A 978368-nucleotide genomic window follows, 5' to 3' on the forward strand; every position below is an offset into this window, starting at 1 on the left:
TCCCATAATATTTAATAATGCAAAATGGCCTTTATTAAAGTACTTCACAATAACACTGATACTTCACAACCAATAGCTTGCTTAAATGAAACTGATCGCCGTGCCTCTACTGTTGCTGCTTTTATACTCTGTGATTTCTCGTTCGCATCTTCTTGGCGCTTCCATTTCCAGAATCTACTAGTTGGCCATCAGGTATAAAATTACTACGTTTATAGCTTCTCATATTCGCGTGTATCTGTGAACACAATTATAATTGCATACTTTTGGGAGCATCTCAGATAAGATATCTGCATGTGTTTGTATGTGTGAGCGACACTTGCACAACCATTGCATACTTTCGGGAGTATCTCTGATTTATACATGTGGTTGTGCGTTGCTTCTCCGCTGCGTGTATGTACATATGTGTAGGCATAATGATTGAATTATTGAGGTGCATACACGCCACTGCTTAGCGTCGGCTTAGAGATGATAGTTTCCCTTAGTGTTGCTAATATTCGTCGCAATATAATCGCCTATCAAGTACTGATGGGATTTAAAAGAGTTCCTCGTAAAATACATAAAATTGCACTTCGGTAAGTTTAGTGACATGACGTTCACTTCACACCACTCAACTAGGTCATTCAGATCCCATTGAAGAAGTGCCCTATCTTCAGGTGAGCGAATGGGCATAACCAGTTTGACATCATCAGCGGCATCCAGGGTTCAAAACATTTGGGAGGTCATTAATGAAGAGCAGGAACAATACTGGACTAAGGCGACTGCTCTGGGGAACTCCAGAAGATACATTGATGAATTCAGACAAGCAATTGTTAAACACAACGGTTTGCTTTCTTCCTTCCAAGTACGAAGAAACCCAATAGAGAAGCAGTGATAGAAAATCCAATCTATCGAATTTTAGCTGGAGTAAGGAATGGGAAACATTTCAAACGCCTAACTGAAATCAGTGTAAATGACATCAACTTCGCAGTTCGTCCTAAAGTTGTGAAATCCAGCAAGTTAGACACAGTGGCCCTCACTAGAGTAGGCACTTTGTCGTTTGTGTGAGGGCTTAGCCGAACTCCATAGCGCCCGACTATGAGGCGGACCTGTTTAGGATTGACATCTACGCCGTCTCGCTTCATAGGAGGGTGGCGGGATGTCGGTGACCAAGAAATGCCAGCCCCCTAATCCAGTGTGTTACGCGGACCGTGCATATTGGACGATTTGCAGCCAGGGGATAAATTCGGCTGTATTCGAACAGAGCCTTCCCGATACCGGGCCACCTCGGGAAGTATTTATGGCCTAACCACAGTAAGGGGCGCTGCTGTGGCGTACGGTTCTTTCCCCGTATATAATACTGGACCGCTGAGCCCGCCTTGTCGAGCAGGTGGTCGTACGACCAAGATGAACGACTCATTACTTGATTGTAATAAGGACGATGTAAAGAGGAGGACTCAGTCGCAATCCAAGGACGACAAATACGAATTAAGCGAGGCGTCGGACTCGGGGAGCGAGAGTAGTACTGATTCAATGAACTCCGCGTTGGAGAAGCACACAAATGAATACGGAGTAGAAGAGTGGAGAAGGGTGCGGAGCAGAGGAAGTAAAAGAGCTCTCTGGCAATACCGTGCAGCACTAAGAATTGTACACCGCTTGGGAGCAGTGGTCGACCCAACAGAAGTGGAGATCGAGCGCTTGGAATGGGCCCAGCAGGCGGTAGAAGTAGGTCGAAGGCAGTTCAAAAGGTTTGCTGCGAGAAACCGGCGGTTCTGCAACCGGTACGAGGAGGAAGAAGCGTCGAACGGCAGAATGAAGAGGCAACGTTCCGCGGAACGCGACAAGCCTGCTTTCAAGATGCAGAAATGACCCAGTCCTAGAGCCGCGAGACAGAGTAGTCGCACAGACAACACAAGTAAGCCGAAAGCTGTAAGACAGTTGGGCCCCAATAGCGAGGTAGCAACTACCTCGAAAGCTGCGAGTCAGAGGGAAGTTCCAACTACGGAAGTAGGAGATAAGCCAAAGGGAGAAAACGACAAGATTCCGGCTTTATCGGAGGTGCTAAAGCAGTGGCGGATCGTGAGTTTGGCTGTGGGGTGGATATGGTATCAAAAAGTTTCATAAATTTTGTTTTATTTTTACAAAAGCGGGGTGGAGCCGTGTGTAGAAGTCCACGAAAGTGGGGAAAGCTTCTGACCGCCATTCACCTGGGAATGGCCAGAACGATTATTTTGCATGTGGATCAAGCAGCTCACTACTTCCGGTCGCTTTGCGGCCAATTATCTTCTGGATAGCCGCTAAACTAATGCGAGAAGGCGACAACCTGGCTAGGCCACTCTGACATAATCGGATTAAAGGCTAGCCGGGGAGATCTCATCGGCAGCGTCTGTACACCTCTAGGTGCGGCTGCAAGCGGGCGCCTGTCTGGGAGCAAGCGGCTCGCTATATAAACGTGCAAGTAATATTTTCACCCCCGCTGAGCGGGTTGTGCGCTGGGCTTGGGGCCCGCCACGTAAAACCATACTCCAATGAAATATACCAACAATCCTCGGATAAATACACTCTCTATTAGTGACGACCATGGCAAACGTTTGAAGGACAATGAATTTAGGGCATGCACCTGGAACGTCCACTCCCTGAATGGGATTGGTGCAGATGCCCGGCTGGTTGATGTCCTCGTCAAAGCAAAATCTGACATCACCGCCATCCAAGAAATGCGTTGGACGAAGCAAGGAAGAAAGGAGATCAAAAATTGTGACATCTATTGAAGTGGCCATACGAATAAGCGCAGTTTCGGCGTCGGATTCGTGGTGGGAGAGAGACTTTGTCGCCAAGTTCTGGCGTCCACGCCTGTGTACGAGCGCCTCGCCGCTATCCGAATAAAAGCAAAATTTTTAATATGTCATTCATCTGCGCCCATGCGCCGACAGAGGAGAAAGACGATGAGGTGGAGGACACGTTTTATGAAAAATTAGAATGCACATACGAGCGCTGCCCCCATCGTAATATAAAAGTTGTCCTTGGCGACTTTAACGCCAGGGTGGACAAAGAAGGTGTTTTTGGCCCTACAGTCGGAATGTTCAGCCTACACAATGAAACTTCTCCTAACGGACTGAGGCTGATTGACTTTGCCGGTGCTCGAAACATGGTCATATCCAGTGTAGAGAAAGTCAAAATCTCCTAATCTACAAATCCATTTCCTTCAATGCAATCTATATGTTATTTAATTGAAATCATTTTTCCTCAGTAAATTTGGTTGCTTTTGCAAAGCAAGTCGTGCACTTAAAAATGTTATATGTATGTCTGAACATAATGAAATATGTACATATATGCAATCATTCAATTAGATATTTGAAGTTTAAGTTTTGGTAGATATTTCTTGTCTTCTATTTTGGACACAAAATTTCACTTAATTAGATTGTAATTCTAATCAAATTTTAAAATAGGATGAATTTGTAAATTTATGATATATTTTCTATCAAAACTTCTATGTATTATCATTAAATATGTGTCAATGATTTTATAGTTGCCGCTGATATTTTTTGTTGTTGTTCGACTATTTGTCGTCTAGCTGCTAATTCAGTTTATTTCTTTGTTGTTCACTTTATTTCGCAGATATTTCACATTTCGCCACAGTTATTAAGTTAAGTAGATGTTTTGTTTTCAAAGTTTAATTATGTATTTTATTTTCAAGTTCACACTTAAATGGTGTATATCTTTAGTGAGTTTGAATAACAAATAGATAAAGTTCTTTTGTGTTCAATTTATGGTAATACTGTTTTCACACAGAAACTTAATGATCTCATTTCACCTGCTAATGAAATCGTAAATTTTTTGCTTTCACACAGAAGTAACTGCTCGATTAGTATGAAGGATGAGACAGACAATCATGGCGGAACGATACAAGGTGGGAGCATGGTGACATACCTACAAACAAAAAAAATTCCATGTACTTGTAAATTCGATGGACAAATGTCAAAATCGTACTGCGCCGGTAGTTGATGTATCAAATCAAATAAAAAAGGTTATATATAATCAGCTATTCGATGCGGCCACCTTGTATCGTTCCGCCATGCAGACAATGACATTTGCTTTGAAAACTAAGAAACGGAAACGGAAGCGGAACGCTGCCAACAGAGTTGCATTGTGCTTTTCACTTCATTAGGCATTCGATTAGCTACTAATGAAATAATAATAGACTCAAATTTTGTAGGGAAGATTGAGCTCAATAAGCGTCTTAATGTAGAAAACTGCCTTTATTATTCAATAAGCCGTCTGTGTGAAAACAGTATAAAATTCTTAACAATTAATTGACTGATTCAAGTTATTGTTGTTCGTTGGCGCTGTCAATTTTTACAATACTATAAAAGATTCGCGCAAGATCGCCAATATAATTGGGTGTTAACCAAATATTTAAATATTTATTTTTAGAAATATTTTTTTTTTACGTTTGAGTTTAAATATTTTCAAACTAATTAGAATTTTCTTTTTTTGAAGTTATTCAAAAATTATAAGTTAACATGAAAACTCAATTAAAAATTATTTTAAAAATTAAAGTAAAGAATACAAAGTAGTTAACACTATATCCAGCACCAGGTTCATGCATTAAAAGATACATCAAGCTACATGGCTGTCTCCTGATCGAAATACTCGCAATCAGATCAATTACGTTGTAGATAGACTCGGACCATTATCTCGTTGCAGCCAAAATACGCACCCGCCTCAGCGCGGCTAAAACCAAGGAACAAAAAACACAAGGAAAGCTAGACGTCGAAAAGCTTCAATTACAACATACTGCCAATGATTTCGCAACTCGACTCTCACACCTGCTCTCTGAGAGCATAACTCAGCCTGAATGAATACAGGAGCAGTGGGAGCATATCTCCAAAGCACTTCGTACTGCCGCCGAGGAAAATTTGGTTACCGGCCGCCACGAAAAAACAACTCGTACGATGTCGAATGCCGCATTGCAATCGAAAGAAAGGCGCTGCCTACAGGGCTACGTTAAAAGCGAGCTCGACAAGAGGAGTATGTGAGCGCTATCGTGAGTTGAAAAGGGAAGCGATACGCCTTTTCAGGAAGAAAAAAGCAGGAGCAGAAAGAGCAGAGCTTCCCAAGGCAGTCGGTTCTATGTACCGGAGTGACTCGGGATTTTTCCCGACCAAGGACTGTCATTTAAGTGTGACCCCATCTAATTTGTTTCGTCCCTACCACAAGTTGTCATCCTCCCAGCAGCTCCTTGCAGCAGGACTGCTCCATATTCGCTTACTCCGGGAAGGCATCGAATCCAATCCGGGTCCGTCTCCTGACCCCGGTGCTTAGAAATGGTTTTGCTGCATCTGCCGGAAAAGAAAATTTTTAGGACGGTCATACTCTGTTCAGTGTGTCTCGTGCAAGGGATGGTTGCATCGGACAGGTTGTTCTGGGCTTGATCCCAAAACCCGACGTCCACGTAACTTTTATAAATCTTTTGTGGCTCCTTGCTGTTCACGCCCAAGGGCGTCCCGTAGTCTACGTCGTAAACTGCGTCAACTGGCAGCCGATGGTAACATTGGCATCCGACCACCTGCCCATACTTATTTCGCTTGAGCGTAACGCCGACTTCATCGTCACTGAAAAACGCACTTTCATAAACTTCAAAAAAGGAAAGTGGGAAGAATATAAATCCTTTACAGACAGCCGCCTAGCTGCCCTCCCTATCCCGACTGATGCCCGCCAAGGGGAGCGTGCCTTCCGTAAGGTCATTAAATCCGCCTCGGCACATTTCATTCCCGCCGGGAGAATTCCCGAAATCCGGCCCCACTTCCCGGCGGAGGCCGCAAACTTAGCGAGAGAACGTGACCTTTTAAGACAGCTTGATCCATGCGACCCCCAAATAAGGGATATAAACCAACGCATCAGATTGCTTGTAGATGAACACAAGCGGGCGAAATGGGAGGAGCACCTAAGAGGTTGTAACCTCTCTACCGGTGTGGGTAAACTTTGGTCCACCGTAAAGTCCCTATCGAATCCGACTAAGCACAAAGACAAAGTTTCCATCGCCTTTGGCGACAAAGTGCTGTCGGACGCGAAAAATGCGCGAGCGCTTTCTGCCGACAATATATAATGCATCCTACGGTCGACAAAGATAGACGGAGAGTCAATAGACGCGCACATAAACACAAATTCAGCGCGTCACCAATCACCATCACCGCTAAAGAGGTTGAGGACGCCATTGGTCGTGCTAAACCATTCAAAGCAGTGGGCCCAGACGGCATAGCCATGCCGATGCTTAAAAACCTAGGGAAAGAGGGGTTCAAATATTTAGCGCATGTCTTCAATCTGTCTCTTTCCACCTTTGTCATACCTGAGAAATGGAAAATGGCCTAGGTGGTCCCGCTACTAAAGCCTGGGAAACCAGCTAACATAGGTGAGTCGTATCATCCGATATCTCTCCTATCGCCAGTGGCAAATACGCTTGAAGCCATTTTGCTCCCTTATTTCCAAGCAGATTTGCAGCTAGCCCCTCATCAGCATGGCTTCAGAAAACTCCATAGCACTACCACCGCGCTAAATGCCATTAGCACCCAGATAAATTGCGTTTTAAATCAATACCCCCACCATAGAACAGTACTCGTAGCGCTAGACCTATCAAAACTTTTGATACGGTCACCATGGCTCGTTACTGCAGGACCTTGAAGGGTCTACCCTTCCCCCATGTCTTAAAAGGTGGACCGCAAATTATCTGGGTGGTCGGCAGGCATCGGTGCAATTTAGAAACGAAACATCAAAACCAAGGAGAATTAAACAGGGGGTGCCACAGGGTGGTGTCCTATCCCCACTTTTGTTTAATTTCTACGTATCTAAGCTACCTTCACCACCGGAAGGAGTCACAATCGTTTCCTACGCCGATGACTGCACAATAATGGCCACAGGCCCAGGCCCAAAGATCGATGCGCTATGCAATAAAATAAACGGCTACCTCCCTGATCTCTCCAGTTTTTTCGCCTCGCGAAACCTGGCATTATCACCGACTAAATCTTCCGCGACCTTATTTACAACATGGACGCCCCAAATGTCGACCATTTTGAACATCCACGTCGATGGCACTACACTACCGACTGTCCTACACCCCAAAATCTTGGGTGTGACGTTTGATCAGGATCTACATTTTGGTGAGCACGCAGCCGCAATTGTTCCGAGAATTCAGAGCCGTAACAAAATCCTCAAATCCCTCGCTGGCAGTACTTGGGGAAAAGATAAAGAAACGCTCACGACTACATACAAAGCAATTAGCCAGCCGATTACGTGCTACGCGTCACCCATATGGTCGCCAAGCCTAAAAATCACCCACTGGAAGAAACTACAGGCCTGCCAAAATACTGCTCTCAGAATCGCCACGGGCTGTCTTCTTATGTCCCCAGAACACCACCTGCATAATGAGGCGAGAATACTCCCCATCAGGGAGAGAAATGAGATGCTGACCAAACAGTTCCTGTTGAATACCCAGAAACCTGGGCATCCCAACAGACATCTGATTGATGAACCAGCACCGCCTAGAGGCTTAAGGAGTCATCTCCGTAAGCATTTTGAGGAAATACGGCAGCTGAGAACCCAGCCGTATGAAGTGAAAAAACACAAGCAGGTCCTTGGTGAACTCCATAAACAGGCGTCGGACCTTTATGCCGGGAATTGCCCGGTGAATCCAGTACTTAACGAAAATTATCCAAAACTTGCGGAAGAGGAACGCATACTCCCCAGGGAAACGCGTGTCACTCTTGCTCAACTTCGTTCTGGATACTGTAACAGGTTAAACTCTTACCTATCCAGAATCAACCCCGACATACAAAATGTATGCCCTGCTTGCAATGTGTCCCTACATGACACCAACCATCTCTTCAATTGTAATGTGGAACCAACGCCTCTAACACCCCTTTCCTTATGGTCCACCCCTGTTGATACGGCAAGTTTCCTTGAACTCCCGTTAGAGGATATTGATGACAATTTGTGATCGGTCGCGGCTATTAGGTGGGGCGAGCATTTCTACAACAACAACAACAACAGGAATAACGCCCGAAAATTTTACCAAAAAATGCGGAGACATACGGAAGGTTTTAAGACCGGGGCAAGCTCCTGTAGGAACGACAACGGCGACCTTGTAACTGATGTCCAGAGAGTGCTTAAATTATGGAGGGAACACTTCTCTGCTCTTCTAAGTGGAGGCAGCGATTCACCGCGCAGAGATGACGAACCCGATCCCGCAATCGATGATGATGGAATATATGCCCCCCCCCCCCCCCCCGATTATGACGAAGTTAGAATAGCAATTACCTGATTGAAAAACAACAAGGCCGTGGGCGCTGATGGATTGCCTGCGGAGCTTTTCAAGTACGGCGGCAAGGAGTTGGTAAGGCGCATGCAGCAGCTTCTTAGCAAAATATGGGCGGACGAGTGCATGACCGACGATTGGAATCTAAGTGCTCTTTGCCCAGTCCACAAGAAGGGGAATACTGCAAAATGCACCAACTATCGTGGAGTCAGCCTTCTTAATATCGCATATAAGGTTCTTTCAAGTGTATTATGCGAAAGATTGAAGCCCACCGTGAACCGGCTGATTGGACCTTATCAGTGCGGCTTCAGACCTGGTAAATCTACCATCGACCAGATTTTCACAATGCGCCAAATCTTGGAAAAATCCCGCGAAAGTAGAATCGACATACATCACCTCTTCGTCGACTTTAAAGCCGCCTGTGGCAGCACGAAAAGGACCTGCATATATGCCGCTATGTCTGAATTTGGTTTCCCCGCAAAACTTATACGGCTGTGCAATATGACGTTGAGCAACACCATCAGCTCAGTCAGAATTGGGAAGGACCTCTCCGAGCCGTTCGAAACTAAACGAGGTTTCAGACAAGTGACCCCATATCGTGCTATTTCTTTAATTTGATGCTGGAGAAAATTATACTAGCTGCAGAACTTAACCGCACTGGAACAATATTCTATAAAAGCATGCAATTACTGGCATATGTTGATGACATTGATATCATCGGCCTAAACACCCACAAAAGAACCAGCATCAACACTAGCAACAACATCAGCACTGAAATCCAGCGAAGAATAAATCTTGCCAATAAATGCTACTTTGGACTAGGTAGGCTATTGAAAAGAAAAGTCGGCGAACGAAAATCATACTCTACAAGTCACTTATCATACCCGTCCTGCTATATGGGGCAGACGCATGACAACATCAGATGAAGCGGCTTTGGGAGTGTTCGAGAGAAAAGTTCTTCGAAAGATTTAAAGACCTCTACGCGTTGGCGATGGCGAGTACCGAAGCAGATTTAATGATGAGCTGTACGAGCTATACCAGACATCAACATAGTCCAGCGATTTAAAACGCAGCGGCTGCACTGGCTAGGCCATGTTATGCGAATGAAAGATGATGCTCCGGCCAAGAAAGTGTTTCTATCGGAACCCGCCTATGGAAGCAGAGGTAGAGGGCGGCCCCCACTCCCTTGGAAGGACCAGGTGGAAAACGATTTAAACTCCCTTGGTGTGACCAATTAGTGCAGGTTGGCGACTGGCGCGCTTGTTGGACGGCCATAACCGTTTAGACGGTTAAGCGCCAATTAAGTAAGTAAGTAAGACATTAATGTATAAATTTTCATGCATCGTGAAATGCCTAAATTTTGTGCCTACTGCTATTTTCATGCTCAAGAAAAATGCAAAATTTTTCTTGAATGTTTGCTTTTGATTTGCGTACAGCAGCTTCTTAGCAAAATATGGGAAGCTTAATAATACCAAAATGTAAGCTTCCGATTACAAAGTATTTTCGAAAGTATGTATGTATTCTGTTTTTAAATACTTTTTGAATTTTTTATTTGGTACTTTTATCAACACTGGGTGTGTACATTTCATAGTTATATAATTTTAATAAAACAATGTAATAATAACTATGTAAATAAATGATATGTTCAAAGACACAGAGTGAAAATTTCTGAAAGTGATCACCGAAAAACGTCATAATTTATTTTTGAGCAACAAAGGTATTATTCGATAGCTATCGATAATACAAACAAATGCTCGTCTTCGATTTTTCCAAAAAAAACTGTATTCTTAATTATCGCCATTTGAATCTTCTTTGTCCTTTTTCTTTTAAAGTTGAATAGCAGCCGATAGGCTCCACCGATTTTGACAATTCAAACACCAATTTGCTTGTAATTAAAAACTCTTTAAGAACACATTTTTTATTTCTGTGAAATAAATTTCTATTTGTAAAATTGTTGCAACAAGTCCCCTATCCCCCCCACCCCCGTAGATCCGCGCCTGTGCTACGGGGAGATAACGCTAAAACTTCGGCTTTCTCGGAGGTGCCAAAGGGAGATAACACTAAGACTCCGGCTTTTCCCGAGAAGATGAGTGATGTGGCAAAGCAGTCACTGACTGTGGCGCTGGTAGATCGTAGCAGTCCTTTCGGACAAATGACTACTGAAAGGTGGAGATCTGTGGAAAGGGAGCTTATTAGCTTAATGCTTAAGATGATGCGGGAGCAACCAAGTAAGCCCCTTCCAACCTTTCATTCGGGGGATGGTATAATGGTGTGAAGATGATAGCGTGCAGCGAGCTTGCGGTGGCTGGGGGAAGTGGTTCCAAACCTCCAAAGGCAAGGCACGAACGCGCGGTTTGAGATGGTGGATAAAGCGCAAATCCCCACGGTACCAAAAGTTAAGGTATGGATACGATGCGTGATGAAGTCGGAGGATACACTGCGATTTCTGCAGAATCAGAATCCGAACATACCTACACAGGATTTGAAGGTACTTACTGTATCTCGGCCAACCGAGTTTTGGTCAGTTCTACATCTTCCAAATAAACAAGCAGGCGGAGGATATTTTGTACACGCAGCTTGGCAAAATGTCCTTTGGCACTGGCAAAATTTACATGCGACTCAGGAAAAGAAGTCCCGGGGATAAAAACTCTATCACGCTAGAGGCGGGCGAAGTCGAAAAGGACCTCAAAAGCCTTAGGGAAAAACACAGGTGGAGGTCCCCAAATCCACCACGAAGGTGTTAGAGGAGGTCCAACCGCCAAATGGTGCTGTGACTCGCACAGAGGAACACCCGGCACAACAGTTACGAGAGGCTGAAGAGGTCTCGAATACTCTAAACCAAGAGGAGAAGGGGAGGACAACGACGTCACGACGAAGGTGCTGGAGGGGGACAAACAGGTCCAACCGCCAAATGGTGCTGTGACTCGCACAGAGGAACACCCGGCACAACAGTTACGAGAGGCTGAAGGGGGCCTCGAATACTCTAAACCAAAAGGAGAAGGGGAGGACAACGACGTCACAACGAAGGTGCTGGAGGGGGACAAACAGCCCAATGGTGCTGCGAGTCTTACCGATAAACCTCCAACACAGTAAAGTGGCGTCGAGCGAACTACTCCTAACCCTTGAGGAGGGTTCGTTTGGCGTGGCGCTGATCCAGGAGCCGTGCCTCTCATCGTGAGGAAAGGTTTCTAGACATAGCGCGCGCGGGCTTGGCGTTTACTACGCGCAAACGGAAGGACGGGTGCGAGCTGTAGTAATGGTAAGGAAACAGCTGCATTCATATATGCTGCCTAATTACACCACTGAGGACCTCGTATCGGTGGCCGTTGAGCAAAAGTATAAGCAAAAGAATGGCGTCCTGCTACCTGGCCCATGCTGCGTAGGTTCCACCGATGGAGTGCAAAAGGCTAGTACAGGAGGAAGGGCGCAAAGGGCGGTTTGTCATAGGCGCAGATGCAAATGCGCACCACAATGCGTAGGGAGGAGCAGATACGAATGAGAGAGACGAATCTCTATTTGTTACATCCTGCAAACCAATTTGCAGATAGCCAACAGGGGAAATGTCGCTACATACATTGATCCAACATCCAGCAATTTTCTGGATATTGCACTGAGCTCCGCACGTGATATATCAAGGTATGATTGGATGGTTCTTTATAGACCATCCTTCTACGACCATGCGTATATCAGCTTCAGCATCCCACTAAAGAGGGTAGAGAGAAGGGAGGAACCTTTAGAAACCCTAGGTCAACGAATTGGACTAAATTCCAGAAACATTTAGAGACAAAACTGGGACAACCCAAAGAGGTTGCCAATCTGGAGGCACTGGAGGAGTCGAATGAATTCCTAACAAGGACGCTTATGACTGCGTATAACAAAGCTTGTTCTCTAAGAAGATTCAGAGGAAAAGGAAAGCCGCCATATTCGAGCAATGAGCTGAGTCTTCTAAGAAGATTAGGTTAGGTTAGTTGGTATCTGCCCTGATAAGGATATCTCACTTGGACAACACGAAGGTCCGTTGTGATACCACATACACCAAAAATAACGGTCACTTAGATCTAGCTACTTAGAGAAACATTGGGTAGCAACGATAAAGCTCCGAATGATACCGATCTCAACTTAGGATGAATCCTCTGGAGATCCAAGTGAGTCGCGACCGACGTACTTTCGCCTAGTTCTGGCAAAAGCTGGGCAATCAAGCATAAAGTGATTTGGTGATTCCACCTCATCATCCTCCATACAGCTGCAGCAGGATGGAGTTTCCAGTATATTGAGACGTACCGCATATATACCCATTGGACAGTGCCCTGTCAAAACCCCAATGACCATTGATAGGTGAGCCTTAGTGAACCCAGTTATTTCAGCAGACATCCTGCCATCCACTTTCGGCCAGAAAGATCTTGCTACCCTGCAAGACGTGGTGTCCGCCCAACGTTTGCTGAGCTGACTCGAGGCCCAGCTATAGAGGAGCAATCCACAGGTGGCCAGCGGGATCCCGAAATCCCAACAGTCATCTTCATCCGGTCCCATGCCCCAGATAATTCCTCTTTCCCACTCCTCTCTCGGTGGAATGACTGGGGTGAAGGTTGTATAGGGAGCAGTTGTCAGCATACAATAGTCCGTTCTGTCCGGGATAAAGTCCAAACTGGTAAGAAGTCTAGAGTGTCCGCGATCAGAAAGTCCATCTCCCATATCACGAAGCCTGACCGCGTCCGCCTTTCCCGCAACATCTACTGGGTATATGTTCAGAATGACGTTCAGTGCCAAGGTAGGTGTTGTTCTAAGAGCGCCACTGATACCGATCAGCGCCGTCCGTTGCACTGACACTAACATTTTGGAGGTGCTCGCCGTGTCCAGTGCTTTCCACCAGACTAGCACCGCATAGAGCAGAATCGGTTTGACCACCATCTCATAAAGCCAGTGTACTACTCCTGGCGGGAGTCCCCATCTCTTTGCGATAGCCCCTCTGCAGCATTACAAGGCAATGGCGGCCTTACTGGCCCGATCTTCCACATTGGGTCTGCAGGACAGTTTCTTATCCAAAACAATCCCCAAATATTTAACCCTATCAGAAAATACCAACGGTACCCCTCCAATCGAGGGATTTCTGATATCGGGCATCTTATATCTCCTTGTAAAAAGAACCAATTCCGTTTTTCCGTCCGGGTTGACCGCCAATCCACATGATTCAGCCCACCTAGCCACAGTATCCAGGTAGCCCTGCAGAACATCGCGCAGGGTGCCCAGAAATTTTCCTCTGACTAGGATAGCGAGGTCATCTGCATAGGCAACCACGCGACAACCATTGGCTTCCAGCTCCACAAGCTCGTTGACTAACACAACCCAGAGGAGAGGAGATAGGACACCCCCTGTGGCATGCCTCTGCACACCTTCCTCTTAATTATGGCCCCTCCCCACTCCGCTGCGACAATTCTGCCGCATAGAAGTTTGCTAATAAATTCAACCAGAGCCGCCTCGACTCTTAAACCCACCAGGGCTCTTTCGATTTTTAAAAGCCCCTCGATGTCTAGAAAGGCACCCAGAGCATACTCTTTGTGTTTTAGGGACCACTCTATTTGCTTTACAATCGAATGGATAGCCGTTTCCATCGATGTGCCCTTGCAGTACGCATGCTGTGAAGCCGACAGCAACGCCCGAGGTATCCAAACGTCTTAAGAAGAAACGACGAGAGACTGATTGGCCTGATATCCTTAGGTGATACATGAGAGCTTCTGCCGGCCTTCGGAATGAAAATAACCCTAACCGTGTGCCAATATTTCGGGATGTAATTAAGCTTGAGGCAGTTAGTATAGATGATGGCCAACCAGCGGCAGGAAATTCCCAAAGGCTTGAACGACCCTATAGCCCAGGTTATTTGACTTTCCCAAATTGGAATGGCAGGCACTTCTGCATGGCCAACGACCGCCGATCATGCAGGCGAAGATCCCTGCGCAACTGGGACATCGGGAAAATGATTGTCCATTAAAAGCTTTAGGGACTCCTCGCTACTCATCGAATAGTCCCCACCATCATCTCTCAGATACCCCAGAGGAGCGGGATTCCTAGAGAGTATTTTTCTAAGCCTCGCGGATTCATTGCAGCCTTCTACATTTTCGTAGAAGCTTCGCCATGCATTTCGCTTGGCTCTTCTTATTTCATATTTATAAATCCCCAGACTCACCTTATTGAGCTCCCAGTCCGACGGTAGTTTACTCCTCCTGGCTCTGTTGAACAGCCGCCGACTGGACACTCTTAGGTCGTCAAGAGAATCCGACCACCAGGGCGGCTTGCCCTTTCCCATGTAAGTTTTCAACGGGCAGGACAGCTGAAAGGCGCTATTGCTTTCCGAGGTGAAGTTTTCCACCAGAACGTCTATCTCAGATTCGGACAGGTCCGAACTAACGGTAGGCGCCGCAGGCAATAGATCTCCCAGCTTCCTACAATACAAGTCCCAGTTAGTAATTTTAGGGTTCCCAAAAGATATTTTACCGGGACGTTCTTCGTTGACCGAGAACTGAATATATTGGTGATCAGAGGAGTGCTCGTTGAGAAGCTTCCAGCCAGATATCCAACCTTCCAGTTCTCTACTAACCAAGGTGAGATCCAGGACCTCCTCCCTTACCGCAGTAATAAAAGTCAGGCAATTCCCCCTATTACATATACAAAGTCCCTCATCTACAATAAAAGTAAATAAAGACTCACCTCGAGTGTTGGTGTCCGAGCTTTCCCAGATGCTATGATGGGCATTAGCATCGGCACCGATGATCACGCCAACACCTCTCCGCCTTGCTTCAGCATGTACGCTGAGACCACCCACATTTCATTACTTCCTCGCTCGAGGCAGACCGTGGTTACTTCTGCATTGCTGAAATTAGAGAGAATAAAAGCTTTAATCTCTTTTTTAACAAGCACACAGGATCTGGGCCTACTTGCCTCCCCATGCACCAAGGTGTTCAATTTTCCAGTCCTTAATCCAGAAATCTTACTGCCGTTACTACTCAGCCACGGCTCCTGGACAAGGACTATATCCACTCCGCCTTTTTCAAGGCAGAGCACCAAATTTGCGGAAGCCGCCTTAGAGTGCTGAAGATTAATTTGACGGATTTCTATCAAAACCGCTCTTCTTCCGCACCCCATCCTTGGCGGATTCGTGCTAGTCGTGTCCATTTTAAAAAGTCCCCCTCAAAGCCGCTATCCGGAGCCAATTGTGTAGTCGCGCTTCAACGGTCTCGTAGTTATCTATGCTACGCAGGGAGGCCACGCGAGGGTTGACGCCATACCTTATGAGTAATGCGTTCAGAGCCAGACCGGACGCAAAGCGGGAAAATTTTCAACAGCACCCTCACCACCAACTTAATGGCGACGGAGCCGGAACGTACCTTGAGGCCCGCCACGGTTTTAACGGGACGTGTGCAGGTGCATCATTAGCCTAGCAGCCATTTTGGTAGGGTTTCACCCCGACCTACCAAGGTGGCAGAATACCGCACCTACCAGCCCAGAGTCATCAAGTCAAAATAACTCATGGAAAAGCTTCTGTACGGACATAGAGTGCTCCAGCGAAACAGCACGGTTGAAAAAAGTCCAGGCAAGGGGAAACATAGTCCAGGGACAAAGAGAACAGGGAAGGGCCACGTAATAGTGAGGGATCCATTGAGGTGCTTCTCGACAAACATTTACCATCGAGAGACGGTTTAGAAGAGCCATCACTCACACTTCGATCACGGAGCTAGTAGTGCCGTGCTTGTTGACCGATACCAAGATAGAATGGGCAGCGAAAACGTTTTCTAAGTTTAAATCGCCGGGCCCAGACGGCATATTCCCGGCCATGCTACAAGTTTCAAGTATGGCGGTCGTGGAATGGCTTAAAATAATATTCGATGGGTGCATAAGGCTGAATCATGTACCGCACTCTTGGAGAACTGCTCGTGTAGATTTCCTACCAAAGGCGGGGAAGATCGGTCACGTGTATCCCAAAGACTATAGACCTATTAGCTTAACATCATTTCTGCTCACAACCTTTGAGAGGCTGATATATGTGTACATAAAGTCCAACGTGGATGAAAAGCTGCTCTCCACAACATAGCATGCGTACACCAAAGGCAAGTCGGTAGACATCGCATTGCATAGGGTGGTAATAAGCATAGAGAAATCCCTGGAATGTAAGTGGTATGCTCTAGGAGTCTTCTTAGACATTGCCGGGGCTTTCAATAATGTCTCTAAATGGGCTATTATGGATGGTCTTAATTACATTAAAGTACATCCAGTCTAACCAGATGGATCGGCTGCATGTTAAATTGCAGAAAGATTACATCACAATGGGGATTGTACGAGGCCAAGAAATCAGTGGACAGGGGCACGCCGCAGGGAGGGGTGCTATCACCTCTGCTGTGGACGCTGGTCATCAACAAACTGCTCAGGCGATTCGATGAGGGACCCGTAAAACTTATGGCTTTCGCAGATGACGTTGCAATTGTCATAAGTGGAAAGTGTCTTCCAACGATTAGTTCTTTGATGGATCGGGCGCTTCGGGATATTCATACCTGCGTATCTAATGTCGGGTTGAAAGTCAATGCGGGGAAGACGGATATGGTCTTGTTTACAAAGAGGTACAAGGTCCCAAATTGGACCAGGCCTAAGTTAGGAGGGGTGACCTTACAGGAGAAACCTTGCACAAAATATCTAGGAATCATCCTAGACAGTAAGCTGTCATGGAAGCTCAACGTCGAGGAGAGGGTGATGAAGGCCTCAACGGCACTCTATGCATGTAAAAGAATGCTGGGGTGTACGTGGGACTTATCGACCTCTCTTTCTCATTGGGTTTTTACAGCGATTGTAAGCCCTATTCTATACTATGGAGTTCTTGTTTGGTAGAAATCCACACAAAAAACAACATATCTCAAAAAATTAGAGGGGGTATGCAGACTATCAATGCTTTGCATAACGGGAGCCCTGAAAACAACCCCGACGGCTGCACTGTATGCCATTCTGCACATTCCACCTGTAGACCTGGTAGAAAAGAACATAGCATTAACAACTGCATCCAGGCTCGGTGCCTCGGGGCAGCTTGAGCGCCGACAATGTGGCCATAGTAGTATAGCGTCATCAATCACAAGACGAACAGACTACCTGATTCCCTATCTGCGCTTCGAGGGAGATATTAAGGCCACAATAGAGATGGACGGCTGGTGCAAGGGTGCGCAAATAGCGGACGAGGCGATACATGTGTACACAGATGGTTCCAAAGTAGTGGAAGGAGTAGGGTGGATGGTCTTAATTACATTAAAGTACATCCAGCCTTAACCAGATGGATCGGCTGCATGTTAAATTGCAGGAAGATTGCATCACAATGGGGATTGTACGAGGTCACGAAATCAGAACTAATCGTTGGAAGACACTTTCCACTTATGAAAATTGCAGCGTCATCTGCGTAAGCCGTATGTTTTGCGGGTTCCTCATCGAATCGCCTGAGCAGCTGGATGATGACCAGCGTCCACAGGAGATCTTTAGGCTACAATAGAGGTGGACGGTTGGCGCAAGGGTGCGCACATGGCGGACGAGGCGATACATGTGTACACAGATGGTTCCAAAGTAGTGGAAGGAGTAGGGTCTGCGGTATACTGTGCTGATCCAAAAATAAGCAGATCGTACAGGTTGCCGGATTACTGTAGCGTTTTCCAAGCAGAAATATTAGCCGTAACCCTAGCAATAGAAACCCTGGAAGAGAATAGCTTAAGCTGCAACCGTGTTAACTTTTATATTGACAGTCAAGCAGCAATTAAGGCAATAATTTCGCATAGCACTGCATCTAAATGCGTGTTAGAGTGTAAGCAGTCTCTAGAGAGAATCGGGACAGGGAGAAGACTACATCTATATTGGGTCCCAGGGCATATGGGAATAGATGGCAATGAAAAAGCGGATGAACTAGCTAAAAAGGGCGCATCCCTTGCAGCTTGTACCATAGACGTCCCACTTAGACTGGGCGATATTAAGCGAAGGCGAGAGGTGGACATGATCGACCAAGCGGGAAAGGCGTGGGTTCAAGCGCGGGGCTGTAAAGTGTCAAAGATTATGTGTAGGTCTTACAACCTTAGACTAATAAAGTTGCTTCTATCATTAAAAAGAGGGGACTGTAGACTCATGACGGGTATTCTGCCTGGACACTGCCTTCTCGTCACATGCTTTTAAGTTAGGCTTGGTCAGTGATAGCAGATGTAGGAAGTGCGTGTTGGAGGAGGAAACGATCGAGCACGTTCTGTACTCGTGCCCTTCACTTGCCAGGCTAAGACTCCAGCTATTAGGAGTGATACAGCTGTCAGATCTAGAAGCAGCAAGTGGCTTAAGTCCTAGGAAGCTTTTAGTATTTGCCAATAGGACGGAGTTATTTTATAACATAGGTCCTGGTTTTTGATAGGGTTTTTTCAGTTTGGTCGTTAAAACAAACTTCTGATAACACTACGGACTCAATCAGTCTATGTGAGGTCCTCATGGACCGGCCAGTTCAACCTAACCTTGTTGGAACGAATACAATCGGAAGGTACGTTCCGCAGCGCATTCAAATTACTTTCATTTTCATATCATAACGTTCACTCAGTAATGTTTCGATTTTATATTCATTCTTTTGCTATGTACTACTGCTATTGTAATTCCTTTTATTCAGTTGTTTTTTCTCTCCTCTTTTTGTATAAAGCTACAATCTACAACACATAAATTTTTTCTGCTCAATATAAAGTATAATTTATCTAATTAAATCGTGTTTAATTCTGAATTATTGTTGCCGATTCCACTCAAGGCAACAAACCTAATCTAGATACAGTGGACTTACCCTTGCATAAGCCATGTTGTGATAGGTCTACTGCTGAAGATACTGTAAAAGCGAGTTGCTTTGTGACAATTGAGAGTTCAAAGTAGGATTGGCTATAGTGATTCTTCGCTGGATTTCAAAGCTGACGTTGTTGTTTGTTTGAATGCCGCTTCCCGAATAAACCAAGTCGAAAATACGCTGACTATTTGCTTGATGAGAGCAGGTAATTCGTTTTGTTTTCAGTCACAATCAGTCCCATCTTTTCCCTTTCTTTTTTCAGTTTGGAGTAAGAGAACTTAAGCCGCTAATGTTCAGGCCAATAAAAGCAATGTCGTTAGCATACACCAGTAAATGCACGATTTTATGTAATATTGTTATTGCAGCGTGTATTATTTTGCCAGGCGTCAAATTGCACGATAGGGGGTCATTTTGTGTGAAACCTCGTTTAGTTTCGAACGGATCGGAGAAGTCCTTTCCAATTCTGAGTAAACTGATGGTGTTGCCAAACGTCACTTTGCACAGCCGTTTAAGTTTTGCGTGGAAAGAAGTTTTATTGTCGGTAGCGGATTTATAATGGAGGAAGAGGTGATGTACTTGAATTCTTTTTTTTCGCGGTCCTTTTTCCAAGATGTGGCGCAGAGTGAAAACCTAGTTGATGGTAGATTTATCAGGTCTGAAGCGGGACTGATAAGGTCCACTAAACTGATTCACGGTGGGCTTCAATATTACGCACAATAAGCTTGGCAGAACCTTATATGTATGCGATATTAAGAAGGCTGATTCCGTGATAGTTTAGTTTGCTCCTGAGATTAAAGCATTTCTTCATTACCTATAAAAAAAGTAGTCAACCCTCGTAAAACACGGGGCATTCAACTAATGTCAAGTATAGTGCAAGCGCTGGTTAATGAAAACTGAATAATAAAATATTTTCATTGAAAGAGAATTACTTACTTAGTTATTTGGCACTTAACCGGAAGCCATCCTACAAGTCACTGCAGTCGCTTCTTTGTTAGGCGAACTGCCCCCAATTGGTTACAGCAAGGGCTATAAAATCGTTTTCAGCATGGTCCTTCTCATTCGCATAGCATAACATGTGCTATCCAGCGTAGTCTATTAGTTTCAAAACTAAAAAAATGTATATGTAGCCCCTCACTATATCAGATAGAGAATAGGCTTACATTTTTTATTCCCGTAAGTAATATTTTTGAGGATTTTAATAAAGAGGTGGAATAATATAAATAATCATGATATTCATAATTTAACTAATTTAAAACTTTTAAATAAAAAATACTTAACTTTTAAGCCCACTATCAGAACGGCAAGTTATATTTTTTACCTCAGAGTTAGTTAAAAAAAATTTAGCATAAATGTATGAGCTTAACCCCTAATGTAAGGTTAACTCTGAGCTAAAACGTTAACTTGCCGTTCTGAAAGTGGGCCTTGTTAATCTATTGTTAATACTTTTTCATGAAATGCATCAATATGCAACAATAAATATAAAACAGTCTTGGTAGGATGTGTGGACATGAAAGTCCTCTTTTTTATGTATTATATGAGTTTATATACAAATTTACATCCTTATTCATAGAAGCAGTGGAGAGCAATCTTGAAATCGCAATATTCAGCTGATCACAACTTTTTCGCGAATGTGCATGTAAATTTTTGACTTAAAAATGTTGATAACTTGAATCGAAGAATATTTCTTTCAATATTTACATGTGGGAGATAGCTGAATGGTTAAGCACTCCAACTAGAAACGGCATTGGGTTGCAAAATTTAATATTTTTAATAAAATTGTTTCCATATTAAAAAAATTATTTCTATAAAAATGGAAGCAAATATTTTAAAGAAAAGTATGTTGCTTGTCTAGATTGAGGGAAGCAATTCAATGGCGAAAAAACTTACAATAGGTATTTTCCTTGTTCTTGCAATCTTCTTTTTTTATTTTAATTTAATTTTAATATATTTAATAATTTGTACAAGTAAGACTATTGTCACTTAAAGTACATCAACATTTGGAAATAAAAATAGTAAATATATATACATATTAGACTGGGTCGATTTATTAACCGATATTGTAAATTTATTGTAAATTTTTCTCGTAAAGTTACTAAGATACGATGTTCGGCATTTGATATACTGCAAAATCATAGCTGATATTTTTTAAAAAATGTTCATGCTCTCTTGTAGAAATTAAAATTTTCAATTGTTTCAACGTCAAGGGCTGAGTTATACCGCCAATTTGAACAATTCGAAGAAAGCAATGAAGGGAAGATCTAGATTTAAACCTGAAAATTTTTAAATTTATCAATTATATAGATTAGACGGTAATACCATAAAGGAATCGTACTATAAAGCGTATAGCGATGAAATGAAATGAACAAGTTATAAATATAAATAGTTTCAGTGTTTTAAAAGTAAGTAATTATTTGGCAAAGCAACATAAAAATTAGAAACAAGTCTTTTAAATTAGAACAAAGTTTTTCTAAGCGGGTTCGCCCCTCTGAAGTGATTTGGCAAACACTTCAAGTGTATTCTGCCATGAAAAGCTTTTTAGTGAAAACTCATCTACCTTGCATAAAACATATAGATCCCGTCCCGGAAATTTGTAGAAAAAATTAAAAGGAGCACGGCGCAAATTGGAAGAGAAGGTCTACCTAAATTGTCTTCGGAGGTATGTATATCGCGCCTTGCTTTTATTTATCCATTTATTTTTAAATATTCGATCCAGGGTAGCGTATTTTCAACTGTATTTTAGTGATACACTCTAATGTACATAAATACGTACATGAATGAGTTAAATATTTTTATTGTTTATATGTAACCATTAAAATGTGCGTTTGCAAGCAAAAATAATTAGTGAAAAGATGGTTCAGATAACAAAGCATGTATGCGTTGCTTTATTGTTTTTTCCTAATTATCTACCTAGCAGTCCACCACGGTTTAATATATATATATATATATATACCCGAAAACAATTTATAAATATGTATATTTGTATTTCTATACACTTCATTGCGTACAGCTATGTATAAATTATGTTGGTTTCAATACAGTTACATACCTACTTGAACCTGAAATATCCGAGCATAATATTAATTTGTCTATCTTAGATTTTGTGTATAAGTTGTTTTGTCAAATCGGGTTTTGCTATACTCTCTTTATTGTCATTTGTCTACACAATAGGTGTGGTATATAAGGAAACTAGAAGATTTCTTAAAGCATTATAAAAGTAACTTTTCGACTAACAACTTAACTCTGTGAAATCATGAAACTTGTAAGTTTGCTTTTTAAATATGCAAATTACGTATAAGGCGTTTCGGTAATATTCAGAATGCACATATTGCACCGAAAACCAGAAAGAGTCACCACTTAAATTAGACAAGCAGTAAGATATCTTGGCTTTTACAAAATAACATTGAAGACCTTTCTTTATTTTAATATAATATAATTATTATCATTGGAAAAAAATCTATTGGTTATGTTTTCATGAATCCATTTATGTTAAAAACTTGAAGTACAATTTTTTTGAGCTGTGACTTTTTTTCGGATGAGGTATTCATACATAATAGCCAAACACGTCAGTGCGATGCGTAGTTTTTATGAAATAAGAGCAGTACGGTTAGTTTTTGAAAATGTAAAATTTCACGTAACTTTTTATATTTACAGGTGATTTTGTTTTCCTTTTTTGTGCATATTGTTGCGGGTGGAAAGCAGGCAGTGGATCGTAACATAGATTTATTTAAATACGATCCTAAAGATCTTTTTACATTGCCTCAAGATGTTGATGATGAAAAACCAGCTGTAATTTTCGATGGAAACGTTATGAAAGCTAAGGTTGAGAAGCTTCAAAGCTTCAATGGAAACAAAAAATTTAAGCTTGAGTGAGTATGACTCCCATATTAAGTTAAAGTTTTTATAAAAATGAAAGGAAATTTTCTTAAAAGATTTTTATTACAATGAAGTTCCATCACTTGCTCCCTTTGCTGTTCTAAAACTCGTAGGCATTGAGTTTACAAATTGGTGCATTTCTATGTAGCACTTGGAAAACAGATAAAAAGGCTAGATAAAAAAGCCGATTATGCTAAAGTGTCATCATCATCAATAATTGGCGCTGAATAGCCTGAACAATTTGGGCCAAAATATTTAATCAGAAAGAGAGTTCTTACCGGGGGTATATCCTAGGGCCCGCAGTGGCCAAAATGAAGAAAATATTTATTCTTATTTAACTAAAAAAACTGTTTGTTTCGATTGCAAAAGTACATCCCAGGAATGGAACGGAAAAGAAAAACAGCAAAATAAGTATTTTAACGGAATTAATTTTATGCACCAAGATTTTAAACATATACACTCATTAAACTTTATATTTGTTGTTTCAATTTGCACAAGCACAACCCACCAATGAAAATAAGAACAGTGCCCCGTGAACGGATTAGAAAAAAGGCAAACACATTTAACCTAGCTTATTTGTGGAGGTCCACACTAAAACGCAACACTTACATATTTTGAAAAAATTTACTTTTTAACGCAGATCCCTTCCACTTGCAGATTTCTATCAGAAATATCGAAAGGCAAATTTAAAAAATGCAACGCAGTCTTCATTGCGTTAACTTGAAACTATCACGAAGGACTAATTCTCACTAGTTTCCAATTAAAGCATAGATTTGAACTTACTTACTTAATTGCCGCTTAACCGTCTAAACGGTTATGGCCGTCCAACAAGGCGCGCCAGTCGCTCCTTCGCTCCGCCAACCGGCGCCAATTGGTCACACCAACGGAGTTTAAATCGTTTTCCACCTGGTCCTTCCAACGGAGTGGGGGCCGCCCTCTACCTCTGCTTCCATAGGCGGGTTCCGATAGAAACACTTTCTTGGCCGGAGCATCATCTTTCATTCGCATAACATGGCCTAGCCAGCGCAGCCGCTGCGTTTTAATTCGCTGGACTATGTTTATGTCTGCGTACAGCTCGTACAGCTCATCATTAAATCTTCTTCGGTACTCGCTCGGCGAGTAGATTTGAACTATTTTTTACTAATCAATCACCAAATTACCAAAGTCACTAATCTGGAGCTCATAAAATTCTTGCAGCAATTTTATTTTTTCCTATTTGTATGGAGATACATATCAAATCGACATACTAAAAATAACCTCCGAAAAGATTTTAGGCTTCTCTTCCAATTTGCGTCGTGCTCCTTTTAATTTTACCTGCATCTGCAAGGCAGATTCGGTTTTATTACTGCGAAGCTTTTCATGTCAGAAATACATTCGGAGTGTCATGGCAGAAATACATTCGGAGTACTGCCGTGTGGCGACCCCACGTAGAAAAACTTTCTTCTAATTGAAAAAACTTCTTTCTAAAACTTTGATGTTGCTTTGTCCGGGGCGTGAAACAGTATCTTTCGGTGTGGTAGGCGGAGCATGCTACCAACACACCACTGCGGTCACCTATGCATACTGCTCGCAGCAATACTTAACATTTAAATTTTTTAAATAGCGAATTAGGTTAAGGGGACATATTACTTAAAAAGACAAGGCACCCCATCGTTTTATGCTTCTTAACGCCCATTTCCTCGAAATTACTTATGACGTAATTTTGCGGTCAATCTAAACATTCGGTGGTGGACAAAATTACAACAAACTGTTGAAATAAAACTATTAATAAAAATTTAGAAAATCCTCACCATTCCAATGTGTGGAAAAAAATTTTATTCAACGTAAAAGGTCACAAAAAATTGTTTCGCGGTTTTCAGAGAAATGGTATGTTTCATCACAAAAATGATAGATGATTTGTTCATCTACAAAAAACGTCTTTATGATTTTTTCGTAAGAGGCACCATTTATAAGACCTTACCATCCAAATATTTGAACCACGTTAAAAAAAGAGCTATGTACATTAGGTGGCGTGTGCAGACGACCTTCTAGAACTTAAAAAAAACGCACTAAGTACAGAATCTCATAGGTGGCTTGGAATCGTGTTATGACGATCCGAATTTATACACCTTATTAATATATCTAAGAAATGGCTGCTCGTACGAAAAAAATCAGAGGCGTTTTTTTAGATAAATTTATGATCTACAATTTTTGTACATATATTTTCATAATAATATATACTGTTTTGCTGAAAATGGCGAAAAACTCATTTTTGTAACCTTACCTTGTTACCTTGAATAAATCTTTTTGCACACACTGGGATGGTGAGGAATTTCTAAACTTTATTTATAACTATATTTAGATCAATTTTACTGATTTTCAGCTCCTTGTAACTTTTGGCATCTCTTCTCTTATTTATTGGTTTAATTCAGTGGCCACCAAAATTGAAACTGTGGCTGTGTTAGTAAGACTAAAATCATCGAAGTGGTAGTGGTTTGGTTGATAAAAAAGCAATGAGATCGGACATATGAACGCATGTTTGTTAACACACAAAAAAAAAATTAGTAAATATGCCATACAATTAAGCAGGGGGTTAGGGGGTTAGAATATACCCGTGGTAGGTATGCCTGTCGTAAGAGGCGACTAAACTACCAAATAGATTCAAGGGGTTGTGTAGCGCAACCCTTTCAGGTTGCCAGCGCAATATATAGCTTCTCCAAACCCAATTGTCAACCTCACCTATCCGTGGCGAATACTGTTTCATTAACAGCCGAGGTTCTGACGACCCCGAGCTCCACATGGATATAGCGGGTGGGAGGGCGGTTTGGCCTAGAAGGTCGAATGTGGTCATAACAAATCGTTCCCGAGATAGTCGGCCTTGGTTTCGGAACGTACCGGATCTGCATCCGGCAGAGGACCATCAACATCGATAACACTCCCCAAGGTCTTCGGGGAGTTGTGATCGCCACAACAACAGCAACAACAACAATTTTATTGTTTGTATGTATTGAACTTGATGAAATTTTTGAGAGCTTTCATAACTCTTCTAGAAAAGTTGGGGTATATGAGTTTTATTTTAGTCTGGCATATGGATGGATTAAGTAAATCTCAAATTTGACTTAGCTTGGTTTACTTAGGAAAATAAAGCAGTGCGCTTTAGATTATTTCAAATTCATAAGCTAAAAACACAATTTTGTTAAGGATCATTATATTTTACTGGCCACCATCCTACATTGTTTTTCGCAAAAACATGGAAATGTTTTGTTGTTTCATATTTGAATATAGTTTCATAACTTAACAGTGAAGTAGGCAGCCCAATTTAAGGTTTTACTTATTGAATGGTTTTCCATATACAATTGTTCCGATTTGGGTTTCGCTTCTTGTTTTAATATATCTGCCGGCGTGGTATATCGTATTTGTCACCAACGAAGGTCCCTGATTCAAGTCCGGGGAAAACATCATCAAAATACTTTAGAAAAAGGTTTTCATAGCGGAGTTGTGGTTAAAGAAAAATAACAGTCGTGCTTCTCACGTTTTCACCACATTTAAACGGCTTAGTACCTGGGCGACCGAGCTTTGCTCGGCAATTTTCGAGTATGCCGCATAACATACTTTGTTCTACATGTCACCATTAATCAAACTCTACTTTTTTATATGTACATATATTATATATTTTCACTTACCAATGTTTGATTTCCTTAAAAGTAGATTTCAAAAACATATCAAACACTAACCGCAAAATGAAGTGGAATGAAAAATTTGAAATGGGTTATTCCAGCCTATAGTATAAGGGATTGTTATGACAAGTAGTGAAATCGAGAACTAAGTTATTTAGGTTGAGTATCTTCATGCGCCGAATTATTAATTTCAAATGAAAGTCTCACAATTTTATTACATTCCAAAAACTTGTAAATTTCACGAATGACAACTATCAGTTATGACAACTATCAATTAGTTTAATTAAATGTCAACTTTGTGGCAGCTCTGCCAGCCACCTATCGACGACTAGCACGGGGTAGTAAACGAACAACCACAACAATACATTTTTGACATTTCATTGTATCTTGCTATGTTATTATTCTTCTTTACTTTCTTAGCGACCAGACGTGTCGAGTAACTTAAAATTGAATTAAATTAATCTTTGTAATTATTAATAGGTGTTATTGAATAAATTGAATGAAACACCAAAGTGGTGACCCGACGTGATATTCAACAAGAAGATTTTTCAGTTTTCGACACGTTTGCAAAGTTTTTTTACCAGCGATAGTGCAAAATCACGGAAAATTCCCAACACGAAATTCAACGAATTTGCGAAGAAGCGTATACACATTCAACGTAGGAAGAACATTTTGAACATTCTAGAATATTTTTTTTTTTTGATGTTGCGGTTGAATGAGTTTTTTTTCAATCGGTAATTTTTAACTCAAGCGAAATTAGGGTTATGCATGCCGGCCGATACGATTTGCGTAGTGCTACAAATAAAGATTCGAGTGAAGAAGATTTATTTCACGACAGTGTGATGGCGGAATTGAGCGACGAAGTATAGCAGCAATTGCAGCAAGTTCAAACAAGCATTGAATCACTGCAAAACAATTAAATGCCTTTGTCAACAGGAGTAAACTGGCAACGTATGCACGTACCAAATTTCAATAAACAGAATCCGCAGTTAAGGTTCGCACAACTAGAGCGATCATTTCACTTGAGCGACATTACATCGGACGCCGATAAGTTTGACTGGGTAACTATACATCTTGATCAAGACATTTTGCTAGCAGTAGAAGATCTCGTAACTCAGCCCCCAAACGAAAATAAATACACTACTCTAAACGGTGGGTTACTAGCGAAATTTTCTGAACCTTCAGAGAGTAAACTACGGCGAGTGTTGCAAGGCGGTGACATTGCGGGTATGAAGCCGTCTGAGATTTTATCGTACATGAAGCGCCTCGCACCGGACCCAGGCAGTGCAGCCGTTATTAGAACATTGATTTTAGGACAAATGCCCAATTCTATACGCCCACTTTTAACAGTATGGAAAGAAGACGATTGGGAAAATTAGCGCTTATTGCTGACAAGATGTTAGAAGCAGTCGTCTCTAACTCTCTTAATATGATAGCGGTACAGGGAAACGTATCAAGTGCTGCTACATCTTCAGTTAACGCGTTGTCGAGCGACGGCAAGTCCTTGGGGGAAATTGTCAATACACTTAAGTCATTATCTGAGTCGGTCAAGAAAATGCAGATCGACATCAACAAAATTAAGAATAATCCGACAAAACGTTCAACCTCCCGGGCTCGTTTCTGCAGTAGGGACAAAACAACTTATATGTTAGGGAAACATCTATGTTATTGTTTGGCAATAAAGCACGCAACTTTCGTCCAAATTGCACGTACACTAATTCGTCAAACTAGAACCGCTGCTGCCAGTCACGCTGGTAGGTAGCAGCGATACAGAACCAAACCGATTGATGATTCACTTCATGACACACGACTATATGTATACGATCGTCACAATTGCTTCCAGTTCCTCGTAGACTCGGGTTCGATTATTTCCGTCATACCACGTAAATTCACTAATTTAAAAGTAAAACCAAATGAGCTTCAGCTGTATGCTGCTAACCAAACAGTCATAGAGACATACGGAAACCATATCCTCAAATTATAATTAGGGTTAAGACGAGCGTTCAACTGGACGTTTACCATTGCCGATACTCATATAGCGATTATTGGGGCAGATTTTCTGACTCACTATAATTTATTAATTGACTTAAATCAACAACGTCTAGTTGACAAGACCACTGGTGTTACCGCAAGCGGAAAATTAGTCGACACTGCCGAGTTTGATATTTCTACAGTTAATAGGGCTAACGACTTTGCCGGACTTTTAACACGTTTTGTAGAGATTACAAAACCCTCACGTAAATTCAACAATAATAGTAGCAGTAACAACGTAAGACACCATATAAAAACAAAGGGAAATCCAATTGCCTATCGCCCGCGACGTTTAGCTGAGGATAAGCTTTCTAGTGCAAAGAATGAAATTAATTTTCTTCTCGAACAGGGTATTTGCCGGCCATCAAAAAGTCCATGGGCAAGTCCACTCCACATGGTCGAAAAAAAGTCGGGAGGTTGGCGAGCTTGTGGGGTCTATCGTAAATTAAATGCGATCACCATTCCAGATCGATACCCAATTTCCCATATCCATGATCTATCAGAGAAATTATACGGAAAACAAATTTTTTCTACAATTGACTTGGTGCGCGCATATTATCAAATCCACATGTGCGAAACGGATATGGAAAAAACTACAGTATGCACTCCCTTCGGGCTTTATGAATTTCTCTACATGCCGTTTGGGCTTAAGAACGCTACTCAAACCTTTCAAAGGTTTATGGATGGTATTTTTAAAGACAACGATTTCGTGTACGTATATATAGATGATATTCTGGGAATGTCCACGTCAGTTCGCGTGAAGATCACCTTCACACAGTTTGTTCCATATTACAGCGGCATGGTTTGACAATTAATGTGAATAAGTGTCAACTTGGAAAACCTGAAGTAATTTTTCTGGGGTATGTCATCAACGGGATGGCGTACGTCAACCCGCCGAGCGAGAAGAAGTCATAAGGAATTACAAACCACCTGACACAGTTTGCGAACTTAGCCGATTTCTCGGTATCATCAACTACTATCGGCGGTGTATTCCAAAGGCATCACAACTACAGTCGCAACTGAGCGAGTTCACACGCAACATGCGAAAGAACGACAAACGTAAAATCAACTGGACTAGCGAAACTCTAAAGCTTTTGATGATTGCAAGCGTAGTTTAGCAGAAGCTACGATCTTGGCACACCCAGCTCCAGATGTAAAGCTTGCAGTGGTAAGTGATGCTTCAGACATAGCGATCGGTGCGGCGTTAGAACAACTTTGCGATGACATTTGGCAGCCTATAGGGTTTTTTCAAGAAAACTTACTAGTACTGAATGGAATTACAGTACTTACGATCGAGAGCTTCTGGCCGTCTATGAAGCCATACGGTATTTTAAACATATGTTGGAAGCACGCGTTTTCGTCATAAAGACAGATCATAAGCCAACTTATTCACGTCTTTAAACAGAAGCCCGAGAAAGCGTCGCCGCGACAGTTAAGACAGTTGGACTACATTTCACAAATCTCTACGATGATTATTTATTTATTTATTTATTTATTAATTAATTAATTTATTTATTATTTAAAGTCGACGACAAACTATGGTCGACTGCATAATATAAAAGATATATAAATATACAACTCAAAAGATAAAATTTAAGATATATCGAGATTTCAACAATGTTGTATTACAAACAAAGATATATTAATGAACATTACACTTTAATTTCAGAATATAATAATTATAAGAAATATGAGCAGAAATAAGATCTTATACCGAAATCTTATACTGGCGGAATGCATCAGATTCCGCTCAGCATGATATCGGAATTCAGTGGATTCCAATCTTCCTGTTGGAATGCAACAAGATTCCATTCAGCATGTCATAGGAATCCGGCAGTGCTAAGAGTAGTGTAATGAGGATACGCCATCACAAGGCATAAAAAAGTTACATGACCTGTGTTGTTGGAAATCACCGGATTCCAATCAGTTCGATGCCTGACCCATAAGATTATACTGCCGGAATGCATACGATTCCGGTCAGTGACTCATGATAAAGCATGTTTTTTACGTTGTTGGAATGCACCAGATTCCAATCAACACAGTACTGTCTTGTTCCTTCTTAATGATACATGTTGATAAATATTCCTCCATCCTTAAACGAGATAGTTCCTGTTTTTTATGGAAGAAATAAAATGCCGGCAAATTAAATTATATTAGCTTGTAACTCTTAAATTAGATAGGCAAGTATTGCATTACGTATAGTGGCAAAAGTACATTCAAGACTGATACAGCTATACAAGTCATTGTAGTGCGCGCACCAGATAAGAAGAGGATTATTTTTAGCAAAGTTTCGTCGACAAAAGGGTAAATAGAAAGGAACGTAGTGCCTGGATACTCTAGGGGGAACCGCAAAAAACAAGCGGCTGAGAAGGCCCGCAGAATCAATTTATCCAATAATGAGCTTAAGGATGAACAATACCCCCAGTAAAATTCTCCGATTTTCCAGAGTGGGTAAGTTAATAAGAAGAAGTCTACTTCTGTATGGAGGAAGGTGGAGACTTGAGTCCCAATTAAGGCCGCGCAATGCAAATATCAAAAATTGCTTTTGAACTGACTCAAGACGCTTTATATGCTTTTGAGAAACAGGGGACCAAACGCATGAGCAATACTCGAGTATTGGACGAACCAGCGATGTGTAAAGAACCTTAGTGAGGTACGGATCATCGAACTCTTTAGCCCATCTTTTAACAAATCCAAGTAAACCCAACGCTTTGTTGGAAATAGATGAAATATGCTGGTGAAAATTCAATTTCGGATCAAAAAGGACACCTAGATCATTTGCAAAAGATATACGCTCCAAAGGCGTACCATCTATTACATACGGTTTCAATGCTGGCTTCACTCGGTGAAATGTCAAATGCTTACATTTAGAGCAATTTAAAGCTAGTAAATTTGTTGTGCACCAACATTGGAACGAGTCCAAGTCGGCCTGAAGAAGATCCAAGGAACTCAAATTGGTAGGACAGTAAGTGTAGCAAAGTTTTACATCATCCGCATACATTATAGTATGGGAATATAATATTGTCCGTGGCAAGTCATTAATGACCTAGATGACTTCCCTGGGGTACGCCGGAGGAAACGTTGAACGATTCCGATAGATTGCACTTGAACAGGACTTTTTGGGTCCGGTTAGAAAGATTGCTTTTCAGTCACATTAATAGGTGAAACGGAAAGCCCAGTAAATCAAGCTTATGAATAAGTAACTCATGGTTGACGGTATCAAATGCTTTGCTGAAGTCCGTGTAGATGACATCCGTTTGCTTGTTAGCTAAAAATCCTTCCATAACTATAGAGGTGAAATCAAGCAAATTTGTAGTGGTTGGCCTTTGACGAATGAAACCGTGTTGGCATGGAGATAAAAGACTAGAACACTGATATTGGAGTTGACTGGTAACAATATGTTCAAATACTTTAGGAATGACTGAAAGTTTAGCAATACCCCTGTAGTTTTCAACTTTTGACCTACTACCTTTTTTATGCAGGGGTATAATAAAAGACTGTTTCCAAAGTGCCGGGAATGACGCAGACCCCAGAGGTAGCTCAAATAATTTTAAAATAGGCTCATACATGTTTTCGGCGCAGTACCTAAGCACGCAACTAGGAACACCGTCTGGTCCCGGAGAAAAGGTGGGCTTCAAAGATTAAGACTCTGAAGAACAATATTACCATCAACCATCAACTTCAAACAATTTACGAAACTGTAAAACTTTTTTGGATTTTTAAAAAAATTGGCTTTACAACAACTCAAGTAATTTTTATAACAAACCTGATTAAGACGGCGAAATTTAGAACGTGCTATTAGATATTTAGAGAGGTCTGCAGATGCTCCAGATTTCTTGAATCTCTTATAAAGCCTAGATTTAATGTTATTAAGTCTGATAAGTTGCCTTGAAAACCAAGGGGGCTTATTCGAATATAGGGTATAGCGAGTAGGAATGCAGGTATCAAAGAAGCCATCAAGCGTACTGTAAAATGTAGAGATTGCCGAATCGATATCAGTGCAAGCATAGAGATCTGACCAATCATGGGAAGCCAACAGATAATTGAGCATAATGAAATTCGCTTTGTAGAAGCATCTAGATCGGGGACGAGACTTTACTTGAATCCTACGGGGTAGGCTGATATCAAGTGATATCTCTAGCGTAGGGTGAAGAGGGTCTTCTGGAAGGGATAAAGGTGGGATTTGCGCCCACCCACCGAACCATCCACAAATACTAAATCCAGCATTTTATTTCCACTATTTGGAACATTGTTAATCTGTAAAAGAGATGAGTCTAACAAGCAATTGAGAAACTCATGTTGAGCAGTGGGAGTTAAAAAGTTTGAATCACTTATATTAACCCAACTAACTGTTGGCAAGTTAAAGTCACCAACAACAACAAATCGATCCTTATCTCCCAACTGCGAATGCAAATCGCAGATGGCCGGGCTATGACTAGCATAAACATCCATATCCGAAAGAGGTCGTATATACGAACAACAAACAATTACGCTATAGCTACCGAATGAAAGCCTAACTGCTATGAATTCGATATGAGAGATATTGTCTAGCGAAATCAACTCAGATGATTGGTTAGATTCAACAGCAATAAGGACACCTTCCGCTCTAGAGATGCGATCACGCCGATAAACAGCATATTTATTTAAAAAAACCTCAGAATTGTAATTATCAAGCTTTAGCCAGGTCTCCGTAAAAGCTACAACTTGTGCAGAAAAGTTGAAAGAATTAAGGAAGAATGGAACAAGTTTTGATCGTAAACCACGAACATTTTGGTAATTAATGAGAAGACAGGACAGATCAGCAATTACCTTTGTGTTATTATTATGCACATATCCGGTGACTCTAACGTAGTAGCTGACACCCTGTCACGTCTGAATGCTATTTCAATACCAACCAGCGTAAAATATTCGGAGCTTGCGGAGGCACAGGCCACCTCTACTTCTACAGGAAGCACTTCGCTAAAGTTACAAAACATGCATCTCGTAGGCAACAGCGTTTACTTCGACATTTCTACCGGAAATATAAGGTTATACGTACCTAAAGAGTTGCGTCACAAAGTATTTGCATCGGTACATGGACTTCCACATCCGGGTGGTAAGGCAACCCTAAACCAACTACGAAAAAAGTATGTTTGGCCTTTGATGTGCAAAGACGTGACGCTTTGGGCAAAGGCTTGTTTACCTTGTCAACGAGCAAAGATTCATAGACACAACTCTATTTTACCGGATAAAATCGACATGCCGGACAACAGGTTTGATCATGTGCACATTGACATCGTTGTAATGCCCCAGGTAAGCGATTATCGTTACTGTTTGACTATGATCGATCGATTTGCACGGTGGCCTGAAGCCGTTCCCCTGCAAGACATATCTGCGATGACTATAGTAAAAGTTTTTTGGACTCATTGGATCGCTAGGTTTGCTGTCCAAAGACCATCACGACTGACCAGTGCACACAATTTGAGTCAGCACTTTTTAGAGCTCTCACGAACATGATCGGATGTCAACGCATCCACACCACAGCCTATCATACCTAACCTAATGGGATGATAGAGCGATGGCATCGATCTTTCAAAACAGCGCTCATGTGTGACCCAGCAACTCCATGGCCAGATCTACTACCGACCGTGTTACTCGGATTACGAACATGCTATAAGGAGGATCTTCGGGCTTCCACTGCAGAAATGTTGTATGACGGTCCAATCAGATTACCCAATGAGTTTTTGAAGACCTAGACAAAACTATCGCTCCACAAAATTTTCTGGAAAAGCACCGCGAATATATGCGCAATACTCGGCCTATTCCAGCGGCTCATCATAACTCGAAGAAACGTTTATTTTTGCTCAAAAACTTATATGACTGTTCGCACGTACTGGTGAGAACAGATGCAGTTCGAGAGCCCTTAGAAGCTCCTTACACAGGCCCCTACGAGGTTATAGATCGTCCCACAGATAGAGTTTTAACGTGAAGATGAACAACAAGAAAGTTGCAGTATCGGTTGACATGAATTGAGGACTTGATGCAGTTCTTCATAGGGCGTAATAATATACACGCGGAAATCAAGCGCTTGGCCTCCGCAATAAAAGTGCTGTACATCGAGTCGGCCCTAGAGGTAAAGAATTTAGAACATAAATTGCGTGCAAGCGAATGTGCCAAGGATAGAAGTCCATCACCCCGAGGAAAGCGACCGAGGAATAATTCGTACTCGACCAAGGAGAAAGACGTCTTGCCAGGGCACGTGGGTGGTCACAAACGACGGCAATAAACGCAAGAGAAGACGGAGCGGAAAGAGGAAACTGCAGCCCAAAAGACGGGAGAGTGGCAGTTAGCTAAAAAGAAGAGCAAGGCGGGGGATGCGACATACGCCGACATATTGCGTAAAGTGAGAAGATGCGACGAATTAAAATCCCTGGGTGATGACGTCAAAACCATTAGAAGAACGGCGAAAGGAGAGCTTTTACTAGAGCTGAAAAAATCGCAAGATGGGAAAACAAGCGCGTACCAAGCAGAAATTGAAGCGGTACTAAAGGACTCGGCTAAAGTTATAACAAAGTCCCAAATGGTCACACTACAGTGCAGAGATCTCGATGAGATTACTACACCCGAGGAGATTTGCAACGCCCTCCACCAGCAATCCAACATCAAACTTCCAGATGTGGCTGCCATAAAAATCATATGCACAGGGTACAGTTGCACGAAGTCGGCACTTATAAGCCTTACAGCGGATGATGCCAAGGCGGTTATTAATACGCAAAGAATCCGGGTAGGATGGGTTTCCTGCCGAATTAGAGAGCTCAAGCAAGAGAAACGCTGTTATAGGTGCTGGGGCTACGGCCATATAGCTCAGAAATGTAAGGAGACTGTAGATAGGTCTAGCCTATGCAGGAAATGCGGCCAGGAAGGCCATAAGGCTGCAAGTTGCGAAAACGCACCGAAATGCGCGCTATGTGGGGGACAACATTCAGCAGGCAGTTTTAAATGCCCACAACGAGAGGGCAGCAAAATGACTGTCTCATGAAGGTATTGCAGCTCAATTTAAACCATTGCGAGGCAGCCCAAGAGCTATTATCCCAAACAGTCTATGAAAGAGGATATGACATAGTGGTACTCTCTGAACAATACAAAAATCGCCAGGAGCAGGGTTGGCTCTCAGAAAAAGCCTCAATTTGGGCACCAGGGAAATTTCTCCCACAGGAAATTATGACGCCAACGGTAGCAGGATTCACGTGGGCAAAAATCAACGGTATATACGTCTTCAGTTGCTATGCCCCTCCGAGCAGATAAGATATACGGGATCACCATTGAAGCACGAGGTAAACACCCGCTTTAAGTATGTGGAGACTTCAATGCATGGCCATCTGTGTGGGGAAGTAGACGAACCAACGAAAGAGGGAGAGTTCTTCTCGAAAGCCTTACTTCTTTGAGGCTAGAACTCCTAAATGAACCAGGGATATATACCTTCGATACAGGTACCAGACGATCCATTATAGATCTCACCTTCGCTAGCAGCGAAATAGCAAGACGAGCAAAATTGTCCATAAGCAACGTCTACACACACAGCGACCATGAAGCTATTAGCGTAGAGCTGCTCGAAACTCCGCGAACGACCCACCAATATTCGACATTATCTGGAAGGACGCCATAGTACGAGAATCGCATGCGGAAGACCAGTCGGTTCAAATCACTAAGTTGCTATGTATGGCATGTGATGCTGCCATGCCCAGAAGTCGCGGAAAAGCACAGCGCACTCCGGTATATTGGTGGAATGACGAAATTGCGGAAGAGCGTAGAAAATGTCACAAAGCACGAAGAATAGCGCAGCACGCTCATCACCACGATATGCGGAGCTACACAGCACCTATGTCGCACGAAGAAAGGCACTTAAAAATGCCATTATTACAGAGCAAGAGGTGCTGGACGCTGCAAAAAGAGTTGCTGATAACAAATCCCCAGGACCCGACGAAGTACTAAACATAGCCCTTAAAGCCGCGATCACAACTAGGGCTATTTTATTTACTGATCTTTTTAAGGCGTGTTCCCTCGCCCGTGGAAACGACAAAGACTTGCCCTATTGCTGAAACGTGGTAAACAGCCGGACCAACCATCCTCATATAGGCCACTTTGTATGCTGGATTCCCTAGGGAAGATTTTCGACCGTATAATTAGTGAGTGCCTACAGCTGACTCTAGAAAGACCAGGTGGCTTATCGAATGGTCAATATGGATTTCGCAAATCAAGGTCCATCGTAGAGGCAATACAAACAGTCGTCAATATAGCTCTCTGGAGGCCAAAATAAAAGGAAGCTCTGTGCACTGATTATGTTGGACATCAGGAATGCTTTTAACACTGCGAACTGGATGCAGATAATGGAAGCGCTGCAAAGCTTCGGCACTTCATCTTACTTACGCAGAATTATAGGTAGCTATCTTAAAGACAGAGTACTTCTTTTTGACACGGATCAAGGAGCAAAAGAGTTCAAAATCACAGGAGGCGTCCCACAGGGATCTGTTCTCGGTCCAACGCTTTGGAATTTAATGTATGACGGGGTGCTAAAGATTGATCTACCAGAAAACACACAAATTGTGGGATATGCTGATGATATTGCAGTGGTAGTAGTGGCCAAGAAACTGGACCTGCTTCAAGTATTATGTAATGACACCGTAGCAAGAATAAAGGAATGGCTGACCAACACGGAACTGGAGTTGGCTAGCCAAAAGACGGAAGTGGTATTAGTAAGCTCCAAACGGTCGGCGAACGAGTTAGTCTTAACTGTCAGGGATCATCAAATCACCTCAAAGGATTCCTTAAAATACTTAGGAGTGCACATTGACTCTAAGTTAACTTTCAAAGAGCACTTCAGAGCGGTGGGGGAGAAAATTACCAAAGTTAATGGATCACTTATGCGAATAATGCCTAACATTGGTGGCCCGAGCTAAGCTACACGTCAGCTATTGTCCACAGTAACCAGCTCAATAATACTATACGCAGCACCAGTGTGGTATGGATCTAAACAGACCCATCAAAAATATATATTAGCAGTGTACCGACTTGCTTCTTTAAGAATAGCGAGTGCATATCGGTCGGTGTCCGACGACGCGATCCTGGTTCTAACCCGGAAAATCCCAGTGGACTTACTGGCAAGCGAAATGGCCGATCTGTATAACACTAATATCGAGCGACCATCTGAAGAAGACAAGAAAAGAGCAAGGACACAAACAATAGCTAAGTGGCAAGAACGGTGGGAGGCCTCGAGTAAAGGGCGTTGGACTTTCACACTAGTCTGGAACGTAGCCCGATGGAAGGAGCGGAAGCACGGCGAACTGAACTACCATCTCACGCAGATAATGAGTGGACATGGCGGTTTCAAAGAGTATTTATGGAAGCGTAGGATAGAGGAAGATCGTCACTGCCCAATGTGTACCACGGAGTTAGAAAACGCAGAACACGTCATGTCCCACTGCCCCAGTTTCCACGAAGAAAGACTCACCTTGCATGGAGTCGTTGGGGAGGAACCTACCACGAGAAATTTAGTATCACATATGTGCAACAGGAAAGAGTGCTGGACTGCAGTGAGCAAAATGGAATTTATAGTAATGACACGCCTGATGGATGCTGAGAGGGAGCGCAGAGAAATGCGCATGCGGTGCCGGGGTGGGCGACGGTTCCAGAACGGGGCTGTTTTTTAGTCTACGGACACACGGTTGCTGCGACGGCAGCAATTATGGTGCATTAGGCATTTTTCAGCCTCCCCGCAAAAAAAAAAACAAAAACGTCTAGACTTTAGTAGAAATATGCGAATGAATCAACGGAGAGGATAAAAGCAGCGCGAGCTGAGTAGTCAGTAATCAGTTTGATTTAAACACGCTATCACTTGCGAAGTGAAGTCTAATTGTGAAATATAATAGTAGTCTAATTAAGACCATTTTGCAATACAGAATATTGGAGTGATTTATTCAACAGTTTAGCGATTCAACGTTAGCAATTGGTATCAGAAGAGAAATTGTTGAATAAATTCCAGAGGACAACAAGGATATGGGCAAGTTAAGTGATTTGAAGATCCAGCAGCTCAAAAAGGAGTTGGAGAACCGTGAGTTGAATACAACCGGCAATAAATCCGAACTACAAACACGACTACGATAGGCAATGGAATCAGAAGGAATTAACGTAGAAGAGTATGTCTTTCATCTTGATGGCGATGAGACAACAAAATTGGCGGAGAAAAATGAAACACAGCAGACAATGGCGAACACAGACTTGAACATGATATTGGCTACAATATCGGCACAAATGTCCGAAATGTCATCACAAATATCCACCAACAGGTCATCGCAACAGGAGACACGTATAACATCCGAGATGGAATCACAACTAGAATCGCACAACCAAGATGGAAGCAAAACTGGAAGAACAGAAAACATACGTGACGTCACAAATTCCAGAACAATTAAAAGAACAAGAGGCACGCATAACATTACAGTTCGAAGCACAAGAAGAGCGTATTTCAACAACGCTGGATGCTTTTAGCAATAATTTATTTTAAGTTAAATAGAAATTAAGACACACAGTAACTAGGTTTACCATGTGTGTATTTCTTTATAAATAAGCAATACTTACCATCATATACATGTATACATGCATATACTTATGCAAAATCGTTTACTTCAAGGGAAATACTTTCTTTATTTCAATTAAATTGAAAAGCTCTATTTAAAACTTTAATTCTGTTTGTTATAAAACGAAATTTAGTCTTCGCTCCTTAACACTCAATCTCTCAATAATTTCTTCCGGTGTTATTGGTACATCGCGATGAAACGCCATTGTCAAACCATTCAGCCGCTCCTTACATGAAAATGAAAACAAGCTAAGATATTAATCTATATAAAGCAATTTAGTGATTATTTCAAATATCTGTCCCGTAGAATTGCGAAGATTAGTCTTTAATCTTTTAAGGGTTGAAAATGTACGCTCTGAAGTGGAAACGGGTAGTGTTGCAAAAATTTTAAGCAATTGAAATAAGCTATTACTTGACGTTTTGTCACAGCTTTGAAGTGCGTCGAGCGCAGTTTGTGGTGAAAGATTTTGTCGCTTTAAAAACGCCCTCCATACATTGGTTTCCGCTATTTTCACTTTCAATGTACGGCTCATAAAACTGACCGCGTCATTAACATCAGTACGGTTAGCCGAAAAAATTGATGCAAATCTTTTGAAGATTGTTTTATGTTCATTGAATCGAGTATTAATTTCCATTATTATATGGTCTATAAATGGGTAAAAGACCGACACTATGAAATAATCAGCTAGATCTTGCGGAACTTGGTTAGATTTCAATCGTTTCTTTTTGATTTCTATACCTATGTCATTTGCACACTTTTCACTTTATAATATCCATTATCAACTATTTTTCTCACTTTCGCACGTTTTGATTATTTTAATGAGCAGCTCTATTAATATGCGATAACCGAAAACATCACATTTGAATTTTTCAAAATTTGACAGCAGCTACAGGGTTGTATTTCAAAATATGAGGATGCCAGATGTACTTGGTAACTTTTGAAAAGTGAGGTATCATTATGTATCAAAAATCAGGAATCTTAATTCATTACCAGTACTTACATACAATCATCTTTTTTTATAAGCTTTTATTTAGTTTCACTTTTGTTGTCTGTAATGGAATCTTGCAAGTTAAATTTGATACACTTCCCGGTGTCCGATTGAGCTGAAATTTTGCACACATGTATAACTCCGATGACAATGCAATATTACTTTGTTAGAATTCGATAAATTAATGGATAACACAGTTATCGGTAAAGATTTGTATTTACTTTGGCATAACAGCCTAAGTCCCATACAAACTCGCCGGTATCTATCCGTTGATTGTGATATTTGGACGTGATGAATCACGCGTGTCACGCGTGGTGAATCTCAACGCTTGCGAAAAGCGGAGACACAACCCTCTGTTGTATTTCTGTGTATAACCAACATAGCTAAATTTTTAAGGCTGTTTAACTCTGTAATCTTTTCTGTAATTTATTTTGCTTTTGGAAAAATTACCTATTTGAAAAAAACTGGCTGAAAAATATTGGCAAAACAGCTTAAGTTAAATCAAGAATGGAAAATCTTGGAAAATTTGAGCAGATGTGGCAATTTCACGAGTCCGTTGAACGAAATATTGACAATCTGCTGATCATAGCTAGGAAATTAGCGACATTCCATCAACTAAGCAGGACTTTAGCAATACTACTGATATTATTTGGCCGCTTAAACACACACATATTAATTGTGCATTAAATATAAAATATACAAATACAACATAATAATTTACACGGCCAAAGCCATAATAATTTACACGGGTCATCAATTCTTTCCCTGATTCAAAATCTGAACTACCAGCGCTACCGTCAACAGCTCAGTGTCATCATTGCCAGTAGCGCCAATAACACCAAACTCGTGCCTGACACACAAAAGTCGTTTCACTCAATAGCGCAAGTAAAATGTACTACGCACTCACTACTAAGTAGCGTCAAAAATTCGCTTGGAGACATTTCGTCAATGAGCTACCATTGACCTGGCACCGCATTGGCGCTGGCGCCATGCAATTTACATCACTAAAATTGCGCGAATGCCCAGGCTCATGACTTTGTTAATCCAGATGGTGAAAACGAACACTCAAAGGAATGCAACCTTGCAAACAACAGCCGTCATTTTCAAAGTGTAAAAATTTTGTGATACAACGAACGCTAACGCGGTTAGGCTCTTATCGGTAAGTGTTGCATACTTTTCTGCGCACTTGATTTTGTTTTACAGATTTTTGGCGATGGAATTTTAGCTAAGCGAAAGTTGGAATATTAGCCGTGTTTTTTTATACACGCGTATAGGTTTACGTTTGCGCGTGAAAAAAGCGCCTATCCTCGCTTACATAATGCTTAGGAGACCCATCTAGCGGCAGTGGTTGCACAACTAGCTACAGCTACAGCGTGTACCGAAAAGCGGAGACACGACCCTCTGTTGTATGCCTGTGTATAACATATAGCTAAATCAGTTGCGATGAATTGTGGACACACATAGAATACATAGAATTAGTGTAGGGGGTGAAACAAAAACACATATTTCAGTTACATCTGCGTATAACGCGTATTGGAATTTATTAGTACACATTTTATGCGCAGCAACTTCAGAGGTGTATTTAAAGTTTGGCGCTTAGCAGTCCATATAAATTATAAGCGTATAGACGTTTACGTGTAAAAAAAAAAAAAATACGGCTATTATTTTAAAACAGATTTAACACACAGAGCAGAGATCTGCAATGAGTAGTTGTAAACTGAACATCACATAGGCCAAGTCACAATAAAATATGATTTTAAGTTAGTTAACACTGTTTGACACAATTTTATATGTGCTCTCTGTCAAAAGCCAAGTTAGGTCTTTAGCAGGTATTCGAATCGAAGAACTTGACTGTTCAAAGTTGACTTCGAATAAACCCTGTAATGTTGATGCATTAAAAGAAATGGATAGAATGAGAAACGTTACAAATAACTAAGTAAATTTTACGTAACTAATTTAAACAATATTTTACCCTACTAAAAATTAAAAAAAAAATTCATATTTAAATTAAATTTAAGAAAAAGGCTTTTCTAAGAACAAGCTTCTATTACTTGTTAATAAAACGAACTAAAAAGTAAAAAATAAAATTAAAGAAAAAAAACTTTTTTAAAAATAAGCTTTTATTATTTTGGTTAATAAAATTAACTAAAAAGTAAACAATAAACTGACTCTAAAGAAATATAACACTTCATAAGTTCATTGTAAGCTTAAACGATAATTAGGCTTTTTCGTCTGCGACAAAAAAATTCTATATCGTACATAATTATATATTTTCAACTTTAAACCTTTACACCTAAATTATTAAAGCTTACAGTTTATATCACAGTCCTAATTGTTCTAATAAAAGCGTGTTACATTGCGACAGCAAGAAAATGAGATCCTAAATGTTCTTAATTATACCATCAAAATTTAACACGTTTTTTATTAGAACAATTTCGACTGTGATATAAACTGTAAGATTTAATAATTTAGGTGTAAAGTTTTAATGTTAAAAATATATAATTATGTACGATATAGAATTTTTTAGTCGCAGACGAAAAAGCTTAATTATCGTTTAAGCTTACAATGAACTTATGAAGTGTTATATTTCTTTAGAGTCAATTTATTGTTTACTTTTTAGTTAATTTTATTAACCAAAATAATAAAAGCTTATTTTTAAAAAAGTTTTTTTTTCTTTAATTTTATTAATATTTGATTTTACATTTTGAAACATTACATAATCTTTTTTTGCTAAAATCACGAGCACTTTCGATTTAAAATATTTGAAAATTGTTGAAGTGATTATGTCGTTGGTCCCATGGAAGACTATCTCAGTCGTTTTGATTTATGAAAAACTGACACCTTTCGCTTGTTTGCTAATTTTGTATTATTTAGTTTAATTTTATTTATTTTTGTATTATTTTATTTTGTTTATTTTTGTGTTAATTACTTAGGTTTTTATTTATTTATTTTTTTTAATTTAATTTTATAAATAAAAAATAAATAAAATAAGATAAACTAAACAAAAATAAAACAAAGTAAAATAATACAAAAATAATTAAAATTAAACAAAAAATAAAAAATTTCCAAACAAGCGAAAGGTGTCAGTTTTTCATAAATGAAAACGAACTGAGATAGTCTTCGTTGGGACCGACGATATGCAATTTCATGAGAACTGTATACTCCATGACAAAATGAAACATTAATATTACCTTCCCACGTACGTACTTATATAGAGATTTTGATTTTCCCTTTTATTTTTTGCTAAATCAGAGGGAAATTTGGTAATTTTAATATAAAATTCGAAGTAAAATAAGAAGTTGGGTGACGAAGGGGGGATCTATCACCCAATCCCCACTAAACTACAGCTTGGAGAAAGGGTTCAGCAGTAAGCGAGTGATGGTCGAGTAAATTCGACAAAGACCACAAAAGAGAGAAAGAAACTAGATCGGACAAAGGTTGATGGAACAGATGGGCCAAATAAATCAAAATCAAAGGACCTGCGAGAAAAACACTGGCACTGACAAACCCTAATGGACGCACTAAAACGAACGAAAGAATTTCCCAGAAAGAATGCAACGGTGGTTTCAAGCCACGGCGCACTACTGTAGTGAAACGTCAAAACGATACTGATTATGCAAAGCCAATCCGTCAAGCGCAAGCTCTACGAAGTAGTTCATTGGCCAAACAACAGTGCGTGAGGGAACGAACCAGGAAAACGAGTAGTAAGACGAAACACAGGTACAACGAGAACAACAATTCGTAAGGTTTCTTGGAGGGAGATTTGGTACTGTTATACAACCCTCACCGGCAGAAAGTTGTTCCATCCAAATTTCGGTGCAGTTGGGAAGGCCCATACCAAGTTGTGAAGCGAATCAATGATGTCATCTACGGCATACATACAATTGGGAAAACACGAAATAGAAGGGTGGTTCATTTGGGAGGCTAGCACAGGTTAGATCGAGATATTTGTCTGATCGGGACGATCAGACTTAGGTAGAGGGCAGTGTGGCGAATGTTGACATCACTAGGCTGTTATTAAATAATCACGCAACAACATCATACCTCACACACACAGATGTAGTCATCAGCCGAAGTTGTTACTCACACATACACACGCATATATGTAGCTCAATTACCAAGCAGGAGATAGAGTAGTTCTAGAAGGCGAAACGTCTAGACTTTAGTAGAAATATGCGAATGAAGCAACGGATGGTATAAAAGCAGCGCAAGCTAAGTAATCAGTAATCAGTTTGATTTAAACACGCTATCAGTTGCGAAGTTAAGTTTAATTGTGAATTATAATTGTACTACTCCCAAAGAAGTCTAATAAAGACAATTTTGCAATACAGAATATTGGAGTGATTTATTCAACAGTTTAGCGATTCGAACGTTATCAGAAGGTTGCAAATAAGCGGAATTTCCTAAAATTCGTTACAATATTATAATTACTAAGGCCTACGACAGGCATGCCCCGGTGTAAGAACAGTTTATTTCAGTAAATAAGTACGCTAAAATACAACCCTGGAGGTTTACACCAAACTTAAAAAGTGACAGTTTAACAGTTAAGGAAAAAAGGAAAATGACCTAGATAGACAACTGATTAATGAGAAGTGTTCTTTTTGGTTGCAGATCTTCAAGGGAGAAGTTTGTAAGACGGAGCTGCTGGTAAGCTTTAATGTACACGGCTTTTAAACACATGCGCCAAAGAAAAATTACGCGAGTGTACCAAATAAATTAAATTTAAAAATCATTAAAAGTTAAACGTTGTCTAAGTTTTATAAACTTTTAAAATCGTTCGTATAATTAACAAATACTAAAAGTTATAAAAGTACCGTGGGGGAATCTAAAAAGATTCCCCAAAAATCGAACACGTGTTTACGCGTTACCTCGTGGAAATCCATCTTCCGTCTTATCCATCATCAAAAACAGCCTAACAAAGAAGCAGCCATCATATCCAGAACCAGAAACAAACCTCTCCGGAAATTACCAGCTCGCAATCAGCAGTTCAGCGTTTTTGTCGGAGATATGTATAAAATGAAGTACAATTGTAAAGTTATAGGTTACCAAAATTGTGTAATGCTTTTGTCCCGTTTCGCATTTAAAGCTGAATTCGGTGATTTTCATTTGTGAAAAAAAAAACATTCATGCATAGTAGTCATTTTCTTGGGGTATTCAGCTTAATCTTGCTTTTAAATTTGACAATTTTCAATTCTATCTCAGATCTAAGTTGGGCTTGTGATATATTACATAAACCCCTTTCCTACAAGCAGCTACATGTTAAATATACATAACTTTATCGTTCTATAATCATTTAATATTAGTCTAACCAACTTATGCTTTTTGTATGAAATCGGTAAACTAAAATTCGGAATACATAGCTCTAGTGTGTAAAATAGGTAAAAGGTAGTTACTCTCCGGAATTACGTGGAACTATCTGCGTATATTTAACCTTTCAATAGCATTTAACTAATTTAATTACATTATATATATATATATATATATATATATATAAAAGGATTTGTAAAGTCAATTTAAGCTATTCTTTTTGAAAACACACCAAAAGAGGTCAATGAAACTCGTATTTCAACACATTTTCCTTCACACCTTTTAGTACTCCAAATTATACGGTGCCCCTGGCGTGCGTAAAATAGTAGCGGTTATATTAGTAGAAAATAGTAAATTCGCGTGCGTAAAATAGTATCGGTTTCATTAGTAAAAAAAAAATAGTAAATTTAACCTTCACATTGAAATTTGTACATATATATAAATATGTGTTTATGCATAATCCGGCACACATATTACATACCTATTAATACAGAATTCTCAGCTAAACCCAACTCTTCGACGCAGCTCATCAGACGTCTGCTGAACAGCTCGGAGAGCGTGAGAACATGTATGTACATCTCCTAGCAAATCTCTTTATTTTTTTCTTGATACTGCCGCCGCTCGGCAAGGGAGCAACTTGATCGAAGAGTTCGGTGCCCCCCATAAATTCAGAAAGCAAGCATTGAGAAACACATTTTTTCAGAAAACATTAGTCAGAACTCTTTATTCAGAAAGACAAAATTCAGAAGCAAAACTCAGAAGTCAAATCTCAGAAGTCTAATTTCAGAAGTCAAATTTCAGAAGTCGAATTTCAGAAGTCAAATTGCAGAAGTGAAATTTCAGAAGTGAAAATTCAGAGGACAAATTTCAGAAGGCAAAATTCAGAAAGTAATCAGGCGAATGAAAAAACATTAAATTTTTCTCAAAATTCAAAAACATTTATTTATTTGGAAGCATTTATATATTAAGGAAAAGTAGGACAATCTAAACTTTTGAATTTTGTGTAAAGCAAGCATGTAATTTTTGTCGTTATATCGGCCTACTGATTTGTAAAATCGCAGGTTCGAATCGAGCTCAAGGCCTAACTATAATTATTTTATCATTATTATTGTTATGATACATTTTTTCTTAATTGAAAAAATTTTAACTTAGAATAGAAGAAAGAAAAAAATTTAGACAACTGCCAAAGCTCGTTGTATAGATCCATTTCGGAAACTGCTAAATTCCTTCATCGGCAACGTTTAGGCGCCGCACATAGGTATATTTTAGGCATTTAGGCGGCCATAATTGAATTTCTGAAAGTTGCCATAATTACAAAAAAAAGCACTCACACAGCTTAAGAATAGACAGGGGAACAATAATTCTACCCCTTCCCATCCATCGCATACCTGGCGTTAGATGTCAAGTAATCAGAATTTAGCTATTTCTGAAACACGTGTTATGGTTTTTTTTAACCTATATGAAATGGCATGTTTTAACGTGAATATTTTAAGTTTTAAGACAATTGAATTGAGTAATTGTGATGGATTCTGATATTTCAGATAAATACTAAGATTATTAATGGTGTTTGTGAGTTTTAAAAGTTATAAATTGATAAAAAAAAACCTATTTTATTTAGGATGTTAAAAAAGGTATTTTTTAGTGTTATACAGTGTAATATCTATTCTAATATAACCGATTAGTTACACAAATTATTATAATTTTTCATAAAACCAATTAAAAATTTACCCTAGATAAAGACAGAACTAAGTTATTACACTTCTTGCTGTACAACAAGAAATATAGCCTCACTGCGCAAGTATTTTATAGTGTTACACAGTGTAATATCTATTTTTTTTAATATAACCGATTAATTACACAAATTATTATAATTTTTCATTTATTAAACAGTTTTAAGAAGATATAGGCAATAAAATATTTTTGGACGCCTAAAACTTGAAAATCTACCTATGTGCGCCGCTGCGATAACCATTCAGCTATCACAGCGGTTGTTAGTTTGTCTTCATTATTTCTACTTCTACCCTGTTTCTTGCCAATTGATATTCACAGCACTGCGACATCTGTTGCAGAATGGATGTGAAAATTGGACTTGTTTCATAGCAATGATGCCATGGTGTCATATTTATTGACACTTTTTACCCGTGCTCTAGAATGTATTAACAATTTTTGTTGTTTCAATTAAGAAAAAATGTATCATAACAATAATAATGATAAAATAATTATTGTTAGGCCTTGAGCTCAATTCGAGCCTGCGATCTTTTGAATTGACAGTATTAAAAAAACGGTACGACACCTCTGTTCAGGATTTGGATTGGTTCGACATTTGTGATAATTCACGCAGGAATTTCAAAGACTTCCGTTCGGACTTTGAAATCAAGGAAGATATGCGGAGTATCAAACAAAAACCTGGGGAGTCGTTCGAAAAATATTTGGATTACGTTCTGACCACTGCAGACAGTTTCAAACATCCCTTATCGGAGCGAGAATTAGTAGAAATCGTGGTAAGAAACTTGGAACCGGAGATACGCTTAGAGATTTTGCATGTAAATCTGAATACTATTTCAGATCCACGTAAGGCTTGTCGAAGAAGGGAAAATATTTTTTCGGAGATGACTAGTAGCAAAACTAAATTTAGTATGGTAGGGGGTAGAAATGTAGCAGAACTAGGCGAAAATTCAAAATTAGGTGACAAGTTAGGACAGGTTAAGGAAACAAAATGCTGGAATTGTGATGAGTTAGGGCATAGTTATAAAAACTGCGTTAAACCCAGAAGAGTATTTTGTTATGGGTACGGTCCCATTGCTTTTTTCTTACCGAATTGCCCAAGGTGTAAAGGTTCGGAAAACGGGCGACGGGATGTCAGCAACAAACTCCGATATCCCCACCCCACGAAACCGGATACCACAAATTAGAAAAACCCGTAACGATTTTGACAAATAAGTCCCCAGTTCCAGAACGAATACCGAAACTTTCTTCGATGGTACCGTTTCATGAACGATTAGCTTCGTACCAAGCATGCAAGGAAAAAATTTATAAAAAATCTCGTTCAGCTGAACGAGCCAAAAGGTACTGGGCTGGTATTAAAGACAAAAAACTTAGGTTATCATCTATTTCTTCTATCTGCCATAAACATAATGATATCCGACCATACGCCTCTATTAAAATTTTGGGTAAGACTGAGTTAGGACTTCTTGATTCAGGAGCATCCGTTAGCTGCATAGGCGGCCAATTAGCAAAAGAAATATTGGACCGTAACTTGCCTATTAAGAGACTCGAATCAAATGTACGAGCTGCGGATGGGTCCCTTCAGGAAATAGCTGGAGTCGTGGTAATAGAAGTTACTTAGGTGAAAAGAAGTTTAGCGAATCTTACATTATTCCCACATTAGTGCCTGTTTTCCCAAATTTTGAAAGAAAGGGCTGGGGAAAACAACTTTGGTGGAGCATTAATCGATGTTTGCGGAGCAAAACCCATAAAACAACGACTCTTTCATGTATCCCCAGCAGTAGAAAAGCTTATGTGCAAGGAAATAGACAGAATGCTAGCATTAGGGGTCATCGAAGAGTCTACGAGTCCATGGTCATCCCCGGTAGTGCTGGTTCGTAACCCAGGCAAAGTGTGGTTATGCTTGGATAGTCGTAAGGTGAATGCAGTAACCGTCAAAGACGCATATCCTCTGCCACATATTGAAGGAATACTGGCAAGATTACCACGGGCGGAATTCATTTCCAGTTTGGCCTTAAAGGATGCCTTTTGGCAAATTCCTCTGGAATTGAGTTCACGCGAAAAACCCGCATTTACCGTGCCTAACAGACCCCTTTACCAGCACAAAGTAATGCCATTTGGGCTATGTAATGCTCCCCAAACTATGTGCAGGTTAATTGACCGTGTGATACCCTACAACCTCAAAGAAAAGGTACTTGTTATGTTGACGATCTACTGTTAGTATCAAAAAGTTTTGAATCTCATCTAGAACTGTTGAAAGAGGTAGCAAGTTGTATTCGTAATGCAGGGCTAACATTGAATATCGCCAAAAGTTTTGTTTGACAGAGGTTAGATATATTGGATATGTAGTGGGGTTGGGAACTCTAAAAACGGACCCAGATAAAATTTCTGCAATTACTAACTACCCAACTCCGAACTGTAAAACAGCTGCGCAGGTATCTCGGCATGGTAGGGTGGTACCGCTGTGTTGTTTCCAACTTCGCTGATATAACGCACCCTCTAACGGAGCTTTTGACGAAATCTAAACCTTTTAAATGGACTGACGAGGCTCAGCAATCCTTCAATTCCTTAAAATCCCGACTGACATCGGCCCCTGTTTTAGCGGACCTGGATTTTAACAAACCGTTTATAATACAGTTTGACGCAAGTTTGCATGAAGTCGGTGCTGTTCTAGCGTAAAAGAATAGCGAAGGTGAAGAAATTCCAATAGCATATATGTCCCAAAAATGAAATAAAGCCCAGCAGAACTACTTTGTCACCGAGCGCGAATGTTTGGCAGCTGTTTTAGCAATAAAGAAGTTTAGAGCTTATGTGGAAGGGCAATCATTCACAGTCATAACAGGCCATGCTAGTTTGCGTTGGTTGATGAATCAAACTGACTTTAGCGGGCGTCTAGCACGATGGGCTCTAAAATTCCAAGCGTTCGATTTCCGTATATAACATTGGAAGGGCAGCGCAAATAGGGTACCTGATTCACTTTCGCGCGTTTACTCCGATGATAACGAGATTTCTTCGGTTACGGTAGGTTACTCTCCTCGTGTGGATATCTCTGCAGAAGCAAGCTGATAAGTTCCCGGACTTCAACATATGTCACAAATATATTTACCACCGAACTGAGTTTTACAACGGCGATCCTGAAAAGGAAAACGCTGCATGGAAGCTTTATGTCCCCACCAACTTACGGAAAGATATCATGAGAAATGCGCATGATGTCCCAACAAGCGCACACGGTGGCATAGCGAAAACTGTTGAGAGAATACGGCTGCACTTATATTGGCCTGGCTTGCATAAAGACGTAAGTGAATATGTATCAAACTGCGAGGTGTGTAAACCGACTAAGCATCCGACTAAAGTTTTGCGCCCATCCATGGGGAAGTATACGTCAGCAGAAAGGATTTTTCAAAAATTATATGTTGCCATAATTGGCCCATTCCCAAGGTCGAAAAACGGTCACATTGGAGTGCTTATACTGCTTGATCATCTGTCCAAATTTACTTGTTTATGTCCGCTTAAGAAATTTCAGACTACGCCTATCGTGAACTTCCTCAAAACTCAAGTTTTGATGTATTTGGGGTTCCTGAATTTGTCGCAAGCGGAAGCCAATTTAAAGGAAAAGAGTTTACAGCCTTCTTAACACAGTGTGGTATTAAACATATATTTACAGCCATTTATTCGCCTCAAAGCAATTCATATGAAAGGGTAAACTGTTCCATCAACGCAGCCTTGAGGTCGTATATAACGAAAAATTAACGAGAATGGGACTGCCATATCAGCAGCATTAATTCAGCGTTAAGCAATTCGATTCATCAATCAACAGGATATAGTCCATATTTTGTTGTTTCCGGGAAACATATGACGCATAGTGACAACTATGAGCTTTTAAGAAATATTGGAATGGCATCCGAAGGCATTACTGATCGGGTCCGATAACATTCTATCAATGAGAGATAAGGTAAGAGCAAATATACATAAAGCGTTTGAACAAAACGAGCGTCGATACAATTTGAGAGCGCGGAACATTACTTCCAACGTCGGACAAGAAGTGCTGAGAAGAAATTTCGCACAAAGCGACTTGGCCAAGTCTTTTAATGCAAAACTTGCTAAAACCTTTCTCAGGGCAAGAGTTAGAGAGAGATTGGAATCATGTTACTACGTACTCGAAGACTTGGGTGGCAAATTTAAAGGCACATTTCACGCCAAAGACATGCAGCTAATTTGATCGTATCGCCTTACTTTTCTTTTTCAGATGCTTTCGTCATGGAATAATCATATGTTATTTTTATGACTAAACCATCTGCTTTAGGAGAACAGTTAATTTCAGTAAATAAGTACGCTAAAATTCAACCCTGGAGATTTACACCAAACTTAAAAGTGACAGTATAACAGTTGAGGAAAAAAGGCAAATGACCAAGATGGACAACTGATTAATAGAAGCGTTTTTTTTGTTTGCGGATCTTCAAGGGAGAAGTTGGTAAGACGGAGCTGGGTAAGCTTTAATATGTACGCGAGTGTACCAACTAAATTAAATTTAAAAATCATTAAAAGTTAAACGTTGTCTAAGTTTTATAAACTTTTAAAATCGTTCGTATAATTAACAAATACTAAAAGTTATAAAAGTGCGGTGGGCAGGGCCGTAGAGAGAAAATCCGGGCCCGGGACTAAACAATTTACGGGCCCCCTATAAAAAAACCACTTATACATTTGATTAATTTGAATTACTGACGTTTCATTCAGGAATCATTATTGATGGATTACAACAAAAAAAATTTTTGTCACATTAACTAAATGATTTTTGGAAAGTTTTTGATTCTTGCAAGGACGCTGAAAGAACTTTCTGCACTAGCTACAGTGACAGGTATAGTGCAAAAGATACGTAAAGCAACACAAATGTTGGGGAAAATTGTATACAGATTTTGAACATAGATGGTATTTAGCAATTCCAATGGTGACAAACCTTTATCAAAATTTGCTTCGTAATTGTGTTTCAAGTGAATTCTTTCGCATTCTAAGCTTTGAGAAGCGTCCGACTGGTATTTTTCGACAAATTTTGCTGACCTCACCCGAACCGTAGCTTCATCCATGTCTTCAAATTGCCACAAAAATGAAAACGTCTCGCTCAAATTTCTCATAGCTGCAAATCGTTCAGTAATGCCAGTGATTACCGAATCAACGATCACCAGGAATGAATCATCCGTAATCAACTCTTTTAAATTATCTTCAGAACGTCTTTTGGCGTTTCTCTTTCGAATGTCCGGAAATTTTGGCGAGATTTTCAAGTGAATAGCACTTGTTTTGCATTCGTTTAAAACTGTGTCCCATTGGTTCCTGATCAACTTCAAATCAGTTAATAAGGCATCTAGATGTCGGACCTCAACATTTATGGTGGCGTCTCTAGCTTGGGAGACCACGTTTCTTTCATTAATGGTAGTCAGTATTTTGAACCAAATTGAGGACAGCAAGACATATTCGACCTTGTTGATGTACTTGAGAATGCCGGTAACATCGCCGTATGCTTGCGCAGTCAAATTTGGCTTTTGGCTGAAAGACTATGAAGAGAGCTCGGTACATTTTTTTGAGGATGTCCCATCGTTGTGGAGTGCTGCTGAAAATAGTAAAACATTTTTGTACAACTCCGAAGAAAGTAATTGCAGCCGCACAACATTCTGCAGCATCAACAACACATAAATTGAGACTGTGGGTTGCACAAGGCGAGTAATCAGCATTCGAATTTATGTCGAGAATGTGACGTAGTGCTCCGTTGTAAGCTCCTTTCATATTGGCGCCGTTATCGTACCCTTGTGCACGACAGTCTTCAATAAAGTATGGCAAATTACATCAGCGATTTTCTGACCAGTTATTTGGTTACAATTCACGAAAGCCAAAACCCGTACTTGAATTGTAAAATTTGTTGCTTTCGAATTGAAATGGAGTTAATGCAAAATGAACGTAGTCAACGTGACTCAGGCATTGCATCAACGATAATAGCAAAATACTTGGCTTTCTTACCTTGATCTAATATAGTTTCCCTCACGTGCTTTGCACAAATTTCTATAAACTCGTTCTGAATGTCTGGGGAAAGATAGTGAACTTGTAAACGTTTGGGCTCCTGTTGTGAAATCCTAACTTTCTCCAAATGATCTCTATCATATTGGCTTATGAAATCTTAGATGCCCAAAAAATGTCCATCATTTCGTTCACCAAGATATATACTTTCGCCTTTGAAAGCTAGGCCTCTTTCACCCAAAAATAAAATAGTGTCCAAAATTCTATATACAATTTCTTTCCACTTTTGAGTTTCGCTGATTAGCTGTTCAATGATAAGTGCATCAATTGTAGCCTCTTTGAATTAGATTTTGTAAAGAACGCCATTGAATATAACATTTAATGTGATCTTGAGTATTTTCGTGTGATGGCAGTTTATCGTATAGCTTCTTCTAAAAAAAAAAAAAAAAACAAAAAAAAAAAAAAAAAAGTTTTTTCTATACCTGGAATTTCGAATACCCGTCAGGACAACACATTTTAGGTCGGTTTAAAATATTGGTGCTTAACAGACGGCATGGTAGGCATAAAAAAGCATTGCTACTGGCACTCCACACTAACCAATCAGCTCCACTTTCTGTCCATTTGGCAAGATTCTGTTTAACAACAAGGTAGGAAATGGCTCGTCATGACAATCACGTGGAAAAATAACAGGATACTTTTGATGACGTCGACGAATTATTTCGATGACTTCTTCAGATCGCAAAAACTCATTATTCACTGTACCGATATCGAAGTCGTTTAAATAATCTGGATTTTGATATAAAGTTGCTGGTATTGTTGGAAGACTTATTGAAAATGAACCTTCATCAGTGTCATCACGAAAACTTTACGATTTTGAATTCATGTAAACATACATTTTTGTTTGATGTTTTTATTGTCTCCTCAGGCCCAGGCAAAAAATCATTATCAATATTCGTTGCGTTTGAAATTCGGCTTAATATGAGCACATGGAACAACCAAAGGCTCTCCTGAATTAAAAAAATATATCTTAGTACCTCTAAATCGCCGGCCCCCTGAGAACCACATTTTTGTTTGGTATTTTTATTGTCTCCTCAGGTCCAGGCAAAAAATCATTATCAATATTCGTTGCGTTCGAAATTCGGCTTAAAATGTGCACATGGAACAACTAAAACTCTCCTGAATAAAAAAAATGTCTTAGTACCTCTAAATCGCGGGCCCCCTGGGAAACCCCGGGCCCGGGGAATCCCCCCCCCCCCCCTCACCCTCTCGTAGGGCCTGGCGGTGGGGGAATCTAGAAAGATTCCCGAAAAATCGAACACGTGTTTACGCGTTACCTCGTGGAAATCCATCCTCCGTCTTACCCATCATCAAAAACATCCAGCACCAGAAACAAACCTCCCCGGAAATTACCAGTTCACAATCAGCAATACAGCGTTTTTGTCGGAGATATGTATAAAATGTAGTACAATTGTAAAGTTATAAGTTACCAAAATTGTGTAATGATTTTGTCCCGTTTCGCATTTAAAGCTGAATTCGGTGATTTTCATTTGTGAAAAAAAAACATTCATGCCTAGTAGTCCTTTTCTTTCAGCTTAATCTTGCTTTTAAATTTGACAATTTTCAATTCTATCCCAAATATAAGTTGGTCTTGTGATATATTACATATATGTTAAATATACATTAACTAGCAGACGTTGGTTTGCCCTAAATTTGGTCTATCTACATATATTTTAATAAGCTTTTTCCGTCTAACTCTGCCCTCGCCCCTCTACACTTCCTTTCCTAATCATTGTATACACTCCTCCCTCCGTATTTTTCCCTTCATATATCTCCATCTTCGTCTCATTCTATCTCTTTCTCAGTCTCCTCTCAATTTTTTCTCATTCTTCATCATATCTTATTCCCAGAGGGTGGTATGTATTTTGTTCCAGTCCCATTTAGAGTCTCAGTCCCAGTCCCACTCCGAGTGTCAGTCTCAGTCTCAGTCCTAGTCCTAATCCCAGTCCCAGTCCGTCTCTGGTGTACTTCCCGGAAAAAATCATCGTAAATACTAATATAAGCAAATTTATATACCAAATTCCAGGCAAATCAAATAGGACGTATGTAAATAGGTATGTGGGTATTATCAATTCATGTCTTTATTTCGGCTTCGCATGCATATTTATCAGTTTTGCCAGGTTGATGCGACTAAATCGAATATCGCAATGAACTTTAGAGCTCTCAGCAACAGCTTTCATTTGATATCCATAACAAACACACACATTCTAGGGGTATCCGGGTCCATGTTTTGGCCTATATCTCGAGACCCTAGTCGCTCAGCGATGTAAAACTTACTCTGTATTATAGCACACATTGACAGCTTCAATTTGATACCCATAACATAAAAACACATTCTAGGTGTATCCGGGTCCATGTTTTGGCCTATATCTCGAGACCGTAGTCACCCAGCGGTGTAAAACTTACTCTGTACTAAAGCATACATCAGCAGCTTCAATTTGATACCCATAATGTAAAAACACATTCTAGGTGTATCCGGGTCTACGTTTTGGCCTACATCTCGAGACCCTAGTCACCCAGCGGCATAAAACTTACTCTGTACTAAAGCACACACCAACAGCTTCAATTTGATACCCATAATGTAATAACACATCCTAGTGTCACCCTGATCGACGTTTTGGCCTATATATCGGGACCCTAGTCACCAATAGGTATGAAAACTACCCTGTACTAAAGCACTCATCAACAGCTTCAATTTGATACCCACAATGTAAAATATTGTCTAGGCGTTCACGGGCCCACGTTTGGCCTATATGTGCAGACCCTAGTCACCCAGGGGTATGAAAATTATCCTCTGCTAAATCACTCATCAACAGCTTTCATTTGTTATCCATATTGTATAAACACTTTCTAGGGGGGTGCACCTCATAATCCCGACTTTCAAAATCCCGACAACTCATAATCCTGAAAATTTTCAGAAATCCCGACAGGACACAATCCAGACATAACAAAATCCCGACATAACGAAATCCCGACAACACAATATCCCGACAACTCAAAATCCCGACAGCACATAATCCAGACAAATTTACTAAAATTTCGTTATTAAACAAATTTTAGTTAAAATTGTTAGAAGAATAATAGATAATTAAGAGAAAACTTAATAATGCAAATACATGTATGTAGTAAATAATATAAGAAATACGACTTTATTAAAGACGCAAATGTATTGCTAAATTTTTTAAAAAATCTTCTTTAGAATAATTATCTTTTTCAAAAAGTAATGTTTTTAAACAGTTTTCTTTTTTTTCATTAGATCGTCTTTTTTGTTGTTTTTCACCCCCGTTTACATTTTCAATTTTTGTTTCAACTGTTATTTGTTCTTTAATTAAGTTCTCAATTAAATTATAAATATTGTAACGAATTTTTATTTGCAAATCCTCTTATTTGCAATCCTCTGCTAAGTTCGAATCACTAAACTGTTGAATAAATAACTCCAATATTGAATGATGGAAAAATGGCCTTTATTAAGTACTTCACAATAACACTCAAACTGTGCAACGAATAGCTTAATAACCAAACTGATATCTTAAAGGAAACTGACTTTCAAAATAATAGTGCTATTGCTCGCTAGATATCGTCTTACTCGTAACTGCTTGACAATTCAAATCAAACTGAATTACTTCTTACTCGCTGGCGCCGCTTTTATAGTTTACGCTGCATACTTCTAGGCTCTTCGATTTCCAGAAGTTACTAGTTGTTTCGGCTACAAAATCGCCAGCCACAACTACGTGCACAAATTATTGCTCTCTCTTGTGACAACTCAGATAAGGTATATGCATGGGTTTGTAATTTACAGTCTCCCGCACACACATAAGCGTATAAGTAAATTCATCGGTGTGTGACATCTCATCTCTTGCTGCCTTGTATGTAAATGTTGCTCGTCGGAATGTGTACATATGTGTAGACGCAATTATTTATTCGTTTATGTAGATACATAATGATTGAATTATTGATGTGCATTCACGTCACTGCTTAGATCGGCTTAGAGCTGGCAGCACTCCTTAGTTTTGCTAATATTCGTAACACTGCCCTCCACCTAAGTCTGATCGTCCCGATCAGACAAATCTCTTGATCTAAACGCTGCTAGCATCGCCAAATGTACCACTCTTCTACTTCGTGGTTTCTCAATGCTTTGTATGCGGTAGATGGTATCACTGAGCTTCTTCACAATCTTGTACGGGCCTTCCCAACTGCACCGAAATTTGGATGGAACAACTTTCCGCCGGTGAGGGTTGTATAACAGTACCAAATCTCCCGCCAAGAAACTTTTCGAATTATTGTTCTCATGGTACCTGTGTTTCATCGTACCACTCAATACCCTGGTTCGTTCCTTTACACTCTGTTGTTTGGCCGATGAACTACTTCGTAGAGCTTGCGCTGGACGGATTTGCTTTGCATAATCAGTATCGTTCCCACGTTTCCCCACAGTAGTGCGCTCTGGATTGAAACTACCCTCGCATTCCTTCTCGAAAATTCGTTGCTTCATTTTCCTGCGTCTTTTAGGTTTTGTCAATGCCAGTGTTTCTCTCGCAGGTACTTTTGATTTTGATTTATTTGGCCCATTCGATCTATCAACCTTTGCCTTCGACTTTCGTGGTCTTTGTCGAGTCTTTTCCACCAGTACCCGATTACTGCTGAACCCTTTTTCCAAACTAAAGTTAAGTGGCACATCTTGGTTCTCATAACGCATCACCCTTCTCTGCATATCGATCTTGATGTCATGGTCAACCAAGAAATCTACTCCCAATATAACTTCATCAACGATCTCCGCCACAACAAATTTGTGTAGGACCATGACCTTCCCAATCAATACTTCACATATCACTTTTCCCTGAACTTGGTTATACTCGCCAGTGACCGTACGCAACTTTGCTCCAGGTAACGGTTTTACTCTCCTGTTGACCAAGTCAGATCGGATCAAGGAATGAGATGCGCCCGTATCTACAGTCAGTATTCGTTCTTTGCCATCCACATTCCCTCTGACGGTAAGACCGCTTGATTTCCTTCCAATTTGCGACACAGATATCACAGGGCATTCAATAGCTGGATCTAGCTCTCTACCTCTTACTCGCTCTTGCTCATCTCCTCCAGCTTTGCGTTTACGGCCACCCACATTGTTGGAACTATTAGGACCAAGATCGCAATGACGTGCAATGTGACCTGGGTTGCCGCACTTGAGACATTTAATAACTCCGGCATTCTTCTGTTGAGATCCCTTCAGTGCTTCCAAAATTGTTTCTACCCACTCTGGCCTTTCTACTTCCACACGGCGTGCTTTGAAAACTGGCTTACACAGAAGCGACGCTGTTTCCTGAATCAGAGCATGCGACACCGTTTCAGCAAATGTCAGTTTTGGGTTCGCGTATGTAGCTCGCTTCGTTTCCACGTCTCGTATGCCATTTATAAAACTCTGGATTTTTACCCTCTCGGTGTATTCCACGGGTGCGTCCGCATTTGCGAGATGAGCCAATCTTTCAATATCTGAAGCAAACTCCTGCAATGTTTCATTTGCTTTTTGGTAGCGGTTTTGCAACTCAATTTGGAATATCTGTTTCCTATGCTCGCTTCCATAACGTCGTTCTACAGCAGCCATCAATGCTTCATAATTGTTCCGCTCTCCTTCGGGAATCGTCTGTAGAATTTCCGCTGCTGGCCCCTTCAATGCCACGAATAGTGCAGCAACTTTATCTTCCGCATTCCAGTTGTTCACTGCTGCGGTCTTCTCAAACTGTAGCTTGAAGACCTGGAAAGGATGAGAACCGTCAAAAGATGGAGTTTTTACCTTCGTATTGCTCGCTGAAGCAGTCGGCCGATTAAGTTGCAATTCCTGTATACGACCTCTCAATGCATCCACCTCTGCCTCGAATTTTTCTTCAAACTGCGTTATTTTCTCGTCCATACGCGCTTCGAGTTTTGATGATATACGCGCCTCTTGCTCTTTCAGTTGTGTTTCCATCATTGATGTAATCTGTGTCGACATTTCTGAAATACGTGTCTCATGTGTTTCCAGCTGGGATGCCATATATGCCTTTTGCTCTTCCAATTGTGATGTTATACGGGTTTCCTGCGATTCCAGTTGGGATGACATGTTGGTGGATATTTGTGATGACATTTCTGTTATACGTGCCTCTTGCGCTTCCATCTTAGATGTTACTGTCGATGTTTGAGCAGTTATTGCAGCCAATATCATGTTCAAGTCTGTGCTGGTAATTGTCTGTGATGATTCGTTTTTCTCTTCAATTTTTGTTGTCTCCTCGCCATCAAGATGAAAGACATACTCTTCCACATCAATTCCTTCTGCTTCCATTGCCTCTCGTAGCCGTGCCTGAAGTTCGAGTTTAACGCCGCTTGTATTCAAACCACGGCTCTCCAACTCCTTCTTTAGTTGTTGGATTTTCAATTCACTGAACTTTGCCAAATCCTTGTTGTCCTCTGGAATTTATTCAACAATTCCTCTTCTGACACCAATTGTAACGAATTTTTATTTGCAAATCCTCTTATTTGCAATCCTCTGCTAAGTTCGAATCACTAAACTGTTGAATAAATAACTCCAATATTGAATGATGGAAAAATGGCCTTTATTAAGTACTTCACAATAACACTCAAACTGTGCAACGAATAGCTTAATAACCAAACTGATATCTTAAAGGAAACTGACTTTCAAAATAATAGTGCTATTGCTCGCTAGATATCGTCTTACTCGTAACTGCTTGACAATTCAAATCAAACTGAATTACTTCTTACTCGCTGGCGCCGCTTTTATAGTTTACGCTGCATACTTCTAGGCTCTTCGATTTCCAGAAGTTACTAGTTGTTTCGGCTACAAAATCGCCAGCCACAACTACGTGCACAAATTATTGCTCTCTCTTGTGACAACTCAGATAAGGTATATGCATGTGTTTGTAATTTACAGTCTCCCGCACACACATAAGCGTATAAGTAAATTCATCGGTGTGTGACATCTCATCTCTTGCTGCCTTGTATGTAAATGTTGCTCGTCGGAATGTGTACATATGTGTAGACGCAATTATTTATTCGTTTATGTAGATACATAATGATTGAATTATTGATGTGCATTCACGTCACTGCTTAGATCGGCTTAGAGCTGGCAGCACTCCTTAGTTTTGCTAATATTCGTAACAATATTTTTTTTTGCATGACCAATTAAAGCAAAAAGTCTTCTATGGCAGGCTTCGAGTTTGTTTTGAGTTCTATGGAGATTAAATAATACGTTATCATATACTGACCAAAATTATGGCAAATAAATTGGTGCAAGAGTTTTATTTCCTCGTTTTGATACTTTTCCATATATATATTTGTCTTCTAAAAATTTTGCTAATTTCAAATAATCTTTGCTCACATTGTTAATAGCTTCAAAATTTCTGGAATCTCATAATTAAGAGTTCATTTACGTACTCAAAATAGCACTGATCGGTCTTCTCCGACATTAAACAATAAACTAATGGAACTATTTAATTGCAGCTATCGGAACCAATAAGCCCTTGAATGGTAAAAACTTGCCTTAGTAATGATGGCACAACTTTAAAAGTCCCATCCATGGATTTCGACAGCAAACTTATGTTGTCGAAAGTAGCCATTAAAATGATGCACTGGCCATAAAATTTTTTCACTGAAAAAATTTATAATTCTTCGTTAACATATTTTAAATGGTGCGGTATTTCTACCTCTTCAATGCATTGTGGGTTCCTTAATTGCAATTTTTGTCGCGATCTATATATTTTTTGTTGTTATGCACGTGCTTAAGGCAAATATTTTCTGCTATGTTGTTTGCACTCGGCGGTTATGGTGGAAATTATCTGACATGGTTTTGCTATCGAATCTGACGACTTTCTCTTAAGAGAACTGGCAGCCTTACCAACATCAAGATCAGCAGCAGAGGGATCATGGCTGTGTTCCAAACTAGAATTAATTAAAGTGTGCTCTCCATTCTCATCAACTAAGGTAGTTGCTCTTCCCATGCAGAAATTAGTCTTGAGTTTGTCAACACCAATGCACTCTGCCATCTCGTTGTTTGTCTACATGGTACATAAACCATTAAGTCCTTTATTCCTCCTTTGTTGGATTTTATAATAGTAACTTCGTCCATTATTGCTCTGTAAAAGTATTTATCCTGAATAAGTTATGAGTATGGGTTTTAGTTTGCAGGTCGTGCCATATATATTTACCTCAATTACAGCAATTACCAAAATAGCAGCTCAGATTTTATATATTATTTCTTTTTTTAGCGAATATCAAACTAAATTTATTTCGAGAACTTTTGAAGTAATGGCATTTTTCTGATAAGTATTTATGTTAAAACCATATTTAAAATTATAAAGTTATATACAGTGATTTAGGGTAAAGTGTAACACTAGTAACAATTTATGCGACGTGCAATAACGCCAGTGGAATAAAAGAGGGCCGCCTACGCAGAAATACTGTGGATCGCGTAGCCGGTGTTGGATCGACTAAGGGTTATTTTTATGAAGCGCGGCCGAAGGCCGCCTACGCAGAAGGACATCACCGTGGCGGTAGCTACGGTTATACCACACACCCGGACTTGGCATGGCGTAGCCCAGGGTTATTTTTTTATAAGCGCGGCCGAAGCCCGCCTATGCAGAAAGGTGTTCTACGCAGAATTACTGTACATGGCGCAGCAGGGGTTGGATCGGCGAAGGGTTATTTTTATGAAGCGCGGCCGAAGGCCGCCTACGCAGTAATGTGTTCTGCGCAGATATACTGTGGATCGCGTAGCCGGATTGGATCGGCTAAGGATTATTTTTATGTGTCGCGGCGGAAGGTAGCCTACGCAAAAGGGGTGCCTAAAATAATAGAATAATACCGAAGATGTATATTTTTTATAGCATCGTTTTATCACTAAGTGAAAACTGAATCCAGCTTATTCAAAAATACTGACAAAATGTATAAAAAATGTTAAAGTCCCCAATTTACATGTTGTTGGGATTTTTGTCGGAATTTGGTCGTGTCGGGATTATGAGATGTCGGGATTATGAGATGTCGGGATTTGGTCGTGTCGGGATTATGTGTTTCGGGAATTAGTGTTTCGGGATTTTGTAAGTCGGGATTAAGTTATACACCCATTCTAGGGGTACCCGGGTCCACGTTTTGGCCTATATCTCGAGACCCTAGTCACCCAGGGGTATGAAAATTATTCTGTACTATAGCACTCATCAACGAGCTTTCATTTGATATCCATATTGTATAAACACATTCTAGGAGTACCTGGGTCCACGTTTTGATCTCAAGACCCTAGGCACGTAGCGAAAAAAAGGTAGACGTTGGCCGATTCTCAGACCTACCCAATATGCTCACAAAATTTCATGAGAATCGGTTCAGCCGTTTCGGAGGAGTTAAGCCTCTACAGCCGTGACAGAAGAATTTTATATATTAGATTTATCGTTTTGTAATTATTTAATATTAGTTTAACCAACTTGTGCTTTTTGTATGAAATCGGTAAACCAAAGTTCGGAATACATAGCTCTAGTGTATCAAATAGGTAAAAGGTAGTTACTACCCAGAATTACGTGAAACTATCTGCATATATTTAACCTTTCAATAGCATTTAACTAATTTAATTACATATATATAAAAAAAAGGATTTGTAAAGTCAATTTAACCCGCTCGACAAGGGAGCAACTTGATCGAAGAGTTCACCTTCAAGCACGGTGCTCCGTAACTATACTCTTTTTCTTTTGCATGTTAATATGGTTGTATGTAATTGAATTATACACAAGTATATGCATAAATATTCTTTTGTTTTTGGAAATAATACGCGAGCACAAATATATATAATAAAAAGAAAAATGTATTAGGAGGGGGCGCGAAAAAGTATCGAAATTCGCGAAAAAGTTTTGAATAATTTAGAAATAAACGATAAAAATAATATAAAATCTACCTTAAAATCTAAGTTTCGATACAAAAATTTATAGGTTAATAACAATGATTAATAAATGAATTTGTTTTAGATTTAAAAGTTGAAATAATGCTTTGTTAGTTTATTTTCGAGTTGTGGGATGATTGAGTCCTAGATCTGTAAGTATTGGTTGGGTGGGGTAATACAAAGGTGTCTCTCTATGGTTGGGACGGCGGAGAGCAGGGAAGCGGGTGTATTGCTTCCCAGTGTTTTTTTTTCTCAATTGCAGTCTCGCAATTATCACCTCCTTTTACAGCTCGTTTTCAATTCTCACTAGGGGGGGGGGGGGGTCGACTCTGTTTTAATTGATGTGCATGAATTTCGTTTTTTTGGTAATGTTAAGGATTTAGTTTTTATTGGAGGGGAAGGAACCATCCCAATCCGACAAGCCAATGCCCAGGCTAGAGCAAGCAGGCACAAAATATCCGCTATAATCCGGGAAACACTTCATTACAATAAAAAATGCCGCCCAAAGTGGGGCTCGGAAAAGTTTACATTCGGGATTACCCTTTTTAATATGAGCTTCGGTGATATGATTATAGAAACGGAATAATTACAAATAGGGCATTATGATACTTCGTGTTACCGATCTATTCTCAATTTCATAATTTTATTATTGACTTCTAGGATTGGAATTGTATCAGGAACTGACATTCTTATAACCAATCCTGACTTCAATGATTAGCGGCAATTACTGTCTATTTGATTGTTTTCTTTTCTAATATTGGAATTATTTGCATGGATATCAACCGTACTTATAACCGATTAGAGGAAAATTTATGATTTCTAGACTTAGTCCAACAAACAGGAAAATCTATTTCTCGCCTCGAGGTTTTGAATTGGATTCCGATGATTCAGATTTAACGTCAATCAAAGTTAGACTTAGCTTCGCGTGTTTTTTTGGGACTGAGGATTAAACCCGTTTGAAACTCCTTTACAGATCTACGGCAATACATCAATATCCCACAACGCAAAAGTTTTCTTAAACTAAATATAAAAATTTTTTTTAGATTTTTTTTGTATTTTAAGCAGACAGCTTGTTCAAAATATAGTAGAAAATGACAAACATACATATGTAGACATCTGTTTCGCCTACAAGCAAAGGAAAGGTGAGAAATATAAAATTTTAATTCAGTTCCGAATAATTTGCAAAAACAATGACAATTTCATTTACTTGTGTGCAGGCTTATGTGACACAAGCATAAAGATTTCTTTCACAGTATCTGCAAGTCGTATATAGGGCTATAGGCTGGTTTCCACCAAATAACTTTACCTATTATTAAACACAATACCTTTTCAGTAAAAATTCTCTGGTTCAATGCATAGTATGTAGTGGCACGAGAACTTACCGTAATTATATATTAGTGAGCTTGAATTTTCCACATATGCTTCGACTATAAAGATGTTGATTTTTACAGTATATTGAAGCAATACTACATGTAATTTTATGAGATTTTATTTATACAAATTTTGCAATTTTTTTCAGTTTGAAGACCCAAAACGGTATTGAGGTTACAAGCGTTGGAAAATTAAGAGATGACAAAACGTTTGTTGTAAGCGGCTCGTATTCATTCACAGGAGTAGATGGTAAGCGTTACAAAACTCGCTACACCGCTGACGAATTTGGATACCATCCTATTACGGAATTGGATTTGGATATTCCAGAGTAAGCTTTTTGTAATTCTTTTATATGCAAATTTCGTCAATCGCAGTTTCGATTTATGCATTTGTAAAATTTTGGCATCGGCAGGTTAAAAAATTAGCACTCTCAAGAGGTCTGGAGCAGAGTGAAATTTTTTTTAGAAGGATTTTTTCTTGGCAGACGTCTATTCGCGTATTATGACGGAGCCGGCAAAGCATTTGGGCCTTTATGCTTTGCTTTATAATCATATTGAATTGGTTAAACTGCACTAAATTATGTAAACACTTTATAAAGTAAACTGTTTACTTCCTAAAATAAATGGTTTATATTTAACTTTTTATATTTGATTTTTTCTTTGTTTTATGAATGATTTCTGTCTTGAATTAGAACCATTTTCTTTTTGACAACTTACAAAATTTTCTTTGCTCTAACAAAAGTGTTGCGGAAATTCTAGTTTGCTCCACTTTAATTTTTAGTAGACTCATTAAACAAAAAGTAGAGCCAGTCAGAGCAAGAAAGTTTGTCATTAAACACACTCACACAGATGTGGTGCTGGCGAAGCAGAAAAGCTATCAAAATTGGGTTTATTATTGCTGGATTTTGCAGGTTGTGTTTCTTAAATTTTTCAGCGCACCGTAGTTGGATTTATGAAATTTAAAATAAGCGAAATACAAGTCATAATTATTGAAAAACAATTATTAATTACTGCTCACAAATTCAAAGATAAGCAATTCATAATTCATTAAATCATTAGTTTAGTGTAATCAAAAGGTTTAACTTTACATCAGGGATCGACTGCTAAACGTTCAAAACTATTGGGCGAAGTAACTAAAGATTCGCAATGGCCTCGGTATTAATAACATCTAGTTTTTGGATTTCTTTTATTCTGTTGTACAGACACATACACCTAAGCAGAAATAAACGTGAAAAGAGGTTCTCAGACAGTGTAGAATGTAGAGTTTATATCCTTCGTGGGTCTTTTAAAATGACAAAAATTAGATTTCCTTGTTGAAAATAGTTGTATCGCTTGTTGCTTTTTGGGCCATATGAAATGTGCAACCAACGGCGTCGGCTGCAATTCCTTAATATCGCGTACGAAGTCTCCTCCCGACAAATAATTCAGCTGGTGATTCCCCTTGTTGTGTTTTACGATTCGGAGTGACTCGAAAAGTTTTCAAAAAAAGTTTAAAATTTGTGGTGGCGCTTCCACACCCCCAATTCCTTTAGACCACATTTTAGAGTATCTAAAACATCGTCACATCTTGTAAAACAAATCTACGGCATCCAATGCAATTGGTTAATACAGCACTCAAGTTGACAACTTGCGATGATGGTGCCCTGATTGGGTTTTAATGTGTTTCTTATAAGAGATTTATTTCTGTTTCTTATATTAGATTTCCTTGTTGAAAATAGTTGTATCGCTTGTTGCTTTTTGGGCCATATGAAATGTGCAACCAACGGCGTCGGCTGCAATTCCTTAATATCGCGTACGAAGTCTCCTCCCGACAAATAATTCAGCTGGTGATTCCCCTTGTTGTGTTTTACGATTCGGAGTGACTCGAAAAGTTTTCAAAAAAAGTTTAAAATTTGTGGTGGCGCTTCCACACCCCCAATTCCTTTAGACCACATTTTAGAGTATCTAAAACATCGTCACATCTTGTAAAACAAATCTACGGCATCCAATGCAATTGGTTAATACAGCACTCAAGTTGACAACTTGCGATGATGGTGCCCTGATTGGGTTTTAATGTGTTTCTTATAAGACGTGGAAGTTCATCAGAGCTGTACCGAACTCCTTCGTTGGTATGCAGATATTATTAAATACAATCGTGAGAAATCACTGAAGGCGGTTTGCAGAGTGTGCAGGAGTCCCATTCTTATTACCCTATATGGAAACAGATGGCTTATGATTTGTTAGTAGACAGAAATTTCTGCCATACATATATATGCCGAACTTTACAACTGTTAATATCAAAGCCAACCCTTATTTTTCAATTTAAAAATCGTTCCATTCTGCAGTTATGAGACTTAAACATAACCGATACACAATTTAAACCGCCAAATCTTCAATGGGAAAAATTTTAGTTCATATAAAAAAGGTGAAAGGGGACCTTTATCTTAAAGTGCGCAAACTTATAGTTTAAAAGCTTTAGTTGCAAACTTGGCAAATTTCTAAGCAAATTTCACTTAAATTTGCACACCTTCTCTTTAATTTTTACACAAATACATACATCTAAGCTATTTGCCAATGGAGCACTGTTGCATATTTCAAAATTGTTTTTACTTGAAATGAGTATTTTAATAAAATGAGTCGCGCACATACATACATATATTTTCATGCACATTTATATTTTTGACAAAACAAACCTTAGCTGCTACGTCTAAATAAACGCTTAAAATGCAACCTTAAATCGTGCATTTTTTATTCTACATTTTAAGTTTTTATATGAGATTAACACAAGTAGTCGAAATTTGGGGTAAAGAATTTCGTAGTTTTTATTCCAAATTTTGTACTCTTTTGCGTAACTGGTGTTCGCACTACAACAACTTTTATAACTGCATCAGCTTTGAATGTTCATTTTCCGCGTTGCATAATTCAATACTCTAACGTCTGGCCTGATATTTTGTACTTTCTTTCATATGTATGGTCAAATTTAATATATACATTTGTATTTAATTATTTTTACTTGTAACATTAATTTTATGTTAATATATATCTTAGTAGTCGCCCGCATTGTGTTTGTGTCGACTTGAATTCAAATAAATACATAAATAAATAAAACAAGGCAGGGTTCGGCTGCGGCCTTCATTTCAAAAAACAAAAAATTAAGCTTGGAATGAACAATACACGCAATTTTAGTAATAAAGGTCCGTTTTCCCTTATTTTCATTCATTAGGACAATTTCAAAAATCTGGAAGCAGTCATTTGAATTAGATAAAATGGCTGCAGGCCGGTGTTCGCGGAAAGCAAACAAATAAATTGATAAATTATACAGTAATACGTTAATTAAAAATGTGAAAATTGTTGCTTGTGGTTTAATTGTAAAAGAGAAGTATATATTTAAGAAAAGGCCTAACTAGGTGCAGCTTGCCAAATAAGCAAACTTAAACAACAAATAACTATTAAACTATTATTTTGTGCTCCTTAAAATTTATATTTTTGTGATCAGGAGAACTGCCTTTCTCATTTTATATCATGATTGAACCCATTCTCCGGGTTCTCAAACTAAATCACAGCCCTCTTAATCGGGTAATGAATTGTAAAGTGGTAGGGAGGGGAACTTTTTGGTATTATTTTTCTTTTTTGCTACTCTATTAATGCAATGTGCAGGAAAAAAGCCAAGCTCGATATTTTCCCACATTTCCACATTGGGAAGGGATGTCAAAAGAAAATAAAGATAAATGCGAAGGGAAAATAGAGAAAGTTGGAAGGAAGTCGGAAAAGTAAGGGAGTTAAGAGGAAGAGTGAGGGGAAAAGAAGGAATAATGGAAATGGTTTCAGAAAAAGGAGGAACAAGAAGTTAACAGGAAGCGTGAGAGTAGGACTCAGATAAGATCTAGAACAAAAAAGATAAAGGGAAAGGGGGGAAGACTTACAATAAAATGAAATAACGTCTTTCCTTGTTGCTTTTTAGACCATATGAAATGAGCAACCTACGTCATCCACTACAATTCCTTAATATCGCGTACGTGGTATCCTTCCGACAAATAATTCAGCTGATGATTTCCCTTGTGGTGAATAACGATTCGGAGTGACTCAAAAAGTTTTATAAAAAAATTTAATTTTTGAGGTGGCTTTCCCACACCCTCAAATTTCTTTGTAAAACGAATCTTCGGCTTCCCCTCCAATTGCTTAACATAGTATTAAAGTTCAAAGCTTGCGATGATGGTGTCATTATAAGGTTTTAATGTGTTTCTTATAAGACGTGAAAGTACATTAGAGCTGCACCGGATTCCTTCAAGGTGTCTATGTATTCTTAGATGCAAACGTAAGACATCACTGAAGGCGGTTTAAAGAATGTGCAGGACTTCTCCGGGACTACTACCATATAAATTATGACACTAGCCCGTTCCGTTGAATGACAAAACTGAACTTAACATTTTTTATTTGGCAATTTCTTTCTTATACTAAATTTCTTATGCTGAATTACTTAACTAAGTCGCTTACTTATTACAATACTTATAAATTTACTTATGTCGTACAGGTGAATTCGCTTACAGCGCAATAATTTTATTAACATGTTGTTGTTGTTCCTCTTTACAAAAATTGCTGGTAATCAAATGAATTTTAAGTCGAATTGTTCTATTTCTTTTTTTTTGTATGCTTATAATTTTGCGTATGCAAGTAAAATTTCCTTAGTTGTGCAACCAACGGGTTCATATTACGTCTGCAAGACTTCCGCTTAAATTTAGTGCAACGAAATGTGAAGCAGTTGTTGTTGTTGTCTTATTAAAATATTGTTGAATTTGGGTTGCAGTAACTGCTGTGTAAGCAATATGTGACGACTGTTATTAACTGTGCTAACTTATATGGCAGGCAAAGGCGTATGATCTGTTTTTAGGAAAAAATTCCTGTCACACAAATATTTGCGGAGCTTGACGACTGTTAATACCAAAACCAAGCCTTGTTTTTCAATTTAGGAATAGTTATTTTCTGCAGCTATAACACTTAAACACTAGCGATCCACAAATTAAGAAGTCAAACTTTCAATGGGGAAAATTTTAGTTAAGCACACCCTTCATATAAAAAAAGGAGTGAAAGAGGGGCTCTGTCTTAAAGTGCGTAAATTTGTAGTTTAAAAGTTATTTGTTGTTAAAGTTTACAACAAATTTCTAAGGAAATTTCACTTTAATTTGCACACTTCCTTTTAAATTTTTACACAAATACGTGTATCTCATTTGCCAACGAAACACTTTAACTACATTTTTGTATATTTCAATGTTGTTTTAACATAAAATTAGTATGTTAATACAATTAATTATGCATATACTTATATTTACATGCGCATATATTTTTTACAATACAAACTTTTGCTGCCCCATCCAACAAAAACTATATTAATTAAGTATAACCATAAATCGTGCAATTTTCTATTCTAAATTTAAAATTTGTATTTGAAACTAGCTTACACCCGTGGGTTTTACCCCACGTTTCTGCAAGCTACGCGTAACTGGCCATGGGTAAAACATGAGTTGGTAAGATTGACTTCTGCTACAGCTAATGACTGTTCTTGTATGATATAATCACATTTGTAACAGGATTCCCCTTGCGTAGGTGAGGTTGACAACTGATAGGAAATGTGAGGCATTTAAAATTGAAAAGACAAATCTATCGGTATCAATGGAGTCCTTGGTTTTACACTTTATTGTTTTCGAAATTTTCCGATAAAATGAATTGCTTCAATGACATCCGTAAAAGTTTTGTGATGAAAAGCTTCGTCCCACTCACTACATGAGCGTGGATAATCGAAATAACGAAGCATAAATATTATGATATTATGGGCCCTTTTTTAATGAGGAAAAATTTCTGATGGCTCAAAAGAGCTAATAAACTCAATCGGATATGCACAGCTTGAGACTCTTCCGCGACTGTGTCAATAATATCACATTATGTGTCTTGGTTCTAGTGATATAAACACCCTCATTTTAAGGTGCCTAAAATACCTTTTCTCAAAGCAATTTATAGTTTGTAAAGATAGATTCAATATTTGGAAGAAACATTAGATATTAAAGCTTCAGGTGATGTCATAATTTCTTAAAAACTTGCCGGAAAAGAAATCAAATCTGTTGGTAAAGAAATAGGAATTTTGCCATAATTAATTTCAAGAAGTTGTTTAGCAAAAGCTGCTGCTGAAGTGTTTCCGCCAAAATGTCCCCTCATATTTCTAAAGAGAGTAAATTTTTGTACGTAAAGCCGTCTATAGACGAAAAAGCACGCATTTACTTCAATTGCGGCTGTTCCAGCAAGTAACAGGAAAGCACCATCATTGGATGATCATTACACATTAAAATTGCATCAATTAATATCAAATTAAACAGAAATGTTTTTTCCGGTTCCTCCATGCGTATCCAAAAATACCAACCCTAAAGATAACATAAAATAATACTAAAGGAATAACAGCCAAACCCAACTCTGCAATCAAACTTTACGTGTTGAAATAACCTAAGTTTTTAAGGCATCCATAGTTCTGAAAGTCCCATTTCTCTGGTTTTTTTTTCAATTCTATAATTTACTGGTGCTGTTAGGACTTAGCGTCATATAGCTCCATACCAATTTTCATTATTCCATTTGTATGGGAGGTGCTACGCCCCTTCTTACTCACCCCTTATTTTCTTAATGGTGTTAGGGATTGATCCAATTTAAATCTTTACTGGATTTCAATGTTCTTGCATGAATACTTCCAGAGTTATACTGTATCAAATATTCCGTTTGTATGGTAGGTGCCACGCCCCTTTTATATATCGATAGTATTTTTAGCATATGACCATCCTTGGAAGGTTTCTAGTGGGTTGTGCAAATTTGGTTGTGATCGGTCTATCCGTTTAGGACTCAACTCGATCTATACCTACATACATACATACATAATTTGAATTTTATATATATATATAGATAGAAGATGCGGATAGACTGAAATGAACAACAAATTTTAACGCTGGAAGATTACTAAACATCCAAAAGAAATACCAGCCAAACAACTCTGTAGTCAAACTTTAGCTGTTATAATAACCTAAGTTTTACGGCAGCCATAGTTCTGAAAAATCCCATTTGTAGGGAAGGTGCCACGTCCCCTTTTCCCCAATTCCACATTTTACTGGAGGTGTTAGGACTTAACGTCATATAGCTCCTTACCAATTTTCATTATCCTACCATTACTACATCCAGAGATATGCAGAATGAAAAATTCCATTTATCTTGGAGGTGCCACGCCCCTTCTCCCCACCCCACATTTTCTTGGGGGTGTTAGGGATTGACCTCATATAACTCCCTGCTGAATTTCAATGTTCTAGTATGAATACCTTCAGAGTTATATATCGACATTATTTTTAGTCTATGACCATCCTTGGAAGGTTTCTAGTGGGTTGTGCAAATTTGGTTGTGATCGGTCGATCCGTTTAGAACGCAGCTCGATCTATACCTACATACATACATACATAATTTGAATTTTATATATATTGATAGATAGATAGATAGAAGATGCGGATATACTGAAATGAACAACAAATTTTAACGGCGGAAGATTACTAAACATCCAAAAGGAATAACAGCCAAACAACTCTGTAGTCAAACTTCATCTGTTATAATAACCTAAGTTTTAGGGCAGCCATAGTTCTGAAAAATACCATTTGTCGGGAAGGTGCCACGTCCCCTTTTCCTAATTCCACATTTTACGGGAGGTTTTAGGACTTAACCTCATATAGCTCCTTACCAATTTTCATTATCCTACCATTACTACATCCAGAGATATGCAGAATGAAAAATTTCATTTATATGGGAGGTTCCACGCCCCGTTCTCGCCCACCCCACATTTTCTTGGGGGTGTAAGGGATTGACCTCATATAACTCCTTAGTGAATTTCAATGTTCTAACATGAGTGCCTTCAGAGTTATGTAAAACCAAATATTCATTTTACATGGGAGGTGCCACGCCCCTTTTATATATCGATATTATTTTTAGCCTATGACCATCCTTGGAAGGTTTCTAGTGGGTTGTGCTAATTTGGTTGTGATCGGTCGATCCGTTTAGGACACAACTCGATCTATACCTACATACATACATACATAATTTGAATTTTATATATATAGATCTGATTAATATAATTAGCATATTATCTACCGGTTCTTGGATCTATAATTGGTATATTAATGTGATAACCATCATCACCTTTCCAATGTAGAATTGGATATTGTAATGCGTCGTAACTGCGATGAAGCTCCGAAACACACTGTAATTGTTCATTTCTACGATGAAGTACAATATCGCGGGATTGAAATTGATCGCCAACAACTACAATTGCCACTTCATCAATCGTCGGTACATTAAATCTTCTGGCATGCTCACCAAAAAGCGTTTTATCCGCTCTGATTATGATTTTGTGATTATCCGATGGCATACGATCGAGAGCGGTTTTGAACAATTTCACCAATTCATTGTTCTGATCAAAAAATCTTTGGAGATCGCAAATAATCTCGTTTTGTATGTGAGCCAATTGTGCAACGTTCATCCAACTCACGATTTTCATCACCGATAAAATAAATTTGCAAAAATTGATGGTTAGCGTCAGGAAATGGTAACAATGCACCCGATCGATGATAAATCTGACCTTGAATCTGTAATATGTATGCAATGTAATTTGATGTTGGATCAGAATCCTTAAAAACATTGTAGAAACTGTTACTTAGATCTACAGAACAATTGATATTCCACATGAAGTAATCACCTTAAATGTCGGCATAAAATTATCTCTTATAATTTGCTTCGACATTGGTGATCCTCCAAAAATCAATGAGTGCAATGGATCAGGTGGAGTTTCAAATGCCGGCAATTTCACTTTGCCGTTAGCACAACACATGCCAGCCGTTTCATCCAGAAACTTAGCTGCTTCACAATGTCGACATATCGCACTCATTAATCCAATATATATATGCATACTGTAATCAATTTGTGGATCGTAATTAAAAGCAGCACGATACATATTTTCAAGAACACGACGTCGTATTTGTCTTGGTCGTGCTTGATTTCTTTGCCGCTGTGGTTCTGCAGATCTATTTCGTGCATATAGTTCACGTCGTATTTCATTTTGTTGTGACAGGTCATCAATACTTTGCGTCCTTCTTTGAAGTAGCATTCTGTTAGCACTACGCGTACGTCGACCGATATTTTGACGCCTGGCTCGAGGCACTTTCTTCAAGAGAAAGGAAAAAAAATCATTAAAACCCCATGTTCCACGCAAGAAATTTAATTTAAGAAAAGCACATGTGCAAACAAAAAATGCGCGGTTGAAATACACCCACAGGTATACATATGTCCAAAAGACAAAACGAAAATACAAACCGTGCAAAAAATTTGATGAAAAACACAATAAAACTTGTGCGCATGATTAGATACAGTTGAAATCACTAAATGTATTCTGTAAAATGAACGAAGAGAGAACATTTGAAAAAATTAATTTGAAGAGAAAAACATGACACATCATTGCCACAATTTTCTACTACGTTTTTGTTCAACGATACAACGATACGGAATTCCCAATGTATTATAAATATTGATATGAATTCAATTTAAAATGAAGAAATATACAATTATGAATCGAAAACTACATAAATATTGAACACACGTGTTGATTCTCCACAGTTCATAACAAAAAGACCTAATGTCAATATACACCGAAGGTACGATGTGACAGATATGTTGTGTTGTGGTGTATCTCTTTCCATTCTATCTGAAAAATCCCTATTGCCAAAATGGCAGCCATGTTCATTGTTCATACTCTTGTCTAAGAAAACTCGATCAGATGCAGATGAATCAGTACAACACATCATAAATACATTTCTTCATTACTTTTTTTTTAATTTTTTTATTCTTAAGGCATCAGAGTAAAAAAGTTAGTAAGTGTGTAGGGACAACAATTTTCGGGACGCTGGGCGAATGTTTCTAATGTTGACTTGATCCTTATTTCGAAGAAACATTGTATATGTAAATCTTATGGCTATCAGATTTGGTAGTCGTGAATTTGCTAGTTGAATGGCAACAGTCAACGATTCTGTATATTCGTTTTTCCAATAAGTGATTTCTCGTCATGAAAGAAGATTGAATACGTTGCGTTGTGTAATGAAGAGATATTGTAAATTTTCAGTAAGGAAGCGACCATTTGAAAAGAACCAGTTGAGATTTGCGGAATGTCGGGTTTTGATTTCGAGAAATCTAAAATATTGACCGAAATAATGCATCCGCGCTTCGTCGTAAAAAATACGAAGAACTCGATACTCTTGAATTCTTGTTGCCAAAATCCTAGCCAAAAATGATTTTGCCGATGCGAAATGTATGACATCTTCATCAGAATGCAGTCGGCCAGCAATTTCTAGAAACGTCACCTATTCCATTTCATGAAATAATGCAAATATGCAAATAAGCACCATCTATTGGTATGAAACGTAGCCGTAGCTTGGTGTGACATATCTCATGAACTGCTCGACCAAATTCAATCACACTTTACAGAAACCATCTACATGATAGCCCAAATGCACCTTAGAAATTTGGTTGAATTTGGTGGAGCCGGTCTCAAGTTATAAGGTAACACCAAAAATGTGCACTTATTTTTATATATATAGAAAGAATAAGTACAACTCGAGAAGTATTGATGGCCTTACCACAGTAAGGGGTGCTTCTGTGGCGGACGGTTCTTTCCCCGTATATAATACTAGACCGCTGAGCCCGCCGCCGACCAAGATGAACGACTCATTACCTAATTGTAATAAGGACGATAATAAGAGGAGCACTCAGTCGCAAGCCAAGGACGACAAATACGTATTAAGCGATGCGTCGGACTCGAGAGAGAGAGTAGTGCTGATTCAATGAACTCCGTGTTGGAAAATCATACAAAACGGAGTGGTAGAGTGGAGAAGGGTACGGAGCAGAGGAAATAAGAGAGCTGTCTCGCAGTACCGTGAAGCACTAAGAATTGTCAAACGCCTGAGAGCAGTGATCGACCCAACAGAAGTGGAGATATAGCGCTTTGAATGAGCTCATGAGGCGGTAGAAGTAGGTCGAAGGCAGTTCAAAATGTTTGCTGCTTGAATAGGCATGGTTGTATGTTAGGTATGGATACCATGCTTGATGAAGTCAGAGGAAACACTGCGACTTCTACAGAATCCGAATCCGAACATACCGACACAGGATTGGAAGGTACTTACTGTATCTCGGCCTACGGAGGAAGTTCAGTTCTACTTCTTCCAAATAAACAAGCAGGCGGAGGATATATTGTACACGCAGCTTGGCAAAATGTCCCTTGGTACAGGCGTTTGTGTTTGGTAGCGTTTTTGGTTCGTAACTGGTCCAGTATATTGTCTATCTCTGTAAGTTCATTTTCTAGTTGTGGAAATCAAATATAATTTGGTTTTTAAATACATTTAATGATGCCTCGCAATGAGAATAAGTGTGAGTTATCCTCTGCTGCACTATGTTGGGAGAGCGCATTTGCGACAACAGTGGTCTTCCCTGGTTTCTAGAATGGTTTATAATTATACTCTTCTATGCGTGCCTTCCACCGTTTAAGCTTAGCATTATTATTGATGTTACTTAATCCGAATGTTAATGGTTGGTTCTTAGTTTGCCAAGAGACCATACTATAACTAGCATTTCTTTCGCAATAGTCGAGTAATTTTCCTCGGTTTTATTAAATGATCTAGATATGTAAGTTATGGGCTTATGTTTACGGATTTCTCCTTGAGAAAGGACTGCCCCAAACGCGGTATTAGAATCGTCTGTTGTTAGGATAAAGGGGTTTATTGAAAACTGGAAATGCCAAAATCTCAGAAGACATAAGTAATGTTTTCAGGTCATTAAATGATTTCAGTCCTTCGTCAGTTAGAGAGACTTTTATTTTTTTGGATTGGCTCGCCTTTATTTGCGTATTTTCATCCCTAGTCAGATTCGTTAGTGGTTTGGTCATTTTTTCGAAGGTTTTCGTCTATAGTATGACACTAAACCTAGAAAACTTTTCAGTAAGATTTATTTTTTAAAATACCATTTTGCGTGACAATATGCCCTAGAAATTCCACTCGGGTTCTGAAAAACTTAGATTTTTCCAGATTTACTCTTAAATTTGCTTTATATAGAAGAGCGAATACATCTTCAATATTTTTAAGATGTTCTTCTTTTGTTCTTCCTATTATTATAATATCGTCGATATAGACGTAGCAGGATATACCTATGAGGGGTTTAAGGACGTCATTTATCATCCTTTGAAATACAGAAGGCCCATACTTAAGCCTAAATGGCAACCTAGTAGATTCGTATTTACCATTTGCGGTTGGAAACGCTGTTTTTTCTATATCCCTCTCCTTCATCCTGATTTGGTGAAAACCGGATGTAAGGTCAAGTGTAGTGAAATACTTATACTCCCCTAAGCTGGCTGAAGATTTTTCTAAATATTTAGTTGCCCGTTCCAATTTCCAACGCCTGAATCAAAACTGCTACAAGTCGTATTTAACAAGATGCAAAATTGAGTTTTTTAAAAATCCTAAAAAATTTTACGGGTTTGTTAATTCAAAGCGCAGATCTTCGGGATTTCCATCATCTTTGTCTTTGGGTGGCGAGAATGCTAGCCTTGACCATGATATTGCCGACTTATTCGCAGACTTTTTCAAATCGACCTATTCTTCAACCTGCACCCAAACCGGTAGTTATCCGTTCGAGATAGTTAGTTCTAACTGTATTCTCAATCCAGTCATTGATAGTGCCACTGTACTTCAGAGTTTTTTAGCTCTGAAACCGATTTTTTCTCCAGGGACCGATGGTATTCCTGGCTGTATGCTTAAGTTCTGTGCTGTGAACTTAACAGAACCGATCGTAAAATTGTTCAATTTATCTTTGCAATCAGCGTCATTTCCATCAATTTGGAAACAGTCGTTTATCATACCTCTGCACAAGAAGGGTAGTAGATCTAATATTGAGAATTATAGGGGAATTGCTAAGCTTTCAGCTATTCCTAAAACCTTTGAACAAATAATTACCTGTCAGCTTCAACATTCGTGTATTTCCATATTATCACACTTTCAGCATGGGTTTGTGAGATGTTGGTCAACCACCACAAACCTACTTGAGTTTACCTCTTTAGTTCGGGATGGTTTTTTGGCTTGCAAGCAAACTGATGTGATTTATACGGATTTTAGTAAAGCTTTTGATTCAGTGAATCACGAACTTCTGATTCTGAAGCTTGATTTACTGGGCTTTCCGAAGAGTCTGACTTCATGGCTCTCAAGCTATCTTTCTAATAGAACCCAAAAGGTGCTTTATAAAAATATTATTTCAAAATCAATTCGTGTTACCTCTGGTGTACCTCAGGGCAGTCATTTAGGCCCATTGCTTTTTACTCTTTTTATAAATGATCTGCCACAGATTTTGAATCATTCACGAGCTCTAATGTATGCCGATGATGTAAAAATTTGCTATACATGCTTGCCTTCGGAGTTAACTCGCTCAAATCTACTTCATGTTGATTTGGACTCATTTCAACGCTGGTGTACAATTAATGCATTAGTTCTAAACTGTTCCAAATGTAAGTTCATGACATTTCATCGCGTGAAGCCTGTCCTGTCGTCTTATGCACTTTATGGCACTCTTATGGAGCGTATATCTTCGATTAACGATTTAGGGGTTCTGTTTGACTCGAAACTGAGCTTCAACTCACATATTTCTGCTATTACTAATAAAGCAATGGGTACCCTTGGTTTTGTGAAACGCTGGGCTAAGGAGTTCAAGGATCCGTATCTGACCAAAGTCCTCTACACTTCGCTGGTCCGCCCAATACTTGAGTATTGCTCGTGTGTTTGGTGTCCATTATATACTACTCATATAAAGCGTATTGAGTCTGTGCAGAAACAATTTTTAATTTTTGCTCTACGGGCCTTTAACTGGGACTCAAATCTTCATCTTCCGTCTTATAGAAGTAGACTTCTTCTCATTAATTTGCCAACTCTGGAAAATCGTAGAATATTACTCGGGGTAATGTTCCTGCATAAGCTAATTCTAGGTGAGGTTGACTCCTCTGAGCTGCTAAGTCGATTGAGCTTTGCAGTTCCTGCTAGGACGTCCAGACACTACGTGCCCTTCCATTTACCCCTGTGTCGTAGAAATTTTGACAAAAATGATCCTATACGTGTTTGGTGCTCGTACTATAACGACTTGTATAATTGCATTAGTATCGAATGTTCGTTTGTTGCCTTACGCAATGGTATACTTTTCAGTCTCAACTGATATCTTAAAGTTTATTTGTTTAATTTGTAATGATAGTTTAATTTAAATTCTTGTTCAATGTTAAAATAAATTGTAAATTTTTAATTTATTCCATTTTTAATTCTATACTTGTATATATTTTTACGCTATCTTTTTTTTTTATGTTACTTTCCTTTGTATTTTGTTAGTCGACCACTCTTGTTAGTTGACTTTAAATAATTAAATAAATAAAAAAATAAATAAATATCGGGTATTGGGTAAGCGTCAGGTATCGTTACTGAATTTAGTCTTAAAATCAACGACAACCCTGTATTTCTTTTCCCCTGAAGGACCTGGCTTTTTTGGGACTATCCACAAAGGAGAGTTATATAGGCTTTTTGACGGCCTCATTATACCGTTATTTATTAGTTTCGTTATCTATTTTCCCACCTCGCCACGAAGGTTGGTTGGTATAAATTGTTTCCTCTGTCGTTGTCCTTATTTCTGCTAACACGGTTGTGTCTATTGTTCCACTGTCGATTACTGGTCCGAAAATGTCCGCGTATTCATTAATAATTTCTTCAACTTCAGGTTTATACAGTGTTTCTTCAAGATTATTAACTTGTTTTGAAATTGTATGTTCTAATGGCAATACGACATCTCCTATGGTTAGTGTATCCTCCTTTCTATTACAATCGCTCCTAGTTCCTTGAGAGTATCATCGCCTATGATACCATAAAAGGATTTTAAATTTCGCAGAATAAAAAAATCAAAATTATTTTTTATGCCTATGCTTTTGAAAAATGGTCCCCAAAGTTTATGGGTTACTTATACATGGCTGGCAGCGGATTGAACCTTGAAAGGGTTCTTTAGTTTCAATGAATTTTTGGCAATTTTTCACAACCGAAGTTTTTATTGGCCCCTGTATCTATAAGAAATTTCAGGATATGGTAGGCTAAATAGGCGTCTGTCATAAAATTTACCTCTTCGTCTCCTTTGAATGTTTCGAGTTCCTGATCTTCTGTTTGAACATTAACAATTTTTGGCTTTTTCTAGGAATATTTGATGAATTTTTTGACTGCCTTACCACTGGCGTGCTTTCTATTCGGTTCATATAATTTACTCTCTTCGAATGAATCGAAGGATCTACCTCCATTGGAGCCGGAGGATTAGGTTGTGTTGGCCTTTGTGGGGGTTGAGTGTGAGTCTCTAAATTTCTATTGTAAATCTGATTTTTTTCTGCAGGACCTAATTCTCTCGGTGCAAATGGTTGCTTCTGCGTAATTTGGTTTTTAGGCGCTTGAATAAGCATGGTTGTATTCTTAGGATAAATCGAATAGTTTCTTAAGCTAAGGTTTTGTATATCGAGGCAAAATTTGTAAGCCTCTGGTAGGCTCTTGGGTCGTTGGATGACTGGCCTCCTGGACAGTTCGCCGCGTTGCTTGTTTCCCTAGAGTAGTCTTGCCCTTTTTTTATTTTATTTACTATTAGTTAGTATTAAATAATAATAATATAAATATAAATAAAAAATGACCCTAGCTCATGTTCAAGGGTCCTTAAATCACGCTTGTCTGCGTAGTGCAGTGACAAACAGCTTTTGATTTTTCACCAATCGTTATCGAAATTATTATAAGAAATAAGAGCTGTATCTGGCAGGCCCTTTATTTTTTGTCTAATTTGTCGGAGGATGGCCCGATATATCGGTTTTGTCTTGAATACAACGTAGTCCCTTAATGTCGAATCGACATTATGAACCCATGAAATAAACTGGACAGGGTTGCCATCGAAAGTTGGTAGGGTTTTTTACACTATCAGGCAACCTGTTTATTTCTTTTAGGTCTTTTACAATTTCATTAGGAGGACTAACCCCAGCTTCTATTTGGTTTATCCTAGCGCTCATGGTTCTCATTTGTTCTATTTGCGCGTTTACCGCACCCGTTAACCGCGTTATCGCTTCTTCAGTTTGCTCCATTCTGAAGTTACTTTTACTTTGTGTAAAGAGTTTCACTAATTAAAAAATATTTCCACTGTTTATGAGATAAACTAGCTTGTGCTTTATAGTAAATTTTCCTCAAATAAAAATCGGTTTGTAACCTTTTTCAAGCAATTTTAAAGGTAAATTTATAAAAGTGAATAATTTAAATAATGGTGTGATGATAGCGTACGACAACATCGCGAGCTTGCGGTGGCTGGAGGAAGTATTTCCAAACCTGCAAAGGCAAGGCACGAACGCGCGATTTGAAGTGGTGGATAAAGGGCAAATCCCCACGGTAACAAAATTTAAGGTATGGATACCATGCGTGATGAAGTCGGAGGATACACTGCGCCTTTTGCAGAATCAGAATCCGAAGATACCGACACAAGATTGGAAGGTACTTACTGTATCTCGGCCTACGGAGGAAGATCAGTTCTGCATTTTCCAAATAAACAAGCAGGCGGAGGATATATTGTACATGCAGCTTGGCAAAATGTCCTTTGGTACAGGCAAAATTTACATGCGACTCAGGAAAAGAAGTCCCAATAAAAACCCTAACACGCTAGAAGTGTGCGAAGTGGAAAAGGGCCTCAAAATCTTAAGAGAAAAAGGACAGGTGGAGATAGCCGACGCCAACACGAAGGTGTTAGAAGAAGACCAACAGCGAATACTCTAAACCAAAAGGGTAAAGGGAGGAGGACGACGTCACGACGAAGGTGCTGGAGGGGGACAAACAGCCCAATGGTGCTGCGAGTCCTGCCGATAAATCTCCAATACAGTAAAGCAGTGTCGATCGAACTCCTCCTAACCCTTGAGGAGGGTTCGTTTGACGTGGCGCTGATCCAGGAGACGTGGACCTCATCAGGAGGAAATGTTTCTGGACTAAGCGCGGGCGGATTTGGCGTTTACTAGGCGCAAAGGGAAGGACGGATGCGAGCTATAGTAATGGTAAGGAAACAGCTGCATTAATATATGCTGCCTAATTACATTACTGAGGTCTTCGTAGTGGTGGCCGTTGAACAAAAGAATAGGTAGGCATCCTGCTACATGGCCCATGTTGCGGAGGCTCCACCGATGGAGTGAAAGAGGCTAGTACAGGACGAAGGGCGCAAAGGGCGGTTGGTCATAGGCGCGGATGCAAATGTGCACCACCAAATGCGCAGATACGAACGAGAGAGGCGAATCTCTACTTTGTTACGTCCTGCAAACCAATTTGCAGAAAACTAACAGGGGAAATGTCCCTACATACATTGATCCAACATCCAGCAATGTTCTGGATATTACATTGAGCTCCGAGCGTGATATATCAAGGTATTATTGGATGGTTCTTGATAGACTATCGTTTTCCGACTATGCGTATATCAGCTTCAGCATCCCCCTAAAAAGGTAGTGAAGGGAAGAACCTTTAGAAACCCTAGGCCAACGAACTGGACTAATCCACAAACAGGTAGAAACAAAACTGGGAAAACCCAAAGACGTTGCCAATGTGAAGGAATTGGAAGAGTCTAATGAATTCCTAACAAGAACGCTTATGACTTCGTAAAACAAGGCACGACAACGAATGTCTCAAGACCATTTTAACCCTTTTAAGCAACAGTCATGCAGGTTTGCAGCTTTGCCACATAAATGCACGTAGCCTTAATTTACAGAAACTTGATTACATGAACCAAATTTTGCAAAATACAAAAATTGACATACTTTGTGTGACTGAGACTTGGTTTAGAGAGGATATTGAGGATGAATTTTATAAACTACACTCTTACACATTGGCACGGAATGATAGGAAAACCGGGGCAAGAGGTGGAGGTGTTGCCATATATTGTAAAACATCGCTGAGACATCAGGTTATCTTCAAATCCAACGAAAATGATCCTGTTGAGTACTTGATTATAGAAGTTAGTGATGCATTAAAGAAGTGTTTAGTTGTGTGTGTGTACAACCCCAGTAAATTCCATAAGCTAGACAATTTTTTCCTAAAATTGTCTGAATTTATATGCAAATATGAACATATTTTGGTCTGTGGTGACTTTAACACAGACCTATTAAACAATGACTTGAGGTCAATGACATTAATGGATAATTTGTATTCCGTTGGCTTAGACGTTGTCAATAAATCTCCTACTAGATTTTCACCAAATTGCAAATTTAGCTTGCTAGACCTGATATGTACCTCGGACCGTTCCAGTGTACTTTATTTTAACCAGTTCTCAGTTGCGGGAATATCGGATCATGACATGTTGTTTATATCGTATGATATAGATTTTAATTGCAATACCGAAACACAATTTTATTATAGGGATTTTAAGTCAGTTAATATCTCTGAACTAATGTGCGAAGCTGATTCTTTACATTGGAACCGCGTATGGATGTTTTCAGATATTAACCAAAAACTCAGTTATTTCATGTTTCTTTTAAATTACCTATTTACTAAATATGTACCTCTAAAGGCGGTAAAGTCCCAAATAAATAAACAGCCGTGGTTCACAAAAGAGGTTCTGCTGGCTATCAAAGGTCGTAGTAAGTCTTACAAAATTTGGAAGCAACATCCCACAAATGAAAACTGGCAATATTATCGTCTAGCCAGAAATCATGCTACACTCACAGTAAGAAATTCTAAAAGACTTTTTTCAAACAAAGCTTGACACTAATTTACCAACCAAGAACTTGTGGAAAAATCTCAAATCAATAGGGATTGCATGTAAAAATGATTCAAAATGCGATTTGGACCCTGACTCCATCAATGACTTCTTTTTACAGTCGAGTAGTTATATAAATAATCAAAATTTCAAACTTAATGAAAACGTGATGTACACACCAGATAATAACAAATTTCAATTTTTCGGAGTTACAGAGGATGATGTCATAAGAAGTATATTCTCAATAAAGTCCAATGCCGTTGGTGACGACGGTATAAGCCTTAGGTTTGTAAAACTTATTGCAATCAACATTGTTTCAACGTTAACACATATTATTAACTTTTCGATAACGACTTCAACTTTTCCCGATGCTTGGAAGATAGCAAAAGTTATTCCTATTGCTAAAAAGCCATCGGCTGTTTTGCCAATGGATTTTCGGCCGATAAGCATATTACCCACTCTTTCTAAAATCTGGGAAAAGTTAGTGGTGGCCCAAATCACCGAATACCTCAATAAGAACAACCTTCTCTCAGAATGCCAGTCTGGTTATAGAGCGAGCCATAGTTGTGCGACGGCTTTACTCAAGGTAACTGAAGACATCCGCCCTGCCTACGATAGGGGTGATTTGACTGTGATGTCACTTTTAGATTTTTCGAAAGCCTTTGACACAGTAGATCATTCCATTCTCTTAATGAAATTACGACACTACTTTGGATTCTCTTCTAGCGCTTCAAGATTGCTCGAAAACTATCTTACAAATCGTTGGCAGAAGGTAGTAATTAAAAGTGGTTGCTCTGAGACGAAGTGCCTGTGCTCGGGGGTGCCTCAGGGATCTATACTTGGACCAGTTTTGTTCAGTATGTTCATTAACGATATTAATCATTGCTGTAAAAGTGTTTCAATACATCTATATGCTGATGATGCACAAATATATCTATCTCGCCCTATTGGCTTATCTGAAGATATGGTTTGTAGGATGAACGAGGATCTCGGAAACATCTCTTCGTGGTCGAGTGATAATAATTTAAATCTAAATGCGTCTAAAGTCTAAAGCAAAAGCTATTTGCATTTCGCACTCTCCGCAACTAGTAGAGAATTTGCCATCGGTTATACTACAGGATATTACCATTAAGTATGAGTCGGTCGTTAATAGTTTAGGGTTCAAACTAAATTCCAATTTTAACTGTGTTGATCATATTAACTACGTTTTATCAAAAATTTATTTTGTGTTAAGGAAATTGTGGTACACAGCTGCTTTCATTCCTCCAAATGTCAAATTAATGTTAGTCAGATCACTAATAGTTCCTTTAATTTCGTTGGGAGGGTTAGTGTTTGGTGATATAGACTGCAGGTCTAGAAATAAGCTACAACTGGAATTGAACAATTGTGCAAGATATATCTACTTGAAGCATAAATTTGACCACATATCAGAGTTTTCGTTTAAAATACTTGATTGCAGTATTACTACCTTCCTAAACTATCGCAATCTAATTTTCCTGAATAAATTAATTTATAAAAAACATCCAGAATACCTATTCCGAAATTTATGTTTTGCTAGATCTGACAGAACCTGTAACCTCATCGTTCCACGCCATAAATATCTCTCATCATCAAGGACGTTCTTTGTCAGTACTATCAAAGTATGGAACTCATTACCTAATTTTATTAAAAATGAGCCCAATGCATCGCGCTTTAAATTGGCTTTGTCTGAATTTTTTGATATACGAAAAACACTATTCTAGCTATTTTCTCGAATCTACATTGTCTATTTCTGTTATTTCTTTTATATTAATATAAATATTGTTATACTCACATTATTATATTGTACACATATCCAAATATCGATGTACTCTAAGAGACAATAGTCTCACTTGTACAAATGTGTTAAATAAATTGAATTGAATTGAATTGAATTGAATTACTGTATGCTATTTTGCACATTCCACCTGTAGACCTGGTAGCAAAGAACATAGCGTTAAAAACTGTAACCAGGCTCGGCGCTTCGGGGCAGTCATAGTAGTATAGCGTCATCAACCACAAGACGAACAGTTTACCTAATTCCCTATCTGAGCCTCTAGGGAGATCTTAAAGCCACAATAGAGGTGGACGGATGGCGCAAGTTACTCAAATGATGGACGAGGCGATACATGTGTACACAGATGGTTCCAAAGTAGTGGAAGGAGTAGGGTCTGAAAATAAACAGATCCTACAGGCTGCTGGATTACTGTATCGTTTTCGAAGCGGAAATATTAGCCGTAACCAAAGCAGTAGAAACACTGGAAGAGAATAGCTTAAGCGGCAATCGTGTTAACTTCTATATTGACAGTCAAGCAGCAATTAAGGCAATAATCCCGCATAGCACAGCATCTAAATGAGTGTTAGAGTGTAAGCAGTATCTGGGCAGAATCGGGACAGCGCGAAGCAAACATCTATATTGGGTCCCAGGGCATATGGGAATAGATGGGAATGAAAAATCAAATGAAAGAGCTAAAAAGGGCGCATGCCTTGAAGCTTGCTCCGTAGATGTCGCAATTAGACTGGGCGAAATTAAGCGAAATCGAGAGGTAAACATGATCGTCCAAGCGGAAAAGGCGTGGGTTCAAGCGCGGGGCTGCAAATTGTCGAAGATTGTGTGTAGGTCTTACAACCTTAGACTAACAAAGTTGGTTCTATCGTTAAAAAGAGAGGACTGTAAACTCATGACGGGTATTCTGACTGGACACTGCCTTCTGTCGTCACATGCCTTTAAATTAGACTTGGTCAGTGATAGCAGATGTAGGGAGCGCGGGTTGGAGGAGAAAACGATCGAGCACGTTCTGTGCTCGTGACCTGCGCTTACCACGCTAAGACTCCAGCTATTAGGAGTGATACAACTGTCAGATCTAGAAGCAGCAAGTGGCTTAAGTCCTAGGAAGCTTCTAGTATTTTCCAAGAGGATGGAGTTATTTTATAACATAGGTCCTGGTTTTTGATAGGGTTTTTCAGTTTGGTCTTTAAAATAACTACGGACTCATTCAGTCTATGGGAGGCCCTCATGGACCGACCAGTTCAACCTAACGTAAGCACAAGGAATGCCGTAGCCAAAATTTTGGAATAAAAATAGCACAATTTTTTTATCCCAATTTTTTTTTTGGTGAAATAAAGGCAATTTTCCCTTGTGGCGCTTCTTTCAATACATATCCCTTATTTTACAAAAAAAGTAAAATTTGGAATAAAAGAAATGTGTAATTTATTGAAAGGTACCGTATTTTATATTATTTTCATTTGTTACGACAGTTTACAACATCTGGTAGCAGTCATTAAATTAGATAAAATAGCTGCAGGCCTGTGTTCGCAGAAAAGAAACAAATAAATTAACAAATTATATAGTAATACGTGAATGAAACAAATGAAAATAGCTGCTTGTGGCTTAATTCAAAAATATGTGTATATATTTAAGAAAAGGCCTAATTAAGTGAAATTTGCTATAGAATTTTACCAAATAAGCAAACTTAAACAACAAATAACTATTGAACTATTAATTTGCGCATCATCGAATTTATATATATGTGATCAGGAGAAGCGCCTTTCTAATTTATGTCATGATCGATCTCGTAATCGGGGGTGCCTAACTAAATCGGAGCCCATTTAATCCGGTCATGAATTTTAAAGTATTAGGGAAGGGAAATTTTTGGTATTATTTTTCTCTTTTACTACGCTATTAATGCAGTGTACAGGAAAAAAGCAAAGCTTGATATATCCACATTGGAAAAGGAAGTCTAATGAAAACCAAGAGGAAATGGAGAAAGGGAAGAAGAAACTAGAGTTGAAAGGAAGTGGGAGAAGTAAAGGGAACAAGAGGAGGAGTGAGGGAAAAATAGGAATATCGGGAGTAGTTTGAGAGATTACCACGAAGCGTGAGAATTAGATAACATAAAGGGAAAAAAAGTTAAGGTGAAATGGGGGAATATTTATGCAAGAATGAAAGGGATAGGGAAATTTAGTGGGCCGTTTAACCTTAACTGGAGAAGAAAAAGAGGGTAAGACATAGGAGAGACTGCTGGATATTTAGATAAAAACAGAACTACGTCTATCGCGTTTGATCACAAGGCTGTGCGTGTTTATCGTTATTAAATATCGCCAGTCATCTTTTTGACGTCAGCGGCTTCCTTCCATATACCTTAATTAACCCACTAGCACCCAATGTTCCCATTTGGGAACTTACACAAATCATTAAATATTATTTAATGAGAACTACTGATCATAAAATCGAAAACGAATTACACATTCTCACATATCTATGCATATAATCAGCTGTTCTTGATGCTTTCTAACGATCACGTGGTCAGTAGCAAGCAAATATTCTCGGAATTGGCACAATTTTCTCATCTCGCAAATTGTTATTGATTTAACCAAAAAATTTAAGTGGTATTTTCTTAAAGTGCTAGATTGTGCCGTGGGTAAATAAAATAACTAGTTTTTTGCCCAAGAAATTGCTTACATTTCACAATTCCAACGTTTTTCCAATGTTCCCAATTGGGAGCATTGGTCACTATGTACACATATTTATTTATTTATTTTTATTTTTTTATTTATTAATTAATTAATTTATTTATTAGTTGAACAAAGTGGTTGCGACATTAAGACGGAGTCTTCTATAGCACATCATCCGTTTTATAAATACTATATAATTACCATAAAATTAAATTCGAGTTTAAAATTAAAAATAAAACGATTTTCTTATAATTCAGATTAATGTTAAAACTAAATTTAATGTTAAACCTTAAATACACACTTAAGACTAAAGAGTAGAGATATTTAAATATGGTAGGAAAGAAAAAATAGAGGGAGGAAGTGACAGAGATATAGTCATGCAGTTATGTTGAAATCACAATATTCACACTGAACTGAAGTAATCATGGATCACCTTTTTGTAATTGCTCCTACTCAAAGCACCCTTAAGAAAATCAGGTATAGAGTTTCAAAGCCTTACAGCATTTACAAAAAATAGCCTCGATGAGGCCAGATTGTCAGATTGCGGTGCCTACAAGACAAGACTAATTTAAGCTTTTCATAAAGATATTGAGGGGTTTTGAACTCGATGAGCTTGAATATATAAATACAGTTTAGCGCCTCAATGTACTCAAAAATACTGCATCCTAGAATTTCGTGCTTAAATAGAGAGATGTGATCATATTTTCTTAGGCCGTAGACATAACGCGTGATATTGTTGAAAGCAACATCAATTTTGTGGTACGAAGCAGAATCAAACTGACTATAAACTAGCTCTGAGTCGTTATGTGTGGGACTATAAGCTGAACAGCTAGCTTTTTTCTTGTCTCTAAGGGAGTAAACGAGGCAGACATTCTCAATCTACGTAAAACCGAATAAACATTACTCACGACTTTATTAACGTGGTTAACACAGTTAAACTTAGAATAAAATTCCTAATTTTGTCAGTAAACGAAATGACACTATTGCCAACTAACAATTTGGGAATATCTTCAACGTGCACAACATTGTTACTAATGGGCAACACATAGGACTTTTGAGCATTTAGACAGAGACAGTTCTCAAACGCCTATTTCGAAATTGCAGACAAGTCACTGTTAATTTTAAAACACAATTGCTCGACGAGACCAACACGCCTAGACAAATATAATTGAATGTCATCGGCATAAGCATGGACATTTACATACTGGCAAACAGAGAACACATCATTGACAAAAAGACTAAACAGGAGAGGGCCTAGTACAGAGCCTTGTGGTATACCCGAGGAAACAGAGCCTTTGCATAACACTTTCTGGGTCCTTCTCGCCAAATAACTGGCCATAAGCTTTACAGAACTGTCAGATAATCCAAAATAGGACTTTTTGCATAGAAGACTATGGCTGACTGAGTCAAATGCCTTAGAGAAACCAAGGAGACACAGGAGAGTAAGGTCACTATTATCAAAATATATTCTTATATCGTCAAATATTTTTAGTTTTGCAGTAGAGCAACTATGCTTGGATCTAAACCCTGATTGGACTGGGATTAAAAGATGGTGATCTAGGACGTATTTTGGCACACACTTTTGCACTTTTCCATATTTTGTAAATATTTTTCGCTATCGGGCTGAAATTTTTATATCTGAAGCATGTTAAGCCAAAGAGCTCTAAAACTTCATGAAACTGAAGGAAGGAAGGAACTCCACGAGGCTGCAGAGCTGGATGAAGAAAGTGCTATTGATATAGTGCAACTGCCTCCAGATGCTGATACCCTGACTGACTGTGAAGATATTGATGAAGACAATCTTGAGGAAGTTACAGAACTGAAGGATGTTCCTGGCGAAGTAGAAATTCATTTTACTGAAAATGAAAAAGATATGGACTTTACGCCAAGTACAACTTCGAAAAGACAAAAGCTTGTTACGTAACTGCTTGTGTTGGGAGAGGAGGAGTGGCGGCTCGGCATGGTTGTAGCCCGGCTGAGGCTCGTCGGCTTAGGAGCGCGGTTCTTGCCACGTCTCTTTCCCACAGTTACATAGCAAAAAGGGTTCATGCCTAGATGTGCGTGTTTGTGCAAAAGAAAGGAAGAGAGATAGGAAGGCAAAAGCGGGAGAAATGCCCAGTCCTTGTCAGGTGTGGAGCCTTCCCACCCCTTCTGTTCACAAAAGGGTGAACAGCCTTGGACTCCACTATGGCTCCGTCATCCGAGTGGAGTCCCCTATTTCCTGACATCGTCCGTCACTAAGTCTTCAGTCCCTGTCCATCACTCCTACAACTATTTCAACTCACCTGCAGCACTTGCCACAAGGGCAACACCTGCACCAACAAGGAAAGAAACTTTAGCCTGACATATCTGTGGTCCTTGCTCTATAGACTCAACCCATATAAATAAATATTCTAAGGATTTCTCTAAAAATTTACAATAATTTCTTTATTCACAATTTTATTGTCTTAAATTACCAAAGAAAATCAAACATGTAACTATTAATAGGTACTACTATTAAAACTTAAAATTTAATATTTTTAAACTTTAAAGTGATTTTAATCAATTACCCAGTTTCAAATATCTTCAAAATTTTATACAAAAAGTATTCAGGCTACACTAATACTAAATTTATTTTCTTTTCATTATTATTATTAATCTATTGATATATATTTTTCTTCGATAAAAAGTTTATTAAATTCGTTAATAAATTTCATAATAATGTAATTTATTTTATTTCAAAATCTCTATATGCCTTATTCTTCCAACAAAAGAAAAACCTCTAAAATTGGTACGCCCTAACGCCTATTCAGATATTTTCCTTGCACTTGCTCTAAGACAAGCTTTCGCAAAAACCCTAATAACTTCTTAAAATATGTACATACGTGTGTACACGCATATCTATTGAAAACAAGAAAAATGTGTTTATAAGTATGTTAATTGTTGTTCAAACTCACCTCCCATTGTCAACCGGGTTTGGTACCAAATGCGGCGTATAGCTGAAAGTGGAGGACAAAAAAAAAACATACAAAGCTACAAAGCAAAATTAGTATACTTATTTGATCAGTTAGTAGGGTTTTGGCCGTGTGACCGCGATCAAGGACAATATTTGCCTTGATTTCGAAATTAACCGCGTGGCGTGAACAAACAAATTAAAAAGTAAAAAAAAACGCGTATTCGATTACGTGAACTTTGGTTTGTCCCTTGGCCTAAAAGCGCAAAAAAGAAAAATTGAACAAAATGGTAAGTTTGTTACTACTGTCGGGCAGTAGTTACGGAACTTAAAAAAAATGTAGTTAATAAGAAAATTTTAAAGAACGAAATCAAAGTTGATTTTATCGAAGTTATGTGTTTTTACACATAACCCCAAGCATGTGTCAACTATAAAACAAAATGAAAAAGTTTAAGAAAATTCAAAGGTGCAAAATATTACGAGTTTCTCCTTTCCCATGAGTTGAGGAGAATTATTAAAAGTTATAAGTTCAAAAAAAAAAATTTTCAAAAAAATCAAATTCAGTAAAAAAAAAACCAAAAATCGAAAATATGTATATGATATGTTTGCCTTCTAATAAGATTAGAAGGATTATTTCAAATTGAAATTCGAAAAAAAAAATTTATAATGCCTAAAAACATTCATTAATTCAAAAAAAAAATTCTCAATTTGTATTGGATTCAAAAAAATGTGTGTATAAAAATAAGGTAAAAAAAATGTTTAAGTCTAAAAATTAAAAAAAAAATTTTTTGTTTCTTTTTTTTTTTCGAGGAAATATTATTATGAAAATTGTGGTGCTCCCTAATGGTGTGATTCGTTTTGGTTATTTTTAAGTGTTGTGAGAGCCGCTGATTGATTTTGGATGTGAAGATTACTGAGAGCCGCTGTGGTGGGTTCTACGTGATGTGCTCTGTCTGTCTCCTTTTGGATGCTGATGGAAGGTTGCCGGCAAAAATGTGTGGTGTGTATTCTGATGTTTCGTGTAACTAGCTATGTGTTACCAAATGCTGCTGGCGCTAGGTTGCTTTCGCCTTGTAAACTATGTCAAATGCGAATGTTAGGTGTTGCGTGTTCGTGGAAAGTTGAGTTAATGTTGACGTGTTTAGTCAACAATGTTGCCTCACTTGTGTTGTGGAAATGGGTACGTGTGCGTGTATTGGTGTAATTTTGTCTTACCAAATTTGTGTTTGTGCATGCGAATGATGAATTCCGTTTGTGTAGGTGTGATTCTGTGTTGGCGCAATCTGTTGGAAAAGATCGTTGTGTTGTGTTGCGTGTACCTCTGTGAATTTGCCGCTTTATTGCTACTCCCTTAAACACGTTTTATGGGCTTTTCTTCGGTCTGGTGGATGACGTCCTCTACCCACTATCTTCTCCTTCTGCTTTAAACCTCCTGGGCAGTTTTAATCTTTCTTAAAATTCGTCCAAGTCGCGGCCTACGACTGCTTCTCGTTCCTGGAAAAAATGGAAGAACACACACAACGTTAACACTAAAAATCATAAGCACACAAACACATAGTCGGTTCATAACTGCAAGAATATGCAAATAAGACAATGCAACACAATAAAAAAACAAAACATACGATTTCACATACATTTTTTTTTTTATAAAAAGTTTTGATATTAATTCACTTTTTATTCAAAAGTAACCACGCACTAGAAATTTTATTTTTTTGTAATTCTTGCATTTATTTCACTGCGTTAAAATTATGAAGCCTGCACAACATTATAAAAAAAAAATTTACAAAAAAAGGAATCAAAAAGGAATTTTTATTTCAACTAAATCGAAGGAATTTTGGTTTTCCTTAAATTTCCGAAGTTGAAGACTTTAATAAAAAAAATTTTTATTCACAAACAAAAAAAAAAAATTCTATCATAAAAACTAAAAATTACAACTATTAAAATTAATGCAAAACAAATAGGAATGAAAATTGATAACCTATTAAAATTGTTGTGCAGCCTTACAATTCACATTTCACAAGAAAGAATTTCTCACTTCACAGAAAAAAAATCACTAAAAAATTGCATTTTACTTACCGAAAAAAATCAGCAATATGAGGGCAAAAGGAAACTGATCTCCAACCGGGATGTGTTTCTTCCTGGTTCCAGCATTTTGATGGTCCTGGGGAAAATTCCCAGGGACTTGAGCGTTCACTCGCACTTCACTTAACGCGCGACACTTTTCGTGGAACCCGCACTTGCTAAAATAAAACTTTATATTTCAAACTTTATTTTTCAGCACTGTACACTTTTAAAATAACTTAAATTTGTTTTACTGCCTTTGACAAAGCAAACGCTAAGACCGCGACTTGCGATTTTTGTGAAACCGAATACTAAGCGGACCCCCTTATATACCAAAATGTATCTTGCGGCACTTATCTTTGTCACCGTACAGCAAAGCCTTTCTGCCCCTGTTTAGCTGAATGTCATAGCGGGCGTGTATGCACGTATACGCATCCCTCTAGTTATCTAACTACAACATGCATGCATTTACTTTAGTGTGTGAAGTGCTGAAAGGGGAAAGATCGTTACTGCCGTTGTATAGCTATCTGTGCATATACCCGCTTGCACGTGATTGGAAATTATTTTAGGGAAATCAAAAGGGCTGCCGTTACAGGCTCGGATCCGCCGATCGTGCCTGCACTATGGAGCGCGTGCGTAAAAGAATTCATAACGAAGCCTTGGGATAGCTTTCTGTATCAAGGGCTCACGTGTGGCATCGACCCACTTCCTAAGCCGGGCTTCTTCACATTCAGCCTGCTAAGACTTACGCTTCACAATGCTATCTAACACATTTAACGTATATGGTACAAATTTTAACATTAATCTACATAATCTCGAATGCACTGTCACCGAGTCAAAATCTATCACTGGGTTAAACACTACTATACTAGTATCACAGGCTTTAATACTAAATCTATATCACAGGGTTTTCTCTTAAATCTATATCACAGGTAATAAACAAAAGGGTAATCGTAGTCAATAAAGGTTTTTATAAAAAAAAAATAAGGAACATAAATAAGTAACCAAATAAATAAATTAATAAATAAATAAATAAAGAAAATAAACAAAAAAGTAAATAAATAAAAGGAATAAATAAATAAAAAAATAATAATTAAATAAAAAAAAAAATGTAAATAATTAAAATAAAGGTAGTCAGGTATCTATGTTAATTCGTCATTAGGAATCACTATATCGCAGATCGTCTAACAGAGTACCTACAACAACCATAATGACAAGATCACAACATTTAACACCTAGAACAAAGGCTACACTTAACATGGAACTATGATGCGAATAAGTCCTTGGCGTGGTATATTCCAATCTTCTTTCCACTGCCATCACCGAGTTCATACATAGAATTCCCTACTGCTCTCAGCACAATGCACTTAACCTGCTTGGGTGCTAGCTTGGCGTTAAAATTTTCAATTTTAGAGCTTTGCTTAAAGTTACGTAGGTCTTTCTGCTTTTTCATGCGCTAGTTTTAATTCAACCATTATCTTAATTCTGAGCATCTGGAGCTTATCTGCTTTCGACACTACTTCGAAATCTGCATCTTTCAGTGCACTTAACTTCCGACATAGTTCGTATGATGCTCCGTGTTGCATCATTGGTACACCAAATACTGCTGTATAGGGAGACGTATCAATAGCGGTATGTACGACGCTGCGAAACGCGAAAGCGGCATCGCTCACATACTTATCCCAATGCTTTTGATTGTCCTTGATGTAAGATCGTACTATTTGCAACACTGATCGGTTCACTCTTTCAGCCGCGTTTGCTTGTGGTGAGTAGAAAGCTGTTCGGATGTGAACTGTTCCATATTTTTCGAGGAATGTTGTAAACAGTTCCGACGTAAATTGTTAACCGTTATCTGAATGTACGTATTCAGGAACTCCAAAAACACGAAATATATATTTTTCTAAATACTTAATAACTTCTGCCGAAGTGGCTTTTCGCATCGGTTTGAGGAAGACAAACTTAGAGAAATGATCTACACACACAAACACATAAACATTACCATCACGAGTACGTGGGTAAGGACCCATAAAATCGACGAACAAACGTTGAAAAGGGCGTTCAGTGATACGTTGGTTTCCCATTTTGGGCTTGTTGAAGGCATTTTGCGTCTTGTTGCCTTTACATATTTCGCATGATTTGAGATATGTCTGAACATCTGTCACTATACCTGGCCAATAATACTTATCTCGGATACGCGATAGAGTCTTATGAATACCTCCGTGACCAGCAGAAGGTGATGCATGGGATGCTTCGATCAGACCCCTGCGCAGCTCGGTTGGGACCCAGAATTTCCAGGCATGGTCTTCCTGTAACTCGTCTCCTCTGTTGAACTGTGAGCGTTTGTATACGTATCCGTCCGATTCGCAAAGTTCTGGCAGTCGGTCTTTATTTTCAGTCACTGTTTTCCGTAGTTCTATGTATTCGTCCGACTGAAAGTATGGTGAGTTGAGGTCAATGTCTAGTACCCTGTCGCCAGTCGTGATTTCGTCCATATTCATTCGCGATAAAGCATCAGGCACTATGTTTTGGGTACCTTTACGGTGTTCTATATTGAAATTATACCCTTGCAGTTTCAAACTCCATCTTGCAAGTCGACCCGTCAGATCCTTCTGGTTCATAAGCCACTTCAGGCTTGCATGATCCGTTATCACCGTAAAAGGTAAACCCTCCACATAGGGCCTGAACCTCTTTATACTAATTACAGCCGCGTAACACTCTAACTCTGTAATACTATAATTTCGTTGTGACTTATTGAGTTTTGCGGATACATAAGCAATTGGTCTTTCGTTACCTTCGTCGTCTAGTTGGAAGAGAACTCCGCCAACTCCGTCAGTTGATGCGTCACATTGTATGTAGAAGTGTCTGTTGAAGTCAGGATGTATTAGTACTGGTGCTGATATCAGTTTCTGTTTCAATGTTTCGAAGGCCATCCTGGCGTCTTCTGTCATCGTGAATTTCTTTATGTTTTCTTTTGTTAGTCGGTCATGTAGAGGTGCTGCAATAGTAGCATAGTCTTGTATAAAACGTCTATACCATCCTGTCATTCCAAGGAACCTTCTAAGCTGTTTTGGGGTTCGTGGTTCGGGGAAGTCGCGCATGGCGGCTATTTTGCTATCATCCGTGCGTATGCATCCATCCCCGACCACGTACCCGAGATAACGTACCTCTTTAAAGCAGAATTTGCTCTTTTCAACGTTGATCGTCAATTTTGCATCCCTAAGACATTTGGCAACTACAGACAACAAATATAAGTGGGACGAAAAATCATCGGAACAAACAAGTAAATCGTCTAGGTAAACAAATACAGATTCTCTAAGGGAAGCGGGTATGACTTTATCCATCAGTCGGCACATTCGTTGTGCCGCATTGCACAGACCGAATGACATGACTGTAAAATGATATAATGGTCTACCAGGTACAGTGAAAGCAGTTTTCTCCCTGGACTTTCGCTCTCAAGGTATCTGCCAAAACGCATCTTTCGAATCAATGGCCGATATATACGTGGTATTTTGCAGGCGGCTGAGGATTCCATCTATGTTTGGGAGGGGGTAGGCATCCTTAATGGTGCGCTCATTTACCTTGCGTACGTCAAGACATAGACGATTCTTCGTACCCTTAACGACAAGTGAGACTGGAGAATTCCAGCAACTATTGCTTTCTTCAATAACCCCCATCGCTAACATCTTATCTAACTCGCTATAAACTAATTTTTGTATCGCCGGAGAAATCGGATAATGTCGCTGTTTTACGGGAAGATTTTCATCCGTCACTTCAATAATATGCTCCTCTACATCAGTTTTCCCTAATCCAAGTACTGCGAATGAAGGAAATTGTGCTTTCACGCATTCCAAAGCTACTGTTTCCTCATCACTCAAAACATGCTGCACTGCATCGAATGTCAGGTAACCTTCAGCGGGTGCGATCTCTGAAACAACAGAACCTTTTGACTTTACTATGGGGCCCCTGCTAACGACACTCAGCTGAAAGGCTTGCCAAAAATCGATCCCTAGATAGACCTCCTGCTGTAAACCAGGCACTATAAGGAACTCTAGCTCTCTAGTGGCATTGTCCCATAATACTGGAAGAGTCACTATTCCTACTACCTCAGTTTCACCACCATTGGCTGTCTTGACGTTCTGTCCTTGGATCGGCACAATCAGACTTTCCTTTCCTTCAAGTAACTTATTGGCATTTTCCCTAAGCAACTAGCCCCGGCCCCGGAATCCAAGAGCGCGAGCACCTCGCGTCCTCCGATCTCAGTTTTCGCGAAGAACCTATTGTCACCTTTAACTGACACAATCGTTGAAATTATTTTCTGTCTAATCCGCCTAAACTTCTTCTGTCTTTCCCGCATTTTCATAATTTTCTTGAAATTTTTCTCTTTCTTTTTAACATTCAGCTCTTCACAAAATATTCGCCTACGCGCCTCTTCATATCTTAATTTTCTCTCATGTAAACTTATACCACCTGACCCACGTTTCTTTTCAAACACATTTTTCTTTTCTGTATCCCAATTTCCCTTCAGTATGCTAACTAATCCGCCGGGCGATCTCGAGTCTGGACAGAGTGCCCGGACATCTCTGCCAGCGCCCTGTTTCCCGCTTCGGGCTTAAACACACAAAACGAGGAATCTCCTCCACACGCAAAACTTTCATCAAATGGAAGGAGAACTTACACTTTGTGTCTTTCGCTGCTTCTGCCGGATTCTTTATGTAAAAATCCACCGGCATTCCACAGGAAAAACACAACATTAAATGGAATGGGGAACGACAAATCATTTGGCTTTGGACTGGACTAACACCTTTACTGTGGACATTGGAGGACGAACTTACAATAGGATGAGGGGAATGTGTTGGAATGGTGGGCTTAGGCGGTTCTCGGGGGACAGAGGCAACTGTCAGATTCATATTGATGGGCCTCTCTGCTTGACTCTTATTGCCCTTGCTGAACGCTTCCACGGCCAACTCCTCTTCCTGACTCTCTGACCACAAACTCCTGTTAGTACCTAACTCGCTTACTGGTTTTACTCTAGACCTATTCTCCTTCATTAGCTTCTCTGCCCGTTTGCATTCTAACTTTAACTCCGCTAATGTGTCTGTTTTCGTCGAAAAAGTTAAGTTTGCCAAATATGTCTTAAGATTTCCCTTTATTATTTTAACTAACTCATTTTCTGGGATTCTCTGTCTAAGGCGGAACGTGAGATCGTGGACGTCGGCGTAGTACTCGTCGAAACTCTCCTGGGGTTGCTGCTTTCTTTCCATAATCTCACGTATTACCTCGTAGTCTGATTCTGCCCACTTAAACTGAGCCAATATGTCCCCCTTTAACCCGAAATAATCAAACGACTCGTCATCAGCGTGGTCTTCCAGTACTTGCCAATACCACTTGAGAGGAGGCCCTGTCACTAAGCAATGAAAATCCGAAAAAAGTTGTTCAAAGGACAGCTGATACTGGACTCGCATCCTTTCCAGTCGGAAGACAAAACTCTCTACCGTCATACCCTTAGCGGAACCATCAAATTTCAGGTGCCATTTATCCAAATCTACCTTTTTCCTACTCGTGTAACTATAGGAAGATCCTGGCTGCTGCTGACTGTTGGTTGTACTTTGATGATTTTCTGTCGTTCCCCTAGTATGACCTGGTGTCGACGTCGTGGCTTGAGGGCGTGCTACCGTTGGGTTATGCATAGATGTTTCCATGCCAGCAACGCGATCGCTTAGCTTGGAAACATCCGATCGTACCTTTCGCACCTCCTCCATATGCTGTGCCATCTCCGCGTTTTGTTGCATCATCAATCCCAATTGTTCAATCCTATCCTCGAGTGGTGCCGCCCTGTCCCTATTTCCCGCCACATTAGTAACAGGCGATGTCGATCCCCCCGGTGGCGCACCTCCAACTGCCCCCTCTTCTTGATCGGCCATTTCTAATATCCTCTCAAGCCTACGCGAAAAATTCAAAGAACTGTCAGACGTGTCTACAGCGATCCTCTCGGTCACCGTAACCTTCTGCCTTTGGTTTCCCCCCGGATCACGCTGCCCAAAAACACTAGTTGCGCACTGGTTCAGGAGATCTATCGGAAGGAAATCGACTGGGTGCTCAATACCTGTATCTATTTGGGTGAACAAAGATCCTGCCACTTGATTTTGTAGTTGCCTAGAGTAATCCCGCGTTACCGGTCTTTCACGAGTAAAAAGACCCAGACCTCGTTTCGGTATTGCTCCCTTTTTCTTGGAATTCTCCATAGACCAATAAGGGATTGGTTTGTAAGGGGACCCGCTTTACTAAGACCCGCGAAATAAAAATCAATTTAAGAAAAAAACTCAGCTTAATGACTTCTATACAAATGTATGTATGTATAGAAAAATGAACAAAAAAAAAATATAATATATCAAATATAAAGATTCACTAACTTAATAATCTAACTTTTAATAAATAATTAAATATTCAGAAAGAGAAAAAAAAAGAGAAAAATCCTAAAAATTTACGAGCGTATATGTAAATGTATCAGGGATATCCAAAAATAAACTTAAAATTCCTTAGGTGTAAACTCAAAAAGAAAGTTCAGAGAAATAAATTTTAAGGGTGAAAAGTGTGCATTAATTCAAAGAAAAAAAACTTCAGCTTCAAGGCGTGCATTCAATGTATCTGTGTATTAAAATTTTAAACAAAAGTAATAATAAGATAATTAATGAAAATTCACAAATTTTACGTGGGTACAACTATGCACCAAAAAATGTCAAAATCCTCTGAATATAAACAAGGGAATAAGCAAAAGAAACTTGAAGAAAAAAGAAAAATAATAATAATAATGGGACTAAACGTGTCTATGTAAAAATGCGAGTAAAGAAACTCTTACAAAAATTCAAATAAAGTCTCCAAACAAAATTTTTATAGGTAAGAAAAAAAATTCAGTAAAAAAAACAATAAAAGAAAAAAAAGTGTAAATCAAATTTTTATAAGTATGTTAAAAATAAAAAAAATAAAAAAAGAGGGTGTATTCATAAAATAAAACCAAAAGTATAAAATTTCAACAATAAAATTGTGTGAATTCAATATGTGAGTGTATGTGTGTTAAAAATTCAAACTAAAATAATGTTTTGATAAAAAAGATTAAAAGTAATACAAATAAATGAATTCAAATTTTGGTGTGTATATTAAGTTTGCATATATATATATATATATAATTTTCAGATATATAAAAAATGTATACCTTTTTTATTTCAAGAAAATAAAAAGTGGCAAAATTAAATAAGTGCAAACTGTACAGCCTAAGCTAACCAAAAAAAAAAATGTTGATAAAAAACGATGTTTATAAGGAAATTTCTGTAAAAAAAAAAAAACTTTAATACTTTGAAACGAAATTGTAAACGAACGAAAATGTAATTTTTTTTTCTAATTAAATATGTTCAACTGTTGGTGCATGTTGGTGGTGTCCTCGCCTTAATGGCTCTGCTGGTGAGTAGAGTGCCGTAAGAATGTCTACTGTTCAAAGTCAATGTCAAATAATCCCCTCGTCTGGCTATGGAAGTGTGACACTACGCGTTTTAAGTACTGGCTCAAAACGTGGTTGCCACTATTCCCCCCTTACCCTATCAAATTATTTACCCCCGGACAAGCATCCAAAAGCCTCACAGGTATATCGTGCTGGACCGCATACCTGGCAGTTTGTGTTTGCTTGCAACAAACAAATTTTGCATTAAATATTATCTTCCAAGCACTAGCAAAGATTACGGATACCACTTTTACAAACGTTGAAGTTCATAAAAGGAACCCCGAAATCTTGCCAGCGCTCCCCCCTAAATTTTGTCAATCATGCACTAATCGCTCAGTGTTAAAAATAAGTGATGTTGCATTCATGACCCTAACTCTGTCCGAAAAGATGGAAATGAAAGATAAAAGGAAGAAATATCATAGTAAAAAATTACGCAAACAACTAGGATAAAGATAAGTTAATACAAAGAAATTTAATTTAAAAAAAATGCGAAAAATGAAATATATTTAGTGGGCTATGCGTTGGGCGCCATTGTTACGTAACTGCTTGTGTTGGGAGAGGAGGAGTGGCGGCTCGGCATGGTTGTAGCCCGGCTGAGGCTCGTCGGCTTAGGGGCGCGGTTCTTGCCACGTCTCTTTCCCACAGTTACATAGCAAAAAGGGTTCATGCCTAGATGTGCGTGTTTGTGCAAAAGAAAGGAAAAGAGATAGGAAGGCAAAAGCGGGAGAAATGCCCAGTCCTTGTCAGGTGTGGAGCCTTCCCACCCCTTCTGTTCACAAAAGGGTGAACAGCCTTGGACTCCACTATGGCTCCGTCATCCGAGTGGAGTCCCCTATTTCCTGACATCGTCCGTCACTAAGTCTTCAGTCCCTGTCCATCACTCCTACAACTATCTCAACTCACCTGCAGCACTTGCCATAAGGGCAACACCTGCACCAACAAGGAAAGAAACTTTAGCCTGACATACCTGTGGTCATTGCTCTATAGACTCAACCCATATAAATAAATATTCTAAGGATTTCTCTAAAAATTTACAATAATTTCTTTATTCACAATTTTATTGTCTTAAATTACCAAAGAAAATCAAACATGTAACTATTAATAGGTACTACTATTAAAACTTAAAATTTAATAAACTTAAACTTTAAAGTGATTTTAATCAATTACCCAGTTTCAATTATCTTCAAAATTTTATACAAAAAGTATTCAGGCTACACTAATACTAAATTTATTTTCTTTTCATTATTATTATTAATCTATTGATATATATTTTTCTTCGATAAAAAGTTTATTAAATTCGTTAATAAATTTCATAATAATGTAATTTATTTTATTTCAAAATCTCTATATGCCTTATTCTTCCAACAAAAGAAAAACCTCTAAAATTGGTACGCCCTAACGCCTATTCAGATATTTTCCTTGCACCTGCTCTAAGACAAGCTTTCGCAAAAACCCTAATAACTTCTTAAAATATGTACATACGTGTGTACACGCATATCTATTGAAAACAAGAAAAATGTGTTTATAAGTATGTTAATTGTTGTTCAAACTCACCTCCCATTGTCAACCGGGTTTGGTACCAAATGCGGCGTATAGCTGAAAGTGGAGGACAAAAAAAAAACATACAAAGCTACAAAGCAAAATTAGTATACTTATTTGATCAGTTAGTAGGGCTTTGGCCGTGTGGCCGCGATCAAGGACAATATTTGCCTTGATTTCGAAATTAACCGCGTGGCGTGAACAAACAAATTAAAAAGTAAAAAAAAAAAACGCGTATTCGATTACGTGAACTTTGGTTTGGCCCTTGGCCTAAAAGCGCAAAAAAGAAAAATTGAACAAAATGGTAAGTTTGTTACTACTGTCGGGCAGTAGTTACGCAACTTAAAAAAAATGTAGGTATTAAGAAAATTTTAAAGAACGAAATCAAAGTTGATTTTATCGTAGTTATGTGTTTTTACACATAACCCCAAGCATGTGTCAACTATAAAACAAAATGAAAAAGTATAAGAAAATTCAAAGGTGCAAAATATTACGAGTTTCTCCTTTCCCACGAGTTGAAGAGAATTATTAAAAGTTATAAGTTCAAAAAAAAAAAAATTTCAAAAAAATCAAATTCAGTAAAAAAAAAACCAAAAATCGAAAATATGTATATGATGTGTTTGCCTTCTAATAAGATTAGAAGGATTATTTGAAATTGAAATACAAAAAAAAAAATTGTAATGCCTAAAAAAATTCATTAATTCAAAAAAAAATTCTCAATTTGTATTGGATTCAAAAAAATGTGTGTATAAAAATAAGGTAAAAAAAAATGTTTAAGTCTAAAAATTAAAAAAAAAAAAATTTTGTTTCTTTTTTTTTTTCGAGGAAATAATGTTATGAAAATTGTGGTGCTCGCTAATGGTGTGATTGGTTTTGGTTATTTTTAAGTGTTGTGAGAGCCGCTGATTGATTTTGGATGTGAAGATTACTGAGAGCCGCTGTGGTGGGTTCTACGTGATGTGCTCTGTCTGTCTCCTTTTGGATGCTGATGGAAGGTTGCCGGCAAAAATGTGTGGTGTGTATTCTGATGTTTCGTGTAACTAGCTATGTGTTACCAAATGCTGCTGGCGCTAGGTTGCTTTCGCCTTGTAAACTATGTCAAATGCGAATGTTAGGTGTTGCGTGTTCGTGGAAAGTTGAGTTAATGTTGACGTGTTTAGTCAACAATGTTGCCTCACTTGTGTTGTGGAAATGGGTACGTGTGCGTGTATTGGTGTAATTTTGTCTTACCAAATTTGTGTTTGTGCATGCGAATGATGAATTCCGTTTGTGTAGGTGTGATTCTGTGTTGGCGCAATCTGTTGGAAAAGATCGTTGTGTTATGTTGCGTGTACCTCTGTGAATTTGCCGCTTTATTGCTACTCCCTTAAACACGTTTTATGGGCTTTTCTTCGGTCTGGTGGATGACGTCCTCTACCCACTATCTTCTCCTTCTGCTTTAAACCTCCTGGGCAGTTTTAATCTTTCTTAAAATTCGTCCAAGTCGCGGCCTACGACTGCTTCTCGTTCCTGGAAAAAATGGAAGAACACACACAACGTTGACACTAAAAATCATAAGCACACAAACACATAGTCGGTTCATAACTGCAAGAATATGCAAATAAGACAATGCAACACAATAAAGAAAAAAATCATACGATTTCACATACATTTTTTTTTATAAAAAGTTTTGATTTTTAATTCACTTTTTATTCAAAAGTAACCACGCACTAGAAATTTTTTTTTTTTAGTAATTCTTGCATTTATTTCACTGCGTTAAAGTTATCAAGCCTGCACAACATTATAAAAAAATATTTACAAAAAAAGGAATCAAAAAGGAATTTTTATTTCAACTAAATCGAAGGAATTTTGGTTTTCCTTAAATTTCCGAAGTTGAAGACTTTAATAAAAAAAATTTTATTCACAAACAAAAAAAAAAAATTCTATCATAAAAACTAAAAATTACAACTATTAAAATTAATGCAAAACAAATAGGAATGAAAATTGATAACCTATTAAAATTGTTTTGCAGCCTTACAATTCAAATTTCACAAGAAAGAATTTCTCACTTCACAGAAAAAAAAAATCACTAAAAAATTGCATTTTACTTACCGAAAAAAAATCAGCAATATGAGGGCAAAAGGAAACTGATCTCCAACCGGGATGTGTTTCTTCCTGGTTCCAGGATTTTGATGGTCCTGGGGGAAATTCCCAGGGACTTGAGCGTTCACTCGCACTTCACTTAACGCGCGACACTTTTCGTGGAACCCGCACTTGCTAAAATAAAACTTAATATTTCAAACTTTATTTTTCAGCACTGTACACTTTTAAAATAACTTAAATTTGTTTTACTGCCTTTGACAAAGCAAACGCTAAGACCGCGACTTGCGATTTTTGTGAAACCGAATACTAAGCGGACCCCCTTATATACCAAAATGTATCTTGCGGCACTTATCTTTGTCACCGTACAGCAAAGCCTTTCTGCCCCTGTTTAGCTGAATGTCATAGCGGGCGTGTATGCACGTATACGCATCCCTCTAGTTATCTAACTACAACATGCATGCATTTACTTTAGTGTGTGAAGTGCTGAAAGGGGAAAGATCGTTATGCCGTTGTATAGCTATCTGTGCATATACCCGCTTGCACGTGATTGGAAATTATTTTAGGGAAATCACAAGGGCTGCCGTTACAAGCTGGAAGAAGAAAATCCAGCCTGCACATCGCGATGGCTTCATACTGATGAAAGTTATAGTAACAATTTTCCATCGTCTGAATTCCGCCAGGATAATAAAGCTAGAGTTCAAGAGAATTTTCAGCAAAGAGGTGCATTTGAAATTTTTGAATTCTTTATTGACAATTCAATAGTTCAACACATAGTTGAAGAAAGTGTGCGCTATGCTCACCAATGTAATTTCCATAACTTCTGCCTTTCTTCAGAATGTTTTCGTTAGTTTCTTGGCATATTGATTTTTACATCAAAGAATGTATGGGTGCACAGAGGACGACTTTGACATTCAAATTGTAAGAAACTGCATGCCAAGGAACAGATACCCTGAAATTAAACGATTTTTTCACTTCAATAACAACGAAAACATTCGAAATGGTATTCCTGAAAAGGACTCCAAAATAAAGCCACGGATTGAAAAGCTGACCAAAAATTTTTTAAAACTTAATGTTTTTTTAAAACAATTGTCTATAGATGAGCAGATGGTAAGATATTACGGAGGTCACTTCCTAAAGCAATTTATCAGAGGAAAGCCAATACAGTTTGGCTTAAAGCAGTGAATCAAATATGCGTGCTACTGGTACAGCCAGATTCAAACGTCTAAATAAGTGTCCGATAAAAACAGATGAAGCCATGAAAAAAGAGCCCCGCGGCGCTACTGATTATAGATTTGATAAAAATAACGAAGTATTAGTTGTTTCGTGGATAACAGCTGTGTAAAAGGTATTACCAACCATCAAAGTGTAAAGGATAAAAAATATATTCAAGTTCTTCAGCCTCATGTAATATCACTATATAACAAATACATGGGAGGTGTGGATAAGTTAGAGTGGCATATCAACAAGTATCCTGTAAAAAGTAAACGAAAAAAATGGTACTTTAAGCTTTTCACAAACAATCTGAATATTTGTATGTATAATGCATTCGTTATATATAATTTAAGTCATGAGCAAATTTCATATCTTAACTTCATTCGAATGGTAGCTATTTGCACATAAATTCTTGCCTCTCAGATCCGAAAACGCTTGGTAGCCCAGTTCGTACACTCAACCGAGCCATAACAAAACATGTTTAGCCGCTATTCCAAAACGATGCGTGCTGTGTAAAAAAATTAAGTAAAATGAATACTGAATGCGACCGAGGTATATATTTTTATTGTTTTGTAGACTATCACAACATGATTTAAGTCTTAAATCTTTCAGATGCAATAAAATATATATATGAAATATTAAACAGATTATTTGTACATTAGTATCTATATTTTGGAACATACCAACAGAAAAAGGTGATAAAAGAGCGAAACAAAAGTTGGGCGTTAATGGGTTAAGGACGATGTGATACTCAGTGTTGCCAGAACTTTTTCAGAAAAAAGGACAGATGGATAAAAAATAAAAATGCTAAATAAATAAAATTTGTAAGGCTAAGAAAAAAACCTAAAAGCTTAAGGCAACTTTTTAAGCGTTTCATTCATTTTTCTTATAATAAACATATCAGGATAAACATTTCATACATCTAGCAAAATGTTTAATGTAATATTACTTCAATTTGATAAAAAGGAAATAAAATAACAACGAACCCGCGATCTTGTAAATAAAATAATTTACAGATGCAATTTGTGTTTTATAAGAGTTGCTTAAAGTCAGGAATTTTACCACTCTTGTACTACTACTACAACAACTATTTCAGTGCGTGCAACAGTATATCTACATCAGCGGTCCTCATTTAGTTGAATAATTATTGGCGCCACTTCACACGTATTATTATTCTCTTTCGTCTTTAGTTGTCGCTGAACAAGCAGAGTAGCACCATCGGGTGAGACTATTGTCTATTTTCATGGTTTAATGTTAGCAATTTATTCTGTTTACATATTTCCTTAAGACTCAAGCCATAAAGTAGTATTTATATGGCATATTTAAGAAGTACTTTTTGTGTGTTAACAAAAATGCGTGCATACATCCAACCACATTGATTTTTCATCAACAACTACCAATAAGATGGTTTTAGTTTTACTCACACAGGCACAGTTTTAATTTTGGGGACTCCTGATCTACATACATAAATTTGTTTCTTCTAATGCATCAAGCGAACAAAGGTGTTTGCCTCAATCAGCTCTGGGCACATTGGTCAATTAGTGCGACTTCAACTATATGCCACTCAGTATTATATGCTATTCTCGTAGATTACTTCAGCCAACTTCCTACACTCGTAACAACTTTTCATAATAAATGGATTTCTGTAGTAACTGGCAAGAAATATATGATGCGTGTTCTTTTACTTTACCATTCCTTTATCTCGTCCTAGCTACAGGTACCGGCGAAGGCAAGGAGGATGCCGTCGCGCCATCCGGCGCGCATTGTTTAATTTTAGAATCTAGTTTTAAGACAAATCGTGGTCGGGAACGCTCGGGCGGAATCTGGGCTGTTGCGTACCGCAAGGGGGCCGGCATGTTTAGGCCCGAAGCCTTAAATCTTCTTAACTTGCGCCACCCTAATAGCACCACTTTATCGACCCCTAGTTCGCCCACCTGCATGTATATGTGTACATAGGTAGGGTTATGTTGTCCGTACACATATACATGCATGCCGGTACAACTATGTGGGGAAGCTTCCCCTTAAAGCCGGAGACTTTTTCCGCGGTTCAACGGTTGTCCTCGACAAGGCAACCGTCTACTTTTCCAGCGGTCGTTGTGCGAACCAGAGCTAACACCGTCCGAGGAGCCCCGCCACATTTTATTACAAAAGGTAATTTATTGTTCCAATCTAACTTTCAATTCAAATAAATAAGTATTATAACGATAAATCTCTCGCCTCTTTTTCTTTTCTTTTTAAATTTAACCCAAACGCAATTGTGGTGCCTCCACTCCGTTGCCGAGTTTGCGACACACCACAATTGTTCATGGGTGCGTCTGAAACCGGCAGTGGGTAGGCGCACACGGGTCGATCTCGGAAGGGATGGTTCACTCAAAATAGACAGAGAAGAAAAAGAGAACGCTAAGAGGATTTCCTCGTTATAATAGAGTATTTAATTAAATTGAAAGGAAATATACAATGCAAAGGTGACCAGTGATATTTTACCTGTATAACAAAGTACGGCGTTGATCCTTGGACGATGCGTATCGTTAGGCGGTTGTACACTGAAAGAAATGGTGCTAGTAAAATCAATAAATCTCTTCTGTTGTTCTTGACTTAACGGAGGTTCGGTGAAATTGATCGAATTATGGTTAATTCGACCGAGTTCTTTGTCAAGCGAACAAATTAGTTTAGTCATTTCAACAGAAGAGAAATTGTCGCTCTTAAGTTAACAAAATTCTGTAAAATTGACAGATTCCTAATCAATCTAACTGATTTTTCTGTTAACACAACTGATCTTACAGGTCATTTCAACAGCGAACACCAGTCAATGCATGAGCAAATTTCAAAGGAGAATTTTACGCTCACTGCGGTCTCTACTTCATACTTATGACGATGGTACCACTTGTTTAAAAAAAAAACACCAAAATAAGAAAACCATCAAATCGAAAAAACACACAAATTGAGAAAGCAACAAAAAACTTGTTTTTCAGTTATCAATACAAAACAAAAAACCCCTTTTTTGAATTTAATGTGCATAACACTGCAAAAAATTATTTATAGGGTACAATTTTGCAACTTCCCCTCCAAACGAAATGCAAAATTACACCCTCTTGTTGCAAAAGTTTTGTTTGAACGAACAGGATTTTTCAAAAATTAGTAACATTTTGTTCAAGTTTTTACGAATTTTCACTCACGCGAACGAATCTACATAATAAGATAATAAAAAACATAATTTTTTAATGTTGATTTTTCCGACAGCATAAAAGTTTGAGTTGTTTTGGAATCATTTCAAAATAAAATGTTATCGAATTACATGATTAGTTACTCCAATGGTGAATTACCTTCCAGCGATTTCATTCTTTACTTTTCTGTAGCTTACAACTTCTCTATTTAAAATGTTATTTCAAACATTTATACTACAAGTTTTGTTCGAAAAAGTTTTGTTCGTGTGGCAACTCTAATTGCCAGAGAAGAAATTGATAATAAGCAGTAAAGTGACGCGCGGCGAATTTCAAAACTATAAATTAAATAAATTATAAAAGATAAAATTTGGTGAAAGTGCGTTTAATAAAACAAAGTAATAAAGTGTATAATGTTTAATGTATGTGTATAATGTTTAATTGTAAAGTTGAAATAAAGTTCTTGAAACCGACGCCAATGTGGTTTAACAAAGGGTACATTCTCTTATTTTCGCTAGAGCATGTACTAACGCGTGTGTGAATATGTGTGTAGCATATATACATATATATATGTAGCAAGCATGCGTATTTATGTATTCACATATTTACGTATATATATGGCAACATTCTTTCGCCCAAAGCTTTCGGTGGTGATTCTGAGCAAGTTTTGTTTATTTGAATTCAGATTTAAGTTATTATTATTTTAATTAATACTACTAAATATAGCAATAAAATCATTAGAAATTAAATGTACTTATGTGTAATTTATACAAACAAAAGAAACTACGTAAGTTTAAAAATATATTTATCCGGCTTTTATTATTCCACAGGTATTAATGTCGTAGGTATGAACAGAAAACTCTGTTTACGCTATTAATGTAGAAAAAAAACAAAGATATCTGTCATTTCAATAGATTTCACTGTCAGTGTCATTTCGATAGTAAACACTGTTAATTTAACGGTTTACGCTGGTTACTTCGAATGAACAGGAATCCCTTTCATATTAACAGTTTTGATTGGTATTCTTAGAGCGACAGTAATAATTGTTAATTTAACAAAACTATGGGTAAGGTATAATGAAACAACTTTTTTTATTTATTTGACTACTAAAACGGTCAATTACGAATCAACGATTTGTGCGCAGTTGATTCAACATCCTGTTGCGATGGATAAAAATCGACAGAAATTTCGCTTGAATTTACCCGTATTTCGGTTGATTTTACCAGTCTTTTTCTTTCAGTGTATACAATTTTATAGACCTTGGGGTTAATATGGATAGCAAGCTTCACTTCAAACTTCTTATTACTGCAACTGTCAATATGGCCACAGGTTTTCTGGCGTCTGTTAAGCGATGTTCTAAAGAATTAAGCGACCCGTGCGTTACTAAAGCTCTTCTTACAACATTAGTCAGACAGATATTAGTACCCATACGTTACTAAAGCTCTTTTTACAACATTAGTCAGGCAGATATTAGAATATGGTGCAATAATTTGGAACCCGATCGGCTAGAATCGGTCCAAAAACAACTCTTACTTTTCTCCTCAAGGGATTCTACGTATAATCTGCCAACTTACACTAATCGCCTGAAACTTATGAATCCTCCCACATTTGCTAGGTGGAGGGAAATGCTTGGTATTGTATTAATGATTAAATTATTAAATGGTTCGGTCCCCAGCTCATTCCTACTGAGCAAAGTAAATTTTAGTGGCCCTTCCCGGCCTTCAAGACATTTAAACTTCTTTACCTAAAACATTGTAGAACAAATTTTAAATTAAATAAGCTCTTCCGCTGTTTATGTGAAAACTACAACTACCGCTTTATCACAATTGACCCTTCGGACTCACTTTTTAGCATTAAAAAATCTGTTCTCTTAATAGGAACTGATTTTATTCGTTAACATATTCAATGCAATTTTGTCAAAGACAGTCAGTTGCGTATTAGCACTCGAAGAGTTCAGATGTGCAAGCGTGCATAAGCATACGACAGTCGGCATATTCATTTCTATTCAATTCTTTCTTTAAACATAAATGTAAACTTCAATTATTTTTTTTAAATTACTTAAGCAGAACTCGCTTCGTTGTATTTATTGATCGGTTATTAATAGATCAGAAGTAGGATTCGCGCGGGCCTACAAAATATCTTACACATACATGTATGTCTACATATCGAATGTACACTTATTTACAAACGAAATTTTCTATGGACCAAAATAGAGCAACGTTCCCCGCTCAAATAGTACTAGCAACGGCTCGTCATTCGCAGCAAACAGCAACATTACTGTTGTAGCGAAAGGCATTAGAAAGTGCATAGTTCAACGAATTAAGTCTGGCAAAAGTCTAAGCAAAGGCAGCAACCGGTCATACGTATGTAACCGTGTACAAGACGGCAATCACCGTTACTAGTGCAAAGGAAGCAGTAAAGCGAACATACACATAAACATTACTCAACGTATTAAACAGGGCAAATCAACGATAACGCAGAGACGGCACAGCGATCTAGCTTAACAGGAATTGTTACAACGACAGCACACGCTACGCAGAATTTTTCTGCCTAACTGTAACAAACGAAAGTTGTTGTTGGCATGCTTGCTTGGGTTTAAGTGGAACAATACTGGAGTGACAAGCGACAAGAACGGTCAGTTTGTGGCAAGCAACGGCAACGAAATTAAGAAAAAGTTACTTGATTAAGCAACGGCTTGTAAAATAAAAAACATAAAAACTGAAACAAAAGTCACCATGCAAATAAAAATTAATCTACCGTGGCACAAATAAATAAATTATTCCGAAACGCAAATATTTCAGGAACCGGCAATAAAACCCACAAAGTTGCGGCATTAATAGACCATTTTGGTTATGACGAAATTATGCCAATGAGACCGATTAGGAAGAGACGTGGGAAAAACCAATGAGCAAGTTGTGGAAATTGATCAGGGAATTAACAAGATCATTGCAGACGCAAGTTGCATCACGAGCATCTGCTGAACCTGTTACATCCAAAGCTATTGACACGCTACGGGAATTAAATTTACTGTCGACCAAACAGCAGGTATCCACGTACAAAATAAAAGACATCGGTGGAATCTTGCCAGAGTATTACCTATTGAAAAAATTGATCAATGCACAACAATTTGTAACGAAGGCTGTGCGGCTGCAACGAACATACTCATGGAGTGACAATTTACTACACTTTGCGGCACAACAAAACCGTAGCAAAAAGGTGTCTGGATGCTCAACCGGAGTTCTAGTCTTGCACTGATTTGGTGAGTATGCCATTGAAAGATTTTCCATGTGTAGTGAGTTCTGCGGAATTCACAGGGAACTTGGCCGGCGCAAACCGAAATCCGTCGAGACGTTGAGTGAATATTATTACGAGATGTTAACGCTTGGACGACGGGGTAGTTCATATCAATAAACTCTTATACGGTCAATGTTATAAACGATCAACAAACAACACGTATGGTACTGGTAATGAATCTAAACACCAGCAACGAGCTGCTACAGTCACTAGAAAATCTACAATCGGCGAATCCCATACAGCCAAACAAACCGCCAATCTCTACCACTAACATGCGTACTGAACGCTCTGGACAATCACCACGATCAGTGAAATGGTTCAACTGCAAAGAATATGGACATGTCGCTGTTAAATGTCCGCAACCACAAACGAAACAACGCTGTTCTAAGTTCTCTAAAGTGGGCCATGACTGCACGGATTGTCAAGTAAACACCAAGCCAAACGTAACAGAGATAGTGGGGTCAAAAGCATCTTCACAAGTGCCACCTATAATTTAACACATCACAATTGATGGTAAATCTTACGACGCCTTGATCGATACAGCGGCCACTCACTAATAAGTGAACAAGTAATATTAACTATTCAATGTGTCCCTGCATATAAGCGCTTTAAGTCGAGTCTACGCGACAGGCCGTGGTGAAGTTAATGATCAATAACGAAAATGGTCGAGATATTTTGTGACGAGCAAACAAACGGCTGATCATTGACAATGGGTCTTTACAGTTACAAGTCAAATCGAACATGTTTAAAATCAACTATCAGCTGAACGATACGCATCGTAACGATATTAAAGCCATGTTACACGAGTATGAAAATTGCTTTGCGGAAGATGTGTCAGCGTTAGGAAGATGTAATGCTACCACTTTGGGAATTAAAGTGACACAGTCGGGAGCAACAGTTGGAAAACGATATCAAGTTCCACTTTCGCTGCAACAAGAACTAACGACAATTTTAAACAACTATTAGCGGAGAGCCGAATATTCATCGATTACAGGGAAATTTAACGCGGTCACTGAACGTAAGAACTTCCGTCGGGCGTTTGACCATCTAATGTAAGAAATTACGTCTAAGCCAGTAATAGTCCTGTACGATCCAAATAAAGTGCATGATGTGCATGCGGACGCCAGCCACCTTGGTTTGCCGGGTACATTGCTGCCATAGCGGAAACACTAGTAAGAGTCCGAATGTATCTGTTAGGCATGAAGATCCCCGTAGTTACGGGCTAAAATTAGATCGTAACGACGAAGGCATTGTCAAAATTACTACCGCGTATAGCCAGATGGCGGCTATGTTTACAAGAGTATGAATTTGAATGTAGGCATCGTCAAGGCTCGAAAATGCAGCACGTCCACTGTTTGGGTGTAACCGTGTGTAGAATTCCACGAAAGTGGAGACAGCTTCTGAGCGCCATTCACCTGGGAATGCCCAGAGCGATTCTTTTGCATGCGATTCAAGCAGCTGACTACATCCGGTCGCTCTCGTTTAAGTATCCTCTGGGTACCGACTGAACATCCGCTTAGTGGTGAGCTAATGTGAGAAGGCGTCAAGCTGGCTAGGCCACTCTGACACACTCGGTTTTAGGGTTAGATGGAAAACCTGTCCTCGGCAGCGTCTGTCCACGACGGGGTGCGGCTACAAGCGGTCGTGTGCTCGTTACATAAACGTGCAAGTAATGTTTCCATTCGAACCACACTAGAATGAAAAACAACAACAAACCTCGGATAAGAAATCAACCCCTTACTTAAGCACCTGAAACGCCCGTTTCCTTAATGGCATTGGTGCAGATGCCCGGCTCGTTGATGTCTTCGTGAAAGCAAAACTGACATCACCGCCATCCAAGAAATGCGTAGGATGAAGCAAGGAAGGAAGAAGATTAAAAATTGTGACATATATTGAAGTGGTCATACGATTGAGTGCAGTTTCGGCGTCGGATTCGTCGTGGGAGGGAGACTATGTCGCCAAATACTGGCGTTCACGCCCGTGGACGAACGTCTCGCCGCTATCCGAATAAAAGCAAATTTTTTTAATATATCATTCATCTGCGCCAATGCACCGACATAAAATAAAGACGATGATGTGAAAGATGCTTTTTATGAACGTGTAGAACGCACATACGAGCGCTGCCTCCGCCATGATATAAAAGTCGTGCTCGGCAACTTTAACGCCAGGGTGGGCAAAGAAGTTGTTTTTGGCCCCACAGTCGGAAAGTTCAGCCTACACAATGAAACTTCTCCTAATGGACTGACCTGATTGACTTTGCGGGTCATATCCAGCACGAGGTTCATGCATAAAAATATGCATCATACATATGTCCTCCGATTGAAATACACGCAATCAGATCGACCACATTGTGAAAGCCTCCAGTGTTTTAGATGTGCGCACGATCCGAGGACCTAACATCGACTCGGACCATTATCTCGTCGTAGCCCAATACGCGCCCGCTTCTGCGCGGCTAAAATTAAGGAACAAAAAACACAAGGAAATCTAAGCATTGAAAGCCTGCAATCGCAACAGACTGCCAATGATTTCGCAAATCCATACAACGGATTGCAGAAGCAGTGGGAGCATATCTCCAAAGTTCTTCGTTCTGCTGCCGAGGAAAAATCTGGTTACAGCCAAACGGAAAAACAGCTGGTACGATGAAGAATGCCGCGCTGCAACCGAAGGAAAAGGCGCTGCCTACTAGACACGGTATCGCGAGTTGAAAAAAGAAGCGAAGCGCCTTTTCACGAAGACAAAATCAGAGGCAGAAAGGCGTAAGTGCGAGAAGTTTGAGCTGCTAGCCACCAGGCATAGCGCCTGAAAATTTTACCAAAAAGTTCGGCGACAACAGAATTGGGAAGGACCTATCCGAGCCTCCGAGTTATTCCTCAGGCAACGTGTGTAAAATTATTTTTGTTTAAGGCAAATGCGGCGATACGTCAAGTCTTGAATCTCAGATTCTCCCGGGTACTGTTTAAATAAGATTAAAGGCGGAAAGTCAAATGCATCTCACCGAAGTTCTACCAATTCCATTTCGAGCAATCTATATGGGTCACCTCGAACCATTCACCGAAAACAAGCGAGGCAACCAATACATCGTCGTTTTAGTTTGTGGCTTCACCAAATACACGATATTAAAAGCATTACATAACATAAATACGACACCAGTTCTATCAATACTGCAAGAATTTATGGAAATTTTTGGGCAGCCTTTACGAAACACCACTGGCCGAGGATCGAAGGAATTCGAATTCTTTATGACACGCTTTGGAATTCGGCACGTCGAAACAGCTGTACGAGCGCCTCGAGCAAACGGGCAGGCAGAGCGCATCAACTGCACATTATTTTCAGCGATTACATGCTCAACAAAGATCACCAAGAATGGGAAAACCTTGTCCAATATCCAGTAATGCATTAACTCGCATAACAAATTTTGTGTTCAATTTTGATTTACGATACAAGCACTAAGCGATGAAATATCCATGCCAGATGACGACGAGAAACAGGAGAAGCTACAGAATGCCATACAGAATATCATCAACGTGAGGCAAAATATGGAAGCTAAGATACGACCATAAGCATGAGAGTCCACCAGTATACAACGAATGACAATTGGTCGTTATTGATCATGTCCCAATCGCAATCGGTGATACACATAAACTCGATCCGAAATTCAAGGGACCTTATATTGTTACAAAATAGCTAGTCCATGACCGATACATCGTGTAAGATCTACCCAACGCACCTCGTTCACAACGACTATACTGTAATGTAGTATTCAGCGACCATATGAAACCATGGTGCCGTTTAAGTCCAGATCTCGAAGGCAACCAAAAATTCAGAGGAGACGTCCTAGGATGATTAGTGTCAGGAGAGGCCGAGCTGTCAAAGACAGTCAGTTGCAGTGGCGTAACTATACCATAAGGGGCCGTGGCATATTCTTTTGATGGGAACCTATCAATAAAAATAGCCACGTTATACTCAATTTAAATTTAATAAACTTCGAGATTTTCAGCGTAGTCAATTACACGTTGTATATGTCCCACTAATGGCCATAGGCCTCCTCTCTTAGGCAAAAAGGAATGGACTGTATACTATGCTAGCCCAATGCGGAGTCCTGGATGCATTTACTTACTTAATTGGCGCTTAACCGTTTAAACGGTCATGGCCGTCCAACAAGGCGCGCCGGTCGCTCCTTCTCTCTGCCAACCGGCGCCAATTGGTCATACCAAGGGAGTTTAAATCGTTTTCCACCTGGTATTTCCAGCGGAGTGGGGGCCGCCCTCTACCTATGCTTCCATAAGCGGGTTCCGATAGAAACACTTTCTTGGTCGGAGCGTCATCTTTCATTCGCAGCCGCTGTGTTTTAAGTCGCTGGACTATGTTAATGTCTGCGTATAGCTCGTACAGTTCATCGTTAAATCTTCTTCGGTACTCGCCATCGCCAACGCGTAGAGGTCCATAAATCTTTCGAAGAAATTTTCTCTCGACCACTCGCAGAGCCGTTTCATCTGATGTTGTCATGGTCCATGCTTTTTTTGGTGATCATTGTCATTTAAAATTTTTAAAGTGGAACGCTGCAAAACACTGTAATTTGAAACAATTTCATTCATTGGAATGAAACGGGATTTCAGTTGGTTTTTAACGATGTCCAATACACGACAAAATATGTTCACTTTGAACAAACTTTCCGGATCTTGGAGACGCTCATCTTCACAAAGCTCATCAAAATGGCATTTTTCCATACTCTGGCGGTAATGGACCATTTTTTTGCTACACTACTCGCTTCCATTTTTATGTTTTCAAATTCATGTCGATACCTTTCCAATTCTTCCAAAATAAATTTTGAATATCGGTGGGTTTGATTGAAGTGCTTTAGAGGCTGCATCGAAAGTAAGTAGAATCTTACAATGGAAAACCAATAACCTAACAAAATTGTAGTTTTCGATCTTCTTTTTGAGTGAAAGAGCTTAATTTCTTTCATCTGATTTGCAATTTAACAGAATGTTTTCGTAAGCGCATTTTGGACTTCAACAAACCGAACTTTTAAAGCAATAACGACATCATAACGTCCTTCCCATCTAGTAGAGTTAATGAATTTGAAGACTCACTTTCTTTATTAGATATAAAACTTGATAAAATAGTCCATCTTTTGGTACTATGCCCAAAAAAATTATACATTTGTTGAATTGTTTCAAAAAAATGTTGCATATCAATAACCTCTCTCACGTGTAACGTGTACATTTCTGAAAATGAATCAACATCTTTTTGTTCAGTTTAGTTGAAATGCTCAACGGTTAACTTGAAATTGTATTATGGTCTTTAGTTCTCTCACTTGGGATTTTAAGCAAAACTTATAAAAAAATACTTTTCAAATAAAATAGAAAATTCAGGTTCAATGTAAACAAATATTTTTGAGCTCGCGGTCTCTTGGCACGGGGTATTTTGCCAGCCCTGTCAAACTATTGTTACGCCACTGGTCAGTTGCGTGTTAGCATTGGAAAGGGCCCATTACTGATACTTAGCATAGACTTGACTTGAGAACTGTCACTTACAGTTACTTTACATGTTACTGATTACTCAAAACTTAGCAACACTTAAGTTGACTTAGAAGTCTGTTGAATTTTGATTTTCTATGTAAGTTCTAAGTGACGTTTACATTTTGAGATGCCATTTGTTTGTTTCCGTTTCATTTTGACATACCTTTGATTATGATGCCAGATTGTATGCGCTAAGTGGAGTATAATCGTGGCTAAGTTGCCAAGTTTACGCCAAGTCAAGTCAAGTCTACGCTAAATATCAATAATGGGCCCTGAAGTCTTCAGAAGTGCAAGCGTGCCTAAATATAAGGCAGTCGGCAGGTTAGGTTAGGTTGAACTGGTCGGTCCATAAGGACCGCAGATATACTGAATGAGTCCGTAGTGTTACCAGAAGTCGGCTATTAATAATAAATTTCTATTCTTTCTTTAAACAAAAATGTAAACTTCAACTATTTTTTATTAAATAACATAAACATAACTCGCTCCGTTTTATTTATTGATTTTATAATTTCTACAGATTCTATCCATCTTTATCGTATTACTATTACAGCATTACATTACTATTACTGATGAGGTTTCCTCTGCTCGGCGGTTATCAAACCACTGCCTTACAATGACTCTGTTTGAACAGGATTATCCTGGATTCATTGAACTCTTGAGAGGAGTGCGCTGTCACAACGTCCATAAAAAAAAGAAGTTCATATAACTTGATATTTAGCAGATAACAACTAAAAATATAACGGTGGTGTGTTTTGTACTTTTTTTCCACCAAACTTTGAAAAGGGCGGCGAAAGAGTGTTTTTCGGCAATGATATGCAACCGATGCACATTTTCTAGATGATCTATATATGTATATGTTGGCAACCCATTAATAAGTGTCAAAAATGCATTGAATATGCAACCCTGAATTTATATGACAAGAGAGAAATGACTTGCAATCATGGATTCGGAGGAACATCAGCATTATACTTTTGTCTGCTTCTTTACGCGTGTAAATTTGTAATTAATTTTCTTTATTGTATTTGATTTCTTGAAAATACTTGATATATGATTGTATCGCAATCATAATAGTGGCGACGAGGATTTAGAACCTGTGAAAAATTTCCACAATGAATGCAGACGATGTTCGCAGTTTATTCACGCAAATGCAAGAACAGCATGAACGTGATAACCAAGCTATGCAGAACCTGGTAAAGACACTTCTTTCCAGCCAACTTCAGCATAACGCATCGTCAACAAAGGATGATAAGGGTGCAGAGTTCATAATTGAAGCACTTGCGTCTAGCATCAGTGAGTTCTGCCACGAGCCAGAAAATAACCTCACTTTCGACATGTGGTTCGCGCGTTATGAGGATCTTTTCGAGGTCGATGCTGCCAAACTAGACGACTCAGCCAAAGGCAGGCTTTTGTTGCGTAAACTAAATACAATTGTCCACAGCAAATACATAAATTATATTTTGCCAAAGCACCCGCGAGATTTTACTTTCGCCGAGACAGTAGAGAAGCTCAAACAACTGTTCGGGCTCCAAACATCACAGGTATTGCGAAAGTTTCAAGCTAAATAACTTGAAGCTTGACCAATTCAAGTGTTTAATTTTTATAATGGGGCTTAAGTCGCAATCAGATTTCGACATCAGAACAAAACTGTTGAGTAAATTAGACACCTCAGCCGAAACACTCGCACTCGATGCGCTGTCAAAAGAATGCCAACGTCTCGTAAATCTAAAAGCTGATACAAAACTTGTTGAAAATCAGAAGAGCGAAGTGCAGGTAAAGCGTTTACAAACCAGTAATGCAAAGCAAAAATCAGTGCCTAAGACTCCGTGTTGGTTTTGCGGCGCCATGCACTACTCTCGCGAATGCTCATACTCAAAGCACAGATGTGAACAATGCAATACAGTTGGCCACAAAGAAGGCTATTGCACCTCAACGAAAAAGGTGAAACACTCTAAACAAAAGCAAACACAACAGAAAAACAAAGTAAAAGGGTCTCAAGTGCAGTCGAAAAGTATTTTCGTCGCTAACAAGATCGAATCAGCTCAACGCATATTTGTTAATGTTATAATAAATGGTACAAAAATTAATTTACAGTTCGACACAGCATCGGACATTACAATTATATCGGAAAACAACTTCCGCAAACTAAACATTTCAAATAGGTCAGCAGTCGAACAATCAGCTCGTAGCGCCACAGGCACAGCATTACCTCTTTCATTTAAGTTTGAGTGCGAAGTCGAACTCAAACAACAAAAAGCAACACTCACATGCTTCGTGACACCAATCAAAAATTTAAACGTAATGGGTCTAGACTGGATAACATCTCTCAAACTTGACAGCATGTCCATCAACGCCGTTTGCAACCAGTTGGCAATGGAAAACCGGGGAAGTATTACTCCAAATATACACAACTTTTCAAATATCAAACAATATTTTCCAGATGTGTTCGATGAAAAACTAGGTTTGTGCACTAAAACTAAGGCACACTTCGTGGTAAAACGGGACCAAAAACCAGTTTTCCGACCAAAGCGACCAGTAGCTTACGCCATACAGCACCTTGTTGAGGAAGAACTGCAAAGGCTCATAAACATAAATGTTATATCACCAGTCAACCACTCAGAGTGGGCCGCGCCAATAGTAGTCACAAAAAAGGCTAATGGAAACATACGCATTTGCGCCGATTTCTCGACAGGGTTAAACGCCGCTCTCGAATCGTACCAGTACCCACTTCCTTTACCCGAAGACATTTTCGCAAAGCTAGCAAACGCACAATATTTTAGCCACATAGACCTTTCTAATGCTTTTCTGCAAATTGAAGTTGACGACGACTCAAAAGAGTTACTTACTATCAACACGCAGGACTGTTTCGCTATAACCGCATGGTATTTGGCGTGAAGACTTTTCCTTCCATATTTTAGCAAATCATGGATAAAATGCTCGTTGGTATGGATTACGCCACAGCGTATATCGATGATATCTTTGTATCCGGAAGGGATCAAAGGGAGCATGACAGGAATTTGCTTGAAGTTTTCCGACGAATTCGAGAGTATGGTTTTAAACTTAAATTGTCCAAATGCAGGTTTTCAGTGACCGAAGTTAGGTATATGGGCTACATAATAAATCAAAATGGCCTTCAACCAGACCCAGAGCGGATCGCAGCAATCAAGGGCATGCCAGAGCCAACAAACATCGCCGAACTAGTTCGTTTCTGGGCGCAATAAACTTCTATGGAAAGTTCATACATAGAATGCGCGCGTTAAGAGGCCCACTTGATGAACTCCTGAAAGCAAACGCGAAATGGATTTGGAGTCAAACTCATCAGAAATGCTTCAACAGCCTAAAAGAGGTACTATCTTCAAAGCTACTTCTAACGCATTATGATCCGCAGAAAAAAAATTATTGTTGCAGCGGATGCGTCAAACTATGGGCTAGGTGCGTGCATTTTGCATGAGCTCCCTGATGGCACAGTTAAAGCAGTTAGCCACGCATCGAGATCGCTTACTCCTTCTGAAAAGGCGTATAGCCAAATAGAAAAGGAAGGTCTCGCACTAGTGTTTGCGGTAAGTAAATTTCATAAAATAATTTTCGGTAGATCATTCAAACTTCATACCGACCACAAGCCCTTGTTTGCAATTTTCGGCAAGAAAACCGGCATCTCAGCACATCAAGCAAACCGTCTACAAAGATGGGCTGTGCAATTGTTGGCATACGACTTTGAACTCAGTTTCATTTCTACAAATAGCTTCGGCTATGCCGACGTGCTATCGCGACTTATCAACAAGAACATCAAAACAGCCGAAGACTATGTCATTGCGTCAGTGCAGTTTGAAAGTGAAATCAAACAAATCCTGTCAGAAGCAATAGAGAAGCTGCCGGTCACGCACAACATGGTGAAGTATGAATCAGGAAAAGATCATACCCTAAAACATATATTTCATTACGTAAAGCTAATTGGCCATTAACTACCAGGAACGCGGAATTAAAAGCATTCCAAAATCGTAAAAATGAAATAAGTGTAATCGATGGCTGCATTATGTTGGGTCACCGCGTAGTGATACCATAAGTGCTGCGAAATCGAGTTCTAAAACAGCTACATCGTGGTCATCCCGGAATTGAACGCACTAAAGCAATAGCTAGAAACTTTGTATACTGGCCAAACATCGATTCCGATATCAAAACATTAGTACAAAATTGTAATAATTGTGCCTCGACAGCCAAACTGCCTACAAAAACCACACTGCAGCCATGGCCAAAGCCCACAGCTCCGTGGCAACGTTTGCATATTGATTATGCAGGGCCAATCAACGGCGAATATTTCTTGGTAATTATTGATGCGCACTCAAAGTGGCCGGAAATAGTTCCGACCAAGTCAATATCCACGCAACGAACAGTTGACATTCTCAACGAAATTTTCTCACGTTTTGGTATTCCGTCCACCATAGTTTCCGATAATGGAACACAATTTACGAGCGCACCTTTTCAACAACTTCTACTAGAAAACGACATCAAACATATTCGTTCTAGTCCTTATTATCCGATGTCTAACGGACAGGCAGAAAGATTTGTTGACACATTTAAGCGCGCTCTCAAAAAGATGGAGGGTGAGAACACATCGAATAACAATTTACAAGTCTTTTTGCAATATTATCGCGCCTCGCCAAACAAAAACAACATTAACAACAAATCACCAGCTGAAGTTTTGCTAGGCAGAAATATTCGCACCAGCTGGGATCTGCTAAAGCCGAAACCTGTTTGTGATACTCAGTCCGAGTTATCACAACAACAAAACCGTATGAAACAGCAGTTCGACAGAAAGCATGGGACTAAACAAAAGTCATTCTGTAATAATGACATCGTCTATGCATGCGTTCACAAAAACAACAGTTTCCAATGGATGCCTGGAAAGGTAATCGAACGTGTTGGCAGGGGGATGTATAACGTATTACTCGACAATCGGAAGCTCATAAGGTCGCATGCTAATCAATTGCGTAAACGATTTTGTGACAATGAGCAATCCACGAGCACGAAAGTTAACTCGTCAAACACGCTCATCGACACATTCGGGTTGTACGAAGATGAAAACAATTGTGAAAGCGAATCTCCTAACAAAACATTCAACCAAATGACACTTCTTCTGCAAATCTCGAGCATGACACCGTAGAGCCAATTGATAATCAGTCAGCACAAAATGAAGACAACACCATCGTACCAAGTCGCCCTCAGCGCGTTCGCCGTCCAGTGGATAGATTTATTCCTGGCTAAGCAACATCTAACTCAAAGAGGGGAGGTGTTGGCAACCCATTAATAAGTGTCAAAAATGCATTGAATATGCAACCCTGATAAAACGGATAAATGTGCATGCGAAGCCGAAATAAAGGCATGAAAGGATAATACCTACGTACATACGTCCGGAAATGATATGTCCGAGTTCAAACGCCTAAACTTTGTGTTGCTGTAGTTGGTCATTCTCTTTTGGTTTCGCCTAGATATGTAAACATTTTTTGCCTAGATAAGTATTTACGATGCTTATCTCCGGGAAGTGAACTGAACAAATCCTATTCATGATTCAATTTGCCTGAAATTCGGTATATAGGTAGCCATTTGCCTAGATTAGTATTAACGACCCTTTTCTCCGGGAAGTGGACCAGGGACCGACTGGGACTGGAACAAAATAAATACCACCCTCTGCGACTGGATATAAGGGATAGAGAAGAACGAGGAGGACTACAGTGTAGAGAAATGGGGCAAGGAGAAAGAGACTGAGAAAGAGATACAGTGAGACGAAGATAGAGAGGTAGGGATAGATGAAGCGGAAAAGAAGTGACGAAAAGACGGAGAGTGCAAAAACAGTCGCGGAGGAGAATTGCAGGGGAACGAGTGAATAAAAGGACTAAGAAAAAGTTGGAGAGGGGGGCGAGGGCAGAGTAAGACGGAAAAAATTTTCTTAAATTGTATGCAGATATACCACATTTAGAGCAGAACAACGTCTGCTAGTTGAATATATTGCTTAATATCTTCATCTTACTTCGGCCAATAGACATAACTTTACGCTAGTACCATTGTGCGTTCAATTCCTTGATGACTTTTACGTAAATTTTATATTTATTTTAAAATTTGGTTGTTATGGCTGTCACCTATCTTAACATCCTTTTTTCGCATTCTCCTAGATTTGCGGTCATAGGTTTATCTCAGGATATGATCACATATCATATCAATCATTCAAAAGTGATCAATATAATAAGTTATTCAACACGTCCACTCTTAAATTGAGCATGCCTTCTCTGTTGTTACTCAACACTGTCACTGCATGCCAGAACAGCTGAGAAAGAGAGAAAAAAGAGGGTGACGCAAAAAAAATTAGGTGCCCTCGGCCATTTTGGGCAGCGCTTTGGATCGAGACACATCAGCAGGAACAAATAAGTTCTTTTAACACAAACGTTTAATATTTTACATTGGTTTTTTTTTTTTATGTAATAAGTGGAAAATTCGAGTAAAGTTTAACGTGATTATATGAAGCAAAATCCAAGGAGCCTGTGAACACACATATCTTTGTGAATTACATGGAAAACGGTGGTCAAACACACTTAATTGGGCATCTGCATTTGGCACACGTGAGATATTAAAATATTTGTGTGGTATAGGTGCTGATGTTAATAAAGGTGATCGTAGCTCATCATTGTATTGCGTTGCGTTCTTCGGACTTCCCAGTATAGCTAAAGTGTTACACAAGTATGGCGCTTATCCAGATTTGCGCGAGGAAAATGGGAAAACACCTTTAGATAAGGAATGCGAACTTGCTGATGATGGTCATCGCGAAGTTGCAGCTATTCTACAATCACCTGGCGAAAGTGATTTTTATTGGCAGTCAAATAGAGATGCAAATAGCACCGGATTTTTCCAGTCAAAATTGTGCACGACTATAAGTAAAAGGCAATAGTATATTTCAAAAGACACTGCATACCAATGTATATTAACGGAAATTGTGCTGAACGGCGTGCACTTGGCAAAATAATTTGTGCGGAACGCGAACAACTGGTGGCTTTTCATAATAGTAAAAAACTTTCAGGGCATTTGGGCGAAGAGGGTTTTACAACTTGTCATGTACTTTAAATAACAAAAACACCAGTTCAGTGGACAACACAACAACAATCAATATACGAAAAATAAACAATTAAGAGTAAAGGGCTAAACCTCAACGACCATATAGTGTAATTTATAATTTAGAAATTAGGATTTTGCCCAGATTGAGCCACCTATACATCAGTGTATGGCCAATATTTAATAATATTCACAAAAATGTAAATCTTGCAATTCCTAAAATTTTAGCAACTCTTGAAGATAACTGTGGAATTACTTTCAATTTAAGATTACTTAGGCCTACTTGCTCAACGGTGTGTTGGGTGTTTTTTTATACTCAGTTGAGCAGAGCTCACAGAGTATATTAAGTTTGATTGGATAACGGTTGGTTGTACATATATAAAGGAATCGAGATAGATATAGACTTCCATATATCAAAATAATCAGGATCGAAAAAAAATTTGATTGAGCCATGTCCGTCCGTCCGTCCGTCCGTTAACACGATAACTTGAGTAAATTTTGAGGTATCTTGATGAAATTTGGTATGTAGATTCCTGAGCACTCATCTCAGATCGCTATTTAAAATGAACGATATCGGACTATAACCACGCCCACTTTTTCAATATCGAAAATTTCGAAAAACCGAAAAAGTGCGATAATTCATTACAAAAGACAGATAAAGCGACGAAACTTGGTAGATGAGTTGAACTTATGACGCAGAATAGAAAATTAGTAAAATTTTGGACAATGGGCGTGGCACCGCCCACTTTTAAAAGAAGGTAATTTAGAAGTTTTGCAAGCTGTAATTTGGCAGTCGTTGAAGATATCATGATGAACTTTGGCAGGAACGTTACTGCTATTACTGTATGTGCGTTCAATAAAAATTAGCAAAATCGGAGAAGGACCACGCCTACTTTAAAAAAAAATTTTTTTTTAAAGTAATATTTTAACAAAAAATTTAATATCTTTACAGTATATAAGTAAATTATGTCAACATTCAACTCCGGTAATGATATGGTGCAACAAAATACAAAAATAAAAGAAAATTTCAAAATGGGCGTTGCTCCGCCCTTTTTCATTTAATTTGTCTAGGATACTTTTAACGCCATAATTCGAACAAAAACTAACCAATCCTTTTGAAATTTGGTATGGGCATAGATTTTATAAGGTTAACTGTTTTCTGTGAAAATGGGCGAAATCGGTTGATGCCACTCCCAGTTTTTATACACAGTCGTCCGTCTGTCCTTCCGCATGGCCGTTAACACGATAACTTGAGCAAAAATCGGCATATCTTTAATGAACTTAGTTCACGTGCTTACTTGAACTCACTTTATCTTGGTATGAAAAATGAACGAAATCCGACTATGACCACGCCCACTTTATCGATATCGAAAATTACGAAAAATGAAAAAAATGCCATAATTTTATACCAAATACGAAAAAAGGGATGAAACATGGTAAGGAAATTGGATTGTTTTATTGACGCGAAATATAACTTTAGAAAAAACTTTATAAAATGGTTGTGACACCTACCATATTAAGTAGAAGAAAATTAAAAAAGTTCTGCAGGGCGAAATAAAAAACCCTTAAAATCTTGGCAGGTACTACATATATAAATAAATTAGCGGTATCCAACAGATGATGTTCTGGGTCACCCTGGTCCACATTTTGGTCGATATCTGGAAAATGCCTTCACATATACAACTACCACCACTCACTTTTAAAACTCTCAATAATACCTTTAATTTGATACCCATATCGTACAAACTTATTCTAGAGTCACCCCTGGTTCACCTTTATGGCGATATCTCGAAAAGGCGTCCACCTATAGAACTAAGTCCCACGCCCTTTTAAAATACTCATTAAAACCTTTCATTTGATACCCATATCGTACAAACATATTCTAAAGTCACCCCTGGTCCACCTTTATGGCGATATCTCGAAAAGGCGAACACCTATAGAACGAAGGCCACTCCCTTTTAAAAATACTCATTAACACCTTTCATTTGATACCCATATCGTACAAACAAAGTCTAGAGTCACCCCTGGTCCACCTTTATTGCGATACCTCGAAAAGGCGTACACCTATAGAACTAAGGCCCACTCCCTTTTAAAATACTCATTAACACCTTTCTTTTGATACCCATATTGTACAAACAAAAACTAGGGTCACCCCTGGTCCACCTTTATGGCGATATCTCGAAACGGCGTCCACCTATGGAACTAAGGATTACTCCCTTTTAAAATACTCATAAACACCTTTCATTTGATACCCATATCGTACAAACGCATTCTAGAGTCACCCCTGGTCCACCTTTATGGCGATATCTCGAAAAGGCGACCACCTATACAACAACCACCACTCCCTTTTAAAACCCTCATTAATACCTTTAATTTGATACCCATATCGTACAAACACATTCTAGAGTCACCCCTGGTCCACCTTTTTGGCGATATTTCGAAACGGCATCCACCTATAGAACTAAGGCCCACTCCCTTTTAAAATACTCATTAACACCATTCGTTTGATGCCCATATTGAACAAACAAATTCTAGGGTCACCCCTGGTCCACCTTTATAGCGATATCTCGAAACGGCGTCCACCTATGGAACTAAGGATTACTCCCTTTTAAAATACTCATTAACACCTTTCATTTGATACCCATATCGTACAAACGCATTCTAGAGTCACCCCTGGTCCACCTTTATGGCGATATCTCGAAAAGGCGACCACCTATACAACAACCACCACTCCCTTTTAAACCCCTCATTAATACCTATAATTTGATACCCATATCGTACAAACACATTCTAGAGTCACCCCTGGTCCACCTTTGTGGCGATATCTCGAAACGGCGTCCACCTATGGAACTAAGGATTACTCCCTTTTAAAATACTCATTAACACCTTTCATTTGATACCCATATCGTACAAACGCATTCTAGAGTCAACCCTGATCCACCTTTATGGCTATATCCCTAAATGGCGTCCACCTATAGAACTATGGCCCACTCCCTCATAAAATACTCTTTAATGCCTTTCATTTGATACACATGTCATACAAACATATTCCAGGTTTTCCCTCGGTTCATTTTCCTACATGGTTATTTTCCCTTATGTTGTCACCATAGCTCTCAACTGAGTATGTAATGTTCGGTTACACCCGAACTTAACCTTCCTTACTTGTTTTTTTTATTATTCGAGTGGATTTATAAACGATTCGTATCCGATTTTGTACAGTTCGCAGAGAAGTGTACGTTTATACATATATACCTATTTAATCAGTCAAGCAACGCAACAACATTACTACAGTGGAGCCCTGCAGCTGTTTGCCCAAACAACGTTGGAGCAACCACCATAATATAAGTCACAACCTAATGTATATTTACACATATATATATATATATATATGTATTTACTTTGCATATTTTTCTTTCCGTAAACAAAATATTAGTGTACGCTAACTACCGTACTTTCTTTCTTTAATAGCGTTTTCTTTTCTGAAATAAATTGTTGCTTAAGTAAATGGTAAAGCCTTAATAGGGTTACTCCTGCCAGAAAACTTTCAACATTTATAGTGCATGCAAAAAACATAAATGGCTACCCCGTATATTACCTGATTTTCGCAAACGCGCTCTCAATGATAACAAATATTCAATAGAAATTATTTCCTTCATTTCAATTTTCCTCGCTAAAAATATGTAAAGTTACGAAAATAAATTGTCACGATCAGCTGGTTTAGCAGAGTTGCCCTGCCACACCGCCATTTTATGCAGGGTAAAAGTGTAACGCTTTTGCGTTGCGAGCAGGCAACAATTTTTAAAAAAGGACGAAATATCCCGTGACTTGCTTCTTAGAATAGAACAAAATATATTTACAACCCTTGCCCGGCGTACAAAATCGTAACACTTTTGCCAGAAAAGAAAACGCTATAAATCATTCAAAGTTGAACGAACATTATTCAAAGTTTGAATGTGCATCATTCGTGTTTTCATAACTTACATTTCCACCCTTCGCTTTGGTGTCATGTACGTTAGTTGTTCTTTTCTTACTTGTAAACAAACGTACATATGTATATAAATACATATATGGGTGAACTAGTATGAAGGCATTCCCGATAAAGAGGTCGTTCGTATTTATTTAACTAAATAATGAGATAATAATTATGTACTAATATCGTAATTAATGGAGTATAGACTTTCGGGCATATAACCCAACGAACAAAGTAGACGTGTTATAAATTCGGTTGAAAAGTTTCCCAGATAAACCCTAAGCTTAACAAAACGTTGAATTTTTTTTGAATAAGCGTGAAGTAACCGAAATGGCTCGTTGCTAAAACGATTTTAATGTAATCTTGTTGTTTAATTAACACGCTTTTATTAGCTTGGCCAGTATGTAACGGAATCTTTGAGCTTAAATTTCACCGGTTTCTAGAAGTCTGCTGCTCAATTTGAAACTTTGCATACGTATCAAGGACCGATGAAAATGCATTAATGTGGTGGTGTGGTGACATAAGGTCAACGGCCATAATGTCAATTGGCTTTATTACCACTTTGAATGGCCATAAGTTTGATTGAAACTTTGCTCACGTATCAAGGCTCGATGACAATGCATTAGTGTGATGGTGTGGTGACATAAGGTCAACGGCCGTAAGGTCAATTTGCCTTTTTACCACTTTGAATGGCCATAAGTTTGATTGAAACTTTGCACACGTATCAAGGCTCGATGGCAATGCATGAGTGTGATGGTGTGATGACATAAGGCCAAAGGCCATAAGGTCAATTGGCCTTATTACCACTTCGAAAGGCCATAAGTTTGATTGAAACTTTGCACACGTATCAAGGCTCGATGGCAATGCATGAGTGTGATGGTTTGGCGACATAAGGTCAACGGCCATAAGGTCAATTGGCCTTATTACCACTTCGAATGGCTATAAGTTTGATTGAAACTTTGCACACGTATCAAGGCTCAATGGCAATGCATGAGTGTGATGGTATGGTGACATAAGGTCAAAGGCCATAAGGTCAATTGGCGTTATTACCACTTTGAATGGCCATAAGTTTGATCGAAATTTTGCACACGTATCAAGGCTCGATGACAATACATTAGTGTGATGTTGTGGTGACATAAGGTCAACGGCGTAAGGTCAATTGGCCTTATTACCACTTTGAATGGCCATAAGTTTGATTGAAACTTTGCACACGTATCAGGGCTCGATGACAATGCAATACTGTGATGGTGGGGTGACATAAGGTTAACGGACATAAGGTCAATTGAACTTATGACCACCCCAAATGACCATAGATTTGAAACCTTGCACATAATGGGAAAAACGAATTCCTTCATTAATGATAGAAGTGGATGCATGGCACATCTACGAAAGAGCATACTGGAGCCCATTTTAACACGCTTTGTTTAGCTTGGCCTGTATGTAACGGAATCTTGGAGCTTAATTTTCACCGGTTTCTAGAAGCCTGATTAATTTTAAACTTTGCATACGTATCAAGGACCGATGACAATGCATTAATGTGGTGGTGTGGTGACATAAGGTCAATTGGCCTTATTACCACTCCCCTTTGAATGGCCATAAGTTTGATTGAAACTTTGCACACGTATCAAGGCTCGATGATAATGCATGAGTGTGATGGTGTGGTGACATAAGGTCAACGGCCATAAGGTCAGTTGGCCTTATTACTACTTTGAATGGCCATAAGTTTGATTGAAGCTTTGCACACGTATCAAGGCTCGATGACAATGCATTAATGTGATGGTGCGGTGACATAAGGTCAACGGCCATAAGGTCAATTGGCCTTATTACCACTTTGAATTGCCATAAGTTTGATTGAAACTTTGCACACGTATCAAGGCTCGATGACAATGCATTAGTGTGATGGTGTGGTGACATAAGGTCAACGGCAGTAAGGTCAATTTGCCTTATTACTACTTTGAATGGCCATAAGTTTGATTGAAACTTTGCACACGTATCAAGGCTCGATGACAATGCAATAGTGTGATGGTGGGGTGATATAAGGTTAACGGGCATAAGGTCAATTGAATTTATTACCACCCCAAATGACCATAGATTTGAAACCTTGCACATAATGCGAAAAACGAATTCCTTTATTAATGATAGAAGTGGATGCATGGCACATCTACGAAAGAGCATACTGGAGGCCTGTTTAACACGCTTTTATTAGCTTGGCCTGTATCTATCTATGTATCCATGTATGTATGTAACGGAATCTGTAGTGGAGCCGAGAGCCCCGATAATGCAGAGCTCCGAACTCCGTTGCACCTTTTGAAGCATTTTAAGATAGGTACATTTAGCTAGTGCAGGCCACCAGACCAAGGCACCATAAAGAATAATCGGGCGCACAATAGCTGTATAAATCCAGTAGGTCACCTTAGGGGAGAATCCCCAGGAGGTGCCAATTGCCCTCTTGCAGGTGAACAGCCCTGCTGCTGCCTTCTTGGATCGTTCCACTATATGGTCACTCCATAATAGCTTCCTATCCAGAATGACTACCAAATACTTGACTTGATCGCTATATGCTAAGAACGTACCCCCAATTCTTGGCGGTGTAAGATTTGGTACTTTGTACATCCTCGTGAAGAGGACAAGCTCGGTTTTATCCGGGTTGACTTCCAAACCTGTGGCGGGTTGTACTCCAGGATGTCAGCTGGGTCCGTTGGCGTCACTGGAACCCAGGCTCTGGCCCTTGGTCGTGAGGGGATATCACGCGCCGCCACTACATTGAGGCGCGCGCCCGGATATACCACCCCTATCAGCGTAACGGCGGCCCTATAGAGGTTTACCGACCTGGCGTCGTCACAGGCAATTAGCTCGACATTACCCTGGAATCTCCCTGCATCGGTGTAAGATGGCGGTGGACCAGGGTTGTCTTTCTTAACCTTAACGGCCACCGTGGCGAGCGCGGCCTCGATCCACTTCCACTGTTGTTTCGAGATCCTGCCATCTTCGCTGCTCTCGTCTATAATGCCAATGATCTGCCGACCCTTGGCAATTTCGGTGAAAGACCGCGTCCAGCCTCCCTGCGTCCTGGCCCTTTTCGGTGCCGTGGGGTTTGATTCATCCATGGACCGCTGGCGTTTCGAGGTTTCATCACTCTCGACTAAAACTTTTAAAATTAGTTGAACTAAAAAATTAAAAATAAATAATAGTTTAAAAAAACTAAAAAACATGCTTTTATAGCTAAGCGAACTAAAAAATAGAAAATAATTTTCAATTAAAAAGAGTTTATATAACAGTAGTAGAAGGTCAAACAATCGTTTATAGTTAATCACCTCAAAATAAAATTATAATAAAATTTAAGTTATTAACAGAATAATTTAATTCACAGTAAAAAGCGTGGGGTGCTTGATATTGAATGTTACAATCATTCTATTGGCAACTATCTGAGAGGAAAGATATGAAATGTAGTCAAATGCACCCCACGATTTTTAATCCGAATTAAATTATTCTGTTAATAACTTAAATTTTATTATAATTTCATTTTGAGGTGATTAACTATAAACGATTGTTTGACCTTCTACTACTGTTATATAAACTCTTTTTAATTGAAAATTATTTTCTATTTTTTAGTTCGGTTAGCTATAAAATCGTGTTTTTTAGTTTTTTTAAACTATTATTTATTACATACTATACTACTCTAATTATATTATCTACTCCTAATTGTACTATATAGTACTAGCACTGCTTGCACTTGCTTAATTCCAAACACTTGCACGCACAAGAATTCCGCTATACTTAAAGGGTTATTATATGCTTTAAATACATACATCCATAAATGCATTTTTTAATATTTTGTTGCTTCTCCCACTTCTAAGTTGGGAGGGACTGCTTTGACAAATTGTAATTGCAAAGCAAAATTATATTAAAAAATATTAAATCTTGTTTTTTTTTCATTTGGACGCAATTTGCATAAGCTGCACCCCTAACTATTTAGCTTTAACTATTTTGGGTTTTACAGCGGAGAATTTACAGTGGATTTATCCGAGTTTGGTTTTTATTTGGAAGCGATTTGTATCAGGTACAGCGCTTAGATTTGGCTATATTTTTATCAACAATTGCCAGATTATACTATCCACTTGGTTTGATTGGGCCTGTGGCTGCGAAGGCCAAAATATTTCTACAACAACTTTGGAGGGAAAATTTGCATTGGGATGAACGCCCACCTCAATCCATTCAGACAGCGTGGCTAGACATCTGTAACCAATATGAACTCGTTCCTCGTTTCGCATTGATATACAAATCCATGGATTTTGCGATGCAAGCTTGGCAGCATATGATGCTTGCGTATATATTCGGGCAGAGAAAGAGGAAATCGTTTGCGCAAATCTACTTTGCTCTAAATCGCGCGTAGCTCCACTTAAAACACTCACCGTGACAAAGCTTGAGTTATCGGCCGCCTCGCTATTAGCAAAATTACTAAACAGATGGTCAGACTCGACTATTGTATTATCATGGCTGCGTAACGAGCTATCTACTTTCAACATATTTGTTGCCAACCGCATTAATAGCATACAAACAATGGCGCAGAACACGACATGGCTGTATGTTCCATCTGAAATGAATCCAGCTGACATATTATTTAAGGGAGCCAGCCCAAAGGAATTATTAAGTAAGCCAATGTGGAAGCACGGACCATCATTTTTCAGAAAATGGCCTTCGAGAAAGAAATGGGAAGAAGAAACGCACATAAATGAATTACCATCCTGGGACTCAATGGCTAGATTTTTGGAAAAATGCTGCCAGCGCTTGGAAAATGTGGAAAACGCAGAAATTGCACTAAGGCCCGACAGCCAAGTAGGAAAACGATCAAATTTAAATAGTGATCGTAAGGTATCGCTTGCTTCGGCGTCAAGCGAATACAAATCATGCAACTCTAACCAGCATACCATCGTACAGTGTGAAAACTTTCTTCGACTTTCACCCTCCTTGCGGTATAAGGAGGTGAAAAAATTGCAACTTTGCATAAATTGCCTTCGAGCTGGACATTCGGTCAAGAGCTGTAGATCAGGTAACTGCAAACATTGCTCATCGATAGAGATGGGAAATGGGTAAATACCCAAATATTTACCCAAAAGAAGGGTAAAAATAATCTTTTGGAAAATATGGGAAACAAACACACAAATTCAATCCAAAATGTACCCAATTTGTCCTATATTGGTGGGTAGTTAGCCATTACGCTATCGGTTGAATTAGTTTTAATCTGTAATGCAGCGTTTTTCAAAAATATTTAGCCAATAATACATCCGCTGCAAAACTTTAAGTTTACCTAGTAAACATTTTAAGTCAAACAAGAGTCGGAAAAATATCTAAATTGTTTACAGTCGGTATGTGCTCATTTGGGCTGCCGTAACCATTGTATTTCCTATAAGTCATAAGCAAGTCTTAAAAGGCGTTTAAACAGCTCATATTATATTCTACTGGAACTCTCCGACGTCATTTTTAACTCTAATAAACTCTAATTATCTTAGACATATATGGCCTATTTATTAGGAATCGTCAGCGGTTATTGGGGTCATATATAGTTCGACACACCTGAACAGAGCGTGGAAGTTTTCCGGTCACATTAAAGATGTCGGGAAGCGTCCATGAGCGGAAAAACGTCGATGCTTATAAAAGAAAAGAATAGCAAGGGTAACTATAATGTACAAATGTAATTCATTTTGTATTAAAATGAAAAATTGTCGTAACAAAGTTTCAAAATGTGTCCCAAACTCGCTGTGACGAACATAAATAGTTGATAAATGATAACTTTGCATTCTAGGCTAAGAGCTTTTAGGCCGTTAAATAAAAGGCAAAAATAAAATTTTCTTTTACCCTCCTACGCGTTTCAACGCTTTTCTGATTCCAACATTGCCCACTTATTTTGGATTCGTTTCGGATTCTTAAATTATGAGCGCCGTGAGCATGCTTGAGGGGTAGCTTTGTTTGCGTAAATATGTGTACCCTATAAACATTATCTTATAGTTCTGGAGTGCAATATGGGTCTTCAAAAATGCTATCACCTTAGAGCCTTTTATGACTCCAATTTGATGAAATTATAAACAAACGAAAAATATTAAAATCAGTAAACTAGGCAGCTCCGGGATAAAAACTCAGAAATTTTTCTTCGACAATTTATTCTAAATAAATAATTAATTCAACTAATCATATTTCATTTCTATATTATCCTCATGGGAGTTTTATCACAACAATTTTCTCCCATGTTTTCTGCTTCGGATATATGTCGAAAATTCTTCCTAAACGCCCTGAAGTAGTGCCATTAAAAGACTCAAAATTAGCAGTACCGGAAGGAGACCTGTATAAGACTGTTTGCTGGGTTGTTTTTTAAAATCAAAACGAAATTTTTTTAATTTAAAATGACGTATAAATTTAATTGCTGAATTGTAATTCCAAACAGCTTCGATTCAAATGATTTTTAAATACCCAAAAAAAAGATGCAAAAAATGAATATTCCGAGTATTTTTCTGGTATTTACCCATAAAAATGGTAAATACCCGGTAGAATCCCAACTCTACTCATCGAAACATCACACGTTGCTTCATCTAGGTAATGCTCCATCCAACAAGGCACGAGTTTACGATTCGCCGTCAACATCAAACTATGGACTCTCTTCGGGTAATATGAACAATTCTAGTTTGCCATCAACACAACACTTAGGTTCCACATTGGGGAGTTCTGAGTTTAAATCTAGTAACACTAATATGCAATTTGTAATATTAGCAACAGCAGTAATTTACGTAAAAAATCGTTCTGGTTCGCTGGTTCCTTGCAGAGCGTTGCTTGACTCTGCATCCCAGCTCAACTTCGTCACAAATCGCTTAGCTAATCAGCTTCAGTTAAGAAAATTGAAATCATCATTGCCCGTTTCTGGGATAGGCCAAAATGAATTTGTTGCAGATCATATCTTTGATCTTGAACTACACTCACGTATCACTAATTACTCTACCAAATTATCAGCAGTCGCCGCACCTACCATCCCCGATGGGGAACCAAGCCGTTCTTTGAAATCCGTTGACTGGAAGATTCCAACTAACATTAATGTAGCAGGTCCACTATTTTTTGAACTGCAGCGGATAGATATGCGTATTGGAGCCAGTTTATTCATTTGGAACTGGTAAAGGACTTATCAACTCCTTCGTTTTTAGCCGCACTAAAACGTTTCGTATGTACGCGTGGAAAGCTCCAAACAATATGGTCTGATAATGCAACGAATTTTGTTGGAGCAAAACGTGAACTGAGCGAGCTAAATGAAGTTTTTTTTTAGATCAACACCATATAAGGTCAATAAAGGAGCAATGTTTTAACGACGGCATTGAATGGAAATTAATACCTCCACGCTCTCCCCATTTTGGTGGCCTTTGGGAGGCCTCTGTCAAGCTAATCAAATATCATTTTTATCGTGTTGCAAGTCTCTCAGCTCTGAGCTTTGAAGAGCTTCGTACATTGGTTTGCCAAATTGCTGCGATTGTGAACTCAAGACCACTTTGCCCTATCTCAAAAAATATCGATGCATTAGATGTGCTTACTCCTGCACATTTTCTAATAGGCGCACCTTTTACATCTATCATGGAACCAAATCTAACACAAATTGATATAAGCCGACTCAACAAATGGCAGCGTATGTGCTGCATGCAACAGCAATTTTGGAGGAAATGGCAGTTCGAATATTTAACTCTCTTGCAACAGCGACAAAAATGGAGTTCGTCCGATATTGACCTAAAGGTTGGTGACATGGTTTTGGTGAAGGATGAACATTATCCTCATCTAAAGTGGCCTCTCGCTAGAGTCATGGAAACGATTCAAGGAAGTGACGGTGTAGTTCGTGTTGCCGTGCTCAAAACCACAAATGGTGTATACAAGCGACCCGTGGCGAAGCTATACCTTTTACCCATCGACGACAACATTTTGAAAGCCTAAGCCTTTCAACGGGCGCAGGATGTTTAATTACATACTATACTACTCTAATTATATTATCTACTCCTAATTGTATTATATAGTACTAGCACTGGCTGCACTTGCTTAAGTCCGAACACTTGCACGCACAAGAATTCCGCTATACTTAAAGGGTTATTATATGCATTAAATACATACATCCATAAATGCATTTTTTAATATTTTGTTGTTTCTCCCACTTCTAAGATGGGAGAAACTGCTTTGACAAATTGTAATTGCAAAGCAAAGTAGGTCACCGACTGCTACAGCAACTGATGGTACAGCTAATAAGCAATCTACGGTATTGTGCAGCGAAGAATCGGCGACCGCTAAATCAAGTGATTTGCACAATTAATTGGTTTGTACATATGTACGTATGTACAATGAAATGCATGTATACATATCGAATATTGTAATTAGGGCGACGTTTTAAATAGCCATGTCTGCTGATTTTTCTTTCTTCTTTTCTGCCTGGACTGCGACATTGGCACGTCGACTGCGGTAAAATAAATTATATTAAAAAATATTAAATCTTAGTTTTTTTTTCATTTGGACGCAATTGGCATAAGCTGCACCCCTAACTATTTGGCTTCACCGTTTTGGGTTTTACAGCGGAGAATTTACAGTGGATTTATCCGGGTTTTGTCTTTATTTGGAAGCGATTGGTATCAGTTACAGCGTTTAAATTTGGCTATATTTATTATAGTGGCTTTTCACCTCGATTTGACTCTGTGTTGTTTAATTTGCTTTAGAGGTTTGGCGAACTGCGTCTCATTTATATCATTTTATTTAGCAATTGGCTGCTAAAAAGGCTTAAGACAAGGTTTTTTTTGAAACTTCTTCTTTATTAAATGATAATTCTCAGTTAGAGTCATTAATTATAATACTATATAGATACATAAAACAATATATGTATATTGTGACTCAGGAAGGATTGTTTCTTTTTCTAAATTGTTTATTTAAGTGTTTTTGTGAACGATAACTTTCATTCAGATTAATAATTTCAATATTATACTCATACATAAGATATTATATGTACATACACACATAAGTTTTCTTAAGTCTTACGTTCATTATAAGGAATATAGCTGCAATGCTAATGAGTTTCTAAACCATGCAAGGAGGTGTTCAAAGCAGCTATCCTCTTACATGTACAAACGTTTTTTTTTTTTTTTGTGAAAACAACTGAAGAAATATTCAAGTTAAAATACATTGACGAAATATTTTCTTGAGTTTTGTAAACATTTACCAATGGATTCAGAATCCAATTATTGAGAGTATTTCGCCTCCAGGGCTTATAAACGTTTCTGGAATAAGTTAAAAGGAAGCGCTTTATGTCGTTGCGCAAAGCAAGTCTATACTAAGCTACTTGTAACAAGTAAGGAAGGCTAAGTTCGGGTGTAACCGAACATTACATACTCAGTTGAGAGCTATGGAGACAAAATAAGGGAAAATCACCATGTAGGAAAATGAACCTAGGGTAACCCTGGAATGTGGTTGTATGACATGTGTATCAAATGGAAGGTATTAAAGAATATTTTAAGAGAGAGTAGGCCATAGTTCTATGGATGAACGCCATTTAGGGATATCGCCATAAAGGTGGACCAGGGCTGACTCTAGAATTTGTTTGTACCATATGGGTATCAAATGAAAGGTGTTACTGAGTATTTTAAAAGGGAGTGTGCCTTAGTTGTATATGTGAAGGCGTTTTCGAGATATCGCCATAAAGGTGGACCAGGGGTGACTCTAGAATGTGTTTGTACGATATGGGTATCAAATGAAAGGTGTTACTGAGCATTTTAAGAGGGATTGGGCCTTAAGTCTATAGGTGGACGCCTTTTCGAGATATCGCCATTAAGGTGGGCCAGGGGTGAATCTAGAATGTGTTTGTACGATATGGGTATCAAAGAAAGGTGGTAATGAGTATTTTAAAAGGGAATGGGCCTTAGTTGCTTGTACGATATCGGTATCAAATGAAAGGTGTTAATGAGTATTTTAAAAGGGAATGGGTCTTAGTTCTATAGGTGATGCCTTTTCGAGATATCGCCATAAAGGTGGAACAGGGGTGACTCTAGAATTTGTTTGTACGATATGGGCATCAAATGAAAGGTGTTGATGAGTGTTTTAAAAGGGCATGGGCTTTAGTTCTATAGGTGAACGCCTTTTCGAGATATCGCCATAAAGGTTGACCAAGGGTGACTCTAGAATATTTGTACGATAAGGGTATCAAACGAAAGGTGTTACTGAGCATTTTAAGAGGGAGTGGGCCTTAGGTCTATAGGTGGGCGCCTTTTCGAAATCTTTTTTGCGATTGTCAAACGAAACGACCTGGACATTATTCTGAGCACGCTAAATAAGTACCATAATAAGCTGCAATTAACCATGGAAAAAGAGGAAAATTCAGTTATACCCTTTTTGGATGTTCTTATCCACAGGAAAAATGACAAACTTATACTTGGCTGGTATTCCAAACCCATCGCCTCCGGACGCGTTATAAATTTCATATCATCACAACCCAAAAAATATAAAATAAACACAGCGAAAAATTTAATACACAAAATATTCACAAAAAGCCACCAACAGTTCTGGGGGAAAAAATCTAAACATACTCATCAATAACAATTACCCAAGACACCTCAGAGATCGCAACGGAGACAAAGCAGTGTCACATACATACCCAAGTTTATTGAAAGCTGCAACCAGAACATGGAGAAACAAAAACGAAATTTATCCCTTGCTTACAAATTCAACAGCACACTTTCAACTATCCTTACACGAATAAAAGGCCCCATGGAACCCCTACAACAAAACAGCGTAGTATATGAGATTCAATGCACGGGGAAGGACAATGAGAACTGCGACAAAATCTACGTTTGAACCACAAAAAGAGCATTAGGAACCCGATTGGCAGAGCACGATGCTGACATTAAGAAGAATAAGACCAGCACAGCTCTTGCTAAACACGTATTATCACATGGACACACAGCTGATCTAAAGAACGCGAAAATAATAGACATAGAAAATAGTGAAAGGACGAGATTCGCGTTGGAAAGTCTACACATATTACAAAAAGGGGAGAGGACAATGAATAAAAACGAGGACACAAAATTTATTGCTGCTAGCTATTTGGCATGCTTATGACACTCAGTATGACAAGTGTGCCTAAATATGATAGTACCGATTAATCTTTTTTAGTTTATATACACTTTGTTTTGTGATATTATATGTGTTGAATTATTTCTTTCTATGTAAGTTTTTGTCAAAAATTTTTGTTTTAGTCATAAAATATGACTATTAAAATTAATTTTTTTCTATCATTTTTCGAGGCAAATTAAAGATTTAACCCCTGATGATGCCAAGGAGTTTGGCGAAACGATGGGTAAAAATGGAGGAAAACTAAAGTTTTTAAATTTTTTCATTTCAAATTGAAAAGAAAGGCTATACAAAAAACATTCACATAATTAAAAAACTGGTAAGAAAATTAAAAGAAGCAAATTTACTTCGGAAGGCCTGACGATATACAACCGTATTTATCTTTATTTTATTGCACCAACATACATACAAACACAACCATGAAGAATTTTTATGCACATATGAAGCACAGGTACGGAGAAGATATTTGCATAACGCTGAAAGATCACAGCAAACAAAAACAAAAACTAAGTCAACAGACATCGCAACTAAATTTCTTATTGCAATGCAGAAGATACGACTTAAAACCCGACTACTTGACAAACTCAACAAAGCACATAGCTATAAAAACAACAACGAAAAATATACAAAATCAACTAGAAAAGGAGAAACGTTTATTTCTTAAGAAAATACTTAATATAGAGATCACACAAACAAGCATCAGCATAAAATCTACAAGAGACCATATTCTGTATACAGAACGACAACTGAAGCGGAATCTGAGTGATTTTGATTTCAAATCCGTCGTTACAACCAAGCACTAATAAACCAAAGAATTGCTAACGAACGAGAAGTAACAAAAATATCAAAGTATGTTAACAAAACGAAAATACAATTTCCCGAGGAAGTAAAATGGTTACTCTCTCTCGGTAGAAAATTCACACTACCTACAACAAACACTAGCTTCAAACCTTTTAAGATTATTGCTGAAATGGAGCAGATCATACAGCAAATAGAAGATGAGAGAGAGAAAGAAATCGAAAGAACCAAGCTCAGTAACAGAATAATGCAATACAAACGACACACTAAGCATAGCCCAACGGACAAATTCATCCTAGAAGCGTACAGAAAAACTACAGAATTTTTAAAGAAACACAAAGATAGCATCATTATTACAGACTCGGACAAAGGAAATAAGAAAGTGGCAGTGCACAAAATTGACTACAAACAAAAAATGGAAATGTTACTTGAAGACAAAAACACGCATAAAACATCGAGAAATGACCCAACACACACAATACAAAAAAAGAATAACCAAATAGTCGACGATCTTTACAAAAACAAAATAATAAGTTTCAAAGAGAAAAGGCAACTACCACGCACCGCAGCCACGGCGCATAGACCCTACGATCTGCCAAAAACCCATAAACCAAACCTTCCTTTACGCCCAATAGCATCATCTGTCGGCGTCCCATATTACGGATTATCAAAATACATTGGTCAAATATTAAATAATGTAACTTCGGACGAATGCAACATTAAAAACTCCTACATACTAAAAGAAAAATAATACTACTAGTCTAGTTTCATTCGATGTGGTATCGCTATTTACTAACATATCGACACACTTAGCCATAAAAATCATCAAAAAACAAGTTCTTTAAACTTTTGAATTTCTGTCTGAACGACAACAATTACTTCATCTAGGATGACAAAATTTTTACACAAAGCTGTGGAATGCCAATGGGAAACCACTCTCCAACCATAGCAGATATAATAATGGACGATTTACTAGAAAATACCATCTCCGAACTAAAACAACTTCACAATATAGAGATGACATTCATAGTAAAGTACGTGGACGACTTTTTTGCGATTGTCAAACGAAACGACCTGGACATTATTCTGAGCACGCTAAATAAGTACCATAATAAGCTGCAATTAACCATGGAAAAAGAGGAAAATTCAGTTATACCCTTTTTGGATGTTCTTATCCACAGGAAAAATGACAAACTTATACTTGGCTGGTATTCCAAACCCATCGCCTCCGGACGCGTTATAAATTTCATATCATCACAACGCAAAAAATATAAAATAAACACAGCGAAAAATTTAATACACAAAATATTCACAAAAAGCCACCAACAGTTCTGGGGAAAAAAATCTAAACATACTCATCAATAACAATTACCCAAGACACCTCAGAGATCGCAACGGAGACAAAGCAGTGTCACATACATACCCAAGTTTATTGAAAGCTGCAACCAGAACATGGAGAAACAAAAACGAAATTTATCCCTCGCTTACAAATTCAACAGCACACTTTCAACTATCCTTACACGAATAAAAGGCCCCATGGAACCCCTACAACAAAACAACGTAGTATATGAGATTCAATGCACGGGGAAGGACAATGAGAACTGCGACAAAATCTACGTTTGAACCACAAAAAGAGCATTAGGAACCCGATTGGCAGAGCACGATGCTGACATTAAGAAGAATAAGACCAGCACAGCTCTTGCTAAACACGTATTATCACATGGACACACAGCTGATCTAAAGAACGCGAAAATAATAGACATAGAAAATAGTGAAAGGACGAGATTCACGTTGGAAAGTCTACACATATTACAAAAAGGGGAGAGGACAATGAATAAAAACGAGGACACAAAATTTATTGCTGCTAGCTATTTGGCATGCTTATGACACTCAGTATGACAAGTGTGCCTAAATATGATAGTACCGATTAATCTTTTTTAGTTTATATTCACTTTGTTTTGTGATATTATATGTGTTGAATTATTTCTTTCTATGTAAGTTTTTGTCAAAAATTTTTGCTTTAGTCATGAAATATGACTATTAAAATTAATTTTTTTCTATCATTTTTCGAGGCAAATTAAAGATTTAACCCCTGATGATGCCAAGGAGTTTGGCGAAACGATGGGTAAAAATGGAGGAAAACTAAAGTTTTTAAATTTTTTCATTTCAAATTGAAAAGAAAGGCTATACAAAAAACATTCACATAATTGAAAAACTGGTAAGAAAATTAAAAGAAGCAAATTTACTTCGGAAGGCCTGACGATATACAACCGTATTTATCTTTATTTTATTGCACCAACATACATACAAACACAACCATGAAGAATTTTTATGCACATATGAAGCACAGGTACGGAGAAGATATTTGCATAACGCTGAAAGATCACAGCAAACAAAAACAAAAACTAAGTCAACAGACATCGCAACTAAATTTCTTATTGGAATGCAGAAGATACGACTTAAAACCCGACTACTTGACAAACTCAACAAAGCACATAGCTATAAAAACAACAACGAAAAATATACAAACTCAACTAGAAAAGGAGAAACGTTTATTTCTTAAGAAAATACTTAATATAGAGATCACACAAACAAGCATCAGCATAAAATCTACAAGAGACCATATTCTGTATACAGAACGACAACTGAAGCGGAATCTGAGTGATTTTGATTTCAAATCCGTCGTTACAACCAAGCACTAATAAACCAAAGAATTGCTAACGAACGAGAAGTAACAAAAATATCAAAGTATGTTAACAAAACGAAAATACAATTTCCCGAGGAAGTAAAATGGTTACCCTCTCTCGGTAGAAAATTCACACTACCTACAACAAACACTAGCTTCAAACCTTTTAAGATTATTGCTGAAATGGAGCAGATCATACAGCAAATAGAAGATGAGAGAGAGAAAGAAATCGAAAGAACCAAGCTCAGTAACAGAATAATGCAATACAAACGACACACTAAGCATAGCCCAACGGACAAATTCATCCTAGAAGCGTACAGAAAAACTACAGAATTTTTAAAGAAACACAAAGATAGCATCATTATTACAGACTCGGACAAAGGAAATAAGAAAGTGGCAGTGCACAAAATTGACTACAAACAAAAAATGGAAATGTTACTTGAAGACAAAAACACGCATAAAACATCGAGAAATGACCCAACACACACAATACAAAAAAAGAATAACCAAATAGTCGACGATCTTTACAAAAACAAAATAATAAGTTTCAAAGAGAAAAGGCAACTACCACGCACCGCAGCCACGGCGCCTAGACCCTACGGTCTGCCAAAAACCCATAAACCAAACCTTCCTTTACGCCCAATAGCATCATCTGTCGGCGTCCCATATTACGGATTATCAAAATACATTGGTCAAATATTAAATAATGTAACTTCGGACGAATGCAACATTAAAAACTCCTACATACTAAAAGAAAAATAAAAAAAATAAATAAATATTAGGTAATACTAGTTTCATTCGATGTGGTATCGCTATTTACTAACATATCGACACACTTAGCCATAAAAATCATAAAAAAACAAGTTCTTTAAACTTTTGAATTTCTGTCTGAACGACAACAATTACTTCATCTACGATGACAAAATTTTTACACAAAGCTATGGAATGCCAATGGGAAACCACTCTCAAACCATAGCAGATATAATAATGGACGATTTACTAGAAAATACCATCTCCGAACTAAAACAACTTCACAATATAGAGATGAAATTCATAGTAAAGTACGTGGACGACTTTTTTGCGATTGTCAAACGAAACGACCTGGACATTATTTTGAGCACGCTAAATACCATAATAAGCTGCAATTTATCATGGAAAAAGAGGAAAATTCGGTTATACCCTTTTGGATGTTCTTATCCAAAAATGACAAACTCATACTTGCTTGGTATTCCAAACCCATCGCCTCCGGATGCATTATAAATTTCATATCATCACAACCCAAAAAATATAAAATAAACACAGCGAAAAATTTAATACACAAAATATTCACGATAAGCCACCAAAAGTTCTGGGAAAAAACAAAATCAAAATACACAACATACTCATCAATAACAATTACCCAAGTAACCTAATCGGCGGCCACCGTGGTGTGATGGTAGCGTGCTCCGCCTACCACACCGTATGCCCTGGGTTCACACCCCGGTCAAAGCAACATCAAAAATTTTAGAAATAAGATTTTTCAATTAGAAGAAAATTTTTCTAAGCGGGGTCGCCCCTTGGCAGTGTTTGGCAAGCGCTCCGGGTGTATTTCTGCCATGAAAAGCTCTCAGTGAAAACTCATCTGCCTTACAGATGCCGTTCGGAGTCGGCATAAAACATGTAGGTTCGGTCCGGCCAATTTGTAGGGAAAATCAAGAGGAGCAAGACGCAAATTGGAAGAAAAGCTCGGCCTTAGATCTCTTCGGAGGTTATCGCGCCTTACATTTATTTTTTTCATGTATAAGTAACCTAATTACATCACTAAAAAAACAAGAATTATCAGATGGAAAAAGAAAAAGAAATAAAACTTTAACAGAGATCGCAACGGCAACAAAGCAATACCACAGTGTCACATACATACCCAAGTTTACTTAAAACTGCAACCAAAACATAAAGAGACAAAAGCCAAATATATCCCTCGCTTACAAATCCAACAGCACACTTTCAACTTTCTTTACACGAACAAAAAGCCCCATAAAACACCTACAACAAAACAACGTAGTATATGAGATCCAATGCACGGGGAGAGACAATGAGAACTGCGGCAAAATCTACGTTGGAACAACAAAAAGAACACTAGGAACCCGATTGGCAGAGCACGACGCTGACATTAAGAAGAACAAGACCAGCACAGCTCAACACGTATTATCACATGGACATACAGCTGATTTAAAGAACGCGAAACTAATAGACATAGAACAGAGGGAAGGAACGAGATTCACGTTGGCAAATCTACACATATTACAAAAAGGGAGAGGACAATGAATAAAAAGAGGACACAAAATTTATTGCTGCTAGCTATTTGGCATGTTTATGACACTCAGTACGACAAGTGTACCTAAAGATGATGGTACCGATAAATCTTTTTTAGTTTATAATCACCTTGTTTTTGTGATACTAAAAAAAAAAATAACCTCCGAAGAGATCTAAGGCCGAACTTCTCTTCCAATTTGCGTCATGCTCCACTTGATTTTCCCTACAAATTGGCCGGACGGGACCTACATGTTTTATGCCGACTCCGAACGGCATCTGCAAGGCAGATAAGTTTTCACTGAGAGCTTTTCATGGCAGAAATACAACCGGAGCGCTTGCCAAATACTGCCGAGGGGCGACCCCGCTTTTGTGATATTATATGTGTTAAATTATTTCTTTATATGTAAGTTTTTGTCACAAGTTTTTGTTATAGTGATAAAATATGTTAAAATTAATTTTGTTCTATTATTTTTCGGCGCAAATTAAAGATTTAACCCTTGATGATGCCAAGGAGTTTGGCGAAACGTTGGGCAAAAATGTAGAAAACTAAAGTTTTTTAAATTGTCTCTTTTCAAATTGAAAAGACCAGCAAAGCCTATACAAAAAACATTCATAGATCTTTTTTTTTTTTTTTGTTCTGTGATACGATCTTCACCTCTAGATTTTTCATTTCACTGCTGTAAGAAGTCCGCCCATTTCTACTATGCCAGTTAATAGAGTAAATAACGAATACAGGCTGTGTGCTTTTTGCTTTTATTTTGAAAAGAACCCTGACCTCCCGAGTAACTAAGCCCGGTTAACGCAAGCTCCCTAGTTCAGTTGCAGTAGAAAACTGATTTGGCGTTTGGTAATATATAACAAAATGGCGCCCTACGTGGGGCCCTCGATTTAGTGGGTACCCGAATAATAACTTTTTCTGTTTATCAGTTCATGTTTTGGAGAGCGTTGGAATTAAGTATAATGCGATTGTTGTTTACCTAACCGTAATCTCTAAAACTTAGATGAAAAACTTCTTATTGGGATTTTGGATTCCAACTGCTTTCCATTTGGAATAGAGTTGAAGTAATATATGTTTATTACACTCTACCAGTGTATTGGCTTCGGATTCAAAATCTCTTAACCTGTTATACCTTGTAAACATATGGTCGGCTTTAGATTCCAATTGCTTTTCATTTGGAAATAGAGTTGAAGCAATATATGTTTATTACACTCTACCAGTGATTTGGCTTGGATAAGTTGAGTGTGTGCAAAGAATATCAGTTTGCAAAAATCCCAAACGGGATATTTAGAATATTACTTTTGGAGCTTCCAATTTTTTTTTCTCAATGCTAGTTTTGACGAGTGACGGAATTTAGTTTGGATGCTATTGGTCGTCCATCTAGCCAACTCAGAACTCAATTGCTTTTCATTTGGAAATAGAGGTGAAGCAATATATGTTTATTATACTCTACCAGTGATTTCGCTTGGATAAGTTGAGTGTGTGCAAAGAATATCAGTTAGCAAAAATCCCAAACGGGATATTTAGAATATTACTTTTGGAGCTTCCAATTTTTTTTCTCAATGCTAGTTTTGACGAGTGACGGAATTTAGTTTGGATGCGATTGGTCGTCCATCTAGCCAACTCAGAAAAGTTAGTGAATTCTTTCCTAATGTAATTTCTGGTATGGGCAATAATGGAACAAGATAACTTTATTTTAGATAGTATACCAGGTAGACTATACATTAAGGGGGCGACTCCCCCTTTCTAAAAACATAACCCCCACCCACAGAAGGATTATAGTTTGATCACAATTCAATATTGAAGTTACCAAAAAAAATGCAAGAAAACGCAGTGAATTGAGCAAATATGGTGCTACCAGACTTCAAAATATGTATAAATAAAAAACGACTCCAGATTTTCTATTTTTTGTTATCAAGTAAACGTAATTTATTTAAAAAAATTGCGATTTTTTTATTCCAAATTTTCTATTTGTTTCGTAAAATAAATAAACGGAGTTAAATGAAAAAAGTCCATTTTGCTCTTTGGTACTATTTAAAATATTTTTCATTTGTTGGTACAATTTAAAGCATCTGGTAGCACTAACCAAGCAGGGAATTAGATAAAATGGCTGTATGCTTGTGTTCGCGGAAATTAAACAAATAAAGTATTAAATTTTACAATAATACGTAAATTTAAACAAAAGAAAATAGTTGTTTGTGGTTTTATAAACATTATAGAGTGTACTTATGTATAAAATTCTTGTGAAAGTGCTCTTATGTAGATAAAAGGTGATAGTTATACCATGGTAAATTTAACAGCTAATTACTAGTAAATTGTTAATAACAATTAAAAATTACTCACTGATTCTTGTTGGAGAACTCCCTGAGAACCTATGTGCAACATTTTAAAGGTCAACCCCTTTTGGTTGACGAATAAAACCAATTGGTCCTTTAATGTATAGCCGACCCAGTATCCTTGCCAGTTGCTATCCCCGAAATATATTTAGGAGTTCTCCCTTTCCCTTTTCGCATCATTAAAAGCGTGTAGGTATTCATGCTTGAATGTGAAATAGTAAGAGAGATAAGACAAAATTTTGCACCAGCTACTTTTTATACCTTTCATGAAAATGAAATGGTATATTAATTTTGGCACGAATCTCAAAATTGTAAGTCCTTAAAGGAAAATAGATAGACCCAACATTAAGTATAACGAAATAATCAGGATGAAGAGCTGAGTTGATTTAGCCATGTCCGTCTGTCTGTTTTTATGCAAAATAGTCCCTCAATTTTTGAGATATTTGCGTATTTAGGTGTCTGATTAGACATTTGTCGGAACCGGCCGGATCGGACCGCTATAGCATATATCCTCCATACAACCGATTTTTCAGAAAAACAGGATTTTTGTCTCGTCCTTACTTGTTTTTTCTTTAAGTGTGCATTACAAGAATTTGCATACCAGTTCATTCAACTCACGACTTTCATTGACTTACAAGACCTATTTTTTTTTTTTTTTTTTTTTTTTTTGTGATGATAGAGCTTATAGATAGAAACTTACATACTTTTTTTCTTTTTTGTTTTTTTTAACTGCGTAGTTGGGTTTTTGAATCCCAATAAATTTAAAATGTCTGTAGGCCACAGTAATGAAAATTTAGGGAACCACCAAGTAATACCTGTGCGATTTGTAATGAGGATACTACAAATTTTAATTTTGTCTGCACGCCTCGTTTGCACGGGTTTTTTCCGATCGTGTCTAACGATCTGGCTAACAGATAACGACTCATGTCCATTATGTCGAAGATTAATTGATACCCAATAGTTAAGAAGTTTTAATGAACAAGATTTAGCTTTCGGTACTGAGAATGCAGTAGTTCGAGGTTCTGAAAGTGCAGTTCCGAGGAATTCCAATTCCAGTACTGGCACTGCAACGCGTTCAAGAACTGCTAACACTAATTTACTGAATGTATCCAATCACGGGGGAAATCAATCCCATGGAAATGTACGTCGAGGTCGTGGCCACAGGCAAAATGGAGGGGGAACACCGCGAAAAAAATTTTGATTTACTAGGAATACAACAAAATAGTTGAAGATACAACGCAGCAACAGCGAGTAAATATGTTGCGTGAAATTACAGACATAGTAAGCCAAATTGTATCCCAATCACTTGAGTCACATTTCCAAAACTAGCTAACTAAACTAGCTAGTCAAGAGAACGAACGCAGTAGTAAAGCAAATACAAATTTGCAACCGAATATACCAGATTATCAAATCCAACTGATTTAACGTGCGAGCGACCAGCAAGCATCCAATTTGGACGATATCAGGAGCCCCAATTTCCCAACCATTAACAATACAGAGAGGGACAAATACTATCACCAGAGGCCATTTCTAAAGTAATCATTACTGGAAATTAACATTTGATGGGTCAATAGAAAAGCTTTCGGTGGACGAATTTATATATAGAGTTAACGCATTGACGATGACGTCCAAGCCAAAAACTGGTACTGGAGATATCACCATTCTTTACATGCCATTGATTGGTTCGACTTGTGTGACGAATTAAAAAGTAATTTTAAGGATGTTCGCTCTGACTATGATATTAAAGAAAGAATCAGAAACAGAAAACAAAAACAGGGAGAGACGTTCGAGCAATTCCTAGAATCTATTTAATAATTTGGGAAAAATTTAAGCAACGTGACATCAGGACGGACAAGGCGACAGCTGTTTCGATTATACCTTGTAAATCTCTTCAAAGCCTTTTCTCCCGGGAGTTGGATTTGAAACCGCACTCCTACGATGGCTGAAGTGTTACAAACGCATTCAGCCACGTCATGCCTTAGTTGTTGTAAACCATATCCCAATTGCCTTCTTTGCATACTTTTCTTTATGCACTGGACATACTTCGTATGCCATCATGTGGTAAAGTTATGCGTTGGTAAGGCGGTTTCAAAGAAACTTGGTGTTGTTGCTTTTGTTATATTTATAGAACTACAACGAATTAACCAATGTATAATATAATATATATATGTATGTGTTTAAGCGGGATTACCCTTATTGCGTTAAATGTATGAAAAGATGTGAAGACCAAATATAAGCCCCTAATTTGACCCACACAAAAACATCGCCCACAACACAGGATCAGTAACATAGACAACGCAACACAAATAAAACTCTACATAACAACACGATCAGCAACATAGCCAACACAACACGAAACACAAACAAGTCTCTGAAACATCACTAGCGCAACAAATAGCCGCAACACCGCATAGCAACACCGCAACCATGGCAACGCAACGAACTAAGCTAGCAACATCAAAAGCATTGGCTGTGAAAAAGGTAACACAAGAAGACAGCAGGCAGTCAGCACGCGGTTGTGATTGCGACCGGAGCTACTATTGGAGCGCTCTGGAAGGCATATCGGTTTTGACCATTGCAAGCCAGTGCGGTTCATAGGAGAAAGGCGTGGACTAAGAATTGTGGGTAAGCAGGTTTTGACCGCTCTACAACGCTCGCTCTCTCGTAAGCAAACGTCCCCCACAGCATCGTGATCTCGCCTTCAACCAAATGTCAACCGTGGCAGAAGTACGTCGGCATCCGCAGTAGCAGTGAATTGAAGTGAAACGCCACAACGTGACTGTACCGAGGCTAACGGAATTCACCTAACGGGACGCGAAGTTGTGATTGTTACCCGAGCAGCAATTGAAGGGCATCTGCAAGGCGTATCGGTTTTGACCATCGCAAGACAGTTCCTCTCTACAACGCCTTAGACCACGCTCGCTCGCTGCAAAGCGAAGGCCCACAGCGTCACGAGCCCGCGCACCACCGCCGTAAGCCTTGGCAGAAACAGCAGCGCTACTCAAACATACGACGTTGGCCACAGCAGAGCTAAGCCAACATACGACATTGGCCACAGCAGAGTCACGCAAACATACGGCGCTGGCCGCAGCAGCGCTACGCAAACATACGACGTTGGCCACAGCAAAGTCACGCTAACATACGACATTAACCGCAGCAGAGCTACGAATACATACGCCGCTGGCCGCAGCAGCGCTACGCAAACGTACGACGTTGGCCGCAACAGAGATACGCAAGCATACGACGCTGGCGGCAGCAGCGCTACGCAAACATACGACGTTGACCACAGCAGAGTCACGCTAACATACGACGTTGCCGCAGCAGAATTACACGAGCATACGACGTTGGCCACAGCAGAGTCACGCAAACATACGACGTTGGCCACAGCAAAGTCACGCTAACATACGAAGTTGGCAGCAGCAGAGAAACGCTAATATACGACGCCAACCATACCAGAGTTACACTCACGCAAGCGCACTGACATAAGGCGCGGCAGAGACAGCGCAGTCGCTAACCGTAAGAGAAACACGCCGACGCAGGGCGTCACAGAGATACATTTACACACACCCAGGGAACGACCAGCAAGGCGTCCTAACGGAGCGCTCCCAACGGGACACGAGGACCGTTAGCCCACCACTAATCACAGGGCAAGCATCAAAGGAAATGAAAAATACATACACATCTTTCTTTTATTATATTTTATATTATAGTTATCGTATATATTTATTGTAAGCGAACCTTGGACACGCCGAGTATACCCCAGCACTCATTGAAGAAGCACCGGGGCAAGGAAAATCTTCATTACAATTGGCGCCCGAGCAGGGACCACGCAAATCGTACAACGTCAGAAGGAACATTCCTGACTAGAAACTTAACCGTAGAATGGCCGACCAGATTGATACCACGTGGTTAGACAACATTTCAAAGGAGCAGCTGATATCCATCACACTGGAATTGGGTATTGAGCAGACAGGCACCACCCGAGAAATCCGAAAGCGCATAGCAGGAGTGGCTTCGAAAGCAAATGTGGACTCGGAAATACACGCAAAATTGTTATCCCTAGAAGCCGCTTATAAGGAAACTACAGACAGGAGTGAGTTAAATGAGGCTAAGGCACCGATTCCGTCTAACGGAGGCGGCACCATGAACATCGCCGATAGACAAACAGAGCAACCCCAGTTCGCGTTCCCTCTCAAGAGTACAACACCCCCACAACAGTACTTATCGTCAGGAATAGCTGTACCACCCAACGGTACATCTCAAGCACCGACCGTTATATTCGCACCCATCATCGACCAGGTAAGAAAGTGGTCAGTGAAATATGAAGGTGGACGGGACCCGCTTGCTTTCGTCGAACGACTGGAAGAACTAGCCGAAGTTTACACGCTGAACGTAGACCTGCTCCCAAAAACGATGCCCGAATTGCTAGGTGGCACTGCCCTTCAATGGTATCGCAATAACAACGTGCACTGGAGCGACTGGACGACCTTCAAGCGCGACTTTTTAAACTTCTTTCTACCAGCTAGGTACTTCGAGCCTCTCGACGACGAAATACGGCAACGAAGGCAGCACGCCCGCGTAAAATATAAAGACTATGTACTAGCGATACAGAGCTTGATGAGACATGCCGGGTACAGCAACGAGCAGCGCCTGGAAAGAATTTTCCGCAATAGCCACCCGATTATCTACTCTACATTCGCAGAAAGGATATCAACACCCTAGGAGAACTCATCTCTCTCGCTGAGGAATACGACGGTATCCACGAAGGTCACCGACGGACATCAGACGGATCACGTCGCTAAATAGCGAGGCACGTCGTTGGTGACAAAACTACAGGTTCATCACCGCAGTCGGAATGATCATCCCACCAGCACCCACCGAGCGCACAGCGCCACTCACCACCAGAAACTCGGGTTTTAGAATGTAGAAGGTGTGGCCAAGAAGGACACTATGCGAGGAGACGTCGTAACCCACGGAAAATTTTTTGTTGGGAGTGCGGTCGGAACGATATACGCAAAATTGAATGCTTCCGTCGACGTGAGGAAACGACGGAGGACGTCACCAAGGACAAGGCGCGGTGAGCTCACTGAACGCAGCGCCGAATCAGCAGTAGTTATGTACCAGGAACACGGTCACTTTACGCCCCAGCTCAGATTGGGACAGTATCATCGGAGGCAGTTATCGACACAGGGGCCTCAAGGAGTCTCGTTTCAGCCAGCCTCGCGAATCACGAGGTGAGTTCTGGAAGCGGAGAGAAGGTAAGAGTGGCCATCGAAATAACAATGGCCAATGGAGTTAGCACTACGATCTTCGACGCCGTAAGGACAGAGGTACGCCTCGGACACTCGTCACTTCACATAGTCCTGCATGTAATTCCTGGGCAATTGACGACATTATACTTGGCCTGGACACGCTAGGGAGCATAGGAGCAGCCATTTCATGTGGAGGAGGCCACCTCGTGTTAACCAGACCCCTTGCTCAGCACAAGCCGCCGGGAGCCACGTCAGAGACCATTCAGAATGTAACACCACCGAGTACGAGTGATGACAAGTACGACACCATTAATCGAATTAACGACGACGCAATAAAAACAATGGCATAGAAGGCGAGGCGGATCGATTACAACTTACAATGACGACGGAACGACAACGCAAGTGGTGACACAGGCGTGTCGGCGAAGTACGAACCAACCTGGAGAAATACGCCGACTATACGATACAAGATGGACAGTTATACCGCCATATTCCCTGCCGATCACACGGCGAAGAGGCGGTACCATGGAAATTGTGTGAGCCCACACCACTCAGACCGCGAGTAACACAGGAAAATCATGACATACCAAGCGCGGGACACATGGGTACTCGCCGGACAGTAACACGAATCGCCAACCGATATTATTGGCCCGGCATGTTCCGTGACATCAGCGTATGTACGTAAATGCGAATCCTGCCAGAAATACAAGGAAACACAACAAAAGCCAGCCGGAAAGATGCTCTCACAGGTAGCCCAGGAACCATTTGCCACGGTATGCGTCGACTTCGTTGGACCTCTACCGCGGTCTTCACACGGAAACACGATGTTACTGGTATTTTTCGACCGATTCAGCAAGTGGGTGGAGTTGATCCCCATGAGGCGTGTTACCGCAGACGGCCTTCGCCGGGCTTTCAGGGAGCGCATCCTCGCAAAGTTTGGCGTCCCCAAAGTACTAATATCCGACAACGGCGCACAGTTTTGTAGTACGCTCTGGCAGCGCTACCTCAAGGAAGTCGGAGTACGACAACAATACACCGCACCCTATACCCCCCAAGAAAACCCAAACGAACGAGCAAACAGAACAATTAAGCGGATCATAGCGCAGCCCAACAACTCAAAACACAAGCGATAGGACGACCGCCTTCCAGAAGTCAACGTTGGGACAGGTGCAACTCACACCACGGCTGACGAAAAGTCCAACAGAATGCAGGAAGCCTTTAGAATAGTGAGGCAGAATATGGAGCAGGCTGCAGTAGATCAAGCACGTCATTATAACCTACGGCGGAGAACACCCGTAGTTGGCGAATTAGTCCTGGCCAAGGAGCACCACTTTTCCAAGGCATCGGAAGGATTTGCAGCGAAATTGGCCCCCAAAAATGATGGCCCTTACCAAATCCTGGGGTACGTTTCCCCAGTAGCTGTTAAATTAAGGAAAATCGATAGCGGAAAGAAGACGGCAAGCATCGCAGAGCTGAAGGCATACCACTCATTTGAAGGCGAAACCACGAAATCACGAAATAATAAAAATATTCAACAATTAAATAAACAAAAAAAAAAAACACACACAGGCAGGGAGCATTGTGTGAGGACCAAATATAAGCCCTTAATTTAACCCACACAAAACCATCGCCCCACAACAAAGGATCAGTAACATAGACAACGCAACACATATAAAACTCTACATAACAACACGATCAGCAACATTGCCAACACAACACGAAACACAAACAAGTCAACATCACTAGCGCAACAAGTAGCCGCAACACCCCACAGCAACACCGTAACCATGGCAACGCAACGAACTAAGCTGGCAACATCAAGAGCATTGGCTATGAAAAAGGTAACACAAGAAGACAGCAGGCAGTCAGCACGCGGTTTTGGTTGCGACCGGAGCTACTATTGGAGCGCTCTGAAAGGCAAATCGGTTTTGACCATTGCAAGCTAGTGCGGTTCATAGGAGAAAGGCGTGGACTAAGAATTGTGGGTAAACTGGGTTTGACCGCTCTACAACGCTTTAGCCAACGCTCGATCTCTCGTAAACAAACGTCTCCCACAGCATCGTGATCTCGCCTTCAACCAAACGTTAACCGTGGCAGAAGTACGTCGGCATCCGCAGTAGCAGTGAATTGAAGTGAAACGCCACAACGTGACTGTACCGAAGCTAACGGAATTCACCTAAAGGGACGCGAAGTTGTGATTGTTACCCGAGCAGCAATTGAAGGGCATCTGAAAGGCGTATTGGTTTTGACCATCGCAAGACAGTTCCCTTCATAGAAGAAAGCCGTGGGCTGAGGATTGTGGGTTAGCTGGTTTTGACCGCTCTACAACGCCTTAGACCACGCTCGCTCCCTGCAAAGCGAAGGCCCACAGCGTCACGAGCCCGCGCACCACCGCCGTAAGCCTCGGCAGAAACAGCAGCGCTACGCAAACATACGACGTTGGCCACAGCAGAGCTACGCTAACATACGACGTTGGCCACAGCAGAGTCACGCAAACATACGACGCTGGCGGCAGCAGCGCTACGCAAACATACGACGTTGGCCACAGCAGAGTCACGCTAACATACGATGTTGGCCGCAGCAGAGCTACGCAAACATACGACGTTGGCCACAGCAGTCACGCTAACATACGACGCCGGCCGCAGCAGCGCTACGCAAACATACGAAGTTGGCCGCAGCAGAGATACGCAAGCATACGACGCTGGCCGCAGCAGCGCTACGCAAACATACGACGTTGGCCGCAGCAGAATTACACGAGCATACGAAGTTGGCCACAGCAGAGTCACGCAAGCATACGACGTAGGACGCAGCAGAATTATACGAGCATACGACGTTGACCACAGCAGACAGCTAACATACGAAGTTGGCCGCAGCAGAGAAACGCAAATATACGACGCCAACCATACCAGAGCTACACTCACGCAGGCGCACTGACATAAGCCGCGGCAGAGACAGCGCAGTCGCTAACCGTAAGAGAAACACGCCGATGCAGAGCATCACAGAGATACATTTACACACACCCAGGCAACGACCAGCAAGGCGTCCTAACGGAACGCTCCCAACAGGACACGAGGACCGTTAGCCCACCACTAATCACAAGGCAAGCATGCGCGCATGTAGGCGACGTGAAAACTTTTTTAAAACTGCAAAAACCAGCGTTCACCGACCGCAGTTGACGGAAAAGCGGAAGTTGGCCGACTTAGCGCAAAGTGAGCTGATTACGAACTCTGAGGCTCCTCAAGAAGTGGAAACTTCATTCATAGATGCGTTAGAAAAAAATTGTTGGAACTCTGATGTACCCGGTTATAGTTGTAAGTTGTGCGTTAAACCACGTCGAGTCTTCTGCTACGGTTGTGGGCTACTGGCATACTTTTCACCAAATTGTTCCAATTACAATAGTCAGGAAAACAAGCAGACGGGTGCCTACAACACCACCAGCAGACACCCCAAACCAACTTCCAACTAAAACAACGACCAAACATATTGCCAAATTCTAATACGCAAAATGCATCTAGCTTTCCAGTTCACCCTATCCGCCCCCACATGTACGTTTGCAACAGTATATTGCCAAGCGTGAGAAAATTTTTGGGAAATCCCGATCAAGTAGGTATTGGAGCAATTAATTTTTGGAAAAATGTAAAATCAAGGCTCGAACATTTAGTTGCACAGTGTTATGTAAGCCAGGTGACATACGACCATATGCTGCCGTAGAGATATTAGGAAAGAAAGTGTTAGGATTATTAGACTCAGGGGCTCCTCCACATGAAATGGATGCTCCTATGCTCCCTAGCGTGTCCAGGCCAAGTATAATGTCGTCATATGCCCCGGGAATTACATGCAGGACTATGTGAAGTGACGAGTGTCCGAGGCGTACCTCTGCCCTTACGGCGTCGAAGATCGTAGTGCTAACTCCATTGGCCATTGTTATTTCGATGGCCACTCTTACCTTCTCTCCGCTTCCAGAACTCACCTCGTGATTCGCGAGGCTGGCTGAAACGAAACTCCTTGAGGCCCCTGTGTCAATGGGCGAGAGATATCCTTGGACACACTTTAAAGATTAAAAAACTTAATACCAATTTATGTACAGCAGACGGGTCAAAACAGTCGGTTCTCCGTACTATAACATTGGAGGTGTCTTATCAAAATAAAACATCTCCAATCGATTTTTTTTATTGTTCCAACGCTAAGCCAAGATATATACCTATTTGGGGATACATTTTTGGAAGGTCTTTGAAATTGCACCAAATATAGTGAGCGAGATAAATATGTCAGAAGCGAATGAAAATGTTCATATGTTATCCGCAATTCAAAAAGAAAAGCTTGCCGCTGCGGCCCGTTGTTTCCCGTCATTTGAGGAAAAGGGACTTGGCAGAACAACTCTTGTTGAACACTCCATTGAAGTTGCTGATGCGAAACCCGTTAAACAACGACATTATCCAGTATAACCCGCAATTGAACAGCTAATGGAACAAGAGATCTACAGAATAATTGGTTTAGGCGTAATTGAAGAATCAAACAGTCCTTGGTCTTCACCAGTCGTTTTGGTACGGAAAGCAAGGAAAGTACGCCTTTACAAAATACCAAATAGACTACTTTATCAATTCAAAGTTATGCCCTTCGGCTTATGCAATGCGCCTCAGATATGTGTAGGTTAATGAATTTTTGTATACCTCGGCGACCTACTCTTAGTATCTGAAAACTTCGATTGGCACATTCAGTTACTTCAAGAAGTGGCTCTACATATTTAAAAGGCTGGTCTTACCATTTACATTTCAAAAAGTAAATTTTGTCTAAAACAAGTACGTTACCTGGGGTACGTCGTAGGATACGGTAACCTAAAAACGGACCCTAACAAAGTTTCCGCAATCAACGACAACTTAGAAGTTTCTTGGGGATGGCCGGATGGTATATCCGTTTCATTGCGAACTTTGCCAGCGTTACCCATCCATTAATGGAATTACTAAAGAAAACTCGAAAATTTGTTTGGAATAAAGAGGCCCAAGAATCTTTCGATTTGCTAAGGCATCGCCTAACATCAGCACCATTATTGGCAAATCTCGATTTCAATAGACCCTTTGTGATACAATGCGACGCAAGTCTAAGCGGAGTAGGGGCAGTTCTCGCTCAAACAAATGACAGTGGCGAAGAAATCCCTGTGCCTTACATGAGTCAAAAGCTCAAAAAAGCCCAAAGGAACTACTCCGTAACTGAATAAGAGAGTCTTGCAGCTGTTTTTGCGGTGAAGAAATACAGGCCATAAATCGAAGGGCAAACGTTAAAAATTGTTACAGACCATGCGAGCCTTGGGTGGTTGATGAAACAGAAAGATCTTAGTGGTCGATTGGCTCGATGGGCACTCAAATTACAGGCATTCGTGTTTACAATAGAACATCGAAAGGGATCTGCCAATATAGTACCTTCTTGTGTTGAAGCAATGATGAAATAATCTTGCCCTGTGAAAATGTACCAGACATTGGCCTACAATCAGCAGAATTTAATAGTGCTGAGTATAGTGAGCTACTTTAGAAAGAGTCAGAAGATATCTGTATTGGCCAGGTCTCTACCGAGACGTGGGAGATTGTGTATCTAGGTGTGAAACGTGCAAAACAACTAAACACCCAACTAAGGTACTAAGACCTGAAATGGGTACGTTTACACCAACAGAAAGGATTCTTCAAAGACTTTATGTAGACCTTATAGGACCATTCCCACGATGATAAGCAGGCAATATCGGAATATTAATTGTACTGGACAACATGCCGAAGTTCACTTTCCTGTGGCCTCTGAAAAAGTTTAACACCCCTCCGATTGTTAATTTTCTAAAGCAGCAGGTTTTTGGCATATTCGGCGTTCCCGAATTTATTGTCAGTGACAATGGCAGTCAATTTAAGTCGCGCCATTTCGAAAGGTTCCTGGAAAAAATTGGGGTTAAACACATTTCCTCAGCCGTATATTCTCCTCAGAGTAACAGCTCAGAGCGAGTAAACCGATCTATCAATGCGGCCCTACGCGCCTACCGATCAGAGGGATTGGGCCTTACATTTAAGTAGTATAAACTGTGCTTTGGGAAATTCAATACATCAGACCATCACCATCAATCACATTATTTTGTATTATTCGCTCAACATATGATTATCCATGGTAACGACTACGAACTGCTAAGAAATGTAAACATGATGAGCGAAGGGAAAGTTGAAACACAAGAAAATAGACATGACGGGTTGGGTCTTGTGAGGAACTTGGTACGTAAAAATATAATCAAAGCTTACGAAACTAGTTCAAAACGATACAACTTGCATTCTAGACCCGTTAGTTTTAATATTGGTCAGGAGGTACTGCGTCGAAACTTCACCTTGAGTAACGCTTCCGAGAAGTATAACAGCAAATTAGCTAAAACATTCTTAAAAGCTAGAGTTCGAAGTAAGGTGGGGAAATCATGCTATGTTCTAGAGGACACGTCAGGCAAATTATTAGGTACGTTCCACGCGGAAGATATCCAATCTCTCAGCTAGGATCTAACAATTCGCCATTTTTAAATCTTTAAAGATGTTTTATTACTTCAGCATCTTTGAAACCTGTTTTCTTATGGCTTTCAGCTATCTTAACTTCCTTTTTTTCGCATTATCTTAGATTTGTGGTCATAGGTTTGTCTCAGGATATGATCACATATCATATCAATCATTCAGAAGTGATCAATATAATAAGTTATTCAACACGTCAACTCTTAAACTGAACATGCCTTCTCTGTTGTTACTCAAGACTCTCACTGTATGTTAGAACAGCTGAGAAAGAGAGAAAAAAGAGGGTGACGCAAAAAAAAGTTAGGTGGGCTCGGCCATTTTGGGCAGCGCTTTGGATCGAGACATATCAGCAGGAACAAATAAGTTATTTTAACACAAAGGTTTAATATTTTACATCGGTTTTTTTTTGTATGTAATCAGTGGAAAATTCGAGTAAAGTTTAACGTGATTATATGAAGCAAAATCCCAGGAACCTGCGAACACATATATCTTTGTGAATTGCATGGAAGATGTTGGTCAAACACACTTAATTGGGCATCTGCATTGGGACACGTGAGATATTAGAATATTTGTGTGGAATAGGTGGTGATGTTAATAAAGGTCAGCGTAGCTCATCATTGCATTGCGAGCAAAATGGGGAAACACCTTTAGATAAGGCCTGCTGATGATGATCGTAGCGAAGTTGCAGCTATTCTACAATAACCTGGTGAAAGTGATTTTTATTGGCAGTCAAATAGAGATGCAAATAGCACCGGACTTTTTCAGTCAAAATTGTGCACGACCATCAATACCGCCACCATAGATTCTCTTGGGGTATAAACAATCAACGGCGAGGTAAAATCTTATAGGGCAGACAAGTTTCCAAGATAAATGTGTGACGCAGTCGCGTGACTATAGTAAAAGGCAACAGTATATTTGAAAAGTCACTGCATACCAATGTATATTAACGGAAATTGGGCTGAACGGCGAGCTCATGGCAAAATAATTTGTGTGGAGCGTGAACAATAGGTGGCTATTCATAATAGTGAAAAACTTGTAGAGCATTTGGGCGAAAAGGGTTTTAAAACTTGTCATGTAGGTACTTTAAATATCAAAAACACCAGTTCAGTGGATAACACAATAACAATCAATATACGAAAAAAAGACAATTAAGAATAAACGGCTACACCTCAACGACCATATAGTGTAATTTATAATTTAGAAATTAGGATTTTGCCCAAATTGAGCCACCTATACATCAGTGTATGGCCAATATTTAATAATATTTACAAAAATGTAAGTTTTGCAATTCCTAAAATTTTAGCAACTCTTGAAGATAACTGTGGAATTACTTTCAATTTAAGATTACTTAGGCCTAATTGCTCAACGGCGTGTTGGGGGTTTCTTCTTTTGATTCGAGTTGATTTTTAAACTATTCATGGCCGATTTTGTACAGTTCGCAGAGAAGTGTACGTTTATACATATATACCTATTTAATCAGTCAAGCAACGCAACAACATTACTAGAGTGGAGCCCTGCAGCTGTTTGCGCTAACAACGTTGGAGCACCCACTATAATGTAAGTCACAACCTAATGTATATTTATTTACCCATGTATGTATACATATGTATTTACTTGCATATTTTTCTTTTCGTAAACAAAATATTAGTGCATGCTAACTACCGTACTTTCTTTCTTTAAATCATTAAAAGTTGAACGGACATTATTCAAATTTTGAATGAGCATCATCCGTGTTTTCATAACTTACATTTCCACCCTTCGCTTTGGTATCATGCACGTTGGTTGCTCTTTTCTTACTTGTAAACAAACATACATCTATATCTATACTAATTATATAAAAATGCTTATATGGGCAAAGTTTGTAACGGCTAATCTCAAGAAGCACCAAACTGATTTTTATGATTTTTTTAAAGGAAGTATTGACGCAAATAAACACCATGCGCTTTTTATTTTTTTTTATTTTCACAAACTGGCCCTTTATTTTTAGGATAAAGTTGATGAAAACCCCCAAATAATGCAAGCATAAGACTTTTCGATGGCCAAACCCAAGCTACAGCGGGCCAACAAAAACATCTTTGGGTTTGTGAAGAGATACATATACTCACAGCCAAAGAGAGTGCGTAATTTCGCTCTTGGCAAATGCACGAGTTATCTGCTTTGTAATTTTTTTGCGACAACCACTGAAAATCAAAACAGTTAATTCCGTACAAAGCAACATATATTATATTATGTACTTATGTATGTAGTAAAGGTGATTAAAGAAAAAATGGCAACGTAGAAAACGTGAACAGAATGTTGCTAATCAGCCTGGAATTAAGCGAGAAACCGCATTGGGTAGGGTATATACCATACATCCTAATTACTCAGAATGCTTTTATCTTAGACTACTACTACTACATCATGTTCGAGGACCGACATCTTTCACTGATTTACGTCGAGTAGATGGTCAACTATATCTAACATATCGAGCAGCTTCACGGGCACGACATCTAGTGCAGGATGATAGTCATTGGAAGAATATCTTGTTTGATGTCACCGTCTCTGAAAGCGCGCACAAAACGAGGGAGCTCTTTTCTATCATGATTTTTTATTGCGAAATTTCTCATCCAGCAGATTTATGGAATTTGTTCTGCAAAAATTTATGTGAAGATGTTTTGCATAATGTACGCCAGAGTAGTAATGATCCTGAAATGGACATTACTGAAGACATTTTTAATACCGGCCTTATTCTTCTTGATAATTTGTTTTTTTCGTATGCAGAAACGTATAAAGGATTTCGATTTAGGTATGCCTGAACCCAACCGCACTAGACCCCGTTTCTACAATGTGGGAAATAAGGCACAATACCCATGAGTTGCACCAATTTTTATTAGAAAATGAGCCAAAGCTAACTAATGAAAAACGAGTAATATACGGTAAGGTCTGCTCCAGTGTGGAAGACAATGCGGGAAATATCTTTTTATAGATGCGCCTGGGGGAACAGGTAAAACCTTTGTGACTTCACTTATTTTAGCTAAAGTTCGTGTTGAAGGTAAACTTGCTGTTGCAGTTGCTTCTTCGGGCATTGCTGCTACTCTTCTGTGTGGGGGAAGAACTGCTCATACCATCTTTAAGCTGCTACTTAATCTTTCACCACAACAATGGTGTACATGCTCTAATAAAACTTTTTGGTGAAACTAAAGCTAAAATATTTTTTGTTTATTTAAAATCTACACGTAATTATATTATTTTGCAAGCGTTCAAGAGTTTTTTTATTTTTTAGGAAATTATGAGTTTTTTAATGTGTATTATTTTTGTGCTGAAAATATATAAAACCGTGAAAAGAAAAGCCTGCCAAAAGTTTGAACCACACTTTACCACAATAATTTTTGAATTTCTACAATAATTGAGTTATATGCCTCAAATGATTCTTCATCCCCGTAGGTCCCCCTCAAAGAGGTGTGGGTTGCAGACAGAGGCGGTGTAAGGCGTGGGCGGTGTGGGCCACCGCCCACGGCCTCGCGGTGATAAGGGCCTCGCGGCCCACAACGAACATATAATTGAAAAAGTATGAAAAATACCTAAGAACACGGCACAAAGCTGTTCTTATAATAAGCTAGCTGACCCCTCAGGCGTTTTTCTGCGTAATTGTACCTTTAAAACTTTTAACTAAAAAAAGGTCCTCTGGTAATTTTTTAAAGAGACCGATCTTAATTTTGCTTAGTCCGAAGATGATTTTATGGCAATTATCGAAAAGAAACTTGAGATGTGTGGACTTTTTCTGCTTTTCACTTTATAGAATGTCAAATCTCCCACCATCTTTGTATAAAACTTTAGAATTTAAATTGATGTCATTAGTTGAGAATTGTTAATATTGTGTCCGTTGTTGCACTGAACGCCTCACTTAAAATAAATTTTTAACTTAAAGATATTCCAATCTTCGGCGCCACAAATTTATGTTTATGTAATAATCAATATTTCTGTTAAAATCAATTATTTCGAAATCTCATCTCTTCCGTTTCTGACAATTTGTTTATATTTAGTCTTGCAACATTAGTTGGCGTTAAGCTGCTGTAGCGGGGAGTCCCCTTTAAGAGAAAGAGCATGGCTCGGGACTTTCCCTTATTAAAAAGCATTGTGTATCAAAACAAATGCATATGATATGTTACCTGTCAAATTTGACGCATAGCCATTTCCAATGAAAGTACAAATCGCGTTCAGACGGAGTCTTGTTCGTTCCTTTAAATAAATAATAGCGTCACATATTTTTAAAACTATAACAAGTGTTTAAAAAGTTGAGATAGGTAAGAAACCGTTATGTGATTGAAAATTGAGGTTATTATTTGTTTTATATCTTTTATTTGTTGCGCTAGAGTCCGCCTAATTTTACGGGTACAATATTGGCACTTTCTTCATAATTTATCAATCATGTCACTCTTAAGTACTAAGAGAGATAGAGATAAAGGGAGAAAATGGGAATCTGGTTCAGCAAAAAGAAAAAAATCTGAAAGAGCTGTATCAAACCATGTTTTAAGTTCAGGTATGATGAAGTTTCTCAGTCGAGCTGAATCTAGTAGTACTGAATCAATTGAATCGCTTGCTTCCACTTCTCAACAACATGTGTCTGTATCCGACAATTCGGAAATTACTCCAGATGCACCAAATATTGATACCGAACGACGAGATTCGGAAAAAGAAATCAAGAGAGCATGATTGAAATAAGTTCGCCATCTGCTAGTAGAGCCAGTGATGTAGTGGAGCAAACATTTGCCAGTTTTGACGTGGGATTGTGGACGTTTCCCAAGGCGGCTGCTAAGCGTCATGAAGTTAAGTCATCTTGATGAACATTATCCTCAAGATGATGATCATAGACACTTTTCCAATTTTCATTTCTCAAGAAATTAAGATTAATTGATATCATAAACTTCTTAGCCTCTCATAATTTGCATTTAGAGGTCATATAGAATCTCTCAAAACTGACGAAAACACTAAGAATTCTGGTAACTTTGTAGACTTATTTAAATTGATAGCTATTTATGATCCTACGTTACAAGAACACTTAAACCGCATTAATAATAAACAACTTACACACCACTATCTAAGCCATGATACTCAAAATGAATTGATTACATTAATGTCAAATACACCTGTACACCAGTAATACCTGTGAAGTGATTGGTAGGATAAAAGAGACAAAATATTATTCTATTTTACTCGACTGCACTAGAGACTCTAGTAGAGTTGAACAAATGCCGGTTATTTTAAGATATTGTAATACATTAACTGGAACCATAGAAGAAAACTTTATCGGATTTCTTGCTGTCACCGAAACGACTGGAGAATATTTGGCTAATGAATACTGAAAAAAATGGCTTAGATATTCAAAACTGTCATGGCCAAGGATACGACAATGCTGCTAATATGGTAGGCATATATAATGGAGTTAAAACTCGAATTCTAAATATAAATCCCAGGGCACTTTTCCTTGAGGTTGTCATAGCTGGAATCTCTTGTTGTTAGACACAGCCAATTCTTCGGTGGCAGCAAAAACATTTTTTGGTTTTCTTCAGAAGATTCCTTTGCTTTTTTCAAGTTCCAGCAAACGCTGGAAAATAATCAAAGATAAATTAAAGCTTACGATGAAGCCTTTATCAGACACAAGGTGGGAAAGCAGAATCCAGGTGGTGAAGGCTGTATTATTGCAATTTGATGATGTTGTTGAATGTATAGAATACTTAAAATGCCAAAAGGAAAAATCGGACACACTCACTGATTGCGATTCCATTTTGAACGAAATGTTCAGTTTGGAATTTATCGTATCATTACATATCTGGTATGAGCTATTAACTCGTGTCAATACCATTAGCAAATTATGGCAATCTGTACAAGTCCATTTAAGCGTTACTCTTGAACATTTGCGTACATTTTGTGAATGGATAAAAGAATATCGACAAATTGGATTCGAAAAATGCTTGTCTGACGCTCGTCAGTTTATTGAGAAAAGCAGTTACGATTTGCCCAAAGATTTTAAAAATAAAAGAGTAGCCAAAAAGAAAAGGATGTTTGATTATGAAGGCAGCGATCAACCTATAAAGTCTGCAGAAAGCCGGTATGAAATCAATTTTTTTAATACCATGATTGATTCTGTGATCAGTAGCATGGAATCGAGATTTATGTCTTTAAGACAACATTTTGAAGATTTTGGTTTTATATATGACTTAAACCAGTTAAAACGAATTCCAAAGGAGCAACTACTGAAAAACTGTCAGTATTTACACAGTGTTCTGCAAGTAGGTGAGAGCAGTGACTTCCAGCCTTATGAGTTGTATGAGGAGTTACTAAATATGATTCCAAATTTACCCAACTCTATTAAAGACGTGAAACATTTGCTACAATATATTATAGAGAACAATTTACCCAAATGTTTACATTGTCATTAGGATATTGTTAACAATACCTGTAAGTACTGCTTCCGCTGAAAGGAGCTTTCCAAAATTGAAACTAAATAAAATTATTTAAGAAATACTATGGATCAAGAAAGACTCTCGGCTTTGGCAGTTTTATCTATTGAAGTAGATATAGCATCTAAGTTACAAACCAATCATTGAGGAGTTCAGTAAGACCAAAAGTAGAAAATGTTTGTTTCTTTAATTTTTTCACCATACTAATTTAAAAAAAAAATTTTTTTAATTTTTTTTATTGTTTCAAAAAGTTATATGTATGTAAAAATGTATGTTTGTTTCTGAACGAATAAAAACCGTCTCATTTCAAGTGATTTTTTATTTTGAATTCCCTTTTTGTTGCACCATGATAGGGCCTCGCAAAATGTACCTCGCCCACATAAATTTTTTGTCTTGCGCCGCCACTGGTTGCAGAAAGTGGCCAAAAGCAAAAGGATAAAGCCGTTTTAGACCACGTGTGTTGTAGAAAGGTCCCTAACGCAATTAAAACAAAGAAGACTTCACTGCTTGAATTATGAATGTCGAATGGTCTTTATTCAAATAATTAAGTTTATTTATATTAGATTATTCTAAACATATTCTTACATATCTATTTACATTTAAGCTTACATACTTACATACATAACTACCTTAAACATACATACATACTACTCGGCACAAAATATGTACCTACATATATGAGCTGCAAATTTATGGGAAATGCTAACCTTGCAAGTTGCAGGAATGCAAATTGCTGGGATTCAAATTCGTTTGGTTGTGTGTTGTACACGTCTGTTTATTAATGGCTGTGTCAGCATTAATTCTCAAATGCATTTTTATGTGTTGATGAACATTTAGACTATTTTTGTAGCAGGTTAGAATATTAGACTGATTTAAATATTCAAGGTTCGAAGCGAGCTCAAGGCCAGAACAATAATTTTTTTCTAATGATAATTATTGTTAATTTTTAATTTTTCTAAATTTGAAAAATTGTATTTTGTTTTTGGAATAGTAAGTAGAAAATTTTTCAGACAACCTGCCATAGCTGCGCAGATAGATCCATTTCGAAGGGTGCTAAGCCTTCATCATCAGTACGCTTTAGGCATGCTGCGCTAACCATTTAGCTATGAATAAATATAGTTGGTAAAAAGGAATAGAAGTAGCAAATTTGCCAGTCAAACAAACCACCGCTGTATAGCTAAATGGTTATCGCAGCATGCCTAAAGCGTACTGATGATGAAGGCTTAGCACCCTTCGAAATGGATCTATCTGCGCAGCTATGGCAGGTTGTCTGAAAAATTTTCTACTTACTATTCCAAAAACAAAATACAATTTTTCAAATTTAGAAAAATTAAAAAATAACAATAATTATCATTAGAAAAAAATTATTGTTCTGGCCTTGAGCTCGATTCGAACCTTGAATGAGTTATCAATAGGCCGATAAAAACAAAAACAACTGATTTAAATATTTTGGATTAAATTGAATTGTTGACTGCTTACACTACATCTCCCTTTTTTTTAGAATGCTTATGCATTTGGGGAATGCATGAGTATTCTATTTTTGTAAATTAATTCTACTTTTGTATTTTAATGTTTGTAGGTTGAACATCTTCTTATTCTACTAATTTAAGTCTATTTTTGTGTATTTTTATTTGCCTATTCTCTATGTTACTACTAAATTTTTGCTTATCCTCATTTCCTATTCTAGATGGGATTAAGGTGACATTAGTGTTTTTTTCTTCATCGATTTCTTCTACCTTATAGGGGATTAATGTAAAATTATTGTTTTCATCGATGTTTACTACTCTAAAGAGTATTACTAAAATAATTTTTCCTATTGATATCTTTTTTTTTTTCTTTTTTTTTTTTTTTTTTTGAATTATTAATAAAATTATTTTCCTATCGGTATTTTATATTCTGCAGGGTTATAGAATTATTTTTCTTTTCTACTATAGCCTAACTAGGTATAAAGGATCCTATTATCTAAAATTATGGCCTTTCTAAAAGGCGAGGTTCGTCTAGGATGAAACAGGTCTAACTTATATCATTTACTAATGCTTACTTAGGCTATTTTGACCATTAGCGTTTGGTGCAAATAAAAAACAAACTTATTTCACCATTCCAACCCGACGTTTCGCTAGTCTCTCTAGCTTTTTCAAGGGCGATCTGTGTATTTTAATAACAAAAAGCAATACATTAATATAAAAACAGAAAAGGCATAAGTGAGTAACATTTCAATATTAGTAATCACAGTAGTACATACATTTTATTTGCACCAAACGCTAATGGTCAAAAGAGTCTAACTTATATTTATATTTTTTTAAAAAAATAATGAAGATAAATGATTTAGTATATCCTATCGACTAAATATAGGAGATTTAGTTTTCCTTACCTTGATTATTTCTATTAAACAAAGCTTTTGCATTGTTATTAAAATTGAAACGTATAGAATAAGATGATGGTTACAGTCATCATTGGGTGAAAATTGACATTGTTTTAAAAAACGGGATCTTTGAGCGCATGATATACAGTAGATTGGGTAAATTCAGTTGCTGCTAGAGCAAGAAGTAGTTATATAGCGATAAGTGGTTGAACCAATGGGTACAGTGGATGCAAACATTTTTCATATCTTTTCTTATACCATTTTTCATATTTTCCAGCAATATTTTTATTAGATCTTATGTATCATTCGATTTTCTGGGTGGCCTTTCCAGATGGAATCGTCATGATATTTATGAAGAATTCCTATAATTTTTGTCGACATTTGTCACATGCATAACTTCTGGGGTTAATGCAAATATTAGATCTTCGAGAACTTGGGTACCTATTTTATTTTTAAATATGCTTACTCGAGTATTCATTATTCTTGACCAATTTGTCTCCTAAGGGACAACTGTCTTTTTCTCTTACAAGTCCTAGATTTCCGGCATTTTTAAGCCTGGTTGAATATTGTCCTAAGTCAATAACTTCCTCAACAATCTGGTTGCTTGTATTACGCTACAATTTTTCTATCCTTTTGGATGAAAATGAGCGTGACATGTCTAATTGCAAATTTATTTATTAAGCGCTTTATTTATAATAAGGTTCTCTTTGTGACTTTTTATTTTCTTCATTCTGGCTGGTTTTTAAGTTTCCGATCTTGTGGTAACTTTAGGTATTTTGCACATGTCCACTTACGTAAGGTTTTTGTCAAGCATTATGTTGCGAAAAGTTTGTGGTATAAATCTTCTACCTTGACATCCTTCATAGATGTTATTTTGATTAACTTCTATGGAAGCTACTACTGAGAATTAGCAAATTCTTGAACTTAGACAGTGCTAATGAAGCTGTCTTAATAAATTCTTCTATTAAGTGAGGCATTTTGCAGTGATTCATTTGTAATATTTACTGTTCTTATCGAAATTGTGTTGAATTAGGGGATTTAGGGTGCTAAATTTCAATATTATATCAATAGCACGATTCCGCAGGTTGAAACTGCTAGCCAAACATCTGAAATGTTTGGGTTAATTTTTGGCTCTGGTTCAGCTGGTGGTTTATATTTTAATATTCTATTCTCTGATGTTTGAGTTTCTTTTTCCTACCTCGTAACCAGCTATGGGGTTAATTTTTGTCTACGAAGACATTTTAAAGAGATGATATGATTGAAAGAGAAAATTAAAGAGAAATTAGAAATGTATTCCTGTTTTTTGGGGGTGGTGGAAAAATGCTAATTTATGCTTATTTCTTTATTTTTTATGTTTATTATATTAAGCATTCCTTTTTACTTTTTTTTTTTTCTTATTTAGTTAGCATTATAAAAGTTATTATTTAAAAGGTTTATTTCTAGAAATGTTTGTTCTTAAAGAAAAATTTGTTTAATTTAACATTTTTGTTATTTCTAATTTTTCTTACAAAATCTTTTAGAAAAAACATTTTTTTTTTTCAAATGATGAATATTTAAATACAATTTATTTTTTCTTGTTTTATTATTAAACATTAATTCCAATGCTATTTTCTTCTTTTTTTTTCATTTTGGATTTAAAAAAAATTTTCAATTTTGGTAATATATTTTCACATTTAAGGAGTTTTATGAAAACGACCTAAACATTTGATTTTGATTTTGTATGTCCTCTTCTGGGAACATATCTCAAAATTAGTAAAAAAGTTTTTACAGCAGAAATTTAAATTTTTGCTTGTCAATAGGCAGCCGTTAGGTTGCCCGAATATTTTCCTGCCTAACAATAATTTTTAAATTGTTAAAGCTATTTTAAAATTAAGCTGATTGTACTTATTATGCATACTTATACTTATTATTATCATGCTCCTCTTGTTTATCACCATTGAAAATGTGGTACGCTTCACGAGATCAGTGTCATTCTGGGGCTATGCTAATATCGTTCCAATTTTAATGTATTTTCCATTGAAGTAATTGCCACAAAATGATAATCTTCGTGTATTTTCCGTTGAAGTAATTGCCCTAATATGCTAATCTTCGTGTATTTTCCGTTGAAGTAATTGCCACAATATGGTGAAACTATGGCTAATTTGTTTGAATCATGATGATATAGAAGTTCTGTTGCGGCCTGTTACGTAAAGTATTTCCCTTTAAAAATTTTAAAATTTAACAAATTTTATAATTAATTAATATAATATAATATAATTACTAGTATTTTCATTATATTTTTTGTCTTTCACTACCTCTGTATAATTCTTTTGTAGTAAGCACACTTGTAAATTGGAATTTGTTTAATTCTTCAACTTCTGTAAATATTTCTTCTTCATTACATAGATTTTGTATTGTACCCCACAATGTACAACATAGATTTATAGTTATTTAAGGAAATGGTGTTATCTCTGTCCTGTTATTTGGACACTAAACACCATTAACTGTTATCTTTTGCTAATTTTATATATATAAGTATACTTCTGTTTTATGAATTGTATAAATTTAAGATTGCACAGGATAATAATGAATAAAATGAATGAATGAATGAATGAATATGCTAATCTTCGTGTATTTTCAGTGTACTGTTTTAGGGAGGGAGTAAATAGAGACGAAGGATTGTATGATGAATGCTGCAGTAAAGTTCGATTTTTTTATCAAACTTTGTATGAGATGTATTCAAGTGAAGTACACCAAAGTTGATTTTCTTGGAAAGTTTGCTTCATGGTTTGAAGAAGATAAGAAATTTAAATATAGGTATGTTCAATTGTGAAGCGGAGTCAAACCCCCAAACACTTAGAACGTATATTTTCCTTATGCGACTTGTTAATTGCCATCATCCGGTTGCAAAATCCTGAGCCAGATAAATAATTTTGCATGTAAATGCAACAACAACGATTTGAGCCAGATAAATCCAGAGAGAAGTCTGGTTTAATTTGTGAGCCAGATAATTTGTTAATTACTTCTTTTTAGTTTGGCGACGCTGCCTTTAAAAAACCTACTTTTTCAAAAATAGATGTCGCTGCTTAGCCTTTCGCCGTATAAGTTAAATGACAAACAGCGGCGGCATCTGCCTATCACATTTCACGTGTGCGAAAATTTAACGACATCTGCTTCTCAAGGTTCTCAATGATCCAGAGCATTCCCGTGAGAATTGAGCGTTAGCCGGAGCTGTAAAACTCACTGGAAGACGGCAACTGTGTTGATTTTCTACTTCCATGGATGATTGGAGTGCTAATTGATAATTCTACCTGATGCCACCGTCTTTGCATACCAGTTCAACGTTAAGTTTTGGTTTTTTCGGTACATTTCTACGTCTAGGAAGGCAATTTTGTTGCTCTGTTCAAATTCTTTAGTAAATTGTATCTTGGTATGCTGTGCGTTAAATATTGTTAGTATTGTATTGTCTTAAGCTTTTACAATTACAAATATTTCATGTAAATATTTGGTTATGTATTTGACATATATGTCTTTGGTTTTTAATTCAGCGAGGCTGTCGTCCAATATTTTGTCCAGAACGATATCTGCAATGGTTGGAGATAGCGGGTTGCCCATTGGCATTCCGAAGATTTGTTCATATATGGTGTTGTTATATGAAAAGTAATTGTTGTCACGTAAGCAGAAATCGAGTATCGTCTGGAACTGTTTTTTGTCTATTTGTGTGTGTCTCCAATTTCTCCCATTTTTGCATAATAGTGCGTGTTGCCAAATGTATGGGTATATTCGTAAAAAGAGAAACGACGTCGAATGAGATGAGAATTTCATCGTCTTGAATTGTGAGTTAATTGATTTTTTCTTTTAGTTGAAGTGAACTTTTTATATTGAGATCTTCGGATATAATATTTTTAAACGGTTTTATTTAGGTTGACTTGACAGGCTGGTTGGACAGGCAGCACTTTTTTGTAATTGAAATTTAAGTAACTTCCCGATAAGCTACAAGCTTGAAACTTGGAACATAGTTCAGAACCTGATGACAATGCAATAATAAGAAAAAATCTCCGCTAGGTGGCGCAAGGATCGAGATATTCACAAAAATCTTATTTGTAGTCCGATTTGGCTCATATTTGGAACACATAATAGATACAAGAATAGAAACCGACCCATGAAAAAATCGCCGCTATATGGCGCAAGGATCGAGATATTCACAAAAATCTTATTTGTGGTCCGATAAGGCTCATATTTGGAACGCATAATACATACAAGAATTGAAAGCGACCTATGAAAAAATCGCTGCTAGGTGGCGCCAGGATCGAGATATTCACAAAAATTTTATTTGTGGTCCGATTTGGCTAATATTTGGAACACAATAAAAATCATTCAATCAAGTTCAAAAAACTCGTATTTGTGGTCCGATTTTGTCCATATTTCGAACACATAATACAATCCTGAATAGAAAGCGACCTATGATGTCCGATTTTGCTCATATTTGGAACAAATATTACATTCAGTCCGGTAGAAGTGCCATCAAAATATTTTGGAGTTGGCGGAGGGACAAGCATACGTGACGCAGAGTCGAGTAAAGGCTTTGGAAGGATTATGTATTGAGGACTTAGATTGTAACAAATTGTCAGAAAAGACTCCTTGTAATAATGAGTCACTAAATGAACTAAATAGAATGAGAAATAATAGCCAATTAAATAAAGACTAAAAAGTTGAAAATAAAATAATAAAAAAAAAAAATTTAGTTAAACGGTTTTATTGAAAACAATACTTACATGAAGTAAAAACAATACTTGCATGAATAATACTAAAAGCTAGAAAATAATTAGAGAGGACCTAGGTACTTGTCATCACACTCCTTATCAATCTAGAGCGTTTATCAGACAATTAAATAAAAGCGTTGGATGTGTAAAATTTCTGTTGATAGTCATAAGACCAACTGAACCTTAATCAGATTATGATACGCGTCACATTTTTAGAAATTTCACGCGCCAAACGCTTTTATTTAATTGTCTGATCAACGGCCTAGATTGATGAAGAGTGTGAAGACTAGTACCTAGGACCTACCTAATTATTTTCTAGCTTTTCGTATTATATTACTTAATGTAAGTTTTTTTTTTTTTTAATAAAACCATTTAACTTAATACTTTTTTTTAAATTATTTTATTTAAAATTCTTCTAACAAATTTTGGTAATTTGTAACATGGTACATTAGAAGATGGTGCGTGTGGTTTGTGAATTTTCGGAAGCCCGTAAAGTCTTAAAGCAATTAGCAGCCGAGGATGTCAGCTGAAATTTTTGTTTTGAGTCGAGTCTCCTTTGTTTGTAAAGATTATTTATAATTGTGTCGTTCTTCCTAATCAGTTTTTGTATAGGATCATTCCTAATTGTTTTGTATGTGTTTTTGTCGTTTAGCAACTCTCTCATTTTTAGTTCATATTCGTCCTTTTACATCATAACTGTCTTAGCATAGCAAGATACAATTTACTAAAGAATTAGAACAGAACAACAAAATTGCCTTCCTAGACGTAGAAATACACCGAAAAAACCAAAACTTAACGTTGAACTGGAATGCAAAGACGGTGGTAGAATTATCAATTATCACTCCAATCATCAAGAGAAGCAGAAAATCAACACAGTAACAAGTCTCATAAGGAAAATACACCTTCTAAGTGACACCGATTTCATAGAAGAAAACAAGAAGAAAATAAAACATATTCTTTTCAAAAATAGCTACCCGATATCACTAATAGAAAAGCTTATAATTAATACCACACAAAAAAAAATGGACCACCCTAATTCATCAAATGGACAAACAGAACCAAACACTAACAAAACATATATTGAAGTTACATATGTACCCGGACTAACAAGTAATCAATCGCTTAGGAAAATTATGAAAAAAGACAACATAACATTTGCTCACAAGCCACACAATACTATATAATAGATAAGGAAGAACAATGCAATATAGTGTATAAAATTCAATGCCACGGTAACAACAACAATGCCTGCAATAAATGTTACATAGGCACAATGAAAAGAGCATTGAGAACGAGAATACACGAACATGAAATGGACGCAAAAAACAAATACCGCGCTATCTCAACATCTGACTGACAACGATCATACATGCAAGAATTTTAGATGGCAATGCAAGAATTTTAGATGTTGAGAGAAGATGCAAAAGGATGATGACACTGGAGAGTCTCCGCATCCAACAACATATGACGAACGTCATGAATTTTGAAGAAGATTTTGGCAATACAAATAGCGCTTATACAACAGTAATAAAAAATGATGAAAACAAAAATAGAAAATAAACAAAATGAATGTTTCAATTGTCCTGAACCTGTCTGTGATGTTATTGTGTTTGTATAACTAATTAAATTATTGTGAGTTATGGTTTTAATGTGGAATTTTTAATGCTTATTGAAGAAAATAATGATTCGTTTTGTATTTTCATGTTGTTTGTTTGAAAATAAAATAGACTTCCTGATAACGCGGATGGGTTGAAATGCACAGAAGAGAAAAGTATCTCTTGGTTTTTTCTTTATACATATCGACCAAAACAGCTCCAACCCAGCAAACAATTTCATAAAGAATTTGGTCCAATCAGCATATTGGGACGAATATTACCATCACTAAGCGATACTAATATCACTAAGCCGATACTAAGCAGCCACTCGTATGTACGTAAACAAATCAATCATTATGTACACACATTTATATACAAGGCAGCAGAGAGAGATACTCACAAACGCATGTCATCATCAGGCGAAGTAGTATTCCCATATACACACGCATATGGATACAAACAACAAATATACAATAAATTCCGAAGATTTCGAATACAACTTGGACATGGCAAAGTTAAGTGAACTAAGGATCCAGCAATTGAAGAAGGAGTTGGAGAACCGTGGATTGAATACAATCGGCAATAAGTTCGAACTTCAAGCACGGCTACGAGAGGTAATTGAGTCGGAAGGAATTAATGTGGACGATGATGTCTTTCATCCTGATGGGGACGAGACAACAACAAACATTGAAGAGAAAAACGAAACATCGCAGACAGTTACGAGCACAGACTTGAACATGATTTTGGCTGCAATATCGGCACAAATGTCCGAAATGTCATCACAAATATCCACCAACATGTCGTCGCAAATGTCATCCCAACTGGAAGCACAAGAGGCACGTTTAACATCCAATATGACATACCAATTGGATGAACAAAAAACGCACATGGCGTCACAAATTGCAGAACAATTAAAAGAACAAGAGGCATGCATAATACTACAACTCGAAGCACAAGAAGAGCGTATCTCAACAAATCTGGAGGCACAGAAAACAAAATTATCATCGCAGCTGGAGGTTTTTAGTGAACGACAAGATAAAATTGAGGCCGAGATGGACGCTTTGAAAGATCTGATTCAGGAGTTACAATTGAACCGTTCAGTCACTTCAACGTCTACTCTGAAGGTAAAATCCCCAACGTTTGATGCTTCTGTTCCTTGCCAGGTATTTAATCTCCAACTTGAGAAGACGTCAGCAGAGAACAACTGGAATGCCGAAGATAAAGTTTCTGCATTGTTCGTGGCTTTAAAGGGATCAGCTGCTGAGATCTTACAGACCATCCCAGAGTACGAACGTAACAGTTATGAAGTATTGATGGCTGCTGTAGAACAACGGTACGGAAGTGAACACAGGAAACAGATCTACCAAATATAAGTGCAAAACCGCTACCAAAAAGCTAACGATATTTTGCAGGAGTTTGCCTTGGATGTTGAAAGATAGGCTCATCTCGCAAATGCAGACGCACCCGTGGAATACATCGAGAGGGTAAAAATCTAGAGCTGTATTAATGGAATACGGGACGTTGAAACGAAGCGAGCGACATACGCAAATCCAAAGACAACATTTACTGAAACAGTATCCCATGCGCTGACTCAGGAAATAGCATCGCATCTGTGTAAGCCACGCCGTGTGGAAGTAGAAGGTGCAGACTGGGTGAACGCAATATTGGAGGCGCTGGAAGGATTGCAAAAGAGGAGTGATAGAGTAATCATTTGCTTCAAATTCGGGGAGCCAGGTCACATTGCACGTCGTTGCGGTCTTGACCCTAGTGATTCCAACAGCGTGGGTGGTCTTAAGTGCAAAGCTATAGGAGATGAGAAAGATCGAGTCAGATGTAAAGATCGAGAACTTGCCCCAACTATTGAATGGCCTATGATATCTACAGTAGAGGAAACGCGGATGGCAAAGAGCATATACTGACTGTAGATACGGGAGCATCTCATTCATTAATCCGATCTGATTTGGTCAACAGGAAAGTAAGGCCATTACCTGGAGCAAGGTTGCGTACGGTCACTGGCGAGTATAACCAAGTCCAGGGAGAAGTGATATGTGAAGTCTTAATTGGAAAGGTCACCGTTCTACACAAATTCGTTGTGGCGGAGATCGTTGATGAAGTCATATTGGGAGTGGACTTCTTAGTTGAACATGATATCAGGATCGACATGCAAAGAAGAAATATGCGCTATAAGAACCAGGATGTACCACTCAACTTCAGTTTGGAGAAAGGGCTCAGCAGTAAGTGAGTGTTGGTGGAGAAGATTTGACAGACCCCAAAAAAGTCAAAGAAAGTAGATCGGGCAAAGGTTGATGGAACGAATGGGCCAAACAAATCAAAAGCGAAGGTGCCTGCGAGAAAAACACTGGCATTGGCAAACCCTAATGAACGTACTAAAACGAACGAAAGAATGCAAGGGTTGTTTGAAGCCTGGGCGCACTACTGTTCAAATCCGTCCAGCGCAAGCTCTACGAAGTAGTTCATTGGCAAACAACAGAGTGTGAGGGAACGTACCAGGATAGTGAGTAGTAAGATGAAACACAGGTTTGACAAGAACAACAATTCGGAAGGTTTCTTGGATGGAGATTTGGTACTGTTATACAACCCTCACCGGCGGAAAGGTGTTCCATCCAAAGTTGTGAAGAGGATCATTGATACCATCTACCGCATACAAACCATTGGAAAAACACGAAATAGAAGGGTGGTTCATTTGGAGAGGCTAGCAGCGGTTAGATCGAGAGATTTGTCTGATCGGGACGATCGGACTTAGGTGGAGAGCAGTGTGACGAATATTATCATCACTAAGCGATACAGTATCACTAAGCTGATACTAAGCAGCCACTCGTATGTACGTAAACAAATCAATCATTATGTACACATATATATATACAAGGCAGCAGAGAGATACTCACAAACGCATGACATCATCAGCCGAAGTAGTACTCACATATCCACACGCATATGGATACAAACTACAAATATACGTGTATATGCTGCTGGTAACCAAGCATGAAGTTCACGAAATTACTAGAACTTAGGAGAAATGGTTAAACGAAGAAACCGAGAATATAAAAGCAGAGTGGTCTAATATAGACCATTTTGCATTATTGAATATTGGAGTTATTTATTTTACAGTTTAGCGATTCGAACGTTAGCAGAAGGGTTGGAATAAGCGCAATTTCCCTAAATTCGTTACAATATCATATACACTTGTTTTGAATGAAATATATTAATTTTTCAGTGAGTTATTAACTTTTCGCGGCTAAATCATGCAAAAATGCCACGGTGCGACTGAGAGTGGGATTGGGACTAGAACTAGAACTGTAACTGGGATTGTGACTGGGACAGGGATTGGACTAGGACTAGAACTGGGTGGGGGTGAGATAAGAGCTAAAAACTTCTTAAGAGATATGCAGATCGACTAAGGTTAGGGAAGAACAACGTCTGCAGGGTCTGCTAGTAATCAATATAAACAGATTTAAGCTAAGAAAATATTTAGAGAACTATGTATATACTTACTAAAACTAATATTTTCATTCTAGCCCACAATCTGCAGATGTACCTGCCGAAAGGTTGAACGCAATCGATACGAGTAAAGGTTTATTACGAAGTTTTAAAAACAGATTTCAGTTTCTAAATCAGAATTTCGATTTGGACATAAATATAAGGGGAAATGCGGAAAGTGGCGAAGATAATAAATATTTTTCAGCACCGATTGAAGGTTATAGGTACGATGCTCCATCGTAAGTCGATTTCTTATTAAGTGCTAACACATATGTTTCATTAAAATTTTTATTTTTAGACAGCATCTACCTATTTTGCCGGCCGAACCATTTCGTAAATACTTGCCAACAAAGGAATGACTTTTTACACTTTATTCTTAGTAACAATTCAATTCAAGACAATTTTTCAATTTTACGGTTTGAAATTACGTAAAAATAAAAACAGAAATATTAGCGTAAAAAATGAGCACGGTTGCCACACCATGTTTTCGTTTGAAACCAAAATTCATTGTAAAAAGGACCAAATCTCCAAAGAAAGGCGCACTTTTTTTTCATTGTTGATATACAAACAATGCATACAGGAGACAAACGACTAACTTAAAATCAATAAGAATAAGAACATTTCGAATAACGGAAAAAATTCGATGACTCTTTGCCAAAGAAAAGGTAACAAAACTTGATTCGTGAAGTGACTTTATGACGAGAAACAGAAATTTGGAAACATTTAACTTGGAGGTTGTCCTTGTCAAACATACAATTTATGAAAATCAAGAAAATCGCATAGGGACTACTCTCACTTAAAAAATCGGATTCGCAATTCCGAACAATTAAAAAAAAATGCGATGACGTATTACCAAAGACCGATAAACAAAGCGATTTTGGATTTGTGGGTTGACTTTGCTGCGAAATATATAAATTTTACAAAATGGGCGCGGAACTGTCTACATATGGAAGAAGAAATTTTTAAGCCGAAAATCAAAAGACGTTGAACATACCATGTCTAAATTTGGCATGTAAGTTGTCCTCGTATATATAATAACCGTGTATGGAAACAAATAGAATCGGCTTTCCACCAAGCCCACTTTAATAAAAATTTGTATCGAAATTTCAACAAAAGGGAAAAAACGCGACAATTCATCACTTTGCCAGTAGCCTCTTACGTAATTAATAGTTTTTGTCCTTCTATCAGTAAACTATTGTGTGGACTTGGGAGTCACGATAGAGTCAACCTTCATATTAATGGTACTGGCTAGGTCGTATTAAGGTGGCAGACACACTATAGCAAACAACAATATTATATATTAAATAATTTATACCTCATTTATTGGCAATTTATTACCGCATAAACAATGTATAGCTGCGTCCGGTTCCGGAAAAAGTGAGTATCTGCTAGCTTAAGACTGAAGCCAGCAGACACTTCGTGAAAACACGACGTACAGCTTCCGAACGACTTGAATAGTTTATGTTACGTTCATTGGCTACTTATTACCACAACAAAAGACTTATAGCTGCGTCCGGTTCCGAGAAAAGTGAGTGTCTGCTAGCTTAAGACTCAAGCCAGCAGACACTTGGTGAAAACACGACGTACAGCCTCCGAACGACTTGAATGGTTTATGTTACATTTATTGGCAAAATATTACCACAAAAAAAATTTATAGCTGCGTCCGATTCCGGGAAAAGTGAGTGTCTGCTAGCTTAAGACTCAAGCCAGCAGACACATCGTGAAAACACGACGTACAGCTTCCGAACGACTTGAATAGTTTATGTTACGTTCATTGGCAACTTATTACCACAAAAAAAATTTATAGCTGCGTCCGGTTCCGAAAAAAGTGAGTGTCTGCTAGCTTAAGACTCAAGCGAGCAGACACTTCGTGAAAACACGACGTACAGCTACCGTACGACTTGAATAGATTATGTTACATTTATTGGAAATTTATTACCACAAAAAAAATTTATAGCTGCGTCCGGTTCCGAGAAAAGTGAGTGTCTGCCAGCTTAAGACTCAAGCAAGCAGACACTTCGTGAAAACACGACGTACAGCTTCCGAACGACTTGAATAGTTTATATTACATTTATTGGCAATTTACTAACACAAAAAAAGATTTATAGCTGCGTCCGGTTCCGAGAAAAGTGAGTGTCTGCTAGCTTAGGACCCAAGCCAGCAGACACATCGTGAAAACACGACGTACAGCTTCCGACCGACTTGAATAGTTTATGTTACGTTTATTGGCAGATTATTACCACAAAAAAATGTATAGCTGCGTCCGGTTCCGAGAAAAGTGAGTGTCTGCTAGCTTAAGATTAAAGCCAGCAGATACTTCGAGAAAACACGACGTATAGCTACCGTACGACTTGAATAGTTTATGTTACATTTATTGGCAATTTATTACCACAAAAAAAAATTTATAGCTGCGTCCGGTTCCGAGAAAAGTGAGTGTATGCTAGCTTAAGACTCAAGCCAGCAGACACTTCGTGAAAACACGACCTACAGCTTCCGAACGACTTGAATAATTGATATTAAATTTATTGGCAATTTATTACCGCAAAAAAAACTTATAGCTGCGTCCGGTTCCGAGACTCAAGCGAGCAGACACTTCGTGAAAACGCGAAGTACAGCTTCCAAACGACTTGAATAGTTTATGTTACATTTATCGGCAATTTATTACCACAAAAAAAAATGTATAGCTGCGTTCGGTTCCGACAAATTTGAGTGTCTGCTAGCTTAAGACTCAAGCCAGCAGACACTTCGTGAAAACGCGAAGTATAGCTTCCGAACGACTTGAGTAGTTTATGTTACCATTATTGGCAATTTATTACCACAAAAAAAATTATAGCTGCGTTCTGTTCCGAGAAAAGTGAGTGTCTGCTAGCTTAAGACTCAAGCCAGCAGACACTTCGTGAAAACCCGACGTACAGCTTCCGAACGACTTGAGTAGTTTATGTTACATTTATTGGCAATTTATTACCAAAAAAAAAAAATGTATAGCTGCGCCCGGTTCCGAGAAAAGTGAGTGTCTGCTAGCTTAAGACTCAAGCGAGCAGACACTACGTGAAAACACGACATACAGCTTCTGAACGACTTGAATAGTTTATGTTACATTTATCGGCAATTTATTACCACAAAAAAAATTTATGGCTGCGTCCGGTTCCAAGAAAAGTGAGTGTCTGCTAGCTTAAGACTCAAGCGAGCAGACACTTCTTGAAAACACGACGTACAGCTTCCGAACGACTTGAGTAGTTTATGTTACATTTATTGGCAATTTATTACCACAAAAAAAATTTATAGTTGCGTCCGGTTCCGAGAAAAGTGAGTGTCTGCTAGCTTAAGACTCAAGCGAGCAGACACTTCGTGAAAACACGACGTACAGCCTCTGAACGACTTGAATAGTTTATGTTACATTTATCGGCAATTTATTACCACAAAAAAAATTTATGGCTGCGTCCGGTTCCAAGAAAAGTGAGTGTCTGCTAGCTTAAGACTCAAGCGAGCAGACACTTCGTGAAAACACGACGTACAGCCTCTGAACGACTTGAATAGTTTATGTTACATTTATCGGCAATTTATTACCACAAAAAAAATTTATGGCTGCGTCCGGTTCCAAGAAAAGTGAGTGTCTGCTAGCTTAAGACTCAAGCGAGCAGACACTTCGTGAAAACACGACGTACAGCTTCCGAACGACTTGAATAGTTTATATTATATTTATTGGCAATTTATTACCACAAAAAAAATTATAGCTGCGTTCTGTTCCGAGAAAAGTGAGTGTCTGCTAGCTTAAGACTCAAGCCAGCAGACACTTCCTGAAAACACGACGTACAGCTTCCCAACGACTTCAATAGTTTATGTTACATTTATTGGCAATTTATTAACACAAAAAAAATTTATAGTTGCGTCCGGTTCCGAGAAAAGTGAGTGTCTGCTAGCTTAAGACTCAAGCCAGCATACACTTCGTGAAAACACGACGTACAGCTTCCGAACAACTTGAATATTTTATATTACATTTATTATCAATTTATTACCACAAAAAAAATGTATAGCTGCGTCCGGTTCCGAGAAAAGTGAGTGTCTGCTAGCTTAAGACTCAAGCCAGCGGACACTTCGTAAAAACACGACGTACAGCTTCCGTACGACTTGAATAGTTTATATTATATTTATTGGCAATTTATTACCACAAAAAAAAACTATAGCTGCGTCAGGTTCCGAGAAAAGTGAGTGTCTGCTAGCTTAAGACTCAAGCCAGCGGACACTGAAATCACGACGTACAACTTCCGAACGTCTTGAATAGTTTATGTTAGATTTATTACCACAAAAAAATTTATAGCTGCGTCCTGCGTACTGTTTTCACACAGGCGGCTCATTGAATAATAAAGGCAGTTTTCTACATTAAGACGCTTATTGAGCTCAATCTTCCCTACAAAATTCGAATCTATTATTATTTCATTAGTAGCTAATCGAATGCCTAATGAAGTCAAAAGCACAATGCAACTCTGTTGGCAGCGTTCCGCTTCCGTTTCCGCTTCTTAGTTTTTGGTGTGTTCAGTGCTTAAAAATGTCATTTGTCAAAGCAAATGTCATTGTCTGCATGGCGGAACGATACAAGGTGGCCGCATCGAACAGCTGATTATAACCTTTTTTATTTGATTTTATTGCAGGCGGGTTTGATGGGGCTCTATCCCTCCTGTGGCCTCCGCTAGGCTGCGTTGGACTTTTCGCGGAACACGGGTATGCTTGCCTTTCAGCACGAACTAGCTCGTCGGATATGGGTGGGTTTCATTTTCCACAGTCCACGCAGCAGCCGCAAAAGAGAAAAATATTCATACCCTTAAGTGACACCGGAGTAATCACTCCACCCTCGTAGCATCTGCCCAGCCACGGCCAATAGAATCATCAAACCCCCCGTTCTAACTCCCAATACCCCTAACTGTCCCTGTCCGTCCCTTCGTACCCCCCTTGTCCAAGTCTCGGTTCGCCTCCTTTGCATGAGGCCGGCCAATCCGCCCCTCCTCAACCTTTGCCAACCCAGGCCCTTGTGGCTGGCCCCTAAAATTCCACACTCATGCCACCTTACCACTTCCCCATGTCATCCCGTCCTCGTCCGTCATGACCCCGTCAAGGAAATCATTCACCACACCTTCACTTTGACTTTAACAATTCATTATAACTTTATTTCAATTATCACTTAATTTATTTTATCTTCATTCAAAGAAATATGATAACCTAAATTAAGGATGCATGACGGTGCAACCCTCGTGTGTGGACCCAGTTGAGCCGAGTTCTAAAACCCTTTTTCCAAAAACCAAAATCGAAAAAAAACCAGAAGCCTGCCCCAGGACGTCCCAGTTTGCAACCCTGGCCTTCAGACTAATGCATTTGTTTACAGTTAATTTCGAACCTTTGTGCGGCCCCCTATGGATAGCAGCACTTGCCTGCACCGATTTGCATCTCCTATTGGACGATCACGTCCCACTTATGTGTAGGTATAAACTAAATTGCTTTAAATTGGTATTTCTAAAAGTATAATATTCCTACAGGGAATTCATTTCCCGTTTGTATGTATGTATGTAAATGTGGATTAGATTATATATCTAAATATATGCAGGCTCCTACTGAGCATTCATGCCCCACTTGCCCATGCACATAAAGAAACTCCTACCATGGATACATCCTTGAATGTGGGAGAGGGCTGACGAAAACAACCTGAAGTGGCTCAAGCCTGTGACCCTTGATGGAAGGTCACCTTGTCGCGGCCCGATCAGAGTGTATACGTGCTTGTTGACTTGAGTTGACTCACCTCAGATTGCTGTGAACGACCCTACCTCACCTTGTTAACTCAAACTCAAATCACCCTAATGTACACTTGTCTATGTCTCTTGTGTCAGGAATAACCATAGGGGTAAAAGATCTGACTCTCCTCGAGGTTTATACATATCTTGGAGGTCCAGTTACGTCAATTCGGAGCAACGCATAGTCCACCATAACAACTATCCTCACTATCACAAATTCACTTGTAGGCCAGGTGTTTTTGCCACCCCTAATTATACGTATGGGGTTATCAGGCTGCACCGAATTCACACAACTGACCTCACATGTAACATATATATAATTATTATAATAACTCGCGGCCGGGATTATTGCTCCGTTTGTAATCGGACCCTCCTGGGCCTTGACCTTTGTGGTATGGGTTAGTACGGCTGGGCGAGCAGCTATCACTGTAGGCCTCCCTCGCGGATGGGTTGAATCCGTTTTCCGGAAGATTGACCCAAAAAAAAAGTTTGTGGAAGTCCGCAGCCAACAGTCACTAATTGTTTACGTTAGTTGGGTGTCTATGAAGGACCACCGCCTCATATTCCTTTATTTCCCACAACAACAGCTACAGAACAAGAGGGTGTTACCTTACGTTCGCCTTCAAGTTCGTTTTATGGCATTCCTCTATTTCCGGCTGCCCTGTCACCGAATTACTCCGGCTCACCACTCTTACGTTCCGGGCTCGATTTTTATGCGATATTTTGTGGAACTGGGCCTACCCCAGCACACCTGTCAGGGATCAACCACAATTAAAGTCCACCATAATAAGGTATTTTAATTGTCATTCTTACCTTTTTGACGTGGTCCTCCGCTGCCGTCAATTCCCAGACTCCACAATGTTTTCCGACACCAATTTGTGTTCTTCCAGGCGCCGGGTTGTATTGGCCTCAGTTTTTGAGCTCCCACCTTCAGAGTGCAAATAAGATGCCTCTAAATTTGTCGGCTTGAATTTTCGCCTGGTGTGGTCGCCGTTCTTTCCAAAAAAGGTTTTCCGGCTGTTAGTTAACTTGGCTGCGGCTTAACTCGTAGCTTCTTAATGGCAAATTTTACCTTTTGTTCGCTAGCGCCTTGGTGTGTTCGATTACCCGTTTAGATTCAACTACTGTTTGCGACGCACCGTAGTCGGACACAACTTTTTTATCACGTGACGGGTCGATCGCAACGAGGCGGTCGTAACAGGGCGAGTCGGCCGATGCAACATATTGCATGGCAGGCTCGAAACACGACTACTGGCCATACGATACTACACCCGCATATCCTTGGCATGAAAAATGCCTTTGGACCTGCCGCTCATATCCCCCAGCTCATACAAGCAATTTCCCACTGGTCTCAGAACCACCGCCTTCACATATTTATTCGCAAGCTTCACATTGAAATTGCGCGTCGCGTCACTCTGCCTAAAGCTGCGCCTATAGACTACCTGCCCGGGTCTGTATGTGATGGGCCTAGCCCGGGTGTTGTACACTCTTTTGCCTTTCTCGTATGCGAGCTTCAGACTATTTCTAATTTTATCCCTCAGAAGCTTCAGGCGTATGTCCCGCGGTACGACCTCTACTTCGGAATCGTTAGCACACTCCAGTCTGCGTAGTATCTCGTACGTGTCCCCGTGCTGCACCATGGATTGACCAAAGACTGCCTTGTAGGGCTCCGTCCGGATCGCCTCGTGAACCGCGCTCCGAAGAGCAAAAGCTGCCTTTGAGAGATGAGTGTCCCAAGACTTTTGATCGGTTTCATCAATGTAGTACCTAATGATGGCTAGTAAGGATCGGTTTATTCTTTCGGACGCGTTAGGCTGGGGTGAATAGGCGGCCGTACGGACATGTTTGACCCCATAACCCTTAAGGAAATCACTGAACGCCTTCGAGACGAACTGCCGGCCGTTATCCGAATGGATTGTCTCCGGCACACCGAAGATGTGAAAGATGTCGTTTTCTAAGTACCGGATTACCTCCCTCGAAGTCGCACTCCTCATAGGCTTGACGAATACGAATTTTGAATAGTGGTCGAGGACAACGAAGATATACGAATTGCCGTCGCGAGACCTCGGATATGGACCGCAGAAGTCTATGTATAGCCGCTGGAGGACTCTTTCCGTCTCGACACGATCCCCCATTAACGGTCTCTGTATCGCGTTCGTTGCTTTGCAGCATTTGCACACGTAACATTTGCGAACAAATTCCTTAACAGCAGAGACCATTCCGGGCCAGAAATACCGAGCACGAAGCCGGTTGACTATCTTCGCTACGCCGCCATGTCCTACCGCTGCGCCGCAATGCATCATCTTCAGCAGCTCCCCTCCCAGTCCCTCGGGCACCCAAACTTTCCACATGGAATCCTCGATTTCATCGTCTCGTTGGAAACGTACACGCTTGTAGATCACGCCGTCCTGTACCCTTACATCGGGCAACTGGTCGGAAGTATCCTCCACCGCACGCTTTAGCTGGTTGTAACTCTCAGACTGGAATTCTGGACTACTTAGTGATAAATCGGCACGGAAAGTGTCATCACTCAATTCGTCCATGTGCACTCGGCTCAACGCGTCTGGGACTACATTCTCTGCGCCCTTTCGATGTACAATTTCGAAGTCGAATCCTTGGAGCTTGATGCTCCAGTGCGCCAAACGTCCCGAGAGATCGCGTTGATTCATGAGCCACTTGAGACTCTTGTGATCCGTAATAATGGTGAACCGAACTTCGTCTATATACGGCCGAAACTTCTGCACACTTACCACCGCTGCTAAGCATTCCAGCTCCGTGATCGTATAGTTTCGTTGAGCGAAATTCAGTTTCTGCGAAATGTATGAGATGGGTCTCTCATTGCCCTCGCCGTCCAGCTGGAAGAGCACCCCTCCGATTCCCGTAGTGGACGCGTCACACTGGACATAGAAAGGCTTTGCGAAGTCCGGATTGACCAACACTCTTGGCGATACCAGCACGTTCTTCAATTCTTGGAAAGCAGTAAAAGCCTCATCCGTCATACAAAACTCCTTCTTCTTCCTCAGACAATCCGTCAACGGTGACGTGATGGTAGCAAAGTTCGGCACAAATCTCCTGTACCACCCTGTAAGTCCCAAGAATCTCCGAAGTTGTTTGATAGTTTTCGGTACGGGAAACTGCACCATCGCTTCGAGCTTCGCCGGATCCGTCCGCAGTTCTCCCTGACCTATAATAAACCCTAGGTATGGGATCTCTTTCTGGCAGAACTTTGATTTCTGCACATTGATTGTCAGTCCGGCCTTCGCGAGGCACTCTGCTATCTCAGACAAGTGTTGAAGATGAGTTTGGAAGTCCGGTGAGCAAACTAAAAGGTCATCTATATAGATGAAAACATTGTCCCGGAGTCTGGACGGAACAACACGGTCCATCAGGCGACACAACCTTTGGCTGGCATTACATAGGCCGAACGGCATGACCTTGAAGTGGTAAAGCGGGCGGCCCGGAACCGTAAAGGCGTTTTTCTCCCGCGATCTCTTTTCCAGCGGGATTTGCCAGAAGGCGTCCTTGAAGTCCAGTCCCGTTATGAAGAATGTGTCCTTGAGTCTGCTGAGTATTCCCTCCACATGCTGAGTGGGATACGCATCCTTCTTCGTCCGCTCGTTCAGCTTCCTCATGTCGACGCACAGTCGATTCTTATCCGGCTTTTGGACCAGCACTATCGGTGAGCTCCATGCGCTGTCACTCTCTTCGATGACGCCAAGCTTCAACATCCGGTCTATCTCCTCATACGCACATTTCTGCTTCACTGGCGACAAGGGATAATAGCGTTGTTTTACGGGCACCGTCTCATCATAAACATCGATGACGTGCTCCATCAAGTGCGTTTTCCCTAGCCCCAATTTAGCAGAAGATGGGAATAGACTTTTAACGTGTTCCAGCTTAACCTTCTGTTCCTGTGATAGCTCAATCACATTGCTGTCCTCACCAGTTATTTCCGAAATTGCCGGCGGCATCAGACCAAACTTATCCCAGAAATCTATACCTAGGTAGAGTCTCTGCTTCAAACTCGGAACTATGTACAAGGTCAAGCCCACTGTCGTCTGTCTCCACTGAACCTTTGCCTTTAGCTTGCCGATGATTGCCTGCACCTTTCCATCCGCTGTTCTTAGTTCCTCGTCCATGGATTGAACGTCGTCCGTACACAGCATTTTAACCGCGTCTCCACCTACGCAACTAACCGACGCTCCGCTGTCCAACAGACCCTTGATCTTGACTCCATTTACGATGACTTCAGTATATGGCCGCTTATCCAATTCGCTTCGGATAATGGTCGCTTCTAGGGCTCGTCTAACATGTTTCCTCTCTTTGATTTTATCTCGCACCTTCTCAATCTTTTTCTTATTCCTTTCTCTATGCTTCCCTTTTTCCCTTTCCTCAACCTTATCCCCGAATATTCTCCTCCTAACTTCAGGTAGTGCTGTCTTCTTTCATTCCAGGTTCTATATAACGATGTTCTCTTTGGCTTCGGTTGCACTGTGTTCTTAAGTATTGTCACTGTTCTTGTTTCGGTCCGGGTGTGGCTGGTTCTGACGGTTCTTCCCAGAGTTGCCGCCAGCCATGTGGTTTTCCTGTTTGCATTTGTCGCACAGCACAAATCTCGTTCGCATCTCGTTGCATTTGAAGCAAACCAGGTCATGGAATTTGGAACTGCACGCCACATCTTCTGTCGTATCCACCTTTTTGACCGTTTGGCAGATCCTCGCCTCTGCGGGTCCTCTATTCGATTCGGTTCGGTGAAACGCCTTGCGATCTCGACCGTCCAGCGCCTCCAATGATACCTCCTCCGCGGCGTCGCATGCGTCCTTGTGAGGCTCTGCCTCTACCTCGTCGACCAGCTTCCTCCTCGGAAACTTTTGCTCTTGTTCCTTGAGGTGCTTCGCGGCCCGCCTGCACTCCTCCTTCAGCTGCTGCAGCGTTTCTATGTGACATCCAAAAATCAAGTTCTTAATTTTGTATTTCAAATTTCGTCTCATCAGGTTAACTAAACTAAGCTCGGGCATCCGATCCTTCATCGTAAATGCCCTACCCTTGATGCTTGCGTAAAATTCGTCAAATGTTTCAGAAAATTCCTGTTTCCTTTCGTTCATTGCCTGTCTAATCTCTTCGTCGCAATCGGCTTTCCTGAACTGGTTCAGCAACGCGCTACGGAGTTCGGCAAACCCTACATTTTTCCCTTCCGAATGTTCCTCCATAAACAGCCAAAACCAATCCTGTGCCGATCCCTCCAAAAGCAAATGAAAGTTGGCATATAAATCCTCCGAAGAAATGTTGTGACGTTTTTGTAACGTTTCCACCCGAAACAAAAACCTTTCAACGGGTATTGACTTCGAGTTTCCCGCATATCTCAAGCCCCAATCTTTAATTATTTTAAACTTCAACTTATCGGTCCGTGCGACCCCGGTATTACCATCTGGTGAATCGGTGAACAGCCGCCGGCAGGCCTGCGATCGCTGATCTCCTGACGGACCATTTGACTCGCACTCTTCGCACGAACGGTCTACCAACGCCTGTTCCCCAGACCCCGATTTCTCGTCTAATTTATCATTACTGTGGTGTCTCTCCACGGCTGAGACCCTATCCCCCAAGCTACGCACGTCCTTCCGAAGTTTCAACATCGCTTCATTGATAGCATCCGCCGTGGTTTTATTTACGTCCATCTGGTATTGGAAGAACATCGACTCGAACTTCTGCAACAGCTCGCCGCTGACTTTGTCCAACAGCGACACCTCTGGCGAAGGAATGTCACCCACGGGTATGATCCGCTGGCCTCCACGCGATGTCTCGACCACTTGATTTCTGTCATCGCCTATGGCGCCTTCTTCCCTGCCGGTATCCTCTTGCTCGACTATGGCACTTTCGTCCTCGTCGGCGATTGTTTTCGAAGTCCTATCTTTATCCCCCACTTGCTTCTTATTACTGCCATGCAGCCCTGCTTTCCGCGAATCCCTTCTCGTCATGATACAACCGAGCTATTATCTCCTCACAAAAAAATTTTGTTCGCGAAGCCCAAGCCGTGCGTTTACAAAATGTTAAAGTTTATATACGTCTGTCGATATGTAAGTTTCAAGTTTCAAATAAAGAGTAAACTTAGATTCAATACAGTAAATATTTACATGTATACTCAGTTATTTCTTCTGAAAGTTAAATTCTGTGCGTAAAGCAGCGTATCAACCCTGATTCAGCGCAATGTCAGTTCTAGCAATTACCGTGTGATATAGTATTTCTTTACTATTCCGTGTGAATTTAAAATAACGAATGAATTGTTTCAAAAGTGTGTGATGAATTTCTTCCCAATCGGAAGCCTCCGTCAAACTACCCCAACCCATCAAAAGTCGTCCTAACCAACACCCCTGGGTGAACACTCCACAGCCATATGGACTTGAACCTCATCCATATGGGATGGCCACGAACACCCACTCAGCCCAGACCGAATTCAGGACTACCTCAAGCGTCACGCACATGCGTCGAAGCACGACACTGTAGCCGCCCCGGCCCGATCCAAACCCAACTTCAGTAAAACGTGTATAGGCTACCTCAATTGATGCGCCCCAAAATCTGACGCAACCACTGTAGCCGCCCACCAGTTGAACTGAACTGATACTTCTAGTCGCATGTGGAACTACCTCAAGTGCGGCGTCCTGATCCACCATCTGCAATGTAGCTGCTCCACCTCGACCTGAACAGACCCCCCGATATTCCTTCAATTGTACTTATATCCCTTCGCACAATCATCCGGACATACTTCCCCAAAATGAGCTGCGTCAGGATCCCGCCCTTCCTAATGATGATTCTATTATGCCTCAAAATTTTTAGCCAGATGCAAAAGTATTAAATTTGAAAAAAAGGTCATGAAGTACCCACTTTCGTGGGCCCCACATTTGGGCACCAATTTCTTATTGCAAGCGGGTTTGATGGGGCTCTATCCCTCCTCTGGCCTCCGCTAGGCTGCGTTGGACTTTTCGCGGAACACGGGTATGCTTGCCTTTCAGCACGAACTAGCTCGTCGGATATGGGTGGGTTTCATTTTCCACAGTCCACGCAGCAGCCGCAAAAGAGAAAAATATTCATACCCTTAAGTGACACCGGAGTAGTCACTCCACCCTCGTAGCATCTGCCCAGCCACGGCCAATAGAATCATCAAACCCCCCGTTCTAACTCCCAATACCCCTAACTGTCCCGGTCCGTCCCTTCGTACCCCCCTTGTCCAAGTCTCGGTTCGCCTCCTTTGCATGAGGCCGGCCAATCCGCCCCTCCCCAACCTTTGCCAACCCAGGCCCTTGTGGCTGGCCCCTAAAATTCCATCTACCCCACATTCATGAGTCACTCCCCACACTCATGCCCCCTTACCACTTCCCCATGTCATCCCGTCCTCGTCCGTCATGACCCCGTCAAGGAAATCATTCACCACACCTTCACTTTGACTTTAACAATTCATCATAACTTTATTTCAATTATCACTTAATTTATTTTATCTTCATTCAAAGAAATATGATAACCTAATTTAAGGATGCACGTCGGTGCAACCCTCGTGTGTGGACCCAGTTGAGCCGAGTTCTAAAACCCTTTTTCCAAAAACCAAAATCGAAAAAAAAACCAGAAGCCTGCCCCAGGACGTCCCAGTTTGCAACCCTGGCCTTCAGACTAATGCATTTGTTTACAGTTAATTTCGAACCTTTGTGCGGCCCCCTATGGATAGCAGCACTTGCCTGCACCGATTTGCATCTCCTATTGGACGATCACGTCCCACTTATGTGTAGGTATAAACTAAATTGCTTTAAATTGGTATTTCTAAAAGTATAAATATTCCTACAGGGTATTCATTCCCCGTTTGTATGTATGTATGTAAATGTGGATTAGATTATATATCTAAATATATGCAGGCTCCTACTGAGCATTCATGCCCCACTTGCCCATGCACATAAAGAAATTCCTACCATGGATACATCCTTGAATGTGGGAGAGGGCTGACCAAAACAACCTGAAGTAGCTCAAGCCTGTGACCCTTGATGGAAGGGCACCTTGTCGCGGCCCGATCAGAGTGTATGCGTGCTTGTTGACTTGAGTTGACTCACCTCAGATTGCTGTGGACGACCCTACCTCACCTTGTTAACTCAAACTTCACCTTAATGTACACTTGTCTATGTCTCTTGTGTCAGGAATAACCATACGGGTAAAAGATCTGACTCTCCTCGAGGTTTATACATAGCTTGGAGGTCCAGTTACGTCAATTCGGAGCAACGCATAGTCCACCATAACAACTATCCTCACTATCACAAATTCACTTGTAGGCCAGGTGTTTTTGCCACCCCCTAATGATACGTATGGGGTTATCAGGCTGCACCGAATTCACACAACTGACCTCACATGTAACATATATATAATTATTATAATAACTCGCGGCCGGGATTATTGCTCCGTTTGTAATCGGACCCTCCTGGGGCTTGACCTTTGTGGTATGGGTTAGTACGCCTGGGCGAGCAGCTATCACTGTAGGCCTCCCTCGCGGATGGGTTGAATCGTGAGTTTTTCCGGAAGATTGACCCAAAAAAAATGTTTGTGGAAGTCCGCAGCCAACAGTCACTAATTGTTTACGTTAGTTGGGTGTCTATGAAGGACCACCGCCTCATATCCCTTTATTTCCCACAACAACAACTACAGAACAAGAGGGTGTTACCTTACGTTCGCCTTCAAGTTCATTTTATGGCATTCCTCTATTTCCGGCTGCCCTGTCACCGAATTACTCCGGCTCACCACTCTTACGTTCCGGGTTCGATTTTTATGCGATATTTTGTGGAACTGGGACCACCCCAGCACACCTGTCAGGGATCAACCACCATTAAAGTCCACCATAATAAGGTATTTTAATTGTCATTCTTACCTTTTTGACGTGGTCCTCCGCTGCCGTCAATTCCCAGACTCCACAGTGTTTTCCGACACCAATTTGTGTTCTTCCAGGCGCCGGGTTGTATTGGCCTCAGTTTTTGAGCTCCCACCTTCAGAGTGCAAATAAGATGCCTCTAAATTTGTCGGCTTGAATTTTCGCCTGGTGTGGTCGCCGTTCTTTCCAAAAAAGGTTTTCCGGCTGTTAGTTAACTTGGCTGCGGCTTAACTCGTAGCTTAATGGCAAATTTTACCTTTTGTTCGCTAGCGCCTTGGTGTGTTCGATTACCCGTTTAGATTCAACTACTGTTTGCGACGCACCGTAGTCGGACACAACTTTTTTATCACATGACGGGTCGATCGCAACGAGTCGGTCGTAACAATTTGATACATCAACTACCGGCGCAGTACGATTTTGACATTTGTCCATCGAATTTACAAGTACATGGAATTTTGTTTGTTTGTAGGTATGTCACCATGCTCCCACCTTGTATCGTTCCGCCATGATTATCTGTCTCGTCCTTCACACTAATCGAGCAGTTACTTCTGTGTGAAAGCAAAAATTTACGATTTCATTAGCAGGTGAAATGAGATCATTAAGTTTCTGTGTGAAAACAGTATACGACTCAAGCCAGCAGACACTTCGTGAATACATGACGTACAGCTTCCGAACGACTTCAATAGTTTATATTACATTTATAGGCAATTTATTACCACAACAAAAATTATAGCTGCGTCCAATTCCGAGAGAAGTGAGTGTTTGCTAGCTTAAGACCCAAGCCAGCAGACACTTCGTGAAAACACGACGTACAGCTTCCGAACGACTTGAATAGTTTATAGTACATTTATTTACATTTTATTACCAAAAAAAATTATAGCTGAGTTCGGTTCCGAGAAAAGTGAGTGTCTGCTAGCTTAAGACTCAAACCAGCAGACACTTCGTGAAAACACGACGTACAGCTTCTGAACGACTTGAATAGTTTAAAAAAAAAATAAATGTAAGGCGCGATAACCTCCGAAGAGATCTAAGGCCGAGCTTCTCTTCAAATTTGCGTCGTGCTCCTCTTGATTTTCCCTAAAAATTGGCCGGATGGGACCTACATGATTTTATGCCGACTCCGAACGGCATCTGCAAGGCAGATGAGTTTTCACTGAGAGCTTTTCATGGCAGAAATACACCCGGAGCGCTTGCCAAACACTGCCGAGGGGCGACCCCGCTTAGAAAAATTTTCTTCTAATTGAAAAACCTTATTTCTAAAAATTTTGATTGTGCTTTGCCCGGGGTTTGAACCCAGGGCATCCGGTGTGGTAGGTGAGCACGCTACCATCACACCACGGTGGCCGCCAACTTGAATAGTTTATGCTACATTTATTGGCAATTTATTACTACAAAAAAAAAATTTATAGCTGCGTCCGGTTCCGAGAAATGTGAGTGTCTGCTAGCTTAAGACTCAAGCCAGCTGACACTTCGTGAATACACGATGAACAGTTTCCGAACGACTTGAATAGTTTATATTACATTTATTGGTAATTTATTAACACAAAAAAATTATAGCTGCGTCCGATTCCGAGAGAAGTGAGTGTCTGCTAGCTTAAGACCCAAGCCAGCACACACTTCGTGAAAACACGACGCACAGCTTCCGAATGACTTGAATAGTTTATAGTACATTTATTGGCAATTTATTACCACAACAAAATTTGTAGCTGCGTCCGGTTCCGAGAAATGTGAGTGTCTGCTAGCTTAAGACCCATGCCAGCAGACACTGCGTGAAAAGACGACGTACAGCTTCAGAACGACTTGAATAGTTTATATTACATTTATTGGCAATTTATTACCACAAAACAATTTATAGCTGCGTCCGGTTCCGAGAAAAGTGAGTGTCTGCTAGCTTAAGACCCATGCCAGCAGACACTTCATGAAAACGCGACGAACAGCTTCTGAACGACTTGAATAGTTTATGCTACATTTATTGGCAACTTATTACCACAAAAAGAATTTATAGCTGCGTACGGTTCCGAGAAATGTGAGTGTCTGCTTGTTTAAGACTCAAGCCAGCAGACATTTCGTGAATACACGACGTACTGCTTCCGAACGACTTGAATAGTTTATATTTGGCAATTTATTACCACAAAAAAACAAATTTATAGCTGCGTCCGGTTCCGGAAAAAGTGAGTGTCTGCTAGCTGAAGACTCAAGCTCAGACACTTCGTGAAAACACGAAAATTTAAATCTGCGTCCGGTTCCGAGAAATGTGAGTGTCTGCAAGCTTAAGACTCAACCCAGCAGACATTTCTTGACAACACGACTACAGCTCCCTAACGACTACAATAATTTATACCTTATTTATTGCCTAAATGTTTCGTTGTCCTGAAAAATATTTTCACTATACCAAAAGGAAAAATTTAACTTTTTGCGTAAAATTCAAATTAGGACAAAAAATAATTTCTCCCATGTTAACGAACTGCGACTTCTGCTGAACCAGAATCCGAACATACCGACACAGGATTGGAAGGTACTTACTGTATCTCGGCCTACCGAGGATGGTCAGTTCTACATCTTCCAAATAAACAAGCAGGCGGAGGATATTTTGTACACGCAGCTTGGCAAAATGTCCTTTGGCACTGGCAAAATTTACATGCGACTCAGGAAAAGAAGTCCCGAGGATAAAAATCCTAACACGCTGGAAGTGGGCGAAGCCGAAAAGGACCTCAGAAGCCTAAGGGAAAAAAGACAGGTGGAGGTCCCCGACGTCACCACGAACGTGCTAGAAGAGGACCAACCGCTAAATGGTGCTGTGACTCGCACAGAGGAACACACGGCACAACATTCACGAGGGGCTGAAGGGGGCCTCGAATACTCTAAACCAAAAGGGCAAGAGGAGGACGACGACGTCAAGACGAAGGTGCTGGAGGGGGACAAACAGCCCAATGGTGCTGCGAGTCCTACAGATAAACCTCCAACACAGTAAAGTGGCGTCGAGCGAACTCCTCCTAACCCTTGAGGGGGCTTCGTTTGACGTGGCGCTGATCCAGGAGCCGTGGCTCTCATCGGGAGGAAAGGTTTCTGGACTTAGCGCGCGCGGGTTTGGCGTTTACTACGCACAAACGGAAGGACGGGTGCGAGCTGTAGTAATGGTAAGGAAACAGCTGCATTCATATATGCTGCCTAATTACACCACCGAGGATCTCGTAGCGGTGGCCGTTGAGCAAAAGAATAAGCAGGCATTTATCCTGGCGTCCTGCTACATGGCCCATGCTGCGGAGGTTCCACCGATGGAGTGCAAAAGGCTAGTACAGGAGGAAGGGCGCAAAGGGCGGTTGGTCATAGGCGCAGATGCAAATGCGCACCACAATGCGTGGGGAGGAGCAGATACGAACGAGAGAGGCGAATCTCTATTTTGTTACATCCTGCAAACCAATTTGCAGATAGCCAACAGGGGAAATGTTCCTACATACATTGGTCCAACATCCAGCAATGTTCTGGATATTACATTGAGCTCCGAGCGTGATATATCAAGGTATGATTGGATGGTTCTCGATAGACCATCCTTCTCCGACCATGCGTATATAAGCTTCAGCATCCCACTAAAGAGGGTAGAGAAGGGAGGAACCTTTAGAAACCCTAGGGCAACGAATTTGACTAAATTCCAGAAACATGTAGAAACGAAACTGGGACAACCCAAAGAGGTTGCTAATGTAGAGGAACTGGAGGAGTCGAATAAATTCCTAACAAGGACGCTTATGACTGCGTATAACAAAGCTTGCCCTCTAAGAAGATTCAGAGAAAAAGCAAAGCCGCCATGGTGGAGCAATGAGCTGAGTCTTCTAAGAAGACAGGTAAAAGAAATGTTTAAACTCGCAAAGACCGCGGAAAGCGAAGCGTGTCGGGACGAGTACAGGGATCTACTGAGGATCTACAAGCGTGAAATTACCAGGGCGAAGAGAAACTCATGGAAAAGTTTCTGTACGGACATAGAGTGCTTCAGTGAAACAGCACGGTTGAAAAAAGTCCTAGCAAAGGGAAACATAGTCCAGGGACTAATAAAGAAAGAGAACGGGGAATGGTCACGTGATAGTGAGGAATCCCTTGAGGTGCTTCTCGATACACATTTCCCATCGGGAGACGGTTTAAAAGAACCAGCAGACATCACTCACACTTCGATCACGGAGCTAGTGGTGCCGGGCTTGGTGACCGATACCAAGATCGAGTGGGCAGTGAAGACGTTTTCTAAGTTTAAATCGCCGGGCCCAGATGGTATATTCCCGGCCATGCTACAAGTCTCAAGTAGGGCGGTCGTGGAATGGCTTAAAATAATATTCGATGGGTGCATAAGACTGAATCATGTACCGCACTCTTGGAGAACTGCTCGTGTAGCTTTTCTACCAAAGGCAGGGAAGATCGGTCACGTGTATCCCAAAGACTATAGACCCATTAGCTTAACATCATTTCTGCTCAAAACCTTTGAGAGGCTGATAGATGTGTACATAAAGTCCAACGTGGATGAAAAGCTGCTCTCCACAACACAGCATGCGTACACCAAAGGCAAGTCGGTAGACACCGCATTGCATAGGGTGGTAATAAGCATAGAGAAATCCCTGGAATATAAGGAGTATGCTCTAGGAGTCTTCTTGGACATTGCCGGGGCTTTCAATAATGTCAGATGGATCGGCTGCATGTTAAATTGCAGAAAGATTACATCACAATGGGGATTGTACGAGGCCACGAAATCAGTGGACAGGGGCACGCCGCAGGGAGGGGTGCTATCACCTCTGCTGTGGACACTGGTCATCAACCAACTGCTCAGGCAATTCGATGAGGGACCCGTAAAACTTACGGCTTACGCAGATGACGTTGCAATTGTCATAAGTGGAAAATGCCTTCCAAAGATTAGTTCTTTGATGGATCGGGCGCTTCGGGATATTCATACCTGGGCATCTAATGTCGGGCTGAAAGTCAATGCGGAGAAGACGGATATGGTCTTGTTTACAAAGAGGTACAAGGTCCCAAATTGGACCAGGCCTAAGTTAGGAGCGGTGACCTTACAGGAGAAACCTTGCACAAAATATCTAGGAATCATCCTAGACAATAAGCTGTCATGGAAGCTCAACTTGGAGGAGAGGGTCAAGAAGGCCTCAACGGCACTCTATGCATGTAAAAGAATGCTGGGGTGTACGTGGGGCCTATCGCCCTCTCTTTCTCATTGGGTTTTTACAGCGATTGTAAGCCCTATTCTATACTATGGAGTTCTTGTTTGGTGGAAAGCCACACAAAAAACAACATACCTCAAAAAATTAGAGGGGGTATGCAGACTATCGATGCTTTGCATTACGGGAGCCCTGAAAACAACCCCGACGGCTGCACTGTATGCCATTCTGCACATTCCACCTGTAGACCTGGTAGCAAAGAACAAAGCGTTAACGACCGCAACCAGGCTCGATGCTTCGGGGCAACTTGAGCGCCGACCATATGGCCATAGTAATATAGCGTCCTCAGTCACAAGACGAACAGACTACATGATTCCCTACCTGCACTTTGAGGGAGATCTTAAGGCCACAATAGAGGTGGACGGTTGGCGCAAGGGTGCGCAAATGGCGGACGAGGCGATACATGTGTACACCGATGGTTCCAAAATAGTGGAAGGAGTAGGGTCTGCGGTATACTGCGCTGATCCGGAATTAAGCAGATCCTACAGGCTGCCGGATTACTGTAGCGTTTTCCAAGCGGAAATATTAGCCGTAACCAAAGCAGTAGAAACCCTGGAAGAGAATAGCTTAAGCTGCAACCGTGTTAACTTTTATATTGACAGTCAAGCAGCAATTAAGGCAATAATCTCGCATAGCACAGCATCTAAATGCGTGTTAGAGTGTAAGCAGTCTCTGGAGAGAATCGGGACAGGGAGAAGCATACATCTATATTGGGTCCCAGGGCATATGGGAATAGATGGGAATGAAAAAGCGGACGAATTAGCTAAAAAGGGCGCATCCCTTGAAGCTTGCTCCGTAGACGTCCCAATTAGATTGGGCGAGATTAAGCGAATGCGAGAGGTGCACATGATCGACCAAGCAGAAAAGGCGTGGGTTCAAGCGCGGGGCTGTAAAGTGTCGAAGATTATGTGTAGGTCTTACAACCTTAGACTAACACAGTTGCTTCTATCATTAAAAAGAGAGGACTGTAGACTCATGACGGGTATTCTGACTGGACACTGCCTTCTGGCGTCACATGCCTTTAAATTAGGCTTGGTCAGTGATAGCAGGTGTAGGAAGTGCGGGTTGGAGGAGGAAACGATCGAGCACGTTCTGTGCTCGTGCCCTGCACTTGCCAGGCTAAGACTCCAGCTATTAGGAGTGATACAGCTGTCAGATCTAGAAGCAGCAAGTGGCTTAAGTCCTAGGAAGCTTCTAGTATTTGCCAAGAGGACGGAGTTATTTTATAACATAGGTCCTGGTTTTTGATAGGGTTTTTCAGTTTGGTCGTTAAAACAAACTTCTGGTAACACTACGGACTCAATCAGTCTATGTGAGGTCCTCATGGACCGGCCAGTTCAACCTACCTACCTAACGAAATTGGAAAATAGTTGCGTCCGCGGCACAATGAAATTTTTCATATAGACGTGTTTTACACAAGCTTATGCATTCCACCAGCTTCGCGACAATCAAGCAAGATGTTGCGTTTATTAATATGAAGGAAGGACTTGGAAGTTGAAGTTTATTTCGCCTTGCCCATTCACATTCAAAATTTGGCGAATCATTGTTATAACCATTCTCACTATACAAAAAATTTACTTTCTAACATATTTTGTACGCATAATGCATAGGATTGAGTTAAACGCACCTATATGAAAAACTGCTTATGTGACGGGGCTTTAAGTCACAAGCCAGCAGACGCTTCGCGAAAAAAACGTATGAACATACGTACATATGTACACATGTACGATGTACACGTTAGCGCGCATACAATGATTTAAGTAATTCGTAAATTTAGTTGCATCAATATGTTGATTGTTTTTGTGTTTACACAAATAGATATTTGCTACTAAAACGGTTTATAAAATACATGTCGGTCTTCTTTCTTTTGAAAATCGGAGAAAAGTTTGTATTTCTATTTTCCTGCTTGCGCGCAGGATTTCTGATAACGGGCACACATGTGCTTTAGGGTGCGCAGAGAAAAACCAGATTTCAAATTCTATCCTCTCAAATGTTTTTATTTTATTAAAAAAAAAAAACTTCACCAAAGATGGGTCCTATAACTCCACTCTACGGGGTACGATATTTTTATTTTAGTTTCCCATTTCGTTAACATGGGACAAATGGAACAAGTGCAGTATACGGACAATGCTAATATAAAAAAACGAAAAATTGAGATCGATAGGTATTAGTAAAAGAAACATAACGATATATTTCTTTTGTAGGGCAAACAACAACAGCAAAAGTTATTAAAGGTCAAAGTTCATAATAAGCTTTTTTCAAATCTAAATTACTTCTAAAGTATTGAACCGATAATACAGTCGTTGGATAGGTATTTCCAATACCTTTCATTTGATGTATATCTTAAGTATATAACTGCAAAGAATTTCCTGAAATAATATAATTTTTTAAAAAACATATCAAAATTTTTAAAAACTTAATTTTTTTTAAATTTAATTGCTGTATTAAATATATGAAAATATAGTTTTGTAGATGGGAAATAATTTAAGCTTTCATTTAAAATTATATACTATAATATCCTTATTACCATCAATGCAATACCAACTGTCCTGTTCCTCCTGGTATACCAAAACTTAATTTTGGGCAAATTAACAGTAATTCTGCGCAGAACACCTGGTATTTGTTTCCTTTATGTGCAGAACACCTTTCCGAGTTGGCGGCCTTCGGCCGCCCTTATTTAAATAACCCTGGGCTACGCCATGCCAAGTCCGGGTGGTTGCCTGAACTGTGGCAACATGTCACGGTACGCACTTTTTGCGCGTTTTTAGGTACAGCCTAATAAAATTACCACAACCATGTTTTGAAAATGGCAATAAGGCCATACTGGCTTTATTTCCATTAGCAATTGGAAATAAGGCCATATGGCTTTATTTCTCAAACTGATGGAAATAAAGCCATATGGCGTTATTGCGTATGGCTTTATTGTACCCCACCGTCATCTACAGTATTTCTGTGCAGAATACTTTCAAACATACATAGCCCCTTAAAAAATAAGTATTTATTTTGTAACTTACGTTTAACTCACGCCGACATATCGACCTCATAATCATCTTCATCTTCCTCCTCTACAAGTCGTGGGTTGCATGGGTTGTAAAGGTTCCCAGCCATTTTAAAAAATGTTGTTAAAGGGTCAATATTAGTAGCCTTGCACTGCCGCAAAAAAATAAATTTAGCCAAATAGCCGCAAAAGAATTGCTTTTTGCGGTGGAATTGGGGCATAAAGACCTTGGCATGCCTCCATAACCTTTCGATCGTATTTGTATGCTGGCCAGTTTCGGGGTCTTTAAAGTTGAGCGAGTGGTTCACTTTAAAATGTACATAACCCTCATCCTGTAAGCAATCATATGCCTATAAACGATATACAAAAATGTATATTTATAAATGAATGAAATATATAATTATCAAATCAACGAACCTTCCAGAAATCGGACACAACTATGCTACCGGGTAAAATTCATTCTTTTATGATTTGCAGCAAAGTATCTTTGTCCCTTTTCTTCACAGGTACCATAAAACATCGGTTAGTTCCCCTCTCCACCCCACCGAACACCCGTTGCCCTTCTACACGATGACCACGGTGGTACTTCCGACGACCAAACTTACTTTCGTCGATTTCAACAATCACCCCGTCCCCGCCAATCTTAGTCTTATTTATGATCATACCATCAAACACCACCTCGCGACAAAAGCTGCTCCAATCGACCGCCGTATGTTTTGCTATCGTGAGCTCATCCATAATGAAATCGAGGGTAGTGTTTTTAATCCATAAATACGCGAAAGCTACCATTTTGAAAATGGGAAGCTTTGATTTATGGAAAAATGTATTCTTTCTTAACGAGACTTTAACGTTACATCTACGTACGCCCTTGCCCTTCTTGAGAGCACAACACCTAAATAATTTTAAAAATTAACTTGTTACATACACATAATCACATGCTAGCATATATAAGCTAACCTCCAAGAGTAACCGTCACCGCTATCAGCATTTTTAATTAACTTGAGAACATGGCCTGCACTACACAAATACTCGCCCTCGCTGGGAATCAATCCCCACTCTTGCAGTGTATGCAGGGCTGACTCACTTATGGGACCACTTTCACATCACTCAAATATTTGATAAATTTACAACAACTTTATATTTGCCATAATAATTTGCACTTGTACTTAACAGTTTAAATTAACACTTTTCAATAAATTGAAATAACGGTTATTTTTCAAACATCTGTTAAGGTCCAGCTAATCTTCTAACCAACCTTATAGAAATCAATAAAATCGATTAATGGCGCCTTACCATAACGCCATATCGAATACATTTATCTCAATAAAATTGTTGGTTAACGCTATAGAAAATTAATTTAAGCTTTAAATACTAACGTATTAACGAAATATACATACACATACATACATATGTACAAATAAATATGCGTAATTTACTTAGTAAATATAGCACTTTTAAACATCGAATTTTTTAAGTATTTTACGGGATAGGAATACAAACAGCATATCAAATGAAAGGTAATTTTACACCTATACAATGAAAAAATTTGAAAATCGGTTCGATACTTAAAGAGAAATTTAGATTTAAAAAAATGCTTCATATGAACTTTGACCCTTAATAACTCCTGTTATTGTCATTTGCCCACAAAAAAAAATTTGTAGTTATACTCACCTTGACCATGTCATCAATCCTCATACTTTTTTTTTGATTTTGGAATTGTCCGTATACTGCACTTAAGCCGGAAAAATTATTTTTTGTCCTAACGTGAATTTACTCAACTTTTTACGAAAATCTATTATGTGGTGTTTTGCTTAGTTTTGAAGTCTTGTACAGGCTACAAAAAGGTTTTATGACTTTTTTTCTAATCATATCATTTGAAAACACTCTCAAGATATTGAGAACTTAATTACGAATTTATGTTATTATTATATTATGTATTTTAGTTACGGCTAATTGAATTTATACTTCATCATTTCAAAATCGTAAGATAAGATCTCATTATATTTAAGAGTGTTTATAAATGATATGATTAGAGAAAAAATAATAAAAATTGTTTTGTAGCCTGTACAGGACCTTAACACTAGGGGGAAATCCGTTTTTAGGGTACCCCTTAATAATAGGACCAAACATTTTTTACGAAGCACCCTAATATGCACTTTTTCATATGTACCCGCTAGCGCAGAAATCCTGCACGCATGCCATTTTAAGCATATCGAAATACAAATTTTTCTGATTTTCGAAAAATAGGAGAGCGAGATGTATTTTGGAAACCCTTATAGTAGCAACACATACACAATCAAAACATTCATGTAACTAAATATACTCATTACTCAAATCATTTTTAGAAAGTATACTCGCTAGCATGAATGTATGTTCCAGCGTTGCCACTTGCGCAATTTTTTTTCCAAAAGTGTATCATTCCTGAAAAAATGTGTCAATTCGTTTCAATAGATTGATACTTGGTTTTTGAGTCATTTCGTCTGAATTTTATATAATGTCTGAAACAAAATTCTGAAATTAATAATATTTAGAACAAAACATCACCGCACTATTTTGGCTAAACGGGTCGCACAACTCAATTTTATAAAATTTTACCAACGCTCAGTTTTAAATAAATGTCGCTGTTATAAAGGTTTTTCTATTTAACATATCGAAACGGGTTTATTTAAACGTTTTTATTATTTATACGTTTTTTAAAAAAACACTACTTATTTTAAACAAAACTAATATCAACAAAATAATTATGTAGAAGAAATACGGTTTAAATATATATATAATATAGATATAAAGGAAAAATAAATATCATTCTAAAATTTGATTTACTATAAAACTGCATATTCAAACATTTTTTAAAAATTTTACTGAAAATTTGTAGTTTCCATGACAGAGACAGAGCTTAAAGCATGAGACAACGGGCCAAACTCCCGCAAAGGTAATTTTTGGCAATGACCTTCGACTGCCAGCTGATTTGAAGTATGGGATAGATGCCGATGCGGAGGGAAGTGTCAAGAAGTCCACTGGTGTCTTGGAAGAAGAGCTGAGAGAGATACACGATCTGCTAAGGCAACGAGCAAAGATTATGAGTGACAAGATGAAAGCCAGATACAATGAAGCAATTAATTCGGATGGGTTTCAGGAAGGAGATTTGGTGCTGTTATACAACCCACAACGAGAAAAATGTTTGTCCCCGAAATTGCAGTGTAATTAGGAAAGCCCGTACAAAGTTGTAAATCGGATCAACGATGTAGTGTACCTCATAAAAACAATTGGCAAACCACGAACCAAAATGAAAGTGGTTCATTTGGAAAGGCTGGCAGCGCTTATATCGAGAGATTTGTCTGATCGGGACGATCAGCCTTAGGTGGAGGACAGTGTGACGAACATTAGCAACACTTAGGGATACTATCATCTCTAAGCCGATGCTAAGCAGTGACTTGAATGCACATCATTAAATCAATCATTATGTCTACCCATATGTCCATACGAGTAGCGGAGAAGAGACGCACAAACACATGCAGATATCTTATCTGAGATGCTCCCAAAAGTATGCAATTATAATTGTACTCACAGATACACGCGCATATGAGAAGCTATAAACGCAGTAATTTTATAGCTGATGACCAACTAGTAAATTCTAGAAATGGAAGCGCCTAGATGTATGCGAACGAGGCATCACAGAGTACAAAAGGCAGCAACAGTAGAGGCACGACAATCAGTTTGGTTCAAGACGCTATCTGGCGAGCAATAGTAGTGTTATTCTGAAATACCTCAATAAAGGCCATTTTGCATTGTTGAATAGTGGAGTTATTTATTCAACAGTTTAGTGATTCGAACGTTAGCAGAAGGTTGCAAATAAGGGGAATTGCAGTAAAAACGTTACAATATGTTGATTGTTTTTGTGTTTACACAAGAGGATATGTTTGCTACTATAACGGTTTATAAAATACATGTCGGTCTTCTTTCTTTCGAAAATCGGAGAAAAGTTTGTATTTCGTATTTCTATTTTCCTGCTAGCGCGCAGGATTTCTGATAAAGGGTACATATGTATGGACATATGTGCTTTGGGTACGCCGAGAAAGACAAGTTTTCAATTTCTATTCTCTCAAATGTTTCTATTTTATTAAAAAAAAAAACCTCACCAAAGATGGGTCCATAACTCCACTCTACGGGGTGCGATATTTTTATTTTATTTTCCCATTTCGTTAACATGGGAAAAATTATTTTTTGTCCTAACTTGAATTTACTCAACTTTTTACGAAAATATTTTATGTGGCGCTTTGCTTAGTTTTGAGGTCTTGTACAGGTTACAAAAAGGTTTTATGATTTTTTTTTCTAATCATATCATTTGAAAACACTCTTAAGATATTGAGAACGTAATTACGAATTTATGTTATTATTATATTATGGATTTTAGTTATGGCTATTTGAATTTATGCTATATCATTTCAATACACTTTTTAAGTGTCAAATAACTGTTTACACAATTTTGTCAAAGAACGTAACTTCAAACAGCCATGACTTTTGGAAAAATATCGTATGATAAGATCTCAATAAAAAATAATAAAAATTTTTTGTGGCCTGTACAAGACCTTAAAACTAGGGGGGAAATCGGTTTTTCGGGTACCCCTTAGGGTGGAGTAAGAGGACCAAACTTTGGTGAGGGTATTATTTTTACATCAAATAGAAACATTTGAGAGGATAGAAGTTGGACACAATTTTTTTCGAAGCACCCTAATGTGCACTTTTTCATATGTACCTCCTAGCACAGAAATCCTGCACGAATGCCATTTTAAGCATATCGAAACACAAACTTTTCTCAGATTTTCGAAAAATAGGAGAGCGAGATGTATTTTAGAAACCGTTATGCAGAAGAAACACGGTTTAAATATATATATAATATACATATAAAGGTAAAAATAAATATCATTCTAAAATTTGATTTACTATAAAACTGCATATTCAAACATTTTTTAAAAATCTTACTGAAAATTTGTAGCTTCCATGACAAGGGCAGAGCTAAAATCTTCCAAAGTAAAAATGTATACATTTTAGATTTGTTGTGTCTTTGTATTCACTCATTAAAAATGTATCCAAATGTATACAATTGTATCCAAACAAGTCCACTTTTAAGAGAAGGTAATTTAAAAGTTTTGCAAGCTGTAATTTGGCAGTCGTTGAAGATATCATGATGAAATTTGGCAGGAACGTTGCTACTATGACTATATGTATATGTGCTAAATAAAACTTAGCAAAATCGGACGAAGAACAAGCTCACTTAAAAAAAAAATTTGTTTAGGTCAAATTTTAACAAAAAATTGAATATCTTTACAGTATATAAGTAAATTATGTCAACATTCCAGTTGTTTATGCCACGGCCTAAAACATAAATATTTGCGGCAGCCCTAGGAACATAAATGTTTTCGGCAGCCTTGGTATGCATTCTGTTAATCTTATGTTAACAGCAACTGTTTGACTACTTTTGTCAAACAGTTAACTACAATAATCGTTCGATCTTACCGTTTCGCGAGTTAGAGGATTTATGCAAATAAGGCTCTTTCACTTCTTTTGCGATCACAGAAAGGATAAGCAGTAAACTCCAGCCACCACGATTCACGTAAGTAACAATAAAATTATATACTTATTAATATACACATATGCATATACATATGCACGCAAACACATTACAATATCATATTGTAATTAATTAAACAATTTTGCATATTTAATTAATTAAATAATTAATATTATAACGTGAAAGCTAATACCACATTTTTTTGATTTTTTTATTGATCTCGTCGGACGAGCCCAAGGTCTCCTGCTCCCTCAAACACCAGTAATGATATGGTGCAACAAAATAAAAAAAAAAGAAAATTTCAAAATGGACGTGGCTCCGCCCTTTTTCATTTAATTTGTCTAGGGGCATAGATTCTATGACGATAATTATTTTCTGCGAAAATGGCCGGAATCGGTTGAATCCACGCCCAGTTTTTATACACAGTCCACCGTCTCTGCTTCCGATCGGCGGTAACACGATAGCTTGAGCAAAAATCGATATATATTTACTAAACTTAGTTCACGTATTAGTTCTTTGATGGATCGAACCCTTGGGATATTCCAGGCGATCCGTTTAGCGAAAATAGTGCGGTGATGTTTTGTTCTAAATGTTATTAATTTCAGAATTTTGTTTCACACATTATATAAAATTCAGACGAAAATACTCAAAAACGTATTGAAACGAATTCATAATTTTTTTCAGGAATGATACACTTTTGGAAAACAAAAAAATTAAGTGGCAACGCTGGAACATACATTCATGCTAGCGAGTATACTTACTACAAATGATTTGAGCAATGAGTAAATTTAGTTGCATGATTGCAGAGTCCGAGTGCTAGAGTCCGACCGAACGCAGGTTTTTGAGCCGAAGCCGAACCGAACATTCGGCTTTGATTTACTAATCGGCCGATTACCGAAGCCGAAGCCGAATAACTCCACATTTTTTAAATAAAAAATACTTTTCATAACTTCTTATTAATTTTAATTTTTTTTTTTTTTAAGGAAACAAAAAACATCAAAAACCATTCACATTTTCTAAAAATAATTGTTGTAAAACTGATCATAAATTCGTTTTTGCATACTTATATAGATGTATGTTTTATAAAAAGAAAATAGCTTCTACGCACAGCTGTACACTTAAAATCTTTATGATCGCGGGTTCGAATCGAGCTCAAGGCCTAACAATAATTTTTTTATCATTATTATTGTTATGATAAATTTTTTCTTAATTGAAAAAATTTTTAAATTAGAATAGAAGAAAGAAAAAATTTAGACAACAATTGTTAAAATCTTTATGCTATATAACTTACATATATATATGTATGTATCAAAAATTTGTGATATAAATTGTGCAACTAATAATCAAAATTAAACAACTGGATATTGTGATTTAAAAATAACAATTTGTCTGCGTTTTCGCCAAGTAAGTTTGTTCTGCGATCACTGTACAGTTTGCCGGCGGCACTAAACAATTGCTCACTTGCTACGCTGGTAGGGGGAGCAGAATGATATTTTGCAGCAAGCGTTTTAAGTAATTTATGGGAACTAATATTCCAGTATTAAAAAATATCTGCATTTCTAAGAAGCAAAATCTCGTTAAGATATTCTTTAATTTCCATTTCGTAACCCGATGATTGTGGTGTATTTGATTTTTGTAAAGAAACAGAGTTATCATGGAGCCCCCAAAGGTTACTTACATTTCCTGATGAATTTTGATTTGGTACAATATTTGAAATATTCTCTACACTTGTACAAAATTCACCAGTCAATTTCTTCAAATATTCTTTGCAATCGTCTGTTTGTTTTGGAGTAAAATACTTCACTTTAAACCGTGAATCTAAAAATTTAGCGAACATAAGATCTTCACGCATAGTATTTGCAAATCGCTTTTGCAATGATTGCAGCAAATGTGATTTTAATAAGTTTGTTGCTTCATTTTCACTGGGAATTTCCAACAAGCTCCGTAAATTATCTACAAGAGGGATTGCCATGGAAGCACATGCGGAGTCATTACAAATATCCAAAGTGCATTGATAAAATGGAAACAAAACGGGAGTCAATCGATCTATAGTTTCCCTTTCGTTTGCAGAAGGTAGATCTATTCCCTTTTTATTAACGGCGTAAAGTGCTAATGCTGATTTTTGTTCCGAAATTCTTTCAAGCATAAGATATGTGCTATTCCATCTTGTAGCTATATCTTGTCTTAGCATATGGTTAGGAGCCCGAACCATTTCTTGGATTTCTTTAAAATATCTACTTGCTTGCTCACTTTTTTTGAAATGAGCTACTACTTTCCGACATTTTTTTACAATGCTTTCAATTCCTACATTTTGCAAAACAGATTCATTTAATAAAAGTTGAAGAGTATGTGCAACGCAGCCAAATGATTTAAAGTTTCCAATACGCATAGCACAGATCATATTAGCTGCGTTGTCCAAAATTGGCAGATGTACTTTATTAAGAATATTGAATTCTTCTGCAACCTCTCTTAACGTTTGTGCAATGACAGATGCTGTGTGGTTTTGAGAAAGCACTTTGGCACCAACTACTACCTTCATACGCTTAGGACCTTCTATAAAATGGGCCGTGAGAGAGCAACTTTTAATATCTGTAGTAAAACTAATCCATTCCGAATTCTGTAAAATGTTGTAAACTTTTTGGTGAACTTTTTCAAATGTTACTGGCATTAGTGTGGTTCGGAAATATTTCTCACTTTTAACTTTGTAACGGGAGGGTGTAATTGGATTTCCAAAATGTATTCTCTTGAAAGCCGCTCCTTCTACTAGATTGTATGGAAGCATGTCAACAATAATTAAATCCATAATCATCTTATCAATTTTGCGTGCACACGTGTGTTCATCTGGCCAGTATTAAATTTCATTACACATTATCGGCAGCGTCAACTGTTTTACACCTTTTTCCGGGCTGCTAGTATCGTATTTTGCTATCGAGTTTTCCTTCTTCCTTTCAACACATTCCTGGAACTCTTTCCATTTATCCCGGTGAATTTTCTCTATGGATGGTGAAGCCGTGTGTAGAAGTCCACGAAAGTGGGAAAGCTTCTGACCGCCATTCACCTGGGAATGGCCAGAGCGATTCTTTTGCATGCGGTTCAAGCAGCTCACTACTGCCGGTCGCTTGCGGCCAAGTATCCTCTGGGTAGCCGCTAAACATCCGTTTAGCTGTGAGCTAATGTGAGAAGGCGACAACCTGGCTAGGCCACTCTGACATAATCGGTTTAAGGGCTAGCCGGGGGAGATCTCATTGGCAGCCTCTGTACACCTCTAGGTGCGGCTGCAAGCGGGCGTCTGTCTTGGAGCAAGCGGCTCGCTATATAAACGTGCAAGTAATATTTTCACCCCCGCTGAGCGGGTTGTACGCTGGGCGCAATGAAATAAAACAACAATCCTCGGATAAATACATTCTCTATTGATGACGACCATGGCAAACGTTTGAAGGACAATGAATTGAGGGCATGCACCTGGAACGTCCGCTCCCTGAATGGGATTGGTGTAGATGCCCGGCTGGTTGATGTCCTCGCCAAAGCAAAATCTGACATCACCGCCATCCAAGAAGTGCGTTGGACGAAGCAAGGAAGAAAGATCAAAAATTGTGACATCTATTGGAGTGGCCATACGAATAAGCGCAGTTTCGGCGTCGGCTTCGTGGTGGGAGAGAGAATTTGTCGCCAAGTGCTGGCGTTCACGCCTGTGGACGAGCGTCTCGCCGCTATCCGAATAAAAGCAAAATTTTTTAATATATCATTCATCTGCGCCCATGCGCCGACAGAGGAGAAAGACGATGAGATGAAAGACACTTTTTATGAACAATTAGTACGCACATACGAGCGCTGCCCCCGTCATGATATAAAAGTCGTGCTTGGCGACTTTAACGCCAGGGTGGGTATAGAAGGTGTTTTTGGCCCTACAGTCGGAAAGTTCAGCCTACACAATGAAACTTCTCCTAACGGACTGAGGCTGATTGACCTTGCCGGTGCTCGAAACATGGTCATATCCAGCACGAGGTTCATGCATAAAAAGATACATCAAGCTACATGGCTGTCTGCTGATCGAAATACTCGCAATCAGATCGATCACGTTGTGATAGACTCGGACCATTATCTCGTTGCAGCCAAAATACGCACCCGCCTCAACGCGGCTAAAATCAAGGAACAAAAAACACAAGGAAAGCTAGACATTGAAAAGCTTCAATCACAACAGACTGCCAATGATTTCGCAACTCGACTCTCACACCTGCTCTCTGAGAGCACAACTCATCCTGAAGGAATACAGGAGCAGTTGGAGCATATCTCCAAAGCACTTCGTACTGCCGCCGAGGAAAAAATTGGTTACCGGCGGCCACGAAAAAACAACTAGTACGATGAAGAATGCCGCGTTGCAACCGGAAGAAAAGACGCTGCCTACAGGGCCACGTTAAAAGCGAGCGCGACAAGAGGAGTGTGTGAACGCTATCGTGAGTTGAAAAGGGAAGCGAGACGCCTTTTCAGGAAGAAAAAAAGCAGAAGCAGAAAGGCGTGAGTGCGAGGAGCCTGAGCTGCTAGCCACCAGGAATAACGCCCGAAAATTCTACCAAAAAATACGGCGACAGACGGAAGGTTTTAAGACCGGGTCAAACTCCTGTAGGAATGAAAACGGCGACCTTGTAACTGATGTCCAGAGAGTGCTTAGATTATGGAGGGAATACTTCTCTGCTCTCCTAAATGGAGGCAGCAATTCACCGCGCAGAGATGAAGAACCCGATCCCGCAATCGATGATGATGGAATATATGTCCCCCGCCCGATTATGACGAAGTTAGAATAGCAATAACCAGATTGAAAAACAGCAAGGCCGTGGGCGCTGATGGGTTGCCTGCGGAGCTATTCAAGTACGGCGGCGAGGAGTTGGTAAGGCGCATGCAGCAGCTTTTTAGCAAAATATGGGCGGACGAGTGCATGCCCGACGGTTGGAATCAAAGTGTTCTTTGCCCAGTCCACAAGAAGGGGGATACTGCAAAATGCACCAACTCTCGTGGAATCAGCCATCTTAATGTCGCAATAAGGTCCTTTCAAGTGTATTGTGCGAAAGATTGAAGCCCACAGTGAACCGGCTGATTGGACCTTATCAGTGCGGCTTCAGACCTGGTAAATCTACCATCGACCAGATTTTCACAATGCGCCAAATCTTGGAAAAAACCCGTGAAAAGAGAATCGACACACATCACCTCTTCGTCAACTTTAAAGCCGCCTTCGACAGCACGAAAAGGAGCTGCCTATATGCCGCTATGTCTGAATTTGGTTTCCCCGCAAAACTTATACAGCTGTGCAAAATGACGTTGAGCAACACCATCAGCTCAGTCAGAATTGGGAAGGACCTCTCCGATCCGTTCGAAACTAAACGAGGTTTCAGACAGGGTGACCCCCTATCGTGCGATTTCTTTAATTTGATGCTGGAGAAAATTATACTAGCTGCAGAACTTAACCGCACTGGAACAATATACTATAAAAGCGTGCAATTACTGGCATATGATGATGACATTGATATCATCGGCCTAAACACCCGCGCTGTTAGTTCTGCTTACTCCAAACTGGAAAAAGAAGCGGTAAAGATGGGTTTGATGGTAAATGAGGACAAAACGAAGTACCTGCTGTCATCCAGCAAAGAGTCAGCGCATACGCGCCTTGGCAACCACGCTTCTGTTGGCAGCCATAATTTCGAAATAGTAAAAGACTTCGTTTATTTGGGAACCAGCATCAACACTAGCAACAGCACTGAAATACAGCGAAGAATCAATCTTGCCAATAAATGCTACTTTGGACTAGGTAGGCAATTGAAAAGTAAAGTCCCCTCTCGGCGAACGAAAATCATACTCTACAAGTCACTTATCGTACCCGTCCTGCTATATGGGGCAGAAGCATGGACCATGACAACAGCAGATGAAGCGGCTTTGGGAGTGTTCGAGAGAAAGTTCTTCGAAAGATTTATGGACCTCTACGCGTTGGCGATGGCGAGCACCGAAGAAGATTTAATGAAGAGCTGTACGAGCTATACGCAGACATCAACATAATCCAGCGAATTAAAACGCAGCGGCTGCGATGGCTAGGCCATGTTATGCGAATGAATGATGATGCTCCGGCCAAGAAAGTGTTTCTATCGGAACCCGCCTCTGGAAGCAGAGGTAGAGGGCGGCCTCCATTCCGTTGGAAGGACCAGGTGAAAAACGATTTAAACTCCCTTGGTGTGACCAATTGGCGCCGGTTGGCGGAGCGACTGGCGCGCCTTGTTGGACGGCCATAACCGTTTAGACGGTTAAGCGCCAATTAAGTAAGTAAGATTTTTTATATTTTTCGTCGTTTGCTTTTTTTGTCGGAGCTCCCTAACGATAATTTCTTACCGCATTCATTGCATAATGCACTTTCTTCCTGTTAATTAACTGCATGAAAATTGAAAATATAAATGTACTTAAATAAACACATTGTAAAAAATGTGCTTTGGCACTGACAGTCAGCTGATCTCACGAAAATGTTGTCAACGGTGTGTTCTTTTGCTATCCTCAAATTAATTTGCGGTAGCCCAAAATGGTGTTTATTTTTATGTTTCGATTGCTTTGCATTTTCAAAATAAAATCTGGCAGTAATGTTCGGCTTCGGCCAAAACTTAGGCCGTTTTTTTGGCCAAGCGGATTAGTTAGCCGAACATGAAAATACAGCCGATTAATCGGCAAACCGAAGCCGAAGCCGAACATTCGGTCGGACTCTAGTTAGCAAACAATTATATATATCATCTATATAAGTTTACGCGACAAACTTTAAATACACCTCTGAAATTTCTACGTATAAAATTAGCACTACTAAATTTCAATACGCATTACACTCAGATGTAACTAAAATTGTCTATGTTTCACCCTCTGCACTAATTCTCTGTATTCTATGCGCGTCAACTATTTATATAAACAGAAATACAACAGAGGGTTGTGTCTCCGTTTTTGGCAGGGTGTAGCTGCTGTAGCTAGTTCTTTAACCACAGCCGCTAGATGGGTCTCCTCAGCATTATCTAAGTGAGGATAGGCGTTATTTTTCATGGGCAAACGAAACGTATACGCGTGTAAAAAAAAAAAAACTACGGGTATTGAGAAAACGCAAATCGATAATGGGAAATCCAATTTTATAATGAGAAAATAAAATATGATAATGAGAAGCGTATCTTCTTATTGAGAAAATATAAATTGATAGTGAAAAATGTTACTTCATATTGAGAATACATAAATTGATAATGAGGGGACGGCTGCGCCAGGAATACACCATACGTTTTGCCCCTGCTTCGTTTTCACCATCTGGATTAAAAATGTCATGAGCCTGGGCATTCGCGAAATTTTAGTGATGTAAATTGCATGGCGTCAATGCGTTTTTTGACGCTACTTAGTAGTGAGTGCGTAGTATATTTCACTTGCGCTATTGAGTGAAACGAATTTTGTGTGTCAGGCACGAGTTTGGTGTTATTGGCGCTACTGGCAATGATGACACTGAGCTGATGACAGTAGCGCTGGTAGTTCAGCTTTTGAACCAGAGAAAGAATTGAAGACCCGTGTAAATTATTATGGCTTTGGCTATTATTGGTTGTGTATTTGAACCAGATAAATGCTGCGGACATAACAACCGGAGCTATTTTTGAGTTGTATATTTTAGATTTAATGCACAATTAATATGGGTGTGTTTGAGCAGCTAAATAATAACAGTAGTATTGCTAAAGTGCTGCTTAGTTGATGGAACGTCGCTAATTTCCTAGCGATGATCAATAGATTTTCAATATTTCGTTCAACGAATGCGCATAATTGCCACATTTGCTCAAATTTTCCAAGATTTTCCATTCTTGATTTAACTTAAGCTGTTATGCCAATATTTTTCAGCCAGCTTTTTTAAAATAGGTAATTTTTCCAAAAGCAAAATAAATTACAGAAAAGATTACAGAGTTAAAAAGCCTTAAAAAATCAGCTATGTTGGTTATACACAGAAATACAACAGAGGGTTGTGTCTCCGCTTTTCGCAGTTTGTTAATATGCAATATAAATATCTATGGTTACAAGTAATAATCGCCTAAGTCTCAGAATCCACGGTTAGGTACCGGCGGGTTTGTATGGGACTTAGGCTGTTATGCCAAAGTAAACACAAATCTTTACCGATAACTGTGTTATCGATTAATTTATCGAATTCTCGCAAAGTAATATTGCATTGTCATCGGAGTTATACATGTGTGCAAAATTTCAGCTCAATCGGACACCGGGAAGTGTATCAAATTTAACTTGCAAGATTTCACTACATACAACAGCCAAGTGAAGGTAAATAAAAGCTTATAAAATCAAAACCTTCCCATGTAATTTTGTATGGAGATACTAAAATCCCAATGAGGCACTTCTTAACATAAAAATTATAAGCTGGAATTTTTAAGGACCATCTTTTTCGTTGTTCTGAACAATATTCTTACTATACCAAAAGAAAAAAAATTAACTTTTTATATCTAGCCCATCCTAAATAACATAAATTATGAAATACATCTTGCTGTTTTATACTCTTCATATACATCTACATTTGTGGTTAAAAAAACGCTTAGATAATGTTTAGGAGACCCATCTAGCGGCAATTATTGAAGACTCGCGGCAAGTGTAAATAACTTGTTACAAAACGGGTTGTTCTGAATAGCGGAGAAACGCACGCTGAATCGGTTGCGAGTAATAGTGGACGCACACCCTTTTTCGGTCATAGAAGTGGAGAATGAAGCAGAGATAAAATGGAGAGACGCATTTCAGTTGCAACTGAGTATAATGCATACTGCAATTTAGCAGTATTAATTTTAGGCGCAGCAATTTCATAATAGATAAAATTACACCTTTAGCAGTCCATATAATGTTTGAGTGAATATGTATATACTTGTACAAAAACACAGCTATAGTGTGAAAACCATACTATTTAGGATTTCACTATTTTCGTGTTCACAACTGTACATACATACATGTTAGCGCGCATACTTGCTACTACTGTTGCCAATTTGGTCCCTTCCAACCCCATTTGGTCCGTTGGTCCCTTTTTTAAATTTTGGTCCTTTTTAGGAAGTGGCCACGATTTTGGTACTTTTCTTTCCTTTTCACTGAGCGAAAAATTCAAAATACTGCTCACAAAATTTGCCACGCACTCGTTATCCCACATATAATTTTCAAGTTACTTCAATGGAATTCTTACCACAAAAATTGCTCAGTCAACAAAATGTACCAGAACAATGACATTTTACCTACTGGATAATTTAGGCGAGGCATTAAAAAGAGAAATGTTGGATCTTTGTTCAATCACATTGCCATTAATTTTTGATGAAACAACGGACTTATCAGAAAAAAACTCTTGTTTTAATGACTACATATTTCGATCGGTTATCAAACACTTTTCGTGATAGATTTTTGTCACTAGTCGAACGAAAATTACATGGGAAGGTTTTGATTTTTTATTTGAAGTGTATCTGCGCTTCAACGACTGGATCTTAAATGATGAGCAATACCCATTCGTATAAAAAATTGGACGATCTACAAAAAAGGTCTAAAGAGATTTTTCACCAAGACGAATCGTTTGAAAGATATTCTGGATTGAATGTCAACCCCAAATGCAAATATTTGCATATCTTACCTAAAATATTGAACCATTGACTTAGGCTCTTAAGAAGAATTCTGGTTATGTAGTGTTGTAGCCAATTAAATTTGAGTAAGACATAATGTGAGTTTCAAGTACCTGAGAAGCCGTGTTGATTTTTAAACATTTTTTTAAGACTAACTTACGCATTTTTGCCATATATTCCAGGCGAAAAAGTTTTTTTGGTGGAACTTTTCCGGACTATTTAAATAAAAGTCAGGTACAGTTCGAATAAAAATTCCCCATGTAATTTGTAAGAGAAAACTAGATTCACATTATCCACCTCTTAACATTAAAAGCTGCAATTTTTACAGGCTACATTTTTGTTGTCCTCAACAATATTTTCTAATAGCATGCGCGTAGGAGATCTGCCCTAGTGCGTACATATTAAAATATATATGTATGTACAATGTTCGTTGGTTAAGCATGCCTGGAATATCCCGAGCCACGTCCATTTTGAAATTTTCTTTTTTTTTTATTTTGTTGCACCATATCATTACTGGTGTTCGAGGGAGCAGGAGACCTTGGGCTCGTCCGACGAGATCAATAAAAAAATCAAAAAAATGTGGTATTAGCTTTCACGTTATAATATTAATTATTTAATTAATTAAATATGCAAAATTGTTTAATTAATTACAATATGATATTGTAATGTGTTTGCGTGTATATGTATATGCATATGTGTATATTAATAAGTATATAATTTTATTGTTACTTACGTGAATCGTGGTGGCTGGAGTTTACTGCTTATCCTTTCTGTGATCGCAAAAGAAGTGAAAGAGCCTTATTTGCATAAATCCTCTAACTCGCAAAACGGTAAGATCGAACGATTATTGTAGTTAACTGTTTGACAAAAGTAGTCAAACAGTTGCTGTTAACATAAGATTAACAGAATGCATACCAAGGCTGCCGAAAACATTTATGTTCCTAGGGCTGCCGCAAATATTTATGTTTTAGGCCGTGGCATAAACAACTGGAGTGGAATGTTGACATAATTTACTTATATACTGTAAAGATATTCAATTTTTTGTTAAAATTTGACTTAAACAAATTTTTTTTTTAAGTGAGCGTGTTCTTCGTCCGATTTTGCTAATTTTTATTTAGCACATATACATATAGTCATAGTAGCAACGTTCCTGCCAAATTTCATCATGATATCTTCAACGACTGCCAAATTACAGCTTGCAAAACTTTTAAATTACCTTCTCTTAAAAGTGGGCCGTTTGGATACAATTGTATACATTTGGATACATTTTTAATGAGTGGATACAAAGACACAACAAATCTAAAATGTATACATTTTTACTTTGGAAGATTTTAGCTCTGCCCTTGTCATGGAAGCTACAAATTTTCAGTAAGATTTTTAAAAAATGTTTGAATATGCAGTTTTATAGTAAATCAAATTTTATAATGATATTTATTTTTACCTTTTATATGTATATTATATATATATTTAAACAGTATTTCTTCTGCATAACGGTTTCTAAAATACATCTCGCTCTCCTATTTTCGAAAATCTGAGAAAAGTTTGTATTTCGATATGCTTAAAATGGCATTCGTGCAGGATTTCTGTGCTAGGAGGTACATATGAAAAAGTGCACATTAGGGTGCTTCGAAAAAAATTGTGTCCAACTTCTATCCTCTCAAATGTTTCTATTTGATGTAAAAATAAAACCCTCACCAAAGTTTGGTCCTATTATTCCACCCTAAGGGGTACCCGAAAAACCGATTTCCCCCTAGTTTTAAGGTCTTGTACAGGCCACAAACAATTTTTATTATTTTTTATTGAGATCTTACCTTACGATTTTTTTCCAAAAGTCATGGCTGTTTGAAGTTACGTTCTTTGACGAAATTGTGTAAACAGTTATTTGACACTTAAAAAGTGTATTGAAATGATATAGCATAAATTCAAATAGCCATAACTAAAATACATAATATAATAATAACATAAATTCGTAATTAAGTTCTCAATATCTTAAGAGTGTTTTCAAATGATATAATTAGAAAAAAAATCATAAAACTTTTTTTGTAGCCTGTACAAGACCTCAAAACTAAGCAAAGCGCCACATAAAAGATTTTCGTAATAAGTTGAGTAAATTCAAGTTAGGACAAAAAATAATTTTTCCCATGTTAACGAAATGGGAAAATAAAATAAAAATATCGTACCCCGTAGTGGAGTTATGGACCCATCTTTGGTGAGGTTTTTTTTTAATAAAATAGAAACATTTGAGAGAATAGAAATTGAAAACTTGTCTTTCTCCAAAGCACATATGTCCATACATATGTACCCGTTATCAGAAATCCTGCGCGCAAGCAGGAAAGTAGAAATACGAAATACAAACTTTTCTCCGATTTTCGAAAGAAAGAAGACCGACATGTATTTTATAAACCGTTATAGTAGCAAACATATCCTCTTGTGTAAACACTAAAATCAACATATTGTAATGTTTTTACTGCAATTCCCCTTATTTGCAACCTTCTGCTAACGTTCGAATCACTAAACTGTTGAATAAATAACTCCACTATTCAACAATGCAAAATGGCCTTTATTAAGGTATTTCAGAATAACACTACTATTGCTCGCCAGATAGCGTCTTAAATCAAACTGATTGTCATGCCTCTACTGTTGCTGCTTTTTGTACTCTGTGATTTCTCGTTCGCATACATCTAGGTGCTTCCATTTCTAGAATTTACTAGTTGGTTATCAGCTATAAAATTACTGCGTTTATAGCTTCTCATATGCACGTGTATCTGTGAGTACAATTATAATTGCATACTTTTGGGAGCACCTCAGATAAGATACCTGCATGTGCTTGTGTATCTCTTCTCCGCTGTTCGTATGGACATATGGGTAGACATAATGATTGATTTAATGATGTGCATTCAAGTCACTGCTTAGCATCGGCTTAGAGATGATAGTATCGCTTAGTGTTGCTAATGTTAGTCATACTGTCCTCCACCTAAGGCTGATCGTCCCGATCAGACAAATCTCTCGATACACGCTGCCAACCTTTCCAAATGAACCACTTTCATTTTGGTTCGTGGTTTGCCAATGGTTTGTATGCGGTACACTACATCGCTGATCCGTTTTACAACTTTGTGTGGGCTTTCCCAATTACACTGCAATTTCGGGGACAACCCTTTTTTTCGTTGTGGGTTGTATAACAGCGCCAAATCTCCTTCCTGAAACCCATCCGAATTAATTGCTTCATTGTATCTCGCTTTCATCTTGTCACTCATAATCTTTGTTCGTTGCCTTACCAGATCGTGTATCTCTCTCAGCTCTTCTTCCAAGACACCACTGGACTTCTTGTTACTTCCCTCCGCATCGGCATCTATCCCATACTTCAAATCAGCTGGCAGTCGAAGGTCATTGCCAAAAATTACCTTTGCGGGAGTTTGGCCCGTTGTCTCATGCACCGCCGATTGGTAAGCCATCAAGAACAATGATATGTGTGTATCCCACTCCTTATGGTACTTGTCTATTGCTTTCCTTAAATGCTCCTCCAATGTTCTATTGAAACGTTCCACCATACCATAGGACTGAGGATGCAATGCGGTTGTCCGTGTTTTTCGAATGCCCAACTTCTTACACATTTCTTGGAACACAGCCGATTCAAAATTCCTGCCATGGTCAGAATGTTACTCCATTGGTACACCATACCTTGCAACCCAATCGTTTGTAACCACTTCTGCTACTGTTTCGGCTTCTTGGTTTGGGATTGGGTATACCTCTGGCCATTTACTGAAATAATCCATAACCACCAGTACGTATTTGTTTCCGCGGTTGCTAGTAGGAAATGGACCTGCGACATCCATGGCGATCCTTTCCAATGATGCACCTGAAATATACTACTTCATCTGCCATGACTTCGTGTTTTGGGCCCCTTCGGTCTGTTGCAAACCTCGCAGTTGGCAACCCACTCGGTGACCGGCTGACGGCAACCAACCCAATAGAATTTCTGCTTAATTTTCTCGAGCGTCTTTGTGATTCCAAGATGACCTCCACTTGGACCACTATGCAGCTCGCTGAGCACGTCAGGAATCCTCTTTCTAGGAACAACTATCAGTTTCTTCTTGCATTGACCATCCTTACTATCCCATACTCGATGCAAGCGACCGGATATCAATTCTAAACTGTTCCACTGTGCCCAATATGACTTCGCAATGGATCTCTCTGCTGACATCTCCTCTCTGCTTGGTCTTTCGCTTCGTTCGAGCCCTTGCATAACATGTGACAGATCTGTATCTTCTAGCTGACACTTTCTTAGCTGTTCCTTGTCCCATTCATCCGTACACGTTATAGTCTTTAGCCGGACATCTATAATGTCTTCTTAAGCCTCGGCCTTTGAACAGTGCTTGCATTCCAAACTACATGGTCTTCGTGACATTGCATCAGCATTTCCATGGGTACAACCTTTTCGATGCTCAATGGAAAAGTCATAGCTTTGCAGTCGCTCGATCCACCGTGCCAATTGTCCTTCCGGTTTTCGGAACTGCAGAAGCCATTTCAACGCTGCGTGATATGTCCTGACGCGGAATCGCTGGCCGTAGAGGTTTTTGTGAAAATGTTTAATGCACTCTACCAATGCCAACAGCTCTCTCCGTGTAACGCAATAGTTCCTCTCCGGTTTTCCAATCGAACGGCTGTAATATGCAACTACCTTCTCCTGTCCGCTTCTGTATCTAGAATAAATGTTGCTCCTGGAATCGGATATGCTAACATTGGGGCAGTGCACAAACGCTCCTTCAATGTTTGGAAAACCACTTCTTGCTCCTTCTTCCATTCAAAAGCTTTATTTTTTCTTGTAAGCTCATGGAGGCTGTGGGCTACGCTGGAAAAATGTTGTACAATTCGGCGGTCTCAATTCACGTAGGTTCTGTGGCCTTGTCCCATCCTTTACAGCCTCTATCTTTTCATTCGCTGTGCAGATGCCCTCTGCCGTTACCTTGTGACCCAAATAATTTACTTCTTTTTTAAACAGCGCACCCTCTTTGGGACTTAACTTCAGACCAGCGCCAGCTATTCTCTGGAAAACTTTCTCCAAGTTCTTAAGATGTTCATCAAAATTCTTGCCCACTACGACGATGTCGTCCAGGTACACCAAGCATGTTTTCCAATGTAGTCCTTTCAGTACATGGTCCATGAGTCTCTCAAAAGTAGTTGGTGCATTGCAAAGTCCAAAAGGCATCACTGTAAATTGCCAAAGACCATCACCGACACTGAAGGCTGTTTTCTCTTTATCTTCCTCCTTCACATCAACTTGCCAGTAGCCGCTTTTTAAGTCCAGTGTGGAAAACCACTTCGTACCAGGTAGCGAGTCCAGAGTATCGTCAATTCTTGGCAATGGGTAGCTATCCTTTTTCGTGACGTCGTTCAACTTGCGGTAGTCCAAGCAAAACCTCATTTTCCCATCCTTTTTCTTCACAAGTTCCACCGGTGAGCTTCATGGACTAGCTGATGGTTCGATGACACCGCTGTCGCTCATTTCTTGTACGATTTGACTCAGTACTCAGTACCAGTGGAACGCTACGAGGAGCTTGACGTATCGGCCTCGCGTCTCCAGTGTCAGTTTGATGTTTCACAACATTGGTGCGGCCTGATTTGGAACCATCCTGGTCAAATATGTTTGCGTACTTTAGGAGCAGTTGCTTTGCCTTGCTCTGATGATCTTGATCTAGCCCCTCCGTCCATGCCGTGATATCATTTGAAAGATCAGTCTTGCTAGTTCAAACGTGTTCCTGGAGCTGTTCACAGTTAATAACTACTTCAGCCTCTTGGCATCTTCCCAAAATAGCTCCTTTGGTTGTTGTTGTAGCAATGTTTCGCCCCACCTAATAGCCGCGACCGATCACAAATTGTCATCAATATCCTCTAACGGAAGTCCAAGGAAACTTGCTGTTTCGACAGGGGTGGACCATAATGAAAGGGGTGTTAGAGGCGTTGGTTGCACATTACAATTAAAGAGATGGTTGGTGTCATGTGGGGACACATTGCAAGCGGGGCATATTTTGTATGTCGGGGTTGATTCTGGATATGTAAGAGCTTAACCTGTTACAGTATCCAGAACGAAGTTGAGTCAGAGTGACTCGCGTTTCCCTGGGGAGTATGCGTTCCTCTTCCGCAAGCTTTGGGTACTGTTCCCCGAGTACTGGATTCACCGGGCAATTCCCGGCATAAAGGTCCGACGCCTGTTTGTGGAGTTCACCAAGGACCTGCTTGTGTTTTTTTGCTTCATACGGCTGAGTTCTCAGGTGCCGTATTTCCTCAAAATGCTTACGGAGATGACTCCTTATGTCCCTAGGCGGTGCTGGCTTATCAATCAGATGTCTTTTGGGATGCCCAGGTTTCTGGGTATTCAACAGGAACCGTTTGGTTAGCATCTCATTTCTCTCCCTGATGGGGAGTATTCTCGCCTCATTATGTAGATGGTGTTCTGAGGACATAAGAAGACAGCCCGTGGCTGTTCTGAGCGCAGTATTTTGGTAGGCCTGTACCTTCTTCCAGTGGGTCGTTTTTAGGCTTGGCGGCCATATAGGGGATGCGTAGCACGCAAACGGCTGGCCAATAGCTTTGTATGTGGTAATGAGCGTTTCTTTGTCTTTTCCCCAAGTACTGCCAGCAAGGGATACGATAGTAACTCCTTCTGGTGGCGAAGGTAGTTTTGATATGTAAAAATTAAACAAAAGTGGGGATAGGACACCACCCTGAGGCACCCCTTGTTTAATTCGGTCGCGTTCTCTCGCGTTCTCGCCTCGTTATGTAGATGGTGTTCTGGGGACATAAGAAGACAGCCCGTGGCGGTTCTGAGAGCAGTATTTTGGCAGGCCTGTAGGTTCTTCCAGTGGGTAATTTTTTAGTCTTGGCGACCATATAGGGGACGCTAAGCATGCAATCGCTGGCCAATTGCTTTGTATGTGGTAATGAGCGTTTCTTTGTCTTTTCCCCAAATACTGTTGCAAAGCTCATCGATCTATGGCCATTATTGTGCAGTCATCGGCGTAGGAAACGATAGTAACTCCTTCTGGTGGCGAAGGTAGGTTAGATATGTAGAAATTAAACAAAAGTTGTTTAATTCTTTTAAGACATGGGGGAAGGGTAGACCCTTCCATGTCTTGCAGTAATGTGCCATGGTTGACCGTATCAAAAGCTTTTGATAGGTCTAGCGTAACGAGTACTGTTCTATGGTGGGGGTTTTGATTTAAACCGCAATTTATCTGGGTGCTAATGTCATTTAGCGCGGTGGTGGTACTATGGAGTTTTCTGAAGCCATGCTGATGACAGGCTAGCTGCAAATTTGCTTTGAAGTAGGGGAGCAAAATGGCTTCAAGCGTCTTGGCTACTGGCGATAGGAGAGATATCGGGCGATATGACTCTCCTATGTTAGCTGGTTTCCCTTAAACCTGCGACCTCCGCTGGGAAGTGGGGACGAATTTCGGGAATTCTACCGGCGGTAATGAAACGAGCCGAGGCGGATTCAATGACCTTGCGGAAAGCACGCTCCCCTTGGCGGGAAACAGTCGGGATAGGGAGGGCAGCAAAGCGGTTGTCTGTAAAGGATTTGTATTCGTGCCACTTTCCTTTTTTAAAGTTAATGAAAGTGCGTTTTTCTGTGACGATGAAGTCGGTGGTACGCTCGAGCGAAATAAGTATAGGCAGGTGGTCGGATGCCAATGTTACCATCGGCTGCCAGTTGACGCAGTTTACGAGTTCTGCGCTCTCGATTGAAATATCCGGCGAACTGTGACAGCTTCCTACAATACGTGTGGGGGCGTCTCCGTTTATAGTGCAGAACGTCGTTTCTTCTATTTGATCCGCTAACATCTCACCCCTATTGTCCACCCGCAAGTTTGAATGCCATAGATCGTGATGGGCATTGAAATCGCCTAAAATAATGCGATTCTTTCCAGTGAGTACGCCGCTGATATCAGGGCGGTTTCCACTGGGGCAGCAGGTGACAGGAGGGATGTAGATGTTGATGATTTCTAGATTTGCATCGCCCGACCGGACAGATAATCCTTGACGTTCTAAGACACTGTCCCTGCGGTCGAATCGGGATCAAATATATGATATTGCACAGTGTGGTGTATGATAAGTCGACTATCTCCGTGATCTTCCCAATTAACCCATTACAGTTTAACTGCAGAATTCAGAAGTGCATAGGGGGAGACGTCGTCACTCTGGGAGTAAGTGACGGGTTACTACGCCTGGGTTGTGGAAGGCCAGAACGCGATTGCTGTGGAGGCCCTGGGACAAGACGTCCTTGGGTAGGCATTGGGGTACCCGGTGTATTTGGGTATGCGGCCTGGCAACATGGCGCAATGAAACCCGTCGGGGGGTTGCCGTCGCGGAGACCAGAACATCTAGGAAAGTGGCGCCGTCCATGGCAGGAGCTACATTGGGCTGATGTCGCAAACGTATATATTCTGTGCTGGCAAACGGTGCAAAGGGAGGTAGGGACTAAGAGTCTGTTTCCCTGGCCTACACAATTGCTGCCGGAAAAGAGGGGGGAAGAAGATGGGAGCAGGGGTTGGTGCTCGGCATTTCTCCCGACTATACTACTGAGATTGTAGGTATGAGTGGGAGCAGCCATGTGAGTTGGTGGCGCCGTGGGCCGCGAGCAACAGCGGGTACTTGCTGTGGCTTGCTGAGCAGCGGGGCTGCTGGAAAGTAGCGGGGTAGGGGGCGCTAAGGCGCAGACTACGGGACGTCCTAGGACGTGAACAGCAAGCAGCTACAAAAGATTTATAGAAGTTACGTGGACGTCTGGTTTTGGGGTCTAGCCCAGAGAAACCTGTCCGATGCAACCAACCCTTACACGAGATACACTGACAAGAGTATGACCGTCCTAAAAAGATTCTTTTCCGGCAGATGCAGCAAAACCATTTCTTAGGACCGGGGTCAGGAGACGGACCCGGATTGGGTTCGATACCTTCCCGGAGCAAGAGAATATGGAGCAGTCCCGCTGCAAGGAGCTGCTGTGAGGATGATAATTTGTGAGAGGGACGCAACAAATTAAATGGGGTTACACTGAAATGACAGTCCTTGGTCGGGAAAAATCCCGAGTCGCTCCGTTACATAGAACCAACGGCCTTGGGAAGCTCCTTTGGTCAGTTTGAGTGGTGTCTTGAACTCATTGAGTACTCTTACCGTAATACGTCCATCTTTTTTTGTCATAGCCAGGGTTTTTCCTACAAGTATGTTCGGTGTTGATTTTTTTGCTGCCTCGACAACCCACAATTTGTTTGTCCCACAATCTCCATCAACCTTTGCCCAGATGACTGCTTCGGATTTTGGTGGTATTTGCTGACTCTCTGCCACCAGCACTCGTTTACTGCTGTAGCCTCTCTCGTAGCCGAAATTAAGGGGCACATCCATGTTCTTAAATCGCATCGCCTTGCTTTGCATATCGATCTTGATGACTTGGTCGATTAAGAAGTCAACTCCAATTATGATTTCATCAACAATCTCTGCCACTATAAAATTGTGTACTACCGTGATGTTCCCAATTGCGACTTCACATGATCTCTGCCTCTTGCCGATGCCGAAAGATAATGAAGTTGTAAACGTGTATGCTGCTGTTATGAAATCCTAACTTTCTCCAAAAGATCTCTAAGTATCGGATCATAATGGCTTATGAGATCTTAGATGCCCAAAAAATGTCCATTGTTTCGTTCACCAAGATATATACTTGCGCCTTTGAAAGCTAGGCCTCTTTCACCCAAAAATAAAATAGTCCAAAATCTATATATATAAAAAGTGTACATTTTGATTGTCACTCCATAACTCGAGAACGGCTCGACAGATTGCCATGAAATTTTTAGGAAAGATACAGGAAGGAGATTTAGTGGTGGTTAGTTGATTTTGAAATCCCAAATCGGTTTAGCCATATATATATAAAAATCAAATTATGTGTGTGTGTGTGTTGGCTATGGGAACGTATTTCCCACACATCAATCATCACCAAATTTTGGTTATGGGTTCCTTCGATCAACGGGAAGGTTTTAGGCTAAAAATAATTTCGATATATACAAATGTAATCTTTAGTAATGCATAACTTTGAAGGTATACATGCCAGATCATTGAAATTCAGTTAGGAGTTATATGAGGTCAATCCCTAACACCACCAAGAAAAGGCGGAATTGGGAAAAAGGGGGCGTGGAACCTCCCATTCAAATAGAATCTTCGGTACTGCATAACTTTGAAGGTATACATGCCAGAACATTGAAATTCAGTAAGGAGTTATATGAGGTCAATCCTGTTATGGTCCACTTGGGAGAGTCACCCTTGGAACGCACCAATTGACTAGTGATAGGAAAAAGGTAGGATTCACCTTCACTCATGTCCGCCTGGGGTGGTTAAAACAAAATTTTGTTAGTTTCGTGCGGGTGGCATCGCCAAAAAATCCTATGACATTGCCGAACTTTCAATAATACCTGGCTCAATGGTGTAGGTGGCTCATCTCATCAGCTGATTTGATTCGTTTCATTGTACTGACCTAGAGATTGTCAAAAGGAGATGGCGAACGTAAAATGCATCAGATGCATAGGCAATTATGCACTGCCGTGGTGGTAAAGTTTTACCTAATTTAGCGCACAACATTCCCACAGAACACAAAAGTCGAAAAGTTTTACGCTTTCTCTACGTTCCATTCACCTAACCTCAACACAAAGGGTTGACAGCCGGAACGCGACACGCATAATGCTGTAGATATGAGTCAACCATAACAACGAACGAATTATCGAATCACCGCCACAGTTAGATAACTGCGTTTTTCCATCCCTGAATGGAAGGAAAATTTTCTACAATATCATGGCGTGTGCAGCCATTTTGGATAGAAGCAAAAAAAGTTAACAAATTGCTAGCGTGGTGGTCGGACAGACCTACGACTGTGCCGGGAGTCGAGAAAAATTGGCTGAAAAAAACCAGCGTGTGCTGCGAGTTGTGCTTGGATTTTCCCAATACTGCAAAGAAGAAAAAAAAAATTGGTGAAAAAAGGAAAACGTGGAGCCTGTGTGCTGGTGGAAAAAGAAAAAGGCGAAAGGGTTTTTACGATATTATCTACGTTAACAATTAGAAACAAATAATTCATCATAAATTTTAAAGAAAGATTTAATCACTCCAATGAAATATTGCCTTCGGTATTGAACTAAATGCAGTGAATACGAACAGTGTGAAACCTTAAAGATGTGCTGCGGCCCAAATCAGTGATGCTTAAATAGTGAAAGATACTATATTTTAAAGCAAACAAAATCTGGTATAGTCGAAATTACACGTAAATTGAGATCGTTGTTGTAATTTGCAGAATTGATTCTATCTCAAAGACATGTGTGATCGACGTGCATGGTTTGGAGTGAATTTACCAACATAAGTTAGAAACCAAAGAACGAGTAGATGCAAAACTTCTTATATATATTAAGGTTCACATAAAATTTGTCAGTACACTCATCATAAATGAATTTACACAACATGATTATACAGGAGCCTGCCCGGTGACCAATGGCATTTAGAACGATACCCTATCCTGCGCTTAGAGGATTACGTCCAAAAGGTCATACTCGTCAGAATCGTATGTAGGGCAAAGCTGCAGTAGACAAATTGTAGACCTGTGTTCTGCTTAGAATCGAATTCGTGAATATTTACCTCAACATCAAATATATTTACTGCAGAAATATTTTGCAGTTCAGCAGCAAATAAACTTTTCATTGACTTCAGTTACAAAGCCGTCCCGTTAACAGACACTCGTACATTGAGTAAATATACCCACCTCCATATATATAGAGTTGCAGCTGTAAAAGCCGGGCTCCCCGTGAGATCTGCAAAATTTGCTTGTTTGAACGTCAAGGTTTTCGTAATTGTGATGCGCGCTTCAGTTAGTATCAGAGCGCACATCCAACAGCATCATCAAAAAACGCAACGTCATATCGAGCACGACGGAAATTGAAAAAAAAAAAACGAATCTTTAAGCTACAAATACTGCTGCACCCACCACCCCCGAGCGCAACCACCGCCAACCGCACGAACAACCGCGCGTTAACCTCACCCATTGCGTGCAACACCGCGCGCAACCCCTAGCTATAGCGCCAACGAAACACGCGCTGCCACCAACATTGCGTGCAACACCGCGCGCAACCCCCAGCGATAGCGCTAGCCACCCAACGCGCTACCACCAGCTATAGCGCCAACGAAACACGTGCTGCCATCACCATTGCGTGCAACGCCGCGCGCAACCGCCATCGATAGCGCCAACCAAGCGCGCAACAACCACCGGACGTAACACCACCACCAGCTTTAATAACAACAACCAGCAGGGCCGCCTCGTATAGGCCTGCTGTAACATCAACTTTATAACAACACCAGCAGGGCCGACAAGCATAGGCCTGCTGCAACAGTACCGATAACGACAACTTACTAGCAACGACAACAAACACCAAATTTAGGAACAACCGGGTGAGTCCGATCCCACTCAACACGAATATACACACATTTTATTTAATGTTATGACAACTTAGAATTAGGGGAAAAGAGAGATATACTCCTGTTAACTTGATGAGTTAGGAATCAATGTAATACACTCATATATATATCTGCACACAAAATAACAATATTTGGTGAACCAAGGATAGGACAACCCAAAATATGAGAGGAAATTAAATATAAAAAAAAGATTACACATTGAAATTTAATGAGAATAAATTATGTACATGGTAGCGAAAGGAATATTTGATTAGAAGTGTAATTGTAGTGTAGCACATCACAAGCGCATACATACATACATAACGTATTAGCTTATTTGCATATATGATGTAGCCTATATATATATGTACATAAATAAAATTTTTTTTCTTGAGAGACACTACAAAAAAAGGGTAAATAGTATAAGTACATAGTAATGCACGCGCTACGCCTATGAGATCGTTGGGTTTTTTTGGAAACCCACGTTTTCTATTTCATCCTTAAAATATCTAGTATGTCTGTAACAACCTTACGGAATATTTATTAATTAGGCGTGACAGATACATACCTACGCACATGAATGCAAACTGTTGAATTTGGTTATATATTAAGCTTTATCTTCCTTTTTTTCTCATCCGGAATTTTTTTATAGGGGACTTAAATCTACGCATACATTTATTTCTCACCCTATGATATACCCAAACCCATTTACGTAAATACATTACTATACAACATAAATTAACCTGACTGCAATAACATGGTTACGAATAAAGACGTTACAAAATAAAACAAAATTAAATCAAGATAAAATCAAGTAAAACCAAGATAAAACGAAAGATAATAAGTGAAGAGATAACTAAAAGTAATATATAAAACATTATTAACCACATAACCACTAATGAGATAGAAGGCCACTCATAAAAACCATAATACTTACTAATTTTAAAATAAACTGCAGTTAATGTTACGGTTATCAATAAAAAAAAAATAAGATTTCAATATTTTTCCGCTTTTCAATAAGTTTAACGTGTTCCTTGCTCCTTTTTGGTCAAAAGATAACGATTTTGTTTGAACCCCTTTGCGAAATACATAGGCAAAACCAAAATAACCTATAAATAAGTTTAGTCTTAAATCGTGTAAGATTAAGTAAAAAGATCATTTTGCTTTGGAAACACGCAACAACTTTCGGTTTTGGATAAGCTAGATTATAATGAACTTGCTAATGCTATTTAATAATTAATAATGAGTTGTGAATAAATTTGTATTCTAAAATGGGAATGCTGGCGGTTTTTCTGATTTAGAAGGCACTAGGTAAAGCAGGTAAGGGGCCACCGAAAATTTAGGTGCGGCGGTGGCCATGGTTTTCAGGGTGGGACAAGCACCGGGCGTCGCAACAACACCCGCGGCGCCCCCTAAATATATTCGGCCCTTTCCTTTCATTTCTATTTTCAGCGATTTTTTTGTATTTTAATTTTTAACAGTTAGTAACCGGTCATTTCCGGTTCGGTTAGTTTCGTCTTTTTTTTTGGCGCTAGATTTTTTGAGATCGCGGGTTCGAATCGAGCTCAAGGCCTAACAATAATTTTTTATCATTATTATTGTTATGATAAATTTTTTCTTAATTGAAAAAATTTTTAAATTAGAATAGAACAAAGAAAAAATTGGCACGAACCAGAATAGAAGTAGGATTAATGAAGACAAACAAAAAACCGCTGTGATGGCTGAATGGTTATAGCAGCGGCGCCTAAACGTTGCCGATGAAGGAATTTAGCAGTTCCCGAAATGTATCTATACAACGAGCTTTGGCAGTTGTCTAAATTTTTTCTTTGTTCTATTCTAATTTAAAATTTTTTTCAATTAAGAAAAAATTTATCATAACAATAATAATGATAAAAAATTATTGTTAGGCCTTGAGCTCGATTCGAACCCGCGATCTTAAAATCAGTAGGCCGATATAACAACAAAAATTGTTAATACATCCCAGAGCACGGGGAAAAAGTGTCAATAAAATATGACACTATGGCAGCATTGCCAACAAACAAAGTCCAATTTTCACAGCCATTCTGCAACAGATGTCGCAGTGTTGTGAATATCAATTGGCACGAACCAGAATAGAAGTAGGATTAATGAAGACAAACAAAAAACCGCTGTGATGGCTGAATGGTTATAGCAGCGGCGCCTAAACGTTGCCGATGAAGGAATTTAGCAGTTCCCGAAATGGATCTATACAACGAGCTTTGGCAGTTGTCTAAATTTTTTCTTTGTTCTATTCTAATTTAAAAATTTTTTCAATTAAGAAAAAATTTATCATAACAATAATAATGATAAAAAATTATTGTTAGGCCTTGAGCTCGATTCGAACCCGCGATCTTAAAATCAATAGGCCGATATAACAACAAAAATTGTTAATACATCCCAGAGCACGGGGAAAAAGTGTCAATAAAATATGACACTATGGCAGCATTGCCAACAAAAAAACAAAGTCCAATTTTCACAGCCATTCTGCAACATATGTCGCAGTGTTGTGAATATCAATTGGCACGAACCAGAATAGAAGTAGGATTAATGAAGACAAACAAAAAACCGCTGTGATGGCTGAATGGTTATAGCAGCGGCGCCTAAACGTTGCCGATGAAGGAATTTAGCAGTTCCCGAAATGGATCTATACAACGAGCTTTGGCAGTTGTCTAAATTTTTTCTTTGTTCTATTCTAATTTAAAAATTTTTTCAATTAAGAAAAAATTTATCATAACAATAATAATGATAAAAAATTATTGTTAGGCCTTGAGCTCGATTCGAACCCGCGATCTTAAAATCAGTAGGCCGATATAACAACAAAAATTGTTAATACATGCCAGAGCACGGGGAAAAAGTGTCAATAAAATATGACACTATGGCAGCATTGCCAACAAACAAAGTCCAATTTTCACAGCCATTCTGCAACAGATGTCGCAGTGTTGTGAATATCAATTGGCACGAAGCAGAATAGAAGTAGGATTAATGAAGACAAACAAAAAACCGCTGTGATGGCTGAATGGTTATAGCAGCGGCGCCTAAACGTTGCCGATGAAGGAATTTAGCAGTTCCCGAAATGGATCTATACAACGAGCTTTGGCAGTTGTCTAAATTTTTTCTTTGTTCTATTCTAATTTAAAAATTTTTTCAATTAAGAAAAAATTTATCATAACAATAATAATGATAAAAAATTATTGTTAGGCCTTGAGCTCGATTCGAACCCGCGATCTTAAAATCAGTAGGCCGATATAACAACAAAAATTGTTAATACATCCCAGAGCACGGGGAAAAAGTGTCAATAAAATATGACACTATGGCAGCATTGCCAACAAACAAAGTCCAATTTTCACAGCCATTCTGCAACAGATGTCGCAGTGTTGTGAATATCAATTGGCACGAACCAGAATAGAAGTAGGATTAATGAAGACAAACAAAAAACCGCTGTGATGGCTGAATGGTTATAGCAGCGGCGCCTAAACGTTGCCGATGAAGGAATTTAGCAGTTCCCGAAATGGATCTATACAACGAGCTTTGGCAGTTGTCTAAATTTTTTCTTTGTTCTATTCTAATTAAAAAATTTTTTCAATTAAAAAAAAATTTATCATAACAATAATAATGATAAAAAATTATTGTTAGGCCTTGAGCTCGATTCGAAGCCGCGATCTTAAAATCAGTAGGCCGATATAACAACAAAAATTGTTAATACATCCCAGAGCACGGGGAAAAAGTGTCAATAAAATATGACACTATGGCAGCATTGCCAACAAACAAAGTCCAATTTTCACAGCCATTCTGCAACAGATGTCGCAGTGTTGTGAATATCAATTGGCACGAACCAGAATAGAAGTAGGATTAATGAAGACAAACAAAAAACCGCTGTGATGGCTGAATGGTTATAGCAGCGGCGCCTAAACGTTGCCGATGAAGGAATTTAGCAGTTCCCGAAATGGATCTATACAACGAGCTTTGGCAGTTGTCTAAATTTTTTCTTTTTTTTTTTCTTTGTTCTATTCTAATTTAAAAATTTTTTCAATTAAGAAAAAATTTATCATAACAATAATAATGATAAAAAAAAATTATTGTTAGGCCTTGAGCTCGATTCGAACCCGCGATCTTAAAATCAGTAGGCCGGTATAACAACAAAAATTGTTAGATTTTTTGAATTTTAAATTTTTAATGGTTAACGATCTGTCCGTGGCATCCGGTTCGACCGGATGTCGTTTTAATTTGAATTTCAAGCGTTTTGAATGCGTTCTGCGCTTTTTGACGGTTTTTTAAAAGGCATGATAGGAACTTTTTCCTGTTATGGCGCAGGACAGCAAGGTTGACAAGAACCAAACCCAGCCGACATGACTAGACACGGTGCAACCCCAGATCATGCCGACTGCCTTCCTTGCTGCTCCCATAGTAGATGCGTTAGCCATAACAATCCCTAACACCACCAAGAAAATGCGGAATTGGGAAAAAGGGGGCGTGGAACCTCCCATTCAAATGGAATCTTTGGTACTGCATAACTTTGAAGGTATACATGCCAGAACATTGAAATTCAGTAAGGAGTTATTTGAGGTCAATCCTTAACACCACCAAGAAAATATGGAATTGGGAAAAAGGGGGCGTGGCACCTCCCATACAAATGGAATATATTATAATGCATATATCTGGATGTCGTAATGGTAGGATAATTAAAATTGGTAAGGAGCTATGTGACGTTAAGTCCTAAAACCTCTAGTAAAATGTGAAATGGGAAAAAACTATGGCTGCCGTACAAACTTAAGTTATTTTAACACCTAAAGTTTGACTGCATTGTTGAGTTTAGCTGTTATGCCTTTTGGACGTAATCTGCCGCTGTTAAAAAAATTGTTTAGCTTCAGTCTATCTACATCTTCTATAAAAATCAAATTCTGTGTGTGTGTTCCCTATGAAAACGTGTTTGCTATACTTCGATCATCACCAAATTTTGGCTCGAGGTTCCTTCGATCAAGACGAAAGTTTTTCATATTTCAGATTTAAGAATTTTAAATTTAAATGTTTTTTCTTTTTTTGGCTATGCGAAAGAACTATATTAGCTCCCAAAAATGATCATGTTAACAAAATCAATGATCGCTTTCAAAATCAATTTCCTGGTGAAGTGACGAAATATAAATCGATCGACACAGTTACAGATGAAGATAAAATTGTGAATTATCCAAATAAATTCCTATGCTCCTTAGAACCAAAAGGAATCCATGCGCATATATCAACTTTGAAAATTGGCTCACCAGTCATGCTTCTTCGGAATGTAATCAAAGCAACAATCATCAGCGGTAAAAGCAATACAAGAATATAAAATAAGATACAATAAGATACAAGAATAAAATGTTTGAACAGAAAATTTCACCAAATATGCGTACAAAATTCAATTCAATTTACAGAACAATAAATTAAATTATCAACAAACAAAACAGAAAAAATAACGCAACATCCATTCGATCTCGGGCGTTACAACGTGCGCCTGGTAAAGCTAGTTCTATATAAAATTTCTTTCAACTTTTGCGTTTCAGTGATTAGCTGTTCATTGATAAGTGTATCAATTATAGCCTCCTTTTGAATTAGGTTTTGTAAAGAACGCCATTGAATATAACATTTAATGTGATCTTGAATATTTCCGTGTGCTGGAAGTTTATCGTATAGCTTCTTCCATATTAGCAATTTCGAATATCCGCCAGGACAACACATTTTAGGTCGATTTAAAATATTGGTGCTTAACAGACGACATGGTAGGCAATAAAAAGCATTGCTACTGGCACTCCACACTAACCAGTCACCTCCACTTTCTCTTCATTTGGCAAGATTCTACTTAACAACGAGGTAGGAAATGCCTCGTCATGACAATCACGAGGAAAAATGACAGGAGACTTTTGATGACCTCGACGAACTATTTCGTTGACTTCTTCAGATCGCAAAAACTCATTATTCGCGCTACCGATATCGAAGTCGTTTAAATAATCTGGACTTTGATACAGAGTTGGTGGTATTGTTGGAAGACTTTTTGAAGATGAACCTTCATCAGTGTGCACAAAAACTTTACGATTTCGGATTCATGTAAACATAAATTTTTGTTTGATGGTTTTATTGTCTCCTCACTGTTCGAAGTCCCCCTCTCGATAGGCCTGCCACTAGCCATCTCTGTAATTGACATGTGGAACCCACGCCTCTAACACCCCTCTCACTCTGGTCCACGCAAGTTGAAATTGCAAGTTTCTTGGACTCTCGTTAGAGGATATTGATGACAATTTGTGATCGGTCGCGCCTATTGGATGTGGCGAAGCACTGCTACAACAATAGCAAGGCTATTAGCTGAGAGCTTGCTCCTACACTGATCTTGCTCCTACACTGACTTTTACCTCGGTTTCTCATAAAAAAAAGTCAAACAGAGTACCCGATCCTTAAACCCTATACCCACTCGGAGAGCTATTGCATAGCTGACCTAATGTTCCTTAACTCAGTGCCAAATAAGCTAGACAATTGTCTAAGTGAAGAAGTTTGTGGCTGGGATGACAAATATTAATGAGGCCAGCTTCTTTGCATAGATGGTGCACTATAAGGGAGCCAACGGAGGCGTGATGCGATTGATTCATTACATAAAATGGCGCCCAATGTGTGGGGCCAGAGAAGGTTAAGAGTTCATCAAATTTTTTTTAGTTTATTCAAATTTTGATCACTTAAAAGCTTTTGCCTTGGATTGTCATTATCTGGATTACTTCGGATATGAACCGGTGAACTTAATAAGATTTTTTTTTTTATTTTAGTATGTTTTGCAGCTCATTAAATTTTTTTTGATTGCTTTAACGCAGTTTGACCTATTTTTTTTTTTGTTTTCCTAAAGATATTGCCTTGGATTTTCATTATCTGGATGATTTCGGATATGAACCGGTGAACTTTATATCAGCGTAAGTTTTTGCATGCTTTCCTCGGCGAAATAGATGACTTTGGCTAATGTCGAAGTCATACCGATCAAAGCTTAGATAAAACCTTATATTTGTTTCCGTAAATTTATATCGGACATCGTGTGAGATTTTTTCTACTGGGTTATCTTGGTAGATTACTCACGAATTGTACCGCTAGATAAATTTTTTTTTGGATTAAGTGGCTAGAGATTGCTTTAGTTGATGACTAGACTCTCGTCACTTTCCGCAGCCATTAAATAATTAAGTTTTTGCACTGTCATTTCGTTGCAAGGTTGGGTTCAACCGGTAGTACATACATATATGTACGGAAGCCCATGTAAGACCCCAATGCCACAAATATGTCATCACGATAATATTTTTTTTTTGCAAAAAGAAAAGAAAAATACCTAGTATATAAAGAGATAAAGTCAAAATAAGTAAACGTGTAATAAAATTAACATACGTAAACCTAAAACGATCAACACTAAACAGATAACTCTACGTTCGCAAAAATAAAATACGGTGTGCATATCGACTATTTTGCACAACGCAAAAAAATAAGTACATCGACACGCTTTCAAGCAAGGTGATAAACGGCTTGTTTTCTTTTTGGAAATATCATTTTTATAACAGAAATTTGTAGTGCACGGATTTATCTAGAAAACCAAATAACTACAAATACGAATAACTAAAAACATATATAAATATTAACACCAACCAATACAAATATCAAACATTTTTTTTCATAATGGCGGTGAGACATAGCAATGAGGAATTGAATTTGGCTAACACAGCCGAAGAAATGATCTGCACCATTTGTAGCGAAGGTGTGACGCAGGATCGTGTTGAGACTCCTTGTAAGCACATATTTCACCGATCATGTTTAGGTAGGTGGATAGATACGAATTCCTCATGTCCTTCGTGCAGGGAACCAGTCACTACGTCCGATCTACAAAGCCCTAATGGCGCAGCGGGGGTGACAGCCTCACCAGCAACTACTTCATTCCGAGCCAGAGGAGGAGCTATATCCCGAAATAGAGTAGCGACTCGATCAATAACGCAGGCACTTCGAACCACTGGCACTGATTTTAATCGACCGAACGCATATCGATCACCTAGACACGACCACAGATTGACTGCTACTGCTCCAATGTCAAGCAGTAATGTAGATTATTCTAGAGTTTGAAACATGATTCAGGAATCTTTGACTGACTTTCGCAAGCAAATATCCGCCCAGATCGGTAGTGATTTGAGCACCCTCTTGGGACAATTAAATGTAGGAGATAATCGCTATCGCCAATCCACTCAAGAAACCCCAAGGCGGCCACAGGAAATGCCACATAATCAGGAGGAGGAGCCCAGCCGACCGTACCGTGATAGTGAACCTCTGCCTCTGAGGAGCAATTTTCAGGCTAACAAGATCTCAAACATGATTTCCAATTGGCGAATACGTTTCACTGGTAAGCCAAATGATATGTCGGTGGAGGATTTTATATATCGAGTTAATGCGTTAACACGTCAATCTTTGAACGGAGATTTTAATGTATTGTGTCGATATGTCCACATGCTTTTTGCAGATAATGCGGAAACTTGGTTTTGGAGGCATCACCGGGAAACCGATCGACTAAATTGGGAGGAGATTTGTGAAGGATTAAAACAAAAATATAAGGACCAGTTGAGCGACTACGACCGAAAAGAAAATATACGTAGACGCAAACAGAGATCCGGCGAACCATTTGACCAATTTTTAGACGAGTTGCTAACCATGAATGATAGGCTTCGAACTCCCATGACAGACCGGGAGCTTATAGAAACAATGATTAGGAATTTAAAACCCGACCTTAGATACGAGCTTTTACATTTGGACATAACCGACTATCGATGAGCACTTCATGGCTAATTTCAGTAATAGCGCCCCGATCCGAAACTTCCCCGCTAGAAGAAACATATCTGAAATTGTTGAGGAAATTCAGGAGCGCGTTGATCCGCATACAACCAACTCATCGGAGGTTGCCGAAATATCAGTGGAAAATTTGAAGTGTTGGAATTGCGAAGTGTTAGGCCATATGTATCAAGATTGCACCAACCCAGTGCGAAGAATATTTTGTTATGGATGTGGGAAACCAGACACGTACAAACCTACATGCCCAAAATGTAATCGGGGTGCGGAAAACGCGATTCAGGATGTCCGCAGAAGGGGATATCCGAACCACCAGCCTCGGATGTAAATAACAGCAAAAGCCTTGTCAACTCCAATGACATGATTCCCAAGCCATCTTGACAGCTAAAATTAACCCCTATAAGACCTGGCTGAGCGACTGCCGCAGTCGTCCGCAGTCAACCATATTGTTTCTTTCAAACAAAATGAATTTAAATGAATTTATCATGAATTTTAATTGAATTATTGAATTTATATGTACCTTTTATTTGTAAGCTACATACATGTAAAAATGTATACTGGAATTATTTATACATTGAATATGTATAGCCATCATAATCCTTAATAGTCATCACTTTTACTCATCAGTTGAGGTAAGTTTTAGACCAATTTGTATTTCGCCCCTCTGGCAACCCCAACTGATGAGTTGACAGTGACATGTACGTATGTACATATATATATATTTGTTTTGACATTTCTTTTTACATTTTTTTATTATACTTTCGAAATATTTTATCCATCTCGGTGTGACACCAAAGTGAATTGTATATTGTAAAACCCCCTCTTTAAAATTAAAAGAAATAGCTTCTTTAAAGTTAAACACCTAGTCTCCTTTTTAAATTTACAAAGTGCTTTTTGTTTGAGAAATATTCTCCACATTTAGTGTGCTGCAAGTACCATACAATTTAGGAACGCACTCTGCCACCGCCGATTCGCAGAAACCGCTGCAGAGAAAGGATACCACCACCATAATCATCACCACCACATCATCGCCATCACCGCAGCAGCCGTTGCCATCAGCTACATCCCACAAGAAGAAAAGGTAAATTTTATACTACCACCCCCTTAAACAGTGGTCCTTCGTCGCCATTAAGCAGCCAACGACCAAAAGTGCTCCTATACACAGCACATAGGCCTTGCCAAAAAACCGAGAGTATTAAATCAATCTTAATACCCACTTCCCAGTGCGGCAAAGAATATAAACAAAGAGAATTAAGGCAAATTTCATTTTCGAGGATTATTATTTCCCGCCAATAATCCTCATTTCCCGCCAAATTTTCTCAAGTTCCCACCAAACTTGCACATACCATTTTTTATATATATATATATATATATATATATATATATATATACATATAGCAATAACCCCATATTGCAAAACTCAGTACGGTGCAAAGCAAAATAAGAAAAACTCTGCAGTTAGCTACAGTGGGCACACTTGCTAAAAGAACCCCTTATATTTTAATGCGACAAATCTCTTAATAATTTAAAATTTCCTCTTTTTAAATTAAAATATCTCTTGTCGTTAATTAAATATATTGCACAACCTCTGCTAACTTCTGATTTTTCCCAAATTTAAATTAATATAAAACGCAAAAAACATTTGTAAATCTCCATACTTGCGTATACATACATACGGATAAACAAAAGAAAGAAAGCGACATAAGCGGTGAAACAAAATCTCGTACAGTGGTACAAGAGTGGTTCAGTGCGTACACTAGCGTTTAAAAAAAATATATCTCTCTTGTGTAAAGCTAAAAAATTTTCCCGAGTAATTTAGTATTTCACTCTGTATCCCCATTTATACAGTCCACAAAAATATCGATAGTGAAAATCTTAAAAAATAATTACTCATATTTACATATATATATATTTTTCCCACGTATATTTAATTCTCCCCCATATATACGCATTAAATACAGTGCAAACGCAGCACAGTGGTCAAATTTGCTCAGTCTCACCCTCAAATAAATTTAACTTAAAAACTTTTTTTTTGTTTTGAAAAGTATTCTCTCTTGCTATTTAACGTGAATATTTAAACGTAACTCCCTCACATAGTTAAAAGCAAATACTCTCTCTTCAAAAAAAAAAAAAGTTTTCTCTCTGAAGTTAAATTTTTTGTTAATTCTCAACTCTAAGCGTCATAAAACAAATCTCAAAATGAGTGACGATGAAACCAAAAAAGGTGACTCCAAAACTCAAGGAGTTAAAAAATTTAAAATCTCGTCTGCCCCCAAAAAATGTACATCCGAAACGGACAATTTTTTGGAATATTGTGCTCGGTTTAGGTCGACGTCGCTCCAAGACAACACTGAGTCCTCACTCAAAATAAAAAACTCAAGCATAGAAAAATTTTGGAATAGAGTCCAAACCGTCTTCGATAAAATTGTCGAAACCCCAGATGAGGACCTGCCCGAAGATTTTCCAATATCTGCTAATAGCAAATACAGGTCATGTCTCATAGCATACGAAGACACAAAAGCCCAGATCGAAGACCAGCTTCAGTTGCTTAAACAAGCAAATGCCCCCGCTCCCCCTACAGTCACACCAGGACCATCCGATAACTCCGGTATTTCGCTAAAAATTCCTCCCTGCGATACCGAAATATTTTACGGTGGTTATGAAAAATGGCCCTCATTTCGTGACATGTTCACAGCCGTTTATATTAACCATCCCAAACTCACCCAAGCGCAAAAATTGTATCACCTCAGATACAAAACCCAAGGAAAGGCAGCTCAAATAGTCAATCAATTCCCCTTGACTGACGACAACTTTGCGTTAGCGTGGGAAGCCCTAAAGGCCCGATACGAGAACAGACGAGTTCTCGTAGATAATCAAATACGGGCCCTAATGAACTTAAAAACGATCACCACGGACAACAGTGAGGATATACAAAAGTTGCAATCCTCAGTAAATAATTGTCTTCAGATTCTCGCCACGCAACAGGTGTCCACAGATAACTGGGACCCCATACTTATTTATCTCGTGACCTCTAAACTCCCTGAAAATACAGTCACGTTATGGGAGCAGTCTCTGACTTCAAGAAGAGAACTTCCTAACTGGCCCCAAATGGACCAGATCCTCACAACTCGATATGAAGTCGTAGAGCGAGTCGATCAATGGCGACCAAATAAATTTAAAGCCACCCCACAAGCTAGGCCATCATTTAAACCCCAGCAGTCGCATCCCTTTCAAAATAGATCGACCTCCCACACACAGTCTCATATGACAGAGCAGCGAACAATGTACAAGTGCGCTATGTGTAAAACCTCATCTCACCCCCTTATAAGTTGCTTCAAATTTAAGAAGCTGTCGACCTCTGATCGCAGAAGGTTTGTGAGAGAAAACAATATGTGTTTCAATTGCCTCTCTCAGTCACACATATTGAAAGACTGTTCCAGTACTCAAACTTGCAATCAATGTCAAGATCGGCACAACTCAGTTCTTCACGAAGACACATCTCAAGTGCCGAAAAGACAACCCTCACGATTGCAAAGGACAGCCTCACAAGCCACGACCACGAATTGCACAGTCTCACCCGGCAATACTCCCGATCAAGCCAATGCTCTGGATGAAAGCCCTTCATGCTCGCAGAAAAGCCAAGTGCAATCGTTTTATTCCGAAAACGATTGTGAAATAATTTTACCCACGGCTATCGTTCCCGTAGAGCATAAAGGAGAAATCTTTAAACTACGAGCTCTTGTGGATCAGGGATCTGAACGAACCTTTATCTCTACCAGAGCCCAAGATAGACTCAAACTCCCATTCAAACCCTCTAGATTTGAAATATCAGGGATGGGCGGCAAGGTAGTTCAGACCTCAAACAAATTGTGCTCTCTGACTTTGTTATCCCCCGATTTCAAAACCAGAATAAGTGCAGAGGCAATAGTATTACCCCGGCTAACTAAAATGCTCCCCTCGCTTAAGCTCACTAGCGAGCTTCAAGCAAAATGGGCACACCTCACCCTCGCAGACTCGAACTGTCACTCCCCCTCGCAAATAGATCTCGTCCTAGGCAGTGATGTAATACCGCAAATCATCCAAAATGGCGTTGAGAAACTTTCCCCCCATCTTCTAGCGCAGAAAACCATTTTTGGATGGATTTTGAGCGGTAGAGCCCCTGTGATGGTAAACGCTTTCTGCAGGCAAGTGTCAGAAGTGTCGAACGAAGATCTTAACTCTCTATTGCGAAAATTCTGGGAATTGGAGGAAGTTCCCACCAAACCCCAAATAATCCCAGAAGACGAGTTTTGCGAGAATTTCTATGCAGCCACAACCTCACGTGATGATAACGGTCGTTATATCGTAAGGCTGCCGTTTAAACCCAGCTTCCCAGAGTCAATCTCATTATCCCACTCTCGGTCTTCAGCTCTAAGCCAGTTTCTTGGAATGGAGAGAAGTCTGCAGAAGAAAGGGGACTTAAAGACTCAACATGATAGTGTTCTAGAAGAATACCTCACCCTCGATCATATGGAGGAAACCGGCTCCTATGAAAAATTTGACGGCGGAAAATGCCTCTCATTTTATCTTCCTCATCACGCAGTTGTCAAACCCGAGAAAAAGACATCAAAGGTGCGGGTCGTGTTTAACGCCTCAAAGAAGTCGGCATCTGGACATGCGCTCAACGACGTTCTGTATACCGGCCCTACTCTCCAGCCCGATCTGATGCTTCTGATTCTCAAGTGGTGTACCTACCAATTTGTTTTTAACGGAGACGTAGAAAAAATGTATCGTCAAATCATAATGCACGAAGACGACAGAGACTATCAGAGGATCGTCTTTCGCTCATCTCCGAGCGACCCCATAAAAGACTATCGTCTGAAAACAGTCACATTTGGTGTGAACTGTGCCCCCTACCTCGCCATACGTACTCTTCACCAACTGGCCAAAGATGTAGAGGAAACTTTTCCCAAAGCCGTCCCTGTTTTGACGAAAGAAACATATGTAGATGACATTCTCTCTGGCAGCCATGAAATTCTCTCTGCTGAAACATCTCTCTCCCAAGTCATCCAAGTGTTAGCGTCAGCAGGATTTCCATTACGGAAAATAACGGCCAATCACCCCAGTATAATAAAAAACATCAAAGAAGAGGACTTGCTAGATACCAATCTTTTGGAATTCGAGAAAGCAAGCAACACCAAAACTCTCGGCATACAGTGGAACGCTCTGACCGACACGTTTTCGTATACAGTGGACTCAATACCCCTCTCGTCCGCTAGTACGAAACGACAAATTCTCTCCTCGGTCGCAAAACTTTTTGACCCCGCAGGGTGGCTTACGCCGATTATGATTCAGGCCAAGATTTTACTCCAAGAGCTATGGATAGACGGAACTGGCTGGGACGAACCAGTGAAGCCCCTCCGCTTCATTAAATGGACGCAGTTCGCAAAAAATTTACCCAACATCTCAGATATAAAGATAACTCGATGGGTTGCCTACATCCCGAACCAGCAGGTTGAACTGCATGGTTTCTGCGATGCGTCAGAAAAGGCATATTGCGCCACTATATATTTGCGAACAACCCACGGTGCCACCACGTCGTCCCACATTCTGGTCGCTAAAGGCAAGGTTGCCCCTCTTCGCACTACCAGTCTTCCAAGACTAGAACTATGTGCAGTTCTACTCCTTGCCCGACTAATCGCCGTCGTACAATCCCATCTCGAGCTCTCTCTTAAAAATCTTTACATGTGGTCTGACTCGGAAATTGTGTTAGCATGGCTCGAAAAGCCTCCCCACGCTTGGAAAACTTTCGTATCCAATCGAACAGCTGAAATTATGGATCTCGTCGGAAGCGCCTCCTGGAAGCATGTAGGCAGTCGCGACAATCCAGCAGACATGGGCACTAGAGGATGCAAACCCATGGACTTGGCAAATTCTTCGTAGTGGTGGAATGGCCCTGCGTGGCTGACCCAGCCCTCCGAAGCTTGGCCAAACCCATCTACCCGCAGCATCAACCCGCCTGAAATGCGCCGAGTCGAAGCACTATACTCAGCTGAAGATGACCCCGATGTATTGGATCGATTTTCCTCATTTCCTCGCGCCCTCAGGGTCATGGCATATGCCTTCAGGTTCATTAATAATCTCAAGGACCGAATTTAAGGCATTAAACCCGCTTACACTCCCTCTCTGTCTCATGAAGATCTCCGCAAAACGAAAAATAAACTTGTGACGTTAACGCAACCCCGATATTTTCCTCGCGAAAGAGCATGCTTGGAAAATGCAAAGAAGCTCTTTACTAACCCTCAACCCATACCTCGATGAAAACGGGCTCCTCAGGGTTCATGGTAGACTAGTTCATTCGACGTTGACTTACAATGAAAAACACCCCATTATTATATCGGAGAAATCTAGATTCGCTGTCCTCTATATACAGTACCTCCACGAACTTCTCCTCCACGCCGAAATACGTCTAATGCAGCAATGCCTCAGGCAGGATCTCAATATTCCACGCCTAAAACCCCTCATAAAGAGATGCATCCATCAGTGCAAAACTTGTACCCTCCACAAGCAGCAAATGCGATCGCAAATCATAGCGGCTTTGCCCCCGGAACGATGCACATATGCTCCGCCTTTCACCACTACCGGTGTCAACTTTGCGGGGCCTTTTCAAATAAAAGCCTCCTTGCTAAGGTCTCACACCTTACTGAAAGGCTACGTGGCCGTTTTTGTCTGTTTTGTGACAAAAGCTGTCCACCTTGAGCTGTGCTCGGACCTAACAACAAATGCCTTTCTCGCAGCATTCGCTCGCTTCGTCGGACGTCGTGGATATCCTGCCACAATGATGAGTGACAACGGCAAGACGTTTATTGGAGCTAAAAAAGCGACAGAAAAGGAGTTCGTTGACTTCATGAAAACTGCCTCTCAAGAAGTAATCGCAAAATACTCTCCCCAGGGCATTAATTGGAAATTCATTCCGCCCGGAGCTCCCCACATGGGCGGCTTGTGGGAGTCTGCAGTGAAGAGTTTCAAACTGCACTTCAAGCGGACTGCAGGAGCCCACAAGTTCACATTTGAAGAATTTACCACCCTCTTGGTAAGAATTGAAGCCGTATTAAACTCTCGTCCTATCTCACCTTTATCCCAAGATCCCACAGAGTTTACCGCGCTGACCCCCGGCCACTTTCTCCGAGGTAGTCCCCTCCTCGCTATCCCTGAAGTGGATCACGCGGATTTATCTCTTATAAACCGATGGGACAGGGTAAGAAGCTTACATCATGAATTCAGCAAAAGGTGGAAGGAAGACTACCTAAAGGATCTCCAGAAAAGGCAGAAGTGGAAAAATCCACAACCCGAACCCAAGGTCGGTGAGTGTGTCTGCATTCACGACGACTCACTTCCCCCGACTGAATGGCGCCTTGGACGTATTGAAAAAATACATCCAGGTCCTGACGGCCATATACGTGTTGTTGACGTTCGTACTCAAACCGGCACCCTCACACGACCACTTGTCAAGCTCTGTTTCCTCCCTCAGATTGAAAGCCCACCCTCTCGGGCAAACCCGGAGAATTCGTAGCTACTCTCAAACCACCTCTGACCACTCTTACCACATCACCGTCACTAATATGTCGTATTTTGCAACATAATGCCAGCTGAAATCCCCTGTATCAGTATTTCTCTCCACTAAAATACTTTTTCAACTGTAATTACAGATCGCTATGGATCGTGCAAATCAGTCGTCGTCACGAAGACCAGTGCGGTCGGAGATCGTTGCTCCCAACCGCGCCAATAAATCACGCAGCTCGACACTAATAACGGATTACCGACGGTGCCGCATATGCACCCGTCAGCACGCTCTTCGGAACTGCGTCATATTCAAAAAAATGAAACCACCCCAGAGATGGATGCCTGCACGAGCCCATAAGTTTTGCCTGAATTGCTTGGCATTATCTCACATCACCAGCGAGTGCAGCTCGTACGACAGATGCCGGATCTGTGGAGCGCGACATCACTCCATAATCCATCGGCGGGACGCTACCCCAAGCGCCCAGCGCGCCATTCAGGCACCCCGGCCTGGCAGATCCGCCGTACCGGCACCCCCTGCCGCCACCGGGCAACCCCGTTCTCACCCGGGAAACAGCATTCCCTCAGCAGCACCCAGCATCGCACGACGCACCATTCGATGCACCGCACAACGGCTGCAGACCGCCAACGCTAGAGGAAAAGTGTCCCAAATCCTCGTGCGAGATGCATTGCGGACCCTTAAGGAGCTACAGGAGGCTCTAGCCGCTGAACGCGCCTAGGGTGGGGACGATGGCTGAGCGACTGCCGCAGTCGTCCGCAGTCAACCATATTGTTTCTTTCAAACAAAATGAATTTAAATGAATTTATCATGAATTTTAATTGAATTATTGAATTTATATGTACCTTTTATTTGTAAGCTTCATACATGTAAAAATGTATACTAGAATTATTTAAACATTGAATATGTATAGCCATCATGATCCTTAATAGTCATCACTTATACTCATCAGTTGAGGTAAGTTTTAGACCAATTTGTATTTCGCCCCTCTGGCAACCCCAACTGATGAGTGGACAGTGACATGTACGTATGTACATATATATATATTTGTTTTGACATTTCTTTTTACATTTTTTTATTATACTTTCGAAATATTTTATCCATCTCGGTGTGACACCAAAGTGAATTGTATATTGTAAAACCCCCTTTAAAATTAAAAGAAAAAGCTTCTGTAAAGTTAAACACCTAGTCTCCTTTTTAAATTTACAAGGTGCTTTTTGTTTGAGAAATATTCTCCACATTTAGTGTGCTGCAAGTACCATACAATTTAGGAACGCACTCTGCCACCGCCGATTCGCAGAAACTGCTGCAGAGAAAGGATACCACCCCCATAATCATCACCACCACATCATCGCCATCACCGCAGCAGCCGTTTTATAATTTTATACTACCACCCCCTTAAACAAGACCTTTTCATGTCCGGTTAGCCGAGTACAACCAGCGTCGCGCTGAAATTTTCTCAGCGCCACCAAAAATTGTTTCGCGTTCGGCACGACGAATGAAGAATTTCTGGGCTAAAAAGAAGCGTTTACGAAAATTTACCATCTCAGCCATTGTTTACAAAATCTCGGATATTAGGCCTTATATACGAATGAACATTAAAGGTGAAAATGTGTTAGCATTATTAGATAGCGGTGCGAATAAAAGCGTGATTGGTGGTCAGTTGGCCAAAACCATTTTAGAGCAGAATTCTACTTCCCCAGCCTTTAGTGGCTATGTGAAAACAGCTGATGGCCAGCGACAACAAATAAATGGTATAATAACTGTAGCCGTTAACTATAATGGTCAAATTAAGCACATAGAATTTTTGATAATCCCATCAATACCTGAATCAGCCATTTGCGGTATGGATTTTTGGAATGAGTTCGATATAAAAGTAAAGATTGATACCCAAGGCGGTCACATAAATACATTAGAAACTAATTCCGAGGGAGTGGCGTCTCTGAATACCCAGCAACAAAGGCAACTAGATATTATAATAGAATCATTTCCCAACTTCGAGAGAGAGGGACTGGGACTAACCAAGTTAGTGGAGCATGTCATACATACAGGAGATGCAAAACCCATAAAGCAGAGATTTTATCCGGTATCTCCAGTCGAAGAGGAAATGCTATGCCAGGAAATAGATAGAATGTTGGAACTAGGAGTGATAGAAGAAGCTCCAAGTTCGGCGTGGTCTTCACCAGGAGTGTTAATTGTCAAACCTGGAAAGGTTCGGTTCTGCTTAGATTCGCAAATTAAACGAGGTAACGTTAAAGGATGCATATCCCATTCCCATTATTGAGGGATTGCTAAGTAGGCTTCCTCCCGTGCATTATATTTCCAAGATCGACTTGAAAGATGCCTTCTGGCAAATTGGTCTTGAAAAGCAATCACGGGAAAAGACTGCCTTTACCGTTCCTAACAGGCCGCTGTACCAATTCAAAAGGATGCCTTTTGGATTGTGCAACGCGCCACAAACTATGTGTAGACTTATGGATAAAGTGATACCATATAACTTGAAAAATCACGTTTTCGTATATTTGGATGATTTATTAGTAGTGTCGTCTTCATTTAATGAACATTTGGTCCACTTGTCCGAAGTCTCCGCATTATTGCGAAAGGCTGGCTTGACTATTAATATTCGAAAGAGTAAATTTTGTCTAAGCCAAGTCAACTATTTAGGTTTTGTAGTGGGGAACGGATCTCTCCAGGTAGACAAAGAAAAGATTTCTGCAATTCAGAACTACCCTATTCCGAAGACTGTACGTCAACTTCGGAGATTCCTTGGCATGACCGGATGGTATAGAAGATTTATTGATGATTATGCTTCGACGACTTTTCATTTAACCGAGTTGCTCTCCAAGAAAAAACAGTTTGTATGGAATTCAGAGGCCCAGCAAGCTTTCGAGGACCTCAAAGAAAAATTAACTTCAGCACCCATATTAATACACCCCAACTATAACAAACCTTTTATTTTACAATGTGATGCTATTCAAGTAGGAGTAGGAGCATGTTTGATGCAGGAAGATGAGAACGGTCAAGAACGAGCTATAGCATACATGTCCCAGAAGCTGAACAAAGCGCAGCGGAATTATTCAGTGACAGAGCTTGAGTGTCTAGCCGTTGTTCTTGCAATAAAAAAGTTTAGAATGTATATTGAAGGGATGGAGTTCAAGATTGTGACCGATCATGCTAGTTTGCGTTGGCTCATGCAACAAAAGGATCTGAGCGGGAGACTAGCGAGGTGGGCCATAAAACTGCAAGGCTTCAACTTTTCAATTGAGCACAAAAAAGGAAGTGAGAACGTAATCGCGGATGCCCTGTCTCGAATGTACGAGGACGTGCCAGAATCCGAAATTAATGTAATAGAACTTCCAGTCTTACCGGAAATTGATTTAGGCTCCGATGCCTTTAACTCGCCTGAATATGAGGAATTAAAACTTCGGTTTCAGTCCTCAAATTTGCCGGACTTCCAAGTCATTGACGGGTACATTTATTATCGTACCGAATTCGCAACTGGGAACAGCGATACTGATGACAATGCGTGGAAATTATATGTGCCTACAGAATTACGTCACAATTTGATTTCTGCTGCCCACGAGCAACCATTAGCAGCGCATGGCGGGATAGCAAAAACGGTAGAACGTATTAGACTTTGGTTCTATTGGCCCGGCATGGTCATGCAGATACGCGAATATGTACTGAACTGCGAGAGCTGTCAAACGTCGAAAACACCATCAAAACCACTACGACCACCAATGGGACAGCAAATCGTTTCGGATAGGCCTTTTCAAATTTTATATACGGACTTGATAGGACCATTTCCGCGTTCCAAAAAGGGTAACATTGGCTTGCTAATTGTACTGGATCATCTCACGAAGTTCGTATTTTTGAAGCCAGTAAAGAAGTTTACATCGAATTTAATAATAGAATATTTGAAAGAGAATATTTTTGATTGCTTTGGTATTCCCGAAAGTGTCGTAACCGACAATGGTAGCCAGTATAAAAGCAAAGAGTTTGAGCATTTTTTGCAAAAATATGGTGTCTCCCACATCACAACAGCTGTTTATTCCCCTCAGTCTAATGCCTCTGAGCGAGTTAACAGATCCATCATCGAAGCCCTAAGAAGCTACATACGAAAAGATCAGCGAGATTGGGATGCATTTACCAGCAGCATTAATTGTGCGCTCCGATACAGCTTGCACCAATCGTTAGGTTATACGCCGTATTTCGCAGTGTTTGGACAGCACATGATTAGACACGCCGCTGATTATAAGCTTCTGCGGAATCTGAATCTACTTAGCGACAATACGGTAAAACTGGAGCGTAGCGAAAATTTTCAGCTAATACGGGAAGTAATAAAGAAAAATCTGGAGAAAGCTCATCTCTGAAACGCCAACTCGTATAATCTACGCAGTCGGATTAGAAGTTTTCAAGTGGGTCAAATAGTAACGCATCGAAACTTTACACAGAGCAATCTAGCCAAAAACTTTAATGCTAAGCTAGCACCTACTGGAGTAAAAGCGAGGGTCAAAGCCGTGAAGGGAAACTGCTATTACCTTTTGGAAGACCTAGATGGCAAAGTCGTAGGAACATATCATGCAAAAGATTTGTGGTAAATTAGTCACAGTTATGATATCATTTTTTTTACTCTCCCTGGTATGGTAATTTTATACTCCAAGATTATGATTTTTGTGCCTTCAGACCGTTTCCTCTCTCTGGATCCATATCAGCAGGAGCAAACGATCTGTGTTGTGAGGTTCGACGGATATCCGCCACACATAAACCTTCTATTTCCGGTAGCCATAGGAAATGCTTCTCGTATATTAGTAAGAGGTATAGCACACCTGTATGATGTTAACAGGGCAAGCCCAAATAGATGGTTTAACAGCATATGAGCAGTTTCGAAGTTCAAGTTAATGTTACATTAATGAGTTCAAACATAAGTTCTAATAACAGAAGTGGGAATAGATGGTAACAGGTATCGTAACAGCAGGGCTTACACTGTGGGAGTATTGTAGAAAAATGTTGCAGAAATTGTGTGAGAGATTGCTTATTAAAAAAGAAAAAAAAGAATATCCGCGGGAAGTATGGGAGAAAAATATAAATTCTATAGGTTTGAAGAGACTGAAAATACAAAAACTACACAAAGGAAAATAGTTCGAAAACAGCCGATTAACGGGGAAAAATAGCTCGTAAACATTTTTTTTAATAGAAAATAGTTCGCAAAAAATTTTTTTTGGAGAGCAAGTGGCTTAATTGCGGCGATTACCGAGCTTGGAAACGGATAGCAAAAAGTTGGACAAGTCAGTTACTGAAGGAGTTTAAAGACGTTCGGTTGTCCGGGAAAAAAATGTAATATAATAAAATCAAGGGATACGTTGAAATCCCTTCTGTGCAAAACTAATAAAACAAATTTTTAAAGTTAATAAAAATTAAGATTTGACAGTGAACGTTGAAAAACAAAAAATTGTTTTATGTAAAAATTTTTCAAAAGTGAAGAAAGAAACTAAAATTTTATGAATTCGTGAACAACTGTATAAAAGAAAAAAAAGAAAAAAAAACTTTTTTTGGGGAAAAAAAATTAAAATTATTTTTACTGATCAAACAAAAGTTTATCCCGGCCGTGCACCGCATCAAACTAAGAAAAATTTTATTTTTAAAGTAAAAGTGAAACTTTGAAAACTGACGAAAACGATATTTTTGTATAAAATATAACAAAAAAAAGGGAAAGGTTTATGTATAAAAGTGAACCGAAAAAAAAAGAAAAAAAAATATATTTGAGAAAAGTTAATCAGTGAATAACAAAAAAAAAAAAGAGAAAAAAAAATAAATAAATTTAATGAGTAGGAAGCTTGAATATTCCAGTACCTTACTAAGAACAAAACCAAAAATATTAAAAGATTAAGTTTCGAAAGGAACAACTAAAGTGAAGCGAAAAGTTATCCAAAAACAAAACAAAAAAAAAAATAATAATAAAAATTAGATAAAAAAAAAACCTAAGGAAATTTTGTTATGTGGAGTTTGACTGTGTACAAAAAAAGTCAAAGTCAAGAAGAAATGAAAAATCTTAAATTTCGGAAAACGTCCACACGGAAACAAAGAATCGAAAAGTTATAAAAAGGCAGATTTGAAGTTCGGACACAGAAGAAAATAAGGACGAAAAATATTGAAAAATCGAAAAAAGGGAATTTTTTTTTGAACTGAAAAAGCAAAAACAAAAAAAAAAAATTTAAAATAAAAAAAACTAAATTGAAAGAAAAAAAGAAAACTTTATAAGAAGATGGAAAAAAAAATATTTTTGAACTTTGAAAAATCGAAGGAAAAAATAACACGGAACATAAAAGAACAAACATTTTTAGTAAACTAGAAACTTACCGAAGTTTTGAGTAGCACAAGAAACAATTTACCTATCTAGAAATAATTTGCGTACTTACTATAAAAATAATCAGATAAAGAAGGCATTTTTTTCAAGGAAATGAGGCATAATTACACGTCGTAGTCCCTAACGTCGGCAGGAGTTTCCAGGATCAGGAGGCATAGCGGCTAATTATTTTTTTTATGTAGTTTGTAGGATTTGCTAATCAAAAAAAAAAAAAAGAAAAGTACAATATATTTAGGCTCTCTAACATATACAAAAAAATAATAATAAATATTCTATTGTGAAAAGATGAATGTGGGCGAGCGAGCGAGTCCAAAAGCCCAAGAAAGTATACCACAAATGGGCATGTTAGGAAAAAGGTGCTAATAAAAAGTGATTGTGTTTTCTTCTTAATGATATTGTAGCCACAAACGTCAACACTCCATCAACTGGCCAGCGGAAGGAGGATGAATCGGTAAGTGCCTCATCTTTTGACACATGTACATATAACAGACCTGTTAATTATTGATTAACCAAAAAAAAAAAAGTTATTATTAATTCCTTTGTTTGAATTGGATCATTCATTAATTGAAAAAGAGCGATGAAATTAGCTAATCGAATTAGCTGGTTTCTTTGTTAAATCGTTATAATATTATTTGATTTTTAAATTTTTCTTTTGTGTGCGATGAATGTTGGACTCATAGTTTTCTTTTCATTAAAATGGTCACCTTAATGAAAGGAAAAAAAATAAGTTATCTTCGTAAAAATTAACCGGTCTGTATATCTATATTCTTTCACACAATTCATGTTTTTATTTGCACCACTTGAAGGGTTAACATCGTCACAAAATTCCAAAAGAAATTTGACGATAAAAACAGTACAAAAAAAAATGTATTAATAACAAGACTTCATTTTTGGAACTTTAACAAATTTTGCAGTAGGTTTTGAATTTCTTTTGTTTATTTCTTTTGTGCTGCTCTGTTAATTGGGCCATGTAACATCGTTTAATCAGATTATGTTGCAAGAAGGCTATGTTACAGCGTTCACATAATTTCGATTTTCTGCTAAATATTATTTTTTTGCTTTCCTTCTCTTAATTGAAAGAGGATTTCATTTGCATAAATATGTTTTCTAACTTCCCATACTCAGCTGCTCATTAATTACAATTTTCTTTCGTTGTTGGTTCTCCATGTACCAACTCAATTAATTCTAAGTGTTGTGAGCAAATGAGAGCGAAACATCAAGAGTTAACATACTGCGTATTAAGTGCAAGCGGTACTTCTCGCTCACTCGCAAACTGTGAGCGATGTATAAATATGTTTGAAACTATGTTACAAATGTAAGTACAGAGATCTCAGGTTATATGTATTATTTTGAGTGCGAGAAAAATAGTATTGAGAAATAACATTGTTTTTTTTTGAATTAGTAGTAGAGTAATAAGAGAATTTATACACTGAACGACTTTTGTTTAAATTGTATGTAGTGAGGAAATCTCAAATTAACATGTTTGACTAGGGATAAGAGATGAGAATAATTTTGGAGAATGTAAAGAAATCATAGAAACCAGAGAAATGTTTTCTTCTGCTCAAGAGAATAAATTTATATATATGATTTTGTAAATTTGTGAACTTATTTTTTTGTGGAATTGAGAGACTTCGAAATAAAAATTCAATATAGAGAACTCGATTTCGATCAACCTGTTGAAATGTAAGCTAACATAAATGATGTAAGGAACAGTTTAGGTAGGTTAACATATATGTACATATATACATATAGCACAAAGTAATAAATGCGAAAATAAAAATACAAGTCTAGCGTAGTAGTAGATATAGAAACAACGAAATGTATGATTGAAGAAACTTTGATTAAAATTTAAGGATTTGTAAAAGGAGAAAAATGAAGGTTTAACTTTTATTGGATATTTGTGGTAGAGGCAATGGTGAGTATGTGTGGGCTAAAAGAACTTTTACCATTCTTTTAGCAGGTTGGGTGGGTGAAGGCGGGAGGGCAACGACAGCTTAGCCTTCCACCTCTGCCGGAAGAACCCCAAACGATGCAACGCGTGGCAGGTAGTTGTGTGTATTAGTTAACGCTTTACTTATTCATTTCCGTAGTAAATTTGATACGTTCTTTTGGATATTGTTTTATTTGGATGAGCCTAACCCTTCGACGGCCTCAAAATGTAACTTTTTTTAGTAAATCTCTGTTAAATTTTTTTTTATGAGAAGCCGAGGTAAAAGTCAGTGTAGGAGCAAGATCCCCCCATCTACGCCGTAGACTAGCCGGCTGTAGCAAACAGAGTACCCGCTCCTTAAACCCTATACCCACTCGGAGAGCTATTGCATAGCAGACCTGATGTTCTTTAATTCAGTGCCTAGTAAGCTAGACAATTGTCTAAGTGAAGAAGTTTGTGGCTGGGATGACAAACATTAATGAGGCCAGCTTCTTTGCATAGATGGTGCACTATAAGGGAGCCAACGGAGGCATGATGCGACTGGCTCATTACAATGCCCAGAAGTCGCACCAAAGTAAATCGGTCTCCTGTATACTGGTGAAGCCGCGAAGCAGCGGAGAAGCGTAGAAAATGCCACAAAGTACTGCGAAGGGCATAAAGGGCTCGCTCATCAACACGATATGATGATGAGCTACACTGTACCTACAAATCACAAAGAACAGCGCTAAAAATGTTATAAAAAAGGGCAAGAGAGCATGCTTCAAGGAACTCATAGATAGTGCAGATCTTGGTCCTTAGGGATTGGCTTACAGAGCGGCTTAAATGACAGGACAGAAATCAGAGCAGTCTACATGACCAATACTAATGAAAAGAATCGTCGATACTCTCTTTCGACACAATAACAGAGCAGGGGTTACTGGATGCAATCTGTAGAGTTGTATATAATAAGACCCCGGTACCGGATGGAGTACCAAATACACCCGTTTGGCAGATTTTGAGGTATGGTTCCTGCGATTCTGACTAGTTCGCATCCTGGTTCTGTGCCTGGGGCATTTGCCTTCTCTATTCTGCCTCTTAAAAGCAATCTTGTCAGTCTCAGTCGTTCTCTGCCTCTTGCCGATTGGCTTCTTCATCTTTGATGCGGTTCTTTGTTACCGATATCCCGCCGCCATCCTATGAAGCGAAACGCCGAGGATGCAGACCATAAACCGCTCAGTCCGATATTCGGGCGCTATGAAGTTCGGCTAAGCCCACACCCCAAAGACAAGTTGCCTGCTATAGAGGGTTTGAAATGTGCTATAAATGTTAAAATGTTACTCCTTTTTCTCAAATGTATATTAAAATTCAAAATGTTGCTACTTTGTTGAAATATGTAAAAATGTCAAAATTTTACTCATTTTTTCAAATTTATAAAAAAATTCTAAATTTTACTACTTTTTTTAAATTTGTAATGTGTTCAAATTTTATAACTTTTGAAATATCTAATATTAAAATCTTACTCCTTTTTTTAAATTTATAATAAAAATTAAAATTTTGCTACTTTTTTGAAATTTGTAATAAATATTAAATTGTTTACTTTTCTTAAATTTATAATAGAAACAAAATTCTCACACTTTCTTAACTTTTACAATAAATATAGAGAATCGCTAATCTTAATATTTCTTTTTTGCATTATTTTACTACTTTTTGAAATTTGTAATACATGTCAAAAATTTACTACATTTTTCAAATTTGTTGACAATTTCATAATCTTACTTCTTTTTTGAAATGTGTAATAAATGTTAAATTTCACAACTTTTTCGAAATTTCTAATGTTAAAATCTTACTACTTTTTCAAATTTATAATAAAACTTAAAATTATGCTACTTTTCTGAAATTTGTAATATATTTTATTTTTTTTATTTATTATAAAATTAAAAATTTCACTACTTTCTTAACTTCTTCTTTCTTCTTAACTCTAAATATAGAGAATGACTAATCTTAATATTTCTTTTTTGCATTCGTCTGCTTTTTTCCACTCTCTCTCACCTAACCCTTATATCCTCTGTTCTTTTTTCACCCAGCCCATGACCTTACTAACTCCGCTGTCGGCAACTTATGTTTGGTATCCATCTTTTGATCAAAATTTTTGATGCTATCAAATACTGCAAATTTATTGCTTTAACATACAATTAAAAGAATAACAATTTTTTATTTGAATGTTATGAGTGAATGCATGTTCCACTATTTATATTTATATTTAAGATTTCATTAGTAGAAATACTAATAGGAGATATATATATTCTCATCAGGCTCTTCATAGCCTTCCAATGGAATCCTTGCTCGAATCAAATAATTGTGTGAAACCAAACAGGCGTTGATTATAAATCCTGTTTCTTCGGGACTGTAAAAAAGGTTATTTCCTTCGACAAACCTGGATTTTGTTTCACCAATGCACCTTTCAATTAGTAATCTAGTCGACTTATGCGACACATTGAAACTCTCTTCGTGGTCAGTAGATGCAGCACTAATAGGTGTCATAAGCCAGGGCTGTTCGATAATAATAATAAGGATACGCTTTACCATTAAACTATATATATATATATATATTGTAACGAATTTACTGAAATTCCGATTATTTCAAATCTTCTACTAACGTTCGAATCACTAAACTGTTATAATGCAAAATGGCCTTTATTAAAGTACTTCACAATAACTTCGCAGCTGATAGCTTGCTTAAATCGAACTAATTTTCGTGCCTTAACTATTGCTGCTTTTTATACTGTTTGGTTTCCTCGTTGACATATTTCTAGGCGCTTCTATTTCTAGAATTTACTAGTTAGTTATCAGCTATAAAATTACTACGTTTATAGCTTCTCATATGCGCGTGTATATGTGAGTGATACTTGCACAATTATAGCTTCTCATATGCGCGTGTATACGTGAGTGATACTTGCACAAATGATTGCACACTTTCGGGAGTATCTCAGATATATGCATGTGGTTGTGCGTTGCTCTCCGCTGCTTGTATGGACATATGTGTAGACATAATGATTAATTTGGCTATGTGCATACAAGTCACTGCTCAGTATCGGCTTAGAGACGATAGTACCCCTTAGTGTTGCTAGTATGTGTCACACTGCCCTCCACGTAAGTCTGATCGTCCCAATCGGGCAAATTACCTGATCTAAACGCCGCTAGCATTTCCAAATGTACCACTCTTCCATTTCGTGGTTTCCCAATGGTTTGTATGTGGTAGATGGTATCACTGATCTTCTTCACAACTTTGTACGGGCCTTCCCAACTGCACCGAAATTTGGATGGAATACCTTTCCGTCGGTGAGGGTTGTATAACAGTACCAAATCTCCCTCCAAGAAACCGTCCGAATTATTGTTCTTGTCGTACCTGTATTTCATCTTACTACTCATTACCCTGGGCCGTTCCCTCACACTCTGTTCTTTGGCCAATGAAGAACTACTTCGCAGAGCTTGATCTTGACGGATTGACTTTGCATCATCAGTATCGTCTTGACTTTTCCCAACAGTAGTGCGCGCTGGCTTGAAACCACCCTTGCATTCTTTCTGGAAAATTCTTTCAGTCGTTTTAGTGCGTCCATTAGAGTTTGTCAATGCCAGTGTTTTTCTCGCAGGTACCTTCGATTTTGATTTGTTTGGCCCATTCGTTCCATCAACCCTTGCCCGATCTGCTGCCTTTGACTTTTGTGGTTTTTGTCGAATCTCTTTCACCAGTACTCGATTACTGCTGAACCGTTTTTCCAAACTGAAGTTAAGTGGCACATAATCCTTCTCCGCATATCGATCCTGATGTCATGGTCAACTAAGAAGTCCACTCCCAATATGACTTCATCAACAATCTCCGCCACAATGAATTTGTGTAGAACCATGACCTTCCCAGTTAAGACTTCACATATCACTTCTCCCTGGACTTGGTTATACTCGCCTGTGACCGTACGCAACCTTGCTCCAGGTAACGGTTTTACTCTCCTGTTGAACAAGTCAAATCGGATTAAGGAATGAGATGCGCCCGTATCTACAGTCAGTACACGCTCCTTTCCATCCACATTTCCTTTGAAGGTAAGACTGCTCGAGTTTCTTCCAATTTGCGAGATAGATATTACAGGACATTCCATAGCTGGGGCAAGTTTCGTTCTTTACATCTGACTCGCTCTTGCTTATCTCCTCCAGCTTTACGTTTACGACCAGCCAAGTTGGAACTACCAGGACCAAAATCGCAATGACGTGCAATGTGACCGGGCTTCCCGCATTTGATAACTCTTTCACTTCGCTTTTGCGATCGTTTCAGCGCCTCCAATATTGCGTCTACCCACTCTGGCCTTTGTACTTCCATACGGCGTGCTTTGATAACTGGCTTACACAGAAGCGAAGCTGTTTCCTGAGTCAATTCATGGGATACCGTTTCTGCGAATGTGGGTTTTGGGTTTGCATATGTCGCTGCCGTATGCCATTTATAAAACTCTGGATTTTTACCCTCTCAGTGTACTCCACGGGTGCGTCCGCATTTGCCAAATGAGCCAACCTTTCAACATCCGAAGCAAACTCTTGCAAAGTCTCGTTAGCTTTTTGGTAACGGTTTTGCAATTCTATTTGATATATCTGTTTCCTATGTTCGCTTCCGTACCGTCTTTCTGCAGCAGTCATCAATGCGTCATAACTGTTCCGTTCGTACTCTGGAATAGTCTGTAAGATTTCGGCAACTGGTCCTTTCAATACTACGAAGAGTGCAGCAACTTTATCTTCAGCATTCCAGTTGTTCACTGTTGCGGTCTTCTCAAATTGTAGCTTAAAAACCTGGAAAGGAACAGAACCGTCAAAGGATGGTGTTTTTACCTTTGGATTACGCGTTGAAACTGTTGGGCGATTTAATTGCAACTGCTCGATACGTTCTCTCAAAGCATCCACCTCGGCCTCGATTTTTTCCTCAAACTGTAAGATTTTTATATTTTGCGCCTCCAACTTCGAGAAATACGTCCTTCTTGCTCTTCCAGCTGAGCAGAGATCTGCGATGATATCTGTGCTGAAATTTTGCGCCGACATTTCGGATATTCGTGCGTCTTGTGCTTCAATTTTAGATGTTATTTCTGACGACATCTCTGAGATACGTGTCCCCTGTGATTCCAGTTGGGATGCCATATATGTCTTCTGCTCTTCCAGTTGGGATGCCATATATGTCTTCTGCTCTTCCAGTTGTGATGACATATTTGTGGATATTTGTGAGACATTTCTGTTATGCGTGCTTCCAACTTGGATGTTATACGTGTTTCCTGTGATTCCATCTTGGATGTTATACGGTTCTCCTGCTATTCTGGTTGGGATGCTACTGTCGATGTTTGTGCAGATATTGCAGCTAATATCATGTTCAAGTCTGTGCTGGTAACTGTCTGCGATGTTTCGTTTTTCTCTTCAATTTTTCTTGTTGATTGTTCCACATCAGGATAAAAGACATAGTCGTCAACATTAATTCCTTCCAACTCCACTACCTTTCGTAGCCGTGCTTGAAGTTCGACCTTATTGCCCGTTGTATTCAATCCACGGCTCTCCAACTCCTTCTTCAGTTGCTGGATCCTCAATTCACTCAACGTTGCCATGTCCAAGTTGTATTCGCAATCTTCGAAATTTATTCAACAATTCCTCTACTGACACCAATTGTAACGAATTTACTGAAATTCCGCTTATTTCAAATCTTCTACTAACGTTCGAATCACTAAACTGTTGAATAAATAACTCCACTATTCAATAATGCAAAATGGCCTTTATTAAAGTACTTCACAATAACACTTATACTTCGCAACTGGTAGCTTGCTTAAATCAAACTGATTGTCGTGGTTCAACTGTTGCTGCTTTTTATACTGTTTGGTTTCCTCATTGACATATTTCTAGGCGCTTCTATTTCTAGAATTTACTAGTTAGTTATCAGCTGCGTTTATAGCTTCTCATATGCGCGTGTATATGTGAGTGATACTTGCACAAATGATTGCATACTTTCGGGGGTATCTCAGATATATGCATGTGGTTGTGCGTTGCTCTCCGCTGCTTGTATGGACATGTGTAGACATAATGATTAATTTGGTTATGTGCATACAAGTCACTGTTCAGTATCGGCTTAGAGATAATAGTACCCCTTAGTGTTGCTAGTATTCGCCACAATATATTGTACCTGAAATGGATAGCCACTATCGCCGAGAAAGCAAAAGTCTCGTTTCTCTGCATTAAAAAAGTTCTTCTAGAGTTCTGCAAACTCGAGAAAATCGCCATACATATGAATCGGGGGCAGTGCCACCGCACTTTGCATTGGCGGCTAGAACTAGGTAGTCTGCATTACATATAATCTTTTTATAGATATTTGGTATTTTTATTTAATTTCATTCTATATATTTTGATTTTTATTTGATTTTAATTGAAATAGAACACATTTTTCACAACACGAACGAGAATCGCAATTGAAAACTTAAATGAAAATTTTGTATCACTTCCCTATTTCATAAAACGCGAATCCACCCCTAATCTGCAAAGCAGATCTCGCTGAGAACTTGATCTCTTGGATCACAGCTATGCGGATGTTGTGCCGCTTCATAAAATCGACTAACTCCGTGATCTTCCCAGCTAACCCATTGCAGTTTAACTGCAGTATTCATAAGTGCAGCAGGGAAGACGTCGTCACTCTGGGGGTAAGAGAATGCGCCTGGGTTGTAGACTGCTAGGTCCCAAGTACTGTTGGTGTTGTTTAGTGTGCGGCCTGGCATCTAGGAAAATGGCACCTTCCAAGCCAGGAACTTCATTGGGCAGCTGTCGCAAGCATAAATATTCTGTACTGCCAAACGGTGCACATGGTGATTGGGACTAAGAGTCTGTTTCCCTGACCTACTCGTTTACTAGTGCCGGAAAGAGGAAGAGAAGACAGGGACAGGAGCTGGCGCTCATTATTGATACTTACCATGCTACGGAGATTGTAGTTGTGGGTTCGAGCGGCCGTGTGACCTGGAGACGTCGTAGGGCGCCAGCACCAAGGTGCTGCAAAAGATCTATAAAAGTGAGTCGGCGGATTTTTGCATCTAGCCCAGAACACACTGGACGGTGCGATGCAACCATGCTTTGCACGTGATACACTCATATGAGTGTAACCATCCGTAGAATATTCGTTCCCGGTACACACAGCAAAACCATCTCTCTGGACCAGGGTTAGGCATTCCCGGATCAAGAGATTATCAAGCAGCCCGGCTGCAACGATCTGGTCCGAGGATGACAATTTTGGGAGGCACGCAACAAATTAAATTGAGTTAGACTGAAATGACAGCCCTTGGTCGGGAAAATCCCGAGTCGCTCCGGTACATAGAACCGGCTGCCCAGGAATGCGATAAAATAGACTTTGTCAGTGATAGTAGATGTAGGAGTGTAACAAGTAATGGTTGAGCACGTTCCGTGTTCACTCCCTGCATTCGCGAGGTCAAGGCTCCGCCCACTAACGGCGGCAGAGTTGTCACATCTCGGGGAGAAATTAAGGTCCTAGAAAACGTCTAGTATTTGCATTTGCCAGGAAGAAGGAGATGCGGGTTTGGGGGCAGAGAATATACCTGCGGCATTCTTGTGTAAGAGGCGACTAAAATACCAAATTGATTCGACGGGTTGTGTAGCGCAACCCTATCAAGGAGTTGCCAGAGCAACTTGGAGCTTCCCCAACCCAATTGTCAACGTCACATAGTCGCGGCTCTGGCGACCTCAATTTCCTCATGGATTAAGGGGGTGGGAAGTCAGGATGGCCTAGAAAGTTTCATGTGGTCATACTAAGTCGTTCCCGAGATGGTCGAACTAGTACCTTAATGGTGCTTGTGCCCGGAACGTACCGGATCTGCATTTAGCTAAGGACCAAATATAGATAACACTCCCCAAAACCTTCGGGAAGTGTCCTTATCTCTACAATAACAACAACAAAGCAGAAACAAATTCTGTGGACTATGGACATATTCAGTTCTTATTGACCCGCCAGTTGAACCCATATACGGGGGTCAAAGGAAACAGAGGTGCTCATAAGAAAGTTGGTGTTGGTTGTTCCACATTGCAATTGAACAGCTGGTTGGTGTCATGTGGGGACACACCGCATGCAGGATATATATTACGTATGTCGGGGTTGATTTTGAACAAGTAAGCGTTTAACCTGTTACAGTATCCAAAACAAAGTGGGCTGGGTGACTTGTGTATACCTTGGTAGTATGCTTTCTTCTTCTACAAGGGTAAGATAGTGTATATTGATAAGGGGGTTCGCCGAGCGCGTCCAAGCAAAGGAGTTTATCGATTATGTGTGGATTTTGCCTAGGGCCTCCTTATGATTGTCTAACAAAAATCTGTGTAGGCAAGTACCGGACATCATCATAGTGCTTATAGATATGTTAACTTAACCCTCTTGGAGGCTAAATCAAGCAGTTATTTTCGAAAGTTGTAATTAGGAGGGTACTACATTCTTCTCATCAAGGAAATTGGCCCGAATTGTCAACTGCTTGTCCAACAAACGTGTTGGTTCCTTAGAAAAAATACAATTTCTATTTCGGATTTTAGTTGTTGTAGCAGTACTGTTGTTGTTGGATTTTTAGTTTTTCACATTTGTCAATTTTGGAGCTTTCACGTGTCATCAAACTTTCGGCCAAACAACGAAATTTATCTTATTTTGGGGTAGGTACCTCTATAATGAAGGAACCAAAGTTGGTTTATTCTTTTGTTATACAAATCTATTAATACTACATTAGTTATCTAGAAATCAATTTTTCGCTAAATATGTATATGCCAAACCATTCCGTATAATCGAATTAGTGCAGTAACAGCGTACTTAGTTTTGCTCCTGTCTATCCTGTAATATTTCTCTGCATTTCTGTAAAAATACTGGTGTTTTCTTGGCGATTTTACTCTCAATAATAGTTTCATCGGTAACATCTAGATCATTAAAAGGTAAATTTCGTTTACCCCTACTGATAACATTATTTAAATCTTCGAGATTCTGGAAGAAAAGTGAGAATAATCAAAACAAAAAATGTGTATAAGTTAGAATGTACCATACCTTCCCAGGACTTTTTGAAAATTCATACGTCAGAACTGGAGAATGGGAATGCTCCGATTTGTCCATTCTCGATACAACTATAAGGTTACTAGATAACTTTCTTGGATATGTCTGTTTCTCTGTAGGATGTGGCGACAAGGGTACTTCCTGTTGCTGCAAATTAAAATTTATTAAGTTAAGAACGTTTTAATTCTAAAAGAAACATACCGATGTCTTTTTCCCACTAAAATTTAAAGCATATGGAGTCAGTTTCTTAACATAAATGTTATTATAAAAATATATTATATCACGATATTGTGGTGGCGCTCCATCTGAAAAAAATACAGGAATGAATAATAAGAAGTGTTACGTATTAATATCAGAAGCATATTTGTTTTCTTCCCTACTAGACAGTTACAATTTATATGCAAGTCATATAGTATTATCAGTGTGCCAACGATATTTGTATTTTTTGTATTTTATTTCAAAATTTGTTTCTAGCACAACAATTAGACAAATTATTTAACAGTGCTAGTCATGAATAGCATGAGCTACGTATATAAATTTAACATTAATAATAATATAGTTTTAAAATTATTATTGGCCTTTAATCTTAAATTTATTAAACTATTTTATGAGCTCGAGGTTTCTTTATTTCCTAGTATTCCAGTGGAATTGGCCTTGGAGATAATTTCCTCTAAGTGGAGTGATATAAACGAGCACACACGTATACCAAAGGAACTATTTATAGCAATTGTCAAGTTTTGCATTAAAGAGAACCGATACTGCATATACAATGATAAAATATATGAGCAGCGTTCAGGGATGCCCATAGGATCGCCAGCATCACCTGTCGTAGCGGATATAGTAATAGAGGAACTTTTATCCAAATTCGTAATGGAATCCACCGACAAACCCCGCTTACTAACTAAGTACGTGGATGACTTGTTTGCGGTTGTTAAAACAGAGGATGTGGAAAATATACTTAAGAATCTTAATAGCTACAACAATAGAATTAGAGAAGGATGGACGAATACCATTCTTGGATACCATTGTTATAAGGAAAAATAACAAGCTGCTTATTGACTGGTATAAAAAGCCGACCGCATCAGCGAGACTCTTCTACTTTAACTCAAAACACGAAAATAGAACTATTATAAATACGGGAGCAACTTCATAAGAGTTCTCTCAATAAGTGACAAGATTTTTCACAAGAAGAATATCGACATTGGCAAAGAAGCTCTGAAAAATAATGAATTCCCCATAAATTTATCAAACAATTTCGTCAGAAATTCCGTGATCAGGTTGAACAATGATACAACTAGACAAACTTCGGAGGATAAAATATATAAACCAGTAGTTCATGTCCCGGGCGTAACGAATCGAATAAAATACTCAGATATTTACAATCGGGAAAAATACCAGATAGCATCGACATATAATAACACTCTTAGACAGGTCTACAGCAGTACAAAAGATAAAATACCAAAGCATGAGAAATCCGACGTCGTAGAATTCCATTTAATGGTGACGGGTCCCAAGTATATGTGGGGACAACAAAATTAAAACTCAAGACAAGGATTTCCGCTCACAGATCTAATAGTAAGTTAAGAAACAATTATTCGGAAAATAAGGCGGCCTTGCCAGCACATTGTAAACATACGGGGCATTATCCAGACTTCGATAATGCAGCTATTTTACATGAGGAGAGAAATTATAATAAATGATTTACTTTGGAAATGCTTCATATAGAGAACACCCCTAATAGTACTATGATGAATTTTAAAGCGGACAGTGACCACTGTGCACATGTGTATCGGGACTTAGTTTTAAGGCAACAACATTGCACGGTAGAAAGATTTCTCAAACAGCAATAAGAAAATGAGATGATGTATGAATATATATATGCTTGTACATACATATGTCGTACTTTTAGCCACTCCATGTACTTTTGTTTTTGGAAAAATTTTGTTTACATTTACGGTGCTTTAAAATATTGTTTATATTTTTGTATGAATGATTATTTGTCTCCAACATCCTTCCTTTTCGCACAAATGGTTGTCTGTATAACATACTCAATTGTGTAAGTGGTATTTGTTCTATGCTGGGTTTTTTGAAAATATTATAATTATTGTTTTTGTTTCACAGTCCTGATAATGACTTCAGACTGAAGTCGAAATATCGAATACAAAATAAAAATACAAATATAAACTGTATTGTACTGTGTTTTTATTTGGATAAGGCCTCGAGCTCATAAAATAGTTTAATAAAATTAATAATAATAAATTAAATTAATAGTGTACTAAAGTTTTTCCCAGTAACTTTTTTAAGGCCGAAATGACAAATCCGGCTAGGTGTCTTAGAAGTGAGTCTTATAGGGTAAACCCCTGAACGCGTTTAGTAAATTGAATATAATCCATTCCAGGCGTGTGAATAGCAGAACATGGTCTAAACTGATGTAAATAATGAAGGCCAATTTTTGCTTTATCTGGTACTTCGTTAAGGCATAGGGCATAGGTGAAAGTTGTGCTTCCTCCATTGTGTTCCTTTTAAGCTTGGCGACCATATCGGAGACGCGTTGCACACAAGCGGAAGGCCAAAGGCTTTATAAGTAGCTATGAGCATTTCTTTGCGCCAAGTGCTGCCAAACAGAGACTTGAAAACGACTCTGACCTTAAGAGGCAGTTGCGGCTGCATGCACGCCGAACCCTGATCAGTAACGAACGTCGCAGCCAGTATTTTTGGGTGCGTAATATTATCGACTTGCATGTCCAATATTGCCGCATCCACGTCGTTAATAATACCCCTGTAAATGTTAGGTTGCGTACTTCTTCGTTGTTCTAGTCTGGTGGAGAGCACTAGACACTCCTTCCTGGTCAATAGGTTGGAAAATATAGAAGAATTGGCGTAAGTTGGAATAAACAGGGCTTTCGTAAAACATCTGCACTGGCGGAATGAGAGCCCTGTTGAATTTGTCTCTCAATGAAATCAATGGAGACTGGGGATTGTCCACGTGGTTTCTGCCTCTGAGCTGGTGAGCTTGGTGTCAGCTTTGCAAACGATGAGCTCACATCACCTCTTGCCATGTGTCGAGGTCTTTCTGGCCTGATAGATGACTTCAAGCGCTCGGCGATGCTATTAGGATTTACAAAACCTCATCTGTTCATGACTATTGCTTCCTTAACAGCAGACTGTCCCATAAGAGCCCAAACCCCTGAGTTAGCTGTATGGAAGAAAACGAGTCACTTTATGCTCAGATGTGCAGCCTGTGCAAGGATTAGGCGTATGTTTCTACGTCGGAGATATTCGTCTCTCTAAAGGAAATTTCTAAGAACGATGAGTGCTTTATTCTAGCTTTATCGTTGAAAGCGAAGATGACCTTACTTGTTAGATAATGATGTACTAGCCTATCCCCAATCTTTGTTTTAAGATAAAATAATTTTAAAAAAATGTTAAGTTAAACGGTTTTATTGAAAAGAATACTACTTAAGTAATAATAATACTAAAAGCTAGAAAATAATTAGGTAGGTCCTATGTACTAGTCATCACACTCCTCATCAATCTAGAGCGTTGATCAGACAGATAAATAAAAGCGTGGGTCGCGTCAAATTTCTCTTGATAGTTAACCGGTCATATCTTTAAAATGATATTTTCATATATTTCACCAAAAATACGATGTTTTCAAATATATCGATCCATGCGCTACATAGGGGAGTTTTTTATTCTTTTTATTGCATTTTCATCGGGTTCTGAACTAAATTCCAAGTTTAAATTTTTTTAATGTATATAGTGATAACGTAAAATAGTAGACCAAACAAGAAAAATTAAAAATTAGTAAAAATCCGTTTTGTGATAAGAAACTACTATGTATATTAGTATTATATATTTCATTACAGTCAATATTTACTCTGTACATGATGCAATTGTTGAAAAAAATAAAATCATAAAACAAGACGATTTCCCCCAGTTCCTCCCCCCTGGAACCGCGCATGCTATTAGGTACATACTAATTCTATATGTTTTTAATCCTAATTGTGTGGAATACTTATAAGCGCGTATCATCTTTCTTTGCCCTGACTTGAAATCACCCATGCATTCCTTTTGGGAAGGATGCGTCCATTTGGGTTTGTCAATACCAATGTTTTTCCCGCAGGTACATTCGGTTTTGATTTGTTTCATACTACTGAAAATTAATTCTTTCCGACTGCACACCTCGAAGTCGTGCTTGAAGTTCGGATATATTTCCAGTTGCATTCAATCCACGGTTCTCCAACTCCTTCAGTTGCTGGATCTTCAATTCCTTCGACCATATCCTTGTTGTCCTCTGCAACTCTGGAATTTATTCAACAATTCCTTTTCAGAAACCAAGTAAAAGGAGTTCTAACGATTGTCGATTATACTGCATCTTCTGTTATAGTTCAAATCGGTGAACTGTAGAATAAATATCTCAAATACTCAGTATAATCTTTATTTACAATAGGATAGTAGTACTTCCCAATTTAATTACTCGCGCTCTTCACTCATAGCGTGTTAAAATCAATATGATTCCTATTTCGCAGCTTTCACTGCTTTAATACTCTAAGTTATCCAGTTCTCCTATTTCTCCTAGGGTCTAGACTTATCGCGATCAGCCGTCTCGAGTGGTTGCTTATTTAGCTATATACAGTGGCTCGCAAAAGTATTTTGCATTCCAAGCTCATTATAAAACCCTTTGATTAATGTTATATTTTTTTATTTATTCAGAAAAAAATGGCAGGAGTATAAAAGCTTATGCTTAAAACTAATGACATAAGTTATTAAAATTTCTATTTTGCGTAAACCAAACAAAACTTTAAAAAAAATGACATTAGTCTTTTCACCAATATTTGTAAAAAAATCTAAGTAAATCCTCTTTAATGGTAACTATCATTTTTGGAAACAGCTTCGAACCGATTGGAATAGATTCCACCAGCTTTCCAAAAATTCTGTCGGAGTTTTTTCCCACTCTTCGAGCAAAAGAGCTTTAAGGTAATTTTTCGACAAAATTTTATGTTTGCCCAATTGATCTTCCAGATAGGACCAAAGATTTTCTAAAGTATCCACATCTTAACATCATTGGCTATGTGCTTGGGGTCGTTGCCTAGTTGAAATAGAAATTGTTTATTTGACATACAAATTTGCACGGCTTTGGAGTGTAAATTTTCTATTAAGATGCCGCCCATGAAACCTAGTTTCCCATCTCATCCAAATATGTTATATTTGCTCTCATCCCTAAAAACTGCTGTTATCCAGAAGTCGAAACCCTTGGTTTTGTACTTGTTAGCGAAAAATAGGCGTAATTATTTACCAACTTTTAAAACTAATGGCTTTTTGCGTGCTATTTGTCCTTGAATATCATTACTTCTATGCACTCTTCGAGTTGTTTTGTCCGATTCTTTTGTTTGCAGTGTAGTTTGAATTTCGCGTTGATTTTCGTAACCGATGTATAAGGATTTTCACGGCTTTCTTTAAAATTTGACTTTCTTCTCTCGCCGTCAACGATTTTGGTCTACCGCTCCTTGTCATATTTTGTAAATTACCGCGCTATTTACACCATTCTATTACGTCTTCAATCATTTGGCGAGACCGACTAAATATTTCGCTGATATACTTAACAGTTTTGCCTTCATTATGCAGATATAACCACTTGTTTCATTAACTCCTACAACCGCAGTAACTGACAATTTGGTGGTTCCTGCGGGTCCAAGTGGTGCGGATGCCAGCAACGAAACGTCAGTGACTGGTTCGAATAACAACGCTAGGTCAACCAACGCGATAACTGTCCCTTACCCTACAGCATCATCTTCTGGTGTGCTACCTGCTGCTACTTTGCAGGTGACTGCTGTGCCACCTATGGCCATATTTGTGTCACGGCTACGTGCTTCTATTCCTGAACATGACGTTACTAATTATCAATATATATAAATTTTACTTTTAGTATAGTTTGAAATATCTGTTTCAGATGCATTCTTCGACAAGGTGCTTGAAGCACTTTTTTGGCCTGAACGTACGGTAGTACATTTATTTACCAGAAAGTCCTGCTTTATTGGTTAATCCAAAAAACGTAATGATGAACACAGAAATAACAACACAACGGTAATGATTGATTCGTTCCATCTCATCATTAATTACTTAAATATTCGTGGCCTACGATCAAAACTTGTCCCTTTTCCTTTAATAGCTTCACTTTTCCACAAGTAGTCGCCTCTACGGATTAATTGCAATTCTGAGGTATTCTCAAATAAATATGTTGTTTATTAGGGCGGGAGCTGATTTCGTTGAACGATGTCTAATTCATAGCAGTTAGACTTTCGTTTGGTGTCTTTCGCGTAACTGTATGCTGTTCTTATATATCATCTCGCTGGGATATGCGTGTGTATACTAGTCATAGCATGGCCATTCGCGACTTACATTTGGAGTTAAAAAATGTGGCATCGGCCAAGGTATTGGCAGTTTCAACAGGGGCGGACCATAAGGAGATTGATGTTAGAGGCGTAGGTTCCACATTATAATTGAAAAGATGGTTTGTGTCATGTGGACATACATTACGTATGTCGGGGTGATTCTGTAACCTGTTACAGTATCTAGAACGAAGTTGGGACATTGTGACTTGCGCCACCCTTGGTAGTGTACTTTCTTCTATTGGAAGAGTAGGGTATTGTATATTCATTACAGGGTGGAGCGGGAGCGCCCTGACTGTATTGGCAGGGGCCGGATCTCGTCATATTGCTTATGGTGATGTTGCTTATGATGATTGTTACCTCTTTGGCGTCACTATGTAGGTGGTGTTCGGGGGTCATAAGTATAGGGTGCATTATTATGCATCTACTTTCAATTTATATACTTTCAATTTATAAAATTATTTTAGCATGACAATTTTTATACTCAACGTGCTTTGCACACAGAGTATATTAAATTTGTTTGGATAACGGTTGGTTGTACGGGTATAAAGGAATCGAGACAGATATAGACTTCCATATATCACAATCATTAGTATCGAAAAAAAATTAGATTGAGCTATGTCCGTCCGTCTGTCCGTTAACACGATAACTGAGTAAATTTTGAGGTATCTTGATGAAATTTGGTATGTAGGTTCCTGGGCACTCATCTCAGATTGCTATTTAAAATGAACGACATCGGACTATAGCCACGCCCACTTTTTCGATATCGAAAATTTCGGAAAACCGAAAAAATGCGATTATTCCTTACCAAAGACGGATAAAGCGATGAAACTTGGTAGGTGGGTTGACCTTATGACGCAGAATAGAAAATTAGTAAAATTTTGGACTACGGGTGTGGCACCGCCCACTTTTAAGAGAAGGTAATTTAAAAGTTTTGCAAGCTGTAATTTGGCAGTCGTTGAAGATATCATGATGAAATTTGGCAGGAACGTTGCTACTATGACTATATATGTGCTAAATAAAAATTAGCAAAATCGGACGAAGAACACGCTCACTTAAAAAAAAATTTTTTTTAAGTCAAATTTTAACAAAAAATTGAATATCTTTACAGTATATAAGTAAATTATGTCAACATTCCACTCCAGTAATGATATGGTGCAACAAAATAAAAAAAAAGAAAATTTCAAAATGGACGTGGCTCCGCCCTTTTTCGTCCAGTTTTTATACACAGTACACCGGAAGGAGTTCCGCTCGGCGGTTAACACGATAGCTTGAGCTAAAACGATATATATTTACTAAACTTAGTTCACGTATTAGTTCTTTGATGGATCGGACCCTTCGGGATATTCCAGGCATGCTTAACCAACGAACCGATATCATTTCGTTACGATAATTAACGTTAATAAACGAAACAAAATCATTTCGTTTCGTTTATTAACGTTAAGAACGTCAAATTAACGAAATGATTCATATCAAACCGAAATCAAATCGTTTATGTTGATTATTAATTTCAAACTATGCTGGCATTGCTATATTATCCATTTTAATGGCGGAGTCATTAAAGGTGAAGGCATTAGCCAAGCTGATTGCAACTTTTCTCATGAATTTTGACAGTACGAACATTTCGCAGAGTATTTTTGACATTACCACCAACGAATTACACAAACAAATTTCATGGAGTGTGTGTGTGTATGTCCGCTCACTGTTACCGACTTACGGCTTCACCATGGCTATATCATTGCCAGCACATTTCAAACATAAAGTATCACGTTTTTGTTAACGTTTTTAACGTTAACGAAAGCTTTTCGTTTCGGTTAAAAACGAGATACAATTTATCCTGATAATTTCTTTATCGATAATATTTCGAAGTGTTTCAACGGAAACGGTGGACGTTTTTTGATAAACGATTAGCTTAACGTTAAAGTGCATTCCTGGGATATTCATACCTGGGCATCTAATGTCGGGTTGTAAGTCAATGCGGAGAAGACGGATAGCGTTTTGTTTACAAAGAGACACAAGGTCCCAAATTGGACCAGGCCTAAGTTAGGAGGTGTGACCTTACAGGAGAAACCTTGCACAAAATATCTAGGAATCGTCCTAGACAGTAAACTGTCATGGAAGCTCAACGTGGAGGAGAGGGTCATCAAGGCCTCAACTGCACTATATGCATGTAAAAGAATGCTGGGGTGTACGTGGGGCTTATCCCCTCTCTTTCTCATTGGGTTTTTACAGCGATTGTAAGCCCTATTATATACTATGGAGTTCTTGTTTGGTGCAAAGCCACACAAAAAAAAAAAAAACATACCTCAAAAAATTATAAGGGGTATTCAGACTATCGATGCTTAGCATTACGCGAGCCCTGAAAACAACCCCGACGGCTGCACTGTATGCACATTCCACCTGTAGACCTGGTAGCAAAGAACATAGCATTAACAACTGCAACCAGGCTCGGTGCCTCGGGGCAGCTTGAGCGCCGACCATATGGCCATAGTAGTATAGCGTCATCATTCACAAGACGAACAGACTACCTGATTCCCTATATGCGCTTCGAAGGAGATCTTAAGACCACAATAGAGGTGGATGTGTGCATAGATGGTTCCAAAGTAGTGGAAGGAATAGGGTGTGCGGTATACTGTGCTGATCCGGAAATAAGCAGATCCTACAGACTGCCGGATTACTGTAGCGTTTTCCAAGAGGAAATATTAGCCATAACCAAAGCAATAGGAACCCTGGAAGAGAATAGCTTAAGCTGCAACCGTGTTAACTTTTATATTAACAGTCAAGCAGCAATTAAGGCAATAATCTCGCATAGCACAGCATCTAAATGCGTGTTAGAGTGTAAGCAGTCCCTGGAGAGAATCGGGACAGGGAGAAGCATACATCTATATTGGGTCCCTGGGCATATGGGAATAGATGGGAATGAAAAAGCGGACGAACTAGCTAAAAGGGGCACATCCCTTGAAGCTTGCTCCGTAGACGTCCCAATTATACTGGGCGAGATTAAGCGAAGGGGAGAGGTGCACATGATCGACCAAGCGGGAAAGGCGTGGGTTCAAGCGCGGGGCTGTAAAGTGTCGAAGATTATGTGTAGGTCTTACAACCTTAGACTAACAAAGTTGCTTCTATCATTAAAAAGAGAAGACTGTAGACTCATGACGGGTATTCTGACTGGACACTGCCTTCTGGCGTCACATGCCTTTAAATTAGGCTTGGTCAGTGATAGCAGATGTAGGAAGTGCGGGTTGGAGGAGGAAACGATCGAGCACGTTTTGTGCTCGTGCCCTGCACTTGCAAGGCTAAGACTTCAGCTATTAGGAGTGATACAGCTGTCAGATCTAGAAGCAGCAAGTGGTTTAAGTCCTAGGAGGCTTCCAGTATTTGCCAAGAGGACGGAGTTATTTTATAACATAGGTCCTGGTTTTTAAGTTTGGTCGTTAAAACAAACTTCTGGTACCACTACGGACTCAATCAGTCTATGTGAGGTCCTCATGGACCGGCCAGTTCAACCCAACCTAGTTCACGTACTTATCTGAACTTACTTTATCTTGGTATAAAAAATGGCCGAAAACCGACTATGACCACGCCCAGTTTTTCGATACCGAAAATTACGAAAAATAAAAAATGCCATAATTCTATACCAAATATAAGAAAAGGGATGTAAAGGGATTGGTTTATTGACGCAGGTAAAAAATATTTTTAAGCTGGCAAAAGTTGCGGAAAGCGAGGAGTGCTGGGACGAATACAAAGATCTGTTGAGGATCTATAAACGTGAAATCAACAGGTCAAAGCGGGTTTCATAGAAGAATTTTTGTGCCGACATAGAATGCTGCAGCGAAACCGCGAGACTGCGAAAAGTTCTATCTAAAGGATATGCGGTCCAGGGACTGATAAAAAAGGACGACGGGGAATGCTCACACAGTAGTGAAGAGTCACTCGAGGCGCTACTTAACACACATTTCCCATAAGGAGACGATGCGGAAGAGATATGTACCCACGGCTACAGTTCTAATACGGAGAGAGAGGTACCAGGATTGGTGATAAAGACCAAAATTGAATGGGCAATAAAAAAGTTTCCTATGTTCAAATCGCCTGGCCCAAATGAGATATTCCCTGCTATGCTGCAGATGGCCGGTGGAGCGATTATAGAATGGTTAAAAATAATATTTGAGGGTTGCATAAAACTGAACCACGTCCAACAATCTTGCAGAACGGCTCGATTAGTCCTCATACCGAAAGCGGGAAAAGCCAGTAATCTGCACCCGATAGACTACAGGCCTATTAGTTTGACATCTTTTATACTCGAAACCCTAGAGAGATTAATAGATGTGTATGGGGTATTCCATCCCATTTCGACCAATTTTGAACCCGACCCCTTTAGAATTGGCTGAAAGTTTTTCTTCTTTTTCTAGCTTACGAAAGACGTTTTTCAGAAGTTTTTCAAATTTTTTCATCCAACTCAAAAAAAGTTATGAATTTTTAAAAAAACCATCGTTTTTGTTTTCCAAATGCTATAACTTTTTGTTTTTTTTTTGTAATTTTTCAGTTTTTCGAGATTTTTCGAATTTCGCCTTTTTTTTTTTCTCATAAAAAACTTCAATCAATTCTGCAATCATCCCCACTAATCCCGGAGTGGGCCGAGAATTTTTTTTTTTTATTTAATTGAAAAAAAAACTTTAAAATTTTTTTTGTATTTTTTCCGAAAAGTACATTTAAAAAAAAAATGATCCCAAACGGTAAATTTTTGAAAAAGTTATAGCATTTTGAAAAAACACTGTTTTCCAACTCAAAATAAATTTTAAAAATATTTTGAAAAAAACGGTGTTTTTTTGAAAATGCTATAACTTTTTCAAAAATTGACCGTTTGGGATCATTTTTTTTTTTTTAATATGTTTTTAAATGTACTTTTCGGAAAAAATACAAACAAAATTTTTAAAGTTTTTTTTTCAATTAATTAATTAATTGATTGAAGTTTTTTATGAGAAAAAAAAGGGCGAAATTTTTTTGAATTTTTTCCGAAAAGTACATTTAAAAACAAATTTTGTAAAAAAAAAAACAAAACAAAAATTTAGAAATGTCAAAAATGTTAAATTTTTCTTTAAGAAATATACCTCTTAAATAATACCTTTTATAATGCTAACTAAGAAAAAAAAAAATAATAAAAGTAAAATGGAATAAAACATAAACATAAAAAACAAAGAAATAAGCACAAATTAGCATTTTTCCCACCCCCAAAGAAACAGGAATAAATTTTTATTTTCTCTATCAATCATTCATCTCTTTAAAATGTCTTCGTGGACAAAAATTAACCCCATAGCTGGTTACGAGTTAGGAAAAAGAAACTCTGAAACATCAGAGAAAAGAATATTAAAATATGAACCACCAGCTGAACCAGAGCCAAAAATTAACCCAAACATTTCAGATGTTTGGCTAGCAGTTTTAACCTGCGTAATCGTGCTATTGATATAATATTCCAATTTAGCAACCTAAACCATCTAAACTCAACCCAATTTCGATAAGAACAACAATTACAAATGAATCACTGCAAAATGCCTCACTCAATAGAAGAATTCATTAAGACAGCTTCATTAGCACCCACTAAGTTCAAGAATTTGCTAATTCACAGTAGTAGCGGTCAAGGTAGAAGATTTATACCACAAACCTTATAAAATAATAACTTTTCGCAACATAATGCTTGACTAAAAACAATACGTAAGTGGAATTATGCAAAATACCTAAAGTTACCACAAGATTGGAAACTCAAAAACCAGCCAGAATGAAGAAAATAAAAAGTCACAAAGAGAACCTTATTATAAATAAAGCGCTTAATAAATAAATTTGCAATTAGACATGTCACGCTCGTTTTCATCCAAAAGGATGGAAAAATTGTAGCGTAATACAAGCAACCAGATTTTTGAAGCAGGACTTAGGACAATATTTAACCAGGCTTAAAAATGCCGGCAATCTAGGACTTGTAAGAGAAAAAGACAGTTGTCCCTTAGGAGACAAATTGGTCAAGAATAATGAATACTCGAGTAAGCATATTTAAAAATATAAAATAGGTACCTAAGTTCTCAAAGATCTAATATTTGCATTATCCCCAGAAGTTATGCATGTGACAAATGTCGACAGAAATTAAAGAAGTTCTTCATAAATATCATGACGATTACATCTGGGGAGGTCACCCAGAAAATCGAATGATAAATAAGATCTAATAAAAATATTGCTGGAAAATATGAAACATTTTTGCATCCACTGTACCCATTGGTTTAAACACTTATCACTATATGTATAACTACTTCTTGCTCAAGCAGCAACTGAATCTACCTAATCTACTGTTTATCATACGCCCAAAGATCCCGCTTTTAGATCAATGTCAATTTTCAACCAATGATGACTGTAACCATTACCTTATTCTATACGTTTCAATTTCATCTAGGAAAACCTCACCTTTTAGAGAGGTCATAAATTTAGATAATAGGATTTTTGGATCTAGATAAATAGATAGTAAGATATATAGGGCCCTGTAGAATAGGAAAAGTAATTTTATTAATGGCCTGCGGAATAGAAAATATCAATAAGAAAAATAATTTTATTAATGACCTGCGGAATAGAAGTTATCAAAAGGAAAAATAATTCTATTAATAACCCTGTAGAATAGAAAATATAATTTTATTAATAACCTGTAGAAAAAAAAATGTCAATAGGAAAAATTATTTTAGTAATGCGCTATAAGGTAAAAAAAAAATCGATGAAAATAATAATTTTACTCTAATACCCTATAAAGTAGAAAATATTGATAATAAAAATAATGACACTTTAATCCCATCTAGAATAGGAAATGAAGATAAGCAAAAATTTCCCAGTAACATAGAGAATATCAATATCATAAAGAATAAGAAAATAATAATACACAAAAATAGACCTTAATTAATAGAATAAGTAAATTTTCAACCTACGAACATAAAATACACAACATAGAATTAATTTATACTTAATTAAATAAAAATAGAATGACCATGCATTCTCCAAATGCATAAGCATTCTGAAAAAAAGGGAGATGTAGTGTAAACAGCCAACAATTTCAATTCCAAATATTTAAATCAGTTAATATGCTACCCTGTAACAAAAATAGTCTAAATGTTCATCAACACATAAAAAGGCATCTGATAATTATTGCTGAGATAACCATTCACACGATTTAATACAGGTGTGTGTACAACACACAACCAAACAAATTTGCATTCCAGCAAATTTGCAAACGTTGCATTTCCCACAGAAGTCACAGCTCAACACAGATGTGTAGGTACATATTTTGTATCAAGTTGTATGTAGGTATGTAAGTACGTATGCTTAAGGTAAATATGTGTGTAAGTATGTATGCTTAAAGTAAATATGTATGTAAGAATATGTTTAGAATAATTTAGTATAAATAAGCTGACAATATATGAATAAAGAGAATTCGCTCATTGATGTTAAAACTGACAAAACCCATTACCTTGCGTTTAATCTTTTATATGGCGGACCTGCCATCATAACGTCTTTTTAATCTTTTATAACACCCAAGGCAAGTCAGTCGATACTGCATTGCATAGGGTGGTTATGAATATAGAGCAGGGCTTGGAACACCAGGAATATGCTAGGTGTTTTCTGGACATTGCTGGAGCTTTCGACAATATCTCGAAAAGAGCAAACATGGACAGTCTCAATTCGATTGAAGTTCATGCAGCTTTAGCAAATTGGATCGGCTCCATGCTAAGCTGCAAAATGATCACATCGCAATGGGGTCTGTGCGAAGCAACGAAATCTGTAAACAGGGGAACGCCACAGGGTGGGATTTTATCACCAATGCTGTGGACGCTGGTTATAAACCAATTGCTTAGGCTCGGCGGAGGACCAGTCAAACTTATGGTATATGCAGATTAAGTTTCTGTCATCATAAGCGGCATATGCCTAACAACACTCAGCTCTCTGATGCATCAGGCACTTCGGGATGTACATGCCTGGGCATCTGGAGTCGGGTTAACCGCCAATGCGGAAAAAACCGGAAAAATCTAGTATTATTTACTAGGAAGTATAAGGTCCCTAATTGGACTACGCCCAAGCTCGGAGGGGTAAGCCTGCAAGAAAAATATAGCACCAAGTATCTAGGAGTTATACTAGATAATAAGTTGTCGTGGAAACTCCATGTGGGAGAGAGAGCGAAGAAAGCCTCCGCGGCACTCATGCACATGGGGCCTATCACCCAAACTCTCTCATTGGGTATTTACGCCAATTGTCAAACCCATACTGTATTATGGGGTTCTTACAAAAAGTACGTACGTACAAAAAGTACGTATACCAAAAAGCTTGAGACGGTATGCAGAGTATCAATGATTAGCATAACGGGAGCCTTAAAAACCACCCCGACAGCAGCATTGCATGCCATTCTACACATCCCATCTGCAGACCTAACGGCCAAAAACATCGCGTTAGCAACGGCAAGAAGGCTTAAGGCCTCGGTGCAGCTTTCTTAAGAAAATGAGAATATAGCCAAAGCTCTGATCCAAAAAACTTTCTTTAAAATCTACCTTCAGCATATATTGCCAGAAGGTTAGAGGTTTAAACTCTAAGTTAACCGATTTGTATTTAAAATATTTTCACTGTAATTACAATATTAATGCTTTTACTGAAACTTGGTAGAAATCACATGTTTTTAATTCCGAAATTTTTTGCAACGAGTATCAATTCTTCAATACCATCCGAGGGGGTTAATTTACCAGATGATGATGACATCGAATTTCAATGCGTCCGAATTTTTGATTTTTCGAAAGTCAGTTTAAAAAAATTAAATGTAGAACTTTCTAAAATAACTTGGCCTCAACATAATTTGGACGTGGATCAGAATGTTTTTTATTTTAATATTATCACTTATACCTTATTTGAAAAGTATTTCCCAAACAGTTTTTTCTATTTGCCTTAAGGAATTTTCAATCGGACTCTCCATTTAATGTTCTACCTTACACTAATCGATTAAGGCTTATCACTCTTCCAACTCTTGCCAGTCGAAGGGAAATGCTTGGCGCAATATTTATGAAAAATCTGTTGAATGGATCGATTTCAAGACCATTTCTCCTCAACGAAGTGAAATTTTGTGTTCAAATTTCGAATTTAACGAACCTTTATGGTCTCTGTGCCAAGATTATAACTCTCACTCAAACACACTCGATAGGTCGGACTCCCTTTTGCTATGAAAAAGATTGTTCTTATCTCTCTTAATAGTTAATTGTTGTTTCTATTCTATTAATTTTTAAGTTAATACTGTTGGCTTGAGGTCAGGTTTTCAAACTCCGCGTAACACAGGGAGGACGTGAAATAAAATGTATGCAGTTTTGTAGGATCAATGTTTATGTTTGTATGTTTGCTTGATTTGTAATTTGTTATACTCAGCTGAGCAGAGCTCACATAGAACATTAATTTTGTTCGCATAGCGGTACCCCGTAACGGCATACACTAATCGAGATAGATATAGATTTCTATATATCAAAATGATCTGGGCGAAAAAAGAAATTCATTTAGCCATGTCCGTCCGTCCGTCCGTCCGCAAACACGACAACTAGAATAAATTTTGAGGTACCTTAATGAAATTTGGTATGTAAGTTCCTGGGCACTCATCTCAGTTCGCTATTGAAGATGAACGAAAACGGACTATAACCACGCCCACTTTTTCGATATCGAAAATTTCGAAAAACTGAAAAAGTGCGATAATTTATTACCAAAAATGGATAAAGCGATGAAACTTGATAGGTGGGTTGACCTTATGACGCAGATTAGAAAATTAGTAAACTTTTGGACAACGAGCGTGGCACCGTTGAAGATATCATGATGAAATTTGGCAGCAACGTTACTTTTATTACTGTATGTGTGCTAAATAAAAATTAACAAAATCGGATGACGAACACGCCCACTTAAAAAAAAAAATTTAAAAGTCAAATTTTAACAAAAAATTGAATATCTTTACAGTATATAAGTAAATTCACCCCTATTCTGCATTTCGATTACGTTCTCGTTCTACGCTCCGCTTTAATCGAAGTTGGGTATTCTGCATTACGACGGAATCGTAACGAGCCTCTTCTCTCAAATGATTTTTCGAAATCAGCTGTTTGTACGGAATGTCTGAACATTGGAACAAAATAAATTAAAGAAAATTTGTAAAAACACTGAAAAACGTTTATATTTTATTATCCACGCCATTTTGTACAAAAAAAAGCAATAGAATATATTGCCGCAGTGTTATATTTTTTGGAGTGAAGTGCTTTAATAATTGTATGTGTGTTTTTGTCGTTCTTTTGGCCAATTCCCTGCCGTACCCACCATGTCTTGTTAAAACGGATTCCTGCACGAATATAGTTGACATTTTCTGAATTTTATGGATGCTAATTTCATTGTACTGGCCTAAAATACTTTATGAAGATTTATTTATTCTTTCCGCAAGGATTGTTAACGTTTTCGCTTCACCTTCCTCTATTCCGGCAGCTTGCTTTGGCATATAACTGGACCCAACGAACAGACACAAATTACAGCTGTCTATTATACTGGAATCAATAGCCGCGGCATTATTTGTGGAGTTGGAAAGCAACGCATACGAAAATGGCCAGGCGAGAATGGAAAGGAAAGATACGAGATTTGTGTAATCCATTTGAGATGAGTGACGAATTGTAATAAATTGAACTTAAAAGTGGTAAAGTTTAATGACTTATTTTCTTATTTAGGTTCAAAGAAAACGTTCGACTTAATAAGGATGCTTTCAAGTATGTGTTAGATACTTTTGCGGGGCAAATACGTCGAAGGATTTCGACATCAACATGTTGTTTTTGACCTGGAAACATATAAAAAACAGTCATCATCAAGCCTTTTACGTTTCTTAGCAAGTTTTACTTACATTTTTGTTAAAATTCTGTTATAAATTAATAAAAAAATAAAAAGAAAATATTTTTCCGCCAACTTAGAAAAACGGAACTACGATCGAAATGCAGATTATATCAACATTCAAGCCAAGTAATGATATGGTGCAACAAAATATAAAAATAAAAGAAAATTTCAAAATAGGCGTGGCTCCGCCCTTTTTCATTGAATTTGTCTAGAATACTTTCAATGCCATAAGTCGAACAAAAATTGGCCAATCATTTTGAAATTTGGAAAGGCCATAACTTCTATGACGATAACTGTTTTCTTGTGAAAATGGGCGAAATCGGTTGAAGCCACGCCCAGTTTTTATAGACAGTCTACCGTCTGTCGTTCCGCTCGGCCGTTAACACGATAAATTCAGCAAAAATCGATATATCTTTACTACTTAGTTCACGTACTTATCTGAACTCACTTTATCTTGGTATTAAAAATGGGCGAAATGCAACTATGACCACGCTCACATTTTCGATAATTTCGAAGAAAATGAAAAAGTTCTGCAGTGCGAAATCAAAAGCCCTTGGAATCATGGCAGGAATACTGTTCGTGGTATTACATATATAAATAAATTAGCGGTATCCAACAGATGATGTTCTGGGTCACCCTGGTCCACATTTTGGTCGATATCTCGAAAACGCCTTCACATATACAACTAAGGGCCACTTTCATTTAAAACCCTCATTAATACCTTTAATTTGATACCCATATCGTCCAAACACATTATAGAGTTACCCCTGGTCCACCTTTATGGCGATATCGCGAAAAGGCGTCCACCTATAGAACTAAGGCCCACTCCCTTTTAAAATACTCATTACCACCTTTCATTTGATACCCATTCGTACAAACACATTCTAGAGTGGTCCACCTTTATGGCGATATCTCGAAAAGGCTTCCACCTATAGAACTAAGGCCCACTTCCTTTTAAAATACTCTGTAATACCTTTCATTTGATACCCGTCATACAAACAGATTCCAGGGTTACCCTGGGTTCATTTTCATACATGGTGATTTTCCCTTATTTGGCAAAGGATGAAGGAAAATCGTTCCAAAAAACGTCACCCTTGGTATACAATTTGGTCGATATTTCCCAAACCTATGTGATATGGAATTAAAAACCACTTATAAGCCATCTACGAAACTCTACGACACCAACGCAGTTAAGCTCTCAGCTGAGTATGTAATGTTCGGTTACACCCGAACTTAGCCTTCCTTACTTGTTTTTTTTTATGTTTGTTATTAGTTTCAACCCTGAAGATGGTTACCTTAGAGTAACCGAAATATATTGGTATCGGAAAAAAACATCTTTTTCGTTTTATTGTGAAGATTTAAAGGTCGCCAAAAATCTCAAATAAATTCTATTAATTTATTTTTACACTCAGCTGATAATATTTCTTCTCTAGCAGAACAGTTTTAGATCTCCACGCTTGACAAACCACTGCCCATCAATGACTAAGCATAAAAAAAATGAAAATAGGACAGCACTCTGTGGCATCCCCTGTTTAATTTTCCTAGGCTTTGGGATTTCGTCCCTAAAATGAACCGAAGATTGCCGACCATTCAGATAGTTTACGGTCCAACTTTTTCGACAAGGGGGAAGGTGTGAGCCTTCTATGTCTTCGAGAAGCGTGCCGTGTAGCTGTGTCGAAAGATTTTTACAGGTCAAGTGCCACGACCACTGGAATGGGGGAATTCCCCCGGGCCCGGTGTTTCTCAGGGGCCCGTGATTTAGAAGTACTAAGCCATTTTTTTTTTATTCAGGAGAATTTTAGTTGTTCCATGTGCAAATTTTAAGCCGAATTTCAAACGCAATGAATATTGATAATGATTTTTTGCCTGGGCCTGAGGAGACAATAAAAACACCAAACAAAAATGTGGTTCTCAGGGGGCCCGCGATTTAGAGGTATTAAGATATTTTTTTTTAATTCAGGAGGGTTTTTGGTTGTTCCATCTGCAAATTTTAAGCCGAATTTCAAACGCAACGAATATTGATAATGATTTTTTGCCTGGGCCTGAGGAGACAATAAAAACATCAAACAAAAATGAATGTTTACATGAATTCAAAATCGTAAAGATTTCGTGGTGACACTGATGAAGGTTCATCTACAAAAAGTCTTCCAACAATACCACCAACTCTATATCAAAGTCCAGATTATTTAAACGACTTCGATATCGATACCGTGAATAATGAGTTTTTGCGATCTGAAGAAGTCTGCGAAATAATTCGTCGAGGTCATCAAAAGTGTCCTGTTATTTTTCCACGTGATTGTCATAACGAGCCATTTCCTACCTCGTTGTTAAACAGAATCTTGCCAAATGGAGAGAGAGTGGAGCGTGACTGGTTAGTGTGGAGTGCCAGTAGCAAAGCTTTTTATTGCCTACCATGTCGTCTATTAAGCACCAATATTTTAAATCGACCTAAAATTTGTTGTCCTGGCGGATATTCGAAATTCCTGGTATAGAAGAAGATATACGATAAACTGCCATCACACGAAAATACTCAAGATCACATTAAATGTTATATTCAATGGCGTTTTTTACAAAATCTAATTCAAAGAGGCTACAATTGATACATTATCATTGAACAGCTAATCAGCGAAACTCAAAAGTGGAAAGAAATTGTATATAAAATGTTGGACACTATTTTATTTTTGGGTGAAAGAGGCCTAGCTTTCAAAGGCGAAAGTATATATCTTGGTGAACGAAATGATGGAAATTTTTTTGGCATCTAAGATCTCATAAACCAATATGATCCGATACTTAGAGATCATTTGGAGAAAGTTAGGATTTCACAACATGAGCACAAGCGTTTACAAGTTCACTATCTTTCCCCAGACATTCAGAACGAGTTTACAGAAATTTGTGCAAAGCACGTGAGGGAAACTATATTAGATCAAGGCAAGGAAGCCAAGTATTTTGCTATTATCGTTGGTGCAATGCCTGATGGTAGTCATATTGACTACGTTCATTTTGCGCTAACTCCATTTCAATTCGAAAGCAACAAATTTTGCAATTCAAGAACGGTTTTTGGCTTTCGTGAATTGTAACCAAATAACTGGTCAGAAAATCGCTGATGTAATTTGCCATACTTGATTGAAGATTGTCGTGCACAGGGGTACGGTAACGGCGCCAATATGAAAGGAGCTCACAACGGAGCACTACGTCACATTCTCGACAAAAACTCGAATGCTGATTAGTCGCCTTGTGCAACCCACATTCTTAATTTATGTGGTGTTGATGCTGCAGAATGTTGTGCGGCTGCAATTACTTTCTTCGGAGTTGTACAAAAATGTTTTACTATTTTCAGCAGCACTCCACAACGATGGGACATCCTCAAAAAAAATGTATCGAGCTCTCTTCATAGTCTTTCAGCCAAAAGCCAAATTTGCCTGCGCAAGCATACGGCGATGTTACCGGAATTCTCAAGTACATCAACAAGATCGAATATATCTTGCTGTCCTTAATTTGGTTCAAAATACTGACTACCATTAATGAAATAAACGTGGTCCTCCAAGCTAGAGACGCCACCATAAATGTTGAGGTCCGACATCTAGATGCCTTATTAACTGATTTGAAGTTGATCAGGAACCAATGGGAAACAGTTTTAAACGAATTCACTTGAAAATCTCGCCAAAATTTCCGGACATTCGAAAGAGAAACGCCAAAAGACGTTCTGAATATAATTTAAATGAGATGATTACGGATGATTCAGAGTCTGATTTTAAAAACAATACATTCCTGGTGATCGTTGATTCGGTAATCACTGGCATTACTGAACGATTTGCAGCTATGAGAAATTTGAGCGAGACGTTTTCATTTTTGTGGCAATTTGAAGACATGGATGAAACGACGGTTCGGGCGAGCTCAGCAAAATTTGTCGAAAAATACCAGTCGGACGTTTCTCAAAGCTTAGAATGCGAAAGAATTCACTTGAAACACAATTACGAAGCAAATTTTGATAAAGGTCTGTCACCATTGGAATTGCTAAATACCATCTATATTCAAAATCTGTATACAATTTTCCCCAACATTTGTGTTGCTTTACGTATCTTTTGCACTATACCTGTCACTGTAGCTAGTGCAAAATATTCTTTCAGCGTCCTTGCAAGAATCAAAAACTTTCGTAGATCTTTTTGATCTAAAAAGCCAGTTTTAGGACTTACCACGCTTTGTGTTGAATCCGTTTTGACAAGACAGTTAAATTTCGAAATTATTATATAAAAATTTGCAGCGAGAAAAGCAAGAAAAGCCACTCTTTGATATCCGAACCTTCTACATATATTGAATAATTAAAATTTATAATCATCATTATATTTATCAGAAATGTTCTAAAATGTTACCAAATACATAACTAGAAAAGATTATTTGAAACAATATGTGGCGGTTAAAAGAGAATTTTATTTCTACGTTACAATAAAACAGTATAAATAGTAAATATTCTGTGTTAATTTTATTTTCAGCTCTTAGTCCAAAAATCATTTAGTTGATGTGGCAAAAATTTTGTTTGTTGTAATCCATCAATAATGATTCATGAATGTGACGTCAGTAATTCAAATTAATCAAATGTATAAGTGGTTTTTTTAAAGGGGCCCGTAAATTGTTTAGTCCCAGACCCGGATTTTCTCTCTACGGCCCTGGGTTGGAGTTCTTTAGATGCTCCTCCAATTTGACACGTTTGTGTTCATTTACCAGCCGCATAATATCCAAGTTGAGACTCTTAATATTGAGGTCTCTAGGGTCGAGTTGTCTCGCCAGGTCACGTTCTCTTGCTAAGTTTACAGCTTCAGCCGGGAAATGTGGTATGATTTCAGGTATTCTTCCGGCCGGAATCAAGCGTGCAGAAGCTGAAGCGATGACCTTGCGGAAAGCACGCTCGCCTTGCCGGACATCAGTCGGAATGGTGAGCGCAGCAAAAGAGTGATTTAAAATCAATAAAAGCCCGTTTTTCAAAGGTGAGTTTGGGCAGGTGGTCAGATCCTAACGTAAGCATCGGCTGGAATTCGACGCAGTTTAGCATTATGCATTACCCCTTTTTATGCCAATGCATTTCAGCCAATGCATTTCACCAAAACCAAGTCTTGTTAAAACGGATTCCTGCACGAATATAGTTGACATTTTCTGAATTTTATGGATGCTAATTTCATTGTACTGGCCTAAAATACTTTATAAAGATTTATTTATTCTTTCCGCAAGGATTGTTAACGTTTTCGCTTCACCTTCCTCTATTCCGGCAGCTTGCTTTGGCATATAACTGGACCCAACGAACAGACACAAATTACAGCTGTCTATTATACTGGAATCAATAGCCGCGGCATTATTTGTGGAGTTGGAAAGCAACGCATACAAAAATGGCCAGGCGAGAATGGAAAGGCAAGATACGAGATTTGTGTAATCCATTTGAGATGAGTGACGAATTGTAATAAATTGAACTTAAAAGTGGTAAAGTTAAATGACTTATTTTCTTATTTAGGTTCAAAGAAAACGTTCGACTTAATAAGGATGCTTTCAAGTATGTGTTAGATACTTTTGCGGGGCAAATACGTCGAAGGATTTCGACATCAACATGTTGTTTTTGACCTGGAAACATATAAAAAACAGTCATCATGAAGCCTTTTACGTTTCTTAGCAAGTTTTACTTACATTTTTGTTAAAATTCTGTTATAAATTAATAAAAAAATAAAAAGAAAATATTTTTCCGCCAACTTAGAAAAACGGAACTACGATCGAAATGCAGATTATATCAACATTCAAGCCAAGTAATGATATGGTGCAACAAAATATAAAAATAAAAGAAAATTTCAAAATAGGCGTGGCTCCGCCCTTTTTCATTGAATTTGTCTAGAATACTTTCAATGCCATAAGTCGAACAAAAATTGGCCAATCATTTTGAAATTTGGAAAGGCCATAACTTCTATGACGATAACTGTTTTCTGTGAAAATGGGCGAAATCGGTTGAAGCCACGCCCAGTTTTTATAGACAGTCTACCGTCTGTCGTTCCGCTCGGCCGTTAACACGATAAATTCAGCAAAAATCGATATATCTTTACTACTTAGTTCACGTACTTATCTGAACTCACTTTATTTTGGTATTAAAAATGGGCGAAATGCAACTATGACCACGCTCACATTTTCGATAATTTCGAAGAAAATGAAAAAGTTCTGCAGTGCGAAATCAAAAGCCCTTGGAATCATGGCAGGAATACTGTTCGTGGTATTACATATATAAATAAATTAGCGGTATCCAACAGATGATGTTCTGGGTCACCCTGGTCCACATTTTGGTCGATATCTCGAAAACGCCTTCACATATACAACTAAGGGCCACTTTCATTTAAAACCCTCATTAATACCTTTAATTTGATACCCATATCGTCCAAACACATTATAGAGTTACCCCTGGTCCACCTTTATGGCGATATCGCGAAAAGGCGTCCACCTATAGAACTAAGGCCCACTCCCTTTTAAAATACTCATTACCACCTTTCATTTGATACCCATTCGTACAAACACATTCTAGAGTGGTCCACCTTTATGGCGATATCTCGAAAAGGCTTCCACCTATAGAACTAAGGCCCACTTCCTTTTAAAATACTCTGTAATACCTTTCATTTGATACCCGTCATACAAACAGATTCCAGGGTTACCCTGGGTTCATTTTCATACATGGTGATTTTCCCTTATTTGGCAAAGGATGAAGGAAAATCGTTCCAAAAAACGTCACCCTTGGTATACAATTTGGTCGATATTTCCCAAACCTATGTGATATGGAATTAAAAACCACTTATAAGCCATCTACGAAACTCTACGACACCAACGCAGTTAAGCTCTCAGCTGAGTATGTAATGTTCGGTTACACCCGAACTTAGCCTTCCTTACTTATTTTTTTTTTATGTTTGTTATTAGTTTCAACCCTGAAGATGGTTACCTTAGAGTAACCGAAATATATTGGTATCGGAAAAAAACATCTTTTTCGTTTTATTGTGAAGATTTAAAGGTCGCCAAAAATCTCAAATAAATTCTATTAATTTATTTTTACACTCAGCTGATAATATTTCTTCTCTAGCAGAACAGTTTTAGATCTCGACGCTTGACAAACCACTGCCCATCAATGACTAAGCATAAAAAAAATGAAAATAGGACAGCACTCTGTGGCATCCCCTGTTTAATTTTCCTAGGCTTTGGGATTTCGTCCCTAAAATGAACCGAAGATTGCCGACCATTCAGATAGTTTACGGTCCAACTTTTTCGACAAGGGGGAAGGTGTGAGCCTTCTATGTCTTCGAGAAGCGTGCCGTGTAGCTGTGTCGAAAGATTTTTACAGGTCAAGTGCCACGACCACTGGAATGGGGGAATTCCCCCGGGCCCGGTGTTTCTCAGGGGCCCGCGATTTAGAAGTACTAAGCCATTTTTTTTTATTCAGGAGAATTTTAGTTGTTCCATGTGCAAATTTTAAGCCGAATTTCAAACGCAATGAATATTGATAGATTTTTTGCCTGGGCCTGAGGAGACAATAAAAACACCAAACAAAAATGTGGTTCTCAGGGGGCCCGCGATTTAGAGGTATTAAGATATTTTTTTTTTAATTCAGGAGGGTTGTTGGTTGTTCCATCTGCAAATTTTAAGCCGAATTTCAAACGCAACGAATATTGATAATGATTTTTTGCCTGGGCCTGAGGAGACAATAAACACATCAAACAAAAATGAATGTTTACATGAATTCAAAATCGTAAAGATTTCGTGGTGACACTGATGAAGGTTCATCTACAAAAAGTCTTCCAACAATACCACCAACTCTATATCAAAGTCCAGATTATTTAAACGAATTCGATATCGATACCGTGAATAATGAGTTTTTGCGATCTGAAGAAGTCAGCGAAATAATTCGTCGAGGTCATCAAAAGTGTCCTGTTATTTTTCCACGTGATTGTCATAACGAGCCATTTCCTACCTCGTTGTTAAACAGAATCTTGCCAAATGGAGAGAGAGTGGAGCGTGACTGGTTAGTGTGGAGTGCCAGTAGCAAAGCTTTTTATTGCCTACCATGTCGTCTATTAAGCACCAATATTTTAAATCGACCTAAAATTTGTTGTCCTGGCGGATATTCGAAATTCCTGGTATAGAAGAAGATATACGATAAACTGCCATCACACGAAAATACTCAAGATCACATTAAATGTTATATTCAATGGCGTTTTTTACAAAATCTAATTCAAAGAGGCTACAATTGATACATTATCATTGAACAGCTAATCAGCGAAACTCAAAAGTGGAAAGAAATTGTATATAAAATGTTGGACACTATTTTATTTTTGGGTGAAAGAGGCCTAGCTTTCAAAGGCGAAAGTATATATCTTGGTGAACGAAATGATGGACATTTTTTTGGCATCTAAGATCTCATAAACCAATATGATCCGATACTTAGAGATCATTTGGAGAAAGTTAGGATTTCACAACAGGAGCACAAGCGTTTACAAGTTCACTATCTTTCCCCAGACATTCAGAACGAGTTTACAGAAATTTGTGCAAAGCACGTGAGGGAAACTATATTAGATCAAGGCAAGGAAGCGAAGTATTTTGCTATTATCGTTGGTGCAATGCCTGATGGTAGTCATATTGACTACGTTCATTTTGCGCTAACTCCATTTCAATTCGAAAGCAACAAATTTTGCAATTCAAGAACGGTTTTTGGCTTTCGTGAATTGTAACCAAATAACTGGTCAGAAAATCGCTGATGTAATTTGCCATACTTGATTGAAGATTGTCGTGCACAAGGGTACGGTAACGGCGCCAATATGAAAGGAGCTTACAACGGAGCACTACGTCACATTCTCGACAAAAACTCGAATGCTGATTAGTCGCCTTGTGCAACCCACATTTTTAATTTATGTGGTGTTGATGCTGCAGAATGTTGTGCGGCTGCAATTACTTTCTTCGGAGTTGTACAAAAATGTTTTACTATTTTCAGCAGCACTCCACAACGATGGGACATCCTCAAAAAAAATGTATCGAGCTCTCTTCATAGTCTTTCAGCCAAAAGCCAAATTTGCCTGCGCAAGCATACGGCGATGTTACCGGAATTCTCAAGTACATCAACAAGATCGAATATATCTTGCTGTCCTTAATTTGGTTCAAAATACTGACTACCATTAATGAAATAAACGTGGTCCTCCAAGCTAGAGACGCCACCATAAATGTTGAGGTCCGACATCTAGATGCCTTATTAACTGATTTGAAGTTGATCAGGAACCAATGGGAAACAGTTTTAAACGAATTCACTTGAAAATCTCGCCAAAATTTCCGGACATTCGAAAGAGAAACGCCAAAAGACGTTCTGAATATAATTTAAATGAGATGATTACGGATGATTCAGAGTCTGATTTTAAAAACAATACATTCCTGGTGATCGTTGATTCGGTAATCACTGGCATTACTGAACGATTTGCAGCTATGAGAAATTTGAGCGAGACGTTTTCATTTTTGTGGCAATTTGAAGACATGGATGAAACGACGGTTCGGGCGAGCTCAGCAAAATTTGTCGAAAAATACCAGTCGGACGTTTCTCAAAGCTTAGAATGCGAAAGAATTCACTTGAAACACAATTACGAAGCAAATTTTGATAAAGGTCTGTCACCATTGGAATTGCTAAATACCATCTATGTTCAAAATCTGTATACAATTTTCCCCAACATTTGTGTTGCTTTACGTATCTTTTGCACTATACCTGTCACTGTAGCTAGTGCAAAATATTCTTTCAGCGTCCTTGCAAGAATCAAAAACTTTCGTATATCTTTTTGATCTAAAAAGCCAGTTTTAGGACTTACCACGCTTTGTGTTGAATCCGTTTTGACAAGACAGTTAAATTTCGAAATTATTATATAAAAATTTGCAGCGAGAAAAGCAAGAAAAGCCACTCTTTGATATCCGAACCTTCTACATATATTGAATAATTAAAATTTATAATCATCATTATATTTATCAGAAATGTTCTAAAATGTTACCAAATACATAACTAGAAAAGATTATTTGAAACAATATGTGGCGGTTAAAAGAGAATTTTATTTCTACGTTACAATAAAACAGTATAAATAGTAAATATTCTGTGTTAATTTTATTTTCAGCTCTTAGTCCAAAAATCATTTAGTTGATGTGGCAAAAATTTTGTTTGTTGTAATCCATCAATAATGATTCATGAATGTGACGTCAGTAATTCAAATTAATCAAATGTATAAGTGGTTTTTTTAAAGGGGCCCGTAAATTGTTTAGTCCCAGGCCCGGATTTTCTCTCTACGGCCCTGGGTTGGAGTTCTTTAGATGCTCCTCCAATTTGACACGTTTGTGTTCATTTACCAGCCGCATAATATCCAAGTTGAGACTCTTAATATTGAGGTCTCTAGGGTCGAGTTGTCTCGCCAGGTCACGTTCTCTTGCTAAGTTTACAGCTTCAGCCGGGAAATGTGGTATGATTTCAGGTATTCTTCCGGCCGGAATCAAGCGTGCAGAAGCTGAAGCGATGACCTTGCGGAAAGCACGCTCGCCTTGCCGGACATCAGTCGGAATGGTGAGCGCAGCAAAAGAGTGATTTAAAATCAATAAAAGCCCGTTTTTCAAAGGTGAGTTTGGGCAGGTGGTCAGATCCTAACGTAAGCATCGGCTGGAATTCGACGCAGTTTAGCATTATGCATTACCCCTTTTTATGCCAATGCATTTCACCAAAACCAAGTCTTGTTAAAACGGATTCCTGCACGAATATAGTTGACATTTTCTGAATTTTATGGATGCTAATTTCATTGTACTGGCCTAAAATACTTTATGAAGATTTATTTATTCTTTCCGCAAGGATTGTTAACGTTTTCGCTTCACCTTCCTCTATTCCGGCAGCTTGCTTTGGCATATAACTGGACCCAACGAACAGACACAAATTACAGCTGTCTATTATACTGGAATCAATAGCCGCGGCATTATTTGTGGAGTTGGAAAGCAACGCATACGAAAATGGCCAGGCGAGAATGGAAAGGCAAGATACGAGATTTGTGTAATCCATTTGAGATGAGTGACGAATTGTAATAAATTGAACTTAAAAGTGGTAAAGTTTAATTACTTATTTTCTTATTTAGGTTCAAAGAAAACGTTCGACTTAATAAGGATGCTTTCAAGTATGTGTTAGATACTTTTGCGGGGCAAATACGTCGAAGGATTTCGACATCAACATGTTGTTTTTGACCTGGAAACATATAAAAAACAGTCATCATCAAGCCTTTTACGTTTCTTAGCAAGTTTTACTTACATTTTTGTTAAAATTCTGTTATAAATTAATAAAAAAATAAAAAGAAAATATTTTTCCGCCAACTTAGAAAAACGGAACTACGATCGAAATGCAGGTTATATCAACATTCAAGCCAAGTAATGATATGGTGCAACAAAATATAAAAATAAAAAAAATTTTCAAAATAGGCGTGGCTCCGCCCTTTTTCATTGAATTTGTCTAGAATACTTTCAATGCCATAAGTCGAACAAAAATTGGCCAATCATTTTGAAATTTGGAAAGGCCATAACTTCTATGACGATAACTGTTTTCTGTGAAAATGGGCGAAATCGGTTGAAGCCACGCCCAGTTTTTATAGACAGTCTACCGTCTGTCGTTCCGCTCGGCCGTTAACACGATAAATTCAGCAAAAATCGATATATCTTTACTACTTAGTTCACGTACTTATCTGAACTCACTTTATCTTGGTATTAAAAATGGGCGAAATGCAACTATGACCACGCTCACATTTTCGATAATTTCGAAGAAAATGAAAAAGTTCTGCAGTGCGAAATCAAAAGCCCTTGGAATCATGGCAGGAATACTGTTCGTGGTATTACATATATAAATAAATTAGCGGTATCCAACAGATGATGTTCTGGGTCACCCTGGTCCACATTTTGGTCGATATCTCGAAAACGCCTTCACATATACAACTAAGGGCCACTTTCATTTAAAACCCTCATTAATACCTTTAATTTGATACCCATATCGCCCAAACACATTATAGAGTTCCCCTGGTCCACCTTTATGGCGATATCGCGAAAAGGCGTCCACCTATAGAACTAAGGCCCACTCCCTTTTAAAATACTCATTACCACCTTTCATTTGATACCCATTCGTACAAACACATTCTAGAGTGGTCCACCTTTATGGCGATATCTCGAAAAGGCTTCCACCTATAGAACTAAGGCCCACTTCCTTTTAAAATACTCTGTAATACCTTTCATTTGATACCCGTCATACAAACAGATTCCAGGGTTACCCTGGGTTCATTTTCATACATGGTGATTTTCCCTTATTTGGCAAAGGATGAAGGAAAATCGTTCCAAAAAACGTCACCCTTGGTATACAATTTGGTCGATATTTCCCAAACCTATGTGATATGGAATTAAAAACCACTTATAAGCCATCTACGAAACTCTACGACACCAACGCAGTTAAGCTCTCAGCTGAGTATGTAATGTTCGGTTACACCCGAACTTAGCCTTCCTTACTTGTTTTTTTTTTTATGTTTGTTATTAGTTCCAACCCTGAAGATGGTTACCTTAGAGTAACCGAAATATATTGGTATCGGAAAAAACATCTTTTTCGTTTTATTGTGAAGATTTAAAGGTCGCCAAAAATCTCAAATAAATTCTATTAATTTATTTTTACACTCAGCTGATAATATTTCTTCTCTAGCAGAACAGTTTTAGATCTCGACGCTTGACAAACCACTGCCCATCAATGACTAAGCATAAAAAAAATGAAAATAGGACAGCACTCTGTGGCATCCCCTGTTTAATTTTCCTAGGCTTTGGGATTTCGTCCCTAAAATGAACCGAAGATTGCCGACCATTCCGATAGTTTACGGTCCAACTTTTTCGACAAGGGGGAAGGTGTGAGGCTTCTATGTCTTCGAGAAGCGTGCCGTGTAGCTGTGTCGAAAGATTTTTACAGGTCAAGTGCCACGACCACTGGAATGGGGGAATTCCCCCGGGCCCGGTGTTTCTCAGGGGCCCGCGATTTAGAAGTACTAAGCCATTTTTTTTTATTCAGGAGAATTTTAGTTGTTCCATGTGCAAATTTTAAGCCGAATTTCAAACGCAATGAATATTGATAATGATTTTTTGCCTGGTCCTGAGGAGACAATAAAAACACCAAACAAAAATGTGGTTCTCGGGGGGCCCGCGATTTAGAGGTATTAAGATATTTTTTTTTTAATTCAGGAGGGTTTTTGGTTGTTCCATGTGCAAATTTTAAGCCGAATTTCAAACGCAACGAATATTGATAATGATTTTTTGCCTGGGCCTGAGGAGACAATAAAAACATCAAACAAAAATGAATGGTTACATGAATTCAAAATCGTAAAGATTTCGTGGTGACACTGATGAAGGTTCATCTACAAAAAGTCTTCCAACAATACCACCAACTCTATATCAAAGTCCAGATTATTTAAACGACTTCGATATCGGTACCGTGAATAATGAGTTTTTGCGATCTGAAGAAGTCAGCGAAATAATTCGTCGAGGTCATCAAAAGTGTCCTGTTATTTTTCCACGTGATTGTCATAACGAGCCATTTCCTACCTCGTTGTTAAACAGAATCTTGCCAAAGGGAGAGAGAGTGGAGCGTGACTGGTTAGTGTGGAGTGCCAGTAGCAAAGCTTTTTATTGCCTACCATGTCGTCTATTAAGCACCAATATTTTAAATCGACCTAAAATTTGTTGTCCTGGCGGATATTCGAAATTCCTGGTATAGAAGAAGATATACGATAAACTGCCATCACACGAAAATACTCAAGATCACATTAAATGTTATATTCAATGGCGTTTTTTACAAAATCTAATTCAAAGAGGCTACAATTGATACATTATCATTGAACAGCTAATCAGCGAAACTCAAAAGTGGAAAGAAATTGTATATAAAATGTTGGACACTATTTTATTTTTGGGTGAAAGAGGCCTAGCTTTCAAAGGCGAAAGTATATATCTTGGTGAACGAAATGATGGACATTTTTTTGGCATCTAAGATCTCATAAACCAATATGATCCGATACTTAGAGATCATTTGGAGAAAGTTAGGATTTCACAACAGGAGCACAAGCGTTTACAAGTTCACTATCTTTCCCCAGACATTCAGAACGAGTTTACAGAAATTTGTGCAAAGCACGTGAGGGAAACTATATTAGATCAAGGCAAGGAAGCCAAGGGTTTTGCTATTATCGTTGATGCAATGCCTGATGGTAGTCATATTGACTACGTTCATTTTGCGCTAACTCCATTTCAATTCGAAAGCAACAAATTTTGCAATTCAAGAACGGTTTTTGGCTTTCGTGAATTGTAACCAAATAACTGGTCAGAAAATCGCTGATGTAATTTGCCATACTTGATTGAAGATTGTCGTGCACAAGGGTACGGTAACGGCGCCAATATGAAAGGAGCTTACAACGGAGCACTACGTCACATTCTCGACAAAAACTCGAATGCTGATTAGTCGCCTTGTGCAACCCACATTCTTAATTTATGTGGTGTTGATGCTGCAGAATGTTGTGCGGCTGCAATTACTTTCTTCGGAGTTGTACAAAAATATTTTACTATTTTCAGCAGCACTCCACAACGATGGGACATCCTCAAAAAAAATGTATCGAGCTCTCTTCATAGTCTTTCAGCCAAAAGCCAAATTTGCCTGCGCAAGCATACGGCGATGTTACCGGAATTCTCAAGTACATCAACAAGATCGAATATATCTTGCTGTCCTTAATTTGGTTCAAAATATTGACTACGACTACCATTAATGAAATAAACGTGGTCCTCCAAGCTAGAGACGCCACCATAAATGTTGAGGTCCGACATCGAATTCACTTGAAAATCTCGCCAAAATTTCCGGACATTCGAAAGAGAAACGCCAAAAGACGTTCTGAATATAATTTAAATGAGATGATTACGGATGATTCAGAGTCTGATTTTAAAAACAATACATTCCTGGTGATCGTTGATTCGGTAATCACTGGCATTACTGAACGATTTGCAGCTATGAGAAATTTGAGCGAGACGTTTTCATTTTTGTGGCAATTTGAAGACATGGATGAAACGACGGTTCGGGCGAGCTCAGCAAAATTTGTCGAAAAATACCAGTCGGACGTTTCTCAAAGCTTAGAATGCGAAAGAATTCACTTGAAACACAATTACGAAGCAAATTTTGATAAAGGTCTGTCACCATTGGAATTGCTAAATACCATCTATGTTCAAAATCTGTATACAATTTTCCCCAACATTTGTGTTGATTTACGTATCTTTTGCACTATACCTGTCACTGTAGCTAGTGCAAAATATTCTTTCAGCGTCCTTGCAAGAATCAAAAACTTTCGTAGATCTTTTTGATCTAAAAAGCCAGTTTTAGGACTTACCACGCTTTGTGTTGAATCCGATTTGACAAGACAGTTAAATTTCGAAATTATTATATAAAAATTTGCAGCGAGAAAAGCAAGAAAAGCCACTCTTTGATATCCGAACCTTCTACATATATTGAATAATTAAAATTTATAATCATCATTATATTTATCAGAAATGTTCTAAAATGTTACCAAATACATAACTAGAAAAGATTATTTGAAACAATATGTGGCGGTTAAAAGAGAATTTTATTTCTACGTTACAATAAAACAGTATAAATAGTAAATATTCTGTGTTAATTTTATTTTCAGCTCTTAGTCCAAAAATCATTTAGTTGATGTGGCAAAAATTTTGTTTGTTGTAATCCATCAATAATGATTCATGAATGTGACGTCAGTAATTCAAATTAATCAAATGTATAAGTGGTTTTTTTAAAGGGGCCCGTAAATTGTTTAGTCCCAGGCCCGGATTTTCTCTCTACGGCCCTGGGTTGGAGTTCTTTAGATGCTCCTCCAATTTGACACGTTTGTGTTCATTTACCAGCCGCATAATATCCAAGTTGAGACTCTTAATATTGAGGTCTCTAGGGTCGAGTTGTCTCGCCAGATCACGTTCTCTTGCTAAGTTTACAGCTTCAGCCGGGAAATGTGGTATGATTTCAGGTATTCTTCCGGCCGGAATCAAGCGTGCAGAAGCTGAAGCGATGACCTTGCGGAAAGCACGCTCGCCTTGCCGGACATCAGTCGGAATGGTGAGCGCAGCAAAAGAGTGATTTAAAATCAATAAAAGCCCGTTTTTCAAAGGTGAGTTTGGGCAGGTGGTCAGATCCTAACGTAAGCATCGGCTGGAATTCGACGCAGTTTAGCATTATGCATTACCCCTTTTTATGCCAATGCATTTCAGCCAATGCATTTCACCAAAACCAAGTCTTGTTAAAACGGATTCCTGCACGAATATAGTTGACATTTTCTGAATTTTATGGATGCTAATTTCATTGTACTGGCCTAAAATACTTTATGAAGATTTATTTATTCTTTCCGCAAGGATTGTTAACGTTTTCGCTTCACCTTCCTCTATTCCGGCAGCTTGCTTTGGCATATAACTGGACCCAACGAACAGACACAAATTACAGCTGTCTATTATACTGGAATCAATAGCCGCGGCATTATTTGTGGAGTTGGAAAGCAACGCATACGGAAATGGCCAGGCGAGAATGGAAAGGCAAGATACGAGATTTGTGTAATCCATTTGAGATGAGTGACGAATTGTAATAAATTGAACTTAAAAGTGGTAAAGTTTAATGACTTATTTTCTTATTTAGGTTCAAAGAAAACGTTCGACTTAATAAGGATGCTTTCAAGTATGTGTTAGAAACTTTTGCGGGGCAAATACGTGGAAGGATTTCGACATCAACATGTTGTTTTTGACCTGGAAACATATAAAAAACAGTCGTCATCAAGCCTTTTACGTTTCTTAGCAAGTTTTACTTACATTTTTGTTAAAATTCTGTTATAAATTAATAAAAAAATAAAAAGAAAATATTTTTCCGCCAACTTAGAAAAACGGAACTACGATCGAAATGCAGATTATATCAACATTCAAGCCAAGTAATGATATGGTGCAACAAAATATAAAAATAAAAGAAAATTTCAAAATAGGCGTGGCTCCGCCCTTTTTCATTGAATTTGTCTAGAATACTTTCAATGCCATAAGTCGAACAAAAATTGGCCAATCATTTTGAAATTTGGAAAGGCCATAACTTCTATGACGATAACTGTTTTCTGTGAAAATGGGCGAAATCGGTTGAAGCCACGCCCAGTTTTTATAGACAGTCTACCGTCTGTCGTTCCGCTCGGCCGTTAACACGATAACTTCAGCAAAAATCGATATATCTTTACTACTTAGTTCACGTACTTATCTGAACTCACTTTATCTTGGTATTAAAAATGGGCGAAATCCAACTATGACCACGCTCACATTTTCGATAATTTCGAAGAAAATGAAAAAGTTCTGCAGTGCGAAATCAAAAGCCCTTGGAATCATGGCAGGAATACTGTTCGTGGTATTACATATATAAATAAATTAGCGGTATCCAACAGATGATGTTCTGGGTCACCCTGGTCCACATTTTGGTCGATATCTCGAAAACGCCTTCACATATACAACTAAGGGCCACTTTCATTTAAAACCCTCATTAATACCTTTAATTTGATACCCATATCGTCCAAACACATTATAGAGTTACCCCTGGTTCACCTTTATGGCGATATCGCGAAAAGGCGTCCACCTATAGAACTAAGGCCCACTCCCTTTTAAAATACTCATTACCACCTTTCATTTGATACCCATTCGTACAAACACATTCTAGAGTGGTCCACCTTTATGGCGATATCTCGAAAAGGCTTCCACCTATAGAACTAAGGCCCACTTCCTTTTAAAATACTCTGTAATACCTTTCATTTGATACCCGTCATACAAACAGATTCCAGGGTTACCCTGGGTTCATTTTCATACATGGTGATTTTCCCTTATTTGGCAAAGGATGAAGGAAAATCGTTCCAAAAAACGTCACCCTTGGTATACAATTTGGTCGATATTTCCCAAACCTATGTGATATGGAATTAAAAACCACTTATAAGCCATCTACGAAACTCTACGACACCAACGCAGTTAAGCTCTCAGCTGAGTATGTAATGTTCGGTTACACCCGAACTTAGCCTTATTTACTTGTTTTTTTTTTTATGTTTGTTATTAGTTTCAACCCTGAAGACGGTTACCTTAGAGTAACCGAAATATATTGGTATCGGAAAAAAACATCTTTTTCGTTTTATTGTGAAGATTTAAAGGCCGCCAAAAATCTCAAATAAATTCTATTAATTTATTTTTACACTCAGCTGATTATATTTCTTCTCTAGCAGAACAGTTTTAGATCTCGACGCTTGACAAACCACTGCCCATCAATGACTAAGCATAAAAAAATGAAAATAGGACAGCACTCTGTGGCATCCCCTGTTTAATTTTCCTAGGCTTTGGGATTTCGTCCCTAAAATGAACCGAAGATTGCCGACCATTCAGATAGTTTACGGTCCAACTTTTTCGACAAGGGGGAAGGTGTGAGCCTTCTATGTCTTCGAGAAGCGTGCCGTGTAGCTGTGTCGAAAGATTTTTACAGGTCAAGTGCCACGACCACTGGAATGGGGGAATTCACCCGGGCCCGGTGTTTCTCAGGGGCCCGCGATTTAGAAGTACTAAGCCATTTTTTTTTATTCAGGAGAATTTTAGTTGTTCCATGTGCAAATTTTAAGCCGAATTTCAAACGCAATGAATATTGATAATGATTTTTTGCCTGGGCCTGAGGAGACAATAAAAACACCAAACAAAAATGTGGTTCTCAGGGGGCCCGCGATTTAGAGGTATTAAGATATTTTTTTTTAATTCAGGAGGGTTTTTGGTTGTTCCATGTGCAAATTTTAAGCCGAATTTCAAACGCAACGAATATTGATAATGATTTTTTGCCTGGGCCTGAGGAGACAATAAAAACATCAAACAAAAATGAATGGTTACATGAATTCAAAATCGTAAAGATTTCGTGGTGACACTGATGAAGGTTCATCTACAAAAAGTCTTCCAACAATACCACCAACTCTATATCAAAGTCCAGATTATTTAAACGACTTCGATATCGGTACCGTGAATAATGAGTTTTTGCGATCTGAAGAAGTCAGCGAAATAATTCGTCGAGGTCATCAAAAGTGTCCTGTTATTTTTCCACGTGATTGTCATAACGAGCCATTTCCTACCTCGTTGTTAAACAGAATCTTGCCAAAGGGAGAGAGAGTGGAGCGTGACTGGTTAGTGTGGAGTGCCAGTAGCAAAGCTTTTTATTGCCTACCATGTCGTCTATTAAGCACCAATATTTTAAATCGACCTAAAATTTGTTGTCCTGGCGGATATTCGAAATTCCTGGTATAGAAGAAGATATACGATAAACTGCCATCACACGAAAATACTCAAGATCACATTAAATGTTATATTCAATGGCGTTTTTTACAAAATCTAATTCAAAGAGGCTACAATTGATACATTATCATTGAACAGCTAATCAGCGAAACTCAAAAGTGGAAAGAAATTGTATATAAAATGTTGGACACTATTTTATTTTTGGGTGAAAGAGGCCTAGCTTTCAAAGGCGAAAGTATATATCTTGGTGAACGAAATGATGGACATTTTTTTGGCATCTAAGATCTCATAAACCAATATGATCCGATACTTAGAGATCATTTGGAGAAAGTTAGGATTTCACAACAGGAGCACAAGCGTTTACAAGTTCACTATCTTTCCCCAGACATTCAGAACGAGTTTACAGAAATTTGTGCAAAGCACGTGAGGGAAACTATATTAGATCAAGGCAAGGAAGCCAAGGGTTTTGCTATTATCGTTGATGCAATGCCTGATGGTAGTCATATTGACTACGTTCATTTTGCGCTAACTCCATTTCAATTCGAAAGCAACAAATTTTGCAATTCAAGAACGGTTTTTGGCTTTCGTGAATTGTAACCAAATAACTGGTCAGAAAATCGCTGATGTAATTTGCCATACTTGATTGAAGATTGTCGTGCACAAGGGTACGGTAACGGCGCCAATATGAAAGGAGCTTACAACGGAGCACTACGTCACATTCTCGACAAAAACTCGAATGCTGATTAGTCGCCTTGTGCAACCCACATTCTTAATTTATGTGGTGTTGATGCTGCAGAATGTTGTGCGGCTGCAATTACTTTCTTCGGAGTTGTACAAAAATATTTTACTATTTTCAGCAGCACTCCACAACGATGGGACATCCTCAAAAAAAATGTATCGAGCTCTCTTCATAGTCTTTCAGCCAAAAGCCAAATTTGCCTGCGCAAGCATACGGCGATGTTACCGGAATTCTCAAGTACATCAACAAGATCGAATATATCTTGCTGTCCTTAATTTGGTTCAAAATACTGACTACGACTACCATTAATGAAATAAACGTGGTCCTCCAAGCTAGAGACGCCACCATAAATGTTGAGGTCCGACATCGAATTCACTTGAAAATCTCGCCAAAATTTCCGGACATTCTAAAGAGAAACGCCAAAAGACGTTCTGAATATAATTTAAATGAGATGATTACGGATGATTCAGAGTCTGATTTTAAAAACAATACATTCCTGGTGATCGTTGATTCGGTAATCACTGGCATTACTGAACGATTTGCAGCTATGAGAAATTTGAGCGAGACGTTTTCATTTTTGTGGCAATTTGAAGCCATGGATGAAACGACGGTTCGGGCGAGCTCAGCAAAATTTGTCGAAAAATACCAGTCGGACGTTTCTCAAAGCTTAGAATGCGAAAGAATTCACTTGAAACACAATTACGAAGCAAATTTTGATAAAGGTCTGTCACCATTGGAATTGCTAAATACCATCTATGTTCAAAATCTGTATACAATTTTCCCCAACATTTGTGTTGATTTACGTATCTTTTGCACTATACCTGTCACTGTAGCTAGTGCAAAATATTCTTTCAGCGTCCTTGCAAGAATCAAAAACTTTCGTAGATCTTTTTGATCTAAAAAGCCAGTTTTAGGACTTACCACGCTTTGTGTTGAATCCGATTTGACAAGACAGTTAAATTTCGAAATTATTATATAAAAATTTGCAGCGAGAAAAGCAAGAAAAGCCACTCTTTGATATCCGAACCTTCTACATATATTGAATAATTAAAATTTATAATCATCATTATATTTATCAGAAATGTTCTAAAATATTACCAAATACATAACTAGAAAAGATTATTTGAAACAATATGTGGCGGTTAAAAGAGAATTTTATTTCTACGTTACAATAAAACAGTATAAATAGTAAATATTCTGTGTTAATTTTATTTTCAGCTCTTAGTCCAAAAATCATTTAGTTGATGTGGCAAAAATTTTGTTTGTTGTAATCCATCAATAATGATTCATGAATGTGACGTCAGTAATTCAAATTAATCAAATGTATAAGTGGTTTTTTTAAAGGGGCCCGTAAATTGTTTAGTCCCAGGCCCGGATTTTCTCTCTACGGCCCTGGGTTGGAGTTCTTTAGATGCTCCTCCAATTTGACACGTTTGTGTTCATTTACCAGCCGCATAATATCCAAGTTGAGACTCTTAATATTGAGGTCTCTAGGGTCGAGTTGTCTCGCCAGATCACGTTCTCTTGCTAAGTTTACAGCTTCAGCCGGGAAATGTGGTATGATTTCAGGTATTCTTCCGGCCGGAATCAAGCGTGCAGAAGCTGAAGCGATGACCTTGCGGAAAGCACGCTCGCCTTGCCGGACATCAGTCGGAATGGTGAGCGCAGCAAAAGAGTGATTTAAAATCAATAAAAGCCCGTTTTTCAAAGGTGAGTTTGGGCAGGTGGTCAGATCCTAACGTAAGCATCGGCTGGAATTCGACGCAGTTTAGCATTATGCATTACCCCTTTTTATGCCAATGCATTTCAGCCAATGCATTTCACCAAAACCAAGTCTTGTTAAAACGGATTCCTGCACGAATATAGTTGACATTTTCTCAATTTTATGGATGCTAATTTCATTGTACTGGCCTAAAATACTTTATGAAGATTTATTTATTCTTTCCGCAAGGATTGTTAACGTTTTCGCTTCACCTTCCTCTATTCCGGCAGCTTGCTTTGGCATATAACTGGACCCAACGAACAGACACAAATTACAGCTGTCTATTATACTGGAATCAATAGCCGCGGCATTATTTGTGGAGTTGGAAAGCAACGCATACGGAAATGGCCAGGCGAGAATGGAAAGGCAAGATACGAGATTTGTGTAATCCATTTGAGATGAGTGACGAATTGTAATAAATTGAACTTAAAAGTGGTAAAGTTTAATGACTTATTTTCTTATTTAGGTTCAAAGAAAACGTTCGACTTAATAAGGATGCTTTCAAGTATGTGTTAGAAACTTTTGCGGGGCAAATACGTCGAAGGATTTCGACATCAACATGTTGTTTTTGACCTGGAAACATATAAAAAACAGTCATCATCAAGCCTTTTACGTTTCTTAGCAAGTTTTACTTACATTTTTGTTAAAATTCTGTTATAAATTAATAAAAAAATAAAAAGAAAATATTTTTCCGCCAACTTAGAAAAACGGAACTACGATCGAAATGCAGATTATATCAACATTCAAGCCAAGTAATGATATGGTGCAACAAAATATAAAAATAAAAGAAAATTTCAAAATAGGCGTGGCTCCGCCCTTTTTCATTGAATTTGTCTAGAATACTTTCAATGCCATAAGTCGAACAAAAATTGGCCAATCATTTTGAAATTTGGAAAGGCCATAACTTCTATGACGATAACTGTTTTCTGTGAAAATGGGCGAAATCGGTTGAAGCCACGCCCAGTTTTTATAGACAGTCTACCGTCTGTCGTTCCGCTCGGCCGTTAACACGATAACTTCAGCAAAAATCGATATATCTTTACTACTTAGTTCACGTACTTATCTGAACTCACTTTATCTTGGTATTAAAAATGGGCGAAATCCAACTATGACCACGCTCACATTTTCGATAATTTCGAAGAAAATGAAAAAGTTCTGCAGTGCGAAATCAAAAGCCCTTGGAATCATGGCAGGAATACTGTTCGTGGTATTACATATATAAATAAATTAGCGGTATCCAACAGATGATGTTCTGGGTCACCCTGGTCCACATTTTGGTCGATATCTCGAAAACGCCTTCACATATACAACTAAGGGCCACTTTCATTTAAAACCCTCATTAATACCTTTAATTTGATACCCATATCGTCCAAACACATTATAGAGTTACCCCTGGTCCACCTTTATGGCGATATCGCGAAAAGGCGTCCACCTATAGAACTAAGGCCCACTCCCTTTTAAAATACTCATTACCACCTTTCATTTGATACCCATTCGTACAAACACATTCTAGAGTGGTCCACCTTTATGGCGATATCTCGAAAAGGCTTCCACCTATAGAACTAAGGCCCACTTCCTTTTAAAATACTCTGTAATACCTTTCATTTGATACCCGTCATACAAACAGATTCCAGGGTTACCCTGGGTTCATTTTCATACATGGTGATTTTCCCTTATTTGGCAAAGGATGAAGGAAAATCGTTCCAAAAAACGTCACCCTTGGTATACAATTTGGTCGATATTTCCCAAACCTATGTGATATGGAATTAAAAACCACTTATAAGCCATCTACGAAACTCTACGACACCAACGCAGTTAAGCTCTCAGCTGAGTATGTAATGTTCGGTTACACCCGAACTTAGCCTTATTTACTTGTTTTTTTTTTTATGTTTGTTATTAGTTTCAACCCTGAAGACGGTTACCTTAGAGTAACCGAAATATATTGGTATCGGAAAAAAACATCTTTTTCGTTTTATTGTGAAGATTTAAAGGCCGCCAAAAATCTCAAATAAATTCTATTAATTTATTTTTACACTCAGCTGATTATATTTCTTCTCTAGCAGAACAGTTTTAGATCTCGACGCTTGACAAACCACTGCCCATCAATGACTAAGCATAAAAAAAATGAAAATAGGACAGCACTCTGTGGCATCCCCTGTTTAATTTTCCTAGGCTTTGGGATTTCGTCCCTAAAATGAACCGAAGATTGCCGACCATTCAGATAGTTTACGGTCCAACTTTTTCGACAAGGGGGAAGGTGTGAGCCTTCTATGTCTTCGAGAAGCGTGCCGTGTAGCTGTGTCGAAAGATTTTTACAGGTCAAGTGCCACGACCACTGGAATGGGGGAATTCCCCCGGGCCCGGTGTTTCTCAGGGGCCCGCGATTTAGAAGTACTAAGCCATTTTTTTTTATTCAGGAGAATTTTAGTTGTTCCATGTGCAAATTTTAAGCCGAATTTCAAACGCAATGAATATTGATAATGATTTTTTGCCTGGGCCTGAGGAGACAATAAAAACACCAAACAAAAATGTGGTTCTCAGGGGGCCCGCGATTTAGAGGTATTAAGATATTTTTTTTTAATTCAGGAGGGTTTTTGGTTGTTCCATGTGCAAATTTTAAGCCGAATTTCAAACGCAACGAATATTGATAATGATTTTTTGCCTGGGCCTGAGGAGACAATAAAAACATCAAACAAAAATGAATGGTTACATGAATTCAAAATCGTAAAGATTTCGTGGTGACACTGATGAAGGTTCATCTACAAAAAGTCTTCCAACAATACCACCAACTCTATATCATAGTCCAGATTATTTAAACGACTTCGATATCGGTACCGTGAATAATGAGTTTTTGCGATCTGAAGAAGTCAGCGAAATAATTCGTCGAGGTCATCAAAAGTGTCCTGTTATTTTTCCACGTGATTGTCATAACGAGCCATTTCCTACCTCGTTGTTAAACAGAATCTTGCCAAAGGGAGAGAGAGTGGAGCGTGACTGGTTAGTGTGGAGTGCCAGTAGCAAAGCTTTTTATTGCCTACCATGTCGTCTATTAAGCACCAATATTTTAAATCGACCTAAAATTTGTTGTCCTGGCGGATATTCGAAATTCCTGGTATAGAAGAAGATATACGATAAACTGCCATCACACGAAAATACTCAAGATCACATTAAATGTTATATTCAATGGCGTTTTTTACAAAATCTAATTCAAAGAGGCTACAATTGATACATTATCATTGAACAGCTAATCAGCGAAACTCAAAAGTGGAAAGAAATTGTATATAAAATGTTGGACACTATTTTATTTTTGGGTGAAAGAGGCCTAGCTTTCAAAGGCGAAAGTATATATCTTGGTGAACGAAATGATGGACATTTTTTTGGCATCTAAGATCTCATAAACCAATATGATCCGATACTTAGAGATCATTTGGAGAAAGTTAGGATTTCACAACAGGAGCACAAGCGTTTACAAGTTCACTATCTTTCCCCAGACATTCAGAACGAGTTTACAGAAATTTGTGCAAAGCACGTGAGGGAAACTATATTAGATCAAGGCAAGGAAGCCAAGGGTTTTGCTATTATCGTTGATGCAATGCCTGATGGTAGTCATATTGACTACGTTCATTTTGCGCTAACTCCATTTCAATTCGAAAGCAACAAATTTTGCAATTCAAGAACGGTTTTTGGCTTTCGTGAATTGTAACCAAATAACTGGTCAGAAAATCGCTGATGTAATTTGCCATACTTGATTGAAGATTGTCGTGCACAAGGGTACGGTAACGGCGCCAATATGAAAGGAGCTTACAACGGAGCACTACGTCACATTCTCGACAAAAACTCGAATGCTGATTAGTCGCCTTGTGCAACCCACATTCTTAATTTATGTGGTGTTGATGCTGCAGAATGTTGTGCGGCTGCAATTACTTTCTTCGGAGTTGTACAAAAATATTTTACTATTTTCAGCAGCACTCCACAACGATGGGACATCCTCAAAAAAAAAGTATCGAGCTCTCTTCATAGTCTTTCAGCCAAAAGCCAAATTTGCCTGCGCAAGCATACGGCGATGTTACCGGAATTCTCAAGTACATCAACAAGATCGAATATATCTTGCTGTCCTTAATTTGGTTCAAAATACTGACTACGACTACCATTAATGAAATAAACGTGGTCCTCCAAGCTAGAGACGCCACCATAAATGTTGAGGTCCGACATCGAATTCACTTGAAAATCTCGCCAAAATTTCCGGACATTCGAAAGAGAAACGCCAAAAGACGTTCTGAATATAATTTAAATGAGATGATTACGGATGATTCAGAGTCTGATTTTAAAAACAATACATTCCTGGTGATCGTTGATTCGGTAATCACTGGCATTACTGAACGATTTGCAGCTATGAGAAATTTGAGCGAGACGTTTTCATTTTTGTGGCAATTTGAAGACATGGATGAAACGACGGTTCGGGCGAGCTCAGCAAAATTTGTCGAAAAATACCAGTCGGACGTTTCTCAAAGCTTAGAATGCGAAAGAATTCACTTGAAACACAATTACGAAGCAAATTTTGATAAAGGTCTGTCACCATTGGAATTGCTAAATACCATCTATGTTCAAAATCTGTATACAATTTTCCCCAACATTTGTGTTGATTTACGTATCTTTTGCACTATACCTGTCACTGTAGCTAGTGCAAAATATTCTTTCAGCGTCCTTGCAAGAATCAAAAACTTTCGTAGATCTTTTTGATCTAAAAAGCCAGTTTTAGGACTTACCACGCTTTGTGTTGAATCCGATTTGACAAGACAGTTAAATTTCGAAATTATTATATAAAAATTTGCAGCGAGAAAAGCAAGAAAAGCCACTCTTTGATATCCGAACCTTCTACATATATTGAATAATTAAAATTTATAATCATCATTATATTTATCAGAAATGTTCTAAAATGTTACCAAATACATAACTAGAAAAGATTATTTGAAACAATATGTGGCGGTTAAAAGAGAATTTTATTTCTACGTTACAATAAAACAGTATAAATAGTAAATATTCTGTGTTAATTTTATTTTCAGCTCTTAGTCCAAAAATCATTTAGTTGATGTGGCAAAAATTTTGTTTGTTGTAATCCATCAATAATGATTCATGAATGTGACGTCAGTAATTCAAATTAATCAAATGTATAAGTGGTTTTTTTAAAGGGGCCCGTAAATTGTTTAGTCCCAGGCCCGGATTTTCTCTCTACGGCCCTGGGTTGGAGTTCTTTAGATGCTCCTCCAATTTGACACGTTTGTGTTCATTTACCAGCCGCATAATATCCAAGTTGAGACTCTTAATATTGAGGTCTCTAGGGTCGAGTTGTCTCGCCAGATCACGTTCTCTTGCTAAGTTTACAGCTTCAGCCGGGAAATGTGGTATGATTTCAGGTATTCTTCCGGCCGGAATCAAGCGTGCAGAAGCTGAAGCGATGACCTTGCGGAAAGCACGCTCGCCTTGCCGGACATCAGTCGGAATGGTGAGCGCAGCAAAAGAGTGATTTAAAATCAATAAAAGCCCGTTTTTCAAAGGTGAGTTTGGGCAGGTGGTCAGATCCTAACGTAAGCATCGGCTGGAATTCGACGCAGTTTAGCATTATGCATTACCCCTTTTTATGCCAATGCATTTCAGCCAATGCATTTCACCAAAACCAAGTCTTGTTAAAACGGATTCCTGCACGAATGTAGTTGACATTTTCTGAATTTTATGGATGCTAATTTCATTGTACTGGCCTAAAATACTTTATGAAGATTTATTTATTCTTTCCGCAAGGATTGTTAACGTTTTCGCTTCACCTTCCTCTATTCCGGCAGCTTGCTTTGGCATATAACTGGACCCAACGAACAGACACAAATTACAGCTGTCTATTATACTGGAATCAATAGCCGCGGCATTATTTGTGGAGTTGGAAAGCAACGCATACGGAAATGGCCAGGCGAGAATGGAAAGGCAAGATACGAGATTTGTGTAATCCATTTGAGATGAGTGACGAATTGTAATAAATTGAACTTAAAAGTGGTAAAGTTTAATGACTTATTTTCTTATTTAGGTTCAAAGAAAACGTTCGACTTAATAAGGATGCTTTCAAGTATGTGTTAGAAACTTTTGCGGGGCAAATACGTCGAAGGATTTCGACATCAACATGTTGTTTTTGACCTGGAAACATATAAAAAAACAGTCATCATCAAGCATTTTACGTTTCTTAGCAAGTTTTACTTACATTTTTGTTAAAATTCTGTTATAAATTAATAAAAAAATAAAAAGAAAATATTTTTCCGCCAACTTAGAAAAACGGAACTACGATCGAAATGCAGATTATATCAACATTCAAGCCAAGTAATGATATGGTGCAACAAAATATAAAAATAAAAGAAAATTTCAAAATAGGCGTGGCTCCGCCCTTTTTCATTGAATTTGTCTAGAATACTTTCAATGCCATAAGTCGAACAAAAATTGGCCAATCATTTTGAAATTTGGAAAGGCCATAACTTCTATGACGATAACTGTTTTCTGTGAAAATGGGCGAAATCGGTTGAAGCCACGCCCAGTTTTTATAGACAGTCTACCGTCTGTCGTTCCGCTCGGCCGTTAACACGATAACTTCAGCAAAAATCGATATATCTTTACTACTTAGTTCACGTACTTATCTGAACTCACTTTATCTTGGTATTAAAAATGGGCGAAATCCAACTATGACCACGCTCACATTTTCGATAATTTCGAAGAAAATGAAAAAGTTCTGCAGTGCGAAATCAAAAGCCCTTGGAATCATGGCAGGAATACTGTTCGTGGTATTACATATATAAATAAATTAGCGGTATCCAACAGATGATGTTCTGGGTCACCCTGGTCCACATTTTGGTCGATATCTCGAAAACGCCTTCACATATACAACTAAGGGCCACTTTCATTTAAAACCCTCATTAATACCTTTAATTTGATACCCATATCGTCCAAACACATTATAGAGTTACCCCTGGTCCACCTTTATGGCGATATCGCGAAAAGGCGTCCACCTATAGAACTAAGGCCCACTCCCTTTTAAAATACTCATTACCACCTTTCATTTGATACCCATTCGTACAAACACATTCTAGAGTGGTCCACCTTTATGGCGATATCTCGAAAAGGCTGCCACCTATAGAACTAAGGCCCACTTCCTTTTAAAATACTCTGTAATACCTTTCATTTGATACCCGTCATACAAACAGATTCCAGGGTTACCCTGGGTTCATTTTCATACATGGTGATTTTCCCTTATTTGGCAAAGGATGAAGGAAAATCGTTCCAAAAAACGTCACCCTTGGTATACAATTTGGTCGATATTTCCCAAACCTATGTGATATGGAATTAAAAACCACTTATAAGCCATCTACGAAACTCTACGACACCAACGCAGTTAAGCTCTCAGCTGAGTATGTAATGTTCGGTTACACCCGAACTTAGCCTTATTTACTTGTTTTTTTTTTTATGTTTGTTATTAGTTTCAACCCTGAAGACGGTTACCTTAGAGTAACCGAAATATATTGGTATCGGAAAAAACATCTTTTTCGTTTTATTGTGAAGATTTAAAGGCCGCCAAAAATCTCAAATAAATTCTATTAATTTATTTTTACACTCAGCTGATTATATTTCTTCTCTAGCAGAACAGTTTTAGATCTCGACGCTTGACAAACCACTGCCCATCAATGACTAAGCATAAAAAAAATGAAAATAGGACAGCACTCTGTGGCATCCCCTGTTTAATTTTCCTAGGCTTTGGGATTTCGTCCCTAAAATGAACCGAAGATTGCCGACCATTCAGATAGTTTACGGTCCAACTTTTTCGACAAGGGGGAAGGTGTGAGCCTTCTATGTCTTCGAGAAGCGTGCCGTGTAGCTGTGTCGAAAGATTTTTACAGGTCAAGTGCCACGACCACTGGAATGGGGGAATTCCCCCGGGCCCGGTGTTTCTCAGGGGCCCGCGATTTAGAAGTACTAAGCCATTTTTTTTTATTCAGGAGAATTTTAGTTGTTCCATGTGCAAATTTTAAGCCGAATTTCAAACGCAATGAATATTGATAATGATTTTTTGCCTGGGCCTGAGGAGACAATAAAAACACCAAACAAAAATGTGGTTCTCAGGGGGCCCGCGATTTAGAGGTATTAAGATATTTTTTTTTAATTCAGGAGGGTTTTTGGTTGTTCCATGTGCAAATTTTAAGCCGAATTTCAAACGCAACGAATATTGATAATGATTTTTTGCCTGGGCCTGAGGAGACAATAAAAACATCAAACAAAAATGAATGTTTACATGAATTCAAAATCGTAAAGATTTCGTGGTGACACTGATGAAGGTTCATCTACAAAAAGTCTTCCAACAATACCACCAACTCTATATCAAAGTCCAGATTATTTAAACGACTTCGATATCGGTACCGTGAATAATGAGTTTTTGCGATCTGAAGAAGTCAGCGAAATAATTCGTCGAGGTCATCAAAAGTGTCCTGTTATTTTTCCACGTGATTGTCATAACGAGCCATTTCCTACCTCGTTGTTAAACAGAATCTTGCCAAAGGGAGAGAGAGTGGAGCGTGACTGGTTAGTGTGGAGTGCCAGTAGCAAAGCTTTTTATTGCCTACCATGTCGTCTATTAAGCACCAATATTTTAAATCGACCTAAAATTTGTTGTCCTGGCGGATATTCGAAATTCCTGGTATAGAAGAAGATATACGATAAACTGCCATCACACGAAAATACTCAAGATCACATTAAATGTTATATTCAATGGCGTTTTTTACAAAATCTAATTCAAAGAGGCTACAATTGATACATTATCATTGAACAGCTAATCAGCGAAACTCAAAAGTGGAAAGAAATTGTATATAAAATGTTGGACACTATTTTATTTTTGGGTGAAAGAGGCCTAGCTTTCAAAGGCGAAAGTATATATCTTGGTGAACGAAATGATGGACATTTTTTTGGCATCTAAGATCTCATAAACCAATATGATCCGATACTTAGAGATCATTTGGAGAAAGTTAGGATTTCACAACAGGAGCACAAGCGTTTACAAGTTCACTATCTTTCCCCAGACATTCAGAACGAGTTTACAGAAATTTGTGCAAAGCACGTGAGGGAAACTATATTAGATCAAGGCAAGGAAGCCAAGGGTTTTGCTATTATCGTTGATGCAATGCCTGATGGTAGTCATATTGACTACGTTCATTTTGCGCTAACTCCATTTCAATTCGAAAGCAACAAATTTTGCAATTCAAGAACGGTTTTTGGCTTTCGTGAATTGTAACCAAATAACTGGTCAGAAAATCGCTGATGTAATTTGCCATACTTGATTGAAGATTGTCGTGCACAAGGGTACGGTAACGGCGCCAATAACGGAGCACTACGTCACATTCTCGACAAAAACTCGAATGCTGATTAGTCGCCTTGTGCAACCCACATTCTTAATTTATGTGGTGTTGATGCTGCAGAATGTTGTGCGGCTGCAATTACTTTCTTCGGAGTTGTACAAAAATATTTAACTATTTTCAGCAGCACTCCACAACGATGGGACATCCTCAAAAAAAATATATCGAGCTCTCTTCATAGTCTTTCAGCCAAAAGCCAAATTTGCCTGCGCAAGCATACGGCGATGTTACCGGAATTCTCAAGTACATCAACAAGATCGAATATATCTTGCTGTCCTTAATTTGGTTCAAAATATTGACTACCATTAATGAAATAAACGTGGTCCTCCAAGCTAGAGACGCCACCATAAATGTTGAGGTCCGACATCGAATTCACTTGAAAATCTCGCCAAAATTTCCGGACATTCGAAAGAGAAACGCCAAAAGACGTTCTGAATATAATTTAAATGAGATGATTACGGATGATTCAGAGTCTGATTTTAAAAACAATACATTCCTGGTGATCGTTGATTCGGTAATCACTGGCATTACTGAACGATTTGCAGCTATGAGAAATTTGAGCGAGACGTTTTCATTTTTGTGGCAATTTGAAGACATGGATGAAACGACGGTTCGGGCGAGCTCAGCAAAATTTGTCGAAAAATACCAGTCGGACGTTTCTCAAAGCTTAGAATGCGAAAGAATTCACTTGAAACACAATTACGAAGCAAATTTTGATAAAGGTCTGTCACCATTGGAATTGCTAAATACCATCTATGTTCAAAATCTGTATACAATTTTCCCCAACATTTGTGTTGCTTTACGTATCTTTTGCACTATACCTGTCACTGTAGCTAGTGCAAAATATTCTTTCAACGTCCTTGCAAGAATCAAAAACTTTCGTAGATCTTTTTGATCTAAAAAGCCAGTTTTAGGACTTACCACGCTTTGTGTTGAATCCGATTTGACAAGACAGTTAAATTTCGAAATTATTATATAAAAATTTGCAGCGAGAAAAGCAAGAAAAGCCACTCTTTGATATCCGAACCTTCTACATATATTGAATAATTAAAATTTATAATCATCATTATATTTATCAGAAATGTTCTAAAATGTTACCAAATACATAACTAGAAAAGATTATTTGAAACAATATGTGGCGGTTAAAAGAGAATTTTATTTCTACGTTACAATAAAACAGTATAAATAGTAAATATTCTGTGTTAATTTTATTTTCAGCTCTTAGTCCAAAAATCATTTAGTTGATGTGGCAAAAATTTTGTTTGTTGTAATCCATCAATAATGATTCATGAATGTGACGTCAGTAATTCAAATTAATCAAATGTATAAGTGGTTTTTTTAAAGGGGCCCGTAAATTGTTTAGTCCCAGGCCCGGATTTTCTCTCTACGGCCCTGGGTTGGAGTTCTTTAGATGCTCCTCCAATTTGACACGTTTGTGTTCATTTACCAGTCGCATAATATCCAAGTTGAGACTCTTAATATTGAGGTCTCTAGGGTCGAGTTGTCTCGCCAGGTCACGTTCTCTTGCTAAGTTTACAGCTTCAGCCGGGAAATGTGGTATGATTTCAGGTATTCTTCCGGCCGTAATCAAGCGTGCAGAAGCTGAAGCGATGACCTTGCGGAAAGCACGCTCGCCTTGCCGGACATCAGTCGGAATGGTGAGCGCAGCAAAAGAGTGATTTAAAATCAATAAAAGCCCGTTTTTCAAAGGTGAGTTTGGGCAGGTGGTCAGATCCTAACGTAAGCATCGGCTGGAATTCGACGCAGTTTAGCATTATGCATTACCCCTTTTTATGCCAATGCATTTCAGCATGTGCATCATGACCTATGCGAGTGCATTCTTATGCATATTTAAATGCCGACCACACACAGTCATATTGCACTCATATTACAATGTTGACCCACATAAATTATGTTCACCCCAACACAGCCGGAGTTCAACGTCATATGAATGCCGACAACAACAAGCATATCCATTTGCATTTGTTTGTAAACCCTTGCTCAATGAGTCACACTGACAAGCACACGTGCCGGTCAGAATGCCCGATCGACAGTAGCTGTTTGTCAATGTGACGTCATAAGAAATATTTGCTGACTTGGCACATATGAAATAGAATGTAGTATTTTTAGTATGTGAGTATGTATATAATATTTGTAATAGTATTGTAAGACCGTTTACTATAAAAGAGAAAATATTTCAGTAATAAAGGCAATCATATTCTGACGCTCAACCTTAGCGTTTAATTTCAATTCATATGGTAATAGTTCATGGCGATCCTGCCAGTACAGATCAAAATTGGCACAACTGCTAAAAAAGATCTGACTGCCCAGAGAGCCTGACCATTGTTTTTTTTTTTTTTAAGTTTAAAACCGGATAAAGGATAAAGGACAACACAAACAGAGATTGGAATTTTAACAAGGCACCACTTGCCTTTTCATTCGGATTTTTTCACCAGAGGACCAATTAATAAAAAGACCAGTATTATGCATACAACGGAAAGGATTTGGTAATAGTTCATGGCAAAAACAAAACACTAAATATTGGCATTGATGACCAGCGAGCATAAAAAGAAGTGACATACAATTTGGCATTGAAACCTGGACATGATTGCACTGAAATTTGGACATGATGGCACTGAAATTTGAATATGATTGGCCGTTACGGACGCTAAACCATTAGCAAAAACAAGAGTTTTTCCTTAGGAATTTTTTTTTTAAATAGGACTAAATTAAATGAAAAATTTTATATAAAAAAATATATTTCTAAAATTTAAAGAAATTTTTTTTAGCTTGAAAAAAAGTAAATGGGTTCAGTTATTTCTTTGCTATGAAAGAAATAAAAACAGAAGAAGAATTCCACAGAGTTTTCAAAAAGTGTGAAGACACTATCAGAGAATTTATAAAAATCTCTGAGGAAACCCTTAAAAATCGTAACACTATTAAACAAGGTCCGACGCCAATTACTATAGAAGAATATTGGCGACGGAACCAGTCTAGTAAAAAGGAAGAAATATTAAAAATACCTACCCCAATTATCCCGAAAAAGGAAACGGGGAGGTAAACAATTCAAAAGAAAAAAAGAAATAGGTGAAACCTTTAAGCTATAAATTGATTTCTAACACTACAGATAGGCTAAAATTAAAAGAAAAAATTAGAAACTTAAGAAATAAAAAATAAATAAAGAAAATTCTCATTACAAATGAAAAAAAATAATTGTCAGTAAATTGGAATGCTCAGGTCGTCCTTATAAAAACCCTTTAAAGTTGGAATTTTTTTAGTCACTGATGTTCCCTCAAGATAGAAATGAACAAATGGGAACAAGTTTATCTGAGGGAAAAATTAAAGCAGAAAAAGCATACAAATACACAAATAAAAATACTACCATAACACCAGAAACAATAGTAAAACATTTGAACACAATAGTAGATGCTCTAAATAACATAGGAAAGTTAATTAATACGGGAAATAATATACTCAGCAAAGAGCACCAAACAGAAGCTTACCAATTATTTTCCTACGTACGAGATAAATCAGTATCTTCTTTAGCCAGGTACAACGTAGAAATAAACATACCAACTATAGTAGAGGAAAAAATTGATATTGATTTTAAATCATTTCTGACAGAACTCAACCTGAACCGCACTCCAACACCATCGTGGAGTCAGACTTCATCGGTGGAAGAAAATAAAGCACTAAATCTCCCAGTTGTTAATATCACAATGGCACAAACCGTAGTGGAATTCATAAAAACTGCTTCATCAGTGCTACCAGAATTTGATGGTCCTGAAAACTTGCATAGTTTCCTAGATGCTCTTGAAATCCTCGACCAAATCAAGGATAGTCACGAAGCCTTAGCAATAACCATGATAAAGACAAAGCTAAAAGCATAGAAAGGAATTTCATAAGTAACGAAAATACAATTACACAAATAAAACAAAAACTAAGAACTGCAATAAAGGGAGAATCAGTAGAAATTTTAACAGCTAAACTCCTCAACATCCAACAACGCAGCAAAACTGCAAAACAGTATACTGCAGAAATAGAGAAAATTACTAGATTATTAGAAGGAGCTTATATCTCGGACGGACTTAATCCAGACTTAGCAAGGGGATATTCGACACAAGCAGCAGTAAAGTCTATGTGTAAAAACTGCTCGAATGATAAAGTAAAAATGATATTCAAGCAGGAACGTTCACGACATTGAACGATGTAATTTACAAATAGCTGTACAGTAATTAAAGGCAGCTCAAATACTATTTTAAACATTCGTCAACAAAATCAATACCGGGGTAATTTCCGTGGAGGTTACCAATGTAACAACTAGCGAGGTTACCGAAGTAGGAGATTTAGACCCCAGCCAAGATACAACAACAACTTTAGATTAAATAACAATAATAATAATTCCCAAGGAAGATCGCAAAATAAAAATAATAATAGACCCTACAATCAGACACGCAACCAGACACGTAATGTGCGCAGTTGCAACCAGCAGGAAAACCAGGAAACTCCACTTCAAAATCAGTAGATAGAAAAATATGTGTAAAAAATCGACACTTAAATAGTTATATATCTACAAAAACATCATTAAATAACTAAATTCCAAATTTCTTAGTAGAAAAGAATCAAATAGTTAATCATGCAAAAATAAATACAGAATAAATAACAGACTTAAAGGGCATTGGTCATGGTATAACCAGTACATTAGGCACAGTTAAAGCTGATTTAAAAGGTGATGACCTTCTGATTTACCATAAATTTCACGTCGTAGAAGATGACTTTCCAATACCAAACAATCACAATGTATCTAACAAATTACCTGTCTGCTAACACAATTACGATCTCTGCTAGATCTGAAGTCATTCGACAAGTTACAGTAAATACCGATAATAAAAGCATCTTCATACCCCACCAACAATTATCTGAAGGCATTTTCATAGCAAACACAATTACAGATAAAGATCAAACTTTCGTTAGAATTATCAATACCACACATAAAAACACAAACATTCAAAATTACAAAATAAAAACCGAAAATTTAGATGATTACACATTAATTGAAACAGCCACACACAATAAAAATAGCAACATTACAGAAAAATTAAAAGGATTAACCAAAAATTTTCCAAAATTTGTGAATTCTCAGTTAACAACATTATGTACAGAATTTATAGACATATTTGCATTAGAAACAGAACCGATTACATCTAAAAAATTTTATAAACAAAAATTTCGTATGAAGGATGATACCCCAGTTTATATAAAAAATTATAGATTGCCTCAATTACAGAAAGGGGAGATAAGCAAACAAGTAAATAAATTAATTGAAGACGACATAATAGAACCCTCAATATCAGAATACAATAGTCCAATACTACTAGTACCTAAAAAATCACTTCCAGGGAATACAGAAAAAAGCTGGAGATTAGTAGTTGACTACAGAGAAGTAAATAAAAAGTTAGCAGCAGATAAATTTCCACTTCCAAGAATTGATGACATTTTAGACCAACTTGGAAGAGCGAAATATTTTTCATGTTTAGACCTCATGTCAGGTTTCCACCAGATAGAATTAGACCCAAACTCTAGGATATAACTTCATTCACAGCTGAAGACGGCACATACAGATTCAAAAGGCTACCGTGTGGATTAAAAGTAGCACCTAATTCATTCCAACAAATGATGACCCTAGCGTTCGCAGGCCTCAAACCTTCCCCAGCATTTCTCTACATCGATGATTTGGTTGTAATAGTTTGTACTGAAAAACATATGTTAAAAATTCTAAGAGACGTGTTCTCCACCTGTAGGAAATACAACCTAAAATTACATCCAGATAAATGCCTATTTTTCAGCCAGGAAGTAACTTATTTAGGCCATAAATACACAAGCAAAGGAATATTACCAGACCCAAGCAAATTTGAAACAGTTCAAAACTACCCAACACCAAAAACAGCAGATGAAGTTAAAAGATTCGTAGCGTTCTGCAATTATTACAGAAGATTTGTACCAAACTTCGCAGAATACTCAAGAAAATTAACTAGGCTTTGCAAAGAGAATGTTTCCTTCGATTGGACAGAAGAATGTCAAAAAGCTTTTGCCTACTTAATGGAAGCATTGATTAGTCCAAAACTTTTGCAATACCCAGACTTCAATAAAGAATTCTGCATAACAACAGACGCTAGCGGGTATGCTTGTTGTGCAGTCCTTAACAAAGAACATGATGGCAAACAGTTACAAATTGCTTACGCATCGCGATCTTTCACAAAAGGTGAAATCAACAAAGCCACAATAGAGAAAGAATTAGTAGCAATCCATTGGTCCATAACCTGCTTCAGAACATATGTCTAAGACAGAAAATTCCTAATTAAAATCGACCATCGCCCTCTAACATACCTTTTTTCGATGAGGAGCCCTTCATCTAAGTTAACACGAGTAAGACTCGATTCAGAGGAATATGATTTTGAAGTGGAGTACATTACAGGAAAAGAAAACCACGTCGCGGACGCATTGTCTCGCATTAACATAACAAATTTAAAAGAAATGTCAGTGGAAGCATGCAAAATAATGAAAGCCACAACTAAATCAGCAGCTATAAATATTAAAAATAATGTTAAAATTGAAGAAAGTCACACAGAGAACCCCAAAATATATGAAACGCCAAATAAATTTGAATTAAAAAGACATGTCAGGCTCGTTTTCGATCGCCCGAAATTATATTTCAAAAAGGGAAAGAAAATTTGTAGCACTATAAATACAAGCAACCTAATTGTTGATGATTAAATTGACTTAGGACAATTCTTTATCAGGCTCGAAAAGAAGCCGCCAATTTAGGACTCGAAAAAGTACAGTTGTCCTTAGGGGACAAATTGTTTAAATATAATTATACTCGAGTAGGCAAATTTATAGAAGTAGGTACCAAGGTTCTCAAAAAGTTAACAATAGCACTAACCCCAGAGGTTATATGTGTGACAAATCCCAGGAGAATTAAAGAAATTTTGCACAAATATCATGACGATCCTATTAGATGGTTCTCCAGTTTTAGAATGATTTGCACAAGATCCACGCCGTTTGGCACTTGTATAATTCAAATTGGATGGAATTACGCAACGTGACCCCCACAGACGTAGAGCTTAGTGCTCAACCTACTTCCCGACGGAATACTTGACGGTGGTACCGGGGGTATATGGTACTCAGACAGTAGGAGGTTTAGTGCGGTTAAAGTCCCACACTGACTTTGAGGCTTTCGATGCTTCCTCCTCGTAAACAAAAAAAACACACACACATTAAATTCATTGTTCCAAAATCAAATCCTGGCTACGCCCTTGCATACAACTACTTATTGATAAAAAATTAAGCGCCATATTTATATAAATTAGACTGGGTCGATTTATTAACCTATATCGCGCCATCGATTTTTCGATAGGATTTGGGCTCAGGGAAAAAGTTCCACTACGCATACCCAAAAAAATAATCGTCAAGCCTTCGAAATTTCATTTTTTTGACTTTTTTTCGACTTTGATTTTTAAGGTTTTTTCATGACCTACTAAAAAATTTTCATTTAATTGTAAAAATTTCAATATCAATCAAAAATATTTTTTTTTCGAAAAAACTGTTATCGCCAACGTTTTTAGCGGACATTTTTGGGTCGGAGAGGGTATACATATGCAATTTTTTTAGTAGGCCATGTAAAAAACCTTAAAATGCAAAGTCGAAAAAAGTAAAAAAAAATGAAATTTCGCAGTCTCAAAAATTATTGTTTTGGGTATGCGTAGTGGAACTTTTTTCCTGAGCCCAAATCCTATCGAAAAATCGATGGCGCTATATCGGTTAACTTTCGTCCATACAAATCGACCCACCCTAATATAGATATATACGAATGAGCACCTCTCATTGATAAAGATCAACAGACATAATTATATACATACTAGCAAGTACCCGGCTTAAAGCGGAGTCATTGGTGCCGTTTGTCGTATCGCTGTAGTCGTATCCCTAACGTAACCATATACTATACATTGTTATCGATTAATGGTGCCTAAAAATCGTGAAAACTTCATAAAAATGAAGAAAACGCAAAATATTACAAACATATTCCACAAAAAATAAGTCTCCTAGTCATAACGTATCCAAAACAATGAATAAAATGTACAAAAAGTTATTAAATTCACCAACTCAAATATTTTTAGGTTATGGATATGGCGAAAAACCAAAAACCAATTGGTTGGCTACGATACGGTTATGACCTTAGCGTGACGATATGGCACCAATAATCGATTACATTGATTCCCATAAGGTTGGTCGAATCAGCTGTTATAAGGTTACCGATAACGCACCAATGTCTGCAGCTTTAAGGGCGAATTAATGGTGACTTATAACCATAAAGCCATAACCAGATAAAACAGCTGATCGAACTTACCTTATGGAAATCAATGTAATCGATTAATGGTGCCATACCATAACGCTAACGCCATAGCCAATCAATTGGTTTTTGGTTTCTCGCCATATCCATAACCTAAAAATATTTGAGTTGGTGAATTTAATAACTTTTTGTAGATTTTCTTTATTTGTTTGAATACGTTATGACTAAGAGACTTATTTTTTGTGGAGTATGTCTGTAATTTTTTGCGTTTTCTTAATTTTTATGAATTTTTCACGATTTTTAGGTTAAGGCACCATTAATCGATCAAATTGAGATGGTAATGGATATGGGTATGGTTACGACTATGGCGTTAGGGTTAAGGAAGTTTAATTTGGCTTTTACTTCGTTAACCCGCAAAAAGTAAATCTATTGGCCCGTAATCATAGTCGCTGACTAAAATACTGTTTACTTAAAATCTTGCTAAATGCGATTTAAAAGTCTGATCTTTCATAGTCATATTAAACACAGTTTTCAGCTAAAATAAGCATGAACAGGGTAACCGCATGAAAAACAGGCATTGATTGGCGCTATGAAGATATTTTTTAGAAGTTTTAAAAGTTCACCCTGTTCTTTACAACCGTGGTTACGTATAAAAAATGTTAATTTGTTACTTGACAAGAACTCTTACAATACCACAAAAATTGTCAAAGGAATACCTGAAGACGCGTTTTTATGCCAGAAATCATAGTCCGGTGGCGGATAATTGTCATTCAATTCTATTTAAAAGTTATTAGCAAACGTTTTGTAAAAATTCGCTGTTTTCTATCTCTGTTCTCTATCTTGTCTATTTAAAATTGGGAGCGCACTCTGTTAATTGAACATGAACATACTTATTTAAAGAAAATTTACATAATTTCGTTCTTAAAAAACTACATAAATCTCGCAACATAAAGGAAAATGTAGTTAAAGCGGATTGGGGCTCCTTAAAGCACAGGAAGTGACAAGGCGACTCACTCATACAATCGTATTCATGTTGAATAGTTTTTCCTAATGCATTATGTCACAGAAGTGATATCCGCAAAATGAGGATGAAGGCACAAAATTCGTTTTCAATTCAATTTGTACGCTGTTTAAAAATTCACGTACTTGTACATGCCGCACGTTGAAATTATGGTTGCTACAATGAACTTAATAATCAGTTACCGATTACAAAAATATAAAATTGAATATTTGTTGCTCAAAAGAACAGAATTTTTATAAAATTTTACGTTGCTGTTGCGTTGTATACTAGAAAGTCGTAAAGAAAAGTTGTTTGCATTAAGACAGTTGTGACGGCCAAAATGATGCAAACCTTAAATGTTAGTTAGCCCTAACCCTTAAAGCCGTTTAACTTAATACACCCGAAACCGAATAGGGATATGGCTAACCTCGATGTTTTATAAGTATGCAGGACGTTCAATGATAATCAAGTTAAATCAAATTTAGGGTTGTCTTCGCAAAATTAGCATAAATAAAGTTAGTTTAGTATAGTTTTCCATGGGTAGAAGTTACCTAGAATGTTGAGCCATTGTACATGGACCTGCAATGTGTAAGTCCCTTTTACACTAGAAAATCATTGAACTCCAGTCGGTCATGACATATACTAAGAGGGTGAAAAAGGATGGAAGTAGTACAACAGCGCCCGTACCAAGCAGGTCTTAAAATGTTTTGTTAGTTCTTGTAGTATTCCGTGTTTTATTTCACGATTTCTTTTAAGAGGAATTGGCAAATGTAAAGGGTATAGTGGGGGTAATGTAATTCAATCATCAGAAGTCGGAAATAAGAAATTGTTCTTTTATTAGTAGATATCCACAAAAAACTGAAAAATTACCCTCAAACGGCTGCGAAACTGGTGAAAATTGTATCCGCGCAAAACGCATTTTTAGTTAATTCTTTTCTGTATACAACATTATCACCAAAATTACACCTACCACATGAAAGACTTAAACTTTGTTTTTTTGCAAAAATCTCTTGACAGAGTAAAAGTGTTACTTTGCCGCCTTCGGATTTTTGCTTCCGAAATTAATACGCGTCATCTGCCACCTCTCCCGAAATTTTTGGACATATATTAAAAATCGACGCCTGTGGTAAATAATTCCTTCCATTGAATACTTATTTCTATATTTAATGCCAAAATCAATATAGGATGCTACTTTTTCCTCAAAAGATACTAAAATATCAAAACTCACAAATAGCTATGAATGCGGAATAATCTTAATTAAAGATTTCGCATATGTGGAGCCAAGTAACCATCGCACATTCTAAAATTGTGTAATTTTCGTCACAAATATAATAATACGCATTCTAGCGATAATAAATTAGTTCCTGATGTATATTTGCTTATCGGGGAAGCCTTTTTTCACTTCCATTTAAGTTCATGGCGTTTAAATAGCAAATTTTTAATTTCTCGCAACATTTGACAGCAGACCGCCAACTTAAAATCTATTTTAAAAAATTAAAATCGCGCTCATGTCATTTTAAATCTAAAATACTTTTTTAGAGATAAAATAGTGTTTAAGTGGATTATAACAGACTTGAAATGAAACTTAATTTAGAACCATGTTTAAATCAAAAAAACTCTACTTTATTTCGACTATGACTACGGGCCATTGAGTTTTTGCTATTTGGGTATAGTTTAAAAGAATAGATACACATACATATGTCATGTATTTTTTCTGCTACGAAGGTAATAGGGTAATACCCTCTGTTGGTTGAAATGCAAACACTTTTAAATTCGTTAGCCTTATAACCGATTTATTAATGAACAACTTTGAAAGAAAACAAAACGCAAAATGATACCAATTCAAATAACATTAGGTACTTAAGTAAATCGACTGCTGAATCTAATATCAATTTCAAAACGCTTTTCCAAAACGGCCCACCTCAAAACTCTTTTTAAAAACAACCTACATCAGAATTTTTTTTTCGAAAACGCCATATCTCAGAATTTGATTGAAGAACGCCCCATCTCAGAATTTATCTCAGCTCAAAATGTATTGAATTTATACCGAGAAGAAAAAAATTTTGAAATAGGGCGTTCTTCAATCAAATTTTGCGGTAGGGTCGAGTCAAATTCTCAGGTAGCACGTTTTTAAAAAGAATTTGGAATAGGGTGCTATTCCACTCAGCAGTCGAAATTGGATGTAGAACGTAAAATATAACATTCTTTGTTTTATTATCATTTAAAGGAATGAGAAAACTTTGGTTCTGTGGGGAATCATTTCTTGAAATAGCGACATACAGTTGACCGTGAGAAAACACTTCGCTACGAAGGTCTACGCCAACATAACTAAATGTTTGTCCTTGCGACCTATTAATTGTAATTGTGTTAGTCCAAGTGTAATAGGCGGGTATTTCGGAGTAACGCAAAGTCTTTGCAAAATCGTCAACTGAACAAAGGGAAAAAAATGCTGTCAAAGTGGTTTGTAGTGGTTCCTGCAGCACCATAAACCATTTGCCCATTTTCTAAGTGAACAGATAGATGTACAACCGTTGGGAATCGCTCATGAATCGAAAATCCCCGTAGTCTCGAAATACCCTGTGATGTGCTTAAATATCTGCCATTCAAAAAATTTTGCACTTCGTCCTTATTATCTTGAACGAAAAATGTCGCATGTCCTTGGTTGACATACATATTTACAAATACATATATTTTATTGCTTGCACTGAATAACAGTACTCTACATTAATGTGAGCGGAGAAACATCTGGAAAGAACGGGGCAATATGGACCGATCCATCGGCTGTTGACGTTGTGCCATTAGAAAGTACATGGGTATAGCCACCGTCCGCTGAAGACCTTTGTCTATATTTTGGATATCCATCTTCCCCGGTCTGCGTATGCTGTTGGAGCTCGCGATTTTTGAGCATCGTTCATTCAACATGTAGGGCGATGATAATGTCATGGCGCTCACTTGGTCGTTTATTAGGAACCAATTCGTTTTTTATTTCAATCCACTCTGGATTGCATGTGAATGTTATAAATAAGTCAGGCCTTCCATAATGACGGACATACAAGAGGGCGTCTTGTGTACGTTCATGCAAATATCGAGGCGATCCAGTAAATGAAGACGGCAACATTACTAACTGACCAATATTTCCAGGATTGCAATCCTCGTTAACAGCATTCCTTAGATGTATATAATTATCTGCACGCAACGTCTTTTGGTGTGCTCTTATAAAATTCAACATTTTTGTCATCAGTTTAGCAGCCATGTCCACATAGTATCGGTTAAAGAGATATCCATATATATGAAGCGCATTAAAGCTATTTTCTCTAATCATAATTTTATATGCATAAATTTGCATACATGAAACTGTTTTTTGTGGGTTAGGTGCCCCACTGCTTGGAGAAGTTTGCTATATGTTTATGCTGTAACAGTTCTCACCATTTAAAAATATGATAGGGTATTGCAAGGGGTCATATGAAGGATGAATTTCTGACACACGATGCGGAGTGTTATCGTGTTATCGACCAGCATTTTCGTCAACTATCAATACAGCGACCTCGACTGTAGTCGGGGCATTATATCGACGACGGTGTTCATTAACAGGGCGTTTGTCGGCATGGATTACAACCCCATAGTTATTCGGCGGCCACCGTGGTGTGATGGTAGCGTGCTCCGCCTACCACACCGAATGCCCTGGGTTCACACCACGGGCAAAGCAACATCAAAATTTTAGAAATAAGGTTTTTCAATTAGAAGAAAATTTTTCTAAGCGGGGTCGCCCCTCGGCAGTGTTTGGCAAGCACTCCGAGTGTATTTCTGCCATGAAAAGCTCTCAGTGAAAACTCATCTGCCTTGCAGATGCCGTTCGGAGTCGGCATAAAACAAGTAGGTCCCGTCCCGCCAATTTGTAAGAAAAATTAAAAAAAAGGAGTACGACGCAAATTGGAAGAGAAGCTCGGCCTAAAATCTCTTCGGAGGTTATCCCGCTTTACATTTATTTTTTTTTTTTAGTTATTCGAATTAGATAGCATACGCTTCATAGAAGTCATAAAACTTCGAACATACACATTATTTCCAAGCAGAATTTCTTGAATTAATTTCAAACTATCTCTTTAAAGAGGTGGTGCAGCATTTTGGCGCAACTAAAGCTGCACGTCTTGAGAAGAAAAATATATTTGTAAAAATGTTGGAACTATGTTGGGCGGTGATGATAAACTTCCAATAATATGGTACACTTGTCCATGTATTTTGAAAGTTGGCATGAAATTAACTTCTTTAATTTCATTACCGCCAAACGAAGTCATAGGGAAACAACCATTGTATTTTCTTATACATATTTTATTTAAAATGACTGAACGATGTATGCTCTCCTGTAAGCAGCGTTTTGATTGCTGGCGGAGGCTCACCGATATCACTTAATTTGACATGACTCTTACTACAGCACATACCTAGTGTTTCATTTGGCCACTTCCTAGCCTTACAAAAAACGCAAATTTCACTTATGCGGCCAATTAAAAGTGGAGAATTTTCCATATAATTCAGATGTGGTCTGTAGTTAAATGCTGACTTCAGACCAATCGCCCTTTGCCTGTTGTTCAATGCTCGCAACCTTTCACTTTAACTCTTCCCTTTGTTCCAAAAAGCATCATACTTCGCTAATAAATATCAGTATTGAAAATAAGGTAAAGGGAGGAAAAGACAGAAAGAGCGCGTTTATTATTTTCTTAAGCTAGGTTCGGAATTGACTGTTTTGATTTTCAGTGGTTGTCGCAAAACAATAACAAAGCAAAAAACTCGAGCATTTGCCAAGAGCGAAATGACGCACTCTCTTTGGTTGTGAGTATATTTATCTCTTTAGTGCAAATACAAATGCTCTACGTTCACTTCACAAACATAAATATTTTTTTGTCTCGCTATAGCTTGACCATCTGTTTCTACTGTTTTGCTTGCGATATTTGGGGGTTTTCATCAACTTTATCTTAAAAATAAAGGGCTTTAGTTTGTGAAAATGTGGGCATGCAATGATGCTGTCAGGGTAGTTATTAAGGCTAATCATTGATACTCTGCATACCCTCTCAAGTTTTTGTGTGTGACTGCACCAAAATAGAACCCCACAGTGAAATATGGGTGCAACCTAGCATCCTTTTGCATGCATAAAATGCCACGAAGGTTTTCTTCGTTCTCTCTTCCACATGGAGTTTCCATGATAACATACTGTCTAATAAAATCCTAGATACTTTGTGCTATATTTTTCTTGTAGGGTCACTCCTCCAAGCTTAGGCTTAGTCCAATTAGGGATCTTATACTTCCTAGTAAATAATACTAGATTTTTCCGATTTTTTCCGCATTGGCGGTTAACCCGACTCCAGATGCCCAGGCATGTATATCCCGAAATGCCTGATCCATTAGAAAGCTGATTGTTATTAGGCATCCGTCACTTATGATGACTGAAAAGTCATCTGCATATGCCGTAAGTTTGACTGGTTCTCCTTCGAACCAACTAAGCAATTACTTGTAACCAGCGCCCATAGTATTGGTGATAAAACCCCACCCTTCGGCACATTACTCAACGCAAATTTTCATAGCTCGAAAACGAGTTTCTTATTACCCGGTTTATCCAAAATTTTTCAAAACAAAGCAAATAAGAGTTCGATAGTTGACTTAGATACACTCCGGTGGAAGCCTCTTCTACATTGGGACAAACAGGCTAACAGAAACTTGATTTCCGTTGGGCTTTTTTAAAAGCGTCAGCTATTACTAGGAAGAGATTGCTGACTTGCTTTGCTGGGAACGGAAAAAGTCGTTTCTACCAGCATTGTAGACTAAAAACTTTGAGTCAACGAAATAAATAATATATACTCAACTAAATTAAAATCTATTCAACTTTCAACTTTTACTGCCAACTTCCAACTATTATTGATCATAATAATTATAAGCAACGTAAAAAATGATTGTTGACAAGTCCTTGATGTAGAAAAAATAAAAACTAAACGTTGACAAATAAAGCTGTGCGACACCAAAAAATGCCTGGGAAGACCTTTAAACTCTAAGAATGACTGCATACAAGATTTTCCCCGGTCACCCTAAACATCGTGAGTTATGTAAACTCCGCAAAATAGGAAAAATGCGACAAATTCATTACCAAAGGGCAATAAAGCGAAATCTATTTGTGATGAAAAATAGAAATTTAGTCAAATCTTGGAAAATTACCGTCTCATCGTCCACATTAACAAAATTAACTTTGAATATTTTGCAAGCCATTGAAGATGTCATTGAAATTTGGCATGCTGCCTATTATATATAGACTTAATCAAATTATTTATTTTCTAAATGTTTGATGAGTTTGACGCCACACTGTTTAGGTTAGGTTGAATTGGCCGATCCATGAGGACCTCACATAGACTAATTGAGTCCGTAGTGTTACCAGAAGTTTGTTTTAACGACCAAACTGAAAAACCCTATCAAAAACCGGGACCTTTGTTATAAAAAAACTCCGTCCTCTTGGCAAATACTAGAAGCTTCCTAGGACTTAAGCCACTTGCTGATTCTAGATCTGACAGCTGTATCACTCCTAATAGCTGGAGTCTTAGCCTGGCAAGTGCAGGGCACGAGCGCAGAACGTGCTCGATCGTTTCCTCCTCCAACCCGCACTTCTTACATCTGATATCACTGACCAAGCTTAATTTAAAGGCATGTGACACAAGAAGGTCCAGTCCAGTCCAGTCAGAATACCCGTCATGAGTTTACAGTCCTCTCTTTTTAACGATAGAACCAACTTTGTTAGTCTAAGGTTGTAAGACCTACACATAATCTTCGACACTTTACAGCCCCGCGCTTGAACCCACGCTTTTCCCGCTTGGTCGATAATGTGCACCTCTCGCCTTCGCTTAATCTCGCCCAATCTAATTGGGACGTCTACGGAACAAGCTTCAAGGGATGCGCCCTTTTTAGCTAATTCGTCCGCGTTTTCATTCCCATCTATTCCCATATGCCCTGGGACCCAATATAGATGTATGCTTCTCCCTGTCCAGATTCTCTCCAGAGACTGCTTACACTCTAACACGCATTTAGATGCTGTGCTATGCGAGATTATTGCCTTAATTGCTGATTGACTGTCAATATAAAAGTTAACACGGTTGCAGCTTAAGCTATTCTCTTCCAATGTTTCTACTACTTTGGTTACGGCTAATATTTCCGCTTGGAAAACGCTACAGTAATCCGGCAGCCTGTAGGATCTGCTTATTTCCGGATCAGCGCAGTATACCGCAGACCCTACTCCTTCCACTACTTTGGAACCATCGGTGTACACATGTATCGCCCCGTCCGCCATTTGCGCACCCTTGCGCAAACCGTCCACCCCTATTGTGGCCTTAAGATCTCCCTCGAAGCGCAGATAGGGAATCAGGTAGTCTTTTCGTCTTGTGATTGATGACGCTATACTACTATGGCCATATGGTCGGCGCTCAAGCTGTCCCGAAGCACCGAGCCTGGTTGCAGTTGTTAATGCTATGTTCTTTGCTACCAGGTCTACAGGTGGAATGTGCAGAATGGCATACAGTGCAGCCGTCGGGGTTGTTTTCAGGGCTCCCGTAATGCTAAGCATCGACAGTCTGCATACCCCCTCTAATTTTTTGAGGTATGTTGTTTTTGGTGTGGCTTTCCACCAAACAAGAACTCCATAGTATATAATAGGGCTTACAATCGCTGTAAAAACCCAATGAGAAAGAGAGGGCGATAGGCCCCACGTACACCCCAGCATTCTTTTACATGCATAGAGTGCCGTTAAGGCCTTCTTGAGCCTCTCCTCCACGTCGAGCTTCCATGACAGCTTACTGTTTAGGATGATTCCTAGATATTTTGTGCAAGGTTTCTCCTGTAAGGTCACCCCTCCTAACTTAGGCCTGGTCCAATTTTGGACCTTGTACCTCTTTGTAAACAAGACCATATCCGTCTTCTTCGCATTGACTTTCAACCCGACATTAGATACCCAGGTACGAATATCCCCAAGCGCTCGATCCATCAAAGAACTAATCGTTGGAAGGCACTTTCCACTTATGACAATTGCAACGTCATCTGCGTAAGCCGTAAGTTTTACTGGTCCCTCATCGAATTGATGAGCAGTTGGTTGATGACCAGCGTCCACAGCAGAGGTTATAGCACCCCTCCCTGCGGCGTGCCCCTGTCCACTGATTTCGTGGCCTCGTACAATCCCCATTGTGATGTAATCTTTCTGCAATTTAGCATGCAGCCGATTCATTTGATTAAGGCAGGATGTACTTTAATGTAATTAAGACCATCCATAATCGCCCATGTTGCAACATTATTGAAAGCCCCGGCAATGTCCAAGAAGATTCTTAGAGGATACAGTTGTTGTTGTAGCAATGCTTCGCCCCACCTAACAGCCGCGACCGATTACAAATTGTCATCCATATCCTCTAACGGGAGTCCAAGGAAACTTGCTGTTTCAACAGGGGTGGACCATAAGGAAAGGGGTGTTAGAGGCGTTGGTTCCGACGCCTGTTTATGGAGTTCACCAAGGACCTGCTTAGAAAGAACGAAAAAGAAATAAAGCATCTTCTACAAGCGGTGGAAACAGATTTCAGTGAAAGAATTAGAGCTATGCAAAAAGCGCAAGAATCGTGTGAAAAAAGTGTAAAAGAGGTTAATAAAATACGGGAAATGGCAGAAGGATTTAAGCGAAGCAGTGAACAGGTATGTGTCGAATTAAAAACTAACAAAGATGACAATAAGAAAATGATTGAAGCAATAAGCAGCGAAAACAAATAAATGTGCAATGAACTGAAGCAGAATGTCAATAATGTTGAAGCAAAAATATCATATGCGAATATATCAAAAAGTAGTAAACAAAAAAAGAAGCGTTGCCAGAGATAAAAAAAATCATCCACTAATAGTGAAACCGAGCAAAAAACAAGATGCGGAAAGGACAAAAAATTACCTTAATTCAAAAGTAGACCCTAAAGAGCTGCAAATAACGAACATAGTAACTAGGCAAAGCGGGGTAGTGATAGTTGAAAGTAAAAATGATCAAGAACGAGATAAAATTAAAAATGCCATCGAGACTAATCTTGGAAATACCTATGAGGTCAAGATCCCTAAGAAAGTTGTATCGGGTGTAAATTTTAAATATGATAGTGAAGAACTGGCGCAAAGAATTAAACGACAAAATGCGTGTCTTCTGAAACGGACATTAAAATTATAAAACAGTATGAAAAGAAAAAGGGCTCAAATGTGTATTACAACGCAGTACTGGAAGTGGACGTAGAAGCTTCCACGAATATACTAGCTGGAGAAAGGATAAATGTAGGCTGGGAACGGTGCAGAGTGTATGATGCAGTCCAAGTACTTTGTTGTTTTAAATGCAAAGGCTTTTATCATAAGGCCAGTGACTGTAAAGAAAGAGAAGTGTGCACAAAATGTCTGGGTGAACACAAACATACGCAATGCGATAAGGAACCAGTCGCGAAATGTATCAACTGTATGAGGGCAAATAAGGAACTGAATCTTGGGCTTGATGATAACCATGATACTATGGATAGAGCATATCCTGTATATCAGCAAAAATTATCCGCAAGGAAAAAAAAGATTGTTTATTAGCAACCAAAGCATAAAAAGTACAAAAATCGAAGTAGTGGGGTGCATAGCTTAGAATGTATATATCTCAATATTTGTAGTATAACAGCAAACAAAAGTGAACTGGAGAGGCTTGTCGAAATAAGAAAACCAAACATTGTACTATGCGCAGAAACATGCACAACTGATCTTATAATGGATACCGAATTAAATATTCCGACATACAAATGTATTCGTTGCGATTCCCATAGTAGACATACGGGTGGTGTTTTGATGTATTTTCATGAAAATTTAGAGTTTAGTATAGTCTGCAATATAGCCATTAACATGAATATATGGTGCATTATTATAAAAATCAAAAAATGTGCGTTAAAATGGCAAATTGGTGTACTTTATCACTCACCGAGTAGCAGTGACGCCGACTTTATTACGTTTTTAGATGATATCCTGACTGAAAACCTCAAGGAATCAGACAATAATATCATAATTGGAGATTTTAACATCAATATTAATGTATCGTCAACATACTCGAAACACCTATTAAGTTTATTCGCACAAAGGGCAATGATTCAAATAATTAATTTCAATACGAGAACAACAGAGAACTCGTCTACCAAAATTAACTTGCTCTTTAGTAATAATGATCAAGTTAGGTCGGAAAATATAGTTGAATATAGAATTTCGGATCATGAAACAATTAATTTCAAAGTGCCAACAACAAAGTTAAATAAGCTAAGAACAGCTCTCCATAAAAGAAAACTTGAGCAATATAATATTGCCACAGAAACAGGATACTGGGATGAATACAATGTATTAAAGAAAATATACAAAAGTACTATTATGTATAAGAAGAAGATGTATATGGAAGGCAGAGTTCAAAACAATAACGGAAACATGAAGCGGATGTAGAAGTGTCTGAAAGACCTCACAGATCTTTCGCTTCATACGGCTGGGTTCTCAGGTGCCGTATATCCTCAAAATGCTTACGGAGATGACTCCTTAAGCCACTGGGCGGTGTTGGCTCATCAATCAGATGTCTGTTGGGATGCCCAGGTTTCTGGGTATTCAACAGGAACTGTTTGGTCAACATCTCATTTCTCTCCCTCATGGGGAGTATTCTCGCCTCATTATGCAGGTGGTGTTCTGGGGACATAAGAAGACAGCCCGTGGCAATTATGAGAGCAGTATTTTGGCAGGCCTGTAGCTTCTTCCAGTAGGTAATTTTTAGGCTTGGTGACCATATGGGTGACGCGTAGCACGTAATCGGCTGGCTAATTGCTTTGTATGTAGTCATGAGCGTTTCTTTATCTTTTCCCCAGGTACTGCCAGCGAGGGATTTGAGGATTTTGTTACGGCTCTGAATTCTCGCAACAATTGCGGCTGCGTGCTCACCAACATGTAGATCCTGATCAAACGTCACCCCAAGATTTTGGGGTGTAGGACAGTCGGTAGCGTAGTGCCATCGACGTGGGTGCTCAAAATGGTCGACATTTGGGACGTCCATGTTGTAAACAAGGTCGCGGAAGACTAATTCGGTGATAATTCCAGGTTTCGCGAGGCGAAAAAACTGGAGAGGATACTCCTTATATTCCATGGATTTCTCTATGCTTATTACCACCCTATGCAATGCGGTGTCTACCGACTTGCCTTTGGTGTACGCATGCTGTGTTGTGGAGAGCAGCTTTTCACCCACGTTGGACTTTATGTACACATCTATCAGCCTCTCAAAGGTTTTGAGCAGAAATGATGTTAAGCTAATGGATCTATAGTCTTTGGGATACACGTGACCGATCTTCCCCGCCTTTGGTAGAAAAGCTACACGAGCAGTTCTCCAAGAGTGTGGTACATGATTCAGTCTGATGTACCCATCGAATATTATTTTAAGCCATTCCACGACCGCCCTACTTGAGACTTGTAGCATGGCCGGGAATATACCATCTGGGCCCGGCGATTCAAACTTAGAAAACGTCTTCACTGCCCACTCGATCTTGGTATCGGTCACCAAGCCCGGCACTACTAGCTCCGTAATCGAAATGTGAGTGATGTCTGCTGGCTCTTCTAAACCGTCTCCCGATAGGAAATGTGTATCGAGAAGCACCTCAAGGGATTCCTCACTATTACGAGACCATTCCCCGTTCTCTTTCTTTATTAGTCCCTGGACTATGTTTCCCTTTGCTAGGACTCTTTTCAATAGTGCTGTTTCGCTGGAGCACTCTATGTCCGTACAGAAACTTTTCCATGAGTTTCTCTTCGCCCTGGTAATTTCACGCTTGAAATCACACTGTTTAAATATGTATAATCTGGAAAACATAGCCAAAATACAAAAACCAAATATGTTTAAATTTATTTTAAAATGTATAAGCAGAATAATGCTTGCTGGATGAGCAGAAGTATGAGCAATTCATGAGCACTCAGGTGGAAAACGTTTAATCTATGCTCTGTATACACTTTTCTGCATTTTACTAATTAATTTGAGAATTCTTTTTATCGACATGTAAGAATTGAAATAGATAATGTCAGCGCAAAGAATTTTATCAAACGCCCAAGGCATGTCTTAATTGGGTGTGAAGTCCTGCCGTCACCGACACTCCATTTAACAACTCAGCTTACGAACATGTAAGAGTTGAGAGTAGATAATGTCAGCGCAAAGTATTTTATCAAGTGGAGGCCGCAAATTTACCGAAAAAACGTGACCTTATGAAGGGATATAAGCCAACGCATCAGACAGCTTATGGACAAACACAAGCGGTTGAAATGGGAGGAGCACATAAAGAATTGTTACCACTTTGCTGATGTAGGTAGGCTACGTTTTACCGTAAAGTCCCTATCGAACCCGACTAAGCACAACGAAAAAATATACTTAAATCGCCTTTGAGGATAAAGTGCTATCGGATACGAAAAAATGCGCGAGCGCTTTCTGCCGACAATACGTAATGCATTCTACGGTTGACAAAGCCAGATGGTGGGCCAACAGACACGCGAACAAGCATAAACACAGCGCGTGTTCTATTACCATCACAGCCAAAGAAGAAGGTTGAAGATAATATCGTTCATGCTTAACCTTCTAAAGCAGACAGAGAGGGATTTAAATATATAGCGCAAGTCATCAACCTGTCCTTTCCCACTTCACCCACCACAGAATAGTACTCTTAGCGTTAGACGTATGAAAAGCTTTTGATACAGTCAATCACGACACGTTACTACAGGATTTGGAACCCCACCTTCTTCCAAATCTCAAAAGGTGCACCCTAAGCTATCTGCCTGGTCGACAAGCATAGGTGCAATTCAGGAATGTAACATCTAAACCTAAAAGAATTGTACAGGGGGTACCACAGGGTGGTGTCCTATCCACGCTTTTGTTTGACTTATACATATCGAAGCTCCCTTCACCACCAGAAGGAGTAACCAGTGTGTCCTACACCGATGCTGCACGATAATGGCTACAGGTCAATGACTTGCACCCAAAATACTGGGTGTGACACTCCATCAGGATCTACATTTTGGGGATCATGCAACCGCAATTGTATCTTAAATACAGAGCCCTAGTAAAGTCCTCAAATCTCTTGATGGCAGCACTTAGGGTAAAGACAAAAAGACGCTCATTACCACTTACAAACATTTGGCTGGTCGCTTGCATGCTACGCGTTACCGATGTTGTTGTAGCAGTGCTTCGCTCCACCTAATAGTTGCGACCGATCACAAATTGTCATCAGTATCCTCTAACGGGAGTCCAAGGAAACTTGCTGTTTCAACAGGGGTGGACCATAATGAAAGGGGTGTTAGAGGCGCTGGTTCCACATTACAATTAAAGAGATGGTTGGTGTCATGTGGGGACACATTGCAAGCGGGGCATACATTTCGTATGTCGGGGTTGATTCTGGATAGGTAAGAGTTTAACCTTCTACAGTATCCAGAACGAAGTTGAGCTAGAGTGACTCGCGTTTCCCTGGGGAGTATGCGTTCCTCTTCCGCAAGTTTGGGTACTGTTCTTTGAGTACTGGATTCACCCGGCAATTTCTGGCATAAAGGTCCGACGCCTGTTTGTGGAGTTCACCAAGGACCTGCTTGTGTTTTTTTGCTTCATACGGCTGAGTTCTCAGGTGCCGTATTTCTTCAAAATACTTAAGGAGATGACTCATTAAATCCCTAGGCGGTGTTGGCTCATCAATCAGATGGCTGTTGGGATGCCCAGGTTTCTGGGTCTTCAACAGGAACTGTTTGGCTAGCATCTCATTGTTCTCTCTGATGGCAAGTTTTCTCGCCTCGTTGTGTAGATGGTGTTCTGGGGACATAAGAAGACAGCCCGTGGCGGTTCTGAGAGCAGTATTTTGGCAGGCCTGTAGCTTCTTCCAGTGGGTAATTTTTAGGCTTGGCGACCATACAGGGGACGCGTAGCATGCAATCGCCTGGCCAATTGCTTTGTATGTGGTAATGAGCGTTTCTTTGTCTTTTCCCCAAGTTCTGCCAGCAAGGGATTTGAGGATTTTATTACGGCTCTGGATTTTCGGTACAATTGCGGCTGCATGCTCACCAAAATGTAGATCCTGATCAAACGTCACACCCAAGATTTTGGGTTGTAGGACAGTCGGTAGCGTAGTGCCGTAAATAAGGTCGCGGAGGATTTAGTCGGTGATAATGCCAGGTTTCGCGAGGCGAAAAAACTGGAGAGTTCAGGGAGGTAGCCGTTTATTCTGTTCAAAGCTCATCGATCTGTGGGCCTGGGCCTGTGGCCATTATTGTGCACTCATCGGCGTAGGAAACGATAGTAACTCCTTCTGGTGGCGAAGGTAGGTTAGATATGTAGAAATTAAACAAAAGTGGGGATAGGACACCACCCTGTGGCACCCCTTGTTTAATTATTTTAAGACATGGGGGAAGGGTAGACCCTTCCAGGTCTTGCAGTAACGTCCCATGGTTGACCGTATCAAAAGCTTTTGATAGGTCTAGCGTAACGAGTACTGTTCTATGGTGGTGGTTTTGATTTAAACCGCAATTTATCTGGGTGCTAATGGCATTTAGTGCGGTGGTGGTGCTATGGAGTTTTCTGAAGCCATGCTGATGACAGGCTAGCTGCAAATTTGTTTTGAAGTAGGGGAGCAAAATGGCTTCAAGCGTCATGGCTACTGGCGATAGGAGAGATATCGGGCGATATGACTCTCCTATGTTAGCTGGTTTCCCCTAAACTTGCGGCCTCCGCCGGGAAGTGGGGCTGAATTTCGGGAATTCTACCGGCGGTAATGAAACGAGCCGAGGCGGATTCAATGACCTTGCGGAAAGCACGCTCCCCTTGGCGGGCATCAGTCGGGATAGGGAGGGCAGCAAAGCGGTTGTCTGTAAAGGATTTGTATTCGTCCCAATTTCCTTTTTTAAAGTTAATGAAAGTGTGTTTTTCTGTGACGATGAAGTCGGCGGTACGCTCGAGCGAAATAAGTATAGGCAGGTGGTCGGATGCCAATGTTACCATCTGCTGCCAGTTGACGCAGTTTACGAGTTCTGCGCTCACGATTGAAATATCCGGCGAACTGTGACAGCTTCCTACCATACGTGTGGGGGCGTCTCCGTTTATTGTGCAGAACATCGTTTCTTCTATTTGATCCGCCAACATCTCACCCCTATTATCCGCCCGCAAGTTTGAATGCCATAGATCGTGATGGGCATTGAAATCACCTAAGATAATGCGATTGTTGCCAGTGAGTAAGGCGCTGATATTAGGGCGGTGTCCACTGGGGCAACAGGTGGCAGGAGTGATGTAGATGTTGATGATTTCTAGGTTTGCATCGCCTGAACGGACAGATAAGCCTTGACGTTCTAAGACACTGTCCCTGCGATCGATTTCGGGATCAAATATATGATATTGAACAGAGTGGTGTATGATAAACGCGAGGCCGCCTCCATTTCCGCTCTCGCGATCTTTTCTGTGGACATTATACCCAGAACAGGTCTGCAGTGCAGATCTTGCTGTGAGTTTAGTCTCTTGAATCGCAGCAATGCGGATGTTGTGGCGCTTCATGAAATCGACTATCTCCGTGATCTTCCCAGTTAATCAATTACAGTTTAACTGCACAATTCTGAATTGCACCGGGAGAGACGTCGTCACTCTGGGAGTCAGTGATGAGTGACTACGCCTGGGTTGTGGAAGGCTAGGACGCGACTGCTGTTGTGGCCCTGGGACTGGGCGTCCTTGGGTAAGCATTAGGGTACCCGGTGTATTTGGGTATGCGGCCTGGCAACATGGCGCAATGAAGTCCGTCGGGGGGTTGCCGTCGCGGAGACCAGAACATCTAGGAAAGTGGCACCGTCCATGGCAGGAGCTGCATTGGGCGGATGTCGCAAACATATATATTCTGTGCTGGCAAACGGTGCAAAGGGAGGTAGGGACTAAGAGTCTGTTCCCTGACCTACACAATTGCTGCCGGAAAAAAGGGAAGAGGGGGGGGGGGGTGCCCCAGCGGGTTAGGGGATCAGAATATACCCGCGGTAGGTATGCCTGTCGTAAGCTCCTCATGGAACTTGGGGGTGGGGAGGGAGGGAATGGCCTGAAGGTTTAAGGCAGACACACGTCTCTCTAGCTCAACTTCGATCTGGATACTACAAAAGGTTAATCTTAGCTATCCAACATACATAATGTATGTCCTGCTTGTAATGTGTCCCCACATGACACCAACCCTCTCTTTAAATGCAATGTGGTACCAACGCCTCTAACACCTCTCTCACTCTGTTTCACCCTTGTTGAAACTACATTTTTCCTTGGACTCCCTTTAGAGGATACTGTTGTTATTGTAGCAGTGCTTCGCCCCATCCAATACGTGCGGCCGATCACAAATTGTCATCAATATCCTCTAACGGGAGTGCAAGGAAACTTGCTGTTTCAAAAGGGGTGGACCGTAAGGAGAGGGGTGTTAGAGGCGTGTTAGAGGCGTTGGTTCCACATTACAATCAAAAAGATGGTGGGTGTTATGTGGGGACACAGTGCAAGCAGGGCATACATTTTGTATGTCGTGTTGATTCTGGATAGGTAAGAGTTTAACCTGTTACAGTATCCAGATCGAAGTTGAGCTAGAGTGATTCGCGTTTCCCTGGGGAGTGTGCGTTCCTCTTCCGCAAGTTTTGGGTATTGTTCTTTGAGTACTGGATTCACCGGATGCTGATGACAATTTGTGAGTGGTCGGACCTATTGGATGGGGCGAGGCACTGCCAAAACAACAACAGAATTCTTCTATTTTTCTTTATCGTCTTAAAAAATTTATTCACATTTATAAAATAAAAGGTATTCATGAAAATAATTCATTTTCGAATGGATTTCCTGGACATGACTAATTGGTGAGCAATGTCCCAACTTGAAATCAAGTTGATGGCTTCGAGCTGTGCCATATGAAACCATGTCTGCTGATGTTATGGATGATATTGTAATTGTATATTTTTATTGTATCTCCAAAAATACAGGTTTGTTAATGCAGCATTAGGGTAAGCTTACCAGCCACCGATTTTGATCGCCCGATGCCGGTCGTAATCGTCCGATAAAAATAAACACATGTATTTAGATGAGCATGTGTGCATTTCAACCGGTTACCGAATTGTTGTCGGCCATTGTAGTTTTTCACTGCCGATAAATTCGCGCGTGTTCAGTTTTTTCGTCCGATAAATTGCGTGCATTTACTGTAAAAAATTTATTATTTGTGCGATAGAGTGAAAAATAAAAAAAGCACACAATAAGCACATAAAAGCATAAACGCCAGCGTATTTCTGCAAAAAAGTAAAAAGTAAAAAAAAAAGCTGCCGTCCGATAATCGGTTGCCTTTTTAAGACCATCCCGGCCGATTTCATCAGCTGATTACAATTTTTCGGTTTATCCGTGGCTGTGTCAGCGTACCCTTAGTGTATTTGTACATATAAATCATGCAATGCAAGTAATTTTGTATGTTTCGGTATTAATACTGGCGTATGCAGAAATGAACATTTAATTATACTGGCATGAATACACAGTTATAATTCATGTCTGATATAATGATGTTGCATCAATACATTTCCAACTGGGATATTTAAAAAAACTTCAATATCGTACTTTATATTAAACATATACCTATTTAGGGTTTATGTAATTACAAACTTCATGGGTAATTTTTCGTACCACAAGTGTAAAAATGTTGCACCACTTGAATCAAACCTGTTCGCCGTGTTAGGGATGCCCAGGAACCGGTTAATGAATTGAAGCAAGTTTTGGCCAAGTGGTTCAACCACAGAAGGCCTAGATTTTTGATTCGGTTTGCAGCCCTAGTTATTATATAAAGCAACTATAATAAAAAAGATATTTGCACTTACTTTCCTCAGCAGGTTCAATCAAAACTTCTCTGTAAGTGCTGCTTTGAGCTTGAGGTTGTTTTCTATAAAACTTCATTATATCCATAAAAGTCTTGAATTTTATTTCTTGTACCTACAAAAAATTCAAGTAAAGAATTAGTCATAACAATGCTTTTTTAACAAACCCTTATGTATAAATATATTCCACACATGAGCATTTGATCAAGATGTCGATCCTGCATCAACTCTGTCCTATGCGTTATTGAATATTCAAATAGAGTCCATAACTTGTTCAAGTGTAGTTCTTCTGTCAATTTTAGTTCACGACAAAGCTCCTTTAGTCTTATCCAAGCAAGTTTGTAAAACTGAAATTTCTCCGGAGTCATAAATATTGAAAAAACACCCTTTAACACTTACCTTCCTACAAAATATAGTTAGGGAGGCGGCTCTTTTGTTCCCATCCAGTGAATTTTTGATTATCGGAATAGCGTCATTTTTCTGATGACTCCCTAAAATGTATACATTATTACCTTATGATATATATCGTTATAGAAACTAAACCTTTAGCGCTGTTGAAGAGATCTCGTCGTATAGACTCGCCGATAATAGTGGGACTAAAGGTTTCATATGCTGAACAATTTGGAGATTGCACTGTTAAAAGAAATATTTTAAGTGTTTATTAATTTGCATGACACAGGAAATATAAACATTTTTTTCTCTGTTTATAAGCTGTTTGCAGCATATGTAGTATTGTTTTTGCATATACTTCCATTTGGCTTCCGACGAAACACTAGCTGTATTTCGTTGCTAACTATTACAATTAAAACACTAGCTAGCTTACCGAACTGCATGGAAAGCAACAATAAAAAGAAGTAAGGACGGCACTGTCTTCGGCTGTGCCGAAGACTTCATACCTTTCATGTATGGGGCTGAACAATAATCTTATCCCGTTCGTAATCTCCAAATAATCGGATGTATAAGATAAGAAATATATAGTGAACAGATGTACATACCTAAACGATTTTTAAGACAAATATAAAATAAAAAATGGCAAAAAACGCCCTTATCTGAACGATCGGTTGTATGTGATATTTATTATATATAGCTCCGATCGAAATGATTTTTACAGAAAATCTTCTATGATATATTAGAATATATATCACCAAGTTTCACGTTTTTATATTGGAAACTAAGGGAGAAATGGCCAAAAATCTTTCTATATGAACGACCGGTTGTATGGGATAGATATTATATATAGCTCCGATCGAAATGATTTTTTCATGAAATCTTCTATGATATATTAGAATAAATATCACCAAGTTTAACGTTTTTATATTGGAAATTAAGGGAGAAATTGCCAAAAATCTTTCTATGTGAACGATCGGTTGCCTGGGATATATACTATATATAGCTCCGATCAAAGTGATTTCTTCTATGATATATTAAAATATATATCACCAAGTTTCACGTTTATACTTTCTAAATTAAGGGAGGAATGGTCAAAAATCTTTCTATCTGAACGATCGGTTGTATGGGATATAACTATATATAGCTCCGATCAAACTGATTTGTTCAGGATATCTTCTATGATATATTAGAATATATATCGCCGAGTTTCACGTTTATATTTTCTAAATTGCGGCAGGAATGACCAAAATCGTCTTATCTGAACGATCGGTTGTATGGGAGATATATGTTATAGTGGTCCGATCCTACCGGATCCGACAAATGTCTAATATAATACAAGAATACATCCTTGTGTTAAATTTCATTGAGATATCTCAAAATTTGAGGGACTAGTTTGCGTTCAAACAGACAGACGGACGGACAGACGGACATGGCTATATCAACTCAGTTCGTCACCCTGATCAATTCGGTATATTTAATGGTGAGTCTATCTTCTATATTTCTCAACGTTACAAACATCGGACCAAAGTTAATATACGATTTCATGTTCATGAAAAGTATAATTAATCGAGTTGAATTGGCTAAGCGGTTTACCGCTTAGGTAATTGTCGACCTAATTGATAGTGTTGCATATTCAAAAATAGGGTACTATTGTGAACGAGCGAATGAAATGAACATACGAATGTGCAGATAAACAAAATAACAGCGTGGCGGCAGGGTGACATACATACCAACAAACACATGCATTTCATGTATTTTGTTTTTGTAATTCTCTGGTTGAGTGTCAAAAACATACTGTGCTAGAAGTAGAAATGTCATAGCAGCTAAAAAAAGTAACAATTAGCTGATAAACTTTCACCATCTGTATGGTTTGCCATAATGAAACTGTTTAGCTAGTTGAAGCGTTTTTTTTTTTTCAAGCTCGCTTGCAAAAAAAAAACAACTACTATAGATTTATTCGATAATTGATAACACCGGCATCCAAAAAGGAAAGGGGAACTATATAGTTTGCCGGGTGGAACATAATAAATATTGGTTTAAAAATGAGCAATGCAAATTTTCACTCGAATTAGATAACTCCCATTTCAAAAATTTTAAAACCATATTCATTCAGGGTGCAACAGTTTATATTAATTATTTGACAAATGTTAATTTGTTAATAATTTATTACGTCAAAAAACCCTCAGAATTAGATTATTAAGTTAAAAATCAGTAAAATTATATTGGGTCTGATTTTTCTCCAAATTATCGTACGCTAATATAACATCACGGGGGGAAAGGCGATTTAGTCGCAAGTACTTCGCATGCGCATTTCTCTGCGCTCCCTTTCAACATGCATCAATTGCGTCATAACTATAAAGGCAATCTTGCTCGTAGCAGTCCAACAATATATTTGTCTGCACATTCGGGGAACTAAAGTCCTAATGGAAGGCTCCTCTCCAAAAACTCTGTGTACAGGAGAGTCTTTAGCAGCGAAAACGAGGGCAGTGAAACATTAGGTGTTCTGCGCTTTCCAATTCGGAGGGGCAGTGTGGACAGAAAGGATCCTCCTCTATCCCACGCTTATGTTGATATTCCTTGAAGCCGCCGTGTCCGCCCAATATCTGCGAGAGGTGGTATCTTAGATCGCCGTGTTTTCGCTCGAACCATTCCGCTATATTCCGAACTAGCATGAAGGTCCAGTGCCCTTCAATTCTTCCCACCGTTCTTGCCTCCCAACTATTTTTCGTGACCTTGCGCTTTTCTTGGAATCTTCAGATGATCGGCTGATTCCAATGCCATACAGCTCGGCCATTTCAGCTGAGAGTAGATCTACTGGGATTTTTCTGGATAAAACATGGATCGCGTCGTCGGACACCGTACGATAAACACATGGTATTCGTATAGCTGTAAATCGGTAATCTGCTAGTATATCTTTTTGGTGGACCATTTATATCCGTGCCATACTGGTACTGCATATAATATTATCGAGCTCGTTACGTTGGATATTTGCTGACGTGTAGCTTCACCGCTTCTGTCTTATTGCTAGCCATCTCCAGCCCCATGTTCATCAGTCATTCCCCTATTCTTCCCACGGCGTCATTACATAATGCTTGGAGCAGATCATGTTTCTGACCACAGCTTATATCATCTGCATAGCCGAAAATTTCCGTGCCGCCGGGAAGGTGGATTTGTAGCACACCGTCATACATCGCATTCCTTAGCGTTGGACCTAGAATATAACCTGAGGAACACCGCCCGTGATGTTGTGCTTTCATGGTCCGTATCAAAAAGGAGTACTATGTCGCTTAATTAGCGTGTTCTGAGCAGGTAATATCCAAAGTTATCAGTGCACAGAGCTTCCTTTTACTTTGCCCTCTGGTTAAGGCTCCGAGGGCTATATTGACAGCTGTTTGAATTACATCTATCGTGGATCTCGATTTTCGATATCAAAAGTGACTATTTGAAAAGACACCTGGGCTTTCCAGAGTCTACTGCAGACGCTTACTGATAATATGTTCGAGAATCTTTTCTATTGAATCCAATCTAAAAAGTGGCCTGTATGAAGATGGCTACAGGTACGCTTACACAGCCACCGATTTTGATATCCCGATAATATCGGTTTAAGGGTGATATTTCATTGGCAGCGTCTGTCCACCACGAGGTGCGGCTGCAAGCGGGTGTGTGTCTTGGATCAAGCGGCTCGCATAAAAGCAAACCTCTTTTTAATATATCATTCATCTGCGCCCATGCAGCGACAAAGGATGATGATGCGCGGCTAAAACCAAGGAACAAAGAACACAAGGAAAGCTAGCCGTCGAAAGGCTGCAATCGCAACAGACTGCCATTTTTTCGCAACTCGACTCTCACACCTGCTCTCTGAGAGCACAACTCAACCCGACGGAATGCAGGAGCAGTGGGAGCATGTCTACAAAGCACTTCGTACTGCCGCCGAGGAAAAAACTGGTTACCGGCGATCACGGAAAAACAACTGGTACGATGAAGAATGCCGCATTGCAACCGAAAGAAAAGACGGTGTCTACAGGGCTACGTTAAAAGCGAGCGCAACAAGAGGAGTGTGTGAACGCTACCGCGAGTTAAAAAGGGAAGCGAGACGCCTTTTCAGGAAGAAAAAAGCAGAGACAGAGGAGCGTGAGTGCGAGGAGCTTGAGCTGCTAGCCACCAGGAATAACGCCCGAAAATTTTACCAAAAAATTCAGCGACATACGGAAGGTTTTAAGACCGGGGCAAATTCCTGTAAGAACGCACACGGCGCCCTTATAAATGATGACTAGAGAGTACTTAGATTACGTAGGGAACGCCTCTCTGCTCTCCTAAATGGAGACAACGATTTACAGCACAGAGATGACGAACCCGATCCCGCAATCGATGATGATGGAATAAATGTCCCACCACCTGATTATGACGAAGTCAGAATAGCAATAACCATATTGAAAAACAACAAGGCAGCGGGCCCTGATGAATTGCCTGCGGAGCTATTCAAATACGGCGGCAAGGAGTTGGTAAGGCGCATGCTTCAGCTTCATAGCAAAATATGGGCGGACGAGTGCATGCCCGACGATTGGAATCTAAGTTTTCTTTGCCCAGTCCACAAGAAGGGGGATACTGCAAACTGCACCAACTATCGCGGAATCAGCCTTCTTAATATCGCATATAAGGTGCTGTCAAATGTATTGTGCGAAAGATTGAAGCCCCCCGTGAATCAACTGATTGGACCGGCTTCAGATCTGGTAAATCTACCATCGACCAGATTTTCACGATGCGCCAAATCTTGAAAGAAACCCGCGAAAAACGAATCGACACACATAACCTCTTCGTCGATTTTAAAGCCGCCTTCGACAGCACAAAAAGGAGCTGCCTATAGCAGCTATGTCTGAATTCGGTCTCCCCGCAAAACTTATACGGCTGTGCAAAATGACGTGAGCAACACCATCAGCTCAGTCAGAATTCGTGCGATTTCTTTAATTTGATGCTGTAGAAAATTATACTAGCTGCAGAACTTAACCGCTCTGGAATAATATTCTATAAAAGCGTGCAATTACTGGCGTATGCTGATGGCATTGATATCATCGGCCTAAACAGCCGCGCCGTTAGTTCTGCTTACTCCAAAGATGGGTTTGGTGGTGAATGAGGACAAAACGAAGTACCTGCTGTCATCGAGCAAAGAGTCAGCACATATGCGCCTTGGTAACCACGCTACTGTTGGCAGCCATAATTTCGAAATAGTAAAAGGCTTCGTTTATTTGGGAACCAGCATCAATACTAGCAACAACATCAGCTCTGAAATACAGCGAAGAATCATCAAGAATTGCCAATAAATGCTACTTTGGACTAGGTAGGCAATTGAAAAGTAAAGTCATATCTCGACAAACGAAAATCATACTCTACAAGTCACTTATCGTACCCGTCCTGTTATATGGGGCAGGAGCATGGACCATGACAACAGCAGATAAAGCGGCTCTGGGAGTGTACGGGATAAAAGTTCTTCGAAAGATTTATGGACCTCTACGCGTTGGCGATGGCGAGTACCGAAGAAGATTTAACGATGAGCTGTACGCGCTATACGCAGACATCAACATAGTCCAGCAAATTAAAACGCAGCTGCTGCGCTGGCTAGGCCATGTAATGCGAATTAAAGATGACGCTCCGGCAAGAAAGTGATTCTATCGGAACCCGCCTATGGAAGCAGAGGAAGAGGGCGGCCTCCACTCCGCTGGAAGGACCAGGTGGAAAACGATTTAAATTCCTTTGGTGTGACTAATTGGCACCGATTGGCAGAGAGAAGAAGCGACTGACGCGCCCTGTTGGACGGTCATAACCGTTTAAACGGTTAAGCGCCAATTAAGTAAGTAATAAAGAGTTTGTGGTCAGAAGTGGCAGCAGAGCTGGGTGTAGATCCTGATGAAGCAAAGAAAAAATGGGGCGATTTGAAGGACCAAGTTAGAAAAGAATTTTGCAAGGTCAAACAATCAGGAAGATCACGTGACGGTGCAGACACAATTTTTATTCCGAAGTGGATATATTATTGTTCTCTATTTTTTCTTTCTAACCAAATTGCTCCAAAGAAGTGTCAGAGCAATTTGCCTGCAGTTGCCAACTACACATATTCTTATGAAGTGAGAATAAATTGATACCAGATTAAAATATTTTATATTCTATGCATATATCTAAATTTTTAGGAAATGATACATACATTCCGGAGTTGCCATTAGAGTCACAGCCGCTGCAAACGCCACAAGTAACACCTGATGCACAGTCCACGTATCAAAGCCCCCAACCAACACCTGTTTCCCAATACCTACCGCCAATTCGTTTCAAAGAAAACAAGAAATGACATAACTAGATCAATATCTGGACATCGAAACAATTGAAGCTATTCGAGTCTAGATCTGAGGATGCAAGTCATAGCGACCCTGAAAAAAAATTTTTGGTGAGCTTGATTCCATACATGAAGGCGGTGCGCGGTGGCAGAAAAATTTTAGTACAACAAAAGTTATTGCAAGTCTTTCTAGACGAACAGCAAGTAGCACCTATTCATCCACGAAGATTACAGGTGCCTGAATATTGGGATTCTCGGGTGTCAGTGTAGAGTTTTGTGGTAGAATGTTAATGCATTTTATCATAAATTTAGCAAAATGACGTTGAGCAACACCATAAACTCAGTCAGACTTGGGAAGGACTTCTCCGAGCCGTTCGAAACTAAACGAGGTTTCAGACGGCGTGACCCCCTATCATGCGATTTCTTTAATTTGATGCTGGAAAAAGTTATACTACCTGCAAAAGTTAACCGTTCTAGAACAATATTCTATACAAGCGTGCAATTAGTGGTATATGCTGATGACATTGATATCAACGGCCTAAACACACGCGCAGTCAGTTCTACTTACTCCAAATTGCAAAAAGAAGCCGTAAAGATGGGTTTGATGGTGAATGAGGACAAAACGAAGTACCTGCTGTCATCGAGCAAAGAGTCCGCGCATATGCGCCTTGGCAACCTCGCTGTTGGCAGCCATAATTTCGAAATAGTAAAAGACTTCGTTTATTTGGGAACCCTGTAGCATGATACGCCAATGCATTTTTACTGACTCAAATAACCACTTGAGTTCATTCGCGTTGACCAAACCATTCAATATGTATGAATCATACATTGAGTTCATTTGCATTGACCCAATCATTCAATATTATACCGATAAACCAACTTATGCATGAATCACATTAACGGTATGTGGGTCACTACACATTATGCTGACTAACCATTATTTATTATGAAACTATGTACATTGTAGTATGTAAGCATTTATGTAATTATGTATGTATAGGTTAAGAAATTGTGTATAAAAGAAAAAATTTCTTTAATAAAGAATCAATCATCAATGAGCAATCAAACAATCATCAATTATCATTTATCGACTGATGAATTAAGTCACAATTCGTTTTCATTTAACGTTTAATATTACATGGCGATCTTGCTAGGAGGTCAAGAATTAGCAAAACTGCTGAAGATCTAGATGGTTAGAGATCCTGCCAGTTCGCGTTGTTTAATAAACCATTAACTTCGCTCAAGGAAGACTCGGTTAAAATTTAAATCCTGACAAAAAGAGGATCAAATATTTCCTTGAACAACGGGTTAAACTATTTTGAATCCATCGAAGATGATTAAACATAGCGATATGAACAACTTACATTCAGTAATACTTGGAGAATTGGCCATTGGTCTCAAGGAACAATAACAACCATTAAATGACTGGCACACAAAGAAGCAAAATATTGACACGGTAACTAGCAGCAAAGGAAGCAGAATATTACCTGAAAAGAAGATTTCCATTGACGACATGACCGCATAACAGGGTGGAATATTACATGAAAAGAAGATATTGATTGGCAACATTCTGACAGGCAGTAAGACGGCGTAAATTTTTAAGTACCATAATTAATTTAAGTTCTAAAATCAATTGAGCGGCCTTATGGACGCTAAACCATGAGCAAAAACTTGGTTTTTGCTTAGGAAATGTTTTTATCAGCATTTTTAGAATAAATTCTGTCACAATAGGACTAGCTCAATAGAAATGTCATGAAAAAAAAATAAGTAGAAAGAAAATTAAAACTTCTTATTTGAAAAAAAAATTTTTAATATTGTAGTTGAAAAAAAAAAATTTTTTTAAACGCTATCATTGAAAATGACAGAAATTAATTTTTAATATTTTGTAAATCAAAAAAAAAAATTTACATTAAAATGCCAAAAAACTTAAATTAAACAAATTTTTCCAACAAAATTTTTCTTAAACTTTTATGTCTACTAAATAAAAATGAAGTTTAGTTCATTTCTCACAAAAGCAGAAAAATAATTATAGGAAAATTTCAACATGGCTTGGTGGACAAAAATATCCCAAGGCATTATGATAGCCATAGCTGGCTACGAGGTAGGAAAAGGAAACTCTGAAACATCAGAGGAGAAGAGGATAGCAAAATACGAACCACCAGCAGAGGTAGAAACAAAAATCACCCCAAAAATTCCATATGTTTGGCTAGGCGCAATGATTTGCGTAGTCGGCTATTGATCATTGCATGGCCACAATACTAAGAAAATATATGAAAATCAAATATATGCAATTGAAAAACGTGCAACAGCGCGTTTAAAATTTTTTTCTCTCCTTCTCAAACATCTAAATTCCTTTTACCCAAACTGCGGAAGAGCAATAGACAATTAAAAATAGATCTTCACATAATAAACTCCAAAATTTTGCAATCAACAGTAAAGGCAGACTCATTAATTAAAATTTGCATAATTTCTTTGAATGCTCCTGACAAAGATGGTCATGAAGCAATAGGAAATTCTAGGACAGTGGAAATAAGCAAAACCTAACAAAAAAAATAATAATAATACCAAAATTTTACAACCAGCAAAACAAAAGAATGAAGATAAAGTCACAAAGAGAACAAATAAAAATATATGTGAAGCGCTATATAAATTTGCAGCAATAAGACATGTCGCGCTCCTAAAATGGTAGCGTAAGAAATACAAGCAACCTGATTGTAGATGATAAAATTGACTTAGGACAATTACTTATCAGGCTGTACACATATTGTACAAATGCCGCCAATACAGAACTTGATATTAAAAAGGAAAACACAGTTGTCCTGAGGGACAAATTGGTGAAAAATAATTGAATATTTACTCGAGTAGGCAAATTTAAAATAATAATTGATAGTTCCCTAAGATCAAATAAATGCATTAACCAAAGAGGTTGTGCATGTGACAAATCCCGGAATAAAAATAATTCATAAAAGTCATGACGATTCTGTCTTGGTGGCCGCCGCAGAAATCGCATGACAAATAAGATCAAAGAAATTGCTGGAATGTATAAAAATATCGAAAACATAAAAAGAACACTTAAAGATATGAAAAATTTTTGCATCCACTGTACCTTACTTTTACCCTCCTACCAATACATAGCTACCCCGCTCTTCCGTCAGCAACCCCTCATTTGTATATGTAATTAGTTACAGATTTAACTAAATAATATGAAAAAAAATCAAGTGAAAATTTTCTTTTTGCTTAATAGGAATAATATGTGGAATCAGTTTAAGAAAATAAAATAAATACAAACATTTATTGGCCCGGGTTCACCCAGGAAAACCTCGCTTATTAAAGAGGTCATAATTTTATATAATAGGAAAAAATTTTTTTTTAACCCCCGGTGGAATAGAAAATATTAGTAGGAAAATATTTTTACTCTAACCCTCGGCAGAATAGGAGACTTAACTAAAACAGGAAATAATAGTCCATAAGAATATGCTTAAACACATTTAAGATATCTCTTGATAACTCAAAGGAATAATCTAAAAATAAACATTCCAATTTACTCAGTATCTAAGTAATTGAAAACAAATTTTTTTTTCTCAGCTTCATATTTGTATATAAATATTAGAAAATAATTTCTAGAAGACAAGCGGATTTTAAGTGGGTGCACACATTTAAAATCCGACTGTGTAATAAGTCAAAGAAGTAAAAAACATTATTCATATTCAGCACTTTTAAAAACACACAAAAAAAAAAACTAAAAAAAAAAATTGTTGAGTACAAATAATAGCGAAAAACAAAAAAAGGGAGAATCAGCATAATGTGTATAGCATCAAGTTACCACTATGACATAAATTACAATTGAAAAAAAAAAACAGAATGTGAAATTTGGTAACACCAAGCAAGTTGACTGAATCATTAAAAGTAAAATGAAATAGCATGGCACACTTCTGCGACAATAGGATGACCGTATGTAGTTAAGGGCTCAAATTATATACATACGTTCCTCACTTAAAACATATAAAAAGTGGGCACATGAGCAAAAAAAAAAAAAAAATACAACAACATGTTAGATTGAAAAATGTCAGCAAAAAATCACACATGTTAAGCAAATGCAAACAGATATAAGACTAGGTAAACAAACTATTCAATCGCAATAAAATTACAATAGAAAAAAAGGGAAATACAATTTTATAAACTCAAACAAAGAGTCTTACACAATTGTCCACACAATTATATAAGCCTCTTTTTCTAAGGCGGATGGTGTAGCATGATACAGTATGCCTTGTACGCCAATGCCTTTTTACTGACTCAAATAACCACTTGAGTTCATTCGCATTGACCATACCATTCAATATGTATGAATCATACATTGAGTTCATTTGCATTGACCAAATCATTCAATATACCGATAAACCAACTTATGCATGAATCACATTAACGGTATGTAGGTCACTACACATTATGCTGACTAACCATTATTTATTATGAAACTATGTACATTGTAGTATGTAAGCATTAATGTAATTATGTATGTATAGGTTAAGAAATTGTGTATAAAAGAAAGAATTTCTTTAATAAAGAATCAATGATCAATTATCATTTATCGACTGATGAATTAAGTCACAATTCGTTTTCATTTAACGTTTAATATTACAACCCGGGTCAACACTAACAATAACATCAGCTTTGAAATCCAGCGAAGAATCACTCTTGCCAATAAATGCTACTTTGGGCTAGAAAGGCAATCGAAAAGTAAAGTCCTCTCTCGGCATACGAAAATCATACTCTACTAGTCACTTATCGTACCCGTCCCGCTATATGGTGCAGAAGCATGGACCATGACAACATCAGATGAAGCGGCTGGCTCTGGGAGTGTTCGAGAGAAAGGTTCTTTCAAAGACTTATGGACCTCTACGCGTTGGCGAAGGCGAGTACCGAAGAAGATTCTGTCAAATCAACCAAATTTTTGTTACTTCAATGGAATTTACTGTTACAACAACTGCACTGAACTGTTGAATGAACAGTAGTAAAACTGTTAATACTTAATTGACAAAATTCAGTCAAGTTGACAAAGTTTTGGTTGATCCAACAAGACTTCTGTCATTTTAAATTATTGCATTATTCAATTTTCAAACAAAATTGTGAGCCATAAAACACACACAGAAGATTGCGCATTCACTAGTTCAAAATTGCTTCGTTCTGCGCATAAATGTCACACTTGACTGCTTGAGCGAATCAAAGAAAGAGAGAAAAAAACATGAGCTAAAGGAAAATTACGTAAAAATTGCCCATAAAAAACAGCTGATCTTTTGTTTACATGCGCAATACACAATCTTGTTTGTGTGATTTGTGAGTCGCCATGATCACAATTTTACGCTAAACTTCGGGGAATACCCGATATAATAAATATCCTGATTCACTATTGAAAGCATTGCCCAAACACACTTGCTTCCAAAGGTCATAAATAAATTATTGAAGCTTTCTTACAACGTGTAAGCCACAATAGCCACTGATTTTATTAATGCTAAAACAATAGTTACATCGTTCCAGGTTGCTATTGAAAATAGCTTTTTCGAAGCTGTAAAGTCTTTGGTGCAATTTATAGCACCAAGAATAAAGAATGTAAAAAAACATTTGCAGTTGAAGTTGGCGATTTTCATGTGTTGTAATCTTGGGGTAGCCACACAAAAAAATTGTGAACATAAGTGTTTTGCGCGGATATAGTTTTGGTCTCCAAACCGGTGTTGGACCCACCCAGGGCAATTTTTTATAAGCGCGGCCTAAGGCCGCCAATGCACAAAGGTTTTCTGCGCAAAAACACTATGAGTTCCACCCGGTTTCAGAGGGACCCGCGGGTCATTTTTCGGTTTTTCGGTAATATCTTTTGAACGAGTTAAAGTTTTTATTTTCCGTCTTCGGATTATTAATACTGATGTCAAGACGCATCGTTTGACACTTCTCTCGATATTTTTGGGCGCATATTAGCAGGCCACCCCACAACTAGACTATTACCGAAATTAATAGAAGAGCTGGGTAATTCTATACGACAGCATGACACTGCTAATACGAGTCCAGAAATATCGAGAGATGTCAAAAGACGCGTATTGACCTCGACAGCAATAATCCGAAGGTGGAAAAGAAAAATTTTTATCTCTGTCTGGAGATATTTGCAGTTTTCATGTGTTGTAATGTTTGAGTACCCACAAAAAAAAAAAAAAAATTGTGAACATAAGTGTTTTTCGCGGATATAGTTTTGGTCTCCAAACCGGTGTTGGACCCACCCAGGGTAATATTTTACAAGCGCGGCCGAAGACCGCCAACGCAGAAAGGTGTTCTGCGCAAAAATACTATGGATACCACACCCGGTTTCGAAGGTATCGCGGGTCTTTTTCGGTTTTTCGTTAATATATTTTGAACGAGTTAAAGAAAAGGTGTTCCGGTCAGGAAAACTATGCATCCGACCCCCGGTTTCGGATGGACCTTGGGTCATTTTTTCGTTTTTTGCGGATATCTCGAGAAGTATCACAGATATCAGATTTACGCCCTCGGATTCGAAATCCTGGGGCCAAAACGCTTCTCTGGATACCACGTTTGAATTTCTAGCTATATTTTTAGCGCTCGGCCGCGATCCTAGAACATTACCGCGATTACTATACGCATCCGAGCACGAAAATAGTAGTAAACATTCAAATATCGCATGCATATTTTTAAACACTTCCCGAATTTTTGTATTTTTTCGCAAACGTTTTTGAAAATGGTTTGCGTAGTTTTACTTACACATTTCATGGAAGTAGAAAATAACTGATGAAATTTGTTAGAAAAAATTTACTGCTATTTTCGTCTTCGCAGCTGTAAGAGTGAAAATTATAATTTTAAAAACTTAAAATTTTTCAGAAATGGCAAAACCCGAAAATCTCTTAAATCTCGTGAAGGTGTGGGGGCTGGAAAACCCCTTTTCTAAACTACAAGGTAAGTTACTTTATAATAATTTTTTTAATGTTTTAATTGCATATAAATGTACCTACTATAACACAGAAGCCGGCATTGACTGGGAAGAAATTGGGCTTTTGACCGAATGTGATCTGGACAAAATTTTCCCTAATATCAAGGATGTGAGCCTAAAGGCTAGGTTTCGATTCGAATTGCGGCTACTGGAAAACGTGAGTTTTTATGAATTTCATATCAGACCCTATAAAAAAAGGCAGATTTTGAACCCGAACACCTCAGATTTTGATGAAATTTAATTTAAAAATTTGTCAGTGATAAAAAATGTTTACAGTGTATGTTTTGGAAAGCCGTTGGGAATACCTTTCCAATGGTACCAAGATCTTTTAAATCTGTTGAGCCATTCCGTAGCTGTCACAGCTCAAAAGTACCTATCACCACCATTTAAAAAAAATTCAATTTCTAAAACTAAGATTGTGTTTGTATAGGTAAAATGTACCTGTATGCAAAAATTCATCAAAATCTGAGGGGGTCGGGTTCAATGTATATCGGCTTTGATATAAAATTCATCTTTTATTAAATGTATTGTAAATACATAACTTTTCAGAATTCGCTGGGTTGTAAGTTGGAGTCTCCAATTCTTCGAAATTGCGGTCTTAATTCACAGGTATTATTTTCAGTGTCTGTATGTATACCTGTAATCACAAAAAAAGCAGTCAAAATTATTGAAAAAAAATCTAAAAATCAATGTTGACTTTTACAAACTTCAAACTTTATTTTTGTTTCATTAAAATTGATCCAACTACAAAACTGCTTGCCCAAAAATGTTCTGAATATTCCTAGTACAAATTTTTGAACTTTTATGAATATTGTCAAAAACGTCTAAAATTTCTTACTTTTTTCAACCACGTTTTAAAAATTAGTTCGTTCAGTTTTCGGTATACAATTTATTCAATTGATAACCGAAAACATGTTTAAAAAGTTGTGACTGCTATTTTTGTGAACAGGCCGTTCCTTATGTACACTTGGATGTGATGCATTTTGGTCAAAAAACTGCTACGGTGCATTATATTCCGCCCGGCAAAGTAAACCTTTTTTAATGGACGGCTTTATTTATTTATTCATTTATAAGGATTTCAGAGCTATTTTGATAAAAACACCTGCTGTTCAAGACGCTTTGGAATACTATGACAACAACAAAACACAGGCCCGACGAGGGGGGGGGGGGGGGGGGGGGGGGGCTGAGGGGGGGCTGAGGGGGTCATTTAGCACGGGCCCGGGCTTTGGAGGGCATCTCAAAATGCTATCCAAGCTTTTTGCCTACAGAAATAAACATACCACACCTTTAATCACCTTTCGTAGATAGCAGACATTTTAAGTTTCAACAAATTTTATAAGTTGAGGCAGTTAAGCCTTTTGCAAATTATAGCCAAGGTTTGAAACAGGCACTAAACGAGTTAGTTCGGCTAAATTTGACAGCGGAAACATATGGTGATGTTAATGGCGTTCTTCAATACATCAGCAAGTTTGGATGTATTTTGTTTTCCTCCATTTGGCTCAAAATTTTAACAGTTATTAATGAAAGAAACATTATTCTGCAAGCCAGGGATACTACCATCGATATCGAAGTTATAAACTTAGCAACTTTGATCTCTGATTTAAATCTGATCAGAAATCAATGGGAAAACATTTTATGAGAATACAAAACAGTCGTCACTGGATTGGGAATCTAACCAAAGTTTCCTTACGTTCGAAAAAGGAATCGCAAAAGACATTTTTATGAATGTGAAGAGGAAGAGACGATCAACGACCATCACAAGGCTGATTTCGAAAACAATACCTTTTTAGTGATAGTTGGTTCGGTTATTGCAGGTATTACCGAACGATTTGCTGTTATGAAAAATTTGAAGAACACCTTTTCTTTTTTTGTGGCTATTTGGATACATGGATGGGGTTTCAAAACGAGAAAATGCCGTTCAATTTGTCAGCAAATACAATTCAGACGTTTCCGAGAGTTTAGGAGATGAAATGATCCACCACATTTACTCAGCAAATTTTAACGAAAATCTGTTACCATTTGAATTGTTGAATGTTATCTGTGCTATAAATCCAGCTACAATTTTTCCTAACATGTGTGTTGCTCTACGTATTTTTTGCACCATACCTGTAGCTACTGTAACAGTAACTGCTGAACGTTCCTTCAGTGTTCTTGCAAGGATAAAGAACTTCCGTCGATCTTGTTCAACTCAAGAACGCTTTACAGGACTTGGCATGCTCTGTATAGAAGCACCAACAGCGATACAGTTGGATTTTGACACTATCATGGATAATTTCCGAGCTGTAAAGGCAGGAAAGCCCACTTGTGTTAATTAAACTCTTTTAATATACCAAATTACTACCAAAAAATGTTTGTATTGCAATTTAAAGAAATTTACTTCATACAATTAATGAAATATTTAAATAAAACTCTATAAGTAATAAACTGTATTTATTATACTCAGCTGAGCAGAGCTCACAGAGTATATTAACTTTGTTCGCATAACGGAAATCCGTAACGGCATAAACTAATCGAGATAGATATATACTTCTATATATCAAAATGATCTGGGTGAAAAAAGAAATTCATTTAGCCATGTCCGTACGTCTGTAAACACGATAACTTGAGTAAATTTTGAGGTATCTCGATGAAATTTGGTAGGTAGGTTCCTGGGCGCTCGTCTCAGATCGCTGTTCAAAATGAACGAAATCGGACTACAATCACGCCCACTTTTTCGATATCGAAAATTTCGAAAAACCGAAAAAGTGCGATAATTCATTACCAAAGACGGACAAAGCGATGAAACTTGGTAGGTGCGTTGACCTTATGACGTAAAATAGAAAATTAGAAAAATTTTGGACAATGGGCGTGGCACCGCTCACTTTTAAAAGAAGGTAATTTAAAAGTTTTGCAAGCTGTAATTTGGCAGCCGTTGAAGATATCATGATGAAATTTGGTAGGGACGTTACTCCTATTACTATATGTTTGCTAAATAAAAATTAGCGAAATCGGATGACGAACACGCCCACTTTTAAAAAAAAAAATTTTTAAAGACAAATTTTAACAAAAAATTTAATATCTTTACAGTATAAAAATAAATTATGTCAACATTCGACTCCAGTAATGATATGGTGCAACAAAATACAAAGAGAAAAGAAAATTTCAAAATGGCCGTAACTCCCCCTTTTTCATTTAATTCGTCTAGAATACTTTTAATGCCATAAGTCGAACAAAAATTTACCAATCCTTGTAAAATTTGGTAGGGACATAGATTCTATGACTATAACTGTTTTCTGTGAAAATGGGCGAAATCGGTTGAAGCCACGCCCAGTTTGTATACACAGTCGACCGTCTGTCCTTCCGCTCGGCCTTTAACACGATAACTTGCGCAAAAAAGGATATATCTTAACTAAACTTAGTTCACGTACTTATCTGAAATCACTTTATCTTGGTATAAAATATGGCAGAAATCCGACTATGACCACGCCCACTTTTTCGATATCGAAAATTACGAAAAATGAAAAAAATGCCATAATTCTGTACCAAATATGAAAAAAGAGATGAAACATGGTAATTGAATTGGTTTTTTGACGCAAAATATAACTTTAGAAAAAACTTTGTAAATGGGTGTGACACCTACCATATTAAGTAGAAGAAAACGAAAAAGTTCTGCAGGGCGAAATCAAAATCCCTTGGAATCTTGGCAGGAATACTGTTCGTGGTATGACATATATAAATAAATTAGCGGTACCCGGCAGAAGATGTTCTGGGTCACCCTGGTCCACATTTTGGTCGATATTTCGAAAACGCCTTCACATACACAACTTAGGGCTACTCCCTTATAAAACCTTCATTAATACTTTTAATTTGATACCTGTTACGGATAGAAATAAAAACACTCTGATCTAGTGTACTGCTCAAAAGACAATGATTTTATTAAGACGAAAATAGCGGATAACTGTCCCTGCAATGGACATATTTATGTATTCAAGTTAGAATGGCATGAGTTTATGCAGTCATATACTTAACTGCACTATTATAAAAACAAAAATAGGTATGCCATGTACGTAAATATAAACGTATGCTTGTATATTAGTACATATGTATGATTAGCCGGTGAGCGCCACTCAATAACAAAAATATAATGGATGATGGTTATTTAGGTAAACACATAATGAGTGAGCTCTATGAATTTAGGGTGTATCCACACTGTGCATATCCTGAACATCCTGCCCGGTCGAGTTCTTGGACTCGAAATCCTCGCTATCAAGTAATCTGCACAGTTTTTGTACTGCACGGGTGATGGGACCGTTCATAGTCTGTAGGGTAACATTGCGCACTAGACCATCGCTGCCCGGGTGAATGGTGGTTATGCGCCCTAATCGCCAATGCGTGGGAGGCAAGTTCTCATGCCTAACGAGAACGATATCTCCTACCTTCACGTCTCTTGATGGTTTCTGCCATTTATTGCGGGTTTGCAGGGTTGCCAAATACTCCCCACTCCAACGTTCCCAAAATCTTTGATGCAGTTGTCGGACCAAAAGCCACTGCTTTATGCGGTTAAGCGGGATTGAGCTGACCGTTGCTTCAGGAACCGCTACTAGTGGCTCACCAATCAGAAAGTCGCCGGGGGTCAACGCTAACTTGTCGGTTGGGTCATCGTACAGAGGTGTAATTGGGCGTGAATTTAAGCAGGCCTCAATGCGTGCTGCTAGTGTCTGAATCTGACTATACCATAGTGGCTGGGCCCCAACCAGACGCACCAAATGATATTTGGCAGATTTTGCCGCAGCCTCCCACAGGCCACCCTGGTGCGGGGCGCTAGGGGCGATGAAGTGCCAGCATGTTCCAATATTTGCCAAAGATTGCTGAGATCACCGAATTTTAGATCGCTTTCGACGACTTGACCCCAGGTATCAGCACCGATCAGAAGGTCGACGTTACTGGGTATTCCAAAACGAGCATCAGCCAGTTCCAGGTTACAGAGATGTGGCCACTGCGTCATGTCAATAGGCACTGATGGGATAGCCGTAGTGATTGACTGTATGACAAGTGCGACGATCTGAATCTCGAAACTGGAATGCACTGACTTCAAGGTAAGTGACACACTGCCACGCGTACGAGTAAGAGAGTGAGCACCAATTCCCTGGACGGGAACGTCTAATTTGCTTCTGCGAAGAGATAAAGAATTAGCTAATTTATTGGTTATAAAACTGACCTGTGACCCCGGATCACAAAGAACTCGGGCTAATTGTTTATTTGTTGGGTCACCATATGCATAAACGCAGGCAGTGGCTAACAGAACGGTAGGGCTAGCATTGGCAAAGTGGGTGACCGCAGACGATGCTAGTCAAAGATTCGGGGGTTTGGTACCTAGATGTAGCTTCCAGTTGAGGAAGTGGGGCCGTCACTGTTGGTGTAGACGAAGCTGCGCTGTTAGTTGATAGCGCTTCATGACATAGCAGTGTATTGTGTTTGTAGCCACAGTGACGACAGTTACCCGCAGGACATTGTTTCACCGCATGGCCAGGCTTCAAACAGTTGAAGCAAAGTCGGGCAGATCTCAACGCTTCGGTTCGTTCTGCTCGGTTCATCGCAAGGAATCGTGGACACTTTGTTATACGATGCAATCCCTGACATGATGCGCACTTGGTATCTCCTGACGTCGCGACGTTAGCTTTGACAGCACGTTGACCACTACTTCGTTTTGGGTTACGAGGCACTGCTTCTGCCCCGTTGGTCCATGGAACTAGTGCCGTACTGAGACTGTGAGCACGCTGGCTCAAGAAAGCAAGTAGCTCATCTAACTTAGGAATTTCAGTGGGTGAGCAGTCCATGTTCCACTCACGCTGGGTGATCGTTGGTAGTTTCGAAACTATTATCGGTACAACCACTGCATCCCATTGGGAAACTGGCAGTCCCATTACACGTAGAGCTCGAAGTGACTCGTGTACCGAATCGACAATTGGTAATAATGCCTTTGAGGCATCCTCCACTGCAGGCTTGATGTTAAGAAGTCGTGACACATGTGTCTGGGCTAGCAATTTTTTATTATCAAACCGCTCGATGAGCGCTTTCCACAACTCTGCATATCCCCCCGAGTATACGCTTCCAACGAGGGGTACTGCACTTGCACTCACTGCCTGTCGTAGCTTGCCTAGTTTGTAGGCTTCTGGATACTCCGTATTGTGCACAAGTACCTCAAAGGCGTCCTTGAACGCCAACCAATTTTGAAAGGTTCCGTCGAAAGTAGGTACGGCCAGTCGCTCCAACTTAACTTCACCTTCCCGGGTCCACTTCGGTGCTGATATGGCATGCGATTTGATGCTCATAAGTGCCCGGTTCAGCATAGTGCAGGTGGTGTTGAATGTGGTTTCAACCTCTTCCCATAACTCATCATGTGCCTGTAGCTCGTCGTTTTCAGCCGCACTCACCAACTGGTCATGGTTTGCCGTAAATCGATCAAAATGTGTTGAAAGCGATCTTAGCTCTTGCTCCAGTTGGAATTCGTCATGCGAACCCGGCTGAAATGTGCTTACTCGATCATGAATCCGCTTAATAGCATTAATTGCCGACGTGCGCAATCTTAATTCCGCCATTGCCAAACTAAAATTAAATTAAGTCCTCACAGGAGGCACCAAAATGTTACGGATAGAAATAAAAGCACTCTGATCTAGTGTACTGCTCAAAAGACAATGATTTTATTAAGACGAAAATAGCGGATAACTGTCCCTGCAATGGACATATTTATGTATTCAAGTTAGAATGGCATGAGTTTATGCAGTCATATACTTAACTGCACTATTATAAAAACAAAAATAGGTATGCCATGTACGTAAATATAAACGTATGCTTGTATATTAGTACATATGTATGATTAGCCGGTGAGCGCCACTCAATAACAAAAATATAATGGATGATGGTTATTTAGGTAAACACATAATGAGTGAGCTCTATGAATTTAGGGTGTATCCACACTGTGCATATCCTGAACAATACCCATATCGTACAAACACATTCTAGAGTCACCCCTGGTCCACCCTTATTGCGATATCTCGAAAAGGCGTCCACCTATAGAACTAATGCCCACTACGTTTTAAATAATCATTAACACCTTTCATTTGATACACATGTCATACAAACACATTCCAGGGTTACCCTAGGTTCATTTTGCTAAATGGTGATTTTCCCTTATTTTGTCTCCAAAGCTCTCAGCTGAGTATGTAATGTTCGGTTACACCCGAACTTAGCTTTCCTTGATTGTTTTTTCATAAGTTTTCACACCTCTATTCACGAATTTTAAAAAATGTAATATTTTTCGCAACCAATATAATAATTTATTTTCTACAAAAATGAAGAATATGTATATTTCTATGTAAACATATTTACTCATATGTTGATCTGTATGAATGCGTAGATAAATTAAAGTTCGTAACTATATATTCATTGAATATAATATATACATATGCATGTATACGCTTAAATATACATGTACATATATACAAATGCATATAAATATGTAAAAGATGGTAATTTTGATTTTGAGAATTTGTTCATTTTAGTATGGGGCCCGTATTTTTTTTTTGCCCCCGGGCCCGGATTTTCTCTCGGCGGCCCTGATAAAACACAAACGTCAAAACATCAACAAGACGTTGTGAATTGTGCAGAAGCTATTGATCAAAGATATGGAGGCTTTGGCAGATTGTATTTGCTCACAATTTCGAGGAGAAAATGTGGTGAGTTCACAAAATCTAAAGCTGGATATATGTAGGTTCGATTTCATTCGAACTTCGACTTCGCCAGTTTTCAATTATTTCTGTAATATTTTTTATTCAATGTTTAATAGGCTACATATTTTTGTCGTCGTGGTAAAAAACTCTCGGGAAAGCTTTACGACCGCTATTTCAATGCCCGTAAAAAGCGTAGACTATCACTAACAAGTTCATCTAGCACCATAACGGGCACAGAGTCGTTTTACGAAGACAGTGAAAGCTCCTCCGATGAAGTGGATGACGTTTTAGAAATATTTAAAGCTTAGCTAAAATATAACGACTCGCCACTAGAGGAAGTTCAGGAAAAGTGGAGACGATCCTTCACGGCAAGAAGAAAGTCCATAATAAATTTAGATATTGTGGACGTAGTTTCCGAGTGGCCGCTATTAAAATGCCACCCTAGGACCGATTCTGGTAAAGATTTTGAATAACACATTATGATTGTTATGGTAATATATCGTCGCCCGCTAGCCAGAAGCATGAATACACAACTTTTCCGAGTTTGTGTTAGAAGCCTCTTTGGATTACCCTTTAGATTATCTAGGTTCTACTTAAATCTAGAGCTTCCTACGTACATGGAAACCCCAATAATTTGCAATGTCATTTTCACGAATGTGTAATTCAATCACACAAAGTTGAGCCAGAAAAATGAATGTGGCACATTGTATGACACATTCGTTGATATGGCTAAACAATTTTTAGAATTTTTGAAAAAAATAAGAACAGCACATATTCGTATGTTCGATCGTTCGGGTATACGTGCCTGATATTCTTCAAAAAAAATTATACGATGAAGAATTTTTAACAGCTTAATATCCTAAAAAAATAGTTGTTTAATTGAAGGCAAACCGGTTTATTCCAAACCGTTGCCTCTTTCCGAATCAAAACTAAAATACTTGGAAAAATTGTGTAAAAAACTGGTTATACCAAAATAATATCATTCTTTTTATAAAAATCTTGAGGGCAATGCTTTTCCGAACCCGACATTTCAGAAGATTCTGATTCTAACGAGAATAAGAAATAGTTCTTATTTGCAATAATATCTTAAATAAAAACACATTAGTGTATATGAAATTGAATTGAATGTGTAACTTTTTTCATTTACATACATACTTTCGATAAGTCAAAGCCGCGGATGTTTTCCCAAGTACTGTGATGCTCGAATCTGAAGCCGCCGACGGAATTGGCCGAGCAGGTCTTGGCTTTGCCCTAACGTTATTTAAAAATTAGTCTGTAGTGATTTTTTTACGTCTGTTGAGGTTAAGGTCATACCATGACCAGTTGGGCCAAATCGTATAGCTTATTCGGATTCAGCGCATAAAAATGCATAGAAAGCATGAGCAGATTAACCTGATCCGACTACTTTTAATTTTTTTGTATAGATGTGTTAACAAAAAATATATCAGCCTTTTAAATTTTTGTTGTGCCAGAAAAATGAATATGCTAAATCTCGGAGAATAGTAGGGATGCGAGCAAAACAATTATCTCAGTTAAAAGAGCATAGTGTGAGTATAATATATAAGTACATTTTTACACTAGAAACTAATTCTTCTAATTTTGAGAGAGCAATAAACGTTGAAACTTGATTTCCCAACATTTTCATTTTGGCACATTCATGCTTCTGGCAAGCGGGCGACGATATGTTTAATTGAATTTTATTTTAAGATTGAATCCGATTTCAACATGATTTTTAAATATACAGAGGTTTCATTTTTTGCAATGTGGGAGAAAGTCTTACCACACGTCCCCAAAATATTTAGTGACGAGATAAAGGACAAAGCATCCAGGGAACTATGTTCCAAGCTAGACTACAAAGCAATAGACGACAGTGAGTATATTTTTTTGAAAGTGGTTCTAGAAAAAAAAAACACTAATAATTTTTTTTGCTTGTATCTAGATTCAAGGAACTGCATTATACACTCTTACTTAATGCAGTTATCACTCCTACAGCGAAATATAAAAGTAATGGAAAGCTGAAGAAAGTCACCATAAGTGAAGCTATGGACTGTTTTGTTTTACGCATTTCGTCAACGTCAACTTTAGAGGAAGAAGTTTTGAATATGAGGCAACGTTTTGAACGCCAAAACGGTACATTGCAGGCAATAATAAATGTAGTTGGTGAAAATCCAATTGAACTTACAGAGTTTTTTGTATACTGTGACGGGCTAAAGTTTAAGTTCTCATCCTTCGTTAAGTGCTTAGATATGTGCTTAAAAATTTTTCACGTTATATTGCAAAGGCGTTTGGAACTTCATAGACATTTTTTTTATAAGATTAAAACTCCATACTATGAAAACTCACCAAAAGTATCAGGTCTAGTTTCGCACTTAAACACTCTATTAGCCGATAATTAATTGTTTTACTAAAAACGTTTGTATGTTTCGTGTGCAGTAAAAAGTTTGAAAGTGTTAAGGAAATCTTGAAATACTTTAAAGACTTTCATAAATTAAAAAACTATGGAGTTTTAAATGTTGTCAAAGGAATTGTTTTCAGCATTTCTCCAGCAAATACTAGTTTGCAAAACACTTAAATTTACATGATGAGGAGAACGATAACTTGAACTTTTCCAATGAGCCGAAAAATTACAATAAAACTGCCTTAGCATCGCTGCCAAATGCTTCCGAATCTGTAAATGACAATCTAAGCAATGTAAACTTTAACTTTTCGGATGAAATTCATAAATCTGCTTTAAGCTTAAAATGTGAGTTGTATGCAAAAGATAATTTCTCGCGTAATTTAAGTTAAGATATTGCATAAGAAAAATGTTTGAAGTTGGCACACTTCTCACGGATACAATAGAAAACATAGAGGTTTTAGAGAAAAGTAAAAATTATTCAAGCTTTGTTAACGGTTCCTTAAATAAAGAAAAAAAAGCTGTAATAGGTATTAACAAAATAGTAATACCATACTTTTTATACGCAGATGGCTTTGAAATAAAAAATCCACTAGGAAGTCGTAATTCTAAAGATTCCATATGCGGAATATATTTACATTTTCCTACAATTCCTGATCATTTAACTGCAAATCTTAACTTTATATTTGTAGCAAGTCTTTTCAAACTACATTGATCAAAGCTTACGGAAGTAATAAAACGTTGTATGCACTCAAAGAAGAATTAAGGCACTTAGAAGAAGAATGAATCAAAATTAATAGCAGAGGAAGTACTTATCATGTTTATTTCATTTTAGGTTTAATATTAGGAGATAACTTAGGTCTTAAAACGATTCTCGGATTTTCTAAATCTTTCAGTTCCAACAAATATTGCCGTTTATGTAGCAGAAAAAAAGAAGATATGCAGAAACATGCAAAAGAATAGCCATCATTTTTGAGAAATGAAGATAGTTATAAAACTGACTTAGAAATTAATAATTCAAAGGAAACCGGCATTTCTGAAAACTCAATATTTAATGAGATCAAAACTTTTCATGTAACTTCTAATTAGCAAAAGCATTTTATATTTTGTAGAGAATAAATACTTTAGATTTTTTAAATATGCGAATAAGTTGGAAGTTAAAATTTCGTGCCCGTTGACTTTGATTAATCTGAAAAACGGATGTATTAGAATGACAGCATCGGAGGCAAAAACATTTTTACATATTTTCCCTTTAATGATTGGCGATAAAGTTCGCCGAAATGACAAAGTATGGAAACTACTAACCCTTCTTATAAGATAACAGATTTGTGCCTTCTTTCTTCTTTGAGTGATGAAAATTTAGAAACTTTACAGCAAACCATATTCAAACATAACAAACATTATATCAAATGTTTTGGAAAATTAAAACCATAGCATCATTTTATGGTGCATTATGCAAGTATTGTTAAAATGGCAGGGCCATCAAAAAAAAAATGTGGTGTATGCGATATGAAGCAAAGCATAAATCACTAAAAAAGTATATGAGTAATATTACTTCAAGACGTACTGGCGCATACTCACTCGCTAAAAAAGTTTCTTTTCAATTTTCTAATTTTATATTTAAGTGTAGCATTCCGATTGAATTTAAATATAATGTATCTATAAGTTATGAAGAAATTTCAAAACGTGTACAAATTTTCATAAAACTGCATTTTGATGTCAAAGCCCTTTAATTTTCAAAAGAAATTGTACACAAAGCAACTTCATATAAAAGTAATTTCTATCTGTGCTTGTTTTTCAATGATAAGTTGTATGTAAAAAAGTATATATTATTTCATCGGAAATAGAAGTTCACAGTTTTGATGAACACTATAAAGCTTTCCTTTCCAGAAAAAATACTAAAGTACTTGCTGTAAATAAAATTGAAAATTTTATTAGTTTTCCTCTTAACATTCATACAATGTGTAATGGTTCATCTTATAAACGACTGAAACCATTATAAATTTTATAACTAGAATAAAATAAAACAAAGTTATAGTAAATTGAAATATAAAATAAAATAACAAAGGTATATAAAATAAAATATGATAAAATAAAACAAACCGAAATACAATAGAATAAATTACAATAACATAAATAAAAGAAAATAAAATAAATAATGTAATAAATAAAATTATAACATAAAATAAAATAAATAATATAAAAACAAAATAATTAAACAAAACAAAGAGCAATACAATACTTGTACTTTATAATAAAATAAAACAAGATAAAATACAGTTAAATCAAATTAAAAACATAATATAAAACAAAATGAAATGAATAAAATAAAATACAATTAAAACAACACAAAAAAAGAAATAAAATGCAACAAAATAAATAACAATAAAATAAATTAAATTAAGATAAGATAAGATAAAATAAGCATTAAAATAATCAATAAAATGAAAAAATAAAACAAAATAAACTGAAATAAAACAAAATAAATTAGAAAAAAGTAAATAACAGAAAATAAAATAAAAAACATAGTAAATAAAATTATAGCATAAAGCAAAATAAAACAAAACGAAATACAATACTTGTACTTTTTAACAATATAAAATAAAATACAATAAAATAATTAAAAATATAATAAACTAAAGTAAAATAAGATCAGACAAAATAAAATAAATAATAGATTTTTAAATAAAATAATAAAAAATAAATAAAAAACAGTAAGTTAAAACATAATGAAATAATATAAAATTAGATGAAAAAAAATAAAATTAATTAAAGTAAAATGAAAATAAAATATAATACAACAAAATAAAATAAAATACAATAAAACAAAATTCCTATTTTTTCCCATAGCGTCATTGCTCATTTGGGCATTATTTCACGACTAATTATATTAATTCAATTAGCGTAAATCGTGCAGGCGTACAAGGTGCATTTCATTTCATTTATATATTTAACAAATTTGTACAACTAAGAACTTAAATTCTTTTATATGTACATCAACTGACATTAAAAACTTATGTTAATACATTTTATGTAAATGGGAAGTTCACAATATAAAATTTAAAGAAAATTAAAATTTACGTACTGACATAAAAGTATGCGTGTTATATATGCATTTACTTTAATTAATCTTATAACTACTACAAATTAATCAAGACACATGAATAGCGGAGGTACAGAAAACAATGAAAGGAGAAACAAGGAAATTAGATGACATAAAGATTATTTTAGAAAGAGTATTTTAGTCAAAATATAGAAGAAATATCAACAATAGCGAAGTATATCAGTATAATGCTTTTGAATTTGCTATTATTCAGCCCTACTTTAATTGATTCGGGAATTGAGTTCCAAAGTCTAACACCGCTAATAAAAAACAATCTGCTGGACGTTAAGTATTTAAACATTTGAACCACCAATCTAAGGTTTCTTTGAGACCTGGTAAAATGCAGTTTGTCATAAAGATACTTGGGGACCTTACATTCTAATAGTTTAAACATGAACATGCAGTGTCTGGCAGCCAAGTAATTAAGGATGTTGCATTCCAGAATTTTATCCCTCCAGGGTGATATGTGATCGCAACATTATTGAAGGTTACATTGATCTTGTTGGCGGACTCCGAGTCAAGTTTAGTATATACAAGTTCAAAGTATGTGAAGTGGGGTACAATTAGCTGCATTGCAAGCTTGCGACGAGTTTCCTGTGGTGTGAATGGTGCCGATATGCGTAAGGCCCTCAGGATTACATAAACATTGCGGACTACTTTATTAACATGATCGAAAGATGTTAATTTGTTATTTAATACAAAGCCTAAATTTTTAACTTTGTCAGTGGTACTAACGGCATGCGAGCCTATCTTTAAAGATGGAATACTTTCAGGGTCAATTTCATTTTTGGATATAGGCATAACGTACGATTTTGCAGCGTTAATACATAAGGCGTTGTTTTTAGCCCAACAGAAGGAAGCAGACAGATCAAAGTTTACTTTGAAGCACAAGTCTTCAACGAGGTCAACACGATTAGAAAGGTACAACTGAATATCATCAGCATATGCGTGGACGTTAACATACTTACACACGGATCCCTGAGAAACACCTGCTTTAATGGATTTGAATTCTGACGAAGCTTTCTCTCCTCTGACCTTTTGTTCCCTAACTTGGAGATAACTAGCCATGACTTTAATGGAACTATCAGAAAAGGAAAAGAAGTGACGAAGTTTCCAGCACAATAGCTCGTGGTTGACCAAATCGAATGCCTTAGAGAAATCCAACATGCAAAGAATGGTTAGATCGCCATTATCAAATGGCCCTCTGATGTCATCCATGATTTTTAACCAGGCATGCTTAACCAACGAACCGATATCATTTCGTTACGATAATTAACGTTAATTAACAAAACAAAGTCAGTTTCTGCCATATGAAAACGAAATCAAATCGTTTATGTTGATTATTAATTTCAAACTATGCTGGCAAAGCTGATTGATGGCGGAGTCATCAAAGGTAAAAGCATTAGCCAAGCTGATTGCAACTTTTCTCATGAATTTTGATAGTACGAACATTTCTCAGAGTATTTTTGACATTACCACCAACGAATTACACAAAAAACAAATTACATGGAGTGTATGTATGAGTGTGTGTATGTCCGTTCGCTGTTACCACCTTACGGCTTCACCATGGCTATAGAATTGCCAGCACAATTCAAACATAACGTATCACGTTTTTAACGTTAACGAAAGCTTTTCGTTTCGGTTTAAAACGAGATACAATTTTTCTTGATAATTTCTTTATCGATAATAAGTTGTTTTCTCTAACAAAATTAGATATTTGTTCAGCCATTAAAGATTCCCACACTTTTGAGTACGGTGGTACGATACTAATCGGCCTGAAGTCCGAAGGATCCGCAGCAAGCGGTTTCTTAGGGACAGGCACAACTCTTGCTTTCTTCCAAGCAGAAGGAAAACAACCACTTGTAAAACAATGTTATAATGTGGATCAGATGATTTACAATAAAAGGAAGAACAATTTTTACGAATTTTAACGAAACCCTCTCATTACCCACGACACACGATTTTATAGACAAAGTACACTTTATTACGTCACACTCACTAACACACTTAAACTCAAACGTGTTAATAAAAGTATTGACTAGTTCAGGCATCTTCTCAGGAGAGACAGAGCTGGAGTTGTTGCTGAAACCGATGAAAAAATTATTTAGTATGTCAGGGTCAATACTGCATTCCACCTTATTTCTCCCATGGACCTTAGGGTTTTAAGGTTACGGCATAGCGCTTTTGATGGCAGAGAAGGATCCTATTTGCTATGAAAGAAATTCTTTTTGGCCTGCCTAATTACGGCAGTCGCTTCGTTGCGAGCAACTTTGTACAAAGCCCATGAAGCATCATTTCGGGACCTTCTCCATTTGGCGTGCAGCTTAGTGCGCTTTTTTATTGCACAAATAACTCTTCTACTAAACCAAGGACACGATTTATTCAAAACATGGACAGTACGTGTAGGGACGTGACGATCAAATATGACATTTATGTTTTGGTTAAGATGTTCAAGTTTCTTATCTACCGTATCTAGATATCAGCAATCCTTTCAAGGAATACAAGAACAATCACTGAGCCACACTTTGGTATCCACAGAACGGAAATCACGATACACATAAAAATATGGCTCAGGACGATTAAACCCAACGTTAACAGTACTAAAAATTAGGTCATGGTCTGATAGAAAACAAAATTGGTCGAATTTAAGAATATATGTCAAGTCAGATATCATAAAATAGTGTAATAAGCTGGGATTGGTGTTGTTGGCATACTTCGCAGGCATTGTGTCATTTACTATGACTAAACCAGCTGTTGAAACATGATCACACAGTTTTTTACTATGCGAGTCATTTACAAGTAAATTAACATTGAAATCGCCACTAATGACGTAACATTCATAATCAATTAGATACACGGACAGCGCAGTAAAAAAACAATCTAACGTGCAACATATAGGCGAGTTATAAACACAAGAAACTAAAGCTTTTTTTACACCATCAGATACCTCAGAAATGATAAACTCAACATATGAGTCGACAGACATACTAAGAGGCTTAATGCTAAGATTTTTCTTGCAATAGATCGCCACACCACCCCTTTCTTACATTTCCTGTCATTCCGGACGACGTTATAGCTACTAATACAGGAATGCAGATCAGAGGTATTTTCACTAAACCATGTTTCGCTTACACAAATAACATCAACCAACGATTCCTCAAAAATGTACATAACATAATCCATTTTATCAGAGCTTAAGCTGCGTGCATTAAAATGAACCATGTTAAGACCAACAGATTGTTTACACAAAATATTCAACAACAGCTTATGATTACCATTAGCGCCGGTAGTTGAGTTAACAGTTATCTTAATATATAAAAAACACGTGTCACAAAATTGAGGCCCATGCAATACTGAGGGGCCCGCGATTTAGAGGTACTATGACATTTTTTTTTAATACAGGAGAGTCTTTAGTTGTTCCATGTGCAATTTTTAAGCCGAATTTCAAAAGCAACGAAAATCTGCATTTCGTTTTAATATTATAGTGAAGTGTGAAAAATAAAAATCTATATATATAAAAAGAAAGGCTAAAATGTGTGTTAGTTGGTCGCCGGGTTTTGAAAAGATGCGTCGGTCGATTTTGTTCAAACTTTCCCACAAGTTGCGTAAACCTCACGCGGTGGTTACTACAGGTACAGGGTCTCGAGATATAGGCCAAAACGTGGGCTAGTGAATGCCTAGACAGTGTTTATACAATATGCATATCAAATGAAAGCTGATGATGAGTGCTTTGGTACAGAGTAATATATTATCCAGAGACGGACTGGGACTGGGATTAGGACTGGGACTGAGACTCGGAGTGGGATTGGGACTGAGACTCGGAGTGGGACTGCGACTGGAACTGGAATAAAATACATACCACCCTCTGGGACAGGCAATAAGGGAGACAAAGATGGAGATAGATGAAGCGAAAAAGACGGAGGGAGGAGTGAATAAAAGGAATAGGAAAAAGTGAAGAGGGGGGAGGGCAGAGTCAGACGGAAAAAGCTTATTAAAATGTATGCAGATAGGCCAAATTTAGGGCGGGACAACGTCTGCCGGGTCTTCTAGTGTTAAATAAAATATTGTGGGCTGACATAGAGACATCATTGCATTACTACGAAATACATATCTTTGACAAAGACTTATATACGACTAAAACAATTGTAACTTTTTTAATATGTACAATAGTATTCCCTAACATTATTTAAAAATTGCAATAAATATTTGTATTTTACTATTAAAGACTTTATATAAATAAAATAAAACTCAAAACAGTATTTAACTGCGTTTTGTTCATTCAACGGGTATTATGGTAGATTAGAAATTGCATTAAAACCGATATCTTCACCGGGTCCAAAATCACGAGCTCTTAGTTCACAAACTTGATCTTCTGGGCTCTCCAGCGCCTTTACTAAGTTGGATTTCAAGTTATCTTGCAAATAGGACTCAGCGAGTTTTCTTCAACAACAATCTTTCAAAGTCGTTTGATGTAACTTCTGGCGTGCCCCAGGGTAGCCATTTGGGTCCATTACTTTTTACCCTGTTCATTAACGGCTTACCAAAGGTTATCTTACATTATAGAGTTTTTATGTACGCATGTTCTGTTTTAATCAGCTTCAGGCCGATCTAGACTCATTTCAAAGCTGGTGTACTGCAAATTTACTTTTTTTGAATTGCTCTAAATGTAAGCAAATAACTTATCACCGTGTGAAGCCGGTCTGACATCTTATATATTTAACGGCAACTTTTTGGAGCGGATATCTGTTGTAACTGATCTAGGTGTTATTTTTGATTCGAAATTAAGTTTTACCATACATATTTCAACCACTATAAACAAAGCAACTGGTGTATTAGGTTTTATCAAACGTTGGGCTAAAGAGTTTGATGACCCTTATTTCACAAAGATCCTTTATACCTCGCTGGCACGTCCTATTCTCGAGTACTGTTCATGTGTTTGGTCTCCAATCTATCAAATCCATATAGATCGGATTGAGTAGTTCCAGACACATTTTTTAATTTTTGCATTACGAGGTCTCAACTGGGAATCAAGTACTCATCTTGCACCATACAGGAATAGGCTCCTTCTAATTAATTTGCCATCTCTAGAGAATCGTAGAGTATCACTCGGCGTTATGTTCATTCACAAGCTCATCATTTGCGTGATTGACTCCCCTGACCTAATCAGTCAACTAAATTTTGCTGTTCCTGCTAGGGCCTCCAGACATTTTGTGCCTTTTCATTTACCTCTATGCCGGCAAAATTTTGGTAGAAATAGTCCCCTGCGTGATTGGTGCTTGCGTTACAATGATTTATATAAATGCATTGGCTTTGAATGTTCGTTTGCCGCTTTACATACTGCTATAATATATAATAATATTAGCCTGATATTTTAATTTTATTTTTTCTTATACAATGTGATGTCAAATTTTTATAACATACTAATTTTCTATGTACCTCTTTTAAACTTTTTAATTTTAAGGATGACTCTGTATTTACATATATATTTATCTATTACAATAGTTAGTCGACCGCTTTGTGTTTGCGTCGACTTTAAATAAATAAAATAAAATAAAAGATATGGCTGTTATTTTAACAGTATTCATTGTTGTTTTAAAACTAACAGCATATCTGTTATTTCAACAACATTCACAGGTGTTTTACAGCTAACAGACTATCTGTTATTTCAACAGTGAAAAATTTTATTTTCAAGTCGACAAGAATCTCTTTTAATTTAACACAAATACTGTTGTTTTTAGGACAACAGAAATTATTACTGTTGTTCAAGCTGTCAATTTCAAAATTACGAAAATATGTTGATTTAACAAGGTCACTGTTAATATGAAAACAAAAGATGTTTCGTTGTTTTAACTGCCAAATACTGTTTATTTAGGTTTAACATTTTTGATGTTGCTGAATTAACAGCTTCGATTGACAGTAATTGATGGTTGATTCTACCCATATTTTGGTTGATTTTCCCAGCTTTTTTCTCTGTGTAGTCCAGCGAATTAAAACGCAGCGGCTGCGCTGGCTAGGCCGTGTTATGCGAATGAAAGATGACGCTCCGGCCAAGAAAGTGTTTCTATCGGAATCCGCCTATTGAAGCAGTGGAATAGGGCGGCCTCCACTCCACTGGAAGGACCAGATGGAAAACGGTTTAAACGCCCTTGGTGTGACCAACTGGCACCGGTTGGCAGAGAGAAGAAGCGACTGACGCACCTTGTTGGACCGCCATAACCGTTTAAACGGTTAAGCGACAATTAAGTAAGTAAGTAATAAGAGTTTATGGTCAGAAGTGGCAGCAGAGCTGGGTGTAGATCCTGAAGAGAAAAGAAAAAATGTGGCGATTTGAAGGACCAATTTAGAAAAGAGTTCTACAAGACCAAACAATCAGGAAGATCACGTGATGGTGCCGTCGCAATTTCTATTCCGAAGTGGATATGTTATTGTTCTCTACTTTTTCTTGCTAACCAAATTGCTCCAAAGAAGTGTTAGGCAATTTGCCTGCAGTTGCCAACTACACATATTCTTATGAAGTAAGAATAAATTGATACCAGATAAATATGTACAACTGAGCCCAAGTTTACAAAGCTTCTCATTCGCAAGGAAGAAGAACTTTACAAAAACAAATCTACATGGCACACAAATTAATATAGCGAGAAAATGTCTCAATTGTGTTGTTAGTGTAGAAATGAGAAAAACTGAATTAAGCATGAAAACAAATACCAGCAGGATGGCCTAGTGGTTAAAGGCTACTGCAGTTTCACCATGTGATTCACGGTTCGAATCCCGGTGAAACCTTTGATAACATTACAAAATTGCCTGATGATGATTACGTTGCCGGTTTTCGAAATGGGTCCATCGCAATATGCCAGTAAATGTTTCTTTCTTTTCAGTTTCTCTTAGAAAAACATTATAATTGAAATTCAATTATTATAAGCCGGTGTTAAGCTCATGAATTCTTAAATATAACCAGATAAAAATAATTTATATTCCTTGCATATATCTAAACTTTTAGGAAATGATACATACATTCCGGAGTTGTCATTGGAGTCACAGCCGCTACAAACGCCACAAGGAACACCTGATGCACAGTCCACGTATCAAAGCCCCCAAACCAACACCTGTTTCCCAATACTACCAATTCGTTTCAAAGGAAAAAAGAAATGACATAGGCCAATATCTGGACATCGAAAAAAAATTGAAGCTGTTCGAGTGTAGATATGAGGATGCAAGTCATAGTGAGCTTGATTCCATACCTGAAGGCGGTGCGCGGTGGCAGAAAAATTTTAGTACAACAAAAGTTATTGCAAGTCTTTCTAGAGGAAGAGCAAGTAGTACCTATTCATCCACGAAGATTAGAAGTGCCTGAATATTTGGATTCTCGCGTACCAGTGTATTCGTCAGACGACGGTTCACGTGAACAACATTTATACGTTATGAGCAATCAACTATTTTAAAAGGTGGATCAACCACCACCTAGCCCCAATAACATACTGTTTGGTGGATTTGATAGTTATGTCGGGCATATAGTATTATAAGTCAAAGCCCTGTAAAAAACTTGTATTGCATTTTTGGTTGAAAATCATCCTCGTACTTAAAGGCAGTCGTGCATATTTTAAACAAATAAACTGCTTAAGGAATTTAACTAGTTGCGATCGACCGGTGGTGCGATATAAAAGTTGTATGCGACTCAGTTGCATCGGAAACAGTAGTTGGATCTACCAAGGCGCTAGCGAACAGAAGGTAAAATTTGCCATTAAGCTACAGCGTTAAGCCGCAGCCAAGTTAACTAGCCGCCGGAAAACCTTCTTTTTGGGAAGAACGGCGACCACACCAGTCAGAAATTTAAGCCGACAAATTTAGCGGCATCTTATTTGCACTCAAAAGGTGGGATCGCAAGAACTGAGGTAGACACAACCCGGCGCCTGAAAAAATAAAGATTAATATCGGAAAATATTGGGAATTGACGGCAACGGAGACCGCGTCAAAAGGTAAGAATGATAGTTAATATTCCTTATTATGGTGGAGTTTAATGGTGGTTGATCCTCAATAGGTGTGCTGGGGGCCCAGTTCCACAAAATACCGCCCAGAATGTAAGAGTGGTGAGCCGGAGGAGTTCGGTGAACAAGCAGCCGGAGATAGAGTTGAATGCCATAAAACGAGTTTGCAAGGCGAACGTTAAGGTAACACGCTCTTGTTTCTGTAGTTGTAGTTGGGGGAAATAAAAGGGATATAAGGCGGTGGTCCTCCATAGACACCTGAATGACGTAAATAAAGAGTGACTGGTGGCTTCGAACTTCCACATAACTTTTGAATTAATTTTCCGGAAAAGCTCACGCTTAAGTCCATCCGCAAAGGAGGCCTACAAGGATAGCTGCACGCCCTACCTTGCTAACCAATGCAATATAGGTCAAGCCCCAAAAGGGTCAACTTACAAACGAAGGAATAATCCCGGCCGCGAATTATTACATTAATTATGTGTATATTACTTATGAGTTCGCTGTGTGAATTCGGTGTAGCCTAACAACCCCATAAGTATCATTAAGGGGTGTCAAAAACACCTAGCCTAAAAGTGAATTTGTGCTAGTGAAGATAGTTGTTATGGTGGACTATGCCTTGCTCCGAATTGACACAACTAGACCTCCAGGCTACGTATAAACCTCTGGGAGAGTCAGATCTTTCATCTGTATAGTTATTTTGACATAAGAAACATAAACACGTATATTTTGGTAATTCGAATTTGAGTTAACAAGGTGAGGTAGAATCGTCTACAGCAATCTGTGGTGAATCAACTCAAGTCAACAAACGCGCGTCTACACTCTAATTGAGTCGCGGCAGTGTGACCTCTCGTCGAGAGTCATAATCTTGAGTCACATCAGGTTGTTTTGGTCAGACCTCTCCCACCTTCATGGATGTATCCAAGTTAAGAGTTTTGTGCAAATGGGGCATGAACGCCCAGTAGGAGCCTGCATACATTTAGATTGTATGTATGAATATAATTTGCATAGATATACATATATATACACGGGAAATGAATTCCCTGTAGGAATCTTTATACTTTTAGAAATACCAATTTAAACCAGTTTAGTTTATTCCTACGAATAAATGGGGCATGGATGCACAATAGGAGATGCAAATCGGTTCAGGCAGGTGCTACTATCCATAGGGGGCCTCACAAAGGTTCGAAATTAAATGTAAACAAATGCATTAGTCTGAAAGCCAGGGTGTTAAACTGGGACGTACTGGGGTAGGCTTCTGGGTTTTATTTTGTTTTTTTTGGATTTTGGTTTTGGAAAGGCGATTTTAGAACTCGGCTCAACTGTGTCCACGCACGAGGGTTGCACCGATTTACATTGTTAATTTAAGTTATCATGTTTCATTGAATGTTTGAAATAAAGTCTATGATGAATTATTGAAATTAAAGTGAAGGCGTGGTGAACAATTTCCTTGACGTGGTCATGACGAACGCGGACGGGATGCATGGGGAACTGGTAAAGGGCATGAGTGTGGGGAGTGACTCATGAATACGGGGTGTAGGGAATTTTAGGGGCCAGCCACAAGGGCCTAGGTTGGCAAAGGTTGAGAAGGGGCAGATTGGCCGGCCTCATGGAAAGGAGGCGAACCCAGACTTGGACAATGAGGGTACGAAGGGGACGGACAAGGGCAGTTAGGGGTATTGAGAATTAGAAGGGGTGATGATTCTAATTGGCCGTGGCTGGCCAGATGCTACGAGGGTGGGGTGATTACTCTGGTGTCACTTAAGCGTATGCTTTTTTTTCCTATTGCGGCTGCTGCGTGGACTGTGGAAAACGAAACCCATCCATATCCGACGAGTTAGTTCGTGCTGAAAGCAAGCATACCCGAATTCCGCGATAAGTCCAACGCAGCCTAGCGGAGGCTAGAGTAGGTTTCGAGCTCCATCAAACCCGCATGCAATAATTGGTTCACTGATTTCCCAAAATAAAATGACACATGAAGATTTGTTACAATAATAAAAACAAATTGTGTATAACACAATGCCGATTTACGAATCCCGAAGTGGAATGGAAAAAAATATGTAAAGTTGCACTCTCTATGGTCCAATCCTGTCGACTGCCATTAGATATTTCCTCCGTAGAGTCCAATATATCGAGACCGAGATACCTACGCCTCGTTTTCGCAAGCTGTCCAGTATGCATAAAGTGACTGGATGATTCCACCTCGTTGTCCTCCATACAGCAAACACAACTGGGGCTGTCCACAATGTTGAGACGCACAGCGTGGCTTCCCATCGGATAGTGCCCTGTTGACACACAATTACCATGGAAAGATTAATTTTAGTAATGCGTAATAGCTCTGACGAGCGCTTGGAGTCAACAACTGGCCAGAAGAGCCGTTAAGATACTAGCCCGACAATCGCGGTAAAGATTTGATATGACCACATAGAACCTTGTACATTATCTCACCCTGCATTCGTCTCTGCAACTGTAGGAAATTGTATATTGCATATAATGTGCATCAATATTAATGGAAATTCATTCGCTTCTATACATTTAGCATTCCCGTTTCGTTATGCAAATGATGATCAGGCGTCTTTTGGAGATATCCCGTGGAAGTGTCCTAACAGGCCTGTAGCCTTCTCCAGTGGGCGTCATTTAGGTCTGGGTGCGCGTAGCACTGGCTGGCCAATTTTATCTATCAACACCTGTATTTGAAAGCAGAGGAAGCGGGAAATCTCCACTGAGTTAAGAGGGGCAAGTGGAGGAAGACGGCCAAAATTGGCTAGGCGGTTAAGCGCCAATTAAAGATGATGATGAGGTAGCAAATTGTACGTCTATTGTGCGCTCATTCTTTTCACATTACCTGATTCAAGTTAGGCACTCTCAGAAAATACAGGGAAGATGAAGTGTATTTGCCTGTTCTCCAGCTTCAGCGAGTCAGCGATGTTTTGTCTGAATTTCACTAACTATATAGATTCTCTCATTTCAGATGTATCTCTGAGCACCGACTGAAAAATCCTTGGTGAAGAACTCTCTAAATAATTAATCGAGCACACACTTTTTGAACAGAATGCTATTTATTTAGTAGTTAAAAATATATTGTAATATAACAATAATATTCGAGATTTGACGTTTCTAAGGTTTTGTGAAATTATATGAAAAAATCTTCAAAATTTAAGTAATATTCTTGTTTTTTTATTCACCCGGGCAAATAATAAGCTCGCGCAACGAATGAAAGAAGTTTTGTTGTGTATGCTCCTAACGTTGTGTTTCAACTTCCGCACAGAAAAAGTCTTTAATAAATTGTTCACGTATAGTACAAGCTTTGTGGGTGCTTCTATTTGTATGACGTGAGTATCTAACATCTCGAATCCCTGATGAAGCATGCCCTGCAAAAATCGCGAGTAATCCATGCATGCATGTATGGAGTACTCGCTATGGACCAAGCGAGTGCTCCAAAATTAACCGCATCATACAAAAAATATGGTCCAATTAACATTCCGATGTCCTAGGACTGGACCAGCTCCACATTACATCAGAGTAATCCATGGAGTACCCACAGTCCACTAAACATCGTGTAGTGATTACAATCGTTAAAAACGAGCAACGATCGGCTTACAATATGTTCGTGTAGAAACATGAGTTGGTCCATTGCTGCATTACAGTGGAGTATAATGGTAAGTACTCCAGTGGACTACATGATCCAACGATTTTTGCAGGGAATATGTTCGTGTAGAAACATGAGTTGGTCCATTGCAGCATTACAGTGGAGTATAATGGTAATTACTCCAGTGGACCACATGATCCAACGATTTTTGCAGGGTGTGAGCTTCGTTCGTGAAATTGTCTTTCTACAGGGCATCCCTCTAAATCAACAATTATATTTTGTAGTAAAAAAGTACATTTAACAATATGTTCAGCATTTTCTGGAGTGGTGTCAATTGCTTTTGTTAGTATTCTCCATTTTTGTGCGATAGACCCGAAAACACATTCCACCACTACTCTGCTATAAGATAATCATTGATTAAATATACATAGTTTCCTGTATTACAATATTTGATCGTGAATAAGGACGCATTATGTTTTTTTTAGAGGATATGCCTTATCAGCTACAAGCACTAGAGGTAGGGCTATGTCAGTATTAGGTAGGCTTTCAATTCGTTAGACTCAAAGAAATTGTTCTCTATCAGCCCAATTCTAAATATTCCCTCGGAATTTTGTTCTCGCAGATTTCTTTTATTCCCGCGGAAAAATCCCTCCATTTCTTTTCTCCTAGGGAGAACAATAATTGGGGAATAGGAATTTCGAATTTTCGAAGTCAGCTGATTTGCCAATTGAAATTTTGTTGCGCATTTCTATTTCTATTTAACAAATTGAAAAATTTAGTTATTATTGCGAATTTGTTTTAAATTGAGAAATACAAACAAAAACAAAGCGCACAGTATTGCATTTCGTATGGTATTAATTAAAATGTGTAACGAATTGGTGCCATAGCAACACCAACAGAGGGGCATAAGAAGAAGACTACGGGATAACACAAATCCACTGGAGTTGCCTGCTTCCATTCAGAAAAACAATATTCTGGCGGCCAAAGCGAGTTGAATTCCTCTCTCATATACATATGCCAACTCGATTAAAGCCTTCTCAAAAAATACTCGCGCAATTTATTGATGACTGCATCAAATTTGCTAATCTATACTAATTATATAAAATCTATACTAGCTATATAAAAATGCTTATATGAGAAATATTTGAAACGGCTAATCTCAAGAAGTACCAAACCGATTTTTATGATTTTTTTAAGGAAGTATTAGCGCAAATAAGCACCCTGCGCTTTTTATTTTTTCCATTTTCACAAACTAAAGCCCTTTATTTTTAGGATAAAGTTGATGATAACCCCCAAATATCGCAAGCAAAACAGTTTTCGATAGCCAAAGTCAAGCTATAGCGAGACAAAAAAATCTTTGTGTTTGTGAAGTGAACGTGGACAATTTGTATTTGCACTAAAGAGATACATCTAATCACAGCCAAAGAGAGGCGTCACTTCGCTCTTGGCAAATGCGCGAGTTTTTTGCTTTAATATTTTTTTGCAACAAACACTGGAAATCAAAACAGTCAATAAACACGCTCTTTCTGTCTCTTCCTCCCTTTGCCATATTTTCAATTCTGATATTTATTAGCGAAGTAAGATGCTTTTTGCAAAAAGGGGTGAGTTGACCAGGTACATTTGCACAAGCTGCGTACGTTTTTGTTACACAACGAGCTGATGTACATATGTGCATACAAAAATCAAAGAACGTAGGTATGTATATCTTTTTCAAAGTTCATTGTATTTATGATTGTATGCTGCAAAACATTGCCTAGAAGTTACTGAATATTGTTCTTAAATTAAATTAAAAGGTAAAATTTTAAATTAAATAGTTAATTATAAGATTATCATTTTGTAAAATAATCCTTTAGACGTGCCAAAAGCAAAATCTCAGCTAAAAATACCCTCTGTAAATAGGCGGAAAATTAGGTTCCGCAGAAATGAAACGGCCGATGAGCGTGTAAGGCGTGTTGAAAATGAAAGGTTGCGAGCATTGAACAACAGGCTAGGGGCGACTGGTCTGAAGTCAGCATTTAACTACAGACCACATCTGAATTATATGGAAAATTCTCTAATTTTCATTTGTCGCATGAGTGAAATTTGCGTTTTTTGCATATATGTAATACTCCTATATTGCTAATAGAAAATGCTCGCAATGTGATTTGAATTCGAAATCAAAACAAGACAAAAACAAAAACGTTTAAACAGCAAAATATCTGCACTCTGATGTTTGGGAATGTACTTAGCTTTTTGTAGCAATATAGGAGTATTACATATATGGTTTTTTGTAAGGCTAGGAAGTGGCCAAACACCAGGTATGTATAGTAAGGGTCATGTCAAATTAATAGCATTTTCTTTTCTTAAATAAATTGTTGCCTAAGTAAATGGTAAAGCCTTAATAGTGTTACTCCTACCCCAGAAATTTGTCAACATTTATAGTGCATACAAAGAACATTTCATCTCATCATATTCACTCATATCACAAATCACACAGGAAGATTGCGCATTGCGCATGTAAACATTTGATCATCTCTTTTTTATGGGCAATTCTTACGTCATCTTCCTTTAGCTCTTGTTTTATTCTCTCTCTCTTTTTCCTTCATTCGCTCAAACAGTCAACTGTGACGTAGCTGCGAAGAACGAAGCAATTTTGAACTCGTGAATGCGCAATCTGGTAGGTAATCTGCACTCATATTAACAGAGTATATGCGGAACTCAAGAGCGAATTGAGAGTTTCACAGAGTTGCACTGCCACACCGCCATATTATACAGGGTAAAAGTGTAACGCTTTTGCGTTGCGAGCAGGAAACAATTTTCACAAAAGAACGAAATACCCCGTAAAGGCGTTGCCTGTTTTTTAGAATAGAACAACAACCCTTCCGCGGCGTACAAAAAGCCTAACACTATAGCCAGAAAAGAAAACGCTATACGTGATTTCGGTGAGCCTCCGCCAGCATTTAAAGCGCTGCTTTATTTGCAGAGAAGGTAATTTCATGCCAACTTTCAAAATACATGGACAAGTGCACCATCTTATTGGGAGTTTATTACCACCGCCGAACACGGTTCCAAACTTTTTACAAATATATTTTTCTTCCCAAGAGGAGCAGCTTTTGTTGCGCCAAAATGCTGCACTAACTCTTTAAAGAGATATTTTGAAATTAATTCAAGAAATTCTGCTTGAAAATAATGTGTATATTCGAAGTTTCATGACTTCTATAGAGCATATGCCATCTAATTCGAATAACTATAGGATTGTAATCCATGTCGACAAACGCCCTATAAACGCCCCGCGATATTGTCCTACAGTCCCGCGATAACACTCTCCATCGTGTGTCAGAAATTCATCGTTTATATGACCCTTACAATACCCTATCATATTTTTAAATGGTGAGGACGGTTACAGCATAAACATATCCCAAACTTCTCCAAGCAGTGGGGCACCTAACCCACAAAAAACAGTTTCATGTATGCAATTTTATGCATATAAAATAATGATTAAAGAAAATAGCTTTAATGTGCTTCATAGTTATGGATATCTCTTTAACCAATACTGTGTGGATATGGCTGATAAAATGACGACCGCAGCGGCAATTCCAAATAAAGACGAAGATCCGATGTTATATGATATAATATACAAAAAATATGATCCTCGGCCCACGTGGGGTGGATAATTTATCATCGCCCTGTATGTTGAATGGACGATGCTCAAAACGATACCCACGCGAGTTCCTACAGCATACGCAGACCGGGGAAGATGGATATGCAAAATATAGACGAAGGTCCCCAGCGGACGGTGGCTATACCCATGTACTTTCTAATGGGTACAACGTCGACAACCGATGGATCGTTCCATATTGCCCCGTTCTTTACATATGTTTCTCCGCTCACATAAATGTAGAGTACGATGCAAGCAATAAAATATACTTGTAAGTATGCGAACAATGGTAGCGATGCAGCGACATTTCCCGTTCAAGATAATAAGGACGAAGTGCAAAATTTGATTGAAGAACGCCCTATTTCAAAATTTATTTCATCTCGGTATAAATGCAATACATTTTGAGCTGAGATAAATTCTGAGATGGGTCTTTTGGAAAAAAATTCGGATGTAGGGTCTTTTTGAAAAGGGTTTTGAGGTGGGGCGTTTTTTGAAAAGCGTTTTGAAATAGAGTGATATTAGACTCAGCAGTCGATTTAATTAAGTACCTAATATTATGTTTATTTATTTATTTATTTATTTAAAGTCGACAACAAACGTAAAACGGACGACTAAACGATATAAATGATATGTATATATGTATATACAACTCAAAAATTATACTTTAAATACATCGAAATTTCAACAATTTTATATTAGAAACATAGAAATATATTATTTAACATTACAATTTAATTTCACAATATAATAATAAGAAATAATTTAAGAATTTATACCTATATATAAGAATTTATATAAGTGTGCCAAGTGGGGGCCATCGTGAAAAGCTCAGAAGGGAGCTTACGCGATGTGCTCATAAAAGAGCTCGGTGCCCATAAGGGTGCTAACACGACGTGCTCATAAAGGAGTCGGATTCCCAGCAGGAGGAACACGCGAACTGCATGCAACGAAGTTAATAGTTAATTGTTTATTTATTTCGTTTAAAATATCAGACCAAACACAAGAGTATGGCAGTATGTAAAGAAGCTAATACAGTTGTACAGGTCGTTATATCGTGAGCACCAAACCCACATATGATTATTTAGTTATTTATTTATTTAAAGTCGACAACAAACGTAAAATGATCGACTACATGAATAGAATTGACATACATATTTATGTATACATTTCAAAAGCTCTCAGGTTAGATAGGCGAGTATTGCATTACGTAAAGTGACAAAAGTACATTCAAGACTAATACAGCTTTACAAGTTATTGTAGTGCGAGCACCAGATAAGCAGAGGATTATTTCTAGCAAAGTTTCGACGACAAAGGGGTAAATGAAAAGGTAAATAGTTTCTGGGTACTCTAGGAGGGACAGCAAAATTCAAACGGTTTAGAAGGTCTGCGTAGTCGATTTCTCGAATAATGAAAATACCCCAAGTAATATTCTGTGATTTTCTAGAGTGGGTAAGTTAATAAAAAAAAGCCTACTTCTTTGTGGTGGTAGGTGAAGATTTGAGTCCCAATTAAGACCACGTAATGCAAATATCAGAAATTGCTTTCGTAAATATTCAATACGCTTTATAGGATATTGAGAGACAAGACACCAAACGCATGACTCAAGTATTGGACGGACCAGCGATGTGTAGATAGTCTTAGTGAGGTACGGGTCATCAAACTCTTTAGCCCACCTTTTAATAAATCGAAGTACACCCAACGCCTTGTTGGCAATAGATGAAATATGCCTGTTAAAACTCAGTTTCGGATCAAAAAGGACACCTAAATCATTTGCAATAGATATACGCTCCAAAGGGCTGCCATCTAGTGTATAAGGATTCAAAACTGGGTTCACACGGTGAAAGGTCATATGCTTACATTTAATAAATAAAAAAATGTAAGGCGCGATAACCTCCGAAGAGATCTAAGGCCGAGCTTCTCTTCCAATTTACGTCGTGCTCCTCTTGATTTTCCCTACAAATTGGCCGGACGGGATTTACATGTTTTATGCCGACTCCGAACGGTATCTACAAGGCAGATGAGTTTTCACTGAGAGCTTTTCATGACAGAAATACACTCGGAGCGCTTGCCAAACACTGCCGAGGGGCGACCCCGCTTAGAAAAATTTTCTTCTAATAGAAAAACCTTATTTCTAAAATGTTGATGTTGCTTTGCCCGGGGTGTGAACCCAGGGCATACGGTGTGGTAGGCGGAGCACGCTACCATCACACCACGGTGGCCGCCAACATTTACTTACATTTAGAGCAATTTAAAACTAGTAAACTTGTTGAGCACCAACATTGGAACGAGTCTAAATCGGCGTGAAGAAGGTTTAAGGAACCCGTATCGGCAGGACAATAAGTGTAGCAAAGTTGTACATCATCCGCATACATTATAGTATGGGAATGCAATATAATCTGTGGTAAGTCGTTTATAAACAGCGTAAAGAGCAAAGGGCAAAGGTGACTTCCTTGAGGTACACCGGGGGAAACTCCGAACGATTCGGAAATATTACATTTGAACAGGACTTTTTGGGACCTGTTACAAAGATAGTTATCACCCAGATTAAAAGGCGAAACAGAAAGCCCAATAAATATATCTTATGAATTAGTAGCTCATGGTTGACGGTGTCGAATGCTTCACTGAAATCAGTATAGATGACGTCAGTTTGCTTGTTACCTAAAAATCCTCCCGTAACTATAGACGTAAATACGAGCAAGTTGGTAGTGGTTGACCTTTGACGTATCGTTAGCTTAATGTGAAAATGTGCTAAGTCACTTTTTTGGAAAATTGTATTTTAATGCAGTTTTAAAACTGAATTCAAAATACACCGATCACAAAAAAAAATATTGAAATTTTTCATTTTTACGTGCTGTGGGCAATGATGTGTAAATGTGCTAAGTCGTCAGCTGTTAAAAAAAAAATGTGCAAAGTCAACCTGTCAATAATATCAATCTGAATTACTAGTTATTTCTTTGTGCGCGCATTTTATTTATTTAATTCATTCAGTCTAAAAGTACATGCTTTGTTGTTTTTGTTGTATGAACGATAAAGACACTCCCCGAAGGCTTTGGGGAGTGTTACCGATGTTGATGGCCCTTTGCCGGATATAGATCCGGTACGTTCCGGTAACAAAGCACTATGTTAGGTGAGTTGACAATTGGGTTGGAGAAGCTATATATTGTGCTGGAAACCCCTTGAGAGGGTTGCGAACACAACCCCTTGAAATTGGATTTACCCAACTGAGACATGCCTTTGGTGTATGATAAATGCTTTGCGCTGACTATAATCTACTTCAATTCTTACATGTCGATAACTACATGCTTTCTTACAGACTAGTTAAAAATAGAAAACATTTCAAGATTAAACTTATATAAGCTGTTATTAAAGTTAGTAACACTACTGAATTGATTTGCTAGATGTATAGTCCTAGTTATAGGTTCATTCATGGCATAATTCGTTTTATGAGTTATTTCGATAAATAATCTACTACGCCGAAGATCACACAGTGGAAAATATGGAATGAACAAAGTAAATAAATCAGAGCAATTCGTGCTAAAGTTTATCACATTATAGGCAAGCATGAGTGAGATAAAAGTCTTCTGTCATGCAAAGCCTGACTATGATGGGAGGCCGTCTGGCCAGTGAAGCATACGTAAAGCAATTTTGTAAAATTTTTTAGAACTTTCTCAATTTTATAGGAGTTAGATTCATAGAAAGGATTCCATATTATTGAGCAATATTCAACACCACTTCTGACCAAGTATATATAAAGTGCCTTCAACGTCATAGGGTCCTTAAAGTCACTGGTGTTACGTCTACTGAACCCAACAATTGCAAAAAATTTTGAAACAACGAAATCAATGTGACTAGAAAAAGAGGGTTTGGAGTCAAAAATTACACCCAAGTTTTTACTCTCTTGACAACAATTAAGAGATTTAGCATTTAGTTTGTAGATAAAGTATGTGGCAGTTGTCTTTATGGAATATGACACAACACAGCATCTGTTTGAATTTAAAAATAAATTATTGTCTGCGCACCATCCGGCAAAAGAGTTCAGATCAGAACCGTTAGAAATAAAATAAATAAATAAATGTAAGGCGCGATAACCTCCGAAGAGATTTTAGGCCGAGCTTCTCTTCCAATTTACGTCGTGCTCCTTTTATTTAATTTTTCCTACAAATTGGCAGTACGGGACCTACTTGTTTTATGCCGGCTCCGAACGGCATATGCGAGGCAGATGAGTTTTCACTGAGAGCTTTTCATGGCAGAAATACACTCGGAGTGCTTGCCAAACACTGCCGAGGGGCGACCCCGCTTAGAAAAATTTTCTTCTAATTGAAAAACCTGATTTCTAAAATTTTGATGTTCCTTTGCCCGGGGTGTGAACCCAGGGCATTCGGTGTGGTAGGCGGAGCACGCTACCATCACACCACGGTGGCCGCCAATAGTTTGACAAATAAATAGTATTTTTTGTGAAATATATAGTTTTAATGTTATATTTCAATCATTAAAGGGGAGGAGTGATGGGAAAACATATTGAGTAAAAAGTGCTAGGTTAGGTTAGGTTACAAGGGCTGAGCTGAACACTATGGTAACAAGCTCACTACTTAGGCCACCAATGGGCCCATTGTAATACCCTGTACGGTCTCAAAAAAGGACCCCTACCCTGCCTAGAGCGGGTCAAACCACCTCGTGGAAATTATAAATTTTGCCAGAGCCTTTACTTCATAGCAAGAGACCTCAGCGAGGTCAAGTAGAAAAGGTTTACCGAGGATAGCCATCCTACGCCTACTAAGCGTTGGACAGTGACAGAGAAGGTGCTGGACGCTCTCTTCCTCTTCTGTACATCTGCAGCTGCGACAATAGTCGAAGGTCGCTACCCCCATTCTAGCACCGTGCTGGCCTATTAAGCAATGCCCGGTTAGAACCCTTATCAGGGACGATAGAGCTGATTTGTTTAGAGTCAGAAGCGCTTCTGTGCACCCCTTGTCATATGAGGGCCAGGTTTGCCTGGATGTCTCACACGAAGATATGGCTGACCATAGTCCATTTGCGATTCTTAAAGTGCTTGTGCTCACACGAAGCCTGAAAGTGGCCATGGGTATGCCTACCGAATCATTTCCCGGAAGGATATGGTCGGTGGTGCCTCTTCTGGCCAGCTCGTCTGCTCTGCAATTGCCTCCAATATTCCTGTGCCCAGGTACCCATATAAGGCTGATACTGAAGTGCTGAACCATCTCGTTAAGAGATCTGCGGCATTCAGTGACCGACTTTGCGTTGTCGACGAATGAGTCCAGGGCCTTTAATGCGGCCTGGATGCCAGAGATTATAAAAACCCGTTTACCATCCTTAGGCATAGACCCGAGATGGTTCACAGCCCTGTGTATTGCCAGCATTTCCGCTTGGTAAATAAAAGTAAAAAAAGTGCTAAGTCAAGAGAAAAAATTTGTTTTGAGTGAGGAAATTGTGCTAAGTCATAAAATAGCTGCTGGGTTAGCATACATGATTTTTATTTATCTTTTTCAAATATTCTACACTCAGAAGTATTGCAACTAAGGTATCCCCATTCACAGTTTTGAAAAAAAGGTTATTACAAAAATTATTCAGTTTTTTTCGTCTCCTGTAAAATTCGTAAAAAGTGACTTAGCACATTTTCACATTAAGCTAACGGTATGAAACCGTGTTGGCATGGAGATAAAAGGGAACTGCACTGATATTAAAGTCTACTGGTAACAATATGTTCAAAAACTTTAGGAATATCTGAAAGTTTAGCAATGCCCCTGTAGTTCTCGACGTTCGGCCCACTACCTTTTTTATGCAAGGGTATAATAAAAGACTGTTTCCAAAGTGTCGGGAATGACGCAGATCCCAGAGATAATTCAAATAATTTTATAGTAGGCTCATATATATTTGAAGCGCAGTACTTAAGCACGAACACCATCTGGCCCTCCCGGTGAAAACGTGGGTTTAAAAGATTGAAGACTCTGAAAAACAATATTGCTTTCAACAGCAGCATTCAGAATTGAATTCCAGCTGTATAAGCGATACGGGTAATGACCGGAATGAAAACTGCTGGAGGAGTACGTTGACTTAAAGAATTCTGAAAATAGTTCTGCAATGTCGACATCAGTGCTAGCTTTTTTATGTCCAAAAATAAATGAGATAGGATACCTAGAAGTTTTCCGTTTGGAATTTACAAAACCGTGAGACTTTTTTGGATTTTTAAAAAATTGAGCTTTAAAACAACTTAAGTATTCTTTATAACGAAGCTGATTAAGACGGTGAAAATTAGAACAAGCTACTAGATATTTTGAAAAGTCTACAGATGCTCCAGATTTCTTGAATCTTTTATAAAGCCTTGATTTAATATTATTAAGTCTAAGAAGTTGCCTTGAAAACCAAGGCGGTGAGTAATGGCTTTGTATTCTCTGCATTTACTTTTTTCATATTCACGCTATCAATCTGTCTCTATTCTCAAATCGCCTCTTAATCTCTTTTATTTGCGTTTTTTTCTATCTCCTTATGCTTTCGTTTGCTTGAGTTTCATAAGGTATGTAAGCTTGTTCGCTGTCAAAGCGCAGTGTCTATGTTGTTCTGAGCTGCAACAGCTGTATGCGTTCTAAGGGCTATGACAGCACATACAATATGATACGTTTACTAAGCAAGCAAAGGAACGGCTCACCTTAATGCACAAAGCCTATCACCTAAAATAGACGAGTTTCGGCATATTTCTGAGTCATCTGAGTCATCAGAAATATATGTTGTGTGCGTTTCCGAGACTTGGTTCTCTCAGTGGCACAGTGATGCAGTGTTCTGCGTTGATGGGTATAAACTTTTTCGTGCAGATAGAATCGGACATGGTGGTGGGGTTGCTGTATTTGTTAAACATGGATTATGTTGTAAAACTGTTTGTACATCTGAATCCTTTTCTTCTATAGAGTACATTTTTGTTGAAATAAATTCCCATCATGACAAAATACTCAGAGGTTGTGTGTACAGGCCAAACAAATACGTTGCTTTTGATAACTTTTTAGAAGATATTCACGACTGTACCTTAAATAATAATAATATTGTAGTTGTTGGAGATTTCAATAGTGACCTGCTTCGTGAAAACAAATTTTCTTTAGCTATGCAAACCCTTGCACTTTTCCCAGTAAATACCATAACGCCAACACATTTCACTCAAACTAGCAGTACTCTTTTAAATATATTTTTTGTTAATGAATTATCGAATATTCAACTCTACGACCAGCTTTCAATGCCAAACTTCTCCAATCATGACCTAATTTTTATATCATTTGACTTCGACCGCACGTGTGAAGCAGTTGCCTATTCATACCCGGATGTCGTGCATATTAATCATGTGCAACTCGAAGAAGCTGTTGATAGTATTCCTTGGGAAACTGTTTATATCTTAAATACTACCGACGAGCAGATCCGTTTTCTTCAAAATAATATCGCTTCACTTTTTGACCAACCTGTGCCTATTGTAGTAAAACACTCAAAAAATCGTAAGCGGCCTTGGTTCAAAAACTACATAAAGAGGTTTATCCAAAAGCGCAACATAGCTTATCGGAAATGGAAACGATTTAAATGTACTGTAACATACAATGTTTTCAAGGGTCGCAAAAAAGAAGGTACCAAGGCTATAAAGCTGCAAAAGTACAGCAATAGGGTAGAAGAAGACTTGGAAACACATTCGGGATATTGGCATCGGTAGCAAATGTAGCGATATCTTTGAAAATGTAGATGTAAATAAATTAAATGAGCAATTTGTTCAATCATCTAGCTGTGACAGTAACTTATGCCATGAAAGGTATGACGATTATTTGTGTGGTGCGATACCCGAATTCTCTTTTTCGAACGTTGATGACTGTGCAGTCGTTGAGTCTGTCCTTGGTGTAAAGTCCAATGCTATTCGTCTAGACGGAATTCATTCAAAATTTTTTAATGTCCACTCCCTAAAATTTTACCGTTTGTTACCTATGTTTTTAATACTATATTGACCACGTCCATTTTCCCTGATTGTTGGAAAGTTGCGAAGATCATTCCGAAGAAGAAAACCAACGGAAAGTACAGACCCATCGCTATATTGCCATTCCTGTCCAACGTCCTTGAACGTATAATGCATAACCAGATAAATTCATTTCTGACCCGCATCTCACTTTTAAATCGTAACCAGTCTGGCTTTACAAGCGGTAGAGGCTGTACCACTGCTTTAATTAAAGTCTCTGATGACATCAGGCTAAGCATTAACAACAACCTTGTTACTTTTCTAACGCTCCTGGACCACTCCAAAGCATTCGACACTGTAAACCACAATCTTCTTACTCTAAAGTTAAAAAACTTGTTAAATTTTTCACCTCCTACTTTACATTTAATAAACTCCTACCTCAGTGAGCGATCGCAAGCTGTGTGAAATGGGAGCTACATATCAAATTATCTACCGATTTCCAAGGGTGTTCCTGAAGGCTCGATTCTTGGTCCATTATTGTTTCTGTTGTATGTTAATGACCTTCAACGTGTGTTGAGGTACTGTGATATTCATGTTTATGCAGACGATGTGCAATTAAATGTCAGTTGTCCTCTTTTATCTGTTAATAGTTGTATTAGTTATCTTAACATTAACTTAGAACATGTAAACAAGTGGGCAAGTGATAATGGCCTACTTTTAAACCCAAATAAATCACAGTGCATAGTAATCTATAAGAAAATCATATCGCTTGATAGTTTCAATTAAATAACTCAGTCGTAGGATATGTAAACACCGCAAAAAATCTTGGAATGATTTTTAATAGGAATTTGACATGGAATAACCATATTTATAGGGCAATAGGCAATGCATTCCTCGCTCACTTTGGACTACCCAACACTTTACCCCAGTGAAAATTCGACTGCTGTTAGCTAAAACATATCTGGGTCCCACCTTATTGTATGGATGTGAACTTTATGCCAATTGCGATAGCTTGTATCGTAGTAAACTAAATGTCCTCTGTATATTCTCGCACGGTGCGTGGTAGCACGGAGAATATATATATATGGAAAAAGAAATAAAAGGCAAATGGTTGTATTAGTATAATGACAATAACTGATTTATTGAATGTTAATTTGGTACAATATTTTACCTTTGATGTTTGATGTGGCGTGGCAGCAGCAGCAACTTTCTTCCTCCGTGGTTGAAATGGAACAGAAAACAAGAAAATGATCTCCGTTGTGTCAGACCGGAGATCGTGCGGGGGTTTTCCAAGGGATATTTGTTATCCGATGGAAAACTCAGTCACCCGTGTTATGCTGCTTATATGCGTGAGTGACTATAGGGTATATGCATGTGTGTTAGCAATACATGACAGTGTATTTATGTAAATACATATGTGCAACTAAATGAATTATGCATTGGGGTGGCCGTGTAAAATAGATATAAATATTTAGGTTCTGACCTAACATGCCGGCCCCTTGCGTTAAGGAACATCTGTTGGAGGAATTCCATGCTTCAGCTGTCACGCACAGTAGTACTTAAAAACTAGATTTAATTTTTTGTTTATTTTGAATAAATATGTGTTGGCTGATCGCGCCCGTACTTCATCGATAATAGAGGCCGCTGTAGGAAGAAAAGAAGCAACATATTAAAGCTGGAAACAAGAACGGGTTACAATTCAACGCACTTTATTAGAATAAACCGCGTTTGGATTTCGTGTTCTTCGTAGTCTGAACGAAGAGGGCATGTCTCCGTTCCAGATTTCGACTAATGTAAGATTATTTTCCATCTGGACAAAGAGGCCAAGTCTCCGTTCCAAATTTTAACTTTATGAGATTTAAGGTTATATCCAGACGGAAAGAACGGGTCTCCGTGCCAGATTGGATTTATTTTGTTATTTTTGGTTTTAATTTTGATAAAATGTTTTATTTTAAAATGAATATTGGTTCGGTGGCGAACGCTTTAATAATTTTGAGTTATTTCGTAAAGTTATATTGACCCTCTAGCATGCCTTTATGTGGCTGGCAACTCCACTTTCTGTGCTAAGGCCGAAAACTTGTAATTTGGACTACGACCGAAAAATTTGTATTTCGAATTGGTCGAAAGTTTGTAGCTTTATTTTTATTTTGTGACTACTTTTGTCACAAGATTCCTGCCACCCAAGAAAGGTTTCACATTTCAGGCTAGTTTTTGTAGTATTCTACAAAAACTCTTGTTCCGGCTCGAAGGACCAATATACATTCTCGTACGGTGCGTGTTAGCACGGAGAATATATATATATATATATGGAAAAAGAAATAAAAGGCAAATGGTTGTATTAGTATAATGACAATAATTGATTTGTTGAATGTTAATTTGGTACAATATTTTACCTTTGATGTTTGATGTGGCGTGACAGCAGCAGCGACTTTCTTCCTCCGTGGTTGAAATTGAACAGAAAACAAGAAAATGATCTCCGTTGTATCGGACCGGAGATTGTGCGGGGTTTTCCAAGGGATATTTGTTATCCGATGGAAAACTCAGTTACCCGTGTTACGCTGCTTATATGTGTGAGTGACTATATGAGGGTGTATGCATGCGTGTTAGCAATACATGACAGTGTATTTATGTAAATACATATGTGCAACTAAATGAATTATGCATTGGGGTGGCCGTGTAAAATAGATATAAATATTTAGGTTCTGACCTAAACATCCTCTATAATAATATAGCCAGATATCTGTATAGTGTTGGTCGTTACGAGCACATCTTCATTTTCGCCAAGCGGATTTTTTCTATTAAATTCGATAACCTGTTACAATTAAAGTACCTAACACTGCTTCATAAGATCATCGCATCTCGAGAACCTGAATATCTCATGGACCGCCTTAAATTTAACAGATCACCTCGATCGTTCAACTTAACTACTATGAAGTACAACTGCCTAGTTACTGAACGTCAATTTTTTGTCTACGCTGTTCGCCTTTGGAACGCTCTGCCCCAAAAACTTACCGCCATACAAAATGCGCTGCGCTTCAAGAATGAGCTTATAAACTACTTTCGTCAATAACAAGTAAATAAGGCTAAGTTCGGCTGTAACCGAACATTACATACTCAGCTGAGAGCTTTGGAGACAAAATAAGGGAAAATCACCATTTAGCAAAATGAACCTATGGTAACCCTGGAATGTGTTTTGTATGACATGTGTATCAAATTAAAGGTGTTAATGATTATTTAAAACGTAGTGGGCCTTAGTTCTATAGGTGGACGCCTTTTCGAGATATCGCAATAAGGGTGAACCAGGTGTGACTCTAGAATGTGTTTTTACGATATGGGTATCAAATTAAAAGTATTAAGTAATTAGGGTTTTAAAAGGGAGTAGCCCTAAGTTGTATATGTGAAGGCGTTTTCGAGATATCGACCAAAATGTGGACCAGGGTGACATAGAACATCTTCTGTCGGGTACCGCTAATTTATTTATATATGTCATACCACGAACAGTATTCCTGCCAAGATTCCAAGGGCTTTTGATTTCGCCGTGCAGAACTTTTTCATTTTCTTCTACTTAATATGGTAGGTGTCACACCCATTTTACAAAGTTTTTCTAAAGTTATATTTTGCGTCAATAAACCAATCCAATTACCATGTTTCATCTCTTTTTTCATATTTGGTACAGAATTATGGCATTTTTTTCATTTTTCGTAATTTTCGATATCGGAAAAGTGGTCGTGGTCATAGTCGGATTTCGGCCATATTTTATACCAAGATAAAGACTTCAGATAAGTCCGTGAACTAAGTTTAGTTAAGATATATCGTTTTTGCGCAAGTTATCGCGTTAACGGCCGAACGGAAGGACAGTCGGTCGACTGTGTATGGCTTCAACCGATTTCGCCCATTTTCACAGAAAACAGTTATCGTCATAGAATATATGTCCCTACCAAATTTCACAAGGATTGGTAAATTTTTGTTCGACTTATGGCATTAAAAGTATTCTAGACGAATTAAATGAAAAAGGGCGGAGTTACGCCCATTTTGAAATTTTCTTTTATCTTTGTATTTTGTTGCACCATATCATAACTGGAGTCGAATGTTGACATAATTTACTTTTATACTGTAAAGATATTAAATTTTTTGTTACAATTTGACTTTAAAAACATTTTTTTTTTAAAGTGGGCTTGTTCGTCATCCGATTTCGCTAATTTTTCTTTAGCACACATATAGTAATAGGAGTAACGTGCCTACCAAATTTCATCATGATATCTTCAGCGACTGCCAAATTACAGCTTGCAAAACTTTTAAATTACCTTCTTTTAAAAGTGGGCGGTGCCACGCCCATTGTCCAAAATTTTTCTAATTTTCTATTTTGCGTCATAAGGTCAACGCACCTACCAAGTTTCATCGCTTTATCCGTCTTTGGTAATGAATTATCGCACTTTTTCGGTTTTTCGAAATTTTCGATATCGTGGTTGTAGTCCGATTTCGGTCATTTTAAATAGCGATCTGAGATGAGCGCCCAGGAACCTACATGCTAAATTTCATCAAGATACCTCAAAATTTACTCAAGTTATCGTGTTTACAGACGGACGGACAGACGGACGGACGGACATGGCTAAATGAAATTCTTTTTTCACCCATATCATTTTGATATATAGAAGTCTATATCTATTTCGATTAGTTTATGCCGTTACGGATTACCGTTATGCGAACAAAGTTAATATACTCTGTGAGCTCTGCTCAGCTGAGTATAAAAAGGCAATGTGCACTTTCTCTTACATTCTTCTTCTTTGCATTTTATTACATCCTCAGACTTGTTATTCTCTGTTAAACAAATCTGTTAAGCATATTCACTTGTCAAGTTTATTTTTTAATGTTATTTTTTAAGTTAATTGTAAGCTCAAACATAGCCGGCTGGAAGAGGACTGGGATGCCTACAGATGTAGCTTTAACAAATACAAAAGGCTGCATCAGGAAGGCAAAAAGGATATCATGGTAAGAATACTGTGAGAACTTGGTGACGACAAATGAGGCATCAAGACTTCGCAAAATACTATCAGGATCTAGTTCAGCCCCTAGTAGCCTTGATGGATACACACTTTCCGGGATGCACGGATACGATAGGCAAGACGATGCCAGAAAACCCCGCATACCCTCCGAAAACCGACGTCACGGACATAAGGTCAACTATAAAATATCATGGGCTATAAAATCATTCGAACCCTACAAATCGGCGGGAAAGGATGGTGTGATATGGGTATGTTACAAACCGCTTTCGACGAACTGATACCACATCTACACGGCATCTTCTCAAGATGCCTACAAGATGGTTATGTACCCGAAGCCTGGAGAAATGTACCGGTTTTCATTCCCAAAGCAGGAAAACTTAACCACTCGGAAGCCAAGGACTATAGACCAATAAGCCTCTCCTCCTTTAACCTTAAAACACTGGAGAGACTTATCGATCTACATATTAAAATCAATGCCAATCTCTTGCAGATAGATGCAGCTCAGCATGCATACCAAAATGGCAAATCAGTTGAAAGCGCCCTTCATGAGACAGTCAGTGCGATCGAGAACTCACTAAGCTGCAAGGAATACACGTTGGCAGCTTTCCTCGACATTGAGGGTGCCATCTGCAAGGCTCGATTCTATGCTTAGGAGTAGAGTTGCCAACGCGACTTTAGGGACTTGTTCTATTGGCAAAATGACCACCAGAGGCAACCCCCAAGGCGAGGTGCTATCGCTTCTTCGCTGGATACTTGTGGTCAACGAAGTTCTTGAAATCTGTAGGAGAAAAGGAAGAAAGGTAGTTGCATACGCCGATGACTTAGTGATTCTGACCACAGGTAAATTCTTGTAAACTATCAGCGAACTCATGGAATCGGTACTTTGCGACATTTCGCGATGGGCAGGGCAAAATGGGCTGGAGGTAAACCCAACAAAAACCGAACTTGTCCTGTTCACGACAAAGACAAAGATACCCTCCTTTAACTTACCGAGGCTAAACGGCACAACTTTAGACTTCTCTTCTGAAGCGAAATATCTTGGAATTATACTCGATTCCAAATTAAGCTGGAGAAGGAACGTTGAGATGATATCTAAGAAAGCTTTAGCAGCACACTACGCCTGCAAAAGGGCTTTTGGGCGGAACTGGGAACTGGCACCATATGTCATTCATGGCATGTACAGTACAGGCATTCGACCGATACTAACATATGGAGCTCTGGTCTGATGGAAGGCGCTAGACAAAAAGAGTAATCCACAGAGGATCGGGAAGGTACAAAGGCTGGCATGCCTTATAATACATCCTTATACGATATCGTGCCTGTTTTTTATGGAAGAAATAATGCCGTCATATTAAACAATAAATTAACTTGTATCTCTTAGGTTAGATAGGCGAGTATTGCATTACGTATAGTGGCAAAAGTACATTCAAGACTGATACAGCTATACAAGTTATTGTAGTGCGAGCACCAGATAAGCAGAGGATTATTTTTAGCAAAGTTTCGACGACAAAGGCGTAAATAAGAAGAAACGTAGTGTCTCGAAATCCTAGGAGGAACTCAGGGTTCAGGAGGTCAGCAGAATCAATTTCCCCAATAATGAGCTTATGGATGAACAATACCCCCAGTACTATTCGCAGGTTTTCCAGATTGGGTAAGCTAATAAGAAGAAGTCTACTTCTATATGGAGGAAGGTGGAGACTTGAGTCTCAATTAAGGCCACGAAATGCGTCTGTGTCTGCCGAAAAAAAAAAAATAGAAATACTTAAAATGGTCACACTTTTGTCTGATGTCCCGTGTAAAGCGTAGTTTCACCAAAGAATATTTTCTGGGCTAACTCATTATACTAGTAATATATATATATGTATTTTTAGTATTTCTTATGCTTTTTTCTAATTCAGTTGAACTGTTGTAAATGAACGAATTTGCATGCTTTAGGGTGGTTATAACCCAGCATTCGTTCATTTACCGCAGTGCAACATGTTCCTGGAAAATTTAAAAAGTAAATAATTAATATTTTTGTTAAGTTAGGATTTATTTTAAATGTGGAAAATTTATTGCGAAGTTTAGAATCAGTTTTAAGTGAGCGGTTGTATTAAAAAAAATGTAGTAATAATACTTTTAAAGATATGTAAATATATAAACCTAAACGCAAGTAATAGATATACATAATTTTAATTTTGTTTTATAATTTTTTTTCTTCATAGCATAATTACAATCCACTTATTTATTTAATCTTTACTATTCTATTTTTGTGAACAATCTTATTGGCTTTAGTAATTTCATCATAAATTGTAACATTAGGGCCATCTGTTTCCTTTATTATGTATGGGACTTGATATATATTTTCATGTTTATCTTTCGGTTCTTTTTCTACTAAAACTTTATCATTTATATTAATTTCTAAGGTCTAGCTGTTTTATCATGCAATTATTTATTTCTAATTTTATGTTTATTAATTAAATTATAGCCATTTTATGAGATTTTTGCATTCTAAATTTTAATTCTTTTACGTAATTTTCTACATTATATATCGGATCAATTTGTTCTCTTTGGAATTCATATGGCAAAGTAGATTTTCTGCCAAATATTAGTTCAAAAGGATAAAATTTATTGTCAAAAACCGAGCCAGTTGTAGTATTGTGTAAAAACGCGAAGTGTTTTAAATATGTATCCCAATCTGAATACGTTTCATTTAGATAAGCACGTAAGTATTCGTTAAAGACTCTTTGATGTTGTTGTTGTTGTTGTTGTAGCAATGCTCGCCCCACCTAATAGCCGCGACCGATCACAAATTGTAATCAATATCCTCTAACGGGAGTCCAAGGAAACTTGCCGTTTCAACAGGGGTGGACCATAAGGAAAGAGGTGTTAGAGGCGTTGGTTCCACATTACAATTAAAGAGATGGTTGGTGTCATGTGGGGACACATTGCAATCAGGGCATACATTTTGCATGTCGGGGTTGATTCTGGATAGGTAAGAGTTTAACCTGTTACAGTATCCAGAACGAAGTTGAGCAAGAGTGACACGCGTTTCCCTGGGGAGTATGCGTTCCTCTTCTGCGAGTTCTGGATATTTTTCTTCAAGTACTGGATTCACCGGGCAATTCCCGACATAAAGGTCCGACGCCTGTCTATGGAGTTCACCAAGGACCTGCTTGTGTTTTTCCGCTTCATACGGCTGGGTTCTCAGGTGCCGTATTTCCTCAAAATGCTTACGGAGGTGACTCCTTAGGCCCCTAGGCGGTGCTGGTTCGTCAATCAGATGTCTGTTGGGATGCCCAGGTTTCTAGGTATTCAACAGAAACTGTTTGGTCAGCATCTCATTTCTCTCCCTGATGGGGAGTATTCTCGCCTCATTATGCAGATGGTGTTCTGGGGACATAAGAAGACAGCCCGTGGCGGTTCTGAGAGCAGTATTTTGGCAGGCCTGTAGTTTCTTCCAGTGGGTGGTTTTTAGGCTTGGCGACCATATGGGTGACGCGTAGCACGTAATCGGCTGGCTAATTGCTTTGTATGTGGTCAAGAGCGTTTCTTTATCTTTTCCCCAGGTACTGCCAGCAAGGGATTTGAGGATTTTATTACGGCTCTGAATTCTTGGAACAATTGCGGTTGCGTGCGCACCAAAATGTAGATCCTGATCAAACGTCACACCCAAGATTTTGGGATGTCGGACAGTCGGTAGCGTAGTGCCATAGACGTGGATGTTCAATATGGTCGACATTTGGGGCGTCCATGTTGTAAATAAGGTCGCGGAAGATTTAGTCGGTGACAATGCCAGGTTTCGCGAGGCGAAAAAACTGGAGAGATCAGGGAGATAGCCGTTTATTTTATTGCATAGATCATCGATCTTTGGGCCTGGGCCTGTGGCCATTATTGTGCAGTCATCGGCGTAGGAAACGATTGTGACTCCTTCCGGTGGTGAAGGTAGCTTAGATATGTAGAAATTAAACAAAAGCGGGGATAGGACACCACCCTGTGGCACCCCTTGTTTAATTCTCCTTTGTTTTGATGTTTCGTTTCTGAATTGCACCGATGCCTGCCGACCACCCAGATAATTTGCGGTCCACCTTTTAAGACATGGGGGAAGGGTAGACCCTTCCAGGTCTTGCAGTAACGAGCCATGGTTGACCGTATCAAAAGCTTTTGATAGGTCTAACGCTACGAGTACTGTTCTATGGTGGGGATATTGATTCAAACCGCAATTTATCTGGGTGCTAATGACATTTAGCGCGGAGGTAGTGCTATGGAGTTTTCTGAAGCCATGCTGATGAGGGGCTAGCTGCAAATGTGCTTGGAAATAAGGGAGCAAAATGGCTTCAAGCGTCTTTGCCACTGGCGATAGGAGAGATATCGGACGATATGACTCACACGTAGGTGCTGGTTTCCCAGGCTTTAGTAGCGGGACCACCTTGGCCATTTTCCATTTCTCGGGTATTGCAAAGGTGGAAAGAGACAGGTTGAAGACATGCGCTAAATATTTGAAACCCTCTTTCCCTAGGTTTTTAAGCATCGGCATGGCTATGCCGTCTGGGCCCACTGCTTTGGATGGTTTAGCGCGACCAATGGCGTCCTCAACCTCTCTAGCGGTGATGGTAATTGGTGACGCGCTGAGTTTGTGTTTATGTGCGTGTCTATTGGCTCTCCGTCTATCTTTGTCGACCGTAGGATGCATTATATATTGTCGGCAGAAAGCGCTCGCGCATTTTTTCGCATCCGACAGCACCTTATCGCCAAAGGCGATAGAAACTTTGCCTTTGTGCTTAGTCGGATTCGATAGGGACTTTACGGTGGACCAAAGTTTACCTACACCGGTAGAGAGGTTACAACCTCTTAGGTGCTCTTCCCATTTCGCCCGCTTGTGTTCGTCCACAAGCAATCTGATGCGTTGGTTTATATCCCTTATTTGGGGGTCGCCTGGATCAAGCTGTCTTATAAGGTCGCGTTCCCTCGCTAAGCTCGCGGCCTCCGCCGGGAAGTGGGGCCGGATTTCGGGAATTCTCCCGGCGGGAATGAAATGTGCCGAGGCGGATTCAATGACCTTACGGAAGGCACGCTCCCCTTGGCGGGCATCAGTCGGGATAGGGAGGGCAGCAAAGCTGCTGTCTGTTGCAGATTTATATTCTTCCCACTTTCCTTTTTTGAAGTTTATGAAAGTGCGTTTTTCGGTGACGATGAAGTCGGCGGTACGCTCGAACGAAATAAGTATGGGCAGGTGATCGGATGCCAATGTTACCATCGGCTGCCAGTTGACGCAGTTTACGAGTTCTGCGCTCACGATTGAGATATCTGGCGAGCTATGACAGCTTCCTACCATACGTGTGGGGGCGTCTCCGTTTATTGTGCAGAACGTCGTTTCGTCTATTTGATCCGCCAACATCTCACCCCTACTGTCCGCCCGCAAGTTTGAATGCCATAGGTCGTGATGGGCATTGAAATCGCCTAAGATAATGCGATTGTTGCCAGTGAGTAAGGCCTCGATATTAGGGCGGTATCCACTGGGGCAACAGGTGACAGGAGGGATGTAGATGTTGATGATTTCTAGATTTGCATCGCCTGACCGGACAGATAGGCCTTGACGTTCTAAGACATTGTCACTGCGGTCGATGCCAGGATCAAATATATGATATTGCACAGAGTGGTGTATAATAAACGCGAGGCCGTCTCCATTTCCGCTCTCGCGGTCTTTCCTGTGGACATTATAACCAGAGCAGGTCTGCAATGCAGATCTTGCTGTGAGTTTAGTCTCTTGAATCGCAGCAATGCGGATGTTGTGCCGCTTCATGAAATCGACTATCTCCGTAATCTTCCCAGTTAGTCCATTACAGTTGAACTGCAGAATTCTGAAGTGCATGAGGGGTGACACCGCCACTCTAGGGGTAAGTGAGGGGTGACTACGCCTAGGTTGTGGAAGGCCAGGACGCAATTGCTGTTGTGGCCTTGGGACTGGGCGCCCTTGGGCAAGCATTGGGGTACCCGGATGATTTGGGTTTGCGACCTGGCAACATGGCGCGATGAAACCCGTCGAGGGGTTGCCGTCGCGGAGACCAGAACATCTAGGAAAGTGGCACCACCCAAGGCAGGAGCTGCATTGAGCGGATGTCGCAAACCTATATATTCTGTGCTGGCAGACGGTGCAAACGGAGGCAGGGACTAAGAGTCTGTTTCCCTGACCTGCACGATTGCTGCCAGAAAAGAGGGGGGGGGGGGGGGGGGGGGGGGGGAAGAAGACGGGGGCAGGGGCTGATGCTCAGCATTGCTACCAGCTCTACTACGAAGGTAGTAGTTATGGTATCAGCTGTTTGAGTTGTTGGCGCCGTGGGGCGCGAGCAGCAGCGGGCACTTGTTGTGGCTGCTGGGAGGATGACAATTTGTGGGAGGGACGAAACAAATTAAATGGGGTCACACTGAAATGGCAGTCCTTGGTCGGGAAAAATCCCGAGTCGCTCCGGTACATAGAACCGACTGCCTTGGGAAGCGAAGACTCTTTGATATTTTTTTTTTTTTTTTGATATTTTTCAACAGTACCAACAGTTTCATGGTGGCAAGCTGTTGAGAAATCATGATTACTTAATATTTAAAAGTTTTTTCAGTTCAGAGAATAATTCATTTTTGTACTCGGTGCCTAAATCAGATCTAATTGCTTTCATGGTTCCATAAGTTAATATGAAACTTTCAAAAATAGCACATGCAGTTGTTTTTGCCGATTTGTCTGGTACGGCTATCGTCACCAAATATTTTCATAAATCTCAAATCATAGTAACAGCGAACTTGTTACCATATTTGGATTCTGGAAGTGGGCCTACTACTATGTTAAATGGTTTACAGGGTGTTGGAGTCAGAACAAGATTTTCCTTTGTTTTTGGCTTAACTTTATTTAAAAGGCATTTACTGCACTTTTTTACAAATTTCGCTATATCACGCGTCATGTTTTTCCAGTAATATTTTGTTCTTAATTTTGCATATAGTAGCGTCTTTATTATGTAATTCCGTTTGTTTAGTCTGTGATCGTGTTTTAACTGCTAAGACATGTGTTGAATTTTCTTCCTTTATGCATTTGATTTGTCCGAAATCATTACCTTTAATATACTCGACCTCGAAGTCAAATTCTTCAAGGTCAAGTCTCATTCTAGTGAGTTTGGAAGATGGGGTTTTCATGGCAAAAAGGTAAGTAAGTGGTTTATGGTCACTTTGATCCGAAATTTCGTACCATAAATATAGGGTCTGAAAAAGTTGATTTCCCAGTGTATAGCCGCTAGTTCTTGTTCCCTTGTCGATTTATTACTTTCGCCCTTCGTAAACGCTCGTGATGCATAAGCAACTGGTAGTTGTATACCATTGTATTCTTGACTCAATATGGCACCACACGCTTCTTTGCTGGCGTCAGTAGTGATGCAAAATAATTTTTTAAACTCTGGGTACTGGAGCAAGGGCGGTTTTAGGAGTGAGCTTTTTAGATATTGGAATGCTTCGTCACACTCCTTGGTCCATATGAAAACAGAATTTTTCCTTGTTAGTTTTGAGAGGTGCGTTGAATAGCGAGCAAAGTTTTTAATGAAGCGTCTATAATAATTACAAAAGGCCACGAACCGTCTTGTCTCATCGGCATTTTTCGGCGTTGGGTAGTTTTTTATTGCCTCATATTTTGTTTCATCAAGCAATATAGCGTTTGCTGTGCATTTGTGCCCCAGGTAAGTTACTTCATGGCTAAAAAATGTACACTTATCTTGGTGCAGCTGCAGATTATATTTTCTGCAAATGTCAAAAACCTCTTTTAAGTTATTAAGCATATGTTTCTCTGAACAACCGATGACAACTAAGTCGTCCATGTACAAAGAAACTTGAGAAGGAGAGAGTCCTGAAAAAGCCAATGACATCATACGCTGAAATGAATTTGGAGCTACTTTCGGGCCAAAGGGCAACCTTTTCAACCTGAACGAGCCCTGGCTTCTTGGGAACGACGTAATATCTCTCGAATCCTTTTCCAACTCGATCTGATGAAATCCGGACATGAGATCTAGGCATGAGAAATATCTCGCTCGTCCCAGTTGGTCTAAGATATCGCCGATCCGAGGCAGTGGGTATTTGTCAGCTACTAATTTTTTATTTATTTATTTGCCTATAGTCAATGACAAATCTCCATCGTTTTTCGGAGGAGTTTGGTAGAGATTTTTTTGGGTACGAGTAAAGCCGGACTATTGTACTCTGACACAGATGGCTCAACGATATCATCCTTAATTAATTTGTCTACTTGCTTAATTACTTCCTCTTTCTGTGAATGTGGTATCCTATAATTTTTTATCTAGACTGGCTTTGTATCTTTTAATTTCAGTTTCTGTTTATAAAAATTGTTTGAAGTTATTTTATCCGAGTCCAAAGCAAATATGTCTATATATTCCTGGCATAGGTTGCTTAGTTTATCTTTAACAAATTCGTATTTATGAGCCTTACAAATGCTTTTTTGGTTGATATTATGGTATTTGCAATGAAAATGCCTTTTTGAATTTCTTGATTTGGTATGACTAAGTTAACTTCCTTCGCGTTTATTTGTATTTCTCTAACGACTTCTGATCTTGCTGGCAAGGAAAATATGTAATTGGGAGTACTGTATGTCATATTAACAAACAATTTTCTGGAATTAATTGGCTGTATTATTAGCCAGTTTGTTTTACCAGTATAATCTAGTACGCAGTTATACTTTCTCATAAAATGTAATCCCAGTATTCCGTTGTAGGGTACCGGAAAACTATGATCTACTACTTGGAAGTTATGATTGAGCCAATAATTTCCTATAATGAGGTTACCGTTGTGAAGTTCCATATGGAACTTCTCCAGAAAAATCGTTCTGCGCGTACACTCGCACAAACGCCTCCCAACTTTCCTTCTTTGGTTGAAATTAGTACTCTTAGTTTAGTTTTGTGTTTGTTCAAAATACACGATTTATTTAAATAATTTCTTTCTTTCTAAATCTGTATATATATAGTTTCTCTCGATTAAACAGTTTAGTTTTCACTACTTAGTACATGTGTGTGACTTTTAGTTTTACTTATTAAAACTTAATTACTTTTTTAACGTATATATATTGTCTTTTATATCACGTCACTTCACTTCAAGTAGTTTAATTTATTTTTGCCTTTTTAATAATATTTCTTTTCCGCTCTCCAATGCGTGTCGCCAAATCGTCCAAAAATTTCCATAATGGCCGCCTTTTCTTTTTTTTGAGCCGACCTCCCCGTTTGCAACTTGTTTCAACACCTGTTGTCCATTCACAATAGACAACAGGGTTGCAACAAGTGGGAAACAGGGTGAGATCATAAGGCTGCTGTTACACCATCCCCCTTTTCGAAAAAAAAAGTTTGAAGTCGACAAGTTGATCAGGTTTGTCGGCTTCAACCTTTTTTGGGTGGTTTTTACATTCATCCCGATTGGGAAAAAATTAGGAACATGTTGAACTTTTGCGGCAGATATACCTAGGCTAACTTGGCTAGTTTAACTAATTACATTTATTTATATTTTAAGCCTACATATTTACATATATGAATATTAATAGCTTATATATACCTTTTTGTTTGTTTTCTTTGTACTTCAAAATTTCATTTATATCGGTTTTGTATGGTAATTTATACATACATTTTCTATTTGTTTATTTTACTTACGTTACGTGTTGTTTTCATCGTTTGACATATTTTTATTTAAATTTGCTTTTACTTAAATTAAGTATGGTTTTAAAGTATGATAAATTTTGGTTTAAATTTGCTTTATTAGCGTAATGAAATAGTAAAAAATTTTTTTTTTACTATCTCGAAATGAAATTGGGTACATTCGGTGGTATTTATCTAGGTACTCCTCTTATGCGGTTTTTATGTACCGTTTTGTATTTTTTGTTTTCATTATCCAGAATGGTTACATTTACACCGTCTATATTTGTTACTAGGTATGGACCCTGATATATGTTTTTATGTTTTTCCCGTGGTTGTTTTTGAACTAAAACCATATCGTTTATGTTTACTACTATTGGTCGTGCGTTTTTGTCACATGCATCTTTATTTCTTACTTTGTGTTTTTCTACTAACTCTTTAGCCAAGGCGTGGCATTTTTGCATTCGGTACTTTACTTCTTTTGAATAATTTTCGATATTATAAATTGGTTCAATTCTTTCGTTCTTCAGTTCAGATGGCACAATGGCCTTTTTACCAAAAATTAGTTCAAAAGGGGTAAGTTTATTATCGAATACCGTATTTGGCGTTGTGTTATGCCAAAACGTAAAATATCTCAAATATGTATCCCAATCATCAAAGGAATCATCAAGTACGCACGTAGGTACTCGTTTAAAACTCTATTGTTTCTTTCGACAGTTCCTACGGTTTCATGATGATATGGTGTAGAAAAGCTGTGATGAATATTTAATAAACCGGTTAAATTTGCAAAAATTTCATTTTTGAATTCTGTGCCTAAATCCGATTTAATGGATTTCATAGCCCCGTATATTAAAATAAAGCCTTCGAATAGTGCTGACGCGATGGTTTTTGCATTTTTATCAGGTATTGATATTGTAACTAAGTATTTTGTCAGACCGCGGATTATGGTAAGCGCGAACTTATTACCATATCTCGATTCTGGCAATGGGCCTATGGTATCAATTACGACAATGTCAAAAGGTTTATTAGGAGTAGGAGTTAGAACGAGTTCTTCTTTATTTCCTATTATATATAGACATTTTTATTTATAAGAAGACATTTTTCGCATTTCGTAACATAACTAGCTATGTCTTTTGTCATGTTTTTCCAGTAAAATTTGTTTCGTAATTTGGCGTATAATTTTTTCGTTCCACAGTGACCTCCAGTGATGGGATCATTGTGATAAATTGCTAATAATTTTGATTTTTGTTCCTGATCAGTGATTGTTTCAATTGGATCCATTAAAATAATTTTTAAAAGTTGTATAAGCTTATTTCCTCTTTCTTTAAAATTTGTAATTGTAATGTATTTGAAAATTGAATCGTGTTTTGGACATTCTATTTCCTTAATATTAAGTTTTCCGGCTTCTTTTTCTAGCCTCGAAAGTAAAGTATCGAAGTTCTTTATTTCGTTAGAAAATTCAAAATCAAGTAAAATTGTTCTTTTATGCTTTATATGCGCGCATATTCTTAAAAATTGTTTATTGTTTTTATCACGAAATATTTCTGATCTAATACGAGGAATTTTTTTTGAAAAGTTATGAGCGAATTTATCATACACGTGTAATGTTTGTATGTTTTCACATAAGTCTATATTTCCGGTAGAACTACATTTATCCTTTTTCTTACTCATAGCCCTAGTCTGAACTGCAAATATATTTTTGGTTGATTCTTTTATTTCGCCAATGGTTATACGAGAAAGTGCATCAGCTCCTACATTTGATTTTCCCTTTATGTACTCTATTGTGAAATTGTATTCTGCCAACTCAAGTCTAATTCTAGAAAGTTTTGAAGATGGGTGTTTCATAGTGATCTGATTTTACAATAAAGTGATTTCCATAAACGTAGGGTCTGAATTGTTTAATGGCAAAATAAATGGCTAATAGTTCTAACTCAATGATGGCTTTCTTTTGTTCTGCCTCATTAAAAGATTTTGACGCATAACATATGGGTAAATCGCTTCCTTGATGTTCTTGGCTGAGTATTGCTCCACATCCCGTCTTAGAAGCGTCTACTGTAATGGTAAACTGTTTGGAAAAATATGTATTGTAATATCGTTGGTGACATTAGGGATGCTTTTAGTACATCAAAGGCTTTATCGCATGCTGCGTCCCAGTTAAATTCTACTCTTTTTCTATTCAGAGGGGCTGCCAGAGATGCAAAGTTTGGAATAAAGCGTCTGTAGTAGTTGGCAAAAGCTACAAACCTTCTTACAGCGTCCTTGTCTGAGTATAGTTACGAATTGCGTCTATTTTAGATTCGTCTGGTGACAGACCTTCAGCTGAGCATTTGTGTCCTAGGAATGTTACTTCTGGTCTTAGAAAATTACATCTATTTGGATTTAGTTTAAGGTTGAATGATCTACAAGTATTGAATACTTTAGACAAATTTTTAATGTGATGAGATTCGCTACAGCCGATGACTATAATGTCATCTACATAAAGAAAAGCTACATTAGGTGGTATTCCTGAAAATGCGATGGTCATCATCCTAGAAAACGAATTTGGTGCAATGTTCAAACCAAATGGCAACACCTTCCATCGATACGCTCCGCGATCAGTAGAAAATGAGGTTATATCGCGTGAACCTACGTGTAATGGTATTTGGTGAAATCCAGAAAAAAGGGCTAAAGTTGAGAAAAATTTGGCTCTGCCAAGATTGTCTAAAATATCATCGATTCGTGCTAATGGAAATTTGTCTGCTATTAGCTTCTTGTTAACTGGCGAAAAATTTGGCTCTGCCAAGATTGTCTAAAATATCATCGATTCGTGCTAATGGAAATTTGTCTGCTATTAGCTTCTTGTTAATGCGCGAAAGTCAACACACATTCGGTATGCTTTTTTGCCATTTATTTTCTTTTTAGGAACTAAGATAAGAGGACTGTTGTAGTTAGAATAGCTTTCTTCTATTAAATCATTTTCTAATAATTTTGTAACTTGTCTGTTAATTTCTTCCCGCTGCGAATAGGGTAGACGATAATTCTTTATATACACTGGTTCGTTGTCAGTTAGCCGCAACTTCTGCTCATAAAAATTATTCAACGTCATCTTATCGTTGTCATGCGCGAATATGTCAGCATATTGTATGCATAGATCTAAAAGTTCAGATGGTGCATCTTTTGGAATTTGATCTTTTAAGATCGAAGTTATTTCTTTAATTCGCTTCTCATCTGTCTTAGTTTTGTCGATTACATAGACGTGATAATTAGATAAGTTTTCCGATTTAATAGAATTTTTGTGTACGAATTGTACCTCACTTGTGGTATTGATTAATTTTTTTGATTGGGTTATTGGAATTTGTAATACATCTTGCGGTAAATACGCCTTTTTGTATTTCTTGAGATTCAACGAAAAGTGGAGTTGTTGAGTGACCCAAGTCGAAAATTCGAAAAACTTCGCATCTTGGTGGTATAAGACGCATATCTCTTTCTGTTCCGTGTAGGATTGGCCTAATGACTTTTCTTTATTTGCCCAGAATGAGATGCTACTATTTGAATAATTTATTACACATTTGTTATGATGAAGAAAGTATACCATCTGATGGGATATTGAAGTCATCGTTTACCACTTGTAAGCTATGTTCGACTAGATTATTAGAAAAATTTAGGTCTATGTTTATTTTACAGAATTTGATGTAACGCCTGTGATATTAACTATATCGTCAGAATTAATTGGAATTTGCTTTTTTAAGCTTGAAATTTTAATCAGAGAAATATCAGCTTGTGTATCTAGTAAAAATGTACATAATTTGTTAGATCCGGTTATATAAATTTCGGTAAAATCTGAGTAATTTAGGTTTAGACAAAAAATATTTTTAATATTTATTCGTTTATCTCCTCGTCCCTCAGTGTTCGCTGCTGAGGGGCGTCCAAGTTTAAAGAGCGAACGTTTGCATTATTTCGCGTATTTGAACTTCCGGCGTTAGTATTGGTTCTGTTTTCTAGCCTATTTTGACTGTTGCTAGTGTTACGCGAGTTACTATTGTTTCGATTGTCGTTGTTTTGCCTATAGTTGTTGTTTTGCCTATTTTGATTGTTATTATTGTATCTACCGTTATTATTGTTGATGTACCTATTGAAATTATTATTGTTATTGAACCTGTTGAAATTACTATTGTTGTTGTATCTATTATTGTTGTTGTAGTAGTTATTGCCTCTATTGTTATTGCGAAAGTTGGTTTGATTGTTAAACCTTGATCGAAAAGCTAATACCTGTCTTTCCGTAGCCTGATTGTTTCGTTCGACTATCATTTTTGCTACGACGTCTTTTGCGTCACTAAAAGAGGTTGATGCGAGAATTGATTTGACTAAGTCTGAGCGCGTATTTAGCCTACAAACATTTACTGACTGTTCGACTGCCATCTCGCGCGCTTTGGCTTTTGATATGCCCTCGATAATTAGAGACCTCTCTAAAGCATCAGATAATTCTTCTACTCGTTTAGCAAACTCGGTTAAATTATTGTTCGTAATTCGATGTTAAGAAATTTTAATGAAAAAGGAGGTTGAGATGATTTGATAATCTAAATCGAATTGTGAAAAAGTTGCAAGTTTGAGGTATGAATATGAACGAATTTGAAGGAAAGAGAAATTTGGAATGGTTTTAGAATTTTAAAGTGTTTGAGTTGTGAATAAGAACAAATTTGAATGGAAGAGAGATTTCAAATGGTTTTGTAACCTAAATTGTATTAACCTAAATTGAATTGTTGCTGCAGATTTGAGACATGAATGTGAACAAATTTGAATTGAAAGGGAATATGAAATGGTTTTATCACCTAAGTTGAATTAATAAAAGTGGCAAGTTTGTGTTATGAATGTCAATTTTAATTGAAAAGAAATTTAAAATGATTTTATAATCTAATCTGAAACCGCTTTACTTGAATTTTGTATTGAATGTTGAAGTAAAATTAATGAATTGAATAAATTTGTTATTTATTTGAAGTTGGAGTCACTTGAAAGACAGCTGGGTTGTATTCCCTGTGAACAATGAATTAAATTGTGGCTTAGAAAAAAAAAATTTTGTTTATACCGGGTGTGCTACCATATACGGTATACAAGAGAGAATCCTGATATATTTTTCCAATTTTCCAAGACAATATTAATTTTAGACGTGATATGTTTGTTGCAATTTAGTATTTATTACAATATTGTTTAACGTGACGGCCGCACCGTTGCACCAAAAAGTATTAAATTTTACGTGACGGCCGCACCGCTACACAGCAAAATGTGGAGTATATAATTGTAAAAATTTATTAAATTTTCATCATTATTTTACGTGTCGGCCGCACCGTTTCACCAAAATGTTTTGTTTGTTGTTTTTTTTGTTTGTTAATTTTTTTGTATTGTGAGTTAATAAAGTTTTCGATGTATTGAATTTTTAAGGTTTGTTAAGGTATTTCAAAGTATTGGATATATTCAAAATTACTTAAATCTTCACACAATGTACTATGTATATGCATATGTCTTTCCTTTTTTCTTAAATGCCTCGCTCTTAGCCGCAATTTACGTAATATATGCATATACATACTCACTCTATAAAAATTTATTGAATATATTTCGTTTTTTCGATTTGTATCAAAAAAATTTTTTGAATATAGTAGATCATTTAAAGTGATGCAAAAAAAATTCAAAATGTATGTGTATCAATTTTGTTTCGATCTAAGTCTATTACACTACTTTAATCAACTAATAAATTTGCGAATATCCAATTCGCTTCCATTTTGAACAATGTTAAAAGTATGTATTTGCCAGAATGTTGGTAATTACATTGGTTGAAAACAAATTTGCAAGTTATACATGTACAAGTTTGGTTTAGACTGATTATATTTCAAGCTATGCACCTTATTGTTGCAAATCTAAATTGCTTTACTTATGAAAATTTAAAGTTATTTTGTATGAAAATATTATAAAAATTGGCTAAGTTGAAGAAACAATCGATATTGCGATTAAGTTTTAAGAATTTTTCCGAAAAATATAGATTTGAGGTTGATCGAATTTGAAAGAAATTTTAAGTATTTTTGCGAAAAATATTGATTTGAGATTGATCGAATTTAAAGGAATTTTAAAAATTATATCGAAAAATATTTATAAGAAAAATTATGTATGCATATTTCAAAAGCAACTACATATTACAACTCATACATACATACATACAGACTGGAAGCTACGCCTCACCATACGCTGTTACCGCTGCTGCTGTTCTGCTGCTGCTGTTCTGCTGCTGCCGTCATCACTTCGCTGCTGCTAATTTTCTCCGTTTGATGTGCCGCTACTTATGGTGGCTCCGTTTGTTTCGGGTGGCGTACCTTATCCCGTTACGTCGTTGTACAGCTTCTTTTTAATTTGTATGCTGAAGTTTTTGTTGTGTTGAGAAAATTTTTTTGTAGATTTTTATGTTTTATATTTTTGTAGGTTTTTGTATTTTGTATTTTTTTTTGTGAAGATTTTTGTATTTTATATTTTTTTGTAGATTTTTGCATTTTATGTTTTATATATTTTCCATTTAGGCCCGTTTAACGGTTTTCACCAATTGTGTTGCCTTATGAAGTTGGCCTCGTGCTCCATCCTACATTTAATTTGGCAAGCTGCCCCACGGTCGCCATGTGAAGTTCCATATGGAACTTTTCCAGAAAAATCGTTCTGCGCGTACACTCGCACAAACGCCTCCCAACTTTCCTTCTTTGGTTGAAATTAGTACTCTTAGTTTAGTTTTATGTTTGTTCAAAATACACGATTTATTTAAATAATTTCTTTCTTTCTAAATCTGTATATGTATAGTTTCTCTTGATTAAACAGTTTAGTTTTCACTACTTAGTACATGTGTGTGACTTTTAGTTTTGCTTATTAAAACTTAATTACTTTTTAAACGTATATATATTGTCTTTTATATCGTCACTTCACTTCAAGTAGTTTAATTTATTTTTGCCTTTTTAATAATAGTTCTTTTCCGCTCTCCAATGCGTGTCGCCAAATCGTCCGAAAATTTCCATAATGGCCGCCTTTTCTTTTTTTTAAGCCGACCTCCCCGTTCCCAACTTGTTTCAACACCTGTTGTCCATTCACAATAGACAACAGGGTTGCACCAAGTGGGAAACAGGGTGAGATCATAAGGCTGCTGTTACACCGTTAACGCTACCTTTGGATATTATTGTACCTTCACCTACACCTTTGATGGATGTGGTTAGGTTGGTGTTAATTTCAGCATTTTCCATTATTACGTCATCCTTAATTATAGAGATGTCCGCTCCTGTGTCTATTAAAAAGGTTTGCTTATTTATTGTAAATGAGGTCGAGAAACAAGCGAAGCTGCTCATATTTAATGACAAATAAAAAATTTCATATCCCACTATATTTGAGTGTGATCCCCCTGCGTAGCAGGCAGGGCGCGTCTGAGTTTCCCGATTCTTGTGTTGTAACTCGTACTTGTCCGCGTTGGCTGGTTATGTTTCGGTAGTCATTATTGTTATAACTACGGTTGCGATGGTTGTTATTGTAACTGACCCTACCTCCATTATAACTGCAACCAAGGTTATTGTTATGATTATAACGGCCGCGGCCACGTCCACGATTGTAACCTTGGGGAGAACTATAATTATTGTGATAAAACATGATGTTATGGGGGGAGTCGGTGCTTGTACTGATAAATTTCGCGATAACATCGTTTCGGTTAGCGAACTGGCCACTTTCCATAATTTATTTTATTTTATCGTAATTGGAATTTTTAGATAGAGCTTTTACTGTTACTTGGGTAGCGTACTTTTGGGCCAGTTCACCTTTTAGACCCTCAGAAATATAGGCTCCCTCAAGCTTAGTACACAGTGTATTTATCTCGTCAGCGAATTGGTTCGCCGTTTTACTACCTTGTTTTATGTTCAATCAATTCAGTCGACTCACCTTTCACTGCATATTTCAGTTTATCAATAATTTTAGCTAGTGTATCGTTGGTTATTAATTTCCGTGCTCCGCCAGCCAATTTAGTCTTGACTAGTTGCACAGCCACTGCTTCGTGGTCACCTTTGAAAGTATCCACGAAATTTATGGCATCGATAAATATGTTCAAACTTTCTGGTTTTCCATCGAATTCGGGCAGAATCTTTGCTCCTAAACTTAAAACTGTGGTATAATGGCTACTGTCGATTTTGTTCTTCCTTCGATAGTTTTCCGTTTCTTTCTTTTCTAATTCACCCTCGTCTGCCTCACTTACATCTGTGATTGCTGTCAACTTCACAGCGTAATGTAAGTGGAATTTTAATATTTATTTTATGCCGTTGGAAGGCTTTTAGTAATTGGTCCCTTAGTTTTAGGAATATCTGGTCTGCTGATTCTCTGTGTTGGGAGGTGTACCTATCGTAATGCCTGTGTAGTATGGCTCTAACCCTGTTAAATTTCTCTATTAAAATTTTTGTATGCTTTTCTATAGTTTCCCTTTAATAGCCCTTTTTTGTGTCATACATTTGTATGACTGTCTAAACTCTTGGCTTAGAGGTTCAATTTCCTTTGAAATCTCTTCCCATTGCATACTAACTATTGCATGTAACTTTTTATTTTACTATTATTGCTACATTGCAATGGAATTACTATTTTAATTATATATTACCTACTTAAACAGCTCTCCAGGTTACCGGATTTGTTGTTGATGATTTGTTGTTGCTGTTCCACATTTGGTGTTGCCAGAAAAAGTTTGAATTGGGGCCATTAATTTAAGCAGCTCTCAAGGTTGTCGGATTTGTAGTTGATGATTTATTTTTATTGTTCCATATTTGGTGTTGCCAGATAAAGTTTGGACCACATTTTGTTTGTATCAATTTGCCTGAACTCTAAGTGCACTTTTATTTTATGTTCTGTGTTATTAGTTTTGTAATTATATTTGTTGTGGCCCGTTCCGAATTTCCCGTTTTATTTTATTCACATAATATTTAGTTAATATGTACACCATGGTTAATAGGGCCATTATTAATAAAAGCTCAGTGGCGCTGACTGGCCCTATGTTATAGTTCGTTTTATCTTGTTTTGCGTGTAAATCGTCGTTGTATTTTACGATATTTTTTTTCTCAACGTTACTTTCTGTATTGGTGTCGCTTCCTATTTCGTAGCCGGTTATGGCTATCATAATAGTTGTAAGAACTGGTTTCCACCAAGTCATTTTTAAACTTTTTTCGCACTGTATTTACCTTTTTGTATATATAAAAGTTTTTTTTTCACTACATTTGGCAACACGACGGAAATTTCAGGACATTGTCTGTAGATCCTGCATGTGAGTGATTAACATCGTTCGCCGTTTAATAAAGTCACAATGTTCGGAGTTTAATAATGTCACATGTGACAGTCGCGTTGGCTTGTAACAAATAAAAAAACTGACTTCATTTAATATTTTCTTCTATTTATAACTTAAAGCTACAAGGTATGTAATTTTTATGACTAAGTAAATGATTGGTGTGAATGGACAAGGGTAATCTGAGTTCGCATATGCTGACCGTTAAGTAGGTCAGTAGGTATCCAATATCGAAATACCGAAAGTGTATTGCACTGCAAATGAGTTGAGCAATCTGAGGTGGATGACTGAGACGATATTGTTATATTGTAAAAATGTAATTGCGCTGATTACCGTTGTCCATTACAATACAATTTATAAAATGTAGGCCAAAATTTGCAAACGCTTTTACTTTACCACTTTGAATCTCCTTAGAAAAGACAAAGCCTCACCTGGAAAATATATGTATTTATGTGCCTCCGTATTCACATTTGTAACAGGAACCGTAACGTGTAGGTGATATTTAAACTTGGTTGATAAGCTATAATCAATGTAATTCACTCCAAGGGACTAGTTGGGGATATGGCCACCAACTTTAAGAAATGTCAAACCACGAGACTTGAATTTGGAATGATGAAGTGTGAAAATCAACATTTCAGAATTTATTTTATAGTTTCTCAAATAAACAACAGAGGTTTAAATATAAGACGAAGTGATTTTTCAAACCCTTCTCATACGTACATATATCTTCAACTTAAGTATGAGATAAGAATCATAAACTTAAGTATGAGATGAGAATCATTTCAAGGGAGTATTTAAACCTACAAAAGAACTTTGCATCACCGATTTCGCTTTTCTTTGGCAATCGGGGTATATCATTTTTGAAAAAATTTCCCCCTTTTTTAGATAACTTGCATTTTTAATACGTTGAGGTCCAGTTGAAAACATGTTCGCCATGGGTCATTTGGTGAGCATTTTATTATTTTAGTGAGAATTTATCGCCTCGGCGGCGCACTATGGAAAATCGTAGAACAACTGCTGATTAAAAATGGGTTTTTTCAGTGTCGCTACTGGCATGCTTTTTTTATTTTAATCAATAGTTTAAGGACCAAAGCAGACTATAATATCAAAAAATTAAACATATTATATGAAATTATTTTTTTACAACATCACAAACTTTATAGTTTTTACGTCCATGTTAAGGCCGTTCCCTTCATCACTTTCAAATTGATTTTAATGTTATACGTTACAAGAAAAGGTATGATGTATTATTGTATACTCCTGGAAACCTCGTTATTGAAGAATATGAAACAAATAATATGTTTTTAATATTATGTTAATGTTTACCTTAAAATGATTGCAAAATAAAATATGGTGAAAAAAAAATTTAAGTTCATCGAGACTTTTGACAGTTGCTCACGTTTACCCACGCTTTACATTTTATGTTGATTTGTAGCCTCGCTATCTATAAACATAATCTAATAAAAAAAAAGCTGCGGAAATTTGCGATTTTCGCAGTAACTAGTAAAAATGTGATAAAAGTCAGTAGCAAAAACCGCTCGCTATCTATTGGGGTTTTAAATGTTTACATCAATAGTTTGTGGTAAGTTTTATAGTTTTTCATAGATATTGGGACGTTTGTCTTTTTTGCACTCATGTTGCGTGTGAAAATATTAATAAACAAGTTGTACACCAGAGAACAGCGCTGAATGATTATTCTTTCTTCTCAATAAAAATCCCAGTTTCCTCGAGTGACCGTGAAGGTTGAATACAGTTTTGAAAAATAAAAATAAAGTAAAGCATTATCTTTTCAAACATCATAACAAGAACACCAAATGCAGTTTTGCCTAAATTTTTGGTTTTCAGTGGGCGGAAATATATTATTACTATGTAATATTCCTATTTTTTATCAATAAAAATTCCAGTTCTCCCGTGTGACAATGAGCGTTGAATCCTATTTTAAACAATAAAAACGTAAAGCATTAAGTGCAGTTTTACATAATATATCTACAATTCGAAACTTTATGGGCGGATAATACATTAAACTAGGAATTTTTAATTTTTTATATTTTATTAGGTAGACTGAATGAGTGCGAAGCATGTGCATGGGGACATTTGGTTTCTCCCTACTTGCGCAAGGAACTTAGGCATATGTTTAGGAGTACTTATGAATGTAGACCAAATTTATATACATATTATTTTACATAAACATATGAAATACCTGATTTTTATCCCAAATGCATATTTATATACAAGTAGAACTTGTATTAATCCCCCATGTACATAAAAGGAGAACTTAAATTGAGCCCCCACGTACAGTGGAAGTTAGGCGCGAAGCTTAGAATTTACAAATGTACAAGGCGCGAGCTAAGAATTTGCAAATGTACAAACACAAGAGAAAGCACAATAGGCATACCTAGTTAATCTAATGTAAGCATACAGGCGTGTGTACATATGTATGTTAAGTGAAGTTATTTGATAAGATGTTAAATAGATATATTTTTAGTGTTTAAGCATTGTTATTGTAATATCGCCGTTTGCCTGCGCGCAAATTAGTATAAAAGATCGAAAAATCCCTAAGTAAATTGAGTAGTTAGATAGCACTAGCTAGGTATAGTAGTTGGCTGGTTAAACTGGTCAGCGAATAATACACATGGGGGCTTTCACCTCACGAGTACTTAGTCAGTATATTTGTTGGGCGGTTCTCACCCCCGTCAACCGGAAGGATTAGTGGGTGGATTTCACCTCCGCTGCCCTTTACTAAGCCAGGCTTAGAAATAAGAGAAAATAATAATTTGGAAAAATATAAATACATACATACCGTTTTATACATAATTGCAGGGTTTCTTTTTACTAGGTACCTAACTCCATTCTAGGGAACCCTGGACGGGCCGGGTTCTACCCTGGCATAAGGAAAGGTCCGTCACAAATGGCGCCCTAGCAGGGACTCTAATCAGAGTAATCTAAACCGAGAGAATCTCCAGCACAAGAACCACACAGAGGATTTCGAGTTTCAAAATCTCCAGAGGAAAAGGCACAGAGAGAAAGCAAAATAACCAGCAGGCATGGTGAAGGTAACTTGGGTGTATTACCTCAATCGTGAGGAACTTCTCAAATACGCATCCGAGTTTGGGCTGGAAGGCAGCGGAACGGTGGAAGAAGTACGCAAGCGCCTAGCAGGCTTCATCCAGACGAAGGGACCGGTACAAGATTCCAGGAACGATTCACAGAATTAGCCCTACAGCACGCCCGACCAGTAATCACGGTTAGTCCACCAACTCCGACAGAAAACACCGAGCAAACATCGCCATGCGGCAGCGCACAGGAAAACGTCAACGAAACACCCAGGCACGAAGAGGGGTCACAAACACCGCCATACACCATGTACCAACCAACGTCATATGCTAATATTATGGATCGCGTACGGAAATGGGGCTTGCGATATGACGGAGGTAAGGACCCGCTGAGGTTTATTGAACGGGTCGAGGAGCACAACCAGCAGCACAACCTCGTACGCAGTAAATCCACTTAGGCAGACCCAGGGGCGAATCCTAGCTGCAGTAGCGCTAGGTGGAGAAAAGGTAGTAGCATCGATTGACACTGGAGCTATAAGGAGTTTTGTGAGCCAAACAATGGCGGCGAAGCTAAACGGGCACAGTTTGGAAGACGTAGACACACGGGTGGTTATGGGCGATGGCAGAGCAAAGAGGATAGTGGAAGCAGTAGCTACAGAGGTGAAATTGAGTAACCAAGTGCATCGGAGTCAATTGCTGGTGTTACCAGGATTGGTAGACAGTGTCGTGATCGGTACCGACTACCTGGCAAAGGCTAACCTGGAGCTAAAATGTGGTAAGCAAGCATTGAAACTACAAGCAGACGACCAGCAGCGGGAAATAGTAACATGTACAACGATGATAGGAAGCACACATCGAGATGTCGAGGAGAATGTGAGGCAGGAATCAAGCACCCTAGTGGCGGAAAGTACGGGGGCAGCGGTGAGTAAATGTTTAAAACGTGAATTGCAGATGTTTGAAGAGATGTCGGGAGTATCTAACGTTGCCGAGCACAAGATTGTGATGCGAAATGACCGCCCGATCAAACAGAGATATTTCCAGAAAAACCCAAGCATGCAAGAAATTATAAACAAAGATATCGACGAGCTCATCGAGAATGGTCGTATTGAACCATCGCACAGCCCACATAGTGCCCCTATAGTATTGACAAAGAAGAAAAATGGTAAGTGGAGACTCTGCGTTGACTACCGGCAGCTCAACGCTCGCTCAGTGCCGGAAGCCTACCCATTGCCACGCGTACAGCATATCCTGGACAGACTAAGAAATGCGCACTTTACTAGCAACTCGGACCTAAGAATGGTTATTGGCAAATCCCCATGGAGGAGAATAGTAAGAAGTACACCGAATTTACAGTGCCTGGGCGCGGGTTATACCAGTGGAAAGTAATGCCCTTTGGTCTACATTCTGCCCCGCCCACCTTTCAGAGAGCACTCGATCGTGTCATTGGCGTTCGCTTACCTGGACCATATTATCATTACTAGTACTACATTGGAAGAGAATGTAGTTTTCGAGCGGCTGAGATGAGCAAACCTTAAGATCAATCCGGAGAAGTGCGAGTTCTTTAAGAGAAGTCTGAAGTATTTAGGCCCTGTGGTAAGCGAAGAGGGGATCCACACAGATCCGGACAAAGTTGCGGCCATAAAAGAACTTACACCACCGCGCAATATACGAGAGTTACGACGCTTCCCGGGAGTAGTTTCATGGTGCCGAAGGTTTGTTCCCGATTTTTCGCGAGCCTCGCACCCACTGACGGCGATGTTAAAGAAGGGCTGCAGATGGAAGTGGTCCAATGAGCAACAGTTAGCATTCGAAGGTTTGAAGAGCGCGCTTATATAAGCGCCGGTATTAGCTTGTCCTGATTTTACAAAACGATTTAGATTACAGACAGACGCTAGTGATTTTGGTCTCGGTGCAGTCCTCACACAGGGATTAGACGACGAGGAGCGGGTAATATCGTAAGCAAGCCGACGGCTGAATAAGGCCGAAACAAACTACTCGTCCACGGAGAAGGAATGCCTAGCAATAGTTTGGGCGATCAGAAAGATGAGACCATACCTGGAAGGATACAATTTTACGGTGATCACAGACCATCTGGCGATGAAATGGTTGAACGCAATCGGGAGTCCATCGGGGCGAATTGCTAGGTGGGCGCTCGAATATAACAATATTCATTCGATGTACAATACAGGAAGGGAAAATTGAACGTTGTAGCAGTTGCGCACCATGACTATAGAACAAGACGATATTTACTGTAAATGGCTCACGGCAAAGATGAACGAAGTGACGAAAACCCCAGAGAAGTTTCCGGAATACGTGATCGAAGCAGGAAGACTGTATAGATAAATCAAGCAGACGGCGAAGATGCAGTTCCTTCGAAGTTATGTGTACCGTCATCGCAGCGGCGGAGAGTACTCCTCGAAATTCATGACACTCCAAGTGCAGGGCATATGGGTATATGGAAATCGATAGCGCGTGCAATGACTCGTTACTACTGGCCCGGTATGTTTAGAGACGTGAGGAAGTATGTGCAGCAGTGTCACGAGTGCCAGGTGTACAAACCCAGCCAACAACGAGCTGCAGGTAAGATGCTCACACAAATATCTGAAGAACCTTTTGCGACAGTTTGCGCGGACTTTGTGGAACCGCTTCCGCACTCAAAAAACGGAAACACAATAGTGTTAGTTCAAAATGGGTTGAAGTCATAACGATACGGAGGGCAACAACTGATAATCTAATTCGAGGACTGAGAGAACATGTTTTGGTTAGATTTGGTGCACCAAAAGTTTTGATCACAGATAATGGAGCACAATTTGTAAGTAGAAACTTTAAGACGTTTTTGCAGGAGGTCGGCGTAAAACACCAACTAACAGCACCATACACACCGCAAGAGAACCCTACGGAGAGAGCTAATCGGTATATCAAGAGGATGATAGCACAGTTCTCGAGTAAGGAGCAGCGCAATTGGGGTGAGTTGCTGCCAGAAATAATACTAGCACTAAACACAAGTGTATTCGAGTCAACAGGCTACAGTCCAGCATACTTGGTACAAGGACGGGGACCGAGAATACCGAAAGCCCTATACGATGAGCACACTTTCGGTACAGGCCAAGAAGGAATGATTCTGAGTCGAGTCATCGAACCCATCGAGAGAAACACCAAGTACGTCAACAGCACAGTTTGTAACCCAGGTCCCGAGTATGCAACAGGCAGGTCGTACCGCTGGAAATATATGAGGTTCACTGTCACTAGCTAACTAAGCAGCAAACAGTCCAGAGATCGAACATACACCAGAGAATAGAGAAATGGTCGCCAGAAACCAGAACGGAGTGAGGTTAGCAGTAGGACACGGCCACCCGTCAACTATGGAAAACGAGATGCGGAGGGCAATGGAATGCGCCAATAACATGGCCAGCCAACATAATTATGATTATTTCGTAACGTCTCAGTTCAGACCAAGAACGCAGTACCCTACAATGGAAGACGGTCATACGACGGGCGAGGCAATATCGTCCCAGTCGCATAGATTCGCCATCCAACAGGTGAATACAAATCTTACGAAATGACGGAAGAACCATACCACGACAGGTGAGGGGAGAGTGGGATGACCCCAAATCCACAGGCTTTAGAGTCCACCACTAGAACTCACTAGTTTTATACCACACAATATTTCACATAAACTGAGTTACATACATCATATAATATTTCGCATACATTGATTTACATTTAGATATATCGTACCATATCCACTGCCTACCATACGGCCATATACTAATATATATTTTTTTTCGCAAGCAAATATTTTTCCCATGTCATATAAATTTTTCGGTAGATACGAAAACATACGACTGTGCAACCCCATGCAATGCAAGCCTCTGCTAGCGTCACTGACCGTCTAACAAAAACATTTACAACTAACCAACACAGCAAAGGAGGAATAGTGAAGAATGCAAAAACTAACAAAAACACTCGCAACAAGTGGAACTTTCCTGCAAGGCACTACCAACAATTCAAAAATATGTTTGTTATGTTGAAGCATTGGTAAGGGCGCCGACACCTATCTCGATTTCGTCGGAGAGCGAGGCCAGCAACGAAGAGGCCCCACGAAGACAAGGGGAGCTCTCCATACGCCAGAAGGACACGGCAGAGCCCGGCCGAGGGTTCATCGATTATAATCGGCGCACAAATTTGAGGGTGTGAGATTACTATGGCGACCTTACTGGGGAAGAGACGGCCCAACTATCGGCAAAGCTACAGATTTGCGACGCTGCCGAAGAAGACTGCGCCCCTGTCGACCGAAGTAATGCGCTAAGTCTCACAGCAAGCCAAGCGACGACGTGGCGTTGGTAGAATCGGCCAGCGGTAACAACATCGGAGAAGTCAGCAACTCACAAGACCTGGTCGGCGAGATCGAACGATGGCTCCAGGAATCCACAATACCCGACGCGTGGGAGAATAACTCGCTATTTGATCCTCTCCCAGAAGCTCTCGTCAGAGAAATTCAGGCACACCTTCAGCAGATGCAGCAGAAGAGAGGGGAGCGAACGTTCCGGCGCGACATCGACGGCAACAGCTACAGAGTGCGGATCACGAGAACCAGTCTCGTAAGGATAGGCCTGATTCTAGCAGGTGAGGGGAGGGTGTGAGGACCCCAAATCCGAAGGCTTTGAAGTTCCCCACAACATTATAAACAGTTATCTTGAATTAAAAATTAAAATGTAAATACTTTGTACATAAAATGAAATTATTGAATTATTTACCTATGTACACATAATTTCACATATACATATTTATATATTTTTGTAAATTATTAAAATGCCAAATTTATATACATATTATTTTACATAAACATATAAAATACCTGATTTTTATGGCAAATGCATATTTATATACAAGTAGAACTTGAATTAATCCCCCATGTACATACAATTAGAACTTAAATTGAACCCCCACGTACAGTGGAGGTTAGGCGCGAAGCTTAGAATTTACAAATGTACAAACACAAGAGAAAGCACAATAGTCACACCTAGTTAATCTTATGTAAGCATACAGGCGTGTGTACATATGTATGTTAAGTGAAGTTATTTGAAGATTAAGACAAAAGGAACCTGTATCATAATAGAGATGTTAAAAATATATAATTTTAGTCGTTAAGCATTGTTATTGTAATATCGCCGTTTGCCTGCGCGCAAATTAGTATAAAAGGGCGACAAATCCTTAAGTAAATTGAGAAGTTAGATCGCACTAGCTAGGTATAGTAGTTGGCTGGTTAAACTGGCCAGCGAATAGAACACCTGGGGGCTTTCACCTCACGAGTACTTAGTCAATATATTTGTTGGGCGGTTCTCACCCCCATCAACTGTAAGGATTAGTGGGTGGTTTTCACCTCCGCTGCCATTTAATAAGCCAGGCTTAGAAATAAAAGAAAATAATAATTTGGAAAAAATAAATACATACATTTTATACATAATTACAAGGTTTCTTTTTACTAGGTACCTAACTCTATTCTAGGGAACCATGGACGGACCGAGTTCTACTCCGGCATAAGGAAAAGTCCGTCACAGAATTTCCAAAATACCCTTTGTATTAACGCACTACCCTCATATTTCATCTTTATATATAAAAATCACGTGTCACATTGTTTGTCCGCGATGGACTCCTAAACTACTCAACCGATTTGAATTTGTTTTGCAACCCGTGTGTAGTTTGATCTAATTTGAAATATAGGATAGGTTATATCTCGGTTTATAATCGCAATACTATTTTATTACAAATATTTTTATATGTTTATACGTAATAATAAAATGTTACGTATACGCACCGGCACTCATATTTTCAGGTGGTGCGGATATACTTCCGTGTAATTGGTTGGTGTTTCATTTAACAACGTGCTTATCAATAAAAAATATTATAGCGAATGATATCAAGTATAACACATCACCAGGCCCTGCGAAAGGGGGGGGGGGGCGAATGGGGGGGATTACCCCCGGACCATGGGTTTCTGAGGGGGCCCGCGATTTAGAAGTACTAAGACATTTTTTTTAATTCAAGAGAGTCTTTAGTTGTTCCATGTGCAATTCTTAACCCGAATTTCATAAGCAACGAATATCTGCATTTCGTTTTAATATTATACTGAAGTGTGAAAAATAAAAATCTATATATGTATATAAAAGGAAAGACTAAAATGTCTGTTAGTTGGTCGCCGGCGTTTGAAGAGATGCGTCGGTTGATTTTGTTCAAACGAGGACCTGGGTACCCCTAGAATGTGTTTATATAATATGGATATCAAATGAAAGCTGTTGATGAGTGCTTTAGTACAGAGTAATATATTATACCACTTGGTGACTAGTGTCTCAAGATATAGGCCAAAACGTGGACCCGGATACCTCTAGAATGTGTGGGTAATATGGATATGAAATGCAAGCTGTTGCTGAGAGCTCTAAATAAATTTTCATTGTGATATTCGATTTAGTCGCATCAACCTGGCAAAACTGATAGATATACTTGCGAAGCCGAATTAGAGACATGAATTAATAATACCACATACCTATTTACATACGTCCTATTCGATTTGCCTGAAATTTGGAATATAAATTTGCCTATATTAGTATTTACGATCATTTTTTCCAGGAAGTATACCAGAGACGGACTGGGACTGGGATTAGGATTAGGCCTGAGACTCGGAGTGGGACTGGGACTGGGACTGCGACTGGAACAAAATACATACCACCCTCTGGGACAGGCAATAAGGGATGAAGAAGAATGAGAATAACGTGAGAGAAGAGAAAAGAGACGAGGAGACTGAGAAAGAAATAGAATGAGACGAATATGGAGATAGATGAAGCGAAAAAGACGGAGGGAGGAGTGAATAAAAGGATCAGGAAAAAGTGAAGAGCGGTGGGGGGAGGGCAGAGTTAGACGGGAAAAGCTTATTAAAATGTATGCAGATAGGCCAAATTTAGGACAGAACAACGTCTGCCGGGTCTGCTAGTATTAGTATATAAACAGAACAAAATATTGGTGAATTAACAGAAGTGTAATTGTTACGAATACAAATAACTACGTGTTTTGTTGTACCTTCAATACGTGTTTTAAGCGTGAAATAATCAGCCCAAGTCTGAATTTCGACGGGAATTTTTTCGATTTGGCAATTTTGGTATTCTGTGTTCCAATCTCTTTCGATCCAACTTCGAATCGTTCGATTTTGTGTATTCTGCATTTCGATCGTAGTTCCGTTTTTCTAAGTTGCAAATTAGTGGCGGAAAAATATTTTCCTTTTATTTTTTTATTAATTTCTAACAGAATTTTAACAAAAATGTAAGTAAAACTTGTTAAGAAACGTAGAAGGCTTGATGATGGTTGTTTTTATATGTTTCCAGGTCAAAAACAACATGTCGATGTCGAAGTCCTTGGACGTATTTGCCCCGCAAAAGTATCTAACACATACTTTAAAGCATCCTTATTAAGTCGAAAGTTTTTTTTGAACCTAATAAGAAAATAAGTCATTAAACGTTACCACTTTTAAGTTCAATTTCTTACAATTCGTCACTCATCTCAAATGGATTACACAAATCTCGCAATATTTGCTTTTCCATTCTCTCCTGGCCATTTTCGTATGCGTTGCTTTCCAACTCCACAAATAATGCCGCGGCTATTGATTCCATTATAATAGACAGCTATAATTTTATAATTTGTGTCTGTTCGTTGGGTCCAGTTATATGCCAAAGCAAGCTGGCGGAGTAGGGAAGGTGAAGCGAAAACGTAAACAATCCTTGCGGAATTAATAAATAAATCTTTATAAAGTATTTTAGGCCAGTGCAATGAAATTAGCATCCATAAAATTCAGAAAATGTCAACTATATTCGTGCAGGAATCCGTTTTAACAAAACTTGGTGGCGACGCACAGTGTTTCGTGTAGAACAAGCTAGCTGGACAAAATTATTTTATGAGATTTTCCGTTTCATATGCCGTCATTTATTACAACTACGTCATTTTTTTCAGCCATATGTTCTTGTTTTTTTTTTTCCCAAAATTGTGAATAAGTGACATAGATCCAAAAAAATTTAAAGGACTTAAGAATATTACTTTATTGTACTTAAATTGAATGGACTACAAATCTCAATACTATAAAAAATTCTAAAAATTCCGAAAAAAAATTAAAATTTTTTATGAAAATTCGTCGAATTTTTCAAACATTTTTTAAATATAATTTATTTTTTGTTATAGATCGTGACAAATTTTCTTATGTGAAATTAGTTAAAATAAATTTGCGAAAGCGAAAATTGTAAGAATTGTCCAAAAAGGGGTGTCTACTTATTTATGTGAGTGACTGTACATATGTACATACATATTTTGTATTTATTTGAGTATTTATCCTGGCACTACAATTTTTACAAAATTATTTTATAGTACCAGTGAGGAATGTAAAAGTGAATTACAATAATAATAATAACAATGTAAATAATTAAATTAATTATGTTAAAATTACTTATTACAAAAACTTTAAAGTAAAGTATCATACAAAGTAGAAAAGACAACAGATTTAAATTAAATAAAACCTGATCCAACAAAAAGTTGTAGGGTAGGCTATCTTTTATAATTATGTTATTATTCGGTATCATCACTTTCATTCGATGAGTCACTTGTGGAATAGTCATGAGCATCAGCAACACTGCTGTGAAAGCTTGAAACAACTGGGGTATTTATTGACTCCTCAACATTATCGTGGGACAGTAAATTTAAGACTTCTGAAGTCAGACTTTTACATTTTTTCTTAGGTATCTCCCTAAAACTGTTAACTAAAGGATCCGATGTTATAAGCAACATTTTCATAAAATCTCTATTCGTAGCTTCACGCGACTGCTTTTGTGTGTTAACATCCCTGAATCGTCTCAAATCTTTGTTACGGGCTTCCTGTGCTTCCTCAGAAAGTTGACCAATAGGTAAAATTGCTGATTTTATAATATCAGTACTATGCACTAAGATTTTATGTAACAGGCATATTAAACCATGGATAGAGATCTATGATTAGTTTTTTAGTCTCGACCGAACATTTTTCAAATCTTTGGATATTTATATTGTACCCAGATGCTAATGCGCGAAGGAGTGTCGAATCTTTTGATGAGCGTTACATCCAATCCCGTAATCTCAGCACTACGAGCAGTGTTGCCGTCATTGGTATTGCCGAAACCTGGTTTTGGTTTATCTACTATCAATCCAAGTACACTTTTAAATTTATTCTGGATTTCGTTGGAACGTAGCTTTACACTTTCTTTATCTGCCTCATTCCTAAGCTGCCATTTTTTTACTTCGAGGCGATAACTTATGTGAAGCAAGCATTCAAAACATCTTATCCATGAATGGAGAGTAGACAAACCAAAACCAAGATTATCTCGGTTAGGCGTAAAGTCCCGTAACTCATTATTCATATCTTTTGGAGTGGCACCACAAATATAACACTTTTGTGCGGAAGAAGTTTCAGTCAAAGCATTGCAAACTTTTCCGTCAATCATTGTTAGAAGCATATTGTGATTTACGGAAACTTCGTATTCTTCGAGCATGTACTTTGTTGGCAACAACGCATTTATCTCCTCTAAAACTTTGTTCGTTTCAAAACAATAAAATCGTTTGTTTCTTTGGAAAAAATAAATTTAATTGGACGACAATACATGGTAGAAGAAGGTCGAGGATTCTGCCAAAAAATGTTACCTTTTTCATCCTGTAATTGAAGAGGAACGAAAGAAAATATAAACAAAAACTCATCAGTGTTAGAGCTGCATGTAAACTTTTGCTTATATGTGCTATGGCCAGAGCTTCCATCGCAACCCCACCTGCTGATTAAAGTATACGTCAAGTTTGTAGGTAACAAACTACCAAAAACTTCTTGATTTGCTAAAACTAAACGCTCAACAGTTTTATCTAATACGGACTGGACTTTAATTTCCCCACGTGTTTCACCCACATCAATCTCATTTGGGTAGCATTCTGCTTTAGCTTTTCTTAGACTATAAAATGATGGATAAACCTTATGGCCTGCCTTGATGCTCCACTTCCGAGTCGTTTTGTACCCATGAGTCGTCGACTTGCTATCTACGTAGTATGCTAAAGCTTCTACATTGCTCAAGCATCTTGCATCTGGTTCACATGCCATCTTTTTGCCGGATATTTGAGTGGTTTCCTGTGGTTTTTTTATAATGTTAGCAACATTTCTGTTGCCGGACATACGCGTTGATACTTCTGCCGCATAAAGTAACTCACCAGGACTTCTAGATTGCAAGAGGTCAGCAACTCGACGCCGTTTGGTTTTTTCACTGCAGCTAACAAAGTCCTTCTTTCGTCTTCCGGGGCCGGGGTTACCTGAAGAAGTGGTTAGTTGTTCTGATGGCAACTTTGAATCCACCGTTATTTTAAATGTGAAATCTGGACCCAAAAGCCACTCCGAGTTTTTATTCAAAAATCGCTCCTTATGTCTTCCAGAAGTGTTCCACTTTTGATCCAGCTTCGACGAATATGCCGGTATTTGTAAGCTTAAACTTTTTATCAAATACTCGGCTGCTTCGCTTAAATCGTACTTAAGTACAACAAAACTCAATAATTCTTTATATCTAGTTTCCTTCGAATATTGAACCCAAATGTCAAAAAACTCCGATCTTGGTACGGTTATAACTAAACTGCTTTGTGTTGTTGATTTTCCGACAGGGTGAATAGTTGATGATTGTTGTGCTGCCATCTTATGTGTCGTTGATCGTTCTGATTTGTGATCAGTTGTGCAGTATTTATATTACATTCAGGTTATTGGCGTAGATGCTACCAAATGGGGCTGTTTTGTGTAGCGTTCCTGTGTGGTTTTACCTGCATTAGGATTGCTTTGTATGTACCTGTTTTTATGCCTTGGTGACTGCTGCGGTAGGTTGTGGCAGGTTGAAGTCAGTGATCTTCGCCTTTTTGCTTTTGGTGTGCTCTTGTTGACCATGCGCGTTTTTTTTTGTGTGTTTTATGGCTACGTGTTTGTTCCCTGTACCTGGGAATTGGTTTTGCTGTTTGTAGATCAGCTTTAAAGGTTCAAATATCTCGTCGGAGCTGGTACGTACATACATCCTATTTTATATGTAGAGATAACTAAATCTACAAAAAAAAAAATTAAAAATAGATGTGCAAAGAATGGTTTTTTCTTTCGACTATTAGAGAATACTTGCGACTATAACATATGTAAAATTTAGCCCGGATGTCCGCGGATGTATGTAACTTTTTTGTCCCTAAAATTAAAAATATAGAGAAAAAATACCTTTTCTTCTTAAAAACGAAATGTTAAATATATTGAAAATACTCTAATTGCGAAAGACTTACTATTAAAAAATTTTACTTACCTTCGAGCTTAGAATCCATCAAAAAAATTATATAAAAGTGTTCACTTAAAAGAAATATGAAGCTTAATATTCAACAAGAATTTTGCAAATTAATCAATGCATTTTACGGTCACTCCTGCCTTCTTACTTCAATTAATCAATATATATGAGCAAAAAATATCAAAAAAAAAAGCAAAAATACCGTTATTTTGTTTGTTTTCTTTCATTTCTCATTACACTTTTCTAGGAATAAGAACTTTGTTCTTGTCCAGCTAGCTTGTTTTACACGAAACACTGTGCTACGGCAGGGAATTGGCCAAAAGAACGATAAAAACACACTTACAATTATGAAAGCACTTCACTCAAAAAAATATAACACTGCGGCAATATATTAATAAAATAAATAAATTTAAGGCGCGATAACCTCCGAAGAGATCTAAGGCCGAGCTTCTCTTCCAATTTGCGTCGTGCTCCTCTTGATTTTCCCTACAAATTGGCCGGACGGGACCTACATGTTTTATGCCGACTCCGAACGACATCTGCAAGGCAGATGAGTTTTCACTGGGAGCTTTTCATGGCAGAAATACACCCGGAGCGCGTGCCAAACACTGCCGAGGGGCGACCCCGCTTAGAAAAATTTTCTTCTAATTGAAAAATCTTATTTCTAAAATTTTGATGTTGCTTTGCCCGGGGTTTGAACCCAGGGCATACGGTGTGGTAGGCGGAGCACGCTACCATCACACCACGGTGGTCGCGGCAATATATTATATTGCGTTTTTTTTTTGTACAAAACGACGTGGATAATAAAATATAAACGTTTTTCAGTGTTTTTTTACAAATTTTCTTTAATTTATTTTGTTCCAATGTTCACATATTCCGTACAAACAGATGATTTTGAAAACTCATTTGCTCTTCCTCTTCTCGTTACGATTCCGTCGTAATGCAGAATACCCAACTTCGATTAAAGCGGAGCGTAGAACGGGAACGTAATCGAAATGTAGAATAGTGGTGAATACTTTCTTATATCGAAGGAGGAAAATCATTGGAGGCATTATCAGCAGGTTTAAAAGAAAATTATCATGTATCTGAAGACAACTTATGTTTCATCCTCAGTGATTTTCAAAGACATATTATTCCTACTTTTAATAAACGATGGACAGAAGCTTTACGGAAAAAGGATACATATTTAATGAAAAACAGTAATTGGTTATAATCAGAATATTCAGTAGCTTTACCGAACTCTGAAGACGTTACAACCGACTCCACACCATCTACTTCTCTACTTCTTCTGCAAAACGTCGGAGAGCGTGCGTAGCTTATCCAGATTTGTCAGAAACCAGTAAAAGAAGAAAAATACAATGCTACTTAATGAATATGGATTTGAACACATCTAAAATACATATCTTCAAGGGTTACTTTCGATAGGAGAAGGAACAGAAGCTAAAGTTGTGGAAACATTAAGGTTTGCTGACAGTGAAAATAAAACCTGATTCTCGAGTCTCATAGAAGACGCAAGGCAGACAAAAATGTTAACGGATGCAGAAGCATTGAACGTATTTATTGACTTGGATTTAACGAAAGCACATTATTTGTTCTTGAGAAATTTAACGAACGAACGAAAATGTTTTGTGTTTTCACCATATTATCAAGTGCAAGAAGTTAAAACTACTTGCTATCTACCATCTTCAGCTATAGAAATTACAGACACAAGTGCAAAAATAGTACGCCTTCAGAATTTATTAGATCACACTTATTTACTTACTTACTTAATTGGCGCTTAACCTTTTAAACGGTTATGGCCGTCCAACAAGGCGGGCCAGTCGCTCCTTCTCTCTGCCAAGCGGAGCCAATTGGTCACACAAAGGGAGTTTAAATCGTTTTCCACCTGGTGCTTCAAACGGAGTGAAAGCCGCCCTCTACCTCTGCTTCCATAGGCGGGTTCTGATAGAAACACTTTCTTGGCCGGAACGTCATCTTTAATTCGCAAACCATGGCCTAGCCAGCGCAGCCGCTGCGTTTTAATTCGCTGGACTATGTTGATGTCTGCGTATAGCTCGTACAGCTCATCGCTAAATCTTCTTCGGAACTCGCCATCGCCAAGGCGTAGAGGTCCATAAATCTTTCGAAGAACTTTTCTCTCGAACACTCCCAGAGCCGCTTCATCTGCTGTTGTCATGGTGTATGCTTTTGCACCATATAGCAGGACAGGTACGATAAGTGACTTGTAGAGTATGGTTTTCGTTTCCCGAGAGAGGACTTTACTTTTCAATTGCCTACCTAGTCCAAAGTAGCATTTATTGTCAAGAGTGATTCTTCGCTGGATTTGAGAGCTATGTTGTTGCTAGTGTTGTTGCTGCTTCCCAAATAAACGAAGTCTTTTACTATTTCGAAATTATGGCTGCCAACAGTAGCGTTGTTGCCAAGGCGCATATGCGCTGACTCTTTGCTCGATGACAGCAGTTACTTCGTTGTGTCCTCATTCACCATCAAACCCATCTTTACGGCTTCTTTTTCCAGTTTGGAGTAAGCAGAACTAAACTCATGGGTGTTTAGGCCTATGATATCAATGTCGTCAGCATACGCCAGTAATTGCTCGCTTTTATAGAATATTATTTCAGAGCGGTTAAGTTCTGCACCTAGTATAATTTCTCCAGCATCAAATTAAAGAAATCGCACGATAGGGGGTCACCCTGTCGGAAACCTCGTTTAGTTTCGAACGGCTCGGAGAGGTCCTTTCCAATTCTGACTGAGCTGATGGTGTTACTCAACGTCATTTTGTACAGCCGTATAAGTTTTGCGGGGAAACCAAATTCAGACATTGCGGCACATATGCACCTCCTTTTCGTGCTGTCGAAGGCGGATTGAAAATCGACGAAGAGGTGATGTGTGTCGTTTCTTTTTTCGCGGGTTTTTTCCAAGATTTGGCGCATTGTGAAAATATGGTCGATGGCAGATTTACCAGGTCTGAAGCCGCACTGATAAGGTCCAATCAGTTGATTCACGGTGAGCTTCAATCTTTCGCACAATACACTTGACAGGACCTTATATGCGATATTAAGAAGGCTGATTCCGCGATAGTTGGTTCAGTTTGCAGTATCCCCCTTCTTGTGGACTGGGCAAAGAACACTTAGATTCCAATCGTCTGGCGGGCACTCGTCCGCCCATATTTTGCGAAGAAGCTGATGCATTGGCCTTACATACTCCTCGCCACCGTATTTGAATAGCTCCACATGCAATCCATCAGCGCCCGCTGCCTTGTTGTTTTTCAATCTGGTTATTGCTATTCTGACTTCGTCATAATCAGGTGGGGGAAATTTATTCCATCATCATCGATTGCGGGATCGGGTTCCTCATCTCTGTGCGGTAAATCGTTGTCTCCATTTAGAAGAGCAGAGAAGTGTTCCCTCCATAATCTAAGTACTCTCTGGACATCAGCTACAAGGTCGCCGTATTCGTTCTTACAGGAGTTTGCCCCAGTCTTAAAACCTTCCGTCTGTCGCCGAATTTTTTGGTCGTTATTCCTGGGGGCTAGCAGCTCAAGCTCCTCGCACTCATGCCTTTCTGCCTCTGTTTTTTTCTTCCTGAGAAGGCGTCTCGCTTCCCTTTTTAAATCGCGGCAGCATCTTTTCTTTCGGTTGCAACGCGGCATTCTTCATCGTACCAGTTGTTTTACCGTGGCCGCCGTTAACTAGTTTTTTCCTCGGCGGCAGTAGGAAGTGCATTGGAGATATGCTCCCACTGCTCCTGTATTCCTTCAGGCTGAGTTGTGCTCTCAGAGAGCAGGTGTGAGAGCCGAGTTGCGAAATCATTGGCAGCCTGTTGCGATTGCAGCCTTTCGACGTCTAGCTTTCCTTGTGTTTCTTGTTCTCCGATTTTAGCCGCGCTGAGGCGGGTGCGTATTTTGGCTGCGACGAGATAATGGTCCAGGTCGATGTTAGGCCCTTGGATCGTGCGCACATCTAAAACTCTAGAGGCATGCCGACCGTCTATCAAAACGTGATCGATCTGATTGTGAGTATTTCGATCAGGGGAAAGCCATGTAGCTTGATGTATCTTTTTATGCGTGAACCTCGTGCTGGATATGAACATGTTTCAAGCACCGGCAAAGTCAATCAGCCTCAGTCCATTAGGAGAAGTTTCATTGTGTAGGCTGAACTTTCCGACTGTAGGGCCAAAAACACTTTCTTTGCCCACTCTGGCGTTAAAGTCGCCACGCACGACTTTTATATCATAGCGGGGCAGCGCTCGTATGTGCCTTCTAATTTTTCACAAAAAGCGTCTTTCACCTCATCGTCTTTCTCCTCTGTCGGCGCACGTGTATGATATATTAAAAAAATGTTGCTTTTATTCGGATAGCGGCGAGACGATCGTCCACAGGCGTGAACGCCAATACTTGGCGACAAAGTCTCTCTCCCCCCACGAATCCGACGCCGAAACTGCGCTTATTTGTATGGCCACTCCAATAGATGTCACAATTTTTAATCTTCTTTCTTCCTTCCTTGATCCAACGCATTTCTTGGATGGCGATGATCTCAGATTTTGCTTTGACGAGGACATCAACCAGCCGGGCATCTGCACCAATCCCATTCAGGGAGCGGACGTTCCAGGTGCATGCCCTCAATGCATTGTCCTTCAAACGTTTGCCATGGTCGTCATCAATAGGCAGTGTTCTTTTTATCCGAGGCTTGTTGTTGCTTTTCATTGGAGTATGGTTTGACGTGGAGGGTCCCAAGCCCAGCGCACAACCCGCTTAGCGGGGGTGAAAATATTACTTGCACGTTTATATAGCGAGCCGCTTGCTCCAAGACAGACGCCCGTTTGCAGCCGCACCTCGTGGTGAACAGACGGTGCCGATGGGAGATCCCCCGACTAGTCCTTAAACCGGTTATGTTAGAGTGGCCTAGCCAGGTTGTCGCCTTTTCACATTAGCTCCCAGAAGATACTTGGCCGCAAGCGACCGGAAGTAATTAGCTGCTTGAACGCATGCAAAAGAATCGCTCTGGCCATTCCCAGGAGATCACACTGCAGCTAGAATATTGATAATAGATTCAGTGTATAGGAATGGATTGAATAACTTACTTCTATACAGTAAATGGGGCTGTGATGGCCAGTACAAACAAAAACTGCCAGAAGAGTCTGAACTAATTTCTGATGCAAACTTATTTCTCACTTCCCAGCAGAATTTATTCATGCGCTTCTCTAAACTTCATTTTTGATGCGCTACCTTTTCACTTCCAAAAACGCTGAAAGATAGGCATTTAGCAAAGTGCTCCGTATTCGCTACCTAACATGCAGAAAATCAGCAAGCGCTAATTTGCTTATATGTTTCTGCCATTTTGTTTTATTTTCATTTCGAGTTCAGCAGTCGAAGATTGAGTTTTTTGCACGTGCGTGTTTGTCGCGATTTCATTTATTAATAAAAATAGATAAATAAATCTAAGTATTGTAATAAAATATGTGCGGTGCTTATGAAAATATAAACTAAATTGGAAATTTGGCAAAAACTTAAAAATCAGATTGGTATATATAAAAATATAGAAGTGGGAGCTTTCCAGAATAATACAAACTCTTGCTGGCTTGATTTTCATCATATTTTTAACTTTTTGGAGGTGAGTAGAGTGAATTTCAGTTGAATCCGTTTTGCTATAGATCCAATTTGCATTTTAATTCTTGTATTGAATATTCATTTTGCAGAGCACACCTTGCATCAAAAACATTGCGTCGTAGTTTGGCCTTTTCTAGGTGAGCAAAGTGCATTCTATAAGTGCCGCATGGAATAAATCTCATTGCACCACGTATAATGAAATTTTCATTTTGCAGAGAACTAGTTGTATCAGACAGGTAAAATGAGTTATGCGTTTTTGGGCTATAGCAAAAGGCATTTCAAGCGACTTGTAGCTAAAGAATTGAATAGTATCAGAACCGTAGATGAGGAAGCCTCAAAAGATTCAACAAATAGCCCTGAATTATGCACAGATAAAGAAAATTCCGATGCCAGTGAAATTATTGTTACGGAAAATGCAGAATTTGAGATGCTTGTTATGGAACCGCCATTCAATATTGTCACGGGATTTAAGGAATGGATGGTGAACCATAAAATAAGACGAGTCGCTGCAGAAGATATGCTTCATTTGTTAAACGAATCTGGTCTTAATGTCCCTAATTCAACAAGTGGTCTTTTTGTAAAACAATCTATTCAGACGCGTGTAGTAAAACCTGGGGAATATTTTCATTATGGGATAGAGGAGGGCATTAAAAAATGTTTGCAGTTGAAAGTCCCTCTAGATCAAAACAGTTTAGAGTTGGACATTGGTATCGATGGTCTTCCCCTATATAAAAGTTCCTCAAGTTCATTATGGCCAATTCTTGGATCAGTAGCAAACCATACCAATATGTCTCCATTTCTAATTGGATGCTACATGGGGCAAAAAAAACCCGAAGATATTAACGATTTCCTATTTGACTTTGTGCAGAAGTTTTTGATTTTAAAGGAAAGAGGTATTGAGCTGGGATCTTCTACAGTTTTTATTAGACTACGAGCAATTATATGCGATGCTCCCGCTCGTGCTTTCGTTAGCGGAACTGTAGGTCATACTTCTGCCACTGGATGCTCCAAGTGCACACAACAGGCTATGCAAAAAAGTGAATGTTCTAATTGTTCTGGGAAAAAAAAGAAACGCTTGACATATAGCGTAACAGTTGGGCCCTTGAGAACCGACGATGACTTCAAGACGAGAAAGGACAAAAAATTCCATCTAAAAATGTTTATAAACAATGAACATATTCTAGAAAAGTTAAATGTTAACATGATAAGTCAGTTCCCTTTAGACGTAATGCATCAAATTGACCTGGGAGTTGTTAAAAAAATGCTGCTTTTAATAAATTTTAAAATTGAATACTTCTTTTCGTAGAATTTCACAACGAGGAGCAAACTAAGTTCATGAATGATCAAAGAACAGATATAGCAGACATTAAAACCATTTTGTCTCAGCAGCTTGAACTTCTAAAGGAACTAAAAACAGAGATATTAGCAATCAAACAAAATATGGCAAGCGAAGATGTGGTTATCGAAAAATTGATGAAGAGAGTCTTACCAAACACATCAAATTTAACAATTCTTCCGTTCAAAACGATTGAAGAGATTAAGTCTGCAGACACAATTTTATCACAGTACTCTCGAGATGAATTGGTATTACACAACGTTAACCTCTTCATATCACAACTTTTAGCTAAATAGGTATTTAATATGATTTCAGGTCGCATACGTACGCACTACTGTGGGAGTTACTCCAATAAGAAAAATTGTTCCCTTCTTATTTGCTGAATCTACTCTGCCTTTTATTAATTGGGATGGTCGTCACCAAAAATTTCCAATCAAATCGCTAAAGTTTTTCAATGAGATTGTTTTTCGTAAGCATAAATTTCCACAAATATGTATTTAACGTTAAAACTCTACTTCCATTTAACAGGTGCAGTTCATGGTCCCGATATGGATTTTTCTAAATTTGACAGTGAAATGCGAAAGGGGGTCCGATCCGCGAAAAACAAAATGTATAAAAGCAAATCCAACCAGTAATATTTTCTTTTGTAATACATACATGTGTAAACTAAACTAAAACTAGAAGTATTTATTTGGCATCTGAAAGTCAACTTAATTCATATTTATTCCATTTTTAAGTTAAAAATAAATGTACATTAACATAAAGTAATTTAATAAATTCCAGTGTACTTATGTAAAATGAAAAGACAAAACGGACAATTTGAAGCATAAACTTAATTATTTATATGTATTTATTTTCACCATTTCCTATACTTATAAATCTCAATAATCTATTTTTTTTATTGATTAAACAAAAGACAGCCGTAAATTCTTCGCTAACCGTAAGAAATTAAAGGTTTATGTACTAAAAATGAATTTAAATATACACTAAACTTATGTTCATTTAAACAATTCATATCCTTGTTCTTATTCAACTTCGTATCGTAAATAGAAAAGCAGTTTGAAGAAGTGAGTGCAGTTCGCAAGAAAACACTCAAGAAATTCTAGGTCAAAAATAAAAAAAGTTCCTTGAGCGCTTTCCTGTGAATTCTATTTAGCCCAATACGGGGACCCCAATACGCATCTGCCTCTCATTATTATATGCCAAAAAAGATGCGCCTCTAGGCCGCAGTACTAGTTGCGTAGTCGGTGCGCATCACTCCTGCATTTTTGGTTGATTATTTAGGGCGCATCCTTCACGCGACTCGCGAAGCGTTCTACCTGCGCAACATTCATAAGAAAGTGATGCGCCGATATCCAATGACATGCCAATGTTAAAAGATGCGTAATGAGTTACATACACGATGCGCTTCATTGCATCTACGAAGGGCTGCTAAAGCGCTTCCGATGCGCTATTCCGCCTATAGGGTTCTTCGGTACCTATTAAGTTAATTAACGAGCTAGCAGGTGATGTTGTTTGGCGAAATCCGGTACCTTCATCTGTCCGTTTTTGTCAGCCTATATTAATAGAATTTAGCAAAGGAACTCCCGAGAAAACTAAAGCTGTTGTGGATGAAATAAAAGGTCTAATAATTTCTTTGGGGCCATCAATAATTAACAAAGAAGGTAAGGGAGTACAAGTGAAGCACGATCTCTTTCTTACAATGATAGATGGCAAAGTAGCTCCACATGTACAATATGTGGAACTACTCCACGACAAATGAACGATTTGACTAAAGAGACTACTAGGCCTGAAAATGAAGATTCTTATCAATACGGATTGTCTACTTTGCACGCCATTCGCGGATTCGTTGTATGGAAATGATTTTACATATTTCCTATAATCTGTCTTTCCAAACATGGTAAGCCACAAGCGAAGAAAAGAAACGACTAAAGCAAGAGAAGAAAAGCCTGGTACAAAGGCGTTTCCGTGAAGTTCTAGGATTGATCATCGACAAACCAAGACAAGTAAGTGGTAATACTAATGACGGCAATACTGCCAGAAGATTTTTTCACAATGCAAGCTGCTATGCTGAAATTACAGGAGTGGATATAAATTTGATTAAACGACTTTACATAATTCTGCATGCTTTTTCATCGGGTGTAATGATAAATGCTGAAAAATTTGGCAGTTATGCCATGGAGATTGCAACGATCTATGTGAACAATTATGAATGGTACTACATGCCATCCTCAGTTCACAAAATTTTGAGTCATGGGGAAAGTATCATAAAGCCTTTTACAGTACTTCCTATTGCTCAACTTTCGGAAGATGCACAAGAATCCCGTAATAAGGATTATAAAAAATTTCGTCTACATCATGCTAGAAAATGCTCAAGATCAGCTACAAACGAGGAAGTATTTCATACTCTTCTTTATACTTCAGATACTTGCATAACCAGCCTTAGAAAACTGTATACCAAAAACGTGAAGGAACTTGATGAAGACACCTCAGATCATTTGAAAGTGAGCGAATTACTTTTAGATCCCGAAGCCATCAAGTATAAATAACATAATAAACATATATGTACTAATAATAATAGTAAACATTACAATTAATTAATTAATCTCTGTTCAATTTCAATCACCATTTTTTATGTTTTTATTATTTAAATTGATTTGTATTTTGTGGTACTATTTGATATTTGATTCTTGTAGGCATTAAAATAATAGTATTCATTGTTAAAAAATTATTGGATATTTTTATAATTTTGAATTTCTTTTATTTTTTAAGGCATGATTTTGAATCAAATCATAATAAATTACATTCCATTAAGCCATATACACATTGTATATTTGTGCAAAATTTTATAACATACTATTCAAAAATAAAAAAGTTATTGATCAGGAACAAGCCTTTATTTTCCATAGTGCGGCGTGTGAAAAACGATGAAAATCGGCTGCTGTGTTTATCTCTAACCCTTACAACATAATCCGTAAAATTTTACGCAGTTAAGGCCGATCGAGATACTTTGCGGCAATTTTACAAGAAATGTGTATGGAAATGAATTTAAGCAAAAAAAAATTATCTCTTAATGTTAGAAATGAAATGGTAACTATCGAATATCGAAACAATTAGAACTAAAGAAGCAATGCGTAACGCTCGACAAAATTTAGGAAAACTGATCGCTTTGGGCCCAAAATTTTTTTTGTAAAAAAGCCACGAAATCAAGTTTTTTGAATAACGAATGTATTTTCTGTCACTGTTTCAAGAACTTCGAATATCATTCCGCACACGTTATCTGAAGTGGCTGGGTAGTCGCGATCTTTAGTTAATTTGGCATAACAACATTTTTCAGATTGGAAAAAAATTCTGTTGACATTTGCGAACTTGTGATAAAATATCATAAGAAAGGAAAAACATTGCACCAAATTGGGGATATTAATATTATGGAAGTCAAAACATAAATACATAAACCCTGAAAAACACGATTGACAAAGAAACAAGTAAGGTAATTTAGAAAATAGTTCCAAATTAGGCAGACCACATGCAGGGTTGAGTCATTTTGAAATAAAACAAATCAAAATAAAAAATTATTCATCATTTTTAATTTTCTGAGTGATAAATAACAAGTTATTTTTTATTCAAGCATTTTGAATAATTACTAACACTTTATCCTTATTCAAAATAATCTGAGCGATGATAACCGGTCATTCTTTGTTTTTGTTTTTTTTTGTAAATTTTGAGTAAAGGGTTAAGTTATTATTCTTATTTAAAAAATATGGAATAACAATACAATTTAAATTTGTATTCAGTTAAAAAATAAACCCTGAAAATATACTTATATTCTTAGGGTTGGTTAGGTTGGGTTGAACTGGCCGGTCCATGAGGACTTCACATAGACTTAATGAGTCCGTAGTGTTACCTGAAGTTTGTTTTAACGACCAAACTGAAAATCAAAGTCAGGACTTATGTTATAAAGTAACTCCGTCCTCTTGGCAAATACTAGACGCGTCCTAGGACTTAAGCCACTTGGTGCTTCTAGATCTGACAGTTGTATCACTCCTAAAATCTGGAGACTTAGCCTGGCAAGCGCAGGGCACGAGTACAAAACGTGCTCGATCGTATCTTCCTCCAGCCCGCACTTCCTACATCTGCTATCACTGACCAAGCCTAATTTAAAGGCATGTGACGCCAGAAGGCAGTGTCCAGTCAGAACACCCGTCATGAGTCTAAAGTCCTCTCTTTTTAATGATAGAAGCAACTTTGTTAGTCGAAGGTTGTAAGACCTACACATAATCTTCGACACTTTACAGCCCCGCGCTTGAACCCACGGCTTTCCCGCTTGGTTGATCATGTGCACCTCTCGCTTTCGCCTAATCTCGCCCAGTCTAATTGGGATGTCTACGGAGCAAGCTTCAAGGGATGTCCCTTTTTATGCCCCTTCATCCGCTTTTTCATTCCCATATATTCCCATATGCCCTGGGACCCAATATACATGTATGCTTCTCCCTATCCCGATTTTCTCCAGGGAATGCTTACACTCTAACACGCATTTAGATGCTGTGCTATGCGAGATTATTGCCTTAATTGCTGCTTGACTGTCAACATAAAAGTTAACACGGTTGCAGCTTAAGCTATTCTTTTCCAGGGTTTCTACTGCTTTGGCTACGGCTGCTATTCCTGCTTGGAAAACGCTACAGTAATCCGGAAGCCTGTAGGATCTGTTTATTTCCGTCCACCTCTATTGTGGCCTTAAGATCGCCCTCGAAGCACAGATAGGGAATCAGGTAGTCTGTTCGCCTTGTGATTGATGACGCTATACTATTATGGCCGCATGGTCGGCGTTCAAGCTGCCCGGAGGCACCGAGCCTGGTTGCAGTTGTTAACGCTATGTTCTTTGCTACCAGGTCTACAGGTGGAATGTGCAGAATGGCATACAGTGCAGCCGATAATGAGATGATTTCGCGAGGTTTTTGGGGGTCACTCGGGGGTAATTTCTGGGACACGCTTTGGGTCATTTCGGGGACTCCCATGGGGTCCTCCCAGGGCTTCCAGGAATCCTCCGGGGGTCATTTCGGGATGGTTTTTGATACTACCTCCGGGTCCTCCCGTGGTCTGTTTGGATGTAATTTCGAAGACTTTTAGGCGTCATTTCGCATTGATTTTGGGGATTCCCTCGTGCTCCTCTCGGGATCATTTTGGGTTGTTTTTGGGGTCTCCCTCGAGGTCATTTGGGGGTCAATCCGGGATGGTTTTGGGGACTTCTTCGTGGTAATTTTTTGTGGTTATTTCGGTATGGTTTTGGGGGTCGCTCCTGGATGTTTTTGGGCACTCTCTCGGGGTCATTTCGGGATGGTTTTGGGGACTCCCTCCGGGTCATATGGGGGCATTTCGGGATGAGTTTGGGCCTCCTCGACACTCTCTTGGACACTCTCGGTATACTCCCGGGGACATTTGGGGGTAATTTGGAATTGATTTGGAGCTATATGGGGTTCCGTCCGCCGAAGTATCCGAGGGCTAATTTTTTATGTTTTTTTGCAATAACTTCCATTTAGGTTTGAGTATTGTAACGATCTTCTGGGCACGACTTCTTTTTGCTACAAAAAAAGGCTCCCACCGAAAATACGCGTAATCGGTTGGTAACCACGCCTACTTTTTGTCTCAAATATTTCCTATAATAATAAGTTTTTGATATTTCTGTACCTGCTGAAGTTTTTGTCTTCAAATTTGGCACTTTGGTTGTCTATACAGAGGTTCCTCAATCTAAACCAAAATTTTTACAAGTGGGCGTGGCATTTCCGGTTCATTGCACGATCCATTCATCAGATATCGGTAGCGATATCTTCAGAACGGTTGAAAACTTACAATGATAAAATTCGGAATACGTCTTGCAAAGAAAACATGATCTGGAAAAAATTGTGTTCGGGCAATGACTACGCCCACTTTCTACATAATAACATAGGAATACGGGTTGCGGACACTTATAACGTGATATCTCTGCACTTTATAAAGCTAAAACGCTAAAATTTTAGGAAAGCAATCCTGTTATGAGTTCATATGTCCATTCACAAATTTTTAAAAGGGACTTGTCAACACCTGCTTAGGCGACTCCAACTTACCGAAGAGTTAACATTATATATTTACTTATAACTTGATTTTAAGACCATCCCGAAATGACCCCCGAGTGCCCGAGGGACTCCACAAAACCATCCAGAAATTAACCGCAAATTACCCCGAGGCAGTCCCAAAAAACATACCGTAACGACCCCCCATTGACCCGGGGTGGACCCTGAGGTAGTCCTCAAAACCAACGGGAATTACCCCCAAAATAACCCCGAGTGCTCAAAATAATTGCTGAACGCTCCCAAAATGAACACGGGAGGTCCCCGAGGGAGTCCCCAAAACCATCCCGGAATTACCTTCAAATGACCCCGAGGGAGTCCCCAAACCCATCCCGGAATGACCCCGAGGGAATACCCAAAATCATGTCGAAATGACCCCTAAAATACCTCCAAAATTCCTCGGGAGGACCCCGAGGGAGTCTCAAAAACCATCCCGAAATGACCCCTAAAAGACCCCGGGAGGACCCCGATGGAGTCCTCAAAACCATCCCGCAATGACCCCCAAATTACCTCGAGGTAAACCCCAAAACAATGTCGAAATAACTCCTAAAAGACCTCCAAAAGACCCCGGGAGGACCCCGAGGGAGTCTCAAAAATCATCCCGAAATTACTCCCGGAGGATCCCGGGAACCCCTGGAATGACCCCTAATAGGCCCGGGACGACCACGAAGGAGTCTCAAAGACCATCCCGAAATGACTCCAAAAGAACCCAGGAGGATCCCTGGAGCCCCTGGAATGACCCCCAAAAAGACCCCGGGGGAGTCTCCGAAATGACCAAAAAATTTACCACAGGGTGTCCCAGAAATTACCCCCAAGTGACCCCAAAAAACCCCACGAATACACCCCAAAATCATTTCAATATTATCCTAAGAAGCGTCATAACTACACGCGAACTGGTTACGCATATGGGTATATTTTTTTATTTTTAATAACTGAATAAACTAAAATAAATACTTATAAATAATAATTGAAATTATATTGTTATTCCAGATTTTTTAAATAATGAACAATAACTTAACCCTTTATTCAAAACTTACATCAATCAGAATATTTTGAATAATGATAAAATGTTACTGATTATTCAAGATATGCTTGAATAAAAAATACCTTGTTATTCATCACCCAAGTTTTATTGAATAATGAATAAAAATTTATTTACTATCGTTATTAAAAATTGTTGATAACGCCCATCCCTGCCACACCGATTAAGTGGTGCTAAAATATGGTCAGTTGTGCGAAATGTTGTGGAGAATCCTTCGGAAAGTGCTGTTATATTGTCGAAAAATATTTCAGAAATATCAGGTGACGGCAAGTGCCAGACCAAGCGTCGGGAAATATGTATATGCAAACGTCTACATGGACAAGTTACACTGAAAAAACTTCTTATATCCAGAACCCAACCAAATAAAATGACTAAACTTTGCTAAACCAAATAGTATGAAGGCATCTTCTTTTGGAATGTACTTTTATTTATTTAATTAGAGTCGACACAAACCGCGTAGAGATATCCGCCGCCGATAGGCGAAAATATCGGCGCGGCGACGGCGTTCGGCGCGTTACTATGTTTTCTACTCGTTTAAGACTGTCTAGGCCAGTGCACGGACTTTAATTAGGTAGATCTTTACCAACTTTTTAGCCCATTTTCATTTTCTACAACTTCTACCAACATTTCAATATACATATTCGCATTGAAACCAAATACTGCGATCATTAGGTATATAATAATTTTGCCATTGCTATTTCAAACGAAGATTACATTTATTACGGTTTTTATTTTGAAAAGTTTGTGTACGAATTCAAATAAGAAATAAATTTGTTTATGAAATAAATGTGGTAAATGAGCACGCAAATATTTCTCTGCGCTATTTTCATCAGTTTTTTGTGAATAATTTTAAACGAAAATAAAAAAAGGTTTAAGGAAATACCAAAGTCGATTATTTTGTGGCAGTATTCTTGATGCATTGGAAAATGTTGTTGTAATTACACGTTTCGGTAAATTTTCGTCAGTATTTCAAGCTCGAAATACAGCAAGCAAGTATCATATAGGCATAACCTATATATACAACTTTACATGCACTTTTTTGTTTTGTTTACATGTTTTTTTAAAAGTGTTATTTCCGTGACATATGCTTTATTTGTTTTACAATAAAATATGAACTATTTTGTACAAACATAAACTCTAGCAATTTTTTTTCTGGAAAAAATTTACCAACTTCTACCACTATTTTAATTTTTCGTCTACCAACATTCTCTTTTTAAAAGTCCGTGCACTGGTCTAGGCCATTTATTGTTCATGTCGAAAATTGGTCCGATATGGTCCAAAGGGATATCAACGATGCACATCACTGCCAGTTATAAGAATCCAATTGCGAAATTTAACTCTTTCCACTCATTCAAAAGTTCAAAAAATTAGTAAAGAACAATGAGTTCAAATAAAATGACCCAAGTCGAACATGTTTTCAAATTGTCGTCAATAACTTGCCCGAAAAAGGTGCCGATTTTCTTAAAAATTCTATACCACGATTGGATGAAAAAATAAGCGAAATCAAGGATGTAAAATCTTTTAGTTGGTTCCAGGGGTTTAAATACTCCTTTGAAATGATTCTCAGCTCATATTTAAGTTGATGATATATGCACATATTAGAAGGGATTGAAAAATCACTTTGCACATATACATATTAACCAGGTGAGGCTTTGTCTTTCGCAAGAACACTCAAATTGGTAAGCAAAAACTTTCCCGAGACAGTCGAACAAATGACCGGGTGTTCTACCACCCTAACATAGTGGACAGTCGAACTAGGCTGAAAACTGAAGCTACGCGATTGTTTACAATGAATTCTTGAATTCTTGTAAAATCGGTCGACTTTCAGTCTTAAATATCGTTTTGATTTAACAAATTTTGGTCCACATTTAAAACAAATTTATCCAGGGTTTTTGTAAAATTTATTATGTAGGATTATACTATTTTCACCTATAAGTTACGCAATAATATCCACTTGGACTGCTTATGATTTCGAGGACGGCATCCTTGGCCGAATAGTTACTCCCTAATGTTTTAAGGTGTTTCTCTGGTAGTGCTTGGCAGCATAAATAAATAAATGTAAGGCGCGATAACCTACGAAGAGATTTTAGGCCAATTTGCGTCGTGCTCCTTTTAATTTGTCTTACAAGTTGTTTTATGCCGACTCCGAACGGCATCTGATTTGCCCAGCTCGTTAACCCACGAGCTTCGGTGTGGTAGGAGGAGCACGCTACCATCACACCACCTCGGCAGCATAGCGGTACAAAAAAATCAGTTAGAAAGTCTGCGGTGTTACACCTACTAGGAAAGTGACGCCGTCGAAGAAATGAGTTCGAAGTCGCAGTATTATAACTTCTGTGCTGGCATGTGGTTTACGGGCCAGGAGCCGTGGTAGTGACTGGTGGTAGACAGGATTACTACTGTACGCTTATCGGGAATTATAGCTCTTAAAACAGCGGAAAAAACGAGAGGCGTAGTTTGCCGCGATCAACAATAGGCCAGCGTTGGTGTTAATCGTTAAGCTGTGCCACGAGAGCCATGAGCATAAAAATGTCATTAATAGCAACCGTAAGTCGCCTTTATGCATGACCAGCAAGGGGCCACAAATAATTTAAAGAAATCGTGGGCTCACGCCCCGGGCAAAGACACATCAAAATTTTAGAAACAAGATTTTTCAATTAGAAGAAAACTTTTCTAAGCGGGGTCGCCCCTCGGCAGTGTTTGGCAAGCTCTCCGAGTGTATTTCTGCCATGAAAAGCTCTCAGTGAAAACTCATCTGCCCTGCAGATGCCGTTCGGAGTCGGCATTAAAACAAGTAGGTCCCGTCCCACCAATTTGTAGGAAAAATTAAAAGGAGCACGACGCAAATTGGAAGAGAAGTTTGGTCTTAAATCTCTTCGGAGGTTATCGCGCCTTTCATTTATTTTTTTTTAAAGTCGCCTTTGTGCGTGACCAGCAAGGGGCCACAAATAATTTAAAGAAATCATGTCTACATCGTGTATTATGAGTTAGACCAGAACATCTCCTTCGGAGAAACTACGATTTGTACGAGACATACAGACAAAAGTGTGATAATTTTAAGAACTTAATTTTTTTTCGGCCTACGCAGTAGTACCAGTCCCTTAGACCAGGGTTAGGTTCGAAGCCTCTCTGGAGTAAGTGAATGCAACAAAGTCCCTCCGCAAGGAGCTGAATGATCCACGAGACTTTGAGGCAAACCCCCCGACCTTTCCGAAATGGCCAAAACGTTGATTTCTTTAAATACATGCAAACAAAACCTTTCCTAAATATTATTTTTTAAATAGAAAAATCAAGCCTTTTAAAGTAAGAACACCCCGCCGCAACCGATATAGTTATCGGCGCAAACATCAAAACCGCGGCGACTGGAAAAGTATAAAATTTGTACAAAAAGTGTTATAACTTATAAATTATAAGATGAACATTAAATGGAAGTTAACCTAGGCATTTAACAATTCAAAATGATTCACAGAGAATATCAAATTATAAAATATCAGGCCAAATTAGAGGCTATTTAACGTAGGAAGCGAACTTTCGATACTTATCTATATCTATACCAATATATGTTTTGAAAGCCGTTTTTTTCTGGACCGCAAAGATCGAGAACGGCTGAACTGGCCGAAAATTTTGAGCATAGATTTGGTGGTGGCTCGACATGGTTATAGGCTAAAAAAACTGCAAAGATTTAGAAACGTTTTTGAGATATCGATGTGGTCATGCGATATGGGCATCAAACGATAGGTATCTACGAGGGTTTTAATGTACAGTTGATTTCATTTCAATATCCAACTTACTTTGCGAGATATCGATCAAAATGTGCACCAGGTTAACTCTATAATGTGTTCATACGATATGGGTATCGAACGATAGGCATTGACGAGGATATTAATGCAAGGTAGTTTTAATTTTGTTACCTTAGTTGGTTTGGGAGATATCGAAAATGTGGACCAGGGTAACCTCAGAAGGTTTATGTTATATTATGGGTATCAAAGAAAAGGTATTGACGGCTACATCTACACAAAACCGGTTTTATTTGAATATTTCTTATTTTTGGGGATATTAATCCAAATATGAGGGTGAAGGTGAGGGTGAGGGTGGAGTAGAATGAGAATGGGAGTTAGGGGAAGAGGAATCAAAAGCGCAGGGAAAGAGTGATAAGTCGCCCACTGAATTTATTTACCTGCGGTGGGGATTGCAAATTTTTTTGGGTGTCTAATCGTTATGCCATTGACTATGTCACTTTATCAGATGTTATTTAAAAAATATGAATTTATGCCCCTATTACCGTTTACAACTGAACTCTGTGGAGGACCCCGAGGGAGTCTCAAAAACCATCCCGAAATGACCCCTAAAAGACCCCGGGAGGACCCCGATGGAGTCCTCAAAACCATCCCGGAATGACCCCCAAATTACCTCGAGGTAAACCCCAAAACCATGTCGAAATAACTCCTAAAAGACCTCCAAAAGACCCCGGGAGGACCCCGAGGGAGTCTCAAAAATCATCCCGAAATTACTCCCGGAGGATCCCGGGAACCCCTGGAATGACCCCTAATAGGCCCGGGACGACCACGAAGGAGTCTCAAAGACCATCCCGAAATGACTCCAAAAGAACCCAGGAGGATCCCTAGAGCCCCTGGAATGACCCCCAAAAAGACCCCGGGGGAGTCTCCGAAATGACCAAAAAATTTACCACAGGGTGTCCCAGAAATTACCCCCAAGTGACCCCAAAAAACCCCACGAATACACCCCAAAATCATTTCAATATTATCCTAAGAAGCGTCATAACTACACGCGAACTGGTTACGCATATGGGTATATTTTTTTATTTTTAATAACTGAATAAACTAAAATAAATACTTATAAATAATAATTGAAATTATATTGTTATTCCAGATTTTTTAAATAATGAACAATAACTTAACCCTTTATTCAAAACTTACATCAATCAGAATATTTTGAATAATGATAAAATGTTACTGATTATTCAAGATATGCTTGAATAAAAAATACCTTGTTATTCATCACCCAAGTTTTATTGAATAATGAATAAAAATTTATTTACTATCGTTATTTAAAATTGTTGATAACGCCCATCCCTGCCACACCGATTAAGTGGTGCTAAAATATGGTCAGTTGTGCGAAATGTTGTGGAGAATCCTTCGGAAAGTGCTGTTATATTGTCGAAAAATATTTCAGAAATATCAGGTGACGGCAAGTGCCAGACCAAGCGTCGGGAAATATGTATATGCAAACGTCTACATGGACAAGTTACACTGAAAAAACTTCTTATATCCAGAACCCAACCAAATAAAATGACTAAACTTTGCTAAACCAAATAGTATGAAGGCATCTTCTTTTGGAATGTACTTTTATTTATTTATTTAGAGTCGACACAAACCGCGTAGAGATATCCGCCGCCGATAGGCGAAAATATCGGCGCGGCGACGGCGTTCGGCGCGTTACTATGTTTTCTACTCGTTTAAGACTGTCTAGGCCAGTGCACGGACTTTAACTTAATGTAGATCTCTACCAACTTTTTAGCCCATTTTCACTTTCTACAACTTCTACCAACATTTCAATATACATATTCGCATTGAAACCAAATACTGCGATCATTAGGTATATAATAATTTTGCCATTGCTATTTCAAACGAAGATTACATTTATTACGGTTTTTATTTTGAAAAGTTTGTGTACGAATTCAAATAAGAAATAAATTTGTTTATGAAATAAATGTGGTAAATGAGCACGCAAATATTTCTCTGCGCTATTTTCATCAGTTTTTTGTGAATAATTTTAAACGAAAATAAAAAAAGGTTTAAGGAAATACCAAAGTCGATTATTTTGTGGCAGTATTCTTGATGCATTGGAAAATGTTGTTGTAATTACACGTTTCGGTAAATTTTCGTCAGTATTTCAAGCTCGAAATACAGCAAGCAAGTATCATATAGGCATAACCTATGTATATACAACTTTACATGCACTTTTTTGTTTTGTTTACATGTTTTTTTAAAAGTGTTATTTCCGTGACATGTGCTTTATTTGTTTTACAATAAAATATGAACTATTTTGTACAAACATAAACTCTAGCAATTTTTTTTCTGGAAAAAATTTACCAACTTCTACCACTATTTTAATTTTTCGTCTACCAACATTCTCTTTTTAAAAGTCCGTGTACTGGTCTAGGCCATTTATTGTTCATGTCGAAAATTGGTCCGATATGGTCCAAAGGGATATCAACGATGCACATCACTGCCAGTTATAAGAATCCAATTGCGAAATTTAACTCTTTCCACTCATTCAAAAGTTCAAAAAATTCGTAAAGAACAATGAGTTCAAATAAAATGACCCAAGTCGAACATGTTTTCAAATTGTCGTCAATAACTTGCCCGAAAAAGGTGCCGATTTTCTTAAAAATTCTATACCACGATTGGATGAAAAAATAAGCGAAATCAAGGATGTAAAATCTTTTAGTTGGTTCCAGGGGTTTAAATACTCCTTTGAAATGATTCTCAGCTCATATTTAAGTTGATGATATATGCACATATGAGAAGGGATTGAAAAATCACTTTGCACATATACATATTAACCAGGTGAGGCTTTGTCTTTCGCAAGAACACTCAAATTGGTAAGCAAAAACTTTCCCGAGACAGTCGAACAAATGACCGGGTGTTCTACCACCCTAACATAGTGGACAGTCGAACTAGGCTGAAAACTGAAGCTACGCGATTGTTTACAATGAATTCTTGAATTCTTGTAAAATCGGTCGACTTTCATTCTTAAATATCGTTTTGATTTAACAAATTTTGGTCCATATTTAAAACAAATTTATCCAGGGTTTTTGTAAAATTTATTATGTAGGATTATACTATTTTCACCTATAAGTTACGCAATAATATCCACTTGGACTGCTTATGATTTCGAGGACGGCATCCTTGGCCGAATAGTTACTCCCTAATGTTTTAAGGTGTTTCTCTGGTAGTGCTTGGCAGCATAAATAAATAAATGTAAGGCGCGATAACCTACGAACAGATTTTAGGCCAATTTGCGTCGTGCTCCTTTTAATTTGTCTTACAAATTGTTTTATGCCGACTCCGAACGGCATCTGATTTGCCCAGCTCGTGAACCCACGAGCTTCGGTGTGGTAGGAGGAGCACGCTACCATCACACCACCTCGGCAGCATAGCGGTACAAAAAAATCAGTTAGAAAGTCTGCGGTGTTACACCTACTAGGAAAGTGACGTCGTCGAAGAAATGAGTTCGAAGTCGCAGTATTATAACTTCTGTGCTGGCATGTGGTTTGCGGGCCAGGAGCCGTGGTAGTGACTGGTGGTAGACAGGATTACTACTGTACGCTCATCGGGAATTATAGCTCTTAAAACAGCGGAAAAAACGAGAGGCGTAGTTTGCCGCGATCAACAATAGGCCAGCGTTGGTGTTAATCGTTAAGCTGTGCCACGAGAGCCATGAGCATTAAAATGTCATTAATAGCAACCGTAAGTCGCCTTTGTGCATGACCAGCAAGGGGCCACCAATAATTTAAAGAAATCGTGGGCTCACGCCCCGGGCAAAGACACATCAAAATTTTAGAAACAAGATTTTTCAATTAGAAGAAAACTTTTCTAAGCGGGGTCGCCCCTCGGCAGTGTTTGACAAGCTCTCCGAGTGTATTTCTGCCATGAAAAGCTCTCAGTGAAAACTCATCTGCCCTGCAGATGCCGTTCGGAGTCGGCATTAAAACAAGTAGGTCCCGTCCCACCAATTTGTAGGAAAAATTAAAAGGAGCACGACGCAAATTGGAAGAGAAGTTTGGTCTTAAATCTCTTCGGAGGTTATCGCGCCTTTCATTTATTTTTTTTAAAGTCGCCTTTGTGCGTGGCCAGCAAGGGGCCACAAATAATTTAAAGAAATCATGTCTACATCGTGTATTATGAGTTAGACCAGAACATCTCCTTCGGAGAAACTACGCTTTGTACGAGACATACAGACAAAAGTGTGATAATTTTAAGAACTTAATTTTTTTTCGGCCTACGCAGTAGTACCAGTCCCTTAGACCAGGGTTAGGTTCGAAGCCTCTCTGGAGTAAGTGAATGCAACACAGTCCCTCCGCAAGGAGCTGAATGATCCGCGAGACTTTGAGGCAAACCCCCCTACCTTTCCGAAATGGCCAAAACGTTGATTTCTTTAAATACATGCAAACAAAACCTTTCCTAAATATTATTTTTTAAATAGAAAAATCAAGCTTTTTAAAGTAAGAACACCCCGCCGCAACCGATATAGTTATCGGCGCAAACATCTAAAACCGCGGCGACTGGAAAAGTATAAAATTTGTACAAAAAGTGTTATAACTTATAAATTATAAGATGAACATTAAATGGAAGTTAACCTAGGCATTTAACAATTCAAAATGATTCACAGAGAATATCAAATTATAAAATATCAGGTCAAATTAGAGGCTATTTAACGTAGGAAGCGAACTTTCGATACTTATCTATATCTATACCAATATATGTTTTGAAAGCCGTTTTTTTTCTGGACCGCAAAGATCGAGAACGGCTGAACTGGCCGAAAATTTTGAGCATAGATTTGGTGGTGGCTCGACATGGTTATAGGCTAAAAAAACTGCAAAGATTTAGAAACGTTTTGAGATATCGATGTGGTCATGCGATATGGGCATCAAACGATAGGTATCTACGAGGGTTTTAATGTACAGTTGAATTCATTTCAATATCCAACTTACTTTGCGAGATATCGATCAAAATGTGCACCAGGATAACTCTATAATGTGTTCATACGATATGGGTATCGAACGATAGGCATTGACGAGGATATTAATGCAAGGTAGTTTTAATTTTGTTACCTTAGTTGGTTTGGGAGATATCGAAAATGTGGACCAGGGTAACCTCAGAAGGTTTATGTTATATTATGGGTATCGAAGAAAAGGTATTGACGGCTACATCTACACAAAACCGGTTTTATTTGAATATTTCTTATTTTTGGGGATATTAATCCAAATATGAGGGTGAAGGTGAGGGTGAGGGTGGAGTAGAATGAGAATGGGAGTTAGGGGAAGAGGAATCAAAAGCGTAGGGAAAGAATGATAAGTCGCCCACTGAATTTATTTACCTGCGGTGGGGATTGCAAATTTTTTTGGGTGTCTAATCGTTATGCCATTGACTATAATGTCACTTTATCAGATGTTATTTAAAAAATATGAATTTATGCCCCTATTACCGTTTACAACTGAACTCTGTTTCAGTTGAAATTTTGGAATTTGATATTACAGATTACAACTCAACCTGTCAAAAAAAAAAATGTCGGTTGAAGTTGTCTAGTCTTACAACTTTTTGTGGCATTGCCGTTTACAACTTTGTGTTGGTGTAGTTGTCAAAGACATCAATATCTGAAAAGTGATTACTAGCAGTTGTCTCATACAGTTTTGCAGTTGTTTGGAAAAAAGGCAACGTTTTACAATATGGTTCACCACCTAATTTTTAACAACAATTTTCAAAATTGGTATCAAAAGACCTTTCGACCTCCGTTTTTAGAATCCGAAAGCAAAAATTAAAAATTTAGTTTCTGTCATATCAAATTTTCATGTGGTTGTTGTATTTTGCCAGATTTTTTGTACACACGAATGCAGAAAGGTGTTGGGCCCACCAAGGGCTATTTTTACAAATCGGGGCCGAAAGCCCCCAACGCAAAAAACTGTGGATCGGGCCTCATATTTCGGACCCTCTCGGGGCCATTTTATGGGTGTTTGTAAATATATTTCGATAGAAATAAAATTCTTAATTTCCGCTTTCGGATTCTTAAAACGGATGTCGAAACGTGTCTTTTGATACCACCTATGATACTTCTTGAAAAAAATTAAATGAGGCACCTTCTTGTAACACATTGTCGGAAAAAATTTAAAAAAAATGGAAAGCGAGTAATTAAACCTTTTTTAAATTAATTTAAACAAATTTTATAATCAGCAATTGTGTACACATTAATAGAAAAAACAAGTTTTCAACCAAGGATCACATTGAACAACTTGTTGACCTTCTGGAGCGACATTCCGAAGTTGAACGGGGCAGGGCGCAGTTCGGATGCAAAATAGGTGAAATTATGTGAACGTGAGTCCCATCGATACTACCCTGGGAATCCGGGTTTTAATCCACTTCGCACAAATGTGCTCCTCAATATTTAAAACCTCTTTATTAACTGTAGATGTTGTCCAGTCCAACACTAAAATCATTTCCACTGCATTTTTGATAGCTTCCGTCAGTAAGGAGTGTAGTTTTAAAATTGGGGTACAGCCGTCCCTCGAGCAATATTCTGCCTTAACCGAAAATAACTTACAAATCTCCGAAATAACTTCATTAGAAGTTCATCATTTGTCACTTAAACGTTTTCTTACTTGGTGCTTGGTAGTTCCAAGAGATTGGAGTGATCATGCGAATTTTTTCCGTTTTCGCGACATGTCAATTTTGTCACCAAATTTTCGTCGTTATAAAATAAATTTAATATTATTTATTTGATATCCATTTTGCTATTAATAAAAAAACACTTTTACAAATGCTTGAATTTCCGCCACAAATTGATGATCGGCTGTTCATTTATCTGTCCAAATCATCACTTTTTTAGGTTGACAACATCAATTCAACTTCAACTGAAATAAGTTGTAATTCGTAATACCAAACAGGAGTTGAGTTGTCTTAAAGTTGCGTTGTTTTAATTACAACTAAGTAGAGTTGTAAACCGTAATAGGGGCATTAGTTTTAGACAATTCGTTACAATTTTCAGTTTGTTTGAAAGTTAATATTTGCGTATAAGTATTTTTTTACTTTTGTGAAAGTTTATGTAGCGAATGTGTGTGCATTGAAAAATAACTTAAAATTAGTGAAAGTTAGTTTTTACGAATTGAAAAATGCCGAAAATGCGAACGAGACTATCCCGAAAACACCGCACAATACGCTAACGGCTGCTTCATATCGTGTAGAAGAACGGGTGCGGGCTTATTTGTTTTACAATAGATGTGCGTTTGATTACCATGCAAATATAGATTATCCTAATTCAAAAGACCTTCAAATAGGAAGAATGAATGTAGTTTGTGTACATTGCCGTGCGAAAAAATGGAGTAACTAGGCGCCAGGTCTTTGTTGTGCGGGAGATAGTTATTATTTCTAATCTTCAGGAGCCACCGGATCCGCTAAAGTCCCTAATTCTTGGTCAAAGCATTTTCTAAATAATGCAAGAAAGTGCAATAGCTTATTTCAAATGACGTCTTTTGGTACACATGAGATAAGAGAAGGCAATTTCATGCCGACATACCAAATTCAAGGGCAGGTATACCACCTCATTGGATCATTATTGCCACAACCGGATGTACTTGCTAAATACTTACAAATTTATTTTATTTCTGAAGCTGACCAAACATCTATTCGTTAAAACATGAATCCTTCGTTAAATATGGAAGTTATTGAAATGCTTCAAAATTTATTGCACATGTACTCGTATTATTCAATAATTTCAAGCTTTAAGTGGAATATTGAACGCATGTCCACGCCCGAGTCTGCGAAATATTTTCGGTTAGTTATACACGCGGACAAATTACCGGCTAATGATCACAGAGGACGATATAATGCACCTTTAGTAAATGAAGTAGCCGTCCTTTTGATAGACGAACACAAGGGGCCTAGAGATATTGTATTGCACTGTCGCACAGGGCAACTCCAACGATCCTCTTCAATATCCGACCATGTTTGTAAGAGGAGAAGACGGATACTGTTTGAACATGCCAAAGTGTGATCAAACAAAATATATATCTTGCATGCAATGCTATGCTCACCGGTTCATGATCAGAGATAGCTGTTTAAATCACCTTCATTATTTTAAAAATTTATTGAATCAATACTCCGTGGACATGATGGCAAAGATGATTTCCGAAAGATTGAATTTCATACGCAGAAATCAGCAAAAACTACATGCTGAAGAATATATACACTTACGTGATGCTGTAAATGAAGATTCTAATATTAATGTCAGCGCGTTATATGCACGAAAAACACAAGACGCGATGACATACATATGTACGTCATTATGGACGCCCTGATTTATTTATAACATTCACATGTAATCCTGAATGGCCAGAAATAACTCAAGAGCTTTTTGATTCACAAAAGTCATATGATCGACATGATATTGTAGCTAGAGTTTTTCATTTAAAAATGAGAAAGCTAATGTTTATTTTAACCAAAAAATGCATATTTGGAGAAGTTAGGTGCCACATGATCTCAGTAGAATGGCAAAAACGTGGGTTACCGCATTGTCATATATTGCTTTGGCTGCAGACGAAAATTCAACTGCGCGAAATAGATAGCATTATTTGTGCTGAAATACCCAGCCAACGCGATGACCCACTCCTGAACGAAATTGTGTGCAAAAATATGATACATGGACCACGTGGACAACACATAATATATTTTCCCCATGCATGGCAGATGGTAAGTGTGTAAAGAGATTTCCCCGCAGTTATAGGGCCGAGGCGCAGTCCGGCGAAGATGGCTACCCAACATACCGTAGACGGTGTCCTGAAAACGAAAGTAATACTGCCGACCCTTCATGTACGTGTAATTATGACCAGAATAGACAATAGATGGGTTGTTCCTTATTGCCCTGTACTCCTGCGATGTTTTTCGGCACATATTAACGTTGAATACTGTCATTCCGTTAAAGCTATTAAATACATTTGCAAATATGTGACCCGGCCTATGAAAAGGAGGCTTATGAGTCAAAAAAAAAAGAAAACTACTAAGAAACTGAAGAAATGCATTGTTTATTTTTAATAGCTGCTTCTCGCAATTTCTTTTTTGAGTCATAAGCCACCTTTTCATATGCCGGGTCACATATGTTAATAAGGGCACAGATCAAGCTACATTTCCTTTTCAAAATACTTCGGATGAGATTCAAAAATATCTCAACGGTCGGTATATAAGAACTTCAGAGTCTTTCTGGCGTTTTTTTGATTTTCGCATCCATGAGCGATATCCAACTGTTGTACATTTAGCAGTGCATTTGGAAAATAGGCAGCGAGTGTACTTCTCGGAAAATAATGTACACCGAATTCTGGAAAACCTTCGTAAAACTACGTTGATGGCATTTTTTGAACTATGCGCTACCGATTCTTTTGCGAAAACACTTCTCTATCATGTAGTGCCGTCTTATTATACGTGCAGCAATAATAAATTTTCCAGAAGGAAGCGCGGAATATCTACTGAAGGTAACCCAGGGATTAAAAAGGGTACGGCGCTTGGTAGAGTTTACAATGTATGTACACCCCAATCAAACTGAATGTTTTTATATACGTTTATTGCTTCACAATATTCGAGATCCTACCTCTTTTGAAAGCTTGAGGACTGCGAATGGTGTAATTTTCTCAACTTTTCAAGCCGCTTGCAGAGAACTACAACTTTTGGAAAAATGCCATAGCTGAGGCAGCTCTTTTACATTCGCCGCCAAGGCTAAGAGAGTTATTTTCCATTTTAATAGTTTTCTGTCAGCCGTCAAATGCTGAGTTATTATGGAACACGCCAAAGGATTACTCCTGTGAAGACTTCCTTTTCAATGAACGCAGAAGGCGTAACGATCCCGATCTACAAATTTCTGAAGATTTAATAAATCAAGGTTTGAAAAAAATTTACGACTATTATGATAATGATTGAATAAGTAGTTAACATTTCTTTAAGGGTGTGATTGACACCGAGGACAAAGTAATAGGCCTTTGCAAAAAGATTTATCCAGTTTTGGGTTGCCTTGCCCAAATCCTGATATTCAATGCCCGGAATGCTCTTTTGAGACAATCCTGAGGCGCGCATGTGACATAAGTTATTTAAATTACTACCTTCAAGCTAATATATCAAAAGTGGTTTCGGATCAGCAGCTGACATATGATATAGTCGTTGACAGCATTGAAAAAAAAGAGGTCAAGCATTTTTTTAGATGTTCCTGGTGGTTGTGGTAAAACCTTTTTACTTAATCTTCTTCTCGCATATGGCAGATCTAAAGGTCACGTGGCGCTGGCTGTAGCATCATCGGGAATTGCAGCGACTCTTTTATCTGGTGGTCGAACAGCGCACTCCACTTTTAAATTACCCCTAAACGTGTCCCTCCAAGAAGAAAAGGTAATAGGCCTTTGCGAAAAGATTTATCCAGTTTTGGGTTGCCTTGCCCAAATCCTGATATTCAATGACCGGAATGCTCTTTTGAGACAATCCTGAGGCGCCCATGTGACATAAGTTATTTAAATTACTACCTTCAAGCTAATATATCAAAAGTGGTTTCGGATCAGCAGCTGACATATGATATAGTCGTTGACAGCATTGAAAAAAAAAGAGGTCAAGCATTTTTTTAGATGTTCCTGGTGGTTGTGGTAAAACCTTTTTACTTAATCTTCTTCTCGCATATGGCAGATCTAGAGATGGTAAAATTTTCACTGAGAACGAGTACTTTATAGCAGAATCAAAGCTTGGGAATGTGAGCGAATTAATATCAGAAGTTTACCCAAATATTGAAGAGCTATCCAGCAAGCCATATACTTGGCTATGCGAACGGGCTATCATTTCACCAAGGAATAAGACTGGAGACGAAATAAATAACACAATTCTAGATATAGTTCCTGGCGAAGTTAAAGAGTATACATATATCAAATGACACTTTTCTTAATAATTAAGATGCCGTGGACTATCCAATTGAATTTTTAAATTCGCTTGATCCCTCTGGCATACCGCCCCATAATTTTGAAGTTAAACAAGTAAAGTTGTCTAAGTTCGGGTGTAACCGAACATTATATACTCATCGTGAACTTTAATTGTACATTTCAGATAAAATACTTTTCTACATAACACGTGGAACCGCTCGTTTAAAAAAAAATGTCTCCCCATTTCCTCTTACAATAAAACTTGATAAGTGAAATATCATTGATTCAAAACTATTTTTTGCTAAGTTATAGCTTATTATTCTAGTCTACTACCCTTTTAAACTTATTTTATATCTAAGTTGCCGTGGTCTTTAACCAATCCCGTCCATTTTTTACTAGAAATATTTTCTGCTATAAGGAAAATATGTGTACACAATTTCATTACGATATGTTAATTTTTCTTCGAGTTATGGCTTCCGAAAAATAAAAAATTGCTTGATCATAAAAGGGGCGGCGCCACACCCATTTTCAAAAATTTTAGCGTTTTCCAATTTAATGTTATAATTCAATTTAGAAAGTAAAATTCTATTTATACAAAGCTCTTTTTCGCTGAGATAAAGCTTATTATTTTCGTCCACAACCCTTTTAAAAATATTTTTTATAAAAGTGGGCGTGGCATATAACCGATTTATTTAATTTTTCTTCAAATCATTCCTTATAGTACAGGCAACCTCTATACCGAATTTTGCTACGATAGGTTTAACGGTTTTCGATTTATGATTAATAACATTTGTAAAATTTATTTTATCACAAGTGGGCGGAGCCACGCTCACTTTAAAAATGTTTTTCAAATTTTTTTCAAGAGTCTCAATATCAGTTCACACGTCAAATTTCAACATTCTAGGTGTATTATTTACTAAATAATCAGGTTTTTTGTGTTTTCCAAAATGTGATATATATAAAACGTGGCGTGGTTATCATCCGATTTCGCTCATTTTCAGTACCAATCTATTCTAGGTCCAGATAAGCTCGTGCACCAAATTTGGTGAAGATATCTCAATATTTACCGAAGTTATCGTGTTAACGGACAGACGGACGGACATGGCTAAATCAAATTTTTTTTCGATACTGATGATTTTGATATATGGTAGTCTATATCTATCTCGATTCCTTTATACCTGTACAACCAACCGTTATCCAATCAAAGTTAATATACTCTGTGTGCAAAGTACGCTGAGTAAAAAAACGATATCTATATATTAATACGCTAACAAAATTTCCATACAATCAATTTACAGGCTATTTCGCATAGTTAGATTACGAAAAATCATATAAAAGTTATATGAATCGATTCGTATGGATCAGCCGCAGTGCATAGGCATATTTTTGTTAACAAATATTACTCTATTTGTTTATAATTAATAGAAACAGTTTTTTGTAAATTCGAAAATCTGTGCAAATATCGAAATTGCCATCTGTAGGACCCTTTATGTTCACAAATCCCCCTGAATTCAAAATTCCAAAAATTGCATTGTCGCTTTGCTCAAATGTTTCATCTACATACTATGTACATATTCGTACGCGGCAAACGGTGAGAGAACTACTGCCTTACTCATTTTCAGATCAAATAAAATATTGTTTCCCATTGTTGCCACTTACCTATATTGATTGGTATGTACCAAAATCCTGAAAAAAGTGTTGTAAAATAATTGTTAGCACAAAAAAAAACTTTAAAGAGAAGTAATAACATAACCGCCCTATTTTTTTGGACAAATTTTACTTACACGTAAATGCATAGGTCTTTATTTAACAGATTCTTTGTTTTTTATTTTAGTTGCTTTCAAAAAAACATGAAATCACAAATGATGAGTCAACTTTTGTTCAAACACACTAAACTTATTTATTTATAACAATTAGTTGCAAATTTGACCCAAAATGTTTTTTGCATTTCCAGATTGTATGCTCATTTTAGACATAGCACGTCTTATACTGAACAAAAAATAAATAAATTTGCTACAAAGATATTACATTGAAATTTGTATATTGTCTTTTATGCTAATTTATTTTGATATTTCTTATTTTATTTTATTATATTATCTTTTATTTCAACTTAGTTTATTATTATTTAAATGCAACTTGATTGAATCGGAAAATTTTACGTTGTATATTAAACGAAAAAAAAACGACCCAAAAACGTTTTCGATTTTAGGTCGAAATATTGCATAGGCCGTATATTACTCTGCTATATTTATTATTAGGTTAACTTTGTTCGATTATAATATGCCCATTACATTGATTCGAAAATGTAAAATTTTTGGCTGAAATACTTCACAAAAGTTGAAACTGTACAAATTGCCCCACTTTATAAATTTTTAATACGAAAAAAAAAAAACGTGGAATTCGTGGAATTAAAACTATAGTGGAGACAGTGCCGGTTTAAATAGGAGATTTATTTAATCTTTTCAGTTAAAGCTCTAGGTGGAGATGTGCTATTGACCTAAAAATTCCGCGTTCTTTTATGACCCCTAAAAGTATCAAATATTGTATGAAATCTTAAAGGGTGGCAACACGTATGTTGGGTTTTTACTTATTTAAAAGTACTCAACTATATCGTTACTGAGTTTTAAATGATAAAGAGAAAGTTACACTCAAATTATGAAATAAATGACTAAATTATGGCCTTCGTCATCCGCTGCCTCACTTCGAAAAAGTTCGTGCCAGGAGAAGGAGTAAAAAGTAAGTGAACTTTTGCAAATTTTTAAATGAAATGTAAAATTTTTATATTTTCCGGATAAGCAAAAAAACGCACATTACACACATACATTATTCTATATTATTTATATTATCATCAACATCAGGTAAGCTTACATTTTATCCCACCCGTTCAAGCAACTTACATTGGAAACCACCCCAACTCCCACTCCTACTACCACTCCTACTCCCACTCCTATCATCACTCCATACTCCTATTCCCACAACCACCCTACCCCCACTACCACTCCTTTTAGCACTCCTACTCCTACTCCCACCCCTCCCACTCCGACTCCTATTCCCATTTCCTCTCCCACTCCTACTCCAAATCTTCCCACCCCTACTCCAGCTACTTCTAATCCTCCAACACCTCCTACTCCTATTCCCATTCCCACTCCCACACCTACTTCTACTCCTAATCCTACTTCCACTCTTACCCCAACTCCTATTCACATGATACTCCTACTCCCACTCTCAACCCCATCCTTTTGCCCCTACCAACCCCCACTCCACTCCTGCCCACACGACCCCTAATCCTACTCCCACTCCCACTCTGTGACGAGATTCAAAACTTTTTGAACGGACGTTACGTTGGTTCGACTGAAGCGGCTTGGCGAATTTTCCAATTCCCTATGCGCTGTCAGTCCCATTCAGTAACGCGACTTGACGTTCACTTACCGCAAAGACAAAACGTTGTGTTTACTAATGGTCAGGCACAACGAGCTATTCAGAATTTGAGAAAAACCAGGTTGTTGGTATTTTTTCATTTGAATATTGAAGATCCTTCGGCAAATTCATATAAATATATAGAAATTCCATTGCATTATACTTGGGAAGATAAAACCAAGAAATGGAAAAAAACGGCGAGGCGGTGATAAAACTATCGCTCGCATGTATGTAGTGTCGCCGAAGGATATTGAACTCTTCCATTTACGTTTGCTCCCTTTACATGTAACGTTTATGGACGTTCGAACATATAATGGGATTATATATAATACATTTGTGGAAGCGTGTCGTGCTAGGGGAATCGCCTCAAATGCTAACGAATGGCGCGAGTGCTTAGAAGAAGCGCGACAATTTCATTCTCCTAAACAAATGCGTCACTTATTTGCTGTGATATGTGCGCTAAATGTTCCAGAAAATGCTTTGGCGCTGTGGAATGAGTTTAAAAATTCACTTTCTGAAGATTTCCTGAGAGAAAGCGATGAAACATTTTCATTTAATCGTGCACTATTAGAAATCGAAGATGTGCTACTTAGTCATAACGTGACATGTCACAGACTTTGATTACCAGTTCCCACAGCAAATCCTGCTGTAACAAGTACAGATGTTCCTCAACCTGAAAATGAGCTAATTTTATTTGAAGACTATTACTCACGAGCAAATAACGATCAACGTACAATAATACACCGCGTTATCCAGGAAATACAGTTTCATGATACTGGTTCTAAAGTGTTCTGCGTTACTGCTCATGCAGGTTGCGGTAAAACTTTTATGCAAACTACTTTAATTCACAGGTTGAATTCACTTAATCTTCAGTGCATTGCGAGCCGAGCTAGCAATTAAGAAGAATCTATTTTGCCGATGATCGACTTATGAATGAACACCACCCCAAGAAGTATTCTACGGCTTTCTAGAGTAGGCATATTGATGAGAAGAAGCCTACTTCTGTAAGGTGGAAGATGGATGCTAGAATCCCAATTAAGACCGCGAAGTGCAAATATTAAAAATTGTTTCTGCACAGACTCAATCCGCGTTACACGATTTTTGTGTCCAGGACACCAGAGACACGAGCAATATTCAAGTACTGGGCGGACCAGGGAAGCGTATAGGATCTTCGTGAGATAAGGATCGTTAAACTCTTTGGCCCAACGTTTAACAAAGCCAATTATATCCGTGGCTTTATTTACAATGATCAGCAATAAATCCAAATCAACTTGACGCAGGTTCCGACTAAACAAGTCCGAGGGCAAGTATTTATGTCAAAGTTTTACATCATCCGCATGCACAACAGCCCGGGAATGTTTAAGTATTCAAGTGGTAGGTCGTAGGGTAAAAATCAATGGGCCCAGATGGCTACCCTGAGGCACGCCAGAGGTTACATTAATTATCTTAGATGCAATACTTTTATACAAAACGTTTCGAGTCCTGTTTGTAAGGTAGCTTGCAACCCATTATAATAATTGCTTTGGAAAACCTACTGAGTGAAGCTGTGAATCAGTAGCTTATGGTTGACTGAGTCGAAAGCTTTATTTGTAGTTTTCAATATTAGACCTACTACCTTTTTTATGCAGGGGAATAATACATGACTGTTTGCAAATTGAAGGAAATATTGCAGAATTCATAGATAATTGAAATAATTTCAAAATCGGTTCCGATAAACTCACAGCGCAGTGCTTGACTACCCGGGTAGATCTCTGGCCCCGGAGAATACGTTGGTTTCACTGCTGAAAGACTTTGAAATACTGTGTTGTAGACAATCACAGGATTCACAATACATCTTGAACTATGTATGCAATACGGATAATGACATGAATTGATACTATTAGACGAATAGGTTGACCTAAAGAATTCAGCGAATAGTTCCACAGCATCATAATCAGAGCTGGAAGATCTACCACCGTAAGAAATCCCGAGGTTTTTCTTTTGGAGTTAACAAATTCATAAAATTGTTTGGAATTACGGAAAAAGTTAAATTTACAACGAGTTAAGTAGCACTTATAGCTTTGTTGATTTTGGGAGTGAAAGTTTGAACTAGCAACTATATACATATTTTGAATAATCTTCAGATGCCACAGATCTCTTAAAACGCTTCTAAAGTCTATATTTAATGTTTTTCAGTCTGACAAGATTCCCTGTGAATCAAGGTGGCTTATTATTTTCAACGTTAGCATAGTGAACAGGAACACAGTATGTAAAGAAGCTGTTGAGCGATCTGTAGAACATAGACGTTGCAGACTCGATATCATTGCGCATAAAACTCAGACCAGTCATGGGAAACAATGAATTCATTTATATATTTCTTTATTTATTTATTTATTTAAGTCTAAAGTCTACATTTAATGTTTTTCAGTCTGACAAGATTCCCTGTGAATCAAGGTGGCTTATTATTTTCAACGTTAGCATAGTGAACAGGAACACAGTATGTAAAGAAGCTGTTGAGCGATCTGTAGAACATAGACGTTGCAGACTCGATATCATTGCGCATACAACTCAGACCAGTCATGGGAAACAATGAATTCATTTATATATTTATTTATTTATTTAAGTCTACAGTACCAAATACCTTACAGAATAGAACAATATATTTAGATAAATCCCAAACAGAGAAGTAAATATTATATAGAATAATACAAAACACAAGTTTTTTACTAACAAATTGCATTAAGTGTTTTTACAAAGTGTGATTTTGAGGAAGCAAAGTCAACATGGTTTGTGATTGAAAATAAAGCATTCATTTCACGCAATGCCTGAGCAATAGGCGCCATACTCGCATATTTTGTTTTAAAATTTTCTAAATAAAAGGGGAACATTGTACGCAGATTTCTTCGCGGAACATTAAAACTAATACGCTCAAGTAAAACTGGACAATCAATTACGCCATTAATAACGTTAAACGCGAACCCAAGTGAAAGAACTTTCCGTCGCTTATCCAAAGAATCCAAATTTATTAGTATACGTCGAACATCATACGAGGGAGCTGGATCTTCAAACCGAAGGGAACGTAATGCGTGTTTCAGAAAAACTTTTTGCACACGCTCGATCCTATTGATCGAAAACTGATCATATGGTCGCCAAATAAAGACTGCATACTCCAAGTGTGACCGGACAAGCGACGAAAAGAGTTGTTTATGGGTGTAAGGGTCGGCAAATTCAGACGAGTTGCGACGAATGAAACCCAAAAGAGAATATGATTTTGAAATTATACCATTTAAATGACTGTTGAAATTAAACTTTACATCAAACACAACTCCTAAATCCTTAAATTCTGTAACGGATTGTAGTACACCAGTACCAATAGCATACGATGTACTCAGATTGTACTGACGCTTGGAAAAAGATAAATGGAAACATTTTTTAATATTTAAAGAGAGGCGCGATTTCACACACCATCTATAAAGATTGTCGAGATCCTTCTGTAGGTTCATCGCGTCAACTAAGTTTCTAACATTACAAAAAATTTTTAAATCGTCTGCATAAAGCAAAAACTCTGCATGTAAGAAACAATCACTTATGTCGTTAATAAATAGTATAAATAGGAGTGGTCCTAAAATACTACCTTGGGGGACCCCCGAAGAGGCAACAAATTGGTTAGAAGATACACCATCAATCGTAACTACGCAGCATCTATTCATTAAATATGAATTGATCCACAATAAGAAAGATGAGTGAAATCCTATGCAGGCCAATTTACTAAGTAAAATTTTGTGCGAGACTTTACTGAAAGCCTTAGAAAAATTTGTATAAATACAGTCAACTTGGAGTCCAGAAGAAAATGAAGAAGTGCAGAATTCAGTGAACACAGCTAAATTAGAAACTGTTGACCGACCTGACACAAACCCATGTTGATTTGGGTTTATCAAAGTCTTAACAGCAAAATAGATTTTTTCTTTGACTATGTATTCAAAAAGTTTTGAGATACATGAGAGCTTCGCTATCGGCCTATAGTTGCGAACATCACTTTTACTTCCATTTTTGAAAAACGGCGTTATGGTAGTCAGTTTCCAATCATTTAGGAATGTACCTGCGGATAGGGCTTTATTAAAAATGATGACGAGTGGACTAACTAATGCTGAACAACTTTTAAATAAAATAGCTGAGAAACCATCGACATCTGTCTTAGAAGAAGGCTTAAGGTATGCTAAACCATCAATAACATCCTTTGAAGAGATCTCCAAGTTCCCAAAATTCAAGAATGACGGGATATCAGCAGAAAAATCAGGGGGCACCCCGTCATCAGTCACATAGTTTGACTTAAAAAAGTCTGCAAATAGGTTTCAACTGGGGTACTAGCATAACTGTTATCATATACAACCGATGCAGGTATACTTGAGCAAGCTTTCTTCGATTTAACAAAATTCCAAAACATTTTTGGATTAGTTTTAATGTTACGCTCAGTGTCATTAATATACCTTTTATAAAGCTTTTTATCTAAAGAATTAAATTTTTTTTGAAAATGCTGATATTTTACAAAATATGCGCAGTTATGAGATATTTTATACTTTTTAAGATACTTATTTTTAAGATTTTTCAAGCTTTTTAAACGCAAATTGTACCAAGAAGATTTATAAACAGCCCTCTTTTTTAAAGGAATATTATTTAGACAAAAGTCATTCATAATTACTTTAAACTTAGAGAAGCAACTTTGAATATCTAGATCCGAAAGTAACTCAGCCCAATTGAATTCACTGAGAGAGTTATTCAAACTCGGATATTCACAAGATGCAAACTTAAACGCAACCGAATCAGTATGGTTTAAGGGTAGAAACTCATAGAAAGTTAGCTTAATATCTAATGGAGCATGATGAACACCTTCATCGGATATTGGAGAAATGCATTTTGATAAAGAGTAATTTATGTTATCAGTAATAAATATGAGATCTAAAAATCGATTAAGTTGATTGAAGATGCTATTAATTTGCTTAAGATTTATACTTAGAAAGCTATCAACCACATAAGATTAATTTAGAGTAACAATATTATTAGCTGTAAGACCTGAATTAGCAGAATGACTGCTCCAATTAATATTACTTAAGTTAAAATCACCTAAGACACATAAGTGATTATCTCGCAAATGGTCTACAGCCAGAGAAATAACATTATCCACATGAGCCTTATAAAAAGTCGTATCACTGTTTGGCGGGATATATGAAGCAATGACATACAAACAGCCAAACGTCTTAGAACCTCTGATACAAACACAAAGTTGGTCCAGCAACGAGTCATCATTACTAAGCGTGTAGAAAAGGCACGAAACTTTCTTCTGACAGCAATAAGAACGCCACCTCCTCTCATACAGCCAGTTTTGACAGCATCACGATTTAGCAAAGTGAAATTGGTCTTGTTTATGTTTATTCAGTCTATGATTTACATCTTACAGACTAGATATAGAAATTATAAAAAAAAAAATAAAAAATTATAATATGCATTAAAAATAGCTAAAGAAAGTATATGCATAATAATAGAAAAAGTTAAACTATATATCTAAATGTAAATGTAAAAGTATTTGGGACTTGAAAACATCCCTCGACTGAGAGAAATCAATATTTAGCCATCTCGAAAGCTTATTGAATTCTGTTAGAGAGCGAAGAATAGGATCGAAAAGGACATAGTTCATTCTGAAAGAGGTCAAATAAAAAGGAAGGGAAAAACGAAGGAATCTACTGGGCATATTGAACGTGATTTTGCCGAGCAGACCAGGGCAATTTACCGAACCTGCCACGAGATCAAACACGAACATAAGCCCGTGCAGGGTTCTTCTAGAGTGCAGGGGTTGTAGGTTAATCAACGTACACTGAGACACATAAGAAGGCAGCGGATTCTCGAAATAAAGAGATCCAAGCCCGAACCGAACAAATTTTAGGACCACTCCTATTTATACTATTTATTAACGACATAAGTGATTGTTTCTTACATGCAGAGTTTTTGCTTTATGCAGACGATTTAAAAATTTTTTGTAATGTTAGAAACTTAGTTCACGCGATGAACCTACAGAAGGATCTCGACAATCTTTATAGATGGTGTGTGAAATCGCGCCTCTCTTTAAATATTAAAAAAATGTTTATATTTATCTTTTTCCAAGCGTCAGTACAATCTGAGTACATCGTATGCTATTGGTACTGGTGTACTACAATCCGTTACAGAATTTAAGGATTTAGGAGTTGTGTTTGATGCAAAGTTTAACTTCAACAGTCATTTAAATGGTATAATTTCAAAATCATATTCTCTTTTGGGTTTCATTCGTCGCAACTCGTCTGAATTTGCCGACCCTTACACCCATAAACAACTCTTTTCGTCGCTTGTCCGGTCACACTTGGAGTATGCAGTCTTTATTTGGCGACCATATGATCAGTTTTTGATCAATAGGATCGAGCGTGTGCAAAAAGTTTTTCTGAAACACGCATTACGTTCCCTTCGGCTTGAAAATCCAGCTCCCTCGTATGATGCTCGACGTATGCTAATAAATTTGGATTCTTTGGAAAAGCGACGGAAAGTTCTTTCACTTGGGTTCGTGTTTAACGTTATTAATGGTGTAATTGATTGTCCAGTTTTACTTGAGCGTATTAGTTTTAATGTTCCGCGAAGAAATCTGCGTGCAATGTTCCCCTTTTATTCAGAAAATTTTAAAACAAACTATGCGAGTATGGCGCTTATTGCTCGGGCATTGCGTGAAATGAATGCTTTATTTTCAATCACAAACCATGTTGACTTTGCTTCCTCAAAATCACACTTTGTAAAAACCCTTAATGCAATTTGTTAGTAAAAAACTTACATTTTGTATTATTTTATATAATATTTACTTCTCTGTTTGGGATTTATCTAAATATATTGTTCTAGTCTGTAAGGTATTTGGTACTGTAGACTTAAATAAATAAATAAATTAATTAATTAATTTCCTTTGAACCCTTTCAATTCTAGCCGCATGACAGCTATAAATAGGGTTCCAATTAATAGAAGCATACTCGAGAGTTGAGCGAACCAAGGAAATATATAAAGTCTTCCTGGTATAGGGATCCTTAAAGTTCTTTGCATAACGACGCAGGAAAGCAAGGTTTCCAGGTCACGCTGCAAAAGGAATACATCTGAAGGACTATCAATCCTACGAAAGATCTTCAGGTCATCAGCATAAAGTAGAAAATTGGAAAACTGAAAGCAAGCACCAATGTCATTGATAAAGAGAACGAACAAGAGCGGCTCCAGGATACTACCCTGAGGAACCCCAGAAGTTGCCACAAAAGTATGCGACTTACAATTCTCAATATCAACACAAAGGGATCTATTTGACAGATAAGACTTCAGCCAACTCAAGAATGCCGAGTGGAAACCATTGAACTCCAATTTCTTCAGTAGAAGCTGATGAGACACCTTGTCAAATACCTTGGAAAAGTCTGTGTATATGGTATCCACCTGCGAACCGACTTTAAAGGCTGATATGCTAAAGTCCGAAAAAGATGCCAAATTAGTGACTGTAGAGCGACCAGAAACAAAACCCATGTTGGCGCGTATCTATAATGCTCTTAACTACAAAGAAAAGTTTGTCCTTAATAATTATTTCGAAAAGCTTAGAGCAAACTGAAAGCTTAGCAATGGGTCTGTAATTAGAGACATCATTCTTATTTCTAGACTTAAAGATCGGCGTGATTGACGCGGACTTCCACCTGTCAATAAATAAGCCAGAAGATAGAGAAAAATTAAATATGTAGCAAAGAGGAATGCATAAAGATGAGCTACAATGCTTCAGAACAAATGCACAAAGTCCATTAGGATCACATTTTAGCGAAGGTTGAAAATGCACATAGCTTTACTGACATCCTGCACAGATAATGACAGTGAACCGAAATATATGCGTTCAAATAAGTATGAGCTAGAGTGGAGGGTATCCTGAATAGTAACTTCATCTTCGAAATTAGATTTGAAAAATTCTTCAAAAAATTCAACAGTGTCATTTAGTGACTGTGAGCAATTGTCATTGTGCTTCATGCAAATAGGAATATTGGAAGAACCACGCTTGGACCGAATAAAATTCCAAAATGCTTTTGGATTTTCTTTCAACTCCGATTCTACCTTACTCATATACCGATTATATAAAAAGTTATCAAGAACATTGAACTCCTTCACACTGATTAAATACTGGTCTCTAAGAACAGAATTCGAAGAATCAGCCTTGTACAATTTTTCATGTTTATTACGCTTGTTTTTCAACTTTTTGAGAGTAATATTGTACCAGGGTAATTGATGTATTTTGGGGACTCGCCGAGGCACCTTATCAAAAAAAACCTTAGCCAACGTCCCCAAGAAAATCTTGAAACAGACCCTAACATCATTAGACTGCAAAATAGATATCACAAAAAGTATTATTTAGTTCACTAATGTCAGTTGACCGAAAATTAAAAGAATGGTTATTTAAATCCGAAGAGATCGGGATGGAATCAATATTAATAAGGGTAATGACGAGCGGAACATGATGCGTATCAGGTTCCCACAACGGAAAAATGCTTTCAGAGAGGCTAAAAATCGAATTCTCATCAACAAAAAGAAGATCTAAAAGCTTAGCAAGTGCATTAAATACATTATTAATTGGAATGAGATTACAACTTAAGAGGCTATCTATAAAATTTATATAAAGAGTACGCGTAACATTAGCCGGAAATATAATACCATTATTTTGGCGATCTAACCAAGTAAAATCGGGTAAGTTAAAATCCCTGAGAATACAAAAATGAGCATCAAAGTTAGTTTCGCAAATATTAACAATGTTTTCAATGTTAGAGTTATATAAGCTTTCCGCACTATTTGGTGGAATATAAGATACACAAATGAATGTAGATCCAGCGGAACCAATTATGCGAACACAATGTAAAAGTTGATAAGCCGAGTAGCGTAGTTTTCTTTTTATTATCTCCTTTCCAGTGCCCAGTGTTTCCGAAAGGTATGAAAAAGACAAGGATCAAAAAACTCTTCGTCGAAAAAGTCACTATTCAACCAGGTTTCAACGAGGGCGAATACATCATAGTCCAAACGGGACGTTACTAACAGAATTTCTTTGGATTTTGTGCGCATACCACCCATATTTTGGAAGTAGAATTTGAGGGAAGTATCATCCACATTAACAGGATTATTAAGATAATTATTAGGATGAGATCCAATTGCACTACATGTCGCTGAATTTACCTTGGAAGAAACGAAATGGCCGAACAATAATATCAGCCGGCCACACATTTGGATTCAAAATTTTGTCATAGAAGGCCGTAGTAACTCCAAGTTTGAAGTTCACGCTCTCTAAACTATCCAGAGGAACACCACTTTTTATTAATTTACGGCAGGATAAATGGCTCTGGTCAACACGGACATACTTCGAAACATAATCAATGACGTTCACTTCAGAGACAGTTGGTTTCAATGAGGAAACATGCAGCCATTTCTTCTTAACAACTTCGAGCTCAGCATTTTCATTACGGCCATAAACGCCCCTAATGCCCTTTAACTCATTGCCATTATTGACCCGCACAGTGTTATTTTGATTTTAGGGAACAGGCATGCTTAACCAATGAACCGATATCATTTCGTTACGATAATTTGACGTTCTTAACGTTAATAAACGAAACGAAATTACTTTGTTTCCTTTATTAACGTTGATTATCGTAACGAAACGATATCGGTTCGTTGGTTAAGCATGCCTGGTAGGGAATAGAAGTAAGACGCGCAGAGGTAACAGCAGCAACACGAATAGTAGCAGTATTACTATCAGATGGGGTGGCCATGCGACTAGCATAAGTTATGTTGTTAGACGGCGCGACTGCGGGCATAGAGGAAACAGCAGGTAGAGAGATAGTCGCGGTAACACTGTCAACTACAGCAGAGTTAGCTATGCTATAGTGGGGACCCAATTAAATAAATGATGAGCAACAACAATACTAAAATAAAAAACCAAGCACAGGAGAATGAAATGGCGTTCAATCCATTCGTAGGAAGGAAGCTAGCTCGCTCTCCAGAAGGGCGCGGCCCATCGGCTGGGGGCCTTAACAATTCGTCGCGAGTGGTAACGAAACCCAAAGGAGCGGAGGCCGAAAGCAAGCAAGGAGCGTTGTCGCCGGGTGCTACACCGAAGCTTTGCAAAAAGAACTCCGACAGCAAGGCTCAAACGGGCACACCATTATTAAGTGAGCTAATTAAGCAGGCGTCAGCTGCGTTAAATCAGCAAAACCCCCCTGGAGAAAAAAAGATGACCAAGCTAGGCAAGGCGATTGAGGACTTGATGCAGTTCTTCATAGGGCGTAATAATATACCCGCGGAAATCAAGCGCTTGGCCTCCGTAATAAAAGTGCTGTACATCGAGTCGGCCCTAGAGGTAAAGAATTTATAACATAAATTGCGTGCAAGCGAATGTGCCAAGGATAGAAGTCCATCACCCCCAGGAAAGCGACCGAGGAAAAATTCGTACTCGACCAAGGAGAACAACGTGATAAAACCCACTACTACACTAAAAGACGTCTTGCCAGGGCACGTGGGTGGTCACAAACGACGGCAAGAAACGCAAGAGAAGACGGAGCGGAAAGAGGAAACTGCAGCGCAAAAGACGGGAGAGTGGCAGTTAGCTAAAAAGAAGAGCAAGAAAAAAGCACTTAGGGCTAGGCCGGATGCAATCATCATTTCCAAGGCGGGGGATGCGACGTACGCCGACATATTGCGTAAAGTGAGAAGATGCGACGAATTAAAATCCCTGGGTGATGACGTCAAAACTATTAGAAGAACGGCGAAAGGAGAGCTGTTACTAGAGCTGAAAAAACCGCAAGATGGGAAAACAAGCGCGTATCAAGCAGAAATTGAAGCGGTACTAAAGGACTCGGCTAAAGTTAAAACAAAGTCCCAAATGGTCACACTACAGTGCAGAGATCTCGATGAGATTACTACGCCCGAGGAGATTTGCAACGCCCTCCACCAGCAATGCAACATCAAACTTCCAGATGTGGCTGCCATAAAAAGCATACGCACAGGGTACAGTGGCACGAAGTCGGCACTTATAAGCCTTACAGCGGATGATGCCAAGGCGGTTCTTAATACGCAAAAAATCCGGGTACGATGGGTTTCCTGCCGAATTAGAGAGCTCAAGCAAGAGAAACGCTGTTATAGGTGCTGGGGCTACGGGCATATAGCTCAGAAATGTAAGGAGATTGTAGATAGGCCTAGCCTATGCAGGAAATGCGGCCAGGAAGGTCATAAGGCTGCAAGTTGCGAAAACGCACCAAATGCGCGCTATGGGGGGACAACATTCAGCAGGCAGTTTTAAATGCCCACAACGAGAGGGCAGCAAAATGACTGTCTCATGAGGGTATTGCAGCTCAATTTAAACCATTGCGAGGCAGCCCAAGAGCTATTATCCAAAACAGTCTATGAAGGAGGATATGACATAGTGGTACTCTCTGAACAATACAAAAATCGCCAGGAGCAGGGTTGGCTCCCAGATTCAGCAGGGAAAGCCTCAATCCTACGTGCCCGATACTGATGAATATTATTGTTGAAACACTTTTCCCGGCGCAAGATCGCTGGACTTATCCAAGCGAGGATCTAGAAAGTACGGAAATTCCGCAAATTACAGAGCAAGAGGTGCTGGGTGCTGCAAAAAGAGTTGCTGATAACAAATCCCCAGGACCCGACGAAGTCCCAAACATAGCCCTTAAAGCCGCGATCACAACTAGGGCTACATTATTTACTGATCTTTTTAATGCCTGTATGCAAGAAGGCGTGTTCCCTCGCCCGTGGAAACGACAAAGACTTGTCCTATTGCTGAAACGTGGTAAACAGCTGGACCAACCATCCTCATATAGGCCACTTTGTATGCTGGATTCCCTAGGGAAGATTTTCGAGCGTATAATTAGTGAGCGCCTACAGCTGACTCTAGAAAGACCAGGTGGCTTATCGAATAGTCAATATGGAGCAAGAATAAAGGAATGGCTGACCAATACGGGACTGGAGTTGGCTAGCCAAAAGACGGAAGTGGTATTAGTAAGCTCCAAACGGTCGGCGAACGAGTTAGTCTTAACTGTCGGGGATCATCAAATCACCTCAAAGGATTCCTTAAAATACTTAGGAGTGCACATTGACTCTAAGTTAACTTTCAAAGAGCACTTCAGAGTGGTGGGGGAGAAAATTACCAAAGTTAATGGATCACTTATGCGAATAATGCCTAACATTGGAGGTCCGAGCGAAGCTACACGTCAGCTATTGTTCACAGTAACCAGCTCAATAATACCATACGCAGCACCAGTGTGGTATGGATCTAAACAGACCCATCAAAAATATATATTAGCAGCGTACCGAATTGCTTCTTTAAGAATAGCAAGTGCTTATCGGACGGTGTCCGACGACGCGATCTTGGTTCTAACCCGGAAAATCCCAGTGGACTTACTGGCAAGCGAAATGGCCGATCTGTATAACACTAATATCGAGCGACCATCTGAAGAAGACAAGAAAAGAGTAAGGACACAAACAATAGCTAAGTGGCAAGAACGGTGGGAGGCCTCGAGTAAAGGGCGTTGGACTTTCACACTAGTTTGGAACGTAGCTCAATGTAATGAGCTGAAGCACGGCGAACTGAACTACCATCTCACGCAGATAATGAGTGGACATGGCGGTTTCAAAGAGTATTTATGGAAGCGTAGGATAGAGGAAGATCCTCATTGCCCAATGTGTACCACGGAGTTAGAAAACGCAGAACACGTCATGTTCCACTGCCCCCGTTTCCACGAAGAAAGATTCACCTTGCATGGAGTCTTTGGGGAGGAACCTACCACGAGAAATTTAGTACCACATATGTGCAACAGGAAAGAGTGCTGGACTGCAGTGAGCAAAATGGCATTTATAGTAATGACACGCCTGATGGATGCTGAGAGGGAGCGCAGAGAAATGCGCATGCGAAGCAGTGGCGCTTAAATGGACACTCAGAGCAAATAGCGGGAACCTGGACGCAGGGACAACAGTAGGCTCTTAAAAAATGAGAAATATGGAACGCCACCCTGAAGTAATGCGAAAGTGGTGCCGGGGTGGGCGACGGTTCCAGAACGGGGCTGTTTTTTAGTCTACGGACACACGGTTGCTGCGACGGCAGCAATTATGGTGCATTAGGCATTTTTCAGCCTCCCCGCAAAAAACAAAAAAAAAAAAAGCTATGCTATAGATTGGAGGCATTAATACTGTCAACAGTGCCAACAACACTCTTTGCGACCGACACTATATCAGCTGGCACTTTGTATCGTATTGGCATACGAGTTAATAGGACCATGAGAATATTCCTTTAATAATAGGAAAATTTATAAGTCTAGCAATAATGCGCTTGCCAGCAAGAATAATGTAAATTGAGATGACTAGAGTTAGTTCTGAGATAGACAGTGAAGTGTATAGAGGTGAGATTAATAGAGTTGGGTTTTCTATAAATCTATTTTCCCAACTTTAGAAAAAACTCTTTTATTTAACCAGAAGTGAAAGATACATACAGTTAAACACGTAAGTTAAAATACATTTTGGTCCATGTAGAGCCGGATAGACCGGTGAAAGTGGATATTGTTGAGTGAATGTGAAATGTGAAAGAATATCTAGAAATGTATGTACATATATACATACGTATATGTGATAGAAGCCGCCTGGTGGTAGCTTCGGGAAGGTGAGACTGTAGGTATGTAAGAGGATGTATGCGCATGCATACATACATGTTTAGAAGTTTGACGGAAATTACTCGTCTTATGTACCACTACATTTACACGGTTACCAAATTGAGAATGTGTTAGTAAACACGAACGCGTAGCGAGCAAGAAAGCAAAATCAATTATTTATTTAGTTTGATTTCAATGCATGAACGGTGAACACGTGTCACACGCACTCCTTGGTACTCTTTTTTAAGCGCGCGCGCGACACTCCCTCACTGTACGACCATCGAAATCAAACTAAAAGAGCTGTCGTTGATTTTGACGAAGTAGCCATTGTGCTCTCGCTTATCGTATACATATATGGTCGCTTAGCAGGTGCTAAGCTCACGCCCACCCCGGATTATGACGTTTGAAAAGAGCTATGGAATTAGGAGAAAGGGATGTCATTTGCACAGGTCCGTAGTGATAGAGCGCGTACTAACAGTGTTGCATATAGATGCGTTTGTTTTGCGGATGCATGTACGCAAGGGTGCGACAGAGCGCTTAGCGCAACATTTTGAATGAGATAGAGCCCTTGCGCATATTGAGTGAAAGGAACGTAAGCTGTTTGAGTGCGAGATGCCTAGTATTGTTCGGTTTGGCGAGGTGGTTGAAAAAACCGAACTTCACTTCGTTATAATCGTGAAAGTATTGGGATGTGTTTTACCAGTGATTTTCTGATAAATTTTATCTAAATATTTTATAACAGATTTTGCTTCGAAGTTTTGATAATTGTAAGTATAAAATATATGGAAAAAGTTAGTTACAGTTCGCCATGTGTGAAAGTAAATGAAATATGTGAAAGTTCTTTGTTCTGTTGTGATAGTGTGACGGTTGGAGAGAAGCAACTCGTTGGCTTTTTTGTGACTTGAATTATGTCAGAATGTAAAACGAAATTTACACACTGTAAAAGAATTTATGCTGTTGCGATAGATATGGTAGATTTCAGAAAGAAATTAACATTGCGATAGATTTTGATGTTTTATTATATGATTAGCTGCTGTTAGAAGCAACAATTTAAGAAATTTTGTGGAAGAGGTGAAAGAGCTAAAATAGTGTGTGTGAATATAAGTGTTACCGAATAGTGAGCATCATACAGCAGAGTGAAAGGAATTCTCCGAATTCTACTGATGGTATTCGCTGAGCGATATTATCGATATGCAATTCGATAACATGCATGTTGTGAGAGGCGATAGTGCGATAGATCGAATTATCTGAATAGAAATTCGATACCGTTTAAGAGCTTGCAAGCGAGAGATTGTGTGATTGGTGATTGTGTGAAAGATTATTGATAACATAATTAAAAGCAAATTATGTTTTTATTTATAATAGTACCTACACAACAGAACAAAGAATATATGGTGAATGGCTTCACTTCAAACGATGCAAATAGATTTACGATTTGTTTCGTTTTTGTTTTTTTTTTTTTCTTTTTGCGATAGATTTTAAAAATGGCTGATTTAAACAAGCATACAGCATCTTTGCATGTTATCAAGCGTGTGGGAGAGTTTGCGGAAGGGCCGTCCTTTGACAATGCCGAAATCGAGATGGTAAGGGCATGGCTGGAAAGATTGGAAGAGCAATGGGTGTGCTTCAATGAGATTCATGGTGACATAGTAGGAAGCATTGAAGCGAATGCATTAGAGGAGATAGAGCGCGGTATGCAGTTAGCTGAAGAGGTATACTTTGAGACCAGAAGGCAATAAAGCGAAAGATAGAGGAGCTTATCCCTCCTGAGAAAGTTTCTGTGCTGGGTTCGGTTGAGCAGCATCCGATAAATTTTCAGGTAAATGTGCCATATCACCAGCACGACCTGGGGTGAATTTGATGGCAACATTTTAAAATGGCAAGGGTTTAGCGATTGATTTATGGCAAATTTCCACAACAATAGTCAGATTTCCCCAGCATATAAATTTACCTATTTGAAAAATCGATGACGGGATGGGCTGCCAAAACTTTGGGCGAATGGCAATTAACAGACGGCAATTATCAAGAGGCGTGGGATAGATTGAATCAACTTTACAATCGCAAGTCCTTGATTTGCCGGGAGCACCTTAGACAGTTTAGTCGCCTGCCAATGCTGCAAGGCAATCCCAGCACTGATGAGTTGCAGCGAATGTCAAACGTCACGCTTGAGACATTACGCCAGCTACGCGCCCAAGGTTTGCCCGTTGTGTACTGCGACATGTTTATTGTCCACATGCTCCATGAACGGTTGGATGCCGAGACAGGGAAGCAGTGGGAGAGAAAAAGTGAGACGCCAACCACGCAAGAGATGCTAGAGTTTTTGGATCGCCAGGCAGCAGCCTCTGGCACTTCCCTTGCCTTAGAGATAGGTCAGGGCAGATCGTCAGGAAATTCACGAAATAGAGTGACCAAGGTTACATCATCAAGTGATAGCGATCGGAATCCCACAAAAAAATTTCCATGTCAAGCATGCGGTAGTGATAGACATCAGTTGTTTGAGTGCTCTGAGTATAACCTCTTGAAACTGCGTGCCAGAAAGGAGCTCGTGAAGCGACGCAATCTATGCGAGAATTGCCTGAAGAAAGGCCATAAAGTCAATCGATGCTATAAAGGTGGATGTATGCGTTGCCCTGGAAAGCCGTTCCATGACAGCTCGTTGTGCCCAGCAGGTGAGACAGCAAAGCCGGTCTTCTCCATATCCGAGCAAAAGGAGAAGAAAAAGAATGACGCTAAGGGAAAGAATAAGAAAAACCGCGGTGATAGCCAAGAGAAGGAGAGAGAAGAGGATGGGACAGTTCCGCCTGACTCGCGCCGAAGCGAAAGAGGGTGATAGAGTCTGAAGACAAGAGAAAGAAGTTAGATTTAATCGAAAGGATAACGTCATTGGAATTAAAAAAATAATTATTAGATAATAAGATCAAGGCGTTATCCACAGAAGGGAAAGACCTGAATGAAAGTGAAGAGAACAATTTAAATTCCGAAGAAGGTTTTAGTATGGCTCTTCTATCCACAGCGAAAGTAAGGGTCGATGTGAAAGAGGTGAAGTATGGTCCGTTTCGGGCGCTTCTAGATACAGGGGCCCAGCCCAATCTTCTTCAGTATGATATGGTTCGGTTGTGCCAACTACAGGTTGTATCGACTTCGGTTTGAATCTGAATATAGTTTCGAAGATGACTTCTGGGTTTTGCCGAGAGACAGTAACTGGCAGATGAAGCTGCCACGGGATGGGTCAAATCTTCTACCAAAGGAGAACCCTACAAATATTCCTTTTGCAGACCCTGAATATTAGATGAATAGTTCTGTGAGCATGTTGCTAAGTGTAAAGTTTTTTGCAAAGGTTATAGTGAGAGTAGTGAAAAGGGACATTGATTCAACGATTCTAATGGAAACAACAGTGTTGGGCATTGTGGTATTCGGGCCCCATTCCCAAAGATATAGTGAGGAGACAGGTGCAGTGATAGGAGTGATAGAGTGTCAGGGTTGTGAGGAATTAAATCAGCTTGTCAAAAGATTTTGGAAGCTGGATGAGATAGGAAGCTGTCATAAGCGAACAGAAGAAGAAGCAGTGGAACAAATTTTTTTGAAAACCCATGAGAGAGATTTGGAAGGCCGATTTGTGGTCACTATTCCAATTAAAGAAAAGGAATTGGGCAGTTCCCGGGAGATTGCCCTGCGCCGATTTATGTACTTAGAGAGAAAGTGAATTGAGGAATAAATGCATTGAGTTTATGAGAGAGTACAAAAGCCTCGGGCACATGCGAAAGGTTACAGAGGCAGCTAAGCCAGGTGAGATGGTATATTATATACCTCACCATTGCGTAACGAAGAAATTCAGGGATGTTTTTGACGCAAGCTATAAAACTGAGAGAGGGATATAACTAAATGATATTCAGATGCTAGGTGAAAGGTTACAGAGAGACTTATCAGAGATAGTAATGTGGTTTAGGAGAAACAAGATAGCCATTAGTGCTGACATCAAGATGATGTTCAGGCAAGTGAAACTGGCAAAAAGGCAATGGAATTTACAAAGAATATTTTGGCGAGAAAGCCCAAGGGAAAGTTTAGAGGAATACTGGCTAACAGTTGTCACATATGGCATGACTTCGTCGGCACATAATGCAGTGAGGTCAGTACTCCAGTGTGCAAGAGAGGCCCAAGTTACTTTCTCCATGGCAGCAATAGTGATAGAAAATGGCCTTTATATGGACGATCTTGTGACAGGGGAGGAAAATGGGTTAGCGGCTGTCAAATTAGCGAAAGAAATTGACGTCCTCCTAAAAGGTGGCGGGTTTGAGCTGTGAAAGTGGAAATCGAATTCCATGGAGGTGAAGGAGGCCATGAGCTCCGACTCCGATGACTCAATGATGGTGATGGAAAGTGATAAGACCTCAGTCCTCGGGCTTAAATGGTCAGTAGAGAAAGATACATTTTCATTTGTGGTAAAGACACCTGAGATAGATGATAAAGTTACTAAGAGAGTGATATTGAGTCGGGTGGCTCAATTATACGATCCGAATGGATACATCTCTCCCGTGACTATTTCGGGAAAGATAATTATACAAAACCTTTGGAGGCTAAGTTTAGGTTGGGATGAGAAGTTCCCTGATGACCTGAAGCCAAATTCAGAAAATATTGGCAACAAACAGTTCTGTTGGAAGAATTTCAGATTGACAGGTGGCTAGGCACAGCCAGAGAAAGTAAAATAGAAGTTCACGCATTTTCCTATGCATCTTCGACGGCGTATGGTGCTGTAATCTATGTACGGTCAGAAAGTCCAGAGGCAAAGATAAGCAGTAAACTCGTGGTTTCAAAAACACGGGTTGCGGCGTTGAGAACGTTTACCATTCCGAGGTTAGAATTAACAGCAGCAGAGTTATTAGGTAGACTCTGGACTGAGGTGTGAGATTCAATGGAATGGAATGCTGTTAAGTATACTCTGTGAACTGATTCATTGGTAACATTGCACTGGATCCGAAAGCTTCCATGTGATCTAAAGCTATTCGTAGGTAATAGGGTTGTATCCGTACAAATCAACACTAACGTCAATTGTTGGAAGTATGTAAATACCACAGATAACCCAGCAGACTTATTGAGTCGTGGGTTAAAGCCGATCGAGCTGGTGGGTAATAGTCTGTGGCTGCATGGCCCCAGATGGTTGGGCTTACCGGTTGAACAATGGCCAATACGGGAAATGGAGAACGATGTGCCAAAAGAAATATAAGTAGAAATGAAGGTGCATACAGTGATGGCTTTCAAGCCATGGCTTTAAATTTTTGACAATAGGTCAGGGAAAGATATTCCACTACTCACATATGTGAGTAAATTTGAGAAAGCAAACAATATTTTCAATTATGTGATAAGATTTGTGAGGAAAGTGAAAGATAGGGCAAGAGTGAGACGATCAAAGAGGAGAAAGATAGATTCATATACGCCTATGGCTGAAGAAAAGGTTTCGGCTTCTATGGAAAAGATTATGCTGCATTACAGAAAGAGAAAGATTTGCCTGGCTAATACGGGTTGGTGGTCGATGCAGCGGAGATAGAATATGAGATGAGGCATCCTGCAATGGTTCTAGGCTAGCGTGGCTCATAATGGACTACGCACACAGGAAGACAAGGCATGGGGCTGCACAAGTAATGATGCAGTATATTAGGCAGAGATATTGGATTCCCAAGTTACGAAGCGAGATAAGAAACTGCCTACACAACTGTGTAGTATGCGTTACGTATAATCATCGATATGAGCAACAACTCATGGCTGATTTACCTGGCGATAGAGTCCAAGTAGGCAAACCTTTTCTACACATAGGTGTAGATTATGCTGGTCCATTTGAGATAAGAGTGATAGATAGAGAGGGCATGATTGAGAGAAGGAAGCTTTGGGTTGCAATTTTTGTCTGCCTTAAGACGAGAGCAGTCCTCATAGATGCTGTCAGTGGACTAACATCCCTGGCTTTCTTAGCCTGCTATGACCGTTTTGTTAGCAGGAGAGATAGATGTGAAAGAATGTAAAGCGACAACGGAACAACGTTCGTTGGGGCTGCAAGGGAGTTCAGAAAGGCGATAGAGTCATGGCGAACGAAGGAAGTGTTCGGCCATTCGAATACGAGAGGTACTGAATGGCGTTTCATGGTCCCTGCAGCACCTCATCAAGGAAGCATCCATGAAGCTGCAGTAAAGTCCATGAAACATCATCTAGTTAGGGTGATAGGTATGAAGTTGATGGTACATGAACAGTTCATCACACTGTTAGCATAGATAGAGGTCATTCTGAATTCTCGCCGACTCCATCCGCTCAGTGATGATCCAACCGATATGCAAGCATTGACCCCAGGACATTTCCTGGTAGGAGACCCAATTATTCTGCCTCCCCCTTACGCGATAGAGCAACAGCCCAGCGCGTCTGGTGTTAGTTTGTGGAGAGATAGAAAGAAAATGTTGGATCACTTCTGGAAGAGATGGAGTGAGGAGTATTTGGTGACACTTCAAGAGAGAAAGAAATGGAGAAGAAAGATAGAGCCGGTCAAGGTTGGGCAGGTGGTACTACTAAAAAGCGAGAACTTCCCACCAGCACAGTGAGCGATAACCAGAGTGATAGAAGTTATTAAAAGTAGAGATAGACGCATCAGGTCAGTGGTCGTAAAGACAGCAACCGGGCAATTCACAAGGCCCGTGCAGAAGATCTGCATCCTACCAGTCGCTGTGACATCCGAAGAAAGAAGTCAGAGCTGCACCGAAAGAAGGCGAGAGGATTGAGAAGAGGAGGCATAGAGAATACGATTAAAGGAAAACATCCTGTTTTCGTCGGCACTGTATCGTATTGGCGTACGAGTTAATAGGACCATAAGAATATTCCTTCAATTATAAGAAAATTTATAAGTCTGGCAATACTGCGCTTGCCAGCAAGAATAATGTAAATTGAGATGACTAGAGTTAGTTCTATGATAGACAGTGAAGTGTATAGAGGTGAGAATAATAAAGAGTTGGGTTTTTTATAAATCTATTTTCCCAACTTTAGAAAAACTTTTATTTAACCAGAAGTGAAAGATAAATACAGTAAAACACGTAAGTTAAAATACACACTTAAATAAACTCATTATTGCTCAATTCGACAATTGGAGCACCATTATCACGGATCAAGCTAATATTCTGCTTGCCGGCATCGACTGCCTTGACAGAATTATCTTTGCTCTATCTTTACTCGCATTTTCGTTTTTGTTATTGATTTTGTTTTTGTTTCTGTTTTTGCTCGCACTATGACGTAGATCATTGAGCTCTGATGAGAACGAGGCAAGCGCACCAGCATCCCCTTCATCGTATAGCTTACATAAATTAGTAAGCTCAGAGCGCACAAGTTCCATTTCACCTAATAACCGGTTTTATCTGCTTGTAGAGAGTGTATGCACGCAACTGCACCGGCCTGCTCTGCTCGCAGACTTTCCAGTTCGGTAAGAATAGTCGATAACACTTGATGTAGCTCATTATCATTTGCACAATTTATTTGGGGATCATGCTGTAGTTGTTGTTGTTGTTCTACGGCGAGAGCATTACGAGGAGATAGACAAACATCACGATGAGCAGCCGCACACTCTCCACAAATATAAATTTCATCAGAGAATTTGAAATAATCCAAATCAGCAGCCAAAGTGCCAACAACACATTGCAAGTCATAAACTTTTTTGCACTTCTCACACAGCACACTGCTTTGAGTGTGTTCAACTTTATTTCCACAAACGCAAGGCATAATTGGGAGTAAATTTAAAATTAAAATTAGACAAATGGAACTATGTATGTAACAACGTTGAAAAAATAACAAGAGAGGCTGACTCAAGCACAAATCGTTTATTAATAATTTGATTGTTTAAATTTCTGAATTGTTTATAATTTCATGCATTTTTGTTACACAAAATTGATTCGATTGATTGATTGATTCAAATTTAAATTTGCAATTAGTAATTAACAATACACAATTAAACAGATAGAGCAAACGAGAATCAAAGGCACAGACCTCGAGTAAAAACACGTACGTACACGGCAAATACTATGACTACCACTGTAAGCATCTTGACCGAAGACGAGTTTTAGCAGGCATCTTAGGCGGAACAATGTCACATGCTATCTGATGTGTGGGATGATGAGGATGCTCAGGAAGGGATATTGGGGAAACCCGACTTAAGGTAATACCCTTAGGTTCGCCAACCAGAACTAAATCCAACAACTTGTTGTTACAGCTTACCACATTATTTATCTGTAGGAGCAGTGAATGAACGAAATCATTATGAACGGTGGGAGTCCAGAATGACGACTCGCTAGAACTAATTAATTTTATTATGGGTAAATTAAAGTCACCAAGAACAACAAGCCGATCATTATCACGCATCTAGGAATGCAAGCTCTGAATGGCTAAACTATGGCTGTTATAAACATGCATATCCAACCGAGGCGGTATATAACAGCAACAAATAAATAATAAAATAATTTAAAAAAATTTTAAGTTAAACGGTTTTATTGAAAACTATACTTATATGAAGTAATAATAATACTAAAAGCTAGAAAATAATTAGGTAGGTCCTAGGTATTAGTCATCACACTCCTCATCAATCTAGGGCGTTGATCAAACAATTAAATAAAAGTGTTGGGCGCGTGAAATTTCTAAAAATGAGAGGCGTATCATAACCTTGTTAAGGCTCAGTTGGTCTTACTTATGACTATCAATAGAAATTTTACGCATCCAACGCTTTTATTTAATTGTCTGATGAACGCCCTGGATTGATGAGGAGTGGGATGACTAGTCCCTAGGGCCTACCTAATTATTTTCTAGCTTTTAGTATTATTATTACTTCATGTAAGTATTGTTTTCATACCGGCCACTGTGGTGTGATGGTAGCGTGCTCCGCCTACCACACCGTATGCCCTGGGTTCACACCCCGGGCAAAGCAACATCAAAATTTTAGAAATAAGGTTTTTCAATTAGAAGAAAATTTTTCTAAGCGGGGTCGCCCCTCGGCAGTGTTTGGCAAGCGCTCCGGGTGTATTTCTGCCATGAAAAGCTTTCAGTGAAAACTCATCTGCCTTGCATATGCCGTTCGGAGTCGGCATAAATAATGTACGTCCCGTCCGGCCGATTTGTAGGGAAAATCAAGAGGAGCACGACGCAAATTGGAAGAGAAGCTCGGCCTTAGATCTCTTCGGAGGTTGTCGCGCCTTACATTTATTTTTATTTATTTTTAAGTATTGTTTTCAATAAAACCGTTTACCTTAACCATTTTTTTAAATTATTTTATTTTCAAATTTTTAGTCTTTATTTAGTTCATTTAGTGACTCATTATTACAAGGACTCTTTCCTGACAATTTGTTACAATCTAAGTCCTCAATACATAATCCTTCCAAAGACTTTACTCGACTCTGCGCCACGTATGCTTGTCCCTCCTCCAACTCCAAAATATTTTGATATAACTTCTACCGGACTGTATGTAATATTTGTTCCAAATATGAGTCAAATCGGACATCATAGGTCGCTTTCTATTCATGTATGTATTATGTGTTCCAAATATGGACCAAATCGGACCACAAATACGATTTTTGTGAATATCTCGATAATTGCGCCACCTAGCGGCGATTTTTTCGTATGTCGCTTTCTATTCTTGTATGTATTATGTTTTTCAAATATGAGCCAAGTCGGACCACAAATACGATTTTTGTGAATATCTCGATCCTTGCGCCACCTAGCGGCGATTTTTTTCATAGGTCGCTTTCTATTCTTGTATGTATTATGTGTTCCAAATATGAGCCAAATCGGACCACAAATACGATTTTTGTGAATATCTCGACCCTTACGCCACCTAGCGGCGATTTTTTTCTTATTATTGCATTCTGAACTATATTCCAAGTTTCAAGCTTGTAGCTTATCGGGAAGTAACTTAAATTTTAATTACAGAATTCGTTCACAACGGCCGGCCGTGCAGCCTGTCAAGTCAACCTAAATAAAACCGTTTAAAAAGAGGCTACGCAGTGAAAGATTCACGGCTACAAATTCAATTTCGGACGAGTTGCCGCACCACAACAACTCCGATGATATACTCGATTCCACGGCAATAAGTACACCACCTGCTCTGGAAGTACGATCACACCGATAAACAACATATTTATTGCAGAAAAGCTCACAATTAAAATTATCAGGTTTTAACCAGGTTTCTGTAAATGGTATCACTTGAGCTGTAAAAGCAAAACTATTAAGAACAAGTAAGGAAGTCTAAGTTCGGGTGAAACCGAACATTACATACCCAGCTGTACATTTGAAATGCTGTGGTTGTTTGTTTTGTGTGCGTAATATTGTTGCAAGACTGCGCAAAAACACATATACTTATGGTTTTATTCTGAACTAATTAACACGCTTTTATTAGCTTGGCCTGTATGTAACGGAATCTTTGAGCTTAATTTTCACCGGTTTCTAGAAGTCTGATTAATTTGAAACTTTGCATACGTATAAAGGGCCGATGACAATGCATTAATGTGATGGTGTCGTGACATAAGGTCAACGGCCATAAGGTCAATTGGCCTTATTACCACTTTGAATGGCCATAAGTTTGATTGAAACTTTGCACACGTATCGAGGATCGATGACAATGCATTAATATGATGGTGTGGTGACATAAGGTCAACGGCCATAAGGTCAATTGGCCTTATTACCACTTTGAATGGCCTTAAGTTTGATTGAAACTTTGCACACGTATCAAGGCTCGATGACAATGCATTAACATGATGGTGTGGTGACATAAGGTCAACGGCCATAAGGTCAATTGGCGTTATTACCACTTTGAATGGCCATAAGTTTGATTGAAACATTGCACACGTATCAAGGCTCGATGACAATGCATTAATGTGATGGTGTGGTGACATAAGGTCATGAATAGCCATAAGTTTGATTGAAACATTGCACACGTATCAAGGCTCGATGACAATGCAGGAATGTGATGGTGGGGTGACATAAGGTCTATTGAACTTATGACCACCCCAAATGGCCATAGATTTGAAACCTTGCACATAATGCGAAAAACGCATTCCTCTATTAATGATAGAAGTGGATGCATGGCACATCTACGAAAGAGCATACTGGAGCCCTTTTTAACACGGTTTTATTAGCTTGGCCTGTATCTATCTATGTATCCATGTATGTATGTAACGGAATCTGGAGTGGAGCCGAGAGCCCCGGTAATGCAGAGGTCCGAACTCCGTTGCACCTTTTGAAGCATTTTAAGATACGTACTTTTAGCTAGTGTAGGCCACCAGACCAAGGCATCATAAAGAAGAATCGGGCGCACACTGGCTGTATAAATCCAGTAGGTCACCTTAGGGGAGAATCCCCAGGAGGTGCCAATTGCCCTCTTGCAGGTAAACAGCTCTGCTGCTGCCTTCTTGGATCGCTCCACTATATGGTCACTCCATAATAGCTTCCTATCCAGAATGACTCCCAAATACTTGACTTGATCGTGTAACGTAGCTTTACAATAACGTAACCCCCTGTATTTCCTTATTCACTTAAACCTGAACCTCTCTGTACTTATTTTTCTATAGCATAGCCAACAACCACTTGTACTTATTCTTTTATAGTATAGTCAACAACCACTGATAGCAAACCAATGAAAATCACAATAATGGTGTGTTGACTTCTCAACCAGTTTGCGGCACCACCCATATAAACATCGAATTTGCATTTTTGCAATTCAGTCCTCGCGGGTGAGCCAGCGGGAGTGGATGTCTTTTTAAAGACATACTTTTACCTCCTGCTAGCTGGCTGAGTGGAAGGGGCGCCGTCATGGCACGGGTCACCGTTCACTTAGGTAAGGACGACGGGGAGGATGCCTTGTGCTACTTTGCCCCCCGCGCCATCCTAGGTGTTGAGTGGCCCGACGCCTTCACGGCCATTTAACCCCTTCCCCTCAGTTCTAGCTTACGCTGGCTGAGTGGAAGGGGCGCTTTCATGGCGCGGATCACCCTTCACTTGGGTAAGGACGACGGGGAGGATGCCTTGTGCTACTTTGCCCCCCGCGCCCTCCTAGGCGTTGTGCGGCCCGATGCCTTAATGACCATACAACCCCTCCCCCTCAGTCCTAGCTTCGGCTGGCTGAGTGGCAGGGGCGCCGTCATGGCGCGGGTCACCCTTCACTTAGGTAAGGACGACGGGGAGGATGCCTTGTGTTACTTTGCCCCACGCGCCCTCCTAGGCGTTGAGAAGCCCGACGCCTTCATGACCATTCCACCTCTTCCCCTCATCACTGGTCTCGGCCGTGAGCCGATGCCTGCGCCCAGGGGCTACCGCTGTGCCGTTAAGGTGCACTTCCCCTCCGCCCACGGGTCGACCCACGGTGTATCGGCTGGTACAACCGCGCCCCCCTACGCACCTTCTACTAGTGTGCAAGTAGGGAGGCGGGGGTGTCCAGCGGTGAAACCAGCACTAACGAGTCCTCGCAGTCTCTTTCCCAGGTGACAGACCCCGCGGACTATCGATCCGGCCGAAGACTACCGATCAATCCGATACCGTCAACCGACCCCGCCCGGAACGAGCCGCCGCTGTCCAGGCAAACACCATCGCTAGCCTACTTCCCCTCTCACCACAGCCCTGGTACGCGCTCCATAGCCCACCGCCGCTGCCGTCGCATCGTTGCCCCTCTGGTGCCGCCGCTGCTTCCATTACGCGGGTGCTACGCCGACCGTTGGCCGTCCGCCATACTACAGACGCGCCCATCCCGCCTTGCTGGTGCCGCCGCTGCCACACCAACCACTGGCCGTTCGCCGTCCTATCGCCATTCAGCCGCCGCTGCTAAGACGACCGTTGGCCGTTCGCCGTCCTACCGCCGTTAAGCTGCTGCATCCGTCACACCGCTGCTACGACGACCGTTGGCCGTCTGCCATCCTACCGCCGTTAAGCCGCTGCCTCTATCCCGCCGCTGCTTCCGTACCGCCGTACCAGTCCGTCCGTTACCCGACCGTTCAACCGGCCTACCGAACCTCATCTACTCCAACGACAGTTAGCCGACGCTCCGCCCCTCGTCATCTTGCGACGGAAATCTGATGCACGCCTAATATCTCCAGCCGTGTGTGCGTGTGTTCGTAACACATAAATATCGTGTATTTATTCAGTAGTGGTTTGTGGGACCTTTACTCGACTCTGGATTGACCGAGCGTTACCCCAGCCTTAGTCAAAACCTCCCTCATAATCGCCAAACGCTAAGAACGTACCCCCAATTCTTGGCGGTGTAAGATTTGGTACTTTGTACCTCCTCGTGAAGAGGACAAACTCGGTTTTATCCGGGTTGACTTCCAAACCTCTGGCGGGTTGTACTCCTGGAGCAGCTCCAGGATGTCAGCTGGATCCGTTGGCGTCACTGGAACCCAGGCTCTAGCCCTTGATCGTGAGGGGATATCACGCGCATCTACTACCTTGAGGCGCGCGCCCGGTTATACCACCCCTATCAGCGTGACGGCGGCCCTATAGAGGTTTACCGACCTGGCGTCGTCACAGCCAATTAGCTTGGCATTGCCCTGGAACTACCCTGCATCGGTGTAAGATGGCGGTGGACCAGGGTTGTCTTTCTTAACCTTAACGGCCACCGTAGCGAGCGCGGCCTCGATCCACTTCCACTGTTGTTTGATCTGCCGACCCTTGGCAATTTCGGCAAAAGACCGCGTCCAGTCTCCCTGCGTCGTGGCCCTTTTCGGTGCCGTGGGGTTCGATTCATCCATGGACCGCTGGCGTTTCGAGGTTTCATCACTCTTGACAAAAACTTTTAAAATTACTTGAACTAAAAAATTTAAAATAAATAATAGCTAAAAAAAACTAAAAACACACGCTTTTATAGCTAACCGAACTAACAAGTAGAAAATAATTTTCAATTAAAAAGAGTTTATATAACAGTAGTAGAAGGTCAAACAATCATTTATAGTTAATCACCTCAAAATAAAATTATAATAAAATTTAAGTTATTAACGAATAATTTAATTCACAGTAAAAAGCGTGGGGTGCTTGATATTGAATGTTACAATCATTCTATTGGCAACTATCTGAGAGGAAAGATATGAAATGTCAAATGCACCCCACGCTTTTTAATCTAAATTAAATTATTCTGTTAATAACTTAAATTTTATTATAATTTTATTTTGAGGTGATTAACTATAAATGATTGTTTGACCTTCTACTACTGTTATATAAACTCTTTTTAATTGAAAATTGTTTTCTACTTTTTAGTTCGGTTAGCTATAAAAGCGTATTTTTTTAGTTTTTTTAAACTATTATTTATTTTACTTCGAGTTATGGCTCGCAATTGCTTAGTCATAAAAGGGGCGGTGCCCCCATTTTTTAAATTTGAAGTTTTTCCTATTTATTGTTTTAAATCCACTTGGGAAATGAAATGCCATTGATATAAAGCTTTTTTTTTTTGCAAAGATATAGCTTATTGTATTCGTCCACGACCCTTTTAAAAAGCTTTTATATAAAAGTGGGCGTGGTCCTTAACCGATTCCGTTAATTTTTCTTCAAAGCATTCTCTATATTAAAGGCGACCTCTCTGCCGAATTTCGTTACGATAGGTTTAACGATTTTTGATTTATGATTAATAATATTTGTAAAATTGATTTTATCACAAGTGGGCGTTGCTACGCCCATTTTAAAAAATGTTTTCAAATTTTTATCAAGAGTCTCAATATCAGTACACACGTCCAATTTCAAAATTCTAGGTGTATTATTTACTAAATAAAAAGGAGGCGTGGTTATCATTCGATTTCGCTCATTTTCAATACCAATATATTCTGGGTCCAGATAAGCGTGTGCACCAAATTTGGTGAAGATATCTCAATATTTACTGAAGTTATCGTGTTAACGGACGGACGGACGGACGAACATGGCTTAATCAAATTTTTTTCCATACTGATGATTTTGATATATGGAAGTCTATATCTATCTCGATTCCTTTATACCTGTACAACCAACCGTCATCAAATCAAAGTTATAATACCCTGTGTACAAGTACAGCTGGGTATAAAAACAGTACTTAATTTCGAGCGTAAGCCGCGAACGTTTTGATAATTTATAGTTAAGCTGAGCGAGTCTATATTCACGTTTGGGGCACCGTTAAGGTATTGGCAATTAAGTTTTTTGACCTTTTGGTGTACAAATGTACAATAGAATGCTGTGGCCAAAAATATTGAGCCAATATTGTATCGACAAAAGCATCAGGAACCGATATTTTAAAAAAGGATATATCTCTCTCGGATTTAAAATTAAATTTAAAAACATCAGTATGAACACATGTCGTAAGATTAATAGCGTTTTCTTTACTGGCAAATGTGTTAAGCTTTCTGTACGACGCGCAAGGGTTGTAAATATATTTTGTTCTATTCTAAAAAACAGGTAACGCCTTTCCGCGGTATTTCGTTCTTTTGTGAAAATTGTTGCCTGCTCGCAACGCAAAAGCGTTACACTTTTACCCTGCATAAAATGGTGGTGTGGCAGTACAACTCTGCTAAACTAGCTGATCGTGACAATTTATTTTCGTAACTTCACAAATTTTTAGCGAAGAAAATTGAAATGAAGGAAATAATTGGTAATGAATTCTTATTATCATTGACAGCGCGTTTGTAAAAATCAGCTAATACACGGGGTAGCCATTTATGTTTTTTGCATGCACTAAAAATGTTGGACATTTTCTGGGGTAGGAGTAAATCTATTAAGGCTTTACCATTTACTTAGGCAACAATTTATTTCAGAAAAGAAAACGCTATAAGTTTAGAAAAAACCTAAATTTTTGACATCATTTTCCGTCAGCAAAGCGTGCAGCCTTGAGACAAAAATTGATCTACGAGACGGCACGGCAGTCACAGTCCTAAGGGGCACCAGGGCTCGCTTCACGAATGTCAGACCCAGTTTGTGAACACGATGTAGGTATAGTTAAAGCGGGTGCGGCGGAACTAGCAGCAGGGTGGGTGTTAGGCTTCTTATTAGGCTTTTTACCAGTCATTAGCATTAAAGTTAACAGCAATATTATTAACAGTCGAATCATTAGCAGTATCAGCAGCATTAGCAGTATCGGTAGGATTTGCATTAGCTAAGGTAGATTTATTAACAGTAGTAGCAATGTAGGCGTTGGCCGTTCCCAAGGCAGTCGGTTATATGTACAGGAGCGACTCGCGCTTTTTCCCGATCAAGAACTGTCATTTCAGTGTAACCCCATTTAATTTGTTGTGTCCCTCCCACAAATTGTCATATTCCCAGCAGCTCCTCGCAGCGGGACTGCGCCATATTCTCCTGCTCCGGGAAGGTATCGAACCCAATCCGGGTCCGTCTCCTGACCCCCGTAGTCTGCGCCTTAGCGCCCCCCCTACTTTCCAGCAACTCTGCTGCTAAGCAAGCCACAGCTCATACGGCCGCTCCCACTCATAACTACAATCTCCGAAGTAGAGTGGGTAGCAATGCCGAGCATCAGCCTCCGCCCCGTCTCCCCCCCCCCCCCCCTACTTTCTTTTCCGTCAGCAATCGTGTCGGTCAGGGAAACAGACTCTTAGTTCCTACCACCTTTTGCACCGTTTGCCAGCACAGAATATATATGTTTACGACATCTCCCCAATGCAGCTCCTGCCTTGGGCGGCGCCACTTTCCTAGACGCTCTGGTCTCCGCGACGGAATCCCCCGACGGGCTTCATTGCACCGTGTTGCCAGGCCGCAAACCCAAATACACCGGGTACCCCAATGCTTACACAGGGACTTCCAGTCCCAGGGCCACAACAGCAATTTCGTCCTAGCTTTTCACAACCCAGGCGTAGTCACCCGTCACTTACTCCAACAGTGACGACGTCTCCCCCGCTGCACTTCAGAATTCTGCAGATAAACTGTAATGGATTAACTGGCAAGATCACGGAGATAGTCGATTTCATGAAGCGGCATAACATCCGCATTGCTGCGATTCAAGAGACTAAACTCACAGCAAGATCTGCTCTGCAGACCTGTTCTGGGTGTAATGTCCCCAGAAAAGATCGCGAGAGCGGAAATGGAGGCGGTCTCGCATTTATCATACACCACGCAGTGCAATATCATATATTTTATCCCGACATCGACCGAAGGGACAATGTCCTAGAACGTCACGGCTTATCTGTCCGGTCAGGCTATGTAAACCTAGAAATCATCAACATTTACATCCCTCCTGCCACCTGCTGCCCCAGTGGATACCGCGCTAATATCAGCGCCTTATTCACTGGCGATAATCGCATTATCTTAAGGGCCAATTAAACTTCCTTTACCCTAACGCCATAGTCATAACCGTATTTTTAAACGATTTTATTTAGGTTGACTAGACAGGCTGGTTGGGCAGCACTTTTTTTTGTAATTTATATAGATAACTTCCAGATAAGCTACAAGCTTGAAACTTGGAATATAGTTCAGAACCCGTAGACAATGCAATAATAAGAAAAAATCGCCGCTAGGTGGGGCAAGGATCGAGATAACTATTCACAAAAATTGTACTTGTGGTCCAATTTGGCTCATATTTGGAACACATAATACATACAAGAATAGAAATCGACCTATAAAAAAAAATCGCCTCTAGGTGGCGCAAAGATTGAGTTATTCACAAAAATCGTATTTGTGGTCCGATTTGGCTCATATTTGGAACACATAATACATACAAGAATAAAAAGCGACCTATGAAAAAAATACCGCTAGGTGGTGCAAGGATCGAGATGTTCAAAAAAATCGTATTTGTGGTCCGATTTGGCTCATATTTGGAACACATATTACATACAAGAATAAAAAGCGACCTATGAAAAAAAATTACCGCTAGGTGGCGCAAGGATCGAGTTATTCACAAAAATCGTATTTGTGGTTCGATTTGGCTCATATTTGGAACACATAATACATACAAGAATAGAAAGCGGCCTATGAAAAAAAACACCGCTAGGTGGCGCAAGGATCGAGATATTCACAAAAATCGTATTTGTGGTCCGCTTTGGCTCATATTTGGAAGACATAATACATACAAGGGTAGAAAGCGACCTATAACAAAAATCGCCGCTAGGTGGCGGAAGGATCGAGATATTCACAAAAATCGTATTTGTGGTCCGATTCGGCTCATATTTGGAACACATAATACATACAAGAATAGAAAGCAACCTATGACAAAAATCGCCGCTAGATGGCGCAAAGATCGAGGTATTCAAAAAAAAATTATTTGTGGTCCGATCTGGTCATTATTTGGAACACATAAGACATACATGAATAGAAAGAAATAGATTTGGGTTATATTTGGAACAAATATTACATACAGTCCGGTAGAAATGACAGCAAAATATTTTGGAGTTGGAGGAGGAACAAGCATACCTGGCGCAGAGTCGAGTAAAGTCTTTAGAAGGATTATGTATTGAGGACTTAGATTGTAACAAATTGTCAGGAAAGGGTCCTTGTAATAATGAGTCACTAAATGAACTAAATAGAATGAGAAATAATAGGCAATTAAATAAAGGTTAAAAACTTGAAAAAATAACTTGAAGAAATAATTAAAAAACAATTTTAAGGTAAACGGTTTTATTGAAATCAATACTCACATGAAGTAATAATAATACTAAAAGCTAGAAAATAATTAGGTAGGTCCTAGGTACTAGTCATCATAATCCTCATCAATCTAGGTCGTTGATCAGACAATTAAATAAAAGCAAGGTCATTGAATACGCCTCGGCACGCTTTATTCCCGCCGGAATAATTCGCGAAATTCAGCCCTATTTTCCGGCGGAGACCGCAAATTTAGCGAGAGAGCGTGACCTTATAAGACAGCTCGATCCCGGCGACCACCAAATAAGGGATATAAAAAACGCATCAGATTGCTTGTGGATGAACACAAACGGGCGAAATGGGAGGAGCATCTAAGTCGTTGTAACATCTCTGCCGGTGTGGGTAAGCTTTGGTCCACCGTAAAGTCCCTGTCGAATCCGTCCAAGCACAATGACAAAATTTCCACCGCCTTTGGCGATAAAGTGCTAACGGATGCGAAAAAATGCGCGAGCGCTTTTTTCCGACAATATATAATGCATTCTACGGTTGACAAAGTTAGACGGAGGGCTAACAGACACGCACATAAACATAAATGCAGCGCGTCCCCAATTACCATCACCGCCAAATAGGTAGAGGATGCCATCGGTCAATCTAAAACATCTAAAGCAGGGGCCAGACAGCGTAGTCATGCCGATGCTTAAAAGCCTAGGAAAAGAGGGTTTTAAATATTTAGCACATGTATGTTTTTGTTTACATTTTTGTTCGGCTTTGTTAAGTGATTGTGCAAAAGTTGAGTTTGAGTTGCGAAAAATAAAAATGTGTGAAATACGGCAAACATTGTTCGCATATGGCTTTAAGAAACAAAAAAATTGAGAATTTTAGTGTTGAAACTGTAACTATAGAAGAACAATCAAGTTGTAGTAATTCAATTGTGGTATATGAAACTAAAACAGAAGTTCCTATACAAAGTTTTAATAAGTGGGATGTTTGTAGTACAGATATTGGTGCCTTTTTGGGAACGCACGTTGAAGACGATAAGAAGTTCCAACTTTTAACAAATCCTGGGACTCCAGATGAATCCTTCAATTTTGTTAGAGATAGCAAAAGAAATCTTAAGTTTCAACTTCATTGGTTGAAAAGGTGCGAATGAACGTTAGGGTGTCTGTTATTCGTCAAGTTGATTTTATTTTGTACTTTTGTACAGAACCTGAAAAAATAGATTAGCTTGTAATAACGGGCATCCTAATGACAATCAAATTAGTCATTATTTAAAAATGAATCTTATCACACAGGTATGAATGGCTTGTGTACACCCAAGCTAAAGGACAAGGGGCTCTTTGCAAATATTGCGCACTTTTTTCTTACGAGAGCGCGGGCAAAGGTGCACACCAAAAATTGCGATCGCTTGTATGTGAACCGTTTACTAAATGGAAGAAAGCAATTAAAGCTTCTGAGAAGCATTCAAAATGCCAATACCATTTGACTAGTGTCATCTTTGCAGATAATTTTATGAAAACGGTGAAAATGTCTATTTCTGATATTAAAAAGCAGTTGGATTCAACGCCATTTTGATGTTTGCTCTAAAAATGCAACGTATATAAGTCCAAATATACAAAATGAGCTAATCGAAACTTGCGGCGAAATCATTCAGAGAAATATTATGGAAAGGGTAAACAGCGCAAGGTGCTTTTCAATATTGGTGGACGAAACATCAGATATTTCGCAAACTGAGCAAATGTCAATAAGTGTGCGTTATGTCGACAGCGACCAAGAGTTCTTTTTTGTTCGTGAAGATTTTTTGAAATTTGTTCCATTAAAATGTACAACATGAAGTCACATTGCAGAAATGATTCTCGAAACTTTGCATGATTTAGGATTAGAAATAAGTTCAATAATTGGCCAAGGATATGATGGTGCCGCTGCAATGAAAGGTAGTTTTAATGGCGTTCAAGCAATAATTCGGCAGAAGTAACATGCAGCTTTATATATCGACTGTTGTTCCCATTTGTTTAACTTAGCACCTTTGCATACGTGCGAAGTCTCCCATATTCGTCACTGCGTGGGAGGTCTTAAGGGGAGTTTTTCAAAAAATCGCCTAAAAGAACTCAGTACTGACAAAAAAAATTGACTGGTGCAAAATCAAGAAAATTGGTTTCAATGTGCGCCACTCGTTGGGTTGAAAACCACGATGGATTACTTCGTTTCAAAGAGATGTATATGCCAATCATTGCAGTTCTTGAAGAACTGTTGAACGAAGCTGACATTGAAGCATCATCAAGGGCGAATGGTTTTCTAAAATCTGTGATATGTTGTGACTTTGTGATAAGTCTCTTTATGGCGTCTACAATATTCGAAATCACGTTGCGCTTATGTAAAACTTTACAGTCACCTAGTTTAGACTTGGCAAGTGCCATTGAGCACATCGAACTAGTTTCACAAGTTTTAAAAGATTTTCGCGCAAATATCGACGATGAATTCTCGACGATTTTCGAATCCGCTAAAGGGCTTTTAGAATCTGTCAATGGAGAAGTTTCTTTCACTAAAAAGAACGAAGTAAATAATACATTTAGAGATCCAAAACTTATTATAAATTCGCTATAGTACTGCCTTTTCTTGACGATATTTCAATGCAAAAAGAAGATAGATTTGTTCAGCATAAAATAACCATATCAAAATTGGTACGTTTTCTTCCCTATATATGTGTAAAATGCGATGTGTCTTTTACCGCCTCTGACGCTCGTGAGTTAAGTATTTACAAAAACATTGATGCGGCAGCTCTTGTTGTAGAATTTACTCTATGGAAAAATAAATGGAGTCAATTGGAACCTGAATTTCGCCCAAAAACTGCACTCGAAGCTTTAAGTTCGTGCCAAAGTCAGCTTTTTTCAAACATTTATAGTATACTAAAAATTTATATTTTCGACCTCAAACGTCTTAAAACTTTTTTGAGGAACTCGATGGGCCAAGAAAGACGGAATGGACTAGCCCTCATGACTGTTCACCGAAGAATTGAACTGGACAATGAAGACATAATAAATGATTTTGCAGCTAAAAAGTCAAGACGTCTTAATTTCATTTTGGAATAAATTTATATAAATTTGTAATATGTATCGGGAGCTGGTAAGAGTTGAGCAATAAACGTATCAAAATCTACAAGTTCAAAACAATTACAAAATATTTTTCTTACTCAAGTTCCTTTGCCGTCTGCAAAAAGCAAGTTTATGCATTACTACTTTTGTTTTTGTTATTTAAGTAAAATGTTATACTTCAATAATTTATTTTCTTTTAATAAAACACGTTTTAATAAATTTAAAAATTAAAAGAAATTCAAATAACCCAAGCGCAAAGCGCACAAAAGCTCTCTGAACAGACTCCAACCTCTTGACATAAACAGCATGAAAAGGTATCCACACAAATACCGCATACTCCAACCTCGATCTCACTAAGGATGTGTACAATAGTTTGAGAGTAAAAGGATCTGAAAATGATGAGAAGCTACGGCGGATAAAAGCCAACATCACGTACGCTTTAGAAACTATATAGCTTTTATGTAAGTGGTAAAAGTCAGCTTGGTATCAAAATACAAACCCAAATCTTTAACTTCAATTGACTTTTTTAATTGAACGTCTGAGATACTATACTGTAACGAATTTAGTGCAATTCCACTTATTTGCAACCTTCTACTAACGTTCGAATCACTAAACTGTTGAATAAATAACTCCACTATTCAATAATGCAAAATGGCCTTTATTAAAGTACCTCACAATTAACACTTATACTTCGCAATTGATAGCTTGCTTAAATCAGACTGATTGTCGTGCCTCAACTGTTGCCGCCTTTTAAACTGTTTGGTTTCCTCGTTGACATATTTCTAAGCGCTTCTTTTTCTAGAATTTACTAGTTAGTTATCAGATATAAAATTACCAACTATAACTACGTTTATAGCTTCTCATATGCGCGTGTATAAGTGAGTGATACCTGCACAATTATAGCTTCTCATATGCGCATGTATATGTGGGTGATACAAAAAATCACACATAATGTTGGGGATAGTAAGGCAATGTGGAAGCATTTGAAGAAAAGCATATGTATGTCCAAAGAAAATAATGGAATCAACAAAATATTGATAAACGACCAACTATATACGCAGGAGAATAAAATAGCCCAGTCCCTCAATAACTATTTCATTGACAGCATAGTCGAAATCAGCTCGAATATTCCAGTTAATAACAATAACGTAGCATTTTCGGCTGTTGAAAGTAGCACTCTTACTTTCAAATAAAATAGGAGGGAAAAAACTTATAACTGAAGGAGTCATAAGGGACTCTATAACATACACGGTATACTTTTATACTCAAATTTTAAATGGAAGTCTAGACAAAGGGGTAGTTCCTAACCTATGGAAAACTTCAATTGTGGTACCAATAGAGAAAGTTAAGAATACTATAAGAGCTGATGAGATAAGACCTATTAACACGTCAGCGTGTGAGGAAAAGATACTGGAAACTGTAGTTAAAAACCAGCTAGTGAAGTACCTAGATGATAATAAAGTTATTATACCGCAGCAATCAGGCTTTCGGAAAAAGCATTCTTGTGAAAGTGCCTTGAACCTTGTTTTAGCTAACTGGAAAGAAGATCTGAGCAGAAATAAACATATAATAGCTGCATTCCTAGACTTAAAACGTGCTTTTGAGACTATTGATCAAAATTTATTGCTAAAAAAACTTTATAGCATAGGTGTTACTGAAACGGAGCTAAAATGTTTCCAAGACTTTATCATGAAGAGAAGTCAAAGAACTGTAATTGGATCATCCCTGTCTGTAAAAAGAGAGGTGCCTGTTGGACTTCCGCAAGGGTCTGTCCTGGCACCTATATTGTTTAATATCTATATTAATGATATAACCAATTCTCTAAAGAACTGTGATATTAAACTTTTTGCTGACGATACATTGTTGATGCTTAGTGGAGATAATATCACTGAAATATATATAAAATTACAAGAAGACTTAAATAGAGTATATGATTGGTTATGCTCGAATAGATTGAAACTCAATATAAGCAAAACAAAATTTATGGTTATTTCAAGAAGGAATTTTCAAAACAATGAGTTACCACTCCTAAATATAAACAACGAAGCTATTGACAAAGTCAGTACTATCAAGTACTTAGGAATCAAAATCGATGATAAACTCAACTTTATTGAGCACATCGATTACACGGTTGGGAAAATAGCCAAAAGATATATTTCATGCAAAGAACCTGCAGGTACTTCAGTAGACGGTACAAGGTAATGCTTTACAGATCGATAATCGAATATCACTTCATATATTGTCCAACATTATTCTTCATTATGAGAGAAAACCAAATTTACAAATTACAAAAGCAACAAAACCGAGCTATGCGATTTATTCTTAGGAAACGCTATGACACACCTATCAGAGATATGCTCGCCACTCTAAATTGGCAAACATTAAACAGGTACTGTTTTATCATACGATGAATTTTATTAGAAACATAATAGAAGGCAACTTGCCTGAATATTTGAAAAGTAACATAAAATATGTAAGAAATGTTCATTCCATAAATACAAGAAGAAGAAATGATTTTACTCTACCTGCTTATAGAACAGAAGCAGACAAATGTAATTTGTACTATAAAAGATTAAAATTCTACAATGAATTACCAAATGAAGTTAAATCTAGTAACATAAGGGAATTTAAACACAAATTGTACAATTACTGTAGAACACTTCCATTCTAATGCAAGATGGGCAAACTTTCGAATCATCAATAGCAGTGCATACATCCCGATTACTCTACGCTGGCACTAGGAAGCTTTCCCACGTATGAAAAAGTAGCCGAAGTTCATACTGTAACGCATCACTCATCCTAGTAAGTGCATCGCCATTCAGATGTTGCCTTCGCACTTTAAATACGTTAACAGCGTCAGATACAACTGGCAAAATCCTTGCATTGGTGTCATTCGTTTGCTACCCATCTCTCACTCCATTTGTGCAGTAAATAGATGCAGATAAATTAATTTAATTAGATTATATATTAATTACTATATATAGGTATAAGCTAGGCTTAGTATAAGCTGTAAGAAATAAATAAATTAAATTAAATATAAATGATTGCATACTTTTGGGAGTATCTCAAATATATGCATGTGTTTGTGCGTTTTCTCACCGCTGCTTGTATGGACATATGGGTAGACATAATGATACATTTGTTGATGTGTATACAAGTCACTGCTTAGTATCGGCTTAGAGATGACAGTTCCCCTTAGTGTTGCTGATATTCGTCACACTGCCCTCCACCTAAGTCTGGTCGTCCCGATCAGACAAATTTCCTGATCTAAACGCCGCTAGCATCTCCAAATGTACCACTATTCTATTTCGTGGCTTTCCAATGGTTCGTATGCGGTAGTTGGTATCACTGATCTTCTTCACATATTTTTACGGGCCTTCCCAACTGTACCGAAGTTTGGATGGAACACCTTTCCGCCGGTAAGGGTTTATAACAGTACCAAATCTCCCTCCCAGAAACCTTCCGAGTTATTGTTCTCATCGTACCTGCGTTTCATCTTACTACTCATTATCCTGGATCGTTTCCTCGCACTCTGTTGTTTGGCCAATGAACTACTTTGTAAAGCTTGCTCTTGACGGATTGGCTTCACATAATTAGTATCGTTCCGACGTTTTCCAACAGTAGTGCGCCCTGACTTGAAAGCACACTTGCATTCTTTCTGGGAAATTCTTTCGATCGTTTTAGCGCGTACATTAGAGTTTTTCAATGCCAGTGTTTGCCTCGCAGGTACCTTCGGTTTTGACTTTTTTGGCCCATTCGTTCCATCAACCTTTGCCCGATCTACTTTCCTTGACTTTTGTGGTCTCTGTCGAATCTCCTCCACGAGCACTTGCTTACTGCTGAACCCCTTCTGCAAACTGAAGTTAAGTGGCACATCCTTGTTTTTATAGCGCATAATCTTTCTCTGCATATCGATCTTGATATCATGGTCAACTAAGAAGTCCACTCCCAAAATGACTTCATCAACAATCTCCGCTACAACGAATTTGTGTGGAACCATGACCTTCCCAATTAAGACTTCACAGATCACTTCTCCCCGGACTTGGTTATACTCGCCAATGACCGTACGCAACCTTGCTCCAGGTAATGGCTTTACTCTCCGGTTGCCAAATCGGATCGAATCAAGGAATGAGATGCGCCCGTATCTACAGTCAGTACATGTTCTTTGCCATCGACATTCCCTCTGACGGCAAGACTGCTTGATTTCCTTCATATTTGCGACACAGATATCACAGGACATTCAATAGCTGGGGCAAGTTCTCGATCTTTACATCTGACTCGCTCTTGCTTATCTCCTCCAGCTTTGCGTTTACGGCCACCCAAGTTAGAACTACCAGGACCGGTGCTGCAATGACGAGCAATGTGACCTGGGTTACCGCCCTTGAAACATTTGATTGCACCATTATTCTTCTGTTGCGTCCTTTTAAATCTTCTACAATTGCGTCTACCCACTCTAGCCTTTCTACTTCCACACGGCGTGCTTTGAAAATTGGCTTACACAGAAGCTACTCTGTTTCCTGAATCAGAGCTTGTGAAACCGTTTCTGCGGATGTTGGCTTTGGGTTTGCGTATGTAGCTCGCTTTGTTTCGACGACCCGCATGCCATTTATAAAGCTCTGAATCTTTACCCTTTCAGTGTATTCCACGGGTGCGTCCGCATTCGCTAAATGTGCCAGCCTTTCAACATCCGACGAAAACTGTTGCAATGTTTCACCAGGCCTCTGGAAGCGGTTCAGTAACTCCATTTGGTATATCTGGCTCCTATGCTCAGTTCCGTATCGTCTCTATAGAGCGCCCATCAATGCTTCATAACAGTTCCGTTCGCCCTCTAGAATGGTTTGTAAAATCTCAGCTGCAGGCCCTTTCAGTGCCATGAACAGTGCAGCAACTTAACCCTCAGCATTCCAGTTGTTCACTCAAATTGAAGCTTAAACACCTGGAAAGGAACAGAACCGTCAAAGCATGGTGTTTTTACCTTTGGATTACTCGCTGACACTGCTGGGCGATTTAGTTGCAACTCCTGTATACGATCTTTCAAAGCATCCATCTCGGCCTCCATTTTATCTTGTCGTTCACTAAAAACCTCCAGCTGCGATGATACTTTTGTTTCCTGTGCCTCTAACTTCATTGCGATACGCTCTTCCTGTGCTTCGAGTTGTAATGTTATGCGTGCCTCTTGCTCTTTTAATTGTTCTGCAATTTGTGACGCCCTGTATTTTTTCTGTTCATCCAATTGTGATTCAATCTTCGATGTGATGCGTGTCTCCTGCGATTTCAGTTGGGATGTTATACGTGTCTTCTGTTCTGCCAGTTGAGATGACATTTGTGACGAAATTTCTGAAATGCGTGCCTCCTGTATTTCCAATTGTGATGCCATATATGTTATCTGCGATTCCAGTTGAGATGACATTTCGGTTGATATTTGTGACGACATTTGCTTCAACACTGCTAGTATCGCGTTAGTGTCAACCTGCCAATGCATTCGGAGTCTCTATCTTCTTTTCCATTTTAGTCGCTGGCTCTTCTACATCAGGATAAAAGACATACTCGTCCACATCAATTCCTTGCGACTCCATTGCATCTCGTAGCCGTGCTTGAAGTTCGATCTTATTGCCGTTTATATTCAATCCACGGTTCTCCAACTCCTTTTGCAGTTGCTGGATCTTGAATTCACTCAACTTTGCCATATCCAAATTGTAATCAAAATCTTTTGGAATTTATTCAACAATTCTTCTTCTGACACCAATTGTAACGAATTTAGTGCAATTCCGCTTATTTGCAACCTTCTACTAACGTTCGAATCACTAAACTGTTGAATAAATAACTCCACTATTCAATAATGCAAAATGGCCTTTATTAAAGTACTTTACAATTAACACTTATACTTCGCAAATGATAGCTTGCTTTTGGGAGTATCTCAGATATATACATGTGTTTGTGCGTTTTCTCTCCGCTGCTTGTATGGACATATGGGTAGACATAATGATTCATTTGTTGATGTGCATACAAGTCACTGCTTAGTATCAGTTCCCCTTAAATAAATAAAAATAAATGTAAGGCGCGATAACCTCCGAAGAGATCTAAAGCCGAGCTTCTCTTCCAATTTGCGTCGTGCTCCTCTTGATTTTGTCTACAAATTGGCCGGAGGGGACCTACATGTTTTATGCCGACTCCGAACGGCATCTGCAAGGCAGATGAGTTTTCACTGAGAGCTTTTCATGGCAGAAATACACCCGGAGCGCTTGCCAAACACTGCCGAGGGGCGACCCCGCTTAGAAACATTTTCTTCTAATTGAAAAACCTTATTTCTAAAATTTTGATGTTGCTTTGCCCGGGAGTTGAACCCAGGGCATACGGTGTGATAGGCGGAGCACGCTACCATCACACCACGGTGGCCGCCTTCCCCTTAGTGTTGCTAATATTCGTCACAATACGATGTAGGAACTAAACCAAAACCTTTATCATAAGTGGTAAAATGACACTTACCAATATTTAAGAATAGAAGTTTACGGACACACCAATGGTATAAGTTTCTAAGCTCATTTTGAATCTTCGAGGCACTTGATTTCATGATAAACTTTTGAATCATCAGCATAAAGAAGAAACTTACACCTTGAAAAGCAAGATGATATATCGTTAATAAATATCACAAACAGTAGCAGACCCAAAACGCTGCCCTGGGGGACACCGGAAGTTGGGGCGAATGGAAAAGATGACACAATATCTAGACGAACGACACAACTTCTGTTCTCTAAGTAAGAAGAGATCCACTTCAGAAACTCAGAGCGAAAGCCCAAGCATTCAAGTTTTGCCTGTAGTATTCGATGCGATACCCTATCGAAAGCCTTAGAAAAATCAGTATAGACCGCATCGATTTGGTAGCCCTTTTAAAGGAATCCAAACAGTCTTCCGTAAAAACAGACAGATTAGTTATGGTAGATCTACCCGCAACGAACCCGTGCTGCTGTGGACATAGTAGATGTTTCACGGAGAAGTAAATTTTATTCTTAACTATGCACTCAAATAGCTTTGACACAGTGGTAAGTTTGGATATCGGCCTATAATTTTCGATATCATTTTTGTTACCATCTTTAAGGATAGGCATAATAAAAGTCAATTTCCATGCACCAATAAAAACTCCGGCAGATAGTGACATATTAAATATGTGCCTTAAAAGAACAATCAAAGATGAACAACTTTTCAACAGGACAGCTGAGAGGCCATCTGCGTCAGTTGTGGTTGATATCTTTAGCTGTTCAATACCATTAGCTATGTCCAAGTCAGTGAAGCATAGCTTCCCGAAATTGATGGAAGTATCTACAATTGGCAGATATTCAGACGAAACCCCCGTTTCTATTATCCGTAACGAAATTCGAGGAAAACAATTCAGCGAATAAGTCAGCCGCTTCCGAAACTGAGTTGGCCGAAACACCTCTAAGGTGGACCGATGTCGGTATATCCGAACAATTCTTTTTCGACTTAATGTGGCTCCAAAAAAATTTGGGGTTACATTTAATACTGTTTTCAACATTATGAATGTACCGCCGATACAAAAATCTATTGAGCTTATTAAATTCAGCTCTGTAAAATATTGTCACGGATATTAGCATCACTAAGCTATACCATCAATCACAATATGTAGCACTGGCGAACATTGGCATTGGTAGAGCGTTTATGCTTTTTATAGAACTTATTCTTTAAATTCCTTAACCGTTTGAGTTCTATGGAGAACCACGGACGTTTATTTTTTGTTGCTCTACGAGTTGGGATGTTATTCACACAGATGTCATAAACTGTTGACTTAAAAATATCATAACAGCCAATTACATCTGCATTTCCAAAAAGATGGTCCCAGTTCAAATCAAACAAAATGTTTAACTCATCAAAATTACATCGCGTGTAATTAAAGGTAGCTCTAGTATCACAAGTTGGTAGTTCGAAAAATTGATAGAACCCAAGATCCAGCATCAAAGGTCTATGATGTTGATGTGGAGGCGAGATGTAAGTAGCTGCTATCGAGAGCTTATGGTTAACATTGTAGCTTACAAATATCAGACCTTAGACCCTGTCTAGTAAGTTTAGAAAGCTATTAATTTGTACTTGTTCGATACATTGAAAATTATCAAAAAGGCATGACTCAGAGACAGTAGTAACATTCGATGGAGTTAGAACGGCATTACCACCCAAAGAACTCCATGAAATATTACCCATATTAAAATCCCCACGATAAAAAGTTAATTGTCCCCAATTATATCATGCACAGCCAATATATTATCCACATGAGCCTTATATAGGACATCAGAACTACCCGGCGGAATATAAGACACACAAATGTACAGGAACCCACAAGCGCCCTGCAATTTAATGCATAGTTGATCCAGGAAAGAGTCAGTATTATGTAAATGACACAATGAAGCTCGAAGGTGTTTGCGTGCAGCAATGAGTACACCACCACCTCTACTAAGACCAGTTTTTGCATAGTCTCTATCCTTGCGAAATACATCAAAAAGGGCCGGTTTGAAAAACTCTGCATCAAAAAAATTCTCATTTAGCCAAGTTTCAGTAAGAACGAAACAATCATAGTCTAGCTCTGAGGACGGGGTGTGGACAGACTCACTTTTGGTTCTGATACCGGAAGTATTTTGATAGTAAATTCAAATTTGACTACCACCAGTATCGTAGGAGTTATTTATTTTTTTGGCTGAGACTGAACCAAAAGGACGAACAGCAACGTTTGATGGTCACATGTTAGAGGGCAACAGCTTGTTAAAATATATTTGAGGAACACCATGCTTAAAATTGACTAATTCAAAATTGTTAGGATCATTACCTTTTCTAATTAAATTAGAGCATAAAATCGAATTACTATCTATGTATACATGTTTATCAATATAAGCGATTATATCATCAGACGTAACATTAGGCAGCAACGATGATAGGTATTTTGATAGTAAATACAAATTTTACTACCACCAGTAGCGTAGGAGCTATTTATTTTTTGGGCTGAGACTGAAACCAAAAGGACGAACAGCAACGTTTGATGGCCACATGTTAGAGGGCAACAGCTTGTTAAAATATATTTGAGGAACACCATGTTTAAAATTTACGAATTCAATATTGTTAGGATCATTACCTTTTCTAATTAAATTAGAGCATAAAATCGAATTACTATATATATCTACATGTTTATCAATATAAGCGATTATATCACCAGACGTAAGATTAGGCAGGAACGATGATAGGTGCAGCCATTTGCGACGAATCTTTACGCCAAGCTAGGTATCATTGTTGGAGCCAATTATGCGACGCCTGTGTTGGGCATTATTTTTGGCACGTTTCTTCACAACGGTAGACCACTGTGCATCATCAGCTGATGATTTTTCAGGAGCTGAACTAATACTTGCCAAACCAGTTTCGTCAACAGGCGCAGTTAATAAATCAGTAGAAATTGAATTAGAAGTAGGGTTAACGGCCGCATGCATAATAGCTTTTGCATTAGTCGCGACAGTAGTAAAAGCTTCATTTAAAACAGAACCAGTCAAATCAGTAATAGTAGCAGGCGCAGCAGAAACAGCAACAGCATCAGCAACGTCGTTAGAATTATCGGCTGAATCAGTCAAACCAGTATTATCAGCCAGCGCTTTAGTAAGAGCGACATCGCCAACAAAAACATTAGTACCAAAAGCAGTAGAAGTTACAGTGTGAGCAGCAACAACAGCACCATTATAATGCACAGGTGGAGCAGGAGAAGGCTTTTGCAATTTGGTCGAGTGCGCAACAACACTATCACCCGCCTTTCCTTTTGTGTATGAACGTAGGACCCGAATTTTCGTATTCGAATCGCCACCTGGCGTAGGTGAAATAGACCCAATCTCAATAAAAACACCTTTGATTTTGTCCAATTCCGAGATCGCGTTTATAAGTTTATCTTTTAAGCCGCAGAGGGCCAAACAGTTGGCGCAAGACGACATAACAATTAAAAAGCAAAATTAGCACGGAGCTTATAATAAACACAACCGCACTGGTCGCCAAGCCTAAAGACTACTCACTGGAAGAAACTACAGGCCTGCCAAAATACTGCCCTCAGAACCGCCACGGGTTGTCTTCTTATGTCCCCAGAACACCATCTACATGATGAGGCGAGAATACTCCCCATCAGGGAGAGAAATGAAATGCTAACCAAACAGTTCCTGTTGAATACCTCGAAACGTGGGCATCCCAACAGACATCTGATTGATGAGCCAACACCGCCCGGGGGCTTAAGGAGTCATCTCCGTAAGCATTACGAGGAAATGCGACACCTGAGAACACTGCCATATGAAGCCAAAAACATAAGCAGATCCCCAGTGAACTTCACAAACAGGCGTCGGATCTTTATGACAGGAATTGCCCGGTGAATCCTGTACTCAAAGAACAATACCCTAAACTTGCAGAAGAGGAACGAACACTCCCTAGGGAAACCCGAGTTATTCTAGCTCACCTTCGATCTGGATACTGTAACAGGTTAAACTCTTGCCTATCCAGAATCAACCCCGACATACAAAATGTATGCCCGCTTGCAATGTGTCCCCACATGACACGAACCATCTCTTCAATTGTAATGCGGAAGCAACGCCTCTACCACCCCTCTCATTATGGTGCACCCCTGTTGAAACAGCAAGTTTCCTTGGACAATTTGTGATCGGTCACGCCTATTGGATGGGGCGAGGCACTGCTGCAACAACAACAACATGGCCCACTGTTATTTACAGCTGTATTAGCACTTGCAGGTGATCGGTCGGAAAAATGGCATTGCATACACTGTTTAACGGGGAGAACAAGAGACGGCGACAACGACACAAAATGTTGTGTAAGCCAAAAATTTTGAATATAAAGATATTGCATGCGCGAACTTCGGTGGAAAGCAGCGGAGCGTAACAAAATTCTAGTAGGTCACTTTCACCACACCAAAAACTTTAACACAATTTTTAACATAATTTAAGCACAGAAATACACTGATTGGAGTTTTGGTGAGTAAAAGTTAAAATTCTGAACACATTAGCTGAATAAAAAGTGTACAAATAATTATTAAATGACAAATACAGACAGTGGTAGTGTTACAAATTCTGCTGTGGTAAGTGGTGAATGTGACCTACTAGAATTTTGTAAAGCTTGCCTCACACAATTTTTCGTCTATGCAATGTCTCTATATTATATCGTTTCTGTGTAAGCGTAATATCACTGCGCAACGTCCTCGCAGCATTGAGAGCTGACAACACTTGATGTTTTGTTGATACCATCTGCCGTCACGTGCACACATCTTCGTTGTTTTTGTTAGAATTGGCTTTTGATTTAGCATGAGTGTTAATATCCTTTTTTATTTCTGCAATTTGTTCAATCAATCGCTTAAATTTTACATCAATTTCGAGCAAGGCAGATTCTAGGCCAACTTTTTGTGAAGCCAAGACGGTATCATATGACTTACAAAGCATGTCATACGAATTTAAACATTCAGTGCACATGTAAATAAGATGCCGGCTCTTAATTAGCAATTCTACATCGTATGCGGAAATGTTGCCTTCACAGCAGGTACGATGGAAGAATTTTTCACAAACACCACCGCACGGCACAATTAGAGTCTCACTTCGGCCAAAACTCTTATCACACTTAGCACAGAAACTATACATTACACCAATATCGGCAGAAAAAACAGAAAAACAGATAATATAAAATAAAATTTGCAGAGCGATAACAAACACGTCTGTACGGCACGACTGCTATTATTATCTTTTTGGAATGTAAATTGGCTTACTTATCTAATTGGCGCTTAACCGTTTAAACGTAAATTGGCGACGAAAGCAAATTTCAGGTGCCAGGGAAGAAAGCAACATTAATATTGTGGCGAATGTTACCACTTTCGATGCGTGCCTGTGCTGCTAGTAAATGTTACGTAGCTGATTTTTGGGGTAAGGCGAAGGTGGCGTGTGGCATGGTTGCTGGCCCCTGCTAGCTCGTCGAATGGGGTGGGCTTTTGCTCACCAGCCTTGACAACAACTACGACAACAAAATTATGAGTCATGCCTGATAAGATTTATTAAGGAGAGACAAGTCCAAGAGGTAGAAGCAGAGGAAGAAGCAGAAGAAGAAGCGTTAAAGAAAGGAAGCCCGTCCAAAGTCAGGGGGAGTCTACCCACCCTCTTCAGCGTATTGTACGCGAAGCCATGGGCGCTGTGCTGACTCCTCTTGTTTTACAGCGTCCCCAAAACCTGACCCAAGTCCGTCCGTCTGAAGGTCCCTCAAGTCATGTCGACAATTGCCAGGTCGTCACCCCTGCGTCCCTTCCATTCCCCAGGTGCAACACCCTCACCAAAGGCCTACGACAACTTAGCCTTCCATCTTTTCAAACGCAAAACTTTTCAGGCACGGAATTTCATCTTTCTTATATGTACAATTTTTATTTATTTATTCCAATTATTGGTATTATCGCTACCATATTTTCACAAAAATTCAACTGTGATTCTAATCTAACATATAAATAATTCAATTCCAAATTTGATTCTAACCTAGCTTTTAATTCAATTTTCTTAAACTTAACCGTACAACTAACTATTTCCTATCTTTTATTAAATTCAATTTCTTAAACAAAAAAAAATAAAAAAAAGGTAAATCAAACGCAAAAAAACTTACAGGCAAAAAAAGAAAAAGCTGAACACCCTAATATGTGCGATCCTTTTTCCTTCCTTGTTTCCCCCTTTTTTTTCTAGACTCTTACCCAAGATACGTCTTTTTAAGATAAATCGCCCACCTTCATATGTATCTTGTCGGACAAATAAGAATTCATTTGAAATTCTTCACACCTCTAATCCCTGACCTAGGTTCGTATGTTCTTAATGTGTATATATGTAAATGCCAATGTGCATAGGTACATAAAAAAATGGAACATACAATATCACTCACCTGATCACTTCAGCGTTGTTGGTACCAGCAAGCCGCAGAGAATCTGTGGAGAACCAAAAAAATTCGTACACATACCTACATACTTTGCCCAAGCAGGGTTCAGTGGGATTCAGAGTTGAATGCCGGTCTCATTCACTCGTGATAGCGGGCGACGAGTGAATCATCCACGGCCATTAGCAATAAATATGAAAGAAAACCAAAATAGCAAAAATAAAAAGAAAAGCGGGAAACTATTTCTAAATTATTTTAGTATTTTTTTCTTTGTTTGGACGCTGCCGTTAGTAAGCCGCGAATTTGTTATCTTTTATATTGATCAAAGAAAAAAAAAACGCGAAGGAAAAGTGACGAAAAAAAGAAGGAAAATTTGGAAACCAAAATGAGTGCACGTCGGCGACCATGTGCTAAACCAAAAACGTAAGCGAGCAAAGAAGTCGTAAATAAAATTAAGTAGGTTATCGACCACAAAAAAAAATAAAATTTTTAGTGCGGAAATTTGAAACTCAAAACTCAAAAAATGTGTACAAATAATAATAAAAAAAGGAAAGGAAGAAAACAGTTTGATTTAGTGGCTCCGGTGGCGGTTGGCGTTGGCCCGCCGCTGAATAGCTGGTTGCGCTGCCAGCGATACGTCGCTGCGCTGCCGGTGGTGTTGGCATCGGCGTTAGCAGCGTTTGGTGAGTGTGACGTTGCTGTCGTCGCCGCTCCTATTGCTCTGCCTCTTTTGCCACTGACGCTGTCGTTGGCGCTAATAGCGAGTGTTGGCGTTGTCTCCGTGCTCTGGAGTGGTGACCCAATCCCTGTATATATCTCTCTCCCTATCTGGGTATGTGTGGAACAGAGCTCCCCCGTTGCTATGTATTGGCGGTCGTTGCACCTTGAGCTATTTCCCAAATCCCAGTTGTATACTGGTATGTATAGCCAAACTTGCGGTTTTTAAGGTTTAGGCCTTTATCTGCGTCCTGCCACTAATTATCTGTAAAGATATACAAAGGAAAAGATACACTTGGTAAATTTTGGGGAATATTCATGTATCTGGTGTTCAAAATTGTGTACACACATATATGCTGGTATGCTTTCTTGGCCACGATTATTACCATTCTTCTGTTGGGTGTACATACATTGGCCTATGGATTTGCACACCAGCATGTAAGTATGTATATATATATCTACATCTGCAATTTATTTTATCGAATTTTTCCTCTAGTTTAACTTGATTTGGATTTTATTGACTTTATTTTTTCTGTACTTTTTATTTAGCTTAATTTTCATTTAACTTAATTTTTGTTTAATTTGCCTTTCGACCACTTTTACATTTATGCTATTTAATTTTATCTTAGTTTTTTTTCTCATTTTTATTTAATTTTATCTGCATTTTACTAGGGGTTTATTTTATTTTCTTTAATTTAATCTGGTTTTCATTTCATTTGGCTTCTATTTAATTTGGTTTTGCTTTAATTTAATTTTTATTCAACCTAGTTTTTGTTTTATTTACTTTAATTTTAATTTAATCCACTTTTTATTTAATTTAATTTTTATTTGTCCAAATTTTATCTAGTTTAAGTTTTATTTAATTTAATTTAATTTTCATTTATCTTAGTTTTTGGTTTTATTTAATTTAATTTAATCTTCATCTAAGTTAAGTTTTTATTCATTTTAATTTTTATTCGCTTGAAGTTTTAAATAAATTTTATGGGCTTCACCTTTTTTTCACTAATTCCACTTCATCACACGTATATATATGTATATGCACTTACCTGTAGCAGGACTTACAGCGGCTTCCTTCCAGTTGTCTGGGCTTTTCGATATATAAGCTGCCCACAACAGTTAAACAAACTTTTATTAAATTTTTTTCATTTGCTTCAAAAATAGCGCGCACTTTTTTAATTTAAATTTGGGCGAGACTTGGGTTCACGACCGCACACTTCAACTACTATTTCTGCTGTGAATTTTGGATGCTAGTTATATAATGATCGAACCCTGAGTTCGTATCCAAACGGTATTTCCCTACAACTGTCTTACGAATTTACACGCACACAGATGCATCTGGCCTCGTTTGCGTCCACACACACAGTCACACCGTGAGTACATGTAGATATCCTTTCACCAATGCTGCGCAACACGAGCGCATACCTGGTTGCGATACATTTTCAAAAAAAAAAGGCTGTTGCCGGCGTACTTGCAGCATAAAGCCTGGCGTAACAGGCTCGCACCCGTCTATAGTGCCTGCACCATGGAACGTGTGCGTAGAAGAAATTCATACGCCGCCTTTGGCGTATTCTTTGCCCTTTTTGCCCAATGTGTGGCCTCGACCCACGACTCCATGCCGGGCTAATGATCTAGGTCAGGTTAAGTAACGCCTGGTTAAGGGATTTGTGTAACTCTGCCTCCTACGTACGCATTCGTCTACGGACTATATCACAGTGTCTACTTCTACTTTCAAATCCTTCTATTTCATTAAATATCTAAACCCTGTGATAGGTAAAAAAAATTTAACAATGTATAAAAAGAATGAAAACTATCACAGCAAAATAAGGTATAAATAAGGAAATAAATTAGTAAAATAAACAAATAATTACATACACAAGTATATGGGATTGTCAAGTGATTATATTCCTGGTCAAGTGGGTGTATACGTATTGAGATTCACTGGGTATTAAACTGTAGAAATAGGTCAATATGTGCATAAATAAATAATTAAATAGGTAAATTAAACATATAAAAAAATATAACTAACTAAATAAATGAATAAGTACATAAATAAATTCACTAACACTTAAAAAAATTAGTCAGAGTTTGTTACAAACACTAGGTATACATGCCACATTTAACACAGAACAGATATTTTATTTCGCAAAAATGTCCTTAGCGTGGTATACCCCGATCCTTTTTCCCTTTGAATCCCCAAGTTCGTACATGGCGTTCCCAATCGCTTTCAAGACTATACATTTGACTTGTTTGGGGGCCAACTTGGCATTGTAATTTTCAATCTGCGAACTCTGTTTAAAGTTTCGGCGGTATACCACTTGCCCGATTTGAAACCTTACATCTCTACTCCTACCTATTATTATACCTTCTACTGCGCTCGTGGGCTAACTTCAGCTCCTTTTTAATCTTATATCTAAGCAATTGTAACCTGTCACTGCTTGCCTCCACTTTGCCATCCTTCAGTGAGCCCAACTTCCGGCATAGCTCGTATGATGCTGCATGCAGTATCATAGGCATACCGAAAGTTGCCTGATATGGTGACATGTTGATTGCGGAGTGGACCCCGCTTCGAAGAGCGAACGCCGCGTCGTTAATATACCGATCCCAATTCTTTTGATTCTCATGAATAAAAGACACTCGGTTTACTCTCTCTGCGGCGTTGCCTTGCGGGGAATAGAAAGCTGTTTTGATATGGGTGGTACCACACTTTTCTAAGAACGTGTTGAAAGTTCCTGAAATGAATTGCCTTCCATTGTCCGAGTGGATGTATTCGGGTACCCCGAATATATGGAAGAGTTCCCGTTCAAGGAACTTTACTACCTCGGCTGATGTCGCTTTGCGCATAGGCTTCAAGAACACCAATTTCGTAAAGTGATCTAAACATACAAACACATACACATTACCATCACACGTACGAGGATAAGGACCCATAAAATCTACAAACAGACGCTGAAAAGTTCGTTCGGTTATATGCTGTTTGCCCATGAGGGGTCTGTGAAAAACATGTTGTGTCTTGTTGGCCGAACATACTTCACATTCTTTTATAAAAGCACAAACTTCTGACACCATTCCTGGCCAATAATATTTTTCGCGCAACCGAGACAAGGTCTTATGGACACCGCCGTGACCTGCTGATGGAGAGCTGTGAACAGATTGAACAAGTCCCGGTCGTAGTCCCGACGGAACCCAAAGCTTCCAGGCATGGTCCGCTTGAAGTACATCCCCCCGGTCCGTTTACGTCCGTTTGTATACGTATCCGTCAGACACGCATACGTCAGGTAATTTTTCTTTATTATCTATCACTGTTTTTACTAATTCTCTGTATTCTTCAGATTTGAAATATGGCGATTCTAAACCAGGCATGCTTAACCAACGAACCGATATCATTTCGTTACGATAGTTAACGTTAATAAACGAAACAAAGTCATTTCGTTTCGTTTATTAACGTTAAGAACGTCAAATTAACGAAATGATTTCGTTTCGTTTTCTGCCATATCAAAACGAAATCAAATCGTTTATGTTGATTATTAATTTCAAACTATGCTGGCAAAGCTGAATTTTGACAGTACGAACATTTCTCAGAGTATTTTTGACATTACCACCAACGAATTACACAAACAAATTACATAGTGTTTGTGTGTGTATGTGCGCTCGTTGTTACCACCTTACGGCTTCACCATGGCTATAGCATTGCCAGCACAATTCAAACATAAAGTATCACGTTTTTGTTAACGTTTTTAACCCTAACGAGATACAATTTATCTTGATAATTTCTTTATCGATAATATTTCGATGTGTTTCAACGGAAACGGTGGACATTTTTTGATAAACGATTAGCTTAACGTTAAGGTGCATCCCTGTTCTAAACATACATCAACCATTCTCTCACTTGGTATCAACTCTTCCATATCCATCCTGGATAAGGTATCAGGTACAACGTTTTGTGACCCTTTCCTGTGTTCGATATTAAAATCGAAGCTTTGTAGTTTGAGGCTCCATCTCGCGAGTCGTCCAGAAAGGTCCTTTTGATTAATGAGCCACTTCAGGCTCGCGTGGTCCGTTATAATGGTGAAGGGCAAACCCTCCACATAAGGTCGAAATCTTTTAACGCTTAGGACTGCCGCGTACCATTCCAGCTCTGTAATGCTATAATTTTTCTGGGCTTTATTGAGTTTTGCTGACATGTATGCTATCGGTCGTTCATTACTGTCCTCGTCTAGTTGGAAAAGCACCCCGCCCACTCCGTCTGTTGATGCGTCACATTGAATGTAAAAGTGTTTGTTAAAGTCCGGGTGTATCAGTACGGGTGCCGATATCAAGCTTTGCTTAAGTTGGTCGAATGACCTTTTGGCATCGTCAGTCATCGAAAATTTCTTTATCTTTTCCTTAGTAAGACAGTCGTGCAGCGGGGCTGCAATAGTCGCGCAATCTTGTATGAAACGTCGGTACCAGCCTGACATGCCTAAGAACCGCCGCAACTGTTTAGGGGTTTTAGGCTCAGGGAAGTCCCTCACTGCCGCTACCTTGTTCGCATCTGTTCGGATACAGCCGTCTCCCACAACATACCCGAGATATCGGACCTCTTTGTAGCAAAATTTACTTTTTTCAACATTTATCGTCAAGTTTGCTTCGCGTAGACTCCGAGCGACCTTTTCTAACAAACATATATGGGACGAAAAATCTTCAGAACATACTAGCAAATCATCAAGGTACACAAACACACATTCACGTAACGAAGCGGGTATAACCTTGTCCATTAACCTACACATTCTCTGTGCCGCGTTGCATAGTCCAAAGGGCATAACTGTAAATTGATACAGGGGTTTTCCTGGCACAGTGAACGCTGTCTTCTCCCTAGACTTCTTTTCTAACGGAATCTGCCAGAAGGCATCCTTCAAGTCTATGGCTGATATATAGTGTGTGTTTTGCAGCCGGCTAAGTATTCCGTCAATATGAGGGAGTGGGTAGGCGTCTTTGACAGTTCTCTCGTTTACCTTACGCGCGTCAAGGCAAAGTCGGTTTTTCGGGCTTTTGACTACCAGTGATACTGGTGAATTCCAACTACTGTTGGATTCCTCTATCACACCCATACTCAACATACTATCTAGCTCAGCATATATGAGTTTTTGTATGGCGGGTGAAATAGGGTAGTGTCGCTGTTTAACAGGGAGATTCTCATCGCTCACTTCTATAATATGTTCTTCTAACCCTGTTCTGCCTAATCCCAAGACAGCGAACGACGGAAACTGCGCTTTTACTTGCTCTAATGCCACGGTCTGATCGGGGGTCAACATATGTTGTACTGCGTCGAATGACAGATCACGCTCTGCGGGTACGAGCTCTGCTACGGTCGTGTGGGAGGAACGTGTCATGGGACCTCTGCTCACTACGTTCAAGTTGACACCTTCCAGAAATCTATCCCGAGGTACACCTCCTGCTGCAACCCTGGCACTATTAAAAATTCTAGATCCCTACACATGTCATCCCATTCCACTGGTAATGTTATCACGCCTGTTACTGCCATTTCCCCTCCGTTTGCCGTTCTTATACACTGCTTTTCTATGGGGAGAATCCTTTCTTCCTGCCCTTTCAGGAAATTTTCGCTATTCCTCCCCAGGCAACTTGCTCCTGCGCCTGAGTCCAACAACGCCAAAGCCTCCTTACCTCCTATCCTAGCCTGTGCGAAAAACCTATTATCACCCTTTAAAGTGACTATGGTTGATACAATTTTGTTGTGTATTCTTTTATAGGTTTTTCTCCTTTCCCTCATCTTTTCAATTTTTCTAAAATTCCTGCTTCTTCTCCTTTCTGATATTGCCTCGCAAAATATTCTCCTCCTGGCTTCTTCATATTCTAATTTTCTCATATGCAAGCTCTTTAATTCTCGTTTCTTTCTTAAATCTAAATTAATTTTAGATACATCACTATTGTTTTCCCTCTTCAAGATCCTTATGCACCGTTGCCCGGGCGATCCTTCCCCTGGCTGAGTCCCCCGGTCATCTCTGCCAGATTCCCGTTTCCCTTGGGAGGCTTGAAAACGCAGAAGGAACTATCCCCGCCACACGAAAAACAAACCATGTTGTGGAAACTCGATTTGCATTTTGTTTCCTTATTGGCTTCAGCCGGGTTTTTAATGAAATAATCGACCGGCATCCCACACGAGAAGCACAACATCAAGTGAAAGGGGGAGGGACAGAAAGAATTGATGGTGGGTTTTGGGTTGTTTGCAGACGTGGGGACAGGTACCCCACGCGGTGCTACATTCTGTGCCCTGTTGTCAGGCATCTGACCACCGTTCAACTTACTCTTAAAAGGATTCCCCATCGCTTCTAGTGGCTTGGCGTTACCCCCATCCTCCGCGAGCGAATGGTCAGGGTAAGCCAGCTCACTTATCCCCCCTTTGGACCTACTCCGGTTTTCCTTAATTACTTTCTCTGCCCGCCGACATTCTGTCTTTAGCTCGGCTAGTGTGTCCATTTTCGACGAGAAAGTCAGATCTGCCAAGTATGGTTTCAGGTTACCCTTTATGATCCCTACTAATTCTTTCTCGGGTATTCTTTGTCGAAGCCTAAACGTTAAATTATACACTTCCCCATAGAAATCATCAAATCCCTCCGTCGCCAACTGTTTACGTTCCATTATTTGGCGAATCACCTCATAATCGGACTCTGCGGTCTTGAAGTAGGCTAGCAGTTCCGTCTTCAACTCCGGATATCCGAAGTTGGAGTCTTCGGCATGGTCCTCCAGCACCTGCCAGTACCACTTCAAAGCGGCACCAGCCACGAGGCAATGAAAATCCGTAAACAGTTGGTGATGGGAGATCTGATGCTGTACCCTCATCTTCTCGATCCGGAACAAAAAACTTTCTACAGATATTCCCTTATCTGTACCGTCGAATTTGATATGCCACTTTTCGAGGTACATCTTCTTCCAACGTGGTGGCTCTTGAGTGGCCTTACCTCTTCCATCTGTAGGTAGTTCCTCGCCATTGGCACCGATCTTTGTTCCGGCTCCGCTAACTTGACCCCTGTAATTCGGCGTGGATGCCTGTGCGGAGCGATGATCCAGGGGCTGGGCGCGGGATGTTTCAACCTCCGTTAATCGACCACCCAGGCTGTCCACTGTCGTCTTCATTTTATTAAACTCAGTTGTAAACAGGGCCATCATATCGTTTTGCTGAGCTACCATTGCCATTAGGCGGCTCAGCGGTTCAACATTCGCATCAGTGATGGTTATTCCACTTCCGGCAGGTCTTACCGCCTCGGTTGTCGCGGCAGTTGATCTCGGCCCCGCTGCAGGATCACCGCCCCCACAAGCACCATCCTCATTGTTTTCTGACATGTCCGATATTGCGTCGATTTTATGGTCAAAACTCAAACTGGCTTCGGACTGGTTTACCACAACCTGAGTTCTGAAGGACACACTAGCGTCGCACGCAGTTCCCTCCCCTAATGAACTGAAAATGCGGGCAGCACAGCGATTGAAGTAGTCCGTAGGGACGAAGTCCACCCGGTGCTCAATACCCGTGTCAATCTGGTTGAATAGTGAGCCAACCACCTCATTTTCAAGTGCCCGCGCAAGGCCGCGAGTAAGTATCCTATCTCTGGTAAACAAACCCAGACCACCAGCCACTCTTTCTTCCCTATCGTCTTCCTCCGACACGTACCCAGGCTCCTACGACCCAGTCACACCTCTCACTCACACGAAGGCAGATTCAAAGTCGGAACGAACTCAGGTGCTTAGACCGTCAGGAATCCACAACCAAAATTGCGTTCCAAGACGATTTAAAAAAATTAAATATAATAAAAAAATTACAAATAAATGAACAAAGTTTCACGTACTTAAGCCTGAATTCAAATTTCAAAAACTTCCGAAAAATAATTGCAAGATTATAATTAAAAAAAACGGTTATATAAACAAAAAATTTCACTAACTCTAATTTCAAAGTACCTTTCAGTCAAAAAAAATCCAAAAAAGTTATGTTGAATCGAATGATGCAAACCAGTATTGATATTACCGATTTGCAAAACTGAATTTGATTCAATTTACCAACGCAAAATTTGGATAGATGAAAAAAAAAAATTAAAAATAATAAAATAATGAAAAGGAGCACTTCAATAACGTTTTTTTTGTTTTTTTTTTTTTGTTTTTAGAAGATGGCTAAAAGAAAAGGAAAGAAATACCAAAACTAGAAAATCATGAAATTAGGTTCAACTTCCGATTTCGAAGGGAAGGATGAACAACGATATCAAAAAAAAAAAAATTAAAGTTACGGGGCTTAAACCTAAACTCAAAACTCGAGTAAACAACTTTTCAACCGTTTATATCGAATAAAAAAAGTGATAATAAAACAATAAAAAAAATAATAAAAATGAAATTCGCCAAATCCAATTTCAATCCAAGTTTCCACAATAGGATTTACGAAATTTACCTCTATTTCAATTTTCCAAGTAAAAATAACGATCGAAATTCTTCAATATTCAAATTAACTTAATTACTCGTATTGAATATTGAGGAAAAATTCCACTAAATTAACTTTTAATTCAGTTTAAAAACAAACAATAAAAATTTAAATTTAATGAAAGGTCGCTCCAAAAAAAAATTATGATTTAATGATAATGAGAAAAAAAAAACAATAATTAATTATATTTGTTTTAATTCAAATATGATCAAGACCGAGACAAATTCTCCCGTTTAACCCAACCGAAAATATGCAGAGATTTAGTTATATATGTATATTTTTGTGTATAAGTATATATATTTAATATAAGAGCATGAATATATGGATATTGTCACGGATATTAGCATCACTAAGCTATACCATCACTAAGGCCATGCTAAGCATTATTTACGTCAATAATCAAATCATGTATACACATATATAAGGCAGCCGAGAGATGTCACACACAGATGCATTTACGCCTATGTGTGCGCGAGAGACTGTAAACTACAAACATTCACATCAATAATTCAATCATTATGTATCTACATAAACGAATCAATCATTATGTCTACACATTTGTAGGTACACGCAGCTGAGAAGCAAGGCACAACCATATGCAGACATCTTATTTGAGATGCTCCTAAATGTAGGCAATTATAATTGTGGAAGTGTCGCTCACACATACAAGCATGGGGTATGAGAGAAGCTATAAAATCGTGCAATTGTAGTTACAGCTGAGAAGTTTAAGAGATACTGGAATGGAAGCGTCTAGAAGAGACGAATGAGGAAACCAAAGAGTATAAAAGGCGACAGATGTAGAGGCGCTGTAATTCAGTTTGAGTTGAGCTATCAATCAGTTTGATTAAGCACGCGATCTGGCGGCCAATAGTAGAGTTTCATTTGAGTTATCAATCAGTTTGGTTATTAAGCCAGCGAGTAGCAAAGCATAAGTGTTATTGTGAAGTACTTTAATAAAGGCCATTTTTCCATTGTTCAATATTGGAGTTATTTATTCAACAGTTTAGTGATTCGAACTTAGCGGAGGATTGCAAATAAGAGGATTTGCAGCAAATTCGTTACAATTGGCGTCAGAAGAGGAATTGCTGAATAAATTCCGAAGATTGAGAATACAACTTGGACATGGCAAAGTTGAGTGAATTGAGGATCCAGCAACTGAAAAAGGAGTTGGAGAGCCGTGGATTGAATACAACCGGCAATAAGATCGAACTTCAAGCACGGCTACGAGAGGTAATGGAGTCGCAAGGGATTGATGTGGACGAGTATGTCTTTAATACTGATGGGGACGAGACAACAACAAAAATTGAAGAGAAAAACGAAACATCGCAGACAGTTACGAGCACAGACTTGAACATGATTTTGGCTGCCATATCTGCACAAACATCGACAGTAACATCAATGTCGTCGCAAATATCATCTCAACTGGAAGAACAGAAGACACATATTTCAGAAATGTCGTCAGAAATAACATCGAAGATTGAAGCACAAGAAACGCGTATGTCAGAAATGTCGACACAGATAACATCCAAGATGGAAACACAGCTCGAAGAACAGAAGACATATATGGCATCCCAACTGGAATCGCAGGAGACACGCATAACATCAAAGATGGAAGAACAAGAGGAGCGCTTATCATTGCAGGTGGCACAAATGTCTTCACAGTTAGAAGCACAGGAAGCAAGGGTAACATCAAAGCTGGAAGCGCAGGATGCAAAAATCGCTCAATTTCAGGCAGAAGTCGATGATTTGAAGGGTCGTATGGAGCAGTTGCAACTAAATCGCCCAGCAGTTTCAACTAGTAATCCAAAGGTAAAAACACCATCCTTTGACGGTTCTGTTCCTTTCCAGGTCTTTAAGCTACAGTTTGAGAAGACCGCAGCAGTGAACCAATAGAATGCTGAAGATAAAGTTGCAGCTCTGTTCGTGGCACTGAAAGGGCCTGCCGCGGAAATCTTACAGACCATCCCAGAGTACGAGCGGAACCACTACGAAACATTGATGCGCGCTTTAGAGAGACGTTACGGAAGCGAGCATAGGAAACAGATATTCCAAATTGAGTTGCAAAACCGCTACCAAAAAGCAAATGAGACATTGCAGGAGTTTGCTTCAGATATTGAAAGATTGGCTCATCTTGCAAATGCGGACGCACCCGTGGAATACACTGAAAGGGTAAAAATCCAGAGCTTCATAAATGGCATACGAGATGTGGAAACGAAGCGGGCTACATATGCGAATCCAAAACTAACGTTTGCTGAAACGGTATCGCATGCTCTGATTCAGGAAACAGCGTCGCTTCTGTGTAAGCCAGTTTTCAAAGCACGCCGTGTGGAATTAGAAAGGCCAGAGTGGGTAGACACAATTTTGGAAGCACTGAAGGGATCTCAACAGAAGAATGACGGAGTTATTAAATGTTTCAAGTGCGGCAACCCAGGCCACATTGCACGTCATTGCTATCTTCGTCCTAATAGTTCCAACAATGTGGGTGGCCGTAAACGCAAAGCTGGCGGAAATGAGCAAGAGCGTGTCGGATGTAAAGAACGAAAACTTGCCCCGGCTATTGAATGTCCTGTGATATCTGTGTCGCAGATTGGAAGGAAATCAAGCAGTCTTACCATCAGAGGGAATGTGGATGGTAAAGAGCTTGTACTGACTGTAGATACGGGGGCATCTCATTCCTTGATCCGATCTGATTTGGTCTACAGGAGAGTAAAGTCATTACCTGGAGCAAGGTTGCGTACGGTCACAGGCGAGTATAATCAAGTCCAAGGCGAAGTGGTATGTGAGGTATTAATTGGAAAAGTCATGGTTCTTCACAAATTCGTTATGGCGGAGATCGTTGATGAAGTCATATTGGGAGTGGACTTCTTGGTTGACCATGACGTCAGGATCGATGTGCGGAGAAAAATTATGCTCTATAAGAACCAGGACATACCACTTAACTTTAGTTTGGAAAAAGGGTTCAGCAGTAATCGGGTACTGGTGGAAAAGACTCTACAAAGACCACGAAAGTCAAAGGCAAAGGTTGATAGATCGAATGGGCCAAATAAATCAAAATCAAAAGTACCTGCGAGAGAAACACTGGCATTGATAAAACCTAAAAGACGCAGGAAAACGAAGCAACGAATTTCCGAGAAAGAATGCGAGGGTAGTTTCAAGCCGGAGCTTATGTTTTGCTGTTGTGAAATGTGGGAACGATACCGATTATGCAAAGCAAATCCGTCCAGCGCAAGCTCTACGAAGTGGTTCATTGACCAAACAACAGAGTGTGAAGGAACGGCCCAGGGTAATGAGTAGTAAGATGAAACACTGGCATGACAAGAACTTTAATTCGGAAGGTTTCTTGGCAGACGATTTGGTACTGTTAAACAACCCTCACCGGCGGAAAGGTGTTCCAGCCAAATTTCGGTGCAGTTGGGAAGGCCCGTACAAAGTTGTGAAGAAGATCAGTGATACCATCTACCGCATACAAACCACTGGGAAACCACGGATTAGAAGAGTGGTACATTTGGAGATGCTAGCGGCAGTTAGATCGGGAGATTTGTCTGATCGGGACGATCAGACTTAGGTGGAGGGCAGTGTCACGGATATTAGCATCACTAAGCTATACCATCACTAAGGCCATGCTAAGCATTATTTACGTCAATAATCAAATCATGTATACACATATATAAGGCAGCCGAGAGATGTCACACACAGATGCATTTACGCCTATGTGTGCGCGAGAGACTGTAAACTACAAACATTCACATCAATAATTCAATCATTATGTATCTACATAAAGGAATCAATCATTATGTCTACACATATGTAGGTACACGCAGCTGAGAAGCAAGGCACAACCATATGCAGACATCTTATTTGAGATGCTCCTAAATGTAGGCAATTATAATTGTGGAAGTGTCGCTCACACATACAAGCATGGGGCATGAGAGAAGCTATAAAATCATGCAATTGTAGTTACAGCTGAGAAGTTTGAGAGATACTGGACTAGTAGATTCTGGAAGCGTCTAGAAGAGGCGAATGAGGAAGCCAAAGAGTATAAAAGGCGACAGATGTAGAGGCGCTGTAATTCAGTTTGAGTTGAGCTATCAATCAGTTTGATTAAGCACGCGATCTGGCGGACAATAGTAGATTTTCATTTGAGTTATCAATCAGTTTGCTTATTAAGCCAGCGAGTAGCAAAGCATAAGTGTTATTGTGAAGTACTTTAATAAAGGCCATTTTTCCATTGTTCAATATTGGAGTTATTTATTCAACAGTTTAGAGATTCGAACTTAGCGGAGGATTGCAAATAAGAGGATTTGCAGCAAATTCGTTACAATATGTAGATACAATAAATAGTGGTTTCAAATCTGCTAAATTTATGAAGATAAAAAAAAAACCTAAACCTCAGTAAAATATTCTTTCCTCCAACTAACAAAATTATTACTTTATATACGTGTGTATATTGGTTTGCTTTGGTGTATATAGGGTGTTGTACCTGTAGAGGTCATTGTAGGGGTTTTCAGTCCGCGCGTCCTCTGTCCGACGTTGTGTCATCTAGCTAATTCCCTGATTTATTAATTTTAAAGTGTACATTTCAGGATTCAGTATCCGATACCGAGACCTGGATGTACCACCTTAATCCCCACCCTTTGAACAATTGCCCCCGTGCAAACGCGTGTTGCAAGCCTCACACACGGCTGTTGCTGGAACAACCATGTGGTAGCTTCAGCATCCGTATTCGCTAATCAGAAAAAAAAACAAAGTTTGTACTGAGTAGTATTCGAATTTATCATTGTACCCCTACCACCCCTAAGTGCCACTTATGCAAACTTTGAAGACTGCACAAGGAACCCTAAAGGTGCAGGGATACGACCCCCTCAATTTATCATGGTAGCGCATATCACTCGCGACTGGTCGCCCGCGATGTTGCAACCATGAAACCTACTTACCCTAACCTGTCCGACTAGTAGTAATAGATAAGATGAAGTAGTGAATCAAGAGGACTGAAAAGACATAGGTAGAAGTAGAGGTAAATGAGAAAAAAAAACTATTCGGGCTATTCCGTTGGGCGCCATTGTTACGTAGTTGATTTTTGGAGTAAGGCGAAGGTGGCGTGTGGCATGGTTGCTGGCCCCTGCTAGCTCGTCGAATGGGGTGGGCTTTTGCTCACCAGCCTTACCAACAACTACGACAACAAAATTATGGGTCATGCCTGATAAGATTTATTAAGGAGAGACAAGTCCAAGAGGTAGAAGCAGAGGAAGAAGCAGAAGAAGAAGCGTTAAAGAAAGGAAGCCCGTCCAAAGTCAGGGGGAGTCTACCCACCCTCTTCAGCGTATTGTACGCGAAGCCATGGGCGCTGTGCTGACTCCTCTTGTTTTACAGCGTCCCCAAAACCTGACCCAAGTCCGTCCGTCTGAAGGTCCCTCAAGTCCTGTCGACAATTGCCAGGTCGTCACCCCTGCGTCCCTTCCATTCCCCAGGTGCAACACCCTCACCAAAGGCCTACGACAACTTAGCCTTCCATCTTTTCAAACGCAAAACTTTTCAGGCACGGAATTTCATCTTTCTTATATGTACAATTTATATTTATTTATTCCAATTATTGGTATTATCGCTACCATATTTTCACAAAAATTCAACTGTGATTCTAATCTAACATATAAATAATTCAATTCCAAATTTGATTCTAACCTAGCTTTTAATTCAATTTTCTTAAACTTAACCGTACAACTAACTATTTCCTATCTTTTATTAAATTCAATTTCTTAAACAAAAAAAAATAAAAAAAAGGTAATTCAAACGCAAAAAAACTTACAGGCAAAAAAAGAAAAAGCTGAACACCCTAATATGTGCGATCCTTTTTCCTTCCTTGTTTCCCCCTTTTTTTTCTAGACTCTTACCCAAGATACGTCTTTTTAAGATAAATCGCCCACCTTCATATGTATCTTGTCGGACAAATAAGAATTCATTTGAAATTCTTCACACCTCTAATCCCTGAACTAGGTTCGTATGTTCTTAATGTGTATATATGTAAATGCCAATGTGCATAGGTACATAAAAAAATGGAACATACAATATCACCCACCTGATCACTTCAGCGTTGTTGGTACCAGCAAGCCGCAGAGAATCTGTGGAGAACCAAAAAAATTCGTACACATGCCTACATACTTTGCCCAAGCAGGGTTCAGTGGGATTCAGAGTTGAATGCCGGTCTCATTCACTCGTGATAGCGGGCAACGAGTGAATCATCCACGGCCATTAGCAATAAATATGAAAGAAAACCAAAATAGCAAAAATAAAAAGAAAAGCGGGAAACTATTTCTAAATTATTTTAGTATTTTTTTCTTTGCTTGGACGCTGCCGTTAGTAAGCCGCGAATTTGTTATCTTTTATATTGATCAAAGAAAAAAAAAACGCGAAGGAAAAGTGACGAAAAAAAGAAGGAAAATTTGGAAACCAAAATGAGTGCACGTCGGCGACCATGTGCTAAACCAAAAACGTAAGCGAGCAAAGAAGTCGTAAATAAAATTAAGTAGGTTATCGACCAAAAAAAAAATAAAATTTTTAGTGCGGAAATTTGAAACTCAAAACTAAAAAAATGTGTACAAATAATAATAAAAAAAGGAAAGGAAGAAAACAGAGTTTGATTTAGTGGCTCCGGTGGCGGTTGGCGTTGGCCCGCCGCTGAATAGCTGGTTGCGCTGCCAGCGATACGTCGCTGCGCTGCCGGTGGTGTTGGCGTCGGCGTTAGCAGCGTTTGGTGAGTGTGACGTTGCTGTCGTCGCCGCTCCTATTGCTCTGCCTCTTTTGCCACTGACGCTGTCGTTGGCGCTAATAGCGAGTGTTGGCGTTGTCTCCGTGCTCTGGAGTGGTGACCCAATCCCTGTATATATCTCTCTCCCTCTCTGGGTATGTGTGGAACAGAACTCCCCCGTTGCTATGTATTGGCGGTCGTTGCACCTTGAGCTATTTCCTAAATCCCAGTTGTATACTGGTATGTATAGCCAAACTTGAGGTTTTTAAAGTTTAGGCCTTTATCTGCGTCCTGCCACTAATTATCTGTAAAGATATACAAAGGAAAAGATACACTTGGTAAATTTTGGGGAATATTCATGTATCTGGTGTTCAAAATTATGTACACACATATATGCTGGTATGCTTTCTTGGCCACGATTATTACCATTCTTCTGTTGGGTGTACATACATTGGCCTTTGGATTTGCACACCAGCATGTAAGTATGTATATATATATATCTACATCTGCAATTTATTTTATCGAATTTTTCCTCTAGTTTAACTTGATTTGGATTTTATTGACTTTGTTTTTTCTGTACTTTTTATTTAGCTTAATTTTCATTTAACTTAATTTTTATTTAATTTGCCTTTCGACCACTTTTACATTTATGCTATTTAATTTTATTTTAGTTTTTTTTCTCATTTTTATTTAATTTTATCTGCATTTTACTAGGCGTTTATTTTATTTTCTTTAATTTAATATGGTTTTCAATTCATTTGGCTTCTATTTAATTTGGTCTTGCTTTAATTTAATTTTTATTCAACCTAGTTTTTGTTTTATTTACTTTAATTTTAATTTAATTTTAATTTAATCCACTTTTTATTTAATTTAATTTAATTTTCATTTATCTTAGTTTTTGGTTTTATTTAATTTAATTTAATCTTCATCTAAGTTAAGTTTTTATTCATTTTAATTTTTATTCGCTTGAAGTTTTGAATAAATTTTATGGGCTTCACCTTTTTTTCACTAATTCCACTTCATCACAAATATATATATGTATATGCACTTACCTGTAGCAGGACTTACAGCGGCTTCCTTCCAGTTGTCTGGGCTTTTCGATATATAAGCTGCCCACAACAGTTAAACAAGCTTTTATTAAATTTTTTTCATTTGCTTCAAAAATAGCGCGCACTTTTTTAATTTAAATTTGGGCGGGACTTGGGTTCACGACCGTACACTTCAGCTACTATTTCTGCTGTGAATTTTGGATGCTAGTTATATAATGATCGAACCCTGATTTCGTATCCAAACGGCATTTCCCTACAACTGTCTTACGAATTTACACGCACACAGATGCATCTGGCCTCGTTTGCGTCCACTCAACCTCTCTGGCGGTGATGGTAATTGGTGACGTGCTGAATTTATGTTTATGTGCGTGTCTATTGGCCCTCCGTCTATCTTTGTCGACCGTAGAATGCATTACATATTGACGGCAGAAAGTGTAAGGTAAGGGCATAATGTCATAATGTGTTGAGCCATGCAACATTTTGAGAAAAAATATCGGTTGTGATTTATTTGATATACAATCACAATTTCCGAAATATTCAATATAAATATATATGTTCTTTCTAAAATACTACAAAAATTTAAAAAAAATATTGAATGTAGGTGGCATCTCGACAACGAGTTTGAGATGTACTTACTATTTGAAAACTTGTATAATTTTTCTATTGGATTGTATCAAACGTGAACACCTGGTAAGTCAATTGGCATTTAGCCCTAATGACAAAAATTTCCAAAAAGCGTATAACGTATTTTTGCAACAAAACCAAAAGAAGTGCTGTGCTCAAATAATTCCCTAAACACGAGGTTTTAACGCGGTACGCATCTCAAGGCATCTAGCCTATAGGATGGTCAATTCCAGCGAAAATTCTTCACATCCATACAAAACTGTTTGAACACAACAACAATCGAAAAAAAAAATACAAAAATTTATAAAATGTTAATCTAATAAAAAAAATACCAAAAGCAGACAGAGATTGATTCAAGGAGTGAATCATATATGTGGAGCCAATATTTAACAAAAGCACACAAAAGTTGCTTTCCTCTATCGGGCTACACTTTGGGCGCCATTTTATCTGTTATGATCTTCATTGACTGAGTGTGCGATAGGCACATTTACGGAGAAAAGAGCAGCAGTGCTTGTGGCAAGGTGCGATGACCACGGCGTGTGCACTGGCATTTAGGCCCGGAGCTTCAGCTTCGTGTATTCTTATACATGGTCATCAAACAGCACTGCTCTCCCCAGTCAATGGTCAAACAGGATTATTTATTTTGCACACTGGGGATATTCAACCAAAAAGAAAATATACAACAAAAAAAAAAAACAACAACAAACGCACTTGCATGCCACACTTCATTGATATGACACGCCGACACACCTATATGACTGGTAGCCCATTGTTGCAACGTTTGGTGGCTGCCTCTGTACCCGCCCTACCATTGGCCTCATGGATGTTATTGAGTCCCCGTTATATTACCACTACCTTCCCATGTCACAAACCAAAGTAAAACAAAATTATTTACCCATTATTAGTTATTATTCACAAATTCAATGCATTATACAAGTTTGTTTAGTTTTAGCCTAGCTGACCTGAACTTAACTCACAAAATCGATTTTGATTTTAAACAAGAGAAAGTCATGTGAAAGAAAATATAAAAAAAAAATAACATGGTAGAACAATAATCATTCCTACGTGTACACTGAATAGTATCTTGCCACTAAAAATTTATATACATATGTATGTAAAAAGTATGCGCACATATCATTACGAATATGCAAAAAAATAATTTTTTTAAACAAAAAACTATATGTTCGAAGAAAAAGAAACTTCACTTGATATATTAATATCTATTTATGTACAAATGTACATATGTACATATGTATGTACAGGTATTTGAGTGAATGTATATATGTATATATAATTAAAAATATAATATTAACAAATTAGCAAATTTACATAGGTATATGGGGCATTAGGTAATCACAAATAAATTCTTCTTTATATATATACTAGCAGACCCGTCAGACGTCGTTCTGCCTTAAATTTGGTCTATCTGCATACATTTTAATAAGCTTTTTCTCTCTAACTCTGCCTTCCCCTCTTCACTTCTTCCTAATCATTTTATTTACTCCTCCCTCCGTCTTTTTCGCTTCATCTATCTCTATTTTCGTCTCACTATATCTCTTTCTCAGTCTCCTTGTCCTTCCCTCTTGTCTCTTCTCTCAAGCTTTTCCCATTCTTCTTCATCCCTTATTGTCAGTCCCAGAGGATGGTATGTATTTTGTTCCAGTCCCATTCCGAGTTCCAGTCCCACTCCGAGTCTCAGTCCCAATTCTAGTCCTAATCTCATTCCCAGCCGGTCTCTGGTCTACTTCCCCGAAAAAAGGATCGTAAATACTAATATAGGCAAATTTATATACCAAATTTCAGGCAAATAGAATAGGACACATGCACATTATGCAAAAATATGCTGGCAAATAAATTTTCGGAAAAATGGGTTTGCTTTCGTGTAGAAAGAATCTGCGGAAGAAACCGATACCGCTCTATTAGAAATTTTACTTTTACTTTTAACACCACACTATTTAATATTCAACAAGGGGTGAAAAGGGTTTAATTCTTTAAAGAAAAAGCATAAACACTTACCATAGACATGTATGTTTTTCTGCTCAAGGTGGCTTTGATATGCTGACGACAGGAACGTTATAAAATTAAAAATTTGTATTAAGTCGTACGGGATTGCCGAATTAATCGATTCACTCGAACACAAAAACGTCAGGTTTTATATTAAATAAAACTTAGTGGATATTTATGTATATCTCAGAACTTCCCTTTTATTAAATATTTAGACTTTTAAAGTCTATTATTAAATTCACTCCGATTTACTAAATAACTTTTACCACGACCACGATGTTGATTCTATTAGATATCCACAGGAAAAGAACGATGGTTGCTTCAGGAAGTTATATTAGACCCTCGATTTTCCCATATGTGTCGATAAAAAAAAAAAAACTCAGTTCAAAAACATATGTTTTTTTGACATTAACAGAGGTAGAATATTGAAGTTGGAACAGTGGTGGCCAAGCAAAAAAAAGGGAAACACTATCAATAAAAACAAAAAGCAGCTATAAATTAAAGTGAAAAAAAGAATTTAATTATATTTGCGGCTTAGTAATACGGTACAACGTTGAAGGCACTTTATATCTGCTTGATCAGAAGTCGCCTTGAATATTGTTCAATAATATGGAATCCTTTCTATGAATCTAACTCCTATAAAATTGAGAGAGTTCAAAAAATTTTTACGAAAATTGCTTTACGGATGCTTCACTGGCCAGATGGCCTCCCATTATATTATTTTTTATTATTAATAAACTTGAGCATAAATTACTCCGATTTATCTAATTTTTTCATTCCATATATTCCACTGCGTGATTTTCGGCATAACAGATTATTTATCGAAATATCTCATAAAACGAATTATGCTATGAATGAACCTATAACTAGGACTACTCGTATACATCTAGCAAACCGATTCAGTAGTGTTCTTAATTTTAATAACAGCTTAAATAATTGTTTTCTATTTTTAACTAGTCTGTAAGAAAGCATGTACTTATAGACTGAATGAATTAAATGAATTAAAAAAAATAACAACTCAAATATTCAGTATAGCTAAATGTTCCTTGTTTACAACTCTACTGTAGTTGTAGTACTTCACAAATTAATTACTCGCGTGCTTCACTTAAAGCGTGTTGAAATCAAACTGATTGATTTCCTCATTCCTCAGCTTGCGCTGCTTTTATACTCTCTGTTGCCTCGTTCGCATTTCTCTCCGATGGTCTTGACTTTAACGAACAACCCTCACGAACAGCTCCTTATTTATTTCTTTATGTATCTGGTATTCACTTTTGTCTTTTAATTATATGCGCGTGTAAGTTAACACCTGCAGCCCAAGGCCAGCCGCTAAACTAGCGCATAAACAAAGTCAGCAAATTTGTCTCCTAGAGCTGGCGATCATAACAATAAATTCACTAGCGGCTAGACAGCATTAGCTAATTACTGAGAATATGCAATGCCACACCAACATGCAGCTGCAGGGTGGTTTCGTATTAATGTTCAGCAAGCATAACAACTTCCTCCAATCGTGGGAGTGAATTCATGCAGATATCGTATTTCGAACATCTTCAAATTCCATAACATCATCACAAGCCAGTCACAGCGCCGCGGTCCTGGAACTCTTCCCAGCGGCGCTACCAACAGTAACTGCGAAGGTGGCGGCTGTAAGTTAGGATTGAAAATCGAGTAGTTTGTAAGTTTAGTTTAGATTTGAAAGCAAGCGCTTACGGGTAATAAAATTTATTTTCAAACTTTAACCTAGAGTTCATTAATTTATACATATTTGCCGACGCTTTGTCTGGCACTTGCCGTCAACTGATATTTCTGAAATATTTTTCGACAATATTACAGCACTTTCCGAAGGATTCTCTCCACAACATTTCGCACAACTGACCATATTTTAGCACCACTTAATCGGTGTGGCAGGGATGGGCGTTATCAACAATTTTGAATAACGATTGTAGAAAAAATAAAAAATAAATTTTTATTCATTATTCAAGAAAACTTGAGTGATGAATGACAAGGTATTTTTTATTCAAGCATTTCTCGAATAATGAATAACATTTTATCGTTATTCAAAATATTATGATTGTAAGGTTTGAGTAAAGGGTTAAGTTATTATTCATTATTTAAAAAATCTGGAATAACAATAAAATTTCAATTTTTATTCACTTATTAAAAATAAAAAAATATACCCATATGCGTAACCAGTTCGCGTGTAGTAATGAAGCTTCTTAGGATAATATTAAGATGATTTTGGGGTGTATTCGTGGGGTTTTTTGGGGGTCACTTGGGGCTAATTTCTGGGACACCCTGTGGTAATTTTTTTGGTAATTTCGTGGACTCCCTCGGGGTCCTCCCGGAGTCTATTGTGGGTCATTTCGGGATGGTTTTTGAGTCTCCCTCGGGGTCCTGCCGGGGCCTTTTAGGGGTCTTTCCATGGGCTTCCCGGGATCCCCCGGGGGTCATTTCAGGATGGTTTTTGAGACTCCCTCGGGGTCCTCCGGGGTCATTTCGGGATGGTTTTGGGGCTCCCTCGGGCTCATTTGCGGGTAATTTCGGGACGGTTTTGGGAACTGCCTCGGGGTAATTTCTCGAGGTCCTCCCACCTCCATACGGGCTCCTGGTTGTGCAGAGATCTCCGATGATACCTCTGCTGAAATTTGTGCCGACATTTGGGATATTCTACGTGCCTCCTGTGCTTCAAACCTCGTTGCTATTTGTGACGACGTTTCGGATATACGTGCCTCCTGTGCTTCAATCCTGGATGCTATTTGCGACGCCGTTTCTGAAAAAGGTACTTCTTGTCATGGCTCCTGTCATTCCATCTTGGATGTTTAACGTGTATCTTGCGATCCCAGTTGAGATGCTATACGTGTCTCTTGTACTTCGAGCTATGTTGACATATCGGTTGATATGTGTGAAGACAGTTGTTTCAGCACTGCTAGTATCGCGTTAGTGTCTACACTGGGCAATGTATTCGGAGTTTCTATCTTTCCTCTATTTTAGTCGCTGACTCTTTCACGTCAGGATGAAAAGTGTGTTCATCAACTTCGATTCCTTCCAATTCCACAGCTTCCCTTAGCTGTGATTTTAGCTCGAATTTATTGCCAGTAGTATTCAATCCATGGGCTTCCAGCACCGTTTTTAGTTGCTGAATCTTCAATTCACTCAACTGGGCCATGGTCTTGTTGTCCTCTGGAATTTGTTCAACAATTCGTGTTCTGACACCAATTGTTACGAATTTTGGGAAATTCCTGATAATTATACACCTTCTGCTAATGTTCGAATCGCTGAACTGTGGAATAAATAACTCAAATATTCAGTATAGCCAAATGTTCTTCATTTACAAGACTACTGTAGTTGCAGTACTTCACAAATCAATTACCCGCGTGCTTCACCTAAGGCGTTTTGAAGTCAAACTGATTGATTATTCCTCAGCTTGCGCTGCTTTTACACTCTCTGTTGCCTCGTTCGCACATCTCTCCGATGGTCTAGACTTTTCACGAACAACCTTCTCGAACTGCTGCTTATTTATTTCTTTATGTATCTGGTATTCACTTTTGTCTTAGTTATATGCGTGTGTATGTGTGAAAAAAGTTCTTCGAAAGATTTATGGACCTCTACGCGTTGGCGATGGCGAGTACCGAAGAAGATTTAATGATGAGCTGTACGAGCTATACGCAGACATCAACATAGTCCAGCGAATTAAAACGCAGCGGCTGCGCTGGCTAGGCCATGTTATGCGAATGAAAGATGATGCTCCGGCCAAGAAGGTGTTTCTATCGGAACCCGCCTATGGAAGCAGAGGTAGAGGGCGGCCCCCACTCCGTTGGAAGGACCAGGTGGAAAACGATTTAAACTCCCTTGGTGTGACCAATTGGCGCCGATTGGCGGAGAGAAGGAGCGACTGGCGCGCCTTGTTGGACGGCCATAACCGTTTAGACGGTTAAGCGCCAATTAAGTAAGTAAGTAAGTGTGTATGTGTGAGTAATTACTTCTGCTCTTAGGTGACTACATGTGTGTATGTGAAATAACTTCTTCGCTCTTAACTTCGCTGTTTGCATGTATGCGTGGCTGCTTGCTTTAATGTTTACATGGCCATATGTGTGGTTGCTAACTTTTCTGTTGTTGTGCATTTATTTATGTTACGCCAGCCTTTATGCTGCAAGTACGCCGGCAACAGCCTTTTTTTTTTTGAAAATGTATCGCAACCGGGTATGCGCTCGTGTTTCGCAGCATTGGTGAAAGGGTATCTACATGTACTCACGGTGTGACTGTGTGTGTGGACGCAAACGAGGCCAGATGCATCTGTGTGCGTGTAAATTCGTAAGACAGTTGTAGGGAAATGCCGTTTGGATACGAAATCAGGGTTCGATCATTATATAACTTAACCGTCTAAACGGTTATGGCCGTCCAACAAGGCGCGCCAGTCGCTCCTTCTCTCCGCCAATCGGCGCCAATTGGTCACACCAAGGGAGTTTAAATCGTTTTCCACCTGGTCCTTCCAACGGAGTGGGGGCCGCCCTCTACCTCTGCTTCCATAGGCGGGTTCCGATAGAAACACCTTCTTGGCCGGAGCATCATCTTTCATTCGCATAACATGGCCTAGCCAGCGCAGCCGCTGCGTTTTAATTCGCTGGACTATGTTGATGTCTGCGTATAGCTCGTACAGCTCATCATTAAATCTTCTTCGGTACTCGCCATCGCCAACGCGTAGAGGTCCATAAATCTTTCGAAGAACTTTTTTCACACATACACACGCATATAACTAAGACAAAAGTGAATACCAGATACATAAAGAAATAAATAAGCAGCAGTTCGAGAAGGTTGTTCGTGAAAAGTCTAGACCATCGGAGAGATGTGCGAACGAGGCAACAGAGAGTGTAAAAGCAGCGCAAGCTGAGGAATAATCAATCAGTTTGACTTCAAAACGCCTTAGGTGAAGCACGCGGGTAATTGATTTGTGAAGTACTGCAACTACAGTAGTCTTGTAAATGAAGAACATTTGGCTATACTGAATATTTGAGTTATTTATTCCACAGTTCAGCGATTCGAACATTAGCAGAAGGTGTATAATTATCAGGAATTTCCCAAAATTCGTAACAATTGGTGTCAGAACACGAATTGTTGAACAAATTCCAGAGGACAACAAGACCATGGCCCAGTTGAGTGAATTGAAGATTCAGCAACTAAAAACGGTGCTGGAAGCCCATGGATTGAATACTACTGGCAATAAATTCGAGCTAAAATCACAGCTAAGGGAAGCTGTGGAATTGGAAGGAATCGAAGTTGATGAACACACTTTTCATCCTGACGTGAAAGAGTCAGCGACTAAAATAGAGGAAAGATAGAAACTCCGAATACATTGCCCAGTGTAGACACTAACGCGATACTAGCAGTGCTGAAACAACTGTCTTCACACATATCAACCGATATGTCAACATAGCTCGAAGTACAAGAGACACGTATAGCATCTCAACTGGGATCGCAAGATACACGTTAAACATCCAAGATGGAATGACAGGAGCCATGACAAGAAGTACCTTTTTCAGAAACGGCGTCGCAAATAGCATCCAGGATTGAAGCACAGGAGGCACGTATATCCGAAACGTCGTCACAAATAGCAACGAGGTTTGAAGCACAGGAGGCACGTAGAATATCCCAAATGTCGGCACAAATTTCAGCAGAGGTATCATCGGAGATCTCTGCACAACCAGGAGCCCGTATGGAGGTGGGAGGACCTCGAGAAATTACCCCGAGGCAGTTCCCAAAACCGTCCCGAAATTACCCGCAAATGAGCCCGAGGGAGCCCCAAAACCATCCCGAAATGACCCCGGAGGACCCCGAGGGAGTCTCAAAAACCATCCTGAAATGACCCCCGGGGGATCCCGGGAAGCCCATGGAAAGACCCCTAAAAGGCCCCGGCAGGACCCCGAGGGAGACTCAAAAACCATCCCGAAATGACCCACAATAGACTCCGGGAGGACCCCGAGGGAGTCCACGAAATTACCAAAAAAATTACCACAGGGTGTCCCAGAAATTAGCCCCAAGTGACCCCCAAAAAACCCCACGAATACACCCCAAAATCATCTTAATATTATCCTAAGAAGCTTCATTACTACACGCGAACTGGTTACGCATATGGGTATATTTTTTTATTTTTAATAAGTGAATAAAAATTGAAATTTTATTGTTATTCCAGATTTTTTAAATAATGAATAATAACTTAACCCTTTACTCAAACCTTACAATCATAATATTTTGAATAACGATAAAATGTTATTCATTATTCGAGAAATGCTTGAATAAAAAATACCTTGTCATTCATCACTCAAGTTTTCTTGAATAATGAATAAAAATTTATTTTTTATTTTTTCTACAATCGTTATTCAAAATTGTTGATAACGCCCATCCCTGCCACACCGATTAAGTGGTGCTAAAATATGGTCAGTTGTGCGAAATGTTGTGGAGAGAATCCTTCGGAAAGTGCTGTAATATTGTCGAAAAATATTTCAGAAATATCAGTTGACGGCAAGTGCCAGACAAAGCGTCGGCAAATATGTATAAATTAATGAACTCTAGGTTAAAGTTTGAAAATAAATTTTATTACCCGTAAGCGCTTGCTTTCAAATCTAAACTAAACTTACAAACTACTCGATTTTCAATCCTAACTTACAGCCGCCACCTTCGCAGTTACTGTTGGTAGCGCCGCTGGGAAGAGTTCCAGGACCGCGGCGCTGTGACTGGCTTGTGATGATGTTATGGAATTTGAAGATGTTCGAAATACGATATCTGCATGAATTCACTCCCACGATTGGAGGAAGTTGTTATGCTTGCTGAACATTAATACGAAACCACCCTGCAGCTGCATGTTGGTGTGGCATTGCATATTCTCAGTAATTAGCTAATGCTGTCTAGCCGCTAGTGAATTTATTGTTATGATCGCCAGCTCTAGGAGACAAATTTGCTGACTTTGTTTATGCGCTAGTTTAGCGGCTGGCCTTGGGCTGCAGGTGTTAACTTACACGCGCATATAATTAAAAGACAAAAGTGAATACCAGATACATAAAGAAATAAATAAGGAGCTGTTCGTGAGGGTTGTTCGTTAAAGTCAAGACCATCGGAGAGAAATGCGAACGAGGCAACAGAGAGTATAAAAGCAGCGCAAGCTGAGGAATGAGGAAATCAATCAGTTTGATTTCAACACGCTTTAAGTGAAGCACGCGAGTAATTAATTTGTGAAGTACTACAACTACAGTAGAGTTGTAAACAAGGAACATTTAGCTATACTGAATATTTGAGTTGTTATTTTTTTTAATTCATTTAATTCATTCAGTCTATAAGTACATGCTTTCTTACAGACTAGTTAAAAATAGAAAACAATTATTTAAGCTGTTATTAAAATTAAGAACACTACTGAATCGATTTGCTAGATGTATACGAGTAGTCCTAGTTATAGGTTCATTCATAGCATAATTCGTTTTATGAGATATTTCGATAAATAATCTGTTATGCCGAAAATCACGCAGTGGAATATATGGAATGAAAAAATTAGATAAATCGGAGTAATTTATGCTCAAGTTTATTAATAATAAAAAATAATATAATGGGAGGCCATCTGGCCAGTGAAGCATCCGTAAAGCAATTTTCGTAAAAATTTTTTGAACTCTCTCAATTTTATAGGAGTTAGATTCATAGAAAGGATTCCATATTATTGAACAATATTCAAGGCGACTTCTGATCAAGCAGATATAAAGTGCCTTCAACGTTGTACCGTATTACTAAGCCGCAAATATAATTAAATTCTTTTTTTCACTTTAATTTATAGCTGCTTTTTGTTTTTATTGATAGTGTTTCCCTTTTTTTTTGCTTGGCCACCACTGTTCCAACTTCAATATTCTACCTCTGTTAATGTCAAAAAAACATATGTTTTTGAACTGAGTTTTTTTTTTTTTATCGACACATATGGGAAAATCGAGGGTCTAATATAACTTCCTGAAGCAACCATCGTTCTTTTCCTGTGGATATCTAATAGAATCAACATCGTGGTCGTGGTAAAAGTTATTTAGTAAATCGGAGTGAATTTAATAATAGACTTTAAAAGTCTAAATATTTAATAAAAGGGAAGTTCTGAGATATACATAAATATCCACTAAGTTTTATTTAATATAAAACCTGACGTTTTTGTGTTCGAGTGAATCGATTAATTCGGCAATCCCGTACGACTTAATACAAATTTTTAATTTTATAACGTTCCTGTCGTCAGCATATCAAAGCCACCTTGAGCAGAAAAACATACATGTCTATGGTAAGTGTTTATGCTTTTTCTTTAAAGAATTAAACCCTTTTCACCCCTTGTTGAATATTAAATAGTGTGGTGTTAAAAGTAAAAGTAAAATTTCTAATAGAGCGGTATCGGTTTCTTCCGCAGATTCTTTCTACACGAAAGCAAACCCATTTTTCCGAAAATTTATTTGCCAGCATATTTTTGCATAATGTGCATGTGTCCTATTCTATTTGCCTGAAATTTGGTATATAAATTTGCCTATATTAGTATTTACGATCCTTTTTTCGGGGAAGTAGACCAGAGACCGGCTGGGAATGAGATTAGGACTAGAATTGGGACTGAGACTCGGAGTGGGACTGGAACTCGGAATGGGACTGGAACAAAATACATACCATCCTCTGGGACTGACAATAAGGGATGAAGAAGAATGGGAAAAGCTTGAGAGAAGAGACAAGAGGGAAGGACAAGGAGACTGAGAAAGAGATATAGTGAGACGAAAATAGAGATAGATGAAGCGAAAAAGACGGAGGGAGGAGTAAATAAAATGATTAGGAAGAAGTGAAGAGGGGAAGGCAGAGTTAGAGAGAAAAAGCTTATTAAAATGTATGCAGATAGACCAAATTTAAGGCAGAACGACGTCTGACGGGTCTGCTAGTATATATATAAAGAAGAATTTATTTGTGATTACCTAATGCCCCATATACCTATGTAAATTTGCTAATTTGTTAATATTATATTTTTAATTATATATACATATATACATTCACTCAAATACCTGTACATACATATGTACATATGTACATTTGTACATAAATAGATATTAATATATCAAGTGAAGTTTCTTTTTCTTCGAACATATAGTTTTTTGTTTAAAAAAATTATTTTTTTGCATATTCGTAATGATATGTGCGCATACTTTTTACATACATATGTATATAAATTTTTAGTGGCAAGATACTATTCAGTGTACACGTAGGAATGATTATTGTTCTACCATGTTATTTTTTTTTTATATTTTCTTTCACATGACTTTCTCTTGTTTAAAATCAAAATCGATTTTGTGAGTTAAGTTCAGGTCAGCTAGGCTAAAACTAAACAAACTTGTATAATGCATTGAATTTGTGAATAATAACTAATAATGGGTAAATAATTTTGTTTTACTTTGGTTTGTGACATGGGAAGGTAGTGGTAATATAACGGGGACTCAATAACATCCATGAGGCCAATGGTAGGGCGGGTACAGAGGCAGCCACCAAACGTTGCAACAATGGGCTACCAGTCATATAGGTGTGTCGGCGTGTCATATCAATGAAGTGTGGCATGCAAGTGCGTTTGTTGTTGTTTTTTTTTTTGTTGTATATTTTCTTTTTGGTTGAATATCCCCAGTGTGCAAAATAAATAATCCTGTTTGACCATTGACTGGGGAGAGCAGTGCTGTTTGATGACCATGTATAAGAATACACGAAGCTGAAGCTCCGGGCCTAAATGCCAGTGCACACGCCGTGGTCATCGCACCTTGCCACAAGCACTGCTGCTCTTTTCTCCGTAAATGTGCCTATCGCACACTCAGTCAATGAAGATCATAACAGATAAAATGGCGCCCAAAGTGTAGCCCGATAGAGGAAAGCAACTTTTGTGTGCTTTTGTTAAATATTGGCTCCACATATATGATTCACTCCTTGAATCAATCTCTGTCTGCTTTTGGTATTTTTTTTATTAGATTAACATTTTATAAATTTTTGTATTTTTTTTTTCGATTGTTGTTGTGTTCAAACAGTTTTGTATGGATGTGAAGAATTTTCGCTGGAATTGACCATCCTATAGGCTAGATGCCTTGAGATGCGTACCGCGTTAAAACCTCGTGTTTAGGGAATTATTTGAGCACAGCACTTCTTTTGGTTTTGTTGCAAAAATACGTTATACGCTTTTTGGAAATTTTTGTCATTAGGGCTAAATGCCAATTGACTTACCAGGTGTTCACGTTTGATACAATCCAATAGAAAAATTATACAAGTTTTCAAATAGTAAGTACATCTCAAACTCGTTGTCGAGATGCCACCTACATTCAATATTTTTTTTAAATTTTTGTAGTATTTTAGAAAGAACATATATATTTATATTGAATATTTCGGAAATTGTGATTGTATATCAAATAAATCACAACCGATATTTTTTCTCAAAATGTTGCATGGCTCAACACATTATGACATTATGCCCTTACCTTACACTTTCTGCCGTCAATATGTAATGCATTCTACGGTCGACAAAGATAGACGGAGGGCCAATAGACACGCACATAAACATAAATTCAGCACGTCACCAATTACCATCACCGCCAGAGAGGTTGAAGATGCCATTGGTCACGCTAAACCATCCAAAGCAGTGGGCCCAGACGACATAGCCATGCCGATGCTTAAAGGCCTAGGAAAAGAGGGTTTCAAATACTTAGCACATATCTTCAACCTGTCTCTTTCCACCTTTGTCATACCCGAAAAATGGAAAATGACCAAGGTGGTCCCGCTACTAAAGCATGGGAAACCAGCTAACATAGGAGAGTCGTATCGTCCGATATCTCTCCTATCGCCAGTAGCAAAGACGCTTGAAGCCATTTTGCTCCCCTACTTCCAAGCAAATTTGCAGCTAGCCTCTCATCAGCATGGCTTCAGAAAACTCCATAGCACCACCACCGCGCTAAATGCCATCAGCACCCAGATAAATTGCGTTTTAAATCAAAACCCCCACCATAGAACAGTACTCGTAGCGCTAGACCTATCAAAAGCTTTTGATACGGTCAACCCTTCCACCATGTCTTAAAAGGTGGACCGCAAACTATCTGGGTGGTCGGCAGGCATCGGTGCAATTTGGAAACGAAACATCAAAACCAAGAAGAATTAAACAAGGGGTGCCACAGGGTGGTGTCCTATCCCCACTTTTGTTTAATTTCTACATATCTAAGCTACCTTCACCACCAGAAGGAGTCACTATCGTTTCATACGCCGATGACTGCACAATAATGGCCACAGGCCCAGGCCCACAGATCGATGCAACAGAATAAACAGTTACCTCCCTGATCTCTCCAGTTTTTTCGCCTCGCGAAACCTGGCATTATCACCGACTAAATCTTCCGCGACCTTATTTACAACATGGACGCCCCAAATGTCGACCATTTTGAACATCCACGTCGATGGCACTACGCTACCGACTGTCCTACACCCCAAAATCTTGGGTGTAACGTTTGATCAGGATCTACATTTTGGTGAGCACGCAGCCGCAATTGTTCCGAAAATCCAGAGCCGTAATAAAATCCTCAAATCCCTTGCTGGCAGTACCTGGGGAGAAGATAAAGAAACGCTCATTACTACATACAAAGCAATTGGCCAGCCGTTTACGTGCTACGCGTCACCCATATGGTCGCCAAGCCTAAAAACTACCCACTGGAAGAAGCTACAGGCCCGCCAAAATACTGCTCTCAGAATCGCCACGGGCTGCCTTCTTATGTGGCGAGAATACTCCCCATCAGGGAGAGAAATGAGATGCTAACCAAACAGTTCCTGTTTAATACTCAGAAACCTGGGCATCCAAACAGACATCTGATTGATAAGTCAACACCGCCTAGGGGCTTAAGGAGTCATCTCCGTAAGCATTTTGAGGAAATACGGCACCTGAAAACCCAGCCGTATGAAGCAAAAAAACACAAGCAGGTCCTTGGTGAACTCCACAAACAGGCGTCGGACCTTTATGTCAGGAATTGCCCGGTGAATCCAGTACTCAAAGAAAAGTACCCAAAACTTGTGGAAGAGGAACGCATACTCCCCAGGGAAACGCGTGTCACTCTTGCTCAACTTCGTTCTGGATACTGTAACAGGTTAAACTCTTACCTATCCAGAATCAACCCCGACATACAAAATGTATGTCCCGCTTGTAATGTGTCCCCACATGACACCAACCATCTCTTTAATTGTAATGTGGAACCAACGCCTCTAACACCCCTTTCATTATGGTCCACCCCTGTTGAAACAGCAAGTTTCCTTGGACTCCCGTTAGAGGATGTTGATGACAATTTGTGATCGGTCGCGGCTGTTAGGTGGGGCGAAGCACTGCTACAACAACAGCAGGACACCCAGCTAATGGGAGAAGTAGCATGTGAAGTCGCAATTGGGAACGTCACGGTACTACACAATTTTATAATGGCAGAGACTGTTGATGAAATGATAATTGGAGTAGACTGCTTAATCGACCAAGACATCAAGTTCGACATGCACAGCAAGACGATGCGATATAAGGACATCGATGTGCCACTTAATTTCGGCTACGAGAAAGGTTACAGCAATAAACGAGTGTTGGTGGAGAAGAATCAGCAAATATCACCAAAATCGGAGGCAGTCATCTGGGCAAAGGTTGGTGGATATTGTGGGACAAACAAATTGTGGGTTGACGAGGCAGCAAACAAATCAACATCGAATCTACTTGTAGGAAAACCCCTGGCTATGACAAAACAAGATGGACGTATTGCGGTAAGAGCACTCAATGAGTTCAAGTCACCACTCAAACTGACCAAAGGAACTATATTGGGAAGATACCAAGACGCTGAAGTAGTAACAAATTGTGAACAGCTCCAGGAAAATGTTTCAACTACCAAGATTGATCTTTCAAATGACATCACAGCATGAACGGAGAGGCTAGAGAAGACTATCAGAGTAAGGCAAAACAACTGCTCCTAAAGTACGCAAACATATTTGACCAGGATGGTTCCAAACCAAGCACCAACTTTGTGAAACATCAAATTGGCACTGGAGATGCGAGGCCGATCCGTCAAGCTCCTCGTAGTTTTCCACTGGCCAAGCAGGAAGTTGGGAGTTAAATCATACAAGAAATGGGCGACAGCGGCGTTATCAGCTTGTCCATGGAGCTCACGGGTGGTACTTGTGAAGAAGGATGGAAAAATTAGGTTATGCGTGGACTACCGCAATTTGAACGTCACGAAAAAGGATAGCTACCCATTGCCCAGAATATACGACACTCTGAACTCGTTATCTGGTACGAAATGGTTTTCCACACTGGACTTGAAAAGTGGCTACTGGCAAGTGGAGGAGAAGGAGGAAGGCAAGGAGAAAACAGCCTTCAGTGTCGGTGATGGTCTTTGGCAGTTTACAGTAATGCCCGTTGGACTATGTAATGCACCAGCTACTTTTGAAATACTTATTGACCAGGAAATGAAAGAACTACATTGGAAAACGTGCTTGGTGTACTTAGACGACATCATCGTATTGGGAAAGAACTTTGAACAACATCTTAAGAACTTGGAGGAAGTTTCCCAAAGAATATATGGTTCTGGTCTGAAACTAAGTCCCAAACAGCAACGAAGGATGGCATCTGCACTGCGAACGAAAAGATAGAAGCTGTAAAGGATTGGCCAAGACCACAGAACCTGCATGAACTAAGAAGTTTCCATGGGATCTGCACATATTACAGTAGATTTGTACCAAACTTTGCGTAGCCCATAGCCCATAGCCATATTTGGAATACGAATAAAGACATGTCTGGCTAATGACAATAATGGCAGCAGAGATTCCTATTGCTAAGTCATATTGGGTACAGTGGAACAGTTTAGAATTGATATCCGGTTGCTTGCATCGAATATGGGAGAGGGAGGAGACCTCCATATTAGGAGTCTCAACTTGAATATTATGCGGCTGGTAAATGAACACAAACATACCAAATGGGAGGAGCATATAAAGAACTGCAACCTCTCTGCGGGTGTTGGTAAATTCTGGTCAACCGTAAAATCCCTGTCCAATCAAACTAAACACAACGATAAAGTATCCATAGCCTTCGGCCACAAAACTTTATCTTAACTTTATTTGCCGACAATTTATAATACAATCTTCTGTGGACAAAGCCAGACGTCGTGCACCCCACAGGGTTTGAAGCAGCCATTCGCAAGGCCTAGCCCTCCAAATCAATAGGCCCAGACGGAATAGCCATGCCAATGCTAAAACACCTTGGCGCTGAGGGAATGAACTACCTTACGCACGTTTCCAACCCGTTTCTGAAGTCCTTTGTCATTCCTGAACAATGGAAAATGGCACGGATAATTTCACTACTAAAGCAGTTTACCAGCTAACGAAGACGAGTCATATCGGCCGATATCACTCCTTTTCCCCCAGCGGGTTAGGGGGTCAGAATATACCCGCGGTAGGTATTCCTGTCGTAAGAGGCGACTAAAATACCAGATTCAAGGGGCTGTCTGGCGCAACCCCTCCAGGTTGCCAGCGCAATATATAGCTTCTCCAAACCCAATTGTCAACCTCATCTATCCGCGGCGAATCCTCTTTCACTAACATACGAGGCTCTGGCGACCCCAATCTCCTCATGGAACATGGGGTGGGGAGGGAGGGATGGCCTGAAGGTTTAATGTGGACATATAAATCGTTCCCGAGATGGTCGGGCTAGCACCTTAATGGTGCTGTGTTACCGGATCGTACCAGATCTGTATCCGGCAAAGGACCATCACATCGATAACACTCCCCAAAGCCTTCGGGGAGAAACCTTATCGCTACAACAACAACAACATATCACTCCTTTCGCCAGTAGCTAAGACATTTGAAACCGTTTGGCTTCCTCATTTCACGGCAAATCTTCGCCTAGCCACGCACCAACATGGCTTCCGCAAAATGCACAGCAGCACCACCGCGCTAAATGCCATAAATACCTAGATTAATTTTGGACGGTGCTCGTGGCACTTGACCTGTCAAAAGCTTTTGACACAGTCAACCAAGGCACGATAGTCCAAGACATAGAAGACTCACAGCTTCCCCCTTTGTAAAAATATGGACCGCAAATTATCTGAATGGTTGGCAAGCGTCGGTTCAATTTAGGAACGAAATCTGAAAACCTAGGAAAATTAAACAGGGGTACCAAAGGGCGATGTCCTATCCCCGCTTCTGTTTAATTTCTACATATCTCAACTCCCTCTCCTACTAAACTCCCTGGGCGTCATAACGGCCCAAGTGGAGGTCATCTTGGAATCACGTAGACGCTCGAGAAAATTAAGCAGAGATTCTATTGGGTTGGTTGCCGTCAGTCGGTCACTTAGTGGATAGCCGAGGTTTGCAGCAGAGCAAAGGGACCCAAAACCCGAAGTCATGTCCAGATGAAGCAATATAACATATGTAAGTGCACCATTGGAGATGATCGACATGGATGTAGCAGGTCCATTTCCTACTAGCAACCGCGGAAACAAATACATACTGGTGGTTATGGATTATTTCAGAAAATGACCTGAGGTATACCCAATCCCAAATAAGGAGCGGAAACAGTAGCAGAAGTGTTTACAAACAATTGCGTTGCAAGGTATGGTGTACCAATGGAGTTACATTCTGACCACGGCAGGAATTTTGAATCAGCTGTGTTCCAAGAAATGTGTAAGACATCGGTATTCTACAAACCCGGACAACTGCATTGCATCTTCAGTCCGATGGTATGGTGGAACAGTGGATTGGTTGGTTGGAGTGGCGAGTCCCATTTGACTCCAATTAGCGCTCACGCGCCGTTTTGATACCACAAACTCGTGAGTTAACCAATGAAAGGGTGTTGTAAGAATACTAATAAACATTTTCAAGCGCCTCAGGGAAACCCGTCCCCCCTACATCCATCCTGTGGAGTTTAGAAATTTGAGAAGCTCTCCCGGCCTAACATCCTTGAGTTCTGAGAGGCTTTCGAAAAAGAGCTTTCCAGGAAACTTTATTCTGCTTCGACAGTGTGCTGGGCATTGGCACAGCAGATGTTCAACCGTTTCCTCCGCCTCCAGACGCTTGCAGCTGCGACAGGAGGTATTGTGTTCCAGTCCCATCCGTACCATATGTACCCCAATTGTCCAATGCCCCGTGAGCACCGCAACTACTCTGAATATATCCCTTCTGTTCATCTTATGGACAGCTATAGATCGGTTTTCGTTATATAATGGCCAATGCTTTTGGAAACTCTACAGGTCCCCAACCGATTCCACCCATGTTGGGCTCACTCAACCCTTGATAAGTCCCAGGGGTGCAAGGACCTCCTTCGCTCCTGAGACATCAAGAGCGGCTCCACGCCGTGCCAGCTCATCCGCCATCTCGTTACCCTTGTTTCTATGCCCCGGCACCCATATCAGGGTAACGATCTGCCGGCTCGCCAGAATCATGGCGCTCTCCCTGCACTGCCCAACCAGGTTTGATGAGATGTAAAATCTCTGAGTGATAAGAATTGTGTAGTTTGTGTCGAAGACTGTCCGTGGACATACATATGTAGTCCGTTTTTGACAAGATGCGGGAGTCGTTAATATTGAGCAGGATACGGCCGTGCCCACATGTACGCTCCCTCCAAATGCCCAACTCCGAAGCCTTAGGGCCCGTTGAGATGCCGTTTCCTTGATAAAGAGATCTACCGGTGGAACATTGCATATCACGTTTAAAGCTTCCGAGGGGCACGACCTAATTGCCCCGTGAGAGCTCCGCAGGCAGATCGTTGGAATGGAACAGTGGATTGATTACTTAACGAAAGAAATGGACAAGTTCCATAGAGAGTGGAATACACACATATTCATATTCTTGATGGCTTACCAATCGGCAGTGCATGAGACAACGTGCTAAACTCTCGCAAAGGTAATTTTTACAATAAGTGCCAATGCGGAAAGAAATGCCAATGCGGAAAGAAATGCAAATAAATCCAAGAAATGCAATTGGGGTCTTGGAGAAAGAAAGTAATAGTAATAAAGTAAATACCCATATTGTAAGAAAAGGATTATGTGCGACAAGATGGAAGCCAGATATGATAAAGCAATGAACTTATTTTGTTTTGTTGATTTTCCGACAGGGTGGATAAACGATTTTCCGTCATCCTTTGTCAAATTTGGTTTCGAGGCAAACCGGTTTCGGCGTTGTGCCATCATCAGTGGCGATTTTGGTTCTGATCTGTTGTTCTCGTTTGTCTTGTATTTATAGTTCGTAGGTACATGAGCAGGCAAATTGATGCTTGTGTATATTTACGTATATGTACTGTGTGTCTACAAACAGAAAACATTCGACGGTAGAATAATAAACGAACAGATAAACACAATTTCTGACAACATATTTGAAACTTTACAACTTGTTAACAAGAAACAAAGAAATCACACAGGTACAACAGACAAAAACACAATAACAACTAAACACAAATCAATAAATGCACCAAAACAACAAACACACAAAGAAGCTCAAACGACTAGAATTATCGACTTCTACCTGCCTCAGCCAGCCACACAAAACGATCAGTAAAAACCACCTTCGGTTCTGAATGAACGTACAGTACATATACATAAACATACACAAGCACAACAACAGATTAGAACGAAAATCGACACTGATGATGGCACAACGCTAAAATCGGTTTGTCACGAAACCAAATTTGACAAGGGATGACGGAAAATCGTTCCAATATACATCAATTCGGAAGGTTTTCTGGAAGGAGGTTTGGTGCTGTTACACAAGCCACAACGAAAGAAAGGTTTGTCCCCGAAATTTCAGTGTAATTGGGAGGGCCCATACAAAGTTGCAAAATGTAAATTAATTTGTGAAGTACTGCTACTACAATAGAGTTGTAAATAAAGAACTATACTGAATATTTGAGGAAATTATTCGACAGTTCAGCGATTCGAAGGTTAGCGGAAGGTGCATAATTACCAGGAATTTCCCAAAATTCATTACAACACGGAGCGGAAAGATGATAGTAAGCGGGTGTTTGGGGTGTCCAAACCCACGGGATGTGGGTATCGAATTTTTAGAAATTACTGATTGCTTTGCATCTTCTGCTATCGTTCGAATCTCTAAACGCGCGCCATAAGTTGAATCGCTTTTAATACATCCCGTGAATGTAAATATTGTAATACACACTTTGGAGCACCACTACGGCGCCCAGAGTTGCTCGTTCGTAGCCAGATTGCAAAGGAACGTGCATACCCTACCATCAGTAGCGTAAAGATATCGGCCATTCTAAATTTCAGCACAATGGTTGCAAATTTGATAGCTTTCCTTGAAAGTGCCAGCGTCGCCCCTCATTTGAACAATCCAAATTTATTGGATGAGTTGCTGAGCAAACTAACGTTTAGCAAAAGAGCAGAGTGGACCCACCACATATTAACTCTGCAGCAACCTTACCCATCTGTAAGAGATTTCACTATTTGGCTTTAAACAGGTGCGTTCTATGTGTCAATGACCACTGCTGTTATGCCCGTGAAAAAATCTTCTGCAAATGAACAGTCCTTTACCAAAAATAAACTGCAAACAAGGCCAGTAATTTCTAAAAACAAAAATGAAAAAAGTGATCAATGTGCGAAGAAAACCACCATTTCTTTAAATGTGAAAAGTTTAAATACGCCGAGTATTCGTATCGATGGAATTTTGTGAAAAAGAAAAAGAATTAGTGCTTATCTTGTTTGCAACAAGGCCATAGTTTGTATAGCTGCATAAAACGACGACAATGTGGAGTGCAATCCTGTGGTAGATTCCACAATCGATTGTTTTACAAAGAAATTCTAATAATAATACAGACACAAATAATAAATGCCAAGAAGATAGCAAGCCAGTGAATTTCAAACTTCGCTGCATTCATTTCATAAATCAGCTGACACAAAAGAAACACTGCTGAAATATTTGCCTGTTTAATTGAAAGGGCCAAAAGGCGGAATCACTGTAATTGCATTGTGTTATAAAGTTCTGCAGTCGTCCGAGGTGCACCAGTGCAAAAGGGTGCTAGGGAGTGCCGCTGAAGATGCAACGCGTCCGAAGAAGTTTGACTCAAACTGTAAATGGATTAATGATCCTCAATTTTTAAAGTAAGACGAAGATCGTTGACCTGCTGTTCCAAAAGACATTTCTGAGCAAGGTATCGATACCGAGCTGCGTTCTAAAACACTGTATACAGTACAGACATGCGATAATGTCGTGCCATTTGCTAAATATACCAACTTGTACAAATTTCTCCGAATAATGATGTGGGTGCGATTAGCAATATGGAAATGTCGTTCGCTGGAAAACAATAAAGATTTGGTTACATAAAACATTATCGGCGACACAAAACCATAAAAGCAAACAGAGACTTTTATCTACTGCCTAGTTCAAAATACTGAGATTACGGACGAAATGCAAATGTTGTCCAGTGGTTCGCCAGTAAGTAAAGGCAGTTCGATTTACAAATTATGTCCGACATTGGATGAAGTTGGGGTTCTGCCATATACATATGTAATACTCCTATATTGCTAATAGAAAATGCTCGCAATGAGTTTTGAATCCGAAATCAAAACATGACAGCCTACACAATTTTTGTGATTGTAGCAGCATAAGTGTAACAAAAAAATTAAAATTTAGGTACATTCGATTATTGAACACAAAAACAAAACCATTCGAACAGCAACATATCGGCACCCTGTTGTTTGTAAGTGTACCTAGCCTGACGTAGCAATATAGGAGTTTTACATATATAGGTTGTGCGTTTGGGTGGCCAAATCGATTACGCCGGGTGCGCATCCGCATCAACTAAGCGACCAGTGATACTGTCTAAAGGTCATCCGCTGTCTCTCTTGGTAGGCAAACATTACCATGAAATGTTTCATCACTATAATTTCGAGTCTATGGTTGTCGCTATACGATACAAGTATTGCATTCCAAGCGTTCGCCGTCTGTTAAGATCAATTAAAGTAAGTTGTCAACTATGAAAAAATGTGGCAGCCACTCCACAAACACCATTGATGGGTCAACTCCCTAAGGACAGGTTTACCCCGTTTGTAAGACCATTTTCTTTCACAGGCGTCGACTACTTCGGCCCAGTTGTGGTATCTATTGGACGGCGTCATGGAAACCGATGGGTGGCCATCTTTACTTGTCTTACGATTAGACCTATTCACCTGGAGCTAGCGAAAGACCTATCTACCGATGCAACCGTTATAGTATGTCGCAAATTTATTAATCGTATGAGAAGCGATCGAGGCACAAATTTTGTAGGTACTAGCAAATAAACGTAGGTAGAGGTTGAAAAGGGCATTTCTAGTGAATGCTGCCACAGAGGCATCGATTGGTTGTTCAACTCCAACACCGGCAAATCCGCCAGCTGGTGGTGTTTAAGAGGGTGCTGCAGTTAACTTTAAAGGAAAGAGCTTCGCAACTGGAGACTTCACATAGCCTCCTTATAGAAGCGGAGAATCTTGTGAATTCTCGTCCGTTAACACATGTTCCGCTTGAGCACATCGACGATGAATCGCTTAACACAAAACACTTTCTGTTGGGGCCTCCCAACTTCGTCCAAGCAGCTGAGGTACCAGAAGAAGAACGTTCTGGAAGAGATGGGTTCTCGAGTATCTTCCTACTTTAACCGGACGCGTAAAATGGTTGAAGCAAGTAAAGCCGATATGTGTTGGCGACGTGGTGATTGTATGCGATGACAACGAAAGCCGTTAGCAGTGGAAAAAGGCACCGTTTTGGAAGCAAAAGCGGCAGCCGATGGTCAAGTCAGGACAGTCTTGGTGAAAACTGATGCGGGAAATTTACGAAGGCCGGCATCAAAGATTGCCGTACTGGATGTAAACGGTGATTCTGCCGGCAGTGAATCGAATCACGGAGAGGAGGATGTTACAAATAGAAATTAACACCAAATAGTTATGCACCGAATACTTTAAACCTTTTTGTTATATTCCTTAAAATATGTACTATATAAGCAACTCTGTAAAATTGGGAGCCATTTGGTTTGTGCGCTTCCGGTTCTTTCTTTTTGAAAGAAACATGTGAAAAGCACGCACAAGTAAGTTTTGAATTAATTCCATATAACAAATTTCTTGTAATTAATGAATTCTTTTCCATCAGATATAAAAACTTAACAAAATAGTATTGTTTCATGCATTTTATTTCGAACCTCTGCTGTATACAACACTTTCCTTCGTTTTCGTGCGTACATTTGGGTTTGACATTGACAGGTACATTCGGTTTCGTTCCACCAATCTTTGCCCGGTCTAACACCTTCGACTTTTGTGGTCTTTGTCGAATCTCCTCCACCAGCACTCGTTTACTGCGGAATCCCTTCTCAAAACTGAAGTGGCACATCCTTGTTCTTATAGCGCATAATCCTTCTTTGCATGTCGATGTTTATGCCATGGTCAATTAAGAAGTCCACTCCCAATATGACTTCATCAACAATCTTTGCCACAACGAATTTGTGTAGAACCGATACCTTCCCAATTACGACTTCACAGGTCACTTCTCCCTATACTTGGTTGTACTCGCCAGTGACCGTACGCAATCTTGCTCCATGTAATGGCTTTATTCTCCTACTGATAAAATCGGATTATGGGATCAGATGCGCCCGTATCTACAGCCAGTAAGCGTTCATTGCCCCCACATATCCTCCTGCGGTAAGACTGCTCGACATTCTTCCGATTTGCGATACAGATATAACGGGACATTCAACAGCTGGACAAAGCTTTCACTCCTTGCATCTGGCTCGCTCTAGCTCATCTCCTTCCAGTTTGTGTTTGAGACCACCTATGCTGTTGGAACCACTAGGGTCAAGACCGCAATGACGTGCAATGTGACCTGGCTTCCCGCATTTGATTATTCTGTCACTCAATATTTGCGATCCTTTTACTGCTTCCAATATTGTGTTCACCCAATCTGGCCTTTCTCCACACGGCGCACTTTGAATGCTGACTTACACAAAAGCAAGGCTGTCACGCTCTCGCTGTTTTCCACGGGATCGTCCACATTTTCCAGATGGGCCAGCCTTTCGACATCCGACTCAAACTCCTGCACAGTCTCATTAGCTTTTTGGTAGCGGTTTTGCAACTCAATTTGGTATATCTGTTTCCTATGCTCGCTTCCGTAACGTCTCTCGAGAGCGACCATCAATGCTTTATAATTGTTTCGTCCTCCCTCTAGAACGGTCTGTAAGATTTCAGCTGCAGGTCCTTTCAATGCGATTAACAGTGCAGCAACTTTATCTTCAGTATTCCAGTTGTTAACTGCTGACGTCTTCTCGAAATGAAGCTTAAATACCTGGAAAGGAACAGAGCCGTCAAAAGATGGAGTTTTTACCTTCGGATTGATCGCTTGAAAAGCTGGGCGATTTGGTTGTAACTGCTCCACACGACTTTTTAAATCATCGACTTCTGCCTGAAATTGAGCAATTTTAGCATGCTGCGCTTCCAATTTCGATGATACTCTTCCTGCGCTGCGCATATGCTTCCTATTTGGAGGCCATATATGTCCCCTGTTCTTCTAGTTGTAAGGACACGTAAGTCTTCTGCGATTCCAGTTGAGAAGCACGATGTTTGTGTAGTTATTGCAGCCAGAATCATATTCAAATCTGTGTTGGTCCCTGTCTGCGGTTTTTCGTTGTTCTCTTCCATTGTTATCGTTATCAGGATGAAAAAACATACTCTTCAACATTGATTTCTCCCGAATCCATAACTTCTCGTAGCCGTGCTTGAAGTTTGGCCTTATTTCTCGTTGTATTAAATCCACATCCAAGGTTCTCCAATTCCTATTTTAGTTCAATTCACTTAACTTAGCCATGTCCTTATTGTCCTCCGCTACCCTGGAATTTATTCAACATTTATTATTTTGCACCTTCTCCTATCATTCGAATCTGTGAACTGTCGAATAAATAACTCAAATATTCAGTATTGCAAAACGTTCTTTATTTAGACTACTTTGGGGTAGAGCTTCGGAATATTTGCGTACTTCACATTTCTCCTAAGGTCTAAATTTTTCGCTAACAACTGCTCACTTATTTCTCCTTTATGTATCTGATATTCGCGTTTGCCCTCTAGTTACATATATGCGTGTGTATATGTGAGTAAAAACCTCTGCTCTTAGCAGCTGTCTACATGCGCTGTGTACATGTATGTGAAATATTCTCTCTGCATTTGTTAGTAACAGCACAGTAGTGTTCCGAAACAGTACGAACACATCTTCATTTGGAATGTAATTTTAGCAATGCAAAATGGCAACGGAATCAAATTTGAGGAAATTTGAGAAATATGGAGAACAATAAATAGGGCTTTTGTCGAAACGCAATGTTATTTCTAGAGTAAAACATGGATGGTTACATGATAGTAAGTGGGTGTTTGGGTGACGTTGGCTATTTGGTTTTCCTAGAGATTTCCACGAATAAGTTAGACTATCTAAACACTTTAAATGATAGTTTCAGTTTCAGTGCCGAAAAATTGAGTTTGGGTCAACCATGGGTGTTTCAGCAGAACTGTGATCATAAACACACTGTGAAAATTGTCAAAGTACGGTTGCTCCATCTCTCACAAAGAAGTTATATCACCCTACGCAGTCAACCTAGACAGGGAAATCCGAAAAAGGACTATTAATAGTAAGATTTGCTCAAAGACGCTACTTCGGTGTAAATGCATAAAATTGTACTGTATGTGACAGCAATGCTTGTTAGTTCCATGCCACGTAATTAAAAATCTGTAATAAAAGTGCTGGAAATTGACAACCTGTTATTTTCGTACAACTTCTGACACCATAAATATAAAGTATTTCTAATATTTCGTCCATATCTTTTTTTGGTGTAAGAGTATTGTTTTTGTTTTTTCATTGGATTAGAAAGAATTACATATCATTACGAAAAAAATATAAAATGTTCCATTAGGGGTAATATTGTTATTTTTCACGTGTGTAGCTTCATAAAGTTAAAAAACTGAGGAAACTTATGTCAGAAAAATTCGTATTGAACATGATTCAACCACAAGAGGTTTGCTCGGCTGACAAATTTTTTGACAGTTGCAGCCGTCTTGCTCCCAAATCGAATTGACATCCGTTAACTGTGTTGTTCTTTGCGATTTTTTCGAAAAATATAAGTAGTAGAAATAGGAAGCAATCAGTTTACAAATACCCGATAAGCACTGAACTATATAATTCCTTAGAACAATTTTTTTGAATTTTATGATGAATTTATTAGCTACGCCATGATCTATTAGTGTGGGTAATTTTATGAAAAGTACGGACACCAAGTTATCGTGCTCTTTCGTGAACCTATGAACAAACCTAAACCAATTTAAAATTCCTTAGAACAATTTTTTAATTTTATGATGAATTTATTAGTTACGCCATGATCTATTAGTGTGGGTAATTTTATGAAAAGTACGGACACCAAGTTATCGTGCACTTTCGTGAACCTATGAACAAACCTAAACCAATTTAAAATTCATCGTTCAACGTCAAAAACTTGACTAGTAAATCGATTAATGTAAAAATGGCATTAGTAAATAATGGAGATGCCATAACGAAATTTACTCATTCAGCATGTTAACTTATTCATTCCGTATAACATTCTTCTCTATTTAAAATTTTTTGGAAGCTTTTTATATTTGGAATATTATATATTCAGCCCTATTCTGCATTTCGACTTGGATTGAAATTTTTTCGATTTGTCAATTTTGGTATTCTGTGTTCCAATCTCTTTTGATCCAACTTCGAATCGTTCGATTTTGTTTAGTCTGCATTCCAATCGTAGTTCCGTTTTTCTAAGCTGCAAATTTGTTGACAGAAAAATATTTTATTTTTATTTTTTTATTAATTTGTTAAGAAACGTAAAAGGCTTGGTGATGATTGTTTTTTATATGTTGTCAGGTCAAAAACAACATGCCGATATCGAAGTCCTTGGACGTATTTGCCCCGCAAAAGTATCTAACACATACTTGAAAGTATCCTTATTAAGTCGAAAGTTTTTTTTTTAACCTAAATAAGAAAATAAGTCATTAAACTTTACCACTTTTAAGTTCAATTTCTTACAATTCGTCACTCATTGATTACACAAATCTCGCAATATTTGCCTTTCCATTCTCTCCTGGCCATTTTCGTATGCGTTGCTTTCCAACTCCACAAATAATGCCGCGGCTATTGATTCCAGTATAATAGACAGCTATAATTTGTGTCTGTTCGTTGGGTCCAGTTATATGCCAAAGCAAGCTGCCGGAGTAGAGGAAGGTGAAGCGAAAACGTAAACAATCCTTGCGGAAAGAATAAATAAATCTTCATAAAGTATTTTAGGCCATTACAATGAAATTAGCATCCATAAAATTCAGAAAATGTCAACTATATTCGTGCAGGAATCCGTTTTAACAAAACTTGGTGGCCACGGCAGGGAATTGGCCAAAAGAACGACAAAAACACACATACAATTATGAAAGCACCTCACTCAAAAAAATATACCACTACGGCATATATATTCTATTGTTTTTTTTTTTTTTGTACAAAATGGCGTGGATAATAAAATAAAAACGTTTTCAGTGTTTTTTACAAATTTTCTTTAATTTGTTTTGTTCCAATTTTCACACATTCCGTACAAACAGCTGATTTCGAAAAAGCATTTGCTCTTCCTCTTCTCGTTACGATTCCGTCGCAATGCAGAATAACCAACTTCGATTAAAGCGGAGCGTAGAACGGGAACGTAATCGAAATGCAGAATAGGGGTGATTATACTTATTTGGATCTCGTACGTGGTATCAAACGAACGTGGTATCAAATGAACGTCTTCTGAATATTCTAAATTAACTGCTGAGTAGAGTATCACCCCATGTCGGCTGCCAGTTCGAAATCGTCATATCTCAAAATATATTTAAAAAATTTCGCATTTTAGCATTTGTCATAAAAACGCCCTATTATCAGAATAAGGTTGAAGAACGCCGTATCTCAGAATGCTTTGCATTAGCTCCTCTTATGTCAAAATGCATTGAGATAGGGAGTTTTTGAAACAAATTTATAGATATTGTATTTTTGAATAAAATTCTAACGTACGGCATTCTTCAAACAAATTCTGAAAGAATTACCAAACCAATATCATGAAATATTTAGTAGGAAATGAATTATTCCTCCCAAAACCTGTTGGCATTTACAAATTTATTATAGAAAAAAGAGAATCATGATTGTACATCACAACATGAATTATTTCGTGTCGTCATCGCATTTTTGAGGATGTTTTTCACCCGCCATTGCTTTTATTTGTAGAATTAGTACTTACTTTGAGGCAGATTCCGTTTCTCTAGGTTATCAACGTCTACATCAGACCAAGTTGGTAATCCATAAGTTTTAATAATATCCCACAGCGGTGATTGTCTATTCCAAGCGAGAGATTCCAAGCAAGACTCTTCAATACAATTCAAATGTTTAATTAACTGTCGCGAAAGAACACCGCCATGGCTTCTTACAACTATTTCGATTATCTTATGAAAGTGAAAAGGAGTTAGACGGAAGCATTCCAGTACCCAAGGAAATTTCATTTGAGATTGATATGCGCTTAGGACAATTTCCACACAACAAGCAATAAGAGTCATTAGAAATGGCTCCGTTACCATTAATATTTTCAGATCTATGTTCGGCTTTGTCCTAGTTTCCACACGTAGAATTTTATCAAGTAGATAGAAAAATAGCGATTTGGCCATCTGAAAGCGACTGGCTGTCTCGGAGTTACTTATAGCAGCTGTAAAATATACTTGCATTTGGGCCAGCTTTTCGTAAATCATTTTCAATGGCTCCACTCCAGCTTTTCTGCACAAATTCGAAAAAAAAAATGTAATATGTTAGTTTTGGCCAACTTTTATCTACAGATATTCGATTTTATGTGTGCTGGTTCGAGGTCAATAAAGTTGTTAATAAAAACACCATATTTTATTTTTATTCCGATATATGTATTTCGGTTACGAGTCGGTTAACCGTCTTCAAGGCACTATACAAAACAATGAAACCAAACTTCATGCATTTAAATAAACAATTAACCTTTGTAAACATACATACATTTGAGTCGAACGTCCGTTCGCCTTGACGTGGAGCACAGTTGCCACATCATGATTTCATCGAAAATAGAACGAATCTCAAGAAAAAGGACCAAATTTTGTTCAGTTCACAGGAGTGACGTATTCGTTGTAAAATATAAAATTTTAGGATGGTGGACTAAAGTGTACTTCGATTTTCACATTTCTAGGATGAGTTTATGTCTTTCACAAACCAAACGTTTTGGATCTAGTATTGCTGACAAAGCTCTTAGTTTCAGCACTATGTTGTTGATTGCAATTAAATAAAATGTAGAGCGCAGCGCGCAGAGCTGACGGACACTCTTGTCTATTTGTCACATTGACCGACAAATACATTATACATACATAAATATGTACTCATGTGTCTAAATAGGTCATTATAATATGCTGACTCCGCTTACAGGAAATGTTTACATTTTAGTTTGTAAGTATTAGTGTAAATAGGTATATGTAGTATAAGAATATTTTGTAAAAAAGGGAAAGTAATTTGCAAATAAAGTCACTCATGATCCAACCATCATACGTCAATCTGTTCTTTATCTACATGGCGATCCGGCCAGGAGTCGAACCTGGAATCTTCTGACAATAACGGAGACACCTCCGAAGGCTTTTGATATTGTACAAATCGATACAGAGGACCATTCCGAAATCGACAAATGCAAACGAATATGCAGTTACCATTATATGCGATCTAACCATATACTTAGCACCAATCCCAGTTCCAAGCAAACATGCAATAACAGCCGCTAAAGCTGTATTCGAGCATTTCATTCTGATTTATGGTTGGATGAAAAAAAATCATAACAGATATGGGAACAGAATACAAAAATAGTTAATTTAAAGAACTGCGCAAACTGCTAAAAATTGAGCATAAAACCTCAACACCGTACCATCATCAATCTTTGGATACTGTTGAGCGCAGTCACAGAACATTTAATGAATATGTACATTCTTACATATCCAGTGACAAAGATGATTGAGATGAATATCTCAGGTATTATTCGTACTGTTACAATACAACACCGTCGACCTTACATGGTTATTGTCCTTTTGAGCTTATAATCGCGAAAAACCCCCCGACTTACGAATTCCTAGAAGATAACACAATAAGCGCAGTAAATAACCACGAGGCTTATGATAAAGAAATCAAGTATAGACTACAGATAGCGCAGCAACGAGATGGGAAATTAGTATAAGAGACTAAAGAAAAACAAAAGGCAAATTATGATAGAAGTTGCTACAGTAAGGAAATAAATATAGGTGAACTAGTATCAGTTAAAGACGACACAAGTCAAAATTTAGATAATACATATAAAGGGCCCTATAGAGTAAAAAATATTGATAAAAATAACAATTTTACATTAATACCACATAGAATAGGAAACAGCGATAAAACAAGTAGAGATAAGGAAATAATAATTCATAAAAATAGGCTTAAACCAATATAAAATCTCTAGTAATAACCAAGATAATTAAAAAAAAAAAATCTAATTATAAGCATTCCACCTTACTCATAATTCTCATAAAGTACTTTCAACTCAATGCACACAAACAAAAATAATAAGAAACAAATGACAACTTAATATGTACACATGTAGAGAATGAAAGAAACAAAGTCAGCATAATATGTTCAAATGTTAAGAATAAAAAAAAAATGTCAGCACAATATGTACACATGTAAAACAAAAGATACAAATGTAAATCAAAATAAATAAACACACAAATTCATTACTTTTGGCATCTACAATTATGTCGTAAATTACGGCCATACAATGATTGAATGTGAAAGGCAATTGAAATTTTGTAAACCCAAGCAAATTTTAAATGGGCCATAAAACGCAAAACGATACAAGACGGCACACTTAAAATTTAATTACCTCACTTGAATGGCCATGCATAATTGGCGCCAAATTATGTATGACCATTCTTCAAAGGCGGGTGGTGTAACATGCCTTAGAATTCACTTTCACTGCATTCAGTTGTCCATTACATATTTACATATGAAGACCACACATGTAGCAAAATATTAATCAAAGAGCATAAATCAACAAGAGACATCACTTAACATGTTTGCTTCGAACCCAAACTACTGACATTTCTTTTTAAGGCTGTTCGCAAAAACACGGCGAAAACCACGGTTGCCAGTTCGGACTCTGTTTGATGCGCTGGTATCTTTTTGTCAAATTTGGTGCTTTTTAAGCAAGTAGCCACGATTTTGATATTTTTGTCTTTTTCACTACTGCCCAGATTCAAAAATCGTTCAATCATTTAATTGTAGCAGAACAAAGGCAATTCCGGCACATAAAGGAGTAATGTCGGATTTTCCAAAAAACAAATTTTGTATATATGTAACTGATGAAACAACGGACTTATCAGCACGAGAGGTCTATTTTTGGTGGTTAGATGTTTCGATCGATTAACAAACAAATTTTGTTATAGATTTTAGGAACTAATAGAGCCTAATAAAAGTGATACAACACTGAATTAAAAATTTATTTCAAAATCACGTTTGCCTCTTGGTAATTTTATAAAGCTTGTCATTGATGGACCCAATAAGATGACCAGCGAAAAAATTTATTTTACATTTAGTGCATTCAGGCGAATCGACTTGAACTAGGTAATCTGTCAGTCTGCAATATGGCTCAGTTTGTACCCCTTTTCTTATTGTGTACGAAACATTGCCCTGATTTTGTTATGCCACTCATTAATTCTCATACATCAGATGATGAATAGCACTGTGATATTGAAATATTTTGAGACGTATTTATGTATATGGGCAAGTCTGGGTTCCTGACGCGACATTTTCGTGTATTTTATGAGAATTTTCGCGAAGCTTTGGCGAAATTTTACATTTCTTAGACGAGAGGCTGATGCTCGTAGATTAACAAACGCGACAATGATAACTCAATTAACAAGACTATATGACATTGAAAATATATTATTTTCAAGATATACCTCAAGTTTTAGGTCAAGTCTAGTATACAAAATTTGCATACTTGGATCATATACGCCCTCAAAATCCGGAGTGGGGATCCAAAAAGCGCTTTTAATAAGCGGAGACATCTACTGTCATATCAATTTCCAGCTGTTTATTATTCCATGTATTTTTACGTCATCGAAATTAATATATTTTTGTGCTGGCAACGATGCACAAATGTAGGTTTAATTGACAGAAATATAGGAGAAACAGTATAAAATAAACCCAAAATTTGAATTTTTGCATTTTGAGTAACCGTTTCCTTTACCATTTTGCTTGTCACTAATCGACAAATATTTTCACTGCATTCAGACATAGTTAAAATAGCATTTTAATTTTATTTACATTTTTGCAATGGTGGAATGGCGTAAAACTAAGTAAAAACGGTTTTTAAATTTCTAAAAATATACAGAATGAGATAACTCAGGGGTAAAGTTCTAATCCTCTTCGCTCCACATAAAGACAAGATTGTAGTTTAGTCGTATGTCTGGTGGTATATTTAATAGTGATCGGCAAACATTTAAATGTAAGTGTATTAATGAAAGCGAGAGCATGAGCATTAGAACACCCACAGAATGTATGGGATTTGCAAAAGTATCAAATTATTTCCTCGCCACGCATTTTCTGAAAGAATAGGGATAAAAAATAAGATCTGTAAAAAATCTGGCCATCTGTAGTGAAAAAAATTCCATGGAAATTTTACCTAAAGGCTACAAATGCACTAAAAACTTGTATATGTCTTTTTTGGCTAATATCTCGTAAACCAGTAATTTTAGGATAACTAATGACATAAGGACTTTTATTTATATTGGAGCATTTTAATTTTATTTACATTTTTGCAATGGTGGGATGGCGTAAAACTAAGTAAAAACGGGTTTTAAATTTCTAAAATATACAGAATGAGATAATTCAGGGGTAAAGTTCTAATCCTCTTCGCTCCACATAAAAGACAAGATCTGTAGTGAAAATATTCCATGCCCTTTTGACCTAAAGGCTAAAAATGCACTAAAAATTGTACATATATATCTCAAGTATTTTATGGAGAAATAATAACATAAAGACTTTTGTTTAGAATGGTATCAGGAGTAAATTGCCCATATAAATTTTTTACCAGCGAGTGTCCTTTTAAGGACTTTTCATAAGCCAAAGATTTTTTTACGAATTCTTAAAAAATAATGTATTAAATAAGCTATTTTTGCCAGTAAACCGGTACTAAATTCTCACAAAGGGCTTGGAAATATATTTATAATAAACGTGCATTGTAATTGTGAGCTCTAGGCCAAGAAATTTAGAATAAAAATAATTCTGATTAGGCAGGACAATTTGTAAGTCTTTGAAACTAAGTAAATATAAGAAAATAAATAAAACAATTGTTCTACATAGCAAAGAAAAATAAATGCTTGAATGCAGATGCGCTTCCCAGCATAGGAGAGGTGTTGAGTGTAATTTGTTATTTAATGCAAAACAAAAGAAAAAGTGCAAAATACAGTGCTTTATTTTTGGTAGAAAGACTAATTAATTTATACGAAAAATTTGAAATTCCAGTGAAAGGACGTGTCGGAATTGAAAGAATTATCATACGAAATTATAACAGCTATAAGAAAATAAAAAAAATTGAAGTTTAGTGACTACAAAAAAGTTTAACAACTCGTTGGAAGAACTGTTCGATATTTCGCATCATTTTGTCATCACAAGGTAATTCAAAAGTTCTGGGAATACCAAAAATTAATAGGCAGACCGGTGCTGTTGAAGGTGATGCTGTACATACCGCAATGGTTGATTGGGGCGTACAAAACCATGTAGGGGCTATGTACTTTGACACCACTGCAAGCAACACTAGCACTTCCATTGGAGCCTGTGCTACGATTGAGCAAGAGGTTGGAAAGCACCTTTTGCAGTTCGCATGCAGACACCATATATCTGAATTGCTGGTTGGAGCCGCATTCAAAATATCAGTAGAGAAAACCACAACAGGACCTAAAACCTTATTGTTTGAAAACTTTCGAAAAGCGTGGCCAACAATAAGACAGGCGGATTATGAGTACGGTGTAGAAGACGCAGATGTAGCTGAATTTTTTACCGATGATAAAAGATCCGAGTTGATAGCTTTTATTATCGACCAAATCAAAAATAAAGTACACAGCACTAGACATGACCACATAGAGATGCTGAAACTATGTTCGCTACTTATTGTACAGTAAATACAAGGCTACAAAATTTCCAGACCCGGCGCACTCAGTCACGTTAGATGGATGGAAAAAATTCTACACTGCCTCAAAATTTTTCTGTTTAGGAAATAATTTGCAATTTCTTGTAAGTAAAACAGACTTAGGTATTTAACGAGCATTAAATAAAACATGTTTAATTCCATATTTCAGCTAAAGTTTTAAGCAACATACGGAGATTCAACAAATTTGTGGTACGTGTATATATGAAATATTGTTTTTTGTCCCAATTAGCACCAAAAGCACCAGCCGATGATTTGAGATTGTTTAAAGATTTAGAAGAGTTTAAACGTATTGATGCGGATATAGCGGAATCAGTTCAGAGTAAATTGCGTGGGCATTTGTGGTACTTAAATGAGTCCAATATTGTATTCGCTTTTTTTAATGACGAGGTTAGTTTTGACATGAAAAGAAAAATGCTGTCAAATTTAAAAAGAAACGGCCATCCTGATAATCCAGAAATAATCGATCTACCTGTAGATGCACTCAATATTTCAGAACTATGCGATTTCGTTACGAGCCAAACATATTTCTTTTTTGATAGTTTACTCGACAAAAGCGTGACTAATATCAATACGGATTACTTAAGAACAGATCCAAGCACTTGACATGAAAATGAAAACTACATATTAGCAAAAACTTTAGTATCAAAATTATTAGTAGTAAATGATATAACAGAACGTGGTATAGCATTAATAACCCGTTTTGATACAGCTCTAACTCATCAGGAAGAACAAAAGCAATTTATATTGCATGCAGTGGAGCAACATTACAAAAACTTGCCGTCACGAAACACATCAAAGAAAAAATTTATAGATTATTTAAACAAAAACTGTACAAAAGAAAATGTTTAATATTGTTTTATAGACTTCAAAACGTTTCATATTATTATATAATTTGATTCTTTACTTAATATTTACCATTTTATTTAGTTGTATTTTTGCGATCAGTTCGATTATGTACTTGTATTTTTTGAGTAGGCTAGTCTGATCTAATATTTCCTGGTACAAATAAAGATTTATTTTACCTTTCTCCCGACGTTTCGCTGAATATTTCAGCCTCTTCAGGGGCTACACTATTTTTATTTTCAAATAAATAAAGAAATAAAATGTCACAACACATAACAGTTAACATGAAAACATTAAATTACACTTACAACGATATAGGACAATATGAACATATTTATATTTATTTATTTATTTACCAACGTAGTACAGAGTAAGACCAGATATAGTCTTTTAGAAGTACTTCAACTAGGTTATTAAACATAAAACAGTGTAAATATGTATATTCTAAGTTAAATCTAAATAACAAATTTAGAATACATCTAACCTTAACGAAAGAAAAGATAGTCAAGATCAAAGTGGGAAAAGGGGAAAGAAAAGAGAAGCAGGTATCTTAAACACCCTTACAATGTTTTTGCATTGTTTTCATACAGCTTTGAAGTACTTGAGTATTACATCCTTGTAGTTGAATCTATTTAGTCCAGCCCTCACATTATCTGGGATTGAATTCCATAATTTAACCGCGCTAATGAAAAATAGTCTAGATGAAGTTAAGTAATTGTACGATGGTACGACCAGACTCTGATGTCTCAGTGATCTCACTGGTCTCAACCTTTCGAATAAGTAATTTGGTGTCTTCCACAATAATAATTTGTATATAAAGATACAATTCCTGTCGGCTAGATAATTTTCAAGGCTGCACCTAAGAATTTCGTTCGCCAGGCAGATATGTGATCATATCTACCAATCCCGTAAACGTATCTCGTAGCATTGTTAAACGCTACAGCAACTTTGTTGTATGACACTGAGTCCATCTTACCATATACTGTATCGGCGTACGTTATAAGTGGCATAATTAACTGCAGCACAAGTTTTCGCCTGGTTTCAACGGGTGTGAATGGGGCCGAGACTCTTAACTTCCGTAATATGGCATAAATATTGGTAACTACCCTGTTGACATGGTCACTACAAGTAAGTTTACAGTTCACAATAAAACCTAGACTTTTTACTCTGTCAACAAATTTAAGTGGACTAGTTCCAATATACAACGCAGGAAGGTCAATATTATATACAACACTATGACATATAGGCAAGACATAAGACTTGGATGCATTCAAACACAACGAATTTTCACTAGCCCAAAGAGAGATTGCAGACAGATCATTATAAATTTTGAAACAAAAATCTTCAACAAGACCGATACGACTTGACAAATGTAACTGCATATCATCGGCATATGCATGAATATTGACATACTGGCACACATCAAAAATATCATTCACAAATAGACTAAACAGAAGTTGACCAAGGACCGACCCTTGCGGTACGCCATACACAGGTTTAGACTGCGACAAAGAATTTCCTGATTTAACTTTCTGCGTTCTATCCTTAAGATAACTGGCAATAAGCTTGACTGAGCTATCCTCAAATCCGAAGTAATACTTCAGCTTCGTACATAGCAGCTCATGATTCACAGAATCAAATGCTTTCGAGAAATCTAAGAAGTGTTAGGTCGCCAGTATCAAAACTAGTTCTTATATCATCCAATACTTTAACCATTGCTGTAGAGCAGCTGTGCTTTGGTCTGAAGCCAGATTGCAACGGACTGAGTAATTTATTTTGCTGGATAAAGTAAGAAATTTGTGCTGCCATTAAATTTTCACATACCTTCGAAAGTGTAGGCAGTATGCTGATAGGCCTATAATCACCTGCACACGTAGCATTAGTTTTTTTTGCAATAGGAAGAATAATTGCTTTCTTCCACATCGTGGGAAAACATGAAGAGGTGAAGCAGAAATTTATGTGAGTAAGCGGACCTAGTATAAACTCCATTACGATCTTAATAAATCTTAGAGAGATTCCTTCCTCCCCCAAAGCATTCGATTTTATACTTAATAAAGCCTTCAAAACATCAACCTCGCCAATTGTATCAAATTGAAATTTGTTATCAGGGCCGACATAGGAGGAGTAATCTTTTAGCAGGGCTGGAGCATTGACGTCATTGTTAGTGCTAACAAAAAAGTCATTTAGTTCATCCACATCTATTTCACACTTAGTAGGATCCTTACCATGTATTTTAAACCTTTTTAAGTTTCTCCACAACTCCTTGGATGGAAGTGAGGGATCTAGCTTTGATTTACTGTACCTACACTTTGCCTGCCTGATAATAGCTGTTGTTTCATTTCGCACTTCTTTGTATCGACACCAGGAAATATGTGTCCTATTTTTACGCCACTTACCATAATATTTTTGACGTTTCTTAATAGCCGATCGAACTCTCGAATTGTACCAGGGACACGAACTGTTAATAACACTTGCACAACGAATAGGCACATGCACATTAAACAATCTGGTCGAGTTATTATTAAGAAAATCTAACTTGGTATCAACCGTGTCAAGAAACCAACAGTATATCGGAGTACAACGCATTAACATTAACGATTTAAAATCACGATACACAAACGTACAATCTAAATCAGAACGGTTCATTTCAACATCTATAGTACAGAAAATCAAATCATGGTCAGAAACAAAGCATATTTGCTCAAATTTTAGGACGTGCCAGGGATCACAAGTTACAAAATAATCAAGAAGACTGGGTACAGAATTATTATCAAATCTCGTCGGGTTAGCACTATCCACAACACATAGACCTGCTGTTGCAAGCTGGTCAAGTAGTTTACTACTGTAGGAATCATTAACAAGTAGGTTCACATTAAAATCACCACAAACCAAAATACGTTCATAATCAATTACAAATTCGGACAAATCAACAAAAAATGATTCTAATGAAAAAGTTTTTTTGGGGTTGTAAAGATATATTACCACAATTTTATTTGCTCCATCTGACAGTTCAGTGAAAATATATTCAGCATCACAGGAATTAGAAATTTTTAGTAGTCTAGATTTGAGTGTTTTTTTACAGTACACTGGAACTCCCCCTCCTTTTTTGTACCTACGATCATTCCGAAATAGATTGTACCCATTAATCGAAAAGTTGAGATCAGGAATCTCACTGCAGAACCATGTTTCAGAGACACAAATCACATCCACCGCAGAATCCTCAAAAACATACCTAACAAAATCGAGTTTGTCATGGCTAAGGCTACGAGCATTAAAATGTACTGCATTGAAGCCATGAGTTTGCTTACAAAAAATATCAATCAAAATTCTTTCATTTTCATTAGCGCCAGGGCGAGATCTATGGAATGACCCCATACACATAAAGCTGAACCAAAACAGAACGAACCAAAGGCAGGCAAGCAACACGCATGTGTGTACAAGAGACCAAGGCAAAAACAATGGAGGAATGACAAAATAAAGAAAGACAGACAATTAAACACATGACTGAAAAATAGAGAAAAAAACGGTAGTGACAACAATTAAACATATGATAGGATGAGAGCGTAGGAGGACAGTAGATTGTTTGAAAAAGAAGATTAGAGAAAAAATAAAGAGAATATATAATATTAGATACACTTAACATTAATCATACATAATCAGGTGTCTGCAGCAACAACACGCTAAATACTACATATAAAGGTAAAAAATCGGTACCACCCTGCGTGGTAGTCTTGTCATTACTAATTTATTTAATCAGGCATAGCATATATGCAGCGGCGATATTGTCGCTGTCCTCCTTTCTGTTCATCCTCTTTTGTCTGTTGTTTAAAATGTGTAAGCATTCAAGTGTGTATCTCACCATCTCCCTTTTTTCCTTATCAATAATTTTAGTGTTCGTGAAATCTGCTGTATGGCCACAGTTGAGTATGTGCTGTGAGAGTGCCGTGCTGTGTTTTTGTTTTTTAATATCAGTTGCGTGTTCGGCAATGCAAACACCTAGCGCCCGCTTTGTCGTCCCATTATATGTTTTATCACGTGCTCTCGGTAGTCAACTACTAACTTACCAAGAGTTTTATACACTATTGACGGAAGTAGAATCATGTGTCAACTCTCGACCGCTATATTGGCATTCTGCTAATGCTGATGATTTGGAAATTCTCACGCCTGGACATTTTTTGATTGGCGAACCAATTAAAGCGCTGCCTGAACCTGATACTGAAAGTTTCTCAGGGATGTTACATCGGCGGTAGCAAGCTATCAGCGCAATGCGACAACATTTTTGGTCACGATGGCGAAACGAATACCTCCTTAACTTGCAGCGATGAGTTAGATGGTTTTCCATCTTCAAATCTAAAGGAAGATGACGTGGTTGTTATACATGATCTAGGGCTTGTGCTGATCTGAATACGTTTTTTAACTCCTCAGGTGCTGACTACACTTTTCCTTACGCTGCCTTAATTAACAATTTAAGAGCTTATATTTCTTTGGATTAAGTTAATGAAAAAAATTGCATAATATATGTAGTCTGTAAGAATATATAAATTCAAAGACTCAACATAAATAAAATTAAATAAAAATACCCCACCCACTAAATGGCGACTTGGGCGAGTAATTCAGTGTCACCCGGGCGCAGATGGTTCAGTACGCGTAGTCAGACTGAAGACAGCAGACGGTGAATTGGTGCGGCCCGCAGCAAAGCTGACGCTTTCGCCAACGAGAAATGATGTATAATTTGTAATTATTCTAAACTTCTGACATGTAATTTGTTGATATTTGAATTTAATTTTGAACTTGTAATGGTCGTTCAAGGCGGCCAGTATGTTCGCGCCTATATGGCATCTCACTTATATTTTGTAATTCCAACGAATGATGGAATGAAGTAAAAGAAGAAAATGAAATGTCACTTCATTATAAACATCCGCATACATATATTCTTGTATAACCGCTTAAGAACTAATTTACATTAAATTAAATCTCGTTCAATCCGCTGATTAATTAGTCGCTTTTTTACAACCCGCTTTAAGTTGCGTACATTGCATCCATAGTAAACTCTCGTTATTTCGCTTTTTCATCTTGCGGGCAGCCATTATTTGTAAAATAACGTCTTAAACTATTTTCTACATTTTGTCCCTTTCAAGGACCCATGAATGATGTAAACTCTACATTCCACAGTCTGAGAACCTTTTTTAAAACTTTTGGTATGTGTTTTACACCGACTCCAAACGATATCTGGCAGATGAATTTTTGGAGGGAATATTTTCACAACACCTTCTGGGCTGGCCGAACCACTGCCGATGAGTAACCCCCTGTTAAATAAGGTTTTGAAATAGGTTATTGCGAATATGAATAAAGAAGTTCGAAGTCAGATGGTGCTTTATTATAAGTCCAAGCAATTTTATAATCATAAAATAGTTTGATGCAATCGCAAGCGAGGTCATGCACTTCCAGACCACCCTCGATCAAACTATAGTTGAACTCGAGACCTTTATTCCAGCCGGTAGAATACCTGAAATCTTACCGCATTTCCCGGCTGAAGCCCCAAACCCTAGAGACCCCCATATTAGGAGTGTCAACTCGGATATTATGCGGCTGGTAAATGAACACAAACGTACCAAATGGGAGGAGCATCTAAGGAACTGCAACCTCTCTGCGGGTGTTGGTAAATTGTGGTCAACCGTCAAATCCTTGTCTAATCCAACTAAACACAACGATAAAGTATCTGTAGACTTCCGCGACAAAACTTTATGTGATTCGAAGGAATGCGCGAGCGCCTTTTGTCAACAATTTATAATGCATTCTTCTGTAGATAATGCCAGACGTCGTGCAAACAGACGAGCTCATAAACACAAACACGACGTGCTACCGGTCGACCGTTTTCGTTTTGTGTCGACTTTAAATAAACAAATAAATACCCATTATCATCACCCACACAAAGGTTGAAGAAGTCATACACAAGGCCAAGCCCACCAAGTCAATAGGCCCAGACGAAATAGCCATGCCAATGCTGAAACACCTTGGCGCTCAGTGAATAAACTACCTGGCGCACGTTTTTAACCTGTCGCTGAAATCCTTTGTCATACCTAAACAATGGAAAATGGCAAGGATAATTCCATTACTAAAGACTGGCAAACCAGCTATAGCGAAAGCGAGTCATATCGACCGATATCAGTCCTTTCGTCAGTAGCGAAGACATAGGAAACCGTTTTGCTCCCTCATTTCACGGAAAATCTTCGCCTAGCCACGCACCAACATGGCTTCCGCAAAATGCACAGCACCACCACCGCGCTCAATGCCATAAATACCCAGATTAATTACGGACTCAATCTGGAAAAACCCCATCTCAAGACGGTCCTCGTGGCAGTTGACCTGTCAAAAGCTTTTGACACATACAACAGTGTTGTCAGAACTTTTTCAGAAAAGAATAGGACAAAAAAAGCTAAAAAGATTTTTAAGCTAAAAATTTAAAGCAACTTTTCAAGCATTTTATTAATTTTTTCATAAAAATGTTAGCATTTTAAACGTTTTATATATCTATTAAAAAGTTTTAATTAATTTTTACTCCAAATATAATTTATAGATGCAATCTGTGTTTTATACAAATTTTTTAAAGTCAATCATATGACCACTCGTACTACAACTATTTCACTGCTTGCAGTATATACATTAAGCTGAGTTGATTTGTATGGACGAAAGTTAACGCCGACTCAAAATTGTCCGCTAAAAACTTTGGCGATACAGGTAAAAAAAAAAAAAAACAAAATATTTTTTGGGTTTTGAAGAGTGTTTTTAAGGGTTTCTTCAGAAACGTGCAAAAGTGTTGCCGATGAAAACGAATTTGTCTCATAGTTCCTATCTCACTTAAAATTATGCGATAAAAACGTCGGCATTAACAGTTTAAAAAAAAAATTTTTTTTTTGGTTTTTGGGACTTGTTTTGTTCGAAATCGATTTTTTTTCATATTCAAGGCTCCAAATCATTTTTTTATGTATATAGGGTATTCCATCCCATTTCGTCCAATTTTAAACCCGACCCCTTTAGAATTGGCTGAAAGTTTTTCTTCTTTTTCTAGCTTACGAAAGACGTTTTTCAGAAGTTTTTCAAATTTTTTCATCCAACTCAAAAAAAGTTATGAATTTTTAAAAAAACACCGTTTTTGTTTTCAAAATGCTATAACTTTTTCAATTAAATAAAACAAAAAATCTCGGCCCACTCCGGGATTAGTGGGGATGATTGCAGAATTGATTGAAGTTTTTTATGAGACAAAAAGGGCGAAATTCGAAAAATCTCGAAAAACTGAAAAATTACAAAAAAAAAACTTTAAAATTTTTTTTGAATTTTTTCCGAAAATTACATTTAAAAACAAATTTTTTAAACAAAAAAAAGATACCAAACGGTCAATTTTTGAAAAAGTTATAGCATTTTGAAAACAAAAACGGTGTTTTTTTAAAAATTCATAACTTTTTTTGAGTTGAATGAAAAAATTTGAAAAACGTCTTTCGAAAGCTAGAAAAAGAAGAAAAACTTTCAGCCAATTCTAAAGGGGACGGGTTCAAAATTGGTCGAAATGGGATGGAATACCCCATATGTTTCCGTTAGACCCACCAATAAGTATACTAAAATGATCAGGGGACGAGCTGAGTTGATTTAGCCATGTCCGCTGTCCGTCCGTCCGTCCGTCTGTCCGTTTGTTTGAACGCAAACTAGTCCCTCAATTTTTGAGATGTGTTGATGAAATTTGGTAAGCAGGCATATTTTGATGGGGTATTTGACATTTGTCGGAATCGACCGCATCGGACCGCTATAGCATATACCTCCAATACAGCCGATTGTTCAATAAGAGGGTTTTCGCCATTTCTGCCTCATTTTAGCAGCTAACAACATCAAATTTTACTACAAGCTTACGTATTGGGCATAGCTGGTTGTCTGAAAAAATCGTCAAGATCGGACATATTTATAATATATATCCCATACAACCGACTGTTCAGGTAAGAGGATTTTCATCATTTTTGTCGAAATCGATTTTTAGTCCGATTCAGACGATTTTTTCAGACAACCATCTATGCCCAATACGTAAGCTTGTGGTAAAATTTGATGTTGCTAGCTGTTAAAATGAGGCAGAAATGGCGAAAACCCTCTTATTGAACAATCGGTTGTATGGGAGGTATATGCTATAGTGGTCCGATCCGGTCGATTCCGACAAACGTCAAATCCCCCATCAAAATATGCCTGCTTACCAAATTTCATCAAGATATCTCAAAAATTGAGGGACTAGTTTGCGTTCAAACAAACGGACAGACGGACGGACAGACGGACATGGCTAAATCTACTCAGCCGTCCCCTGATCATTTTGGTATACTTATTGGTGGGTCTAACGAATTTACTGCAAATCCTCTAATTTGCAACCTTCTGCTAAGTTCGAAACACTAAACTGTTGAATAAATAACTCCAATATTGAATAATGGAAAGATGGCCTTTGTTAAAGTACTTCACAATAACACTTATAGCTTGCTTAATTAAACCAAACTGCTTGATAGCTTAAATGAAACTGATCTCTCGCCTCCACTGTTGTCGCCCTTTTATACTGTCCGACCTCCTCGTTGCATATTTCTAGGCTTTTCCAATTCCAGAACTTACTAGTTAGTTATAAATTTCTCAGCTACAACTACCAGATGTATAATTTTTATAGCTTTTCTCATACCCCATGCGCTTGTATGTATGAGCGACACTTCCACAATCACAATTGCATAACTTTAGGAGCATCTCAGATAAGATATCTACATGTGTTTGTGCATCTCTTCTCCGCTGCGTGTACGTACATACATAGGTGTAGACAAAATGATTAAATTATTGATGTGCATTCACGTCACTGCTTGGCATCGGCATAGAGATGGCAGTACCCCTTAGTGTTGCTAACATTCGTAACACTGCCCTCCACCTAAGTCTGATCGTCCCGATCAAACAAATCTCTCGATCTAAACGCTGCTAGCATCTCCAAATGAACCACCCTTCTACTTCGTGGTTTCCCAATTGATTGTATGCGGTAGATGGTGTCACTGATCTTCTTCACAACTTTGTACGGGCCTTCCCAACTGCACCGAAATTTGGATGGAACACCTTTCCGCCGGTGAGGGTTGTATAACAGTACCAAATCTTCCGCCAAGAAACCTTTCGAATTATTGTTCTCATCGTACCTCTGTTTCATCGTACTACTCAATACCCTGGTACGTTCCTTCACACTCTGTTGTTTTGCCAATGAACTACGTCGTAGAGCTTGCGCTGGACGGATTTGCTTTGCATAATCAGTATCGTTCCGACGCTTCACAACAGTAGTGTGCCCCATTCGTTCCATCAACCTTTGTCCGATCTGCTGCCTTTGACTTTTGCGGTTTTTTTCGGATCTCTTTCACCAGCACTCGATTACTGCTAAACCCTTCTTCCAAACTGAAGTTAAGTGGCACATCCTGGTTCTCATAGCGCATAATCTTTCTTGGCATATCGATCCTGATGTCATGGTCAACTAAGAAGTCCACTCCCAATATGACTTATCAACGATCTCCGCCAAAACGAATTTGTGTAGAACCATGACCTTCCCAATTAGGACTTCACATATCACTTCTCCCTGGACTTGGCTATACTCGCTGACCGTACGCAAACTGGCTCCAGGTAACGGTTTTACTCTCCTGTTGACTAAATCAGATCGAATCAAGGAATGAGATGCGCCCGTATCTACAGTCAGTACACGCTCCTTGCCATCCACATTCCCTCTGACGGTAAGACTGCTTGATTTTCTTCCAATTTGCGACACAGATATCACAGGAAATTCAACAGCTGGAGCTAGCTCTCGATTTTTACATCTGGCACGTTCTTGCTCATCTCCTCCAGCTTTGCGTTTACGGCCACCCAAGTTGGAACTACCAGGACCAAGATCGCAATGACGTGCAATGTGACCGGGCTTCCCACATTTGAAGCATTTGATAACTCTGTAACGTAGCAAAATGCTACGTCACAATAACCTACTCACAGCCCTAACATTAAATATATACATACCCTAACACTAAATATATACATACCCTACGTTCGCCTTGCACAGCGAACAACCATCCGCACATAATATGCCATTTAAATATACATACCCTACGATCGCCTTGCACAGCGAACAACCACCCGCACATAGTATGCCAAGTACCAACAGTGAACAACCAAACATACTCAGCACGCGTGGTACTGACTATCTGGCGTGCATTTTTCATTCGCTATCATAACGAGGAGTTATTGATGAGCTGAATTCTTAACCATTTTATTCGCTACTAAGTATGAAATGGCAAACGCCATAACTCACTGCATACTTCACCTAGGTAAGTAAGGCTGAGGCCAACTTACAATGGTAGGTATCAAAGGGGTCCCAAGGTGAACGGGGAAGACTCTCAGCGAACCCATCGGGCTCATGGATCTCCCCGCCCCACCTATGGGAAACCAACCTTTGAACAACGTCCCACGGGGTAGGAGGGGATACGCTCCCCTTCTACCTTGAAGGACGGATGGGTACGGGTAGTTCCCCCAAAGCGCGTCCAGGACCAGTCCTGGGCTCCACTTGAGGGACATGCCAGGCCCAATACATATCAATACGGGTGGCATTTGTCGCGGACAGTTCACCCAGGGTTGCCGAGGATCATCTCAATCCCCCGCTCCCTGGGTGAAGTGCCGAGCCATATGCAACGGTGGACCTTACTGCACCACTCATGGTTGCTAGGACTCTTGTCCGAGGCTCTCTGAGAGTAGTACTGGGTCTACCCAGCAACAAATGGGGATGGCATGAGGCGCGGACAGTTCACTGAGGGTGACCGAGGAGCATCTCCCTCCCCCGCCTCCTGATTGGGGTGCCGAGCCGAATGCAACGGTGGACTTCACTACACCGCTCATGGTCGCTAGGACTCTTGTCCGAGCCTCCCTGAGAGGAGTATTGAATCTACCTAGCACCCATGTATACATATACATCTATACGTTGGGTATTACTAATAGATATACTTCACCTAGGTCAAACTGCGCCTTTCCTGCCCACCGCCGCCAATCGTTAGCCATAGGAGTACCACCGCAACCCGCTTGAAACAATCCGTAAGCTTTCTCTGGGGGTAAGATACTTGAGGATTATCACCACCGGTCCCTGAGAACCGCGACCAGTATTGTCAACTTTCCGCCGCTCCTGCGCTATCATCCGTGGCATCTCCCTCTCTCTCTGGGATCATAGACTGCCGGCATCGAAAGGCAAAAACCGCATCGTGTGTGTGCGCGTGTTCGGAACAAAACAACAACTAATTGTGTTATTAATTGGTAGAGGTTAGTGGGACCTTCGCCTGACCCTGGAGCGGCTGAGCTTACCTCAGCCTTCGACAAAACCCACCTCACAACTCTTTCACTCCGCTTTTGCGATCCTTTCAGCGCCTCCAATATTGCGTCTACCCACTCTGGCGTGCTTTGAAAACTGGCTTACACAGAAGCGACACTGTTTCTTGAATCAGAGCATGTGATACCGTTTCTGCGAATGTTAGTTCTGGATTCGCATATGTAGCCCGCTTCGTTCACACATCTCGTATGCTATTTATGAAACTCTGGATTTTTACCCTTTCAGTTTATTGCACGGGTGCGTCCGTATTTGCAAGATGAGCAATCTTTCAATATCTGAAGCAAACTCCTGCAATGTCTCATTTGCTTTTTGGTAGCGGTTTTGCAACTCAATTTGGAATATCTGTTTCCTGTGTTCGCTTCCGTATCGCCGTTCTACAGCAGCCATCAATGCGTCATAACTGTTCCGTTCGTACTCTGGAATAGTCTGTAAGATTTCGGCAGCTGGTCCTTTCAATGCTACGAAGATTGCAGCAACTTTATCTTCCGCATTCCAGTTGTTCACTGCCGCGGTCTTCTCAATCTGTAGCTTAAAGACCTGGAGGGGAACAGAACCGTCAAAGGATGGTGTTTTTACCTTTGGATTACTCGTTGAAACTGCTGGGCGATTTATTTGCAACTGCTCGATACGTCCTCTCAAAGCATCCACCTCGGCCTCGATTTTTTCTTCAAACTGTAAAATATTTGTATCTTGCGCCTCCAACTTTGAGGAAATACGTCCTTCTTGCTCTTCCAGTTGAGCAGAGATCTGCGATGATATCTGTGCTGAAATTTGTGCCGAAATTTCGGATATACGCGTTTCTTGTGCTTCGATCTTCGATTTTATTTCAGATGACATTTCTGCAATACGTGTCTCCTGTGATTCCATCTTGGATACCATATATATCTTCTGTGATTCCAGTTGAGATGACATGTTGGTGTTTGTGGTCAGACAGAGCAGACGTGTAAATAAATGCAATTTACGCCCTGAAGACGGTTACCGGAAGAGGTGCCGAAATATATTGGTAGTAAAACTTAAGCATATTGTGTTTTACTCAATTTGACCTGAAGCCAGTGAAACGCGTATTATATGAATAAAAGGCAACACATAGTTGATATAAAAGTATTTACTTCATTTAATGTAAAAAGTTAATTAGTATTAGGAAAGTAAATGTTGGTTGAATTTAATATGACGGAATGGTAAAGTGATGTGTCTTCGTTTGTCCCGAGCGCGCAACTAACTCTAACTATGCCAATTGCTCATCAGAGTTCGGAGTTTGTTTTTGAGGTTGCCATACCGTAACAACTCGGCCTATCCTGCATCTCTGATCGCCCTCAATCAGATGTCGTCATCGCCCATATTACTCGGACTATCGTCGTCGTCGTCAGGAAGCGTATAATTAAATAACTTTAACTTGTCGGATGAAAATACAGTAGAGTAATGCTTCTGAGTACGTCGTGAACCAGGAAGGTCTTCGATAACGTAGCGATCGTTGCCAAGACTTTTAGCAACGACAAAGGGTCCCTTAAATCTGGGCTCTAACTTTCGTGGTTCGCCAGTACTACTGACCTCGCTTTCGGCTAGTATAATGTCACCTTCTTTATAAATCCTCGGTTTAGTATGTTTGTGGTCGAATCGTTGTTTTGCTTTTTCTCGTTGCGTGGTGATTTTTTCGGCCGCAACCTTGCGTATAGATTCGATATCTGTGGTGTGTGATCCTTCGTCGGACTGTAATGTGAGGATGGCTTTGTTACGTAGCGTATCACGCGGTTGATAATTAAACAATAATTCATGAGGCGTTCTACCCGTGGTTTCGTTAGTCATCGTGTTGAGAGACCACTGCAAAGAGAATAAATTTACGTCCCATCGTTTATCGTTGGTTGTTGATGTTCGTAGCATGGATATTAAGGTTCGGTTCACGCGTTCGGCATGTCCATTAGCCCTCGGGGTACGGACAGCGTTAAGTATATGCGTGATATCATTGTCGACACAAAATTTTTTGAATACGTTAGAAGTAAAAGCCGTGCCTCTGTCTGTGATCATTCTACCTGGCGTTCCAAAGTAGCTAAATACGTCGTTAATTACATCGATGACATGCTTCGTTGCGGTGCTTTTGACAGCACGAATAATCGTGAACTTAGTAAACGCGTCAACGATGACTATGATGTGTTCGTTCCGTAGACTGCTTCGTGGAAACGGAGCTAAATGGTCCAGGTGCATCGTTTTGAATGCTATCGGGTCAACATCGGAATAATGATACTCCCCCTCTCTTTTGCCACTAGGTTTTTTATTATATGCGCAGTCCACACAGGAGCTGATATAAGATTTTGTAAAATTTCTCATGCATATGGTTCCCCATAGTTCGTTTTATTCTGTCGATCGTTTTGTCAACACCCAGATGGTCTGCCTTATCGTGAGATTCGAACAGTATTTTGTAGCGTACAGATTTTGGAACAACCTATAGCGACCTATCTTTGTCTAATCGATAAAGTATCCCCTTATCAAGGTGGTAACCATCCATTTTAGTAACGTTTCGCTTATTCATCTCGTCTACAATTGCTTTTATCTTGCTATCTTGTAGTTGCAAACTGAATAACCAATCACAATTTTCGACGTTAATTTTGGTAATTCGTAGTGATGCTGGTTCCACTTCGTGTGGAGGCTCAGCAGGAGACCTACTCAGTGCATCAACGTGGTTCATGAGTTTTCCCGCCCTATGTTCGACTACGATTTGTAGTCCTGCATGCGGAGCCACCACCTAGCGATGCATGGAATTAATTCTCGTTTGGTCATTACCGTTCGAATAGCGCTACAATCGGTTACAACCTTTATCGATTTACCCTGGATGTAATACCTCATCCTCTCCAACGACTCAACGACAGCCAGGCATTCTAATTCATAGCTGTGATAACGTCGTTCAGCATCTGTTGTAGATCGACTGTAATAGATTACGGGTTTCCAATCTCTCCCCTCACGTTGGAGCAATACGCCAGCTAGTCCAACAGAACTGGCGTCGGTATGAAGTTCATGGTCGGCTTCTAAACGATATGCAGCTATAACACGCTGAGAAGTTAATGCTAGTTTCAACTTATCAAATGCTTCGTTTTGTTCCTCCCCCCAAATAAACGGTTGATTTTTGCGCAATAGTAATAGTAAACCTAATGCACAAAACATTTTATACCGTTTGGCGTCGTGCAACGTTTCTTCGATATTCGGCATTGGAAAAACTTCTTTCTTTGTATATTGGTTCACTTTTCGAAAGTCGATGCATAATCTATCTTGACCATTTTTCTTTTTAACGAGCGTAATTGGGCTTGCGTATTCCGATTCCGATTTTTGCACGATATCATTCTCAATTAATTCGCGAATCATTTTTGCTACGGCTACGACGGCACGTTTTGGTTCCGATACGCGATACGGTTGTTGCGTTATAGGTTCGTTTGTAGTTAATGCGATTTTCATCTCGATTGCGTTAGTGTTACCGATTTCACCCAAGCCCGATATTCATTTATCAATGCCACAATTTTGTTCTGTGTTTCTGCATCACTTATACCGAAAACGATGTCGGTGTTACTGATTGGACGTTTTCCAATTTCTTTGTAAACTACACTTTTATTTTTATTTTCGTTAGTAGCTACAAACTTGGCCACTCCACTATCGACAGTAAAGTTTAAATCATGAAATACGTTTTGCCCGATTAACAAGTCATGAGTTAACATATCGTCATCGACGATATACGCTTGTGTCTTTCTAGATACGTCATCTATTTGGATGTCAATTTCTGATTTTTCGTTCGCGAATCGTTCACCTCCACAAATACCACTTATTTTCAAAATACACGGTTCTCGTTTTATGGGCAAAGCAGCAGCAGCTGTTTTTCGTATTAGTGTGCAATGACTAACCGTATCCACAAATGCAATATATTCGCGCTCATTTATACGCACAATTTTTTCAAAAACTTTTTCGAATGCGTTACATATAGCTTGTCTGACTTGCCTTGCTTTACCACAATTTTGCGGTTCACCTTTGGGATGAACTTTGTTGCAATCCGTACAACGTGGGCGACGAGGTGGTTTCGGCCATTAAGACGATATATGCCTTACTTCACCACAGTTGTAGCACTTAATTCCATTTTGCTTATCGGTCACAGACGTAATTTTAGACGTATTGTCGATTTAAGTTTTATTAACAAATTGTTCGCGTGTATTAACCGGATTATTTTGAAAAAAGTCATTTATACGTTCACGAAGGTCTTTAATGGACTGAAACTTCATAGCTGCAATGGCACATTGTAACTCGCGGTGTCGGAGACCTTTGCGTATATATTTTATTATCGCTTGTTCGGTTAAATTAAAACGTCAGCCTAGAGAACATACACGGAAACAATAGTCAATAACATTTTCATTGCTTTTCCGCGACGCAGTGGACATTTGATGGTGTACTTCAGCTTCATTTAGACTTAAACCGAATTCGTTAACCAGATCGTGCGAAAAGTCTTCCCACTTTGCATAAACTACTATGGAGCCATCAAGCCACAATTTTGCAGCACCCTTCATTTTACTAAATACGGCTAGCATAAGCCCTTTTTCGTCCCACCGATAGGCGTTTACTGCTGCATTAACACGTGCGACAAAATGTTCAGCCGTTATAGACTGCATGTCCGTAGGATTAAACTCAGGTATGGACTCGGCAATTTCTTTCACGGAATATAAGTTACGCGCCGCACACACAACAGCCCTTTGATTTGCTTCAACAATCGCTGAACTTTGCTGTACATTACCCGGGGTTTGCTGTAAATTACCCGTGCCGCTTGCACCGATCCCACCGACTGCACCGACCGCAGCAGTTAGTGATTCGATAATTTTGCGCATTTCATCCAATTGGTTTTGCATATTCGCGTCTTGCACGTCTTCCGAACCCGTTGCTTCGATATATGATTGTACTAATTCAGCTTTTGTTCCTACCGTTGACAAATTCTTCACCCGCAAAATTTCTTTTATTGCTTCGAGGCACAAGTCATTTATTTTAACCATTTTGTTTACGTTTTGTATTTTTGTTATGATAATGTATTCACTCGTTAATTCGTTTGACGTTTAATAAATTGCTTTATTCGTTGAGCTCTTTTGACATTTGCGTTTACTCGTTAAGCTTTCTTGACGTTTGCGTTCATTCGTTTTATCCAAAGCTCATCACTTGATTCGTTTTCAAATTTTCGGTTATCCGCGTTTTATCCGTATATATATATATATATATATATGTACATATGTATCAGCACAATCGTAATTACGCCGAAATTGTTTGCTTGCTACAAATTTACACGAGCATGCTTTACCATGCACATTTGAACAAGAGCAACTGCCTTTTCAAGTGATTTACTTATACATATGTATCGCGCATATACATTCGTCTTTACATATATTATACATATATTACTTCTTTTTACCGGACCGAACATAAATAATTGCACGTTGCATTTACCGAGACAGCGATTTTTGTCAACGTTTTATACCGACACTCACCAACACTTCAACCCGCACGTATTGTCACATATAATGCTTTATGTTGTGAATTCAGCCCGCTTCTGACTTGAAACGCGTATTATATGAATAAAAGGCAACACATAGTTGATATAAAAGTATTTAATTCATTTAATGTAAAAAGTTAATTAGTATTAGGAAAGTAAATGTTGGTTGAATTTAATATGACGGAATGGAATTTGGAATTGAATTTCCTGTGATATCTGTGTCGCAAATTGGAAGGAAATCAAGCAGTCTTACCGTCAGAGGGAATGTGAATGGCAAGGAGCGTGTACTGACTGTAGATACGGGCGCATCTCATTCCTTGATTCGATCTGATTTAGTCAACAGGAGAGTAAAACCGTTACCTGGAGCAAGGTTGCGTACGGTCACAGGCGAGTATAACCAAGTCCAGGGAGAAGTGATATGTGAAGTCCTAATTGGGAAGGTCATGGTTCTACACAAATTCGTTTTGGCGGAGATCGTTGATGAAGTCATATTGGGAGTGGACTTCTTAGTTGACCATGACATCAGGATCGATATGCCAAGAAAGATTATGCGCTATGAGAACCAGGACGTGCCACTTAACTTCAGTTTGGAAGAAGGGTTCAGCAGTAATCGAGTGCTGGTGAAAGAGATCCGACAAAAACCGCAAAAGTCAAAGGCAGCAGATCGAGCAAGGGTTGATGGAACGAATGGGCCACACAAATCAAAACCGAAGGTACCTGTGAGAGAAACACTGGCATTGAAAAGCCTTAATTAACGGACGTACTAAAACGAAGGAAATAATTTCGCAGAAAGAATGCAATGGTGGTTTCAAGCCAGGGCACACTACTGTTGTGAAGCGTCGTAACGATACTGATTATGCAAAGCAAATCCGTCCAGCGCAAGCTCTACGAAGTAGTTCATTGGCCATACAACAGTGTGAAGGAACGTACCAGGGTATTGAGTAGTACGATGAAACAGAGGTACGATGAGAACAATAATTCGAAAGGTTTCTTGGCGGAAGATTTGGTACTGTTATACAACCCTCACCGGCGGAAAGGTGTTCCATCCAAATTTCGGTGCAGTTGGGAAGGCCCGTACAAAGTTGTGAAGAAGATCAGTGACACCATCTACCGCATACAAACAATTGGGAAACCACGAAGTAGAAGGGTGGTTCATTTGAAGATGCTAGCAGCGTTTAGGTCGAGAGATTTGTCTGATCGAGACGATCAGACTTAGGTGCAGGGCAGTGCTACGAATGTTAGCAACACTAAGGGGTACTGCCATCTCTATGCCGATGGCAAGCAGTGACGTGAATGCATATCAATAATTTAATCATTTTGTCTACACCTATCTACGTACACGCAGCGGAGAAGAGATGCACAAACACATGCAGATATCTTATCTGAGATCCTGCTAAAGTTATGCAATTGTGACTGTGGAAGTGTCGCTCATACATACAAGCGCATGGGGTATGAGAGAAGCTATAAAAATTATACATCTGATAGTTGTAGCTGAGAAATTTATAACTAGTAAGTTCCGGAATTAGAAAAGCCTAGAAATATGCAACGAGGAGGTCGGACAGTATAAAAGGGCGACAACAATGGAGGCGAGAGATCTGTTTCATTTAAGCAATCAAGCAGTTTGGTTTAATTAAGCAAGCTATAAGTGTTATTGTGAAGTACTTTAATAAAGGCCATTTTTCCATTATTCAATATTGGAGTTATTTATTCAACAGCTTAGTGTTTCGAACTTAGCAGAAGGTTGCAAATAAGAGGATTTGCAGTAAATTCGTTACAATAGTATGAAGTAAGTAAATAGGTACTATCAGTGTATATGTTGAGATCCACTATCGTGGACCCCCATTTTCATTTCGTGGACCCCCAATTTTTTTTCGCTGACGTAGACCCCTTGCAGGTTGTCATAGACCCCTAGGGGTCGATATAGACCACTTTGGGAATCACTGCTTTAAAAGATATAAATTTTGTCTCTATTGAAAAGGCACTGAGTGCTGTCAAACCACTTATTTTCGATAGATATTCAAATGATGAAATAAATAACATTGAAATGCAGTGGAAAAATTTTCATCTACATGAATGGTACAACGTAGGTTGGGCAGAGGTTCGAGAGTATAAAAACGCTCTTAGGGAAAATCCCTTTGCCAGTCTTTCCACTTTTGTTTTCGATTTTTTGGTTTTGTCACTCAGTAATGCAGAAGTTGAGCGAATTTTAAGCACCATGAACAATGTTAAAGCGAAACAGCGTAACAGGTTACATTTAAAAATGTTAAATTCAATTTTATATGTAAGGTGCGGACTAAGGAAAGGAAATAAGTGCTGCCATGATTTTATTATAGCAAACGATCTGATTGAACTAATGAACAAATCAAATATTTATTACAATTCATCAGATGATGATATAGAAATATTTTAAGACTTTACGTATATTTTTATCTCGTACATACTACCTTTTATATGGATATCCTGTTGCAAGCAGTGAAATTGTTGTAGGAGTGGTCAAATGACTGACTTAACATTTTTTTATAAAACACAGATTACATCTGTAAATTATTTAATTTATTTGTTATGAAATCGGAGTACAAATTAATTTTAATTTTTTGCTAGATAGTATATGAAATGTGTATACGGTAACACACACTAGCTTTTATATGTATATTAAGCTGGGTCGATTTATCAACCTATATCGCGCCATCGATTTTTTGATAGGTTTTGGGCTCAGGAAAAAAGTTCCACTAAGAACACCCAAAAAAATAATTTTCGAGTCTGCAAAATTTTAGTTTTTTGACTTTTTTTCTTTGATTTTTAAGGTTTTTTTCATGACCTACTTAAAAAATTTTCATTTGATTTTAAAATTTTCATGTATACCCTCAAAATTGTCCGCTAAAAAATTTGGCGATAACAGTTTTTGGAAAAAAAAAATATTTTTTGGGTTTTGAGGAATGTTTTGGTGAAAAAATTTATTTTTTCGCAATTTTTTTTAAGGGTTTCTTCAGAAACGTGCAAAAGTGTTGCCGATGAAAACGAATTTGTCTCATAGTTCCTATCCCACTTAAAATTATGCGATGAAAACGTTAACAGTTTTTAAAAAAAATTTTTTTTTTGGTTTTTGGGACTTGTTTTGGCCGAAATCGGTTATTTTCATTTTCAAGGCTCCAAATCATTTTTTATGTATATGTTTCCGTTAGACCCACCAATAAGTATACCAAAATGATCAGGGGACGGCTGAGTAGATTTAGCCATGTCCGTCTGTCCGTCCGTCCGTCCGTCTGTCCGTTTGTTTGAACGCAAACTAGTCCCTCAATTTTTGAGATATCTTGATGAAATTTGGTAAGCAGGCATATTTTGATGGGGGATTTGATTCGACCGGGTCGGACCACTATAGCATATACCTCCCATACAACCGATTGTTCAATAAGAGGGTTTTCGCCATTTCTGCCTCATTTTAACAGCTACCAACATCAAATTTTACCACAAGCTTACGTATTGGGCATAGATGGTTGTCTGAAAAAATCGTCTAAATCGGACTAAAAATCGAATGATGAAAATCCTCTTACCTGAACAGTTGGTTGTATGGGATATATATTATAAATATGTCCGATCTTGACGATTTTTTCAGACAACCATCTATGCCAAATACGCAAGCTTGTAGTAAAATTTGATGTTGCTAGCTGTTAAAAAGAGGCAGAAATGGGGCAGAAATGGCGAAAACCCTCTTATTGAACAATCGATTGTATTGGAGGTATATGCTATAGCGGTCCGATGCGGTCGATTCCGACAAATGTCAAATTCCCATCGAAATATGCCTGCTTACCAAATTTCATCAAGATATCTCAAAAATTGAGGGACTAGTTTGCGTCAGGGATGCACCTTAACGTTAAGCTAATCGTTTATCAAAAAATTTCCACCGTTTCCGTTGAAACACTTCGAAATATTATCGATAAAGAAATTATCAGATAAATTGTATCTCGTTTTTAACCGAAACGAAAAGCTTTCGTTAACGTTAAAAACGTTAACAAAAACGTGATACTTTATGCTTGAATTGTGCTGGCAATGCTATAGCCATGGTGAAGCCGTAAGGTGGCAACAACGAGCGCACATACACACACAAACTCTATGTAATTTGTTTGTGTAATTCGTTGGTGGTAATGTCAAAAATACTCTGAGAAATGTTTGTACTGTCAAAATTCATGAGAAAAGTTGCAATCAGCTTGGCTAATGCTTTCACCTTTAATGACTCCGCCATCAATCAGCTTTGCCAGCATAGTTTGAAATTAATAATCAACATAAACGATTTGATTTCGTTTTGATATGGCAGAAAACGAAACGAAATCATTTCGTTAATTTGACGATCTTATCGTTAATAAACGAAACGAAATGACTTCGTTTCGTTTATTAACGTTGATTATCGTAACGAAATGATATCGTTTCGTTGGTTAAGCATGCCTGGTTTGCGTTCAAACAAACGGACAGACGGACATGGCTAAATCAACTCAGCTCGTCCCCTGATCATTTTGGTATACTTATTGGTGGGCCTAACGGAAACATATGGGGTATTCCATCCCATTTCGACCAATTTTGAACCCGACCCCTTTAGAATTTGCTGAAAGTTTTTCTTCTTTTCCTAGGTTACGAAAGACGTTTTTCAGAAGTTTTTCAAATTTTTTCATCCAACTCAAAAAAAGTTATGAATTTTTAAAAAAAACACCGTTTTTGTTTTCAAAATGCTATAACTTTTTCAAAAATTTACCGTTTGGGATCTTTTTTTGTTTAAAAAATTTGTTTCTAAATGTACTTTTCGGCAAAAATTCAAAAAAATGTTTAAAGTTTTTTTTGTAATCTTTCAGTTTTTCGAGATTTTTCGAATTTCGCCCTTTTTTTCTCATAAAAAACTGCAATCAATTCTGCAATCATCCCCACTAATCCCGGAGTGGGCCGAGATTTTTTTTTTTTGTTTTATTTAATTGAAAAAGTTATAGCATTTTGAAAACAAAAACGGTTTTTTTTTTAATTCATAACTTTTTTTGAGTTGCATGAAAAAATGTTAAAAACTTCTGAAAAACGTCTTTCGTAAGCTAGAAAAAGAAGAAAAACTTTCAGCCAATTCTAAAGGGGTCGGGTTCAAAATTGGTCGAAATGGGATGGAATACCCCATATACATAAAAAATGATTTGGAGCCTTGAATATGAAAAAAATCGATTTCGACCAAAACAAGTTTTTTTTAAAACTGTTAATGCCAACGTTTTATCGCATAATTTCAAGTGAGATAGGAACTATGAGACAAATTCGTTTTCATCGGCAACACTTTTGCACGTTTCTGAAGAAACCCTTAAAAACACTCCTCAAAACCCAAAAAATATTTTTTTTTTAAACTGTTATCGCCAAAGTTTTTAGCGGACAATTTGGATTCGGACAGAGTATGCTTGAAAATTTTAAAATCAAATGAAAGTTTTTTAAGTAGGTCATGAAAAAAACCTTAAAAATCAGGCTCGAAAATTATTTTTTTGGGTATGCTTAGTGGAACTTCTTTTCCTGAGCCCAAAACCTATCGAAAAATCGATGGCGCGATATGGGTTAACTTTCGTCCATACAAATCAACCCAGCTTAATGTATATACTGCAAGCAGTGAAATAGTTGTAGTAGTAGTAGACGAGTGGTCACATGATTGACTTTAAAAAATTTGTATAAAACACAGATTGCATCTATAAATTATATTTGTAGTAAAAATTAATTAAAATTTTTTAATAGATATATAAAATGTTTAAAATGCAAAAATTTTTATGAAAAAATTAATAAAATGCTTGAAAAGTTGCCTTAAATTTTTAGCTTAAAAATTTGTTTAGCTTTTTTTTTTTGTCCTATTCTTTTCTGAAAAAGTTCTGACAACACTGTTGTATGTGTCAAAAGCTTTTGACAGGTCAACTGCCACGAGGACCGTCTTGAGATGGGGTTTTTCCAGATTGAGTCCGTAATTAATCTGGGTATTTATGGCATTGAGCGCGGTGGTGGTGCTGTGCATTTTGCGGAAGCCATGTTGGTGCGTGGCTAGGCGAAGATTTTCCGTGAAATGAGGGAGCAAAACGGTTTCCTATGTCTTCGCTACTGACGAAAGGACTGATATCGGTCGATATGACTCGCTTTCGCTATAGCTGGTTTGCCAGTCTTTAGTAATGGAATTATCCTTGCCATTTTCCATTGTTTAGGTATGACAAAGGATTTCAGCGACAGGTTAAAAACGTGCGCCAGGTAGTTTATTCACTGAGCGCCAAGGTGTTTCAGCATTGGCATGGCTATTTCGTCTGGGCCTATTGACTTGGTGGGCTTGGCCTTGTGTATGGCTTCTTCAACCTTTGTGTGGGTGATGATAATGGGTATTTATTTGTTTATTTAAAGTCGACACAAAACGAAAACGGTCGACGGGTAGCACGTCGTGTTTGTGTTTATGAGCTCGTCTGTTTGCACGACGTCTGGCATTATCTACAGAAGAATGCATTATAAATTGTTGACAAAAGGCGCTCGCGCATTTCCTCGAGTCACATAAAGTTTTGTCGCGGAAGTCTACAGATACTTTATCGTTGTGTTTAGTTGGATTAGACAAGGATTTGACGGTTGACCACAATTTACCAACACCCGCAGAGAGGTTCTAGTTCCTTAGATGCTCCTCCCATTTGGTACGTTTGTGTTCATTTACCAGCCGCATAATATTCGAGTTGACACTCCTAATATGAGGGTCTCTAGGGTTTGGGGCTTCAGCCGGGAAATGCGGTAAGATTTCAGGTATTCTACCGCCTGGAATAAAGGTCTCGAGTTCAACTATAGTTTGATCGAGGGTGGTCTGGAAGTGCATGACCTCGCTTGCGATTGCATCAAACTATTTTATGATTATAAAATTGCTTGGACTTATAATAAAGCACCATCTGACTTCGAACTTCTTTATTCATATTCGCAATAACCTATTTCAAAACCTTATTTAGCAGGGGGTTACTCATCGGCAGTGGTTCGGCCAGCCCAGAAGGTGTTGTGAAAATATTCCCTCCAAAAATGCATCTGCCAGATATCGTTTGGAGTCGGTGTAAAACACATACCAAAAGCTTAAAAAAAAGGTTCTCAGACAGTGTAGAATGTAGAGTTTACATCATTCGTGGGTCATTTAAAAGGACAAAATGTAGAAAATAGTTTTATCGACGTTATTTTACAAATAATGGCTGCGCACAAGATGAAAAAGCGAAATAACGAGAGTTTACTATGGATGCAATGTACGCAACTTAAATCGGGTTGTAAAAAAGCGACTAATTAATCAGCGGATTGAAAGCGATTTAATTTAATGTAAGTTAGTTCTTAAGCGGTTATACAAGAATATATGTATGCGGATGTTTATAATGAACTGACATTTCGTTTTCTTCTTTTACTTCATTCCATCATTCGTTGGAATTACAAAATATAAGTGAGATGCCATATAGGCGCGAACATAATGGCCGCCTTGAACGACCATTACAAGTTCAAAATTAAATTCAAATATCAACAAATTACATGTCAGAAGTTTAGAATAAATTCAAATTATACATCATTTCTAGTTGGCGAAAGCGTCAGCTTTGCTGCGGGCCGCACCAATTCACCGTCTGCTATCTTCAGTCTGACTACGCGTACTGAACCATCTGCGCCCGGGTTACACTGAATCACTCGCGCAAGTCGCCATTTAGTGGGTGGGGTATTTTTATTTAATTTTATTTAAGTTAAGTCTTTGAATTTATAGATTCTTACAGACTACATATATTATGCAAATTTTTTCATTAACTTAATCCAAAGAAATATAAGCTCTTAAATTTTTAATTAAGGCAGCGTAAGGAAAAATGTAGTCAGCACCTGAGGAGTTAAAAAACGTATTCAGATCAGCACAAGCCCTAGATCATGTATAACAACCACGTCATCTTCCTTTAGATTTGAAGATGGAAAACCATTTAACTCATCGCTGCAAGTTAAGGAGGTATTCGTTTCGCCATCGAGACCAAAAATGTTGTCGCATTGCGCTGATAGCTTGCTACCGCCGATGTAACATCCCTGAGAAACTTTCAGTGTCAGGTTCAGGCAGCGCTTTAATTGGTTCGCCAATCAAAAAATGTCCAGGCTTGAGAATTTCCAAATCATCAGCATTAGCAGAATGCCAATATAGCGGTCGAGAGTTGACACATGATTCCACTTCCGTCAATAGTGTATAAAACTCTTGGTAAGTTAGAAGTTGACTACCGAGAGCACGTTTTATATGGTATTTCACTCTCTTCACCCCTACTTCCCAGTAACCACCCATGTGTAGTACGCTTGGCGAATTAAAATGCCATGTTACTTGCATGTTTGCAAAATATGATTTAAATCTTAAATCACTTATACAGCGTTGGTAAGCGGCGTATAACTCCCTTTCGGCACCAACGAAATTAGTGCCGTTGTCCGAATATACGTGCTGACAATAACCTCTTCTATTTACAAATCTTGAAAAAGCAGCAATAAGTGTAGAGGAAGAGAGATCACCAACAAGCTCAATATGCATCGCGCCAGTACTCATACAAATGAAACTGCAGATGTAAGCCTTCCATGATTTAGCACCTCTGCTTGAGTGAACTTTATAAATATGGTCCCGCAAAGTCGACGGCACTGTGCAGGAAAGATCGAAAACTAGTTAAGACGGCTGCTTGGCAGATCCGACATTGTTTGGCCAAGATGTTGTCGATTTATACGTTTGCACTTGACACATCTATGGTAGATTGAACGAACTAGATTGCGAGAACCCAAAACCCAGAAGCGACGTTGTAGAACTGTTTTCATGATTTGCGGGCCTGCGTGGTGTACTGTGGTGAATATCAAATATGATGCGTTTCGCTAATGACGATTTCTTGGGTAGTATCATTGGGTGTTTGATGTCGGCAGCGAAGCATCGGAAGCATGTTTTATTCGGCCGCCAACACGAAGAATTCCGTCAGCATCCAAAAACGGTTGAAGACGAAGTAAACTACTTCTCAACGCAATTTGTTTGTTTGACCTGCAAGAAACAATTTCTTTTGGGAAAGCGTTAGTTTGGATATACTTTACCGATGTTTATTCAGCGTGATGAATTTCGTTACTAGTAACAGCGCCACTAATTCGCTGGCTGCTAATGCAAGTTTTTGACGAAACGGAGAGCGTATGACGTAACTCGTTTGAGTTTGATGAACGAGTTATATCTGGACAGCAGTTCCCACTCGTCTGCGGTTTGGGTGAGATGTGATGTAGACTTAATTGAACGCAATTCAGAACTAACAACTTTGTTCTGTTGGATCAGTTGTTCCGAATCTTCTACTGCTTGATGCCGCCACTGATCCTTCTTTTCAACCAACCAACTCGGTCCTTGCCACCATAGATAATGTGCAAGTAGATTCGATGGAGTCATACCTCTAGAGGCGCAATCAGCTGTATTGTGTTCTGAGCGGACGTGTCTCCAGCACTTAGGGGCTAGAACATCTTGCACGGCAACCACGCGATTCTCAACAAAGACTGACCATCGACTTGGATGACTCTTCACCCATGCTTGCGTTATAGTAGAGTCGGTCCACGCATATAACTTAGTCATATTGCAACCGAAACTTAACTTTTCAAAGGTGCTACCTTAGCGCGAGCGGCAACTAAAACGATCTTAAATTTCCCATCAGGTAATTGCGTACGGCAGTAGAGTGCAGCGGCGTAGGCACGTTGTGATGCATCAGTAAAAACGTGATATTCAGCATGATCGACGATGTGACTTGTACAGATCCAACGATTTAGCTTAAGAGTCGTAAGTTTAGGAAGCTGCTGACGGTGCACGAGCCACTCTTTAGCAACATCGTTAGGCACAGGTTCATCCCAATCAACATCAGATCGCCAGATACGTTGAAGACAAATTTTAGAAAGAATGATGCAAGGTGCGATTAATCCGAGCGGGTCGAAGATCTTACTTGAGTCTGACAGAAACATTCTTTTCGTAAGAACTGCAGGCAGTGGTGTCAGATTCACTGCAGTCGATAAGCAATCCTCACTCGTGTTCCAAATGGTTCCTAAGGTTCGTACTTCATCGCTGTCAGCCAACAGGTGTGTGATTTGCTTCGATGCATGCGGTATTTTCTCCCTGAGCGCATAACAGTTCGTAGCCCATTCGTAGCCAGCGCTCGACAGAACCATGGTTACATCATTTTGTAGCTTGATGAGCTGGTCTATAGCATATGCCCCTGTTAGAAGGTCATCCATGTAAAAGTCGCGTATAATAACAGCAGCTTGTGAGCTTCACCGGCATATAAAGCGGTTTGGTGTAAAGATCATACGGCTAAGTGTGAAGCCGCTGCGACCCCGTAGGTTACGCGGAGCATGCGATAGTCTCGAATGTGTTCCGTTGACGCATCACGCCAGACGATGCGTTGATAGTCGGTATCTTCTTCAGCGACGCGCACCTGCCGATAAATTTCCTCGACGTCAGCCACCATGGCGTATCGATGGGTGCGGAAACGTAACATTACAGAGAACAGGTCCTCTTGAAGTTGCGGAGCTACCATAAGCGCATCATTGAGGGAGAATCCTCATGATGTTGAGCGCGTTGTACACAGCACTAATTTAGTCGTAGAGCTGGTGTCTTTAACTACGGCGTGATGAGGCATATAATAACTTGTATGCGGTTGAGTGTCGCCTACAAGTTCCATGTGGCTCATGTTTAAAAGTTCACGCATAAATTCGATGTACTGACAACGTAGCTCATCATCAACAGCAAAACGTTTTTCCATTCGTAGTAGACTTCTGATAGCTATGTTTATAGACCCGCCTAGAGTCACGGATTCCTTCAATGGGAGACGTACAATGTAACGCCCGTCGTCGGCGCGGCGGCAATACTCGCGGAAGTGCTTTTCGCAAGCCTCTTCTTCAGCAGTTAGGTATCGCTTTGGTGGAAGCTCCTCCAGCTTCCAAAATTTACTCACCATTCTGATAAGCTGCAGATCACAGTGAAGAGATACAACTCCTACACTTGAACTTGATAAACGCATGGCCTTTCCGAAAAGTACCCAACCAAAAAGGTGTTTTGTACCATGGCACAGTGTTTCGTGTAGAACAAGCTAGCTGGACAAAATTATTTTATGAGATTTTCCGTTTCATATGCAGTCATTTATTACAGCTACGTCATTTTTTTCAGCCATATGTTCTTTTTTTTATTTTTTTCCAAAATTTTACTTCATATGCATACATTTGCTTATTTCATATACAGTAACTCATGTGAATAAGTCACATAGATCCAAAAAAATTTAAAGGACTTAAGAATATTACTTTATTGTACTTAAATTGAATGGACTACAAATCTCAATACACTTAAAAATTTTAAAAATTCCGAAAAAAAATTTTTATGAAAATTCGTCGAATTTTTCAAAAAATTTTTAAATATAATTTAGTTTTTGTTATAGATCGTGACAAATTTTCTTATGGGAAATTATGTATAATAAATTTGCGAAAGCGAAAATTGTAAGAATTGGACAAAAAGGAGTGTCTACTTATTTATGTGAGTGACTGTACATATGTACATACATATTTTGTATTTATTTGAGTATTTATCCTGGCACTACAATTTTTACAAAGTTATTTTATAGTACCAGTCAGGAATGTAAAAGTGAATTACAATAATAATAATAACAATGTAAATAATTAAATTAATTATGTGAAAATTACTTATTACAAAAACTTAAAAGTAAAGTATCAAATAAAATAAAACTGATCCAACAAAAAGTTATAGGGTAGGTTATCTTTTATAATTATGTTATTATTCGCTATCATCACTTTCATTCGATGAGTCACTTGTGGAATAGTCATGAGCATCAACAACACTACTGTGAAAGCTTGAAATAACTGGGGTATTTATTGACTCCTCAACATTATCGGGGGACAGTAAATTTAAGACTTCTGAAGTCAGACTTTTAAATTTTTTCTTAGGTATCTCCCTAAAACTGTTAACAAAATGATCCGATGTTATAAGCAACATATTCATAAGATCTCTATTTGTGGCTTCACGCGACTGCTTTTGTGTGTTATCATCCCTGAATCGTCTCATCTTTGTTACGGGCTTCCTGTGCTTCCTCAGAAAATTGAACAATAGGTAAAATTGCTGATTTTATAATATCAGTACTATGCACTAAGATTTTATGAACTGTAACAGGCATATTAAACCATGGATAGAGATCTATGTATAGTGTTTTAGTCTCGACCGCAAATTTTCTTTGGATATTTATATTGTACCCAGATGCTAATGCGCGAAGGAGAGTGTCGAATCTTTTAATGAGCGTTACATCCAATCCCGTAATCTCAGCACTAGCCTCAGAATTTTCGAAAAACCTACGAGCAGTGTTGCCGTCATTGGTATTACCGAAACCTGGTTTTGGTTTATCTACTATTAATCCAAGTACACTTTTAAATTTATTCTGGATTTCGTTGGAACGTAGCTTTACACTCTCTTTATCTGCCTCATTCCTAAGCTGCCATTTTTTTTACTTCGAGGCGATAACTTATGTAAAGCAAGCATTCAAAACATCTTATCCATGCATGGAGAGTAGACAAACCAAAATCAAGATTATCTCGGTTAGGCGTAAAGTCCCGTAACTCATTATTCATATCTTTTGGAGTGGCACCGCAAACATAACACTTTTGTGCGGAAGAAGTTTCAGTCAAAGCATTGCAAACTTTGTTAGAAGCATATTGTGATTTACGGAAACTTCGTATTCTTCGAGCATGTACTTTGTTGGCAACAACGCATTTATATCCTCTAAAACTTTGTTCGCTTCAAAAACAATAAAATCTTTTGTTTCTTTAGAAAAAATAAATTTAATTGGACGACAATACATGGTAGAAGAAGGTCGAGGATTCTGCCAAACAATGTTACCTTTTTCATCCTGTAATTGAAGAGGATTGAAAGAAAATATAAACAAAAACTCATCAGTGTCAGAACTGCATGTAAACTTTTGCTTATATGTGCTATGGCCAGAGCTTCCATCGCAACCCCACTTGCTGATTAAAGTATACGTCAAGTTTGTAGGTAATAAACTAAGAAAAGCTTCTTGATTTGCTAAAACTAAACGCTCAACAATTTATACGGACTGGACTTTAATTTCTGCCTTAGCTTTTCTTAGACTATAAAATGATGGATAAACCTTATGGCCTGCCTTGATGCTCCACTTCCGAGTCGCTTTGTACCCATGAGTCGTCGACTTGCTATCTACGTAGTATGCTAAAGCTTCTACATTGCTCAAGCATCTTGCGTCTGGCTCACATGTCATCTTTTTCCGGATATTTGAGTGGTTTTCTGTGATTTTGTTAGCAAGTGATTAATGTTAGCAACATTTCTGTTGCCGGACATACGCGTTGATACTTCTGCCGCATAAAGTAACTCACCAGGACTTCTAGATTGCAAGAGGTCATCCACTCGACGCCGTTTGGTTTTTTCACTGCAGCTAACAAATCCTTATTTCGTCTTCCGGGGCGAACCACCTGAAGAAGTGGTTGGTTGGCCTGATGGCAGCTTTGAATCCACCGTTATTGTAAATGTGAAGTCTGGACCCGAAAGCCACTACGAGTTTTTATTCAAAAATCGCTCCTTATGTCTTTCAGGAGTGTTCTACTTTTTATCCAGCTTCGACGAATATGCCGATATTTGTATGCTTAAACTTTTTAGCTGCTTCGCTTAAATCGTACTTAAGTAAAACAAAACTCAATAATTCTTTATATCTGGTTTCCTTCGAATGTTGAACCCAAATGTCAAAAAACTCCGTTCTTGGTACGGTTATAACTAAACTGCTTTGTGTTGTTGACTTTCCGACAGGGTGAATAGTTGATATTGTTGTGCTGCATCTTAAGTGTCGTTGATCGTTCTGATTTGTTATCAGTTGTGTACCGTTGTGGGTTGTTTTGTGTAGCGTTCCTGTGTGGTTATACCTGCATTAGGATTGCTCTGTATGTACCTGTTTTTATGCCTTGGTGACTGGTGCGGTAGGTAGTGGCAGGTTGAAGTCATTGATCTTCGCCTTTTTGCTTTTGGTGTCCTCTTGTTGACCTTGCGCGTTTTTTTTTTTTGTGTGTTTTATGGCTACGTGTTTGTTCCCTGTACCTGGGAATTGGTTTTGCCGTTTGTAGATCAGCTTTAAAGGTTCAAATATCTCGTCGGAGCTGGTACGTACATACATCCTATTTTATATATAGAGATAACTAAATCTACAAAAAAAAAAAATTAAAAATAGATTTGCAAAGAATTCGCAATGGTTTTTTCTGTCGACTATTAGAAAATACTTGCGACTAAAACATATGTAAAATTTAGCCCGGATGTCCGCGGATGTGTTGTCCCTAAAGTTAAAAATATAGAGAAAAAATACCTTTTCTTCTTAATAACGGAATGTTAAATATATTGAAAATACTCTAATTGCGAAAGAATTACTATTAAAAAATTTTACCTACCTTCGAGCTTAGAATCCATCAAAAAAATTATATAAAAGTGTTCACTTAAAATAAATATGAAGCTTAATATTCAACAAGAATTTTGCAAATTAATCAATGCATTTTACGGCCACTCCTGCCTTCTTACTTCAATTACACAATATATATGAGAAAAAATATCAAAAACAAGTAAGGAAGGTTAAGTTCGGGTGTAACCGAACATTACATACTCAGTTGAGAGCTATGGTGACAACATAAGGGAAAATAACCATGTAGGAAAATGAACCGACGGAAACCGTGGAATGTGTTTGTATAACATGTGTATCAAATGAAAGACATTAAAGAGTATTTGATGAGGGAGTGGGCCATAGTTCTATAGGTGGACGCCATTTAGGGATATCGCCATAAAGGTGGATCAGGGTTGACTCTAGAATTTGTTTGTACAATATGGGTATCAAACGAATGGTGTTAATGAGTATTTTAAAAGGGAGTGGGCCTTAGTTCTATAGGTGGACGCCGTTTCGAAATATCGCCATAAAGGTGGACCAGGGGTGACTCTAGAATGTGTTTGTACGATATGGGTATCAAATTAAAGGTATTAATGAGGGTTTTAAAAGGGAGTGGTGGTTGTTGTATAGGTGGTCGCCTTTTCGATATATCGCCATAAAGGTGGACCAGGGGTGACCATAGAATTTGTTTGTACAATATGGGTATCAAAAGAAAGGTGTTAATGAGTATTTTAAAAGGGAGTAATCCTTAGTTCCATAGGTGGACGCCGTTTCGAGATATCGCCATAAAGGTGGACCAGGGGTGACCCTAGAATTTGTTTGTACAATATGGGTATCAAAAGAAAGGTGTTAATGAGTATTTAAAAAGGGAGTAATCCTTAGTTCCATAGGTGGACGCCGTTTCGAGATATCGCCATAAAGGTGGACCAGGGGTGACCCTAGAATTTGTTTGTACAATATGGGCATCAAACGAAAGGTGTTAATGAGTATTTTAAAAGGGAGTGGGCCTTAGTTCTATAGGTGGACGCCGTTTCGAAATATCGCCATAAAGGTGGACCAGGGGTGACTCTAGAATGTGTTTGTACGATATGGGTATCAAATTAAAGGTATTAATGAGGGTTTTAAAAGGGAGTGGTGGTTGTTGTATAGGTGGTCGCCTTTTCGAGATATCGCAATAAAGGTGGACCAGGGGTGACCCTAGAATTTGTTTGTACAATATGGGTATCAAAAGAAAGGTGTTAATGAGTATTTTAAAAGGGAGTAACCCTTAGTTCCATAGGTGGACGCCGTTTCGAGATATCGCCATAAAGGTGGACCAGGGGTGACCCTAGAATTTGTTTGTACAATATGGGTATCAAAAGAAAGGTGTTAATGAGTATTTTAAAAGAAAGTAATCCTTAGTTCCATAGGTGGACGCCGTTTCGAGATATCGCCATAAAGGTGGACCAGGGGTGACCTTAGAATTTGTTTGTACAATATGGGTATCAAAAGAAAGGTGTTAATGAGTATTTTAAAAGGGAGTAATCCTTAGTTCCATAGGTGGACGCCGTTTCGAGATATCGCCATAAAGGTGGACCAGGGGTGACCCTAGAATTTGTTTGTGCAATATGGGTATCAAAAGAAAGGTGTTAATGAGTATTTTAAAAGGGAGTAATCCTTAGTTCCATAGGTGGACGCCGTTTCGAGATATCGCCATAAAGGTGGACCAGGGGTGACCCTAGAATTTGTTTGTACAATATGGGCATCAAACGAAAGGTGTTAATGAGTATTTTAAAAGGGAGTGGGCCTTAGTTCTATAGGTGGACGCCGTTTCGAAATATCGCCATAAAGGTGGACCAGGGGTGACTCTAGAATGTGTTTGTATGATATGGGTATCAAATTAAAGGTATTAATTAGGGTTTGAAAAGGGAGTGGTGGTTGTTGTATAGGTGGTCGCATTTTCGAGATATCGCCATAAAGGTGGACCAGGGGTGACCCTAGAATTTGTTTGTACAATATGGGTACCAAAAGAAAGGTGTTAATGAGTATTTTAAAAGGGAGTAATCCTTAGTTCCATAGGTGGACGCCGTTTCGAGATACCGCCATAAAGGTGGACCAGGGGTGACTCTAGAATTCGTTTGTGCAATATGGGTATCAAACGAAAGGTGTTAATGAGTATTTTAAAAGGGAGGGGGCCTTAGTTCTATAGGTGTTCGCCTTTTCGAGATATCGCCATAAAGGTGGACCAGGGGTGACTCTAGACTTTTTTTGTACGATATGGGTATCAAATGGCGATAGGACTCAAGCAGTATGTATAGATGGTGAAAAGTCTGACTTCCTTCATGTCTTAAGAGGCGTCCCTCAAGGCTCTATCCTGGGTCCTCTGTTATTTGTTCTGTACATCAATGACTTACCCGATGTCCTTAAGTATTGTAATGTTCATATCTACGCTGATGATGTGCAGTTATTTACGTGTTGTCCTCGTGATCAAACTAGCTTGTGCATAAGTAACTTAAACCACGATTTGAATCAAATATTTTCATGGGCTGCTATGAATGGCTTATGTATAAACCCGAATAAGTCAAAATGTATTGTTATGCATAGAAGGTCTTTTCCCACTAATGATTTAGAGAATGTAGTGTTCGACAATTCCGTTATAGAATACGTAGATACGGCGAAAAACTTAGGTGTAATTTTTAACAAAACATTGACATGGAAAGACCATATTTTTAGAACGGTTGGGAAAGTGTATGGAATGCTTCGTACACTATGGTTAACACAGTATTTCACGCCTTTGCACATACGACTACTTCTGGCTAAAGCGTACTTAATACCTACGCTACTCCATGGTTGTGTGATTTACTCAAACTGTGACTATCTGTGCAAGAACAAACTAAATGTTGTTTACAACAACATTGCTAGATATGTTTATGGGTTGAAAAGGTTTGACCACGTATCTCAACATGCTGAAAGGTTGCTAAACATTTCTTTCGAAAATCTTTTAAAAGTCAAAACACTGTCCTTCCTCCATAAATTGATACACACGAAGGAACCTGACTATCTATATCGTAAGCTTATTTTTCTGCAATCATCAAGATCGGTGCTTCTTCTTAAGCACATCAGATACCGATCGCTAACCTCTGAGCGCCAATTCTTTGTTACTGCAATACGTCTTTGGAACTCGCTACCTACTAGTCTTCGACTCTTAAGTAATGCTCTGCACTTCAGAAAAGAGCTAACATCATTTTTTAACGACTCTTAAACTGGATCTCAAATTGTTGTTGTTAAAATGTTCATTTCTAAGTCCTTTTCCTTTCTCTGTGTCTTCTTTCTTTGTTTGTTAAATACTATTCAATCTATAACCAGCCAAAGGTTATCATCACTACTGCTGTCTTTTAATATTTATTAACTACTTTTCTTTAGTTTTAAGATTTACATTTACATACATAAATATTTCACTATTGTCCGCTATATTTAATTTAATTTGATTAATCTAATTTATTATTATAAATGTTCAATTTTTATAGCTCATGCTATTCATGACTAGCACTGTTAAATAATTTGTCAAAATTGTTGTGCTAGGAACAAATTTTCAAATAAATACATACATACATACATACAAGGTGTTAATGAGTATTTTTAAAAGGGAATGGGCCTTCGTTCTATAGGTGGACGCCGTTTCGAAATATCGCCATTAAGGTGGACCAGGGGTGACTCTAGAATGTGTTTGTACGATATGGGTATCAAATTAAAGGTATTAATGAGGGTTTTAAAAGGGAGTGGTGGTTGTTGTATAGGTGGTCGCCTTTTCGAGATATCGCCATAAAGGTGGACCAGGGGTGACTCTAGACTTTGTTTGTACGATATGGGTATCAAATGAAAGGTGTTAATGAGTATTTTTAAAAGGGAGTGGGCCTTCGTTCTATAGGTGTTCGCTTTTTCGAGATATCGCCATAAAGGTGGACCAGGGGTGACTCTAGAATGTGTTTGTACGATATGGGTATCAAATTAAAGGTATTAATGAGAGTTTTAAAAGGGAGTGGTGGTAGTTGTATATGTGAAGGCGTTTTCCAGATATCGACCAAAAATGTGGACCAGGGTGACCCAGAATATCATCTGTTGGATACCGCTAATTTATTTATATATGTAATACCTGTCACGATTTTAAGGGTTTTTGATTTCGCCCTGCAGAACTTTTTCACTTTCTTCTACTTAATATGGTAGGTGTCACAACCATTTTATAAAGTTTTTTCTAAAGTTATATTTCGCGTCAATAAACCAATCCAATTACCTCACCATGTTTCATCCCTTTTTTCGTATTTGGTATAGAATTATGGCATTTTTTTATTTTTTCGTAATTTTCGATATCGAAAAAGTGGGCGTGGTCATTGTCGGATTTCGTTCATTTTTCATACCAAGATAAAGTGAGTGCAAGTAAGTACGTGAACTAAGTTCATTAAAGATATGTCGATTTTTGCTCAAGTTATCATGTTAACGGAAGGACAGACGAACGACTGTGTATAAAAACTGGGCGTGGCATCAACCGATTTCGCCCGTTTTCACAGAAAACAGTTAACATCATAAAATCTATGCCCCTACCAAATTTCAAAAGGATTGGTTAATTTTTGTTCGACTTATGGCGTTAAAAGTATCCTAGACAAATTAAATGAAAAAGGGCGGAGCCACACCCATTTTGAAATTTTCTTTTATTTTTGTATTTTGTTGCACCATATCATTACTGGAGTTGAATGTTGACATAATTTACTTATATACTGTGAAGATATTAAATTTTTTGTTAAAATTTTACTTAAAAAAAATTTTTTTTTTTAAAGTGGGCGTGGTCCTTCTCCGATTTTGCTAATTTTTATTAGGCGTACATATAGTAATAGGAGTAACGTCGCTGCCAAATTTCATCATGATATCTTCAACGACTGACAAATTACAGCTTGCAAAACTTCTAAATTACCTTCTTTTAAAGTGGGCGGTGCCACGCCCATTGTCCAAAATTTTACTAGTTTTCTATTCTGCGTCATAAATTCAACTCATCTACCAAGTTTCGTCGCTTTATCTGTCTTTGGTAATGAATTATCGCACTTTTTCGGTTTTTCGAAATTTTCTATATCGAAAAAGTGGGCGTGGTTATAGTCCGATATCGTTCATTTTAAATAGCGATCTGAGATGAGTGCTCAGGAACCTACATACCAAATTTCATCAAGATACCTCAAAATTTACTCAAGTTATCGTGTTAACGGACGGACGGACATGGCTCAATCAAATTTTTTTTCGATCCTGATTATTTTGATATATGGAAGTCTATATCTATCTCGATTCCTTTATATATGTACAACCAACCGTTATCCAATCAAACTTAATATACTCTGTGAGCTCTGCTCAACTGAGTATAAAAAGCAAAAATCCCGTTATTTTGTTTGTTTTCTTTCATTTCTCATTACACTTTTCTTGGAATAAGAACTTTGTTTTTGTCCAGCTAGCTTGTTCTACGCGAAACACTGTGCATGGGTGTATCAGGTGGTCCCTTGCAGAGACCGCTTAGTAAAAATTGATCCATCTAGTCCATTCCTATTAAGACGTCAATAGGACCAGGTTTGGCGAAATGCTGATCAGCAAGAGTTAGATTTCGTAAATGAGGCCAAGATGATACCTGTACAAAAATTCTAGGAAGATCGTTTGTAATCCTCGATAAAATTAGGGAGTTGATTGTGAAATTTTGATCAAGAGATCGAGGAGCGAGCGATAGAGCGGTCTCACCCTTAATTCTACCTGCATCTGATGAACCAATCCCTGTGAAACTGAAGATTTCCTCGACAGACGAAGGCGTTGTATGCAGGCTTCAGCCACAAAAGACGCATGTGAGCCATTGTCAAACAACACTCGTGCAGGTTGCCACCGACCTGCGTAATCTTTCAGATATACTTCTGCGGTTGCCAACAAAATAGCCTTATAAGATTCAGCGACATGAGATGCTACGGAACCTGAATGCGGTGTATCGGAATTAGTAGCAACAATGGGTGATGTAGTAATGTTATCCATCGTGGAAGACATAGTAGCTTTCAGCGCAGAAGGATTGCCTTGCTGCTTTACGAAAGGAGAAGCGTTTGCATTCAGCTCGCCACTACTGTTGTCTTCTTCGCGGCAGCCGTGCAATAGTGTATGATGTCGAAGTTTGCAAATGTTAACAAGCGTTATTGTTTTTGACTGATACAAACCTTGTACCAGCGTTTAATTTGCGAAATGTTGGGCAAGTGTAAATTTTGTGTTTGCCGTTGCAATGATGATGCATCAGCTGAGCTGGATGACGATGAATGTTGCTCACCAATAGCATGGAGCACATTTGTTGTAGCCTTTGCCGTAGATCCTGCGATGATGTTGACGATATACCACTCGTTGCTATCATTTCCAACGATTCGGCACGTGTTTCCAAAAATTCGACTAAATCTTCGAAGGTGGGTAAAACGTCACCTACCAACGACAATTCCCATTGTTTTCTAGGTTCGTAAGCTAACTTCGATACGGTACTGTGGACGAGCCAATCGTCCCAAAACTCGGTAGGGCGATTTAACGCATTTAACGAGCCGACGTCTTTACCAGTACCTCGTGTTGCCTTCTCAATTGCAAAAGTAGCTTTGAAATGACTATCAACCATGACGCGCATATAATGCGAAGTGAGTAGATCCCATGCGGCATCGTAGTTGCTATCACAAATTTGTAAACTACTTACAAGTTGAAGTGCCTCACCTTGTAGGCAATTACGTAAATAATGTAATTTTTGACTGGCGGACAAACTAGATTTTTTATGTACGAGCGACTGAAACGCGTCGTACAAAGCTAACCAATTTGTAGGATCACCACTAAAAGTCGGCAACTGCAGCTTAGGTAGCTGAACTGGTGAAGACGTAAAACTTGTTGGTGTACATAGACGTGGTGGCTCAGGAGTGCCGATGAGTAGTTTAAAATATGTTTTCGCTACAACGTACCACTCTTCTGCCTGTGCGCACGACTGCTCTTCAATAGCTATATTTTCTTCACCGCACGATAATTCTACTTCTTCTTGAGCTTTATTGAATCGAAGCCACTGCTCCACAAGAAGCTGGAGATATGTTTCTATTGCTTCTTTATCTACTACCACCGCATCATTTTTGCTAGTTGCAACGTATCGTTTAATTGCATTTAATGCAGAATCTCTTACCTTTAACTTAGACATGGTAGTTGCTGCGGGGTATAACCAATTGTAATCGAATGGGGGTTATGGTTCACACGTGTGATTGAAGTTTTTATATGCGCTTAAAAATCACAACTTATGCAAATGCGAACGATTTAATGTATAAAAACCATTTTTAATATAGGTTTGCAATGCTTTAAAACTAGCAATAAGTCTTTAAATGTATATATGGACTGTATTTTGCACTATATTAACAAGCGTGATCCGGCGCGACGAAGGACCAAATGGTTGCGCAAAAAACGAAAAAGCGAAATAGCGGGAGTTTACTTTGGACCGCAACTTATATCGGGTTGTAAAAAAGCGAGTAATTAATCAGCGGACTGAACAAGATTTAATTTAATGTAAATTAGTTCTTAAGCGGTTGTACAAGAATATACATATGTATGCGGATGTTTACAATGAACTGAAATTTCATGTTCTTCTTTTACTTTATTCCATCATTCGTTGGAATTACAAAATATAATTGAGTTGCCATATAGGCGCGATTAAATAAAAAACCATTTACCTCGAACATATTACGAAAACTTATAGACTATAGTGGAGGGTTATTTATCATGTTTCCCTTTTAAATTAAAACACAGATAGCATATGCTATTTCTTTATTTTTTATGAAATTGGAGTAAAAATTAATTAAAATGTTTGTTCTGTTAGGCCTTTTATGAAAAAATTAATGAACGGCATAGAAAGTTATGACTGAAAATGTTATATTGGCCGAATCGATATTTGCAAAATTCTATTTCATGCAGAAATTACCGCTTACAACGTTTTTCGCGATAGCCTTTCACTTGGTTGGTTTCTTAAAAAAGATACACTGTTTCGAATTGGATAGTAAATTACCAAAGTTTGTAATTTTTGGTTGCTTTCCCTGCTTCGTAACAATTGAAGTAAATATCAACCGGACCCGGTAAGAGAACTTGCGGGGCTGAGTAATATGGCTTAGTATCTATGGCTGTGATTATTTAAATACAGAACTTGATGTTTATATTTCAATGTTATATAAAGTATGTTCTGACATTAACTCTATATAGCTAAAGGTCGGCGCATGAGAATTAAGTTTAATGGCCACATGACAACCGACATTTTGTGACTTGAAACCAAACTTATTAAACGTGTAAACTTTTATTTTTTTTTTTTTTTAATACAAATAAAATTTCAGTGTAGGTACATACAATTTTGTACATGTATCGTGCTTCGCACTTCAATATAAAAATTTTGAGCAGCTTTGCTAATATTAATCGCTTTCCATTGTTTTTATACTTTCTATTTTTTAAAAGATTTCAAATGATGTTATTAATTAGTGGTTCTCGATATTTCGATAAATTTTACACTAATATTTGTGAATTTCTTTGCATTTTCCTTATATATAATTTGCGCAAAATGTAATGTTTTTTGCTTTCTGATGACGTTCTGAATTTTAACTTCTGAAATTTTACTTCTGAATTTTTTTTCAGCCTGGAACACAGCAACGTCGAAAGAAGGCATTATATTCAATCGAATTATGGAATATGTATAATAACCTGGGTCGATTTGTATGGACGAAAGTTAACCTATATCGCGCCATCGATTTTTCGATAGGATTTGGGCTCAGGAAAAAAAGTTCCACTAGGCATACCCAAAAAAATAATTTTTGAGCCTGCAAAAAAAAATCGATTTTTCGACCAAAATTCTTCTAAATCTCCATAAAAGAATTTTTTTTTCAAAAAACTGCATTTGCCAATTGACACGAAAAAAATACATAAAAAATGATTTGGAGCCTTGAAAATGAAAAAATTGCAAAAATCGTTGAAATTTTGCAGGCTCAAAAATTATTTTTTTGGGTGCGTAGTGGAACTTTTTTTCCTGAGCCCAAATCCTATCGAAAAATCGATGGCGCGATATAGGTTAATAAATCGACCCAGTCTAACGTAAAATATCACCAAATTGGGTGAAGTCCGTACAAATAATTCCATCGAAAGGTGGCACAACGTCATTCGAAGTGCGTTTGGGACACACTCTAACATATTTAATTGCATAAATAAAATAAAAAACTCACAGGCAATAATAGAAACAAAACTGCAGCAATTTTTAGGTGGAGGCGAACCATATCGGAAACGCAAGAAAAAATATAAAGACTTCGTCTTTTAATACTGTAAATTCAAAAGATCGCGGGTAGGAATCGAGATCAAGGCCTAACAATAATTATTTTATCATTATTATTGTTATGATACATTTTTTCTTAATTGAAACAACAAAAATTGTTAATACATCCCAGAGCCCGGGGAAAAAGTGTCAATAAATATGACACTATGGCATCATTGTCATGAAACAAGTCCAATTTTCACATCCATTCTGCAACAGATGTCGCAGTGCAGTGAATATCAAATGGCAAGAACCAGAATAGAAGTAGAAATAATGAAGACAAACAAACAACCCCTGTGATAACTGAATGGTTATAGCAGCTGCGCCTAAACGTTGCCGATGAAGGAATTTAGCAGCTCCCGAAATGGATCTATACAACGAGCTTTGGCAGTTATGTAAATTTTTTTCTTTCTTCCATTCTAATTTAAAATTTTTTCAATTAAGAAAAATGTTATCATAACAATAATAATGAGCTCAATTCGAACTCGCGATCTTACAAATCAGTAGGCAGATATAACAACAAAAATTGTAAATTCATTTGAAAAAGATAAACTCGAGAATAATTAATTAATTACATGCTTGCTATTGCACCCAATTCAAAATTTTAGATTGTACTACTTTTTCTTTATACATAATTCCTTCCAAATATGTAAATTAACGTTTTTGAATTTTGAGAAAAATTTAATGTTTTTTCTGTCGTCTTATTACTTTCTGAATTTTAACTTATGAAATTAGACTTCTAAGATTTGACCTCTGAATTTTGTCTTTCTGAAAAAAGGGTTCTGACTAATGTTTTCTGAAACAATGTGTTTCTGAATTTTTTCTTTCTAAATTTTGGGGGGGGGGGGGGGGGGGAGGGGGGGCACCATCACCAAACTCGTTTTGGAAGCGGCAACACTGCTCTCATATTAATAAAAATAAAAGTTGTGTAAAACAATGCGATTTACCTGTAAATCTTATATAAATAAAAAGTTATTTAATTTGGGGGAAGTATACCTTATAAAATCAGATGGTCCAGAAATGTCCGCAATATCCTTTAGTTTTTTAACATTACTAGTTGCACTTGTTACTGGCTCCGTATAGCCTTCTCTGCTTGGTAAACTATGCATACGAGTATATGGTGTCTGTGGAGTTGAAAGCTTTGATCCCAAAAATTAACAAATTGATCAAAAAACATCTGGAGATATTTCGCATACAATTTAATTACTTACGGAATGGGTTTCTTCACCCATATCTACGAAATAAGTGCATTTAAAGTATTAAGAAGTCAAAAAATCTTATCCTCAATTGTTTACCTGAGGTGCTAAGTCTGCGATAGTTTGGATTATTTAACAGGATCCTTTCATCAAATTCGCCAACACTGAGTATATACTGTTCGTAAGCACTATTTAAGGATTTCACATTACGTTCGAAATTGACGTTGGAAATTATGCCTAAAAACGTCTCTTCATTTCCATGTATGGTCTATAAATATAAAAGTAAATTATTGAAAAGCATTACAACTTTAAGTTTAGAAAATTTTTTTATATTTTTCTAAACGAAATGTATTAATTTGTCTAGCAGAAAACGGATATGAAAATTTAACATTTTATTTCGTCTTATGGGAATACCTTCTTAAGCCCAACACACTACACCGGTATGGTCCACATACAAAAAAAAGGTGTCAAAGTGCGCCCCTAAAGTTGAAGCTAATTATTATTACTAGCATTACTAAATTTGGTCTATCTGCATACATTTTAAGAAGCTTTTTCCGTCTAACTCTGCCCTTATCCCCCCCCCCCCCCCCTTGCAATTTTTCTTAATCCTTTTATTCACTCCTCTCTACGTCTTCTTCGCTTCATCTATCTCTATCTTCGTCCCACTCTATCTCTTTCTCAGTCTCATTATTCTTCCCTCTTTTCTCTTCTCGCAAGTTCTTCTCATTCTTCTTCATCTCTTATTGCCAGTCCCAGAGGGTGGTATGTATTTTACTCCAGTCCCATTCCGAGTCTCAGTCCCAGTCCTAGTCCTAATCCCAGTCCCAGTCCGTCTCTGGTCTACTTCCCGGAAAAAAGGATCGCAAATACTAGTATAGGCAAATTTATATACCAAATTTCAGGCAAATCTAATAGGACGTATGTAAATATGTAGGTATGAGGGTATTTTTAATTCATGTCCGGGTCCACGTTTTGGCCTATATCTCGAGACCCTAGTCAGCCAGCGGTATAAATACTCTGTACTAAAGCACATATCAGCTTCAATTTGATACCCATAATGTAAAAACACATCCTAGTGTTACCATGATCCACGTTTTGCCCTATATTTCGAGACCCTAGTCACCAATAGGTAAGAAAACTACCCTGTACTAAAGCACTCATCAACAGCTTTCATTTGTTATCCATATTGTATACACATTCTAGGGGTACCCGGGTCCACGTTTTGGCGTATATCTCGAGAGCCTAGTCACTAATAGGTATGAAAACTACCCTGTACTAAAGCACTCATCAACAGCTTTCATTTGATATCCATATCCACACTGCGCATACAGCTGCACAGCAACAACAACAAACACATACAATAAAAGAAGTAGAAAGGGTAAGTCAAGTGACATTGGATTGACACACGATACGGCACAATTAGCGCAGAACTGCATTGGACACCTCCGCAAACCGAGTGTTGGAGCCGCAAAATCCATAAAATAGAGTTATATTGGATTAACCTCCATTACTGCTCTGTTACTGAGCTACCGACGGTGCTCCTCTGTGTTTGTTTATCCTTTTTGCCTTCCTTCCTGTGCCAATTGTTCTTGCACTTGATTTATTGCACATCATTGTACATATATGCAAACAGCACCTGCATGGATGTGTTGTAACAGCTGACAATTGACAGTCAAATTGGAGTGGAACATAAAGAGAAATGAAATTAAGATTTTCGCGGATAAAATAATTTGAAAATGTTCTGCAATCAATGCGCGTTGTCAGATACCAATACGAAGTTTGTAGAAATTAAACATCTCATAAATAAGTGCGAAGAAACCAAACTGAAGGATACTGATGTTAAGCAGATTGTTGAGCAGCTGATTAATAATAAATGCACTCAAATAAGAACTAGTATTGTTTCAGATTTTAACTCATTTCTGGAACATAACATTGAAGTAAAAATTAATGCTATGAAAAATTAAATTATTAGTGAGATATCTACGGGGCTACAAAAATGTGGCGAAATAATTAGGAAAATGCGCCCAGAGACTAGTGATTGTAAAGAAAGTAGTCCAATGAATTATGCAAAAGCTCTTAAGGGAAATGAAGGCAAAATTGTTATAAAACCTTCAAATAAAAACAGAAAGGCTAAAGAAACGAAGTAAGCGTTAAAAAAGGTGATTGAACCCACAGCCGGTCTAGTTAAAAATGTGAAAGAAATTAATAATTATTTCAATTATTTCAATCCTCGTCTATGTCACAAAAAATATATTTCTATACAAGAAAGTCAGAAGATGTTGAAACTATGATAGATCTGCTGTTTACAAACAGTAACAATATTACATGTAAAAAAATGGATATGCATAAAATATCGGATCACGAAACTATATCTTTTACAATAAACCTTGAAAAATCTTTAAGAATGCGCTTAAAAAAGTCGATTGTGTCTTGGGAAAATTATTTAAGTGAAAATCTAGTTTACCTTTTAAGTACCTATAACTACTCTGAATTCTCACAGTTAGATATAAAGTTAATAATAAAGTCACATTTTTAACAGCTAAATTGACAAATACTATGCATACCCTCACTTATCCTAAAGAAATAAGTGATAAATTAATGAACAAATGGTACGATAGTGAGTTAGCTAATCTAAACAGGCAAAAATACAATATATATAAATCTGCAATAGAAACGGGAGATTGGCAAAACTACCAAGTTATTAACCATCAATATAAACGTTTAGTGAGAGTCAAAAAGGTAAAAAACATGAAGCGCAAAATCACCGCTAATATGAGAGATAGTAAAGCAATATGGAACCATCTCAAAAACTTTATAAGTATGTCGAAGACTAAAAATACCATAAATAAAATCCCAATTGATGACACAATTTACACAGCTGAACGTGAAATTGCTCAATCGTTAAACAATTATTTTATAGACAGCCTCACAGAAATCAATTCAAAAATAGAAGTTGTTGATAGGGAGTTTCCCACAGGCCAAATAATTACAAACAGTTTTAAGTTTGTTGAAATAGATACGGATGAAATAATAAGAATTGGCAAAAGTCTTAAATATAAGATAGGCGGAAATAATCCTCTAGCGGAAGGAGTCATAAAAGATGCGATAATATATTGTGGGTTTTTTTTACATGTAAATAATCAACGAGAGTTTGAAAAATGGGGTGTTTCCAGACTTATGGAAAACTTCTACAGTTGTGCCAATAGAAAAAGTGGCGAATACAATTAGAGCCGAAGAGATGAGGCCCATAAACACATTACCGAATGATGAAAAAATTATCGAACGAGTGGTAAAAAGGCAATTAGTGCAATATCTAGAATCGATTCAATTAATAAATCCCCCAACAATCTGACTTTAGGAGAAAGCACTCTTGCGAAAAAGCTCTAGATCTATTCATTGCCCGTTGGAAAGAAGAGCTGCTATTTTCTTGGATCGCAAACGAGCGTTTGAGACAATAGATCAAAACTTGCTTCTAAAAAAGCTATTTAATATAGGTGTAAGTGGTACTGAACTGAAATGGTTCGAAAGTTTCACAAAGAGTCGTAAACAAAGAAATGTAGTTGGTTCGTCAGTATCTGAAGATAAGAACATTACGATTGGACTGCCACAAGGACCAGTATTAGCGCCTATATTATTTAATATATACATATGATATTTCAAATTGTATAAAGTATTGTGATATCAATCTTTTCGCGGATGATACATTAATAATGACAAGCGGTGGAAATATGAGCGAGAAGGCTGCAAAGCTACAATATGATTTGGATGAAATATATAAGTGGCTGTGTTTGAACAAACTTAAACTTAATATAAGCAAAACAAAATTGAGTATCAAGTATTAAATATCTGGGTATTAAAATCAATGAAAAGTTAAGTTTTAATGATCATGTCGATTACGGTGCAGTGAAATAACTCCCAAATGCAACAACTCCCAACAAAAAAATGAAATAACTCCCAAATATTTTCCATACAAATTGGGACTTATTTCATCATGAAATAGCTCCCAATTCATTGGGACTTATTTCATAATTTTTGCTGGTTTTTATTTCATAATGAAATAACTCCCAAATGAAAAAATCCCCAATAAAATTTCTTTGGGAGTTATTTCATAATTTTTTGAGATTGGGAGTTATTTCATTTTTATTGGGACTTACTTCATTGTTTGTAATTCAGGCATTGTTATTAACAATTTACTAGTAATTAGTAGTTAAAGTTACCATGGTATAACTATCACTTTTTATCTACATACGAACACTTTCACAAGAATTTCATACATAAGTACCCTTTATAATGTTTATAAAACCACAATCAACTATTTTCATTTGTTTAAATTTTCGTATTATTGTAAAATTTAATGATTTATTTCTTTACATTCCGCGAACACAAGCATACAGCCATTTTATCTAATTCACTCCTTGCTTGGTGGTACCAGATGCTTTAACTTGTTTCAACGAATGAAAAAGTTTTAAATAGTACCAACGAGGAAAATGGACATTTTCATTCAACTCTATTTATTTATTTTACAAAAAAATAGAAAATTTGGAATAAAAAATTGCGCGATGAACAGTAATTCTGCGTAGAACACCTTTCTGCATAAGCGGCCTTCGGCCGCGCTTATAAAAAATAACCCTGAGCTTATAAAAAATAACCCTACGTGGCGGTAGCCACGGTTATACCACACACCCGGACTTGGCATGGCGTAGCCCAGGGTTATTTTTTATAAGCGCGGCCGAAGGCCGCCTATGCCGAAAGGTGTTCTACGCAGACTTATTCCTTTTATTTTTTACTTTTAATAGATTATGTTAATTTCATAAAAAAATGCGATTTTTTAAAATAAATTACGTTTACTTTAACGACACTATTCAAGTTTTCTTGTAATTGTAACTTTTACATAGGTACATAATAGTTTGCTGTATTTTTCAAATCTCATTGTAACTGATTATATAGTATAAAGATACCATTTCAAATTTTGATTTGGGATTTATTTCATTTTTTTGGGACTTATTTCATTTGGGAGTTATTTCATTTTTTTTTTGGACTTCTGGTTTCATTATGAAATAACTGGCAAATATTGGGAGTTATTTCATTTCCTTCTTTGGGAGTTATTTCATTTATTAAAGTTGGGAGTTATTTCATTTTTATTGGGACTTATTTCATTGGGAGTTATTTCATGGGAGTTATTTCATTTGGGAGTTATTTCACTGCACCGTCGATTACACCAACAGCAAAATTGCAACAAAGGTATATTGATGCTGGAAGTCACGAAATGGCCCCGACGGGATCCAGAAATGCTCCCGGAAGGGGGTCCCAAAATCATCCCGAAATAGAGGGATCCCCCAATGAACGCGAAAAATTCCCGAAATTACCCTGACGGACCCCGGACGGATCACGAAAATCATCCAGAAATGATGCGGGAAGAGTCAGAAATTGATCCCGGACGGATCGCGAAACCCGTCCAGAAATGATGCGGGAAGGGTCCCCAATTGATCGCGAAATAGTCCCGAAATGGTCCCGGAATAGTCCCGAAAATGTCCCAAAATAAACCCGACGGATCATTCCCTGACGGGATCCTGGACGGATACCGAAAACCATCCAGAAATGATACCGGTAGGTACCCCAAATGATCCCGAAATAACCCTGACGGGATCCCATACGGATCCCGAAAACCATCCAGAAATGATGCCGAAAGGGTCCTCAAATGATCCCGTATTAGTCGAGAAAAAGTCCCGAAACGACCCCGACGGGTCATTCCCTGACGAGATCCAGGACGGATACCGAAAACCATCCAGAAATGATGCCGGTAGGGACCCAAAATTACACCGAGAAAGTCCCGTAATGATCCCGAAAATCAAGAATTTATCTCTCAAAGTATTGTATTGTAAAATCTTTATTTTCTCGTAAGTATTTACAATTTCTAGAGAATTACAATCTATATATATAAAACAAAGTAGTGTTAGTTACACTACGCATACTCAAGAACGGATGAACCGATTTGGCTGAAAATTGGTGGAGAGGTAGCTTAGAACCAGGGAACGGACATAGGATACTTTTTATCCCGTTCTGGCTAGGGCCTTGAGATCAAAACGTGGACCTGGGTAATCCTGGGATGTGTTTGTACAATATGGGTATCAAATGGAAGCTGTTTATGAGTATTGTGATACTGGCTATTTTTCGTACCCCTGGGTGACTAGGGTTTCGAGATATAGGCCAAAACGTGGACCCGGGCACCCCTAGAATGTGTTTATACAATATGGAAATGAAATGAAAGCTGTTGATTGTGCTTTAGTACAGGGTAGTTTTCATACCTATTGGTGACTAGGGTCTCGAGATATAGGTCAAAACGTGGACCCGGGCACCCTAGAATGTGTTTATACAATATGGATATCAAACGAAAGCTGTTGATGAGTGCTTTAGTACAGGGTAGTTTTCATACTTATTGGTGACTAGGGTTTCGAGATATAGGCCAAAACGTGGACCCAGGTTTGGTGGTTAACCAAATATTTAAATATATATTTTTTAAAAATATTATGTTATTTATTTGAAGTAAAAAATTTATTTTTGTTAATTTTTGAGTTTAGATATTTTCCAACTAATTAGAATTTTCTTTTTTTGAAGTTATTCAAAATTTTAAGTTAACACGAAAACTCAATTAAAATTATTTTAAAAATTAAAGTAAAGAGTACAAAGTAGTTAACACTATATTTACTCCCCCTCCAAGAAAATTTGAAACAAACAAATTATTAATTAATATTAAATGTAACCTTTTTTTGTTTTTTGTTGTTTAATGTGTTTGTATTTAAATTATTGTTAATAAGTATGTTTGCTGGTTTAAGTAAATCAATTGTAATATTTTTAATAGTATTATTGTATTGAATTGTAAATGTTTTATGTTTCTTAGATATAACTTTAAAAGGTCCTTCATAAGGTGATTCTAAATTAGATTTACGAAGAACTTTAACAAAAACATACTCACAATTTTCTAATTGTTTAGGAACGAAAACATTTTCTTTGCTATGATGAAAAACTTTAGAACGAACAAGTGAAAAATATTCTCTTATTTTATGAAGAGCGTCATTAGAAAAATCATGTTCTTTATTACTATTTGAAATAATTAATTCACCAGGTATTCTAAGTGTTTGGCCATAAACAAGTTCAGCAGATGAACATTTTAAATCTTCTTTAATAGAAGTTCGTAAACCAAGTAGAATGAATGGTAAAATGTCAGACCAATGAACCGAGTCGTTTGATGCTATAATTGCTGCTTTTAAAGTTCGATGAAATCTCTCTATCATGCCATTTGCTTGGGGATGGTAAGGAGATGTATGAATTTTATGAGAACCTAAAAGTTTAGTTAATTCTGTAAAAAATTTTGAGGTGAATTGTGAACCTTGATCTACTGTAATATTTAATGGTATACCAAATCGTGGTATATAATTTTGAATAAAAGTTTTTACTATAGTATTTGTTGAAATATCTTTAAGCGGATAAGCTTCAGGCCAACGTGAAAATCTGTCAATAATTGTTAAAATATAACAATTTCCATTTGAAACTGGAAGAGGTCCAACAATATCCATATGAATATGTTCAAAACGGCCTGATGGTATTTGAATTTTTTGGATAGGAGATTTAGTATGTCTTGAAATTTTGGATTTTTGACAATTGATGCAAGATAAAGTCCAATCGTTAATCTCTTTGCGCATGTTAGGCCAATAATATTTATTTTGAATTAATTTTCTAGTTGTTCTTATACTTGGATGAGATAATGAGTGAATTTTGTCAAATATAATTCTTCTCATAGAATGTGGAACATAAGGTCGAAAAGGTTGTAGAGAAACATCACACCATATGTTTAAATTAATAATTGGAATATGAATTTCTTTTAAATTATTTTTAGAATTTGGATCAGAAATGGTTTTTTGTAAAAATGTATCAGTTTGCTGTTCTTTATATAAAGTTTCTAAATTTATATCTTGAGTTGAAATTGCATTTATTTCTGGAATACGGGAAAGTGTGTCGGCAACTATGTTGTCTTTTCCACGTATATATTGAATATCATTTGTAAATTGAGCAATATATTCAAGATGACGTAGTTGACGAGGAGATCTATCTACTTTAGAATTTAGAACATGAATTAAAGGTTTATGATCAGTATAAATTGTAAAAGTTCTACTTTCAAGAAAATGTTTAAAATGTTTAATTGAATTATAAATTGCCAAAAGTTCACGATCAAATGTTGAATATTTAGTTTCTGTTGTAGTTAGTTTTCTTGAAAAATAAGCTAAGGGTTCTAGTATATTATTGCTAGTTTGTTGAAGAACTGCTCCAATAGCAACATTTGATGCATCTACTGCTAATGATAAAGTACCATTTTTGTCGAAATGTGTAAGTAAAGTATTTTTAGCAAAAAGTTTTTTTAACATTTTCGAAAGCTGTTGTGGTTTCATTTGTCCAATTTAATTGTTTGAGTTTGTTTTTAATTGCATGTGTTAACATTTCATGCAGAGGACTAAGTTCTGTTGCTAACATTTTAATATATCTGTGATAGTAATTTATCATACCTAAAAATTTTTGTAATTTATTTATAGAAATTGGTTTTTCAAAATTTGTTATGATTTCAATTCTATCTAAAGATGGTTTAATACCTTCGCCTGAAATTTCGTAACTTAAAAAATTTAATTTATTTACACCGAGAGTACATTTTGAAGGTTTGATATTTAAATTATATTCTTCAAGTCTTTTGAAAACTGATTTTAAATGATTTATATGTTGATCTTCATTATCACTGGCAATAAGAATGTCACCAATGTATGTAAATACAAAATCGAAATCAGAAAATACTTCATTAATAAAGCGTTGGAAAGTTTGAGCACTGTTTCGTAAACCGAAAGGCATTCTTACGAATTCAAACATTCCAAAAGGGGTAGTTATTGCAGTTTTATGAATGTCTTCTTCTGCCATTGGAATTTGGTGGTAAGCACGCACAAGATCAATTTTGGAAAAAAATTGTTTGTTTTTTAAATCAATTGTTAAATCGTGAATATGTGGTAAAGGATACCGATCTGGTGTAGTAATAAAATTAAGTCTTCGATAGTCTCCGCAAGGTCTCCAATCATTTGGTTCTTTTTTAGGAACGAGATGAAGTGGAGATGCAATAGGAGAATTTGAGGGTCTGCATATACCAGTTTTAACTAAAAATTCAAATTCAGTTTTAGCAATTTTAAGTTTGATTGGATCAAGACGTCTGGGTTTCGAAAATGGTAAAATACCTTTTGTTTCTATCCTGTGAACCGTATGGTGTTTAACTTTTTTAGTATAATCTGGTTCACAGGTAATAGATGCAAATTCATAAAGTAATTTTGAAAACTTATTTTCGACAATAGGAATTTTGAGTGAGAAAATATCAGAAAATCCAGAAGATCCAGCAACTTTAATTTTTGTAGTAAAATCCATTATTTCTTTATTTTTAATATTGACAATAATTCCGAATTTTTCTAAAAAGTTTGCTCCTAAAATTGGTGTATCAATGTTCGCAATAATGAATGGAAATTCAAAATCTCTTCTTAAACCTAAATCAATTTTAAGTAGTTTTGTACCGAAAGTTTCAATTGAAGAACCGTTTGCTGCGGTCAAAGTAAGATCCGAATTTCTTTTATAAATTTTAAATTTAGAAAAAGGAATAACTGATACAACTGTGCCGGTATCGATAAGAAAATTAAGTTTATTGAATTTATCAAATATGAATAGGCGACGAGTAGGTTTAATAATAGTTCCATTATCCGTCACCGTCATAATGGATCGTTTCAGTTTAAATTTTGTTCGGAATTTGAATTGTGATTTTGATTAAAATTGCATGGGGGTATACATTTAAGAGCGTTATTCTTAAATTTTTTGTGATACCAACAAATATTTGTTTGTGAAGTAAAATTACGATTGTTTGAAAAATTTCTTGATTTTGAAAAATTTCGAGATTTAAATCTATTTCTATCTTTAGATCTTGAACGGATTTGTAATTGATTAATATCATTAGAAATTTTATTTAAATTTTGAAAAATAGCCGTGGTTAATTCAGTTAAATTTTTAACGCATTGTTCTAAAATATTATTATTTATACTTGAGACTACAGGAGATTTGGAAGAATGACGTTTGTTGATTAAATCAAAAAGTTTGTCAGCTAAAATAATTACTTCATCTTTATTTTGATTGTTACTAGAAGTTAAATGGATTTGTATTTCTTGTGGCAATTTACGAATCCATAATTTGAAAAGTAATTCTTGACTTACAATGGAGTCAGTACCTATAAGTGATTTCATAAATCTGAATAATTCAGATGGTGAACGATCACCAAGTTCAGTTTTTGAAAATAATTGTTCTAATCGTTTTTCTTCGCTAAGAGAAAATCTTTCACATATAATTTTTTTGATTGTATCATATTTATTAAAAAGAGGAGGAGGGTTAATAACATCTAAAATTTTAGATATAGTATCTCGTTGAAGAGTAATTAGAACATTTTGAAATTTTAAATTGTCATCATTGATATTGTTAATTTCAAATTGTCCTTCAACAAGCAAAAACCAGGCATCAGGACAATCTTGCCAAAATTGTGGTAATTTAATAGATTTAGTAGAAGGAAAATTTGTAAAGTTATCTTGTGTTGAAGTATTTTGTGTTGTTTTAGAGATGTTGTTTTGTGTTGTATTAATGTTAGAATTTTGAGTTGTATTGTGAGTCATGATGTTATTTGTATGGTTGATATTTTGATTTTCTGAATTTGTAAAATTACGGGTTCGTATTGGTGAACGTAGAACCATATGAAAAAAAAAAAAATAAAATAAAATGAAAAATTTGAAAATTAGGAAATATTTAAGATTTTTTTTGGAAAGGGAGTTAACAATTTAAATAAAATATTTAATTTTATATAAAAAATAAGTAAATTTAAATAATTGTTAAAATATAAAAATAATCTTAAAATAAATTTGAAAGTTAAAAGGTTTAAAATTTTAATTTAAATTATAATTGAAAAATTTTAAATTTAATATTAGAATAAAAATTGTACTTACATAAAATTAAATTTAATAAAAAAAATATTAAAATTAATAAGTAGTTGATTGATGATTGGCAATGGCATTTACGTTATTCGAGAAATTTTGATTGTTGATAAATATTTTCGTTTTGATTGTAGTTGGAAGTCTGGCCAGTCTGGTGACTAGAAGGTCTATTGAGTTATGTATATCGATTTCTCTGATGAGCAAATAGCTTTCATACATGTAGAATGCACAAATTGTAAAAAATTTCATTACTTTAACATTTTTTTGCTTTCGCAAATCGCAAATCAGTTCGTGCACTTAAAAATGTTGTATGTACATAAATAACTGGTTGTTTGGTTACAAAGCAATTTTGTGTATTGCATAAAATGTTCTAGTTTACGAGTTACACTGGATTGTTTTCATGTTTCTTCATATATTTTTAAGTTGCGTTAAACAATTCATGATAACTTGAACCACACGTGTCTTTTATATTTTAAGTTTTGTATTTAATATTGGCAAGATGACGGTTGAAGGCGGTTGAAACTTCGCATGAGCTTCTGTTGGTAGCTACTTTCAGCTAGATGAGAAAAATTGGTTGCGCGGAAGTACTACACCACTTTTGTCAAACGAAAATTATATCGTTCTTGAACTTATTGGGGTTTAATTGATTCGATTGCAGGATCGTTGGTAAGATCGCCAATATATTTGGTGGTTAACCAAATATTTAAATATATATTTTTTAAAAATATTATGTTATTTATTTGAAGTATAAAAATTTATTTTTGTTAATTTTTGAGTTTAGATATTTTCCAACTAATTAGAATTTTCTTTTTTTGAAGTTATTCAAAATTTTAAGTTAACACGAAAACTCAATTAAAATTATTTTAAAAATTAAAGTAAAGTGTACAAAGTAGTTAACACTATACCAGGTACCCCTAGAATGTGTTTATACAATATGGATATCAAATGAAAGCTGTTGATGAGTGCTTTAGTACAGGGTAGTTTTCATACCTATTGGTGACTAGGGTCTCCAGATATAGGTCAAAACGTGGACCCGGGCACCCCTAGAATGTGTTTATACAATATGGATATCAAATGAAAGCTGTTGATGAGTGCTTTAGTACACGGTAGTTTTCATACCTATTGGTGACTAGGGTCTCGAGATATAGGCCAAAACGTGGACCCGGGCACCACAAGAATGTGTTTATAGAATATGGATAACAAATGAAAGCTGTTGATGAGTGCTTTAGTAGAGGGTGATTTTCATACCCCTGGGTGACTAGGGTCTCGAGATATAGGCCAAAACGTGGACCCGGGTACCCCTAGAATGTGTTTATGTATAACAAATGAAAGCTGTTGATGAGTACTTTAGTAGAGGGTAATTTTCATACCCCTGGGTGACTAGGGTCTCGAAATATTGGCCAAAACGTGGGCCCGTGAACGCCTAGAATATGTTTACAGAATATGGATAACAAACGAAAGCTGTGGATGAGTGCTTTAGTAGAGGGTAATTTTCATACCCCTGGGCGACTAGGGTCTCGAGATATAGGCCAAAACGTGGGCCCGTGAACGCCTAGAATATGTTTATAGAATATGGATAACAAACGAAAGCTGTTGATGAGTGCTTTAGTAGAGGGTAATTTTCATACCCCTGCGCGACTAGGGTCTCGAGATATAGGCCAAAACGTGGGCCCGTGAACGCCTAGAATATGTTTATAGAATATGGATAACAAACGAAAGCTGTTGATGAGTGCTTTAGTAGAGGGTAATTTTCATACCCCTGCGCGACTAGGGTCTCGAGATATAGGCCAAAACGTGGGCCCGTGAACGCCTAGAATATGTTTATAGAATATGGATATCAAACGAAAGCTGTTGATGAGTGGTTTAGTAGAGGGTAATTTTCATACCCCTCCTAGAATGTGTGTGTATTATGGATATCAAATGAAAGCTGTTGCTGAGAGCTTTAATGTAATTTTCATTGTGATATTCGATTTCAACCTGGCAAAACTGATATATATGCATGCGGAGCCGAAATAAAGACATGAATTAATAATACCCACATACCTATTTACATACGTCCTATTCGATTTGCCTGAAATTTGGTATATAAATATGCCTATATTAGTATTTACGATGCTTTTTTCGGGAAGCAGACCAGAGACGGACTAAGACTGGGATTAGGGCTAGGACTGGGGCTGAGACTGAGACTCGGAGTGGGACTGGGACTGAGACTCGGAATGCGACTGGAACAAAATACATACCACCCTCTGGGACTGGCAATAAGATATGAAAAAGAATGAGAAAAACTTGAAAGAAGAGAAAAGAGAGGAGGAGACTGAGAAAGAGATAGAATGAGACGAAGATGGAGATAGATGAAGCGAAAAATACGGAGGGAGGAGTGAATACAAAGATTAGGAAAGAGTGTAGAGGGGCGAGGGCAGAGTTAGACGGAAAAAACTTATTAAAATGTATGCAGATAGAACAAATTTAGGGAAGAACAACGTCTGCCGGGTCTGCTAGTATCAAATAAAAATACAAATAAGAAAATAGATAATGATCTTAGATGCTCATTCAAAGAGCAGAAAAAATGCCATTTCATTAGTTTAGTATTATAAATGCTTGTGGGCGCATAATAATAACAAACTATAATTGCTTACAATTGAAAAGATATAAATATGTAAGATAACATAAGCCGTCTTCTTTTATTTAATTATCACTTGTTACACATTTCACAGAACTTAAGAACTATGCAAAATGTCACACCTTAAGTACTTTTTTGCGTACCAACTCTTCAGGTGGCTCGTGCTCTTGTTAAGCATTGTTGTTGTGCTAATCGGCAGTTTTGGTTAAGTACTTTTTGATCGACCAATTTTTCAGGTGCACTCGTGACTTAGTTGTTGTTGTTTTGCTTGCTATGAAGAGTTCGTATGCAAAGCTTGTACGTACATACGTGCGTGTATTATATGTGCATATGTAAGCACTAAATTAAGAATTACCAAGTAACGTAAATATGTAGGTACATAGATTATATGTGGGTGTACAAATTAATGGCATATTAAGGTATCATAACTCCTCCCCGTTTTAAATTCGGGACGTCCTCGGACCGGTAGCTTTCTTATAACTAAAAATTTAATTTTGCCTTCACTGACATTTTACACATAGTTGTTTCAGTTATGCAAACCAATATATGTATGTAAATAAATGGTTTATTGATAGATATATACTAAGGTTTTGCATTACAGATTTAATGATTATTATTTGGAAAATGTTTTAGTTAGATAATTATTTAAACGAAATTTCATCGTAACAAAATCATTCAAAGATAGTTTATTCGTAGATAAATTATTCTTCAGTAAACATTTGATGGATAATTTATTTCCGAATGATTTGGTTTGATTGAGGTTCGCATATATAAAAAAAATTATTTTGTATGTTGGTTATCTATTGAAGCAATGAAAACAAGTGTTTCTTATTAATGTGTTTATTACATATTTAACTATCAATTAATCAAAGTTTATTGAAGTAAGCGAAATGATCGGCATAATAATTTATTTTTATAACCGCAATGCAAATGAATTTTATCCAACACTGTATAGATCCTTAAATTTTCGAATAAATTTCCATTTTTCGTGTTTCTTGTTTGATACAGGTTTTAGTAATTAAGTTATTTAATTTTTATTACATACATAAAACAGTTTAAATGCTGCTCAAATTAAGATATACAATATAGTATTTTTTTATTACAATGAAATATGCTTTGAAATAATCTGGACTTTATCGAATATTGTCTTTGTGTACCTTTTTACCGTTAATCTTTTTCTACGGTATTTTCTTCATAAATTTTGCTCAGTTTATTGCCTAAGCGCTTGTTTCGTTGAAATGGTCTTTTAACAAATTTGTTACTATGTTTGAATGAAACGATTTCTCGTTATCGCATACTACAACAGTGGTTCTTTTGAACTTATTTAATGCTATTAGCAATGCATTTTTAACATCTATCGTTGATCGGGATAGAATGGGAATTACTACAGGGAACTTAGAAAATTTGTCGATGCAAGTGAAAAAATGATACTTGTCTACGGAGAATATGTCTACATGTAAAATTTGGCCAGGATAATCTGGAATAGGAGTTTTCCCAACCTCGGGTTTCGCAGGGTGCCTATTATACTTATTTTCCATACAAATTCTACAGTTTTTACCGATTGTTGCTAATATTTTCTTCATATCTGGGAAGAAGTATTCCGAGATGAGTTCTTTATAACATTCTTGAACTGAACGGTGAGCTCTGCTGTGTTCTGCAGTAGCCGCTTCGATTTGATCCTCTCTTCTGATAAGGTCTATGACCAATTTTTGCGTGTGTACGAATTTAACACCAGGAAAATTTGACAAAAGCAAGGACTGAACTCTGGCCTTCGTTTCGAGATCACAACAAATTCCGTTTACAACATTTGGGTTTATTTTTTTCGCGAAGTGTTTGCAATAAGAACTCTGCGTCGTTAAAATGTATAGTGTGTCTCATTTGTTTTTGGAATAAAAGTTTTGTCGATTTTCTGTTGAAATCTGAAGTCACAAGAACGAGCTGAGCTCTGAACTGATTAACTGGATTTTTTATAGTTTTTATGACATCAGAAAGAGAAATTTCGCTGTGCGCGGTTTCCGTTAATTCGTCGAGGTTGTGGATATACTGCCGAGAAAGCGCATCGGCTACTTTGTTCTCTTTGCCTGGCTTGTAAAAATATTTTGGGGCGAAAGAATTGATAAATGCTGACCACCGTTTTATTTTCGAGTTGGGATTTTTTTCAGAAATTGCAAATGTGAGCGGTTGGTGGTCCGTATATATGTGTATATTTTTCTTACCGTAAAGGTAATGTCTAAGTTTTTGAAATGCCCAGACAATGGCAAGAAGCTCGCGCTCATTTGTGGCGTAATTTTCTTCACTTTTGGACAACGTCCGGGAAATCATGGTAATGGGTTTGCCATTCTGTGAAAGCACGGCACCAAGTGCGACTGACGAAGCATCGGTCGTTATTTCGAATGGTTTTGTATAGTCCGGATGTTGAAGAAGAACATCTTCTGAGGCTAATATATGTTTTAGTTTGTTAAATGCTGTTATTGCATCCACGTCGAGTGATATATTAATTTTCTTTGAATATTTTGTTAGGGGCTTGGAAATGTCGGCAAAGTCCCTAATGAACCGCCTATAATAGCTAGCGAGTCCTAGAAATGAACGCATTGATCTTAAAGATTTCGGTTCTTGATAGTTTAAAATAGCTTCTACTTTGCTAGGCGAGGTGCGAATCCTTTTCTCTGAAACGGTAAATCCTAGAAATTCTACTTCTTTTTGGAAGAACTTGGATTTTTCCAAAGATACTCGCATTCCTGCGTCTGCTATCTTTTTTAATATTGAATCAACATGCTCGAGATGAGAATGTACGTCTGGTGAAAAAATGATAATATCATCGACGTACACATGACAAATCTTCCCGTAAAATGTCGTCGATTGCTCTTTGAAAAATGCTCGGAGCATTTTTTAGCCCAAAAGGTAGCCGACAAAATTCGTATTTGCCGTTATTTATGCTGAAAGCCGTTTTGCACCTATCTTTTTCAAGTAAACGTATTTGGTGAAACCCTGATTTGAGATCCAAAGTGGTAAATATCGTTGATTTTCCTAAATTGGATAGGATCACCGAAGTGTCTGGAATAGGGTATTTGTCGGAAACTGTGAACTCGTTTAATTTCCGGAAGTCGATGACCATCCTAAGTTTTTGATTCCCTTCTTCGTCTAAACCCCTCTTCGATTCGACATGCACTGGTGAGTTATATGGCGAATATGACTTTCTGATTATTCCGTCCTTAAGCAATGATTATATCTCTTTATTTATAAAAGTTGCAGCAGATATAGGGTATGGATAGCTTCGTGAGTAAACTGGTCTCTCGTTTATGGTATCTAAGGTTGCTATTACCCTCGTATTATAGGGAAGTTCCCTGTCTGGATCGACGAATGCGGTAGAGTTACTGTTTATGAGTGATTTTATATTGCAGGACGAGAAGTTAGTACTTACTTCGCTCATATTTATTTGTTGACATTGGAAATGGTTAAGTTTTTCTTTCCCACCTTTATGGAAAATGAATCCAACCTTTGTATCTATTTTGGCTTCAATATCTTTTAACAGATCATACCCGATGATTCCGTCAAAGCTTTCTAACTGTGGCAAAATATAAAATGTTGCGGGTTTTCCTAAAACGTAAATTTTGCATTTTTCTGATATATTGGTTATTCCATTGATAGATTTTACTTGAAAAGGAGCTTTTAACTGAACTATTCCCTCTAAAAAGTTATGCTTTTTTACAAAGTATTTTGATGTACCCGTATCTAGAAGAATATTAAGCGTTTTTCCATTCGGAGATCTGCGGGTGATATATGGTAAATTAGAACTGCTTAAGAAATTTATTTGGTCTAATAACTGGCTGTCGGTTTCCAAATCCTCTGCTTCTGAATACAAAGACTCGTTTTCTAGCACGTTTATGCGCTGAATTTTTTTAAAAGGAGATTGAGTTGAAGTTTTATCGAGTGGCCTTTTGGAAAAGTTGTTTTGTTGGTGTAGTTGAGAGAATTTATTATTTGGTGGGTAATTTAGCTGCTGATAATTAGCTTGATTATTTCGCTGGAAACCTACTTGCTGAGACTATTCCTTCTTAAGCAAGAACTTCCGGGATCTACATCCATTGGTACGGTATTTTGAGTAGGATAAATTTGAGATAGCTGAACAGGATGTAAGGTCACATTATTAAATCGTGGTAATAACGTAGTAGGTCGTTGGATTTGTGGCAGTCTAGCTGCTGCATACGTCTGTGCGATTTCGTATCTCTGCCGGTTATGCTGCAGTTCCTCTGCTACAGCGAGTGCAGTAGGAAGATCAGGAAGATTGCCTGAGAAAAGCGTATCGCAAAGTGGTCGTCTTAAACCAGAAATAAAAACTCTAAGAGCTTTTTCTCTAGCTCTTTCATTAAATGCGTTAGAAAGTTGTTCGTTGCTACTATATGTCATGATGTTCTTGTTTATGATTAATTGTTTGTCTACAGTGTCGTAGTACTCATGGATAGACAACCGTCCCTGTCGCAAAGTGTTGAGTTGATTCTCTAATATATGTAGAGGACGCTTATCTGCGTATAATTGGTCTAATCTCGAAATTATAGCTTTAAAGTTAAGTGGTGTGTTGAAAGCGCTCAGGTTTTCATTAGCAACGGATGATATTTTATTACGTAATATTCCCATTGCAATATAATAGGCTTCTGAGCCTTCGTTATAAAAGCTAATTGCAAATCTGGCCGCTTCCCTCCATGCCGGATATTCCGTCGTAACACCTTTAAATTCGGGTAAGGACTTGATTAGACTTAGGTCTGAATGCGTATTTTGGATTCCTGGAACTATTGTCACTGGGGTATAACTTTCCGTTTTTTGTGGTACAATATTTTGAATAGCTTGCGTTAGCTCTAAAATTTTCTGTTCGCGGCCGCTCTGAACAGTCTCTACTGCGGCTTCTACTAAGCTGAGAACTGTATTTCTGTCCACCATTTTGGTGCTTTATGCTTCGATAAATAACTCTTATACACTAGATTCCCTACTACTATTAAGTACGATATAGTCTTATTATACACTTACAGGTTTTTATGCTTTTAAAAAAAATGTTGAATCCGTTGTTGATGTCGATGATGTGTTTATTCCGCAAACATATGGCTGCGTCTCTAATGAATTGAAGTGTCTGCTAATGTGTAACGGTAGTTTTTAGGTGCTGTACCTTTACAGTATGTATCGCTTGTTGTTTTTTGTTGCAGTTGTTTTGTATATTTTTTCGAAGTAATTTGTTTGCAAAGTTTTCAGGCAGCTGATTTGATTTCGGCACAATAGTAAAACATTAGTATCGTAAATTAATTTTGAAGCATTTTAATCTTCGGCTTTAGTATGTAACTATTTCGTTTTACTTGTTTTTTCCGATTTGTTTGTTAGTTCGCTTTTAGGTTTTTTTTCTTTACACTCGGTATGAAAGTAAACTCCATTCAATATAAAGTTGTATGTTTCGAAGTATTTTCACATTAAAAATGTTTTATGCATTAATTAGCATATGACTTATTTCTCAAAAAATGTTTCTTCACAAGAAGTTTGTCTTCGCACGTGCAAAATTATCTTTGCACACAACACAACGAAATCTTTACGTTTATAGTTATTTTTATAGACTTAGTAAACGATAACTTTGATGGTTTTGTCAAATTGTCTTAGGTTTGAAATTACACAAATTTTCTTTGCATAAGCTTTCTAAAAAAATTATTCACATTTGTGTTTGTAAAGTACGTTTAATGGTTTTGAAGCATTTTTTATCTTCTCACTCACATAAAATTTGCGTATTTATATTCGAAAATATTCACATTTAATTTCGTAGAGTTCGCTACTCTTTTTATTCAAAAATGTTCACATTTATTTTCATAAAGTTGATTTAATCCTTTTGAAGCATTATTTTTCTTCAAAACAGCATAATTTTACAGCGTTAATTGTTCCAATGCTTTTATTAAATCTTCCCACTTGCAAAGTATTAATACAATTTTTTAATATTTTTGTATTTTTGTTTAAGGTCTTTGGTTTAACCATAGGAATGTTCGCATAAAAATAAACTTATTTGCACTTATACTTTGGCGTCTTTGTTCGGCCAATTATTTTGTATAGTTCGAGTATAGAGTTTCCACGTAATTTTACATGTGTTTTTTATCATAACTGTATGCATTTAATTGTTGTTGGGCGCCAGATAACATAAGCCGTCTTGTTTTATTTAATTATCACTTGTTACACATTTCACAGAACTTAAGAACTATGCAAAATGTCACACCTTAAGTACTTTTTTGCGTACCAACTCTTCAGGTGGCTCGTGCTCTTGTTAAGCATTGTTGTTGTGCTAATCGGCAGTTTTGGTTAAGTACTTTTTGATCGACCAATTTTTCAGGTGCACTCGTGACTTAGTTGTTGTTGTTTTGCTTGCTATGAAGAGTTCGTATGCAAAGCTTGTACGTACATACGTGCGTGTATTATATGTGCATATGTAAGCACTAAATTAAGAATTACCAAGTAACGTAAATATGTAGGTACATAGATTATATGTGGGTGTACAAATTCATGGCATATTAAGGTATCATAACTTGTATAAGGAAAAAGTATAACTATTATATGCAAGTATATTAAAACAAAAAATTCAAAATTAGAGATGTCAAGGTTATTTCATCAAATGGAAAAAAAAAGAAAAAAACCCCGATGCTAATGGACACAGGTACTTATATTATAGGTATCAAAAGAATTTCAATGCCCTCATGATTGAAACCAAGTAGCCACTGCTTCACTTCCCTCAGAAATGCTGGTAGCCTTCTAATGAGTCGTATTTCAGCAGGTAGTTTGTTATATATATTACGTGATACGATGGTGTAGAAGTTACGAAGAAGTGTGGTGCGAAAGCTAGGAACTATGCAAATGATCCCGAAAATACCACGAGGGGATGCCGGACTGATCCCGAAACCCATCCAGAAATGATGCCGGAAGGGTCCCCAAGTGATCGCGAAATAGTCCCGAAATGACCCCGGAATAGTCCCGAAATTGTCGCAAAATAACCCCGACGGGATCCCGAAAACTATACAGAAATTATCCCGGAAGGGTCCCAAAATAGTCCCGAAATGACCCCGGCGGGATCCCGAAAACCATTCATAAATGATCCCGGAAGGCTCTCGATATGACCCTAACGAGATTACAATTAAGCTGAGGCTAATTATAAAACCATGTTAATAAGGCAGCAGGCGCGTTGGAGCGAATGAAGAGTTACAAAGAAACATACAGGTAAAGCTAATAAAAGCGTGCTAATAAAAACAATTGAAGTAGGACGGATGGCGGCAGGCGAAGGAGAGTACCACCGATCGTGTTTCCAAAATTGGTTAGAACTCGATCTGTATGTGCCAGATAGCAAAAACTATTGATTTAGGAGAAAATGTATATTGAGTTATAACAATTTATAGTTTTTACACCAGACGAGGAGAGAAGGGGGGGGGGGGGGGGCAGAGAGGGGGACGGAAGGTGTCACTGCTCCCTTTGTAAGCCCTCGATTTATTTGACCCATTGAGTCTGTAATATTGTTGAAGGCCAGTATACGTAAAGTTATAATGTGTATAAATTATTAAAAAGCAATTGTTCGAAGGGGTCGTGGGACCCTCACCCCTCTTTCCCTTTTCGAAAAAAAATTTCGCTAGTAGACTATTGTCTGTGTGCCAAATTTCATCGAAATCCGTGTAGCCGTTCTGGCGTGATTCAGTCGCAAAGACCAAAAAATATAATAATTAAATTTGAACCGACGCTATCGCGGACGGATCCGGAAAACCATCCATAAATGCTCCGGAAGGGTCTCCAAAAGTTCCGGAATAGTCCCAACAAAACCCGAAATGACAACGACACGATTCTAGATTTGTCCAGAGAAACACAGAGAAATGATCCCTGAAGGGTACCAAAATGATTCCGAAATAGCTCCGAAAAAGTTCCGAAATGACCCCGACGGGCTCCCGGATGGATCTCAAAAACCATCCAGTAAGGGTTCCTAAATTATCCCGACATAGTCCAGAAAAAGTGCTGAAACGATCCCGAGGGGATCCACGACGTATCGCGAAAACCATACAGAAATGATTCCGGAAGGGTCCCAAAATGACCCCGATGGGATCCTGCACGGATCCAGAAATGATCCCGGAAGGGTCGAAGGGCGAAAAAGTAAAAAAAAAAATATCTAAATGACTCCTACGGCATCCCGGATGGATCCAGAAATTACCTCGGAAGGGTCCCCAAATGATCCCGAAATGACCCTGATGGATCCGGCAAACCATCAAGAATTGTTGATGAAAGGGTCCCTAAATGATCCCGAAATAATACAGAAAAAGTCATGAAATGACCCCGAAAGGGACCCCAAATGATCCCGAAAAAGTCCCGAAATTACCCTGATGGGTTCCCCTACAGATCCCGAAATCCATGCAGAAGGGATGCCGGAAGAGTTCCGAAATGATCCCGTATTAGCCTCGAAAAAGTCCCGAAATTACCCCGACGGGATCCCGAACGGATACCGAAAACCATCTAGAAATGATGCCGGAAGGTACCCCAAATGATCCCGAAATAGTCCCGAAATGACCACGGCGGGATCACGGACGGATTTCGAAAACTGTTCAGAAATGATGCCGGAAATGTCCTCAAATGATCCCCTAATAGTCCCGAAATGACCCCGAAAACCATGCAGACATGATGCCGAAATAGTCCCGAAATGACCCTTACAGATCCCGAAATCCATCCAGGAATGATCTTGGAAGGGTTCCAAAACGACCCTGAAAGTCTCGGAAAAGTCCAGAAAATACCCTGACGGGATCCCGGACGAATCCTGAAAACCATCCTTAAATGATCCCGAAAAATTCCCGAAATGACCCTGCCGGGATCCCGAAAACCATCCAGAGATGATGCCTCTATCATATGGAATCCCATCTACAGCACATACTCGGCTAGAATTGAAAGGGTTCAACGTAAATTCATTCGATCTGCCCTCCTACCCCTTCATTTTGCTAATCCCCCACCACCTTATATAAACAGGTGCATGCTTATAAATGTTATGCCACTGCATGTCAGACGTTCAGTACAACATTTAATGTTTATTTACGATATTATCTCTGGTACTATTGATTGCTCAGCTCTGTTGGGGCAGTTAAATTTTCTTGTTCCTAGTAGATCTGTACGCTCTCATAATATATTCTACGGTGGAGTTCTGAGAACCAATTACCTTAGCTTTGCCCCTCTCATAAGAACTTAATAAAATTTCTAGAAGGCTAAATCTTGACTTTGCAATGCCCAGGCCTTTGTTTAAGTTACGGATTGAGTCCTACTATCGAGAAAATTTATCACATCCTTGAATTAATTTTAGTTATTTAATTTAATTTAATTTAATTTAATTTATTTGGATTAAAGTCGACACAGACACAATGCGGTCGACTACTAAGATATATAAAACATAAAATTAATGTTATAATTAAAAATATTTAAATTCAACCATACATAGGAAAGAAAGTACAAAATATCAGGCCAGACGTGACAGTATTAAATTATGCAACTCGGAAAACGAACATTCAAAACTGATGCAGTTATACAAGTTGTTGTAGTGCGAACACCAACTTCGCAGTGGATTATTTTTGGCAAAATTTTTCCGGCAAAGTGGTAAATAAAAAGGCACAAAGTGCCTGGACGTTCTACCAGGAACAGCAAAATTTAGTCGACCAACAAGATCAGATGAGTCGATCTCGCCCATAATGAGCTTGTGAATGAACATTACCCCGAGTAAAGTTCTTCGATTTTCTAAAGTTGGCAGATTTATAAGGAGAAGCCTATTTCTATATGGTGGCAAATGCACACTAGAATCCCAGTTAAGACCACGTAGTGCAAATATAATGAATTGCTTCCGTACTGACTCAATACGCTTTATAAAGTTTTGATACCCTGGGCACCAGACACACGAACAATACTCTAAGATTGGTCGTACCAACGATGTGTAGAGGGTCTTAGTCAGATACGGATCATTAAACTCCTTAGCCCATCGCTTCACAAAACCGAGTATACCCGTTGCTTTGCTTACCATTGATGAGATATGCGTATTAAAAGTCAGTTTAGGATCAAAAAGAACGCCTAGATCACTTACGACAGATATACGCTCCAAAGGCGTGCTGTTTAACGTATACGATGTCAAACTTGGCTTCACTCGGTGAAATGTCATTAGTTTACACTTCGAGCAATTCAAAACTAGTAAATTTGCAGTACACCAACATTGAAATGAGTCCAAGTCTGCCTGAAGAAACTCCACACGGGAAGACTCCGAAGGCAAGTATGAGTAACAAAGTTTAACATCATCTGCATACATAAGAGTTCGGGAATGTATGAGAGTTTGTGGTAAGTCATTTATAAACAAGGTAAAAAGTAACGGACCCAAATGACTACCCTGAGGCACACCAGACGTTACATCAAACAACCTAGAAAAGCTGTTTTTAAACAAAACTTGTTGAGTCCGATTCGCGAGATAGCTTTCGAGCCATGCAAGCAAATGCTTTGGAAATCCAAGTAAATCAAGTTTGTAAACTAAAAGCTCATGATTGACAGAGTCAAACGCTTTACTGAAGTCGGTATAGATCACATCCGTTTGCCTATTGTTTAAAAATCCATCCATTACAAAAGAAGTAAACTCTAGCAAGTTGGTAGTAGTTGATCTACGCGGCACAAACCCATGCTGGCAGGGCGATAATATGGAGCTACACATGTGTTGAAGTTGACATGTAATTATTCGCTCAAATGTTTTGGGAATAGCTGAAAGCTTAGCTATACCTCTATAGTTCTCGATACTAGACCTACTACCTTTTTTGTGTAAAGGTATAATAAATGATTTCTTCCAAATCAATGGAAAAGTGGCAGATTCCACAGATAATTGGAATAATTTATGTATCGGCTCAGATAAGTTAACTGCACAGTATTTGAGTACACAACTAGGAACACCATCTGGACCCGGAGAAAAAATCGGTTTCAAACCGAGAAGGCTCTGAAGAACAGTATTCTTATCAATTACTGGATTAGGAATGCAATTAAAACTTTCCAAGTTGTAGGAGTGTTGACCGGGTTGAAAACGTTTTGATGAGTAGGTCGACCTGAAGAATTCTGCAAATAATTCCGCAATATCATTATCAGAACTAGCATTCTTGCAACCAAAAGAAAAAGTAGCTGGAAAACCAGATGTTTTCCTCTTGGAATTAACAAAACTGTAAAATCTTTTCGGATTGTTGAAAAATTGAAATTTACAACTGCTTAAGTACAATTTATAACATTGTTGGTTTAGACAATGAAAGTTGCAACGAGCAACCGAATATTTAGAAAAATCGGCAGACGATCCTGATCTCTTGAAACGTTTATAAAGCCTAGATTTAACATTATTGAGTCTAATAAGTTGTCTTGTGAACCAAGGTGGTTTACTTGTTCCAGCACTAACACATCGAAGGGGGACACAGCTTTCAAAGAAGCCATCAAGAATACCGTAAAATAATGAAGTCGCTGAATTGACGTCCTTACTCGAATAAAGATCTGACCAGTCATGAGTAGCAATCAATTCGTTGAGTTTTATGAAGTCCGCCTTATAAAAACATCTTGAGCGGGATCGAGATTTTAATTTTGTAAAGCAAAGCTCCATAGGAGGCTGAATAATATCAATTTATATTTCAAGCGTAGGATGTAAGGGATCTTCTGGAAAAGATAAAGGAGAAATACGATTGAGAGCAATACCCACTGATTCATCCACAAATACCAGGTCAAGAATCTTGTTTTTACAATTTAAAACATTGTTGATCTGTACGAGAGATGTATCTAAAATATTCTTAACGAAATCATGCTGACAGGTGGGAGTCAAAGTGTTTGAGTCGCTCAGGCTAATCCAATTTACCGAGGGTAAGTTGAAATCACCAAGAACGACTAAGCGATCTTTGTCTCGCAACTGAGAGTACAAGTTTCGAATAGCTAAATTATGGCAATTGTAAACATACATATCCGAACGGGGCGGAATGTATGAGCAACAAATATATAAGTTAAAACATCGCATTGAAATCTTTACTGCTATAAACTCAATATCAAATGCGTTGTCCGACAACAGCAACTCGGATGAAAGACTTGAGTCCACAGCAATAAGAACACCGCCTGCTCTAGATATACGATCACGCCGGTAAACGACGTAGTTACTTGAAAAAAGCACAGCGTTAAAATTGTCAGGTTTTAACCAGGTCTCGGTGAAAGCAACAACCTGCGCTGTAAAAGCGAAACTGTTAAGAAAAAAGGTATTTAATTTAGATCGTAAACCACGAACATTTTGGTAATGAACGACTATAGAGAGTGAGTCGGTGACTACTTTTTTGCTGTACCCGCGGTGAAGGTAATAGAGTTTTTTGGCACTATATTGGTATTTCTCTTGTACAAATGCACCACAGAATGCTCCGGCCAAAAAGAACTGTCAAGAATACTATCAACATAAAGGTGTGGCACAGTTATTTTAAAAGATGAAATTTCCCTTTCATATTTAAAGTTAAATTTGAAAACTTCAACACTAGAATTATTAATATTAAGTTTAGAGCATATATAATTTGAAATATCATCGACAGTCAATGAAGCATGCAACCGAGAAACAAAAATTGCTCTGCGAGGCGGAACGGCAGTCACCTCCCTAGGACCAACAGGTTGCACCACGGAAACTGTCGAAGCAGAAATAGATGTTGATGTGGATGCAGAAGTTGACGTAGATGCAGGTGATGAGCCCACTGTCGAAGCAGAAATTGATGTTGAAGTTGATGTAGATGCAGAAGTTGATGTAGATGCAGCTGACGAACCCACTGTGTTCGACTTCTTACGACGTTTGCTAACACCTGTACGTTTGCCTTTATTACCCTCATCAACATACTGTGACTCAACAGCATGCTTTGTGTTATTGGTTTTTAATGTAGTATTGTTTGCGGTTTTGTTGTTATTATTATTTTTAACTAAAGAAGAAGCATAGGTACTAGCTTTAGCGCGACCAATGCTGTTGACCACCGCTTTAGATACAGGAGCAGAATTTATCTCATTAATATTTAATGATGTTCTATGTATGTTAGAATGTGTTGATGTAGCGCCATGAAGATGAGTGTCAGACAAAGAGCGAAAACGAAAGCTGTTCAAAGGCAATGGCTGTTTAACATGAAACTTCGCAAAATCTTCTCTCAAGACTTTCACATCATTTGCGACAGCAGTGTTGTTGTCATAAAGGTATTTAAAATCAGAGCGAATCTCTGCTTGCCAATCGCTAATTTGAGCACGCAAACGATGGCCATCGTCGAGTGATAACTTCAGTGCGGTTATGAGCTCTGCATTCTTAGCTTTAAGCAGGTTAATTTCACTCACTAAAGATACTAGTGTTTGTTCAATATTAACATTATTAGCAACACTTCGCTCATTATCATTGTTTACAGCATCGACAATTGAGTCATTGCACAGCGCAGACAAATCAATTACTGTATTTTCAGTTGTATTTATTGTTGATGTAGCACTGACAGTGGGAGGTGGCGAGCGAATAGAGCGACGTCGTTCACATGCACAAACCTTGCAATAGAAAGCACTATTGGTTTCACTCAAATATTCGAGATCAGTAGGCAAAACACCGGTACAATGCAAATGAAAAAGTTCACTGCACTTAGCGCATTGAATTTTAGGTTGACCGCGATCGACCCTATTTCCACAAATACACGGCATTTTGTATTAGGTATTGAACTAAAGCAAAAACAATCAAAAATGATTTAGAATTTACAAAAACACAAGCGAGTGCTTAGAAACACGTCCGAACAGCGCGAAGGTTCGTTAAGTAGTTTTAGTTTTAAGTTAATTTTCAAACTTGTCTAGTCGGTAAGGTTTCTGCCATTGACTCAATAAATATGAATATGAAATGATCCCGAAATAGTCCCGAAATGACCCCGGCGGGATCCCGAAAACTGTCCAGAAATGATGCCGGAAATGTCCCCAAATGATCCCCTAATAGTCCCGAAATGACCCCGACGGGATCCCGGACGGATCCCGAAAACCATCCAGAAATGATGCCGAAAGGGTCCAAATGATCTCGTATTAGTGGAGGAAAAGTCCCGAAATAACCATGACTGGATCCCGGAGAATGATTCCTAGAAATGATGCCGGAAGGTACCCCAAATGATTTCGAAAAAGTCCTGATATGACCCCGACGGGATCCCGGACGAATCCCGAAAACCATCTAGAAATGATGTCGGAAAGGTTCTCAAATAATCACCTAATAGTCCCGAAATGACCCTTACGGATCCCGAAAACCATGCCGAAAGGGTTGTCAAATGATCCCGTATTAGTCGAGAAAAAGTCCCGAAATGACCCCCACGGGATCCCGAAAACCATCCAGAAATGATGCCGGAAAATACCCCAAATAATCCCGAAAGAGTCCAGGAAAAGTCTCGAAATGACCCCGACGGGATCCCTTACGGATCCCCAAAACCATCCAGAAATGATGGCGGAAGGGACCCCATATGATCCCGAAATTACCCCGACGGGATCCCGAAAACTATCCAGAAATGATGCCGGAAAGGTATTCAAATGATCCCATAATAAACCCGAAATGACCCTGAAGGGATCCCCGACGGATCCCGGAAACTATCCAGAAATAATGCCGGAAAGGTTCCCAAATGATCCCCAAATAGTCCCGAAATTACCCTGACGGGATCCCGAAAACCATCCAGAAATGATGGCGGAAGGGACCCCAAATGATCCCGAGAAAGTCCCGAAATGACCCCGAACGGATACCGAAAACCATCCAGAAATGATGCCAGAAAGGTCCTCAAATGATCACCTAATAGTCCCGAAATGACCCTGACGGGATCCCGGACGGACCCCGAAAACCATCCAGAAATGATGCCGCTAGGGTTGTCAAATGATCCCGTATTAGTAGAGAAAAAAGTTCCGAAATGACCCCGACGGGATCCCCAAAACCATCTAGAAATGATTCCGGAAGGTACCCCAAATGATCCCGAAACAGTCCCGAAATGACCCCGAAAACCATCTAGAAATGATGCCCAAAGGGTCCCCAAATGATCCCGTATTAGTCGAGAAAAAGTCCCGAAATGACCCCAACGGGATCCCGAAAACCTTCAAGAAATGATCCCGAAATGGCTCCGAAGGGATCCCGGAAACCATCAAGAATTTATCTCTCAAATGATCCCGAAAATACCCCGACGGGATCCCGAAAACCATCCAGAAATGATCCCGGAAGGGTTTCGATATGACCCTAACGGGATAACAAATAAGGTGAAGCTAATTATAAAACCATGTTAATAAGGCAGCAGGCGGATTTCGTCGTAGTTGCGGCAAGCGGATTTTTTAAAAAATGCCAAAGGCAACGGCTTAAATAAAATAACAACCGAGAACTAGACTTTAACTCGAGAGACTTCAAACCAAACTGAATTCTTTTCTTTATTCAAATTAAAAGAAAGCGTAAATGTATAATGGTGGAAATGCTTACTACTAATTAACCTGAATTGTTTATTTAAAACAATGGTGAAAATGCTTACTACTAATTAACCGGAATTGTTTACTTAAGTTTTGCAATGACTATAATTTTTAATTGGGCCGGAAGTTACTTTTATTTATTTTGTTATGCTTAATATGAATTTGTCGATATCTTCTTTTTTTGAGCATGTTTGATTAATTAACAAATTTTGTGCATTTTTTACAAGAATTGTATCTAAATCTATTTCTATTATTTCTAGCTCTTTATTTTTAGAGAATTGACAGTTTGAGGTTAATGTACAATGTGAGCTTGTTTCCATTTTTTTCAATTGTTTATTTTCTTCAAATTTAAAAATTTGATTATCGTATTTAAAAATTTTTTTCAATTTCACTATCTATTTCGTTATAATCTTTGTTAGGTATTGGTATGAGATATCTAATTTTAACATTTACAAAAGTAATGGGAATTTTTATACTAAGAACTAAATATGTGTTATTGAAATATGCTGTCCCGGATTGTAAATATTTTAATTTATTGTAATCAATATCATATCTAACTATTTCATCGCTTGTTAATATGCTGGGATGCATAATATTACATTTGGATGCTACTACGCTATCTAGTATTTGTTCGATTCTAGCCTTTAACAATTGTATCTTTGTTAATTGTTCTAAATATAAACTTCGCTCATATTCCTCATCCATAATTTCTTGTATGGTATTAAATTCTTTTTCTAATATTATCCTGTCGCTATTAATAACATTATCTAACTTTTCTAATGCTATTTCGAAATAATTATTTACTTCTACCTGTTTATTGATTTTTTCTCTTGTCTGCAAGAGATGGTTTGTTATGTCCTGTCTATCTTCATCATCCATGGTGCCGAATATCCATTTCGATAGGCTACCAACGCCATTAACTAGTCCCCGTTTGTGTCTCATGACCTTTGGTCGTAGTGTTAATAGTTTATATCTCGTATCTATTATTTCTAAATGAAGTAATTCCTTGTATTTTGCTTTCATTGTCCGTTATTTTGTCTAAAATGTCCTCTATTTTGCTAATGTTAATCATCTGAAGAATTATTTCTGTGTCCTTAACTATTTCTTGGTCTCTCATTTGTATATCTGTGAATCCTGTTTCGTCCCTTATTTGTGTTGCGGTAATTTGTCCGTTAATTTGGCATGCCCATTGTATTATCAATAACAGTATCATCATTATCTGAAAATTTAAGCGGTCTTTTAATATTGCATGGGTGTATGCCTTCTAGGTTCTTCTTTCTATATTTTGGCTGCTCCTTATGCCTCACTGCCTTGTAATTCTTTATAAATCCTTCTTTCCTGTTTTCGGTATTAACCTCCCTTTTTTTATTTAGTTTTTCTATAACTCTTTTTATTTTGCTCCATATTTTCTTTAATTTTTATTTTACTAACTTTTCCACTTTGTACATCTATGGACGTACTTTTAATAGTAGAGTGATACCTATTATTGCAACTTCTAACAGCTCTTTGCATTATTTGTTTGATTGGCACATTATATAACTCTAAAAATTTCCGCGATAGAGTTATGCGATCTTTCTATATCTGCATTACCTGTATGACTGTTTGGTTTGGTTAGATGAATTTGGACTCCTTCTTGGTCTAAAAATTCTTTAAGATGTGTTGTCCTGAATTCATTATCCGCAATTATTTTGTTTGGTTTTCCTATTTTCGAAAAATGGTTTTCTAATTGGTCAATTATCGATATGTGGTTTCTGTCATTCAGGGAATAAGCTGCCCCTAATTTAGAGAACTTGTCTATTACCGATAAAAAATTAAACCTTTTCATAACGTATGTATCTATGTGTATTATTTCATTTATGTCCGATGGTATCTCGGTGTAATGAAATTGGTTTTTAATAGGACACCGTTCATATTTTATTCCTTTACATATATCGCATTGATTGATTACCATTTGCACTAATTCCATTAGCTTTGGGTAATAGATTTTAATTCTTATTTTATTGTATGTTTCCCCTATGCCCGAATGCATGCTTTCCCTTACATGGTAAAGAGAAATTTGTTTTATTGCCTCGACTTCGGTTTCAATGTCTTGTGCCCTTATTGTACATTTTGTAAATTTTAACTGCCTATTATTAGAAAACAATTCTCTCAATTTTTGTTGAACTATGTTATAATTTGAGTCTGATAGCTCTGAGTATATACCTACATTACCTTTTGTAATGTATTTCCGAAATATTTCGCCCATTACATCAAAATCACTTTCTGCTATGAAAATTATTGTTTTCCCATGCAAAAATTTTGCTTCTTCAACTTTATTGTTAGTCAAAATTATTTGCATTTTATACTTATTTACAATTTCTTCCTTAATAAAGAAATGGTCCTGCAAATTTTCTTCTGCTGAGTGCATTGTTGCTAACGTTTCATTATCTTCTATGTTATTTGCTTCATATTGGCTTGACTGTAAATCAAAATCCAATCCACTACTTTCGTTAACATCTTTATCTACTTTTTCCTCTTTCGCATCATCTGCACTATTTTCCAATTTACTCAGAAAATCTGCTACCTGGTTTTCCATTCCTTTCAAATATTCTATATTGAAATCATATTCTCCTAGTTTGAGAAGCCATCTCTGATGTTTAGGTGACATGTCCTTACCTTTGTATTTGGTGTGAAGGAATTTAATTGGTTGGTGATCTGTAAAAATTTTAAACTTTTTTCCGTAGAGATAAGGTCTCAAATAGTTTACGCTCCAGAGAATAGCTAAGAATTCTTTATCTGTAGCAGAATAATTTTTCTCATGGTTATTCAGTATTCTAGATATGAAGCACACAGGGTGTCCTTCTTGTGATAGGACAGCACCAATTGCATAATTCGATGCGTCAGTTGTTAGTGTGAATGGCTTGTCAAAATTAGGATACCTTAAAACTGGATGCGTACTTATTAATGTTTTTAATTTTTCAAATGCTTCTATGTAGGTTGGATCCTTTAAGTTAATTTTAACATTCTTTTTTAAATATTTTGTTATAAGCTGAGCTATCTTCGCGTAGTCCCTTATGAAGTTGCGGTAATAACCTGTAATGCCTAAAAAACTTTTTATTTGTTTTTCTGTTCTGGGCAATTTTAATGATTCTATCACTTTAATTTTATCGGGATTTGGTTTTAATCCTTCCTCTGTTAAGATATGACCCAGGAACTCTGTCTCCTTCTTCATAAAGTTACATTTATCGATTTGGATCTTTAAATCTGCTTTTTCTAACACTTTGAATATTTCTATTATTGTTTTTACATGCTCTTGAAGGGATGTACTAAATATTAAAATATCGTCAAGATACACTGCACATGTTTTATTAATAAAGTCCCGTAATGTTTCGTTCATTAACCGTTGAAATGTAGCCGGTGCATTTTTTAGTCCGAATGGCATTCTTATAAATTCGTATAAGCCATGAGGTGTGGCGAATGCCGTCTTTTCCCTATCCTGTTCTCTAATTAGAATTTGGTGATACCCTTTGGCTAGATCAAGTGTTGTAAAGTATTGAGCTTTTCCTAGCTTATCCAAAATAGAGTCTATGTTTGTTATGGGGTATTTATCGTCTATTGTCACCTCATTCAATTTTCTGTAGTCTATAACTATCCTGTATTTTCTTTCTCCAGAATTATCCTTTTTTTTGGGTACAACAATTAATGGGCTAGAATATCGTGAGCTACTTTTTCTTATAATTCCTTGTTCTTCCATTTCTTTTATTTGTTTCCTCACCTCTGCCTCATGTTGTGGGGATATCGATATAATTTGCTGTTAATCTGTCCGTCTGTCGTCGTCCTAATTTCATATACAACCTTCGTCGTGCTTGTTAGTTGGTCACCTTCTTTAAAAAATAAGTTTTTAAACCTTTTTATTATTTTTTCAACCTCCTCTCTTTCTTCCTTGTTTAAGTGGTCAAATCTTACTCCAGTCAAACTTGTTTGCTTCTAACGTATGAATTTCAAGATTTTTATACGGGTTACTTTCAAAATAAGTGGTTTTTTCATTAAGTGTTATACATCCATCCACTAAATTGATTGTTGTGTTCAAAAACAATTGAGTAGATCGATGCCTATTATAAAATTATATTTTCTGCCTTTTAATGGAGTTACTTTCCACTTAACTCTTGCATAATTCGGAAGATTAAATTCCGTTGGGGCTTCCGTCAATACTTCATATTTAATTATATCATTTTTAGTTATTGTACTAAATGCGATTGGATTCTTCAGCAAAATTTTTTTGAAATCGTTTATATCACTATCGATTAAACTTATACTTGCTCCAGTATCAATCAGAGCAAAATATTTCTTGTTCCGCAATGTAATCCTTATGGTGGGAAGACAGTCCGCGCTGGTCCCTCGAAAAAATTTTGCTCTTCTTCATCTGGATTTTCATTAAATTGGGTCCTATAATATTCACAATTATTTAATTCTTCTCTTCTTTCTTCTTGGTTTGCCCGAATTTTTTCTAAATTGTCAACCTCCATCGGTTCCGCTCGGTCTTGCCTAGGTTGATTACCGCGATTTTGACCGGAATTTGGCCTAGGGTTTCCTACCTTTGGGTACCTCTGAAGTTGATCTGAACTACTTCTGTAGTTATTATTTTGGTAATAATTTTGAGGACTCTGCCTCCTTTGTAATGACACATTTTCCCTATTTTGGTATGACCCTTGCTGATTTTGTCTTACTTGTGCTGAGTTTCCTTGATTATTTCTAAAATTACCAGAGCTTCTCTCGCCTTGGCCTATGTTTTTATTTGGAACTAGTGGCGTTTGGTTATAGTTTTTCTTCGGCCACTCTCTATACCTTTCTTCCCTTCTATATATTTTTCTATATTCGGGTCGGATACACGTATCCTCGAATCTTCTTTGATTCATTATGGATATAATTTGGCCTAATTCCCTACATTCATATATTTTGTCTAGCAACGTGCCCTGTGTCATCTCCTTGGTGGTGTTTACTAGGACACTATCTATGTTAGTGAGATCTATTACCTGTCCTCCCCTATAGTATACTATAAGCTCATCGGCTTTATACTTAATATTTTTAATTTCAACAGCCAGTTCACTTACCGAGTTCACCTTAAGGGCTGTAATCCGTTTATATATCTCGTGAGGCTCCGTGTCGGGCTTGAATCTCATCTTTAACACTTCTTTTATCAGTTGCCAGTCGTCTGGGCGAGGGATGTTTATTACTACGTTTTTCGCTTCGCCCTGTATGGTCCGGTAGAAGATCATCCTCGTCGCCTCCTTCTTCTCGTTTTCGTTGACAGCAGGTATTCTGTGCTCGAGAAGAAAGAGTTTACCGATACATCGCCTCGCCCGGTGAAAATTGGTATCTGGGCGATGTTCTTCGACACCCGGTCCGTCCTCGTATGGTCCGCTTTGTGTTGCAGCTTCAGGTATGCTGCCCTCAGCGCCTCCAACTGTTGTTCCCGTCTGGCCAGTTCCTCGAACAGATCTACTAGTGCCATTTGAGCCTGATTTTCCGTCATATTCCTTCGTTCGTCGTGTTCTCTTTGTCTTCCTGAAACCAATTTGTTGCCGCTTTGCTGCTGATTTGTGGGTGGTGGCTATATGTATTATATGCACACTGCGCTACCACTTTTTGTTTTATATTTTGTTACTATTTAGCTGTGGGTGGTGGCTATATTTAATTATATGCACACTACACTACCACTTTTTTAGTTGTGTTCTTTTGTGGGTGGTCACTATACGACTGTATGTCACTGCACTGCCACTTTTTAGTTGTGTTCTTTTGTGGGTGGTCACTATACGACTGTATGTCACTACACTGCCACTTTTTTTTTGTGTTCTTTTGTGGGTGGCAATATACTACTGTATGTAACTGCACTGCCACTTTTTAATTGTGTTCTTTTGTGGGTGGTCACTATACTACTGTATGTAACTGCCACTTTTTAGTTGTTCATATCACGATCCTTTTATATATATATAAAGGATTGCCGACTGCGCCAATTTCGTCGTAGTTGCGGCAAGCGGATTTTTTAAAAAATGCCAAAGGCAACGGCTTAAATAAAATAACAACCGAGAACTAGACTTTAACTCGAGAGACTTCAAACCAAACTGAATTCTTTTCTTTATTCAAATTAAAAGAAAGCGTAAATGTACAATGGTGAAAATGTTTACTACTAATTAACCGGAATTGTTTACTTAAGTTTTGCAATGACTATAATTTTGAATTGGGCCGGAAGTTACTTTTATTTATTTTGTTATGCTTAATATGAATTTGTCGATATCGTCTTGTGCTGAGTCTGCACTTACATAAGTTGACGATTTATTGGTAATTGGGGGGTTATTGGCATTATACATAACTGGCCCGTTGGGGCGAATGAAGAGATACATAGAAACATACAAGTAAAGCTAATAAAAACAATTGAAGGAGGGCGGCCCACTGATCGTTTTTTCCAAAATTGTTTAGATATCGATTCTTATGTGCCAGATACCAAAAACTATTGATTTTGGAGACAATTTATATTGAGTTATAACAATTTATAGATTATACACCAGAGGCGGAGAGAAGCGGGGAGGGGGCGGAGGGTGTCGTTGCTCACTTTGTAAGCACTCGACTTATTTGACCCATTGAGTCTGTAATATTGGTGAAGGCCAGTATAAGTCAAGGTATAATGTGTGAAAGTTATTAAAATGTAATTGTTCGAAGGGGTCGTGGGACCCCCACTCCCCCCTTTCCATGTTTAAAAAAAAATTCGCTAGTAGACTATTGTCTGTGTCCCAAATTTCATCAAAATCCGTGTAGCCGTTCTGGCGTGATTCAGTCACAAAAACGAAAAAATACTGCAGTCTAGGGCAATATCCATGGGGGTTGATACTTTCGTCCACTTGCATCAATTTGCATCATCTGCTCGGGAGTCAGTGTAGTGAGCCATGTTGTTGTTGTGATAACAGTGCGTCGATCCATTCAATGGGCGCGACCACTCACAAATTGTATTCAAAGTCCTCGTATTTTCAGCAGTATTTGAACGGCATCTTCCCGATACCGGCCGCTTCGGAAAGTAAACACGGCCTTACCACAGCAAGGGGCGCGGTTGTGGCGGACGGTTTTTATCCCATTTTGTAACATTTGACCGCTGCGCACGCCTTTTCGGGCAGGTGGCCGTGCGAGGGGAGGCCACGATATTTATGATAGAGGCGAGTTCCTTTTCTGTTATATACTACAGAGTAGCCTACTGAGACTGAGGAAAATCCTATCCAAGGGAGATGCGGTCCATGGACTGATGAAAAGGACGACGGGGAATGGTCACATAATAGTGAAAAGTCCCTTGAGGGACTACTTAGTACACACTTCCCACCATGAGATGATGCAGAAGAGTTATGGAAACACGTTTACAATCCTAATACGGAGCGAGAGTTACCAAGATTGGTGATAAATACCAAAACTGAATGGGCAATAAACACGTTTGCCAAGTTCAAATCGCCGGGTCCAGATGGGATATCCCTGGTATGCTCCAGATAGCCGGTGGAACGATTATAGAATGGCTAAGAATAATCTTTGAGGGTTGTATAAACTGAACAACGTTCCGCAATCTTGGAGAACGGCTCGAGTAGTCTTCACACCGAAAGCGGGAACAGCCAGTCTTCTGCACCCGAAAGACTACAGCCCTATTTGTTTGACATATTTTCTGCTCAAAACCCTAGAGAGATTTATTAATGTGTATCTAAAATCAAATATGAGCGAGGAATTATTCTCTTCAGCATAACATGCTTACATCAAAATATACCACTCACGAAATACAAGCGATGCTGAATTTATAAACCATACTAGCCTTTACCCGCGGCCCCGTCCGCAAGGAGAAAATAAAATATATGGGCTATTCACGTTAGCCTCGTTATCAAGTTATCTGTTTAAAAATTATGTTTGTCTAATGTATTTTATTTTTGTAATAGGTTAAAAAGCACTAAATGAGCTAATAACGTGAAAGGCACGCTTACGTTAATAGTAGAATACAGTTTTTTCGAATTAAAAAAATACATTTTATTTTTATTATATTCGTATTATCGGCCTTTAAATAGTACTTTGTTGCAGAATATTCGAGCTCGAGGCCAAATACATATATATGTTATTAAAACACGATTGCTTTATCAATATATATCATGATTTTATTGGTGTCGATATTTCGAGTTCATTCTTAACTCATTATCAAGACTGTAACTAAACATAAAAACATCAAAAAATTAAAATCATAAAAAACATATAATAATGCATAAGCACGTACCTTCACTCTTCAGCAGTGTCACTGATCGACTGGTTTAACAATATTAAAATACAGAAGAATAGGTAGTTAAAATAGATAGAAATATGTAAACAAATAAAAAACAGTAATTTTACACAAAAATAATACACTAACAATTATACATTGAATATCAATAGTGAGCGACGCTCAGCTCATTGTAAGCAGATTTACTTTTAACTTCAATTCGTTTGATTTTCCCAGTTTTAATAGTTTTTTATCTGAAATAGACTGGGAAGTGGTACTTGAAGGACTGGATACTTCTAATAGTTTCCTAACTTTCAAATCTATTCTATTAAATCACTGCCTGCATAAAATTCCTATGAGAAGAATGAGGCCTTACAAACTTCCGTGGTATACGAAAGAGTTGAAAAAATTGAGGAATCTCAGAAATAAATATATGCGTAAGTTTAAACATACGAAGAACCATTTGTTCTTCAATAAATATAAGCAATACTTGAAGAAATTTAATAATTTGGATAAGCTTCTGTACACCAACTATATTCATACAATCGAGTCTAATATTAAATTGAATCCGAAAACATTTTGGAGCTATATCAAGTCCAAAAAAGGTTGCTCCAGTATACCGTCTGGAGTGTTCCTTGATGGCCACTCAGCGCGAACACCGGGTGATACAGCCAACTTATTTGCAGAGTTTTTTAAATCAAATTTTTCTGCCGACGATAGTTATCAATCGTTTGATGCCTCCTCGAATCTTGACACTGCTCTAAACTTTGGTGCCCTCTGTCTCTCTTCTGATGATATTAGTAATGCTATTCTCAAACTTAAATCTTCATCTCAAACAGACGTTGATGGGTTCTCTTCAGTCCTGTTAAAAAACTGCCAGACTCTAGTTCTTCCTTTAAGAATAATCTTTAATAAATCTCTATCGTCCGGTACGTTCACTGACGAGTGGAAGCTCACCTCCATTACCCCCGTCTTTAAAAGTGGTAACAAAAATGATGTGCGTAATTACAGACCTATTTCAAAGCTTTCTACCATTTCCAAAATTTTCGAGCATGCTGTTAATGCCAAGTTGAGTTTTGCGGTTAAGTTTTTAATATCTCCCTTCCAGCATGGTTTTGTCGCTGGTAGATCAACACTTTCAAATCTTGCTGTTTTTAGTGAATATTGTGTTGAATCTTTTTCTGCAGGTCATCAGGTTGATTGCATTTATACGGACTTTTCAAAAGCTTTTGACAAAATCCATCATAGTGTTTTAATTAAAAAATTAGGTTGCCTGGGTTTCCACTCTTCGTTTCTTTTATGGATAAAGTCTTATTTAAGTAACAGACAGTGTGTTGTTTCCATTGATGGACAATCGTCTAGTCCGTTTGTAGCCACTTCTGGGGTTACCCAAGTAAGTAGTTGTTTTTCATTCGCGAAGTGTTTGCTATACGCCGATGACTTAAAGCTATTTTCTGCCATTAAGACGCCAGATGATGCCTTAATGTTGCAGAATGATATTAATAAATTGCACCAATGGTGCCTGAACTCCGGTATCTCTTTGAATCCGTCCAAATTCTTTCAAATGACCTACTCGAAGTCAATTAATCTTCTAACTACAACGGTGGCGGCCACCGTGGTGTGATGGTAGCGTGCTCCGCCTATCACACCGTATGCCCTGGGTTCAACTCCCGGGCAAAGCAACATCAAAATTTTAGAAATAAGATTTTTCAATTAGAAGAAAATTTTTCTAAGCGGGGTCGCCCCTCGGCAGTGTCTGGCAAGCGCTCCGATTGTATTTCTGCCATGAAAAGCTCTCAGTGAAAACTCATCTGCCTAGCAGATGCCGTTCGGAGTCGGCATAAAACATGTAGGTCCCGTCCGGCCAATTTGTAGGGAAGAATCAAGAGTAGCACGACGCAAATTGGAAGAGAAGCTCGGCCTTAGATCTCTTCGGAGGTTATCGCGCCTTACATTTATTTTTTTATTTAATTGTGAGCTTCAATGTGTTAATGAGATTAAGGACCTTGGTGTTGTCTTTGACAATAATTTTTCTTTTAGTAAGCACATAAATTTCATAACCTCTAAATCATATTCTATGCTTGGCTTTGTGAGGCGCAATGCTACCAAATTTGCTGATCCCTACACGTTTAAGCTACTTTACACGTCTTTTGTTAGATCTAATCTGGAATATGGCGTATTTATTTGGAGACCAAGTAGTCAAACTGCTATTACCAGAATTGAAAGAATACAAAAAATTTTTCTCAAATATGCCCTTCGTCCATTAAACTTCTCTGATCCTATACCCGCCTACTCTGCGCGACTTATGCTTTTAAGCCTTAAGTCTTTAGATAATCGCAGATCAATACTCTGCTTGTCATTTACGTATGATATTATTAATGGGTCCGTTGAATGTCCATATTTATTGGATAGGATTCGATTTAATATTCCTCGGAGGTGTCTTCGCAGTTTTTATACATTTTATTGTGACAATTTTAAAACCCACTATTCCAGTAATGCTCCAATTGCTCGTGCTCTCCGTGAGTTTAACTCTATCAGTACTGTTGTAAATCTAGACTTTTCTGCTCCAAAAGCGAAACTGCTAAATATGTTAAAATCTGCTTTCTAAGTACTATGTATTATTTTTCAAATAACTATCTCTTAACTTTAGTTTGTATCATAGTCTGTAAGGATTTAAGTCCATTGACTAAGTGAAATAAAGAAATATATGTAACATAATGAGAATGGCACATAATGGGGGATACACATGTGCAAATTTGTTTGCCAAACGTGTTTATGTTACAGAAAACTGTTTTCAAACTATTGTGTATATGGTAAAATCTAACTTAACAAGGGAGCAGATACACTTACTTGTAAGAATGTGCTGACACCACACTTCAACAAACACCAGCGAAGCCAACGCAGGTAATTGATCCGATATCATATTACGTAAGCAGACTAAATGCAATTCATGGGAACTGCATCGTAAGCGATATGATATGCAAACAATGCAAGTCGTGTGATTTGCCACGCAAGCGATAAAATATTATTTTGGCCAATCGTGGGAAGTGCAGTGTCAGCAAATAAGAAATCAATGTAGAAGCTTAGTTAGCTTTTAGTTTAGAATAAAAGTCAGTCTGTTTTGAATCATCAAGGAGAATAAATGGTAAATATTCTTAAGAGGAAAATAAACTATTTTTTATTTGGATCTTTGCAGTTTGTAATGGGGCCGCAAGGCGGCCCCAACTTTAATTTTTTGGAGCCCTAGTCATTGGGCTCCTTAACTTCTATTTAATTTAAAATATTTTTAAAACCTAACGAATCTATCTTAAGGTCTAAATTTATTATTATTTATTAAATGTCTATACGCGGAAGCACATTTTTCGGTATCCGATTTGAAATTCATGCGATGTTCTCTCCTTAAATTAATTATATGTAGTATCTCTAATATATATATTTTGTTATAATGCCTCTCTCTTGTTGTAGTATTGCTACATTATCCAAATCTGGTGCATGTCCGGTTTCGCTGCAATGTTGAGTTAAAGCGGTCTTATTTTCGCTAGTGTTGTCCCGGTTTTTATACCTTTCATGAACATGAAATGGTATATTAACTTTGGTCCGATGTTTGTAACGTTGAGAAATACAGAAGATATACTCACCATTAAGTATACCGAATTGATCAGGGCGACGAACTGGGTTGATATAGCCATGTCCGTCTATCTGTCCGTCCGTCCGTCTGTCTGTTTGAACGCAAACTAGTCCCTCAAATTTTGATATATCCCAATGAAATTTGGCACAAGGATGTATTTTTGTATTATATTATATTTATTATCCGGTAGGATCCGACCACTATAACATATATCTCCCATACAACCGATCGTTCAGATAAGACGATTTTGGTCATTCCTGCCGCAATTTAGAAAGTATAAACGTGAAAATCGGTGATATGTATTTTAATATATCATAGAAGATTTTCTGAAAAAATTACTTTGATCGGAGCTATATATAGTATATATCCCATACAACCGATCGTTCAGATAGAAAGATTTTTGGCAATTTCTCCCTTAATTTCCAAATATAAAAACGTTAAATTTGGTGATATTTATACTATGATATATTAGTTTCTCTCCCTTAATTTAGAAAGTATACACGTGCAACTCGGTGATATATATTTTAATATATCATAGAAGATTTCATGAAAAAAGCATTTCGATCGGAGCTATATATAATATATATGCCATACAACCGATCGTTCAGATAGAAAAATTTTGGCCATTTCTCCCTTAGTTTCCAATATAAACCCGTGAAACTTGGTGATATATATTCTGATATATTATAGAAGATTTCCTGTAAAATTCATTTCGATCGGAGCTATATATAATATATATCTGATACAACCGATCGTTCAGATAAGGGGGTTTTTTGCCATTTTTTATTTTATATTTATCTTAAAAATCGTTTAGGTATGTAGATCTGTTCACTATATATTTCTTATCTTATACATCCGATTATTTGGAGATTACGAACGGGATAAGATTATTGTTCAGCCCCATTCATGAAAGGTATGAAGTGTTCGGCACAGCCGAAGACAGTTCCGTCCTTACTTGTTGACATTCGATTTATGCGCGCAAATCCTCGTCTTTAATCTAGATTTTGTAGTACCCACATATACTTTATTGCATACGTGGGACCCGTCACCGCTGCATGGAATCCTGTATACCACATCAGATTTCTTGAATTTTTCTATCTTGCTTTTTGTATTGCTAAAGATTTGTTGGACCGCATTATTATAAGTAAACGCTATTTGCAATTTCTCATTATTAAACATTTTGGAATGTTTTATTCTGTTTGACAGCCCCGGAACAAATGTCGATGTTTTATAAAGTTTACTATTAGCGTGGTCAATGGTTTTATTGTTGTTAATTGTTGTATAGTAATCGCGTATATAGCCTTTTATTAAATATGTGGGGAAGCCGTTGTCCTTAAGTATTTCTTCAATAGTTTCAATATTTTTCGAGTGATACATTGTGTCACTAATTGACAGAAACCTCTTTACGAAGTTTTTTGCTGTGTTGATGATAATTGATCTGTCGGGTTTGGAATGAAAATTAATCAATCGGCCTAATGTCGTAAGCTTTCTATACCAATCGAAGACTAATTGGTTGTACTTTCTTACCACTAAAGTATCCAAAAATGGTAATGACCATAGGTTCACATGCTTTTACGAGAACTTTTGAGTTGGGCGCCAATTTCGATATATGAAACATTATTCTTGTATCAGCCTCTTCGTGCTGGCATTCTAAATTTCCCTGCACTTTCTTAACAACATAGTTGTCTGAAACGGAAAACGAAAAACACTGCTCCTCAATTGTTATTAAAACTTTCTTATCTTGTAGGACAACCACCATTTCGTCATTCTCCCAATGAGTTGCTAAGAACCTCACCAAGCACTCTTTAAAACGAAAATTTGTCAAGCTACCTACAAAGTCATTTGGACGTGGTTGAAGCGGACCACGCATAGTGAATGGAACGTCAAATTCTTTACGCCTCTATCTTTGAAGATTCTTGATAGATGGATGAAAGTATCAATCGAAGACTAGATTAATTTCTGTTGACGAAGTGCTACATACTCTTTGTAAGATGGATTCGGCCAACTTTCCACATGTTTGTGGGAGTGAGGCTCCAAGATGATATAAAAAAGAGAAAACGTCGATTATATCCACATTAACAGAAGGGGGACACGCTGGGTTGACGCGAGATGTCAAACGTTTTGCCAACGCTGATTTTTGGTATGATTCATTTGTCCCGAATACTGAAATAATGCTGGAGGTACTGGAGTTAGTGGAAAAGTGAGGCAAAATTCAATATCTACTTTTTTTCGGCAGCTATACCCGAAAGTCTTCCAAAAATATCTCTTTCCATCTTAAGCAAAGCCGTTTTGCTTCCATCTTTACTGCAATTTTTTTTTTTGCACACTGAGAGGAAAAATTGAAAACTATATTCCGCTTAATTGGTTTTTCAAAACTACCAGGTACCGCAGAAACATTTTGCATAAAAGTTACCTTCTGTTCTTTCCCCAGTGAGACGACGTTTAGAAGGAAGTCTGCAACTTCAGACGAAGCTGCTCTACCAGTGGATATATTGAAGAGAACTTTTCACAACCGAAATTATGCTTTCCAGATTATTTCGGTCTTTTTCGATTCGACTTTTTTGCAGTGCATATGAGGTATCATCACTGTTTGTAAATCCGGCCTGTTGGAATACGTGAGGTAATACTTTAGTTCGCATACTGTGACTGAGAACCCATCGTTGCCTGGCTGAAAGTGTATATGCGAGCAGAGTAGACGTGTATAATTTCGCTGACAACAAATCGCAGTTTTTTGCTATAAATAGTGATCGAAATTTGCTAAGTGTGTGCATCAATACAACTTTAATATTATCCGCGACTTCTGAAGCAATTTAATATTGAGTGCATTTGCCGGTTTTCCTTAAAGTTGAAAAATAAATCTAAAAACTTTAAAACTGTATTTTCTTTTACGACTCCTTTCTTATACATACATATCTGTTCATACGCAAAATGTCAACCGATAGCACGAATGTAATAACAAGACGTGTAAAGCAACAACAGCTGTTGCAAAAGCCAAATTATAATGTTTCGCCAAACACAAACCCAGCTAATCGAATTGCAGAGCGAAGGGTGCAAGGGGAAACTGGTGTATCTGAACAGCTTCTTGACTTGTGGGAGGAGAAATTAAAAAAACACGAAGAAAATATAATAAAACAACTCAACGAGTCTATGAAGAATTTAGGGGAGAGAGTGATGCAGAAAATAAGCGAGATTGCTGGTGAGTTAGCCAATACTAAAGAAAGAATAGCAAGAATTGAAGATAGGGTGACAGGTGTAGAATATATCTACACAGAATTGGAATTATTAAAACGCAACGCGAATGACATGCGCAGTGAGATTGAAAAATACGAAGAAAGTGCGGTTTCAACTGATGTTGTTATTGTGGGAATACCCCCCGCCAGGGACGAAAAAATCAGTGAAATATTTGCAAAGGTGTGTCGTGCTATAAATACTGAAACTCCCGGCAATCGCCAACTTTTTCGTATGCGCACAAAGAATAACACAACAACAGCCAACGACCTAATTCTGCTCCCATCTTAGTAAAACTAAATACGGCGCTCCACCGAACTAAGCTGGTTAAAGCTATCGCTGCTTTCTGCGGATCAAAAAAGAGATCTCTAATACTCTCAGATATTGACGAAGTTGGCTACGGCAAAATATATGTGCATGAAAGTTTAACATTGAGAAACAGAAGAACAATGACCTACGCTGCACTGCTAAAACGGCAAGGTTTGATAACATCTCCTTTTAGCGTAAGAGGAATGGTATACGTGAGAGTGCAACGAAGCAAGGATCCGATACTGGCGAACAGCAAAAATGATGTCGATACATTTGTCAGCGAAGCAAAGAAGGCAAAAGAAACGCGGCAAAATCTATAGAGAGCGCAATGTTCTTACAAATTTACAACTTGATTTATATATTTCTACTTTTTACTTTTACTTTATTTTTCTCTTATTCGCTGCCGCACATGTATGTATGTATGTATAAACATGTATGACTTTTTCCAACCCATTTTATTTGTTGTTGGTTTTAATAATCTTAATATTGAAAGCCAATTACACTATGCTACTTGCGTTTATAATTATGGTTAGCTCTAATGTGTGTTTGAGCACTGACAGCGGATGTTTGAATTTTCTTCTTAATACTGTAAGCAACAGACATCCAGGTCTTCAGTTCTGTCACATCAATGCCCGTAGTTTTAACGTTCCAAAAGTTGATTATATGAACTTCATCTTGGGCAACTCAAAAATAGATATCATATGCGTGACAGAGACCTGGTTGAAAGAAGATGCTGGAGATAATTTGTATGAATTGCATGGTTACAAGTTGATTAGGAATGACAGGAAAACTGGTGCCAGAGGTGGGGGTGTTGCCATATATTGCAAAAAGAAAATTCCCCAAAAAATAATTTTTAAATCAAGTTTGAATGATTCAGTGAAGTACATTATTATGGAAGTTGGTAGTAGCTATAATAAATGTTTAATTATATGCGCGTACAACCCTAGCAAATTATTTGAGATGGATGATTTGTTCTCGCAACTGGCCCAACTTTCATGTGAATGAAATTGAACCTAAAGCCCCGTTAGATTTACTTACTTTTGTAATCTTGTAAAGGAGATGTTTTTCCAAACTTTCGAGTGGCACTTCAAATACTCTTGACTATCTCAGTATCAATTGCTAGCTGCGAACGTTCATTCAGCCAGTTAAAACTGATTTTGACATATTTACGATCAAAGACGGGGCAAAGTCGCCTAAGTGACCTAACATTATTAAGTGTGGAAAAAAAAAATTGAAATGGTAAATTTTGATGATATCATTGATATATTTAAATTTGCACATAGATATTAGTTTTACTTTTTGCTTTTTATTTTATTTTATTTTTTTATTTTTTTTTTATTTATTATAATCATATTATTATTAACGTGCGAAACTATAGACCTATATCCCAGCTATCCACGATTTTGAAACTTTTCGAACATGCGCTCAATGCAAAGTTGAGCTTTGCTGTTAAGTCTCTAATTTCATCGCTGATAGGCCAACAGTTTCTAATCTAGCTGTATTTAGTGAATACTGCATTGACTCCTTTTCAGCTGGTTCCCAGGTGGATTGCATTTACACAGAATTTTCAAAAGCTTTCGATAGAGTGCCTCATAGTGTTTTAGTTAAAAATTGCGCTATATCGGCTTTTATTTTACATTTCTGCTTTGGATAAGTTCCTGCTTATGCAACAGGCATTGTTTTGTTACTATTGACGGCGCATCCTCCAGTCCCTTCAAAGCTAGATCTGGTGTTCCCCAGTGAAGTATTTTAGGTCCTCTACTATTCATTTTATTTATTAATAATATTCAAGGTTCGAATCGAGCTCAAGGCCAGAACAATAAATTCAAATTTAGAAAAATTAAAGAATAACAATAATTATCATTAGAAAAAAATTATTGTTCTGGCCTTGAGCTCGATTCGAACCTTGAATGATTTATCAATAGGCCGATAAAAACAAAAACAATTGTTATTAATAATATTGTTAGTTGTTTTTCATTTGCTAAGTGTTTACAGTATGCTGATGATTTTAAGTTATTTTCAATAATTAGGGCACCAGAGGATGCCGTGAAGTTACAAAACGATATCAATAAGCTACGTGTATGGTGCGAAAAATCTCATCTCTCTTTCAACACGTCTAAACGTTTTCAAATGCCTTTTCTAAGTCCGTTAACATTTTGAATACAAAATATAGTATATCTAATTGTGATCTTCAATCCGTTAGTGAGATTAAGGGCGCAAGAAAACCTCACTACGCCACTGTATTGATAGCAGGGTGCACAGGGCGTGTTCTGGCAAAGGCGGTTACCAATTCTATCCAGATTTTTCCTGGGCCTCCTTACGCTTTTCTGGATCGAACGGCTGTGTTGGGGGTATTCGGATATCATCATAGTGCTTATGCAGATGTTCGCTTAACCCTCTTGGAGGACAGACTAGATCAAGCAGTTGTTTGCTAGGGAGCTCTTTGCCTCACTATGTAGATGATGTCCAGAGGTCATAAGAAAACATCCTGTCCAACATTCTGATTGCACTTTGACAGGCATGCAGCCTTTTCCAGTATGTTTTTTTAAGGCCAGACGAGGCGTGAAGCGTAGCACATGAGCGGCTGGCCAGTTGCTTTGTAGGTGGTTAGCAACGTTTCTTTATCCTTTCCCTAAGTGCTGCCGGCAAGCGACTTGAGGATTTTGTTGCGTCTTTTCACTTTAGATACAACATCCATGCATGCGTCTTGAAAAAGAGAAAGTATTATCGAACGTTACCTTTGGGTGTCTGACAGTCGGCAGTGGGACATCAATGACGTGAACGTCCAATATTTGCGACATCTGTTCCTTCCACGTCGTAAACAGAGTGGCCGTGGATTTTGTCGGTGATAATGCCAGGTTGCGCGAAGTGAAGAAACTAGAAAGGCTGGGGAGATTGCTGTTTATTTTAGAAACTAATTCAACAATTGAAGGGCCAGGTCTCGTTGCGACAATCGTGTAGTCGTCGGGATAGGAAATAATTGTAACTCCTTCTGGTTAGGAAGGGAGTTTTGATATGTAGAAATTAAATAGAAGCGGGGACAGTACACCACCCGAAGTTACACTCTGTTTAATTCTCCTTAATTTTGAGGTGACGTTCCCAAATTGAACCGACGATTGCCGACTATTCAGATAATTTGCAAATCCATCTTTTTAGGGGAAGGGTTGAGCCTTCTGTGTTGGAGTAGCGTACCGTACTTGACTGTGTGAAAAGCTTTTGACCAATCGAGTGCCACGAGCACCGTCCTGTGATGGGGTTTTTCCTGATTTAGTCCGTATTTATGTGAATATTTAAGGTGTTTAGCGCGGTGGTGGTGCTATGTATTTTGCGGAAGTCCTGTTGATGGGTGGCTAGGTGAAGATTCGCTGTGAAATGAGGGAGCAGGACGGTTCCCAGTGCCTTCTATACCAGTGAAAGCAGTAACTTGTTGTGCAGCCTTTCCAGATAGCTTTTTTGAAATTAATAAAAGTCCGCTTATCCGAGGTGATCAAATTAGCAGGTTGTTGCTGTAGCAGGGCTTCGCCCCATAAGCGCGACCGATCACAAATTGTCATTATCCTCTGACAGGATTCCAAGGAAACTTGCAGTTTCAGTAGGGGTGGGCTATAGTGAGATGGGTGTTAGAGGTGTTGATTCCACATTGTAATTGAAGAGATGGTTGGTATCATGTGGAAAAGAAGGGTGGAACGGGGGTAAAAATTAGTGTTCGACATTGCTTCTTCCATGCTAGGTAAGTTTTAGTGAAGGGTTGAAGCGGCCGCGTTATCTGAACGCGCTGTTTGGCGCGAGCAACAGCGGGTAGTTGATGTGTTGATGTGTAGTTGTAAACTGAACGCGACATAAGCCGTGTTTTTTTTACATGCGTATACGATTTGTTTGAGGGTGAAAAAAAAACGACTATCCTCGCTTAGATAATGCTTAGGAGACCCATCTAGCGGCAGTGGTTAAACAACTAGCTACAGCTACAGGGTGTACCGAAAAGCGGAGATACAACCCTCTGTTGTATTTCTGTATATAACATATAGCCAGAGACAATATTAACATAGAGACATTGCAGGGACGAAAAATAGTGTGAAGCAAGCTTCACAAAATTCTAGTAGGTCACATTCACCACTTACCACAGCAGAATTTGTTAAACTACCACTGTCTGTATTTATTATTTAACAATTATTTGTACACTTTTTATTCAGCTAATGTGTTCACAATTGATATTTTTACACTCCAAAACTACAATCGGTGTATTTTGTGTGCTTAAATTATGTTAAAAATCGTGTTAAAATTTGTGGTGTGGTGGAAGTGACCTACTAGAATTTTGTGAAGCTCCGCTGCTTTCTACTGAAGTTCGCGCATGCAACATCTTTATCTTCAAAAATTTTTTGATATAGCTGAATCAGTTGGGATAGATAGTGGACGCGCATAGAATACATGGAATAAGTGCAGAGGGTGAAACATGGACACATATTTCAGTTACATCTGAGTATAATGCGTATTGAAATTTAGTAGTACTAATTTTATGCGTAGCAATTTCAGAGGTGTATTTAAAGTTTGTCGCTTAGCAGTCCATATAAAGTTTAAGCGTAAACGTATATAGACGTGAAAAAAAACACAGCTATAGGCAAAGTCACATTAAAATATGATTTTAAGTTAGTTAACACTCGAATAGAAGAACTTGACTGTTCAAAGTTGACTTCGAAGAAACCTTGTAATTTTGCTGCATTAAAAAAAATGGACAGGATGAGAAACGTTACAAATAACTAAGTAAAGATTACATAACTAATTTAAGCAATATTTTACCCTACTAAAAATTAAAAAAAAATCATATTTAAATTAAATTTAAGACTGTGATATAAACTGTAAGATTTAATAATTTAGGTGTAAAGTTTTAATGTTAAAAATATATAATTATGTACAATATAGAATTTTTTTGTCGCAGACGAAAAAGCCTAATTATCGTTAAAGGCTACAATGAACTTATAAATTGTTATATTTCTTTACAGTCAATTTATTTTTTACTTTTTAGTTAATTTTATTAACCAATAATAAATGCTTGTGATTGTTGCCAGCACAAATTTCAGATAAATCCCTCGTGAGAGCGAAAAAAATGAGAGCGTAAACAAATTGTTACGTGGCTGACTGTTTGGGTGGTGAGGAGCGGCGGCAAGCAGGTATGCTTGCGGGCCCAGGCTAGCTCGTCGTCTTGGGCGGGGTATTGCACCACCGACCTCACCCGCAGCCACATGAACAAAAAGAGGGTTAATACCTGCATGTGAATAGAAAGGAGAGAAAAAGCTGAAAAAGATAGAAATAAACGTGAGGGGCAGAGTTAAGAGGGGAAAAAGATGGAGGCCTGTCCTGTCAGGTGGAGTCTACCCTCCCTCTGCAGTGCAACTTGCACTGCACCGTGGGCACTGTGCTGACTCCTGTTTACCTTACAGTGCCCCCAACCCTGACACTAGTCTGTCCGTCTGTCAATTGGTCATTTTTCTCTACCACTCACCTTCACCTTACCTTGCCACGCACAAGCGCAGCACCAACACCAAAATTCGACTTAGCCCTGCATTATTAAAAATATTAAAATTTCATCCAAACATAATTCTTAGGATTTATTTACAAAATTTTTGGTTTCCAAATTACTAACTAATACCCTACTACCAGTTCAATAATTTCAACAAAACTTTAAAATCAAAATTTACTACAAAATAATTTTCCAAGGGTTTCAAAAGTTTACTCAAAGTAACAATAGAAAAATTGCTCAAACTTAACGCTAAATTTTATTACTGGTGAACATAAAAAATTCATAAGAGTGCAAGAACCAGTAGATACCTTCCAAATTCAATTCCATAAAAAAAAAAATACCTACGACTAATAGACCAAGTGTCTGGCCTCAAACAAAAAAAATTTACTTTTAGGGCCACCCTAATGCGATATTATTAATAGGAGCTACAGGAGGATGGGGCCGTGTGTAGAAGTCCACGAAAGTGGGGAAAGCTTCTGACCGCCATTCACCTGGGAATGGCCAGAGCGATTCTTTTGCATGCGGTTCAAGCAGCTCACTACTGCCGGTCGCTTGCGGCCAAGTATCCTCTGGGTAGCCGCTAAACACCCGTTTAGCGGTGAGCTAATGTGAGAAGGCGACAACCTGGCTAGGCCACTCTCACATAATCGGTTTAAGGGCTAGCCGGGGGAGATTTCATCGGCAGCGTCTGTACACCTCTAGGTGCGGCTGCAAGCGGGCGTCTGTCTTGGAGCAAGCGGCTCGCTATATAAACGTGCCAAGTAATATTTTCACCCCCGCTGAGCGGGTTGTGCGCTGGGCTTGGGACCCGCCACGTAAAACCATTCTCCAATGAAATATAACAAGCCTCGGATAAATACACTCTCTATTGATGACGACCATGGCAAACGTTTGAAGGACAATGAATTGAGGGCATGCACCTGGAACGTCCGCTCCCTGAATGGGATTGGTGCAGATGCCCGGCTGGTTGATGTCCTCGTCAAAGCAAAATCTGACATCACCGCCATCCAAGAAATGCGTTGGACGAAGCAAGGAAGAAAGAAAATCAAAAATTGTGACATATATTGGAGTGGCCATGCGAATAAGCGCAGTTTCGGCGTCGGATTCGTGGTGGGAGAGAGACTCTGTCGCCAAGTGCTGGCGTTCACGCCTGTGGACGAGCGTCTCGCCGCTATTCGAATAAAAGCAAAATTTTTTAATATATCATTCATCTGCGCCCATGCGCCGACAGAGGAGAAAGACGATGAGGTGAAAGACACTTTTTATGAACAATTAGAACGCACATACGAGCGCTGCCCCCGTCATGATATAAAAGTCGTGCTTGGCGACTTTAACGCCAGGGTGGGCAAAGAAGGTGTTTTTGGCCCTACAGTCGGAAAGTTCAGCCTACACAATGAAACTTCTCCTAACGGACTGAGGCTGATTGACATTGCCGGTGCTCGAAACATGGGCATATCAAGCACGAGGTTCATGCATAAAAAGATACATCAAGCTACATGGCTGTCTCCTGATCGAAATACTCGCAATCAGATCGATCACGTTGTGATAGACGGACGGCATGCCTCCAGTGTTTTAGATGTGCGAACGATCCGAGGACCTAACATCGATTCGGACCATTATCTCGTTGCAGCCAAAATACGCACCCGCCTCAACGCGGCTAAAAACAAGGAACAAAAAACACAAGGAAAGCTAGACGTCGAAAAGCTTCAATCACAACAGACTGCCAATGATTTCGCAACTCGACTCTCACACCTGCTTTCTGAGGGCACAACTCATCCTGAAGGAATACAGGAGCAGTGGGAGCATATCTCCAAAGCACTTCATACTGCCGCCGAGGAAAAAATTGGTTACCGGCGGCCACGAAAAAACAACTGGTATGATGAAGAATGCCGCGTTGCAACCGAAAGAAAAGACGCTGCCTACAAGGCTACGTTAAAAGCGAGCGCGAAAAGGAGTGTGTGAACGCTATCGTGAGTTGAAAAGGGAAGCGAGACGCCTTTTCAGGAAGAAAAAAGCAGAAGCAGAAAGGCGTGAGTGCGAGGAGCTTGAGCTGCTAGCCACCAGGAATAACGCCCGAAAATTCTACCAAAAAATACGGCGACAGACGGAAGGTTTTAAGACCGGGGCAAACTCCTGTAGGAATGAAAACGGCGACCTTGTAACTGATGTCCAGAGAGTGCTTAGATTATGGAGGGAACACTTCTCTGCTCTCCTAAATGGAGGCAGCAATTCACCGCGCAGAGATGAAGAACCCGATCCCACAATCGATGATGATGGAATATATGTCCCCCCGCCCGATTATGACGAAGTTAGAATAGCAATAACCAGATTGAAAAACAACAAGGCCGTGGGCGCTGATGGATTGCCTGCGGAGCTATTCAAGTTCGGCGGCGAGGAGTTGGTAAGGCGCATGCAGCAGCTTCTTAGCAAAATATGGGCGGACGAAAGCATGCCCGACGGTTGGAATCTAAGTGTTCTTTGCCCAGTCCACAAGAAGGGGAATACTGCAAAATGCACCAACTATCGTGGAATCAGCCTTCTTAATATCGCATATAAGGTCCTTTCAAGTGTATTGTGCGAAAGATTGAAGCCCACCGTGAACCGGCTGATTGGACCTTATCAGTGCGGCTTCAGACCTGGTAAATCTACCATCGACCAGATTTTCACAATGCGCCAAATCTTGGAAAAAACCCGTGAAAAGAGAATCGACACACATCACCTCTTCGTCGACTTTAAAGCCGCCTTCGACAGCACGAAAAGGAGCTGCCTATATGCCGCTATGTCTGAATTTGGTTTCCCCGCAAAACTTATACGGCTGTGCAAAATGACGTTGAGCAACACCATCAGCTCAGTCAGAATTGGGAAGGACCTCTCCGAGCCGTTCGAAACTAAACGAGGTTTCAGACAGGGTGACCCCCTATCGTGCGATTTCTTTAATTTGATGCTGGAGAAAATTATACTAGCTGCAGAACTTAACAGCACTGGAACAATATACTATAAAAGCGTGCAATTACTGGCATATGCTGATGACATTGATATCATCGGCCTAAACACCCGCGCTGTTAGTTCTGCTTACTCCAAGCTGGAAAAAGAAGCGGTAAAGATGGGTTTGATGGTGAATGAGGACAAAACGAAGTACCTGCTGTCATCGAGCAAAGAGTCAGCGCATATGCGCCTTGGCAACCACGCTACTGTTGGCAGCCATAATTTCGAAATAGTAAAAGACTTCGTTTATTTGGGAACCAGCATCAACATTAGCAACAACATCAGCACTGAAATCCAGCGAAGAATCAATCTTGCCAATAAATGCTACTTTGGACTAGGTAGGCAATTGAAAAGTAAAGTCCTCTCTCGGCGAACGAAAATCATACTCTACAAGTCACTTATCGTACCCGTCCTGCTATATGGGGCAGAAGCATGGACCATGACAACAGCAGATGAAGCGGCTTTGGGAGTGTTCGAGAGAAAAGTTCTTCGAAAGATTTATGGACCTCTACGCGTTGGCGATGGCGAGTACCGAAGAAGATTTAACGATGAGCTGTACGAGCTATACGCAGACATCAACATAGTCCAGCGAATTAAAACGCAGCGGCTGCGCTGGCTAGGCCATGTTATGCGAATGAAAGATGATGCTCCGGCCAAGAAAGTGTTTCTATCGGAACCCGCCTATGGAAGCAGAGGTAGAGGGCGGCCCCCACTCCGTTGGAAGGACCAGGTGGAAAACGATTTAAACTCCCTTGGTGTGACCAATTGGCGCCGGTTGGCGGAGCGAAGGAGCGACTGGCGCGCCTTGGTGGACGGCCATAACCGTTTAGACGGTTAAGCGCCAATTAAGTAAGTAAGTAAGTAATTCTAAATTCTATAGATACAAATTCAAATAAAATAAAATAAGAGGGTGAATAAAAAAATTCAAGTACCCTAATCCCTGACCTACCGCAACCGCTCAAATAAACATAAGATCAATTATGTACACAGCAAAAGTAGGTCATCAAGGAAAAGAATTCATGTGTATATGCAAACAAATGGTATGTATGTAAGTACGTTTGTGACGTTTTCCATGCATGCACATATGTTCGTTGCACTCTGTTTTTATTTTCTGCTTTGCTAATTCCTGTTCTATTTTTGCAAGAGCAGGAATCTGTGCTAACACATGTACATACAACTAAACAGGCGTATTCTGATAAATTTTTTATATTTCACTCAAAACACTCACCAAGTTACTCTCCTTATCCAACGGCGCCGCTGCAGTTGAGTAGCTGAAACAAAAAAAACTCAAACATATATACGTACATACGACCACGCCCAACCACTGATCAAGATCGATCGCATACGGTCTTGGATGTGAGCGTATTAATAGTGATAAAGTTATAGCCGTGCTGACAATATAAAAAAAACGTGAGTGAAAGGAAAGAAAAATTCGAAAAAAACAAAAAAATTATAAAAAAAAAAAAAAATTCAACAATGTTTCAGGTGTTTAAAAGCAAGCTCCTGAGGCTAAATGTGCGGAAGTCAGGGGTAAGTTTGTCGGAAGCGTTCCGGCAAAGAAGTATATATGTGCGATCTGGGCAAACCAAATTAGTAAAATAAGTAAGTTCAAAATTGCATAATTTCGACTTAGTCCAAAAAAAAAAACATGTGCGGACGTGGAACTGTGGGCAGAGCGCACCGATAAAGATCGGCGTACTCAGAACATAGTAATTAACCAAAAAAAGGAGTGTAAAGAATCAAAAAAAATAAATGAGTCTAAATAAATGTCCGAAGAAAAGGAAAACTGTGAGTGAAAAATTACTCAACAAAAATTTAAAAAGTGAAGTTAAATTACTTAACGAAAACTTTACTTCGAAAAATTTTCAAATTAGAAACTAACAAAAGTAAAGCTCGAAGCCTTTCGCTTTCTTCACACCTTTTTTTTTTTGCACCAAAATCTATATCCCAAAAGGAACATACATATGGATTGAAATATACATATGTAAAAAGGTATGCGTTAAATACAAACGTGTTACTTGTTACAAGGACAGAAAAGATATTTTGAAGTTAAATGTTGGTGATTATTTCTGCTGCTGCCGTGGTGTTGTGTTTTGTTGTGAAATGGTGTTGTTGTTGGCCTCTGGAGGCTGACCGAGCTGATGCAAATTTATTATGTTGAGCAGGGATGAAGATGGAGTTGTTGTGGTTGTAGTTGTTGTGGTGATATATCGCCGATACCGCTTTTATGCTTCTTTATATGTTAGCTTCTTATCCGTGTGATGCTGATAAAAATTACTTTGTTGGGCTGGTTGGTGGATGGAGATAGTGTTGTTATAGTTGTTGTTGTGGTGGCAATGTATTGCCGGTATCAAAATATGTGGTTGTTGTTGGTGTTGCGTCGCCGATGCCAAAATAAAAGAATGATGTGTGGTGGCTGGTGCAAATTGATATCGATGTTGACGATTTTTATTGTGTTTTTGAAGAATTTGTACGAAGTATTTGTTGTTGTTGTTGGTGCGCGCATGCAACGAATTAAATAGAACGTAGTGTTTGTGGATGCGTGGCAATTGTTTTTGGCCGGAATGTCACCAGTGTGATGTTGTTGTTGTTGGCGTTGCGTCGCCAATGTAATGGGGGTGATATAGTTGGCGTTGAGCGGTATGTCGCCAATGTGATGTAGTTGTTGTTGGGCGTTACGCCGCCAATATGAAAAAAATGCTGTTGTGGTTTTTGCGGCCGTATATCGCCAATATAGAAAATAAATACCGGTTGTGGTTGGTGTTGCGCCGCCAATATAACAAAAGTGTATACAGGTGGTGGTTGGTGTTGAACGAATGGAAAATGAAAAGAATATATGTGGTTGTTGTGTGTGTTTGCGCCGTCTAGGTGACCAAAAGGGTGGTGTTGTTGTAGTTGTTGTTGTGGTGACAATATATTACCGATACCAAAATATGTGGCCGCAGGTGGGGGTTGTTACTGCCAGTAGAAAAGGTGACGTACTTGTTCTTGGCGTTGCGCCGCTGATGACCAAATAAGGAAATAACGATTCGTCTGATGAAAGCAACTTGTGTGCCGTTGAAAAGAAAAGTGTGTTGTGTTGTTGTGGATGCTGTGTGCCGTCGGAACGCTGTGCCCAGTGGCTCCTTGCGCTGTCGAGGTTGCCTGGAATACCAATGGTGGCAATTAGTTAAAAGTACACATTTAGATCAAAACGCTTAGGGAATATGCACATGGGGCTTTTGTGTGTGCATGGCTGTAGATGCATATACATGCATCTGCGTATATATGCATCTGCATTAATGCAGTTTTTATCTGGCTTGCATGAGCAATTCGCTAGATGGGAGCAAATTGACTGTATGCACGCCAAGTAGCAGATGCCTTTGACTTACCTCGATCCTTGGTTTTCCGGGCAGGTTTTCTGGTCCTCGTCTGGCACTTGTCAGGGTACGCGCGTTAACTTGCGGTGCGCACAACAAAAAAAACCAACGCAAATACCTTTTTTTTTATTTAAATCCGCGCACTTTACTTGCACTTTGGCACTTCTTTTTTTTTCGGTTTAAGTCGCGCACTTTACTTGCACTTTGGCACTTTTTTTTCCGGTTTAAGTCGCGCACTTTACTTGCACTTTGGCACTTTCACTAGGCACAGATAGAATAAAACTTTATCCGTTGGCTAACATTGTGCCCTTTTATAGCTACCGCCGTGGCAGGGAACGTTACTCAGAAACGGAAAATTCCTACCTATACATGCCCAACTTTCTTCTCGGCTTTCCCGTATTTTTCATCCATACGTATATTTTACTCATACATTCACACGCTTACCGCTCAACCAAAACGAACACCTACACAGATACATTTGGTTCGTGCCTTGACCACTCACACTGATGCATTCACACGTTCATAGCCTTGTACCAATACACATCAACATACATCATACAGAACAAAACAAACACATAGGTGCATGGCATTCATCAATGTTGCTAAGTTGTTAGCAGTATGGTGACATCTTATTTGTTATAACAGCATGATGCCAAGCGCAACATATTATTTCCACTGCAACATTGTGTTCACAATCGGTACAATGTTGTCAATGTTAATGTTAATATGATGTTAATGGCAACATTGGGGCTAGGGCACGGACCTGGACACAAAACATATAGACGCATATACACTCTGCCACTCAGTTAGGCCAGTATGGAGGCTGTCGTTACAGGCTCGCAGCCGCCGATGGTGCCTGCACTATGGAGCGTGGCAAGGTAAGGTGAAGGTGAGTGGTAGAGAAAAATGACCAATTGACAGACGGACAGACTAGTGTCAGGGTTGGGGGCACTGTAAGGTAAAAAGGAGTCAGCACAGTGCCCACGGTGCAGTGCAAGTTGCACTGCAGAGGGGGGGTAGACTCCACCTGACAGGACAGGCTTCCATCTTTTTCCCCTCTTAACTCTGCCCCTCACGTTTATTTCTATCTTTTTCAGCTTTTTCTCTCCTTTCTATACACATGCAGGTATGAACCTCTTTTTGTTCATGTGGCTGCGGGTGAGGTCGGTGGTGCAATACCCCGCCCAAGACGACGAGCTAGCCTGGGCCCGCAAGCATACCTGTTTGCCGCCGCTCCTCACCTCCCAAACAGTCAGCCACGTAACAATGACACCCAAACAGTCAGCCACGTAACAATGGCACCCAAACAGTCAGCCACGTAACAATGGCGCCCAACGTTTCGTATCATGTCATCTTTGCATATGTAACAAACAACTTTTTTTGTACCTGCCTTTGGACTTCCGCTCATTTCCATGGAAGAATAAGCACAAAGTGCTTGTATTTGAGAATGATCACGTTTTTGTTGAGACACATTTTGTATGAACAGATATACACGCAACACTATCCACAAAATTTAAAAGCAAATATATATGCGCGAAAAAAAACACTGCATATAAATACTAAGCCTAATTCATTTGAACTACCTTATTGATCATTTGAATTTACCTTATTGAATTCTCAATGGTTTAAGCAATTCTATCAAGCCGAGTTTACTATACATACATACATATGTGACACACCATGGCAGCCGCTACAGCACTGAAAATGCGTTCGTGGGAAGCGCCGTAGTGTGATGGTAGCGTGCTCCGCCTACCACACCGAAGATCCTGGGTTCCCGCCCGGGCAAATTAAAAAATTAAAACAAGTGTTTTTCAATTAGAAGACATTTTTTTAAGATCTAATGTTTTTCTGCATTTAAAAGCTTCTCAGTGAAGTCACCTGCCTTGCCGATGCCGTTCGATTTTCCGTCATCCCTTGTCAAATTTGGTTTCGACGTTTGCCGTCAGTAGTGTCGATTTTCGTTCTGAGCTGTTGTGTTCGTTTGTCTTGTATTTATGGTTCGCAGGTATACCAGCAGGAGTTGCTAAATGGATTTGGTTTGTGTATGTGCGAGGGTGATTTTTACTGATCGATTCGTGTGGCTGATTGAAGCACGTAGAAGTCCGAAATTTTAGTCGTTTGACCTTCTTTGTGGGCTTGTTGTTTTGGTGTGTTGATTGTTTTGTGTTTATTTGTTGTTGTGTATTTGTCTGTTGTACCTGTGTGATTACTTTGTTTCTTGTAAACAAGTTTTAAGGGCTCGAATATTGTGTCAGAAATTGTGTTTATCTGTTCGTTTATTATTCTACCATCGAATGTTTTCTGTTTGTAGATTTCCATGTTTTCGAGTACGTTCAGACGTCGGCCTTTTGCTGTTTTATCGATGTTGGCTGGGGAACATTCATTTTCGACCATGTGATTAGCGAAGTTGGACTCGAGGTATGTTATTTGGACTCTGTGTTTTTTTGTTGTAATCCCTAATGTGTTCTCTGAACCTCATTAATTTTTGCCGTCCTGTTTGCCCTGTGTAACTGTGTTGGCATCCGCAGGTAAGTAGATCCTCTGAGTTAGTGTTAATTCTTAGTTTTCGACCTAGATTGTTCGATGTTTTGAACGATGTGTTAATGTAGTGTTTTTTTAAAGTTGGCCAATTTCCAGATGTTATTATTTTCCTTTTCATTACTTCTTTTTAGTTCTCCATGCGTCCTTCTGAGCTTATCTATTAGTGATTTTTTATATCCGTGCAATGTTATATATTACTTCAAGCTCTCTCTTATATGCTTCTTGTGTCAGAGGTGTTCTTTCAAGTCTATGTACCAAATGTCTTAATGCAGCATTTTGTTTTGTTGGGGGTTATTTGAGTTATTATGTATTATTGTGTCGGTGGCCGTTGGCTTTCTATATATTTCGTACTTAAATGTTTTGGCAACTTTATCTATATTTATAGGGAGGCCTAGATAGTTAATTCCTCTGTCTTTTTCGGTTTCCATTGTGAACTTTATGTTCCCGTGCTGCTTGTTGAAGTACTCCAGTAATAACTCTTCGTTATTAGTAGTTAAAACGCATATTATGTCATCCACGTAGCCTATTTTGGGCTTCAGTTCCCGGTGGAACTTTTCTTCCAGATTTCGCTCGAGCGAAAGGAGTATGGGAAGGTGATCGGATGCCAATGTTACCATCGACTGCCAGTTGACGCAGTTAACGAGTCATGCCAGTGAGTAGTGCGCTGGTGTCAGGGCAGTATCCACTGAGACAGGAGTGATGTAAGGGGAGGGAATGGAGGGAGGTGTCGTTGCTGATACCAGAAAATTTGGGAAAGTGGCAGCGTCCAAGGCAGGAACTGCATTGGACCGGTGACGCATGCACTGAGTCTGTTTTCCTTACCTACTTGTGTGCTAATGCTGGAAAAAGGGGAGAAAACGGGACAGAGGCTGATGCTCGGCATTGCTAACTATTCTTCTACGGATATTGTAGTTATGGGTAGTAGCGGCCGTGTGAGCTGGTGGCGCCGCGGGGTGCTAGCTAAGGCGCAGACTACGCCCTGGGACGCCCTTGGGCGTGGTCAGCAAGGTGCCAAAAAGGATTTGTAAAAAAAAATTACGACGTATGTTGGAATCTAGCCCACAACACTCCGTGCTATATAACCATCCTTTACGCGTTGCACACTGGCAAGAGTGTGATCGTGGTAAAAAGATTCGTTTCCGGCACCCGCAGCAAAGCCATTTCTCTTGAACGGGATCAGGTATTGGTCACGGATTGGGTTCGATACCTTACAGGATCTGGAGAATATGGCGTGGTCCCGCTGCTGGTAGGATCACAATTTTTCGGAGGAAAGCAGGCTCATCCTTAGCTCCGTGTAGCTAACCTGCGTGCCAAATTTGAATATATCTCAATTAGGTATTAGAATACCGAAAAATGTACTTTTTGAAATTTCTGTGATTTTTTGAAGCTGAAAGCCAAATAATTATTATATTGGTGGCTCCTAAGGTCTAATTACTAGGGTTTATTTTTAACAAAAATCTACAAGTGGAATTATTTTTGAAATTGAACTTATTACGTTTCATTCTGAAGTTATCAGTTTAAGCAGGCTCTGAAAAATCTAAACGTAACTTGCCTTAAGGGTTTTTTGATCATATAGCTAATCAGTGATCACTCAAATCAATAACAGTTAAAATCTATGTGTGATAGGAATTTGAAAATGGTGCTGTTTTTAAAAAATTTTAAATATGTGTCACTTAACCTGCTTAAAATGAATTTAAACAAGGTTATCCACATGTCAGTTGAAATAGCATGAAATATTTCTAAAATGGTGGGTTAACTACTTTTCCAATAGGAATATTTTCAACTCTCCAACTTGCCAAGTTGATTTTCATCCACTTTATGGTAACGTTTAGCACCCATATTTTAACGGGGTGCCTGCACTATTTAATTAATTTGAAGTCAGACCACCTCAGATTTTTTTCGCATTCCTGTTTCGTGAGGTCAAATAAGCATTACGAAAATTCCCCGAGCGCTTTTTGAGAAAACTGCATTTTGGTGCATCATCATGTAACATCAATTGCATTGTGTGACAGTGAAAGTATACTCTTACCGATTATGTCCCGCAATTTGTAGATCTACTCGTGCATTAGTCCGCACGTACTTAGAATTCCAATATACCCTCAAACTCTGGAGTTAGGGACCAAAAACCACCTTTCCATAGGTTGATTCATATATTGGCTTATAACGAAGAGAAATACAAAATTTAATTTTCGTTTGTTACAGATAGAGCTGTGAACTGCATCCGGATTTTTCAACTATCCGGATAAACTCGATATTCAATAAACGGATAGCTAAGCAAAAAATTCGGATATCCGGATTCATAAATAGAAGGTCCGGATATCCGCTATTCGGATATCCGGATACGTAAACGGGAAATCCGGATATCCGTATGTCCGGATGTTGGAATATAAAAGTTGAATATCTGCATATCAGAATTGAACGAAGAAAAAATTATTCATAAAATTAGTTTGTAGATTATTAAATTAACGTCAAAAAGTAAAAAGCTACAATTTTACAAACATCAATTTTTTTTCTTAATGTTAAATAAACATATGTACATATATTGTACATCAATTTGTTGCTTTCACTGGATATCCAAAAATACGGTTATTAACCAGATCTTCATAAATCCGGATAGTTTCACAAACGAATATTAACCGGATATCCATGCCGTCCGGATTTTATCCGTATCAACGGATATCCGGATATTCGAATATGCGGATAGTCCCAGCCTTAGTTACAGAACCATTATTTTTTGCTTAGAAGTGGAATATCTCAGCCGAATTTCAATGTTTGACCACTTTTAGGCGAAAAATATTGGTTATGCAACGAACGATTTCAGAGGCTGATCAAATTTAAAAGAAAAGCAAGATACAATTTATTCTGCTTTTTTGTGTCTTCATAACTATGAAACTTAGAATACAATTATAAAACCTTATTTAATCTGTGAAGTTCGTATCTTTTTGGAAGTGGAAATGACTGTGCATTCTTCAATATATTTTGCAAGGTTTTTCTGACATTTCTACATATACATAAATTTACAAATTATACATTGCTGGAAGCGCAAAAATGTCCTTTTTTATAATGACAACAGAAATAAAGTTATAAGCCAATATATAAATCAACCTATGAAAAGGTGAGGGAGGAGGCGAGCACGATACCATAATTGCCGTTGAGGGAAAACCGGTTCCAGGTCCGACTATGACGAGAATGGCTAAAAAATAACAAGGTGCCGGGTGACGACGCACCTTCCGCCGAGCTGTTCAACCACGTAGTTGTAAAATATGGTCGGATGACAGCATAGCTCCAGATTGGAATTTGAGTGTGCTCTGCCCTGCTTCACGCCTGTAAACTCTGCTATCGACCAGATCATCACAATAAGCCAGAACCTCAGGGAGAATCACGATAAAATAATCGAACAGAATTGTTTAGGCGGTATTTTATTCTGATGACCGGTTGATTAGAGATATACAATTTTAGCACAACATAGAAAATAAATATGAGGTCAAAAATTACTACCTACTTTTGCAATACCGTGAACAGCAATTGTTTTATAAGTATGTTCGGAAACTAGATGAAATACTTTCGATCACATTTTCGGCCCCAAATATTAAGTAAGGAAATACAAAATTTATAATTCCAATTTCGTTTTATAAGAAAAAGGTGTAAAATACAAGGTAAATTAGAACTATCAATATCGGGATGATAGTGTAATGAGGGTTTACAAATATGAATCAGTAAAAAATGGTTTACACCTAAGGCTACTTTTGCGATATCTCGCCACGCCGATTTCATATATTTTTTATATTCAATATTTAATATTTCATTAACTCACTGACTTCTCGGATTTATAATATAAGTAGGAATAAGATATATTTGAACTAAATATATATATGTACCTTAGTTTGGAAAAACTTTTTAAATATAGCTTTACAATGTTGACCCTTCATGTCTCGTGCATCACTAGGCAAAGCCCCGGTTAGAGCACATAAATCTCCGATGACAGAATGGTTTTGTATTTGCTGGCAATCAAAGCCTTTTGAACCCCAATTTTCAGGAATGCCTCCAAATCCAGGATTAACCAAGTCCAATCGATTCTCCGAGAGCACATTTATGTATATTAGATCGATGCAACAAAGCAATAAATGGAAAGAAGTCACAATATCCATATTATAACTAGGCTCTTCATTTTTAGCACATAAATAAAGGCACCAACATAAGTCGTACAGTTTGCTTACAGAGCAACGAGCAACAGATCTGCAGAAAATAAAGAAATAAAAATTTTAATAAGCATGAAAGAGTATGTACATATGTGGGCCGTTTATTTTGAAAGTGGCATAAGTCATTTCATGTCGTTTAATTTCAGTGGTAAGTTGTTTGTAACTCTCCTCGCTGTTGCGTTATAAAATGATGGAGGCAAGTTACATACTGGTTCGGATGTAGCTCGTCGGATAGGGATCGAATCTGTGTCACATCACTTGGATTAAAATCGTTAATAACAAAAATATACGTGCTTTTAGTAGGCATTCTCTAATGTATGAAATTGGATACTATGAATATCATACTGTAACAAATTTCAGCGAAATTCCTCATATTTGCAACCTCCTGCTAACGTTCGTATCGCTAAACTGTTGAATAAAATAACTCCATATTCAATAATGCAAAATGGTCTTTATTAGACTACTTTAAAAATACTTCACAATAACACTTATACTTCGCAACCAATAGCGTGCTTAAATCAAACTGATTGCTCATGCCGCAGCTGGTGCTGCTTTTATACTCTTCGGTTTCCTCATTGGCATATTTCTAGGCGTTTCTCCTTCTAGAATTTACTACTTCTTTACCACCTATAAACTACAGATGCATGTTTATAGCTTCTCGCATAGCAATATGCGCGATAATTGCATACTTTTGTGAGTATCTCAGATATATAGATATGTATGTGTGAGAACTACTTTGCTGATGATGGCATACTTTGTGAGTATCTCTCCGCTGCTGTATGTGCATATGTGTAGACATAATTATTGATTTGTTTATGTAGATACAAGTGACTGTTTAGTATCGGCTTATATATGATAGTATGCCTTAGTGTTGCTAATATTCGTCACACTGCCCTCCACAAATTTCCGAATCTTTTTTTTTTATTTAAACGCCGCACAGTATAACTTTTTTCACTTTTAGGATGACAAAAGTCCAAAAAACAATGTTCTCCAATCTCAAAAATGTTTTGGCATGCATGATTAATAACCAACTTTTAAGAAAATGTATACGCAGAAAAGTAAAAAACCCACGATCACCGTGATAAGCATTATGAAACTTGGATAATTGAAACAAGTGTAAAAATCATTTCACAGTCCGAGATATAGGCCAAAACGTGGACCCGGGCACCCCTAGAATGTGTTTATACAATATCGATATCAAGAGAAAGCTGTTGATGGGTGCTTTAGTACAGGATAGTTTTCATACCTATTGGTGACTAGGGTCTCGAGATATAGGCCAAAACATGGACCCGGATACCCCTAGAATGTGTGTGTTTTTAATATCAAACGAAAGCTGTTGCTGAGAGCTTTTAAGTAATTTTCATTGTGATATTCGATTTAGTCGCATCAACCTGGCAAAACTGATAAATATGCATGCGAAGCCGAAATGAAGATATGAATTAATAATACCCACATACATACTACTCGGAATGGGACTGGAACAAAATACATACCACCTTCTGGGACTGGCAATAAGATATGTAGAATAATGGGAAAAAATTGAGAAAAGAGAGAAGGAGAAAGAGACTGAGAAAGAGATAGAATGAGACGAAGATGGAGATAGATGAAGCGAAAAATATGGAGGGAGGAGTGAATACAAAGATTAGGAAAGAGTGTAGAGGGACGAGGGCAGAGTTAGACAGAAAAAGGTTATTAAAATGTATGCAGATATACCAAATTTAGGGCAGAACAACGTCTGCCGGGTCTGCTAGTATCTAATAAATTTATATGCTCACTTTGCATATTTTTTTCAAAAAATTAATAATTAACAATGAATTCAAATAAAATGACCCAAGGCGAACATGTTTAAAAATTGTCCTCAAGTTGCTAAAAAAAAGCAAATTAACCAAAAAAGGTGCCGATTTAAAAAAAAATAGATTGCGATTGGCTGAAAGAATAAGCGAAATCAGTGACGCAAAATCCTTTAGTAGGTTCTAGGGGCATACACACTCCTTTGAAATGATTCTTACCTCATACTTAAGTTCAGGATATATGTACGTATGAAAAATCACTTGGGCTTACATTCAAACATCTGTTGTCTATTTGCGAAACTATACAATAGCGTCTGAAATGTTAATTTTGATTTTCACACTTAATCCTTCAACACCCAAGTCTCCCGGTTTGAGATTTCCTAAAGTTGGCGGCCCTATTCAAAACTATTCCCTTGGAGTGAATCACATTGATTATAGCCTATCAACCAAGTTTAAATATCACCTACTCGTACCTTTTACAAATGTGAATACTTAGGCACATATATTTACCAGGTGAGGCTTTATCCTTCGCAAGAACACTCAAAGTGGTGAAGGAAAAGCTTTCCCAAGACAGTCGAAGTAAGGACCGTGTGTTCTACTACCCTAACGTAGTGGACAGTCGAACTAGTCTGAAAAATGAAGCTACGCGGTCATCCATAATGAGCTCTTATATCATAAGGCCGAAAAACAGAAGTTAACATCTTCCAACTTAAAATCGGTCGACTTTCATTCTAAAATATCGTTTTGATTTAACGAAGACTATTAAAATCAATGCTGTGAACATAAACGTCTGCAAACCTTGGTCTACATTTTAAAAATTTTATCCAGGATCCTTGTAAAATTTTAATTATGTAGATGCGCCGAAGATTATACGATTTTCACCCATTACGCAATGACATCTTATGCTTATGATTTCGAGGGCGGCATCTTTGGCTGAATAGTCACTCCCTAGCGTTTCAAGGCGTTTCTCTGGTGTAGCTAGGCAGGATAGCGCGACAAAAGCATCCGTTGGAAATTCCTTGGACCTACACCTAGAGCTTCTAGGAAAGTGACGTCAACGAAGGTATGAGTTCGAAGTCGTAGTCCTATAGCTTCTGTGCTGGTATATGGTGTGAGGGTCAGGAGACGTGGTAGAGACTGGTGGTCGGTATTGCTACTGTTCGCACATCGGGAATAGCTCTTAAAAACAGCCGAAACAACTGGAGGCGCCCTGTACCACGAGAGTCATGAGTATTAAAAGAACATTAATAGCAACCGTAAGTCGCATTTGTGCGTGGCCGCCAAGGAGCCACAAATGATTTAAAGGAATTGTGTTCGCGACGATTATTAGGACAAAAGTGTGACTATTTTATGTATCTCTATTTCTTTTCAGCAGCCGCAGCAGTACCAATTCCAAAGACCGGGGTTAGGTTCAAAGCCTCTCTGGAGCAAGCGAACGAGGAACAATCCCTCAGCAAGGAGCTACTCCTGAAAATTTTTAACAGTCTGCGAGATCTTGAGGCAAAAACCGCGGATCTTTCCGAAATGGCCAACACGTTGATTTCCTTAAATACATACAAACAAAACCTTTGCTAAATATTTTTTTAAATAGAAAAATCAAGCCACCGCCGCTGCCGTCACATCGTCGCCCCTCTGGTGCCGCCGCTGCCTCCATCCCGCGGGTGCTACGCCGACCGTTGGCCGTCCGCCATACTACCGCCTTGCCCATCCCGCCTTGCTGGTGCCGCCGCTGCCACACCAACCACTGGCCGTTCGCCGTCCAATCGCCATTCAGCCGCCGCTGCTACAACGACCGTTGGCCGTTCGCCATCCTACCGCCGTTAAGCCGCTGCATCCGTAACGCCGCTGCTACGACGACCGTTGGCCGTTTGCCATCCTACCGCTGTTAAGCCGCTGCATCCGTCACGCCGCTGCTACGACGACCGTTGGCCGTCTGCCATCATACCGCCGTTAAGCCGCTGCATCCGTCCCGCCGCTGCTACGACGACCGTTGGTCGTTCGCCGTCCTACCGCCGTTAAGCTGATGCATCCGTCACACCGCTGCTACACCAGCCACTGGTCGCTTGCCACCCTACCGCCGTTAAGCCGCTGCTTCCGTACCGCCGTGCCAGTCCGTCCGTTACCCGATCGTTCAACGGCCCTACCGAACCTCCTCTACTCCAACGACCGTTAGCCGCTGCTCCCCCCCCCCCCCCCCCCTCGCCATCTTGCGACGGAAAGCTCCCGCCCGACTAATATCTCCAGCCGTGTGTGCGTGTGTTCGTAACACATAAATATCGTGTATTTATTCAGTAGGGGTTTGTGGGACCTTTACTCGACTCTGGATTGACTGAGCGTTACCCCAACCTTAGACAAAACCCACCTCATAAACTACTTCTTGCTCTAGCAGCAACTGAATCTACCCAATCTACTGTATATCATACGCTCAAAGATCCCGCTTTTAGATCAGTGTCAATTTTCAGCCAATAATGACTGTAACCATTACCTTGTTCTATTCGTTTCAATTTTAATTTGAAATGGAGTACCAATACAAAAACTTTGTTTAACCGTTTTCATCTAGGAAAAGCTCGCCTTTTAGAGAGGTTATAATTTTAGATAATAGGATTTTTGCATCTAGATAAATAGATAGTAGATATATAGGGCCCTGTAGAAAAAAATTTTTTTCAAAAGGAAAAATAATTTTATTAATAACCTGTAGAATAAGAAAAATAATTCTATTATGACCTGTATAATAGGAAAAATAATTCTATTATGACCTGTAGAATAGGAAAAGTAATTTTATTAATGACCTGCGGAATAGAAATTATCAATAGGAAAAACCTATTAATAACCCTGTAGAATATAAAATATCACTAGGAAAAATAATTTTATTATGACCTGTAGAATAGGAAATATAATTTTATTAATAACCTGTAGAATAACAAAAAAAAAAACAAAAAAAAGAATATCGATAAAAATAATAAGTTTACTCGAATACCCTATAAGGTAGAAAATATCGATAAAAATAATAATTTTACTCTAATCTATATATATAAAAAGAAGTGTACATTTTGATTGTCACTCCATAACAGATAGAAAGATTGCCATGCAATTTTTAGGGAAGATACAGGAAGGAGAGATGATGGTTAGTTGATTTTGAAATCCCAAATCGGTTTAGCCGTATGTATATAAAAATGAATGTTTGTATGTATGTCTTCGATGAACTCAAAAACTACTAGACCGATTGTTATGGAAATTGGTATATATATGTATTTTTCCACGGGAAAGGTTTGTATAATGAGTACTTTGATACCGGGTGACTAGGGTCTCGCGATATAGGCCAAAACATGGACCTGGGTAGCTCCAGGAAGTGTTTGTACAATATGGGTATCAAATGGAAGCTGTTTATGAGTACTTTGACACTGGGTATTTTTCGTACCCCTGGGTGAGTAGGGTCTCGAGATATAGGACAAAACGTGGACCCGGGCACCCCTAGAATGTGTTTATACAATATGGCTATCAAATGAAAGCTGTTAATGAGTGCTTTAGTACAGGGTAGTTTTCATACCTATTGGTGACTAGGCTCTCGATATATAGGCCAAAACGTGGACCCGGGTACCCCTAGAATGTGTTTATACAATATCGATATCAAATGAAAGCTGTTAATGAGTGGTTTACTACAGGGTAGTTTTCATACCCATTGGTGACTAGGGTCTCGAGATATAGGCCAAAACGTGAACCCGGGCACCCCTAGAATGTGTCTATACAATATGGATATCAAATGAAAGCTGTTGATGAGTGCTTTAATACAGGGTAGCTTTCATACCTATTGGTGACTAGGGTCTCGGGATAGAGGCCAAAACGTGGATCAGGGTAACACTAGGATGCGTTTTTACATTATGGGTATCAAATTGAAGCTGTTGATGTGTGCTTTACTACAGATAATTTTTTTTATACCGCTGGGTGTCTTGGATCTCGAGATATAGGCCAAAACATGGATCCGGATACCCCGAGACAATGTTTATACAATATGTAAATCAAATGAAAGCTGTTGATGAGTGCTTTAGTACAGAGTAGTTTTCGTACCTATTGGTGACTAGGGTCCCGAGATATAGGCCAAAACGTGGACCCGGGCACCCCTAGAATGTGTTTATACAATATCGATATCAAGAGAAAGCTGTTGATGGGTGCTTTAGTACAGGATAGTTTTCATACCTATTGGTGACTAGGGTCTCGAGATATAGGCCAAAACATGGACCCGGATACCCCTAGAATGTGTGTGTTTTTAATATCAAACGAAAGCTGTTGCTGAGAGCTTTTAAGTAATTTTCATTGTGATATTCGATTTAGTCGCATCAACCTGGCAAAACTGATAAATATGCATGCGAAGCCGAAATGAAGATATGAATTAATAATACCCACATACATACTACTCGGAATGGGACTGGAACAAAATACATACCACCTTCTGGGACTGGCAATAAGATATGTAGAATAATGGGAAAAAATTGAGAAAAGAGAGAAGGAGAAGGAGACTGAGAAAGAGATAGAATGAGACGAAGATGGAGATAGATGAAGCGAAAAATATGGAGGGAGGAGTGAATACAAAGATTAGGAAAGAGTGTAGAGGGACGAGGGCAGAGTTAGACAGAAAAAGGTTATTAAAATGTATGCAGATATACCAAATTTAGGGCAGAACAACGTCTGCCGGGTCTGCTAGTATCTAATAAATTTATATGCTCACTTTGCATATTTTTTTCAAAAAATTAATAATTAACAATGAATTCAAATAAAATGACCCAAGGCGAACATGTTTTCAAATTGTCCTCAAGTTGCTAAAAAAAAGCAAATTAACCAAAAAAGGTGCCGATTTAAAAAAAAATAGATTGCGATTGGCTGAAAGAATAAGCGAAATCAGTGACGCAAAATCCTTTAGTAGGTTCTAGGGGCATACACACTCCTTTGAAATGATTCTTACCTTATACTTAAGTTCAGGATATATGTACGTATGAAAAATCACTTGGGCTTACATTCAAACATCTGTTGTCTATTTGCGAAACTATACAATAGCGTCTGAAATGTTAATTTTGATTTTCACACTTAATCCTTCAACACCCAAGTCTCCCGGTTTGAGATTTCCTAAAGTTGGCGGCCCTATCCAAAACTATTCCCTTGGAGTGAATCACATTGATTATAGCCTATCAACCAAGTTTAAATATCACCTACTCGTACCTTTTACAAATGTGAATACTTAGGCACATATATTTACCAGGTGAGGCTTTATCCTTCGCAAGAACACTCAAAGTGGTGAAGGAAAAGCTTTCCCAAGACAGTCGAACTAAGGACCGTGTGTTCTACTACCCTAACGTAGTGGACAGTCGAACTAGTCTGAAAAATGAAGCTACGCGGTCATCCATAATGAGCTCTTATATCATAAGGCCGAAAAACAGAAGTTAACATCTTCCAACTTAAAATCGGTCGACTTTCATTCTAAAATATCGTTTTGATTTAACGAAGACTATTAAAATCAATGCTGTGAACATAAACGTCTGCAAACCTTGGTCTACATTTTAAAAATTTTATCCAGGATCCTTGTAAAATTTTAATTATGTAGATGCGCCGAAGATTATACGATTTTCACCCATTACGCAATGACATCTTATGCTTATGATTTCGAGGGCGGCATCTTTGGCTGAATAGTCACTCCCTAGCGTTTCAAGGTGTTTCTCTGGTGTAGCTAGGCAGGATAGCGCGACAAAAGCATCCGTTGGAAAGTCCTTGGACCTACACCTAGAGCTTCTAGGAAAGTGACGTCAACGAAGGTATGAGTTCGAAGTCGTAGTCCTATAGCTTCTGTGCTGGTATATGGTGTGAGGGTCAGGAGACGTGGTAGAGACTGGTGGTCGGTATTGCTACTGTTCGCACATCGGGAATAGCTCTTAAAAACAGCCGAAACAACTGGAGGCGCCCTGTACCACGAGAGTCATGAGTATTAAAAGAACATTAATAGCAACCGTAAGTCGCATTTGTGCGTGGCCGCCAAGGAGCCACAAATGATTTAAAGGAATTGTGTTCGCGACGATTATTAGTACAAAAGTGTGACTATTTTATGTATCTCTATTTCTTTTCAGCAGCCGCAGCAGTACCAATTCCAAAGACCGGGGTTAGGTTCAAAGCCTCTCTGGAGCAAGCGAACGAGGAACAATCCCTCAGCAAGGAGCTACTCCTGAAAATTTTTAACAGTTTGCGAGATCTTGAGGCAAAAACCCCGGATCTTTCCGAAATGGCCAACACGTTGATTTCCTTAAATACATACAAACAAAACCTTTGCTAAATATTTTTTTAAATAGAAAAATCAAGCCACCGCCGCTGCCGTCGCATCGTCGCCCCTCTGGTGCCGCCGCTGCCTCCATCCCGCGGGTGCTACGCCGACCGTTGGCCGTCCGCCATACTACCGCCTTGCCCATCCCGCCTTGCTGGTGCCGCCGCTGCCACGCCAACCACTGGCCGTTCGCCGTCCAATCGCCATTCAGCCGCCGCTGCTACAACGACCGTTGGCCGTTCGCCATCCTACCGCCGTTAAGCCGCTGCATCCGTAACGCCGCTGCTACGACGACCGTTGGCCGTTTGCCATCCTACCGCTGTTAAGCCGCTGCATCCGTCACGCCGCTGCTACGACGACCGTTGGCCGTCTGCCATCATACCGCCGTTAAGCCGCTGCATCCGTCCCGCCGCTGCTACGGCGACCGTTGGTCGTTCGCCGTCCTACCGCCGTTAAGCTGATGCATCCGTCACAACGCTGCTACACCAGCCACTGGTCGCTTGCCACCCTACCGCCGTTAAGCCGCTGCTTCCGTACCGCCGTGCCAGTCCGTCCGTTACCCGATCGTTCAACGGCCCTACCGAACCTCCTCTACTCCAACGACCGTTAGCCGCTGCTCCCCCCCCCCCCCCCCCCCCCCCCCCCCCTCGCCATCTTGCGACGGAAAGCTCCCGCCCGACTAATATCTCCAGCCGTGTGTGCGTGTGTTCGTAACACATAAATATCGTGTATTTATTCAGTAGGGGTTTGTGGGACCTTTACTCGACTCTGGATTGACTGAGCGTTACCCCAACCTTAGACAAAACCCACCTCATAAACTACTTCTTGCTCTAGCAGCAACTGAATCTACCCAATCTACTGTATATCATACGCTCAAAGATCCCGCTTTTAGATCAGTGTCAATTTTCAGCCAATAATGACTGTAACCATTACCTTGTTCTATTCGTTTCAATTTTAATTTGAAATGGAGTACCAATACAAACACTTTGTTTAACCGTTTTCATCTAGGAAAAGCTCGCCTTTTAGAGAGCTTATAATTTTAGATAATAGGATTTTTGCATCTAGATAAATAGATAGTAGATATATAGGGCCCTGTAGAAAAAAAAATTTTTTCAAAAGGAAAAATAATTTTATTAATAACCTGTAGAATAAGAAAAATAATTCTATTATGACCTGTATAATAGGAAAAATAATTCTATTATGACCTGTAGAATAGGAAAAGTAATTTTATTAATGACCTGCGGAATAGAAATTATCAATAGGAAAAACCTATTAATAACCCTGTAGAATATAAAATATCACTAGGAAAAATAATTTTATTATGACCTGTAGAATAGGAAATATAATTTTATTAATAACCTGTAGAATAACAAAAAAAAAAAACAAAAAAAAGAATATCGATAAAAATAATAAGTTTACTCGAATACCCTATAAGGTAGAAAATATCGATAAAAATAATAATTTTACTCTAATCTATATATATAAAAAGAAGTGTACATTTTGATTGTCACTCCATAACAGATAGAAAGATTGCCATGCAATTTTTAGGGAAGATACAGGAAGGAGAGATGATGGTTAGTTGATTTTGAAATCCCAAATCGGTTTAGCCGTATGTATATAAAAATGAATGTTTGTATGTATGTCTTCGATGAACTCAAAAACTACTAGACCGATTGTTATGGAAATTGGTATATATATGTATTTTTCCACGGGAAAGGTTTGTATAATGAGTACTTTGATACCGGGTGACTAGGGTCTCGCGATATAGGCCAAAACATGGACCTGGGTAGCTCCAGGAAGTGTTTGTACAATATGGGTATCAAATGGAAGCTGTTTATGAGTACTTTGACACTGGGTATTTTTCGTACCCCTGGGTGAGTAGGGTCTCGAGATATAGGACAAAACGTGGACCCGGGCACCCCTAGAATGTGTTTATACAATATGGATATCAAATGAAAGCTGTTAATGAGTGCTTTAGTACAGGGTAGTTTTCATACCTATTGGTGACTAGGCTCTCGATATATAGGCCAAAACGTGGACCCGGGTACCCCTAGAATGTGTTTATACAATATGGATATCAAATGAAAGCTGTTAATGAGTGGTTTACTACAGGGTAGTTTTCATACCCATTGGTGACTAGGGTCTCGAGATATAGGCCAAAACGTGGATCAGGGTAACACTAGGATGCGTTTTTACATTATGGGTATCAAATTGAAGCTGTTGATGTGTGCTTTACTACAGATAATTTTTTTTATACCGCTGGGTGTCTTGGATCTCGAGATATAGGCCAAAACATGAACCCGGATACCCCGAGACAATGTTTATACAATATGTAAATCAAATGAAAGCTGTTGATGAGTGCTTTAGTACAGAGTAGTTTTCATACCTATTGGTGACTAGGGTCCCGAGATATAGGCCAAAACGTGGACCCGGGCACCCCTAGAATGTGTTTATACAATATCGATATCAAGAGAAAGCTGTTGATGGGTGCTTTAGTACAGGATAGTTTTCATACCTATTGGTGACTAGAGTCTCGAGATATAGGCCAAAACATGGACCCGGATACCCCTAGAATGTGTGTGTTTTTAATATCAAACGAAAGCTGTTGCTGAGAGCTTTTAAGTAATTTTCATTGTGATATTCGATTTAGTCGCATCAACCTGGCAAAACTGATAAATATGCATGCGAAGCCGAAATGAAGATATGAATTAATAATACCCACATACATACTACTCGGAATGGGACTGGAACAAAATACATACCACCTTCTGGGACTGGCAATAAGATATGTAGAATAATGGGAAAAAATTGAGAAAAGAGAGAAGGAGACTGAGAAAGAGATAGAATGAGACGAAGATGGAGATAGATGAAGCGAAAAATATGGAGGGAGGAGTGAATACAAAGATTAGGAAAGAGTGTAGAGGGACGAGGGCAGAGTTAGACAGAAAAAGGTTATTAAAATGTATGCAGATATACCAAATTTAGGGCAGAACAACGTCTGCCGGGTCTGCTAGTATCTAATAAATTTATATGCTCACTTTGCATATTTTTTTCAAAAAATTAATAATTAACAATGAATTCAAATAAAATGACCCAAGGCGAACATGTTTTCAAATTGTCCTCAAGTTGCTAAAAAAAAAGCAAATTAACCAAAAAAGGTGCCGATTTAAAAAAAAATAGATTGCGATTGGCTGAAAGAATAAGCGAAATCAGTGACGCAAAATCCTTTAGTAGGTTCTAGGGGCATACACACTCCTTTGAAATGATTCTTACCTCATACTTAAGTTCAGGATATATGTACGTATGAAAAATCACTTGGGCTTACATTCAAACATCTGTTGTCTATTTGCGAAACTATACAATAGCGTCTGAAATGTTAATTTTGATTTTCACACTTAATCCTTCAACACCCAAGTCTCCCGGTTTGAGATTTCCTAAAGTTGGCGGCCCTATCCAAAACTATTCCCTTGGAGTGAATCACATTGATTATAGCCTATCAACCAAGTTTAAATATCACCTACTCGTACCTTTTACAAATGTGAATACTTAGGCACATATATTTACCAGGTGAGGCTTTGTCCTTCGCAAGAACACTCAAAGTGGTGAAGGAAAAGCTTTCCCAAGACAGTCGAACTAAGGACCGTGTGTTCTACTACCCTAACGTAGTGGACAGCCGAACTAGTCTGAAAAATGAAGCTACGCGGTCATCCATAATGAGCTCTTATATCATAAGGCCGAAAAACAGAAGTTAACATCTTCCAACTTAAAATCGGTCGACTTTCATTCTAAAATATCGTTTTGATTTAACGAAGACTATTAAAATAAATGCTGTGAACATAAACGTCTGCAAACCTTGGTCTACATTTTAAAAATTTTATCTAGGATCCTTGTAAAATTTTAATTATGTAGATGCGCCGAAGATTATACGATTTTCACCCATTACGCAATGACATCTTATGCTTATGATTTCGAGGGCGGCATCTTTGGCTGAATAGTCACTCCCTAGCGTTTCAAGGTGTTTCTCTGGTGTAGCTAGGCAGCATAGCGCGACAAAAGCATCCGTTGGAAAGTCCTTGGACCTACACCTAGAGCTTCTAGGAAAGTGACGTCAACGAAGGTATGAGTTCGAAGTCGTAGTCCTATAGCTTCTGTGCTGGTATATGGTGTGAGGGTCAGGAGACGTGGTAGAGACTGGTGGTCGGTATTGCTACTGTTCGCACATCGGGAATAGCTCTTAAAAACAGCCGAAACAACTGGAGGCGCCCTGTACCACGAGAGTCATGAGTATTAAAAGAACATTAATAGCAACCGTAAGTCGCATTTGTGCGTGGCCGCCAAGGAGCCACAAATGATTTAAAGGAATTGTGTTCGCGACGATTATTAGGACAAAAGTGTGACTATTTTATGTATCTCTATTTCTTTTCAGCAGCCGCAGCAGTACCAATTCCAAAGACCGGGGTTAGGTTCAAAGCCTCTCTGGAGCAAGCGAACGAGGAACAATCCCTCAGCAAGGAGCTACTCCTGAAAATTTTTAACAGTCTGCGAGATCTTGAGGCAAAAACCCCGGATCTTTCCGAAATGGCCAACACGTTGATTTCCTTAAACACATACAAACAAAACCTTTGCTAAATATTTTTTTAAATAGAAAAATCAAGCTTTTTAAACTAAGAACACCGGCCTAGGCCGGCGCGCCGCCTTTTTTGTGTTGATGAAAATTTAGACTCTTTTTGTTACAGGGTAGCATATTAACTGATTTAAATATTTGGCATTGAAATTGTTGGCTGTTTACACTACATCTCCCTTTTCTTTCAGAATGCTTATGCATTTGGAGAATGCATAAGCATTCTATTTTTATTTAGTTAAGTATGAATTAATTCTATATTTTGTATTTTATGTTTGTAGGTTGAAAATTTACTTATTCTATTAAGTCTATTTTTTTGTATTAGTATTTTCTTATTATTTATGATATTGCTATTTTCTATGTTACTGGGAAATTTTTGCTTATCCTCATTTCCTATTCTAGATGGGATTAAAGTGTCATTAATTTTATTATCGATATTTTCTACTTTATAGGGTACTAGAGACCCAGCAGACGTTGTTCTGCCCTAAATTTGGTATATCTGCATACATTTTAATATGCTTTTTCCGTCTAACTCTGCCCTCTACACTCTTTCCTAATATTTGTATTCACTCCTCCCTCCGTATTTTTCGCTTCATCTATCTCCATATTCGTCTCATTCTATCTCAGTCTCCTTCTTTCTTTTCTCTTTTCTCAATTTTTTCCCATTATTCTACATATCTTATTGCCAGTCCCAGAAGGTGGTATGTATTTTGTTCCAGTCCCATTCCGAGTTTCAGTCCCAGTCCCACTCCGAGTCTCAGTCTCAGTGCCAGTCCTAATCCCAGTCCCAGTCCGTCTCTGGTCTACTTCCCGGAAAAAAGCATCGTAAATACTAATATAGGCAAAGTTATATACCAAATTTCAGGCAAAACGAATAGGACGTATTTAAATAGGTATGTGGGTATTATTAATTCATATCTTCATTTCGGCTTCGCATGCATATTTATCAGTTTTGCCAGGTTGATGCGACTAAATCGAATATCACAATGAAAATTACTTAAAAGCTCTCAGCAATAGCTTTCATTTGATATCAAAAATACACACACATTCTAGGGGTATCCGGATCCATGTTTTGGCCTATATCTCGAGACCCTAGTCACCAATAGGTATGAAAACTACCCTGTACTAAAGCACTCATCAACAGCTTTCATTTGATATCCATATTGTATAAACACATTCTAGGGGTGCCCGGGTCCAATTTTTGGCCTATATCTCGAGACCCTAGTCACCAATAGGTATGAAAACTACCCTGTACTAAAGCACTCATCAACAGCTTTCATTTGATATCCATATTGTATAAACACATTCTAGGGGTGCCCGGGTCCACGTTTTGTCCTAAACCTCGAGACCCTACTCACCCAGGGGTATGAAAACTACCCTGTTCTAAAGCACAATCAACAGCTTTCATTTCATATCCATATTGTATAAACACATTCTAGGGGTGCCCGGGTACACGTTTTGGCCTATATCTCGAGACCCTAGTCACCAATGGGTATGAAAACTACCCTGTAGTAAAGCACTCATTAACAGCTTTCATTTGATATCCATATTGTATAAACACATTCTAGGGGTACCCGGGTCCACGTTTTGTCCTATATCTCGAGACCCTACTCACCCAGGGGTATGAAAACTACCCTGTAGTAAAGCACTTATTAACAGCTTTTTTTTGATATCCATATTGTATAAACACATTCTAGGGGTGCCCGGGTCCACATTTTGTCCTATATCTCGAGACCCTACTCACCCAGGGGCGCGAAAAATACCCAGTGTCAAAGTACTCATAAACAGCTTCCATTTGATACCCATATTGTACAAACACTTCCTGGAGTTACCCGGGTCCATGTTTTGGCCTATATCTCGAGACCCTAGTCACCCGGTATCAAAGTACTCATTATACAAACCTTTCCCGTGGAAAAATACATATATATACCAATTTTCATAACAATCGGTCCAGTAGTTTTTTAGTTCATCGATGACATACATACAAACATTCATTTTTATATACATATGGCTAAACCGATTTGGGAGTTCAAAATCAACTAACCATCATCTCTCCTTCCTGTATCTTTCCTAAAAATTGCATGGAAATCTTTCTATCCGTTCTCGAGTTATGGAGTGACAATCAAAATGTACACTTCTTTTTATATATATAGAAGAAGATATAACTTTTCTATTAGTTTTTTGTTTTAATAACTTGGTTAATTGGATGTTGCAAAGTCCGTGTTAAGCTGACATCGAAAGCGCCTGTTTTTTTTTAAATAACTTTTGAACAGTTAGAAAGAGTTATATTTCGCAATTAGTTTCTTATAACTGGCAGTGATGCGCATCTGTGGACACCACTTTCGACTATATCCGACCAATTTTCGACATGAACAATAAATGGCCTAAACAGTCTTAAACGAGTAGAAAATATAGTAACGCGCCGGACGCCGCTGCCGCCGCCGCCGCGCCGATATTTTTGACATTTGGCGGCGGCGTGCGAAAAACGACCCTAATCGGCGGCGGCGGCGGCGGCGTATATCTCTAGTATGTAAGTATGTATGCTTAAGGTAAATATGTATGTATGTATGCTTAAAGTAAATATGTATGTAAGAATATGTTTAGAATAATTTAGTATAAATAAGCTGATAATAATGGAATAAAGAAGCATTCGCTCATTGATGTTGAAACCTCTCAAAACCGATTATTTCATTTTTAATCTTTTATAACATTTATTTAAAAATAAATTTCAAAGCTGATTATGATGCCAAATTGTATGCGCTAAGTGGAGTATAATCGTGGCTAAGTTGCCAAGTTTACGCCAAATCAAGTCAAGTCTATGCTAAGTATCAGTAATGGGCCCTTTACCCTCTCGGTGTACTCCACGTATGCGTCCGCATTTCCGAGATGAGCCAATCTTTCAACATCCGACGCAAACTCCTGCAAAGTCTCATTCGCTCGCTACCACGTCTCCCGACAGCGGCCATCAATGCTTCATAACTGTTCCGTTCGTACTCTGGAATCGTCTGTAAGATTTCCGCTGCATGCCCTTTCAATGCCACGAACAGAGCTGCAATTTTATCTTCAGCATTCCAGTTGTTCACTGCTGCGGTCTCCTCAAACTGTAGCTTAAAGACCTGAAAAGGAACAGAACCGTCAAATGATGGTGTCTTTACCTTTGGATTACTAGCTGAAACTGCTGGGCGATTTATATGCAACTCCTGTATACGACCGCTCAAAGCTTCTATCTCGGCATCCATTTTGTCCTCGAGCTGTACAATTTTTGTATTCTGTGCTTCTAACTGCGAAGACACCCTTATCTCCTGCGCCTCCAGCTGCGAGGATATGCGAGCCTATTGTGCTTTCAACTGTTCTGTCAACTGAGATGTCATATATGTCTTATGTTCTTCCAGTTGAGTCTCCATCTTGGATGTTATTTGTGACGACATTTCTGAAATGCGTGCCTGCTGTATTTCCAATTGTGATCTTGTGTCTTCTGTTCTGCCAGTTGAGATGGCACTGTCGATGTTTGAGCAGATATTGCAGCCAAAATCGTGTTCAAGTCTGTGCTCGTAACTGTCTGCGATATTTCGTTTTTCTCTTCAATTTTTGTTGTTGTCTCTTCCCCATCAGGATGAAAGACATCATCGTCCACATTAATTCCTTCCGACAACATAGGGTCTCGTAGCCGTGCTTGAAGTTCGATCTTATTGCCGGTTGTATTCAATCCACGGTTCTCCACCTCCTTTTTCACTTGCTGGATCCTCAATTCACTTAACTTTGGCATGTCCAATTTGTATTCGCAATGCGGAATTTATTCAACAATTCCTCTTCTTACACCAATTGTAACGAATTTCAGGGAAATTCCTCTTATTTGCAACCTCCTGCTAACGTTCGTATCGCTAAACTGTTGAATAAAATAACTCCAATATTCAATAATGCAAAATGGATTTTATTAGACTACTTTGAAATTACTTCACAATAACACTTATACTTCGCAACCAATAGTGTACTTAAATCAAACTGATTGCTCATGCCGCAGCTGGAGCTGCTTTTATACTCTTCGGTTTCCTCACTGGCATATTTCTAGGTGTTTCTCCTTCTAGAATTTACTTACCAGCTATAAACTCACCGGCTATAAACTACAGATGCACGTTTATAGCTTCTCGCATAGCAGTATGCGCGATGATTGTATACTTTTGTGAGTATCTCAGATATATGCATGTGTATGTGTGATAACTACTTTGCTGATGATTGCATGCTTTTGTGAGTATCTCTCCGCTGCTGTAAGTGCATATGTGTAGACATAATGATTGATTTGTTTATGTAGATACAAGTGACTGCTTAGTATCGGCTTAGAGATGATAGTATGCCTTAGTGTTGCTAATATTCGTCACAATACGAACGTATGATTTTCCTTCGGACAAGATGTTAAACTCCGCGTGTACCCTCCCTACCTTGTGTTTCCGACACCAAAAAAGTATATAATGAAAACACCCTATTTATGTATTCACATATTTACGTATGTATATAGGTATATGGCAACACACTTTCGTACACAGCTGTCGATGGTTATTCAGAACAAGTTTTGTTTATTTGAATTCAGATTTAAGTTATTACTAGCCTTTACCCGCGGCCCCGTCCGCAAGGAGAAATTTAAATATATGGGCTATTCGCGTTAGCCTGCTTATCAAGTTATCTGTTTAAAATTTTGTTTTCTGTCTAATGAATTTTATTTTTGTAATTGAGTAAAAAAAAGAACTAAATGAGCTGATAACCTGATAGGATCCCAAATGATCCCGAAATTATACAGAAAAAGCTACGAAATGACCCCCACGCTATCGCGGACGGATCCCGAAAACTATCCAGAAATGCCCCGGAAGGGTCTCCAAAAGTTCCCGGAATAGTCCCAAAAAAACCCGAAATGACAACGACACGATTCTAGACGTATCCAGAGAACCACACAGAAATGATCCCTGAAGGTGTTCCAAAATGATCCCGAAAAGGTTCCGAAATGACCCTGACGGGCTCCCGGGCGGATCTCAAAAACCATCCAGAAAATATCCAGGAAGGGTCCCTAAATTATCCCGACATACTCCAGAAAAAGTTCCGAAATGGCTCCGAGGGTATCCACGACGGATCGCGAAAACCATACAGAAATGATTCCGGAAGGATCCCATAATGATCCCGAAAAAGTCCGGAAATGACCCAGATGGGATCCTGCACAGATCCACAAATGATCCCGGAAGGGTCCAAAAACTATCCCGGAAAAGAAACAAAAAACCCCGAAATGGCTCCAACGGCATCCCGGACGGATACAGAAATGATCTCGGAAGGGTCCCCAAATGATCCTAAAATGGTCCCGAAATGACCCTGATGGATCAGGCAAACCATCAAGAAATTATGCCGGAAGGGTCCCCAAATGATCCCGAAATAATACAGAAAGTCACGAAACGACCCCTAGAAGATCCCCGAATGATCCCGTATTAGCCCCGAAAAGGTCCCGAAATAACCACGACGGGATCCCGGAAAAACCCGAAAACCATCCAGAAATGATGCCGGAAGGGATCCCAAATGATTCCGAAAGAATCCCGCAATGATTCGGACGGGATACCGAACGGATACCGAAAATCATCCAGAATCGATGCCGGAAAGGTCCTCAAATGATCACCTAATAGTCCCGAAATGACCCTGACGGCATCCCGGACTGATACCGAAATCCATCCAGAAATGATCTTGGGAGGGACCCCAAATGATCCCGAAAAAGTCCCGCAATGATTCCGACGGGATCCTGAACGGAAACCGAAAACCATCCAGAAGTCATGCCGGGAAGGTCCTCCAATGATCACCTAATAATCCCAAAATGACCCTGACGGCATCCCGGACTGATCCCCAAATCCATCCAGAAATAATCTTGGGAAGGTCCCAAAATGATCCCGAAATAGTGTCGGAAAAGTCCCGACATTACCCTGACGTGTTCCCGGAACGTATTAGTCGAGAAAAAGTCCCGAAAAGACCCCGACGGGATCCCGGACGAATCCAAAAACCATCCAGAAATGATGCCGGTAGGTATCCCAAATGATCCCGAAATGACCTCGTCGGCATCCCGGACGGATCCCGAAAATTATCCAGAAATGATGCCGAAAGGGTTCCCAAATTAGTCCCGTATTAGTCGCGAAAAAGTCCCGAAATGACCCCGACGGGATCCCAGACGGATCCCGAAAACCATCCAGAAATGATGCCGGAAGAGCCCCCAAATGATCTCAAAAAAAATCCCCAAATGAGCCCGACGAGATCCCGGACGGATCCCGAAAACCTTCCAGAAATAATGCCGGAAGAGCCCCCAAATGATCCCGAAAAAGTCCCCAAATGACCCCGACGAGATCTTGGAGGGATCCCGAAAACCATCCAGAAATGATGCTGAAAGGATCCCCAAATGATCCCGTATTAGTCGCGAAAAAGTCCCGAAATGACCCCGACGGGATGCCGGACGAATCCCGAAGACCATCCAGAAATGATGCCTAAAGGGACCCCAAGTAACCCCGAGAAAGTCCCGTAATGATCCCGGAAACCATCAAGAATTTATCTCTCGAAGGTACGCAAATGATCCCGAAAGTACCCCGACGGGATCCCGGACGGATCCCGAAAACCATCCAGAAATGATGCCGGAAGGGTCCCCAAATGATCGCGAAATAGTCCCGAAATTATTCCGGAATAGTCCCGAAAATGTCCCAAAATAACCCCGACGGGATCCCGAAAACTTTACAGAAATGATCCCGAAATAGTCCCGAAAAAGTCCCGAAATTACCTCGGCGGGTTCCCGGACCGATCCCGAAAACCATCCAAAAATGATCCCGGAAGGGTCTCGATATGACCCTTACGGGATTACAAATAAGGTGAAGCTAATTATAAAACCATGTTAATAAGGCAGCAGGCGCATTGGAGCGAATGAAAACTTACATAGAAACATACAGGTAAAGCTAATAAAAGCGTGCTAATAAAAACTATTGAAGGAGGGCGGATGGCGGGAGTAGAAGGAGAGGACCACTGATCGTTCCTCCAAAATTGTCTAGATCTCGATCTGTATGTGCCAGATACCAAAAACTATTGATTTAGGAGAAAATTTATATTGAGTTATAACAATAGATGTATAGATTTTACACCAGAGGGGGTGATAAGTGGGGGGGAGGGGGCAGAGGGTGTCATTGCTTACTTTGTAAGCCCTCGACTTATTTGACCCCTTGAGTCTGATATTGGTGAAGGCCAGTATACGTAAAGTTATAATGTGTAAAAATTATTAAAAAGTAATTGCTCGAAGGGGTCGTGGGACCCCCACGCCTCTTTCCATGTTCGAAAAAAATTTCGCTAGTAGACTATTGTCTGTGTCCCAAATTTCATCAAAATCCGTGTAGCCATTTTGGCGTGATTCAGTCGCAAAGACGAAAAAATATAATAATAAAATTATAACTGTTCCTAGAGGGCGGGGACCACGCCCCTTTTGAAAAATATATAGCTAGTAGATCCTTCTAGACTATTGGCTATATGTGTGCAAAATTTCATCCAAATCGGTCCAGCCGTTCTTGCGTGATTGAGTCACAAAGACAAACGTCTGGACAAACATCTTCACATCCAAACTTTGCCATTTATAATATATATTAGATTAGATTATTTTAATTAATATTACTAAATATAGCAATAAAATCATTAGAAATGAAATTTACTTATATGTAATGTATACAAATAAAAAAGACTACGTAACATTGTGAAAAGTTTTGAACTGTTGTTTATTTGTATTCAGATTTAAGTTATTATTATTTTATAATTAATATTACTAAATATAGCAACAAAATCATTAGAAATGAAATGTAATTATGTGTAATTTATACAAATAAAAAAAACTACGTAAGTTTAAATATATATTTATCCGGCTTTTATTTTTTCCACAGGTATTAATGTCATATGAACAGAAAACTCTGTTGATGTAAAAGTTTACGCTATTAATCTAGAAAGAAAAGAAATATCTGTTATTTCAGTAGATTTCACTGGTAGTGTCATTTCGACAATAAACAGTTTACGCTGGTTATTTTGCTGAGGAAACTGACCACATGGTCTGACTGCAACCATACTGAAATTCTTTACAGATTCTGCATACCAGAATGGACAGATTTTTGCAAACCACATACCAACTTTAACAAGGGATACGAGATATTAATTCCTGAGAGTGAACAGTGGGTTAATGACCCAGATTGGCCCACTAACAGCATTCAGATTTACAGAGATGGATCTAAACTAGATTACAGGGTCGGATGGGGTGTCTATTCGGAACGATTGGAAAACAAAGATCGTTTCGCCTTCCGGATCACTGCCCTATGGCCGAAATTGCGATTTTAGCGGCAAAAAATTCCCGACAAACTAGCTTCACCAAATTTGGTGTGTAGACTTCTAATGATAAAAAAATGGGCGGGCCACGCCCCCTTTTTTCAAAGTAGTGGCAAAACGGACTTCCTGGCAAGCTAGCTTCACCAAATTTGGTGTGTAGACTTCTAATGATAAAAAAATCGATTTGAGAAAAAAATGGGCGGGCCACGCCCCCTTTTTTCAAAGTAGTGGCAAAACGTACTTCCGGGCAAGCTAGCTTCACCAAAATGGTTACATGGACAAAAAAAGCAACTTGAGAAAAAATTGAACGGTCCACGCCCTCTTTTTCCTATATCCAAAACCTAAATTGTCGCCAAAAATACTAACCAAAAAGCTGGCTTCATCAAATTTTGAAAACGGACTTCTTCTGACAAAAAAAACTTTAGAAAAAATGGGCGGCTCGCGCCCTTTATTAAAAATAAATTTATAATTTTAAAGAAGTTGTAAATGCTTATGGATTAATCTGAAAATAACAAAAATAACATACATATTCTCGAAAGATATGTGGCTTAATTGTTCATGGTCTGTTTCTTCGTTTTCAGCCGCTTCTAATTCCAATGAATAATTACACTGGTCGACGGCCAAAATTTACCAGAGACGCCGTTATGAAATTCGTATGTAAAACCACCCCCTGATTTCGAAAATCGAGTTCATTTTTGATTCTATGGTACCGTTTTTGAGATATTTGCAATTTACCGTTATTCGAAAAAACCAAAAAGGTGGCTCCCTTTAATTACGTATATCTCACGAACGGGTAACTCAATTGCAAAAAAGTTTACATCGGAAAGACAATAAAATTTGCTATAAATGCATAATACATTGTTTTTTGCTCAACCAGATAGTTTTCGAGATATTAGCTTATAATTTCAGATTTTTGTTTTTTTTATGAAAAAATATGAAAAAAATTACTCTTTGCGAGGGCAGCATTCCAAAACCACAACTTTTTTTCCAGATGTTTTTTCTTTACGTAAAGCTCTGTCTAATTAAAAAAAAGATAAGCTACCATCGAAGAAAATCGATGCAAAACTACGTAAGTTATAAGCGATCAAATAAAAATAACCAGGTTGGGCAATTTCAACGTATACCTCAAAACGTATGTATGGTATAAAGAAGAGTGAAATATCTAGCTATGCTCTGTTTCTATTTAGTTAAAAGTTCAATTTATGAATGAAATTTCCCATATTTTTAACTTTTTTTTAAATTTATTTATGTTTATACTATATTCCAACAATCTTTATCTTAATTTGATTTTACTATGTAGTCGAAATAATTATGTGTTCTACTTTGACGCTTATTCAGTTTAGGATCGGTTTCTCTTATGAGAAACCAGCAGTAATCACCCATCATTGCGACGTCCCAGAATCCTTGATATCGATTCTCAATTAATTTCATTTGCAGATGAAACCTTTCGCCATGTTCGTCACTTTCGTCGCCAAGATTTGCCGGAAAAAAGCTCAAATGTGAGTGCAGAAAGTGAATTTTTAAGGACATATTTACGCCTGGAAAGAAAATATTAGTTAGTTAAACAAGTTATAGAATTTTGGGAAACTAATTTTAATAAGCCTTTAAGCCATTTTCGCATAATTATTGATTAAGTCGTTCACTATCTGCTCGTAGTTAGGGCTTTTGTGTCTACCAAGAAAAGAAGCAACGACCTTTTCAAAGGATTCCCACGCTGCTGCCTCAACTGATGAGAGTAGTCTTTTGAATTGATTACTGTTGATCAACTTTTTTATTTGTGCTCCAACAAAAATACCTTCCTTTATCTTGGCTTGAGAAATATCTGGAAAAATAGTTTTCATATAGTCGAATGCTTCGCCTTCTTTGTCCAAAGCCTTAACCAAGTGTGATGTGTAAGGGTGGAAGTATGATTTTCTCTTTCTTGACAAGAGGGGTGTATTTGATGTTATCCACACCAACGGTAAACTCGACTCTTTCCGGCCAATCCTTTCTGACGTAGTGGTCCCTACGAGCTCGGCTATCCCACTTGCAAAGGAAGCAGCAGTGCTTGGTGTAGCCACTTTGTAGACCGCATAGCATTGCAACGACTTTGAGATCCGAACATATTTTCCAATCATGCTCTTCATATTTGATAAATTTGAGTAGTTTTTGCGTTTCCTTTGTATTTACTGCATGTACGATCGGGATAGAAGGCTTTTTGTTACAAATATGCAATAATACAGCCTGCAAACTCAGTTTATTGCTGTCTATGAACAATCGCCAGTCTTTTGAATCATATGTTTGACCAAACTCTTTGAATAAACCAGGAATGTCGTTGCAGTAGCATATACTGTCTTTCTTGGTATAGTGTTTGGAAAATTGTTCGTGACGAAGTCTACAATATATCACATTAACATCGGATGACACAAATTTAAATTGTTGCATACGAGAAGCGTGGATCTCGGCCTTTTCCTTGGATAGTTCCAAATCTCTTATCCAATCATTAAGTTGTGCTTGTGACAGAACGTTTCTCTCGTTTCCCATGCGAAATTCAGTACAACTTGATTCCCCGCACTCAGATATTACTGTTGACAATGGAACTGGATTCGCAACTGCCGTTGAATGTAGTACTGGTAATGTCACTGTAGGTACGCTGGCATAGGTTACTCTTCTTGATCTTCCAATGCCAACTACTTTTGTTTGACAAATATAACACTCTATTGAATGGCAAGTAGGTTCTCTCCATATCATTGGTGTATCAAATTTTATTTGTTGTCCTGATTCCGACTGAATCAATTCTACTCGACACGATGTACACAAAGTGTTCGGTGTCCATGGTTTTTCAGCATTTTTAGGCTCAATGCCAAAATACTTGGAGTATAAAGTTTTCATATGATCTGAGAATACTCGTCGTCGCCTTATGATAGTATATTGGCCACACATGAAACAGAACATATCTGGATCGTTATTACAAACAAATTCTCGCTTCCTTTTACTCATTTTATTTTTTATAATAAATCACGGTTTTTAAATTTGACTTATGAACTGAACTATCTTCGGAGAGCCTTGCAGATGTTATGAAGTTTCAAGGCGCATTAACTCTAGCTTGTATGAAAGTTTTAAAACAAACTCGAAACTACGAATCCACGCATGCAAAGGGCTTAATCCATATTTCAAAGCGTCGGTCTTCGGTTCAAAATTAGGAGAATCAAAGTTTCTTGTAGTTCGAAATTCTTTTGGACCGGCATGACAGATGGGACATTGCTGTGCACTTTTAGTTTCTGTCAACACATTTAAGACTTTCCCATCTATTAATGTCATATATAAATTATATTTTACTTTAAATTTTTTCCCATTACTTAGTGTGTATTGTAGTGGTTTCAACTCCTCAATCTGTTTCTTTATGTTGTGGTTTCAGTTAAAATGTGCTCTTTTGTTTCTTTAACAAACTCCACTTTTAAAGGTCTACAAAAGCGTACTGACTGAGGTGTACGGTTTACCCAAATGTTATACCCTGCTGATGAAATTATTTTTATTGGAATGACTGATGTCACAAAAAGGGAATGATCGAAACTTTCCGAAGTATTTTCCACAAATTTTTGTTTAAACAAGCTGTGACCGGTAGAACCCTCAAACCCGTAGCTCGAAATTAGGACTGATTCTTCAACATCCATTGTACACAATACTTCATCTTGATATTCAAGAATTCTTTTAGCTGTGTGGTCTAACAAATTTTGCAACGACACTTCGACAGAGCTTTCATTCGCTTTGATTTCATCCGGCCTACATTTCAATTTGCTTTTATAAACTCTATCATAAATTGTGTTTTATTTATTTATTTATTTATTTAAAGTCGACGCAAACACAAAGCGGTCGACTAATTATTGTAATAGACAGATATATATGTAAAATACAGAGCCATTCTTAAAATTAAAAAATTCAAAAAAGGTACATAGAAAATTTGTATGTTATAAACATTTGACATCGCATTGTATAAGAAAAAATAAAATTAAAATATCAGGCTAAACATAAGAGTATAGCAGTATGTAAAGCAGCAAACGAACATTCAAAGCCAATGCAGTTATACAAATCATTGTACCGCGAGCACCAATGGCGCAGGGGACTGTTTCTAGCAAAATTTTGCCGGCATAGAGGTAAATGAAAAGGCACAAAATGCCTGGACGCCCTAGCAGGAACCGCCGCAAAATTTAGTTGACTGATTAGGTCAGGTGAGTCAATCGCGCCAATGATGAGCTTGTGAATGAACATAACGCCAAGTAATACTCTACGATTCTCTAGAGATGGCAAATTAATTAGAAGAAGTCTATTCCTGTATGGTGGAAGATGAGTACTTGATTCCCAGTTGAGACCTCGTAATGCAAAAATTAAAAACCGTCTCTGGACCGACTCAATCCGATCAACATGGATTTGATAGATCGGAGACCAGACACATGAACAGTACTCGAGAATAGGACGTACCAGCGAGGTATAAAGGATCTTTGTGAAATAAGGGTCATCAAACTCTTTATGTTTAATTGCCGCATATTTGAGTACACCTTTTTAGTTAATCCGTTTTCTAACACAAACATTAGAGCTTCATCAGGTGATACTGGCGTAACTTCTTTATGGTAGTATTAAGAACTTCTCGAATTTTGGATGGCCGATTTGGAGATATAGCAACTTGTTGTAGGACAAATTTCAAATCCGTTGCGTGGGATTTTTTGGCAGATATAGAGGCAGCATGAACTAATAATTGCGCATTGTCTCCTTTCTGGGAAGCTAATCTCCTTTTATTTCTTTCGCAGCTATCATCATACGTCAGTTTTGGTCGCCCAATAGTATTCATCTTTTTCGGTATTACAAAAATTGTTTCTCGACTCAACCATTTCTTATTATATTTTCTAAATGCATTCTCATTTCTGGTTTGTTTATTCCATTTAAGTTTAATAAAATTAGATAAGTTCCGAGCTTTAGTACATATCAATTTACTTAATTCACTGTAAATTTCGTATGAAATCTTTCCTTTTATGTAATTCGAAACATTCCTGTTGTTTCTCAACCAAAACTCAAATATTTCAGAATTCTTGAACCTGAGTGTTTCTACAAAAGTATTAAAAATTCGTTCATTAGCAGTCAAATGCATACACTTTTACCATGACATAAAACTTGAGTTTTCTACAAACAATCACATGTAAATAGTTCCAATGACACTTCAAAACATTTTTAGTTTTACTCCACGAAAAACGAAACTCTTCAGAATTTCACAAAAAAATACATACAAAAAACCACCAAAATAAGTACGAAATAAAAACATTTAGCAAACTATATTTGTATATAGTAAAATTACTCACCTCGAGTAATAGAACTCATATTTACAAAGTTTTTTTACAAGAATATGTTATTAAAAAACAGTTTTTAATTTTATAAAAATTTTGCTGCTTCACTTGTATTAACACGTACTAAAAAATTTGTAAACATTACCAGCTGTTTGTACATAAACAGGGTTGCCAACAATAAATTTTTTTTACCTTTTTCTTATCAATATGTTGGGTATTGAACACCATCAAAATAATTGCAAAAATTTAAATTTGAAAAATTGACTTTTTGCTGCTAAAATCGCAATTTCGGCTATAGTGCACTGTAGCGTATTTCAGGCCGAGCTTGCGGCCATAAAAGACACTGTGGGCTGCCTTAGGCAGAGGGCAGACTCAGAAGCACATTTATATTTTCTCAGACAGTCAAGCGGCACTGAAAACCCTTGCCTCTGTCACAACTAATTCTGAAACTGTATTAGGCTGTCGCAGATCACTTAACTTGATGGCTGAACAGTTTACTCTGCATCTGGTATGGGTTCAGGGACATAAGGGCATATCAGGTAATGAGATGGAGGATGAGCTTGCAAGAAAGGGTACCTGCCTTCCATTTTCGCCATCCTCGAAGAGGTTGGGCATTCCGCTCTCTACCTGCAAGCTCAAGATAAAGGAGGCTCTACTGATGGAAGCCGGAGCCAGGTGGAAGCATCATGATAGATACCACACGGCTAAATTCACATGGCGGGAATGGAATGAGAAGAAATCGCTAGAGCTTCTCGTCCTCCGTAAGAGGGATCTTTCCTTAGTTGTAGGTTTTCTCACCGGTCACGTTTGTATTGGACCGCATGCGGAAAGGATTGACGCTCAACTTAATGAATATTGTAGAAGCTGCGGCAATGAAGAAGAGCCTGAAACTGCTAGCCATCTAACCCGCGAATGTCCAGCGCTCGGTAGAAGAAGGCAACGTTTTATGGGCAAGATGTTTCTCGTAGATCTGACTGATATAGCTGAGGTCAATACACGACGCTTAGTTAGCTTCACAAACTCAACGAAGTGGTTTGATTAGGCGAGTGTAGAAACAAATCCGTGTGGTTTCACAATGGGCCTATAAAGGCCTAAGTGTGCCGCTCTGATGCGGATGGCAGCCACTTAAACCAAACCTAACCTAACCTTAGATGAGGTAGCAGGTTGCTCAGTAGTGTCGTCACAATGAGCCGTTTGTTGTCGTCGGTTCCATGCGATTTCATAATTTGCAGTAGAAATCGGATTTTTTGGCTCGTCCGACAAGTGCGTTGTCAGATAAAAAATTGTTTGTACCTGGCTGATTGGTGCATTATGTATCATCAGAACATACAGGCCTTTGAAAGCTATCCAATGGAGATAGCTTCCATTGAATCTTGCGATCTGGGTTTTTGGCAGACGTACTAGGTGTTGTTCATTTGCGTTGTGATTGGGTAACATACTTATGATGTTATTACCGATGTGCTGCTGTAATTCAGAGAGGATATTGTGCGCTCGGGATTGCAATTAATAGTAGACATCCTGTAATAGTAGACAGTCGTTGATATCTTCACTTTTGCCACGATTTCCATAATACAACGTTGTTGACAGAAAAATCTTGCAGATATTTGGTAATAAGCGTTATTTTTGTTGTGTAGTATGACTCAGGATGATCTTGATTGGCCTCATCACTTATTTCGTCAATATTTCGGCTTAAGGCACGTATTAAGACCTTCTGATTTCGAAGAACCTTATTCAGGGTGTCATCACGTGGTTCCCGTTCCCTTTCCTTATTTGCACCTTCTTGGCCTTCCTTCCGTTGAATATCTGTTGATTTCAAAGTTCGCAGCATTTCGGACTCAAACAGTTCCCTGTAATTTATCGTCATATCTGAAATGCGCAGATACTGATCTGTGAAATATTAATGGTGCATTGGTAGATTGTCCGTGCTCTCAAACTTTCACCACGCATTCTCAAGGCGTTGAAGACGTTCTTGATGATACCCTTGAGTTTTTATTGAACTCTAGTCCTTCTTGAAATTCCGAATGAAGGTCTCGATCTCGTCTGCCGTATTCTGCAGGGCAGCGACTAGCTCTTAGAAAGTGGACATGGCGTTGGTCAGAATGGAGAATTGTTGGGGTTATGGCGTGAATTTGTGCGGTTCTACAGGTTCGTTTCCTAATGTGATCCTGTGTCTTGTTACAGGATGAATTGTATACGTTGATGTTGGTGCCAATGTGAAGCAGCAACTTGGATATGATGGTTTGATGACGGTGGTGCGGCTTATTGTGTGATCCTTATTTGCAGGATCACGTCGGGGTCACCAAAATGTTCGACTTGGTAGAACACCAGGCGAGTATATTGAATAGCTTAGGTAGGTTCACATTAAGCTGTTGTGTTAACTTCGGCAGATTCGCCTTAAGTTGGGTTATTGAATTTGAATTTAGCTAGGGTAGAAACACCGTTATGCAATAAAATGTGATAGTTCTTTTCTGCACACTGTTCTTTATTGTAGTAAGTCTTTTATTCAAAATAAATGCTTACGCTAACATAAATATCTTTAACTGTTAACAAATAATAAATTACATGACTGGCTATAGGTATATGATTACTAACAATTAATTAGGTCACGCGTTGAGCCTACATTGCATATTTTACTATTTTATGCATGTGTTTGCGGAATTTAGTTTTATTGGTTTTACTTATTATTAATGGTCGTTTATTATGCCTACGATTACATTTCTTGCCCTTACTTAAACTACTTCTAAATATATGTACATACATACATATGTATTAACACTACACTGAAAGAAATGGTGCTAGTAAAATCAACAAATCGGTTCTGTTATTCTTGACTTAGCGGAGATTCGGTGAAATTGATCGAATTATGGTTAATTCGTCCGAGTTCTTTGTCAAGAGAACAAATTAGTTTAGTCATTTCAACAGAAGAGAAATTGTCGCTCTTAAGTTGACAAAATTCTGTAAAATTGACAGATTCCTAATCAATCTAACAGATTTTTCTGTTAACACAACTGATCTCACTGGTCATTTCAACAGCGAACAAGTCAATGAGCAAATTTCAAAGAGAATTTTACGTTCACTGCGCTCTCTACTTTGTACTTATGACGATGGTGTTACTTGTTAAAAAAAAAACACCAAAATAAGAGCACCACTAAATCGAAAAACACAAATTGGGAAAACAACAAAAAACTAGTTTTTCAGTTATCAATACAAAATGAAAAACCCCCTTTTTTTGAATTTACTGTGCATAACACTGCAACAAATTATGCGATACCGGGACACCTATTTATCGGGTACAATTTTGCAACTTCTCCTCCAAGCGAAATGCAAAATTGTGCCCTCTTGTTGCAAATGTTTTGTTTGAATGAACAGGATTTTTCCAATACGAGTCTAATAAGATAATAAAAAACATCCTTTTTTAGTGTTGATTTTCCCGACAGCATAAAAGTTTGAGTTGTTTTGGAATCGTTTCAAAATAAAGCGTTACGAGAATTAAATTTGCCGAATTACATTTAAAGTTACTCCAGTGGTGAATTACCTTCCCGCGATTTGATTATTTACTTTTCTATAACTTACAAGTTCTCTATTTAAAATGTTATGTCAAACATTTGTACTACAAGTTTTTTTCGAAACAATCAAGTGTGGCAACTGGAACAACTGAAAGAATTGAGAATCAGTTTCGTGACTACCATTTTCATTTCTATTTGAAAAGTGAAGTGGCGCGCCGCGAAGTTCAAAACTATAAATTAAATAAATTTAAAGAAATTAAATTTGGTTAAAGTGCGTTTAATAAAACAAAGTAAAAAAGTGTATAATGTTTACTATGTGCCAGCATATTTGATGTACGCCCAATTGAAGTTCGGTTAGTAAGTACATACATACATATGTACTTATTTTTCCGATTTTTATAATCTGTAATTCGGTAATCGGAAGTTGCTGTTAGTCAAAACTCCACCCACTGCTGTGACGCCACCTATGACTGGTAATGAATAGCGTTATGAGCGGACGGCATCTGTAATTCGGTAATCGAAAGTTGCTCCTAGTCATAAAATGCCACTATTCAACACTGTGCGTAATACGCGAGCATGGGATTCACCACGTGGAAAGAAATTTTTCTCATATAAAATAGCATGGTTAATCCCATACCCGCGAAGTAATGGCATGAAATATTGCTTGACAGCATGTTTTGAACCTTCTTGCTACTTCTAGTCACCCAGCGGTATAAAAAATACTCTTTACGAATGCCCTTATCAGCAGCTTTCATTTGATATCCATATTGTATAAACACATTCTAGTGGTAGCCGGATCCACGTTTTGGGCTATATCTCGAGACCCTAGTCATCCAGAGGTTTGAAAATTGTTCTGCAGTAAAGCACTCATCAACAGCTTTCATTTGATATCCATATTGTATAAACACATTCTAGTGGTACCCGGGTCCACGTTTTGGTCTCAAGACCTAGCCACCCATCGGTATGAAATATAGCCTATAGCCTATTCGGGTACCTAGATAATATATCTACAAAATTTTATAAAAGTCGGTTCAGTAGTTTTCAAGTTTTAAGCATCTGAACATACACTCACCACGATTAATTTTTATATATATAGATTTTACACGGTCATTCAAATATTTCGGCAGGTTGTCTAGTTTCATGTTGTGTATAAATTTTAGAATGTAGTATGGTTACACTGAAAGAAAAAGACTGGTAAAATCAACCGAAATATGGGTCAATTCAACCGAAATTTCTGTCAATTTTTCTCCATGTTGAATCAACTGCGCACAAATCGTTGATTCGTAATTGACCGTTTTAGTAGTCAAATAAACAAAAAAAAGTTGTTTCATTATACATTACCCATAGTTTTGTTAAGTTAACAATTATTATTGTCGCTATCAAAACTGTGAATATGAAAGGGATTTCTGTTCTTTTGAAATTACCAGTGCAAACTGTAAAATTAACAGATTTAATGGTAAGATGAGACTAACAGCGAAAGCCGTAGAAATGACAGAGATTTTTGTTCATTCCAAATAACCAGCGTAAACTGTTAAATTAACATAGTTTATTATCGAAATGACACTACCAGTCAAATCTACTGAAATATCTGTCCTAGATTGATAGCGTAAACTTTTACATCAACAGAGTTTTCTGTTCATATGACATTAATACCTGTGGAAAAAATAAAAGCCGGATAAATATATATTTAAACTTACGTAGTTTTTTTATGTGTATAAATTACACATAATTACATTTCATTTCTAATGATTTTATTGCTATATTTAGTAATATTAATTTTTATAAAAGTTTTTTTTTTTCGAGCTCTAGGCCATGTATATGTAAATTAAAACACCAAAAATGCTTGTTTTACATATAAATTTTATATCTGTCAAATTTATTTTTATGAATTTATTTTAATCGATATTTCGATTTCAAACTGAAATCATCTTCAGGACTGAAAGGCATGTAAAAACAAAAAAATATTAACACATAAAACATAACAACATTCCATAATTTTTAACTTACACTCTTGAGTGCACCTGATCGACTAATTTAACAAATCTTAAAATAAACAAGTACAAGGGAAAACGATAAACAAAAAAGTAAACATCTAAAGAACCGTAATAATAAACAAATTTTTACATAAACAACAATACGTTAAATAATAAGTAGTAAGTGGCGCTCAGCACATTAGCGTTGGGACAGCATATTTGGAACGACACTCTTCTCACGAGGAATTGTAGTTGTTGTAATCAACCGACGATAGGCTGCCGCGCAGCCTTCTACATCTGCCTTAAAATTTATTCTTTGATCTCTTGGTGTATTGATAATATGAAGCATTTCTAATGTGTATCTTTTGTTGTAATGCCTCTCTTGTTGAATTAATGCTACGTTGTTTAAAACTGGAATGCCCTTATCAGCAGCTTTCATTTGATATCCATATTGTATAAACACATTCTAGTGGTAGCCGGGTCCACGTTTTGGGCTATATCTCGAGACCCTAGTCATCCAGAGGTTTGAAAATTGTTCTGCAGTAAAGCACTCATCAACAGCTTTCATTTGATATCCATATTGTATAAACACATTCTAGTGGTACCCGGGTCCACGTTTTGGTCTCAAGACCTAGCCACCCAGCGGTATGAAATATAGCCTATAGCCTATTCGGGTACCTAGATAATATATCTACAAAATTTTATAAAAGTCGGTTCAGTAGTTTTCAAGTTTTAAGCATCTGAACATACACTCACCACGATTAATTTTTATATATATAGATTTTACACGGTCATTCAAATATTTCGGCAGGTTGTCTAGTTTCATGTTGTGTATAAATTTTAGAATGTAGTATGGTTACACTGAAAGAAAAAGACTGGTAAAATCAACCGAAATACGGGTCAATTCAGCCGAAATTTCTGTCAATTTTTCTCCATGTTGAATCAACTGCGCACAAATCGTTGATTCGTAATTGACCGTTTTAGTAGTCAAATAAACAAAAAAAAGTTGTTTCATTATACATTACCCATAGTTTTGTTAAGTTAACAATTATTATTGTCGCTATCAAAACTGTGAATATGAAAGGGATTTCTGTTCTTTTGAAATTACCAGTGCAAACTGTAAAATTAACAGATTTAATGGTAAGATGAGACTAACAGCGAAAGCCGTAGAAATGACAGAGATTTTAGTTCATTCCAAATAACCAGCGTAAACTGTTAAATTAACATAGTTTATTATCGAAATGACACTACCAGTCAAATCTACTGAAATATCTGTCCTAGATTGATAGCGTAAACTTTTACATCAACAGAGTTTTCTGTTCATATGACATTAATACCTGTGGAAAAAATAAAAGCCGGATAAATATATATTTAAACTTACGTAGTTTTTTTTTATGTGTATAAATTACACATAATTACATTTCATTTCTAATGATTTTATTGCTATATTTAGTAATATTAATTTTTATAAAAGTTTTTTTTTTCGAGCTCTAGGCCATGTATATGTAAATTAAAACACCAAAAATGCTTGTTTACATATAAATTTTATATCTGTCAAATTTATTTTTATGAATTTATTTTAATCGATATTTCGATTTCAAACTGAAATCATCTTCAGGACTGAAAGGCATGTAAAAACAAAAAAATATTAACACATAAAACATAACAACATTCCATAATTTTTAACTTACACTCTTGAGTGCACCTGATCGACTAATTTAACAAATCTTAAAATAAACAAGTACAAGGGAAAACGATAAACAAAAAAGTAAACATCTAAAGAACCGTAATAATAAACAAATTTTTACATAAACAACAATACGTTAAATAATAAGTAGTAAGTGGCGCTCAGCACATTAGCGTTGGGACAGCATATTTGGAACGACACTCTTCTCACGAGGAATTGAGGACGATAGGCTGCCGCGCAGCCTTCTACATCTGCCTTAAAATTTATTCTTTGATCTCTTGGTGTATTGATAATATGAAGCATTTCTTATGTGTATCTTTTGTTGTAATGCCTCTCTTGTTGAATTAATGCTACGTTGTTTAAATCTGGAGTGTCCGGTTACTCTGCAATGTTGTGTCAAAGCTGTTTTATTATCATTAGCGTGGTCCCGATTTTTGATGTTAGATTTATGCGCGGAAATCCTTGTCTTTAATTTTGATTTTGTAGTCCCGACATATACTTTATTGCATACGTGGGACCCGTCGCCGTTACAGGAAATTTGGTATATTACGTCAGATTTCTCGTATTTTTCGATTTTGTCCTTTGTGTTGCTAAAAATTTGTTGTACGGTATTGTTGTAAGTGAAGGCCATTTGGAATTTTTCGTGGTCATACATATTGGAGTATTTTAGCCTGTTGGACAGTCCAGGGACATATACGGACGTTTTATATATTTTATTTTTATTATTATTTATTCGGTTGGTACTTGATTTTTCAAAATAATCGCGGATATAACCTTTTCTGAGATATATCGGAAAGTCGTTGTTTTTAAGCATTTTTACAATAATCTCTATATTTTTATTATGGTATATTTCATCACTGATGGTCGAATAAAATTTTTTGCTGTGTTTACTATAGTTGGTTTGCTGTGTTTCGAGTGGAAATTAATCAATCTGCCTGACGATGTAGGCTTTTTATACCAGTCAAAGTACAGTTTCTTGTATTTTCTTATCACCATAGTATCTAAAAATGGTAACTGGCCATCCTTTTCAATTTCATGGGTAAACTTTATTGATTTATTATAACTGTTTAAGTTCGTCAGCATATCCTCTACAGCATCAATGTTTACGATGGCGAATAGATCGTCGACGTATTTAGATAAAAAGCGGGGTTTATTAGGAGAGTCTTCCTCGAATTTACTCAGCAATTCTTCCATTACTAAGTCTGCAATGACAGGTGATGCTGGTGACCCCATTGGCATTCCCGACCGCTGTTCATATATTTTATTATTTGATTTGAAATATCGGTTTTCTTTAATGCAAAATCTCACAATTTCCAAAAACAATTCTTTACTAATACTTGTATGGGCTTTTAACTGGTGCCATTTAGATGCTATAATATCCAAAGCATGGTCGACTGGAATGCTGGGAAACAAGGAAACCACATCGAACGAAATCAGACATTCATCGTCGTCTATATAAGTATCTTTTACCTTGTTTTTGAATTCTACCGAATCTCTGACATTGTACTTCGAAATTTTGGTTAGATTTTTGAGGACTTTAACAACATATTGGCATAACTTATAAGACGGGGAGTTAACAGACGAACATATAGGACGCAGGGGTACGCCTTCCTTATGAATCTTGGGAAGACCATATAACCTTGGAGCGTTTGCCGTTTTACTTATTAGACGATATTTCTCCTTCAAATCAATTATTTTATTTTTAAATAGTTTCTCAACAATTTCGTTGTTTTTATCCTGTAACCTATTGGTAGGGTCACGTTTAAGTACGCGATAAGCCGAAATATCATTCACGATTTGTTGTATTTTTTTTGTCGTATTCTGATTTGTCCATCAGAACTGTGACATTCCCTTTGTCGGCATTCAAAACTAATAAATTTTTATTTTCTTTGAGAAAAGTTTTCGTTTGGTGTAGTGTGTCTAAAATAAACCTGTCCCGCGCATTGTTTTTTGACTTGTTTAAGTGATCCCTTATTAATGCGGTAAAATTGTTCCGCTCAATTTCTTGCTCTTCTTTCTCTTTAATAGTCTGTATACGGTCCTCTCCGTCAGCTATCAGTTTAAATAGTGGAAACTTATCCTTGGTTGTTGGTAACGAGAACTTTGGACCTAAGGAGAGTAGCCACTGTGTGTCTGTAGGTATGTTTGTGTTCGTCGTATTACAAAGCCATTCCGGCACGCTTTGGATATTAAGCGATCGTTTTTGAGCGTCTTTAAGTCTCTCGACACAAGCATGCATTAAGTGAGGAGAAATGTAAATTAATTGTATCAGAATCCAATATAAATAAATTAAATATTTTACAATCACTACACAGCTATGTTAATAAAAATGTTGCAGTTAATCGTGATAGTGGCCCATTGTACTCTAGTATTTTTTCAGCCTTGCGTTAAATTTTCTGTTTTACTTATTATTGTTGTTGCGTTGCTAATGCGCATTCTCCTATTGCTCTTTTTTGTACTGTATGATATTATTATATTAGAAATTATTTGTTTATCATTGTTATTGCTAGGCTTTATTTGTCATCTGACGGACAATGGTTAGTTGACACAAACAACTGAAGAAGGCACCACGCGAGTGTCGAAACAATTTGTATTGTTTTTGTAATTTTACTTACAAAATAAAAATTATTATTTAAGTGACATTGAGGTGTGTGTTTTTTATTTTTTAGTATAAAATAAATTAAATTTGTCACTTACCACTCAAAACAAAACATTCAAACAGCTATTGTTATATTATAATTATATTTATATTTGTGTACGCACATTTGATATAAAATGTTTCCATTTTATTATAAGATTTTATTTACCTTCACTTGGCTGTTGTATGTAATGAAATCTTGCAAGTTAAATTTGATACACTTCCCGGTGTCCGATCGAGCTGAAATTTTGCACACATGTATAACTCCGATGACAATGCAATATTACTTTGCGAGAATTCGATAAATTAATCGATAACAGAGTTATCGGTAAAGATTTGTGTTTGCTTTGGCATAACAGCCTAAGTCCCATACAAACCCGCCGGTACCTAACGGTGGATTCTGAGACTTAGGCGATTATTTCTTGTAACCATAGATATTTATATTGCATATTAACAAACTGCGAAAAGCGGAGACACAACCCTCTGTTGTATTTCTGTGTATAACCAACATAGCTGATTTTTTAAGGCTGTTTAAATTTATAATCTTTTCTGTAATTTATTTTGCTTTTGGAAAAATTACCTATTTGAAAAAAGCTGGCTGAAAAATATTGGCATAACAGCTTAAGTTAAATCAAGAATGGAAAATCTTGGAAAATTTGAGCAAATGTGGCAATTACGCGCATTCGTTGAACGAAATATTGAAAATCTATTGATCATCGCTAGGAAATTAGCGACGTTCCATCAACTAAGCAGCACTTTAGCAATACTACTGTTATTATTTGGCTGCTCAAACACACCCATATTAATTGTGCATTAAATCTAAAATATACAACTCAAAAATGGCTCCGGTTGTTATGTCCGCAGCATTTATTTGGTTCAAATACACAACCAATAATAGCCAAAGCCATAATAATTTACACGGGTCATCAATTCTTTCTCTGGTTCAAAAGCTGAACTACCAGCGCTACTGTCATCAGCTCAGTGTCATCATTGCCAGTAGCGCCAATAACACCAAACTCGTGCCTGACACACAAAAGTCGTTTCACTCAATAGCGCAAGTGAAATATACTACGCACTCACTACTAAAGCGCCAAATACACGACACGAACATTTCCGCGAACATTCCCGTTATGTCATGTTTCTGCGACCTTTTCTGTCGTGTATGGTGGTGTTTGCCAGTTCGCGCAAATGTTGCCAAAAATCAAAATATTTTAATTTTTGGCGAACATTTGCGCGAACTGTTCATGCGTGTATGGCGAAATAGCTCATAATCGTAGTAATTTCTGAACGGAACAGACGGGCGCGGAAAAGTAAAATGGACAATAAAAAATTTCTGAGTGAATTTATTGAAATATAAGCTCACTTTGTCCAAGAACTGCTCGTTTTTTAAACCATTCTTTGCACCAAATTCTTTTTTTGCGATCTTCTCTCTTTTTTTACGCTTAATTGCCACAGCGAGCAAATTTGCTGCAGCACAATTGTTGTCCGTATTCATCGCTGTCTGAAAGAGAACTAATGTTCGGCCAAAAGTTCGTATGGTGTATGGCCAAAGCTGCGAACAAGATTGCGGAATGTTCGCGGAAATGTTCGTGTCGTGTATTTGGCGCTTAAGTAGCGTCAAAAATTCGCTTGGAGTCATTGCGTCAATGAGCTACCATTGAGCTGGCAACGCATTGGCGTTGACGCCATGCAATTTACATCACTAAAATTGCGCGAATGCCCAGGCTCATGACATTTTTAATCCAGGTGGTGAAAACGAAGCAGGGGCAAAACGTATGGTGTATTCCTGGCGCAGCCGTCTCCTCATTATCAATTCATATTTCTCATTATCAATTTATGTATTCTCAATATGAAGTAACATTTTTCACTATCAATTTATATTTTCTCAATAAGAAGATACGCTTCTCATTATCATATTTTATTTTCTCATTATAAAGTTGGATTTCCCATTATCGATTTGCGTTTTCTCAATACCCGTGTTTTTTTTTTTACACCCGTATACGTTTTGTTTGCCCGTGAAAAATAACGCCTATCCTCACTTAGATAATGCTTAGGAGACCCATCTAGCGGCTGTGGTTAAAGAACTAGCTACAGCAGCAGGGTGTAGCGACAAGCGGAGACACAACCCTCTGTTGTATTTCTGTTTATAAATCGTGGACGCGCATAGAATACAGAGAATTAGTGCAGAGGGTGAAACAAAGACAATTTTAGTTACATCTGAGTATAATGCATATTGAAATTTAGTAGTACTAATTTTATACGTAGCAATTTCAGAGGTGTATTTAAAGTTTGTCGCTAAGAAGTTCATATAAAGTTTAAGCGTAAACTTATATAGATGAGAAAAAAAACACAGCTAATATAAACAAATACTGATCGAAGAATAAAGATGTTGCATGCGCGAACTTCAGTGGAAAGCAGCGGAGCTTCACAAAATTCTAGTAGGTCACTTCCACCACACCAAAAACTTTAACACAATTTTTAACATAATTTAAGCACACAAAATACATTGATTGTAGTTTTAGAGTGTAAAAATGTAAATTCTGAACAGATTACCTGAATAAAAAGTGTACAAATAATTATTAAATAACATATACAGACAGTGGTAGTTTAACAAATTCTGCTGTGGTAAGTGGTGAATGTGACCTACTAGAGGTTTTGTGAAGCTTGCTTCACACTATTTTTCGTCCCTGCAACATTCTTTATTCTTCGATAAGTCTTTGTATAAACTTATATTTCCCAATACAAAGTTATATAAGTCATAATAAACTGGAAAAGGTGTAGTGCATAAACGAACTGTCAAATTTTGTATGAAAAATCATTTACAACATTTCATGGTGTAAACGCGATAAACTCAAAGGAATGCAACCTTGCAAACAACAGCCGTCATTTTTATATGTAAAAATTCTATGATACAACGAACGCTAACGCGGTTAGGCTGTTATCGGTAAGTGTTGCATACTTTTCTGCGCACTTGATTTTGTTTTACAGATTTTTGGCGATGGAATTTTACCTAAGCGAAAGTTGGAATTTTATTTTAAAACAGATTTAACCCACAAAGCAGAGATCTGCAATTAGTAGTTGTAATCTGAACGCGACATAGGCAAAGTCACAATAAAATATGATTTTAAGTTAGTTAACACTCGAATAGAAGAACTTGACTGTTCAAAGTTGACTTCGAAGAAACCTTGTAATGTTGATGCATTAAAAGAAATTGATAGGATGAGAAACGTTACAAATAACTAAGTAAAGATTACACAACTAATTTAAACAATATTTTACCCTACTAAAAATAAAAAATAAAAATCATATTTAAATTAAATTTAAGAAAAAAGCTTTTCTAAGAACAAGCTTCTATTGTTAATAAAACGAACTAAAAAGTAAAAAATAAAATTAAAGAAAAAACTTTTTTAAAAATAAGCTTTTATTATTGGTTAATAAAATTAACTAAAAAGTAAAAAATAAATTGACTGTAAGGAAATATAACACTTTATAAATTCATTGTAACCTTTAACGATAATTAGGCTTTTTCGTCTGCGACAAAAAAATTCTATATTGTACATAATTATATATTTTTAACATTAAAACTTTACACCTAAATTATTAAATCTTACAGTTTATATCACAGTCCTAATTGTTCTAATAAAAGCGTGTTACATTGTGATAGCAAGAAAAGGACATCCTAAATGTTCTTAATTATACCAACAAAATTTAACACGCTTTTTATTAGAACAATTAGGACTGTGATATAAACTGTAAGATTTTATAATTTAGGTGTAAAGTTTAAATGTTAAAAATATATAATTATGTACAATATAGAATTTTTTTGTCGCAGACGAAAAAGAATAATTATCGTTGAAGGTCACAATGAACTTATAAAGTGTTATATTTCTTTACAGTCAATTTATTTTTTACTTTTTAGTTAATTTATTAACCAATAATAAAAGCTTATTTTTAAAAAAGTTTTTTTTCTTTAATTTTATTTGAATTAAAAACAAAGAGTCTCTGGCTGAGCTAAAATTCCATCGCCAAAAATCTCTAAAAGAAAATCAAGTGCGCAGGAAAGTATGCAGCACTTAGTACCATGTAGTTATAAGCGATAATATCAATTCCCCGAGCTATTTGCCAATTTACCTCGAACAAGGATGAACTCATCACAAACGTGTAGTAGTACAAATATTATGCGCAGCAATTTCAGAGGTGTATTTAAAGTTTTACTCTTAGCAGTCCCTATACAGTTTAAGCGTAAACGTCTATAGATTTAAAAAAAAAAACACAGCTATTGTTATTATATAATTATATTTATATTTGTGTACCCACATTTTATATAAAATGTTTCCATTTTATTTGAATTTAAAATAGTCTTTGGCTGAGCTATAATTCCATCGCCAAAAATCTCTAAACGAAAATCAAGTGCGCAGAAAAGTATGAAGCATTTAGTACCACGTAGTCATAAGCGATAACATCAATTCCCCGAGCTATTTGCCAATTTACCTCGAACAACGATGAACTCATCACAAACGTGTATCCAAATATTGGTGAAAACTATCTTAACCTAACTTGGTTGAGTGAACGCGTAATTTTAGCAGCCAAAAATAGTGATGTTAATGAGTTAAATTGGACAATCCAAAACCAAATTCCGGGAGAATTACAATTCTACAAATCAATCGATCGAATTTATAATGAGGAGGATATAGTAAATTATCCTACAGAATTTTTAAATTCATTAGATTTGCCTGGAATGCCCAATCATCATTTGCGTCGCAAAGTTGGATCTGTAGTTATTATGCTTCGCAATCTGCATACACCAAAACTGTGTAATGGAACAAGACTGATTGCAACCCAGCTTATAATAAGCAATTTGATAATGGCAAAGCTTTTAAAAAGACCGTTCAAGGGAGAGGAATGCCTGATTCCGAGAATACTGTTCACTTCAAATGATTTGCCGTTTCAGGGTAGGCGCATTCAGTTTCCAGTGAAACTTGCATATGCGATGACCATTAAAAAGTCACAAGGACAGTCGTTGCAAGTCTGTGGCATAAATTTAGAAACGCCATGCTTTTCACACGGCCAACTATATGTAGCGTGTTCCCGAGTTGGGACACCATCAACACTTTTTATTTACGCTCCAGATCAGAAAACTAAAAATGATGTGTATCGTGCAGCTTTGAATTGAGCACATTGATTACTCTGCCCTTTTTATAGGGTGCAATAAAATGAATAGAATTCAATGATACAATATTTAATTTAAATTTATTTTCTGAAACAAATACACTTAGCGTTGTGAACCCTCACTAGGGTAGCCACCTTGTCGTTGGTGTGAGGGCTTAGCCGAACTCCATAGCGCCCGACTATGAGGCGGAGCTGTTTAGGACTGACATCTACGCCGTTTCGCCTCATAGAAGGGCGGCGGGATGTCGGTGACAAAGAACTGCCAACCCCCTAATCCAGGGTGTTATGCGGACCGTGCCTATTGGACGATTTGCAGCCAGGGGATAAATTCGGCTGTATTCGAATGGAGCCTTCCCGATACCGGGCCACCTCGGGAAGTATTAATGGCCTTACCACAGTAAGGGGCGGCTGAGGCGGACGGTTATTTCCACGTATATAATACTGGACCGCTGAGCCCGCCTTGTAGGGCAGGTGGTCGTACGACCAAGATGAACGACTCATTACCTGATTGTAGAAGGACGATGTAAAGAGGAGGACTGAGTCGCAATCCAAGGACGACAAATACGAATTAAACGATGCGTCGGACTCAGGGAGCGAGAGTAGTGCTGATTCAATGAACTCCGTGTTGGAGAAGCACACAAATGAAAACGGAGTAGAAGAGTGGAGAAGGGTACGGAGCAGAGGAAGTAAAAGAGCTCTCTCGCAGTACCGTGCAGCACTAACAATTGTACAACGCTTGGGAGCAGTGGTCGACCCAACAGAAGTGGAGATCGAGCGCTTGGAATGGGCCCATGAAGCGGTAGAAGTAGGTCGGAGGCATTTCAAAAGGTTTGCTGCGAGAAACCCTCGGTTCTGCAACCGGTACGAGGAGGAAGAAGCGTCGAATGGCAGAATGAAGAGGCAACGTTTGGCGGAAGGCGACAAGCCTGCTTTCAAGAGGCAGAGAGGACCTATAGCCGCGAGGCAGGGCAGTCGCATAGACAATACAAGTAGGCCCAAAGCTGTGAGACAGATGGGCTCCAACAGCGAGGTAGCAACTACCTCGAAAGCTGCGAGTCAGAGGGAACCTCCAATTGCGGAAGTAGGAGATAAGCTAAAGGGAGATAACGCTAAGACTCCGGCTTTCTCGGAGGCGCTAAAGGGAGTTAACGCTAAGACTCCGGCTTTCTCGGAGATGCCAAAGGGAGATAACACTAAGACTCCTGCTTTTCCCGAGAAGATGAGTGATGTGGCAAAGCAGTCGCTGACTGTGGCGCTGGTTGATCGTAGCAGTGCTTTCGGACAAATGACTACTGAAAGGTGGAGATCTGCGGAAAGGGAGCTTATTAGCTTAATGCTTAAGATGATGCGGGAACAACCAAGTAAGCCCATTCCAACCTTTGATTGGGGGGATGGTATAATGGTGTGAAGATGATAGCGTGCGACAACATCGCGAGCTTGCGGTGGCTGGAGGAAGTGGTCCCAAACCTCCAAAGGCAAGGCACGAAAGCACGGTTTGAGGTGGTGGATAAAGCGGAAATTCCCACGGTACCAAAAGGTATGGATACCATGCGTGATGAAGTCGGAGGATACACTGCGACTTCTGAAGAATCAGAATCCGAACATACCGACATAGGATTGGAAGGTACTTACTGTATCTCGGCCTACCGAGGATGGTCAGTTCTACATCTTCCAAATAAACAAGCAGGCGGAGGATATTTTGTACACGCAGCTTGGCAAAATGTCCTTTGGCACTGGCAAAATTTACATGCGACTCAGGAAAAGAAGTCCCGAGGATAAAAACCCTAACACGCTAGAGGTGGGCGAAATCGAAAAGGACCTCAAAAGCCTAAGGGGAAAAAGACAGGTGGTGGTCCCCGACGTCACCACGAACGTGCTAGAAGAGGACCAACCGCTAAATGGTGCTGTGACTCGCACAGAGGAACCCCGGCACAACAGTAACGAGAGGCTGAAGGGGGCCTCGAATACTCTAAACCAAAATGGCAAGGGGAGGACGACGACGTCAAGACGAAGGTGCTGGAGGGGGAAAACAGCCCAATGGTGCTGCGAGTCCTCCTGAGCGTCGAGCGAACTCCTCCTAACCCTTGAGGAGGGTTCGTTTGACGTGGCGCTGATCCAGGAGCCGTGTTTCTCATCGGGAGGAAAGGTTTCTGGACTTAGCGCTCGCGGGTTTGGCGTTTACTACGCGCAAACGGAAGGACGGGTGCGAGCTGTAGTAATGGTAAGGAAACAGCTGCATTCATATATGCTGCCTAATTACACCACTGAGGATCTCGTACCGGTGGCCGTTGAGCAAAAGAATAAGCAGGCATTTATCCTGGCGTCCTGCTACATGGCCCATGCTGCAGAGGTTCCACCGATGGAGTGCAAAAGGCTAGTACAGGAGGAAGGGCGCAAAGGGCGGTTGGTCATAGGCGCAGATGCAAATGCGGACCACAATGCGTGGGGAGGAGCAGATACGAACGAGAGAGGCGAATCTCTGTTTTGTTACATCCTGCAAACCAATTTGCAAATAGCCAACAGGGGAAATGTCCCTACATACATTGGTCCAACATCCAGCAATGTTCTGGTTATTACATTGAGCTCCGAGCGTGATATATCAAGGTATGATTGGATGGTTCTTGATAGACCATCCTTCTCCGACCATGCGTATATCAGCTTCAGCATCCCCTAAAGAGGGTAGAGAAGGGAGGAACCTTTAGAAACCCTAGGTCAACGAACTGGACTAAATTCCAGAAACATGTAGAAACAAAACTGGGACAACCCAAAGAGGTTGCTAATGTAGAGGAACTGGAGGAGTCGAATGAATTCCTAACAAGGACGCTTATGACTGCGTATAACAAAGCTTGCCCTCTAAGAAGATTCAGAGGAAAAGCAAAGCCGCCATGGTGGAGCAATGAGCTGAGTCTTCGAAGAAGACAGGTAAAAGAAATGTTTAAGCTCGCAAAGACCGCGGAAAGTGAAGCGTGTCGGGACGAGTACAGGGATCTACTGAGGATCTACAAGCGTGAAATTACCAGGGCGAAGAAAAACTCATGGAAAAGTTTCTGTACGGATATAGAGTGCTCCAGCGAAACAGCACGGTTGAAAAAAGTCCTAGAAAAGGGAAACATAGTCCAGGGACTAATAAAGAAAGAGAACGGGGAATGGTCACGTAATAGTGAGGAATCCCTTAAGGTGCTTCTCGATACACATTTCCCATCGGGAGACGGTTTAGAAGAGCCAGCAGACATCACTCACACTTCGATCACGGAGCTAGTAGAGCCGGGCTTGGTAACCGATACCAAGATCGAGAGGGCAGTGAAGACGTTTTCTAAGTTTAAATCCCCGGGCCCAGATGGTATATTCCCAGCCATGCTACAAGTCTCAAGTAGGGCGGTCGTGGAATGGCTTAAAATAATATTCGATGGGTGCATAATACTGAATCATGTACCGCACTCTTGGAGAACTGCTCGTGTAGCTTTTCTACCAAAGGCGGGGAAGATCGGTCACGTGTATCCCAAAGACTATAGACCCAATAGCTTAACATCATTTCTGCTCAAAACCTTTGAGAGGCTAATAGATGTGTACATAAAGTCCAACGTAGATGAAAAGCTGCTCTCCACAACACAGCATGCGTACACCAAAGGCAAGTCGGTAGACACCGCATTGCATAGGGTGGTAATAAGCATAGAGAAATCCCTGGAATATAAGGAGTATGCTCTAGTAGTCTTCTTGGACATTGCCGGGGCTTTCAATAATGTTGCAAAATGGGCGATTATGGATGGTCTTAATTACATTAAAGTACATCCTGCCTTAATCAGATGGATCGGCTGCATGTTAAATTGCAGAAAGATTACATCACAATGGGGATTGTACGAGGCCACGAAATCAGTGGACAGGGGCACGCCGCAGGGACGGGTGCTATCACCTCTGCTGTGGACGCTGGCCATCAACCAACTGCTCAGGCAATTCGATGAGGGACCCGTAAAACTTACGGCTTACGCAGATGACGTTGCAATTGTCATAAGTGGAAAGTGCCGTCCAGCGATTAGTTCTTTGATGGATCGGGCGCTTCGGGATATTCATACCTGGGCATCTAATGTCGGGTTCAAAGTCAATGCGGAGAAGATGGATATGGTCTTGTTTACAAAGAGGTACAATGTCCCAAATTGGACCAGGCCTAAGTTAGGAGGGGTGACCTTACAGGAGAAACCTTGCACAAAATATCTAGGAATCATCCTAAACAGTAAGCTGTCGTGGAAGCTCAACGTGGAGGACAGGGTCAAGAAGGCCTCAACGGCACTCTATGCATGTAAAAGAATGCTGGGGTGTACGTGGGGCCTATCGCCCTCTCTTTCTCATTGGGTTTTTACAGCGATTGTAAGCCCTATTCTATACTATGGAGTTCTTGTTTGGTGGAAAGCCACACCAAAAACAACATACCTCAAAAAATTAGAGGAGGTATGCAGACTATCGATGCTTAGCATTACGGGAGCCCTGGAAACAACCCCGACGGCTGTACTGTATGCCATTCTGCACATCCCACCTGTAGACCTGGTAGCAAAGAACAAAGCGTTAACGACCGCAACCAGGCTCGGTGCTTCGGGGCAGCTTGAGCGCCGACCATATGGCCATAGTAGTATAGCGTCATCAATCACAAGACGAACAGACTACATGATTCCCGATCTGCGATTCGAGGGAGATCTTAAGGGCACAATAGAGGTGGACGGTTGGCGCAAGGGTGCGCAAATGGCGGACGAGGCGATACATGTGTACACCGATGGTTCCAAAGTAGTGGAAGGAGTAGGGTCTGCAGTATACTGCGCTGATCCGGAAATAAGCAGATCCTACAGGCTGCCGGATTACTGTAGCGTTTTCCAAGCGGGAATATTAGCCGTAACCAAAGCAGTAGAAACCCTGGAAGAGAATAGCTTAAGCTGCAACCGTGTTAACTTTTATATTGACAGTCAAGCAGCAATTAAGGCAATAATCTCGCATAGCACAGCATCTAAATGCGTGTTAGAGTGTAAGCAGTCTCTGGAGAGAATCGGGACAGGGAGAAGCATACACCTATATTGGGTCCCAGGGCATATGGGAATAGATGGGAATGAAAAAGCGGACGAACTAGCTAAAAAGGGCGCATCCCTTGAAACTTGCTCCGTAGATTTCCCAATTAGATTGGGCGAGATTAAGCGAAGGCGAGAGGTGCACATGATCGACCAAGCGGGAAAGGCGTGGGTTCAAGCGCGGGGCTGTAATGTCGAAGATTATGTGTAGGTCTTACAACCTTAGACTAACACAGTTGCTTCTATTATTAAAAAGAGAGGACTGTAGACTCATGACGGGTATTCTGACTGGACACTGCCTTCTGGCGTCACATGCCTTTATATTAGGCTTGGTCAGTGATAGCAGATGTAGGAAGTGCGGGTTGGAGGAGGAAACGATCGAGCACGTTCTGTGCCGTGCCCTGCACTTGCCATGCTAAGACTCCAGCTATTAGGAGTGATACAGCTGTCAGATCTAGAAGCAGCAAGTGGCTTAAGTCCTAGGAAGCTTCTAGTATTTGCCAAGAGGACGGAGTTATTTTATAACATAGGTCCTGGTTTTTGATAGGGTTTTTCAGTTTGGTCGTTAAAACAAACTTCTGGTAACACTACGGACTCAATCAGTCAATGTGAGGTCCTCATGGAACGGCCAGTTCAACCTACCTACCTAGCGTTGTGAATTTAATTCAAATCATAATTTTAATAAATCTATAACCTAAGTTATTAGCAATCACAAATTTCTAACCAAAACTAGAAGTCTCGAAATTAATTCATTAAAACAATATATTTTGGGCAAAACGAAGTTTGCCGGGGTCAGCTTGTTAATAAATAAAAAAGAAAATTTTTATATTTAACGAAAAGGCGACTCGCGTAAGCTCCCATCTTTTGATTTGAATTTGGTAACGCGCGTATTGAAACTACGATGATACCAGCATACTTCGTTTGACTGTGCACGAAGACGAGGCGAATGACTGCGTCGAAGATTTATTCTACGACCGTATTGATTATTACCTTGCTCTAAATGCTATAGTCGCTTACTTAATGCCGTAATCGACCCTAGCACAGAAGTATCAGCGCGTGTGTCATTCACTATATTTACGGATGGCTCATTTTTGACAGCCATGAGGTGGTCCGCTCTAACAGCTAAACTATCTAAATCTCTCGCAACCGTTTCTAAAATCTGCTGAACGTTTGCGGGTAATTCGCGTAGCCACAGAGATTTCAGAGCTGTTTCATCGAGATGGTCGTCAGCCAGATCGCGTAATTCTCGAAGAAAAGTTGTCGACTTTTTCCAGTCGATTGTCTCGCTCATTTAAGGCGTCATATTTTTTGGCAGCTGGAGGTTTTTGAATAATATCTGCTGCATGCCGCCAGCGTATAAAATTTGGTCTTATCAGTCGTTTTGTTTGAACGCATAAATTGCGCTTCTACTTGCTGAAACCATAGCCGAAAGTCAGGTTTCCAATCTGGGCCATCACGCCCCTTAGATTCATAAGGACCTTGGTGTTGCCAGAGCCTCGAAACAGGATTCGCCACGTGTAGGTGAGGTTGAGAATTGGGTTGGAGAAGCTTTATATTACGCTGGCAATCCCTTGAAAGGGTTGCGCTACACAACCCCTTGAATCAATTTAGTATTTTAGTCGCCTTTTACGACAGGCATACCTGCCGCGGGTATATTCTAAGCCCCCTAACCCGCTGGGGTACCAATTTGTACATCTTTTATCATAGTATTGTTACGAATATTAGCAACACTAAGGGGTACTGCCTTCTCCAGGCCGATGCTAAGCAGTGACGTGAATTCACATCAATAATTCAATCATTATGTATCTACATAAACGAATCAATAATTGCGTCTACACATATGTACGTATACGAGCAGCGGAGAACCAATGCACAAACACATGCATATATCTTATCTGAGTTGTCACAAGAGAGGGCAATAATTTGTGCAAGTATTACTCAAATGAGAAGTTATAAACGTAGTTGTGGCTGGCGATTTTGTAGCTGAAACTAACTAGTAAGTTCTGGAATAGAAAAGCCTGGAGTATGCAATGAGAAATCAAAAAGTATAAAAGGCGCGACAGTAGAGGCGAAGAGGAGTTTCATTTGAGCTATCAATCAGTTTGATTATTAAGCAAGCTATTCGTTGCAAAGTTTGAGTGTTATTGTGAAGTACTTTAATAAAGGCCATTTTGCATTATTAAATATTGGAGTTATTTATTCAACAGTTTAGTGATTCGAACTTAGCAGAGGGTTGCAAATAAGAGGATTTGCAAGTAAATTCGTTACAATTGGTGTCAGAAGAGGAATTGTTGAATAAATTCCAGAGGACAACAAGGACATGGCAAAGTTCAGTGAATTGAAGATCCAGCAACTGAAGAAGGAGTTGGAGAGCCGTGGATTGAATACAAGCGGCGTTAAACTCGAACTTCAGGCATGGCTACGAGAGGCAATGGAAGCAGAAGGAATTGATGTGGATGAGTATGTCTTTTATCCTGATGGGGACGAGACAACAACAAAAATTGAAGAGAAAAACGAAACATCGCAGACAGTTACGAGCATAGACTTGAGCATGATTTTGGCTGCAATATCTGCACAAACGTCGACAGTAAAAGAAATGTCGTCAGAAATAACATCGAAGATTGAAGCACAAGAAACGCGTATGTCAGAAATGTCGACGCAGATTACATCCAAGATGGAAACACAACTGGAAGAGCAAAAGACATATATGACATCTCAGTTGGCTGAGCAGTTGAAAGCACAGGAGGCCCCCATAACCTCGCAGCTGGAGGCACAGGAGACAAAGGTAACATCAAAGCTGGAGGCCCAGGATACAAAAATTTTACAGTTTGAGGAAAAAATCGAGGCCGAAGTAGATGCTTTGAGAGGACGTATCGAGCAGTTGCAAATAAATCGCCCAGCAGTTTCAACGAGTAATCCAAAGGTAAAAACACCATCCTTTGCCGGTTCTGTTCCCCTCCAGGTCTTTAAGCTACAGTTTGAGAAGACCGCAACAGTGAACAACTGGAATGCTGAAGATAAAGTTGCTGCACTCTTCGTAGCATTGAAAGGACCAGCTGCCGAAATCTTACATACTATTCCAGAGTACGAACGGAACAGCTATTAAGCATTGATGGCCGCTGTCGAGAGACGTTATGGAAGCGAGCATAGAAAACAGATATTCCAAATTGAGTTGCAAAACCGTCACCAAAGAGCGAATGAGACTTTGCAGAGTTTGCCTCGGATGTTGAAAGGTTGGCACATTTGGCAAATGCGGACGCACCCGTGGAGTACACCGAGAGGGTAAAAATCCAGAGTTTTATAAATGGCATACGGGACTTAGAAACGAAGCGAGCGACATATGCAAACCCAAAACCCACATTCGCAGAAACGGTATCCTATGCACTGACTCAAGAAACAGCGTCGCTTTTGAGTAAGCCCGCAAACCAAGCTCATCGCGTGGAAGAGGAAAGGCCAGACTGGGTAGACACAATTTTGGAAACATTGAAAGGTACGCAGCAGAAGAATAATGATGCAGTCAAATGCTTTAAGTGTGGGAAGCCAGGGCATATTGCGCGTTATTGCAACACCAACCCTAACAGTTCCAACAATGTGGGTGGTCGTAAACGCAGAGCAGAAGGTGATGAGCAAATCTCGAAGACCACTCAATTGTTAAACTAAATCGAGTCAGCCGCAAGGGTCGACAGCTGGCTCCTGAAATTGAATGCCCCATAATCTCTATCTCGCAGATTGGAAGAAGATCGAGCAATCTTACTGTTGGAGGACATGTGGACGGAAAGGAACGTTTACTGACTGTAGATACGGGTGCATCTCATTCCATAATTCGAGCGGATTTAGTCAACAAAAAGATAAGACCATTGCTTGGAGCAAGATTACGTACAGCCACGGGAGAGGACACCCAGGTAATTGGAGAAGTAGAATGTGAAGTAGGAATTGTTAGCTATTTTGGGAAGATGCCAAGAGGCTGAAGTAATTATTAACTGTGAACAGCTCCAGGAACACATTTCATATAGTAATACTGATCTTTCAAATGACATCACGGCATGGATGGAAGGGCTAGAGGAAGATTATCAGAGTAAGGCAAAGCAACTGCTCCTAAAGTACGCAAACATATTTGACCAGGATGGTTCCAAACCAGGCCGCACCAATGTTGTGAGACATCAAATTGACACTGGAGATGCGAGGCCGATCCGTCAAGCTCCACGTAGTGTTCCACTGGCGAAGCGGGAAGTTGTGAGTCAAATCATACAAGAAATGAGCGACAGCGGCGTCATCGAACCATCAGCTAGTCCATGGAGCTCACCGGTAGTACTTGTAAAGAAGAAGGATGTAAAAATGAGGTTTTCCGTGGACTACCGGAAGTTGAATGACGTTACGAAAAAGGATAGCTGCCCATTGCCAAGAATTGACGACACTCTGGACTCGCTATCTGGTACGAAATGGTTTTCCACGCTGGACTTGAAAAGCGGCTACTGGCAAGTTGAAGTGAAGGAGGAAGATAAAGAGAAAATAGCTTTCAGTGTCGGTGATAGCCTTTGGCAATTATAGTGCTGCCTTTTGGACTTTATAATGCACCAGCTACTTTTGGAGACTCATGCACCAGGTACTGAAAGGACTACATTGGAAAACATGCTTGGTGTACCTGGACGACATCATCGTATTGGGCAAGAATTTTGATGAACATCTTAAGAACTTGGAGGAAGTTTTCTAGAGAATAGCTGGCGCTGGTCTGAAGTTAAGCCCCACAAAGTGTGAGCTGTTTAAAAAAGAAGTAAATTATTTGGGTCACAAGGTAACGGCAGAGGGCATCTGCACAGCGAATGAAAAGATAGAGGCAGTAAAGGATTGGCCAAGACCACATAATCTGCATGAATTGAGAAGTTTCCTTGGGCTGTGTACATATTACCGCCGATTTGTACCAAATTTTGCCACCGTAGCCCATAGTATCCACGAGCTAACAAGAAAAAATAAAGCTTTTGAATGGAAGAAAGAGCAAGAAGTAGCTTTCCAAACATTGAAAGAGCGTTTGCGCACTGCCCCAATGTTGGCATATCCGATTCCAGGAGCCACGTTTATTCTATATACAGATGCGAGCGGATATGCTATAGGAGGCGTTTTATTACAACTGGTCGATGGACAGGAGAAGGTAGTTGCATATTACAGCCGTTCAATTGGAAAACCAGAGAGGAACTATTGCGTTACACGGAGAGAGCTGTTGGCATTGGTAGAGTGCATTAAACATTTCCACAAATACCTCTACGGCAAGCGATTCCGCGTCAGGACAGATCACGCAGCGTTGAAATGGCTTCTGCAGTTCCGTAATTCGGAAGGACAATTGGCACGGTGAATCGAGCGACTACAAAGCTATGACTTTTCCATTGAGCATCGAAAATGTAGTTCCCATGGAAATGCTGATGCAATGTCACGAAGACCATGTAGTTTGGAATGCTAGCACTGTTCAAAGGCTGAGGCTAAAGAAGACATTATAGATGTCCGGCTAATGACTATAACAGGTACAGATAAATGGAACAAGGAACAGCTTAGAAAGTGTCAGCTAGAAGATACAGATCTGTCACGTGTTATGCAAGAGCTCGAACGAAACGAAAGATCAAGCAGAGAAGAGATGTCAGGAGAGAGTCCCATTGCGAAGTCATATTGGGCACAGTGGAACAGTTTAGAATTGATATCCGGTTGCCTTCATCAAGTATGGGAGAGTGAGGATGGTCAATGCAAGAAGAAACTAATAGTTGTTCCCAGAAAGAAGAATCCTGACGTGCTCAGCGAGCTGCATAATGGTCCCAGTGGAGGTCATCTTGGAATCACAAAGACGCTCAAGAAAATTAAGCAGAGATTCTATTGGGTTGGTTGCCGTCAGTCGGTCACCGAGTGGATTGCCAACTGCGAGGTATGCAACAGAGCGAAAGGGCCCAAAACACGAAGTCATGGCCAGATGAAGCCATGAAACCATAGAACGTTTGAGGAGCATTAAAGGAAAGCAGTAGACAAGTACCATAAGGACTGGGATACACACATATCGTTATTCTTGATGGCCTACCGATCGGCAGTACATGAGACAACGGGCCAAACTCCCGCAAAGGTAATTTTTGGCAATGACCTTCGACTGCCAGCTGATTTGAAGTATGGGATAGATGCCGATGCGGAGAGGAATGTCAAGAAATCCACTGGTGTCTTGGAAGAAGAGCTGAGAGAGATACACGATCTGGTATGGCAACGAGCAAAGATTATGAGTGAGAAGATGAAAGCGAGGTACGATAAAGCAATTAATTCGGAAGGGTTTCAGGAAGGAGATTTGGTGCTGCTATACAACCCACAACGGAAAAAGGTTTGTCCCCGAAATTGCAGTGTAACTGGGAAGGCCCATACAAAGTTGTAAAACGGATCAACGATGCAGTGTACCGCATACAAACCATTGGCAAACCACGAACCAAAATGAAAGTGGTTCATTTGGAGAGGCTAGCAGCGTTTAGATCGAGAGATTTGCCTGATCGGGACGATCAGACTAAGTGGAGGGCAGTGTTACGGATATTAGCAACACTAAGGGGTACTGCCATCTCCAGGCCGATGCTAAGCAGTGACGTGAATTCACATTAATAATTCAATCATTATGTATCTACATAAACGAATCAATAATTGCGTCTACACATATGTACGTATACGAGCAGCGGAGAACCAATGCACAAACACATGCATATATCTTATCTGAGTTGTCACAAGAGAGGGCAATAATTTGTGCAAGTATTACTCAAATGAGAAGTTATAAACGTAGTTGTGGCTGGCGATTTTGTAGCTGAAACTAACTAGTAAGTTCTGGAATAGAAAAGCCTGGAAGTATGCAATGAGAAATCAAAAAGTATAAAAGGCGCGACAGTAGAGGCGAAGAGGAGTTTCATTTGAGCTATCAATCAGTTTGGTTATTAAGCAAGCTATTCGTTGCAAAGTTTGAGTGTTATTGTAAAGTACTTTAATAAAGGCCATTTTGCATTATTAAATATTGGAGTTATTTATTCAACAGTTTAGTGATTCGAACTTAGCAGAGGGTTGCAAATAAGAGGATTTGCAAGTAAATTCGTTACAGTATATTTTATTGATGATAATACCGACAAAAAGCAAAACAAAACAAAATAGAAATGAACTGAATCGTATGCGCGTCTCTACTAGGAAAAACACGAATATTGAATGTCCAGTTTTGAAGTTAGCGCTAACACTTTCTAAGCGAATATTATGAACTCAAAACATACGATCTCATTTAAAAAGTTCCTTTACTTTTGGTAAGACTTCCGAAGTAGTCACTTGGATCGAGTATACTCGATAACTTACTGAGTATGAGTACTAACATCGATACTTTGATCCAAGTATTTGATATGAGTACCGGTATCGATACTTTTTTTAAGTGCTATCACTATAGATGCATTCTGCACACTTTTTAATAAAGCATATGGGAATTAAATCAGCACGGTGTGTAAAAGATTATTTTAGGGTCTTTAGGTACAATAAAACATCTTCAAGTAATAAATGTGGAGCAGAGATTGAATTACTTCAATGCTGTTCATAATATTTCCCAGGTGGCAAAGGAATCTCGCCGGAATAATTATATTTGAAAAATTTAGCGAAAAAATTCGCAGTCTCTTGACTGTCGTTAGAAATGTTACCATTAAACTTCATAGCGGAAGGGAAACCCTTTACCCTACGTTTAGAATTTACGAAACCATAAACCGACCTAGGGTTGCAAATAATTGTCTTCTTTAATTTTACAGATTTTATAGCACTTTTTATTAAGTTCAAAATACTTATGACGCAGAATAGCATAACGAACGTGATCGGAATGTAAGCCAGTCTTCTTATATAATTTGAAGTAACATGACTTATTGATTTCCAAAGATTTTAGTTTTTTAGTGATCCAGGCTTGTATTGGTTCATCACAAATGACCTGGAATCATGAGACGACCCTATTGTGCGAAAACAAGTTTTCGAGAAAAACACGTTTAGAGTTTTTGTTTGGCTTTGCTCTGTGTAGCGGCCGGCCGTTGTGTACGAATTTTGTAATTAAAATTTAAGTAACTTCCCGATAAGCTACAAGCTTAAAACTTGGAACATAGTTCAAAACCCGATGACAATGCAATAATAAGAAATAAAATCTCCGATAGGTGGCGCATGGATCGAAATATTTCAAAAAATCGTATTTGTAGTCCGATTTGGCTTTAAATGCGATTAGTGAAAAACTAAGAAAGATGGAAAACTGGGGTTTGTTCCATTGGAAAGAGTGTTAAATTTCCTATGAGAATCACTCAAAAAGTGAACAACGGTATTTTCGCACAATATGGTCGTTTTATGATTCCAGGCCGCATATGTACAAATACGTTTGGGCACATACTTTTCAAAAAAGGTATAACTGATACTATTAAAATAAAAATCGTTCTGATCCAAGTCCACATTATGTTGAGGTCAAGTTATTTTAGAAAGTTCTTCATTTACATTTTTTGAAATTGGCTCTAGAAAAATCAAAACTACTGGTATAAAGATCTGGTTTATTTATGCAACCATAAACATTGCCCATGGTTTCGTTAACTATCTCGAGGGAAGGATGGTAAACAACCTAGACGCTCACATCGGCTAACAGAGAATTGTGATACGTCATCCATAAAGGCTAAATCTAAACATTTTCGTATTTATTTGGAAAAATATTAATCTGATTAAGACAAAGGTCAGATATTTCATACAGAATGTCGTTGTTACACGTCTTAGTTGAGACTGGTACAATATTATGATAGGTGTTCCATGATATATGCGGCAGGTTGAAATCGCCCAAGACAAGCATTGAGTCACATGGCTTCATCATCGAATAAGCAGTTGTTATCAGTGAAACATGCAGTGTATATGCAACTGATTGATCAGATGAGGGAGGAATGTAGCAAATCACTAAGTAAATCCGTCCTCTGTCTAGCAGGGTTCGGACGCATTTAAATTGGATATCATCAGTAGCTGGTAAATTAACCTCCTCGGATGGTATTGAAGAATGTACAGCCAGCAAAACACCACCACCCGTTCTATTTAAGCGATCATTTCTATAAGACTGATACTAATCACAAAAAATTTTGGAATTAAAAACATGTGGTTTCAACCAAGTTTCAGCAAAAGCAATAATATTGTAATTAAAGTGAAAATATTTTAAATACAAATCGGTTAACCTTGAGTTTAACCCTCTAACGTTCGTGCAAAAAAGGTTGATTTTAAATTCAGTTTTTTGGATCAGAGCTCTGGCGAGGAATTTGGGTGATATTTTTATTTGTCTTATGAAGGAACTCGAAAACAAAGGCCCCGGACGATCAAACGAGCTATATAAAAGGGTTTCGAAATCTTTTGAATAAACATCAATTCTAAACGAGGAAATATTCCTTTCATAATTAAACTTGAATTTTCTTATCGTCATGCCGTCAGCCTTTATTCATCATTCATATTCATGGGTTTAATGTCATAAACAGGTGTCTTTGTGAAATCTAGACACAAAAATTGATTTTTTGCGGGATTACAACCAGCTTCTTAACCGACGTTTCTGCTATAGGAGGTGCAGTTTGAGACTCAGGGTTCGTTGTATTCGTAGCCTTCGAAGTGGAAGGCACTACAGCTTGGGAATTTGGGGAAGCTAAGTTTATCAACTTTAACACTTGGGGTGGAGGATCATTTTGAGAAGGGATCAGACTCAAAGCGGTGGATGGGGTTTGCTGCCCTTTTTTTGCAATGGCTATCCTTTATTGGAAGAATGTGATAACTCATCCAATCACTTAAAAGAATTGAAAAACTAGTCATAATGCCTAAACTTTTCACTTATTATGTAAAACTCTTTGGATAATTCAGAAAACGCATTGCGCATTTGCTTAAACAGACTAAAAAAATCTACTTCAGTTGACCTGAATGACCAACGTACTCTCTTACCTGGCAATCCCGCGCGCTTTGAATGGGCGAGCCCATCACAAAGCCAGAGAGACACAAGCGTTATAATTCGCTTTTTACCTGGGCATTATAATTCGCGTTTTACCTGGCAGCTCTTGTAAATGCAAATCATTTTCAGAAACTAATAACGAACGCAAACAGCTGCGATAAAAGTGAAATTGCAATAAAACAAAAAGTGCAAGGATAGGATGACTGCCAATTACGCTGCAACAAATACACAATGCTAAATGACTCGGCAAACACAATGCGAACACACAAATTGAAGTAAAATTCATAAAATATTAAAATAAAAAACAAGCCACTTGCTTTATTTTGACAACTCCGATTAATGCACTCAATTTTATCACAAAATTTAATTAAATAATTAGGTAAACTAATTTAAATTTCTCAAACTAGCACAGCAATATGTAAATACAACTACACAGCTTTAATGACGTTTTTATGTCCCAAATTTTTCCAAGAGGCATGTCTTTTAACATAGCTCGATGTACTGAAAGGGAAAATATAGGTGGGACGTCACGGAGGCAATGCCTGAAATGAGCTCTTTTATAAAAAATTAAAGATGGAGCAGAGGAAGAGTGTCTATGCCTCGACATATTATTTATTTAGTGGTGTGATGGCAGCGTTCTCTACCCACCAAACCTACGATCCTGAGTTCACACCCCGGGCAAAGCAACATCAAAATCTAAGAAAGTTTTTTTCAATTAGAAGAACATTTTTCTAAGCGGGTTCGCCCCTCGGCAGTGTTTGGCAAGCACTCCGGGTGTATTTCTGCCATGAAAAGCTCTCAGTGAAAATCATCTACCATGCAGATTCCGTTCAGTCATTATAAAAGAAGGTCCCTTCCCGCAATTTGTAGGACGACATCATCGTATTGGGCAAGAATTTTGATGAACATCTTAAGAACTTGGGGGAAGTTTTCCAGAGAATAGCTGGCGCTGGTCTGAAGTTAAGCCCCAAAAAGTTTGCGCTGTTTAAAAAAGAAGTAAATTATTTGGATCACAAGGTAACGGCAGAGGGCATCTGCAGAGCGAATGAAAAGATAGAGGCAGTAAAGGATTGGCCAAGACCACATAATCTGCATGAATTGAGAAGTTTCCTTGGGCTGTGTACATATTACCGCCGATTTGTACCAAATTTTGCCACCGTAGCCCATAGTCTCCACGAGCTAACAAGAAAAAATAAAGCTTTTGAATGGAAGAAGGAGTAAGAAGTAGCTTTCCAAACATTGAAAGAGCGTTTGTGCACTGCCCCAATGTTGGCATATCCGATTCCAGGAGCCACGTTTATTCTAGATACAGATGCGAGCGGATATGCTATAGGAGGCGTTTTATTACAACTGGTCGATGGACAGGAGAAGGTAGTTGCATATTACAGCCGTTCAATTGGAAAACCAGAGAGGAACTATTGCGTTACACGGAGAGAGCTGTTGGCATTGGTAGAGTGCATTAAACATTTCCACAAATACCTCTACGGCCAGCGATTCCGCGTCAGGATAGATCACGCAGCGTTGAAATGGCTTCTGCAGTTCCGTAATCCGGAAGGACAATTGGCACGGTGAATCGAGCGACTACAAAGCTATGACATTTCCATTGAGCATCGAAAAGGTAGTACCCATGGAAATGCTGATGCAATGTCACGAAGACCATGTAGTTCGGAATGCAATCACTGTTCAAAGGCCGAGGCTAGAGAAGACATTATAGATGTCCGGCTAATGACTATAACGTGTACGGATGAATGGGACAAGGAACAACTAAGGAAGTGTCAGCTAGAAGAAACAGATCTGTCACGTGTTATGCAAGAGCTCGAACGAAACGAAAGACCAAGCAGAGAAGAGATGTCAGGAGAGAGTCCCATTGCGAAGTCATATTGGGCACAGTGGAACAGTTTAGAATTGATATCCGGTTGCCTTCATCGAGTATGGGAGAGTGAGGATGGTCAATGCAAGAAGAAACTAATAGTTGTTCCCAGAAAGAAGATTCCTGACGTGCTCAGCAAGCTGCATAATGGTCCCAGTGGAGGTCATCTTGGAATCACAAAGACGCTCGAGAAAATTAAGCAGAGATTCTATTGGGTTGGTCACCGAGTGGATTGCCAACTGCGAGGTATGCAACAGAGCGAAAGGGCCCAAAACACGAAGTCATGGCCAGATGAAGCCATGAAACCATAGAACGTTTGAGGAGCATTTAAGGAAAGTAGTAGACAAGTACCATAAGGACTGGGATACACACATATCGTTATTCTTGATGGCCTACCGATCGGAAGTACATGAGACAACGGGCCAAACTCCCGCAAAGGTAATTTTTGGCAATGACCTTCGACTGCCAGCTGATTTGAAGTATGGGATAGATGCCGATGCGGAGAGGAATGTCAAGAAATCCACTGGTGTCTTGGAAGAAGAGCTGAGAGAGATACACGATCTGGTAAGGCAACGAGAAAAGATTATGAGTGACAAGATGAAAGCGAGGTACGATAAAGCAATTAATTCGGAAGGGTTTCAGGAAGGAGATTTGGTGCTGATATACAACCCACAACCGAAAAAAGGTTTGTCCCCGAAATTGCAGTGTAACTGGGAAGGCCCATACAAAGTTGTAAAACGGATCAACGATGCAGTGTACCGCATACAAACCATTGGCAAACCACGAACCAAAATGAAAGTGGTTCATTTGGGGAGGCTAGCAGCGTTTAGATCGAGAGATTTGTCTGATCGGGACGATCAGACTTAGGTGGAGGGCAGTGTTACGAATATTAGCAACACTAAGGGGTACTGCCATCTCCAGGCCGATGCTAAGCAGTGACGTGAATTCACATCAATAATTCAATCATTATGTATCTACATAAACGAATCAATAATTGCGTCTACACATATGTACGTATACGAGCAGCGAAGAACCAATGCACAAACACATGCATATATCTTATCTGAGTTGTCACAAGAGAGGGCAATAATTTGTGCAAGTATTACTCAAATGAGAAGTTATAAACGTAGTTGTGGCTGACGATTTTGTAGCTGAAACTAACTAGTAAGTTCTGGAATAGAAAAGCCTGGAAGTATGCAATGAGAAATCGAAAAGTATAAAAGGCGCGACAGTAGAGGCGAAGAGGAGTTCCATTTGAGCTATCAATCAGTTTGGTTATTAAGCAAGCTATTCGTTGCAAAGTTTGAGTGTTATTGTGAAGTACTTTAATAAAGGCCATTTTGCATTATTAAATATTGGAGTTATTTATTCAACAGTTTAGTGATTCGAACTTAGCAGAGGGTTGCAAATAAGAGGATTTGCAAGTAAATTCGTTACAGTATATTTTATTGATGATAATACCGACAAAAAGCAATACAAAACAAAATAGAAATGAACTGAATCGTATGCGCGTCTCTACTAGGAAAAACACGAATATTGAATGTCCAGTTTGGAAGTTAGCGCTAACACTTTCTAAGCGAATATTATGAACTCAAAACATACGATCTCATTTAAAAAGTTCCTTTACTTTTGGTAAGACTTCCGAAGTCGTCACTTGGATCGAGTATACTCGATACCTTTACTGAGTATGAGTACTAACATCGATACTTTGATCCAAGTATTTGATATGAGTAACGGTATCGATAATTTTTTTAAGTGCTATCACTATAGATGCATTCTGCACACTTTTTAATAAAGCATATGGGAATTAAATCAAAAAGATTATTTTAGGGTCTTTAGGTACAATAAAACATCTTCAAGTAATAAATGTGGAGCAGAGATTGAATTACTTCAATGCTGTTCATAATATTTCCCAGGTGGCAAAGGAATCTCGCCGGAATAATAATATTTGAAAAATTTAGCGAAAAAAATCGCAGTCTCTTGACTGTCGTTAGAAATGTTACCATTAAACTTCATAGCGGAAGGAAAACCCTTTACCCTACGTTTAGAATTTACGAAACCATAAACTGACCTCGGGTTGCAAATAATTGTCTTCTTTAATTTTACAGATTTTATAGCACTTTTTATTAAGTTCAAAATACTTATGACGCAGAATAGCATAACGAACGTGATCGGAATATAAGCCAGTCTTCTTATATAATTTGAAGTAACATGACCTATTGATTTTCAAAGATTTTAGTTTTTTAGTGATCCAGGCTTGTATTGGTTCATCACACGTGACCTGGAATCATGAGACGACCCTATTGTGCGAAAACAAGTTTTCGAGAAAAACACGTTTAGAGTTTTTGTTTAGCTTTGCTCTGTGTAGCGGCCGGCCGTTGTGTACGAATTTTGTAATTAAAATTTAAGTAACTTCCCGATAAGCTACAAGCTTAAAACTTGGAACATAGTTCAAAACCCGATGACAATGCAATAATAAGAAATAAAATCTCCGATAGGTGGCGCATGGATCGAAATATTTCAAAAAATCGTATTTGTAGTCCGATTTGGCTTTAAATGCGATTTGTGAAAATCTAAGAAAGATGGAAACTGGGGTTTGTTCCGTTGGAAAGAGTATTAAATTTCCTATGAGAATCACTCAAAAAGTGAACAACGGTATTTTCGCACAATATGGTCGTTTTATGATTCCAGGCCGCATATGAACAAATACGTTTGGGCACATACTTTTCAAAAAAGGTATAACTGATACTATTAAAATAAAAATCGTTCTGATCCAAGTCCACATTATGTTGAGGTCGTTATTTTAGAAAGTTCTTCATTTACATTTTTTGAAATTGGCTCTCGAAAAATCAAAACGACTGGTATAAACATCTGGTTTATTTATGCAACCATAAACGTTGCCCATGGTTTCGTTAACTATCTCGAGGGAAGGATGGTAAACAACCTAGACGCTCACATCGGCTAACAGAGAATTTTGATACGTCATCCATAAAGGCTAAATCTAAACATTTTCTGTATTTATTTGGAAAAATATTGATCTGATTAAGACAAAGGTCAGATATTTCATACAGAATGTCGTTGTTACACGTCTTAGTTGAGACTGGTACAATATTATGATCATAGGTGTTCCATGATATATGCGGCAGGTTGAAATCGCCTAAGACAAGCATTGAGTCACATTGCTTCATCATCGAATAAGTTGTTATCAGTGAAACATGCAGTGTATATGCAACTGATTGATCAGATGAGGGAGGAATGTAGCAAATCACTAAGTAAATCCGTCCTCTGTCTAGCAGGGTTCGGACGCATTTAAATTGGATATCATCAGTAGCTGGTAAATTAACCTCCTCGGATGGTATTGAAGAATGTACAGCCAGCAAAACACCACCTCCCGTCCTATTTAAGCGATCATTTCTATAAGACTGATACTAATCACAAAAAATTTTGGAATTAAAAACATGTGGTTTCAACCAAGTTTCAGCAAAAGCAATAATATTGTAATTAAAGTGAAAATATTTTAAATACAAATCGGTTAACCTCGAGTTTAACCCTCTAACGTTCTTGCAAAAAAGGTTGATTTTAAATTCAGTTTTTTGGATCAGAGCTCTGGCGAGGAATTTGGATGATATTTTTATTTGTCTTATGAAGGAACTCGAAAACAAAGGCCCCGGACGATCAAACGAGCTATATAAAAGGGTTTCGAAATCTTTAAACATCAATTCTAAACGAGGAAATATTCCTTTCATAATTAAACTTGAATTTTCTTATCGTCATGCCGTCAGCCTTTATTTTTGAGGCAACATGGGTTTAATGTCATAAACAGGTGTCTTTGTGAAATCTAGACACAAAAATTGATTTTTTGCGGGACTACAACCAGCTTCTTAACCGACGTTTCTGCTATAGGAGGTGCAGTTTGAGACTCAGGGTTCGTTGTATTCGTAGCCTTCGAAGTGGAAGGCACTACAGCTTGGGAATTTGGGGAAGCTAAGTTTATCAACTTTAACACTTGGGGTGGAGGATCATTTTGAGAAGGGATCAGACTCAAAGCGGTGGATGGGTTTTTGCTGCCCTTTTTTTGCAATGGCTATCCTTTATTGGAAGAATCATCCAATCACTTAAAAGAATTGAAAAACTAGTCATAATGCCTAAACTTTTCACTTATTATGTAAAACTCTTTGGATAATTCAGAAAACGCATTGCGCATTTGCTTAAACAGACTAAAAAAATCTACTTCAGTTGACCTGAATGACCAACGTACTCTCTTACCTGGCAATCCCGCGCGCTTTGAATGGGCGAGCCCATCACAAAGCCAGCAAGACACAAGCGTTATAATTCGCTTTTTACCTGGCAGCTGTTGTAAATGCAAATCATTTTCAGAAACTAATAAAGAACGCAAACAGCTGCGATAAAAGTGAAATTGCAATAAAACAAAAAGTGCGCACAAAACCAATTTGCAAAAGGGATAGGATGACTGCCAATCACGCTGCAACAAATACACAATGCAAAATGACTCGGCAAACACAATGCGAACACACAAATTGAAGTAAAATTCATAAAATATTAAAATAAAAAACAAGCCAATGGCTTTATTTTGACAACTCCGATTAATGCACTCAATTTTATCACAAAATTTAATTAAATAATTAGGTAAACTAATTTAAATTTCTCAAACTAGCACAGCAATATGTAAATACAACTACACAGCTTTAATGACGTTTTTATGTCCCAAATTTTTCCAAGAGGCATGTCTTTTAACATAGCTCGATGTACTGAGAGAGAAAATATAGGTGGGACGTCACGGAGGCAATGCCTGAAATGAGCTCTTTTATAAAAAATTAAAGATGGAGCAGAGGAAGAGTGTCTATGCCTCGACATATTATTTATTTAGTGGTGTGATGGCAGCGTTCTCTACCCAGCAAACCTACGATCCTGGGTTCACACCCCGGGCAAAGCAACATCAAAATCTAAGAAAGTTTTTTTCAATTAGAAGAACATTTTTCTAAGCGGGTTCGCCCCTCGGCAGTGTTTGGCAAGCACTCCGGGTGTATTTCTGCCATGAAAAGCTCTCAGTGAAAATCATCTACCTTGCAGATGCCGTTCAGTCATTATAAAAGAAGGTCCCTTCCCGCCATTTGTAGGAAAAATTAAAAGGAGCCGCAAATTGTAAGAGAAGCTCGGCCTAAAATCTCTTCGGAGGTTAACGCGCCTTACATTTATTTATTTATAGAATTTTTCTGCGTTGCCATATTGAAAATTATTAATACAGCTTAGTTCATGACAATTTCGTGCATTAGAACATGCATTTAGAAGAAAATGATTTATGAAATAATTTGCTTTAACGCCGATAAAGCAAATTAAGTGTAACATGTGTCTACCGTAAAAGACTTTTGGAGCAAAGTAAACTGAACAGTGCCTTCCAGCTTCTGTTTAAATTAAGTCCGGAATGTGGAACCAGCTTTCGTAGGAATGGAATACGGCAACGGTCAATCCCGACTCTGACATTCTGGGATACATATTAGAGATATACGCCGCCGACAAACGCCGCCGCCGATTTTGGTCGTTTTTTACACGCCGCCGCCGAATGTCAAATATATCTGCGCGGCGGCGGCGGCGGCGTCCGGCGCGTTACTTTATTTTCTACTCGTTTAAGACTGTTTAGGCCATTTATTGTTCATGTCGAAAATTGGTCGGACATGGTCAAAAGTGGTATCAACGGATGCGCATGTTGTTGTTGTTGTAGCGATAAGGACACTCCCCGAAGGCCTTGGGGAGTGTTATCGATGTTGATGGTCCTTTGCCGGATACAGATCCGGCACGTTCCGGTACCAAGCCCGACGATCTCGGGAACGATTTGTTGTATAACCACATGCGACCTTCTTGTCCATCCCGCCCTCCCTACCCCAACATCCATGAGAAGCTCGGGGTTGCCTGAGCCTCGGCTGTTAATGAAACAGGATTCGCCACGGATAGGTGAGGTTGAAAATTGGGCTTGGAGAAGCTGTATATTGCGCTGGCAACCTGAAAGGATTGCACTACACAACCCCTTGAATCTGGCATTTTAGTCCCCTCTACGGCGTGTATATTCTGACCCCCTAACCCGCTGGGGGATGCGCATCACTGCCAGTTATAACAAACTAATTGCGAAATTTAACTCTTTCTAACTGTTCAAAAGTTATGTAAAAAAACCGGCGCTTTCGATGTCAGCATAACACGGGCTTTGCATCACCCAAATAAATAAGTTATTAAAACAAAACACTAAAAGAAAAGTTTTATAATAAATTTATATGCTCACTTTGCATATTTCTTTTTAATTAATAATGATCAATGAATTCAAATAAAATTACCCAAGGCGAACATGTTCTCAAATTGTCCTCAAGTTGTTAAAAAAAGAAAATTATACAAAAAAGTGCCGATTTTTAAAAAAAATTTACATTGCCATTGGCTGAAAGAATAGCGAAATAAGTGATGCAAAATCCTTTAGTAGGTTCTAGGGGCATAAACACTCCTTTGAAATGATTCTTACCTCATACTCAAGTTGAAGATATATGATAAGGCTTTGAAAAATCACTTGAGCTTACATTCAAAGATCTGTTGTTTATTTGCGAAACTACAATAGCGTCTGAAATGTTAATTTTGATTTCCACACTTAATCCTTCAACACCCAAGTATCCGGTTTAACATTTCCTAAAGTTGGCGGCCCTATCCCCAACTAGTCCCTTGGAGTGACTCACATTGATTATAATCTATCAACCAAGTTTAGATATCACCTACACGTTACGGCTCCTTTTACAAATGTGAATACGTATGCACATATATTTACCAAGTGAGGCTCTGTCCTTCGCAAGAACACTTAAAGTGGCGAAGCAAAAGCTTTCCCAAGATAGTCGAACTAATTACCGTGTGTACTACTATCCTAACGTAGTGAACAGTCGAACTAGTCTGAAAACTGAAGCTAGGCGATCATCCATAATGAGGTCTTATATCATAACGCCGGAAAACAGCAGTTAACATCTTTCAACTTAAGATCCTTCGATTTTCATTCTAAAATATCGTTTAAATCAATGTTGTGAACGCAATCGTCTTCAAACTTTGGTCTACATTTTAAAAATTTTATCCAGGGTCCTTGTAAAATTTTAATTATGTAGATGCGCCGAGGATTATACGATTTTCACCCATGAGTTACGCAATGACATCCGAATAGTCACTCCATAACGTTTCAAGGTCTTTCTCTGGTGTAGCTCGGCAGCATAGCGCGACAAAAACATCCGTTAGAAAGTGTTCGGAGCTACACCTAGAGCTTCTAGGGAAGTGACATCGACGAAGGTACATATGAGTTCGAAGTCGCTGTCCTATAGCTTCTGTGCTGGCATATGGTGTGAGGGTCAGGAGGGGTGGTAGCGACTGGTGGCCGGGATTGCTACTGCTCGCACATCGGGAATTATAGGTGGACAAAACCTTTCCTAAATATTATTTTTTTTTTAAATAGAAAAATTGAGTTTTTTAAAGTAAGAATACCGGCGTACGCCGGTGCGCCGCTCACGCCGCCGCCGCCGGTATATAATAGAGCCTACGCCGCCGCCGCCGATAAGGTGATCGGCGTAAACCTCTAATACATATGTAACTTTGAACCAAATCAGTAACTCAGGTCCGATTATTTTACAAACTCTTACGTTACTTTGGACCATGGTAGATATAAAGAGATATACGGGGACAACACTCCGACATAAAAATTAATTCACGTTAGCACCGTCCTCTCCCAAGAACTAAACCCGGGTAGATACGAAGTCCACTATGTTAGAATAGTATTGGCAACAAAATTTCGTATAAAGAAATGGCTCTTTTATATGCTTCCCACGGCAGCTGGTTCTATGTACCGGAGCGATTCGGGTTTTTTCCCGACCAAGGGCTATCATATCAATGTAAATCCATTTAACTTGTTGCGTCCCTCCCACAAATTGTCATCCCCAGAGCAGCTCTTTGCAGCTGGACTGCTCCATTCCCCAGATTGTGGTTCTGCTGCATATGTCGGAAAAGGATTTATTTCCGAAGGTCATACTCTTGTCAGCGTGTAACGTGTAAAAGGTGGTTGCATCATTCGGGCTGTTCTGGAATAGATCCCAACGTACGTCGCCCCTGAAATTTCTACAAAACCTTTGTGACTTCCTGCTGTTCGCATCCAAGGACGTCCCGCGTATCACTCTCAAGCTTACCCCGCCACCTTCTAGCAGCAAAGCTGCCCAGCAGATCACATCAACTGTCCGCTGTTGTTGCATTAACAGTGCTCTGCCCCATTCAATGGGTACAACCACTCACAAGTTGTCATCAAAGTCCTCTAACGTGAGTCAAAGGAAACTGGCTGTTTCATCAGGGGCGGACCATAGGGAGATAGGTGTTTGAGGCGTAGGTTCTACATTAAAATTGAAAAGATGGTTGGTGTCATGCGGGGACACATCGCATGCAGGACATACATTACGTATGTCGGGGTTGATTCCGGACAAGTAAGAGTTTAACCTGTTACAGTATCCAGACCGAAGTTGGGCCAGGGTGACTTTCTTCGTTTCTTACGCCGATGACTGCACAATAATGGCCACAGGCCCGGGCCCACAGATCGATGAGCTTTGCAACAGAATAAACGGCTACCTCCCCGATCTCTCCAGTTTTTTCGCCTCGCGAAACCTGGCATTATCACCGACTAAATCATCCGCGACCTTATTTACAACTTGGACGTCCCAAATGTCGACCATTTTGAACATCCACGTCGATGGCACTACGCTACCGACTGTCCTACACCCCAAAATCTTGGGTGTGACGCTTGATCAGGATCTACATTTTGGTGAACACGCAGCCGCAATTGTTCCGAAAATTCAGAGCCGTAATAAAATCCTCAAATCCCTTGCTGGCAGTACTTGGGGAAAAGACAAATAAACGCTCATTACCACATACAAAGCAATTGGCCAGCCGTTTGCGTGCTACGCGTACTCTATATGGTCGCCAAGCCTAAAAACTACCCACTGGAAGAAGCTACAGGCCTGCCAAAATACGGCGCTCAGAACCGCTACGGGCTGTCTTCTTATGTCCCCAGAACACCACCTACATAATGAGGCGAGAATACTACCCATCAGGGAGAGAAATGAGATGCTAACCAAACAGTTCCTGTTGAATACCCAGAAACCTGGGCATCCCAACAGACATCTGATTGATGAGCCAGCACCGCCTAGGGACTTAAGGAGTAATCTCCGTAAGCATTTTGAGGAAATACGGGACCTGAGAACTCAGCCGTATGAAGAAAAAAATACAAGCACGTCCTTGGTGAACTCCACAAACAGGCGTCGGACCTTTATGCCGGGAATTGCCCCTTGCGGAAGAGGAACGCATACTCCCCAGGGAAACGCGTGTCACTCTGGCTCAAATTCGTTCTGGCTCAACTCTTACATATCCAGAATCAACCCCGACTTACAAAATGTATGCCCCGCTTGCAATGTGTCCCCACATGACACCAACCATCTCTTTAATTGTAATGTGGAACCAACGCCTCTAACACCCCTTTCATTATGGTCCACCCCTGTCGAAACAGCAAGTTTCCTTGGACCGGGAGAGGATATTGATGACAATCGGTCGCAGCTATTAGGTAGGGCGAAACATTGCTACAACAACAACAACAACAGCCAGGGTGACTCGTGTCTCCCATGGTAATGTGCTTTCTTCTGCAAGGGTGGGATATTGCATATTAACAACGGGGTTCACCGGGCGTGTCTTGACAAAGGCATTTAGCGATTCTGTGTGGATTTGGCTAAAGGCCTGCTTATACTTGCCTGGATCAAACGGCTGTGTTGGCAGGTGCCGCATCTGCTGTTGTTGTAGCAGTGCTTCGCCCCATCCAATAGGTGCGACCGATCACAAATTGTAATCAATGTCCTCTAATGGGAGTCCAAGGAAACTTGCTGTTTCAACAGGACCATAATGAGCGGGGTGTTAGAGGCGTTGGTTCCACAATACATTTGAAGAGATGCTTGGCGTCATGTGGGGTCACGTTACAAGCAGGACATATGTTTTGTATGTCGGGGTTGATTGTGGATAGGTAAGAGTTTAACCTGTTACAGTATCCAGATAGAAGTTGAGCTAGAGTGACTCGCGTTTCCCTAGGGAGTATGCGTTCCTCTTCTGCAAGTTTTGGGTATTGTTCTTTGAGTACAGGATTGACCGGGAAATTTCTGGCATAGAGGTCCGACGCCTATTTGTGGAGTTCACTGAGGACCTGCTTGTGTTTTTTGGCTTTATACGGCTGTGTTCTCAGGTGCCGCGTTTCCTCATAATGCTTACGGAGGTGACTCCTTAGGCCCCTGGGAGGTGTTGGCTCATCAATTAGATGTCTGCTGGGATGCCCAGGTTTCTGGGTATTCAATAGCAACTGTTTGGTTAGCATTTCATTTCTCTCCTTAATGGGGGTGTAAAATAGTCGGTAGCGTAGTGCCATTGACGTGGATGTTCAAAATGGTCGACATTTGGGATCTCGTGCCGGATCTCGTCATTGTGCTTTAGGAGATGATCCCTTAGTCCCGTTGAGGCGGTGCTAGATCAAGCAGTTGTTTGCTGGGATGTCCTGGTTTGTGACAATTAAGCAAAAACTGCTTGTCCAGCATTATTGTGCTCTTTAATCTTGAACTCTTTGGCCTATGTAGGCGGTGTTCAGTGGTCATAAGAAGACATCCGGTGGCAGTTCTGAATGCAGCATTTTGACAGGTCTGTAGCCTTTTCCAGTGTGTATTTTTAAGACCAGGCGACCAAAATTGTGACGCGTAGCATATGAGCGGCCGGCCAATTCTTTTGTACGTGGTTAGCAACGTTTCTTTATCTTTACGCCATGTGCTGCCCGCAAGCTACTTGAGGATTTAGTTGCGACTTTATACTGTCCGCTGTTGCTCGCCCCATACGACTAACGTGGCCGCTAACCCATCACTACAATCTACGTACCATGGACAGTAGCAATGCCGAGCGTCAGCTTTTACCCCCGTCCCACCCCTCCTTTTCCGACACGCGCACTCGTAATATCCGTAAAGAAACAAAGCTAACTGCCAGATCGGACCTCCGTACTTGCGAAGGCTACAACATTCATAGGAAAGAACGCAAAGGGGTAATGGTAGTGGCCTTGCCTTTATCACCCATCACACCGTGCAACAATTTCAACCCAACATCAACCGCACGGATCAAAAGAGAGAGAAATGCATAACCATCCGGTCAGGCGATTTTGACCTAGAAATAATTGTCATTTATATCCCTCCTCCCACCTGCTGTCAAAGTGGCTATCGCCCTGATATCAGTACGCTACTCTGTGGCGAAACCCGCCTTATCCTTGGCGATTTCAACATTCACCACTACCTCTGGCATTACAGCTTGCCAGTCCACAGCAGAGGCGACTTCCTGCACGATAAACAGCGTGCCCTCACCAGGTAATTGTCTCCCGCCAGACATTTCAATCGTCAGCACAGCGCTCATAAACTGCGTTGAATGGCACCCGATGCTTACTTTAGCTCTGACGACCTTCATTAGCAGGTTTGGGGGGCTAAGAATATACCCGAGGTAGGTATGCCTATCATAAGAGGCGACTAAAATACCAAATTGATTCAAGGGGTTGTGTAGCGCAATATATAGCTTCTCTAACCCAACTGTCAACCTCACCTACTCGTGGTGAATCCTGTTTCCTAGAAGGTTTAGTGTGGTCATATCAATCGTTCCCAAAATAGTCGGGCTAGTACCTTAATGGTGCTTTGTTACCGGAACGTAACGGATCTATATCCGGCATATGACCATCAACATCGATAACACTCCCCAAAACTTCGGGGAGTGTCTTTATCGTTAATACACCAATAACAAGAACCTTCATTAGCATCTTATCACCTCTAAAAAGAGTACTTTTATTAATTTTAAAAAAGCTAACTGGCAAGACTACACAATCTTCACATATCAATATTTTGCTGATCTCCCCATTCCGACTTAAGTCCGGCACGAGCGAGCGTTCCGCAATGTAATCTCTTAAGCTTCTGCCCGCTTTATTCCGACCGCTTAAATACCTGAAATCATACCGAATTTCCCGGCTGAAACTGACAGCTCCCCCCTTAGAGACCACCGTATTAGGAGCCTCAACTTGGACATTATGCGGCTGGTAAATTAACACAAACGTATCAAATGGGAGGAGCATCTAAGGAATTGCAACCTCTCTGCGGCTGTTGGTAAATTGTGGTCAGCCGTCAAATCTATGTCCAATCCAACTATACACAACGATAAAGTATCCATAGCCTTCGGCGACAAAACTTTATCTGATTCGAAGAAAGGTCTGAGCGCCTTTTGAGGGCAATTTATAATGCACTCTTCTGTAGAAAGAGCCAGACGGGCAAATGAACACATACACGACGTGTCACCCATTACCATCACCCCACAGAGGTTGAAGCAGCCACAAGGCCAAGCCCTCCAAATCAATAGGCCCAGACGGAATATCCATGCCAATGCTAAAACACCTTGGTGCTGAAGGAATAAACTACCTAACGCACGTTTTCAATCTGTCGCGTAAATCCTTTGTTATTTCTGAACACTGGAATATGGCAAGGATAATTCCAGTACTAAAGCCTGGCAAACCAGCTAACGAAGGCGAGTCATATCGGCCGATATCACTCCTTTCGCCAGTAGCGAAAACATTGGAAACAGTTTTGCTCCCTCATTTAACAACGAATCTTCGCCTAGCCACCCACTACCCACGCGCTAAACGACATAAACAGTTAGATAAATTACGGACCAACCACGGCACGCTACTCAAAAACATAGAAAGCTCAGACCATCCCGCTTGTATAAAAATATGGACCGCAAATTATTTGAATGGTCGGCAAATGTCGCTTCAATTTAGGAAGCCTCAAAGTCTAGGAGAATCAAACAGGGGGTACCACAGGGTGGTGTCCTATCCCCGCTTCTGTTTAATTACTACATATCAAAACTCCTTTCCACCAGGAGTTACAATCAGTTCATTTGCCGACGTTTGCACGATTATGGCAACGATATTTCTAGTTTCTTCACCTCGCGCAACCTTTCATTATCACCGACAAAATCCACGGCCACTCTGGTTACCACGTGGAAGGAACAGATGACGCAATTATTGGACCTTCACGTCGATGGTGTCACGCTACCGACTCTCAGTCACCTAAAGATCTTAGGGGTAACGTTGAATAATACTCTGCCCTTCAAGGCACATGCCACCGGAAATTTATCCTAAGTAAAAACCGCAAGTCGCTTGCCGGCAGCAACCGGAGCAAAATATAAGGAAACGTTCCTAACCACACACAAAGCAACTGGCCGGCCGCTCATGAGCTACGCGTCACCAGCTTGATCGCCTAGTCTTGAAAACACATACTAGAAAAGGCTGCAGACCTGTCAAAATGCTGCGATTAGAACTGCCACGGGATATCTCCTTTGCATGCCCGAGCACCACCTACATAGTGAGGCCAAGGAGCTCAACATTCAATACCACAATGGACATCCTAGCAAACAACCGCTTGTTCTAGCCCCGCCTCCACGGAGATTAAAGGAACATCTCCATAAGCACTATAACGAGAACCGGTAGCTGTCGACATAGCCGCTTGATCCAGACAACCATAAGCAGGCCCTAAGCCAAATCCACAGAGAATCGGTAAACGCGTTTGCCAGGACGCACCGGGACCCTGTTATTAATATACAACATCCTACCCTTGCAGAAGAAGAAAGCAAACTACCAAGGGAGACACGAATCACCCTGCCCCAACTTCGTTCTGGATACTGTAACATGTCAAACTCTTACTTGTCCAGAATCTACCCCGACATACGTAATGCATGTCCTGCATGCGATGTGTCCCCACATCACACCAACTACCTTTCCGATTGTAATGTGGAACCTATGCCTCTAACCACCTCATGGTCCGCTCCTGTTGAAACTGCAAGATTTCTTGGACTCCCATTAGAGGACTTTGATGACAATTTGTGAGTGGTCGTGCCCATTGAATGGGAGGAAGCACTGTTAATGCAACAACAGCGGACAGTTGATGTGATCTGTTGGGCAGCGTTGCTGCTAGAATGTGGCGGGGGTACGCTTGAGAGTGAAACGCGGGACAACACAAAAACAACTTTTTTATACCGCACATTTTATTGTAAACGTAAAGAAAAATACCCAGAACCCGCAGAGGAGGAATGCTCTCACCCTAGGGAAACGCGCGTCACTCTACCTATCCAGAATCAACCCCGACATACAAAACGTATGTCGTGCTTACAATGTGTCCCCACATGACATCAACCATCTCTTCAATTGCAATGTAGAACCAACACCACTAACACCCCTCTCACTATGGTTCACCCATGTTGAAACTGCAAGTTTCCTTTGAATCCCGTTAGAGAATATTTATGACACCTTCACTGATTCGAGAAACATCGTATGTGTTATTAGACTTTAGTTACGCAATAAGGACCCAACAATTTTTGTTTTAGCTTGAGCCCTCCACCGAACTGTGTTCACTTAATTGCCATGAATTCACCCTCTTTGTATTGGGTTGCTGGCTTTCGACGAAGATTGTACGATTTTCGGTTTTCATCTTCTACTTTAACCCTCTAGCCGGCAAGCCCGCCTTTAGGCGGGGTTAGATTAAACTGATAAAACATGTGTACCCCCAATTTTTTCGTACAATTTTTAATGCATCATGTTCGCTAATTATTAGATCAATGCAGCTGCCTTGATTTTAAAGCTGTAAGTGTTAGCAGGGTGCCGTTATAATCATTCTAGTTGGAAAAATAGAGTGCACTGACTACAAATATTATTTTTGCAAGAAGTGGTTTTGGTAACTATAATATAAGTGATAAAACATGTTTCGATCGTCAAAAAAAAATTATTGGTAAGTAGACTAATTGTTAAAGATTGAAATATGTGAATATGATGTGGAATTATAAAAAAAGATTATAGTATTATTGGCCAAAACGTATAGTCTGCCTAAAGGCGGAGTTGCCTGTTCCGCTGTTTTTTTATAGCGAAAATCATACTAACCATACGTTTGTTCTTCAGTAGACGAACTTATATTACTGAAATGGATTACTCCAAAAGGCTCAAGTTGTCACAGTTGGCTGATGAAGAAATTGCAGAATTCATGGAAGCTTTAGGTGACGACGATGGCCGTTCTGAAGATGAGATAAGCGAAGACGGGAGTGAAACTGAAGAGTAAGTTATATCAGATAGGGATTTTGAGCGAATTGATAATTACATTCAGGAACTACGAAGTGCTTCTACTAGCGACTTTCTCGCAAAAACTACTAACCGAATGCAGCTCATATGAAGATGATGTGTGCTTTGCGACAATACATGCCAGCTAAACCACACAAATATGGAAAAAAGTTATTTGCCCAGGCGACTCATACGGGTTCGCGTACAGCTTTGAAGTTTGTAAAGGTGCAGGCGACAATGATGTATTTGAAGGTGTCCCTGATTTGGGGGCAACCTCAAATACCGTTGTTCGTTTGTCACAAACGATCCCTGATTTTAAGAACTACAAATTGTATTTTGATAACTTTTACACATCGCTTCCACTTTTGGGTTACTTGCGAAGTCGAGGAATTCTATCCCTAGGTAGGAAGGTGCCAATCGAATTCCAACCTGCAAGCTGTCTAAGGATAAAGATGTTTGCAAAAAAGATCGAGGTTATTCAGAAGAGTTTCTGGGTACTGCTTATGGTATTGAAATAACTACTGTTGTATGGAAGGACACAAAAGCCGTCGTCTTGGCTTCAACATACGCAGGTGTAAAGCAGTTTAGAGAGGCATCTGATGAAACGCCACCAAGAAAGACAATTAGATACGACAGGAAGGATAAGCAATATATTTAAATGGCCTGCCCTAATATTATTACACAACTATCATATGGGGGGAGTTGATCTCATGGGCGCTTTACTAGGACGCTATTCGGATGAAAACGAGGAAGTGGACGCTAAATATATTTTATCATCTTATAGATATGGCAATGGTATAGGCATACCTGCTCTATCGTCGAATTACCGCAAATCATCAGCTTACAAATGTGAAACTCCCGGATTTTCGAGTTGAAGTAGCTAAGATACTTTGTAGCTCTGACCAATGGAAGCCAAATAAAAAAACCAACGCACCACCGATTGATATTCTTTACGATGGCATTGATCATATACCTGATTCTTTGGATCGGAGCAATAAAGGATGTGCAAAATGCCTGGTTGTAAATCAGAAACAAATATTTTGCACAAAATGTAATCTTACGTATGCTTATCAGCTAAAAATAAATATTTCCAACTATTCCATACACAATAATTCAATACTCTTTTAACTTTTTTGGTTAATAAAAATACATAAGAAAATTCTTTCTCGTTCATTTCAAGTACCCGTAAACAGGCAGGTCCGCCTAAAGGCGGGGTGGGGTTTTTCAGCCCTGGGGGGAAAATTATTAACTGTTTTGGCAATCTGACATCAAATTCGAGTTTATCGCACTAGAATTAATAGGTATGAATTTTTTCATTGAAAACAAAAATTGGCCGGTTAGAGGGTTAAGTATTTGTTCTTCTGCTTGCTTACGCATTACTTCGCGGTCGTTGTTGAAACTATTAATGATTTCATCGTGAACTAGCTGATTTATATCAAGATCTTTACTGCGCATTTTCGTGCCCACTAATAATTGAAACAGTGTGCGACCTGTGCTTCTTGTATATGTCGAATTAACTGCCTTTTGCACACGATCTACGTATTTGTACCATTTCGTCGGATCTTTGATGCTAAGTTTGGCTAAAACGTTGATAATCGTCCAGTTGAGGCTCTCCACTTGACCATTGGCTCTTGGCAAACCTGTCGTTACTTTGCAATGTACGATATTTTCTGTCTCATAGTATGGCTTGAAGTCTTCAGACGTGAACGGTGTCCCACGATCTGATATTATTTAGAATGTGTTACCAAATACATTGCTTTGAAGTTTTAACTTTGTAATTACTTCTCTCGAAGATGGCGATTTTGTTGGGTACAGCCAACAAAATTCAGTAAAAGCGTCTATTACTGCGTATATATGTTTATACTGCTTACTCGCAGATTCTAATGGACCTAGAAAGTCGACGTGATATGCATGTAACGGCTGCTCTCCTTTGTTCAAAGGATGAAGTTCACACCTTCTCGTTTACCTTGTTTGCGATTGCTTACAACGCACTGTACAAAATTTGCAATGATATTCCGGATTTTCGTTTTTAATTCTGGTATAAAATATTCTCCGCTGATTAATTCTTTCATTTTTTTTTAACTCCAAAGTGTCCTCTCTTATGCGCTTGCGTAATAATGGCTTTTTGCATTTCTTGAGGTACTACCAATAACTCAACGTCGTTTAACATCGTTTAACAACCTGTACAAATTTCGCCTTTGGTAAAATAGTTATCGCATGAAGATTTATTCTGCAGTACTTCTCTCATTGCTCCAATCGTTTCGTCTTGCATTTGCGCACGATGAATCAGCAATTTAAAATGCAGACCCAGCATATACACTCTAAATTTATTTAACGCTTCGATGGCTGCTAACACTTCTAATTCGTAACTTGAATACTTTCTCTGCAAGTGTTCTTACTCATATAGTATACGGCATGCCACTGTTTATCTTCGGGCGATTTTTGTGAAAGTATGGCACCGAAACCATCTACGGATGCATCTGTATGCACTTCTGTTTCATAAAGTTGATTAAATATGTTTAAAACTAGTTTTTGGTTTAAAATCTGGTTCAATGTCTCGAACGATTCAATTTGCTCTTTTTTATCACAAATTTTCTATTTTGTTTTCGCAAATCACTGAGTGGTTTTGCTATCGCCGAAAAGTTTCTTATACATTTTCTGAAGTAACTAGCTTACCCTAAAAAGCTTTCTAACTGCTTAAGATTTTGCGGAATTTAGTATTTAGCACGGTTTCGATTTTACTTTGGGAAGGAGTAATTTGTTGATTTTCGATCATATGTCCAAGAAATTTTACCTTCTTTTTTAATAAAATGACACTTCTTAAAGTTTATTTGCAGTCCGTAATCTTTACATACGCTTAACACTTCTTCCAAATCTTTCAAAGCTTCTTTTTATCAGTAGCTGGTATTATGATGTCATCTATGTACGATAACGCAATACTTCTTCGCATTAAATCACGAAAAATTGCATTGATATGTCTCTGAAAAACACTTCGGTAATTCGCAAGCCCAAACGGCACCTATAAAAATTGGTATTTTCCACTGTGTGTAACAAAGGATGTATATTTGCCACAGGGACATGGAAAAAATCTATTTTCAAGTCTATTGTGCTATAAACCTTCTCGTTTTGTAGCCTATCTAATTGATCTTCTATGAGAGGAAGGGGAAATCTGTGTCTCATGATTATCTTGTTTAACTGTCGGTAATATATACACAGTCTAGATGTACCATAGCGATTTTAAGCGGTTTTAGTTAGCTTGACTTGACAGGCTGGCTCGCTGGCCGGCACGAATTTTGTAATTAAAATTTAAGTAACTTCCCGATAAGCTACAAGCTTCAAACTTGGAATATAGTCCAGAACCCGATGACAATGCACTAATAAGAAAAAACTCCAATTGGTGGCACATGGGTCGAAATATTTCAAAAAATCATATTTGTGGTCCGATTTTGGCTCATATTTGGAACACATATTACATACGTGAATAGATAGAGGCAAATGAAAAAATGCCGCCAGATGGCGCAAGGATGAAGATAATAAAAAAAAATCGTATCTGTGGTCCGATGTGGTCCATATTTGGAACACATGATACATACATGAATAGAAAGCGACCTGTGATGTCCGATTTGGCTAATATTTGTAACAAATATTACATACAGTCCGGTAGGAGTGACATCAAAATATTTTGGAGTTCGGGGAGGGATAAGAACAGGGATGCACCTTAACGTTAAGCTAATCGTTTATCAAAAAATTTCCACCGTTTCCGTTGAAACACTTCGAAATATTATCGATAAAGAAATTATCAAGATAAATTGTATCTCGTTTTTAACCGAAACGAAAAGCTTTCGTTAAAGTTACAAACGTTAACAAAAACATGATACTTTATGTTTGAATTGTGCTGGCAATGCTATAGCCATGGTGAAGCCGTAAGGTGGTAACAGCGAGCGGACATACATACAAACTCCATGTTATTTGTTTGTGTAATTCGTTGGTGGTAATGTCAAAAATACTCTGAGAAATGTTCGTACTATCAAAATTCATGAGAAAAGTTGCAATCAGCTTGGCTAATGATTTTACCTTTGATGACTCCGCCATCAATCAGCTTTGCCAGCATAGTTTGAAATTAATAATCAACATAAACGATTTGATTTCGTTGTGAAAGGCAGAAAACGAAACAAAATCATTTCGTTAATTTGACGATCTTAACGTTAATAAACGAAACGAAATGACATTGTTTCGTTTATTAACGTTAATTATCGTAACGAAATGATATCGGTTCGTTGGTTAAGCATGCCTGGATAAGAATACGTGGCGCAGAGTCGAGTAAAGTCTTTGCAAGGATTATGTATTGAGGACTTAGATTGGAAAGAGTCCTTGTAATAATGGCGACCTATGAAAAAAATCGCCGCTAGGTGGCGCAAGGATCGAGATATTCAAAAAATCATATTTGTGGTCCGATTAGGCTCATATTTGGAACACATATTACATACGTGAATAGAAAGAGACAAATGAAAAAATGCCGCCAGATGGCGCAAGGATGAAGATATTTAAAAAATCGTATTTGTGGGCCCATGTGGTCCATATTTGGAACACATGACACATACATGAATAGAAAGCGACCTATGATGTCCGATTTGGCTCATATTTGGAACAAGTATTACATACAGTCCGGTAGAAGTGGCGGGGAGGAACAAGAATACGTGGCACAGAGTCGAGTAAAGTCTTTGGAAGGATTATGTATTGGGGACTTAGATTGGAACAAATTGTCAGGAAAGAGTCCTTGTAATAATGAGTCACTAAATGAACTAAATAGAATGAGAAATAATAGGCAATTAAATAAAGACTAAAAACTTGAAAATAAAATAATTAAAAAAACGTTTGAAGTTAAACGGTTTCATTGAAGACATTACCTACATGAAGTAATAATAATACTTAAAGCTAGAAATTAATTAGGTAGGTCCTAGGTACTAGTCATCACACTCCTCATCAATCTAGGGCGTTGATCAGACAATTAAATAAAAGCGGTGGACGCGCCAAATTTCTATTGATACTCATATGTAAGGCCAGCTGACCCTTTATCAGGTTATGCTACGCCTCATATTTTTAGAAATTTCACGCGCCCAACGCTTTTATTTAATTTTCTGATCAACGCCCTAGATTGGTGAGGAGTGTGATGAATAGTACATGAACCTACCTAGCTTTAAGTATTATTATTACTTCATGTAAGCATTGTTTTCAATAAAACCGTTTAACTAACATTTTTTTTAAATTATTCTAGAACAACCGGACTACTATTATCTGATTCCGATGCTTCTATTATACCCTCATTCAACCATTGTTCAATTTGATCGTCTACAACACATCGCTCACTAAACAGCAATCTTCGCGGAGTACAACAAATTGGTGTGTCTTCTTTCAATATTATGTTCATTTGCACGTTAGTAGATTTAGATTTATTGGGTTTATAGTTGTTCACCCAACAATTTTTTGTTTCGCATGCCTACTTGCATTTTCTCATATATTTATTAAATCCTTACCTGACTCTATTTGAATGTTAATAAAATAATAAAAAAAAAATTTTGAGTTAAACGGTTTTATTGGAAACAATAACTTACATTAAGTAACAATAATACTAAAAGATAGAAAATAATTAGGTAGGTGCTAAGTAATAGTCATCACATTCGTCATCAATCTGGGGAGTTGATCAGAAAAATAAATAAAAACGTTAAACGTTGGGCGCGTGAAATTTCTAAAAATGTGAGGCGTAGCATAACCTAATTAAGGTTCAGTTGGTCTTATATATGACTATCAATAGAAATTGCGCCACCTGACGGCAATTTTTTCATAGGTCGCTTTCTATTCTTGTATGTATTATGTGTTCCAAATATGAGCCAAATCAGACAACAAGTACGATTTTTGTGAATAGTTATCTCGATCCTTGCCCCACCTAGCGGATATTTTTTCTTATTATTGCATTGTCATCGGGTTCTGAACTATATTCCAAGTTTCAAGCTTGTGGGTTATCGGGAAGTTACTTAAATTTCAATTACAAAAAAAAAAGTGCTGTCCAGTCTGTCAAGTCAACCTAAATAAAACCGTTTAAAAACGGAAAACGCATCACATTCATTTTCATTATGTATTTTTTGTAGGTATATTGAGACCGGAAGGGTTAATTTTCATTTCGGCTAGTAAACAGAAATCAGCACCGATAATGATGTCTACGATATTCAGTTGGCACTACTTGGAACAATATAGTGTAAAAGTCGTTGTCAATTTTTATCGTTTTTGTCAATTCGCCCACAGGCTTAAAATTGCGTTTCTTACCAAACCCCCGTCAATAGAATTTATGAACTACACAGCGTTGGTTCATTTAATTTTTTGTACACATCGAATGCCATTATATTAACCTTACTACCAGTATCGAACAAAGCTTCACACTTTAAATCATTAATGCTTATTTGCTTTCGCATATTATCGTTCTTAGCACTCACTATGCTTACATTTGATAATGTGGCTTTTTTAACGGAACAATCTTTAGCTATGTGTCCAAATTTCTGACACTCGAAAAATTTAGTACCTTTTTCCTTCTTGTCACTTTCTACTGATTTGTGCCCTTTCGCACCACAATTGTAGCATACAAATGCACGTTTATTATTTTTGGTATAATCTTTCTTGTTGTATTTTTTGTCAAATTCGTTTCTCTGAACTTTCTTCACTTGCTTGTTTCTCTTGCGTATATGTATGTTGTAACCTTTAAGTTTTTCTTTAAACCCTTAAATTTTTCGCGCTGTACAAAAATGTTTTGTTCATGTTCACATCTACTATTCCGTCCATAACGTATTGTATAAGTGCACGCTCTTCGATATTACCACACACAGCACCTGCTCACAAGCAATTTATGTAATTGTGCACTACTGATTACTGTTTTAAATTCATCAAGGAGACTAGACTTTAATTTTGTCCAAGAAGTTAACCTCTTTGACTTGATATAAACAATTTTGATAGTCCTTTAAGTGACTTTTTTGCAAAAACGAATTTCTGAAATTCGTCCCAATACATAACACAGTGCTACAAAAAAAAAAGTAAATACACTCATCAAGTGACCTAGCTAAGATTGTTTATCTAGTCAAGTGTAACACGAAACGGTATTTGAAAAATCCGCTATACCCTCAATTTTTTTTTTATTGTTAAAAAACCGTTATTCCATGCTTGTCGGCACATAAAACTTCTTAGAGGGGCTATTCTTAAACCGATTTCAATTTTTCAAACGGTTTCGGAAAGTTAAATAATGGTATTCTTAATATATAAACAGCAGTTTGTTAGTTTATAAGGTATAAGAAGAAATTTTTCCTCTTAAATCTGAAAATTTCGTAAAATTTTTTCTTAATTGAAAAAATTATTAAATTAGAATAGAAGAAAGAAAAAATTTAGACAACTGCCAAAGCTCGTTGTATAGATCCATTTCGGGAACTGCTAAATTCCTTCATCGGCAACGTTTAGGCGCCGCTGCTATAACCATTCAGCCATCACAGCGGTTTTTTTGTTGTCGTCATTAATCCTACTTCTATTCTGGTTCTTGCCAATTGATATTCACAACACTGCGACATCTGTTGCAGAATGAATGTGAAAATTGGACTTGTTTGATGGCAATGCTGCCATAGTGTCATATTTTATTGACACTTTTTCCCCGTGCTCTGGGATGTATTAACAATTTTTGTTGTTGTATCGGCCTACTGATTTATAAGATCGCGGGTTCGAATCGAGCCAAGGCCTAACAATAATTATTTTATCATTATTATTGTTATGATCAATTTTTTCTTAATTGAAAAAATTATTAAATTAGAATAGAAGAAAGAAAAAATTTAGACAACTGCCAAAGCTCGTTGTATAGATCCATTTCGGGAACTGCTAAATTCCTTCATCGGCAACGTTTAGGCGCCGCTGCTATAACCATTCAGCCATCACAGCGGTTTTTTTGTTGTCGTCATTAATCCTACTTCTATTCTGGTTTTTGCCAATTGATATTCACAACACTGCGACATCTGTTGCAGAATGAATGTGAAAATTGGACTTGTTTGATGGCAATGCTGCCATAGTGTCATATTTTTTTGACACTTTTTCCCCGTGCTCTGGGATGTATTAACAATTTTTGTTGTTGTATCGGCCTACTGATTTATAAGATCGCGGGTTCGAATCGAGCTCAAGGCCTAACAATAATTATTTTATCATTATTATTGTTATGATCAATTTTTTCTTAATTGAAAAAATTATTAAATTAGAATAGAAGAAAGAAAAAATTTAGTCAACTGCCAAAGCTCGTTGTAGGCCTTGAGCTCGATTCGAACCCGCGATCTTATAAATCAGTAGGCCGATACAACAACAAACATTGTAAAATTTTTTCGTTTTTTCGAGTTTGACGCCTTTTTTTTGGTAAAATTCGAAAAACATGCTTTAATTACAACAAATATTATTGTTCTTCTATTAATTCTGAGTAAAACTAGACCTTATTTATTGAAAAATGTTAAAAATTTACGAAGTTACAACACTTTTTCGAAAACAAGAATTTCAACCTTTTTACCACCCACTGCATAGCAACGTATGGTTGACATGCTTGGTCGACCGGTCCACCGGCCATCGGTAAAACTGCATGATATCACCTCATGATAGCACCTTTTCAGCACAACAACAGCAACAAGTGATTCCATAGATGCCAAAGGTATCATTGCCCTAAACGGAACTTTAAAGATTACTTCTTTTTCGGATGTTAAGCAGATACAAAGTCAATTCTTAAGTTTAAAGTTTAAATAAATTAAGTTTTTAAGTAAAATAAAGAGTTAAGTGTTTCACTTAAGTAATACTTAATAAGCAACACGACTAGCTTAACTTGTGTAAAGGTAAGGTATCAAGCGACCTAGCAGACATTGTTTATCTAGTAAAGTGTAATGCGTTCTAGGTTTGAATATAAGTCATTACATAATAAGGTAAGATGTGTGATAAACGCAACAACTTTTGTTATGCTTGCGGTTTATTTGTCGATAGACAACATCGCGTAGAGCTGAGAAAAAATAAGGCAGTGATTGAAGCGTTCAACCTTTTTTTCAAATGCTCCTACGTGGAAAGTGTTTGGTTTGAACCCTAGGTTGTATGTTTGACGGGCTCTATGCACCTCAAAAAATGGAAATCCGGTAAACATAATGACCTGGGTTTACCATTTGTGGCTCCTATGGCTTGGCATTATCAAACATATCACAAGCCCAATGATTGCTACTTCTGCCAAACAAATATCGATGGTTACCGCTATAAATCTCGTCACTGCATAAAATATGTCTGTTTCAAAACCAATCCTGAGAGAAAAAGCGAATGAGGCGACTGTGGACAGAAAACCAGAAAGTGTTTCTGAATCCAGCCCCCCATTTTCCAACGAGCGAATTGACCAACCGTATATTCCAACTGGGACAAGAGGAACGGATCGTCATTTTGTGACCTATCAGGACTTTTGTGATCTTGTGCGGGACTTGGAATTGTCTACAAGGCAAACAGAGAAGTTGGCCTCTCGATTGAAGCAGTGGAATTTGGTAGAAACTGACTTCAAAGTTACACTTGGCCGGGATAAAGACCTAACATCGTTTGAACGAGTTTTCGATACTGATGATACCGACAATAATCTGGTGTATTGCGTTGATGTGGATAAATTGTTCGCCGCACTCGATCACGAGCATTGTCCGCAAGATTGGCGATTGTTTCTTGACGGTTCTTGCGAAAGTGAGTATCTATTATTTTGTGTATGTGAGAGAACAAAAATCAAGTAAGTATCATTCGAAAATTTATTCCCAATTCACTAATATCATAGGCTTAAAAGCAGTATTGTTGCACAACAACAATCAGCTACCATCTGTTCCCGTAGCATACGCCACTGATATGAAAGAAACATACCAAACAATGGAAAAGATTCTTCGATTAATTAATTACAATAAGTATCACTGGCAGATTGTTTCGGATCTTAAATTGCTGACAATTCTATTCAGAATGCAAGGAGGCTACACCAAAAATCCATGTTACTTTTGTGAATGGGACAGTCGTGCCAAAAATCATTATATGTGTAAAGATTGGCCATCGAGACAGTTTTTCCAACTAGGCAGGAAAAGCGTTCTCAACGTTCCATTTGTAAACGCTGACGACATCATTTTACCGCCACTGCATTTGAAACTGGGCTATATGAAACAATTTGTCAAAAGACTTCACAAAGACAGAGGCCTTCTACAAGTTAAATTAGTTTTCCCTAAATTGAGCGATGCCAAGATTAAAGAAGGTACTTATAAAGATTCTCCTCCCTTTACTATTTAAAAAAAAGTATTATCCAAATGTATTTATTACGATAATGAATTGCAGGCATTTTCGTTGGACCACAAATTCGTAAGCTTATGGTAGATGAAGTTTTCGTTGAAAAATTTAACCAAGTGGAGAAAAGAGCATTGCTTAGTTTTATTTCTTTATGTAAAAACTTTCTTGGAAACGTAAGAAGTGCTAACTATGTTGAGGTGGTCCATGAATTTTTGGAAGCGTATGGAGAAATGGGATGCAACATGTCTATAAAAATTAATTTTTTGCACTCCCATTTGGAATTTTTCCCATTCAATCTCGGTCAATTTAGCGAAGAACAAGGAGAACGTTTTCATCAAGAGATATTGACGATTGAAAAACGGTTTGCAGGAAGGAACCTAGTGAGGATGTTAGCTAATTACTGCTGGTCACTTATACGTGAAACTGATGATTCGTCATTTAAACGAAAAAGATCAAGCAAACATTTCGAACTCGAATCTATTTTGAAAAAGTGAAATTTTTCTGTATACAAAGAACAATGGAATCGATAAAAATAATATAATGAGGTGATATCATGCAGTTTTACCGCTGGCCGGTCGACCGGTCGACCAAGCATGTCAACCATACGTTGCTATGCAGTGGGTGGTAAAAAGGTTGAAATTCTTGTTTTCGAAAAAGCGTTGTAACTTCGTCAATTTTTAACATTTTTCAATAAATAAATTCTAGTTTTACTCAGAATTAATAGTAGAACAATAATATTTGTTGTAATTAAAGCATTTTTTTCGAACTGTACCAAAAAAATGGCGTCAAACTCGAAACAACGAAAAAATTTTACGAAAATTTCAGATTTGAGTGGAAAAATTTCTTCTTATACCTTATAAACTAACAAACTGCTGTTTATATATTAAGAATACCATTATTTAACTTTCCGAAACCGTTGGAAAAATTGAAATCGGTTCAAAAATAGCCCCTCTAGGAACTTTTATGTGCCGACAAACATGGAATAACGGTTTTTTAACAATAAAAAAAAATGTGGGGGTATAGCGGATTTTTCAAGTATCGTTTCGTGTTACACTTGACTAGATAAACAATCTTAGCTAGGTCACTTGATGAGTGTATTTTCACTGTAGCACAGTGTAATTGAAGCAGTTTCTTCAAATTCCTCAACCCACACTTCTACTGGTAATTTTTCAGTACGGTCAAAAGCGCTTACTGAATCTTCAATGTCTCTAAAATTTATAGCAAACCGTGACATTTGTGTAGTAATGTTTTTTGCCAGTCTGTATTTACATTTGTTTCATTCTCGTTAGCGGATGACATATGTAAAGCAATTGTCGTTTTCATTACTCTTTGTTTGTTACTATACTAGAATTTGCTCTCATACGCTGTATTCGTTGATTTTCGCCTTCGTGGTTACTTTTTGAACTTGCAACTCCGTTAGCTTCGTCTCTGCTTGCGTCGCCGCCGGCTCTGCCGCGTTCGTCGTCTGGTCTGCGTTGTTGTATTAACAGTGCTTCCCCCCATTCAATGGGCACGACCACTCACAAATTGTCATCCAAGTCCTCTAACGGGAGTAGAAGGAAACTGGCTGTTTCAACAGGGGCGGACCATAATGAGAAGGGTGTTAGAGGCGTACGTTCCACATTACAATTGAAAAGATGGTTGATGTCGTGTGGGGACACATCACATGCGGACATACATTACGCATGTCGGGGTTGATTCCGGACAAGTAAGAGTTTGACCTGTTACAGTATCCAGACCGAAGTTGGGCCAGGGTGACTCGTGTCTCCCATGGTAATGTGCTTTCTTCTGCAAGGGTGGGATATTGCATATTAACAACGGGGTTCGAACGTTACCCCTAAGATCTTTGGGTGACTGATAGTCGGTAGTGCTGTTTATTTTAGAAACTAATTCATCAACTGAAGGGCCAGGTCCTGTAGCCATAATCGTGCAGTCGTCAGCATAGGAAATGATTGTGACTCCTTCTGGTAGGAAAGGGTTTTGATATGCAAAATTGAACAGAAACGGCGATAGGACACCACCCTGTGGAGCCCCCTGTTTAATTTTTTTAGGTTTAGAAATTTCGTTCCTAAATTCAACCGACGCTTGCCGACGGCTCAGATAATTAGCGGTCCATCTTTTTAGACAAGCGGGAAGGTGTGAGCCGTCTATGTCTTGGAGTAACGTGCAGTGGTTGACTGTGTCTAAAGCTTTTGACAGGTCAAGTTTCACGAGTACCGTCCTATGATGGGGTTTTGCTGATTTAATCCGTAATTAATCTGAGTGTTAATGGCATTGAGCGCGGTGGTGGTGCTGTGCATTTTACGGAGCCATGTTGGTACGTGGCAAGGCGAAGATTTGCCGTGAAATGAGGGAGCATAACGGTTTCCAAGGTCTTAGCTATTCTCATACTAACCTGCTCCGGGAAGTTATCGAACCAAATCCGAGTCCTTCTCCCGACCCCGGTCCTGAGAAATGGTTTTGCTGCGTATGCCGGAAAAGGATCTTTTTAGGACGGTCATACTCTTGTCAGCGTGTCACGTGCAAGGGATGGTTGCATCGGACAGGTTGCTCTGGGCTAGATCCCAAAAACCCGACGTCCTCATAACATTTATAAATCTTTGTTGCCTCCTTGCTGTTCACGCCCAAGGGCGTTCCGTAGTCTACGCCTCAGCGCCCCCCCCCCCCTCTGCTGCTCAGAAAGCCACAACAAGTACCCGCCGCTGGTTTCGACGGCAGCCCCCGACGGGTTTAATTGCGCCATGTTGCCAGCAGCAAACCCAATTACACCGGGTACCCCAATGCTTACCCAGGGACGTCCAGAACGCTGATGAGTAGCATTAGAATATTATTGACTTTATTGAAGAAATGCATTTCTTTTTATACAAAATTTCTTATTTTACACATACGTAGTTACACTAATACTTACAAACTAAAAAGTATCTACATTCCTAATACATGCATTCTGAGTCAACATATTAAATAAAATAAATAAATAAATGTAAGGCGCGATAACCTCCGAAGAGATCTAAGGCCGAGCTTATCTTCCAATTTGCGTCGTGCTCCTCTTGATTTTCCCTACAAATGGGCCGGACGTGACCTACATGTTTTATGCCGACTCCGAACGGCATCTGAAAGGCAGATGAGTTTTCACTGAGAGCTTTTCATGGCAGAAATACACCCGGAGCGCGTGCCAAACACTGCCGAGGGGCGACCCCGCTTAGAAAAATTTTCTTCGAATTTTAAAACCTAATTTCTAAAATTTTGATGTTGCTTTGCCCGGGCTGAGAACCCAGGGCATACGGTGTGGTAGGCGGAGCACGCTACCATCGGTGGCCGTCAACATATTACTTTGACCTAATTATAGATATTTGTTATTATGTACATATAAATATTTTAGCAGGCACATTGACAAACTGTTATTGACGTTCAGTCATGTTGATTATCGAGTTGGTCAATGTGACAGTCAAATAGAGTTGACGAATGTAAACAGATATGTGTCTGGGATTTGTATATGATGTTGAAATCCCGCTGTGTTGGGTTAAACATAATTTATGTGGGTCCATGTAATTTGAATGTAATCTGAATGTGTGCGGCCGATATTTATATACGCATAAAAAATGCATTGGCAGAGAGGTGCATTTGGCAATGCTACACCATCCGCCTTAAGAAGAGTCATATATAATTGAAAACAATTGTATATGACTATTCAAGAGACTTAATGCTCCACTTAATTTTTTAATTGTTTTTCATATTCTATTGTAGTTTATTACTTAATGGTAACTTGATATTACAGTGATGAGTGTTTTTATTTGTTTACATTAGTTTACATTTGTTTTATTATGCTGACTTTTGTTATTTTCCTTTTTTTCATATCATGCTATTTTGTTTTCTCTTTGGCTTGTTTGTATATTTATTATTATGAGTAAAGTATTGTATCATTTTACACATGTCTTACCTATTGAAATTCGTTTGACACAATCGACTTTTAAGTGTGTCGATCCCCTTGTGTTTACAAATTATTCTTTAACATTTAATTGTTTTATGGTCACAAATTATGAGGTAATGGTCCGACTGTATCGATTTGTACAATGTCAAAAGCCTTCGGAGGTGTCTCCGTTATTGTCATTGGTTCCTTTATATGCTTGTTAACTTTATTCGTTTTACAGTGGATGCAGTTGTTTACGTATTCTTTGTCACTTCTCATGTTTTTCCAGCTTTATTTTTGCTTGATGGCCACCACTAATAGGATCGTCACCATATTTGTGCAGCATTTCTTAAATTTTCCCGGGATATGTGACATATATAACCTCTGGGGTTAGTGTGATTGTTAGATTTTTGAGAACATTGGTACCTTCTTCTATAAATTTGCCTACTGCAGTATAATTACTTCTAAACAATTTGTCCCCTAAGGACAACTGTATTTGTACAAGTCCTACATTGGCGACTTCTTTTTCAAGCCTGATAAAGAATTGTCCTAAGTCAATTTTATCATCAACAATTAGGTTGCTTGTATTTATAGTGCTACAAATTTGCTTTCCCTTTTTGAAATACAATTTCGGGGGATCGAAAAGGAGCCTGACATGTCTTTTTACTTCAAATTTATTTAGCGCTTCATATGTTTTGGGATTCTCTTTGTGACTTTCTTCAATTTTAATATTATCTTTAGTATTTTTAGCTGCTGATCTAGTTGTGACTTTCATTACTTTGCATGCTTCTACTGACATTTCCTTTAAGTTTGTTAGGTTAATGCGAGACAATGCGTCCGCGACGTGGTTTTCTTTTCCAGCAATGTACTCCACTTCAAAATAATACTCCTCTAAATCGAGTATCACTCGTGTCAACTTAGATGAAGGACTCTTCATCGAGAAAAGGTATGTTAAAGGGCGGTGGTCGGTCTTAATTAGGAATTTTCTGCCATAGACGTATGGTCTGAAGAAGGTTATGGCCCAATGGATTGCCGCTAATTCTTTCTATATTGTAGCTTTGTTGGTTTCACCTTTTGTGAAAGATCTGGAAGCGTACGCAATTGGTAACTGTTTGCCATCGTGTTCTTGGCTAAGGACTGCTCCGCCAGCATACCCACTAGCGCCTGTTGTTATGCAGAATTCTTTATTCAAGTCTGGGTATTGCAAAAGTTTTGGACTAATTAATGCTTCCTTTAAGTAGACAAAAGCTTTTTGACATTATTCCGTCCAATCTAAGGGAACATTCTTTGTGCAAAGCCTGGTTAGTTTTCTTGAGTATTCTGAGAAATTCGGTACAAATCTTCTATAATAGTTGCAGAACGCTACGAACCTTTTAACTTCATCGGCTGTTTTTGGTGTTGGGTAGTTTTGAACTGTTTCAAATTTGCTTGGGTCGAGAAATATTCCCTTGGTTGTGCATTTATGTCCTAAGTAAGTTACTTCCTGGCTGAAAAATAAGCATTTATCTGGATGTATTTTAGGTTGTATTTCCTACAAGTGGGGAACACGTCTCTTAAGTTTTTAACATGTTTTTCAGTTCAACATAATACAATTAAATCATCCATGTAGAGAAATGCTTGGGAAGGTTTGAGGCCTGCGAACGCTAATGTTATCATTCTTTGGAACGAATTAGGTGCTACTTTTAATACATATGGTAGCCTTTTGAATCTGTATGTGCCGTCTTCGGCTGTGAATGCAGTTATATCCCTAGAGTCCGGGTCTAATTCTATTTGATGGAAACCTGACATAAGGTCTAGACATAAAAAATATTTCGCTCTTCCAAGTTGGTCTAGAATGTCATCAATTCTTGGGAGTGGAAATTTGTCTGCTGCTAGTTTTTTATTAACCTGTCTATAATCAACAACCAATCTCCATCTTTTTTCTGTATGCCCTGGAAGTGATTTTTTAGGGACTAATCAGATTGGGCTGTTATATTCTGACATGGAAGGTTCTATTACATATGTCATCTTCGATTAGCTTTGAAATGAGAACAATAAGCGTTTTTACTGTCCGTTTAAATTACAATTTATTAAGCACAATAGCTTTAGCACAATAGTTTTTAGTTCACAATGTATAGCTTGCTATTTCTTTAGCACGAGAGGTTTAGTTTACAATTTTTAATTTGCTTTTCTTTTAAAGCCTAAAAAGCTAGATTATGCTTTACTACAGGTATATGAAGCGATTAAACACAACAAAAGATTTTATTCAATTAGCACGATAGCTATATTTTTTGGTGATTTATCACGACAAACTAATTTAGAAATGTATTAATGCGCCTTGCACCATAACTTTGACGAGAGTAAAAAACTAAATTCAATTCTACTTTGAATTCATACAAAAATATATATTCAAAGGAAATGTAAAAAGCAACAACTTAAATGGATACAGGAATATCACCTGATTTAACGGCAGCGTACATAATAGAAATAGTTATTTTAGCAAATATATGAAGTACAGCTAAGGACAGTCACCTAGTTCAGCGGTACTGCACATAAGCTGCTTTAATGCTACCATATGTACATATGTATGTAATATGTGTGTACAGTGAAGTTTCTCTGCATAGCTAGCAGTAAGCATTGGTGGGATGGCAGAATCAAATCAGGCGACGGATTATGCATTTATGTATAGCAATATGTATATGCATATGAGCATTGACAATTGCAAAAGGCAAATGGTAAAATAGCAGTGATAATAAATAAATATTATTGTCAGTGATCGAATGCAGAAAAAGGTAGTAATAAGGAATTAGTTACTTATACTACTAAATATGTATAATGCGCTTATGACTAAACATACTCCGCCCGTTGGAAGGCTTAGGCTTTCAAGATATTGTCGTCAATTGGAAGTAGACATAGCTTTGACACACATCGTTTGTAGATGCCATTTGCAGTTTTTAGAACGGCAACTCGTACCACCTGGTCCTTTCCCATAATTGTTTCAATGACTCTGGCCAGCGGCCATTTTACCGGCGGATTGTTCTCGTCCTTTATTAAAACCACATCCCCAGGATGTAGATTCGATGCAGATGAGTTCCACTTTTGGCGCTGCTGAAGAAGTGTTAAATATTCGGAATGCCACTTCTTCCAAAACTTTTGTTGCAGGAAACACACACGCTGCCATCTACTAAGTCGATTCATATCAATTGTTGAGAGATCAGGTTCTACCACAGACGTGAAAGATGCGCCAATAAGAAAGTGCCCAGGTGTCAGTACCTCAATGTCGTCAGGGTTCTCTGAAATGGGACATAAAGGGCGTGAATTTATAATTGCAGATATCTGGCACACAAGTGTGCGAAGCTCATCGAAATTTAAATTTGAAAGGCCAACAACTCGGTAAAAATGATATTTGGCCATTTTTACTGCGGCTTCCCATAAACCGCCGAAGTGAGGAGAGCGAAGGGGTATGAACTTCCATTCAATTCCATCGTTGGCACACTGCCCATGAATCGCTTTCGAATGCTCTTGACTGAAAAATAGTTTTTCAGGGCCGATAGCTCATTTTTAGCTCCAACAAAATTAGTAGCATTGTCCAACCATATGATTTGCGGTTTACCACGTGTACAAATAAATCTCTTTAGGGCTGCGAGGAATGATGAGGTTGCCAAATCTTTTACCACCTCCATGTGAACGGCCTTGGTTGAAAAACAAATGAATATGGAAATGTAGCATTTTATTGGAGCTCGATTTCGTACATCAGATTTGTAGAAAAACGGTCCACAAAAGTCAACTCCGGTGATTAAAAACGCTCGATTGCATTGCACTCTTGCGGCTGGTAAACTTCCCATTAAATGCTCCATAAGCTTAGGCTTGATATGAAAACAACGAACGCATTTGTTAATAATTTGACTTATGGTTTTACATCCGCCAATAGTCCATATCTGAAGACGAATAGATGCTAATAACGATTGCGGCCCAGCATGCAGTAGTTTTCTATGGAAGCTGTTGATGATTGCGTCAGTTACAGCATGCCGTTTCGGCAAGATAATTGGGTGTTTCGATGAAAAATCCATAGTCGAATTTTGAAGCCTTCCGCCGACTCTAAGTAATCCATGATCGTCGAGAAAGGGATTCAGTGAACGAATTTCCGACGAAGTCTTTATTGCCTTTCCAGCTTCGATAGCTTTATATTCTTCTCGAAGATGTGTCCTCAGAATCATTCGAATAAGTAAACAGGTGCCTTGTTGTAATTCCATTGTACTGAGTAATCCAGTCGCTCTTGCTTTAGATGGCCTAGAAAACCGGTAAATGTATGCATATACTCTCTGTAATTTCTCAAATGAGTTAACAAATTTGCAATTTAATGAAATATCAGATGTGGTAGTAAATACAAACGCTCTCTTTCGAGATTCTGGTAAATACTTCATTGGTAGAAGCGGAGACTTTGGCTAATTTTGTTGATCATCGCTAAGATACGATGGGCCGAACTTCCACAAGGGCATATCTAAAAGTTCCTTCGGGCTAGCACCTCTTGAGAGGATATCAGCTGGATTGGAATAGGTCGGGACGTAATTCAAACTCATGCCTTTGGTTAGCGTTTGAATTGTGTTAATACGATTTGCGACGAAAACATTAAAGTTGGCTGGTTCATTTCGCAGCCACGAGAGAACTATTGTTGAGTCCGACCAACAAAATAATTTTCTTCCATTGAAATGCGTTGCATCGACGACTTTCGACATCAATTCGCCCAACAATAAAGCTCCAGGAAGCTCAAGCTTCGGTATAGTTAGCGTTTTAAGGGGCGCTACACGGGATTTAGAACAGAGAAGATTGGTTCGAATAATTCCATCCATTTCAGCTCGTACGTATATGCATGCACCATAAGTAGCAATTCTTTAGCAACATCTACGGAATTAGCGCCGGCAATCATATCATCTACATAAAACCCATTTTGTATTGTCTCAGCTCCAAGTGGATAGATGCAAGCTTCATCACGAGCAAGCTGCTGCATTGAGCGAATGGCTAGAAATGACGCTGGTTTGGTTCCATATGTAACGGTATCTAATTTAAATATACCAAATTTTTCATTAGGGTTATCTCTCCAAACTATACATTGAAGAAAATTATCAGGATGTGACATTCTTACGCATCGATACATTTTACAAATATCCGCAGTAAGTGCAAATTTAAAAGTTCGAAATCTAATTAAAATATCAAAAAGTGGGGGTTGAATTGTTGGTCCTTTCATCGAAATTGAATTCAGGGATCGTCCATTACTAGTTGGAGCTGAGCCATCAAACACCACGCGCAATTTTGTTGTTGTGCTATCAGCCTTAAAAACACAGTGATGTGGTAAAAAATGCATTGGAATTTGATTTGGTTTATTGTCGACGACAGACATGTGATTCAAATCCAGATACTCCTTTATAAATGATGAATATTGTTGCTTAAGTTCAGCATTACGCTGAAACCTTTTCTCCAGAGACTTGAAGCTATTTAAACGGAAATTGTACCTTGGTGTAGCAAACTATGGTGCTTCGATGAGCAATGTCTACAATGACCGGATTTGCGGAATGCAACGGAATGGCCTGTTCTAAGACAATTCAGACAAAGTTGCAATCTTTTTGCTTCCCTGTAGCGCATAATTGGAGAAAGCGTCAGAAATTGCTCGCATTGCGCGATTTTATGTTCACTAGAACTGCATAGTTTGCCACAGCGGACGTTAATAGGACCTTTTTGTTGTTGTTATACAATTTCTTTCCTACCTGTTTTTCCGATGATACAAACGCATTTTCGACATTCTCCAATCGTTGACAACGCTGCTCCAAAAATGTAGCCATTGAATCCCAAGTTGGTATTTCATTCGCAGGTGCTTGTTCTTCCCATTTGGAACGATATTTAATGTCCAGCTTATTTGACACGAGTTGAATAAGTAAGCAATCTGCGATTTGTTCCTTTGTACCCATAGTTTGTAACGCGCGCAAGTGAGCATTTACTGTATCGCTAAGTTCACGAAGTTTGGCAACCTTATCACCCTCTACCTTCTTGAGCTGAACGATGTCACGGATATGAGCCTGGAAATTCAAACGTTTATTATCAAATCTGGATTTTAATAAAACAAGAGCTTTATCGTAATTTTGTTCCGATATTTCCAACGATCGAATCGTGTCCAACGCTGCGTCGCGTAGACTCGATCGAAGGTGCTGAAATTTTTCAATTCTAGTCAAATCCACATCTTGATGAACGACGGTGTTGAACATCGAAAAGAAATCTGGCCAATCGACATAGTTACCGCTAAATTTGGGAATTTGTAAGATGGGTAGCTTTTGCTTCGGTTGAGTTACGATAAACGATGGTTGTTCACAAGATGGCCGTACTGTAGAGCTGTGCGTTTCTGAGCTACGTAGAGTGTGCATCCGCCGAGTCAACTTGGTTTTTACCTCAATGTAATTGTTGGTGAATTCGGTTAAAGAAACAATATCGCCATCATCAAGTTGTCTGTGCATACTATCGAACCGTTTCTCCAGGCGATCCACTTGCTCGATGCGTACCTCCACTGCAGCCTCATCGAACGCTTGTATAGCCTCCATCGTTGATGCGTCGTTAATTTGGACAATTTGTTGAACTAATGCTTCGAGCTTCTTCTTAGCATCAGCTTGATCTACCGTTTTAGGTGGTGCCATTTCAATGTTTTCGAGGTTTAGTGAAATAAACGAAACGAAATTTTGTTTTACTACCGAATTAACGAGTCTTTTGACTAGCAGACTGTATTTTATACGCGAATTTGAAAACTTCAACCTTTGCAAATAAATACCGATTCCGCTATCACGTCGGGGTCACCAATGAAATGAGAACAATAAGCGTTTTTACTTTCCGTTTAAATTACAATTTATTAAGCACAATAGCTTTAGCACAATAGTTTTTAGTTCACAAATGTATAGCTTGCTATTTCTTTAGCACGAGAGGTTTAGTTTACAATTTTTCATTTGCTTTTCTTTTAAAGCCTAAAAAGCGAGATTATGCTTTACCACAGGTATATGAAGCGATTAAACACAGCAAAAGATTTTATTCAATTAGCACGATAGCTATATTTTTTTGTGATTTATCACGACAAACGTATTTAGAAATTTATTAATGTGCCTTGCACCATAACTTTGACGAGACTAAGAAACAAAATTCAATTCTACTTTGAATTCATACAAAAATTCAAATTCCTAATATGTATATGTAATTACTTATATTCAAAGGAAATGTAAAAAGCAACAACTTAAATGGATACAGGAATATCACCTGATTTAACGGCAGCGTACATAATAGAAATAGTTATTTTAGCAAATATATGAAGTACAGCTAAGGACAGTCACCTAGTGCAGCGGTACTGCACATCAGCTGCTTTAATGCTGCCATATGTACATATGTATGTAATATGTGTGTACAGTGAAGTTTCTCTGCATAGCTAGCAGTAAGCAAAAATTTTGGAATATAAAGATATTGCATGCGCGAACTTCAGTGGAAAGCAGCGGAGCGTAACAAAATTCTAGTAGGTCACTTTCACCACACCAAAAACTTTAACACAATTTTTAACATAATTTAAGCAAAGAAATACACTGATTGGAGTTTTAGTGAGTAAAAGTTAAAATTCTGAACACATTAGCTGAATAACGCTTGGCTGATGAAATTTCTCAGATCGTGACGCTTGACAAACCGCTGCCCATCAAAGACTCGGCAAAAAAAAAAAGTTATTATATATATATATAAATCGATCGCGTGAACAGGATTAGCCTGGTTTCATTGGGCCACTTGAGGGCAGCGCGCTGCCACAACGTCCATAAAAAGTGTACAAATAATTATTAAATAACAAATACAGACAGTGGTAGTTTAACAAATTCTGCTGTGGTAAGTGGTGAATGTGACCTACTAGAATTTTGTGAAGCTTGCCTCACACGATTTTTCGTCTATGCAATGTCTCTATATTATATCGTTTCTGCAGTAAGCATTGATGGGATGGCAGAATCAAAGCAGGCGACGGCTTATGCATTTATGTATAGCAATATGTATATGCATATGAGCATTGACAATTGCAAAAGGCAAATGGTAAAATAGCAGTGATAATAAATAAATATTATTGTCAGTGATCGAATGCAGAAAAAGGTAGTAATAAGGAATTAGTAACTTATACTACTAAATATGTATAATGCGCTTATGACTAAACAAGCTTATTAACCTGTTTGCTTATTTACCCTTTTTGTGTCTGAGGCAATCTATAGTTTTTTATGTAAACTGGGGTGTCGCCTTTCATGTGTAGTTTTTGTTTATAAAAGTTATTGGAAGAAATTGGTTCTGTTTCTAGTGCAAATATGTCTATGAATTCTGTGCATAATGATGTTAATTGAGAATTGACAAATTTTGGAAAGTTTTTGGTTAGTCTTTTTAATTTTTCTGTATCATTGCTATTTTTATTGCGTGTGCTTGTTTCAATTAGTCTATAGTCATCTAAATTTTCAGTATTAATTTTGTACTTTTGAATAGTTGTGTTTTTATTTGTTGAGTTGATAATTCTAACGAAAGTTTGGTCTTTATTTGGGATTGTGTTTGCTATGAAAGTGCCTTCAGATAATTGTTGATGGGGTATGAAGATGTTTTTACTATCAGTGTTTACTGTAACTTGTCTAATGACTTCAGACCTAGCAGGGATCGTAATTGTATTAACAGACAGATAATTTTTCCGATGCATTGTTATTGTTTGGGGAAAATCATATGGGTTAGGATTAATTTATCCTCTGTTTTGCCATAATCTAGAATGCAATTATATTTCTTTATAAAGTCTAGAACTATAATTCCATCGCACGGTATTGGGAAATCGTCTTCTACGATGTGGAATTTATGATATATTAGGTCATCACCTTTTAAGTCCGCTTTGACTGTGGCTAATGTGCTGGTTATGCCTTGACCTATACCCTTTAAATCTATTATTTGTGTTGTATTTATTTTTGTATGATTATCTATTCGATTCTTTTTTATAATTGAAATATCTGCTCCTGTATCTACTAGGAGGTTTGAAACAGAGTTACTTAGAGTCGTTTCAGTGAATATGTAGCTATTTAAGTGTAAATTTAGTACACATATTTTTCTGCTTACTGCTCTTGAAGTGGAGTCGGCTGGTTTTCCTGATGGGTACAGTTGCGTACGTTACGGGCCTGACTATAATTTCTGTTTCCATTTTGGGTTGCGACCCTTTGGGAATTACTATTTGGCCTTGTGTTATTGTTATACCTTGGTTGTGGTCTGAACCTTCTGCCTCTTTAACTTCCGTAGTTACTATTTCGGTAACCCCCACGGAAATTACTCCGATATTGATTTTTTATGTCTTATATTCAAAATAGTGTTTGAGCTACCTGTTATTTCCGTGCAGCTGTTTGTGAACTGGAAATCGCGTCGTTCATTGTTGTGAACGTTCCCGCTTGCATAATAATTTTCACTTTGTCATTGGAGCAGTTCGTACACATGGCTTTGACTGCTGCTTGAGTAGCGTATCTGGTTGCCAAGTCTGGATTTAGTCCATCCGAGATATAGGCTCCCTCCAATGACCTAGTTATTTTTTCAATCTCCGCAGTGTATTGGTTTGCGGTTTTACTGCGCTGTTGAATATTCAGGAGTTTTGCTGTCAAAACTTCTACTGATTCACTTTTTATTGCAGGTATTATTTCTAGGTTTATTTGTGCAATTGTACTTTCACTGCTAATAAAGTTTCTTGCCGTGCCTTTTAGTTTTGTTTTTATCATCGTTATTGCTAAGCCTTCGTGACTATCCTTGATTTGGTCTAGGATATCAAGGGCATCTAAGAAACTGTGAAAATTTTCAGGCTTACCATCACACTCTGGTAGCACTGATGAGCGGTTTTGATGAATTCTACTACTGTTTGTGCCATTGTAACGTTTATATTTGGTATATGTATTGGCTTTTGTTCTTCCAATGAGGAAGTATGACTCAATGAAGGTGATGGGGTCCGGCTCAGAGAAGGTTCCGATAGAATTGCTAAAATCAACCTGAAGTTTTTCCTCTACTGTGGTTGGTATGGTTATTTCTATGTTGTGTCTGGCTAAGGAAGATACCAATTTATCTCGTACGTGGGAAAAGAATTGGTAAGCTTCTTTTTCGTGCTCTTTGGTGAGTATATGATTTACTGTATTGATCACCTGTCCTATAATATTTAGTGCTTCTACGATTGTATTCAAATGTTTTACTATAGTTTCTGGTTTTATTGTGGTATTTTTATTTATACATTTGTACGATTTTTCTGCTTTTATTTTTTCTTCAGATAGTGCCTCATAAATTTGTTCCCATTAGTTCATTTCTATTTTGGAAAAACATCAGTAAGCATATTAAAAAAAAAAATTTTCCCACATTTAAGGAGTTGTATGGGGACTACCTAAGCATTCTAATTTACTGTTGTTGTTGTTGTTGTTGTAGCAGTGCTTCGCCCCACCTAACAGACGCGACCGATCACAAACTGTCAAGGAAACTTGCTGTTTCAACAGGGGTGGACCATAGGGAAAGGGGTGTTAGAGGCGTTGGTTCCACATTACAATTAAAGAGATGGTTGGTGTCATGTGGGGACACATTGCAAGCGGGGCATACATTTTGTATGTCGGGGTTGATTCTGGATAGGTAAGAGTTTAACCTGTTACAGTATCCAGAACGAAGTTGAGCCAGAGTGACACGCGTTTCCCTGGGGAGTATGCGTTCCTCTTCCGCAAGTTTTGGATACTTTACTTTGAGTACTGGGTTCACCGGGCAATTCCCGGCATAAAGGTCCGACGCCTGTTTGTGGAGTTCACCAAGGACCTGCTTGTGTTTTTTCGCTTCATACGGCTGTGTTCTCAGATGCCGTATTTCCTCAAAATGCTTACGGAGATGACTCCTTAAGCCCCTAGGCGGTGCTGGCTCGTCAATCAGATGTCTGTTGGGATGCCCAGGTTTCTGGGTATTCAACAGGAACTGTTTGGTCAGCATCTCGTTTCTTTCCCTGATGGGGAGTATTCTCGCCTCATTATGTAGATGGTGTTCTGGGGACATAAGAAGACAGCCCGTGGCAATTCTGAGAGCAGTATTTTGGCAGGCCTGTAGCTTCTTCCAGTGGGTAATTTTTAGGCTTGGCGACCATATGGGTGACGCGTAGCACGTAATCGGCTGGCTAATTGCTTTGTATGTAGTCATGAGCGTTTCTTTATCTTTTCCCCAGGTACTGCCAGCAAGGGATTTGAGGATTTTGTTACGGCTCTGAATTCTCGGAACAATTGCGGCTGCGTGCTCACCAAAATGTAGATCCTGATCAAACGTCACACCCAAGATTTTGGGGTGTAGGACAGTCGGTAGCGTAGAGCCATCGACGTGGATGTTCAAAATGGTCGACATTTGGGACGTCCATGTTGTAAATAAGGTCGCGGAAGATTTAGTCGGTGATAATGCCAGGTTTCGCGAGGCGAAAAAACTGGAGAGATCTGGGAGGTAGCCGTTTATTTTATTGCATAGCTCATCGATCTGTGGGCCTGGGCCTGTGGCCATTACTGTGCAGTCATCGGCGTAGGAAACGATTGTGACTCCTTCCGGTGGTGAAGGTAGTTTAGATATGTAGAAATTAAACAAAAGTGGGGATAGGACACCACCCTGTGGCACCCCTTGTTTAATTCTCCTTGGCTTTGATGTTTCGTTTCTAAATAGCACCGATGCCTGCCGACCACCCAGATAATTTGCGGTCCACCTTTTAAGACATGGGGGAAGGGTAGACCCTTCCAGGTCTTGCAGTAACGAGCCGTGGTTGACCGTATCAAAAGCTTTTGATAGGTCTAGCGCTACGAGTACTGTTCTATTATGGGGGTTTTGATTTAAACCGCAATTTATCTGGGTACTAATGGCATTTAGCGCGGAGGTAGTGCTATGGAGTTTTCTGAAGCCATGCTGATGGGAGGCTAGTTGCAAATTTGCTTGGAAATAAGGGAGCAAAATGGCTTCGAGCGTCTTTGCTACTGGCGATAGGAGAGATATCGGACGATACGACTCTCCTATGTTAGCTGGTTTACCAGGCTTTAGTAGCGGGACCACCTTGGCCATTCTCCATTTCTCGGGTATGACAAAGGTGGAAAGAGACAGGTTGAAGACCTGCGCTAAATATTTGAAACCCTCTTTCCCTAGGCTTTTAAGCATCGGCATGGCTATGCCGTCTGGGCCCACTGCTTTGGATGGTTTAGCGCGACCAATGGCGTCCTCAACCTCTTTAGCGGTGATGGTGATTGGTGACGCGCTGAATTTGTGTTTATGTGCGTGTCTGTTGGCCCTCCGTCTAACTTTGTCGACCGTAGAATGCATTATATATTGTCGGCAGAAAGCGCTCGCGCATTTTTTCGCATCCGACAGCACTTTGTCGCCAAAGGCGATGGAAACTTTGTCTTTGTGCTTAGTCGGATTCGATAGGGACTTTACGGTGGACCAAAGTTTACCCACACCGGTAGAGAGGTTACAACCTCTTAGGTGCTCCTCCCATTTCGCCCGCTTGTGTTCATCCACAAGCAATCTGATGCGTTGGTTTATATCCCTTATTTGGGGGTCGCCTGGATCAAGCTGCCTTATAAGGTCACGTTCTCTCGCTAAGTTTGCGGCCTCCGCCGGGAAGTGGGGCCGGATTTCGGGAATTCTCCCGGCGGGAATGAAACGTGCCGAGGCGGATTCAATGACCTTGCGAAAGGCACGCTCCCCTTGGCGGGCATCAGTCGGGATAGGGAGGGCAGCAAAGAGGTTGTCTGTAAAGGATTTATATTCTCCCCACTTTCCTTTTTTAAAGTTTATGAAAGTGCGTTTTTCGGTGACGATGAAGTCGGCGGTACGCTCGAGCGAAACAAGTATAGGCAGGTGGTCGGATGCCAATGATACCATCGGCTGCCAGTTGACGCAGTTTACGAGTTCTGCGCTCACGATTGAGATATCTGGCGAACTGTGACAGCTTCCTACCATACGTGTGGGGGCGTCTCCGTTTATTGTGCAGAACGTCGTTTCTTCAATTTGATCCGCCAACATCTCGCCCCTACTGTCCGCCCGCAAATTTGAATGCCATAGATCATGATGGGCATTGAAGTCGCCTAAAATAATGCGATTGTTTCCAGTGAGTAAGGCTCTAATATTAGGGTGGTATCCACCGGGGCAACAGGTGGCAGGGGGGGTGTAGATGTTGATGATTTCTAGGTTTGCATCGCCTGACCGGACAGATAGGCCTTGACGTTCTAAGACGTTGTCCCTGCGGTCGATGCCAGGATCAAATATGTGATATTGCACAGAGTGGTGTATTATAAACGCGAGGCCGCCTCCATTTCCGCTCTCGCGATCTTTTCTGTGGACATTATACCCAGAGCAGGACTGCAATGCAGATCGTGCTGTGAGTTTAGTCTCTTGAATCGCAGCAATGCGGATGTTGTGCCGCTTCATGAAATTGACTATCTCCGTAATCTTCCCAGTTAGTCCATTACAGTTTAACTGCAGAATTCTGAAGTGCATGAGAGGAGACGTCGCCACTCTGGGGGTAAGTGACGGGTGACTACGCCTGGGTTCAGGAAGGCCAGGACGCAATTGCTGTTGTGGCCCTGGGACTGGGCGTCCTTGGGCAAGTATTGGGGTACCCGGATGATTTGGGTTTGCGACCTGGCAACATGGCGCGATGAAACCCGCCGAGGGGTTGCCGTCGCGGAGACCAGAACATCTAGGAAAGTGGCACCACCCGAGGCAGGAGCTGCATTGGGCGGATGTTGCAAACATATATATTCTGTGCTGGCAAACGGTGCAAACGGAGGTAGGGACTAAGAGTCTGTTTCCCTGACCTACACGATTGCTGCCGGAAAAGAGGGGGGGAGAAGACGGGGGCAGGGGCTGTTGCTCAGCATTGCTTCCGACTCTACTACGAAGATTGTAGTTATGAGTGGTAGCAGCTGTTTGAGTTGTTGGCGCCGTAAGGCGCGAGCAGCAGCGGGTACTTGTTGTGGCTTGCTGAGCAGCGGGGCTGCTGGAAGGTAATGGGGGGGGCGCTTAGACGTAGACTACGGGACGCCCTTGGGCGTGAACAGCAAGGAGCCACAAAAGATTTATAAAAGTTACGTGGACGTCGGGTTTTGGGATCAAGCCCAGAACAACCTGTCCGATGCAACCATCCCTTACACGAGACACACTGAACAGAGTATGACCGTCCTAAAAAGATTCTTTTCCGGCAGATGCAGCAAAACCATTTCTCAGGACCGAGGTCAGGAGACGGACCCGGATTGGATTCGATACCTTCCCGGAGCAAGAGAATATGGAGCAGTCCTGCTGCAAGGAGCTGCTGGGAGGATGACAATTTGTGGGAGGGACGAAACAAATTAAATGGGGTTACACTGAAATGACAGTCCTTGGTCGGGAAAAATCCCGAGTCGCTCCGGTACATAGAACCGACTGCCTTGGGAAGCGATTCTAATTTACTAATTTATTTAGGTGTTATTTTTTGAATAACGAACTGAAATTTTGAATTTTAATTTTTAGTTCATTCTTTAATATTTAATTAATTCTTTTTTTTTCAAACAATTTTCCATTAAACTTAAACAATTTTGTTTTTCAATTCACTTAAATTTTTTTTCTCAATTAACCTAGTCCGAATTTAAAAAAAATTCCTAAGCAAAAACAAAAGTTTTTTGGCTAAGCGTCCATAAGGCCGCCCAATTTATTCTAATACTTAATGTTAATTTTATTACTGAATTGCATCTAGTCATGTTGTAATTTTCTTCATCCAAAACGGGAATCTTTGTTGTTTTGCTGCCAATCTGAGGTGTTAATGTGGTATTCCACTACCCTATGCGGTCTGATGAAAAAGTTGTTTGATCATCTCTATTACCATTTCTATTCCACTTCCTTATGCGGTCTGATGAAAAAGTTGTTTGTCCATCCCCATTGCCATTTCCAATTGTTCATTGGTTAGTTTCGATGTGCTTGTCAAATAAACGATTTAGTTTTAGCAAATCCGACTCTGATCTTATGATCCTTGTTACGTGGCTGACTGTTTGGGTGGTGAGGAGCGGCGGCAAGCAGGTATGCTTGCGGGCCCAGGCTAGCTCGTCGTCTTGGGCGGGGTATTGCACCACCGACCTCACCCGCAGCCACATGAACAAAAAAAGGTTCATACCTGCATGTGATTACAAAGGAAGGCTGAAATAGATAGAAATAGACGTGAGGGGCAAAGTTATAGAGGGGAAAGCATGAGGGGCAGAAAAAGGTGAAGGCCTGTCCTGTCAGGTGGAGTCTACCCTCCCTCTGCAGTGCACCTTGCACTGCACCGTGGGCACTGTGCTGACTCCTGTTCACCTTACAGTGCCCCCAAACCTGACCTGAGTCTGTCCCTCCGTCAATAAGTCATTTCCCTATTACTCACCTTCACCTTACCTTACCGCGCGCAAGCGCAGCACCAACACCAAAATTCGACTTAGCCCTGCATTATGAATGTCTTAAAATTTCATCCAAACATAATTCTTATAATTTATTTACAAAATTTTTGGTTTACAAATTACCGACTAATACCCTACTACCAGTTCAATAATTTCAATAAAACTTTAAACTCAAAGTTTACTACAAAATAATTTTCCAAGGGCTTCAAAAGTTTACTCAAAGTAACAATAAAAAAATTGCTCAAACTTAATGCTAACTTTTATTACTGGCGAACATTAAAAATTCATAAGAGTGCAAGAACCAGTGGATACATTCCAAATTCAATTCTATAAAAAAAAATACCTACGGCTAATAGACAAAGTGTCTGGTCTCAAACAAAAAAATTAAACTCTTAGGGCCACCCTAATGCGGTATTATTAATAGGAGCTAATTCTAATTCTAAAGATACAAATTCAAATAAAATAAAATAAGAGGGCGAATAAAAAAAATTCAAGTACCCTAATCCCTGACCTACCGCAACCGCTCAAATAAACATACGATCAATTATGTACACAGCAAAAGTAGGTCAACAAGGAAAAGAATTTATGTGTATATGCAAACAAATGGTATGTATGTAAGTGCAAATGTACGTTTGTGACGTTTTTCATGCATGCACATATGTTCGTTGCAATCTGTTTTTATTTTTCTGATTTGCTAATTCCTGTTCTATTTTTGCAAGAGCAGGAATCTGTGCTAAAACATGTACATACAACTAAACAGGTGTATTTTGATAAATTTTAACGTTTCACTCAAAACACTCACCAAGTTACTCTTCTCATCCAACGGCGCCGCTGCAGTTGAGTAGCTGAAAAAAAGAAAAACTCAAACATACATATGTACATATGACCACACTCAAGGTAGCCACCCTCAAACACTCAGACAAGATCACTCGCTAGTGATCTTTGATAATGAGTGCTCTGGTAGTATCAAATCTACCAGCGTGAACATCAAGTGCGAGATAAAAAAAAAATGTGTCTTCTACCCAAAAAAAATGCCTTTGATGCGGAAGGCACGCTAAAATTACTAATCTCGTGTTTCTGAGGTTAAAAGAAGTTATATTGGGAATTATATTGCCAATAACCCTAAAGAGTAAGTGTAAAACAAAAATATCTAAAAAAAAATATATATAAAGTGGCAAAAATTTTAAAGTTCCAATTTGGTGCTACCAGAGGTAGCAAAAACCATGTGTAAAAGAAAAATGTGTATATGATAGAAGACGGAGACATGAAAATACACGAAAAATTTAAATGTCAAACTGAAGTGGAAAAATTAAAGAAATGACGAGGCGAAACGAAAAAAAAATTATGGAGGCAAAAGTGCCACCATTAACTCCTGAAATATGGAGTTAAAGTAACACTCAGACGTTATATGCGCGAAAAGGAAATGCTTGACCCCGGAGATATGATGCCCCTTTTGCCCGTTCCCTGTAAAAATTATGACCCTTATACCAAGATTTAAATAAACTTAATAATATATCCAAAATATACGAATTTCAAAATACAGCTAGAGGTGTTGTCTGCAAAGCTCATCCCTCCGCCGGTGTTTGTTGTTGTGTTTTTTTTTGTGTGGTGTAGTGGCTGTTGTTGTTGCGGCCCAGCGCCGCCGGTGAAAATTGCGATACTCACAGTTGCCAATTTCTTGTGGTTGTTGTTGAGGTGTGCGCATGCAGCAAATTAAATACAATGTAGTGTTTGTGGATGTTTGTGGTACTTGTTGTTGGGCGGTGTATCGCCCATAAAAATAGGCAATGGCTGTGGTTGTTGCTGGTGTAGCCCGACCAACAAAAAATGTTGTCAAAATGGTGTATCGAAGGTGTTGTTGTTGGGTGTTTTGCCGTCGACTGAGAGGCCAAAAGGGTAGTGTTGTTGTAGTTGTTGTTGTGGTGACAATATATTGCCGATACCAAAACGTGTGGCCGCAGGTGGGAGTTGTTATTGCCAGTGGAAAAGGTGACGCAGTTGTTGTTGGCGTTGCGACGCTGATGACCAAATAAGCGAATAACGATTCGTTGCTGGTGGAAGCAAATGGTGTGCCGTTGCAAAGAAATGCGTGTCGCGTTGTTGAGCGTTATGCCACCAATACAAAGCAAAATTCTGTTGTGGTTGTTGCGGCCGTATATTGCCAATAAAAAAAGGTGCTGTAGTGGTTTATGTTGTGGAGTGCGCTACCAATTAAAATTTTAGTGTAGTGCGTGGTAGTTGTTGTTGTTGTGTTGACCGCCAAGTATAATGTATTTGCTTTTTGGCGGTACGCCGCCCATCTACGTGCCCAGTGGGTCTTTCCCAAAGGAAAATCAATTGTGCGCTGAAATTAAATACAAAAGAAAATCTATTTAGAAATTCAAAAGCAAATGTGTATCTATGTGCATATACATAATTGCCTACGAATTTCTTGTCTGCATGGTCATATATTCATCTACATACATATATTTGTATGCAGAGATGTATATGTCGATGCAAGTTTTCTTTTGGCTTGCTCTGGAGATAGGCAAGGTTGAAGCCCCAGCTCCCGTCAAGCATGCCTAAAAAAGAGTATAATATCTTACCTCTTGTAACTTGTAATTTTTTTGACAACTGATTCCAGCTCTTTGCACGTATCGCGGAAACTTTTCGACGCGCACAATTTTATTTACAACGCGGTTTAATTCGCGCACTACTAAGGACTATGCACTTTGTGATTTACGGTTGTAAACGCGCACTTCACTTGTGATTTTTCACTACTCACTTGCACTGGACACTGTTGAAACAAGACTTTGGCCCGTTGACTCAGTTTTCCCCTTCTTATAGCCACCGCCGTGGTAAGGAACGTTACCCAGAAAACGGAAAATTCCTACCTATACAAGCTAAACCTTCTTTTCGGCTTTCCCGTATTTTCCATCTATACAATCATGCACTCATACATCCATCCGCTTACCGCTCCACCAAACGAACACCTACACAGATACATTTGATTCGTGCCTTGACCGCTCGCACTGATGCATTCACACGCTCATAGCCTTTCACAAATACACATCCACCTACATAATACCGAACAGAACAAACACATAGTTACATATCATTCGTCAAGGCTGCTAGGTTGTTAGCAACATGGTGAAATTTTTCTTATTATAACCACATGATGCCAAGCGCAACATCTAATTTCCGTTGCAACATTGTGTTCACTACAGGTACAATGTTGTCAATGTTAATGTTATCATGTTAATATTATTTTACTGGCAACATTGCGGCTAAGGCACGGACCTGGACACAAAACACATAAACACATAGACGCATATACACTCTGCCACTCATTCAAGCCAGTATGGAGACAGGCTGTCGTTACAGGCTCGCAACCGCCGATGGTGTCTGCACTATGGAGCGTGTGCGTAAAGAATCCAAACGCAGCCTGCTAAGTATTATTTCCCGCGTCCAACGTGTGGCCTCGACCCACGACTCAATGCCGGGCCTATTTCTCTTCAAGCCTTTAAATTTTCACACTGCCTAACTACGAACTACATCGCTGGGCTAATGCTACTACTTAAACCTATATCACAGACACTACTCTACATATCTAATAGTAAATAAAATATCACAGATAAGATAAATAAAAAAAATAACTAAAAATAAAAAAAACTAAAATAAAATAAAACAAATTAAAATATCACAGTTAGCAGAACAATAAAAAAATTTTTATAAAATAAAATATCACAGATGGCAAAAAAAAATGTATATATAAAAAAAAATATCACGGATCAAATGGTCAAGTAGGTAAACTAAATAAATAAATAAAAAAAGAAAGATAAAAAAATAAATAAATGCAAAAATAATCACGTAAATCAAAAGGTCAAAAAAAAAGAAATAAATAAAAATAATTTAATAATATAATCACATACGTCAATAAACTAATAATTACAATACGTCGACAAATAAATAAATAACACATAGAACAAGAATACTAACACTACAAAAAAAAATATTAAGCTATTTTGCAAAAATGTCTTTAGCGTGGTATACGCCGATCTTTTTCCCATTGCTGTCGCCAAGTTCATACATAGAGTTCCCTATAACGTTTAAAACAATACATCTTACTTGTTTTGGAGCTAATTTAGCGTTGTAATTTTCGGCTTGGGAACTTTGTTTAAAGTTTCGGCGATATACCACTTGTCCAATCTGAAACTTTATATCCTTACTCCTGGTGTCGTAGACCTTTTGACTTCTATCGTGGGCCAGCTTCAGCTCCTTCATAATTCTCTTTCTTATGAGCTGCATCTTATCACCAGCCATATCTATCTCCACGTCACCATCCTTCAACGCCGCCAACTTTCGATATAGCTCATATGATGCAGCATGCTGTATCATCGGCATACCGAAAGTGGCATAGTATGGCGACATGTTGATGGCTGAGTGAGTAACGCTGCGTAGTGCAAATGCGGCATCGCTGACGCATTTGTCCCAGTTCTTTTGGTTTCCCTTTATGAAGGACCTAATTATCTGCAGCACAGATCGGTTGACTCTTTCCGCAGCGTTACCCTGAGGTGAATAAAATGCAGTTCTCACGTGTGTCGTGCCGTATTTCTCCAAAAACTCTTTGAATATTTCCGAGACGAATTGTTTGCCGTTGTCCGAATGGACATATTCGGGCACACCAAACACGTGAAAGACTTCTTTCTCTAAAAATTTTATAACCTCAGCTGAAGTGGCCCTTCTCATAGGTTTTAAGAACACAAACTTAGTAAAGTGATCTAGACAAACAAAGACATACACGTTACCATCACTAGAACGAGGATAAGGACCCATAAAATCAATGAATAAACGTTGGAAAGGTCGTTCTGTTAGCTTCTGTTTACCCATCATCGGTTGTTTAAAAACGTTTTGAGTCTTATTTACTTTACAAATTTTGCAATCTTTGATATATGCGTCTACGTCTGTAGCCATACCTGGCCAGTAATACTTTTGACGTAGTCGTGACAGTGTCTTGTGGATGCCACCATGACCAGCGGACGGTGAACTATGAGACAACTCTACCAGCCCCGGTCGCAATTCCGACGGTACCCAGAGTTTCCAGGTCTGGTCCGCTAGAAGTTCGTCCCCCCTGTCGAATTGCGTCCGTTTATAAACGTAACCGTCCGATATGCATAAGTCTGGTAACTTGTCCTTGTTCTCGGTCACCGTCTTTTTCAGCTCCGTATACTCCTCCGACTCGAAGCACGGTGACTCGAGACATACGTCGATGGCTCTGTCGTTAGTCTGTATTTCGTCCATGTGCATTCGTGAGAGTGTGTCGGGGACCACGTTTTGCGCACCTTTTCGATGTTGGATATCGAAATCATAACCCTGGAGTTTCAAACTCCACCTTGCCAACCTCCCAGAAAGATCTTTCTGATTCATGAGCCATTTGAGGCTGGCATGATCAGTTATGATGGTGAACGGGGTTCCTTCCACATAAGGTCGGAATCTTTTCACACTCACGATCGCGGCGTAGCATTCCAGTTCGGTGATGCTATAGTTCTTCTGCGCCTTATTTAGTTTTGCCGAAACGTAGGCAATCGGTCTTTCGTTCTGGTCATCGTCCAACTGGAACAAAACCCCTCCCACTCCGTCCGTTGATGCATCACATTGAATATAGAAACGACGCTTAAAGTCAGGATGTGTGAGCACCGGTGCAGAAACCAAACTCTGCTTTAACATTTCAAATGATTTTATTGCTTCTTCCGTCATTACAAACTTTTTGATTTTGTCTTTCTTGAGGCAGTCGTGCAGCGGGGCTGCAATAGTCGCATAGTCCTGTATAAAACGTCGGTACCAGCCCGACATACCCAGGAACCGTCGTAGTTGCTTCGGGGTTTTCGGAACTGGAAAGTCCCTCACAGCCACCACTTTGTTGGCGTCCGTCCTGATACATCCATCCCCGACTACGTACCCTAGATATCGAACTTCTTTGAAACAAAACTTGCTCTTTTCGACATTAATTGTTAACTTAGCCTCGCGAAGACACCGAGCGACCTTTTCCAATAAACACATATGGGACTCGAAATCTACAGAACAAACTAACAAATCGTCAAGATAAACAAAAACACATTCACGTAAAGCGGCCGGAATGACCTTGTCCATGAGACGACACATTCGTTGTGCTGCATTGCACAACCCGAAAGGCATGACGGTAAACTGGTAAAGGGGTCGGCCAGGGACAGTGAAGGCCGTCTTTTCACGTGATTTCCTCTCGAGGGGAATCTGCCAGAAAGCATCCTTTAAGTCGATTGCGGAAATATATCTTGTGTTTTGTAGGCGGCTCAAAATTCCATCAATATGTGGTAAGGGGTATGCGTCCTTTATAGTTCTTTCATTCACCTTGCGAGCATCTAGGCACAGCCGGTTCTTCGTTCCTTTAATGACCAGTGATACGGGGGAATTCCAACTACTGTTGGACTCCTCGATGACTCCCATGTCCAACATTCGATCTAACTCTGCGTATATGAGTTTTTGTATGGCCGGCGAAATTGGATAATGGCGTTGCTTGACCGGCAGATTCTCGTCCACCACCTCGATGACGTGTTCCTCTTTGTCTGTCCGGCCTAACCCCAGTACCGCGAAGGACGGGAATTGGGTCTTCACGCGCTCCAACATATCATCTTGCTCCGGCGATAAAACGTGCTGCACAGTGTCAAAAGACAAGTCACCCTCGGCAGGCACGAGCTCCGCCACACTGGCTATATTTGGACACACATTCCCATTCATACCTTTACTCACGACACTCATACGAAATGCCTGCCAAAAGTCTATACCTAAATAAACTTGTTGTTGTAGACCTGGCACTATCAAAAATTCTAATTCTTCCATCGAATTATCCCACACAACCGGTAACTTTATTACTCCTACCACGGCGGTTTCCTCCCCGTTCGCGGTTCGGATATTTTGGCCCCTGATTGGCACAATCGAGGCTTCCTTTCCCCGAAGGAGTGCAGCTGAGTCTTTGCCTAAGCAGCTGGCACTCGCCCCTGAGTCTAAGAGAGCCAGAACCTCATGACCTCCTATCTTTGTTTTGGCGTAAAATCTGTTATCTCCTTTCACGGTAACAATTGTTGCAACTATTTTATTCTTCAACCTTTTGAAATATTTCCTCTTTTCCCTCATCTTTTCTATTTTCTTGAAATTTCTGTTTTTCCTACTTGCATTTATTGTATCACAAAATATTCTTTTCCTAGCTTCTTCATATTCTATCTTTCTTTGGTGTAAACTCTTTACCTCGCGTTTTTCCACCGTCCCTTGTGGTTTCCTAACCTCCTCTCTCTGTTCTATTTCTTCTTTCTTCAAAATTTTTATTTCAGGTCTGCCGGGTTGCCTGACTCCTGGCTGGAGTCCCCGGTCAACTCCGCCAGCCTCGGGTTTCCCTGTTTGGGCTTAAACACGCAAAAGGACGAATCACTTCCACACGCAAAACAGACCATATTGTGGAACGAGGACGAACATTTATTTGGTTTTTGTGCTTCTGCCGGGTTTTTCACAAAGTGATCCACCGGCATACCGCACGAAAAACACAACATCAAGTGGAAGGGTGATGCACAAAAGGAATTGACGGTACAGTTGGACACGGAAGGACTAACAGAAGGACGAACACTATTGGGATTGGCTGTGGTTTGGTGCTGGGGTAAGGATTGGGATTGGTGTTGGGGTTTCCTATCAAAGGCTTCGACTTTTGTTGCCTCTCCTACCCTTGACTGCTCAAAATCGACCTCGTTAACTACCCTAGCCCTACTCTTGTTCTCTTTAATAAGTTTTTCGGCTCTCTTGCATTCCGACTTGAGCTCCGCCAACGAGTCCATTTTTATGGCGAAGGTCAAGTTGGCCAGGTACGGTTTGAGGTTGCCCCTGATGATGCCAACCAACTCCTTCTCAGGGATCCTCTTCCGCAAACGGAATGTCATATTGTGGACTTCGGCATAAAAGTCATCGAAAGCTTCCGCGGGCAGCTGTTTCCTTTCCATGATTTCACGGATGATTTCATAGTCGGACTCGGCGGATTTGAAGTGGCTTAGCATTTCTGTTTTCAGCCCGAAATAGCCGAAATCGGGTTCGTCCGCGTGGTCCTCAAGGACCTGCCAATACCACTTCAAAGCACCGCCGGAAACCAGACTATGAAAGTCCGTGAAGAGCTGGAAGTAGGAAATATTATGCTGCTCGCGCATCCTTTCCACCCGAAAGATGAAGCTTTCGACGCTTATACCTTTACTTGTTCCATCGAATTTGATGTGCCATTTTTCCAGATCTAACTTTTTCCACCTTGGAGGGTCACTACTATCTCGTTCAGCAATCCGACTGCCACTCGGAATACCGTTGCGGGTAGCAGGCTCCCCCCTACGGTTCTGCGGCTCAGGCGTGGATGCCACAGCGGACCGATGTCCCACCGCGTGACTGGATGCCTCCATCTCTGCCACGCGACCACCAAGATGATCGACGTTGGTCTTGATGCTCCGCACTTCACCCGCCATTTGCACCACCAAATCCTGTTGTTGCGCCATCATCGCCATCATGCGGCTCAGCTGTTCAACATTGGTTGCGTGATCACTGGCGTCGGTGCGAGGAGCATTTAGGCCACCGTGAACTACTGCTGGTGCGTTTCGCGAATGAACATCGCCCCCCTGTGCACCCACGTTCTCGCTGTCGGACATTTGGCACACCAAATCGATTTTCTGCGAGAAATTTAAACTATTTTCCGAGTCGTTGAACGACACCCCGTTCGCGAAAGACACCCTCAGCGGACGTTCAGGGCCAAACAATCCGAAAATCCGCGACGCGCACCTATTGAAATAGTCTGTGGGCACAAAGTCGACGGCCCTGGGAATACCAGTGTCGATTTGATTGAACACCGAACCAGCGATCTGGTTTTCTAGTGCGGCCCTCGTAACGCTCCTAGTGACTGGTCTAGCAGTGCTCAGTATACCTAATCCCCCTGCAACACGATTCTCGGCCTCCTCGTCCTTGTCAGACATTCACTGTCTGAAGGAAACCCAGAAACAAAAGTAAACCCAAGTAAAATTGGAAAAATAAAAACGAATGGAATAAAAATTTTGCTCCGGACGCCCTAATGTATCAACGGGCACGATATCCCAAACTGCGAGTACCCACCGACGTTCAACTCAAATGGAAAAAAGAAGGAAAATTTAAAAATGTGACCCAAAGAATTAATTTCAATAAGAACAATCTGTGTATATTTGCAGATCGAAATAGGCTTAAGTAAATATAAAACAACCAGGTAATGTGATTCAAAAAAAATAATAAATAATATAAAGATACCAAAAGAATTCAGTTTATATGTATAAAAGTAATATGTTAGTGTGTATGTGTATGTAATTCAATTAGTGTATATGTTTAAAAGGATTAAATTTTATGCCTTATATGTCCAGTAGGCAGACCTATAAAAATTACCCCAAAGCCGAAAAAAAAAAAAAATAACCGGGGGTATATGTAGTTGAAACCAAAAAATATTCAAATTCAAGTTGGTAAACTACGATACAAAGGTATGAAGGAAACAAATAAAAAAAAAAAATATATAAATAGAGAAAATTCTTCCGAATTCAAGAACAAAAAAAAAAAAATGGTACTACTCTAGCCCTTCTATGAACCCAAAATAGTAAAAATCTTAAAATTAAATAAAAATAAGAAACAGTTTGTTATTATCCAGGCACTTTGTTAGTGGTTGTATTTGTAGTGGATTACTCCAAACCCAAAAATTTTAAAACACAATTTCAAAAAAAAATGTTTGGAAACAATCCTAATACGAAAATAATCCGTAAGAACATAGAAATAACAAAAATAGTTTATAACTTCGAAACTTCAAAAATATTTAATTTTGACTTCGAACTAAAAAGTTAAGAAATGAAATTTAATGTATTTGTATTGGTGTCCGTGGTGCTGCCTTGGCGAAGGTTCAGCGAAAGTGGTTAGTCCGTCTCTATGTATTTGAAGTCTGGTCAATCGTGCTGTTCGTGGAAGTGTGGCACTTCACGTTCGAGAACTTGTTCCTAAGCGTGGATGCCACACCTCCTACTCCTAAATATCGTGGCGACGACTGTAAACCTCACTTACCGGCAGTGCTGGACTCCCGGTAAGGTAGCTTGAACAGCTCGCCACGATCTCCTACCTAAGTCCGTCTCTAGCTAAGTGTCATACCAGTTACCACTTTGTTGAGCTGTTGAAGTTCAACAAAGGAACCCTGACATGGACACTCAGCTAATCCCTATCCTCTGGTCATGATGACACTTGTCGATCAGGTGAACCCAACCGGCGTTGCCATCATGACTGTCCCTGTCCTGTCAAAAGACGGAAATAAGGATTTGGTTTGGAAGGGTAAAAGAAAAAAATGGAAAATCTAAGAAAGGAAAGTTGACAAAAATTAAGAATTTCAAAAATGCCAAATAGGAAATAATTAATTAAAGTAAAAATGGGAAATTTAAAACAAGAGATCATTAATTAACGTGTAAATGAAAAATTGGTCGAGCTATTAACGTTCGTAATACCAAAGCTAAAAACTGATAGAAACTTTTGGAAATTAAAAAAAAAATGTAAGCGGAACTTGAAGGATTAATCGGGATCGAGAAAAAAAACTGCAAAACAAAATACAAATTTAAAATTGATAAAAAGGGAAATGGAAGAGTGAAAAGGTGATCGGGCTATTGTCGTTGGGCGCCATTGTTACGTGGCTGACTGTTTGGGTGGTGAGGAGCGGCGGCAAGCAGGTATGCTTGCGGGCCCAGGCTAGCTCGTCGTCTTGGGCGGGGTATTGCACCACCGACCTCACCCGCAGCCACATGAACAAAAAAAGGTTCATACCTGCATGTGATTACAAAGGAAGGCTGAAATAGATAGAAATAGACGTGAGGGGCAAAGTTATAGAGGGGAAAGCATGAGGGGCAGAAAAAGGTGAAGGCCTGTCCTGTCAGGTGGAGTCTACCCTCCCTCTGCAGTGCACCTTGCACTGCACCGTGGGCACTGTGCTGACTCCTGTTCACCTTACAGTGCCCCCAAACCTGACCTGAGTCTGTCCCTCCGTCAATAAGTCATTTCCCTATTACTCACCTTCACCTTACCTTACCGCGCGCAAGCGCAGCACCAACACCAAAATTCGACTTAGCCCTGCATTATGAATGTCTTAAAATTTCATCCAAACATAATTCTTATAATTTATTTACAAAATTGTTGGTTTACAAATTACCGACTAATACCCTACTACCAGTTCAATAATTTCAATAAAACTTTAAACTCAAAGTTTACTACAAAATAATTTTCCAAGGGCTTCAAAAGTTTCCTCAAAGTAACAATAAAAAAATTGCTCAAACTTAATGCTAACTTTTATTACTGGCGAACATTAAAAATTCATAAGAGTGCAAGAACCAGTGGATACATTCCAAATTCAATTCTATAAAAAAAAATACCTACGGCTAATAGACAAAGTGTCTGGTCTCAAACAAAAAAATTAAACTCTTAGGGCCACCCTAATGCGGTATTATTAATAGGAGCTAATTCTAATTCTAAAGATACAAATTCAAATAAAATAAAATAAGAGGGCGAATAAAAAAAATTCAAGTACCCTAATCCCTGACCTACCGCAACCGCTCAAATAAACATACGATCAATTATGTACACAGCAAAAGTAGGTCAACAAGGAAAAGAATTTATGTGTATATGCAAACAAATGGTATGTATGTAAGTGCAAATGTACGTTTGTGACGTTTTTCATGCATGCACATATGTTCGTTGCAATCTGTTTTTATTTTTCTGATTTGCTAATTCCTGTTCTATTTTTGCAAGAGCAGGAATCTGTGCTAAAACATGTACATACAACTAAACAGGTGTATTTTGATAAATTTTAACGTTTCACTCAAAACACTCACCAAGTTACTCTTCTCATCCAACGGCGCCGCTGCAGTTGAGTAGCTGAAAAAAAGAAAAACTCAAACATACATATGTACATATGACCACACTCAAGGTAGCCACCCTCAAACACTCAGACAAGATCACTCGCTAGTGATCTTTGATAATGAGTGCTCTGGTAGTATCAAATCTACCAGCGTGAACATCAAGTGCGAGATAAAAAAAAAATGTGTCTTCTACCCAAAAAAAATGCCTTTGATGCGGAAGGCACGCTAAAATTACTAATCTCGTGTTTCTGAGGTTAAAAGAAGTTATATTGGGAATTATATTGCCAATAACCCTAAAGAGTAAGTGTAAAACAAAAATATCTAAAAAAAAATATATATAAAGTGGCAAAAATTTTAAAGTTCCAATTTGGTGCTACCAGAGGTAGCAAAAACCATGTGTAAAAGAAAAATGTGTATATGATAGAAGACGGAGACATGAAAATACACGAAAAATTTAAATGTCAAACTGAAGTGGAAAAATTAAAGAAATGACGAGGCGAAACGAAAAAAAAATTATGGAGGCAAAAGTGCCACCATTAACTCCTGAAATATGGAGTTAAAGTAACACTCAGACGTTATATGCGCGAAAAGGAAATGCTTGACCCCGGAGATATGATGCCCCTTTTGCCCGTTCCCTGTAAAAATTATGACCCTTATACCAAGATTTAAATAAACTTAATAATATATCCAAAATATACGAATTTCAAAATACAGCTAGAGGTGTTGTCTGCAAAGCTCATCCCTCCGCCGGTGTTTGTTGTTGTGTTTTTTTTGTGTGGTGTAGTGGCTGTTGTTGTTGCGGCCCAGCGCCGCCGGTGAAAATTGCGATACTCACAGTTGCCAATTTCTTGTGGTTGTTGTTGAGGTGTGCGCATGCAGCAAATTAAATACAATGTAGTGTTTGTGGATGTTTGTGGTACTTGTTGTTGGGCGGTGTATCGCCCATAAAAATAGGCAATGGCTGTGGTTGTTGCTGGTGTAGCCCGACCAACAAAAAATGTTGTCAAAATGGTGTATCGAAGGTGTTGTTGTTGGGTGTTTTGCCGTCGACTGAGAGGCCAAAAGGGTAGTGTTGTTGTAGTTGTTGTTGTGGTGACAATATATTGCCGATACCAAAACGTGTGGCCGCAGGTGGGAGTTGTTATTGCCAGTGGAAAAGGTGACGCAGTTGTTGTTGGCGTTGCGACGCTGATGACCAAATAAGCGAATAACGATTCGTTGCTGGTGGAAGCAAATGGTGTGCCGTTGCAAAGAAATGCGTGTCGCGTTGTTGAGCGTTATGCCACCAATACAAAGCAAAATTCTGTTGTGGTTGTTGCGGCCGTATATTGCCAATAAAAAAAGGTGCTGTAGTGGTTTATGTTGTGGAGTGCGCTACCAATTAAAATTTTAGTGTAGTGCGTGGTAGTTGTTGTTGTTGTGTTGACCGCCAAGTATAATGTATTTGCTTTTTGGCGGTACGCCGCCCATCTACGTGCCCAGTGGGTCTTTCCCAAAGGAAAATCAATTGTGCGCTGAAATTAAATACAAAAGAAAATCTATTTAGAAATTCAAAAGCAAATGTGTATCTATGTGCATATACATAATTGCCTACGAATTTCTTGTCTGCATGGTCATATATTCATCTACATACATATATTTGTATGCAGAGATGTATATGTCGATGCAAGTTTTCTTTTGGCTTGCTCTGGAGATAGGCAAGGTTGAAGCCCCAGCTCCCTTCAAGCATGCCTAAAAAAGAGTATAATATCTTACCTCTTGTAACTTGTAATTTTTTTGACAACTGATTCCAGCTCTTTGCACGTATCGCGGAAACTTTTCGACGCGCACAATTTTATTTACAACGCGGTTTAATTCGCGCACTACTAAGGACTATGCACTTTGTGATTTACGGTTGTAAACGCGCACTTCACTTGTGATTTTTCACTACTCACTTGCACTGGACACTGTTGAAACAAGACTTTGGCCCGTTGACTCAGTTTTCCCCTTCTTATAGCCACCGCCGTGGTAAGGAACGTTACCCAGAAAACGGAAAATTCCTACCTATACAAGCTAAACCTTCTTTTCGGCTTTCCCGTATTTTCCATCTATACAATCATGCACTCATACATCCATCCGCTTACCGCTCCACCAAACGAACACCTACACAGATACATTTGATTCGTGCCTTGACCGCTCGCACTGATGCATTCACACGCTCATAGCCTTTCACAAATACACATCCACCTACATAATACCGAACAGAACAAACACATAGTTACATATCATTCGTCAAGGCTGCTAGGTTGTTAGCAACATGGTGAAATTTTTCTTATTATAACCACATGATGCCAAGCGCAACATCTAATTTCCGTTGCAACATTGTGTTCACTACAGGTACAATGTTGTCAATGTTAATGTTATCATGTTAATATTATTTTACTGGCAACATTGCGGCTAAGGCACGGACCTGGACACAAAACACATAAACACATAGACGCATATACACTCTGCCACTCATTCAAGCCAGTATGGAGACAGGCTGTCGTTACATCCTGATCACTGCCCGCCAACGTCTATTTAATGCAATTTTAATTTTTTTCCACCAGTATGTCCTGCTTTTGGCACAAGTGTGTGGCCATTAATTTTTGACGAAAAAAAAAAACTTGGCAGGATCTCTGGTCAGCTTAGATCTTTTTAGCGTTGCTGGATCAGCAAATTTTATGCATTAAAGATCGAACTGGCAGGATCGCCATGTAAAATCAAAATAAATAAAAGGGAACGCTGATGAGTAGCGTTAGAATATTATTGACTTTATTGAAGAAATGCATTTTTTTATACAAAATTTCTCATTTTAACGTATGTGTAAAATGAGAAATTTTGTATCATCACACTAATACAAACTAAAAATTATCTACATTCCTAATACATGCATTCTGAGTCAAAATATTACTTTGACCTAATTATAGATATTTATTATTATGTACATATAAGTATTTTGGCAGGCACATTGACAAACTGTTAATGACGTTCAGTGATGTTGATTAGTGAGTTGGTCAATGTGACAGTCAAATAGTCGAGAGTATTTGTCTCCATATACCCCCTAGATCACTTCGAAATTGGGATATGTTTTATATTGATTGCGCCCGGACCCTCTATGCCTCTAACGCTCCCATTTTTAGAGCACTGAGGGAGTTCAATACTATCTCAAATTCTTTAGCCATTGACTTTTCTTTGCCAAAGACACCTTCAAATCTTTGTTGAGTGTAATAATTTTTTGATTGTATTGCTAAGGTCTGTATTTTTAAGTACAAACTCAAGTAGTCTGTAAGAACATTAGACTATTTTTGAAATTAAATTAAATAAATAAATAAATAGAGTTGACGAATGTAAACAGATATGGGTATGGCATTTGTATATGATGTTGAAATCCCGCTGTGTTGGGTTAAACATAATTTATGTGGGTCGATGTAATTTGAATGTGTGCGGTCGATATTTATATAAGCATAAAAATGCTTTGGCAGAGAGGTGCATTAGGTAATACTGCACAGTCCCAGGGCCACAACAGCAATTACATCCTGGCCTCCCTGAACTCAGGCGTAGTCACCCGTCACTCACCCCTAGAGTGACGACGTCTCCCCCATTGCTCTTCAGAATTCTGCAGTTAAACTGTAATGGATTAACTGGGAAGATCATGGAGATAGACGATTTCATGAAGCGGCATAACATCCGCATCGCTGCGACTCAAGCGAACTGTTTTGGGTATAAAGTCCACAGAAAAGATCATGAGAGTGCAAAAGGAGGCGGTCTCGCGTTTATAATATACCACTCAGCGCAATACAATATATTTGCTCCCGACATCGGCCGCAGGGACAGCGTCCTAGAACGAAGCGTCCTGTCCGGTCAGGCAATGTAAACCTAGAAATCATCAACATCTACATCCCTCCTGCCACCTGTTGCCCCAGTGGATATCGCCCTAATATCAGCGCCTTAATCACTGGCAATAATCGCATTATCTTAGGCGATTTCAATGCCCATCACGATCTATGGCATTCAAAATTGCAGGCAGACAGTAGGGGTGAGATGTTGGCGGATCAAATAGAAGAAACGACGTTCTGCACAATAAACGGAGACGCCCCCACACGTATGGTAGGAAGCTGTCACAGTTCGCCGGATATTTCAATCGTGAGCGCAGAACTCGTAAACTGCGTCAACTGGCAGCCGATGGTAACATTGGCATGCGACCACCTGCCTATACTTATTTCGCTCGAGCGTTCCGCCGACTTCATCGTCGCAGAAAAACGCACTTTCATTAACTTTAAAAAAGGAAAGTGGGACGAATACAAATCCTTTACAGACAACCGCTTTGCTGCACTCCCTATCCCAACTGATGCCCGCCAAGGGGAGCGTGCTTTCCGCAAGGTCATTGAATCCGCCTCGGCTCGTTTCATTCCCGCCGGTGGAATTCCCGAAATTCGGCCCCACTTCCCGACGGAGGCCGCAAGTTTTGCGAGAGAACGTGACCTTATAAGACAGCTCGATCCCGGCGACCCCCAAATAAGGGATATAGACCAACGCATCAGATTGCTTGTGGATGAACACAAACGGGCGAAATGGCAGGAGAACCTAAGCGGTTGTAACCTCTCTGCCGGTGTAGGTAGCCTGCCATCAGCATGGCTTCAGAAAACTCCATAGCACCACCACCGTGCTAAATGCCATCATCACCCAGATAAATTGCGGTTTAAATCAAAACCCCCACCATAGAACAGTACTCGTAGCGGTAGACCTATCAAAAGCCTGAGACAGTCAACAACCGCTTCCCGACGGAGGGCCAACAGACACGCACGTAAACATAAGTTCAGCGCGTCACCAATTACCATCACCGCCAAAGAGGTTGAGGATGCCATCGGTCATGCTAAATCATCCAAAGCATTGGTCCCAGACGGCATAGCCATGCCGATGCCTAAAAGCCTAGGGAAAGAGGGTTTCAAATATTTAGCACATGTCTTCAACCTGTCTCTTTCCACTTTATCATATCCGAAAAATGGAAAATGGCCAAGGTGGTCGCGCTACTAAAGCCTGGGAAACCAGCTAACATAGGAGAGTCATATCGCCCGATATCTCTCCTATCGCCAGTAGCCAAGACGCTTGAAGCCATTTTTCTCCCCCACTTCAAAGCAAATTTGCAGCTAGCCTGTCATCAGCATGACTTTAGAAAACTCCATAGACCCACCTCCGCGCTAAATGCCATTAGCACCCAGATAAATTGTGGTTTAAATCAGAAGCCCCACCATAGAACAGTTCTCGTAGCACTAGACCTATCAAAAGCTTTTGATACGGTCAACCATGGCACGTTACTGCAAGACTTGGAAGGGTCTACCCTTCCCCCATGTCTTAAAAGGTGGACCGCAAATTATCTGGGTGGTCGGCAGGCAGGGTGAACTCCACAAACAGGCGTCGGACCTTTATGCCGGGAATTGCCCGGTGAATCCAGTACGCGGGGAACAGTACCCAAAACTTGCGGAAGAGGAACGCATACTCCGCAGGGAAACGCGAGTCATTCTGGCTCAATTCGTTCTGGATACTGTAACAGGTTAAACTCTTACATATCCAGAATAAACCCCGACATACAAAATGTATGCCCCGCTTGCAATGTGCCTCACATAACACCAACCATCTCTTTAATTGTAATGTGGAACCAACGCCTCTAACACCCCTTTCATTATAGTCCACCCACTCCCGTTAGAGGATATTGATGACAATTTGTGATCAGTCGCAGCTATTAGGTGGGGCGAAATATTGCTACAACAACAACAACACAGTCAACAACGGCACGCTACTCCAAGACATAGAAGGCTCACACCTTTCCCTTGTCTAAAAAGATGGACCGCTACGTATCTGAATGGTCGGCAGGCCTCGGTTCAATTTAGGAACGAAATCTCAAAACCTAGAAAACAGGGGGTACTACAGGGTGGTGTTCTATCCCCACTTCTGTTTGCTTTTTACATATGAAAACTCCATTCCCCACCAGAAGGACTTACAATCGTTTCCTATGCTGACGACTGCACGATTATGGCTACAGGACCTGGCCCTTCAATTGTTGAATTAGTATCTCGCGAGGCGAAAAAACTGGAGAGATCAGGGAGGTAGCCGTTTATTTTATTGCATAGCGCATCGATCTTTGGGCCTGGGCCTGTGGCAATTATTGTGCAGTCATCGGCGTAGGAAACGATTGTGACTCCTTCCGGTGGTGAAGGTAGCTTAGATATGTAGAAATTAAACAAAAGTGGGGATAGGACACCACCCTGTGGCACCCCCTGTTTAATTCTCCTTGGTTTTGATGTTTCGTTTCTAAATTGCACCGATGCCTGCCGACCACCCAGATAATTTGCGGTCCACCTTTTAAGACATGGGGGAAGGGTAGACCCTTCCAGGTCCTGCAGTAACGAGCCATGGTTGACCGTATCAAAAGCGCTACGAGTACTGTTCTATGGTGGGGGTATTGATTTAAACCGCAATTTATCTGGGTGCTAATGGCATTTAGCGCGGTGGTAGTGCTATGGAGTTTTCTGAAGCCATGCTGATGAGGGGCTAGCTGCAAATTTGCTTGGAAATAAGAGAGCAAAATGGCTTCAAGCGTCTTTGCCACTGGCGATAGGAGAGATATCGGACGATACGACTCACCTATGTTAGCTGGTTTCCCAGGCTTTAGTAGCGGGACCACCTTGGCCATTTTCCATTTCTCAGGTATGACAAAGGTGGAAAGAGACAGATTGAAGACATGCGCAAAATATTTGAACCCCTCTTTCCCTAGGTTTTTAAGCATCGGCATGGCTATGCCGGCTGGGCCCACTGCTTTGGATGGTTTAGCACGACCAATGGCGTCCTCAACCTCTTTAGCGGTGATGGTGATTGGTGACGCGCTGAATTTGTGTTTATGTGCGCGTCTATTGGCTCTCCGTCTATCTTTGTCGACCGTAGGATGCATTATATATTGTCGGCAGAAAGCGCTCGCGCATTTTTTCGCGTCCGACAGCACTTTGTCGCCAAAGGCGATGGAAACTTTGTCTTTGTGCTTAGTAGGATTCGATAGGGACTTTACGGTGGACCAAAGTTTACCCACACCGGTAGAGAGGTTACAACCTCTTAGGTGCTCCTTCCATTTCGCCCGCTTGTGTTCATCTACAAGCAATCTAATGCGTTGGTTTATATCCCTTATTTGGGTGTCGCCTGGGTCAAGCTGTCTTATAAGGTCAGGTTCTCTCGCTAAGTTTACGGCCTCCGCCGGGAAGTGGGGCCGGATTTCGGGAATTCTCCCGGCGGGAATGAAATGTGCCGAGGCGGATTTAATGACCTTACGGAAGCACGCTCCCCTTGGCGGCCATCAGTCGGGATAGGGAGGGCAGCTAGGCGGCTGTCTGTAAAGGATTTATATTCTTCCCACTTTCCTTTTTTGAAGTTTATGAAAGTGCGTTTTTCAGTGACGATGAAGTCGGCGTTACGCTCAAGCGAAATAAGTATGGGCAGGTGGTCGGATGCCAATGTTACCATCGGCTGCCAGTTGATGCAGTTTACGAATTCTGCGCTCACGATTGAGATATCTGGCGAGCTGTGACAGCTTCCTACCATACGCGTGGGGGCGTCTCCGTTTATTGTGCAGAACGTCGTTTCTTCTATTTGATCCGCCAACATCTCACCCCTACTGTCCGCCCGCAAGTTTGAATGCCATAGATCATGATGGGCATTGAAATCGCCTAAGATAATGCGATTGTTGCCAGTGAGTAAGGCCCTGATATTAGGGCGGTATCCACTGGGGCAACAGGTGGCAGGAGGGATGTAGATGTTGATGATTTCTAGGTTTGCATCGCCTGACCGGACAGATAGGCCTTGACGTTCTAAGACATTGTCCCTGCGGTCGATGCCAGGATCAAATATACAATATTGCACAGAGTGGTGTATGATAAACGCGAGACCGCCTCCATTTCCGCTATCGCGGTCTTTCCTGTGGACGTTATACCCAGAGCAGGTCTGCAATGCAGATCTTGCTGTGAGTTTAGTCTCTTGAATCGCAGCAATGCGGATGTTGTGCCGCTTCATGAAATCGACTATCTCCGTAATCTTCCCAGTTAGTCCATTACAGTTTTACTGCAGAATTCTGAAGTGCATAAGGGGAGACGTCGCCACTCTGGGGGTAAGTGACGGGTGACTACGCCTGGGTTGGGGAAGGCCAGGACGCAATTGCTGTAGTGGCCCTAGGACTGGGCGTCCTTGAGCAAGCATTGGTGTACCCGGATGATTTGGGTTTGCGACCTGGCAACATGGCGCGATGAAACCCGTCGGGGGGTTGCCGTCGCGGAGACCAGAACATCTAGGGAAGTGGCACCACCCAAGGCAGGAGCTGCATTGGGCGGATGTCGCAAACATATATATTCTGTGCTGGCAAACGGTGCAAACGGAGGTAGGGACTAAGAGTCTGTTTCCCTGATCTACACGATTGCTGCCGGAAAAGAGGGGGGGAGAAGACGGGGGCAGGGGCTGTTGCTCAGCATTGCAGCGGGTACTTGTTGTGGCTTGTTGAGCAGCAGGGCTGCTGGAAGGTAGTGAGGGGGGGGGGGGGGGGGGGGGCTTAGGCGTAGACTACGGGACGCCCTTGGGCGTGAACATCAAGGAGCCACAAAAGATTTATAAAAGTTACGTGGTTTTGGGATCAAGCCCAGAACAACCTGTCCGATGCAACCATCCCTTGCACGACACACTGAACAGACTATGACCGTCCTAAAAAGATCGTTTTCCGGCAGATGCAGCAAAAACATTTCTCAGGACCGGGGTCAGGAGACGGACCCGGATTGGATTAGATGCCTTCCCGGAGTAAGAGAATATGGAGCAGTCCTGCTGCAAGGAGCTGCTGGGAGGATGACAATTTGTCGGAGGGACGAAACAAATTAAATGGGGTCACACTGAAATGACAGTCCTTGGTCGGGAAAAATCCCGAGTCGCTCCGGTACATAGAACCGACTGCCTTGGGAAGCGAAGAAACGTTGCTAACCACGTATAAAGCAATTGCCGGCCGCTAATGAGCTACGCGTCACCAGTTTGGTCGCCTGGTCTTAAAAATGCACATTGCAAAAGTTTACAGGCCTGTCAAAATTGTGCAATCAGAACTGCCACCGGATGTCTCCTTATGACCCCCCAACACCATCTACGTGAGACCAAAGAGCTCAATATTAAAGAGCACAACGAACTGCTGAACAAGCAGTTTTTGCTAAATTGTCACAAACCAGGACATCCTAGCAAACAACTGCTCCTCCACGGGTATTAAGGGAACATCTCCATAAGCACTGTGACGAGATCCGGCAGCGGCCAACACAGCCGTTTGATCTAGACAAACATATGCAGGCCCTAAGCCAAATCCACACAAAATCGGTAAACGCCTTTGTCAGCACGCGCCCGGTGAACCGCGTTATTAATATGCAATATCCCCCCTTGCAGAATAAGAAAGCACACTACCGAGGGAGATACGAGTCACACTAGCTAGCCTGTCATCAGCATGACTTTAGAAAACTCCATAGCACCACCACCGCGCTGAATACCATTAGCACCCAGATAAATTGTGGTTTAAATCAGACGCTCCACCATAGAAAAGTACTCGTAGCGCTAGACCTATCAAAAGCTTTTGATACGGTCAACCATGGCACGTTACTGCAAGACTTGGAAGGGTCTACCCTTCCCCATGTCTTAAAAGGTGGACCGCAAATTATCTGGGTGGTCGGCAGGCATCGGTGTAATTCAGAAACGAAATATCAAAGCCAAGAAGAATTAAACAAGGGGTGCCTCAGGGTGGTGTCCTATACCCACTTTTGTTTAATTTTTACATATCAAAACTACCTTCGCCACCAGAAGGAGTTACTATCGTTTCTTACGCCGATGAATGCACAATAATGGCCACAGGCCCGGGCCCGAAGATCGATGAGCTTTGCAACAGAATAAACGGCTACCTCCCTGATATCTCCAGTTTTTTCGCCTCGCGAAACCTAGCACTATCACCGACTAAATTATCCGCGACCCTATTTACAACTTGGACGTCCCAAATGTCGACCATTTTGAACATCCGCGTCGATGGCACTACGCTACCGACTGTCCTACACCCCAAAATCTTGGGTGTGACGTTTGATCAGGATCTACATTTTGGTGAGCACGCAGCCGCAATTGTTCCGAAAATCCAGAGCCGTAATAAAATCCTCAAATCCCTCGCTGGCAGCACTTGGGGAAAAGGCAAAGAAACGCTCATTACAACATACAAAGCAATTGGCCAGCCGTTTGCGTGCTACGCGTCCCCTATATGGTCGCCAAGCCTAAAGACTACCCACTGGAAGAAGCTACAGGCCTGCCAAAATACTGCGCTCATAACCGCCACGGGCTGTCTTCTTATGTCCCCAGAACACCATCTACATAATGAGGCGAGAATACTCCCCATCAGGGAGAGAAATGAGATGCTAACCAAACAGTTCCTGTTGAATACCCAGAAACCTGGGCATCCCAACAGAAATCTGATTGATGAGCCAGCACCGCCTAGGGACTTAAGGAGTCATCTCCGTAAGCATTTTGAGGAAATACGGCACCTGAGAATTCAGCCGTATGAAGCAAAAAAACACAAGCAGGTCCTTGGTGAACTCCACAAACAGGCGTCGGACCTTTTTTCCGGGAATTGCCCGGTGAATCCAGTACGCGGGGAACAGTACCCAAAACTTGCGGAAGAGGAACCCATACTCCGCAGGGAAACGCGAGTCACTCTGGCTCAACTTCGTTCTGGATACTGTAACAGGTTAAACTCTTACATATCCAGAATAAACCCCGACATATAAAATGTATGCCCCTCTTGGAATATGTCCCCACATAACACCAACCATCTCTTTAATTGTAATGTGGAACCAACGCCTCTAACACCCCTTTCATTATGATCCACCCCTGTCGAAACAGCAAGATTCCTTGGACTCCCGTTAGAGGATATTGATGACAATTTGTGATCAGTCGCAGCTATTAGGTGGGGCGAAACATTGCTACAAAACAACAACACAGTCAACAACGGCACGCTACTCCAAGACATAGAAGGCTCACACCTTTCCCTTGTCTAAAAAGATGGACCGCTAATTATCTGAATGGTCGGCAGGCTCGGTTCAATTTAGGAACGAAATCTCAAAACCTAGAAAACAGGGGGTACTACAAGGTGGTGTTCTATCCCCACTTCTGTTTGCTTTTTACATATGAAAACTCCATTCCCCACCAGAAGGACTTACAATAATTTCCTATGCTGACGACTGCACGATTATGGCTACAGGACCTGGCCCTCCCTGATCTCTCCAGTTTTTTCGCCTCGCGAAATCTGGCATTATCACCGACTAAATTATCCGCGACCCTATTTACAACCTGGACGTCCCAAATGTCGACCATTTTGAACATCCACGTCGATGGCAGTACGCTACCGACTGTCCTACACCCCAAAATCTTGGGTGTGACGTTTGATCATCGAAATACGGTAAAACACCATCGATGCCACGCAAAAGGTTTTCAATAAAGTTTTGGAAAATGCCTGGTGCTGAAGAAATTCCAAACTGTAGACGGTTGACTCGAAAAGCACCTTTGTGAATCACAATTGCTTGTAGCAGTGAAGATTTTTTTTAGCAAATATACTTCCACCCTCAATTAATGACAATAGGACACTTATGGCTGGAATTTGGAAACAGTGTGGCTTTAGCGCATTGTTTATAGTGGCAGTGTTGCCAGGTTAGCCTTTTCGAGGCTAGATTTAGCCTTTTATTTTTGCCTTTAGCCTCGAAATTTTGGGTTTAGCTTCGTGACTTTTTTCTAGCCTTTTTAATCCGAATGTATTTTTAATAATTTCTAAAATAAAATAATTTCAATAGTTCCTGTGAACACCTAATACCTAATAATATGAGTTCTCTACAAAAGATTAATTCTTCTTCTGCTGAAAATTCGTTGAAAGTTTCAAAGCCAGATGTATTTTCTTACTTTGAAAAAGAGAAGTATAGTTATTCTTCAAGTCAAATAGTATTAATAGAGCTGCAGTGGCGAAAACTTATAACTATACAATGGAAAAATGTACACTCCACCATGAAATTTTGGTCGGAAGTCCGAGAACATAAAAATGCTTTAAACGAAGCACCTTTTTTAGAACTTGTCGAATTCATATTTAGTTTTTTAGTATTACCACTCAGTAACGCGGAGGTTGAAAGAATTTTTAGTGGCATGAAAATTCTTAAAACTAAATTAAGGAACAAACTAAAAATTAAAATGCTTAATGCGCTGCTTAATATTAGATGCTCGTTAAAACGCTTATCTAAATGTTGTAATGACTTTGAAATTACCGATGATCTCATATCTATGGTAAATAGCCAAACTTTATACGCAGACTTAAACTCTTCTGATTTTTTAGACGGGGAATATTTTATATAAATAATTAGTTTGTAATATTTTTTTTATGTATATACACATATGCAATCATTTAAAGTAATTCCATGTGCTAGTCAAGGAAAATGTGCCTGATATGTTTTGAAACAAGAAGTTATGTTTAAGTTATGTTTATAAGTTTTTATTTACAAATGTGTAAACTAAAATATAAAAAAAAAAATTTATGAATTAACCAAAAAAATGTCTGGCCTTTTTTTAGCTTCTTTTTTTTCTAAATTTAGCTTTTTCTAACCTTTTTTTGCCAATCTAGCTTCTTTTTTTTCATCACCTGGCAACACTGCTTATAAGCACCACATATTCGTATGGTACCGTTACTTTTTAAAACGGGCACGATAGGTGGGGACCAATCTGAGTATTCCACTGGTTCTACTATCCCTTGGTCCGTTAATCGTACTAACTCAGCTTCCTCGAGGCTGCGGATAGCTAAAGGTATGTGGTATTACCGCAATACAAGATATTTGTACATACCAGAATAGGTCTAACTTGAAATGCATAAGCAAATGAATTTCACTTTCTAGCACACACAAATTACTCATAGCGACACAGCCATAGCGGCATAGTTAAGTTACATTGAACCCAGCGGGGAGACATATCCATTTACAGTTGCTTAACTCATAAAAATAACTGATTGACAGCGTCGGTTTGTCGGTGCGACTGACCAAACATTATTACATAGTTAGGTAATAAGAATATTGCACTGAATAGGTATATAGAAATAGAATGTAGTTATTTTTAGTGTGTAAGTATTATACAAAAATATTGTAATAGTATTGTAAGAAAAATTCCTATAAAAAGGGAAAGCATTTGTTAATAAAAATTAATCATTAATCTGATGTCTGCGCTGAACATTAGCGCCAGCAAAAATCCTTTTGTTTTAATTCAACAGGCATACTTTACATGGCGATCCTGCCATTATTTTAATTTCAGTTAATACATTCAGTTAATACTTTATATGGCGATCCTGCCAGTCTAGATCAATACTTGGCAAAACTGCTAAAGGTCTAGCTGGTCAGAGGAACCCGTCAGCTCGCGATCATTAACTTTCTCGCGTCGCGTAAAATAAAACAAGTAGGACTCCCCCTCGATCCTACCAACTTAAAAAAAAAAAAAAAACATGCACAAATGAGATTGGATTTTTTGACAAAGGAAGTGAAATAAAATAAAAATCACTATGAAGCATAGCAACAAGCGAGCATAAAAGAAGTGGCGTACGATTAAAGATTGATGACCAACAACATAAATTTGCAGCAAGCGAGCATAGACGAAGTGGAATAAAATATAGCAGCAAAAACAGTACGGGCAATATCTTCACAATTGATGTCTGTTGGCGGCGTGACACAAAACGAGCAACAACATAGGTATAAAATTTAGAATAACTTGAGCGGCGCTGTGACGCTTAACCATTGGCAAAAATTATATTTTTGCCTAGGATTTTTTTTTTGTACAATCGGAGATATTAGAAATAATGTAAACAAAAAAAGTATATATTTAAAGACTTAAAGAAAAAAAAGAATTAATTAAACGTAAAATAAATAAAAATTCATAATTTAAGTAAATTGGAATGCTTAGGGCGTTTTCGTAAAGCTTCTTAAATACCCTGCTAACTCTCGTTACATATACCCAGTTTCAGTTATTTCCTTTGTTATGAATGAAATAACCACAAAATAGAAATTCCATAGGACATTTTTATAAATTTTAAAAATAAAATTACTCTGTTATTAATAAATAAAAATGCAAAGAGATTCCTCAGACTTTCCTCTCCAATGGTGGGACGAGAATACCCTACACACTAGGGACCTACAAAAGGAATTAGAAGGCTTAAAGAAATGGTGGACAATAATAGGAATGGAAAGGGGACCAACAATAGAAGACATTATAAACCCCACAACCAGGGTGGAGGAAATGCCAAATGTTAAGTTATAATAGCATTTAAAATTTTTTTTTTTACTACGAATAGATAAAAATATTTTTAAATATTTTATAAACTACACTAAGCTAGTAAATCAAAAAAAATTTCAAAATGTCTTAGTGGACAAAAATAGCCCAAGGCATTATGATAGCCATAGCTGGCAACGAAGTAGGAAAAGAAAGTTCTGAAGCATCAGAAAATAAAATGGTAAGATATGAACCACCAGCTGAACCAGAAACAAAAGCTGCTCCAAACATTCCAGCTGTTTGGATAGCACTTTTGATCTGCGTTATCGTGCTATTGACCATTGCAATAGCCATAATACTTAAAAACTATATGAAATTAAATATAGGCCGTTGAAAAATGTTCAAGCACCCATTTAATACTCAAAGTAATCTAAACCCCCTTTTAAAACCAACCCAAAGCTGAGGAAGAGCAACAACTATGTATAATAATAACTCTTAAAATTTTCCCAATCAACAGTAAAGGCAGACTCATTAACCCTGCCTAAATTTAATATCAAATCAAAATTTGCATAATTCCTTTGAAAGCTCATGAAGCAATAGGAAATTTTAGGACAGTGGAAATAAGCAAAACCTAAGAAAGAAAATATACAAAAATTTTAAAAACCAGCCCATAATAGCAAGAATGAAGAAAAGTCACAAAGAGAACCTTAAAATATATGTGAAGCGCTATATTAATTTGCAATAAAAGACTAGTCGCGCTCATTTTCATCTTAGGATAGACAAATGTTAGCGTAGAAAAATTATCAAGCAACCCGATTGTTGAGGAAGTTATTGACTTAGGACAATATTCGACCAGGCAAGAAATGCCGGCAATCTAGGACTTGAAATTTATAAGGAAAAATTAATTGAATATTTACTGCAGTAGGCAAATTTAAAAGTGATAAACAGGTTCTCAAGATCAACTAATTGCACAAACCAACGATGTTGTGCAAGTGATAAATACCGGTATAAAAATAAAAAAACAAAAATTGTTCATAAAAGTCATGACGATTCTGTCTTGGGGGCCGCCGCAGAAATCGAATGACAAATAAAATCAAATAAATTGCTGGAAAAATAAGCAAAATAAAATAAAAGTTATAATAATTTTTGCACCCACTGTACCTTTCTTCCACTTACAAGCTAAACTACTACAGCAAATATAAATTACCTCGCTCTTCCACCAATTACAGCTAATAAATTTTCCGAATAATTCGCTATAAAATTTTCTTTTATTGGTTCTAAATTTAATGTAACCCTAATAAAATGAAATAACAATAAAAAGCTGTTATTTAATAGAAATAATTAAAGAAATATATACAAGTATGAGGTGTTTCAGTTAGAAAACCTCACTTTTAGAGAGATCATAATTTTAGGAAAAATATTTTTTTTTACTTTAACTCCGGTAGAATAGAATAGGAAATAGTAATAGGAAAATATTTTACTTCAACCCCCAGTAGAATTGGAAATAGTAATAGGAAAATATCTTTTACGCCAAATAGAGTTGAATAGTAGTAAAAAAATATTCTTACTTCAAATTCCCCAATAGACTACAAAATGGTAATAGGAAAATACAAATACAAAAAAAAAATCTACTATTAACTCACAGAATTTAACAAAACCCAGTTTCAACCATAGTATTCCAATTTACTCATCAATAAAATGTAAACACATAAAGAAAGAAAAATGCATAAATATTAAGTCATGTTGGCATCAAGTTACGGTTACCTCATGCCGATTTTTAAGTGAGTCGACGCTCATTTAAAACTCTGATGTGTAAAACCAAATGTCAATAACACTTGATGCAAAACATTATTCATAAACACAAGCACATAACCATACAAATGTACGTTCATATATTATACTTCAAAACAACACAAAAAAAATGTACAAACAAAAGAGCAATAGAAAAAAATTTGTGTCAACACAAAAATCACACATGGCAAGCAAATGTAAACGGATATCAAAATAAGTAAACAACGCTTCACGCTCAATATCAAATTACCGCAAGACAATAAATTACAATAGCAAACTAAAAAGCAATTAAAATTTAGTAAACTCTACATGGTCATTAAATCACTTTAATAATCACATATTACTATTTTTAAAGGTGGATGATGTGGTATACCGCAATACAAGATATTTGTACTTATGTACATGCCAGAATAGGTCTAGCTTGAAATGCATAAGCAAATGAATTTCACTTTCGAACACACACAAATTACTCATAGCGACACAGTCATAGCTGCATAGCTAAGTTACATTGAACCCAGCGGGGAGCCATATTCATTTACAGTTGCTTAACCCATAAACATAACTGATTGAGAGCGTCGGTTTGTCGGTGCGACTGACCAAACATTATTACATAGGTAGGTAATAAGAATATTGCACTGAATAGGTATATAGAAATAGAATTTAGTTATTTTTAGTGTAATGTCTGCGCTGAACATTAGCGCCAGCAAAATCCTTTTGTTTTAATTTAACAGGCATACTTTACATGGCGATCTTGTCATTGTTTTAATTTCAGTTAATACTTTACAGGTATTCGACGTGGCGGTAGACGTATGGGTGGTACGGAAGGGTCAATTTGCAGAGATACAGGCGGTCCCGTGCATTTGCCCAATTCTTTAGAGAAAAGATGATTGGATTTGCTAAGAACAGCTTGCACGGATAAGGTCCTACTGATTTGGTGGATGCCCTGAATGCTGATACCCAATGGCTCAAACCAGTTACAGCGTAACACATTTTATTGATTGCCATCAGCTATAACGATAGGTAAATCGGGTACTAGTTTGCCGTTGTAGTAGATCGACACGTCAACTACTCCCTTTATCAGAATATGGTTGGCTTGGAACTCGATGAGTTGGAGTTTACATTTATTTAGTTTAGGTTTTGTGCCTGACCATATTTGTTCAAATGTCGATGATGACATAATCATATAGTTTGGGCCAGAATCAACTCATGCGCATCTCAATCGCATGTTTAGCAGCCACGTCAGCAGCGGTAGCTCGATGGATCACTTTTTGTAACTGAATGTCGGACTCAGCTAGTAAAACGCGTTGCACTGCTTCATCACGTAGCCCGCAAACAAGGCGATCACACAGCATACGATCCGGCGCAGTACAAAAATTACAGTCAACGGATAGCTTCCGTAAAGCAGCAACATACTCATTGGGCTGTTGATCGCGTTTGTGAAACTTGTAAAATGCAGAAATTTCCGAAGGTTTGGGAGAAAAGTGACTAGTCAACGTATTCTTAATTTCCGCAAGTTTTAATGCACCTACCTGTTTCGGCGCCACCAATGGTGTAAGGAGGTCAAAGAGACCAGGACCAGCCAAGGTCAGGAAAATAGATTTCTGACGTTCTCCCTCCTGTACATCATTGGCCATACTTCAGGTTGACCGATGTCAAAATGTTCCAGATTTCCCACGGTTGACATAACCTTTGATACAATTTGCGGTTGTGCTTCCTTATTTTCAATGGTTTCTACTTTCGGCGGCATTAAAACTCCTAATAACACGTTTCAGGCGGTTTTCCGTGCTATGTGTGCTTACCTACTGTACCACAACGATTATAATCGTATTGTGACGAGTACTAGTGACACTAAGTGATACTCCCATCACTAATCTGATACTAAGTAAATAAAGCCACAACAACAATAAAGCAAGCTGCTACACTTGTATGTACGTAAACAAATTAATTATTGTCTGCACACATACGTGCGGGGCAGCAGAGAGAGATACTCACAAGCGCACGTCATCATCAGCCGCTCACACATACACACGCATATGGATACAAATTGCAAATATACGTGTATATAGCTAGTAAACAAGCATCAGGTTCACGAAATTACTAAACCTTAGGAGAAATGGGTGAACGAGGAAACCGAAGAGTATAAAAGCGGCACAGGCTGAGGCATCAAAGAATCAGTTTGATTTGAGAAGCCACCTGGCGAGCAGTAGTAGAGTTATTTATTGTGAAATACGTTATATTGTGAAGATCTTTAATAAAGGCCATTTTGCATTATTGAATAGTGGAGTTATTTATTCAACAGTTCAGTGATTCGAACGTTAGCAGAATATTGCAAATAAGGGGAATTGCAGTAAATTCGTTATAATTGGTGTCAGAAGAGCAATTGTTGAATAAATTCCGAATACTTCGAATACAACTTGAACATGGCAAAGTCGAGTGAATTGACGATCCAGCAACTGAAGGAGGAGTTGGAAGTTTGTGGATTGGCTACTTTTGGCGATAAACCCCAGCTACAAAGACGACTAAGTGTAGCTATGGTATTTGAAGGAATCAATGCTGAGGAGTATGTCTTTCATTATGATAGCGACAAAACAACAACAAAAATGGAAGAAAAAAACGAAACACCGCAGACAGTGACGAGCACAATATCTGCACAAAGATCGACAATGGCACCTCAGCTGGAGCCACAGGAGGCACGCATTTCAGAAATGGCGTCGCAAATGTCATCTCAATTGGAAGAACAGAAGACATATATGTCATCTCAACTGGAAGCGCAAGAGGCACGTATATCTGGAATGTCGAAAAAAATTTCGGAACATGTATCATCGCAGCTCTTTGTCAAACTGGAAGAGCAGGATGCAAAAATTTTACAACTCGAGGACAAAATTGATGCCGAGATAGAAGCGTTGAAAGGTCTTATGCAACAGTTACAACTAAATCGCCCAGCTGTTCCAGCGAGCAATCCGAAGGTAAAAACTCCATCGCTTGACGGCTCTGTTCCTTTCGAGGTATTCAAGCTTCAATTTGAGAAGACGTCAGCAGTGAACAACTGGAATGCTGAAGATAAAGTTGCTGCCCTGTTCGTGGCATTGAAAGGGCCTGCAGCTGAAATCTTACAGACAATTCGAGAGTACGAACGGAACAAATATGAAACATTGATGAGCGCTCTAGAGAGACGTTACGGAAGCGAGCATAGGAAACAGATATATAAAATTGAGTTGCAAAATCGTTACCTGTAATAACTAGGCGCCACCTTAGTTATATAAAATGAATATTTATTGAATATATTAACTTAAATGCTAAAACACAAAAGAGGTGAGATTTGCAGTTACACGGTGGATGAACGACTAGACTAGAGAGTTATTCGTTCGGTTCGTTGAGCACGCAATGCGCTCTTTATTAATTTCAGTTAAGCCCAGTTCACACCGAGAAACTGATTGCCATACACTACAATATCCCCCTTTTTAATCGGTCATCCTACGTTTACCAAATACATACCTATAACAGAAGGGAAATTTATTGTATTCATTTCACTTAAATAGCTATTTGCACAAGACTTTTTAATAATATGAGCACAAATGTTTTATTACTTGGTTTAACATTAATTAGATTATTTTCTTGCGCGCAAATTGTATCCATGGTTTTTTTGATTAACGCTATCGATAACATTTTCATCATTGCGATCATTTAAAACTACTTCCTCCCTTTCAGTTCCAGGCGATTTTCGAGCGTTTTGTTGAACTTCTTCATCAACATTATTTCTAAGCTTTATTTTTTCCAGTGGGTTTGCTAATATTTCTGGTTCTTGGTTATTCTGGATTCCTTTGTTTTTACAAGGAATAATTTGATTAACATGTCTTTTTCACTCTTTTGCGTTATTCTTTGGTTTTACCAGAAATATTTGTTTTCCCAGAGTTTTAACTATGACTGCTTTGGTCCACGAAAATCGGCCCGGAATTGAAAAATCTTTGAGAATTACCGGATCGCCTTCTTTTAGTTTGTTATTTTTGTATCCGCGATAATTTTTTTTCTGTCTATCTTGTTGTTTTGTTACGTTTCTTACAATTGTCTCTTTAGTTTTTTCTTCGGCTTTTCTTTTTGGATTTAATAAATCTAGACGAGTACGTAACTGTCTACCAAACATAAGTTGTGCAGGTGAGACTCCCGTGCTGCAATGAACAGTATTGCGATAATCCAATAAAAAGCGGTTTAGTATATCGTTAAACTGATCACCTGGTTGGCGCACACCACGTTTTAAATCATTTTTTAAAGTCTTTACTGTATTTTCCGCTAAACCATTTGTAGCCGGATGACCAACTGGTGTAGTAGGATGCCGAATACCATTGAGCTTCAAAAACCTTTCAAACTCTTGGGACACGAAAGCGGTACCATTATCCGAAACCAGTGTTTCCGGTAACCCAAAACGCGCAAATATATTTTTTTAAATATGTACTGTCGCTTTACTCGTTGTTTTTTTCCCCATATCAACGTATTCGACCCATTTTGTATAGCTATCTACAACGACCAGACACCACCTATTCATAAAAGGGCCGAAAAAGTCAATGTGTATTCGCTTCCATGGTTGTTTGGGCCATTTCCAAGTTACTAGCTCCTGCTTCGCGGGATTCGCGCGCGTCATCAAACATGGTTCGCAAGATTTTACCGCATCTTCCAAGTCTTTGTTTTGACTTGGTCACCAACAACATTCCCTCGCCATGGCTTTCATTTTGCTTATACCCATATGTGAAGCATATAAAAACTCCACTACCTCTTTTTGTAATACTTGAGGAATAACAAGTCTATATCCCCAGAATAAGCATTCCTTGTCTATGGACAACTCCGCGTTCCTATCAAAATATGGTCGTGTGTTCACGTATTCGAAAACCTTCTGCAATAATGGGTCAATTTTAACGCTTTCTTGTCCTTTTTGAGATTCAGTGGGATACCTGCTTCTTCTACATAATTCAGATACACCCCTTCTGAATAATCATCCATAGCTTCTTCGTTGTTGCCAGGGTATCTTGCAAAAAGTCTGCTATGTTCGTACTTGACTTGATATGAGCTATGTCAAAATCATAACCCGATAGCATTAACGCTATGCGCTGCAGCCTACTCGCTGCCATCAGTGGAATGCCCTTTTTAGGGTTAAAAATGTGGTGCAGTGGTTTATTGTCAGTTACTAATGTAAAGTGACGGCTGTATAGTGATGAAACTTCTTTACACCGTACAGAATCGCCGCAGCTTCCCGATATAGCTGCGAGTAGCGTTGCTCGGTGTCCGACAATTTACGCGAAGCGAATTCTATTGGCCGTTCTTCGCCTTGCTCCGAAACCTGCGATAGCACTGCACCCACACCCACTGGGCTAGCGTCAACAGTTAATTTTGTTCTATATTTTGGGTTAAAATGCGCTAAACATGTATCAGCCTTTAATGCAGCTTTTAGTTTATCAACACCGCGACTGCAACTATAAGACCACTCGAAAGCTACGACTTTTTTAAGCAAATTATATAAGGGTGCACTAATACCAGCTACGTTGAGCAAAAATCTTCTATAAAAATTTACCACGCCTAAAAACGCCTGAACCTCTTTCACATTTTTAGGGTATGCTATGTTTTCAATTTCCCGCACCTTTTCGGGATTAGTATGCCACCCATGTTTATCAATAATGTGCCCTAAGTACTCAACGCAACTACTAAAAATGTTACATTTTTCTTTGGCTAGCTTTAACCCCGATTCTTGTAATATTCTAAGTACCTGCTCTACTCTCTCAACGTGAATTTTCCTACTAGGTGCTGTTATCAAAATATCATCGAGAAAAACAACTACACAGTCCAAGTGCATTAACAGCCCTTCCATTAATTTTTGGAAAATTGCTGGCGCAGGAGAGAGACCGTAGATAAAACGCGAATATTGAAACAGGCCCCTGGTAGTGGCTATGGTGGTTAGCTTACGTGATGACGGCTCCAGCTCAATTTGCTGATAAGCCATGGTCAAGTCCAATTTTGTAAACTCCTGCCCCCCATGCAGTTTAGCAAATATATCTTCTATACGAGGCAAAGTGTGCTTGTGTACCAAAAGCTTTGGGTTCAACGATACTTTGAAATCCCCGCATATCCGCACACCACCATCTTTTTTCAATACAGGCACAATAGTTGTGACCCACTCGGAAAATTCAACCGGCTCTAGCACTTTTAACTGAACTAACTTCTCAATTTCCTTCTCTACTTTCGCCTGAATAGCCAGTGAAACATGCCGTGGTTTACAAAACTTGGGAATCGCACCCTCTTGTAAGCGCAATTTCGCCTGTGCTTTTTTGAAGCACCCTAAAGTTCCGTTCCATAGTGTTGGAAATTTAGCCACAACGTTACGTGCGTCCGCATTGAAATTGGTATTGGAATACTTCAAGTTAGCTAAGTTTATACCGAAAGCATGTAAAAAGTTTCTACCGAGAAGCGGCGGTCCACCATTTCTAACCACCATTACCGACAACGACGCGCTGGTACCTTTGTACTCTACAGGCATTTCGCATATACCAGCTGGATCAATTGCCACACCATTATATGAGCAAGTAGGTGTCATACGAAATCACACTAAACTCCGAACCGGTGTCCAGTTCTATTAACAGTGGAATTTTATGCACCACTACTTTTATTTTTATTGGACCATCACCATTACTTTGCACGAAAACAAATTCATCTCACAATTTTCTAAATACTTAAGCTCTGGTTTTTTAGTAGTGCACGCTTTTTGTAAATGTCCTTTCTTTTTGCATAAGTTACATTTGTAATTTTTATACCTACAGTTATAGCTAGCATGACTTGCCAGACCACACACCGTACATGCTTTTTGTTGCTGCTGCCCTATTGTCCCGTTTGCCTGTTGTTGTTGTCGACGCTGCTGCTGATGACTGTTACCCGGTTTTGTCTTACTGAGAGCTGATTTGCTTTTGCTGTTGCTCACGAAGTTAAGCGGTTTTTGCGGTTCTTGCTTGACGTTGCTAAGTTCGTCCTGCTTTCGAATGTACTCCGCTGTGTTCGCTATCTCCACCACTTTGCTCATGCTGCACGTCACACTCTCCAAAAATATTTTATCTCGAGCTGGACCTTTCTCCATTCCCATAACAAACTTGTCGCGAATTGCAGTTTCGAGCATTGTGCCAAACTCACAATTGACCGCCAATGACCGCATTCGCGCTGCCCAATCATTTACGAATTCGTTCACTGCTTTGGCGGCATTATAAAATTTATATTGCTCCGTAAAAGCCGATGCCATTGGTTTGAAATGATTTTTCATTACATATATGCATATGTCGAACGTCGTCGTATCTTCCTCCAGCAATGCTTGGCTTACCAGATTCTGAAGTAGCACATATGCCTTTTCACTGAGAGCCGTTAGCAATATGGCTTTTTTCCTTGCCACCTCCGTAATGGCATTGGCGATAAAAAATTGAGTGAGCTGCTGCTGAAATACACTCCATGTATTTTCCTCATGAGGGAATCGCGGCACATTTCCAATTATTGCATTTATTGTGGTAGCCATTTCTGCTGCTAAATTGTGCACAAAAAGTCCGGATTAAAACTCGTCGCCACTGTAATAACTAGGCGCCACCTTAGTTATATAAAATGAATATTTATTGAATATATTAACTTAAATGCTAAAACACAAAAGAGGTGCGATGTGCACAGTTACACGGTGGATGAACGACTAGACTAGAGAGTTGAATAACTCTCGTTCGTTCGGTTCGTTGAGTACGCAATGCGCTCCTTGTTAATTTCAGTTAAGCCCAGTTCACACCGAGAAACTGATTGCCATACACTACTCACAGAATTTAACAAAACCCAGTTTCAACCATAGTATTCCAATTTACTCATCAATAAAAAGTAAACACATAAAGAAAGAAAAATACATAAATATGAAGTCATGTTGGCATCAAGTTACGGTTACCTCATGCCGATTTTTAAGTGAGTCGACGCTCTTAAAAACCGGCTGTGCAAAACACATTTAAAACTCTGATGTGTAAAACCAAATGTCAATAACACTTGATGCAAAACATTATTCATAAACACAAGCACATAACCATACAAATGTACGTACATATATTATACTTCAAAACAACACAAAAAAAATGTACAAACAAAAGAACAATAGAAAAAAAATTTGTGTCAACACAAAAAATCACACATGGCAAGCAAATGTAAACGGATATAAAAAGAAGTAAACAACGCTTCACGCTCAATATCAAATTACCGCAAGACAATAAATTACAATAGCAAACTAAAAAGCAATTAAAATTTAGTAAACCCTACATGGTCATTAAATCACTTTAATAATCACATACAATTGTTCTGAAGTGTATGCGACTATTTTTAAAGGTGGATGGTGTGGTATTACCGCAATACAAGATATTTGTACTTATGTACATGCCAGAATAGGTCTAGCTTGAAATGCATAAGCAAATGAATTTCACTTTCGAACACACACAAATTACTCATAGCAACACAGTCATAGCTGCATAGCTAAGTTACATTGAACCCAGCGGGGAGCCATATTCATTTACAGTTGCTTAACCCATAAACATAACTGATTGACAGCGTCGGTTTGTCGGTGCGACTGACCAAACATTATTACATAGGTAGGTAATAAGAATATTGCACTGAATAGGTATATAGAAATAGAATTTAGTTATTTTTAGTGTGTAAGTATTATACAAAAATATTGTAATAGTATTGTAAGAAAAATTCCTATAAAAAGGGAAAGCATTTGTTAATAAAAAATTAATCAACAATCTGATGTCTGCGCTGAACATTAGCGCCAGCAAAAATCCTTTTGTTTTAATTCAACAGGCATACTTTACATGGCTATCCTGTCATTGTTTTAATTTCAGTTAATACTTTACAGGTATTCGACGTGGCGGTAGACGTATGGGTGGTACTGAAGGGTCAATTTGCAGAGATACAGGCGGTCCCGTGCATTCGCCCAATTCTTTAGAGAAAAGATGATTGGATTTGCTAAGAACAGCTTGCACGGATAAGGTCCTACTGATTTGGTGGATGTCCTGAATGCTGATACCCAATGGCTCAAACCAGTTACAACCTAACACATTTTATTGATTGCCATCAGTTATAACGATAGGTAAATCTGGTATAAGTTTGCCGTTGTAGTAGATCGACACGTCAACTACTCCCTTTATCGGAATATGGTTGGCTTGGAACTCGATGAGTTGCAGTTTACATTTATGTAGTTTAGGTTTTGTGCCTGACCATATTTATTCAAATGTCGATGATGACATAATCATATAGTTTGGGCCAGAATCAACTTCGAAAGTGCATGATTGTCCATTTATTATGACGGTAGCAGATTTCTTAAAGTTTACCATTGGTGAAATTTGATTTACGGATTGATCGTGTTAGAGGAACAAATGGTCTCTTGATATGGACATTTGAAACGTGCGTGTTTTCCCCACAGCCTTGGCAAAGCTTCTCCGTAGCATTGTTATGGCTGTTTTGTGATTGTTTTTTGATTTTTTGTTGTTGTAGTTTTTTCTATTTGCTTGTAATAGAATGAACGTGGCCAGGTTGGCGCATCTCAATCGCATTTTTTGCAGCCACTTCAGCAGCGGTAGCTCAATCGATCACTTTTTGTAACTGAAGGTCGGACTCAGCTTCATCACGTAGCCCGCAAACAAGGCGATCACACAGCATACGATCCAGCGCAGTACAAAAATTACAGTCAACGGGTAGCTTCCGTAAAGTAGCAACATACTCATTGGGCTGTTGATCGCGTTTGTGAAACTTGTAAAATGCAGAAATTTCCGAAGGTTTGGGAGAAAAGTGACTAGTCAACGTATTCCTAATTTCCGCAAGTTTTAATGTACCTACCTGTTTCGGCGCCACCAATGGTGTAAGATCAAAGAGACCAGGACCAGCCACGGTCAGGAAAATAGCTTTCTGACGTTCTCCCTCATGTACATCATTCGCCATATTTCAGGTTGACCGATGTCAAAATGTTCCAGATTTCCCACGGTTGACATAACCTTTGATACAATTTGCGGTTGTGCTTCCTTATTTTCAATGGTTTCTACTTTCGGCGGCATTAAAACTCCTAATAACACGTTTCAGGCGGTTTTCCGTGCTATGTGTGCTTACCTACTGTACGACAACGATTATAATCGTATTGTGACGAGTACTAGTGACACTACGTGATACTTCCATCACTAATCTGATACTAAGTAAATAAAGCCACAACAACAATAAAGCAAGCTGCTACACTTGTATGTACGTAAACAAATTAATCATTGTCTGCACACATACGTGCGGGGCAGCAGAGAGAGATACTCACAAGCGCATGTCATAATCAGCCGCTCACACATACACACGCATATGGATACAAATTGCAAATATACGTGTATATAGCTAGTAAACAAGCATCAGGTTCACGAAATTACTAAACCTTAGGAGAAATGCGTGAACGAGGAAACCGAAGAGTATAAAAGCGGCACAGGCTGAGGCATCAAAGAATCAGTTTGATTTGAGAAGCCACCTGGCGAGCAGTAGTAGAGTTATTTATTGTGAAATACGTTATATTGTGAAGAACTTTAATAAAGGCCATTATGCATTATTGAATAGTGGAGTTATTTATTCAACAGTTCAGTGATTCGAACGTTAGCAGAATATTGCAAATAAGGGGAATTGCAGTAAATTCGTTACAATTGGTGAAGGAATAGCAATTGTTGAATAAATTCCGAAGACTTCGAATACAACTTGGACATGGCAAAGTCGAGTGAATTGACGATCCAGCAACTGAAGGAGGAGTTGGAAGTTCGTGGATTGGCTACTTTTGGCGATAAACCCCAGCTACAAAGAAGACTAAGTGCAGCTATGGTATTTGAAGGAATCAATGCTGAGGAGTATGTCTTTCATTATGATAGCGACAAAACAACAACAAAAATGGAAGAAAAAAACGAAACACCGCAGACAGTGACGAGCACAATATCTGCACAAAGATCGACAATGGCATCTCAGCTGGAGCAACAGGAGGCACGCATTTCAGAAATGGCGTCGCAAATGTCATCTCAATTGGAAGAACAGAAGACATATATGTCATCTCAATTGGAAGCGCAAGAGGCACGTATATCTGGAATGTCGACAAAAATTTCGGAACAGGTATCATCGCAGCTCTTTGTGAAACTGGAAGAGCAGGATGCAAAAATTTTAGAACTCGAGGACAAAATTGATGCCGAGATAGAAGCGTTGAAAGGTCTTATGCAACAGTTACAACTAAATCGCCCAGCTGTTCCAGCGAGCAATCCAAAGGTAAAAACTCCATCGCTTGACGGCTCTGTTCCTTTCGAGGTATTCAAGCTTCAATTTGAGAAGACGTCAGCAGTGAACAACTGGAATGCTGAAGATAAAGTTGCTGCACTGTTCGTGGCATTGAAAGGGCCTGCAGCTGAAATCTTACAGACTTTTCCAGAGTACGAACGGAACAACTATGAAACATTGATGAGCGCTCTAGAGAGACGTTACGGAAGCGAGCATAGGAAACAGATATATAAAATTGAGTTGCAAAATCGTTACCAAAAGGCGAATGAGACTTTGCAGGAGTTTGCGTCGGATGTTGAAAGATTGGCTCATCTCACAAATGCAGACGCACCCGTGGAATACACCCGTGCAGTGCAGAATACATACATTTGTCAAAAAAAAAATAAAAAATCGGACTTTATAGAGATTCTTATGCTGATTCCAACGGTATATTTCTTTTTTGGTGCAAATGAAAGGTTTGGGGGTAATTCTTTGTCAAAAGGCGAAATTATGAATTTTTCAAATCAAAATATCTCCGAAACTAGTGGATGGATTTCAAAAATTAAAAAATCGAAAAATAACTTATAAAAATACCTTTTATCTGATGTATATATATCTTTAACTGTTCTAGTCTTTATTTGCCAATAATTTGAAAAAGCTCTTTTTTGGTGGAAATTTTTTAAATTTTAATTCTGCGTAGAACACCTTTCTGTATAGGCGGCCTTCGGCCGCGCTTATAAAAAATAACCCTGGGCTACGCCATGCCAAGTCCGGGTGTGTGGTATAACCGTGGCTACGGTGATGTCCATCTGCGTAGTCTGCAGAATACATACATTTGACAAATTAAAAAAATTTATATCAGTATGGGTAGTGGTGTTTATGGTGACCACCATAACCGTATACTTTTTTTTGGTGCAAATAATAAATATAGGGGTAATTCCACTTCAAAAGGTACGCTGAAGGATGTACTACCCAGAAGGACATCACCGTGGCGGTAGCCACGGTTATACCACACACCCGGACTTGGCATGGCGTAGCACAAGGTTATTTTTTATAAGCGCGGCCGAAGGCCGCCTATGCAGATAGGTGTTCTACGCAGAATTAAAATTAAAATTTTAAAAATGTCCACCAAAAAAGAGCTTTTTCAAATTTTTGGTAAATAAAGACTAGAAAAGTTAAAGATATATGGATATACAAAAAGTTAAAGATATATGTATATATAGGTGTTCTACGCAGAATTAAAATTAAAATTTAAAAAATTTCCACCAAAAAAGAGCTTTTTCAAATTTTTGGTAAATAAAGACTAGAAAAGTTAAAGATATATATACATCAAAGGCATTTTTATAAGTTGTTTTTCGATTTTTTAATTTTTGAAATCCATCCACTAGTTTCGGAGATATTTCGATTTGAAAAATTCATAATTTCGCTTTTAGACATAGAATTACCCCCAAACCTTTCATTTGCACCAAGAAAGAAATATACCGTTGGAACCAGCATAAAAATCTCTATAAAGTCCGATTTTTTATTTTTTGACAAATGTATGTATTCTGCACTTAAGCCGTTTAAATTTATGTTGAGCCGCCACCACCTTGTGTTAATCCTAATAGAGAACAACAAACGTAATTTCCATCGTTGCTGAGCTGGCAACACTGTTCACTTTCATGTGTTTTCATTTGGACAGACATTTTTTGTAATGTTTGTGTTGATATTTTATAAGTAAATTTGTGAAATTTAGCATGATTTATTCGTTACTTCGTGCAAATTAGATTTGATATACTAAATATAAAAAGTAAAGTGATGTGTGCGCTTAAAAGATTGTAAACGTGCGGGAACAATATGTCTCACACAAACCTGTTTTTCGCGGATAACTTTTAAACGAGTAAAAAAAGTTAACTTTCGCTTTCGGATTCTTGATCTAGACGTGTCTTTTGATACCTCACTCGAAAAAAAGGCCCAAATTTCGGTGGGTACCATAAACTGCACAATTACCATCGGTTGAATGGCTGTGTATGCAATAAAATAAACGGCTACCTCCCTGATATCTCCAGTTTTTTCGCCTCGGAAAACCTGGCATTATCACCGACTAAATCTTCCGCGACCTTATTTACAACATGGACGCCCCAAATGTCGACCATTTTGAACATCCACGTCGATGGCACTACGGTACCGACTGTCCTACACCACAAAATCTTGGGTGTGACGTTTGATCAGGATCTACATTTTGGTGAGCACGCAGCCGCAATTGTTCCGAGAATTCAGAGCCGTAACAAAATCCTCAAATCCCTCGCTGGCAGTACTTGGGGAAAAGATAAAGAAACGCTCATGACTACATACAAAGCAATTAGCCAGCCGATTACGTGCTACGCGTCACCCATATGGTCGCCAAGCCTAAAAATCACCCACTGGAAGAAACTACAGGCCTGCCAAAATACTGCTCTCAGAATCGCCACGGGCTGTCTTCTTATGTCCCCAGAACACCATCTTCATAATGAGGCGAGAATACTCCCCATCAGGGAGAGAAATGAGATGCTGACCAAACAGTTCCTGTTGAATACCCAGAAACCTGGGCATCCCAACAGACATCTGATTGATGAACCAGCACCGCCTAGGGGCTTAAGGAGTCATCTCCGTAAGCATTTTGAGGAAATACGGCACCTGAGAACCCAGCCGTATGAAGTGAAAAAACACAAGCAGGTCCTTGGTGAACTCCATAAACAGGCGTCGGACCTTTATGCCGGGAATTGCCAGGTGAATCCAGTACTTAACGAAAATTATCCAAAACTTGCGGAAGAGGAACGCATACTCCCCAGGGAAACGCGTGTCACTCTTGCTCAACTTCGTTCTGGATACTGTAACAGGTTAAGCTCTTACCTATCCAGAATCAACCCCGACATACAAAATGTATGCCCCGCTTGCAATGTGTCCCAACATGACACCAACCATCTCTTCAATTGTAATGTGGAACCAACGCCTCTAACACCCCTTTCCTTATGGTCCACCCCTGTTGAAACGGCAAGTTTCCTTGGACTCCCGTTAGAGGATATTGATGACAATTTGTGATCGGTCGCGGCTATTAGGTGGGGCGAGCATTGCTACAACAACAACAACAACATTGAATGGCTGTGCATCACTAAGCATCCACCGTGATCAAATTGTTACCGTTGATGAAGTTTTAGATGAAATGGCAAAGAAAAGCCGACGTATGCGCTTGAGTTTTTAATGTAACCTTTTTCATATCATATTCTAAATACACGTACTTTAATGTTAAATGTAAAGACATTTTTTTTATTTATTTAACTGAAAAAAAAAATTTTTTGAACGCCCCCAAGGCAATTTTCTGGCTACGCCCCTGGTACCACCCATACGTCTACCGCCACGTCGAATACCTTTAGCTATCCGCAGCCTCGAGGAAGCTGAGTTAGTACGATTAACGGACCAAAGGATAGTAGAACCAGTGGAATACTCAGATTGGTCCCCACCTTTCGTGCCCGTTCTAAAAAGTGACGGTACCATACGAATATGTGGCGCTTATAAGTCGACTCTAAACAATTCGCTAAAGCCACACTGTTTCCAAATTCTAGCCATAAGTGTTCTATTGTCATCAATTGAGGGTGGAAGTATATTTGCTTAACAAAAATCTTCACTGCTACAAACAATTGTGACTCACAAAGGTGTTTTTCGAGTCAACCGTCTACAGTTTGGAATTTCTTCAGCACCAGGCATTTTCCAAAACTTTATTGAAAACCTTTTGCGTGGCATCGATGGTGTTTTACCGTATTTCGATGACATCGTAATCATGGGGAAATATGAAGAGGAATTAGTGCAACGACTAGATCCAGTTCTAAGTCATTATAGTGAAGCGGGAATGAATGAATTTCTACGTATGTATGTATGAATTTACAATGTTCGCGAACGAGAAGAGAAAAAGAATAACATTAGATAAAACGAACTAAAAGAACAGATAGCACCGAAACCGAAGATCTAGTTCTCTTGTTCAGTTGAGAGACCCGGTTAATTGAACAAGTTCAGAACGAAACGACCCAACTCTACAATTGATGAAAGCGTGCTTTTAGTGGTGATGAAGTCGGCAGATCGCTCGAGCGAAAGGAGTATGGGTACCGCTCGTATAAAGAAACGTCCAGGTCTTCTTCACTCTCTCCTTCCACGACAGCTTACTGTCTAGGACGATTCCTAGATATTTTATGCAAGGTTTCTTCTGAAGGGCCACCCTCCTAACTTAGATCTGGTCCAATTTGGGACCGTGTACCTCTTAGTAAACAAGATCATATCCGTCTTCTCTGCGTTGGCTGTCATCCCGACGTGAGATACCCAGTTTTGAATATACCGAAGCGCCTGATCCATAAATTCGGAAAGGCGTAAGTTTGAGGCGTGATGTTGTTTTTGTATTAACGATCGTTCCCTACATGGTCGGACTAGTATCTTAATGGTGCTTGTTGCCAGAACTTTCCGGATCTATATCCGGAAAAGGACTATCAAGATCGGTAACGCTCCCCAAGTTTTAGTTTTCCTCTGAACCCTCCTAGAGGGAAAGCTCTGTTATGTGCAGTCATAATCGTCTTAGGAAATCACATTGCCAACCTCTTTGGGTTGTCCCTGTTTTGTTTCTACATGTTTTTGGAATTTAGTCTAATTTTAAAACTTCCACCCTCCTCTACGCTCCTTAGGGAGATACTGAAGTGGATATATGCATGGTCGGAGAGCATGGACCATCCAATCAATGAAATATGTTGTTGTTGTTGTAGCAGTGCTTCGCCCCACCTAACAGCCGCGACCGATCACAAATTGTCATCAATATTCTCTAACGGGAGTGCAAGGAATCTTGCTGTTTTGACAGGGGTGGACCATAAGGAAAGGGGTGTTAGAGGCGTTTGTTCCACATTACAATTAAAGAGATGGTTGGTGTCATGTGGGACACATTGCAAGCGGGGCATACATTTTGTATGACGGGGTTGATTCTAGATAGGTAAGAGTTTAACCTGTTACAGTATCCAGAACGAAGTTGAGCAAGAGTGACACGCGTTTCCCTGGGGAGTATGCGTTCCTCTTCCGCGAGTTTTGAATAATTTTCTATGAGTACTGGATTCACCGGGCGATTCCCGGCATAAAGGTCCGACGCCTGTTTGTGGAGTTCACCAAGGACCTGCTTGTGTTTTTTCGCTTCATACGGCTGGGTCCTCAGGTGCCGTATTTCCTCAAAATGCTTACGGAGATGACTCCTTAAGCCCCTAGGCGGTGCTGGCTCATCAATCAGATGTCTGTTGGGATGCTCCGGTTTCTGGGTATTCAACAGGAACTGTTTGGTCAGCATCTCATTTCTCTCCCTGATGGAGAGTATTCTCGCCTCATTATGCAGATGGTGTTCTGGGGACATAAGAAGACAGCCTGTGGCGATTCTGAGAGCAGTATTTTGGCAGGCCTGTAGCTTCTTCCAGTGGGTAATTTTTAGGCTTGGCGACCATATGGGTGATGCGTAGCACGTAATCGGCTGGCTAATTGCTTTGTATGTAGTCATAAGCGTTTCTTTATCTTTTCCCCAAGTACTGCCAGCGAGGAATTTGAGGATTTTGTTACGGCTCTGAATTCTCGGAACAATTGCGGCTGCGTGCTCACCAAAATGTAGATCCTGGTCAAAAGTCACACCCAAGATTTTGGGGTGTAGGACAGTCGGTAGCGTAGTGCCATCGACGTGGATGTTCAAAATGGTCGACATTTGGGACGTCCATGTTGTAAATAAGGTCGCGGAAGATTTAGTCGGTGATAATGCCAGGTTTCGCGAGGCGAAAAAACTGGAAAGATCAGGGAGGTAGCCGTTTATTCTATTGCATAGCTCATCGATCTGTGGGACTGGGCCTGTGGCCATTATTGTGCAGTCATCGGCGTAGGAAACGATTGTGACTCCTTCCGGTGGTGAAGGTAGCTTAGATATGTAGAAATTAAATACAAGTGGGGACAGGACACCACCATGTGGCACTCCTTGTTTAATTCTTCTTGGTTTTGATGTTTCATTTCTAAATTGCACCGATGCCTGCCGACTACCCAGATAAATTGCGGTCCACCTTTTAAGGCATGGGGAAGGGTAGACCCTTCCAGGTCTTGTAGTAACCATGGATGCAGGAGCCATGGTTGACCGTATCAAAAGCTTTTGATAGGTCTAGCGCTACGAGTACTGTTCTATGGTGGGGGTTTTGATTTAAACCGCAATTTATCTAGGTGCTAATGGCATTTAGCGCGGTGGTAGTGCTATGGAGTTTTCTGAAGCCATGCTGATGACAGGCTAGCTGCAAATTTGCGTGGAAATAGGGGAGCAAAATGGCTTCAAGCGTCTTTGCTACTGGCGATAGGAGAGATATCGGACGATACGACTCTCCTATGTTAGCTGGTTTCCCAGGCTTTAGTAGCGGGACCACCTTGGCCATTTTCCATTTTTCGGGTATGACAAAGGTGGAAAGAGACAGGTTGAAGACATGCGCTAAATATTTGAAACCGTCTTTCCCTAGGCTTTTAAGCATCGGCATGGCTATGCCGTCTGGGCCCACTGCTTTGGATGGTTTAGCGTGACCAATGGCGTCCTCAACCTCTTTAGCGGTGATGGTGATTGGTGACGCGCTGAATTTGTGTTTATGTGCGTGTCTGTTGGCCCTCCGTCTATCTTTGTCGACCGTAGAATACATTATTAGGCGTAGACTACGGGACGCCTTGGGCGTGAACAGCAAGGAGCCACAAAAGATTTATAAAAGTTACGTGGACGTCGGGTTTTGGGGTCAAGCACAGAACAACCTGTCCGATGCAACCATCCCTTACACTGACACACTGAACAGAGTATGGTCGTCCTAAAAATATTCTTTTCCGGCAGATGCAGCAAAAACATTTCTCAGGACCGGTGTCAGGAGAGGGACCCGGACTGGACCTTCCCGGAGCAAGAGAATATGGAGCAGTCCCGCTGCAAGGAGCTGCTGGGGGGACGCAACAAATTAATTGGGGACACTGAAATGACAGTCCATGGTCGGGAAAAATCCCGAGTCGCTCCGGTACATAGAACCGACTGCCTTGGGAAGCGTCTTGAAATATCAAGAGCATTGCTGAATGTTGCACCGACATATGTAGAGAAACTACCGCTGTTGGCTATCTGCAAACTGGTTTGCAATATTTTACCAAATAAAGACTCCCCTCTATCATTCGTATCTCCTCCTCCCAATGCATTGAGGTGCGCATTTGCATCGGCGCCTATGGCCAATGTTGCCAAGGTTGTTAAGATTTTAAAAGGATACAACTTCGATTCTTTGGCTAAGTTCCTTAAAGACGGCATTAATATTAAACGAACTTTCTTAGCTTGTTAATATTTAATTAAACACGTAGTGCGACTCACAACATGTTCTGTTGTCACAAAATATCTATTCTATTTAATTTATGTTCGATGTGCGATATAGCATAAGTCATGTTGCTGTTTTGCTACTACTGCTACTACTACTACTAAGCTTGTAAATATTTAGTTTTTTTGTGTAAGAGTCGGACGTAAGATTTTGTGTTTTCAGAACAAGGCTATATGTGTAAGAAAAATTCACAGACCACATAATAAATACTAACCTGTATTTTGTATTTTTCTTATCATATCGGGTTGATACAAAAAGTTTTTCAAAAACATCATTGTACCGACAGTAAAGATGAAATGTGATTCCGGGAGTTCGCTCCAATCTTTCTATTTGACGACGAAAACTAAAGGGTAAGTTAGCCAGGTCATGCCACACTTTTATTTTCGATATGAAGTCTGATATACTATCGAAGGTTAGTTTAATTATTGATTAATATATAATTAAAATAAACTAAATCTTACCTTATATTGCAACAACGAAGCATTTTGTTTAACGAAATACAATTACCCATGACGATTGTATTTGATTCGCCTACTGTCGGTGTATAAGACAACCTGCAAGCTGCATAAAGTGTGCAACAGAACCAATGTAATGAATCACCCTGCATAAAAATGATAGTTAAAACGTACTGTTTATAGGTATGGTAAATTCCAGATTTTATTGTGATTTTCCATGCCTAGACCTAGATTTATTCAATAAAATTCCGTAACATAAAAGAGGATACAGCAGCCGAAGAAGAGATACAAACAGAAAATTAGTATCCTCCTTGGTACTGCGATGGAACGGTCGTAATATAGTGAACACGTTGTCAAAAGCAGTGGGTTAGGTTCGGATGTACAGGCCGGTCCGTGAGGACATCACTTACGACTGAATGTGTCCATAGTGTTACCAGCATTTTGATCTTAGCCTGGCGAGCTATATCGTTTTCTCCTGAAACCGGCCCTTCCTACATGTGCTATTACTGACGAGACATCATGAAGCATGTGACGACAGAAGGCAATGATGAACGTGCACTTTATAGCAGTAGGAGTACCTTTGTTAGTCTAACGTCTGATCTTCCCACACCTGCGCTTGGTTCCACGCGTTTCCTGCTTAATCGATCATGTGCCAGTCTTAAATTTTTTGAATATTGCCCAAACTTATTGGGGGATGCGTTCTTTTTTGTTATTGTTGTTGTAGCAGTGCTTTTTCTAAAGCCATGCTGATGATAAGCTAGTTGCAAATTTGCTTTAAAGTAGGGGAGCAGAATGGCTTCAAATGTCTTGGCTACTAGCGATAGGAGATATATCGAGCGATATGAATCTCCTATGTTCGCTGGTTTCCCAGGCTTTAGTAGCGGGACCACCTTGGCCATTTTCCATTTTTCGGGGATGACAAAGGCGGAAAGGGACAGGTTGAAGACATGTGCTAAATATTTGAAACCCTCTTTACCTAGGCTTTTAAGCATCGGCATGGCTATGTCGTCTGGGCCCACTGCTTTAGCATGACCGATGGCATCCTCAACCTCTTTGGCGGTGATGGTAATTGGGGACGCGCTGAATTTATGTTTATGTGCGCGTCTGTTGGCCCGCCGTCTGACTTTGTCAACCGTGGAATGCATTATATATTGTCGGCAAAAAGCGCTCGCCCATTTTTTCGCATCCGACAGCACTTTATCGCCAAAGGCGATGGAAATTTTGTCATTGTGCTTAGACGGATTCGATAGGGACTGTAGTGTATTCAAAGTGAATGCATACATATCTACACACATAACACGCGCGGTGTCTAAGTTGTTTAGTCTGTAACTAAAAATTTGCTGACACCGCGTATTCCTCTACTCCAACATGTTCACTAGCTTTCAGCACGTGCATTGAAGCAACTTATGAATGTGGGTACGTATGTGTATGCATGCGCTACATGACTTTTGTTATTTTGTTAGACTTAGTAAGAATGTAAGAATTAGAGTAAATATGTATATGTTTATGTAGTAAATAAGTAGCGCATAAGAATTATGTATAAATACGCTGAAGTTTTTATCAATAAAGAAGACTCAGTATTTGGCACTCAAGGGTACCACCTCCTTAAATAATCTTGTTTAATCATTTAGGGGTATTCGGCACTTAATGGTGCGTCCACCCAAATAAATAAATTAATCTATTTTACATGGCGATCCTGCCACTTGACAATCGCCACCAATAAAGGACATCAACATTACCAGTTCCTAAGAGCGACGGTTTCGAAAAATAAGGTGATAATTTATATAGACGTGCCCAGTTCCTGAGAGTGACGGAATCAAACCCCAATGGGATAAAAATGGAGCCTGCATATTAAGCAAAAGCGTTCACAGTACACAACATTGAAGGGACATAATTGAACATCCATTAACGTAATAACAGACAGAAAATAGTAAGCGGCATACAAAGTGGAATAATACTGAAGAAGGACAAGAAAAAAAAAGAAGATAACAAGCTGATTCACATACGCTGAAGATAACCGGCAACAGGAACAACAGAAACCTGCAACAAAATTTAGGCATTATTATTAAGTAAAATAACACTAAAAATATTAGGGCAACCTAACGGCTGCCTATTGACGAGCAAAAATTATATTTTTGCTGTAAAATTTATTTTTTCTTCTATAATTTTTTAATTATGTTCCCAGAAGAAGACATACAAAATCAAAGTCAGTTTGACCAAGTATAATAAATTAATTAATAGATTACAATAAAGAATTAAAATTGCTAAAAGAAAACTATAGGAATGACTAGGGAGCCAACTAATAATGATGTTATTAATCCTACAACTAGAGAGGAGGAAACTAGGCGTATGATGATATTGTATAACACTACAGATAATAAATAAAAAAACAAAACAAAAAAAAATAAATACAACAATTTTTATATCTATTTTTTGACAATGGGAGGCCAAGAATCGAATCTCACTAATCCAAATGCTAACGTGGTAAACACAGTCCATATAATAGACCGCACTGAAGCATTGGAAACCATAAAAATTTATCTTCTGGCTATTGCCATTATTGGCGCTGTGAACTTATTTTTGAGATGTTATTCAATACATAACAAAATTTTGAAAAAGAGGTATCAGAGCCGTGCTGACGGCATAGATAAAATATAAAAACCTAATTTTTTTTTCTCTCTTTACCTCATTGGGTAAATGTGAACTATTTTCAACACACTTGTGGAAGAAAAAGCTTTGGCCGAAAAGGCTTATAAATGCATTAATAAAAATTCAAGCATAAGAAATGAAACTGTGTTGAAGCATCTCACAATAATATTACAGTCGTTGAATAACATAGGCAAAGCTATACAAGAGGTAAATAGCCTATTAACAGACAATCATCAGCTGGAAGCATATCAAATTTTTTCCAGTGTTAGGGATAAATTAGTATCCTCACTAGCAAGATATAATATATAGGCAACCGTCCCAATCACATTTAGAAACGTAATAGAAATAGACTTTAGTATCCTCTTGGAATCTCGATCCAATTTAGAGGACAATTGAAACCCAACACAAAAATTCCCAAACAGAAGATTTGCAACCTAAAAAGATGGCGCAAACAACAGAAGAATTTTTGAAAACTGCTTCGTCAATTCTGCCTGAGTTTGATGGTAAGCCTGAAAACTTACATGGTTTCTTAGACGCACTAGATATCCTAGAACAAATTAAGGATACTCGTGAGACCATAGCAGTCTCCATGATAAAAACTAAGCTGAGGGGAACAGCTAGAAACCTTTTGAGCACTGAAAATGCAATACTAGCAATAAGGCAAAAGTTGACTTCAGCAATTAAAGGTGAATCTGTAGAGGTTTTGACAACAAAACTCTTAAACGTCCAACAGCGCAGTAAAACAGCTAACCAGTACACTGCAGAAATCGAAAAATTGACAAAATCTATGAACGAGGCTATTTCAAAATATACGAATGGCTGTACTGAAGTCACGGGTAACTCAAATACAGTATTACGTCTGACGCGCTCACAAGGCAATTACCGGGGTAACTTCCGAAGAAGCTACCAAAATAATAATTATCGAGGTAACCAAAACCGAAGATATTATAATAACTCTAACCGGTATAATAATAATAACAATAGACAAAATAATAATTTCCCAAGACGCAATTTTGGAGGTCAGTCAAGATCATCTAATCAAAATCATCTAATCAAAGTAACACGCGAAATCTCCGTAATATAAACCAACAGGAAAACCAGCAAACTCCACTCCAACATTAACGCCAAGGGTAATAAAGTATGTATATTCAACTTGCATCTGAACAGCCACATATCTTCCAATACTACTCTAAATAAGTCAACTTCAACGTTTCTGATAGATACAGGAGTGGATATCTCAATTATAAAGAACTTATAACTCACAGATCACAGATTTAAAAGGTATTGGTCGAGGCATAACAAGCACACTTGGAGCATTAAAAGCAGATCTAACAGATGATAGTCATTTAATAGTAGAAAATGATTTCCCAATCCCATATGATGGAATTTTGGGACTCATTTCATCAAAAAATATAATTGCATTTTAGATTATAATAAAAATGGGGACAACCTAATACTACGACCATATGATTACCCAGAAGATATAGTTATACAAATGACGAATAAACCAACAATCAATAGCATTACAATACCCGCAAGATCCGAAGTAATTAGACTAGTGCTTATCAACAGTAATAATAATGAACTATTAGTACCTCATCAAGAATTGACTGATGGCATTTTTGTAGCCAGCACGATAGTAAACTCAAATCAAGCTTTAGTGAGAATAATAAATACGACAGATAAATATGCAATTATTCAAGATTATGAAATCAAAAAGAAAATTTAGAGGACTATGTAATAATTGAAAATACACCTCACAATAAAGCTAATAATAAAGAAAAATTAGAAAGACTGAATAAAAATTTCCCGCCATTCGCTAGTAAATCACTCAACACATTATGCTCAGAATTCGAACAGAACCAATCACGACCAACAATTTTTACAAACAAAAGTAGCATATGAAAGATAATACTCCTGTCTATATTAAAAATTATAGACTACCTCAAGCACATAAGAGTGAGGTAAATAAACAAGTAAACAAATTAATTCAAGATGATATTGTGGAGCCATCAACTTCAGAATATAACAGCCCTATTTTATTGGTACCTAAAAAATCCCTTCCCGGTAAACAAGAAAAAAGGTGGATTAGTTGTTGATTTCAGACAAATAAATAAAAAATTTACAGCTGATAAATTCCGTTTGCCTAGAATAGATGATATTCTGGATCAATTAGGAAGAGCGAAATATTTCTCATGCCTAGATTTAATGTCAGGATTTCACCATATAGAACTCAGCCCAGAGTCAAGGGATATCACATCCTTTACAGCGGACAACGGCACTTATCGTTTCAAAAGATTGCCTTATGGCCTCAAAGTAGCTCCAAACTCATTCCAGAGGATGAAGACATTGGCATTGGCAGGTCTAAAACCATCACAAGCATTTTTATACATGGACGATTTAGTCGTATTGGGTTGCTCCGAAAAACATATGATACAAAATTTAAGAAATGTCTTTTCAACTTGCAGAGAATATAATTTAAAATTACATCCCGATAATTGTTTATTCTTCAGACAAGATGTTACTTATCTTGGACATAAATGCACAAGTACTGGAATTTTACCACACCCAAATAAATTTAAAATTGTTCAAAATTACCCAACTCCCAAAAATGCCGACGAAGCAAAAAGATTTGTCGCATTTTGTAATTATTACCACATTGGCGCTTTGTATTCATACCAAATTTCGCGGAATACGCTAGGATACTAACAAGGCTTAGTAAGAAAAATGTTATCTTCAAATGGACAGACGACTGCGAAAAATCTTTTAACTACCTAAAAAAAGCAGTAATTAGTCCAAATAACCTACAATATCACGATCTTGATAGAGAGTTATGTATTACAACTGAAGCAAGTGGTTATGCTTGCGGTGCTGTGCTTAACCTCTTGTCTACAATAAGCATTTATCAGGGTTCAATTTTATATTATATTTTCTGCAGGCTGAGAATACATCCCGTAAATTTGCCATCATATGCTTTTCGAGGCATACTAATACTACTAGGTCATCCATATATAAAAATGCTTGTGAAGGTTTCAGACCTGCGAATGCTAAGGTCATCATTCTTTGGAATGAGTTTGGTGCTACTTTCAAGCCATAGGGAAGTCGTTTGAAACGGTAGGTGCCATTATCTGTTGTAAATAAAGTAAAGTCTCTAGAATTTGGGTCTAGTTCTATTTGATGAAAGCCTGACATCAGATCTAAACATGAAAAGTACTTTGCTCTTCCTAATTGATCCAAAATGTCATCAATTCTTGGGAGTGGGAATTTATCTACAGTTAGTTTTTTATTTACTTGTCTGTAGTCAATGACTAGTCTCCATCTTTTGCCTTTATTGCCCGGTAACGATTTCTTTGGTACTTGGGCTATTGTATTCGGACATTGAAGGCTCTATAATGTCATATTTAAGTAACTTGTTTACTTGTGTGTTTATTTCATTTTTGTGTGCTTGCGGCAATCTGTAATTTTTAATGTAGACGGGGTTATCATCTTTTATATGTAATTTTTGCTCGTAGAAATTTTTGGCTGTAATGGGTTCTTTTTCTAATGCGAATATATCTATGTATGCTGAGCATAGTGAATTTAATTGTTTACTAGCAAATTGGGGACATTTTTTATTAAGTCTTTCTAATTTTTCTTTGTTATTAGAGTTATTTTCAATACTGCGTTTGATTAGTACGTAATCATTAAGGTTTTCTCTTTTTATATCGCAGTTTTGAATAATTGCGATTCTGTCAGTAGAGTTTATGATTCTAACGAAAGTTGGACATTTGTTTGATATTGTATTGACAATGAAGATTCCTTCTTTTAGTTGTTGATGGGGAATAAAAAGTTCAGAGCTGTTAGATTTTATATTAATTTGTCGAATTACTTCTGATCTTGGGGGTATTGAGATTGTATTGATTGTGGGTGTATTTATCATTTGAATTATATCTTGTGGAAAATCGCGGGCTTTAGAATTAATCTGTCTTCATTTTTCCCATAATCTAAAATGCAATTATATTTTTTGATGAAGTCCAGTGCAAGGATTCCATCGCTTGGAATTGGAAAATTATCATCTACTATGTGAAATTTGTGTGCTGTGAAAAGATCATCTCCTATTATATCTGGTTTGACTGTACCTAGTGTGTTTGTTACTCCCTGTCCAATGCCCTTTATATCTGTCATTTGTAAATTATTTATTATGACATTATCTTTTATAATTGATACGTTTGCTGCTGTATCTACTAGGACAGTTGAAAGTGAATTATTTAGACTAGTTTTGGAGGAAATGTAGCTGTTTAAGTGTAGATTAAGTATACGCACTTTTTTCTTATCTACTGTTGAATTTCTATTTCTGTTTTGAGGACTACCTGTTTGTCCACTTCCAATGTTATTATTCTGTCTAAAGTTGTTGAATCGGTTTTGTGGTCTAAATCTTCTATTCCGATAATTTCCGTAGTTGTTATTTCTGTATCCTCCACGGAAACCATTACGATATTGGTTTTGTTTCCTTATACTCATGATTGTATTTGAGCTGCCTGTTATATCCGTACAACTATTAGTGAATTTGGAAATGGCATCGTTCATTGATGTGAACGTTCCGGCTTGCATTATCATCTTGACTTTGTCGTTAGAGCAGTTCTTGCCCATAGCTTTGACTGCTGCTTGTGTAGAATATCTATTTGCTAAGTCTGGGTTTAATCCATCAGATATTTAGGCTCCTTCCAGTGCCTTCGTAATTTTTTCGACTTCCGCAGTATACTGGTTTGCAGTTTTACTGCGTTATTGTATGTTCAGGAGTTTTGCTGTCAAAACTTCTACTGATTCACCTATAATAGCAGATTTCAGTTTTGAATTTATTTCTTGAATTGTGTTTTCAGTGTTAATAAGGTTTCGTGCCGAGCCTTTTAGTGTGGTTTTAATCAATGTTATAGCCAGAGCTTCATGATTATCTTTTATCTGTTCAAGAATATCAAGAGCATCTAGGAAACTGTTCATATTCTCCGACCTACCATCAAACTCATGTAGGACTGAAGATGCTGTTTTGATGAAATCTACTACTTTTTGTGCCATTTTGGTGGTCGTATTTGGAACTTCTATTATTTTAGTATCTTTAGTTAATGGAGTCTGACTTGAGGAGGACTCCACAAAAGGGTATTGAAATCAATTTGAGTTTTTCTTCAACTGTATATAACTGTTATTTCTATGTTGTACCTTGCGAGTGAATATACTAATTTGTCTCTTACACTCGAAAAATTTGGTGTGCCTCTGTCCGATTGTTTTTTGTGAGTATGGGATTTAATTTACGTATTGATTCTCCCAAATTATTCAGCGATTCTAAAATAATTGTTAAGTGTTTAGCTATTGTTTCAGGCTTCATTGAAGTATTTTTGTTTATACATTTTTATGATTTTTCTGCCTTGATTTTTTCTTCCGTTAATTCGTTATAAATTTTTCCCATTTGTTCATTGGGGATGGTAGATAAAAAAAAATATTGCTAAACTTTATCTAAACCGTCGGCGCGGCTGGCATATCGCTTTTTTAGGATTTTGTTATGGGTTGAATAGAGTATCAGAAACAAACTAATGCAACTAACTACACAGATGATTAGAAGCATGACCTTAATGGTATCCAGTGCCTCAGTATGATTAGTATTACTTGGACTGAGTTTACAACGTTTGCTGTTGGTTTTTCTATTTTTGATTCTTGGCTTCCATCGTGAAAAATATGAATGTAGAAATTTTGGTTTTCTTTTCCTTTATTAATTTTTTGTCATTATATTATTCAGTTCTTCCTAAATATTTGACTTCGTGTCTATATAACTCTTAGGTTCTTTACATTCCATATTGTTGGTTCCCTAGGCATATCAATAAGTTTCCACCATTTTTTCAACCATACTAATGTTTTTTCCTCATCTTCAATTTCAATTTCATTTTTAAGGTCCTCAAGTGGCCCGTTTTAACTTTCCTAATTCTTTCCATGTTATTTAAAATCAAGGCTTTTGCAATATTTTATATTATTATTTTTTCGACACCCTAATGCTTATATTACTGGTCTTGGTTTTTTATGTTCTCTTTTACTATTATTTGATGCTTCGTTCTGTTTATATTCCTTAACTCTTTTATTTCTTGTTGTAATTAAATTTTTTCTTCCCTATCTATACTCAAATTTATTTTTGGTATAATTTTGTTATAGATCTCCTATGGTTAGCCTGCATTTCTCCTCTTTTTCTTTTTAGTTTGACTTGCTTTGGGACTTTAGGTTCCTCAATTTTTTGAACTCTATTTCTCTTCCTGTATTCCTCGATTGTCAGTGGCCTAGGGCCTTGTTTGACTTTCTCGGGTTTTTCGTTTTTACTTTCTTGCAAATCTAAACTTAATTTAATCAATTTATTAAAAAATTGGTCAAACTGATTTTTACTTTGTATGTCCTCTGCGGGGAACATAACTCAATAATTAGTAAAAAAGTTTTTACAGCAAAAAATTTAATTTTTGCTTGTCAATAAGTAGCCGTTAGATTGCCGGAATATTGTTAGTATTACCTACTTAAAAATAATAATAATTATAATAAATATTTGCTGCTCGTTGTTGTCCTCTTTTTTTGCTTTAAACCGCCTCTTTTAATTATTCCACTTCGTATGCATCGCATTGGGCTTTCCTGGATGGCTATGGACGTAGATTTGTGTTTAGCACCAACTTCCTTTGCTGTGATTCCTTTTGTATACCAAATCAAAATTTACTGTTGTTCGCACTGTTCCGTTTACTTTTATTCATGAATAATCCACCAGTAATTTAAAAAAAAAAAACTATTGTTCAATCTCTTTTCTTTATAGCATTTAGGCTCAATAATCAGCCAGTTTTATCCTTGTTAATGAACTTAGGCTGAATAGTCAGCCACCAGAATCATTAGCAGGACCGCCATATAGTATGGAAAAGTAAAACTATTGTCTTCGGCTTGGTGTCAAAACAATTATAATCTTTATTTGGGAAGTTACCTTAGTATTTATACAAAATTATTCTAATTAATACTTACGAGTTACCTGCATACATATTTACATTATTACATACTTACATACTAAGTGTACAAGATATGAAGTGTATATATTCGGCTTGGTGGGAAATGCGTAGTAAGCAAAATCGGAATATAGTATAAGAAATGCAGTTTAAGCGTATGGCTAGTCTTGGTAATAAATTGCGTGTGAGGAATTTGAAATAGAAGAAGCCTTAATTTACGAGACGTAGACATAGACTGTATTTATGTAAAAATGGATGAATATGCATGTAACAGTCAATGCGTCTCAAGAAAGGTAGAAAATATCGATAAAAATAATAATTTTACTCTAATACCCTATAAGGTAGAGCGCAGAGGTAGAAATAATACTAATTACGCTTTAAGAAATGAAAATAGGAAAATTATAATACACAAAAATAAACTTTAATTACTTAAATAAAAACATCTTATCTCGACTTAAATGTTCACTTTACTCACTCATAAATTTCTACTAAACATGTACGAATAAACATATAAATTGTAATCCATCAGAAATGAAGGTACTGACACTCGTCGTTAGTAATAATTGTGTGCCAGCCATAATAGTCACTGGATGGATTGCAGCCAACGCCATCTAACAGTCAGATCGGTTGCACGAGCAGAAGGTGTAATGTGAAAAATATAAGTATGGCAGCGCTGTCTTTTAGGCAAGAATCTGGCGATCAGCCAATCAGGTGCTCGCTTTGATTCTTGCTTAGCTGACGCAACCCTCTGTAGGAAAACATCGGTAACTTATTATAAGAAAGATGTTTAAAAAAAAATGTGAAAATATGGCAATGATGTAGACACGAAAAAAACAAGAAAGAAGATTGATTGGCAATAGAGCACTGAATGCGAACGGATATACATAAAAAACCCAACCTTGGCATTATTATTACAAATAAACCGGAATTATAAAATCAAGAAAATTATTGTACGCAAGATAGGCAAAAATCATTAAAAATAAATTTTTACTATCATAAACATAACCCTATTCTTAAGCAAAATGTTCAAAAAAAAAGCAAAAATTCAAAGTAACAACAACAAAGTAAGAAAAATGTACCGCTTGAATAAATATATAAACAAATAAAAATCTGCAATAAATAAAAATTACCAAAAGCAATTAAATGAAATAGAATCGCCATCGATTCTTTTTTGAAAAGAGTTGTAATGAATCCAAAGTGAATGCATACATATCTACACACATAACACGCGCGGTGTTTAAGTTGTTTAGTCTGTAACTAATTTGCTGACACCGCGTATTCCTCGACTCCAACATTTTCAAACGCTTTCAGCAAGTGCATTGGAGCAACTTATGAATGTGTGTACGAATGTGTATGCATGCGCTTGGCTACATGACTTTTGTTATTTTGTTACACTTAGTAAGAATGTAAGAATTAGAGTAAATATGTATATGTTTATGTAGTAACTAAGTAGCGCATAAGAATTATGTATAAATACGCTGAAGTTTTTATTAATAGAGATGATTCGGTATTCGGCACTCAAGGGTACCACCTCCTTAAATAATCTTGTTTAATCATTTAGGGGTATTCGGCACTTAATGGTGCGTCCACCCAAATAAATAAATTAATCTATTTTACATGGCGATCCTGCCACTTGACAATCGCCACCAATAAAGGACATCAACATTACCAGTTCCTAAGAGCGACGGTTTCGAAAAATAAGGTGATAATTTATATAGACGTGCCCAGTTCCTGAGAGTGACGGAATCAAACCCCAATGGGATAAAAATGGAGCCTGCATATTAAGCAAAAGCGTTCACAGTACACAACATTGAAGGGACATAATTGAACATCCATTAACGTAATAACAGACAGAAAATAGTAAGCGGCATACAAAGTGGAATAATACTGAAGAAGGACAAGAAAAAAAAAGAAGATAACAAGCTGATTCACATACGCTGAAGATAACCGGCAACAGGAACAACAGAAACCTGCAACAAAATTTAGGCATTATTATTAAGTAAAATAACACTAAAAATATTAGGGCAACCTAACGGCTGCCTATTGACGAGCAAAAATTATATTTTGGCTGTAAAATTTATTTTTTCTTCTATAATTTTTTAATTATGTTCCCAGAAGAAGACATACAAAATCAAAGTCAGTTTGACCAAGTATAATAAATTAATTAATAGATTACAATAAAGAATTTAATCATTTAGGGGCATTCGGCACTTAATGGTGCCTCTGAAAAGTTAAAATTAATGAGACGAAAGGTTTCAGCTTCAATGTCTGACAATAATTGATTTTATTAAAGAAATTCTTTCTCTTTTATACATAATTTCTTAACCTACACATACATAATTATTCTAATACTAGCAAACTAAAAATATGTACATTTGTAATAATGGTATGCAAATTCAGCAGATTGCTATTTATGTAAACCATGTAAAATGTTTGTGTATGAATATTTGGGTGATTCACATTAACAAAGTAAACAATGTAAATTAGTTGTATGTAACTATTTTGGTGACAAACTAACATTGACGATCGGCAAGTGTATTGACCGGGATGAGTGACTGGGCAAAAATGTTAAGGTGTGAACTGACAAGGGTTTCGTATTCGGCATTCAATTGATGTTGGCTTCCCGCTGTGTCGGGTCAATGTAATTTATGTCGCATAATATTGTAATATGATTATGCTATGACTGCGTGTGGTTGGTTCATAAAAATACATTGGCATAGAAGTTCATGATGCATAATTCCGCAAATGTATTGCATAGGTGGGCATGACGCATAATTCTACACCATCCGCCTTAGAAACAGAGGCTTATATAATTGTGTGAACAATTGTGTAAGACTCTTTGTTTGAGTTTTGAATGCTTTTGGTAACTTGATATGAAAGTGAAAGAGTTTGTGTACTTTGTTTCTAATATGCTGACCTTGATACTTTTATTAGTTTTACATTTTGTCTTTTTTTTTTACAATGTTTTGTACAACTATTTTTCGTATCAAAATTTTAAATTTAACGATTATTTTACTTATTTTATTTATTTTACTTATTTATTTATTTTATTTATAAAACAGCTGGATTTTAAATGTGTGCACCTATTTAAAATCCACTTGTCTTTAGAAATTTTTATTAAATAACCGAGTAAATTGGAATTTTTACGATTATTTGCTTTAAATTATCAAAAGATGTTTTAAATGGGTTTAAGCCTATTCTTGTGGACTATTATTTCCTTATCTTTATTATTCCTATCAGTATTTTCTAAATTATACAAATTATTTTCCTATCGAAATTTTTCTATGTATATAAGTTACCGTAAAAATTTTTATTGTTTATCCATCTACCGAGGGTTAGAGTAAAAATATTTTCCTATTAATATTTTCTAATCTATTGGGGTTAAAGTAAAGTATTTTTCCTAATATGTAAAATTATGACCTTATGAGGCCCAGGCAATAAATGATTGTATTTATTTTATTTTATTGAACTAATTCCGCATATTATTCAAGGAAAAAAAAAGATTTTTTTTCACTTGACATTTTTTTTTTCATTCATAATAAGGTAAATCTGTAATAAATTGTATAGACAATAGAGGGGTTGCTGACGGAAGAGCGGGGTAGCTATGTATTGATAGTAGTTCTATTAATGGATAAGTGAAAGGTACGGTGGGTGCAAAAATTTTTCGTATCTTTAAATGATTAATTTCCCTATTTTCCAGCAATATCTTTGATCTTATGTGTCATGCGATTTCTGCGGCGGCCACCAAGACAGAATCGTCATGACTTTTATGAAGAATTTATTTTTATTTTTATACCGGGATTGTCACATGCGCAACCTCTTTGGTTAGTGCAATTATTTGATCTTTGAGAACTTGGGTACCAATTATTATTTTATAAATTCGCCTACTGCAGTAAATATTCAATTCTTAATCATCAATTTGTCCCTCAGGACAACTGTGTTTTTCGTTATAAATTTCAAGTCCTGGATTGCCGGCTTATTTCAGCCTGGTCGAATATTATCCTAAGTCAATAACTTCCTCAACAATCTGGTTGCTGGAAATTTTCTACGCTACCATTTTCTATCCTAAGATGGAAATGCGCGCGACTAGTCTTTTATTGCAAATTTATATAGCGCTTTAATATTTCTATATATATATTCTCTTTGTGACTTTTTCTTCATTTTTCTTTTGTTGTTATGGGCTGGTTTTAAGTTTTTTTTTTTGTTGTTTTTAGTTTTTGCCTACTTCCACTGTCCTAGAAGTTCCTGTTACTTCATGACCATGTTTGTCAGGAGCATTCACAGGAATTTATGCAAATTTTTGATTTGATGTTCGCTTTAGGCAGGGCTGCCTGTGCTGTCGATTGTGACATTTTTAGATTTACTATTTGAGATCTACTTGAATTTTTTATTGCTCTTCCGCAGTTTTGGATAAAAAGAATTTAGATGTTTGAGAAGGAGAAAAAAAAATTTTAGATGCGCTGTTGTACGTTTTTCAATTGCATATATTTGATTTTCAAATATTTTCTTAGTATCGTGGCCATTGCAATGATCAATAGCCCGACTACGCAAATCATTGCTCCTATCCAAACATCTGGAATTTTTGGGGTAATTTTTGTGTCTAGTTGGTCTGGTGGCTCATATTTAACTATGCTATTTTCAGATACTTTATTTTCTGAACTTGCTGAATTTTCCTTCCCTAGTTCATATCCGGCTATCACTATCATGATGCCTTGCGCAATCTTTGTCCCTCAAAGCCATGCTGAATTTTCTATAATTATCTTTCTGAGAAATGAAATAAGTTTAATTTTTAATAAAATTTTGATTTTATTATTTATCCTATGTTTTTATTAGGTTTATTAGCTTAATATAGTTTATAAAACAAAATTTTTTAATTAATTTTAATTTTCAGAGTCAAAAAAAAATTATTAGGTGCTACTATAGCTTACCATTTAGCATTTTCGGGGAACACTCTCCTAATCATTCTCATTATTTCTTCTACCTTGGTTGTGGGATTTATTATATCTTCTATTGTGGGTTCCCTTTCCATTCATATTATTTTCCACAATTTCTTTAACCCTTCTAATTCCTTTTTTAGGTCCCTAGTGTGTAATGTATTTTCGTCCCACCATTGGAGGGGGAAATCTGGAAAGTCCCTTTCCATTGAAAAAAAATTTATAAAATGTCCTATGGGCTTTCTCCAAAGGGATATGTGAAACTATCGGAAGTTAGCTGACTGTTTTAAAAAAATGTCCTAAACATTCCATTTTACTTGTTATCTAGTTAACTTTGTCCTAAACATTCCATTTTACTTGTTATCTAGTTAACTTTATTAACGTATAAGAAAATTTTTATTCTTAGCTGGAAAAATTTGTTTAACTTAAAAAAATTTTTAGCATTTTAATTATTTTTTTTTTTCAATTTTCAAAATATTAATTTCTATGTCATTTTCATCGATAGTGTTAAAAAATTTCTTTAGCTTTTAATATTTAAAATTTTCTTTTCAAATAATACATTTTAATTTTATTCCTACTCCCTTTTTTTATGAAATTTCCGTTGAAAAGGAGCGTTTTACCTTTTATTTATTTTTCGATTCCTACTTTAAAAAAAAATCTCAAGCAAAAACTTTCGTTTTTGCTGATAGTTTAGCGTCCGTAAAGGCCGCCCAATTTATTTCTAAATATACTTATGAGTACTGCTCTCCGCCAGTCACGCTGCCAATTGGTCCTTCAGAATATTGCTGTTTAAAATGTGTCGTTTAAATCCGTTTATTCCACTTCGCCTTATGCTTTATTCATCCTTGGTCACTGCTGTTGCTTAATTTTGTTTTTCAATTTTATTTGCCTTCTGCATTTGTTTCTTCGTTATTTTGTTGATAACATTGCCCCCATGCTGATACTTGATTTGGTTTTATTGTATTTGTGCTGCAATAGCCGTTGTAATCCTTTGTATTTGCTTATTATTTCAGGATCCTTTAAAATTCAACTTTTGCCCGGATGGTAAGATTATTAATTTTTATACTTTGTTTTTAAAATTTCCTGGACAGGATAGGATCTCTGAGCAGCTAAATCTTTTTAAGCGATATTTGCTTGGTCAGCAAATCTTATGCTTATTGCAGATAAAACTGGCAGGATCTTTTTCCTCCAGCCATCTCTTTTAGCAGTTTTGCTGATTTTTGATCAAGCTGGCGGGATCGCCATGAAAAGTTAAAATTAATGAGACGAAAGGTTTCAGCTTCAATGTCTGACAATAATTGATTTTATTAAAGAAATTCTCTTTTATACATAATTTCCTAACCTACACATACATAATTATTCTAATACTAGCAAACTAAAAATATGTACATTTGTAATAATGGTATGCAAAGTCAGCAGATTTCTATTTATGTATACCATGTAAAATGTTTGTGTATGAATATTTGGGTGATTCACATTAACAAAGTAAACAATGTAAATTAGTTGTGTGTAAATATTTTGGTGACAAACTAACATTGACGATCGGCAAGTGTATTGACCGGAGTGAGTGACTGGGCAAAAATGTTAAGGTGTGAACTGACAAGGGTTTCGTATTCGGCATTCAATTGATGTTGGCTTCCCGCTGTGTCGGGTCAATGTAATTTATGTCGCATAATATTGTAATATGATTATGCTATGACTGCGTGTGGTCGGTTCATAAAAATGCATTGGCATAGAAGTTTATGATGCATAATGCCGCAAATGCATTGCATAGGTGGGCATGACGCATAATGCTACACCTCCACCCAAATAAATAAAATAATCTATTTTACAGGACATTACGGTGGACCAAAGCTTACCCACACCGGCAGAGAGGTTCCAACTACTTAAATGCTCCTCCCATTTCGCCCGCTTGTGTTCGTCCACAAGCAATCTGATGCGTTGGTTTATATCCCTTATTTTGGGGTCGGCGGGATCGAGCTGTCTTATAAGGTCACGTTCTCTTGCTAAATTTGCGGCCTCCGCCGGGAAATGGAGCAGAATTTCGGGAATTCTTCCGGCGGGAATAAAACGAGCCGAGGCGGATTCAATGACCTTGCGGAAAGCACGTTCCCATTGGCGAGTATTAATCGGGATAGGGAGGGCAGCAAAGCGACTGTCTGTAAAGGATTTGTACTCATTCTACATTCCTTTTATTAAATTTATGAAAGTGCGTTTTTCGGTGAAGATGAAGTTGGCGGTTCGCTCAAGCGAAATAAGTATAGGCAGGTGGTCAGATGCCAATGTTTCCAGCTGCCAGTTGAGGCAGTTTACGAGTCCTGCGCTCACGATTGATATATCTGGCGAATTGTGACAGCTTTCTACCATACGATTGGGGGGTATCCGTTTATTGTGCAGAACGTCGTTTCTTCTATTTGATCCGCCAACATCTCACCCCTGCTGTCCGCCTGCAGGTTTGAATGCTGTAGATCGTGATGGGGAGGGTGGGGAAAGCTTCTGACCGCCATTCACCTCGGAATGGCCAGAGCGATTCTTTTGCATGCGGTTCAAGCAGCTCACTACTGCCGGTCGCTTGCGGCCAAGTATCCTCTGGGTAGCCGCTAAACACCCGTTTAGCGGTGAGCTAATGTGAGAAGGCGACAACCTGGCTAGGCCACTCTGACATAATCGGTTTAAGGGCTAGCCGGGGGAGATCTCATCGGCAGCGTCTGTACACCTCTAGGTACGGCTGCATGCGGGCGTCTGTCTTGGAGCACGCGGCTCGCTATATAAACGTGCAAGTAATATTTTCACCCCCGCTGAGCGGGTTGTGCACTGGGCTTGGGACCCGCCACGTAAAACCATACTCCAATGAAATATAACAGCAAGCCTCGGATAAATACACTATTGATGACGACCATGGCAAACGTTTGAAGGACAATGAATTGAGGGCATGCACCTGGAACGTCCGCTCCCTGAATGGGATTGGTGCAGATGCTCGGCTGGTTGATGTCCAAGTCAAAGCAAAATCTGACATCACCGCCATCCTAGAAATGCGTTGGACGAAGCAAGGAAGAAAGAAGATCAAAAATTGTGACATTTATTGGAGTGGCCATACGAATAAGCGCAGTTTCGTCGTCGGATTCGTGGTGGGAGAGAGACTTTGTCGCCAAGTGCTGGCGTTCACGCCTGTGGCCGAGCGTCTCGCCGCTATCCGAATAAAAGCAAAATTTTTTAATATATCATTCATCTGCGCCCATGCGCCGGCAGAGGAGAAAGACGATGAGGTGAAAGACACTTTTTATGAACAATTAGAACGCACATACGAGCACTGCCCCCGTCATGATATAAAAGTCGTGCTTGGCGACTTTAACGCCGGGGTGGGCAAAGAAGGTGTTTTTGGTCCTACAGTCGGAAAGTTCAGCCTACACAATGAAACTTCTCCTAACGGACTGAGGCTGATTGATTTTGCCAGTGCTTGAAACATGGTAATATCCAGCACGAGGTTCATGCATAAAAAGATACATGAAGCTACATGGCTGTCTCCTGATCGAAATACTCGCAATCAGATCGATCACGTTGTGATAGACGGACGGCATGCCTCCAGTGTTTTAGATGTGCGCACGATCCGAGGACCTAACATCGACTCGGACCATTATCTCGTTGCAGCCAAAATACGCACCCGCCTCAACGCGGCTAAAACCAAGGAACAAAAAACACAAGGAAAGCTAGACGTCGAAAAGCTTCAATCACAACAGACTGCCAATGATTTCGCAACTCGACTCTCACACCTGCTCTCTGAGAGCATAACTCATGCTGAAGGAATACAGGAGCAGTGGGAGCATATCTCCAAAGCACTTCGTACTGCCGCCGAGGATAAAATTGGTTACCGACGACCACGAAAAAACAACTGGTACGATGAAGAATGCCGCGTTGCAACCGAAAGAAAAGACTCTGCCTACAGGGCTACGTTAAAAGCGAGCGCGACAAGAGGAGTGTGTGAACGCTATCGCGAGCTGAAAAGGGAATCGAGACGCCTTTTCAGGAAGAAAAAAGCAGAAGCAGAAAGGCGTGAGTGCAAGGAGCTTGAGCTGCTAGCCACCAGGAATAACACCCGAAAATTTTACCAAAAAAATACGGCGACAGACGGAAGGTTTTAAGACCAGGGCAAACTCCTGCAGGAACGAAAACGGCGACCTTGTAACTGATGTCCAGAGAATGCTTTGCATATGGAGGGAACACTTCTCTGCTCTCCTAAATGGAGGCAGCAATTCACCGCGCAGAGATGAAGAACCCGATCCCGCAATCGATGATGATGGAATATATGTCCCCACGCCCGATTATGACGAAGTTAGAATAGCAATAACCAGATTGAAAAACAACAAGGCCGTGGGCGGTGATGGATTGCCTGCGGAGCTAATCAAGTACGGCGGCGAGGAGTTCGTAAGGCGCATGCAGCAGCTTCTTAGCAAAATATGGGCGGACGAGTGCATGCCCGACGGTTGGAATCTAAGTGTTCTTTGCCCAGTCCACAAGAAGGGGGATACTGCAAAATGCACCAACTATCCAATCAGCCTTCTTAATATCGCATATAAGGTCCTTTCAAGTGTATTGTGCGAAAGATTGAAGCCCACCGTGAACCGGCTGATTGAACCTTATCATTGCGGCTTCAGACCTGGTAAATCTTACATCGACCAGATTTTCACAATGCGCCAAATCTTGGAAAAAACCCGTGAACAGAAAATCGACACACATCACCTCTTCGTCGACTTTAAAGCCGCCTTCGACAGCACGAAAAGGATCTGCCTATATGCCGCTATGTCTGAATTTGGTTTCCTCGTAAAACTTATACGGCTGTGCAAAATGACGTTGAGCAACACCATCAGCTCAGTCAGAATTGGGAAGGACCTCTCCGAACCGTTCGAAACTAAACGAGGTTTCAGACAGGGTGACCCCCTATCGTGCGATTTCTTTAATTTGATGCTGGAAAAAATTATACTAGCTGCAGAACTTAACCGCACTGGATACTATAAAAGCGTGCAATTACTGGCATAGGCTGATGACATTGATATCATCGGCCTAAACACCCGCGCTGTTAGTTCTGCTTACTCCAAACTGGAAAAAGAAGCGGTAAAGATGGGTTTGATGGTGAATGAGGACAAAACGGAGTACCTGCTGTCATCCAGCAAAGAGTCAGCGCAAACGCGCTTTGTCAGCCACGCTACTGTTGGCAGCCATAATTTCGAAATAGTAAAAGACTTCGTTTATTTGGGAACCAGCATCAACACTAGCAACAACATCAGCACTGAAATACAGAGAAGAATCAATCTTGCCAATAAATGCTACTTTGGACTAGGTAGGCAATTGAAAAGTAAAGTCCTCTCTCGGCGAACGAAAATCATACTCTACAAGTCACTTATCGTACCCGTCCTGCCATATGGGGCAGAAGCATGGACCATGACAACAGCAGATGAAGCGGCTTTGGGAGTGTTCGAGAGAAAAGTTCTTCGAAAGATTTATGGAACTCTACGCCTTAGCGATGGCGAGTACCGAAGAAGATTTAATGATGAGCTGTACGAGCTATACGCAGACATCAACATAGTCCAGCTGCGCTGGCTAGGCCATATTATGCGAATGAGAGATGATGCTCCGGGCAAGAAAGTGTTTCTAGCAATTTGGAAACAGGTTGACATTTTTATTATTTTTTAAGGCTGCTGTTACATCATCCCCCTTTGGGAAAAAAGGTTGAAGTCGACAAGTTGATTAAGCTTGTCGGCTTCAACTTTTTTTTAGTGGTATGAGTTTTAAATACCTTTCGATTGAAAATGAAAAAAAAAAATTTGGACTCTTGTGGCAGATATACTTAAGTTAACTTAGTTAATATAATTATTTTCATTTGTATTTTAACCTACATATTTACGTATATGAATATTTGTAGTTTTTGTTTGTGTGTTTTTTTTTTTTTTTGTAAGTTATCTTAGTTAATTCAATTTATTACATTGGTGTTAGTCTATTTAAATATAAGGTAACTATTTTACTCTACTAAAATTTTATTAGTGCAATGTTTTGTTTTTGTATTTTCGTATGCACAATATTTCTTCTTGTTTTAGATTAGTTATTTCATTTGTGTACAATTTTCTTCTTGTAAGTATTCATTAAAAACTCTATGATTACGTTCAATTGTGCCAACAGTTTCGTGATGGTATGCAGTTGAAAAATTAGTTTAGTTAATTCTTCGAATAATTCATTTTTAAATTCTGTACCTAAATCTGATTTTATGGCATTCATTGTGCCGTATGTTAAAATGAATCCTTAAAAAATTGCTGAAGCGATTGTTTTTGCCGATTTGTCTGGCACAGCGACTGTTACCAGGTATTTAGTCATGTCGCAAATCATGGTAAGTTCGAACTTGTTACCATATTTGGACTCAGGTAGGGGTCCTATTGTGTCAATTACTAGTATATCCAATGGTTTACAAGGAGTTGGTGTTAAAACGAGTTTTTCTTTTGTTTTAGGTTTAACCTTGTTTAAAAGACAATCTTTACAATTTTTGATATATTTCGATATATCACGAGTCATGATCTTCCAATAAAATTTTGTTCGCAGTTTTGCTTAAAGTCTTTTAATTCCGCAATGTCCACCAGAAATGGGATCATTATGGTAAATTTTCATTAGTTTTAATTTTGTATCTTCATCTGTTACTGTCTCCACTGAATCTGTTAAAATAATTTCTAATGATTTTAAAATTTTATTTCCAATATTTTTGAAATTTGTAATAGTATAATGTTCGAACAAAATATCGTTTTTAGGCCATTCAATTTGCTTAATTTTGCGTTTGCCGGCTTCTGATTCAAGCCTCGAAAGTAATTTCTCTAAAGTCATTATTTCGATAAGAATCTCTAAGTAACTCGAGTTTCTTATGTGTAATATGCGCAAAAATTCTTAAACTTGTTGTTTTATTATTTTTATCGTACGTAATTGCAGATCTTATTCGTCGAACTTTTTTCAAAAATAAAATGAAAATTCGTCGTAGACATGTAAATTAAGTTGTTTTTCGTCGTTTTTCGCCCTTTTTGTCTGTTTTGCTAGGAAGGTTGTTGTCGTTTTGCCGTTTTGTCATTGATCTTGTCTGAACTGCTAAAATTTGTTTGTTCGATTCCTTAATCTCATCGATTGTAATACGCGATAGTGCATCAGCACCAACGTTTGATTTACCCTTTATGTAAACTATAGTAAAGTTATATTCTGCTAATTCTAACCTAATTCTCGAAAGTTTTGAAGATGGGTCTTTCATATTGCATAAGTATACTAGAGGTCTATGGTCTGATTTTACAATGAAATGGGTGCCATAAGCTTATGGTCGAAATTGCTTGATTGCAAAGTAAATAGCTAAAAGCTCTAATTCTATAACGGGTTTTTTCTGCTCTGCTTTATTAAATGCTTTAGAAGCGAAACAAATTGGTAAATCACTACCTTGCTGTTCTTGACTTAAAATAGCGCCACGTCCAGTTGTGGAAGCATCAACGGTTATAATGAATTGTTTAGTAAAATCTGGATATTGAAGTAATTTGGTGAAAGTAACGCTGCTTTCAAAGATAAAAATGCTCTTTCGCACTCTACATCCCATACAAATTCAACTCTTTTTCTGCTTAATCGATTTAGAGGCGCTGCCAGAGACGCAAAATTTGGTATAAACCGTCTGTAATAGTTTGCAAACGCGACAAATCATCGTATTGAAAACTTTTGAAAGATTTTTAATGTGGTGTGCTTCACTACAACCTATGACGATAATATCGTCGACGTATAAAAATGCGACGTTGAGTGGTATACCCGAAAAAGCTTTTTCGTCATTCGTGAGAATGAATTTGGTGCTATATTTACCTCGGTCAGTGCTGAAAGACGTAATGTCACGTGAGTCAGGATGCAAGGGGATTTGATGGAATCCCGAAAAAAGATCTAATGCGGAAAAATACTTTGCCCTGCCAAGATTGTCTAAAATATCGTCAACTCTAGCTAGTGGAAATTTATTAGCAATGAGTTTTTTGTTTACTGCGTGAAAATCTACGCACATACGATAAGCTTTTTGACCATTAGTATCCTTCTTTGGGACTACAATCAAGGGACTATTGTAATTGGAATAACTGGGTTCAATCAAATCGTTGTCTAACAATTTATTTACTTGGCGATTTATTTCTTCGCGTTGAGAGTATGGCAATCGATAGTTTTTAACATATACCGGCTCGTTGTCTGTCAATCTTAATTTTTGCTCGTAGAAGTTGTTTAAGGTCATTTTGTCCGTGTCAAGAGCAAAAATGTCGGCATAATCTATGCAAAGGTCAAGTAATTTACTATGAGCATGTTTAGTTATTTGGCGGCCACCGTGGTGTGATGGTAGCGTGCTCCGCCTATCACACCGTATGCCCTGGGTTCAACTCCCGGGCAAAGCAACATCAAAATTTTAGAAATAAGATTTTTCAATTAGAAGAAATTTTTTCTAAGCGGGGTCGCCCCTCGGCAGTGTCTGGCAAGCGCTCCGATTGTATTTCTGCCATGAAAAGCTCTCAGTGAAAACTCAACATGTAGGTCCCGCCCGGCAGTTTGTAGGGAAAAATCAAGAGGAGCACGACGCAAATTGGAAGAGAAGCTCGGCCTTAGATCTCTTCGGAGGTTATCGCGCCTTACATTTTTTTTTTTTTTTTTATGTTTAGTTATTTGATTTTTTAAAACTGAAATTAGTCTTTTCGTACGTTTGTCTTCTGTTTCTGTCTTGTTAATTGTATAAACATTATAATTTGAAAGTTTTTCTGTCCGAATACTTTTTCTTTTCACATATTTGACATCATCCGTGGTGTTTATGACTTTAATTATTGGGTTACTGGAATTAACAATGCACCTAGATGTGAAAACGCCTTTTTCAATTTCCTGCGAGTCCACGAAAAGTGGCTCGGGTGAATCTCCTAAATCAAAAAGTCTTAATATTTCACATCTGGGAGGAATGATACAACTATCGCTTTCTGTGCCATGTAGGATTGGTATCGCGACTTTTTAATTATCTACCCAAAAGGAAATACTATTTCTTTCATAATTAATAATGCATTTGTTAATTTTCAGAAAATCTTTACCCAGTATGCCATCGGATGGAATATTAAAGTCTTCATTTACTACATGTAAAGTATGTTTAATAGAAAAGTTTGAAAAATTTTAATTTCCTGTAATTTTACCTAAAGTAGAAACTGAATTAGAAGTGACACCGGTAATGTTAATAATGTCGTTTGTATTTAAGGAAATGTTACTGTCTATACATGATATTTTATTAGAGAAATGTCGGCTTGAGTGTCTACTAGGAAAGAACAAAATGTTTGTGACTCGTTAAGTTGTAATTCTATGAAATCTGAGTAATTTAGGTTTAAACAATAGATGCCTATTGGTGAGGGAAATTCGCTTACTCGGTTAGTTTGTCCTCCCCCAGTGTTCGCTCCTGAGGGGCTTTCGCGTTTAATGCGCGAACGTTTGCGTTTCTACCTCTACCGCTTGACGATCTAGAATTGTTACCTCTATTGTTACTGCTATTTGTATTTGAATTGGCATTTGGACGTGTATTACTATTGTTGTTATTTTGGTATCTACTTCTGTTATCGTATCGATATCTCTGATTATTCTTACCGCTACGGTTGCTGTTGTATGCAAATGAACTATTGTTTCTATAACCAGTATAGCCACGGTTTGGGTAAAAGCCTCGATAACTACCGCGTGAATTTCTGAATGTATTGTTACCACGCTACGAAAAGCTTAAATCTGATGCTCAGTTACTTCGTTGTTTTGTTCTACAATTAATTTCGCTACTACGTCTTTCGGATCAGTGAAGGCCGTTGAGGCTAAAATGGTTTTGACTAAATTTGATTTTGCATTTAAACGACACACGTTAACAGTTTTTCGACTGCCATTTCATGAGCTTTCGCTTGAGTGATCCCTTCAATAATAAAAGACTGCCCAAGTGAGTCAGCTAAATTTTCAACTTTTTTGGCAAAATCTGTATAATTGTTGTTATTAACGTGCAACGCTGCAATTTTTCCTGCTACAACTTTCGAGTTGTCTGGTTTGATCCTACTACGTAGAGCTACTTTGATTTCATTAACTGACATTACTTGCCTTGGTATTGCTTTACGGGCTTTACCCTCTAGTTTTGATTTTAAGAATGCTATAAAAGTATTAGTTAAATTTTCATCAGCGACCTCTTCAAGTAATTCGATTTTGTCTATAAAAATCTCAAGTGCTAGAGGATCACCGCTGTAGTTTTCTCTAATAGAATTTGCACACATGTTAATGAAGGTTTTCTTTTCCTCAGGTGTTGCCATGATTTGATCGTTAAGATCTGAAGCTGAATTAGAAGAAGGTGAGGCAACGTTTGTATCAATTGGATCGTTAAGGTCTGGGTTTACGGTAGAAGAAGGGTTAACTAAGGTTGTACTATTTGAGTCGTTAAGATCTAATTTTAAAGTAGAAGACGTTGAAGTTAATCTTGCACTATTTGAATCGTTATGATTTGAAGCTAGATTAGAAGTTAAATTTTTAATGGAAGAATCTTCGAAACCTGGAAAATCTGTTGACAAAGAAAATCTATTTTCCTGGTTTGTGACTTCTTCGGTCGAAGATGAAGCTAAACTTTCGTAGCTTGAGGCTGAATTATCGGAATCGGATTCTGAGTCTGAATTTTTTGCACTTGCTTACCACTTCTAAGGTTGTACATATGAAATTAATGAAGCACTTGTTTGAATGTTGAATTTATATTTGAAGCTGAAGTGTTTTTGGAAAAAGAAAAAAAATTTGTAAAAAGGGAACTGATTTGCAGGTGAATAGTCGCAACAGAAATATTTAACACTTTATTGGAAGAATTAATTGAAACTGCAGTATACTTGTATGAAAAATCTGAAAAAAAAGTAATTGAATTCAAAATGGCACAAAAGTATATTGGTATGAATTGGTAAAAATCTCAAAAATGTGGTAATCACGGACGCACCGCTTTATTCAAAAAATCTCAATTGGTTTTTCACGGAACCACCGCATATATCAAAAAAGTTAATTGGTTTTTAACGGAACCACCGCATGTATCAAAAAATTAATTTGTTTTTAACGGAGCCACCGCATATATAAAAAATCCAAAATTTACACGTTACAAACTGCTTCTCAAGTTCAACAGTCTTATATGGTGAAAATTAATATTATGTTGGAAATGGGCGTATCTATAAAAAAAATTTCCTTTTACCTGTAGGAAATAAAAATCTGAAAAATGGAAAATCCGAAATTTGAAATTTTAAATAAAAGGTTTGTGAAACGAATTGCAAATTTGAAGAATGGAAGCTTGAAAATATGTGAATTTGTAAAATATATTGGGACATTTTTTTAATTATAATTTATTAAATTTTGATGAGCTCGAGGCAGTTTAAAAAATTGAAACACAGTTTAAATGTTTATATTTCAATTTTATTTGGTCGATATTTTGATCTCATTCTGAGATCATCCTCAGGAAACAATTGAATATGTTTTACCGTTCAATTGTTTCCTGAGGATGATCTCAGAATGAGATCGAAATATCGACCAAATAAAATTGAAATATAAACATTTAAACTGTGTTTCAATTTTTTAAACTGCCTCGAGCTCATCAAAATTTAATAAATTATAATATTTCAAGGCAAATAAAAATATTTTTAAATTAAAAATTTGAAAATATGAAAAATATGAAGAAAATGTAAATTTAAATGTAGACCTGTAAATGTTTGAATTTATAAAATGGTTCGAAAAATTTTTAAAATTGTTGAAAACTGAGGTAGTTAAATGTAGACGGACGCACCGTTTTAGTAAAAAATCCAAAATATTTTATAAGAACGGACGCACCGTTGTAATCAAAGAAATTTATAATATTTAATGCGGACGCACCGCACTTAATAAGAATTGCAAATTTTATCATATATGTAAAGAATGTTGAAGCAAATAATGTTAATCTAACTTAAATTACCCTGTATATAAAATTAGCAAGTAGATGACTCTGAAATTTGTATATGTATGTACATCATATTTTTCGGCCCATGCCGTTACACTCTGTTTTTTCTTAATACAATATAATTTTGCAAATCAGCTAAGCAGCGCGCTGTTAATAATCTTTTAGTATTTTTGCTTTTGCTAAGTCAGCTAAATAAAAGTCTTTTGTAAAACAGTAATAATTACTAAGTAAGAAATAAACAGCCACTTCAAACGGACTAAGCAATCTTCTTTTTCTTTTTCTTGCCGAGAAAATACTGTAACAGGTTATGGGTACCAGTTTACGCAAGTTATAAAAACAAGAAAAGGAAAACCTACAAATAAGAATTCTCCACGTGTTGCATTTTTTTTTCTTTTAATATGGAACTGGCAAAACACATCAAACCTCTGACTGGCGAAGCAGATTGGCCAATCTGGAAAAGGAAGGTGCGAGATTTGCTAGATTACCATGAAGGTGCTCTAGATGCAATTGACGGCAAACTGGTGAAACCACAGCCCTTGGAAGAAGGTGCATCAGAAAGCGAAGTCAAGAAACACAAGCAGGAGAATGATTTGTACCGAAAGGCAAACAGTTATGCAAAATCCATGATTTCGAGTTCAGTAGAAGACGTCGTTTATCAGAAAATAATGGATAAAGAGACAGCGCACGAGGCGTGGGAAGCACTTAAATTAAATTTTGAATAATCGTCAAAAGATCAACTGTTTAAAATATGTACAGAATTTTTTGCATTTGATTGGAGTAATGGCGAAGATGTTTCGACGCACGTTGCTAAGTTAAGAAACCTATGGAACGAACTAAATAATGGTTTGAGATTAAAAAATGAGAACGAACTTCCCGGCCTTATTCTAGTTTGTAAAGTTTTGCAAATTTTGCCTAGTGACTTCGAGAATTTCAGATCCAGTTGGATGCTATTGTCGAAGAATGAAGAAAGAACGTTTGTAGAACTGATTACGCAGTTATGCATGTAGGAAAGAAATTTTAGAAAGGCCACTGGGGCCATCACCGGAGAGACACTTCTTGTGAAAAGCGGAAAAGTTAAGCCAGAAAGAGGATCAGAAAGGTCAAAAGAGAACGACATTTGTAACTATTGCAAAAAGAAGGGACATTGGGTAACCACATGCAAAAATGGATTGCTGATGGACGACCGCCAAAGAACGCCCCTCAGAGCAATGCATTAGTTACCAATGTAGCCATCATGTGAAGTACCATCTGTGAAGAAATTCATCAAGTTGAGACTAGTTCATCGGGATTGTGCTTTGACAATGGAGCCACGAAACATGTAACGAACTGCCCGGACCAATTCGTCGAGTTCCAAAAGTTTCATGATCCCCATGTCATCATCGCCGCTGGAAAAGAAGCTCTCAAAGCTGTTGGAAAAGGAACTATTCAAGTTACATCATTTACTGAAGACAACACAATAAAGATGACCTTAGCCGAAGTCTGGTATGTTCCAAAAATTTCTAAAAATCTCTTTTCAGTTTTAGCAGCTCAAGACAGAAATGAAAATAGCAGATTTCATTCGACTTCAACCAAATGCTGGCTGGAGGTAAATGGGAAAACGGTGCTGTGCGGAAATCGTGAGAGAGGCGGAACTCTGTACAAGGCAGCTATTGAACCATTAATTGCTGAAAACGTAGAGAGAGTCAGTATTGCTGAAGCAGGAAGCTCGACGCTGCAGTTGTATCACGAGAGGTGGGGTCACCAAGATAGGCGACACGTAAGAGATATGCTCAAGAGAGTTGGGCATCACAGTTAAGCTAGAACGAGAAATATGTGAACCCTGTGCTTTTGGCAAAGCACATCTTCTACCATTCGGCACTAGAGTCTAAGAAGGCAGGCGAACTTGTTTCCACTGGTGTTGTAGGCCCATTCTGTGAATCGTTTAGCAAGGCACGATTTCTAGTTGTTTTCAAGGACAGCTACACCAAGTTTCGTTATGGTTTTGCAATTAAACAAAAATCAGATGTGAAAACTGTTTTAAGGCAGTTTATAGCACATGCAAAGACTATTGGGCACAATATTCAGGAACTACTTAGTGATAACGGCGGAGAGTTTGATTGCGAAGAAGTAAAAAGCTTTCTAGCAGAGAACGGAATCGTACATAGACTAACAGCGCCATACACACCACAGCAAAATGACGGTAGTGAGCGAGAAAATCGAACGATTGTCGAGATGGCAAGGACATTTAAGTGTTCAAACTGTGAAGCTAAATTTCCAGATGCAATATGGGCGGAGCTAGTGACGTCAGCTATTTACATTCTTAATAGAACCGGAAAAACATCAGAAGAGGGAGTCAGCCCCTTCGAACTATGGATGAAGAAGAAGCAAAGAATCAAACATTTGCGTATCATTGTGAAAGTGTGGTCAAGCTGCCAATGAAGGACACCGATGAAGACGATCAAGATCAAATACAAGAAGATGAAAGTGACGACGATTTTGGGGCAAAGACCGATGAAAAATATGACAGTGAGCCACTAAACGGCGCTGAAGAACAGTCTGGAAATGAAGAACAGTCTGAAAGTGACTTTGAAGAACAAGCGCAGCAGACACCCAGAATATTGAGGGAGAGATCGACCTTAAAGCAGCCCAAACATCTTGAAGATTATGCAATGATTGTGGAGGAAGTTCACAACCAATTGACAGAAACACCTGATACCTTTGAAAATGCTCTAAAGAGTGAGGATTCAGTAGAGTGGAAGAAAGCCATGGATCGCGAAATTGCCTCGTTAAAAGAAAATAAAATTTGGACTTTAACAGAATTGCCATCAGGTGCAAGAGCAATTCCATGCAAATGGGTCTTCCGAGTTAAGAAAAATCCGGATGTAAGCATCGACAAATATAAAGGAAGGCTGGTCGTTAAGGGCTTCAATCAGCGTCAAGGCATCGATTACAGCGAAACCTTCAGTCCAGTAGCACGAATGAGCACAATTCGTTCAATACTTAGCATAGCAGCAAGTGAGAGGATGCATTTAACACAATTTGATGTATCAACAGCCTTTTTATACGGTGAGCTCGAAGAGACCGTGTTTATGAAACAGCCAGAGGGGTATGAGGACGGAACCAACAAGGTATGTAAGTTGCAGAGAAGCCTATATGGTCTCAAGCAAGCACCTAGATGCTGGAACAAACGTTTCGGAGCTTTTCTTGAAAAGTATGGATTCAAAGTTAGTTGCGCTGATCCATGTTTGTATGTTCGAGAAAGAAGTGGTCAAATACTCATACTTGTGATTTACGTAGATGATGGTCTCCTAGCCGCAACAGATCCACGTGAGATGGATACTTTCATTGGAGAGTTGAAAACAGAGTTTAAAATAGTCTCAAATGAAGCAAACTACTTTTTGGGGCTTGAAATTGAACAAAAAGAAAATTTTATTAAAATAAGTCAAAAATCATATGCAAAGAAAATTTTAGAACGTTTAAATTTTTCAGATTGCAAACCAGTTTCAACTCCAATGATCAAATACAAAGAAACTTCCAGACCAGGGAAAGATGACAAAGCAACAAAATTTCCTTACAGACAAGCTGTTGGAGCACTGATGTACTTGATGCTTGGCACAAGACCTGACCTGGCGTACAGTGTGGGGTTTATTTCAACAGCCTTAGAAAATCCCACTCAGGACGACATCGTACGAGTCGAGAGAGTTCTTCGGTACATAGCAGGCACTCTGAATCTTGGAATAGTCTATCGGCATGAAGATGTAGGACATTTGGAAGTTTATAGTGATGCTGATTTTGGAGGATGCATGAAGACAGGTCGCTCAACCTCCGGAGTCATTGTGAAATATGCAGGAGGAGCAATTTCCTGGATGAGTCAACGTCAAGCTATTGTGGCCACTTCCACAACTGAAGCAGAAATTATCGCAGCAAACGAGGGAGCCAAAGAAGCAATTTGGTTGAGCAGGCTCTTTAAAGGTATGTTGAAGCTTATAGATGTCCCCGTCATCCTAGTTGACAACTCTGCAGCAGTAAGACTGGCTCAAAACCCGGAATTTCATCGTGGAACAAAACACATATCGATTAAGCACTTTTTCATAAGAAAAAAGGTAACAGAAGGCAAATTGGGTATTAAACAAATTTCTACAGACTAACAATTAGCAGATATTATGACTAAACCGTTGCCAAAGACACGATTGAAGATTCTTTCACTGAAGATGGGACTTATATGAAATGAAAGAGGCGTTGTTATTTATATAATATTATACGTTTATTTAACTCTAATTAACAAGGGAAAGTGTTGAAGCAAATAATGTTAATCTAAGTTAAATTACCTTGTATATACAATTAGCAAGTAGATGGCACTAAAATGTGTATATGTATGTACATCATATTTTTCGGCCCATGCCGTTACACTCTGTTTTTTCTTAATACAATATAATTTTGCAAATCAGCTAAGCAGCGCGCTGTTAATAATCTTTTAGTATGTTTGCTTTTGCTAAGTCAGCTAAATAAAAGTCTTTTGTAAAACGGTAATAATTACTAAGTAAGAAATAAACAGCCACTTCAAACGGACTAAGCAATCTTCTTTTTCTTTTTCTTCCCTAGAAAATACTGTAACAAAGAAAACCCGTAAGGAAATTTATTTTAATACATACAATATCATACAGTTATATTTCTGCTTTACTGCTGCGCTGATGTCGCCAATGCTACCGCTGCCGGAGCTGCTACTGTTTGCGTTATGCCCCTGATGTTGTTGCTGAGTGCGTGGAGTGGGTATTTGTGTGCCGTTATGCGCGTTATATTTTTATGGTGTGACAAAATGCACCGTTTTGTCGTCTAATGGTACAGCACCTCCCAACTTTTTCAATATTTCTGTAATGGATGATTCGATTGGAATTTTCCATAATTAAGGAAGAATTCCGTTTAAAAACTTTGTTATTTGCGTTTTAATTAAAATGTCTTCTTTGCCTTTTTTCACGCTTTATATACCCACTGCCACTGCACCACTTTGTTGACCAGGCTACAGCCTCACGGTCGCCATGTGTGGTTCCATTTTGGAACCTCTGCAAAACTGATATGCGCTTTGCACGCGCAACGCACTTACTCCACCCAAGGCACCAAACACAGTAGTTGTAGTTTTTAGTTTTAGTTTCTTTTTTTATTTAATTCAGTTGTCGTATAGTAAAATGTCTTTTAATTATTTTACACTTGTTTTTATTAATTAACTTTAGTTGGTGCAACTCGATTTATTTTATTTTTTAGGTTTTTGCCAATGTTCGTGTTTTCTTTCCTTCTCCAAATTTTATAATGGCCGGTCTTTTCTGCTTTTGCTCTGTTTCCAAGTTGTTCCAACACCTGTTGTCCGTTCACAGTAGACAACGGGTGTTGCAGCAATTTGGAAACAGGGTGACATTTTTATTATTTGTTAAGGCTGCTGTTATAGCCTTGTTGTTTTTCAATCTGGTTATTGCTATTCTAACTTCGTCATAATCGCGCGGGGGACATATATTCCATCATCATCGATTGCGGGATCGGGTTCTTCATCACTGCGTGGTGAATTGCTGCCTCCATTTAGGAGAGCATAGAAGTGTTCCCTCCATAATCTAAGCACTCTCTGGACATCAGTTACAAGGTCGCCGTTTTCGTTCCTACAGGAGTTTGCCCCGATCTTAAAACCTTCCGTTTGTCGCCGTAGTTCTAGGTAAAATTTGGGGCGTTATTCCTGGTGGCTAGCAGCTCAAGCTCCTCGCAATCACGCCTTTCTGCTTCTGCTTTTTTCTTCCTGAAAAGGCGTCTCGCTTCCTTTTTCAACTCAAGATAGCGTTCACACACTCCTCTTGTCGCGCTCGCTTTTAACGTAGCCCTGTAGGCAGCGTCCTTTCTTTCGGTTGCAACGCGGCATTCTTCATCGTACCAGTTGTTTTTTCGTGGCCGCCGGTAACCAGTTTTTTCCTCGGCGGCAGTACGAAGTGCTTTGGAGATATGCTCCCACTGCTCCTGTATTCCTTCAGGATGAGTTGTGCTCTCAGAGAGCAGGTGTGAGAGTCGAGTTGCGAAATCATTGGCAGTCTGTTGTGATTGAAGCTTTTCGACGTCTAGCTTTCCTTGTGTTTTTTGTTCCTTGGTTTTAGCCGCGTTGAGGCGGGTGCGTATTTTGGCTGCAACGAGATAATGGTCCGAGTCGATGTTAGGTCCTCGGATCGTGCGCACATCTAAAACACTGGAGGCATGCCGTTCGTCTATTCCAACGTGATCGATCTGATTGCGAGTATTTCGATCAGGAGACAGCCATGTAGCTTGATGTATCTTTTTATGCATGAACCTCGTGCTGGATATGACCATGTTTCGAGCACCGGCAAAGTCAATCAGCCTCAGTCCGTTAGGAGAAGTTTCATTGTGTAGGCTGAACTTTCCGAATGTAGGGCCAAAAACACCTTCTTTGCCCACCCTGGCGTTAAAGTCGCCAAGCACGACTTTTATATCATGACGGGGGCAGCGCTCGTACGTGCGTTCTAATAGTTCATAAAAAGTGTTTTCACCTCATCGTTGTTGTTGTTGTTGTTGTAGCAATGCTTCGCCCCACCTAACAGCCGCGACCGATCACAAATTGTCATCAATATCCTCTAACGGGAGTCCAAGGAAACTTGCCGTTTCAACAGGGGTGGACCATAAGGAAAGGCGTTGAGAGGCGTTGGTTCCACATTACAATTAAAGAGATGGTTGGTGTCATGTGGGGACACATTGCAAGCGGGGTATACATTTTGTATGTGGGGTTGATTCTGGATAGGTAAGAGTTTAACCTGTTACAGTATCCAGAACGAAGTTGAGCAAGAGTGACACGCGTTTCCCTGGGGAGTATGCGTTCCTCTTCCGCGAGTTTTGGATGCTTTTCTTTAAGTACTGGATTCACCGGCCGATTCCCGGCATAAAGGTCCGACGCCTGTTTATGGAGTTCACCAAGGACCTGCTTGTGTTTTTTCGCTTCATACGGCTGGGTTCTCAGGTGCCGTATTTCCTCAAAATGCTTACGGAGATGACTCCTTAAGCCCCTAGGTGGGGCGGGTTCATCAATCAGATGTCTGTTGGGATGCTCAAGTTTCTGGGTATTCAACAGGAACTGTTTGGGCAGCATCTCATTTCTCTCCCTGATGGGGAGTATTCTCGCCTCATTATGCAGATGGTGTTCTGGGGACATAAGAAGACAGCCCGTGGCAATTCTGAGAGCAGTATTTTGGCAGGCCTGTAGCTTCTTCCAGTAGGTAGTTTTTAGACTTGGCGACCATATGGGTGACGCGTAGCACGTAATCGGCTGGCTAATTGCTTTGTATGTAGTCATGAGCGTTTCTTTATCTTTTCCCCAGGTACTGCCAGCGAGGGATTTGAGGATTTTGTTACGGCTCTGAATTCTCAGAACAATTGCGGCTGCGTGCTCACCAAAATGTAGGTCCTGATCAAACGTCACACCCAAGATTTTGGGGTGTAGGACAGTCGGCATGGATGTTCAAAATGGTCGACATTTGGGACGTCCAGGTTGTAAATAGGGTCACGGATAATTTAGTCGGTGATAATGCCAGGTTTCGCGAGGCGAAAAAACTGGAGAGATCAGGAAGGTAGCCGTTTACTTTATTGCATAGCTCATCGATCTGTGGGCCTGGGCCTGTGGCCATTATTGTGCAGTCATCGGCGTAGGAAACGATTGTGACCCCTTCCGGTGGTGAAGGTAGCTTAGATATGTAGAAATTAAACAAAAGTGGGGATAGGACACCACCCTGTGGCACCTCTTGTTTAATTCTCCTTGGTTTTGATGTTTCGTTTCTAAATTGCATCGATGCCTGCCGACCACCCAGATAATTTGCGGTCAACCTTTTAAGACATGGGGGAAGGGTAGACCCTTCTAGGTCTTGCAGTAACGATCCATGGTTGACCGTATCAAAAGCTTTTGATAGGTCTAGCGCTACGAGTACGTTCGGGGTATTGATTTAAACCGCAATTTATATGGGTGCTAATGGCATTTAGCGCGGTGGTGTCCTGAGAAATGGTTTTGCTGCATTTGCCAGAAAAGAATCTTTTTAGGACGGTCATACTCTGTTCAGTGTGTCTTGTGCAAGGGATTGTTGCATCGGACAGGTTGTTCTGGGCTTGATCCCAAAACCCGACGTCCACGTAACTTTTATAAATCTTTTGTGGCTCCTTGCTGCTCACGCCCAAGGGCGTCCCGTAGTCTACGCCTAAGCATATCCCCACTACCTCCCAGCAGCTTCGCTGCTCAGCAAGCCACAACAAGTACCCGCTGGGGCTCGCGCCCCACGGCGCCAACAACTCAAACAGCTGATACCACTCATAACTACTACCTTCGTAGTAGAGCTGGTAGCAATGCTGAGCATCAGCCCCTGCCCCCGTCTTCTTCTCCCCCCCCTCTTTTCTGGCAGCAATCGTGCAGGTCAGGGAAACAGACTCTTAGTCCCTGCCTCCGTTTGCACCGTCTGCCAGCACAGTATATATAGGTTTGCGACATCCGCTCAATGCAGCTCCTGCCTTGGGTGGTGCCACTTTCCTAGATGTTCTGGTCTCCGCGACGGCAACCCCCCGACGGGTTTCATCGCGCCATGTTGCCAGGTCGCAAACCCAAATCATCCGGGTACCCCAATGCTTGCCCAAGGGCGCCCAGTCCCAAGGCCACAACAGCAATTGCGTCCTGGCCTTCCACAACCTAGGCGTAGTCACCCCTCACTTACCCCTAGAGTGGCGGCGTCACCCCTCATGCACTTCAGAATTCTGCAGTTCAACTGTAATGGACTAACTGGGAAGATTACGGAGATAGTCGATTTCATGAAGCGGCACAACATCCGCATTGCTGCGCTTCAAGAGACTAAACTCACAGCAAGATCTGCATTGCAGACCTGCTCTGGTTATAATGTCCACAGGAAAGACCGCGAGAGCGGAAATGGAGGCGGCCTCGCGTTTATTATACACCACTCTGTGCAATATCATATATTTGATCCTGGCATCGACCGCAGTGACAATGTCTTAGAACGTCAAGGCCTATCTGTCCGGTCAGGCGATGCAAATCTAGAAATCATCAACATCTACATCCCTCCTGTCACCTGTTGCCCCAGTGGATACCGCCCTAATATCGAGGCCTTACTCACTGGCAACAATCGCACTATCTTAGGCGATTTCAATGCCCATCACGACCTATGGCATTCAAACTTGCGGGCGGACAGTAGGGGTGAGATGTTGGCGGATCAAATAGACGAAACGACGTTCTGCACAATAAACGGAGACGCCCCCACACGTATGGTAGGAAGCTGTCATAGCTCGCCAGATATCTCAATCGTGAGCGCAGAACTCGTAAACTGCGTCAACTGGCAGCCGATGGTAACATTGGCATCCGACCACCTGCCCATACTTATTTCGTTCGAGCGTACTGCCGACTTCATCGTCACCGAAAAACGCACTTTCATAAACTTCAAAAAAGGAAAGTGGGAAAGAATATAAATCTGCAACTGACAGCAGCTTTGCTGCCCTCCCTATCCCGACTGATGCCCGCCAAGGGGAGCGTGCCTTCCGTAAGGTCATTGAATCCGCCTCGGCACATTTCATTCCCGCCGGGAGAATTCCCGAAATCCGGCCCCACTTCCCGGCGGAGGCCGCGAGCTTAGCGAGGGAACGCGACCTTATAAGACAGCTTGATCCAGGCGACCCCCAAATAAGGGATATAAACCAACGCATCAGATTGCTTGTGGACGAACACAAGCGGGCGAAATGGGAAGAGCACCTAAGAGGTTGTAACCTCTCTACCGGTGTAGGTAAACTTTGGTCCACCGTAAAGTCCCTATCGAATCCGACTAAGCACAAAGACAAAGTTTCCATCGCCTTTGGCGATAAGGTGCTGTCGGATGCGAAAAAATGCGCGAGCGCTTTCTGCCGACAATATATAATGCATCCTACGGTCGACAAAGATAGACGGAGAGCCAATAGACACGCACATAAACACAAACTCAGCGCGTCACCAATTACCATCACCGCTAGAGAGGTTGAGGACGCCATTGGTCGCGCTAAACCATCCAAAGCAGTGGGCCCAGACGGCATAGCCATGCCGATGCTTAAAAACCTAGGGAAAGAGGGTTTCAAATACTTAGCGCATGTCTTCAACCTGTCTCTTTCCACCTTTGTCATACCCGAGAAATGGAAAATGGCCAAGGTGGTCCCGCTACTAAAGCCTGGGAAACCAGCTAACGTAGGTGAGTCATATCGTCCGATATCTCTCCTATCGCCAGTGGCAAAGACGCTTGAAGCCATTTTGCTCCCTTATTTCCAAGCACATTTGCAGCTAGCCCCTCATCAGCATGGCTTCAGAAAACTCCATAGCACTACCTCCGCGCTAAATGTCATTAGCACCCAGATAAATTGCGGTTTGAATCAATATCCCCACCATAGAACAGTACTCGTAGCGTTAGACCTATCAAAAGCTTTTGATACGGTCAACCATGGCTCGTTACTGCAAGACCTGGAAGGGTCCACCCTTCCCCCATGTCTTAAAAGGTGGACCGCAAATTATCTGGGTGGTCGGCAGGCATCGGTGCAATTCAGAAACGAAACATCAAAACAAAGGAGAATTAAACAAGGGGTGCCACAGGGTGGTGTCCTATCCCCGCTTTTGTTTAATTTCTACATATCTAAGCTACCTTCACCACCGGAAGGAGTCACAATCGTTTCCTACGCCGATGACTGCACAATAATGGCCACAGGCCCAGGCCGAAAGATCGATGAGCTATGCAATAAAATAAACGGCTATCTCCCTGATCTCTCCAGTTTTTTCGCCTCGCGAAACCTGGCATTGTCACCGACTAAATCTTCCGCGACCTTATTTACAACATGGACGCCCCAAATGTCGACCATATTGAACATCCACGTCGATGGCACTACGCTACCGACTGTCCTACACCCCAAAATCTTGGGTGTGACGTTTGATCAGGATCTACATTTTGGTGCGCACGCAACCGCAATTGTTCCAAGAATTCAGAGCCGTAATAAAATCCTCAAATCCCTTGCTGGCAGTACCTGGGGAAAAGATAAAGAAACGCTCTTGACCACATACAAAGCAATTAGCCAGCCGATTACGTGCTACGCGTCACCCATATGGTCGCCAAGCCTAAAAACCACCCACTGGAAGAAACTACAGGCCTGCCAAAATACTGCTCTCAGAATCGCCACGGGCTGTCTTCTTATGTCCCCAGAACACCATCTGCATAATGAGGCGAGAATACTCCCCATCAGGGAGAGAAATGAGATGCTGACTAAACAGTTTCTGTTGAATACTCAGAAACCTGGGCATCCCAACAGACATCTGATTGACGAACCAGCACCGCCTAGGGGCCTAAGGAGTCATCTCCGTAAGCATTTTGAGGAAATACGGCACCTGAGAACCCAGCCGTATGAAGCGGAAAAACACAAGCAGGTCCTTGGTGAACTCCATAGACAGGCGTCGGACCTTTATGTCGGGAATTGCCCGGTGAATCCAGTACTTGAAGAAAAATATCCAGAACTCGCAGAAGAGGAACGCATACTCCCCAGGGAAACGCGTGTCACTCTTGCTCAACTTCGTTCTGGATACTGTAACAGGTTAAACTCTTACCTATCCAGAATCAACCCCGACATACAAAATGTATGCCCTGCTTGCAATGTGTCCCCACATGACACCAACCATCTCTTTAATTGTAATGTGGAACCAACGCCTCTAACACTCCTTTCCTTATGGTCCACCCCTGTTGAAACGGCAAGTTTCCTTGGACTCCCGTTAGAGGATATTGATGACAATTTGTGATCGGTCGCGCCTATTGGGTGGGGCGAGCATTGCTACAACAACAACAACAACAACAACTGCATGGATGGTTTAGCATGACCGATGGCATCCTCAACCTCTTTGGCGGTGATGGTAATTGGTGACGTGCTGAATTTATGTTTATGTGCGTGTCTGTTGGCCCTCCGTCTATCTTTGTCGACCGTAGAATTCATTATATATTGTCGGCGGAAAGCGCTTGCGCATTTTTTCGCATCCGACAGCACTTTATCGCCAAATCGGAAACTTTGTCATTGTGCCTGGACGGATTCGATAGGGACTTTACGGTGGACCAAAGTTTACCTACACCGGCAGAGGTTCCAACCGCTTAGCTGCTCCTCCCATTTCGCCCGCTTGTGTTCATCCACAAGCAATCTGATGCGTTGGTTTATATCCCTTATTTGGAGATCGCCGGGATCGAGCTGTCTTATAAGGTCACGTTCTCTCGCTAAACTTGCGGCCTCCGCCGGGCAGTGGCGCCGAATTTCGGGAATTCTACCGGTGGGAATGAAACGAGCCGAGGCGGATTCAATTACCTTGCGGAAAGCACGCTCCCCTTGGCGGGCATCAGTTGGGATAGGGAGGGCAGCAATGTGGTTGTCTGTAAAAGATTTGTATTCGTCCCACTTTCCTTTTTTAAGTTAATGAAAGTGCGTTTTTATGCGACGATGAAGTCGGCGGAACGCGCGAGCGAAATAAGTATAGGCAGGTGGTCGCATTCCAATGTTACCATCGGCTGCCAGTTGACGCTGTTTACGAGTTCTGCGCTCACGATTGAAATATCCGGCGAACTGTGACAGCTTCCTACCATACGTGTGCGTCTCCGTTTATTGTGCAGAACGTCGTTTCTTCTATTTGATCCGCCAACATCTCACCCCTACTGTCCGCCCGCAGGTTTGAATGCCATAGATCATGATGGGCATTGAAATCACCTAAGATAATGCGATTGTTGCCAGTGAGTAAGGTCCTGATATTAGGGCGGTATCCACTGGGGCAACAGGTGGCAGGAGGGATGTAGATGTTGATGATTTCTAGGTTTGATTCGCCCGACCGGACAGATAATCCTTGACGTTCTAATACACTGTCCCTACGGTCGATACGGGCCTTCCACAAACCAGGCGTAGTCACCCGTCACTTACCCCCAGAGTGGCGGCGTCTCCCCTTATGCACTTCAGAATTCTGCAGTTAAACTGTAATGGACTAACTGGGAAGATTACGGAGATAGTCGATTTCATGAAGCGGCACAACATTCGCATTGCTGCGATTCAAGAGACTAAACTCACAGCAAGATCTGCATTGCAGACCTGCTCTGGGTATAATGTCCACAGGAAAGACCGCGAGAGCGGAAATGGAGGCGGCCTCGCGTTTATCATACACCACTCTGTGCAATATTATATATTTGATCCTGGCATCGACCGCAGGGACAATGTCTTAGAACGCCAAGGCCTATCTGTCCGGTCAGGCGATGCAAACCTAGAAATCATCAACATCTACATCCCTCCTGTCACCTGTTGCCCCAGTGGATACCGCCCTAATATCGAGGCCTTACTCACTGGCAACAATCGCATTATCTTAGGCGATTTCAATGCCCATCACGACCTATGGCATTCAAACCGGATCAAATAGAAGAAACGACGTTCTGCACAATAAACGGAGACGCCCCCACACGTATGGTAGGAAGCTGTCACAGCTCGCCAGATATCTCAATCGTGAGCGCAGAACTCGTAAACTGCGTCAACTGGCAGCCGATGGTAACATTGGCATCCGACCACCTGCCCATACTTATTTCGCTTGAGCGTACCGCCGACTTCATCGTCACTGAAAAACGCACTTTCATAAACTTCAAAAAAGGAAAGTGGGAAGAATATAAATCCTTTACAGACAGCCGCTTTGCTGCCCTCCCTATCCCGACTGATGCCCGCCAAAGGGAGTGTGCCTTCCGTAAGGTCATTAAATCCGCCTCGGCACATTTAATTCCCGCCGGGAGAATTCCCGAAATCCGGCCCCACTTCCCGGCGGAGGCCGCAAACTTAGCGAGAGAACGTGACCTTATAAGACAGCTTGATCCAGGCGACCCCAAAATAAGGGATATAAACCAACGCATCAGATTGCTTGTGGATGAACACAAGCGGGCGAAATGGGAGGAGCACCTAAGAGGTTGTAACCTCTCTACCGGTGTGGGCAAACTTTGGTCCGCCGTAAAGTCCCTATCGAATCCGACTAAGCACAAAGACAAAGTTTCCATCGCCTTTGGCGACAAAGTGCTGTGGGATGCGAAAAAATGCGCGAGCGCTTTCTGCCGACAATATATAATGCATCCTACGGTCGACAAAGATAGACGGAGAGCCAATAGACGCGAACATAAACACAAATTCAGCGCGTCACCAATCACCATCACCGCTAAAGAGGTTGAGGACGCCATTGGTCGTGCAACCATCAAAAGCTTTTGATACGGTCAACCATGGCTCATTACTGCAAGACCTGGAAGGGTCTACCCTTCCCCCGTGTCTTAAAAGGTGGACCGCAAATTATCTGGGTGGTCGGCAGGCATCGGTGCAATTTAGAAACGAGCATTGCTACAACAACAACAACAAAGTTTCCATGGCCTTTGGCGACAAAGTGCTGTCGGATGCGAAAAAATGCGCGAGCGCTTTCTGCCGACAATATATAATGCATTCTACGGTCGACAAAGATAGACGGAGGGCCAACAGACACGCACATAAACACAAATTCAGCCCGTCACCAATCACCATCACCGCTAGAGAGGTTGAGGACGCCATTGGTCGCGCTAAACCATCCAAAGCAGTGGGCCCAGACGGCATAGCCATGCCGATGCTTAAAAGCTTAGGGAAAGAGGGGTTCAAACCTCCCCTTAAACCCTCGTTAAAATGTGACAGTGACGGCCTCTGTGCCTTTGTCCTGAAGTTCTGTAGTTTATCTTTGTGCATACCTCTTCGGCATATATTCAATTTATCCCTGTCTTCCGGCACTTTTATCGATAGGTGGAAAAAAAGTTCCATTTGTCCAATCTTTATTTATTTTATTTATGGCAAATAAAAATGACGTCTCTAATTATAGGCCTATCGCCAAACTAACAGTTTGCTCGAAGCTTTTTGAGAAAATTATAAAAGAGAAGCTAACTTTTGTCATCAAAAGCGTCATTGGGCCGTGCCAACATGGGTTTGTGGCTGGTCGCTCGACTGTTACGAACCTAGTGTCGTTTTCTGATTTCTGCATCTCTGCATTTCAGGACGGTTGCCAGGTAGATACTGTATACACCGATTTCACGAAGGCTTTCGATAAAGTATCTCATAAAATCCTATTATTTAAACTGGAATGCATTGGATTTCACTCTGTTTTCCTATCATGGGTAGCTTAGAACCAGGAGACAGACATAGGATACTTTTTATCCCGTTCTGGATAGGGTCTTGAGATCAAAACGTGGGCCTGGGATATGTTTGTACAATGTGGGCATATCTATTGGTGACTAGGGTCTTGAGATTGAGGCCAAAACGTGGACCCGGATACCCCTAGAAAGTGTTTATACAAGAAGGATAACAAATGAAAGCTGTTGATGAGTGCTTTAGTACAGCGTAATTTTCATATCTATTTGTGACTAGGGTCTCGAGATATAGGCCAAAACGTGGATCAGGGTAACACTAGGATGTGTTTTTACATTATGGCTATCAAATTGAAGCTGTTGATAAGTGCTTTAGTGCAGGGTAGTTTTCATACCTATAGGTGCCTAGGGTCTCGAGATATAGGCCAAAAAGTGGTCAAAGTAATATGTTGACGGCCACCGATGGTAGCGTGCTCCGCCTACCACACCGTATGCCCTGGGTTCGCAGCCCGGGCAAAGCAACATCAAAATTTTAGAAATTAGGTTTTAAAATTCGAAGAAAATTTTTCTAAGCGGGGTCACCCCTCGGCAGTGTTTGGCACGCGCTCCGAGTGTATTTCTGCCATGAAAAGCTCTCAGTGAAAACTCATCTGCCTTTCAGATGCCGTTCGGAGTCGGCATAAAACATGTAGGTCACGTCCGGCCCATTTGTAGGGAAAATCAAGAGGAGCACGACGCAAATTGGAAGATAAGCTCGGCCTTAGATCTCTTCGGAGGTTATCGCGCCTTACATTTATTTATTTATTTTATTTAATATGTTGACTCAGAATGCATGTATTAGGAATGTAGATACTTTTTAGTTTGTAAGTATTAGTGTAACTACGTATGTGTAAAATAAGAAATTTTGTATAAAAAGAAATGCATTTCTTCAATAAAGTCAATAATATTCTAATGCTACTCATCAGCGTTCTGGACGTCCCTGGGTAAGCATTGGGGTACCCGGTGTAATTGGGTTTGCTGCTGGCAACATGGCGCAATTAAACCCGTCGGGGGCTGCCGTCGAAACCAGCGGCAGGTACTTGTTGTGGCTTTCTGAACAGCAGAGGGGGGAGGCGCGCTGAGGCGTAGACTACGGAACGCCCTTGGGCGTGAACAGCAAGGAGGCAACAAAGATTTATAAATGTTATGAGGACGTCGGGTTTTTGGGATCTAGCCCAGAGCAACATGTCCGATGCAACCATCCCTTGCACGTGACACACTGACAAGAGTATGACCGTCCTAAAAAGATACTTTTCCGGCAGATGCAGCAAAACCATTTCTCAGGACCGGCGTCAGGAGACGACCCCTGATTGGATTCGATACCTTCCCGGAGCAAGAGAATATGGAGCAGTCCCGCTGCAAGGAGCTGCTGTGGGGATGACAATTTGAGGGAGGGACGCAACAAATTAAATGGGGTTACACTGAAATGACAGTCCTTGATCGGGAAAAATCCCGAGTCACTCCGGTTGGCGGACTTCGGTCGCGGTTATAAAAAATAACCCTGGGCTACGCCATGCCAAGTCATCTCTCCGGGTGTGTGGTATAACCGTGGCTACTGGCACGGTGATGAACAAATTTTTTTGGCAGATACAAACACAACAACAACCACATGAAAATCGCCAACTTCAGCTGCAAATATCTCCGGACAGAGATAAAATTTTTCTTTTCCGCCTTCGGATTATTGTTCTCGAGATTAATACGCGTCTTTTGAAAACTTTCTCGATATTTTTGGTAGCGTATTAGCAGTCGACCCCTCAACTAGACTTTTACCATTTTTTATAAGTGCGGCCGAAGGCCGCCAATGCTAAAAGGCGTTCTGCGCAAAAATACTGTGGATCCCACCACCCGTTTCGGAGGGACCCGGGGGTCATTTTTCGTTAATATCTTTTGAACGACTTAAATTTTTTCTTTTCCGGTTTCGAATTATTAATACTGATGTCAATACTCGTCGTTTGACACCTCTCTCGATATTTTTGGACGCGTATTAGCAGTGTCATGCTGTCGTATAGAATTACCTAAAAAATAACCCTGGGTGGGTCCAACACCGGTTTGGAGACCAAAACTATATCCGCTCAAAACACTCTTACCCAGTTTTTCTTGTGGGTACAACAAAATCATCAAAACAACCACATACAAATTTTCCATTTTGTTTGCAAATATCTCCGAAACGAAATAAAATTTTGAATTTCCGCTTTCGGATTCGTGGTCCTGGAAGCAAAATGCGTCTTTTGACACCTCTCCCGATATTTTTGGTCGAGTTTTAGTAGTTGTGAGAATTACCTTCTTGGTAGCGTATTAGTAGTCGACCCCTCAACTAGACTTACCATCGTTCAAAAGATATTGTTCTAGACTTTTACCAAAATTTTTATCTCCGTTTTTTTTTCTGTAGTTGCTCCGAGACATATAAATTGTTATTACCTCTAAAGTAGAGCGCTGCAGAACTTCTACAAACATTTTCCAAGCGATGTCTTCAGTCTCGCGATCCATATTAAGCTCTCTGCATAAGTCTTCATATTTAGAACGAAAACTAGCAGCCAGTTCGGAATTTACAGACATTTTAAATGTTTATATGCTGCAACCATTAAGAAACACCATCACTTCCAACCGAGAACAAATAGTATGTCTTCATGATAAAACGTCAATTAAAAACTATAACCACGATAAATATTTATAAATAATAAACTTGGTTAACATATCTAAACAAAACAGATTATTTCATCCATAAGTAATCATTTCGCTTATCGAATTAATATAGCAATATTCACACTATACTATCAATATTCTGAAGAGTCTTTAGTAACAAAAACATGTTTATCTTGAAGACAAACCGTTTGTATACTTGTCTTTGCTCAACCTACACATAGTGTACAATATGAACCTACACAGTAAAATCAAGAAAACGCGGGAGCCATAGAGCCGAAAAAAATATCGATAGACTCTCGATAGTATCAATTTACAACTGCTTTCGATAGATAATACTCTGCTACACTTATAGGCATGCCACATAAAATATTGTTGCAATATGTTTCAAAAAACCTTCATTCGCATTTTAATATTCCCAAAGCTCCTAATAGTCCACAACAGGGGTCGACTGCTTGTACACATCCAAATATATCGAGAGAGGTGCCAAAAAGGGAAAATTTTAGAATAGGGGGCTTTCCTGATTACAAATATGTATAACTTAAAGTGTGCAAACTTATAGGTGAAGTCATTTCTTGTTAAAGTTTGCATCTCATTTCCATTATCTTGAAAACGTCTTTTGGGTCTTCTCTTTCGAACGTCCGGAAGTTTGGAGAGATTTTGAATTGAATAGCAACTGTTTTGCACTCGTTTAAAATTGTTTCCCATTGGTTCCTGATCAACTTCAAATCAGCTAATAAGGCATCTTGATGCCGGACCTCAAATTTTATGGTGGCGTATCTAGCTTGGAGTACGACGTTTCTTTCATTAATTGTAGTCAGTATTTTGAACCAAATAGAGGACAGCATGACACATTCGAACTTGATGTACATAATAATGCCGGTAACCCGTAATGCCGTATGATTGTGCAGTCAAATTTAGCTTAAGTAAGTCCTGGAACATGGTTTGCGAATGGTCTGAATGCACTTCCCAAGGCCGTCGGTTCTATGTACCGGAGCGACTCGGGATTTTTCCCGACCAAGGACTGCCATTTCAGTGTAACCCCATTTAATTTGTTGCGTCCCTTCCACAATTTGTCATCCTCCCAGCAGCTCCTTGCAGCGGTACTGCTCCACATTCTCTTGCTCCGGGAAGGTATCGAACCCAATCCGGGTCCGTCTCCCGTCCCCGGTGCTGAGAAATGGTTTTGCTGCATCTGCCGGAAAAGAATCTTTTTAGGACGGTAATACTCTTGTCAGTGTGTCTCGTGTAAGGGATGGTTGCATCGGACAGGTTGTTCTGGGCTAGACCCTAAAACCAGACGTCCACGTAACTTCTATAAATCTTTTGTGGCTCCTTGCTGTTCACGTCCTAGGACGTTCCGTAGTCTGCGCCTTAGCGCCCCCCCCCCCCCCTACCTTCCAGCAGCCCCGCTGCTCAGCAAACCACAAAAAGTACCCGCTGTTGCTCGCGTCCCACGGCGCCACCAACTCACACGGCTGCTCCCACTCATACCTACAATCTCCGTAGTAGAGTCGGGAGCAATGCCGAACATCAGCCCCTGCCCCCGTCTTCTTCCACCCCCTTTTCCGGCAGCAATTGTGTTGGTCAGGGAAACATACTCTTAGTCCCTACCTCCCTTTGCACCGTTTGCCAGTACAGAATATATACGTTTGCGACATCCGCCCAACGCAGCTCCTGCCATGGACGGTGCCACTTTCCTAGATGTTCTGGTCTCCGCGGCGGCAACCCCCCGACGGGTTTCATTGCGCCATGTTGCCAGGCCGCATACCCAAATACAACGGGTACCCCAATGCCTACCCAAGGACGTCTAGTCCCAGGGCCTCAACAGCAATCGCGTTCTGGCCTTCCACAACCCAGGAGTGATCACCCGTCACTTACTCCCAGAGTGACGACGTCTCTCCCTATGCGCTTCAGAATTCTGCAGTTAAACTGTAATGGATTAACTGGGAAGATCACGCAGATAACCGGCTTCATGAAGCGGCACAACATCCGCATTGCTGCGATTCAAGAGACTAAATTCACAGCAAGATCTGCATTGCAGACCTGTTCTGGGTATAATGTCTACAGAAAAGATCTGGAGAGCGGAAATAGAGGTGGCCCCGCGTTTATCATACACCACACTGTACAATAGCATATATTTGATCCCGACATCGACCGCAGGGACAGAGTCTTAGAACGTCAAGGATTATCTGTCCGGCCGGGCGATGCAAATCTAGAAATCATCAACATCTACATCCCTCCTATCACCTGTTGCCCCAGTGGATACCGCCCTGATATCAGCGGCGTACTTACTGGAACCAATCGCATTATCTTAGGCGCTTTCAATGCCCATCACGATCTATGGCATTCAAACTTGCGGGGTGACAGTAGTGGTGAGATGTTAGCGGATCAAATAGAAGAAAAGACGTTTTGCACTGTAAACCGAGACGCCCCCACACGTATGGTAGGAAGCTGTCACAGTTCGCCAGATATTTCAATCGTGAGCGCAGTACTCGTAAATTGCGTCAACTGGCAGCCGATGGTAACAGTGGCATCCGACCACCTTATACTTATTTCGCTCGAGCGTCCCGCCGACTTCATCGTCGCGGAAAAACGCACTTTCATTAACTTTAAAAAAGGAAAGTGGGACGAATACAAATTCTTTACAGACAACCGCTTTGTTACCCTCCCTATCCCAACTGATGCCCGCCAAGGGGAGCGTGCTTTCCGCAAGGTCATTGAATCCGACTCGGTTCGTTTCATTCCCGCCGGTAGAATTCCCGAAATTCGGCCACACTTCCCGGCAGAGGCCTCAAGCTTAGCGAGAGAACGTGGCCTTATAAGACAGCTCGATCCCGGCGACCACCAAATAAGTGATATAAACCAGCGCATCAGATTGCTTGTGGATGAACATAAGCGGGCGCAATGGGAGGAGCACCTAAGCGGTTGTAACCTCTCTGCCGGTGTAGGTAAACTTTGGTCCACTGTAAAGTCCCTATCGAATCCCTCTAGGCACAATGACAATGTTTCCATCGCCTTTGGCGACAAAGTGCTATCGGATGCCAAAAAATACGCGAGCGCTTTCTGCCGACAATATATAATGCATTCTACGGTCGACAAAAATAGAAGGAGCGCCAACAGACACGCACGTAAACATAAGTTCAGCGCGTCACCAATTACCATCACCGCCGAAGAGGTTGAGGATGCCATCGGTCATACTAAACCACCCAAAGCAGTGGGCCCAGACGGCATAGTCATGCCGATGCTTAAAAGCCTAGGGAAAGAGGGTTTCAAATATTTAGCACATGTCTTCAACCTGTCTCTTTCCACCTTTGTCATACCCAAAAAATGGAAAATGGCCAAGGTGGTCCCGCTACTAAAGCCTGGGAAACCAGCTAACATAGGAGAGTCATATCGCCCGATATCTCTCCTATCGCTTGTAGCCAAGATGCTTGAAGCCATTTTGCTCCCCCACTTCAAAGCAAATTTGCAGCTAGCATGTCATCAGCATGGCTTTAGAAAACTCCATAGCGCCACCACCGCGCTAAATTCCATTAGCACCCAGATAAAAAACCATCTCTTTAATTGTAATGTGGAACCTACGTCTCTAACACCCCTTTCATTATGGTCCACCCCTGTCGAAACAGCAAGTTTCCTTAGACTCCCGTTAGAGGATATTGATGACAATTTGTGATCGGTCGCATCTATTAGGTGGGGCGAAACATTTCTACAACAACAACAACAATGGTCTGATTGCCTCAATTCCACCTATTGTCTGAATGACTGTGAAGAGAGCTCGGTACATTTTTTTTTGAGGATGTCCCATCGTTGTGGACTGCTGCTGAAAATAGTAAAACATTTTTGTACAACTCCGAAGAAAATAATTGCAGCCGTACAACATTCTGCAGCATCAACACCATGTAAATTTAGACTGTGGGTTGCACAAGGCGAGTAATCAGCATTCGAGGTTTTGTCGAGAATGTGACCTAGTGCTCCGTTGTGAGCTCCTTTCATATTGGCGCCGTTATCGTACCCTTTTGCACGACAATCTTTTAATGGGATTTCATGTTTACCTAGAGTATGGCAAATTAATACGCGTTTTCCTTACCAGTTTTTTATTTATTTATTTATTTATTTATCTTCTGATTATTTTCGGCCTTAGATTTATAAATTTTAAATATTTAACGAGCTCGAGGCCATATACATATATATTCAGATTAAACCCCGGATAGATTTTATATATATGTATATATTTTAAATTTTATTTAGTCGATATTTCGACCTCAATCTGAGGTCATTCTCAAGACTGTAAAAAACAAACATGAAACATTAAAATCATAAATAATATAAAAACCTATTTATGAACTTACACTCTTGGGTGTAGCTTGTCGACTAAATTTACAATATTAAATATAAGTACAAGAAGGCAATATAACCGAAAAAGTAAACATCCAAAAAATATACAGTAATGGTAAACAAATTTTTACACAAACAGCAATACATTAAACTAACTAAATAATAGGCGAAACTCTCATAGTGCTCTCCTGTTGCTCCTGTTGATCAGTTGGCGGTATGCCGACGCGCATTTTTCCGCATCTGATATGTACATTTCGAGTTGTAGCAAAGGTAATACTAAAACATTTACTTATATTTAAAAGCAGACGATTCCGTCTGCACCAGTCCATTACGTTATCAAGATCAGCTTGGAGCATAGTGGACTCAGATTGAGTCGTGATTGATGAAAAAATTTTCAAGTCATCAGCAAACAATAAGAATTCAGCATAACTGAAACAATAACGTATGTCATTAATAAAGATAACAAATAATAAGGGACCCAACACACTCCGTTGGGGTACACCAGAAGTGGCAGTAAACGACCGCGAACAAATACTATCTACCACAACAACACAGCTACGATCTGCCAATTAAGACCTCACCCAAGATAGCATACTAGAATGAAGCCCAAGCCAGCAAGTTTAGATATTAGTAATGAATGGTTGACTTTGTCTAAAGCCTTCGAAAAATCGGTATAGATAGTATCAACTTGAGCCCTCCTATTAAATGAAGAAATACAGAATTCAGAAAATACTGCTAGATTAGTTACAGTTGATCTGCCAGGCATGAATCCATGCTGATTAGGTGAAATCAATGTCTTTACTGCGAAGAATATTTTATCCTTAACTACAATTTCAAACAATTTCGAAACAGTTGTAAGTTTATAAATAGGACGGTAGTTGGCAACATTGCTTTTATTACCACTCTTGAATATCGGGGTTATAGACGTTACCTTCCAAGCGTTTATGAAGTCTCCATTCCTGAGAGATTTATTAAAAATTAATAAGATTGGATAGGCAACTGCTGTAATATATTTAAACAAAAAAGAACAGAACCCATCTACATCCATTTGCACTGACGACTTGATCACTGAAATGCCACAAACGAAATCTTCAAGAGTCAGGGACATTTGACCAAAATTAATAAGGGTGTCATTTTCCGTATCTGGTTCCTCGGTGAGAAACGTCTCAGTCTCAAAATTCGCCCCGAAAAAATCAGCAAAGAGGTTGACAGCTTCGCCGAGGGAATACGCAGAGTTTCCATTATAAGAAACTTGAGATGGGATACTTGCATACGACTTTTTAGCCTTAACGTAACGCCAAAAAGATTTAGGGTTTAACTTAATATCCCTTTCAAATTTAGCAACATACTCTTTATGAAGTTTCTTACTCAAAGATTTAAACTTACTTGAGTATAATATATATTTATCCTTATGAAGACGCATTTTCGATAATTTATACCTTTTAAAAAGCTTATTCCTTAAATTTTTAAGTCTTTTCAACTTTCTTGTATACCAAGGTATTTTGTAACATTTCCTTTTCACTCGACGAATTAGAGTGGAGCAAATTTCATTGACTTTAACTTTGAAAAGATCAAAGCATTCATTTACACTTTTCCCAGAAAATATAGTATCCCAATCATGCATATTGATTCTATCACTAATGGCATTAAAGTTGCAATTTTTGAAACAGTAATTATCCGGTAGCAAATCAACATTTCTAAATTCGTAAAACTCCAGTTGCAGGACAAGAGGAACATGATGCAAGCCGGGGCATGACAGAGGGTCGAGACATTCTTCCAAGGAAAAACTCATATCTTCACTTAAAAAAATTAGATCTAATGTTTTAAGCAGTTTATTTAAAATTGCATTAATTTGGGTAAGATAGACGCTTAATAAGTTGTCAACAACATACGTTTCGGAAAAGCTAGTTAAATTGTTGGGGTACAAAGTTAAACTCTCACCCACTAGCGCCCAGCTCACATCTCCTATATTGAAATCACCTAAAATACAAAAATTACACTCTGATTTCCTAGAAACTAAGTCTATAAGATTATCAGTATATGCTTTATACAAACTTTCAATACTACCAGGCGGAATATAAGATACACATATAAAGAGTGTCGATGACCCATTGACACATACACACAGTTGATCCAACCGCGTGTCCTCATTCTGCAGCGAAATAGATGATGAGTGATATTTACGCCGAACAGCAATTAAAGTACCACCTCCTCGGGACAGGCCAGTTTTTAACGTATCTCGATCTTTTCTATATACGTTGTACATTTCGCGATCAAAATATTCGTTGTCATAGAAATTTTAATTTAGCCAGGTTTCCACGAAAACGTAAACATCATAACCCAAAAGTGACCTAAATTCATATACTGCTTTAGACATTGGTTCTAAGCCCAGAAGCATTTTCATAATATATACTAAACGGCAGAGTTCGGTTTGACATTCAGGGATGTTGCTACACCACTTGTTGAGTTGCACCGCCCCTTGGAAAAAAACGGAACGGCCGTAGAATTACATTAACAGGCCAGATGTTCGCATCAATAACTTTATTGTAATAAGATTCCGATACGCCTAGTTTAAAACTGACTCGCTTTAGTTTGGACAGATTGGTACCACTTTTTACGAGCTTGTCGCATTTCAAATAAGTTTTACCAATGCCAGAATGTTTCGTGACATAGCTTAAAATATCATCCTCGGTCACTTTGGGCAAGAACGATGAGACATGCAGCCACTTCATACTCGAAGCTACACACAGTTCCGAGTTGGTATTTACGCCAAGAACCAGTGGCTTACTTAGATTCTTCTTGGCACTCCTCCTTACCGGTAAAGGTCCAGGAACATTATCATTATTCTGCGTGTTACTCACAGTATGAGCATCCCGCAGTCCAACATTTGCAGTTGTTGTGTCATTATTTTGGGCTACCACCATAGCGAAACTCATTGGCAACGAAGTATTAGTACCACTGGCACAAGTAGTAGAAGAGGTAGTAGTGTTGATAGACACAGAGGCAGTAGAAAGTGGCACCGAAGCAGCGGAAGCATTCGTTTATACTGGTTTAGTTTTATTTTTCTTACTACCCTTCACTGTCGGACTAGAGTTAGTACGGTTCACACCAAGTTTAGTATCAGCACCCTTTGAATTACACGGCTGGGTATTATTATTCGGCAAATGTATGTCTCTGACATTATTATGTTCAGTCGCATTACCTTTTAGCAAAGACTCAGTAAGAGAGTTATTTGTCAACACGGTCATGCTATTAATAGACGTATCAACAGTATTTGATTTTGGTACGCCAGCAACATCATCGGCAGCGGCAGCGATAGCATCCCGTATAACCAAAGAGCAAGCAGGAGCATTAACATTATCAGACAACTCTTTGTGTTTGTTTACATTAAGAGCATTGCCCGAAACCAGCTTAAGCAAATCGACTACAGCCTTTCTAAAATCTACTATTTCCGATACTTTAAGTACAACAACAAAGTTTATGAACAACGATCGGGAATGCCTATGGGATCACCAGCATCACCGGTAATAGCCGATATAGTAATGGAGGAATTACTATTGAAATTTGAGGAAGAATCACGGCACAAACCTCGTCTGCTCACAAAGTACGTTGACGATTTATTCGCTATTGTGAAAACCGATTCCGTTGAAGAAATGCTGGGCCTCTTGAAATCATTTCATAACTCAATAAAATTCACATCTGAGGTGGAAAATAATGGAATGTTGCCGTTTCTGGACACGGTAGTAATAAGAAATAACAACCACCTAACCTTTGACTGGTATAAAAAGCCTACGGCTTCCGGGAGGTTAATAAATTTTAACTCGAAACATGATAGGAGTATAATAATAAACACCGCCAAAAATTTTATCAGGCGAGTTCTCTCTATCAGCGATAGAATATATCACCCGAAAAATATAAGCATCATCAAAAAATACTTCAAAACAACGAGTTTCCGATCCACCTTATTAATGGTTATATCCACCAATTTTACGCTACGAATAAAAATAAAGAACAAAATATATAAGACAGCCGTATTTGTACCTGGTTTGTCTAACCGAATAAAACATTCAAACATGTATGACAAAGAAAAATTTCAAATCGCGTTTCAATATAAAAATACCCTAAAACAAATATACAGCAATACAAAAAGCAAAATCGAAAATTACGAGAAATCCGACGTAATACACAAAATTAAATGTAATGGCGACGGGTCCCACGTATGCAACAAAGTATATGTGGGTACTACTAAATCAAAACTAAAGACAAGGATTTCCGCTCACAAATCGAACATCAAAAATCGCGACCACTCTAACGACAACAGAACGGCTTTATCGCAACATTGCAAGACCACGGGACACTCTCCGGACTTAGAGAATGTTACAATATTGCAAGAAGAAAAACAATATTCCAAGCGGTACACTCTCGAAATGATACATATTATCAATACACCTAATGACATACGCATGAATTTTAAGAGCGACACCGACAATATCGCTCACGCATACAGACATTTGGTAATGAAGAGAAGTTAGCAACAATAATGCTGAGGGTGTCCAACAAGTTAATATATACGTTGTTGTTAGCAGATATTTTGTTTATTATTACTGTTTATTATTTGTATACATCTTTGTTTTCTGTTTGTGATATTCTGTGTTCTGCACTGAAATTTTAAATTAGTCGACAAGGTGCATTCACAAGTGTAAGTGTTAGATTATGTTTGTGCATTTGTGGTTTTTATACCTAGAAAAATTTATTTTTTACAGCCCTGAAGATGATTTCTAAATAAAATCGAAATATCGACAAAATAAATAAATACAACATATATGGTATAATTAATTGCATTTTTATTATTAATATATATGTGTGGCCTAGAGCTCGGAAATTCTTTTTGATTTAACTTTAACTTTAACATTCGCTTTAACTTTAACTTTAACTTTCACATTCACTTTAACTTTAGCTTTAACATTCACTTTAACTTTAAGTTTAACTTTAGCTTTAACTTTAATTTTAACTTTAACTTTTACTTTAACTTTAGCTTTAACTTTAACTTTAACTTTAACTTTAACCTTAACTTTAATTTTAACTTTAACTTTAACTTTAATTTTAACTTTAACTTTAACTTTAGCTTTAGCTTTAACTTCAACTTTAACTTTCACTTTAACATTAACTTTAACTTTAGCTTTAACTTCAACTTTAACTTTAACTTTATCTTTAACTTTAACTTTAACTTTAAGTTTCACTTTAACTTTAATTTTAATTTTAACTTTAACTCTAACTTTAACTTTAACTTTAGCTTTAACTTTAACTTTATCTTTAACTTTAACTTTAACTTTAACTTTAATTTTAACTTTAACTTTAAGTTTAGCTTTAACTTTAACTTTAGCTTTATTTTTAACTTTAACTTTAACTTTAACTTTAACCTTAACTTTAACTTTAACTTTAGCTTTATTTTTAACTTTAACTTTCACTTTAACTTTAACTTTAACTGTAACTTTAACTTTAACTTTATTTTTAACTTTAACTTTAACTTTAACTTTAGCTTTAACTTTAACTTAAGCTTTATTTTTAACTTTAACTTTCACTTTAACTTTAACTTTAACTTTATGATAGAGATCCAATTTTATGTATTTGGCCTGTTGACCTTTTTCGAACCTTTTCGAACCTTTTTTGACAAATATCCGTTACGGTTTTTTTTGATTTAGTTACCAAGCCCGCGATAAAATCTATGCAATAGCTTAAAAATCCTATTGCACTCACAAGCCAGATGCTCTGGTGAATTTTCGGAATATAATACGGTTGCAAAGTATTATAAGAACCTAATCAAAATTAAAAAGATTAAGTATATGGAGAAAAATATCGCCTTAAATTCCTCTGATAGCTAATTAGTGTGGAAACACCTTAAGCAAGCAGTAAATTTAACTGAGGTGCGAGGCAATATCCTGACAGTGATTGTAAATGGTATAACATATGAAACACCAGAAGATATAGCTAAAGCATTGAACTCCTTCTTTGTTGATAGTATTGTTGATATAAATCGAGAAATCGAAACTTTTGATAGAAACAGTAGTAAAAAATCAGCTCGAGTTACTTGGAAATGAATAAAATACTAATTAAAGAACAATAAGTTTCAGAGAAGGGCACTCTTGTGAAGCGCCTTTAAATTATGTAATATCGATTTGGAAAGAAGAGCTAAATCAAAAGAAAAGTATACTTGCGGATTTTATCGACTTAAAGAGAGCATTTGAAACTATAGACAGAAATATAATGATTAAAAGATTAGAAAAAATTGGAATTAGGGGCAACGAGCTGCAGTGGTTTCAGAGCTTTTTAGGTAAACGAAGACAAAAAACAGCCATTGAGTTGGTTGTCTCGGATGAGGTATTGACAGGAATTGGATTGCCACAAGGATCGGTTTTGGCACCGGTCCTATTTAACATATATATAAATGATATATCTTCGGCGCTAAAACATAGTAAAATAAGGCTGTTTGCGGATGTCGCATTGCTCGAAGTAAGAGAAATTGATATCATTGTCACGTACACGTACATTTGTGGATCCGCCCCGTTTGCGCAATCAAGGTGGAATTGCCCCAGCTAGCTCAGTACATGGAGTCGCGGTTCTGAACCCTTTTTCCACCTTGATGCGGGGCGGATGTCACAATCACATTAATCATTTCCTCTCCCACCTCACCCCACAAGAAGCCCACCCTTCCTTGGACCGCTCGCTTCGCATCGCTCTGCAGGTCCCCTTATCCTACCTTTGCTCCATTCCGTTCCAAACCTCCTACCCTTTGTTCATCTTCCCCCTCCCCACCTTATTAATTTAGAACGCCATCTTAAATTTCTTTTTCACTTCAATATAACATTTTTAATTAGATAAAATATAGCTAAATACATACATCTACTGCTTACTCAAAATTGCAATAAAAATTGGCTTACGACAGGCGATTTGAACAATAAAAAAAAATTTAACTTTATGATGGACTCAACCACACATGATTATTTCAAACAAAATTTTCTTACATACATATATCAGTAAAATATGGAATTTCTGGGAAATTTTTACTTTGCCTTATTCGGCTTACACGAGATCATTTTTTAAATTTATTAATTATTATTAATTTCGCAAATTACTTCGGGACTTCCCGCCAACGCTACCAAAAACCAAACCTTAGAACCGCTCAATATGAGCACAAAATTTTATATTCCCTACTAGGGTCCTATCCTACCTAAAAGAGCTCTCTTTGGTGGTCAAGGGACTCCTAGGGGCTGGGCTTTCTCGCCGCCATTTACAAAAAAAAACGGTATATTTGAATAAACGTTTGGGTTGACGCGTGGACGTCCGCCACGAATTAATATTCAAAAATTTAATATTTTGACACTATAATCAAATACAAATCTTATAACTAAACGAAATATACATAAAACATATAAATGTACATATAATCAAATGAGGTTCCAAATGTAGTTTGTTCGCTGGGTTTCCGGCACGCAATAGTTTTATGGCAATGTTTCTTGAACGAATTATGGGTAAAAATTATAGCATGGTTTGGTGAATACTAGTGTGTCGGCTTGAAGAATTTCCCTGTGCTCGCCAGAGCTTTCGTTATGGGGGAAGGTATCCCAGCACTTTCGCTCCGATGACTTATCACCATTTAACTTTAGATTTATGGTCTCCCCTCGATTTGCTCGTTGTCCTGAGCTTAAATTTCCAAATGATATTAATGATTTTAATTTCGACTTGTACGACCGATTATTTTAGATTTATGGGCATCCTGCCCCACAGCACATACAGATTTTGAACACTACGGATTTGGTCCTTACTAGACTTTGCGCGCACAGGGAAAACAGTTTTATTTACCGTTCACGGACTATCACCAAAAAAAAATTCACCGCGCACTCACGACGTGCATATGCCCACAGTTAAAATCGTTCTCTTCTTCTGCCACAGTTATGCCCTATATATATACCAGCAGAAACAAACCGCAACGCCGGTTCTACATACCGTTTCCTATTGTCCTCATTTCCAATCTTAATAGCACTTTCTTTACTCTATATCCATCCTTTTCCTGGATTGATCATATTTTCCTTCATCATCCCTTTCGCTGCGGTCCGGCAACCCTCACTGAAAAGCTTTTACAAATTTCTCCATATTGGGAATTTTGCTATTATCTTTAATTTGACGTTTCTCGTTTGTTTACCTTTTTGCATCGTGAGTGCGAGTTCAAGTCCGCGACCAAAAAAAAAAAATTTCGCGTTTTAATTAAATAATTTCAGTGCGCGAGTGTTATTTTTAAGAAAGAAGAGCAACGCGGCTCTTCAGTGCCATATAACCAGTTTAGGTTGCGGTGCCTGAAGTGGCTGAGCAAAGAACACTTCTTGCTTATGGTCCCCAGGCGCCCGGGCTTGGAATATAAAAAAAACTACAAGTTTGGAGCATTGGTGGACTGCTAATAGAGTCCAACAGTTACCGGAAGCCTCAGGAATGATGATAAGAGGTAATAAATGTGAAAATTTTAATTAAGAATATTTATAGTGAAGGTGGGCAATTTGCATTTGGTTGTTGTACTTTTGAGTGTTTGATTACCCAACAGAAAAAATGTGCACTTATATAAGTGATTTCGCTATTTATGCCCAAACTAATTTAAATTAATTTCTTGTTCTTTTTTTTCAGTGCGGAAACTAGGAGGCTTAGGAGGCGAGGTGTTGGGACCCTGGAATGTTGAGTTTACGGGAAGTATACATACATAAATTACACGCTGCTTATAAGAACTTTTTACTTTAGGGTACTTTTCTTTTGTCTTTTTCAGGTGAATTTCGGTGACACTCTTGAGAGCGGCCTCCGGCTTTATGCCCTTTTATACCATCTAACATCCCTCGAGCGGGACAAGGTACGCCCAACGCGGGGAACACCCACCCCTGACAACGTCTCCTGCCTCGAGAGCTGAGCCGGGCATATGGTAATGGGATTTATTCGCCTTGCTATTACGTGAAGAAAAAAAATTTGAATATGTATATAGAAACTATTTTCTTTTGTATTCATTCTAGGTAAACTTCGGACCGAGCGCTTTTGGGCGATGCCCTTCCCCGCCGACTTGACCCTCATCGACGGGGTGGTATTCACGCAAGTAATGAAATATCTTTGTGTAAAGTTAATTACATTTTGTGTTATTTTCAGGTCACCAAACGGCAATATAGTATTAAGTTATTGAGTACAAAATTATGTAGTTTTAAGTTATTCAACACTAAGTTATGTAGTATTAATTCCTTTAGTATTAAGTTAATTAGTATTAAGTTATTTACCATCGGGTTATTTAGTATTAGGTTATTGTTTAATGTCCTTCGCGTGCCATGCCCCTAGACTCTTTCCTGCCAAGGTTTCGAGTAGGTACATGTTATTACCCAAAGCCTTAGTAACGCGACATTTCGTAAATTTCCGGCAAAATTTGGCGTTTATATTTTGTTTGAAATCGCTTAGAATAAAATTGCGTTTATATATTTCTTGGCCAGGCTTAAATTGTATTTCGCGGATTCTTTTGTTGTATCGTGCCGCGTTTGTTTCATACTATTCGTGTAGGTTTTCTTTTATTTTCTCGCGCATAAGTCTCATTTTATCGCTAGGATCTAATACGAACACCTCATTATCCGATAGACTACCCAACTTCCTGGCCAATGCATAGTCTGCACCATTCATAAACATGTTCTGTCCGAACAGGGCAAAGTATGGTGTAACCCCCGTGGCCGAATGTACAGCGCTACGCAGAGAGCACTCTATTTCGGTTAGGTACAAATCCCAGTCCCTATGATCATTTTCGAGATATGATCTAATGGCGGCTAGTACCGATTGACTCGCGCGTTCAGCAGCATTCGACTGCGGCGCATAATAGGCTGTTTTTAGGTGTATGACACCATATGATTCTAACAATTCCGAAAATTGTTTCGATACGAATTGTTTTCCGTTATCTGAATGTATGATTTCCGGAACGCCAAATTTATGAAAAATCTCTTCGGTTATGAACTTAACCACATTACCTGCGGTCGCTTCACGCATCGCTTTCAAAAAAATAAATTTCGAAAAATGATCGACTACAATAAAAATGAAACAATTTCCGCGCTTTGATCTAGGATACTTCCCCAAAAAATCTATATATATCTTCTGAAAAGGACGGACAGTAACTACTTCTTTCCCAATCCCTGGGTTTAGAATTGCATTAGATGGTTTCGATTCTTTGCATGTTTGACATTCCCTCACGAAGTTCCGAACCTGCACCACCATATTAGGCCAGTAATACAGCCTCCGTATGCGATGTAGTGTTTTTGCCATACCCCCATGTGCAGCTATTGGCGTTCTCTATGAGAGTTGAGGTCAGTGCTTCAGGGACCCAAAGCTTCCATTCGTTTTCCTCAAGTTCACTATCCTTTGGTAAAAATTTCTTAAAAACCATCCCATCCTCTACCTTCAAATCGGGAAGCCGCTCCTTATTGCTTTCGATTGTCTTAATTAGTTCTAAATACCCTTCTGATTCAAACTCAGTGGTGTCTATGTTAGCTATTGGTGAGTTAGTTATTTCCTCTATACAGCGTGATAGAGTATCGGCGACAATATTCTCCGAGCCTTTACGGTGCTCGATCTCAAAATCAAACGCTTGCAATTGTAGGGACCACCTAGCTAATCTGCCATTTAGGTCTTTTAAAGACATCAACCATTTTAAACTGGCGTGATCTGTCACCACTGTGAATGGCATCAGATCGATATAAGGCCGAAATTTCTTGACTGCCATTACTGCTGCAAGGCATTCTTTTTCTGTGGTGCTGTACTTTCGCTGACATTCATTGAATTCATTGAAGGACAGACGGACGACTGTGTATAAAAACTGGGCGTGACATCAACCGATTTCGCCCATTTTCACAGAAAACAGTTAACGCCATAAAATCTATGCCCCTACCGAATTTCAAAAGGATTGGTTAATTTTTGTTCGACTTATGGCGTTAAAAGTATCCTAGACAAATTAAATGAAAAAGGGCGGAGCCACGCCCATTTTTAAATTTTCTTTTATTTTTGTATTTTGTTGCACCATATCATTACTGGAGTTGAATCTTGACATAATTTACTTATATACTGTAAAGATATTAAATTTTTTGTTAAAATTTTACTTTAAAAAAAATTTTTTTTTAAAAGTGGGCGTGGTCCTTCTCCGTATTGCACGTAAACGGCTGGCCAATTGCTTTGTATGTAGTAATGAGCGTTTCTTTATCTTTTCCCCAGGTACTGCCAGCAAGGGATTTGAGGATTTTATTACGGCTCTCGATTTTCGGGACAATTGCGGCTGCGCGCTCACTAAAATGTTGCATCTGTGAGTGAAGAATAAATAGCACCAGCGAACAAAAACTATTTTTTTAACATACTAAACATTTATTTTATATTATTTCCAGGCGAAGAAGATCAAACTTATGTGCAATGGAAGTGGCTGCAAAAAGGTACATCAAAACGCTGCTAATGCGGTCATTGGTTAAAATTGGTTGAGAAAGCTCCTGTATAAACTTATTACTTTTAAATAAACGCAAATATATTTTTATTAAGAAAAAAGTAACCAAATAAATTCACAAATAATAATAATAATTTAATACTTTATAAACACTGTAATTTATGTTGATTATATTTAGTGACTGCTTCCCAAGGCAGTCGGTTCTATGTACCGGAGCGATTCGGGATTTTTCTGACCAAGGACTGTCATTTCAGTGTAACCCCATTTAATTTGCTGCGTCCCTCCCACAAATTTGCATCCTCCCAGCAGCTCCTTGCAGCGGGACTGCTCCATATTCTCTTGCTCTGGGAAGGTATCGAATCCAATCCGGGCCCGTCTCCTGACCCCGGTCCTGAGAAATGCTTTTGCTGCGTCTGCCGGAAAAGAATATTTTTAGGACGGTCATACTCTGTTCAGTGTGTCTCGTGTAAGGGATGGTTGTATCGGACAGGTTGTTCCGGGCTTGATCCCAAAACCCGACGTCCACGTAGGTAGGTTGAACTGGCCGGTCCATGAGGACCTCACATAGACTGATTGAGTCCGTAGTGTTACCAGAAGTTTGTTTTTTCGACCAAACTGAAAAACCCTATCAAAAACCAGGACCTATGTTATAAAATAACTCCGTCCTCTTGGCAAATACTAGAAGCTTCCTAGGACTTAAGTCACTTGCTGCTTCTAGATCTGACAGCTGTATCACTCCTAATAGCTGGAGTCTTAGCCTGGCAAGTGCAGGGCACGAGCACAGAACGTGCTCGATCGTTTCCTCCTCCAACCCGCACTTCCTACACCTGCTATCACTGACCAAGCCTAATTTAAAGGCATGTGACGCCAGAAGGCAGTGTCCAGTCAGAATACCCGTCATGAGTCTACAGTCCTCTCTTTTTAATGATAGAAGCAACTGTGTTAGTCTAAGGTTGTAAGACCTACACATAATCTTCGACACTTTACAGCCCCGCGCTTGAACCCACGCCTTTTCTGCTTGGTCGATCATGTGCACCTCTCGCCTTCGCTTAATCTCGCCCAATCTAATTGGGACGTCTACGGAGCAAGCTTCAAGGGATGCGCCCTTTTTAGCTAATTCGTCCGCTTTTTCATTCCCATCTATTCCCATATGCCCTGGGACCCAATATAGATGTATGCTTCTCCCTGTCCCGATTCTCTCCAGAGACTGCTTACACTCTAACACGCATTTAGATGCTGTGCTATGCGAGATTATTGCCTTAATTGCTGCTTGACTATCAATATAAAAGTTAACACGGTTGCAGCTTAAGCTATTCTCTTCCAGGGTTTCTACTGCTTTGGTTACGGCTAATATTTCCGCTTGGAAAACGCTACAGTAATCCGGCAGCCTGTAGGATCTGCTTAATTCCAGATCAGCGCAGTATACCGCAGACCCTACTCCTTCCACTATTTTGGAACCATCGGTGTACACATGTATCGCCTCGTCCGCCATTTGCGCACCCTTGCGCCAACCGTCCACCTCTATTGTGGCCTTAAGATCTCCCTCAAAGTGCAGGTAGGGAATCATGTAGTCTGTTCGTCTTGTGACTGAGGACGCTATACTACTATGGCCATATGGTCGGCGCTCAAGCTGCCCCGAAGCATCGAGCCTGGTTGCGGTCGTTAACGCTTTGTTCTTTGCTACCAGGTCTACAGGTGGAATGTGCAGAATGGCATACAGTGCAGCCGTCGGGGTTGTTTTCAGGGCTCCCGTAATGCAAAGCATCGATAGTCTGCATACCCCCTCTAATTTTTTGAGGTATGTTGTTTTTTGTGTGGCTTTCCACCAAACAAGAACTCCATAGTATAGAATAGGGCTTACAATCGCTGTAAAAACCCAATGAGAAAGAGAGGGCGATAGGCCCCACGTACACCCCAGCATTCTTTTACATGCATAGAGTGCCGTTGAGGCCTTCTTGACCCTCTCCTCCACGTTGAGCTTCCATGACAGCTTACTGTCTAGGATGATTCCTAGATATTTTGTGCAAGGTTTCTCCTGTAAGGTCACCGCTTCTAACTTAGGCCTGGTCCAATTTGGGACCTTGTACCTCTTTGTAAACAAGACCATATCCGTCTTCTCCGCATTGACTTTCAGCCCGACATTAGATGCCCAGGTATGAATATCCCGAAGCGCCCGATCCATCAAAGAACTAATCGTTGGAAGGCATTTTCCACTTATGACAATTGCAACGTCATCTGCGTAAGCCGTAAGTTTTACGGGTCCCTCATCGAATTGCCTGAGCAGTTGGTTGATGACCAGTGTCCACAGCAGAGGTGATAGCACCCCTCCCTGCGGCGTGCCCCTGTCCACTGATTTCGTGGCCTCGTACAATCCCCATTGTGATGTAATCTTTCTGCAATTTAACATGCAGCCGATCCATCTGATTAAGGCAGGATGTACTTTAATGTAATTAAGACCATCCATAATCGCCCATTTTGCAACATTATTGAAAGCCCCGGCAATGTCCAAGAAGACTCCTAGAGCATACTCCTTATATTCCAGGGATTTCTCTATGCTTATTACCACCCTATGCAATGCGGTGTCTACCGACTTGCTTTTGGTGTACGCATGCTGTGTTGTGGAGAGCAGCTTTTCATCCACGTTGGACTTTATGTACACATATATCAGCCTCTCAAAGGTTTTGAGCAGAAATGATGTTAAGCTAATGGGTCTATAGTCTTTGGGATACACGTGACCGATCTTCCCCGCCTTTGGTAGAAAAGCTACACGAGCAGTTCTCCAAGAGTGCGGTACATGATTCAGTCTTATGCACCCATCGAATATTATTTTAAGCCATTCCACGACCGCCCTACTTGAGACTTGTAGCATGGCCGGGAATATACCATCTGGGCCCGGCGATTTAAACTTAGAAAACGTCTTCACTGCCCACTCGATCTTGGTATCGGTCACCAAGCCCGGCACCACTAGCTCCGTGATCGAAGTGTGAGTGATGTCTGCTGGTTCTTCTAAACCGTCTCCCGATGGGAAATGTGTATCGAGAAGCACCTCAAGGGATTCCTCACTATCACGTGACCATTCCCCGTTCTCTTTCTTTATTAGTCCCTGGACTATGTTTCCCTTTGCTAGGACTTTTTTCAACCGTGCTGTTTCACTGGAGCACTCTATGTCCGTACAGAAACTTTTCCATGAGTTTCTCTTCGCCCTGGTAATTTCACGCTTGTAGATCCTCAGTAGATCCCTGTACTCGTCCCGACACGCTTCGCTTTCCGCGGTCTTTGCGAGTTTAAACATTTCTTTTACCTGTCTTCTTAGAAGACTCAGCTCATTGCTCCACCATGGCGGCTTTGCTTTTCCTCTGAATCTTCTTAGAGGGCAAGCTTTGTTATACGCAGTCATAAGCGTCCTTGTTAGGAATTCATTCAACTCCTCCAGTTCCTCTACATTAGCAACCTCTTTGGGTTGTCCCAGTTTCGTTTCTACATGTTTTTGGAATTTAGTCCAATTCGTTGCCCTCTTTCTAAAGGTTCCTCCCTTCTCTACCCTCTTTAGTGGGATGCTGAAGCTTATATACGCATGGTCGGAGAAGGATGGTCTATCGAGAACCATCCAATCATACCTTGATATATCACGCTCGGAGCTCAATGAAATATCCAGAACATTGCTGGATGTTGGACCAATGTATGTAGGAACATTTCCCCTGTTGGCTATCTGCAAATTGGTTTGCAGGATGTAACAAAATAGATATTCGCCTCTCTCGTTCGTATCTGCTCCTCCCCACGCATTGTGGTGCGCATTTGCATCTGCGCCTATGACCAACCGCCCTTTGCGCCCTTCCTCCTGTACTAGCCTTTTGCACTCCATCGGTGGAACCTCCGCAGCATGGGCCATGTAGCAGGACGCCAGGATAAATGCCTGCTTATTCTTTTGCTCAACGGCCACCGCTACGAGATCCTCGGTGGTGTAATTAGGCAGCATATATGAATGCAGCTGTTTCCTTACCATTACTACAGCTCGCACCCGTCCTTCCGTTTGTGCGTAGTAAACGCCAAACCCGCGCGCGCTAAGTCCAGAAACCTTTCCTCCCGATGAGAGCCACGGCTCCTGGATCAGCGCCACGTCAAACGAACCCTCCTCAAGGGTTAGGAGGAGTTCGCTCGACGCCACTTTACTGTGTTGGAGGTTTATCTGTAGGACTCGCAGCACCATTGGGCTGTTTGTCCCCCTCCAGCACCTTCGTCTTGACGTCGTCGTCCTCCTCTTGCCCTTTTGGTTTAGAGTATTCGAGGCCCCCTTCAGCCCCTCGTGAATGTTGTGCCGTGTGTTCCTCTGTGCGAGTCACAGCACCATTTAGCGGTTGGTCCTCTTCTAGCACGTTCGTGGTGACGTCGGGGACCTCCACCTGTCTTTTTTCCCTTAGGCTTCTGAGGTCCTTTTCGACTTCGCCCACTTCCAGCGTGTTAGGATTTTTATCCTCGGGACTTCTTTTCCTGAGTCGCATGTAAATTTTGCCAGTGCCAAAGGACATTTTGCCAAGCTGCGTGTACAAAATATCCTCCGCCTGCTTGTTTATTTGGAAGATGTAGAACTGACCATCCTCGGTAGGCCGAGATACAGTAAGTACCTTTCAATCCTGTGTCGGTATGTTCGGATTCTGATTCTGCAGAAGTCGCAGTGTATCCTCCGACTTCATCACGCATGGTATCCATACCTTAACTTTTGGTACCGTGGGGATTTGCGCTTTATCCACCACCTCAAACCGCGCGTTCGTGCCTTGCCTTTGGAGGTTTGGAACGACTTCCTCCAGCCACCGCAAGCTCGCGATGTTGTCGCACGCTATCATCTTCACACCATTATACCATCCCCCCGAATCAAAGGTTGGAAGGGGCTTACTTGGCTGTTCCCGCATCATCTTAAGCATTAAGCTAATAAGCTCCCTTTCCACAGATCTCCACCTTTCAGTAGTCATTTGTCCGAACGGACTGCTACGATCAACCAGCGCCACAGTCAGTGACTGCTTTGCCACATCACTCATCTTCTCGGGAAAAGCAGGAGTCTTAGTGTTATCTCCCTTTGGAACCTCCGAGAACACCGGAGTCTTCGCGTTAACTCCCTTTAGCGCCTCCGAGAAAGCCGGAGTCTTAGCGTTATCTCCCTTTGGCTTATCTCCTACTTCCGTAGTTGGAACTTCCCTCTGACTGGCAGCTTTCTAGGTAGTTGCTACCTCGCTATTGGAACCCATCTGTCTTACAGCTTTGGGCCTACTTGTCTTGTCTATGCGACTGCCCTGCCTCGCGGCTCTAGGACTGGGTCCTTTCTGCCTCTTGAAAGCAGGCTTGTCGCCTTCTGCCATTCGACGCTTCTTCCTCCTCGTACCGGTTGCAGAACCGAGGGTTTCTCGCAGCAAACCTTTTGAACTGCCTTCGACCTACTTCTACCGCTTCATGGGCCCATTCCAAGCGCTCGATCTCCACTTCTGTTGGGTCGACCACTGCTCCCAAGCGTTGTACAATTCTTAGTGCTGCACGGTACTGCGAGAGAGCTCTTTTACTTCCTCTGCTCCGTACCCTTCTCCACTCTTCTACTCCGTTTTCATTTGTGTGCTTCTCCAACACGGAGTTCATTGAATCAGCACTACTCTCGCTCCCTGAGTCCGACGCATCGCTTAATTCGTATTTGTCGTCCTTGGATTGCGACTCAGTCCTCCTCTTTACATCGTCCTTCTACAATCAGGTAATGAGTCGTTCATCTTGGTCGTACGACCACCTGCCCTACAAGGCGGGCTCAGCGGTCCAGTATTATATACGGGGAAAGAACCGTCCGCCACAGCAGCGCCCCTTACTGCGGTAAGGCCATAAATACTTCCCGAGATGGCCCGGTGTCGGGAAGGCTCCGTTCGAATACAGCCGAATTTATCCCCTGGCTGCAAATCGTCCAATAGGCACGGTCCGCATAACACCCCTGGATTAGGGGGTTGGCAGTTCTTGGTCACCGACATCCCGCCGCCCTCCTATGAGGCGAAACGGCGTAGATGTCAGTCCTAAACAGCTCCGCCTCATATTCGGGCGCTATGGAGTTCGGCTAAGCCCTCACACCAACGACAAGGTGCCTACCCTAGTGAGGGCGACGTCCACGTAACTTTTATAAATCTTTTGTGGCTCCTTGCTGTTCACGTCCAAGGGCATACCGTAGTCTACGCTTTAGCGTCTCCGCGACGGCAACCCCCGAGGGGTTTCATTGCGCCATGTTGCCAGGTCGCAAACCCCAATCTAACGGGTACCCCAATGCTTGCCCAAGGACGCCCAGTCCCAGGGCAACAACAGCAGTTGCGTCCTGGCCTTCCTCAACCCAGGCGTAGTCACCCGTCACTTACTCCCAGAGTGGCGACGTCTCCCCCTATGTACTTCAGAATTCTGCAGTTAAACTGTAATGTACTAACTGGGAAGATCACGGAGATAGTCGATTTCATGAAGCGGCACAACATCCGCATTGCTGCGATTCAAGAGACTAAACTCACAGCAAGGTCTGCCAACCTGTTCTGGGTATAATGTCCACAGAAAAGATTGCATGAGCGGAAATGGAGGCGGCCTCACGTTTATCATACACCACTCTGTGCAATATCATATATTTGATCCTGGCATCGACCGCTGGAACAATGTCTTAGAACGTCAAGGCCTTTCTGTCCGGTCAGGCGATGCAAACCTAGAAATCATCAACATCTACATCGCTCAGCGCCTTACTCACTGGCAACAATCGCATTATCTTAGCCGACTTAAATGGCCATCACGATCTATGGCATTCAAACTTGCGGGCGGACAGTAGGGGTGAGATGTTGGCTGATCAAATAGAAGAAACGACGTTCTGCACAATAAACGGAGACGCCCCCACACGTATGGTAGGAAGCTGTCACAGCTCGCCAGATATCTCAATCGTGAGCGCAGAACTCGTAAACTGGCAGCCGATGGTAACATTCGCATCCGACCACCTGCCCATACTTATTTCGCTCGAGCGTACCGCCGACTTCATCGTCACTGAAAAACGCACTTTCATAAACTTCAAAAAAGGAAAAATGGGAAGAATATAAATGCTTTACAGACAACCGCTTTGCTGCCCTCCCTATCCCGACTGATGCCCGCCAAGGGGAGCGTGCCTTCCGTAAGGTCATTGAATCCGCCACGGCACGTTTCATTCCCGCCGGGAGAATTCCCGAAATCCGGCCCCACTTCCCGGCGGACCAGGTGGACCGCAAATTATCTGGGTGGTCGGCAGGCATCGGTGCAATTTAGAAACGAAACATCAAAACCAAGAAGAATTAAACAAGGGGTGCCACAGGGTGGTGTTCTATCCCCTCTTTTGTTTAATTTCTACATATCTAAGCTACCTTCACCACCAGAAGGAGTCACTAATGTTTCATACGCCGATGACTACACAATAATGGCCACAGACCCAGGCCCACAGATCGATGAGCTCTGCAACAGAATAAACGGCTACCTCCCTGATCCCGACTAAATCTTCCGCGACCTTATTTACAACATGGACTTCCCAAATGTCGACCATTTTGAACATCCACGCCGATGGCACTACGCTACCGACTGTCCTACACCCCAAAATCTTGGGTGTGACGTTTGATCAGGATCTACATTTTGGTGAGCACGCAGCCGACATTGTTCCGAAAATCCAGAGCCGTAATAAAATCCTCAAATCCCTTGCTACTCGATACAATCATTAAACGTGGGTCTGGCTCTAAAGAGCAACCAACTATGCTTTGTATTTAGTTTTTTGCAACCATTCTTTTTAGGTAAGGGTAATCGCTATGTTAATTGGATGTGGCTGGAAAAGGGTGCACCCAAACGGTGTGAATGTGGATTTTATTTCCAATTAAAGGAAGTAAAACCAATTTAAAAAGAATTACAGCAAAAGTCAACTTAAAACCGTGGTATATATTCGTCCGATATATTATTAATTTGAATATAATTGTTTACACATTATAAATAAACTAAGAATATTAGCCTATGTTATAACCAGTCAAGAGGTAACCACTATTACCATTCATATTTACTTCAGGATGTGTGCGATTGGGCAATATTTGATAGTAACGTAACCAATTTCTAGTAAAATGCAAATTTGTGACATTAGAGTTGGTTTTCAGCTCTACATACAAGTCCATTAACAATTCCTTGCTAAAACTGTACAACACTATTGGGCGTGAAGGTTTTACAAAGTGTAATAAAGCTTGCACGATGTTACTTGGGTTGCAGATGGGTTATTTGTTTCGCTATAATCGCCGGTGCTGTCGCTATTAGGTTACGCTGCTGTTGTTGTAACAGTGCTTGATGTTGCGCCCGAAGTTGCTGCAGAAAAAAAAGAGTCAAGTTATTACAGCTAGCAAGGTTTTATTGTGCTGTAATGGCGAAAACCTGTCCGAGGTTTTTGAGCATACAAATTTAGGTCGTTCTGTAAACAAGACCAGAAAGGCTTTGGAGAATTCTCCAAGTGTTTTTGGCAATATTTTTATACAGATCAAGCCTGTCTAATCGTTTATTCAATGTTACTTACCCGCATCATCTTCGCTTAGTTTCTGCTTTTTACTGCTTGGCTCTCTTTCTTCAATGGATGTACTTGGCTCAGTTGCGGCCTTGGGTACCTGGTGATCCTTCTCTTGATAGTATTCTCGCAGCACCGAATATAAATTTACCGATATACAACGTGTTAGTTGCTCTTTCATTGCTTGCTTCTGTGGCACATTACCTGGATGCATGTGCACAAGTGTCGCCTCAGTGTTAGCGCCAATTGAATTCAGAAAGCTTGCAGCTAGCAGACCACTTGTACCACTCTCATACATTAAATAACTACCAAAACCGCTTACACCCGCATATGAAATGTTATTATTTTTATTATAATTTTATTAAAAGTTGCCAATACGCAACTGACAGCCGTAACTGACAATACTTCAAATGGATTGGGTTGCGTGAAATTAAAGAGTAGCAAAAAATACTACTATGTATAAAACAGCTGATAGGGTTGTTGTATGTCAATTTCGTTAAGTAACTAAGTTGGTGAAACCGAAAAAAAACTAAGCCGCAAATCAGGACTAACTTAAGTCACAACTAAGTTTTAGCCTAAGTCAAGTTGGTGAAATCGGCCCTAAGACATTTTTTTCAATTCAGGAGAGTCTTTAGTTGTTCCATGTGCAAAGTTTTAGCCGAATTTCAAAAGCAACGAATATTGATAATGATTTTTTGCCTAGGCCTGAGGAGACAATAAAAACATCAAACAAAAATGTGTTTCTCAGGGGGCCCGCGATTTAGAGTTACTAAGACATTTTTTTTTTTTAATTCAGGAGAGTCTTTAGTGGATCCAAGTGCAAATTTTAAGCCGAATTTCAAAAGCAACGAACATTGATAATGATTTTTTGCCCGGGCCTGAGGAGACAATAAAAACATCAACCAAAAATGTGTTTCTCAGGGGGCCCGCGATGGTACTAAGACATTTTTTTTTAATTCAGAAGAGTCTTTAGTTGATCCATGTGCAAATTTTAAGCAGAATTTCAAAAGCAACGAACATTGATAATGATTTGTTGCCTGGACCTGAGGAGACAATAAAAACATCAAACAAAAATGTATGTTTACATGAATCCGAAATCGTAAAGTTTCGTGGTGACACTGATGTAGGTTCATCTTCAAAAAGTCTTCCAACAATACCACCAACACTGTATCAAAGTCCAGATTATTTAAACGACTTTGATATCGGTACCGTGAATAATAAGTTTTTGCGATCTGAAGAAGTCAACGAAATAATTCGTCGAGGTCATCAAAAATGCCCTGTTATTTTCCACGTGATTGTCATGACGAGGCATTTCCTACCTCGTTGTTAAACAGAATCTTGCCAAATGGGAAGAAAGTGGAGCGTGACTGGTTAGTGTGGAGTGCCAGTAGCAATGCTTTTTATTGCCTACCATGTCGTCTGTTAAGCATCAATACTGTAACGAATTTACTTGCAAATCCTCTTATTTGCAATCCTCTGCTAAGTTCGAATCACTAAACTGTTGAATAAATAACTCCAATTTGTAATAATGCAAAATGGCCTTTATTAAAGTACTTCACAATACACTCAACTGTGCAACGAATAGCTTGCTTAATAACCACACTGATTGATAGCTCAATGAAACTCTACTATTCAAAATAATACTGCTATTGCTCGCTAGATATCGTCTTAATCGCAACTGCTTGACAACTCAAATCAAACTGAATAACTTCTTACTCGCCTGCCCCGCTTTTATAGTTTACGCTGCATACTTCTAGGCTCTTCGATTTCCAGAACTTACTAGTTGTTTCGGCTACAAAATCGCCAGCCACAACTACGTGCACAAATTATTGCTCTCTCTTGTGACAACTCAGATAAGATATATGCATGTGATTGTAGTTTACAGTCTCCCGCACACACATAAGCGTATAAGTAAATTCATCGGTGTGTGACATCTCATCTCTCGCTGCCTTGTATGTAAATGTTGCTCGTCGGAATGTGTACATATGTGTAGACGCAATTATTGATTCGTTTATGTAGATACATAATGATTGAATTATTGATGTGAATTCACGTCACTGCTTAGCATCGGCCTGGAGATGGCAGCACTCCTTAGTTTTGCTAATATTCGTAACACTGCCCTCCACCTAAGTCTGATCGTCCCGATCAGACAAATCTCCCAATCTAAACGCCGCTAGCATCTCCAAATGTACCACCCTTCTAATCCGTGGTTTCCCAGTGGTTTGTATGCGGTAGATGGTATATCTGATCTTCTTCACAACTTTGTACGGGCCTTCCCAACTGCACCGAAATTGGGCTGGAACACCTTTCCGCCGGTGAGGGTTGTTTAACAGTACCAAATCTCCATTCCGGAAACCTTCCGAATTATTTTCCCTGTCGTACCTGTGTTCCATCTTACTACTCATTATTCTGGATCCTTCTCTCGCACTCTGTTGCTTGGCCAATGAAGAACTACTTTGTAGAGCTTGTTCTTGACGGATTGGCTTCACATACTCAGTATCGTTCCGACGTTTCCCAACAAAAGTGCGCGCTGGCTTGAAACCATCCTTGCATTCTTTCTGAAAAATTCTTTCAGTGAATTTAGTGTGTCCATTAGGGTTTGTTGATGCCGGTCTTTTCCTCGCAGGTACTTTTAATTTCGCTTTATTTGGCACATTCGATCCATCAACTTTTGCTCGATCTACTTTCCTTGACTTTCGTGGTCTCTGTCGAATCTCCTCGACCAGCACTCGCTTACTGCTGAACCCTTTTTCCAAACTGAAGTTAAGTGGCACATCTTGGTTCTCATAATGCATCACCCTTCTCTGCATATCGATCTTGATGTCATGGTCAACCAAGAAATCCACTCCCAATATAACTTCATCAACGATCTCCGCCACAACGAATTTGTGTAGAACCATGACCATCCCAATTAGAAATTCACATATTACTTCTCCCTGAACTTGGTTATATTCGCCTGTGACCGTACGCAACCTCGCTCCAGGTAATGACTTTACTCCCCTGTAGGCCAAATCAGATCGAATCAAGGAATGAGATGCCCCCGTATCTACAGCCAGTACACGCTCTTTACCATCCACATTCCCTCTGATGGTAAGACTGCTTGATTTCCTTCCAATCTGCGACACAGATATCACAGGACATTCAACAGCCGGGCCAAGTTTTCGTTCTTTACTTTCGACACGCTCTTGCTCATTTCCGCCAGCTTTGCGTTTACGGCCACCCACATTGTTGGAAATATTAGGACCATGATCGCAATGACGTGCAATGTGACCTGGGTTGCCGCACTTGAAACATTTAATAACTCCGGCATTCTTCTGTTGAGATCCCTTTAGTGCTTCCAAAATTGTGTCTACCCACTCTGGCCTTTCTACTTCCACACGGCGTGCTTTGAAAACTGGCTTACACAGAAGCGACGCTGTTTCCTGTATCAGAGCATGCGATACCGTTTCAGCAAATGTTAGTTTGCATTCGCATATGTAGCCCGCTTCGTTTCCACATCTCGTATGCCATTTATAAAACTCTGGATTTTTACCCTCTCGGTGTATTCCACGGGTGCGTCCGCATTTGCGAGATGAGCCAACCTTTCAACATCTGAAGCAAACTCCTGCAATGTCTCATTTGCTTTTTGGTAGCGGTTTTGCAACTCAATTTGGAATATCTGTTTCCTATGCTCGCTTCCATAACGTCGTTCTACAGCAGCCATCAATGCTTCATAATTGTTCCGCTCTCCTTCGGGAATCGTCTGTAGAATTTCCGCTGCTGGCCCCTTCAATGCCACGAATAGTGCAGCAACTTTATCTTCCGCATTCCAGTTGTTCACTGCTGCGGTCTTCTCAAACTGTAGCTTGAAGACCTGGAAAGGAACAGAACCGTCAAAGGATGGTGTTTTTACCTTTGGATTACTCGCTGAAACTGCTGGACGATTTAGTTGTACCTGCTCGATACGTCCTCTCAAAGCATCCACCTCGGCCTCGATTTTATCCTGTCGACCACTGAAGCCTTCATGAAACTGGGTTAGTTTTTCTTCAATATGCGCTTCCAGTTTAGATGATATACGGGCTTCCTGCTCTTCTAGTTGTGTGGAGATCTGAGATGATATCTGTGCTGAAATTTGTGCTGACATTTCCGAAATACGTGTCTCCTGTGATTCAATCTTCGCTGTTATACGGTTCTCCTGCGATTCTAGTTGTGATGCCATATATGTCTTCTGCTCTGCCAGTTGAGATGACACTGTCGATGTTTGAGCAGATATTGCAGCTAAAATCATGTTCAAGTCTGTACTGGTAACCGTCTGCGATGTTTCGTTTTTCTCTTCAATTTTTGTTGTCTCCTCGCCATCAAGATGAAAGACATACTCTTCCACATCAATTCCTTCTGCTTCCATTGCCTCTCGTAGCCGTGCCTGAAGTTCGAGTTTAACGCCGCTTGTATTCAATCCACGGCTGCGGGATCTTCAATTCACTTAACTTTGCCATGTCCTTGTTGTCCTCTGGAATTTATTCAACAATTCCTCTTCTGACACCAATTGTAACGAATTTACTTGCAAATCCTCTTATTTGCAATCCTCTGCTAAGTTCGAATCACTAAACTGTTGAATAAATAACTCCAATTTGTAATAATGCAAAATGGCCTTTATTAAAGTACTTCACAATACACTCAACTGTGCAACGAATAGCTTGCTTAATAACCACACTAATTGATAGCTCAATGAAACTCTACTATTCAAAATAATACTGCTATTGCTCGCTAGATATCGTCTTAATCGCAACTGCTTGACAACTCAAATCAAACTGAATAACTTCTTACTCGCCTGCCCCGCTTTTATAGTTTACGCTGCATACTTCTAGGCTCTTCGATTTCCAGAACTTACTAGTTGTTTCGGCTACAAAATTGCCAGCCACAACTACGTGCACAAATTATTGCTCTCTCTTGTGACAACTCAGATAAGATATATGCATGTGTTTGTAGTTTACAGTCTCCCGCACACACATAAGCGTATAAGTAAATTCATCGGTGTGTGACATCTCATCTCTCGCTGCCTTGTATGTAAATGTTGCTCGTCGGAATGTGTACATATGTGTAGACGCAATTATTGATTCGTTTATGTAGATACATAATGATTGAATTATTGATGTGAATTCACGTCACTGCTTAGCATCGGCCTGGAGATGGCAGCACTCCTTAGTTTTGCTAATATTCGTAACAATACTTTAAATCGACCTAAAACTTGTTGTGCGGATATTCGAAATTCCAGGTATGGAAGATACGATAAACTGCCATTACACGAAAATACTCAAGATCACATTAAATGTTATATTCAAATGCGATCTTTACAAAATCTAATTCAAAAGGAGGCTACAATTTATACACTTGTCAATGAACAGCTAATCACTGAAACTCAAAAGTGGAAAGAAATTTTATATAGAATTGTGGACACTATCTTATTTTTGGGTGAAACAGGCCTAGCTTTCAAAGGCGAAAGTATATATCTTGGTGAACGAAAGAAAGAACATTTTTTGGGAATCTAAGATCTCATAAGCCATTATGATACGATACTTATAGATCATTTGCAGAAAGTTGGGATTTCACAACAGCAGCATAAACGTTTACAAATTCACTATCTTTCCCCCGACATTCAGAACGAGGTTATAGAAATGTGTGCAAAGCATGTGAGGGAAACTACCCTGCAAAAATTGTTGGATTACGTGTTCCATTTTCTTCATGTTGGAGTACTCTAACAATACTCCTTTGCAATGCGTTTGCGGAACACCATCAGCCGATCATTGCTCGTTTTTTAACGACCGTGATCATGACACGATGACGATCGAACAGAGTTGCCAAAATTAAAATATTGCATACAAATAACTGATAATACAATTTTACTATGGCAACTCTGATAAAATGCAACCGCGCACTGGTTTTATGTATACATACTATAGTATAGAGAAATATTAGTTTCTTTATTCACGCAAATGCTAAATAACATAAGAATATTCGTAGTAAAAAATATAAAAGTTGTATTGCCCCTCTACATTTACTAGTCACGTTGACTACGTTCATTTTGCGCCAACTCCATTTCAATTCGAAAGCAACAAATTTACAATTCAAGAACGGTTTTTGGATTTCGTGAATTGTAACCAAAAAACTGGTCAGATCTAATTTGCCATACTCTATGTAAACATGAATCCCAGAAGATTGTCGTGCACAAGGGTAGGATAACGGCGCCAATATGAGAGGAGCTTACAACGGAGCACTGCGTAAAATTCTCGACAAAACCTCGAATGCTGATTACTCGCCTTGTTCAACCCACAGTCTCAATTTACGTGGTGTTGATGCTGTAGAATGTTGTACGGCTGCAATTATTTTCTTCGGAGTTGTACAAAAATGTTTTACTTTTTTCAGCAGCAGTCCACAACGATGGGACATCCTCAAAAAAAATGTACCGAGTTGACTGCGCAAGCATACGGCGATGTTACCGGATTTCTCAAGTACATCAACAAGTTCGAATGTACCTTGCTGTCCGCAATTTAGTTCAAAATACTGACTACCATTAATGAAAAAATCGTGGTCCTCCAAGCTAGAGACGCCACCATAGATGTTGAGGTCCGACATTTAGATGCCTTATTAGCTAACTTGAAGTTGATCAGGAACCAATGGGAAACAATTTTAAACGAATGCAAAACAGTTGCTATCAATTGAACATCTCGCCAAAGTTTCCGGACATTCGAAAGAGAAAACCCAAAGAAGTTCTGAAGATAATTTAAATGATATGATTACGGATGATTCAGAGTCTGATTTTAAAAACAATACATTCCATTTACTGAACGATTGGTAGCTATGAGAAATTCGAGCGAGACGTTTTCCTTTTTGTGGCAATTTGAAGACATGGATGAAACTACGGTTCGGACGAGCGCAGCAAAATTTGTCGAAAAATACAAGTCGGACATTTCTCAAAGCTTAGAATGCGAAATAATTCACTTTAAACACATTTAGGAAGCAAATTTTGATAAAGGTCTGTCACCATTGGAATTGCTAAATGCCACCTACATATTTTCAAAATCTGTACACAATTTTCCTCAAAATTTGTGTTGATTTACGTATCCTTTGCACTATACCTGTCACTGTAGCTAGTGCAGAACGTTCCTTCAGCGTCCTTTAAAGAATCAAAAACTTTCATAGATCGTGTTCATCTAAAGAGCGAGTTTTAGGACTTGCCACGCTTTGTCTTGAATCCGTTTTGCTAAGACAGTTAAATTTTGATATTATTATAAAAAAATTTGCAGCGAAAAAAGCAAGAAAAGCCACTCTTTGATATCCGAACCTTCTATATTGAATAATTAAAATTTAGAATCATCATTAAATTTATCAGAAATGTATTAAAATGTTACCAAATAACTAAAAAAGATTATTTGAAACAATATGTGGCTGTTAAAAGAGAATTGTATTTCTACGTTACAATAAAATAGTATAAATAGTAAATATTCTGTGTTAATTTTATTGTCAGCTCTTAGTCCCAAAATCATTTAGTTGATGTGGCAAACATTTTTTTTAATGTAATCCATCAATAATAATTTTTGAATGAGACGTCATTAATTAAAATTATTCAAATGTATTAGTGGATTTTTTATAGGGGGCCCGTAAATTGTTTAGTCCCGGGCCCGGATTTTCTCTCTACGGCCCTGGCAGTCCCTACGAGAGGGGGGGGGATTCCCCCGGGCCCGGGGTTTCTCAGGGGGTCCGCGATTTAGAGGTACTAAGACATTTGTCTAATTCTGGAGAATCTTTAGTTGTTCCATGTGCAAATTTTAAGCCGAATTTCAAAAGCAACGAATATTTATGATAATTTTTTGCCTGGGCCTGAGGAGACTTATAAAAACATCAAACAAAAATGTATGTTTACATGAATCCGAAATCGTAAAATTTTCGTGGTGACACTGATGAAGATTCATCTTCAAAAAGTCTTCCAACAATACCACCAACTCTGTATCAAAGGTCTGATTATTTAAACGACTTCGACATCGGTACCGTGAATAATGAGTTTTTGCGATCTGAAGAAGTCAACGAAATAATTCGCCGAGGTCATCAGAAGTGTCCTGTTATTTTTCCACGTGATTGTCATGGCGAGGAATTTCCTACCTCGTTGTTAAACAGAATCTTGCCAGATCGAGAGAAAGTGGAGTGTGACTGGTTAGCGTGGAGTGCCAGTAGCAATGCTTTTTAATGCCTACCATGTCGTCTATTAAGCAACAATGCTTTAAATCGACCTAAAATTTGTTCTGCGAATATTCGAAATTCCAGGTATGGAAGAAGCTATACGATAAACTGCCATCACACGAAAATACTCAAGATCACATTAAATGTTATATTCAATGGCGATCTTTACAAAATCTAATTCAAAAGGGGGCTACAATTGATACATTTATTAATGAACAGCTAATCACTGAAACTCAAAAGTGGAAAGAAATTGTATATAGAATTTTGGACACTATTTTATTTTTGGGTGAAAGAGTTCTAGCTTTCAAATGCGAAAGTATATATCTTGGTGAACGAAACGATGGACATTTTTTGGGCATCTAAGATCTCATAAGCCAATATGATCCGATACTTAGAGATCATTTGGAGAAAGTTAGGATTTCACAACAGCAGCACAAACATTTACAATTTCACTATCTTTCTCCAGACATTCAGAACGAATTTATAGAACTTTGTGCAAAGTACGTGAGGGAAACTATATTAGATCAAGGCAAGAAAGCCAAGTATTTTGCTATTATCGTTGATGCTATGCCTGATGTTAGTCACGTTGACTACGTTCATTTTGCGCTAACTCCATTTCAATTCGAAGCAACACATTTTACAATTCAAGAACGGTTTTTGACTTTCGTGAATTGTAACCAAAAAACTGGTCACAAAATCGCTGATCTAATTTGCCATAATTGATTGAAGATTGTCGTGCACAAGGGTGCGATAACGGTGCCAATATGAAAGGAGCTTGCAACGGAGTACTACGTCACATTCTCAACAAAAACTCGAATGCTGATTACTCGCCTTGTGCAACCCACAGTCTTAATTTATGTGGTGTTCATGCTGCAGAATGTTGTACGGCTGCAATTACTTTCTTCGGAGTTGTACAAAAATGTTTTACTATTTTCAGCAGCACTCCACAACGATGGGACATCCTCAAAAAAAAATTTACCGAACTCTCTTCATAGTCTTTCAGACAAAAGCCAAATTTGACTGCACATGTATACGGAGATGCTGTCCTCAATTTGGTTCAAAATATTGAATACCGTTAGTGAAAGCAACGTGGTCCCCCAAGCTAGAGACGCCACCATAGATGTTGAGGTCCGATATCTAGATGCCTTATTAGCTTCTTTGAAGTTGATCAAGAACCAATGGGAAACAATTTTAAACGAATGCAAAATAGTTGCTATTCAATTGAACATCTCGCCAAAGTTTCCGGACATTCGAAAGAGAAAACCCAAAAGACGTTCTGAAGATAATTTAAATGAGATGATTACGGATGATTCAGAGTCTGATTTTAAAAACAATACATTCCTGGTGATCGTTTATTCAATCACTGGCATTACTGAATGATTTGCAGCTATGAGAAATTTGTGCGAGACGGTTTCCTTGTTGTGGCAATTTGAAGACATGGATGAAACTACGGTTCGGGCGAGCGCAGCAAAATTTGTCGAAAAATACAAGTCAGGCAAAGCTTAAAATACGAAATAATTCACTTGAAACACATTTACGAAGCAAATTTTGATAAAGGTTTATCATCATTGGAATTGCTAAATGCCATCTACATATCGAGCCCTTCCCGCAATTTAAGTGTAACCAACAAAAAGTAAATTTTACAGTAGAAGGTTTTTTGTAATTATCTTCTGACAAAAAATAGCTACTATCATGAAATTTGGTATGTGTATAAAATATTTCTTGAGCCTACAATTAAAACTTCGGTTTTTGACCATACTTTACCGAAAGTCCTGTTATCTGTACTTACGTTTTTTTTTTGCTGTCATGTTGGCTCACTTTTCAAACACTATTTTGTTGGTTACCTTAAATTTTAAGTTATTCAATTATATTTTTCAGATTACATAAGGGCACATTAAAGGCGTATTTATTGTAATTTTTTAGTACATACATACATTTGAAATTAAAGGAAACTTACACAATTCCAAATTTGAACGCAATATTGTAACGAATTTACTTGCAAATCCTCTTATTTGCCCTTTTGCTAGGATCGTATCGCTAAACTGTTGAATAAATAACTCCAATATTGAATAACGGAAAAATGGCCTTTATTAAAATACTTCACAATAACACTCAAACTGTGCAACGAATAGCTTAAAAACCAAACTGATATCTTAAAGGAAACTGACTTTCAAAATAATAGTGCTATTGCTCGCTAGATATCGTCTTACTCGTAACTGCTTGACAATTCAAATCAAACTGAATTACTTCTTACTCGCCTGCATCGCTTTTATAGTTTACGCTGCATACTTCTAGGCTCTTCGATTTCCAGAAGTTACTAGTTGTTTCGGCTACAAAATCGCCAGCCACAACTACGTGCACAAATTATTGCTCTCTCTTGTGACAACTCAGATAAGGTATATGCATGTGTTTGTAGTTTACAGTCTCCCGCACACACATAAGCGTATAAGTAAATTCATCGGTGTGTGACATCTCATCTCTCGCTGCCTTGTATGTAAATGTTGCTCGTCGGAATGTGTACATATGTGTAGACGCAATTATTGATTCGTTTATGTAGATACATAATGATTGAATTATTGATGTGCATTCACGTCACTGCTTAGATCGGCTTAGAGCTGGCAGCACTCCTTAGTTTTGCTAATATTCGTAACACTGCCCTCCACCTAAGTCTGATCGTCCCGATCAGACAAATCTCTCGATCTAAACGCCGCTAGCATCTCCAAATGTACCAGTCTTCTAATCCGTGGTTTCCCAGTGGTTTGTATGCGGTAGATGGTATCACTGATCTTCTTCACAACTTTGTACGGGCCTTCCCAACTGCACCGAAATTTGGCTGGAACACCTTTCCGCCGGTGAGGGTTGTTTAACAGTACCAAATCTCCCGTCAAGAAACCTTCCGAATTAAAGTTCTTGTCATGCCAGTGTTTCATCTTACTACTCATTACCCTGGGCCGTTCCTTCACACTCTGTTGTTTGGTCAATGAACCACTTCGTAGAGCTTGCGCTGGACGAATTTTCTTTGCATAATCGGTATCGTTCCCACATTTTACAACAGTAGTGCGCTCCGGCTTGAAACTACCCTCGCATTCTTTCTCGGAAATTCGTTGCTTCGTTTTCCTGCGTATTTTAGGTTTTTTCAATGCCAGTGTTTCTCTCGCAGGTACTTTTGATTTTGATTTATTTGCCCCATTCGATCTATCAACCTTTGCCTTTGACTTTCGTGGTCTTTGTCGAGTCTTTTCCACCAGTACCCGATTACTGCTGAACCCTTTTTCTAAACTAAAGTTAAGTGGTATGTCCTGGTTCTTATAGCGCATAATTTTTCTCCGCATATCGATCCTGACGTCATGGTCAACCAAGAAGTCCACTCCCAATATGACTTCATCAACGATCTCCGCCACAACGAATTTGTGTAGAACCATGACTTTTCCAATTAATACCTCACATACCACTTCGCCTTGGACTTGATTATATTCGCCTGTTACCGTACGCAACCTTGCTCCAGGTAATGACTTTACTGTCCTGTAGACCAAATCAGATCGAATCAAGGAATGAGATGCCCCCGTATCTACAGTCAGTACACGCTCTTTACCATCCACATTCCCTCTGACGGTAAGACTGCTTGATTTCCTTCCGATTTGCGACACAGATATCACAGGCCATTCAACAGCTGGATCTAGCTCTCTACCTCTTACTCGCTCTTCCTCATCTCCTCCAGCTTTGCGTTTATGGCCACCCACATTGTTGGAACTATTAGGACCAAGATCGCAATGACGTGCAATGTGACCTGGGTTGCCGCACTTGAAACATTTAATAACTCCGGCATTCTTCTGTTGAGATCCCTTCAGTGCTTCCAAAATTGTTTCTACCCACTCTGGCCTTTCTACTTCCACACGGCGTGCTTTGAAAACTGGCTTACACAGAAGCGACGCTGTTTCCTGTATCAGAGCATGCGATACCGTTTCAGCAAATGTTAGTTTGGGATTCGCATATGTAGCCCGCTTCGTTTCCACATCTCGTATGCCATTTATAAAACTCTGGATTTTTACCCTCTCGGTGTATTCCACGGGTGCGTCCGCATTTGCGAGATGAGCCAACCTTTCAACATCTGAAGCAAACTCCTGCAATGTCTCATTTGCTTTTTGGTAGCGGTTTTGCAACTCAATTTGGAATATCTGTTTCCTATGCTCGCTTCCATAACGTCGTTCTACAGCAGCCATCAATGCTTCATAATTGTTCCGCTCTCCTTCGGGAATCGTCTGTAGAATTTCCGCTGCTGGCCCCTTCAATGCCACGAATAGTGCAGCAACTTTATCTTCCGCATTCCAGTTGTTCACTGCTGCGGTCTTCTCAAACTGTAGCTTGAAGACTTGGAAAGGAACAGAACCGTCAAAGGATGGTGTTTTTACCTTTGGATTACTCGCTGAAACTGCTGGGCGATTCATTTGCAACTCCTGTATACGACCTCTCAAAGCTTCTATCTCGGCATCAATTTTGTCCTCGAGCTGCACAATTTTTGTATCCTGTGCTTCCAGCTTTGATGTTACCCTTATCTCCTGTGCCTCCAGCTGCGAGGATATGCGGGCCTCCTGGGCTTTCAACTGCTCAGCGAACTGAGATGTCATATATGTCTTTTGCTCTTCCAGTTGAGTTTCCATCTTGGATGTAATCTGTGTCGACATTTCTGACATACGCGTTTCTTGTGCTTCAATCTTGGATGTTATGCGTGTCTCCTGCGATTCTAGTTGTGATGCCATATATGTCTTCTGTTCTGCCAGTTGAGATGACACTGTCGATGTTTGAGCAGATATTGCAGCTAAAATCATGTTCAAGTCTGTACTGGTAACCGTCTGCGATATTTCGTTCTTCTCTTCAATTTTTGTTGTCTCCTCGCCATCAAGATGAAAGACATGCTCTTCCACATCAATTCCTTCTGCTTCCATTGCTTCTCGTAGCCGTGCCTGAAGTTCGAGTTTAACGCCGCTTGTATTCAATCCACGGCTCTCCAACTCCTTCTTCAGTTGCGGGATCTTCAATTCACTTAACTTTGCCATGTCCTTGTTGTCCTTTGAAATTTATTCAACAATTCCTCTTCTGACACCAATTGTAACGAATTTACTTGCAAATCCTCCTATTTGCCCTTTTGCTAGGATCGTATCGCTAAACTGTTGAATAAATAACTCCAATATTGAATAACGGAAAAATGGCCTTTATTAAAATACTTCACAATAACACTCAAACTGTGCAACGAATAGCTTAAAAACCAAACTGATATCTTAAAGGAAACTGACTTTCAAAATAATAGTGCTATTGCTCGCTAGATATCGTCTTACTCGTAACTGCTTGACAATTCAAATCAAACTGAATTACTTCTTACTCGCCTGCATCGCTTTTATAGTTTACGCTGCATACTTCTAGGCTCTTCGATTTCCAGAAGTTACTAGTTGTTTCGGCTACAAAATCGCCAGCCACAACTACGTGCACAAATTATTGCTCTCTCTTGTGACAACTCAGATAAGGTATATGCATGTGTTTGTAGTTTACAGTCTCCCGCACACACATAAGCGTATAAGTAAATTCATCGGTGTGTGACATCTCATCTCTCGCTGCCTTGTATGTAAATGTTGCTCGTCGGAATGTGTACATATGTGTAGACGCAATTGTTGATTCGTTTATGTAGATACATAATGATTGAATTATTGATGTGCATTCACGTCACTGCTTAGATCGGCTTAGAGCTGGCAGCACTCCTTAGTTTTGCTAATATTCGTAACAATATAATAAACAGTATTGTACACAAAATAATTCAATCATCTTCGTCTGTATCAGGCAATGTATCTATTATCTTTCCAGTATGGGATAAGCTAATATATCCATAGTGAAATTGTTTTGGTTTGATATTCTTTTCGCAAACAGCATTTAGACGTTATATTTTGAAGATGAAATGTGCAAGAAGTGATCATACAAGGTAACAGGACACTTACTAAGTATGAGAGAATTTCGTCTTGACCGCACAATTGTACTGAGATCGTATACCTTTTTTTCGCTATCGCCAAAATAACCCATAGTGTAGTTTAACCAATGAAGAATTTTTTTCGAAGATAGCGCAACGCAAAGACGTAAATGATATTTTAACTGAAGCTGCAAGCAAAGCTTGAGAAAAGGTTTTCCAATCTTTAAAATCCGAATTATGAAATGAAATGCATGTATAATTTTCTGGTATAGTTCTTGCGTTCGAAATAATTGTATACCATTCACTTGGACCCCAAACATTTCTATCGCGAAAAGACTCAATAGTGCTATGTATGGAGTCCACGGGCATCATGGTATGCCCAGACAACAGGTAAGTTAATTTAATATGTTTTATGTTAGCAGCCTTCTCTAAGAAATATATTATCATTGCTTGCATAGCTCTGTTCCTGTTCTGCCCAACACAACTATCACAATATAGACTTATATCAGAATGAGTCCCCCTTTCATCCACGATATTTAAGTATTGGAATATTGCACTGGAAATTTCGTTACATCCACGTTTTCCATCCGATTCACCCCATAAAAAGCAATAACCGTTTCTTGTGCCGTTTTCGTAAACGCTTTCATTATAAAAAGCATATTTTCTTGAATAGAAAAGGTTTACGCTTTTTCCGTGTGGTGTATTCAATACTTCGCAGGGATTTGGTTTAACTTCATACAACTTTCGTTTTTAACCCCGAAGTTTTTTAGGAAGTTTTCGTTTCTTATTGTACCCTCTTGTTCCAACGCATATCTCGTTTTCTAATTCCCCAGAATATGTCTTTTTAGACTCAGTATCGCTATATGGCACCAGTGAGTTATTCTTGATCGTTCATTGGTATAAAAACACATTTTTGTTATTTTATTTTAAAGATAATATAAAATAATTAATCACCTTAATTTTGTAAAAGCTCCATATTAAAATAATAAAACAATTTTATTGGATTTCATGAACTTAAGCATACATTACTCGTAAGATACGACAGAGTAGCAATTTGCGGTCACAAAAAAAGTAAAAAAACCTCAAAATTCACTTACACTAAAATTTCTTTTTGATTTAGCTTGATAACGGTACTATTCTCTATTATAAAAATTTGTGAGATGATTCAAATCATGCAAAACTATCGGTTTTCAGCAAAAAACTAATAGGTATCTGTATTTTTGTTGGTTACACTTAAATTGTATACGATTTTCTCCCACATTTGTGTTGCTTTACGTATCTTTTGCACTATACCTGTCACTGTAGCTAGTGCAGAACGTTCCTTCAGCGTCCTTTCAAGAATCAAAAACTTTCATAGATCGTGTGCATCTCAAGAGCGAGTTTCAGGACTTGCCACGCTTTGTGTTGAATCCATTCTGGCAAGATAGTTAAATTGTAATATTATTATAAACATTTTGCAGCCAAAAAAGCAAGAAAAGCCACTTTTTGATATCCGAACTTTCTATATTGAATACCAAAAATTTATAATCATCATTAAATTTATCAGAAATGTATTAAAATGTTACCAAATAACTAGAAAATATTATTTGAAATAATATGTGGCTGTTAAAAGAGAATTTTATTTCTACGTTACAATAAAATAGTAGGGGGGCTCATGAAAGCATAAATATAAGGTGTATATATGCTTTCATATAAGGTGTAAAATGATATCCATTTACACACACTGTTATATGAACGCACCTTGATAACTTGATTGTTTATTGCCAAACAAAATATTTTTGATTGTTATACAAATTAAAAATGCCAAGATTAAGTGAAAAATCAAAACTAAAATGGCATTACTTGTTGGAGATTTCTGATGAAAATGCCTGCTGTAATGTCTGCAAGGTTGCATTCCTTTGAGTTTACCGCGTTTACACAATGAAATGTGCGCGTAAATTTATACAAATTGTGTAAATGATTTTTCATACAAAATTTGACAGCTCGTTTACGCACTAGATAAATTTATACGTTTACACACTTTATAAGGCATTTATAAGGTTACATGAGTCCCCCTAGTATAAATAGTAAATGTTGTGTGATAATTTTATTGTCAGCTCTTAGTCTAAAAACCATTTAGTTGATGTAGCAAACATTTTTTTTCATGTAATCCATCAATAATGATTCTTGAATGAGACGTCATTAATTCAAGTTAATCAAATGTATTAGTGGATTTTTTATAGGGGGCCCGTAAATTGTTTAGTCCCGGGCCCGGATTTTCTCTCTACGGCCCTGCCCGAACGATGTGCCGAATGTGATGAATGAATTGCAGTTTAGGTTCGGTAGGCCGGACATTTTGGTAAAATGCCAGCTCAGTAAACTACAAGAACTCCCGACGATATCCGAACACAAGTTCACTATCTTTCCGCAGACATTCGGAACGAGTTTATAGAAATTTGTGCAAAGCACGTGAGGGAAACTATATTAGATCAGGCAAGAAAGTCAAGTATTTTGCTATCATCGTTGATGCTAGTCTCCACTACGTTCATTTTGCGCTTACTCGATTTCAATTCGAAAGCAACAAATTTTACAATTCAAGAACGGTTTTTGGCTCTAAAAGATTGTCGTGCACAAGGGTACGATAACGGCGCCAATATGAAAGGAGCTTACAACGGAGCACTACGTCACATTCTCGACAAAAATTCGAATGCTGATTACTCGCCTTGTGCAACCCGCAGTCTCAATTTATGTGGTGTTGATGCTGCAGAATGTTGTACGGCTGCAATTACTTTCTTCTGAGTTGTACAAAAATGTTTTACTATTTTCAGCAGCACTCCACAACGATGGGACATCCTCAAAAAAATGTACCGAGCTCTCTTCATAGTCTTTCAGCCAAAAAGCCAAATTTGACTGCGTAAGCATACGGAGATGTTACCGGCATTCTCAAGTACATCAATAAGTTCGAATGTATCTTGCTGTCCTCAGTTTGGTTCAAAATACTGACTACCATTAATGAAAAGAACGTGGTCCTCCAAGCTAGAGACGCCACCATAGATGTTATGGTCCGACATCTTGATGCCTTATTAGCTGATTTGAAGTTGATCAGGAACCAATGGGAAACAATTTTAATCGAATGCAAAACAGTTGCTATTCAATTGAACATCTCACCAAAGTTTCCGGATATTCGAAAGAGAAAACCCAACAGACGTTTTAAAGATAATTTAAATGAGATGATTACGGATGATTCAGAGTCTGATTTTAAAAACAATACATTCCTGGTGATGTTTGATTCGCTAATCACTGGCATTACTGAACGATTTGCGGCTATGAGCAATTTGAGCGAGACGTTTTCCTTTTTGTGGCAATTTGAAGACATGAATGAAACTACGGTTCGGGCGAGTGCAGGAAAAATTGTCGAAAAATACAAGTCGGGCATTTCTCAAAGCTTAGTATGCGAAATAATTCACTTGAAACACATTTACGAAGCAAATTTTGATAAAGGTCTGTCACCATTGGAATTGCTAAGCGCCATCTACATATGTTCAAAATCTGTATACGATTTTCCCCAACTTTTGTGTTGCTTTACGTATCTTTTGCACTTTACCTGTCACTGTAGCTAGTGCAGAACGGTCCTTCAGCGTCCTTTCAAGAATCAAAAACTTTCATAGATCGTGTTCACCTCAAGAGCGAGTTTCAGGACTTGCCACGCTTTGTGTTGAATCCGTTTTGGCAAGACAGTTAAATTTTGATATTATTATAAAAATGTTGCTGCGGAAAAAGCATGTAAAGCCACTCTTTGATATCCGAACTTTCTGTATTGAATAATTAAAATTTATAATCATCATTAAATTAAACAGGAATGTATTAAAATGTTACCAAATAACTAGAACAGATTATTTGAAATAATGTGTGGCTGTTAAAAGAGAATTTTATTTCTACGTTACAATAAAATAGTATAAATAATAAATATTTTGTGTTAATTTTAGTGTCAGCTCTTAGTCCAAAAATCTTTAGTTGATGTGGCAAAAATTTTTTTTTATGTAATCCATCAATAATGATTCATGAATGAGACGTCATTAATTCAAGTTAATCAAATGTATTAGTGGATTTTTTATAGGGGGCCCTTAAATTGTTTAGTCCCGGGCCCGGATTTTCTCTCTACGGCCCTTTATCAAGAATATTACTAGGTGCTTTCATATAACAGTGTGTGTAAATGGATATCATTTTACACCTTATATGAGAGCATACATACACCTTATATTTATGCTTTCATGAGTCCCCCTACTATTTTATTGTAACGTAGAAATAAAATTCTCTTTTAACAGCCACACATTATTTCAAATAATCTGTTCTAGTTATTTGGTAACATTTTAATACATTTCTGTTTAATTTAATGATGATTATAAATTTGAATTATTCGATATAGAAAGTACGGATATCAAAGAGTGGCTTTACTTGCTTTTTCCGCTGCAACATTTTTAAAATAATATCAAAATTTAACTGTCTTGCCAAAACGGATTCAACACAAAGCGTGGCAAGTCCTGAAACTCGCTCTTGGGATGAACACGATCTATGAAAGTTTTTGATTCTTGAAAGGACGCTGAAGAAATGTTCTGCACTAGCTACAGTGCCAGGTAAAGTGCAAAAGATACGTAAAGCAACACAAATGTTTGGGATAATCGTATACAGATTTTGAACATATGTATATGGCGCTTAGCAATTCCAATGTTGACAGACCTTTATCAAAATTTGCTTCGTAAATGTGTTTCAAGTGAATTAGTTCGCATACTAAGCTTTGAGAATTGCCCGACTTATATTTTTCGACAATTTTTCCTGCACTCGCCCGAACCGTAGTTTCATTCATGTCTTCAAATTGCCACAAAAACGAAAACGTCTCGCTCAAATTTCTCATAGCCGCAAATCGTTCAGTAATGCAAGTGATTAGGGAATCAAACATCACCAGGAATGTATTGTTTTTAAAATCAGACTCTGAATCATCCGTAATCATCTCATTTAAATTATCTTCAAAACGTCTTTTGGGTTTTCTCTTTCGAATATCCGGAAACTTAGGCGAGATGTTCAATGGAATGGCAACTGTTTTGTATTCGTTTAAAATTGTTTCCCATTGGTTTCTGATCAACTTCCAATCAGCTAATAAGGCATCAAGATGTCGGACTTCAACATTTGTGGTGGCGTCTCTAGCTTGGAGGACCACGTTCTTTCCATTAATGGTAGTCAGTATTTTGAACCAAATTGAGGACAGCAAGATACATTCGAACTTATTGATGTACTTGAGAATGCCGGTAACATCTCCGTATGCTTGCGCAGTCAAATTTGGCTTTTTGGCTGAAAGACTATGAAGAGAGCTCGGTACATTTTTTTGAGGATGTCCCATCGTTGTGGAGTGCTGCTGAAATTAGTAAAACATTTTTGTACAACTCCGAAGAAAGTAATTGCAGCCGTACAACATTCTGCAGCATCAACACCACATAAATTGAGACTGTGGGTTGCGCAAGGCGAGTAATCAGCATTCGAATTTTTGTCGAGAATGTGACGTAGTGCTCCGTAGTAAGCTCCTTTCATATTGGCGCCCTTATCGTACCTTTGTGCACGACAATCTTTTAGAGTATGGCAAATTAGATCAGCGATTTTCTGACCAGTTTTTTGGTTACAACTCACGAAAGCCAAAAACCGTTCTTGAATTGTAAATCTTGTTGCTTTCGGATTGAAATCGGGTTAGCGCAAAATGAACGTAGTACAGACTAGCATCAGGCATAGCATCAACGATGATAGCAAAATACTTGACTTTCTTGCCTTAATCTAATATAGTTTCCCTCACGTGGTTTGCACAAATTTCTATAAACTCGTTCCGAATGTCTGCGGAAAGATAGTGAACTTGTAAACGTTTGTGCTGCTGTTGTGAAATCCTAACATTCTCCAAATGCTCTCTAAGTATCGGATCATAACGGCTTATGAGATCTTAGATGCCCAAAAAATGTCCATCGTTTCATTCACCAAGATATATACTTTCGCCTTTGAAAGCTAGGCCTCTTTCACCCAAAAATAAAGTAGTGTCCAAAATTCTATATAAAATTTCTTTCCACTTTTGAGTTTCAGTGATTAGCCCATTGATGAGTGTATCAATTGTAGCCTTCTTTTGTATTAGATTTTGTAAAGATCGCCATTGAATATAAGATTTAGTGTGATCTTGAGTATTTTCGCTTGATGGCAGTTTATCGTATAGCTTCTTCCATACCTGGAATTTCGAATATCCGCAGAACAAATTTTAGGTCGATTTAAAGTAATGGTGCTTAATAGACGACATGGTAGGCAATAAAAAGCATTGCTACTGGCACTCCACACTATCCAGTCACGCTCCACTTTCTCTCCATTTGGCAAGATTTTGTTTAACAACGAGGTAGGAAATGCCTCGTGATGATAATCAGGTGGAATAATAAGAGGATACTTTGATGACCTCGACGAATTATTTCGTTCACTTTTTCGGATCGCAAAAACTCATTATTCACGGTACCGATATCGAAGCCGTTTAAATAATCTGGACTTTGATACAGAATTTGTGGTATTGTTGGAAGCCTTTTTGCAAATGAACCTTAATCAGTGTCACCACGAAAACTTTACGATTTCGGATTCATGTAAACATACATTTTTGTTTGATGTTTTTATTGTCTCCTCAGGCCAAGCAAATAATCATTATCAATATTCGTTGCTTTTGAAATTCGGCTTAAAATTTGCACATGGAACAACTAAAGACTCTCCTGAATTAAAAAAAATGTCTTAGTACCTCTAAATCGCGGGCCCCCTGAGACACCCCGGGCCCGGGGGAATGCCCCCATTCGTCCCCCCTCTCGTCGGGCCAGCTACCAACTACACCAACTGGTATCGGAGTACTTTGCCACGGACAACTTCGTTGTGAACACCGATAATCAGGCGAACTGCATATTAGACACAACAACGCGGCGATTAGATAATCGTTATGAGGTTGGGCTGTTATGGAAGTAGTTTCCACCCCAAAAACCACCCAGTAGAGATATGGCAGAAAAACGTTCGCTATCGGTGGAAAAGCGGATGAGCAGAGACCCCGAATTTGCTCTACGGTACAAACGTGAAATGGCGAAGTATGTGGAAAAGGGTTATGCCAGAAAGCTAAGTGCCGAAAAAAAGACCTTGTCACGTGCACACATATGGTATCTACCACACTTTGCTGTCTTCAATCCGAAAAAGCCGTCCAAACTCCGTATAGTCTCTGAGGCTGCAGCAGTAACCAACAATGTATCGCTCAATTCAGTTTTATTGAAAGGCCCGAGCAGGCGCAACCATTACTACACTCAGAGAAAAAATACTGTAATATTAACCAAATTAGGTGTTGAGACAACAGATTTCACAGGTAAATCACATCCAAAGGATTTATTTGTTAAAACAACAGATGCTTATCGGTTGCCCAAATTTCAACAGTTTTACTGTTGAATTCACAAAGTTATTGTTTACTTACCTATTTTGTAACTAGTTGATTGTTACGGTCTGCTGCTACGGTATACGGCTACGATCCACTTGGGAGCGTGTTCACGCGAACACACCTAGCGATGTGGCGAAAGTTGCGATAAAAGATATCGAAAAACAAGAAAAATACAGACCGGCCATCGCTAGCGAAAAAAGGCATGCCCTACCCTACAAGAAACGCTGATAGTTTTACTAAACACTCACACTTGTAATTGACAATGCCATGGTTCAACTATATACAGGTTGGCTCATCTGTAAAGCAACAAAATATGTCTGTTCAAATTGTCAAAATCTGTGTATTGGTGTTGTTGCGAATGGTATGGAATGGAAACATATAACTTAGCAGTTTTTGTATGTGTAAGTAAAATGTTGCCAATGGGTTGGTTTCATTTTGAGTTTGCTCCTTTTTCTGCTTTTGACAATCCCTTCGACCATGCAATGACATAAATAAAATCAGCTGATGAGATGAGCCAACCTGTACATAATTGAACCATGGACAATGCTGATCCTGCGATGACGTAAACATTGATACTCAAATTTATGTATGTTCCTTTGATCGCTCACGCATGTCCGCATGTTCCCAACGACAGCCTATAATCATGAAAAAGGACTCAAACTGGGAAAGCTTCGGACACCTGGTACAGAACAAAAGAACATACAGCAGATACCATTATGCATGTGAGACAAATACATAATTCTCAACGGAATTTTATGTATGCGAGAACAGTTTATCCGATTTAATCATGTTGTCACTACTGACTGTCATATGACAATCAAATGATTATCACGGTTGTTTTGTTATTTTTTAAATTCCGCCATTTTAAACCGACGAAAACCATATAAAAAATAAGTTTAAAAAATGAAAAAGAGAGCATTTCAAAGCTCCATGCTAAAAGAAAAAAAATCGAAAATAATATTAAAAAATACCAAAAGCTGTCAGAATGTATGGGGCGCACTCAAAAAATTGATACGCGATAAATAATAGTGGTTAGTGGTGATTCATTTTTAAATGTGTTTCCGCATGAGGAAAGCGCTATTCTGTTGTTTTGTTATTTTCTGAATTTAAATTGAACATTCTGAAGTCGAATTCTTATAAAACTATTTATTTTAAACAAGTAAGAAACGCGTATGCTTTTATCACGTACAAAATTAAAAACGTAATGAAATAAAGTAAATAAAAAGCAAAACGCATTGTTTCATTTTTGGCGGAATATAACAATTGTCATTTATGATAGTATAACAGTAAAACCTGATATCTACAGTAAACTATTATTTATGACACTTTTTGATAGTTAGAGTGTCAGCACTGATCCAGGAAAAGGATTGAGAGTGAGCAGTACGGCTATATACTTAATCAGTAGGCGATGTTGGTGTATAAGAAGGAGACAAAAACTCACACGTACACAGTTGTTTACATCACATTTGCGCAAGTCCCCTTAAGTTTGTGATAGAAAGTTTGTATGAGGCGCTGATCATTAGGTTGACATTGCTGACAATCAGATGATAGTCATATGATAGTCAGTATTCTTGTAGGGTACAAGACTACAGCCAGCATTTTTTGAAAATTTTGATCAAAAAATATTTAAATATCATACCCCAAGATGATTAAAAACGTTCAAATTTAAAAGCATTTTCTGTTCGAAAATTAACGTATCGTCGGGAGAAAACTGTATCATAAATGTGATTATTCTTGAATACTCATTTATGATTCCTATTTCGAAATGCTTTTTATTCATATCTGATATCATTGTAAAATTGAACTTTAATTGTTTTAGAGTAATATTTTAGTGCTTTTCACAGTTATTTTCTGGCCATATTCGTGAACATATTTCAATCGTTTTGGTTGAGATTTTTGAATCATTTTTGAATGCCATTATAATGCATTTATTCTTCATATCTCATTCAAAATAGGATACTACATAATAATCTTATTTCATCAGGGGAAGAAAGCATGCGAAAGTGAGCTATTCGAACCACAGCTAACTCGCAAACAAACTGGACCGATATACACCTGCGACTACAACATCAAACATCAGCAATACCGTCTGCATCTTAAAATACTGATACGATACGGGATGTTGAAGCCGTATCCAGGTATGACAAGATAGTCTCACTTACCTGGGGTTCAAATAGTTCACAACCTATGTATTGCCCAATCATTATGTATTTTCTGGGAATCTTAAGGGGAGAAATGGTTGGGGAAATCTTCGTTCATGAGCAGCATTACATTATTTTTGTCTTGAAGAATATCTTTTGCATAAATAATAAAATTTTTATATATTTTTTCTTCGCTTCATGATTGAAAAAATATGTGTATGTGAAAAAAATAAGATTTCTAATGAAAAGTAAAATTTCAACAAGTAAAAAATTCATTATTCAGTCCACAAATATATTCATAAAAGATTCAGAAAGCTGAATGAAAAATGATTACTTTAAGTGATCAAAAATTTATAAACAAATTTGATTCAAATATGATTCCAAAATGTGATTGGAAAACTATATTCAGTTTTTGATCATCAAAGGTAAGCATATTTGATTATTCTTTTTGTTGGTTTTTATGAAATATTAAAATTTAGCCATTAAAGGGCTTCAAAAATGATTCCAAAAAGTGATCGAAAAATGCTTTTTAGTTTTTCATCATCAAAAGTATTCATGTTTGAGTATTTCTTTTGTTCAATTGTATGATAACTCATTATTTAGTCAGAAAGAGTAAGCAAATTGTATTGATATGTAGGGAAATTCAAAACTGAATCACCTAAATGCTGAGTGGAGGTAACTAGTTCACTCACACATTCAAAGCTTTTTTCGCTCTCCACTAACACATCGACGTTTCTTGCTGTCATCGAAATGACAGCGTCATCTTAATACGACAATTTATTAATTATTCCGGGAAACATTTTAAAATGATGAAAAACTATAATTGTGGTAATTAAACTAAAAAACTAAAAAAGTGCTTGTGCTACGGGCTTTTAGGTGTGACGTGTGTTAGCTGTTTAGGCACTTCTAAATTAACCTGGCGCATTAACTAGAGGCATCCAAGTCCTCTTGCCACCAATTGGAATTGGAAGATTCGATTTCCAAAACTAAAAAAGGTAACGTTTTCAAGACAGTGCACAACCGAAACAAAGGTGGTATCAAAAGACGCGTGTCGAGATCCGTTTTTAGAATATGAAAGTTGTATAGAATCGACGGGATGGCCTAGAAGGTTTCAGGTGGTCATACTAAATCGCTCCCGGGGAGTGTCCTTATCGCTACAACCAAAGCAACATTATTTACTCTCTGCTTTTCATTCATACGTATGTGTATTTTTAAATAATAAAAAAAATGTTATATTATTCTAATATATATCATCTCTGCCGGGGTGCGATTCAGCTCAGGATATGCCAAAACAACAAGAAACCTACAATTAAATGCAGATTCACGGGTCATTTGCCAAGGATTTACCGGTAAACAAGGTACTTTCCACAACCAACATTCTTTGGAATACGGTACAAAATTGGTTGGATGTATTTTCCCAAAAAAGGGTGCAACTACGCATCTTGGTTTGCCAGTATTTGCTTCGGTAATTTATATTGATTTGTATTGATTAAAAATTGCAATAGTAGATAATGTAATGTGAATTAAAATTGAATAGGTAGCCGAAGCAAAAAATGCAACTGATCCGCATGCAACTGTTGTTTATGTGCCGCCACCGGGAGCAGCTGCTGCTATCATAGCAGTATTACAAGCACGACATTTCTTTGATTGGTTGCATAATCGAAATTGTGCCCTAACATGATATGGTTCGCGTTAAGCACGCTATGTTAAAGCAAAATAAATCTCGTCTAGTCAGGCCCGATTGTCCAGGATCATCGCACCAGAAAGGGTAAGTAAACTGCCTACCATATTAAATATATAAACAACGTGTATGCATTTGTTAGTGATAATATGTCATGCTTTTGTTGATAATCAACTGAAGAAGGCAAATACCAAAGAGTTCGAAGTTCATGTAAATATCAATTGATTTCTTCAAATAGCGTTTGGAGAACAAAACCCATATGTATGTATGCATACAACTGCATAGAAAGGGAGGGATTAATTAATTATGATCAGTAGATTTATAGGATTTTTATTATTTTCCCTGCGTCGCCGTTGCCATTACATTGCGTTAAGAGAGGACATCAACACCTTACCCACAACCAGTTAAAATTTTAGTAAATTTTGCTCTTTTCATTCAAAACGTGGGAAGTTATATATGTAGCATTCCATGGAGAATGGTAAATTTTAGCAGACTTTCGCATTGCGGTCATTATTAATATTCAAACCCTAGAAGATTCAATGTAGTCATATCAATAGGTCCGGAGATGGTCGGGTTAGTACCTCAATGGTGCTTGTTACCGGAACGTAGATAGATAATTTATTGAGGACTGCACAGTGACTTGCACATCTCCTTCACAGCACTTCATCGTAGCCGACTTCTTTGATGAACCCTAGCAGAGTTCTTGGCTTGAGAGATTAAATGTGGGAATGCACTGGCCATGGTGGGGCCATAAACTTAGCCCTACGTTTTGAGATTGCTTCGTATTCTTGGAGGATATGGTCCGCCGTCTGCTGATCGATCACAAAATCGGCATGTGTTATTCGATAGTATGCCCACTTTCTGCATACGGCTGCTCAGTCTATAATGCCCTGTAAGAAAGCTCTTGGGATTCTTCGGTTATCTTTCGATAGGTCTATTATTGCCCTGTAGCGACTTGTGCTATAACTTCCTAACAGTAACTTAGATTGTCTCAAACCTGGAGTATTGCTCCAGTGTTCTTCTCCCTCCCCCCCCCCCCCCCCCCCCCCCTTCTACTAATAAATTCCCCTGTGAGCCAACTGACAGGAATGGCTCGGGATCGATGGGTAATGCAGTTCCTGCCTCTCTTTCCGGGTTGTCCGCCTGCTCTTGTTGTAGCAGTGCTTCGCCCCATCCAATAGGTGCAACAGATCACAAATTGGCATCAGAAGACATTGACGGGAGTCCAAGGAAACAGAAAGTTTCCGCTGGGGTGGACCATAATGAGAGGAGTGTTAGAGGCGTTGATTCCACAACACAGCTAAAGACTAAACACTAGAGTCCGCCTGCTCATTATCCTGTACTCCCCCGTGGCCGGGGACCCAGTGCAACAGTACTACGTTGTGCACCCAAGGACCTGTGCTGACTTTATTTCGAACGCCACAATTGCCTTTAGTGGGGCCTGACTGTCTGACTGAGTATGGCAATTGTTTCATTGGAGTATCAGCGCTGAAGGTTCAGCTTAGCGCACCAACATATGGCGAATACTTCCGCTTGAAAGCTGCTCGTATGTGCTTTTAGAGGTACTGATATTTTGGCTCTGGGTCCGGAGACTCTGGCTTCAATCCCCTCTGGCGTCTTCGAACCAGGGCCGTAGAGAGAAAATCCGGGCCCAGGACTAAAAAAATTTACGGGCCCCCTATAAAAAATCCACTAATACGTGAATTAATGACGTTTCATTCATAAATCATTATTGATGGATTACATCAAAAAAATTTTTGCCACATCAACTAAATGATTTTTGGCTAAGAGCTGAACATAAAATTAACACAGAATATTTACTATTTGTTTTATTTTATTGTAACGTAGAAATAAAATTCTCTTTTAACAGCCACATATTATTTCAAATAATCTTTTCTAGTTATTTGGTAACATTTTCATACATTTATGATAAATTTAATGATGATTATAAATTTTAATTATTCAATATAGAATGTTCGGATATCAAAGAGTGGCTTTACTTGCTTTTTTCGCTGCAAATTTTTTTATAATAATATCAAAATTTAACTGTCTTGCCAAAACGGATGCAACACAAAGCGTGGCAAGTCCTAAAACTCGCTCGTTAGATGAACACTATCTATGAAAGTCTTTCATTCTTGAAAGGACGCTGAAGGAACGTTCTGCACTAGATACAGTGACAGGTAAAGTGCAAAAGGTACGTAAACCAATACAAAAGTTGGGGGAAAATTTTATACATATTTTGAAAATAGACGGCATTTGGCAATTCCAATGGTGACAGACCTTTATAAAAATTTGAACTATTTTACATTCTAAGCTTTGAGAAATATCCGACTTGTATTTTTCGACAAATTTTGCTGCGCTCGCCCGAACCGTAGTTTCATCCATGTCTTAAATTGACACAAAAAGGATAACTTTTCGTTCAAATTTCTCATAGCTGCAAATGGTTCAGTAATGCCAGTGATTACCGAATCAACGATCACCAAGAATGTATTGTTTTTGAAATCAGACTCTGAATCATCCGTAATCATCTCATTTAAATTATCTTCAGAACGCCTTTTGGGTTTTCTCTTTCGAATGTCTGGAAACTTTGGCGAGATGTTCAATTGAATAGCAACTGTTTTGCATTCGTTTAAAATTGTTTTCCATTGGTTCCTGATCAACTTCATATCAGCTAATAATGCATCTAGATGTCGGACCTCAACATCTGTGGTGGCGTCTCTCGCTTGGAGGACCACGCTTCTTTCATTAATGGTAGGGTTTTGAACCAAATTGAGGACAGCAAGATACTTTCGAACTTGTTGATGTACTTGAGAATGCCGGTAACATCGCCGTATGCTTGCGCAGTCAAATTTGGCTTTTGGCTGAAAGACTATGAAGAGAGCTAGTTACATTTTTTTTGAGGATGTCACATCGTTGTGGAGTGCTGCCGAAGAAAATAATTGCAGATGGTCGGGCTAGCACCTTAATGGTGCTGTGGTACCGGAGCGTACCGGATCTGTATCCGGCAAAGGACGATCACATCGATAATACTCCTCAAAGCCTTCGGGGAGCAACCTTATCGCTACAGCAACAACAACAACAATAGAGTTACTCCTACCCCAGAAAATGGTCAACATTTATAGTGCATACAAAGAACATTTCAACTCACCAAATTCACTCATATTAACAGAGTATATGTGAACTTAAGAGCGAATTGAGAGTTTCACAAAGTTGCACTGCCACACCGCCATTTTATACAGGGTCAAAGTGTAACGCTTTTGCGTTGCGAGCAGGCAAGAATTTTCACAATAGAACGAAATACCCCGTAAAGGCGTTGCCTGTTTTTTAGAATAGAACAACAACGCTTGCGTAACACTTTATCTAGAAAATAAAACGCTATCATAGCTGCGGGTTGCACAAGGCGAGTAATCAGCATTCGAGTTTTTGTCGAGAATGTGACGTAGTGCTCCCTTGTAAGCTCCTTTCATATTGGCGCCGTTATCGTACCCTTGTGCACGACAATCTTCAATCATGTATGGCAAATTAGATCAGCGATTTTCTGAGCAGTTTTTTGGTTACAATTCACGAAAGCCAAAATCTGTTCTGGAATTGTAAATTTGTTGCTTTCGAATTGAAATTGAGTGAGCGCCAAATGAACGTAGTCAACGTGACTAGCATTAAGCATAGCATCAACGATAATAGCAAAATACTTAGCTTTCTTGCCTTGATCTAATATAGTTTCCCTCACATGCTTTGCACAAATTACTATTTAAATTAGATGCCCAAAAAATATCCATCCTTTCGCTTATTGAAAAAAAAATAGTGTCCAAAATTCTATATAAAATTTATTTCCACTTTTGAGTTTCAGTGATTAGCTGTTCATTGATAAGTGTATCAATTGTAGCCTCCTTTCGAATTAGGTTTTGTAAAGATCGCCATTGAATATAACATTTAATGTGATCTTCAGTATTTTCGTGTGATGGCAGTTTAGCGTATAGCTTCTTCCATACCTGGAATTTCGAATATTCGCCAGGACAACAAATTTTAGGTCGATTTAAAGTATTGGTGCTTAACAGACGACATGGTAGGCAATAAAAAGCATTGCTACTGGCGCTCCACACCAACCAGTGACGCTCCAATTTCTCTCCATTTGGCAAGATTCTGTTTAACAACGAGGTAGGAAATGCCTCGTCATGACAATCACGTGAAAAATAACAGGGCACTTTTGATGACCTCGACGAATTATTTCGTTGACTTCTTCAGATCGCAAAAACTCATTATTCACAGTACCGAAGTCGTTTAAATAATCTAGACTTTGATACAGAGTTGGTGGTATTGTTGGAAGGCTTTTTGAAGATGAACCTTCATCAGTGTTACCACGAAAACTTTAGGATTTCGGATTCATGTAAACATATATTTTTGTTTGATGTTTTTATTGTCTCCTCGCTGTTCGAGGGACCAGGTAAAAAATCATTATCAATATTCGTTGGTTTTGAAATTCGGCTTAAAATTTCCACATGGAACAACTAAAGACTCTCCTGAATTAAAAAAATGTCTTAGTACTTCTAAATCGCGGGCCCCCTGAGAAATATCGTGCCCTGCGCTTGCCAGGCTAAGGCTCCAGCTATTAGGAGTGATAAAGCTGTCAGATCTAGAAACAGCAAGTGGCTTAAGTCCTAGGAAGCTTCTAGTATTTGTCAAGAGGACGGAGTTTTTTTATAACATAGGTCCTGGTTCTTGATAGGTTTTTCAGCTTGGTCGTTAAAACAAACTTCTGGTAACACTACGGACTCATTCAGTCTATGTGAGATCCTCATGAACCGGCCACTTCAACCTAACCTATATTTTGTGTTTTGGTTTTTACTTTAGAATCTACCGGTTAAGTAAGCGATGTCAGCTAACTAAGCGCCTTCAAATGTAGATCCATAAGGAACATGAGGGCGCAAGAGCCTCGGCTGTTAAAGAAACAGGATTCGCCACGGGTAGGTGACGTTGACAATTGGGTTGGAGAGGCTATATATTGCGCTGGCAATCCATTGAAAGGATTGCGCTACAAAACCCCTTGAATCAATTTGGTATTTTAGTCGCCTCTTACCACAGGCATAGCTACCACGGGTATACTCTAAGCCCGCTAACCCTCTGGAGCCATGAGAAGCGTGAGTGCACTTTGGGTGTCGCAAGGCAAGTTCCGTCGTGCCTGGTGTTGTTGGGTGAGCGGCCAGGCAAGGCAGCAGGGTACACATGCACCATTCAGGAGGATACCCTCGCTCAGCCCAGAAAATCTGGGAAAATTAGATGTACTGCTCAGATCCAGCAAACGAGTATGTTCTGTACTGGCATATGATAAACTTGCAGACAACCAAACGTTTACTTTCCTGTCCAAAAGGGAATTGGTGCTCGGCACTGCTGCTAAAGAAGAATAGACGTAGTCATATCAATTCTTTCCCGGGTTACTCGTGGAAAACAGTTTTAGCAGTACTTTGCCCGTTTCAATTTGCACATCCATTCCAAGAACTTCGCATAATGGATTAAACAGTCATCTTCATTTATTCGTTTTTGTTTTTGTAGCACGCCTAATTTACTATCTATTACCCCAACATCTATCAATTATCCCTTGTTATAATCTTCGGGTACCCCCGCTACCGGAAGATGCCTTGGCATGTTGGAGGTTCACTTGAATTTACTTTACAGGTCCTGATTCTGGTTATCTGAAATCCCCTTGAGTATCTTGTATTTATTAAGCACTTCCGGTTATATTAAAAACTTATTATCTATCCTTACTGATATTCGTTTCTTTTTCATTCTAGGTAATTCGATTTGACGATGTGGGTATAGCAATATTCCAGCTGTGGCTGTAAGAAGAACGTACATTTGCTCAAACTACACGAAAACTGCGACAACTGTCCCTCGGCCTTTTTAGTATCACATATAAGGCCCTACCATGCATATTATGGGAAAGGGTCAAGTTCAAAGGCTCAACATCACCTGCAAATCGACTTTGATAGCACGAAATGGGGCTGCATATATTCCGGTATTATATCTACTGATACTAACAACGCCACCCGCGCAGGAAAAATTGAGCACCATCAGTGCGAGCTTCGAAACTCAAAATGGTTTCAGAAAGGGCACGACTACGAATGAGTTTGTCTTTACATATGTAGTTTGTACATATAAATATGCACATATGTAAGGTTTACTAGAAAATTAAGGAAATTGTTTGTAAAAATCATTGTATACATAATTTATTAATAAATAAATATTATTTAAACAAAAGGGATGCGTTTCATTGATATAAAAAGCGAATTGACAAGGTATCCGGTACTGGTAACCGATAGGTCAGTTACCCGTGTTGTTGTTGTTGCATATGTTTTGGTTAGCGATAACGAAAACATACCTAATGAAGTAACTTAAAAATGTAAATAACATCGAGCGAGAAGGAATGTCGAAAACACAACAGGTAAGAGCGAGAAAGCGAGTCACACGTACACTATTTTGAGAGAGCGCATGCGTTATTTTTTTCACGACAGCAATGTAAAAGTCATTAAGACGATAATTGGTGACCAAGTTATTGGTAACGATTAAGTAATCAATTAGGTAACGGGTACCTGTCTTGTAAGGGCGTTTCCGGGCTTGAAAACGAGAAAGGTGGAAAAGTTTTTGTGAAGCTAGAAATATAGAAGACATCCATATTTCCTTTTTGCTTCACGACAACGCAAACGAAGAAATATTAGAAAAGCTACATTCACCGAAACAAAGAAAGAAAAGAAGCGACATTTGAAGCCGACCGCAGTGAAAAACCACCAATACTGGCTGGTAAAAGTGCCCCTATTAATTGCACACTGCTTGCCGTTTAACCAAATCCCACATTCTTATCGACCAACTACCCGGTCAGCACATTGGTAAAATAAGTGTTGTGAATAATTTTACGCCATTTAATTGTGGCGAAGCTTTTAACCAGTATCGAACAGTTTGGAATCTTCCGTTTTTTTTGCAATTTCCTGCGGAACAAAAAGGACATTTAAGAAACATTTAACGAATCTTGCTGATACGACAGCATCGGCAAGTCCGAATCCAAATAACAACCTTTTAGTAGTACAGGGTCAAGCGAATTACTAGAAGACTCTTAAACCAACACCTCCGCCTCCAGGGCCAGTAGTACGCTGCAGCGTAATACAACGAACGCCCAATTAGCACCAAGTCATCCAGGTCGTAAAAGTCAACACGAAGGTTTTATTGTCACCAGGTTCACTCGATCACCTCGAACCACGAGCGCAACAACCACCAGGCGGTACCACCGACCCCAATACTACTAGCGCTTCCTTATTAGCTGCGTTCATACCGGCTATAACAATACTAGCGCAACCCTTATCAGCTACGACCAGATGGGCTACAATAAACCAGCTACAATGACCATCACAGGGCAGCGAATATAGGCCTGCGGCCATTCCAATTGCGATAACGAACATCAGCGGTTAAGCGGTGAGATCGTTCCAATACTGAACTAAAATTATGTATTTGTAGCCTTAACCTTGTCTTTTAAAATTATATTTTTGACTCCGCAACATTATATAATGTCAATATACCAACATACTCAAGTTTAAGGCTATCACCCTAGTGTAGAATTAAAGCGAATGTGAATACGAATGCAATATGCACAATGACCAAAGGAAATGAAAAGTTTAGAAAAAAAAGCAATTCTTGTTGTACGTTCAAAATTGTTGCATACAAAAAAAAATTACCCAACAAAAAAACAAAGCATATTTTAATGGTCATAGGTGTGCAATTTATACCGCCTGTGAAACAAAAAGTGTTTCAGGTATTAAAATTTGCTTTGCGTTACGGTAGAATTTTACCACTACATTTTTTTTAATTGATGCAATCGTTGCAAATATGATTTTGGAATGAGCAAAAGTGTTGATATTGTTTCGGTAAGGAATAAAGTTTTATTGGTAATTCAAGTTCAGTTGCATTATCAGCTAAAATGCATTAAATCTATATTAAGAGACGCAAATAACAAGTAATGCGGATTAGCTTGCATTATCAAAACAAAAACTTTTTTGTATACATTTTTTTTGTTGACTGAGTTGAACTAAGCCCGAAACAATACCAACCCTGACTGTTACATGTAAAACAGTTTACGTTTCACTTGAACAAGTAACACGATCTCATTTATTGTACTATAAGTTTAAAAGGCTCATGCTTTACCTGAACCTGTAAAACAATTTCGCTGAGTTCACAATAAATTTAAAAGTTCACGTTCTACCTGAACAGGTGTATGACTCCCGTAATTTTTCCATGAATTTAAAAGCATACGTTTTACTTGAACTGGTGAAACAATATTTTTTTTGAGGGGTAGGATTTACCTCAAGTTTAGTCCTAGTTGCGTTTATAATAAATTTCCTAGTGCATAGTACATATTAGTGTCATTATACTATGTGTAATTCCAAATTGATGTCCTGTTAAACTCAAAGTAAATCTAATACAACAACCTATTAATTTTGTAAGGGGGCCCCAATTATCAGAAATTGTATCCAAACTGTACAGCCCTAAGATAGATTTGTGAAAAAAAAGGAGAAAAGGGCATTTAACCAAATTTCTACAAAAAAAAAGATTTTTTTATTACACATATAGTATAGTAGATTATAAAGCAAACCAATAATTATTACTTTTCTAAAAACTTACAAACAGGAATAGAGTTCCTCTTTAATTAGGCTTGCATTTTCGATTGCTATATTTTTTTTTATAAAATTATTTATAAGCTTAACCATATTCAAAAACCTTGCAGTAAGAACAGAAAAAGAAAGCTATGTTGTTAACGATGAATATTGAATAAATTTGTTAACAATATGGGAATGCTGGCATCATTATTGATTTAGAAGGCACGTAGGGTGAACAGGTAAGGGGCCACCGAAATTTAGGTGCGTCGGTGGCCATGGATTTTGAGGGTGGGCATAGCACCGGGCGTCGCAACACCACCCGCGGCGCCCCTCTATATATTCGGCCTTTTTCCCTTTCTTTTACTTTTCAGCTTTTTTTTTGTTCTTTTGAATTTCAGCTTTAGTAACCGGCCGTGTCCGGTTCGGCAATTTTTTTTTGCGTTTGATTTTTTTGAAGTTTAAATTTTTTGAATGTTAACGGTCTGTCCGTGACATCCGGTTCGGCCGGATGTTGTTTTAGTTTGAATTTATAAGCGTTTTGAGTCGGTCTCTGCGCTTCTGTCAGGGTTTTTGATTTTGACAGCTTTCAGTTTTGATAAGCATGATAGGAACTTTTTTCTGCTTATGGCGCAGGAACAGTAAGGTTGGCAAGGACCCGCCCCAGCCGACAATGACTAGCCACTGTGCACCAACACATCATGCCGACCGCCTTCCTTACTGCTTCCACTGTAAATGCGAATCCATAACAGATGGCGCCCAACGTGGCGCCTGAGGCGCTGGCCGCGGGGGTCAGTCGGGTCAACCCGTGAAGTTGACCATCCCACCAGTCCGAGTGAGCAGCCACAGGAGCTGCCACCTACGTTGCGGTGGGATGGTTGGACGGACCAGGTTGTCCGGGCTGGTCATCGGGGGCAGTGGCCGAAGGAGCCACGTGACTGAACGTCAAGTCTCCGAATTTTTATATTCACCCAGTGAGGCAGTGCTGCACGCACTTTATTTTTTTGTGTAAGTTGGGTTGTTATGTTGCCGGAATGTTGTCCGTTAGTCGGCTTGGAATAATTTTGTCCGCTAATTGGGTTTTTTTTGTAATGTTTAAATTGTCATAGTTTTCTTTTTTTGCCGAATTTGTGTCGTTAGTATGAATGGTGTGTGTTTGAATTGCATGGACCCCAGCTCATCCTACGTCTCAGGTGGTAGCACCGAATACCACCTGGATGCCCCTGCGTTGCGGCTGGGCGTGTTGAGACCGACCCGTGTGGGCCTGGAGCGGACCCTAGTGGCCCCAACCAGTCTCGGAGGGGGGCCTTAAGACCCCCTCGCATTGCGGTTGGGAGCAATAGGGACATGTATGAATGTATCTGTGTTTTTTTTATTCTGTAGCCCTGCTGCCTTCTAATGATGGGATGTCAGCATTCCCATCACCACCTATATTGTATATTTTACTAACTACTTTTTTTCCCAGCTTTAAATTTCTTGGTCGATACGATAGTCGAACAAAGGACAATAATACGTGTTCGCACGATTTTTTTCCGCACAAAATTTTTTTTCTCGCATATGTATATATATACACATTTTTTTTTGACATGTAGGGTGGAAATATAGGGTGGAAGGGGGGTGAGTTCAGATCTTTTACCTAACCCCTAACGGCCTTAGGTTTGGCAGTAAATAAAAGCCTTTCTCCGAATACTAGGATTTAACAAACTACGACCTAACAAATACAATTTTTTTTAAATTATTATGTCGAACTACTCCGTTTGGGAGTGCGGGAAGCTTCCGTGGGAGCCAGAACCGGGGCGGTAGTAATAGGGGGGGCTTTCCCTAAGGCAAGGCGTCCCTTGGTGGTGCACACCCCAGTAGGTGGACCATATGTAGATCCCGCGGGGCCGAATATGGGCCCGGACCTGACTGGCCCTCGAGAAAAATTGGACAGACCGGGGAGCAACAGTCAATTGAACGCGCCCGTATTAAACGCGCATGATATCTCGGGGCTAATAACCAATGCATCGATCTATGCACCCGAAGGAGCTGGTGCTTTACCACCAAATCAGGAGACGGGAAATTTTGGGGACGCTACAAGTGATCGGACGAATACCCTAGGAATGCAGGGAGAAGCTACTCGTGGAGGCTCGTGGGTGGACGTGCTACACCAGCTGTTCCAGGCTTCGCAGGAGGAAATGCGGAGAGAGATGTGGTCAATTAGAACCAATATGGACCAGCTCAACGCCGCTGTCGAATCCGCGCAGCAATCAAATCAGCAAAACAGGAACGCAAGTAGGATGGACCGTAACCCATTTCCAACGGTAGTACCGACAATATACCCTGCTCCGAGCAACATAGTAGTGAAGCCGCAGGAAAGGAAAATCTCGTTCGACGGCACTGGGAGCGTGGCCGATTTCCTTTTTAAACTGAACACCTTGTGTGAGCGCACACAATGCACGGACGAACAAATAATGGCTAGTTTCCACCTGTTTCTTTCCGGGCGGGCCGAAGAATGGTACTGGCTTTTCACGAAACAAAACCCAAACGCGACTTATGCCTTTTTGTGCTACTCATTGAAAAGAGAGTTTGACACTTTGAAAACTGACCACGAGATCATGATGGAGATCTCCATGCGGAAGCAAAAAGCAAGTGAGTGTTATGACGTGCTTCACACGGACATAATCTCCTTGAACGCGCGCTTAAGAGAGCCAATGTCGGAGCTTCTACTGATTGACATAATAAAAAGAAACGTCAACAGTAGCCTTAAGCTGATGCTTTTCAACGCAGATGTAAGGAACCTTCATGATCTACGCGATGTAGCTCGCAGAGGTGAACAAGTGCTGAAAGAAAGCAAGCTGCTGGGAGCCACTTACCCAGGACGGCATGTAAGCGAAGCACGCGCGACAACCCCGGACATGAGGATAGAAGGCGAAGACGTCGAGATGGATCCGCAGATAGAGGCGTTGGAATATCGACGCAGCAGGCGACCGGACTATTCCGGAATCCAATGCTGGAATTGCCAGGCAATGGGGCCTCCTATATATATTGTGAGGAACCCATAAAAAATCCTTTTTGTTTTAAATGTGGGTATAAGGGTGTATTTACTCCTAAATGCCCTAGGGACCATCGCAGACAGGGAAACCAGTACCCGAGCGAGAAGGCGGGGGAACCTCGTTCGGCTTCATAACTCCCACATCAGCCAGTGCTCGAGGAGTCGTCCCGTGCGCTTAACCAGAGGGTGAATCTGTGCATGGAGGTGATACGCTTCCGAGGTGCAGTAGTACCCTGGCAGAAGAGCCCTCAAAAGTGATAATAACTTACCCTGACAGTACGGACGGTTCGAATAGTTCTGAAGCCGAGAGTCAAACGTCTTCATCCGCGATGGGCGAGCCGACTAAAGTTCTGCGACGCCGGCATAGGGATGTCGCTTGCCAGACGCAACTTTCACCAAACCTAGAAGAAAGGGAACATAGGTATGAACAAATAAGACATACCATTTTTGAACACTACCCGGTATCGGAAAATATTTTGAAGTGTAGGAAGGGATACCACAGGAGAGTACAGGAGCGTAGACTGCTGCAAGCCACCACGTTAACGCTTACAGAGGACGAAAGGCCTTTAGTAAAGGCTAAAATTAAAGATAGTTTTCTTGTAGGTTTGTTGGACTCGGGAGCCAACGTCTCCATCTTAGGGAAAAATGGAGTAGAATTCCTAGAGGATAACGGCTTCGAATATCAGCCCTTACATGCGTTCGTATATACAGCGGGCGGCCACAAGCAAAAATTTTAGGCTCAGTATCCCTACCAGTTACCTTCAAAAATATCACAAAGGTTATTCGTTTTTACCTTGTTCCCTCATTGCTCCAAGAAGCATACTTCGGGGTAGATTTTTTGAGAGCATTTGCGTTAGCTCCCGAAATATTCCCAAGCGTAGAGTGTTTAGAGATTAGGCTTGAAAAGGAAGAGGAACTTAACCTCCATGAATTGTCACCAGACCGGAAATTAGAATTACAAAAGGTCATCGAGACGTTTCCTTCATACGAGAAATTAGGCCTAGGGCAAACCAAATTAGTGGAGCATCACATCGACACCGGTGATGCTGTACCTATAAAAATCAAACATTTCCCTCTTTCGCCACCGAGGCAAGCCGAAACTTTTAGCGAACTAGACAGGTTACTCGAATTAGGAGTTATAGAAGAATCGAACTCCCCGTGGTGTAGTCCCCTGTAGTACTGGTCCGGAAACCAGGTAAAGTTAGGCTGTGCATAGATTCCAGGAAGGTCAACGCGGTGACTAAGAAAGACTCGTACCCCCTGCCTCATATCAACGGCTTATTGAGCAGACTGAAGGATACGCATTTTATTAGTGGCATTGATCTGAAGGACGCGTTCTTCCAGATCAAACTGACAGAGTCCTCCAAGGAAAAAACAGCTTTCGCAGTTCCGGGGAGGCCTCTGTACCACTTCAAGGTGATGCCATTTGGTCTGTGCAATGGACCGCAGACTATGGACAAGGCAATCCCTTCGCGTCTGCGAGAGAATGTCTTCGTCTACCTAGATGATCTAATGGTGTGTAGTACAAATTTTGAAGACCACCTGAAATTGCTGGCGGAAGTGGCTAACTGTTTGAGAGACGCAGGTCTGACAATAAACGTCGAGAAAAGTAAATTTTGCCAGAAAGAAATACGCTATTTAGGGTAGCTGATAGGCAGCGGGTGTTTGAAAGTGGATCCGGGAAAAATAGAAGCAATGCAAAACTTCCCGATCCCTAAATCCCCCCGGCAAGAGCGTAGGTTTGTGGGCATGGCGAATTCGTACCGAGCGTTTATTACCAATTTTGCTGACTTGGCAGGTCCCTTGACCGACTGTCTCCGCAAGTCAGCAGGCCCGTTTAAGCTTACTCCTGAAGCTATAGAGGCATTCGAAAAACTAAAAGTAGCCTTGAGTTCGGCGCCTGTCTTGGCCCAACCAGACTTTTCCAAAGAATTCGTAATACAATGCGACGCTTCCAAAATAGGGGTTGCGGAGTGTTGTTCCAGGTCGATGATGAGGGCGCTGAGCATCCAATCGCGTTCGTGTCGAAAAAGCTGAATAATGCTCAACGCAATTATACAGTAACCGAGCTGGAATGTCTTGCAGCCATAATCAGCGTGAAGCGTTTCCGACCCTATGTCGAAGGATTACCTTTTCGGATTATTACGGACCACTCCAGTCTCAAGTGGTTGATGACACAAAAAGACTTGAGCGGGAGGTTGGCGAGATGGCCACTCTTACTGCAAAGATACGATTTTAGAATGGAACATCGTAAGGGCACCCTGAATGTAGTACCAGACGCGCTGTCGCGTTTTGATGCCGATGAGTTGTCTTTCACTACCACACCCGGAGAAATAGATTTAGTCTCTCCCGAATTTAGCAGCAACGAATATTTAGACTTAATTCGGACCGTCACCGAAAACGAGGAATCACTTCCGGATTTACGAGTTGTGGACGGTGTAATTTTCAAAAGAGTTAAGTTTCGTAAGGGGATGGAAGGGGAAGAAGACTCGCTGTGGCGTTTATGGTTGCCAAAAGGGTTGACTGAGGAAGCAGTGAGATTAGCACATGACGCTAACCGGAGTTACCATGGCGGATGGCAGAAAACCTTATAACGTGTTAGGCAGAAGTACTTCTGGCCGCAGCAGGCTAAGGACGTCAGGGACTACGTCCAGCGTTGTGACACCTGCAAAACGGTAAAACCCACTAATCAGCAGTCGAGACCACCTATAGGGAGTACCTTTGAATCCGAAAGGCCATTTCAGCGGTTATATTGCGACTTTCTAGGGCCGTATCCAAGATCTAAGCGGCGTAATCAATTTCTTTTTTCAGTATTAGACCATCTTTCAAAATACGTTTGGCTAAAGCCCATGCAAAGAGCCACCACTGTTAATGTTATAAATTACTTCGCCTCCGAAATTTTTCCGACTGTAGGGGTTCCTGAATTTATCCATAGTGACAATGGCAAACAGTTTATCTCGAAGGAAATGAACCAATTTTTAGTAAATTACGGGGTGACGCACGTGAGGACGGGGCTATATTCTCCCCAAGCGAACGCATCTGAACGCGTCAATAGAGAAATTGTTTCTAAGATTAGGATTTTCCTGAAGAATAAGCCTGACCACGCCGATTGGGATAAGCATATACCCGAAATTTTATCAGTTTTGAGAAGTGATTTTCATACGGCGATTCAGTGTTCTCCATACTTTGCATTATATGGCCAAAATATGGTCCAACATGCCGCAACGTACAAAATTTTAGCGAAGCTCGGCAGCCTTCGGGAAGACCAAGTTACGATAGTAAGCCGAACTGACAAGTTGACTAATATTCGTGAGCAAATCCGTAAAAATTTAGATCAGGCTAAGGATAGGGGAGTAACCACCTATAACAAGCGCTCTAGGCAAGTCAACTACAAGGAAGGTCAGGAAGTTTTCCGAAGAAACTTTGCCTTAAGTAACTTTAAACAGGGTATTAACGCCAAATTCCTGCCGAAATACCTTAAGTGTCGTGTGCTCCGAAAAATAGGCAATGCATTGTATGATCTCGAGGACCTAAACGGGAAATTGATAGGTTGCTTCCATGCTTCGGACATTCGTCCGCAATGAACCAACAAGGGCGTTTCTTTTGCTAAATTACAATTTGATTTTTTTTTATCTACCAATCGGACCTTTTTTTGTCTGGGCGTTTTGGCGGTCGGGGACATCTCGCCCAGTATTCTCCCCGAGCACTGACCTCATAGGATGTTCACGCGCGTACTCACCGAGGACCGTGAACACCCTGGCAGTCCACACTTAGGTCGGACTAGCCTTTCGGAGTTTTGACGAGTTCTCCAGATCAAAATGTCTACACCTTTTTTTTATTTTGCATTCCTGTGGGAGCGATACCCACTAGAAATCATCTTTCGGAGTTTTGACGAGTTCTCCATAACAAATGTCTAATTGCCGCAAAGCCCTTTTAACTAGGAAAGAGAAATTATTCCCAACTTGACTTAATTTTTTTGATGGACCTATGTTGCCCGGCTAGCTTCGTAGTAGGACTTTGAGACTCTTATCTCAGGGGTGAGTCGTGCCCCACGTTGCTTGTCGTCGGAGATCCCTGGCAGTAGCTTCCCACAGATGATCCGGTTTCCTGTTCGCTTCATCGTCAGGTCTTCAAAGCGAAGCAGGTTTGTTACGGTCTGCTGCTACGGTCTACGGCTACGATCCACTTGGGAGCGTGTTCACGCGAACACACCTAGCGATGTGGCGAAAGTTGCGACAAAAGATATCGAAAAACAAGAAAAAGACAGACCGGCCATCGCTAGCGAAAAAAGGCATGCGTTTCCGGGCTTGAAAACGAGAAAGGTGGAAAAATTTTTGTGAAGCTAGAAATATAGAAGACATCCATATTTCCTTTTTGCTTCACGACAACGCAAACGAAGAAATATTAGAAAAGCTACATTCACCGAAACAAAGAAAGAAAAGAAGCGACATTTGAAGCCGACCGCAGTGAAAAACCACCAATACTGGCTGGTAAAAGTGCCCCTATTAATTGCACACTGCTTTCCGTTTAACTGAATCCCACATTCTTATAGACCAACTACCCGGTCAGCACATTGGTAAAATAAGTGTTGTGAATAATTTTACGCCCTTTAATTGTGGCGAAGCTTTTAACCAGTATCGAACAGTTTGGAATCTTCCGTTTTTTTGCAATTTCCTGCGGACCAAAAAGGACATTTAAGAAACATTTAACGAATCTTGCTGATACGACAGCATCGACAAGTCCGAATCCAAATAACAACCTTTTAGTAGTACAGGGTCAAGCGAATTACTAGAAGACTCTTAAACCAACACCTCCGCCTCCAGGGCCAGTAGTACGCTGCAGCGTAATACAACGAACACCCAATTAGCACCATGTCATCCAGGTCGTAAAAGTCAACACGAAGGTTTTATTTTCACCAGGTTCACTCGATCACCTCGAACCACGAGCGCAACAACCACCAGGCGGTACCACCGACCCCAATACTACTAGCGCATCCTTATTAGCTGCGTTCATACCGGCTATAACAATACTAGCGCAACCCTTATCAGCTACGACCAGATGGGCTACAATAAACCAGCTACAATGACCATCACAGGGCAGCGAATATAGGCCTGCGGCCATTCCAATTGCGATAACGAACATCAGCGGTTAAGCGGTGAGTTCGTTCCAATACTGAACTAAAATTATGTATTTGTAGCCTTAACCTTGTCTTTTAAAATTATATTTTTGACTCCGCAACATTTATATAATGTCAATATACCAACATACTCAAGTTTAAGGCTATCACCCTAGTGTAGAATTAAAGCGAATGTGAATACGAATGCAATATGCACAATGACCAAAGGAAATGAAAAGTTTAGAAAAAAAAGCAATTCTTGTTGTACGTTCAAAATTGTTGCATACAAAAAAAAAAATTACCCAACAAAAAAACAAAGCATATTTTAATGGTCATAGGTGTGCAATTTATACTGCCTGTGAAACAAAAAGTGTTGCAGGTATTAAAATTTGCTTTGCGTTACGGTAGAATTTTACCACTACATTTTTTTTAATTGATGCAATCGTTGCAAATATGATTTTGGAATGGGCAAAAGTGTTGATATTGTTTCGGTAAGGAATAAAGTTTTATTGGTAATTCAAGTTCAGTTGCATTATCAGCTAAAATGCATTAAATCTATATTAAGAGACGCAAATAACAAGTAATGCGGATTAGCTTGCATTATCAAAACAAAAACTTCTTTTGTATACATTTTTTTTTGTTGACTGAGTTGAACTAAGCCCGAAACAATACCAACCCTGACTGTTACATGTAAAACAGTTTACGTTTCACTTGAACAAGTAAAACGATCTCATTAATTGTACTATAAGTTTAAAAGGTTCATACTTTACCTGAACCTGTAAAACAATTTCGCTGAGTTCACAATAAATGTAAAAGTTCACGTTCTACCTGAACAGGTGTATGACTCCCGTAATTTTTCCATGAATTTAAAAGCATACGTTTTACTTGAACTGGTGAAACAATATTTTTTTTGAGGTGTAGGATTTACCCCAAGTTTAGTCCTAGTTGCGTTTATAATAAATTTCCTAGTGCATAGTACATATTAGTGTCATTATACTATGTGTAATACCAAATTGATGTTCTGTTAAACTCAAAGTAAATCTAATACAACAACCTATTAATTTTGTAAGGGGGCCCCAATTATCAGAAATTGTATCCAAACTGTACAGCCCTAAGATAGATTTGTGAAAAAAAAAGGAGAAAAGGGCATTTAACCAAATTTCTACAAAAAAAAAGATTTTTTTATTACACATATAGTATAGTAGATTATAAAGCAAACCAATTATTATTACTTTCAATGGACCGTCGCAAAACGCGGCTCACAATAAATTTTTCTAAAAACTTACAAACAGGAATAGAGTTCCTCTTTAATTAGGCTTGCATTTTCGATTGCTATATTTTTTTTTTATAAAATTATTTATAAGCTTAACCATATTCAAAAACCTTGCAGTAAGAACAGAAAAAGAAAGCTATGTTGGTAACGATGAATATTGAATAAATTTGTTAACAATATGGGAATGCTGGCATCATTATTGATTTAGAAGGCACGTAGGGTGAACAGGTAAGGGGCCACCGAAATTTAGGTGCGTCGGTGGCCATGGATTTTGAGGGTGGGCATAGCACCGGGCGTCGCAACACCACCCGCGGCGCCCCTCTATATATTCGGCCTTTTTCCCTTTCTTTTACTTTTCAGCTTTTTTTTTGTTCTTTTGAATTTCCGCTTTAGTAACCGGCCGTGTCCGGTTCGGCAATTTTTTTTGCGTTAGATTTTTTTGAAGTTTAAATTTTTTGAATGTTAACGGTCTGTCCGTGACATCCGGTTCGGCCGGATGTTGTTTTAGTTTGAATTTATAAGCGTTTTGAGTCGGTCTCTGCGCTTCTGTCAGGGTTTTTGATTTTGACAGCTTTCAGTTTTGATAAGCATGATAGGAACTTTTTTCTGCTTATGGCGCAGGAACAGTAAGGTTGGCAAGGACCCGCCCCAGCCGACAATGACTAGCCACTGTGCACCAACACATCATGCCGACCGCCCTCCTTACTGCTTCCACTGTAAATGCGAATCCATAACATGGTTCACCAGTTCATCTGGTAATTGTTAACAGTTTATACGGTTATTTTGTCACATTATTTTGTGTAAATAAAAGTTTAAGCTGCTCATTTAACTACAAAAAATGCAGTTGATTTAAGAGAAAATGTGTTTTTGTGAAAAGTCAAAACTGTTTTTTTCAGTTTCCAAAATGATTAAATACACGGGATGGATATATATGTTAATTTTTTTTCACTCATTTATTTTACATATTTTTAGTTATGAAATATGTATATTTAAAAACAATACTTAACTGTGTTTAAAATAACTTATACACACTGGGTGGCTATTGAACAAAAACTAGTATTAATTTTAAAATTGCTTTTTACATTTTAAATACTTAAATAAATCATTAAAATAGCGGTGTTTGAAAGTTTGTCCAAATCGTTAAAGAAAGCTTAATTCAGGAAGCCAAATAATGGTCAATAACACAATTTGAGATACTTTGCTGGTGGTATGGTGTAAGAGTTTGTTGATCTACGTAGTAATCGAGAGCGTCTTTTCCTCGAGGATAATGTTCCAGAATATTTTTAATGTCTACCTACATTATAAAATATAAAATAATAATGCCACAGATCCAAGCATACTTATGTATGTATATTATTACCTTAAGCGAACCATGCAAAGTTTGTGATGCACTCAAAGCTGTAGAGCTGAATGAAACACCCTCGTTCTCCTTAATCCATTGCTTAACTGCAAGATAGAAAAAAAAACTGAATATCAGAGGGCATCGACAGTTGAAATAATGACAGAAATGATGTACGTCTTGTCATTTGTTAAAATAAAGTTAGAAAAGTATTAAGAAAAGGGTGTAATTTAAAAAAGTATTCATACCTCCTGTTTTTTCCACAATTAGATTTTTCCATACAATTTCGCTTTAGCGCCTACTACGTCAACTGATGGAATACTTTTCTCCAAGTCGATTTCAGTTAAGTATCTCAACTCTTCAATTCCAACACTGACGTCTATAAAGAATTATATACATGATAAGAAAAGGTTCAATAAATAATTTTATTGGAAATTAAATATGCACTTTCATTTGACCCCGTTTGCATATAAAAATAATTAGTTTCGCGAGAGGTATTCAAATATGCGTTTTGGCCCCGGTATCAATAATCCGAAGGCAGAAAGATGCAAAATTCAGGTTGGATTTTATATAAGGTGCCACGATTTTCAAACTTTTGTTGATTTGTAGGGGTAGAGGGGGTCCTAAAAATCACAAAATTATCATCCGCAGCTCTAGGAAACTCTTAGTTTATGAAATATAAGCTTTTTAATTTCCAAATTTAGTAAAATTTCAACTTAAGTCGTGCACTTAAGACGTGCCACCACCTTATAATGTTCTACCAAGATAAAAAGATATTGTTGCGGAGCTGGCAACACTATTCACCACATTCATTTGTTTTCGTTTGTTTAATTGCAACAACGAAAAAAGCGACAATAGTACCGACGTGTTTTCCGCGAATAACTTTTAAACGAGATACAAAATATGTTTCTGCTTTGGATTCTGAATCTTGACGCAAATACGCGTCTTTTGATACCGCTATCGACATGTGCGACCCGAATTTTAAGTGCAGGATTTAAGTAGAAATTTTACTAAATTTGGAAATTAAAAAGCTTATATTTCATTAACCAAGAGTTTCCTAGAGCTGCGGATGATAATTTTGCGATTTTTAGGACCCCCTCTACCCCTACAAATCAACAAAAGTTTGAAAATCGTGGCACCTTATTCAAAATATTCCCCCAAAATTCTTTTACAGGAGATATTTGCAAGAACCTTTGCAAGTTTTCATGTGGTTGTTGTATATTTCATCTATTTGTTGTACTCGCAGGCACAGAGTCACTGCAGCTTTTTTTTTTGCAAATATCTCCCGTTTTTTGTATAAATCACAAGTATTACAAACACTCAATAAACTCTATATTTTTCATGTGTAGATATTGCAAACTTTAATATTAAATTTGCAATTAGGCACTTACTCTTAGTATAAGATAAATTTTGTCCAATTCCCATTCCGTTAGCAAACTTAAAAGTCTTTCGTCTGCCTGCACTTCTTTGCTTTCACATATAAATACATATATTAAAATCACTATCGGACACGTGCATATTATTACTAAAAAGTTATAAATTATCCGCGATCCGAAAACACTTGATACATTTTTCACAATTCACTGAGTTTCTTACTACGCGTATGTCTTCTGCAAACAAAAATATATCTTTATTTCAACAGACTCAAACTTGTATATAAAAACTAAAGGGATCAGGTTTGTTTTTTTTTTTACAAAAAATCATGGCTTACTAAGCATAGAGTTCAAATTAACAGAAATGCGGTTGGTTCAACATGATTCATTTTTAAATCAGCTGCAAATTCTGTTAGTTGTTACCAGATAAAGGGAAATAACAGATGTACGATTTATTTAACAGAGACAATTGGTATTTTGATGGGGGCATTTGTGTATCTAACAGTGGTAATTGGGAAATCAACTGCGATTTCTGTTAGCAATCAACAGATTTATTTGTTGAATTACCAGTCACACCAAACAGCTTAAATTAACAATTTTAGGGTTCAAGTCTACAGGGAGACAGTTAATTCAACAGTGTCAGTTGTAATGCGAAACATAATTTCTGGCAATAATTTATTGTAATAAGCTGAACAGGTTTATTTGTTATCGAAACATTTTTTTACAGTTCCTTTACCCAATAAATCCGCCAAATTAACAAAAAGTTTGTTGTTTTAGCGGTTTTTAAAAGCTACAGCGGAGAACTGTTAATATTACAGTATTTTTTCTCTGAGTGTACGCATACTTTTACAATTCAGACAAGGGAAGATCGGCGTGGCAGCCGACATAAGAGAAATCTTTTCGCAAATTAAGGTACGACAGATGGATCGGGATTTATGGAGAAATGGAGACCCAAACGACCCGATACAAGATTTTTTGATGACATCGATGATTTTTGGCGCAATTTTCTCCCGTCGGCGATACAGCATGTAAAGAACAAAAATGTCCAAAGATTTGAAACTAAATTTCCGGAAGCAACAAACAACATAATCAATAATCATTACGTCGATGACCTGGTGGCTAGTTTTGACGAGCCACAGGAAGCTATTCAAATTTGTCAACAAATCGTGCATATTAATTTAGAGGCCGGGTTCGAATTGCGTAATTTAATATCAAATCACATTGACGTGGTGAGCGAGCTGAACAAGACACCACCAGCGGCGCGCGAGGCCATTATCATGGAGTGAAGCGAAGCCACCGAAAAGGTTCACGAGATGTACTGGAACACCCAAACCGACACCTTCGAGTTCCACACAAATTTCCATCGCGTGCCACAGCCAGTGCTTTCCGGTGCGCATGCGCCTACAAAAAGAGAACTGCTTAGCATCGTAATGGCAGTATTCGACCCGTTTGGTCTTCTGGCAAATTTTTTAATATCATCGAAAATCATGGTACAAGATACTTGGAAGCAGGGTATCAGTTGGGATGAAGCACTGCCGGCGGAACTGACAGCAAGATGGACACCTTGGTGGAAAGAGTTCCAACGTATCAAAGAATTTCACATCCCGCGGTATTACTCGCCTTATATTTCACGTGGCCTTAAAGTCGAGCTGCATATCTTCGTGGACGCAAGCCAAGTAGCGTTTGCAGCAGTTAGCTACTTCCAAGTGGTACATGAGAATGTAGTTGACGTAGCTTTCATAATGGCCAAAACTCGTACTGCTCCTAAGAGACTAACGTCCATTCCTAGACTAGAGCTGCAGGCAGCAGTGTTGGGTACAAGGTTGAGTCAAACGCTATTCAACTATCATCAGCTTGATATTTTTGTACTACCGACTGTTTTCTTTATTTATTGTAAATTTGTTTTTTGGTTTCGGGTTTACAGTCCAATAAATCAGAAAAACGTCTTTTTTATTTTCTCGCCAACGTTTCGACCTTTTATTTTGGTCTTCTTCAGGGCCTAATGGCAAAAAAATATAAAACTTAGTATATAAGGCCTTACATTGCAAACGAGGGTTAATAATTATTAATTACATATACACACAAAAGTACATATATAACACAATTATTGAAATCACAGATTCTTACTCAAAATTACTGCGTTCTTCCTTGTCCAGTTGTTTTGTATAGATATTTTGTTTTCTGCATTGTGCAGAAATGGTCATATATAAAATTTTAAATTATAGGACTTTGTGATTAGTATTTTATAAATTTGAATAAAATTTAAAAGAAATAAGTAATAAAATGAACACAATGTAAATTCAAACAACAAACTATATATATACGTATTTGACGTTTGTTGATATTTTGTCAGCCGGTTCGTGCTTTATGGACTATGTAGAGCAGCTGATGATTGTTGACATCGTTAGAAAATACACGTATAGATGTCGCTGATGTTTTTAGCTTCTACGCTTCTTTTATTAACGCAGTTTTTATCATCTTTAATAAATATTTCTTCTAATAGGATTCTTTTTCCCCAACTTTTCTCTCTAGCCAATTCTTTAGTTCCTTCGAAGTCAAATCTATGTCCAAAAGTAATAGCGTGGAGGGCGAGTGCACTTTTTTTTTGTTTTTTTGTTTCTTTCTTCTCAACAGTTTTTCTATGTTGATTTAGGCGTTTGTATAAATGTTGTAAAAAAGTGCACTCGCCCTCCACGCTATTACTTTTGGACATAGATTTGACTTCGAAGGAACTAAAGTATTGGCTAGAGAGAAAAGTTGGGGAAAACGAATCCTATTAGAAGAAATATTTATTAAAGCTGATAAAAACTGCGTTAATAAAAGAAGCGTAGAAGCTAAAAACATCAGCGACATCTATACATGTATTTCTAACGATGACAACAATCATCAGCTGCTCTACATAGTCCATAAAGCACGAACCGACTGGCAAAATATCAACAAACGTCGAATACGTATATATATAGTTTGTTGTTTGAATTTACATTGTGTTCATTTTATTACTTATTTCTTTTAAATTTTATTCAAATTTATAAAATACTAATCACAAAGTCCTATAATTTAAAATTTTATATATGACCATTTCTGCACAATGCAGAAAACAAAATATCTATACAAAACAACTGGACAAGGAAGAACGCAGTAATTTTGAGTAAGAATCTGTGATTTCAATAATTGTGTTATATATGTACTTTTGTGTGTATATGTAATTAATAATTATTAACCCTCGTTTGCAATGCAAGGCCTTATATACTAAGTTTTATATTTTTTTGTCATTAGGCCCTAAAGAAGACCAAAATAAAAGGTCGAAACGTTGACGAGAAAATAAAAAAGGCGATTTTCTGATTTATTGGACTGTAAAACCGAAACCAAAAAACAAATCATCAGTTTGAGTTGAGTCGCATTTTTTTTTGGAGTGACTCACAAACGGTTCTGCAGTGGATCCACTCCTCCGAGAAGAAATACAAACCATTCGTGGGTCACCGAGTTGCCGAAATTATAAGCACAACGAATCCCTAGCAGTGGCGCTGGGTGCCCACTAAGCACAACCCAGCAGATGCAGCTACACGTCCTCCAAATCCACCTAAGTTTAATGACGACTAGCGTTGGATCAACGGTCCAGATTTTTTGAGATACGAGGAGCATTGTCCAGTAACCATTGTAGAGCGTCCAACATTCTTACCCGAAGAATGCCAAGCCAGTCGTCTACTTTATTGTCACGCAAGTAGCAATTTCATTGATTTTACTTATTTTAATTCATTCTTAAAGATGAAACGAACAATCGCCTGGGTGTTACGAGAAATAGCTCTATTCCGTAAAAAACGAACCAACGTTGGTGCACTTACCGTAGCAGAGATCGATGAGGCAGAGAAATGTATTTGTAAGCAAGTGCAGCGAGAGTGCTTTGGGAAAGAGATCGCCGATATTTCGTCCTTACACCAGCTATCTAAACAGATCTTAGTGTGTAGTCTCTCGTCTTGTCTGGACGCATATGGTATGTTAAGATAGAAAGGTCGCATCGACATGGCAACGTACTTACCATTGGGGGCCCGTCACACGATTATACTGCCATCGAAACATATAGTCTCGGAACTAATCGTTCAACATTATCATGAAAAGGAGCACCATCAGAACATCGCGGTATAATCAATGAGGTACGACAAAAGTTATGGATTCCACATATAAAAACTCTGCACAAAAGAGTACAACGAAAATGGCTCAAATGTATAACCGATGAAGCCAATCCAGTAGCACCATTGATGGACAGCTTCCTGCCGACCGCATCACACCCTACGAACGACGGTTTTCTTATACGGGCGTAGACTTGTTTGGACAATTTAATGTCGCGGTAGGGCGAAGAAGGGAGACACGGTGGGGTGTCATCTTCATCTGTTTGACCATAAGAGCGGCGCATATTGAGCTAGCTGATAATCTGTCAACGGATTCCTCCATCGTGTGCCTCCGAAATTTTATAAATCGTCGTGGTACACCAGTTAGAATACAAGGCGATAATGGCTTGACACAGACCGTATTCAAGCAGAAGCTACCAAGTATAACATTGAGTGGTTGTTCAATTGTCCAGCAAACCCCAGCTCAGGCGGATGCTGGGAAAGATTAATAAGGATCGTTAAATCTCTGCTGAACAAAGCACTGCGCGAGACAGCTTCTAAAGTCGCTATCCTGCAATGCGTACTCATAGAGGCAGAAAACATTATAAATTCCAGGCCATTGACAGATCTGCCGTTGACACATGAAGACGACGAACCGCTTACGCCCAACCATTTTCTGCTTGGTTGCGTCAACTCAACACAAACACCGCATCCCGTCGATGAAAGAATATGCTTAAGAAAACAGTGGAGGATTGCGCAGAACCTCAAAGATCGTATATGGAAGCGGTGGGTTACGGAGTACTTACCACCACTCATATGTCGCACCAAATGGCAAGATAAAACTACCCCACTCCGTGTAAACGATTTGGTCCTGGTCTCCGATGTATCCCAACCATGCAGTCAATGGCAGAAGGGTCGTGTCTTGAAAGTATTTCCCACGGAAGATGGGGAAGTACGAGTAGCAGAGGTGACAAGCGGAGAAGTACTGCGTCGTCCAGCCACACGCCTAGCTCGGCTCATGATAAATGGTGAATCCCTGGGAGATTCACGGGGGGAGGGGTGTTAGGCACCCTGTGCCATTTCCCTCTATTTCCTTTTACTAAACATTTCTGCTCGCCGACAACAGCGAGTACGTCTCGTGAAATTGCAAAGGAAATTCTACAAGTCATTGGCAAAAAGTAACCGGCGAAGGCATACGTACTGACAACACACTCAAGAAACGAATTAAAGCAATTCCTTTGTAAGTACAGCGAAAAGGGCCGATCGTGTTTAATAAAAGGCTAAAATGCGCTAAAGCGCGGTAACTGCAGCAATCATAAGCGCAACATAAGTTTAAGTCATAATTGCCAATCAACCATACATTTTTACATATTATCAATTCACGCAATAAAGAATATAATAATTTTATATCTTACAAACTTAAAACAGACGCGTTTTCACAAACCCTTACACCCTGTTCAAAGCATTTATTTTGTTTTCGTAGACAGACATTCATACTGTTTTCACACAGAAACTTAATGATCTCATTTCACCTGCTAATGAAATCGTAAATTTTTTGCTTTCACACAGAAGTAACTGCTCGATTAGTATGAAGGATGAGACAGACAATCATGGCGGAACGATACAAGGTGGGAGCATGGTGACATACCTACAAACAAACAAAATTCCATGTACTTGTAAATTCGATGGACAAATGTCAAAATCGTACTGCGCCGGTAGTTGATGTATCAAATCAAATAAAAAAGGTTATAATCAGCTGTTCGATGCGGCCACCTTGTATCGTTCCGCCATGTGGACAATGACATTTGCTTTGAAAACTAAGAAGCGGAAACGGAAGAGGAACGCTGCAAACAGAGTTGCATTGTGCTTTTGACTTCATTAGGCATTCGATTAGCTACTAATGAAATAATAATAGATTCCAATTTTGTAGGGATGATTGAGCTCAATAAGCGTCTTAATGTAGAAAATTGCTTTTATTATTCAATAAGCCGTCTGTGTGAAAATAGTATTAGTTAATTCATCACCATTCTTTTCAAATTGCATACCTGTTATAAATAGTCTTGGTTTATATTCACGAGGTATCTTTATCTCATATTCATTACTAATTTCTTTGTCCATTATTTCTTTAATTTTGTCTCTTTCAATTTCATCAACGCTATCGATCACCATAATACCATTATTACCAGCTTGAATGTCTGTTACCTTTAGTTACTTAGGATTAATTTTATTGTTTAGATCTTTCTTGGTTTTTTCACGCGTTTGTTTTACTTTCGGTTTAACAATAATAAGAGTACGTTTCTTTAATTCAGCCACTGTAATATCTTTGGTTTTGTTTTCACCTTTTTTATTATTATTTTTCATTACTTCTGCATATGACAGTCCTTTTTCATTATTATTACTACTGATTTTCTTTATTTCGTTACATACATTTTGTCTTTGGGGACTTCCTGCCGCTGGTTGACCATCATCTACACTAACTGCCTCAGACTTAACTATATTACGAAGTCTTGGCACATGGTTAGGAGTAGTATGAAAAAGGCGATTCTAGCTCAAATGGTGCAAGGAAAAGTATATACACACACGCATATATATATATATGCTAGGTGTCACATCCGTTCTTCCAATTTGTGTTCTGGATGATCTCACTGGTAGGTGTCGCATCCGTTCTTCTGGTTTGTGTTCTCGCTCATCTTCCGGTTCCGGTTTGTGTTCTGGCTAACTTCCGCTAGGTGGCGCATAAGAAAAAGCATAGTGGTGTATAAGAAAAAGCTTAGAGCTTTTTACCTTTAGCAGAGCTTTGTCGTAAACATGACAACACACCATCCATATACATACATTTAGATAAGGGCTACTTGTCTCAATGTATATAATTTGGACATCTTTTGAGTAAAAAAATATGAGGATCGTTAAAGGGGGGCCCTACATTTTTAAAGGGCCGCAAATTTTTAAATGTCCCCTCATATTTCTAATGAGTCTTAGACTTCACCCGAGCCGTTTTAAAGAGTCCCATAGATTTCTAATCGAGCGACTGCTCCCCAATCCCGCCATCCACCCGCCTTTTTTCTCGTCTACAAAAAGTAGCAGTTGGACACCTGTAGTACCGCCCAATCCCAACCCCCAACCCTCAAGTAAGTATATACATACTTACACATATGATTGTTTGATTGTAAGTTTGTGTGTACATGCTGATGCTGGTCCATATATATATGCATGTGAGAATTTCATAATTCCATTTGGACTCTTTAAAAATGAGAGCATATACATAAATTATATTTTTTTAAATATGAATATTGAACATTTTGTGTACATGCCATTACATTTGTTTGTACATGGGAATTTTATTAAACCACACTGATAAGAAACCTCAACCGTACAATATTGAAACATATTTATATGTATATATGTAAATAAAACTTCATGATGTATTTCATTTAATTAAATTCGTTATCAGAATTTTCCATAAGTATAAAACATAGAAACCCGATCAGGGGCAGATTGAAAATTTTATTTGTTTGTACATACTTACACATATGATTGTTTTATTGTAAGTTTGTGTTCACATGCTGATGCTGGTCCATATATATGCAAGTGAAAATTTCTTAACTAAAGGTTATCTTAATATTGAACTAATGATTTTTTTGTTTTGTATTTCAATAAAACATGTTCTCACATTGATTACAACCATTTGGGCTTCTTAAACATGACAGCATTGTTGGGAAATGCATAAAAACATTTAATTTAATGCATACATTTTTATTAATTTTTCTAACACATCTGCTAAAAGTTCATCATTAAAATCCATTTTTAGTATAATTAAAATGCCTAGTTCAGCATTTAATTTTTCATGTGAAGATGATGATGTTATTATTGTGGATTGCATTACTTCTGAAGGAATTGGAATTTTGTCTCCTTTTTTAAATCGAGGGTTGAGTGAACAAGTGCGAAGGAATTGCACCAGAAAGCAAAGGAGGAATAACAATACTTGGATATTTGATTTACAAAGACTTTGTGAAAGTTTTATACAACAATTACTTACAGAACAGATGGAATATCATTTTCATACTGATTGTAATGTGAAAATCAACCAACCGCAAATTCGTTGTGCTTTAAAATCAGCATATATTTTGTTCAAATACATATCGGGTAGTAATTTAAATTTATAATGAAATAAAATAGAATTAGAAATCTTAACTTTAGTGTTTTTATTTTAAAAGGGTGAGAATTAGAAGAAGAAGAAGAAGAAGAAGAAAAGTAAGTATATAAATACATTGTTTTCTAATATAAACCTTATTTTAAATTGACGTAAACAAAGGGATATATCACAATGAATTTTAAATTTTATATCTCATTATTGTTGTTTGTTTTCAAAACTACCTAAGGAGCACCATTTTGGGAAAACCTAGATAGTAATGCACTTGCGATAAACCAAAACTCGAAAAGTATTCGATTTAATTTAACATTGCCGAATAGTAATGATATTTTATCGACATGATTTTGGTCGACATTTGGGACGTCCACGTTGTAAATGAGGTCGCGAGGCGAAGCTCTGTTTTCCTTCCATGATTTAATAACTCTTACATATTTCATCTTAGCATCTCGCAAAAACTCATCTTGGTTGGAGATCTTACCAACAATTTCCTCTTCAGGATGCTCAGTACTAATGTTAGTCACCATTATTTAAGGAAACTATACTTTCGGTTCAGCTACGGATGTATTTACTTTCATCTAGCATTTCTGTTAGAGTGTCTTTAATTTTATCCTTATCACTAGCTGACTTCGCACTAATAATTATTGTACAATTGTTTCTATTTTGGACCCTACCTATATTCAAATTGGATGGATCTATTTTATTCAAGCCCTTTTTTATTTTCCCTAATACTTGTTTAACCTTGGGTTTAATTACTATTGGAAGAATTCCCTTAGTAATATTGGCATATAAGTTGACTTCCTTAGCACTAACAGCTTTATTTTGGTTTGCACCCTTTTTAACCTCTCTAATAATTTCCTCCTTTTGCTTATTAAACGCTTCATTTGGGGTGTTGATCTTATTAAGCATTTCTTTATTTGCTTTGCAAAGACTCTCTACATTTTTAATCAACTCTAATTTTTCTTGTTCACCCTGTTAATATTATCCACAATTCTTTTCATCTCTCTTTCGCTGTGCGTTATAGATGCGCCTATCTCCCTTTTGTGTTCAACAACATTTTTTTAAGTTCACCCTTTTGCTCCCTTAAATTTACTTTGTTAACTTCTGAAATAGAAAGTATTTCTCTAAGGGCATCATCTACATTAGAGATGTATGTCATACAACCATCGCACATAAATCTTAAAAATTGGCAGCCTTGCAAGCAGTTCATGCTATATTCGTCCATAGATGCACATGCAATTGTTTTGTGGTATACTTTACCACACACACCCTCACATCGTACACCTGTCTCCCCCTTTATTTTTTTGTGGCATTTATCGCACACCACCATTTTCTTTTAATTTTCTGTTTTCACTGTTACATACATATTGTGACGAATATTAGCAAAACTAAGGGATACTATCATCTCTAAGCCGATGCTAAGCAGTGACTTGTATGAACATCATTAAATCAATCATTATGTCTACCCATATGTCCATACGAGCAGCGGAGAAGAGACGCACAAACACATGCATATATCTTATCTGAGATGCTCACAAAAGAAGGCAATAATTTGTGCAAGTATCACTCACATATACACGCGCATATGAGAAGCTATAAACGTAGTTATAGCTGGTAATTTTATAGCTGATAACTAACTAGTAAATTCTAGAATAGAAAAGCCTAGAAATATGCAACGAGGAAACCAGACAGTATAAAAGGCAGCAACAGTAGAGGCACGACAATCAGTTCGATTTAAGCACGCTATCTGTCGAGCAATAGAAGTGTTATTTTGAAAGTAGTCTAATAAAGACCATTTTGTATTATCGAATATTGGAGTTATTTATTCCAGAGTTTACTGATTCGAACGTTAGCAGAAGGTTGCAAATAAGCGGAATTGCACTAAATTCGTTACAATTGGTGTCAGAAGAGGAATTGTTGAATAAATTCCGAAGATTGCGAATACAACTTGGACATGGCGAAGTTTAGTGAATTGAGGATCTAGCAACTGAAGAAGGAGTTGGAGAGCCGTGGATTGAATACAACCGGCAATAAGATCGAACTTCAAGCACGGCTACGAGAGGTATTGGAGTTGGAAGGAATTAATGTTGACGAGTATGTCTTTTATCCTGATGTGGAAGAACCAACAACAAAAATTTAAGAGAAAAACGAAACATCGCAGACAGTTACTAGCACAGACTTGAACATGATATTGGCTGCAATATCTGCTCAAACATCGACAATGGCATCTCAACTGGAATCACAGGAGACACGTATAACATCCAAGATGGAAACACAACTAGAATCCCAGGAGAACCGCATAACGTCCAAGATTGAAGCACAAGAGACACGCATTTCAGAAATGTCGTCACAAATATCCACAAATATGTCATCACAACTGGAAGAGCAAAAGACATATATGGCATCCCAACTGGAATCACAGGAGACACGTATCTCAGAAATGTCGTCAGAAATAACATCTGAAATTGAAGCGTAAGAGGCACGTATATCAGAAATGTCGACACAAATTTCAGCACAGGTATCATCACAGATCTCACAACTGGAAGCGCGTATGGAAGAGAAACTAACGCAGTTTCAGGGAGGGGTCAGTGGTCGACAATATAAAATGGAGGCCGAGATAGATGCTTTAAAAGATCATATTCAGGGGTTACAATTGAACCGTCCAATAACTTCAAAGTCTACTCTGAAGGTAAAGTCCCCAACGTTTGATGGCTCTGAACGTTTCCAGGTATTTAAGCTCCAATTTGAGAAGACATCGGCAGCGAATAACTGGAATGCCGAAGATAAAGTTGCTGCACTGTTCGTGGCTTTAAAAGGACCAGCTGCTGAGATCTTACAGACCATCCCATAGTACGAACGTAATAGTTATGAAGCATTGATGGCTGCTGTAGAACGAAGGTACGGAAGCGAACACAGGAAACAGATCTACCAAATATAATTGCAAAACCGCTACTAAAAAGCTAATGAGACTTTGCAAGAGTTTGATTCGGATGTTGAAAGGTTGGCACATTTGGCAAAAGCAGACGCACCCGTGGAGTACACCGAGAGGGTAAAAATCCAGAGTTTTATAAATGACATACGGAACGTAGAAACGAAGCGAGCGACATATGCAAACCCAAAACCCACATTTGCAGAAACGGTATCCCATGCACTGACTCACGAAACAGCGTCACTTTTGAGTAAGCTCGCATACAAAGCTCATCGCGTGGAAGTGGAAAGACCAGACTGGGTAGACACAATTTTGGAAGCACTAAAAGGAACGCAGCAGAAAAACTATGGTGCCGTCAAATGCTTTAAATGTGGAAAGCCAGGGCACATTGCACGTTATTGCAGTACCAATCATAACAGTTCCAGCAATGTGGGCAGCCGTAAACGCAGAGCTGAAGGAGACGAGCAAATCTCCAAATCCACTCAATCGTTAAACTAAAGCGAGTCAGCCGCAAGGGGCGACAGCTGCCTCCCTCAATTGAATGTCCTATAATCTCTATCTCGCAAATTGGAAGAAGGTCAAGCAATCTTACTGTCGGAGGACATGTGGATAGAAAGGAACATTTACTGACTGTAGATACGGGTGCATCCCATTCCATCATTCAATCAGATTTAGTCAACAAGAAGATAAGACCATTGCTTGGAGCAAGATTACGTACAACAACGAGAAGGACACCCAGGTAATTGGAGAAGTAGCATGTGAAGTAGCAATTGGGAATCTCACGGTACTATAATGGCAGAGATTGTTGATGAAATCATAATTGGAGTGGACTTCTGAATCGACCAAGGCATCAAGATCGATATGCAAAGTAAGACGATGCGATATAAGAACATGGATGTGCCACTTAATTTCGGCTACGAGAGAGGCTACAGCAGTAAACGACTGCTGGTAGAAAAGAGTCAGCAAACACCACCAAAATCCGAAGCAATCATCTGGGCAAAGGTTGACGGAGATTGTAGGACAAATTGTGGGTTGTCGAAGCAGCAAACAACTCAACACCTAACGTACTTGTAGGAAAAACCCTGGCTATAACAAAACAAGATGGGCGTATCCCGGTAAGAGTACTCAATGAGTTCAAGTCACCACTCAAACTGACCAGAGGAGCTATTTTGGGAAGATGCCAAGAGGCTGAAGTAGTTATTAACTGTGAACAGCTCCAGGAACACGTTTCCACTAGCAAGACGGATCTTTCAAATGACATCACGGAAAGGACGGAGGGGCTAGATCAAGATGATCAGAGTAAGGCAAAGCAACTGCTCCTAGAGTACGCAAACATATTTGACCAGGATGGTTCCAAACCAGACCGCACCAATGTTGTGAAACATCAACTTGACACTGGAGACGCGAGGCCGATACGTCAAGCTCCAAGAAATGAGCGACAGCGCCGTCATCGAACCATCAGCAAGTCCATGGAGCTCACCGGTGGTACTTGTGAAGAAGAAGGATGGGAAAATGAGGTTTTGCGTGGACTACCGCAAGTTGAACGACGTCACGAAAAAGGATATCTACCCATTGCCAAGAATTGACGAAACTCTGGACTCGCTATCTGGTACGAAATGGTTTTCCACACTAGACTTGAAAAGCGGCTACTGGCAAGTTGACGTGAAGGAAGAAGATGAAGAGATAACAGCCTTCAGTGTCGGTGATGGTCTTTGGCAATTTACAGTGATGCCTTTTGGACTTTTTAATGCACCAGCTACTTTTGAGAGACTCGTGGGCCACGTAGTGAAAGGACTACATTGGAAAACATGCTTGGTGTACCTGGATGACATCATCGTATTGGGCAAGAGCTTTAATGAACATCTTAATCGGCGCTGGTCTGAAACTAAGTTCCAAAAAGTGTTCGCTATTTAAAAAGGAAGTAAATTATTTGGGTCACAAGGTAACGACAGAAGGTATCTGTACAGCGAATGAAAAGACAGAGGCAGTAAAGGATTGGCCAAGACCACAGAACTTGCATGAATTAAGAATTTTTCTTAGGCTGTGCACATATTACCGCCGATTTGTACCAAACTTTTCCAGCGTAGCCCATAGCCTCCATGAGCTTACAAGAAAAAATAAAGGAGAAGGAGCAAGAAGTGGCTTTCCAAACATTGAAGGAGCGTTTGTGCACTGCCCCAATGTTGGCATATCCGATTCCAGGAGCAACATTTATTCTAGATACAGATGCGAGTGGATATGCTATAGGAGGCGTTTTATCACAACTGGTCGATGGACAGGAGAAGGTAGTTGCATATTACAGCCGTTCGATTGAAAAACCAGAGAGGAACTATTGCGTTACACGGAGAAAACTGTTGGCATTGGTAGAGTGCATTAAATATTTTCACAAATAAGTAGCCCTGTTCAAAGGCCGAGGATAAAGAAGACATTATAGATGTGCGGCTAATGGCTATAATGTGTACGGATGAATGGGACAAGGAACAACTAAGAAAGTGTCAGCTAGAAGATACAGATCTGTCACATTTTATGCAAGGGCTCGAACGAAACGAAAGACCAAACAGAGAGGAGATGTCAGCAGAGAGTCCCATTGCGAAGTCATATTGGGCACAGTGGAACAGTTTAGAATTGATATCCGCAAGAAGCGGAAACAGTAGCAGAAGTGGTTACAAACGATTGAGTTGCAAGGTATGGTGTACCAATGGAGTTACATTCTGATCAACCCAGGAATTTTGAATCAGATGTGTTCCAAGAAATGTGTAAGAAGTTGGACAATCGAAAAACACGGACCACTGCATTGTATCTTAAATATCATAAGGAGTGGGATTATTCTTGATGGCTTACCGATCGGCAGTACATGAGACAACGGGACAAACTCCCTCAAAGGTAATTTTTGGCATTGACCTTCGAATGCCAGCTGATTTGAAGTATGGAATAGATGCCGATGCGGAGAGAAATATTAAGAAATCCACTGGTGTCTTGGAAGAAGAGCTGAGAGAGATAAACGATCTGGTAAGGAAACGAGCAAAGATTATGAGTGACAAGATGAAAGCCAGATACGATGAAGCGATTAATTCGGAAGGGTTTCAGGAAGGAGATTTGGTGCTGTTATGCAACCCACAACGAAAAAAAGGTCTGTCCCCGAAATTGCAGTGTAATTGGGAAGGCCCATACAAAGTTGTAAAACGGATCAACGATATAGTGTACTGCATACAAACCATTGGCAAACCACGAACCAAAATGAAAGTGGTTCATTTGGAAAAGCTGGCAGCGTTTAGATCGAGAGATTTTTCTGATCGGGACGATCAGACTTAGGTGGAGGGCAGTGTGACGTATATTAGCAACACTAAGGGATACTATCATCTCTAAGCCGATGCTAAGCAGTGGCTTGTATGCACATAATTAAATCAATAATTATGTCTACCCATATGTCCATATAAGCAGCGGAGAAGAGACGCACAAACACATGCAAATATCTTATCTGAGATGCTCACAAAAGAAGGCAAGAATTTGTGCAGGTATCACCCACATATACACGCGCATATGAGAAGCTATAAACGTGGTTATAGCTGGTAATTTTATAGCTGATAACTAACTAGTAAATTCTAGAATAGAAAAGCCTAGAAATATGCAACGAGGAAACCAGACAGTATAAAAGGCAGCAACAGTAGAGGCACGACAATCAGTTCGATTTAAGCACGCTATCTGTCGAGCAATAGAAGTGTTATTTAAAAAGTAGTCTAATATAGACCATTTTGCATTATCGAATATTGGAGTTATTTATTCAACAGTTTAGTGATTCGAACGTTAGCAGAAGGTTGCAAATAAGCGGAATTGCACTAAATTCGTTACAATATGTATATATGTAGAACTGAACAAGCAAAATATAATGTGCAAGTAGCGAGGCGGGGGCGTCCAGCGGCGAAACCAGCACTAACCGAGTCCTCGCAGTCTCTTCCCCATGTGACCGACCCCGCCTACTATCGATTCTGCCGTAGACTACCGGTCAATCCGATCCAGCCGATACCGTCAACCGACCCCGCCCGGAACGAGCCGCCACTGTCCAGGTAAACCCCATCGCCAGCCTACATCCCCTCTCATCCCGACCCTGGCACGCACTCCGCAGCCCACCGCCGCTGCCGTCGTATCGTAGCCCCTCTGGTGCCGCCGCTGCTCCATCCCGCCATGCCCATCCCGCCTTGCTGGTGCCGCCGCTACAACACCAACCACTGGCCGTTCGCCTTCCTACCGCCGTTAAGCCGCTGCTTCTACCCCGCCGCTGCTCCATACCACCGAACCTCCTCTGCTCCAACGACCGTTAGCCACGGTTCAGCCCCCTCACCATCTTGCGACGGAAAGCTGCTGCCCGCCTAATACCTCCAGCCGTGTGTGCGTGTATTCGTAACATATAAATATTGTGTTTTTATTTAGTAGGGGTTTGTGGGACCTCTACTCGACTGTGCATTTTGACTGAGCGTTACCCAGCCTAAGACAAAACCCAACTCATAATGTTATTAAAGGGAGTATCATACCTCATGTTCAATATAAATCTCATAGCTTTATTTTGCATAACTTGTAGCTTATCTACCTGAGTTTCATTGGCAATAAAGAATAGGTTGGGACAATATATGAAATGCGGCTCTATGATGGATTTATACACTTTCAGTTTGTATTTTCTACTGATAAATTTGCATGACCTCTTCCAAAAACCAATTTTCTTGTCTATTTTGGCAACTATATAATCAATATGATCATTAAATTTTAATTTGTTATCAATCTGAACGCCTAAGTACTTGAACGTTTTAACTTCGCTAATGTTTGAGTTCATTATTTTTAGCTCGATATTACAAGATTCCTTGTTCATTGCTCTGGATATGACCATAAAATGGGTTTTATCAACATTAAGTTTCAGCTTATTTTTACGAAGCCACCTGTATAGGGAGTTCAGGTCTTCCTGCATTTTACTCCTGGCTAACATGATATCAATTTCACTTACTTCGAGCAATGCGTCATCCGCAAACAGCCTTATTTTACTATGTTTTAGCGCCGAAGATATATCATTTATATATATGTTAAATAGGACCGGTGCCAAAACCGATCCTTGTGGCAATCCAGTTCCTGTCAATACCTCATCCGAGACAACCGATTATATCCCTCACTAGGGTAGGCACCTTGTCGTTGGTGTGAGGGCTTGGCCGAACCCGATAGGGCCCGACTATGAGGAGGAATTGTTTAGGACTGACATCTACGTCGTTTCGCCTCATAGGCAGGCAGCGGGATGTCGGTGACCAATACTGGACCGCTGAGCCCGCCTTGTCGGGCAGGTGGTCGTACGACCACGACTCATTACCTGATTGTAATAAGGACGATGATAAGAGGAGGACTGAGTCGCAAGCCAAGGACGACAAATACGCACTAAGCGATGCATCGGACTCGGGGAGCGATAGTAGTGCTGATTCAATGAACTCCTTGTTGGAAAAGCACACAAATGAAAACGGAGTAGAAGAGTGGAGAAGGGTACGGAGCAGAGGAGGTAAAAGAGCTCTCTCGCAGTACCGTTCAGCACTAAGGATTGTACAACGCTTGGGAGCAGTGGTCGATCCAACAGAAGTGGAGATCGAGCGCTTGGAATGGGCCCATTAGGCGGTAGAAGTAGGTCGAAGGCAGTTCAAAAGGTTTGCTGCGAGAAACTCTCAGTTCTGCAATCGGTACGAGGAAGAAGAAGCGTCGAATGGCATAATTAAGTGGCAACGTTCGGCGGAAAGCGACAAGCCTGCTTTCAAGAGGCAGAAAGGACCCAGTCCTAGAGCCGCGAGGCAGGGCAGTCGCATAGACAAGCCAAGTAGGCCCAAAGCTGTAAGACAGATGGGCCCCAATAGCGAGGTAGCAACTACCTCGAAAGCTGCGAGTCAGAGGGAAGTTCCAACTACGGAAGTAGGAGATAAGCCAAAGGGAGATAACGCTAAAACTCCGGATTTCTCGGAGGTGCTAAAGGGAGTTAACGCTAAGACTCCGGCTTTCTCGGAGGTGCCAAAGGGAGATAACACTAAGACTCCGGATTTTCCCGAGAAGATGAGTAATGTGGCAAAGCAGTCACTGACTGTGGCGCTGGTTGATCGTAGCAGTCCTTTCGAACAAATGACTACTAAAGGGTGGAGATCTGTGGAAAGGGAGCTTATTAGCGTAATGCTTAAGATGATGTGGGTACAACCAAGTAAGCCCCATCCAACCTTTGATTGGGGGGATGGTATAATGGTGTGAAAATGATAGCGTGCGACAACATCGCGAGCTTGCGGTGGCTGGAGGAAATGGTTCCAAACCTCCAAAGGCAAGGCACGAACGCGCGGTTTGAGGTGGTGGATAAAGCGCAAATCCCCACGGTACCAAAAGTTAAGGTATGGATACCATGCGTGATGAAGTCGGAGGATACACTGCGACTTCTGCAGAATCAGAATCCAAACATACCGACACAGGATTGGAAGGTACTTACTGTATCTCGGCCTACCGAGAAAGCTCAATTCTACATCTTCCAAATAAACAAGCAGGCGGAGGATATTTTGTACACGCAGCTTGGCAAAATGTCCTTTGGCACTGGCAAAATTTACATGCGACTCAGGAAAAGAAGTCCCGAGGATAAAAATCCTAACACGCTAGAGGTGGGCGAAGTCGAAAAGGCCCTCAAAATTCTAAGGGGAAAAAGACAGGTGGAGGTCCCCGACGTCACCACGAAGGTGTTAGAAGAGGACCAACTGCCAAATGGTGCTGTGACTCACACAGAGGAACACCCGGCACAACAGTTACGAGAGGCTGAAGGGGCCTCGAATACTTTAAACCAAAAGGGCAAGGGGAGGACGCCGACGTCACGACGAAGGTGCTGGAGGGGGAAAACAGCCCAATGGTGCTGCGAGTCCTCCTGAGCGTCGAGCGAACTCCTCCTAACCCTTGAGGAGGGTTAGTTTGACGTGGCGCTGATCCAAGAGCCCTGTTTCTCATCGGGAGGAAAGGTTTCTGGACTTAGCGCTCGCGGGTTTGGCGTTTACTACGCGCAAACGGAAGGACGGGTGCGAGCTGTAGTAAGAAGTAGTAGGACTTGAACTCGCACTCACGATGCAAAAAGGTAAACAAACGAGAAACGTCAAATTAAAGATAATAGCAAAATTCCCAATATGGAGAAATTTGTAAAAGCTTTTCAGTGAGGGTTGCCGGACCGCAGCGAAAGGGATGATGAAGGAAAATAGGATCAATCCAGGAAAAGGATGGATATAGAGTAAAGAAAGTGCTATTAAGATTGGAAATGAGGACAATAGGAAACGGTATGTAGAACCGGCGTTGCGGTTTGTTTCTGCTGGTATATATATAGGGCATAACTGTGGCAGAAGAAGAGAACGATTTTAACTGTGGGCATATGCACGTCGTGAGTGCGCGGTCAATTTTTTTTTGGTGATAGTCCGTGAACGGTAAATAAAACTGTTTTCCCTGTGCGCGCAAAGTCTAGTAAGGACCAAATCCGTAGTGTTCAAAATCTGTATGTGCTGTGGGGCAGGATGCCCATAAATCTAAAATAATCGGCCGTACAAGTCGAAATTAAAATCATTAATATCATTTGGAAATTTAAGCTCAGGACAACGAGCAAATCGAGGGGAGACCATAAATCTAAAGTTAAATGGTGATAAGTCATCGGAGCGAAAGTGCTGGGATACCTTCCCCCATAACGAAAGCTCTGGCGAGCACAGGGAAATTCTTCAAGCCGACACACTAGTATTCACCAAACCATGCTATAATTTTCACCCATAATTCGTTCAAGAAACATTGCCATAAAACTATTGCGTGCCGGAAACCCAGCGAACAAACTACATTTGGAACCTCATTTGATTATATGTACATTTATATGTTTTATGTATATTTCGTTTAGTTATAAGATTTGTATTTGATTATAGTGTCAAAATATTAAATTATTGAATATTAATTCGTGGCGGACGTCCACGCGTCAACCCAAACGTTTATTCAAATATACCGTTTTTTTTTTGTAAATGGCGGCGAGAAAGCCCAGCCCCTAGGAGTCCCTTGACCACCAAAGAGAGCTATTTTAGGTAGGATAGGACCCTGGTAGGGAATATAAAATTTTGTGCTCATATTGAGCGGTTCTAAGGTTTGGTTTTTGGTAGCGTTGGCGGGAAGTCCCGAAGTAATTTGCGAAATTAATAATAATTAATAAATTTAAAAAATGATCTCGTGTAAGCCGAATAAGGCAAAGTAAAAATTTCCCAGAAATTCCATATTTTACTGATATATGTATGTAAGAAAATTTTGTTTGAAATAATCATGTGTGGTTGAGTCCATCATAAAGTTAAAATTTTTTTTATTGTTCAAATCGCCTGTCGTAAGCCAATTTTTATTGCAATTTTGAGTAAGCAGTAGATGTATGTATTTAGCTATATTTTATCTAATTAAAAATGTTATATTGAAGTGAAAAAGAAATTTAAGATGGCGTTCTAAATTAATAAGGTGGGGAGGGGGAAGATGAACAAAGGGTAGGAGGTTTGGAACGGAATGGAGCAAAGGTAGGATAAGGGGGCCTGCAGAGCGATGCGAAGCGAGCGGTCCAAGGAAGGGTGGGCTTCTTGTGGGGTGAGGTGGGAGAGGAAATGATTAATGTGATTGTGACATCCGCCCCGCATCAAGGTGGAAAAAGGGTTCAGAACGGCGACTCCATGTACTGAGCTAGCTGGGGCAATTCCACCTTGATTGCGCAAAGGGGCGGATCCACAAATGTACGTGTACGTGACAATCATAATTAATAATGGCGCCCAAGCAAAACATATAGAGGGGCCGCCATATTCTATTAATATGGCGCCCGAACAAAAAGTTTTTCTTTTAGTGATGACATTAGCGCGGGTTGAAATTGGCGCCCACGCATGAGTTAAAATGCTAATGTCCAATAGTTGCAGTCATTAAACCAAACGGTTCTGTCTTTATGTGACCATCTTTCCTATTCGGTGCCTTGTCTATGGTGTTAGATCCAAAAAGTTAATTGCACCGATAGTGGAGGTTGGGATCATAAGGACAGATCCCATCAATAGCCCATAAGATGACATAGCTAAACAATTTATGGTAAGCTATAAGCATCTGAATAATTTTTAATTTTCAACTAACTTAATTTTTTTTATTTTTTTTAATACCAGTTACGGAGCTGTCCTTATGTAACCATCTCCCCTATCCGGTGACTTGTCCATGGTGTTAGATCCAAAATCAATTGCACCGATGGTAGAGTTTGGAATCATAAGGACAGTCTCTATCAGTAATCTGAGGATGGCATAGCCAAACAAGTTATGCGAGGCTATAAGCAACATACATAAATGTTTATATTGTTTTTAAAACCTATTTCGATTTTTTTTTTCAACACAAAAGAAAATTTTTTTTTGATTTACAATGAATAGAAGTCCTTATAGTACATTCGTATAAGACGCTTCTTATTGAAAATATAGCACTTATGGCCACAAGAAAGCCTCTATGCAATGCGTGTGTAGCATAAGTTGTTAGACATAATTAGTCAGATTTTTTTTTATTTTTTTTTTATTTTTCATAGATATAATCTCACCTCACCACAGGAACGTTTACAGTTGCTCCAACGATTCCTAACCAGTACAAATTTTTTTTTGCCTGCCTGAAAGGTAATCTGAACCTCCCCACAATTATATACTGAATTTAATTAAATTATACAAAAAAAAAAAAAAATATTTTTTTTCATTCCGAGATTTTAAAAACAAACCAAAAATATATATCCAACAAAATTGGGTCCCTAAAAGGAACAAAGTGTGCGAACCGTAGATCGAGCCCATATAATACGCGTTTTAGAAACAGGCACGAAACCATGGTTCCGATGAATGTGTCCTACTCGAAGCATCCAAGCGAAAACGACCCTGCTTTTATTGATCTTTCGGGTCGGATAGGAGGGGGTAACCAAGCAGCTGCGGGCGCATCGGGCGGGGAAATGAGAAAAGAAAATTCTAGTACTATACCAGCAGAGCCAGCTAGCAACACGGGTGCCATTCCAAAGCCCCCGAAAGAATCCCAATCTGCACAGCCTTTGACAGCCCCACCATCTACCTTAGCCTTTCCAAAACCCATTGCATCTAATAATAGTGATGCCAACCGGCAAGCTAAAGACAAACCATACGATCTGCGCAACGACATAGTGCCCATGGTAAGGGAGATGATGGCCGAAGCCAAAAATGCCATCTTAAAAGAAATCCGCGATACCTTACCGGAAGTAGGCGCAACGGGTCGAGGGGTGCGCGAGGGGTTAGAGTTTTCGGGGGGTAACAATAATAACAGTAGGTCGCGCAACCGTAATAAAAGAAGAAGGCACAACTCAAGCCTTGAATCTCTCGAATGCAGGCGCTCTAAAAACGATTTAACAATTAACGAAAATTCCCACTACTTTGCCATGAGTAGACACAATAATGTGAACCTACTCCATACAGCAACATATGCATTTCCGCCGCGTAACGATCAGCCACCAATACGTCAAACCCCAAGTGCAGATAGAGGCATACCCGCAGCTATCTCGGGAAGACATCGTGGACAATCGGAGCGAGAGAGTAGGGAATATGGCGGATCAGACCTCAAAGTCGAAAAGTGGGGGATTAACTACCAAGGACATCGCGATGCAATGTCGGTTGAAGACTTCCTGTTTCGTTTGGAGTACCTGAGGGAACAGTACGGGTGCTCATGGGCAGATATAATACGCGATTTTCACAAGTTGTTGAGTGGCGAAGCCCGCGAGTGGTATTGGCTATATATCCGGTCTCATGGTAGAGTCGACTGGCCAAGTTTGCAGATGGCTCTTAGACGTCAGTTCGCCTCTCAACAAACAGACTTTGAAATTTTAAGGGAGTTAACCGAGAGAAAGCAAAGGGCGGGTGAGAGCATAGATGCCTACTTCCATGTTGTTGGCACGCTTCGTTCGCGACTGCGGAATCCAATTCCGGAATATGAAATTGTGCGCTTAGTAAAAGGTAACTTGCTCGAATCTTTGGCCAAGTTGGTATACCCTATGTCAACATATTCATTGGACCAGTTGAGAATGGATTGTAAAGAAGCCGAAAGATGTTTCCCGCGTCGCGAACGGCCGCATGCCGATAACTATATGCCACGTCCACAAATCGAGGAGATCTGCGAGTTCGAATACCAAGAGGCGTGCACTCCCGGTGATGAGGGTCAAGTCGCCGTGGAGGAGATACGTCAGCAGTCTTTTCCAAAACAGGCAATAAGCCGAAGAAACGTATCATGTTGGAACTGTGGGGCAGATGGCCACTTTTTCACAGAGTGTATGTCGCTCCAACGGCGAATCTTTTGCTACAAATGCGGGAAGTAGGACGTGATAACCCCGAAAACCCCTTATGTAACAAAGCGGGAAACGGATCCCGGAGCGCGATTGTGACGGGGGAATCGCGTGCCACACAAACCTCGTCAAAGTAGATGCGTCGACCAACACATCAACAGACGACGAAAATACATACAACAAGGAAATTTGCATTTTTAAAAATAACACGAAAACTAGAAGTCCACCAAAGGCCGCAATGGAGAGCACACCATCATATGAGGAGAGATATAGAAAGTACCTCGAAAAGCGAGAAAGAATCTTCGCAGAAAGCATAGTGATGGGTCGCAGAGGAGTTTCACGGAGAATACAAAAAGCAAGGCAACGATTTCGTCAACGAAAACTTCTACGACAAAAAGTATTGGCCTCCATCAAAAAAATAAGCAAGTCAGATCCGCGTGTTTACGCGGATATAGAAATCATGGGCGTTCAAACACGAGGCTTACTGGACACTGGCGCATCAGTCAGTATTTTGGGAAGAGGGGGTAGGGAATTCGTTGACAAAATAGGTGTGCCGATAGAAAGATATGTGTCCTCCGTCAAAACAGCTGGCGGCCGGAGGCACAACGTTTTAGGAAAAATTACTACTTTTGTAAAATTTAACCAATTAGAACAAAAAGTTACATTCTTTTTATGCCCGTACCTAGAGCAAAATATCTACCTGGGAATAGATTTTTGGCGTACTTTTCAGTTAGCGCCGGAAGTGGTGGCTGCAGATGAAATTGATTTAAATAAGTTAGAACAGAAAATGGTTTCAGAGGAAGACAAAAATGAACGGCGCCTTTTACATAGCCTAACAGCGGAACAGAAACAGCGCTTAGAAGAAGTTGTTAGCGGTTTCAGAACTTTTGAGAAACACGGGTTAGGACGTACCAATTTAGAGAAACATACAATTATGCTGGTTGATGAAGCGGTACCCGTAAAAGAGCGGCATTATCCTCTGTCACCGGCAATGCAGGCAATTGTGTATGAGGAGGTGGACAAAATGTTAGAGTTGGAAGTGATAGAAGAAAGTGACAGCCCTTGGAGTAACAGAACGACAGTTGTGCGCAAACCGGGCAAGAATCGTTTTTGCTTGGATGCGCGTAAACTAAACGCCGTAACCGTTAAGGATGCGTACCCCTTACAAAATATCGAGGGCATCATTAGCCGTATCGACGACACCCACTTTATAAGCAGTGTCGACTTAAAATTTGCCTTCTGGCAAATTGAGTTAGACGACAGTAGCAAGCCATATACCGCCTTTACAGTGCCCGGTCGTCCTCTCTACCAATTCGTCACTATGCCATTCGGGTTAACGCTGCCCAAAGGTTATGCCGACTCATGGACCGGGTTATACCACAAAAGCTAAAATCGAATGTTTTTATTTATTTGGATGATTTACTAATCATCGCGCCAGATTTCGACTCGCATTTGCGAATATTAACAGAAGTCGTCACTTGCTTAAAATACGCAAATTTAACAATTGGATTGAGCAAGTCTAAGTTTTGTTTTAAGGAGTTACCTTATCTTGGCTTCATAGTAGCAGGAGGGATGTTGAAAACAGACCCGGAAAAGATAAAGGCCATACAAAATATCCCTGTTCCCAAAACAGTCAAAGAAGTCCGTAGTTTTCTAGGCACTGCCGGATGGTATAGGCGGTTTATAAAAGATTTCGCCACCATGGCAGCGCCGCTAACCGACTCTTTGAAAAAGGGAAGAAAATTTGAGATGTCAGACGAAGCAATGGAAGCTTTCAATGCTTTAAAGAGAGCCCTCACAAGCGCTCCGGTTCTGAAACATCCGGATTTTTCCAAACGATTTTGGGTACAGTGTGATGCATCTGATTATGGTCTAGGTGCTGTTTTATATCAGAAAGAATGTGATGGTGGTGAAAAACCAATCGCGTATTTTTCTCAAAAATTCAATGAATGTCAGCGAAAGTACAGCACCACAGAAAAAGAATGCCTTGCAGCAGTAATGGCAGTCAAGAAATTTCGGCCTTATATCGATCTGATGCCATTCACAGTGGTGACAGATCACGCCAGTTTAAAATGGTTGATGTCTTTAAAAGACCTAAATGGCAGATTAGCTAGGTGGTCCCTACAATTGCAAGCGTTTGATTTTGAGATCGAGCACCGTAAAGGCTCGGAGAATATTGTCGCCGATACTCTATCACGCTGTATAGAGGAAATAACTAACTCACCAATAGCTAACATAGACACCACTGAGTTTGAATCAGAAGGGTATTTAGAACTAATTAAGACAATCGAAAGCAATAAGGAGCGGCTTCCCGATTTGAAGGTAGAGGATGGGATGGTTTTTAAGAAATTTTTACCAAAGGATAGTGAACTTGAGGAAAACGAATGGAAGCTTTGGGTCCCTGAAGCACTGACCTCAACTCTCATAGAGAACGCCCAGTAGCTGCACATGGGGGTATGGCAAAAACACTACATCGCATACGGAGGCTGTATTACTGGCCTAATATGGTGGTGCAGGTTCGGAACTTCGTGAGGGAATGTCAAACATGCAAAGAATCGAAACCATCTAATGCAATTCTAAACCCAGGGATTGGGAAAGAAGTAGTTACTGTCCGTCCTTTTCAGAAGATATATATAGATTTTTTGGGGAAGTATCCTAGATCAAAGCGCGGAAATTGTTTCATTTTTATTGTAGTCGATCATTTTTCGAAATTTATTTTTTTGAAAGCGATGCGTGAAGCGACCGCAGGTAATGTGGTTAAGTTCATAACCGAAGAGATTTTTCATAAATTTGGCGTTCCGGAAATCATACATTCAGATAACGGAAAACAATTCGTATCGAAACAATTTTCGGAATTGTTAGAATCATATGGTGTCATACACCTAAAAACAGCCTATTATGCGCCGCAGTCGAATGCTGCTGAACGCGCGAGTCAATCGGTACTAGCCGCCATTAGATCATATCTCGAAAATGATCATAGGGACTGGGATTTGTACCTAACCGAAATAGAGTGCTCTCTGCGTAGCGCTGTACATTCGGCCACGGGGGTTACACCATACTTTGCCCTGTTCGGACAGAACATGTTTATGAATGGTGCAGACTATGCATTGGCCAGGAAGTTGGGTAGTCTATCGGATAATGAGGTGTTCGTATTAGATCCTAGCGATAAAATGAGACTTATGCGCGAGAAAATAAAAGAAAACCTACACGAATCGTATGAAACAAACGCGGCACGATACAACAAAAGAATCCGCGAAATACAATTTAAGCCTGGCCAAGAAATATATAAACGCAATTTTATTCTAAGCGATTTCAAACAAAATATAAACGCCAAATTTTGCCGGAAATTTACGAAATGTCGCGTTACTAAGGCTTTGGGTAATAACATGTACCTACTCGAAACCTTGGCAGGAAAGAGTCTAGGGGCATGGCACGCGAAGGACATTAAACAATAACCTAATACTAAATAACCCGATGGTAAATAACTTAATACTAATTAACTTAATACTAAAGGAATTAATACTACATAACTTAGTGTTGAATAACTTAAAACTACATAATTTTGTACTCAATAACTTAATACTATATTGCCGTTTGGTGACCTGAAAATAACACAAAATGTAATTAACTTTACACAAAGATATTTCATTACTTGCGTGAATACCACCCCGTCGATGAGGGTCAAGTCGGCGGGGAAGGGCATCGCCCAAAAGCGCTCGGTCCGAAGTTTACCTAGAATGAATACAAAAGAAAATAGTTTCTATATACATATTCAAATTTTTTTTCTTCACGTAATAGCAAGGCGAATAAATCCCATTACCATATGCCCGGCTCAGCTCTCGAGGCAGGAGACGTTGTCAGGGGTGGGTGTTCCCCGCGTTGGGCGTACCTTGTCCCGCTCGAGGGATGTTAGATGGTATAAAAGGGCATAAAGCCGGAGGCCGCTCTCAAGAGTGTCACCGAAATTCACCTGAAAAAGACAAAAGAAAAGTACCCTAAAGTAAAAAGTTCTTATAAGCAGCGTGTAATTTATGTATGTATACTTCCCGTAAACTCAACATTCCAGGGTCCCAACACCTCGCCTCCTAAGCCTCCTAGTTTCCGCACTGAAAAAAAAGAACAAGAAATTAATTTAAATTAGTTTGGGCATAAATAGCGAAATCACTTATATAAGTGCACATTTTTTCTGTTGGGTAATCAAACACTCAAAAGTACAACAACCAAATGCAAATTGCCCACCTTCACTATAAATATTCTTAATTAAAATTTTCACATTTATTACCTCTTATCATCATTCCTGAGGCTTCCGGTAACTGTTGGACTCTATTAGCAGTCCACCAATGCTCCAAACTTGTAGTTTTTTTTTATATTCCAAGCCCGGGCGCCTGGGGACCATAAGCAAGAAGTGTTCTTTGCTCAGCCACTTCAGGCACCGCAACCTAAACTGGTTATATGGCACTGAAGAGCCGCGTTGCTCTTCTTTCTTAAAAATAACACTCGCGCACTGAAATTATTTAATTAAAACGCGAAATTTATTTTTTTTGGTCGCGGACTTGAACTCGCACTCACGATGCAAAAAGGTAAACAAACGAGAAACGTCAAATTAAAGATAATAGCAAAATTCCCAATATGGAGAAATTTGTAAAAGCTTTTCAGTGAGGGTTGCCGGACCACAGCGAAAGGGATGATGAAGGAAAATAGGATCAATCCAGGAAAAGGATGGATATAGAGTAAAGAAAGTGCTATTAAGATTGGAAATGAGGACAATAGGAAACGGTATGTAGAACCGGCGTTGCGGTTTGTTTCTGCTGGTATATATATAGGGCATAACTGTGGCAGAAGAAGAGAACGATTTTAACTGTGGGCATATGCACGTCGTGAGTGCGCGGTGAATTTTTTTTTGGTGATAGTCCGTGAACGGTAAATAAAACTGTTTTCCCTGTGCGCGCAAAGTCTAGTAAGGACCAAATCCGTAGTGTTCAAAATCTGTATGTGCTGTGGGGCAGGATGCCCATAAATCTAAAATAATCGGTCGTACAAGTCGAAATTAAAATCATTAATATCATTTGGAAATTTAAGCTCAGGACAACGAGCAAATCGAGGGGAGACCATAAATCTAAAGTTAAATGGTGATAAGTCATCGGAGCGAAAGTGCTGGGATACCTTCCCCCATAACGAAAGCTCTGGCGAGCACAGGGAAATTCTTCAAGCCGACACACTAGTATTCACCAAACCATGCTATAATTTTTACCCATAATTCGTTCAAGAAACATTGCCATAAAACTATTGCGTGCCGGAAACCCAGCGAACAAACTACATTTGGAACCTCATTTGATTATATGTACATTTATATGTTTTATGTATATTTCGTTTAGTTATAAGATTTGTATTTGATTATAGTGTCAAAATATTAAATTTTTGAATATTAATTCGTGGCGGACGTCCACGCGTCAACCCAAACGTTTATTCAAATATACCGTTTTTTTTTTGTAAATGGCGGCGAGAAAGCCCAGCCCCTAGGAGTCCCTTGACCACCAAAGAGAGCTCTTTTAGGTAGGATAGGACCCTAGTAGGGAATATAAAATTTTGTGCTCATATTGAGCGGTTCTAAGGTTTGGTTTTTGGTAGCGTTGGCGGGAAGTCCCGAAGTAATTTGCGAAATTAATAATAATTAATAAATTTAAAAAATGATCTCGTGTAAGCCGAATAAGGCAAAGTAAAAATTTCCCAGAAATTCCATATTTTACTGATATATGTATGTAAGAAAATTTTGTTTGAAATAATCATGGGTGGTTGAGTCCATCATAAAGTTAAATTTTTTTTTATTGTTCAAATCGCCTGTCGTAAGCCAATTTTTATTGCAATTTTGAGTAAGCAGTAGATGTATGTATTTAGCTATATTTTATCTAATTAAAAATGTTATATTGAAGTGAAAAAGAAATTTAAGATGGCGTTCTAAATTAATAAGGTGGGGAGGGGGAAGATGAACAAAGGGTAGGAGGTTTGGAACGGAATGGAGCAAAGGTAGGATAAGGGGACCTGCAGAGCGATGCGAAGCGAGCGGTCCAAGGAAGGGTGGGCTTCTTGTGGGGTGAGGTGGGAGAGGAAATGATTAATGTGATTGTGACATCCGCCCCGCATCAAGGTGGAAAAAGGGTTCAGAACCGCGACTCCATGTACTGAGCTAGCTGGGGCAATTCCACCTTGATTGCGCAAAGGGGCGGATCCACAAATGTACGTGTACGTGACAATGATATCAATTTCTCTTACTTCGAGCAATACGACATCCGCAAACAGCCTTATTTTACTATGTTTTAGCGCCGAAGATATATCATTTATATATATGTTAAATAGGACCGGTGCCAAAACCGATCCTTGTGGCAATCCAATTCCTGTCAATACCTCATCCGAGACAACCAACTCAATGGCTGTTTTTTGTCTTCGTTTACCTAAAAAGCTCTGAAACCACTGCAGCTCGTTGCCCCTAATTCCAATTTTTTCTAATCTTTTAATCATTATATTTCTGTCTATAGTTTCAAATGCTCTCTTTAAGTCGATAAAATCCGCAAGTATACTTTTCTTTTGATTTAGCTCTTCTTTCCAAATCGATATTACATAATTTAAAGGCGCTTCACAAGAGTGCCCTTCTCTGAAACTTATTGTTCTTTAATTAGTATTTTATTCATTTCCAAGTAACTCGAGCTGATTTTTTACTACTGTTTCTATCAAAAGTTTCGATTTCTCGATTTATATCAACAATACTATCAACAAAGAAGGAGTTCAATGCTTTAGCTATATCTTCTGGTGTTTCATATGTTATACCATTTACAATCACTGTCAGGATATTGCCTCGCACCTCAGTTAAATTTACTGCTTGCTTAAGGTGTTTCCACACTAATTAGCTATCAGAGGAATTTAAGGCGATATTTTTCTCCATATACTTAATCTTTTTAATTTTGATTAGGTTCTTATAATACTTTGCAACCGTATTATATTCCGAAAATTCACCAGAGTATCTGGCTTGTGAGTGCAATAGGATTTTTAAGCTATTGCATAGATTTTATCGCGGGCTTGGTAACTAAATCAAAAAAAAACCGTAACGGATATTTGTCAAAAAAGGTTCGAAAAGGTTCGAAAAAGGTCAACAGGCCAAATACATAAAATTGGATCTCTATCATAAAGTTAAAGTTAAAGTTAAAGTGAAAGTTAAAGTTAAAAATAAAGCTTAAGTTAAAGTTAAAGCTAAAGTTAAAGTTAAAGTTAAAGTTAAAAATAAAGTTAAAGTTAAAGTTACAGTTAAAGTTAAAGTTAAAGTGAAAGTTAAAGTTAAAAATAAAGCTAAAGTTAAAGTTAAAGTTAAGGTTAAAGTTAAAGTTAAAGTTAAAGTTAAAAATAAAGCTAAAGTTAAAGTTAAAGCTAAACTTAAAGTTAAAGTTAAAATTAAAGTTAAAGTTAAAGTTAAAGTTAAAGATAAAGTTAAAGTTAAAGCTAAAGTTAAAGTTAAAGTTAGAGTTAAAGTTAAAATTAAAGTTAAAGTTAAAGTGAAACTTAAAGTTAAAGTTAAAGTTAAAGATAAAGTTAAAGTTAAAGTTGAAGTTAAAGCTAAAGTTAAAGTTAATGTTAAAGTGAAAGTTAAAGTTGAAGTTAAAGCTAAAGCTAAAGTTAAAGTTAAAGTTAAAATTAAAGTTAAAGTTAAAGTTAAAGTTAAAATTAAAGTTAAGGTTAAAGTTAAAGTTAAAGTTGAAGCTAAAGTTAAAGTAAAAGTTAAAGTTAAAATTAAAGTTAAAGCTAAAGTTAAACTTAAAGTTAAAGTGAATGTTAAAGCTAAAGTTAAAGTGAATGTGAAAGTTAGAGTTAAAGTTAAAGCGAATGTTAAAGTTAAAGTTAAATCAAAAAGAATTTCCGAGCTCTAGGCCACACATATATATTAATAATAAAAATGCAATTAATTATACCATATATGTTGTATTTATTTATTTTGTCGATATTTCGATTTTAATTAGAAATCATCTTCAGGGCTGTAAAAAATAAATTTTTCTAGGTATAAAAACCACAAATGCACAAACATAATCTAACACTTACACTTGTGAATGCACCTTGTCGACTAATTTAAAATTTCAGTGCAGAACACAGAATATCACAAACAGAAAACAAAGATGTATACAAATAATAAACAGTAATAATAAACAAAATATCTGCTAACAACAACGTATATATTAACTTGTTGGACACCCTCAGCATTATTGTTGCTAACTTCTCTTCATTACCAAATGTCTGTATGCGTGAGCGATGTTGTCGGTGTCGCTTTTAAAATTCATGCGTATGTCATTAGGTGTATTGATAATATGTATCATTTCGAGAGTGTACCGCTTGGAATATTGTTTTTCTTCTTGCAATATTGTAACATTCTCTAAGTCCGGAGAGTGTCCCGTGGTCTTGCAATGTTGCGATAAAGCCGTTCTGTTGTCGTTAGAGTGGTCGCGATTTTTGATGTTCGATTTGTGAGCGGAAATCCTTGTCTTTAGTTTTGATTTAGTAGTACCCACATATACTTTGTTGCATACGTGGGACCCGTCGCCATTACATTTAATTTTGTGTATTACGTCGGATTTCTCGTAATTTTCGATTTTGCTTTTTGTATTGCTGTATATTTGTTTTAGGGTATTTTTATATTGAAACGCGATTTGAAATTTTTCTTTGGCATACATGTTTGAATGTTTTATTCGGTTAGACAAACCAGGTACAAATACGGCTGTCTTATATATTTTGTTCTTTATTTTTATTCGTAGCGTAAAATTGGTGGATATAACCATTAATAAGGTGGATCGGAAACTCGTTGTTTTGAAGTATTTTTTGATGATGCTTATATTTTTCGGGTGATATATTCTATCGCTGATAGAGAGAACTCGCCTGATAAAATTTTTGGCGGTGTTTATTATTATACTCCTATCATGTTTCGAGTTAAAATTTATTAACCTCCCGGAAGCCGTAGGCTTTTTATACCAGTCAAAGGTTAGGTGGTTGTTATTTCTTATTACTACCGTGTCCAGAAACGGCAACATTCCATTATTTTCCACCTCAGATGTGAATTTTATTGAGTTATGAAATGATTTCAAGAGGCCCAGCATTTCTTCAACGGAATCGGTTTTCACAATAGCGAATAAATCGTCAACGTACTTTGTGAGCAGACGAGGTTTGTGCCGTGATTCTTCCTCAAATTTCAATAGTAATTCCTCCATTACTATATCGGCTATTACCGGTGATGCTGGTGATCCCATAGGCATTCCCGATCGTTGTTCATAAACTTTGTTGTTGTACTTAAAGTATCGGAAATAGTAGATTTTAGAAAGGCTGTAGTCGATTTGCTTAAGCTGGTTTCGGGCAATGCTCTTAATGTAAACAAACACAAAGAGTTGTCTGATAATGTTAATGCTCCTGCTTGCTCTTTGGTTATACGGGATGCTATCGCTGCCGCTGCCGATGATGTTGCTGGCGTACCAAAATCAAATACTGTTGATACGTCTATTAATAGCATGACCGTGTTGACAAATAACTCTCTTACTGAGTCTTTGCTAAAAGGTAATGCGACTGAACATAATAATGTCAGAGACATACATTTGCCGAATAATAATACCCAGCCGTGTAATTCAAAGGGTGCTGATACTAAACTTGGTGTGAACCGTACTAACTCTAGTCCGACAGTGAAGGGTAGTAAGAAAAATAAAACTAAACCAGTATAAACGAATGCTTCCGCTGCTTCGGTGCCACTTTCTACTGCCTCTGTGTCTATCAACACTACTACCTCTTCTACTACTTGTGCCACTGGTACTAATACTTCGTTGCCAATGAGTTTCGCTATGGTGGTAGCCCAAAATAATGACACAACAACTGCAAATGTTGGACTGCGGGATGCTCATACTGTGAGTAACACGCAGAATAATGATAATGTTCCTGGACCTTTACCGGTAAGGAGGAGTGCCAAGAAGAATCTAAGTAAGCCACTGGTTCTTGGCGTAAATACCAACTCGGAACTGTGTGTAGCTTCGAGTATGAAGTGGCTGCATGTCTCATCGTTCTTGCCCAAAGTGACCGAGGATGATATTTTAAGCTATGTCACGAAACATTCTGGCATTGGTAAAACTTATTTGAAATGCGACAAGCTCGTAAAAAGTGGTACCAATCTGTCCAAACTAAAGCGAGTCAGTTTTAAACTAGGCGTATCGGAATCTTATTACAATAAAGTTATTGATGCGAACATCTGGCCTGTTAATGTAATTCTACGGCCGTTCCGTTTTTTTCCAAGGGGCGGTGCAACTCAACAAGTGGTGTAGCAACATCCCTGAATGTCAAACCGAACTCTGCCGTTTAGTATATATTATGAAAATGCTTCTGGGCTTAGAACCAATGTCTAAAGCAGTATATGAATTTAGGTCACTTTTGGGTTATGATGTTTACGTTTTCGTGGAAACCTGGCTAAATTAAAATTTCTATGACAACGAATATTTTGATCCCGAAATGTACAACGTATATAGAAAAGATCGAGATACGTTAAAAACTGGCCTGTCCCGAGGAGGTGGTACTTTAATTGCTGTTCGGCGTAAATATCACTCATCATCTATTTCGCTGCAGAATGAGGACACGCGGTTGGATCAACTGTGTGTATGTGTCAATGGGTCATCGACACTCTTTATATGTGTATCTTATATTCCGCCTGGTAGTATTGAAAGTTTGTATAAAGCATATACTGATAATCTTATAGACTTAGTTTCTAGGAAATCAGAGTGTAATTTTTGTATTTTAGGTGATTTCAATATAGGAGATGTGAGCTGGGCGCTAGTGGGTGAGAGTTTAACTTTGTACCCCAACAATTTAACTAGCTTTTCCGAAACGTATGTTGTTGACAACTTATTAAGCGTCTATCTTACCCAAATTAATGCAATTTTAAATAAACTGTTTAAAACATTAGATCTAATTTTTTTAAGTGAAGATATGAGTTTTTCCTTGGAAGAATGTCTCGACCCTCTGTCATGCCCCGGCTTGCATCATGTTCCTCTTGTCCTGCAACTGGAGTTTTACGAATTTAGAAATGTCGATTTGCTACCGGATAATTACTGTTTCAAAAATTGCAACTTTAATGCCATTAGTGATAGAATCAATATGCATGATTGGGATACTATATTTTCTGGGAAAAGTGTAAATGAATGCTTTGATCTTTTCAAAGTTAAAGTCAATGAAATTTGCTCCACTCTAATTCGTCGAGTGAAAAGGAAATGTTACAAAATACCTTGGTATACAAGAAAGTTGAAAAGACTTAAAAATTTAAGGAATAAGCTTTTTAAAAGGTATAAATTATCGAAAATGCGTCTTCATAAGGATAAATATATATTATACTCAAGTAAGTTTAAATCTTTGAGTAAGAAACTTCATAAAGAGTATGTTGCTAAATTTGAAAGGGATATTAAGTTAAACCCTAAATCTTTTTGGCGTTACGTTAAGGGTAAAAAGTCGTATGCAAGTATCCCATCTCAAGTTTCTTATAATGGAAACTCTGCGTATTCCCTCGGCGAAGCTGTCAACCTCTTTGCTGATTTTTTCGGGGCGAATTTTGAGACTGAGACGTTTCTCACCGAGGAACCAGATACGGAAAATGACACCCTTATTAATTTTGGTCAAATGTCCCTGACTCTTGAAGATTTCGTTTGTGGCATTTCAGTGATCAAGTCGTCAGTGCAAATGGATGTAGATGGGTTCTGTTCTTTTTTGTTTAAAAATATTACAGCAGTTGCCTATCCAATCTTATTAATTTTTAATAAATCTCTCAGGAATGGAGACTTCATAAACGCTTGGAAGGTAACGTCTATAACCCCGATATTCAAGAGTGGTAATAAAAGCAATGTTGCCAACTACCGTCCTATTTATAAACTTACAACTGTTTCGAAATTGTTTGAAATTGTAGTTAAGGATAAAATATTCTTCGCAGTAAAGACATTGATTTCACCTAATCAGCATGGATTGATGCCTGGCAGATCAACTGTAACTAATCTAGCAGTATTTTCTGAATTCTGTATTTCTTCATTTAATAGGAGGGCTCAAGTTGATACTATCTATACCGATTTTTCGAAGGCTTTAGACAAAGTCAACCATTCATTACTAATATCTAAACTTGCTGGCTTGGGCTTCATTCTAGTATGCTATCTTGGGTGAGGTCTTAATTGGCAGATCGTAGCTGTGTTGTTGTGGTAGATAGTATTTGTTCGCGGTCGTTTACTGCCACTTCTGGTGTACCCCAACGGAGTGTGTTGGGTCCCTTATTATTTGTTATCTTTATTAATGACATACGTTATTGTTTCAGTTATGCTGAATTCTTATTGTTTGCTGATGACTTGAAAATTTTTTCATCAATCACGACTCAATCTGAGTCCACTATGCTCCAAGCTGATCTTGATAACGTAATGGACTGGTGCAGACGGAATCGTCTGCTTTTAAATATAAGTAAATGTTTTAGTATTACCTTTGCTACAACTCGAAATGTACATATCAGATGCGGAAAAATGCGCGTCGGCATACCGCCAACTGATCAACAGGAGCAACAGGAGAGCACTATGAGAGTTTCGCCTATTATTTAGTTAGTTTAATGTATTGCTGTTTGTGTAAAAATTTGTTTACCATTACTGTATATTTTTTGGATGTTTACTTTTTCGGTTATATTGCCTTCTTGTACTTATATTTAATATTGTAAATTTAGTCGACAAGCTACACCCAAGAGTGTAAGTTCATAAATAGGTTTTTATATTATTTATGATTTTAATGTTTCATGTTTGTTTTTTACAGTCTTGAGAATGACCTCAGATTGAGGTCGAAATATCGACTAAATAAAATTTAAAATATATACATATATATAAAATCTATCCGGGGTTTAATCTGAATATATATGTATATGGCCTCGAGCTCGTTAAATATTTAAAATTTATAAATCTAAGGCCGAAAATAATCAGAAGATAAATAAATAAATAAATAAATAAAAAACTGGTAAGGAAAACGCGTATTAATTTGCCATACTCTAGATAACATGAAATCCCATTAAAAGATTGTCGTGCAAAAGGGTACGATAACGGCGCCAATATGAAAGGAGCTCACAACGGAGCACTAGGTCACATTCTCGACAAAACCTCGAATGCTGATTACTCGCCTTGTGCAACCCACAGTCTAAATTTACATGGTGTTGATGCTGCAGAATGTTGTACGGCTGCAATTATTTTCTTCGGAGTTGTACAAAAATGTTTTACTATTTTCAGCAGCAGTCCACAACGATGGGACATCCTCAAAAAAAAATGTACCGAGCTCTCTTCACAGTCATTCAGACAATAGGTGGAATTGAGGCAATCAGACCATTGTTGTTGTTGTTGTAGAAATGTTTCGCCCCACCTAATAGATGCGACCGATCACAAATTGTCATCAATATCCTCTAACGGGAGTCTAAGGAAACTTGCTGTTTCGACAGGGGTGGACCATAATGAAAGGGGTGTTAGAGACGTAGGTTCCACATTACAATTAAAGAGATGGTTTTTTATCTGGGTGCTAATGGAATTTAGCGCGGTGGTGGCGCTATGGAGTTTTCTAAAGCCATGCTGATGACATGCTAGCTGCAAATTTGCTTTGAAGTGGGGGAGCAAAATGGCTTCAAGCATCTTGGCTACAAGCGATAGGAGAGATATCGGGCGATATGACTCTCCTATGTTAGCTGGTTTCCCAGGCTTTAGTAGCGGGACCACCTTGGCCATTTTCCATTTTTTGGGTATGACAAAGGTGGAAAGAGACAGGTTGAAGACATGTGCTAAATATTTGAAACCCTCTTTCCCTAGGCTTTTAAGCATCGGCATGACTATGCCGTCTGGGCCCAATGCTTTGGGTGGTTTAGTATGACCGATGGCATCCTCAACCTCTTCGGCGGTGATGGTAATTGGTGACGCGCTGAACTTATGTTTACGTGCGTGTCTGTTGGCGCTCCTTCTATTTTTGTCGACCGTAGAATGCATTATATATTGTCGGCAGAAAGCGCTCGCGTATTTTTTGGCATCCGATAGCACTTTGTCGCCAAAGGCGATGGAAACATTGTCATTGTGCCTAGAGGGATTCGATAGGGACTTTACAGTGGACCAAAGTTTACCTACACCGGCAGAGAGGTTACAACCGCTTAGGTGCTCCTCCCATTGCGCCCGCTTATGTTCATCCACAAGCAATCTGATGCGCTGGTTTATATCACTTATTTGGTGGTCGCCGGGATCGAGCTGTCTTATAAGGCCACGTTCTCTCGCTAAGCTTGAGGCCTCTGCCGGGAAGTGTGGCCGAATTTCGGGAATTCTACCGGCGGGAATGAAACGAACCGAGTCGGATTCAATGACCTTGCGGAAAGCACGCTCCCCTTGGCGGGCATCAGTTGGGATAGGGAGGGTAACAAAGCGGTTGTCTGTAAAGAATTTGTATTCGTCCCACTTTCCTTTTTTAAAGTTAATGAAAGTGCGTTTTTCCGCGACGATGAAGTCGGCGGGACGCTCGAGCGAAATAAGTATAAGGTGGTCGGATGCCACTGTTACCATCGGCTGCCAGTTGACGCAATTTACGAGTACTGCGCTCACGATTGAAATATCTGGCGAACTGTGACAGCTTCCTACCATACGTGTGGGGGCGTCTCGGTTTACAGTGCAAAACGTCTTTTCTTCTATTTGATCCGCTAACATCTCACCACTACTGTCACCCCGCAAGTTTGAATGCCATAGATCGTGATGGGCATTGAAAGCGCCTAAGATAATGCGATTGGTTCCAGTAAGTACGCCGCTGATATCAGGGCGGTATCCACTGGGGAAACAGGTGACAGGAGGGATGTAGATGTTGATGATTTCTAGATTTGCATCGCCCGGCCGGACAGATAATCCTTGACGTTCTAAGACTCTGTCCCTGCGGTCGATGTCGGGATCAAATATATGCTATTGTACAGTGTGGTGTATGATAAACGCGGGGCCACCTCTATTTCCGCTCTCCAGATCTTTTCTGTAGACATTATACCCAGAACAGGTCTGCAATGCAGACCTTGCTGTGAATTTAGTCTCTTGAATCGCAGCAATGCGGATGTTGTGCCGCTTCATGAAGCCGGTTATCTGCGTGATCTTCCCAGTTAATCCATTACAGTTTAACTGCAGAATTCTGAAGCGCATAGAGAGAGACGTCGTCACTCTGGGAGTAAGTGACGGGTGACTACTCCTGGGTTGTGGAAGGCCAGAACGCGATTGCTGTTGAGGCCCTGGGACTAGACGTCCTTGGGTAGGCATTGGGGTACCCGTTGTATTTGGGTATGCGGCCTGGCAACATGGCGCAATGAAACCCGTCGGGGGGTTGCCGCCGCGGAGACCAGAACATCTAGGAAAGTGGCACCGTCCATGGCAGGAGCTGCGTTGGGCGGATGTCGCAAACGTATATATTCTGTACTGGCAAACGGTGCAAAGGGAGGTAGGGACTAAGAGTATGTTTCCCTGACCTACACAATTGCTGCCGGAAAAGGGGGTGGAAGAAGACGGGGGCAGGGGCTGATGTTCGGCATTGCTCCCGACTCTACTACGGAGATTGTAGGTATGAGTGGGAGCAGCCGTGTGAGTTGGTGGCGCCGTGGGACGCGAGCAACAGCGGGTACTTTTTGTGGTTTGCTGAGCAGCGGGGCTGCTGGAAGGTAGGGGGGGGGCGCTAAGGCGCAGACTACGGAACGTCCTAGGACGTGAACAGCAAGGAGCCACAAAAGATTTATAGAAGTTACGTGGACGTCTGGTTTTAGGGTCTAGCCCAGAACAACCTGTCCGATGCAACCATCCCTTACACGAGACACACTGACAAGAGTATGACCGTCCTAAAAAGATTATTTTCCGGCAGATGCAGCAAAACCATTTCTCAGCACCGGGGACGGGAGACGGACCCGGATTGGGTTCGATACCTTCCCGGAGCAAGAGAATGTGGAGCAGTACCGCTGCAAGGAGCTGCTGGGAGGATGACAATTTGTGGAAGGGACGCAACAAATTAAATGGGGTTACACTGAAATGGCAGTCCTTGGTCGGGAAAAATCCCGAGTCGCTCCGGTACATAGAACCGACGGCCTTGGGAAGTGCATTCAGACCATTCGCAAACCATGTTCCAGGACTTACTTAAGCTAAATTTGACTGCACAATCATACGGCATTACGGGTTACCGGCATTATTATGTACATCAACAAGTTCGAATGTGTCATGCTGTCCTCTATTTGGTTCAAAATACTGACTACAATTAATGAAAGAAACGTCGTACTCCAAGCTAGATACGCCACCATAAAATTTGAGGTCCGGCATCAACATGCCTTATTAGCTGACTTGAAGTTGATCAGGAACCAATGGGAAACAATTTTAAACGAGTGCAAAACAGTTGCTATTCAATTCAAAATCTCTCCAAACTTCCGGACGTTCGAAAGAGAAGACCCAAAAGACGTTTTCAAGATAATGGAAATGAGATGCAAACTTTAACAAGAAATGACTTCACCTATAAGTTTGCACACTTTAAGTTATACATATTTGTAATCAGGAAAGCCCCCTATTCTAAAATTTTCCCTTTTTGGCACCTCTCTCGATATATTTGGATGTGTACAAGCAGTCGACCCCTGTTGTGGACTATTAGGAGCTTTGGGAATATTAAAATGCGAATGAAGGTTTTTTGAAACATATTCCAACAATATTTTATGTGGCATGCCTATAAGTGTAGCAGAGTATTATCTATCGAAAGCAGTTGTAAATTGATACTATCGAGAGTCTATCGATATTTTTTTCGGCTCTATGGCTCCCGCGTTTTCTTGATTTTACTGTGTAGGTTCATATTGTACACTATGGGCCGATTTCACCAACTTGACTTAGGCTAAAACTTAGTTGTGACTTAAGTTAGTCCTGATTTGCGGCTTAGTTTTTTTTCGGTTTCACCAACTTAGTTACTTAACGAAATTGACATACAACAACCCTATCAGCTGTTTTATACATAGTAGTATTTTTTGCTACTCTTTAATTTCACGCAACCCAATCCATTTGAAGTATTGTCAGTTACGGCTGTCAGTTGCGTATTGGCAACTTTTAATAAAATTATAATAAAAATAATAACATTTCATATGCGGGTGTAAGCGGTTTTGGTAGTTATTTAATGTATGAGAGTGGTACAAGTGGTCTGCTAGCTGCAAGCTTTCTGAATTCAATTGGCGCTAACACTGAGGCGACACTTGTGCACATGCATCCAGGTAATGTGCCACAGAAGCAAGCAATGAAAGAGCAACTAACACGTTGTATATCGGTAAATTTATATTCGGTGCTGCGAGAATACTATCAAGAGAAGGATCAACATGTACCCAAGGCCGCAACTGAGCCAAGTACATCCATTGAAGAAAGAGAGCCAAGCAGTAAAAAGCAGAAACTAAGCGAAGATGATGCGGGTAAGTAACATTGAATAAACGATTAGACAGGCTTGATCTGTATAAAAATATTGCCAAAAACACTTGGAGAATTCTCCAAAGCCTTTCTGGTCTTGTTTACAGAACGACCTAAATTTGTATGCTCAAAAACCTCGGACAGGTTTTCGCCATTACAGCACAATAAAACCTTGCTAGCTGTAATAACTTGACTCTTTTTTTTCTGCAGCAACTTCGGGCGCAACATCAAGCACTGTTACAACAACAGCAGCGTAACCTAATAGCGACAGCACCGGCGATTATAGCGAAACAAATAACCCATCTGCAACAGTTCCAGCAGCACCGGCGCAGAAATGGCAGATAGAAAACCGGCGTGCATGTGAGTTAATGCGCGTCACTTTTGATGCACTTGTCATAGCAGCAAAGGAACACCCAAGTAACATCGTGCAAGCTTTATTACACTTTGTAAAACCTTCACGCCCAATAGTGTTGTACAGTTTTAGCAAGGAATTGTTAATGGACTTGTATGTAGAGCTGAAAACCAACTCTAATGTCACAAATTTGCATTTTACTAGAAATTGGTTACGTTACTATCAAATATTGCCCAATCGCACACATCCTGAAGTAAATATGAATGGTAATAGTGGTTACCTCTTGACTGGTTATAACATAGGCTAATATTCTTAGTTTATTTATAATGTGTAAACAATTATATTCAAATTAATAATATATCGGACGAATATATACCACGGTTTTAAGTTGACTTTTGCTGTAATTCTTTTTAAATTGGTTTTACTTCCTTTAATTGGAAATAAAATCCACATTCACACCGTTTGGGTGCACCCTTTTCCAGCCACATCCAATTAACATAGCGATTACCCTTACCTAAAAAGAATGGTTGCAAAAAACTAAATACAAAGCATAGTTGGTTGCTCTTTAGTGCCAGGCCCACGTTTAATGATTGTATCGAGTAGCAAGGGATTTGAGGATTTTATTACGGCTCTGGATTTTCGGAACAATGTCGGCTGCGTGCTCACCAAAATGTAGATCCTGATCAAACGTCACACCCAAGATTTTGGGGTGTAGGACAGTCGGTAGCGTAGTGCCATCGGCGTGGATGTTCAAAATGGTCGACATTTGGGAAGTCCATGTTGTAAATAAGGTCGCGGAAGATTTAGTCGGGATCAGGGAGGTAGCCGTTTATTCTGTTGCAGAGCTCATCGATCTGTGGGCCTGGGTCTGTGGCCATTATTGTGTAGTCATCGGCGTATGAAACGATAGTGACTCCTTCTGGTGGTGAAGGTAGCTTAGATATGTAGAAATTAAACAAAAGAGGGGATAGAACACCACCCTGTGGCACCCCTTGTTTAATTCTTCTTGGTTTTGATGTTTCGTTTCTAAATTGCACCGATGCCTGCCGACCACCCAGATAATTTGCGGTCCACCTGGTCCGCCGGGAAGTGGGGCCGGATTTCGGGAATTCTCCCGGCGGGAATGAAACGTGCCGTGGCGGATTCAATGACCTTACGGAAGGCACGCTCCCCTTGGCGGGCATCAGTCGGGATAGGGAGGGCAGCAAAGCGGTTGTCTGTAAAGCATTTATATTCTTCCCATTTTTCCTTTTTTGAAGTTTATGAAAGTGCGTTTTTCAGTGACGATGAAGTCGGCGGTACGCTCGAGCGAAATAAGTATGGGCAGGTGGTCGGATGCGAATGTTACCATCGGCTGCCAGTTGACGCAGTTTACGAGTTCTGCGCTCACGATTGAGATACCTGGCGAGCTGTGACAGCTTCCTACCATACGTGTGGGGGCGCCTCCGTTTATTGTGCAGAACGTCGTTTCTTCTATTTGATCAGCCAACATCTCACCCCTACTGTCCGCCCGCAAGTTTGAATGCCATAGATCGTGATGGCCATTTAAGTCGGCTAAGATAATGCGATTGTTGCCAGTGAGTAAGGCGCTGAGCGATGTAGATGTTGATGATTTCTAGGTTTGCATCGCCTGACCGGACAGAAAGGCCTTGACGTTCTAAGACATTGTCCCAGCGGTCGATGCCAGGATCAAATATACGATATTGCACAGAGTGGTGTATGATAAACGTGAGGCCGCCTCCATTTCCGCTCATGCAATCTTTTCTGTGGACATTATACCCAGAACAGGTTGGCAGACCTTGCTGTGAGTTTAGTCTCTTGAATCGCAGCAATGCGGATGTTGTGCCGCTTCATGAAATCGACTATCTCCGTGATCTTCCCAGTTAGTACATTACAGTTTAACTGCAGAATTCTGAAGTGCATAGGGGGAGACGTCGCCACTCTGGGAGTAAGTGACGGGTGACTACGCCTGGGTTGAGGAAGGCCAGGACGCAACTGCTGTTGTTGCCCTGGGACTGGGCGTCCTTGGGCAAGCATTGGGGTACCCGTTAGATTGGGGTTTGCGACCTGGCAACATGGCGCAATGAAACCCCTCGGGGGTTGCCGTCGCGGAGACGCTAAAGCGTAGACTACGGTATGCCCTTGGACGTGAACAGCAAGGAGCCACAAAAGATTTATAAAAGTTACGTGGACGTCGCCCTCACTAGGGTAGGCACCTTGTCGTTGGTGTGAGGGCTTAGCCGAACTCCATAGCGCCCGAATATGAGGCGGAGCTGTTTAGGACTGACATCTACGCCGTTTCGCCTCATAGGAGGGCGGCGGGATGTCGGTGACCAAGAACTGCCAACCCCCTAATCCAGGGGTGTTATGCGGACCGTGCCTATTGGACGATTTGCAGCCAGGGGATAAATTCGGATGTATTCGAACGGAGCCTTCCCGACACCGGGCCATCTCGGGAAGTATTTATGGCCTTACCGCAGTAAGGGGCGCTGCTGTGGCGGACGGTTCTTTCCCCGTATATAATACTGGACCGCTGAGCCCGCCTTGTCGGGCAGGTGGTCGTACGACCAAGATGAACAACTCATTACCTGAACGTAATAAGGAGGATGTAAAGAGGAGGACTGAGTCGCAATCCAGGGACGACAAATACAAATTAAGCGATGCGTCGGACTCGGGGAGCGAGAGTAGTGCTGATTCAATGAACTCTGTGTTGGAGAAGCACACAAATGAAAACGGAGTAGAAGAGTGGAGAAGGGTACGGAGCAGAGGAAGTAAAAGAGCTCTCTCGCAGTACCGTGCAGCACTAAGAATTGTACAACGCTTGGGAGCAGTGGTCGACCCAACAGAAGTGGAGATCGAGCGCTTGGAATGGGCCCATGAAGCGGTAGAAGTAGGTCGAAGGCAGTTCAAAAGGTTTGCTGCGAGAAACCCTCGGTTCTGCAACCGGTACGAGGAGGAAGAAGCGTCGAATGGCAGAATGAAGAGGCACCGTTCGGCAGAAGGCGACAAGCCTGCTTTCAAGAGGCAGAAAGGACCCAGTCCTAGAGCCGCGAGGCAGGGCAGTCGCATAGACAAGACAAGTAGGCCCAAAGCTGTAAGACAGATGGGTTCCAATAGCGAGGTAGCAACTACCTAGAAAGCTGCCAGTCAGAGGGAAGTTCCAACTACGGAAGTAGGAGATAAGCCAAAGGGAGATAACGCTAAGACTCCGGCTTTCTCGGAGGCGCTAAAGGGAGTTAACGCAAAGACTCCGGTGTTCTCGGAGGTTCCAAAGGGAGATAACACTAAGACTCCTGCTTTTCCCGAGAAGATGAGTGATGTGGCAAAGCAGTCACTGACTGTGGCGCTGGTTGATCGTAGCAGTCCGTTCGGACAAATGACTACTGAAAGGTGGAGATCTGTGGAAAGGGAGCTTATTAGCTTAATGCTTAAGATGATGCGGGAACAGCCAAGTAAGCCCCTTCCAACCTTTGATTCGGGGGGATGGTATAATGGTGTGAAGATGATAGCGTGCGACAACATCGCGAGCTTGCGGTGGCTGGAGGAAGTCGTTCCAAACCTCCAAAGGCAAGGCACGAACGCGCGGTTTGAGGTGGTGGATAAAGCGCAAATCCCCACGGTACCAAAAGTTAAGGTATGGATACCATGCGTGATGAAGTCGGAGGATACACTGCGACTTCTGCAGAATCAGAATCCGAACATACCGACACAGGATTGGAAGGTACTTACTGTATCTCGGCCTACCGAGGATGGTCAGTTCTACATCTTCCAAATAAACAAGCAGGCGGAGGATATTTTGTACACGCAGCTTGGCAAAATGTCCTTTGGCACTGGCAAAATTTACATGCGACTCAGGAAAAGAAGTCCCGAGGATAAAAATCCTAACACGCTGGAAGTGGGCGAAGTCGAAAAGGACCTCAGAAGCCTAAGGGAAAAAAGACAGGTGGAGGTCCCCGACGTCACCACGAACGTGCTAGAAGAGGACCAACCGCTAAATGGTGCTGTGACTCGCACAGAGGAACACACGGCACAACATTCACGAGGGGCTGAAGGGGGCCTCGAATACTCTAAACCAAAAGGGCAAGAGGAGGACGACGACGTCAAGACGAAGGTGCTGGAGGGGGACAAACAGCCCAATGGTGCTGCGAGTCCTACAGATAAACCTCCAACACAGTAAAGTGGCGTCGAGCGAACTCCTCCTAACCCTTGAGGAGGGTTCGTTTGACGTGGCGCTGATCCAGGAGCCGTGGCTCTCATCGGGAGGAAAGGTTTCTGGACTTAGCGCGCGCGGGTTTGGCGTTTACTACGCACAAACGGAAGGACGGGTGCGAGCTGTAGTAATGGTAAGGAAACAGCTGCATTCATATATGCTGCCTAATTACACCACCGAGGATCTCGTAGCGGTGGCCGTTGAGCAAAAGAATAAGCAGGCATTTATCCTGGCGTCCTGCTACATGGCCCATGCTGCGGAGGTTCCACCGATGGAGTGCAAAAGGCTAGTACAGGAGGAAGGGCGCAAAGGGCGGTTGGTCATAGGCGCAGATGCAAATGCGCACCACAATGCGTGGGGAGGAGCAGATACGAACGAGAGAGGCGAATCTCTATTTTGTTACATCCTGCAAACCAATTTGCAGATAGCCAACAGGGGAAATGTTCCTACATACATTGGCCCAACATCCAGCAATGTTCTGGATATTTCATTGAGCTCCGAGCGTGATATATCAAGGTATGATTGGATGGTTCTCGATAGACCATCCTTCTCCGACCATGCGTATATAAGCTTCAGCATCCCACTAAAGAGGGTAGAGAAAGGAGGAACCTTTAGAAACCCTAGGGCAACGAATTGGACTAAATTCCAAAAACATGTAGAAACGAAACTGGGACAACCCAAAGAGGTTGCTAATGTAGAGGAACTGGAGGAGTTGAATGAATTCCTAACAAGGACGCTTATGACTGCGTATAACAAAGCTTGCCCTCTAAGAAGATTCAGAGGAAAAGCAAAGCCGCCATGGTGGAGCAATGAGCTGAGTCTTCTAAGAAGACAGGTAAAAGAAATGTTTAAACTCGCAAAGACCGCGGAAAGCGAAGCGTGTCGGGACGAGTACAGGGATCTACTGAGGATCTACAAGCGTGAAATTACCAGGGCGAAGAGAAACTCATGGAAAAGTTTCTGTACGGACATAGAGTGCTCCAGTGAAACAGCACGGTTGAAAAAAGTCCTAGCAAAGGGAAACATAGTCCAGGGACTAATAAAGAAAGAGAACGGGGAATGGTCACGTGATAGTGAGGAATCCCTTGAGGTGCTTCTCGATACACATTTCCCATCGGGAGACGGTTTAGAAGAACCAGCAGACATCACTCACACTTCGATCACGGAGCTAGTGGTGCCGGGCTTGGTGACCGATACCAAGATCGAGTGGGCAGTGAAGACGTTTTCTAAGTTTAAATCGCCGGGCCCAGATGGTATATTCCCGGCCATGCTACAAGTCTCAAGTAGGGCGGTCGTGGAATGGCTTAAAATAATATTCGATGGGTGCATAAGACTGAATCATGTACCGCACTCTTGGAGAACTGCTCGTGTAGCTTTTCTACCAAAGGCGGGGAAGATCGGTCACGTGTATCCCAAAGACTATAGACCCATTAGCTTAACATCATTTCTGCTCAAAACCTTTGAGAGGCTGATATATGTGTACATAAAGTCCAACGTGGATGAAAAGCTGCTCTCCACAACACAGCATGCGTACACCAAAGGCAAGTCGGTAGACACCGCATTGCATAGGGTGGTAATAAGCATAGAGAAATCCCTGGAATATAAGGAGTATGCTCTAGGAGTCTTCTTGGACATTGCCGGGGCTTTCAATAATGTTGCAAAATGGGCGATTATGGATGGTCTTAATTACATTAAAGTACATCCTGCCTTAATCAGATGGATCGGCTGCATGTTAAATTGCAGAAAGATTACATCACAATGGGGATTGTACGAGGCCACGAAATCAGTGGACAGGGGCACGCCGCAGGGAGGGGTGCTATCACCTCTGCTGTGGACACTGGTCATCAACCAACTGCTCAGGCAATTCGATGAGGGACCCGTAAAACTTACGGCTTACGCAGATGACGTTGCAATTGTCATAAGTGGAAAATGCCTTCCAACGATTAGTTCTTTGATGGATCGGGCGCTTCGGGATATTCATACCTGGGCATCTAATGTCGGGCTGAAAGTCAATGCGGAGAAGACGGATATGGTCTTGTTTACAAAGAGGTACAAGGTCCCAAATTGGACCAGGCCTAAGTTAGAAGCGGTGACCTTACAGGAGAAACCTTGCACAAAATATCTAGGAATCATCCTAGACAGTAAGCTGTCATGGAAGCTCAACGTGGAGGAGAGGGTCAAGAAGGCCTCAACGGCACTCTATGCATGTAAAAGAATGCTGGGGTGTACGTGGGGCCTATCGCCCTCTCTTTCTCATTGGGTTTTTACAGCGATTGTAAGCCCTATTCTATACTATGGAGTTCTTGTTTGGTGGAAAGCCACACAAAAAACAACATACCTCAAAAAATTAGAGGGGGTATGCAGACTATCGATGCTTTGCATTACGGGAGCCCTGAAAACAACCCCGACGGCTGCACTGTATGCCATTCTGCACATTCCACCTGTAGACCTGGTAGCAAAGAACAAAGCGTTAACGACCGCAACCAGGCTCGATGCTTCGGGGCAGCTTGAGCGCCGACCATATGGCCATAGTAGTATAGCGTCCTCAGTCACAAGACGAACAGACTACATGATTCCCTACCTGCACTTTGTGGGAGATCTTAAGGCCACAATAGAGGTGGGCGGTTGGCGCAAGGGTGCGCAAATGGCGGACGAGGCGATACATGTGTACACCGATGGTTCCAAAATAGTGGAAGGAGTAGGGTCTGCGGTATACTGCGCTGATCTGGAATTAAGCAGATCCTACAGGCTGCCGGATTACTGTAGCGTTTTCCAAGCGGAAATATTAGCCGTAACCAAAGCAGTAGAAACCCTGGAAGAGAATAGCTTAAGCTGCAACCGTGTTAACTTTTATATTGATAGTCAAGCAGCAATTAAGGCAATAATCTCGCATAGCACAGCATCTAAATGCGTGTTAGAGTGTAAGCAGTCTCTGGAGAGAATCGGGACAGGGAGAAGCATACATCTATATTGGGTCCCAGGGCATATGGGAATAGATGGGAATGAAAAAGCGGACGAATTAGCTAAAAAGGGCGCATCCCTTGAAGCTTGCTCCGTAGACGTCCCAATTAGATTGGGCGAGATTAAGCGAAGGCGAGAGGTGCACATGATCGACCAAGCAGAAAAGGCGTGGGTTCAAGCGCGGGGCTGTAAAGTGTCGAAGATTATGTGTAGGTCTTACAACCTTAGACTAACACAGTTGCTTCTATCATTAAAAAGAGAGGACTGTAGACTCATGACGGGTATTCTGACTGGACACTGCCTTCTGGCGTCACATGCCTTTAAATTAGGCTTGGTCAGTGATAGCAGGTGTAGGAAGTGCGGGTTGGAGGAGGAAACGATCGAACACGTTCTGTGCTCGTGCCCTGCACTTGCCAGGCTAAGACTCCAGGTATTAGGAGTGATACAGCTGTCAGATCTAGAAGCAGCAAGTGACTTAAGTCCTAGGAAGCTTCTAGTATTTGCCAAGAGGACGGAGTTATTTTATAACATAGGTCCTGGTTTTTGATAGGGTTTTTCAGTTTGGTCGAAAAAACAAACTTCTGGTAACACTACGGACTCAATCAGTCTATGTGAGGTCCTCATGGACCGGCCAGTTCAACCTACCTACGTGGACGTCGGGTTTTGGGATCAAGCCCGGAACAACCTGTCCGATACAACCATCCCTTACACGAGACACACTGAACAGAGTATGACCGTCCTTAAAATATTCTTTTCCGGCAGACGCAGCAAAAGCATTTCTCAGGACCGGG

The 978368-nt window shown here is 39.0% G+C and overlaps 5 protein-coding genes and 1 pseudogene across 9 annotated transcripts; 2 read left to right on the forward strand and 4 right to left on the reverse strand.

The window, feature by feature from the left end:
- Window positions 1–22210: 22210 nt before the first annotated feature.
- Window positions 22211–178421, forward strand: Cpr11A (Cuticular protein 11A). 2 transcript variants are annotated; one of them, XM_067782290.1, is made up of 5 exons: window positions 22211–22362; window positions 22755–22969; window positions 64780–64959; window positions 177998–178198; window positions 178258–178421. In XM_067782290.1, exons 1-5 carry the CDS (start codon window positions 22354–22356, stop codon window positions 178316–178318), a joined length of 666 nt encoding a protein of 221 aa, XP_067638391.1. In that variant the 5' UTR covers window positions 22211–22353; the 3' UTR covers window positions 178319–178421. The 2 variants fall into 2 exon arrangements, with proteins under 2 accessions (XP_067638391.1, XP_067638392.1); XM_067782291.1 differs by having other exon boundaries at window positions 177998–178183.
- Window positions 178422–183099: 4678 nt separating this feature from the next.
- Window positions 183100–192820, reverse strand: LOC137250064 (uncharacterized). Its single transcript, XM_067782292.1, has 2 exons — window positions 192636–192820; window positions 183100–192573 (listed from the first exon to the last, which is right to left on the reverse strand). Exon 2 carries the CDS (start codon window positions 189712–189714, stop codon window positions 188239–188241), a length of 1476 nt encoding a protein of 491 aa, XP_067638393.1. The 5' UTR covers window positions 189715–192573; window positions 192636–192820; the 3' UTR covers window positions 183100–188238.
- Window positions 192821–261880: 69060 nt separating this feature from the next.
- Rbf (Retinoblastoma-family protein) lies at window positions 261881–859712 on the reverse strand. Of its 4 annotated transcripts, none has more exons than XM_067782295.1 (16): window positions 859695–859710; window positions 859255–859485; window positions 815094–815233; window positions 814847–815035; window positions 664429–664786; window positions 601689–601857; window positions 601605–601627; window positions 601390–601532; window positions 552857–553383; window positions 338694–338783; window positions 338550–338641; window positions 338318–338497; window positions 338154–338265; window positions 262486–262589; window positions 262279–262431; window positions 261881–262218 (listed from the first exon to the last, which is right to left on the reverse strand). In XM_067782295.1, the coding sequence occupies exons 2-16, from the start codon at window positions 859390–859392 to the stop codon at window positions 262051–262053; spliced, it is 2586 nt and encodes an 861-aa protein (XP_067638396.1). In that variant the 5' UTR covers window positions 859393–859485; window positions 859695–859710; the 3' UTR covers window positions 261881–262050. The 4 variants fall into 4 exon arrangements, with proteins under 4 accessions (XP_067638396.1, XP_067638395.1, XP_067638394.1 ...); XM_067782294.1 differs by lacking the exon at window positions 859695–859710 and adding an exon at window positions 859665–859680; XM_067782293.1 differs by having other exon boundaries at window positions 859255–859712.
- Window positions 686283–691168, reverse strand: LOC137250066 (uncharacterized; annotated as a pseudogene).
- Window positions 859713–883559: 23847 nt separating the features above from the next.
- LOC137248072 (uncharacterized) lies at window positions 883560–884429 on the reverse strand. The gene is made up of 2 exons (XM_067778950.1): window positions 883854–884429; window positions 883560–883648 (listed from the first exon to the last, which is right to left on the reverse strand). Exons 1-2 carry the CDS (start codon window positions 884137–884139, stop codon window positions 883602–883604), a joined length of 333 nt encoding a protein of 110 aa, XP_067635051.1. The 5' UTR covers window positions 884140–884429; the 3' UTR covers window positions 883560–883601.
- An 85049-nt stretch (window positions 884430–969478) lies between these two features.
- LOC137248073 (uncharacterized) lies at window positions 969479–970969 on the forward strand. The gene is made up of 2 exons (XM_067778951.1): window positions 969479–970059; window positions 970265–970969. The coding sequence occupies exons 1-2, from the start codon at window positions 969774–969776 to the stop codon at window positions 970309–970311; spliced, it is 333 nt and encodes a 110-aa protein (XP_067635052.1). The 5' UTR covers window positions 969479–969773; the 3' UTR covers window positions 970312–970969.
- Window positions 970970–978368: the final 7399 nt, after the last annotated feature.

The sequence above is a fragment of the Eurosta solidaginis genome, chromosome 4 (assembly GCF_040869045.1).
Source record: "Eurosta solidaginis isolate ZX-2024a chromosome 4, ASM4086904v1, whole genome shotgun sequence".
Classification (NCBI taxonomy): Eukaryota; Metazoa; Arthropoda; class Insecta; order Diptera; family Tephritidae; genus Eurosta; species Eurosta solidaginis.

Excerpts from the sequence above, each read along its gene's own strand:
- Cpr11A (XM_067782290.1), top strand. Across the intron at positions 22,970-64,779 it reads AACAAAAAATTTAAGCTTGA|TTTGAAGACCCAAAACGGTA; the intron begins GTGAGTATGACT and ends AATTTTTTTCAG. Across the intron at positions 178,199-178,257 it reads TATAGGTACGATGCTCCATC|ACAGCATCTACCTATTTTGC; the intron begins GTAAGTCGATTT and ends TTTTATTTTTAG.
- LOC137250064 (XM_067782292.1), bottom strand. The coding sequence starts at position 189,714 with ATGACGAGAAGGGATTCGCGGAAAGCAGGGCTGCATGGCAGTAATAAG.
- Rbf (XM_067782293.1), bottom strand. The coding sequence starts at position 859,392 with ATGTCTGTAAATTCCGAACTGGCTGCTAGTTTTCGTTCTAAATATGAA. Across the intron at positions 815,036-815,093 it reads CTTCGTTGTTGCAATATAAG|TATATCAGACTTCATATCGA; the intron begins GTAAGATTTAGT and ends AACCTTCGATAG. Across the intron at positions 601,858-664,428 it reads AAAAGTTTTTCCAAACTAAG|ACCATACATGGAAATGAAGA; the intron begins GTACATATATAT and ends TTATATTTATAG.
- LOC137248072 (XM_067778950.1), bottom strand. The coding sequence starts at position 884,139 with ATGTATGAGAGTGGTACAAGTGGTCTGCTAGCTGCAAGCTTTCTGAAT. Across the intron at positions 883,649-883,853 it reads ACTAAGCGAAGATGATGCGG|CAACTTCGGGCGCAACATCA; the intron begins GTAAGTAACATT and ends TTTTTTCTGCAG.
- LOC137248073 (XM_067778951.1), top strand. The coding sequence starts at position 969,774 with ATGTATGAGAGTGGTACAAGTGGTCTGCTAGCTGCAAGCTTTCTGAAT. Across the intron at positions 970,060-970,264 it reads ACTAAGCGAAGATGATGCGG|CAACTTCGGGCGCAACATCA; the intron begins GTAAGTAACATT and ends TTTTTTCTGCAG.